General features: G+C 41.4%; 1 protein-coding gene and 1 non-coding gene across 2 annotated transcripts; one reads left to right on the forward strand and one right to left on the reverse strand.

Annotated features, from left to right (window-relative positions):
* The first annotated feature begins 73,536 nt into the window (after positions 1 to 73,536).
* Positions 73,537 to 863,805, forward strand: LOC126176568 (dynein beta chain, ciliary). The gene is made up of 83 exons (XM_049923728.1): positions 73,537 to 73,735; positions 106,891 to 107,063; positions 116,292 to 116,486; positions 132,743 to 132,939; positions 143,463 to 143,602; positions 164,218 to 164,370; positions 183,790 to 184,001; positions 191,904 to 192,001; positions 197,283 to 197,415; positions 200,424 to 200,708; positions 225,295 to 225,405; positions 242,371 to 242,525; positions 255,353 to 255,548; positions 267,615 to 267,751; positions 279,558 to 279,697; positions 287,322 to 287,517; positions 293,481 to 293,645; positions 315,705 to 315,921; positions 335,819 to 335,896; positions 336,775 to 336,960; positions 338,041 to 338,210; positions 354,928 to 355,150; positions 359,272 to 359,438; positions 360,631 to 360,796; positions 361,346 to 361,469; positions 368,219 to 368,367; positions 373,526 to 373,555; positions 377,442 to 377,538; positions 387,316 to 387,464; positions 402,605 to 402,829; positions 419,261 to 419,487; positions 420,781 to 420,925; positions 426,879 to 427,112; positions 430,105 to 430,283; positions 446,444 to 446,714; positions 449,918 to 450,037; positions 450,209 to 450,351; positions 456,659 to 456,860; positions 459,384 to 459,452; positions 474,384 to 474,539; positions 484,348 to 484,558; positions 494,925 to 495,052; positions 517,514 to 517,662; positions 522,079 to 522,281; positions 541,734 to 541,813; positions 549,065 to 549,238; positions 560,436 to 560,628; positions 560,808 to 560,920; positions 566,233 to 566,426; positions 567,128 to 567,347; positions 568,630 to 568,791; positions 578,187 to 578,386; positions 588,566 to 588,722; positions 602,296 to 602,484; positions 603,453 to 603,692; positions 613,462 to 613,695; positions 613,928 to 614,054; positions 626,654 to 626,787; positions 646,016 to 646,144; positions 651,844 to 651,997; positions 660,886 to 661,028; positions 664,263 to 664,432; positions 664,597 to 664,735; positions 667,922 to 668,086; positions 668,608 to 668,801; positions 679,849 to 680,053; positions 705,827 to 706,132; positions 719,284 to 719,454; positions 719,534 to 719,682; positions 730,027 to 730,194; positions 744,609 to 744,741; positions 762,376 to 762,519; positions 768,128 to 768,265; positions 777,571 to 777,796; positions 809,349 to 809,524; positions 818,196 to 818,274; positions 819,356 to 819,519; positions 828,986 to 829,168; positions 838,243 to 838,302; positions 841,378 to 841,491; positions 851,932 to 852,080; positions 861,941 to 862,085; positions 862,290 to 863,805. Exons 1-83 carry the CDS (start codon positions 73,537 to 73,539, stop codon positions 862,449 to 862,451), a joined length of 13,686 nt encoding a protein of 4,561 aa, XP_049779685.1. The 3' UTR covers positions 862,452 to 863,805.
* A 229,258-nt stretch (positions 863,806 to 1,093,063) lies between these two features.
* Trnaa-cgc (transfer RNA alanine (anticodon CGC)) lies at positions 1,093,064 to 1,093,136 on the reverse strand. The gene has a single exon. It is a non-coding gene; the product is annotated as a tRNA-Ala (tRNA).
* Between the last annotated feature and the right edge of the window lie 39,372 nt (positions 1,093,137 to 1,132,508).

Raw genomic sequence — 1,132,508 nt, forward strand, 5'->3', positions numbered from 1 at the left:
TGCTTCATCTGGCACAGCCATGACCTCCTTTAGAATAACATCCACAATTGCTTTACATGTGCTGTGAATGATAGCAGCTACAATCGATCTGCCCAGCCTGTAGCTGAATGAAATTATTTTTAAAGTATCCCCAGTTGCAAGAAACGTGAAAACAAAGATATTTTTATAGTTTGTGACATACAATTACTATTCTGAAAGAGTATTCTTTGTTTTTAGGAGGATCAGAAGAGTGCAGGAAAAGGTGGGCTTCAATTCGAGACCAGATTCGTCGAACTCTACAGAAGAGGAAGATAAAATCAGGACAAGCTGCATCCAAAAAACAAAAGTACAAGTACGAAGAAATTTTGGAATTTTTGCTCCCCCATATTGTGGAAAGAGAAACCCTCTCAAATGCGCCATCAATGGAAGACCAAAGGGACGATTCTGAAATTGACCTAACAGTGGAAGAGCCTGAACATGATCCGGAAAGTGAGCTTTAGAGCCAAAACGATTTTTTTGCAATATTCTGGCACCAGTTCTCAGACTACAGTTTATCCCACCTCTCCAATTCCTCCAGCTGAGTCCACGCAAGCCATTCCTGGGAAAAAGAACCACTTTGATAGGCCATTGAACATTAAACGAAGAGGATCCCATCATGAAAAATCTGCTCAGGAGTCTCCTTCGAGCTAAATTATGGCGTTCATATTAGCCGTAAAAGAGGCAGAAAAAACAAAGTCAGTGCAACCAATCCTCAACAGCACCTTGTTGATATTTTTCTTGCTGGCTTGGCCTCTACTCTCAAATCTTTCGACCTCGTATTGTTGAACCAGGCAAAAACTGTAATTTTCACCACTGTGCAAGAGTTTGAGTTGAAGCAGATATCGAAGAACGAAAGCCACCAACAAATAACAACTCGCTTCGTTTGAATATGATGAGCGATGACTCATTTTGAAGAGTCACAGGCAGCAATGACTCCTACTCAGATTCATCATTCACCAGTGAATCACCTCAGTATAATTCCCATAACGTGGATTGTCCTACATCGTATTTTGATTTGTAATAGTAATAATAATAATAATACGTTTAATATAAAAACTTTTGCAATTAAAGTATTTATTTTTTGACATTATGTGTTTCTATTACAAGTAGCACTATGATTTATAAAATCTTTTTATGTCTGAAAATTACGAGTGTCACCAGTAAAACATGGGGCTTGAGAATGAGAAACCTGCGTAAAAATTGTGATCATCTCATTTTGAAAATGTGTATGTGTATTTAGTGACCTTAAAAACGCAGAAAAATATGGGCACATACCAAAATCACACAGCCAGATGTTCTCTTGGTGGAATACATCTCCTCCAGAAATTATCGTTCTTCTTTAGGTGTTCTTTCAACTTGTTGAGGAGAAGATGGAAGGTATTTTGTGTCAGTCGAAAATATCCGTATAACTTCATTTCATCGTCCATGAGATGAGGAAACAGGGTATTAAATTCTCCCTCACTCGTTAGACCGACCTAATGACTACGCCACACCAGATTCGCTGCAGCCTCGAGATAGAGGGCCTTCCGCAACAGTCATCACGTGGAAAAGGGATTTAAACCACCAGGACAGGGTCGTCAAGAAGTCGTCACAGCTGGCCATCCGATGACACACAGCCCGCGTCAGTCGTCGCCGCATCTATGACTCTGCCTCCGCCAGGCCTGTAACCAACGACCTGTGCTGGAGTGTCCAACTGGGGGAAGATCGTCCCCGCCTTGCTGTCGCACCGCCAGCACACAGCCGCCAGCCACCGTCTGCCAGTATGCTGTGACAGCCGGGCCGTCGTCACCGTCCACGGGAAAAGCCTGTGTCGGCAACTCGTAGCGGTCTGATGGGGTACGAGAAACACCTCCTGTCACCTGCAGTCTGCTTCAGATGTGCTGATCCATATCTTCTCATATTCATCAATAAAGTGTTCTGTAGACTGATTGGCTGCCTTCTTCGCCCGCTCCATAGCCAACCTTTAGCAGAAAACAACTCGCCCACCCCTACGCTGCAATAAACTCTGATCCATGTTGTTGTTGTTGTGGTCTTCAGTCCAGAGACTGGTTTGATGTAGCTCTCCATGCTACTCTATCCCGTGCAAGCTTCTTCATCTCCCAGTACCTACCGCAACCTACATCCTTCTGAATCTGCTTAGTGTATTCATCTCTTGGTCTCCCTCTACGAGTTTTACCCTCCAATACTAAACTGGCGATCCCTTGATGCCTCAGAACATGTCCTACCAACCGATCCCTTCTTCCAGTCAAGTAGTGCCACAAACTCCTCTTCTCCCCAATTCCATTCAATACCTCCTCATTAGTTATGTGATCTACCCATAGCCGACCGCGGTGGTCAAGCGGTTCTGGCGCTGCAGTCCGGAACCACGGGACTGCTACGGTCGCAGGTTCGAATCCTGCCTCGGGCATGGGTGTTTGTGATGTCCTTAGGTTAGTTAGGTTTAAGTAGTTCTAAGTTCTAGGAGACTTATGACCTAAGATGTTGAGTCCCATAGTGCTCAGAGCCATTTGATCTACCCATCTAATCTTCAGCATTCTTCTGTAGCACCACATTTCGGAAGCTTCTATTCTCTTCTTCTCCAAACTATTTATCGTCCATGTTTCACTTCCATACATGGTTACACTCCATACAAATACTTTCAGAAACGACGTCCTGACATTTAAATCTATACTCGATGTTAACAAATTTCTCTTCTTCAGAAACGCTTTCCTTGCTATTGCCAGTCTACATTTTATATCCTCTCTACTTCGACCATCATCAGTTGCTCCCCCTCTGTTACATAAGTTAGCAGAATTCCTTAACTTCGTCTCCTACGTGGTCTCCAGTTCTGATGTTAAGTTTCTCGCTACTCTCAGCACTGCTACTTCTAATTACTTTCGGATTTTTCCAGTTTACTCTCAATCGGTATTCTGTACACATTAGACTTCATTCTATTCTACAGATGCTGTAATTCTTCTTCACCTTCACAGAGAATAGCAACGTCACTATAAAATATTATCAGTAATATCCTTTCACCATGAATTTTAATCCCATTCTTGAACCTCTCTTTTATTTGCATCATTGCTTCTTATATGTATAGTTTGAACGCTAGGGGCAAAATACTGCATCCCCTGCATACAGATTTTCATTCGAGAGAATTATACACCGAAGCGCCAAAGAAACTGGTATAGGGATCCATATTCACATGTAAACGGGAAGAATACGGCGCTGCGGTCGGTCACGCCTGTATAAGAAACAGTTCAAATGGCTCTGTGCACTATGGGGTTAACATCTGAGGTCATCAGTCACCTAGAACTAAGAACTACTTAAACCTAACTAAGCTAAGGACATCACACACATCCATGCCCGAGGCAGGATTCGAGCCTGCGACCGTAGCAGCAGCGCGGTTCCAGACTGAAGCGCCTAGAACCGCTCGGCCACACCGGGCGGCCTTGTATAAGACAGCGAGTGTATGATACATTTGTTAGATCCGTTACTGCTGCTACAGGGGCAGGTTATCAAGATTTAAGTGAGTTTTAACGTGGTGTTATAGTCGGCGTACGAGTGATGGGACACAGCATCTCTTTTTAATCCTAACACTCCTTTCTTAATCTTCCAACTTACTGTTCCCTCGTGGTTCTTGTACTTATATATTACCCGTCGTTTCCTATAGCTTAACGAGCGATGTGGCGCAGTGGTTGGCACAATGTACTCGCATACGGGAGGACGACGATTCAATTCCGAATCCGGCCATCCTGCTTTAGGATTTCCGTGATTACCCTGAATCGCTTCAGACAAATACGGGGACGGTCTCTTTGAAAGGGCACGGCCGACTTTCTTCCCCATCCTTCCCTAATCCGCTGGGATCGATGACCTCTTTCAAATCGAACAATCCTATGAACTTATCTTGATATTTCTTCAACCTTGCTTCCATTATCAAGCGCAACGTCAGGACTGCCTTTCTGGTCCCTTTAGCTTCCATTAATCCGAATTGGTCGTCATCTCACAGATCCTCAATTTTCTTTTCCATTCTTCTCTGCATTATTCTTGTCAGCATCTTGTCTGCACGAGTTGTTAAGCTGAGAGTGCGATGATTCTCGCACTTACCTGCTCTTGCTACTCGTATTTTCGGAGTTGTGTGTATGATATCATTCGGTTCTGATGGGCCGGCCGAGGTGGCCGAGCGATTCTAGGCGCTACAGTCTGGAACCGCGCGATCGCTACGGTCGCAGGTTCGAATCCTGCCTCAGGCATGGATGTGTGTGATGCCCTTAGGTTAATTAGATTTAAGTAGTTCTAAGTTCTAGGGGACTGATGACCTCAGAAGTTAAGTCCCATAGTGCTCAGAGCCATTTGAACCATTCGTTCTGATGGTACGCTGCAAGTCTTGTAGATTCTACACACCAACTAGAATTGTCTTTTGGTTGCCGCTTCTCCTAGTTATTTTAGAAATTCCGGTACAATGTTATCCATCCCTCCTGCCTTATTTGATCTCAAGTCTTCCATAGATCTTTTAAATTCTGACGCTAATACTGCATTCCCTCCCTCTTCCACACAAATTCAGATTTCTTCTCCTGTCACATCACATAATGCCTTCTCCTCATATAGGCCTTGAATTTATTCTTTCCGCCTGCCCACTCTCTTCTCTGCGTTTGTGAGATTCCCATTGTTTTCTTAATGATTCCACCCTTCCTTCACAGTTTGTTTTGACATGTTTATATGCTTAAACAGTCATTCCGACGATCACTTCTTTTTCGATTTTTTCACACTTATTCTGCACCCATTTCGTCTCGGCTTCTTTGCACTTCGTATTTATTTCATTGCTATGTATCTGTATTCCTTCCTTTGCCTGAACATTTTTGTACTTCCTGCTTTCATCGATGAACTGAAGTATTTTCCCCTACTACCCAACGTTTCTTCGAAGTTACCTTCCTTGTATCTTTGTCTGTCTATACAGAATCTGTGATTGCTCCTTTTACAGATGTCCACTCTTCTTAAGCTGAACTGTCCACTGTGGTATTCCACATCGCAGTACCCACATCTATAGTGAACGCATCTCATCATTCATCAGTACTTCGGTATCCCACTTCCTTCCGCTCTGATTCTTCTGGACGACTCTCTTAAAGTTCAATTTACTCTTCATAGTTACTGAATAGTGATCTGAGTCTACATCTGCTCCTGAATGCACCTACAAACCCTTTGTCTGGTTTCTGAATCTGTGTCTGACCTTGATGTAATCCAGCTGTAGTTTTCTAACGCCTCCGGGCCTCCAGTTACAATTCTCGAACAGAGTGTTTACTACTACCATCTTAAATTTATTGCAGAACTGATTATGTCTTTCTTTCCTCTCAGCCCTACTGACAAGCCCTTATTCTCCTTCTTCTATTCCTTCGCCTACAACCGCATTCCAGTTCCCCCTGGTTATTAGAGTATCATCCCCCTCTTACGTACTGAATCACCCTACCAATACCCTTATATATTTTCTCTATCTCTTCATATTCTTCTTGCGACGTCGGTATGTATACCTGAACTGGCGGTGGTTTACTGTCGAATGCGATGAGAAAAACGCTACCACTATCCTTTTCACAGTAGCTCACTCTCTCCCCTGCCTTGCTATGCATAGTGAATCCACTCCCATTATACTTTTTCTGCTGATTTTGATTTACCCGATATTCTTCTGCATTTCCATTCATTAAGCCCACTGTAGCTACACAGAGCTTTTGAATTTCCCTTTTAAGATTTTCTAGCTTCCCTACCACGTTAAAACTTCTGACATTCGACGCCCCGGTTCGTAGAGTGTTACACTTCCGTTAGTTGTTCCATTTTTTTCCGATGGCCATCCCCCCCTTGGATGCCCAGTCTCAGAGATTCGAATGGTGGACTAACTCGGAATCTTTTTCCAATGGAGACTTCTACATAAATTTGAGCTAAGTTCAGTGTGAATTGAACTATTCATTTACGTATGCAGAAGTTTTAATCATTATTCAATTAATAAAAATGTGAGGTGACATAGAAGGTTTCCAAGGATATTGTCACATTACACTGAGGTCAGAAGACATGAGATAATGATATGTATATATACAGATAGCGGTAGTGTCGCGTACAGAAGTATAAAAGGGAAGTGCATTGTACTCAGGTGATACACGTGAAAAGGTTTCCGACGAGATTGTAGCCGCACGACGGGAATTAATAGCAGGCTTTGAACGCGGAATGGTAGTTGGAACTAGAGGCTTGGGGATAGTCCATTCTGGAAATCTTTAGGAAATTCAGTATTCCGAGATCTACAGTGTCAGGAGTGTGTCGAGAATACCAATTTTCAGGCATTACCCCTCACCACGGACAATGCAGTAGCCGACGGCCTTCACTCCAAATATCTAATCGTCGTTATGAATGAGACCGTAAGGATTATCACCGGATGTCTACAAAAATTACGCGCATGCGGCCGTAGCACCACCAGATATCAGACACAAAGTAGCCGTTGAAACGGAGAGGAAAGAACTGCAAACCAACCCACCGCACTTAATCTACAACCGCCAAACTGTTCCAGCTCATCTTAAGTCGAGGAAGAGCTTTCTCCAACGGAAAGTACCGCAAGAAGACGACATGAGACCTGTCCGGCGCTTCAGTCTGGAATCGCGCGACCGCTACGGTCGCAGGTTCGAATCCTGCCTCGGGCATGGATGTGTGTGGTGTACTTAGGTTGGTTAGGTTTAAGTAGTTCTAAGTTCTAGGGGACTGATGACCTCAGAAGTTAAGTCCCACAGTGCTCCGAGCCATTGGAACCATTTGAACCAGATCCGCCCGGAACTTTATGGATGGTCTCTTTGCAAAATACGAACCCTCATCCCCAAGAGGAACTCACACAAGGGCAGCAACCCTAGTACTGTAGATGGAGAGCACTAGACAGATTAAGGACAGGAATCGTAAAATGTAACGTAAACATGATTAGCTGGGTCTACTCTGAAGTTCACCAGTACGAATGCGAAGAAAAAAATGGTTCAAATGGCTCTGAGCACTATGGGACTTAATATCTGAAGTCATCAGTCCCCTAGAACTTAGAACTACTTAAACGTAACGAACCTAAGGACATCACACACATCCACGCCCGAGGCAGGATTCGAACCTGCGACCGTAGCGGTCGCGCGATTCCAGACTGATGCGCGTGGAACCGCTCGGCCACGCTGGCCGGCAATGCGAAGAGACACAGATGATTGAACATATTCGCATGTGCGCAAGGTTGGAGTTTTTTTTGTAGAGTGGAAGATCTATTTGTATGCAATGACAAGGCCATTAAAGCTGCAGGGTTTTGTAAAAAGACAGTTTAGTTATTCTCGCCCGGACAAGGAAAGTATCCAAGTATCTAGCCTCAACATTCGGGCGTCATATACGGGGTGTTCAAGTGAGACAGGTATTCATGCGAGGATTGGTCATTCAGTTTATATCACTTTCATTTAAGTTACCCTTGTCCTTGGTTTTGAAAGCCACAATTAATAAACAGAGCTGTGAAGTTATGACGATTTTATTTTTAAATGTGACCACACTCTACCAATATTATCACTGTGGCCTCATTTATACTGAAACTGCAGACTATGTGGGGGTCGCTGTTTCATATGAATACATCGGAGAAGACCGCAAGGTTCTATAAATTGTACTGACCTGCTGTCTTCATTGCAAGTGATTGCCCCAGCGCAGGGAAGTGCGAGGCACGGGATCTCCATTTGGTACTGTAAACTGTAATTCATTTCTACAGTGAGTGACTCAAACATTTAGGCTCAGGCATACAGTTACGTGACGTACCCGATATTTCAAAAGGGAAGCCAGTTATTTCATTTAGCAAGTTTGATTCGAATAAAAACCACAGTCATTGCAAAATTGTGTGCTCACGTCGACAGGCGATCTGCAATTCCACAAACAAAATAATCCACTCATGTAATAAATATGAGTTTCATACTCTAATGAGGAATAAAATTTAATCGTCTGTAAATGGTCTGCACTGCTCGCAGGGTGGGCGCACGGAGTGCATTGCTACAGGCAGCCGACCATATATGGTATCTGTCTCACCCGCCACACTCGACTGTACTGGCTGCCAGTGTGGATCACTCCCGCGGGAGATCGTTCGTAACAACACGACAATGCACGAAGTGGTTTTGGGATGTTCACAAATTTTCGTATGTTTGGAATACTTCTGTTAGATTCTTTTCATTAGTACATTCCTGGCCATTAAAATTGCTACACCACGAAGATGACGTGTTACAGACGCGAAATTTAACCAACAGGAAGAAGATGCTGTGATACGCAAATGATTAGCTTCTCAGAGCATTCACACAAGGTTGGCGCCCGTGGCGACACCTACAACGTGCTGACATGAGGAAAGTTTCCAACCGATTTCTCATACACAAACAGCAGTTGACCAGCGTTGCCTGGTGAAACGTTGTTGTGATGCCTCGTGTAAGGAGGACAAATGTGTACCATCACGTTTCCGACTTTGATAAAGGTCGGATTGTAGCCTATCGCTGTTGCGGTTTATCGTATCGCGACATTGCTGCTCGCGTTGGTCGAGATCCAATGACTGTTAGCAGAATATGGAATCGGTGGGTTCAGGAGGGTAATACAGAACGCCGTGCTGGGTCCCAACGGCCTCGTATCACTAGCAGTCGAGATGACAGGCATCTTAACTGCATGGCTGTAACGGATCGTGCAGCCACGTCTCGATCCCTGAGTCAGCAGATGGGGACGTTTGCAAGACAACAACCATCTGCACGAACAGTTGGACGACGTTTGCAGCAGCATGGGCTATCAGCTCGGAGACCATGGCTGCGGTTACCCACGACGCTGCATCACACACAGGAGCACCTGTGTACTCAACGACGAACCTGGATGCACGAATGGCAAAACATCATTTTTTCGGATGAATCCAGGTACTGTTTACAGCATCATGATGGTCGCATCCGTGTTTGGCGACATCGCGGTGAACGCACATAGGAAGCGTGTATTCGTCATCGCCGTACTGGCATCACCCTACATTTCAGCAGGATAATGCACGACCGCGTGTTGCAGGTCCTATACGTGCCTTTCTGGATACAGAAAATATTCGACTGCTGCCCTGACCAGCACATTCTCCAGATCTCTCACCAACTGAAAACGTCTGGTCAATGGTGGCCGAGCAACTGGCTCGTCACAATACGCCAGTCACTACTCTAGATGAACTGTGGTATCGTGTTGAAACTGCATGGGCAGCTGTAACTGTACACGCCATCCAAGCTCTGTTTGGCTCAATGCCCAGGCGTATCAAGGCCGTTATTACTGCCAGAGGTGGTTGTTCTGGGTACTGATTTCTCAGGATCTATGCACCCAAATTGCGTGAAAATGTAATCACATGTCAGTTCTAGTATAATATATTTGTCCAATGAATACTCGTTTATCATATGCATTTCTTCTTGGTGTATCAAATTTAATGGCCAGTAGTGTACTTTCTAATGACTAAATTGATGATAGGCTGTTGATACCTATACAGATTCCTAATTGGCGTTTTGTTTAACAAATCAAAAGTAATGGAGTTAAAGTTTTGGCGCGCGTGTAGCATCCCAGCAGGCAAACAGACGGTAGGATTTCTCGTGTAAATATTGACGGTGCTTCTTGGTCACATACAGTGTTTAGTACTTTCTAATGTGTCAGCTGCCTGTTACGACACAGATGATGCTTTGATTGATAATAAAGTAATGATGGCTGCTTATTTATTACTGTACGACTCCGCTGCCTTGTTACAAGATGGCAGACGCTCTGGCCTCTTCATACACTTATTAAGGCCATAAAACCAACATGTCGTGCATCTATACCATCTGGATTTGCATACATGCAAATTAATGCCACTTTGATTCCGTATTACACTGTCATGCAAACTTGGTAATCGGATGCTATGTACCAGCATGTACACAACCGGGAGTAGGATGCATGCATATCGTAAGTCTGTTTATTTCACGTAGGAGACAAGCGGGAAATTTTGCGCTGTGAGGAGGCCAATCGCTCACAATAGCGGGAGGTGGGGGGACATCAGCTGACTGGGAATTGCGGACGGAGTCCCAACCCATGGCTGGCAGCTTTCTCTTTTGATCCCGCGTCTCAGGAGCCAGAGCAATGGACGCTCCCTATTATTACAATGACTGGGGGCAGTTTTATTGCGAAAGTCTCATGTTTTGGGCAGAAACTCGAAAGCTCGGGGCCACGGCTGTGCTATTGTTTTGAGACGCTTCAGAGAAATGGTCACTAAGCGCCACTAGATAGGGATCAGAATGAGGCCACACATCGCACCAAATTATCATATTCCGTTGGCACCTGTCGCCAGAAAGCTGCCCGTGCAATGTCCTGTGACTTGCAAAGGCTGTGACAGGTTGTTCGACTGTTACATCAGCAGACATTTGCAGTCACCGTCTGCAGTCGGTGGGTTGACAGAGTTCGGCAGTGCGGCCGGTGTGGCCGTGCGGTTCTAGGCGCTTCAGTCTGGAACCGCGTGACCGCTACGGTCGCAGGTTCGAATCCTGCCTCGGGCATGGATGTGTGTGATGTCCTTAGATTAGTTAGGTTTACGTAGTTCTAAGTTCTGGGGGACTGATGACAACAGATGTTAAGTCCCATAGTGCTCAGAGCCATTTTGAAGTTCGGCAGTGGGAGTCTAGACGAATTTGTTATAAGACCATAACTGGTGAAAGCTTTGTTTATCTGCGAGGACTGGCCGAGTTCTGGCATTGCGGAGCGATCGGGCGAAAGAGAATGTTGAGGAGAATTGGTTCCTGGCCATCTGCTGTTGCTGCAGAGCAATTTCATTCGCAGTTTCATTTGTCCTGCCGCCCGAACAAACATTCAGTTTCTTTCGCGCTCACTCTTCGATCGATTCCAAGGCGGAGCCCATCTCTATGCAGTGGAGGCGATCACCAGTAGCAGCCGTCATCAGCACTACGTCTTGCGCCGTACTGTCGGTAATATACGCAGATACCGTAGTACTGCATCCGATTACCCCCTTCTCATTCATAGAGAAGCAGTCTAAATTTCGCACAGTGTCGTTTGCACTAGGTTCTTGCCAACACCTCTATCAAGTGAGGACTAATTACATGTTTGGTTTATGTTAACAAACATGTTCTCGTACAAAATCATAATCAGTTTTGTGTTCCATTTAAAGAAAGTAAATGTAACTGTAAATTTTTAGGACTGAATTTATCTGTTAACAGCCGCACTCACCAGAAGCCTTCCATGAGAGGCTAGGCACCACACATAGGTTTATATCAGGGCCATTATAAGATTGCGTTATACACCTTGTGCACATGCAGTATAAACTCACTTGGGTGTGATTTGCGTAACATTCTATTCTGCCTCCTAACTTTCATGTCAGTTAAGGGTACCACGATAGGAAACATGCAGCTACTTTCCACTGTGATTTTACGGCGGGTCGGTATATTCTACAAAGTTCAGTTTGGCATTGAATTTATGAAGTTAAAATCTACAACTAAGTTCTACAACTGTATTAACAGAAATAAAACTGAAAAGAAAGAAAGCAAGAATTTTGAATTGAAAGCAAAGGAAAGACCTACCGTCACATTACCCTCTGTCCCCCAATCGCTATACTGGTCATCAGCAGTACTGGTAATACTCAAGGTTGCTGACCACGCAGTCCACTACATCTATATGTATCCCTACATTAAACAGTTACCAAATGATCGTGCATAACTGGGCAGCAGTCGAGCCTTCGCATTACCATTTGGGTCCCTACAACTAAATTTTTTTTGCAATTTAAACAATTGTGCAATGTTAGTGAACACATTACATCATTAATTAGCCTGCCCATCAACATCTCATTCCGAATAATCATCTCCTCCCGAACTTAAAACTTCCCATGAGTTTTCCTTCTCGTTGTTCCAATGCTAAGCTCCTTCTCGAGGTTCACCTACTGCTGCTGTTCTTCTTGAATGCATAACTTCTAAATCTCGCTGATCTTAAACAATTTGGTCGCCAGGTAAGAGGACTTCGGCATCAATAGGCTTATAATGAGGTGACAAAAGTCATGGAATACGTCCTAATATCGTCTCGTACTCCATTGTTCCCAGCCTAATGCAGCAACTCGACATGGGATGGACTCAACAAGTCGTTGAAAGTCCCCCGCAGAAATATTGAGCCATGCTGCCTCTGTAGTAGTCCATAATTGCGAAAGTGTCGCTGGTGGCCGGCCGCTGTGGCTGAGCAGCTCTAGGCGCTTCAGTCCTGAGCCGCGCGACTGCTACGGTCGCAGGTTCGAATCCTGCCTCGGGCATGGATGTGTGTGATGTAATTAGGTTAGCTAGGTTTAAGTAGTTCTAAGTTCTAGGGGACTGATGACCTCAGATGTTAAGTCCCATAGTGCTCATAGCCATTTGAACCATTTTTTGTTGCTGGTGCAGAATTGTGTGCACGAATTGATCTCTCAATTATATCCCATAAATGTTCGATGGGATTCATGTAGGGCGATCTGGGTGGTCAAATCTTTCACTCGAACTGTCCACATTGTTCTTCAGACCAGTTGCGAATAATTGTGGCCCGGTGACATCACGCATTGCCATTCATAAAAAATTCATTGTTGTTTCGGAGCATGAAGTCCATGAACGACTGCCAATGGTCTCCGAGTAGCCAAACATAAGAATTTCCAGTTAATGATCGGTTCAGCTGGACCAGAGAACACAGTCCATTCCAAGTAAACACAGCCCACACACTACTATGGAACCACCACCAGCTTGAACTGTGCCTTGTTGACAACTTAGGTCTATGGCTTCGTGGGGTCTGCACCACACTGTTGTGTTGTTGTTGTTGTGGTCTTCAGTCCAGAGACTGGTTTGATGCAGCTCTCCATGCTACTCTATCCTGTGCAAGCCTCTTCATCCACCAGTACCTACCTGCAACCTACATCCTTCTGAATCTGTTTAGTGTATTCATCTCTTGGTCTCCCTCTACGATTTTTACCCTCCACGCTGCCGTCCAGTACCAAATTGGTGATCCCTTGATGACCCAGAATACGTCCTACCAACCGATCCCTTCTTCTAGTCAAGATGTGCCACAAATTTCTCTTTTCTCTAATTCTGTTCAATGCCTCCTCATTAGTTGTGTGATCTACCCATCTAATCTTCACCATTCTTCTGTACCATCACTATTATCGTCCATGTTTCACTTCCATACATGGCTATACTCCATACAAATACTTTCAGAAACGACTTCCTGATACTTAAATCTATACTCGATGTTAACAAATTTCCCTTCTTCAGAAACGCTTTCCTTGCCATTGGCTGTCTACATTTTGTATCCTCTTTACTTCGACCATCATCATTAATTTGCTCCCCAAATAGCAAAACTCCTTTACTACTTTAAGCGTCTCATTTACTAATCTTATTCCCGCAGCGTCATCCGATTTAATTCGATTACGTTTCATTATCCTCGATTTGCTTTTGTTGATGTTCATCTTATATCCTCCTTTCAAGGCACTGTCCATTCCGTTCAGCTGCTCTTCGAGGTCCTTTGCTGTCTCTGACAGAATTACGATGTCATCGGCGAACCTCAAAGTTTTTATTTCTTCTCCATGGATTTTAATTCCTACTCCGAATTTTTCTTTTGTTTCCTTTACTGCTTGCTCAATATACAGATTGAATAACACCGAGGATAGGCTACAACACTGTCTCACTCCCTTCCCAACCACTGCTTCCCTTTCATGTCCCTCGACTCTTATAACAGCCTTCTGGTTTCTGTAGAAATTGTAAATAGCCTTTCGCTCCCTGTATTTTACCTCTGCCACCTCCAGAATTTGAAAGAGAGTATTCCAGTCAACATTGTCAAAAGCTTTCTCTACGTCTACAAATGCCAGAAACATAGGTTTGCCTTTCCTTAATCTATTTTCTAAGATATGTCGTAGGGTCAGTACAGCCTCACGTGTTCTAACATTTCTACTGTTACCAAATAAAATCGAAACTCATCTGACCAGGCCGCAGTTTTCCAATCGTCTAGGGTCCAAGCGATATAGTCACGAGTCCAAGAGAGGCGCTGCAGACGGCGTCGCTCACCTAGCAAAGGCTGCTGCCATAGCCCATTAACGCAAATTTCACCACTGTCCTAACGGATACGTTTGTTGTACGTCGCACATTGATTTCTGCGGTTATCTACCGCAGTGTTAGTTGTCTGTTATCACTGACAAATCTACGCAAACGCCGCTGCCCTTAGTCGTTAAGTGATGGCCGTCGCCCACTGCGTTGTCCATGGTGAGGCGTAATGTCTGAAATTTGGTTTTCTTGTCGCGCTCTTGACGCTGTGATCTCGGAATATTGAATTTCCTAACCATTTGAGAAATGGAATGTCCCATGACTCTAATCCAACTATCACTCTGCGTTCAAAGTCCGTTAATTCCCGTCGTGTGGCAATAATCACGTCGAAAACCTTTACACGTGAATCGCCTTGGTACAAATAATAGTTACGCAAATGCAGAGCCGTTTTATATATTGTGTACGAGATACTACCGCTATCCATATACGGTCAGTGCCGTCGCTATCCCATGACTTTTGTTACCTCATTGTATGTCCATACTGTAAAACTGATACTGTAGTGCTCTTAATATTCTGTTGGCATTGGATTTAAGTAAATTCCATTCTTCTCTTTCATGGCCTATTGTGTATATGTTCAAACCATCCAGGCCGTTCCCCCTTACTTCTCGGTATAAATTAGAACTAATAACTACATATTCCGGCGTCTCTGTTACTCAATGACGCAGAGAGCTGTGATGATGGTTGAAAGATTCAGAAATTTCACAATGTACAGGCAGTTTGCCTCTCCAAAGACTGCCTTGCATGACTCCTTAGCCAGAGAATTAACCATCTGTCAGTCCTGTAGCGAAAAAATTAGTTTATTTTTTGTATTTACCTGAGTGATCTACAAATATTATGATGGTATGTGGAACCTGTTTTGCAGGCTCTGCTTTTTGACTGAGGGATGAATCAAGTGCATTTACTTCCTGTCGCGGAACACATATTTAGTTATCCCGAAATACGAAACGCTGCCAATAGAAGCGCACCATGTCCTTCAGTATGGCGTCATTAGATTTAGTATTTGCAACTATATGGTTCCAGATACCTTTCCAGACCTCAAACATGATGTACGAGGGTAATCCCAAAAATAAGGTTTTTTTAATAAGTACATAGACCTGTTTGTTTTTACAATGGTTTACATCAGCTTACAGCTTGAACATTTAGCTATTTTTCGACATAATCACCATTTCTATCGATGCGTTTTTGTAGATGATGTGGCAGCTTTTGTATGCCCATGTCATACCGGCTCGCCGCCAAGCTGTTCAGAAAGTTATGAACCTCTTCTTTCACCTCGTCGTCGGAGCTGAATCGCTTTCCGGCCAAATGTTCTTTTAACCTAGGGAACAGGTGATAGTCACTGGGCGCCAAGTCAGGACTATATGGTGGGTGGGTGATCATGTTCCACTGAAACTGTTGCAGGAGAGCAACAGTTTGCCGAGCGATGTGTGGGCGATCGTTGTCATGGAGAACGTGTACTCCCTTGCTCAGCATTCCTCTTCTCCGGTTCTGAACTGCCTGTTTGAGTATTTTGAGAGTCTCACAGTACCTGTCAGCGTTAATTGTTGTCCCAGTGGCCATAAAGTTGACCATCAATACCACTTTCCGATCCCAAAAAGCGGCTGTCATGACTTTACCGGCAGATTGTGTTTGTTTGAATTTGTCGTGGCTTTGGCAAAGAAGGATGCCGCCACTGGCGTGATTGTTGCTTGGTCTCAGGTGTAAAGTGGTATGCCTAGGTTTCGCCCCCCTGATAATTGAGTCCATTAAGTTGACCTGTTCGGCTGCAAGGCGGTGAAGAAACGCGCGGGAAGCATCAACTCGTTGCCGGAAGTGGTCCTCAGTCAGCATGCGTGGCACCCATTTTGCGCACACCTTCCGGTAGTTCAATGTTTCCGTTAAAATTCTGTGAGCGGCGCTTCGAGAAACCAACGTGTAGAGATGATCCAGGGTGATCCGCCGATCTTCACGCATGCATTGCTCAAACTTTCAACACTGTCTCCTCATGAACAGACGGTCTCACGCTCCTTTGTTCGTCGTGAATTTCGGTCCGATCAGCTGCAAACTCTCTACACCACTTACGAACATTTTTGACATCCATGCACGACTCACCATACACTCCCGTCAATTCGCGATGGATTTCAATCGGCGCAGTGCCCTTTCCGTTGAAAAACCGAATAACTGCGCGCAATTCGCACTTGGCGGTAACGTCCAACGGGAGCTCCATTCTCAACGGCTGCTAAGCCAACACTGAGCGCCTCAGCACGGCGTGCGCATGTTTACACACAGCGCGTGAAGCACTCTCCATAACAGTGTTACCAACTACCACACTGAGTTCTGTACTGATAAAAAAGTAGGAGACCTTACTTTTGGGATTATCCTCGTATATATGCAGACTGCAGCGGAGAATCACGGCCTTAGTGGAAATTTTCATTCGTGACTTCGGTTTGCATATACACTAGCAGAGAAAAGTCGCAGCACCAAAAAATAATTAACGTAGAGCTATGAAATCTCTGGTAACACATTTGTCTAGATAACATATTTAAGTGATTAACATTGTATGATGTAACACCTCCGATTTATTGTTCGACCCGACCTGATCTGATCGAATAGCAGCCCAATAATTATTAACTAATGTGACCGTGTACCTAATGGGGCTGGCAATCGGAATTGACTGCTGCGGAGTTGTTACTTTCCAGTTTGTCCTTCTCAAATGCTGTAATAATGAAATGTCTGGTAACAAGAAGAACACAACACAGTTTCACTAATCAAGGACCTATATTCGTCTCAAAAACACCAAAGGGAGGAGACAGCCACTGCCTTCGTCATACATATTTAATTACGGCTAATCTCAGCACAGGCTTCTTCGTTATTCATTATCGTCACGCGTTAATCCAATCACTGCAATCCAACACTGCAATCCAAAATGATGCCGGCGCGGTAGACGCGAAACCAAAACATCGGCACAGAAATATCACTTATCACTCTCGTAATTATACTTCTTCACTTTCCCAGTATTATTCTAACACAAAGGGGTTAAACCGCGGCGATGGCCACTCCCTTTGTCGGTAAAGCCTTGCATTATAGCAACAGGCCTCCACACAGCTCGGCCCGCAACATGGGACTCACCCAACTCACACTCGCTCTCGCAACACGACACTATCGATTTTTTGCCCTATCGACCTGTGCCGAGTGCAAACTTATAGTAAGGGCCTACGGACCCCTTACAATGAGCACAGGTTAATTCAAGCGCGCAATAAGCCATTGCAAATGTGAAATCCTGGTTTTTAACAACCCGTGTAACCGCCAGAATGCTGAATGCACGCATGCGAAAGGGCATGCATTGTCTTGTACTGGTGCCGGATGTCAGTTTGTGGGATGCAGTTCCAAGCCTGTTCGACTTGGCCAGTCAATACAGGGACAGGTAATGCTGTTTGTGGATGACGCTGGAGTTGGTCCGATGATGTCCCATACGTGTTCGATTGGAGACAGATCTGGTGACTGAACAGGCCAAGGAAACATGTCGACATCCTATAGAGCGCGTTGGGTTGTAACAGCGATATGTAGCCGAACGTTATCCCGTTGGAAAACACCCACTGGAAAGCTGTTAATGAATGCCAGCACGACAGGTCGAATCACCAAATCGACGTATAAATTAGAAGTCAGGATGCTTGTGATGACCGTGAGAATTGTCCTGCTTTCATACGAAATCGCACGCCAGACCGTAACTCCACTTGTAGGTCCAGTGTGTCTAGCTCGCAGACAGGTTGGTTGCAGGCCCTCAACTGGCCTACTTCTAATCTACAATAACTATCACTGGCACCGAGGCAGAACTGGCTTTCATCAGATAACACAACAAATTTCCACCCTACTCGCCAATGAGCTCTCGCTTGACACCACTATAGTCGCAAATGGCGTTGATTTGAGGTTAGTGAGCCGGCCGTCGTGACCGAGCGGTTCTAGGCGCTTCAGTCCGGAACTGCGCTGCTGCTACGGACGCAGGTTCGAATCCTGCCTCGGGCATGGATGTTTGTGATGTCCTTAGTTTACTTAGGCTTAAGTGGTTCTGAGTCTAGGGGACTGATGACCTCAGATGTTAAGTCCCATAGTGCTCAGAGCCATTTGAACCATTTTTTTGAGGTCAGTGAAATGGACGGTACAAAGCGTCTGGCTCGGAGCTGTCCTTGAAGTAACCGATTTGTGACAGTTCGTTGTGTCAGTGTTGTGCTAGCTGCTGGTCAAACTGCTGCTGCAGATGGAGTACAATGCGCACGTGGCCGTACGGAGCCCCGTCTTCTTGCGACATTCTCGTGATCACTGCTGCCAGCAATCATGTACAGTGGCTATACAGCAAAAGGAACACCCGGCTTCTCGTAGTTCTATTACACGACCTCGTTCACACTTGAGGCGTTGATAATGGCGTCTTTGTCGCCTTAAAGGCGTTCTTAACTTGGCAACTCATCACGTCCAGTCTGTAATGTAACTAACGCTCACGACCGTTACAGCGTGTATTTAAAGTAAACATTATTTACGACCACATATTGGTGCTACTAGCGCCATCTTATGAGACTTGCGTGAAATCTAAATTAGACACCTTCTTTCAGATGTAGAAACATGCCTACCAACTTCCGTTTACGTTACGCAACTTCCTCTTGATGCTGCGACTTTCTTCTGTCAGCGCATACACCTAAAATTTTCAGTAGCTACCTTATCAACACAATCCTGGAAAAAAAGGTTCACTGAGGCGACCACGATAAGCGAGCGGTCTTGGGCGACGTAACAGGCTTGGTCAACACTGACACGATAGCGCAGAGCAACGTCTACAGCAGACGTCTGCACAGTGCTGTGCCGTGTTGTGGCCGTCAAGGGTTTTATCGCCCGAGCGTCAGACAGGGCCAGGCGATTCCGCTTTCTGCCCAAGGGGTCAACGCCTGCATTATCAGAAGAACGGAGAAGGTGGTAGTAGTCATTTGTAAACAGCCCAGAGTAACCTCAAATGGTAACTGATAACTTGTTAGCAAATTTTAACATCTTAGACAAGTGAATAAACTGGAAGCACTCTTGATCGCATAGATTTTTTTTATGTGGTGACCGGTTTCGATCTTATTATAAGATAATAAACCATAATTGTCTGCCGGAGGCGGTGGCGCATGGCAACCCCAGCCACAAGCAAGAGGGCAGACAATTATGGTCTGAAGATGATCTTATAATAAGATCGAAACCGCTCACCACATTAAAACATTTATGCGATCAAGACTGTTTCCAGTTTATTTATAATAATTATAGATCGCTGTTTCCCATAATAACAACAATGTTCTTTAAAATGTTTGATAAATCGATGAATTCTTCCCCCACTGCTTGGTAGAACAATTCTACATTTACATCGATTCTCTACAACCCACTTGAAGTGCATGATAGAGGGCACTTCCCATTGTAACAATTATTAGGGCTTCTTCCCGTACCAGTGGCATATACAGAGTATATCATAATTAATGGCGTAAACACATAAAGTTGAACGGACACGATACTTGGAGCAAAGAGGTCCCAGGAAACTTAGGCTCTGAAACGCATACCTTAAGAGCTATGAGCACTTCTTTATCTTCGCTTGTATGAAACACATCTCTTCTACCGATCAAATTATCACAGCCTGTAACTATTCTGAATTAAAATGTTTCTTTCTGGTGAACTAAACCTGGACTGGTTTCCTAGTTTCCTATCATTAACTTCGTGTATCTGTGTTGGTGTACTGAACAATGCAAACTGTATGACGGAAACGCTATGTGATAAATGTATCGCCAAAACTGAAATTGGGCATTATATTTTAACAAACGTCAACCAAATTAATTAGGAAGCCAAAATTCAGCCTGCCGCTGTGGCCGAGCGGTTCTAGGAGCTTCAGTTCGGAACCGCGCTGCTGCTACGGTCGCAGGTTCGAATCCTGCCTCGGGCATGGCTGTGTGTGATGTCCTTAGGTTAGTTAGGTCTAAGTAGTTCTAAGTCTAGAGGATTGATGACCTCAGATGTGAAGTCCCATAGTGCTTAGAGCCATATGAACCATTTTGAGCGAAAATTGTAAAGTGACTGTGAAACTCTATTGTGCGTTACAGCGAGCAGTGCTATAATGCGTGACGTCACAATTCGTGCCAACACACAAGGTCAAGAGAAATAAAAAGAAGTACTACATAAATAAAAATTGAATTTTGAAAGAATAAATAACCAAAAATGTGTCTATTCTTGCCTTGTGAATTCTATGTACGAAATCTAACTAAACAAACATTCAAACTCTAAATTATACACACGCAAGTGCAACACTGCACTGCGAGGATAATGAAATGAAATCTGAAATGAACTTTATCTAAATTGAACTGATAATGAATTTTGAAAATCACAACTGACCGAGAATGATGTAACTTCAACCTGACTGTAGTGTAAAACTAGCTCTAATAAATTTCGTATCTCATACCTGTGGCAGAGAAAACTCGGTACTGCTGTAAGTGATGAACATAAGACATGCAACGCAGCAGTAGCAAGCAAGCTGAAAGACAATAAACATTGCGCAGTGCAATGCAAGGGCATGCAGCTTTTTTTTTTTTTAGGTCATACTTAGACTTTTAAGAGACTGTGTTCCGCTCTGTGCAATGCTGCGATACACATAATCAGAAAAAAAGAAAATTCTTTCGAGAGGAGGCGGTGATGGAATTTGAATTTTCTAAATGACTCAAAGTAATTTACCCTTTAAAAACTGTATTACGAATACTGATAGTCATTCCTCAGTTTTGTAATAATCGAGGAATGTCTAACAATATTTACAAAAAATATCCTTTATAACAAAAATATCTCTGCCATGAAATTAATTACTGAAAATGATAAAATCTACATTCTCCGAGTGCAAGCCATGTGAACTGATAACTTTATTCAATTACGGCTGAACAATGACATTAACTAACCGAAACCAATAAAGAAATGTACCATTAAAACCTTTTATTACTCAAACATATCATAATCACACGCAAGCTGGCAGTGCAGCAACATTACCTAATATCTTCACTTGTCAAATTAATCTGTACTAAAATTCATCATTCTCTGTATCTTTATTGGCAACGGCCTTGCCGCAGTGGATACACCGGTTCCCGTGAGATCACCGAAGTTAAGCGCTGTCGGGCGTTGTCGGAACTTGGATTGGTGACCATCCAGGCCGTCATGCGCTGTTGCCATTTTTCGGGGTGCACTCAGCCTCGTGATGCCAATTGAGGAGCTACTCGACCGAATAGTAGCGGCTTCGGTCAAGAAAACCATCATAACGACCGGGAGAGAGGTGTGCTGACCCCACGTCCCTCCTATCCGCATCCTCCACTGAGGATGACACGGCAGTCGGATGTTCCCGGTGGGCCACTCGTGGCCTGAAGACGGAGTGCTGTATCTTTATTTCTGATTTCTGCAAGCTGTTTGAGACTGCTTTGTAGCATAGCCTACACTACTGTTTCGAAAATGTTTAGTGTACAGATATGAAACATCCAATGAAAATATGAAGCTCACATCACTTTCCTTGAGTGCAGAAAACAAACTAGAAGCCTTACAAGCTCTTAAGGTATGCGCTTTAGAGCCCATGTTTACACTATTTTTCCTTGTTTTGGTCCATAATATCTCCTCCCAAAAATATGGAAAGCAAAGAGCTTGCAGTACAAGAGATTTTTTCAGAATATGGAAGATAAAGTGCTCATAGATCCTCAGGTATGCGTTTTAGAGTCCAGAAGTGACTCTTACTAAAACAGGCTAACAGGTGATACTCAACATATTCAGAGAAAAGGCTTACGAAGGTCACTTTTCTATCCTACTTGGCTTAGGTGGAACACAGAATATGATCACCAGCATTGACAGTTATACAGGGCTGATGGAATAAACAGGCGGCACCTGTAGCCGAACAGCAGAGCGTAACGAAACTACAAAGTTTTTCGAGTCAAAATTATTTTAATAGTCGAGATCGCAGTTGTATAACATTCAGTGAATACTAGTTGTAGCTAAACATTCAACCGTCTTCAGATCAACTAACGGATCAAGTGCAACGTCTGATCATAAGATTAGATAAAGACAAACTGTCATCAGTCGTTGTCGTTTATTTAATCTTATGATCAGACATTGCACTGGAACTGATAAGAGATGTGCAGTGGATGAATATTCAACTCTAACTACACTCATGCTCACAAATTAACGATAATTGCAGAATGTGGTGCCACACAACGTGGCACTACACACAAATGCCGCTAATAGCATAGGCACATAGGGAACACACACGACACAGATGTGTAAGTCCACGGTATTGGTGATAAGTGACAAAACTGTCCCGAAACACATGTGCTACAAAACGGCACTGTTTCCTACGCATGTACCCCAACATCAATATGGGGTATGATCACCATGCACATGTACAAAGGCCGCACAACTAAATCAAAATGGCTCTGAGCACTATGGGACTCAACTGCTGTGGTCATAAGTCCCCTAGAACTTAGAACTACTTAAACCTAACTAACCTAAGGACAGCACACAACACCCAGCCATCACGAGGCAGAGAAAATCCCTGACCCCGCCGGGAATCGAACCCGGGAACCCGGGCGTGGGAAGCGAGAACGCTACCGTACGACCACGAGATGCGGGCGCCGCACAACTGGTTGGCATACTCTGGAACAGGTGGTCGAGCAGCTGCTGGGGTATAGCCTCCCATTCTTGCACCAGTGCCTGTCGGAGCTCCTGAAGTGTCGTAGGAGTTTGACGACGTGCAGCGATACGTCGACAGAGAGCATCCCAGACGTGCTCGATGGGGTTTCGGTCTGGAGAACAGGCAGGCTACTCCATTCGCCTGGTATCTTCTGTCTCAAGGTACTCCTCCACAATGGCAGCTCGGTGGGGCCGTGCGTTATCATCCATCGGGAGGAAGGTGGGACCCACTGCACCCCTGAAAAGGCGGACATACTGGTGCAAAATGACGTTCCGATACACCTGACCTGTTACAGTTCCTCTGTCAAAGACATGCACGGGTGTACGCGCACCAATTATAATCCCACCCCACACCATCAAACCACGACCTCGATACAGGTCCCTTTCAAGGACATTAAGGAGTTGGTATCTGGTTCTTGGTTCGCGCCAGATGGAAACCCGGCGAGAATCACTGTCCAGGCTCAACGTGGACTCGGCCACCTGGGACCACTGTCCCAATGACCATGTACTATGTTCTTGACACCACCCTGTGTTCAGGGGTCAGTGGAATGCACCTTGCAGGTCTCCCGGCGAATAAACCATGTCTGTTCAGTAGTCTGTAGACTGTGTGTCTGGAGACAACTGTTCCAGTGGATGCGGTAAGGTCCCGAGCAAGGCTACCTGCAGTACTCCGTGTCCGTCTGCGGACACGGATGGTGAGATATCGGTCACCTTGTGGTGTTGTACACTGTGGACGTCCCGTACTGTAGCGCCTGGACACATTTCCTGTCTGCTGGAATCGTTGCCGTAATCTTGAGATTACACTTTGTGGCACACGGAGGGCCCGTACTACGACCTGCTGTATTTGACCAGCCTTCAGTCTCCGTAGTATGCTACCCCTCATAATGTCGTCAATATGTGTTCTTTGAGCCATTTTCAACACACAGTCACCATTAGCACGTCTGAAAACGTCTGCGCACTTACTCGCTGCGCCGTACTCTGAAATGCACCAACACACCTCTGCATATGTGGACCGCTGCCAGCGCCACCGTGCGACGGCCGCAGGTCAAATGCACCGCATGGTCATACCCCGAAGTGATTTACACCCGCAAACTGCCCACCACAGCGTTGTTTCACCATGTATCAGCATTATCCTTAATTTATGAGCATGAGTGTAGTAATCACTGAATGTTACACAATTGCGAACAGTACTGTTAAAAATTTTTATCTCTAAAATTTTGTAGCTTCACTAAACATTTTAGTTTGTCTTTCCTATGTCAGGAAATAACAAACAGCAGAGCAGGTGGTTAGCCAGAAGCGAAATCGACAGCGTGGTGATAGGCGTTGTAAGCGTGTGCAAAGAGTCCAGGACGCGAACCGAATCTAAAAGTGTAAACGCTTCACTATTAATGGCGTGTTTCGAAGGCTACAAAGAACGGTGAGAACAGCCGGACAAGTGCTGGACTGCGGTGTTTACAGACACCGTTCCTTCAGTGGACGGACCGACGTGACTCGCCACGGTAGTGTGTGTGCCCTCCATGAGGGTAAGCTGAGGCTGTGGCAAAGACCTTCTAAAAGAAACTAGGCTGAACGTGATTGTAGTGGTTAGCGGGATCTACGGTATACACGGGCTCTGCAACGAACTTGTGACGTCAAACTAGTCGGCTTATCCGCCACACATCGCGAACGTTGGTCTCCGTACAGGGCCCACGGGATATCAATATTTAATAGAAAAGGTGCCCACTTAAGGTCACAACTCACCCGTGCGGTATCGAGAACTTGCATACATTTAAACAGGCAGACAGGAATTGATAAACTCGTCTGAAATAGTTACTCGCTCCCCACCGGAGACGGCTGCTGGCACTGGTAAGACCTGCAGTGTCAGGTGCTGTGACGTACGCGCCACGGCCTGTCTTCTCGTGGGCCGGGTGGTAAGAGTCTGGTAAGTTATAGTGTATTGGGGTTGTGGGGATACAGATCGGATATTATATATCTATTGGTGCATACGTAAAGTATTTGTTTGTTGTAGCTATACTGTCTACACATTCCAGTATACGTGAAGAACAATGTTAGAGTTACGCAGTGTTTAAATGCACGAATAAATTCGAGAAATGAACCAATATTACCTTTCACAGTTACGTGTATATGTTTACAAGTTTCATGTTAGGTACTTTCAAACATAGCACTTAGTGATAGTAAATCATCCAGTTGAACAGAAGTGATATCTGGCTTTCCGCAAGGCAGTGTCATAGGCCCTCTGCTGTTCCTGATCTACAGTATATACATGATCTAGGTGATAACCTGAGCAGCCCCCTTAGATTGTTTACAGATGACGCTGTAATTTACTGTCTAGTAAAATCATCAGACGATCATTTCCAATTACAAAATGATCTAGAGAGAATTTCTGTATGGTGCGAAAAGTGGCAATTAGCAGTAAACAAAGAAAAGTGAGAGGTCATCCACATGGGTACTAAAAGAAATCCGATAAATTTTGGGTACACGATAAATCGCATAAATCTAAGGGCTGTCAATTCGGCTGAATACCTACGAATTACAATTACGGGCAACTTAAATTGGAAAGACCACATAGATAATATTGTGAGGAAGGCGAAACGAAGATTGCGCTTTGTTGGCAGAACACTTAGAAGATGCGACAAACCCACTAAAGAGACAGCCTACATTACATTCCTCTGCTGGAATATTGCTGAGCGGTATGGTATCCTTACCAGGTAGGATTGACGGAAGACATCTAAAAAGTGCAAAGAAGGGCAGCTCGTTTCGTGTTATCGCGCAATAGGGGTGAGAGTCTCACTGATATGATACGTGAGTTGGGGTGGCAGTCACTGAAACAAAGGCGGTTTTCTTTGCGGCGAGATCTATTTACGAAATTTCAATCACCAACTTTCTCTTCCGAATGCGTAAATATTTTATTGACACCCACCTACGTAGGGAGAAATGATCATCATAATATAAGAGGAATCAGAGCTCGAACGGAAAGATTTAGGTGTTCCTTTTTCCCACGAGCCATTCGAGAATGGAATGGTATAGAAGTAGTATGAAAATGGTTAGATTTAACCCTCTGCCAGGAACTTAAGTGTGAACTGCAGAGTAACCATGTACATGTAGATGTAGATGTATTGCCGGGCTAGTTAGCCGTGCGGTATTAGGCGCCTTGCCATGGTTCGCGTGGCTCCCCCCGTCGGAGGTTCGAGTCCTCGCTCGGGCATGGGTGCGTGTGTGTTGTCCTTAGCACAAGTTAGATTAAGTAGTATGGAAGCCTAGCGACTGATGATCTCAGCAGTTCGATTATATAGAAAAAAAGCTTAGTATTTTTAGAATAGATACATCACTGATTTTGCAATCTTTTTTGCCAGTAGCTGCTATTTTTGATAGTACGATTCATTTTGTGTTGCTATAAAATAACTCAGATGTTGGCGCGAGCACCATGCGATCCCGTATCAGGATTCACGTGCATACTGCATTTGGCACGAAACGATAATAATGTAGTGCACAATATACAGGAAAAATCACGCGATGCTAAATACATATCTCAAAAATTTGGAGCACTGAACACATTCGTGCTAATGTAACAACCTGCATTTAGTTGTGAACAACTTGTTATGCAAAATGTTTATAGTGTGTAAAAAATCGCCGGCTGTGGTGGCCGAGCGGTTCTAGGCGCTTCAGTCTGGAACCGCGCTGCTGCTGCGGTCGCAGGTTGGAATCCTGCCTCGGGCATGGATGTGTGTGATGTTCTTATGTTAGTTAGGTTTAAGTAGTTCTAAGTCTAGGGGACTGATGACCTTAGATGTTAAGTCCCATAGTGCTCAGAGCCATTAGAACATTTTTTTTTTGTTTTGTAAAAAGTCGGTAAACAGTTACTGGTTGCAGTGCACTCATAAATTAAATAGCTATCTTGTAGCAAAATACTTAAAAGAGACATTACGTATGTGACGTAAGTCAAAGGAAGATTTGTTATAACCAAAGGCGCGTAAGTTCACCCTTACAATGGCGCCGAGGGCCCTTTCAAATTTTCTGCTGTTCACAGTAGACCACTCACAGGATGGGCTGTGGTATGAAGCCCGAGTATCTCTGGCCTTTCCTCCACATCGTTACTTAGGTTAGGGGAAGAATCTCAATGACTCTTGGACATTAAAGAGAGAGTCTTGTTCCACCCAGGCAAAAGTATCGTGAGGATTCTGAAAAAAAACTGAATTGACAAACGTCTGAAGATAGATGGAAACTATCCCGTGAAAGGCTGCTTAGAACAAGATCCAACTTTAAGCGATGAATCTAGAAATACACTCCTGGAAATGGAAAAAAGAACACATTGACACCGGTGTGTCAGACCCACCATACTTGCTCCGGACACTGCGAGAGGGCTGTACAAGCAATGATCACACGCACGGCACAGCGGACACACCAGGAACCGCGGTGTTGGCCGTCGAATGGCGCTAGCTGCGCAGCATTTGTGCACCGCGGCCGTCAGTGTCAGCCAGTTTGCTGTGGCATACGGAGCTCCATCGCAGTCTTTAACACTGGTAGCATGCCGCGACAGCGTGGACGTGAACCGTATGTGCAGTTGACGGTCTTTGAGCGAGGGCGTATAGTGGGCATGCGGGAGGCCGGGTGGACGTACCGCCGAATTGCTCAACACGTGGGGCATGAGGTCTCCACAGTACATCGATGTTGTCGCCAGTGGTCGGCGGAAGGTGCACGTGCCCGTCGACCTGGGACCGGACCGCAGCGACGCACGTAGGGGACCGCACCGCCACTTCCCAGCAAATTAGGGACACTGTTGCTCCTGGGGTATCGGCGAGGACCATTCGCAACCGTCTCCATGAAGCTGGGCTACGGTCCCGCACACCGTTAGGCCGTCTTCCGCTCACGCCCCAACATCGTGCAGCCCGCCTCCAGTGGTGTCGCGACAGGCGTGAATGGAGGGACGAATGGAGACGTGTCGTCTTCAGCGATGAGAGTCGCTTCTGCCTTGGTGCCAATGATGGTCGTATGCGTGTTTGGCGCCGTGCAGGTGAGCGCCACAATCAGGACTGCATACGACCGAGGCACACAGGGCCAACACCCGGCATCATGGTGTGGGGAGCGATCTCCTACACTGGCCGTACACCACTGGTGATCGTCGAGGGGACACTGAATAGTGCACGGTACATCCAAACCGTCATCGAACCCATCGTTCTACCATTCCTAGACCGGCAAGGGAACTTGCTGTTCCAACAGGACAATGCACGTCCGCATGTATCCCGTGCCACCCAACGTGCTCTAGAAGGTGTAAGTCAACTACCCTGGCCAGCAAGATCTCCGGATCTGTCCCCCATTGAGCATGTTTGGGACTGGATGAAGCGTCATCTCACGCGGTCTGCACGTCCAGCACGAACACTGGTCCAACTGAGGCGCCAGGTGGAAATGGCATGGCAAGCCGTTCCACAGGACTACATCCAGCATCTCTACGATCGTCTCCATGGTAGAATAGCAGCCTGCATTGCTGCGAAAGGTGGATATACACTGTACTAGTGCCGACATTGTGCATGCTCTGTTGCCTGTGTCTATGTGCCTGTGGTTCTGTCAGTGTGATCATGTGATGTATCTGACCCCAGGAATGTGTCAATAAAGTTTCTCCTTCCTGGGAAAATGAATTCACGGTGTTCTTATTTCAATTTCCAGGAGTGTATATAGTGTGAAAAGCAATGGTCCCATAACACTCCCCTGTGGCACGCCAGAGGTTACTTTAACGTCTGTAGACGTCTCTCCATTGATAACAACATGCTGTGTTCTGTTTGCTAAAAACTCTTCAATCCAGCCACACAGCTGGTCTGATATTCCATAGGCTCTTACTTTGTTTATCAGGCGACAGTGTGGAACTGTATCGAACACCTTCCGGAAGTCAAGAAAAATAGCATCTACCTGGGAGCCTGTATCTAATATTTTCTGGGTCTCATGAACAAATAAAGCGAGTTGGGTTTCACACGATCGCTGTTTCCCGAATCCATGTTGATTCCTACAGAGTAGATTCTGGGTTTCCAGAAACGACATGATACTCGAGCAAAAAACATGTTCTAAAATTCTACAACAGATCGACGTCAGAGATATAGGTCTATAGTTTTGCGCATCTGCTCGACGAGCCTTCTTGAAGACTGGGACTACCTGTGCTCTTTTCCAATCATTTGGAACGTTCCGTTCCTCTAGAGACTTGCGGTACACGGCTGTTAGAAGGGGGGCAAGTTCTTTCGCGTACTCTGTGTAGAATCGAGTTGGTATCCCGTCAGGTCCAGTGGACTTTCCTCTGTTGAGTGATTCCAGTTGCTTTTCTATTGCTTGGACACTTATTTCGATGTCAGCCATTTTTTCGTTTGTGCGAGGATTTAGAGAAGGAACTGCAGTGCGGTCTTCCTCTGTGAAACAGCTTTGGAAAAAGGTGTTTAGTATTTCAGCTTTACGCGTGTCATCCTCTGTTTCAATGCCTTCATCATCCCGGAGTGTCTGGATATGCTGTTTCGAGCCACTTACTGATTTAACGTAAGACCAGAACTTCCTAGGATTTTCTGTCAAGTCGGTACATAGAATTTTACTTTCGAATTCACTGAACGCTTCACGCATAGCCCTCCTTACGCTAACTTTGACATCGTTTAGCTTCTGTTTGTCTGAGAGGTTTTGGCTGCGTTTAAACTTGGAGTGAAGCTCTCTTTGCTTTCGCAGTAGTTTCCTAACTTTGTTGTTGTACCACGGTGGGTTTTTCCCCGTCCCTCACAGTTTTACTCGGCACGTACCTGTCTAAAACGCATTTTACGATCGCCTTGAACTTTTTCCATAAACACTCAACATTGTCAGTGTCGGAACAGAAATTTTAGTTTTGATCTGTTAGGTAGTCTGAAATCTGCCTTCTATTACTCTTGCTAAACAGATAAACCTTCCTCCCTTTTTTTTTATATTCCTATTAACTTCCATATTCAGGGATGCTGCAACGGCCTTATGATCACTGATTCCCTGTTCTGCACATACAGAGTCGAAAAGTTCGGGTCTGTTTGTTATCAGTAGGTCCAAGATGTTATCTCCACGAGTCGGTTCTCTGTTTAATTGCTCGAGGTAATTTTCGGATAGTGCACTCAGTATAATGTCACTCGATGCTCTGTCCCTACCACCCGTCCTAAACATCTGAGTGTCCCATTCTATATCTGGTAAATTGAAATCTCCACCTAAAACTATAACATGCTGAGAAAATTTATGTGAAATGTATTCCAAATTTTCTCTCAGTTGTTCTGCCACTAATGCTGCTGAGTCGGGAGGTCGGTAAAAGGAGCCAATTATTAACCTTGCTCGGTTGTTGAGTGTAACCTCCACCCATAATAATTCACAGGAACTAATGAAAATACTGTCTAGGTGGTAGACGGAGTTTGCAACCAAGTTTTTAGATTAGAAGAGTGTCCAGTATTAATGTACAGATTGATCCATAAAAATTCATGCATCTTCACTACAGTTTCTGAATGAATGAAAATGGAAACTTGGGATGAATCTTAACACACAGTTTCCGGTGTCCCCGCGTTTCTGTTAGTGTCTCGTATAAGAGCGTTCTGCAGAGCTGTGGAAACATCGCATAAACTTCATTCATTGTAAATCGACGGTCTTCCTTAACAGTTTCTTCGACTTTTTGGACTAACTAATCAGTCAAAATGGAAGGTCTTCCACTCGTCTCTTCGTCATGAACATTTATTCTACCTTCACTGAACTCCCTACACGATCATCTGTTTTGCTCATAAAACTTTCACCGTAAATCGTTTTGCTTCCTGAAAAAAATCCGGTAATGTTATTCTTTCCGCGAGTAGGAAGCGAGTTACAGCACCTGGATAGTGCTTGACGGTCTCTTACCGATATATTTCACGCATCTGGACGCTTCAATGTGAGTTTACGTACTACTGTCTTCCTGCGATACATTCTGAACGCGTCTCCTAACTTTAACCATACTTAAAGAGAGTATGGCAGACATAAGTACATATTCAAAACATAGGAAGAAAAGCCCAATGTGCTGGTGAGGGCCAGCAACACCGACATGCCGAATAAAGGACAAGCACCGATAATGACAAAAAAACTACAGACAACCACATAAGACTCGGCCAACCCATGGTACGTATGGCCGGTCCGGTGATTTTGCGATTTGTAATCTAGAATACTTAAGACGCTGACTAGGTATGCAAAGTGGTCAATTATTTCATAGATAGTAAGCTGTCAATCTTCTCGCGATAAGTACTGGTAGTTGCCGTCTGGCGTGCTGGGAGGCGGGAGAAGTTAACAGTTGTAACAAAAAACAGTAATAAAGAATGTAAAACATAAACCACAAATTAATAAACGCGAAAGAACATCATCAAATCTGAAACACATGTTGCAGCCTTCGGTATCAATGGGTACCGATAATTTAATTTACAAGTAGAAAAGTTCTTACGAAACATGTTAACTAAAAGTCATTATATCATGTGTAACTATTAATATTTTTTATATAATTAGGATAATTTTGAAGTTTTGATATGGAAATCCGTAAATCTTTTTTGATAAGTTTTTTAAAATTATTTATCCGTTAAATGAAACAATATCTTTGACAATGATGTAAATCTGTTAACCCTCTTCGCCACAAAAATTATCTTCGTAGTTCTTGTACGCACTTGCGAGAAGGGTGGTTGTATGATGGGGTATTGGGAAGACGACTGCAGAAAGCAGTGTTTGGTTACGAAAAAATAATCTTTTGGAACCTTTTACGAGACGTATCTTGTCAACTAGATGTCTATGAATTTATGAGTACAGAAGATTCAATGAAGAAACCGTTTTATTTGACATTTAACAAACCATCAGCTCAACGTACCTATAAATAGTATCTTTATTTCCACTGTCAAATCTGGAGACTTAAGTCATACTCTAAAAAGAAAGCAACGAGACCAACTTCAGAACACTCAGCTAAGTAAACGGTTACATTTTACTAAAGTGAACATGTCATTCAATGACACTTCTTTCAGAATAATGACTGAAGTCCGCTCAGAAGACACGTCATTCAATAGACGTTGTTGACGTGGTGTCTTACGATCTCTCTCTACATCTACATGACTAATCTACAACACCATATTTAAGTTCTTGGAACGCTATCTGATTATTTCTCGACCGTTTTACTCTCTAATGAACACCCAAATTTTTCCGTGCGAGATCTGTCTTACTTCATTTTACTATGTTGTTCAGTAATCCCTTCTACTTGAGAGTCCACAAAATATTTTAGCATTCGAAGCAGAACGTTGATAATTGAAATATTGTGAAAAGATATTTCCACAACGAAAAGCGCCTTTGTTTTAATGATTGCCACCCTGACTAGTATACCACGTACATGACATTCTCTCCGTTTCACGATTATACAAAAAAGGCTGCCATTCTTTGAACTTTTTCGATATCCTCCATCAACGCTATCTGGTAAGGATCTCATACCGCACAGCAATACTCCAGAAATGGACTGACGAACATGGTGTAAGTAGTCTCTTTGGTAGATATGCTGCACCTTCCAAGTTTTCTGCGAAAGAAACGCAGTCGTTCGGTTCTCCATACCCACAGCGCAACCCTCGTAGTTCCCAGAGGGGAGGTTTTCAACATAAGTAACAAGTGTAAAAAAAAAAAAAAAAAAAAAAAAAAATGTAAAACAGAACAAAGTCGTACACTGCCTCACAGACTTGGTTTATAGTCCAGCAGACTATGTGATGGACGTCCCGTACTGCACTGTGTTCATTCGGTACTGGGAAGACCAGATCGTAAATCGGGTCTCGGAAGAGGGAATAAGAATCGCAGAGGACGTGGCGACCTTGTGCACGATGTGGCGTGCGGGTGCGGCTGCCCCGGCAGCCCCCACCACCCATCTGGCAGCGACGCCACGCGGGTTGCTTGCAAAGAAGGCGGAGGCGGGCCCAGTTGCCGCGCGTCCTCTGCAGGGGGCGTCAGAAGCGGTGAGTACCGCAGCAGCTGCCGACCTCAGCACGCTTCTCATCCCTATACCTGCCCAACTGCTTACAAAATATACGCATGGTGGTCAGAAATAGTCTGAGAAACCTGTAAGTGTGCTGCAGGGGAGGCTGTACTGAGGAAATACAATTGTTAAGAAAAAAATTCGATATTTTGCACCGTTTCCGCAGTTATTTAGCATTGAAGTTAGCCATCCAGGTCGCAGCGCGCGCCAATTCGTGCAGCCTGCCAGAGGTGGTGTGGCGAAACGTGCTTTTACTAACGTAGCTTAAATTCATCACTTCCGAAAAATGCACATTTTAACTGGTAACGAGCATTTCAGAAGTGGTGACTCACGGATCCACAGACGACTGTGCATTACCCCATTTTTAGCGCACACAAGTGCTTGAATTTACGCGCACAACGACCTGATTAGCTAACTTCAAGGCTAAATAACTCGAAAACGGCGCAAAGTATAGAATTTTTTTTTCTTAACAACTATTTCTCGTCACAACCTGTCCTGCAACACCCTTAAAAGCTTTACAGACTGTTTCTGACCACCCTGTGTACATTCGCTGTTTATCAAAGATACCAGTTGTTTATTTTTCCGAATGCTTTATTACGTACACGACGACCGATTTGAAATTTTTCCAAGCGTTTCAGAGTTATGTACTACATGGATTACTTTCTACCAACAATCACACACCAAGGTGTTACATGTCATCAGGACTGTCACCAGACAGCATGTCCTTTTTTTTTCTTTTCTTCTTTTTCATCAGTCGTATGACTGATTTGTTGCTGCCCGCCACGAATTTCTCTCCTGTGGTTCAAATGGTTCAAATGGCTCTGAGCACTATGGTACAACATCTATGGTCATCAGTCCCTAGAACTTAGAACTACTTAAACCCAACTAACCTAAAGACATCACACAACACCCAGTCATCACGAGGCAGAGAATATCTCTCCTGTGACAACCGCTTCATCTCAGAGTAGCACCTGCAACCAACGTCTTCAATTATTTGTTGTATGTATTACAATATCTGTCTCTCCTACAGATCTTACCCTCTACAGCTCCATTTAGCACCATGGAAGTTATTCCCTGATATCTTACCACATGTCGTATCATCCTGTACCTTCTTCTTGTCAGCGTTTCCCGTACATTTATTTCCTTCCCGATTCTGCGGAGAACCTCCTCATTCCGTATCCTATCATCCTCTTTAATTTTCAACATGCTTCTGTAGCGGTACATCTAAAACTCTCCGGATTCTCTTCTTTCCCAGGTTTCCGACTGGCCAGGGTTCTATTTCATACAATGCGCTGTTTCAAACGCGCAGTCTTCTAAATATCTTCCTTCTAATTAAGACCGATGTTGGATACTAACAAATACTAGCAAATTTCTTTTGGCGGGGAATTTTCTCTTTCCAGTGCTAGTGTTCTTTTTATGTCATCTTTGTTTCGTCCGTCAAATGTTAATTTGTTACCCAGATAGCAGAATTTCTTCACTTCGTCTACTTCGCGGTCACCAGTTAAGATCATAGCTAATCTCATTTCTGCACCTCTTCATTACTTTCGTGTTCCTGCGTTTTACCGCCAATCTTTGAGTGCTCAGCAGACTGTTCATTCTATTCAACAGGTCCTGAAATTCTTCTTTATTCCTACTGAGAGTTGCAATGTCATCAGCGAATCTTTATCAGTGATATCTTTTCCTCCTGACATTTCATTCCACTCTTGAATCTTTCGTTCATTTTGGTGACTGCTTCTTTGATGAATGGATTGAACAGCAGCGGAGAAAGATTGCATCCCTATATGACAGCCTTTTTAACCCGAGCACTTCTACTTCCATTCTTATTGTTCCTTCTCGATTTTTATACATGGGAGTATTGTATGTTACCTGCATTTCCCTATAGTTCACACTTTATTTTCCTGAGAATTCCGAACATCTTGCGCTGTCTTACATTATCGAACGCTTTTTTCTTACTTCCTTTAAGCGCCATAACAGAAATACCTGTTTGGTATTTTACCTTGCCTAAAGCCAGACTGACTGTCACCTAAGAGATCGTCATTGATCTTTTCCATTCTTCTGTATATTATTCTTACCACTAATGTGGATGCATGAGATGTTAAGGTGATCGAATGTTTACTCTGCAACGGAGTTTGCCCTGATATGAAGCTTCCTGTCAGATTAAAACTGTATATCAAACCGGGACTGTGTTCGGGTAGCTCAATTGCCTGCAAAAGGCTAAGGTCCCAGGTTAGAATCCTAGTGTTTTAATATGCCAGGAAGTTTGACTGTAAGGTGGTTCTCGCGCTCATCTACCGTTACTTTCTTCGGATCAGCTTAGCTATCTCTACAACTATGGATTCGATGTTAATATCGTTGTTTTTCGGATTATCTTTATATGTCATTGACCTAGCGATTCGATGTGAAGACATTCAATCAGTGCAAAAACAAGAAGAAATTCTTAAAGAAACAACAGATAGACTGGGGCTCCAAATATCGTCTGAAAAAACAAAATACACGTACAGCAGTAGCTTGGCACCAAAATTCTGACAACTAAATATGGGAAAATCGAGAGAGATTCGCAGTTCAGATATTTAGGAGAAAGTATTCAAGAAAGTAACCCGGAAAAGACTTGGTTGGTTGATTAGGGATGGGGACCAAACAGCGAGGTCATCGGTCCCAACATATTAGGGAAGGACGGGGAAGGAAGTCGGCCGTGCCCTTTCAAAGAAACCATCCCGGCATTTACTTGGAGCGATTTTAGGGAAATCATGGAAAATACAAATCAGGATGGCTTGGCGCGGGTTTCGACCGTCGTCCACCCGAATGCGAGTCCAGTGTGCTAACCACTGCACCACCTCGCTCAAAGCCGGAAAAAGACTGGTTACGAAATTCATTATAACAAAACGGAAGCGGTTTCAAGGCATACAAGTGACATTTATAAGAAAAAACTCATCTCAGAGTACACCATCCGAGGCACTACAACGGGTCATCAGACCTGAATGTCTTTATACGGCTCAGACACTCATTTTAAACGGAAAGACAGACACTGAAGAAATCAAAAAGAGAGATGTTAAGTGGTGTAAGTTTGAGATCTAAATTATATTGAAGAAGGAACGTACAGACTAAGGGCAAATAAGCCCGCCCGGTTAGCCGTGCGGTCTAACGCACGGCTTCCCGGAGTGGGAAGGAGCGCCTGGTCCCCGGCACGAATCCGCCCGGCGGACTTGTGTCGAGGTCCGGAGAGCCGGCCAATCTGTGGTTCGTTTTTAGGCGGTTTTTCATCTGCCTCGGCGAATGCGGGCTGGTTCTCCTTATTCCACCTCAGCCACACTACGTCGGCGATTGCTGCGCAAACAAGTTCTCCACGTACGCGTACGCCACCATTACTCTAGCACGCAAACATAGGGGTTACACTCGTCTGATGTTCCCGGGGAAGGGGGGGGGGGGGGGTCCAACGGGAGTCGGACCGCACAATAACCCTGAAAGAGTGGTTCGGTGTGCGGCGGCGAAGGGGTTAAGTGGACTGCGGTAGTCGTCGTGGGTTTGTGGACCACTGCGGCTATGGCGGGGACGGAGCCTCTCCGTCGTTTCTTGGCCCCATGTTAGCAAACAATACAATACGAGGGCAAATAAAGAATCGGAAAACTATACCAAGATGTATTCGGATGTGAAAAATTCCGGCTAAAATTCTATGGGCACATAAAGAGAATGAAGCCAACTAGAGTAATTAGACAGGTTGTGGAATTCTACGAAACTCGCATTAATGCCAAAGTTGAAACAACAAAGCGGGCCGGTTCATTAAAAGAAGAACTGAAAGATGCAGGTGTAACACAACTGGACACACAAGACAGGAGAATAGTTAGGCAGAAAATTCACGACGTATTTTGCCTGGCAGATAAACCTAAGAACGGAATAATTTGGTCTGGTGAGCAGAAAACAGCACAATCTGGAAGTATGAAGTGACCTGGGCCCAAAGGAAAGTTGAAATAAAGCGCTGAAAATTCCCCATGTTCTACATCGGATGGTCCTGTATGGTACAAACGTGAATAAAAATACAAGTTTAGTTTATAGAGTATTTTCAACTTAGTTATAAATATATTAACAGACTAATATATTACCACTACAAATATATAATTTTGCAGTTAGTTGTAATTTATTAATACAGTAACATAACATAGCCCATAACATAGGTGGATAGTATCATTACTTTGTTAAGTAGAATACATGAGCAGCCACTTAATAATATGTAATAACAGATGTGGCACTACCAGTTATAATGCGCAGGAAAGAGGTCAAAATTGACTTCCAGCAAATCAATAAATAGTGCAATATGATGAATGTATGCGTGGATGTGAGTGATTTGGAGTCAATGAATGAACTTCTATCGAAGGTTTGTGTGTACGAATTTCTGAATTCTAAAGACTTTAATGAAACGCGTCTTGGTATTTCCTAGTAATGTTTCCAATAATCGTGCTGTTGAACGCTGGAAACCATTAGTCAGCGCTGTGGGATTCTGGACCGGTTTTTCTAGCATATACTCCGTCTTTGGAAAGTTGGGCACTAACTGACACAGGAAAGATCGACTAAATGTGCTGCACAACATAGCACGGCACAACTCAGTTATGAAGATAGTCCCGAAACCGTCAGCACACCGATTCACAGCTGTTTTCAATTATTATTTCAAACAGATTTGACAATCATAAAGCTACCTAGTGCATCGTATCACGGCTAATAATTTCAGGAAGTTCAATATAAAAAGTACTACATGTTTTACCACGTCAAAAAATACGGGAAAGGAAGGTGTGAAGGACCTGGGCGTTTATAAGGAGTTTTTAAGCTTAAAAGGAAGTTCCCTGAAGAGGAAGAAGAAGTGGAACAAACGAAGTGGGTGTACCGGTCGGATGAGCTACGAAACTGCATTACTTTAAGTAAAGTACTTGTGTCCCTTGACAGATGCTGATTTAATAAAAGAATACTTGGTAGTTGTAAGATGAATTATGTCCACGTTGGTTAGAACAGTTTCAAGTGGTGCCACTGTCAAACATGACAGTCGTGTATCTCATGTATCCCGCACAGCACCCATGATGTGTCCCACAGCCAGCTCGTAAAACCTTTGCAAAGAGTTTGCTGTACTCTATTAGCTTTAGCGCTCTTCGGAAGTGTCGATATTGTAGGCACACAGCCGGACGTGACATCTAGCATTCTTAGCAGCTTTGAAGAAAGGGTAGAAAATGTTTGTAATTAGTTTATTAGTTTACGCATCTACTGACGGAGCGTCTGTTGTCTAGGGAGAAAATGAGGATTCGTAGGGCAACTGAATTGGAGAATGAAAAAGCTTCCAGTACCCAAATGGAGCTAACCTGCAGCTTGAATGATCTGTAAAGCGACAGGGAATTTTAAGACAATCTAGATTTCGCCAAGCATCTCCCTCAAGATTGACTTCCCCGTTTATACAACTCTCCACACGGCATCCCATCCCATTCCCTGTGGTGATAGAGGGTGTACAGCACTCACTTCTCGTAGGCCTGGGCTCATCGTCTGCTCGCAGAGTACAGTCGCTGTGAAACCCTGCCGTAGACTTCAGTAAGTGACAAATTTCAACTTGATGTCTCTACCCGTTCCTGAGAAAAGGAGTCTTAACAGTTGGGCAGATAGACAGATAGACGGACAACAAAGTATTCGCATGAGGGTTCCGTTTTTACCGACTGAGGTATGGAACCCTGAAAACTGGTTCTCAGTCTATACAAAAACGAGAGTACAGAAACAGACGTCAGTGTGTAACATCTTATTTCCTGGTCTTCCGGGGAAGGAGTCTTTCTTCACCCTGGAGCTGAAGGACCGTTCTTTCCCTAATCCTCCTAAATAGGTTGTGATCTGAGTCCACATTAGTGTCCTCATGACGGCCGGTGTTTGTAGCATCCACTGCAGAAAATCTCCTTAAAGTCATGCCAGAAGGCAGCACCTTAGAGACACTCTGTAAGCAGGAGCAGGAAATGGCCATTGAGATTGTCGAGATTCTGCACCTGATTCTGGTTGGCTGGAAGGCCTGAATGTTAAATAATGTTGTGGAGAATTCTGGCAGCTCGCGAAATCGAAGAGTCGGTCGGCAGCCCTCGTGGCGAATCGTTGGCTTTTGGGGCGTTGTATTTTGAAGATGCCGTCTTTCTGCAAGTCTACAGTTATTCTTTATGATCAATGAGGTCACTTTTACGGTACGGAAAGCCTACAAAGCATTCGAAAGTGTGTTCTCGGTCGCCAGTGTCCCATTGTGCTTCGAAACTTCCCTGCTCCTCTTGGTGAGCGCCGGGGATTAATATGCGTGGACATTCCCAGTGGTCTCAGAGCAGAGCGTCGAGACATCAGCTAAGTGGAGGTGATGGACTTGGCTAGAATTAGTTGATGCCAATTCATCTCATTCATTTCCGTGCAAGTTAGAGTGTGGGGCATTTGTGCAACTTTTACCGTAGGAACTTTGAACTATATTCCTGGTTTTGTTGTGATTATCGGAGGGAGCTGCTGCTAGTAACTAACTGGAAGCGGTGCACCGAACGGCTAGCGATGAACCAGCGGTCGGATCTCGGAAGCTTACTGAAAGCAGTTAGATAGCTACAGGGCATTTAATTATTGGAGTTGTGAAAAGTTTAGCCCTGACTCGAGGCTCAAAGTGAGCATATTTTACATATGTAGTCTGAGGTGTGGGGTTGATCTGTTATTCTGTTATTCTGCGCAACGGATTAATCTGAGATGTACCCATTACCCTGTGGCTCCTGCAAGATGCAATTTCCACTCCTCACACTACTACAGAAGTCAGACAGACGCTCCTAACGTTCTAAAGAGAAATGTCTGAAAAACTTTCAGCAATAAATATCTTCTGGAGTCGTCCGCTGTGAGGAAATGACACAAAAATTCACAAAATTTCTTACGTAACTAGTGGGATACTTGGGTACTGGAGTAGTGCTAGTTAGTGTAAGAAAATCATGAAACTAACGAAAGTTATTACTTATTTTGCAAAAATTCTGAGAAATCACTATGGCACTTTTAGTTATGAATTGAACAAGTTATATCCTGGTTCTTTTCGGAATGTGAAGTTACCTCTCAAGGATAGGATTCGTTGATGAAATTTCTATACAAAGTTTAAGATGGTTGTTGACTTGGCAGAATGGCTGAGAGGCGCGCCTACTTCAACTTGAATAATTATCCTTTAGAACAGGACCGGCCAAACGCTGCACAGTGTGCAGACGTGCGGAAGTGCTGCACATGTGCTCACGTGTGCGGCAGCGAGTGACAGCGGCATCTGTTATTAGACATGCATCCTAAATGAACGGCGGCGGCTCCACTTCCCTGTTTATGTGGTACAAGCAAGAGCGTAACATGCCCAGTCTCGTTTACCCCTGGTAACCGTAACTCTAACAGAGAAGTACTGAGAAATGGCAGGTACTGTGAAAAAGCAAAGGACGGGAGATCTATGTCCTCAGTCGTTTAAAAATGACTGGGAACTGCAATTCTTTTTTGTAGCCGTTGGTGAAAACTCACAATGTTTGCTGTGCCGCCGAATAATAGGCGGCCAGCGTAAGTTTTCAATTGAAAGACATTACAATACATATCACAAAGACGAGTGTAGTGTACTCAATAGTGAAGAACGGCAAGCAAAATTAAATGTCCTTAAGAAACTCCATTATCATTTCTCACGACCAGTGATAAACGTGTTTGGATTTATTCCTTTCATAATTAAAAATTATTGTTTACTAACTGTGCATTATTGCCTCATTCTGCTCCATGTTACATTCTTATCAGAAAAGTCGGTCATTAAACCGATTGTTCCAATGTATACTTACATTTTTTTTTTAAATGTGTGAAGGGCTACGCTTAGCTGAAGTCCATAAAGCATAACATTCATCTAATTGTCGGTTATGCAGATTTCAGACGTAACTGATGAAAGATATAGCAATACTGGTATTGAAATAACACGTGATCATCGAGAGGTCTGCGGTTATCATTCTGTTCAGAGGTCAGTGAGACAGAAATACGTGGGTGTAACTGAGGGCACCGGGAATTAGTTATAGGAAACCTTGCATTAGTTTAATGTTATTTGAAATCATGAATAAGGTTCGTTGGAAGTCGCTAAGTGCTCTCTTTCTTAAATACTAGATCAAAAACATTACGCGTATTTACGTGCCATCAGACAAGCTGCCTTAATAAAAACCCACGGTTGTTAACTGTATTACTTGTCTTACTGGGTTAAACTGATAACATAAAAGTAGACGTCTCAATGAGTAGACTGTGACAGTATTTTAAATGTTTAGTACGCGAAATAACTTCCCATGGTTGGCTTGCAAGCTGTGGAAAGAGCACTAGAATGCGCCGGTACAGAGTATCCCAGCAAGTGGATAAAGCGACTTCTGTGCGTAGAAACATGCACTACATGAACGCTGACGGCTGCGGCGTGCACGCTGTGACCCGGAAGTTGCACATGTGCAGGAGCACCGCACGCGTGCAGAATTTCTGGCCGGCCCTGCTTTAGAATGTTGCTAGGTACGGTCGAGGCTGTCGCATGTGAAATGCAGTGAAGTGTACTGTTGTGGAGGAAATATGGGGCTCGCAATAGCTGTAGCGCACAATACCGTAAGCTGCGATGACTGCTGTCTGCACCACTCGCTGCTGACAAATAAGATAACTTTCGTTCTATCTGGATTGACCTTCGCCAATCAAACTCTCCCTATGCCTTTATGCCTTGATGAAGTCAAGGGTTCCTATTCGCCCCTAGTCTAACTATTAGCGTGGTACACCGGTCAGATAACCAGTCCACTGCGATGCCACTCAAAATTCGCTCGCAGGCGTTTAACTATAACTCTGTCCATTCACACCGCACAATAAGTGTGTCGGCCAACACAGTGAACAACGCTTAATCGCAAGGACTCAACATAGAGTACCACTTCGATTCGCTCTCGACAGAGGTGGTCTCCCAGTGAAGTACAGAGGAGAGACTTGTTCCTCGCTCCAAGAGCGAAAACGGAATGGCGCCTCTTCATGCCAGACGTGAAGGGGTATATCTTTCAGTCTCTTCCATTATTCAATCAGCTCAAGGCGTCAGAAATATCGTCTGCCAATCAGCATTACTCTTCTAAAACGGGAGAATGACGTTTCGTTTATGGCGACCAATCTGGAAATCTGTAGCATTGGCGTTTGCTGTCTCCCTGTGAAAATCTCTGAAACTGTGTGCTATGTGTAAAGAATGCGTAGGCTGGCCGCTCCCACACAATGTAGCGGAATTTGCTTTTAAGCCAAACATGGGGTTGTTCCCCCCTTTCACTCGGGCCCACGCTGTCCGCTACATGGGCGAAACGGGCCGACATAGGCTGGGTCGTCCTCTGAAGGGACCGGCGTCCCGTTGTGCAGTTTCTCTCCCGAACTAAAAGCTTCTGTGACCATCGTGTCTGGAATGTATGTGTGTACGCCAGCCTCGAGTATTTCAACCACGGTGTGCTTACTTGTTAATTTCATATCGCTTACATGAATTCATACAACATTGACTTTATCTTATCGAGTTTGGGTTCGAATGAAGCGTCTTGATATGCGGAATATGACTGTGAGGGCGGAATATGTAAGCAATGAAGGTCAGGAGACCACGACGTCTTACAGTAGCACTGCAGAGGATTAATCTGGGAGCGCCAGTAAACGTGTCCGATTATATCTGCGGAGAAATAAGTTCCATAGTTTTTCTCTCGCGCAGCCAGACGCTGTGGCCGAGCAGTTCTAGGCGCTTCAGTACGGAACCATACAGGTACGAATCCACGTCGGGCATGGATGTGTGTGATGTCCTTAGGTTAGTTAGGTTTAAGTAGTTCTAAGTTCTAGGGGACTGATGACCTCAGATGTTAAGTCCCATAGTGCTCAGAGCCATTTGATTTTTTGTCTCTCAAGCGCTGCATGTCACCAGGAGTCCGAGGATTCTGATCGCAGCTGTGAGTGTGACGTGGTCCGACATCGTGTAAGCTCTGCGGCATGGACGAAAGAAAGTTTCAAGTGGCATTAAGAGAGAGACAGGCTAGGATGAGAATAGGGCGCTGTCTTCTCTCTCCATATTTATTTAATTTATTTATAAAAAGTGCTATAAAAATGGAGAACGGCACAAAAGGGATCGAAATCAAAGCTAAACGAACACATTGTACTCGGCTTGCTGCTTGTATAGTAGTCCCAGCATCTTCTGAAAAGCATGAGAACTGTATGTTGAAAATTTTTTCTCGTGCCTTGGATAACACTAAATTAATGATGATAGAAAAATGGAACAGACAAGTAAAGACAAGCATTAAGACAGGAAATAAAATAATAATGCTATTAAATGAATTTCGTTACTTGAGAATTGCAATAACAGAAGTATAATGGATATTACAAGAAAAATAATTAAACGAGACTTCAGAAATAAGAGTAATTTCTTTTTCCAAACAAGCACAGTCCAGTCATATTGATGAGACCACCTGCCAAAAGCGCGGACCTCTACAAGACGTGCCGGGAGAGGGTGAACGAGCTCTGGAAGGTACCGACAGGGATTTGGAGCCGTGCCGAATCCATTGCCGTGGCCAAATGCGCTGGTTTCCTAAGTTGACGAACCATGGCGCTAACAGACCGACCGATGTGGTCCACAGATTCTGGACTGGGTTTAGTTCGGAGAGTTTAGTGCCAGGAGAATACGGTAAACTCATCGTGGTGCTCTTAGAACCACGCAGGTAAACTGCGAGCTGTGTGGCACGCTGCATTGTCCTGCTGGTAGATGACATCATCGTGCAGGGAAAAACAAACTGCATGTATGGGTGGAGATGCCCCCAAGGATAGATGCATTCTTGTGTTGATCCGTTGTGCCTTCAAGAATGACAAGATCACATAGAGAATACTAGGAAAACATCCCCCACACCATAACGCTCCCTCCTCCGACCTCGACCCTTCCGACGATTGTTGAAGACAGTTTGCTTTCAGACGTTTCATGCCGCACAAGCCAACGGCCATCTGACCGATGTAGCATAAACCGTGATTCATCTGAAAAGGCCACTTGTCACCACTCAGTGGACGTCCAGTTACGGTATCGGCGTGCAAATTTCAACATTCGTTCTCGACGAAAAGCAGTCAGAGCAGTTGGAACCAGGCACCTCCCGTACAGGCCAACACGCAGGAACATTCGCTGAACGTTCGTCGAGGATACAGTGCTGGTATCTCCTTGGTTCATCTGCGCGGACAGTTGCTCAACAGTTCCACATCTATTCTCCCGTACACATCTCCGAACCGTTGTTGATCCCTGTCATCTATGGCCCGTGATGCACCACAGTTGCCTCGCGCGCCGATTTTGGGTAATTCCATGTTGCCATGCACGCTATACCTTAACCGCGGCGGCAAGCGAACAGTTTACAAACTTCGCCGTTTCGGAAATGTTTCCATCCTTCCCCCGAAATCGAATGATCATGTTCTTCTGGAAGTCGGATACATGGCTCTGTTTCCGTATTATATACGCTTTATATACCCTCCGCTGTTAGTGATTCCACCTGCCGTCAGTGAGTGGTTATTGCATGTTGACGTGGATGGGTGAGGGTCACATTGATATGGCTGGATCGTGCAGAAATAAGAAATAAATTCATCAAATAAAGTATTTGGAACTATGATTGTGAAGAATGGACACTGGGGAAACAAGAAGAGAAAATTACAGAAATCACTAGATTGTGGATATGCAGAAGAGACACGAAAACATCCTGGACTGAAAATAAATATAATAAATACTAAAAGAAAAAAATAAAGAGGAAAGGACACTAACATGTTACATGATCGAAAGAGGAAATTGATTGGACACCTAATTCGACATAATACTTTCATGAAAACATCTTAGAAGGGAAAATCCTGGGAAAAAATGAAGAAAAATGCCAAGAGTATCCATATTCCCAAGTTATCATTGAAATGAACAGCTGCAACTACAACAAAATGGTAAAGATGACGTGAGATAAAGTAGGATGGCTACATCAACAAGGCGTTACTTTTAATGTCTGATTACGATGATTGCTGAAATATGATTACTTCTATGTTACAAGAAGTTCAACTGTTCAAAATTCGTGTTTACAGGATTCTTATGAAAAGGTTTAACAGAGACGGTTAGCAGCCACAAATTCTGTTAATTGTCTTAAATAATTTAGCGAAGCAACATGTTTTGAGGTACAAATTTTATCTTCTGGCAAAAAATAGAGAAAAATTTAAGAAAAGTTCACTTAGCTGTTAAAATGGTTCTTTACAGTCTCGGCATGTACAGTGGTCATTCTGTGGGGAAAGAGAAGAGTATTCTAATATGAAGGAATATTCACTTATTTTGTTCATCTATTCCCACATCTTTTTAGTGAATCACTCCATCTTGCTGTGGTGTGTTGAGTTACCTCCGTTCTTGTGGTTCCTTGGATCTACAGTAGTTATGGATACTTACGAAGGATACTTTCAACACGCCATCACAATCAACTCTACAATGAAGTCGAAACAAGATGGCCTTCAAAACAAAGCTTGTTTCAGCTAAACTATCAATGTGTCGATCCTTGCTATGTCTTCTGCCAGCCATTCAATATGAACACTGTGAGTGATTATTTAAAAAATTTTATGTGAACAGCAGATCAACAAACTAAGTGAGAATTTCCTTATGTTAGGTTCCGCAGAATGGTCACAGAACATGCGAATAATGGCGTGTGACGAGGGCCTCCCGTCGGGTAGACCGCTCGCCTGATGGAAGTCTTTCGATTTGACGCCACTTCGGCGACTTGCGCGTCGATGGGGATGAAATGATGATGATGATGATGACAACACAACACCCAGTCCCTGAGCGAAGAAGATCTCCGACCCAGCCGGGAATCGAACCCGGGCCCTTAGGATTGACAGTCGCGCTGACCACTTTTTAAAATTTTTTTTTATTAATCACATTTTGTTCATTTTTGTTCGTTGTATCTGCTTGGGGCGGACGTCGCAAGACACCCGTTTCAGTTCATCGTTGATCCGTTAACTCAGTTTTTTTATTGCAGAGGGCAGCTAGCCCTCTGACCGAACACGCTGAGTTACCGTGCCGGCATAGCATTTTGTTCTGTATTGTTCGCTGAATTTGTTCAGGGCGGACGTCCGATGACACCCGTTCAGTTTGTTCGTTCATCCTTTCACTCATTTTTTAAATTATAAACGGTAACTAACGCTCTGACCGAACACGCTGAGCTACCGTGCCGGCAACCACTCAGCCACCGGGAGCGGACAGAACATGCGAAGACTGTAAGCAACAGCTTTAATATGTATATATACTTTTGTTAAATGTTTTTGTATTGCCATTATAGCCTAAAGATTATGTGTGCACTTCGAAACATGTTGCTTCACTAAATAATTTAAGTAAGTCGACAAATCTTGTGACTGGTAGCAGCCTCTGAAATATCTTTTGCCGGCCGGAGTAGCCGTGCGGTTCTAGGCGCTACAGTCTGGAGCCGAGCGACCGCTACGCTCGCAGGTTCGAATCCTGCCTCGGGCATGGATGTGTGTGATGTCCTTAGGTTAGTTAGGTTTAATTAGTTCTAAGTTCTAGGCGACTGATGACCTCAGAAGTCACATAGTGCTCAGAGTCATTTGAACCATTTGAAATATCTTTTCATATATATACGACAGTCACAGTCGATTAACAGTCAAGATGGCTTTAAGCAGGCTTCTTAGACCATGACGGCAATGAGCCCACATTGCTCATGTTACGGTTCATTGAACGGCTGTTATTCCCTTTTCTTGTCGCTCTTTTTCGAGTTCGGAGCGCAACTGCGTGTGCGTGCGTGGCAGAAGGCAGGTTTTCTTGTCGCGTGATTTCCGCGGGCACGCAGGCTCGCTTTCTTTTCCGTAATTTAAGTTGTGACGGGGCTGCCTCCTGCTTCCGCCGTACCTCCCTCGTGGCGAGACTGTGGACGCCACAAAACCAAAGCAGCGTAGCGAAAACGCTGCGTAGTTTGGTTTCCTTTGTTTTGCTAGTGATTGAGTGCACTGCAACATACAGCTCGTTGTGGACATGGAACCGATGTACCTTTATCACCACCTTAGATTCGCCAGAGTTTGTCACAGAACCAGTGCACATTTTTGAAGAACGCGTCAGTTTCCAGAATGAAATTTCCATTCTGCAGTGCCGTGTGTGCTGGTATGAAACTTCCTGACAGATTAAAACTGTGTGCCGGACCGAGAATCGAACTCGGGACCTTTGCCTTTCGCGGGCAAGTGCTCTACCATACCAAAATGATCCCCCAGACTGTGGCAAAGCCATTTCGCCGCAACATCGTTTCTTCCACGAGTGCTATAAGTTCTGCAAGTTTTAGGAGGAGATCTGTGAAGTTTGGAAGGTAGGAGACGAGGTACTGGTGGTAGTAAAGCTGTGAGGACGGGTAGTGAGTCGTGCTTGGGCAGCTCAGATGGTAGAGCAAAGGTCCCGAGTTGGAGTCTCGCTCCGGCACATAGTTTTAATCTGCCAAGAAGTTTCAACACGTCAGTTGTTCCGCACAATTCCAACATATGCACGACGAGTTGATACTGATTATATATAATCAGTATCAACTGGAAAGTCTGCAATAAATGTATCGACGGCATCAGAAGGATGCTTACTACCAACTATAGAGTGCCCAAAGGAAGCGTATAGCACAGCGATTGTTCGAGCTGTATTCCGTGTCACTCATAAGGAAAATCACTTAACTTTTCTCTGATATTTCCCAAGACATCTTTCCCTTCTCCCAACGTGCATAAATTATGGTCTACTTCTGCTGCAGTTCTGCGCTTTCTGACATGACTATTTTCATCCTACATTAGGCGTCCAAGGAGGAATGATCAGTATCTGGGCTACAACCGGAATGATAATTCGAAGCAAAAATAGTCTGGTAAATATGGGCTTTAAAACGCAAACTTTAACAGCTTTTAGCTATTTGTAGAGTCTTGTACCGCAAGGAAGCAAGGGTGAGAATGTTGGGTGGCCGGTATCTTCTTTCTATAACACAAATGCACACATGGATTAATACGGTTCCTTATTTACATGAACTAGATGTATTTTGCCGACCGCGGTGGCCGAGCGGCTCTAGGCGCTTCAGTCCGGGACCACGCGGCTGCTATGGTCGCAGGTTCGAATCCTGCCTCGGACATAGATATGTGTGATGTCTTTAGGTTAGTTAGATTTACGTAGTTCTAATCGGTAATCCTGGAATCCAGTATGTTGTTGGCCCACGCTTAGCCTTGATGACTGCTTCCACTCTCGCAGGAATACGTTCAGTCAGATGCTGGGAGGTTTCTTGGGGAATGGCAGTCTATTCTGCTCTGAGTAATGCACTGAGGAGAGGTATCGAAGTCGGTCGGTAAGGCCTGGCACGAAGTCGGCGTTCCAAAACATACCAAAGGTATTCTATAGGATTCCGGTCAGGACTCTGTGCAGGCCAGTCTATTATATGGATGTTATTGTCTTGTAACAAATCCGCCACAGGCCGTGCATTATGAACAGGTGCTCAATCGTGTTCAAATGGTTCAAATGGCTCTGAGCACTATGGAACATCTATGGTCATCAGTCCCCTAGAACTTAGAACTACTTAAACCTAACTAACCTAAGGACAGCACACAACACCCAGCCATCACGAGGCAGAGAAAATCCCTGACCCCGCCGGGAATCGAACCCGGGAACCCGGGCGTGGGAAGCGAGAACGCTACCGCACGACTCAATCGTGTTGAAAGATGCAATAGCCATCCTTGAATTGCTCTTCAACAGTGCGAAGGAAGAAGGTGCTTAAAACACCAATGTGGGCCTGTGCTGCGATAGTACCAAGCAAAACAACAAGGGGTGCAACTGCCCCAATGAAAAACACGACCACATCATAACACCACCGCCTCCAAATTTTACTATTGGCACTACACGAGCTGGCAGATGATGTTCACCGGGTATTCGCCACACCCACATCTTGCCATCGGGTCGCCATTGTGTACCGCGATTCGTCACTCCACACAACGTTTTTCCACTGTTCAACCGTCCAATATTTACGCTCCTTACACCAAGCGAGGCGTCGTTTGGCATTTACCGGCGTGATGAGCAGCCGCTCGACCATGAAATCCAAGTTTTCTCACCTCCCGCCTAACTGTCATAGTACTTGCAGTGGATCCTGGTGCAGTTTGTAATTCCTGTGTGATGGTCTGGATAGATGTCTATTACACATTACGACCCTCTTCAACTGTCGGCGGTCTCTATTAATCATCAGTCGAGGTCGGCAGGTACGTTTTATTGCAGTACGTGTTCCTTCACGTTTCTGCTTCACTATCACATCGGAAACAGTGGACCTAGGGATGTTTAGGAGTGTGGAAATCTTACGTACAGACGTATGACACAAGTGACACCCAATCACCTGACCACGTACGAAGTCCGTAAGCTCCGCGGAGTGCCTCATTCTGTTCTCTCACGATGTCTAATGACTACTGAGTTTGCTGATACGGAGTACCTAGCACCTGATGGCAGCACAACGCACCTAATATGAAAAACTATGTTTTTGGGGGTGTTCGGATACTTTTTATCACACAGTGTAGTGCTGTTGAGAGGGTGTTGGCGGCGTGTTGATTGTTGATGTGTCTCTGGCCTCTCTCGTGACAGGTGCGCTTGATCCAGCTCCTACTATCGATCTTCGCGTAACATCTTTGCCGACCGGTGTGCTGGCGATAGCTTACACCAGCACACTCTTCATCTTGGATATTGCGAAACAAATCTCTTTTACTGCAATCTATTTGCTTTCCATATTTTGAGAGATGATAGTATGGGCCAAAACAAGAAAAAAATATCCAGTAAATATGGGTTCCAAAGTGCATACCTTAAGTGCTATTAGCACTTGTTCATCTATGCTACCGTGAAACACACAGCTCCTACTGAACATGGGCTGACAGCTCTTAAGGTACGCATTCCACAGCCCACGTTTGCTAGATTTTTTGCTTTGAATGACCGTTCGCCTAGTTTACCTGATTATTCGACATTCCTCCAGGAACATACTGTATTTTCAGTTTCCAGTCAGTAATGCTGTTAAACTTTCCATGCGAAGCCCGATTTGGTGGTTAAACTCGTTTTGGTTATCATTACAGACAAACTGCTGTATAAAGTGTAAGAGATAGAGTGGTTCCATATCATTATGGCATGATATTCGATTGAAAGATAACTATTTACGCCGAGGAGGAATCAAATAGTCCGATTTCATATTGGCATGATATTCAGTCTAAATACAATTGATTACGATAAGGACGTTTGATGTCCATTACCTTACGGAATCATCTTTTGGAGTAATGCAGTTAAGTTAAGTAAGTGGTATATAAAATAAATTGTAGATGTAGTGTTTCAAGTGATACAGAAACTTCTGAGGAATAGCTGTGCTTGAGCACGGAGACAAGACTTCAGAAAAATTGTTACACTTTAATAGGACTTATCGATCTAGCAGATGTGTTCAAACAATTAAAGTGAAGCAGGATATTTGAAATTCTCAAAAAATGGGTACAACCTATTGGAAAAGGCAAGTAATACACAATGTGTATTAGAACCCGAAGGGAAAATAAGAATGGGATGTAAAGAGAGATATTCTCAGACTGAAATAACGTAAGGTGGAGATACAATCTTCCCCAGTACAGGTCAGCCTGTACGTCGAGTGGGCGATGGTAGAAATAAAAGAGATTCAAGAGTGGGATTAAAATTCAGGATAAATGATAAGATTCGCTGATGTCATAGCTATTCTCAGTGAAAGTGAGGAAGAATTACAATAACCTTTGAATCGATTTAACTGATTAATGAGCACAGAATGCGAATTGTGAGTAATGCAAAGGAAGACGAAAGAATTAAGTAGCAGCAGATAGAAAAAGCCTCTAAGTTAAAATCAATATAGTGCACCAACTAGTTGAATTGATGTCCGAGCGCGGTGGCGCAGTGGTTAGCACACTGGACTCGCATTCGGGAGGTCGACGTTTCAAACCCACGTCCTGCTTTACGTTTTCCGTGATTTCATTCAATCGCTTCAGGCAAATTCTGGAGTGGTTCCTTTGAAAGGGCACGACCGACTTTCTTCCCCATTATTCCGTAATCCGATTGGACCGATGACCCCGCTGTTTGGTCCCCTCCCCCTAAATCACCTAACCAACGAAATGGAGTTCTGCTACCACGGAAGAAAAATGATGCATGATGGAGGAAGAAAGAAGTTGTAAGAAGCAGGATAGCAGAGGCAGAGGGCATTCCGTGCACTAAAATAATTTTTCTGGTTCCCTGAGTAGAAAGGAGTGTGCAGTGTGGTGCGGTGGGACGAGCACCATCACTGCCGCTGGGAGAGTAGAGGCGAGTAGAGTTCTCGCGGTACTTCGAACGCATACAGTTGGCGGTTCATACCGATTGCTTGCTCTGGTACAAATGACGCGCGTGAGAGATAGTTTTCGTGACAGCGCTTATTTACGTAGATGTTTATCTTCTTTATTCGTAGCACATCAAAAAGGAACGTACGCATACCTGTTTATTGCACACTGAACGACTGTTCACTAGCGCTCTGAACAATGGTAGATACCACACGTTAGCAGAAGCTACAAAACGCACGAGGCGTTCCGAATTATATCAGGGAGTTCCGAACAGAACTATGGATCGCAGCAAATAAGAAAAAGTATATATAGTTTGAGAAATGGCACCTCCAGCAATGGGTTTACACAGATGGGTGACATTTGACAACTTTTTAGCCGTTAGATAAAACAAATGTGGGACTATCTAACAACAAATACTTATTATAATACTTATTAAGTAAATGAATGGAAAAGTACGACATACATAAATAAATCAAAACTAAAATTATTGATAAACATACGTTTACACACTTACCTCATCTTACAGATATTTTTCTTTCTTTGGCATCAGCAAACTCCTGTATGACTTCGTTGAAACCGAAGCATTCAGTCAGCTTATGTTCAGCAGACACTCTTGCCAGCCCACACGGTCGTGCATGGCCCATTGTTGACCTCAGGTACGTTTTAATCTTTTTGAGCTTCGAAAAACTTCTTTCTCTACACATGACTTAACTTTTACTAACGTCTTACAAAAAATTAAAAAACTCGCTGTGACAGAGCTGTTAAAATCTTTCTCTAAGAGCACATATATAACATCGAGTACCTTTTCAGTTTTCTCATCTTTTCTCTCATACTGAAACTGTTTCTCCTTCTGTCCCTTTCGTATTTGCGTTGTACCATCTACGTCCGTTTGTTCTGTATCGAGTTGTATTTCCAATTCGTAAGGACTTAGTAGGTAATCCTGGAATATGAGGTCTTGCCTGCAGTTTCTGAAATATTGTTGTCTTTCCGAGTAAATCAACAAAAAATGTTCAAATGTGTGGGAAATCTTATGCGACTTAACTGCTAAGGTCATCAATCCCTAAGCTTACACACTACTTAACCTAAATTATCCTAAGGACAAACACACACACCCATGCCCGAGGGAGGACTCGAACCTCCGCCGGGATCAGCCGCACAGTCCATGAATGCAACGCCTGAGACCGCTCTGCTAATCCCGCGCGGCAGTGAATCGACAGTTTTCTATACGTCTGCCGGCAGGAGTGGCCGCGCGGTTCTAGACACTACAGTCTGGAACCGCGCGACCGCTACGGTCGCAGGTTCGAATCCTGCCACGGGCATGGATGTGTGTGATGTCCTTAGGTTAGTTAGGTTTAAGTAGTTCTACGTTCTAGGGGACTGATGACCTTAGAAGTTAAGTCCCATAGTGCTCAGAGCCATTTGAACCATTTCTATACGTCTGTGGTAATACACTACTGACCACTAAAATTGCTACACCAAGAAGAAATGCAGATGATAAACGGGTATTCATTGGACAAATATATTACACTAGAATTGAGAAATCAGTACCCAGAACAACCACGTCTGGCCGTAATAACGGACGTGATACGCCTGGGCATTGAATCAAACAGAGCTTGGATGGCGTGTACGGGTACAGCTGCCCATGCAGCTTCAACGCGATACCACAGTTCATCATGAGTAGTGACTGGCGTATTATGACGAGCTAGCTGCTCGTCCACCATTGACCAGACGTTTTCAATTGGTAAGAGATCTGGAGAACGTGCTGGCCAGGGCAGCAGTCGAACATTTTCTGTATCCAGAAAGGCCCGTACAGGAACTGCAACAAGCGGTCGTGGATTATCATGCTGAAATGTAGCGTTTCGCAGGGATCGAATGAACGGTAGAGCCACAGGTCGTAACACATCTGAAATGTAACGTCCACTGTTCAAAGTGCCGTCTATGCGAACGAGAGGTGACCGAGACGTGTAACCAATGGCACCCCATACCATCATACCGGGTGATACGCCAGTATGGCGATGACGAATACACGCTTCCAACGTGCGTTCACCGCGATGTCGCCAAACACGGATGCGACCATCATGATGCTGTAAACAGAACCTGGATTCATCCGGAAAAATGACGTTTTGCCATTCGTGCACCCAGGTTCGTCGTTGAGTACACCATCGCAGGCGCTCCTGTCTGTGATGCAGCGTCAAGGGTAACCGCAGCCATGGTATCCGAGCTGATAGTCCAAGCTGCTGCAAACGTCGTCGAACTGTTCGTGTAGGTGGTTGCTGTCTTGCAAACGTCCCCATCTGTTGACTCAGGGACCGAGACGTGGCTGCACGATCCGTTACAGCCATGCGGATAAGATGCCTGTCATCTCGACTGCTAGTGATACGAGGCCGTTGGGATCCAGCACGGCGTTCCGTAATACCCTCCGGAACCCACCGGTTCCCTATTCTGCTAACAGTCATTGGATCTCGACCAACGCGAGCAGCAATGTCGCGATACGATAAACCGCAATCGCGATGGACTACAATCCGACCTTTATCAAAGTCGGAAACGTGATGGTACGCATTTCTCCTCCTTACACGAGGCATCACAACAACGCATCACCAGGCAACGCCAGTCAACGGCTGTGTATGTATGAGAAATTGGTTGGAAACTTTCCTCATGTTAGCACGTTGTAGGTGTCGCCACCGGCGCCACCCTTGTGTGAATGGTCTGAAAAGCTTATCATTTGCATATCACAGCATCTTCTTCCTGTCGGTTAAATTTCGAGTCTGTAGCACGTCATCTTCGTGGTGTAGCAATTTTAATGGCCAGTAGTGTACTTTATAGGTTTTTGCTGCCAACATTAATATGGAATGATATACAGTTACAATGAAATGAACACTCTTAGCTGCTTACAGGCGCTGACATACGTCAACGGGACAGATGAAAATGTGTGCCCCGACCGGGACTCGTACCCGAGATCTCCTGCTTATATGGCAGACGCTTTATCCATCTGAGCCACCGAGGACACAGAGGAGAGCGCGACTGCAGGAATTTATCTTTGGTACGCCTCCCGCGAAACCCACATTCTCAACGTATTGTCCCGTACTACATTCGTAGTGCCCCCGCCCATTATGCTCATTACTCGCGGAGCGTTGCCGATTCCCGTAAGAGTTTGTGCATTCGTACAGAAGAAGAAGATGGTCAAGTGGCCTGTGTGCCTTAACTATATATATACTAAGTTGGTATCTGTTCTTTCGGAACAGACACCATCTTATATATATAATGATATACAGTTGTCTACGACTTTGTATGCAACAGTAAGGAGAGGTGAGCTACAGAGTGCTGCGGCAAATACTGTCGTAGGAATGCTGAAATGATCAGCGAACAAGTTAATACAAGAAAAAAAGTTCTTATATTTCTCCAAGTGTACAAAGACTCATTACAAATAACGCACCAAGTAACAGAGTCCAGCTGTCACAATGTCAACACGGGTGTAGCTCGCTGTACTAAGCATGAACAATGGTGTCGCAGTGAAGAGGCTCCAAGTGGTGGGCTGAGTGGCTGCCGTCGGCCATCATATACCGCGGCGGCACAGGGCGCTCAATCATATGGAGCCGTTGAAGGCGTGGCTCAGCGGAAGCGCACCATTGGGTCTGCCCGACTCCGCGCGACTGGTATCCGTTAAGATGAAAACTTACAATTCCGTTACCAACTGTGACGTCCGTGGAGTCACAAATAAGATTTGCCAAACTGCCAGCCTCATGTGAAATCATTCTCTTCATGTTTTTGTCTTCGCTTATTTCAACTAGAGCATCATAGACATCTCATATGTTATACTTAACACGGGAGACTGCATCAAACCTACTTCCCCATCTTATTTTTCTCAATGGTTTTAATGATAGTGCAGATATATGATCATTCAAGACTGCCGAATGTTGCGTGGATGCAGCATAGGAACCATAAATTTTAAACGAATGGAACTGTGTATTCGATGTCTTTAGAGCATTATTCAAAACTAGATTCTGGGAATGCCTGCCACAGGAAATTAAAATATCTTAGGATTCATATCTAAAATCTGCTTTTGCATTCTTATATTCTTGCCTTTCATACCAGAATCGTTATCATAGTCTTGCCTCCTATTTCCTCCACAGGTATTTTCATTTTCTCTAACTGTTTTAAGTCTACGTCTCTAAGCCCCAAACCAGAAGTATCCTACACCTACAAAGCCAAGAAAATGGTCTAAATCAGACTTGTCAGAGTAGTAGCATCCTCGTTAACGAAACGCACTATCATTATTTGCTCAATACCACAAATATCAGGTGTACAGTTCAAAATTATATTAGCAATTTTCAGTAAAGCTTTAATTTTTTTTATAGAACATGTGAATTATTCCTCTTTATAAGTTTTTCCTCAGGTAATGATGAGACTTATTTTCATCACCTGTTGTTCTCCATATATCTTCCCAGAAACCGAATCAAATGTTCCAAATGATTTGACCGGCTTTAAAAATCCCATTGTAGTAAGAGAATATCTTGTCTGAAGTTCATCTTAAAAGAAGACACTGTCAAGCCAAAAGTAAATAACTGCCTAACTAATATCCCAGAAATGTGTCAAAAGTTACTGTAACCAACTGACATGAGTAATATTTTAATGTCAAAAGAGTTTCGAGCAAAAAAAAGACATCTGCACTTTTTGAATAAACTAACCATTTTATCTGGCCAATTTCACAACTGGACAAATTGTAATTGTTACATTTTTTAAGTAAAGCAACGGTTGGTTAGGACAGGTGTCAAATTCAGTTATTTGATCTGGAGGGCCTCTTTTGACTGAGGTTATCCGAACAAACTCCTCTATTTTATTTTATTTTATAACTTCTGCATTGAGTGTGAGATGTGCAGTTGCAAGACTGAGCTGGAAAAAGTTTCGCACTCATTCGAGAGCTCGCACACAATGACCAATTTAACGTGTGATGCTGAAGGTGCATACTGTATTCACCTACCAAAGGCTTATCCTGATTTATGTCTGCATCTGAATTCGCGCATGGATAATTTTTATCAAAACCCTCCTTAGGTCGAAAAAATTTATGTAATGATAATTTCAATTTTTATCTACATTTTTCTGTAGTGGCTCTTATAAAAGTGTTTCCTGCCGTCAGACATTGTAATACACTCCTGGAAATGGAAAAAAGAACACATTGACACCGGTGTGTCAGACCCACCATACTTGCTCCGGACACTGCGAGAGGGCTGTACAAGCAATGATCACACGCACGGCACAGCGAACACACCAGGAACCGCGGTGTTGGCCGTCGAATGGCGCTAGCTGCGCAGCTGATGATGATGATGATGATGTTTGGTTTGTGGGGCGCTCAACAGCGTGGTTATCAGCGCCCGTACAATTACCCAATCTTTGCTCAGTCCAATTTCGCCACTTTCCTGGATGATGATGAAATGATGAGGACAACACAAACACCCAGTCATCTCGAGGCAGGTGAAAATCCCTGACCCCGCCGGGAATCGAACCCGGGACCCCGTGCTCGGGAAGCGAGAACGCTACCGCGAGGCTGCGCAGCATTTGTGCACCGCCGCCGTCAGTGTCAGCCAGTTTGCCGTGGCATACGGAGCTCCATCGCAGTCTTTAACACTGGTAGCATGCCGCGACAGCGTGGACGTGAACCGTATGTGCAGTTGACGGACTTTGAGCGAGGGCGTATAGTGGGCATGCGGGAGGCCGGGTGGACGTACCGCCGAATTGCTCAACACGTGTGGCGTGAGGTCTCCACAGTACATCGATGTTGTCGCCAGTGGTCGGCGGAAGGTGCACGTGCCCGTCGACCTGGGACCGGACCGCAGCGACGCACGGATGCACGCCAAGACCGTAGGATCCTACGCAGTGCCGTAGGGGACCGCACCGCCACTTCCCAGCAAATTAGGGACACTGTTACTCCTGGGGTATCGGCGAGGACCATTCGCAACCGTCTCCATGAAGCTGGGCTACGGTCCCGCACACCGTTAGGCCGTCTTCCGCTCACGCCCCAACATCGTGCAGCCCGCCTCCAGTGGTGTCGCGACAGGCGTGAATGGAGGGACGAATGGAGACGTGTCGTCTTCAGCGATGAGAGTCGCTTCTGCCTTGGTGGCAATGATGGTCGTATGCGTGTTTGGCGCCGTGCAGGTGAGCGCCACAATCAGGACTGCATACGACCGAGGCACACAGGGCCAACACCCGGCATCATGGTGTGGGGAGCGATCTCCTAGACTGGCCGTACACCACTGGTGATCATCGAGGGGACACTGAATAGTGCACGGTACATCCAAACCGTCATCGAGCCCATCGTTCTACCATTCCTAGACCGGCAAGGGAACTTGCTGTTCCAACAGGACAATGCACGTCCGCATGTATCCCGTGCCACCCAACGTGCTCTAGAAGGTGTAAGTCAACTACCCTGGCCAGCAAGATCTCCGGATCTGTCCCCCATTGAGCATGTTTGGGACTGGATGAAGCGTCGTCTCACGCGTTCTGCACGTCCAGCACGAACGCTGGTCCAACTGAGGCGCCAGGTGGAAATGGTATGGCAAGCCGTTCCACAAGACTACATCCAGCATCTCTACGATCGTCTCCATGGGAGAATAGCAGCCTGCATTGCTGCGAAAGGTGGATATACACTGTACTAGTGCCGACATTGTGCATGCTCTGTTGCGTGTGTCTATGTGCCTGTGGTTCTGTCAGTGTGATCATGTGATGTATCTGACCCCAGGAATGTGTCAATAAAGTTTCCCCTTCCTGGGACAATGAATTCACGGTGTTCTTATTTCAATTTCCAGGAGTGTACTTGTAGTTCATCAGCCACAGGCGTCAGCAGTACTATAGTATTATATATTACGTCCTAGAGCTTTTTGTAGGGAAGAATCGATGAAAAATATTATGTATGGAACATAATAGGCTGAATCCTATGTTTAGAACAGTTTAAAAAAAGACGTTGATAAATTCCTATAACCAAGATATTCTACTACATTGCAGTGGTAAAACTGAGTAAACTGAAATACACTTAGTAGTAAACATTTGCGTACCATGATTCCTTTGCCTTTTAAAAAGAGACAATATTGATGAATTGCCTTGAACTCTGTTCATAGTAGTTACTTTTGACACATTCACTAACTATAACTTTTTCTTACTGCACAAGAAATTCTATTAAGTGTTATTACACTCATGCTCATAAATGAAGGATAATGCTCATACATGGTGAAACAACGCTCTGGTGGGCGGTTTGAGGGTTTAAATCACCTCGGAGTATGACCATGCGGTGAATTTGACCTGCGGTCGTCGCACGGTGGCGCTGGCAGCGGTCCACATACGCAGAGCTGTGTTGGTGCATGTCAGAGTACGGTGCAGCGAGTAAGGGTGCAGACGTTTTCAGACGTGCTAATGGTGACTGTGTGTTAAAAATGGCTCAGAGAACACATATTGATGACGTTATGATGGGTAGAATACGAGGGCGACTGAAGGATAGTCAAACACAGCAGGTCGTAGCACGGGCCCTCTGTGTGCCACAAGTGTGATCTCAAGACTATGACAACGATTCCAGCAGACAGGATACGTGTCCAGGCGCTACATTACGGGACGTCCGCAGTGTAAAACACCACAAGAAGACCGATATCCCTCCATCAGTGCCCGCAGACGGCCACTGAGTACTGCAGGTAGCCTTGCTCGGGACCTTACTGCAGCCACTGGTACAGCTCCAGACACACAGTCTACAGAGGACTGAACAGACATGGTTTATTCGCCCGGAGACCTGAAAGGTGCATTCCACTGACCCCTGGTCACAGGAGAGCCCGTGAAGCCTGGTGTCAAGAACAGAGTACATGGTCATTTGAAAAGTGGTTCCAGGTTATGTTCACAGACGAGTCCAGGTATAGTCTGAACAGTGATTCTCGCCGAGTTCTCATCTGGCGTGAACCAGGAACCAGATATCAACCCCTTAATGTCCTTGAAAGGGAGCTGTATGGAGGTCGTGGTTTGATAGTGTGGGGTAGGATTATGATTGGTGCACGTACAGACCTGTATGTCTTTGACAGAGAAGCTGCAACAGGTCAGGTGTATCGGGACGTCATTTTGGACCAGTATGTCCGCCCTTTCAGGCGTGCAGTGGGTCCCACCTTCCTCCTGATGGATGATAACGCACGGCCCCACCGAGCTACCATCGTGAAGGAGGCGAATGGAGTGGCCTCCCTGTTCCCCAGACCTAAACCCCATCGAGCACGTCTGATGTGCTCTCGGTCGACGTATCGCTGCACGTCTTCAAACCCCTAGGACACTTCAGGAGCTCCGACAGGCACTGGTGCAAGAATGGGAGGCTATACCCCTATACCCCACCTGATCCAGAGTATGCAACCCGTTGTGCGGCCTGTGTACGTGTGCATGGTGATCATATCCCATATTGATGTCGTGGTACATGCGCAGGAAACAGTGGCGTTTTGTCGCACATGTGTTTCGGGACGGTTTTCTTAACTTATCACCAATACCGTGGACTTACAGATTTGTGTCGTGTGTGTTCCCTATGTGCCTATGTTATTAGCGTCAGTTCTATGTAGTGCCACGTTGTATGGCACCACATTCTGCAATTATCCTTAATTTATGATCATGAGTGTAGTTAAGTTTGGAGATGTTCGTTCAACGGTGTTAATTGTATGTCAATTAAGACACAAACAATTGAAACTGTTTTTCAAAAGATATTGGGAGGGACAGTTCTCCCTGTTCTCACCGGTCGTGACGTCCATGTACATAACATTCGCAATATAGCCTAAAGAAAAACGTCATCATGTCACAGTGAGAAAGAATTTCCACATGAAATCAAGAATCCCGGCAAACTGTAAGCTGAACGTACAAATATAAACTTTGACTGGGCAGAGTACAAGAGAAATGATAACGACTGGTGACAGAGTGTTCTTCATCTACCCGATTATGGTTTAAGGTTAACAGATAAAAATAAATGCGTTTCGTTAATGAAATATGTTCCTAACAATTTGAGAGCTCTATCAGCGATACAAACCACAGTTAGACCACTATATCGTGCTTCATTCGCTACCCAAACAAAGCAAGCGAACGGTGTTAACTACAATACAGCTGCCAACCGTCTGCTGCTAGCAGCCGGCAGAGTAGGGTTTGCAACAACGCCGTGGAAACAGAGCGACATAACCGAAGACAAGCTTGGCGGCACAAGACCTGCAGCGCGTAAATACTCATTGTAGGCGGTATACGTAGACGCTTCCTCTGTACAAAGTGGATGGTCATACAACAGCGAGCGAGAAATTCCACCTTCACACGGAGTCACTTTGACCGCCGGCAACGTGTTGGTTTGAATGGGCGCCTCCAGAAGTGCATGGGCTCCGTGCTTCAGTGGCGAACCGCAGCCACCGGTGACGCAGAAACGTCGGTGGGCCCCCGCTCCCGCAACACTGCTCCTTATAGCGGCCTTCACACGTCGCCACCTGGTGGCGTTGCTAACCAGCCAAGCTGCAGGCAACGTCGCATATTAACAAATGGTTCAAATGGCTCTGAGCACTATGGGACTTAACATCTGTGGTCATCAGTCCCCTATAACTTAGAACCACTTAAACCTAACTAACCTAAGGACATCACACACATCCATGCCCGAGGCAGGATTCGAACCTGCGACCGTAGCGGTCACGCGGTTCCAGACTGAAACGCCTAGACCCGCACGGCCACTCCGGCCGGCCGCATATTAACAGTCGGCTCGTGACGTGCTGGGATTGCTGCTCACTGGAATTTGGTATTGCGGTCGTGCAGGCTGTACTGCTCGCTAGAGATCGAAGTCAATACAGAAGACTTCATCTGTGATGCTGAAAAACATCCCTCGTTATGTGACATGGAGTGTGAGTTCGGATAAACTGCAAAAAATTGAAGTTTTCACCGGATGTTGGGGGCAATCGTTTTTCAGAGAAGACAATTGGTAAGCGTCACTCACATTTCTTCCCCCTTGTGCAGGGTCTGTTGACATGTTATATAACACACAAGTACGCAAAGTGTCTTCAAATCTGTATCAGTCACGAATAAAACAGGGCAACACACAGCACGTTTTGATAATATCTTTAGCAAATTCTGAAGGTACATTCGAAAGCCAATAAAAAGTTCTGCAGTCCTTAGCAAGAACGCCAAAAATACATCTAGCTCTACAGAAACTGTACCTGAAAACTCTTTGAAAAGGAAGTGTCTCCGTAATAAAGCAGTAAGAAAGATGAGCTACCGAAATCTTAACGCCGGTCGCTGTGGTCGAGCGGTTCCAGGCGCTTCGGTCTGGAACCGAGCGTCCGCTACGGTCGCAGGTTCGAATCCTGCCTCGGGTATGGATGTGTCTGATGTCCTTAGGTTAGTTAGGTTTAAGTAGTTCTAAGTTCTAGGGGACTGATGAGCTCAGATGTTAAGTCCCGTCGTGCTCAGATCCATTCGAAACCTGATCCATCAACGATTACAATAAGGAAGTACTCACAGTCTTCATACAACTACCTGCTTTGAGGAAATTTACAGGGTTATTACAAATGATTGAAGCGATTTCACAGCTCTACAATAACTTTATTATTTGAGTTATTTTCACAATGCTTTGCACACACATACAAAAACTCAAAAAGTTTTTTAGGCATTCACAAATGTTCGATATGTTCCCCTTTAGTGATTCGGCAGACATCAAGCCGATAATCAAGTTCCTCCCACACTCGGCGCCGCATGTCCCCATCAATGAGTTCGAAAGCATCGTTGATGCGAGCTCACAGTTCTGGCACGTTTCTTGGTAGAGGAGGTTTAAACACTGAATCTTTCACGTAACCCCACAGAAAGAAATCGCATGGGGTTAAGTCGGGAGAGCGTGGAGGCCATGACATGAATTGCTGATCATGATCTCCACCACGACCGATCCATCGGTTTTCCAATCTCCTGTTTAAGAAATGCCGAACATCATCATGGAAGTGCGGTGGAGCACCATCCTGTTGACCGTCGGCTGTGGTACGTTTAGCTCCCTGCTTGCTTTATTCGTCGACTTCCGCGGGCTACGCGTTCAACCGTTTCTTCGCTCACTGCAGGCCGACCCGTTGATTTCCCCTTACAGAGGCATCCAGAAGCTTTAAACTGCGCATACCATCGCCGAATGGAGTTAGCAGTTGGTGGATCTTTGTTGAACTTCGTCCTGAAGTGTCATTGCACTGTTATGACTGACTGATGTGAGTGCATTTCAAGCACGACATACGCTTTCTCGGCTCCTGTCGCCATTTTGTCTCACTGCGCTCTCGAGCGCTCTGGCGGCAGAAACCTGAAGTGCGGCTTCAGCCGAACAAAACTTTATGAGTTTTTCTACGTATCTGTAGTGTGTCGTGACCATATGTGAATGAATGGAGCTACAGTGAATTTATGAAATCGCTTCAATCATTTGTAATAGCCCTGTAGTTTCATTGTCAATCAACTTCTTATGAACAAATCAACTGTTTAACACCGTTGAATCTGGCGATCTTCTATTTGCTCCATGGTCAATAAACGTATGTCTATGGTGGGTATCACCAATGGACAGAAACAGTATCGAGAAAACCTTTTTTGTTCTTGTAATAAAACGACCCACGAAAAGCTGGCTGAATGACACGTATATGTTTACCATTTGTAGTCGCCACACAATTGTGTAAATTGGCTACCTTTTTCGTAATCCTTTTACTCTTCTTCGATAAATAGTGGCACCCATAATTTACTTTTAAATTATCTTTTATTTATTTGATTATTCAGTTTAAGCCGTCCTCACACGGGGTGGGCCGGCCGCTGTGGCCGAGCGGTTCTAGGTGCCTGAGTCCGGAACCACGCGGCTGCTACGGTCGCAGGTTCGAGTCCTGCCTCGGGCATGGATGTGTGTGATGTCCTTAGGTTAGTTACGTTTAAGCAGTTCTAAGTCTTCGAGACTGATGACCTCAGATGTGATTATTAATGATAATTTAAGCAGCGGCGGGATTCGAATTATGAATCAAAGACGCTACCCCTAGACCACGGAGAGGCCTAGTTCCCGTCAATTCCGGGAAGGAGGGTGATGATCTCTGACGTCGTGTTCAGTCACACCCCAGGTGTGTTTGATCGAGTTCAGATCTGAAGAGTTGGGGGCAGGACATCATTGGAACTCGTCATCCCTTGTGACATGGAGCATTACCTTTTTGAAAAACGCCACTGATCGTCATGTGAGGGTGTACGTCGTCTGCAACTACGATACTCCTTGGCCGTCTTGGGGCTTTGCATGAGCTCCACTGGACCCTGGGTCAAATGGCTCTAAGCACTATGGGATTTAACATCTGAGGTCATCAGCCGCCTAGAACTTAGAACTACTTAAACCTAACTAACCTAAGGACATCACACACATCCATGCCCGAGGCAGGATTCGAACCTGCGACCGTAGCACTGGACCCTGGATGCCCACAGGAATGTTCCCCAGAGCATAATGGAGCCGCCGACAGCTTGTCTCCTTCTCACAGTATAGGTGTCAAGAAGATGTTATAACACCCCCCTGCTTCCCGGGATTTGTGAAATTACAAGTTGACAATGACCGTGAATTATGAATTTTCACCCGTGTCGGAATAAGGCATCCGAATCCGAAGTAAATAATGATTATTCCGCGGGAAACAGGAGACGTTATAAGTTGATCGTTATTGAATGAGTAATTACATTCAATAACGATCGATAAATGAAATAATGGAAATAATTTGGAAATAAATTTTGCCAGTGGACATTTTGCCGAAAGAAATGATTAAGTTGTAAAAGCAATTAAAAAAATCGGTCGCCAGCTCAACTGATGAGCGACGCTACTGTTAAGTACGTGAATAATTGTGTCAAAAATAAAGTTTACCTGTTTGTAGCGCAGCAGGTGGAACGGGAACATTTACGTAAGTGCTGTGTCAGGCTCAGTAGTCATATAAAACAATGTCATAACAATCTAACTACACTTAAACATTAATGGTTAACTTTCAATAAGTATTTTGATAATTATTTTGTTCATAATTTGTCAGCTAAGTGCAATGCTGACAACACAGATAATTATCTATCGAGATTTTGAATAATGGTCTGTCAAGCTGTCTTTAAAATTAGGTACTTTGCACAGTTTAATCTACTGATAATGAAATATATTTCCAATAATTGATTAAACTATGTTTTGAATGATAGTAATTCATTCATTGGGGGATTGTCAGGTGGAATAAGCTTTATAGTTTCATGAAATATCCTTGAACTAACTTCAGCTGAATATGCATTGAAATAAATCTTAATAATCAAATTTATTACTTCAGTCTACTTTTAAGTAACTACGGTTGGCGTAAGCTTATTAAGTGTAACAACTAACTACGATAACCATTCTGAAATTTACTCTTCACCGTCTATGCAAATAATTTGATAATTAACATATTTTCTCTTGATAATGGCGTGACACACGCGGTTCAATAAGGTAAGGATCGGAAGGAACCTACTTGGTGTTATTGTCGGGTGGAATTTAACTGCAACACTTCGATTATAAAGTGCTTGTTATTAAAGCATAGTCACTGGCAAGCCTTCTACAATTTTATCCTACGAAAATTACGTAGATCTTACTTCCCTCGCTGTCGGTGGATCGACGTTTAAGTCCACGGCAGCGACGCAATGTGGCAGCGGCCTTTTACTGTTGCGACTTGGGCCCACAGTGCGCTTCACATTTAAGTCCTCGTTTCTTCAGCACTATGCACATTAATCCATAATAACTTGTCCTGCCATGCTTCCAGATACGCCGACCACTACTTTCCCGTCGTACTTAGATCTACACACTAACCGTTAGATGTAACACAGCTAGGACTAGCAGCACTCGACTGTACGTCCTACTCCGAGCACAGTGTCACTGCTACTACTATCCGTTGGCGCGCTCCCGCGCCCAGCGGCACGACAAAACAATCTCTCTGACTTCAACGTTAACTAAATATGCCCTTAGTTGCCAGTGTTAAATATTACATAATTTAAACATAGTATTTACTATACATATTTACACTAGACAATACATCGTATACAAACAGTTTCATGTGTTAAGTAAGCGAAAAAATTTATAGCAAGGTTGCTATAACTTGCGTTGTAGCGTCACAGTGTCCTCCCGGAAGGCGCCGGATTCGCGCCCTCCCATTGGCATGATGAAGAAGTTATCGAGATTCATCACACCACGCAAGTCCCACAGTGCTTAGAGCCATTTGAACCATTCTCACGGGGCGAGGCACCTGACGTGCACGTGGACGCGGGCGGGATATCAAACCTCACGAGAGACAGCGCCATCGTCACACAGGGCGTGCTGTGCAATGTGGTCAGCGCTCTCCAGCGCCCGTTGCCGGCTTCACTTGCTCGCGAACCTCAGTTTCTTTACAAAAATGAACGCGTGTGAAATAGCTGCGTTAACTGTATTAGTGATTGTCGAAGAAGAGCGGAGAAAATCGTGAAGAAAATTCTCGGCCCGTCGATGGCTTAAAAGACGAATTGCTGGTAGGGAACACAACATAATGCTGTACAACCATCCGAGATACATACTGGTAGAAGTGATTCGTTCTCATTTGAATTTTCATCCAATTTTTGGTTTCAAATTCAATATAGACTGATCAACCAGAACATTTTGTCCACCGATCTACTATCGATACAAAGCGCGATATGTCTGAGTTCGACCGAGGGCAGATTGTGATGCCAGGAGGCTCGGCACGAGCATTTCGGAAACTGCACGACGTGTCGGGTGTTCGAGGACTGCTGTGGTGAGTGTCTTCAACACATGGTGAAACCGGCCACCCTCATTACACGTGATGGACGTCGTAGGCTGGGTAGACTGGTAAAACAAGGCAGGTGGTGAACTGTGGTGGAACTAACATCAGGCATTAATGCTGGGCGGAGTACGTGTCTGTCCAGTGTTTGAACACTCAGTACACCAAACACTCCTAACGACGGGCCTCCGCAGCCGACGACCCATGCATGTGTCAATGTTAACACCACATCGGCAACTACGACTGAAACGGGCACGTCACGTTATCATAGGCACTGGACATTGGGGCAGTGGGAGACCGTTGTGTGGTCTGATCAATATCGATACCTTCTTCATCATGCCGATGGGAGGCCGCGAGTCCGGCGTCTTCCGGAAAGACGCCCTTTTGACACCTGTATTGTGGGAAGGAGACAAACTGGCGGCGGCTCCATTATGCTCCGGGTGGGGGGGGGGGGGGGGACATTCTCGTGGGCGTCCAGGGTCCAGTGGAGCTGGTATAAGGCCCCAAGACGGCCAAGGAGTGTCGTAGTTGTGGACGACGTACACCCGTTCATGACGATCAGTGGCGTTTTTCAAAAAGGTAATACTCCATGTCACATGTGACGGAGTGGTTCGAGGAACACGATGGCGAGTTCCAATTGATGTCCTGGCCCCCAGGTCGTAAGATCTGAACTCGGTCAAACACACCTAGGGTGTGGCTGAACGTGACGTCAGAGCTCATCGCCCTCCTCCCCGGAATTTACGGGAACTAGGTGACTTGTGTGTGCAGATGCGGTGACAAACCCCACGCGTCACCGCTGTTATACGTGCCAGAGGTGGATATACCGGCTGTTAGATTGGTAGTAATGTTCTGGCTGATACGTATAGTTGTGGTATGGTGTCTAATGTTACTTTGCGCGTGCATAATATCCATATTCTTGATGTTACATTTACTACCAACACTCGAAAATAACATACTTCGTCACATAGGTTTCAAGATCGAAATTCGCTTCGTAATTTCAGTCGAATGGTAGAGGAGATTTTTCGACGCTGCTCATCATCACTGAAATAGATATTTACCAGCACGATACGTACATGAACCAGTTCATTAACCCAGTGATAGGTACATGTATTTTACAGAAAGTTTCGTAATATCAAAAATTTCCAGTGTGTAACTCGTGTTTACTTTCATAGATTGGCAATCACGATAAGATTTGTGACCACTGGGGAAACATTCCAGTCGTTGGCCATTGCAACAAGAATTTGCAGCGAATACCTTATTTACATTAAATAAAATTCATTTTTGAGGTAATACTTTTATTAAATGGATAAGAAAGACCCAGAATCTCTTATAGAAGAAAGTGAAGGAAAAAATTTAGAGGACGCAAACCTACTGCCTTGTTGACGACTATAGCTCATGAACCCATGACGCTGTCCACTGCGCTACAAATTTGTCACAACATGCACGTCTTCGTACGTGGTTTACAGTCTCTATAAACTGCATCTACAGATATCGTTGTTTTATATTTAATATGCAGATTGTGCCAGAAAGACACATTTTTCATAGATCATCACTGTCCCGTAGCACTGAAACGGTATAGTTACGTAACACACAAGTTGTCACACTAAAAACATCAACTGCAGGAAGTCTACGTGTCGATATTTAGTTTCCTGTCACTGTTGTTGTTGTTGTTGTGGTCTTCAGTCCTGAGACTGGTTTGATGCAGCTCTCCATGCTACTCTATCCTGTGCAAGCTTCTTCATCTCCCAGTACCTACTGCAACCTACATCCTTCTGAATCTGCTTAGTGTATTCATCTCTGGGTCTCCCCCTATGATTTTTACCCTCCACGCTGCCCTCCAATACTAAATTGGTGATCCCTTGATGCCTCAGAACATGTCCTACCAACCGATCCCTTTTTCTGGTCAAGTTGTGCCACAAACTTCTCTTCTCCCCAATCCTATTCAATACTTCCTCATTAGTTATGTGATCTACCCATCTAATCTTCAGCATTCTTCTGTAGCACCACATTTCGAAAGCTTCTATTCTCTTCTTGTCCAAACTATTTACCGTCCATGTTTCACTTCCATACATGGCTACACTTCATACAAATACTTTCAGAAATGACTTCCTGACACTTAAATCTATATTCGATGTTAACAAATTTCTCTTCTTCAGAAACGCTTTCCTTGCCATTGCCAGTCTACATTTTATATCCTCTCTACTTCGACCATCATCAGTTATTTTGCTCCCCAAATAGCAAAACGCCTTTACTACTTTAAGTGTCTCATTTCCTAATCTAATACCCTCAACATCACCCGACTTAATTCGACTACATTCCATTATTCTCGTTTTGTTTTTGTTGATGTTCATCTTATATCCTCCCTTCAAGACACCATCCATTCCGTTCAACTGCTCTTCCAAGTCCTTTGCTGTCTCTGACAGAATTACAATGTCATCGGCAAACCTCAAAGTTTTTATTTCTTCTCCATGGATTTTAATACCTACCCCGAATTTTTCTTTTGTTTCCTTTACTGCTTGCTCAATATACAGATTGAATAACATCGGGGAGAGGCTACAACCCTGTCTCACTCCCTTCCCAACCACTGCCTCCCTTTCATGCCCCTCGACTCTTATAACTGCCATCTGGTTTCTGTACAAATTGTAAATAGCCTTTCGCTCCCTGTATTTTACCCCTGCCACCTTTAGAATTTGAAAGAGAGTATTCCAGTCAACATTGTCAAAAGCTTTCTCTAAGTCTACAAATGCTAGAAACGTAGGTTTGCCTTTCCTTAATCTTTCTTCTAAGATAAGTCGTAAGGTCAGTATTGCCTCACGTGTTCCAGTATTTCTACGGAATCCAAACTGATCTTCCCCGAGGTCGGCTTCTACTAGTTTTTCCATTCGTCTGTAAAGAATTCGTGTTAGTATTTTGCAGCTGTGGCTTATTAAACTGATTGTTCGGTAATTTTCACATCTGTCAACACTTGCTTTCTTTGGGATTGGAATTATTATATTCTTCTTGAAGTCTGAGGGTATTGTACTGTAACAAAAGCAGCTAAAACGACGCGTTTTCTAAAGATCTTAAATTTGCCGATGCTCTGAAACAGCTTATATTCATACCACGTACTGTATGAGAAAAAAAAAAACACCACCAACGATGTTTAATGCCATACAATATGGCGCCTCCTATCTCCTGATTGTAACGTAGAACGATGTCGCATTTCATTGGCCGTGTTACTCTCCAAGAGGCAAAAATCTGACGTTCCAGATTCTGTATTTCATGCTCCGCAAAGTGGCATGTGGAATCCACGCTGTGACGTCACCAGCTACTCGTCCATGTGCTTAAGAAAGGTAAATAAGAGGCATTCAGCACATCAGACTCCAAGACTGAAACGAAACATGGCGGCGCCGCAGCAGCGGCAGATCAAAGCGGCGGCAAAGGCGTTCCTTCTCCTTCTAGTAGCGCCGCTCCGTGTGAAGGCTCGGTGGATCTTGTGAGACAGTACTTATGTGTAAATGCTTTATTTGCTGAAAAAGACCGTATAAATCGCCAGTGATTCTTTGGCGTGTCCGTTGTCCATAAACGTAAAACGTCTATGCTCGGATATCGAGACATGCCACGACGTCGATTTCTGGCTCAAAACAAGCAGTTTTGAAAGCACTTTCATTTAGTGTAGCGACAAGTAACACTTAAACCCTAAATAAAGTTGACGGAACGCAAACAATTTGAGATACGACGAAACTGGATAAACAGTTCATGCAGTGCGTTTTAGTTGCTTCGGCTCCAAAATAAGGTTTGATCGGTTTTCTCGTATGGTCTTAATATCAATGTCCGTTCATATTGGCTTCAACACCGAGACAGAAAAGGGAGTGACGGAAAACTTAAAAGAAGTTACAGACAAAGCCGAAAAAAATCAGACAAGTGTGGCAACAAAAAGAGCAATGTAAATGGTATTAATTGTAGATCCAAAGGAGAAAGAGTGGTAAAGGAAAAGATGTCATGCAGCTTTCCACGTGTAAACGACGCTTTATCACAAAATCAATATTCAAAAGAGTGTGCATGTAACGGGCAGAGCATATTTTTCTTATTCTTTACTAATTTGTTAGAAAGTTTTATTTTTCTCAGCGACACTGTTGTTTAAGGTTGCTGTATAGGATCTGTTAGGTCATCATAAGCTGACGTTTATCTTTATTTCCTCAGTATTAATTTTATTCCTTCCTTAGTGGCAGAAACTGAATTGGTAGCACTGTAGCTAGCAAACTTTCACTTTCGAAAGAAGCACCCAATATAACCAACTCCATCGATTAATTTGTCATCTGTTTCAAAATATCGTAGATAATTTTCAGTAACACAAAATTTTATGTGTGGTGTCACCGCCAGACACCACACTTGCTAGGTGGTAGCCTTTAAATCGACCGCGGTCCGTTGGTATACGTCGGACCCGCGTGTCGCCACTATCAGTGAATGCAGACCGAGCGCCGCCACACGGCAGGTCTAGAGAGACTTCCTAGCACTCGCCCCAGTTGTACAGCCGACTTTGCTAGCGATGGTTCATTTGGCGAGACGATAGTTAGCATAGCCTTCAGCTACGTCATTTGCTACGACCTAGCAAGGCGCCATTACCAGTTACTATTGATGCTGTAAAACATGTACCGTCAAGAGCGATGTTCACCAATTATGGATCAAAGTTAAGTATTCCAGAAGCTACGTACCTTTTTTGCTAGTCTCAATTCCTTGTCCTGTTCCAGACCTCACGCCAGCCTGCGTGAGCTTAAACGCGTGCCTTTCGGCTTCCTTATAGTGGGTTGGCTGTCTTGCCAATCCACAACATTATGAATAATATGTATTTACAGCTTATTCTTACATTTCTCCATTTATAAAAAACTTTCGTTATGTTGTTTGATTAATCCTTTTGGTGCCGTATATAAGTTTAAGATTTTGCCACCCCCAAGAACCAGCCTCCCTGGACAGTGGCACAGTTCGCCCCCTACTATAGGCAGCCCTCATCAGAGAGAAACGTATCTAGAAATGTGTGATCGTTCTATAATGAATATAAAGTCTGTAATTCAGATTTCAGGAAGATTTAAGTCCCTCCTCTCTTTTCGAATGCATGTGATGTGGATGTAGATGCACGGCGATACTAAAAAGAGTTTAGAATATCTCACAGCTGAATTTTATAAATCTTGTCTATAGAAACTCAATGTTTCGTAATTGCTATACGTGGTTATCATATAATCCTAAGTTCTTTCCGTAACATATCCCAAAACTGAATGTAGATCTATTTCTTGATACCTTCGATTGTGACTCGATACCCTTGATTGTGAAACGCGTACAGTTACTGAAAACCTGATTAGGCATACTTTAGCAGTGCAATGATATTTTTTTCTCCTGCGAGGAGAGCTTCTGTAAAGTTTGGAAGGGAGGAGACGAGATACTGGCAGAAGTAAAGCTGTGAGGACCGGATGTGAGTCGTGCTTCGGTAGCTCAGATGGTAGAGCACTTGCCCGCGAAAGGCAAAGGTCCCGAGTTCGAGTCTCGGTCGGGCACACAGTTTTAATCTGCCAGGAAATTTCATCAGCGCACACTCCGCTGCAGAGTGGAAATCTCATTCTGGACACTGCAGAATATTGAGCATTGCTTATGAAGAACCGATTGCAGATGGTTTGTCCACCCCAATAGCAGACTGGTCAGATGGTTGCCATACAGAGGAGCCGGGTTTGATTCCGGTGCTGGCAAGGATTTTTCCATGGTGGGAGGACTGATGCGGGATGCACTCAGCCTCGTGAGGTATTTAAGTGAAAAGCAGCGGCTCGAAGGTCCGAAAAGTCGGCAAACCGGCCGGGAAAGCAGTGTGCTGACAATATGTCCCTCTGTGCCGCATCTGAATGATGCCGCGTGGCAGACGATGACATGGCGGCCGGTCGACATCGCTTTGACCTTCAAGGCCTGGACTTCTTCTTTTATGCAGTTTTATTCAGCTGCCACTACCGATGGGTTTTATGCAACTCACAATGCCTTCAAATACCACGCGGAAGATTTCGATATTCTTTAATGTAGTTAAATTTTGTACTGGTATACGTTTACGCGAGAGGCCGCAGTTTTGGAATTATTCAAGAAACAAGTATAGAAGTGAATTTTAAACACGCTTTCCTCTAATAACTCTAATACAGTGGCGTCTAGAGAAAACGTATTCCAGTTCAATATTCAACTACATTAAATGTCCTACAAAAAGGTCTTGTTCATTTTTTTCTGTAGGACTAGTAGTCTGTGCGTAGTGACCGAGAGAATTTGAAAATCTTGGGTGTGGTTTCTTAGGCCGTTGCGAGTTGCATAAAACTGAAACATCCCCTTTGTATGTAAAGAATGGCGTACTGGAAAAACTCTTACGTTATTTGTTTTTCAAACAGCTGAGCAAAACTCAACGTACTCAGTTTTACTTTACTTATTCTGATCTTCACTAAAATGACACAAAATATTTTAGCGCAACGCAGTTTGACTTTCAATAATCCCTACAAAGGAATGGCCTTGAATAACAATAAATTATATCTTTCATGAATTACTTACCTCACAAAAATCTTCGTGACTCGAACAACTGCAATACAACGAGCGGCAACACTGTCAGTTAAATAAAAGTTTCTAACTACTAAAGGCACTAATTAGTGATAGGCATAGTTATCAAATGAAAGATTTTGATAGAGAATAAACAATGTGTTTACCTTAATAGTGTTCAAAACTTATAATATATATATAGTTGTGGCATCCAATTAAACAAATTTTCTTTTTCCGACAGGCACACGTCCAGATCGACCGTTCATAGTAACATCTCAGAACTCTGGCATCTCTCTCCCCACATCCACAATTGCTGGCGGCTCACCTCCAACAGCCCAACGCTACGTGCTGTACACAGTCAACTGCCCAACGCTACACTAGCGAATATTCCAACAATGACTCCAAGTAGCCACAGACTGCACACAGCGCAGTCAGCGATTTTCATACAGAGCACTACGTGGCGTTAGCAACACAAAAACCTAAACAGCCTACTTACAAAACCCATAGACAGGGGCAGCTGAATCACTCTGTATAAACGATTTTGCTTAAATGTTTTTGATGTTTTGTTTGTGATGCGTTCAACTGCGCAGTCATCAAAGCCTGTACAAAGTCCCAATTTTTACACAGTCCAATCTAGCAACTGTCAAAAATGATGACGATGAGGACACTAGAAACATCCAGTCCCCGAGCAGAGAAAATCCCCAACCCGGCCGGGAATCCAACCTGAGACCCCGTGATCCAGAGACAACAACGCGAGCCACTGGATCACGAGTTACGGACTAAAATGTTTTTGGGGAGTCATGACCACCATGCACTCCTCCTCCTCCTGCTTACTACGCCTGGTATCCGCACCTATTTCAAGAGATCTTGGTATGCACAAAACGTGCGGTGGATCGTGGTTCTCATATTGTGTCGGGTGCACGACGAGCGACTATTTTGGGATGTCTCTCCCTCTGTGCACACAGGCTTATTTCTTCTTTGTAGCCGCACAGGGACTGATTAGGGAACTTTTCCAAGTTTGTCGCCACGAATGTGCTCCTACACAGGCAGAGATTTAGCGGGGACGGCGGAAGGTCGGCGCTATTTCGAGTCGGCGGTCGCGTGCATCATTACGGGCGGCGATGCGATGCGATGCGCCTTTGGCGACGTCGCGTGGTACGGCCCGGCGATGGCTGCCGCCTTATTTATGTGCGAGCGCCGCTTCCCGCCGCCGCCTGTCGCCGTCGCCGTCGCGGTCGATCTCCGCGAACGATGCGACCGAGAACTGGCAACCGCCCACTGCTGCAGCAGCGGCAGTGGGACACGGCTCGCGACGTCGCCTGCCCGTTCGCCGCTACGGACATTCCGATACCATCAAACCATCGATACCTACTCAGATGACTAGTACCCAAGATGTACTGCGATACTACTGTTGCACAGCAAATTTACACTAAAGAGCCAAAGAAACTGGTACTACTGCCTACTATCGTGTAGGGCCCCCGCGACCACACAGAAGTGCCGCAACACGACGTGGCATGGACTCGACTAATGTCTGAAGTAGTTCAAAATGGCTCTGAGCACTATGGGAATTAACTTCTGAGGTCATCAGTCCCCTAGAACTTAGAACTACTTAAACCTAACTAACCTAAGGACATCACACACATCCATGCCCGAGGCAGGATTCGAACCTGCGACCGTAGCGGTCGCACGGTTTCAGACTGAAGCGCCTAGAACCGCTCGGCTACCCCGGCTGGCCTCCGAAGTATTGCTGGAGGGAACTGACACCATGAATCCTGCAACACTCTCCCTAAATCTACATCCATACTCCGCAAGCCACCTGACGGTGTGTGGCGGAGGGTACTTTGAGTACCTCTATCGGTTCTCCCTTCTATTCCAGTCTCGTATTGTTCGTGGAAAGAAAGACTGTCGGTATGCCTCTGAGTGGGCTCTAATCTCTCTGATTTTATCCTCATGGTCTCTTCGCGAGATATACGTAGGAGGCAGCAATATACTGCTTGACTCTTCGGTGAAGGTATGTTCTCGAAACTTTGACAAAAGCCCGTACCGAGCTACTGAGCGTCTCTCCTGCAGAGTCTTCCACTGGAGTTTATCTATCATCTCCGTAACGCTTTCGCGATTACTAAACGATCCTGTAACGAAGCGCGCTGCTCTCCGTTGGATCTTCTCTATCTCTTCTATCAACCCCCTCTGGTACGGATCCCACACTGGTGAGCAATATTCAAGCAGTGTGAGAACAAGTGTACTGTAACCTACTTCCTTTGTTTTCGGATTGTATTTCCTTAGGATTCGTCCAATGAATCTCAGTCTGGCATCTGCTTCACCGACGATCAACTTTATATGATCATTCCATTTTAAATCACTCTTAGTGCCTACTCCCAGATAAGGAATTAACTGCTTCCAGTTGCTGACCTGCTATATTGTAGCTAAACGATAAAGGACCTTTCTTTCTATGTATTCGCAGCACATTACACTTGTCTATAGTGAGATTCAATTGACATTCCCTGCACCATGCTTCAATTCGTTGCAGATCCTCCTGCATTTCAGTACAATTTTCCATTGTTACAACCTCTCGATATACCACAGCATCATCCGCAAAAAGCCTCAGTGAACTTCCGATGTTATCCACAAGGTCGTTTATATATATTGTGAATAGGAACGGTCCTACGACACTCACCTGCGGCACACCTGAAATCACTCTTACTTCGGAAGACTTCTCTCCATTGAGAATCCATAAGTGTTGGAGGAGGTGGAGGTCCCTTCTGAACAGAACATCGCAAGGCATCCCAGATATGGTAAGTAATGTTCGTGCCTGCGGATTTGGTGGCCAATGTTTAAACTCATAAGAGAATTCCTGTAGCCACTCTGTAGCAATTCTGGACGTGTGGGGTATCGCGTTGCCCTGCTGTATTGCCCAAGTCGGTCTTAATGCACAATGAACATGAATGGATGCAGGTGGTCAGACAGGATGCTTACGCACGTGTCATCTGTCACAGTCGTACCTAGACGTATCAGGGGTCCCATATTGCTCCAACTGCACGCCAGAACAGATCCTCCACCAGCTTGAACAGTCTATGGATTCATGAGGTTGTCTCCATACCTGTACATGTCCATCCACTCGACACAATTTGAAACGAGACTCGTCTGACCAGGCAACAGGTTTCCAGTCATCAACAGTCCAATGTCGGTATTGACGGGCCCAGGTGAGGGGTAAAGCTTTGTGTCGTGCAGTCATCAAGGGTACACGAGTGGGCCTTTGGCTCAGAAAGCCCATATCGATGCAGCAGCCAGCAGCAAGTCGCACTCTTAGCTCACTTATGTGTTTTTTAGTTTAATTTGTAATTTCTTTACGTGTGTTTGGGTACTTGCATAGTTTAATTCACAAATTTCGGGAGTATTATAGTATTTGAAAGATGTACCATCGCGTTTTAGTACTCGTAAAGTGTAAATTCGCGTATTCATCATTCATCTGCTTGTTTTGAACAGCTTGTGAGATAAAAGAGAGGGAAAAAAATTGTTAGGGATGGATTGGGACTGCGCCTGTTGTATACGGATTCAGAGGGAACTGGCCACCGTCCATAAACAGCTGGAAGCTGTGTTGGCCGTGGTCGACAGGCTCCAGGCTGTTGCCCTGGGACGCGGTGACATTGGGACACCCGAGACGAGCGTTTTGGCGCCTCTGGAACCTGTAGCATCGCCTGGGATCTCTGAGCCCTCGGATTCGGATGTCCCTGCCTGTCGACACTTGCCTGACGGTGATTGGCGAACCGTGGCGGGGTCGCGAATCCCTGGGCGGAAGGCGAAAGTTGGTGCTGGCCGCAAGGCTGTACCCTTACGCCTCCGTAACAGGTTTGAGGTACTGCCCACTGCTGAAGCCAGCAAGGACGCCCCGCCTGTTACGGCAGTGGCCGGTCTTCCTGAGAGGTCCGGACAAGCGCAGAAGGTGGGATTGCTTGTCATTGGGAGCTCCAATGTTAGGCGGGTGATGGAGCCCCTTAGGAATATGGCAGCTAAGGGCGGGAAGAAATCCAATGTGCACTCCGTGTGCATACCCGGGGGGGGGGGGGGGGGGAGTCATCCAAGATGTGGAAAGGGTCCTTCCGGGTGCCATGAAGGGTACAGGGTGGTGGTGGCTCATGTCGGCGCTAATGACGTGTGTCGCTATGAATCGAAAGAGATTCTCTCTGGTTTCCGGCGGCTGTCTCAGTTTTTGAAGACTGCCAGTCTTGCTAGCGAGATGAAGGCAGAGCTCACCATCTGCAGCATCGTCGGCAGGACCGTTTGCGGACCTTTGATACAGTGCAGGGTGGAGGGTCTGAATCAGAGGCTCAGACGGTTCTGCGACCGTGTAGGCTGCAGATTCCTCGACTTGCGCCATAGGGTGGTGGGGTTTCGGGTTCCGCTAAATAGGTCAGGTGTCCACTACACACAGGAGGCGGCTACACGGGTAGCAGGGGCTGTGTGGCGTGGACTGGGCGGGTTTTTAGGTTAGACAGTCTCGGGAAAGATCAAAAAGGGCTCCAGTCTCAAAGGGTACAGAGTTTCAAGCACCGATAGAAAGGACTGAAGCTGAAGTCGTTATACGAACAGAAAGCTGGCTAAAACCGGAGATAAATTCTGACGAAATTTTTACAGAGGTGCAAACCGTGTTCAGAAAGGATAGATTAAATAAAGTAGGTGGTGGTGTGTTTGTGTCTGTTGGTAGTAGTTTATCTCGTAGTGAAGTTGAAAGAGATAGTTCCTGCGAATTACTATGGGTAGAGGTTATACTCAACAGCCGTAACAAAATAGTAATTGGCTCCTTCTGCCAACCCCCCGACTCAGACGATATAATAGATAAACGGTTCAAAGAAAACTTGAATCTCATTACAAATAAGTACCCCACTCATACAGCTATAATTGGTGGAGACTTCAATCTAGCCTCGATTTGTTGGCGAAAATACATGTTCAAAGCCGGTAGTAGACAGAAAACATCTTCCGAAATTGTACTAAATGCTTTCTCTGAGAATTACTTTGAACAATTAGTTCATGAGCCCACACGAATTGTAAATGGTTGCGAAAACACACTTGACCTCTTAGCCACAAATAGTCCTGATCTAATAGAGAGCGTCATGACGGATACTGGGATTAGTGAACACAAGGTCATTTTAGCGAGGCTCAAAACCATATCAACCAAAACCACTAAAAATAAACGGAAAATATATCTATTTAAAACAGCTGATAAAAATTCTCTTGGTGCCTTCCTAAGAGTGAGCCTACATTCCTTCCAAGGTAATTATGTAAGTGTAGACCAGATACGGCTTAAATTCAAAGATATAGTATCGACAGCAATATATAGATTCATACCACATAAGTTAATAAGAGACAGGACTGATCCACCATGGTACACAAAACACGTCAGAACACTGTTGCAGAAGCAAAGAAAAAAGGATGCCCAAGACTGGCCAAGTTTCACGGAAGCTCGAAATTTAGTGCGGACATCAACGCGAGATGCTTTTAATAGTTTCCACAATGAAACATTGTCACAAAATATGGCAAAAAACCCAAAGAGATTCTGGTCGTATATAAAGTACACCAGTGGCAAAAAACAGTCAATACCGTCACTGCGCGATAGCGATGGAAATGTTACCGATGATGGTGCCACTAAAGCGGAGTTACTAAATACAGTTTTTCGTAATTCCTTCACGAAAGAAGACAAAGTAAATATACCAGAATTCGAAACCCGAACAGCTGCTATCATGAGTAACATAAAAGTAGATATCTTAAGTGTTGCGAAACAACTCAAATCACGTAAGAAAGGCAAGTCTTCCGGCCCAGATGGCATACCAATCAGGTTCCTTTAAGAGTATACAGACACAATAGCGCCTTTCTTAGCAATCATATGCTACCGCTCACTTGACGGAATGTCTCTTCCTAAAGATTGGAAAGTAGCACATGTCACACCAATATTTAAGAAAGGAAATAGGAGTAAGCCACTGACCTCAATTTGCAGTAGGATTTTGAAGCATATACTGCACTCGAACATTATGGACCACCTTGAAGAAAATGACTTGTTGATACATAACCAACACGGCTTCAGAAAATATCGTTCTTGTGCAACGCAGCTAGCTCTTTATTACCATGAAGTAATGAGTGCTGTCAACAAGGGTTCTCAGATCGATTCCATATTCCTACATTTCCAGAACGCTTTTGATACCGTTCCTCACAAGCGACTATTAATCAAATTGCGTGCATATGGAGTATCGTCTCAGTTGTGTGACTAGATTCGTGATTTCCTCTCAGAGAGGTCACAGTTCGTAGTGATAGACGGTAAATCATCGAGTAGAACAGAAGTGATATCTGGCGTTCCGCAGGGTAGCGTCTAAGAAAATGTGACTCATCGACGAAAGAAGTAGCTTACAAAACGCTTGTTCGTCCGATTCTTGAGTATTGCTCATCAGTATGGGACCCTTACCAGGTTGGATTAATAGAAGAGATAGACATGATCCAGCGAAAAGCAGCGCGATTCGTCATGGGGACATTTAGTCAGCGCGAGAGCGTTACGGAGATGCTGAACAAGCTCCAGTGGCGGACACTTCAAGAAAGGCGTTACGCAATACGGAGAGGTTTATTATCGAAATTACGAGAGAGCACATTCCGGGAAGAGATGGGCAACATATTACTACCGCCCACATATATCTCGCGTAATGATCACAACGAAAAGATCCGAGAAATTAGAGCAAATACGGAGACTTACAAGCAGTCGTTCTTCCCACGCACAATTCGTGAATGGAACAGGGAAGGGGGGATCAGATAGTGGTACAATAAGTACCCTCCGCCACACACCGTAAGGTGGCTCGCGGAGTATAGATGTAGATGTAGATGTAGATAGGCCCTCTGCTGTTCCTGATTTACATAAATGATCTAGGTGATAATCTGAGCAGCCCCCTTAGATTGTTTGCAGATGACGCTGTAATTTACCGTCTAGTAAAATCATCAGACGATCAATTCCAATTACAAAATGATCTAGAGAGAATTTCTCTATGGTGCGAAAAGTGGCAATTGGCACTAAACAAAGAAAAGTGCGAGGTCATCCACATGGGTACTAAAAGAAATGCGATAAATTTTGGGTATATGATAAATCGCACAAATCTAAGGGCTATCAATTCGACTAAATACCTAGGAATAGTGTGGGGAAGGCGAAACAAAGACTGCGCTTTGTTGGCAGAACACTTAGAAGATGCGACAAACCTACTAAAGAGAAGTCTACTTTACACTTGTCCGTCCTCTGCTGAAATATTGCTGCGAGGTGTGGGATCCTTACTAGGTAGGACTGACGGAGGACATCGAAAAAGTGCAAAGAAGGGCAGCTCGTTTCGTGTTACCGCGCAATAGGGGCGAGAGTGTCACAGATATCTTTCTTGGGGTGGCAGTCACTGAAACAAAGACGGACTTCCGGCGAGATCTATTCACGGTATTTCAATTAACAACTTTCTCTTTCGAATGCGAAAATATTTTATTGACACCCACCTACTTAGGGAAAAATGATCATCATAATAAAATAAGAGAAATCAAAGCTCGAACGGAAAGATTTAGGTGTTCCTTTTTCCCACGCGCCAATCGAGAGTCGAGTGGTAGAGCAGTAGTATGAAAATGGTTCGATGAACCCTCTGCCAGGCTCTTAAGTGTGAATTGCAGAGTAACTATGTAGATGTAGTAGATGTAAATAGTTCGCACGCTGACACTTGTTGATGGCCCAGCATTGAAATCTACAGAAATTTGTGGGAGGGTTGCACTTCTGTCGCGTTGAACGATTGTCTTCAATCTTCGTTGGTCCGGTTCTTGCAGGATCTTTTTCTCACCGCAGCGATGTCGGAGATTTTATGTTTTACCGGATTCTTGATATTCAGGTGTACACACACTTGAAATGGTCGTACGGGAAAGTCCCTACTTCATCGCTGCCTCGGAAACGCTGTGCGTCGATTATAACAGCACGTTCAAACTCACTTAAATCTTGAGAGTTTCAAGTTTCATTTAAATCTTGATAAGCTGCCGTTGTAGCAGCAGTAACCAATCTAACAACTGCGCCAGGCACTTGTCTTATACAGGCGTTGCCGACTGCAGCGCCGTATCCTGTCTGTTTACATATCTCTGTATTTGAATACGCATGCTTATATCAGTTTCTTTGGCGCTTCAGATAGATTATTAAAACTGCTGCAAGCAATGTGTTTGCAATTGCGAATGTGATCAGACTCCAGCAGCACAATGTATTGGTGACAGTTAAAATTTGTACAGGACTGGGACATGAACCCGGATTTCCCGCTTTACGCGAGCAGTCGCCATAACTGTGTCGGCCATCCGACCCTGTCTCGGGGATCGACTCACACTGCCGTATGTCACCGTGTATCTACATCCTGTTCTCGCACAACTGCCCCTTGATTCCCGCACAGGGATGAGGTTACAATTATTGTCGCGGCCTTGTCGTGACACGAAATGCCGTATTGCAGTGCCTCATTGCAGTATCGCAGTTTCTACATCTACATCTACATTTATACTCCGCAAGCCACCCAACGGTGTGTGGCGGGGGGCACTTTACGTGCCACTGTCATTACCTCCCTTTTCTGTTCCAATCGCGTATGGTTCGCGGGAAGAACGACTGTCTGAAAGCCTCCGTGCGCGCTCGTATCTCTCTAATTTTACATTCGTGATCTCCTCGGGAGGTATAAGTAGGGGGAAGCAATATGTTCGATACCTCATCCAGAAACGCAACCTCTCGAAACCTGGCGAGCAAGCCACACCGCGATGCAGAGCGCCTCTCTTGCAGAGTCTGCCACTTGAGTTTGCTAAACATCTCCGTAACGCTATCACGGTTACCAAATAACCCTGTGACGAAACGCGCCGCCCTTCTTTGGATCTTCTCTATCTCCTCCGTCAACCCGATCTGGTACGGATCCCACACTGATGAGCAATACTCAAGTATAGGTCGAACAAGTGTTTTGTAAGCCACCTCCTTTGTTGATGGACTACATTTTCTAAGGACTCTCCCAATGAATCTCAACCTGGTACCCGCCTTACCAACAATTAATTTTATATGATCATTCCGCTTCAAATCGTTCCGCACGCATACTCCCAGATACTTTACAGAAGTAACTGCTACCAGTGTTTGTTCCGCTATCATATAATTATACAATAAAGGATCCTTCTTTCTATGTATTCGCAATGCATTACATTTGTCTATGTTAAGGGTCAGTTGCCACTCCCTGCACCAAGTGCCTATCCGCTGCAGATCTTCCTGAATTTCGCAATAATTTTCTAATGCTGCAATTTCTCTGTATACTACAGCATCATCCGCGAAAAGCCGCAGGGAACTTCCGACACTATCTACTAGGTCATTTATATATATTGTGAAAAGCAATGGTCCCATAACACTCCTCTGTGGCACGCCAGAGGTTACTTTAACGTCTGTAGACGTCTCTCCATTGATAACAACATGCTGTGTTCTGTTTGCTAAAAACTCTACCAATCCAGCCACACAGCTGGTGTGATATTCCGTAGGCTCTTACTTTGTTTATCAGGCGACAGTGCGGAACTGTATCGAACGCCTTCCGGAAGACAAGGAAAACAGCATCTACTTGGGAGCCTGTATCTAATATTTTCTGAGTCTCATGAACAAATAAAGCGAGTTGGGTCTCACACGATCGCTGTTTCCGGAATCCATGTTGATTCCTACAGAGTAGATTCTGGGTTTCCAAAAACGACATGCTACTCGAGCAAAAAACGTGTTCTAAAATTCTACAACAGATCGACGTCAGAGATATAGGTCTATAGTTTTGCACAATCTGCTCGACGACCCTTCTTGAAGACTGGGACTACCTGTGCTCTTTTCCAATCATTTGGAACCTTCCGTTCCTCTAGAGACTTGCGGTACACGGCTGTTAGAAGGGGGGCAAGTTCTTTCGCGTACTCTGTGTAGAATCGAATTGGTAACCCGTCAGGTCCAGTGGACTTTCCTCTGTTGAGTGATTCCAGTTGCTTTTCTATTTAAAATTGTTACTTGGCGCAGACGGCAGGGAATCGCATCTGGCTCATGCTTTCACAACCGGTAACTCGAGCACGCAAAGAGTGCTATGTTGCAGAGGAATCCATTGCCACATCCAACCGAGCCGTTCATCAAGAAGTGCAAACGGCGCAGTACGACAGCACCTCATGCGTCATTCAGCGAGCCTTCATCTACGGTGCCATCGCATGTAAACTCCAAGCTCAGTAACTCCGTTGACGGGAAGCGGAAAGGGTAGTGGAACTCCTAATAACTGAAACAAAATGGCTCAGATGCCTCTGACCACAATGGGACTTAACTTGTGAGGTCATCAGTCCCCTAGAACTTAGAACTACTTAAACCTAACTAAGGACATCACACACATCGATGCCCGAGGCAGGATTCGAACCTGCGACCGTAGCGGTCGCACGGTTCCATACTGAAGCGCCTAGAACTGCTAGGCCACAGCGGCCGGCCTAACAGAATAATCACGATGGGGCAAGTCTGCTGATACCTCCGGATAATGAGGGCAAATGACCACATCACCGGCCTCGATGACATTATGTCCAACTTAGACACGACTATTTCTGAAGCCTCAACCTCAGTGTATGGTCATTTCGTCTGCAACTCTGATTCTCTCGCTAGTTATAGGATAACTTGACTAGCAAATCGTGTTGTGCTGCCTGATGTCGAAAGAAGACTTCACCTACAAGACCACAGCCAATCGGATGTGGTGGACCTTAGCTACTGCAAGCTACCACTGCTGTTTGGTCACCGCCGTGATTGAGGATGATGCGGGCGAGTCTGGAACTCCCCTGGTGAAGAACCGTATAGAGCAAATGCAAATTACGCCTACAACTTGTTGGGAGAGACAACTGAGAACCGCCTACCTGCCAATGCGATGTATTGATGATTCGGATCCTGGGCTCCTTCCGTCACGACATCCACCGTCAGTAACACACCGAGGTGACACAGGTCATAGGATACCTACTAATATGTTGTCGGACCTCCTTTTTCCCAGTGCAGTGCATCAACTCGACGTGGCATTGACTCAACAATTCTCTGGAAGTCCTCTGCAAAAATATAGGGCCATGCTGCCTCCATAGTACTCTATAGTTGCGAACGTGTTGTCGGATTTTGTGCACGAGGTGATCTTTCGATTACGATCTATAAATATTCGACGGGATACACGTCGGGCGATCTATATCATATTTTTGGTGAGCCTCAGCATAAGACAGGTGATTCACGGACTTGTGCTCTTGGATCTTCTTTTCTTTCTTGTACACAGAGCAATCCGTCGAGATGGCTATTTACAGCTACAGTGAAAATGTACTTAATTCATTAAATGACAAGTTACAAGCAGCAGGTATTTTCTGTGATTTGTCAAAGGCATTTGGTTGTGTGAACCACAACATCCTTTTAAATAAATTAGAATTCTATGGTGTCCCGGGCAGTGCTGCAAAATGGTTCAAGTCATACCTCGCTAACAGGAAACAAAGAGTGTCAGTGCAAGGGACTAGTGAATTAAGTCATCAGTCAACATCAGAATGGGAAGAAATTACATGTGGTGTCCCACAAGGATCCATCTTAGGGCCATTGCTTTTTCTTGTGTACATTAATCATCTCTCATCAGTTACACTGCCAGAAGCAGAGTTCGTTTTGTTTGCAGATGACACAAGTATTGCAATAAATAGTATGTCGAGTGTAGTTCTAGAAAGATCTGCTAATGATATTTTCATGGATATTAATAAATGGTTTAAAGCCAACTCACTGACATTAAACTTCGAAAAGACTCTATATGCAATTCAGCACCAGTAAGAGGTTTCCACCCAGCATATGCATAAAGCAAATAGAAGAGGTTGACAGTCTTAAATTTCTGGGATTACAACTTGATAATAAATTCAGTTGGGAGGAGCACACCACAGAACTCCAGAAACGCCTTAACAAATCTGTATTTGCAATTCGAGTGTTAGCAGACATAGGCGACATAAAAATGAAAAAGCTTGCATACTTTGCCTACTTTGCCTACTTTCATTCCATAACGTCATATGGTAAAATATTTTGGGGTAACTCTTCAAGTCAAACAAAAGTTTTCAGAGTCCAAAAGCGTGTAATACGTATTATTTGTGGAGTAAATTCACGGACGTCCTGTAGAAACGTCTTCAAACAACTGAGTATACTAACTACTGCCTCTCAGCATATTTACACCTTAATGAAACTTGTCCTAAATAATATATCTCTTTGTCCAACAAACAGCTCAGTTCATACATACAATACCAGGAACAAAAATGATCTGCACAAGGACTTAAAAGTACTTACTTTAGTTCAAAAAGGGGTCCACTACTCAGGAACACTCATCTTCAATAATTTGCCAGCAAACATAAAAAATTTAGTTACAAATAAAGATCAGTTTAAAAGGAGCCTGAAAGACTTACTAGTGGCCAACTCCTTCTACTCCACTGACGAATTTTTTAATAGAAACAAATGATGTATTGTATATATTTATACTATTAGTATTGTTATTTCAGCTTAAAAAAATTGACATGTTCCACATCCACGAGGATCTCATCAGCACGGATCTATGGAACGAAAAACTAACCTAATCTAATCGAGTAAGGTGACTGGCAGTGATGGCAATTGACACACAGGTGGTGGAACACAGGGGCTTCACTCATGGAGTTGGCGTATAAAGTCACCACACAGAGGGTCCGCCGTACCGTGGGAAGACATATGCCGAAAACGCAAGCACTGAAAGCACCTCATGGGTGGTGGGACGTACGGCTTCATGTCAGATCTATAGCACATAATCGTGACCTCCTCTGGGAGGGTATCCCCCTTGAAAGCCAGAATGAAGGTGCCAGTATTGGGGCAGGTGTCTTTGCGACCCTTCTGCACTCGTTGAACAAAATTAACGTAGTGGCGCTCCAGATTAGCCAGGGGTTCCTTATCAGTTTGCAGAATGTTCTTCAAACCAACCGCGAAAAATTTTGGCCCAGTGACATGGCGCTTCGTCATCCATAAAAATTCCATCGTCATTTCGAAATGGCTGCAAATAGTTTCAAAGTAGCCAGCCAAACATAACCGTTTGCAGTCAATAATCGGTTCAGTAAGCTATCGCTTACAGTATGCCGATTAACTGCCCCGAGGTTGGCACATTGTATATGCTGTGTTGCCATCTAAGCTACAGCACCTAGGCTAACATCATCTGGACAGTTAGATTCTGGAATTTTTCCACACTGCACACAGCAGAACGTCGGTGTCTTGTAATTGCAGCTGCTTACAGGAAATGCAGATTCGACACACCAGAAATGCTCCAGGATCTGTGGTCGGCCTAATAAATTTCCCAAGACAGTACTGCCTTGCAGACAACGGAAACCAGCCAGCATGCGGTCACAACATTTCTGTGAGCCAGCAGCCCAGCAGGGGAGGACTTGAGCTGTCTCTGCGACCACCCAGGACCATCACTGTATCTTCTCAGGCCAGCGTCAGTGAAGGGAAATTCATGGACCTTACATCAGAAGCCACTAATGATGTATTTCCGTCCAACGCGGTTCAAACATTAAGCTGCCAATTTTACTTATTAACCAATAGCGATATATCTCATGGTATTGCCACAACATGCCGAGGTAAACAGGAAAGTGTCCATGCAGAAGTTGCCAGTTGCCCCCCCCCCCCCCCCCCAGACACACACACACACACACACACAGAAAAGCACTTTCATATGCTTTGTTAGCTTTCCATACTGAAAAAGTAACGCCGCTGATCAGAATTCCGGAATGATCACCACTTCAAAACACAAACTCCGTTCCAGAGGGGCTACAACTTGCTGCTTCAGACTCACGAGGTATACGGCGAACCTCTCAAATTCGCGAGCTCCAGACCGTTTCACCAAATTATTCAACACATAGGCCTTTCAGCCTATTAGAATCAGCAGTGGAATGAAGGAATTCTCATTGTCCATTTCCTGCTCTCGCTTTCAGCGCTCCTGAAAGGATGTTGGAAACACAAAATGTCACTGGGGAAATAACCACTAAAATCTGATTAGTAAAAAACCCGGCCCATAAGCTCCTGGCTGAAACAATCTTCCTGCACCCAGAAACATGACCGTGTCCTTGAGAATGGCCATAGTGGCGGCACACCGTTACGGCCAGGCAATGAAATGTTACAGTGGATCAACACAGTCATGCAGATGAAGTATTTCTTGACTTCCAGAAAGCAGTTTACTCGGTACCAGACCAACACTTACTCTATTGAGCCGAAACATTAAGACCATCTCCTTAACAGTGACATGGCCCCGAAGGCGTTAGCTGAGATATATACCGTGGAAAACAGACAACACCCAATGGCCAATACCTTGAATACGTGCAAGTTGTGGGGAGTACTGGCAGGCACCATTTCTCTAATAAAAGTCCTTTTTACCCTTATAGTGTTACTACTTTATTAACTTGATTTCAAAATAGTAAGTGAGCATTCGTTATCATGAACAGCAAGATCCTCAATATAGTTACTTAATGAAAGTTCCTGAAGCATTATTTTAACAAATCAAAAAACAGCTCTCAGGATCAATTTACAACGCTTAAAACTCAAAATCCTTTTTTAAACAAAGGAAAAAAATACTAATTGCATAATACAAGGTTAAATAAAAGAGTCTAAAGCCACATGGCAATACCAAAATTTTCCTAGATATCACCTGTGATCTCCAAAGGTAGTAAAATATTGATCACAAAATTTTAATTAAAACAAAACTTAAATGCACTTAAACCCTGTAGCCTCTATAATTCGCACTGTGTCACAAAATATTTTCCTTCCTCTTAAACACTTTACACCATAAACCTTCCTACATGTGTTGCATACTACATTATTACAACGAATTATGACAAATAATTAAGGAGAGATATTATAATTAACCAAGTATGTAAATCTTTTCCTTTCAAAATAAATAAAAATTACACAAATCAACTCTTAAGCTCGGTGGCTACACCTGTTAAAAATATACAATACATATCTTTTGATTTCGTCATGGACGTGCGCTGTTGTGCACCGTGCTCTGCTTCAGGATCACTTGCGGCACGATTTTCCACGATGTACAACACGTTAACAGGGCTCAACCAACTTACACAAATTGCGTACTGAGAGTTACGTCGATGTGTATGCGGCTCGCAAATCTTAAAACGGGCGAGGGAGTAGATGCGGTACTACTAAACACTTCGACTACACCGCACAGCACCAAACAGCACTACGGTGGGGTGGACAAGAGACAAATCAACAACTGTTGCAAGGCAACCTCAGCAAGGCAGTAAGAAAAATATTTGGGGCTTTAAACTCTTGGAAGGGCCACACCAAACCACAGAATGACGTCCCAAGCTAAATTATGAAAATAGTATCGGCGATGTCGTCACGACAAGTAGAATCGTAAAATCCCATCAGAAGTGAACTGCCATTAATGCGATTCATAAGCGTCCGACAGAAAAGCTCCACAGTCAGTCTTTTCCTTACTACAAACACTTAACAGGAGCTCCAAAGTTCACTCGTGGACATTACTAGAATGTCAATTACTCGTTATAACTGTAGGTAACAAAGTTTAACATGCTGGGGGTCGATTTTGGTTTCTTAATAAAACAAGCAATGATTCGATCTCTCACTTTGTTCCACCTTCGATCCAAAACAGTCATTTACTTTAAACCAGCTAAATAGATGAAAATGCAGATATCAATGCTCTCCTGCCAAGCAGCGATCTAACTGGAGACTGCAGTACCGAAGCAAAGCTTACACCACTCAAGTCTGATATACGTGCCACCAACGTGCACCTTTTCAGAATTCTCATGTTCACCTCATACACCAAACCTGCCGTAATTCTCCGTCGGAATCCAAGGGCAGAACCATGAAATCACTTATCAGCCCTCGAATGACCACGCGATGATCGCCATCGGAACAACACCGGCCGTCCACTCTGCGATCTTCGAGTCCACGGCGTTCTGTCCCCAACCGACTGCTTCCCCGGGGCCCACCGGCCAAGCGGCCTTGCCCTCCGACACCGACGTCATTCCAGACGCAGAGTCCGGAGCTAACTCCCAGAAACCCCCTTCTTCCTCGTCTCGCCTAGCGACGCGCGGGAACCCAACTCGCCAAAGATATGCGGCGACAGAGACTCCAATCCTATCTCGAACTTGACATCGCGGCGAATACTGAGAAGAGAGGTGATTTCAAAAACAAAAAAATTTAAATAGCGAACAGCACCGGCTCAAATAGTACGTTGATCCACCTTTGGAACGCAACACGGTAGCGATAATGAGTGGCATACTCAACAAGACCTTGATAGGTTTCGGCGAGGTGTCTACGCTCAGGCCACGTCAATTTCTGTAAACTATGCACCGGTGCTTTGTGGCCGCGAATATGATGACAGATAGTGGCCCAAGTGTATCCCATCAGGACCACATCAGGCGAGTTTAGTGGCCATGGATGACGCGTAACTGGGCAGGATCATTGACCTAGTATAACACAAAACATGATTCGTCCTACCAGGCGGCACGTTTCGGTTGACCTACGGTCCAGTCTCGATGACTACGTGTTCACTACAATCATAATTGACGATATCGTCGACTCAACATGGAAAAACGTACGGGTCATCTGCCACAGAGCGCTGTGTTCAACAATGCGCTCTGCATGGTGTATCACAAACACTTTTGTCTGCACCAACAGTGTACTCGGTGTCGCCACCTAACCTGCTTTACAGAGAGGGCAAGGCTCCGACCTCCATGTTCTGTGACGAGACGTGGATGTCCAAAACCTTGTGGCCTACATGGTTTGATTGTACTTCAACCAGTTTCCATGCATACTGATAAAACTAGCAGGAAATTTTAGCCGTTTCTGAGCTGCTTGTTCACCGAATCCGTCTTAACAATTTGCCCTTTGTCAAAGTTGTTCACGTCAATGGCTTTTCCCAACTGCGGCCCATATCGTCGATAGAATGATTCTTAATAAGTCTCTGATCCGTTTATATAATTTCCTTACTGTTCTGGCGAAAGCGCAGGATCGCCAGCCCTAAACGATAGAGCAGAGAGGGCAGTAAAGAAGACGTCAGCCAATTGCACGCTGATCGACCCCTCTCCAGGACGACAACGCAACGGCAGCGCCCTCTACACGAAGAGGACATCATACTTAAGTGCCGCGCCGACTGGTCACGGTCCAGTTCTACCAGTTCTACAGAAGTGTCAACACTAGAGACCTGGATAGAAGCACCCAAAGTATCACTTCACTTGTACTGAAATCGCTGTACTTAAGGACATTGATTATATTGCATGTCGTCCTTTGCATGCGACACATCTATGTATTTTTCAAACTTAAATACTGTCATTTATTTTGTGTAATAAAACTCATTTATACGATGTGCTTGAATTGTTGTCTAGCGATCCGAGAAGCAGGTTTCCCAGGAACTCCACCTTTGACAACTAGGCTGCGTACAACATTTACCGCGTATTAAGGAAGCAGCTCTCTCACCATCTGCCCACCCCCTGCCCCCCTCCCCCCATTCCTTACGAACCATGATGCAGTGCCGTGGTTTGTGTTCCTCAATGCTTCAACGATGCAGGCACCCAAGGGTGTAACAAATCGGGGTAGTATCTGTCGAGAGACCAGTCTAACGTATGGTCAGAGAGTCAGAGGACTTTTCGGCATCTGCAGGGACAGAAGTCGGGATGTTGACTGATCTTCCCTTGTAACGTTTTCCAACACGGCATTGTTACACTGAAGAGCCAAAGAAACTGATACACCAGCCTCTATCGGGTAGGGCCCCCGTGACCGCGCAGAAGTGCTGCAGCACGACATGGCATGGACTCGACTAATATCCTATGTAGTGCTGGAGGGAACTGACACCACAAATCCTACAGGGCTTTCTATAAATACGTAAGAGTACGAAGGAGTGGAGATCTCTTCTGGATAGCATCCCAGATACGCGCAATAATGTTTATGTCTGGAGAGTTTGGAGGCCAGCTGAAGTGTTTAAACTCAGAGGAGTGTTCCTGAAGCCTCTCTGCAGCAATTCTGGATGTGTGGGCTGTCACATTGTCCTGCCGTAATTTACCAAGCCCGTCGGAATGCACTGTGGAAATGAATGGATGCGGGTGATCAGAGAGGATGCTTACGCACGTGTCACCTGTCAGAGTCCATCTAGAAGTATCAGGGATCCCATATCAATCCAACTGCACACGCCGCACATCGTTACAGAGCCTCCATCAGCTTGAACAGTCCCCTACTGACATGTAGGGTCCGCGTATTCATGAGGTTGTCTCCTTACCGTACACGTCCTTCGCTCGATACAATTTGAAACAATACCCGCGCGACCAGGCAACATCTTTCCACAACAGTCCACTGTCGGCGTTGACGGACCCAGGCGAGGCGTAAAGCTTTGTGTCGTGCAGTCATCACGTGTACACGAGTGGGCCTTCGGCTCAGAAAGAACATATCGATGATGTTTCGTTGAATGGGTCGCACATTGACACTTGTTGATGGCCCAGCATTGAAATCTGCAGCAATTTGTGGAAGGGTTGCACTTGTGTCACGTTGAACGATTCTCATCAGTCGTCGTTGGTCCCGTTATTGCAGGATCTTTTTCCAGACGCAGCAATGTCAGATTTGATGTATTACCGGGTTCCTGATATTCACGGTACACTCGTGAAATGGTCATACGGGAAAATCCCCACTTCATCGCTACCTCGGAGATACTGTTTCCCATTACTCGTACGACGACTCTAGCACCACGTGCAAATTCTCTTGAATCTTGATAACCTGCCATTGTAGCCGGCCATTGTAGCCGAGCGGTTCTAGACGGTTCAGTCTGCAACTGCGCTGCTGCTGCGGTCGCAGGTTCGAATCCTGCCTCGGGCGTGGATGTGTGTGATGTCCTTAGGTTCGTTAGGTTTAAGTAGGTCTACGTTCTAGGGGACTGATGGCCTCAGATTTTGAGACCCATAGTTGACAGATGTGAAAATTACCGAACAATCAGTTTAATAAGCCACAGTTGCAAAATACTAACACGAATTCTTTACAGACGAATGGAAAAACTAGTAGAAGTCGATCTCGGGGAAGATCAGTTTGGATTCCGTAGAAATACTGGAACACGTGAGGCAATATTGACCTTACGACTTATCTTAGAAGAAAGATTAAGGAAAGACAAACCTACGTTTCTAGCATTTGTAGACTTAGAGAAAGCTTTTGACAATGTTGACTGGAATACTCTCTTTCAAATTCTAAAGGTGGCAGGGGTAAAATACAGAGAGCGAAAGGCTATTTACAATTTGTACAGAAACCAGATGGCAGTTATAAGAGTCGAGGGACATGAAAGGGAAGCAGTGGTTGGGAAGGGAGTAAGACAGGGTTGTAGCCTCTCCCCGATGTTATTCAATCTGTATATTGAGCAAGCAGTAAAGGAAACAAAAGAAAATTTCGGAGTAGGTATTAAAATCCATGGAGAAGAAATAAAAACTTTGAGGTTCGCCGATGACATTGTAATTCTGTCAGAGACAGCAAAGGACTTGGAAGAACAGTTGAATGGAATGGACAGTGTCTTGAAAGGAGGATATAAGATGAACATCAACAAAAGTAAAACAAGGATAATGGAATGTTGTCGAATTAAGTCGGGTGATGCTGAGGGAATTAGATTAGGAAATGAGACACTTAAAGTAGTAAAGGATTTTTGCTATTTGGGGAGCAAAATAACTGATGATGGTCGAAGTAGAGAGGATATAAAATGTAGACTGGCAATGGCAAGGAAAGCGTTTCTGAAGAAGAGAAATTTGTTAACATCGAGTATAGATTTAAGTGTCAGGAAGTCATTTCTGAAAGTATTTGTATGGAGTATGGAAGTGAAACATGGACGGTAAATAGTTTGGACAAGAAGAGAATAGAAGCTTTCGAAATGTGGTGCTACAGAAGAATGCTGAAGATTAGATGGGTAGATCACATAACTAATGAGGAAGTATTGAATAGGATTGGGGAGAAGAGAAGTTTGTGGCACAACTTGACCAGAAGAAGGGATCGGTTGGTAGGACATGTTCTGAGGCATCAAGGGATCACCAATTTAGTATTGGAGGGCAGAGTGGAGGGTAAAAATCGTAGGGGGAGACCAAGAGATGAATACACTAAGCAGATTCAGAAGGATGTAGGTTGCAGTAGGTACTGGGAGATGAAGAAGCTTGCACAGGATAGAGTAGCATGGAGAGCTGCATCAAACCAGTCTCAGAACTGAAGACCACAACAACAACAGTGCTCAGAGCCATTTGAACCCGCCATTGTAGCAGTAGTAACCGATCTAATAACTGCGCCGGACACCTGTTGTCTTGTATAAGCGTTGCCGACCGCAGCGCCGTGTTCTGCTTGTTTACATAACTCTGTATTTGAATAAGTATGCCTATACCAGTTTCTTTGGCGCTTCAGTGTATTTTGGTACTGCGAAAGGCTGAAGGAAAAGGGAAACTGCTGCCGTTATATTATACGAGGAAGTGCAGCTCTACTGCATCGCTTAATGATGACGGCATCCTCATAGGTGAAATATTCCGGGAGTGAAAGATACACTACTAGGATTTCAGGACGACGTTGTCGTCGGGAGAAACAAACAGCTTATGAGTCCGAGCGTGGTTTGTTAAATCCCTTAATCGGATTGGCAGTTTATAGAATTTCAAAACAGAAATTGATAGGTTTAATTTAGACATACTGGGAATTAGTGAAGTGCAGTGGCAGGAAAAACCGGATTTCTGCTCAGGCGAGAATAGGATTATCAACCAAAATTAAGTAAGAATACGCGGGAGTTGGTCTAATAATGAATACGAAACTAAAAATGTAGGTAAGCTACTGCGACCTGTATAGTGACAGTATTATCGTAACTAGCAAGACAAAGCAAACATCCATGACAGCAGTGCAAGTTTATAGGCCTACTATTACATTCGACGCCACATTGGGCGACCTGCGCGCCGGATGGGGATGAAATGATGATGAAGACAGCACAACACCCAGTCCCTGAGAGGAGAAAATCCCCGATGCAGCCGGGAATCGAACCTGGGCCCATAGAACGGCAATCCGTCATGCTGACCACTGAGCGGACAATACTGAGATATTTAAGGAAGACGAAATTTGAATGTGATGCGGGGACTGGAATTTGATTATAAGAAAAGCAAGGAAAGGACACATAGTGAGTGATCGTGAATTGGTGGAAAGGAATTGAAAGGGTAACAACCTTGTAAAATTATATGCATGTTAATGATTACGAACATTTCCATGGGCAGATTTTGGCCTATCGCCCTAGCCAGCTGCGCTAACGCCAATGTTCAACGGGTGGCGCTCGGAGTACTATTCAACGGACTTGTAAAACTTTGAGATTCGTTTTCTCGAAAAGCGCATCTTATTAGAGCAGTAATTATTACATCTAAGTGTGTACTACTAACAAAGCGAAATATCGGTAACCCGGTGATTGTATGCTTGCCTCGAGTCACAGGAACATTTATTCTCGCCGTATCACGGCATTTAAATATTACTGATAGTTTTTCTGCCCTTCTCCCCCATGGCGACGTCAGTTGTACGCTAGCTGCAGCCCCCTCTGCTACAAACGCGCCCCGTGCTTTCATGTCGATCAAGCAGCAGGCTACACGATGGCTGGATAACGGCGTATCATTACTTTGAGAACAGTTAACTTTATTTTTGATCTTTGTATTAGCCATAATATTATTTTCATAAATATAGATATCGACAGAGCACCTTTACGTATTCTTTTCACATTTCACTACAAATATTGTTCTTTCTGAGTTCCAAATTATATGCTTTTTTCATCGGGTACGTGATCCAGCTAGAAGCCACACCTTCTCTAAGACTTTGGGCTCGCTACACTCACACATTCCGCATAGTTTACCTTATAAGGCTATGTTGTGGTGTTTTTTGCAGTTTAGCATCACACGGATAAGCTAGACAGAGAATTATAGGCGCTGCGTCATCGATAGTTTCCCGATTTACGACTAATGAGAGCTCAAAAACGCTACAAGTCTGCAAAGCGGATTGTATACAAAACACTTGAGTACCTAGTTACAAAATATTGCCCAAGTATGAGCCTTGATAAATATATTGTTATATGACAATTTTGCCGTGCGGGGTAGTTGTGCGGTCAGGGGCGCCTTAACAGAGTCAGTGCGGCTCCCCCCGTCGGAGGTTCGAGTCCTGCCTCGGGCATGGGTGTGTGTGAGTGTTGGCCATAGAGTAAGTTAGTTAAAGTTAGACTAAGTAGTGCGTGTAAGCTTATGGACCGATGACCTCAGCAATTTGGTCAAAAAAATATAATAATTTCTTTTGTCCTAAATAATAGGTTCCTGTAATTTTAATAAGTAATGTTGATAATAATATGTTAAATCAAGTAAAATACATTACATTAAGTTATTTACATTATAAAATAAAAATAAAAATGTTATTTCAAAAAAACAAAAATTCATAACTTTAAACATAAATGCATATAAATAAAAAACAACAAATTAACATATATTAAATAAAAAGAAGTAATGAAGAGCTTTATTAAAAGGTTCCATTGATAGTATAAACAGGGTGATTCAGCTGCCCCTACCAATTGGTTTAATGCAACCTGCAACGCCTTCAAATACCATGCACAAGATTTTCATATTCTCTTGCTCTTTACATACAAACTATTAATCCTACAGAAAAAAATTAATGGGATCTTTTCGTAGGAAATTTAATATAGAAAAATTTTGTACTGAGATAAGTTTCCGTTATATGCTATAGTTTTCGAGTTATTCAAGAAAAATGTTCAAAAGTGACCTTCAAACGCGTTTTTCTTGAGTAACTCAAAAACTGTGGCCTCCAGTGAAAACATATGACAGTACAAAATTTATATACATTTAAGTCCTGCATAAGGATCCTCTTCATTTTTTCTGTGGGATTAACAGTTTGTGTTTAGCGAGCGAGAGAATGTGAAAATCTCGCACATAGTTTTTTGAAGGTGTTGCAGGCTGCATAAAACCCATCAGTAGGGCCAGCTGAATCTCTCTGAATAAAGTAAATAAACTTACCTCCATTAAATAACTGACCTCCTATAGTAGCACAAACTAACACGTATCATACACATTAACGTAATATTAGAAAAAGGTAAAGTACACTACTGGCCATTAAAATTGCTACACCAAGAAGAACTGCAGATGATAAACGGGTATTCATTGGACAAATATACTGGAATTGAAATGTGATTAGAGTTTCACACAATTTGGGTGCATAGATCCTGAGAAATCAGTACCCAGAACAACCACCTCTGGCCGTAATAACGGCCTTGATACGCCAGGGCATTGAGTCAAACAGAGCTTGTATGGCGTGTACAGGTACAGCTGCCCATGCAGCTTCAACACGATACCACAGTTCATCAAGAGTAGTGACTGGCGTATTGTGACGAGCCAGTTGCTCGGCCACCATTGACCAGACGATTTCATTTGGCCGTTGGTATCCAGCACGGCGTTCCGTATTACCCTCCTGAACTCACCGAGTCCATATTCTGCTAACAGTCATTGTATCTCGACGAACACGAGCAACAATGTCGCGTTACGATAAACCGCAATCGCTATAGGCTACAATCCGACCTTTATCAAAGTCGGAAACGTGATGGTACGCATTTCTCCTCCTTACACGAGGCATCACAACAACGTTTCACCAGGCAACGCCGGTCAACTGCTGTTTGTGTATGCGAAATCGGTTGGAAACTTTCCTCATGTCAGAACGTTGTAAGAGGCGCCACCGGCGCCAACCTTGTGTGAATGCTCTGAAAAGCTAATCATTTGCATATCAAAGCATCTTCTTCCAGTCGGTTAAATTTCGCGTCTGTAGCACATCGTCTTCGTGGTGCAGCAATTTTAATGGCCAGTAGTGTAGTTAAGCTAATGGGTGCATATGCCATTTTTAGAAACACATAAATTTTAATCACTACTCCTATAGGGAACGCCATCAAAGGTTTAGCCTAATTAAAGCGCACACAGACGCATTCAAGCCATCAATCTTCTGACACTCTGGATAGGAATGGAACGTAAACACTAATATGTGATAATTTCACAGTGGCTTGCTGAAAATGGCCGTATACGCAGAGTCCGCACCACGACACGTTTGCTGCTCTCTCTGAGCATAACCGGTTTACTACACTGAACTATGTAAGCACAGTCAAATGCACGCAAAGAACTCATTTACATGAATACTTCTACCCATACATGTGCCAAGAGGTGCTCCGTTCCACGCAAACCAATTTGCGTTTTTGTTCTGAAGCAATTTCAGTACGCAATTTGCCTTGCAGTGAAAAGTATGTAAAGAACGGTCCACGGTACGTTAACCACAGCTAGGCAGGCCGTGTCACGCTAAGCTAGAGCAAGAAGGGAAATTTTCCGCCTAACAAGTGGCGTTTGCCCGCAGCACGGCAGCGGTTAATACGGATAAGCACGCTGCCGCTGGCGGAAGATCACGGAGACAAGCGTGCGGCGTCCCGAAGCCACGTGGCCAAGTTTGAAGGCTGCGCTCGCGAAGTTGGCCCGCGTTCCGGAAAAGAACATTAAAAGTTGGGGCGCATCGCGCGCCTGCGTGAGCGAAGGCACGACATCTGTGTCTGCGCTCGATAGACGGCGTACGTAAGTTTCAATCTCTGCTCGGCCCAAGGTCTCGCGCATACTGCTGGTCGCTAATTCTTTAGATGGAAGGAAGGGGAAAAATGTGAAATTATAATGTTATGTCGGCACCGATGTCACTAAATAGGGAAACAAAGCTCGGTTTGGACACGGATGGGGATGGAAACTGGCCAATGCGACAGTCTCCTGATTTAAGGAAATCACGGAAAATGTAAATCACGATGCTTAGATGTGAATTTGATATCTGTTCCTCCCAAACAAGAGCTGTGGCGGAAGTGACCTGGTTTTCGTAGTGTAACCTCCCCAACAGTAAAAAATAAGTAACTTTCACATTCAGTGTAACCTCTCCACAGTAAAAAATATAATTATATAATTCACATTTAGCATAACCTCCCAACAAATAAATTCCTTAACCTACCAATAATAAAGTGTGACTAATCTCTCAATAAAATTGTGGCTCTCTTATAACTTTTCAAAAATTAGCTGCCTGTGAATCTAAACTGGTAAATTTGGTCGTCAGCAGTGCTGCGTCATGGCCCTGAAAGATCATTCTGAATAAATTAAAAATTCTTGCCTCAATGAAGTCGCCGGATAGCGCGTATATATCTGCTCCTATATGAAATTTTTCTGGCACAGCCCAGTGCAGTGCTGGCCGATAGATTTGTCATGTATAAAAAGAAACAACTGATTTTTCTTTACAATAATCGGGATGACCATGGATTGGAGAAATTAGTAAGTTCTTTAAATTGAGATGAATGATTGTCAAAAGTTAATTTTTATAAGAGAGACTATTATTAAGAGATTTTTTTAAAAACATTTACATGGGACTTGATACAACAATAGTACATATGCGCGAGGCTGCTTTTACCTTATACTACAACGCTCAGGCGCCGCCATAGCTTCCCACGACCGGCCCAGCCAACTCCATACACCAGACCGCAGTGAACTACTCACTGCTACCGCTACACAATTCCTACTGCTGACAAAACTGCTCTCTGGTCCGAGATTGTCTTATACCTTACAAATCGCAGGCAGCGCATGAACAATCCATCGAAATTACATCTGCTCGAGTGCGCTAGCAACAAATTCCTTAATCATGGACCTCTTACAGTAGTCTCATTCTCGGTAGCACCAGACTTGATCACTTCGAAGCTGTAAGCTGAAATGTGAGCACAGTGGTATTTGCTCAAAGACGTACACAAGTTCATAATTTGAATTGCATAACAGATATTTTTATTCCATGAGAAGTTTAATTATTAGAGCGGTGACCAGTTCATGTACCACGAAATTCATAAGCAAAGGTATTCGGGCCAGAACCTACTATTGCCTGTCAACAGTCACAGTTCAGTGGTGAAGTTATTTATTCTATTATGACATATAAACAGTGCTCACATTTACACGAAAAACGTCACTGTTTTTACTTAGCACTGTCCTGAGGTAATGCATTGAACAAGATTATACTTCAGTAGTTCATTTAAACCAGTCCAAAACGATATTCACCATGTCCAACAATCACTAGTTTCTATGGCAATAACACTCTACGGTGCTTGCTGAACACATTACCGTACAATGAAACTTCACTAATTTGAGTAACGGAAATCATTCGAAAATTCTTTACATACTAAGGTTCTTGAGTTGCGCGGTCATCGGTGAGCGTAATTTCGCGTACAGAACATGCATCCCAGTGGCTCAATACTAACAGCGCGTCCGAAATAGACCCTACTCGTCAACGCTGAAACCGCGAACCGTCAATTTTGGGTCACATCCGACTACTTATAGATGTGCTAAAAGTAAACTGCCATTTCGTAAACTACACTAGTGGCCATAAATTGCTACACCACGAAGATGACGTGCTACAAACGCGAAATTTAACCGACAGGAAGAAGAAGCTGTGACATTCAAATAATTAGCTTTTCAGAGCGTTCACACAAGGTTGGCGCAGGTGGCGACACCTACAACGTTCTGACATGAGGAAAGTTTCCAACCGATTTCGCATACACAAACAGCAGTTGACCGGCGTTGCCTGGTGAAACGTTGTTGTGATGCCTCGTGTAAGGAAGAGAAATGCGTACCATCACGTTTCCGACTTTGATAAAGGTCGGATTGTAGCCTATCGCGATTGCGGTTTATCGTATCGCGACATTGCTGCTCGCGTTGGTAGAGATCCAATGACTGTTAGCAGAATATGGAATCGGTGGGTTCAGGAGGGTAATACGGAACGCCGTGCTGGATCCCAACGGCCTCGTATCACTAGCAGTCGAGATGACAGGCATCTTATCCGCATGACTGTAACGGAACGTGCAGCCACGTCTCGATCCCTGAGTCAACAGATGGGGACTTTAGCAAAACACAATCATCTGCACGAACAGTTCGTCGACGTTTGCAGCAGCATGGCTTATCAGCTCGGAGACCATGGCTGCGGTTACCCTTGACGCTGCATCACAGACAGGAGCGCCTGCGATGGTGTACTCAACGACGAACCAGGATGCACGAATGGCAAAACGTCATTTTTCGGATGAATCCAGGTTCTGTTTACAGCATCATGATGGTCGCATCCGCGTTTGACGACGCCGCGGTGAACGCACATTGGAAGCGTGTATTCGTCATCGCCATACTGGCGTATCACCCTGCGTGATGGTATGGGGTGCCATTGGTTACACGTCTCGGTCACCTCTTGTTCGCATTGACGGCACTTTGAACAGTGGACGTTACATTTCAGATGTGTTACGACCCGTGGCTCTACCATTCATTCGATCCGTGTGAAACCCTACATTTCAGCAGCATGTACAGGCCTTTCTGGATACAGAAAATGTTCGACTGCTGCCCTGGCCAGCACGCTCTCCAGATCTCCACCAATTGAAAACGTCTTGTCAATGGTGGCCGAACAACTGGCTCGTCACAATACGCCAGTCACTATTCTTGATGAACTGTGGTATCGTGTTGAAGCTGCATGGGCAGCTGTACCAGTACACGCCATCCAAGCTCTGTTTGACACAATGCCCAGGCGTATCAAGGCCGTTATTGCGGCCAGAGGTGGTTGTTCTGGGTACCGATTTCTCAGGATCTATGCACCCAAATTGCGTGAAAATGTAATCACATGTCAGTTCTAGTATAATATATTTGTGCAATGAATACCCGTTTATCATCTGCATTTCTTCTTGGTGTAGCAATTTTAATGGCCAGTAGTGTACATTACACTTTGAAATTGGTTATGTTTGATTTTACTGTTCTTGATGAACTACACGAAGTAATGTGACTTTAGCTTATAAAAAATGTTGCATGTCAGAAATTTAGGAAAATACACAGACGCTATTTTTCTTACACACTTTGTGGATTCATAGTTAACATCAAACATCAATTTTCTAATGTCAGGTCCGACAAAGACGCCTTCTTTTAGTTAACTACGGAATGGAGTGGAAACATAAGAAAATACTTCTGTTGGCATAGATTTTAAATCATCTGGTGGTTCAGGAACCGGGAAATCGACACCATACCCTACTGGCCGGATGGCGGAGGGAAGGTTAGGGTAGCTTATTACCTTCTTGTTTTTAGAATTTTGACCAGTAATATCAACACTGCAAAAGTAGCAATCATCGTAATGATTTCTTAGCTCCTTCCATATCATAGGAACAGCAAATATAAAGGCTTTTTGGACCATTTTCTCAGATCTTCAACGTACGCGTAACAGACCTTATGTAGCGCCCAAGATTTATCTTGATCACCAAGTTTAGATCCAAAGTATGACAGATAAACCTTTTTCACAAAGTCTGTCATGTTTCTTTGGTGTTTTTTAATCACAAATTCACCACAAATATAACAAAAACTGTGCTTGTTAGTTTTGACGTGGTATCACTGTTCACCAAGGTACCTTTAAAGGACTCTTTATCTCTTGTTGGCTAACATTTTGATAGGAACATACCCTGCATAGACCATAGGCGTCCTTAAGACCTTAGTGCATAGGGCGCGCTGTGTATCCGATAAAGATAATTTGCTAGAAGAGCTCACATACGTCAAGAGCATTTTTAAATCGAATGGATTTTCTCCGCAACAAATTTGTAGGGCATTCAATGCAAAACCTAGAATGCAGGCATGTGATGGGGAAGGAGATAGTAATCCCTTCAGATATAGTGCGTTTTTGCCCTATGTGGATGCTCTTTCCTCGAAGATAGGCCGTATTCTTGAGAAACACTGTGTTAAGGTGATCTACCGGTCCCCAAGAAGACTGCAGTTTTACTCGGCTCTGTGAAGGACGATTTACAGATTTGTAAAGCGGGTGTGTATCAGATTCCTTGAGGAAATTGTGAGAAGTCGTACATAGGTCAAACAACACGCGCCGTACATGAGATATGTGTGGGGCATCGAAGATACACATGGTTATTACAGCCAGACAAGTCAGCTGTGGCCGAACATTGCATTGATACAGGGCATTCCATGAATTACAGTGATGTGAAGATTTTAACATCCACCTCTTCCTTTTGGGAATCTGTCTTCAAGGAAGCTATAGAGATTAGATTAGCTAATAATTTAATAAATAGAGATAATGGTTTTAATTTGGACAAAGCATGGAATCCGGCTCTTGGGGTAATAAAACTGCAGAGAAATCGTCATGGCGTCACCGCCGCTGATCGTACATCAGTAAGCGAATCGAATGTCTGTAGGCCTACGCCACAGGCGGCGCATGTGTAAGCATATTTCTTTGCCACGGATCAGCATCTGTGACCCGTATGCGCAGTACCGCCGCGGTGGAGCATTTGAGGCCGCGCTTGGCATCTTGTTGTCAGTCTTGTGACTCACTCTGAGGATGGCCGGACGATACGCGGCCGAAATGTCAGTGGAGGAAATTTTATTTGCGCAGCTGCATGCCCGAAATTTAATGGACATATAAAATATATCCTGAGTAATAGTTCCCAGCTATTATTTCAGGGTATGTTTAGAATACATTACCATTAGTAACTTTTCTACTCACTCTCGTCCGACGTTTATAAATTTTTGAACGTGGACACCAGTTTCTTTATCCCAAAGTCGAGTACGTCTTCCATAGGCTCTTTTCAACATTTTTACCACCGCTATTCGAATCTTATCGTTGTCGTCGGCAAATGCCTTTCAACCCAGCCATCGCACGTCTTAATTAGCTTCCTATCCGAGATTCTCTTTATGTCATAATTCAGTATGTTTATTTATTTGCATATTTAGCTTGACCAGATTAGGGCCTTAAGGCCCTCTCTTACATCTGAACAGGAACAACACATACAGATATGTTAGCAAAACATTTATGAAAATTATAACAGAGATGATAATAAGCATAATAATAATAATAATAATAATAATAATAATAATAATAATAAATTGAGGATAAATGGAAATAATAACAGTAATAATAAAACAGAGTGCATTAAAATAATGTAGACTAGTTTAGAACAACTTAAATAATGTGTAGTACTGCCAGAAAAAGAAAGGATGAAGAACAAGAAAACTGGAATGACAGCAATAGTGGCTGTCAGGAGAGGACTTGATTTAAGCAAAGCGGAGAGAAGGGAAAAGTTGTAGGGGGAGGGGGGATTGAAGAGTGTGGGCTGCAGACCAGTATGTGGGAGAGATAGCTACAGCGAGAGAAGGTGAGCCATTAGCTGCTTTTTGAATACTGGAAGTGATTTAATTTCTCTGATATTTTGCGGAAGATTGTTCCAAAGTCGGGTTCCGGACACAGAAAATGATTTAGAAAACATGACGGTGTTGTGTGGTGGTACTGGTATGATCTTACTTTGTTGAGAACGAGCATTTCTGCTGTGCTGTTCAGATAGTAATGTAATGGCTGAGGATAAGTAAGAGGGAGTCTGATCTTTGAGAGGACGATGGAGTAAACAAAGTATGGTAGTCCCTACGTTTATCAGCACGTAGCCACGATAATTGTGTATAGGCTGGAGTGATATGATCGTAATAACGAACGTCACAAATATATGGGACGCAAGCATTCATCGCCAGTTCAAGCCTGCGAGAATTTTCGTACGAAAGTCCTTGAAGTATAGCATCGCCATAATCGAGAATAGGGAGTGTTACAGATTCTACGAGCTTCGAGATTCTACGAGTATTGTGAGTCGTATCTCTGTAACTCGTCGGGATTGAGAAACATCTACGGCCACTGAATTTCGTTCGTGACTTCTAGTCAGCAGTTTCGATATTCCATATGCACCATCAAGCTCGCTTGCGATTTCCAATAACCTAATCCGTCTATATGAATCAGTGTGTTATCGTGGAATTCGTGGTTATATCCCTGTCGGGATGTTTTCTTCACTATTTGAACAATTTGAGAAGTGAGCACAGAAAGTCTTTCACTCTTTCTTTCATCAGGAATGTCGCGTTTTCGTCCTTTGGAAGTATCTAAACGACAACTTCACAATAAACAGAATCGAGTTTTCCATAAAATACAGCGTCTGTTACCCAGCCAAGTATAATAAACGAGACATTTCGAGAGATTTACCTGAAATGCTCCTCCATGATACTGACAAGAGGGAGATTGAGTTAATAATTAAATCACTAAAGACCAAGAACTCTCATGGATATGACAGGGTATGTAGCAGAATACTGAAGTATTGTTCTGTGTATGTTAGCCCAGTACTTAGCCATATCTGTAACTTTTCCTTTAGGCGTGATCGGTTTCCTGACCGATTAATGTACTAGGTAGTGAAGCCACTTTATAAAAAGGGAGACAGGGATAATGTTGACAATTATAGACCTATTTCTATGCCATCGGTGTTTGCTAAAGTTATCGAGAGGATTGTATATACAAGGTTACTGGAGCATTTAAATTCACATAATTTGTTGTCAAATGTTCAGTTTGGTTTTAGAAATGGTTTAACAACTGAAAATGCTATATTCTCTTTTCTCTGTGAGGTTTTGGACGGATTAAATAAAAGGTTGCGAATGCTAGGTGTTTTCTTTGATTTAACGAAGGCTTTTGACTGTGTTGACCACAAAATATTACTGCAGAAGTTTGACCATTATGGAGTAAGGGGAGTAGCTTACAATTGGTTCGCCTCTTACTTTAAGAACAGAAAGCAGAAGGTAATTCTCCGCAATATTGAGAGTGGTGGTGATGTTCAGTCCAAATGGGGCTCTGTTAAGTGGGGCGTTCCCCAAGGGTCGGTGTTGAGGCCACTGCTGTTTCTTATTTATATAAATGATATGCCTTCTAGTATTACAAGTGATTCAAAAATATTGCTGTTTGCTGATGACACCAGCTTGGTAGTGGAGGATCTTGTAAGTAATATTGAAACAGTATCAAATAATGTAGTTCATGAAATAAGTTCGTGGCTTGTGGAAAATAATTTGATGCTAAAACACAGTAAGACTCAATTTTTACAGTTTCTAACTCACAATTCAACAAGAACCGATATTTTGATCAGACAGAATGGGCATATTATAAGCGAGACGGAACAGTTCAAATTCCTAGGCGTTCGGATAGATAGTTAGCTGTTGTGGAAAGCCGATGTTCAGGATCTTGTTCAGAAACTAAATGCTGTTTTATTTACCATTAGAACAGTATCCGAAATAAGTGACAGTTCAACACGAAAAGTAGTCTACTGCGCATATTTTCAGAAGCTTATGTCATATAGTATTATTTTTTTTGGGGTGATTCTTCTGGTTCAAAAACGGTATTTTTGGCTCAAAAACGGGCTGTTCGAGCTATGTGTGGTGTAAGTTCGAGGACCTCTTGTCGACCACTATTCAATAGTTGGGAATTCTGACATTGCCCTCACAGCGTATATTTTCTTTAATGTCGTTTGTTGTTAACAATATTAGCTTATTCCCAAGAGTTAGCAGCTTTCACTCAGTTAATACTAGGCAGAAATCAAATCTGCATGTGGAATGCACTTCCTTGCAGAAAGGAGTGCAGTATTCTGCTGCATCCATTTTCAGTAAGCTACCACAAGAACTCAAAAATCTTAGCAGTAGCCCAAACACTTTTAAGTCTAAACTGAAGAGTTTCCTCATAGCTCACTTCTATTCTGTCGAGGAGCTCCTGGAAGAGCTGAAAAATTAAGCAAATTCCAGTGTTACATTGTTGATTTTCTTTATTTAAACTTACGAATTGTCGCCCGAATATGTTACTTATATTTCATTTTATCTGATTCTACTATCGTGTTATAATTTCATGTATTGACTCGTTCCATGACCATGGAGACTTCTCCTTAATTTGGTCCCACGGAGCAATAAATAAATAAATATACACTCCTGGAAATGGAAAAAAGAACACATTGACACCGGTGTGTCAGACCCACCATACTTGCTCCGGACACTGCGAGAGGGCTGTACAAGCAATGATCACACGCACGGCACAGCGGACACACCAGGAACCGCGGTGTTGGCCGTCGAATGGCGCTAGCTGCGCAGCATTTGTGCACCGCCGCCGTCAGTGTCAGCCAGTTTGCCGTGGCATACGGAGCTCCATCGCAGTCTTTAACACTGGTAGCATGCCGCGACAGCGTGGACGTGAACCGTATGTGCAGTTGACGGACTTTGAGCGAGGGCGTATAGTGGGCATGCGGGAGGCCGGGTGGACGTACCGCCGAATTGCTCAACACGTGGGGCGTGAGGTCTCCACAGTACATCGATGTTGTCGCCAGTGGTCGGCGGAAGGTGCACGTGCCCGTCGACCTGGGACCGGACCGCAGCGACGCACGGATGCACACCAAGACCGTAGGATCCTACGCAGTGCCGTAGGGGACCGCACCGCCACTTCCCAGCAAATTAGGGACACTGTTGCTCCTGGGGTATCGGCGAGGACCATTCGCAACCGTCTCCATGAAGCTGGGCTACGGTCCCGCACACCGTTAGGCCGTCTTCCGCTCACGCCCCAACATCGTGCAGCCCGCCTCCAGTGGTGTCGCGACAGGCGTGAATGGAGGGACGAATGGAGACGTGTCGTCTTCAGCGATGAGAGTTGCTTCTGCCTTGGTGCCAATGATGGTCGTATGCGTGTTTGGCGCCGTGCAGGTGAGCGCCACAACCAGTACTGCATACGACCGAGGCACACAGGGCCAACACCCGGCTTCATGGTGTGGGGAGCGATCTCCTACACTGGCGGTACACCACTGGTGATCGTCGAGGGGACACTGAATAGTGCACGGTACATTCAAACCGTCATCGAACCCATCGTTCTACCATTCCTTGACCGGCAAGAGAACTTGCTGTTCCAACAGGACAATGCACGTCCGCATGTATCCCGTGCCACCCAACGTGCTCTAGAAGGTGTAAGTCAACTACCCTGGCCAGCAAGATCTCCTGATCTGTCCCCCATTGAGCATGTTTGGGACTGGATGAAGCGTCGTCTCACGCGGTCTGCACGTCCAGCACGAACGCTGGTCCAACTGAGGCGCCAGGTGGAAATGGCATGGCAAGCCGTTCCACAGGACTACATCCAGCATCTCTACGATCGTCTCCATGGGAGAATAGCAGCCTGCATTGCTGCGAAAGGTGGATATACACTGTACTAGTGCCGACATTGTGCATGCTCTGTTGCCTGTGTCTATGTGCCTGTGGTTCTGTCAGTGTGATCATGTGGTGTATTTGACCCCAGGAATGTGTCAATAAAGTTTCCCCTTCCTGGGACAATGAATTCACGGTGTTCTTATTTCAATTTCCAGGAGTGTATAAATAGATGCTGCCATTTTGACGTCAAATTTCTAACACCTGGAGAATTGAGGAAGTTTTGCAAGTATTAGATATAATGACATTGTTGCCAGCTATAAAAAGAAGCGACTTAACCATGGATATTCATTTACTGGGCTCGCCTATTTAATTTATAAACGCTGTCTTTTACCTGCAGGTAAATTGTCGGACGCAATGGCGTCGGAAGGCGGGCCTGACCCGCGGGTGGAGTTCCTGGGCAGCTACGTGCAGAAGACCCTCAAACTGAAGCCGGAGAAGTGGGGGCGCGTCATGGCCACCGAGGAGTTCCGCCAGATCGTCATGGACTTCCTCAACAAGCCGGAGCCAATGGTGAGTGAGCAAAACACATTGACCCTCCAGAAAGCACAGCTGCGCCCAGATGCAATGCTCCATCTTACAGTAGTCTTGAGATATCACTCAGGAGGTTTCTTCGGTTTGTCACCTGTAGAACACACCGAGGGAGGTGGCGCAGTGGTTAGCACATTAGACTTGCATTCGGGAGGACGACGGTTCAATCCTGCGTCCGGCCATCATGATTTCGGTTTTCCGTGATTTCCCTAAATCGCTCCAGGCAAATGCCGGGATGATTCCTTTGAAAGGGCACGACCGACTTCCTTCCCCATCCTCCGCTAACCCGCTGAGACCGATGACCTCGCTGTCTGGTCTCTTCTCCCAAACAACCCAACCCAACCAGTAGAACACGCTGCTGTAGCGGTGTGAATTCGTTTCGACTGTATGTTCTTCTGCTTTCTACGCCATCTTTGGAATTTCACCATCGTAGATCTTATTTTCTAGGGGCCGCCAATGAAGACGACGATGCAAGTGACTGAAGAAATTGTTCTTGTAGAACTGATTTTCCATCTAATTTTGCTTTCAGAATTAATTTTTTGGCCTGCTTACATTCATTTTGTTTCTTTTGGAAATGGTAAGGTTCTTCTATAACTGCCGAAAAACATCATGTATTCTATAAATGCGAAGACGCTTCGGCTGACGTAGATAGGACGACCTATTACAAAATTATCTTAAATACCAGTCTGTGAGAATTATTTACTTACAGAAGTTGAAACGCCCACTTAGAAAACTAATGAATTACTGTGCTGATAAACCTCTTACATTATTTTATTTTCAAACAGCTGAGCAGAACTGAACGAACTCAGACATTTCGCTCTTTACCTATTCTGATCAACACTAAACTGACACACAATATTTTTAGCGCAACGCAATCTGACTTTCAATAATCCCTACAAAAGAATGGCCCTGACTAACATTAACCTATACCTTTCACAAACCACTTACCTCACAAAAATCTTCGTTACTCGAACTACTGCAATACAGCGAGCGCCACTACTGCCAGCTAAATAAAAGATTCAAACTACTGAAGGCACTAACTACTGATAGGCATAGCAAATGAAAGATTTTGATAGAGAACAAACAATGTATTTACCTTAATAGTGTTCAAAAGTCATAATATATATAGCAGTTCATGACATCCAGTCTTACAAATTTACTGTCTCTGATGGACACACGTCCAGATCATCCGCTCTCAAAACTCCGCCATTTCTCTCCCCACATCCACTACTGCTGGCAGCACACCTCCAACTGCGCAACGCTACGCGCTGTTAACAGCCAATTGCCCAACACTACAATAGCATAAACTCCAACAATGCAAACCAACCACAGCCTTCATACAGCACAGTCAGTGATTTTCATATAGAGCGCTACGTGGCGTTAGCAACATAAAAACCTAAACAGCCTACTTTCAATGTGTGCACCTTCGACTATACTTTTCTGCAACTACCTTGTTTCAGTATCAAACTGCTATCACTATCTGAATCCTACACGTAGCAGTCGTTTTGATTGTGTTTATCTTTTTCAAAATCTATCACACACAGATATTAGTTAAATGCGAGTGCCCTGTACTCTTAACTCAGTTACTGCTGCAAGACGTCTCCATCAACGATTCATTACAGCAGAGAGACGCATACCTCTCAACTATAATAAGACAGAATAATATTTATCTGAACTGGGCAAACACTAACTGCAGTATGATATCCGCAGGTGCTCATAGGCACCTTCTGTAAACGAGTAAATACCTCAGGGTATTATTCGCATTACAAGCGGGTGATATCAGCACGATAAAGAAATTGCGGTTGACACCAGGATTCCTGCTGAACAAACTCCACCTGAAACATAATTCATTCAACAATAATGAAGAACTAGCACACTTTAAATACTGTACTACCAGAAATATATAGACCGAACTGCTGATCTATTTGCGCATGACCAGATTTCTGTGTCGATGTCGAAATTAAAACTTGGGAGTGGGTTAGAGCCAGATGGCATCCGTCATGAATGAAGTTCCTTAGAGACTTCTAGTACAGGTAACCCCATAATTTACTACGTTTATTACTAAGGCTGTACGTCTTCGAAGGGTACCCCAGTTGTGACTATAAACAATTCTAGTAACAGCATTCGACAAGCTGCAAACCCTATAAGCCTATTTGTCCCACGAACGCCATGATAAAAGATCAGAAAGGTCTCTCGTGCAACTATTCGCAACTATGGACTTAGCAAGCGACATGTTGTGTTCAGGAAAAGACATAAGCTTCGTGCAGTCGGCAAGTGTCAGAAAATATATGATACACTCATTACGAGACACGTCTCTGGCGTTCTGCGAAGCTTGTGCCAGCGTCCGGGTTCAACGACCCTTCTGTGACAGGGACAGAGTAACCGTGCAGAGGGGTGTACTTTAACACTCACTGGTACCTACATTCGCAGTTTTGGTATCCATTGACATCATCACCAGGGATCTATGTGCAAGCTATCTGCTTACAAAACACTTGTGTAGCCCATCCTGGAATTTTGTTCAAGTGTGCGGGACCCATTCCAAACAAGACTAGTAAGTACGAGAGAATCCCCAAAGTAAGGTCTTCTATTTTTTTTACAAGTACATACACCTGCTTATTTCTACAATGGTTTGTCGGTGTATTTTTGTAGACGCTGTGGCAGTTTTTGTATACCCATGTCATACCAGCTCGCCACCATGCTGTTCAGAAAGTTATGAACCTCTTCTTTCACCTCGTCGTCGGAGCTGAATCGCTTTCCGTCCAAGTGTTCTTTTAACCTATGGAACAGGTGATAGTCACTGGGCACCAAGTCAGGACTATGGGGTGGGTGGGTGATTATGTTCCACTGAAACTGTTGCAAGAGAGCAACGGTTTGCCGAGCGATGTGTTGTCATGGAGAATGTGTACGCCCTTGCTGAGCATTCCTCTTCTCCGGTTCTAGATTGCCCGTGTGAGTTTTTTCAGAGTCTCACAGTACCTGTCAGCGTTAATTGTGGTCCGAGTGGGCGTAAAGTCGACCAGCAATACCCGTTTCCGATCCCAAAAAACGGTTGTCATGACTTTAGCGGCAGTCTGTGTTTGTTTGAATTTCCGCGGCTTTGGCGAAGAACGCCACTGGCACTGCTTGGTCTCAGGTGTAAAGTGGTATGCCCAGGTTTCGTCACCCGTGACAATTCAGTCCAGAAAGTTGTCCTGTTCGGCTGCAAGGCGGTGAAGAAACGCGCGGGAAGCATGAACTCGTTGCCGCATGTGGTCCTCAGTCAGCATGTGTGGCACCAATCTTGCGCACACCTCCCGTTAGTTCAATGTATCCGTTAAAATTCTGTGAGCGGTGCTTCGGGAAACCTCAGGAACCAACGTGCAGAGATCATCCAGGGTGATCCGCCGATCTTCACGCATGCTTTGCTCAACCTGTAACACTGTCTTCTCAGAAAGTGACGGTCTCCTGCTCCTTTGTTCGTCCTGAATTTCGGTCCGACCCACTGCAAACTCTCTACATCACTTACGAACATTTTTGACATCCATGCACGACTCACCATACACTTCCGGCAATTCGCGATGGATTTCAATTGGCGCAGTGCCCTTTGCGTTCAAAAACCGAATAGCTGCGTGCAATTCGCTCTTGGCGGTAATCCAACGGGAGCTCCATTCTCAACGGCTGCCAAGCCAAGACTGAGCGCCTGAGCGCGGCCTGTGCATGTTTACACACAGCGCGTGAAGCACTCTTCATAACAGTGTGACCAACTGCCACACACACAGAGTTATGTACTTATAAAAAAATAGACGTTACTTTTGGAATTACCCTCGTAATATAGAACGCATGCGAAGAAGGGTTGCTCCAATTGCTACAGGTTTGTTTGATTCAAGGGACAACGTCACGGAAATGCCGAACAACCTAATTGACAGACACTTGAAGAGAGACGTCAGTTAACTGGTGAAAACCTGCTTCTACATGACTATGCTGCAATTCATACTTATGAGCCTGGCAGAAGGTTCATCGAGCCATTTCTCTACCGTTCCACTCTCGATTAGCGCGCGGGATAAACGAACACTGAAATCTTTACGTTCGAGATCTAATTTCTCTTATTTTACTACGATGGTCAGTCATTTCTCCCTATGCAGGTCGGCGTTAACAAAATATTCTGGCATTCAGAGGAGAAAGTTGGCGATTGAAATTTCGTCAAAAGATCTCGCCGCAATGAAAAACGCCTTTGTTTTAATGACTGCCATCCTAATTCGCGTATCATGTCTGTCGCACTCTCTACTCTATTCCGCGTCAATAGAAAGCGCTTCTTTCAATGTTTTCGATGCCCTCCGTCAATCCTATCGGTACGGATCCCGTACCGCGCTGCAGTAGTCCTGAAGAGGACGGACAAGCGTAGTGTAGGCAATCTCTGTAGCTAACATATCTAAATGTTCTGCCAATAAAACAGAATTTTTGCTTCGGCTTCCCACAACATTCTCTATGTGATCGTTCCAGTCTATGTTGTTCATAATTGGTTCAAAAAATGGTTCAAATGGCTCGGAGCACTATGGGACTTAACTGCTGAGGTCATCATTCCCCTAGAACTTAGAACTACTTAAACCTAACTAACCTAAGGACATCACACACATCCATGCCCGACGCAGGATTCGAACCTGCGACCGTAGCGGTCGCGCGGTTCCAGACTGTAGCGCCTAGAACCGCTTGGCCACACCGGCCGGCTGTTCGTAATTATAACACTAGATGTTTAGTTGATTCGACAGCCTTTCGATTAGCGTGATTTATCGTGTAACCGAAATTTAGCGGAATTACTTTGGTACTCCAGTGGAGGAATTCACATGTTTCATTATTTACGGTAAATTACTTTCCGCACCATGCGGATCTCTTATCCAAATCATTTTTCAATTGGTTTTAATCTTTCAGTGACTTTACTCGATGGTAAATGAAATCATCATCTGAAAACAATCTAAGAGGCCCCCTAGATTGTTCCCTAAACTGTATATATAATTAGGAAAAGCAGGGGGCCTGTAACACTTCCTTGGGGGATGCCAGGTATCACTTCTGTTTCACTCGATGACTTTCCGTCAATTACTTCGAACTGTGACCTTTCTGAAAGGAAATTATGAATCCAGTCGCACAGCTGAAGTGACAGGCAAGCAATTTGACTAGAAGCCGCTTGTGATGAAAGGTGTCAAAAGCCTTGTGGACATACAGCAATGTGAAATCAGCTTGACATCCCATGGCGATAGCGATTACTGTGTGTGAATAAAGAGTTAGTTGTGTTTCACAAGAACGATATTTTCTGGAACAGTGGTTATCATCCGTCAATAAATCGTTTTCTTCGAGATAACTGATAATGTTCCAACCCAGTATAAGTTCCAAAATCCTACAACAAATTGACGTCAGTGATAGCGGTCGGTAATTCAGCGTATTACTCCGATTTACTTTCTTAGGCATTGTGTGAGTTGTGAAATTTTTCCAGTCTGCAAGCACGGATCTTCCATTAAGCGAGCGATATTGCTGAGTGTATCAGCGTACTCACAAAGGAACCCAAATGGTATATATTCTGAACCGGAAAACTGGGCTTTTTAAGAGATTTGAGTTGATTCGCTACACACAGGATATCTACTTCTAAGTTACTCATGTTGGTAGCTGGCCCTCATTCAAATTCTGGAATATTTGCTTTGTCTTCTTTGGCGTAGTAATTTCGGAAGACTGTGTTCAGTAACTTCGTTTTACTGGCACTGTCATCAGCAATATTATCATTGCTATCGCACAGTGAAGGTACTGAGTATGTCCTGCCGTTAGAGCGCTTTACATACGACTAGCATCTCTTTGAACTTTCTGCCAGATTTCAAGACAGAGTTTCGTTGTGAAAAATATTAATATCATCTCGTCTTGAGGTGTGCACTACGTTTCCAGCTTCTGTAAAGCGTCGCCAAACTTGGAGAGTTTGGGTTATTTTAAATTTGGCGCGTTTTTTTCATTTCTTCTGCAACAGAATTCTGACCTGTTTCGTGTACCATGGTGGATTAATTTCCATTCGTATTCATTTCTTTGGTATAAATCACTCAATTTTTGTTGAAACTGTTTCTTAGAATTTGAGCCACATCTTATCTAAACTTACGTAGTTAGTCGGGAAGGAGTGGAGATTGTCTCTTAGGAAGGCGTTAAGTGAAGTCTTTCTGATTTTTTAAATAGACGTTTTCTGCGTTGTTTTTGGCGGTTTTAAATGTTACGATATTCAGTCTCGCTAAAACGACGTTGTGGTCACTGATGCGTGTATCTGTCATGATGTTCCCTATTTGCTCAGGATTATTTATCGCTAAGAGATCGAGTGTGTTTGCGCAACCATTTGGACTTGGAGTGGGCTCATGATCTAGTTATGCAGGATAATTTTCCGAAAAAGCATTTGTATGATCTCGGGCGACGTTTGATACCAAACACCGATTTTAAACATGTATTTTCGCCAATATACCGAGGGCAGATTGAAGTCACTACCAAATACAATTGCATAAACAGGTACCGTCATACAAAGTATTAAGAAGCAGTACTGAGAAATGTAAGAATATACCGTAGTCTCCTATTTATTACCCACAAAAGTACCGTGAGGACATGATTAGCCTAAATACAGCCTCCAAGACGCGTGTAAGCATTCTTACGTCATTCCTTACACGAAAGTGACGGGAAGAAACCCTAACATGTTGTATGGTGGAAATACCCCCTTCCATCTACTCCACAGTGGTCTGCACAATATGGCTGTGGGTGTATACTTCGGGGCTCCTTCTGTAGGAAATCGTTCTCATGTCATCACTGAACTACACTCCTGGAAATGGAAAAAAGAACACATTGACACCGGTGTGTCAGACCCACCATACTTGCTCCGGACACTGCGAGAGGGCTGTACAAGCAATGATCACACGCACGCCACAGCGGACACACCAGGAACCGCGGTGTTGGCCGTCGAATGGCGCTAGCTGCGCAGCATTTGTGCACCGCCGCCGTCAGTGTCAGCCAGTTTGCCGTGGCATACGGAGCTCCATCGCAGTCTTTAACACTGGTAGCATGCCGCGACAGCGTGGACGTGAACCGTATGTGCAGTTGACGGACTTTGAGCGAGGTCGTATAGTGGGCATGCGAGAGGCCGGGTGGACGTACCGCCGAATTGCTCAACACGTGGGGCGTGAGGTCTCCACAGTACATCGATGTTGTCGCCGCCAGTGGTCGGCGGAAGGTGCACGTGCCCGTCGACCTGGGACCGGACCGCAGCGACGCACGGATGCACGCCAAGACCGTAGGATCCTACGCAGTGCCGCAGGGGACCGCACCGCCACTTCCCAGCAAATTAGGGACACTGTTGCTCCTGGGGTATCGGCGAGGACCATTCGCAACCGTCTCCATGAAGCTGGGCTACGGTCCCGCACACCGTTAGGCCGTCTTCCGCTCACGCCCCAACATCGTGCAGCCCGCCTCCAGTGGTGTCGCGACAGGCGTGAATGGAGGGACGAATGGAGACGTGTCGTCTTCAGCGATGAGAGTCCCTTCTGCCTTGGTGCCAATGATGGACGTATGCGTGTTTGGCGCCGTGCAGGTGAGCGCCACAATCAGGACTGCATACGACCGAGGCACACAGGGCCAACACCCGGCATCATGGTGTGGGGAGCGATCTACTACACTGGCCGTACACCACTGGTGATCGTCGAGGGGACACTGAATAGTGCACGGTACATCCAAACCGTCATCGAACCCATCGTTCTACCATTCCTAGACCGGCAAGGGAACTTGCTGTTCCAACAGGACAATGCACGTCCGCATGTATCCCGTGCCACCCAACGTGCTCTAGAAGGTGTAAGTCAACTACCCTGGCCAGCAAGATCTCCGGATCTGTCCCCCATTGAGCATGTTTGGGACTGGATGAAGCGTCGTCTCACGCGGTCTGCACGTCCAGCACGAACGCTGGTCCAACTGAGGCGCCAGGTGGAAATGGCATGGCAAGCCGTTCCACAGGACTACATCCAGCATCTCTACGATCGTCTCCATGGGAGAATAGCAGCCTGCATTGCTGCGAAAGGTGGATATACACTGTACTAGTACCGATATTGTGCATGCTCTGTTGCCTGTGTCTATGTGCCTGTGGTTCTGTCAGTGTGATCATGTGATGTATCTGACCCCAGGAATGTGTCAATAAAGTTTCCCCTTCCTGGGACAATGAATTCACGGTGTTCTTATTTCAATTTCCAGGAGTGTATTTATGACCGCACTGTATGCGCACAAAATAACTTGACCTATATCTGCGTAGACGGAACATCAGGGGAAGAGGCAACGGTGGTGGTGTAGACAACACATTGTGAACGGCTACTAAGCCGTGGGGAAGTGCATTTCACTAGCTGAAGCCTATGTGCAATTGCGTATCTTGCGTAACTCATAAGCTACAGATAGTGAGTTTGTAAACGAATGTATTAGAAGGTTATGTCGGTACGACCAATAATTCGAGAAATATAAACGTCCAAACGACAATAACTTCTTACTACAGTACACAAAAAGAAATAATCACATTAACAAAGAATAAAAAAAAACAAGTTTGACCTCACACTAGCAGAAGGAAATCTCATAAAAAAAGCTAAATGATATAGTATAGTAGGCAATGTTGCTTACTACAATATTGACAGTATAAATAAAGAACATTTGTCATGGGGAAATTGTGTATGAGTCCCCTGACAATCTGTTCATCAATATAAACTAAATATAATTTTTATTACTTTTTTGTCATTCTTCCACATCTTCACTGAAGTAGTGGAGCCTTTGAAAATACTTGTAACTATGTCTTCCAACACCTTTATTATCTTTAGTATGTAAGAGGAATAGCTAGTGGCTCATGCAACCCTCTCAGGCACACTTTTTAATGAAATTTTAGCTTCCCCGTTTCCCTCTCTCTCCATAAATGTAATGGCATAGCATATAATACCACACGCATAATCATGAACTTCCCACGCACATACGGCGTGTGAAGGCTGCGATGCCCTGGTATGTAGCAGAGCGATAGCAACGAGAAAGTTGGAAGTGTGCTCGTCGCCAAGCAAAATTCAACTCAAGTGGCCGCCCTTCGGAACAAAGGGTTCAATTCGTCTAGGTGATGCGATACTTCGCACGGCCTTAGCCTCCGGCCATAGCTCAGTTTTCACTTCGGTTTGCCCGGCAGAGCTGACTTCAAGTTGTCACGTGTTGCAGATGCTGCTGGTGATGCAGAACAACGCGGCGCAGCTGTCGGTGGCGTCCGCATTCCCACTGAGCCTGAAGAACAAGTCGGCGTACTTCGTGAAGAGGGCGCGTACGCCGGTGCCGCGAGAGGACATCAACAGCTTCCTCATCCTGGGGGACCTCGCAGCCAGGCCCATAGAGCAGCTCGCCGCGCTGGTAGACGAGGTGAGCTCCTCACACGTTCACAGTGTCACGTCTCTCTGCTTGTCGTTACACTCGCCTTCAGGCGGAATGTGTAGACCATAAAGCGGAAACCCACCTTGTTTAAGTCACTAGTCTGTCAACTGGTCTGACGCTGTCTTTCGCCATCTAGTGCAGATCTTTTCTTGTCTACATTATTCTTCTTTCTAGACAGTATAATTTCTTCAATTGTTCCACTGCTATGTCTTTTGCTGTTCTGATTTTAAGCAACTCATTCTCCTTTCAACGACACTTCGTCTTTCGTTTCTTTCAGCTTTAAGCTGTATTATATACCAACTAAGCTCTCCATTCCTTCCAACGTGTCTTCCAAGAGCTCTTTACATTCTACCGGAAGGCTGTGTCGTTCGTGAACCTTACCAGTGATGCCTGACGTACCAGCTCGTGTAATCACAGTTCGACACTTCCACGTACTCAATCAGATCAAAAGAATCCGGACACTTCTATATAAAGCGGAGTTAACACACTAGATGTCACAAGAGACGAACCCACCACCATACAACAGTCGGGGACGATTGCATTACCAGTAGAAAAGCAGTTAAGTGTAACAGCAGAGTGGATCACCAGGTTGGTCAGGAGCGCTCACTGACTTCGAACGTTGATTGGTCATTGAATGTTACCTGATAAATAAATGTACACTCCTGGAAATTGAAATAAGAACACCGTGAATTCATTGTCCCAGGAAGGGGAAACTTTATTGACACATTCCTGGGGTCAGATACATCACATGATCACACTGACAGAACCACAGGCACATAGACACAGGCAACAGAGCATGCACAATGTCGGCACTAGTACAGTGTATATCCACCTTTCGCAGCAATGCAGGCTGCTATTCTCCCATGGAGACGACCGTAGAGATGCTGGATGTAGTCCTGTGGAACGGCTTGCCATGCCATTTCCACCTGGCGCCTCAGTTGGACCAGCGTTCGTGCTGGACGTGCAGACCGCGTGAGACGACGCTTCATCCAGTCCCAAACATGCTCAGTGGGGGACAGATCCGGAGATCTTGCTGGCCAGGGTAGTTGACTTACACCTTCTAGAGCACGTTGGGTGGCACGGGATACATGCGGACGTGCATTGTCCTGTTGGAACAGCAAGTTCCCTTGCCGGTCTAGGAATAGTAGAACGATGGGTTCGATGACGGTTTGGATGTACCGTGCACTATTCAGTGTCCCCTCGACGATCACCAGTGGTGTACGGCCAGTGTAGGAGATCGCTCCCCACACCATGATGCCGGGTGTTGGCCCTGTGTGCCTCGGTCGTATGCAGTCCTGATTGTGGCGCTCACCTGCACGGCGCCAAACACGCATACGACCATCACTGGCACCAAGGCAGAAGCGACTCTCATCGCTGAAGACGACACGTCTCCATTCGTCCCTCCATTCACGCCTGTCGCGACACCACTGGAGGCGGGCTGCACGATGTTGGGGCGTGAGCGGAAGACGGCCTAACGGTGTGCGGGACCGTAGCCCAGCTTCATGGAGACGGTTGCGAATGGTCCTCGCCGATACCCCAGGAGCAACAGTGTCCCTAATTTGCTGGGAAGTGGCGGTGCGGTCCCCTACGGCACTGCGTAGGATCCTACGGTCTTGGCGTGCATCCGTGCGTCGCTGCGGCCCGGTCCCAGGTCGACGGGCACGTGCACCTTCCGCCGACCACTGGCGACAACATCGATGTACTGTGGAGACCTCACGCCCCACGTGTTGAGCAATTCGGCGGTACGTCCACCCGGCCTCCCGCATGCCCACTATACGCCCTCGCTCAAAGTCCGTCAACTGCACATACGGTTCACGTCCACGCTGTCGCGGCATGCTACCAGTGTTAAAGACTGCGATGGAGCTCCGTATGCCACGGAAAACTGGCTGACACTGACGGCGGCGGTGCACAAATGCTGCGCAGCTAGCGCCATTCGACGGCCAACACCGCGGTTCCTGGTGTGTCCGCTGTGCCGTGCGTGTGATCATTGCTTGTACAGCCCTCTCGCAGTGTCCGGAGCAAGTATGGTGGGTCTGACACACCGGTGTCAATGTGTTCTGTTTTCCATTTCCAGGAGTGTATTAGGAATATTTCAGCCCTTTTAAAGCTGCCGAAGTCGACTGTTGGTGATGTCATTGTGAAGTGAAAACACAAAGGAACAAACACGGCTGGACTAAGACCGGGGAGACGTCATATACTGACGGACACTGGGAAATGCCCAAGCGTCGGGCACTGCGGAAGCTGGGTGTGAAAATTCACACGGAATCAGCGGAAGGAACTAGTCGTGAACTCCGGAGTATTACCAGTTGTCCAGCTATCACAATGACTGTGCGTAGGAAGTGAAAAGGAATGGGTACTTTGTTTGAGTAGCTCGTCATAAGCTGCACGTTTCTACAGTCAGTGCTAAGTGACACTTGAGGTGACATAGGTAGCGACTGGAAACGAGTGATTTGGAATGATGGATCACGCTCTACCCTGTGGCAGTCCGATAGAAGGATTTGAGTATTGCTTGCCGTTGTGCTTAGTGTCAACAGTGAAGTAAAGAGGAGGTGGTTTTACGGTATGAGGGTGATTTTTGTGGTTCGGACCTCGTTCTCTTATTGCTCATAAGAGAACGCTAAGTGCGGAAATAGATGAACATATTTCACAGCATTGTGTACTGCGTACAGTAGAGGAACAGTCTGGAGACAGCGACTGCATCAGCATGACAAAGCGCCCTGTCATGAAGCAGCGTCTGCGAGCGAGTAGTTTGCGTACAATAACATTCCGAAAATGGACTGACCTACCCAGAGTCACGATGTGAACTCAAAGGAACATCTTTGGGATGCGTTAGAACGTCGACCTTGTTCCAGACCACTGCGTCCAAATTCACAGCCGTCTCCGATTTGGGCTTTTGAAGAAGAGTCAGCTCCCATTCCTCCACAGACATTGAGACTCTTCATTGAAAGTGTCCCGAGCAGAGTTCAAGTCCACATTACGTTAAAGAGCGAACACACTCCACATTAATGTGTCCCAGATACTTTTGATTAAGTGCTGTATTTAAAGCCATACTCCTGTTTCGCAGTCTGCCCATCTATTTCAATTTTAATATTTTTATTGTTCAAATGTGTGTGAAATCTTATGGGACTTATCTGCTAAGGTCATCAGTCCCCTAAGCTTACACACTACTTAAACTAAATTATCCTACGGACAAACACACACACCCATGCCCGAGGAAGGACTCGAACCTCAGCCGGGACCAGCCGCACAGTCCATGACTGCAGCGCCTTAGACCGCTCGGCTAATGCAGCGCAATATTTTTTTATTGGCACAGTCAAGATATCATGTTGCTGTGTGTAACACTTAAGGTTTATAATTTGAAACTGGACGTAATGTGGTACATCAGAAGCCAAAAACAAGAACGATCTGCAGATAAGTCGACATCAGTTTTGTGTCGTGATAAGTGTTTGAACCTACTTGGTACGGTCCAGTAAGTTGGATAGTACGCTCCCCCCTTCTCCAACTCAGTAATCAATGGTGCCCCACTAAACAGACCATCCGTTACGCAGAGTACGCCTATTTTCCGATCTTTCATTTCATGTCTTCGTTGTAGGTCAGCAACACGACTGATATCGACTTGAGTGTGCTTTAGTTTTCGCTTAATGTTTTATTTGTCTTAAGTTACATTACTCATTTGCAATAATATATTGTATCAAAATAAATACGTAAATCTCCAAAAACTTTTTTTCTCGTTCTTTAGTTGGATGAAGTTCTCCGGCACTCCTACATTTGTTTCACGAACTTCTCAGATGAATACAGAAACAGTTGACCCCCTAAACGAGAGAGATGCGGCAGGAAACTGCGCCAAGCAGCAGGAAGTTAGAATACGGTCTACAGTTTTCTTGCTGCAGATGTAACTTCTCTAAGATGAGTATCGGCATACTGGATTTTTAACTCGCCCTTCTTCGGAAAGGAAGCTGAAGGGACCTTCTGACATCCAGAACGTAAAAAAGTATTCTTTCTGATCATTAACTGCCAAGTCTATAAGAAGTACATTGTTTCGTACATGCATACCTTAAGACCAATCCCTTTTCGTACCCATTTTCTCTTCTTCTTGACATTTTTTCGCCGTTTCCACTTCTTTTTTAAGATGAACTTCACTGGAAGATGTATTGCTTTATTCGCCTTCGCTCTCCTATACTGCCTCCTCCACAGCACTGGACCTCTGAGCATCAACTAAAGCGTGTAGAGATAAACACTCGCCCATTTGCCCTTTAATTTTTGTTTTAAATCATCAGAGTCCGACTGGTTTGATGATTTTCTCACCTTTTTCCATCTAATGTTAATTGTTCATCTCTAAATAAATATTACACTGAACATCTTCTGTAATTTACATCTACATCTGCATCTATATTTACAAATATACTCCGTAACGCCCAGAACACTGCATTGCGGAGGGTACATTGTACCAATATTATCGATTTTCTTTCCTATTCGATTCGTGTAGTCAGCGAGCGAAGAATGTACCTCCACGCTGCAATACATCTCATCTTTCTCTCTCGATGCCTATACGAGATATACGATGGTGGCAGCATAATGATTGTGCAGTCTTCTTCGGGTTCAAGTTCTCTAAATTTACGAAACAGGTTTCTTATAAAAATTCTATATTTAAGTTCCCCGATGCATTTTTGCTAGACTTTCGTATGGTATACACCTGGGCTTGCCAAGAATTAGGCTTGCGAGCCGTACCCAGGCACAAGAGCCATAGCGTTCAGTCTGGCAGCACATTTCCCCCACCACCTGGGCACGATGTGTGAGGGCGGCGAGGGAGAAGAGGATAAAACTGTGAACGCGCCGAATTTAAATGGCAATGGAATCACACTGCTTACGACTTGGCTTTATACTTTATAATTTTTGACAACAGACATCACATACAAAACAAATTTTCGGTATTATTTAATTATTTTTGGAGCGCTGAGGACATATAATTTTTATCTAGTACAAACTGTTGGAATAAGGACAGACGCAGACAATATCTCAGATTTTCGCACACAGGTTGTCACGTAATCGTGACTTATTTAGTTTCGTAATCGAAAACACATCATTCACACACATATATGTTGATCGAAACGTCGCAGCATTGTTACAACCTCATTACGGAGACGTGGAAGCTCTACCTGACGGAAACAACGTAGACAAGCTGGACAGTTTTAACGTAATAGGATTTGTCCTTAAAACGGAGATTACATTGCAGATCAATCAGTTACATCTGCACATGCACAGGGGCACTTTCAGCTGAAACGGCAAACGGTCTCGAATACAACTCGAAAAAGATGTGAGACTGGCAGTGTCTTCAGAATCTTTAGAAAACTATCCTTGTAATTCTTTCAATGCCACAATGAATTCTTCAAACCTCGAGTTGTCTTTAACGCCAGTGATCTCAGGGAATTGAAGTGGGTTTGAGAGAATATATCCATTCTACAATGTGATTTTCTCTTTAAATGCATCCCCATCTAATCAGATTAAGTTGTTTCTCACCTTGCAATGCCTTACTATGGCAGTGTGCAGTCAAGTTAACTTAAAATGAAAAGTCTGCGATCCATTGCAGATGTTCTAATTTCGTTCCTGCGCTCTTTTCCCCTTCATCAATTCAACAACAGCAGGCGAAAAATCGCGCCAGGCATGCCCCTTAACCTAACAAATGCACTTTGTTGTAACATATAAATTCTCCAAATTGTTCGTTCAATTCCATCAAAAACTATTGCAACTGACGGAGGAATAATGCGTGCGACTTCAGAATTTTGTATTCCTACCACCAATTTCTTCATGGGCTCCGTCCTTAGCACGATGCTCTTCTTGATGTGCAGAACAATGAAACCCGTTTGTCGATTGTCGTAATTTTTTGCTCTTTATTGTGAAATGAATCTTAATATTCTTTCTGTATGATATTGTAATGTCGTTTCATGGCACATTTGGAGTGCCTGTCGATTATGCGCCAGCATTATAGATACTGAGAATTCTCATCGCTCATTTCTCACATTATCATTCATTTTTAAAGGCTTGTGACTATAGATCCCTAGAGCGCCTCTATTTATGCAAACAGCCACTGGACCTGTGAACGTCCTTCATACCACGAACCAAACAGCGAAGGGTGAACAGCGTAGACACCACGATGCTGCAGAACTGAAGAGATTTGTGAAAACCGAAACATGCCACATTGCAATACTGAATGCAATGTCGCGCTGCACCGGATAATTCCGAGAAGAATTGGGTATAGCCGAGACAGGCTGGAAATCGGCCAGCACGCGGCCCGCACATCTGGAACGTTACGATCTTAGTAGCACGCTCTGAATTTGTTTGATGTCCGCTGTCATGGCTACCTGATAATGATTCCAAACGGTGGAACAGCACTCTAGAAGTGGTCGCACTAGCGTCTCGTGTGCGATTTCGTTTACAGACGCAAGGCACTTTTCTAGAACACTTCCAATCGTCATTTCTGACACTGTTTTTCGTGATCGTCACATGTCATATCGTTTCTTAATATTACCCCTAAAATACTTACACGATCTGGTGTACTCGAAATTTTCACCACTGATCTTGTAATCAGATACCGCGTGGTTCTTGCTCTTTCTTACGGGCGTTGCCTTAGATTTATTCACATTTAACCTTTTGAGTCCTAGTAATAAGAAAACAAATATAATTTTTAAAATGTTTCAAAAAATAAACATTTGTTATCATATTAAGCAATAAATCAAGAAGAGATTAGCAAAAAGGAAGCAATTAATTATTTTAGGGAGGTGGTTTCACTTCAGGACCACTGAGACATACAGTTTTCAATCACTCATCGTTTTGTGTGATATATTTGAACGCAAATTCGTATTTTTCGTAGACATCTCAAAAATTCCATGAACATGTAATGCCTAAAGTAAATTATGGTCCCAAATAACAACCAAAAAATGGGAACAAACATTTAGTAAATTTTATTTCAAAAGCCGGCCGCTCGAATCCTGCCTCGGGCATGGATGTGTGTTAGGTTAGTTAGGTTTAAGTAGTTCTAAGTCTAGGTGACTAATGGCCTCAGATGTTATGTCCCATAGTGCTTCGAGCCATTTGAAGCATTTTGTTTGAAATTTCAAAACTACATACTGCCCCAGTTTTTGTATTTCGAAACAACTCAAAAAAGCAGTAATATAATCTCAAATTTACGTTGCAATAGCTTTAGATGTACTTACTTTCACTGTCAATGATCTCCGTATGGTCGCTATAAAAAAAAAAAACAGCATGTCGGAAACCGCTACAATCAAGTACCACAATGTCAGCGTCGAATGTTGCTTTGAACGTTGTGACTGCTACAATGCACTACATTCACAGAAATCCTGTACCTCAGTGTACCACTAGATTTCTCTATCTTGCAACAACATCAATGGTTTCATGCTAAAGGCACTGGTGCTTCAAAAAAAAAAAAAAAAGAAGAAATTGATAAAATGGTGGTCTGAAGCAGAAACCTCTGTTTCTCAGATGGTTAGAGAGAGTTGGTATTCACTGCACCAAGTGGAAATTTTCCCCAAGTCTCTCTGGAGTTCCTTACAGTCGTCCAACGAGAATGCTTCCCTCTAGACAACTACAGAGTCAGTCATCAGTCTAATAGTCCTGCTGATATTGTCCGACCAATTTTGTACGTTTATTGACGACATTAGAGGTCTTTTCACGTTTCCTTTCGTTTCTGTGGAACAGTCAACGTCCAGTATAGCGTAGTGGATTCTACTAGTCACGTATTCCTCACGCCAGTCACATAGTTGCGAAGATGCCCCGTATGCCCATATCTTGGTTAGTCGTACAGTGTCGAATGCCTCGCTGAAATCTACGAATGACGGAAACATCGTGTTCATCTGTATGTACTGTTTGCAGATGTCATGTACGAATGAGAAAGCTGTGTTTCACACGAATGGTTTTTTTTAATGTGTACTGACACTTTAAGAGAAACTTGCTTATCTCCAGGAACGTAATAATACACACATCAAAAAAAAGTTTTCATCACCCCGGATCTCAGAACTCCTGAAGATAGACGTTGACTGTGGATATTGTACCACGATACAGTCCCTTTGACTGTTCGGAGATGTCACTAAACCCGCCCAAAGATGTAAACAACCATGCATAAGTAGCACCTATTAGACGGAGGGGGTCCGACAGCCGATCGGTTCCAGTCATTCCACCAGGAAGGAGGTACACGGCTCGTGTTGTCTGTAGTTCAACCATGCCTAGACGGTCAATACCACGGTTGAGTCGCGTCCGCATTCTTACTTTGTGCCAGGAAGGACTCCCAACAAGGGAAGTGTCCAGGCGTCTCGGAGTGAACCAAAGCGACGTTGTTCGGACATGGAAGAGATAGAGAGTGTGGTGTGCGTACCGTAAAACCTTCGGTAAACACGCCATCAGATTGTTTCACTTGTCGCTCTAACGAAGTAGGCGAGTGTCAGCAATATGTCTCATGGTCTTATCGTGGCGTGTTTATCTTCTGCCGTTAGGTCAGACGATAGAAATGCCACTTGCACGCTTAGAGTAGCAGATTGACGGTGACCAACTTAAACAGAACTTGATTAATTTTCACACACATTTATTAAAATAATAAAAAGCATAGAAATAACTTAACTTGGCTCTGGGTGCTATTTACAATTGACAATCTGAAGTTTCTTTGGTCTTGGTACGTTAATCTTATTCTCACATATCTCTGATACTTGACAAAGTGTCTATACATTTCTCTTCATGGCTATGTACAGGAATATGATAATCTTATTAGGCGCAGACTGAAACTGGACTGCAGACTAATGCAGACTAACTAATCGGAGGTCTGTACACTCGTTATAATACTTCGCACGTTTAGGTATCACTGCGCGAGTGTGATCCGCGAGGAGAAAAGGTTCTACGTCAGCAGCACTCATTGGCTGCGTTACATATTAATACGCGGATCAGCGGAAGCAGAATTTGGTCCGTCCTTATGACAGCACCATTTCGTAGTGCGGAGACGGACGAGCGCTGCGCCTGCGCTGTTGTGCTTAGCGGGGCGCGCTCTAGTGGGAAAGTTGTGTACGCGCTGACTACGCGGAACTATGTACACAACAGAGAGAGACAGAAAATGTCGATGACATGCCTCGCTCAGGCCGTCCAAGGGCTACTACTGCAGTGGATGACCGTTACCTACGGATTATGGCTCGGAGGAACCCTGACAGCAACGCCACCATGTTGAATAATGCTTTTCGTGCTGCTACAGGACGTAGTGTTATGAATCAAACTGTGCGCAATAGGCTGCAAGATGCGCAACTTCACTGCCGACGTCGATGGTGAGGTCCATCTTTGCAACCAAGACACCGTGCAGCGCAGTACAGATGAGCCCAACAACATGCCGAATGTACCGCTGAAGATTGGCATCATGTTCTCTTCACCGGTGAGTGTCGCATATGCCTTCAACCAGATAATCGTTGGGGATGCGTCTGGAGGCAATCCGGTCAGGTTGAACGCCTTAAACACAGCGTCCAGCGAGTGCAGCAAGGTGGAGGTTCCCTGCGGTTTTCGGGTGTTATTATGTGGGGCGGCCCAAGACTTCCGGCATAAGAAGTCAGCCTCATTCTGCCAACGGCCTTGTCAAAGAGGGCGGAGGAGCGGATAGAGGTTCAGGGCACTCTCTTGTCCTAGGGGTGGGAAATTGCCCCTAAAGGCGGAAGAATCAGCAATGATCAACGACATGAGGATGCAGAAGGCAATGGAAACCACTGCATTAAAGACACGTAACGTGTATCCACAGGACATGCGCCCTGTAATTGAAGAAGTGTCATGATGACCTCTCCATTGGCAAAATATTCCGGAATAGTCCCCCATTCCGATCTCCGGGAGGGGACTGCCAAGGGGGAGGTTACCATGAGAAAAATATTGAATAATCAACGAAAGGATAACGTTCTACGAGTCGGGGCGTGGAATGTCAGAAGCTTGAACGTGGTAGGGAAACTAGAAAATCTGAAAAGGGAAATGCAAAGGCTCAATCTAGATATAGTAGGGATCAGTGAAGTGAAGTGGAAGGAAGACAAGGATTTCTGGTCAGATGAGTATCGGGTAATAACAACAACAGCAGAAAATGGTATAACAGGTGTAGGATTCGTTATGAATAAGAAGGTAGGGCAGAGGGGTGTTACTGTGAACAGTTCAGTGATCGGGTGGTTCTAATCAGAATCGACAGCAGACCAACACCGACAACGATAGTTCAGGTATACATGCCGACGTCGCAAGCTGAAGATGAACAGATAGAAAAAGTGTATGAGGATATTGAAAGGGTAATGCAGTATGTAAAGGGGGACGAATAGTCATGGGCGACTGGAATGCAGTTGTAGGGGAAGGAGTAGAAGAAAAGGTTACAGGAGAATATGGGCTTGAGACAAGGAATGAAAGAGGAGAAAGACTAATTGAGTTCTGTAACAAGTTTCAGCTAGTAATAGCGAATACCCTGTTCTAGAATCACAAGAGGAGGAGGCATACTTGGAAAAGGCCGGGAGATACGGGAAGATTTCAATTAGATTACATCATGGACAGACAGAGATTCCGAAATCAGATACTGGATTGTAAGGCGTACCCAGGAGCAGATATAGACTCATATCACAATATAGTAGTGATGAAGAGTAGGCTGAAGTTCAAGACATTAGTCAGGAAGAATCAATACGCAAAGAAGTGGGATACGGAAGTATTAAGGAATGACGAGATACGTTTGAAGTTCTCTAACGCTATAGATACAGCAATAAGGAATAGCGCAGTAGGCAGTACGGTTGAAGAGGAATGGACATCTCTAAAAAGGGCCATCACAAAAGTTGGGAAGGAAAACATAGGTACAAAGAAGGTAGCTGCGAAGAAACCATGGGTAACAGAAGAAATACTTCAGTTGATTGATGAAAGAAGGAAGTACAAACATGTTCCGGGAAAATCAGGAATACAGAAATACAAGTCGCTGAGGAATGAAATAAATAGGACGTGCAGGGAAGCTAAGACGAAATGGCTGCAGGAAAAATGTGAAGACATCGAAAAAGATATGATTGTCGGAAGGACAGACTCAGCATACAGCAAAGTCAAAACAATCTTTGGTGACATTAGAAGCAATGGTGGTAACATTAAGAGTGCAACGGGAATTCCATTGTTAAATGCAGAGGAGAGAGCAGATAGGTGGAAAGAATACATTGAAAGCCTCTAAGAAGGTGAAGATTTGTCTGATGTGATAGAAGAAGAAACAGGAGTCTTTAGAAGAGATAGGGGATCCAGTATTAGAATCGGAATTTAAAAGGGCTTTGGAGGACTTACGGTCAAATAAGGCAGAAGGGATAGATAACATTCCATAAGAATTTCTAAAATCATTGGGGGAAGTGGCAACAAAACGACTATTCACGTTGGTGTGTAGAATATATGAGTCTGGCGATATACCATCTGACTTTCGGAAAAGCATCATCCACACAATTCCGAAGAGGGCAAGGGCTGACAAGTGCGAGAATTATCGCACAATCAGCTTAACAGCTCATGCATCGAAGCTGCTTACAAGAATAATATACAGAAGAATGGAAAAGAAAATTGAGAATGCGCTAGGTGACGATCAGTTTGGCTTTAGGAAAAGTAAAGGGACGAGAGATGCAATTCTGACGTTACGGCTAATAATGGAAGCAAGGCTAAAGAAAAATCAAGACACTTTCATAGGATTTGTCGACCTGGAAAAAGCGTTCGACAATATAAAATGGTGCAAGCTGTTCGAGATTCTGCAAAAAGTAGGGGTAAGCTATAGGGAGAGACGGGTCATATACAATATTTACAACAACCAAGAGGGAATAATAAGAGTTGACGATCAAGAACGAAGTGCTCGTATTAAGAAGGGTGTAAGACAAGGCTGTAGCCTTTCGCCCCTACTCTTCAATCTGTACTTCGAGGAAGCAATGATGGAAATAAAAGAAAGGTTCAGGAGTGGAATTAAAATACAAGGTGAAAGGATATCAATGATACTATTCGCTGATGACATTGCTATCCTGACTGAAAGTGAAGAAGAATTAAATGATCTACTGAACGGAATGAACAGCCTAATGGGTACACTGTATGGTTTGAGAGTAAATCGGAGAAAGACGAAGGTAATGAGAAGTAGTAGAAATGAGAACAGCGAGAAACGTAAAATCAGGATTGATGGTCACGAAGTCAATGAAGTTAAGGAATTCTGCTACCTAGGCAGTAAAATAACCAATGACGGACGGAGCAAGGAGGACATCAAAAGCAGACTCGCTATGGCAAAAAAGGCATTTCTGGCCAAGAGAAGTCTACTAATATCAAATACCGGCCTTAATTTGAGGAAGAAATTCCTGAGGATGTACGTCTGGAGTACAGCATTGTATGGTAGTGAAACATGGACTGTGCGAAAACCGGAACAGAAGAGAATCGAAGCATTTGAGATGTGGTGCTATAGACGAATGTTGAAAATTAGGTGGACTGATAAGGTAAGGAATGAGGAGGTTCTACGCAGAATCGGAGAGGAAAGGAATATGTGGAAAACACTGATAAGGAGAAGGGACAGGATGATAGGACATCTGCTAAGACACGAGGGAATGAATTCCATGGTACTAGAGGGAGCTGTAGAGGGCAACAAGAGGAAGACAGAGATTGGAATACGTGAAGCAAATAATTGAGGACGTAGGTTGCAAGTGCTACTCTGAGATGAAGAGGTTAGCACAGGAAAGGGATTCGTGGCGGGCCGCATCAAACCAGTCAGTAGATTGATGACCAAACACACATTATGTGGGGCCGACGTACGCCGCTGTGGTCATAGAAGGCGCCGTAACGGCTGTACGATACGTGAATGCCATCCTCCGACCAATAGTGCAACAATATCGACAGCATATTGGCAAGGCAATCGACTTCATGGACGACAATTCGCGCCCCCATCGTGGACATCTTGCGAATGACTTCCTTCAGGATAACGACATGGCTCGACTAGAGTGGCCAGAATGTTCTCCAGACATGGACCCTATCTAACATGCCTGGGATAGATTGAAAAGGGCTGTTCATGGACGACGTGACTCATCAACCGCTCTGAGGGATCTACGCATGGGGCGGGACAATATGGACCAACAGTGTCTTGATGGACTTGTGGATAGTATGCCACGACGAATACAGGCGTACATCATTGCAAGAGGATGTATACTGGATATTAGAGGTACCAGTGTGTACCGCATTCTGGACCACCACCTCTGAAGGTCTCGCTGTATAGTGGTAGAACATGCAATGTGTGGTTTTCATGAGCAATAAAAAGGGCAGAAACGATGTTTATGTTGATCTGTATTCCAATTTTCTGTACAGGTTCCGGAACGCTTGGAACAGAGGTGATGCAAAAGTTTTTTTGATGTGTGTATATGAGTGTACAATGTGCTCTAGGATCCTGCAATACGCGGACGTCAGCTGTGTGTGTCTTGAAAGCAGCCAATGCTGAGAACACGTGTCTCATTAGTGGTATGATATGATCTTTTGCAAATGTTTTGTGTAGTGGCGTGAGGTTCACGTATTGTTTTCGAGTATAATGACTTTTCTGGAGACTAGAAATCTACTCTGTAGGAATCAGCATGGGTTTCGAAAAAGACGGTCATGTGAAATCCAGCTCGCACTATTCGTCCACGAGACTCAGAGGGCCATAGACACGGGTTCACAGGTAGATGCCGTGTTTCTTGACTTCCGCAAGGCGTTCGATACAGTTCCCCACAGTCGTTTAATTAACAAAGTAAGAGCATATGGACTATCAGACCAATTGTGTGATTGGATTGAGGAGTTCCTAGATAACAGGACGCAGCATGTCATTCTCAATGGAGAGAAGTCCTCCGAAGTAAGAGTGATTTCAGGTGTGCCGCAGGGGAGTGTCATAGGACCGTTGCTATTCACAATATACATAAATGACCTGGTGGATGACATCGGAAGTTCACTGAGGCTTTTTGCAGATGATGCTGTGGTGTATCGAGAGGTTGTAACAATGGAAAATTGTACTGAAATGCAGGAGGATCTGCAACGAATTGACGCATGGTGCAGGGAATGGCAATTGAATCTCAATGTAGACAAGTGTAATGTGCTGCGAATACATAGAAAGATAGATCCTTTATCATTTAGCTACAAAATAGCTGGTCAGCAACTGGAAGCAGTGAATACCATAAATTATCTGGGAGTACGCATTAGGAGTGATTTAAAATGGAATGATCATATAATGTTGCAATGCTAAAACTCAAGTTTGTGCTTTCCACCTACGCAATCGAGAGGCCTATAGAAAACTTACAGTGGTTTGGGAAGATCAAGAGCTTGAACATTGTTTCTACCCCAAATATCTGGGTGTCACCTTAGATCGAACGTTGACCTACAGAAAACACTGCACTAACACTAAGCAGAAAGTTGCTGCTCGTAACAACATCCTGCGGAAGCTCACTGGCAGCGTTTGGGGTGCAGATCCCAAACTACTAAGAACATCAGCCTTGGCCTTGTGCTATTCCGCAGCTGAATACGCATGTCCTGTATGGTACAAGTCATCTCATGCAAAGCAGGTTGATGTGGCCCTGAACGAAACCTGCAGGACAGTAACGGGATGCCTCAAAGCTACACCTATTGATAAACTCCATAAACTAGCAGGTATTGCTCCTCCAGACATAAGGCGTGAAGTCGCAGCCAAACTTGAGAGACATAAAGCAGATCATAACACCGATCACCTGCTACATGGATACCAGCCACCAATTAGTAGACTCAAATCTAGGAGGAGCTTCATGAGAACTACTACACCCCTCACCGGTCGGACTGGAGCAGCCAGACTATCTCAGTGGACAGCAAAATCTGACAGTAATGATTGGATGACTCCTTCTGAGACCCTTCCTCCTGGTGGAAATCAAGTCTGGACAGTGTGGAAGTCTCTAAATCGGCTCAGGAGTGGCGTCGGACGAACTAAGGACAATCTGTTTAAATGGGGCTTCATGAAGGAATCTTCCACCTTGTGTGACTGCGGAGAAGAACAGACAACCAAACATTTAATTAACTGTCCTAGATGTCCTGTATCATGTTCCACACAAGAGCTTGTTGATGTTTCAGACAATGCTGCTGCCGTTGCACAATTTTGGGCTAATACCGTTTAGTTTGTTCTTTTATGATTTGACCTGATTTGTTATATTGTATATATTGTAAATATTGTTGTAATGTTTTTGACTCGAAATAAATAAATCATATAATGTTGATCGTCGGTAAAGCAGATGCCAGACTGAGATTCATTGGAAGAATCCTAAGGAAATGCAATCCGAAAACAAAGGAAGTAGGTTACAGTACGCTTGTTCGCCCACTGCTTGAATACTGCTCAGCAGCGTGGGATCCGTACCAGATAGGGTTGATAGAAGATATAGAGAAGATCCAACGGAGAGCAGCGCGCTTCGTTACTGGATCATTCAGTAATCGCGAAAGCGTTACGGAGATGATAGATAAACTCCAGTGGAAGACTCTGCAGGAGAGACGCTCAGTAGCTCGGTACGGGCTTTTGTCAAAGTTTCGAGAACATACCTTCACCGAAGAGTCAAGCACTATATTGCTCCCTCCTACGTATATCTCGCGAAGAGACCATGAGGATAAAATCAGAGAGATTAGAGCCCACACAGAGGCATACCGACAATCCTTCTTTCCACGAACAATACGAGACTGGAATAGAAGGGGAACCGATAGAGGTACTCAAGGTACCCTCCGCCACACACCGTCAGGTGGCTTGCGGAGTATGGATGTAGATGTAGATGTAGACGGCGAAGGAGTTGACGGGTGCCGAGACACACGTCGACTAGCATCTTGTATGCAATTTCCTTTACAGGTGCACTCAATTTTCTCAAGTTCCAACTAATCCACGCATTCCATTCGACTTCCCTTACATTGATTTTAAGTAATCACCACATTTCATATACCTTCTCAGCAGTACCTCTAAATCTGTTCTGCGTATTCTAGCCTTTTTCTCTTCCTTCTACTTTTCCCCTCTACTGCTCGTTCAGGCGACAGCTTAAGTACACCTAGATGCCGTAGCAGATCCCTATTAATCCTTCCATTCTTCCGGTAAGTATCTTCCACAGATTCCTTTCATCTCGTTTAGCTGAGCTACCGAATCATTCGTGGTGTAAATTACTGGCCTCCTGTACACCAGAATTGTGACGAAGGAGACTGTGTGAGACGTGGATGGGCTCGGAGAGTGATTGTGCGTGTCCGGGCAGGTGTTCGTGCCGCTGCTGTCGAACCCGGGCAACAGCCGCGCGTGGCCCAAGGTGGTGGCCCAGGACATCCAGCGTCACGTGCACTCGCTGCAGAGCACCGTCTACCAGGTGCGCGGACAGGTCAGCGGACACACCGTGCTGCCGCTGCCCGTCGGCGTCGACCGCGTGCACGAGGCAGAGCGCGCGCTCGTCTCCAGGTAACCTCTCTTCACTACTAACTAGCTGACCGCCCCCTTAAGGGGAGAAGAAAGGCAAGTAAGCATCAAAAATTCGATTTTTAGATTTTAGCTTATTTGAAATGCCCGGTCTTTCCTGCTTGAAACAGGTTTTGTTTTATATAACTACGACAAATTTTTCGTGAGATATGATGAGTTTCCTGACTCTCTGTACAATCTGACATTTGAATGCCACGCCTTCCTTTTTGCGCCATGCAGAGATATCGCACAGTATTCTTTTACTTCTTGTATATTATTTCATGCCCGCGCCGCGCGGGATTAGCCGAGCGGTCTGGGCGCTGCAGTCATGGACTGTGCGGCTGGTCCCGGCGGAGGTTCGAGTCCTCCCTCGGGCATGGGTGTGTGTGTTTGTCCTTAGGATAATTTAGGTTAAGTAGTGTGTTAACTTAGGGACTGATGACCTTAGCGCTTAAGTCCCATAAGATTTCACACACATTTGAATTTTTTTTTTTTTTCATGCCCGCCCGGTTGGCCGTGCGGTCTAACGCACGGCTTTCCAGGCGGGAAGGAGCGCCTGGTCCCCGGCACGAATCAAAAAATGGTTCAAATGGCTCTGAGCACTATGGGACTTAACTTCTGAGGTCATCAGTCCCCTAGTACATATAACTACTTAAACCTAACTAACCTAAGGACATCGCACACATCCATGCCCGAGGCAGGATTCGAACCTGCGACCGCAGCGGTCGCGCGGCCGGCACGAATCCGCCCGGCGGACTTGTGTGTCCGATGAGCCTGCCAGTCTGTGGATGGTTTTTAGGCGGTTTTCCATCTTCCTCGGCGGGCTGGTTCCCCTTACTCCGCCTCAGTTATACTATGTCGGCGATTGCTGCGCAGCCGGCCGATGTGGCCGTGCGCTTCTGGGCGCTTCAGTCTGGAACCGCGTGACCGCTACGGTCGCAGGTTTGAATCCTGCTTCGGGCATGGATGTCCTTAGGTTAGTTAGGTTTAAGTAGTTCTAAGTTCTAGGGGACTGATGACCACCGATGTTAAGTCCCATAGTGCACAGAGCCATTTTGATTGCTGCGCAAACTAGTTCTCCACGTACGCGTACACCACCATTACTCTACCACGTAAACATAGGGGTTACAGTCGTCTGGTGTGAGACATTCCCCGGGGGGTCCACCGGGGGCCGAACCGCACAATAACCCTGGGTTCGGTGTGGGGCGGCGGAGGGGTGAAGTGGACTGCGGTAGCCGTCGTGGGGTTGTGGACCACTGCGGCTGCGGTGGGGATGGAGCCCCTCCGTCGTTTCTAGGTCCCCGGTTAACATGCAATACAATACAATACAATATTATTTCATGCTCCTATTGTTTTATCGCTTCAATGTTTCCTACCCTGTATATACTATCGATACTCGTTTTTCCGATCGTGTTTGTTATTGTTTTCTGGCGTTAATGGTTGTATGTCATTTGGAACCGGTTACCTAAAGCTGACAACCCTCAAATTTGGTGTTTATGATGCTATTTTATGCTTCAATGATGGTGTAATTAGAAAACTGGATGTTTTGGAATTATTGGGCATAAAATCTAGTGAAAATACTGCAAAATCCTTGGTGCAAACAGATGAAGAGAGAATCCGCAAAGCAGACATTGCTAATTTAAAATGCACAAAAGAAGCCAGACAGGAAAGAAGAGGGACATAGGGAAGAAAAGAAGATCAGTATGATTCAGATGATGCTCAGTATGGTTTAGGAAAATATTAGTGGTAAGTAATTCTCATCAATAACTATACTAGAATTGCAGTATTGAACTTTAAACGGATTTTTCTCAAAATTACAGTTTTTTTTTACTTTGTAACCTCCCCACAAAATTAAAATAAATAATTATAATGAATATGATTCTAATTTTTGTGTATCCTCAGAACAAAATAGATTCCGATTTATAACCTCCACATAAAATTTGTTTGCCATTTAACGTACCCACAAAATTCTTTTCTCATCTAATGTAAGCTCGAAACAGAAAAATTCCTAAACCTCGTAATAAAAAATAGATTCAGTAACCTGGTAAATTTTGGACGACAGCAGTGCTGCGTCATGGCCCTGTAAGATCATTCTGAATAAAAAAAGGAAAAATGCTTACCTCAGTAAAATTGTCGAATATATCTGCTCTTACAATAAATTTTCCCGGCACAGCTCTGTGTAATGCTGGCCGATAGATTGGTCATTTATGAAAGGAAGCAACTGATTTTTCTTTTGCAACAGTCGGAATGATCATGGATTGGAGAAATTAGTAAATTCTTTAAATTGAAATGAATGCTTGTTAGAAATTACTTTATATGACAAAGATTAAAACATTTCTAAAACATTTACATGGGAGTTCAGATAACATTACTAGATATGCGCGAGGCTGATTTTTACCTTATACAATAATACTCAGGCTCCGGCATCGCTGTACCGCGACCGGGCCAGCCAACACGATACACCAGACCAGACCAGAGCAGACTCCAGACTAGCGACAACTTACTGCTACAGCTACACAGTTCCTACTCAGTCAACACTACTCTCTGGTCAACGATTCTCTTATACCTTGCATATCGCAGGCAGCGCATGAGCAATACATCGAAATTACATCTGCTCGGACGTCTTACATAAAACTACATCTGCATTACATCTGCTCGGACCTCTTACATAAAATTACATCTGCTCGGACCTCTTAAAAATTTCAGGTACCATTATTTGTTAAACTAATGGGGTTAGACACATGAAATTTGGTCAATTTGTACTGCAAATGGTAATAAGTTATTACAAGTAAACTGAGAACCACCAAACAATCAGAAACTGTTTTATACTAATTAATGTACCAAAAAAAGTTAAATTTTTCCTTAAAAGCCATAAGACGTATTATGTTCATTTTACTCAGCCGTGAATTGATGTTTGTTGTTTTAAAGAAAAAACTGTTCATTGGTTCGAGGTTCAAATGGCTCTGAACACTATGGGACTTAACTTCTGAGGTCAACAGTCCCCTAGAACTTAGAACTACTTAAACCTAAGTAACCTAAGGACATCACACACACCCATGCCAGAGGCAGGATTTGAACCTGTGACCGTAGAGGTCGTGCGGTTCCAGGCTGTAGCCGTTCGGCCACCCCGGCCGGCTTGGTTCGAGGAATAAAGTGTGTATGTTCTTGTATAACTAAGAGTAAATTGCCTCGGCCCCTTTCCACAACCTGATACGCTCTGTTCTGCGAAACCAGATTTCAGTTAGGTAAGTTTTCAGCCCATCTCAGATGATAAAAAACGGTCGTCAACTGATAAAAAGACCATCTTCAATTATGTCTATGTTAAGTGGCGAACAATAAAATTTCCGATTAAAATATCCTCTTGTCGGCTTGTGTCAAGCAACAAAATGCCCTTCATAGATGTTATTCAGCGAAGTACTGGGGCCTATAGTAACAACAGCCAACACGCTCATGTGCCCGGACAGCAGCCGCAGTACATGCTTCGAAGGCACCTGCGACGCTCGTAACGTATGCTGTCAGCTGCTATGATGCTGGCGAACATACACGAGCGCGTCGGCTGTTGTCACAACAGGCCCCTATACTTCCCTGAATAACATCTGTGGCCGGCCGCTGTGGCCGAGCGGTTCTAGGCGCTTCAGTCTGGAACCGCACGACCGCTACGGTCGCAGGTTCGAATCCTGCCTCGGGCATGGATGTGTGTGATGTCCTTAGGTTAGTTAGGTTTAATTAGTTCTAAGTTCTAGGCGACTGATGACCTAAGGTGTTAAGTCCCATAGTGCTCAGAGCCAATAACATCTATGAGGGGCATTTTGTTGCTTGACATAGGCCGACAAGAGCATATTTTAATCGGAAAGTGTACAGTTCGTGACTTAACGCTGACATGACATTCTTGGAGACAAACAAAAACTGTTAGTAACAGTTTTCCGGAAAGTGTTAATTCGCACTGAGCAGTATACGAGTGCGCAAGCCCACAAATACGAAGCAGCTACCACGATGGAAGACCAAAATGACAAGCAGAGGATCGAATCAAGATATATATCAAATGTTCGATTCATGTGTGTTCGAATGTTATACAGAAGTTAGAAACAATGGACATGTTGTTACTACACGAGCACTGTGATAACGGGCAATGACTGCAGCAGCCTCATTAGTATCACATAGTTTGGAATTCAGTGCATCGAACACCTGGGAACATTCATAGGGAAACAGAATTCTGCAGCATTTTGTCACCAAGTACAGCAGCGCCAATGATAAGCCTCCATTTGATGAACTAATGGGAACAGTAAGATTCTTTCAACTTCAAACTCCCAGTACAATTCTTGAATTTAACCCTAGTTTTGTTAAAAGTAGCGATTAAAGAGAAAGTATCACGTCTCTAGTAAGATAACGTTATCTTTTGAAGTGAGAATCTTACAAAAATAACTGTCAACCAGTTGAGACAAATCTGTCGTCACGTTTTGGATGAAGTTTTACGACCTTACGTAAAATGTAGCCGCTTTGTATATTATTAAAGCTATCTCTCGTTATACGACGGTCTGGTTGTCGATGAAACCGGAATATCGACGTGTTAGAAGTAATTCCGTCAAAGTGTATACTTTTACTGACAGGTGAAAAAATACATTCCTCCATTACAGAAGTGCTCTATTCTCATCCCACAGCCAACTGAAGCGATGCAAGTAATAAAATATACGCCTGGATTAGTAATCAATCGCAGCCTCCAGTTTTCGAGAAAATGCTTTGATATGTTTGGTTTTGCCATGAAATTATCGCCAGATCGCGAGGTTTTTAGCAACGTTAACGAAGTTGCTTTTCCTAATGATATTTACACTAAACAATGTGACTGTGGCTTTCGTGCCTCGCGCGTTGCTGACGGTGCCTCGATTTTTATGCTTTGAACAGTTTTATAATAGATATCATCCTAAGGAATATACTGGTACTCTTGATGTATAAAAGCAAATATCAAAGCAAAAATTAATATACTGGAATTTATATGTATTTAATTTTCATTACTATTAGTTACATAACATTACGTAACATTTGTGATGATAAAATCTAATTTCAGTAAGATTTGAAATACTTATTTCTTTCGTAAAAAGTTCCATTGTATCTCGACATCAGTAAAATATTGATCCCATTGAAGTTGCATACTTCTGCGACAATAAAACGAAAAAGATGACAATATAAGATCAGATTTGAACACGAAGTACAAAAATTCGAAACTGTGCTCCTAGTTACTACCGTGCCAGCTCGGTTGGTATAGCACCGCGCTTGCGAATTGAAGCAGTAGCATCAAGACTTTGTCATTTTCTCGGAAACTATTGAGTCTTACCACCAAGCACAAAATAAGTGTCCATTTTCACCCTTCTTTCACCAAGCGGAGTTTCGACTGTGTCAGTGAGTAACCTATTTCGGGCCCCGCTTGTCAGTATTCATTCCACTCCTTTATGATTTCCAGTGTCATCCTACCATTTTTCATTAGGTCGTCATATCTTGGACTTCTCCACAGATATTCCCTGATTCCCCTTCTATCTGTTCACAAGGCTACATGTCCCACCCACTTCCGTTAAATTTTCATTAGAGCACAAATACGACGACCACTCCAGTTTGTTGTCTTATCCATTTGCTTATTTTCCTGTCTTACTGAGTAATTTTCATGGCGCTTCTCTCCACTTGTAAGTAAGGAACTCCCGAGTTTCAGTGATTTTTACATTAACAGCTCATATCCGAATGCCGTAAGTAAAAACTGGTCGTATGCACTGACTATGTTCTCCGTTTCAGACACGTCGGATTTTCATTTTGAAAACTATTTGGTTCACCAAAGGCATTACAGGCAACTGTCAACTTGTTCACCGAGCAAGAAGGCGCGGTGGTCACACTAGATTGCCATTCCAGGGAACTACAGTTCATATTCCCGACAGGCCATCCAGGTTTAGATTTTATGTGATTCCCTAAATCTCTTAAGGCAAATGCCGGGATGGTTCCTTTGTAAAGGCATGGCCGATTTCCTTCCCAGTCCTCTCATATCTGAGCTTGTGCAAAGGACTATAAACACTGATCTTTCCTCCTTTTTTTCAAATGGTTTCAAGACTACATTTCCAATCTGTACTATTTTCTTCTCAGTATGTTGATTACATATTGTCCTGTTATTATTACAACCGATTTCCAGCCCTACTTTCAGTCTTGTTCTACTAAGCTCATTCTTTATTTGTTGAAATTTTTCTGCACTAGAAGCAAACAACGGCATTTTATCAGTAAAGGTACGATGGTTCAATTATGATCAATTAACGTGTTTTTACGCAATTAAAAATCTGAAACCTCATTCTGAGTGAGCTATCAGATTTGTAAACAACAAATAACTAAGCTAACTACGCTCAGTTCGAAGGACTGTGGACACAAACACAGTTGCAGTACCGTAAATAATACACATTTATTTAAACAACAATTACAATTATCCAAATCTGTAAGAACGTCAGCATTACACTACCAAGAACTAATTCCCTGTTGTCAGCCCAAACAAATTCTGCTCATCACGTCTTTCATACGAAGCCCATCGTCGACAGAATGCGTCGGTTTGTCTCTTGTTTCAAACGAAATGATGTTTAATTCGTAATTTTACGTGGCCATTCGGTAGAGCTGTCTCAAATTAGTCTAGTGCAGTATTCGATTTATCGATATGTATTAACAGGGGCAGTAAAACGTGGGGCATAACGAGTACGCCAGCAGCGACTGAGCAGCGCGCTTCTGTGTGACGGTGGCAGTCAGCGCGGGGCAGTACGGCGCTATCGCTGCTGGAGTACTTGTTATTCCTTGCGTTTTACTGCCTCTGTTAATACATATCGATAAATCGAATATTGCAATAGACTAATTTGAGACAGCTCTACCGAAGGAGTACGTAACATGTGGTTTTAAAAATCATTTTGTTTATGATGTGAAACGAACCAACGATATATATATATATATATATATATATATATATATATATATATATATATATATATATATTGAGTCACCTAACATTACCGCTGGATATATTTCGTAAACCACATCAAATACTGACGAATCGATTCCACAGACCGAACGTGAGGAGAGGGGCCAGTGTAATTGGTTAATACAAACCATAAAAAAATGCACGGAAGTATGTTTCTTAGCACAAACCTACGTTTTTTTAAATCGAACCCCGTTAATTTTGTTAGCACATCTGAACATATAAACAAATACGTAATCAGTGCCGTTTGTTGCATTGTAAAATGTCAATTACATCCGGAGATATTGTAACCTAAAGTTGACGCTTGAGTACCACTCCTCCGCTGTTCCATCGTGTGTATCGGAGAGCACCGAATTACGTAGGAATCCAAAGGGAACGGTGATGGAGCTTAGGTACAGAAGAGACTGGAACAGCACATTACGTCCACATGCTAACACCTTTTTATTGGTCTTTTTCACTGACGCACATGTACATTACCATGAGGGGGAGGTACACGTACACACGTGGTTTCCGTTTTCAATTACGGAGTGGAATAGAGTGTGTCCCGACATGTCAGGCCAATAGATGTTCAATGTGGTGGCCATCATTTGCTGCACACAATTGCAATCTCTGGCGTAATGAATGTCGTACACGCCGCAGTACATCTCGTGTAATGTCGCTGCAGGCTGCCACAATACGTTGTTTCATATCCTCTGGGGTTGGTCATTTGTCGGTGCATTTTATCGCTGTGGCATGCCGATTGGGCTGCACTTACGGACAACAAGCTTCGGGCCTTGAAACCTCTTCCCGCGGCTTGGACGTCCTCCTCCCGCCCTTCTCGGCGGGAGGAGGTCGTTTTGGCCCGGTTACGAATTGGACACTGCCGGTTCAGCCATCGCCATCTGCTGACGGCTGCGCCGGCGCCGTTCTGCCCATGTGGGCAATTGGTGATGGTCCGCCACATTTTAACGTCCTGTCCAGATTTTAACACACTGCGTCTTGATCTTGGCCTGCCATGTACTCTAGATGCCATTTTAGCGGATGACCCACGAGCAGCTGGGTCAACTTGACAAACCTCTCTAAGGACATTTGATTATGCTGTTTTATTAATCCTATGCCAGTCAGTCTGTCTTTTATCGTGTTTTCCCTTTTAGTTGCTGTTTTAAAATTGTGCCTCGTGGTGCATTCCTAACGTAGTCTGGGCGCTAATGACCATTGAAGTTGTGCGCCCTAAAACCACAAAAAAAAAACCTCTGGGATTGTAGGCACATCACGGCACACATTCTCCTTTAACGTACCCCACAGAAAGAAGTCCAGAAGTGTAAGATCAGGAGAAAGGGCTGGCCAATTTATGCGTCCTCCACGTCCTATGAAACGCCCGTCGAACATCCTGTCAAGGGGCAGCCTAGTGTTAATTGCGGAATGTGCAGGTGCACCATCATGCTGATACCACATACGTCGACGCGTTTCCAGTGGGACATTTTCGAGCAACGTTGACAGATCATTCTGTAGAAACGCGATGTATGTTGCAGCTGTTTGGGCCCCTGCAATGAAGTGAAGACCAATGAGGTGGTCGCCAATGATTCCGCACCATACATTTACAGTCCACGGTCGCTGCTGCTCTACCTGTCTGAGCCAGCGAGGATTGTCCACGGACCAGTAATGCATGTTCCGTAGATTCACTGCCCCGTGGTTTGTGAAACCCGATTCATCGGTAAACAGGTAGAACTGCAACGCATTCTCTGTTAATGCCCATTGACAGAATTGCACTCGACGATTGAAGTCATCACCATGTAATTGCTGATGTAGCGACACATGAAACGGGTGAAAGCGGTGACGATGCAGTATGCGCATGACACTACTTTGACTCAGTCCACCGGCTCTCGCAATGTCCCGTGTACTCATGTGTGGGTTCATGGCAACAGCAGCTAACACACCAACTGCACCCGCTTCTCCTGCGACGGGCCTGTTACGGACCCGTTTGCGTGCTACGACCATACCTGTTGCATACAGTTGGCGGTAGATGTTTTGCGATGTGCGGCACGTTGGATGCTCTCTGTCCGGGTACCGTTCTGCATACACCCTGCAGGCTTCAGCTGCATTTCGTCGACACTCGCCATAGATGAGTATCATCTGCGCCTTTTCAGAGTTCGAATACACCATGGTCACAGTTCCTACAACACTACACTATCACAGACGTCTGGTAACACGGTGTACTACAGTTGGTCTGCGTGCGGAGACGAATGCAAAATAACAATAGCAGCAAGCGCTACATGCGGACACTGCGACAGCTAGCCCAAACCACAACAGTGCACTACAGCCACACTCGTAAACACGGTCGTCATCGTAAACATGTCCCTGCAGATGCTGCTCGCCGACCGTGGCCCGTGTTTAGCCGGCCGTGGTGGCCGAGCGGTTCTAGGCGTTTCAGTCCGGAACCACGCGACTGCTACGGTCGCAGGTTCGAATCCTGCCTCGGGAATGAATGTGTGTGATGTCCTTAGGTTAGTTAGGTTTAAGTAGTTCTAAGTTCTAGGGGACTGATGACCTCAGATGTTAAGTCCCATAGTGCTCAGAGCCATTTGAACCATTTTTTTTTTTTTTTTTTGGCCCGTGTTTGTTACAACACGCAACTGAACGTCGGAGGTTTCAAGTGTCAACTTTAGATTACAATATCTCCGGATGTAATTAACATTTTACAATGCAACAAACGGCACTGATTACGTATTTGTTTATATGTTCAGATGTGCTAACAAAACTAACGTGGTTCCATTTAAAAAACCGTAGGTTTGTGTTAAAAAACATACTTCTGTGCATTTTTGTATGGTTTGTATTAAACAATTACACTAGCCCCTCTCCTCACGTTCGGTCTGTGGAATGGGTTAGTCAGTATTTGATGTGGTTTACGAAATATATCCAGCGGTAACGTTAGGTGACTCACCCTATACACCAGGTGATCAAAAAGTCAGTATAAATTAGAAAACTGAATAAATGACGGAATAATGTAGATAGGTAGGTACAAACTGACACACATGCTTAGAATGACATGGGGTTTTATTAGCACCAAAAAAATACAAACGTTCAAAGAAGTCCGACAGATGGCGCTTCATCTGATCAGAATGGCAATAATAAGCATAACAAAGTAAGACAAAGCAAAGATGATGTTCTTTACAGGAAATGCTCAGTATGTCCACCATCATTCCTCAACAATAGCTGTAGTCGAGGAATGATGTTGTGAACAGCACTGTAAAGCATGTCCGGAGTTATGGTGAGGCACTGGCGTCGGATGTTGTCTTTCAGCATTCCTAGATATGTCGGTCGATCACAATACACTTGCGACTTCAGGTAACCCCAAAGCCAATAACTGCACGGACTGAGGTCTGGGGACCTGGGAGGCCAAGCATATATATATATATATATATATATATATATATATATATATATATATATATATATATATATATATATATATATATATATATAGCACATACATATATAAGTGCAGATACAAAAGAACAAGCGTCCTTGGTCTAGGATATATCAAAAACTCCTTTGCCTACAGCGGCGGCGACGTGGTGGACCTGTACCTGAAGAGCGCCATTGAGGGCGTCATCATAAAGTGGGCGACGCAGATCAACGACGTGCTCAGCGAGGACTCGTCACAAGCCTTTGGCGCCGGCCACCACCCCACACCTTCCGCAGGTAGGTGCTGTCAGTTTGTCCTGCCGTGTTGTGGTGGAATGTTCCTCTGACACTTCAGTGTGATCGGTGCTCGCCCCTGAAAACGAGGAAACAAAATTAATTTTTCTTACAAATTTTTTTTTCATGGCTGTTTCCACTGAGAAACTTATCGGGATGGCACAGAGTTAGCGTTTATATCTATGGAATTTTGTATTTATTCTATTGGTACGTTTTGCGCAATAATGTAAGTCAAATGTCAATTCATTTGCGGAATGAACTCGTAGAAAAGATCTAGTTGTGGCGCCTTTGACTAGTAGTCAAAACGTTATGACTCCCGGATTCCATCTCAGCCACTGATTAAATTATGAATAAAAACCATAAGCAATGGTGGCCGAAGACTTTTGAAGACTTCTGTTATAAGGAGTCATCTTCGTTTTGCCTTGTCAAAGGTCTGGGCTCCCTCCCACCGTATGGGTGGGAAACTGCCCGTAAAGGGCGGAGGAATCAGCAGTGATCAACAGAATGAGGATGCAGTAGGCAAAGCAAACCAATGCCTTAAAGACACATAATGTATATTCACACTAGATGTGGTTTGTAACTGAAAAAGTCTCATGGTGATCTCTCTACTGGCAAAAAATTCCGTATTAGTTTCATATTCGGATCTCCGAGAGAAGACTGTCAAGGGGAAGATGACCAACAAATGGGTAATGTTCTACGAGTCGGAGCACGGGACGTTAGTAGTTTGAATGTGTATGGAAGCTAGAAAATATGAAAAGAAAAGTGCGGTGGTTCCGTCTCGATATAGTGAGGGCCAGTGAAATCTAATGGAAAGAAGTTAAGGATTTCTGGTTATACGAATAAAGGGTTAATATCAGGAACAGCGGAAAATCGTATTTTTCCTTATGCATGGAAAGGTAGGACAAAAATCAAGCTACTGTGAACAGTTCAAAATCGACAGCAAAACGATGCGGACAACAATAGTCAAAGTACGAGGACACATGCCGAAGTCACTAGCAGAAGATGAAGAAATGGAGAAAGTATATGAGGATGTTGAACAAGTAATTCAGTACGTAAAGGTTGATAATAATCTAACAATCATAAGGGATTAGAATGCGGCTGTAATACGATGTTTGCTCAGAAAGTAATGCACCGCATTTTTTTCCTCAGCCGAAAACAATATTACGAATGCGAAATGTTGCGCATGTATTACTTGAAGCCTTCTGAATGAGTCCGTCAAGTTTCCGTCACTTCCGACAGATAGCGTAGCTGCAGGACAGTTTCAAAATGGCGTTGTAGACGACGTACGTTACAAGCAACGTACCGTTATTGAATTTCTCACTGCAGAGAAAGAAACTATGGGGAATATTCACAAACGTTTGTGCTAAGTCTATGGGGCATCTCGTGTCGACAGAAGTACAGTTAGTCGGTGGGCACGGCGGGTGAGGTCATCAGAAGGCGGTTCGGCGGAGCTCCACGTTTTGCAGCGGTCGTGGAGACCATCCCATCCACGGCTGTCACACGTGACGCGTTGTAGCTAGCTGATGTTATTCGCGAGGACAGACGCATTACGACTTGGCAGTTGGCGCCGAATCTGTCATTCAGCAAAGGAAGTTCACACAGTGAAGCACTGGCTCCACCACCAGGACAAGGATTGGTACTGACAGGACATACACGCCCTTGTTTCGTGCAGGAGGGAGGCCATAGAATGAAAAGTTGGATGTGTAGATGAAACACCATTCTTTCGTGTGTGTAATTCTCATTATGTTCAATAAAGAATTGTTGAAGGAAAAAAAATGCGGGCATTACTTTCTGGGCATCCCTCGTAGAAGAAATATACGGCATATGGGCTTGGTATTATAAATGAGAGAGAAGAAAGGTTAAGTTCTGCAATAAATTTCAGCTTGTATTAGTGAACACACTGTTCAAAAACAGTAAGAGCAGGAGGTATAGTTGGAAAAGACTCGGGTAAACGGGAAGACACCAGCTGGACTACGTCATAATCAGACAGAGATTTCAGGACATTAGATTGTAAGCAAATATAGGCTCAGATCACAAGATAGTAATATCGGAGAGTAGACGTAAAATTAAGAGAATCGTCTAGAAGAATCCATGTAGTAAAAAATGGGGTATTGAACTAATGAGGAATGAGATGCATTTACTTTAAGACTGTAGCTACATCGGTAATGAATACCACAGAGGGCAGTTCAGTTGAAGAGGAACAGCAATGACAGATGTTGAACAGGCAGATATAGGTACGAGGAAGGCAACTGCAAATAAAGCTTGGGTAACCGAAGAATACTTCAACTGATCGACGAAAGATAGAAAAGAAAAATCTTCAGGGAAAGGGAGGAATAATCAATGTCAATCACTTAGAAATGAAATAAATAGGAAGTGCAGAGAAATAAAGACAAAATGGATGCAGGAAAAATGTAAAGAAATCGAAAGAGAAAGGGTCGTTGGAAAGACTGATTCAGCATATAGAAAATCAAAACCAATCTTCGCTTAAATGTAAAAGAAAGGCCTCAACATTGCAGTGGGAATTCCACAGGTGAACGCAGAGGAGAGAGCGAATAGGTGCAAAAAGTACGCTGAAGACATTTACAAGAAAACGATTGTCTGATGACGTGATAGAAGAATAAATGTGACTCGTTATGCAAGAAACGGGCTTCAGTATTAATCAGAGCTGCGGCCAAATAAAACAGAAATGACAGTTAACATTCATTCGGAATTTCTGGTATCATAGGGGGAAGTGGTAACCGACAATTCGAGTTGGTATATAGGCTATATGAGACTGTAAACACACCATGAGACTACCGGGAAAATATCATCCACACAATCCCGAAAGTAGCAAGGTCATGTAAGCGCGAGAACTATCACACAACCAATTTAACATTTCCTGCATACAAGTTGCTGACAATAATAAGATACAGAATAATGGAAAAGAAAACTGAGGAACTATAAATAACGAGCAGTTTGGCTTTGGGAAAGGTAAAAGGACCTGAGAGTCAGTTCTGATATTGAGCTTGATAATGGACGTTAGACTGAAGACAAATACTCGAAATACACGTATGTAGGAATGTAAACGTAGGAAAAGCATTCGACAATGTGAAGGGGTGCAAGAGGTTTACACTTTTGAGGAAAATAGAGATAAGCTTTGCGGGACGACTGGTGATGTGCAATATGCATAAGAACCAAGAGGGAAAAATAAGATTTGAATATCAAGAAGTGCTTGGCTTAGAAAGGTTGTAAGGCAAGGTTGCAGTCTTTCACCCCTTCTGTTCAGTCTGTACATTGAAGAAGCAATGATAGGAATATAAGAAAGGTTCAAGGGTTGGATTATAACTCAAGATGAAAGGATGTCAGTGTAAGATTTGCTAATGACATTGCTGTCCTCAGTGAAAATGAAGAAAATTACATGATCCGTTGAATGGAGTGATAGTCGAACGAGTACAGAGTGTAAAAAAAGAAAGGCAAAAGTAATAAGGTGTAGCAGAAATAAGATCAGCGATAAACTTAAACATCAAAACTGGTGACCGAGAAGTAGACGAAGTGAAGGAGTTCTACTACCTTGGAAGAAAAATAACACATGACGCACGAAACAAGAAGGATATATAAAGTATACTAGGAAAAGAGGATATTCCTGGCCAAAAGAAGTCTACTAGTATCAAACATAGACGTTAATGTGAAGAAGGCATTTCTGAGGATGTATGTTTGAAACAAAGCGTTGTACGGCGCTGAATCATGGATTGTGGGAAAAAAAGAGAACAGAGCATTTGAGATGTGCTGTTATACAAGGGTGTCGAAAATTAATCGAAGAAGAAAGGAACATATGGAAAATGGGAACATGATTGTTGTGTGCGGATGCGAGCTGGGTTGAGGACACTCTTCTTTCAGCTCCAGGCTGTGTTGGCTTCAGTTACTAAGCTTGAAGCTAAATGGGATAGGAATAATTGTTGTGGGCCGGTCGTGAGGATCCAACGGACGTCCAGCATGACCCAAGAATCTGCCGATAGGTCCGCTCCGGTGGCCAGTCCAATTACTGCTCGCATTGTAGTTGACCCGTCACTCGTGGTAAATTGTGAGGTCGCCTCAGGGCGTGGCAGGCTGCAAAAGACTTCCCAGGAAACCGAACGTAAGGCCTCCCCAGTTAGTCTGACAAACAGTTTTCAGGTGCTATCTGCAGCTGATGATGTCCCTCCGCCAGATACAGTCGCTGTTTCAGAGAAAACCTCTCAGCCTGAAAGATCCGAGCAGTCAGAGAATGTGGAATTATTGATAGCTGGGAGCTCTAACGTTAGGCGCTAGGCGCCTTTGTGGCCCTTAGGGACATGGCTGCCAAAGGGGGAGGGGAGGGGGAAACCCAGAGTGCACTCTGTGTGTGTACTGGGTGGAGTCATTGCAGTCTTGGACTGAGTCCTTCTGGATGCTGTAGACTACAAGGTGCAACCAACTGCAGGTGGTGGCTGACGTCAGTACCAATGATGTGTGTGGCTTTGGATCGGAGGAGATTCTCTCTGGTTTCGAGTGGCTATCTGAAGCTGCCAGTCTTACCTGCAAGATGAAAGCAGAGCTCATCATTTGCACCATAGTCGACACGACCGATTGCGAACTTCTGGTACACAACCGAGTGGGCAGTCTGAATCAGAGTCTCAGACGGTTCTGCGACCTTGTAGGCTGCAAATTCCTTGACCTGCGCCATAGCGCGGTGGGGTTTCGGGTTCCTCTAAATAGGTCAGGAGTCCATTACACGCAGGAGGAGGCTATATGGATAGCGGGGGCTCTGTGGCGTGGATTGCAACGTTTTTTAGTTTAGTGGGTCTCGGGGAAACACAAAAAGGGCTTCAGTCTCAAAGAGTGCAGGACGAAAGCAGGAACCATCGGTATAACAGTTGTAAATTGTCGTAGCAGTGTTGGGAAAGTATCAGAGGTCAAAGCGCTCATAGAAAGCACTGGTGCTAAAATAAACGTAAATGTCGTGTGACTAGGGCCTCCCGTCGGGTAGACTGTTCGCCGGGTGCAAGTCTTTCGATTTGACGCCACTTCGACGACTTGCTCGTCGATGGGGATGAAATAATCATGATTAGGGCAACACAACATCCAGCCCCTGAGCGGAGAAAATCTCCGACCCAGCCGGGAACCGAATCCGGGCTCTTAGAATTGACCTGTCTCACTGACCACTCAGCTACCAGGGGCGGACAGCACTGGTGCTGAAATCATTTTAGGTACTGAAAGGCCAGAGATAAATTCAGCCAAAATTTTTGCGAAGAACCTAAACGTGTTCAGAAAGGATACGCTAAATACAGTTAGTGACGACATGTTTGTTGCTGTTAGTAGCTTATCTCGAAGCGAAATTGAAGTAGATAGTTCCTGTCATTTTTGGCAACCGGAATAAAATAATAATTGGATCCTTTTACGGATCACCCAAATCAGATGATACAACTGCTGAGAGATTCAAAGAAAACTTGAATCTAGTTTCAAACACGTACTCATAGAATTATAGTTGATGGTGACTTCAATTTATCCTCGATGTGTTGGCGAAAATGCATGTTTAAATCCGGAGGTGCACATAAAACATCATCCGAAATTGTGCTAAACGCATTCTCTGAAAATTATTTCGAGCAGTTAGTTCATGAGTCCACTCGAATAGTAAACGGTTGTGAAAACACACTCGTGCTCTCAGCAACAAATAATCATGAACTAATAACGAGCATCTAAAGGAATACAAGGTAGCGAGACTGGAAACCGTAATTGCCAAATCCACCAAAAATAAGCGAAAAATATAACTATTCAAAAAAGTAGATAAAAATTCGCTTGACGCCTTCCTGAGAGACAATCTCCACTCCTTCCAAATAAAGAGAGTGTAGACCAGATGTGGCCTAAACTCAAAGAAATAATATCGACAACAGTTGAGAGATTTTTACCTAACTAGTATCGCCAGTGGTCGAAATTTGGAATACGTTTCACATAAATTTTCTCAGCATGTTATAGTCTTAGGTGGAGATTTCAATTTACCAGATATAGACTGGGACACTCAGATGTTTAGGACGGGTGGTAGGGACAGAGCATCGAGTGACATTATACTGAGTGCACTATCCGAAAATTACCTCGAGCAATTAAACAGAGAACCGACTCGTGGAGATAACATCTTGGACCTACTGATAACAAACAGACCCGAACTTTTCGACTCTGTAAGTGCAGAACAGGGAACCAGTGATCATAAGGCCGTTGCAGCATCCCTGAATATGGAAGTTAATAGGAATATAAAAAAAGGGAGGAAGGTTTATCTGTTTAGCAAAAGTAATAGAAGGCAGATTTCAGACTACCTAACAGATCAAAACTAAAATTTCTGTTCCGACACTGACAATGTTGAGTGTTTATGGAAAAAGTTCAAGGCAAGCGTAAAATGCGTTTTAGACAGGTACGTGCCGAGTAAAACTGTGAGGGACGGGAAAAACCCACCGTGGTAAAACAACAAAGTTAGGAAACTACTGCGAAAGCAAAGAGAGCTTCACTCCAAGTTTAAACGCAGCCAAAACCACTCAGACAAACAGAAGCTAAACGATGTCAAAGTTAGCGTAAGGAGGGCTATGCGTGAAGTGTTCAGTGAATTCGAAAGTAAAATACTAGGTACCGACTTGACAGAAAATCCTAGGAAGTTCTGGTCTTACGTTAAATCAGTAAGTGGCTCGAAACAGCATGTCCAGACACTCCGGGATGATGATGGCATTGAAACAGAGGATGACAAGCGTAAAGCTGAAATACTAAACACCTTTTTCCAAAGCTGTTTCACAGAGGAAGACCGCACTGCAGTTCCTTCTCTAAATCCTCGCACAAACGAAAAAATGTCTGACATCGAAATAAGTGTCCAAGGAATAGAAAAGCAACTGGAATCACTCAACAGAGAAAAGTCCACTGGACCTGACGGGATACCAATTCGATTCTACACAGAGTACGCGAAAGAACTTGCCCCCCTTCTAACAGCCGTGTACCGCAAGTCTCTAGAGGAACGGAAGGTTCCAAATGATTGGAAAAGAGCACAGGTAGTCCCAGTCTTCAAGAAGGGTCGTCGAGCAGATGCGAAAAACTATAGACCTATATCTCTGACGTCGATCTGTTGTAGAATTTTAGAACATGTTTTTTGCTCGAGTATCATGTCGTTTTTGGAAACTCAGAATCTATTATGTAGGAATCAATATGGATTCCGGAAACAGCGATCGTGTGAGACCCAACTCGCTTTATTTGCTCATGAGACCCAGAAAATATTAGATACAGGCTCCCAGGTAGATGCTATTTTTCTTGACTTCTGGAAGGCGTTCGATACAGTTCTGCACTGTCGCCTGATAAACAAAGTAAGAGCCAACGGAATATCAGACCAGCTGTGTGGCTGGATTGAAGAGTTTTTAGCAAACAGAACACAGCATGTTGTTATCAATGGAGAGACGTCTACAGACGTTAAAGTAACCTCTGGCGTGCCAACAGGGGAGTGTTATGGGACCATGGCTTTTCACAATATATATATAAATGACCTAGTAGATAGTGTCGGAAGTTCCGTGCGGCTTTTCGCGGATGATTCTGTAGTATACAGAGAAGTTGCAGCATTAGAAAATTGTAGCGAAATGCATGAAGATCTGCAGCGGATAGGCACTTGGTGCAGGGAGTGGCAACTGACCCTTAACATAGACAAATGTAATGTATTGCGAATACATAGAAAGAAGGATCCTTTATTGTATGATTATATGATAGCGGAACAAACACTGGTAGCAGTTACTGTAAAATATCTTGGAGTATGCGTGCGGAACGATTTGAAGTGGAATGATCATATAAAATTAATTGTTGGTAAGGCGGGTACCAGGTTGAGATTCATTGGGAGAGTCCTTAGAAAATGTAGTCCATCAACAAAGGAGGTGGCTTACAAAACACTCGTTCGACCTATACTTGAGTATTGCTCATCAGTGTGGGATCCGTACCAGATCGGGTTGACGGAGGAGATAGAGAAGATCCAAAGAAGAGCGGCGCGTTTCGTCACAGGGTTATTTGGTAACCGTGATAGCGTTACGGAGATGTTTAACAAACTCAAGTGGCAGACTCTGCAAGAGAGGCGCTCTGCATCGCGGTGTAGCTTGCTCGCCAGGTTTCGAGAGGGTGCGTTTCTGGATGAGGTATCGAATATATTGCTTCCCCCTACTTATACCTCCCGAGGAGATCACGAATGTAAAATTAGAGAGATTCGAGCGCGCACGCAGGCTTTCAGACAGTCGTTCTTCCCGCGAACCATACGCGACTGGAACAGGAAAGGGAGGCAATGACAGTGGCACGTAAAGTGCCCTCCGCCACACACCGTTGGGTGGCTTGCGGAGTATAAATGAAGATGTAGATGTAGATGTAGAATTCGACCAATTGCGTCAGTGGAGATGTTTTGTGATGTATCTTAAGGTGTCTGAAATTTTAGCCGCAGAACTGATCCGTGGCAAATGCTACATTATACCTACGTGTATTCTTGAAATATTTTTTGGTTTCTTTTCAGTTGTTCCATAAGTTGAAGGGAATATTTGACACACTGCGCTGAAAAATAAATTTTGTGTTAATGGCGGCAAAATAATTTTGCCCTTACAACAAAACAATGTGAATGGCGTTGTATCGCATAAAGTCATTTCAGACGCGAAATGATTTGTATTACAAAATCTGCACTGCAAGTTCATCAAACAGCGAACATTTAAATATATCTTTGAGAACGACAATATAATTATCGTTATCAGCAACTGCTTTTTTATTATTACTTCCTCTAAGCAAAAATTGTGTCTCTCTAGCTCTCCGTCTTTCAGTCCGACTCGTAAATGTTCTTCTTCGAGGCATAACCTAAAACAAGTATAGGTTTCCTTTAATACGAGACGTTGTAGCTACTCAAAATTAAGATACAGAAAATTAGGGACACTCTAAATTTTGTGGTGATGGCAGCATTCAACGTATTTGTCCCCGACGGCTTTATTACTACGTTTCGTTTTCAACTGTTGCCGCTCTTAGACCAAAGTAAGTGAAAAAACGACGCTAATAAACAACGTTTGTTGTCTCCTACGGCTTCACTACTAGTTTTCGTTTTCGACTGTTGACAACATCAATGATGTGGCAGTTGGGGCATTGTAGCTGTCCGGCACACGTATGATACTAAAAACGAACTATATGAACATTTAACCACGAACGTTATAACGTTGTTGCTTTATTTTTGGGTGTAAGCGGTGCTGCTAGACAATAAAAGCGGTTTAAAAGCTGTGAGCTGTCTGGGGAAGTTAACCTTGCATTACTGCGCAACTGTTTCACCAGGTATCCAGTCTAGCTTACCAAATTCCCAACCAGACTAACATTAATTATAATCTTTTAATAGTCATACGACAACCGGTGATTATATATATATATATATATATATATATATATATATATATATATATATATATATATATATATATATATATATAACAGAATTTAAATAAAAAGAAATAAATCAGTTTATATTTGGAAATTTATTTTAACATTGATCATTGAAATTTCAGCATATTAAACTTGAGTCGTAATTAAGCTGGTGCCTTATTTAGGATTGTGAAAATGTGAGATTGTAATCTTACGGAACACATCAAATATGGAGCCAAGATTGGGAGACTCCATACAACACTGCATTCATAAAATAACACATGAAGACCGTTGAAACATATGCAAGAGGAAATTAACCACAACCAACCGATTCAATTTTCCCCAAAGAAATTACGTTCGTAGCACAATCCTGTCCGTCATACAATTACCACACACTGGTATACTAAATTCATACTAACTCTCTGTGAAATCTTCCCATAAAGAATAGCTGAGGGCTACTTTGATGATTACACCACATGCTTCACGTGGTCAACTTGGTTTACACAAAGCGTGTAACTCCAAAATAATTTTGATAATTAAAATAAATTAGATCGAAAAGCAATTTACAAAAGAAAAACCTCGAACTGGTTACTAACGTCTTACTATTAACCTGATGGGTCAAACAATTATATAAGCACGTGGTAGTGGTCTCACAAAGTACACCCCACGTGGGTTGAACATAAAGAAAAGTTGCTATATTGAAAAATACTGTCAAGACGAGACGTTATAATCTCACGCACATTCGCATTTAAGATTGATGATCTTAGTTAGAGTTACTGATCAACACGTGGTTCCACTTTACTCACAAAGTAGTGACAAAGCAACTACCGGAAAATAATCTGAACTTCACACGCGAATTACACTGCGTTGCAATTTAAGATAACATTAGATATTTTAGAGCTAAACCTGAAATAAAGGTGATTAAATTTTCAGTTAGGCTGAACTTAAGAAATCCATTGTCCTACGGACTTAGCAGACACGCGCTTAGCCGGAGATCTTACCACTTCAGACGCTCTCCACGGACAGACTCCCTGGTCCCTTCCTGAGGGTGGCTCCCCACTACAAACGGAAGTGGCCAGAGGGGCAGCTTCCTATACCAACATGACAAGGGACAGACAGGACCATACTAAGGATAGAAACCTCTTTGCTTTTAGAAAGCGTAGCTACCTGTTCCGACGTTGGTCCTACTGTTCTCTAGCAGACAGGCTTGTCTGCTACCCTCAAGCATGCAACTAGAAATACATTTGCTCATTCATCCTCTCACACAGAAGGGAAGGTGGATGACAGTATCTTATCATATACAGTATATAAAAGAAAGCGGATGTAGGTTCCGTATGAGACTGTGTGACATGAATTACATATAAACTGTGTTTTAAAGTGTAGTAGTGTGATAGATCGTTCTTGTTTATGTGTAAAAGTAACACGTTCCACTACTCAGTCTCCTCCCAGATAGTCAGAAACGCCACAGTAAATTTAGAAAAGGAATTTATGCCGTAAACGACAACAGATTTAAGAAATTAACATGAAAGGAATCCAGCAGAAACCTTTCAACGTCCTTCGAAAGCAACTGCACAAAACGTTATTACTTTTGTGTGTCGTTTCTGCCGTAGCACCTGATCGTTATGTGTGGTAGAAGCTGGCAGCAATGTTTCCACATGAGAGTGTGTGTGTGTGTGTGTGTGTGTGTGTGTGTGTGTGTGTGTGTGTGTGTGTGTGTACTTTCCTTTACCACATGTACACACATTATTTTTTCTTTTGTACCCATCTATGGCAAAGTTCTTTCAGAGTTATGTAAGTTTCATTGACCTCTTTGAATATTCGATGCTCACGCATTAATATTATGATCGTTAAATAAAACAGATGCATTATCATTATGAATGTCCATATTGCTGTTACTTTCTCTACGCAAAAATTGTGTCTGTCTACCTCTGCATCTTTCACTCTGACCCGTTAGCACTCTCCTTATACGCATACCCTAAAACAAATATATAGTTCCCGCATAATAAGGGAAGTCGGAAGTCCCAGTTACTGAAAATAAAGAAATTACAAATTAGGAACTTACTTACAATTTTCTGGTAATGGCAGCAAATTACCACACCGTTACTTACAGAATAGTAAGTGAAAGAACGATGCCAATATACAATGTTATCTACAGACTTCGTTGCTACTATGTGTTGATTTTCACTGCTGACAACATCATCGACTTAGCAGTTGACGCATTGTAGCTGCCCGGTATGCATGTTTCACTGCAAATGAACTATGTCAACTTGAAAGATTCTGCAATAGGATTTCACAAAAAGTTATTACTTTCGTGTGTCATTTCTACTATAGCACTTCGTCCGTGCGCAAGACAGAGGTTGGGAGCTCTTCAATTTTCGATGTTCAGGTATTGGGGATTTTAATGCGTGATATAGAATGAAACATCAGTGTTATGAATGTAACAGCTTCTACGTCATCTTACCACTCTTAACGGCTACAGACACATATTATTTTTTCATTGTGTACATCTATGGTAAAGTACCTTCCGAATTATACACTGAAGCGCCGAAGAAACTGGTACAGGTATGTGTATTCAAATACAGAGACATGTAAACAGACGAATACGGTGCTACGGTCGGAACGCCTGTATAAGACAACAAGTGTCTGGAGCAGTTGTTAGATCGGTTACTGTTGCTACAATGGCAGGGTATCAATATTTAAGTGAGGCTGAACGTGGTGTTATATGGTTCAAACGGCTCTGAGCACTATGGGACTTAACATCGGAGGTCATCAGTCCCCTAGAACTTAGAACTACTTAAACCTATCTAACCTAAGGACATCACACACATCCATGCTCGAGGCAGGATTCGAACTTGCGACCGTAGCGGTCGCGCGGTTCCAGACTGGAGCGCCTAGAACCGCTGGTCGGCGTGGTGTTATAGTTGGCGCTCGAGCGATGGAACACAGCATCTCCGAGGTAGCGATGAAGTGGGGACTTTTCCCGTACGCTCATTTTGCGAGAGTACCGTGAATATCAGGAATCCGGTAAAGCATCAAATCTCCGACATCACTGCCGCCGGAAAAAGATCCGGCAAGAACGGAACCAACGATGACTGAAGGAAATCGCTCGACATAACAGAAGTACAACCCTTCCACAAATTGCTGCAAATTTCAATGCTGGGCCATCAGCAAGTGTTAGCGTACAAACGAAATATCATCGATACGGGCTTTCGAAGCCGAAGGCCCACCCGTGTACCCTCGATGACTGCACGATACAAAGCTTTACGCCTCGCCTGGGTCCTTCAGCACCGATATTGGACTGTTGATGACTGGGAACATATTACCTGGTCGGAAGAGTCTCGTTTCGCATTGTATCGAGCGGACGGACGTGTACGGGTGTGGAGACAACCTCATGAGTCCATGGACCCTGCGTGTCAGCAGGCTTTGTAATGGTATGGGCCGTGTGCAGCTGGAGTGATATGGGACTCCTGATACACCTAGAAACGACTCTGGCAGGTGACACGTAAGTAAGCGTCCTGTCTGATCACCTGCATCTATTCATGTCCATTGTGCATTCCGACGGACTTGGAAGATTCCAGCAGGATAATGCGGTACCCCACACGCCCAGAATTGCTACAGTGTGGCTCCAGAAACAATCTTCGGGTTTGAAACACTTCCGCTGGCCACCGAACTCCCCAGACATGAACATTATTGAGCATATCTGGGACGTCTTGCAACGTGCTGTTCAGAAGAGATCTCCATCCCCTCGTACTTGTACGATTCCAGCAGGATAATGCGATACCCCACACGCCCAGAATTGCTACAGTGTGGCTCCAGAAACAATCTTCGGGCTTGAAACACTTCCGCTGGCCACCGAACTCCCCAGACATGAACATTATTGAGCATATCTGGGACGTCTTGCAACGTGCTGTTCAGAAGAGATCTCCATCCCCTCGTACTTGTACGATTCCAGCAGGATAATGCGATACCCCACACGCCCAGAATTGCTACAGTGTGGCTCCAGAAACAATCTTCGGGCTTGAAACACTTCCGCTGGCCACCGAACTCCCCAGACATGAACATTATTGAGGATGTCTGGGACGTCTTGCAACGTGCTGTTCAGAAGAGATCTCCATCCCCTCGTACTCTTACGGATTTACGGACAGCCCTGCAGGATTCACGGTGTCAGTTCCCCCCAGCACTACTTCACACATTAGTCGGGTCCATGCCACGTGTTGCGGCACTTCTGCGTGCTCGCGGGGGCCCTACACGATATTAGGGAGGTCTACCAGTTTCTTTGTTTTCTAGTGTGTAAGGATCATTGGTCTCCTTGTACAATTAATATTAAAAACCAGTACTTCAGTTTTCGTGTTCACGTATTACTATTATGATAAATTAACGAACGACGGAGCTGATCCACCATGATACACAAAACAGGCCAGAACACTGTGGCAGAAACAACGGGAATAACATGCCAAATTTAAAAGAAGGCAAAACCCACAAAATTTGTGATCTTTTACAGAAGGTCTAAATTTAACACGGACTTTAATGCAAGATCCTTACAACTGTTTCCACAACGAAACTTCGTCTCGAAGACTGGCAAAAAATCCAAAGAGATTCTCGTAGTATGTAAAGTATGCTTGCGGCAAGTCACAATCATTGCTTTTCTAATCGTTAGCAATCGAAATACTGACGATGATAGTGCTGATAAAGTAGAGCTATTAAGCACAGCCTTCCGTAGCTCTTTCATCAAAGAAGACAAATTCAATATTCCAGAACTAGAAGAAAAAAACTATGGCTAAATTAGTAACTTATATATATTGTGTTCGAACATTATGAACGGTCTATTGACACACAGTCAATACGGATTTAGAAAATATCGCTCTTGTGAAACATGACTAGCTCTTTATTCACACGAAGTGCTAAGTGCTATTGACGAGGGATTTCAAATTAATTCCGTATTTGTAGATTTCCAGGAGGCTCTTGACACCGTACCTCACAAGCGGCTTGTAATGAAACTGCGTGCTTATGGAATATCATCACTGTTATGCGACTAGATTCATAATTTCCTGTCAAGATAATAACTGGCGGAAAGTCATCGAGCAAAACAGAAGTGATTCCTGGCGTTCCCCAAAAAATGGTTCAAATGGCTCTGAGCACTATGGGACTTAACATCTGAGGTCATCAGTCCCCTAGAACTAAGAACTACTTAAACCTAACTAACCTAAGGACATCACACACATCCATGCCCGAGGCAGGATTCGAACCTGCGAGCGTAGCAGTCGCGCGGTTCCGGACTGAAGCGCCTAGAACCGCACGGCCTCCGCGGCCGGCCGGCTTTCCTCAAGGTAGCATTATAGACTCTAAAAATGGTTCAAATGGCTCTGAGCACTATGCGACTTAACTTCTGAGGTCATCAGTCGCCTAGAACTTAGAACTACTTAAACCTAACTAACCTAAGGACATCACACACATCCATGCCCGAGGCAGGATTCGAACCTGCAACCGTAGCGGCCGCTCGGCTCCAGACTATAGCGCCTAGAAGCGCACGGCCACTCCGGCCGGCCGTTATAGACTCTCCGCTGATCCTTATCTACGTATATAAACGATTTAGGAGGCGATAAGAGGAGCCATCTTAGATCTTATGCAGATTATGCCGTCGTTTATCGTTTAGCAGAGTCATCAGAAGATAAAACCAAAGTGCAAAATGATTTAGAAAATATATCTGAATGGCGCAAAATTGGAAATTGACTCTAAATCACGAAAAGTGTGAAGTCGTCCATACGAGCACTAAAAAGAATCCGCTAAATTTCCGTTACACGATAAATCACACAAGTCTAAAGACTATAAAGTCAACGAAATACAGTGATTACAATTACAAATAACTTAAATTGGAACGATCACGTAGATATTTCGTGTGGTACGCAAACCAAAGACTGCGATGCAACAGTTTTACTAATGAGACTGCTTACACTACGCTTGTCCGCCCTCTTCTGTAGTATCGTTGTGCGATGTGGGGTCTGTATCAGACAGGATGGATGTAGGACATCGAAAAAGATCAAACAAGGGAAGCTCGTTTTGTATTATCGTGAAACAGGGGAGAGAGTGTCACGGATATGATAAGCGAATTGGGGTGGCAATCATTAAAACAATGGAGTTTGACGTTGCAGCAGGATCTTCTCATGAAATTTCGACCACCAACTTTCTTCTCAGAGTGTGAAAATATTCTGTGGGCGTCGACGTTCATAGGGAGAAACGATTATCACAATACAATAAGGGAAATCAAGTACTCGCACGGAAAGGTATAGGTGATTGTTTTTTCCGCACGAGATTCGAGAGTGAATAATAGAGAATTATTGTGAATATGTTTCGATGAACCGTCTGCCAAGCACTTAAGTGTGATTTACAGAGCAATAAGTTACCTGATGGTCAGCCGGATCTCCGTGTCCAAGGGGCACAATAGTTTAGCACGCGATACAATGTTTATATCGTCAGTTGCGCAATTGATAATGGCGACGTGGCCTACTGCCGAAGTATTGATCACGGAGTTGCAGCCGTACTCCGAAGACCTATTTTCTCGGCATAAGTTTCTTTGCTTCGAACAGTTTGTTGCCAACGGAAGTTCACCTAAACTTGGCGAAAGTTTGTAAAGAGTCTGTCATATCATATTCAGCACTTGATAAATGGATGACTAAATTCAAATGTAGCTTCTTCACTTCTCTTGAATTTGAGCCAATCGAAAAGCGTCCACAAACTGCAAACACAGTTTAAAATATCAAGAAACCGCACAATATAGTATTTTGTTAAGTCTACAAAATACATATCTGCGGATGCGATAAATTCTTCTTTGGACTCGAAAAGCTTTCCAGGGACAAATTCCTTTAGATCTAGGAATAGGTACAACTCAGAGACTAGCAAATCTGTTGAATAGATAGACGCCCGAACAGTTTTTACATAAAGTCCCTCTGTTTTGCTACTGCTAAAGCACTTTTCTGGACAAGTGTATTGTTCTAATTAAAGGTGATTTTTCTTTTCTTTTGCAATCCAGGATTGTTCTTAACCATTGATATTTTGTAACGTAATGGGTAAGAAGGATCTCTGAAAACACTCCTCACAGCCGTTTCGATAGCCGACATGAGCTTCGCGTTTTTCGTGCAACTGCCAGTCAGATTCGACCCATTGCCTTATATCCTATTTTGCTTCTTGCATGGGACTACCCTTGTCTCATCGACAGTAGCAAACCGAATCACCAAAGAAGTTGGATTCTTTTTAAATGATCCACAGAGACTGGAGTTTTTACACAGTTGGTCAGCTTTCTTCGAATGTGGCACCCATCTTACATAAAATTTTATTATCATAAGTTGTTCTTGTGTAATGTACGATTTATCCTGATGAGACTATGGTTCAAGTGGCTCTGAGCACTATGCGACTTAACTTCTGAGGTCATAAGTCGCCTACAACGTAGAACTAATTAAACCTAACTAACCTAAGGATATCACACATGTCCATGCCCGAGGCAGGATTCGAACCTGCGACCGTAGCGGTCGCTCAGTTCCAGACTGTAGCGCCTAGAACCGCGCGGCCACTCCGGCCGGCTGATGAGACTATGACGTAGGTATTTCATAGATCATTAATCTGTAGATCTCTAATAGAACACTATGAATTTGAATACAATCCTTTTTGGCGTTGACCATTGTGATTTAAAAACTGCTATTAAAGCTGACTTTTAGACTGTCTTTGCAGGAGTTCTTCTCAGAGTAACGTAACTATTAGTTACTGGTTTCTGGTTTTTGCCTATATATCTTTCCATTTCGGTTGTGACGCCAGTTTTGTGACCCCGAAGAAGACCACTGCTAAGATATTTGTTTATTTGGTTTTCTTCACATGACACCTTATTATCTAGAAAGCAAACATAGGCCATTCAGTCGGATTTTTTTGAATAGTAACAAATATATGTGTTAATTATCTCTTTCTGGTATTTATAAACTCCGTTCTGGGTCCGCCCTCATATTGCCCCGGTCGGCAGCCATTGTCTACTGGATTCGTCGGGCTTAGGACAGCACGTCGGCTGTGTTTCTACATTACAAGTGATTCCACATTTCACTGTAACGTCTTAGAATTCATGCTTACCTGATCACTTACATGCAGTAAACTTTATTACAACAGCAATTAATACACGATCAGAAAGTCTAACTTTAGACCAAACACCAACGCAACATAGATTCTTCTCTCTTTCTATAGAGTATCTCGTCTACCCGGGATGGCAACATACTGCCATGCGGGTGAGTGCCTTGTGAAGTCTTCCTTGTCCTTCCTGGACACGGCGGCTGCAGTAACGTCCAAGATGCACCAGGTTGACTCGTCCCTCAGTGCTGCTCGCGGATCCAGCGTCCTTAATACCTGAAGACCATTACCCGCTACGTCTCGTAGAGCTCACAGTCCCACAATGTGTACTCTGGAGTGCCCACATTGTTGCAGGAGCAACTATTATTAATCTTCCTTTTAATTTTATACACATGCGTAACATACGGGCTATGACAAGTAATGTATCAGTCCACACGACCGCTCAGTAAATCTCGTTTTTATTCTCTCCCTGGTGTTAGGCATGTTGTATGTCCTTCTTCCGGTGCTTGAAGAGTCCCATTCAGTTTCCCACAGTTGCAATATGCCATCTTACTTTAACTATTTGTTCTGGCGTCAGTTTCAAGTAACCTTCGTACTTCCATTTGAACCATAAAGTGCTCCCTTTTTCCCAATTTCCAAATCCAATGGCTATGTTCCTTGAATTACTAACAATGCATCATTCGACGTAGTGGACTACAAAGATTGCCGAAGCATTGATTTTATAGTGGTTTTAGTTTCAAACTGACGCGGGCTACTGGCCAAAAGGATTTTAATTAAATTGACACTGGGCGTGGAATATTTCACACTTACATCTTTTTCGACATTTTCATCTTTGATTCTAGCTTTGGGATACGCATCGCGTGGATATATTTCAAGACAACTACTGCACGTTTGAATGTGGCTGTCCATTTCTTATCGCTTGTGAGTGACGAATCAGTCTCCTTATACGTCTCCTTATATTTCAGCTTGATTACTTTGACAAGCCCTGTAAGTCAAATTAATGGGTATATAAAGTTGGTATTTGATATATCACTGCGTACCGGCAATACTTACCACCGTAATAGAAACTTTATGTCATTGCAATCAACGCAAGAAACCTCTGCGTACACTACATCAAAATAAGCAATTTTACGAGTAATTCTCTTTGATCCTCTTAGGGCTATGCAGAAATTATTTACATCGAAGTGACGTAAATATTCTGAATGTGATTATTCCACAAATCAAGCTGTTACTTAACCTGAATTACTGCATAAAATGCACCATTATAAGAGAAACAAAATTTCATTGATGTCAACGCCATCTCTATAAAAGACTAAGATATCTTTACTCTCCTACTGCTTTCAGGTTCCGGGGGTACACTTTATCTGAACTGGTTATTTTATTTTTATTCGTTCGGCTTAGAAATAAGACAAGCTCATTTACATAAAAAATATTCCGATGAGGTTTCAGTTGAACGACGATATATATAAAACGTCCTTTCACGTATCGCGCTTGTTTTACCTAATTTAGTCTTGGAAAATTTCACAAATTTAACAACAAAACTACTGAATTTTGCATCAAGAGATAGTAACGTGGGCACGTACCAGGAGTGTTCATAAGGTTTCGACTATCACCTCAAAAAGTCAAGCCGCAACCATGAAATTTGGTGACGCTGCAAGCCCTTCTTCACGTATTCGCGTTCAATGTGATACACTTCACCTATAGACGCCTGACTTGGAGAAGACCTTGATTGTAGAAGTCTTCGTTTTGGCTCTTCACGAAATGTTGCAACTCGAAAACTATCTCTTCAGCATTCTGGAATAACGTCACACGTCATGTCTCTGACGTCCGAGGAAATCAGAACAACTGACTGGGTACCATGTCAGAAGAATACGGGGAAAGAGGCAAAATCTGACAGATGAACGAAGCCGCAAGTGTGGCTGTATGTTGTGCAGAATGAGCTGGGGTGTTGTGGAGGAAAAACACCCCATTGGGCAGTTTCCGTGACTCTTCCTCTTGACAGCCATCATACCCTTGGTTCAGGGACTTTCGTAGCACGCTCCTGTGGCACTTTGTCCATTAGGACCACACTTTGGCAGTACCAAAAAACACCCAGCAACATATTGCCTGACGATGGTTGGGCCTTCGGCTGTTTCCACTGCTTGCTTCCTTTCTTTGCCTCGGATTCATAGTGATACACGCTACACTTGTCCATGGTGATTAGGGGACTGAAAAAGTCACTTGGATTGGCCTGACACAGTTCCAACATTTCCACTGCTGTCTTGGTTCAGCGTGCTTATTGAATGAGTGTGAACAGTCACGAAACCAGTGGTTTGCCATCCATGCCATGTTCCAAGTTACATATGCTATCTGTTATCTGAAATCGGACCATCACTGATTTCCACTTCTTCCACTATCGTCTTGATAGTGATGCTCAAGTGAAAAGGTGCTGGTGCTTTGAGCACCAGGACTTTTTCACAAAGGAATGCTCTGCTACATACTTCGTTCTTCGTCGTTCAAAGTTGTCTGACCACACTGGAAGCATTTGAGTCACCTACCCATTGTAATGTTGTCGTGCCTCGGTCTTCATCAAACCCCGAAGATCTTCCTCAACATGGTGGGTCATTAACGTCAAAACTATCCTCTGAAAACGAGAAAACCATTTTCTTGCCGTGCTTTGTCCAGCGACATTTTCTCCGTACACGCCGTAAATGTCTCTAACTGCCTCCGCTACTGTCGCTCCTGTTTTGAATTCAAGCTGAAGAATATGTCGGAAATGCTAAGAGTTCTCCATTTGTCACTCCATATTCTAGCGTTCACAGCTCCACTCACTATCTCCACATTACAAAATAACAATATGTAAAGTGAAATAGCAACAGTGAACTAAAAATAAAGAATGGCAATCGATAAACAAACTCATAGCATCCGGAATACCAACATGCAAAACAGGAACATTACGAACTTATGCACCGACTTAATAACAGAATTATAATTGTTGCCATAATGTGGTAAGTAGCAGGCTCTGCCATCAGCAATTATGTAATCTGAATGTCCCAACACAAATTATTTATCAGATGTAGCATCTATGTAAGAAGATGACAACTGTGTGATACGTATAGCATACAGCAACAAATAAATTGTGCCTGTTCCAGAGATGACGTACTGGAACAAGCGGCTGGACAATCTCCAGCACATCTACGAGCAGCTGAGGGACGAGCGAGTGCGCAAGATGGCGGTCATCCTGGAGCGCACGGACAGCGCTTACTTCCCCTGCTTCAAGACCATCTTCAGGAACATCGTCGCAGGTCAGTCAGCAGCAGAAGCAGCAGAAATGCTCTATTTTCTGAGGACGCCGCATAGCAACCGGTTTAACCAATGTACAAGTTGTAGTCTACTTCTAGCAGTAGCATACAATGAGGTGACAAAAGTCATGGGACAGTGCTATGCGCATAGACAGATGGTGGTGGCATCCACAGGGTATAAAAGGGTACTACATTGGCAGAGCTGTCATCTGTACTCGGATGATTCATGTGAAAAGCTTTCCGACGTGAGTATGACCGCACGACGGGAAGTAACAGACTCTCAAAGTACAATAGTGCTCATAAATTAAGGATAATGCTGATACATCGTGAAACTACGCTCTGGTAGGCTGTTTGCAGATTTAAACCACCTCGGGCTATGACCATGCGGTGCATTTGACCTGCGGACATCGCACGGTGGCGCTGGCAGCAGTCCACATACGCAGAGGTGTGTTGGTGCATGTCAGAGTACGGTGCAGCATGTAAGTGTGCAGACGTTTTCAGACGTGCTAATGGTGACTGTGTGTTGAAAATGGCTCAAAGATGACGTTATGAGGGGTAGAATACGAGGGCGACTGAAGGCTGGTCAAACACAGCAGGTCGTAGCACGGGCCCTCTGTGTGCCAAAAAGTGTGATCTCAAGATTATGGCAACGATTCCAGCAGACAGGAAACGTGTCCTGGCGCTACAGCACGGGACGTCCACAGTGTACAACACCACAAGAAGACCGATATTTCACCATAAGTGCCCACAGATGGCCACGGTGTACTGCAGGTAGCCTTGCTCGGGACCTTACTGCAGCCACTGGAACAGCTGTCCCCACACAGTCTACAGACGACTAAACAGACATGGTTTATTCGCCCGGAAACCTGCAAGGCGCATTCCACTGACCCCTGGTCACAGCAGAGCCTGTAAAGCCTGGTGTCAAGAACACAGTACATGGTCATTGGAACAGTGGTCCCAGGTTATGTTCACGGACGAGTCCAGGTATAGTCTGAACAGTGATTCTCGCCGGGTTTTCACCTGGCGTGAACCAGGAACCAGGTACCAACCCCTTAATGTCCTTGAAAGGGACCTGTATGGAGGTCGTGGTTTGATGGTTCGGGGTGGGATTATGATTGGTATACGTGCAACCCTGCATGTCTTTGACAGAGGAACTGTAACAGGTCAGGTGTATCGGGACGTCATTTTGCACCAGTATGTCCGCCTTTTCAGTGGTGCAGTGGGTCCCACCTTCCTCCTGATGGATGATAACGTACGGCCCCACCAAACTGCCATCGTGGAGAAGATATCAGGCGAATGGAGTGGCCTGCCTGTTCTCCAGACCTAAACCCCATCGAGCACGTCTGGAATGCTCTCGGTCGAAGTATCGCTGCACGTCTTCAAACCCCTACGACACTTCAGGAGCTCCGACAGGCACTGGTGCAAGAATGGGAGGCTATACCCCAGCAGCTGCTCGACCACCTGATCCAGAGCATGTCAGCCTGTTGTGCGGCCTGTGTATGTGTGCATGGTGATCATATGCCATATTGATGTCGGGGTACAAGCGCAGGAAACAGTGGCGTTTTGTAGCACATGTGTTTCGGGACGGTTTTCTCAACTTATCACCAATACCGTGGACCTACAAATCTGTGTCGTGTGTGTTCCCTATGTGCCCATGCTATTAGCACCAGTTTTGTGTAGTGCCACCTTGTGTGGTACCACATTCTGCAATTATTCTTAATTTATGAGCATGAGTGTAGAATGGTAGTTGGAGCTAGATGCATGGGACATTACACTTCGGAAATCGTTCGGGAATTCAAAATTGAGAGACACACAGTGTAAGGGGTGTGTCGAGAATACCAAATTCCAGGCATTACCTCTCACCACGGACTATGCTGTGGCCAGCGGCCTTCACTTATCGAACGAGAGTAGTGGAGTTCGCGAAGAGTTCCAGTACTAAGCAGACTAGAAGCACTGCGTGAAATAACCGCAGAAATAAATGTGGGACGTACGACGAACGTATCCGTTCAGACAGTACGGCGAAATTTGGCGTTGATGGGCTACGGTAACAGACGACTGTCGCGGTGCCTTTGCTGACAGCACATCACCTGCAGCACTCTCCTAGGCTTGTGACCATGTCGGTTGAAAACTAGACGACTGGGCAACAATGACCTGCTCAGATGAGTGCCGATTTCGGTTGGTAAGAGCTCATGGTACGGGTCGAGTGTGGCGTAGACCCTATGAAGCCATCGACCCAGATTGTCAACAAGGCGCTGTGCAGATTGGTGGTAATTCCATAGTGGTGTGAGGATTGCGTATGTGGATTGGACTGGGTCCTCTGATTTAACTAAACTCGTTATGTTGGATACTTGGAGACCTTTTGTAGACATTCATGGACTTCATGTCCCAAAATAACGATGGAATTTTTATGGATGTCAATGCGCCATGTCAGAACATTCTGGACAACTCTAGCGAATAATTTGGCCACCCAGATCGCCCGACGTGAATCGCAGCTAATATTTGTAGGTCAATTCGCGCACAAAATCGTGCACCGGCCACACTTTCGCAGTTATGGACAGGCAGAATAGTTCAGTATTTCTGCAGGGGACTTTCAAAGATTTGTTGAGTCCACGCACGTAGAGTTGAAACAGTATCCCGGGCAGAAGGAGGCGCGACACGATGTTAGGAGGCAGCCAATGGCTTTTGTCACCTCAGTGTACTTTTGTTTTATTCTCAGATCAACTTAAGAAAGAAATCGAGGATCAAAATTTATTCTAATCCATTGTGGTGCAGTGGCACAGGAAGCGTAGAAAGTAGTTAATGTCAAAAAAAGTACCAGGTTGCACAATGTTCTTTATCGGTTCAAAAACTACGCTTTAGATTGTAAGGTGGCTATAATTTCGCACCTTACAAGCACTATCCACATACTTTGCCATGATGTACAAACTCAATTAGGTATCAAGTGATAGGTTGTACATCGTATATATGAATACATAAAGGAGACTGACATTGTCACGTACGTCTTGTAAATAATTGTTAACGCTTATTGCATGAAAGGTGAAGGAGTGTCTTTATTATAAAAACAGCTTAATGAATGATTGCCTATACTAGTAAAGGTTGGAATGCCAGTGAAACGGCTGGCGGAACTGAAGCCCTGGGTGAACACAGGAAATAGCAAGACGGACGTTATTGCACCTAAGCGCTGGAGCACAATAGAGTCGCGACCGGCCGATTATGTAGCCGAACCGGAAGGATTATACTTCAGAAACGTTGAAACTCTTGGACGCAGGTGAGAGGAACGAAGAAGCGGCACCTCGGAAACCACGCAGGCTGGGTTATTTCCAAGGATTTTTACTCAGAAGCGTACCATTGTACGAGTATAGGTTTCCCTCGCAAACTTTGCGCGATGGACGACAAAAGACTAAAATATGATTGGTCGGCGTTCGGAAGAATCTGTAGAGAGGGAGAATATTTCGTGGTTTCGGGAATATGATTCGATTTCGGAATTACGATGGTGGGGAGCCAATCCTTGCTGGGAAGCCAGTGCTGGAGAGACGCGGTCTTCAGTTGTGAGCGCCCGTGTGTGACGGTCGCTTGATATCAACTTTGTTGGTACAGACGGACTTGCTGCCTTTGCTCTCACGAGAGTTTATAGAAAGAACAGTTAAGCATTGCACTGCTGCGAACCTATACGATTCTGCACTACACCTTCGGGTTGGAAGCCGTCGTTGAGTACGTAACGTTCAGTAATTGAGAGCACTTCCTCTGCCTATACTTACACTGAGATGTTATCTGAACTCCGTCCTTGTGGTTGGGAGTTCGCGTTTCTCGTCTGTAGAACACAGAGAAGACAGTATTACAGTTTATTAGTCAGAGGACCGCCTTCTGCCGTTCTAGTGTTTGAAAGAGTTTTAATTCGAGGCTGGCGTTCTTCCATCGACGCAGACGTGTACGAGAACCAGCACGCCGACGCACCAGACGCAGTACATACGGTGATATCGCAAATTTCTTCGGCTTATTAGGGCTATAATGCTAAACAGCCTTGATCAAATTAGTGTATTTCCACTGAGGTTCCCTAACACCGTAGATCATCTTTGAAAGTAGTGTCTTCTTGTGTTTGGTAAGTAAATAACATCAGTCATTTCGCGTTATTGATATTAGATTGCGCGATCATAATAAAGGGCAGAGTTGGGCAATTGATTAGTAATTTTACTTAGGGAATGTAAACTTTGTAATATAAAGTTTTTTTTTAATCTACAATAAAAATATGAGCAGGAACAACGTTTATCATTTAGTAGGATCAGTTGCCTTTATCGTTCATCTGTGTTTAGATTGTAATTTATATAATTACGAGATCCTAAGATCTGCTTCAGGGGATAGTCAGACGGGGCCAAATCTTGATTTTTGCGTTTATTATTTTCCGTTGCGCACATTCATTTTACACCCGGCTGGAGTAGCATCTTAGGAGATTATCTGGGAGTACAATAGACACTGGACATAATAAATATACTGAAAAGTTAAAATCAAAAACTTTTATATATAAGACATGAAGGATAAGAAAGCGCTTACAAAATATATAATTACTGTCAAAAATCATTCGTCAAATACGCCTAAAATACCCGATAATCGAACGTGGAGAAAACCGTAGAAGAATCAAGGATATTTAATTGAAATCAGGAAAACTTGTAAGAACTGTGGTTAAGGCACAAAGACAGTTTCGAACACGGTCTATACTCCATTCACCGAAACGAAAGACGGCCTGCAAACATAACAAGGCTAGTGACCACAGCGCTGCCGTCGACGGGTGAACAACAGAAGGGGCGCCTAGGGGTAGCAGGTAGCACGGGTCACGCAGTGGCGTCGATGCTGGATTGCTGTTTATTCTTCGTGCTTTACCATCCATGTTACCACATATCGAAAACGAGAATATCGCATTAGACTAATGTGGGACCGCTCTATCGAATGGTTACGCGAAATTCCACTTCATTTTTTTTTTATATTTTTTCGTAACGGGAAGCAAATCGACTCTGTCCGTACGCAATGGATGTCGCATCAAAGACGTGATGGGAGTATTTGTTTGGGTTGACTCCAGCGATACACTGAAAACACTGAATTGCAAATATCTGCCGAAACACGAGACAAAATGCGCCTGACGTCTCTTAGGAGAGACACCCTGTATAAAGTACACCAACTGGACATTACAATTGCTACACCACGAACATGACGTACTACAGACGCGAAATTTAACCGACAGGAAGAAGATGCTGTGATATGCAAATGATTAGCTTTTCAGAGCATTCACACAAGGTTGGCGCCGGTGACGACACCTACAACGTGCTGACATGAGGAAAGTTTCCAACCGATTTCTCATACACAAACAGCACTTGACCGGCGTTGTCTGGTGAAACGTTGTTGTGATGCCTCGTGTAAGGAGGAGAAATGCGTACCATCACGTTTCCGACTTTAATAAAGGTCGGATTGTAACCTAACGCGATTGCGGTTTATCGTATCGCGACATTGCTACTTGCGTTGGTCGAGATCCAATTACTGTTAGCAAAATATAGAATCGGTGAGTTCAGGAGGGTAATACGGAACGCCGTGCTGGATCCCAAAGGCCTCGTATCACTAGAACTCGAGATGACAGGCATCTTATCCGCATGGCTGTAACGGATCGTGCAACCATGTCTCGATCCCTGAGTCAACAGATGGGGACGTTTGCAAGACAACAACCATCTGCACGAACAGTTCAACGACGTTTGTAGCAGCATGGACTATCAGCTCGGAGACCGTGGCTGCGGTTACCCTTGATGCTGCATCACAGACAAGAGCGGCTGCGAGGGTGTACTCAAGGACGATCCTGGGTCGCCGAATGGCAAAACGTCATTTTTCCGGATGAATCCAGGTTCTGTTTACAGCATCATGATGGTCGCATCCGTGTTTAACGACATCTCGGTGAACGCACATTGGAAGCGTGTATTCGTCATCGCCATACTGGCGTATCACCCGGCGTGATGGTATGGGGTGCCATTGGTTACACGTCTCGGTCACCTCTTGTTCGCATTGACGGCACTTTGAACAGTGGACGTTACATTTCATATGTGTTACGACCCGTGTCTCTACCCTTCTTTCGATCCCTGCGAAACCCTACATTTCAGCAGGATAATGCACGACCGCATGTTGCAGGTCCTGTACGGGCCTTTCTGGATACAGAAAATGTTCGACTGCTGCCCTGGCCAGCACATTCTCCAGATCTCTCACCAATTGAAAACGTCTGGTCAATGTTGGCCGAGCAATTGGATCGTCACAGTACGCCAGTCACTACTCATGATCAACTGTGCTATCGTGTTGAAGCTGCCTGCATGGGCAGCTGTACCTGTACACGCCATCCAAGCTCTGTTTGACTCAATGCGCAGGCGTATCAAGGCCGTTATTACGGCCAGAGGTGGTTGTTCTGGGTACTGATTTGTCAGGATCTATGCACCCAAATTGCGTGAAAATGTAATCCCATGTCAGTTCTAGTATAATATATTTGTCCAATGAATACCCGTTTATTATCTGCATTTCTTCTTGGTGTAGCGATTTGAATGGCCAGTAGTGTATGTAGGAGACGGTCTGAGTAGCCCTCTTAGATAGTTTGCGGGTGACGTTGTCGTTTACCGTCTAGTACACTCGGAAGATCAATACAAATTACAAAATGATTTAGATAAGATATCTGCATGGTGCGAAATGTGGCAGCTGAGTCTGCGCAAGTGTGAGCTGCTCCACACACGTATTTAAAAAAAAATTGTTAAGTTTTGGTTAGACGATCAGTTATTCAAATTGAAAGATTGTCGATTCAGCTAACTACCTAAAGATTCCAATTATGATCACTGTAAATTTCCCTATTCATTGTTGGATGATTGAAGCCTCCACCGATGACTGCAGCATGATTGGGGAACTTAAATACAAGTGAACTGAGGTTTTCTCTAATGTTTTCGATTACATCAGGAGATGAGTCAAATCTGAAAGTCGTTCTATGAACCCTCTACCGAACACTTAAGGGTGAATTGAACGCTTAAGCGTGAACTACAATGTAGTCTTGTAGATGTAGATGTGGAAAAAGAATTAAATCGTAAGGAGAAGAAACGAAAACTTCAAAGTACTTTGATGAGATTTGCTAGATACAGCAAAGAACATACAAGACAGACTTTCTAAAAGTTTATAAGATGTTCACAAATAAATATAAAGTAACAGTAATGGATCGTAAATTACAACTGGCATGCAAAACTTAAGGACGGAAGTAAATTTCACGTGATGTGTCACTGCGAAATAACATAACTCGATGGAACTTGAACCATACATAGTAACAACTGCTACATTATACACTAAAGCGCCAAAGAAACTGGTACGTGCATTCGTATTCAAATACAGAGATATGTAAACGGAAGAATACGGCGCTGCGGTCTTCTGCGTCTACATAACACAACAAGTGTCTGGCGCAATTGTTAGATCGGTTACTGCTGCTACAATGGCAGGTTATCAAGATGTAAGTGAGTTATAACGTGGAGCTATAGTCCATGGAACCTGCACGTCAGCAGGGGCCTGTTCAAGCTTGTGGAGGCTCTGTAATGGTGTGGATCGTGTGCGGTTGGAGTGATATGGGACCCTTGATACGTCTAGACACGGTCCTGATACGTGACACGTACGTAAGCATCCTGTATGATCATCTGCATCCATTCGTGCCCATTGTGCATTCCGACGGACTTGGGCAATTACAGCAGGTCAATGCGACACTCCACACGTGCAGAATTGCTACAGAGTGGCTCCAGGAACACTACTCTGAGTTTAAACACTTTCGCTGGCCACCAAACTCCCCAGATTATTGAGCATATCTGGGATGCCTTGCAACGTGCTGTTCATGTGAGATCTCCATCCCCTCGTACTCTTACGGATTTAAGGACAGACCGCCAGCCGGCCGCTGTGGCCGAGCGGTTTTAGGCGCTTCAGTCTGGAACCGCGCTGCTGCTACGGTCGCAGGTTCTAATCCTGCCTCGTGCATGGATATGTGTGATGTCCTTAGGTTAGTTAGGTTTAAGTAGTTCTAAGTCTAGGGGACTGATGACTTCAGATGTTAAGTCCCATAGTGGTTAGAGCCATCTGAACCATTTAACAACCGGCTGAATTGATGGTGTCAATTCCCTCCAGCACTACTTCATACACTAGTCGAGTCCATACTAAGTCGTGTTGTGGTACTTCTACGTGCTCGCGGGACCCTACACGCTATTAGGTAGGTGTATCAGTTTCTTTGGCTTTTCAGTGTTGCATAGAAGGTAACCTAAAGAAATATGTAATGAAACGAACAGAAATCACACATCTATTCAAAGACGGTAATTACACTGATGTCACCGCGATTCATGATGGTTTCTTGGACATTACAAGGTTGTGTGATCACGAGTGAAGGCAACGCATGCTCTGCGACGTGCTCTCGTGCTGGCCACAAGGTTCGTAATGAGTTCTTGTGCTAGGACGTTCCGTTTTCTCAGCAGCGCGGTTGGCGTGTTCCCACCTCTCGCAATTTGAGGGTACGTTATCGTCTAAGGAACATTGTCAAAAACGTTATGGTGGGCCAGGTGTTATGGTGTAGGGGGGCATATGTTGTGTGGGCGTACTGACCTTCAAATCTTTGAACATGCTACACTGACCAGTCAACGTTTTTGTGACACTGTATTCCATCCCCGGGTCCGTCTCGTCTGGGGTGCATTCGACCCTCATGCCATTTTTGTGAATGACAATGCGCGACTGCATCCAACAGCACAGGTCGAGAAGCTCTGGGAACGAGAGGATAATCGGCGAATGAACTGGCCTGCCCGTTGCACCGACTTAAGCGCAATCGAGCACGTATGGGACGTGTTTCAGGAGACGTACGGCAGCCCGTTCACGTGCCCTAACAACCATTCACCAGTTGTCAGCTGCGTTGCTGAAAGGATAGAACGCCCTACCACAAGAACTTTGGGGCCGGCATGGGAGCACGTTGAACAGCATCCGTTGCCGTTAGTGGTGATCACACATCCTGTTAAGAGCCATGTTCCCCCTTTTGTAATGCACAGGGAACCATCATAGGTCGCGGAGACTTCTGTGTAATTACTGTCTTTGGATAAAAGTGTTGTAAGGTGGCAGAATAAATGAAGGTCAGATTCGCACCTTACATTAGAGCTTTATACATCGCAACAGGAAGGTGAATATGGTACCTAACTTAATTTGGCGGTAATGAGCAAATTTGCCTAGCAGTACTAATGCAAAAAGTGATGACATTTCATTGATGGTAATTAACACACCGTTCCTATAATGCATGTTTGAGCGGAAGGTGAAACAAACAGCGAGGGGCGTTTTAGTTTGGAATTCAGAGGGACGACGCAGAGGCAAGGCCGCGTTTGAGGAGGTACAATGGAAACCACTTAAAAGGGGTGTCCCAGGCGGGAAGTCAACAACCGACCAGGTGACTCAGATGGGGAGAGCCAGTATAACAGCCCATCTGAGGGAGGGCAGCAAAGAAAGCTTTTAGAAAACTGCATTTCGGAATTTCAAATGGATACGAAACAAGACCAGTGACGCATTTTCGATCACGTGTCCAGCAAGCGGTACACCTGTGAGAGAGTCAATGTATGCGTTTAGGTATCTGGAACGGGCACAAACCGTCCGCTTGCCGGAAACGTGCTAGGAAGGAGAAAAGGGCCAAAGTTTCGACGCAATTTAATGGTAGGGACCTTGCAATTGGTGGAGAGAGTTTCCTCAAAATTAGAGGAATGGTCCTATTGGTCGAAAAAAGCCATGACGTAAAGAACGAAAGAACCCAGGTGGGGAGACAGTCGCCTGTGAGTAAGACAAGAGGTAAATTTTCGGGGACTCTTCTCTGAACTGGTGTCAAGTGCAGAGTGGAGTGCATAATGCTCCATACGAAACAGAGGAGTAATTTGTGTGAACACAGCGTTCATAGCGGCTGATATCCAGCTAGAAATTAGATGTAGCATCGTTTAGCATCAACTGTGTTTTAGTTATTTGTTCTTGCGAGAACTGAGAGGGCATTGTAATATGCACGCTGCTCCAACCATGCACATGTATATCGCCACATGCTAAGACTAGGGAATAGTACATGTTCTCTTGCATAACGAGAAACGTAGGGAAATTTTCTGCTGGAAAATTCAGCAAAGGTGTAATTAGTTTTATAGGAATTTCAGCAGAAGAGAGCGGCCTAGCAGACGACAGCTCATCGCAGCTTAAGGTGAATACCGCGTGCAGGGGCGTAAAGTCGTTGGTTCACCAGCTTGCGTCCACTGTAAACTCGAGCGACCTTTGGTAATATTTTGCTCAATTTGTCACATAACTAACCATCCATTGTAGACTTGATTGTCATCCTAAAAATAATACCGAATTTTTAACCGAAATCGGACGATTTTCGTAGTACTGACCAACATCATAACGTATGTGTAGGAACAATTTTGTAAAGAAACTTCTAGTTGAACTTTAACATTGTCATGTTCAGGAAAATTAAACCTTCTGAGAGCTAATATTTAATATTGTTGTGTTTAGGATTATTTCACTTTTTGATGTTGACGAGATGCGTTATCCTGACAACTGTTTTTTTCTCTCTTTTTGCCGTTACATTGACAACTGTGTAAAAGCGTGTATTTTTGTGCCAATATTGCGACATTAAACATGTCATTTCAGCTTACACAGTTGTCTTGAATCCTAGAATAAGTGTACCAAAAATATTGCACCTTACAGTGTCATTTCTGTTCTTTTCATTTCGTATTTATTCCAGTTATGTTTGGTACTATATTGCAGCAGTTCTTTCTATGTATCGTACGAGATTCATCCAGTTACATTATTTGGCCGTGACATATAATGCGAAAGTTACTACCGTCCTTACGTTTTGCACAACAGTGTAGTTAAATCAGGTGACGCTCAGGGAAACAGATAACGGAGTGAAACATTAAAAGTAGTAGATGACCTTTGTTAGTTGTGCGCAAAATAGCTGACGATGGCAGGAGTTTAATTGAAAAAGAGGAACTTGTTAATATCTTATATAAATTTTCTGCAGAAGAAGGGTGCGAACGTCAGATAACTAATGGAAATTTATTCAGTCAATTTGGGGAGAAAACAGTTTTGCGGCACAACTTGACAAAAAGAAGATGTTATTATCGTTTATTTAGCGAACGGCGAATTCACACAATTGTCAAAAGTTACATACTGGTATAGACAGATTTACAAATGAGAAACAACGAAATTTACAAGGTTACGTGTGTTTCATAACAATGTCTAGTTCTTCAATCCAGTGCACAGCCTCTAGTGTTGCCAGCAGTAAATCTGCAGTGATATGCTCGAAACCAACCGTCGCTGATATTTCAATCACCAACTTCCTCCTCGGAATGCGAAAACATTTTGTTGACGCCGACCTACATACACAGAAAAGATCATCAAAATAGGATACGAGAAAACAGAGCTGAAACGGAAAGATATACGTGTTCATTTTTTCCGCGCATTGTTGGAAAGTGGAGTAACAGAGAATTTATAGAGAAGATGGTTCGATGAAACATAAGTGTGATTTGCAGAGTAGCCGTGTGGATGTAGATGTAGATGAATATGATGTATGGTCTGGCGTGGAGCTCCGCAACCACAGTCTGAGTTGTACAGCTTGTTCCATTAGTGGAGTGCATCTTTGCATCTGCCATGGCCTGTTCATATTCGATTTAGTGCCGTGCAGGTCTTGAGTGGTAGGCGAGATCCACTTCGGAGCTCAGCATCTAATAAGATGTTACGCAGGCGCGCATCTGTTACTGCTTCTCAAAAACCTTACCATTCTTCAAGAGTTTTAAAACCTCTGGCAACAATGTCAGAAGCATCAAGCAGAGTAGAATGTTGTGATTGTAGCCTATTAAGATTTAAAAGTGAGTGGTCGCCATTCGTAGGTGCATTAGGATTCATAGAGATCTTATTGAATTCTCTCAAAAAAGTAGCATACCTCTACAAAAGAAATAGCGGAAGTCCCTTAAAGTGGGGTAGATATGATAGGGAGTGATATGCGCATGGTAGTATTCAGTAAGGCCTAGACAAGCTTTGTATGATGGCTGTTCATCCAGACAGCGTCACCATACTGAGCACTTGGGTACACTGGAACTGAGATTGAAGAGCACAGGGTTGCTGTTGAGGATTCCCAGGTAGTCCGGCGGAACTATTGGAGGACGTCGTTACGAGTCTTAAATTTCTGAGCTAGATTCAGAAGGTGTTGCTTGTATGACGGTGATCGGTCCAAAATGCCGCCTCGATATTTTTGCTTCCAATTATGATGAATATGTCTGTCTCTGAAACTAATGTTCAGTTTCACGTTTGCCAGATGATTATTCAAATCGAGACCAGAAATGGCTCAAAATGGTTCAAATGGCTCTGAGCACTATGGGACGTAACATCTATGGTCATCAGTCCCCTAGAACTTAGAACTACTTAAACCTAACTAACCTAAGGACATCACACAACACCCAATCATCACGAGGCAGAGAAAATCCCTGACCCCGCCGGGAATCGAACCCGGGACCCCGGGCGTGGGAAGCGAGAACACTACCGCACGACCACGAGCTGCGGACGAGACCAGAAACCTCAGTTTTGTTTACAATGCGTTGGAGTCTACAGATTTTAAAATAAGTCTCCAGCATCGATAAGTCTTAGATCAGAGGCTTCCTTTACCAGGATACAGGTTGGCTGGCAGCTTTTCGAGGAGCTCTTTGCGGTGTGGGGGAGTAGCCATGTATGTGAAAAACGGCATTCCATTTGAGTCAATTGATCTTTCAAAGTACTGCACTGAAAAGGTGTTTGAATGTTGTGCAGGTGTGGTTAGATTTAATGGAGCTAAACTTCTAACTGTTGTTATTTATAGATCCCCAGACTCCGATTTCACAACATTTTTGCTGTTGCTGTAGAGACCTTTGTAAACCTTATCAAGGAACAAGAGTGGCGAGATGTTTATAGCGCTGATACAGTAGACGATATATATAATGCTTTTATCAAGACTTTTCCCGTGCTCTTTGAAAGTTGCTTCCCGTTAGAACGTTCAAAACAGGGTACTAGCACAAACAGGCAGCCTGGGTGGCTGACTAGAGGGATAAGAATATCTTGTAGAACAAAGTGGCAATTATATCAAAACGTTAGAAACAGTCAAAATCTAAGTGCAGCAGCCCATTACAAACAGTATTGTAAGGTGCTTAAAAATGTTAATAGGAATGCAAAAAGTATGTGGTATGCAGATAGAATAGCTAAGTCTCAGGATAAAATTAAAACCATATGGTCAGTCGTAAAGGAAGTGGCTGGTCTGCAGAGACAGGTCGAGGATATAGAATCAGTGCGTAGTGGGAATGTCCGTGATACTGATAAGTCGCATGTATGTACAGTATTTAATAATCACTTTCTGAATATAGCAGGTGAACTAAATAGAAACCTAGTCCCAACAGGGAATCATACAGCGCTCTTAGAAAAAAGTGTTCCGAGACTGTTACCTGCAATGCTCCTCCATAATACTGACAAGAGGGAGATTGAGTTAATAATTAAATCACTGAAGACCAAGAACTCTCATGGATATGACGGGGTATCTAGCAGAATACTGAAGTATTGTTCTATGTATGTTAGCCCAGTACTTAGCCATATCTGTAACTTTTCCTTTGGGAGTGGTCGGTTTCCTGACCGATTAAAGTACTCGGTAGTGAAGCCACTTTATAAAAAGGCAGACATTGATAATGTTGACAATTTTAGACCTATTTCTATGCCATCGGTGTTTGCTAAAGTTATCGATAAGGTTGTATACACAAGGTTACTGAAGCACTTAAATTCACATAATTTGCTGTCAAATGTTCAGTTTGGTTTTAGAAATGGCTTAACATCTGAAAATGCTATATTCTCTTTTCTCTGTGAAGTTTTGGACGGATTAAATAAAAGGTTGCGAAAGCTAGGTGTTTTCTTTGATTTAACGAAGGCTTTTGACTGTGTTGACCACAAATATTACTGCAGAAGTTGGACCATTATGGAGTAAGGGGAGTAGCTTACAATTGGTTCGCGTCTTACTTTAAGAACAGAAAGCAGAAGGTAATTCTCCGCAATATTGAGAGTGGTGGTGATGTTCAGTCCCAATGGGGCACTGTTAAGTGGGGCGTTCCCCAAGGGTCGGTGCTGGGTCCACTGCTGTTTCTTATTTATATAAATGATATGCCTTCTAGTATTACAGGTGATTCAAAAATATTTCTGTTTGCTGACGACACCAGCTTGGTAGTGAAGGATCTTGTGTGTAATATTGGAGCAGTATCAAATAATGTAGTTCATGAAATAAGTTCGTAGCTCGTGGAAAATAATTTAATTGGTAAATGGGCGATAGGGGAGGATAAAATTGTAGAAGAAAACGAAGGCTTGGATGTACAGGGTTTTTATAAATTAGTTACACAAAAGTAACACTTAATTGTGAAAAAGGCAAATATCTTACAGGAACTTTTGATGTAGCACTGAATGCAGTATATATTCAAGTTTTATTTACAAATATTCAATGTGGCTACCTTTTGTAACACGACACTGTCCCATCAGTAATGAGTTTCCTGCCAAATCCTATGAAGCAAGTCCTGAGGTATAGTGGCAAGTGCTTGTGTTATCCGTGGTCGCAGCTCGTTAACGTTTCAGGGAAGCAGAGGAACAAACACTTTAGGTTTAATGTAACCCCATACGTAGAAGTTCATTGGGGCTAAGACATGTGATAGTGGTGGCCAGGGTATTGTTCCACCAAGTCCGATCCAAGTTGGCACATTCCTTCGAAGACACGCCGCAACTTCACGACGATAATGTGACGCGCAGTCTTGCTGGAAACTAAATTCTTCCCGTATCCTGTTGTGACTGATGCATTAGATAATATTCAAGCATTTCCAGACACGATATGCCAGTTGCAGTCGACTCGTTAAAAAAGAAAGGAGCGGATATCTTGTTACAATTTACAGCGCAAGAAACGTTTACTTTAGCCGAATCCCATACAAGTTCGATTGAGTGGGTTCTGCTTACCGTACATTTACTTTACCGCAAGTATGGAAGGTGGCCTCATCACTGAACATAATTTCTAAGAAAATTATCTTCAGTCTGCATTTTGTTAAACATGTTTGCACTAAATTCATCTCGTTTTCCTTTGTCACCTTCTCGTAAAGGTTGCAACAGTTCCAACTTGTAGGGCTTGAGTGACAGTCGTTTCCGTAATACCCTCCTCACGGTAACAATAGGCACATTCAATTCTGAACGGGCACGTCTCGCTAATTTACCATGACTGTGAATGTAAGACTGCCAGACTAGTACAATTGCTGCATCAGAACCTGCTGGCTGGCTCTAACCCGGCGTCCTGTGTGATACACAGCTAATTTCGGTGAAAAGATTGTACCGATTAATAACAGTTTCTCTTTGAGGTGGTGGCTCGCTATATTTGTTACTGAATTGTGTCTGAACTGTGGTAGCAGATTTGGCTTCTTCAAACCATAAGCAACATTTGGCGCACGCTCTGTACCGTTCTACGATTCCATTATCACTGTTGGAACAGCTCATTCGCACATGCCACCTGGCGGGAACGTCGGGAACTAACAGTGTTAAGGGGAGAATAGAACTTTTTTTAGATTAGATTAATTATTGATTCCATAGACTCATAAAAGAGGGAATCCTGGGTGTGAACATGTCAGATAAACACATTACAAAAATGTAATTAGAAAAACTTGAGTTTCATTAATTTTAAAGATCCTCGCTTAATAAACAGTAAAATTATGTACATGAATTAAGTTTAAACTTCTAATATTTGCAGGTTTGATACCTACATCTGCTTTCATGAAATCCATCATTCAGACATTTGCTAGTTTCTTGGCTATTACAACCAAGTATTGTCAAAAATTAAAGTAAATTATTCATTTCAGTTATCCTCAGTTAAGAACAGTCAGATTATGTGCAAGATTTAAAATTAAACTTCCACTATTTACAGACTTAAGACTTACATCTGTTTTCCATACATCCATCATTCACACAGTAGGTAGTTACTTGGCTATTACAACCAAGTATACTTGAAGTATAATAAATTTTCATTAAAATGGTCTACTGCACTTGTTGAGAAACTCATGGATGGAATAGAACGAGTTGGCCACCAAAACATTCTTTTAAATTATGTTTAAATTGTGCCTTATCTGAAACTAAACTCTTAATGGTTGCTGGTAACTTATTGAAAATATGCGTTGCTGAGTACTGGACTCCTTTCTGGGCAAGAGTAAGTGATTTTAAATCTTTATGTATATTGTTCTTATTCCTAGCATTGATACTGTGTACTAAGCAGTTAGTTGGAAAAAGAGATGAATTATTTACAACAAACTTCATTAAGGCATAAATATACTGAGAAGTTGTGGTTAATATGCCCAGTTCTTTGAGTAGGTTTCGACATGATGTTTGGGTTTACACTACTCATTACTCTTATTATATGCTTCTGTACTCTAAAAATTTTTACTCTGTTTCTGGAGTTGCCCCAAAATATTATGCCATATGACACAATAGAGTGAAAATAAGCAAAATATGCCAGTTTTTTTATATTTATATCTCCTATGTCTGACATCATTCGCATTGCAAACACAGACTTGTTTAGGCGCTCTAGCAGTTGCTCCCAACTGAATTTATTATCAAGTTGTAATTTTACACTCTCTACTTTTCCTATTTCTATGTCATCATATTTTATACACACACCAGAAGGAAATCTCTTGGAAGTTCTGAACTGCATATAGTGGGTCTTCTCAAAGTTTAGTGACAGTGAATTGGCTATGAACCATTTATTAATGTCAGTAAAAATTTGATTAGCTGCCCTTTCTAAATTTATATTTGATTTACTATTTATTGCAATGTTTGTATCATCTGCAAATAAGATAAACTTGGCATCTGGTAATGTAACAGATGACAGGTCATTAATATACACAAGAAACAGTAGTGGACGTAGTATGGAACCTTGGGGAACACCACATGTAATTTCTTCCCAGACAGATGATGTCTGATTGCCTACTGCTGAAGTGTTACGTAATGACACACTTTGTTGTCTATTAGTAAGATATGACTGAAACTACATTGCAGCACTACCAGTGACGCCATAATATTTTAATTAAAAGAATGCCATGATTCACACAGTCAAACGCCTTTGACAGGTCACTTGAAGATATACTGCATTCAGTGCTACACTGGTGTCCAAAATTAAAACAACAAACCGCTGTTTTCCCATACTGTGTCTAATACACCATATAATCATACATACTTTCAACCAGATGTCCATACCATCGTGTTCTGCGTGGAATATGGCATTCCGGTCAATGGGCAACCATGCCAACGATGACGTCAGGGCATTCTTGAAACGAGGTAGCGTTTTCCGGGTAGCCCCACATCCACAATCGCTGTGTACACAGTCACAGTCGGTGCAGTATGACACAGAGAAGATGCCTACCAGGCTCTCTGCGGTGGAGGGCCATAGAAAGAAAGGGAGCAGGACAGTCGCAAACTGATTTGGCCCGATGGCTTAATGTGAATAGTTCCGTTGTTTCTCGGATGTGGCGACAGTTTACAGAGGCCGAAGCTGCGTCCTGGAGAACAGGGCAGGACCGACCACGCGTGGCTTGAGAGGACCGTTGTTTGGCTGTAAGGGCACGACAGCACCGTTTTAGTACTGCACAGCAACTGGCATCTGACCTCGCAGCACCAACTGGACGTGTTTTATCGAGGTAAGCGGTGTACAGGAAGCTTCAACATTGTGGCCTTTACAGTTGGAGACCTGCTGTATGTCTACCTCTAGCCGGCCGCTGTGGCCTAGCGGTTCTAGGCGCTTCAGTCCGGAACCGCGCGACTGCTACTGTCACAGGTTTGAATCCTGCCTCTGTGGTGGATGTGTGTAATGTCCTTAGGTTAGTTCGGTTTAAGTAGTTCTCAGGGGACTGATGAGCTTAGATGTTGTCCCATAGTGCTCAGAGCCATTTGAACCATTTTTTATCTCTACCTCTGACGCGTCTTCACAGAAGGGAAGGTCTAGAGTGGCAACATCAACATGCCTCCTGGACGATCGAAGAGTGGGCCAATGTTGTTTTCACAAATGAGTGCCGATTTAGTCTGGAGAATGAAACTTCCTGGCAGATTAAAACTGTGTGCCGGACCGAGACTCGAACTCGGGACATTTGCCTTTCGGGGCTTGAGTCGTGCTTGGGTAGCTCAGATGGTAGAGCACTTGCCCGCGAAAGTCAAAGGTCCCGAGTTCCAATCGCGGTCCGGCACACAGTTTTAATCTGCCAGGAAGTTTCATATCAACGCACACTCCGCTGCAGAGTGAAAATCTCATTCTAGTCTGGAGAATGATTCTCGACGAATTCGCATCTCGAGGGCATGTCAAACACGATTTCTGGCTCCAGACATCGTTGAAAGAGTCCGATATCAAGGAAGATCCCTAATAGTGTGGGCAGCGATTATGTTTCCACTCAAACCCCTCTTCATGAAATTGTAAGGGTGAATCGGCAAGATTTAAATGCTGTCATGTATCGTAACGAGATCTTGAGACCCCATTTGCGGTTGTTGCGAGGTGCTGCGGGCCCAGACAACGTACTGATGCTTGCGGATGAACGATAATGCTCGACCTCATAGAGCATGGGTGGTTGAATTTTTCTTGGAAACCTAAGATATTGCACACATGGCTTGGCCTGCTCGCTCTCCCGTTGAAGATGTCTGGGATGCACTAGGGAGATGGCTTGCATCACTTCAGCATCCACCAACCGCTCTCCAAGACTGCGAGCAGCTCTGAAGGAAGAATGGGCGTTATTGCCTCAACATGAGACTGATGACATCATTCACAGCATGCCTCGTCGTATTGTTGCCAGAGATGGCCACACGCCATACTGAGTACATAAACCAGTTGTCAGAATGTGTGCGCAAATCCGTTATGTTGTAAAAAACCAAGAACATTTTTGTCTGCCGTTATGCATGTGCAGTTATTTACGTTCTGTATTCTTTACATTGTTTCTACATTACTATCACCTGTTTATACTGTTTTGTGGCAAAATGAAAGCAGCCTTCCTAAATTTCCGTTTGTTGCTTTAACTTTGGACCAATGCATATCAAACATTTCTATTATTTTCTAAGCATTTTCGCAATTAAAGGTTAATTTTGTGTAAACTAATGTATAAACACCTCGTAGAAAGAAGGTTCAAGTACGTTGGAGTAGTTATTCAGATATGAAGAGACTTGCACAGGATAGACCAGCGTGGAGATATGCATCAAAGCAGCCTTCTAACTGATGAGTACAACAACTGTTTCAGTATTTAAACTACACTAACATGTTTAGCGTCATTTCAGACTCACGACCGTTTCAGACATTAACTGAGACGTTCGGCGCTTGGGTGGTTGCAGCGCTGGCGGAGGCGAAGGACATCGTGCTGTACCTGAAGCCGCTGCAGAAGCACTTTACGGCGCTCGAGGAGACGGACTTCTCGGAGGTGCAGCCGCTGCTCAAGCCGCTGATGCACGTCGTCTGCCTGGTGTGGGCCAACTCCCGCTACTACTGCAACTCCGCCAAGATCATCGTGCTGCTCAAGCAGATCTGCAACCTCCTCATACAGCAGGTGCGTCACCTGCCCAACTGCTCACGAGTTCCGAGTGGCGACCTAAAGTGCGGCGAAGAGCTGGGTGTTTTCACGTGAAGTGAAAGCAAGTTTGGTAACTCATTGTTACAGTCCTAGTTGCGATGTAATACAGTTACACTGTTAACAGATCCGCAGATACCTGTGACTGTCGAAACCGGTAATCAACTGCATTACATCGCCATACTACTATTGTGGTGTCTCTCAGTAGACAATACAACTTCCCTAAAAAGTTTAGTCCACAAATGATTACGGAAGCATCAGTGAATATACATAAAACATAGGAGACAGAAGTAACTGGTAATACCGAATTCGTTACTTAAAATATCGTGTGTATTGAGTTACCCTAAAAGTGCCACCATGGAAAAGTATGCTTCTCAAAATTAAACATTTACGTCGAAACAACCTATTATTTATTTTGTAGATAACTGAGATACCAAAAATAATTAGACGAAAAATGAATGGATAAAAAATACACTACTGGCCATTAAAATTGCTACACCGCGAAGGTGAAGTGCTACAGACGCGAAATTTAACCGACAGGAAGAAGATGCTGTGTTATGCAAATGATTAGCTTTTCAGAGCGTTACACAAGGTTGGCGCCGGTGGCGACACCTACAACGTGCTGACATGAGGAAACTTTCCAATCGATTTCTCATACACAAACAGCAGTTGACCGGCGTTGCCTGGTGAAACGTTGTTGTGATGCCTCGTTTAGGGAGGAGAAATGCTTATTACCATCACGTTTCCGACTTCGATAAAGGTCGGATTGTAGCCTATCGCGATTGCGGTTTATCGTATCGCGACATTACTGCTCGCGTTGGTCGAGATGCAATGACTGTTAGCTGAATATGGAATCGGTGGGTTCAGGAGGGAAGCGTGTATTCGTCATCGCCATACTGGCGTATCACCCGGCGTGATGTTATGGGGTGCCATTGGTTACACGTCTCGGTCACCTCTTGTTCGCATTGACGGCACTTTGAACAGTGGACGTTACATTTCAGATGTGTTACGACCCGTGGCTCTACCCTTCATTCGATCCCTGCGAAACCCTACATTTCAGCAGGATAATGTACGACCGCATGTTGCAGGTCCTGTACAGGCCTTTCTGGGTACAGAAAATGTTCGACTGCTGCCCTGCCCAGCACATTCTCCAGATGTCTCACCAACTGAAAACGTCTGGTCAATGGTGGCCGAGCAACTGGCTCGTCACAATACGCCAGTCACTACTCTTGATAAACTGTGGTATCGTGTTGAAACTGCGTGGGCAGCTGTACCTGAACACGCCATCCAAGCTCTGTTTGACTCAATGCCCGGGCGTATCAAGGCCGTTATTACGGCCAGAGGTGGTTGTTCTGGGTACTGATTTCTCAGGATCTATGCACCCAAATTGCTTGAAAATGTAATCACATGTCAGTCCTAATATAATATATTTGTCCAATGAATACCCGTTTATCATCTGCATCTTGGTGTAGCAATTTTAATGGCCAGTAGCGTAAAAAAAAAAATCTTTACAAAATCTTTGTAATAGCTATTCTTATCTACAATATACGAGACGCATTCAATAAGTAATGCAACACATTTTTTTCTCGGCAGATTTCGATTGAAAAATGCGGAATTTGTTGCAGGACATCGTCGAATATTCTCGCTTCAGCTCCTATAGTGTTATTAAGTTCCGTTAGCTGGTGGCGCTGTAAGCAGCCTTTAAATGGCGTCTGTAACATAGGTGCGTTCTAAGCGGAGAGCTGTCATTGAGTTTCTTTTGGCAGAAAATCAGAGCATCGTAGATATTCATAGACGCTTGTAGAATGTCTGCAGAGACGTGGCGGTGAACAAAAGCACGGTGAGTCGTTGGACGAGGAATCTCTCATAATCGCAACAAGGTCGCGCAAACTTGTCCGATCTCTCACGTGCCTGATGGCCGCAAACAGAACCTGCAGTGTTGGAACGTGTGGACACTCTCATTCGAGGTGATCGCCGGATCACAAGCATCTCGCTGCACAGTTGGACGTCTCTGCTAGTAGGCGTCACACAAGTCTGTACGTCGGAGAGGAGCTCACAAAACTTCATTGGACTGGTCTTCCTCTTCCATCCTACAGACTGTATCTCACACCTTCCTATTTCCACCTGTTCGGCCCAATGAAGGATGCACTGTGCGGGAAGCAGAACTTGGATGATAGGAGATTATAGATGCAGCAAGTCGTTGTCTCCGACATCCACTACCATGCAGACATCCGGGCCCTTCCGGTAAGATAGCGTGAAGACGTTGCATTGAACGGAGATTATGTTCAAAAATACTATTCTTACCCAAAAGAGAGGGGAATATTATGGTCTATTGGAATCATGAATAAAACCAACCTGCTTTCAGAAAAAAAGTATGTTGCGTTACTTACGAACGCCCTCGTATACAGCATAAAAGCGAAACGTTTGCGATAGAGCGAGGTAGCACAGCAGTTTACGGGCAGTGGCGTTGAAGTCCACTTTCCGTCATTCTGGTTCAAGTTTTTCTGGTTTCCCTGGATCACTAGAGGCGAATTCCAAGACAGTTTCTTAAAGAAGGCCACAGCCAACTTTCTTCTCCAATCCAGCTCAAATCAATTTCTGTCTCCATCCGTGAGCAAACTGAAAGGTGTCCAAAGATTTTAGTGAAAAAATTATTGAAATGGTCTAGCATACTACACTGAGTAGTTTGAGATAAGGAAGAAATGCACGGAAATGAATATTTCAGGCGGTAATAGGTCTTCAATAAGCAGTGGATGTGAGACATGTATTTGCAAGGTGTTTCATAAAAACAGCTGCCGCATTCTAGATCTACATTTACACTCATGCTCATAAATTAAGGATAATGCTGATACATGGTGAAACAACGCTCGGGGTATGACCATGCTGTGCATTTGACCTGCGGTCGTCACACGGTGGCGCTGGCAGCAGTCCACATACGCAGAGGTGTGTTGGTGCATGTCAGAGTACGGTGCAGCGAGTAAGTGTGCAGACGTTTTCAGACGTGCTAATGAACTGTGTGTTGAAAATGGCTAAAAGATTGATGACGTTATGAGGGGTAGAATACTAGAGCGACTGGTCAATCACAGCAGGTCGTAGCACGGGCCCTCTGTGTGCCACAAAGTGTGATCTCAAGATTATGGCAACGATACCAGCAGACAGGAAACGTGTCCTGGCGCTACAGTACGGGACGTCCACAGTGTACAACACCACAAGAAGACCGATATCTCACCATCAGTGCCTGCAGACGGCCACAGAGTACTGCAGGTAGCCTTGCTCGGGACCTTACCGCAGCCGCTGGAACACTTGTCTCCAGACACACAGTCTACAGACGACTGAAATGGCATGGTTTATTCGCCCGGAGACCTGCAAGGTGCATTCCACTGACCCCTGGTCACAGGAGAGCCCCTAAAGCCTGATGTCAAGAACACAGTACATGGTCATTGGAACAGTGGTCCCAGGTTATGATCACGGACTAGTCCAAGTACAGTCTGAACAGTGATTCTCGCCGGGTTTTCATCTGGCGTGAATCAGGGACCAGATACCAACCCCTTAATGTCCTTGGAAGGGACCTGTATGCAGGTCGTGGTTTGATGGTGTGGGGTGGGATTATGATTGGTGCACGTACAAATGGTTCAAATGGCTCTGAGCACTATGGGACTTAACATCTGAGGTCATTAGTCCCCTACAACTTAGAACTACTTAAACCTAACTAACCTAAGGACATCACACACACCCATGCCCGAGGCAGGATTTGGTGCACGTACACCCCTGCATGTCTTTGACAGAGAAACTGTAACAGGTCAGGTGTATCGGGACGTCATTTTGCACCAGTATGTCCACCTATTCAGGGGTGTTGTGGGTCCCATGTTCCTACTGATGGATGATAACGCACGGCCTCACCGGACTGCCATCGTGGAGGAGGCGAATGGAGTGGCCTCCCTGTTCTCCAGACCTAAACCCCATCGAGCACGTCTGGTGTGCTCTCGGTCGACTTATCGCTGCACGTCTTCAAACCCCTACGACAGGCACTGGTGCAAGAATGGGAGGCTATACCCCAGCAGCTGCTCGACCACCTGATCCAGAATATGCCAATCCCTTGCGCAGCCTGTGCGGCATGCTGATCATATCTCATATTGATGTCGGAGCACATGCGCAGGAAACAGTGGCGTTTTGTAACACATGTGTTTCGGGACGATTTTCTCAACTAATCACCAATACCGTGGACTTACAGATGTGTGTCGTGTGTGTTCCCTATGTGCCTATGCTATTAGCGCCAGTTTTGTGGAGCGCCACGTTGTGTGACACCACATTCTGCAATTAGCCTTAATTTATGAGCGTGAGTGTACCCACGAACTCCGCAAGCTAGCTTACGGTGTGTGGTGGACGATACCCCTGTACCACAACTAGTCGTTTCCTCTCCTGTTCCACTCGCAGACAGAACGAGGGACAAACGACCGTCTATATGCCTCCGTATGGGCTCTGATTTCTCGTATCTTATCTTCTTGGTCCAATGCGAAATGGATGTTTCCGGCAATAGGATCTCCCTGCAGGCAACTTTTCTAAACTTTGTCAGTGGTGTTCTTCGATACGAATGTTTCTTCCTTCCAGGGATTCCCACTTTGACTCCCGAAGTACCGGGTGATCAAAAAGTCAGTACAAATTTGAAAACTGAATAAATCACGGAATAATGTAGAAAAGTAGGTACAAATTGACACACATGCTTGGAATGACAGAACCAAAAAACTACAAAAGTTCAAAAAATGACCGACAGATGGCGCTTCTTCTGATCAGATCATAACTAGCATATCAAAGTAAGACAAAGCAAAGATGATGTTCTTTACAGGAAATGCTCAGTATGTCCACCACCATTCCTCAACAGTAGCTGTAGTCGAGGAATAATGTTGTGAACAGCACTGTAAAGCATGTCCGGAGTTATGGTGAGGCATTGGCGTCGGATGTTGTCTTTCAGCATCCCTAGAGATACACTTGCGACTTCAGGTATCCCAAAAGCCAATAATCGCACGGACTGAGGTCTGGGGACGAAAGTGGCGGCTGAGCACACGATCATCACCAAACGACGCGCGCAGGAGATCTTTTACGCGTCTAGCAATATGGGATGGTTCTAATAAAACCCCATGTCATTCCAAGCATGTGTGTCAATTTTTACCTCTCTATCTACATTATTCCGTGGTTTATTAATTTATACTGACTTTTTGATCACCCGGTATATCCGTGACGCCTGAATGCTGATCGAACTTACTGGTAATAAATCTACCAGCTCGCCTCTCAACTGCTCCGATGTCTTCTTTCAATCTGACCTGGGGTGGGTCCCAAGTGGAGCAGTTCTCAAGGATAAGCCGCATTAGCGTCCTGTATGCGGTTTCCTTTACAGATGAACTACACTTTCCTAAAATTCTCCCAATAAACTGAAGTCGACCGTTCGTCTTCGCTACCACAGTCGCCACATCTATTTCATACCGCTTCGCAACGCTAAGCCCAGTTGTTTAAATGACATGACTGTGTCAAGGAGACACTACTAATGCCGCACTCGAACTTAACGGATTTATTTTTCCTACCCCTTCGAATTAGTTTACATTTTTCTACGTTACGAACCAACTGCCATTCACCACAACAACTAGAAATTTTGTCTACGTCATGTTCTATCAACCTACAGTCACTTATTTTCGACACGTCCCTGTACACCACAGAATTGATAATAACGGTATGCTAAAAGAAAGATAATACGCAGTTGTTTGTGCTGTATCCACAGTACAATATGCCTCTGTTTGCAGTTCATGGTGGGTTGTCGATGATGGGCATTACTTATACACATTTGCACTCTCCGACACACACACACACACACACACACACACACACAAAAGGACCCAAAGTATGAGGAGAAAATGAAATGAAATTTCTGGAGTTGAGAGGATATGCAGTGTTATTTCAGTGATTACAAAGTCGACTCAAATTTTCCCGTATGACACCACGACGGTCATCTGGGGTAGTGATGAACTACGATTCATCACTGATCACAGTGTGACACCATTAATCAGCAGTCACAGCACCACTCCCATCGCTGCCGTTCGTGTTGTGGTACTAACGGCACCATAAGCGTGGGATGGTAATTCCCTAGTCTGGTTACTGCTACTCTCCAACCAATAGAATGGGATGATATTAAATGTTGCAGGAAGGGAGGCAGAGGAAGGGAGTGGCAGGTGAGGATCACAGTTGATAGGAGGGATAAATGGAGGGAGAGATAGCATCATCCGGGAAGGGAAGTTGATGGAAGCCACCTTGGGAAAGGAGATGAAAGGTGTAGAGGTGGAGAGTAGGGGGGACACAACGGTGAAGGCGCGGCAGTGGGCGGGGGTTGGAGAGGAGAAGAGCAACCAGGGGCGAGGGGGATCAAGGCGGCGGGAGGTATAGAGGATGCGGATATGTTCGAGGAATATGAGCAGATGTGGGAAAGGAATGAGGTCGTAGAGGACCCACATAGGGGGCAGGTGGCATATACGGAAGGCAAGGTGAAGTGCATGGCGCTCGAGGATCTGGAGGGACTTATAGAATTTGGGGTGGGGGGGGGCAAACCTTTGATGCTGTACACGCCCCTTATATACCCTATCAGGCCTGGTGACAACACTAACGCACTCTGATGGTATCTGTTCTACCCCTCTCAAAGAATTGCAGCATTAGTCATTTACATAACCATCGATAGTGTCTACCTGCACGACGATACCTTGACATAGTTGAGCATATTTGGGATGGCTTTCAACTTGCTATTCAGAAGAGATCTCCACCCTCTCATACTGTTACGGATTTATGGACAGCTCTGCAGGATTCATGGTGTCAGTTCCCTCCAGCACTACTTCAGACATTACTCGAGTCCATGCCACGTTGTGCTCCGGTACTTCTGCGTGCTTGAGGGGACCCTACACGATACTAGGCAGGTGTACCAGTTTCTTTGGCCCTTCAGTGTATAAACAATGTGCTTAAGTGATAAATGAATGTTTCATTAAGTTTCCTTTCGAACTGTTGTCTAATAATTCTACTGCGTCACATTTAATTCAATCCCTCTAGAAGAAATGCATGAATCAAACATCTGAATTGAAACCGTCGTAGAACGGAAACTGTATGTTTTCGGACAAGGGATCATTTTCAAAATATTATGTTCTCACTCCCCTCTACAGTTTCTAGAAGTTTGTAACGGGAATTTCCGAACGCCCTGTATAGTATAATTACATAAAAGTAGCGTACACTTTGTAACACAAAATGCACTGCACCAGCTAACGCCTACTGCAAAAAAACAATTTAGAAAAACGAAACTTATTAGGTTTATTAAGTGCGTCTTGCATAAGATCATAATAATATTTAACTTTTGTGACGTTTCTCCAAACATGGAATAAACACGCTTTCCACTTACTTCTAAGCTATGTTTAAATGCATAAAAATCCTATACAATTATTAAACAAATAATTTACAAACATTAATATTATTAATGTACTGAAAATACACAACGAGTTTCTTATTAGAAGGTTTTGGCATGAATTAACCTCTATTTCACTCTTCAGGAAAGGGTAGACTTTCAACATACTGAATTTTATTTCCGTTTACCGAGTTTAGCTTGAAACTATTTCCCCATGGAGTTTCTTTATTTACTTGCAGTATAGCACACGCGTTCTGGGGCAGAGGTCAGTACACCAACCATTAGACATTCCACCTGAAAATTCTATTCTGTTTATATATTAATAAAATCTTTGTTATTTATAAGCATATAATGCTTTAAAAAAGAAACTATGAAAAACAATGTACCCACAAATCACACCAAGAAAACTTCAGAAAGGTTTGACACCTAATGATAGCATACTTTCTTTCTTCTAGGCCAAAAAGTACCTCGATCCGGCTTCGATATTCCAGTCTGATGTTGATGAAGCCAAACAGAGGTTACAGGAATGTATTGGCACACTCAAGTTCTTTAGGTAAGTTTTCCACAATTCCAATTTAATTTTAAAATTTCTCTTGAAAATGCGATTGATTTTCAATTACTCGCGTAATATTAGCAAAGCTGTAATAATTTTCATCATGGCAGCACCACCAGCAACCGTTACAAAATTGTCCCGAATGAAAAACAGCCCACAGTTGCACTAATTATGTTTATTCTGAACGTTCACCATGGTTTCTGCTATAATAATATAGCCTTCTTCAGAAGTCATAAATTTTAAAAATGAAAAATGTCTTAGCCCAGCGGCTGCGTCAAGATCAATATTTTATTTTATTGATCTTGACGCAGCCGCTGGGCTAAGACCTTTTTCATTTTTAAAAGCTTATGACTTCTGATGAGGGCTATATTACTATAGCAGAAACCATGGTCAAGGTTTAGAATAAACATAATTAGGGCAACTGTGGGCTGCTTTTCATACCGCATTTCATACTAAAATATGAGAGGACAGTAACTCACTAGGGAACTGCCCAATCTGATATGTCGAAATCTGCCCTGAAATTTTTTAAACAGGTAGAATACACCGAAAGAAACACAATGTCGGAAATGTAACAGCTAAGTTTGCCAAATTCCCAGCTCTCGAAGCGAATGGAGAAGTGTACACCTCTACCGAAGCTGTAGCAACAGCGCTTGTGCAACACGGCGGACACATATCCTTGATTGAAAGTACAGTGGTAAACATGTAACACATGTCACAACGCGATCGTAATTTGTAAAGGGAATTTCAGTTTCCGTTGATAGCTTGTCTGAGACAGTTGTTCTCAGGTACTATTGGCTCAAATTTGCGATTCACGTGGTAATAATAATAATTAGTAGCTGCCTTTGTGGTATCGCTAAGCGTTAACAATCAAGATAAAATTGGATCAATTTTCTTTGTGATTTCTTCATATACTCGTATGATTGTAATAGTATCTGTCAGCTTCCAGAATTTCACAATAATGTGGAATCCAGTTAATGTTTTCAACCTTGCAAAGATAAAATATGAAGAACGTGGTAAGCAATCGAATTCACTTACTTCTCCTGAAGACCTACATAGGTGTTATTTATTAGTTAATTTCTTGGACACTCATTGGAATGATGTAGACATTTCGTTGGGTGTTTTGGAAACATTAGAGGAAACAGGAAATAACAAACAATTCCACGAAATGTGGTTCAAATGATGATTGTCGTTCCAATTAAAGTTCATAGCGAACACAGAATAATTTCCGGGCTGAAAGAAAGTATGACAGTAATAGGTTTCGGAGACGAAGAAAATACTGTAAATTTCTTGGCGCAATGAAAGAGAAAGAAAAATCTTAAACTCAAGCAGTGTACAAAGCTGGCTTCGTTTAATTGAATCTGAACATTAATTGCATAAATGAAAGAAAGACTTACGCGAACTACGAAATCTGTGCCAAAACGAAACTCACAAAAGTACGAAAGAAAAAGCATTTGAAAGGTATAGAACAGCTCGTGAAAGTCAATATACCTTACCGAGGGAGATCTGAATTGCAGGTGAGATGAACATTACTGATTTCCAGGCTTCTTTCAAGAAATTATACAGAAAAGGAAGTCACAAAATTACGAAGTTTACTTCAAGTAAACGATAGGAGAGAAGTCATTAATAGCCGCGCGGAGTGGCCGCGCGGATAGAGGCGTCATGTCACGGATTGCGCGGCCCCTCCCGCCGGAGGTTCGAGTCCTCCCTCGGGCATGTGTGTGTGTGTGTGTGTGTGTGTGTGTGTGTGTGTGTGTGTGTGTGTTGTCCTTAGCATAAGTTAGTTTAAGTAGTGTGTAAGTCTAGGGACCGATGACCTCTGCAGTTTGGTACCTTAGGAATTCACACACATTTGAACATTTTGAAGTCATTAATAGGTAATACTATAGAGAAATTCGAGTCCGATGTGGAGACGAAGCTTCTTGTGCATACTGCACTTTATCATTTCGAGACAAGAGAATTCTGGCGACCTTGTTCAAAAAAAAAAAAAAAAATTGGTTCAAATGGCTCTGAGCACTATGGGACTTAACGTCTGTGGTCATCAGTCCCGTAGAACTTAGAACTACTTAAACCTAACTAACCTAAGGACATCACACACATCCATGCCCGAGGCAGGATTCGAACCTGCGACCGTAGCAGTCGCGCGGTTCCGGACTGAGCGCCTTAACCGCGAGACCACCGCGGCGACCTTGTTGGCCGAGATAGGGTTTGGCGAACACGAAGACAGACAGTAGAAACACTCTCTGTGTGCAGGTTTGTATTATCTTGCTGAAATGTAAGCACAGGATGGCTTGCCACGAAGGGCAACAAAACGGGCAGAAGAATTTCATCGACGTACCGCTGTGCTTCAAGGTTGCCGCAGATGACAATCAACTTAATCCTGCTGTGAAATGGAATGACACTCCAGGCGTTCACTCTTAGCTAGTGGGCCGTATGGGGGGCGACAGTCAGGGCGTCTCCAGACGTGTATTCGGTCTGGGATCTCACTGACCAAAGTAAAATTGTTTTCAGTAATGAGGACCTCTTCGAACTGAGCCCCGATGACCAGTAAAGAGGTGTCTGGAGTCGGTGCAATGACCATGAAATTCACGTGTATTTATGATAGCATCTCACTTCAAAACCCAGCTGCGTACTGCAGGAGTCCTCATTTTCGACTGCAGTGATGCGACATGGTAACACCTGGGTACATCTGGTTAACTCCTATGGTAATAATATTTTGTGTAAGCATTAATTTTAACTGACGCAGTCTTATCGCGCTGTAATTTTACAAGATGTGCAGAAATGAACTTTCTCAACTGCCAAAAACAGGGTGACTTTTCCCACTGTGTACAAACTCCAGGGACTGATCGATGAGAGGATACGGAACTAAAAATGCATGTCCGGAAATGCATGATTTCCTTGCTAGAGACCACTTATTCAATCATACATTGTTACCGTCTAATACAGTGTCAAAGGCAGCATGAATACGCTGCTCCACTGTCTCCACATCTGGAATGGACTCTGCATACGCAATATTTTTGAGATGGCCCCATAACCAGAAATCGCATGGGTTGAGATCCGGTGAACGAGCAGGCCATGCAACTGGACCCCCTCATCCATTGACCAGGGAAGACACGACTGAGAAGCGTCCGAAAGTTAACGGCGAAATGGGCTGGAGCACCATCATGTAGCAGCCACACAATCTTTCTGATCATCAACGGCGCTTCTTCCACCAGGGCAGGAAAAGTCACCCGCAAGAAACGCCGATAGTTCCGGCCTGTTAGGCGACGTGGAAGGAAGACTAGTCCCAAAATACGGTCGCCAGTCATACCCGCTCACACATTCCGGCTGCATCGATGCTGATGATTCACTGTCATCATGCCATGGGGGTTCTGCTTACTGTTATGAAAGCTGAACTACCACTCGTAAAGGTGGCCTCATCTGTCAGCAGGATGGATGACACAAATACCGGTATCGTGGTCACCTGGTGAAGAAACTAGTGACAAAACTGCTCCCGATGTGGAAAGTATGTCGCTAGTAAGGCCTGCGCACGCTGTAAGTAATAAGGTTAGCGACAATTGTCATAGAGAATGTTGCGCACGATCGTCTAGCTTACCCTGTATTGGCGGGCCAACTGCCTAGTACTGACACGGCGGTCACTTTGCACAGTGTTAATCACATTTTCCTCCAAGTCTGGTGTCCGAACATTTGGGGCGCGCCCTTCATGATTTCCCGTTTCTTGAACCGAGCCTGTCTCAGACAAACGGCGAAACACTGTTTGCAAACATTATAAGCTGTGGTTGTTGTCGGCGGGGACAGGTCTCCTGATACAACTTTGCTGTTTGTCACCCGTTGCCATTTGCCTTCCTGTAAGTAAACACCATGTCGGCAAGCTCTCGTTTAGAGTACGGAACAACTGTGTACGACGCTGTATCACATCCACTACAAGGTGAGTCAGCAAGAGAAATGAATCGGACACAACGTTACCAATTACTACGGCACAAGAGGAGACTAGGGCGTGACGTATGAGGAACAGTACCACCCTCTAGGAGGAAACCACGCATACTGTAACTGTGTATGACATAGTGCGAATTAGAACGCAGTCTCTGTAACAACGTATGACTGAATAAATGTACGCCCCTGGTAGCTGAGTGGTCAGCGCGACGGAATGTCATACCTAACGGCCCGGGTTCGATTCTCGGCTGGGTCGGAGATTTTCTCCGCTCAGGGACTGGGTATTGTGTTGTCCTTATCAACATCATTTCATCCCCCATCGACACGCAAGTCGCCGACGTGGCGTCAACTCGAAAGACTTGCACCAGGCGAACGGTCTACCCGACGGGAGGCCCTCGTCACGCGGCATTTTACCATTGAATAGATGGCCTCTAGCATGGAAACCATGCATTTCCGGACATAAGTTCGTTAGACCTTTTCTGTTCCGTATCCTCTTATCAAGTAATCCCTGGAGTTCGTACACGGTGTAAAAAATCATGTATATGGCTATGGAATGAATATATCAAACAGCAGTTGGTATTTTAAACATAGCTGCAGAACAGCAACGGTTCCACGTAATAAAATTATAAACAGCCGACCAGTTGCAATGGATAAAGAATTCTTTACCTAGGTTTCAACAAATTTAAATTTGTCTTCTTCAGAAGGTGGCAATTTTACATTAGTAAGGACTAATGTACCATCGCCGTTTTTACAAATGTCGGCATAGATCCATTTGTCAAAATTAAATTATAGCCCTAGAAATAGGGTTTGTCACGTTAATATAAATTAGTACTAATTTATATTTACGTGACAAATATTAGTACTAATTAGTACTAATTTATATTTACGTGACAAACCCTATTTCTAGGGCTATATTTTAATTTTGACAAATGAATCTATGCCGACATTTGTAAAAACGGCGATGGTACATTAGTCCTTACTAATGTAAAATTGCCACCTTCTGAAGAAGACAAATTTAAATTTGTTGAAACCTAGGTAAAGAATTCTTTATCCATTGCAACTGGTCGGCTGTTCATAATTTTAAAACAGCAGTTGCTTATGTCTGAGAGATGGAGTAGGTTTAAAATTACTGCTAGCTAAGCTCAAAAACAAAATTTAAAACTCGAAGTAGAAGTACTAACCGATTTCCCATAGCATTGCCAAAAATAAAAAGAGAAAGCATTAGAACCATTATGAAATGGTTTTCGCTAAACAGTTATGAAATTTATCTACGTGCAGTTATTACTAAGAGCTAGTAAGGAGATGCTACATTCCTGATTTCGCTACTGAAAAATGTCTTTTCTGCTTGAAGGGAGATATTCGATGATCGCAGAGAGAACTTGGCAGGCTACTTCAAGGACCGCGAACCAACCATGTGGACCTTCCATCCGAGAATGGTGTTCGAGCGTTTTGACAGCTTCTTGGAGAGAATGCAAACGATATTGGTAAGCCAACTTCGTTTTTCACACTTCTCATTCTACATTTTTTTAACAAGTGTTTGGCATGCATAAAATTATGAGGGGAATGTCACAATAGGACAGCAAATCTGTAAAAACGTCGCTGACTACACTAATCGAAAGTACTCGGACACCCGTATTTAGGGCGAAATTGACCCTTAGATGCCACGAGAGGTGTAAACGCCAGTATAAAAGAGACGGGGAACACTGTAATGTCAGCAGAGAGGCAGTAACAGCAAAGGAGAGCTCAGTGCCTTCAAACGTGGACTAGTCATTGGATGTCACCTGGATAAGAAATCCATCAGCGTCATTTGAACCCTTCTAAAGCCGCCAAAGTCGACTGTTGATGATGTGACTGCGAATTGGAAACGCGAAGGAACAACCACAGCTGAACCAAGACAGGGCAGGCCTCATGTACTGACGGCCAGGGGCCGTCTAGAATCGTGGAGGATGGTTGTGGATGGTTGTAAAAAGTTGCATGAAATCAGCGGAACAAGTCACTCATGAGTTCCAAAATGCTACCTTCAGTCCGTCTAGCACGATGACTGTAACTAGGAATGGGGTACAATCGTCGAGCATGTCCTCAAAGCCACATATTTCTAAGCGATTTTGAGGTGATGTGAAGAGCGACGCCATTGAATGACTGCAAGTGAATGATCTGAAGTGCTGGATCACGCAGTACCCTATGGTAATCCGATGGAAGGGTATAGGTTTGGCGAATACCTGGAGAACGTTACCTGCCATCAGGTGTAGCGCCAGCAGTGAACTAAACCAAGGTGACAAAAGTCATGGGCTACCTCCTAGTATCCATTTGCCTGGCGTACTGCAGCAATTGAAGTGACATGGACTCAACAAGTCGTTGGAAATCCCCTGCAGAAATACTGAGGCATAGTCGTCAATAATTGCGAAAATGTTACCGGTGCAGGATTTTGTGCATGAAATGACCTCTCATCTACATCTACATCTACCTGATTGCTATTCACAAAAATGTGTCTGTCAGAGGGTTCAATGAACCTCCTTCAAGCTGTCTCTCTATCGTTCCACTCTCAAACGGCACGCTGGAAAAACGAGCACTTAAATTTTTCTGTGCGAGCCCTAATTTCTCTTATTTTAACGCGATGATCATTTCTCCCTATGTAGGTGGGTGCCAACAGAATGTTTTCGTAATCAGAGGAGAAAACTGGCGATTGAAATTTCATGAGAAGATCCCATCGCAACTAAAAACGCCTTTGTTTTAATGATTGCCACTCCAATTCACGTATCATGTCTGTGACATTATCTCCCCTATTTCGCTATAATACAAAACGAGCTGCCCTTCTTTGTACTTTTTCGATGTCATTCGTCAGTCCCACCTGATGCGGATCCCACACCGCACAGCAATACTCCAGAATAGGGCGGACAAGCGTGGTGTGAGCAGTCTTTTTAGTAGACCTGTTGCACTTTCTAAGTGTTCTGCCAATGAATCGCAGTCTTTGGTTTTCTCTGCCCACAATATTATCTATGTGATCGTTCCAATTTATGTTATTTGTAATTGTAATCCCTAAGTATTTAGTTGAATTTACAGCCCTCAGATTTACGTGACTTATCGCGTAATCGAAATTTAGCTGATTTCTTTTAGTACTCATGTGAATAACTTCACACTTTTCCTTATTCAGGGTCAACTGTCACTTTTCGCACCAAACAGATATCATTTTGCAAGTCGTTTTGATCATCTGATGACTTTACTAGAAGGTAAATGACAGCATCATCTGCAAACAATCTAAGACGGTTACTCGGATTGTCTCCTACGTCGTTAATATAGATCAGGAACAATGGAGGGCCTATAATACTTCCTTGGGGAACGCCGGATATTACTTCTGCTTTATTCGATGACTCTCAGTCTATTACTACGAACTGTGACCTTTCTGACAGGAAATCACGAATCCAGACGCACAACTGAGGTGATACTCTGTAGGCACGCAGTTTTGTTAGAAGACGCTTGCGAGGAACGGTGTTGAAAGCCTTCTGGAAATCTAAAAATATGGAATCAATTTGACATCCCGTGTCGATCGCACTTATTACTTCATGAGTATAAGAGATAGTACTCAATGCACAGAAGAGGTTGTGTTACAGTATGGTTGTGTTTGACTTGGTTGGGGTGTGATCCCCTTCTTACGCAGTAAGAAACTACTAGATGCAGAAGAATATTAATACATTTTACAACACTGTGTACTGCTTCCAAAGGAGGAACAGTTCACAGACGATGATTGTATCAGCATGATGCTATACCCTGTCATAAAGCAGCATGTGTGAGGCAATGGTTTGGGGTCAAAAACATTCCTGAAATGGACTGGCCTGCCCAGAGTGTCGAGCTGAACGCAATGGAACATCTTTGGGATGAGTTAGAACCTCGACTTCGGTACAGACTTCAGCATCTGACATCACTACCTTGGTCTCGCGCCTGAGAAAGATTGGTCTGCCGTTTCTCCAAAAGCTGACTGAAAGTGTCCTCAGCAGAGTTCAAGCCACCATAAAGGTTCAGTGTGACACACCCCATATTAGTGTCCACTAATAGGTGCCTGCGTACTTTTGATCAGTTAGTGGCCGGCCGTTGTGGCCGAGCGGTTCTAGGCGCTGCAGTCCGGAACCACGCTGCTGATACGGTCGCAGATTCGAATCCTGTCTCGGGCATGGATGTGTGTTATGTCCATAGGTTAATTAGGTTTAAGTAGTTCTAAGTCTAGGGGACTGATGACCTCAGATGTTAAGTCCCATAGTGCTTAGAGCCATTTGAACCATTTGATCAGATAGTGTATATGTGGTAGTCTGGTGATGAGCCTAGGTTCCAAACTAGTTTTGGAAAAATAAATCATTCCTTCAGAATTAATGTGCCTGGTTGCAGGTTTCTTCCCCATTGTTCTTTCGAATTATCCATTTGAACCTCAGGCTGATATTTGGGTCCAGCGATGGCGTCAGTGTGTGAGACAAATGTGGTAGCAGAGCTCTGGTGCCCGCAGCACTTCTTCGACACGGTTGTGGAGTTCCTGAAGCTGGAGAAGGTGGAGATCGGCGGAATGAAGGGGCGCACGCTGTCGGCCAAGGTGTGCGGCGTGTACCACGAGTTCAGCGAGCTGATGGTGCAGTTCGGCGCCAAGTCGTACGACGCGCTCGATCCGGAGGACGACTCGTTCACGCGCGACTACGCCGGCTTCACCGCCAGGATCTGCGACCTGGACCGCCGGCTCGCCGCCGTCTTCTGCCAGGCCTTCGACGACTGCGCGAACCTCGAGAGCGTCTTCAAGGTGGGCAGTGGCTGTTCCTCTTGCATATCCATGTTGTGCACTGCCAGCTTTCGTTTAGCTCTTCTTGTACGCTATGAGCCAAAACATTATGACCAACTACTTAAAAGCGTGTTGGTCCACCTCTGGAACGCTATTCAGCAGTGATTCGGCATGCCATGTATTCGACCAAGTACTGGATAAGTTTCCAGAGGCTTGTGGCATCAGATGCGTGCTATGGATTCGACGAGTACTTGATAGGTTTCCAGATGTTTGTGACACCAGATACCTACACACAGGTCGCACGCTTCTCGGGCGGTTGCTTTGAGCGTCCGGAGCCCCATAGCGCCTCACTGGGGTTTCATCGGAATCAGATAAGCCGAATTTAATGGCCAAACCATCAAGGAAAATTCACTACTATGCTCGTCACATCATTATACGAGGGCTCTTCAGAAAGTAGGGAACGTTTTGGCATTAAAAAAAACTAAGTAAAAGAAATACATTTTATTATATACACCTGAAAGAGCGACTGACATACTACTTTTCCACGTAGTCACCAAACACATTGAGGCACTTATCATAGCGGTGGACAAGCTTTGAAAGAGCTTCGTCGTAAAATTCTGCGGCCTGAGGCTTCAGCCAGCGAGTCACGCCCGCCTGGAGTTCCGCGTCGTCACCAAAGCGCTGCGTTGCAAGCCAGTTCTTCATCTTGGGAAACAAGTGGAAGTCGCTTCGTGCAAGATCGGGGCTGTAGTGCGGATGAGGGAAAATTTCCCAGTTGAACGAATTAAGTTCTTTGGTGCCGTTCCCCTTGTGAGGTCGCCGGCCGTTGTGGCCGATCGGTTCTAGGCGCTTCAGTCTGGAACCGCGTGACCGCTACGGTCGCAGGTTCGAATCCTGCCTCGGGCATGGATGTGTGTGATCTCCTTAGGTTGGTTAGGTTTAAGTAGTTCTAAGTTCTAGGGGACTGATGACCTCACATGTTAAGTCCCATAGCATTCAGAGCCATTTGAACTTTGTCAGGTTGGACATTGTCGAGCAAAAACAAAATTTTGAACGTCAGCTTTCCTCGGCGTTTGCTTTGAACTGCTAAGGCTGTGCAAAGTTTTACAGTACCGGGCAGAATTTATGGTTGCTCCACGTTCGAGAAAATCAATAAGAAGCACACCTTACCTATCCCAAAACACCGTCGCCATCAACTTCCGTGCTGACAAGGTTTGCCAACATTTTCTTGGTTTATTGGGGGACCTTATGTGCCCACACTCCATGGACATTTTGTCTCGCAACTGGCGTGTTTCACCCAAGTCTCATCACTGGTTACGATTCGATGCAGTAATGAATCACCATGTTTGTGGTAGGCCTCCAGAAATGTCAACGTTGCCCCCATTCGCTGTTCGTTATGGTGCTTTTGGGCACTCATCGAGCACAAAATTTGTGGTAGCCTAGCTTTCGACTGACAATTTCAAACAACAAAGTCCGCGAAACTTGTGGAAAAGAACGTGAAAGCTCGGTTACTGTGAAACGACGGTTTTCGCGAATCGTTTCATTAACTTTAGCGACACGATTGTTAGTCACAATGCTCGGGCGTCCACTCTTCTCTTCATCATGAACGTTGCTTCGGCCATTTTTAAACCGAATGCACCATTTCCGGACGGAACATTCACTCATTACGTTGTTTCCGTGCACTTCGCACAGTTCACGATAAATTTCTATAAGTTTTAGGTTTTTTGCCAACAAAAACCGTATCACAGACCGCACCTCACAACTGGCGGGATTTACGATTGCAGTGCACATTTCAAACTCGAATATCGAAAAAACTAGATGTGCAGAAACATTCCCGCTGTCACAGATGGATGCCGACTGAGCTGCCGCTGACGCTACAGACGGGCTTTTACCTTGGCCCGAGGTATTGGAGTTTAAGCTTTCAACAGCTGTTCCCCCTTTGTTCCTTGCGGGTTGAGTTGATGATGTCTCGCGTTGTGGTTTGTCCTCGCTTGTACTGGCGGTGGGAGTTGACGTTTTGACTCTTCTTTCCGTCGCGCGTGATGTAGTTTAGCACGGTCTCCAACTCCGCTGACAGCTTCCGCTCTCCATCGCGGACCTCCTTCCGTAACCGAGTGACTGCGTCCTCCGGGATGAAGTCCCAGTCGCACGGCGTGAAGACGGGGTTCGTGTTGATGGTTTGCAGGTCCTTTTTTCTGAGGAATTCGAGCACGATTGCTCGATATCCGCCACGTAATTCGAACGGCCTGTGTGGAAGCGTTGGCTTCCGTTTCCCTTCGCCCTGCGCGAAGAGGTAGGGGTGCTTGTGGGCGTTGTAGTGCCCGTACCGCAACATGAAGGCAATCTTCTCCAGTACCTGCGGCATGTTAGTACTGTCTGGAAACGGTATGGTCCAAGAATGGACCACTTCTTTTTTCCCCTGTGGCATGCCGATCTCTTCGTCTTGTTTCCCCTGCAGCTTGATCTTCCCAATGGGAGGTGGGGAAGGAGCAGACGGCACTAGGCCCATGGGCATCTCCCCGGTTGCCGAGCACGCACATAACAAAATATACGCGATCGGCGCTCTCCTAGCAGCGTCAGACGGAAAAGTTCCCTCCTTTCTGAATAGCCCTCCTAGCACGATTCTGGCCTTGTGACATGGACAGTTATCCTGCTGGAAGATGCCATCGCTGATGGGGAAGACAACAAGCATAAGGGGTTACAAGTTGTCCCAAACAATATTCACTGTGAAGTTTGGAAGATAGGAGACGAGGTACTGGCGGAATTAAAGTTGTGAGGACGGGTCGTGAGTCGTGCTTGGGTAGTTCAGATGGTAGAGCACCTGCCCTCGAAAGGCAAAGGTCCAGAGTTAGAGTCTCGGTCCGGCACACAGTTTTAATCTGCCACGAAGTTTCAATGTTCACGTAGTCCACAGCTGTCGAGGGCCTTCGATTGCTACACTACTTGGCATTAAAATTGCTACATCACAAAGATAACGTGCTACAGACTCGAAATTTAACCGACAGGAAGAAGATGCTGTGATATGCAAATGATTAGCTTTTCAGAGCATTCACACAAGGTTGGCGCCGGTGGCGACACCTACAACCTACAACTGACATGAGGAACGTTTCCAACCGATTTCTCATACACAAACAGCACTTGACCGGCGTTGTCTGGTGAAACGTTGTTGTGATGCCTCGTGTAAGGAGGAGAAATGCGTACCTTCACGTTTCCGACTTTAATAAAGGTCGGATTGTAGCCTGTTGCGATTGCGGTTTATCGTCTCGCGACATTGCTGCTCGCGTTGGTCGAGATCCAATGACTGTTAGCAGAATATGGAATCGGTGGGTTCAGGAGGGTAATACGGAACGCCGTGCTGGTCCCAACGGCCTCGTATCACTAGCAGTCGAGATGACAGGCATCTTATCCGCATGGCTGTAACGGATCGTGCAGCGACGTCTCGATCCCCGAGTCAATAGATGGGGACGTTTGCAAGACAACAACCATCTGCACGAACAGTTCGACAACGTTTGCAGCAGCACGGACTATCAGCTCGGAGACCGTGGCTGCGGTTCTCCTTGACACTGCCACACAGACAGGAGCGCCTGCGATGGTGTACTCAACGACGAACCTGGGTGCACGATTGGCAAAACATAATTTTTTCGGATGAATCCAGGTTCTGTGTACAGCATCATGATGGTCGCATCCGTGTTTGGCGACATCGCGGTGAACGCACATTGGAAGCGTGTATTCGTCATCGCCATAGTGATGTATCACCTGGCGTGGTGGTTTGGGGTGCCATTGGTTACACGTCACGGTCACCTCTTGTTCGCACTGACGGCACTTTGAACAGTGGACGCTACATTTCAGATGTGTTACGACCCGTGTCTCTACCCTTCATTCGATCCCTGCGATACCCTACATTTCAGCAGGATAATGCACGACCGCACGTTGCAGGAACTGTACGGGCCTTTCTGCCCTGGCCAGCACATTCTCCAGATCTCTCACCAATTGAAAACGTCTGGTCAATGTTGGCCGAGCAACTGGCTCGTCACAATACGCCAGTCACTACTCTTGATGAACTGTGGTATCGTGCTGAAGCTGCATGGGCAGCTGTACCTGTACACGCCATCCAAGCTCTGTTTGACTGAATGCCCAGGCGTATCAAGGCCGTTATTACGGCCAGAGGTACTGATTTCTCAGGATCTATGCACCAAATTGCGTGAGAATGTAATCACATGTCAGTTGTAGTGCAATATATTTGTCCAATGAATATCCGTTTATCATCTGCATTTCTTCTTGGTGTAGCAATTTTAATGGCAAGTAGTGTACAATAGGTCGCATGGAAGCCCAGGTGAATTTCCTCGTAACATAACACTGCTCCCACCGTTCCCAGCGGCCTGCGTCCGTGGCGCTCTGCATATTTCGAGCAGTCGTTCGCCTGGATGACGGCGTGTCTGGACACGCCCATCGACTTAATTTATGAATAAAACGGCATTCATGCGACCGGGCGACACGACTCCACTGATCCGCGGTCCTTTCTCGATGATCTCGTGCCCACTGTAATCATAACTGACGATGTTGTTGAGTCGCCATAGGAACACGTAAGGGTCCCCTGTTGTGGAACACCATGCTCAACACTGTGCGCTGAACACCTGTGCCTGCGCCAGCACTGTACTCTGTCGTCAGATCTGCCACAAATGAGCCGGCCCGTGTGGCCGTGCGGTTCTAGGCGCTTCATTCTGCAACCGCGTGACCGCTACGGTCGCAGGTTTGAATCCTGCCTCGGGCATGGATGTGTGTGATGTCCTTATGTTAGTTAGGTTTAAGTAGTTCTAAGTTCTAGGGGACTGATGACCATAGATGTTGCCCCATAGCGCTCAGAGCCATTTGACCCATTTTTTGCCACAAATGACCGCCTGCTTTAGTGGGCGGGCAAAGCTCCGATCCCTATGTTCTGTGTTGGGGTATCGACGTCCAACTTCTTGTCGCCTGCTCGTGGTTCCAGCATTCTCCAACCACTTTCCATAGATGCTCACGATAGCGCCACGCGAACAGCCGATCAGCTTCACCGTTTCCGAGATGCTCGCTCCCAGACACTGGGGCACAACAGTCTGGCTTTTGTCAAAGTCGCATAAGACGGCGCTTTTCCGCATTTGCGCCACTTATCCGTCGCTGGAATGATTCCCCATTCGTCTCTGCTCCGCTCATTTACTACTCACATTTACCAGTCGCATCACGTGTGCTAAGCGCCATCAGGCAGCACACATCATCGCCGTGGGCACAGGTCAGAATGTTTTGGCTCATCCGTGTACTCGTCTCTCTCAGGATACATGATAATAAAAAAAAATTTAGTATGAACCAAAACAGGAAAGATATTTCAAGCAAACATGGGCTCTAAACTGCGAACCTTAAGAACCATGAGCACTTGTTCATCTTTACTACCATCAGACACATATCTTCTACTGCCAAGTATTTGATAGTACGAACGACATACAAAATGCAAACAAAAGACAGATCCCTCTGTTATTGTCATTTACATATTTCAAAAACTAATTACATCTTTTACAGGAAAACAAAGTCAGAAAATGACCTGGACCTGAGAATACAAAATAAATTAGTAAGAGAGTAGCTGTCTCAAAATTTTTTGGTGTCCATACACATGAAAATTTAGATTGCACAGCCCACACCCACTATCTCACCAGCAAGTTAAGTTCCGATTGCTTTGCACTACATGTAATTAGTAATGTGTCTGGTAAACAGTGTAGCAATCTGTCTGCTTTGCTTGCATTCACACTGCTGTTTCTTATGGCTTCACTTTCTGGTGTCATAATACAACAAGTCTAAAAACCATCTTCACACTACAAACACGCGTTGTTAGAATAATTACCAACAGTTCAAGAGCAATATCCTCCAATCAGCTATTTCAACAGCTAAATGTTCTACCTTTACTATGCCTCTACGTACAAAAATGTGTCATAAACGTAGAAAGGTGCACTGAAAATTTCAAAACCATCTCAGATCAGCATTCATATAATACAAGAACGTGCAATGAGATCCATGTCAAAAGAGTAAACAACGCTACTACACAGATACAAACAATGTACAAAATTGTATGACAAACTTCCAACACATATAAAAGAAATAAAAAACTGTCTACATTTAAGGAAGCAGTGTTGAGGTTTTTAATGAGCAATAGCTACTACGAACACCTTCAACAACCTAGTAGTAAATAATTATATTCATATACTATAATGACTATGTATGCCATAGTTAATGTCAATAATATTTTCAATCATATGTTTGCTATGATCTGAATTAGTATTTTGAAAAGAAGTGTTACAACTGTTATGTATTTTTATTTAACTCTCAGCTAAGTATTCGATGAAAAATTTCTTTTATGTAGTTAATCAAAGTGGCGTGTGCAATTTTAATTTAAGATTGTTAAGGGTACTGTGCACTCTTGTATTTGTAGGATACTGTACATATATATACTCTGACGAAATCCATTCAATGTAAATTGTCTTTCGATGAATAAACTACTACTCCTGCTACTATATGGATGCATCTTACAGTAAACATCTGCAAGTGTTGTTACTGTAAACTGTGTTCACAGTTCTGCGAAAATGCAGCGCATGAAGTAGTTGTAATGGAACCACCTTGTGTTTTGATAAGTTTGAAAAAAGTTTTTACATCATAATTTAATCTTTGCACTTATCCGCACAATTGAGGCCTATTATTCACACAGGAAATGACCGACATCATTTTCTGTTGTGGTCTAGGCGATGGAAGCAACAGTCGAGCCCGACTATGCTATTTCCCCTTTGAATAATAGGCTTCCTTTCGGCTGGTAAGTGCAGAAATAAAACTGCAATGTAAAAGCATTTGGCGAACTTATGAAACACATATTGTTTCCAATATAACTAATGCATGCATTTCATTTATCCAGAACTGTGAATATGGCTTAAAGTAACAACACTATTACATGTTTACAGGCAGGCTGTATCCATGAACAATAACAAAGGAATGGGTTCTCGGTTGTTTACTGTATTCTGTACGCCGTTCGTGATAGTAAACGCCTCGGAGTAGAAGAAATGTGTTCCACAGTAACGAAGACGAACAAGTGTTCATAGCTCTTAAGGTATACGTTTACTGGATATTATTCTCTTGCTTTGGTCCATACTACCATCTCTCAAAATTTGGAATACTTTTTTTTAATAACCTGTGTAAAAATAATTTTAAAATAATTAAACAGCTGCTGATGTGAGTAAAACTGCAAGTCTTCTGAAATTTTTACATAATCTACATCTACATGGATAATCTGTAAAACACACTTAAGTGCCTGGCAGACGGTTCATCACACCGCCTTCACAATAATTCTCCATTATTCTATTCTCGAAGAGCGCGCCGAAAAAACGAACACCTTTGTGTTTCCATGCGAGCACTGATTTCCCTTATTTTATTATGATGCGTTCCTACCTAAGTACGTCGGCGTCAACAAATATTTTTGCATTCGAAAGAAAAAAGTTGATGATTGAAATTTAATGAAAAGATCCCGCCGCAACGAGAAATTCCTTTGTTTTAATGTTTTCCAGCCCAAATCCTGCATCATGTCCGTGACTCTCTCTCTCCACTATTTCTCGATAATACAAAATGTGTTGCCCTTCTTTGGATTTTTTCGATGTACTCCGTTAATCCTATCTAGTAAGGATCCTACACCGCGCAGCAGTGTTCTAAAAGAGGACGGACAAGCGTAATGTAAGCGGTCTCCTTAGTAGATCTGTTACATTTTCTAAGTAATAAAACGCAGTTTTTGGTTAGCCTTCCCCACAACATTTTCTGTATTTCTTCCAATTTAAGTTGTTCGTAATTGTAATTCCTCGGTATTTAGTTGAATTTATGGCCTTTAGATTCGATTGATTTATCGTGTAACCGAAGTTGAATGGATTCCTTTTAGCACTCATGTGGATGATCTCACACTTTTCATTATTTATGGTCAACTGCCACTTTTCGCATCATTCAGATATATTTTTAAATCGTTTTGCAGTTTGTTTTGATCTTCTGATGGCTTTATTAGTCGATAAACGACAGCGTCATCTGCAAACAACCGAAGACGGCTGTTCAGATTGTCTCCAAAACCGTTTATATAGATAAGAAACAGCAAAGGACCTATAATACTACCTTGGGGAACGCCAGAAATCACTTCTGTTTTACTCGATGACTTTCCGTCAATTACTACGAACTGTGACCTCTCTGACAAGAAATCACAAATCCAGTGACATAACTGAGGCGATATTCCATAAGCACGCAATTTCACTACGAGCCCCTTGTGTGGTACAGTGTCAAAAGCCTTCCGGAAATCCAGAAATACGGAATCGATATGAAATCCCTTAACAGCACTGAACACTTCATGTGAATAAAGGGCTAGTTGTGTTTCACAGGAACGATGTTTTCTAAACACGCACACATCTTGTAGAATGAAGGCTTTCACGACCGGTTGACATGGCTGTTGATATACTTTCCGGGATGTGAGGTCGTGGTCCAAGAACTTTTCTGCTCCTTACGTTTCGCCCAGGACTGCGCTGGACTTCCTCAGAGGCGCTGCTCCGCTGAGTCTTGCCGACTGACTGGTCGGGTGTCTGAGAGCGACTTATATATTGTGAGAAAGGGGGGCGTGGTTCAGGTGACACGTGATGAGCAGTGATTATCCATAGCAAAGATAAGGTTGACTATCGATTACCACCTTGTCAAAGATAAAAATTGTTAGCAGTTTTGTAGAGCCACTGTCCATATATCGCTAAGTTTCATAGCCTCCTCTTTCCTATTAAAATTATCGTTATGTTTATAAATTTCGATAGCTTCTCTATAAAGCCGTGGATAGTAATTTAACGTTGTAGATAAAACTTTGGTATCCGAAAACTTCACTTGGTGGTTGCCTGGTTGAAGAGCATGTTCCGCTACAGCTGACTTTTCTATTTTTCCAAGTCGACAAAGACTTTTATGCTCTTTCAGTCGCGTGTTTACGCTTCTTTTGGTAGTACCAATGTAAACTTTACCACAGGTACATGGAATTTTATACACACCACATGTCGACAGAGGAGGGCGTTTATCCTTCACAGATCGTAGTACTTGACTTATTTTCTTAGTTGGCTTAAAGATCGGTTTTATGTCATGTTTTCGTAAAATCTTACCGATCCGATCTGTTACTTTTTTAATAAAAGGGAGAACTACTGTATTTTTCTGTTGTTGTGGTTCATTCTTATCTTTTGGGTTTCTGTTCCTTGGACGCAAAATTCTATCTATCTCTTTTCTTGAGTAGCCGTTCTTTTCAAAAGCCTGCTTCAGATGTTTCACTTCAGCATCCAAATGTTCAGGTGTACATATCCGTTCCGCTCGATCGACGAGACTTTTTATGACACCTCTTTTTTGTTGAGGATGATGATTAGAATTTTTATGTAAATATCTGTCCGTATGTGTTGCCTTCCGAAAAACTTTGTATTCCAAGCTTCTATCAGGCCGTCTCATAACTAAGACATCCAAGAAAGATATTCTGTTTTCCTTTTCTATTTCCATGGTAAACAAGGTGGTAATCGATAGTCAACCTTATCTTTGCTATGGATAATCACTGCTCATCACGTGTCACCTGAACCACGCCCCCCTTTCTCACAATATATAAGTCGCTCTCAGACACCCGACCAGTCAGTCGGCAAGACTCAGCGGAGCAGCGCCTCTGAGGAAGTCCAGCGCAGTCCTGGACGAAACGTAAGGAGCAGAAAAGTTCTTGGACCACGACCTCACATCCCGGAAAGTATATCAACAGCCACGCACACATCTTACTGTTGGTGAGTAAGCAACTGATACTTAAGCTATATTTGTGGATGCACGGTAGGTGTGCAGTTCGATTCTCGCTTAGACACAAACGTTTGTATCCTTATTTTAGATTCATCCACCTAGCAGCTCGTAAGAAAAACCGATACGTAACATTTGATTTTTCTTAGTTAACAATCCGATTACGTGTTGGGTTGGTACCTCCGTCACAGAACTTCACATCATGCACTTCATCTTTAAATGCATGTACACTTTGTTACTTCAGAATGGAGGTATATCAGACATCTTTCGTGGTTAGCTAACAGGGACGAAAGGGTCTTGATTAGAGTCCCGGTTTATTACAAAAATTGTCGTCTTTTATTTTCACGTTTAGATTTGGTTACTGGTATTGGCAAAAATTTCGGTAATTCCTGACTCTTCATGGCTAGTCATCAATATGATGTGATTAAATTAGATTACATTAGATTAATTCTTGTTCCATAGATCATGAATACGACATTTCGTAATGATGTTGAACGTGTCATTTTGAATGAAAGACTTCTTTACATACCATGATTCAATTTCTTTACAACAATTTTTCACACACTCTCTCTCTCTCTTTATTTTCTCTCTCTCTTCCTCCCCCCCCCCCCTCTCTCTCTCTCTCTCTCTCTCTCTCTCTCTCTCTCTCTCTCTCTCTCTCTCACACACACACACACGCATTCTTTTTTTATTTGTTTGTTGTGCTCGACTATCGGCGAGGCACGAAAACGCCTGTGAATGAGTTTCTTAGTTTTGAGTACACTTACGAAAGAAATATAAAAACAACTATGAGTGATTTATGATGCTTAGTTTGCAGACAATTATGAGTATTTTTAGTAACAACGCTCCAGTCCCTAAACCTAGGTACAGAAATGCGAATCAGTCGCATTACGTATTCCAGGCCGTAGCAGCTGCGACTTGGAGACACCAGCCATGGTCACTTCCCAGCCCGCTGTAGGATCACATCGGTTCGTCTTCTTCCTGCTGTTACTGTAACTGAGATTTGGCAACAAGGCAACGTATGTTTGGCCACTCTGTGATGGACGACTTACTTCCTTGTGGGCACGGAATTAAGCCTCAAAGTTCACTTGATTCTATCTGTCATTTCCATTGAATAACCTCAGTTATTATCACTTGAGGTGTAACAAAAGATTTGTAAACTTACGGTTTTGAGCCCAGGAAAGTCGTTGCAGGTGGAAATCTCAACTAATCTCGTCCTTTAAATAGCGGTCTATCAGTTCTAGGCACTATTGATCTCGTAAGAGGAAGCTAAAACACATACCTCTTCGCCAGCTCTGTGGTAACGTGCTGACCTGTGAACAAGTGTATGTTATGGTTCGCAGTTCCAGTCTCACTAACTTCAACTTTTTTACCCCTTCTGTGAGAGAGCTACAAGCAGTCAGATCAAACATCAATAAGGAAATCGCAAGAAAATACTTTCGGCTCATAGTGCAATAGTGAAAATCTTACAATGCTGCACAACAGGTAACGCCTCTTTCCGCTGCTGACAAGCAAATTTTGGGTTTCTAGAAATACATAACTAGATTTATGAAATGCCACATGTGCATACCTCTTGAGTATGACACAGCATACCAATTAAACACAGACCCAATCGAAATCTAAGTGAGTAGTATTTTACTAATTCGTGTCGATAGAGGCATGCTTGTGTACAGATACTCAGTTTTATTAAAACAGACTTTCGTCGTAAGGTTATCGTGGGTAGTTTGATTTCATTTCTTATAATACAGCGCACAATTTTCGTAAGGTTTCCTTTAGCGTTGTTGAAACAATAGTTAACATGAGAGCGAAATTAATCATCAACGATGTATGCGAATTCTCTGATATCTATAACAGTCTGACGATGCACATGCAGTTTATTAATTACATGCATGTAGAAAACTTGTTCTGAGTTAAAGCTGTCAAACAATGTTTGAAGAAGAATAAAATGCCACTACCACACGGCAGCTAATGTAGAAAATACTTTTCTGACGTATTTTGGTACGATGCGCTCTCTCCATACATAATACAAAAGCTTCGAGATGCATCTGCTGCCTGGCTGTCTATTAAACCTGAAAAGAACAAAATGTCACAGAAGTTAGCCCTTTTTCCACATTTGACTATTTTGGGTTGAGAAGTGAAGGGAATTATGTTCAAAGTTCCATTAGATTGATAACTTCAGCAGACAGAAGAATTGCGTTTTAAAAAAATTTAGCAGTAAATGTATTCGAACTCGCGACATCTTACCTATGGTGCACGACACTTACCATTACGCTACTAGCTGACACACAGTTACAACAGCTCCAGAGCTGAACAACAAATCCTCCAGAACTTCTGCATACCACAGCGCTGCGAGATAATGCAAATGGCCGGGTCTAGACTTCTGAGAGAAACAGTTACAGCTTTTCGTTTGTGTTGCACGACGTTTTTTACAAACAGATAGCGCAATAGAATAGCTCAAGTGGAGAGGAACACTTCCTATTTAAATTTCTGCATCCTACACTGTTGGCAGTTCTGTGTAGGTGGCAGTTACGTGATTTTATTTCGGTGATTACAAAATAGCGTCGAATGTATGCACTGGGTAGCCGAGGCAGCTAGTTCATGGTGATTCGGTCAACCAAGTAAATGAATTTACTGAACATGCTGCAATTTACTACAGGGAGCCTGTGTGTCAGAATTCTCATCCAGTGTGGCCCAACGGCGTTACGATAGCAAACTGATTCCCAGAAAAGCGGGTTTGGTGGTCTGTTGGACTGATGGTAGGTTCTTGTACCTATGGTCTGCGTTCGATTCCCCCTTCCGTCGATGATTTTAGATAGGGAGAGAAAGATTCCATTCTCTTCTGACTACACCAAGTGAAGGAGATATAATGGTCTGAAATTCACATTTTAAGGATGATATTAAAAAAAAGTGGTTCAAATGGCTCTGAGCACTATGGGACTTAACAGCTGTGGTCATCAGTTCCCTAGAACTTAGAAATACTTAAACCTAACTGACCTAACGACATCACACACACCCATGCCCGAGGCAGGATTCGAACCTGCGACCGTAGCAGTCGCGCGGTTTCGGACTGCGCACCTAGAACCGCGAGACCACCGCGGCCGGCAGATGATATTCCTTCTCTGCCAAGTAGACGTTAGGTTGAACCATAATAAAGTCTGAAGTGGCGACATGTAGAAACTCTATCACCAGTAACCTTTCTTATACTAGTTATTTATTTCTAGTGACGAAACAAACGCTATGTAGGGTCACATGACACTTTTCCATCTTTTATCTAAGATTCTGTATGTCGATAAAATTGGTTCTGAACTGAGAATGCAACTGCCGGCCGCGGTGGCCGTGCGGTTCTAGGCGCTCCAGGCCGGAGCCGCGCTGCTGCTACGGTCGCAGGTTCGAATCCTGCCTCGGGCATGGGTGTTTGTGATGTCCTTAGGTTAGTTAGGTTTAAGTATTTCTAAGTTCTAGGGGACTGATGAGCACAGCAGTTGAGTCCCATAGTGCTCAGAGCCATTTGAACCATTTGAGAATGCAACTCAGACCGCCCTTAACGAGGAATTTGATCCATTCGTGGCAATACAGCTCGGCTACAATTTGTTGTTCGTTCAAAACTGAAGATTCCTCAACATCTCCACATATTACGTGTGAATGGGTTCGAATCTTGGCCCGGCACTAAAGATTTCATTATGTATTATCAAGCTCTAGCATAAGAACACCTATCTGCTGGTGGATAATAATTTTGTTTTTTAATGTTTTTTCATTCGTTGTCAACATTAACGATATCTGACGTTTTTGACTCCAGTGGGACACAGAACTATCACTGTAAGTAAGCTCAAGATGTTATTCCGAGTTGCTGGTGGAGAAAAATTCGCTAACTGACGTCTCTTTGTGTGTAGTCAACAACGATATGTGTGGGGCTCTATTCCCAGTGAGCACTGAACTCTTCGTCATATTATTTCTAGTTCAAACATGCTCACATGTCGCTGCTGGTGCAACAAACCCATATTTAACGTTCGTTTTCTCTAGAATATAACAGCGATAGGTACCGGTTTGGAGTCCTGGGAAGGAAAAAATTAATGTTTCGTCTCGTCATTTCAGTTAAAACATCTAGCTACTGCCGAGAAAATCCGATATATCACAGTTGGTTCCACTTTGATATCAATCCGATTAGGTTCTGGTTTCGAATCCCTGTCCAACACAAAGCTTTGCCTCACGGCCTTTCATGTAGGTTACTTGTGAAGTAGCAATATTTAACATCTCTCGTAGTTCGTTAACAGGGACAAGATATGCTGGGGAGGAATTCGCGTCCGTTAAAAATGTTTGCGCTATGTAATTTAAAGTTGATATTTGCTAACTGATACTGTCTAACATCGAGGTATATCACTCTCTGCATGCCTAATTCGAAATGACTGTCAGTTTGCGTCAGTCACGAAGTCTTTGCTTAGTGCGCCCGACCAGGGTTTGAATCCATATGCAGAACGAGACGGTTCGTCGTGTCATTTGAAGTTCATACATATTCTCAACTAGCTGCTCGTGGGTAACTTAAATTTTTAATGTCATTTTGTGTTAAATAATAAGTACTGTATGTTACTTTGAAGAGGAAATCATGAATACGACGAACTTACTACGTGCATTACCCATCTGACGTAATAATGAGAGTGGTAACATTTCGGGTATTTCATTTATTGTAATAAATGTGAGCTTGCAAGCCTTAAGGACAGTCTTATCTGTGATAAGGTGTTGCCTGATATTTGTAGCATCGTGGTATTACTTTACATCTTGAGTTACTGCGATACAGAGCAGTGTTTTCTAGTGGTGACATGTTGGAACCATTTTCAATAGTCAAACGACTGTACCAAGGAACGATTAGAGGACCTACTAGACAGCCGCGTTATGCCAGTTGCATGCGAATCAGGCGAAATGCAGTTCAGGTCGTTCGGATACTTTTGAGCACGACTGTACATGACCACAGTGAGCAACAGCGCTTCCCCTTTTGTAATAATTAATGCAGTACACTTCCATAAAAATAATTTTTCCCGATTCTTCGCACTATTCAACCACATTGCCACAAAACTTTAGTAGAAGCATAAACACATCCCGTATAACTCGATTTACAAACCGATACGCCATTGTCTCGCTGCTTACTCAGGTCCCGACACACGGTGACTGCCTCGCTTCCGTGCTGGCGACAACGAGCAACTGCGCCGACAGGACTCACGTCAGATTACAGGCGCCGGCGAACTACTTTGTTGTTCAAATACTGCGTCAGGTGGGATGACAGCATCAACAGATCAACAGGTCGTCAATTTGGCCAATGTCATTTGGTAATGGAGGGAAGTGTGGGGTGTAAACATTGCAGAGAAAGACCCAGGCTTGATGAAAATGAGTGGCCGAGCGGTTCTAGACACTACAGTCTGGAACCGCGCGACCGCTACCGCCGCAGGTTTCCATCCTGCCTCGGGCATGGATGTGTGTGATGTCCTTAGGTTAGTTAGGTTCAAGTAGTTCTAAGTTCTAGGGGACTGATGACCTCAGTAGTTAAGTCCCATAGTGCTCAGAGCCATTTTTAATGAAAATGAGCATGTATAATGACCGTATGTTGCAGCAGTATTGCAGAGATGAAGAAGGCTGATAGGACAGACCGCATAGAGAACTGCCTCAAATCAATATTTGGACCGAAGAACACAGCAAGAATAATACAAGAGTTGGAACTTTAATAGCGGCAACTATTTATTTACAGCTCGTACAAAATAGATACATTTCAAAGTTTTACTGACCTTCAAAGTAGTGACCAGCATTGTGTATATTCCGTTGGCAGCGATGTGGAAGTCGTGGATACTCTTAGCAGTGCCAGTTGTGTTGACAGTTCGAGCGGCGTGGTCTATTGCCCGACGAATTTGTAGCAGTTCTGAAGCGAATGCCGTGAAGTGTTTCCTTCAGCTTAGAAATCGAGTTGACGTCACGAGGGCCTAAGTCAGGGCAGTGCAGTAGGTGGTATAGCCCTTAGCAATCCCATCAGTCGAACAAATCAGTAACAGCTTGCACTGTACGTGCTTGAGCATTGTCCCGCAAAATGATGGTCAGGTCCTGCAGAAAGTGTCATCACTTCTATCTCTAAGCTGGTCTTAGGTTGTGTTCCAAAAATGGGTACTGGCCGGCAGATGGACGGCGATGGCCGTTGAAGGCAGTGGTACAAAGCTTGGTCAGCATATTGCCATATGTGGTCTGCTTGAAGACATCGACCCCATCTGCCTAGGTTGATATCCTTACACTTGGAACGTGGTACTGCTGATGGGAACTAAATTTAAATTCAGTTCACCGAAGGTATCGAAAGGGATTTATAATATCCTCAACATTTCGCGGCCGTGTCAGCAACTGTATAAATATTAATTTTAATTTTAATAATCAACAGCCTCAGTTGCACCGTTTACCTCTAATTTACCCAGGTTTCAGTCGGGATAACCCAACCTTCTTCAGAATAACAGTAACTATCATTTGTCCATAGTGGACATCGTCAAGCTAAAGCTACAAATCCATAAATTATCTGGCACTGTCTCGACCCCACTTGGCGACCGCGATGCGGCAGCCACTAGTGTTGTACTCAGTTCCAGTACAGCACTCGTGGCTGCCGCACCGCGGTCGCCAAGTGGGGCCGAGGCAGTGCCAGATAAGTTTATAGTCTGACGATAATTTATGGATTTGTAGCTTTAGCTTGACGATGTCCACTATGGACAAACGATAGTTACTGTTATTCTGAAGAAGGTTGGGTTATCCCGACTGAAACCTGGGTAAATTAGAGGTAAACGGTGCAACTGAGGCTGTTGATTATTGAAATGAATAGGATTTATAATGGTTTTATGCTTTAAGTAAACACGAGCAGACGTGAAGACAGGACGTAAGTGTCTGACTAGCCAGAGAGGCCCAAACTGCCTTCCCGAGAACCAGTGTTCTCCTATGGGGGACCTCTCTGTTGTTTTGCCAATATGGTCAGTGACTGCGCACAACAAATGAGCCGGAGCCTTGTCTAAGGACCAGAAATTTGCTATTCTGCGGCACTGAGTTTCGCAGATCCTGGAAGAAACGTCAGAGAACTAAGCGTTAAAAAAGAATACTTTTCAAACGACACATTTTTGGCAATTGGGTATTGCACATGAGCAACGAAACTTGCGAAAAAATAATTCGATTATCGGGAGAGAGAGCTCGACGGACCCAGTCGAAAGTAAGAACACGTCCAAAGCGAATTTTGCGTAATAAGAAGGAAAACACGAGACTTAGATGTACTGCAACTGTGGGAGGCTTTTTAGTTGCACGTGATGTGAGATGGTACAGCTTCTGCTGAAGGCTCACGCTGGAGACCGATTGTGAAGCATAATTATCGGGCCAGCGTTATTTCTGCTAGACAGTTACTTCATTCTTGTCTGGCCTCGCTGCAACGTTCGTGCAGTCGTGTTGTTTCATTCCCAGATCTGCGTACAAAAACGAGATGGACGTATTCGTGGATCAAGTATGTTAGCGGCAAGAAACAATCAATGCTTTCTCTGCGCGGTAGCAATGGAGGTACTATCGAAGACAGTGCTGCCAAAGCAGAGTTACGAAACACAGGCTTCCGAATGCCTTCACAAGAGAAGACGAAGTAAATATTCCAGAATTCGAATCGAGAACAGCTGCCAACATGAGTAACGTAGAAGTAAATATCCTCGGAGTAGTGAAGTAACTTAAATCATTTAATAAAAGCAAGTCTTCTGGTGCAGACTGTATACCAATTAGGTTCCTTTCGGAGTATTCTGATGCATTAGCTCCATACTTAACTATCATATACAACCGTGCGCCCGATGAAAGATCCGCACCCAAAGACTGGAAAGTTGCACAGCTCACACCAATATTCAAGAAAGATTGTAGGCGTAATCCACTAAATTACAAGCCCATATCGTTAACGTCAATATGCAGCAAGATTTTAGAACATATACTGTGTTCGAACGTTATCAATTACCTCGAAGAAAACGGTCTATTGACACACAGTCAACATGGGTTTAGAAAACATCGTTCCTGTGAAACACAACTAGCTCTTTATTCACATGAAGTGTTCAGCGCTATTGACAAGGGATTTCAGATCGGTTCCGTATTTCTCGATTTCCGGAAGGCTTTTGACACGTACCACACAAGCGGCTCGTAGTGAAATTGCGTGCTTATGGAATATCGTCTCAGTTATGTCACTGGATTTGTGATTTCCTGTCCGAGAGGTCACAGTTCGTAGTAACTGACGGAAAGTCATCGAGTAAAACAGAAGTTATTTCTGGCGTTCCCCAAGGTAGTGTTATAGGCCCTTTGCTGTTCCTTATCTGTGTAAACGGTTTTGGAGACAATCTGAGCAGCCGTCTTCGGTTGTTTGCAGATGACGCTGTCGTTTATCGACTAGTAAAGTCATCAGAAGATCAAAACAAACTGCAAAACGATTTAGAAAAGATATCTGAATGGTGCGAAAAGTGGCAGTTGGCCCTAAATAACTAAAAGTGTGAGGTCATCCACATTAGTGCTAAAAGGAACTCGTTAAACTTCGGTTACACGATAAATCAGTCTAATCTAAAAATCGTAAATTCAACTAAATAGCTATGCATTACATTTACGAACAGCTTAAAGATGTTGTGGGGAAGGCTAACCGAAGACTGCGTTTTATTGGCAAGACACTTAGAAAATGTAACAGACCTACTAAGGAGACTGCCTACACTACGCTTGTCCGTGCTCTTTTAGAATACTGCTGCGCGGTGTGGGATCCTTACCAGATAGGACTGACGGAGTACATCGAAAAAGTTAAAAGAAAGGCAGCACGTTTTGTATTATCGCGAAATATGGGAGAGAAAGTCACAGAAATGATACAGGATTTGGGCTGGAAATCATTAAAAGAAAGGCGTTTTTCTTTGCGAAGGAATCTTCTCATGAAATTCCAATCACCAGGTTTCTCCTCCGAATGCGAAAAAATTTTGTTGGCACCGACCTACACAGGGAGAAACGATCACCACGATAAAATAAGGGAAATCAGAGCTCGTACGAAAAGATATAGGTGTTCATTCTTTCCGCGCCCTATACGAGATTGGAATAATAGAGAATTGTGAAGGTGGTTCGATGAACCTTCTGCCAGGCACTTGAAAGTAATTTGCAGAGTACCCATGTAGATATAGATGTAGATGAACAGAACGAACACTGCCAGATTGCTTTCGTCTGTCGTGATTTGAAACAACTGCCGCCTTTGTTAAGATAGGAGAAACAAAGAGGTGAAATCAGAAGCGCTAACTAATACGGACTGACAAACAGTAGAAACTCAAACTCTTTGTGTGCCTCGGGCATGGATGTGTGTGATGTCCTTAGGTTAGTTAGGTTTAAGTAGTTCTACGTTCTAGGGGACTTATGACCACAGCAGTTGAGTCCCATAGTGCTCAGAGCCATTTGAACCATTTTTTTCTCCGCGCCGGAGCGTTAAATAAGTTACCTTAAACTACTGGTGTCAATTGGTCGCAGTAAGGTTTCCATTCGCAGAATTGTTTCAGACCTGCAGTAAGCACGCGGTTGCGTGCTTGCGTGCTTACCCTCGTGCGAACAAAGTGTCCAGCAGTCTTTTGGGCTTGGGAACGTTGAGCAGAGGCATCATGCAGGAAGTCTCCACTGTGGTAAAGGAAAAGTAACAATAGGCGGTCCCCAGCAAAAGCCGTACAGGGGATAACTGTAATTACATTTACACCAAAAATGGCAAGGAACATTGCATTTCCGCATCTCGCTTCTCCGCACTTGACACTGGTACCAGTAAACCTCTCGTAGGACTTGAATTTTTGTGCAGTCTCTCTGCACCAACTGCATATTTCTTGTGTAGCAGCTTAGGGTCGAAGACAGAAAAAAAAACATAACTACCGAACATTTGGCTCCTTGGGATTTCTCATTTTCCAAAGATTTACACTGCCGAGTCCAATGCAGTTGTTCCTACCACAGGACACATTGTAGTTGTTGTGATCTTCAGTCCAGAGACTGGTTTGATGCAGCTCTCCATGCTACTCTATCCTGTGCAAGTTTCTTCATCTCCCAGTACCTACTGCAACCTACATCATTCTGAATCTGCTTAGTGTATTCATCTTTTGGTCTCCCTCTACGATTTTTACACTCCACGCTGCCCTCCAATACTAAATTTGTGATCCCTCGATGTCTCAGAACATGTCCTGCCAACCGATCCCTTCTCCTAGTCAAGTTGTGCCACAAGCTCCTCTTCTCCCCAATTCTATTCAATACCTCCTCATTAGTTATGTGATCTACCCATCTAATCTTCACAATTATTCTGTAGCGCTACATTTCGAAAGCTTCTATTCACTTCTTGTCCAAACTATTTATCGTCCATGTTTCACTTCCATACATGGCAACACTCCATACAAATACTTTCAGAAACGACTTCCTGACACTTAAATCTATACTCGATGTTAAGAAATTTCTCTTCTTCATAAACGCTTTGCCATTGCCAGTCTACATTTTATATCCTCTCTACTTCGACCATCATCAGTTATTTTGCTCCCCAAATAGCAAAGCTCATTTACTACTTTAAGTGTCTCATTTCCTAATCTAATTTCCTCAGCATAACCCGACTTAATTTGACTAGATTCCATTATCCTCGTTGTTTTTGTTTATGTTCATCTTATATCCTCCTTTCAAGACACTGTCCTGTCCGTTCAACTGCTCTTCCAGACCCTTTGCTGTCTATGACAGAATTACAATGTCATCGGCGAACCTCAAAGTTTTTGTTTCTTCTCCATGGATTTTGATTCCTACTCTGAATTTTTCTTTTGTTACCTTTACGGCTTGCTCAATATACAGATTGAATAACATCGGGGATAGGCTACAACCCTGACTCACTCCCTTCCTAACCATTGCTTCGCTTTCATGCCCCTCGACTCTTATAACTGCCATCTGGTATCTGTACAGATTGTAAAGAGCCTTTCGCTCCCTGTATTTTGCCACCTTCAGAATTTGAAAGAGAGTATTCCAGTCAACATTATCAAAAGATTTCTCTAAGTCTACAAATGCTAGAAACGTAGATTTGCCTTTCCTTAATCTATCTTCTAAGATAAGTCGTAGGGTCAGTATTGCCTCACGTGTTCCAACATTTCTACGGAATCCAAACAGATCTTCCCTGAAGTCGGCTTCTACCAGTTTTTCCATTCGTCTGTAAGGAATTCGTGTTAGTATTTTGCAGCCGTGACTTATTAAACTGTTAGTTCGGTAATTTTCACATTTGTCAACACCTGCTTTCTTTGGGGTTGGAACAGGACACAGCCATTTTAATCCTCAGCGTTAACCTTACAGCACACACAGGACGTCAAATTAAACACCTTTCAGCCGTCCAGTTTCCAAACTTTTGTATCTGGCTATCAGTTTCAGTGTTTTAGTACGCCATCTTCAGGCCCCTGACCGATGCGTGGGAAGAACCTATCTCGGTTCTTATCAAAACAATGGCCAGCAATACTGGTATTAGTAGATCTTTGCTATAGCGATCACTTCAACAATCGTCTGCTGACTGTTCTGATCAGAACCGAGGTAGAATCTTCCCACACCTCGGTCAGGGTCCTGAAGCTGGGTAGTAAAACGCTGAAACTGGTAGCCAAATAAAATAAGTTCGGAAACTGGACGGCTGAAAGGTGTTTAACTTGACATTCTATACCGAACAGCCGAGTCCCGCAACCATCTCTAAAAAGATGGAAATACAGAGATTTATAGCAGATAACTGTTAACTACTTGCGATGCCTTGAGGTGATGCGCAGACCATCTTGTCACAACACATCGTCGTCAGCTGGTCACACCTCTAGCCTGAAAGCGCCACCTCTGGTTCGCATAGACAGTAATTTCGACAGTAGGCGCTATATTTCCGATGTATTAAGTCTAGTGGCAGTGCCTTATATTAGAAGTCTCTGTGACATTGTTTTCCAACAAGACAACACAAGACCTCTCGTTGCCTTGCTGTCCTGACCTCCTTCGACGTAGAAGTTGCTCGACTGTTACCCTGGCCAGCAAGTTCCCCAGATATCTCATCCACTGAAAACATGTGATCATGGGTAGCCGGGAGAATGACACGTCAGTATTCGCCAACCGCAAAGATTGATGAACTCTGGTATGATGCAGAAATGAAACACCATGGAGTGGCGTACACTTATATGTCATCGCATCTCTATTCGGTTCGATGCCTACTCGAATTAGAATCATTCTTGCTGCCGCAGGTGACAGCTCTATGTACTAAAATTCAGACCCGGTGCAACCTCAAATCACCCACAAAGTTGACCGTTTATTCTTTCTACAACATTGTATACACTCCATAAGTAATTTTTTTTGTTGTTGTTATCCTTCCTGGTATTTCAGTTTTAATGTCCAGCAGTGTACTTTGGTTACATCCCTGCAGATGGTGCACTTAACATTCTTTTAAATTAGATTTTAGCTGAATTTCCATTATTCCTCAAACACGGCTGTTGTTAGAGCTCCAAAACTAATCGATAATGATTACTTCTTCATTTTTCCATTATTCCACTGAATTGTCGGTATCTGTGTTAGTACATTCGCATTATGAAAGTGTGATACTTTGCATCCCTTTTGGAGCTGCAGACATCTGCAATCGACCAGTATTCCTGACACGAAAGCACGCTAAACACATTGTTATCTTGACTGACCGCCATCTAAGCAAACTGCCGTCCTACCGAAAAACTAATAACTGCTGCCCAAAGAGTGAAGAGTTGCAGAAAAGTGACTGCTGGGAAGAACACGTAAGGTTTACAACAGCTGAATATTCACGATCAGTTAAAGCGAGCCTCTGCTTGGGCATCTGGTTTCAAGGATAATGACATTCCAGTCGACGCTTCCAGAATATATGCCACTAATTCCCGAACAGAAGTTGTGGACGTTTCACACCGTGCAACAGTAATAATTTTTAAACAACTACATCTACATCTACGTCTGCATGGATACTCTGCAAATCACAAGTTCCTGGCAGACGGTTCATCGAACTACCTTCACAATAATTCCGTGTCATTCCACTCTCGAACAGTACTCGGAAAAAACGAACACCTATATCTTTTCGTACGAACTCTAATTTCCTTTATTTTATTATGATGATCGTTTCTCCCTATGTAGATCGGCGTCAGAAAAATATTTTTGCATTTGGAGGAGAAATTTGTGATTCAAATTTCGTGAGAAGATTCCGCCGCAACGAAAAACGCCTTTTTCTTAAGATGTCCATCCCAAATCCTGTATCATGTTCTTCACACTCTCTCTCCTATTTTGCGATAATATAAAACGTGCTTCTGTTCATTAAACTTTCTCGATGTACTCCCAGACTGCGCAGCAGTATTCTAAAAGAGGACGGACAAGCGTAGTGTAGGCAGTCTGTTAGTAGATCTCTTACATTTTCTAAGCGTCCTGCCAATAAAACGCCGTCTTTGGTTCGCCTTCCCCATAACATTTTCTATGTGTTCCTTCCAATTTAAGTTGTTAGTAATTGTAATTCCTAGGTATTTAGTTGAATTTACGGCCTTTAGATTAGACTGATTTATAATTTAACCGAAGTTTAACGGATTCCTCTTAGCACTCATGTGGATGACCTCACACTTTTCATGTATTTAGGGTCAACTGCCAATTTTCGCGCCGTACCGATATCTTTTCTAAATCTTTTTGCAATTTGTTTTGATTTTCTGATGAGTATACTGGGCGATGAAGGACAGCGTCATCTGCAAACAACCTAAGGCGGCTACTCAGATTGTCCCCTAAATCCTTTATATAGATAAGGAACAGCAGAGGGCCTATAACAATACCTTGGGGAACGCAACTCGATGATTTTCCGTCAGTTAGTACGAACTGTGACCTCTCTGACAGGAAATCACGGTTCAAACGGTTCAAATGGCTCTGAGCACTATGGGACTTAACATCTGAGGTCATCAGTCCCCTAGAACTACTTAAACCTAACTAACCTAAGGACATCACACACATCCATGCCCGAGGCAGGATTCGAACCTGCGACCGTAGCGGTCGCGCGGTTCCAGACTGAAGCGCCTAGAACCGCTCGGCCACTTCGGCCGGCTAGGAAATCACGAATCCAGTCACATAACTGCGACGTTAGCCCACAAGCACGCAATTTCACTACAAGCCGTTTGTGTGGTACAGTGTCAAAAGCCTTTTGGAAATCCGTTAGAAACCCATTTTCAATAGCACTCAAAACTTCGTGTGTATAAAGATCTAGCTGTGTTTCACAAGAACAATATTTTCTAAATCCGTGTTGACTGTTTGTCAAGAGGCCGTTCTCTTCGAGGTGATTCAAAACAGGCGATAGACTAGATCAGAGGGTGATTCAATGAAAAAAATCTCCTCGTATACTGACTGAGAAACCGAGCGAGGTGGCGCAGTGGTTAGACACTGGTCTCGCATTCGGGAGGACGACGGTTCAATCCCGCGTCCGGCCGTCCTGATTTAGGTTTTCCTTGATTTCCCTAAATCGCTCCAGGCAAATGCCGGGATGGTTCCTTTCAAAGGGCACGGCCGACTTCCTTCCCCGTCCTTCCCTAATCCGATGAGACCGATGACCTCGCTGTCTGGTCTCCTTCCCCAAAACAACCAACCAACCAACTGACTGACTGAGAATGCTGCCTTGTGTTTGTATCAACAGTTCAGTAAATAAATCGTGCATTCTGAATTATGTTATACATTAGCAACCTTCTTTTGCAGTGGATCATTATATTGCAGAAGGTACTGAGGTGTGTCGCGTGTTGCCTTACAGCTGGTGGAGATCGTGGGCTCGGTGCTCGATCGTCCACTGATCAAGCAGGAGTTCACCGGCAGGTATGACGCCATCGTCGACATGCTGGATGCCGAGGTCACCACCTCAGAGGTAAAGCTGCTAAAATATTTCTGCAAAATGTGTTAATTAGTTCGACATTATAGCCTACCACGTAGTAATGACTCTGATTAAAAATTGATCATACTAGGAAACTTTACGCTAAACCGTGTAGCATTATCCTTGATAATGGCCTTCATTCGGGAAAGGGGAGAGGCTGGTATACTGTTGTTGTTGTTGTGGTCTTCAGTCCTGAGACTGGTTTGATGCAGCTCTCCATGCTACTCTATCCTGTGCAAGCTTCTTCATCTCCCAGTACCTTCTGCAGCCTACATTCTTCTGAATCTGCTTAGTGTATTCATCTCTTGGTCTCCCTCTACAATTTTTACTCTCCACGCTGCCCTCCAATACTAAATTGGTGATCCCTCGATGTCTCAGAACATGTCCTACCAACCGATCCCTTCTTCCAGTCAAGTTGTGCCACAAGCTCCTCTTCTCCTCAATTCTATTCAATACCTCCTCATTAGTTATGTGATCTACCCATATAACCTTCAGCATTCTTCTGTAGCACCACATTTCGAAAGCTTCTATTCTCTTCTTGTCTAAACTATTTATCGTCCATGTTTCACTTCCATACATGGCTACACTCCATACAAATACTTTCAGAAACGACTTCCTGACACTTAAATCTATACTCGATGTTAACAAATTTTTCTTCTTCAGAAACGCTTTCGTCGCCATTGCCAGTCTACATTTTATATCCTCTCTACTTCCACCATCATCAATTATTTTGCTCCCCAAATGGCAAAACTCCTTTACTACTTTAAGTGTCTCATTTCCTAATCTAATTCCCTCAGCATCACCCGACTTAATTCGACTACATTTCATCATCGTCGTTTTGCTTTTATTGATGTTCATCTTATACCTTCCTTTCAAGACACTGTCCATTCCGTTCAACTGCTCTACCAGGTCCTTTGCTGTCTCCGACAGAATTACAATGTCATCGGCGAATCTCAAAGTTTTTATTTCTTCTCCATGGATTTTAATTCCTACTCCGAATTTTTCATGTGTTTCCTTTACTCCTTGCTCAATATACAGATTGAATAACATCGGGGAGAGGCTAAAACCCTGTCTCACTCCCTTCCCAACCACTGCTTCCCTTTCATACCCCTCAACTCTTCTAACTGCCATCTGGTTACTGTACAAATTGTAAATAGCCTTTCGCTCCCTGTATTTTACCCCTGCCACCTTCAGAATTTGAAAGAGAGTATCCCAATCAACATTGTTAAAAGCTTTCTCTAAGTCTACTAACGTAGGTTTGCCTTTCCTTAATCTTTCTTCTAAGATAAGTCGTATGGTCAGTATTGCCTCATGTGTTCCAACATTTCTACGGAATCCAAACTGATCTTCCCTGAAGTCGGCTTCTATCAGTTTTTCCATTCGTCTGTAAAGAATTCGCGTTAGTACTTTGCAGCTGTGACTTATTAAACCGATGGTTCGGTAATTTTCACATCTGTCAACACCTGCTTTCTTTGGGATTGGAATTATTGTTTCAGATGGCTCTGAGCACTATGGGACTCAACATCTGAGGTCATCAGTCCCCTAGAACTTAGGACTACTTAAACCTAACTACCCTAAGGACATCACACACATCCATGCCCGAGGCAGGATTCGAACCTGCGACCGTAGCAGTCACGCGGTTCCGGACAGAAGCGCCTAGAACAGCACGGCCACCGCGGCCGGCGATATGAAGGTCCAAAAATACCTGTGTCACTGTTTTTCCCGTAACCTCCGATGTCAATACATAAAAAATTACAATCTGCTCCAATGAATGCCAAAAGAACTACAGAATACTTTTTAAAGTAGCGGTGGTATTTAGAGTCACTGTTATTTGGAAATTTCATACTTACATGTTTTCCGTCAATACTGCCTTTGCAAATTGGAAATCCTCACAGTATTTCATATTCTTCAGTAGACGTCTTCCAGGTTCCCTCTGTTGGTGAATGCACTTATACACTCCTGGAAATTGAAATACGAACACCGTGAATTCATTGTCCCAGGAAGGGGAAACTTTATTGACACATTCCTGGGGTCAGATACATCACATAATCACACTGACAGAACCACAGGCACATAGACACAGGCAACAGAGCATGCACAATGTCGGCACTAGTACAGTGTATATCCACCTTTCGCAGCAATGCAGGCTGCTATTCTCCCATGGAGACGATCGTAGAGATGCTGGATGTAGTCCTGTGGAACGGCTTGCCATGCCATTTCCACCTGGCGCCTCAGTTTGACCAGCGTTCGTGCTGGACGTGCAGACCGCGTGAGACGACGCTTCATCCAGTCCCAAACATGCTCAATGGGGGACAGATCCGGAGATCTTGCTGGCCAGGGTAGTTGACTTACACCTTCTAGAGCACGTTGGGTGGCACGGGATACATGCGGACGTGCATTGTCCTGTTGGAACAGCAAGTTCCCTTGCCGGTCTAGGAATGGTAGAACGATGGGTTCGATGACGGTTTCGATGTACCGTGCACTATTCAGTGTCCCCTCGACGATCACCAGTGGTGTACGGCCAGTGTAGGAGATCGCTCCCCACACCATGATGCCGGGTGTTGGCCCTGTGTGCCTCGATCGTATGCAGTCCTGATTGTGGCGCTCACCTGCACGGCGCCAAACACGCATACGACCATCATTGGCACCAAGGCAGAAGCGACTCTCATCGCTGAAGACGACACGTCTCCATTCGTCCCTCCATTCACGCCTGTCGCGACACCACTGGAGGCGGGCTGCACGATGTTGGGGCATGAGCGGACGACGGCCTAACGGTGTGCGGGACCGTAGCCCAGCTTCATGGAGACGGTTGCGAATGGTCCTCGCCGATACCCCAGGAGCAACAGTGTCCCTAATTTGCTGGGAAGTGGCGGTGCGGTCCCCTACGGCACTGCGTAGGATCCTACGGTCTTGGCGTGCATCCGTGCGTCGCTGCGGTCCGGTCCCAGGTCGACGGGCACGTGCACCTTCCGCCGACCACTGGCGACAACATCGATGTACTGTGGAGACCTCACGCCCCACGTGTTGAGCAATTCGGCGGTACGTCCACCCGGCCTCCCGCATGCCCACTATACGCCCTCGCTCAAAGTCCGTCAACTGCACATACGGTTCACGTCCACGCTGTCGCGGCATGCTACCAGTGTTAAAGACTGCGATGGAGCTCCGTATGCCACGGCAAACTGGCTGACACTGACGGCGGCGGTGCACAAATGCTGCGCAGCTAGCGCCATTCGACGGCCAACACCGCGGTTCCTGGTGTGTCCGCTGTGCCGTGCGTGTGATCATTGCTTGTACAGCCCTCTCGCAGTGTCCGGAGCAAGTATGGTGGGTCTGACACACAGGTGTCAATGTGTTCTTTTTTCCATTTCCAGGAGTGTATATTGCTTCCCCCTGCTTATACTTCCCGAGGAGATCACGAATGTAAAATTAGAGCGTGCACGGAGGCTTTCAGACAGTCGTTCTTCCCGCGAACCATACGCGATTGGAACAGAAAAGGGAGGTAATGACAGTGGCACGTAAAGTGCCCTCCGCCACACACCGTTGGGTAGCTTGCGGAGTATAAATGTAGATGTAGATGTAGAAACTGCGATACTGCAATGAGGCACTGCAGTACGGTATTTCGTGTCACGACAAGGCCGCGACAATAATTGTAACCTCCTCCCTGTGCGGGAATCAAGGGCAGTTGTGCGAGAACTGGATGTAGATACACGGTGACATACGGCAGTGTGAGTCGATCCCCGAGACAGGGTCGGATGGCCGACACAGTTATGGCGACTGCTCGCGTGAAGCGGGAAATCCGGGTTCATGTCCCAGTCCTGTACAAATTTTAACTGTCACCAATACATTGTGCTGCTGGAGTCTGATCACATTCGCAATTGCAAATACATTTCTTGCAGCAGTTTTAATAATCTATCTGAAGCGCCAAAAAGACTGATATAGGCATGCGTATTCAAATGCAGAGATATGTAAACAGACAGGATATGGCGCTGCAGTCGGCAACGCCTGTATAAGACAAGTGCCTGGCGCAGTTGTTAGATCGGTTACTGCTGCTGCAACGGCAGCTTATCAAGATTTAAATGAAACTTGAAACCCTAAAGATTTAAGTGAGTTTGAACGTGGTGTTATAGTCGACGTACAGCATTTCCGAGACAGCGATGAAGTGGTGACTTTCCCGTACGACCATTTCAAGTGTGTGTACACCTGAATATCAAGAATCCGGTAAAACATAAAATCTCCGATATCGCTGCGGCCAGAAAAAGATCCTGCAAGAACCGGACCAACGAAGATTGAAGACAATCGTTCAACGTGACAGAAGTGCAACCCTTCCACAAATTTCTGTAGATTTCAATGCTGGGCCATCAACAAGTGTCAGCGTGCGAACTATTTACATCTACTACATCTACATAGTTACTCTGCAATTCACACTTAAGCGCCTGGCAGAGGGTTCATCGAATCATTTTCATACTACTGCTCTACCACTCGACTCTCGTTTGGCGCCTGGGAAAAAGGAACACCTAAATCTTTCCGTTCGAGCTTTGATCTATTCAAATTGGCAGTTGGCCCCGCATATGGAGTTTTTTGTTTTTGTCGATACCGTATCGAATATTGAGGATGAAGACAGTAACCAAAATCGGCATGAAATTGACAAGACACACGTTAATGAAGGGGAACAATATGAAGAACAACCGCCTGAAGATGTAGCTTCGCAACCTCAAGGTGGAAATATTGATCCTGTGGACCTATTACCAAAAAACGAAGCAAAAGCTAACAGCAAAACAGCTCGTACCAAAAGAAAAGTGTTCGAGTAACGCTGTTCTAGAGTACCTAAAACGTAGAAGAACTGATCCAAATGTGGATGACATTGACATTATTTTTCAAGGCTACACCCAGACTCTGAAGCAATTTTCACCAAACAGCCATGCGAACATTAAAATTGCCACAAACATGGCTGAAGAGGAAATGCTGCATTAGCAGGAACAAATATTCCCTTCCAAATGTTCGCACTCATATTTTCGACGTTCCTCGAGTTACTCGCATGCCGCTCAATCTCTACCATTTCCTGAACTAACAACACATTATAATCAGTCATCAGAAGTGAGACCATTTATAAAATAATTACAACTCATGTTTCATGTAAGTTTGTACATTACTATATCAATAAATTTTACTTCATTAAGTAAATACAGCAAAATCAAAAAACGGCCAAACTTTTTCCATACTGTCATTTTGTATTTTTTTGCCACTTTGAACTGTTTTGGTCTTCTTGGTTCTCAAACACTTGCCATATGTGTCCTTTATATTCCTCCATTTCTTCTTAAGGTGTTCACCTAACAGGAGCTTTTAGGTATTTGGTAACTGGGGATTCCTATAGCACAACCGGATACAGTTTTCGCATCAAGTTTTGAATAGCTGGACACGTTGTAAAGCAATGTGTAAGCGAATACAGGAAATATAGGTGCATGATCCAACAGAGGGAATATGGAAGATCTCTGCGGCATAGTGTGAAACTGTGAGGGTTTCCAAATTTCAGAGGAAGTATTGATGGAAAACATGTAATTATCAAATGATTTCATAATTACATGTCATTGCAAGTCGTTCTTCAGGCCATGTTGGTTCACAATTAGTATATTCAAGACACATAGGAATTAGTGACATCAGCTACCATTGGGCACTGATTTATAGCAACGAGAAAATTTGTGCCGGACTACGATTTGAACCCTGATATCCTGCTTACTAGGCAGAGCGCTGACCACTATGCCATATGGGCGCAGTGGTCAACACAACTTCACGGACTATCCTAGCACACCTTTCAGTGGGTGGATAAGTTCAGAATTTGGGTGTGATAGGAGGCGTGTTCTAGTGCAGTCCATGCAGCTAGGTGTGTAGGTGTGTTGACCACTGTGTCCGGACGGGAGAGTGGTCACTGGGTGTTGTGTGATGTCCTTAGGTTAGTTAGGTTTAAGAAGTTCTAAGTTCTAGTGGTCTGATGACCGTAGATGTTAAGTCCCATAGTGCTCAGAGCCATTTGAACCATTTTTGAGAGTGCTCAGCACATCTACCTAGTAATCAGGAGACCTGGGTTCAGATCCCAGTCCGGCACAGATCTTCAACTTTCCCCGTTGATATAATCAATGCCTACAGGCAGCTAATGTCTTTAATACCTTTGTGTCTTAATTCATAATGGCTGTTGGATCAGCATGGTCTCTGTTCTTTTGGACATGTCCATAAGAACAGACACCACATATACGTAGTTGATGTATTGCTTTTTAATGACATTCTTAATTAAATTACAAATTTCATCAGAACAGTCAGGTGTCAATCTGAAGTAAATGTAAAATCTTTTAATATCTCTACGGAGCGCAAACATGGGGATGCGATATTCCTCGAAGTTGTACGTTTTGTATTAATTTCATGTAGGACTATTCTTATTCTTAGTTTCCTGAAAAAATACAATTTATAAGAATCATGGTACACCCTGGTAATTTACTGTCTTATTGCTTATTATTCTAATAACTTACTTAGCATATTGATTCTCTTCAGCTAGAGCTAGTAACGAGAGCCTCTTCTTCATCTGAAGACATTAAATAAAACACAATCTTAGCTCAAACATTTTAAAAAAGTTTATTGTTTTGAGTGAAACTCCCGTGTAGCAAAAGTTCCCCGATAATTACGCAGGAAGAAGCCTAGAAAATGACATTCTCGTTCCCACTGAGGTGACACTCGCGAATTGGAATTCTCGCTACTTCTGTCCCGCTTTGAGGTGAGTGGACCTTAAGACTGGGTGATTTAGCGAGCCTGTCGACGTGTGATAGGGTACCTGGTTGTTCGTCAAACCAGAAACGTATGCGTGCGGTCCTGAGAACCAGGCTGTTGTCTTCTTAGAAGGCAGCAGAGTCCATAGCATACTTATCTGCTACTATGGATAGGACAGGGCAACACTTGGTCACCGAGAATGTTACGAAAACATTCTTTCATTCATGTCAATGGTAATCCGCATGAGTGAGTCCAAGTCGCGTTATGAAAAGCCGCCCCAAAACATCACGGAATCACCCCTGGTCTCAACTACACCTTCCGCGCATCACCGCTTAAACACATTGCACCTTCAGTCCACTCGACGCCTTTCGTAATTTCAAAAGGCAAAATCGGGAATCGTCGGGCCACATCACACGCCTCCATCCAGCTGCTCTCAAGTTTCTATGAAGTTTGGCCCAGTGAAGAGGGTAAAGCTATTTTTTTTTTTTTTTTTTTTTTTTTTTTTTTTGCCACTGGGAGCTATGGCCTTTGTTAAGAACCCCAAAATGCCCATTGTGCCACTACTTCTGCAATGTTCCCTCGGAAAGTCGTTGAAAGGCACCTGCATTCACTGAGAGCAGCAATTTCTGTCATGGTGAAAGCATTCTGACTGACACTGCGTGACAGACGCAGATGCACCAGCTCACTCTCATGGCTTATGCCAACGGTGAAGGGTCACGTGAGTGCGTGGTACCAATTCAGTACCATCTACAGCTACCAGTGTGCTCGTTTAACGGCGTGACTAGTCTCATATTTTAAACAGGACACATTTCCTCACAACTATTTCGATTATATTACCTCATGTCGCTGTGATAACAAATAAAAGAATTATTATTATTAACATTATACGAGGGGTGTTCAATAACTAATGCAAGGTAGATTTTTTTGTGAAAGCATGTTGATTTTAGCGGAGGGTAAAAGTCATAGAGGGAGACCAAGAGATGAATACACTAAGCAGATTCAGAAGGACGTAGGTTGCAGTAAGTACTGGGAGATGAAGAAGCTTGCACAGGCTAGAGTAGCATGGAGAGCTGCATCAAACCAGTCTCAGGACTGAAGACCACAACAACAACATGTTGGTTTTATTGAGAATACAAATGCACCATATTACCACCCACTCTTTTGGTTACAGAACCCCATTTTTGAACATAATTTCCTTACAACGCAACGTCGACCGGCGTGGCCGAGCGGTTCTAGGCTCTTCAGTCTAGAACCACGCGACCGCTACGGTCGCAGGTTCGAATCCTGCCTCGGGCATGGATGTGTGTGATGTCCTTAGGTTAGTTAGGTTTAAGTAGTTCTGAGTTCCAGGGGACTGATGAACTCCGATGTTAAGTCCCATAGTGCCCAGAGCCATTTGTACCATTTTTTTTCAACACGACGGCCTAATACCACCTTAGTGGAAAGGCTTGTATGCTCGCATGGTATCACTCTACTGAACGAAGTCGGGGCTGCGTTAATAATCTCTGCCTCATCCACGTACTGCTTCGCGCGGAGTGCACCCTTCATTGGGCCAACATATGGACGTCGTAAGGTCCGAGTCTGAACTGTAGAATGGATGAAGTTTTTGAGCTACTTTCGGGTGCGCAGACTTGTGGGTGGCCTTAAACAGTCACGTGAAAGGAAAAGTTCGTTCGCATTTTTTGGCGAAGAAAACGCTGAAGTCGTTTCTTCATTTTCCTAAGGGGAGTACAGTACACTTCGAAGTTGATCGTTGCACCATGAAGAGGGCGTCAAACAGAATAACCCCTTCAGACTCCCAGAAGAGCGTTTCCATGACTTTACGCGCTGAGATTGCAGCTGTGAGCTTTTTCTTCAGAGGAGAGGTTGTGTGGTGATACTGCACAGACTGCCGTTTTGTTTCAGATTTAAAGTGTTGAACCAATGTTTCAGCTTCTGAGACGATATTCGACAAAAAAATTGTTACGATCAGCCCCGTGACGCGGAAACACTTCCTCACAGATGCTCCGTCGCTGCCCTTTATGGTCTTCTCACAGGCGAAAAGGAATCCTGGGGACACACGCCTTTGAATGCCCCAGCGAGTGGACAAGTGTGTCAGCACTACCAACAGAGGCATCCAGTTGTGCAGTGAGGTGTTTACTGTGACCCATCGAGCACTTCGAATGAGAGTTCCGCACGTCCCAACACTGCAGGAGTCACAGCTGTGTGCCGCCGTTTAGCACGCGTGAGATCGGTGAGGTTTGTGCGACGTTTTTGCGATAGTGACAGGCCCTCGCCCAACGACTCACCGTGCTTTTGTTCACTGTCTGATTGCCCTAGACATTCTGCAAGCGCCTATGACTATTGCGGTGCTCTGTTGGTAGCAGACACAACCCAGCCCCAATAAGAGAAGAAATTGAGAAAAAGGAGATTTTTAAAAATATTCTTAATAATTATGATTTATACTGTGAAGGAACACAGCTCGCTGTCGTACTCACCGAAGATGGTGATGCGAGGTAGCGCAGAACCGCGATTCATCGTTGAACACTGTGCGAAGCCATTTATCACCAGTCCATGCTTCCCGACCAACTGCAATTGAGCACACAAACGGCAGTTATTTGCGTAAATTGTTATCGATATAGTTTTTAAATACCTTTGCTTTTCGTGTTTTTATTATGTTAAGTTCAACTGCAGTGACTTAACAGATAGTTCCTCCCATAATGACGTCAACAAACGGAAAAATGCAATTGCGGATCGTATATTCCACTTTGTAATCAGTGAAATAACAAAACATACTACCTCAACCCGTGAAGTTTCGTTTCCTTTGATCCTCCCCCTCCGTGTGCTTCCTTAATGTACGAAGGGCAGTCCCTCATAACATAATTTTCGCCGTTCAGGTGCCAAATTGAACAGCAATCAGCTCCAAAATAATACGCGATTTTGGTTCAGATGGTTCAAATGGCTCTGAGCACTATGGGACTTAACATCTATGGTCATCAGTCCCCTAGAACTTTGAACTACTTAAACCTAACTAACCTAAGGACATCACACAACACCCAGTCATCACGAGGCAAAGAAAATCCCTGACCCCGCCGGGAATCGAACCCGGCCGCGGGAAGCGAGAACCCGATGTTGGTGCCGGCGTGTAAACATAACCATTCGTATCTGGCGAGTCTCACAACCTGTCACGCATAATACACCAGGACCGTTGCAGTAAACTCACTTCCCATGACTAATCGATTGATACAAGATGGTCACGCTTGTAAAAAGGATTTAAAGATTTGGCGCTGACCGTGACTGGTACATGTCAGACGTCACTTTCGTAGCAGTGCACAAGGCGCTGACTGTAAAACCTTAAACTCTAAGTGTTCCAGCGGCCGGTCTCACTCGTAGCAGGGCCGGAACACGATATCATCCTTACCCCCTCCAAAACCAAAAGATGGTGGTGCGAGGTAGTGCAGCACCGCGATTCATCAGGGCACGGGAACATCCAAACGAAGCCGTTTACTTCCTGTTGTTAACTGCACCTACGCATTGGGCGGTAATTCCCTAGCCCATCCGCTGCTAGTTTCTGACCAATGGCCCGGGAGAAAAAGATTGAATAATCAATGAAAGGATAACGTTCTACGAGTCGGGGCGTGGAATGTCAGAAGCTTGAACGTGGTAGGGAAACTAGAAAATATGAAAAGGGAAATGCAAAGGCTCAATCTAGATATAGTAGGGGTCAGTGAAGTGAAGTGGAAGGAAGACAAGGATTTCTGGTCAGATGAGTATCGGGTAATATCAACAGCAGCAGAAAATGGTATAACAGGTGTAGGATTCGTTATGAATAGGAAGGTAGGGCAGAGGGTGGGTTACTGTGAACAGTTCAGTGACCGGGTTGTTCTAATCAGAATCGACAGCAGACCAACACCGACAACGATAGTTCAGGTATTCATGCCGACGTCGCAAGCTGAAGATGAACAGATAGAGAAAGTGTATGAGGATATTGAAAGGGTAATGCAGTATGTAAAGGGGGACGAAAATCTAATAGCCATGGGCGACTGGAATGCAGTTGTAGGGGAAGGAGTAGAAGAAAAGGTTACAGGAGAATATGGGCTTGGGACAAGGAATGAAAGAGGAGAAAGACTAATTGAGTTCTGTAACAAATTTCAGTTAGTAATAGCGAATACCCTGTTCAAGAATCACAAGAGGAGGAGGTATACTTGGAAAATGCCGGGAGATACGGGGAGATTTCAATTAGATTACATCATGGTCAGACAGAGATTCCGAAATCAGATACTGGATTGTAAGGCGTACCCAGGAGCAGATATAGACTCAGATCACAATATAGTAGTGATGAAGAGTAGGCTGAAGTTCAAGACATTAGTCAGGAAGAATCAATACGCAAAGAAGTGGGATGCGGAAGTACTAAGGAAAGACGAGATACGTTTGAACTTCTCTAACGCTATAGATACAGCAATAAGGAATAGCGCAGTAGGCAGTACAGTTGAAGAGAAATGGACATCTCTAAAAAGGGCCATCACAGAAGTTGGGAAGGAAAACATAGGTACAAAGAAGGTAGCTGCGAAGAAACCATGGGTAACAGAAGAAATACTTCAGTTGATTGATGAAAGGAGGAAGTACAAACATGTTCCGGGAAAATCAGGAATACAGAAATACAAGTCGCTGAGGAATGAAATAAATAGGAAGTGCAGGGAAGCTAAGACGAAATGATTGCAGGAAAAATGTGAAGACATCGAAAAGGACAGACTCAGTATACAGGAAAGTCAAAACAACCTTTGGTGACATTAAAAGCAACGGTGGTAACATTAAGAGTGCAACGGGAATTCCACTGTTAAATGCAGAGGAGAGAGCAGATAGGTGGAAAGAATACATTGAAAGCCTCTATGAGGGTGAAGATTTGTCTGATGTGATAGAAGAAGAAACAGGAGTCGATTTAGAAGAGATAGGGGATCCAATATTGGAATCGGAATTTAATAGAGCTTTGGAGGACTTGCGGTCAAATAAGGCAGAAGGGATAGATAACATTGCATCAGAATTTCTAAAATCATTGGGGGAAGTGGCAACAAAACGACTATTCACGTTGGTGTGTAGAATATATGAGTCTGGCGATATACCATCTGACTTTCGGAAAAGCATCATCCACACAATTCCGAAGACGGCAAGAGCTGACAAGTGCGAGAATATTCGCACAATCAGCTTAACAGCTCATGCATCGAAGCTGCTTACAAGAATAATATACAGAAGAACGGAAAAGAAAATTGAGAATGCGCTAGGTGACGATCAGTTTCGCTTTAGGAAAATTAAAGGGACGAGAGAGGCAATTCTGACGTTACGGCTAATAATGGAAGCAAGGCTAAAGAAAAATCAAGACACTTTCATAGGATTTGTCGACCTGGAAAAAGCGTTCGACAATATAAAATGGTGCAAGCTGTTCGAGATTCTGTAAAAAGTAGGGGTGAGCTATAGGGAGAGACGGGTCATATACAATATGTACAACAACCAAGAGGGAATAATAAGAGTGGACGATCAAGAACGAAGTGCTCGTATTAAGAAGGGTGTAAGACAAGGCTGTAGCCTTTCGCCCCTACTCTTCAATCTGTACATCGAGGAAGCAATGATGGAAATAAAAGAAAAGTTCAGGAGTGGAATTATAATACAAGGTGAAAGGATATCAATGATACGATTCGCTGATGACATTGCTATCCTGAGTGAAAGTGAAGAAGAATTAAATGATCTGCTGAACGGAATGAACTCATTAGAGTACACTGTATGGTTTGAGAGTAAATCGGAGAAAGACGAAGGTAATGAGAAGTAGTAGAAATGAGAACAGCGAGAAACGTAACATCAGGATTGATGGTCACGAAGTCAATGAAGTTAAGGAATTCTGCTACCTAGGCAATAAAATAACCAATGACGGACGGAGCAAGGAGGACATCAAAAGCAGACTCGCTATGGCAAAAAAGGCATTTCTGGCCAAGAGAAGTCTACTAATATCAAATACCGGCCTTAATATGAGGAAGAAATTTCTGAGGATGTACGTCTGGAGTACAGCATTGTATGGTAGTGAAACATGGACTGTGCGAAAACCGGAACAGAAGAGAATCGAAGCATTTGAGATGTGGTGCTATAGACGAATGTTGAAAATTAGGTGGACTGATAAGGTAAGGAATGAGGAGGTTCTACGCAGAATCGGAGAGGAAAGGAATATGTGGAAAACACTGATAAGGAGAAGGGACAGGATGATGGGACATCTGCTAAGACATGAGGGAATGACTTCCATGGTACTAGAGGGAGCTGTAGAGGGCAAAAACTGTAGAGGAAGACAGAGATTGGAATACGTCAAGCAAATAATTGAGGACGTAGGTTGCAAGTGCTACTCTGAGATGAAGAGGTTAGCACAGGAAAGGAAATCGTGGCGGGCCGCATCAAACCAGTCAGTAGATTGATGACAAAAAAAAAAAAAAAAAAAAACCATTACTTGTTGGACGGCTGGTCCACACGTGAAGAGGCTTCGATGTGCTTGGTGCACAGTACGGTGTTCCTAGCTTGTGGTCGGCCAGCACCTTGACTACGAGTATGACTGCTCTCACGTTCCCATACAATCCAGCATCAGGCCACAGTCAGAACAAACGCTCCACAAGTCTGTATGCCGCACGTTTCGAGCAGCTGGAAATATGGAGACGCGCTATGAGGCTTCTGTCAGGTGCTGATAACAGTGTCTCTCATCAGTACTCACCATGTCTTTCCCAGTAATCACTCAACATGTGACGCTGTTCAGCCCCCCCAGTCAGGAATATGGAGTACGAAGTTTGTATTCACTATACAGGGTGTTACAAAAAGGTACGGCCAAACTTTCTGGAAAACATTCATCACACACAAAGAAAGAAAATATGTTATGTAGACATGTGTCCGGAAACGCTTACTTTCCATGTTAGAGCTCATTTTATTACTTCTCTTCAAATCACATTAATCATGGAATGGAAACGCACAGCAACAGAACGTACCAGCGTGACTTCAAACACTTTGTTACAGGAAATGTTCAAAATGTCCTCCGTTAGCGAGGATACATGCATCCACCCTCCGTCGCATGGAATCCCTGATGCGCTGATGCAGCCCTGGAGAATGGCGTATTGTATCACAGCCGTCCGCAATAGGAGCACGAAGAGTCTCTACATTTGGTACCGGAGTTGCGTAGACAAGAGCTTTCAAATGCCCCCATAAATGAAAGTCAAGAGGGTTGAGGTCAGGAGAGCGTGGAGGCCATGGAATTGGTCTGCCTCTACCAATCCATCGGTCACCGAATCTGTTGTTGAGAAGCGTACGAACACTTCGACTGAAATGTGCACGAGCTCCATCGTGCATGAACCACTGTTGTGTCGTACTTGTAAAGGCACATGTTCTCGCAGCACAGGTAGAGTATCCCGTATGATATCATCATAACGTGCTCCATTGAGCGTAGGTGGAAGAACATGGGGCCCAATCGAGACATCACCAACAATGCCTGCCTAAACGTTCACAGAAAATCTGTGTTGATGACGTGATTGCACAATTGCGTGCGGAGTCTCGTCAGTCCACACATGATGATTGTGAAAATTTACAATTTGATCACGTTGGAATGAAGCCTCATCCCTAAAGAGAACATTTGCACTGAAATGAGGGTTGACACATTGTTGGATGAACCATTCGCAGAAGTGTACCCGTGGAGGCCAATCAGCTGTTGATAGTGCCTGCACACGCTGTACATGGTACGGAAAAACTGGTTCTCCTGTAGCACTCTCCATACAGTGACGTGGTCAACGTTACCTTGTACAGCAGCAACTTCTCTGACGCTGACATTAGGGTTATCGTCAACTGCACGAAGAATTGCCTCGTCCATTGCAGGTGTCCTCGTCGTTCTAGGTCTTCCCCAGTCGCGAGTCATAGGCTGGAATGTTCCGTGCTCCCTAAGACGCCGATCAATTGCTTCGAACGTCTTCCTGTCGGGACACCTTCTTTCTGGAAATCTGTCTCGATACAAACGTACCGCGCCACGGCTATTGCCCCGTGCTAATCCATACATTAAATGGGCTTCCTCCAACTCCGCATTTGTAAATATTGCAAAACCACGTTCGTGATGAACACTAACTTGTTGATGCTACGTACTGATGTGCTTGATGCTAGTACTGTAGAGCAATGAGTCGCATGTCAACACAAGCACCGGATTCAACATTACCTTCCTTCAATTGGGCCAACTGGCGGTGAATCGAGGAAGTACAGTACATATTGACGAAACTAAAATGAGCTCTAACATGAAAATTAAGCGTTTCCGGACACATGTCCACATAACATCTTTTCTTTATTTGTGTGTAAGGAATGTTTCCTGAAAGTTTGGCCGTACTTTTTCGTAACAACTTGTATAAATTTCATCCGCACGGGATTAGGCGAGCGGTGTCGGGCGCTGCAGTCATGGACTGTGCGGCTGGTCCCGGCGGAGGTTCGAGTGTGTGTGTTTGTCCTTAGGATAATTTAGGTTAAGTAGTGTGTAAGGTTAGGGACTGATGACCTTAGCAGTTAAGTCCCAAAAGATTTCACACACATCTGAACATCATCTATAAATTTCAGGTATTTCTAAAAGTAACTAGACAACTAGCAATTATCTGGAATATACACTCCTGGAAATTGAAATAAGAACACCGTGAATTCATTGTCCCAGGAAGGGGAAACTTTATTGACACATTCCTGGGGTCAGATGAATCACATGATCACACTGACAGAACCACAGGCACATAGACACAGGCAACAGAGCATGCACAATGTCGGCACTAGTACAGTGTATATCCACCTTTCGCAGCAATGCAGGCTGCTATTCTCCCATGGAGACGATCGTAGAGATGCTGTATGTAGTCCTGTGGAACGGCTTGCCATGCCATTTCCACCTGGCGCCTCAGTTGGACCAGCGTTCGTGCTGGACGTGCAGACCGCGTGAGACGACGCTTCATCCAGTCCCAAACATGTTCAATGGGGGACAAATCCGGAGATCTTGCTGGCCAGGGTAGTTGACTTACACCTTCTAGAGCACGTTGGGTGGCACGGGATACATGCGGACGTGCATTGTCCTGTTGGAACAGCAAGTTCCCTTGCCGGTCTAGGAGTGGTAGAACGATGGGTTCGATGACGGTTTGGATGTACCGTGCACTATTCAGTGTCCCCTCGACGATCACCAGTGGTGTACGGCCAGTGTAGGAGATCGCTCCCCACACCATGATGCCGGGTGTTGGCCCTGTGTGCCTCGGTCGTATGCAGTCCTGATTGTGGCGCTCACCTGCACGGCGCCAAACACGCATACGACCATCATTGGCACCAAGGCAGAAGCGACTCTCATCGCTGAAGACGACACGTCTCCATTCGTCCCTCCATTCACGCCTGTCGCGACACCACTGGAGGCGGGCTGCACGATGTTGGGGCGTGAGCGGAAGACGGCCTAACGGTGTGCGGGACCGTAGCCCAGCTTCATGGAGACGGTTGCGAATGGTCCTCGCCGATACCCCAGGAGCAACAGTGTCCCTAATTTGCTGGGAAGTGGCGGTGCGGTCCCCTACGGCACTGCGTAGGATCCTACGGTCTTGGCGTGCATCCGTGCGTCGCTGCGGTCCGGTCCCAGGTCGACGGGCACGTGCACCTTCCGCCGACCACTGGCGACAACATCGATGTACTGTGGAGACCTCACGCCACACGTGTTGAGCAATTTGGCGGTACGTCCACCCGGCCTCCCGCATGCCCACTATACGCCCTCGCTCAAAGTCCGTCAACTGCACATACGGTTCACGTCCACGCTGTCGCGGCATGCGACCAGTGTTAAAGACTGCGATGGAGCTCCGTATGCCACGGCAAACTGGCTGACACTGACGGCGGCGGTGCACAAATGCTGCGCAGCTAGCGCCATTCGACGGCCAACACCGCGGTTCCTGGTGTGTCCGCTGTGCCGTGCGTGTGATCATTGCTTGTACAGCCCTCTCGCAGTGTCCGGAGCAAGTATGGTGGGTCTGACACACCGGTGTCAATGTGTTCTTTTTTTCCATTTCCAGGAGTGTAGTAAGTTCTCTGTATCACCTACCAAGTTTAGATGTGGAATGACAAGAGGTGTCATCAACCAACCCATTTACGTAAAAACTGCCATTTTAGAGTCTTGCCTCTCCCTTGATAAACTTTTCCGGATGGCCACGGTTCCGCTGACTGTTGCAGGAGCTGTACGAGGAGCAGATGGGTCAGCTGCAGCGATGGGGCTTTATGCCGGTGGACAAGTGCATGCCGCCCGTGGCGGGCGCGCTGCGCTGGTCCGAGATGCTCCGCAAGCGCATCTCGGCGCCCGTCAACTCCTTCGTCGCCTTGCAGCACCCGTGAGTACACGACCACCTCACCCCACTGCACACGACATTAGCACTTGCTCGTATCGAACGACTAGCAAGACATGTGTTCTCAGCGTTGGGTAGTTTCAGTAGAAGGGTAAATCCACGTTACATCATGATATCTAGTTACTCCGTAGTAGTTCGTATTTCCCCATTCACAGAGTTGCCTGAACTCCGAAAAGTTTCAATATTTCGCCAACAGATGTCAGAAGAATACAGGATTCCAACAAGCTCTCACGCGCCATCTTTTATCCCTTATACAAGATTTTGGACATTCTTTCTCGAATACTTGGGTGGTGGAGTGGTTATTTTCCTTCAGTGAGATCAGTAGTGGGCATATTATTTCCATCTGAACAGTATTTTCGGTTGACATAGGCTGAGAGTAAGATACTAATGAATTACACGTAAAAATTGCATGCATATAATATTAAAGGTTTACGGTGTGGAAGCTTAGTGTTGCATCCGTTTTTCTTGGGTTTTGCGAGCAGTGATGGCGACCGAGTGTGAAAAAGACCCACGCTCCTATTGTTTTGAAACTCTTTAACAAGCACTGCGGTTGATGAAGGAATAAGGATGGACTGTTTACAAAACAAGTAAACATTTTCGGATCCCATAAGGAGTGTGAAACTTTTGGCCTATCGAGATAGTGAGGCTGTTGAAAAATAGGAAGTCTGTGTTATGCCGCTTGAAATAGAAGTAAAAGTTATTAAATATGTGACCATTATGTAGTCTTTAGGTTTCGGACTTTCCGCTAATAAAATTCGAGGCTGTGGTCATAGACTCACTGAAACAGCGGGAATTAACCACCCGTGTTTAAAAGCAAAGGAAATGGCTGTCTAATACTGGTGGGATAAATTGAAACAAGGATACGGTTTAACTCTCAGGACACCAGAAAATTTTTCGCTCGTGAGCTCTTCTACGGTATCGATATTTTATTGTAAGTAAAGCTAATGGCTGAACGTAATAAATGAAGTAAGTTCTCACGGCTTTAGAGCTGTGATGAACCAGGGTTTTCATTCGTTCTCAAGTCTGGGAAAGATTCTCAGTCAGGTTGGAAAAAATAAACAATCATTCGGTGACAGGGGAGCCACCACAGCTCAGTTCTTTGTGGTATAAATGTCTCCAGCATTCGCATTCTCCCAGCGATGATGAGGATGAAAAACTAACTAAATCAGCCAAGATACCGCCAGTTCGTCTTTCCCCAAAAGACTGGACAAATGTGGAAATATTTCGGGAATGGTTCCAGCAGTTATTGGAAAACGTTCCCCCTTGTCTACCGATGACTCTGGAAACGCTGTCCATGACATTCCAAAACCGTGTACCTACTGTGACTTTACGGGCGCACACCACTCGTCTTCTTCAGCTATTGGACATGCGTGTCTATAAGCCGTTAAAAGAATCTTGGTGGAAGCAGTTGATCCTATTTTCGCCTAAACATCCTGGAAAAAACCAGACTGCTATGATTTGAACAGGGTCTTAGCCAATGCTTATTCCTATACCTTCCAAACCATCATCAATCTGTAATACTTTTGCAATGCCTAGAATATTCGCATATAACAAAGCTGGTGCTCCAAATGATGCTCTGTGTCCATTCCTTGTCACTCAGCAACGACCATCAAGAAAGCTGGCTACAGTAGGAAACATTTAAAAACTTCCCATAAGGTATCAGAAAGAATTAAAAGGAAGGAGGACTGAACTTTCTGGAAGAAAGTGACTTCAGCAGGAAATGATTCTCCAAATAAACCTAGGTTGAAATGGAGTTCAAAAACGCCGCTGATGACAGTGTGGTGCATCTGATGATGTAAATAATATGAATGGGGCAAAATGTATGGAATTTAAGTAATGTATGCTATCAAGAAAAGTGCCAGGAATTGACAGACAAAGTGTAATGGGTGCTGATTTCTGACAAGTAACTGCAAAAATGTTAGTTTTTACGTAAAAAGGTTTTCCTTCATTTTTTGTAATATTCTAATACAGATAAGTCTTAAATGACACCTGGTGAAGTTTATTTGTTCATTTTTCTTGATTAAATAGAAAATTTATGATATATTTAAGAATTATTTTGCTGTCACGGACTAACTTGAATGTCACCATGTTATGTGCTTTCACTAGCGCATTTTGCAGATTAATTTTAAGTAGTTCCAATATAGAAATTTCTTACTATCATCATCTGAATGTGTTGATAACGTATTTTTCTTGTCACAGAAAAGAAACATATACCCATAACCCAATACTATGACCATGTGAAGAAAAAACCTAATTACTATACAAAATCAGTAATTGCGCATATTGTTAAATTATGTTTATTTTTTATTGATGTGTGGTTTCAAACATCCCATGAGAACATTGTTTAATGACTGGTCAAGTTGGTACACTGGTATATTCTTTGAGTTAACAATCAGTCTAACTGGAGAGTTAGGTTCATGGTTTTTAGTTATGTTTTGAGTTTGTGAGATAGTGGTGCTCATCAATGTGGAATTTTTTAGTTGTTTATGAGATAGGAAGAAGTTGTATTAGTTAAGAATTTTCTTTATTCTTTTGTGGAATCCAACCTCTAAATTCAAGAGAAAACTGAAGAAACTGCTTAACCATACTAACTTCTTCCTATCTGATGAATAAGTAGAAAGTTTCACATTCATGAACGCCACTGCCCACAAACTCAGAGCACAATCAAAGATCCTCAAACTAGCTGTCTAGCTAGACTGATTGTTAACTGCAAGCATACACCAGAATACAATCTTTGCCAACTATTAAATAACATCCTTAGGGAATTTTACACGTAGAAACCAACATACTCAATAAACACGAGTTAAAAACGCTAATCAAAGATTTAAAAATCCCCAGAGAATCTAGATCTGCCTCATCTGACATTGTTAACCTATTCACAGATCTACCTATCAAAGAGACAATTGAAACTATTAGAAGAAACCTCATCAAGCATAAAAAACTAACCATACAAGAGATTTTAGAGTTGATCAGTCTGCTTCAACTAGTACAATCTTACAACTGCTCCTCATTTAATGATAATACCTACCAACAGAAGGAAGGTTTGGCTAAGGGAAACAACATGTCAAGCCATCTGGCTGAAATGTTCATCAACTACTTAGAAAATATTATTACAGAAAATATGTGGATGACACCTTCCTTCAGTCTGATGGCACAAAATATGAACCTGATGAACTTCTTTCATTACTCGCTCCACAATAAAATAGAGTTCACAGCTGAATATGAAACAAACCAGTCCATAAATTTATATATATACAGGAAACTGACCTACACTGATACCATAATACATAAATCATCACACCATGCTAATACACATGAGTATGCTGCATTTAAATAGACATTGAACAGGGCACACACACTTTACGTTTAAAACCCAAAGAACTAACACAAAAAATTTATACCATCTTCAGAAAAGTCAGCTGACAAACTATCGAACAAAATACAAACCAACTTGAGTAATAGAAGCACTACACGATTAACAACTGACACAATACATATCTTCACAAACATTCCCAATTTAGGCATAGCAGCACAAAATTTGCTAACTTATCAACAGCAACATTATAGTAACCTTCTCCTCAAACAACGAACTTGGACACCCTTTACCTCACACACTAAACATCAACATTCCAACAAAAGAAGACAGTGGATTACATAAATTACAAAACAACAGTTGCCCTACATTTCACGTAAGTAAAACAAGAAGTATTTTCGCTATACACTACAAGCAACACACAGATTCTTTTAGACTTAACCACACTGAGATATCCATAATAGCTAACCACATGTACCTAAACAGACACAGACTGCTTGACATTTATAACAGCCTAACTGTACTCCACACAGAAAATAATCTTACAAATTCTGATCTAATAGAACAATTAGAAACAATGTTACACATAGAAAAACGTTCTGAAAACAGGCTGAATGGATGAATAGAGCTGGCTGGTGTGACCGTGCGGTTAAAGGCGCTTCAGTCTGGAACCGCGTGACCGCTACGGTCGCAGGTTCGAATCCTGCCTCGGGCATGGATGTGTGTGATGTCCTTAGGTTAGTTAGGTTTAATTAGTTCTAAGTTCTAGACGACTGATGACCTCAGAAGTTAAGTCGCATAGTGCTCAGAGCCATTTGAACCATTTGATGAATAGAGTTTAGTAGCCTCAGTTTTTTCAGTAATTTTAAAAGTTTTTGTTTTTCCTAAAGAAACAAATATTTAATATTGCAACCATTTGATAACATATGTGACATATTCACAAAAAATTATAAATAATATCTATGTATAAATTAATAGTATTACAACTTTGTACCTCCTTTGAAACAGTAACACCTATGTATTTGTAAAAATGTAACAACTTTACATTGTAAATTCTTGTTTTGAATTGTGTTTACAAATGTGGTGTAGAATGGAAAGTATTTATGAGTATATAAATATGTATACTTCTACCATACTTGAAAACCATTTTGTTTCGTTTTGTAAACATACATTCACAGCGTGCCACTTTTTAATAGTCAGTTCCACAAGAATGTGTACGCTGTTATCTGTATGAAATAAAAGACACTATTATAAATATAAGTTTATACGAAAATACATGTGACTACTAATTGCACAATTACCTAATGGTTGATCCAATCGCCGCCATTATCGATTATAGCTTGGCACCTTAGCGCTCTTCCAGTAAATTAACCACATTTCCGAACTCTAAATATCATTTGACCCACTTTGCAACGAATGTCTTTGACTTTCAAAGAATTTCAGCAGCAGCTCCATATGAAAGCTTTGGTAACTTTGGATGATTTACAAGGAACACTGCCTCGTGGTGCATCAGATATTTTTCCCTCATTTTATACTAAAACCGACAAAACAAAACATTCAACTCACACTTAATCTATACACTATGCAAAAGTGCATTGATTACAGATTCGAGACAACTACCAGAGATATCGCTGCAGATGTTACATTTAAAATTATGGCATACACTGTCTTGTGGATCTGACTGTATATCACAGTAATCTTACTGGGACCAGTATAACCTAAATTTGGAAAAAAAATGATGTAGATTGTCAAAGCACCTGAAGATGAGCCCCCATAGCGCGAAATGCATCGTGCATTGAAAAAAAATCACGATTTGTGACTCGAGGTGGTTCTTAATTTTATGAAAGTCATTATACACTCCTGGAAATGGAAAAAAGAACACATTGACACCGGTGTGTCAGACCCACCATACTTGCTCCAGACACTGTGAGAGGGCTGTACAAGCAATGATCACACGCACGGCACAGCGGACACACCAGGAACCGCGGTGTTGGCCGTCGAATGGCGCTAGCTGCGCAGCATTTGTGCACCGCCGCCGTCAGTGTCAGCCAGTTTGCCGTGGCATACGGTGCTCCATCGCAGCCTTTAACACTGGTAGCATGCCGCGACAGCGTGGACGTGAACCGTATGTGCAGTTGACGGACTTTGAGCGAGGGCGTATAGTGGGCATGCGGGAGGCAGGGTAGACGTACCGCCGAATTGCTCAACACGTGGGGCGTGAGGTCTCCACAGTACATCGATGTTGTCGCCAGTGGTCGGCGGAAGGTGCACGTGCCCGTCGACCTGGGACCGGACCGCAGAGACGCACGGATGCACGCCAAGACCGTAGGATCCTACGCAGTGCCATAGGGGACCGCACCGCCACTTCCCAGCAAATTAGGGACACTGTTGCTCCTGGGGTATCGACGAGGACCATTCGCAACCGTCTCCATGAAGCTGGGCTACGGTCCCGCACACCGTTAGGCCGTCTTCCGCTCACGCCCCAACATCGTGCAGCCCGCCTCCAGTGGTGTCGCGACAGGCGTGAATGGAGGGACGAATGGAGACGTGTCGTCTTCAGCGATGAGAGTCGCTTCTGCCTTGGTGCCAATGATGGTCGTATGCACGTTTGGCGCCGTGCAGGTGAGCGCCACAATCAGGACTGCATACGACCGAGGCACACAGGGCCAACACCCGGCATCATGGTGTGGGGAGCCATCTCCTACACTGGCTGTACACCACTGGTGATCGTCGAGGGGACACTGAATAGTGCACGGTACATCCAAACTGTCATCGAACCCATCGTTCTACCATTCCTAGACCGGCAAGGGAACTTGCTGTTCCAACAGGACAATGCACGTCCGCATGTATCCCGTGCCACCCAACGTGCTCTAGAAGGTGTAAGTCAACTACCCTGGCCAGCAAGATCTCCGGATCTGTCCCCCATTGAGCATGTTTGGGACTGGATGAAGCGTCGTCTCACGCGGTCTGCACGTCCAGCACGAACGCTGGTCCAACTGAGGCGCCAGGTGGAAATGGCATGGCAAGCCGTTCCACAGGACTACATCCAGCATCTCTACGATCGTCTCCATGGGCGAATAGCAGCCTGCATTGCTGCAAAAGGTGGATATACACTGTACTAGTGCCGACATTGTGCATGCTCTGTTGCCTGTGTCTATTTGCCTGTGGTTCTGTCAGTGTGATCATGTGATGTATCTGACCCCAGGAATGTGTCAATAAAGTTTCCCCTTCCTGGGACAATGAATTCACGGTGTTCTTATTTCAATTTCCAGGAGTGTACATTCACATTATAAATTATGTAAATATGGTTGCGTGCTGACTATTTAGGAGTGTTCTTTTTTCTTTTTATTTATTTATTTTTAATTCAGATGCAAGTGTCTAAGTAGGCCTCTATTGAGGCCAAAGGTGGGTCTGTGATATTTTAGGGTGTATTTTGTACCACACTTGGACACCTGTCATTCAGATACTTTGAACATAAAGAACTCTGGTGTTGGGGCATAGAGTTTTAAACAGTATGTTGGGAATTTAGAATTCTCTCTGTGGCGAGTGCTGCAGTTTTGGTAGAAATGGAAAGAGTTAAGTGTATGTGGATTTCTATATAAGGACAACAATACCTCATGTATGTAAAGGGAAGGAATATATAGTATATTTAGATTTTTTAACAATGGTCAACATTATACCTGTTGTTTGGCGACACACTGTTCCTAATTTCTTTTCTAACTACGAGTCTAATGACATTCGCGGAATTTCTCCAGAAGTTTTTGCCATAACAATTAACTGGCTCAATGCAAGAGCGATAGGCTATCTTTCTGATGTCTGTGCTTGTGGCAACTAATAAAATATACACTGCAAAAGTAGGCTGTTAAGTTTGTTTGTTAAAAGCCTATGTGTGCCTTCGAATTTAAATTTATGTCAAGACTTATGCCTAAAAACTTGACGTGTCTCACTTCTGTGATATCCTTATCATTGTAAGCTACCTTTATTTCATTTCATTCTAACGATTTAGCTTCACATTGCTTCATTTTTGTTTTAGCTACATTTATTTTCTGTCCATTTTGATGGAACCAAGATTCAAGTTTATCTCAAATATTTATGACAAGTTCTGGAATTCCCTAAGTCAATTCATTTTCAATTAGAAATGACGTTCGCCAGCAAACAAAACTGAATGAGCATCAGTATCAAGCGGTAGGTCGTCTGCGTATAAAACGGACAGATAGGACAGAATATCGAATCCTGCTGGATTCTTGACCAATTATTTTCCAGTGTGAGGAGGAGTTTCTTGAATTTGAAGTGATTGTTCCCTTCTGTTCACTATTCTGTTAAAGCTGAACCATTGTAAAGCAGTGTCTCTCATTCCATATAAATGTAATTCGCGTAGAAGTAAGGAGTGGCTCACTGAATCGAAAGCTTTTGCCATGTCACAGAATATTCTTGTGACCTTTCTACTCTTATCTAATAGGAGCATAGTTTTTGACTAAGCGCATCTCGACTGGCCCACTTAATAGCCAATCTCACTCTCACAGAAATTGTCTGAAATTATTAGGACAGCTGGTGAAATGTAGCATGTATTACACCCTCAAATTTGGTAACTCAGCGGGGTCTAATCACTAATGAGTGTATCCTTATGAGTATAGCATACCTGAAGAAGCTTGTGGACTCTGTTTTCCATCGAAATGAGATCATTGTGAAGTCTGGAAGAAGTGGTGTTAGAGGATATTAGCAAAATGCCTCTTGAGGATGACGAGTTTTTTGTCCAGTGTGCTTACTACATCTACAGGTCTAGACCTACGCGAGCACTCTGCAATTCACAATTAAGTGCCTGGCAGAGCGTTTATCGAATCACCCTCAAGTTATTTCTCTATCATTCCACTCCTGAACAGTGTTCAGGCAAAACATACACTTAAATCTTTCTGTGCGAGCTCTAATTTCTGTTATTTTAATAGAATGGTCATTTCTTACAATGTAGGTGAACGCCAATAAGATATTTTCTCATTTGGAGGAGAAACTCAGTGATTGAAAGTTCATGAGAATAACCCGCCACTACGAAATGATTGCCACCCCAGCCCATGTATCATATCTATGGCACTCTATCACCTATTTCGCGATAACATAAAACGAGCTGCTTTTCTTTGATCTTTCTCAATGTCCTCCGTCACTCTTGTCTGATGCGAATCCCAGACCGCATAGCAATACTCCAGAAGAAGACGACAAGTGTAACGCAGGCAGTCTCTTCAATAGACCTGTGGCATCTTCTAAGTCTTCCGCTAATTGGTTAATCCAATCTATAAAGATGAAAAAAATATTATAAACCTACCTAACTTCGCAATATTAAGGATTGTAAATGAAAAACCGAATATTCAATATAGAAATTGCGTATTTTAGATGTAAGAGACAATTACGTAATGAAAACTTTTGAAGTTATAAAATATAGTAAACAAAGTAGATATGCTACCTAATTTCACCATAGCATAACTAATTCTGTGGCGCTACATGCTTTAACTTCGTGAAAAGTTGCTGAATTCCGAGATAATTTTGTTTTGTATTGTTAAAATTCGCTCAACGCATTTTTCATTCATTTCACCATCAGTGTCACTGTCACCAACATTTACACAAGTATTACACATAAAAATGGTAGCATCAGGTGAATCAATGGACCGACAACTTTCATCGAACCATCACAGATAAAAACAACACTGAATCCAAGCACTTTTATTCTTACCACAGCTGTAATTCTCTTTACAAGTTGCACACATGCCCTCATTTCTTGTCTTCTTTCACTTAAACACTGATTTCACTGTGCAACAATGGTTAGTGGTTTATTTGGTTAACGTTCAGGCTGAACCTTATTTCCTGCATCTGTATTATGAAATTAACTTCTAGTTCGCTTGTAAGAGCAAACGATCTCCCCATTTTCCCAATGTCACATTGTCTTTGTTGTCATCACTGTGGTCTATAGTTTTTAAAGTACTCCACAGAATGGAGAAATGTTTAGCATCTTTGCATATAGATCACATTTCTTTCAAAAACTAATGAAGTGCTCCACGAAATTCATCAGCTGAACAAGGCTATCTTCTTTTGCTCACATACCTCTAATTTCAACTGTAAGCCCTATATATTGTAACATGAAACTTCTTTAAAAAAATTGTATATGTGACTGTGAATATATTCCAGTATATAAAAATTCGAATTGCTTTACACTAGCAAAGTATGAAACAAACATCTGAAGAAGGAATAAATCACAGTATATAAAAATGATGGGGCTATTTCACCCAGTCAAGAGGCTATTACGCCCAGCGTATTTCAGTGTCAAAGCCGTAAGCATTTACCGCGTTTTTTGTACTTTGCACTCACACATACTTCGTGAAACCAAGTAGCACACTAAAAAAAAAAAAAAAAAAAAAATTACCTCTGCCCGAACAGGCCCTGAGACCAACGGCACCGACTGGCCGATGTGTCCTCCTCAGCCCGCAGGTATCAATGGATGCGGATATGGAGGGCCATGTAGTCAGCACACCACTCTCCTGGCCGTACGTCAGTTTACGAGACCGGAACCGCTACTTCTCAGTCACCTAGCACCCCAGTTACACAGCACATTGCTGGCACTTTATCCAGAGGAGCTGCCTGTAACACTTGTGCTTGTTTGATATCTTCTTCAGACTATGAAGCACTTGGCTTTTGCCTTTTGTATGTAAAAAAGAAACAAAGAAAATGAGTTCCGTGGAATTCTCCAATAATACCTCAATTAAACTAGTAATTTCACTGAGAAAAAATAGCCCCACGTGAACAGGGCGAAAAACAGCCCCATCTGCAGATATTTCGAAAGATGCAACAAATACAGACCTTTGTGAATAAAGTCAGCAGTATTTGTTGATACGTACACTGCGTATGTTCTTATACAAGTGACAATAAGAGTTTAAAATTTCACGTTATTGTGGATTGTACACCTTAATTTGTTAGGTTGTATTCTTTAACTATGGCAATAACCCATTACACCGGCTGGGTCGGAGATTTTCTCAGCTCATGGACTGGGTGCTGTGCTGTTCTTATCATCATCATTTCATCCCCATCGATGCGCAAGTCGCCGAAGTGGCGTCAAATCGAAAGACTTGCACCAGACGAACGGTCTACCCGATGGGAGGCCCTAGCCACACGACATTTACATTTTACACACCACAATTCGCTCACCTCTAGAGTTTGTTCTTCTGTCCTGTCAATAATGTAACAAATACCCTTACTACAACCACACACGCCACACTGAAGGCAAAACGACCTTGACTCTGTGAGGAACTAGTGCACTGTTGCAACATCTCTTATTTCAGGCTGAATAGCCCCGTGAGCGGAATAGCCCCGCTCTACCCTAACCCTTCTATGCACATTTGCTTAGACGTGGAGCCATTGTTTCTGCAATGGACACAAGAGGAGTCGTCATTTTCCTAAGCGAATGATTCAGTAATAAGGCTTCTAAACGAAACTATGGTGACTAAGATTATGGGTATGTTCCACTGGTAATACAAATTTATATGAGTGTCTAACTAATTGCTCGAACCTTAATGAATGTGCATTACAGGATCAGCGCAGCAAACCACGTATTTCTCTCCACACGGTAAACAGTGAATTATATGATCTGAGACTTTCCCCGCGTATATGCTGTTTGAAGAGTTCTCGGGTGTCCAGCCGGGTACGATTGTCGAAAGCCCACGATACTTCGGCGAATAATCATCATCAGCACCACCTGATTATGGCGGAACGGTCACGCGCCGAAATATCGTGGGCATTCGACGATCGTATCCGGCTGGACACCCGAGAACCCTTCAAACAAAAAAACAATAAATTACTTGTTCCGCACACAGCGTTCATTCCCGTTCAAAATGTCTTCCCCGTGTGAAGACATTCCGGCCATTTGTTGGGGACGGTTGGAACTGTGTGTAGAAGGCCTACCTTACTTAAAGACAAAGAATGTGTCTGCTATCACGAAGTAAAGTATGTCACGGAGTTAGGTAAGTTTAGCCTATTTTATGGCATTATACAGGGTGCGTCAAAAAAATGTATACACACTTTGAAGCGTCAGAGAAAATTGATTTCCCGTTCTACAATGTTAAATTTCTGGAAATGGAAAGCTAAAGTCCAATTGGAAAAATAAATGTACTTTGCAAATGTGATTAATGTTCAAACTGGTGGCCTTCAGCATCAATACATTTCTGATACTGATTCCGTACATCGTACCAAAGTGTCCAATGAGATTTCTGTCCACACCGCCCGGATCTCATTCCAAAGTGTGTACAGGTTACGTGGTTTACGTTTGTACACCTCATCTTTTACTGTGCCCCATAAGAAGAAATCCAGCGGCGTGAGGTCTGGAGAGCGTACTGGAAACTCGATTTGTCCCCTGCGTCCTATCCACTGGCCTGGAACATTGTGATCCAGGTTTGCTCGTACGTCCCTATGATAGTGCGGTGGGGCGCCATCTTGTTGGAAATAAAACTCATCAGTACCGTATAATGCACGAATGGCAGGGAATATGGAGTCAGCAAGCATTGTTAGGTACGTTTCTGCAGTAACAGTACCTTCAAAGCAGAAAGGCCCAATGAGTCCCCTTGCAGACAAACCACACCACACATTTACACCAGGCAAATTCACAGCCTTTTCAACTGTAATGTGAGGATTATCTTCAGCGCAGTACACACAATTGTGCCTATTGACAGTTCCATTGAGTTTAAATTGGGCTTCATCCTACCAAATTATGCTACCCATAAATCCCGGTTCACGTCTCACCATCTCCTGAGCCCATTCACAAAATTCCAACCTTCGATCTGGATCGTCGTCACTTAGCTGTTGCACCAGCCTTGGAATGTACACACGAACCTTGCCTTTCTTCAGAATGTGTAGCACACTACTAGCACTTACATTACTCTCACGTGCCGCTTGCCTTGAAGATTTTTGAGGCGAACGCTGAAACAGTTCCAAGACCGCAGTTGTGGAATCATCACTTGCAGCTGTACGAGGTCGCCTTGATCGACCTTTATGCACATCATACACGGTTCCATGAATTTCTAATTTGTCTCGTAGACTTGTAATTGTTGACCTTGAAGGTGGTTTTGTACCATACTCACTTCTCCACTGTCTTCGAACCGCAGCTACAAACTTCCAGTACCACTCAATTATCTGCTTCCGCGCTTCAAAGCTCAAACGCACGTCCGCCATGTTGTAGTTACTTCCTTGCGACTGCTGCCACCTGTTGAAGAAACATAACATTACTTTCTCACAGATATTTAACCTTGTTGAACGGGAAATAAATTGTCTCTGACAGTTCAAAGCGTGTATACATTTTTTTGACGCACCCTGTAGATTACTGCCATATGGAAAATGGAAAAGAAGTCCTTAGAGAATAACACGACAATATTTCCAATCTATATTTCAAATTTTATGTCTTAAGTGGACTTGCCTTCGTATCGCAAGTGTTGTACTCGGCCCTGCTGATTTCCCACGTGACTTGTTTCAGCATCGTTAGCAGTGCGCAGGCGCAAGCGATTCTGTCTCGCCACGCGAGCCTGCTGGAGCGCATGGACGCGTGGCAGAAGCAGATGTTCGCCGACTGGGCCGCGCAGGTGCCGCAGCAGTGCGGGGACAACCTCAAGCTGAGCCTGCTGGCGCGCAAGCAGGACGCCAGAGACCTGCTGCTCAACTTCCACCCGCAGGTCAGCACGACCGACATTGCATATTTGCCCTGTCTTGAAACGTAATGTTCCCTGGAATCACCGAAAGAATCTGTAGTGTAAAACTTAAACTATGCAACAGCCCGAATTAGAAGAAACCAACATCAAACTTCACGTGGCATCTACATCTGTATTAATTACACCTACAGCAATACACAGCAAGCCACCTTACTGGGTGTGATGGGTGGTATCTGGAGTGCGCCAGTCACACTACTTAGAGGTGTACAAATTCCACTTGCGGCCTGCTTGCCCCTAGCTCCTCTGCAACCATTCATGCAAGTCAGCCTGCCGCGACGTAAACACAAGAGTGAGGCATAGTGGGTAATGCGGCCGACTTGGGCTCCCGCAAGCCCGGGCAACCTAGGTTCCCTCTGGCCTGCCAAGCTTCACGGGACCCGCTCAGCTTGCTGCACCTGACAACAGGTTGCGCTGTGGACTCTCATGACGCAAACGTAGACGCCGCGAAAAATGGCTCAGAGTCGCCATTGTATTCCCAGCACTATAGTTTTTAGACGAACTGGATACGAACCAAGTGCTTCGATTTTGTTAAAATGCATTTTGGCAATTTAGAATGATTTTGCCAACTTCGAATGAATTCACAGAACCAGTAAAATACATCCTGGAAAAGTAGTTAATTATTTGTATAACTGGTGTCATATTTGGCTGAAACATACTAAAGTTAAAGAATCTAGACTTCCAAAATCTTAATTTGGTTCTCATTGCAGTACCGTGGTTATCAGGGGCGTAGATAATTTATTCTTCTGGGTAGGGGACCAATCTTCTTTTTGGAGGGTGGAGGTTCACTTCTTTAGTACAAATATCCATCCGTTTCAGTGTTGAAAAATGCAATACAGACTGCATTGCGTTCTACTAAAACAAAAAACATTATCAAGTGTGCCAAATTTAATCAAGGTTGGAATAAAAATCTGCAATTTGTCGAATTCCGTTTGGTGAAGTAACCTCTGCCATGCACCCTACGAAATTTTATGGTTTCAAGGTATAGTGTGCAATATTTCATCAAGGTTGTATGCAATACAAACACACGGGCACAATGAAAACGCACTTTCAGTTTTTCTCAAATTTTCCCATTTTTAGGTCGATTCTCCAAAACTTTTATTTCATTAAAACCTTCTCGTGAGAATTACGAGTACAGCAAAAAAAAAAGGGCGAATTGGTCCAGCCGTTCTCGAGTTTTACGATTATCGACACATTTGGCAATTCATTTTTATTTATATGGATAATAAGCTCGAAATATATGCGTAAAGGAAGAATGTACAAATAAAGCCCAATATTTTTTGACCTGAAATTAATACATATATTGGGGTTTGTCTTTTGGTGCTCAGGTAAAATAAAAACTTTTAACTAACGTTCGTAATACGACAATGACGCGCGCAGTCTAAACGGCTGCGTAGCGCAGCTCAGCAGTAATATGGGCAGGCAAGCAAGTTTCCCGCAGCCTTCGCGGGTTGGGTTCTGCTTGGCTTGGCTGGGAGTGAAGCAGCCTGCCCGTTCTGTTGACAACGCGCGGCGGCCTGCCCGCCTGGCCAGCGGGCAAGCATGGGCGGGTTAAAAGCGGAACGTGTACACCACTGACACTACTCCCCCTCGCCCCTCACACTCGCTATTACTCTCTCGGGTGGTATGAAGGAGTAACAACTGTCGCTAAGCCTTCGTATAAACTCGAAAATCAATGACTTTTCGATTACTAGTAAGAGTATCGACAATGGTTCCTTTGCACATTGGTGATCGATGCTTGCTAAAAGAAGCTAAAAACTCCGATAGGGCACATTCTAACAAGGGACCCTTTGAGTGCGAGGTCACAAGTTAAATCTTTAGTCAGGCTCATTTGAAAGTGTTGTGTTAACAATTGTTGTTGTTGTTGTTGTTGTGGTCTTCAGTCCAGAGACTGGTTTGATGCAGCTTTCCATGCTACTCTATCCTGTGCAAGCATCTTCATCTCCCAGTACTAACTGCATCCCACATCCTTCTGAATCTGCTTACTGTATTCATCTCTTGGTATCCCACTACGAATTTTACCCTCCACGCTGCCCTCCAGTACTAAATTGGTGATCCCTTGATGCCTTAAACATGTCTCCCAATTCTATTCAATACCTTCTCATTAGTTATGTGATCTGCCCATCTAATCTTCAGCATTCTTCTGTAGCACCACATTTCGAAAGCTTCTATTCTCTTCTTGTCTAAACAATTTATCGTCCACGTTTCACTTCCATGCATGGCTACACTCCATACAAATACTTTCAGAAACGACTTCCTGACGCTTAAATCTAAACTCGATGTTAACAAATTTCTCTTCTTCAGAAACGCTTTCCTTTCCATTGCCATTCTACATTTAATACCCTCTCTACTTCGACCATCATCAGTTATTTTGCTCCCCAAATAGCAAAACTCATTTACTACTTTAAGTGTCTCATTTCCTAATATAATTCCCGCAGCATCACTCGATTTAATTCGCCTACAGTCCATTATCCTCGTTTTGCTTTTGTTGATGTTCATCTTATATCCTCCTTTTAAGTCGCTGTCCATTCCGTTCAGCTGCTCTTCCAGGTCATTTGCCGTCTCTGACAGAATTACAATGTCATCGGCGAATCTCAAAGTTTCTATTTGTTCATGAATTCTAATTCCTGCTCGAAATTTTTCTTTTGTTTCCTTTACTGCTTGCTCAATATACAGATTGATTAACATCTGGAATAGGCTACAATCCTGTCTCACTCCCTTCCCAACCACTGCTTCCCTTTCATGTCCCTCTACTCTTATAACTGCCATCTGGTTTCTGTACAAATTGTAAATAGCCTTTCGCTCCCTGTATTTTACCCCTGCCACCTTCAGAATTTGAAAGAGAGTATTCCGGTCAACATTGTCAAAAGCTTTCTCTAAGTCTACAAATGTGAGAAACGTAGGTTTCCCCTTCCTTAATCTATTTTCTAAGATAAGTCGTAGGGTCAGTATTGTCTCACGTGTTCCAACATTTCTACCGAATCCAAACTGATCTTCCCAGAGGTCGGCTTCTACCAGTTTTTCCTTTCGTCTGTAAAGAATTCGTGTTAGTATTTTGCAGCCGTGGCTTATTAAACTGATAGTTCGGTAATTTTCACATCTGTCAACACCTGCTTTCTTTGGGATTGGGATTATTATATTCTTCTTGAAGTCTGAGGGTATTTCGCCTGTCTCATACATCTTGCCCACCAGATGGTAGAGTTTTGTTAGGCCTGACTTTCCCAAGGCAGCCAGTAGTTCTAATGGAATGTTGTCTACTCCTGTGGCCTTGTTTCGACGTAGGTCTTTCAGTGCTCTGTCAAACGCAATATCTGTCACGCAATATCATATCTCCTATTTCATCTTCATCTACATTCTCTTCCATTTCTATAATATTGTCCTCAAGAACATCGCCCTTGTATAGACCCCATATGTACTCCTTCCACCTTTCTGCTTTCCCTTCTTTGCTTAGAACTGGGTTTCCATCTGAGCTCCTGATATTCATTCAAGTGGTTCTCTTTTCTCCAAAAGTGTCTTTAATTTTCCTGTAGGCAGTATCTATCTTTCCCCTAGTGATACATGCTTCTACATCCTTACATTCGTCCTTTTGTATTCCTTTTTGCCCGCTTCATTTACTGCATTTTTATATTTTCTCTTTTCATCAATTGAATTCAGTATCTCTTCTGTTTCCCAAGGATTTCTATTAGTCCTCGTCTTTTTACCTACTTGATCCTCTGCTACCTTCACTATTTCATCTCTCAAAGCTACCCATTCGTCTTCTACTGTATTTCCTTCCCCCATTCTCGTCAATCGTTCCCTAATGCTCTCCCTGAAGCTCTCTACAACCTCTGGTTCTTTCAGTTTATCCAGGTGTCATCTCCTCAAATTCCTACCTTTTTGCAGTTTCTTCAGTTTTAAACTACAGTTCATAACCAATAGATTGTCGTCAGAGTCCACATCTGCCCCTGGAAATGTCTTACAATTTAAAACCTGGTTCCTAAATCTCTTTCTTACCATTATATAATCTATCTGAGACCTTCCAGTATCGCCAGGCTTCTTCCATGTATACAACCTCGTTTTATGATTCTTGAACCAAGAACTATGATTAAGATAAGCTCTGTGCAAAATTCTACCAGGCGGCTTCCTCTTTCATTCCTTCTTCCCATTCCATATTCACCTGCTACGTTTCCTTCTCTTCCTTTTCCTACTATCGAGTTCCAGTCACCCATGACTATTAAATTTTCGTCTCCCTTCACTATCTGAATAATTTCTTTTATCTCATCATACATTTCATCAATCTCTTCGTCATCTGCAGAGCTAGTTGGCATATAAACTTGTACTACTGTAGTAGGCGTGGGCTTCGTGTCTATCTTGGCCACAATAATGCGTTCACTATGCTGTTTGTAGTAGCTTATCCGCATTCCTATATTCCTATTCATTATTAAAGCTACTCCTGTATTCACCTGACCAGAAGTCTTGTTCCTCCTGCCACCGAACTTCGCTAATTCCCACTACATCTAACCTATCCGTTTCCCTTTTTAAATTTTCTAAACTACCTGCTAGATTAAGGGATCTCAAATTCCACGCTCCGATCCGTAGAACGCCAATTTTCTTTCTCCTGATAGCAACGTCGTCCTGAGAAATGCCCGCCCGGTGATCCGAATGGGGGACTATTTTACCTCCGGAATATTTTACCCAAGAGGACGCCATCATCATTTAACCATACAGTAAAGCTGCATGCCCTCGGGAAAAATTACGCCTGTAGTTTCCCCTTGCTTTCAGCCGTTCGCAGTACCAGCACAGCAAGGCCGTTTTGGTTAGTGTTACAAGGGCAGATCAGTCAATCATACGGACTGTTTCCCCTGCAACTACTGAAAAGGCTAAAGCCCCTCTTCAGGAACCACACGTTTGTCTGGCCCCTCAACAGATACCCCTCCGTTATGGTTGCACCTACGGTAAGACTATCTGTATCACTGAGGCACGCAAGCCTCCCTACCAACGGCAAGGTCCATGGTGCATGAGGGAGGGGGTGTTAACAATTATGACAGGGAAAATATTAGCTGCTAGTAACTCACCATGTGCATCAGAAGGGGGACAGAAAATAAGTGTTCGGGAGGTGCAGACATCAAACTTCTATTGGTAGTATGTGTTACCCTTCATGTAATGGGCATCGTCGACAATCAAGAAATGTTCGAAACAAACCATTAAGTTCCACCATGAACGCCGAATGAAAACTGGCGTGTCGAATGGTTACACAGGTTCACACCGTCAAGATTGAAGGCGAACTAATTGAGAGTTACAAACCGTTCAAGTCTTTCAGCTAGATATCCACCCTTAAGGAATGCGTATCGAATCATGTCTCTGTAACGGCATAATGGAAATTAATGGAATGTGATGGCGTGCAACCGAATGCGAAACAGTCAGTCGTGGAGCTCATCGAGAAACTGGCCATCCTTTAAGGCGTAGCTGCAGATAATGCGACAATATGTTTTATAGGCACAGTAAAAACAAACAACGAGAGGCTTAATTTGTCCAGTTATTTCAGGCGTTGAACGGCCTTGGCGCACTGGTAACACCGGTTCCCGTCAGATCACCGACGTTAAGCGCTGTCGGGCTGGGTTAGCACTTGAATGGGTGACCATCCGGTCTGTCGAGCGCTGTTGGCAAGCGGGGTGCACTCCGCCCTTGTGAGGCAAATTGAGGAGCTACTTGATTGAGAAGTTGCGGCTCCGGTCTCGGAAACTGACATACGGCCGGGAGAGCGGTGTGCTGACCACATGCCCCTCCATGTCCGCATCCAGTGACGCCTAAGGCCCGAGGACGACACGGCGGCCGGTCGGTACCGTTGGGCCTTCATGGCCTGTTCGGGAGGAGTTTAGTTTTGGTTTTAGGTGGTATGAACTGCAACGTCACACACTTTTCAGGAGCGATAGTTTGCTATAAAGGAGTATGATTTTTATACACAGACCAGAAATCAAGCAAAATCAAGTTCTTTCGACCAGATATTCACCAAAAGCAGTGGTCACATCATGGTTGTAGTTCTCTTACGCCCATTTTCCCATGCATGCTTGCTGTGATGTAAATATTCCCTACTACCCTACGCGCGCGAAAAATAGTCGGAGGAGGCAGAGCCCTTTCAACTTCTCGCAGAACAAGAAATAACTTTCCAGCCAATTTGCCATCCAGATTAACAGTCGGCATAATTCTATACGAAAGCATTAACGCACTGATGTTAACTGACCTCGAACAACACTCTTAGTATCTCTGATTTCCAGGGTCCCTTTCATATACATTTCCTCTTCAAATCGAAGTTGAAAACAAATTCCTTACTGAACGATGGGAAAAATTTGTTTATCTCATCTGCACATTTTCGGACCATTTCCGCAGTTTGCTGTGCATCGTCAAATCGTTTGAAATTTAGTAATCTTAAGTCTTCCAGTTCTGTAGCACTGTTTGAAGTTCTACAAACATCCACTGCTTCGCTTGAAATCACTGTAATATTCATCGCGCGCAATTTGATGTTCATAACCTAGTAGGTAACTATCATGCACGTCCTGTAAATTGTATCGAAACACTCAAACACCAGTTTTTGTGAAAAGTGTTCCTTGTTCTCCCTTGAATATCCGTAGTTTTCTTTATGCACCACAAGGGCATATTGCTGCGGACTTATACTAAATCTCTTCATAATCGTTTTAACTACGCTGCGGATGATCTTTCGCGTACGTAATCATATTCATTACCCGCTCCTTCAACAACGGTTATCCTTTACTATGTTTCACTGGGGACGCGATTTGTGGCTTCCTGACGAAGATGAGTAACTACATGGCTCGACATCTGTTTCAGTATCACTCTCGCTTGTTAAGCACGTACCGTCATCATTGTACTCCTCGAGTACATTGTCCACACAGTCGAGCGTATACCAGACTACACATTCCAGAGACTCATCTTGTAGAAACATTAACATTTCATCTGCCACTTCTTTCTCAGTCTGCGAAATCCCTTGGGTTCCTTTCTGACGAAATGTCAGCTTCGGCAGTTGTTGTTGTAGATATAATGCAATGTTCGCTTTGTCTATTGTTGGCATTGCTCCGTTTTGCATCAACACCACTAGCACTGTAGCACTGTTGTGAATTAGTCACCGTTTAAACAGTTCAACGGCACTTCGTAGTCTCGTGCTGTGCACACCATTGTAAACCTCGAGTCCTGCCCCCTGTTGCCATTAGCAGCCAATACCGTGATTGCATGGCAGGCAATATGTGAGGCATCGAATGCCATTAACATCATTGGCCTTTTACGACCTCGCACTCACTGGGTTCCTTGTAAGAAGAGTCAGTAACATCCATCTCCAGAAATGACCACGACAAGAAAGGTAAATGAACGGGAGGAAATGGCATCATGTTGTTTGATTTCAATAGATATATGTTTCTGTCCAACAGTTTATTTACAACTCCAACATTCCTCTTTATTAACAAACAGTCACTTATTGAATATTTCATACTAAATATTACGGCCAAAAATAAATTACATTATACAACGATAGCTGTTATTATTACTACACAGGTCAACACAATCTGGACAGAGAGTTAGAACTGCATGAATGTGCAACGTACGGGATCGGTAAAGTCTATCTCTAGAGCCACCAGAATGAAATTTTCACTCTGCTTCTGAGTATTCGCTGATATAAAACTTCGTGGCAACTTAAAACAGTGTACACGACTGAGACTCGAACTCGAGAACTTTGCCTTTCGGAGGCAAGTATTCTACCGACTGAGCTACCCAAGCACGAGTCAAGACCCATTCCCACAGTTGTACTTCCGCCAGTGCCACATCTGCTACCTTGCCCGTGAAAGGCAAAGGTCCCGAGTTCGATTCTCGATCCGGCACACTCCTTCAATCTGCGAGGAAGTTTCTTTAACATGAGAGGAATTAGAGAGCAGAATTGTAAATGACTCCCGACAGGAACTGCGCTCTGGTCAAAGGTGTATCAATTCCGCTTTTAACCTGCTCCCACGTACCCGACAGGCAGGCAGGCAAGCTGATATACTACCATCCAAGCCAATCTATGCCTAACCCAAGCAGGCTACAGGAGCCTTGCTTGCCTTCCCGTCTTCCCGCTCAGCTATGCTACGTAACAGTTTATTCTGTACGCTTTTATTGTAGTGTTATAAGTAGGTTCGGAAGTTGACGAATAGTCCGTTTTATATCCGAGTATTACAGGACGAGGTTCAATATAATATATACAGGGTGAGTCATCTAACATTACCGCTGGATATATTATGTAAACCACATCAAATACTGACGAATCGATTCCACAGACCGAACGTGAGGAGAGGGACTAGTGTAATTGGTTAATACAAACCATAAAAAAATGCACGGAAGTATGTTTTTAACACAAACCTACGTTTTTTTAAATGGAACCCCGTTAGTTTTGTTAGCACATCTGAACATATAAACAAATACGTAATCAGTGCCGTTTGTTGCATTGTAAAATGTTAATTACATCCGGAGATATTCTAACCTAAAATTGACGCTTGAGTACCACTTCTCCGCTGTTCGATCGAGTATATCGGAGAGCACCGAATTACGTAGGGATCCAAAGGGAACGGTGATGGACCTTAGGTAAAGAAGAGACTGGAACAGCACATTACGTCCACATGCTAACACCTTTTTATTGGTCTTTTTCACCGACGCACATGTACATTACCATGAGGGGTGAGGTACACGTACACACGTGGTTTCCGTTTTCAATTACGGAGTGGAATAGAATGTGTCCCGACATGTCAGGCCAATAGATTTTCAATGTGGTGGCCATCATTTGCTGCACACAACTGCAATCTCTGGCGTGATGAATGTCGTACACGCCGCAGTACATCTGGTGTAATGTCGCCGCAGGCTGCCACAATACGTTGTTTCATATCCTCTGGGGTTGTGGGCACATCACGGTACTCATTCTCTTTAACGTACCCCACAGAAAGAAGTCCAGATGTGTAAGATCAGGAGAACAGGCTGGCCAATTTATGCGTCCTCCACGTCCTATGAAACGCCCGTCGAACATCCTGTCAAGGGTCAGCCTAGTGTTAATTGCGGAATGTGCAGGTGCACCATCATGCTGATACCACATACGTCAACGCGTTTCCAGTGGGACATTTTCGAGCAACGTTGGCAGATCATTCCGTAGGAACGCGATGTATGTTGCAGATGTTTCGGCCCCTGCAATGAAGTGAGGACCAGTGAGGTGGTCGCCAATGATTCCGCACCATACATTTACAGTCCACGGTCGCTGTCGCTCTACCTGTCTGAGCCAGCGAGGATTGGCCACGGACCAGTAATGCATGTTCCGTAAATTCACTGCCCCGTGGTTTGTGAAACTCGCTTCATCGGTAAACACGTAGAACTGCAACGCATTCTCTGTTAATGCCCATTGATAGAATTGCACTCGATGATTAAAGTCATTACTGCTGATGTAGCGACACATGAAACGGGTGAAAGCGGTGACGATGCAGTTTGCGCATGACACTACTTTGACCCAGTCCACCGGCTCTCGCAATGTCCCGTGTACTCATGTGTGGGTTCATGGCAACAGCAGCTAACACACCAACTGCACCCGCTTCTCCTGTGACGGGTCTGTTACGGACCCCTTTGCGTGCTACGACCATACCTGCTGCATGCAGTTGGCGGTAGATGTTTTGCAATGTGTGGTACGTTGGATGCTCTCTGTCCGGGTACCGTTCTGCATACACCCTGCAGGCTTCAGCTGCATTTCGTCGACACTCGCCATAGATTAGTATCATCTCCGCCTTTTCAGAGTTCGAATACACCATGGTCACAGTTCCTACAACACTACACTATCACAGACGTCTGGTAACACGGTGTACTACAGTTGGTCTGCGTGCGGAGACGAATGCAGAATAACAATAGCAGCAAGCGCTACATGCGGACACTGCGACAGCTAGACCAAACCACAACAGTGCACTACAGCCACACTCGTAAACACGGTCGTCATCGGAAACATGTCCCTGCAGATGCTGCTCGCCGACCGTGGCCCGTGTTTGTTACAACACGCAACTGAACGTTGGAGGTTTCAAGCGTCAACTTCAGGTTACGATATCTCCGGATGTAATTAACATTTTACAATGCAACAAACGGCACTGATTACGCATTTGTTTATATGCTCAGATGTGCTAACAAAACTAACGGGGTTCCACTTAAAAAAAAACGTAGGTTTGTGTTAAAAAACATACTTCCGTGCATTTTTGTATGGTTTGTATTGAACAATTACACTAGCCCCTCTCCTCACGTTCGGTCTGTGGAATCGGTTCGTCAGTATTTGATGTGGTTTACGAAATATATCCAGCGGTAACGTTAGGTGGCTCACCCTGTATACTCGTTTTGAGTCATTGTTGGCCACAAAATAGTGGATTTTGTTTCTGCTTTTTCCCTTTTCGGCGTTTTTCGGTCTTATTTATTCGTTTATTTATTTATTTTCTATACCAATTGTTTTCTCTGCAACTTCACCATCCCTCGACGAGTATTGGCCATTCTTAGTTCGAACCACGACCAGGTCACTTCAGTATATTACGGTGTATTGATAATTTTTACTTATGGACTGTCTGACAGCAACTGAACAAAACACAATTTTAGTGCCATACGCGTTTCGCCTTTATTTTCTGCAAGGCATCATCAGTGGCAGGTTGCGTGGGAAATTTCTTACACATTACGCTCCTCTTGCATTTTTGGTGTTGTTCTTCTTATGAATGCCAATTTGCGGTTTTTCCCACATTCCAAAGCACTATGAACTGAACGCTTGTTTCAATGCCAAATTATAAATATACCGTAATATTACACGCAACTGAGGAAGACAGGACTGCAAAAGTTTAAGATGTCACTTCAGTATATGTTTTCTGTGGTAAACAGAACCATCTCTGAAAATCAAGATCGGTGCAGTAGGGGAGAGTAACGTAGAAGGATAATGTGCCAAGGTGAAACAGTCAGAAGTCTTGGCAACGAGATTATTACAGGTGGAGCACAACCACGGGGACGAGGATGAGGAAGGAAATCGGCTGTGTGCTTTTAAAGGAACCATCCCGGTATTCATCTTAGCCGATTTATGGGAACCATGAAATACCTACATGTGGCTGGAAGGACTAGTACTTGGGCCCTGCTTCTCCCGAATGTAAATCCAGTGCCCAAACAACCCCGCTCGATAGAAGAAGAATTGCTGTTGTCCACCGTCCCATCAGTAACTTCTGGAGCTCCCGGTAATCCCTAAAAGTTCTTCCTTACATTCTACATGTATTCTGACACTCTCTTCTGTTTCATTTTCCTCTACTTGTATTCTTCTCTAATTTTTTGCCTTTGATCTCCTATTCAGATCTGCTAATATTTATGTGTCCTTTCTCCTAACCGTCGCCAACTATCCATTCTTTCTTTGTGATTTTGCAGTTAAAATCTATAACTATTTTAGTGAATATCAGATTTTTGCTACTCAGATTTTTTTAAGTTTATTTCTGATTAAGAAGAGCTGACAATGTCTCCATTCAGCCTAATGAGAGCATATGATAAACTACTTGAATTTTATTTTACAAAATTGCACTCAAGCTTCTAAAATGGGGACCAATCGAAAGCTACCATAATCCTGGAAGCCGCAAGATCGGTTACATTTCAAGCTCATATCCTAATTTACGTGTCGCATATCGCAAATAATAATTTAATTTGCTGCAACATGTTGAGGATATTCCACAAATATTCTGTAATAATGGAATCTTAATCGACTGTTTTCAAGTGTACTGGCGCCCTCAGCTGTCACACTTATCCCATTCCTGTTCCCAATGTCCCTTTCGCATCCCCCCCTTGCTCCCCCCCTCCTCTCTCTCTCTCTCTCTCTCTCTCTCTCTCTCTCTCTCTCTCTCTCTCTCTCTCTGTGTGTGTGTGTGTGTGTGTGTGTGTGTGTGTGTGTGTGTGTGTGTGTGTGTCTGAACTCATATCAGAACAAAAAATGGTTTTGCGGCTGAGGCGGTAAGATAAAAAATTTATTTTCTTGCGCGCTTGTTACAGCTGAGCGCTATCCTGCGAGAGGTACATTACTTGCAGCAGATGGGATACGAGGATATACCGCAAGAGGCCCTTGACCTGTACGAGAAGGGAGAGATCTTCCGCAAGTACACCAACAGCCTCAACCAGACCATCACCTGGTGCGTAGCTCCAGCAGTACCTACGTAATTTATTGATAGACTCGAAATAGTTACGTGGTTAAAGATCAGTTGCCAGAAATATTACAACTATATTGTTCATTAACAAATACCAACACTAGAGTACACGCCCTTGTCTTTCAAGAGCACAGGAATTGAGAACTGAGAAACTATTGTTACTTCTGAAGCGAGACAAATTGTTTTATAATGATTAGAAAGTATAATTTTGCACCTAACGACTTATAAAAGAAACTATAGTTGCCGAGATATAAGAGGTGATTAAAAAGTTTCCGTTTGAAGGCCATACAGTCCAGAGTCAGTATGCCAATCAGGCAAAATCGCCGTGGGCACTGAGGAAATAATCTCACTTACGCTTCAGGTTGAAGATACACATTTGGTAAAACGCAGTGTCCTGGTGCGTGAAGAAGTCCGTAACTGCCTGCTGCGTATTCTGGTCTGACAGGAATAGTCGACCCTTCAAGGCCTTTTCTAACAGTCCGAAGGCGTGATAATCGTATTGGTAGAGATCAGGATTGGAGAGCGGTCGCTCGAGTTTCTCCATCTTTAATTGGCGTAACTTCTGCGTTGTGAAATTTGCGATATGCGGACGTACGTTATCTTGAAGTAGCAGCACCCCTTGTCACAATTTCCCGAACATTTCACACTGATTGCACACGTTCTTCATTTTCATATAGATGTTTGCCGGTGTTTGTTCTTCGGCGGCCAAGAAAAAGAATAACAGCATGTTGGTCCTGTTTAAAGCATTTGGAAATAACGCCACCATGATTTACGTTTCCGCATTTACTACACTACTTCGGAAAGACACGAGTGCTACACTGCATGTGGGTGCTTCTATATCTGCATCGAAGTCGCGCTTCGTAGAGTGGTATGCCCACTGGCTACGGACAGAAAAAGATAGTTCCGAGTCGCTTATAAGGATTTTGTTACAGGTCTAGCTGCTAGCCAAAAAGATTCTTCGGACATACGCAGTAACCGTTTTACTAGCGAGTTCTGTGGACCACAATAAAGACATTAAATCAGAAACTTGTTCCAGTTCAAACACAGTTAACACTAGGCAAGACAGAAGTCCGACCTTGCCGTAAGAGTTAATCAACAAAATAATTACTTGAGTAAGCCTGGATTAGCACCATCGGATACCACGTAACCGTCTACGATGCCGATGACGTGAGGACTTCCAGGGGTCGACGTGTTGGCGTATCAGGAGCGGCTCACTCGATGAGAACACCTCCCGTGCCTCGGCACTGGCCTATGTAGTACGCCCGCTAAAGAATACATTGCTGACTATGTCCGGTCACGTGGCGTGCGGAAGACAGTAGAACCGTAGGTACAGCGACCACTGGTGGCGCAAGTGATGTCGCCTGGTAACCGCCGAGGAGAGTAAGCGTACGCCGGGAGAGCGGGAAAGCTAACCCCTACTCTGAAACTTCCTGGCAGATTCAAACTGTGTGCCCGACCGAGACTCGAACTCGGGACCTTTGCCTCCAGTGTTCGGGTCTCGGTCGGGCACACAGTTTTAATCTGCCAGGAAGTTTCATATCAGCGCACACTCCGCTGCAGACTGAAAATGTCATTCTGGAAACATCCCCAGGCTGTGGCTAAGCCATGTCTCCGCAATATCCTTTCTTTCAGGAGTGCTAGTTCTGCAAGGTTCGCAGGAGAGCTTCTGTAAAGTTTGGAAGGTAGGAGACGAGGTACTGGCAGAAGTAAAGCTGTGAGTACCGGGCGTGAGTCGTGCTTCGGTAGCTCAGTTGGTAGAGCACTTGCCCGCGAAAGGCAAAGGTCCCGAGTTCGAGTCTCGGTCAGGCACACAGTTTTAATCTGCCAGGAAGTTTCATATCAGCGCACAGTCCGCTGCAGAGTGAAAATCTCATTCTGGAAACATCCCCCAGGCTGTAGCTAAGCCATGTCTCCGCAATATCCTTTCTTTCAGGAGTGCTAGTTCTGCAAGGTTCGCAGGAGAGCTTCTGTAAAGTTTGGAAGGTAGGAGACGAGGTACTGGCAGAAGTAAAGCTGTGAGTACCGGGCGTGAGTCGTGCTTCGGTAGCTCAGTTGGTAGAGCACTTGCCCGCGAAAGGCAAAGGTCCCGAGTTCGAGTCTCGGTCGGGCACACAGTTTTAATCTGCCAGGAAGTTTCATATCAGCGCACACTCCGCTGCAGAGTGAAAATGTCATTCTGGAAACATCCCCAGGCTGTGGCTAAGCCATGTCTCCGCAATATCCTTTCTTTCAGGAGTGCTAGTTCTGCAAGGTTCGCAGGAGAGCTTCTGTAAAGTTTGGAAGGTAGGAGACGAGGTACTGGCAGAAGTAAAGCTGTGAGTACCGGGCGTGAGTCGTGCTTCGGTAGCTCAGTTGGTAGAGCACTTGCCCGCGAAAGGCAAAGGTCCCGAGTTCGAGTCTCGGTCGGGCACACAGTTTTAATCTGATGATGTTTGGTTTGGTTTGTGGGGCGCTCAAATGCGTGGTTATCAGCGCCCGTACAATTACCCAATCTTTGCTCAGTCCAATTTCGCCACTTTCCTGGATGATGATGAAATGATGAGGACAACACAAACACCCAGTCACCTCGAGGCAGGTGAAAATCCCTGACCCCGCCGGGAATCGAACCCGGGACCCCGTGCTCGGGAACCGAGAACGCTACCGCGAGACCACGAGCGGCGGACACAGTTTTAATCTGCCAGGAAGTTTCATATCAGCGCACACTCCTCTGCAGAGTGAAAATCTCATTCTGGAAACATCCCCCAGGCTGTGGCTAAGCCATGTCTCCGCAATATCCTTTCTTTCAGGAGTGCTAGTTCTGCAAGGTTCGCAGGAGAGCTTCTGTAAAGTTTGGAAGGTAGGAGACGAGGTACTGGCAGAAGTAAAGCTGTGAGTACCGGGCGTGAGTCGTGCTTCGGTAGCTCAGTTGGTAGAGCACTTGCCCGCGAAAGGCAAAGGTCCCGAGTTCGAGTCTCTGTCGGGCACACAGTTTTAATCTGCCAGGAAGTTTCATATCAGCGCACACTCCGCTGCAGAGTGAAAATCTCATTCTGGAAACATCCCCCAGGCTGTGGCTAAGCCATGTCTCCGCAATATCCTTTCTTTCAGGAGTGCTAGTTCTGCAAGGTTCGCAGGAGAGCTTCTGTAAAGTTTGGAAGGTAGGAGACGAGGTACTGGCAGAAGTAAAGCTGTGAGTACCGGGCGTGAGTCGTGCTTCGGTAGCTCAGTTGGTAGAGCACTTGCCCGCGAAAGGCAAAGGTACCGAGTTCGAGTCTCGGTCGGGCACACAGTTTTAATCTGCCAGGAAGTTTCATATCAGCGCACACTCCGCTGCAGAGTGAAAATCTCATTCTGGAAACATCCCCCAGGCTGTGGCTAAGCCATGTCTCCACAATATCCTTTCTTTCAGGAGTGCTAGTTCTGCAAGGTTCGCAGGAGAGCTTCTTTAAAGTTTGGAAGGTAGGAGACGAGGTACTGGCAGAAGTAAAGCTGTGAGTACCGGGCGTGAGTCGTGCTTCGGTAGCTCAGTTGGTAGAGCACTTGCCCGCGAAAGGCAAAGGTCCCGAGTTCGAGTCTCGGTCGGGCACACAGTTTTAATCTGTCAGAGTGAAAATCTCATTCTGCTAACCCCTACTCTGTCCGGGACCTGCTTCACTGGTCGGTTCCGCGGGTGGCCGGTACTGCAGGGGCTGGGCGAAGAGACATCTATAGAGTATACGCTGCAGCAACGCCGTCAAACGGAAACTTTTTGATCGCCCCCTTTGTAATATGGAATAAGCGAACTAAATACAATTGAAAACTCCTTTCTGGAGTTTTTTGAAATACCAGAGCAAATTGTAGCTAAGTGAATGTTTTGACCATCGCAACGCTGCGCGTATCAAAAATAGTCATCCGATTTGGAACGTCTATATTTCGGAAACTTTGTTTTTTGATGAACAGGACACTCAAAAAGTTTTTTTCATACCTTTCCGTAGGTGTTCAATATGCCCTCTTGCGAAGCACGGCATATGTCAGTGTTGTGTTCAAATTGTTCCCAGCAGCGAGCATGTCTTGAGTTACAACTTCCACAGTTGTTATGCGATGTCTCAGTTTATTCATTGTTGCTGGCAACGGAGGCATATAAACAGAATCTTTTATAAATCCCCACAGGAAATACTCACATACAGTCAGGTTCGGTGACCTTGGAGGCTAGAAATGTAAGGCAGAATCATTTGCTCCAGTGCGACCGATCCGTCGTTGAGTAGTCCTTTGATTTCAAAATTCCCGCACTTCCACATGCCAGTGTGACACTGTTGGTAAATGAAGTCGTTCGAATCTGTTTCCAACTGAGGGAAAAGAAAGTTTGCAAGCGTATCGAGATATGTCCTTCCTGTAACACTGTTCTCGGCAAAGAAAAATGGACCATACACCTTTACACGAGAAAGTGCACAAAACACATTAAGTTTTGGAGAGTCCCTCTCATGTAGTACAAATTCATGTGATTGTTTTACACCCCATATTCTCACAATGTGACGGTTGATCTTTCAATTTAAATGTTGCCTCGGCGCCGGCCGCGGTGGTCTAGCGGTTCTGGCGCTGCAGTCCGGAACCGCGGGACTGCTACGGTCGCAGGTTCGAATCCTGCCTCGGGCATGGGTGTGTGTGATGTCCTTAGGTTAGTTAGGTTTAAGTAGTTCTAAGTTCTAGGGGACTTATGACCTAAGATGTTGAGTCCCATAGTGCTCAGAGCCATTTGAACCATTTTGAATTTGTTGCCTCGTCATTAAACACTAAACGTGGAAGAAAAATGTCATCCTCCATCTTACCAAGAACTAAATTACGGAACTCCACACGGTGTTGTTTCTTACCTTCTCACCTTCACGAAGAGATTGCAGTAGTTGAATTTTGTATGGTTTATGTATAAATGTCGACCCAACGCTCGCCAGCCGGACACCTGGTGCATGTTGAGCTGTCAGGCTGCACGGCGAAAGGATTTCTGCGGACTCCTTGTGAAACTATGGCGGATGCGTTCGACGTCTGTGTCAGACACTCGAGAACGGCCCGGCGATATGTCTTTACACAAATAACCTGTTTCTCGGAAATGTTCATGCCATCATCTGATGCTCTGTAGCTCGTGGTCTCGCGGTAGCGTTCTCGCTTCCCGAGAATGGGGTCCCGGGTTCGATTCCCGGCGGGGTCAGGAATTTTCACCTGCCCCGAGGTGAATGGGTGTTGTTGTGTCGTCTTCATCTTCATCGTTCATCCCCATTACTGTCGGAGGAAGGCAACGGCAAACCACCTCCAATCGGACCTTGCCTAGTACGGCGGTGCGGGTCTCTCGCATCGTTCCCCTATACTCTGTCCAGAAGCATGGGACTTCATTTCCATTTCCATAATGCTCTGTGCTGCAAGAGGATCCACACCGTGCCTAGTATGAAGATCATGCTGAACAGTTATTACCGACCAGCACTGCTCAAAAGGTAGAACACAAAACGCTTTCTCTTGTTCCGACACCATTTTTATTACATACATCGAAAAAAGTTTTGCATCAGCCCGGTTCGCAGAACTCCTGAAGACAGACGTTGACAATGGATATTGTATCACAGACACAGTTCCTTTGACTGTTCAGAAATGTCACTAAACCAGCCCAAAGATATAAGCGAAAATCTGAAATTTTTTGTATTTTTCAGAACAGGTCCTATAATTTTGTGCACTTTTTCCTGTGTAAAATGGTACATAATTTATCTCCGTATGATCCTTAGAAATATTTTGTTTTTAATTTTATTACATTTTTACGCACCTGCGAAGCTACCTAGTTTTGGACACATCTCTCTTTATATATAGATATCTTTGATACTACCATGGAAGGCTGTAATTTTCACCTATCGGTATACACGGAAGCGCCGAAGCAACTGGTATAGGCATTCGTATTCAAATACAGAGATATGTAAACAGGCAGAATACGGCGGTGCGGTCGGCAACGCTTATATAAGACACAAGTGTCTGGCGCAGTTGTTACAACGGTTACTGCTGCTGCAATGGCAGGTTGTCAAGATGTAAGTGAGTTTGAACGTGGTGTTACAGTCGGCGCACGAGTGATGGGACACAGCAACTTCGAGATAGCGATGAAGTGCGCATTTTCCCGTACGACCATATCACGAGTGTACCGTGAATATCAGGAATCCACTAAAACATCAGATCTCCGACACCACTGCAACCGGAAAAAGATCCTACAAGAACGGGACCAACAACGACTGAAGAGAATCATTCAACGTGACAGACGTGCAACCCTTCCGCGAATTGCTGCAGATTTCAGTGCTTGACCATCAATAACTGTCAGCGTGCGAACTATAAAACGGAACACCATCGATATGGGCTTTCTGAGCCGAAGGCCCACTCGTGTACCCTTGATGACTGCACAACACAAAGCTTTACGCCTCGCCTGGGCCTGTAAACACTGACATTGGGCTGTTGATTACTGGAGACATGTTGCCTAGTCGGACGAGTCCCGTTTCAAATTGTATTGGGCGGATGGACATGTACGCGTATGGAGACAACCTCATGAATCCATGGACTCTGCATGTCAGCAGGGGACTGTTCAAGCTGGTGGAGGTTGTGTAATGGTGTGGGACCCTTGATACTTCTAGATACGACTCTGACAGATGACATGTATGTAAACATCGTGTCTGATCAACTGCATCCATTCATGTCCACTGTGCATTCCGACTGACTCGGGAAATTCGAAAAGGACAATGCGACACCCCAAACTTCCAGAATTGCTACAGAGTGGCCTCAGGTAGCACTATACTGAGCTTAAACACTTCCTCTGGGCACCAAACTCCCAATACATGAAGATTATTCAGCGTATCTGGGACGCCTTGCAACGTGCTGTTCAGAAGAGATCTCCACCCCCTCGTATTCTTACAGGAAGACCTGCTGGATTCATGGTGTCAGCTCCTTCTAGCACTACTTCATAGTCGAATCCATGCCACGTCGTGTTGCGGCACGTCTGTTTGCTCGCGGGGGCACTATACGATACTAGGCAGGTGTACCAGTTTCTTCGGCTCTTCAGTGTAAGATAGGCTATACACCACTCAGTGCTGGTCATTGCTGGCTACCGTGCTGTTTGCAATACGTCTGCCCATTGGCTGTTTTTCGTTTGAAAATATTGTGACTTCCGTGTAGAATCGTGTCTTTCGAAGTGCTTTGGTACAGAACATATTTTTTGGGTTAAATTAAATGGGAGGCCAGTGATCCTGTCTTATCATTTTGTGATGGGAACATGGCAAATGTAAGACTGTAGTTCGTCTCAGCATCAATACTGAATGAACGTCAAACTGTAAAGGAACTGAAGTTGTAGACTAATTACGAGTTTCCAAATCACAGCGTGCATCCGAGTATGAGACCAATAACGCAAGACAGGCTGAAGGAAGATATATGGGGACAAAAAAAGATTATGCTGACTATACTTTTGAGTGCTTTTGGGCCTTCATTTACAGTATGAGTCAGTTTTTATCACTTTCAGCTTGAAACTCAATTTTCCCAAAATTACTTTCTTTTTCAATTAATGTTCCTATATCTGATTAACTACTTAAGACCGCTACAAGAAACTTTATGAGCTGCTTTATTATAACTTACTACATGACAGCAGGAGAATCATGGAACTGGTTTGAATGAGTATGAAGTTAGGTATTTGCATGTACAAATATTTAATTTAAAAAGTTGCATATTTTTAATTCATTAATATCTTTGATTCTTTTGTATAGTATTTCATTTCTTAACTCTGCTTCAGTCAACATAAATACATCGATATGTCACCTGTAAAAAATTAGAATGTTATCTTCATTGGTTCCAAAGATAAAGGTACACAAAATAGGATTATTTGAAACTGGCAGCATAGGCGATGCAGTCTCCTCTAAGGAAGACGCTAAATGCGGAAGGATATGAAAACATTTTACAGCATTGTGTACTGCTACGGTTGCTATTTCTCGTTTCCAATTCACATGGCCAACAGTCGACTTGGGTAGCTTTATAAGGGTTTAAATGTCCCTGATGCCTTTGTTAATCAGGTGATAGTTCACGCCAAAGTCACTGAGCTCTCCTGGCTGACCATTTCTGCTGTTACTGCTTCTCTACTGACAACACAACACTCCCTGTCTCCTTTTACACTGCCAGTCGCTCGTCTTGTGATATCTATCGGTCAGTTCCGCATTACATGGGTGTGTCGGGATATTTTTGATGAAACAGTGCTTAGAGCACTGCGAGTAATTACAAGGGGCGTTCAAAAAGTTTCCGTTCGAAGGCCGTGCAGTCCATAATCGGTATGCCAAACACACAAAATTGCCATGAGCACTGAGGCAATCATCCCGCCGACGAACCAGGGTGAAGATACCCGTTAGGGTTAAGAATTGAGTAACTGCCTGTTGCACATCTTCTGAGAGGAATCTTCGACCGTTCATGGGCGTTTTCTCAGGGACAGAAGATGTGACAATTGCGTAGACTGTAGGAGGGGTGCTCGAGCGTCTCCCACTACAGTTGGCGTAACTCGAGGTTGGCCTTCCAGATCGACCAGCTCTTGTGTCGAATCGCCACCAACATGGAACTCGGCGCACCAGTCCACAACGACATACTGTCCCATACACATTCTTCTTTCTCCGATGGATGTCTGCCAGTGTTTGTCCTTGGGCAACCAAGAAAATAATAACAGTCCGTAGGTCTTGGTTGGTTGGTTGGTTGATTTGGGGAAGGAGATCAAAAGGGAGCTCATCGGAAAAGTGGGAAAGGAAATCGGCCATGCCCATCGTGTGAGACCCTACACGCTTTATTTGTTCATGAGACCCAGAAACTATTAGATACAGGCTCCCAGGTAGATGCCATTTTCCTTGACTTCCGGAAGGCGTTCGATACAGTTCCGCACTGTCGCCTGATAAACAAAGTAACCTACGGAACATCAGACTAGCTGTGTGGCTGGATTGAAGAGTAGCAAACAGAACACAGCATGTTGTTCTCAATGGAGAGACGTCTACAGACGTTAAAGTAACTTCCGGCGTGCCACAGAGGAGTGTTATCGGACCATTGATTTTCACAATATATATAAATGACCTAGTAGATAGTGTCGGAAGTTGCATGCGACTTTTCGCGGATGATGCTGTAGTATGCAGAGAAGTTGCAGCATTAGAAAATTGCAGCGAAATGCAGGAAGATCTGCAGCGGATAGGCACTTGGTGCAGGGAGTGGCAACTGACCCTTAACATAGACAAATGTAATGTACTACGAATACATAGAAAGAAAGATCCTTTATTGTACGATTATACGATAGCGGAACAAACACTGGAAGCAGTTACTTCTGTAAAATATCTGGGAGTATGCGTACGGAACGATTTGAAGTGGAATGATAATATAAAATTAATTGTTGGTAAGGCAGGTGAGAGGTTGAGATTCATTGGGAGAGTCCTTAGAAAATGTAGTCCATCAACAAAGGAGGTGGCTTACAAAACACTAGTTCGACTTATACTTGAGTATTGCTCATCAGTGTGGGATCCGCACCACGTCGGGTTGACAGAGGAGATAGAGAAGATCCAAAGAAGAGCGGCGCGTTTCGTCACAGGGTTATTTGGTAAGCGTGATAGCGTTACGGAAATGTTAAGCAAACTCAAGTGGCAGACTCTGCAAGAGAGGCGCTCTGCATCACGGTGTAGCTTGCTGTCCAGGTTTCGAGAGGGTGTGTTTCTGGATGAGATATCGAATATATTGCTTCCCCCTACTTATACATCCAGAGGAGATCACGAATGTAAAATTAGAGAGATTCGAGCGCGCACGGAGCCTTCCCAGCAGTCGTTCTTCCCGTGAACCATACGCAACTGGAACAGGAAAGGGAGGTAATGACAGTGGCACTTAAAGTGCCCTCCGCCACACACCGTTGGGTGGCTTGCGGAGTATAAATGTAGATGCAGATGTAGATGTAAAGGAACCATTCCGGCATTTGCCTGAAGCGATTTAGGAAAATCACAGAAAACCTAAAACAGGACGGCCGGACACGGGTTTGAACTTTCGTTCTCCCGAGTACGAATCCAGTGTGCTAACCACTGCGTCATCTCGCTCGGTATAGGTCCTGTTTCGATGCATCTGGTAATAGCGTCGTCATAAATCAGGTTTGCACACATACTGCACATACGTCGAAAACACACAAATGTCACACTAATCCCTTGCCTACACGTCGATGCATATTTATCCGCTTCGGAGTAGAGCTACGTTGCATATACACTGCAGCAGCGCTATCGAAAGGTAAAAGTTTTGATCGCCTCTTACACACAACTGGCCTTTAAAATTGCTACACCAAGAAGAAATTCAGATGATAAACGGGTATTCATTCGACAAACATACTAGAACTGACATGTGACTACATTTTCACGCAATTTGGGTGCATAGATCCTGAGAAATCAGTACCCAGAACAACCACCTCTGGCCGTAATAACGGCCTTGATACACCTGGGCATTGAGTTAAACAGAGCTTGGATGGTGTGTACACGTACAGCTGACCATGCAGCTTCAACACGATACCACAGTTCATCAAGAGTAGTGACTGGCGTATTGTGACGAGCCAGTTGCTCGGCCACCATTGATCAGATGTTTTCAACTGGTGAGAGTACTGGAGAATGTGCTGCCAAGGGCAGCAGTCGAACAGTTTCTGTATCCAGAAAGGCCCGTACAGGACCTGCATCACGTGGTTGTGCCTTATCTTGCTGAAATATAGGGTTTTGCAGAGATCGGATGAAGGGTAGAGCCACGGGTCGTAACACATCTGAAATGTAACGTCCACTGTTCAAAGTGCTGTCAATGCGAACAAGAGGTGACCGAGACGTGCACCCCATACCATCACGCCGGGTGATACGCCAGTATGACGATGACGAATACACGCTTCCAATGTGCGTTCACCGCGATGTCGCCAAACATGGATGCGACCATCATGTTAACAGAACCGGGATTCATCCGAAAAAAATGACATTTTGCCATTCGTGCACCCAGGTTCGTCGTTGAGTACACCATCGCAGGCGCTCCTGTCTGTGATGCAGCGTCAAGGGTAACCGCAGCCACGGTCTCCGAGCTTATAGTCCATGCTGCTGCAAACGTCGTCGAACTGTTCGTGCATATGGTTGTTGTCTTGCAAACGACCCCATGTGTTGACTCAGGGATCGATACGTGGCTGTACGATCCGTTAAGCCATGCGGATAAGATGCCTGTCATCTCGACTGCTAGTGATACGAGGCCGTTAGGATCCAGCACGGCGCTCAGTATTACCCTCCTAAACCCACCGATTCCATATTCTGCTAACAGTCATTGGATCTCGACCAGCGCGAGCAGCCATGTCGCGATACGATAAACCGCAATCGCGATAGGCTACAACCCGATCTTTATCAAAGTCGGAAACGTGATGGTACGCATTTCTCCTCATTACACGAGGCATCACAACAACGTTTCACCAGGCAACACCGGTCAACTGCTGTTTGTGTATGAGAAATCGGTTGGAAACTTTCCTCATGTCAGCACGTTGTAGGTGTCGCCACCTGCGCCAACATTGTATGAGTGCTCTGAAAAGCTAATCATTTGCATATCACAGCATCTTCTTGCTGTCGGTTAAATTTCGCGTCTGTAGCACGTCATCTTTGTGGTGTAGCAATTTTAATGGCCCCATCTCGTGGTTGTGGCGCAGTTTGCAGTCCGGCAGAATATTGCCATCTGTTCGCCAGCAGGTTGAGCCTTGACTCGCTGTCGAGGCATCTCTAGTTTCCGCCAGTGTGACGTATTGACAGAAAATGTGTGTTCTCCTTTGCAGGTACAACAAGGTGTGCCGCAGCAGCATGCCGGTGGAGTTCGCGCTGGTGCGTGAGAGCGTGCAGGAGGTGGACGGGCTCATAGCCAAGGGGCAGTCCGAGCACACGTGGGACGCGGGACCAGGTCGGTATGCTTCGGCTAGTTTGCTAGAGAAACGAGAAGCAGCAGAGGTGTTATCATTAGCCAATATGTTGTACACTGCGTACTTCGTGCATGTTGTGTTCAAGTTCTGGTGTACTCGAATATCGTTCAGTTCGTAGTAGTCCGCAGATGCATCTTGCGTCATATTTAGGTACTCCATTTGACAGTATTTGTTTTGCATCTTACAATGAGGGACCAGTCAATGCAGCCCCCGATTCCGACCAGATTCGGCACACTAGTGGGAGCGGAGATGGAGGGAGAGAGGTGGGTGTGGTAGGGTTCCTGCACTTAACTTAGGATCCACTTAGCAACTAATAAATACACGAAATCCTCCGTTGCGAAATTTACCTTTATTGTAATTTTAATTAACGTGGAAGCCATAAAAACACCAAACATGGAGGCAAAATGTACGCGTCTAAAGGCGACTTAAAAAAGGAATAAAATCACTTAAATTTGTTTCCACAAGAGGAGAATTCAACGTCCCAGTTCGGACCTCGCTAACACTTACATTTTACTGACATTCAATATAACAAGGTAAATAATCATACATGTGGCGAGAACAAATGAATAACACTATCAATCTTTACAGATGAGAATACGACTATATCCACGAAGGTCCGCGCCCTGGCAAGGGAGATACTTAACTCCAACATGTAAGGTGATTACGGTAAGCCCTAATTCCACTCGACAAAGGTAGTAACGATATAAGCGAGACAAATGTACTGGAGGAGGATAGCCGGATGTGCCGTTGTAAAAAGTGCCACTAAACAAAGTAAGAGCGTATGGACTATCAGACCAATTGTGTGATTGGATTGAGGAGTTCCTGGATAACAGAACGCAGCAGGTCATTCTCAATGGAGAGAGGTCTTCCGAAGCAAGAGTGATTTTAGGTGTGCCGCAGGGGAGTGTCGTAGGACCGTTGCTATTCACAATATACATAAATGACCTTGTGCATGACATCGGAAGTTCACTGAGGCTTTTTGCGGATGACGCTGTGGTATATCGTGAGGTTGTAACAATGGAAAATTCTACTGAAATGCAGGAGGATCTGCAACAAATTGACGCATGGTGCAGGGAATGTCAATTGAATCTCGATGTAAACAAGTGTAATGTGCTGCGAATACATAGAAAGAAACGTCGTTTATCATTTAGCTACAATGTAGCAGGTCAGCAACTGGAAGCAGTTAATTCCATAAATTATCTGGGAGTAGGCATTAGTAGTGATTTAAAATGGAATGATCATATAAAGTTGGTCGTCGGTAAAGCAGATGCCAGACTGAGATTCATTGGAAGAATCCTAAGGAAATGCAATCCGAAAACAAAGGAAGTAGGATACAGCACGCTTGTTCGCCCACTGCTTGAATACTGTTCAGCATTGTGGGATCCGTACCAGATAGGGTTGATAGAAGAGATAGAGAAGATCCAACGGAGAGCAGCGCGCTTCGTTACAGGATCATTTACTAATGGCGAAAGCGTTACGGAGATGATAGATGGACTCCAGTGGAAGACTCTGCAGGAGAGACGCTCAGTAGCTCGGTACGGGCTTTTGTTGAAGTTTGGAGAACATACCTTCACCGAGGACGATGACGGCGTTTTTGGAGACGACCATCGACCTAGTGTAGCAAAAACGTGATTCACCCGAAGAGTCGACACGTTTCCATTGATTTACGGTCGCATCCCGATAGTACCGTGCTCACTGCGATCGTATTTGACGATGTCGTCAGGTCAACATGTGAACACGTAGGGGTGGTCTGTTGCGGAGCTCCATGTTCAACAATGTACGGCGAACGATTTGCTCCGAAACACTTATGCGTGCGCAAGCATTGCGCTCTTTCGGCAGAGATCTTACAGATCACCACTTGTTCTGTTTACAGAGCAGGCAAGCCTTCGAATCCTGACCGAGCGAGGTGGCGCAGTGTTTAGCGCACTGGACTCGCATTCGGGAGTACGACGGTTCAATCCTGCGTCCGGCCATCCTGATTTAGGTTTTCCATCATTTCCCTAAATCGCTCCAGGCAAATGCCGGGATGGTTCCTTTGAAAGGGCACGGCCGACTTCCTTCCCCATCCTTCCCTAATCCGATGATCTCGCCGTTTGGTCTCTCCCCACAAACAACCCAACCAACCTTCGAACCCCACATTCTGTGCATTTGGGGCCTGCTTGTAGTTTGACTATCCTTCTACCTCTTTCCGTAGGTGCTCACGACAGTAGCACGTGAACATTAGAGTAGCTTCGACGTTTTTGAGACACTTGTTCACAGTCTCTGCGTAATAATAATCTGTCCTTCGTCAAAATGTATTTCTCCATTTGAGCCCCATATCTTCGCTAGGGTGATACCCGTCCGTGTCTGCTCCACTTACATACTTTTGTTACCGCGTCACGTGCCCGCTACGTCACCACGCGCCATCCAACGTCGCGGTGGGCGGTGGTCATAATGTTTCGGCTGATCAGCGTATGGTTACATAGGGGGGATAGTTAGAAAGTGAGCAGCTAGGCAATTGTGGCACTGCTCTTCATCTACATCTCCACGATCCCTTCCGGTCTGGAATATCGTTGACTAGAGTAGAATTGTCTTCAGTGATGAGTCCCGCTTCGAACTGAGCCCAGATGACCATCGAAGACGTGTCTGAAGGCGCCCCTGACTGTCGCTCGCCATACAGCCTGACAACTGGGAGTGATGGTCTGCGGTCCCATTTCATTTCATAGTAGCGCTCCTTCGGTTGTCATCCGCGGCAACCTTACAGCACAACGGTACGTTGACGATATTCTACACCCCGTTTTATTGCCCTTCAAGGCAAGCATGGGCTTACATTTCAACAAGATAATGCCCGCTCGCACACGGCGAGAATTTCTACTGCTTGTCGCGCTTGCCAAACCTTGGCCAGCAATGTCGTCGGATATCCCCCCAATTGAAATCGTTTGGAGCATTATGCGCAGGACCCTGCAACTAGATCGGGGTTTTGACCACCTAAAGGGTCAATTGAACAAATTTTAGTGTGACATCCGCGAGGACATCTAATAAGCCTATCAGTGAAGGCCAAGCCGAATAACTGCTTGCATAAGGATTGTAAGTAGGCTGTTTAGGTTTTTATGCTGGTAACGCCACATAGCGCTCTGTATGAAAATCACTGACTGTGCTGTGTGCAGTCTGTGGCTGGTTGGACTCATTGTTGGAATATTTGCTTGTGTAGCGTTGGATAGTTGGATGGGAACAGCACGTAGCGTTGTGCAGTTTGAGGTGAGCCGCCAGCAGTGGTGGATGTGGGGAGAGAGATGGCAGAGTTTTGAGAACGGACGATCTGGACGTGTGTCCGTCAGAAAAATGAAATTTGTAAGATTAGATGTCATGAACTGATGTATATATTATGCTTTTGAACACTATTAAGGTAAATACATTGTTTGTTCTCTATCAAAATCTTTCATTTGCTAACTATGCCTATCAGTAGTTAGTACCTTCAGTATTAGAATCTTTTATTTAGCAGGCATTATTTGCGCTCGCTGTATTGCAGTAGTTGGATAACGAAGATTTTTGTGAGGTAAGTGATTCATGAAAGGTATAGGTTACTGTTAGTCAGGGCCATTCTTTTGTAGGGATTATTGAAAGTCAGATTGCGTTGCACTAAAAATATTGTGTGTTAGTTTAGTGATGATCAGAATAAGTAAAGAGAGAAATGTCTGAGTACGTTCAGTTTTGCTCATCTGTTTGAAAATCAAATAACGTAAGAGGTTTACCAGCACAGTCATTCATTATTTTTGTAAGGGGACGTTTCAGGGTGAGAGGTGGATTAACGCATTATTGACTTGCTGAAGTTGTAAACCTCTTTGTCTTGAATAAATTATCCAACTTATCTGAAATTGTATTCATTTCTTTGTCTTGTACATGTATATCACATCTAACGATTTCCGTCCCATTCGTAATTGCTTCGTGGAGCGCTGCTTTTGTTTAATTTTTGTTTTTAGTGTGTATTTGACGTTAAGCATGTAAGCGACAAAAAGTTTACGAAAGTTTTGAAATCATATTTAAAGTTTATTGAAACCGTTAAGTGCTATCGTTATCAAATACTGGATGAATACGGCCTGGGTAACTTGCAGTCCGTTTTAAGCAAAAGCTAGTTTTTGAAGCATCTGAGTGCTTATGTCGTCATATCACTTGTTTCATGTGTCGTACAACGTTATAAGTTTCCAGGTACACTCAGTAGTATTTGTTCACATGTCTGCAAATGTGTTGCGAATAGAATTAAAGGTAAAGAGGTAATAAATTAAAGTGTTATGTCTTATACCGTAGTTTTACTGCATGAACAGCGAAAATGTTGTAAGCAGTTAGCTCCTTCCCTTTCATCACTTTTGGAGGGAGAGGGCACCCGGAGGGGGGGGGGGGGGAGAGGGGGTGTCAGCGGTAACAAAGTTCGAAAAGATTTGAAATTGTGTGTTAAGCCGGTTGGAAGTCGCTAAATGCTCTCATTCTCAAGTACTGAATGAATGTAGTCTGGGTAATCTGTGCGCTCTCAGTTACAAAGCGCAAGACATATACACGTTTTGTAACAGTAATACTTGTTTTATTGTGTTAAACTTTTAACATAAGACTATATTTCTTAATGACTAAATTATGACAGCATTTTAAATTTTGAAATTTGGTCAATAACTATATGAAATACTTAAAATGAAGGCTTCGTTGCCCCTAGAAGCTGTTAGTCAACCTGCAACTGGATCCATGCACCTCGAAACGTGTTATCCGTTTAGTAATATACAGGCTATAAAAATTGTTGATAACTTTTGATACTTAACCAATTTTCATATAGTAAAAAAACATGTTGTTCCTTCCAATCGTAGCATTGTCATCCATACCTGAAATTCAACAGAAACCCCATCATTATCAACTAGTTTTCGTGAATTGATACGGATGTTTGCGACAGACTTCTGCAGATGAACCAGCGGTACGTTTCCAAGAACTTGGCAATTTCGGTCCTCCAAATCATCTAGAATTTTTGGTTTGTGCGGTAAGCTTCCTCTTTCGCTCACACCCAGAGAGTGAAGTCACAGGTCGTTCGATCACAATTCCTTGCTGGCCGTTCAAGGAGGCAACGACGTCCCAACCAGCGTCCTGGAATATCGATGTCTACCCACGTGCGGACAGGATATGCGAAGTAAGGCTGGGCTCCATCTTGCATGAAGATTAGGTCATCGTAATTGTCTTGTGTGGATACAGTACCGTGAACACAATTTTCAAGCATATCAAGGTACCATTCTGCATTCATTGAGTCCCGAATGAGATATGGACCCACAACTTTCGTGGATGTCATGCCGCACCACACCGTGACCTCTGCGCGATGCTGAGTTGTGATCTTAGGAATACATCGTGAAAATTACAGCCATTTATTGTGCAGAGTCGTTTTGGAATCCTCGGCTCGGTTTTGGTCCGCTGGTGAAGGCAAAATATAACAACAACAAAAAGGCCATTTTTCGCTGTCTTTCGAGAAACCGCCCATGAACTAATGGTGCCTCCATAAGTCCCCGCAGACCACATCAAATGCAAAAAGAACCAACCGATTTCCTCCATTTACCTAAGCAGGAGGAAGTCGTAATATTCATACTTTGACCCTGTACTGTAGCGTAGTGACACGACCGTCCTTCTGTTGGGTACAGATGGTCCCTAGCCCAAGGACTATCCAAAACACTTGACACTACATTTTGATCGCCAATAGAACCCGAGGTATGAGCATCGTAAAATCCCATTTTTATGCAGGGCGTTTTGGAACGTATTAGTTATGAATGCTGTAGCATGCATACCGGTAAATTCTACCATTGTAAGAATCACAATGCTTTTTTTAGGAAAATTAGTTAAATACAAAAAATTGGTTAGTGCTTTTCAATAAAGCGTTAATTCTCACCCATCCTGTAAATACGAGTGCGAGACACGAGCGATGTGATTGTGTGCTAAGGTGCAGAGATTGGCCTGCTTAGCCATAACGGGCGGAATTAGCAGCACACCAACCGCTGGAATGGAAGCCATGCTGGATATGCCTCCACTTCACCTTTGGGTTAAGATGGAGGCAGCAGCTGGGGCATACAGACTTAAAACTGCCCAAAACTGGGTCTCATTCGGATATCCAGAATCACACACTAACATAGTGAGTGAGGAAAATATAGGTATGGCTGGGGAAATGCCCGCTGACTATATAATAACTCCGAACTGCTTCGACAAGCCTTACAACATAATAATTGGAAGTAGGGAGCAGTGGGAGAAAACAGTTTGACACCGTACGGGGGACATCGTTTGGTTCACCGATGGGTCGAAAACAGATCAAGGCGTTGGGGCAGGGTTGTACGGGGTTCAGCCAAGACTGGAGAGCAGCATCTCTCTAGGGAAACTGGCCTCTGTATTCCAAGCCGAAATTACTGCAATCAGGGAATGTGTGGAGGAGAATATGAGTAGGTGCTACAATGACCATAGCATGTACATCTATTCAGACAGCCAGGCAGCCCTGAAATCATTGGCAGCTCCTACAACAAGATCTAAGGTTGTTGCAGATTGCCACAGGCCTTTGGTGGAGCTAGGGGGAACCCATATGGTGTACCTATTGTGGGTCCCTGGCCACTCAGGGATCTGTGTCAATGAAGAAGCCGATAGATTGGCTAGGATGGGGGCAAAAACTCCATTTATTGGACCATAACCTGTCTTGACAATCACCAAAGCTATAATCAAATTAGAACTACGAAACTGGCTTAGGAAACAGCACATAGGATATTGGACCAAGGTCCATAAACAAAAACATGGTAAGGTAATGATGCCCAAGCCATGTTTTAAAAGAAGCTCTGTAATCCTGGGATTGAACAGGAAAGAGGTCAAACACATGACTGGACTGATGATCGGCCATGGGAACTTCAAAAAACACCTACACACAATGGGTATAATCGAAGAGGACCCTAAACATAGGCACACTGGACTCGCATTCGGGAGGACGACGGTTCAATCCCGTCTCCAGGTATCCTGATTTAGGTTTTCCGTGATTTCCCTAAATCGTTTCAGGCAAATGCCGGGATGGTTCCTTTAAAAAGGGCACGGCCGATTTCCTTCCCCATCCTTCCCTAACCCGATCTTGCGCTCCGTCTTTAATGACCTCGTTGTCGACGGGACGTTAAAAAACACTAACCTAACCTAACCTAAATATAGGATCTGTGATGAGGGTGAAGAAACTGCATCACACCTAATCTTTGAATGCATGGCATTGGAGAGTAAAAGATACAGAATCTTCGGGACAACTAGACCTGAAGAAATTGTGTCTAACAAAAAACTGGTAGAGCGACTCCTTGCACTATTTAAGGGCACTGGTTGGCTTTACCAGATATACAGGGAGCGATACCGCACAATAAACCTAGTTTCGGCGAGGGCAGTGGTGGGTTGGACCTAAGCTGTTTTAGCTCTCCTGTTAAAATCAATCAATCAGTCAATCAATACTGTCGCATGCATACCGATAAATTTTACCATTGTAAGGATCACAATGCTTTTTTTAGGAAAATTTGTTAAATATTAAAAAAAATTGTAAGTGGTTTTCAATAATGCGTTAATTCTCACCCACCCCGTAAATGGGAGTGCGAGACACGAGTGATGTGATTGCGTGCGCAGAGCTGTGGGAATACATCGAGAAGCTGCACGGGCTGGTGCACAACCTGGAGAAGCGGCTGCAGCGCACGCAGGACAACGTGGAGCGCATGCGCGCCGTGCTGGCGCCCTGGAGCCGCTCGCCCGTCTTCACGCGCCGCGACGGCCGCAAGGACGCGCTGCTCAGCCTCGACGACCGCCACGACCGCGTCCACAAGCGGTACGCTCCCCCCTGCGACTCCTTCACACGGAGACGCTACGCCTCCAAGCTTAAGGCCAATGTAAACCATCAAACAGTTTGTCATACATCCCTAGTCTGTCAAATTATTTCGCAGTGTGCGGCTTTGTTTGGCCTGTTTGTCAAACATGGGTTGTGTTTGACCTGTATTAGAGAAATTTTGATAGACAGCCGATTTGGTGGACGTTGTTTCTGTTGATGTTTCTCCACTCATATTTAGCGAGAAATACGAGGGGCGTTTGAAAAGTCCGTGCAAAAATAAAAACTATTTAAGTGTTTGGGGTAAATCTTTTTAATTTTTCGACATATCCTCCTTTTAGACTTATACACTTCGTCTAATGCTGATCTAATTTGTTGATCCCTTCCGAATAATAGGAATTGTCAAAAATCTGCAAAATAGCTATGAGTTGCTGCAATCACCTCCTCGTTTGAATAAAATCTTTGTCTTACCAGCCATTTCTTCAAATTGAGGGACAAATAGTAGTCTGAGGAAGGCAAGTCTGGAGAATAGGGGGGATGTGAAACGAGTTGAAATCCTATTTCCATTAATTTTGCGACCACAACTGCTGAGGTGTGTGCTGGTGCATTGTCGTGATGGAATAGGACTTTTTTTTGCGGTCCAATCGCCGGCATTTTTCTTGCAACTCGGTTTTCAAATGGTCCAATAACGATGAATAATATCCACCTGTAATATTTTTACCCTTTTCCAGGTAGTCGATGAGGACTATTCCTTGCAAATCCGAAAAGACAGTCGCCATAACCTTTCTGGCCGAAGGAATGGTCTTCGCCTTTTTTGGTGCAGATTCTCCATGGTAACCCATTGTTTAAATTGTTCTTTGATCTCAGGAGTATAGTACTGTATCCATGTTTCATCCACAGTGACGAAACGACACTTAAAGTCCTGCAGATTCTTTCAGAACAGCTGCAAACCGTCCTGCAACACTTCACACGATTCCGTTTTTGGTCAAGCGTGAGCAATCGCGGAACCCATCTTGCGGATAGCTTTCTCATGTCCAAATGTTTATGCAAAATATTATGTACCCGTTCATTCGACATTCCCACAGCACTAGCAATCTCACGCACCTTAACTCTTCTCACATCTGTCACCATATCATGGATTTTATCAGTGATTTCTGGAGTCATAACCTCCACAGGGCGTCCAGAACGTTCAGCATCACTTGTGCCCATATGACCATTCCTAAAATTTTGAAACCATTTATAAACTGTTCTAATCGAAGGTGCAGAGTCACCGTAATGTTTATCAAGCTTCTCTTTAGTCTCATGAGGCGTTTTGCCTTTCATAAAGTAATGTATAATTACCACACGAAATTCTTTTTCGTCTATTTTTTGACAATCATTTGACTTCCTTGATTCACACGAATGCCAAACACATAGAAATAGACCAATATGGCTGAAACTTGGTGTGCGTTCTTTCCAAAGATGCTACTAACTTAAACGTGACCTCGATACGCGCTGGTGGTGCCATCTCTCGGACTTTGCACGGACTTTTCAAACGCCCCTCGTAGCATTTATTACAGTTTATCTCACTATACTGTCAGTTTTCACAATTTTGTGGGCACTACAATCAAGGATAAAACCAGAAGAACACTAACAGTTACGAGCATGATACAGGTGTTGTGTCTTTAAATCGCATATATTACGCGGGAAGGCCTTAAGAAGAAATCAACATTCTACACCCAACATAGATGGGCGCTCAATAAGTAATGCAACACATTTTCTTTCTGAAAGCAGATTGATTTTATTTAGGGTTCCAATACACAATATTATTCCCCACTCTTTTGACTAGAAAACCCAGTTTTTCAACATATTCTCGGTTCAATGCGACGGTGTTATGCTACCTTACTGGTAGGACCTGTATGCTCGCGTGGTACCACTCTACTGATGGATGTCGGAGCCAACGTCTTGCTGCATAAATAACCTCTCCATCACCCACGTACTGCTTCCCATGGAGTGCATCCTTCATTGGGCCAAACAGATGGGAGCCAGAACGTCGAGATCCAGTCTGTATAGTGGATGAGACAGAATAGTCCAATGAATTTTTTTGAGCTCCTCTCAGGTGTGCAGACTTGCCTCATGGAGAAGGAGAAGTTCGTTTGAATTTTTGTGGCGACGAAGAAGCTGAACTCGTTCCTTCAGTTTCCTGAGGGTAGCACAACACACTTCAGAGTTGATTGTTGCACCATGAGGGAGGACATCAAACAGAATAACCTCTTCAAAGTCCCAGACGACCGCAGCCATTATCATATCGGCTGATGGTGAGGCTTTGAACTTTTTCTTCAGAGGAGAGGTGACGTGACACCACTTCATGGGTTGCTGTTTTGTTTCTGGCTCTAAGTGACGAACCCATGTTTCATCGCCTGTGATGATGTTTGACTAAAATTTTTTCGACTAGCCTTACCAGTTGTCCTTCATTGCTCTTTATGGTCTTCTGTTAGGCAGCAATGAACCCAGCGGGTACATACCTTTGAGTACCCCAGCTTGTGGACGAATGTGTCAGCACTACCAACAGAGATGTCCAGCTGTGCGGCGAGGTGTTTGATTGTGATCCGTCGATCACCTCAAATGAAAGTGTCCACACGTTCCAAGTTGTGTGCGGCCGGCCCACACGTGTTGGGCAGGTTTGCGTGACCAATGATGACAGGTGGCTCACCCAACGACTCATTGTACTTTTGTCAACTGCCAGGTTTCTTTGGCGTTCTGCGTTGCTCTGGCTATCCGCCAAAAGAAACTCAGTGATGGGTCACTGCTTCGAATCCACCTCCACTGCAGATGCCATTTTGAAGTCTTATGTATAGCGCTGTCATCTGTTGGAAGTTCATGAAACTATAGCGGCTGAAAAGGGAATATTCCACGACATCCCACAACAAAATTCCGAATTTTTTTCAGCTGAAATTAGATGAGAAAATAAAATGTGCTGCATTACTTATTGGACGCCCCTCGTACTAACGGGAATGCAATACAAAAAAGAAATTGAATCTCTCCAGTTCTTCCACAGATGATGCGCATGCTTCTACGTTGCAATATTTTAATGAACTTTCACCAGAGGACGATGTAGGAGAGAACAGATTTTAGTGTAACTGGGTCTTCTTTTTCCATGTAATGCGAAGTAATTCTACCAGGTTATTAAAAGTCAGAGTGAAAATTCTGAGAAACTTGTAATCATCAGGTTCTGAGTGTAATGCATCCTTTTTCAGCTTTTCGTGGGTATATTTACCTCTTAATTTCGGCCATTTTGTCAACCAGCGTCTTCTTTTCTATTTCTTCTTAATGTTGAAGTCAGTGCAAGACATGCTCTATCTGCATTGGTATCCCTTCCGACTAATGTCAAGTGCTTCGTGACACGATAGGCTCAGCCTGACAGCTGCTTCAAAAGTGAGGTTAAATTTGACCAAATTTGTCGGTACGTCTGCGCGCTTGTTTGAGAAACCCGCAGATATAGGACAGCAAATTTGACAAACGGGTTTGATCGTTTACAGGAGTCTTAAAGCCCAGTTTACACGGAGTCACGGCATTGCAAAACATAAGCTTAGAACCTGTGTTGCTATCTTTCGCATGCGCGACCCAAAGTGGCATTAATCGCTGCCGAAGATAATTCTGTTTCGGAGCGATTGTGGTGTTCAGGTTTCTAGTTCCTCGCTGCCACAGTCGGGAGGCGAAAAAACTTGATTGATTCTCCTTGGATCTGTTTTAATGCCATAGAAACATAAGTTAATGTTGAAGTCGATACAATGGCAAATATACAATTCGCATCCGAATCAGCAGGTGACCCTGCTGTGCTGCATAACAAGTTAACTGCTTCCTCAAAACCTACATATGAACACGATAAACAAAAGGAGGGGGGGGGGGGGGGGGGGACCAGACCTCTACGCTCAATAATGACGCCTAACCATCTGTAAGTATTTTATTCCTTCCTAAATTTCAAAAAGGACAGAAGGATAATGGGTAGTTACTACCTCTAACTTCGACGTCATAAGTGTTTAGGAATTAAAATAAGAATAATGAACAGTTTTATATATTACAGTTGCCATCAGCACTGAATAGTGATTCAGGGTGGAAGAATAAATATTGTCTTGCATGTTACTCTGCAATTAGAGATTAATACACAGTCCAGTCACATTAATGTGCCCTTCGACTATGTTCGACGTCAAAGTGCAATAACCACTCACTGAAAGCAGGTGGCAGCACTAGCACTGGAGAGTATATAACGCTTGTTAAGGGGACGCAGAAAACAGTGCAGTCCTTGTCGTAATGCGGAAATGGAGCGATTTATCTGACCTGCAGAAGGGCGTGATCATTGAATTTCAGGCCAAGTGTGGAAGCATTTCCGAAACAGATAAGTTCGTAAACTGTTCGTGTGCTGCTGTGGTTGAAGTATACGGTGCATGACAAAATGGCGCTATCCCAACTATTCACTATGGGCCATAGATGACATGGGTGAACGATAGCTGCAGAGATGTGTACGGGCCAATAGACATTCAACTGTTGAGCAACTGGCTGTCCAGATGGACCCTGGAGCTACCAACAGTGTCTCCACAATGAACGTTCAGCAAAAGTTGCTGCGTATGGGCCTTCACAGCAGGTGTCTGGTTCATGCACCCATGCTGACTGCTGTTCAACGGCGATGAAGGCTGGAATTTACATACCAATACCGCAACTAGATGTCCACTGAGTAGGTCCTGCATCAATCGTCAGAAAGGTCCAGGTCGGGGGAGAGAGTGCTATGGTCTGGGTAACGTTTTCGCGACATTCCCTGGGTGATCTCGTCATTCTGGAAGGCACAATGGGTAGCACACGTATGCATCTATCCTTAGGGATCGTGTCCATCCCAACATGCAGTTCGTGTTTTCCTCGGTACAATGGTATCTACCAGCAGGACAATGCAACGTGTCACACAGCTCGCAGTGTACGTGTGTGATTCTAAGAGCACTAGGATGAGTTTAACGTACTCCCCTGGCTAGCAAACTCTCCATATTTCAACCAAATCAGGAATCTAATGGGCCACGTCGATCGTGCTGCTCGGGCAGTGGATCCGCAACCCATATACCTAGTGCAGCTGGCCACGGCACTACAGTTGGCATGACTCCACATCCCTTTGGTACCTTCCAGAACCTCACTGACTTTCTTTCCATCCTTCGCTTACGCCATAGTCGCGCAGCAATCGCAGGGTCAGCGTGGTTGCAACAGATTTGGCAATGTTAATTTTAGGGATGGCCGGATGCCCTTCCTGCCGCCAACCCATACCCCCCAGGATGGAATCAGTGTACCCCAAATGTCTGCGTCTAGTGTAAAGCGTGAAATAGTGCGGGCATGTTGCAAATGTCAAATGGTTCAAATGGCTCTGAGCACTATGCGACTTAACGTCTGAGGTCATCAGTCCCCTAGAACTTAGAACTAATTAAACCTAACTAACCTAAGGACATCACACACATCCATGCCCGGGGCAGGATTCGAACCCGCGACTGTAGCGGTCGCTCAGCTCCAGACTGTAGCGCCTAGAACCGCACGGCCTTGCAAATGTCTGTGATGCGTGTAACTGAGGCGGAGGACCAGCCCAGTATTCACCTAGCAGGATGTGGAAAACCGCCTAAAAACCACATCCAGGCTGGCCGGCACACCGGCCCTCGTTGTTAATCCGCCGGGCAGATTCGATCCGGGGCCGGCGCGCCTACCCGACTCCGGGAAGCAGCGCATTAGCACTCTCGGCTACCCTGGCGGGTCCAGAACCTCACTGACTCTCTTCCTGCATATCGTTTCTGAAAAGGTTGTTATTCAGACTTTTGACAGGTGGTCATATTAATGCTACTGGACCGTGTATTTCTCTGAAAACATTCGAGAACTTTCATAACTGAAGGAAACCGTTCATTCACCGGCACGGCTGCTACGTTATATGACACAGAGCAATTTTCTTGACGATATATTTGCAGGTATGCTGAAATTGAAACTGCATCTAAGGAGATACATTCGCTGCTGTCGGACAACCTGAAGCTGTTCGGGATGGAGGGGCAGGAGGACTGCGACCGCTGGCAGCAGTACGTGGCCTACGTGGACGGACTCGTGTCGGACGCCCTGCTGCGAGCGGTGGGCTGCAGGTGCTCTCACCATTCCTAATCGCCACTCGTGGCTTGTGCACCACGCCTTTGATGCAAGCCAGGGACCACGCTGTTGGCTGCTGCGCTCTGCTTCTATGTCTGCCCAAAACAGCTGAACGTTCCACACTTTTCGCTCTATGCTAGTGGCGGATTGCACAAGCGTCACAAAAGACTGGATTTTTAAAGACTGGTTCTATGCGGTGTCTATTCATAATTTCTTCCAGTGACGAACTTAGAACCGTCGAATCCTCTGTGGTAGTTTGATAAGGACCAATGAGGAAAAAACATCAAGAGAGGATTCCTGGAGGGTAGGTGGATGACGGTGAAAAGCTGAGAATAGAGTGCCTCCTCAACAGCATAGACAGCCATGTGCATGCTAATGAAGCTACTGGAAAAATCAGGTTACATCCAGAAGTACATATGACCTACGTCAGTATCAGGAACGAGACGGACCAGACACACTCATTGGCTTAAACTGAAATTGAGTGAGGCTTTCTGAAGCTTTGCCCATTCCAACAGTGGCGTCTTGTTTCTTGTTTATTATTGGGTGAGGCATTTTGAAGCTTTGCCTGTTCCAGCAGTTAAGCCATGGCGTCTTGTTTCTTGTTTATTATTGGGAGAGGCATTTTGAAGCTTTGCCCAATCCAACAGTTAAGCCGTGGCGTCTTGTTTCTTGTTTATTATTGGGTGAGGCATTTTGAAGCTTTGCCTTTCCAACAGTTACGCCATGCCATCTTTGTTCTTGTTTATTATTGGGCGAGGCATTCTAAAGCTTTTCCCATTCCAACAGTTAAACTGTGGCATCTTGTTTCTTCTTTATTATTGGGTGAGGCATTTTGAAGCTTTGCCCATTTCAATAGTTAAGCCATGCCGTCCTCCCATTATTGTTCATTATGACGATTGTTTCCATTGTCCCATAATTCCACATAAGTGAATTATTCTCAAAAGTCTCGCATAACTAGTTGCATAAGGAGCTATAGTGTTTTCCACAAGGAGACAAAGATAATTTATCGCACAAAAGATTGTTTTACGTATTCTTTGTGCTAAAATATATTGTAATCAGATTTTTCGCCTGACTAAATAAAATGTTTCAAAACACTTCAACAAAGTCTCCTTATTTGTCTGCAATTTCATGAAAGCATCTGGATTTATTATACTACAGGTTTACTGGCACCCCGCAGTAACGCTTTTCGCATACTAATGGCACACAAAGATTCACTGTCGGTAATAACACTACATAGAAGCCTCATATCTCACGCATATGTACAGTATTATTGACAGCTTTACACACTGCGCATGTGATGTATGCAGATTGGCCATTTTTATGATTTAGTTACAATTATACAAATAAATAAAACTTCCTCAGTCTTATATTTGTGTGAAATCAGCGATGCTTTGTTAGCATTCTTTTAGTAGCTTATTGAAGCAACAATGTAACGTAAATATTGTTTTAAACATAATTATGTTGCGGTTTTCCTTATTACAATATGGTCAACCATGGAATCCATGGGGTCAAAGGCCAAGAAAGTTATATGATGATAAAATAAAATTGAGTAAAGATAAAACTGCTAGCAACAATATCTGCTTAGTCTCCACAAGGATTAGCTGATGCATGTTTAATTCTGCAGCTATCTGAGAAAGCATCTCATCATTTCTTCTATTACCACTAAGAAACGCAAGATGGAGTTAAGTGCATCCTGGCGTATGATCACTTGGTCGCTCGTTCTGACAGTTCAACTGTACTTGTACCTAAAGGTATCTCCACCAACACCTCTTTCCTCGTACGCTGTCGCAGAATCACGGGAAGAACAGTGCGTGCACAAAAATTAGTACAAAAAACGCATGTAGGCCTACACTACGCATTCTCGGGCTACACACGTTACCTCACTGTTCAAGCAGTTTGCTACGGACCACTACTTTGCTCGTGTTTTGTGATGACCTTATTGTGACATACAAAGTGGCACCGAAGTTTTATTCTGAAATTTTACAAGAATGTCAAAGCAAGTTTTTGATTGAGAAACGAAACGTGTATCTCTAAGCAAGATACAGTTACGCGAAATGCAGTTTATGTAGAGATAAGGCTGGTAACCTGTGATTCATGTACAATTTTGAGCTATTTGTTTCGCATCTTCAACTTTTGTAGTCCTGTCTTCCTCAGTTGCGTGTAACATTACGGTATACTGATAATTTTTACTTATGGACCGTCTGACAGCAACTGAATAAAACACAGTTTTAGTGCCATACGCGTTTCGCCTTTATTTTCTGCAAGGCATCATCAGTGGCAGGTTGCGTGGACAATTTCTTGCATATTACGCTCCTGTTGCATTTTGGGTGTTGTTCTTCTTCTTACGAATGCCAATTTGCGGTTTTTTTTCCACGTTCCACAGCGCTATGAACTGAATGCTTGTTTCAATGCAATGTTTAATCGCTGTCAGACGCTTCATAAGTAAAAATTATCAATATACCGTAATATTTGTTTCGCGTTTCAAAATAAAGCATTTCAGTGATTATTCGTGAAAATGAGTAGCACTAAAGAGATTATGTGAAGGTTACTTATCTTTCATTATATAAGTACCATTTAATTTTATATAAAATAGAAAAATTCTGTTTATGTTTTATATTTTGGCGCTGAGTTCCTAAAGCGCATCCTGCCTCACAGTTTTATTGAAGTAATTTTGCGATGAGCAGCTCCACAGTACCATGGTACGTCTTTCTCCTTGTGGTCTTCAATAAATTTGAGTGTCCAGTCTTCAACAAATTAGAGTGCCCACTCTTTGGAGTCAGCAGTCATCATTGGCGCCAATAACTCGCGTGGAACACAAAAACAACACAGTTGTTAAGGACACACAAGTGAGCAACAGCCGACCGCGAATACTTGTCTGCCGAAAAGTGCAAGATTCGTTTCAGGGAAATTACATATGCGTACTTGTGCTGTTACAAAAGCGGAGCGAACGCGCGAAGTTGAACCAAAAAAGCCACTGTGTGGGATCTAGAGATGGGCAAACTGAAACACATAACTGTTTCGAAACAAATGAAACAGTACAAGATAATGTTTCGATACTCTCTTTCGAAACAGTGAAACAGTTTGTGTTTTATAATCTAATAAACCTACACATTTTATCATATTGAATTTCTTCCGTATAAGTATGACCATATAAACACAAATGAGGTGTGAGAGCGCTAATCATTTCGCAGAAAGTATGAAACTATCACTTGGGCGTCTTGGCAGTTTCGTATTTCCTGCAGCAAATGCGCTGCTTTCCTGTCGTGTGACTTTCTTACTTTTCAATTGGCTGAGGACAGCCATAGCTGAAGACAGAAGAACCACCACGAACGGAACTGGAGGTGGGAGCAAACTGCAGAAACAACGGATATGCTACTGGGATTCCCACATTCCGTTAGTATGGGTAATATACCCATCCTGCTAATTTCCATGCACACGAAGGGAATCATCGTGGATAATAGGCACAGTGACTATAGACTCACAAATAACGTCAAATAATTCGAATAAATAACAAAACATGAAAAAATTTTGTCTTTCAAGGTGTTTCGAACCGTTACTATAAAGTCACCATGCTTCCCAGCCCTTCCCGTTCACCATTACACTATAAGTGATATGTCAAACAGATTGCTTGCAACTATACCTAGATCAAATTTATGTATATGTCTAATAACTGTCACTCTACGCCTTTTTTTTTATTCAAAATGTTGTAGGCTTACTTGCGTTTCTTAATGTGATTACTGAACATGAACAGAGAAGCGTATGTTATTAAAAAAAAGTGTAATTTAATCGAATGATTTTCACATATTTATTATTTTCAATGTGAATAGTATGCGTTGTTTTATTGTTTGGTTAGTATTTATAAAGCAGATGTTACGCCATTTCGTAATAGGACAGTCAGCTAAAACTAAGCTTTATTTTCGGATATCTTAAGCTTCATTCTATTGCTTGTCAAAAAGATTTCGACACTCTTGAAAGTGTTTCATGAAGTGGTATGTTGTGTTTCAGTATCTGTGCCGAGCCCGAATCTCGTACGACACAGAGCGGAATGAAACATCACTGTTTCGATACAATTAGTCCGTTACAAGCACAGGTGAACTGAAACAGCCTTATTTTGAAATAACGATACAGTTTCTGTGTCTGGCTCGAGATCGAATCTGGTGCAGTTATCCGAGACAGGGGCGGAATGAAACACCACTGTTTCGAAACAGTGAACCACAGCCGTTCCGAAACACTGAAACAGTTCCACGTATCGATACACGGAATCGAAACATAGAAACAGTGGCCAAGTCTAGTGGGATCATTTTAATGCAAAATTTGCTGTTACAGCAAGTGATTTGCCAGAGCTCCTATGAGCACAAATAAACTGAAGCACATGAAATTAGACTTAGTAACTAAGTAACATTCAAGACGAGTGATTACGTATCAACCAGTGGTAAACATAGCGTAAGAGTTTTTCTAGGTGGAAGTACTATAACGACTTTTTTAAAAAAATCTGACAGTGTATACTGGGAAGCAATGTGGACTAGTAATTGCAAAAAAGAACACTACTGCTCACTAACAATTATGAGACAAATTGAAAACTGTACGCAATAGGATTTATTGTCCAACAGGCCCGTTTTGACTTTTTTGTTAAGAAGGCAGTAACAGTAGCCTAAATCGTTTGTAGTTTTGAGATAGGGGATTGAGACTCACATGGTACAGGGCATTTCTTTCAGGTTAAATCTAGATCACGCGCTATTCAATAAATATCTGTCTGTTAAGATTTTTTGCTACTGCGCTTTCAATTTAGTTCTATACGCGTGAGCACTAAAATAAGTAGCCCTCTGAATAATTACAATAATAGTACCGGTAATAATAACTTTACTGTCGCTAAACCCTCAAAGCAGAATAGTAATGGCCTCTTTTTCGATAACTTTAGTGTAATACATGTGATTGCATCCACCGACAGGTCTTTGTACGTACTGCATGTAATTTACATGCCTATTTTTTCTAAGGTTGGCAGATCCTACACACTGTTGGTTAGCACTGTAGAGAGGGCCAAATGTTGATGAATAGGAGTCATTCTTACAAGTGAGCTATTTGTTGTTGAGATTTTTGATTGTTGCAAAAATAGCATAATAGAAACTGTGTTTTTAAAGAAGATGAACATCACGGGTACGTTATTATCTAATCATTGCACTGTAAGTAACGCCTGCTGGAGAGGTGCAAGTAATCGAAAAAAATACTGAAACGCATATAGACCCTATACCGGTACCGTTCCAATTAAAATTTCAGGTTCGTTTTCAGTATCCTCTATAGGTATCATATGTAAATGATTATCGGTTTTTAAAAACTGCTATTTCTTTGGCGTGTTAAATGTAAGTTGCGAAGCGTCCCTTCAGAACGGACTGAAGCCCAGATATATAGACCTACCATTACGATTCTCATTTGCACTGCTTAAAGATAATTATGCGCGTACAGGTGTATAGGCTTTTATCTTCAGTGTAACTGTTGTTAGGGAATTGTACAAGACAGAGAGGAAAATTGTATTTGAAGGCTTAGTGTGGCTTTCAAAGCAACTACAAAATTAATTTTTACACTAGGCACTTTCATTTATAGTTCAATGGTCTTGCAGTTTAGAAATTCGCACCCATGTCCCATTAAGTATTAATTTTGTAGCGATTCGTTTATTGTACGGTATGTAAAATTTGCAGTCATAGATTCTACACCTATATCTGTACTCTACAAACTACTGTGAGGTGCGTGACAGATGGTATGTCCCATTCCATCAGTTCAGGGTAGCTTTTTTCGAAAAACAACTTTCGGATAAGGTTAGGGCTTTGTTATTGAAAGTATTATATTTCTTGTTCATGTCATTAGCACTGTTTACATCATTCTAGTACATGTCTGAGGAGCATATTAAAACTAATCAGTTGCTGGCTTGCTAAGTACACTCAGAACTAATAATTAGTAGATTTTGTATCCTGATCAGTATTAACACTTAACGTAAGAAACTGTGTCATGGTCTGAGAGGCCATTGACTATTGGTTTCATAATATAATTTTGTTCATTAGACATTTCTATAAAGATTATCTATGGCTGTTTTTGAGGAGTTAAGTTACCCTAGTTGGAATACTAACGAAAGATATTAATTTGAATTACAATGTCTCTGACTTTTTAAGAAAAATCTGTAGACATATTAAAATCACCAGCAACCAGTATTTCAAACTAGTCTTTGGACTGAAGACTACGACAACAACAATACAACAATTTTATTCAGATTGCTTATTTTCAATTTACATACGTATGGAATAACTAGTTGAATGTAGATAATTATGCATAAGAAGATAGCAAACGGAACAGGCTTTAGCCCAGTGCCTTATTATAAATTAATGGAAAAAAAATAAGTTACACAGTTTGGAAATAAAGACCAGCAGCTATCGTGGAAAGTAAAGACCATGTCAGCAGACATCAGAAGAGAGTATAACAAAGTTATAGAAAATACATGTTGTCTTCATAATGGGCGTGATTAAAGAGATTGTATGTGGCAATTATATTGTGCTGCCACAACAATGCTGTGTGTTGCAGTGAAATGATTTTAGGCAGGCAAGTAATGACATAGATTCATACGGAAGAAGAAATAGCTGTGGAAATAAGAAGCACAAGACGAAGTCAACATGCAAAGTTGGGTTGAATTGTTTTGGGGGAAGAGACCAAACAGCGAGGTCATTGGTCTCATCGGATTAGTGAAGGATGGGGAAAGAAGTAAGCCGTGCCCTTTCGAAGGAACCATCCTGGTATTTGCCTGAAGAAATTGAGGGAAATCACAGGAAATCTAAATCAGGACGGTCGGACGCAGGATTGAACTGTCGTCCTCCTGAATGCAAGCCCAGTGTGCTAACCACTGTGCCACCTCTCTTGGTCAACGTGCAAGGCTTATGATATCTCATAGTCAGCTGAGGGCAAAAATAACACATTGCAGCTTTGTGTTCCATCTTGTTAGGTGTTCATATCCTGGATGAATACATTGTTATGTGCCAGTAATGTGTGCCACCTTAGAGAAAAATGGTTGCTGTTCTCCTGAACAAAGAACAGAATACTACAAAGTTGCCATCCTACTAGCAATAGTTTATTGTAGTAACAAAGGGTCCACAGTGACTGGACAAAATGCAGGTCATTCCTGTTTTTGAGAAGGGCCGTAGCACAGATACACATAATTATAAGTCTATATCATGGACATCAATCTGTTGTAGAATTATGAAACATGTTTTATGCTCGTGTATTATGATGTTTTTGGAAAACTTTCCTCCATAAAAATCAACATGAATTCTGCAAACAGAGATCTTGCAAAACTCAGCTCATTCTGTTGCTCCATGAGACTGTGCTGTAGACATCACCGCTCAGGTTGATGCCTTATTTTTAGACTTCAGGAAGGCATTTTTCATGTTCCTGCATTACCGTTTGGTGAAAAGAAATCCAATCTTCTGAATACTGGACCAGATTTTCAACAGTATTCAAGACTTACTTTCAAAGAGAACGGAAACTTCATTCCTAATGGAACAAAATCAAAAAATGTAAAAGTAATTTCTGGAGTACCCTCAAGGAAGTGCTTACAATATTTTAAATGATCTAGTAGAAAATGTTGGAAATTGCATAAGGCTATTTGCAGATGATATTCTTGTCTACAAGACTGTAGCAACGCCGAAAGACTGTAGTGATTTGCTAAAGGACCTGCAGTGGATTGACGAATGGTGCAGGGACTGGCTGTTCATCCTGAATGTAAAGAAATGTAACATATTGCACTTGCATATGAGAAGATATCCATTACTGTACAACTATACCGTTGATGACAAACTGCTGGAAACAGTATGAGTTGTAAAATATCCAGGAGTAACATGCCAGAGTGACCTTATTTGGAATAAGCACATAAAACAAATAGTAGCGAAAGCAGATGCTAGACTGTGATTCATAGGAAGTATATTAAGGACATGTAACTTATCCAGTTTACCTCTGTACTCGAGTGGTCAACATGATGGATACTCTAGTGAGGAACATGGGTTCGATTCCCGGTACTATCAGGGATTTTTCATTGGTGCTAGTGCTGTATCTGGAAGCACGCAGCCTCGTGGTACCATTTGAGTAGCTACCTGATTGCGAGGCAGTGACTCCAATGTCAGAATTTCGATAGCGGTTGAAGTGAGATGTGCTGACCTCATGCCTCTCCTTCCTGATCCAAGAATGAGTGATGATAAAACAGGGCTTTTACTCGACTGTGGCGTGGTCTTGGGGACCAGATCACGGGGTTCCCTTTCCTTTTAATACATCCATGAAAGAAGTGACTTACAAAACACTTTTTCACCTGATTCGTGAATATTATTCATAACTTTAGCATGGTCACCATGTGGAACTAATAGGTGAGATAGAGAAGATACAATAAAGAGCAGTGCATTTCGTCTCAAGGTCTTTTATTTGGTGAGAGAGTGTTACAGAGATGCTCAACAAACTCCAGTGGCAGATGCTACAAGAGAGGCATTATGCATTATGGAGTGGTTTACTATTGAAATTCTGAGAGATTACATTTTGGGAAAAGTCGGACTACATATTACTTAACATACATCTTGCAAAGTGAGCACAACAAGGAAGTTTGAGAAGTTAGAGCTAATACAGAGGTCTATCAACAGCCATTCTTCACACCACACTATTCATGAAAGGAACAGGGATGGGGGCCACAGATAGTGGAACCAGAAGTACCCTCCACCACACTCCATCAGGTGGCTTGTGGAGTATTGATGTAGATATAAATGTAGTGACACTTGGTCTGTGGTCTGGGCCAATGTGAGATGGTTACATATGGGTGTGACAGATTCAGACCTGACAGAGAGAGAGAGAGTGGAACTTGGCCAGACTGGACTGAAGATGGGTAGTGAGTCAACAGTGTGTGTTGTGGTACAATTTTTTTTTGATTAACTCTCGCTACTTATAATTTATTTCTGTAATAACTCCAGTTCTAGCCAGCTCTGCAGTAATTGTTGTAGATTCTGCATCTGTGGCTATTCTGTTTCTGTTGCTGCTTTACAAATTTCAGAATGCCTTGTACCATAATGAATGTGTAAATGACCTAATGTTAAATAAAGACAGCTAATGATGCTATTAGGGTATAAAATCTGAATTCCGAAAATTATCATATTATCTTGTTTCCTTCAAAACTTACAGGCCCAGTTTCAGAGCTGACAGCAATGTAATTCAGTTTTTATCAGAAACAGAAGATAAGTTAAATCTTACCAAACACAGGTCAAATGATTCCTGTACAGATCTACAATTGCTTCACAGCAAACAATGTAAATCTTAATCTCAAAGAGACAATTTCAAAAAAGGAAATTGAAATGCTAGTGCCAGAAGTAGACATTATTGGTAATACATCACAAAATTAAGTAGTCCTACTGTACTGTGTAAAACTCCTTGCAGTCCAGCTGGATAACAAATTTTACAGGGTCAGGACATGGATTCACTAATTAACAAGCTTAGCCCAGCATCTTTTGCTCTTAGAAGTCTCTCTCTCATATACGCATAAGCTGCACAATAGGGTATGTTTATTTATTGCTGGACTAGTATTGGACACACATGCCTATAATTAGCAGCATCTTAAATGCGTAAGTTTCTTAGCACATGTCAAAGACATTTGCTGATAATATTGACATAATTATCTAATCATACTCAGATTTAATATACATATAAATTTGGGCATTGTGTAATTGTCCAGATTTATGTACTGATTGATTTTGTTTTAAAATTTTGTACATGGCTGGAGCAGCAACCATAGCATGAAATTATCTTGTACAATTAATAAACAGCCAACTGACTGGCTGTTTATTAATTCCAGAAAAACATATTTTTGTGTTTGATAAACAGTGAAAAGTCCAGGTTGGAATATAAACGGTCTTGAAAAGAATAAATTGCTACTCAATGTAAAGATTACAGGTTGAGCACCAGACAGGCACAACAAAAATATTGTTACACACTGAGCTTTCAGCCAAAGTCTTTGCCAGAAAGGAAAGGAAAATACACACACATTCACACAAGCAGGTGCACCTCATGCACATATTACTGCTGTCTTCAGCCTCTCTGGCCAGACTGCAGCTGTTGTGTTGAATGAAAACAGCAATCCTGAGTGGGATACGAAGGGAAGGGACAGCAGGATATGGGTGGGGGAGAAGAGTGCTGTCTGTTGGAGCATGACGGGATTAGAAGGCAGCAGGACAAACTTGCCAGGTGCAGCATTGGGAGGATGTAGGGATGGGAGGAGGCAGAAAAAATGGGAGCAGAGAGGAGGAAAAGCTGGTTGGTGTATTCACAGAGAGTGGCACACATTGAGAGTGAGGGGATGTGAATTGGGGTGATAGAACAGAGGGGTGGAAACTTTTGGGTGAAAGGTGTGGAGACAATAAACTATCGTAGTGTGAGGTTGGTGTAATTTCAGGAGCAGAGTAAGTGTTGTAAGGATAACTCCCTTCTGCAGCTGGTATTGGATGGCCCGGTAGCCCAGCCACTGAACTGAAGCATGTTATATTCAGCTGGATGTTGTACCACTGGGTCATCCACATTGTTCTTGGCCACAGTTCAGGTGGCCATTCGTCATGGTGGACAGCTGGTTGGTAGTCATACCAGTATAAAAAGCTGTGCAATGGTTGCATCAGAGGTGGTATATGACATGGCTGTTTTCACAGACGATGTAGTGAAGAAACCTGCATATTGTTGAGTGGTTATAAGGTATATTTCTGCTAAAGGTCAGATCTTCTGCTATTTACTAGCCATTGTTTTTTGTTCTTAAAATAAAACAACATTCTCCAGTAAATATATACAGGTTACAAGAGATACATAAATAAACTGTCCTGTAATGTACCATTTCATATGTCCCATGGTCCTTACTAAACTAAAGAAAGACAAATGTGATGCCATTTTTAGTTATTACTGGTTTTTAATGGCATTACACACACTTCATATTGTAAAAACTATGTTACAGATCAATGTAAATTCAGATATGAAGCTTACTGTCGGCTTTGAGCATAAAAAATGAGCAGAAGTGTCATGACTGTGTGTGTTCCACTGTGTTATTAGTCTTTAATCTTTCTACATGAATGAAAAGATAGTTTTGTATTCAAGATTGTACCTGATTCCTTATCTAATGACTAATAAAACTTAACCAGCACTCTGTTTTGACTGTTGACAGAGTAAAAAATATATATTATAGGCTAGGCAGTCCTAAACAGTACTGTAAAATAATATGTTTACCTGAATTATATTACTATTAGCTTGACACCCATTGCCTTGCTCTCAGAGACTGTATGGTCTGCACATGTTTTTTTTTGTTTCTTTTTGTTTTTCCTTAATTTAATTTTTATGTTTTTCATAAATTCCAACACCTTCTAAACTTTTCTTGCTAATTAAGGTCATGGAAGCATGGTCTTTGCCAAATGTCCTTCTGATCAAAATGCAATTCTGGTAGCTGAAGTTCAAGGTATTTTTTAATCATGCCTTTCACATTCTTGAGATGATATTCCCATAGAACCTTCGTCCTCTAATATGTATTACTTAATATCTAACTGGGAAGCAAAATACCAGTTTTCACAGATTTAACTTAATTTTTTTTATATATAATGAAATATTTCTTTAAAACTTTTGATCTCATTTCGCCCCTTTAGGACTTGAATTCCCAAAAAAAGACCTTTTTTTATATCCACCTATCAACACAAATTCAAATTTTCATGGATTTAGCATTCAAATTTTCATAGATTTTAGTATTAAAAATGCTTATTAAATAATTTCATGAAAATTTTCATCTCCAGTTTCATCCATTTAGAGATTGAATTTCCTAAAAACTGAAATACGTGTTTTTTTAATTTTTTTTTAGTTTCTAAGTGAGAAGACAAATAGCAATTTTCATATATGTAGCTCTAAAAATGCTTTATTAGTTCTTTAATAATGACTTATTTTCAAAAAAACTTTCACCCACTTTTTTACCCCCTCCATGCTTGAACTCCCGAAAATACTGCAACACTTGTTATTTTATCTTGGACTGAGAAACCAAATTCCAATTTTCTTAATTGTAGCTCCAAATTGTCTTAATAGTGACATATTTTCAAAAAGCTTTTCATTCCCTATTTCATCTCCTCAGGAGTTCAATTTTGAACAATGCCTTCCCAAAGGTTGCCTACAGTATGATAAGCATCCTCTCCAAATTTCAAGTTCCTATCAGTGGTTTGGACTAGACGTTGCGACAATGAATCAAGCTGGCCATGTTTCACCCTTTAGGAGATGAATTTCCAAAAACAGTGAAACACGTATTTTTTCATTTGTAACTGAGAAGCCAGATACCAATTTTTAAAGGTTTAATTTTAAAAATGCTTTCTTAATGAAATATTTTCATAAAATAGTTCATTCCCTATTTCATCTCCTTAGGGCTTGAATTTCCAAAAACTCTGAAACTTTTTTTTTTTTTTTTTTTTTTTTTGTAAATTTGTAACCAAGAAGTCAAATACCAGTTTTCGTGGATGTAGCTTTAAAATACATTAGTTTGTAACCAAGAAGTCAAATACCAGTTTTCATGGATGTAGCTTTAAAATACATTAGTAGTCTTCAATAATGATTTACTTTCATCCATTATTTCACCCCCATAGGGGTTAAATTTCGAAAAATTGCTGGAACACATATTTCTTATTTCTGACCAAGGAATCAAATACTAATTTTTTTAGGTCTAGTTTCAAAATTGTCTTAATAGTGACATAATACCACGAAGCCTTTCATCCTCTATTTCAAACCCTTAGGGTTAGTGTGTCAAAAAATTTCTTCTTAATTGATGCCTACAGTACAAGATCAACACCCTCTGCAAATTCCAAGTTTCTGTTAGGGTGAGTGATGATGAGTCAGTTAGTGAGTCAGTCAGTTGGGACATTGCCTTGAGATTTATTGTGCAGATAACATAGACAATAAATATAATGTGTTTCTCAACACATTTCTTATGTTCTTTGGAGTTTGCTTTCCTTTATAACTTATAAAATAGGATATTGGCAGTAACAGGCATCATGGATGGCTGAATAATGGGATAAGGATATCATGTAGAACAAAGTGGGAATTATATCAAAACGTTAGGGGTAGTAACAATGAAGTTCCAATAGTCCATTATAAACATTACTGTGAGGTGCTTAAAATGTCATTAGGAAGGCAAAAAGCATGTGGTAAGCAAATAGAATAGCTAACTCTCAGGATAAAATTAAAAGCATATCGTCAGCCATGAAGGAAATGTCTGCAACCAGCACAAGGTCAGAGATATAAAGCAGTTCATAGTAAAAATGTTTTTGTTACTTTAACTCAGTTATATGCACAGTATTTGACAATCACTTTCTGAATATAGCAGGTGAATTAAATAAAAACTTAGTTTCTACAGGAAATCATATTACCCTCTTAGAAAATGTCTTTCCAAGACTGCTATCTGAAATACACCTCGGCAGTACTAATAAGGGGTCATGGATAAGATGGGGCAGGATACTGAGGCACTGTGTTGCTCCTGTTAGCCCAGTATTTAGTCAGATTTGTAATTTTTCCTTTAGAAATTGTCAGTTTTGTGAGCGGTTAAATTGCTCAGTGCTGAAACTGGTTTGTAAAAAGTGAAAATGGATAATATAGACAACTAACTTTAGATCTATTGTCCGCCTCCGTAGCTTAGCGGTAGCATTACTGCTTACCACTCAGGGGGGCCAGGTTTGATTCCCGGCAGGGGACTGGGTGTTGTGTGTCCTTCATCATCATTTTCATCATCATTGACTTGCAAGTCGCCGAAGTGGCATCAACAAAAAAGGACTTGCAATATGACGGCCAAACTCCCCCGAATGGGGCCTCCCAGCCAACAATGCCATACAATCATTTCATTTTTTTTAGATCTATTCCTATGCCATCAGTGTTTGCAAAAGTTATTGAAAAATCTGTGTATATAATGGTAAGTGATCATTTCAGTTCACATAATTTGCTGTCAAAAATACAGTTTGGTTTCAGAAAAGATGTAACAACTGAAAACACTATATTCTCTTTTTGTGTGAAGACTAGGTGTCTTATTTGATCTAAGGCTCTTGAATGTGTTGATCATAAAATTTTACTGCAGAAGTTGAACTGTTACGGAATAAGAGGAGTAGCTCACAGTTGTTCCTCTTGTACTTTAAGAATAGACAGCAAAAGGACATTCTCTACAGTAATGGGAACAGTTATGAGGTGGTATCTGATTGAGACATGATTAAATGGGGGGGGGGGAGGGGGGGTGCCTCAGGGGGTCAGTGCTGGAACTGCACCTGTTTATAAATGCCTTCAAATATGACAGGTGATTCGAAAATATCTTAAGTGCAACATAAAGGCAATGTATCAAATAGAGCAGTTCCAGACATAAGTTCTTGGCTTGTAGAAAATAAATTGATGCTAAATCGCAGTAATATTCAATTTTTACAGTTTCTGACATACAACTCAACCAAAACTGACACTTATGTAACACTGGATGAGCATATCATTAGGGAATCTGAGCAGTTTAAATTTCTGTGTATCCAAATAGATAATATGTTGTCATGGAGAGTACATGTTCAGGATCTTGTTCAAAAACTTAATTCTGCTATATTTAGCTTTAGAATAGTGTTTGCAGTAAGTGATGGTCCAACACAAAAATTAATCTACTTTGTATATTTGCATTCACCTGTGACAGACAGCATGATATTCTGTAGTAACTTTTTCCATTCACAAAGAGTATTTTTGGCTCAGAAATGGGTAGTTTGAGCAATATGTGATGTAAGTTCGTGAATGTCTTGTCAACCCCAGTTCGGGAATTCTGACCTCTCAACAATTTTTAAATGTCATTTGTTGTTAACAATTTGAGCTTATGACCGAGAAATAGCAACTTTCACTCAGTTAATGATAGACTGAAATCCAGTTTGCACTTGGATCTAATCTTCTTGAGTCTTCTCCAGAAAGGCATGCATTATTCTGCTGCATCCATTTCCAGTAAGCTACCACAAGAATTGAAAAAGTCTTAGCAGTCATACTCACACTTTCAACTCTAAACTGAACCCCTTTTATTCTGTCAGGGAGTTCATGGGGAAAAATAAGCTGATTCCAGTGTTTTATTGTTGATTATGCTACTACATTCTCACAGTTTGTCATCTGCATAGGATTCATGAGCAGTTTATTTCACCTGTTGTTGTTTTGATGATGTTAATTTTGCAATGTTAATCCCATGACCATGCAGATGTGCTCCTCAATTTGTCCCCTATGGAACTATGTGTAAAAACAAGAAAAGGTCAAATGTCTCATTGCTCTTTTTATATTTTTTATGATGCAGTCACATGAGCATTTCAGTCCTTATTTTAGTTGTAATAATATTGATACTGCTATCAAATGTTTAATGAACTTTTACTGAAGCACAATCATATGAAAAATCTAATCAATAACAATGCCCCAACATCTGTTTTCTGTGCTGGAGAGTCCATTCATGATAGCCAGTGAGTTCAGTAAATGATTGGTGCCTCAAGCTGTTCTGTCCCTCTTGCCCCACAACCTCAACACACACCCATTAAATGCTTGAGGTTTGTCATAGGCTGCAACAATAAATGGATAGTAAGGTAAATAAAATGAGTGAAAATTCAGTGGAAACAAAAGAATAAAGAAGTGATGAAGTTAAGTTGACTGCTATATATTGTTCACTTAAAACACAAAAATAAAAATGAAAGTCCCACATAAAATTATGAAACACAAAGCTTATAAAGTTTCTGTAGCAATGTTAATAAGATTTCTATATCAAGATTAAAGAATTAAACTTGTAGCCAAGTGCAGGTAAGATTACAGTAATAGCTCATAATATGTGGCAGATGCCTCAGTCAGAACAGCTACTGCAGAAGCAGAACCAAAATCCAGATCCCAACTATATTTTCATCTTAAAGTTCTTCAGTAACAGTGCTTCACTGTCTTTTAAAGTCCAGCATGACACACAAAATCAAGGTCATTCAGTTATGAAAGGATATTTGAAAGTGTGTTATGTACCCATATGCTGCTCAAAGGTTCTATCACTCATAAAACTTTATAAAGTGTTGGAACAGTGCAGCTGGATTCCCACCCAGAGACTTAGTTCAACTCTTACTGACTTCTGTTCTGACTCATAACCAAATGACTACCAGATTCAACCATGTGAAACAGACAGACCACAAAAGACCATGAGGTGCAGCAGTGCCACCTGTTTAAATTCAAGAAACCATACTACACTAGTCATGCTAATAACATCTTACAAAATTATGATAAAATAATCATAACTGAAAGTGTATAATTTTCTTAAGACTAAACTTATTTAAATAAGCATCTCTCCATACTGGTCACTTTGTGATCTTACACACATACTAAATTACAATACTACACTAAACATTAATGATATCATGATAAAATGCCACAACCCCATTCACAACATTTAAAATAAGAAAATAAAAATAAATATTTCTTTTTATGTGTGTCATGTAAAAACAGTGTGCAATTTCCTGATCATTTATCTTACCTACCTAAACACAGTGCTTGATTTGTAAAAAAGAGGTTTTGGTACTGTAGCCTTCTCGGGTGTTGGTGTTGAGCGAGGTTTGAAATTTAGACTTCTTATTTTTAATGCTTTTCTGAGCATTTTAAAAGTGTGAATACAACATCTGTATTGGTGAAAACTAAAACTCCTGTGTGCACCAACAATTTTTATTACATTTTTATTAAGTCTTCTGTTTCTCAATTTGCCTTTTATTATAAAGAAGAAATTACAGTAAAATGAACACACATAAATTTGAACTACAAGATACTGAATAAGGAAAAATCTTAAATGTTTTAACTTACAGTTTATATATCTGGCCAAAACCCTGAAAGGATTTCATTGTACATCCCTCATATGTCTCTTTCCCTGCTGTTGGTATCCATAGTGAAGTGTCGTCCATGAAGCAGCCGAGATTCCATGTACTTTGAAGGGCCAAAATGAGCCAGTGGTGGGCCATTCCACGTCATAAAAAGTAGTGAAGAAACAGTATTAGTTAACAGAGAGGCTGTGCTATCACGAATGATCAGATTTGCATTCACTGGACGGCACTGGGACTGTCTTGGTGGTAGTTGTCAGCAGAAGCTAATTAATGGAATAATTTTCTTTGTTTTCACAGTTTCCACCAAAGTTTTCATAATTATTAAAAATGTACTCACCAAATGCTTTAATCGTATATTGTGCATTCAACTGAAAGTGAACTGCAAGTGAGTACCATCACAAATCAAGCAATGTCTAAACATAAATACATTTAGGAGAAGGGTAAAGGTATGGTCCCTTTAGGGTCATGCTGCATCAAGATACATATGGTTCTAGAGTACATCTTGCTCTGGTGAATTTAACTGAGTGATTGTAATCAAATGGTCGATACTCTGGACCCATAAAAGTTACAGGCAAACTGTGTTGGTAAGTGTTCACTGTACAGTTCTTCATCTGTTTCACATATTGTTTATGATTGTGGCAGTTTTGGTTTACTAGTAGTGTGGTGTAAAACATTTTTGCAATCATTGTTCATAAACTGCCTATTGGCTTCTGTCTCGGGTTCTTCGGCCGACGTTCATCTAATGATTTTTCTGACGTTTCGCCAGCACGAGTGGCTGGAATTGTCAAAGCTTCACCCTCCATTGCCGGTGGTGAACTGGAGCCGAGCTCGCGGGCGCAGACTATATGTACCTGGCGCGCCAACGTCCGAGGGCTTCTCCGCGGTCATTTCCGGTGCGGTTCTCCTCTTGCTACCTGTGACGGTCGTTCGCTGCAGTACGGGAAGCCAGGATCCGTTTACCTTAAGGCTTTCCTCTTTCTTGTTCAAACTGTTCACGTGCTTTTGTATTTCTACAGCTTCTCTGAACAAGCGCGTGTGATAGTGGTTCTCTACAGCCAGAACTTCCGTGTCGGCGAATTTTATTACGTGGTCGGTCTCATTCAGTGCGTGTTCTGCTACGGCCGATTTCTCCACCTGCCCCAACCTGCAATGTCGCTTATGCTCCTTGATCCTGGTGTTAATGGATCGTCCAGTCATTCCGACATAAACTTTTCCGCATGTGCATGGTATGCGGTATATTCCCGACATTGCAAGTGGGTCTCTTTTCTCCTTCGCCGATCTAAGACACTCTTTGATCTTCCTTGTCGGTTTGAAAATCGTCTTTACGCCTTGTTTGCGCAATATACGGCCGATTCTGTCCGTCACTCTGGGAATGTATGGCAGAAAGGCCGTACCCGACATTTCTTTTTCTGGTTCCTTGCTTCGCCGAGTGTTTGGCTCTGTTACACTTCTAATATAATTTGTGGAATACCCATTGCTCCTCAGGACAGTTTTCAGGTGTTGCATTTCTCGTTTGAGGTGTTGCGGCTCACATATTTGTCCTGCTTTCGTTACGAGCGTACTAATCATGCCTCTTTTCTGGCTCGGGTGGTGGTTTGACAGTTTGTGCAGGTATCGGTCCGTGTGAGTCGGTTTTCGATACACGCTGTGTCCCAGGTTTTCGCCGTCCCTTGTGACCAGCACATCTAGAAATGGCAGTTTCTTGTCCTTTTCTACTTCCATGGTAAATGTTATGTTGGCATGGAGGCTGTTCAAGTGTCTTAGGAAGTCACCGAGCTGTTCTTCACCATGGCTCCACACCACGAAAGTATCATTGACGTACCTGTACCACACCTTAGGTTTGCAAGTTGCCGAGTCCAGTGCCTGTGCTTCGAATTGTTCCATGAAAAAGTTGGCCACCACTGGACTGAGAGGACTACCCATGGCGACGCCTTCCAGCTGTTCGTAGAAATCGCCATTCCACGTGAAATAGCTCGTGGTGAGACATGCATGGAAGAGCTTTCTGATGTCTAGCGGGAAAATGGAACCGATGTGCTCCAGAGTGTCACTGAGTGGCACTTTAGTAAATAACGAAACAACATCAAAGCTGACCAGGATGTCGTTTGGTGCAAGTTTCAGTTTCTTCAGCTTCTCAATGAAATATCCTGAGTCCTTAATGTATGTGTCGGTCTTCCCCACGTGTGACTGGAGCAGAGAGGCCAAGTGTTTTGCCAGTTTATATGTCGGTGATCCAGGAGTGCTAACGATCGGTCTCAGTGGAACGTTGTTCTTATGGATCTTGGGTAATCCATACAGCCGAGGTGGTGGGGCTTCTGTGTTGCGCAGGTTTCTCTGTATGTCCGCCGGCAGAGAAGACGCCTTGATTAATCGATTCGTATTTCGTGTGATACGTTGTGTCGGATCTGCGCTTAGTTTTCGGCACGTCGTCGGATCTAATAGGTCTCGGATCTTTTGCTCATAATCGGGCATAGTAGAACACGCACTGAATGAGACCGACCACGTAATAAAATTCGCCGACACGGAAGTTCTGGCTGTAGAGAACCACTATCACACGCACTTGTTCAGAGAAGCTGTAGAAATACAAAAGCACGCGAACAGTTTGAACAAGAAAGAGGAAAGCCTTAAGGTAAACGGATCCTGGCTTCCCGTACTGCAGCAAACGACCGTCGCAGGTAGCAAGAGGAGAACCGCACCGGAAATGACCACGGGGAAGCCCTCGGACATTGGCGCACCAGGTACATATAGTCTGCGCCTGCGAGCTCGGCTCCAGTTCACCACTGGCAATGGAGGGTGAAGCTTTGACAATGCCAGCCACTCGTGCTGGCGAAACGTCAGAAAAATCATTAGATGAATGTCGGCCGAAGAACCCGAGACAGAAGCCAATAGGCAGTTTGTCAACAAGTGGCCACGAAAACCTCAACAATTTTGTATTGTTCATAAAGTTCATAGTCAGTTTAAAACTAGAGTTTGCACAATGTTTTGCAATGCTACATTGAACTTGTGATGCTGAAGTGCACAAGTGGATATTCATATTTATTACATTGATCCAGTGGACTCACAGATAGTAATTTTCTATATAATACAGGCAAGTAGTATTTTGTAGCTGCGAAGTCACATGTTGACAGTCAGCCATGCATCTGCAGCTGGCTTAACCACCAGAATCCTTTCAGGAATTTCCGGCCATTACTTGTGGCAGCCTAACTCCTTTGTACTTAGCGCCCTACTATGGCTAAGCATATAAAGCTCCACCTTGCCACTACATTAGTCTCTTTGTCTAAGCCAGGAGCCAGCCAGGCTTGTAAACTCGCAGCTCCCCCCTGTCCCCTACCTTCCCGCCCACCCCCACCATATCAGAATTCATGGTCATTCTGAACAATATAATGTATTTTATTAACTGTCAACCAGCAATCGTTGAAAAAAATACTAGCAGGATGATCAATGTAGGTTTACAGCAAACCAACAAATGTATTAACTGTTAGTTAACTTTCTTTCAGAACTATTTAACCTTATCATTAATACCGTCCTTGTCTTCTCCATTAAAGAAGTGATGTGTTGTTTCAGTAGCGAAAGACTGTAGATATATATGGGTGTGATATTGTCATGACTTACTTTTCAACTCTATGCCACACATTGGTGTCTCATTATGTATCAATTCTGATTTGATATGCACAAACATTAGCTTTCGAGAACACTTATCACTTACAATAGATCAAGCAAAGCTGACAGTCTGAAATTATGAACAGAGATTAAACATTCTATTTTAGTCACAAATATCACAAAATGCTAAATAATGATTGCATTTGAACTCATAAAATATTAAGGTCCTGAAATGAAATAGTAGCATACCCCATTCCACAATTCCCACTGTGTCGCTTATTGTTGGTGTACTCAGCCTCTGGGAGAAGCCACATTCAGTCACATTCTCTTCCATTCTAAAACATAATTGCATCTGAACAGTCCTGTAAGTTCATTAACTGATATTCTGATATCCCTATACTAATCTTGACTGATTGTACCTGCTCCATCCGCCTGTTTCCTAAAAGTAAGGAACACTAAGCTGAGCTGCATGCAGGGAACCTTTACTGTGCTTTATACTTTGTTTTCCAGTATGTTTATTCTATGTATACTATATTCAGTTATGTGATGCCTATCAGTATTTGAAATGATGACCAAGTGCAGCAGATATTTCAAAATACCACACTTAGTGCTTACTTTGATAGAAAATTGAGCACAAAAAATTTATCTGTATTGGTATTACTACACTAGGGGTCAGGTAGGTATGTAACGTGTTATGCTTTATCTTCTTTTTTATTTTTATTTATTTATTTTTAAATTGCTGTGCATGTGCTGTACAGTACAGTGAAAGAGAAATTTACACATCACTATTAGAAATTTATGACAATTATTTACTATGTTATACACAACAGAATAAACATTGTATTCAGAAAACAGTAGCATCAAGACCTTCAGAGACATTACAGCAAAAAAGGTGTAGTGGAGAGGTAAAGGAGGAAGAGTAGAAGGAGAAGGAAGAAGAAGAGCAAAAAAAAAAAAAAAAAAAAAAATCGTGTCAAACTATACTCTTCTTGTTGCTTTGGTAGGTGAGTGGCTCTTTTTTTTTTTTTTTATTGTGAAGTTGGAGAAATTGTATGTGGAAGATAACAATGTCTTCACTGGTATATTTACATATCTTTGACAGCTATGTATAAATTTAAAGAAAAGATATTAAACAACTCAGTTCTGATTTTCTTTTCTTAACTAGTGTGATTTTACATTGTATGTAGCAGAAAGATGGCAGCAACTTTCAAAATTAAAGTCTGTATGAACATTCTGTCATGTTCTGTTAGTCTCATTCTATTTTCATAAATAGGAACTATTTTTAAACTGCATCATAGATGTCATTGGACAATATTTTTGTTGCTCATCTCAATTCATAATAACACCAACAGGCAAATGTTTTGTGTTTATATTAACTTAAGCTTTAAGTTTTTAATGAGCCACTTGCTTGAGTCTTTTGTCTATCATTGAGGAGTGAGTCCTTCATGAGGGACTGCCTATAATGTGAGAGATGGTAATAAAAACCTGAGCTATGTCTTTTTGTCTCATTTGTAATGTTATAGGTGCTTGAAATTCATTTAACATCTTGCATTTTCACTGCAATGATTTCAGTCTGGGAACACTATGGGAACAAATGGATGGTGGATATGCACCATTATTTGAAGCTCAGCTGCAACTGCGTGAACCTACTCTGGAGCTTGTGCCACCCCTTCAGCCACAAGACCATCCTGATGGGTTTCAGAAGCTTGTTTCTGGCCTTATTGATGATATTATGCACATGGCTGCACTTATACCACGCATAAGTGCAAATTGTGGCCGGACATATGAGGTATCAGATAATTATAATTAGAAAGGTGCAATAGATATCCAAACAAATTTGACCTTAAAACCCATTGAATAACATTTGCATTTCAGCCTGTTAACAGTGATGGAAGTACTGACTGTGATTACAGGTCATGTTAATAGGATATAATAATAATGAACTTCACTTTTCAAAATAATGTTTGAGTGTGTGTGTGTGTGTGTGTGTGTGTGTGTGTGTGTGTGTGTGTGTGTGTGTTGGACAATGTTTTCTATTCTTTTCTTTTTTTTCAGTTGTAGGTATTACTTTAATAAAGCCTTTCAATAATGCTTAACTCCTGTCACACAGTACTGCACCCAAGCCTCTTGTGTAGCCCATGATTTAACTGTCTGGTATTTTATGGAAACTTATATTTGAATATTTGCAAATAATAGTTATAAAATGTACACCCCTTTCTGACAAAGACTGTATCACAAATAGTTCTTTATTATGAAAGATCAAATACCTTCCAGTTCTTGCAAGTCTATATTTTTTTCCTAATTACTACTATAAAAATATTTTTGTGTCATTTCTTTATGTTGTAGTTTTGATTATGTTTCATCATAACTATATCTTTCTGTAACTCATACGAAATAAACAATTTTCAGTTTTTGAAAATATAATGTAACTGGATAGATGAAAAATTTACTCACCAAGTGGTGCTAGGAGACTGCAGTCCCCAACAAGCAATCTTTCCTTCTCATCCCATCGGGTAAGTCTTCGCTGAATGTTGGTTCTGAGCAGATTTTCCAAACTCTCCTTGTTTCCTAAATCTCATCAGTCCCTTTTCTTCATCTCTCTTGTGCCAGAAGAAAGGGCACTGGCTTCAAAAGTTTACAAATCTTCTTAACCTTTAAATGTGTGTATTCTCCTTCTGCTGCTTGATGAGTAGGCTTCTTACGTATTCACTTATGTTAACTGTAAACAGAACTGTCCTCACAGCTTTAATTCCACCAGTACCTTGTCTCCTATCTTCCATTCTTCACAGAAGCTCTCATGTGAACCTTGCAGAACTAGCACTCATGTAAGAAATGATATTATGGAGACATGGCTTAGCCACAGCCTGTGGGATGTTTCCAGAATGAAATTTTCACTCTGCAACTGATATGGAATTTTCTGACAGATTAAAACTGTGTACCAGAGTGAGACTCAAATTCGGGACCTTTGCCTTTCGTGGGCAGGTAGTGTACCAACTGAACTACCAAACCACGACTCATGGCCCATCTTCACAGCTTTAATTTTGCCTTTACTTCATTTCCTACCTTTCAAACTTCACAGAAGCTCTCCTGTGAACCTTGCAGAACTAGCTTTCCCTGAAGAAAGGATACTGTGAAGACATGGCTTTGCCACAACCTGGGGGATGTTTCCAGAATGAAATTTTCACTCTGAATTGAAGTGTGTGTGTAACTCAGCTGTTCTATTTTGGATGGTCACCATGTGAGTATGGGCATGCAGAGGCTCCACTTAATATTTATAAAAAATATGTGCATAAGCTTCAGCTTAGAATAGCACATCCCCTCCACTGCTCAGCATTTCCCTTGCAGTGTGCTGATGCCCTGCTGGAAACCCCCACCACTACCAATATCCCCACACTTTCCCTCCTAACTGCATGTCTACCAGCCACTTTATTATGCATGCACTATACCGAACATTTCTTGAATCAAATCTTTCACCTGGCAAGTGACATGTGGTGTCACTCAATCTTCTATGAAAATAGTGGTGTGGACACAGTTGCGTTCTACACCTGACAGGTGCATGAAGCATCATCTCATCAAAGAAAAATGGACCGAGAATGGAGGAGCTTGTGAAATCACACCACACAGTCACATATGCCGAGTGCAGTGAATGTCCCTGCACAACATGTGGCATAGTAGAACCCCATATGCAACAGTTCTGTGCAGTTGTGACACCGTGCAGAGCAAAATCAGAGTGGCGATTCTTCTGAAAAACCTGGAATCCTTGATGTGTAAAAACTGTGGTTAAACTACTGTTTATGGCTGGTATATAGCTCATCTGAGAGGAAAGAAAAGTATTATTTGGTATGCTGCTTGTCCCGCTGCTCACCATTAATTCTGTCAGGAGCTTCTTGAAACCATCTTCCTCCTCACACCTGAAATTCTCAGGGATTTCTTTTTCCAAGTTTGAGTAGCCATGCTGTAACTGTGCCTCGTCCATTCCAAAGAATATTTCCCAGCCACATATCCACCATTTTCATCCATGTCAAGAAAGGAAGGGCAATATTACGGTGTTGTAGGATATCTTGGGGCTTCATTTGTTGCACATGCTGAATATTGCCTACAACATACCAGTGTAAAACGCACCGCAAAATCTTTTGAGCTGTTGACCAGGAGAGAGACAATTCCCAAGAAATAGCTCGAGCACTGGCTGCAGAGTTTGAGGCATGTGCTTATGTTCAGTTATAGCTACAGCAACTTCATCAACAACTGAAATAGGGTTGGCCAACTTCCTTCTCCCTGCTTCATCATGTAATTCACCTGTTTTTCAGTTTTCTTGGTCACACTCTTTGCACAAATTAGTGACTCAGGTCCTCTTTGCAGGTAGCCCTTTGGCAATATTCCTGCAATGCAGTGGTGCTATTGGTGTTATTCTGATAAAACAGATTTACCAGTAGTGCAAGATCTTCCTTCTCAATACCCTTCATACAGAAAACGTAAATCTTCATAACCAATTATACCAACAGTCACTTCACAAAAGAAATCGACACACATTATCATATGCCTAGTGCTCGCAAGGAGACATCAGACCTACCATTTACATGCATCCTCTAGGAATAGGAAACAACTTTTGTAGATTGAATTTGTTGGCTAATATCTTGTGGATACTACGGTCATGTATAAATTTATCTTGTAGAGCTGGTACTTGTATTCAGTCACAACTATTAATCTCCTTCACAGTGCTTGGAACCTCTTCCCTGAAGATTTAATCAATTAGCTGGAAAAAATTTCAAACAATGTAAAGCATTCATAGCCAGAGTTCCATCATATTAACCACATATTGTCAGATTAACCATTAATACTATGTACTTTACAGTGAGCACCAGGCTGCTCCTCCTCTCTGGACCATGTACAATGAAGTAAGTCAAATACATTACATTTTAAATAATGTTTATTGCTGATACAGGCTATTTGGTTATGCCTTGGTGAGCCAGCATAACACTTTCCATAAACAGCTCCACAGGAGGAAATGTCCATCACATCAAGTGACAATTTCTATTCACTACTCATGCCCACATGTGGTGCAGCTCCTGCATATAGTCTTGGCTCTGCATAAACAGAAGTGTAGCAACAGTATTTTGTTCCATTCTAGCTGAACTAACTTAAAATAATATCTTTTCTCTCTATATTCATGTGAATATCTTCCATTTCTTGAAGAGCTTAAGAGTGTACCATGGCATTTCCTAACAAAATGTCATGTTACATTACAGTGTCACCAAACACAGCATACTGATGTGAAAACAGAAAACATTTCACATTATGTCTTTTTGCAGTGTAATATTTCCACCTAGTGGCAAAAGTGGAACCATTATTTTTTTCAGCATACTCCACATGTTCACTGATTAATGAACATACCTACAATGTTTTAGCATCCCATGACATATACAGCCAGCACTGCAGTACTCGGAGCACATTCAGTTTAAATTATAACCACCCGGTATAGAGGATCCATCATGGTGGAAATTGGATGGTTGTTAATAAATAGTTTCCTGAGGAAAGATGTATAATTGATTGTTTCTACAAAAGTAGAGTACTGTTGCTTTATTGCTTAATCCAGAGTTGCAGTTTAGAGGAACCTACCTGAGCTTTAGTTGTACATTTAATACTTTGCATTAGTAAATGAAAAGTAAGGACACAAGTCTCCAAGCTTTAAGTGCTGTTCCTGATGCAGGTAATAAGGGGTAAAGGAGTATAGCAGGCAATACTACAGAAAGTTACTAGTTGCACTAAAAATGTAACTGTTACTGCCTGATGGCAGAGATACAGGGAACAAAAGTATCATATATAGGTTCTGTGGTAAAAAAAAAATGGTTCAAATGGCTCTGAGCACTATGGGACTCAACATCTTAGGTCATAAGTCCCCTAGAACTTAGAACTACTTAAACCTAACTAATCTAAGGACATCACACACACCCATGCCTGAGGCAGGATTCGAACCTGCGACCGTAGCTGGGGTAAACAATAAAATATCTGTGGATGAAAATGTTCAATGTGATAGTATGTATCCAGTGACTCATGTGGATGCATAATTGGAAGTATAATTTAATTTATTTTGTAAGGGTTTTGTCTATTAAAGGACAAAATATGGTTAGGGTTTGTACAATCTTTTACTGGGTGATAGTAACAGTTATTATTATGAGTTTTATACGAAGCAGTTTTGTACTGTTTACAATCAACTAACTTTTATGGTTGCATTTATACAGATTTCTTTGAGGAGGCTAGCTTAACTTGGGGTAAGTAGTACAGCTGTTTACCTACCCCATTTTACTTGAATGGATTGGAGACCCAAGTCACAGATGTGGATCATGAGTCAGACTTTTCGTAGTTGTTTAGTCTGTGAACTGTACGGAAGTTGCTATTTTGTTGATACTCTCTCAATAGATTTCAATAGTAGGGTGTTAGAACCAATTTTCTGGACCTGTGGAGTTGAAGCTGGGTCTGTCATCAATTTAATTAATTGGTTTTAGCATAATCTTATTTTTTCTTTCTTTCTTCTCCACCACCTGTCCATCTCCTCCTCCCCCTCTCTCTACCATTGCCTCTTCCCCCCTCTGTCCATGTGTTCCTCATCTTCTCTCTCTCTATCTCCTCCTCCCTCTCACTCTGTCCACCTCCTCTTCTCCCATCTCTGTGTCCATGTTTTCCTCCCCCACTTCTCTCCATCTCCTCCTCCTTCTCTCCTTTCATCTCCTCCTGCCCCTCCCCCCTCTGCCTCCCATCTGTCCTCTTCCTCCGTCTCTTTGTGCATCTCCTCCTGCCCCATCTGTATGCCCTTGTCTTCCTGCCCCCTCTCACTCCATCTCCTCTTCCCCCTCTCTCTGTCCATGTCTTCCTCCCCTTCTCTGTCCATCTCCTCCTGCCCCCCTCTCCCTGCACACACTGTCCATTCTCTCTCCTCCCTGTCTCTGTTCATATCCTTCTCCCTCCTTTTCCTTCCCCTCTCTCTGTCCATCTCCTTCTCCCCTCTCTCTGCCTATCCATCTCCTGCTCCTCCTCCCCCCCTCCCTTCCTCCTTTCCCACACACTCAGTCCATTCCATCTACCCCTGTCTCTTTCCATATCCCCCTTCCCCTCTCTCTGTCCATATACTTCTCCCCCACACCCTCTTTCTCCATATCTCTTTGTGCATCTCCTTTTCCCTCTCTTGTCATCTCCACTCCACTTGGAGCTAGTTATTTCTTAACCTCATAGATTTCCAGGCAATAAGTTGGTTGGTTGGTTTGGGGAAGGAGACCAGACAGCGTGGTCATCGGTCTCATTGGATTAGGGAAGGATTGGGAAGGAAGTCGGCCGTGCCCTTTCAGAGGAACCATCCCGGCATTTGCCTGGAGCAATTTACGGAAATCACGGAAAACCTAAATCAGGATGGCCGGACACGGGATTGAACCGTCGTCCTCCCGAATGCCAGTCCAGTGTCTTAACCACTGCGCCACCCCGCTCGATCCAGGCAATAAGTGTTATATGTACCAAGTTTTGTTGGAATTGACCCAGTGGCTTTGGCAGAGATGTGGAACATACACACACACACACACACACAAACAAACAAACATGGCCCACTCCTGCATTGTACCCCTATTTTATTGTTTTTATGTCCTTGTACTCATCTGACCAGAAGTCCTGTTCTTCCTCCCACCCACCTTCAATAATTCCCACATCATCTACCTTCAACTTCTCCTTTTTCTCTTCTTAAATTTTCTAACCTACCTACCACACTGAGGGATCTAACATTCCATGCTCGTGACCATACAATGCCAGGTGTTTTTTTCCTGATGATGATATCCTTCTGCTATATAATGGTATAGAAATAGGTTACAAATAGTGTTCTTGTAGGACTGTGGCAGTATTGATGGTAATGTAATCAGTGCTTGTTATAAATACATTTGGTAGAACTATTGTATATTTAACCAATAGTGGGAGAGCTCTAAGAAAACATTATTTTAACCTAATCAAAATATCCACGGGCATACTGCCGGTCTACAGTGTCCAACGGGCACAATATTTTGGCGATCATACATGTCGCCATCATCAGGTGAACTGATGGACTGAGCTCCTGTGAACGTGCCGGCATGGAGATCCGTGTGCTATGGCTGCTCAGAGGGAACTGGGTTTGGTCGCGGCGGCGGCCGATTTAAATAGCCTCCGCCCTTGGCGCGATCCCTCCGCTGTCCGCGTCCCGCGCCATGGTCGCGTGGTGGAACAGATTGCAACATCATCTGAGATGACGTCGGAGTGATGGCTCTGTCTGCTGTGGTCGTCACAACTATACGTTTGCTTGATTAACCCAATCACTGGTTCCCAAGCCTTGCTAAGATTATAGCCACAGTCACGGTTTGTGAGGTCGTCATTGGTGCGAATTTCTATGGCCCCTCTAACAACGCTGCCCCAGTATCTCAACGTCTGTACCAGAATCCTCGTACATTCATACTCCATAGCGTGATTTTCTGACAAACAATGTTCAGCGACCGTCGACTTGCTCGGATACATCAGTCGATCCTCGACGGTACGCATCGTCTGACCAATATATGACTTGCCACATTGACACAGAATCTGCTACATGCCGGCCTTCCTCAAACTGAGGTCATCTTTGGCGCTCCCCACCAGTGCACGAGTTTTATTCGGAGGAAAAAACACAGTTCCGACCCGGTGTTTCTTCAAAATGTGTTATTTTCTCCAATAGTGCGCCTGTATATGGAACAAATGCAGTGCCTACCTCCTCCCTCGTGATTTCATCCATCTCCACAGATTGTGCTCTAGTGGTTGGGCGGAGAGCACGTTTTTATTTATTTTTTTATTTATATACTTGTTCCATAGATCTGTACATGTGAGCAAGTCACTCAGATGTGGAACGTGTCAATGTACATAATAAAATACATAGAATAAAGACATTGTTATAGTATTAATAACAGTGCGCAAAAGTCATACTTATTAGCTTAAAAACTAGTCAACATAAATGTGAAGATAGCAGTTTCATATTTAGGGCATTATTGCATCTATTTTAACCTTGAACAGTAATCAAAACTTCCCACTTTGGGTTTAAAAGTGACCCAAAAATGGAAATGAGAAAAACAGGAATTTTTACATTAGGGCATTATTACATTAGTTTAACAGTAAACAGTGTCAAAAAATTTAAAAACATCTTGCCAATCTGGGTTTTACTTATTTCTCTGAAAGAATTCCTCTAGTGAATAAAGTGAGGTCTCAAGTAAATAATTTTTCAAGCTACGTTTAAATACTGATGTACTACTCCTTATACTTTTGATGCTGTTGGGTAGGGAATTGAAAATTTTCGTTCCAGCGTACTTTACCCCTTTCTGAATAAGTGTCAAGTTCTTTAACTCACAGTGGAAATCCTCTTTTCTTCTGGTGTTATGTTCATGATGTAGGCAATTCGTTTCATACAGAGTGGGGTTATTTATTATGAAGCACATCAGTAAATATATGTACTGAGATGTTGCTGTCAGTATTTCAAGTCGTTTAAAAAGATTTCGACATGAGGTTCGTGGGGGTGCACCACAAATGATTCTTATTGCTCTGTTTTGTGCTGTGAGGATTTTCTCTGCGGCAGGTGTATTGCCCCAGAAGATGATGCCATAACACATGACTGAATGAAAATAGCCAAAGTAAGCTGACTTTGAGATGGTAATGTCATTGAAGCGTGACAAAATTCGTAAAGCAAATGTTGCCGACGTCAGCCATTTTAGTGTTTGTAGAACGTGATGTTCCCAGTTCAACCTACTGTCCACGTATACGCCTATGAATTTTGATAAGTACACTTGCTTTATCGTCTGATCATTCTGCGTGATAACTATTTCTTTTGGGTTTTTGTGGGTTGTCTGGAACTGGATAAAATTGGTTTTTTTTTCAGGTTTATTGAAAGGGAGTTAATACTAAACCAACCCAGAACTTCTTTAAGGATATCATTGACCTCAGATTCTAAGTCAGTAGTTGACACATTATCCACCACAATGCTCGTATCGTCAGCAAACATTGTAAATTTACACTTCTTATTGATGGATAAAGGCAGGTCATTAACATATATGAGGAACAGCAAGGGCCAAAGCACTGATCCCTGTGGCACTCCATGCTGCACAATTCCCCACTCAGAGTCCACTATATATTGTGATACACTATCTGAAACATCTAGAATAATCTTCTGCTTCCTATTTTCGAGGTACGATTTTAACCAGTTCCCTACGGGTCCTGTAATTCCATAATGACAGGCCTTCATGAAGAGTATCCGTTGAATCTGCCACTCTGAGTACCCATTTTTTCGAAATACAGTTCTCAGATGTTCCAATTCCTGGAGTAGACTTGCTGTGTCAGAGATAGTGTGCACCCTATGTACTAGAGTTTTAAGTACCCCATTCTTCTGCGAAGGGTGGTGGCAGCTGTCTGCGTGCAAATACAGATCAGTGTGCGTTGTCTTCCGATACACCCCATGACCTAGGGTGCCGTCAGCCCTTCTCTTGACCAAGACGTCAAAGAAAGGTAATTTACCCTCTGTTTCAGTCTCCATGGTGAATTTGATGTCGGGGTGTATGGAGTTTAGATGTGTAAGGAAGTCAAAGAGTTTATTCATACCATGTGGCCAGATGACGAACGTGTCATCCATGTAATGGAAAAAGCAAGTAGGTTTTCATTCAGAAAATCATGCTATGGAGTATGAATGCACAAGGATTCTGGTACAGACGTTGAGATACTGGGACAGCGTTGTAAGAGAGGCCATCGAAATTCGCACCAATGACAACCTCATAAACCGTGACTGTGGCTATAATCTTAGCAAGGCTTGGGAACCAGCGATTGGGTTAATCAAGAGTAAATCGAGGAAACGTATAGTTGTGACGACCACGGCGGACAGAGGCATCACTCTGACGTCATCTCAGACGCCATCGCAATCTGGTCCACCGCGCGACCGTGGTGCGGGGCGCGGACAGCGGAGGGGGTGCGCCGCGGGCGGAGGGTATTTAAATCGGCCGCCGCCGCGGCGACCAAACCCAGTTCCCTGTGAGCAGCCATAGCATACGGATCTGCGTGCCGGCACGTTCACAGGAGCTTAGTCCGTCAGTTCACCTGATGATGGCGACATGTATGATCGCCGAAATATTGTGCCCGTTGGACACTGTAGACCGGCAGCATACACATGGATATTTTGATTATGAAATACGCCGGGAGAAACTCAAGAATCACATTATTTTAACCTATTTCTGTGCCCTAATATAACGTCAAATCCCATGTCTGAAAATAGCATAAAAGTTGAAGTTCCAATAGCACAATAAAAAGGTTACAACTAAAAGTGAACATGATATCATTGTAAAAGCACTGAAAAGCGTTGAAAGATTACAAGATAGATAGTCCATATCATTGATGCCCCTGAACTTTGGCACCCAATAACTTCCAACATGGGTTTTCAACCTCTGGTTGTTGATTGCCTGTGTCAGTCAGTGACATTCTACTCACTCACAATACGATACAAACTTACTTTGCTGCCTTTGACCTCTTCTCGCTCAAAGAACATCTTTAGATCCATATGTTTGGCTCTTTCTGAAGCTTTATAATTTCAACAAGTTCCTTCATTTATTAATTATCAATGAAAATATTCATAGGATGGGACAGAAAACAATCTTAATTAGTCTCAATGAAATGGTGGTTCATCCACATTGTTTTTGTTACGGCTTCACTCTTGCTGTAATGAAACTATTCATCGCTTACTGCTGCTCCTGCATATAGTCACTCTCCCAAAAATAGTCAAATATTCACTGTAGAATTTACCGTGATTTGGTCAGCTCCACAGTCTGATCACTAAACATTTCAATTTCCTTATCGGTTTTGCAATAAGCAAACACTTTTTGTTCTGCCACCCAAATAACTTAGAGTGTGATGTGGCACATCATTTTTCCTCACTCAGATTGTTGCTGAACTGGCTTAACTACATCATTGGACGTGCTCAATCTGGTTGTGTACACTGCCAAGTATAGGAGACTTCTGACTGTGGTTCTATACTTTGATACATCCTGTTCACTAAACTTGTCGACATCTATTGCATTTTGTAGCTGTACAGTAACAGTGAAAGGTGTTTCCACAGGTCTGCAGTTTTCCATTTGAGATTCTTTTAAAATTTCCTATGCGTATGTTATTTGGTCTAAAATCTGTCATCTCTACTGATTCTAATTGACTGTACAATTCATTCTACTCTGAGGTATCTTATTCAAATTTTATGCATCAGATGTTTTTCATTTTGTTTGACAACTCGGCAATTGGTTGTAATATCTCTTGCTTGTGCAGGAACTCATTGAATGTCTTGTTTCATCTTCTGGTGGGCTGATTAAATCCATCAGTCCACTTTTCAAGTCTACAAAACCTCTCAACATTGTGAATTTCCTCCTGATTTGATATGCCATAGAATTTTCTGTGTAGTTTGTCAGTTAATCTGTGAAATTCATGGGCAGGTCCACATAGACTTCATCGTTCATATCAGCTTCAAATACACTCCTGGAAATTGAAATAAGAACACTGTGAATTCATTGTCCCAGGAAGGGGAAACTTTATTGACACATTCCTGGGGTCAGATACATCACATGATCACACTGACAGAACCACAGGCACATAGACACAGGCAACAGAGCATGCACAATGTCGGCACTAGTACAGTGTATATCCACCTTTCGCAGCAATGCAGGCTGCTATTCTCCCATGGGGACGATCGTAGAGATGCTGGATGTAGTCCTGTGGAACGGCTTGCCATGCCATTTCCACCTGGCGCCTCAGTTGGACCAGCGTTCGTGCTGGACGTGCAGACCGCGTGAGACGACGCTTCATCCAGTCCCAAACATGCTCAATGGGGGACAGATCCGGAGATCTTGCTGGCCAGGGTAGTTGACTTACACCTTCTAAAGCACGTTGGGTGGCACGGGATACATGCGGACGTGCATTGTCCTGTTGGAACAGCAAGTTCCCTTGCCGGTCTAGGAATGGTAGAACGATGGGTTCGATGACGGTTTGGATGTACCGTGCACTATTCAGTGTCCCCTCGACGATCACCAGTGGTGTACGGCCAGTGTAGGAGATCGCTCCCCACACCATGATGCCGGGTGTTGGCCCTGTGTGCCTCGGTTGTATGCAGTCCTGATTGTGGCGCTCACCTGCACGGCGCCAAACACGCATACGACCATCATTGGCACCAGGGCAGAAGCGACTCTCATCGCTGAAGATGACACGTCTCCATTCGTCCCTCCATTCACGCCTGTCGCGACACCACTAGAGGCGGGCTGCACGATGTTGGCGCGTGAGCGGAAGACGGCCTAATGGTGTGCGGGACCGTAGCCCAGCTTCATGGAGACGGTTGCGAATGGTCCTCGCCGATACCCCAGGAGCAACAGTGTCCCTAATTTGCTGGGAAGTGGCGGTGTGGTCCCCTACGGTACTGCGTAGGATCCTACGGTCTTGGCGTGCATCCGTGCGTCGCTGCGGTCCGGTCCCAGGTCGACGGGCACGTGCACCTTCCGCCGACCACTGGCGACAACATTGATGTACTGTGGAGACCTCACGCCCCACGTGTTGAGCAATTCGGCGGTACGTCCACCCGGCCTCCCGCATGCCCACTATACGCCCTCGCTCAAAGTCCGTCAACTGCACATACGGTTCACGTCCACGCTGTCGCGGCATGCTACCAGTGTTAAAGACTGCGATGGAACTCGGTATGCCACGGCAAACTGGCTGACACTGACGGCGGCGGTGCACAAATGCTGCGCAGCTAGCGCCATTCGACGGCCAACACCGCGGTTCCTGGTGTGTCCGCTGTGCCGTGCGTGTGATCATTGCTTGTACAGCCCTCTCGCAGTGTCCGGAGCAAGTATGGTGGGTCTGACACACCGGTGTCAATGTGTTCTTTTTTCCATTTCCAGGAGTGTATGTTGCAATAACATGGTCTTTGGTCATTACCTGAAGCTATCACTGTTGACTACAATTATTCTGTTTTCATTGTGTTTTTTATTGTTAATATTATGTGGTACAAATGCCCAGGTTCAATTTCATATTTTTCCATTTTTCACTTCTGACGTTACTTGTTGCCATTCGTTTTTATCGTCATCTGACATGGTTTCATATATGATTTGTGTACATTTTTTTCTTGATGTACTCGCCTTTGCAAATGGACAGATCTTCTTATTTTCTTTTATTTTGTAGACTGCCAGTTATTCTGGCTGTTTAGCTTTCTGCTCAGAATGTGTTCCATAGTTTTTATTTGAGAATGGTTCCCGTAATTCACATTGATTATCATCTGCTGGTGAGTAATCATTCTCAGCACATTCATCCTCCCCTTCAGTTTCCTTTCCCATTTTCATCTGTTCAGAAGTCACACAATTCCAAATCTTCACTTTGTATGAGATCACATGCTTCTCATGTAACCATATTACATAAATTCTGTAATGCTCGAAGTCACAGTCTGTAGTCCTTAATGATTTCTGAATATTCAACTGTTATGTGAGGTTGTCTGGTTCCAAGGTTGTCTGGTTCCAATTTGACATGACTACTTTTCATTTTCAACAGTACACAACATCCAAATAGTCACAGATTTTCTCCACCATTTTCTGTTTTTAGCCTTCTTGTTCACAAGTAATTTGCTGTTAATATCATGCTTTAACCCCGCCCCCTATAAATTTTGTGACAATTCATTCTCCAGAAGCGAACATCACACATTATTTGTGAGGGTTTGGTTGAACTGTTCTGCAACACCATTTTGCTGAAATGTGCTAAGAGTCAGATGCTCCAGATTCCTTTTTTTTGCAGAAATTCTTTGAATTCTTTACACATATATTTGCCTGCATTCCTCAAATGTAGCATTTGTGGTTTCTTCTTTTGATAAATACAGGGTTATTCAAAATGATCTAGACACTCTGAAGTCATTGTTATTAATGTTTGTATTGACGTAAGGTGTTATGCGACTGTATGTATGGAATCAGCAACTCAAGACATTTTTAGTGTTATGTTCACAAATGGTCTATTATATTGTCCAATTTGGCTGACATGTGGCCTAAAGTGCCTGTATCAGTGTCAGTCACAGCTGCCTTGATACGTTCTCATAAGTCAAGGATGTTGCGGGAAGAGGAGGTGTGAAAATCTCACAGGTAAAAATCACATGGTTTCAGGTTCGCTGAACATGGAACATCGTAATGAAAGAAAGATGGAGAACTGTCTTGTTGTAAAATGAAATTATGGCTGTCATCTTACAATTGTGACATGAACAACAGCTGAAGCATGTCCAGGTAAGAATGCCCAGTGATCATCCACTCAGCAAAGACTAAGGGCCCAAACACTTTTTACCTTGACCACCTTAGTTGATGGCTGCCTACTCCTTTTCCCATTACAAATATATCTCAATTCCTTAAACTTCTGTTCCAACTCATAAGTGGATCTTCCAGTAGATAGAGCCTTGTAAAATGTGGTCCCACATTTCTGACATACTGTGGTTGCAGACTTGCTCTTGCAGAACTTCATCACACAAAATGCCTTCTCCATTGGCCTTTTTGCCATATTGCTAGAGATCAGTAAAAAAATTCTTGAGTTGCTGTTTTCATACTACCATGTATCTCAAACAATAATCATTAAATGGTACAACATATTTCACTCAACCAAGTGATTGTGGGCCAGAGGTACATATTACATCACTCTGTATCAAGTGCAGGAGCTCATTTCCTCTGTTTTCAGTCTGTTTATCTTGTCTTTGATGCACACTCTGCACATCTGATTTATCCTGTCATCTGATGCTTCGAGAGCTATTTCACTACATTTAACTTATTTCTTAACTTTCTCAGTACAAATGTAGCCCATAAGACAATTACCTAACTAGTGGTGAGATTCACAGCAGGGCCATACTGGAATTGTCTTCACGAAAGTAGCACAGTTACTATTCTTTGAAGCTTTAGCAATTATTTCCCCATTTTTTTCATGACTCTAGCTTTATCTTTTGTTAATTGTACCATCACTTCATTGTCTGTTGCCTGAGAGATTGCTATCAAATTCCACATGATGTCTGGAATATACAACATATACTGCAAGTCGACTGTTTGTCCTTCACATTCTTCTGGTGGTACATGTCCACAATGTTGAAACCTGTATGTAACAGTTATCCATTGCTAGGTACTTTTACTGTCCATTAATATGCATGAAAATGACATATTTATCATGTTGATAAGTCAGGTGGCGTGTTGCTCCACTGTTCAGAATCCATAAATACGTTTCTATCGTTTTGTCAGAAAATTAGGTGCATGTCACATGTGGATATGCAGCCATGTCCAATATACTTGCACTTATTTCATTTATAGCTTGGCTTTTTGTGTCATTATGTTTCATACATTCAAATACACTTTCATTGGCAGTTAACTATCACAGAATTGGAAACTGTTTTGTTTGCCTCCTTTCTGTGATTTATATTACCCGTTGTATGAACCCTGATCACCATATTGTGGGCAATGTTTTCCAATATGTTCATAAACTTGACAATGAAAATATTGTGAGCCAAGGCCATAATGATCATCACTTATTCATCGTTACCACAAGGGCTGCCACACTGGCTGTTGCTGCAGCCTTGTCTCCTTTGAATACTTCCATCCCACATTCTTTGTTGTGGTTGCTCTCTTCTGACTGCCAAAACTTTTAATGCTCTCACTTCAGAAATATTTTGTATAGGCAGTGTTGGACACCTTTCATAACCGTTAGGAAGTGCATCATTTAATACTCAACGATACTTATATTTTAAGCCAAATTCAAACCATCTTCAGGCCACAAAAAGTTCACTCAACAGTGTATTCTACAACACATGTTATACCTCAATAGAAGATTTCAGAAATGATTAGTGATTGCTGTTGTGGAATACTTGGTGCCAATTCTTTTCAAAAACCTGGAATTCTCAGAGAACTACACTTTACTTGAAAAAATCAGGGAAATCTCAAAGAATTTCAGGAATTTCATAAACATTCAGGGACTTAACCTAGCATTGACATTGAATTTTATTGAGTTTTATAAATCACAAATTTTAAAATACTTAATATTTCAAAGTGCATTAATTATATGATATTATTGCATGTAAATTATTGTTGTTTAAAAACTGTGGTTAAACTACTGCTTATTTCTTATGGTTGTTACACAGCTCAGCTGAGAAGAAAGAAAAGTCATTATTGTGGTATGCTGCTCCCTCCCTCCCTCCCTCCCTCCTCTCTCCCCACCTTCTCATTATTATTTTAATGGAACGTTCTTCACACCACCTCCTCACACCTGGAATTCTCAGGAAATTGAATACATCTTTTGTGATATGAAGATGATCTGAAATTTATTGAAATTGATAGCTGAAGTAAAAAAAGTACATTTGTATAACAAATGATGCAATTCCTAAAAAGCACTCTCTTCACTTTCACATTTCAGCTTGGAAGCCATCATTTTTCTTCCAAAAGACAATTTGTGAATTTCTTAAGAGAGATACCTGTCTCATCAGATCACACTCTTCTTGCAGTAGTTTTGAGTTTGGTAGGTAGAGCCATCAAAGTATGCATAGTTGCTTCCTTATCTGATAATTATGTGCCAAAACCATGAACTTTGAATAGTAGTGCATTTCCCAAGGTAATTTAACATTGGTTTATCCACTTTCTTTTCAATGTTCACACATTTCTCTAACACAAGCATTCCATCTCACAAATCAAAATGTGTATAGGAATCTTTCAGTGCATTCCATATTTCTTTCACTATGTTTTGCAGTCTTGTATGTCATTCAGATAATTATAGCCCACTGTTGTTATGAGAATTCCCATTGCCTGCTCATTTTCCTTTCGTTTGTTTACTGTGAGTGAATTTCCTGTGCTTGGATTAATCCCACATGGACACTATTTACTGATGATTATGCCCTTAATTTTTGAGACCAGTAGAGGTAATTAATTACCTTTATTCAGTAGTCTAGAAGACCTGCTGAATACATTTAGCGGTGAGCAGGTGTAACCAATAACATAGATGTCACTTCAGTAAACCACATGGCAGGAGCTAAGATTAATAGTTGGCAAGTGCTCCAGTATCTAACATCCAGTGACTAGTGACCATAATGTGATTGTCATTGGGAGGAGGAAATGACCATAACTCAGGGAGACAAACAGAGGAAAGCAGGACTGGGTTAGATATCAGGAAAATGGATTGCCTTCCTTGTAGAATTTGCAGTCGAATCACTTCCGGTACATTTAGTACGCATCTACTAACTGTGCAAAGAGCACTGGACTTTTTATTCCTTAAAAAAAAAAGAGAACGAAAAAGGTAAATAGGGAGGCTACGGCTTTTGGAGCCCAATCAGAGCACATTGCGAGCCTTCATGAATACCAGGCAATTAAGATGTGCTACAAAACATTGCTCCAGGAAACTAAAAGAATATACTGGGAGAAATTTCTACAAAGGTAACTGCAATTTGACATATGGGAAAGACCATATAAATTATTGATTGAAAAGGTTAAGGGACCTACTGTCGTGTGCACAATTCAAAAAGAGGATGTCTCAGTGATGGCTGGATGGAGGGAGTCAGCAGAAATCTGCTATGAAATGCATGCACAACTTAGAAGTGAACTAGACACCGAATTCAACAATCAGATGTTGGTGGTACCATTCAATCAAGAAGAAGTTGCTGTCACAATTTCCAAGCTCTAAACTGGAAAGACACCTGACCCATATGGCATCTACCCTGAGGTTGTGTGAATGGTAGGTCCACTGATGGTGCCATAATTGACAGCATTACTAAATGAGGCATTGTGAATAGGTAGGATCCTGGTGATATGGAAAACAGTGAGAGCTGTAGTGATTTAAAAAGGAAATGAAAAAGATCTGGCATCACCAAAGAGCTATAGACCTCTTTGCATATTAAACATCTAAACCAAAGTTCGGTAACATCTGCTCTGTTATTGGTTGCAGGTGCACAGGCAGCTCATGGGTCTAATCCAGTGTCAATATGGATTCAGAAAAGGGAAGTCTATAGATGATGTGGTTAATGGAGCTCTTCAGATTGTAGAAAATTTGACAATGAAGTATGAATTCAACTATGAAGTATGCAGTCACGCTTGTGACATCGGAGGTGCATTTAACAATCTTTGGTGGTGCAAATGTTCACATGCCTTCAAGATCTCAATGTCGCCAAGTGTCTGTATAAGATCTGTGTAAGAGGTTACCAAGGGCTGTCCCCAAGGCTCCACAAGTGGTCCACTGTACTGGGATCTTAGTATTGACTGCTATTACATCTGTTAGATGGGGTAGAAGCTACAACAGGAGTTATTGCATATGTAGATTACATTCTAATAGTTGTGTATGCAGTTTCCAAGATGAAACTTTAGGAAAAGGAGGGTGACATGCTTGCTCAGATGCAGCTTTGGTACAAGAGCAGAAAACTGACTACAGCTGTTGTAAAACCACATACACACTTCTGAATGGGAGATTTTCTTTTGTCAGAAGCCCTCCCTGACACTTGACAGAATATCTGTAAAATGGAGCACTGTTTGTAGGTATTTAGGCATTCTTCTAGATGAGAAAAGAAAGTTTCAATAACGTATATAACTTTACTCAGGAAGTGGACAAAATTATACATAAAACTGCCTGTGCTGGTACTGCTGACTATAAATTTCAGTTGCATGTGGTGTGATCATATCCCAAAGCTATCCTCAATGCCATCGTGGGCTTAGCTGCCAGTGTCTGGGCATATCGCCTCAGGGTAAGCAGCTACAAAACAAGACTGTGATGATTTCAGCAGTGTGTACTTCTGAGGCTCTCCAGTGCCTTTTGTAGTATGGCTGTAGAGGATTTACTGGTGATCCTCAGGATATGTTGAATGGATATTGTGATACATTACAGGGCAGTGCTGTATTGGTTGGGGCATGAGCAATATGATTGTGTGTACAAGATAAAAGGAATGCATATTACTGATATAAGATATTTATGAGCCTGGAAGTTAGATGAATGGCAGCCTGGCTGGGACACTAGGAGAACTGCAACGCATGTTTATAGCATATTCCCAAGCATCAGGGACAGGCTCAAACTGTGCGACATTGCCACTACTCAAGGCATGGTGCACCTGTTACCAGGTCACGGTTCATATCCAAAACATCTGCATCGAGTGGGATGTAGTGACACACCAGTCTGTCAATGTTGAGAAGAAGGTTCTGCTGATCATGTTGTTCTCAGATGCCACCTTTTCCAGGTAGAAAAAGACTGCAGACAACTGGACTGAACTCTGCAGACAATTACAATTGACCAAAACTTGTGGACTACAGTCAATATGAAAGCATGTTGGATATCTACAAGGAATCTGCGCAGCAAGAAACATCCCAGTTTGAGTGTTGTTTGCTTCCAATACTCCACAGTAAATCAATCAACAGTCTGGCACTTACTCAACTCTTTAACTGCTTTTAACTGGAATGTATTTGCAAAATTTCCTTTCGTCACTTAGATGGCATACTCACTCTCTGTCATTGGAGATAGATGAATCTGGCCACATAACTTGTTAATCTTCTCTTAAAATTGGTAGGAGGGACAAATAAACATTGAGCATTTTTTTGAACATATATACAGGTAGAGATTTCCGCTTTATAGTACACCACATTAAAAACACTGGAAGATCACAAGAAAGGTACAGTATTACACATAACTGACATAATTATACTTTCCAAAAAGAGAAGGAAGCTAATGTATATAAAAGTAGCACAGATGGAAGAAGGATGAAAAATGTTCATCATACAACTTTATGAGGAATGAAGATAGTTAAAGGAAGAAGAGAATTATTACACTGTAGTTGGCAGAAATGTTTTGGTACCATTATTTCCTAAGTGACATCTGGTATTTGGGATGTAGGTCATGTGCTTTGGCATAATTTTCTACCTAAAATTTTATCTTCTGCTTTGGGATAGCCTATTAGAGACTATGAAGATAAGTTTAGATTATCCAGTGTTTACGGCTCTGTGAAACAAATATTTTCTACATTTTGCTGGTACAAATAGATAGAACAGTTTGGATGTCACAGATAATGGAGTAGGGAGTATTCATTTACAAAATAAAAGTTGTGGAACTGAAACCCTTATCTGCATACCATCTGATGATGTCTCCCACTACGGCAAACTAAAAATTAGGTAGAAAATTGTGCATAATACTATGATCTAAATCCCAAACACAAGATATTACTGAGGAAGTGTACACTGGACATTAAACATTGCACTGCATTTTTGTCATTGTTTCTGTAGTGTAACTTATGTGTATATCATGCTAGCAGTTTCTTCCTGTGTCACCATTTGATATCACTTCCTTCTTTGTTTTCTTCATATGTTTTAATGAATGGAGTTCTGGTTTTTCATAACTAAGTATGGTATGCTGTTCTCAGTTCTATTCCATTCTCATTGGCTAGCAATAATGTGTTTGCCATCATTTGAGTAGAGTTTGTAAGCCTACTGTCCCATCTGTTAAATCAAATCATCATTTGTGCACAATATAGTGTTATTACTTACAGGCTCACATGTGTAGTAATTTTTTTGTCTTGCATAAAAGCTACTGATGCAACCCATGTCAAACTGCGGTATTAGTTAATGTTTAACTGCTGTGGGTAAAATTATTATTTGAAATTAAGTGATGCTTGTATTTAAATGTTGCAGGAGGATATGGAAAATAATGAGGACATTAAGGAAATGAAACAAGAAGTCCTTGATGGTGTGAAGAAAGTTGCAAAAGAGGTTTGTTTTAAACCATGTAGGCAAAATTAATTTTTGTTGCTATTTCCATTTCAACTTTATTACTCCTTTTTGCTTCTCATATATGAAGGTGCTTCCGTGGAATTGTTATTGCTTTATAGAACAATTAAATTATATTAAAATCTACTTCATCAAATTACATTTTATCGAAAAAAAACTATTGTTTAGTCATTTGTCTGTGTCAGTGAAGAAAATTTTTGTTTTTCATTCCATGGTGATCTTCAGGTACTTGAATGAACAAAATATCACAGTACTACAATTTATGATCTTATAATAACACTTGTAATTTATAATGTATTTGATGTGTAGCCTTTACATAGTGGAAAAACATTATTTTCAATATATTTTCAAGACTACTGTATGTAAATATTAATTTTATTTGCAGACCAGTATTAGGCTAACACCTATTATCACCTGCCCTTTTTACAGAAGACAAACACACTGTAGAAATAATTACAATTTGGTGTATAAGTTATGAAAGAATTGCTACCACATTCAGGTGGCAAAATGTACAGTACTGTCGATTGACACATACAAAAGTGACACACTACATAGCTTTTAGAACTACTAGTACCTTCCTTGGGAAGGATCAACAGTGTCTAGCAACAAAATAAATTATCGCAAAGAAAAGTTTTGGTTAATAGTTCATTGAAAAATATTCTTCCAGTATAGTCATTCACATCAGACACAAAAACTAATTAAAAAGCTACTGTTAGTATGTGGGAGCAGTTCAATGATTCATAAATTTTATCATAATTGTTGTACTCTTCTGCCACTACTATGATTCGTCCCAGTGTTTTCTGTATAGAATGCCTTAAGTTGGAAAGTTTGCATCAAGTTATCAGCCAACTGTTTTACAGGCAACAGAATTTTCTAAGAAGTTTGAAGAATATTCATACCTGTGGCTTGATGATCGCGCAAACTATATGCAGCAGTTCTTGGAGTATGGACGACAGTTGACTGGCGATGAGCTAGAGATGCTTGCATCAGAAGAGGAGCCGGATCCTGAAGGCTCGCCTCCTACATTGGACAATTTCAAGGAGCAGGTAATCAATAGATACATTTAATTTTGATTCATTTTGATAGAATACTATTGCCAATAATTCTCTGCACAAGAAAGAAACATGGATTGTACAGAATATTTACTGTCTGTAATAATGTTGGGTAATTAATACAATTAGTAGGTAAAAATGAAAAAGAAACAAAATTAAAATTTTATAAAATCATGGCTACATGGAGGTGAGTCACGGGTCCCTGAAAAACACAATAAATTTAAATGACAAGCAGTAGAAAGGAATATATTAGGACTCAGATATTTATAATATTAATGAAAAGACTGAAGAAAATAAAACATTGGGGAAGTATCACATGCAAAGATTGAATGTAGAGGCAGTGCTGTACCAGCCAAGAGAAAGAAGGGATGTAGGAAGACACAGAACAAAATGGCATTGGAAAGTGAAGATGGAACAGGCACAAGTGCCTAAACCTCAAGGGGCTGAAGAAGAAGGAGAAGAAGAAGAAATATCCTAACTCAGAGCCCCTGCTTTTGTGAGAATTAAACAAAATCTGCAACCTATCTACGTGTGAAGTTTACTTCAGTTAGATAGATTATATAAATTTCTTTCTTTTTTGATATTCATAAAACTATGTCTATATGAACACTAGAATATTGGAAGATGTGAAAATTACCTATGGCAAAAGATGTGAAAATTACCTATGACTTATGATTGGTGTTTTTATTTATAATCCATTCAGTTTTTCACTTATTTGATTCAGTTGAGTTTGTTGCAAAGTGTATAAAATTTGATTTCATAGAAACAGCATGAATAGAGGAGGGTGTTGATTTGGCTCATCATTAATTTTTACTCTGAATCCAGAATAAAGAATATTAGTTTGTGATAAAATTCTAGCAGATATTTAGTCACTGCTGTGAATTTCAGAAATGCTCTTAACATTGTGAGAATAGCTGAAGTACATATTTCAGTTCCAGGAGAAGATACCTCAAGGTGCAGGAGTAACAGTGGTATTTGATTTGCACAATGCACCTTTACACTTATTAATACCTGCAATTAAGATAATCTTTTTGAATACTGTTCATTAATCAGTTTTTATTTCTTTCCTAACAGATAGACACGTTTGAAAATCTTTACAATGAAGTGGAAGAAATTTCATCAACACATACATTCCACTCTTGGTTTCAAGTTGACATACGCCCATTCAAGCAAGCACTGTTAAACACAATATGCAAATGGAGTGGTATGTTCAAGAGCTACCTTGTTGATTATGTTACATCTAGGTAAGTATGTAATATTCTGATTCTTTTAAATTTTTTCTTCATTTGAACTCATTTACAAATATTTGTTTTACTATGCCTTTAGTTTACATTAATCATCATTTGCATCATATGTTTTTGCATTCTGCATACCCTTCAAGATAGCTACAAACTATTAGTGTCAGACAATAAGTAGAGCTCGTATTTATTTGGAGATTCCTGAAAATTTTACTTTCATTCCCTATAAGCATAGTAATTTATTAACTAATCTTCAGATGAAATTGCAGTGTGGGGGGATTAAGGGAACTTTTCTCCCACAGTAAGCCATTAATATAGTTCATGATGCACCTTCATTTCTAATGTGCTGTCATTTCATGCAGATAATTTCAAGCAGGTATTATGTGACAGGCTACTCATAGAAATTGCAGTATTTCTGAAACTGCATGGACATTTAGATAGCAGTTATTATTTAAGACTGCTGTGAAATTGGAAAGGAATATGAAAATAAATGTCTTTCCCAATGCATAGCTTTACTTTTGTGTGCCATTAGCGGTTAAACCATTTATACAATGGTGAAATCTGATGACAAAACTCCTCAGATTCAGTGCGAAATGTGAGACTGTTTATTAGATTAAAGATTGCACATGGTTGGTACTATGGCATGGAATTCTAGATATTGAAGATTTTCAGTATGAAAAAGGTATCAAAATTTTTAGATATGGATATTCTGTTGACTCCTGAGAAGCCTGTGGACAGTTTAAGTTAAAAGTGAAGAAGTTTTGTTACAGCCAAATAAAAACTGGGAGACACGATTTCCTAGTTGCAGAGTGTAAAGCAGTTGATAGGACTGTGAACTACTGAACAACATCCACAAACTGCAGTGAACTGGGATAACATTAAGCATTAAATAATGGATAAATATCTAAGGAAGAAACGTTGAGAGTATGGGATGTGAAAAAAGGTAGCAGAAAAGATGCGAAAGGGAAGTATTTCAGTTAAATCTCTTACCATTGAGTTGAGGTACTGATACAGCCTACTACCTCTTGAATGGTAGGAGCCTTATTGGCTGTAGAAGAAAGTAAGGTGCAGCAGAGTATTGATAAGAATTTAAGAGACAGTTCAGAAACTGTGTTGAGTAAAAAAAGAAAACCTTTTTGCTATGTAGCATTCACATGAGGGCTGTGGACCAACAGCTGCAAGAAAACATAGGATCCAAGTACTAGATCAAAAGTGTTTGAAAACTTAGTGCTAGCCTTGTTCAAGTAATAGAGAACATTAGGACACTGACTAGGTAAGTAAATAAAGGGGATTAGGTATTGGTAGCTGGGAGCACAGCCAAAGTCTGACCAAGAATAACTACTACAGTATCAGGAATGACCTGGATAAGCTAGATGCAGCAACCTCACACACTAATGTGGCTTTTGTTAATGTCCTTCAGCGCACCATCATCTGTAATGTACAATGTGGTCAGATGAGTTAACCAGGAATGGAACAAGTTGCTGCTGACTTCGGTGGGCACTCTCATCAATGTTGTGTCAGTTGCTGCTATTTGGAGGTGGAAACACACAAGACATGATGTACACATTAAGAGGACGGGGAAAGGTGAAATGAAATGATTGTATGGCATTGATGGCTGGGAGTCCCCACCTGGGGAAGTTTGGCCACCTAGTTGCAAGTCTTTTCAGTCTACGTCACATAGGGTGACTTGCGTGTTGATGATGATGAAATGATGATAAGGACAATGCAACAATAGTCCAAGAGCAGAGAAAATCTCGGACTCGGCCAGGAATTGAACCTGGCCCTATTCCATGGCAGTCAGATGCGCTAACTGCCCAGCTAAGGAAGCAGACTTGACTATAGATACATTAACAGAACTGACAGGTGGAAATTTAAAGGGGCAGTGTCACCAAGGAACTGTGATTACAGATGCATGATGTTAACCTTTTTTAGGCTAAAGAGTTCATTCATTCAGACAGACTGCTTTAAAATAAGTGCAAATAAATGCAACATCTCATTCGAAAGAAACTTGTTTGAATGAAGTTACTGTGATGCATCAAGTGTTTTTTCTTCTGTTTTTCTTAAAAATGACATATTTAATTAACTTCTTGTCTGTTTACATGATCTAAAATGTCAAAAGGGAGCTGATCTATTATGCCTGTTTGAGTACTACATTAACACACAAATCCGTATGTTAAACATAGCAGCCTATTTCTAAAGAGAAAATTTGAAGAAAGGAGGAGTTGCCATGCACATTGAAAATAACATCAAGTTCAAATCTACTGAAACTAGTAGCTTCTGCTTGGACTGATAATTGAAAGCCTCTGAATTATTACTTCTGGAAGCTATTTATAATTATTATAGGATATAGATACATGCTAGGAAATTTTTCAGATATTCTCAGAGAAGTTTTAGTTGTTATTATGTGATCTAACAGACAAAAGGAAGCAAATGATAGTTTCTAGGGGTTTTAACATTAATTTTCTGGAAGACTGAGAAAAAAGAAACAATTTGTAAATGCTACTTAACACATATAACATTACTTCTTTTGTTAATTTTACCACCATAACTATACAGGAAAGAGTACACAAATAGACAATATATTTGTAGGTGAGCATGTAATCAGTGATATAAACATTCATTCATTAGTGAGAGGCCTCTCTGACCATGATGTGCAGTGAGCCAAACTTAATAACTTATTACAATAAAGTGGTAGTATTGAAAACAATTGGACTAATTAGTGAACAGACAACAGGAAGCTGAATGGATGGATTTGTATAATGTGGCATGTCAGTTAAAAATTTAATGTAATTACAAATGGATTTCTATCAATCTTTAACAGCTACTTTCTCAAGAAAACAAAGAAACGTTAGATGGTAAAAGGAATCAAAATATCATGTACAAGAAAAAGCACATTGGGTGAAATGGTCGGAACAAACAGAGAAGGAGCACTGATTTCATATTACAACAAACAATGTGCTTCCATAAGAGCTTAAAGTCCCAAGTTATCCCATAATGGCAGAAACTTAAAACCTCTAATTTACTTGGGAAATGGAGGAACAAACTTCTGAAAAATTAAAATCGTGTCTATATTCATTCAGTGCACCTTGTGCACCTTTGCAAAATCACAAGCAAATTGCATGGTCTCAGCCTCTGTCCTGTATTGTTCTTTACGCAGTGCATATGGAAATGAGTATCAATAGTGATCCTACATTCGACACTGAATTTAGTGACTCAGAAAGTGATGTAGAATATGTCATTACTTTATTGGATGCTGTAATTGCTGACTGTTCACCAGATGAATATTTGGTAAGTGCTCACCAGTGGTACAAAATAAGTACAAGTGCTATGCTCCAGCCAGATCCTCCAAGACTTCCTTTCACAGAAAATGCTTCAGTTCATCTAGTGAACAACTGTGCGGATGATGTCATGCCATATGTGTATCAGTTCATTGGCAGTGACTTGCTGCACATCATTGTCATGAAGAAGAACATGTAAAAAGCAATATATATCTAAATGGAAAGTCAGTACCAGCAATAAAATTTGCTTATTTTTCACTGTTGTATAGCTTCAAAGCATTGTGATGAAGCCGAACTACCAAATGTGTTAGACAAAACATTTGATGCTCACTAAACTAGTATTCTGATAGCTACTGAGTTTTCTCGATTTAATTTAATGGGAAAGTGCCTCAGTCTTTCTGACATATCTGCATAGATACCCTGAAGGCCAGGCAGAGATGTGCTATTTGAGTATCTGATATTGTATGGAGGCAGGCTTGGATGTGTACAATATGTATCACTGAAAAGGACAGGGTTCTGAAGCAAGACATTCATGCACAATTGCAATTCAGAGTGTGAAAAGTAGCCACCAAATGTGATAAATGTTCAATTCAAGTTAGTTTTATGGCAACTGGACTGGATCTGAAGTTGACTCAAGCGGTGTTTAAATCACGTGAATGCCAGTGTGTCTTAAATGAACTTCAGACATTGGGGGCAAGTTTTGTTTGAACTTATAAGGTATAATTAATTCAGTGCTCAATAGAAACTGTTATGATTTCAAAAGACCTTAATCATCATTTTTAAGAGGTTATTGACTTAATTATATAGAGAAGTGAGAGCGAGAGGTTGATAGGGTATGGACCACAAATACTTGTCATCACCATTTTCGTCCAAATTCATGGTATATGCAGAGGTTAGCCACAAACGAAACTGACAGAAGTGGAAGCTTCAGATGGCCAAGCATTCAGAAAAAATAGCAGTTTTGACATGGGTTGCATGAGACATGAGTCACTGATGCTGGTATAGTTGCCAGGCAGTGGTTGGCACAGCAGAAACAGTACGTACCAGTAACTCGAAGTTCATGGGGTTCAGTCCCTTTGCAAAAATATTTTTAATTTTAAATATTTGCATCACTTATGCTGCAGATAAACCAAAATAATGGTCAATATATTGTATTTATTAGTACTTTCATAAAAGGCTTGAGAAGGAAAAGTAAAAGAAAATTTGTGATTGCAAATAAGTATCTGAGAAGGGAAAGTACTTACAGGGTCCATGAAGACTCTGCAAATGATTTTCCAAGAAGGGACTGTAAATAAAGTGCACTGGACTTTGTATCCCACTGGCCCTCGGCAGCTACAAGTGAACAATAGGTTCCCACTGCAGTAAAATTGGCCCATCTTGAGAGAAAACAAAATCACATCCCAAGAAGACTGCTCCAAAATACATTCCATAATGTCTCACCAGCTGTCCTTACCATATTTAATGTTATGAAATGACAAGTTATGTATGCTTTGTGCCAAGCTGTGTGCTGAGATGTTTACACTCATAAAAGGTTCTTTCTCACCACATAGCTTGGCAGACGGCATACATAACTCATCATTTCATCAAATATAGTGAGGGTAGCTGGGGACATATTATGGAATGTATTTTGATGTAGTCTTCTTGGGATGTGGTTTTGTTTTCTCTCTCAATGGGCCAATTTTACCTGTACCAGACACACACACTCACACCCAGAAATCAAAAACAACCATGCAACTGTAAAATTTCACCATTTATAATGTGTGGAAAATGTCAAGACAGTTAGTTGTTCCCCCATTTTATGACAAATGTCAACAGAAGATGTGTAAATCATCATCTGTTTAGCAATAGAAGTTTCTAATTATAAATATGAAGTTCTCATGTACGTCTTAAAATCCAATCCTCAAAATTTATTTGCAATCCCAAATTTTCAGTTGCCTTTTTTCCATGACTCTTATAAAAATATTAATAAGTACAATATATTGAGCATTATTTTAGTTCATTTATAGTGTAAGAAATGTGAATATTGAAAATAAAAAAAATTTCTCCATAGGGATGCAATTCCACAACCCTTGGATAACCATTCCATACTCTTTCCCCCTCCACCAACTGCTACCTGGTAATCACACTAAGTTATATGTCTCATGCATTACCTTACCCCAAAAATGAAATTTTTTCTAAATGCTCAGGAATCTGAAGCTCCTACTTCCTTCACTTTTATTTCTGGCTTAGCCATGAATATACCATAAATTTGAACAAAATCAGTGATTATGGGTAGGCACAAGGTACACTTTGTTAGTCACATGGTTAGAAACTTAATATTGTAATACATGTTCCTTGTGAATAAAGCTAATCACACATGCTATCACAATCAAGAGTCCAGTGCCAAACAAATACAGCAGTAAGCTAAAGTATTTTGCATGTAAGAATCATCATTTAATCCAAAGGACTCAAGAATTTAATTAACTCTGCCAAAAGCAGAAATTGTCTGGAGTTGATACCACTCAAGGAAATTACTGAAATCTTCACATACATGCAGTGTATTCATCACATATAAAATACATCACAATCCCAGGCTATATTTCCAGTCACACTGAAATATGCACTTGATGCTTATGTCCTTTTGAAAGGTACTGGGAAATTATACACGCAAGGACCATAATAAACTTATCTCAAAATCAGGTGCTTAATCAGACTCAATTTGAATTTGGAAAGGATTTCTCCACCGGACATAGGTTTTCTGAGATGCTTTCACACTTAAGCTAAATGTGCAGTATGGATTCCAGACAAATGAGAAATATTCAAGTATTGGTTGAATGAGCTACTTCCTTTGTGTGTGGCTACACTGCCTGAGGATTCTTCCAATGAGTCACAGTCTGACAATCAGTTTTATGTAGTCATTCCATTTTAAATCACTCTGTACGCATACTGCTAGATATTTTATGGTTGTAACAGCTTCCAGTGTCTGTTCTGCAGTTGTATAATTCTGCAATACTGGATTTTTCTGCCTGTTATGCACAACATGATAGATTTGTTTATGTTGAAGCTCAACTGCCAATCCTTGCACCAAGCATTAATCGTCTGCAGGTCTTCTTGCATTTTCTGTGATTTTCTAGTGTTGCAACTTTTCTACGTACAACACCATCATCCACAAAAAGCCTTATAGAACTTCCAATGTTATCCATAAGATGAATACAATAGAAAGAAACATTCCACATGGGAAAAATATATTAAAAAAGGTGCTGCGACTTACCAAACAAGAATGCGCTGGTAGATAGACACAATAAAAAACACACAAACACACACACAAACTTCAAGCATTCGCAACCCATGGTTGCTTCATCAGGAAAGAGGGAAGGAGAGGGAAAGAAGAAAGGAAGTGGCTTTTAAGGGAGAGGGTAAGGAGTCATTCCAATCCCGGGAGCGGAAAGACTTACCTTAGGGGGAAAAAGGGGCAGGTATACATTCACACACACACACACACACACACACACACACACACACACACACACACACACACACACACACACATCCATCTGCACATATACAGGCACAAGCAGACATATGTAAAGGCAAAGAGTTTGGGCAGAGATGTCAGTTGAGGCAGACGTACAGAGGCAAAGATGTTGTTGAGTGACAAGTGATGTACGAGGGGCAGCAACTTGAAATTAGTGGAGGTTGAGGTCTGGTGGGTAATGGGAAGAGAGGATATATTGAAGGGCAAGTTCCCATCTCCGGAGTTCTGGTAGGTTGGTGTCAGTGAGAAGTATCCAGATAACCTGGACGGTGTAACACTGTGCCAATATGTGCTGGCCGTGCACCAAGGCATGTTTAGCCACAGTGTGATCCTCATTACCAACAAACACTGTCTGCCTGTGTGTGTTCATGAAAATGGACAGTTTGTTGCTGGTCATTCCCACATAGAAGGCTTCACAGTGTAGGCAGGTCAGTTGGTAAATCACGTGGGTGCTTTCACACGTGGCTCTGTCTTTGATCGTGTACATCTTTCGGGTTACAGGACTGGAGTAGGTAGTGGTGGGAGGGTGCATGGGACAGGTTTTACACTGGGGGCAGTTACAAGGGTAGGAGCCAGAGGGTAGGGAAGGTGGTTTGGGTATTTCAAATAACAATTGCAAATAACAAAGTATGCAGTAAATACAGTTGCAGTGACTGAGAACCAGAGACTACGCACACACTTGTACAGAAGCGGTGCGAAAACCAGTCCAGGCCAAACCAAATGTAGTAACAAGCAAGTTTGTCATAAAAAAATCACAGAACAGGCCCAATTGGAAAGTAGAATTTTCATGGAGCACAGGCAACGCAAGAGAGAGAGTAGGATGTGCTGCCGGAGTGTGGCCACCGCCAGTTGGTCAGCAATGGTGTTGGCAGCATGCGAAGCAGGTGGTCTCATTTCATTCTCTCTCCAGCAGTGTTGAACATAAACTCTTTGGGTGTGATGGAAGCGGCACCCTTTCGGAGAGCTGGCAACACAGCCATTGGAGTAAAAAGGCGGAAGGCCACACAAGTGGGATTGCCACCAGAGACAGTCTGTTGCGTCTGAGTAGGCCATGAAGCCTGCTCAGGTGACACTGCAGCAGTGGCGGCAACACAACAGCAGCTGCTTGTTAACAATAATTGCCTTCATTGGCTCGTCCATGTCAGATGAGGTGTCATCATCACTGTGCTGCACTGTCAGTTGTCACTGGACTGATACGTCACATAGCTGGAAGTGTCCTGAATGATGATGAGCCAGCAATGAGGGATAGATGCAATGATGACTGAGGGAGGGCTGGTGGGTGCACTTGTGGGAGGACAGTGTTCAGGCAGCCACTGTTGTGCATCAGCAAGTAGTTTGGCACAGCTGGTGCTCGCATCTTGACATTGTCAGTGTCCAACAGCTCTTCACCCAAAGGCACCATTATAACACCTGACCCCTGGAATGAAGCAGTGCTTGAAGGCAGACTACCCACTGACATCTGCTGTGGCTGCAGGCATGACAGGTTGGCAAGCACTGAGGGCACAGATGGCCCTGATAGAGGGAGAGCAAACACCTCCAGTATCTACAGTTTTGTATCTGAGAACAACTGCATTGAGCAGCTGTCAAGGTTTTAGAGGAATGCAGGAGAGGCTGCTCAGAACCATCAGTGTTTCTGTGAGCTAACACCACTTCAACCCCTTATTGGAGAGCAGACCCGGTGTAAAGGTACTGAGGCATGGCAATGTCTTTAGCAGTGTCTTTATGTAGGTCAGTGTTCTATCACGAGCTGCAGCCCCCCAGGGGCTCAGCATTCATTTGCTGAGTACGGGCTTGGCGACCCCGGGGTCCTGAGCTGGGGACTGGTCAGTGCCGCCAGTCTCCTGTCACCGTAACCCCCGGACATGCTTCAGCGACCACCACATGGCGCGGCGGTGGAATGTTGTGTGCTGGGGGGAATGGTAATCTTGGCTTGACCGCCTGGATTGTGAGGAAGGTAAACCTCTAAAAAACCCCTCAATCTTACGGTGTGCTGCGCGCCTATAAGATGCATGGCTGTTGGGGTGGAACAGTCGCAAGCGGGCAACCTCTGGGGCACCTGCCGCACCCCAGTTGTATAAGGCTTACCTAGGCACGCGGGGCTCTGTCTAGGTGGACTTCTAGTTCCCTAGCTGCTCGTGGGACCGAGATGGAACCCTCGAACTTTTATTCTTCTCCTGCCAGCGGAAAGGGTGGACCGCTGGTGGGTTCTAACACCCAATCCAACAAGAGGCTCGTGTAGCCAGTCCTCCTGATTCAGGTAGTAGTAACAGAACGCATGCTGCTTCGCAGAATGTGTTTTTCATAATTAAAAGAAAAGATGGGAGCTTTGAAAAAGTTTCGCCATTTTATATACAGAAGGGCTTAGAAGGTATTGCTGGCATATTAAAATCTGTAAAGCGCTTGCGAAATGGCACCTTGTTGGTTGAAGTCCAGAACCTTCAGAAGGCACAATTTCTTGGGGAGTTTGCGATAGAGACTGAATTTCACAACACCTTGAACTGCAGCAAGGGTGTTGTGACTTGCAGAGATCTTGTTGACATTCCCCAAGAGGAACTGAAGGCTGAATGGTCCCGGGAAGGAATTGTCGACGTGCAACACATTATGAAACGGGTGGATGGTGCTCTCATAAAGACTGACTCATTTATCCTTACATTTAACAGCACCAAATTGCCAGAGCATGTGAAGGCAGATTTCCTACGTCTCAGTGTACGGCCTTATTACCCCAACCCCATGCAGTGTTTTAAATGCCAACACTTTGGACACACTACTCTCGGCTGTAAAGGGGAAGCCACTTGTGGGAATTGTGGTAAAGCCGCCCATGAGGGAGTTGGTTGCTCCTCTCCTCCCAAGTGTGTCAACTGCTCTGGGGATCACCCTGTGTGGAGTAGGGAATGCAGAGTTTTCCTTGAGGAACGGAAGATCCAGGAACTGAAAACTACAAAACGCATCCCGTATGGTGAGGCGAAGAAAATTTACAAGTCCATGCAGCCGCCCACGTACGCTGCTTCCTTTTCTTCTGTTCTCAAACAACCAGTCTTGAAAACCGCTGCTGCTACACAAACGGAGGTTGCTACTGTTAGCACTAGCACCTGCGCTTGTCAATGTACGTGTGCTGCTGCTGTTCCTGTGAAGCCTGCTGCTCCCACCGGCCTTCTGACCAGGCTGTGGTAGCTGACATCATGGAACTTCCTGCTCCTTCCCGGGTCCAGTCTTGTGCACTGCCCAGTGCTGCTACACCCCCTACTGCTTCTGAGGTTTTGGGTCCAATGCCACCTCAGGCCAGAACATCGAAGCCAAAGACAGAGGTGAAGACTCGCCCACTAAAGGAGACTGCAGTTATACAGTCTCCTGATGTGGATGTCACTCTCTCTGACGTCTCTCTCGACTCCTCTTCTGAGGCGATGGAGGTTGATGTCAGACTGGGGCAATCATCTCGCCCCAAAACTGAGCCTCCACCTGTTGTGGGCTCTCCTCCCCGACAGAAAGTGAGGATGAAGGTACTCCCACCCTGATAGATGGCTCCCATTATACAGTGGAACATGAATGGATTCCGGGCACATGTGGAGGAACTGAACCTCCTTGCACGGCAACACCCCCTGTGCTTGTGTTTACAGGAAACACATTTAAAACCATCTGATGCTCCTGTACTAAGGGGCTATACGTCATATCGCAAAGATGACCTGACTGGAGAAAGGGCCAAAGGCGGAGTCGCTGTGTTTGTCAATAATGACCACCACTCCTCTGCTCTCCCCCTGGATACTGACCTGCAAGCAGTTGCAGTTGAAATTCATTCACCTCGGAGGCTTACCGTTTGCTCCCTTTATTTACCCCCTCTGAATGCAATGACCTTAGACGCTCTCACAGATCTTATCGACCAACTCCCCCGCCCATTTCTCCTCCTGGGAGACTTCAATGCCCATCATGTCCTGTGGGGCTCCACTTCTCTTTGCGCTCGAGGTCGAATTTTGGAGAGCCTCCTAACATCTCAAGTGTTGTGCATCCTCAACACAGGTACTCCGACTCATTTCTCTACTGCTACAGGCTCATTCTCAGCCATTGACCTATCTTTCTGCTCTCCAACCCTCACTGACTCTGTTCACTGGGAGGTCATTGACGACCTTCATTCCAGCGATCACTTCCCTATCCGCATTCATCTCCTGGATGGTGTATTGCTGGAGCAGCGGCCACCATTGTGGATGATTGGCAGGGCTAACTGGCCACTGTTCACTCGGTTGGCTGTCTTTGACCGCCACAATAACGTACAGGAATGGGTGGATCACATCACGCTTGTGGTCCATCATGCTGCTGACCTGTCCATACCACAGTCTTCTGGCACTCTTAAGCGGCGCCTTGTGCCTTGGTGGACAGAAGAGTGCCGTTCAGCCATCCGGGACAGGCGTGCGGCCCTTCGCCGATTTAAATGCCGCCCAACAGCGGTCAATCTTACCACCTTTCGAATCGCGAGAGCCAGGGCACACCGTGTCATTAAAGAGAGCAAGAAAAGGTCATGGCAGGAGTTCCTGGACTCCATCAGCCGTTCCACTTGTTCCACAAGAGTATGGGAAGCCATCCGGAGGATTTCCAGTAAACATAGCCGTTTACCAATAGCTGCTGTCCTGAACCAGGGATGCCTCCAAACAACACCCAGAGCCATTGCTCAGACGCTGGCAGAGCATTTTGCACAAAGTACTGCCACTGCAAATCAGGATCCAGCGTTTCGTCGCTACCGTGCGACTGTCGAAAGAGCGACCTTGGACTTTCGGTCGAACAGTTCTGAGGCCTACAATTCCCCTTTCTCCATGTGGGAACTTGAATCGGCACTTACTAAGACTTCTGACACTGCACCAGGTTACGACCGCATCCGGTACTCCATGCTTCGACATCTGCCAGCGGCGTCAAAGGAAATCCTCCTCGAATGTTTTAATCTCATATGGCAGACAGGAGTGTTCTCCACCTCGTGGAGGGAGGCAATCCTCATCCCTCTCCTCAAACCAGGAAAGGACCGCACATGTCCCGGTAGTTATCATAGTATTGCCTTGACAAGCTGTGTCGGAAAGACCCTGGAACGGATGGTTAACCTGCGTCTGGTCTGGCTGTTAGAGACCAGACAGCTCCTTAGCCGCTTTCAGTGTGGATCGAAAATTTCGATCCACGGTCGACAACCTGACCCTCCTAGAGGCGGCTATTCAACAGGCTTTTCACCGTCAGCATCACTGTATTGGTATCTTCTTTGATATCAGTAAGGCATATGATACTACTTGGAGACACTGTATTCTTGCACAAATGCATCAATGGGGCTTTCGTGGCCGCCTCCCCATTTTCATTCGGTCTTTCCTGTCTCAGCGGTTTTTTCGGACCCGCGTTGGTAACACACTGTCTGATCGCTTTGAGCAAGAGAATGGTGTCCCCCAGGGCAGTGTTTTAAGCGTTACCCTCTTTGCCATAGCCATCAACAGTATAATGTCTACAGTGAGGAGTCCAGTACAGTGCTCCTTATTTGTGGATGACTTTGCTGTTTTCTGTTCCTCCTCCAGTGTTGCAACCGTGAGCCACCAGTTGCAGCTAACAGTGCGGCAGTTAGAGGAGTGGGCTGCAAAGACGGGTTTTCGGTTTTCTGCCGATAAGTGTGTTTGTGTTCATTTTAATCGTTCTCGTCATCTTTTTACTTTGCAAGCCTTGCATATGGGGGATACTGTCCTACATTTTAGAGACACAGTGCGGTTTCTAGGCCTAATTTTTGACTCCAGGTTGTCATGGCTGCCACACCTACGTGACTTGAAAGCCAGAACGCTGAAGGCACTGAACATTCTCAAGTGCCTCAGCCACAGGTCTTGGGGCGCGGACAGGGCGCGTCTCCTTCAGTTTTATGGAGCTTTTGTGCGTTCACGGCTGGACTATGGGTGCACAGTATATGGGTCAGCGAGGCCATCTTATTTGCGGATCCTTGATGCTGTTCACCATGCTGGGATCCGACTGGCCACGGGTGCTTATCGGACCAGTCCCATACCCAGCCTCTGTGCTGAGTCTGGCGAACCGCCACTTACCATCCGGCAGCAGCTCCTGCTGGTGCACCAGGCTTGTAAGTTTCTTGCAGCTCCCAGCTCGCCTGCTCACCGTCTTGTTGCCCATCCACCTCTGGACCGCCTTTTTTCCCGCCGTCCCCGGGCTACGTTGCCGTTTGGGATGCGTGTGCAACGTGTACTAGAGTCCCTCGGTGTGAAGTCTGTACAACCCCAAATCCAAGGTTTTAACCGCCTGCCACCCTGGTTACTGAAGAGGCCCAGAGTGATTGATTTTAGATTTATTGCAGTACAAGAGAGATTGCACTCCTGCCACCGTTTTTAATGCAGCATTTTCTGCCATTTTATCTGAGCACCACGACTATGTAGCTGTTTTTACGGATGGGTCGAAACAAGGGGATTCTGTTGGTTGCTCAGTTGTTTTTCCATATCGTGTCCTCAAGGTCCGAAAGCCTCAGACTTTTACTGTCTTTGATGCAGAATTGTCTGCGATCTTGCGGGCACTGGAGCACATGAGACATTCTTACTCTCCTAAATTTCTTGTCTGTTCCGATTCACTCAGTGCCCTTCACTCATTGCAATGTTTGTATCCAGCAGACAAAATAGTCCAGACCATCCAGGATGCCCTCCTCCGACTACAGCGACTGGAGAAGGTTGTAGCTTTCTGCTGGGTTCCGGGGCATGTCGGCATTGCTGGGAATGAAAGGGCAGATCTCGCAGCCAAGGAGGCGTGTCTCGCCCCACAAGTATCTCAGTGTGCTATCACCTTGCACGCACTCACCTCGCTGTTGAGCTCACGGGTCATGCGTCAGTGGGAGGATGAGTGGCTGGAAGTGACTGACAATAAGCTCCGTATAGTCAAGCCCACAACGCGTGTGTGGTGTACTTCCTTTTAGCCCCATCGACGGGACGAGGTTCTCCTCACTCGGCTTCAAATAGGCCACAGCCCTATGACGCATGGCTTCCTGCTCCGGCGAGAGGACCCTCCAATGTGTGGTGCTTGCGGCGTCCAGGTCACTGTGCGCCATGTTTTATTGGATTGCGTTTTATTTTCTGACCAGCGGGTCGCGGCTGACTTGCCAGCGGACCTGCCATCTCTTTTAGGCAACACTCGGACGAATGTGGCTAAAGTTTTAAAGTTCTGTGCCCTGTCAAATGTTTTTACAAAGATTTTAGGGAGAGGATTTTAGTTTGCTAACTGTGTGACAAGCTCGCCCATATTTTATGTAAGTGGCCAGCCAATAACAATTTCCTGTGACATTCTTGTTGCTATGTTTCCCCTTTCCTTAGGTTTTACTTTCTTATGTAGCATTTTCCTTCTTTTCCTGCTTTCTTTGAGTGTGTGCTTTAGTTTTCTTAGGTCTGTCCACATTCGTTCCTTTTCATGTGTGTCAGGGCGCTGATGACCTCGATGTTGAGCGCCCATAAGCCCCAACACACCACCACCACCACCACGAGCTGCAGACCAGATAAAAGGAACCCTTTTTTCCACAACTTGTTCAGTTGGTGAGATGAGTATTCTACATTAATGGTAAATTATGAACAATAACTGACTTTGCCCAGAAACGATTGGTGTTTCTTCAGATTTCACAATTTGGGGAGGTTATCAGTAGCTGCTATGTAGTTCTTCATGGGTCTGATGACATCCTTCAAAAGTAGGTAGCCTAAATATTCAACTCCTGTCTGGAAAACTTTAATTTTTGTAGATTGCAGTTAAGTTTTGCCCCTTGTAATTTCGTGAACAGAACTTGAATCTTAGCGGGATGTTCCTGCCATGAAGAACCTGTGTTGATGATGTCATCAAGATAGTTTATGCAGCACAGAACAACTTGCATTAACTGTTTTAAAAGTCCCAGTAAAATGGTGAGTGCACTGACAATACCAACCAGCAGACGTGTGTATGGAACAACCCATAGGTCAAGCTGGTGACCATTATCTGCTGAGAGGCAGAATCTGGCTGAAGCTACAGATACAACTCCAAGTCAATTTTAGAGAAACACTCACTGCCCACAAAATTACTCAAATATTTCTTCTGGGTGGGGACTGGGCCAACGATCTGCTACAGATTGGTAAACTTAAAATCCCTGCATGAACAAAGTACCCCCATAGGCTTTTATGTAACAACCAGCTGACGAGGCAACCATTGGTTGCGAAAGCTAGAATTTTGTGTGTATGTTTGTGTTTGTTTGTGTGTCTATCGACCTGCCAGCGCTTTTGTTTGGTAAGTCTCATCATCTTTCTTTTTAAATATATTTTTCCCACGTGGAATGTTTCCTTCTATTATATTCATATTAGTGTTACAATGTAGACATGTTTTTCCCATATTCTTACTGTCTGTGTGTTCAGCTCATCAGTGATTGTATTGTGTCTTTATTTATCCACTCAATCATTCATTGTACAGAAGTGTACAACATGATATGGGGCAAATCAAACAGATGATTTGAGAACATATATGTATACATAATATTGTTTCTTATAGTGAACATCACACTGGAGATACATTATGTGTGTATTCATAATAATATAAAAATGAGAATAAGTTCAAATAAAAATACTGGGCATACCGGTAATCAAATAGCAAAATTTCATTAATGGACAATAGGTTAGTTCTAATAAAACAGTTTAGTTTTGAAAGATAGTCAAACTATATCGTTTAGTTCATGATAGATCACATTCAAGAAAGCCTTGTATGCTGTAGAAGCAATGCTCTATTAGAAGTCCTCTTAGGGTCTTTTTAAAATTTTGTTGGTTATTGAATATTTTCAACTTGTATTGGGTTATCAGTTTGAGTAAGTGCCTTTAGTCCACATTGAGACTTCCCAACAGAACCAACTAAGAACAGTCTGCGGATGGAATTAAGACGCCACTAGTCTCCACAATCTGCTGATGCTGATACGTTACTGCACAACCATGTTAGTGAGTGGACAAATTTCTTGTTGTGAAGGGACACAAACACAGGGTGCCATATAACTATTTACTTGTCTAAGCAGGGGTTTTTCTTTGCAGTGTGAATGTAACTAATAAAACTCAATTGTATTTGGTAATTTTAGCATTAATAAATGTTTATTATGAAAATCAGATGATGGCTCAAACAGGGATAGCACAAGCAATTACTATGCATTTTGTCTTTCATGTGGTGTCCAGTGTCATCAGAAAGTGTCGGTTTGTTTCCAGTTACAAAGAAAATTATTTTTAAATTGGAATTTTACCTGCCTGTTTGATGGAGTGACCCCAGATTAGTCTAGTGAACTATTAATTTTATCAGTATGTATAACAGGAACAATAAAATATGAAGAATAAACAGAAGTCCGTCAGCGATACAGCAGTATCAACATGCTTGGCAGTAGCAGTCAGCTGGGGCCAGGACAGTGTTGCTGCTGCTGGAGTACTGGTTATTCTTTGTGTTTTACTATCCCTGTAGTACATAATGTTAAAACAGTTGTTGCACTAGCCTAATCTGGGACTGTTCTATCAAACAGGCACATAAAAATCTGCTCTAAAAATAATTTTGTTTGTAACAGGAAACAAACCAACACTTTCTGTTGACACTAAGCATCGCATGAAAGACATTACAAGCAGTATTTGTTTTGGCTGATTCCAACTACACAGTGCAAAAACAGAACTGCAAATATGTACTGAAACATCAAAGAAAATGTGCCTGAAAACTTTTAGAAGAGACACCCTGTATGTTTAAAAAATTGGGTACAATTTCTGAATAGAGCCCTCACAATTAATCACTGCTACAAGTCCCACTCATCATGGAACTTATCCTGCTGTGGTATATCGTGAACGGTCATACATAATCCATGAGTTGTGTGAATAATTTACCATTTCATTCATTATTATTAGTATTGTTATTAGTATTTCACACAGTTTATAGTATGTCATGGATGAATGAAACTTTTTTTCAGCTTATCCGACCTTGCAGACTTTATACACCAAGCAGATGAAGGATTGCTGCAACCTGTTGAGGAGGGTGACTATGAGCGACTTGTCAGTGTTATGGGCTACCTAATGAATGTCAAGGAGCGTCAGGCTGATACTGATGAGATGTTTGAACCATTACAGCAAACTATTGATTTACTAAAGCAATATGATCAGGACTTACCTGAAGAGGTCAATGTGCTCTTGCAGGTAATGATACCAATAGAATGTTGCAGCCATTGCCCATTGTGGTGCTCTGTGTTACATTCTTAGATGTAATAGTTCATGTGATACCATTATTGTTGGTGCACTAGTCAGTAGGAAAATTAGAAACAGGCAGTCTGCTGGAGAACATCTGTTGATATGAGAGGTTACTAAGTCTTTTATTAGGAAACATTTCTGCAGCTGTAAAAATCACCCTTTATACAAAGCAGTCAATCGTTAATGGTTTTACTTTTTGTGAGATGTTTCTTTGGGGGGAAAGTGACAGTGTTTGGATAAGATAAAAATTATCATCAAAATGTGTAATTTTTAACATTGTAGTGCAGAGAGCAGACTGGATGTGAAACAGTAACAAATGAGAAAAATGAAACATATACAATGAAGTTACAACCACATTATAGCAGGAGGATAATGGAAGAATGTAAAGAGAAACAGAGAATTTAAAAAAAGAACCCATCAATGGAAAATAGGAAGTGGATAAAGCCAAATAGTGAAGAAATGGAGCTTCTGAGAAGGAAATTTCATAGAGACAAGGAAATTTCATAGCGAATAAGACATGGAAACCTTTTATGGGCAGAACAAGTTTAATAAAATATGAGAAGGGCAAAATTATAAGCATGAAGTAGAGTCGCTACTATGATAAAGTCCTTAATCCAACACCAGTTATACCATGTAACTCAACTGAAATACAGGAGGAAGAGGCCCCAAATAACAGAGTGGAGCCACCTAATTTAGAAGAGGTGAGAATGCAACGAGGAAATTAAAGATCAACAAGGTGACAGGAAAGGACAGCATTCCATCAGCAGTTTTCAAGCAAGGAGGCTCTGAATTGGAAAGCAACATCCTGAAAGTGGTTAACCTAATATGGGAAGAAGAGGAAATTCCTCAATCATGGAATTATATGCTCTGCATATAAAAAAGGAGACTAGATGAAGTGGGGTAACTATAAAGGGATCCCACTGCTTAATGTAGGATGCAAAATCCTCTCTAACTTACTGTACAACTGACTCCTTCCAGTAATACAGGGGGAAATGGGGCTGTTGCAGCGTGGATTTGTCCTTGATAACTTAACTATCAATTAGATATTCACCCTTAGACAAATTCTGGAAAAAACAAAGGCATATGGGGTTGTAATGGTAAGGATAGTAAGATTGAAACTTCCTGGTAGATTAAAACTGTGTGCTGGACCGAGACTCGAACTCGGTCCTGAGTTCGAGTCTTGGTCCGGCACACAGTTTTAATCTGCCAGGGAGTTTCATATCATCGCACACTCTGCTGCAGAGTGAAAATCTCATTCTGGATAGTAAGGTTCTTTTTCAGTGCCACCTTGGAGAAGGTGATGAGAGAAGCAAATCTCTTGAATAGGGGAACAATCTTCATAAATCTGTGCAGATGTGGATGATATCGACATAGTAGCTAGAACTCTGACAGCTCTTGAACAGGCTGGCAGGAATATAGGACTGAATATCAATGAGCAGAAAACAAAATACCTATCTGCTGGGAAAGCCACAGGCAGAACTTGCCAACCAGAATAACACCTTTAAAAGTAGTGATCATTTCAATTACTTAGGTTCAATTGTAATCAGTCTAAATGATACCTGCTATGAAATAAAGCAGAGACTAATTGCAACCAATAAAGCTTATTTCACCGTAACATAGCTTCTATCTTAAGGCTCCTGACTAGAACCACAAAACTAATAATCTGTAAAACACTGATCAGACCAATGTGTACATACGCTTCTGAAACCTGGGCTCTGACAGCAAAGGATGCTGAATCACTGGATACATTCGTGAAAAGGATACTCAGGAGAATCATTGGCCCAATTTGTGAAAGGCGGAGATGGAGGAGGAGATACAACCACGAGTAGTACACCATCTACAAAGCTCAGCCTGTTAGAAAAATTGTAAAGTCATCTAGGCTGAGGTGGGCACAGATGAATTATATGGAAATACCAGAAAAGACTTTACAAGAAAAGCCAGATGTACAGAGAGGACGTGGCTGACCAAATGGGAGGACAGAGTCATAGAAGGCCTTTGGAAGACGGGCTACAGAAATTGGAAAATGCTAGCAAGGAACAGGAATAAATGAAAGGAGATAGCTGAAGAGGCCAAGACTCATCATTAGTTGTAGAGACACAGAAGAAGTGCAAGGTATTCGAAGTAATTCATGTATCATCTCTTGCTTTGGAACTGGTTGTCTTTCTCACTCTGAGTACCATGTCCATTATGGATCATAAGTATTCTGTGAACAGGGAAAAACGAAAAATGGTGAGGCTGTGATTGATTTAGCAGATTCTGACTTGACTTAAATATCATCATTCTGATTATGATTTTCATTGTTTCACATCACTGACATTAATATCTCAGTGATTTATGTCTGCAACTGGGCAAGATTATGCAGTGGTACACTGAAAGGGTAGTGGTTCAAATCATGGACTCTTTATTTGAATGTATACTTCCTTAGTTTTGTGATGAATTCCGATACTTAACCAGAGATGGCGTTGCTAGTGATTAATCTTTAACAGTCTTGATCTAGTGATGGCGTTGCAAGTGATTAATCTTTAACAGTTTTGATCATTGCATCTGTAGTGATGAGCAGTCCCTTCCAGAAATGCAGAGGATATTACTGAGGCCTTCACAGACTGTAATTAGCCTCTCAGCCTTGTAAAAAATGGATCTCTAGTGCCTTATCTCATAAGTCACCTATCATTCCCCCAATACCCTCTGTCTGACAACAAAGGAGCACTCCTCTTGTGACTCAGTTTCATCCAGGACTGGAGCAACTGAATCAGATTCTCCTCCAGGGTTTCAACTCATTGTCATCATGCTCTGGAATGAGAAATACCTTCCCTAACATCTTCTCCACATTTCCAACAGTGGTTTTCCACCACCCACCAAACCCACCTTGTCTGTCCCCACTCTACCCCTGTTCTCAACCCCTTCTCTCATGGCTCATATCCCTGCAATAGACCCAGGTACAAGACCTGCTCCATACATCCCCTCGTGACCATCTACTCCCATCCGGTCACAGGCATCTCCTGCCCTATCAAAGGCAGGGCAGCCTGTGAAGGCAGCCATGTGAGCTTAGCTGCAACAACTGTGCCACATTCTGCAATGGTATGACAGCTAACAAGCAGTCTGTCCACGTGAATGGTGAGAGGCAGCTGAACCACCCAGTTGCAGAACCTGCTGTCAAATATGATGTGCTTCACTTTAACGACTGCTACACAGCCTGTACCATCTGAATTGCTCGCACCAAAACCAGCTGCCCTGGTGTCAGTTTTCACTATTCCCTGTCCCCCATCTCCCTAACCACTTCCCTGCTCCCATTTCAGCCTCACACACACCTGCCTTACTACCAGTACACCTTTCTCGATTCTGTGTTTCTCTCCTCTGCTCTTCGCCCTCCTCCATCTGGCCCTTATCGCATGGCATAGCCTCTCGATGTTGCCCACAGCATCCCACTATTTTGCCTCCAACATGTCTCTGCATGCACCCCGAGGCAGCATTATCATCTTCTCCCACCTTGCACTGCTATCTCTCTCCCTCTCAACACAATTCCTCTTCCTTAACCTCACTACCCACCCTAGCCATATTCCTGTTCACATCATATGCAGTCACAGTCAAGCCTTATTCTATGGAGAAAATGGCAATATGTGTGTGAGTTGCTGTTATGCGAATGTGTGTGTTTTCTGCTTCTGTAGAGGAAGTTGCCCAAAAGCTGAAATATTTGTAGCATTCTTTTTTGTTGTGTCTGTCTGCGCCTCAGTGTCTCCTTGTTGTGGAGACTAGTAACCTATTTTTTCCATGTTGTTGTTATCCCATCCTGGACTTTACATTCTTTAAATTTTAAAGATAGTATTTATGACAAAATATGTTGCTAATAAAGAAAAATTAAATCAAACTGTTCTTACAGCATTACGAAGACTTCCTCTAGTTACCATTCTCAAATTTAAATGTGTGTTCTGTTTCAAACAATACCAGTAAATGTAGTGAAACTAACTGTGTACTTGGCTGAATGAATTGAATGTTACAGTGCTATATATTTACAATACATTCAGTACAGTATTTAATAATACAATATCACAGATACATAAACACTCATTTAGGAATTACCAGAGCAATGGAATAATACAAAGAAGATAGCTACACAAGTAAAACAACAGGTGGCTCCACTGCAAGCAATTGAAGTGTGCTGCATAAGAAGTCGAATCCAGGCCTTTGACAATCAGCAGTTGCAGTACCGTGATCGTTTCCGCAAATACCGTTTCCTCAGGTATTATTAGCAGTTTATTAAAAAGAAATGTTAGTATATTCTAATACAAATATCATTTCATTAAAATCTGTCAAAGGGTAAAGATTGTAGTTTGTGTTAGATGAAATAAAATGAAAACACATCAGCCTCCTAAATATATTACTGAAGATTTGCCATCTCAAAAGTAATCTGTACACATTTTGGTATTAGTCTAAGTTGGAAACAAGGTGGAAAATCCCTATATTACCAGTGTTTAATCTATTGTGCTAGCTAAAATTTAATCATTAAAACCATGTCCTGGACCCAGACTCAAATCTGAGACCTTTGCCTTTCATGAGCAAGTCTCACTATCAGTGCACACTCCTTTACAGAGTGAAAATTTAATGAGTTGCACACATTCTCATCTTTGCTAAAATCTTATATATTGCTCTACCTTTCCACATTACAGAAAATGTGAAAATATAAGAACATCTAGACTTTATAGAGATGCTCAACATTTACAAGAATAGTGGTGAATTAAGTATCATTTTGTGAGAGTGCATTTTGCTCATAATGTTGTGGTATGTACTTAAGTAATGCAGCTTAGAATTAATTCACTTTAAGTCACTTTAAAATTAAAAAATTTTGCTGTGGAATTTTCTCATTTCAGTGGTCTGAAGAAGTCTTTCATTGGTCTGAAGAAGTCTTTCATAGGTCTTGTGTTGATGCCTTCACTCAAAACAAAGCTATAAGACTAGTTTCAGTCTAAGTTTCAGCTGACAGCATATTGTCATTTATAATCAATGCCATTCTGTACCATTCTGTGCTATTCATTAACTTGTCTTTCTACATGTTGGACCATCTGTCTCTTTATATGTGATCTCCTGCTTCTGTTTTTCTTTTACTTATTGGAGGAAAGGCTGCTGATTTAAAGACTGACTAAAATATGGTGGAATCAAGTGTTGTCATTGTTATGATTAATAATAACAAACCAAGAATTGTAAAAAAAAGTTTATACACCATGTTGTTACCATAATTATTAAACACAAAATGAGAGAAGGTTTAAACTGACTTGATAAAAACTGCCTAGGATCGCTATTATGGTACTTAAGACATATTTGACTGATCTCATTTTTGATTTGTGTGAATAATGATCTATGAGAAAAATATCTGTATTCTTAAAAACTGTACATAAAAAAGTGATGATTCTATATGTTCTGTTCATTTGATGCAGGTATGACTGTAAGGATCCATACGACTTGGTGGATAAAACACATTTAGAAATTAATAAATTTGAAGAGGACATGCAAGCTATCCAAGACTCTGCTTCCTTATTTGAGGTTAATGTACCTGAATTCAAGCATGTCAAACAGTGCAGAAAGGAGTTGCGCATGCTAAAGGTACACTAACAATTGTGCAATTTGGTAGCTGGAGCAAAATAAAAATATTTTTCTTGTGAAATTGTTAAAAGTTTCTCTGAAGGGACTTGTTTATGACTGTATATATAATTATATTGTAAACTGTAAAAAATGAAAATCTGGGTGATACAAAAACAGTGATACAAGGAGAAATAACTACCTGGTCATAGCATCTTGAGCTCTTACTGTACCAAAATAAAAATATTTTCTTGTCGAATTGTTAAAAGTTTCTCTGAAGGGACTTGTGTATAACTGTATCATATAATTATATCATAAATTTAAAAAATGAAAATTGTGGGTGATACAAAAACAATGATATGAGGAGAAACAACTATCTGGCACAAAAACAATGATATGAGGAGAAACGAACTATCTGGAACAAAAACAATGATATGAGGAGAAACAACTACCTGGCTATGCCACCTTGAGCTCTTGCTGTACCATCTTGTAGTTTTATATATTCATGTAATACATTTTTAATAGTAAGAGATTTTAGATTTCAGTAACAATTGTTTCTTCTTTGGATTGTAGCAACTGTGGGATTATGTGCACATAGTCCAGACATGCATTGATGATTGGAAGACCACCCCCTGGAGGAAGATTGATGTTGAAAACATGGATATAGAATGCAAGAAGTTTGCTAAGGAAATACGAGGTAATATAAAAAACACAGAAGGTGTACTTAATATGCAATAAATACTCACAATGTAACAGTGAAAAAACATTTTTCACAAATCTTTATATATTTCTGACCCCTAAATTCAAAAATTATACTCAAACCATTGTATCACCCACTGCTGTGCCACCAGTCATATACTTACTCAATTTGCTATCACATATTGAAGTAGTACATACATATATGGCACACTTATAAAAACACTTATAAAAAATATTGAGGGTGCCCATACTGGGGGTCTTGCCTCGGGAAACTTTCTAAATTTTAGATGAAAAATAGTGAGTTTTTAGTTTATTTTAAGCATTTTAGAGTCATATGATCAACATTAGAACCCTGAAATCTGGACTCTCGATAACTCGACACTGAAGAACATTCAAGAAGCCTGACACATTTTTTGGATCTTAAAAAAGAAACAAAACATAAACACGGATGGTATTTTCGTAAAAAGCAAATTTAATTTACAGTAATTATCATGCTTATAGACTATTACAGAGCAGTGAATATATAGCTCTGAAAAGACTGAAATTATATTTAAATAAAACCTAAACTATCATTAAAAGAATAAAACATAAAATATCGCTGCCGCACAGTAATGGCGCTTTGAATAAGGCTCATGGTTCATTAAATAAAAACAGTGTCTCAAAGTTAATGCTTTTATACAGTTAATAAAGTTAATACTTTCAGTCAAAAAGTATGTAAATAGCGGGTTTTAATTTGGCCATATGTCCGCCCCCAGTAGCTAAGTGGTCAGCGCGACAGAATGTTGATTCCCGGCTGGGTTGGAGATTTTCTCTGCTCAGGGGCTGTGTGTTGTCTTCTCCTAATCATCATCATTTCATCCCCATCGACGCGCAAGTTGCCGAAGTGGCGTCAAATCGAAAGACTTGCACCCGGTGAACGGTCTACACGACGGGAGGCCCTAGTCACATGATATTTACATTTTTATTGGGTTTTACTCCCTAAAAATATTTAAGTATTTGAAAATAACTAATACAATACTATAGTAATACAGTACTAAACTAGTACTAATATTTCGAAACTGAAAATTTAACATTATGTATGTATTTAATTATCTATTTTATAAAGAGTTTTAATATTGCTCTAAATGCCATTATTAGGGCTAGAGTGTCTTTAGAAAGGTGCAAATGTCAACCGTCTGACTGGAATACTGAATATGAAGCCGTTGATGACTGGTCGGATATCCAATTCACCAAAACGTCTCGGTGGGCATGAAGAACAGCCAAGCTGTTGAATCGCTTCTGTCCCATTGTTGATTGGAGATATGACTTCAGACATCTAAAGGCGTTAAATGACCATTCTGCTGTTACTGTTATGACTGGAACTACTTGGAGAAGCTTAATGCACTTCACTACTTCACATAACATTTCTCCAACTGCAGGCTCTTGTGTAATGTACTTTCTTACATCACGCATGTTTTTTAAGACCAGTTGTTTTTTGTTAGCGATATTGGCTAGCGTAGTCAAGTGTAAGTGCAGTCTCTCAATATCTAGGTCATTTTTGAAAAACTCAGTTGATTTTTCCAAATTTGTTTCACCTCTGTTTACTAAAAGCAATCACTCTTGTTTAACTGCAATGACCTGTGTGAGTCCAGTTGAAGCAAACCACTCAGCAATGCAAGATTACACCATTTCACAAATTTCAATTTAAATAGCTTTGTAGCATGCTTTTGGGGTTTTGAAAGTGTGCAGTGAGTTGGCTTCATTGTTTTCATATTTCTTTGGTATACTTTGATTCCGAGGAAGCGAAGGATCATCAAATTGTGAAGGTTTTTCTTTTAAGCACAATTCCCAAAAGTGTTCAAAACTGTCATGCCTTCTATTCAATATACAAATCAAGCCCTTACATATTTTTTCCATATCAGCAACACTTAGATGAGGGCATTGAATTTTTTCATTGACATTCTCTACTGGGTTCAGTGCATGGCAATAAAGACGTAAAAAGAAATAAGACTTGAATTGTAACATTGTCTCAAGGTAACCTGCACATTTGTAACCTGCCTTTGTTTTGTCCTCTGCAGCAAATGTTTCAAAAAACCCTAGAAGTTCTTCAAAGTTTTTCAATATTCTCAGGATACTAGAAGCTCGCATAGTCCATCGAGTTGGGCAACGAGGTTGTAGACCAGCTTGGTCGTTGGCGTTCTCACAGCGTATGCTTCTGAAAAGTCCCATCCTTTTCTTTGATTCCCTTACAGTGTTTATTAAGTCTGTTGCTAAAGCCATAATATCCCTCATAGACATAAGATGGCAGAGACTGTCTACAACTGCCAAGTCTAAACTGTGAGCAGTGCAGTGCATATAACGTGCTTTTGTTTGTATATATATTTGAGGCACCATCATAGGATTATCCTCTTAACTTATACCTTGACAAATCAAGATGAGCAAAACCATCTTTTAAAATACTATACGGAGTTTGTGATTCAGTGTTGGGCATCTTGTATAAGTCAATAAAATCTTCGTTGATGATTAAGGAATCATCGACAGTACGAATAAAAAATGACACTTGTTCATGAATCGAAGAATTACTTGTTTCGTCAGCCATAATAGAAAAATGTTCAGTCTCCTTGACTGAAGCCAATACCTTTCTCAACACAGACTTTCCTAGTAGATCAGTGATCTTGTTTTGAATATCGTGTGATGTCCACTTAAACCCCAAATGCCCTAATCCATCTTTAAACTCAGGTATGTCACTCTTTCAGAGTTCCAACAACTGAAAAAAATTTGAGTTTAAATCTTTGTGCCGTGTAATTACTAGTCCTTGTCAGCATATAAATTGCACGGTATTAAAAATTGTCTCAAGAGCTAAATGGCCTTTTTTCATATGACTATCTGACTGTTCATTCAGTTGGGAGGCCACACTTCGGTTAGTGGTAGAATTTAGTTTCAGAACACCTTCCTTATGCGTAAACGTATTTTCATGAAGACAGAATTTTTCCAAAGCTTTTTTCCAGTTAGAAAACCCTACGGAAGTAAATGCATCTTCTTTTATTGAAGAAAATTGTAATAGATTTTTATCATCTACCTCTTTTTTTGGTAGATGCTTCATATTCTAACCAAGTATATTTGATCAACCAAGACTTCTGAAATGATCTTCCCTTACCAGATTGTCCAGGTTTCAGCTATGAATGGTTCTCAGCTGAAGATGATGAAGCAATTGACTACACAATACTTGTTGGAGGTTGACTTGCTGTATCATCAATTCCCAAGTGCACCTTTTTGGTAACAAATTTATCCATTGCAAACTTAATTCATTATACACTAAGAGACTAAAGTAAATGAATAAAATATCATCACATAAAATAGTCCACTAGACACTAAAAGTCGGAACACTAAAGACTTCTGCAGCATGTACTGAAAGAAACTATCCACACTGAATGACTGTGACAGCAGGGTGGGCTTTATATACCCACGGCATCGTAATGTCTCGGAAGTGTCAAGGCAATGTGAGGCGGAGGGTTCCAAGCACTTCTGCTCCAGTCCTTTTGATGTTGCCATGGCCTCAGTGCTGGCCCGCAGGCACCACACTTTACCTGAAGGTTCGCACACCGTGACAAATTCTAAGTGTACCCGCAGCACCACAACACTATCATGATTCACACCACTCGTTTTCAGTTAACCTGCATACTACAGTAATAATTATTTGTTTTAACTCATTACTCAACATATTTTAAAAGGTAACTATCGTCAAACAAGGAAAATAGAAAATTCCAACATAATTTTGTGATTTTACAAAGCATAATATAACTAATAAACCCCCAAATGAACTTTTGAAGGGGCTCAGGCCCTCTCAGGCCCCATGGAGTTGGCACCTGTGCAGACAAATCATGCTGAAGTAGAATATAAATTTAAAACAAGAACATACTAAAATATGCACACAGTGAACTGATGCATACAGAGAACGTGGTACAAAACACTATCCTCATTTATTCCCTGCTTTCTTAGTTGCCATGTCATGGCCCCTGCTTGTCCTGTTATGGGGCAAATCCATGTCCTCAAGGTGAAACATCCAGCAGTAGTCGCCCATTATCCAAACATTCCAGATTCCCTGGTGTCATCGTTTCATGTCCTTGATATCCTGAGGGAATATTTCACCCTGTTCTTCATTAACAGATTCTGGTTTGGATGAAAAAAATCAAGATAAAAATTTAAAAAATGTAACTTCAAACTCATTGGGCATCCCAGCATTTTGAATTATGTCAACATATCTCAACTATGCTGACGTACTCTGGACTGTGATTATTTCCCATGAAGTTCTGAACCACACATTTTAAGATAGTCCAGGATCTTCACTTCATGGCATTCACTGAATGAAGAAATCTTCATCTAACATTAGTTTCTGAATAGTGGGTCCAGTGTACATGCCCTCTTTCAACTTAGCATCTGATATGTTGGGAACTTGTAACACAGATATCTGAAACAGTTTCCCCAATCAGGTAATGCCTTGACAAACTGCTTCATTGTGCCCAGTTTTATGTGAAGAGGTGGAAAAAGGATTCTGTCTCTTTCCACTAGAGGGTCATACTAGATATTTTTGTTCCCTTGAACCAGTTCCAGTCTTTTGGGCCATTGTTTTTGCTCCCAATGTTTGTCAAGAGCTCAACCGTCTCATTCACAGGTGCAACAAGGGAATTTGGTACATCCTGATTGTAGTCCTAGCAGCATACCCAAACTTTAAGATCACCACACACCATCCAGTTGTGATCCTAAAAATAAATGGTAATAAGAAGAACCTTCATGTTGTCATGTTGTTTTTTTTTTTTTTTTTCCAGATGCACAGAATGGCCAACTGGCATGGAGGCATACATGTTACCATTGTGCAGCAGAACTGCCTTCAGGCTTCTTTTAGATGAGACAGTAAACAGTCTGCAGTCATGTAGCACATATGGGATGTTGAATTGACCAATCAAAACTTGTACCTCATGCAGTACACTAACAAGACATTTTGAGTAAAATGTTATGTGGAAATCAAGTATCTTTTTCTGTAAAATGTAACAGCTGTTAACAAATGTCTTCCATGCAGTCTTGACCGTAAGAACTGTGCTTCATTCTTGTTCAGTCCCAGATCACACAGAGGAGGGCTCTTGTCTGTGCCTACTTCAAAGTCAGTGTCATCCACCTCCTACACGATCTCTGTCATCACTACAATCCATATGTAATGTCTATGGAACTGTTGTATAAGTATATCCATGACATGTGGAATATGAAGAATTGCTGAGAGGATGTTATTTGGGTACTCATACTCTTCTTTTTCTTGCTGAACTAGTAACCATACACTAGCAGGAGTAGCAGTTGTCTGTATGATTCTGTTTTCCCCACCAGACCATGAGGATGCCAAACCTTAATTACTTCTTCTTTCCTGCCACCCACCATCGTAAATGTTCTATATGCATGAACTGTGGAGCCCATGCTTTATTGATGTCGCTTAGTTTCACTCCAAAATAGGCATGATAGGACTTTCTCATGAAAGCAATAATGTTTGGTCTATTGTCACTACATTTTTTCTACAAATTAGCAATGTTTACAAAGTCTTGGGTAGACATGGTACACTAACATGGGACTTCAATGGTCTTTTTGTGTATATTATCATTGTTGCAAATGTATGCAGTTTTTGCAAAAACTGTGGGTGATATAATGTGAGTGTATCAGGAGGTCAAAATACGTAGAGAACACCTACAATTTCGAGAAAAGTTTTTGTGACTTTACAGTTTATTGCATTGTGTAACAATATAGGAAACATAAAGGAAATAATGTAATATCACATCAAGGAATAGTTAATTTGTTAATGGAGTGAACTGTGGCCATTAAAAACTGAGGATGACCAAGGCTTGAGTTCAGTAAGCAAATTTAAATGGATGTAGGGTGCAAGAGTTGTGTAGAGATGGTGAGGCTTGTGCAGGATAAGCTAGAATGGAGAGCTGCATTGAACCAGTCTTTTGACTGAAGACAACAACTACATGCATACATATGTATATGTATTGTACATGTTAGGTGGCTTCGTGGATGGAGAGAAAAACCCCTGTCATCATCCAGTAGTTCCAGGGCAACTTATGCAGACTTTATCTTGTATGTAGGAAAGTCACTTAGGTTCAAATCAACTAAAGGACACACAGAATAGGGCACACAAAGAGATCAGTTATTTAGGAAACATCAACACCAGTAAATGCTACCATGAGTGCAATGTTATTTTGAGGAGTGAAAAAATTGCATCATATTTAATAGCTATTGCAATTTAGTGATACATTGCTACTTCTTGTAAGAGGAGACGGAAAAAAATACACTATAAATTTGTCGGACACTATATCTCTACACCTTAAAGAAAGATTTTTATCTTTTTGTGTTCATCTTATAAATTACAAGTTTTAAATAATCTTTTTCTTTATTAATATGTTTACAATAAAAACAGCCCTTGGTTTTTTCTTGTAGCTGTGGTATAAAATTATTCTTATGGGTAAGCAATTTATAAAACAGAGAAAACATTAATCAACTTTTTCCTCAGGTGCCCATTTCTTATCATTCATGGCTATGGACAGTGGTAATATATGCAGATAATCTAAATCATTAATATGAAAAAAATATTTTAAACACAGGTATTTCTGTCAACGTTAACATTTGTAACCTTATTGAACAATGCTGGAATAGAAACGTTTACACAGTTTATAGCACCTTGTATCTGTAATTAACAATATAGATACATGAAAGTTTTGTTTTCAGCACTGGATAAGGAAATGCGATCATGGGATACATATGTGACACTTGAGGCTACTGTCAAGAACATGCTAACATCTCTGAGAGCAGTTGGTGAACTACAGAATCCAGCAATACGAGAACGGCATTGGCATCAACTGATGAAATCAACAAAGGTCCTTCTGTTTGCTGTTGTTTATTTTGATTTACAATGAATAAGTTTTTCTCATACGGAAACTTACTTCTTCCTGTCTCTATTGTTACGTCTCCCTTAAAGCTTTACATTGAATTCTAAACTTTTATTAGATATTTCTTCCATATTTTCTGTCATAAGTAAGGATTTTTGTTGTGTGCCATCTGGTATTTTTAAGATCAGTTCCAACATTTTAATTTATCTCTTCCTTATCTGTCTGTGTATTATGGATTTGCACACAATACTTTCCACACTATCTCATGCTATTAAAACTAGCAGAAAGTCATACAAACTTTTTATTTTATTGATAATGAAAGTAAAAAGATTATTGTTAATAATATTTGAGACAGAAAAGACATCTTGTAATTACAAACAAACAAAAAATAAAAAAAAAAAAAAAAAAAATAGAGCTGTTCTAATAGACTCAAAGATTAAAACTGTTACTCAGTCCCATTTCTCTCTTGGGGTAGTTGAATTTATTTGAGTGTTCCATGGATCATAACTGTGATCCCTTGCAGTGACATGCAGCAAGGAAATCTACAGTTATAAACCACGTTACTACAGAAAAATTTGGGAAGATACTGATCTTTTATGTGGCAGTCTTTTACATTCATTAACCATACCCATCTTTTACTCAACTAAACACAGGGAGGTTTTAGGGCTGGAGGTGCAACTGGAAAAAAATATACTGGTTCCTGTTAGGAGGAAATGCTATTCATCAGAAGAGATGTTATGTACAAAAATGATTTGAATCAACTCTCCTTCTGGGTCTATGTATTCCTTTTTCTAGAGCTTAGGGAAATTTTCTCTTCATTGTATGTTCATTGTACCATTTATTTATTTTTGTTTCAGGCAATTAAATTTCAAACATAAATTAATGTTATCTGTGAGACCTGCTCCAAATTTTTCATCTTTGGCAGCCTAACACATGTATTCATTTTCTGTCTCAAATATTGTTGACATTTTTATTTATATCACTTAATAGCTTTCTGCTGAGGCTGTGTTAGTATTTTTAGCACACATCTAAACAAATTTCACAGACATGAATTAATTTATCTTCTGAAATGTTTTTGTTACTAGATGTCTGTTAGATATGAATGCAAAGAAAGAAAATCCAGAACACATTGAATCTTGGTAAAAGGCTCCTTACTTGCAAGTAATTAAATTTGTGACTGATTTAATTAAATCAGCCTCCCTTCACCCATGGGGGGAATGATTGGTTGTGCCATGCCAACAGTGGTTTCAAATTAACTAGCATGAGACAATCGTTTTTTTTCACAGGGAGGCCTGCCCTGAGTAAAAAAAAAATTCAAAGTGGCGATCTGCAGTCGTGGTAAATCTCAAATACAGCTTCTACATCTACATCTATACTCTGCAAACCACTGTGAGATGCATGGCATAGGGTATGTCCCAATACACCAGCTACTAGGGTTTCTTCCTGTTCCATTCACTTATGGAGTGTGGGAAGAATGATTGTTTGAATGCCTCTGTGCATGCAGTAATTATTCTAATCTTATCCTCATGATCCCTATACAAGCAATACGTATGGGGTTGTAGTATAGTCCTAGGGTAATCATTTAAAGCTGATTCTTGAAACTTTGTTAATAGACTTTCTCAGGTTAGTTTCTGTCTATCTTCAAGAGTCTTGCAGTTCAGTTCCTTCAGTATCTCTGTGACACACTGCCACAGATTAAACAAACATGTGACCATGCATGCTGCCCTTCTCTATATACGTTCAATATCCCCTGTTGGTCCTATACGATTTGGGTCCCACCCACTTGAGCAGTATTCTAGAACTTATTGCACATGTGATTTGTAAGCGATCTCCTTTGTAGACTGATTGCACTTTTCCAGCATTCTACCAAGAAGCCAAAGTCGACCACCTGCTTTACTCATGACTGAACCTATGAGATAATTCCATTTCATATCCTGATGAAGCATTACACCCAGGTATTTGTATGAGTTGGCCAAATCCAGCAGTGACTGTCTGATACTATAGTCATAGGATACTACTTTTTTTCATTTTGTGAAGTGCAAGATTTTACATTTCTGAAAATCGAAAGCGAGTTGCCAATCTCTGCACTATTTTGAAATCTTATTAAGATCTGACTGAATATTTATGTCACTTCTTTCAGACAGTACCTCATCATAGATAATTACATCATCTGCAAAAAGCCTGATATTACTATGCCATTGTATGTAAGGTCATTAATACACAACATGAACAGCAAGTGTCCCAACACTCTTTCCTGGGCACACCTGAAGTTACTTCTACGTCTGACAATTACTCTCCATCCAAGACAACATGTTACATCCTCCATACAAAAAAGTCCTCAATCGAGTCACAAATTTCACTTAATACCTCATATGATCATACTTTTGACTATAAGTGTAAATGTGTTACTGAGTCAAATGATTTTTGGAAATTGGGAAATACAGCATCTCCCTGATTGCCTTGATCCAAAGCTTTCAGTATCTCCTGTGTGAAAAGGGTGAGTTGGGTTTCACATGATCGATGTTTTTGAAATCCATGCTGGTTGACATTGAGGAGAGCATTCTGTTCAGATACCTCATTATGTTTGAGCTCAGAATACGTTCTAAGATTCTACAACAAATTTATGTCAAGCATATTAGATGGAAGTTTTGTGAATCAATTTTGTTACCCTTCTCATAGACAGGTGTGACGTGTGTCTTTTCCCAAGAACTGGGCACAGTTTTTTATTCAAGGGATCCATCATAGATTAAAGTCAGAAGAGGTGCTAACTCATCCACAAATTCAGTATAAAATCTGACACAGAATCCTTCTGGCTCTGGAGCTTTGTTCAATTTTAATGATTTTTAACTGTTTCTCAACACAACTAACACTAGTACTTATTTCATTGATCTTGTTAGCAGTATGAGGATTAAATTGGGGCAGTTCTCTCCTTGGTTTTCCATTGTAAAAGAACATTTGAAAATGGAATAAAGCATTTTAGCTTTTGCTTTGCTACCCACAATTGCAGTTCCTGTCTTATTCACTAGGGACTGGACGCTAACTTTGGAGTCACTAACAACCTTTGCATATGACCACAATTTTTTTGGGTTCTGTGAAAGATCATTTGACAGTATTCTGTGATGGTAGTCATTGATGGAATCAGCCAAATGCATTTCATTCAGTATTTCTTTATCTATCGCCCTACACTTTGTTTTCCACCTATTATGCAGTAATCTCTGTTTCCTTAGAAGATTCTTTACAGTGGCTGTATACTATGGAGGTTCCCTCCCATTGTGAACTGTTCTACTGGGTACATACCTGTCCAGTGCACTGTCAACTATTCTTTTAAAATTGAGCCATAGTTCCTCTACATGATCCTGCCCTGTGCTGAACATTTCAATTCCTCACTGAAATATGACACTACTGATTTTTTTGTCTAATTTACTGAACATATAATATCTTTCTGCTTGTTTTAGTTGTCCTTCATACTTTGGTAATCATTGTTGTCACAACTGTGTCCATGGTCACTGATACTGGTTTCGATGTGGACATCCTCAAAGAGGTCAGGTCTATTTGTTGTCATTAGATCCAATATATTTCTATCATGAGTGGGGTTCCTAACAGTATGTTCTAGGTAGCTTTCAGAGAAGGCATTTAGTAAAGTTTCACAGGCTATCTTATTACACCCACTGTTAACAAAACTAATTTTCCCAGTTAATTGTTGGATGATTAAAGTCTCTGCTGATGGTTACAGTATGATTGGGGAACTTACATACAAGTGGATGGAGGTTTTCTTTAAATTTTTCTGTTACATCAAAGATGAGTCAGGAGGGCAATAGAAGGACCCAACTATCATTTAATTCCCTCCCCTGATACTGAGTCTTGCCCAAACAATGCCATATGGAGCTTATTTCTACCCCAGTGGATTTGAGTTTCATGTCTTCTGTGACAAATAGACCATCTGCATTTCCCGTTTTCCTATCCTTTCAGTATAGACTTAAATTTTCCCCAAAAGTCTCACAGCTATCAATTTCTTGTTTCAACCAGCTTTCTGTACCTAGTATTATAAGAGTTTCACTTCATTTCATGAGTGCTTCAAACTCCCACTTTTTTGTGAATGCTTTGGCAGTTTACCATTAGGATTTTAATACTTTCATCTGTGGGAGGCATTTGTTTCAATCCTACATTGATACTTTTGGTTTTTCCACAGCTATTTTTATCTGAATGGGATGGGGAGTCACCTGATATAAGAAAAACCTTATGTTCACTCCACACACAGTCAGTTACCTGAGTAACAGCCTCTCATGTATAGTACACACCTGGCCCATTTAGGGGGCCCCTACTGCCCCATGGCACAAGTCCAGAAAGTCACAGACTAGCTTGTCATGGAAGTCTCAAAGTGTCTGGTTCAGTCCTTGCACTTGACTCAGAACCAAAGGACCATGATCAGTTCTGGCGACAGTGTTAGAAATTGTGAGCTTTATTTGGTTATAGTCCTGCTCTGACTTATAACGTAACAGTTGCTGTCTTGCTTAATTCATTTTATGATTTTTTTTCCAGTTATATTTATTCTGAATGACACTATTTTATGTGGTTACAATGAAAATTAGCATATCATATTTCCCCACTGTAGTTTATAATTCACTTTTGTTTCTAAGACAGTATACCCCGGAATTTTGTTCTATATCTCTGAATTTATTTCTGTGGCTTGACCAAAAATTACATCATTTACCGTTTAGTTGCCACCGTAATGTTGTTGTTCCTTTAGGCTTACTTCATTAAGCCGTCTGACAAAGACCTTGACCTTTCGCATTGCCTCAAAACAGATCATATTTACAAAAACTGACTATAATTGGTCTTGTAAGTAATGGCATTAGTGTTCTAATTATTTCCCCTGGGAATCAAGGATTGAAAACTGAAGATGGAATTTTTCATCTCATAAATTCAGCAAATAGATTTTCATTTCTTTGCATTCCTTCCCAATGTATCATTTTTTCCCAAAATTAATGTGTGTGATGTTTAATGTATGTTCCTTTACTAGTATGCAAAGAAACATGCTTTTATAGACAAGAAAATATAATAGAAATGATATAGTGACTTCTTCTCTGTCCTTTGCTATGCAATTCTGACTGGGCGATTTCGTGTGTGTGTGCACTTGATGATGCAGAGCTTAGCTGCATTGCCACCTGAAGTCACTGTAAGTACTACTCTGCTCAAAAAAGTTGTTACACCTGATTTTTTTAAAAAAAGAAACACGCCAACAATGTCCACCATTTGCTTGCTGAAATTTCCAAATGTGGGATGTTTGTGATACACTAAACCATTAATAATAGTTTCCCTTTCTTATGACAGTTCTGTCCAGTACCCAAAATAAATTTATTTCTAACCAGGATAGTTTTAAAATGCTTATTGGTTTAATTAAATCTATTTTGTCACATCTGATGATGAGTCATGTTAATGAAATAAATTAAATATTAGTACAATAGGTACAACTTAAAAATAAACTTATTAAAGCACATGGCTATATTAAAAGTATTTACTTGTGTTACAAACATAGTTACACCATTACAGTAATTGGCATGTCATTTATTGTCCAAGTGAATTACATTCATTTATGGTTTTCTAAGTTATGTTATTAATTCTTATTCATGCCATTATTATTTGTGGTGAGAAATAATGCAGGTTCATATGTACAATACTCCTTGTGCATGGTTTTTGCATGCATGAATTTGTATACAAATGTACACACCAAAGACATCATCATTTTCATGAATATGTATGTGCAAAAACAAGGGTGGTTTGATAAGCCTGGTAAATTTCCATGAAAGAATGGAACACTGCTTTTTGTCTCACTTTCTTGGTTAGTAAGCTTGATTCTTTCAAGGGCCGTATAAAGAATTTCAACAATGTACAGTATGCAGTTCATTGTTGATGCTATCTGAATTAATCAGTGTGCTGACTTCAATTGAAAATGTAGAAAACTGTGTTTTGTGCTGTTACTAAACATTCTCATTTGAAGGATTGGATTGCTGCACAAATCAGAATAGAAATAGATGAAGTTCACATAGACTCTGCACCACCACTGAAGACCAATTTCTTTTGGACTAACGAATTTAAATGTGGTTGGACAGGCACCGAAGGCAAAGTGTGCTCTGGTTGTTCAGTTGAGGTCACCATGAAGGAAGCCATTGACATAATCCATGATATAGTAATGGAGGAGAGTCAAATAAAAATTTGTGAGATTGCAGAGACTATATGCATCTCAGTTGAGTGAATGCGTAATATTCTACTTGGAGAACTGGCTTTAAAGAAGGTGGGTGCTGCGACTTTTCACAGTCGACCAAAAGCGTATCCGGAAAATATTTCAGTACAATGTCTGGCGAATTTAATTACAATTTGCAAGACTTTTGCACCAATTTGTGACTGTTGATGAAACCCAGGCCCATCATTACTCACCATAGTCTAAACAGCAGCCAAAACAGTGGACAAAGGCTCATGAAAGTGCACTGAAGAACACAAAGAACATTTTGTTCTATGGTAAGGTGAAGGCCACTGTCTTTTGGTATTCTTAATAAATAATCTTCTTAGATTACTTGGAAAAAGGCAGAACCACAACCGGACCCTATTACACTTCACTGTTGGATCATTTGAAACTTGCATTGTCTGGAAAAAGTCGAAAGTTGGTATGTATAAAAGTGTTCCTTCACCGGGATAATGCACCATCCCATACATCAGTGATAACAGTGGTGAAAGTACATGAATTGGGCTTTGCATTGGTTCTTCATCTTCCCTATACACCAGACGTAGCCCCAAGTGAGTTCTTCCTGTTCCCTTACTTGAAACTTTGGTTTGCTGGGAAAAAATGTTCATCAAATGTGGGAGTGATAGCTACAGTCATTGAGTATTTTGCACAGTTTGACAGAACCTGCTTTTGTGATGGGATGAAAATGCTGGTGGATCACTGGTCCAAGTGTATATCCCACAATGGAGACACTGTTGAGATGTAAGGTGACTTGTTTACGAAACCATGATTTTTTCTTGCCTTTTTACCAGACTTATTGAACCATCCTTGAAAGAAAATCATGTTTATTTTATTAGAACTCTGAAGCAACCAAGTCTTATTTATAGTAGAACTTGTTTCATTGATATCTAGAAAAATGCACACATTACCTAAAAGTAAATGACAGGAATAGTATGATTTGAAGTGATATAACTAAGTTTTAAGCTGACGACATCTTCCTCATATTATCTAATGATCCATATAGTGGCCTCTGAATGCAGTCATGGCTGACAGACTATGCTTTGTGGATTATTGCTGTGAATATTTTAGACTTTTTAGAAGTATATAAGAGTGAGCAGAGATATAAGACTCAGAAGATAGGTATGTGGTGGACCCAGGTTTTTGAGAAGGGGGCTGGAGATCCTTCTGGATTTCTGGAAAGGGATCACTGTGTTAGGGCTTGTAGAGAACATGTGTGGCAGCTGCTTATGGGCTGCAGAGATTATCTGGCAGAGGTTCTCCACACGCTGTCAGACACATCCATCTGCAAGCTTCTCTTCTGTTTCATGACTATCAGGGTACCCTTTTCATATTTTTGTCAGAATTAAGTAATGGATAGCATTTCGTTTTATGAAAAATTAAGCAACAGATTTGATATTGATGGATTCACTATGATATACGGTGCGATATGGCATTTAAGACAGGAAAAAGAAAAGAGGCCATTGCAGTAACACTTGTTGAAAGAGGGATATGAACCATCTAAATACACAGTAGATGATTATCTCTGCCACTCACTAGAAAAACATTGTGTACAGGGAGCCAAAGAGGAATGGTCCATACCTGAAGAAGTGACAAAAGTGCTCATTCAGACCAAAAATTTGTATGTAGACAGAATTTCTGTTCTGAATAGTTTCTCACTTTTCCTTCTAATCTCATTGCTTCATGCATCTATGCTCTGAATATTGTTGCGTTCAGGGAACTGTGCCTTAGAATTTCTGCTTATTATTGCTTTTTGTAATTGTATGACTGTGAGGAATCACAAGTGCATCGGGTTAGTATTTCATTGTACAAGTGAATTTTAAAAATGCCACAAGAATTTCAGTAATGCAGTGTATGAAAACATGATGTATGCTTGTACCTTCTGCAGTTGTAATTGTCTTGTATCTGTTAAAAGAGTAGCATTGGTGCTTGTGACATTCCAGATCATCAAATTTCTTAGAGCACATTTTTGTGTAATTTTTGTTTTTGTTTTTATTATTATTTTTATTTAATATGTTGTGTGAAGAGTTTTACAATAACACACCAAAACAGCAACACCATATTAACATCATTCAGCAGAGTCATACAGCTAGTTCAGGATGACTTTCTTCACATCTCGATCCCAAGAAATTTGTGTATGGTCAACATTATGTCTTGAAGGCTTATAGTGATTTTATCTACAATGCAAGCAGCGTCTCCACAGTGAATACAGTGCCGTGTGACTTGAATAATGTCACTGGCTACATGTCAGTTGAAATGTTATTCTGTCTGCTCATGAAACCACTTTTATATGGGATAGAATCAATAGTACATGTAATAGCAAACAAATAGTACTATTATACCTTTGTATGTGAAGGTGTCTGTTGGTTGGTAGCATGCAGGAAATTTTGAACTTTTAGTGTTAGTACGTGTACCTGTTAAAAACTCATTCTTATTAGCAGTATAAATACTTAATAATGGATCTCAGCTTCACACAAACAGTTATTTTATCTAGTTCTGTGAAAGATAAATAAAGGAGGGAAGCTGTAATGAAATTCAGTTGCACAAAAACCCAAGAATGATCTAAACTCAAGTGATTGCTAACTCTGTCAAAATTTCTGTTGGTAATAAGTAAGAGCTTCTTGTCTCTTTGAACATAGTTCAGTTGTGCCACAGTTTTTATTTTATCTAAAAATTTATTTAGAATAATGTGTAATAGCCCTAAAAACTTTATGATGATTGCCTATATAAAATTTTCAACTTATAGAAAAAACATCTGTGTAAGGAAAGTTACAGATTCCGTCCTCAGAATTTTTATTTGAAAATTGTTTTTATTTATTCAAAGGTACGTTTTGTGATGGATGAAAGCACCACCCTATCTGACCTCCTCGCTCTTAATCTTCATGAATGTGAGGAAGAAGTGAAGAACATTGTGGACAAAGGTATTATTCTTAGTCAAATGAACTACATTTATAATTACATGCAGTTGATTTGGAACATCTTTAAATGTAGCAAACAATGAGAGAACCAATTGCCCTCATCAACACATGTAACAGTATAAAGGAAAAATTTTGTCTGTAGTTTCAAAAGATTTGCAAAGGCACTGATGTGCTTGGTTGCATTTAAGCCACTGGCAGTCATCTTGAGCATCTTTTGTAATAGTCAGAAACTCTTAGTCACAAAAACTTTATCCGAAACCATTAGCATGTAGTAGGGATAGCAAATAAAAAATGAAATACCTCTGTGACATGTATGGAACATCAGCAACAATGATAATGTATGTTTTAAAGCATTACCTGTGTCAGCTATATATGCAGTCTTGCAGAATGTGTAGATAGGAATACTGTTATGAGGCAATATTGTGAACTGGTCAAAGATGATGGAATGTAACTGAATGCTTACCAATCTTTCAAGCTGCTTATCTTGAAGACAGTCAGTTTTTATGGCATAAATGCAGATAAAGAGGTATGTGGGCCTATGTTTTATGGGAATTGATGTATGCTTTTGACTAAGATGTCAGTAATGCCTTTGAAGAGTGTGGTTTGCTCTAATATATTTTCTGTAAGTATCCATAATTAACCAGTAAGAAATTATTATCACTGTCCATGCACAAAAAGATGTTTTCATTTGGCTGCTGTATTTCATGTAAACTTATGTTTCCACTCCCAGAATATACATTTCATAATTTTGTACCACCATACTTCAGACATTACAGTAAATACATTCTTATATCTCAACTGTTTTGTATCAGTGATTTCTGTTGTCAAACAGTCGCTCGCCTCATCAAAAACAATCTGAGTTTATTTCTTTGCTTGAAATGTTGTTTTCTTATGTCCTAATTACATTCCATTGTTCAAGGATTTGATTAATTATTTGGTAGTGGACTACTTTAACAAGGCCTCTGTTTTTACTTCACTATTATATAAATACAGTTTTCCTTCATAGCAGTTCTTAATTATATTGTTTCTGCATCATGAGCAGTAATGTAATACACATTCCACTAACTGTTGTTAAAAAAAAATGTATCTCATCTGCCACTTCACTCTCAGTTTGGGAAATTTCTTGTGAAATGTGAATGGTGTTAATTACTATTGCAATAAGAAAATGCTGTACAGTAAAATGCCGCTTTTATGCTTTTCTAGGAACTTTAAAAAATTGTGTAAAATGTGGGAAATAAGTGTGGAACCTGTAAAAGGACCGTATAGGATCTCTGCCTTGCATTTTTATACTTTATGTGAGATATGTACGTAATAGGCATCAAAATGCAGGTCAGGGACTTATTTCATATCTAATAAAGGTTTATTATCTTGTAAAAGCTGTTAATGTAACTGGAACTGCTAACAGTCTGGGAAGTAAAAACATTTAACTTCATACATCATAATTAATGTTTTTGAGAAGCCTACAACTATCATTCATTATGTAAATAATTCCATATTTTTTTCATGTTTATCTCTACGTGTTTCGAAAATTTATTCTCCATGTAGCAGAGATGCTGAGTCACAGATAGGCATAGCAAAAAGACTGTCAAACAAGTAAGGTTTCAGACAAAAAGAACTTAATTGGAATTGGACAACATACAAATGCAACTCACACACACATGGCCACAGTCATTGTCAGGTTCAAGTATATGTATTTAGTATGGCGTTGGTTATGTTTTAGGCGTCTCTCGCATCATGGTCATATTTTTGAGTTTATAAGGTACTGTTCTTCCTCCATTGTGTAAAAAATCGGACACATACAAACTGTCACTCATATTGTTTGTTTGTTAAATATCACAAAAGTTACCTATGTAAATATCTGCACTTGACAATGACAATAAATTCTCTAAATGTGTCTTACTAAACGTTAAAAAATGTGTAACTGGTGCTATGTTTAAGTCAAAAACATTTTAGCAACTAAAAGTGAGCAAAGGTGTCAACTAGTCATACAAATGGCCACATTACAGAGTGTGATGATCACAACAGTCATGAAGGTGCGCATTTGTAGCAGTGAATATTTGGACATGGTCCTGATTGGTCATGATACCTTTATTTGAATAAACTTAAACTCTCCCATCAGCGACTGTGCCAAGTCGAGCTTGGCAGCAGCAGGAGATAAAGCTAAGGGAATTAAAATAAATCACAAATTGTTCCTACATTTACTGATTCATGTATGCTGGGTAGAACGTACTAGTGCCAAGAAACTTAACCACGTAATGTTACCATGTAATGCTTGTAAATGCTATTTGATGGCCGACAACACCAGCGTGATGATAGCATCATTTTATGACAATTACATTTTTTCATAACGAGTAATTTGTTAGAAAATTTTAAATATGTTGGCTCAAAATCAGGTGTGAGTTAACACTATGAATATAGGAAATTTGATGGGAGCAATAAAAAACGTTATAAATGGCAGGAAAATGTTAATTCTGGAATGTAAAAGCAGGGTTATACTGTATTTATGTTGTCACAATGTCAACACTATTAATACTGTAACATTATTGTTCTACAAACTTCAATGTTATTGCTCTCTGAAGCCTTCTTTTTTAACATTATTGTTGTATATGAAAGAAAAGAAGTAAGTTTTGAGTTTAAAATCCCATCAAAAACAAGGTGACTGCAGTTGAGGTACAGATTGAGGAAGGAAATTGACCTTGGCTTTTCAAAGGAACTGCCATAGAATACCACAGTGTTTTTATATGCATGGCCATCCTCCACAGCCATCTTATTGGTCTTTTTTTTTTCTTTCTCTCTTAAGCAATCTGCAGATTAGCTGAGTTTTTCACCAGATTTGTTTTGCTTGATTAGTAAAGCATAATCAGTGTTGAATTTGCATATATAATAAAGTCCTTACATTTTGAGTCCTATGTAAGCAAAACTGTTTTCATCTCTAAAGTGACCAAGACATAAAAATATATTTTGTATGTTAAATGTTTACAAACTCAGCACTAATGATTTACTATTAAAGCTAAACGTATGTTGTGAAAAACTTTCCTAATGTGCAGAATGCTTGAAACAGAAAAAAAAAACAAAGGAAAATAGGTTTCATGTAAAATGACAAAACATGCACACTGAAGTCACCTCAAGTTCAAAGCTAGAACATACTTAGGTCACTGGGAATAAGGAAAAGTAGGTTCACAATACCTATAACAGTAGACAATCCACGTGAATGTAACTGGCAATCTTTAGGATTCTGTTGTTCCATGGTAATGTATATTCCTTATATGATACAATATGTGTCGACAGTTGTTTCTTCGAGGTGAGTGTTAAAGCTCACCAAGTCTTTGGTGTGATTGGTGTGTTGTGATAATAAGTATAATTCTCATTGTAGGCCATGTTCTTTCTAAGAAAATTGAGCACATTGTCTCTCAGAACATATGTTATTTTTAACTGGTTATTAAGTCACTAAGGTAGAGTGAAAGCTGTAAGAAAACATTCCCCAGTGTGCAAATTTTATAAAGCAATATCTGACTGGGAAAAATTTTAGAATGTTGAAGGATGTGATAGAAAGAAAAATAAATTACTGCCAAATGCACTACTATGCCATATTCATCTATAATGAATTTGTTACCGTTCACCCCCTCCTTCGTCTTGACTTCTGATGAAACTGCTAGGTGTCTAGAAATTATCAAAGTATTAAAACTGCACTAACACAATTCTGCCAAGAGAAAGTAGTCTGTGTGTACCTTGTTAGCTTGAAAACTGTGTTGATTAAAAAAACTGGAAGTATGTGCTAGTTGTGTTCGCAAACTTCCTCAAATGATAGGGGCCAGATTCTTAATGTTCTACAGTAATTTGTTTAGGATATGTCTCATAGCTTACTAACATCCAGCCAGGCATATACAGGAAGTGTATTGTGTAGCATTTCCCTGACTTTCATGAAAGAAGTTGTTTAATATTTTTCCAGTTGTGTATGATGGGCCATATATACTCATTTAACATCTGAAGGAAGAAGGATTCAGTGTCCTGTTGATGATGAGATGATTCAGAATAGAGCACAAGTCCAGATTTGGGAAATATCGGGAAGGAAATGACTTTTTTAAGGAACCATCCTAGAATTTGTCTTAACAATTTAGAGAAGTTACAGGAAACCTAAATCTGGTTAACTGGATGGCATTTATGGTGGCATGTAGCACAGAGTCCAATCACATCTACAAAGGGCGTTCAAAAAATTTTGCACAGTCGTCTCTATTTTTTTTATTTTTTTCAGGAGGAGAACAAAATTTTTTGTGAACGTACTTGGAACCTTTAGCTATACATTGAACCTATTCAATGTACCCTCCATCAGCTGTTACACATCTGGCCCAACGTTCTTTCCATGATGTAAATGCACTTTGGTAAAATTCTGGGGACTGACTTTTACACCATCGCTTGACACATTAAATAAGATCTTTCTCACTATCAAATATTTTACCGCACAGGTGGGCCTTTAGATGACCAAAGAAGTAAAAATCGTCACACATCTGTCATTTTGGATGATTTGATCAATGGTCTCCTTATTCACATCACTCACTCGTCGATGGTCTACCACATCGTGGATTATCCAGTAGAGAGAAATCACCTTCTTTAAACCTCTGCAACCACCACTGGAAACTGATGTGATTCACTGTGTCCTCCTCATAAACAGGGAGCAACTTCCTGTGAATCGATGTGGCAGAGTCATAGCCGGTCTTGAAGAGGAACTCCATCAATGACCATTGTCGCAACCTGACATCTACTTCGTGGTCCATTATGGCTCACCTGTAAATAAAAGAAAATACTTTTATATACCAACTTATAGCTAAATGTTCCAAGCATGTTCACAAAACATTGCATTCTCCTCCTGCAAAAAATAAAAAAATTAGAGATGACTGTGCAAAACTTTTCGAACGGCCTTTGTACATACATACTCCGCAAGCCACCACACTGCGCAAAATGGGGGGCAGCTTGTACTAGTAATTCCCTTTCCTGTCCCACTTCCAAATGGAGCAAGGAAAAAATGATTGTCTATATACCTCCATAAGAGTCCTAATTTTTCTTATCTTATTTTTGCTGTCCTCACGTAAAATGTACGTTGGTGACAGTAGTATTGTTTTGCTGTCAGCCGCAAATGCCGATTCTGTAAATTTTTCCCAATAGTATTTAACAAAATGAATGTCACCTTTCCTCCAGGGATTCCCATATGAGTTCACAAAACATTTCCCTAATACTCGCATATAGGTTGAACCAGTGAGTAATTAATCTAGCAGCACACCTCTGAATTGCTTCAATTTCTTCTAATCTGACCTGGTAGGGTCAAGCAGTATTCAAGAATGGGTTGCATTAGTGTTCTATATGTGATTTCATTTATAGATGAGTTACACTTCCTTAGAATCCTCCCATTAAATTGAAGCCCTTTCCCTACTATTTACCTTACTTACTTGCTCCGTTTCATGTAGCTTTGCAACATAATAGCTAGATATTTAATTAATGTAACTGTGTCAGTCAGCACACCACTTGTACTGTGTTTGAACACCTACTGCCATCATTCCACACTACACAGTCACTTTTGAATAATTGTGTTCGTACTCTGCCATCATCTTAGTACCACGTTCGGATCAGTGTTGGCAGCGAAGGCTGTTTATAAAACCACAAACTTAGAAAAAATACCTCATTAGGCAAGATGTTTGAAAAATGTTGACAGTCTTTGTGCCAACTCAGCAGGAATTCTTCAAATTCGATTCTGTGCCAACAATATGTAAGTGTAAGTTCTTTTATGTAATGAGGCTCTGGTGGGCAATTATAAGAAGGGTAAAAGAATGGATCCACAAAATTATGGGCCAATATCCCTAACTTTGGTTTGCTGCAGAAACCTTGAACATGTTCTCAGTTCAAATATAATAAACTTTCTTGAAACTGAGGAGCTAACGTCTACGAATCAGCATGATTTTAGACAGCATTGCTTATGAAAAACTCAGCTTGCTCTTTTCTCACATGATCTACTGTGAATTATGAATGAAGAGCAATAGGCTAATTCCATATTTCTAGATTTCTGGAAAGCATGTGACACAGTGCCCCATTGCAGGCTGTGAATGAAGGTAAAAGTATAAGGAGTAAGTCACAGATACGAGAGTGGCTCAAAGACTTCTTAAGTAATACAACCCAGTACAGTTTCCTCAACGGGGAGTGTTCATCACAGATAAGGGTATCGTCAGGAGTGCCCCATAGGATCGCTGTTGTTCTACTGTGTATGAACGATTTTGTGGAGAGGGTGGGCAGCAGTCTGCAGTTGTTTACTGATGATGCTGTGGTGTGTAGTAAGACATTGAAGTTGAGTGACTGTAGGAGATACAAGATGACTTAGACAAAATTTCAAGTTGGTGTGATGAATGGCAGCTAGATCTAAATGTGGAGAAATGTAAGTTAATGGAGATGGGTGGGAAGAACAAACCTATAATGCCGGATCCTGCTTGACACAGTAAAGTCGTTTAAATATCTGGGCATAATGCTGCAGAGCAATAAGAAATGGAATGAACATGTGAGAGCTGTGGTAAAGAAGGTGAATGGTCAACATCGGGTTATTGGGAGAATTTTAGGAAAGTGTGGTTCACATGTAAAGGAGACAGCATCTAGGACACTGGTGCGACCTATTTTTGAGTACTACTTGAGTGTTTGGGATCAATTCCAGGATTGTAGGAAGACATCAAAGCAGTTCAGAGGTGGGCTGTTAAATTTGTTACCAGTAGGTTCGAACAACGTGTAAGTGTTATTGAGATGATTTGGGAACTCAAATGGGAATTGCTGGAAGGAAGGAAACGCTATTTTCAAGGAACACTACTGACAAAATTTAGAGGTTTTGTATTTGAAGCTGACTGCTGAATAATTCTGCTGCCACAAACATACACTGCCTGTAAGGACCGCAAAGATTAGATACAAGAAATTAGGACTCATTCGGAGGCATACAGGTAGTCATTTTTCTCTCAATCTATTTGTAAGTGGAACAGAGGAGAGAATTACTAGTAATGGTACATGGCACCCTCCACCATGCACCATACTGTGGCTTGCAAAGTATCTATTTAGTTGTAGGTGTAGATGTAAAAATTTACATGTTTGTGGAGTGCTGTATATACTGCATTCTTCATGAATCTGCTTTCATATATAGCCTGACACAATGACTTTTGGATGGCATACATGAATATATTCTAAACCAACTTCACATTTTCCTCAGCGTGTGACATCAGTGCATATGTCTATCACTCATCCTATGGCCATAAACTTAGCATAACATTTCCATAAGCTTAGTATAACTTTAACTGATTCTTTCTGGATGTATCACTCTAAAGGTTTTGATAAAAAATTATGGAAAAAACTGATTGGGGCTTCATTGACAAAAAATGTTTACTGGATATATCTCAACATGGGTTTAGACACAACAAATCTACACAAACAGCTACTAGAACTTTTGTGTACAAAACAACCCACTTCAGCCATATTTATAGATCCATCTCACTATGGTGAGCATCAATGGGTCATAAAATATTGCTAATAAAAACTGAACATTATTGATATCAGAAGACTGGCAATCAAAATTGCATTGTTTCTTAGAAATTCCTTATAGAAGGTCAGTGTGATATACACAGACTAACAATTCTGTTCAGTAACTGAAATTATATCTGAAAGTAAAACAACCACACATAATGTGCTTCAGGGCTTAGTACTGGGACCTCTGCTACTCTTTCAGTGTGTCAATGATTTTAGCCTGAATGTAGATGCTGAACCATTACACTTGTAGATGACATGGCTGTACTCCCAAAGCGGATAATCGTGGAGCAGTACAGAAAGCCTTAAGCTTGGCTACTGGACAACCTGTAAACAATAGACAAATGGTAACAACAAAAAGAATGTACCACACAAAACACAGACCCATCTCAACAATTGTAATTGTTAATAAGCATCCAATTGAAACTAACTCTGTGACTAAAGGATAACTTGAAATGGAATAAACACATTAATCAAGTAAATGCTAAAATAAGTTTTGACTATTCTTTGAGTGTGTTTCAAGAATGTACTTGTCAGAAAACACTCAAAAGTGTATACTATGATCACATACAGACTCACATGATATAGAGCAAGACATTACGGGGTAATTCTCCAGCTGCCCTCAGCACTGTAGAATTGCAAAGAGAGCCATGAGGATCATTAATGGAAGCAAAATTAGAGACTCTTTCAAATCAAACAGTGGAAAATTCAGGATGGGATATGACAATACTATGAAAAGGATAGTTGCTACTCACCACATAGCAGAGATGCTGAGTCGCAGATAGGCACAACAGAAAGACTGTCAGAAAGTAAGCTTTCGGCCATGAAGGCCTTCATTGGAAATAGACAAAACACACACATACTTACACAAACACAGCTCACACATGCATGAACACAGTGTCTGGCTGCTGAAGCCAGACTCAGTTGTATATTTCTGATGAAGGCCTTGTGGGCCGAAAGCTTACTTTCTGAGAGTCTTTTCAGTGTGCCTATCTGCGATTCAGCATCTCCGCTATATGGTGAGCAGCAACTATCCTTTTCCTAATGTTGTCAGGTTCATTAAAATCTATTGTCATAAGGACAGAGATCCTAACATTGCCTCACATATATATTCTCATGAGAAAAAAAAAGTTCCGACTGAATGCAGACTAAAGAAAAACAGTGAATTTAATAAACATTACAAAAGAATGAACTCCAGCCTACATTTGTTACAAGCTAATACACAACTTTGTCAAAAGGAAGCATTCCACATGGGCCTTCAGCGATTTAGTAAGCTCTGTATATGTATAAAGTCTACAGAAGATAATACATAATTTTTATCTCACATAGACCTGTTGTAATGTGGTTAAACCTATACTCACTTCAGAACGGTCACAGATCTGGCCATGTTACTCATATTGACAATGGGGAAAACTGTGAACTGAGACATTATTAAATTTTTCTTTATGGTGTACATATACACAAAAATTTAGAAAGATTATACTAACTTAAGATGAACCATAGAATTGTTTTAATGGTATGCTAGTTTCTACACACCCAATTTGTTTGCTCAGAAAGCTCAGAATTTGAGAAAAATTTCTTTTCTTAGTACTATTGAATGTACAGTGAGTTGATATTTCAATGCAAATGATTATATATTTATTTAATGTACTGTAGTTTATAATGGTTACTTGCATCTGTCATTCTCAGACTTTGTTCTGCAATTGCTACACCATCATCTGATAAATATTAAATTATAATGAGGAATTTAATGGAAGCAGTAAGCAGACTACTTTTTAGCTGGTATGGGAAATGCTCATATTCTTCTCCTCATTTTTTAAGTGTGAAAATGTTCCGAATGATTTAGTATGATACATTTATATTTGGCATCAGCAAAATGAAATTGGTGTTTTCATTAACTGAATTATATTTTTATAGTGGTTTATAATGAGTGTTATGGTAGTCATATATTTTTTGTAATAGGATAACTAATGCAGTTTTCATAATAGTAATGTAATTTATTACTTCACTGAAGTGTTCTCTTACATGATTCTTCTCTTTGCTCTAGTACTAACAAAGATTCAGTGCACTATAATACACAAAAAGAAGAAAATTTTGCTTCTTTCAAATTTTCTGAGAACCATGTGAAATTCAGACCAGAGTCTTAGTTCAGTAAATGATTCTCTGGGTATTTTTGAGTATTGTGTATAAAGAAGCTCATTTTTACAGCATGATAATAATATTAGTATTACTCAACTTTAGCTGTCAAAGAGATGTCAATGGAGAAGGTTCTACGTGATCTTCACACAACATGGTCAAAGATGGAATTTGATCAAGAGACACATTCACGTACCGGATGTACATTGTTGAAAGCCAGTGAAGAGCTCATTGAAACACTCGAGGACAATCAGGTACAGTATAATAATTTTTGTTGCAGTATATTTGTGAAGCTTTCACTTTTCTTTGTGTTAGCACTTCATGTGGAGATATACATAAAACATGACAGTAAACATAAAACACAGACAAATGATTGCTGGAGTGTATAAGAAATGCAGACATATGCTCCTAAATGCACATAAACTAAAATAGCACTTTCACAGTGAAGTGTGGTGCCCCATTCATAGTGTAAGTATTTAGTTATTACTGTGTGTCACATGTCTGGATAGAAATGCACTGTCTGGTTGTCATAGAGTGAGAGGATGGCACTCCTTTTGTGATTGTAATGGCTGTTACACAACACACTAAATTATTTCAAAAATCTGGAAGACAAGACACAAATGCAAAATTAAAATTAACACGTGTCCATGTGTATGGATTTGCAATGCCCTTTGCTTTAAAATAGGCTTATATGAAGGATCTTTCATCAAAATGTGTTTGTACATCTTTATTTTACGAGTCAGAGACATGTTGTAACATTTGAATTTAGAAATAATTAGGCAAAAAAAAGTATGCTGATTTCCTATCTGAAAGGAGTGTGGTTACTTTTGACTTTTGGATAGCCTAACAGTATCTCCAACATACACATACCGAAAACCACAATAAATTAGAATTTAAATAAACAACCACGTACAAAACACATAAAAGATTTTAATATAACTTTTGAAAAAGTGTGAGAACCTCATTTAATAACATAAAACACTGTATCAGGAATGCAGGTTCATTTCAATACTGTTAACAGAACCAATTTGATCTCATAGAAGGAGAAATCAGAAAATGGAACAAAATGCATCTGCACATATATTTCTCCCAGAACACTCATATCATGTTCCATTAAGTTTCGGGTGTGCAGCCACAAGAAATCTCCTTCTTCTTCTAATATTTCGGCTGTATAATGTTCAGCCATCTTCAGAGTGAGCCGCAAGACTGCCGCTCCAGTGCTCGCTTCGTCCCTTTATACTCGTGTACCGCGCGACTGCGCATGCGGCCACAGATGCAAATGTGCCAGAGACGTTGGTCGGCGGCAGAGATGTGCATAATGTGCGAGTTGTATCTATGACTCCGCAGTTGATCTGTGTTGGCATATCGATATATCATTGTGCTCACGACGTCTTTGTGAGTTTATTACAGCAAGTGCTGGATTCCATGATTTATCAAGATTGAAACCACTATCTCTATTAATTAAATTCGTTGTCAAGCGAATTTCAATCACCTCCTTCATTAGCGAGTCCCAAAAGGATGATGTAGTTGCCAAAATTTCGACGTTGTCATACAACATACTGTGACCATTATCAATACAGTGCTCTGCCACTGCTGACTTACACCTCCGGTGTTCTGTACTTCTTTCTTGGACAGTACGAGTTGTTTGTCCGATGTAAGAAAGGCCACATTCACATGGAATTTTGTAAACTCCAGATTTTCGGAGCAGCAAATCATCTTTCATGGAGCCCAAGAGTGCAGCTGTCTTGGGTGGAGGACAAAAAAAGACTTTTACTTTGTGTCTGCCAAGGATGCGTCCTATTTTTGATGAGAGGCTACCCACATATGGCAGGAAGGCCATCAATTTAAAAGTTTCTTCATCTTCTTCTGCTTTCTTTGTGGCCTCTTTCGGTTTCATTTTTAGTGCCCTCTGTATTTGTTGTGGAGAGTACCCATTGTCTTCAAACACTCTTTGTAAGTGGGAAAGTTCATCTTGCAGACTGCTTTCGTCAGAAATAAGATGAGCTCTGTGGGTCAAAGTTCGGAGAACACTCATTGTCTGGGCAGGATGGTGGCAGCTATTTGCACGTAAATACAGATCGGTGTGCGTCGGCTTCCTATATACTTCATGTCCCAAAGTGCCATCCTCTCTGCGACGAACCAAAACATCCAAGAATGGAAGGCATCCCTCCTTTTCAATTTCCATTGTGAACTTTATTTGATAGTGAAGGGAGTTCAGATGTTTTAAGAAGTCTTGCAAGTTGTCTTCACCATGGGGCCAAACTACAAAGGTGTCATCAACATACCTCCAGAATACCGTGAGCTTCAAGTCAGCAGATTCAAGCGCCTTCTCCTCGAAGTCCTCCATAAATAAATTGGCCACCAGAGGGGATAAGGGACTACCCATGGCGACTCTGTCCATCTGTTCAAAAAATTCGTTGTTAAATAAGAAATATGTGGAGGTCAGAACATGTTTAAATAAAGCTGAAATCTCTTTGTCAAAACTTCTTTCAATAAGCTGTAGAGATTCTGGAAGGGGAACCTTTGTAAATAAAGCCACCACATCAAAACTCACTAATATATCAGACGGGTTCATTTTCAATGATTTCAGTTTACTAACGAAGTCAGCCGAGTTTCTTATGTGGTGGGTACATTTTCCCACAAGAGGCCTCAACAATGATGCCAGATGTTTGGCAACGTCATAGGTCGGAGAGCCTATGTTACTCACTATGGGGCGTAGAGGGACATCTTTCTTGTGGACCTTTGGTAGTCCATAAAGTCTAGGAGGCACTGGACCACTTGGTTTCAATCTCCAAACAACTTCTGGTGGAAAGGGAGAATCATTCAGAAGAGAAACAGTTTTCTTCGCCACTTGATTAGTGGGATCCCTGCTGATCTTCCGGTACATGCTGTCACTCAATAAATTGTACATTTTATCAAGGTATTCATCCCAGGACAATAAAACAGTAGCATTACCTTTATCTGCTGGGAGTACCACCGTCTGAGTATCCAGGCGAAGCTTGCGTAGACCAGCTCTCTCTGCCACAGATATATTGCTCCTTTGTGGGCGAGCCTTCATAATTGCACGGCATGTTTCATGTCTTATTTCCGCTGCTGAATCCGAGGGAAGTGGTCAAACAGCTTCTTCAATGGCGCTGATAAACGAAGGCGCATTTGCATCTGTGTCCGCATGCACAGTCGCGCGGTACACGAGTATAAAGGGACGAAGCGAGCACTGGAGAGGCAGTTTTGTGGCTCACTCTGAAGATGGCTGAACGTTATACAGCCGAAATATTAGAAGAAGAAGAAGATTTCTTGCAGCTGCACACCCAAAACTTAATGGAATAGTCTTTGTGCCACCAAAACCTGAAGATGCACACTCATATCATGTTCATACACAAGCAAACAACAATATGTTTGGACTAAAGTAAAGAATAATCTTGCATATAACACAGTAATATTAGAGGTGTGTGACTGCCAAGAGTCAGCTTTGTCAATAAAAAATACTGAGTTAAATATTAGCATTATGGGTTGGATTGTTGCAAGTGTGAATACCTCATTTGAAGACCTATTTCTGTCTCAGCTTCTGATACAGTATATTTTTAGGGCTTTTTAATGAGCAAATCAACACTGGTGATATAAAAGAACTACAAAAAATTTGATGTGCTTAATAATTTGTTTGATTATCCTGAACTAAATATTGAAAAATAAAAGTTTAGTGTATTAGGACCTTGTAGTGGGTGATGCACACTTTTACTGAGTGTTGATTGCCAGTTTGAACTTCAGCACACATTTACAATATGTTTGGTTCAGCTAACAACTGAAAGAGTGATTGTGATCATAAATGAGAAACAGAAACAAAGTCCACTGGCATAATACCAGTTCCGAAGGGAAGCCTCATCCTGGGTGACTGGAGGATGACATCTGTAGGGTGTCATACCATGTGGCATACCTTGAATCAGTGCAGAGATGGTGTGGTGAAAAACAAAGCATCCGGGCTGGTCTCAACGAGTTTTGATTGATGGGTGACAAGGTGTAGCTGGCTTGTGACCCAGAACTGAGTGGGCAGTTGAATCCTGCCTGCTGGAGGTTGAGCTCTGCCTTAAATATTCAGCAGGGTGGAAGTATATCTGCAACCACATGACATGCAGACGGAGCTTGTTTTGATAACATCGCCACCAGTTTCCCAATGTGAGCCCATCACTTAGAAGTTGTCTGGTGCCCATTAGTAGCACCTGTAACAAAAGCCTGTTTGTAAACAGTACTGCGTCCGCAACATCTGATGCCCTGTGGTATTTCTAAGTAGTGTATGTAGGAGAAATTCCTGTAGGCTAAGAGGAAGCAAACCTGCAGCAAGTGTGATGGTCAATGACAACAAATGCATTTATATCAAATTATCAATGAAACAAAGTTCTTACCATAATGATAGTCAAGAAATAATCTGTGAGAAATTGCCGGCCGGTGTAGCCGTGCGGTTCTAAGCGCGTCAGTTTGGAACCGCGTGACCGCTACGGTCGCAGGTTTGAATCCTGCCTCGGGCATGGATGTGTGTGATGTCCTTAGGTTAGTTAGGTTTAATTAGTTCTAAGTTCTAGGGGACTGATGACCTCAGTAGTTAAGTCCCATAGTGCTCAGAGCCATTTGAACCATTTGAATATGTGAGAAATCATTACAGGACAAGATAGAAAATCGTATCAGTGTGCCAAGTATTATAAAACCTGGTTCACCAATCAAGAAAGTTGTTAAAAAAGTAGTCAAATTAACTGAATAGTGAAATTAACTGAATACTAAAAGAATTTCAGAGGAAGATGACGTATTCTCTGGATTGAATGTTGAAATTTAACACCCAAAATGAATATAATGGTTCATCCAATACCTCTAGACATGAAGCTATTAGTTTGTGAATCACTTCTTGATAGATGAAATCAACACTGTTACAAGTGTGTGTGTGGAAAGGGACTTTCTGTGAATTTTGAAATCAAAAGGTCATAAAGAAATGAATGTACAGTCCGTAATTTACATCTTAAACAGGTGAAGAAAGCCTCTCATTTGCAATAAGCTTGCACCTTTCATATATTTGGTTCAAATAAAAAGACCAGTACAATAGTAAAGCAAACACAAGTGGAAAAATATAAGAAATGACTGTCATGTAGAGAAAGAACAGATAAAAAGACTGTTGTGAAGTGAAAGTACCAAACAAGAACAAACAGACAGGTATGGACCAGTATGTGAGCAGAGACAACCAAAAGAGAAGAAACACACCTGGCGAGCTGAATTTCAAACTTACAAATACAGTAACAGTATAATGAAAAATATAGTTGCTGCTCACCATATATCAGAAATGCTGAGTCACAGAAAGGCAAAACAAAAGGACTCTTACACAATTAACTTACAGCCAACAAGGCCTGCGTCAAAATTATGCAACATACACACACACACACGTACACTCATGCAACTATCACACACACACATGACCACAGTCTCTGTCAACTGGAGCCAGACTCAGTCTTCATTGTAAATACAGTAACAAGGGATATGTTAATGGATAACTGGGTGAAAAAGGGCTATAATAAAATGAAAGTTGGAAACCTCTTAACAGAAGAAAAGTAGACTCTCACAACAAGTAAACCAAAACGCCAAAAGTCAAACACCAAGTGTCCCCAGGATTTTTCTCCACTAGAGACTCTATCACAAAAAGTGAGGTTGGTGGTCAAGCAATAAATAGTGTATTCCCTGTACCTGACTTCAAGTTGCTCCATCAGAATGTTCAATCACTGTCCAATAAACTTACTAAAATAGAAATAAAGTTAAATGACCTGAGTAATACTTCCACCTTACAATTTATGGAACACTGGCTTTGTAAAGATCTGTTACAGCTGATACATTTTCCTCAGTTCAAAGTAACAAGCATGTTTTGTAGGAAATTATCAAGGCACAGGGGTAGGTGTAAATATGTTAAAGAAAACATGCAGTTCAACAATGTAAGTAAATATAATAACCTGTCCACAGAAAAAGATACAGAACCCTCAAATTCTTACAATGAGCATTGTACAAGACACAGAAGAAGCACTGTAAGAAATTTCGGTACTAAAAATGTGGAATATTTCTGTTTCCTCCTGAAGGGACCAAACAGGAATTTTGTGTGTGTGTGTGTGTGTGTGTGTGTGTGTGTGTGGATACTCACAGTGTGTGTTCAGAGCTGGAAAGTCAGTTCAGTCAGCAAATTTGCCTTTATAAATGAAATACTAATAACAGTGGATCATAAACAACCTGAAAATGGTATACTTCCTGAACTTATTAAAGATTTTAATGTCAATGACAATTACATTTTGCTGCATAAGTTATTATATAATTAGAAGCCAGTCGATAAGGTGGACCCAATCCTACATCAACAGTCATCAACGTATTTCAGAAGTGAAATAAAAGGACAGTAACCTACAGAATTTCTAGTTTTTATAGTAATGAGGGGAAAAATGTGTGGAGTCCTACAAAGGTGAGTTCTGGATCCTGTCGTGTTCATGCTGTGTGAAAATGACATGCCTGAAAAACAACTGACAGAACCACAGTACTCTTTGCAAATGACACTAATTCTTCATCTTCTTGTGCTTCAGTCTCTAGATATTCACTCTTGGTCATAGGCTTCTTCTCAAAGATTTCTATATCAGTCTTCACTGGGCATTCTGGATCCAGTTTTTCCTTGCATGTCATTGGATGTTGTCTCTCCAGCTCACTAGAGGACATCTGATACTTTTCTTTGAGTCCCTTGGACCGCTACCATGCATCAGTATTTTCGTCCACTTGATGTTGTTCCTGGGCACAAATCCTGTCCAATGCCACTTCAGTCCTGCAGTCCCCATGACAGTGTTACAGACTCCCATTTTTCTTCTTATCTCTTCATTCATGATCCTGTCTCTCAGACTAACTACAAGCATTGCTCTCTGTATTGCCCTTTGACGTATTCAGAGTCAATTTGTACTGCTTGTTGTAACTGTCATTATTTCAAGCCCATACGTTGTTATTGGCAGGATGAATACATCATAAACCTTCCTCTTTAAATTTATAGGGAATAATTGTTTTGTAGAGAATGTAACCAAGTTTCCCAAATGCCATCCAATGAGTCCAATTCAGCTGGTGATCTCTGCCATCTGGCTATCTTTTCCAAGTTGTGTTGTATGTCCCAGATAAATGTAGGCCTGCTCATTTACTGCTTCCAGAATATGGTTTTACTGAAGCTATAATATTGACAGAGCTCATGACTTTGGTCTTTTGAAGGTTGATTTTGAGGCCAACAGCTTTGGAAGGATCTTTTAAGTTCTCATATCAGTGCTAACAGTTAATTTGCGTTGCTGCTGAAGAGGATGATATCATCTGCAAAGTGAAGGTGGTTAAGACGTCTTCCATCTGTACTGATACCTTTCTGTGCCCAGGGTAGACACAGGAACACATCCTCCAGAGCCAAGTGAGATTGTATCTTCTGTCTGACATCTCTACTGAAGGGCATATTTAGAGCAGTATTCTCATACATATGGAAGATTAAGTTGGTATATGTACCTCATCTCGTACCTTTCAAATTTCACTGTAGTTCTCCTGTGAAACTTATGTGACTAGCATTCATGGAAGAAAGGATATCCTTTCTTGGTATTCGGGTAAGTCACTGTCAGTATTTCTCCAGTCTTCTACATGTTGTTCTGTTTTAAGGCTGTTATTTTTATTTTTCCATTTTTAGGGGTGTACCAACTTTCTTCTTAATTCTATTCATGACAATAATATTCTAATCAGATCACACAGTGAAGAAAATCTGCCAGAAACTGCAATACTCGTAATGCAAAGTTTAGCAAATTGGCTCAGAATCAACAGGTTCATCAGTAAATTCTGAAACACCACACAAAATCTCCTTACTGCAAGTCCTCCTTTCGTCACTGAGGGGAAGAAGTGTTTCAAAGGTGAGTGATACAAAATTTTTGGCATTCATATTCAGGATGATTTCAAATTAGAAATGCATATTAACAGTTGAAATAAAAAGCAGAATACTCTTACGTAGATTGTCACTCAAACTACAAGCTGTCACCAATGGTGATAATGTACCATGACAGTATACAGTCACAACTAATGTACAGAATTATTTTTTAGGGGAATTCCACAATTTTTCAAAAATATTTAAAATACAGAAGAAGATGATCAGAGTGATAAAGCAAGCTAAATGCAGGGATTCCTTTAGACCACATTTAAAATTTGAAAATACCATCTCTGCCTCATTTGTATGTATATGTGAAAAACTAATCTTTGCAAAAGGGAGCATCTGAAAAGAAGAAAAGCCTCCAAACATGACCATAATATTTGCTCGTACAAAACTAGGCAGAAGTTTAACCTACACATAGACACAGTAACAACAAATTAATGCATTTGTATCATACTGGAGTCATTTTACATAATGATATGCCTTCTTACAAAAAATACATATCAACATAAAATACATTTAAATTAATGTGTGTGCGAACATATACCTGTCCTTTTTTCCCCCTAAAGTAAGTCTTTCCGCTCCCGGGATTGGAATGACTCCTTACCCTCTCCCTTAAAACCCACATCCTTTCGTCTTTCCCTCTCCTTCCCTCTTTCCTCACGAAGCAACCGTTTGTTGTGAAAGCTTGAATTTTGTGTGTATGTTTGTGTTTGTGTGTCTATCGACCTGACAGCGCTTTTGTTTGGTAAGTCTCATCATCTTTGTTTTTAGATATTTAAAATACATTTAATATATTTACAGTAAGTGCTTGACCACAGCTTCTACACCACAGCTTCTACTCTGTCTCTGAATGTCTGGAACACTACAATAAATAAAACTGATTATCAAACATTATTAATAATATCATATGTATTATCTCACATTATACACTCCTGGAAATTGAAATAAGAACACCGTGAATTCATTGTCCCAGGAAGGGGAAACTTTATTGACACATTCCTGGGGTCAGATACATCACATGATCACACTGACAGAACCACAGGCACATGGACACAGGCAACAGAGCATGCACAATGTCGGCACTAGTACAGTGTATATCCACCTTTCGCAGCAATGCAGGCTGCTATTCTCCCATGGAGACGATCGTAGAGATGCTGGATGTAGTCCTGTGGAACGGCTTGCCATGCCATTTCCACCTGGCGCCTCAGTTGGACCAGCATTCGTGCTGGACGTGCAGACCGCGTGAGACGACGCTTCATCCAGTCCCAAACATGCTCAATGGGGGACAGATCCGGAGATCTTGCTGGCCAGGGTAGTTGACTTACACCTTCTAGAGCACGTTGGGTGGCACGGGATACATGCGGACGTGCATTGTCCTGTTGGAACAGCAAGTTCCCTTGCCGGTCTAGGAATGGTAGAACGATGGGTTCGATGACGGTTTGGATGTACTGTGCACTATTCAGTGTCCCCTCGACGATCACCAGTGGTGTACGGCCAGTGTAGGAGATCGCTCCCCACACCATGATGCCGGGTGTTGGCCCTGTGTGCCTCGTTTGTATGCAGTCCTGATTGTGGCGCTCACCTGCAAGGCGCCAAACACGCATACGACCATCATTGGCACCAAGGCAGAAGCGACTCTCATCGCTGAAGACGACACGTCTCCATTCGTCCCTCCATTCACACCTGTCGCGACACCACTGGAGGCGGGCTGCACGATGTTGGGGCATGAGCGGAAGACGGCCTAACGGTGTGCGGGACCATAGCCCAGCTTCATGGAGACGGTTGCGAATGGTCCTCGCCGATATCCCAGGAGCAACAGTGTCCCTAATTTGCTGGGAAGTGGCGGTGCGGTCCCCTACGGCACTGCGTAGGATCCTACGGTCTTGGCGTGCATCCGTGCATCGCTGCGGTCCGGTCCCAGGTCGACGGGCACGTGCACCTTCCGCCGACCACTGGGGCGACAACATCGATGTACTGTGGAGACCTCATGCCCCACGTGTAGACCAATTCGGCGGTACGTACACCCGGCCTCCCGCATGCCCACTATACGCCCTCGCTCAAAGTCCGTCAACTGCACATACGGTTCACGTCCACGCTGTTGCGGCATGCTACCAGTGTTAAAGACTGCGATGGAGCTCCGTATGCCATGGCAAACTGGCTGACACTGACGGCGGTGGTGCACAAATGCTGCGCAGCTAGCGCCATTCGACGGCCAACACCGCGGTTCCTGGTGTGTCCGCTGTGCCGTGCGTGTGATCATTGCTTGTACAGCCCTCTCGCCGTGTCCGGAGCAAGTATGGTGTTCTTTTTTTCATTTCCAGGAGTGTAATATTATTTACTTTGATTGTGTTTAGCATGTAATCTCACTTATTAACCACTGTTATTATAAATTGTATTACCCCTTGCTTGTCCTTGGTCACATGTACAAACAATGTACTAAAAATGATATACTGAACCAAATAAATAAGTAAACGCTATATGTCAATATTCATTTATTTTATGATCACTTGCAGATCACATTGTCTGTTATCCTTCAGAAAATAGGACAGTAATTTACATAGACACATGCTGAGTCTAACTTAGTTGCAATGAGTGGCAGTAAAAACACAGTTGGTTAGTAACAACTAACAGTAAATGTTTAGCAGTGACCTATGAAGTAAGACTGCCTGACCACAGCTGGCTTCTCGGAAGCTGACGGCAATTGTGAATAATTAGTGGAGATTGACCCAACACTTCCTAGCGATGACTGACTGGCAGTAAGTGACGGTGCCATTGTTCACCGTGCCTATTTGTATATTTGTGTAAGAACTTTTCTGGATATTATGTACAAAAGTTTAAAGTAAAGATTAACCCTTTCATGACCCATGGGACATATGTGTCCCACTTCACTTTTTTGTGCTTCAAGACCAAGGGGACTATTGAAACCCACATCTGTAGTGTGCTGCCATCTACTGGAAACCTTCACTACTACTTGAAACCATTACAGACTTCTTCCCACCAAACAGCTGCGTTCTGCTGGAAGTTGTTTGATGCAGTGCACTTGTTTCACCACTTCTGTGAAAGTTTTTGCATATTTTTCAATTTTTCTTTTGTAAATAAGCAAGGTAAGCATAATAGCCGATTCATTGTGTTTCTTATCATTTATTTGTAAATAGTACATGGGATCTCAGTGTAAAATGTATTTCAGTGACTTGGTAAATAGTTTTTAGTTTTGTCCCACATATTATTTATAATTTTGTTATACATTCAACATTTTGGCTTTATTTCTTTCTCTGTGAGATTCTACATCACTTGGCTCAGTAATGTATAATAATAAAAATAACAGCAACAACAACAACAATAATAATAATAATTTGTTACACAATACAGTATACTACCCCAATTGCAGACCTTATTTCCGTTTTCTAGAAACAAGGCCCCGGAGTAGACAGAATTCCATTAGAACTACTGACGGCCTTGGGAGAGCCAGTCCTGACAAAACTCTACCATCTGGTGAGCAAGATGTATGAGACAGGCAAAATACCCTCAGATTTCAAGAAGAATATAATAATTCCAATCCCAAAGAAAGCAGGTGTTGACAGATGTGAAAATTACCAAACTATCAGTTTAATAAGTCACAGCTGCAAAATACTGACGTGGATTCTTTACAGACGAATGGAAAAGCTGGTGGAAGCCGACCTCGGGGAAGATCAGTTTGGATTCCATAGAAATGTTGGAACACGTGAGGCAATACTGACCTTACGACTTATCTTAGAAGCTAGATTAAGGAAGGGCAAACCTACGTTTCTAGCATTTGTAGACTTAGAGAAAGCTTTTGACAATGTTGACTGGAATACTCTCTTTCAAATTCTAAAGTTGGCAGGGGTAAAATACAGGGAGCGAAAGGCTATTTACAATTTGTACAGAAACCAGATGGCAGTTATAAGAGTCGAGGGGCATGAAAGGGAGGCAGTGGTTGGGAAGGGAGTGAGATAGGGTTGTAGCCTCTCCCCGATGTTATTCAATTTCTATATTGAGCAAGCAGTAAAGGAAACAAAAGAAAAATTCGGAGTAGGTATTAAAATCCATGGAGAAGAAATAAAAACTTTGAAGTTCGCCAATGACATTGTAATTCTATCAGAGACAGCAAAGGACTTGGAAGAGCAGTTGAACAGAATGGACAGTGTCTTGAAAGGAGGATATAAGATGAACATCAACAAAAGCAAAACGAGGATAATCAAATGTGGTCGAATTAAGTCGGGTGATGCTGAGGGAATTAGATTAGGAAATGAGACACTTAAAGTAGTAAAGGAGTTTTGCTATTTGGGGAGCAAAAGAACTGATGATGGTTGAAGTAGAGAGGATATAAAATGTAGACTGGCAATGGCAAGGAAAGCATTTCTGAAGAAGAGAAATTTGTTAACATCGAGTATAGATTTAAGTGTCAGGAAGTCGTTTCTGAAAGTATTTGTATGGAGTGTAGCCATCTATGGAAGTGAAACATGGACGATAAATAGTTTGGACGAGAAGAGAATAGAAGCTTTCGAAATGTGGTGCTACAGAATAATGCTGAAGATTAGATGGGTAGATCACATAACTAATGATGAAGTATTGAATAGAATTGGGGAGAAGAGGAGTATGTGGCACAACTTGACAAAAAGAAGGGACCAGTTAGTAGGACACATTCTGAGGCATCAAGGGATCACAAATTTAGCATTTGAGGGCAGCGTGGAGCGTAAAAATCGTAGAGGGAGACCAAGAGATGAATACACTAAGCAAATTCAGAAGGATGTGGGTTGCAGTAAGTACTGGGAGATGAAGAAGCTTGCACAGGATAGGGTAGCATGGAGAGCTGCATCAAACCAGTCTCAGGACTGAAGACCACAACAACAACAACAACAACATGTCACATCTGAAAGATGAAGAACTTCTTGAGTACTACTTTTCACTTCCTGATAATGAAGAATTTTCGGAGGAAGAAGGTGATGGATAATGAAGTTGCAGATGAACTCACCCATCTTGATGCATCCAATAGTACATTTATTGATACTAAACCATCAAGGACATTGGCCGAGCCACCTAGCTATGGTCATCACAACAATGGTGACAGTGTTACACTGGAGGTGGCAGAAAATGATGATATTGCATGTGAACAAGAGAATGGGGCTGAACATGTCAGTGAAACAAAGTGGACTGACAATATAACTTTTTTGAAAACTTATCAGCATCTTTTGATTGAAGTGCAGATATAAAGTTTGATTTTGGAAAAAATGATAAAGACATCGACTATTTTTTTACAATTTTTACTGATGATTGTTTGAGGAAGATCAAAGATGAGACTGACCTCTATGCAACTCAAATACTTGACAACATTACTAGAGGTAAGAGGGTAAGACAGGCCATCTGCAATTGGAAAGAATAATGACGTTGAAGAAATAAAATATTTTATTGCCATTCACATTCTAATCGGAATACATAGGCTGCCTGAGGTGAGTCACTATTGGTCCACCAACCCACTTTTAGGTGTAAGTGCAATTTCTCAACTAATGAGCAAAACTTGGTTCAAAAAACTGACATGCAGTCTCGCCAACTAATTGTGTTCAACAACTTCTTCTCATCGTACAATCTGATGAAGTCACTAACTGAAAGAGGACTTTTTGGAGTTGGAACAGTGAGGACAAACAGGAAGGGACTTCCAAGTATGATGAAGAAACAAGACAAATTACAAAGGAGGCAGTTTATGTTCAAAACAAAGGGATGTGTCTCAGCAATAAAATGGCAAGACAACAAGACTGTGACAATACTAAGTACTTATCATAGCCCAAAATATGTAACCTTTGTCAATAGGAAAAACATGGATGGTACTTCATCAGAGGTCTTCTGTCCTAAAGCTGTTGCAGAGTACATTACATTTATGGGAGGTGTGGATCGCTTTCATCAGATGTGTGAGAGATATGCAATTGGAAGGTGATCTCTAAAGTGGTGGCATCGTATTTTCTTTTTCGTAATTGACCTGGTAATTGTTAACAGTTTCATGAAGTGGAACTGTAATCATGGGGGAGGACATAACCAGTTATCCTTTCACCTTTCGCTTATCAGACAAATAACAGCAGGTGAAATCAAAAGAAGAGGAAGACCAAATTTTCTAAGAAGAAACAAGCGGGGTGTCAAGAATGTACCAGATGAAGTTCGCCTTCAAGCTGGAAAAAATTTCCCAGTAAAAGACACAAGGAAACACTGCAGGCTCTACAGCACAAAGCAGAAGGAAGTACGAACTGACATAATGTGCATACACTGCAAAGTTCCTCTATGTGCATATCCCTGCTTTGAAAACTTTCATAGAAAATAAATGTTGATAATTAAATCAAAATGTGTAAATCAAGATGTATAGAGCGTCTGCCATGTAAGCAGGAGATCCCGGGTTTGAGTCCCGGTCGGGGCATACATTTTCAACTTTCCCTGTTGAGGTATATCAATGCCTGTCAACAGTGTGGGGTCTTGATTTAATTATCATGTCATTAGCTAGAAACATGCTATGTGCGAGAAAAGAGCACAGAAGAATCATGGCTGGAGTCCGCCCTAGATCCACATACAGAAATATTTTTCAGGGATTTGAAATCTTGATATTCACTGCATGATATGTATTCTCCCTAATGTTTTCATAAGGAAGAAAAGCCCCTATCAAACATAATTAGGGTGTCATAGCCATGACACTAGAAGAAAAGACAATATTTACTATACGCATACAAAAAAGTGTGTGGTGCAGGAAGGATTCACTTCAGTGACTGCAAGAATTTTAATGCCCTCCCTTCACAAATTAAGTGTTTATTAGATGATAACCTCCAGCTTGAAAAAAAATAAAACTTACAGAATTCCCTATTACAAGGGTATTTTACATTTAAGAAGAGTTCCTTAACCGATGTACCTGTAACTCTCAGATACATTTCCAAACCTTTATTTGTGATTCTTTCTATTTATTATTGTGGATATATATATTTTTTGGATAGATTTTCTGTAATATTTATTTTCTGTAATGTTTATTGCTTCTGTAATATTATTTAACTGCAAGACTTATTTTACTGTAACAGAACCTGAGCTGTAACTACTTTAACATGAAACTGATTGTCACTATTTACATAGTACACAACAAATTTGTAAAATTGAGATGTTCCATAGCATGTGATAAATTACAATGTGGATGAGTGGAACACAAAATAAATAAATAAATCATTTGACTGCCCCTTCTAATTAATTGAAAATGAAATCAATTATTAAAAAGTAGTTGGTGCAAGCAGTATGTAAGTAGATGCCTCACAAAAGAGTTTCTGCTATTAATTGCACACTGATGCCTAAAAATTCATTTGAATTGAAGAGGGATGCACTATGTACTTTCCATAAAACTTGTGTTTATTTTTATCGGTAATTAGATTTACAGTTCTAAAGAAGTAGTCATTTAATAAATTTTAATGGACACAGGTGCAGCTGCAGAATCTCATCACATCAAAGTTCATAGCTCACTTCCTTCAAGAAGTATCAGCATGGCAGCAAAAGCTGTCAGCAGCTGACCAGGTTATTACTACGTGGTTTGAGGTACAGAGGACGTGGATTCACCTTGAATCAATTTTCATGAGTTCTGAAGATATTCGCAAGCAATTGCCTCGTGATTCAGAACGTTTTGACTACATTGACTTTGAATTCAAGGTTTGTAAAATTTGATGCTTGTTACTAAATTGAACCATATGCTGCCTGGTGGCAAATATAGTCGTGAGCTGAAAATATACACACTGTCAAGTCACATCATTATGACTATTTTCTTGACATATATAAGGTGATACATAACTAATGAAGGTAAATTTGGTTGTGACCATTTGCCTGTAGCCATTTCACTTGCTATTGTCATGGGTAAACCTGCATTAGAAAAGAATATGTCCATTGGCTTTGGCCAAGAGAGGTAGTGTGTATGAAACGACGAAGTTCACCGACTACTCATATATATGTCTGTTATTAAAATTTAGAATGAATGCCTCAGTATGAACATTGTGAATAGCTGTAACTTAATCTGCAGAATTACTATATGCCACTGATGTCTACAATGAGCATCAACCATAACACTGCATTGAAATATTACTGTTTATGCTTGGTTGTGTGGTTACACTCCATGTATGATCTTCCACCCTGACGTACAAACGTCACCATTGGACTTTGTTGTGATGTGCGGGTCTGGAAAAGAGCTCCATACTGTCCAAGCTAGTAAATAACATGACAGTTTTACGTCAACTGTTCTGTGTTTTACATGCAATGTTTTTCTTGTACAGCTTCAGTTACAATAACACATGAACAGATGTATCTTACTTTGTAGCCCATGACAGATTACAACATATATGTGTATTGCTTTGACATTAGCTATCAAATCAATGACAGTTCTTAGAATGATGTTTCAGTTGTTTAGTAAAATTTACATTCTTGCACTCATCTTTTTACTCCTTGATCTCCAAGGCACTGCCAAGCCGCAATGTCAAAAGAACACGCGAGTTTCCACAGCAAGTGAATACACATAACTGTCATTGTACTTTGTTGATGTCCAGAGCTGACAACTTTTGCATCCCATCTGTATATTTGTTAATAATATTTCTCATAATGAGAAGACGCAATGCTTACAAACTACCTGAACTACATTTTCAGGTACCACCAACATCTTTTGTAGACCTAAGAGGATGAAGCTGGAAGATATTATTTCAAAGAATCCCTTGTTACACCACAGTATGAATGTCAACTGATTTGTTGCAGTGTGATAGGAATGCCATCTGACATGCTGTAATGTGATGGCTCATGAATCAAAACTATCAGGGGCATCTTTACTTCTGACTGCTGCAACAGCTCGGCAGACACTGCTGTGTATGGAGCTCCAATCTAGACAAATGGTGTTTGCTTCCGTACTATGATAACAAGGTGAAAAATCCATGGTTTTGCAGTGAAGGACTTCAACATAATCAGATTTCAAGTTAGTGCACTTGTCCAATGTTTTTTAGATGAATAGCTCCCATCCCTGAAATGTGATCCTGGAAGATCTGCAAGCAATTGGTATAAGATCTCCAAATATGGTTGTAAGGTCTGCAAAATACTCATGGAAAGCTCCCATAATCCAACCCCTTCATTGGTTTCAAACCATTCTTAACACACAAATTTTATTTGGGAAAAAATAGAAGACAGAGGCTACTAAGTCTGGTGAATAATGATGATATTACAATGATTTGTAGGAAAGTTTTCATATTGTCAAAGCTTCTTTGTTCACAGGAGCATTGCCATGATAAAATATTTATTTATTTATTGGAAGTCAGGTGCCTTACTTACATATTTTTATCCAGCTGTTCCAGATTATTCGTATAGCATTTATCACTTGTTGTTTTACCTATTTCAAGGCACAAATTTTTGATTTCCTCTTTGCAAGGTAATTAATAAAAATAATTTCTTTTGGTCCCTGATAGCAATAGTCAAAACCTTTCTGGAAGATGAAATCAGCTTGCAGAGGCTATGTATTTTGTCATAGGGGAAGAAAAGAATTTCCATAACAAAGCCATTTTTGAAATGCTTTCTGTTCTATTATGGTCTATTCTCCCTGTCTTAAGTGTCTTTGTTTTGTTTTTTATTTTTTTATTTAAATGTCAAGTTCCATAGGACCAAATTGAGGAGCAAATCTCCAAGGTCATGGAACGTGTCAGTACATGAACTTACAACATATAAGTAATAACAGATAAAAATAAATGTTCATGAACCTGAAAGAAAATCAGTCCATAAGTTTAAGTGAACGCTATCAGCAATACAATGAGAATTATCTTAATTTTTCAAGGAACTCCTCGACAGAATAGAAGGAGTGACCCATGAGGAAACTCCTCAGTTTCAATTTGAAAGTGCGTGGATTACTGCTAAGATTTTTTGAATTCGAGTGGCAGCTTATTGAAAATGGATGCAGCAGTATACTGCACACCTTTTTGCACAAGAGTTAAGGAAGTCCGATCCAAATGGAGGTTTGATTTCTGCCGAGTATTAACCGAGTGAAAGCCGCTTATTGTTGGAAATAAACTAATATTGGTAACAAGAAACGACAACAAGGAATATACATATTGAGAGGCCAATGTCAAAATACCCAGACTCATGAAAAGAGGTCGACAAGAGGTTCATGAACTCACACCACTTATTGCCCGAACCGCCCGTTTCTAAGCCAAAAATATCCTTCTAGAATGGGAAGAGTTACCCCAAAACATAACACCATATGACATAAGTGAGTGAAAATAAGCAAAGTAGACTAATTTACATGTCGAAATATCACTCACTTTCGATACCGTTCGAATAGTGAAAATGGCAGTATTAAGTCTTTGAACAAGATCCTGAACGTGGGATTTCCACAACAGCTTACTATCTATCTGAACACCTAGGAATTTGAACTGTTCAGTTTCACTAATCATATGCCCGATCTGTGAGATTAAAACATCAGGTTTTGTTGAATTGTGTGTTAGGAACTGTAAAAACTGAGGCTTACTGTGATTTAACATTAGTTTATTTTCTACAAGCCATGAACTGAGGTCATTGACTGCTCTACTTGGAACCGAGTCAATGTTGCACACAACATCCTTTACTACCAAGCTAGTGTCATCAGCAAACAGAAATATTTTAGAGTTACCCATAATACTAGAGGGCATACCATTTATAAAAATGAGGAACAGGAGCAGCACCAACACTGATCCCTGGGGCACCCCCCACTTGACAGTACCCCACTCAGATCCCACATCACAGCCGTTATCAACATTGTGAATAATGACCTTTTGCTGCGTGTTGCTAAAGTAAGAGGTGAACCAATTGTGAGCTACTCCCCTTATTCCGTAATGGTCCAACTTCTGGAGCAATATTGTGTGATCAACACAGTCAATGTTAAATCAAAAAATACGCCAAGCGTTCGAAACTTTTTGTTTAGCCCATCCAGTATCTCACAGAGAAAAGAGAATATAACATTTTCAGTTGTCAAACGCCTTCTAAAGCCGAACTGTACATTTGATAGCAAATTGTGTGATATAAAATGATCAATTAACCTTACATACACAGCCTTTTTGATAACTTTTTCAAACACTAATGGCATAGAAATAGGTCGAAAATTATCTACATTGTCCCTTTCTCCCTTTTTATAAAGCGGCTTTACTACTGAGTACTTAAATCGCTCAGGAAACTGACCATTCCTAAAGGAAAAATTACAAATATGGCTAAATACAGGGCTAACATGTGCAACACAGTACTTTAATATTCTACTAGATACTCCATCATAACCATGAGAGTCCTTAGTCTTCAGTGATTTGATTATTGTCTCAATCTCCCTCTTGTCTGTATCACAGAGGAGTATTTCATACGTCAATCTCAGAAAGGCATTTGCTAAGAAATTTATATGATTTCCTGTAGATACTAAATTTTTATTTAATTCACCAGCAATGCTCAGAAAATGGTTGTTAAATACTGTACATATATCTGATTTATCAGTAACAGAAATATTATTACTGCAAACTGACTTTATATCGTCAACCTTGTGCTGCTGACCAGACACTTCCTTCACAACTGACCATATGGCTTTAATTTGGGCTACTGTAGCTTGATTGTGACTACTTCTAACATTTCGATAATATAATTCCCGCTGTGTTCTACATGATATCCTTATCCCACTAGTCAGCCAACCGGGCTGTCCATTACTGCTAATACCCCATTTAGAATGTTCTAATGGAAAGCAACTCTCAAAGAGCATGAGAAATGTGTTATGGAAAGCATTGTATTTATCATCTATATTACCGGCACTATAAACATCTTGCCACTCTTGTTCCTTGACAAGTTTTGAAAAACTCTCTATTGCTGTTGGATTAACTTTCCTACGTAGTTTGTAATTAAATACGACGTTGGTTAGAGTACAAAAACCTTTTAGTGTTAAAATTTGTGCATCATGGTCTGAAAGGCCATTCACCCTTTTACTAACAGAATGCCCATCTAGTAATGAAGAATGAATAAAAATATTGTCTATGACTGTGCTACTGTTCCCCTGCACCCTAGCTGGAAAAAACACAGTTTGCATCAGATCATATGAATTTAGGAGATCTACCATCATCCTTTTTCTTGCAAAATCATGTATAAAATTAATATTGAAGTCACCACATAGAACTACTTTCTGGTACTTCCTACAAAGTGAATCAAGAACCCTCTCTAGCTTAAGCAAGAATGCTCTGAAGTCGGAGTTAGGGGACCTATAAACAACAGCAATTAGAAGTTTAGTTTCACTAAATTCAACTAATGCTGCACAACTTTCAAATATCTGTTCAGTGCAGTGTCATGATACGTCTATGGACTCAAATGCAATACTGTTTTTTATGTACAGAGCCACTCCCCCACCCAGCAAGGAACTCCTTGAGAAACAGCCAGCTAATCTGTAGCCTGGTAAAGGAAGCCTCTGAATTATCAAATTATTTAAGTGGTGCTCTGATATACCAATAATTTCAGAGTTAACATCTATTAGCAGTTCACTAACTTTATCTCTAATACCTCTTATATTTTGATGAAATATGCTAATTCCTTCTCTACTTGGAAACATTACATCCTCTGGAGGTGAGCCCTTAGTTAGAGGCACTTCCTTTAAGCAGGTATACCTATCAGCTGACTTCAGTCTAAAAAAGGTGCAGCTCTAACACCAACTACTATAGGAATTTTTCCATGAGTGATACCACTACCACCAACACCACCCACTACACTGTCACCTATAAGCTTAGCCAACCTCCCCTTCCCATACCTATTGAGGTGCAGGCCATGCCTAGTGAAACCCCATCTACTGATAGACCCAACTGGCACCACTGAGATGTGATCCATGCCCTCCGCCATCAGTGCCCTCCCCAGCCCCACATTAACGCGCCTAACAACCGCATTAAGGTGAGGCTGATCATGACGCTGAAACAGTTGGACGGAATGCACATTAGTGCCACCAGTTTGAGTAGCTATCTTAACCAAGTCACCACTGACATCATATTCCCCGTCCCTATTCGAGACTGTTCCCTGCTCCACCCACTATCACTACCTGATCCTCTTTCGTAAAATTCTTACATAACTCCCCAATGCTTTCAGTCACCTCAGCCAACCCTGCACTAGGCTTCACAATGCTGGTGACCTGGTACTCACTCCCCAACACTTCCTGCAACTGCTGGCCCACACCTCTACCGTGGGAACTACCTAGCAGCAGAACCTTTTTTCTGCTAGACTTTGCAACTAACCTAGGCCTCCTAATTGCTGAGGACTGCTGGAAGTTACCTACATCTATGGCTACATGAGGCTCCTCTCCACCTAACTCTAACAGTTGGTTGTATCTATTGCATGTATGCAAAGTAAAACTGTCTGAGTACCTCCTCTTCCTAGCTACCTTCTTGCCAACTGCCAGTTCCCATTCCCCACCACCCTTCATCCTCCTCAACCTATCTAGTTCCTCTTTTGCACATTGTAACTGCATCTGAAGGGCACAGATCTTACGCTCCTGCTCCTCTATTAACTTGTTTCTACTACAGATTCTACATTCCCAGGAGAGGATCTCCCTAAAATGACCACTGGCTTCCCCACTGCATTCCCCCCAATGAAAATACTTTGAACAAATCCCACACCGTAATCCACTACTCACAAACCTACGACAGAGCCCACACTTTTCACTCACGGTAAATTTTACAGTTACTGAAAAAAACTATACATCTACGTTACCAAAGTTCAGTTACACCAGTAGAACTATTTAGGAACTGACAATAATGGTCTCGAAATTCTCTGCCTACTAAGAAAGCAGCTATTTGTATTAATACTACTACAACACAGCCGATACCAATACCAGCAAAACTTCACAAAATTATTAGCTACAACCAAAAAATTAAAACTACCAGTGTAACACTAAGTGAAGTTAAAACACTATATGAAAATTTTACTGAAATATTTCACTAGATAGAATAATAAACGTCAGTTGAAAACTAAAGCACGAAAATTGCTAACGACTTCAACACACTGAAAACTCTCTAAAACACAGCGAGCGAACGATTACAAAAGTTTATTAAGTCATTATTTCGCCACAAATGGCTCGCAACACCGCTGAAATCTGTTAAATTTAATAACTGTATTACAGAGCACAAATAAGCTTGTCAGTACTTAGCTTATAACCGCTACAGCTGCAGCTACTGCTGTCCATCTCACACTTGTCTAATAGTAGCTTGACTGAACAGTTTTTTTATACTTTTCTTTATAATGTAAACTTGCAGCCACTGGTGATCAGTTTGCCTCAGACAGATCAAATCTGGAGGTGGATATCATTTAACTCAGTTCTCAAGTATGTTCCACTTACCTACACCAAAGTAAATTTTTAAGTAGTTTTTGCTTTGAGAAGTATATATCTCCCAGTAATGTATCTAAAAACAAAGATGATGTAACTTACCAAACGAAAGCGTTGGTATGTTGATAGAGACACAAACAAACACAAACACACACACAAAATTCAAGCTTTCACAACCCATGGTTGCTTCGTCAGGAAAGAGGGAAGAAGAGGGAAAGACGGGAAAGACGAAGGGATGTGGGTTTTAAGGGAGAGGGTAAGGAGTCATTCCAATCCTGGGAGCGGAAAGACTTACCTTAGGGGGAAAAAAGAACAGGTATACACTCGCACACACACACATGTCCATCCGCACATATACAGACACAAGCCTCTACATATGTCTGCTTGTGCCTGTATTTGTTGATAGAGACACAAACAAACACAAACACACACAAAAAATTCAAGCTTTCACAACCCACGGTTGCTTCATCAGGAAAGAGGGAAGGACCGGGAAAGACGAAGGGATGTGGGTTTTAAGGGAGAGGGTAAGGAGTCATTCCAATCCTGGGAGCAGAAAGACTTACCTTAGGGGGAAAAAAGGACAGGTATACACTCGCACACACACACATATCCATCCGCACATATACAGACACAAGCAGACATATGTAAAGGCTTGTCTCTGTATATGTGCAGATGGACATGGGTGTGTGTGCGACTGTATACCTGTCCTTTTTTCCCCCAAAGGTAAGTCTTTCCGCTCCCGGGATTGGAATGACTCCTTACCCTCTCCCTTAAAACCCACATCCCTTCGTCTTTCCCTCTCCTTCCCTCTTTCCTGATGAAGCAACCGTGGGTTGTGAAAGCTTGAATTTTGTGTGTGTGTTTGTGTTTGTTTGTATCTCTATCAACGTACCAACGCTTTCGTTTAGTAAGTTACATCATCTTTGTTTTTAGATATATTTTTCCCATGTGGAATGTTTCCCTCTATTATATGCATATCTCCCAGTAAGTTAGATATTATGAATATTTTAATCTTGTACCTCTGGTTTAAAAATTACCAACTTTATAATGTTATGTAGTTAACTGCAACTTTCAGTGCCTCAATTAGAGTGCAAATACATGTACTTTGGGCTGTTCATTAGTACTTTGATGAGCTTCTGTGTTATGTATTCATGTGTATGTGGTTGCGTATTGAAGCTAATTTGAATTTGTAATTTAATTAATTTCTGGCATGAAGTGATGGATCCACTTTGCATCTACTGTAAAAAATTGTTACTCAGAATAATTGGACTCTTTAAAAAAAGTTTAAAAAAAGAAGAAAAAGGTTTTAAACATATGGTACTGCATTTTCTTTCAGTCTGCTTTAAGAAATGCAATATCAATCTTACACGTGTATATGTGTATTACAGTTAATGTAAAATGTACTACACTCTGTCTTGTGATGTAAGTACGGTGGTAAGTTCCTTTGAGACCAAACTACTGAGGTCCTCAGTCGATATCAGTATGGTGTTACATATTTCACACGCCTTTAATTACCTGTTTTTGAATACAATATTGTTCACTTCCTCCACATTTTCGCCTTTGGTTGCAGTTTCAGGACATTGTTCATATGGGTCAATGTCAAGAGAAGAACAACCACAATTGAATGTAGCTGTCCATTTCTTAACTGTTGAAAATGATGGAGCAAATCCCTTATTATCTTCACCAACTTTGGATCAATTTCTGTTGATAATAAACGGTTAAATACAAAGGATTTTGTGATGACATAGTATCCCAATTCCCCCAGCAAATGAAGCATTCACACATTAACCACCTTGAAATGTCATATGTTTACAAATCCTCTGTGCTTGGCAGAAGAGAGAGAAAGATGGGATGGAGGAATCAAAAGAAAAAAGGGAAGCACAAAATATCATTGTTATCAGTACCTTGCTGTTGTAATATTGGTGCACTTGTAGAAGAGACTTTTATTTACTGCTGTTTCTGAAACTAGACAGGTGATAGTTGACAGTATGTATCCACATATGAACATTGCATGTCTAGTAAGAAACAACATGGAAGAGACATACAAAAACTTTGCACTTGAAAAATGATTTTCCCTTGTCCTGATGTCCGCTTGCCTCTATGTGGTGCACTCCTAGTAACACTTAAGAGCGTGGTTGCCAGACAGTCTTCAAATATCCTGTCTGAAGCACATGATAGCACAATACACTCCACATGACAGCAAATTTAACTGGCCCTTCTAGGGGGTTCCTAACAAGGAATCTTGGACCATGTATCAAGATCTGCCAACTCAACATAGAAGGGATACAGTGGGCCAAACGACAGGTCCAGCTTAAACCCCTGGTAGAAAAATATTTATATCTTAGTTACTCAGGAAACCCATATTGACAGTGAAGCCTAGTTAACCAAGAGAGGGAAAATACCAGGATATGACTTGTTACAAGCCAGATACCATATGGAGTTGCTACTAACATTTGCTCCTCCATGGATCATACCCACCTGGTTAAAATAAGATATCCATCAGCAAAAGCGATCATGAAGACATCATAGAATTGGGAGAATGCCTTAATAGTGCACAAACACAGACACAACATAAAGAGAAATATCAATGGTACACTAATATCAATTCCAGTTGAATAGGTGTCCATATTGAGCTGCATTTTGTCCTTTGGACTTTGACGAAAAGTAGCTCTTCTTCATGAATTTAAACTGTATACAAGGCAACCTGTAACTCCCTATCCATAAATGCACTTTTATCCTAGAAAGAAACCAGCTTCAATCATCAAAAATAGTACACACGTTAGTTCAAATTAACTGACTCATGGGTATGAGACTGGACAGAGGCCAGAAACTGTCTGCATTAGAAGGGAACCACCTGCCTTTGACCAGTCATGCAGAATGTGGACAACAATTAACAGAATATGTACCACTCATGCCAGAAGTTCGGACTCTCTTCATAGGTGGAGTAAGGCTTCATTTCCAAAAAGCGATTGTGGAGCAGCTAAGCAAACCATTCATCACATTGTTACAGAATGTCCCAACAGGAAGTATTGTGGAACTTGTGATGATTTCCTTATGGCAATGAATGACTTAATTGATTATATTAAAAATTTGAATGTCTGTTTGTAAATTATATGTGTTATGGTTTGTATTATATTTAATATTGTACTTAAAAACTATTTGATAAAATAATAAATTTATCTTAAACAGAATAGAGTATTTTAACCCAATGTGCATACTGGGGGGAGTCATTCCACATGTGGAAAGGGTGCTTCTGGATGCCATGAAGATTACAGGGTTCAGCCAGCTGCAGGTGGGGACTCATGTCAGTACCAATGATGTGTGCCGCTTTGGATCGGAGGAGCTTCTCTCTGGTTTTGGGCGGCTAGTGGAAATAGTAAAGACTGCCATTCTTGCTTCCAAGATTAAGGTGGAGCTCACCATCTGCAGCATTGTCAATAGAACTGACTATGGTCCTTTGGTGCAGAGCTGAGTGGAGAGTCTGAATCAGATGATCAGGCAGTTCTGTGACCATGTACGCTGCAGGTTCCTTGACTTACACCATTGGGTGGTGGGTTTCTGGGTTCCGCTTAGTAGGTCAGGAGTCCACTACACACAGGAGGCGGCTACATGGGTAATGGGGGCTGTGTGCAAGGGACTGGATGATTTCTAGGTTAGAGGGTTCCAGGGAACCATAGAAAGGGTGTCCTTCTAAAAGGGGGCAGATAAAGCTAGAAGCTATGCCTGATAATCAGACTAAACTATTAATTGGATCATTTTACCAACCTCCAACTCAGAAAATATAGTTGCTGTACAGTTCAAAGAAAACTTATAGTCAGTGGTGACTTCAATCTACCCTCTATATGCTGGAAAAATTATATGTTTAAAGCAGCAGGCATAAAACATCATCCGAAATTGTACTGATGCTTTCTCAGAAAATTATTTGGAAGAATTAGTTCATGAGCCCACTCAAAGCATAAATGGTTGTGAAAGCATACTTAAACACTTAGCAACAAATAATCCTGGATAAATAGCGAGTATTGAGACAAATATGGGGATTAGTGACCACAAGTGTTATTGTGATCATTTCTCAGTTTTGATTGCTGACAATAACTTGATACCAGTGCCCATGAGTTTAATTTGTACACTACAGCACTGAAGATGATCACTATGTGATTGAAAATCACTTTTGCTATCAATAAACCATCAATATTACGGCCAACGCTGACCTTCCTTTTAATTTAATGACCACATGGCAGTTGCTGCTAGGCTGAATACTATAACACCTACAGCCATCAAAAAGAAATGTAAAGTATATCTATTTAAAAAAGCTGATAAAAATGCTCTTAACACCTTTTTAAGAGACAGTCTTCTCTCATCATGTAAGCGTGAAATGATTTCAAAGAGATAGTATCGAGAGCAATTGAGAGATGTGTATACCTCATAAATTAATGAGTGATGGTACTGATCCCCCATGTTACACAAAACAGGTCAGTTCTCTGTAGCAAAAGCAGTGAAAAAAAGGATGCAAAATTTAAAAGAATGCAAAATCCTCAAGACTGGCAAAGTTTTGCAGAAGTTCGAAATATGGCACGTACTTCAATGCGAGATGCTTTCCATAATTTTCACAACAAAATTCAGTCTTGAAATCTGGCAGAAAACCCAAAGAGATTCTGGTCATACATAGAGCATACCAGTGACAAGACGCAATCAATACCTTCACTGTGCAATAACAACGGTGAAGTCACTGATGACAGTGCCACTAAAGCAGAGTTATTAAACATGGTTTTCTGAAACTCCTTCACCAAAGAAGACGAAGTAAATATTCCAGAATTCCAATCAAGAACAACTGCCAAGATGAGAAACATAGAAGTAGATATCCTCAGTGTAACAAAGCAGCTTAAATCACTTAATAAAGCTTTCAAGTCACACTACTACCCAAAAAGGGAAGTTGGAGTAATCCGCTGAATTACAGGCCCATATTAGAGATGGGTAGTTTGCGAACGAACGGGTGCAAAGGAACGGTTCACCAATGTGAACGAAAGGATTGAGGAACGAATTCCAAGAAACGATCAGTTCATAGTTCACTTCGGTCGCGGCGGTCTACTTATAATTCCTGGGAATGAGGAATGATCAGTTCATAATTCACTTCGGTCGCGGCGGTCTACTTATAGTTCCCGGGAACGAGGAACGATCTTTTCTCACTTTGGTTGCGGCGGTCTACTTATAGTTCCTGGGAACGAGGAATGATCAGTTCATAGTTCACTAGTCCACATCGGTCGCGGCGATCACTTCGGCAGTTCTCGTTCCAGCCTTGGTCGCATACTCGTCTCAGTCTTGGTCTCCCTCGGCCGCACTCGTTGTTCTTTGCATGACCACCTGTCCCTGTTCCACTGCCGACTGCTCCTAGTTAGTTCAGTATCCAGTTGTTCGTTTCGTTCACTGCGGTCGCCCATTTTACGTGTGTTCCAAACTGTTCTTGCACTTGGGTCTGGCTATTCAGTGTCCACGACCAGTAATTAAAAAGTATTTTATAGTTACGTAAATTACATAAAAATTACGTTGTATGTAATAGGTATGTCTTTTCAGGTAACAAAAGGGCATATCAGGTCACTTCATTATATCGATGAACAGCAGAAGATATACTTATAACAAGGCAAGCTTTTTCAAGCTTTTTATGTTAGTCATATATTTTTTGCTTTCATTGACTTGATTTAACAACTAACTTTCAATAATTTGCTTAGTTTTTAGTGTAAGAAAATTCATATAAAATGATTTTCGTGTATCTTTCATGTACAAAACATTACATTTAGGAAGGCTCTAATTATTTTTAAATTTGGTTGTTTCCAATTTGCATTACCTGCTACTTTGGTTTCTTTGGAAACCTGATTGAACATCTGTGGGAACACATTAGTGTGTTTTCACAGTTTGAGTCCTCATCATGCACCACTGTACAGCTGCGAAATGCTTTACAGACAATGTGCGTCTATGGAACCCTGTTGTTGTTGTTATGGTCTTCAGTCCTGAGACTGGTTCGATGCAGCTCTCCATGCTACTCTATCCTGTGCAAGCTTCTTCATCTCCCAGTACCTACTGCAACCTACATCCTTCTGAATCTTCTTAGTGTATTCATCTCTTGGTCTCCCCCTACGATTTTTACCCTCCACGCTGCCCTCCAATACTAAATTGGTGATCCCTTGATGCCTCAGAACATGTCCTACCAACCGATCCCTTCTTCTGGTCAAGTTGTGCCACAAACTTCTCTTCTCCCCAATCCTATTCAATACTTCCTCATTAGTTATGTGATGTACCCATCTAATCTTCAGCATTCTTCTGTAGCACCACATTTCGAAAGCTTCTATTCTCTTCTTGTCCAAACTATTTACCGTCCATGTTTCACTTCCATACATGGCTACACTCCATACAAATACTTTCAGAAATGACTTCCTGACACTTAAATCTATACTCGATGTTAACAAATTTCTCTTCTTCAGAAATGCTTTCCTTGCCATTGCCAGTCTACATTTTATATCCTCTCTACTTCGACCATCATCAGTTATTTTGCTCCCCAAATAGCAAAACTCCTTTACTACTTTAAGTGTCTCATTTCCTAATCTAATTCCCTCAGCATCACCCGACTTAATTCGACCACATTTGATTATCCTCGTTTTGCTTTTGTTGATGTTCATCTTATATCCTCCTTTCAAGACACTGTCCATTCCGTTCAACTGCTCTTCCAAGTCCTTTGCTGTCTCTGACAGAATTACAATGTCATCGGCGAACCTCCACGTTTTTATTTCTTCTCCATGGATTTTAATACCTACTCCGAATTTTTCTTTTGTTTCCTTTACTGCTTGCTCAATATACAGATTGAATAACATCGGGGAGAGGCTACAACCCTGTCTTACTCCCTTCTTAACCACTGCTTCCCTTTCATGTCCCTCCACTCTTATAACTGATTTCTTCTTTCTGTACAAATTGTAAATAGCCTTTCGCTCCCTGTATTTTACCCCTGCCACCTTTAGAATTTGAAAGACAGTATTCCAGTCAACATTGTCAAAAGCTTTCTCTAAGTCTACAAATGCTAGAAACGTAGGTTTGCCTTTCCTTAATCTTTCTTCTAAGATAAGTTGTAAGGTCAGTATTGCCTCACGTGTTCCAACATTTCTACGGAATCCAAACTGATCTTCCCCGAGGTCGGCTTCTACCATTTTTTCCATTTGTCTGTAAAGAATTCGTGTTCGTATTTTGCAGCTGTGGCTTATTAAACTGATTGTTTGGTAATTTTCACATCTGTCAACACCTGCTTTCTTTGGGATTGGGATTATTATATTCTTCTTGAAGTCTGAGGGTATTTCGCCTGTTTCATACATCTTGCTCACCAGATGGTAGAGTTTTGTCAGGACTGGCTCTCCCAAGGCCGTCAGTAGTTCCAATGGAATGTTGTCTACTCCCAGGGCTTTGTTTTGACTCAGGTCTTTCAGTGCTCTGTCGAACTCTTCACGCAGTATCATATCTCCCATTTCATCTTCATCTACATCCTCTTCCATTTCCAAAATATTTTCCTCAAGTACATCGCCCTTGTATAGACCATCTATATACTCCTTCCACCTTTCTGCTTTCCCTTCTTTGCTTAGAACTGGGTTTCCATCTGAGCTCTTGATGTTCATACAAGTGGTTCTCTTATCTCCAAAGGTCTCTTTAATTTTCCTGTAGGCAGTATCTATCTTACCCCTAGTGAGATAAGCCTCTACATCCTTACATTTGTCCTCTAGCCATCCCTGCTTAGCCATTTTGCACTTCCTGTCGATCTCATTTTTGAGACGTTTGTATTCCTTTTTGCCTGCTTCACTTACTGCATTTTTATATTTTCTCCTTTCATCAATTAAATTCAATATTTCTTCTGTTACCCAAGAATTTCTACTAGCCCTCGTCTTTTTACCTACTTGATCCTCTGCTGCCTTCACTACTTCATCCCTCAAAGCTACCCATTCTTCTTCTACTGTATTTCTTTCCCCCATTCCTGTCAATTGTTCCCTTATGCTCTCCCTGAAACTCTGTACAACCTCTGGTTCTTTCAGTTTATCCAGGTCCCATCTCCTTAAATTCCCACCTTTTTGCAGTTTCTTCAGTTTTAATCTACAGGTCATAACCAATCGATTGTGGTCAGAATCCACATCTGCCCCTGGAAATGTCTTACAATTTAAAACCTGGTTCCTAAATCTCTGTCTTACCATTATATAATCTATCTGATACCTTTTAGTATCTCCAGGGTTCTTCCATGTATACAACCTTCTATCATGATTCTTAAACCAAGTGTTAGCTATGATTAAGTTGTGCTCTGTGCAAAATTTTACCAGGCGGCTCCCTCTTTCATTTCTTAGCCCCAATCCATATTCACCTACTACGTTTCCTTCTCTCCCTTTTCCTACACTCGAATTCCAGTCACCCATGACTATTAAATTTTCGTCTCTCTTCACTATCTGAATAATTTCTTTTATTTCATCATACATTTCTTCAATTTCTTCGTCATCTGCAGAGCTAGTTGGCATATAAACTTGTACTACTGTAGTAGGTGTGGGCTTCGTATCTATCTTGGCCACAATAATGCGTTCACTATGCTGTTTGTAGTAGCTTACCTGCACTCCTATTTTCCTATTCATTGTTAAACCTACTCCTGCATTACCCCTATTTGACTTTGTGTTTATAACCCTGTAGTCACCTGACCAGAAGTCTTGTTCCTCCTGCCACCAAACTTCACTAATTCCCACTATATCTAACTTTAACCTATCCATTTCCCTTTTTAAATTTTCTAACCTACCTGCCCGATTAAGGGATCTGACATTCCACGCTCCGATCCGTAGAACACCAGTTTTCTTTCTCCTGATAACGACATCCTCTTGAGTAGTCCCCGCCCGGAGATCCAAATGGGGGACTATTTTACCTCCGGAATATTTTACCCAAGAGGACGCCATCATCGTTTAATCATACAGTAAAGCTGCATGCCCTCGGGAAAAATTACGGCCGTAGTTTCCCCTTGCTTTCAGCCGTTCGCAGTACCAGCACAGCAAGGCCGTTTTGGTTATTGTTACAAGGCCAGATCAGTCAATCATCCAGACTGTTGCCCTTGCAACTACTGAAAAGGCTGCTGCCCCTCTTCAGGAACCACACGTTTGTCTGGCCTCTCAACAGATACCCCTCCGTTGTGGTTGTACCTACGGTACGGCTATCTGTATCGCTGAGGCATGCAAGCCTCCCCACCAACGGCAAGGTCCATGGTTCATGGGGGGGGGGGGGGGGTATGGAACCCTATCAGCACCAAATTAAATCACTTTCAGCTCATCTGTGTTCTCTATGGCACAAATGTAAGTTGGCTAGGGTCCTAATATTTGTTTGTACTGCAAATGGCAATTAATCTGGGTGTTAACAGGTACTCATCATGATGTGGCTTGACATTGTATAATAATCATTATCCACAGATAAACACAGTGCAGTTTTTCACTTGTGCAGTAATTGAGTTCAGTGCGAATAGCATGATATTTTATGTGAGGAAGTGAATGGTTCAGTAAGTTTCAATTAATGCAAATTAGTATTTGCTGACACAATAGCTTATAAACTATAACAGCCCAGTTGTATGGTAGTTATTTTCCATAAATACATTTTTTCTGTTGAGTTTAGGATGCACTAAAGACTTATTAAGGTGCACACATTGTGGAAGTAATCCCGTACTGCTCAGCATTTTTACTGATATTTCTTTTTTGTAAATTATGGTCCTGTAGAAACTAATGGAGGAAATGGCAAAGACACCAAATGTAGTGGAAGCAACTAATAAGGAGGGTGTTATTCAGCAACTAGATGAACTTCAGCGTGAACTTACACTTTGTGAAAAAGCATTAGCAGAATATCTGGAAACAAAGAGACTTGCATTCCCAAGGTTCTACTTCGTTTCATCTGCTGACCTGCTGGATATCTTGTCTAATGGAAATTTGCCAAAAGTTGTTGCAAGGTATTGTATATTACTGTTATTAAGCCATTCAATAATGAAAATATGCATGTCAATGAGTCAGAAAGCTGGTCCAGGGGTAAATAGTATCAACAGTTTTAAAATTGTTGGTGTATTTTATGAAGGTATTGTTGTTGCTCAATTATTTTACAAGGTACATTTTTTGTTGCACATATGGGTACATGGAAAGCATAATTCTTCAGCATTTGGCTGTATACTGGTTTCCAGGAGGCACAACATTTTAAAAGTTGGACATGTTGCATAAACAGGTGCATCTGGGTATGGCAGTATGTGTGTTTGCTGAAATATTGTGCCCATGAGGTTCATCAATACTTGGAGCAATTATTTAGGTATATTATTGGTATGACACAAATTTGATTATGTTATATTTATATTACATAGACCATTTAAAAAGGAAAATAAATATTTTTGTTTGTACTGTATGTCATGTGCTCTGTGAGGTTATACTTTATTTTTCAGATGAACAATTGTAGCTAACAGGTATTAGTCCATCAGTTTTGATAGGACCTCTGCTGAGAACCTATTTCTCACTAAGTACTTTCAATTTACCAAGTCACATTTGTCACTTTTTCCAGTATAAGCCATAAAATTAAAATTTCTTTTTAGTTCACTGAACCAACTTTCCAGATAACACTGCGTATTATCGCAAGTCAGTACACTCAATATGCACAATGAATTCAGATTAGATTAGATGTGTGTAATGTGATCTAACTATGATGGCTGCAGATCACAAAATTCTCCATTATTACAGATTTTTACAGCTGCTAGGAACAGTTTCTGTGGGTCCATGCGAGCTAAAGTTAGTTAGTTATGGAAAGCTTGACTGTTCAGCCTCCATGTCATTGACAAATAAACTTATTTGGCAACTATCCTAACCAAGTGTCGTACAGTAATAGTAACAACAAACTGGAAAAATAGCATGGAAGATGATACCTAAAAACACATAAAACACCTATCTGATTTGATGACTTGACTGATGGAGCCTGCATTCGAGTTGAGGCCTGGCTTTTATCATTCACTTAAAAATAAATGAAATTGTCTGAATAAAACATAAAAGAAAAACAATATCATTTGTGTCTTTAAAGTGAAACAAAATAAACCAAAACACTATTTTCCCTATTGGTGGGTGTTCTTTAATTGTGTTTCTCAATGTGAAATACACAATGTTGCCAAGTGTAGTGTAAATTAATAGCCAGTTTATGCCAGAGTTAATCTGTCATCTACTAATTAACAAAACTCCTTCCTCAGTCATCTGAATAATATTATATATTACAGGCATTTAACAAAGCTATTTGATTCAATGGCACATCTGAAATTTACAAAGGATGAACAAGGGAATGATGAAAAGCGTGCTAAAGGGATGATTGCTAAGGATGGAGAATATGTTGAGTTTAGTTCTATATGTGAATGCACAGGACCAGTAAGTAAAAAAAGTTCAATTTTGATGGCATTTTCTCCTACAGTGCATGTAGCTTTGAAACATTATACTTCTAAATCAGATGAAATCACATTCGTGTTGTGTGAGTGATAGCCTTTGCCATAGAACCACCTAAAACTGAGTGAGAATAGTTGGACTTATATCTCATTCACAGTTGAAACTTTATTAAATAGTTGTTTGTTGTTTTAGTTTCTTTGAGAATTTTGCAGTCTTTCTTAGGCATTTTGTATAAGCTTAAGCTTTGTAGGTTTACCTCTACACTGATATCATGCCACTCTTTCCTCACCAAAATGTCTCTCCCCCTCAGCTTTGTCAGTTGTGAATGCAATCTCTTTCGCAATATTCTGAAGGACTTTGTATATGAGAATTATTTTCCCCATCTGATTGAAAAATAATTATGCAGTTCGCAGTACCACCCTGGTGTGGCAAATACAAATTTCAACACAAAAGAATTACATATATTGGCTGAGAGTGAGAATTGATTTAAATCAATGGGACAATTTGAAAATGTGGGCCAGACTGGGATTCAAACCTGGGTCTCCTAGGTACTAGGCATATGCTCAAATCACTAAGCCATCCAGACACAGTAGTCATCCCAACTGCATGGACTACTGTAGCATTCCTCCTGTCAGATCCAAATTCTCAGCCTATCCGCACACTACTAATGTAGAGCACCTTGCCCATTATTGTCATTATTCAAGGCATTTCGCCCATTTCTGTAAGAGTTCAAGCCTGTTGTGCATCTGCTCTGAAGAGATCAATGGCCCTCCTCAACTTAATTATATATATGTGTGGTGTTTGTTCTTTCCGACATGTTGGCTTTTATTCCAGATATTTGAGTATAGTCTCAAATGTTGCTGCAGAGTGGCTGGTCCTCTCCTCTTCTTCCTATTAATCATCATCATCTCACTCTTGCCAAACACTATTGTGTCATTCACTGTCAAATTGTGTAATTTCAGTATATTTTTCTACTCAGCCACCACGGATTTACATGAAATTTTGTGTGAACATTCACACATGTCCCCAGTGAACATTGGTGAAGCTATATTTTTGTCAAAGTAGTACTTACCGAGATATAGTCTCTTGCTTGACTGCATGTGTAGCTTTGTGCAGAGTGACCGTGAATTTCTGGCAGCTTTGAGCTCTTATATCTCATGCAATATTTTGTTGAAACAAATGAAATTTGCCACCATATAGCACTATAAGCATTCTCTTAAGAATAATAATGAGCAGAATTTTGTGAGCCATATTCAGGTGGAAAATTTTAGATAAAATCACTTGAAGAAATGGTGCCCAAAGACATTTCAAAGATTGACTTCTTATATCTCAGGGACTAAAGGTATGATGAACATGAAACTTGGCATTTAGTAACCTAACAACACAAGGTTCTCAAATATAAAGTTTCAATTATGTACCACTTTCCAGTACTGAACAATGTAAGTACAAAGCTGAAGATTTTCTTAAAAGATAAAAAATGTGGTATTCTCAACCTGAATTTGCAAAAAACACTGTTCTATAAAACTCTCCAAACTAGGCTCATTAGAAAGACTATGATTTTGCTGACTAAAGGTGTGCTTGATTGTCCATCATGGGCTAACAATGCTAAATAATTAAAGTCAAAGTTGGGCACGAAACAAACAAGTGACTATATCTTGGTCAGTATTGCTTCGAAGAACATTAAATGCTACCAATGTTCATTGGGGATGTATGCGAATGTTCACATAAATTTTTGACAAAAAATGTTATGCAAATGTTCACATAAATTTTTGTCGAAAAATGTGAAGGTCGAGCAGGGAGGCCTGGGTGAGTTGACTCTATAATGTTACAGACTAAGATCGATGATCTGATCATCATTGAGTTCTTCATTGGTAATAGCAGCAGTATTACTTTCAGCTAGCAATTCCTCTACATTAGGAGGCTGGATATCATTTAAGAGTTTCTAAATCTGCAGGGTGTGACTAATTATTTTTGAAAGTTCTTGCTTTGTTTTAGGCTATGACAAACTTCTTTCCATGACTTTTGAAGAGTGGTTTTCTTAGGAAAAGACCCTCTGTATACTCCTTCCACCTTTCTGCTTTCCCTTCTTTGCTTAGAACTGTGTTTCCATCTGAGCTCTTGATATTCATACAAGTGGTTCTCTTTTCTCCAAAGGTCTCTTTAATTTTCCTGTAGGCAGTATCTATCTGACCCCTAGTGAGATAAGCCTCTACATCCTTACATTTGTCCTCTAACCATCCCTGCTTAGCCATTTTTCACTTCCTGTCACTCTCATTTTTAGACGTCTGTATTCCTTTTTGCCTGAAAAGTCTTATAGCATCTGTGGAAGATGGCCTGTTAGGAAACTATGATAGTTTGGGCATTCAGTGTTCCATCTATGAAAAGGGTCCTATGAGCTGATGGCTTGTTATCCCATTCTACACGTCTATACTCCATGGATGCTGACATTCCATGTGACGAAGCCAGTGAGGATTGTCAACAGACCAATAGTGCATGTTTCAGCAGTTTACCTGGCCATGATTGGTAAATGTAGCTTCATCACAAAACAAGATACGTAATATGTCTCAAAAATCCTGTCTTAATGCCCATGTACAGAAGTTAACATGAGTCTCATAATTGTTTCCATGCAACTCTTGATGGAGAGAGATGTCATAGGGATGGAACATTTGTCGATGGCAAATGTGAAGGACACCTGCCTATGTAGGTGTTACAGTACCACTTTCACTGGTTGAAGAGGCTGATAAATAGTAGCTGAGATTGTTTATGTCCATTGGGATGTCTTGCCGCACACACTGTACAAAAATGAACTGCATTCTTCCTACACTATCCATTACCATGAGCATGTTAGCTTTTTCTGCATCGGTAAATGCCATCATCCACTCACAGTGTACTGCTTGGACTGACACACACTAACTGACTAAAGTTGCAGTGCACTCATGGAACACATAAGCACACTGTAAGCAAACAAAACAACATCATACCTAGCAACTGCACAGGCTGAATGGCTCAAATAAGTGTCAGTGTGAAAACTTTTCAAAATACGATATCTCGTAAATGACTCGCACTAGAATCCTGCAACAGACACCACTGATATTCTAACTTATCCTGCTTTTACTTTGTTAATGTCAGTAGACATTGTTCCATATTTAAAGTGCTGTTAGCCCAAAAAATATACTTTCTAAATATTATTACAATCTGTTTATTAACTAACAAAGTAAGCCCCTAACTACCAATCTGTTTTGTGAAAACTTCACATTAATAGCACTTTACATTTCTGCAATATTTGTGGTGCAAGTTTTAGGGGAGTCATCTTGTATACTATTAGATTCTTCTGAATTGTGATTTGCACAGTCACAGTATGAGAAAAAAATAATAATTCTCTGATAATAAAGTAAGAAATTTGGAACCCCTGTCAGTCCAAAGAAAATTAAACACATATCTCACTAGCCATTATTTTTACAAATTATCTGAATATCTAGACTCAAGGATTGAAAAATTCTCTTAGCTGCATGGCAAGTAGCAGAGTACGTTGGAAAACCACATGACAAGCATACTGTAAATATGGCTCAGTATTTACATATGTAGGTAAATATTGCAACCAAGTAAATATTAAGTTATCAGTAGTAGATAAATAGCATTTATCTATTAGAACTGGTAGCGAACACCTAAATTCAAGTAGCAGCTTTCTGCTAATTAGTTGATTAAATTTTGCTAGCATAAGCATGACTGTCATTAAGCAGTATAGTGATAGTTCATTGTTAATGCAATATATAGATTAAGTTTCTAAGATTTACTTGTCTTTTGTTAATGTGTACCTTGACTCATTCCACATCCCCGAAGGTTCCCATTCTTGATGGGACCTACGGAACACAATGAATGAATGTGCATTAGTTACACATATGATAAAGTGATTAAAAAATGTAAGTATTGTGAGATGTAAGAAATTATTTAGCACAGTAAGGGAGACAGAAATTTAATTGAAATGGGAAACTTGGAACTCAGTAGTAGGAGGAGGAGAGGAAGGAAGTATTGTAAAAAAATGGACTGGAGAAAAGTAAAGAAAAGTGAAGCTGTGACATAGAATTTTACACAGAGTACAAATTAATCATTGCCAGCAATTGATTTAAGAATCATTGAAGAAAGTTGTGTATTTGCGAGAGGCCTGCACATGCTGGTAGGTGTCAACACACACTTTTGTCTGCCTCGTGACTTAGTGGATGATGTGCCTGCCACTACTGGTTATGGAGAAAGAGTAACTGATCTTAAAATTCAAATCTGATCCATCAGTAGCACAAACAGTATTAGAACACTTGTGAGCTGCAGTTAGCACTAGTTAGGTTATGGATAGGGCATGTAACTGGACTGTAGTAGTTAAAGCTACCAGAACAGGCAAGAGGTTCAAAAGTTGCTACAGTTCTGCTAGCTTTAGTCTAGACATCTCTAACAGCCTCACTGCTGTGGAATCTGTTGGAAAAAGTATGCAGTCAACTAAAGGAGTTCTGAAATGCAGAGACATGAGTGGGAAAAAAATGCAACTTAATTTTAGTAGTACTGAGGTAGTTAAAAAGATCAAGAAGGACATGCTATAGAGTAGTAATGGGAGGGGAATGTGTGAACTAGTGCAGATCTCCCTGAGTGATGAATACCAACTAAGTAGTATTTTAAGCCAGTTGTGAGGCTTAGTGATGTTATCCCAAATTAGGGAGAAAAGTAATTTCGGGAAATCTTCAGTTTAGTAATGGGGGTGGGGGGGAGGGTGTATTGAAAGTAACAGAGGGAGACCAAAGTTTGATTTCAATAAGCAGATTCAAGTGGACATAGGTCACAATAGCAGGCAGAGATGAAGAGACTTGCACAGGTTACACTAGTGTGACTAGCTGCATCAAATCAGTCTTTGAATAGAAAACCACACCACAACAAGGTGCTTGGGAAAAACGAACTGAGCAAATATAGAATTATTTACAGAAGACCAAAATCTATGTTATTGACTTGTTAGAAATTAGAAAGTCAAACTTAACAAGAGTAGCATAAATGTCATCAGATTAGTGAGTGGATTTATGCACCTTTAGCAACTGAAAATGTCTAATGGTAACAAATGGCAGAAATGAACAGAAGCATCAAAACTCATGGACTTTATAAAAGAAACTGATTTTTGTATTCAAACGTAAATTCCTAATGTGCCTGAATAGGAATACTTACGTCAGCTATTAAAATTACAATATTATATTACAATTAAAAATTAATTAAAATCACAGATAGGTGAGCTGCTAATCAGCATGAAATACATGCAGAAAGGTCTGGTACAAGTAAAGCTTATTAAATAATTTATGCCCTATCATCACATGGCTTTTAACTGTCTAATTCTTTAGATTAGAAACAACCTTGATGATGGCCTCTTAAAATATTGGTAGACTATGTAAGGAAACAAACAAGACAGGCATGGATGGTTGAAGCCTTGGATTGTATGTTTAGAGAAGAGAATAGATAATTGCTGGATATGTTTATCATTTTATCAAAAATATTAATTACATTTCATAAATATTCTTTGAACTGTCAAAGTTTCAAAATCTTCTCAATACTTTTAAGCAATTACTAGACTTTGAAATGTTAGACTATTTTATTTATTTCATTTGTTCATGTTTTATTCAATTATTTTAAAAACTTTCTTCAGTATTCATATGTGCCTTATTGTTCTTATTAATAGTATGCTATAATGATTTGGAGTGTTGAAGATCAAGATATAGACGTTAATCATAAAACTGAATATTATCCAGTTGAATCCTATGAATTCTCCCATTTTAATAGCAAAGTTATAGACAATAGAACAAATACTTCCCATATTCATTAAGAAGCATATGAACTCTTTTTTGAGTACATAATATTTGCAAAATATAAATTTTGGTCTCACAACATATAAAATAACAAGTAACTCTTTTAGGTTGAACAATGGCTAAACCGACTGCAGGCAGCCATGCGTGTATCTATCCGACATTACTTTGGTGAAGGGGTGGTACTTTATGAAGAAAAACCACGTGATCAGTGGCTGTTTGATTTTCCTGCACAAGTTTCACTTTGTGGTACGCAAATCTGGTGGTGTACAGAAGTTAATCTAGCGTTTGCAACCCTTGAGGAGGGCTATGAAAATGCTTTAAAGGACTACCAGAAAAAACAGGTAAGCTAAAACTGTGAATTAAAAGATATCTTACCTACTTTGGATATCGGGATTAGTATAACTTGAAACCTAAATAATAAGTGCTTTATTGGTTACCAACTTGATAGATGTTTTAGTGGCAACAATACTTTTTCAGTCATGTGTTGTTGTGTATCATTCTGTTTCTAACTGCCATTTCATTATGCTGTTCAAAACTTTACAGAGGTACACCCATGAGGTTCTAGGATCAGCATATCTCGAAGACAGAACAGAGTCCCTTTGTACTGATGATTATGTGCAGTTCACTTCGTGTAGTTGTGGGCCGGTATAATGTATAGATAATGATAAATAAACGAAACTGAGAGAGGAAACCAATTGATTGATGAGAGACATACAGACACATGTAAAATCCCTGGCTATGGTGTTAAAGACTGTTTATGAGTCTGAATTATTGTCCACCACAAAGATTCAATTTGCCGGCAGTGGTATCTCACCCTTCTTTCCCAAGTTCCAAAGAGATTCTCTTGTATACAGAGCTTAACTAGAATCTTTTGGAGAAAAATATGATAGACAATGGCTCAGGTTTATTCACAGACTAAATTTAACACATGCTTGTAGGCTGTATGTTGTAACAAAACTTCTTGATTTTTTAAGTGTCTGGATTCAGTCTCATACTGGTCCACAATTTTCATCTGTCAGTAAATTTCATTGCAGTTATGAAAAGCAAACCTCATTCTGCAGACCAAACATCAGTTATGTTATTTAGGAGGTGCGTATTTGATTCTTGGTGACATTTGAAAACAATGCACTAGCAAAATTCCAGTCTATGGCATCAGTGACATGTGATCTAATTGCTAGGTAGCATAGATTTTATTTGAAATCTTACAAATTTAAATCCATAGTCATCTTCTCTGTGCCTTGATAAATGTTTGCCACTTTCTTACTGTGCGTAGAAAATCGTTAACTTTAGCTCTGTATGAGGGGTTCATAAATTAAACATGTGAAATGGAAAACACCAGAGACTTCAATTCCTATAGTTAATATAGGTGATTTCCTGGTAGTTCTTTCACACAATTACTGTGAAAATTGTTGCCAACCCTATCATTTCTATGAAAGATCCCTGTTTAACACAAATAAACTGTAAATTGAAGACATTTGCTTCAGAAAGTGAAATGGCAGCTTAATAATGTAGAAAAAGTGAAAGAACATTAAGTTTCCGTTTGTACTTTGACTTTTTTACTAGTTATAGATCTAGTCCTTCTATTACATCAATTCATATATTGTATAGAGAGAGAAACAAAAACTAATAACACTATTACTTATTTAGTAATGTAATTCTGGTACTGTGAGTTACTTTTTGATTTTCTGTCAATGCCTGACAGAAGACAATACTCAATTACTTATTCAATATATTTGATCCTTGTTAACCATTACAACAAATGCATATAGAAACACTTGAAATTTTGTGTCTGTTTTCAGGTATTGCATCGAAATATGAGATGGTTTAGTCTGTTCTAAATTATTAAAGAATTGCAGTACAACATCTGTAAATTTTGTTTCATATTAAATATTGAACTGAGACTTTATCCAGGTCAGAAGGTATCCTTAATACTATAACTCATCAGTTCCCTAACAAAATTTTGTCATCTCCTTTATGAAAGCTCTTGACATAACAGAAAATAGTAAGAGAATATGTATCGTTTAGCAGCACCAAGTGACAGTAAATTCTAACGTGGTTTTCTGTGTAGACAAGATTTGGCAGAAGCCAAGCAGAGAAATTATTTAAAAGATGTTTGTCTTCAAAATTTGTAGTTTGTCATAGGCTATCACATTTTTAAAAGTGGTGGAAGAAGGAAGATGGGTCCCCAGTTAAATGTTATTCAGTTATCTCTACTTTCATTGATTATATTTCAGTCTGTTGGGAAATAAATACTTAGTGAGTAATTACTTGGTAAGAAATCTCAAATCAGCATAATATTTCAGTAATTCACAATTTGTTCTCTTTTTAATAATACTACAGATCAGTTTGATCCTTTTTTTTCTTTGTTCATTTTATTTGCTGTGGTGCATCCTTTATGATTGCGGAATCTCAAATTTCATTTCTTAATTATAACTAATTGTTTGGATTGAATAACATATTCTTGTTGCACATTACTTTGATTTAGGTGTTAATCCCCTTTTCTCTCCAATTCATTCCTCTTTTAAGATACATTTAAATTAACAGTGTTGTAGGAAAGAATTTAAGAGAAAATCAAAATTCTTATCATCTGCAATTTCTGCTTAATTAACTTCACTCCACTGTTCTACTAATTTTTTTTCTAAATAATGCAGTTAAATCACTATTTATCATACTGGATGATACAATACATCTTTAGTTAATGATACCTAACTTAAGATGTTTTAGTATTATCATTTGGTCATCTAAATTTATCTACCCAGATAACTGAGTCCATTAAAAAGGTAAATACTGGGCTGTTTCCAATATCCCACCTCAGATACACAATACACAAACATCTAGAAAATGTTCTCACACTTGACCGTGTGCTTTACTCTAGGTAAAGACAGATGGGGTAAGGTATGCACCTCTAGATGCAGAAAGATGGGGTACACAGAATATGGGGGTACACAGAAACATCTTGATGGGAGTGTGGAATCAGGAAGGTCATTCAGCCCATAACTGCCAATAACATTGCCAAAACCTATATGACAGTGATGACCACATAAAGAAATGGTAAAAAGACAAAGCAGAAGAAGAAGAGATTTGGTCAACTTGCTAATGATGGATCTGTAACAACTGTTGTCTTGTCAGTAGATACGGCATTTTATTGTTTGAGCAGCACTGCATTTGTCTTGTGTACACGCAAAGTAGTCTTATTTAAATTTTTTATTCAAAGATTAAGTTTCGGAGTGCAAAAAAAGTTTTCAGTGCGCTTTCCTTAGAATTTAAGGGAATAATTTCTGATATAAAGGCATTCTTATTTTGTGCATCATGTTATCTTTACTGTTTTAACAGATTCAGCAACTAAGCACTTTAATTTCATTACTGCTTGGAGAACTGACAAAACAGGATCGACAAAAGATAATGACTATCTGCACAATTGATGTTCACTCTCGGGATGTTGTAGCAAAATTGATACAATCCAAAGTGGAGGCTGGATCCGCTTTCCAGTGGCAGTCACAGTTGCGGCACAGGTAACAAAACTGATGCTGTTACATCTTTGTCATGTTACTTTCATTGTCACAGTGAAGGTAATTGTTCAGTTGTCATCAACTTTGTAATAAAATTTATATCTTTCCAAGAAATCGTTTCTTGGTAGGTTATATGCAAGATGCACAAAATTACAAAGATTCACTTTTTAGTTTATCATGTGTCACTGTCTCATGGGAACAATAATTTTACTCATTTAGAAAGACTGGACAGACCCATTACCAATAAGCTGGACAGATGGATAGCATGCATGGAACCATGTCAGTATGGTAAAGAGAGTTAACTGAGACATTCACATGGGAAAGCACGAAAGTCACTGAAGAAATATAAAAAATGATTTTTTTGGTGAATAACATAATACAGACCAATGGAAGTGATACAGCAAATCTAGTAAGTCTGTAGATCAAATAGTTCAGTTCCTACTGTCCAAGGGTGGAATTCGTGACAAGTTTGACAGCAACCCCACATCGCAGGATGGTAATCTCACGGGGCAAGAGTAACCATCATACTTTTCACTATTGTCACACTGCCAACAGCATTTTTTTGTTATTATTATTATTTTATTATTATCATCATTATCATCATCATCATCATCATCATCATTATTGTTATTTTTAAAAGCTTCTGTTTGATCACTTACAAGTCTTGAGGCAGCAAACAACTTTATGAATGTAAGCTGTATTATGAGTTTTGGAAGCAAACATCGTAAAATAAAAACATTTTATTATTTGTCTAATACACATTGTGACAATAAAAAAAGAGATGGCTGCAAGGATATGAGTCTGAATCTCATCCTTTTGGAAGACAGATGTTAATCAAGCAGAGCACATACAATCATTCAATGTCGTCTTCATGCATCATGAAGATTTCCATCACTTGGCAGAAGCAAACTAAACACAATGACCTTCAAAGTCAGTACTTTCTCTTGGTTATCAAAAACTGATTTTCCCTCCTGGAGTAATGCCAATATTATGAAGAGAGGGCATTTCCTGGACACCATCTTTGAGATGACACCTCATCTACCTCTTGAAACCAGAACTTTAATTAGTGAACCTAAACGGAAAATTTTTCTATGCTACAGTTTTTATGTGAAAAACATCACTCATTTTACAAAGAAAACGAATTTAAAACTTATTAGAGTTGATTTTTATTCAACTTTTTATTGTTAACACATCTTGAGGTTGAAGCTCTTTTGTCCTTGTTTGCTTTAACAATACTTACGGTTTTGGATTGGGTCCGCCTTTAGCGAAACACAATTTTGTTTCGTATCCCAAACATGTTTCACTGCAGCTGCAGCGTCATCAGTGGCCTTTTATTTTATGGATATTAAACATAAAGAATGTTCTTTTCACTTAGGTAAAAAAAGTATGAATACATAATTTCATGTGTTCTTCACAAATTTGTAACTACAATTTTAAAAACTAATGTTTACGTATGTACAAACAGTAAAGAACATTCTTTATGTTCAGCAGCCATAAAATAAAAGCCTGCTGATGATGCTGCAACTGCAGTGAAACATGTTTGGGATATAAAACAAAATTGTGTTTTGCTAAAGGCGAACCCCATCCGAAAAAATAAGTATTGTTAACACAAGCACTTGTTTTAAGTCTTAGTATTATTTCAGTTTCTTTCTTTCACATTAGTTGTATATGTGTGTCCCCATCCCCTTTCCCCCCAGTTTCTATAAACAAACTTGTTTTTAACTCTCTCACAAACATTTTATGCTTCTCCAGTAAAATACAGCTTTTTTAATTTATGTGCTTTCCCATGTCAACACCCCAAGTATATTCAGAAAAATTAAGAGAAACCAGAAGACAGCCATGAAAAAGGAACAAGGAAAAATCAATACCATTGACTGAACGAAGAATTATAACAGTTTATCCTTTGCCAAAACTCTGGGATTTGTTGGTTTTTGGCATTGTACGTCCCAGTGATTTCTCTAAGCATTTGTTGACTAGTGGAATGGTCTCCTAGGGACAGTTTTGTTTATAGTTTTTGGACATATACTTAGAATTTACTGTGATAACCTTTAGATTTTTTTGATACACTATTGACTACAGTATTGGTAAAGAGGTATTGATCATGTAATCACGTTTTAAGTTAATTTTCAATATAATTCTATGACTAAATTCTGTGGAAGACAATAGTAAAAAAATATTATGTTACTGCTCTAATTGTTAAATATATTTCATACTTCACTTTCTAAAACAAAAATATTAAAAAGAAGAATTAGTCTTCTTTCATCAAAAATTTAGGGGTGAATTTTACTGAAATTACTGGAAGAGAAAGTGTCCAGTAACAGAGCAATACCCAAATGTGGTGCTACAAAAGACTGCTGAAGATTAGATGGCTGGACGAGGTGACTAATGAAAAGGTACTTAACTGAATCATGAAGAAAAGAAATTGTTATTATTGTTTGATTATCCTCAACCATTATGGGATTGTTAAGTCGGTAGTGGAGGGAAGTGTGCAGGTTAAAAATTGTAGATGGAGACTACAATTAAGAGGTTCAAGAGGATGTGGGCTACAGTACTTCTGCTGAGATTAAGAGACATTCACAATGTAGGCCAACATTGAGAGCTGCAGCAACCCAGACTTTTTTTAAAAAATAAATAAATAAATAAATAAAAAATTCGAAGTCATTAGAGGTGGAATGCATTTTAACTTGGAGAAGAATTAAAAAAGAAGCAGTCTTGGCCTTTTTAGGGACCTATTCTGTCATATGTAAAATATCCTGTCAATCCTGTCATATTGAAAAGTTAAATTAAACAATGGAAAATCCAGGATCGAATGTAACAATATTATGAGAAGGAAAGTAGCCACTCACCATATAGTAGAGATGTTGAGTTGCAGATAGGCACAAAAAAGACCCTTACAATTAAAGCTTTCAGCCATTGGCCTTCATCAACAACACACACACACACACACACACACACACACACACACACACACATGACTGCAGTCTCAGGTAGCTGAAACCACACTCACACACTTTAATTGTGAGAGTCTTTTTGTTGTACTTAAATTAAATTAGTCAGATGAAAATTTGTCCTTTGTGACTCCCATATATGGGCTTACATTGTAACTTCAGCACCACCATCCTTGGTTGTTCATTTCATTGTAGATGAATAGTTTCAGAAACTGCCTTCTATGACAGTTCTTTATACACATAATGATGCAACCCATAGAGCAGTTCCTCCACAAACATAATGCACTTTGTTTTATATAAGTACTTTTGAGACATGCAGGTATTGTGTACGAATAGTTCTTGTTTATATAGTATCCACACTGTGCTAAATAATCCAGATATACCGTATTTACTCGAATCTAAGCCGCACTTTTTTCCTGGTTTTTGTAATCCAAAAAACCGCCTGTGGCTTAAAATCGAGTGCAAAGCAAGTGGAAGTACTAAAAATGTTGGAAGGTTCCGCCACAACTAACTTCTGCCGTCGAATATATGTAGCGCTACACAGGTATGCTTTGTAGGCACAAAGATAAATACTGGCGACAAAATCTCTGCGGCAGTAAATAAATTAAAAAAAAAAAATAGGGGGGGGGGGGGGTGGAAGACGAGCTTTTTTTTTCTCCGCCCCAAGTTTCGACCACTGCATTTTCATACATTATCCAACGAAGTAAATACAAATTCCGTATTGTTCATCTTTGAATGTAGCAGCATTTCAATGTACTACGAAAATCCGACTGGCAAGACTGTTTGGGATGTTTGTCAATATGGCCAACTCTACGTTCTGAATTTTTTCCTACCTGTGAAAAGAGATGGTTGCTAATAGGAACTTGAATTGTGAATCACATGCAGTATTCTCTTCACCATAAGAATAATACGAATATAAACATTTCCATGTATTCTTTCATGTTTGCTGCCATCTCATTTAAATCCTGTCTGCTTAATAAACTACAAAACTAGAGTAAGATAACAGTAAACGCGGAAGAGTATACGTATCGTGTCATGTTTATATTCGTATTATTCTTATGCCTAATAGTGATACAGTCAGAAATGAAGCACGGCAACTGACTAGATTTTTAAATCTAAGATGACTCTAATTTCTGTGCAAAATGTAATGTACTAAAGAGACGCCTGCAAAGATTTAGAAACGGAGAAAAATTTTCGCTACACTCTCGTTCAGAACATCATCTATCATACGCAGTCTATTATTTGGTTCTTGCGGATCATTATCAAAGAAAGCAGCGGTGTAAGTAACAAAAAATAGCGGTCTCTTGCCATTGTTTTGCTAATGAGACGAATCCAGCGGTAGCGTGCACAAAAGCAAGCCATACCAGACGAAGCACGTGAAAAAGGAAGGGTACCCATATAAATATATGACGCATAGCAATGGCTATCTGGTAAAGCTTAACAGCTAAGCTTACGACTCGAACCAAACTACTGTAGCTGTATCGTCATTCATTCGACCTAAATTGTGTCTCATATTACAATGGACCAACTTTGTTTCGATTTGGAGGTGCGGCCTAAAACTTTTCCCTCCCCTTGAATTTCGAGTCTCAAATTTCAGGTGCGGCTTAGATTCGGGAAAAATTTTTTTCCTTGATTTGGAGTCTCATTTTTCAGGTGCAGCTTAGATTCGAGTGCGGCTTACATTTGAGTAAATACGGTAAGTAATATATTAACTGATATTATTTCACAGAGTGGATTTTACACCCACACAAAACAAAAAAAAAAAAACACTTTTTCAGAATAGACAATAATTTAATAAAGCCACAAGAAGAATTCAAAATTACATACTCATCAACTAGGATTGTAAGATACATGAAGACAATTAATATAATATAACAGATGAATAAAACAACTTTCAGATCAAGGTTTAGATTAAAAGTCATGGAACAAGTACAGAGACTAAAACTCAACTGATTTGTCATAGAATTTTCATCATCATCACAACCGTTCGACATCTAATGCGGAGTAAATCTCACCGTTGACTTTACCACAAGTTGTGGGCCTCATCTGTATCTATCCATATTACTCATGCATGTTTTGTAATCTCATCTACCACCTCCTATTAAGTCATAACTCGAAATTTACTATCTTTTGGAATCTAACAAAAAACTTTTGCGATCCCTCTGACAACCGCTTAGTTGGCTAAATATCTCACCCATCTTCATTTAATTTTCATTACATTCATCATTATACCTTTCATGCCACTACATTTCATGGTCCATGTATTTGTATTTATGACACTCCTAGTAAATCTGAGCATACAATTCTTGATTGCCGAGTGAGAAGTCTTCAGTTTTTGGTTTTCACATTTGAAAACTTGTTTGGTTCACCAAATGCACACCATACTACTTTTACTGTTATGTCTATTTTTTGTGTCCATATAGTTGCTGTCTTCAATTACTTGAAATACAAGAACTTATCAACTGTTTCTGTGTGTTATTCATATAATTATTCATGCATGCATCAACTTACAATGATGCATGGTTTGTCATAATACACACACAGAGTATGTCTTTTTATAAGGATAGGACATGTAGTCACTTGTTCATTGTAAATTTGTATTATTTTACTTTTTGTAAAATGTTTGAGAGGAGCAAAACCAAAATACCCTATAAATTACACAATGGATTTTTGTTTGGATTTGCATAGGCAAATGAAGAGTGAAAAATGGACAGATGTGGTTAAAACTGAGTGGTCAAAACAGGGTGCCAAATTGATCAGTGGAAAAAAATATTTAACTGTTTGACAGTAATCTGGGTAATTAAGAAAAACATAATTATTGATCTAAACCAAAATTACACAATAGGTTTTTGTCCTAGTGTTCTTAGCCAAAGGAAGACTAGTTAGTTAATGAAGTATCAAAAAATATCAAATCACAGTGAAAATTGAAAGTCCTCTGCTGTCTCTTGACCTATATATTTTAATAATAGAATAGAGATTGATGTTTGAATATATTATATATCATGCTTTTGAACAAAACTTTAAAATAAAGTAAAAATTTGAAAAAAATACGTTCAAAAATAGAGAAATAAAATAGATTAAAGGAATATCTGAGTCACCTTTCAATAATGCTCGAAATCATGTACAGCAAATGAGATGCTGGTTGAGGATTTAAAGTTCCACTTAGAATCTTGGAGTTATAAAGAATACTATCAGATATTTGTGTGACAGAATTTTGCCTAGTGGTCTGCTTGTGTCACTAACGCATGAGCTCTAAGACTCTGTACATCTGTATTTATTTGGAGACTACTGTTTGTAAAAAGTGAAACACTCACAAGCAGTGGTAGAGAATGTGTAGAACAGCAGAACCATAATAAGTGACTTACATGACAGAGAGGTGTCATGCACTTAGGCCCAACAGTGCCCACTTTTGTGTGACCCAGCAGAGAGTGTTAACGCAATACTCAGTCAGTACAAAGACATCATACAAAGAGGAAACACGTAACCAAGTGCCACTATCCCTCGCCAACATCACAGTGCGGTATAGTGTGTTTTAACTAGGCAGAATGACTGGTCTCCAGGAGGCAGGTCTGTCATTTTGTCACATTGTGGCTCATATAGGGCACACTGCATCAACAGTGAGGCACATATGCAGCTAGTGTAGAGAGAACATCTGTACACAGCATCGACAGGGTGCTGGACTGCACAATTTGACCACAACACAATATGACTGCCGTCTTGTCCACTTGGCCATTGCAGAGAGAACAATTTTGTCATTTGTGTTAGTGTGATGTTGGCGCATTGCAACAGATGTGGAAATGTCTGAGTCAACAGTTGGACACCATCTTCTGTGGGTTGGACTGGTGGCAGTCTTGTCATTGCATTGGCTTTCATTGATCAGAACCTACCAGTGCTGCAGACTGTCTGGGGCATGTGAATGTCAACATTGGCATGCTGAGTGGCAACGTGACATTGGTGTGCTGAGTGGCAAAATATAGTGCTTTTGACGAGTCTCTCTTCAACTTGTCCTACTGTGATGGCTGCATACACATTCAATGGCCCCATGGTGAATGCAATAGGACAGACTGTATTGTTGAGTGGCATAGTGGACAAACGTCAAGTGTGATGGTTTGAGCATCACAATTTATAACACGTGATCTCACCTCCTATGTCTTGAGGGCAATCTGAATAACTACCACTGTATCAGGGTGGTTTTACAGCCCAAGGCACTGCCCCTCTTGCAGGCTGTTCCACATGCTATATTTCGCCAGGAAAACATCTGACCACACATAGCGAGGAATGTGCAAGCCTTCTATGAAGAACGATGGGTGCCAATACCTCCCTGCCCTGCCTGTTCGTCTAACATACTGCCCATTGAAGACATCTGGGATATGGTCGGTTACCAACTTGTTTGTTCAGGTCCTCCTGCAGCGACAGGTGATGCATGGTGGATGTGCCTACTAACCACATGGCAGAGTATTCTCCAGCAGCATAATCATGTGCTTTTTGACTCCATGTCATGACATCTAGCAGCTCTGATTGCACTATGTGGTGGCACTTCTCCATGCTAAATTTCTGCAGTCACATTGCACATGCAGGTCTGTAATGGTAATCATCTGTGTAGTTTCATGTACCTAATATGGGGAATAAATTTCATTGTAATCACATCTTTCCAAACAGTAGTGTATTATTTTGCTTTTGATGAGCTGATTATTTGTTATTTAAGTCTTATTACAATTGATTTTCATACCTACTTTCAAACTTTTTCCATAATCTTCTATTCAGTAAAATTACAATCATACTTTATGGCTGCCTATTAATAACATTCAGGAGGTGAAATTCTGGTATTGCCAGTAGACACAATGAAAGTAGAAAGAATCAATTTCTAGCTCTTAGAACTGTTAGTTATTTTGCCAAAGAGGAAGAAGAGATAGTTTGTTGCAGTTTGGAAAGGAGAGATTCACTCAGACACAGGGATCCACCTGATGTGAAGGCAAGGGGAGACAAACATCATCCTCTGTGAGGACTGGGCGGGAGTCGTGCTTGGGTAGTTCAGTTGGTAGAGTACTTGCCGCGAAAGGCAAAGGTCCCGAGTTTGAGTCTCAGTTCGGCACACGGTTTCAATCTGCCAGGAAGTTTCATATCAGCACACACTCCACTGCAAAGGGGAAATCTCATTCTGGAAACATCCCCTAGGCTGTGGCTAAGCCATGTCTCCGCAATATCCTTTCTTCCAGGAGTGCTAGTTCTTCAAGTTTCGCAGGAGAGCTTCTGTAAAGTTTGGAAGGTAGGAGATGAGGTACTGGCAGAAGTAAAGCTGTGAGGATGGGATGGGAGTCATGCTTGGGTAGCTCAGTTGGTAGAGCACTTGCCCGCGAAAGGCAAAGGTCCCGAATTCGAGTCTCGGTCCGTACAACATAACTTCTGCGCAATTTCAGTGCAGTAATGTGTTCACTGAAAATTTGTCTGTGTGTGTGTGTGTGTGTGTGTGTGTGTGTGTGTGTGTGTGTGTAAGTGTGTAAGTATAATCTAACTTCTGCACCATTTCAGTGCAGTAATGTGTTCATTGTAAATAAGTATTACAGTAGTTGTATTACATGTTTATTACCTTATAAATAAATAAAAATCTTTTTTATTTTAAATTCAGTGCATTAGTATTTGTAAAATGACTCTTAGTGTTCATTACAAAATGACGATCATTCCACTTGGGACCTGTGGAATGGTACATTAGCTTATTTGTTTTAGTTGTAAATATTTGTCATGTATTGTTGTTTTTCTGACATGTTCCACATCCTGGAGGACCTCCTCACTACGGATCAATTGGAATGAAAGTAAATCTAATCTAATCTAATCTAATCACAGTTTTAATCTGCCAGGAAGTTTCATATCAACGCACACTCTGCTGCAGAGGGAAAATCTCATCCTGGAAACATCCCCTAGGCTGTGGCTAAGCCATGTCTCCGCAAAGTCCTTTCTTTCAGGAGTGCTAGTTCTGCATGTTTCACAGGAGAGCTTCTGTAAAGTTTGAAAGGTAGGAGACGAGGTACTGGCAGAAGTATAGTAGTGAGGACGGGGCATGAGTCGTGCTTGGGTAGCTCAGTTGGTAGAGCACTTGCCCGTGAAAGGCAAAGGTCCCAAGTTTGAGTCTCGGTCTGGCACACAGTTTTAATCTGCCAGGAAGTTTCATCAGCCTCTGTGGTTTTTGTTTTTGTTGAACGTGATTCAGTTACTGAAGCCTGACCATTGCACTGCTATATCAGATGTCGTCTGCTCCATGCATAGTTATGGCTATAGGGAAATCCTAATGTGACTTTTCTTGAATAGTGTACGAACACCTTCTGTATATATCAGCCACATATTTGTCTAGCAACATATATAACGTCAACTGGATAACATAAGACTTCAGTCAGATCATAATGTCCAACACAAATCCTTCAAGCAGGAGCCTGTCCAGGGATGAATGAACCTGTATGACATTTCATTAAAATTTTATTTGTCTGTGTAAACTCATATCTAGTGTCAGAAACATGTATATCCTGAAAGGACTTTGCACTTCTCCATAGTACGACAGTGATGCTAAGAACTTCTATGTACTTCCTCTGGTGAAGCTACTTTGATTGTCATCGTATCTTTAGAACATGAGTTGTCCCTTATCATAGTTCTCCACATGCAAATAAAAAACAAATTTGCACAATATTTGCACTCTCCTTTAAAATAACTTGTTTTATGTTTTTCATTTGCAATTATCTTCTGCTGGTACAGATATGCATCACTCCCCTGGAATCATATGTAACACTGCAAATGATACCCTATAATGATCTTATGTTGACTGGATGTTAAATCACCTATGACTTGTATCAGGCAGGTCTCTCGTATCCTGCAGCCTGAGTGACCTGCCTCTCCTTCCCAGTGCTCCAAAACCGATCCTTCTTTCTTCCCTGATGAAGGAACTGACAGTTCAGAAAACTAGGAACAGACTTTTTAATTGTCATTTTTACTATGTTTAACAGTAGGACTGAAATTTTGCTTCATGAAGATAAGTGTTGGTGAGCTTCACTGCCTACTTGCAATGATATCTATCTGCATAATAGGAAAATAGTAAGATAGCATCTGCAAAATGAAGGTGATATATGTGTTTTAAATTAATACATATTCTTTATCATCCTACTGTGTGAGTGATGCCCATTTCAAAAAGAGAGATGTACCCAGGTAATCAAGAACAATAGAATTTTATTACTGATACAGAGAATAAATAATAACATTAGGTTCTCAATAGCAACTGAACAGTTTCTGACTGAAAGTGACCGAAAGAGTACCCTGATCTCATGAGAAACTAGGCTACTCAATAACAGTTCGTGAATGTACAATATGAGCAAACATTCTGTCACCATAAGGAAACACTGCCGTAGGCATGTTAGTATCTGATACGCTATTGATCTTGGTTCCAGCCAGAATGCATTACACTCAGATGAATAGAACTTGGTGTACATCAATGTCAGATTTGTGAACTAAAACTGGAACTCACACACTCGCAGGCTGACTGGCTTGCTGCAGGACAGCGTCTTACAAAGCCATCTGGTGGAGGAATACTGGGACGTGCTTGTATCACATTGTCTGTGGGGATGAGCTAGTGCAGGCAACAGCAAAGCTGTGGCATCCCCAGACACTGCTGCAGCTATTGTAGATATGATGAGTTGCAGTTGGTTTGTGTGTGCCTTTACAGGTAGTCTGTCATATGTCTGTTGGCTGGATCATAAGGTGCCAGCCAAGATGCCACATCCCTCTTCCTTACGGAGGAGATGGTAGAGTCATTTTGCTGTATAATCAGCAGCTGTGACATAGGTGACAGCTGAAGATGCAGCATCCCTTCCCCCTACAGAGGAGATGGCGGAGCCAACTCACTGGAGTCTGTCGGTTGTGATGTATTTCGCAGCCATGGATGTGCGCATTCATTCTTTCCCAAGGGACATACAGTGAAGCCATCATATAGAAAAAACTCCTTCTGGAGGAAGATGTTATGATCTTGGGTGGCAGAACCACAAACAGATGCTGGAAGTGGCAGAGACTGGGACCGGAAGCATGGCGTAGAGAGAGAGAGAGAGAGAGAGACATGCACAGTGGAAAACAGAAAGGGGAAGACCTGGAAAATAAGAGACGATTCATGGAGGGTGCTCCAAGAAGAAGAGACAGAGGTTCTGCTCAGACTAGGAAGCCCAGAAGGATGCAGGAGAGGACCACGGCTGAAGATGTCCAAAGGCAGCAACCACGTTGGAGCGATGTAGAGCAGGACCAAGTAGAAAGTGCATCACATGAAATACAGGTCCCTTTTGGAGGAGAAAATAAGTGCCTGAAGCGAATGGGAACCATTCACTGAAGGGAAGGAGCTCAGGAGAGAAAATCCTATTAGGATATATTTTTCATGAATTTCTTTCAGTTTAGAAGAGCTTTAAAATGGACAGGTATACATGATTGCAGTTTGGATATTTCTGTTTTGCTCAGTGCAATCATCAGACCAGACTGCTGGAATCCTTATTTCATGTAAGAGATTGTCTGCCACCCATTTTAACTTGCAGGAAACAATTTCATTGCCATTGCGCCCACTAATTCATCCCAAGTCGTACAATAGCCATTGTTTGTCCACAGATGACATGTTCCAAAAGTTATTAATACTCTATTGCCTTTCATTATCAACTCTCTGTGTGCTGCACATCATTCTACAAGCTCGTTTGAGTACACAAAGGCCTGTTTCCATACCTCTCATTGGTGACTTGTATAGTAGTAGTATCTTCCTACAGCATCTCCCATTATGTTTTTCATTAGTCTTGCTGGGCAATTAGTGACCATGATATCATCACATTGACTTTGGTTACTAAAGTTAATAAATAAATCAAGAAGACTAGGAGAGTGTTCCTGCTACAAAGAACAGATAGACAGTTGTTAGCATCCCACTTAGACTATGAACTGACAACATTTAATTCCAGTACGATGTACATAGAGGAATGAGGGGCAAAGTTAAAATTATAAATCATACTCTGGAGAATCATGTTCCTTGTTAGTGGATTAAGATAGGAAAAGACTCACTTTGGTTTAGCAATGGGAAAAAAAATGCTGACAGAGCAAAGGCTGTTGCACTCTCGGTTCAAAAGAAAATGTGCAAATGATGACAGGCAAAAGCTAATCAAAATTCATGTGTATGCAAAAATATTGATGTGCAAAGCTCAGAACAACTACCACTATCATACATTACCACTAGATTTTGCCACAAGCCTGTGACAAGTCTAGTCCTACATAAAACTGCTAAGTAGGTCTAAGGCTAAGTTACTCAACTCATTTGACCATCACACAGACTCCTGTATGGAGTTCATAGTAATAAATATTACTGGTGTACAGAAACAACAGAAAAATTTGAAAGCAAATAAGTTGCCAGGTCGTAATGGAATCCCAGTTCAGGTTACAAAATGTACTCTACAGTATTGGTACCTTACTTAGCTTCAATGTATCGTGAATCTCCAACCCAGTGCAAGTCCCAAGAGACTAGAAAAAAGTACAGATGTCTGCTGTATATAAGAAGGGTAAAACAATGCACCTGAAAAATTACAGACCAATATCTTTAACATCAGTTTATTACAGAATCCTTGAACATATTCACAATTCTAATATAATAAATTTCCTTGAGAGGGAAAAGCTTCTGTCTACAAATTAGTGTGGTTTTAGAAAGAGCACTCATTTGAAACTCAGATTGCATCCTACAAACCATGGTTGAAGGGCAACAGGCAAATTCCATATTCCTAGATTTCCAAAAAACCATTTAACATGGTACCATACTGCCAACTGTTTTAGAAGGTACAGACACTTGTCCTTGATGGTGTGTGTTCATTAGAGACATGGGTATCACCAGGAGTGCCCCAGGGAAGTGTGATAGGACCACTGTTATTTTCTATTTACATAAATGATCTGGCAGACAGGGTAAGGAGCAGTTTGCAACTGTTTGCTGATGATGCAATGGTGTATGGGAAGGTGTTGTCGTTGAGTGACTGTAGGAAGATACTAGATGACTTAGACAAAATTTCTAGTTGGTGTTATGAATGGCAGCTAGATCTAAACATAGAAAAATGTAAGTTAACTCAAATGAGGAGAAAATACAAACCCATAATGTTCGAATACAGTATTAGTAGTGTGCTACTTGACACAGTCACAACAGTTAAATATCTAAGTATAAAGATGCAAAGCAAAATGAAATGTAATGAACATGTAAGGCCTGTAGCTTGAAAGGTGAATGGTCGACTTTGGTTCATTGGTAGAATTTTAGGGAAGTGTGGCTTTTTTGTAATAGAGATTGCATATAGGACACTAGTGAAACCCATTGTTGAGTACTACTCAAGTGTTTGGGATGTGCACCAGGTCAGATTAAAGGAAGACATCAAAGAAATTCAGAGACAGGCTGCCAGACTGGTTACCAGTAGGTTCAAACAACACACAAGTATGACAGAGATGCTTCGGGAACTCAAATGGGAATCACTGGAGGGAAGGCAAAATTCTTTTTGAAGAGCACTATTGAGAAAATTTAGAGAACTGGCATTAGAGGATGACTGCAGAGTGATTGAACTGACGTCAATGTACATTTTGCATATGTACTAAGAGGATAAGATCAGAGGGATTAAGGTTCGTATGGAGGCATATTGACAGTTGTTTTCCCTGGCTCTGTTTACGAGTGGAATAGAAAAGGAAATGACTAGGAATGGTACAGGGTATCCTCCACCATGCTTGTGGAGTATGTATGTAGATGTAGGTGTAATTGTGACAGTGCAATCATTCTGCAGAAATACAAAAATAGAATGCAATTTTGTATACGTTTTCCCCAGCAACAGATTCTGTTGAAGGACATGAGTGGATTTCAGAACAAGAAATGGTAACAGATGACATGATATCTGAAAGGATTAGTAAAGTAATCTAATGATGCCACCAATGAAATTAGTGCTTTATGTTTTCGCTATGGCTGTACAGGCTGTTGCCTCTGAAACTGTACCAGTGAGTATTAAGGTGATCCATGTATCATAGGATGGAATTATTAATAACAAACAAGCTGTATTGAATAACATAAACATACCTTCACTCTACTCTTGCAGCTGTAGAGCAAATTATGTAATTAACTTTGCTCTTAAACAACTGAATTGTGCAATAATTTGAAGGCTTCCTAGTAAATATTAACTGCTAACAGTAAAACTGCATGAAAAGAATGGCTGGTATCATTAACTGTTAAGGCTCTTTATTAACCAATTGTTATCGTGAGAATGCATGTAAGGTCCAGAGATTATCATCACTCTGTGTTTAGAAGTAAAAGTGTGGGAGTCTCCATTGCATCCTGTAGGAGCCGATAAGTATGGTATCCATCTGTGTAACGATGGTAGTTTCACTTTTGCCCTATTATCTCCATGTGAGAAATGGATATGTGCCTTTTTAACATGGCCAAAATCAGCCCTGGGCTGGATCAAGAATTCTGCCTGTCTTCCACCAGTGTCTGGGCATCACAAATATTGAAACTGCAAGAACTGGATTTTAGCCTTTATCTCTCAGGTACAGAAATATTCCAGCAGTATACACAATTGTGATCATTACAGTGGCATCTCCTTTACCTCTCAGGTACAGAAATATTCCAGCAGCATATTGTGTTCAATACATTGGCAAATGATCAAATCAAGGGTTTGTGATGTTAATATTCATAATCATGTGATGGCATCACTGCGTGACTTATAGCTGTTTATTTTACTGAGTTGCATAAACAATATATATTTTTGTAATTGTTAGTATACCCACACTATGCTGATGTTATGAGCTTATGGAGCACTTGCGTGCTGCCTGGTAACAGGCTTTGGTTAGTGCCAGCCTGACTGTAAGAAATGATATGTTCACAGAGCCTGACTTTCATATGTCCATACCAGGTGCAACTGGTGTTAGGCATATGTGGGGAGTACTTACACCACTTTGTGCTTTGCTCAGAGGTGGATTGATCAAGACTAACAAATTATGTTTCATAGGACAGGCAAAAAAACTATACTGAATGCAAGGGAAATGGCAAAAAACCTGTCTGCAATAGAACTTACCACAATTTTAGCCCATTATGTTTGCATAGGCTGCACTCAGTTTGTGATTAATGCTCCTCAAATATAACTCCATCTTTTCTGTTGACTCTCCTAGTTGGTCTAATTCCTTCTCAGCTTGCAAGGCACCATTTCACTTGATTACTGTAACAAAATTAATTATTTTTCCAGGCAGATCAGCTGCTTGCTTTCAACTCCAAAAGATCACTAAGCAATCACAATTGACTCATGTTTAATAAACTGAGTGGTGTAAAATGCATGTACATCCCCTGCTTTCTTACAGTACTGTCCACTTGTGGGAGGCACTTTTCTTGCGGTTCTTTTAGTTCTCCTGTAATTGTATTCTGAAATCCATTAGGTAGGGCATTTATTTCTATGTCCTTCTGCTGTCATATCTTAGCTATGTGACCCTTCCAGCCACATGTTGTACAATACTAGAAGTGCTTATGAAAAAAATAATGGAAAAACATGCACACACACACACACACACACACACACACACACACACACACACACACACACACATGCTGTATTTCTCAAATTGTATGAAGAACAATCTTCAAATATGTGGAATGAATAAAGCAATTACATAAAAAAAACATGAAATATATTATGTACAGGTAACCACCTATTCATGAGATCAGGCTTGTGTGAATTCTATCATTATTCAGTATTAAATAGCCACTGTTAAAATGTAACTCTTGCAGCTAGAGATTCTGTGTACAGACAACTTGCTACTTTTTTCTGCATAAAAAATGGTGATGGTATTATTTGCTACTGCCATGCAGCGAATAACAGAAATACAGAATGGGTGTTTGGACACTCACAGGAACATTTATGTGTTTGTTCAATGTTTTTCTTTTCATTGAAAAACTAGTTCTTTTACTTGTATGTTTTAGCAATTACTTTTGCTCGTAATTAGTCTGTTACTCTAAAAATTCATTTACTTTGTAAGAGACTTAGCCTATAAATATAGATCTGGCAGAAAATTTATGCCTATATAGATACTAGATAGACAAGTTATGATAATAACAATAGTAATAATAATTAAAATTCATTTTTCTCTTGAAATATTGAAAATTAGGATGAAAATAATTTGATTGTATTCACCTGTTTGTAATTACAAAATGCCACGCAGATGGGATGAAAAGGAACGGGACTGCTTTGCCAACATCTGTGATGCACAGTTCAGATATTCACATGAGTATCTTGGCAATACTCCACGACTAGTGATAACGCCACTGACTGATCGCTGCTACATTACTCTCACACAGTCACTGCATTTAGTGATGGGTGGAGGGCCAGCAGGACCTGCTGGTACAGGAAAGACAGAAACTACAAAGGACCTTGGGAGAGCACTGGGCATAATGGTTTATGTATTCAACTGCTCAGAGCAAATGGATTACAAGGTTGTAACACATTCATTAGTTATGTAAGACTAAATTATGCTTTTATATACATGATTACCATCATTATTTTATGATAAAACAACGCTACAGCAGGCTTCTTTTTGTATACACAGTTTGTTCTGCCTATGACTGGTCCATAAATAATGAGAGATCACCCATCTGTGGTCAGACAATTATTATTTTTTATTCTTTATATGCCTGGGTGATCTTTATAGTGTTGCAAATACAGGGTGTATCAAAAATAATCATCTGATTAGAAAGAATCCTAACTAATATGTTATTTGTGATATGTGAGCGAACAGTGCACTGTTGGAAAGAGCACACTTGAGAGTTTTACATGGTCCCCACTATACAGCAGTAGTGTGCGCCCACTTCAGTTCTAGTAACAATGGTGTCGGGACAACAGAAAGCGTTTTGCTTTCTACATTTTGCGCAGTGTGGGTCAGTAATAACTGTTCAGCGTGACTTTCAACTAGGTGTGGTGTGGATTCTCCAACAGCACAGGGCGTTAGACGATGGCATGAAAAATTCCAAGAAACAGGTTGTTTGTGTAAAGGCAAATTGCCGGGCCATCCCTTAGTGTCTGACACAGATGTCGAATGCATCTGCCATAATTTCACAAGGAGTCAGCCGAAGTCCGTTTGCTATGCAGCTCAACATAACCCCGATGTCCATCTGGCGTGCAAGCTATTCATGAAGGTGACAAACAATGATGTGTGGAGTTCTGTAATTTTGTTCTAGGTAAGATAGAGGATTACAGTTTTCTCCCAGGCTTAGTGTTTAGTGATGAGGCAACATTCCATTTAAATGGATAGGTGAACCATCAAGATGTGAGAATATGGGGTACAGAACAACCACGTGAAATTGTATGACGTGAGAGGTGCTCTGCAAAATTCATTGTGTTTTGTACAGCTTCACGGGAAAAGGTGTATGGTACATTTTTCTGTGCCAAGAATACTTTTACAGGAAACACATTTCTCGATATCCTTGACACTTTCTTTTCCCACAATTGGTGACTTATTCAAATGACCTCATTTTCTAACAGGATGGGGCGCCGCCACACTGGCATCTGGAAGTATGGGAATTTTTAAATCAAAGGATTACTGAACGATAGATTGGTCACACTGGACCAAATGATTCAGCCTTACATTACTGGCGTCCAAGGTCACCAGACCTATTTGTATGTGATTATTTCTTGTGGGGGGTTTAAAAAAAGATTCTTTATGTGTCTCTGTTACCAATAACAATGAACAAACTGCGACATTGCATAGCAGCAGCTATGGAAGCTCAGGACATGCTCACTGCAGTATTTGGATAGTGTACTGACATATGCTGTGCATCTCAAAGGGGGCATATTAAACACACATCAAAGGTATGAAGAAACTTTTTGAGTTTCCTGTTCATCAAAAAACAAAATTCATTGTACGTGTTTACTAGTTTCAGCAATAAAGATGTGCCAAATCAAATGATTGTTTTGATACACCCTACATTTTTTTTATCATGAGAGATGGAAATGATATGCATCACCTGTCTGAATCATTTAAGTTGTTGTGTCTTAATTCATCTTATAACTGTATGTACACTGAGATGACAAAAGTCATGTGATACCTTCTTTCCTGGCTTAGCCTAGCAACTCGATGTGGCATGGACTCGACAAGTTGTTGGAAGTCCCCTGCAGTAATATTAAGCCATGTTGCCTCCAAACCAATCGCGAACGATTGTGACCCGGTGACGTGGCGCATTGATATCCATAAAAATTTCATCATTGTTTGGGAACATGAAGTCCATGAATGCCTGCAAATCATCTCTTAAGTAGCAGAGCATAATCATTTCCAGTCAATGGTTGGTTCAGTTGGACCAGAGAACCCAGTCCATTCCATATAAACACTGTGCACACCATTATGGGGTTTGCATCAAACACTACCATCAGCTCTTACCAACAGAAATTGTGGTCTCATCTGACCTGGCTACAGTTTTCCAGTCGGCTAGGGTCGAACCGATGTGATTATACACAGTGTTGCTTGTCTGATAGCACTGACAACTCCATGAAAATGCCACTGCTCTCGGTCATTACAAGAAGGCCATCAGTTTCTGTGTTATCTGTGGCAAGAGGTAATGCCTGAAATTTGGTATTTTCATTACAATCTTGATGCTATGGATCTTTGAATATTGAATTCCTCAATGATTTCCCAATGAAATGTCCCATGCATCTAGTCCCAGCTACCATTCCACATTCAAAGTCCATTAATTCCCATTGTGCAGCCATAACCATATCAGAAACCATTTCACATGAATCACCTGTGTATGAATGACAGGTCCGCCAATGCACTGCCTTTTCGTACATTGTGTAAGCTATACTACCGCCATCTGTGTATATGCATATTGCTATCCCACAACTTTTGTCACATTAGTGTATATTCTGCTTCTGATGCAGAGAACCAAGCTGATTTCTGCATAGGAAACTGTGTAGGTGTCATACACAGGCTAGCTGCTGTGCTAGACCAGCAGCCATTAATTGCATGTGTGGCTTTAATTAAGATCTAAGCTTAAGCTGACATGCTGTGTGTTAAACTTCAATAACTTGTCAAAATTCACAACTTGTCAAAAGTCTTCCTAGAATTAACAAATGTGTTATAAGCTTCTCCATAAAACCATGATATTTCGAATACTATAATCACAGCATCATCTGCAGACATGTCATTTTATGATATCCCTTCAGATTTTTATACCATATCAGCACTTGCAAATTCATTGTCTTTCTGTTAACTAGCTAAATTGAAAGCCTTTCTGTTCCCAACCATTCCACTTCATTTAGTTCTCTAAATTAAAAATACCATGACGGAATTTGTTAATTTATTTGTTTCTAATGGATGTTTCTTTTAAGAACTCAGTGACTGCAATTCAAATTTTTGTGACATAAAATGAAATATGCTATGTTAATAATAACATGATCTGTGTCTTGAAACATGTAAGTAATGTTTTAAAATCCACTGGAAACAAATTTGAAGTGACTGGAATTAGATAATACAATCTCAAATTATTAACTTTAAAAGTATACAAATTTAACAGAGCTGTATGGAGATATAGCTGAGAACTCCAATTCAGGGTAAAAACATGGCTGAATTTTTGATTGAGCCATTGTGTATGTAATTAATGACTATAGCAACAGCAGTGACCAGTGCAAAATAACATTTTTTCCCCAGTCCTGTGGTAACATCTACAAAGGCTTAGCACAGACGGGTGCCTGGGGATGCTTTGATGAATTCAATCGAATCTCTGTTGAAGTTTTGTCAGTTGTCGCTGTGCAAGTCAAATCTGTTCAGGTATAGTTTTCCTAAATTCTTATTTGTGATACTCTCTATAGATAAGTTGAAATATAAAAATTGTTGCCTGTTGCCATCAAGTTATTGTAGGAACTTATGGAATATACATACATATACATCTTGAACATAATGAGAATTAAGATATTTAACAAAGAAATGTCCTGATTTCAGGATGCTATAAGAGATAAAAAAGAAACCTTCAACTTTATGGGCGAGCAGATCGGTCTTGTTCCAACTGTAGGAATTTTTATCACAATGAATCCAGGATATGCTGGACGCACAGAACTTCCTGAAAACTTGAAAGCATTGTTCAGGTAAACTTATTTCATCAGCTTCTTATTGACATATAATATTGCTGATGTGGAGATATCTGTCAACTTTTTGTCAGCTGTTTTGCAGTACCTATACTGATTAATGTCATTGGTCATTATCAGTATATCTTCTTGCTTTACTCTCTGATGCCTCTCTTTTATCTTTATCTCCTCTTGTCCTCACAGCAGGTAGGTCTCTCTCATCCTGGAGTGTGAGTGACCTGTCCTTCCTTTTGAATCTACCCAACCAGTCCCCCTTTCCTTCCCCGGCAAGGAATTAGTAATTCTGAAAGCAACTAGCAAAATTTTTTTTTTTTTTTAAATGTTTGCAGTACTAATAATTTCACCACCTATAGGTATGTAATGGCCAGAAATGCTGTCAAAAAAGTAACAAATGAGCTTTTAATTTACTTTCTGATTTCTAAAGATTGTTGACTTGTGCCAGAAGTTCTGGTAGGTTTACTGGTGAAAGTGGCAAAAACACTGAATCCTCAACATAACATCATACCAGCAAGTGTGGAGGCCATGACAGGAATTTCCGATCATTGTTTCCACCATGACCCGCCAATTTGTTTCCTAGTAGCATGTTTAATGATTCACTAAAGTTGATGGGAGCATTATCTGTAGCAGTGACACAAGCCAATTTTGCAGCAGTGACCGTAGGCTGATCCATTGATGTTCCTTCCAGAAGAATCTTGCGATTATAATCTGTAGACAGCACTGCCCGATGCAGATGACATTTGTTTCTTTATGAAACCCCATTCTGAAGTGTAGTTGCAGTGTCCTGCGAAACTGAAGCAAATTAAGTTCAAGAACAGTATAAGCTTTCTCAACATCTGTCACAGTCTTCAATAATGCCAACTCTTATGCTCTGTTAGAAAACGAAATGCCGGCCTCTCACCCACAATGACAATAGGAAGGAATAGTGATTATAAACTGTTGTTAAACTTCTCATTCAGACATTTGGGTGTTTACATTAGATGGCACTGCCTGCATAATTTCCATGACTTCAGTTTGCAGAGATTATAAACTGTTGTTAAACTTCTCATTCAGACATCTGTAATTTTTTGTCAATTCTTCTTCTAATATAATTGTTTAATTGATCATTAATTATATTTATATCTGATCTTAGCTGTGCCTTTTCTACTCTCAACTCCACAATATGATCTTCCAGTTGGTTGTCAAGCAAATTGAAATTAACATTTAATTCAGCTGTCTGTATTATGTTTGTTAGAAGCTGCAAAATCAGTTGTAAAGTGGTCTAATTTTTTTATTATGACTATTTAGTTCTTTACGTAAAACGTTCATTCGGAGATTTAACTCTTGATTTTGATTTGATATCTGCAGGTGTAATTCTTTGTTTAAATATTCTAACTGCAGGTGCATTTTCTTGTGTAAAAATCTAAGTCAGAGATTATCAACCTCTTTGCATACCCCCAACTTTTGTTATTTCTGTTAATAGTAAAATTTTCTAACTGGCCACCAGTTCCATGGTGCTGGTGATTTATGAAGTAAGGAAGTAACTGTATGTTATAAAATTTATAAAGCAGTGTTGTAACAAATTAAAGCATATAATAATAATTACTTAGCAAGTACCATATGTCAAAATATTATGAAAACCTAATAGAAATGTCTTGAACCCACAACTGGAATGCACACTAGTGGGTGGTAAGGACTAGGTTGACTACCAATGAACTAAGTCATTAGTGACTGTGCTTATTGTTACTTTGGTTATTAACTTTTAACAATGGAGTAGTTAGTTTTGTCTCTTCTTGCTATAGCTTTCACTGATAAAGTTTCAAGATCTCACTCACTCTTCACTCTCATGATCATTTTGTGGCTGGTCATCGTCATTGTCTGTTATCCTAGCGGTGGTGTTGACTGCATCAATCCAGCACTGTACATTGGAAAACTGTGTAACTCAAAAAGAATTTAACTGCAATCTATTTTTCATTGTGATTGTGTAAAAATATGATCCAGTTCTTTCTCCTGAAGTATAACATATTTTAGTAAAACTGATGCTACATTTTGCTCAGTAGAGCTAATTAACATGTCTTATTCCTTTTTGATAATTTCTTTCCACAAAACAAGAAAAAACTACTAACAATAAATATTATATAATTGAATAGATAAGAAAATCTACTCATCAAGCAACAGCAGAACACACACATAAAAACTGTTTGTAATTGGCAAGCTTTTGGAGCCAGTGGCTCCTTCTTTAGGCAGAAGGGTTGAAGGGGAAGGAAGAAGGGTGAAGGAAAAGGACTGGAGAGGTCTAGGAAAAAGGAGTAGATTATGGGAAAGTCACCCAGAACCGCAGGTCAGGGGAGACTGACCATACAGGATGAAAAGGAAAGACTGATTGTTGGGGACTGCATTGGACAAGATTTGAAAAACTGAAAGCTTAAAGGAGGAAGACAAGGTAATATGCAGACAGAGATTACTGCTTAAACATCATTCATGAGTTAATAAGAGTGAAAAGCTAAGTGCATTGTATGTAACAGAGGTGGGAGTGAGGCGGTGGAAAATAGACAGGAAAAACAATAAAAGACGTAGAAAACTAAAACGGAGTGAAGCAAAGAGTAGTTAAGTGAAGAAATACTGAGATGGAAGAAATTAATGTAAATTAAGGCTAGGTGGGTGATGAGAACCAAGGATACGTTGTAGTTCTATTTCCTACCTGCTGAGTTCTGAGAAACTGGTGCCTGGGGGGAAGAATCCAGATGGTGTGTGTGGTGAAACAAGTGCTGAAGTCACAAATGTCATGCTCTGCAACAGGATGTTGTGAGTTGCCAGAATACATCCTCTGCCTATGCCCATTTACCCTAACTGATAATTTGGTGGTAATCATGCCGGTGTAGAAGGCTGAATAGTGTTCACATAGTAACTCGTATGTGACGTGTCATTTCGCAGGTGGCTCTCCGTTTGATAATATATGTTTTGCCAGTTACAGGGCTATTATAGGTGGTGGTAGGAGGGTGTGTAGGACAGGTCTTGCAGTACTAGGAGCCATAGGGTAGGGAGATAGGTACAGAAGGAGCAAGAGGTCTGACAAGAATGTTGTGGAGATCGGGCGGGCAATGAAAAGCTGTTCTAGGTGTGGTGGGCAAAATTTCAGACAGAATGGATCTCATTTCAGGGCATGATTTTAAGAAGTCATGGCCTCGCTGAAGTATCTGATTAACACATTTCAGACCAGGATAATACTGAGTCGCCACCGGTGTGCTCCAAAGCTGTTTTGTGGAGGGATCAGCAGTACTAGGATTGGATGTGATGGTCCAGAAAATCTGATTTTTAACTAGGCTAATGGGGTAATTATGTGCAGTGAAGGCTGAGGTGAGAATGATGGTGTATTTCTGTAATGAGTCTGCATCTGAATAAATATGTTTGCCTCTGATGCCAAGGCTGTATGGGAGGAAACATTTGGCATGGAAAGGGTGGCACCTGTCAAAATGTAAGTACTGTTGTTTGTTGGTAGGTTTAATGTTGTAGCTGGCATTCAGTGAGGACGAGATCAATATGAAGGAAAGTGGCATGGGATTCGGAATAGGACCATGTGAAATTTAATTGGTAGAAGCTATTCAGAGATCCCAGGAATTTTAGCAGGTCAGTCCAGGTCAGTCTCACCGTGAGTCTATATGGTAAAGATGTCATCAATGTATCTAAACCAAACCTGGGGCTGAAGACTTACAGATCCCAGGAAAGCCCCCTCCAAGCGACCCATGAAAAAGTTGGCATAGGAAGGAGCCATCCTGGTTCCCATGGCCATACCTGCTGATCTGTTTGTATGTCTGTCCCTCAAAGGTGAAGTAGTCGTTGGTAAAAAAGTTCATTAAGGTGAGTAGGAAGGACATCATAGGTTTGTAATCAGGTGGGCACTGACTGAGAAAATGTTCAGCAGCAGACAGACCATACACGTGGAGGATGTTGGTATAGAGGGAGGTGGCACCAATGGTGAAAAGCAAGGTGTGTGTTGGGTGCAGGATAGGCACTGATTTCAGACGATCGAGGAAATGGTTGGTATATTTTATGTAGGAGGGGAATCTTTGTACTATGGGTTGCAGGTGTTGATCAGCTAAGGCAGATATATATTTGGTGGGTGCTTTGAAGCCAGTAACTATGGGATGGCCAGGATGACTGGGTTTCGGAACCTTAGGAAGAAGGTAAAAGGTGGGGGTTCCCAGTTTGGGTGGAGTGAGAAGTTCTATGGATTGAGGTGTTAGTCCTTGTGAGGTGCCGAGGTTTTAAGAAGAGACTGCAGGTCAGTTTGAATCACAGGGATTGGATCTTGATGGTAGATGCTGTTTGTTGAGGTGTCAGACAGCTGGCATAGACCTTTACTATTACACTCCTTTCGGTCAAGTACTATAGTGATAGATCCTTTGTCTGCTGGGAGGATAATGATGGAGTCATCAGCTTTTAGGGAATGAAGAGCCTGGAGTTCTGCAAAGGACAGGTTAGGGTCATATTGTAGGGATATGAGGAAGGGTTGTGAAGGCCGAACATTGAAAATCCATGCTTTTGCATGCTGTGAGTGCAGTTTCAAATACAGTAATCTCTTGCCCTTACTCATCTAATCTGTGACCTGTATGCATCATCAGGAAATTTCCACTCAATCAGACTTCTCTCCTTTTACAAAATCCTACATTTATCTGCCCCTCATGTTTCCTCAAATGGTATCATCTACCAAGCCAGCTTCAAACTTCAAAAACATGCCAGACTTCACCTCAAAAAACTATCACACCTTCTCCTAAACTATCTGAGCAGTGCTATTTCTCTTCCTGTCTGCAGCTCCCTAAATGGCCACACCAGCAACCACTACTCCTCTCCTACAAACCGAGCTTGGCCAACCTCCTAAATATCCCACAACCTGCACCACTGCCTCCCAGACCAAGAATAACACATAATCCCAAGAACCAGTCACAACAGCACAGCGTCCTTAACATCTCATATGAAGAACTCTCCCCTCCTGAATTATCTATATTATCTAAGGGCCTCACTTTCAGCCCTAAATCTGCATTTGATCATACTTTCCTTCACACATAATATCAATTGGAAATATTAATTTGCAACCCAATTCCAAATCCTTTCCAACAGCAGACTTGACATTGAACCCTATCTTGAACAGTTAAGACTATGATCCCAACTTGATCCACCACCACTACCTCAAAATCATCCCTTATAAGCCTTCAAAGAATTCCTCACATCCAGCATTGCTTCACAATCCTTCCTTAGGTCCCTATAACATGACCCAAACCTGTCCTCTGCAGAATTCTGGGCTCTATGTTTCCTAAAAGCTGATGATCCCATCATTATCCTCCCAGTAGCACATCTGCTGTTTGCTGAGTTGTTACCTTTACTGCTTAATTTATCAACATCCTAAATGTTTGACTTAGAAGTTTTTTTCAGATTCTGCTTTTGAAATGTCTCTGTAGTGCTTAATATACAGAAGTTATGGATTTAATGATGAAAATAATTTCATGATAGTATGACTTTTTAATTGGCCTGCACCTTGAGGGTGTTTCAAGTCACTGAAAGAAAATTCCACTTATGTTGCACATTCATGTCTGCAAATCAAAACAGTGACATCTGCCCAATGCACACTTTCTGTTTATCTAGTGACACATTTCCTTTTACTAATATTTTATTTAGATTATCAGTGTCTTTAAAACCCTCAGTACTCATTCTGCTGAGTCTCTGTGGATTCCTTACCCTACTCTCCTTTTATGATTTCAGCTTATTTTTCAAACGTATATAAGTCTTGTGTTCTCCTTTCAAACTTTTCAACTGTAGCAACTACTGCTTCACATGGGAGAAACATATGTCCTGCCAATTGTGCAAGGATTTGTTTCTGCTACTGGTAATACTAGTTACGTTAGCCTGAACACTTGGTAATTCAGACATACTTCACTCACTACCAGAATAACACAAGTTATGTTTTGCCACTGCAAGAATGCCAATTAGTGCTCTAGTTTGGGGTGAGCCCTTTTTGCACTCTGGTGTGATGACTTCAGAATCAAGTACTTCAAGACAAACTTCAACTGTAACCAGCAGAAAGAGATATAGTCATGATATTCTGTAAACTGTTTACAGGCGGAATCAGGATGTGTGCTGTGTGTGAAACTTATTTTTGATCATAGGTTGGAATGGGCCTTCTGTCATTGAGCCACTGAGTTACAGAATGATGCTATGTAAATTTCTTCTTAACTGAAATCATATGTATGAAGTCTCGAAGTTACTGTAAACTTCTGAACAAAAGTTAAGAGTTTATTAAAGGAACTGTTATTTGTTTTCTGATTTTTTGTTGCAGACCCTGTGCAATGGTGGTTCCTGACTTTGAGCTGATCTGTGAAATAATGCTTGTAGCAGAAGGGTTCCAGGATGCCCGTGTACTAGCCCGAAAGTTTATTACATTGTACACACTATGTAAAGAACTTCTTTCTAAGCAGGATCACTATGACTGGGGTCTTCGCGCAATTAAATCAGTGCTTGTTGTTGCCGGCTCCCTAAAGGTAGGTTATTTTTTGTGTATGTAAGTAAATTACGCTTCCTCAATGTTTTTATGAGTTCATATATTAAGTTATCTATAATGATTAGTGTTTTTAACAGTCTTTTTTGTACAACAGTTATTCCATGATGGAATGATATGCACAATAATGGAAAGGCAACCACTCACTTACAGCTAACTGATGTGTTGCACATAGAAACACACAACAAAAAACAATATTCACATTAACTTTTGAGTTCTTGCTCTTTCTCTAGCGAAAGTACACGCATTCACACACACAACTACACAGACAGCAAAATGCACATGCCAATGGCATTGTCTTTTTTACGGCAGACAGATAAATCAATGTTTTAATACAGGTGCTGCTCCTATTACCATTACACACAACAAGAACTTAGAGCTTATGTAAGCACTTACCTTTGATTTTTATGCATATCGGTTTTTACTCACATTACATTAAACTGCAAAATTTCAAACACGTTTTTAACTATGAATCTGATGCAAGACATGTTCTAGTGATAAAAACGATGAGGGGCAATAGACTGAATGTTCTATATCCACACCATGCAAAGATATAGAAATGGAGACATATGACATAGTGGTATTGAGGCAGCATCCATAGATAATATTTAGCAGATCAAGGAACTTGGCCATTATGCCTAACATTGGTAGGCTGGAGTGCTCAGCTTACCACATCGTATAAGATGACCACTGCAAGTCATAGGCAGTTTGATTGTTTCACGAAGCCTCTAGTAATGCACCTCAGATAACACAGGATGGCTCATGGGATATATTACATTTTATTAGATTATTGTAGTGTTTAGCATTGTTGACACCAATATAATTTATGGATAACTGTTGTACACACAGTAACAATGCTGAAATGCCAAACACTGTTCTGTTTCTAAAAAATCACATCATACAATTGGCTACCACCACTTGCAGTGCATTGCTGAAAACTTTCACTGAAGCTCCTCATCAAGTTCTCAATCATGTCTTGAGGAATGCCCTCTGTCTCTTTCTGGATTGTAGCTTTCTTCTGATCAGTATTGTAGAATTGCTGTGAAGAAACTTTGTTGTTGAGATGACCCCTCAGAAAATCCATGGGTTCAAAGAAAGGGTAACATCACCAGTCATAGGACATTACTGAATGGTGAGAGAAACTAATATGAAAGAAGGACCTCAGTGTAGTCATTGAACTATGGGCTTGCTGAAACTGTATTGAATTTAGAATGTAGTGTCCATTCAGCTGTGAAATAAAGAAATTGTTAATCATGGCCACATACTGCTCAGAACTGACACACACTGGTCAGCAGTTGTCTTCCAAAAAATATGGCCCAGCTATTTTAATGCATTATACAATAGCACAACAGATGACGACCTTTTGCCTGGTTTGTGTACAAGTAATATAGAAGTTTTGTTTATTGACAAACCAATCCAGACGAAATTTTGCCACATCAGATATCACAAGATTTGCCAGAAAAGCATTATCCTGGTCAAGTCTGTCCAATAATGTTATGCAGAAAGTGCACCTACTCACTTTTTCTCCCAGCCACAGTTGTTAAGGCCCCTTGCAGTTTATAAGAACAGAACTTGAAATCCTGTTTCCCAATACTTCACAAAGATGTGAAGGGATTTGTAATGTTCTTTAATGGAGGATAGATCACTGCGGGCTTTGTTACAGAACTGCATGAACTCATGGGATATTGTCCAGTGTTCAGATTGTAATTTCAGATCTCTTGTGCTTCACATTGGCTACAGAACCTATCTGCATCATTGTTTTATCCACCTTGATATTGTACTTTTGTCTGGGGCCTGAAAATGGCTGTCTCTAGCAAGGCACATTGTGTGTTGGACAGCAGTAATGCTCTGAAAATGACAAGAACTCTTCCACTGCCTCAGTACACACTTGTACTGGCCAGTGTCCTGTACTGAAGTGAACAGCATACTTTGTCGGTCTGATTAGATGCAATAGATGGCACGAGCACATCTACACCTTAGAAGGGGCCAGTTGAAAATGTACTATTTCCTGTGGGCCACCCAGTATAATAGAAATTACCCTGTTATTAAACCAGGAATTGCATTGGTTACTACTTCTACTCTGCAACTGTTGAAGAAGATTGTTTAACAATCATCACTGTTATGGTCATTGAAATGAGTAGTATTTTAAGGTATCCAGAATCAGATCCAAGAAATATTAATTCAGACTTTCATTCAAAGAAGAAATCTAAGTTTAGCAAATCACTGAGATACTTGCTGCATCAGAAAATGCAGAATAAGGGCAAACACATAGATTGAGTTTTACCATCTTAAATGGGTGCTGTACATGAGAACGACACAGAAAATCTAAATACAGATGGGAACTGGAACCTCATTACTCATTTGGGGGGGGGGGGGGTAATGTTGTGGTCAGTGAATTTAAGAAATTGAGGTTTTGAATTCCAAGTAGTTATCACAGTTTTGTGGACTATCCTCTATTGAATTTGTATAGCTACGATGCTTTTACAAACTTTTGTATGTGTTGCAGAGAGGTGATCCGGGTAGGCCTGAAGAACAAGTTTTGATGAGAGCCCTCAGAGACTTCAATGTCCCCAAGGTTAGTTAACAGCATTTTTCAGCAAACTTATGATTCATTGTAGATTGCTACTTGCAGTAAAGATATTACATTAAGTTATGGACAAGTGCAATTAAAGACACTTACACATTAGCATTTGTCCACAGCCTCTATCGGAAAAAGAAAGAGAAATAAACACACATTCATTCACACAAGCAAACAGACCTCATGCACATGTGACAACCTTCTCCGGCAGCTCAGACCAAAATTGCGTTCTGGTTCGAGATGCCAGAGATGGCAGTCATGTGTGCATGAGGTGTGCTTGCTTGTGTAAATGAACGAGTTTGTGTGTGTGTTTCTCTCTCTTTTTCTAGTGACGGCTGTGGAAAAAAACTAGTGTGTAAATGTCTTTTAATTGTGCCTGCCTGCAACTGCACATGTCATCCTTATGGTAAGTAGCAATCTATTTTTTCCTTACATCATTGATATTCCAACCTGGAATTTCAATTGCTTGATTAAGATTTATTATGTTAATTATAAATGGTATGTATATATTTTTTCATATTTTTAAATTGTGTATCGCTTCAAGACATTTACTATATTTTCATGATTGCATGACATGTCAGTGATTTTCCCTATGGTTTGTATACTTTCTGAGCTAAGGGATTTACAATGTGAGAAAATCTTCTGGAATATTTAAGAAACAGATACATTTATCAGAAGAATAGTGAAATCAGCCATGACTTCAGTTCATAAAAAGTACCTTGTTAAAATGATTCACATCAGAAGCAACAAGGAATGTATGATTAAGATTAGAGGTCATAAACTTTGAAGTAAACCAGAAGAATCAAGAAAAGAGAGAAGAAAAAACAGTTTAGGAACACTGTGTCTGGCCAAAGAAAGAACAACAAACAAGGAATAGAAAATACAGAGATAGTAGAAAGAAATAAACGAGATAAACTGAAGACAATTAAAGACTTGGAAGAAAACATTTGTGACACAGTGAGGGTGTGAGCTCAGTGGGGACCTAAGCCCCAATCCATGTATTTTGAGGGCAATGGGCTAGTAATATTACATCCCATGCACACTTCATAAACTGACTCAGAAGTTTCAACATCTCTGTTGTTGCACTCTATCCCTTCTCAGCTGCCACTTGTTCAGCACACAATTTTAATTTGTTACAATGTCTAGCATAGTTTATACTCCTATAAGGAGGAGAAACGTGTCATATCACACTTGTAAAATGTTTTAACAGAAGTAAGGTAAGACTGACTGAGCAGAAACACAGATATAAATTAAGGCCAGGTATGTGTATCTTTATGTTTTTGCAGCATAATAATAATGCATCCATTAAAATTTCAGGGGTGCAGCTAACAAATTTATTTTGTCTTTTCTGTGGTTTAAAATGACAGAACAAATACTGTAGCTTTTGTCTGCTCTCTCTAAAGATGGCCGAAACATATAATGTGAGAATATTAGGTAAAGGAAGAATAAAGTTTATGATGCTGCACTCTCAAAATTTAAGGGATAAGGTCAGGGAGTTTGTGGGAACTTAACGCTTATTGGAGAGAATCTCATGTCTTGTTCTTGACACCAGTGCAACCTGTCATGCTTGGTAACTACCAAGTTATTTTAATGTGGTGTAAGTAAAACTGTAAAGAGTTCACATGATCCAAACATATGAATTAATAGAGGAACTTCCAGGAATGTTACCATAAGAGTGGTAGAAAGAGAAGAAACAAGAAGAGTATATCAGAGGATGCTGTCATATTACCATCAATGGTAGAACATTCTATCATAATAGGTAATTATGAGATTGAAGTTTTTCTTGGAGACATTCTTGGGCAAGTTGTTTCTTGGTTTACGTGCTGCATCAGATTTGTTTTCATACACAGGCTTTCAGTGGCTTCTGTCACCATCATCAGGAGTTAACTGTCCTGATAATATGTTGCGTGATGCTTGAGATAAAGGAACATTAGTAGCATTGCTGATTCTAATATATGATAGATAACTCAGCTTATTTACCTGCAACCATTCATCATTGAATGCCCATTATTTGGTGACCATTAATATCCTTAAATTGTATAGCAGACATGATAAATTAATGAGGTTCAAGAAATAAAATTTATGAGTAGCTGTTGCCTTCATAACCATGTGACAATCAGATCTTATTTGTAACAGTGATATTTACACTTCCAATATCTGAAATAACCCAGTTCATTCTAGACAGGTAGAAAGTCATTAGCAAACGTCTCTCTACAGCCTTACTCCACAAGTGGCTACAATAACATAAGTGCAATTTCACTTCCCAGTATTGACCTTTCAAAACCTTCAACTAGGGTACTTTGCTGAGCATTCATCATTAGACATTCAGTCCCTGTAGCTCTTGCAGGCACTTGCACTCATATTAATTTCCCTTTTGGAACAATTCTTTCAACCTCATATAAAAAGTTAAAGGTTTTCCCCTGTAATCACAACCCTCTTCTGCTTAGCTTGTCATTTTTGACTACTATGTTTCCTGGAAGTTCTCTTGCCGAATATTATAATCTACTCAGCTCGTTACCAAGCCCCCACAGAATGTATCTCTGCCTACATAGATCAACACCTTCAACCCATTACATGCAGTCTCCCATCCTTCATCAAAGACACCAACCACTTTCTCGATCGCATGGAATCCTTACCCAGTCTGTTACCCCTGGAAACCATCCTTGTAACCTTTGATGCCACTTCCTTATACACAAATATTCCGCATGTCCAGGACCTCGCTGCGATGGAGCACTTCCTTTCACGCCGATCACCTGCCACCCTACCTAAAACCTCTTTACTCATTACCTTAGCCAGCTTCATCCTGACTAACAACTTCTTCACTTTCAAATGCCGACATACCAACAATTAAAGGGAACAGCCATGGGTACCAGGATGGCCCCCTCGTACGCCAACCTATTTATGGGTCGCTTAGAGGAAGCCTTCTTGGTTACCCAGGCCTGCCAACCCAAAGTTTGGTACAGATTTATTGATGACATCTTCATGATCTGGACTCACAGTGAAGAAGAACTCCAGAATTTCCTCTCCAACCTCAACTCCTTTGGTTCCATCAGATTCACCTGGTCCTACTCCAAATCCCATGCCACTTTCCTTGATGTTGACTTCCGTCTGTCCAATGGCCAGCTTCACACATCCATCCACCTCAAACCCACCAACAAGCAACAGTACCTCCATTATGACAGCTGCCACCAATTCCACATCAAACGGTCCCTTCCCTACAGCCTAAGTCTTCGTGGCAAACGAATCTGCTCCAGTCCGGAATCCCTGAACCATTACACCAACAACCTGAAAACAGCTTTCGCATCCCGCAACTATCCTCCCGACCTGGTAGAGAAGCAAATTACCAAAGCCACATCCTCATCCCCTCAAACCCAGAACCTCCCACAGAAGAACCCCAAAAGTGCCCCAATTGTGACAGGATACTTTCCGGGACTGGATCAGACTCTGAATGTGGCTCTCCCGCAGGGATACGACTTCCTCAAATCCTGCCCTGAAATGAGATCCATCCTTCATGAAATCCTTCCCACTCCACCAAGAGTGTCTTCCCGCCATCCACCTACCATTCGTAACCTCTTGGTTCATCCTTATGAAATCCCCAAACAACCTTCCCTACCCTCTGGCTCCTACCCTTGTAACCGCCCCCAGTGTAAAACCTGTCCCATGCACCCTCCCACCACCACCTACTCCAGTCCTGTAACCCGGAAGGTGTACACGATCAAAGGCAGAGCAATGTGTGAAAGCACCACCGTGATTTACCAACTGACCTGCCTACACTGTGAAGCTTTCTATCTGGGAATGACCAGCAACAAACTGTCCATTTGCATGAATGGACACAGGCAGACAGTGTTTGTTGGTAATGAGGATCACCCTGTGGCTAAACATGCCTTGGTGCACGGTCAGCACTACTTGGCACAGTGTTACACTGTCCAGGTTATCTGGATACTTCCCACTAACACCAACCTGTCAGAACTCCAGAGATGGGAACTTACCCTTCAGTATATCCTCTCTTCCCATTACCCACCAGGCCTCAACCTCCGCTAATTTAAAGTTGCCACCGCTCATACCTCACCTGTACTTCCGCCTCGAATGACATCTCTGCCCAAACTCTTTGCCTTTACAAATGTCTGCTTGTGTCTGTGTATGTGCGGATGGATATGTGTGTGTGTGCGAGTGTATACCTGTCCTTTTTTCCCCCTAAGGTAAGTCTTTCTGCTCCCGGGATTTGAATGACTCCTTACCCTCTCACTTAAAACCCACATCCTTTCGTCTTTCCCTCTCCTTCCCTCTTTCCTGACGAAGCAACAGTTGGTTGCGAAAGCTTGAATTCTGTGTGTGTGTTTGTGTTTGTGTTTGTTTGTGTGTCTGTCGACATGTTGGTAAGTTACATCATCTTTGTTTTTAGTTATAATCTACTTATTTATACAAAAAATAGCTATTCACATTCTGCTTTATGTGTCACTTCAGATGATTTATTAGAGAGACATAATGAATCCTGACTTTTCATGAATTACTACCACCATGTTCAAGCAATGTTATGAAATATTTTACTCTATATCACATAGATGAATTCCATTTTCTCCATTAGAGTCTGCCAGAACTACTGATTTTATTAGAGGTATTGATCTGATTTGACAGGATCTTTTGTATAGGGAAGGACTTGTTGACCTCCCAACTTCCAGAGATCTTCTGTAATAAACCCTCATTAACCCTGCAGTAGGTGCATGCTGTATCGTTATGGGGCTAGGCACGTGGGGGACTCCGGTCCCCCATTTGTGTTTCTTGATTACTCATTGAAATGATAATTAAATGTTCTATAGTTACTTTTTCTGTGTTTGTATGTGTATTGGGATGGAAATAAAACACAAATATTAAAAAAAAATTCAATAAATTATTTCAGAGATAGTTAACACATACGGTATGCAAATGAGACAAACACACCCAGCTTTTACATTTATGACACCATTTTTTAGTTGACTTGTCTTTCTGCCTTCCACACTCATAGCAACGTCCTTTTGACTTTCTCTGGGTTTGTCTTGTGGTGTAACTGTTGAATTTGTGCCCAGCAGAACATGTGCACGCTGCCGTAATTCAATGGGAATTTGAGGGACAGCAGATCTGTGAGGTTTCATCATTTCCCTGGCCAACGTATGCAGAAACTCCATTCTTTTCAACGATTTAGGTGTTCTAGAATTTGCTCAGTATATGGACAGTGTGTTCACTGCGCAAACATTACATAAATTATAGAAAACAGCCATAGGCCACCTACAAGTGTTTTGCGACACATCATCTTTTTGAATTAGTTAATCAAGTAAATCAACTCCAATCTTTGTCATATTGTAAAGAGTTACAATTCCTGGTTTCAGTGAATCTCTTGTATCTTTATCAGTGGTATCATCATGATGTAATGTAGATATCAAGCGAACAGCTTGATTAACTTTAGGGCAGTATGAAACTAGTGTACAATTCTCTTGGAAGCCAAACAAAGCAGAATATTGAGGTCCTTGCTTATTAGGTAAAAAGTCCTAGGGGATTTCCTTCTTGTTTTTCTGGAGCACTCCAATGTATGTCAGCCCCTGGTCTTCTAGTAGGTTCTTAGCCAGTGGTATTCTTCTGAACCAGCTGTCACCAGTAATGTTACAGAGGGTCCCGCTGACAGGTTCCACTAATCTCATTACTACATCTGTAGAATTACTGTGCTTGAAAGGACACTCTGGCTGAGCGCCAGCATAAGTTTCTCAGTTGAAAGTATCGACAGTTTTAGCGTCTACCAAAGCAAATGTCTTAATGGCATACTTGATGGGCTTTTTAGGAAGATACTGTTTAAATTGGCATTTTCCTTGAAAAGAAAGTAACTGTCATCGACAGTCAAAATTTCACTTGGAACAAAGTGTTTTGAAAAATTATGAACAACATTCTCAAAAATGTCTCTAATTGGAGCTAAGTTATCAATTTCTTTTAGAAGGCTTCTGTCCCATACATCATCAAAATGTAAACATCTCAGAAGAAATTTAAAGAAATTTAAATAAATTAAAGAAATAAATTAAAGAAATTTAAATCTTTTTTCACCCATAGCTGGTAACAGAATTCTAAGCTGTTTTCTCTAAGAGTTATCCCAGAGCATGTTAGTGTTTTTTCTAGAACTTCGTAGGATTCCTGTTAGGTAGAGTATGCCAAAAAGTGCTCTTATTTCAGTCTCATTAGTGAGTCTAGCATCTCTATGACTCTGAAATTCGATTTTCAAATTTATTACATAAGTATTTGTGCAGTTAAGTATAATTTTGTAAATGCTGCTGTCTAAGAAAAGATCTAATAACTTATCTTCAGAAAGTATTGCTGATGCTTGCATCTCAGGGTAAGGAAATACTAGACTCACTGTTCTTATTACCACATTCATCTACAGATTGTTCAGTTTCAGTATCATGATCATTTCAGTATCATGAGCACTTTCCATTAGTTGATCATCTTCATTTGAATCAGATTCTTCAGAATCAAATATGTTATTTTTATCACTCTCTGAATCTTCTTTGAGCCACCTCATCCACACTTCAGGGTCGGAAGACTCATCCACTCTTCTTTTCTTTGGATCTGACATCGCTAACATAGTTATTTTATTCAGATTAATAAAAATTTTAAATATTGTACTTGCAACAAATTTAGTATGAAAAATATTTTAAAAAAAGAAAACACATACTTTAAGAAATTGTTATGTAGATAGGCGCATGGTGGACAGTTGTCCCCCAACTCACTTCAACGTCCTGCTGCTCTCTGTTTCACTGTCCAACTGACATTAGCTGTAAACGGATCTTCAACAATGCACCCATTTGAAAGTTACTGAGTGTGGGAACGCTGCAACTTTAAACATAACAGAAATAATCACAATGTAAAACTGCTGGGTGACAAGTGTACCCCACTCCAGGGTTAAAATCAGCTCCCCTATTTCAAAAATTTTGTTCCTTAACTTATTTATTTTGTGCTTCTACTCTACAACTTGCATTCTCTAGTTTTCTTTCTTTACCTCAATCTTCATTGTAGTGTGGGTAGGACACAAACATTTTTCAATAGTGGTTTTTCCATAGTGGACCCCCTTAGAACTACCATCGGCACGAATCCTGCGCTAAACGAGGCAACTCAGTAATTTTTTTTCAAATATTTCACCACTATACTTCAACTTATGTCTCTGTTTCCTATACATCCTGTGCGGTCTTCTTATTTCTCACAAAACTTTCTCAGTGGGCTTAGTTTCTGGATGTGTGCTGATATTGATTTGCATTCCAGCCCACAAACTCTTAACAGTTCATTTCTAAATTGAGGTCCACTGTTGATTAATTTTCTGCTAAGATTTGAAAATCAACAAACTGATTATGTACAGTCACTATTTTCAAAGTATAGGGCTGAACATACTTCAGATAACATTCCAGAACCACAAAGATATACTTCACTGCATATAAGTTCAGATCAGTTTCCACCAAAGTCCGTAATCCTTTTTGTATAAGTTACTGCGATACTTTAAATACTGCATGAGACAGACACTAGTTTTTACTTTCTGGCAAGATTTACTGCTTCTTATACTTGGTTTATCCTAACTTCTTAAATTCTTAAAGTAATAAAACTTGCTCGAATACCATATGCATTTTGCAGTCCCAAAAAGTTCATACCATTCATATATCTACCAGACTAATCTTTTCACAAGACAGTGAGAAATGTAAATTCACCACTGTTCTTTGTTTTCAGTGGTACATTTGTATGATTCATGGGGAAATACCTGCCATTGTTCATTTTGTTCAGCAGCCAATTCCCCTATCTCAATAACTATTAGAATGAGAGTCATTACGTTGGGTTCTTATAATTTTTTGAGCTGGTTCACTTACCTCCATGTTGTGTACACCTTTTCTTGATAAATAAACGTCAACTTCAGCCCTTAACACTTCATATTCTTCCTTACCAGTCCTACTTAAAGGTTAACATGACAAGACATCCTGTTCATAATGACCTGATCTCTTGCATATTATCTTCAGTATCAATTCTTGCAACTATGACACAGGCCTCCATAAGCTAATATGAACTAAGTTACTCTCCATTAAAAAGGTAAGTGCTTTAAAATTGGTAAACTGATGATCTTTCAGTTCATTAACAGATATCAATGTGGTTTGCAACTCCACAGTGCCTCTTTTTCCGGGGGCTTGTAATTCAATTTGCCCCTTCCCATGATGTGATTAGCAAATGCTAATGATCTGGGTCTTTGTCATTTGGCTTACACTGAAACTGTTCACATCGTAGACTATAATATGAAGCATCAGTAATTCAAATTCTTAATTGAGTTGTAGATGATGAACCACGTATGTCTTTAATGTGGCTTTATTCCACAATTTCCTTGAATAGATACCGTTTTTACTCGAATCTAAGCCGCACTCGAATCTAAGCCGCACCTGAAAAATGAGACTCGAAATAAAGGAAAAAAAGATTTCCCGAATCTAAGCCGCACCTGAAATTTGACACTCGAAATTCAAGGGGAGAGAAAAGTTTTAGGCCGCACCTCCAAATCGAAACAAAGTTGGTCCATTGTAATATGAGACACAATTTAGGTCGAATGAATGACGATACAGCTACAGTAGTTTGGTTCGAGTCGTAAGCTTAGCAGTTAAGCTTTACCAGGTAGCCATTGCTATGCGTCAGGCACTCCATCCGTATTTATACGGGTACCCTTCCTTTTTCACATGCTTCGTCTGGTTTGAATCGATTGCTTATTTTGCTTTGATCTGATAAGTGCCGTTTTCTCTGTTGTAGGTGTTTACGTCACTCTAAACTGAAAATGCATCACTGTACTGTGTCATGCATTGTTTGTCGCATTCTGATAGTGCGTGTTTACGGCCTGTCGCCGCTCGCGGCATGGCTTGCTTTTGTGCGCGCTACCGCCGCTTACAACTAAAAAGGGGCGAATCGTCTCATTAGCGAAACAATGGCTAGAGACTGCTATTTGTTGTTACTTACACTGCTGCTTCCTTTGAGAATGATCAACAAGAACCAAATAATAGGCTGTGTATGATAGAACATGTTCTGAACGAGAGTTAGGCGAAAATTTTTCTCCGTTTGAAAATCTTTGCGGCCGCTTCTTTAGTACATCAAATTCTGCACAGAAATTAGAGTCATCTTAGATTTAAAAATCTAGTCAGTTGCCGTGCTTCATTTCTGACTGTATCACTATTAGGCATAAGAATAATACGAATATAAACATAACACGATAAGTATATTCTTCCGCGTTTGCTGTTGTCTCACTCTAGTTTCGTAGTTTATTAGGCAGACAGGATTTAAATGAGATAGCCACAAACACAGAAGAATACATGGCAAAATGTTTATATTCGTATTATTCTTATGGTGAATGGTGAAGAGAATACTGCTTGTGATTCACATTTCATCAGGTTACTATTAGCAACCACCTCTTCTCACAGGTAGGAAAAAATTCAGAAAGTAGAGTTGGCCGTATTGAAAAACATCCCAAACAGTCTTGCCAGTCGGATTTTCGTAGTACATTGAAATTCTACTACATTCGAAGATGAACAATACGGAATTTGTATTTACTTCGTTGGATAATGTATGAAAATGAAGTGGTCGAAACTCGGGGCGGAGAAAAAAAAGCTCGTCTTCCACATTTTTTTTTTAAATTTATTTACTGACGCAGAAGTTTTGGCGCCAGTATTTATCTTTGTGCCGACAAAGCATGCTTGTGTAGCGCTACATATATTAGACGGCAGAAGTTTGTTGTGGCGGCACCTACCAACATTTTTCAGAACTTCCGCTTGCTTTGCACTCGATTCTAAGCCGCAGGCGGTTTTTTGGATTACAAAAACCGGAAAAAACGTGCAGCTTAGATTCGAGTAAATACGGTAAGTATCTAAATTTATCCCATATCACTTACTGCTTGTGTTTTAACAAATCTATTAAAGCTAGTTTGTTAAACACTGTCCTTTGAAGAATTCCCAGTAGAACCTGACCATACCCAAATATGATTTTAATTGTTATCACTTTTGTGATTCCACATATTCTTTAATTTCTCCATTGCTTTTATTCTTTGTGTATCAAGCCTTGTCCCACATATACCCACAGGCAACATCAGAAATCTAATTTGTTCCAAGGTAAAATATTATGCGTGGTGGTGCCTTTTGTTCTTTAGTCTTCTTAAAAGCTCTTCCAACAATCTCTAATGTTCATCCCATGAGACGATTGCCATTTTTGATTATCTTCTCCATTATTTTAGAGGGAGAATTTTCCTTCTGTGGCTGTCTCTGATAAACTTTTTTTTAAGGGATAATAATTCCACAATAAAGAAATAATTATAAATAATTAAAATAAAACACAATAAATTGTTGCTGTTATTCCCAATTGGTCAATTTCTTTTGGTCTCCACCTGATTGAGCATGTATTCATATTTTATGATACATATTCCTCCATCTGTTTTCTTTGCTATTTACAGGTATGTGTTGTAAGAACTATCAGATGTTTTGATTCTAGTCCTTGTTCTAGCATCCATTTCAGTTTTGCTGTGACAGCTTCTTCTAAACGTGTAGGAATAGGGTAGGATTTCTGGGAGAGTACATCATTTGTCAGTTTTAAATTAACATCGAACCCTTGAATAGTTCCTGCTTCCTTCAAAAAGGCTTCTTTGTACCGGCACTTGATAAAAAGGTTTTCTAATGCCTTCTTTGTCTATCCAAAAGTGTGTCTTTGTTTCAGACAACTAAGTGCTTGTACTTTTTCTCATTCTCTGCCAGTTTTTAATCCAGATTTTCTTGTATTCATCCTTTATTGATTGCTGTAATTATTATCTCCTACATTCTTTCCCTCTTTTGGAAATGGTTGGACTGTTTCCCCAGATGTTGTAGTTAATTTTATGTCCTCTTCATAAAATGCAAAGTTGCCTTGGTCTTACTTATTCCTACAGTGTCTCATTCCATAACAAGTTAGAGTATGAACAATAAATTCTACAGATACTGTATTCAAGATATTGTAATGGGCAAACGACATCTTCTTTAACCTTCTTATTGTAATGCTGTGTAATAGCACAGTCAGCCATGACATCAGGCATTTTCATTGGACAAAATTTTGTTCTAATAACTTTTGAGTCCTTTGCACTTATTTCCACCCAATACTCTTTCAAGTGAAGATTGAGTCTGTCTTGTTAGGAAAACTGCTCCCAATCTCTTGTTATTGAAGCTTATTTACATACCTTCTTTTTGATTTGTCATTACTTTTAACTTTGAAGGAAGCAACTATCTTCTTACAGCCTGAATTTTATCAAGTTTAGTATAGTTACTGTCTGTGAATCTACTATAGAGCCTCTACTTTGGTTAATTATCAGTTAAATGATTATCTTTGTCTTTAGTGACATAAATTTATGAATATATTACACTTCATGATGCATTTCAGGCACGTAACCAGAGCACATTTTCTGGATTGTTACCATTATCTCATTAGTCATTCTATTCTTGTGGCTGTTTTAAGCCCAATTTCCATACAATTTTTCCACAGCATCCATCTACCTGTTCACTAAGTGGGATGTTCCACTGAGTGGGATACTTGACACAAAATTTAGTACTGGAAGTCTTCAAATTCGTGTCTGGCCATCCAGTTTGAGGTTTTCCACAATTTTTCTGAATCAATCAACAAATTGCAAGATAGGTCCTCCCCATCTTTCTCCAGGCTGAGCTTGCTCTCTCTCTCTCTAATGACATAGTCATTAAAAGGCCATTAAAATCTCATTTTCCTTAGATTTGCTCATTTACATATGATAAACACTCCTTCCTATTTGTTTCCATTCCTGTCATTTGATTCCATGTTAAGGCTGCTTTATCATTAAAATTATACTTTCACTCTCACAGTTGCTCCAAGGATGGCACTGTGAGAGCTGTTGCCTTGGTTTTTTTGTTTAGAGTTAAAATATGTAATTACAGTTATTTCTAATGTAAATGCTAATTTAATGATCTGGATGCAGAAACTCGCTGGATGTTAGCATTGACTGTAGTACAAAATAGTGTGTATAAGCCACAAATCAGCAATTTTGGATATAGGTTACTAAAATCAAGACAGACCTGACAAACACACACAATGATTTGGTAATGGCTGCTTTGGTTTGGACCTTTTCGACAGAGCTGTAACCAGTAGTCCTACCCATTGTACATGTGTTGTGAATACAAATGAGCTGCTGTTGCCCATCTCAGCTGTGTGTGTTGCGTACAAAGAGCTGCAGTCAGCAAATAACTGCAACCCCAAAGGAGTATGCATTCTTCGCACATGTGATGGCAAAGCCCACAAGTAGAAATGGCATTTTGTAAAAGACACTTGTCCAAGATATGTATTATTGATGATGAAAAATTAAAAGTGAATGGCCATTGCATGTAAAGTTAAATTCCAGATTTTCAGAATACGTCCTTGACCTCCAAAATCAGGTTTTATCCACATTAACCAATGCTGTAACTATATTTTTCAGTGTTCACAGGTTTTTTCAAATAATCCTCTATCACTTGTCTTCTTTAATTTGCTTGTCAAGTTAACACCCTTCTTTTCAGCTTCCTCAGAGAAACTTTTTTCCTCACTTTTTTCTGTTTTTCAGAAAATTCCCTATAAACTCAATCTTCTCTCAGTGTTCTTGTTGTATGTTTTAAAAATCGTCAATTGAGGTCTTGTCTGTTATGGCCACCAAGTGTGAGATATCACTTTTATGTTCACCACCAGTTTTTCAAATGCATTTTGGTACTGCCATCCCCTCCACACCAAAAAAACCCTCTCACACAACCTGGTCACCTGTGGACAACTTATCTGCATCAGTAAGAGCTGTCATGCACAGTATACTGCAGGTCTCATGAAGGCCTTCAGAGACAAGCACTAACACCTGAACCTACACTGCAGACAAAGTTGCCTTGTCATATCCTCACACATCCTCAATCCTCCCCCTGCCCACGAGAATCAGCTACAAAGGTGTGCCTCCCTTGATACCCAACATCACCCTGGACTGGAGCAACTGAACCATAACATTAGCAGCCGGCCATTGTGGCTGAGCGGTTCTAGGTGCTTCAGTCCGGAACAGCGCTGCTGCTAAGGTCGCAGGTTCGAATCCTGCCTGGGGCATGGATGTGTGTGATGTCCTTAGGTTAGGTTTACGTAGTTCTAAGTCTAGGGGCTGATGACCTCAGATGTTAAGTCCCGTAGTGCTTAGAGCCATTTGAACCATACTATTAGTAATGGCTTTGATTATCCAGCATCATGCCCTGGAACAGGGGAAATCCTACCGAAGATCCTTCCCACACTTACTAAAGTAGTGTTATGTCACCCACCCAACCTACACATCATCTTAGTCCACCCCTATCCTATTCCCAATCCCAACCCCTTGCCTCAACGATCATATCCCTGTGGAAGATGTAGGTACAAGACCTGCCCAATCCACTCAGCCAGCATAGGCTTATCCTACCCCATCAGAGGCCAAGCCACTTGTAACGTGTGGGGACATAGGTGTGTTTCTGTAAACCAGCTTGAGAGAGGATTACTGTGATTGTGTATGTGTGTGTGTGTGTGTGTGTGTGTGTGTGTGTGAGCGGTTAGGTCAGTGGGTGGGTGGGTTCATGCACCTGTCGATGATTCAACACATCTGGTTTTATCCCAATAACCGATAATAATACATGAAAATTATCTATGCCATCCACCAACATACATGTAATGACTACGTGAGACTGTAGGCTAATTCAAAGGCAGAATAACATTTTTACATAAAAAAAGTTTCATTCGTTTCATCTACCAAGATCATTGTTTATTTTACACCATCTACTCACCAACCTATTTGCGTGAATGAGCAGTGCCCAATAATTGCTTTTGTGTCTGATATTCAAGTGTAAATGAAGCACAAGCTCATAGTTTCTTACAGCAGTCATTCTTCAAAAAGGCCCTAAACATCAAAAAAGTAAAGGCTCCACATTCTGGCCCTGATGGACCAATCCAAATTGACCAACGACTGTGCCATCTTCCACCAGTAGCATTATTGGATGCATTATGAATGGTCATGGGGTCAGGACACTGCTCTCCCAGCAGTTATTGGCTTTCTTGACCTTGGAGCTTCTCAGTTGGCATTGTAAAGCCTAGTGCAGCCCCTTCCACTCCTCCCACCAAGGAAAAACCCTTGGCAGTACAGGGAAGTAAATTCAGGTCCTGTGCACAGCAGCCAGACAGGCTGACTACTGAGATACAGATGCAGACAACCATCAGATAAACCATGTGTTAATAATAAATTAACATAAAATCAGTGCTAAAATTAACAAATTGGACCAAAGTCTAATACCCAGCAATAATGCATATACTGGCTGTGAAAGCATGCATTCTATGTATAACTTAATTAACTTTATTGTTTATGTTAAATTAATGCCTTTTATGTCAACTGAAACCAGTTTACACACACAAAAATCCCATAATGGGCATTTGTAACATTCTGAGATATTTTATCCAGTCACAAGACTCAGATGTTGATTTGTAAATTTTCATTGGTTTATGAAATACCCCATAACAAAGCAACTGTATATAATAAGTATATAAATGTAAGCTAAATGCAGTAGATTAATAGTTTTTTCCTCGACCTAAGTTCTTCCAGGATAGTAATTTCCCAAAATTTCTTCGTACTTTCTTTTAAAAATTAGAGTACTAAATTACATTTCACATAAAAATTATGATAAACGTTTGAAAAGTGGATGTAGCATTGAAAAGAAAAAGAAAATAAATATAAATTTGTGATCAAAATTTTTTCCTTAAAATTTGATTTTTTTAGTAGCTGAATGAAAAATTATCTAACTTATTAGACTGGTTTCTTATGTATACTGTTATTAAATTGGATCTATAGGATCACAAGATTCTTATGGCTAGGAGCAGTAAATGGAGTTCTATATTTTATTGTAGGTCGTAACTGATGATGTGCCAGTGTTCATGGGTCTCATTGGTGATCTGTTTCCTGCTTTGGATGTACCTCGAAAGAGAGATGTTGATTTTGAACGTAGTGTCAAACAGGCTGCAGCAGATCTTCTGTTACAGCCAGAAGATGGTTTCATTTTAAAGGTAGAGATAAATATAATTATTATTGCATGTTTTGAATCACGTCTCTTTGAGATAGATATGTATGATGTAACAGAATATGATCCTAGAAAATTGTATCTATAAATTTCTTTTATTACTTTTTTACAAATAAAATAGATTTTACTATGATTAAAAACATTCTCATTGTCAGGTCTTTTGGCCTGTTCTCCTTCAGCATTGTTCGCACAGTTAAAAACATTTTCTCTGTGAATAAATGTCATTAATGTAGATTTACAATATGGCTTTTTTAAAAACTTTCAAAAGTTTCTATCTTTCTCTTTGGGCATCACATTGTCTGAAATTAGTAATTGATTCAACTTTCCAGTACCTCTGTAGGCAAATGGGCACATTTCTCACAGTGCACTCTTAAGCAGGTACTTATGAAGAAGCTGCATCCTTCATAGCCTGTCATTTCTTTTGTGGGAAGTGTGGACATTTGTATGAAATAGGATCCGGTTTGTAGGTGGGAAACTCCAGCACCTTTAAGCTGGTACTTAACCAAATAATCACCCAGACGCTAGGCTCCCCCCCCCCCCCCCCCCCCACGCTCCCCCTCCCCCTCCAACTGGATAAACTGAAAGAACCAGAGATTGTACAGAGTTTCAGGGAGAGCATAAGGGAACAATTGACAGGAATGGGGGAAAGAAATACAGTAGAAGAAGAATGGGTAGCTTTGAGGGATGAAATAGTGAAGGCAGCAGAAGATCAAATAGGTAAAAAGATGAGGGCTAGTAGAAACCCTTGGGTAACAGAAGAAACATTGAATTTAATTGATGAAAGGAGAAAATATAAAAATGCAGTAAATGAAGCAGGCAAAAAGGAATACAAACTTCTCAAAAATTAGATCGACAGGAAGCGCAAAATGGCTAATCAGGCATGGCTAGAGGACAAATGTAAGGATGTAGAGGCTTATCTCACTAGGGGTGAGATCGATACTGCCTACAGGAAAATTAAAGAGACCTTTGGAGAATGGAGAACCACTTGCATGAATATCAAGAGCTTTGATGGAAACCCAGTTCTAAGCAAAGAAGGCAAAGCAGAAAGGTGGAAGGAGTATATAGAGGGCCTATACAAGGGCGATGTACTTGAGGACAATATTGTGGAAATGGAAGAGGATGTAGATGAAGATGAAATGGGAGATATGATATTGCGTGAAGAGTTTGACAGAGCACTGAAAGACCTGAGTTGAAACAAGGCCCCCGGAGTAGACAACATTCCATTAGAACTACTGACAACCTTGGGAGAGCCAGTCCTGACAAAACTCTACCATCTGGTGAGCAAGATGTATGAGACAGGCGAAATACCCTCTGACTTCAAGAAGAATATAATAATCCCAATCCCAAAGAAAGCAGGTGTTGACAGATGTGAAAATTACCGAACTATCAGTTTAATAAGTCACAGCTCCAAAATACTAACGCGAATTCTTTACAGACGAATGGAAAAACTGATACAAGCCGACTTCGGGGAAGATCAGTTTGGATTCCGTAGAAATGTTGGAACACGTGAGGCAATACTGACCCTACGACTTATCTTAGAAGAAAGATTAAGGAAAGTCAAACCTACGTTTCTATCATTTGTAGACTTAGAGAAAGCTTTTGACAATGTTGATTGGAATACTCTCTTTCAAATTCTAAAGGTGGCAGGGGTAAAATACAGAGAGCGAAAGGCTATTTACAGTTTGTACAGAAACCAGATGGCAGTTATAAGAGTCGAGGGGCATGAAAGGGAGGCAGTGGTTGGGAAGGGAGTGAGACAGGGTTCTAGCCTCTCCCCGATGTTGTTCAATCTGTATATTGAGCAAACTAAAGAAAAATTCGGAGAAGGTATTAAAATCCATGGAGAAGAAATAAAAACTTTGAGGTTCGCCGATGACATTGTATTTCTGTCAGAGACAGCAAAGGGCTTGGAAGAGCAGTTGAACGGAATGGATAGTGTCTTGAAAGGAGGGAATTAGATTAGAAAATGAGATACTTAAAGTAGTAAAGGAGTTTTGCTATTTGGGGAGTAAAATAACTGATGATGGTCGAAGTAGTGAGGATATAAAATGTTGACTGGCAATGGCAAGGAAAGCGTTTCTGAAGAAGAAAAATTTGTTAACATCCAATATAGTTTTAAATGTCAGGAAGTCGTTTGTGAAAGTATTTGTATGGAGTGTAGCCATGTATGGAAGTGAAACGTGGATGATAAATAGCTAAGAAGAGAATAGAAGCTTTCGAAATGTGGTGCTACAGAAGAATGCTGAAGATTAGATGGGTTGATTACATAACTAATGAGGAGGTATTGAATAGAATTGGGGAGAAGAGGAGTTTGTGGCACAACTTGACTAGAAGGAGGGATCAGTTGGTAGGACATGTTCTGAGACATCGAGGGATCACCAATTTGGTATTGAAGGGCAGCGTGGAGGGTAAAAATCATAGAGGGAGACCAAGAGATGAATACACTAAGCAGATTCAGAAGGATGTAGGCTGCAGTAGGTACTGGGAGATGAAGAAGCTTGCACAGAATAGAGTAGCATGGAGAGCTGCATCAAACCAGTCTCAGGACTGAAGACCACAACAACAACAACAACTCTAGGCTCTAGACTGTACTGAGTAATGTCATTCTGAAAAAAATCCAAATTTTTATCTTTGAGTATTTTCTGAGTAATTTCTGGTATGCAAATCTCAATCTGTGACTTCAGCCTGATTGTTACTTGTGTTTCCTGCAGCACACTGCACACGTAACTTCTAATATTCTGTTCTTCACATAACATGTTCCTTAAACAGATGGGCATGTATGTGTTCATCTTCAAGCAGTCTGCCACTGTTATGAACTTCACTCACTATATAATCATGATAGAGGCAGGTTTAATCAAAAGATGCTTTTACCATAGTGTCTTGTTCCTGAATACTAACTGCATAATAATAATGTTACTATGGAATTTGAATGTTAGCTATCAATTCATTGTTATTTATTTTATGAGCATTAGGCTGTGGTCCAATAGGCTGTGGTCCAAGGCATATTCCTCTGCCATTTTGTCTTCTGATCATGGAGACATCATCAGAGGCTGCAACAATTCATAAAGCAGTTATAATTTCAAACAAGCTCAGAAAGCAAAACTGTATGTATGTACACACTCAACGATCAGTTCGTGAAGTCAGTAGACTGTTGCCAAAGATCACAGAATCACACCGACATCTGTTATGGAATTTATATAGTACTAATGGGCACACAACTTTGTTAATTTCCATCCTTCTTCTTTCTGGTCAAGTTATTTTTATGTTGTTGGATTTCTATAACCCCTCTGTACATTCTGTCGTAGATAATGATGATAAAACCTTTGTATCAGAGAAGCAAATTTGGTGGTTCCATGTTCTCAGTGAATGATCTGCTTCTGTCCATTTATCTGTGTTGCCCAGAAAATTGCTCTTTTGCTTCTTAAGGCAGGTGTTAATTCTTCTTTTATACAGAGACACCATACATATTCAAAACCACAAGAACAACTTTAACAGAAAAGAATAGAGACTGAAATTAGACAAGCTGTGGGTCTTTGTAACAAATAGAGCTCCACAACTTGCACAACTTGTCAGCATGATTCTGCAACCTTTGGCAACACTCGTCTGTTGCGTTGCATGGATACAGATACCCAGTTCAGCTTGGTGAGCTTTTTAGGCATTGTAACTGCTTTGTAAGTTTTGTAGCCTCTGATGATATCTCCAGTACTGAAAGACAAACATTAGGCAGGTAAACATGACTTGGATCATGGCCTAATGCCAATAAAACAAATATCACCAAAAACACAAATACAGACCATGGAAGCCTGCATTTTTTGTTAATCATTTTCTGTAACTTATATACCATCTGGTATGAAATAAATTTTCCCTTTCTCTAGAATTTACATTTAAATTCTTACCTTTTTTATATGTTCTCCATCTTAATGAGTGAATTGTCTACGTATGAACCATTGGGTATCACAGTAACCACATTTATATGAAACTGAAGTGACAATTGAAGATTAGTGCTAGGAGAAGGATTCAAATCTGGATGTCCAACTATTCATCATATGATTTGGATATCCAATCAGTGTGTCCAAAACCTTTAGGGTCAAATTACACGAGATAAAGAACACATTGAAAATGTCAATTTAAGCTTATTGTTACAGTCTCGAATATCCTTGTTGTCTATTATACAACGAGACAGGCAGTTGATCTCATAGGGGTTTCATTGCTGCTCCACGCATACTCATGGAACTGTAATCTTCAAAGTGTGTGATACGATACTGTCTCATAAATTTCTATTGTGCGAACAGTTCTTTTCATGTGAGAACAGTTTGGATACTCCCTGTTGTATTAAAACTGTCTGCTGTACCAGAAATTGAATCCCAAACCTTGTCTTTTATAGGCAGTACTCTTACTGTCCAAGTCCCTTATGTACAACATGTGACTTGTCCACAAAGCTTCAATTCTGCCATTATCCCTCTTCTAACAGGTTTACTTAACAGAATCTCTTCTGGCTTTCAGAACAGAATTAGGCTACGAGAACAGTTTATGTCTTACATAGAAAGCTCATACACTAAGAGCATTGCCCACAAAAGGCAAAGTTCTTGATTCAACTCCTCAGTCGGCAGACAGTTTTAATCCACGTGGATGTTTTACATATCTATTCATCTGCTAACTCCTACTTAAATGACGTTATTCTGAGTTAATTGTTCACACGTTGACTGATGAGAGGATACTGGCAGACATGTCAGAGCCTGATGGCTGACAATGCACGTCTGCTGGCTTCCAAAAACTCCACTCTGTTTAGTACAACCTATCTTTGGATGGTGTTTTTGTGTTTCAAACACAGTTACATGTGGTATGTTGATGAAACACATACTTTGGAGAAAAGTGGTGTGTAAATGCAATTTTGGGCTGGGCTTATATTAACAGTTTAACCTTGGTCACGGTATTGGCATCTTGCAGATCTATTTGCTGTAGATTTCTCATAGTACTGTGCAATAATTTGTGTTCCTCGATTGAACTGATGCTGCTATACAAGAAATGAGCTGCAATATCCATTAAACATTCTCTGGGAACCAGAAATGATTACAACAGTCTCATGGTCCAGTATCAAGAAATACAAAAACCCACTGCCTGACAGTTGCACAATAAAAATATAACAGAAACCGAAAAGTGTGAATAAGATGCCAGAAGTGTTACATGAAGATTCCTAAACTCATGGAAGGTTTGAAGTTTTTAAATGTGTGAGGAATGTAGTAATACTCAGTGAAAACCCCGGCCAACCTCATTATTCACAAACACACTGATTTCCATGTACTTGATCCACATTTTTGCTCGCCTACTCAATAAACTGTACATTGTGTGCATGACTGTTCCTTTTCTTTTCGTTTATGGCCTTGAGGGACTAGATAATTAACTTTATTAACAATAACTCATATGACTCCATTACATAACGCATTCAACAACAGAATAAAATATATAATTGCATAGGCTTCTGCGGCCAGAGTCAGTTGACATAAAAGTTTTCTGGGTATGGTACCATATCATAATGTATAAAACAACTGCTTCTGGAGAGAAACCAACGTTTCAGCAACAGTTGCAGTGGCCTTCTTCTGGGTCTACTGGTACTTTTAGCTGTGCAGTGTCCCTTATATTTTTTGTTGTTACTGTTCACTGCGCAAGCCATTACGTCATAATTTTTGAAGATAGTTCGTAGTTCGTTTCATTGGTCACTTGAGGAAGAAGGAGAGGGGTCTTTATCTTAATAGGTTATTGTGGAGGAGGGAGAACATAATCTCTGCTGTCTATTGGCTCTTGTGTTATGTACCATGATTGATGGTCAGCATCGAATGAGAAGTTGGCTGCTGTTTACTAAATGCTGGACGTCGGCCACGCAGTGGCAGTTACTTGCCAGTAGTGCTCAAGCCTTGTGTTGACTGTGAGGTCTGTTGGGCTCTGATTGCTGGCAGCCAAGACGAAGTATACAGGACAGACGTCGAAGTATACAGTACAACGGAGGGCACACTGGGGCACAGAGTATATCGCAAGCCAACACATACAGACAGGTATCTGCACGCCCAATCCTGCCACCACCCAGCGCAGAAGAACTCAGTCATCTGTTCTTTGGCAATCCACGCACAGCACCTAAGTGATGCACAAAACATAACATCTGAACTTAAAAAGCGATGCACAACATTTCTACCCAAAAGCTACAGCCATAAGTCAATCCACACAGCCTTGTCGACGAAACCAAGTAAGAAATATAAGCAAGAAATGAAGAAAATGCAGCCAACAATGCGCTTACCTAATGCAGTCATTTGGCACTTTGGCAAAGAAGTCGCCAGACAGTCATATCAGCTGATCATAAACAAGTTCCACAGTCATGGCTTTCAGGCCTTCTTTCTGTGACACATTGAGACCCAGGCAACATGTGACACTTTCAGTTGGCAGTGATGTTCTTCAACTAAACCATTCACTGCACATTGTTAAGCTGTAGTCCTGTTCTGCTGCATACCCAGTAGGACGCCAAGTGCTTTGAACTAATATGACTCTAATTGTTTACTGTGCTCTGTTGTAATTCCTAGAGGCACACAGAAATGGGTGATCCATCCCCAGAACAACACAAACACGACAATTTCCGTGGTAATGTTGGTGATTGGGAACACTTCAGAGCAGTATGTAAAATGATCGATGGCTGTAAGGCAGTAGGTGTATCCTTCTGATGATGAGAGAGGTCTGGGTGGACAATAATTATTTTTAATGATTATCTTTGATGTGATAACCAAATATTCCTCAGAATGTCATTGGTTGGTTGGGGAAGGAGACCAGACAGTGTGGTCATCAGTCTCATCCGATTAGGGAAGGATGGGGGAGGAAGTCGGCCGTGCCCTTTCAGAGGAACCATCCCAGCATTTGCCTGGAGTGATTTAGGGAAATCACGGAAAACCTAAATCAGGATGGCTGGACGCGGGATTGAACCGTCGTCCTCCCAAATGCGAGTCCAGTCAGAATGTCATTACTCACTGCATTGTTCACTAATGTATGCAGTCGTCATGTAGCTGCAATGGCATATGATCGACTAGCTCTTCAGTGTGGAGTAGTTTTTCCAACCTCTTCACCTCAAGACTGCGAGAGCAAGGCAATCAGGGTGTTCTTGATAGTTAAATAATGATCAGTGCTCAGTGGTGATTCCAGAATGTCGTGTACTTCTGTGACCGTATTTTCATTGAGTGCAGCAACTACATAACTGTACTTCATGTCGTCTGTAGTTATATGCGTTAGCACAGACTCTGTAGTTGCGTAAACCACAGCATGAGATTCTGCTGCCAAAATGGTGATGGGTTTACTGTCATGTGATTAATTAGTGCACTGTTAAACATGTCTGTAGTTGGTGATAGGTCTGACATTATGGAGTTAAGGTGAACTGGGGTACAGAAGATCGGTGACGTGGTTGATGCAGATGTTCATACTTAGCGTGACATGGTGGAATACCAAGTGTTAGTGACTGTCAAATTTCTCATTAGTGACTATCAGAAACCATGTCAGAGTCATCAAATATTGTGGGGCTAGGTAATTAACTTAGTTGCAACATAAAAACTAAACTGCAGCTTATGCAACTCCATTAAATGGCACATTCAACAACAGAATAAAACATATATAAAAAAAGAGAGAAAACATAAGTCAGTGACTGCACCAAAGATGTCACTTGTGAGTAGCATTACACTACAAATAACATTGCAGTTCCATAGTTTACATACTATTAACAATTAGTTTTTGTTTCCAATTCTCATTGTGAGATAACTATCCTGCATTAGTCAACATCTTCAAGGTACACTGAATTCACATGTTACAGTGAGATGTGATTTATCTGCAGGCATCCATATTTTGACCATAAAGGACATGTATAAATCAGGATGAGGGAAAATAACTTTATTTTATGTGGTTTACAAATCTTTTTGTTGACATGAATTGCATTGGCCTTCTGAGTACTGGCAGTGTGTGGCTGCATCATGTGCGAGGCTCTGCCATTTTCAGTGATGGCCTCATGGCAATCAATGTGTTAACTGAGATATTAACATGGGAAAGCATATGATGACAAAAAAATAAAACATCTGTTTCATCAGACATATTACAGACCCATGACTTCAGTAAGTAACCAATTCTTGTTGCCATGTAAGGTAATCATCTCTTTGTATGTATTCTCCTCAGCCATATGATGATGATCCCATATCTGAATACTCTAGGGGACAGGTGTCAATAACCATATGTCACTAATGCCTCTTAGTCGCCTTCAAGTATTCAGACAGTCATTTAAATCAGTTTTGGGTCTCCCTAGCAGACATATTGTCACATTTGTCATGAAAAAGAAAACAGTGGACATCATTTATCAATACCTCTAAGGAAATAGACTAATGTTCTCATCACAGCCCACATTTTCTCTTTCTCAATAAGAAAGTCATTATTTATGACACAACTGAAATAGGCTTTTCTAAGGTCCAGATTTAAACATCTAAGGAAGTAGCTCATCCCACAATGAGCATTGATCAGTGGTTCTATCATGTGTGTTTGGAAATAAATGAAAATACCTTTCATTACACCATCCTCATTCAGCTACGTCAAACTTGCGACTAAAGAGAAATTAAATGTAGCACTAGTGAAGTTGATATGCATCAATGATTGAGAATTGCATCCATGAAAATTAGAAAAAGCTGTGGAAACCCTCATAGATGACAGCAGTAAATCTCAAATGCCTTTAAATACCAACTGCACAAGTTGTATGGACATGAAACATGGATCCATTTTAATCTGTTTCGTTGTAGATGGTTGTCCAGCTGTAATATGTGGCTGCATATTGATAATATTGGGCAGAATTTCATGTGTTTGTGGTTCAGGAGTACCCCATTATAAAACTGAAACTCCTTTTTAACATGTCTACAAATGTTTTCACCTCTGAAAAATCTAGTTTTTGTGCCTTATGTGTTTTTCATGTCAGTGCCGCCAATTGTTGTTTCAGTAGGACAAAACAATGTGAATTTCTTTGCATTTTCTCATTAGGAAGCTACTTACTAATTCCAATTTTCGGGCAATAGTGCAGAGAAGTTATTTTGAAGATTTTATGAATCTCTTCGAATCTTCTAATTTTTTTATCAGCTATGACATATTATTAAGGGAACGGGATTGTGGCCTGTTATAATAGTTTCATGCTAATGTATAGAATAGTATGGATTCTCAGTACTAACTGTCAGGGGTGCAACTCCCTGTGCAGCAAATAAGACACACATAAAATAATTAAAGATCTTATCTCTACCTTTTGTATTCATTGACAGAAGGGAGGGTGGAGATGTATGAGCAGTTCACCCAGAAATCAGGTGACGAGAAACCCACTCCATCTGAGGATAAAAGGAGACACAGATCTTGTCCTACTGAGACAAGACTGATCACTTTTAATCTGGGTTTTGAGTGATCTTTCACTACTTCTTGCCCTCCCCAATTTTGCCTAACAATATTCTCTTTTCTGCCTTGGAGAATGAATTTAGTTTCAGAAATCCAGGAGTAATGTCTTCATTTACTTCATGGGTGTGTATCAGATATACTGGAAGTTGTGACACCAGCTTATAGCTAAATATTGAGTTGCCCATCTGTCTGTGAATGTAATGTATTTCTGAATAGAATCTGCCTTTTTTATATATAATATAGAATGTTTGAAACGAAAACCCACATTCTTATTACTGTGGTTACTAAGTGTAAAAGGTTTACATTTTATATGTGAGACACATAGAGCTCTGTAATCAAACCAATTATCTCTGCAGGTGGTACAGCTTGAGGAGCTGCTAGAAGTACGCCACTCAGTGTTTGTTGTGGGAAATGCTGGGACGGGAAAGACACAGGTGTGGAAAACACTTCTACGAACATACGTGAATATGAAACGCAAGCCAGTATTCAATGACCTTAATCCAAAAGCTGTCACAAATGATGAACTCTTTGGAATTATAAATCCAAATACTCGTGAATGGAAAGATGGTAAGTCAGAGAATTATTTATTCATAAGTTGTAGAATAATAGCTTTGTTCTGTTCACTGGACCCAATATTTCAGATACCTTATCTTATTATTAATTCCTCTAACAGAAGCTACTGAAATAAAATCTACTTTTAAGGTTTTCAGTACATAATGTGCTAGGTTAGTCTCATATTATAATCAAAGCAGAAGAAACATGTCACTGTTATTCGTTAACTCAGCAAGTGAGAGAGTGCCACAGTCAAATATTATGAATCTTAAGGATTTGATCCAAGAGGGCTCCTCTTGGATGCTGCCTTCCCCCATCTGTATCCTTTCTCTGCAGACAGAGCAAGGTGGCGCAGTGGTTAGCACACTGGACTCGCATTCGGGAGGATGACGGTTCAATCCCACGTCCGGCCATCCTGATTTAGGTTTTCCGTGATTTCCCTAAATCGCTTCAGGCAAATGCTGGGATTGTTCCTCAGAAATGGCATGGCTGATTTCCTTCCCCATCCTTCCCTAATCCGAGCTTGTGCTCCGTCTCTAATGACCTTGTTGTCGACGGGACGTTAAACAGTAATCCCCCCCCTTCTTTCTCTGCACCTTCTAATATTTTACACTGTGGTTCAGAGTCCACATTAAACTTTGGGTCCCCCTGTAGCTGGCTGTGTAAGTCATTTGAAAAGTAGGAGCAAGGCAAGGACATGCTACATCCTGTAGGACCATGCCTATTAAATCACCATGGTGTTCAAACCAACCTTTGGGTTGAAGACAGCTTTATCTTCCTTTTTGTCCACAATTAAGCAATAGGTACCAACAGAGCAGTCATTTCTAATAATTGCCTGTAATATTATGCTTTTGGTTAGCTCTATCAGTTGTTCTAGTTTTAGGGGGTAGCAAGTCAGAAAGTTAGTTCTAATTCAATCTGTTTTTAGATGCTTTACGTATTACATTTTTATTATTTACTTTTAATTGTTGAAAGGCAACCTTGCAGAAGTACACACTTGCAGTGAATCATGAATACAGTAATGTGCTACTAACTTGCATCCATATAGATGTGTCTGTTCAATTTCTATGACTTCCATATAGGGTTCTGTTATACATAGCATATCCATAGATACACTGAATTGGAAGTAGAAGTGGATCATTTTTAACATAATAGTGCCAGTGTAATTCATATGTAATGACCCAGACAAAAGTTATGTAAGACGTAGTCTTTGAATTTGAGACTCATTTATTACGATTACTTCGCAGCCCCATGAGAATGAAAGCCTTATTGTCAATAATTTTCAAAAGTGGTGTAATGTAGCTGGTAAAAAACTGAAAACAGTGTTCAATGGAAAACAGTGAGTTACCCAAAGAGGATCAGCTGGGCTAAGTTTGACAGTGACTCATATTCCTAAACTTTTAACGTATTTTAATCAGTGTATTTGTCAGAATTAAGAAACAGATAAAACTTGGGAAAAATAATGATGAAAAGGTTCACAGGCAGACACTGGAGGCAAGTAAATATTACTCTGTACAAAGGATTAGGGAATGCAAAAGATCTAAGATGAGTAACAAAGTATAAGAACTAGTATCCAGCCTCCAGTGTATCAATGATGAGCTTCACAGAGTCAATACATCAAATATGAGAACTATAGCTGCAAACAAAAACTATTGAAGAGAGCTAAGGAACAACAAAAGAAAAAAAAAAAGCTAGTGGACAGTAAGAAACAAGTACCTATCAAGGAGCATTTATTTTGGCAGGAAGGTTCAAAGTCATGAATGAAATGCCTATCCATTCAATTTATGTTCCACACATATTAAGTAACCAGATATAGGGTTTTCTTATTGGAGACAGTTTTTCTGTAGGCATTCATGGTTTCAAACCTCACTTGAATGACGAACCTATCATATGCAGCCCAAAAGTCCCAAATCATTCATTGTAGCTGCTTGCAAGAATTTGTAACCCAAGTGAGAGTTATATGTGAGATTATCCATGTGGTGTCTGATCCACAAGTTTTATACAACACTTAGTATCGATAAGAGTACACTTGATCTACAATGATTGTATGCAGCATCTTTTTGTTGAAGATTTTCTAAAATGTAAAAGCAAGGACAAGGATATTTGTTTTGCTGTGGTCAGGACTTTAGGACCCGCCCCTCTAATGCCAGTGTTTCAGGTCTGCATAAATGAAAAGTGATGTTCAGTATGTAATTGGCCTTGGCTTCCTCCTGACCTTCATTCATGCTAGCTTCTTGTCCCTTCAGTTTTTTCTGTTCATTTTCCTGTTAAATTATGTTGATGAATTTTTTGCCTCCATGATAATGCCTATAATTTACTCTCTCTTAGTTTCCTCCTTGCCTCATTTTTTGCCCTATTGTTATCTTGTTTCGTTCTGTACCTTTTCCATTTTTGTCAAATTTCAGTTCATGCCAACAACCTAACAATCAGTTATTGTAGTCTAATGTTACTTGCAACTCCCTTCTAGTATCTTTTAACATTTTGGGTTATGATTTTGGATTGATTTTTCTTTTTCTTTGTCATTTCTCTTACTTCATGTGCTTTCCCATATTTGTTGTCTGCATTTCTCTCCCAATAAAGGAACTGCATAAAATATTCCAGAAACTAAAATGTAATATCTAGCATTAACCAGTCCAATATTAACAATACCATTGAATGTACAAGGCTGAAACAAGTCTCATGACAGGCATATCATGTAAAACCATAAAAATGCAGTACAAATGTAGGCAGGCTACTCCCCAAAAAATATTCACTGTTATATATCTGAAATTAATCTGAAGTACTATCAGAAGACAGCTGAAATATCTGTCTAGGACCCAAGCCTAGCAGTTCTACTCCCATTCCAACCTGTAAAGATGTTTGGTGTGACCAACATAACTATACGTGTATGTGGGCTCCCATTTGCTCTTTTACATGTGACAGCAGTCATTTCAGATTTATTTATTTATTGCTAGAATACAAAATTCACATTGGAAGTTCATTTAGGAAGCCAAACTTACCTGGGAACTTTTTCTCACCCTTTTCTACATTTATTCATGTTTTCCTACCAATTTTCCCTTTCTGGCATCATGGAAAAACATGTAATTTATCAAAAATTGTTTTCTTATGTTTATCTCTGCTGTCTTTAAAAGAGTTGATATCATGCACTGAAGTCTAGAATAACTTCCCTTGACATTTATTTAAATTCTGATATTGTCATCATATGTTGTCTATCAAAAAATGCGCAGTGTGGAGGAAAAAAGAACATGAATTGCCATTGGTTGAGAGGATATGTGAGGTTATTTCAGTGATTATGAAATTGACTAAAATTTACAAAGAACTTCACTGTATGAGCATACATATCAGCATGAGGTTGCACCCATTTAATCCTGAGGCCAGCTGATACACAACTGTTGTAATTAGTTCTTGATATCCTGCTTACTGGCCCTGGGACATAGTTGAAGTCTGAACTGGTCTCACACATGTTCTGTGGGGACAATTATGGAGATCTTGCCAGCCACAGGATTACCTTAACACCATGTGAACAGTTCACAGAGACACACACCTTGTGTGGACTAGCACTTTTCTTTTGAAAACACTTGAGGATCCATGATGTTTGTGAAATACTGCTATGCTGTCAGTGTTCCCTCAGTCACTATCAGCCGTGATGTATAGTCAAACACAAGGCCTCTGCATACCTTGACACCAGGAGTAGCACCACAGTGCCTCTTCAGAAAATTGAAAGAAACGGATCTATTATGAGGTCACCACCATACTCACAGCGATGGTCATATGGAGTAGTGCAAACAAAGGTTCATCACTGAAACACGATGTGATGCCATTCATCAGCAGTCCATTCTTTGTGGTATTGGCACCACTCCAGTGGCAACCATTTGTGTTGTGGTATTAATAGTAGCCTCCACATAGGACAGTCATTCCGTAGTCCAGTTGATGCCAGTTTCTGACCACAGGTGCAGGATGATACAAAATATTGTAGGAAGTCCATTACTCATTCTTCTTTGAGAGGTACAGATGTGAACGGTTGATGATGTGCTTGGTACACAGCATGGTGATCCTCCCTTGTCATTATCAGAAGTGGTTCACAGAAACTTGATGACAAATATGCTGGCCCCCACTTTCTCATTCAGCCCAACATTGGGTGGCTGTCACCTCTGAATGGTGCATGACTCTGGATATTGCACAATTGGAAAGCCAGCCAAATGGAGACCCATAGTGAGACCCCTTTCAAACTCTGCGAGGTGCTGATGATGCTGTCTAATACGAGTACACATCTCCATGTCCTTCACAGTGATCACTCAACATCTGATGCTGTTCAAGCCAACTATATATCCTAGAAGGCCTGTTAACAACATTAAACATGAACAACAGCAGCACTCTGGTTGCTGTTCTACCTGCCACATGGAATTCAACTTAAGTTACTTATGTACCCACCACTGGTATGTACACGTACAAAGTTACATTGACATACAACCATGTCTTCTGGGTGCTTCGCTTTTTGTGTCAGTAGTGTGTATTCAAGGCTTAGCTAGATAATGATATGCTCCATAGGTGGTGCACATATGATGGTTAGGACTTCTAATGCTGAAGTTGGCTCATAATATAATTAATTCTTATTGTGTTGTACCCAAGCTGCAATTGATAATGAATTAACAACTTAATTATATTGGATATGTATTGATCTCCACTTCGATCATATTAGTGACTTCAATGTTTTTTGCTGTAGTACACCAGAAAAACTATTACTTTATTTTTCTTTGATCAACTTTGCCATTCTCTGAAGAACAAATAGCTTCGTAGGTTTTCTTCTTGTATGTGTAAAAACTTTATAGCATTTAAACAACTTTATTCTGTTTTATTTTCATTTAATCATGTGCATCTGCCTCTTGTGTGTGAGTGTGTGTGTCATTGCATTCTGTACAAATTATTTTATGCAAAGTAAACAGGCAATTCTTACTGATTATACAGAACTACAGTTGTCTTTCCAAGTCCCATCAAAACAGCAACTGAGAAGTTCTTTGCATTCTGTTTATCCTGATTTCTTTATTTTTATAACTTCAAACAATGGAAAATCCAGTTTGGAATGTAACAATACAAGAAAAGGAAAGTTGCTACTCACCATTTAGCGGAGATGCTGAGTCGCAATAGGCACAATAAAAAGATTCACATCATCATAGCTTTCGGCCATTAAGGCCTTTGTCAGCAGTAGACACACATACACACACAAACACGCACATGAACACTCATGCAAGCTCAACTTGCACACATGTCTGTAGTCTCAGAGAGCTGAAAACTACACTGCGAGCAGCAGCATCAGTGCATGATGGGAGTGGCAACTGGGTGGGGGTAAGGAGGAGGCTGGGGTGGGGAGGGGGAGGGATAGTATGGTAGGAGTGGCGGACAGTGAAGTGTTGCAGTTTAGACAGCGGGTAGGAGAGAAGGTACAGAGGGGGGAGGGGGTAAGTAGTGAAAAGGAGAGAAATAAAAATAAAAATAAATTAAAAGACTGAGTGTGGCGGTGAAATGACGGCTGGGTAGTTCTGGAATGGGAACAGTGAGGGGGCTGGATCGGTGAGGACAGTGACTAACGAAGGTTGAAGCCAGGAGGATTATAGGGACATAGGATGTATTGCAGGGAAAGTTCCCACCGGCGCAATTCAGAAAAGCTGGTGTTGGTGGGAAGAATCCATATGGCACAGGCTGTGAAGCAGTCATTGAGATAAGGGGCATCATGTTTAGCAGCGTGTTCAGCTATAGGATGGTCCACTTGTTTTTTTGGCCACAGTTTGTTGGTGGCCGTTCATGTGGAAAGACAGCTCATTGGTTGTCATGCCAACATAGAATGCAGCACAGTGGTTGCAGCTTAGCTTGTAAATCACATGACTGGTTTCACAGGTAGCCCTGCCTTTGATGGGATAGGCGATGTTAGTGATGTGGTGTCACCGCCAGACACCACACTTGCTAGGTGGTAGCTTAAATCGGCCAAGCAAAGAATTTCCGCGGCGGTGCGGATTGTTGTTCGGCACACGCCATGCAAGAAGAGCACATATTCGTAATCGCAGCATCGATTCCGAACCAAGTACAGTGCTGACGAGCAAGTTGTTTCGTACGCACTATACCCCAATGTCCGTGGTGGAGAAGCTTTAAGACAGATGACTGCAACGAACGTGGGACCACGACCCTAGACTGATCATTATCAGAACGCAACAACAAAACACCACGTCGTACAAAAAGTCTCTCCTTGTGAGCAAAAAATCTGCGAACCAACGGATCCTCGATCCGTGACTTCGACAAGGGCCATCGTGTAGCAACAAAACGCAAAACGGTAGCAAGGACAGGGTCTGCAGCTGTGGCTGTAGCTACACGACGAAAATCAATCGGAAACGATTCGACCACGTCATCAGTTTCCGCATCAATGAACATGCAAGCAAGTTCAGAAGAATCGAATGCTTTATCCTCGGCAACAGGCAAACGGGACAACGCATCTGCGTTTCCGTGCTTAGCAGTGGACCGGTACAAGATATCGTAGCGGTACTGCGAGAGGAAAAGAGACCAGCGAATGAATTTCTGCGCTGTACGTGGAGGTACAGGCTTGTTCGGATGAAAAAGCGATGTCAAAGGTGTGTGGTCTGCGATGATGGTAAAGTGACGACCATACAAGAAATCGTGAAACTTCGTAACACCAAACACGAGAGCCAAAGCTTCTTTCTCTATCTGGGAATAATTTCTTTGCGCTGACGAGAGCAATTTGGACGCAAAGGCAATAGGGCGATCATGCGAACCATCTTTGTGCGCAAGCACAGCACCGATCCCGAAATCCGATGCATCTACCATCAACAAAAGGGGTTTCTGGGGATCGAATGGCGTAAGGCAAGTATTTGAAAGCAACGCCGATTTCAATTGGCGAAAGGCGCGTTCGCATTCCGTCGACCAGACGAACGGAACACCTTTACGGCGTAAGCGATGAAGCGGAGCTGAAATGGAAGAGGCATTGCGCAGAAAGCGATGATAATAATTAATTTTTCCCAACACACTCTGTAGCTGCTTCAAAGTTTGTGGTGCAGGCAAGTCCTGTATGGCACTGAGGTGCTCTGGACTCGGATGTATGCCTTGAGCATTGATTACATGTCCCAGATATGGCAAGTCACGAGCAAAAAACACACATTTGTCCTTCCTCAAACGAAGACCATTCTGTCGCAAGACCTGAAATAATGTTCGGAGATTTTGTAAATGTTCTGCTTCTGTCTTTCCTGAGATCACTATATCGTCCAGATAGTTAGCTGCAGTAGGGACCGACGCACAAATAGTTTGTAAATATTGCTGAAACAATGCAGGGGCGGATGCACACCCGAATGGCAGTCTTTTGAATCTGTATAGTCCAAGATGCGTGTTAACCACCAATACGCGCCGCCGATCGCTTCCCGTGACCAGCTGTCCTCCGCCATGGAACTCTTGCCCGCTCCGGACCACATGGCGTCATCGCGCGTCGGATACCCCGACGCAATGGAGGTCGACCCTTCAGCCCCTCCTGTCTCTTTATGGGCGCATACACCGCATGTTGACGTGCACCCTGGAGTAGGTTTCCAGGCGTTTCCTAGCTCCCCTCGGACCGAATGGCCGGGTGCGGGTGGCACAGCCTCGCCTGTTGTTAGGCTCCCCACCTCATCGCATACGTCAACATGGGGCCCTCCCCACGGCGGGCGGAAGCCTTATAACACGACCGTTCGCCAATTTGCGGGGGAGGAATGTGGTGTCACCGCCAGACACCACACTTGCTAGGTGGTAGCTTAAATCGGCCGCGGTCCATTAGTACATGTTGGACCCGCGTGTCGCCACCATCAGTACTTGCAGACCTAGCGCCACCACATGGCAGGTCTAGAAAGACGGACTAGCACTCGCCCAGTTGTACTGACGACATTGCTAGCGACTAGACGTACGAAGCCTTCCTCTCATTTGCCGAGAGACAGTTAGAATAGCCTTCAGCCAAGTCCATAGCTACGACCTAGCTAGGCGCAGTTAACCATATCTGGAGAGAGTCTTACTTGTATTCACCATAGAGATGTACCACACAAGAGAATAAAGTTAAGTATATGAGATGCTCCGTTCTTTTCTCTATAGCATTCATCAAGTATCCTGTTCCAGAACTCACGCCAGCCGGCGTGTGTGTACGCGTGCCTATCGGTAACCTCACCCTGTGTCTAGACTGTCTTGTATAGACACAACAAGTGACTGGACTGGAGTAGGTGGTGGTAGGAGGATGTATGGGACAGGTCTTGAATCTAGGTCGATTACAGGGGTATGAGCCATGAGGTAAGGGATTGGGAGCAGGGGTTGTGTAAGGATGGACGAGTATATTGTGTAGGTTTGGTGGACGGCGGAATGGTAGAAGAGGTGGGAAGGATAGTGGGAAGGACATTTCTCATTTCAGGGCCTGATAGGAGGTAATCAAAACCCTGGTGGAGAATGTAATTCAGTTGCTCCAGTCCCGGATGGTACTGAGATACAAGGGAAATGCTCCTCTGTGGCCACACTGTGGGACTTTGGGAGGTGGTGGGAGACTGGAAAGATAAGGCACAGAAGATTTGTTTTTGTACAAGGATGGGAGGATAATTACGGTCAGTGAAGGCTTCAGTGAGACCCTCGGTATATTTAGAGAGGGACTGCTTGTCACTGCAGATGCGACGACCATGGATGGCTAGGCTGTACAGAAGGGACTTCTTGGTATGGAATGGGTGGCAGCTGTCGAAGTGGATGTATTGCTGGTGGTTAGTAGGTTTGATATGAACGGAGGTACTGATGTAGCCATCTCTGAGATGGAGGTCAACATCTAGGAAGGTGGCTTGTTGGGTTGAGTAGGACCAGGTGAAGCAAATGGGGGAGAAGTTGTTGAGGTTCTGGAGGAATTTGAATAAGGTGTCCTCACCTTCAATCCAGATAGCAAAGATGTCATCGATGAATCTGAACCAGGTGAGGGGTTTAGGATTCCGGGTTTTTAGGAAGGATTCCTCTAGATGGCCTGTGAATAGGTTAGCATAGGATGGTGCCATGTGGGTGCCCATAGCCATACCACGGATTTGTTTGTAGGTAATGCCTTCAAAGGAGAAGTAATTGTGGGTAAGGATATGGTTGGTCATGGAGACTAAGAAGGAGGTTGTTGGTTTGGAATCCATAGGGCGTCTAGAAAGGTAGTGTTCGATAGCAGTAAGGCAACGGGCATTATGAATGTCAGTGTACAGGGAGGTGGCATCAATAGTGATGAGCAGGGCACCGTGTGGTAAAGGGAAAGGAACTGTGGAGAGTTGGTTGAGGAAATGGTTGGTATCTTTTATATAGGAGGAAAGGTTCCGGGTAATAGGTTGAAGGTGTTGGTCTATGAGAGCAGAGATTCTCTCCGTGGGGGCACAGTAAATGGCCACAATGGGGTGTCCTGGGTGGTTGGGTTTATGGACTTTAGGAAGCATGTAGAATGTGGGAGTGCGGCGAGTGGTAGGAGTAAGTAGAGAGATGGACTATGGGTAGAGGTTCTGGGATAGGCCTAAGGATTTGAGTAGTGACTGGAGATATTGCTGGATTGCATGAATGGAATCACTGTGGCATGGTTTGTAGGTGGAATGCATGAATGGCCACCGACAAACTGTGCCCAAAAAACAAGTGTTCCACCCTGTAGCTGAACACCCCTCATCTCAATGACTACTTCACAGCCTGTGCCATATGGATCCTTCCCACCAACACCAGCTTTTCTGAATTGTGCCTGTGGGAACTTTCCCTGCAATACATCCTACGTTCCCATAACCCTCCTGGCCACAACCTTCATTAGTGACCGTCCTCACCCATCCAGCCCCTTCATTGTTCCCATTACAGAACTACCCAGCCATCGTTTCACCGCCACACCCAGTCTTTTAATTTATTTTTATTTTTATTTCTCACCTTTCCACTACTTACCCCCCCTCCCCTCTGCACCTTCTCTCCTACCCTCTGTCTAAACTGCAACACTTCACTGTCCACCACTCCCACCACACTATCCTTCCCCCTCCCCACCCCAGCCTCCTCCTTACCCCCACCCAGTCGCCACTCCCATCATGCAATGGTGCTGCTGCTCATAGTGTAGTTTCAGCTTTTTATAACTTCCATTGAATGAAATGTTTTTACTTGATTTTGCTTTTGATTTTTATATGTAAAAGAATTAATAATTTTTACTTAGTCAAACACAATATTTTTAGTCATTTTATTCATTTATTTTATTTTTCTGTTGAATAACCATTGTAGTAGAATGTTTTCATTAGGAGTTATAAAGGAATCTTTGATTCTGAAAATAGGCATTCTTGTATTCTATTTTGGCATGCGGCTCATCATAAAACTCTAATATACATCCACTGTGTTGCAGGTTTGTTTTCTGTTATAATGAGGGATCAAGCAAACTTAGGTGGAGACAACCCTAAATGGATTATACTGGATGGTGACATTGACCCAATGTGGATTGAATCACTCAACACTGTTATGGATGATAACAAGGTATGTAACAAATGCCAATAAATTAGGATAATCTTGTGCAACAGTGGGAACATCACATAAAGAACACTTATGATGAGAAGAAGTGCTTCAGACATTCAATACATTCAGCATCTTAATAATATTAATATAAAATTTTCAGTAAGAGCACAGCATCTTTCTCTCTGGGTGTGTATATTGGAGATGTGTTGCAAACATTTCCCAGGCAGTGATTTTCATTTTGCAAGAAAAAGCGTGTGAATGGGATAAAATTGTGAACAACTTTAAGTTGTGGTCCAAACTGATAAAAGTAAAATCAATTCTTATCTAATAAAATAAGATGCTGGATGTTCATGGATCTTCCAAAGAGTTTCTCTGTTAATTATAGTGTGGTGTCACCGCCAGACACCACACTTGCTAGGTGGTAGCTTTTAAATCGACCGCGGTCCGCTAGTATACGGCGGACCCGCGTGTCGCCACTGTCAGTGATTGCAGACCGAGCGCCGCCACACGGCAGGTCTAGAGAGACGTACTAGCACTCGCCCCGGTTGTACAGCCAACTTAGCCAGAGATGGATCACTGACAACAACGCTCTCATTTGCCGAGACGATAGTTAGCATAGCCTTCAGCTACGTCATTTGCTACGACCTAGCAAGGCGCCATAGCATTTGATATTGAGATTATAACATGTACCGTCAAGAGCGATGTACACCAATTGTGGATTAAAGTTAAGTATTATATCAACTACGTACTTTATTTGCCACTATTAATTCCCTTAACTGTTCCAGACCTCACGCCAGTCAGTGTGTAATTAAACGCGTGCATTTCGGCCGCCTCTAGCAACACAGTGTTGGCTCTTCTGCCAACACTTCATATAGAAATCTGTTATATGTTAGTGTATGTGGGCTACATAGACATTTTTTTACTCATGAGTATTTATGAAGAAACAAACACATAAAATTTTTGACAAGTGATCATTTTGTATTGTAGTTGGAAGAAGGGATGTAAACACTGAGCAAGTGCCAGAGCAGCTACTACAATATTGTTGTCACATCAAAGATCATGAATACTCATACAGTATTGTTGCCATGCCTACTGTATTACATAGATGGAAGTCATCATCTATACCCTCAAGAAGCTCTGCTCAGGGTAGAGACATTTCACTTTGTGTTTTGATCCTGCTGCATATATCTACTCTACAGATTGTGCACAATTTATATTTGTTAGAACTCACTGTTGAATTTTGGATGTGTCCTGGAATTTACCATTTGCTTATATGGTTTATGGATTTGGTAATCCTTCCTGGTTACTCTTCAGTCTCCAACATTCCAAGCTTGTGACAACTGGCTCTGTGAATGACTAGGAACTGGACACTGCTTGATCACACTTAATATTGTCACTAGAGTCCATGTAGGATGTGGTGGCTGATGTGCAGTAACCAGTTTTGGTTCAGTGTGCTTGACGAGTTCATTCATTTGTTCAGAAGGGGAGGCCAACATTGTTTGCCAGCTGTCAGCAGGTCAGTGATGTGCTGCAGGGACAGAATTGAGGCACACACCCTGAAAATTTTCACAAATGATTTTACAGAAACTATACAGTAAAAAGAATTAATTTTTGCATTAATTATAGCCTTATATGTCAGTTTCTTGATGACATGCCCATCATTTCATTAATGATCATAGTTATTGCACAATGTGCTGCTGCATTTGAAATTTAGCTAATGTATTGAAGTTTTCTTTAGACTTGGGTGGTGAGCACTACATATCCAGTGTCAGGAAAATTGACCTGATGTAGCACATTCATTTGCTATCATACATGCCAGCAATAAGCCAGAATGAAATATCCACAACATTCCACATATTTCATAAATGGTTTGAGGTATCAAAATTAGATTATGCCAAACAATAGCACGCAAAGAAGAGACTGTTTTTCCATACGGTTATTATGCAAAACTTAATTACCTATTGTGTTATTCAACTGACTACAGACTTTTTCGATGAAAGAATGTAATTTTTAAAGACCATTGATAGCTTGTAAAATGAGGATTCTTTAGGTTTTGGAACAACATAAGTGAACCATTACATGTATATTTTTTTATCAAGGACATGCTTTTTCATAAGCTATCGACCTTACTTTTCCTCAGTTCCTCACTTGATAAACTTAATAAACCACTGTTTCAGAACCCTCTTGCAATTGTGTCTGTACAACATGCTAGGGAGGTAACATTGTGAAAACACTGCTGTGTTTTGCGAAAAGAAGTAAATTTTAGCAAGACAACAAGAAAATGTGGGTTGCGCTCAAAATTTGCCACTCCTGTCGCTTCTCTGAAAGTTACAAATGGTTAATAAAACCAGGCAAGAATAAGTCGTTGCTTTTGTTGCATTTTTAACTGAATTTCTTTTAGATGCTGTCCAAAGTAGAGGTGACAGTAGATCTATTTGATTGTTCATCATGCAAGTGTGAGCATTGTGTGGCTCCACTTAATATTTACAAAAAATAAAAATATGAGCACAGGCTTCAGTTTATAATGGCACTTCCCCTCCAGCACTTGGCATTTCGCCTCCAGCAACTGCCCCTGATCCATACCACTACTGCTCTCTCCATGCATGCCCCACTGATTACACATCTACTGGTCATGTTATTCTGCACACACTCTAAATATACCATTGAGGCTAGAAAGGTTCTAGTGAGGTTAACTCTGACCATAAGAGCTCAAATTTTCAATCTCTGTATGCCTAGCAGCCATTAGATTATCTGACCAGCATCGAAAATGAAGCAGTTTTGGCCAGCACAACACTGTCACTGTCACTGTCAACAGTTTCAGTCCAGTCACATATCTTCACCATGTGGGTCAAGATGTTGAAACCAAGCTCCAGTGAGGTGTCCTTTGTTGTGCACTCTGCCCAAAATGCTTCAGTTGTCCCATAAGTTGTCACCATTGAAAGTCACAGAGGGCAGCAGTTAAGTCATCAGTCTCACACACACAGAGAGTGGTGTTTCAAATCTGTGTCTCACCATCATGATTTAGATTTTCATAGTTTCCTTTAGTCACAACAGATGCTGGGATTGTTCCTGTGAAAAGAAAACAGTTCATTTCCTTCCCTATCCATTCCCAATCCAAGCATATGGTATGTCAAAAATGATCTCATCATTGATGGGACATTACACCCTAAGATTCCTTTGCTCATTGAGAGACTCTGTTGACCTGTCATTTGAGGAACTAAAAAATTTCTGTTATGTCCCCTACTGTGTTTAAAAGAAAGGGAGTGGAGGGACTATGTAGTGTTGGGTTTTTTAAAATTTCATCAGCACCAAAAGCTATTGTATCTATCATATACACCGTGGACTGCTGGTTTTTGAAAGTGCTGATTCAGTTTTGATAACACAATATCGAAGAAATCAGATCCCAACTCACTGTGGTAGGGTTTAAAAATTAGCTTCTTTCCAGATGAGCAGGTCCCATGTGATGCATTAAAACTTTTATATTCCTAAGTTGAGTAAGTGCTATATGTCATACATCTGTTCAGAATCTCAAAAGCTGCAAACCTGAACATGCTTGTTCTCCCATTGACAGCTCAAGCCAAAGAACAATAGCTGTGTCTTCCACAGAATTGTACTACTCCCTGTCTCTATCATCATTTCCTTTCATTGCGCAGAACTTCACTTCCATAAGCCGAAACTGATAAAGCCCATGGATGATAAACTTTTCTTTTCAGAAACATCAGCTTAAAGTCGTATTTAATATTCAATTGCTCTGTCATTGAGGAGTGTGTGTTAAGTTGAGATGACAAGGGAATTTCACTGTTACTTTCCAACACTACTGTTTCTACTCACAGCCTCTGGCCATACTTCTATAATGTGTTGATTTCAACAGAATAAGTTCACACAAACTGGAGTCACATTGAGTGCCACCACAAGTGTTTTGTTTGATGTGAATGTTTGTACTCACTTGCATATTTTCAAGTTGATGCTAGTGCATAAATCACATAATTGTGATACCTATCAGTGTGTGGATTCTCCAGCATTCTCACAGATGGCACAAAGGTTAGTAGGATACAAAAATTACCAAATCCTAATAATAGGAGCCTTCACAGTTGATATCATCTGCCAAGAATTGTATTATTAGTAAGAAATTACCTCAATATATGAAGAACATTTGGACTACACATCTTAACAGCATTACATTCTCCTACACAGAAACACCGAGTGAGTGGCACAGTGGTTCGCACACTGAACTCACATTCAGGACAACAGTTCCAGTCCACATCTGGCCATCCAGATTTGTTTTATGTGATTTTCCTAAATCACTCAAGACAAATGGCAGAATAGTTCCTTTGAAAGAGCATAACCAATTACCTTCCCCATCCTTGAAACACTTCAGATTTGTGCTCCATCTCTAATGTTGTCAATACCAGTGGGATGTTAAATCCTTATCTTCCTTCCATCCTTACAGATACAGTCGATTTGGTTTTGGATTCTATATTATTCCAGTTACTGGACAAGTCTAAACAGTTTGCCACAACATTCATGTACCTGTGCATCTTCCAATCCTGCTGTCAATGATATTGTGCACTGCCATGAAGTCACCTCCATCGGAGATGGATTTCCACATGGGAGGTGCTATGTGAGATGCACTTTTAGTCTATGCGAAGGGTGGATAACTTTGACAGACGATAGGCATTTTGCGTCTCTTTCAAGGTTCACTGTACTGAGCCAGAAGTCAACCGATATGCAGCCATGCTACATGATGTCTCCAAGATCCTGACTGTCATTATAGCCAAGGCTGATTGCAGTGGGTAGTGACCCGGCTGCTCATCATAGAGTTGGTACTTGAATTTTACCCTATCACCACCAGCTCCCGTTGCCTGTTCACCACTGGTGCCTCCAACAGAGTTACAGCCAGTACCACATATGCTGCTGGACTAAACTCCATTCACTATATAGAAGCCAAGACTTCTCTGTCATTACCAATTCCATTTACAGTTCCTGCAATTCCTCCACAGGAAAGTCCTTTTGAAACAGCCACAACAGTTGTGGAAGCACTGGCTTGATACTTCAGCTCAGTCAGCTGGCAACTACTGCTGCCAGGGCAGCTACATGGAGGAATAAACATAGAGTTAGGATCAGAGAGGCATTACCAAACAGCAAGTAGATATATGAACTCTGGTCACACCTGTCATGTTACCGCATATCAGAGAAATTGCCTATAACTATATGTAATACACTCAGTGGCAGTCACTCTTCACTTTGTGTTTTCCATTAGCTGCAGCTACTTATTCAATAGATTTTGCACTGTTTACTCTCCTAAAACTTGGACTTGGTTTTTGGTGTAAATGGGCTTTACTGTTTGCAAGTGTTGTCTGTGGACATTGAAATTCTTTCTGACACTCATAGTTCTCTCTTCATAATGTCGCACATGAAGCTTATGACAGGTTTCATGAAAGAATAAGGAATGGCCATCATGAAAAGTGGTATTTGGGTCCTCTATATGTGTCAGTAAATACTCTTTACAACTGGGTTAAGGGAGTGGGATCTGCTGTTTTCACTTTTAATGAAGTGATGTACTTGTTTTAATAGCAACAGAATACTCTTATACAGACAAATACATGACATTATTTTATTCCCAGTGCAACATGTCAGAAAGTATAACTCTGAAATCTTCCAGATACGAGGATCAGGCTGTGAATTTGGGCCATTATGTTTGTATGACAGTAAAATGGAAGTCCATTGTACCGCCAATTGTGTTGCATAAATTTATCATACTTGATATATACATCACAAACCAATTTTGAAACAATGTGGACAGTGGTAATGTTGCTTGTATTGTTAAATATCTCATTGTGTTTGATATATATAATTCTCAGTCTCATTTTTTTCATTTTTTCCTCATATATGCACCTATAAATGCTCTTGTAGTGTTTCATTTATGGCATAGCATTAGGCACGTTTCATATTCTAAAAATAATGCACAAAATTTAGACCATGTAACTGAGTGAACATTCGAACTAAATTACAATAACTGCAAAAGTTTCAGGAAAGTTGTCAAGATTAAAACAACATTCCTAAATTTCTGTTTAAAATGTGATGCATACTGCACCAGCGTGACAACAAAATTTAATCTTCTCTGCAAACAAAGTTTTTAGGCTTATGGCTTCCAAATTACTTCAAATGGCACATGCATACAAACAAAATTAATGGAACACTAAATAAAATATGTTACAGTCTGCGTTTACTCTCTGTCAAAGCAAGTTATAGCATTGTCCGAACTGCCTACTTTGTCCAGTTCCACAGCATCCTACTGTACAGAATTATATTCTGGGGAAATACACCACCTAGTTCAGTCATCTTCTGAACTCAAAAAAGAACTGTAAAAGCAATGCAACATGCTCGACAAACAGATTCTTGCAAACCCCTCTTTCAAAAGTCATCAATTGTCCCTCTTCCCTGTAGGTATATACTAGAAATCTGTAAATATATTAGAAAGAATTTAAAAGATGTAAACGAAAATTTTAATATCCTTGAACATGATACAAGACAAAAGAAAAAGTTTCATGCCAGTCAATAACGACACCAGCCTATAAAACCTCCACACTAAGCAGCGATATACAAATATACAATAGACTTCCATACAAAGTAAAAGACATATTATCATTCTTACTCTTTTGTAAAACCCTAAGGGCATTCTTATTGGATCATTGCTTCTATCCAGTAGCAGGATTTGTAGATCATTTAAGATACAAAAGATTTGAAACAAGACAGTGCAGCTACTGCAAGAACCTTTGTTGATATAGATATTACTTGTTTTACATTAAATCACTCATGATTAAGATCCTAACAGATTATCTGAAATTCAGTTTTACCATCAAGAAATAATGACAAGATTGCATGGTCTCATGAAGTTTAGCTCATAATGTGACCATTCTTATTATTACATCATGCATGTTTCCCTATGTCAGATGAATTATGTGTGTGAAACTGCAGATAGCCATTTAAAAAAGTCGTTAATGGTAGAGAACAGCTATTTCTGAAGGCAGTTTATTTAACTTTTGTCTTAAACTAGCCAAATGTTTTCTATCATACTAGAACATCCCAGATGAAATACAAATAATGAAAGAATTAAAGGTAACAACACAATGTGCTGTTAAGGTCTTGAGATGCTAAAATGCACAGAAACAAGAAGCAAATTGTTGCTGAGCTTTCAACACTCTTTCTTAGAGCTGACTGACTAAGACACACACAAATATAGATACTTATAATTGCATGGCTGCATAAGTGAATGAGCTTTTGTTGGAAGTTGTATGAAGACTAAAATATAGGGGACATTCAAAAAGAAATGAGCCAGAAGCATAATTACAGAAACCAGTACTGTATGTTGGAAGTATTGACTGTGGCTGTTGAGATACTTGTCCCACTGTGACACAAGGTGGTGAATGGCTGTCTCATAAAACTCCCGGGCTGCAATGTTAACCAGTTCCGCATGTACAGCTGGATGTCATCGTCCTAGGTGAATCGTTATGCTGACATTCTTCTTTGTCCAAGATGGCCCCCTTCTGATTCACTTCATGCAGCATGAGACAACAGTGAATGCTCAGTGTTACTCACAAACCTTGACCCACCTTTACCAAGTGATCAAATCAAAACAACCAGGCAATCTCAAGCATGGGGTCATTCTGCTCCACGACAGGGCAAAGCCTTATATGGTCAACACAGTCATGGCACTCCTGCAGAAATTCAAATCGGAGGTTCTCGGCCACCCTCCATACAGTCTGGACCTCTCTCCCTGTGATTACACCATTTTTGGTCCCTTTAAAAAGGCTCTGAGGGGCAAACGATTCACCTCAGATGGCGACGTCCAGCTGTATGTGCAGAACTGCTTAACATTGCAGCCCTGAGAATTTTGTGAGACAGCCATTCACTGCCTTGTTTCACAGTGGTACAAGTGTCACAACAGCCAGTGTCAATACTTCTTACGTACAGGTACTAGTTTCTGTCATTATGCCTCCAGCTTGTTTCTTTTTGAACGCCACTTATAATATCTACTGCATTAAGTGTAGTTAATTTATTCACTAGCTACTGCAATTTCCTTACATTACGTAACATGAATCGTATTCCATAGATGCCACTAAGAGGTGTTTCTGATAGTGTATCTGAAATAAGTCCAAAACATACCCTTAATTAATGCTTCAGATTTTGAAACATTATAAAATGATAGTTGTTTGATGTTGTGGTTTTAACGTCATTTAAAATATGACCTAGTTTTAAAAAACAACAGAAAGCTTTTTAATTCACTCTTAAACTTCAGTATGTTTCCCAGAATACATATATCATTAATTGTTATGATATGTGACTGGTCAGCACACATATTATTACTGTATGGACATGCATATGCAATTTATAAGATGTATATGTAGAAGTGTGTATAAAAGTTTCAGGAAATCTACACTGAATGACAGAAAGTGAAGCACTCAGAAGACATGAATGGGTGTCAATGTAACTTCATACACATACACACCATCAGTGGGTATGTAAATGATTAGAGTTTCAGTTCTCTGCTGTGGGTAGAACAGCCACCAGAGTGCATTAGTGTTCTTCATGTTTAATTTTTCTTCTTACCAGGCCTGTCAGGGTATACAAAGGACATTAGCAGCATCAGATGTTTAATGGTCACTGTGGAGGATACAGAGACTCTGCATACTCGTGTAAGTCAGTACCTGACAGAATTCGGAAGGGGCACCATTGTAAGATTCCATTCGACCAGCTGGTTGAATAGTTTTGTGGAGTATTCAAAAGTGACAGTGGGCCAATGTTTGGTTGAATGGGAATTTGAGGGCAGGCACACTTGACATCAAGGTTTCAGTTGACCATGTCTGACCACCACAAGGGAGGATTGCCATATTGTGCATGAAACACTTTGTAATTCCTTCACACCAGTATCTGCCATCCAAGAACAAGTCATCGACTCCTTGCAACTTTCTCTGTCTTGCCCCATACCATGATTAGAGACTAGCAGCAGCAGGACTATGGAATTACCATCCCCTGCATAGGCTGTCATAAACAGCACAACACTAATGGGTGTCTATGGAGTGGTGCCATGACCAAGAAGCTAGGACTGCTGATATATGGTGTCACTTTGTGATCTGCAATGAATCGTGTTGTACACTACCCCAAATGTCCATCATCAGCAAGTATGACGATGATCTGGGGAGAAGTTCCATTCGTCCAATGTTTTGGAGAGGCGCACCAGATTTACTCCTGGCTTCACAGTGTGGGGACCCATCATGTATGACTTCAGATTGTGGCGGGTAGTGTTTAGGGAAACTCTGACAGCACAATGGTATGTCACAGACATCCTGCATCCTCACATGTTATCTCTTGAGACATAACTGGGGCACCAGTTTACAACAGAACAGTGCTTGTCCTCACATGGCATGTGTCTCTGTGCACTGCCTGTGTGATGTTGAGGTTGTTGTTGTCGTTGTTGTTGTTGTGATCTTCAGCCCTGAGATTGGTCTGATGCAGCTCTCCATGCTACTCTATCATGTGCAAGCTTCCTCATCTCCCAGTACCTACTGCAACCTACATCCTTCTGAATCTGCTTAGTGTATTCATCTCTTGCTCTCCCTCTACGATTTTTACCCTCCACACTGCCTTCCAATACTAAATTGGTGATCCCTTGATGCCTCAGAACATTTCCTACCAACCGATCCCTTCTTCTGGTCAAGTTGTGCCACAAACTCCTCTTCTCCCCAATCCTATTCAATACTTCCTCATTAGTTATGTGATCTACCCACCTGATCTTCAGCATTCTTCTGTAGCACCACATTTCGAAAGCTTCTACTCTCTTCTTGTCTAAACTATTTATCGTCCATGTTTCACTTCCATACGCGGCTACACTCCATACAAATACTTTCAGAAACGACTTCCTGACACTTAAATCTATACTCGATGTTAACAAATTTCTCTTCTTCAGAAACGCTTTCCTTGCCATTGCCCATCTACATTTTATATCCTCTCTACTTCGACCATCATCAGTTATTTTGCTCCCCAAATAGCAAAACTCATTTACTACTTTAAGTGTCTCATTTCCTAATCTAATTCCTGCAGCATCACTCGACTTAATTCGACTACATTCCATTATCCTCGTTTTGCTTTTGTTGATGTTCATCTTATATCCTCCTTTCAAGACACTATCCATTCCGTTCAACTGCTATTCCAAGTCCTTTGCTGTCTCTGACAGAATTACGATGTCATTGGCGAACCTCAAAGTTTTTATTTCTTCTCCATGGATTTCAATACCTACTCCAAATGTTTCTTTTGTTTCCTACACTGCTTGCTCAATATAAAGATTGAATAACATCGGGGAGAGACTACAGCCGTGTCTCACTCCCTTCCCAACCACTGTTTCCCTTTCATGTCCCTCAACTCTTATAACTGCCAGCTGGTTTCTGTACAAATTGTAAATAGCCTTTCTCTCCCTGTATTTTACCCCTGCCACCTTCACAATTTGAAAGAGATTATTCCAGTCAACATTGTCAAAAGATTTCTCTAAGTCTACAAATGCTAGAAATGTAGGTTTGCCCTTCCTTAATCTAGCTTCTAAGATAAGTCAGTATTGCCTCACGTGTTCCAACATTTCTACGGAATCCAAACTGATCTTCCCCGAGGTCGGATTCTACTAGTTTTTCCATTCGTCTGTAAAGAATTCGCGTTAGTATTTTGCAGCTGTGACTTATTAAACTGATAGTTCGGTAATTTTCACATCTGTCAACACCTGCTTTCTTTGGGATTGGAATTATTATATTGTTCTTGACGTCTGAGGGTATTTCACCTGTCCCATACATCTTGCTCACCAAATGGTAGCGTTTTGTCAAGACTGGTTCTCCCAAGGCTGTCAGTAGTTCTAATGGAATGTTGTCTACCCCTGGGGCCTTGTTTCGACTCAGTTCTTTCAGCGCTCTGTCAAACTCTTCATGAAGTATCATATCTCCCCTTTCATCTTCATCTATATCCTCTTCCATATCCATAATATTGTCCTCAAGTACATCGCCCTTGTATAGATCCTCTATATACTCCTTCCACCTTTCTGCTTTCCCTTCTTTGCTGAGAACTGGGTTTCCATCTGAGCTCTTGATATTCATACAAGTGGTTCACTTTTCTCCAAAGGTCTCTTTAATTTTCCTGTAGGCAGTATCTATCTTACCCCTAGTGAGATAAGCCTCTACATCCTTACATTTGTCCTCTAGCCATCCCTGCTTAGCCATTTTGCACTTCCTGTCGATCTCATTTTTGAGACGTTTGTATTCCTTTTTGCCTGCTTCATTTACTGCATTTTTATATTTTCTCCTTTCATCAATTAAATTCAATATTTCTTCTGTTACCCAAAGATTTCTACTAGCCCTCAGCTTTTTACCTTGTTGATCCTCTGCTGCCTTCACTACTTCATCCCTCTAAGCTACCCATTCTTCTTCTACTGTATTTTTTTCCCCCATTCCAGTCAATTGTTCCCTTATGCTCTCCCTGAAACTCTGTACAACCTCTGGTTTAGTCAGTTTATCCAGGTCCCATCTTCTTAAATTCTCACCTTTTTGCAGTTTCTTCAGTTTTAATCTGCAGTTCATAACCAATAGATTGTGGTCAGTGTCCACATCTGCCCCTGGAAATGTCTTACAATTTAAAACCTGGTTCCTAAATCACTGTCTTATTATTATATAATCTATCTGATACCTTCTAGTATCTCCAGGCTTCTTCCGTGTATACAACCTTCTTTCATGAATCTTGAACCAAGTGTTAGCTATGATTAAGTTATGCTCTGTGCAAAATTCTACCAGGCGGCTTCCTCTTTCATTCCTAACTCCCATTCCATATTCACGTACTATGTTTCCTTCTCTTCTTTTTCCTATTATCGTGTTTTAGTCACCTATGACTATTAAACTTTCATCTCCCTTCACTATCTGAATAATTTCTTTTATCTCATCATACATTTCATCAATTTCTTCATCATCTACAGAGCTAGTTGCCATATAAACTTGTACTACTGTAGTAGGTGTGGGCTTCATGTCTATCTTGGCCACAATAATGCATTCACTATGCTGTTTGTAGTAGCTTACCCACACTCCTATTTTTTTATTCATTATTAAACCTACTCCTGCATTACCACTATTTGATTTTGTATTTATAACTCTGTATTCACCTGACCAAAAACTCTTGTTCCTCCTGCCACCAAACTTCACTAATTCCCACTATATCTAACTTTAAACTATCCATTTCCCTTTTTAAATTTTCTAACCTACCTGCCTGATTAAGGGATCTGACATTCCACGCTCCGATCTGTAGAATGCCAGTTTTCTTTCTCCTGATAAAGACATCCTCTTGAGTAGTCCCCGCCCAGAGATCCAAATGGGGGACTATTTTACCTCCAGAATATTTTACCCAAGAGGACGCCATCATCATTTAATCATACAGTAAAGCTGCAAGCCCTCGGGAAAAATTATGGCAGTAGTTTCCTCTTGCTTTCAGCCGTTTGCAGTACCAGCACAGCAAGGCCATTTTGGTTAGTGTTACAAGGCCAGATGAGTCAATCATCCAGATTGTTGCCCCTGCAACTACTGAAAATGCTGCTGCCCTTCTTCAGGAACCACACGTTTGTCTGGCCTCTCAACAGATATGCCTCCATTGTAGTTGCACCTATGGTACGGCCATCTGTATCGCTGAGGCACTCAAGCCTCCCCACCAACGGCAAGGTCCCTGGTTCATATGGCGCTGTTGGCTGGGATGTCCCATTCTGGTTCAGCCGCCAAGTGCTATTCTTATTTCAGTTGCCGCCACATTGGGCGAATTGCAGCTTATGATGAGGATGAAATCATGATGAGGACTACACAACACCCAGACCCTGAGCGGAGATAATATTCGACCCGGCCAGGAATCGAACCCGGGGCCCAATGCATCATAGGCAAGCACATTACCACCCAGCTAAGTAGGCAGACAGTTACACCTGTGCCAGCAAGACACAGTGTCAGTTCCGTGATATCAAGATCCATTTACAACAGTTGTGGGCCAGCTCACCTCAGCAGAGGATAAAACAGCTTTACAGTACCCTTCCCTACTGAATCAGTATATGCATCTAGGCCAGAAAGAGTGCAACATCATATTGATAAATGGGCCCATACTGCCGAGTTATTTCTAAATTTACTCAGTTTTGTAATGACTGAAATAACATGACATGCTGTACCATTTCATTCCGTTTCCTCCAGCCCTTCTGAGCTCTGCACTTTTTTCATCAGGCAGTGTTTTTCATTCCCTTTGTTTTGGCGAGATCCCCTGATGAGAACATTTTCAAAGGCTCCTGAGGAAGTCCTGTATGTCTTTAATGATTGCAGTATTATATCCTCAAAACCACAATTCTTCACATTGTGGATAAAACATTTTTTGGAGAAAAAGCGTTATTCAAATGTATTTTATATTTTTTGATAACTGTTTTTTCCCATCTGATTCTAAATTATTAAAAAATTGTTTAAAATTCTGAAGTCTCTCTCTTTTGAAAGCCGTCTGGCAATTAAACCTTGTACATGTGTGATTCTCATTAGGGATCTCAGTCTGATTGTTTGGAACAAGCTTACTTAATTTAGAATGAGTATTGATTGCATACTACAATTGTGTTCCTCTGACACCATAGTGGAACAAGATGTTTTTGTAATAGATTTCCCTGAACAGCACAGTGACCAGAAGATTGCAAACGGCAGCAAACAGCTGCTTATAGAATATGATAGGCTTATTTACAGCATTAAACAACCTGCAGCAGTTGTTTATGCAATCAGAAGACATATACATATACACCTTATAATGACATAAGTGCATATACAATTTTTTTATTTTTATTTTTATTTATTTTTTTTTTAGTTCAGGCTAGCAGCATTTTGAGTAGTGCCTGTTGCAGTTACTGTGTCTATGAGTGCCTACCACTTGTGATCCATTATTGCTGTGTAATCTGTTTATGCCAACGATTTCTTTCTGACAAAATAGTTCACAGGTGGACAACCGGACTTCAGTGTTCAGTGCACCCAGTATTTTGGTATCCAACCACATTGCTGTCGTCAGCATGCTAATGAAGTGATTGGCTAGGAGCAGGCGTATTGCCAAGGAGCACGTGTAGGGCTTGTCTCCCCCGACCCTCTCCCCTCTCACTTTTCTTCCCTCTGATGTAATACTGTACATGGTCTGTGCCCAGACATCACTGCATGTACAATATGTCTTCCATGCCCCCTCCCGCTGACAACTCACTTCATATGAAATTCACACCCAGGGATGCACACAGGCAGCATCTCTGCTATTGCCATTGTTCCACCGGAGGCCAAATTAAGTTCATTGTAGGATATCTCCTTCCTCTTCTTATCAAACTAGCAAGGGAACTTTCCCAAGTGTCAATAAACAGTCTTGATGGTAGTCAGCGGGTATGTAAAATGGGCAAAATAATGCAATACATTCACACATCAAAAAAATGTTTTGCATCGCCCCAGTCCACAGAACTCCTGACGATAAACGTTGACTGTAGATATTGTATCATAGACACAGTCGCTTTGACTGTTCAGAGTTGTCACTAAACCTACCCAAAGATGTAAACAACCATGCATGAGCAGCACCTATTAGTAGGAGGGGGCCAGACAGCCAATCAGCTCCAGTCATTCCACCGGGAAGGAGGTACACGGCTCATGTTGACCATACTTCAACCATGCCTGTCCTTTGATCATGTCCTCAATGTTACTTTGTGCCAGGAAGGGCTCTCATCAAGGAAAATGTCCAGACATCTCGGAGTGAACAAAAGCAATGTTGTTTGGACGTGAAATATATACATAGAGACAGGAACTGTTGATGACGTGCCTCGCTCAGGCTGCCCAAGGGCTACTACTGCAGTGGATGACCGCTACCTGTGGATTATGGCTCAGAGGAACCCTGACAGCAATGCCACCATGTTGAATAATGCTTTTCGTGCAGCCACAGGACGTCGTGTTGTGACTCAAACTGTACGCAATAGACTCCATAATCTGCAACCTCACTCCCAACGTCCATGGTGAGGTCCATCTTTGATCTTTGCAACCACAACACCATGCAGCGCACTACAGATGGGCCGAACAACATGCCAAATGAACCGCTCAGGATTGGCATCACATTTTCTTCACCGATGAGTGTCGCATATGCCTTCAACCAGACAATCATCGATGTGTTCGGAGGCAACCCAGTCAGGTTGAACGCCTTAGACAGACTGTCTAATGAGTGCAGCAAGGTGGGGGTTCCCTGCTGTTTTGGGATGGCATTATGTGGAGCAAATGTATGCCACTAGTGGTTAGGGAAGGTGCCATAATGGCTGTACGATATGTGAATGCCATCCTCCAACTGATAGTGCAACCATATCAGCAGCAGATTGGCGAGGCATTCGTCTTGATGGATGACAGTTCACACCCCCGTCATCCACATCTTGTAAATGACTTCCTTCAGGATAACATCATCACTTGACTAGTGGCCAGCATGAATTTTCCTGGCAGATTATAACTGTGTGCCGGACTGAGACTCGAACTCGGGACCTTTGCCTTTCGCAGGCAAGTGCTCTACCAACTGAGCTACCCAAGCACGACTCACACCCCATCCTCACAACTTTACTTCTGCCAGTACCTCATCTCCTACCTTCCAAACTTTACAGAAGTTGGTAGAGCAATTGCCCGCGAAAGGCAAAGGTCTCGAGTTCGAGTCTCGGTCCGGCACACAGTTTTAATCTGCCAGGAAGTTTCATATCAGCACACACTTCACTGCAGAGTGAAAATCTCATACTGGAAAAATCCCCCAGGCTGTGGCTAAGCCATGTCTCCACAATATCCTTTCTTTCAGGAGTGCTAGTTGTGCAAGGTTCGCAGGAGAGCTTCTGTAAAGTTTGGGAGGTAGGAGACGGGGTACTGGCAGAAATAAAGCTGTGAGGATGGGGCATGAGTCATGATTGGGTAGCTCAGTTGGTAGAGCACTTGCCTGTGAAAGGCAAAGGTCCCGAGTTTGAGTCTCGGTCCGGCACACAGTTTTAATCTGCCAGGAAGTTTCATATCGGCGCACACTCTGCTGCAGAGTGAAAATCTCATTCTGGAAACATCCCCCAGGCTGTGGCTAAGCCAGGTTTGTGAAATATCCTTTCTTTCAGGAGTGCTAGTTCTGCAAGGTCCACAGGAGAGCTTCTGTAAAGTTTCGAAGGTAGGAGACGAGGTACTGGCAGAAGTAAAGCTGTGAGGATGGGGCGTGAGTTGTGCTTGGGTAGCTCAGTTAGTAGAGCACTTGCCCACAAAAGGCAAAGGTCCTGAGTTCGAGTCTCAGTCCGGCACACAGTTTTAATCTGCCAGGAAGTTTCATATCAGCACACACTCTGCTGCCGAGTGAAAATCTCATTAGTGGCCAGCATGTTCTCTATCCCATGCCTGGGATAGATTGAAAAGGTCTGTTTATGGACGATGTGACCCACCAACCACTCTGAGGGATCTACACTGAATCACCATTGAGGAGTGGGGCAATCTGGATTAGAGGTATTAGAGGTACCGGTGTGTACAGCATTCTGGACCACCACCTCTTTAAGCCCCAATATGTCCTGGTGACAGCATGGAAATCTGGTAAACAAACATCTGACCAGGTCAAAAGATGTTTGAAAGAAGTTTTCTTTTCCACTGCTAGTGTAAAATCTGCATTATTATTAGCTTTTCGAGTGGTCAATGTGAAAGAAACATTCAGAGCATCATTCAGATTCTTGGGGTGGCTGATGTGACAGAATCATTCAGAGCATTGTACCTGAGGACAAGGCAGGAGGACAAGGAATTTCTTCATCTGGTGATCCAAAGGGCTCGACAGCAGAGGTACAGCCACAGGATTTATACAGCTTTTGATGTCGAAAGAAATTTGTGAGAAAATTTTCAGCTCTAATTCTGTTGAGTGATTATGATTTCAATCTCCACTTGAGAACCAATATAATCATCACTAGTACATAATCAATTCTCTTTGCCAAAGCATACCATTGTACTGATACAAATCAGCAACAACTTGAAATCCTGCTGAATTTTGTTTTATGTTCTGTTGTTTGTCCTGTATATTATGTGAACAAATTTCATTCATTTTGTGTGCATGGTGTAAGAAAAATGTTATGTTTTAAGCATTTTTTTTACAGAATATCATTATTGTTATGATTTTGTATCACACTAATGAGGTACTTATTATTTTCAATTAACAAAACACATGTCTGCAGTCTCAGAGAGCTGAAACTACACTCTGAGCAGCAGCACCAGTGCATGATGGGAGTGGCGACTGGGTGTGGGTAAGGAGGAGGCTGGGGCGGGGAGGGGAGGGATAGTATGGTGGGAGTGGCAAACAGAGAAGTGTTGCACTTTAGACAGAGAGAATAATAAGAAAAATAAAAAGAAATTAAAAGACTGGGTGTGGCGGTGAAATGATGGCTGTGTAGTGCTGGAATGGGAACAGGGAGGGGGCTGGATGGGTGAGGACAGTGACTAATGAAGGTTGAGGCCAGGAGGGTTACGGGAGTGTAGGATGTATTGCAGGGAAAGTTCCCACTGGCGCAATTCAGAAAAGCTGGTGTTGGTGGGAAGGATCCATGTGGCACAGATTGTGAAGCAGTCATTGAGATGAGGGGTATAATGTTTGGCAGCGTGTTCAGCAACAGGGTGTTCCACTTGTTTTTTTGGCCACAGTTTGTCGGTAGCCATTCATGCAGACAGACAGCTTGTTGGTTGTCATGCCTACCACCAGCAATACCTCCACTTCAACAGCTGCCACCCATTCCATAGCAAGAAGTCCCTTCTGTACAGTCTAACCACCCATGGTCATCGCATCTGCAGTGACGAGCAGGCCCTCTCTAAATATACCGAGGGTCTCACTGAAGCCTTCACAGACCGTAATTATCCTCCCATCCTTGTATAAAAACAAATCTCCCGTGCCTTATCTTTCCAGTCTTCCACCAACTCAGTACCATCTGGGACTGGAGCAACTGAATTACATTCTCTGCCAGGGTTTCGTTACCTTTCATTGTGCCCTGAACTGAGAAATGTCCTACCCACTGTCGTTCCTACCCCTCCCACCGTGGTATTCCGCCATCCACCGAACCTACACAATATACTCGTCCATCCTTACACAACCCCTGTTCCCAATCCCTTACCTCATGGCTCATATCCCTGTAATAGACCTAGATGCAAGACCTGTCCCATACATCCTCCTACCACCACCTACTCCAGTCCGGTCACTAACATGACCTATCCCATCAAAGGCAGGGTTACCTGTGAAACCAGTCATGTGATTTACAAGCTAAGGTGCAACCACTGTGCTGCATTCTATGTAGGCATGACAACCAACAAGCTGTCTGTCCGCATGAATGGCTACTGACAAACTGTGGCCAAAAAATAAGAGGACCCCCCTGTTGCTGAACACACTGCCAAACATGATACCCCTCATCTCATTGACTGCTTCACAGCCTGTACCATATGGATCCTTCCACCAACACCAGCTTTTCGGAATTGCGCAGGTGGTAACTTTCTTTGCAATACATCCTACATATCCGTAACCCTCCTGGCCTCAACCTTCGTTAGTCACTGTCCTCACCCATCCAGCCCCCTCCCTGTTCCCATTCCAGCACTACACAGCCATAATTTCACCGCCACACCCAGTCTTTTAATTTCTTTTTATTTTTATTATTATTTTTATTTCTCTCCTTTCTGTCACTTACCCACTCCCCCCTCTGCGCCTTCTGTCCTGCCCTCTGTCTAAACTACAATACTCCACTGTCTGCCTCTCCCACCATAATATCCCTCTCCCTCCCCGCCACAGCTTCCTTCTTACCCAACCCAGTCAGCACTCCCAAAATATGTGTATGTACACACACACACACACACACACACACACACACACACACACACATACACCTACACACAAAAACACACACACACACACACACACACACACACACACACACACACACACAAAAGAATGTAAAATTTAAAATAACAATTTAAAACATAGAGCGAAAATAAGTAAAGCAAAAAATAAGACTAATAAGATACAATTGAATATTTTAATAAGTTATGCTGAAAATACTCCAACAGCACACTGCAGCTTATTTTCCAAAAGTGGTGTTTCAGAAACAAGTTTTATTACACATGCATGTATGTTGCTTGAAAGCTTCTTGATTTTATGTTGCAACAAAAGTTTTCATTTTTCAAAATTAATTAATAGTGGAAGTGTACATTGCAAAATTTCAAATTATTACAAAAATTGATAATACAGTTTTCAGGAAGTTGATACTTATCAAATTTTATATGAAAAAATATTTTATATATCATAATTTCTAAGATATTCCCTCAACACCTAATGTGCTTCATTGCCTTTCAGAGCTTGGTTTGCGTTTTAACCCTTTAACTGCTCTGGACATGTTAACACACACGACTTTGTACCTGTCCCTGTGTGCTCTGAACGTGTTTACGCGCACCACCAGTTCTTCTACTTGGTACTCTGAACATGTCTACGCATAGACACGTTCAGAGTACCAGGTAGAAGGATTGGTGCCATGTGTAAACACGTTCAGAGCACACTGGGACCCCATAGACACATTCAGAGTACCAGGTAGAAGGACTGGTGGCACGCATAAACATGTCCAGAGCACACAGTGACAGTCACAAAGGCGCGCACATTAACATGTCCAGAGCAGTTAAAGGGTTAAAAGTGAAATTGGGCACAAACAAGAAAACACGTATTGCATTATGCTGCCTCCTCTACACAATACCCAAGTTTCATCACGATCGTTTATTGATACTTTAAGAATGTTCCCTTGTAAGTACATTTTGCCAGGGTTTATTAAAAATATAGTTACTGTCGAAATGACTCAGCAGTTCCTTTACTCACATTGATAGATTCTTTAATGGCAAAGTCTCAGAAGTTAGATGTCTGTGTCAGAGCCTCAATTTGGTCATAATTCACCCCTTGTACTTATGATAGCAGTGTTCTATGACCACTGACTTGCTAGATTGCTGCAGTTTGGTGTTCATGGCAAGAATTTTCAACTGTATGCACTGCCTGATCTATTTGTGCCATGCCATATTAGCATCTGATAGACACCCCCCCCCCCCCCCCCCCGACTTCCATAGTCAAAGTTTGTCCTTGACATTACCAAGCAATGTCCATGTTTTATCTGGTGAGTTGAAGACACTCTTCATTTAGTGTTTTTCTCTGTTACCGTTGGTTGTACAGTGAGTGTAGGATACAGGGCTCTTGGAATGTTCCATCTGTGTAGCCATACTTTTGTTACACTGTTAGATGTTCAAGTTCTTGGTTGAGACTTCCATTTTGACAGAGGGCGCATGCCTATGTACCAATATCCTGAGCACCCTGTTCCTCTGCACTTGGTGGTGGCAAGCTGTCAGCACGTTAAATACAGGTTGCCATGTGATCTCAAGGTACACACTGTGATCCAGTGTACTGTCCACTCTTCTTTTAACTAGGCCTTAGAGAAAGTGGAGCACTCTGTCCACTCTGACTTCTATGATATAATTGGAGGTCTGGTTTATGTGATTGAAATGTATGAGAAAATTGTTCAGCGTGCTTCTCACCTTAAGATAAAAGCTTTGTCACATACCAGGAAAAACACTCCATATACATGTTAGAAAAAACTGGTGAAAGTGGACCTCCAAGGCTATTTCTTCCATCTGCTTATAGTAACTGTTGTTGAAGAAAAACTATGTAATCACTAAGACATGCCTAAAATGGTTGGTCACCTCTATGTCAAATTTCTAGCCAGTAAGTTCTAAGGGTTCTTGTAAAGACACTATGCGAAAAGAAAGACAATGTCAAAGCTCATAGGGGTGTCAGAATCCTCAAGCTTAAAGTTGTTAAGATGACCAACAAAATCCACATACTTGTGAGTATGATGTGGACATTTTCCGACATAAGGACAAAGCATATCCTATAGGTATTTATTGAGTGAGTGTGACGGATTATCAGTGATTCTAACAATAGGGTGTAAAGGCACCCCATAAAATTTCAATGGAACCTGCTCTCTGTTGTAACTTCTTAATAACTTCATCTGGCGAGCCGGATTCATTGAGAAGTGACATGGTCTTCCTCTCTACTCTATTATTAGGTTCAGTGCTGATCTTCCAATGCACAATGTCTTCTAACAGGCCTCACATCTTCTCAATGTAATTCTAGTTAGATAGGACCATAGTTGTGTTGCTTTTGTTTGCTGATAGGAATACCATGTCTAGATCTTTTCTTAGTTCCCGTATGGCACACTCTCCCTGCTAGAGATGTTTGGTTTCATAGGTTTTGTTCAGTAAGAACACTACAGGTTTCATCATGACATACTTCTTCATTTGCTACAGTTGGAAGTCATACAGCTACCTTAAGAACTGAAACTGCATCCTCACCCAGTTGCTTGGCTATGAGGTTGATGATGTTTTGCAAGGATTATTGATGTCAAGGACAACCTCAGACTATGGAAATCCAGGGTCTGTCAGATTCCCTGCCATTGTGGCATGATGTACGTAGGTCAGACAGTGCTCTCTGTTGAAGGCCATTGCCAAGAACACCAACAGCACAACGAACTGGAATAGACAAACAAGTTGATAGTTGCAGAATTGTTGCCTATCAGAATTACACAAAATGGGTTATGACCATACAAAGGTTCTGATAGGGACATATAGCTTCTGGGTCTGTTCATTAAAGAATTTATGGAGACTGAGTAAGGGAGTGGCTGATCAGTCGCGATAGTGGCCACATTCTTAATAAGGCCTGGCAACCTGTACTTGACCTGATTAAGAAGAGGAAGGAAATATCCCACGTCAAACTAACTTTGGGGAACAGGTGGAGCAACAGCAATAACGGAAACTCTTGCAGCAGGCATCCCCAGGCGTGACCCTCGGACAGATCTTGTGTCAGTGGCAGGAGGAGGATGGGGGTGTAGATGCTGTATGCACCCCCATGCCTGTACGCGGACTGTGTACAGGACACCAGGTTGGAGGGTGCACTGGGAGGATGTGGGTAGAATATATAAGCTTTGAATCAAATCCTAGGAAACCTGTTGATCAGTGCACCTGATGATGGCAACATGTCACTTCATGAAATATTGTAACTGTTGGACACTGACATTCAGCTGTTCACTTGTGAACTGTTTTGTAGAAGTTGAAGAATCACAGTTCCATTCTGGTATTAATTTGTATTGATATTTCTCATATCTGACAATATCATACAAATTTAGTGTTCATATGCATTCACAGTAAATTCCTTTCCTGTATGTTGAATATCTATAGAAGTTATTACAAATAAAGGTCATTTTCATTGCAAGATGCATGTTTTTTATATGAATGGTCTAGCAGAGGGAGTGAAACTATATTGCTTACTGCAGTATATTTTGAAGGCTGAGAGTAGTAATTTTGCTTTATTATTGAATCTGTATGTTTGTTACAGATTTTGACCCTGGCTAGTAATGAAAGAATAGCACTGAACCCATCTATGCGTTTATTGTTTGAGATATCTAATCTACGCACCGCTACACCAGCAACAGTATCACGTGCTGGAATTCTTTACATTAACCCTCAAGATCTTGGATGGAATCCGTTAGTATCTAACATTTTAGTATTAATGCATGACACTTAGCGAAGTGCAGTTTGGATGAAAATTGTAAATGGTTCTTACTTGCACCCCTTCTATTCCATACAAGCATTTTTATTTAATTATGTGTAGCACATGTAATGCAAAAGAACTGGAACACCTCCCTTATAAAATGAAGCATTATTGCTGCTACATAAATTAATCTGTAAATGGACAACTTGTAGTCATATTTAACTACTGTAGCCATATTTAACTACAAGTTAATTTAATAGCCTCTAAGTTAACTCATTTAATTTCTAATATTTGGTAACTGAATTTTTTGTAAGATTTACATGACACTCATAGCACCGTAGCAATATGATTACAGTGTTGTTCACAATTTCTTACAAATATTGTATTTTCTTACTTTTAACTTAAAGTCTGAGGGTATTCCACCTTTCTGCTTTCCCTTCTTTGCTTAGAACTGGGTTTCCATCTGAGCTGTTGATGTTCATACAAGTGGTTCTCTTATCTCCAAAGGTCTCTTTAATTTTCCTCAGGCAGTATCTATCTTACCCCTAGTGAGATAAGCCTCTACATCCTTACATTTGTCCTCTAGCCATCCCTGCTTAGCCATTTTGCACTTCCTGTCGATCTCATTTTTGAGATGTTTGTATTCCTTTTTGCCTGCTTCATTTACTGAATTTTTATATTTTCTCCTTTCATCAATTACATTCAATATTTCTTCTGTTACCCAAGGATTTCTACTAGCCCTCGTCTTTTTACCTACTTGATCCTCTGCTGCGTTCGCTACTTCATCCCTCAAAGCTACACATTCTTCTTCTACTGTATTTCTTTCCCCCATTCCTATCGATTGTTCCTTTATGCTCTTCCTGAATCTCTGTACAACCTCTGGTTCTTTCAGTTTCTCCAGGTCCCATCTCATTAAATTCCCACCTTTTTACAGTTTCTTCAGTTTTAATCTACAGGTCATAACCAATAGATTGTGGTCAGAGTCCACATCTGCCCCTGGAAATGTCTTACAATTTAAAACCTGGTTCCTAAATCTCTGTCTTACCATTATATAATCTATCTGAAACCTGTCAGTGTCTCCAGGCTTCTTCCATGTATACAGCCTTCTTTTATGACTCTTGTACCAAGTGTTAGCTATGATTAAGTTGTGCTCTGTGCAAAATTCTACCAGGCGGCTTCCTCTTTCACTTCTTAGCCCCAATCCATATTCACCTACTACGTTTCCTTCTCTCCCTTTTCCTACTACTGAATTCCAGTCACCCATGACTATTAAATTTTTGTCACCCTTCACTATCCAAATAATTTCTTTTATTGCATCATACATTTCTTCAATTTCTTCGTCATCTGCAGAGCTAGTTGGCATATAAACTTGTACTACTGTAGTAGGTGTGGGCTTCGTATCTATCTTGGCCACAATAATGAGTTCACTATGCTGTTTGTAGTAGTGTACCCGCATTCCTATTTTCCTATTCATTATTAAACCTACTCCTGCATTACCCCTATTTGATTTTGTGTTTATAACCCTGTAGTCACCTGACCAGAAGTCTTGTTCCTCCTGCCACCGAACTTCACTAATTCCCACTATATCTAACTTTAACCTATCCATTTCCCTTTTTAAATTTTCTAACCTACCTGCCTGGTTAAGGGATTTGACATTCCACGCTCCGATCCATAGAACGCCAGTTTCTTTCTCCTGATAACGACATCCTCTTGAGTAGTCCCCGCCCGTAGATCCGAGTGTGGGACTATTTTAACTCCGGAATATTTTACCCAAGAGGAATATTTTACGCAAGAGGACGCCATCATCATTTAATCATACAGTAAAGTTCTCTGCTATGGTTTACAAAATGCTTGTGTGCCACATCTTAGAATATTCTGCTATCTTGGAAGCAAAACAACACATGTTGTACGAAACAAGGGAGATACAAGAAGCAGAGTAGCACAAGCAAAGAGAGAATTCTTCACTAAAAGAAGTTTGCTAGTAGCAAACAATGGCTTTCATTTGGTGAAGTGTAATGTGTGAGCAAATAAGGTGTTTTTTTTTTTTTTTTTTTTTTTTTTTTTTTTTTTTTTTTTTTTTTTTTTTTTTTAAAAAAAAGAAAAAGTATTCCATATTTTGAGAGGTGGTAGTATGTAACCAAACAAGAAATAAATGTACAGTAAACATGTGCTTTAAAATACATACCTGAAGAGCTATGAGCACGTGTTCATCTTTGCTACTGTGAGACATATCACTTCTACTGCAACTCTTTGATATTACAAACAACCTACAGAATAAAGTAAATGAATGAATAAATAAATAAATAACATTATTCTGTTACTTTGAAACAACAGAGCTTCTAATGTAATCTGCTTGCTATCCCATACCACCTGCACTTGTGTGCCGTCACTAAAGGTGGTGCTCAATATGCTAGTAAGGTATGCTTGTTTTCAACGCATATTCTGAAAAACTTCAAGTTGGCCAATGATGTGCTTTACATTCATAGGAGTAGTTTCTACACTGTGTTCACAGTTGACACACATGTGCAACAATGGAAAATCTAGAATGAAGTAATGATAATATTATGAAAAGAATAGATTGCTATCGAGCATATAGTGGAGATGTTGAGTCACATGCCAGTCTGACCTCGTAAATGTGCATGTGTATATGTAGTCTAATTTGGAAGAAGGCCTTTTGGCTGAAAGCTCACTTGTTTAATAGTCTTTTTGTTGTGCCTATCTGCGATTCAACATTACTGCTATACATTGAATAGTAATCTATCCTTTTCATAGGCTGATGTTGACACATGAGCAACAGGTGACTAAAAGCATATTTGGAAACTACACACTGATGAGCCAAAACATTATCGCCACCTGCTTAATAGCTTGTTTTCCATCTTTGGAACGAAATAGATCAGTGATTCTGTGTACCAAAGATCCACCAGTTTGTTGGTAGGTTTTTGGAGGTATGTAGCATTAGATGTAGACACACAGTTCATGAAATTCACATAAATAGCGTATTACTGATTTGCATATGTGGTGATGGCACTCAGTAGTGACCCAGATGGGCTCTATAGGATTTACATCACACAAGTTTGGTTGCCAAGACTTTTTGAGTTGACTATAATCCTCTTCACATCACTGCAGCATGGTTCTGGCTCCAAGACACGGACAATTATACTACTGAAGGATGACATCACCATAGGGGAGGACACTAGCATGAAGGGATGCAGATGGTTCGCAGCTGTCAGCGTGTCTTTGATTATTAGTGCAGGTCCCATGCAAGTGTAGGAGAATGTCTCCCCTAGCATAATACTGCTCCCACCAGCTTGCATCCATGATGCACTGCATGTTTTGAGCCACTGTTCACCTCAATGGTAGTGTTTGTGGAGATAATCAGCAACCTATTGTAGCAAAAATGTGATTCACACAAAGAGCCGACATGTTCCTATTGATTGATGGTTGAATACCCATACCCAAAGAAATTGTAACTGACAATGTCACTGGATCATTGTGTGAACACTAAGGGGTGGTCTGCTGCAGAGCTCCATGTTCAACATTGTGTGATGAACAGTGTGCTCCAAAACATTTGTGTGTGCATCAGCATTGTGCTCTTTTGGCAAACATGCCACAGATCATCAGGTATCATACATTACAGAGTGGACAAGCCTCTGAACCCCACATTCTGTCAAGAGTCATGGATGCTCAACCATTGAGTGCCTAGTGGTATTTTCGCTGCCCTTCTATTTATTTCTGTAGGTGCTCATGACAGTGGCACATGAACATTAAGCCAACTTCACCATTTACGAGGTACTTGTTCACAAGCTCTGCTTAATAATAACAATAATAACCTGCCCTTTTCCAAAGCCACTTATCTCAATGGATTTCCCCATTTGTTGCCCATATCTTCACTAGAGTTTCCACCGTCCATGTCTATTCCACCTATATAGTTTTGTTACCGTGTCACATGCCCACAATGCTGCCAGGTTGCATCCAGTGTCGCAGTGGACAGTGGTCATAATTTTTTGTCTTATCAGTGTAAATTGTTAGATATGACAGCAAATTTTATGCTTCTCAGGCCCCTCAACTAGCGTATTTCAAAGTTTGCTATATAATCCCTTAGTAATGTTGATTGTTCCAACAGTAACTCTTTTACCAAATAAAGGAACTTCAGAGGATAGTATTTTTATCATGTTTATTTCTATGTATATTATTTTTTTGTCTGTTAAATGGGAAGCTATTTCTGTCTTTAACTGTTTGAAGTTTCCTGTTGGAAGTACATTTCCTTATAATAATAGGAACTGCTGTAATTCCTTGCACCTCCTTGGTAGCTCCGTGTAACTAGTAGTATAAGTGAACTCATTTCCCTCTCTACTTGGCATGTAAGTAACCAGATACTAAAATTCAATAAAAGATGAATAATTTTTCAGATATGTTACAAGCTGGATAGAGACAAGAACTTCAACCCAGGAGAAATCTTGTCTTGTAGCACTGTTTGATAAATACATACCTCCATGTCTTGAGTGTCTACGCGTTAGGTTCAAAAAAATAACACCGATTGCTGAGATTGCCCATGTACAAATGCTGTGCTATCTTCTGGACTGTTTGCTGACTCCTGCAAATACACCTGCAGGTAATCAACCTATTCAAGTTGAGATGGTAACTACATGAAATTTGTTGTAGCTGTTGACTTTGTCTTCAGTAGCCTCCAAACCAATTATATTTAAATTAGCTTCTACTACCTTAGGTTTTAGAATTATCAAACTAAAATTAATATTGTGACACAGATAAAAGTATTTTTGAGGCAGTTCACATTTTATATGTAGCTTAGAAGGGTACAGTGGCATTGAAATCAATTATTTTTATTACAGACTCAGTACTTTAACACATTTAAGACTGAAGGTTGCCCATAAGCAGTGACAGCTCTTACATCCAATTAGAGTAATTGCACATGTAATTCAATGCAGCAAGCCATTCACAGCAAAAGAACAGAACTCATTAATTGTATGCTGTGTCTTGATGAATACAGCCTCTCTGCATGTGGCCCCATGTTTAGTTCGATACTTACAATATAACTTCAAAGACAATAGATTATACAGCTTCCCATGTGTACCACATAAAAGGAGACTGAGTTTTATTATGTGATGAGCCACAGTGTAGTGTTAGCCTTGACAAAAAAATGTTTACATATGGAGAGAGCATGTAACACAAAACAAACCCAAAATTCTCCACCCAAAAAATACCAGTCTTACAGTTATTAAAGGTGAGAACAGTAATTAGCATTGGTGAATATACAGACTTGCAGACCAGCATTTTCTTGGTAGCTCAAAGGTACAGAGCTTCTTCCAATTTTCTGGTGCAGGGAATGATACTTTCATTTTTATTTTTTCCATTTGTTTCCATGGAAACATGTGACCTAAGCTACATAGTCATGAACTGAGTTACAACACAATCCACAGAGTATTAATGTAAAACTAAAAAAGAACATGGAAAGAAAGCATTTTTTATAGTACATTCAAATATTAATGTATTACAGTGAACAGATCTAAACTATCAGTGATAATGCTTTTCTCCAATGAGCTCAATTCATGGATGACTTGCTTTAATATGAGAATTCATTTGAGAGCTATCACCAGCATACTTCTCAAGCATGAAAGTCTATTTTAGGCATCGGAAATACACTTGAAAAATGTGTGACAGCCGGTCAATCTGTTTATGACTGCACTAGAAGTGACATTTACTTTTCTTGAGTAGTAATAAAATGTTCTTCATGAAGCCATCAGTAATCTGTTTGAATCCATGCCACACAGGTCGGATTACATACTGGCCATTAGTCTCCAACATGAAAGTGGCCAGCAAAGATCATTGCTTACCTTGTTGCAGTGCTGTTCCAATGATGCAAAAGTTTCTGCCTCATTTCTTACACCATAAAGACAGGAATTACAGGAACCCTACGTCAGTTTGTTTTAGTGTATCTGAATTATATACCCATGTGTATGAGATAACAATGAATTACATTTGCCGTGTCATGTTTCAAAAGATCCAGTTTTTATTTCAACTGATGTAAATACTCGATGAAAGACTCCTTAGTATGACCACGCTAAAGATAAATCCAGTTTTCCTAGTGAAACAAATAGTTCATTAATGTAAATAAAAAAACTGATGTAGTGCGTAATATGCAGGACTACTGAAGAATGGGATACAACCCTTCAGCTTTGACCAATGACATCAGAATTTTCCAGAGATGATTTATTACACAGATTTAACAGCAAAGACATGTATTCATAAACAAAGGAATGCAGGAGATAAAACACATGGTAGACATATAGTAATATTTTGATTATAATGTTAAGGATATTACAGTCCTAGTATGTCTGTAAAAAATAAAGGAAAAAATGGGATAGAAGTAGCGGTAGCGTAGAATACCTCATTTGACATATATATATGAGTTGTATCTTGAACTTCAGTCGATCTGTATAGGTTAACCGCAATACTGGATACAAATATAACATACGTCAATTTCTTCATTTTTGTTAGCACTCGTATCCTATTCTTCACTTGAACTACATAGGTCAACTGAAGTACGGGATACAGATTTTGCAGGTATTGATTCTTTTGCCTCTGCTACTACTAGCATTCTGTTCTTACAAAGATAGTATTAATAGTGAAGGTGAAAAGACCTACATACATAATATTTGTATCCCATACTTCAGTTGGCCTTTATAGGCCAATTGAAGAATAGGATATTACTGCTAATGAAAATGAAGAAATCGATGTACATAACATTGGCAACCTATACCTCAGTTCAACTACGTGAAGGGGGAAGAAGATGACACATAAAATTTGTATCTCATACTTCATTTATAACATGTGTATCCTGTACGGCAATTGACATATTAGTGACATTCACTATGTGATCAAAAGTATCCGGGCACCTGGCCGAAAATGACTTACAAGTTCTTGGTACCCTCTATCAGTAATACTGGAATTCAGTATGGTGTTGGCCCACCCTCAGTCTTGATGACAGCTTCCACTCTTGCAGGCATACATTCAGTTAGGTGCTGGGAGATCTCTTGGGGAATGGCAGCCCATTCTTCGCAAAGTGCTGCACTCCGTATCGATGTTGGTCGGTGAGGCCTGGCGCAAAGTCGGAATTTCAAAACATCCCAAAGGTGTTCTATAGAATTCAGGTCAGAACCCTGTGAAGGCCAGTCCATTACAGAGATGTGACCACTGGTATAGAACTTTTAAGTGTTACAGGGTTTAGGTTAGCATCTCACTTTTGTAGATCAGAAATGGAGAAAGGACGAGTTGCCACATCCATTGGTAACTGTCATAAATTTAAGAACATAGACACTCATAAATTTTGCCTAGAACAGCATATGGAGGCATAATATTAAGTGTATATCGAGCACCTGCAGGTAACTTTAATCTGTTTGTAAACCACCTTGAAGCTGTACTGGCCCATTTAACAACCAAAGACAAAGAAATAGTGGTTGCTGGTGATTTCAATGTAGATTTTCTTAAAGACTCTCCCAATAAGAACTTATTTGAGTTAGTAACACTATCATTCAGCTTAATTCCCACGGTAAAGTTCCCCACTAGGGTAGCCACTTGCTCACAAACAACCATTGATAATAGGGTGTATCTTTATAGAAAAGTCCAATGAAAAAAATTATATTATTTATATTATATTATAAAACCAATAGTCAATGGCCTCTCAGACCATGACATGCAGTTCCTTTTGTTAAATGTTAATACTGAACAGGATATAAAATCTGTTAAATCTGAGCTCAAGAGGGTAATCAATAAGCCAAAAATTGATTATTTTAGGACACTCCTCAGAGACATTCACTGGACTGATGTTTACAGTGCTCATGGCATAATGAAAAATATAACACTTTTGCTAATAAAGTGCTTACCTTATTTGAACACTGTTTTCCCCCAAAACTTACCAAGGTTAGAGCAAAGTCTACAAAAAAGCCATGGATTACTCGAGGAATAGGGGTATCTTGTAAAACAAAAAGAAAACTGTATCTGTCAATCCGAAACAGTTCTGATGCTGATGCTATAGCACATTACAAGAAATACTGCAAAATATTAAAGACTGTAATACTGATGTCAAAGCAAATATATTACAAGGAAAAGATAGTCATATCAGATAACAAAATAAAGACAATATGGGATATAGTGAAGGAGGAGACCAGTAGAACCAGACATGAAGAGGAACAAATAGCATTAAGAGTAAATGATACATTGGTGACAGATGTGTATAGTGTTGCAGAACCTTTTAATAAACATTTTATAACTGTTACCGAAAAGATGGGATTGTCAGGTTCGGTAGATGCTGCTATGGAACACCTCAGACCAGAAATTTCAAGCAACTTCCATAATATGAATTTGACCCTCACTGTCGGAAGGACAGACTCAGCGTACAGGAAAGTCAAAACAACCTTTGGTGACATTAAAAGCAACAGTGGTAACATTAAGAGTGCAACGGGAATTCCACTGTTAAATGCAGAGGTGAGAGCAGATAGGTGGAAAGAATACATTGAAAGCCTCTATGAGGGTGAAGATTTGTCTGATGTCATAGAAGGAGAAACAGGAGTCGATTTAGAAGAGATAGGGGATCCAGTATTAGAATAGGAATTTAAAAGAGCTTTGGAGGACTTACGGTCAAATAAGGCAGAAGGGATAGATAACATTCCATCAGAATTTCTAAAATCATTGAGGGAAATGGCAACAAAACAACTATTCACATTGATGTGTAGGATATGAGTCTGGCAATATACCATCTGACTTTCGGAAAAGCATCATCCACACAATTCCGAAGACGGCAAGGGCTGACAAGTGTGAGAATTATCGCACAATCAGCTTAACAGCTCATGCATCTACATCTACATCTACATCCATACTCCGCAAGCCACCTGACAGTGTGTGGCGGAAGGTACCTTGAGTACTTCTATCGGTTCTCCCTTCTATTCCAGTCTCGTATTGTTCATGGAAAGAAGGATTGTCGGTATGCCTCTGTGTGGGCTCTAACCTCTCTGATTTTATCCTCATGGTCTTTTTGCGAGATATACGTAGGAGGGAGCAATATACTGCTTGACTCTTCGGTGAAGGTATGTTCTCGAAACTTTGACAAAAGCCCGTACCGAGCTACTGAGCGTCTCTCCTGCAGAGTCTTCCACTGGAGTTTATCTATCATCTCCATAACGCTTTCGCGATTACTAAATGATCCTATAACGAAGCGCGCTTCTCTCCGTTGGATCTTCTCTATATCTTCTATCGACCCTATCTGGTACGGATCCCACACTGCTGAGCAGTATTCAAGCTGTGGCAAACAAGCGTACTGTAACCTACTTCCTTTGTTTTCGGATTGCATTTCCTTAGGATTCTTCCAATGAATCTCAGTCTGGCATCTGCTTTACCGACAATCAACATTATATGATCATTCCATTTTAAATCACTCCTAATGCGTACTCCCAGATAATTTATGGTATTAACTGCTTCCAGTTGCTGACCTGCTATTTTGTAGCTAAATGATAAAGGATCTATCTTTCTGTGTATTCGCAGCACATTACACTTGTCTACATTGAGATTCAATTGCCATTCCCTGCACCATGCGTCAATTCGCTGCAGATCCTCCTGCATTTCAGTACAATTTTCCATTGTTACAACCTCTCTATACACCACAGCATCATCTGCAAAAAGCCTCAGTGAACTTCCGATGTCATCCACCAGGTCATTTATGTATATTGTGAATAGCAACGGTCCTATGACACTCCCCTGCGGCACACCTGAAATCACTCTTACTTTGGAAGAGTTCTCTCCATTGAGAATGACATGCTGCGTCCTGTTATCTAGGAACTCCTCAATCCAATCACACAATTGGTCTGATAGTCCATATGCTCTTACTTTGTTCATTAAACGACTGTGGGGAACTGTATCGAACGCCTTGCGGAAGTCAAGAAACACGGCATCTACCTGTGAACCCGTGTCTATGGCCCTCTGAGTCTCGTGGACGAATAGCGCGAGCTGGGTTTCACATGACCGTCTTTTTCGAAACCCATGCTGATTCCTACAGAGTAGATTTCTAGTCTCCAGAAAAGTCATTATACTCGAACACAATACGTGTTCCAAAATTCTACAACTGATCGATGTTAGAGATATAGGTCTATAGTTCTGCACATCTGTTCGACGTCCCTTCTTGAAAACGGGGATGACCTGTGCCCTTTTCCAATCCTTTGGAACGCTACGCTCTTCTAGAGACCTACGGTACACCGCTGCAAGAAGGGGACAAGTTCATTCGAATACTCTGTGTAAAATTGAACTGGTATCCCATCAGGTCCAGAGGCCTTTCCTCTTTTAAGTGATTTTAATTGTTTCTCTATCCCTCTGTCGTCTATTTCGATATCTACCATTTTGTCATCTGTGCGACAATCTAGAGAAGGAACTACAGTGCAGTCTTCCTATGTGAAACAGCTTTGGAAAAAGACATTTAGTATTTCGGCCTTTAGTCTGTCATCCTCTGTTTCAGTACCATTTTGGTCACAGACTGTCTGGACATTTTGTTTTGATCCACCTACCGCTTTGACATAAGACCAAAATTTCTTAGGATTTTCTGCCAAGTCAGTACATAGAACTTTACTTTCGAATTCATTGAATGCCTCTCGCATAGCCCTCCTCACACTACAGCATCGAAGCTGCTTACAAGAATAATATACAGAAGAATAGGAAAGAAAATTGAGAATGCGCTAGGTGACGATCAGTTTGGCTTTAGGAAAAGTAAAGGGACGAGAGAGGCAATTCTGGCGTAACGACTAATGGAAGCAAGGCTAAAGAAAAATCAAGACACTTTCATAGGATTTGCCGACCTGGAAAAGCGTTCGACAATATAAAATGGTGCAAGCTGTTTGAGATTCTGAAAAAAGTAGGGGTAAGCTATAGGGAGAGACGGGTCATATACAATATGTACAACAACCAAGAGGGAATAATGAGAGTGGACGATCAAGAACGAAGTGCTCATATTAAGAAGGGTGTAAGACAAGGCTGTAGCCTTTTTGCCCCTACTCTTCAATCTGTACATCAAGGAAGCAATGAAAGGTTCAGGAGTGGAATTAAAGTACAAGGTGAAAGGATATCAATAATACGATTTGCTGATGACATTGCTATCCTGAGTGAAAATGAAGAAGAATTAAATGATCTGCTGAACGGAATGAACAGTCTAATGAGTACACAGTATGGTTTGAGAGTAAATCGGAGAAAGACGAAGGTAATGAGAAGTAGTAGAAATGAGAACAGCGAGAAACTTAACATCAGGATTGATGGTCACAAAGTCAGTGAAGTTAAGGAATTCTGCTACCTAGGCAGTAAAATAACCAATGACGGACGGAGCAAGGAGGACATCAAAAGCAGACTCGCTATGGCAAAAAAGGCATTTCTGGCCAAGAGAAGTCTACTAATATCAAATACCGGCCTTAATTTGAGGTAGAAATTTCTGAGGATGTACATCTGGGTAGGGTAGTGAAACATGGACTGTGAAAAACCGGGACAGAAGAGAATCGAAGCATTTGAGATGTGGTGCTGTAGACGAATGTTGAAAATTAGGTGGACTGATAAGGTAAGGAATGAGGAGGTTCTACGCAGAATCGGAGAGGAAAGGAATATGTGGAAAACACTGATAAGGAGAAGGGACAGGATGATAGGACATCTCCTAAGACATGAGGGAATGACTTCCATGGTACTAGAGGGAGCTGTAGAGGGCAAAAACTGTAGAGGAAGACAGAGATTGGAATACGTCAAGCAAATAATTGAGGATGTAGGTTGCAAGTCCTACTCTGAGATGAAGAGGTTAGCACAGGAAAGGAATTCGTGGCGGGCCGCATCAAACCAGTCAGTAGACTGATGACCAAAAAAAAAAACCATCAACACGTGTCAGCGTGCGATCCATTCGACGAAACATCGATATGGGCTTTCGGAGCCGAAGACCCACTTGTGTACCCTTGATGACTGCACGACACAAAGCTTTACACCTCGCCTGGGTCCGTCAACACCGACATTGTACTATCGATGACTGCTAATATGTTACCTGATCGGACGAGTCTCGTTTCAAATTGTATCGAGCGGATGGACGTGCACGGGTGCACGGAGACAACCTCATGAATACCTGGACCATGCATGTCAGCAGGGTACTGTTAAAGCTGGTGGAGGCTTTGTAATGGTGTGCGGCATGTGCTGGTCATTCCCACATAGAAGGCTTCACAGTGTAGGCAGGTCAGTTGGTAAATCACGTGGGTGCTCTCACACATGGCTCTGCCTTTGATCGTGTACACCTTCCGGGTTACAGGACTGGAGTAAGTGGTGGTGGGAGGGTGCATGGGACAGGTTTTACACCGGGGGCGGTTACAAGGATAGGAGCCAGAGGGTAGGGAAGGTGGTTTGGGTATTTCATAGGGATGAACTAAGAGGTTACCAAGGTTAGGTGGACGGCGGAAAGACACTCTAGGTGGAGTGGGGAGGATTTCATGAAGGATGGATCTCATTTCAGGGCAGGATTTGAGGAAGTCGTATCCCTGCTGGAGAGCCACATTCAGAATCTGATCCAGTCCAGGAAAGTATCCTGTCACAAGTGGGGCACTTTTGGGGTTCTTCTGTGGGAGGTTCCGGGTTTGAGGAGATGAGGAAGTGGCTCTGTTTATTTGCTTCTGTACCAGGTCGGGAGGGTAGTTATGGGATGCAAAAGCTGTTTTCAGGTTGTTGGTGTAATGGTTCAAGGATTCCGGACTGGAGCAGATTCGTTTGCCATGAAGACCTAGGCTGTAGGGAAGGGACCGTTTGATGTGGAATGGGTGGCAGCTGTCATAATGGAGGTATTGTTGCTTGTTGGTGGGTTTGATCTGGACGGACGTGTGAAGCTGGCCATTGGACAGGTGGAGGTCAACGTCAAGGAAAGTGGCATGGGATTTAGAGTAGGACCAGGTGAATCTGATGGATTAGGAACACCCCAATTTAGTAGTTAACCTTTCCTCCAAACCTCTCTCCCAATCCGAAACCTCTGTCCTATCCAAAGGCCTCACCTTCAGCCCCACTGCCAGATTTAACCAAACAGCCCTCGTCAAAGATTTACTGTCCTACACCCGTACTCTCTGCTGGAAATATCACTTTGCCACGAAGAAAAATGATCCTAATCGTACTCCTAATGATCCAACTCCCCAAGACACTATCCAAATTGAACCCTGCCTGGAACATTTCCGTCCTCCATCACAACGGGACCCACCTCCTCTTCCTCAAAATCACCCTCTCCTAACCTTCCAGGAATTTCTGACTCCCAGCCTTGCCTCTCAATCCTTCTTAAAAAACCTTAATCCTACTCCCAACATCACCACTGCTGAAGCCCAGGCTATCCGTGATCTGAAGGCTGACCAATCCATCGTCATTCTTCCAGCGGACAAGGGTTCCACAACTGTGGTACTTGATCGTCGGGAGTATGTGGCTGAGGGACTGCGTCAGCTTTCAGACAACACTACTTACAAAGTTTGCCAAGGTAATCCCATTACTGATGTCCAGGTGGAGCTCCAAGGAATCCTCAGAACCTTAGGCCCCCTACAAAACCATTCACCTATCAACCTCGTGCCCCACCAACACCCCGCACCCCTACCTTCTACCTTCTTCCTAAAATTCACAAACCCAATCATCCCGGCCGTCCCATTGTATCTGGTTACCAAGCCCCCACAGAACGCATCTCTGCCAACGTAGATCAACACCTTCAACCCATCACATGCAGTCTCCCATCCTTCATCAAAGACACTAACCACTTTCTCGAATGCCTGGAATCCCTACCCAGTCTGTTACCCCCGGAAACCATCCTTGTAACCATTGATGCCACTTCCTTATACACAAATATTCCGCATGTCCAGGGCCTGGCTGCGATGGAGCACTTCCTTTCACGCCGATCACCTGCCACCCTATCTAAAACCTCTTTCCTCATTACCTTAGCCAGCTTCATCCTGACCCACAACTTCTTCACTTTCGAAGGCCAGACATACCAACAATTAAAGGGAACAGCCATTGGTACCAGGATGGCCCCCTCGTACGCCAACCTATTCATGGGTCGCTTAGAGGAAGCCTTCTTGTTTACCCAGGCCTGCCAACCCAAAGTTTGGTACAGATTTATTGATGGCATTTTCATGATCTGGACTCACAGTGAAGAAGAACTCCAGAATTTCCTCTCCAACCTCAACTCCTTTGGTTCCATCAGATTCACCTGGTCCTACTCTAAATCCCATGCCACTTTCCTTGACGTTGACCTCCACCTGTCCAATGGCCAGCTTCACACGTCCGTCCAGATCAAACCCACCAACAAGCAACAATACCTCCATTATGACAGCTGCCACCCATTCCACATCAAACGGTCCCTTCCCTACAGCCTAGGTCTTCATGGCAAACGAATCTGCTCCAGTCCGGAATCTTTGAACCATTACACCAACAACCTGAAAACAGCTTTCACATCCCGTAACTACCCTCCCGACCTGGTACAGAAGCAAATAAACAGAGCCACTTCCTCATCTCCTCAAACCTGGAACCTTCCACAGAAGAGCCCCAAAAGTGCCCCACTTGTGAAAGGTTACTTTCCGGGACTGGATCAGATTCTGAATGTGGCTCTCCAGCAGGGATACGACTTCCTCAAATCCTGCCCTGAAATGAGATCCATCCTTCATGAAATCTTTCCCACTCCACCAAGAGTGTCTTCCCGCCATCCACCTACCCTTCGTAACCTCTTGGTTCATCCTTATGAAATCCCCAAACCACCTTCCCTACCCTCTGGCTCCTACCCTTGTAACCGCCCCCAGTGTAAAACCTGTCCCATGCACCCTCCCACCACCACCTACTCCAGTCCTGTAACCCGGAAGGTGTACACGATCAAAGGCAGAGCCACGTGTGAGAGCACCCACGTGATTTACCAACTGACCTGCCTACACTGTGAAGCCTTCTATGTGGGAATGACCAGCAACAAACTGTCCATTCGCATGAATGGACACAGGCAGACAGTGTTTGTTGGTAATGAGGACCACCCTGTGGCTAAACATGCCTTGGTGCACAGCCAGCACATCTTGGCACAGTGTTACACCGTCCGGGTTATCTGGATACTTCCCACTAACACCAACCTGTCAGAACTCCGGAGATCGGAACATATCCTCTCTTCTCGCTATCCGCCAGGCCTCAATCTCCGCTAATTTCTAATTTCAATTTGCCGCCGCTCATACCTCACCTGTCTTTCAACATCATCTTTGCCTCTGTACTTCCGCCTCGACTGACATCTCTGCCCAAACTCTTTGCCTTTACAAATGTCTGCTTGTGTCTGTGTATATGCGAATGGATATGTGTGTGTGTGCGAGTGTATACCTTTCCTTTTTTCCCCCTAAGGTAAGTCTTTCCGCTCCCGGGATTGGAATGACTTCTTACCCTCTCCCTTAAAACCCATATCCTTTCGTCTTTCCCTCTCCTTCCCTCTTTCCTGATGAAGCAACCGTTTGTTGCTAAAGCTAGAATTTTGTGTGTATGTTTGTGTTTGTTTGTGTGTCTATCGACCTACCAGCACTTTTGTTTGGTAAGTCTCATCATCTTTCTTTTTAGATATATTTTTTCCACGTGAAATGTTTCCCTCTATAACTTCTGCGCAATTTCAGTGCAGTAATGTGTTCATTGTAAATAAGTATTCTAGTAGTTGTATTGCATGTTTATTACCTTATAAATAAATAAAAAACTTTTTTATTTTAAATTCAGTGCATTAGTATTTGTAAAACGACTTTCATATAGTGTTCATTAAAAAATGACGATCATTCCACTTGGGACCTGTGGAATGGTACATTAGCTTATTTGTTTTAGTTGTAAATATTTGTCATGTATTGTTGTTTTTATGACATGATCCACATCCTGGAGGACCTCCTCACTATGGATCAATTGGAATGAAAGTAAATCTAATCTAATCTAATCTATTGTCATGTAACCACTCCGCCACAGGCTGTGCATTATGAACAGGTGCTCGATCATGTTGAAAGATGCAGTTGCCATCCCCAAATTGACTTCAACAGTGAGAAGCAAGAAGGTTATTAAAACATCAATGTAGGCCTGTGCTGTGATAGTACCATGCAAAACAACAAGGGGTGCAAGCCCTCTCCATCAAAAAAGCCGACCACACCCTAACACCACTGCCTCCGAATTTTACTGTTGGCACTACACATGCTGGCAGATGACATTCACCGGGCATTTGCCATACCCACTCCCTGCTATCGGATTGCCACATTGTGTACCATGATTTTACACTCCACAAAATGTTTTTCCACTGTTCAATTGTCCAATGTTTATGCTCCTTACACCAGGCGAGGCGTCGTTTAGCATTTACTGGCATGTTGTGTCGCTTATGAGCAGCTGCTCAACCATGAAATCCAAGTTTCCTCACCTCCTGCCTAACTGTCATAGCACTTTCAGTGGATCCTGATGCAGTTTGGAATTCCTGTGTGATGATCTGGATGGATGTCTGCCTATTACACATTACGACCTTCTTCAATTGTCGGCGGTCTCTGTCAGTCAACAGACAATCTTGCCCTGTACGCTTTTGTACCGTAAGTGTCCCTTCACATTTCCACTTCACTATCACATTGGACACAGTGGACCTAGGGATGTGTAGGAGTACGGAACTCTCGTGTACAGACATATGACACAAGTGACACCCAATCGCCTGCCCACGGTCGAAGCCTGTGCATTGCACGGAGTGCCCCATTCTGCTCTCTCATGATGTCTAATGACTACTGAGATCACTGATATGGAGTACTTGTCAGTAGAGGGCAGCAAAATGCACCTAATATGAAAAAAGTATGTTTTTGGGAGTGTCTCGATACTTTTGATCCCGTAGTGTACATAACATTTGTATCCTGTACTTCAGTTGACCTATATAGGTAAATGACATCAGTGTTACATATGTCTCTTTTTTCATATAGCTACCACTGATATCCTGTACTGCAGTTGACCTGTATAAGTCCACTGATATACGGGATACAAATTTTATGTATGTCGGTCTTTTCGCCTTCAGTAGTGCTAGTATAGACCCGAAAAAATCATATTAATTCTAGTACTGAGAAAGGGAAAAAGAGCAACAACTGCAAAATTTGTATTCTGTACTGTAGCTGAAGAACCCATACTTAATGCAGAACAATGTAATGTGAGAAAGAAATACATCAAAATAGACATTCAGTACAATATAAAAATAAAAAACTAAACCTACCATGTGCAAACCCCTCTGTAAGAAACCAAAGCTTGCCTTGAAAGACATCAACAAAAATCACATACCTACATGCACAAGAAATGCAACATCATGAAAAAACACGCATACAAATATATAAACCCAGTAATTCACATCAACAAAGTGAAGTAAAATAATAATAAAAATATCCACAGAAGAAAATTACCTAACATATGAAAATGAAGAATGACGGATCAACCCCAAAAACTCCAAAGTAATATTCTAACCATCCCGACCTAACCTCCCTTCTCCTTAACATCAGTTACTCCCTGACATCACCCCCATCCCAATTTGAAATTAACTAATTAATTTTGGACGATACATTTACCCAACACATTTGATGAAACACTTATGCGGGCAATATGTATCATGTCCACTACGCCTCCATGAATGCCATCTAAATGGCCCTATAGTGTCGAAATGCGTCATTGCCCCCTCTCTACAACCGATTTTATGGCTGATCAATAACCTTCTATTCTATTGGTACAAGTCCCAGTTGATGAAGACCTGAATTCAATATTATGATTGACAACAAGATGCTGAAAACCCCTATTCCCAAAATCCATATATGAAGGAAAACCATGGAATATAACTTCAGAACCCTCTGCAACATGAACTTCAATTAATTTTACCAACATTTTCGTCATTCGATTAGAAACTACTTTAAAAACTACATCATCACATTCTGGACCTGAAATTACAGCTCCCAAGCCCATAATCCTACATCAGGTTCACCCCTCTTGTACTTGGTTTTGCCAAAATGAGACTCATCAATTTAGACTATAAAACCTGGGCCCCCCAAAGGCCCCCTAAATTTTTATGTTCCCCACTAACTTCCCTACAAAATGCAGACCAGTCTAAAATGGTACACTCACTCATACAACATTCATGCACATACAACCACACAGGATATCTCAAACACCAACATTATGTAATTTTTATTCTATCCCTCAAGGCCAGTTTCGATTTCTCAAGCCATGTTTCTTGTTTAATTGAGTGCCATAGTCAATCCTTACTACACCTCCATACAAATAAATCATGAGTACGATGACCAGACACACATAGCAAGCGCATATGTTTGCCATACTCACGACATCAAACATAATCAGCATGAAGACCAGACATTTGCAAAAATCGAATGGTTGCCATCATTTGCCACACTCACGACATCAAACATAATCAGCATGAACAAATCAAGAAAATGTCTAGCGCTGTCTTTTAAAACCACATTCTCTCTCTCTCTCTCTCTCTCTCTCTCTCTCTCTCTCTCTCTCTCTCTCTCTTCCCCCCCCCCCCCCCCCTCCCCTCAGGGATGGCCCTTATCCACAGAAGACAACCAATTATCTATGGCTCAAAAGAAGTAAAGACATTAATATCTATGAGTAACCTATGATGTCATTGGTAAAAGCTGACAAATTGTATCCCATCCTTCAGTTGACCCTAATAATCAGTACATAAGAAGAGATAGCATTATATCCATAAACCACCAATCACTGAGCTTATACTTCTTTATGTGAAATTGTTTCCCGTTAGCCTCTATTGTAAAAAAAGTCTGCAGTCATTATTTGTCAGCTGTCTAAAAGTTTAGATAGTATCTGATATTTTTATAAAATTTATCAAACAGAAGTGGTTTGCAGGAAACCTTTTAAATATGACATTTTTGTGTCAACATGGAAAGTATTTAATTTTTGTGTGGGGGTATTTTGTGACATCTATTATATATATATAAATATATATAGACACACACTCCTGGAAATGGAAAAAAGAACACATTGACACCGGTGTGTCAGACCCACCATACTTGCTCCGGACACTGCGAGAGGGCTGTACAAGCAATGATCACACGCACAGCACAGCGGACACACCAGGAACCGCGGTGTTGGCCGTCGAATGGCGCTAGCTGCGCAGCATTTGTGCACCGCCGCCGTCAGTGTCAGCCAGTTTGCCGTGGCATACGGAGCTCCATCGCAGTCTTTAACACTGGTAGCATGCCGCGACAGCGTGGACGTGAACCGTATGTGCAGTTGACGGACTTTGAGCGAGGGCGTATAGTGGGCATGCGGGAGGCCGGGTGGACGTACCGCCAAATTGCTCAACACGTGGGGCGTGAGGTCTCCACAGTACATCGATGTTGTCGCCAGTGGTCAGCGGAAGGTGCACGTGCCCGTCGACCTGGGACCGGACCGCAGCGACGCACGGATGCACGCCAAGACCGTAGGATCCTACGCAGTGCCGTAGGGGACCGCACCGCCACTTCCCAGCAAATTAGGGACACTGTTGCTCCTGGGGTATCGGCGAGGACCATTCGCAACCGTCTCCATGAAGCTGGGCTACGGTCCCGCACACCGTTAGGCCGTCTTCCGCTCATGCCCCAACATCGTGCAGCCCGCCTCCAGTGGTGTCGCGACAGGCGTGAATGGAGGGACGAATGGAGACGTGTCGTCTTCAGCGACGAGAGTCACTTCTGCCTTGGTGCCAATGATGGTCGTATGCGTGTTTGGCGCCGTGCAGGTGAGCACCACAATCAGGACTGCATACGACCGAGGCACACAGGGCCAACACCCGGCATCATGGTGTGGGGAGCGATCTCCTACGCTGGCCGTACACCACTGGTGATCGTCGAGGGGACACTGAATAGTGCACGGTACATCCAAACCGTCATCGAACCCATCGTTCTACCATTCCTAACCGGCAAGGGAACTTGCTGTTCCAACAGGACAATGCACGTCCGCATGTATCCCGTGCCACCCAACGTGCTCTAGAAGGTGTAAGTCAACTACCCTGGCCAGCAAGATCTCCGGATCTGTCCCCCATTGAGCATGTTTGGGACTGGATGAAGCGTCGTCTCACGCGGTCTGCACGTCCAGCACAAACGCTGGTCCAACTGAGGCGCCAGGTGGAAATGGCATGGCAAGCCTTTCCACAGGACTACATCCAGCATCTCTACGATCGTCTCCATCTACATCTACATCTACATCTACATTTATACTCCGCAAGCCACCCAACGGTGTGTGGCGGAGGGCACTTTACGTGCCACTGTCATTATCTCCCTTTCCTGTTCCATGGGAGAATAGCAGCCTGCATTGCTGCGAAAGGTGGATATACACTGTACTAGTGCCGACATTGTGCATGCTCTGTTGCCTGTGTCTATGTGCCTGTGGTTCTGTCAGTGTGATCATGTGATGTATCTGACCCCAGGAATGTGTCAATAAAGTTTCCCTTCCTGGGACAATGAATTCACGGTGTTCTTATTTCAATTTCCAGGAGTGTGTATATATATATATATATATATATATATATATATATATATATATATATATATATATATATATATATATATATATATATATATATATATATATATCAGGCGGACAAACGTTCGAAATTACAATAGTTACAATTTTCAACAACAGATGGCGCTGCAAGTGATGTGAACCATATAGAAGACAACGCAGTCTGTGGGTGCGCCATTCTGTATGTCGTCTTTCTGCTGTAAGCGTGTGCTGTTCACAACGTGCAAGTGTGCTGTAGACAACATGGTTTATTCCTTAGAACAGAGGATTTTTCTGGTGTTGGAATTCCACCGCCTAGAACACAGTGTTGTTGCAACAAGACGAAGTTTTCAACGGAGGTTTAATGTAACCAAAGGACCGAAAAGCGATACAATAAAGGATCTGTTTGAAAAATTTCAACAGACTGGGAACGTGACGGATGAACGTGCTGGAAAGGTAGGGCGACCGCGTACGGCAACCACAGAGGGCAACGCGCAGCTAGTGCAGCAGGTGATCCAACAGCGGCCTCGGGTTTCCGTTCGCCGTGTTGCAGCTGCGGTCCAAAGGACGCCAACGTCCACGTATCGTCTCATGCGCCAGAGTTTACACCTCTATCCATACAAAATTCAAACGCGGCAACCCCTCAGCGCCGCTAACATTGCTGCATGAGAGACATTCGCTAACGATATAGTGCACAGGATTGATGATGGCGATATGCATGTGGGCAGCATTTGGTTTACTGACGAAGCTTATTTTTACCTGGATGGCTTCGTCAATAAACAGAACTGGCGCATATGGGGAACCGAAAAGCCCCATGTTGCAGTCCCATCATCCCTGCATCCTCAAAAAGTACTGGTCTGGGCCGCCATTTCTTCCAAAGGAATCATTGGCCCATTTTTCAGATCCGAAACGATTACTGCATCACGCTATCTGGACATTCTTCATGAATTTGTGGCGGTACAAACTGCCTTAGACGACACTGCGAACACCTCATGGTTTATGCAAGATGGTGCCCGGCCACATCGCACGGCCGACGTCTTTAATTTCCTGAATGAATATTTCGATGATCGTGTGATTGCTTTGGGCTATCCGAAACATACAGGAGGCGGTGTGGATTGGCCTCCCTATTCGCCAGACATGAACCCCTGTGACTTCTTTCTGTGGGGACACCTGAAAGACCAGGTGTACCGCCAGAATCCAGAAACAATTGAACAGCTGAAGCAGTACATCTCATCTGCATGTGAAGCCATTCCGCCAGACACGTTGTCAAAGGTTTCGGGTAATTTCATTCAGAGACTACGCCATATTATTGCTACGCATGGTGTATATGTGGAAAATATCGTACTATAGAGTATCCCAGACCGCAGCGCCATCTGTTGTTGAAAATTGTAACTACTGTAATTTCGAAAGTTTGTCTGCCTGAAAATGTACTGTTGTCCCAAGCATATTGCAACAAACGGTGTATTTCTATCGCTGCTCGTTTAGTTTTTATTGCCGTTTCAAATATACCGGTCATTTTTGAAACACCCTGTAAATAACCAGAGCCACTTCCTCATCTCCTCAAACCCGGAACCTTCCACAGAAGAACCCCAAAAGTGCCCCACTTGTGACAGGATACTTTCCGGGACTGGATCAGATTCTGAATGTGGCTCTCCAGCAGGGATACGACTTCCTCAAATCCTGCCCTGAAATGAGATCCATCCTTCATGAAATCCTCCCCACTCCACCAAGAGTGTCTTTCCGCCGTCCACCTAACCTTCGTAACCTCTTAGTTCATCCCTATGAAATCCCCAAACCACCTTCCCTACCCTCTGGCTCCTACCCCTGTAACCGCCCCCGGTGTAAAACCTGTCCCATGCACCCTCCCACCACCACCTATTCCAGTCCTGTAACCCGGAAGGTGTACACGATCAAAGGCAGAGCCACGTGTGAAAGCACCCACGTGATTTACCAACTGACCTGCCTACACTGTGAAGCGTTCTATGTGGGAATGACCAGCAACAAACTGTCCATTCGCATGAATGGACACAGGCAGACAGTGTTTGTTGGTAATGAGGATCACCCTGTGGCTAAACATGCCTTGGTGCACGGCCAGCACATCTTGGCACAGTGTTACACCGTCCGGGTTATCTGGATACTTCCCACTAACACCAACCTGTCAGAACTCCGGAGATGGGAACTTGCCCTTCAGCATATCCTCTCTTCTCGCTATCCGCCAGGCCTCAATCTCCGCTAATTCCTAATTTCAATCTGCCGCCGCTCATACCTCACCTGTCTTTCAACATCATCTTTGCCTCTATACTTCCGTCCCGACTGACATCTCTGCTCAAACTCTTTGCCTTTACAAATGTCTGCTTGTGTCTTGTATGTATGGATGGATATGTGTGTGTGTGCGAGTGTATACCTGTCCTTTTTTCCCCCTAGGGTAAGTCTTTCCGCTCCCGGGATTGGAATGACTCCTTACCCTCTCCCTTAAAACCCATATCCTTTTGTCTTTCCTTCTCCTTCCCTCTTTCCTGACGAGGCAACCGTTGGTTGCGAAAGCTAGAGTTTTGTGTGTATGTTTGTGTTTATTTGTGTGTCTATCGACCTGCCAGCGCTTTTGTTGGGTAAGTCTCATCATCTTTCTTTTTAAATATATTTTTCCCACGTGGAATGTTTCCCTCTATTATATTTATATATATATATATATATATATATATATATATATATATATATATATATATATATATATATATATGTATGTACTTAAAAACAAAGATAATGTGACTTACCAAATGAAAGTGCTGGCAGGTCGACAGACACACAAACGAACACAAACATACACACAAAATTCAAGCTTTTGCAACAAACTGTTGCCTCATCAGGAAAGAGGGAAGGAGAGGGAAAGACGAAAGGATGTGGGTTTTAAGGGAGAGGGTAAGGAGTCATTCCAGTCCCGGGAGCGGAAAGACTTACCTTAGGGGGAAAAAAGGACGGGTATACACTCGCACACACACACATATCCATCCACACATATACAGACACAAGCTTGGCTTGTGTCTGTATATGTGTGGATGGATATGTGTGTGTGTGCGAGTGTATACCCGTCCTTTTTTCCCCCTAAGGTAAGTCTTTCCGCTCCCGGGACTGGAATGACTCCTTACCCTCTCCCTTAAAACCCACATCCTTTCGTCTTTCCCTCTCCTTCCCTCTTTCCTGATGAGGCAACAGTTTGTTGCGAAAGCTTGAATTTTGTGTGTATGTTTGTGTTCGTTTGTGTGTCTGTCGACCTGCCAGCACTTTCATTTGGTAAGTCACATTATCTTTGTTTTTAAGTATATTTTTCCTTCGTGGAATGTTTCCTTCTATTATAACCATATATATATATATGGTTATAATAGAAGGAAACATTCCATGAAGGAAAAATATACATTAAAACAAAGATGATGTGACATCATCTTTGTTTTAATATATATATATATATATATATATTAAACATTTCACTGATACATAATTTTTTATTTTCCAGATTGTCCAAGAGACTGGTACGATGTCTACTTTGTATTTGCTTGTGTATGGGCATTTGGCGCAACTATGTTCCAGGATCAGGTATCTGAAATATTTTGTGGTGTGTATAGGAAACTTCATACAGGCAGGAAATCATTATTATTAAAATCATTTGATCACATTATTTATTTGTGTTCCTTAGCACTGTGCTTGCTCTTGTCATATACATTCATGAACATCTAAATCACGTGGTCTGTAAAAATCTGTCAGCTGTTAGGAAATATAAAAACTCAAGGAGGGGTCACTGTGGCACAACATTGTTGTGCATTACATAATAAAAATGGAAGAGGTTCGCCTGTTTGAAATATGTCATGGCGTGGTTCTTCTGAAGTTACTAGCAACTCAAATAAATTTAGTGTTTCATTGTTTGCATGAATGGTGGCCAGATCTTCCAGCTTATTCATAAGTATGGTGCAGTCACAAATGGAGCATAGTCCATATCAATTCAAACAGGCTAGGAAAAAATCATACCTTCATAGCCTCGGATGTTATGGAATTTAGCATACATTAAAATGAAGGAATAAGTAAGGAATACATATTTTTTTGTTTTATCCAAAAAAAATTCTGTTCTGAGATACAGCCCTCCAAAGATGACACTGCACATACCATTTTGAAGATGCGAATTTTGGAAAAAATTTTAAAATGCTATATCTCTGGAACAGTTCTAGATATTTTGTTTTTTTTTTTTTATTTGAAAGATAATTGCTTTATGTTTACAAAGAAATCCTCCATTTCGACTTATCTGTCAAAGTTCTTGTACTATAGCATTCTGAACTTTTTAAATAATTTATGGATTTTTTTAATGCCAATTAATAAAATTTTTAATTTTGTTTCTGTTGGTTAGTACCATATAGTTCTACATTCCTTGAAAAGAACCGCTTTCACTTTTACTTAGAACAGGTTTTATAAATAATTATCACATATCAGGACCATAAAAATCAAAACCTAGCCTTATTTAACATAATTTTAGTTTTGAAAGATGGGTAAGAAACTCATTTTTCAAGCATTTTGAATGGTTCCAAAATGTATGTGAAAGTTCCAGAGACTTAAAGGTTTCAATTTATACAACTTCTGTGCACTCTTGTTTTGTACTGAAATTAGCCAGTCAACGAACTAAAAATGTGTTCCACTGCTTCAGTATCTTCCTTTGATATAGAGTGATGCCTTCTGTTGAACCAATAAGAACTGGAGCACTTACAATCTTCAAAACATTGTGAACAAGAAGTGAGAACTGATGGCATTGTTGCTGTTCTTCAGCTGGAAACCTATATCCAGCAGCTGCACCATGTGGTAGAATAAAGTTCACTACAATTTTGTTTTCCTCATAACTGGTGTCTATAATTCCTGCAATCCAGCAGTCATAGTCATACACACATGCCACAAACGTCCCCTGTCTCAAGTTGTGAATCTGAATATTATCCTGCTGGTTCTGAGGTGTTGGCTGAATGAATGAAATTTCTTCTTTCTTGTTACGAAAAGTGCGTGCAATATGAGTTCGCCCATCACGTTGAGTCCAAAAATGTGTCTTCTAAATTCCTTTCACAGGAGTTGTTCGTTTGGACCATTATTTTTTCTGATCACGGAATTCTTCGATTTCCTCTTTGGACAAAAGAATGAAGGCTGTGGATGTGTAAGATTTCATGACTCTCATAATATCCTCAGCATTCTGAATTGCAGCTGTATTGGGTCTTGAAAGATTATGTTTTGTAGCATGGTGCTTCAGCAGGCCTCCTACACCATCATAAAGCCACTTCCTGTGAGCAGTAGCTCTGTATACCCAGTCAGTTGGCAGCAACAGCTTACTCTATTCAAACAGCTCGTAACGATTTTTAAAATGACTAGGAACACCATCAGATGTAATGATGATCTTCTCTGCCCCTGTTTACAATTGAAGAATTTTGTGCATTGCTAGCAAGGCATGTGCTGAGTCATGTCCTGTGTCATCACTTATAACTGCAACACTTGTGGTCTTGTTTATATGTCACACCTGTAAAAATTGAAACCTGGTCATTACTCCAATGATACCCTTGTACTTCTTGTGGGAGAATTACAGAACAGTTCTTAGCAAAATCACAGTGAAGCACTAAACATAATTCTTCAGCCTGTACACACACTTTCACTTCTGCAATGTGTTCTGTTACAATTTCTTCAGATGCTACTGTGTTACTGCTTTCACTGATCATTTACCAAGTTCATCAATGAAACTTTCAAAGGCAACGGTTTTCTTAATTAGTTTATTTTCTTCCAATGTTGCATATGTAATTTCTGCAGAGTTATTTGCTGTGTCTTCCAGGCCAAGTATCTGAAAAGACAGTCTTCCCTTTCAAGGGCAGTCACCACATTCTGGAAACAAACAAGTCTCTCACTTTATGTCACAGACTACTAATGATTTCACATGCCCAACCAAGATGTCTTATATCACATGCTCCAGTAAGTTCTTCAAAGTTACCACACAAAGTTCAATATTCGCACTGTACACACATAGACATACATCTCTAGGTGGATGTAGAAATACCCACACGTTCCACATCATTACGAAGTGTTGTATTCATGATCTATGGAACAAGTATTAATCTAATCTAATCTAGTGCATAAAATTTTGATCTTCCAATATGTGAAGTTGTATAGTTGCTCTTATAAATTGCAAAAGTTTCTTTAATACTGCAAGTCATGACCTCTTCACTTTCACAACTTTTTGACCTTCAACTGTTAGTTATAGTGTCTTTTTGTTGGCACTTTGCCAAGAACAGTCCCATTTATCTTCCAGATAAAATAACTGCACTATTTGAACTTGAGCTGCCTGTACAGGATGACCTTATGGGGATCTGGTCTTCCAAAGAGTCCTTTTACAGACCTCACACTTCTTGATTTGTCTACCATGTACTTTGATACTGATGGAACATGATTCAAAATTGTATTTTTTTGAAATGTCTCTGGAGTAGTAGTTAAAACTTGCTCCTTTTCACTGTAGGATGCACAATATTCAACAACTGATATGATATTTGTGAAAAATTCCTGGCAAGAGGTGCAAGAGTGCTTTGGTTCATTTTCTTCTGGAGATGGAATTTCTACTTTGAAGAGTGTGGTTAGTTTCGCTGTAATGTAATGATCCATACTTTAAGTAATTTCTCTGGGGTTTCTTGATGCATAGAGGTTATGTCTCGACTTCACTGAGCACAGTTTCTTAACAGGACTAACACCTACCTCTGTAGTTGACTGATTCAGGGTATTTAATTCTTCCTCTATTGATTAAAATCTGCATTATCTGCACTATGGGAGGCTTCACTTTGTTCAGAAACTACCATTGTTGTTATTCTGTCAAAATATTTACACACAAAAAGTCGTCACTGGAAACATCTTCACTTTAAAACAGAGTCTTCGAATCGGAACACTTATTCCCAACCTGAACAAAGTCTGTTTTTTTGTTTGACTTATATATCACTATTTTATGGATATGCAAATAGTCAGCACACTTCACTCTCCTGTGGCCCCAGTCAGAAGACATTTCAAACGTTTCTTTTCACAAAACACACTGCAAGTGTGTAAACTGGCAAGTTCATCGGAGACAATGGTATCGTCAGGAGTGGCCCTGTGAAGTGTGTTAGGAATGCTATTGTTTTCTACATACGTAAATGACATTGTGGTAGGGTGAGCAGCCATCTGTGGTGAACGGGATGGTGTCAAAGTGGGCTGGCTGTAAGAGGACACAAGATGACTTGGACAAATCCTTTCTTGAATTCCTGTTTTTTTCTCTGTAGCATTCATTGGCTGATTTACCAGTTGCCATTGGCTCCATTCGCAGCACATTTGTCTGTTGCAAAACATCATTTCTGACACTCACATAAAAAACTACTGTGACCTTCACATTATGAAATCTCTGTGCTATTTTATTACAGTTTTGGGGTTTAAGGATTATATGTATATAATGTAGGTAGCACTTGAGCAGCATTGCGAGGTGTCAGACAAGTAATACAAATAAGAACATGGCTAGATTGTAAAGACTGGGATGCTTTTGAAGATCGTCTCAAAATAATGTGCTATTTTTAATTAAACATTTTGTTCGTGGAGTATCTGCGTAGACCATCTGTGAAATCATTCACCTGGCCAACTCTTTGTTTGCTTATTGCATCACACTCTTACATGAGCTAGCATAATCTCCATTTTATGAATATTGGTAAATGCAGTGTTATTTCCTTGGTAGATAACAAATGCAAAGCAGTAATGCATAAAGTATAGATAGTTGAATTTTTACAATAGGATATGGTTTCATAGGCAATACAAGAACCTGATCCATAAAGTGTGAAAAGAGTGCTGAAACTATGTGAAAACAATAGTGTGATAAATGAAGGTTAAGAGCATCTGCAGCAAAGTGAATGATAAAGTTGGGAGAGTAGGAACAACTGAGTCTGTCTACCTTTAAGCTCTTGAGAAGAAACAAGTGAGCCAGCATGTCAGTTAATTATTCAATTTGTATTTTTGTCTTCCAGTAACAGAGAATTGTGTTACTCAACATATTCACATTATACTAGTGAGGAGTGAAACTGGCAGCTGGAGGGGAAAGTATAGAAGTATAGACAATACTCACTCCACTTTTTTTCATCCTTCCCCCTCAAGTGTTGGCTGTACACCTTAGTCATCACAAGGCAGAAGACTTCAGCCTACATGTGTCAAGGTCAAGCCAGCTAAATATGCCATCAGGCAATGCTGTCTGGCACATGTACACACAGTGCATTACAAGATATTTATTTGAAAATGATATGATAATCAAAACTGGCAGACAGCACTTTGCAATAAAGATTTGATAGTTGGAAGTGGACAGTTACTTATTTTAAACACTTTATTATGAAGGCAAAATTATATGTCAGGGAAATGTTTGGAAAACACTATAGTGAAGCATCAGACTTTCCATTTACTGTATTATTCTGAGATTTAGAAAGTATATTACAGTCAAGTACACTATTACTTCTCATCTGTTAAATTTTAAAGCTATTACAGTTTTGACTGTGTGAGCATTTAAAAATTACGTAACTTTGCATATTGGCTTTAGTACAAAACACAAAACAAATGTCATCTGCTCCCTACATATAACATTGAGAAAACTGCTGGCACAGGCAGTGTATGCCTGGCAGCAGACCTACCTCATCTTGAGAAATTTTTTGGAGGAGACAGGAAAGGGAGTAGAGAGTGGAAACAGTCTTTACAGATTGGGGGGGAGGGGGGAGTAAACATAACATTTTATGTAATTTACTGTTATTTAACTGCCATGTTACGAAGAACTCAGAGTATCAAAGTCTCTACCTGAGGAGTCAATGCTTTCAACTAACTATTTTGAAGATTTCATCTTTCAGAAAGTAATTTTACTGTTATTTTCAGTGTGGAAAGTGCACATCAGAAAGGAAATCCATCATCATCCTTTTATCATCAGTGCAACCTAGCTAAACCAAAATCATGCTACGAAGCATATCTGGCAGAATATGAATGTCAGCACATAACTGCTGCTAAGCTGTCAAGTTCAAATTGCTTGTGGCAACTGACCTGGTTCAGCATTTCCACTTTTGTATAGCAGCCCAAAATTGAAATAGTTTTCCCTTGTAGTCACTGTTCAATTTCTTTTTCCTTCTTTGTATTTGAACCATTAATTTTCTGCTTTTTTCTTGAACAACATAAGTAGCTATGTCCATTACAGTTGCACAACCCTCTCCTAAATTGTGCAATAATTCTAAAAATCGATGCTTATGTACATCACTACTCATATTTCCATGACAATTGCTTGATTATGCAGGATGTAAATTGTAGCCTTGCAGTTTTGGTGAAACCATATTCAGGGATCTTCAATGACCAACAATAAGTCCGTTTCCTTTGCCAGTCATCACTTGCAAACCATCATTGACCTTTAAATCATGCCATCTGTGCTTCGTGGCATGATTTTTATTTTGCCAGATCTCATTGAGATAAATAATAGGACAACGATGCTTTTCTTTCTGAGGTGCATATCCCTGCCACAGCTGTAAAATTCAAATGGATTCTGGTGAACAATGTCTTTCTAGAGATAATCCAATTCAGTGACAATTCTTCTTCCATTAACATCTTTCCTTGGAGGTTGTACTTTTATAAATATTATCTGTATGGTTTTTAGTGGAACACAGCTCACCCTTGCAGTCTGTGGTATTGATACAATTTCTCCTCTTGTGGCATTGACTTTAAAGTCACCAAGAAATTTGTGTTCCTTGTACATGACTCTACTGTTGGGCTCTATGTGTCTTAAGACTCAGTCATCTTAATTTTCAAACAAGGATATGAATGCTATGTGACAAAAATCTCAAGTCTCTTTGCAAATGTACAGCACTTCCACACAGTGAACATATAAGCAAATGGTTGGTAGCAAAACAATTGCAAAGCCATATCAACAGCAGCATGAATGAAGTGCAGAGTTGCCTCATAAATGCTGATAACAGTTAGTGTTTGGGTCCTCGGATCTTATAATCATACCTTGATGGCACCAGTGGCAGAAATGACACTGTGACAACAGTGTAAGCTTAGAGTCATGGACCAATGGCTTCTCATTCACACTCACAAAGTGAAGCTAAGGGGTGGGAGAACTAATCTACCCCTCCCAGCCTCCACTCTGATCTGTAGTACAGTAGATTAGAAATAAATGTTAATAAACCAATAATAGCTCAACTAGTAAATATATGCGTAAGTTTCATCAAATACAAAGAGCAAAGAGTACTATTTATTTCCCAACATTTGTGCTCTTAAAGGCAATGGAAAAACCTGGAATGTGTTGGGCTTTTTTAAGGGGGTCATAAATTGTGTAATTTTCTTTTTTTAAGTATTTTCATTCAGATGCTATCTTCCAGCAACAGTATTTTTGATAGATTAAATTAAGAATGTTCATAATACAACTTTCAGCTGGAATTAGTTTGGTGGAAACAAGTATTTTAACCACACTTCTCTCAGTTCCATATTATCAATTCAGGTAGACAAATATTTTTAATTTCTTTTAATTTATTATTATTATTAATTTATTTATTTACAATTATTTGTCTAAAACTTGCAGTTTATGTGCTAAAAAATGAAGATAAAAAATTAAGCTGCTTCATCAATGAAAAGAACAAATAAAATTTTTGGTTAAAATTTTTTTCTTTATATTTTTTTCTTTATTTTCCTGCTTCACTTGTAAACAGATATTTATGATTTGGATTTCATGGTGGTAAAAAGAGATATTTTAATGGTTGTGTTATTTTGCTGTCAGTATTACTGCAAAAAATTTAAAATAAATTCTTTTTTCAGAATATTGACTACCGTGTAGAATTTACAAAATGGTGGGTGAATGAGTTCAAATCAGTGAAATTTCCAGCCCAAGGAACAGTCTTTGACTACTACATTGACTCAGAATCCAAAACATTTGTGCCATGGACTGAGAAGTTACCTCGTTTCATACTTGACCCAGATATACCACTTCAGGTAATTAGATTAGATGAAGTGAGTAATTCAAATAATGTTATTTTCCTCTCCTCAGTGGGCACTGTATTTTTTAATAAGATGAAATTATTACAAAAATCTGTTATGATGTTGACCTGAAACTTTCACAACTGACAACTAAAGAACAGGCATATGACCTCAAAATACTTTTTGTTTATAACGTACCCTTGTACTGAGGAGAGTTCAGAGACAGTTTAAACAGGATGGTGATTCTTCTGGAAAATTTGGAATTCTTGGGGGATTACATTTAATCTGGAAAAATCAGGGAAATCTGAGGAAATTACAGGAATTTCATGAAATCTCGGGGCAGTCTGCATTTTTAACTTAGCTTTGAAATTGAACTTTGTTGAGTTTTATAAATCTTAAATTTTAAAATACTTACTGTTTCAAAGTGTGTTAATTATATGAATATTATTTTTAATAAATTATTGATGATTAAAACCTGCAGTTACACTACTGCTTATGGCTGATAGATAGCTCAGCTGAGAGGGAAGAATAGTCATTATTGTGGTATGCTGTCTCTCCGCTCACTATTAGTTTATCAGGAGCTTCTTGACACCATCTTCCTCCTCACACTTGAAATTTTCAGTGATTTTTTTTTTCCCGGTTAAGTGGCTATCCTTTTAAAAGAATAACTTAATAAAATAAAATTCATCTATAATGTCCTTGGATGACTATCCACACAACTCTATACAACAGAAATATCTCTCCTACGATGTTTCTTATGACATACCTACATGACGCACTCTAGAATCATGGTAAGTAGCATCATGAAGACCTGGGACGTTACTGGGCCAGTGTTCACAGCATGTGAACACTGAACTAATAACAAGACTGACATTTTCGCATACAGACGATAGATGGCCCAGCCAGGATAGGACTGGTGATGTCCAGACTGATGACGGGGCTGATGTCACCACTGATAGCCTTGACAGTGAAGGGGGCAAACCATAACAGGACCAGTGCCAACAGAACTGACATCGAGATTAAGAGAATTGGTGTCCAGTGGCATCATGGGCTATGCCAAGAGTGACAGTACTGCCACCATAGAACTCTGAGAACAAGACACAGAATGGCACATGGCTCAACAACAACACTCCAAAGAACCTGATGGAAGATGTGCCAGCTGGCTACATACAAAACTGACAGATGCCCTGTCTGGACTCTGTTCAGGAGCAAGCTCACTCAAACATTGTGAAAATGACTGACTGTCATTAACTAAGGACGTGGGGCATGCATTTCTCAGTTGGAGGTGTGTGACATGAAGAAAATGTACATTTAACAGTTCCACTAGTAAATCATACTCTAAGTTCTCCAGGTGAAAGTCGGGGAAGAATTGACGACACAGATGAAAAATTTCTGCAACTACACTGGCAAGAAAATGAGCACTGCATTGCATACCTTTGATACCATAGGCCATAAAATGCAACTCAACTGTTGATGGTACAATTCCCAGTCTTCTGTCTGACCATTGAAAACACACACACACACACACAAACAAACATTGCAAATATGGGAGCTGCGTGCCGAGACACAACTGTAGTAGGCAAAACATGAGTGAGCTGAATTACACTACCCTGTAACAACATCTGAACCTGCTGATCCTGAAGGGAATGACATGAGACAGTAGCACCTCTGACAATGAGACAGACATTATAAGGAACTTGAACATGCAGTCTGTGCATGAGAACACTGTCCATGAATGTAAACTTGAACCTTAAAATACTGAAAACAACAGACCAGCAGCATGAATGAGAATATGCATTGCTACATATGGTAACGAGTCACCTGAACTATGCAGAAAGTACAACTACTAAGAAATTTAATGCATAGACCTAAAAACGTTACAAAACACACTTGTACCAGGTGGGAGAGACAGATTCTTCACCAACAAATTAGGGTAGATATAGAACAAAACTGTTTATCTCATCATCAATAAAGTAGTCTCATACTGATGAGTGATCAGAGACGCTACAGAAGAATAACTTTATTAACAAAATGAAACCCAATTATAATGCTCTTCAATGAGTATCTTCACAACAGTGTAACAGAGACATCCCTCCTATGACACTGTCTGTGATGTACCTACACAACGAACCCTAGAGTCATAGTAGGCATTGTGTGAAGATGTAGCACATTAATGCCCAGGTGCTGCCAGCATGTGACAGCTGATGTGCTGCTGGTGCAGACCATGGTGAACTGGAACAGGTCTACTGGCATGGAACACTGAGATGAAACTGCTGGTGTGCCAACTTGTAGTGCTGGGACGGAACTGCTGATGTGGCCAGATGGTTCTGCCGACTTGAGGTGTAAGGTGTAACTGTCGTCGCGTGGTCCATTGGTACCCTAAATGGTTGGGAGCAGATGGATGTCAGCATGGCACAGCAAGGGCATGTGAACTGGTGCAGCAAAGTAGTGCCCTGCCGACAATGGACTTTGCTGTGACAGGCGCAATGCCTGTCGGTGAGGTTGATGCCTCCACATGCTGTGGAGGCAACACGTAACTTCATGGTAAACATCCCAGGTCATACAAGGAAATATCTTGGTGTTGATGAAAGCCATTTACCCATGTTCTCCTGGTGGGGCGGCTGCCCACACTACTTGCCTGGTGTGTGGAGGAAATGACTACCTGGCAGTAAACAGTTTCATCCAAATTTCTTTAAGATAAATAACTTTCAATATCTGTATTATCAAGGAAGTGGTTTTCTGAAACTACAGAAAACACACAAAAACAAATTGTTGAACTACAGAATTGCATTATATGTTAATTAAGGAATCCAGAATGAAAACCAACTTGTAACAAGAACTTAGCATTCAAAACTCACAATCTTTTTCACTGTTGGATAATTCATAATGTTAACCTTATTTATGTGAGATCAGTTAATTACAATTCCTTAGATTGTGGAATCATCAATTGCTTGGATAGAAGAGGCATTAAGGAATAAATTTTAGTTTAAAATTGTTTCAGAATTGGTTTACTATTAAAATGTATGAATTTTTCACAAGTTAGACTGACACAAAGTTGTTTGTCCACCTTTGCTGCTGTCTGGTTGTAAGTTATCCTCCACAAATTGATACTTGACAATATACAAAATCTGAGTTTCCTACATTTCAACGATAGAAAATCTTGTATGGAATGATCATTCAAATTAAGGATATACAATTACTCACCTGTTGTGTGTGGTGCATAGAAACACAAAAGGAAACAGTATTTACATTAGCTTTTGAGCTCTTTCTCTTTCTCTAGCAAAAGTACACACATTCACACATGCAGCCGCAGAGACATCCAAACATACGAACGTGCAGCTGCTGTGAAACTGACTGTTGATTACTAGTTATTGGGAGCATTTTCTGTGAGATGGAGGTGGTGATGGGCTTGGGTAGAATGTGTGAGGCAAAGAGGGGGTAGTTAATTAATGAGAGCAGGTCTTTCGACAGATGATTCAGCAGCTGCACAACAACACAAAAGGAGTTCAAAGGGTAGAGCATATAACTGGGAGAGAGAGGGAGGGGGCAAGGGGGAGAGGAAAGCTGGAGTTGAAGAGGAAGACAGGGAGGGAAGAGAGAGAGAGAGAGAGAGAGAGAAAGTTTGGTGGAGAAAAGGGGGAGGGGGGGGGGGGAGAGCTCTCAGATGTGAAGGGAGGCAATACACAGTGTGGACAGGGAAGGAATGGTGTGGACAGAAGAGAGAAAGAAATAGGTGAGATGAAGCAGTGGAAAACTGGTTAGCAGAGGTTTAGGCCATGAGGTTTGCAAGAGTGCGCAGTATGCTGGAGAGATAGTTCCCACCTGTGTAGGTCAGAGAAAGTACTGCTGGAGTGGAGTATCCAAATCACTCATGTTTAATATCTGTTGAAGTCATTTGTGTTGTGATATGCGGCATGTTCAGCAACTGGATGGTTAATTTTGCAATTTGTCATAGTTTTGTGGTGGCCTTTCATGTGGTTAGGAAGTTGTTTGATTCTTCAGTTTCTCCTTCATCTGAAAATAGTTCGTGGATAAAGTGCCAGGTGTCAATGTCCAGACAGAACAATATTTTGGAGTAAGGATGATGTGTAGAAATATTAGGTTATGGGGGAGAGGGGGAGGAGATAAAAGCACAGTGCTGGCTCTCCAGTATCCGATGTTGGGAATGTGGTCACTTCCTGAAATATTGTGCCTGTTGGACACTGATGTCCAGCAGTTCACCACTGAACTATTTTTAGAGACAGCTGTTTACTTGTCATGCCCACATTGAATGATGTACAGTAATTGCAGCATTGTTGACATACAGCATGGCTGCTTTCACATGTGGCCCTGCCTTTTATAAGGTGGGAAATGCCTGTGAGTGGCTGCGGTAGGAGATGTTGGTTGGCTGTATGGAACAGGTCTTGCACCTGGGCCAACCACAAGGAAATGACTCATGAAGTACAGGATTGGAATAGGGATGGACAAGGATAATCTGTAGGTTGAGTTGGTGCCAGAACATTACTTTGGGTGATGAGGGGAGGATTTTAGGTAGGATCTCCTCCATCTCAGGGCACAGCAAGAGGTAGTCAAAGCCCTGACAAAGGATGTGGTTGAGCTTTTCAAGGCCAGGGTAATACTGAGAGATCAGAGGAATGCAGGTCGGTGGCTGGTTAACTGGTCTCTTGTTTAACAGCTCTACTGGTGTCAGAGGAGGAGATGGTGTGGAAAATCGGTTTGTGTATGAGCTGGACAGGACAGTATCCTTTTCTCCACACCCTTCACCCTCCCTCCCCCCTCCCCTGGTCACCCTTTTCTTCCTCTCCTTGCCTTTTACACGCCTACCCTCCAAATGCCTTTCATCTCATAAAGCGGCTGATTCATTGGTTGAAAGACATGCCTCACACTACCTACCTCCTTACCTGCATATCACAGGAGACTGTTCTCAGTAGTTGATAATCAATGCGCAGTCTTGCCATGGCTGCAGGTGTATATGTTTGGGTGCACCTTTGCTAGAGCAAGAGCAAGCTAGAAAGCTATAGGTGAGAGATTGCCTTCCCTATATTATCCCACATTTCAGTTATTTGTTCCTTTCCTCATCTGTGTCATATGACAGTAGCTCTGCCAGAAAATCATCAAGTGTAATTTCTCTGGCGTTTTAAAAGATATTTTACCATTTGAGATGGCACAGAAGTTAGCATTTGGCAAGAACATGGATCAAAAATCCCTGTTTGGCCATTTTGATTTCGATTATCCATTATTACTGTAAATTTGTTAATGTGACTACCACGATGGATCCTTTGAAAAAGACATGGCACATTTTCTTCCCTGTCCTTGCTGTTAGTGCTCTGTCTCTAATGACCTCACTGTCAACAATACACTCTTACTTTCTTTTGAAGATGTTTTCAGCTATGATGTGATGTATAGGTGGAGCCAGCCCACAATACTTTTATGTCCTTAGTTGTACGGCTGCACACAAATAATTGATGACCCATGAGTGATGATTCACAGGTAGTATGCCAGTAGCACTTTTTTACAGCACCACCCAACTAAGCTCAGTTCAGCATAATGCAATGAGATGAAAGGTATTTGGAGGGTAGACGTGTAAAAGTTAAGGAGAGGAAGAAAAGGGAGGCCAGAGGAGGGAGGGTGAAGGGTGTGGAGAAAAGGATACTGTCCTGTCCAGCTCATTCACAAACCGATTTTCCACACCATCTCCTCCTCTGACACCAGTAGAGCTGTTAAACAAGATACCAGTTAACCAGCCACCGACCTGCATTCCTCTGATCTCTCAGTATTACCCTGGCCTTGAAAAGCTCAACCACATCCTTTGTCAGGGCTTTGACTAACTCTTGCTGTGCTCTGAGATGAAGGAGATCCTACAAGTAAAAAGATGGTCCTGATCAAATACGAATGAAACCCAATCATGACTGTGGAGAGGGCATGGCTCATGCCTGGCATGATGCTGTGGCATAGGCATTGCTTGTGCTGGACTTGAGTTCAGCACGAGCTCAACAGTATCTCCAATAGATGGTCCGCTGGAGGCGGCTGACATTAAGCCCAGCAAAAGACTGCCTGCTGAAGGTCTGGTGGTGACTTAATGGCATCTGCTAGCATTCAGCATATCAGTAGATTGTTTGTCAGCAGTATGGTGTCCATAACAAGCTGTGCACTTGTAAACAGTCTTCGGAAGAAGAAATGCCTGTGGCACTGAGAGCAGGCTACTTTCACAAGCTACAGCCATGGTGCTGAAAGCTGACATAGACAGTGTATGGCTACTACTGCTGCTCATGAAGTGTTTCGTATAATGCCCAGTGTTACTGGAAAATGTCGTTTTTGTTCTGATAATAAATAAAAAGTTGTGTGAATTGTAATTTTGTGCCTCCAGTCAATAGAGCAGTCTGAAGTTAGTGTGACATTGAGTATAAAGAGATTTATTTACAGTAATAACAAAATGTGAAAATAATAAATGTTTGCAGAACCTTCTGAGTAAGCTGTAGCTGCTGTGCTATGCTATACTGTCTTCATACTCCCATCACACTTTACTGTCTTTGTTCCTGTGTTAAGAGACTGTGAAATCATCACAACACAGCAGCCAACCTGTGTAATTGCTGGAAACAATGATTATTCTCGACACCGTTTTGTTGCCGTCAGTGTATATCGTCGAATTCAATATCACACCAGCCTAATATGGGGTAGCTCTAATAACTGAGCTATGATTTGTACAATGTTTTATTTTTGATGACTAAAATTATTTTTTCTGTTATCATTAGACATTGTATGTAATACCATAGGATTGGTATTTCTGTTTGTAGATCATATTTACTGCTGCTAAATTATTTTTAGAAGCACTAGAATGATATCCTGTAGGAGAGAGACCTAGTATACTGAGAGAAACCTGTAGTAGCAACACTTGACTGAATTGGTTTGGCAGAATATAATTTTTGATACTGCTTTCGTGTGTATGTTTCAGTTACCATTTCAAAAATAAAGAGATTCTAACATTCCAGTATGTCTTACAGCCTTCATCTAATGCATTTCGGGACCGTCTAGCTGAGAAATAAAGATTATTTCTGTGCAGTTTCTAATGTATCATAATTTTACAATGGTTTCATTAGGTCGCTATCTAGTCTGTTTCTCCATTTGGCACTAATTTTGCAATCAATTTTAAATTATTTTCTCAATTAGCTAGAGATTTGAAACTTTTAACACAACTCAGAACAGGATGCCAGTGGAATATTAACTAACCTCCTTGTCAGATGTGTAGTGGAGTTTACTTGTTTTACCATTATCATTTTCCAATGAGCTAGAGACTTTTAAATTTTCAATATAGCTCAGAACCAGATGACAGTGCAATATTAACTTGCTTCCTTGTCTGGTGTGTGGTGGAGGTTACTTTGTGTGTCACTGCCGTGTTTCTGTTTTCGTGTTCCAGTTATGAATGGTTCACAGGAACAGAAGTTGTTGGTAAGCCCCAATGTGAGCTTGAATCTCTCTAATTTTTACTTTCACAGCCTTTTCATGATTTTTACACATTAGAAGCAATATTTTGGTTAACACAGGTGAAGAGAAATTGAAAAAATTGTCATTTACTATGTATCTGTGTTGTAATCTCATCAAAATGTTTGAAATTAATTGAAAAGTGTCACAAACCTGAGACCAAATAGCACAGAATAACTATTTAAATCAAATTAAATTTTTAATGTACCACTTTTTAAATTGGATTAGAAGTATAAAATAATTTCTCCTGCCCCATACAGATTCTTAACCCAATACAGATAGTCCTATACCCACATTTTTCATGTTAAATTTTACAAGTTTTTTCATAGCAATTAAAAAATTACTATAACGTATTTTCAGGACTATGCACATGGGGTTATGAACTGGTATGATGCTTGAAGAAATTATTTTATACTTTTTAATCTGATTTAGAAATGTAGTATATTAAAAATTGATTTTATTTAAAGAATTATTTTCTTAAATACATAGTTTTGGGGCATATGCCACCTGCCATCTGATCTGCTGATTATTCTTTCTGCCATGTACCACCACTGTTATTTTCAGAAAATAAAAAAAAAATATTATCAGAGTAAGTTACACTGTAAATTGACATGATTGTTAACTTGTGAGGTAAGGATGCAATGGAAGAAAGTGTTTATTATGGATTGCAGTTTACTGTAATTGGAACCAACATCCAAGGCTGAAGACTTCAAAGGCAGGAGTCTGTGCCTTCCATCTACAGAACAAAGAAACTAATGTGAATTATGCATAGAATGGTCAGTAACCAATGTGCAGACGTGGTGACAATGGTCACACCTTTCACAGATGTGAGTTCTGTATGTAAAATGATAAAATCCAATCCAACCATTTTTGCAGTTCTTTGTCAGTGTGCCAGTGTAAACACATTAAAATCCATTAGTTCAGATTTCAATGTTGCTTATGCAGCTACAGTGACACAGAACCACATAAGGTTTGGATTATATCATTTTACATATGGAATTCACATATGTGAAAGTTGTGTCCATTACCATCACATTCATAAGGAACTTGTATTAAGGATACATTTAGATGATACTTCCTCTACACTAATGTGTGGAGATAAAATATGTCACTACAGTTTTTCACTCTGACAGAGGTACTATGAAAATTTCCAATGGGCAAAATTAGCTAATAAGGAAAAAGAACGAAATAAAGTGTTTATTTCAAAAATAAAAACAGCCTAAGCAGGACACTGTCTTCCCACAATAAATTTATAGTGGCTGTGGTCCTGCACATGCAAAAAGCTATTTAAATTATCATTGGCCAGTTTTATGTTAATAAAAAGTGCTGGCTGTTGCAGACATGTTTTGAGAGATGTAAATTGAACAGTTTGTTACTGTACTTAAGACTAACAGTAGGCTTCTAATGATATATTTTTGAATAGTTAGAAACAGTGCATGATCTCAGGTGTCTGTTTCAAGCTCTTGTTTCAGTGTAGTCTCATTGATTGCTAAAACTGCCACAAATGGTATCCCATGATGGGTATTTTCCAATTTTATGACATTCAGAATTCCATCACATCAGAATAACATTCTTGGAGAGTAATATTTTTCTTGTGGAATGGAGGAGGAAGAGGTCCCAGTTAATTCAGGACATTCCCTGATATTAATATGTCTAGCTACATTACATTCATGTGAAATCTATAATGAAAACAATAAGTCTGTCTGAATGTGGCTGCTGCAAAACACTTTAACACAGCTTTCTTTATTTTGCAACAATTGCATGCCAATGAGTAGGTGTGGGTGAGGCCAAAAAATTTCCAGGAAGGGAAAACAATTACACGGTCTCCCTGATAATGCTTTTGTCTTCAGTGCCACACAGATTCAGGAGGAGGTAATGATTTTGTTTCTAGTATTAATCAAATCTGCAATTAGTTTTAATATACAGGATGATTCAGGAGGAATGTCACATAATTTGTGAGGTGATTGTACAAGTGAAAATAAACTGAAAAAGACACGTGTCTGATTTTCGATCGTTATGGAACAGGAGTGGGTTGAAGACCACACATCCACGAACGAAATGCTGTGTAGGCATGGTGCTGGACAGATTAAAGATGAGATGGATGACTGATCCATCCTGCAAGAGGTGTTCCAGAAAGCCCCCCCCCCCCCCCCCCCCCCAACTCACTGCACTTGTCAACATGTTGGAGAATGTTTTGTGTTGCACATTGAAAACATCATCTTGGCCGACTTTAATGCACACAACAGCATCGATGATACAAGTGATAAAGTTCTTCACTTGTATCCATCTTCGTAGCATATACATCCCCCTTTAACTAGCCCCATAAACAGAAGTCTAATAGGATTAGGTCAGGTGATCTGGCAGGCACTTAGTGGGTTGTCCATAGCTAATCCACAGTAGAGGAAATGTGTTACTCAGATACTGGAATACTAGTCTGGTACAGTGAATCGGTGATCCATCATGTTGCAGGTACATTTGCCATCATTGCTCTAATGTCACATCTTCCATAAGTGCAGGTCGGTCTTCTATCAGGAAATGTGTGTATGTTGTGGCTCTCACACAGTTTGGCAGGAACACAGGCATTGGGTCATCAATCATACCACACTAGATGTTCACTGAGAACCTAATTTGGAATCTTTTTTCTGTTGTGTCATTTGGCTTCTCCGTCACATATGTAGGAGAATTGTGGTTGTTCATGAACTGTGGAATGTAAATGTAGCATCATCTGAAAATAAAGTGTATTGCATGATGTCTGTGTATAACCATCATTCACAAAATTATTGTCTCCTTACTGAGTCACCTATATACAGATGTTGCATGGGCTGCACATGGAATGGGTACAGGCCTCTTGAATGTAACGTACACCATACTCGCATTTGAGGAATATCGAGCTGATGGCTAATGTGTCATGTACCATTGCAATAATGTCGTCCCTTTCCTCAACTGACTGGATGGCCTCATGTTCTTATGTTCTGTGTACACTAAGTAATGTTTAGGATTCATGTAATGTTTGAAAACTCCTGGGAGAAAAGCCGGCACAGGGGATTCATCGATCAGGGAAACATCTCTGGTATTCTGCCGAAGCTGCATGGGCACTGCCACTGCAGTACCCACACACAAACAACATGTCATTCTTCGAGGGGGAATGTATGCAGCATGTTGGTATTCATGGATACAGTGGACTTGCTCAATTAGACAACATTCCAGCACAAAATCCACATGACCTCATGGCTGCTTATTGATTCAGCCCATGATTGCAGAGTAGTACACTTGCTGCTGTTGCCTTGGTGTGACATCACAGTGCTGCCATCTGTTGGAAAAACCCTACATCTTTTGTAGGATGGATCAGCCATCTGTCTCACCATTACTCAGTCCACCACAGTGTCTACGCAGCATTTTGGTAAGTAATATTCACATTTGTCTTCTTATCCATTTGTAGACATGTGTAGAATTCAATCCACCCCAGTTCTGTAATGATCATAAATTGGACACATTTTCATAGCACTTTTTTGGTTTATTTTCACATGTAGAATCACCTCACAAATTATGTAACTTTCCTCCTAAATGACACTGTATATCCCCTGAACACCTTCCACTTCTTCACTTCTTTTTGTAAGTTGCAAATGGTACTCCTGCAAAGGCCTGTGTAAGCTGTAATGTCATAAGTATTATGACAAAAATATAAAACTATTTATCTGTATAGTAACTTACATGCAGTATTTGTTTCTTTTAGGCTGTTTTGGTGCATACATCTGAATCCATTAGGGTCCGGTTTTTTCTGGATATGCTTATGGAAAAGAGGCAACCAGTGATGCTGGTAGGGAATGGTGGAGTCGGGAAAACAGTGCTAGTCAGTGACAAACTGTGTAACTTGTCAGAGAATTATGCTGTTGCTAATGTGCCATTCAATTTCTACACCACGTCAGGTAAGGAAATGTGTTAACCATGGGTTGTCATATATTTGTTTCAAGAAACAGGTAGTTGAACAGCTTTATTCAGCAAGTGAGATCAGTGCTGCTCTTTTTCAAATCTATTATCATATTGTTAACTCTTTACAACAAATATTTTACTTTGATAAATATGTGCTGCATTTGTTATTCAACAGAGATGCTTCAGAAAATTTTGGAACGTCCACTGGAGAAGAAAGCAGGAAGAAATTATGGTCCTCCAGGAAACAAAACATTAATTTACTTCGTTGATGACATGAATATGCCAGAGGTAAACCATTGTTACCAATTTCAAGAAAATAGAATTGTATGTTATAGCCAAATAGAATTATATTTTATAGTCAAAATGTGTGTATGTACTGTTGACATAAACAGTGGAAAATCCAGGATGGAACAACAGTAATGTAAAAAGGATAGATTGTGCTTATGTTGTAGAGAAGGTATTGAGTGGCAGACAGTCACATTGGTAGAAGACTGCTAGATATTACTTATCTGTCAGACTAAGCTCCTTGTCAGATGCTGAGACAGAACACACAGACATTCACAGATGCCTGAAGATGACAATGGCCACCCCCCCCCCCACCCCCACACACACACAGAGTTACATTATGCTGGATAAATACACAATGTAAGGACTGCTGTTAGGCAGTTAGACTTGGTTAAGGGGTTCTGTCAGGAGGGGCAGGTGCAGGGAAAAAAGAGGAGCTAGAGGATGTGGTTGCACCAGGTTAGCAGCAACTGAAGCCAGGAGGATTATGCACCTGGACTCAATCTCTGTGAACCCCCTCCACTCAAATCCTCTTCCCAACTGTTGCCCCTTCCCCAGTTCTATATCTCCCTCCCAGTCCACTCCCCCATGTCAGTGTCATCATATGCTGCATGAATTCCCCTGCTCCATTGTCCATGTGCTGCATTCCTATCATGCACACCTTCTGTCTCTCCCTCCCACATTTTCCATCTCACACAACTGCTGCCTTCCTCTGCGCTATTATCCACCCACCCCAAACCCTCCCTCACACTCCATGCCTCTTTGCTCCACCCACCCACTCCTCTCTCTCTCTCTCTCTCTCTCTCTCTCTCTCTCTGTGTGTGTGTGTGTGTGTGTGTGTGTGTGTGTGTGTGTGTGTGTGTGTGTGTGTCTCTGTGTGTGTGTTTACTCTAGCTCAGAAAAGGTTTCATTCATCAAAACACTAGTGAAGTTTTGATTTCTGTTGTTTGGTTGACGATGAATGAACAGAGAGTTTTTACCTTCACTACTAAATTATTGATGTGTGTACCTGATATGTTCCAAAATGCCATGCATAAAAATGGGATTTTCTGGTGCTCCTACCTCAGGTTCTATTGATGATAAAAAGATAGGGTCAAGTGTTGTAGATATCCCTTGTGCTAGAGACAATTTTGTATACCCAACAGAAAGTTCATCCTAGAGTCATTATCCTACAGTACAGGGTCAAAGTATGAATGTTACACAGGTCCTCTTGCTTAAGCAAATGGAGCAAATCAGTTGGTTCTTTTTGGTTTTATATGGTCTGAGCTTGATAGAACTTATGGAGAGGCACTATTAGTTCATGGGTAGTTCTGTGGAAAATCCCACAAAAAGGATTTTTTTACTCTTATTTTAGGCATTGCCAGCAGACCAAAACCCAGCCCAGGATTCCAAGATGGCTATGCACAGCAAATGACTGAAATTTTTTTATATATTCCTGAGATCATAATCTTCAGCAACCTTGAAAACTTTCTTGACATCTTTGCCCATTTCCAACATACAGAGGTTACCCTATTTCTACAAGTAAAATCTGGCTTGAGGCGAAATCTAAATAATAAATAACCACAGCAAATTGCTCAAATTTTAGCAGTATATTCTCTCCCCAGTTTCAAAAATCTTTATCCGTTGTTGAGAAACATCCTAAAATTTGTTTTTTGGGAACCAAAACTCAGCTGCAGTTTTTGAGATGACTCTGCACAGCAAATAGCTGCAATGTGTGTGTGTGTGTGTGTGTGTGTGTGTCTGTGTTAGTAAGAGCCTGATCTTGAACAACCTCAAAAATTTTCTTCGTATCAAAATCCGTTTCTGATATACAGAGATTGTACACATAAAAATAGGTGTGAGGTGAAAATGCAGTTTACAAAGTGACTTAGGATGGAGAAATATACTGTAACGTGTCTCTGTTATCATCTGGGAACCCCATGTTGTAGTACTGAAGCGCATGCAAAATTTTTTTGCAAGTAGAATCCGGTCTGAGTGTATAATTAGTTCGAGTAATACATTTCTTTTCATAATGGTTACTTGGCGTGCTGCAGCAGGAAAAAGAAGGGAACAAACTGAAAAATGCTCCTATCAGAGCACAAAAAATGTGAATATTTTCCGGTTTATTTAAAAGACTGTCTGAAAAGTGGGTACAACTACCTCATTCTACCTTCCTCAGTACCTTTAAGAATGTTACCAAAAATTTTGGCATGCAAACATTTTCACACTTTCTTCCACTGAGAGAAGAGGACAATGACTGCAGCAGAACGATGGAAAAGTAATAAATACTGGAAGATGTGAGGCAATACTGACCCTACGACTTGTCTTAGAAGATAGATTAAGGAAAGCCAAACCTACATTTCTAGTATTTGTAGATGTAGAGAAAGCTTTTGACAATGTTGACTGGAATACTCTCTTTCAAATTCTGAAGGTGGCAGGGGTAAAATACAGGGAACGAAAGGCTATTTACAATTTGTACAGAAACAACATGGCAATTATAAGAGTCAAGGGGCATGAAAGGGAAGCAGTGGTTGGGAAGGGAGTGAGACAGGGTTGTAGCCTATCCCTGATGTTATTCAATCTGCATATTGAGTAATCAGTAAAGGAAACAAAAGAAAAATTCAGAGTAGGAATTAACATCCATGGAGAAGAAATAAAAACTTTGAGGTTTGCTGATGACATTGTAATTCTGTCAGAGATAGCAAAGGATCTGAAAGAGCAGCTGAGCAGAATGGATAGTGTCTTGAAAGGAGGATATAAGATGAACATCAACAAAAGCAAATGAGGATAATGGAATGTAGTCGAATAAAATTGGGTGATGCTGAGGGAGTTACATTAGGAAATGAGATGCTTTAAAGTAGTAAATGAGTTTTCCTAATTGGGGAGCAAAGTGACTGATGATGGTCGAAGTAGAGAGGGTATAAAAGTTAGACTGGCAATGGCAAGGAAAGCATTTCTGAAGAAGAGAAATTTGCTAACTTCGAGTATAGATTTAAGTGTTAGGAAGTCTTTTCTGAAAGTATTTGTATGGAGTGTAGCCATGTATGGAAGTGAAATGTGGACAATAAATAGTTTAGATGAGAAGAGAATAGAAGCCTTTCAAATGTGGTGCTACAGAAGAATGCTGAAGATTAGATGGCTGGATCACATAAGGTATTGAAGAGGTTCGGGGAGAAGAGAAATTTGTGGCACAACTTGACTAGAAGAAGGAATCAGTTGGTAGGACACATTCTGAGGCGCAAAGGGATCACCAATTTGGTATTGAAGGGCAGCGTGGAGGGTAAAAATCGTAGAGGGAGACCAAGAGATGAATACACTAAACAGATTCAGAAGGATGTTGGTTGCAGTAGCTACTGGGAGATGAAGAATCTTGCACAGGGTAGGGTAACATGGAGAGCTGCATCAAACCAGTCTCTGGACTGAAGACCACAACAACAACAACAACAACAGTGGGCAGTGGATGTGTTATAGAAATTAGAAAGAGGAAAGGAGACAATGGCACTGTGAGAGAAAGAGAGGGCACCGTGGTATATTAGCAGTAAGAGAGAGCAAGAGGTAGACAGTTACAGTGAGGGGAGACTGTGGCAGTATGACAGAATGAAGGGAACTGTGGCTGTGACACAGAAGACAGTGGGAGGGAGAGACATAGATAATGACAATGTGTTGGGCTGGATGACTGAGTGAGAACAGGGAACTGGAAATGGATAGGTATGAGCGACTTACAGCAATGGACTAGTGGGTATGTGTGCGTTAGAGTTAGGAGAGCTTGTGTGAATTTGAGGTGAGCTGCATGTTAAAAAATGCACAAATATGAGATTTTCACTCTGCTGCAGAGTGTGTTCTCATATGAAACTTCCTGGCAGATTAAAACTGTGTGCAGACCAAGACTCGAACTCGGGACCTTTGCCTTTCGCGGACAAGTACTCTACCAACTGAGCTACCCAAGCATGACTCACGCCCAATCCTCATAGCTTTACTTCTGTCAGTACCTTGTCTCCTACCTTCCAAACTTAACAGAAGTTTCCTGCGAATCTTGCAGAACTAGCACTCCTGAAAGAAAGGATATTGTGGAGATATGGCTTAGCCACAGCCTGCGGGATGTTTCCAGAATGAGATTGTCACTCTACAGAAGAGTGTACGCTGATATGAAACTTCCTGGCAGATTAAAACTGTGTGCCGGACCGTGACTCGGACTCAGGACCTTTGCCTTTCGCGGGCAAATGCTCTACCAACTGAGCTACCCAAGCATGACTCACACCCCATCCTCATAGCTTTACTTCTGCCGGTACCTTGTCTCCTATCTTCCAAACTTCACAGAAGCTCTCCTGGTTCACAGGAGAGCTTCTCTACCAGCTGAGCTACCCAAGCATGACTCACGCCCCATCCTCATAGCTTTACTTCTGCCGGTACCTTGTCTCCTATCTTCCAAACTTCACAGAAGCTCTCCTGGTTTTGAATAAACAGGAACATAGTCACATTTTTTTATTCCGATATGAATATATTTCTGGTTGCTTACATTCTGCCAGAACTTTCTGTGCCATATGTAGAAGAACTTAAACCAATAGCTCAGTAATATTTAGCAGTATTTTATCAATGTATCTGTTTGCCACTTCCTTGTATATTGTTAATTTATGACTCATTAGTCTCACATATTTTATAGTCTTCAGGTATTATTTTAATGCAATGTTAAGTAAATTTCTGAGTGGCGTAAAATGGTGCAAATACATGTCACAAGAAAATACAATCATCAAAATTATAAATGAACTGAAAATATATATGAATAGAGAATATCTTTTTACCAAATAGAAAGACAGAGAATGACATAAAATGCTAGATTTCAGAACCAGGTGTTCTTACTTCCATCAAAAGAGAGGTAATTGGATGATAAGAGACTGTAAAGACTTGAGGAGATCGAAAAAGTCTCAGGAAAAGTAATATAGATAGTCATCTTATTTTTCGCTTTCATCCTATTTACTCCCTTTGACCCATAGTCATGGATGACTTCCTCTTTTATCTTTTTATATTTTTAAGCCTTATCAGTCTCTTTTTTGTCCAAGATCCTCTCTTCTGCTAGCAGAAGAAACTGTCAATCTTACTATGTGTTTACAAATGCTGGTGCTAGGTGAAAAGTCCACATTATAGATAAAATATACCCAGGAATTATCATAGTTTGTAACTTGGTCTCAGTATTGGTGATCATTGTTTACTGATGACCCAGCACTGTGCATAACATATTAACAAGGACAGGCAACTGCATGAAGACTGAATTTTACATTATGTATTTTCCCATATAAAATGCATTTGTGTTCTAAACTAATGCTTATTTTGCTTCACAGGTAGATGCATATGGAACAGTCCAGCCACATACTCTTATTAGACAACACCTGGATTACAGTCACTGGTATGATCGTACAAAACTCTCATTAAAGGACATTCACAACTGTCAATATGTGGCATGTATGAATCCAACTGCTGGTAGTTTTACAATCAACCCACGTCTTCAGAGACATTTTTGTGTGTTTGCTGTCAGGTATGTATTTCAACTAAATGCCATCTTTTCTCTAAAGGTGCATCTTGGTCATATCACTTATAGATAATGACATGAAAATTGTTGAATTCAGCAGTGAGTTTTGGAAAGATCTGTGTTAGGAGCTAGTTAATTTTAGAAAACAATCAAGAAGTTTGGAAATTGTGAAAATGAATTATGTTAGATTTCTTTTCAGTGCATTTGAACAGCATCATAAATAATGTGTAGAGAGTATTAAAAACAAAATACAAATCCACTCATCAGAAATTATTTCATAGTTCTTTCATACAGTAATATTTAATTGTGTTAATTCTGCAAAGTAACTAGGTCAATTTTCATTTCAATCTACACAAATTATATTATAAATAATTTTAGAGTGTATTTATAATGAAATATACAATTCACTGTTTTTATTTTAGCATACCTTCATATGGTAATATATAATTTTTATTACATAAAGGTCTGTAAAATATAGTTTGTCCTTTAATACATAACTGCAAATGTGTTTCTATTTTTAACATTTAAATTTAACAATAATTAGCTGTACACACATTTTCAAGCCTTTCTAATTGTGTTATATGAATTACTCATTCAGTTTTATATTGTCATCTGTTGGGTACTATCTTAAATTTCCATATTTGCTGAAGCATTCCTTACATATTACATTCCCTGATTATTGTATTTTCTGTTTTGTATCTTTGCAGTTTTCCCGGGACCGAATCACTCAACACAATTTACCAATCAATATTGTCACAACATCTAACAGATCCAGATTATCGCTTTCCGTCAACTGTTTGGCGCCTCACTGTCAATGTAGTGTCTGCATCACTGATACTACACCACAAAGTAGCACAGGTCTTCCTTCCAACAGCTGTTAAATTTCATTATCTCTTCAATCTCAGAGATTTGTCAAGTGTATTTCAGGTATTATCTCTTGATATTTATGTTTTTTGAACTGTTATTGTTGCCATTGCTGCAAAGTAAAACACTCAGATCAAACCTTGAAAGGGATTATCATTGTAGTTTTAATATAATTTGTGGTAGGAACACCTGCTTGACATCTCCCAAAACTTGAAGGACTGTCAGTGTTAACAGACATGTAGACAAAAATAAGCCAACTAAACCACTGACATTGAAATTTAAGCTAGTTCCTTCTTTAGAAGCCAGACACAGGTAATGGAGACACACTGCAAGAAAGAAGGCATGAACTTATTGACACTTTGTGTATTGCCATGCCATCTTTTAGCCCTGACCAGATTGCAAGTTGTGTTGCAGTACCATTTCATTAAGCTTAGTTTTCCATAATCTATATTTTTTGACATTTTGATACCAACATGTAGAGCATCCTCAGAATATACACCACACAAATTTTCTTCAAATTCAAATACATTTTTTCAAGTTGCTCTTTCTTGAGTGAAATTTTTAGTGCAATTTGTATTAATAGGCTAAATTAAACCAAAATATGCATTCTGTTATGTGGTCACATCTTTAAAAACTGTCAATATAATTGATTCAGAGATAATTAAGTTTTTCAATTTTCTTCACACCAAAGCCATAGTTGAGCTGCTGCACTAAAGGCATATAGCAAGAGTTTTTGTAGAGCTATAGACTGAGATCGATATTGAGGAGTGTCAGGTTTTCGTTGCATTGGTGAGACACTTCGTGTGTGTAGAACTTATAAAACAAAATCACTCATGGCTAGGACCAGTCAGATGGAGTTTTTGCACACTCATATTATGAGTGGTACTAATGAATGAATTAGCTCTATTGAACTGAGCAATTTTTCAGACATTTGCAAAGGTAGAGACTGAATTCACTCTAATGTGGCATTTTATTTTTGTGCAGAAATGTTTGAACAGATATTAAAATGTGTAAAATTGTGTTTCATTTATATAAACAGTTAACACATACCATATCACACTGAATTATCACTCAAATGCACAGCATCAAGGTAATTAACAAATGTAATAACTAACTTCTTAGTTTCTTAAGGCCGCTCTTCTTCATATTTTATTATTTAAAATGAGCAAAATTCTCAACAAATAATGTAATTTTTCTTATTTACAATTTGGTTTGTTGCTAGTGTGAGTCCTTAAATTGATTTATTGTATGGTGCCTAAAAGTATTTGGCACTGCAGTTCTGTTTGCAGCATTGTTCATCATATCCCTTGCAGAAAACATAAATTAATTTTGATGCTATTTATAGGGGCTTCTGTTCAGTCAAGGAGATTGTGTGACTGCACCGACTGATTTGGTCCGTTTGTGGATGCATGAGACACAAAGAGTTTATGGGGACAAGCTCACAGATGAAAAAGATATCGAAGCATTTGCAAAAATGCAGCTAGACATTGTGAAGAAAAATTTTGAGGTATGAAATATTTTCTGATTATTTTTAAATAGATATGAAAATAATATTCTCAAAAAAAAAATTGTGAACCACCAGTATATTGCAAATATGTGTGGACTCAGATTCAAAGGGTTCAGAGAATGGTAAAATAAAACTTGTCACTAAAAAAAATTTTCACTCTGCACTGGAACATGCACTGTTTTGAAACTTCCTGGCAGATTAAAATGTGTGCCAGACCAGTACTACTTTCTTCCATGAGTGTCACAAGGCATGCAGCAAAACTTTCGTGAAATTTGCGAGATAAGAGATTAGGTACTGGTAGAAGTGAAGCTGTGAGGGCAGGATGTGAATCATGCTTGGATAGCTCAGTCAGTGAGAACTAGCCTGTGAAAGGGAAAGGTCCCAGTTTCAAGTACTGGTCTGGCACATAGTTTTAATCTGCAGAATTTTTTTGAAAAAGTATCTAAACTGTGCAATGAAGATAGTGTATGAAGAGTGTTTCTTTATGACAGTGCACTGTAAGTTTCAACTGGTCACAAGCAAGTTCAGTCAGGTTCATGTTAGCAGATAGTGCAGCCTGTACCATTCAGTACATTAATGCCTCTTGGAAGAATTTGTTAGTGAGGTGGGAGCTGTGTGGTTATGCATTATCCTCATGAAAGATGAACACATTGTGGACATGTTGATTGTATTGCTGGGCAGTTTATTTATTTAGCACCTATTTTATCAAAGCATGATACAGGAGTGCCCTTGTGAGTCAAACTGAGGAGCTGCTTGATTGAGAAGTAGTGGCTCTGGTCTCGTAAACTGACATACAGTCAGGAGAGCATTGTACTGACCATATGCCCAATCATATCCGTAACCAGTGGTGCCTGTGGGCTGAGGATGACACAGCAGCCAGTTGGTATCATGTGGCCTTCATTGCCTGTTCAGGCAGAGTTTAGTTTAGTTTATGATATAAGACTTGTTATAATACAAGACAGTATAAAATTCAACATATAAGTATGTACAAAATATAGACACATGTATATAAGGGTGTGCTAAGAAAAATACTTCCAAATTTCTTATTTTGTTCTCAATATTGGTTGAGATATTACTTGTAATGCATATTACTCAGTCGACTTTACCACTTCGCTGACACAAGTTACAACTGTCTGCCACTAGAGGACTCCAAATTGTAATGTGTAACATTGCATTATGTAATATAACCATGTCAGTGCATGAGAAACATGGTGCTGTAATCCAGTTTCTAACCACAGAAGAGTTCATCCACACATTGAACACCCTTCAGCATGACAATCCCAGACTGCACATGAATGCTGCGACATCTGCACCAATCCGACGTCTTGGGTTCAGTGTCATTAATTATCCTCCATACAGTTCTGTCAAGGCCGTATCCAACTTTCATCTGTTTCCAAAACATAAAAAGCACCTTTCAGGACTTCACTTTCATAGTGATGAAGTGGTGCTATAAGAGGTCAGTTTGTGGCTATGTCAATAAAGTCAAACATTCTAACGTGATGGTATCAACAAACTGGTCTCTTGTTGAGGGAAATGTGTTCATCGCCAGAGTCACTATGTTGAGAAATAAATATATAGACATGAAGAATAAAGATGTATAATGTTAATAATGTTTGTTTTATTTACAAAGCTTTAAGAGTATTCTCATGAAAATTTGCAGACATTACTTTCCAGCATGTCCTCGTAAGTTAACATTACATATAGACTTATAGCTTCCTTGTCAACACACAGTTCTGTTATATTCTCCTTGGGGTACATAAGTGCCATAATTTGTAGGTAGCAGGCATCAGCTATTGTTTTTCACCATAGGCAACCACTACAACACACATCTTAAATAATTTATGTCTCATGATAGTGGTTAATGTTCAAACGATGTTACTGTGAAACTTCCTGGCAGATTAAAACTGTGTGCCCGACCGAGACACCGAACTCGGACCTTTGCCTTTCGCGGGCAAGTGCTCTACCATCTGAGCTACCGAAGCACGACTCACGTCCGGTACTCACAGCTTTACTTCTGCCCGTACCTCGTCTCCTACCTTCCAAACTTTACAGAAGCTCTCCTGCAAAACTTGCAGAACTAGCACTCCTGAAAGAAAGGATATTGCGGAGACATGGCTTAGCCACAGCCTGGGGGATGTTTCCATAATGAGATTTTCACTCTGCAGCGGGCACACAGTTTTAATCTGCCAGGAAGTTTCATATCAGCGCACACTCCGCTGCAGAGTGAAAATCTCATTCTGGATGTTACTGTGGTTGCCAACTTCCCTAGCTGACAGCCTTTCTTGCAATAAAATGACAATATTGCATGGTCCTGGGTTTAAATGACCCTTTGAGGCATGCTAACTGACTGAACAATATACACAAGCTGGAAAATCCCATTTACAATTGAGACAAATTGCCCTCCTCTGATTTGCTTTGAGAATGCAGCTTTATTTTTACCTGCACTACATAGATGGCTGTACATTGTGATTTTGTCAAAAGAGTAATTGAAAATAGGTTTATGGTATTGAGAAAATGCAAACTAAGTCAGTTATAAGGGTGATACAAAACATTTTTGAGAAGTTTAGAGGGTAGCTGTACTTGCCTGAACTGCACACAGTGCTGAAGTAGACTGTATGTAAAGTTATTTACATGCTATCTTGTCCCATATGTCTTGACAACGACAATGATCAGCTTGTAGTAATTAATTTTTATAATGAACATTTCACATAATATAAGAGCGATTTACTAGAGTTTTTAAAGTGGCTGTACAGACAGCTGACTTGGCAACCTTACAGTGTAATGGTTACCGGAGTCTTACTGACATAGTAACTTCACATTTTAACTAGTAAACATTGATTTACTAATAACAAACTGACTGTACTGTTTAACAGTGATTGCAAACCAATAACTGAGTGCCTGAATTGATTGGATATTTGTCTACCACTGACTCTTGCTTTGTCCATAACACCCATGTAAAGATGCACATATTACAGAAAATTACAAATTGCTAAAATACTAAGCTAATCTATTACAAATATTAACATAAAAGATGGAAAATGAAAAGGAACAAAGATATAATAGGTAGTGAAGTAAGTTTGTTTAACTATTAACTGTATAATTATATATACTGCCAAAGTATTGGCACTACTTTATGGGAGTTCAGTTTAATGTGCACAGCGATTCCCAATCTTTGCGAAAAAGTGAAAAAGTTAACTCTTCAGATTGGAATAATTAACAAACTGACAGATTATTTAAGTAAAAGTACATATTTTCAGAAACAGAAAAAACAGGGCTCCGAAACTGTGTGACTGGATTTTGGAAAGAAATACATTTTAAGATTTCCAACATTCCAAAGCATGCAAATTTAGAATACAAATAACTTTTGAAATACAGAGGTTTTTGAAAAGTAAAACATTTGTTGAAAAGTGGAGAATGAGAGATTTCAGATGGGTTCTTATTTTAGAATAACTGTCCATGTCGTAAGGCCAGACTCGTACTACACTTGTTAGAGGACTATCATAGTGAACTAATGTTGATTTCTTGTCCACAAAATTCACCTGACCTGAAACTGGTGGAACACATCGAGGACACTATTGGGATCCAGCTCTCCACGCCCTAACCAACAGCCTGTAATTTATGGGTATTGCATGATCTGAGCATAGAATTCGTAAATAACTTTTAGCAAGATGGAATTTTGAAGTGCGCATTGCCCCACAGGTATCGTAAATCATCAATATTTAAATGGGATGTTTTTATATGAAACAACGTACTACTGTTGTTGATCATCTTTACATTGTACAGTGGGTAATGAAGATTGATGAACTGATGCCTGAATAAGGATTTAGTAATTTTGTGTAACTATCGTATATGTACTGCTAATGAAAGAACATTAGAGAAATATAATTTTGGCATCAGGTGGGGTATAACAATAAGCAGGATAATCCCACCTTGCTCTGTTACAAATAGTTTTATAATTTCAGAGAATTTCTCTGATTTCTTCCTGAAAATAGGAGGAACAGAGTCAAAATGTAAGGTGTTAGGTTCTGAAAGTGGTGCAATAAACAATAATGAACCAGAATACTGTGAACAGCTATTTAATAGCACTTTGGTGCATATATGGAATGCAATACTACAGTGATCTGTGCACTGGCCAAGCAGTTCCCATAAATTACAGGCCGGTGGTTAGCGGGTGCAGACCTGGATCCCAATAGCATCCTAGGTATATTCCAACAGTTTCAGATCAGGCAAATCTGTTGACCAAGACATCAACATGAGTTCACTATGCTAGCTCTGAGACAAGTATATCATAATTCTGTGCTTATGACATGGATAACTATCCTACAGGAAGATCTCACTGCCAACGGAGAATACATGAATGGATGCGGATGGTCTGCAGTAATGTTCATAGGTGTCATAATGCCTTTAGTTACTACAACAGGTCCCACAGAATCCCAGGTAACTGTCCATCAAAGTGTTATATTTCCACCACTGGCCTGCGTCCTTGGCAGAGCCTGTGTTCAAGCAGCCATTCACTTGCACGATGGCTTATCCAGATGCAACCATTGACCTGGTGATACAAGAAACATAATTCATCCAACTAGGTGACATGTTTCCACTGATTCTCAGTCCAGTCTTGATGATCCCATGCCCTCTGCAATCATGGTTGGCAATTTTGTTGAGCAAGCATGGGAACACATGTTTGTCATCTGCTGCACAGCCCCATTATCAGTAATGTGGGCTGTACACTGTGCTCCGAATAACTTGTACCATCACTAGTACTATTCTGTTGTAAGATGTGCCACAGATTGTCACCTATCCTGGTTTACATGGCCAACAGACCTCCTATGACCATGTTCTGTGATGAGGCAGGAATGTCCAACAACTTGTCACATACTCAGTGTTACCCCATCCTTCAACGACTTTCCATAAATGCTCACAACAAAAGCACAAGGACAGCTAATCAGTTTCACTGTTTTTGAGATGCTTATCCCCAAATACTGAGCCATAACTGTCTGCCCTTTGTCAGAGTCAGTTGCATCAGAGGATTACCCCATTTGCAGCCTATATCATTGCTAGAAGGATTCCGCAGTCCTCATAGCTCCACTTGGGTACTTTCCTTACCACATCATGTGCCACACTGCCACCAGGAAGTGATCAAGAATGATGTTTTGGCTCACCAGCATGATTATCTGAAAATTAAATTTGAATGCAAATGAAGTAGTGCACTGAAAAAAATCAGTGTATGAAGAGGATAAGTTATTAATTTTATGTAATGTTTTTGCAGTATTCATGCCACATCATCAAACATAGAGAAAAACTCAAGAATTTGATGACAATTCCCTAAATTTTGTTGAGAAAAATTGACTGTTGTAACTGCTGCTGTAATTGCTTTATATAATGAATAACCACCCTGTGATATGTTGACATGCATCATTATGATGTCAGTTTGTCTGCTGAGAGCAAGTGAGAGCATAATTCTGACAGTGCAGACATTGTGAAAGAAGAAGAAGAAAGTCTTGAGTGAGGAGTGAAAAGAAGAAATAAAATTTGATGAGGGATGACAAGAGGAAGAGGGGAAGAGAGAGACAGCAGAAAGAGGGCACAGAAATATAGAAAAAGTTTGGCTTTTTTAATGTTTATGGATTCATTCATTTCTTTGCAGGCTTCAGATTGTTTCCCTTTCCATATTTCTCACTAGAGCTGGGTAGGAACAATTATAAAAAATTTCCAAAATCTTAAGGTTTCGAAAACTTCTCAATATTTACAACATTGACAAAAGGACATATTGCTGCTTACCATAAAGATGAGGCATAAAATTGTAGACATACACAATCAAAAAACTGTTACACATTGACCTTTTGACTGCAGCTTACTTCAGACAAGAAAACACATTCACACAAGGAAGCCCATCTTACCCACACTTGACCATTATTTCTGGCCACTCCAGCCAGAATACAACTGTTGAATGAAAGCAGCATTCCAGAGTGGGTTGGGGAAGGGGGGGAAGGTATAGCAGGATATGGGTGGAGGGACATAAGGGCACTGTCTAGCAGAGCATGCATGGACTATGCAATGACAGGACAAGGCTGTCAGGTGCATGTATGGAAGCGTTGGGAGAGGGAGAAGCAGGGAGCAGAAAAGGGGAAAATACCAATGGGTGCAGTGGTAGAGAGCGGTGCACAATGAGTATGAGGGGACATGAGATCGAAGGAGGTGATAGGGCAGACAGAATGGAACTGTTGGGTAGAGTGTATGAGAACAGTAGGTTACCCCTCTGTCCTATCACCTCCTCCCAAGGCATAACACTCACCCTTATTGTGCCCCACTCTCTATCAATGCACCTACTGCCTTTTCCCCTTTTCTATTCCCCAAACCTGTCCACCCTTTCCCTAACAGCTTCCCAACACTGTTCCTGACAGTGTTGCTCTGAAGCCATCTAATCCCTGCATGCTCTGCCAAACAGCACTCATATTTTCCCCCCACCCATACTCTACTACCCCTCCCCTTTCTCCAATCTACTCTGGATTGCTGCTTTTGTACAACGTAACAGTTAAATTCTGGCTGGAGCCACCAGAGATAGTGGCCATGTGTGTGTGTGAGATGTGCTTGCTTGTGTGAATAAGTACGTTTGCATTTCTGAAGGAGACTGTGGCCAGAACCTCAATAGGTAACAGTCTTTTCGTTGTGCCCATAAGCAACTCAAAGTGTCATCTTTATGGTGAGTAGCAGCCAATCCTTTTCATAATATTACACTAGTTAACAAATTTAAACTTTTTTCTGCATCTGGTTTGTAAATGGGTGGATTTACCTAATTTTTGGGTTCTGAATACACTGGTAAAATCAGTTTTTCTGTATGATGTCACATTTCCTAGATACACAGCAGAATAAAAAATGGTAATAGCGAAAATTGACACAATTAAGTTAAACAAAGATATACTTTCAGAACATTTGACATCAATACTATTTTGTATGTATATGTGGGCATTATGCCAATAAATGGTCCAAATTAGTTCAGAAGATATTTTCACCATTAATCGTCTTTGGTTTTTGAAAAATGTGACGACAGAGCTCTTCTTTTGTTTGCCTTTTCATCACTCTCCCTAGCAAGACCCCAGCAGTAGTCACTCATCATTGATGGGTTCCAATGGGCTTGGTAACGGTGTTCCATGGTAACAATGTCTTGGTGAAAGTATTCACCATGCTCATCACTTACAGCTCCCAAATTTTCTGGTAAGAAATCAAGGTGAGAAAGTAAAAAGTGAATTTTAAGTGACATCCTACACCCCATGTTTTTATAGTTGTCCAACAGATCATTCACAATGGTCACATAGTTTTCTGTTATCCAAAAAGCCCTTCCAATTGCTTTAAAAGAAGACCAGACAGCTAATTGGACATCTGTGGTTTTGGTATCAACGGTTTGATCTTTCATCAATTTTCTTATCTGTGGTCCAACAAATATACCGTCTTTCAGCTTTGCCTCACTTAATTTGGGAAACTTTTATTTTAAGTGATTGAAGGCATCACCTTCTTTATCCAGAGCTTTTACAAAGGTCTTGATAAGGCTCAACTTGATATGAAGGGGACGCAAAATGATTTTATTGGGCTCAACCAATGGGGTATTGTTAACATTTACATTTCCTGGAACATATGACTTCCTTATAGCTCATTCCTTGACTGTATAGTGGTTGTTGCTGTCATGGCTGCCCCAAAGGCACAAAAAGCAGCAGTATTTCGTGATTTCAGCCTGTAAACCTGTAAGGAGTGCAACAACTTTTAAATCACAGCAAAGCTTCCATTCATGATCCTTACATTTGATTGCCTGTAGCAGCAAAGCCATGGTTTCATAAGTTGCTTCCATGTCTCCTGTGTAAGCTAAAGGTACCAATGGAAATCCATCACCATTATGCAGTAGTAATGATCAAGCTGATTTTACTGGAGTCAATAAATAGTTGCCACTCCTGTGGATTATGTTGTACACCTAGCTGCATCATCAGACTATTGACATCTCTACATACACACATTGATTCTGCATATCAAAATATTGAGCAAGGGAAGTACCTCTTGATCTGAAATAGGAAATTGTTGTCCCTGGAGCTAGAAGGTTCCGTTGTTGCAGTCTCGACACCAAGACTTCAGCTTGCTGTTTTGAAAGTTTTAGATTGTGAACCAAATCGTTCAATTACTTTTAATTAAAGAGCTGAGGCGAATTGTCTTGATATTGAGGGCAGTATACTTCTATATGTTCAGTACTTTCTGATTCACTTGACATGGTGTCTGGTTCCATGGCTTACAAGTTACAGACAGAAACAGGCAACCCCTCATCATGGGGCACAGGCAAATGCACTGAAGATACGTTTGGATACTTTATTTTATGTCCAGTTTTGCTTGAATGTTCCGAAATATTTGTAAGACAGAAGTAACAGTCTGAATAATGGTCTTTAGGCTCACACCACACCATCGTAACAGCGATTGCCATGGCTCGGTGTTTTCCTTTCAACCACTCGGTTAAGCTTGTAGTATGGGTTATGCAGCCAATATGAGGTGCAAAATTTGGGCTTTTGGAGTGAATTTCCCAAACACATAACAAAACTTGTCAAGGTGGTTTAGACAGCAACGAGATTTACTAGTTGCCATTTTTCTTAGTGTAAGTTTTAAACACAAATAGCTTGCACTATCTTTCACAGGAAACACTCACTGAGGATCTCTTTCACACCACTGGTGTACCGCACTAGCCATTTACTGACGATTTGTAGATCTTCTAGCTCTCCTTTTGCAAATCAAAAACAAACAATTAAACATCTAAACAGAATCAGATTCAGAATTTTTATTATCCCATAACATACAAAGTCAAATCACAGATCTGATGTACAGCAAAAAGTGAAATACTGAATACGGAAAATAAAAAAACCTTTTCAAACTCAAAATTGGTATGTGCTAGAACATTTTGAAAGGTATATTCAGATTGTATACACCAAAATACATATGAGTTGATGTATCACATCCCAGATACAAAATAGCTGTTGACTGGTGTTATTGTTATTCCAACCTGAACTTTCTATTGCTTGACTTCATTTTGCACAGTTGTATTATTTAGTTTTTATATGGAGCCATTTCTCAAAGTTTATTTTTATTTTTTAAATACTTATTTATTTCTTTGTGAAAAATAAGGTAATGGAATAATTAATTTTATCACCAAAAAGAAATTATTTACCATCATAAAGTATAACAATTCTAATTTGTAAGTGGAAAGTTTGATACACCTACATTCTTCATAGCAACAGAAGATTGTTTTCTGCTCTTAATGAAACTGTAATACTGATGTATGAAATTAATTATCACATTCTCACATAAATTTTAAGTAGGCCATAACTTATCAAACAAAAACATAATGCTTGCTTTTTATTTTGACACAGGATATGGATGAAAGTATAGTGTTGGAAAAACCAAACTTGTTTTGCCATTTTGCTCAAGGAATTGGTGAACCTAAGTACATGCCAGTGAAAGAGTGGGATGTTTTAACTAAACTACTTCAGGATGCCCTTGTTAGTTATAATGACCTGGTCGCTGCAATGAACCTCGTGCTATTTGAAGATGCTATGATGCATATCTGCAGGTACTTGCAATACAACTTTTTTGAAATATTATGTGAATGTTGCTCCCAAGTCCATACATGAATATGCTTAATGCAGATGAGCTATTACTTCCTTAAGTTTTGCTCCTGTCTGAAATGACACCACTATGAGCTGTTAGATATTTCACATAAGAAATAAGTGCATATTTTCCGCTTGTATAAAAAATTGCAAGCACAAAGAAATTTTCCAAACACTGATTGCCACATTCTATTTATGTTTATAATAATAGCCCAACACTGTAATAATATGAGGATCATGCCAAATAACTCTACCTACATTTTCACCTATTCTCAGTGATTTAATAGAATTTTGTGTACCATAGGGTACTTGTTATTGTACCACTAGTCTTTTACCCATGGTGTTGCCCACATATGCATTTGACACATATATTGCACATGTTTCCTCCTCCCCTCTCTCTTTATCCATCTCTTCCTCCCACCCTCTTTCTCTTTTCACCTCAACCTCCCCATCACCTTCTCCCCTCTTTTTCTGGGCACATCATCCGCTCTCACTATACATCTCCCCCAGCTTCTCTGCATAACTGTGCCCATCCACATAACTAGCCCCTGCACAACACCCCTGCTTTCTTCTGTACCTACATCTGTGTCTGTACTCTGCAAATCACCATGAAGTGCATTGCAGAGGGTGTGTCCCATTGTACCAGTTATTAGGATTTCTTCTGGTTCCATTCATGTATGGAGTGTGGGAAGAATGATTCTTTGAATGCCTCAGTGTATGCTGTAATTATTCTAATCTCATTCTCACTATCCCTATTTGAACGATGCATAGGGATTTGTAGAATATTCGTATAGTCATCATTTAAAGCTGGTTCTCAAACCTTTGTTAGTAGACTTTCTTGGGACAGTTTACATCTATCTTCAAGTCTGCCACTTCAGTTTCTTCAGTATCTTTCTGACACTGTCCCATGGATAAGACAAACCTGTGACCATTTGTGCTGCCCTTCTCTTTATATGTTCAATATCCCCTGTTAGTTCTATTTGGTATGGGTCCCATACACTTGAACAGTATTCTAGAATTGTTGCATGAGTGATTTGTAGGTAATCTCCATCACAGACTGATTGCACTTCCCCAGTATCCTATCAGTAAACCAAAGTCAACCACCTGCTGTACCCATAACTGAGCATGTGTGACCATACCATTTCGTATCTCTACGAAGAGTTACACCCAAGTATTTGTGAGTTGGACAATTCCAACTGCGACTCATTGATATTATAGTCATAGCCTATTTTTTTTTTTTGTTTTTTTTTTTCATTTTGTGAAGTGGACAATTTTATATTTTTGAACATTTAAAGCAAGTTATCAATCTTTGCACTACTTTGAAATTTTACCAAGATGGATGAATACTTATGCAGCTTCTTTTTGACAGTACTTCAGTATAGATAGTTTCATCATCTGCAAAAAGTCAGAGGCTACAGTTAATATTGTTTGCCAGGTCATTGATATACAAAATGATCAGCAAGGTTCCCAAACCACTTACCTTGGGGCACACCTGAAGTTACCTCTACATCCAACAATGGCTCTGCATCCAAGATAACATGCTTTGTCATCCCTACCAAAAAGTCCTCTGTCTAGTCACAAATTTCAGTTGATACCCCACATGATAGTACTTTTGACAATAAGTGTAGGCATGGCACTGAGTCAGATGCTTTTCGGAAATAAGAAATTCTGCATCTACCTGACTGCCTTGATCTGACCATCTCCTCCTCCCTGCTATCTCTGCCCATCTCATCCTTCTCCCCTCTCTCTGTCCATCCCATCCTCCTCCCTCTCCTTGTCAATCACTTCCTTCACCCTCTCTGTCTGTCTCTTCCTCTCCTTTTCTCTTTCCCTTTCATCCTCCCCCCTCTCTCACTTTCCATCTACCCTCCCCTCTTCTTCTCTGCTGTGCCTGACTGTACATGCAGCCCCCAGAAAGGCATGCTGTTACTACCAGCTTGGAGGTTCTAGCCACCACACTACTTATTTTCATATGGCAGGCAGTGTGCATACAAAATTTGTTTGAAATTGATCCAGTGGTTTATGAGAAGATGCTGGACATACATATATACATACATCCTTTTAGTCTCACTGCTACCACAAGAATGTATGTTTGGGTCTCAGTGTGAATGTGTGTAGTTGTACTAGGAAAAGAGCAAGAGCTCGAAAGCTAGTAGTGTTAACTGCCTTCTATTACATGTTTCTGTATGCCATGCACAAGTTCTCTACAGGTGACTGATTGATTTTCCCTCATCTTTCCCTAATTTTATGTATTTTTACATCCTGGTTTCTTCTGAGATCAGTCGTGGATCAGGCAGCTTTATAGTGATTATTTATACACCACTGTGTACATTGGCAGGTCAATAGACACACAAACAAACACAAACATACACACAAAATTCTAGCTTTCGCAACCAATGGTTGCCTCGTCAGGAAAGAGGGAAGGAGAAGGAAAGACAAAAGGATATGGGTTTTAAGGGAGAGGGTAAGGAGTCATTCCAATCCCGGGAGCGGAAAGACTTACCTTAGGGGGAAAAAAGGACAGGTATACACTTGCACACACACACATATCCATCCACACATACACAGACACAAGCAGACATTTGTAAAGGCAAAGAGTTTCTTTGCCTTTACAAATGTCTGCTTGTGTCTGTGTATGTGTGGATGGATATGTGTGTGTGTGCAAGTGTATACCTGTCCTTTTTTTCCCCTAAGGTAAGTCTTTCCGCTCCCGGGATTGGAATGACTCCTTACCCTCTCCCTTAAAACCCATATCCTTTTGTCTTTCCTTCTCCTTCCCTCTTTCCTGACGAGGCAACTGTTGGTTGCGAAAGCTAGAATTTTGTGTGTATGTTTGTGTTTGTTTGTGTGTCTATCGACCTGCCAGCGCTTTTGTTTGGTAAGTCTCATCATCTTTCTTTTTAAATATATTTTTCCCACGTGGAATGTTTCCCTCTATTATATCCACTGTGTACATTGTTATTTATTTAAGTGTGTCTTCTTAACCCCTGCTAAAATTATATGTAGAAAGTTACAAACACATGCACACACACACACACACACACACACACACATACACACACTAACATTGTTAGTATATTATACTTCAACAGTATCTCAATATGAGTCATGAAGTTTTTTGTAACCAGTCACTTTTATTGATAGCTTTCAGGTAAATTACCAATAAATCAATGCCTGCCATTCACTTCACTTACAAAAGAGCCTATGTAATGATTCCCCTTCATGTCACCTCACACTGTTACCTGACAATGTTTTATGATATTTGTGACTCCTGTAATGACTAATTAAAAATGTAGTCAACAGCTGCTATGTTTTTAGGTTTCTTGAGTTGTTCCTCTGCATTAAGGGCTAGTTGCCAGTCAGTTATAATGCTGATATATTGTCAGTTTCTAACTATTATTACTATAATTTTTACTGGGTAACATTTTATCATAGCTACCATAAGTGTTTACACTACTTGTCAATACCTACCCAATTTAACCTGGGAGTACTAATCTCAACAGAACTTAGAGACTCAGATTTCTGTTACAAGTACCATTGTCTAATGACACATCTTCTTACTTCTGAGTGGGAAAATGAGAGTTTCAGATGATGCCATTACTGACTGCAGATACTTAAAGAAGCAAACTATATACATTTATTAATAGTACCACAGATAATGGAACTCTGCATATAAATGTGTGTTATAGCACATGTTTGCAAAGCCGTATTTGGTGCAAGCAATTCTGGAATGCTGCAAACATATTGTCTCCCTGGATATAGTGAGTAGACGACATCAACAAACAGATATTCGCTTTAACTGAATCCGCTGTGGTTTCTTGGTGAAACATTGTAAATTAACTAAACAAATACTGTTTTTTCTCTTGTTTCACAAATTTTATAATTGTCATGCACAACCTAGGTGTCGGGTTATAAGCACATTTTCAAGTACGTTAGTGATTTCCAAAGATGCTAATGCAAAGATAAGCTTGATGATAAGGCAAAGATAATCTTAACTTCTTAATGTATAAATTGTTGGCTTAATGTAAAATTACTTCAATGATCATTTTTTGACAATTTACATATGGAATAACGTAACTCAGCAATTACACTAACATGACTAAACATACCTAGGAGCCGGTCAGAGTGGCCGTGCGGTTCTAGGCGCTACAGTCTGGGGCCGAGTGACCGCTACAGTCGCAGGTTTGGATCCTGGCTCGGGCATGTATGTGTGTGATGTCTTTAGGTTAGTTAGGTTTAATTACTTCTAAGTTCTAGGTGACTGATGACCTCAGAAGATAAGTCGCATAGTGCTCAGAGCTATTTCTGAGCCATACCTAGGAATGAAGATATGCATTAGCCAAGAACTTTTTATCTACTGATGGATTGAGGCCCAGAGTTTTATTTCTATCCTGGAGTTGTGGTATCATCCAAAAGAAGTGAATAATTGAATTGGGTTTGCTCCTACAATAATAGGTGTGAGGGCATACACATCTGTTTCTTAATTTCTAACTGGCTGAGTGTAGCCCCCTTTTTCTCCTGTGTGTGTAAGACTTTTACATCTATGCATGATGGGAGTGGCAACTTGGTGGGGGTAAGGAGGAGGTAGGGTTGTCGAGAGGGAGGGATGGTATGGTGGGGGTGGTGGACAGTGAAGTGCTGCAGGTTAGACAAAGGTCATGGGAGAGGTGGGGAGGGAGAGGGAGCAGTGGAAAAGGAGAGAAATAAAAAGACTGGGTGTGGTGGTGGAATGATGACTGGGTAGTGCTGGAATGGGAACAAGGGCTAGATGGGTGAGGACAGTGACTAACAAAGCTTGAGGCCAGGAGGGTTACGGGAACATAGGATGTATTGCAGGGAAAGTTCCCATCTGCGCAATTCAGAAAAGCTAGTGTTAGTGGCAAGGATCCTTATGGTAAAGGCTGTGAAGCAGTTAATGAAATGGATATCATGTTTGGAAGCATGTTGAGCAACACGGTGGTCCACTTGTTTCTTGGCCACAGTTTGTCAGTGGCCTTTCATGCAGACAGACAGCTTGTTGGTCGTCATGCCTACATAGAATGCAGCACAGTGATTGCAGCTTAGCTTGTAGATCACACGACTGGTTTTACAGGTAGTCATGCCTTTGATGGGACAGGTGATGTTACTGACTGGACTGGAGAAGGTGGTGGTGGGATGATGTATGGGACAGGTCTTGCATCTAGGTCTGTTACAGTGGTAAGAGGTAAGGGATTGGGAGCAGGGCCTGTGTAAGGATGGACGAGTATATTGTGTAGGTTCGGTGAATGGTGGAACACCACTGTTGGAAGTATAGTGGGCAGGACATTTCTCATTTCATGGCACAATGAGAGGTAATCAAAATCCTGGCGGAGAATGTAATTCAGTTGCTCCAGTTCTGGGTGGTATTGAGTTACGAGGGGAATGCTTTTCTGTAGCTGGACGATAGGACTTTGGGAGGTGGTGAGGGACTGGAAAGGTGAGGCATGGGAGATTCGTTTTTGTACAAGGTTTGGAGGGTAATTACGGTCAGTGAAGGCTTCAGTGAGACCCGCGGTATATTTCGAGAGTGCCAAACAAGATATCCTTCATTTCAATGACTGCTTCACAGCCTGTGCCATATGGATCCTTCCTACCAACACCAACTTTTCTGAAATGTGCAGGTGGGAACTTTCCCTGCAACACATCCTATGTTCCCGTAACCCTCCTGGCCTCAACCTGTGTTAGTCACTGTCCTCACCCATCCAGCCCCTTCCTTGTTCCCATTCCAGAACTACACAGAAGTCATTCCATCACCACTCCCAGTCTTTTTATTTCTCACCTTTTCCACTACCTCCCCCGCCACCCCCTCTCCACATCTCCCGTGCCCACTATCTAACCTGCAGCACTTTACTGACTGCCACACACTCCCCACCCCAGCCTCCTCCTTACCCCTACCCAGTCACCACTCCGATCATGCACTGGTGCTGCTACTCACAGTGTGGTTTCATTTGCATGAGACTGCAGTCATGTGTGAGAGTTGTGTGTGTGTGTGTGTGTGTGTGTGTGTGTGTGTATTGTTTTGAAGGCTTTAATGGATGAAAGCTTCGTGAGAGTCTTTTTGTTGTGCCTATCTGCGACTTAGCATCTCTGCTATATGGTGAGTAGCAACTTTCCTTCTCACAATATTGTTACATTCCATCCACGATTTTCCATTGTTTGATTGTACATCTATTATGTATTTGTGGTTATTGTTAAGGCAACGTTCCCCAAAGGCTGAATCAGGCTTTTTCAATCTCCAGCTTCTATGGTGTTTTTTAAGCCTGATGCAGATTGACCTCCTTGTCTGTCCAATGTAGCCATAGTAACACTCACGGCATGTGATTTTATAAACCCCACTTTTTCTCATGGCTGGTTGTTTGGCTTTTGCATTGAACAAGCGACTACCTATTGTCTAAGGGACATAGTGTGATGGAACCAATGATTGTAGATCATAATGCACTAATTACCAAACTAAATACAAAATCAGTAAGTAATCAGTCAGGTACTACTTGTCATTTAAAGTATGTGTTCAACAGCAGAATCATTAAAACAGAGAAATTAGAACACTTTGTAAATGCATTATAATTTTTTAACTGGAAAGAAGAAACTGAAGGAATACAGAAAGTGATTCATTCTATCTCTATTTGATATTAATAGTTAACATTTTCCAACAGCACCCAGTACAAGAAATACGCATTGTTGCAATTAATCACAGAAAAAAAGGTCAACAGGAAAGAGATTGAAGAAACAAAAAAGGGCTAAAATGTCAATTATATTGCAAAGATCCATGATCCAAACATGGCAGCTTTAGACACAGTGAATGTAGGACAGAGTCACAGTTCATAAAGTCTTCAAGTCCGATAAATTTAATGAGTACTTTGTGAGAACAGTCAAAAAAACTGTAAATGAGATTCCAGATATGGGTATAGACCATATAAGTATTATGATGCAAAACTATGGTTGTACCATGAGTGAGTGGTAAAAATTGCATACTAATGAGATCACAAGTGCAGTGAAAGCTTAGAAGCCATCAGAGAGTCCAGATTCCTATTGCTTGGCTTGTGCTGTCCTGAAGAAAATTGTTTGTGAAATTTGAGAACCATTAAATGAACGCTTCTCCTCTGGTACTTTCCCAGTCTTTTTAAAAGTAGCTCGAACAGCAGCAGTCTACAGAAAAGGTGATGCTGGTGAAATGTCAGGCTACAGGCCAATGCCAACTGGCTAAAGCCACGGACTCTACATCTATATACGTACCTCACAAGCCACCGTATGGTGCATGGTGGAGGATACCACATATGACAACTACTCATTTCCTTTCCAGTGCGACTCACAAATAGACCAAGAGAAAAATGACTGCACATAAGCCTCTATATGAGCCCTAATTTTTTGCATCTTATCTTTGTGATCCTTATGCAAAATGTACATTGGGGCAGTAGAATCGTTCTGCTGTCAGCCTCAAATCTTGATTCTATAATTCTGTCAATAGTACCTCATGAAAAGAATGTTGTCTTCTCTCCAGGGATTCATGAAGCATCACTGTAATACTTTCTTGCCAGTCGAACCTACCAGTAACAAATCTAGCAGCATGTCTCTGAATTGCTTCGATGTCTTGCTTTAATCTGATCTGGTGGAGATATCAAGCACTCGAGCAGTCACACTAGTGTTCTGTACATGGTTTCCTTTATAGATGAGGTACACTTTTCCACAAATCTCCCAATAGAATGAAGTTCACCTTCCCTTCTACCAATATGGCATGCTCATTGCTCTTCATGTCACCTTGCAGCATTACTCCTTGACACAATCAATATGAGTGTGCCAAGCAGCACACTACTAATCATGTATTTAAAAGTTACAGTATTGTTTTTCCTATGAGGCTGCATAACTTACATTTTTCCACATTTAGAGCAAGCTGCCATTCATTAAACCAGCTAGAAATTCCAAGTCATCCTGTGTCCTAAAGTCACTCATCGATGACACCTTATTTTACAGTGCTGCGTCATCAGCAAACAGCTGTAAATTGCTTCTCAGCCTGTCCATCAGTTCATTTATGTAAATAGAGAAGAGATTGGACTCAATCATTCATCCCTGAGGCACTCCTGATGATATCCTTGTTTCTCATGAACACTCACCATTGAGGAACTGTACTGGGTTCTATAGAAATATAGACTATGGAATCTGTGTGTTGCCCTTCTACTGTGGTTCACAGGATATCGTGTGAGAAACGGGCCAGCTGAGTTTCACACAAGTGATGTTTTGTAAATCTGTGCTGATTTGTGGATGGAAGCTTTTCTGTCTCAAGGAAATTAATTACATTTGAACTCAGAATTTGTTCAAGAATTCTGCAGCAAACTGGTCTGTAATTATGTGGATGCATTCTTTTACCTTTCTTATATACAAGAGTTGCCTGAACTTTTTTTCCAGTCACTGGGACTTTGCAGTGGGTGAGAGTTTCATGATAAATTCAAGCTAAGTAAGTGGCCAGTGCTGCAGAGTATTCTCTGTAAAACTGGATAGGAATTCCATCTGGCCCTAGAAACTTATTTGTTTTCAACTCTTTCAGTTGATTTCTCTACTCCAGGGATACATATTTCTATGCCCTCCATGCAGCAGTCAGTGTGACACTAAAACAACCGTGTGTTTGTATAATCCTTCTTCAAGAATGATTACTTAAATGTGAAATTTAAAACTTCAGCTTTCCTTTTGCTACTATTGCTGCTCCATACTGGTCGATGAGTGACTGGACAGAAGCTGTCGACTGCTTAGTGATTTTACACATAACCAGATTTATCTTGGGTGCTTAGCAAGATCTCCCTAAGGCATGATGTTGAAAGCTGTTGTATGCTTCATGCATTGATCTTGTTATAGATGCATGAATTTCCAATAACTTTTTCCTGTTGACATTTGCACATTGTTTTTTGGACTGAGAGGGCAACAATCTCTGTTTCAAAATTGTTAAGGCTTTCATGGCCACTTGCAAATTGCCTATTCCTTCTTTCTTGGGTTCTTTAGTAGATGTTGGTTTGATGGTATTTCTGATGTTTTTTCAGAACATGTGGCTGACATTGTCAAAACTTCACTCCCCATTGTTGGTGGTGGACTGGAGTTGAGCTTGTGGCCGCAGATTATATGGACCTGCTGCATCAACACCCAAGGGTTTTTGTATGGACATTACCAGTGCAGGAATATACAGTATACCATGTACATGTGGAAAAGTCTGTGTTGGAATGACTGGGTGATCAATCAACACCCTGGTCACTGAATGTATGTGGCATTTCAGGTTGTAACAGGTGGAGAGATTGGCCGTGGAGAAGCACACGCTATGTGAGACTGACCACATAAATAAAACTCACCAACACAGAGCTCTTACTGTGGAGAAGACCTACCACACCTGCTTGTTCAGGAAAGCTATAGAATTCCTCAAAATGACAATAGCTTCAATAAGAAAAAGGAAAGCCTCAGTGTGAATGTGTCCAGGATTCCCGTGTTGCAGCGAATGATCATTGCAGATAGCAAGGAGAGAACCATAGTAATAATGACCACAGAAAAACCCTTGGCTGTGAACTTGACTCCAATCCGTCACCAGCAATGTAGGGTGAAGCATTAACATTGCTAGAGACTCACACTGCTGAAACATCAGAAAAATCATCAAACCAACATTGGCCAAAAAACCTGAGACAGAAGCCAACAGACAATATGTCAATGTCAGACAGCAAGATGACAGAAGCTTGACACTTGAAACACATTGCTGTTGATTATTATGTTCCTAATAGTAGCAGTTGTATGCTAAAATAGTTACAACAGTTACCTTAAAATCACTGCCTCTGCTGCTTAAGATGGTGAACATTAAAATAATTAATAGACTTACATTCCATAATATCTATGTAAATCATAATACAGGTAGAGATACAGGTTGATTTCATTATTCTTATGAGTATTCAAAATTTTCATGGGTTTGATAACAAACAAGGCTTCTGTGATGCAAAATTATCTGATTACATCCCAGCATTTAAAAAATAGTTTATACTTGTCACTAATTTGTTACTATGGCCTTACCATTACCACATTATAAAACTTATCAAATGTAAGTGAATGAGTAACTTTGCCAAATTGCTGTATTAAAACATTTAGTTTTCACTATTCTCCAGAATCAACCGCATTCTTGAAACACCTAGAGGCAGTGCTCTACTTGTGGGCGTTGGTGGATCAGGAAAGCAATCTCTGTCTCGCCTTGCTGCTTTCATCTCCAGTCTTGAGGTAGCACAGATACAACTACGCAAAGGTTATGGAATTCCTGATCTCAAGGTCTGTTGTTAATTCATATTTCTTCCATTATTTTAAATGTAATGTTAAATACAACACTTTTTTCTATTTCATTTGTTTGTAAAAAATGATATGTTCATAATTACCAGGATTTAGTGGGCAGTTAAGTGCAGTGAAAATGGTGCATTATGTTTCCTTCACAATAAGCGATATGGAAACAGTTTGATGTTGATAGCAAGTAAGTCATTGTAAATATTCAAGTGAAGCATTGAAATAAGATTTGGGCTCCCTGAACAGAAGAGTATCATATTCTGAAAACAATTGTGATGTTATTCTCAACTTCTATCTCAACTTCTTTCTCTGTTGTCTTTATAAATTAAGTCATTTATATTTAGTTGATATTTTTCTCTTACAGCTTATTTCATTGCAAACTCTGCGTACAGTAATAATGAAACTTCTGGAGGACATTTTCCATATATCTATCTATGATTTTCTGTTTATTGTTTTGTATTTTGCCTCAAACTTTTCTGGTAAATTTGACCCATTTGGTAATAAACACTAAACTATTTAGAAAAGATAAAGAAGAAAGTTAACTAAAACAAGCCTGTTACAAGAAATTCAGGGCCTGTAGTTGTTTGTCATCAACTACACTTCAAAATACTTCAACTGGGCACCTGCCAGCTCATCTTCAGGTGAACCATCAAAGACTGATGAAGATGTCCTCCATTCAGAGTATATAGCATGCTCTGAGTATTTTGGATGTGTGTACAGACAATGTAAGCACACTTATTGTTTGTGGTTGGTAATGACAACTCAATGCAGAGTTGGTATTTGTGGGCTTATGATGAACTTAATCCCTCAGAGAGCCATCATTCTTCCATCTAACTAAACCTTCCAAGAAAGACAGACAACTAACTTTTATCATTCCATATTGAACTGTATGTTCTTATCAGTGGAGCTGAAATGGTGGAAGAACTCTGATAATGTATCTTCTCCATGAGGCCACACTATGAAAGTATTACTCATGTACCTCCAAAATACAGCTGATTTAAGTGCTGCTGACTTGAGCTCTCTCTCCCCAAAGTATTCTGTTAAAAAGGTTGTCTAACACAGTTGACAGACTGCTACCCATGGCATTGCTTTTCTTTGAATGTTGCAGAAAAATAAGATAAGGAATTTGCTGTGCTCTTTTGAAGACTTGTCCTCAATGCAGTAACCTTACCTCCACAGAAAAGGCTGCACTATGAAAGGATCCTGACATAGTGGTACTAACAGATGATGCAACAGTATTGTTATCTTGTAGTGTGTATGTTGATAAGATGTCTGATCTACTAAGCAGTTCCACCTATAGGAAGATTGATTACAATTGTACAGGATGTTTGCAGTGGAAGGCTTCTGCACTCCTGAATTTTTCATTGTTATCTCAATGGACCATCACAGAGTAGGACCATATGGTTGCATACCACCAAGACTGTTTGGCCTTCTTAAAATTCATAAATGAGGTCTCCCTTTATGGACAATAGTGAACAACATTGGTGGCCCCACATACATTTTAGCCAAACGTCTTGCTTTGTTACTGAGGCCATTGGTGGGCTAATTCACACATCATATACAAAACTTGACCGATGTTATCAACAGACTGGAGGCTCTCTGTCTAATTAGTTCAGACTATTTTGTCAACTTTGATGTAGTATTTCTTTTTACAGAGGTGCCACTCACAAAATATTTGTCACTAATTGGTGGTAAGTTTCAGGTGGACATCACTGCTTTGTTTTGGCATGCCCTTTCCTCAACCTGTTTTATGTTTAGTTAAGAATATTTTGAGCAGACTGATCGCACTGCCATGGGCAGCCCTCTGTCTCCCCTGGTGGCCACCCTTTTAGTGTAGGACTTTGAGGAGAGAGCACTTCAATCAGCAGCTCTTAAACCAACTGTATTTCGGAGATATGTGGATGATACTTTCATAGTGTGGCCTCATGGAGAAGATGAATTACTGGGAGTTTTCCAGTACTTCAACTCCATCCATAATAACATCCGGTTCACTATGGAATTAGAAAAAGGTGGGGGTCTGCCTTTTTTGGGATGTTTTGGTAAGATAGGGCATTCAGTTTATCATAAAGCCAGATATAGCTACTTGTATTTACAATCATCAAGTTGTCATCACCCATTGCAACCTATGAATGTGCTTAAATAGCTTTCACACAGATATCACACTCTCTCACATACAGACAGATTGTTTGCCTAAAGAAATTGCCAACCTAAAGACAGTGTTCAGAGAAAATGGATATTCTACCTGGCAGATTAACAGGGCACTGTCAGTTAAAACCAAGATAAAGAGGAGAGCACACTTGCCAAATCTCTATCTTTTCTTCCCTTTGTTGGCAATATTTCATTTAAAATAGCAAGAATCCTCCATAATTTTCAGATGAAAGTGATCTTCCCCTTATCATCTGAGATTGCTAACCTTCTGGGATCAGTGAAGGACAATTTGTTATTGCAGAAGATTGGAATTAAAAAAAAATAGATTGCCAATGCAATTTGCTTATATATGCCAGAGCACACATCCAGTGGAACAATGTTTAGTACCACACTTGCTTTTTGCAACAAAAAAGTCTGGTGTTGCTGAACATTGCATCTACATCTGGAGTACATAAAACGATAATTTTGGCCATAGCAAAATATTTTAGGGATTCCATTATTAAAGATTCCATGGAAATATGTTTGGCATAAAATCTGATGAACTATGACAGTGGCTACCACCTGGACAATGTGTGGAATCCTGTCATCTCCATAATGTGCTGAAATCGAAGGCAACGGAGTACACCGAAGCCTGCAGCAAGCGGCAGTGCGGAAGACAGCTGAGTTTCACAGTTCCACCAGCAAGAACACTGCCATGAAGTAGTGTGTCCCATCTGTCAACTTGATTTTGACACATACTTAACATCGCACAATATCATGGAGTGTAGTTATCCATCTCAAGGCCTTGCCGCAGTGATAACACCAGCTCCCGTCAGATCATCAAAGTTAAGCATTGTTGAGCTTGGCTAGCACTTGGATGGGTGATCATCCGGTATGCCGAGTGTTGTTGGTAAGCGGGTGCACTCAGCTCTTGTGAGGCAAATTTAGGAGCTATTTGACTGAGAAGTGGTGGGTCCAGTATGAAAACTGACAATTGCCGGCAGAGTGGTGTGCTGACCACATGCCCCTCCATATCCTCATCCTGTGATGCCTATAGGCCGAGAATGACATGGCAGTTGATTAGTACTGTTGAGCCTTATGAGACCTGTTCAGATGGAGAAGCTGTCCATCTGCAAGCCTGAAATCTCTTCAGACACTCAGTTTACCAGGAAAATGTTAAAATTCATATAAATCAAGTCTGTTATAATCATGAAAACCAGGTAGAGCTCCATATCAATGATCAGCAGAAGAATGGCGCAAATATTTTCAGGAGAAAAGTTCTCTTTATCTAGAGAGCAGAAGAAAGGGGAGAGTTAGAATGTCTCTTAGTGGTTTGACTAATGCAGTTTTGTGCCAGTACACATACTCTCTAATGCTGTTTGTGGTTGATTACAAGAATTTAGGACAAACCATGCAATTCCTAACCACAATACTAGGAGTAAAAATTATTCCTATATAGGCTATGCATGCTTTTGTAGGGTTCAGAACAGAGTTTTATATTCTGCTGCTAGCATCAATAATACATTGCCAGTAGACATCAGGCAGAAAATTGAAAATCTCCAGATATTAAAAAACCAATTAAACTTTACCTTATGAGCCCTTCTTTCTATAAATTAACAGTATATTTGTACTCACAGGTGTAAATTTCACTGTTGCTTCTAACATTTGTGTTAAACATATCTGTATTTCTCCTATATGTTGACAGATGATCTTGTGTTATGTGCAGAGTTAATTATTTGATTTTTTTCTGTATTACATACACTGACAGAAAAAAAAATCACAGCTCCAAGAAGGAATTGTGCAATACAAACGAAAGTTGGTAGGCATGTTTCTACATCTGAAATATGATGTTTGTCCAAATTTTGCACTAGTTGCTTAATAATGGCAATAGTTGTGCCACTGTGAGGATGCAAATCAGGTTTGCTTTAAATATACGTGGTGATGCTCGCAACTGTTAGTTACTTTTTAGAATGGATGCTGTGAGTTGATGTTAGTCAAGAATGCCTTTAAGCTGACAAAGATGCAAGTATCAACACCACTGAGTTTGAATGATGTTGGGTGACAGGGCTATAGAAGGTGAATGTTCCTTCTGCAATATTGCAGAAAGACTTGGCAGGAATAGAGCTGTTGTGCATGATTGCTGACAGTGGTGGTTACAGGAATGTATGGTCAAAAGAAAGCTGGGCTCCAGATAGAATGGCCATATGGGAGGGAAGACTATCCTGTTTGGCATATGGCTCTGGTGCATCGCACTGCATGTGCAACTGCAAGTTGAGCTGCAGTTGGCACCACAGTAATGCAATGAACTGTTATAAATTGGTTACTTCACAGACAGCCCCAAGCCAGATACCCTGTAGCGTGCATTCCACTGAACCCAAACCATCACCATTTGTAATTTGATTGGTGTCAAGTGAGAGCTCATTGGAGGGCAGGGTGTAGATCTGTTGTGTTTTATGATGAAAGCTGGCTCTTCGATGCCAGTCATGACTGTGTGATGGTTAGAAGGAGGCCATTTGAGGGCCTGCAACCAACCTGCTGTAGACACACTGGACCTATACATGGAGTTATGCTCTGGGATGTGATTTTGTATGACAGCAGGAGCACTATCATTGTTAGCCCATGCACCCTGACTGCAAATTTGTACATCAATCTGATGATTCAACCTGTTGTGCCGCCATTCCTGAACAGCATTCCAGGGGGTGTTTTCCAACAGGATAATTCTGGCCCACATACCACTGTTGTAACCCAGTAGGCTCTGTAGAGTGTTGACATCTTGGCTTGGCCTGTTCAATCACCAGATCTGCCTCCAGTGAAACACACATGGGACATCATCGGATGACAGCTGCAGCATCATCCATAGCCAGAATTAACCATCCCTGTATTGCCCAACCAAGTGCAACAGGCATGGAACTCCATCCCTGAACTAACACCTGGCACCTGTGCATCAGAATGCATGCATGTTTGCATGCTTGTATCAGCATTCTGGCAGTTACACTGGTTATGAATGTACCAGCATTTCACATTTGCAGTGGCTTACCTTGCCCTGTGATCTTGCAATGTTAACCACTTAAATATGTATGTATGTATGTAAAAACAGCTTCAGAGGCTTTTGACCCAGATCTATGTAGTCCTTTTCTACATCCACACCTACATCTACATCTACATCTACATGGATACTCTGCAAATCACATTTAAGTACCTGGCAAAGGGTTCATTGAACCACCTTCACAATTCTCTATTATTCCAATCTCATATAGTGGTCAGAAAAAACCATCACTTATATCTTTCTGTAGTAGGTGAATATGGATTGGGGGTAAGAAATGAAAGAGGAAGCCGTCTGGTAGAATTTTGCACAAAGCAAAACTTAATCATAGCTAACACTTGGTTCAAGAATCATGAAAGAAGGTTGTATACACAGAAGAAACCTGGAGATACTAGAAGGTATCAGATAGGTTATATAATGATAAGACAGAGATTTAGGAACCAGGTTTTAAATTGTAAGACATTTCCAGGGGCAGATGTGGACTCTGACCACAATCTATTGGTTATGAATTGTAGATTAAAACTGAAGAAACTGCAAAAATGTGGGAATTTGATGGGACCAGATAAAGTGACTAAACCAGAGGATGTAGAGGGTTTCAGGGAGAGCATAAGGGAACAGTTGACAGAAATGGGGGAAAGAAATACAGTAGAAGAAGAATGGGTAGCTTTGAGGGATGAAGTAGTGAAGGTAGCAGAGGATCAAGTAGGTAAAAAGACGAGAGCTAGTAGAAAGCCTTGGGTAACAGAAGAAATATTAAATTTAATTGATGAAAGGAGAAAATATAAAAATGCAGTAAATGAGGCAAGCAAAAAGGAATACAAATGTCTCAAAAATGAGAGCGACAGGAAATGCAATATGGGTAAGCAGGGATGGCTAGAGGACAAATGTAAGGATGTAGGGGCTTATCTCACTAGAGGTAAGATAGATACTGCCTACAGGAAAATTAAAGAGACCTTTGGAGAAAAGAGAGCCACTTCTATGAATATCAAGAGCTCAGATGGGAACCCAGTTCTAAGCAAAGAAGGGAAAGCAGAAAGGTGGAAAGTGTATATAGAGGGTCTATACAAGGGCTATGTACTTGAGGACAATATTATGGAAATGGAAGAGGATGTAGATGAAGATGAAATGGGAGATATGATACTGCGTGAAGAGTTTGACAGAGCACTGAAAGACCTGAGTTGAAACAAGGCGCCAGGAGTAGACGACATTCCATTAGAACTACTGACAGTCTTGGGAGAGCCAGTCTTGACAAAACTCTATCATCTGGTGAGCAAGATGTATGAGACAGGTAAAATACCCTCAGACTTCAAAGAAGAATATAATAATTCCAGTCCCAAAGAAAGCAGGTGTTGACAGATGTGAAAATTACCGAACTATCAGTTTAATAAGTCACGGCTGCAAAATACTTACGTGAATTCTTTACAGACGAATGGAAAAACTGATAGAAGCTGACCTCGGGGAAGATCAGTTTGGATTCCCTAGAAATGTTGGAACATGTGAGGCAATACTGACCCTACAACTTATCTTAGAAGAAAGATTAAGGAAAGGCAAACCTACATTTCTAGCATTTGTAGACTTAGAGAAAGCTTTTGACTATGTTGACTGGAATACTCTCTTTCAAATTCTGAAGGTGGCAGGGGTAAAATACAGGGAGTGAAAGGCTATTTACAATTTGTACAGAAACCAGATGGCAGTTATAAGAGTCGAGGGGCATGAAAGGGAAGCAGTGGTTGGGAAGGGAGAGAGACAGGGTTGTAGCCTCTCCCCGATGTTATTCAATCTGTATATTGAGCAAGCAGTAAAGGAAACAAAAGAAAAATTTGGGGTAGGTATTAAAATCCATGGAGAAGAAATAAAAACTTTGAGGTTCGCCGATGACATTGTAATTCTGTCAGAGACAGCAAAGAACTTGGAAGAGCAGTTGAACAGAATGGACAGTGTCTTGAAAGGAGGTTATAAGATGAACGTCAACAAAAGCAAAACGAGGATAATGGAATGTAGTTGAATTAAGTCGGTTGATGTGAGGGAATTAGATTTGGAAATGAGACACTTAAAGTAGTAAAGGAGTTTTGCTATTTTGGGAGCAAAATAACTGATTATGGTCTAAGTAGAGAGGATATAAAATGTAGACCGGCAATGGCAAGGAAAGCGTTTCTGAAGAAGAGAAATTTGTTAACATCGAGTATAGATTTAAGTGTTTGGAAGTATTTTCTGGAAGTATTTGTATGGAGTGTAGCCATGTATGGAAATGAACCATGAACGATAAATAGCTTAGACAAGATGAGAATAGAAGCTTTTGAAATGAGGTTCTACGGAAGAATGCTGGAGATTGGATGGGTAGATCACGTAACTAATGATGAGGTACTAAATAGAATAGGGGAGAAGAGGAATTTGTGGCACAAATAGACTAGAAGAAGGGATCGGTTGGTAGGACATGTTCTGAAGCATCAAGGGACACCAATTTAGTGTTGTGGGGCAGCGCAGAGTTTAAAAATCATAGAGGGAGACAAAGAGATGAATATACTAAGCAGATTCAGAAGGACGCAGGTTCCAGTAGGTACTTGGAGATGAAGAAGCTTGCACAGGATAGAGCAGCATGGAGAGCTGCATCAAACCAGTCTCAGGACTGAAGACCACAACAACAACAGGTTGGTGTCAAGAAAATATTTTTGCATTCAGAGGACAAGGTTGGTGATTGGAATTTCGTGAGAAGATTCCATCACAGTGAAACCACCTTTGTTTTAAAGATGTCCAGCCCAAATCCTATATCATTTCTGTGACAGTCTCTCCCATATTTCGCGATAATACAAAACATGCTGCCCTTCTTTGAACTTTTTCAATGTACCCTGTCAATCCTATCTGGTAAGGATACCACACTGCAAAGCAGTATTCTAAAAGAGGATGGATAAGTGTAGTGTAGGTAGTCTCCTTAGTAAATCTTTTACATTTTCTAAGTGCCCTGCTAATAAAATGGAGTCTTTTGCTAGCGTTCCCCACTACATTTTGTTCCTTCCAATTTAAGTTGTTTGTAAGTGTGATTCCTTGGTATTTAGTTGAATATATGGCCTTTAGATTTGACTGATTTATTATGTAAACATAGTTTAACGGATTCCTTTTAGCACTTATGTGGATGACCTCACATTTTTCGTCATTTAGGGTCAAAATCATTTTGTTATTTCTTTTGATCTTCTGATGACTTTATTAGTCTATAAATGGCAGCGTCATCTGCAAACAACAGAAGACGGCTGCTCAGATTGTCTCCCAAATCATTTGTATAGATAAGGAACAGCAAAGGGCCTATAACATTACCTTGGGGAGCACCAGAAATCTCTTCTGTTTTTACTACGAACTGTGACCTCTCTGACAGGAAATCACAAATCCAGTCACATAACTGAGACGATACTCCATAAGCACGCAGTTTCACTACAAGCTACTTGTGTAGTAGAGTGTCAAAGCCTTCCAGAAATCCAGAAATAAGGAATCAATCTGAAATCCCTTGTCAGTAGCACTCAACACTTCATGCAAATAAAGAGCTAGTTGTGTCTCACAAGAACAATGTTTTCCAAATTCATGTTGACTGTGTGTCAATACACCATTTTCTTTAAGGTAATTCATAATGTTCAAACAAAATATATGTTCCAAAATCCTGCTGCATATCAACGTTAATGATATGGGCCTGTAATTTAGTGGATTACTCCTACTACCTTTCTTGAATACTGCTGTGACCTGTGCAACTTTCTAGTCTTTGGGTATGGATTTTTTGTTGAGTGAACGGTTGTATATGATTGTTATGTATGGAGCTAATGCATCAGCATGCTCAGAAAGGAACCTGATTTGTATACAGTCTTTCTTCACAGAACACATTGAGAAAATCTTTACTGGCTTAAATGGTATTTCTTAAGGTAGTGCCCTTAATGTTATCTTTACCATTGCCATCAATATTGTGATCGCAGTGTGTGTGCAACTGCAGTGTTCATTATACATGGGTGATTTCATGATATTTTGTGCCTGCTCAAATTCATCGACAGCAGGATGCTGATTGCAAACATCAAATAATACGATAGAAGCATTGGACACTGTACACTGGCGTTTGCTTCTTGAAGGAAAGATTGCTGTTCATCAATCCCAACCAGCTGTGACACATTTTTTGCAACTGAGGAACAGTATTCTGAGTGTGAAAGAGATCGTGAGGTTTCTAGACAACCTCTTAAATGGTTATAAACTGACAACTGATGTGGTTACCACACCTCAGAAAACTGAAGCCAGATCCCTTAAAAGACACTAAATTTTTTTACAAGACATGTGGTCCCACTCGAGTTGTAGTTTTTTGAGATCCATGCACCAGCATAGGATTTCTGAGCACATGAAGATGCTAAGATATTATCCTTCCGAGGAAATTAGATTAACCACAGATGCATTTAGGGCCAGCCCCATACCCTCCCTCTTAATTGGAGGCTGGTGAGCCACGCTGTTCATATTCATGTTTGATTGAGAGTCACCCATATTCCACCTTGCTGAACAACAAACAACAAAGAAAATGGCTTAAACAAATCACCCACAAGTAACAAAGCCATTTGGGGTTCACCTAAAATCTGACCTAGTGATATTTCGCATCGAACAGATTCCATTTCTTGCCCAGAGGCCAGCTGCCACTATATTCTTGGATTAAGAGGAAAATTCAGCAGTAAAATAAGTTTTTTGATATATTGTGCCAGTACCACAATTTTTGACAATTTAAACTATGGGAGACTACCTTTACTGCTCTGTAGTTTGCCCTGATAGTACCTTTCAAGATTCAATTACCAAATGAACTACGCATCTGTGATGCTTAGGTAAGTGGAATTTTGAGGGTATTGGAGCAAAAAGGACATGTTTGAGCTATTTAGTCCTTTATCTGCCAAATTTAAGTGATTCCTTGCAAGTCAACTAGTGCTTGCACCCAGCAGGGAAATCAGTCTAGTTCACAAGATACCATGCTTTGCTTACAACATCAAAAGAAGGAGGCTATATTCCTGGCGATGATGGATGGGAAAATTTGGCGCAACAAACTGGCAGATGCAACTGCCAAGTATATTTGTGGTATACCTACTCTGGCATGATCTAAATGTCCTAACTGTTAAGGTGCTGGACAACATGTCATTGGGAAGAACAAGCTGCAGTTGGTAAATTCCAGTACTTGTTCACAATAGACTTTCTTCCAGCAGCCACTGATGGAAAATTAAGTGTTCCTCTCTCCTTCAAAATAGGACTCACCAGTGTATGGTGGAAAATTAAGTGTTCCTCTCTCCTTCAAAATTGGACTCACCAGTGTATGGTATTTGTGGCAAACAGCTATATGTACAGTTCATTTTGGAAGAGTGCAGACATTTTATTAATGTGAGGGCAGTCCATTATTTGTCTGTGGACTTTCTTGCTATTTTATACGACAATAACTCACTCATAGTTGTTAATACTTTAAGTGTTATAAAAATTTCTTCTTCTTCTCTGTTTATGCGCAGTATGTTGATAGTCAACTTACCTTAATCATTTAGCATCTAACCAATAAACCATTCCCATTTGGAAATCTTTACAATTTATTAAAGCTAATTTATATTGTATTATTTTTATTACTAAGGCAGCATAATAATAATTAGCTTAGTACTTGTGAGTACAATGTCATGTGCCCTTAACCCAAACAAAAACAATAGTCCCTGTTAGCTGCAAAAATTCAAACAACAATAATAGTTCCTGTTAGCTGCTTAAAAAATATCAGTGCTCATTGTACATGGGTGTCTATTTATATTTTATTCTTTGATAAATGTCATTGTGATAGATAGACATTAAGTTACAAAACAGATAAAGGCAGCTATTTCATATAAGAGAGGAAGCAGCAGGAGTAATGAAAGATAGTTAATAATAGTTTCATGATTGTCAGATATTAATGCAGAATCTGGCATCTGGTTTTTAGCTTTGTTCATATACGCCTTGTTCCAAAACAAAAAAAGTTCTGCTTCATGATGTAAACTTTGGGAGAATGATGCGGTTTTCGCACATTTTAACAATAATGTGGCTGGTTATGATTATTATCAATTGGTTCTTATCCACTAAAACATATGCTTCACTTCTGAACCACAGCACATATTCAACAATATAAGGAAAGGATAGATTGCTACTTACCGTAAAGATGAAATGTTAAGCTGCAGACAGGAACAACAAAAAGACACTTAGACATTACAATTTTTTGATCACTGTTCCAAAAATGTTTGCTAAAACTTACACATTAGCTTTCGACTAGACCCATCATCAAAAAAGGAAACACACAAGCTTGTGTGAATGAATGTATGAGTGTTTCCTTCACTGAGGAAGGCTGTGACCGAAAGCTAGTGTGTACGTATCTGTTAGTTGTTCCTGTCTGCAACTTAAGTATCAATCTATCTTCCCTTATATTGTCAATATTCCAGCCTGGAGTTTCCATTGTTTGATTTTACAACATGTATTCACATTCACTAGATGATAAATGCTTTGTTTTTCAAAGTATTGATGGTGCCTCAACTCAGTTTACTCAAGTGGAATGGCACAGTTTTGTTACACTAACCACTTGCTCTTCAGTGAGTTTCATTCTTTTACACAAATGACTAAGTCATGGAAATACAATTCTCAGTCCATTAACTACCAGATATTTTATTAGTTGGTGGACATCTCTATCTACTGAACTTAGTCAGAACTAGAAGATACAAATAATATCAATGAAGTTGATATTACAATGAAGTTGATATTACAAATCAGTGGCAAATATTTGAGTTCACTGCTCACTAAATAGAAGAAATATTGAGCAATAGATAAAAGTAACTGATCTTTTCTCTCTACCTTTTACATTCTTCCAGCTTAGCAGTTATAACTGGGAAGAGTAGCAGTATTGACTGGAATGAATTAGGAAACAATGTGTAATATGTAGGTGTACACAGTGGAGATGTCTGGAACCAACACAGGAATGGAGGAGTAATGTTTAATTCGATCTATATGGTCCATAAAGTACAATTTTGAAATCATTTTATCTCTGTATATAAAAGGCAATGTCTCAGCTGACTGACTGGCTATCTCACTCACTGACTCATCATCACCCAGCCCAAACTACTAAGGATGGAAACTTGAAATTTGGAGATGGTGTTGAAAAACTTCAGCCATTGTTTAAGAATGGATTTTTTGACATTCCACCCCTAAGGGGGTGAAATAGGGGATGAAAGGGTTTTGAAAATATATTGCTGCTAAGGCAATTTTGAAGCTAGACCTACAAAATAGATATTTGGCTCCTTGGTCAGAAATAAAGAAACCCACAGACAGCAATTTTGGAAATTTAACCCCTAAGAGGGTGAAATAGTGGGTAAAAATTTTTTGGAAGTAAATCACTATTGAAGAACTACTAAAGCATTTTTAAAGCCACATCTATGAAAATTTGTATGTGGTTACTCAGTTACAAATAAAGAAATATGTGTTTCAGTGTCTTTTGAAATTCAACTCATAACGGGATGAAATAGGGGACGAAAAGTTTTATGTAGCAGGAACACTGAAAAATGGTTTAGGGAATAGTGGATGGCCTGTAGTGGGAAAGATCTTAATGAATGGTCTCATCAAACTGTGGCCAAATACCAATTGAACCTGCTCATCATATCTGTTTGACTTTAATGGCAGCTTTGCAATCTCTACCAACTTCATCGTCTGCATCAACAGCAGTTTTCCTGAGCTGGACATTGCACAGATGGAAGAGTTTGTTCTCTAACAAATCCTTCATTCCCATAAACTCACACCCCCTCCGCACAATCCAGCCACAAATTTTGTTAATTCCTGTTTTCCACTTGACTCCACATTCAGCTCCATTCCCATCCAGTTCTACACTTTTTCTCTCATGCTAGCTTCACATTTCCTATGGTATTTTTCTATTCCACCCTATCTTCTATTTTTCTTTACTTATCTCACATTTCTGGATCATCCATCTTCCTCCTGCACCATCTTTGTTAGTATTTCTCGTGATGACTGTTTACTCTCCGCCATACTCACTTACTGTGGATGTCACCTACATATTCCACACTGGCTTCATCTTTGCTAACCCCTTTCCTTGGTTTTCGTCCCTCTACTATCTGATGCATGTTCAGTAGGTCTATCACATTACCCAGATATATCACTATCCATCCTAGAAAGGCTGTAGTATAAAGGCAGTGGAAGATAGCTTCGGCCTGTTCTACTAATGGTTTGCTGCCAAATGGCTCTTCTCTTTTAGTAGTGATTTGTTCCCACACAGATGTTCATTTTAATAGATTTTAAGCCTTACATTGACACATTTATTGTGCCTTCTCTACATTTAATATCTACTGTTGATTACTAGTTCAATGATAAATGAAACATGGCATTTATTAACAGATGGAGTTGTCAGGTTTGTACCTGAAGTCTGGGCTGAAGAATGTGGGCATAATGTTCTTAATGACAGATGCCCAAGTACCTAATGAGCTCTTTCTCGTACTGATAAATGATATGCTAGCATCAGGTGAAGTTCCTGATTTATTCTCAGATGATGAAGTTGAGAACATCATTGGTGGAGTTCGTAATGAGGTATGATAATTGTATTCAGTATTTGCATAGAAGAGAACAAAACATTCCTTAGCTGTAAATAGTTTGAGAAATCAATTGATTATTAATTTGTAAGTCCAGTTACTGCTTTCTTAGAAGGTTATCTTCAAAGGTCTTTAAATTACCTAGTACTGTCTTTTCAGTTGAAATTAATTGCATGTATGTGTCATTTTGTGTTATTCGTAGTCAGAATAAAAACACGATCAAAGGTATTAATGATGGCTCTATTTTTCCTCTATTTATTCATTTAAGAATTTGTTGATTGACCAGTGATAAGTTAATCAAGAGTGATGCACAATCATCAGTCACTTCTAGTATTGTAATAATTAGAACACAGTTTCTTCATCTGGACACATTCTGATGGGCTCCATTTTCAACCAGCAATCTTTTTTTTTATCATTTCCATTCAATAAAAATGTGGTAACAAGGTAAAATAATTTAGTGAATTTGAAGAATGAGAATATGTGGCAAACACCATGAAAATTTTATTTCTGTATTAATATTTTACCATGCTTCTCTATATTTGTGGTCGGTTATCAGTGATTACAAAGTAAAGAATTTGATGACATACAGTGGATATATAAAATGCTTTTACAGATCCAAAAGTATATGTACAAAGACAGCAAACATAACTGATTTTAATAACTTTTCGTTATCAATAGCCATGCTGTCTACAATCAGTGTAATATCTCTCATGTTGCTGTTATACAGAACAACAATTAGGTTAGACTCAGAAAAAAAAACAAATATATAAAAACAGACTTCATTGGACCACATGCTTGGTGGGAAAATACCTGATGAAAAGATTATTATGGGCTGCCCTTATCCTATACTGTATTAATATCCTGTTGTGACAGTATTATAAAATAAATTCTTTGACATTTTAACCATTTAAAATAAAAATAAAAGGCAATATCTATTCATTTTAAAGTGTGTGTTCTTGATTTCAGGTGAAAGGTGCTGGCCTTCTTGATACTCGTGAAAACTGTTGGAAGTTCTTTGTGGATCGTGTGCGCCGTCAGTTGAAAGTAGTACTGTGCTTCTCCCCTGTGGGTTCAACTCTGAGAATACGTGCTAGGAAATTTCCAGCTATTATCAACTCCACATCAATTAACTGGTTTCATGAATGGCCTCAGGAAGCGTTAGTGTCTGTTTCCAAAAGATTCCTTGGAGAACTTGAACCGTTGCCTGTAAGTGGTGAACATGATAAAATAATAGAATGTGTAGAGATGTGAAGTTTAATTGCTTCCAGTTAAATGGATGATCATAGCAACTAATTTTCACTTTTTCACAATTAAGAAATTGTAACAGGTGGAAGCTATGACCAGCAGCTATTTTCTTTTGTGCACCATTCCTTTAATAATTTGTTGTAAATGTTGTGTGACTAGGGCCTCTCATCAGGTAGACCGCTTGCTGGGTGCAAGTCTTTCGATTTGATGCCACGTCGGCGACTTGCGCGTCGAAGAAATAATGTGATATTGAAATGTCATTCAGTATTCTCAGCTGCAAATTTGAATGTGCAGTCACAATTTACATGAGTTTAGCACAGCAAACTCCACAATTGTGCAAAATAACGAATGAGTCAATAAAACTTTACTGTCCTGGGTCACAACAATCTCCTTGATGTTGAAGTACATTGTCAATTCCTCCAGGACAGTTTCCAATTCTGTACAGTTTTAGTATAAATATGCTCTACTGTGTTTGAAATAGAAACACTGATCGTGTAACTCAGTTGCATTTATTTCATTGGATGATTAATTTCTACCAAGTGTAACACTACACTACATAATTCAAGTTACTATTTTGTAATACTTTAATAATAAACAGGACTTTACAAACACATCTGATCTATACAGTATCAGAAAACAAAGTGCAAGTCAGGGTCTCATAATCTAAAATGGATGACTTACCTTAAGTACCAATTTAGTAGTTACATTTTCTGTCATTTACACAAACAATAGATATAAAATAATATTTACCATAAAAGTAGAGCAGATAGTCATATGGCATGAATGGGTGGGAGACCTCAAAGGGCAGGTTAAACTGTCCAATTGGAAGGGCTTTTATTATCCTGGACCCCACAGGAACCTCCACTTTGCAAATTACAAAAACTGCCTGGGTAAGTGTATGTGGCTGCAATGTGTGTGAGTGTGTGTGTGTGTGTGTGTGTGTGTGTGTGTGTGTGTGTGTGGTACTGCCACCTAATGCACTCCTCTTGAAGAGCACCAAGCCCCAGCCAATGGACACATCACCATCAACAGTGTCATACTCCCATCAGATGTTAATGATTTTCATGAAAAAAATTGTTTATTTTTGTAGTGGATGTTACTTATGGAATTACAGTTTGTAGTGTTTTCATTTAACAATACAGGTGATCTGACTAAGTCAGTTGTTTCAGAGATCCTAGAGAACATTAAATTTTAAATTCTATTTATTCTGGGTACCTCTTTTAAAGTGGCATTTGTTACAACAACTGTGTAAAAATCCATACAGTGTTCTAGTGTTAATAAAAGTTAGGTGTTTTTGAAATTGCTACACTACTGGCCATTAAAATTGCTACACCATGAAGATGACATGCTACAGACACGAAATTTAAACGAGAGGAAAAAGATGCTGTGATATGCAAATGATTAGCTTTTCAGAGCATTCACATAAGGTTGGTGCCAGTGGCGACACCTACAATGTGCTGACATGAGGAAAGTTTCCAACCGATTTCTCATACACAAACAGCAGTTGACCAGCGTTGCCTGGTGAAACGTTGTCGTGGTGCCTCGTGTAAGGAGGAGAAATGCATACCATCACATTTCCGATTTTGATAAAGGTCGGATTGTAGCCTATTGCAATTGTGGTTTATCGTATTGCAACAGTGCTGCTCGCATTGGTCGAGATCCAATGACTGTTAGCAGAATATTGAATTGGTGGGTTCAGGAGGGTAATACGGAATGCCATGCTGGATCTCAACGGCCTCGTATCACTAGCAGTTGAGATGACAGGCATCTTATCCGCATGACTGTAACGGATCGTGCAGCCACATCTCGATCCCTGAGTCAATAGGTGGGGACTTTTTCAAGACAACAACCACCTGCATGAACATTTGAACAATGTTTACAGCAGCATGGACTATCAGCTCGAAGACCATGGCTGGGGTTACCCTTGATGCTGCATCACAGACAGGAGCACCTGCGATGGTGTACTCAACGACAAACCTCGGTGCACGAATGGCAAAACGTCATTTTTTTGGATGAATCCAGGTTCTGTTTACAGCATCATGATAGTCACATCCATGTTTGATGACATCGCAGTGAGCGCACATTGGAAGCATGTATTCATCATCGCCATACTGGCGTATCACCTGGCGTGATGGAATGGGGTGCCATTGGTTACACATCTCGGTCACCTCTCTTTCGCATTGACGGCACTTTGAACAGTGGACGGGACACATTTCAGATGTGTTTCGACCCATGTCTCTACCCTTCATTCGATCCCTGCGAAACCCTACGTTTCAGCAGGATAATGCATGACCGCATGTTGTAGGTCCTGTATGGGCCTTTCTGGGTTGAGAAAATGTTTGACTGCTGCCCTGGCCAGCACATTCTCCAGATCTCTCACCAATTGAAAACATCTGGTCAATGGTGGCCGAGCAACTGGCTAGTCACAGTACACCAATCACTACTCTTGATGAACTGTGGTATCGTGTTGAAGCTGCATGGGCAGCTATGTTTGACTCAATGCCCAGGCATATCAAGGCCGTTGTTACGGCCAGAGGTGGTTGTTCTGGGTACTGATGTCTCAGGATCTATGTACCCAAATTGCGTGAAAATATAATCACATGTCAGTTCTAGTATAATATATTTGTCCAGTGAATACCCGTTTATCATCTGCATTTCTTCTTGGTGTAGCAATTTTAATGGCCAGGAGTGTAATTATGACACAATTTAATTATTTTATATTTAGATAAAAACTCAATCCAACTTGTTTGACAAAATTTGAAGTGCAGCCCTGGTGCTCCATCTCCTAAGCGCCTGAAAGGCTATAAATTCTTAAACTTTTTGTAATGGGCAAATTTTATAAGTTATGTGATTTATAAATATACATTTCGTTAATACCTGAAATATCTTTATAGTCTCTTACACACATTGCAGTCATTATCAAACTAGGTTAAGTGCTACTAATTTCAACTTTTTTTCTTTTAGATATTTGCATATTTTAACCATGGCTGTAATTATGGCTTGTTAACAAACTTTGTTGTCTTTGCTGAACATTATATTTTTACATTTGTAAATTGACTGTTATGATATTGTCTAGTTAAATGTATCACAGTTTGTGCTTTGAATTTTAGTATTCAAATTACAAGTGTCATTTGGTGTAACAGCACGTGGAAACTTCAAGTGAAGAGTCTGACACCCAGCAACACGTGATATAGTGTTCAACGACTGACCAGGTTACTTATTGCATTAATTGATATCATGCTTAAACCATTATAGTATCCCTATTGGTACACAATTGATAATTCACCACGATTAAAAACAAACATTTTTCACTCACAGAATAATGCAGCCAGAATTCAGTCTAATGAGGGATTGTTCAGGTAGTTCCCTGTCACTCGTGCGCAGTGCACTTACCATGTCTGCCAATCATAGAACCTGACAGAGGTTCAGTCTTCTGACAGTGACATCAGAATTTCCTGCATCTTCATTGTAATGGCCTTTGATAGTTCAAAAAGGTTTGCCACTCACTACAAACAAGAAAAGACACATGAAATACTTTGAGAGAAATGTATGTGGTACGGAAGTTACAGCACACATGCCGTTTTCATTTTACCAAATACTAGGTGATTCTGTTGACAATGTTAGGATATAAATCATAATGGTGAATTTTTTGGAGGAAGGTGTAGGACATGGCAGCCTCATAATGATAAACCACTCCATGACAATCAAAGGAAGACATCAACAGTAGGAAAAGGATAGGTTGCTGCTCATCACATTAATGAGGCATTAATTTGCAGACAGGTACTATGAAAAAGGCTGCTGAACATTTACTCTTTCGGACAAAAAGATTCTTCTTCCAAAACGGTAAACAAATACACACACAAGCACAACTCACATACAAATAGCCACCGTCTCTTGGTGCAGTGTGGATGTATCCATTTTAAAAGAAGGATGTTTTTGTCCAAAAGCTTAAATTTTCAATGTCTATTTTTTTTTTCATTGTCTCTGTCTGTGACTCAGTGTGGTGAGTAGCAATCTCTCCTTTTCATATTGTTGTTACTTCATCGTGGACTTTCCATTGTTTAAAGAAAGAAGTCACTGTTACATACTTTCTCCTCAAACTAAACAACCATGGCCCTTTCTGTGCTTCACAGAGATAGTTCTAGTCTAGTACCTCATAGCCTTCCAAACTGAAGCCAAAAATAGTTCTAGTTTAGTGCCTCTTAATCTCCCAAACTGAAGCCAAAAATGTAAGCAAGTAGATACACATTCCGAAAACACAATGGTGATAGTTAAGTCTGAAGCAAAGCTTGATGAGATACAGTATGTTGAATACAGATGTCAAAACCAGTATCTACCTCTGTCATGAATTTACAATGAACTAATCCTTCAAAGTCAAAGACATTTGATCTCACGTGACAAGCTTTTCCTGGTATTCAGAAGTTTTTTCAGCCCATTGTGAAGATTGAACTTTGGTGTCAACATCATAACCATAGATCCACGTCTCACCACCAGTTATGATTCTCCTAAGGAACATTTCATTCTCATTTGTGCGATCCAAAAGCTCTTCACAGATTGTGAGGCAAAGGTATTTCTGGGCTTGACTCATGAGCCATGGGACAAACTTAGCAGCAACACAGTGGATCCCAAGATGCTATGTCACAATTTCATGAGATGATCCAACTGAAATGTTTCATTCTTCTGGAATCTCTCAGTTGGTCAGACTTTAATTGTCATGGACAAATTTTGTTGACATTCCTGACGCAAGCATAATTGGTAAACGTTGAAGTGTGTCCTGAACAAGGGTCACCTTTAGCTCCATCCAGCCATTTTTAAACCATGTGAACCATTCATAGCACTGAGTACAGCTGAAGCACTCAACCGCATAGGCTTCCTGAATCATTTGGTGTGTCTCCAGAAAGGTTTTCTCAAGTTTGATGCAAAATTTAATGCAGACACTTTGTTCCTCTAACTCTGTCATCTTGAAATTCACAAACTGTGTGACACAATTGTTTATTCAATACAGCCCTGAACAATAATTAACATACATACAACAATGCAACTTCCAGCAGTTACAGATTAAACACAGGCAAATGTGGGGATGCTAAACCCATTTTGTTCCAACACACCATTGGCGCAAAATTACAAATGTTCCGGGATTTTTTGAATAAACCTCATACATAGTTGTGAAGTTTACAGTATTTTCAGTAACACTCGCAGCGGTAATTTTCTCATAGACAGAATGTTCTTCGATGTCCTACCTGCAGCTTTTAGTCTTGGAATGATATACATATAACTAGAATGTGTAGATTCCTCATGATTTGTGTCACTTTGTGAAATTTCTGAATTACATTCACTACAGCTGAGACATTCAGTTTCAGTCACTGCCAACAACTGGTTAGAAGGGTCATTTTTAAAGTAAGAACTGATAGGGTACCATGTACGCGCATCCTGTCATGTGACGTCCATTTGTGGTCAGCGACTCTTGGCCAGTCTCTCACTATGTCAACATTATGTTTCATGTTTCTGCAGGTGTTGGTTGTTTGGCTGTACTGCTTTGGTTGTCACCATATGAGTCAGTAATGCAGCCAATTGTGAAGTGCACATGCTTATTTGGTTTTTATATGCAAAACAAGTTTGTCCTGCTGAAATTCGTGGGCAGCTTGTTGATGTTTATGATGCAGGACTAATGAATAATGAGAATGTGCATAAATGGTGTAGGTTATTTAATGAAGGTTGGACAAATGTTCATGATGAAGAATGAACTGGGTGGCCTACTGTCACGAACGAATACTTGATGCAAAAAGTTGATGAGACAATTCGCCAAAACAGGTGCTTCACTATTGATGAGCTGCATCAGAAATTTCCACAAGTTTCAAGATAAATAGTTTTTCACATTGTTATTGACAAACTTAACTACAAAAAAATATGTGCAAGATGGCTGCTGTTTTGACAGAAGAACACAAAACAAAGTGAATGGCACATTCTTTGTCCATTTTGGAGCACTATCGTAAGGATAGTGACAAGTTCTCGAGTCACATTGTGATTGGTGCTGAAACGTGTATTGTGCACTACACTTCAGAGAATAAACATAATCCAGTGAGAGGCATCATTGAAACTCCCTGACGAAACCACAAAAATTCAAACAAGAACTTTCACTATGAGAAATCGTGGCCACGGTGTTTTGGGCCTGGAAAGGCTTTCTTCTGTTAGACTTTTTACCAACAGGAATGACAATAAATGCTGACAGATACTGTGAAACAGTATCAAAGCTTAGGTGTGCTATTCAAAATTTCCAGCAGAGAATGCTTCCCTAGCGGTGGCATTCTGCTTCACAAAATTGCTCGACCTCACTCTGTGGCAAGAACAAAGATGCAACTCGACAAGTTTTATTGGGAATTGCTGGATCATCCACCATACAGCCCTGACTTAGCACCATCAGACTTTCATCTGTTTCCAAAACTGAAGGAATTTCTTGGTGGAAAGTGCTTGGAAAATGACAACATGTTGAAAGAGACTGTTACTAACTTATTTAACAGTCAGGTGGCAGAGTTTTTGATGCTGGGACCCAAAAGCTGGCCCCACGACTTGACAAATGTTTAATTGTTCATGGTGACTATTTTGAAAAGTGAAAAAATGTGAATATTGTAGTTTGTGATACAATTTATTTTCATAAATAAAGTTTCTCCTACTCCATTATAAATAGGTTCTTACTTTAAAAATGACCCTAATAAAAACAGGACTTTTTAAGGATCCAAATAGCTGATTTGACAGATTTCTTGTCCCTAAATAAATACGGTAGCAACATAGGCTTCTCTCACAGTACAACACTGTGGAGAATACCAATAGAACTTAAGCTGAGTAAAAACGTCACCCAGATGCTATACACTTATAAGGAACTGATATATATAGCTGTTGTGTTGGGAAAAAGAAGAAGGAAGAGAGGGATTTAATATCCCATCAACATTGATGTCATTAGAAATTCAAAACAAGCTTGAAATGTGTCAATGGATGCAGGAGGAAATCAGCCTTGCCCTTTGAAAGATGGTGTTTGCCTGGATCAATTTTTGAAAATCACAGTAAATCCTAACCTGAATGGCAGGATGCAGATTTGAATTGTTATCCTCCCAAATACGAATCCAGTATGCTAACCACTGCACCACCTTGCTTGGTTGTTGCTGTATTGGAGAAGTGGTGCCATAGAGAATGGAATAGTTTCACAAGTCAGATGATTGTGATGTCATTAGAGCTTGTACTGCCCATCAGGTTTACAGTCAAGTGAAGGATTAGCGGGACATGTTATATCACTGGATCTGATTATGGGCAGATACTGGGTGTACTATGAATGGCATACTCCATCTCCAAGGACACGCAACACTGAGTTTTTTGCAGCATGCCTTGTCAAGGGGTATTTTGTGAGTACCTCAGTTCAAGTAAAACTGCCACCATCAGTGTCGGCTGCTACAGGAGGATGTGTTTGACTATTGCAGATTGTAACAGAAGAAACACAACCCACAGTGCAGCAAATCACTCACCATTTCATTACTGGGCTGAAATAGTTGATGATAAGTGGTATCATCCAAGGCCAGCTTATTGTTATTGGGCTACACAGATAATTACTGGCATAGGATGATGGCTACTGGATGCTCTGATGTTTGGAAAAAAAGTCACCAGTACACATTGGTGCTCACTAATGTAGGCTGGCAGTGTACCAAAATCCACATCACGTGATGCATGTCGCTCATCAACAGGGCATCATTAATGCATGTGGTAGAGGTGCTACCATGTGGGGCCTGCTTACACGAGACGAAATAGGCCCCTTACCTTGTGGGACCTGCTGACACGAGACTAAATAGGCCCCTGATACAGCAGCCAGGGTCTCTCACTAGCAAGTGATGCAGGAAAGTACTGTCCAGTTATGTGCATATGTTTGTTGGCCTACAGCACATTGCATAAGATTTGAATCTGTTGCAAGACAGTGCATCACTTTGTCATATGCAAATCCTGTAGAAAATTTTGAAAAACACTCCATATTCAGTCTCACTGGGTCTCATCTAGGCTACCATTGAGCAAAATGAGCATGCCATATACACAGCTCCAACAAATATTCATGTCTTGTGGATAGTGGCTGAATGTCATTAAGTCACAGTGGTGTTCTGAAGATCATGCCATATGGCTTTGTTACCACTGACATCTTGGTGGAAAGGAGTGGTACACACTAGTTGAATGGGATGTCTAATTCTGTTGAATATTAGTGTAAACATTCATATACTTCTGTTAAAGAAATATTGGTTCATATTTTCACATGTATAGATAGTTCAGCATACTGTCAGTGTAACAGCATTCAGACTAGTTTGAAAAGTGGTGTCCTGAGTGTGAGTGATCAAGGGGTAAGTGTGCATATTTTTTCACACAATATAGCCGGGAACTGTTGACAAATTTTATATGATACTCATTGTCATTTATCTGTTGCAAACTTGTGATACTGTTACCAACTTTCAGGGATGATAGTGAATGGTAAATGTATCAATTTGAGGTATGATCCAGTGGTCTGGAAATGACGGAGTTGAAATTTATAGGTGAAAATCATTCTGATACCTCTGACAGTGTAATATGTGTGCTGGTACTGTTGTTGCTAATATTGTAGGATAGGCAACTTTCAGAGGTGGTACTATTTGCCAATACAAGAAAAATAAGTCTAATAAAAATGCAGGCCTTAAGAGCTATGGGCACTTGTTCATCTTCAATACTGTTAAACACGTCTCCTCTACTGCAAGCTCTTTGGTTTCCATGTTTCTGGAGGAAGTACTATGAACCAATATAAGGAAAAAAGTCCAGTAAATATGGGCTCAAAAATGCAAACCTTAAGGGCCATGAGCACCTGTTCATCTTTACTAGTGTGAAACACATCTCTTCTACTGAACAAGTAGAACTCTTAAGATATGCATTTTAGAGCCCATATTTAATGGACACTTTTTTCTTGTTTTGGTCCATGTTACCTTCTCCAAAAGTATGAAAACTGAAGAACCTGAAGTAGAACAGATGTGTTTCACAGTATCAAAGGTGAACAAGTGTTCATAGCTCTTAAGGTATTCATTTTAGAGCCCTTGTTTATGAGACTTTTTTTTCTTGTTTTGGTCCACACTACCAACTCTGAAAGTTGCCTACCCTAAAATCTTAGCAATAATCGGTAGTGATACATGTATTTCACTTTCAGAGGTATCAGAATGATTTTCCTTATAACTTTTGACTCAGTCATTTCCAGACCAGGGTCTTGAACTCAAATTGATGGATTTACCCTTCTCCATAACCCCTTAAAGTTTGTAAAATAACCAGGGAATCACCTTATACTTACACTCTTTAAATCAGTTAGTATGTAAGTAAAACTACCTCAGCACCACAGTTTTTTACTAGGCACTGTCCAATTGGAGGTGGTAACATATTGCCTTCTTCTAGTTTATCAACTGATTTACCATCCAGTTGTATGGAGCCTTCTATTTAATGTGTGATTCAGACTATGCTGCAATTTGGCATATTTGTATTTACTGAGTATTGTCAGAATGAAAGAACTGATAACTGACAGAAAAAGTTGGAAGACCAACCGCAGATTGAACTTTAAATCTCTGAATTTTTAGTCTTGATACAACAAGTCAACCACAAAAACACACAATTAATTTGTGAATATGTTAGATTAGTTTATCACCTTTAACACATCCATTTGTTACATTTCTCTTGATTTATACATTTTCAGCAAGAATTCCTAGAGTCTGCAGCCAGGTTCATGGCTTATGTGCACACATCTGTGAACTCTATGTCTCGGGTGTACCTGCAGAATGAGCGGCGATATAACTATACAACGCCTAAGTCATTCTTAGAACAAATTAGCCTTTATGGCAAACTCCTCTGTCAAAAAAGTGCTGAACTTCATGGAAAGGTAGAACGTCTTGAGAATGGACTGGAAAAACTGAAGAGCACTGCTGAGCAGGCAAGTATACAATCTGTGCATACAAAAAATAACAGGATATGTAAAAAGACAACCTTTGCATAAAATTTGAAGTTTTATGTAATATTTGTGAACTTAATTTAAGAACCAACTCCTTATTATTGCTAACATTTGTTATGTTCTTTGATAATGTTCCCTTTGATTAGTCGTTTTATTGGTATCATACAGCGTGGATTTAAAAAATAATAATTTATTACTAATTGTAATATCCTAGGTTGATGATCTGAAAGCCAAGTTAGCTGTTCAGGAAATAGAGCTGAAACAAAAGAATGAAGCAGCAGATGCACTGATTGAAGTTGTAAGAGTAGAGACTGAAAAAGTGTCAACAGAAAAAGCAGTTGGTGAGTAAAAAAATTAACTCTTATAGAATGATTTATAGATATAGACTTTAAAAAAATGTTGTTGGAACGTACGTTATATGCATTCAAATCATGGATGCCAGCAGGTCAAAAGACATAACAGCAGAACCTTAGATTCCATCCTGAAAATCAGATTGTAGTACTGCGTCATGAATGTCCATATTCTAAAAAAAAGAATGTACACCAACAGTGCTAAAGCCAATGTGGCTGGAAAACAGTTGATACTCTTGGAACATTTTCGCCATGTGAGTGATCCTGGCTCCCTAATCAGTTGCTATGCTCTGGTTCAAGCTTCTCATAATAGCACCAGAACAATAAAAGAGATCAAACAACCCTTTTCAACTTTTATTTCTGCAATAACAAATTCAGTTTTTGGCATTTTTTTTTCTTGTACTTTTGTTTTGACGATAGTGCACTGCACTTTGCTGAAATAGAGAGAGGGGGGGGGGGGGGGAGAAAGATATAACCACATCTATGTTATAGATCTAGCACTATGTGTCATTTCTAGACAGAAGACAAGAAAACTTTAGGAATGGCAGAAGACAAGATTTTGTTGGAGCATGATAATAACATTTAAATCTGGCATGCTGTATTTTCAAAGTGACAACTAAGTTATTGCGGTAATCCTTATTTCATTAAAATCAAAATGTATATAAAGTATCATTTCTGGGTGTACAATCATCCTTACATATAATTCAGTTTCCACCAACACATCTATAGTAAGACGAGTTACATAAAGTGTACAGCTTTCCAGTCTTACTAGCCTCACATATGAAGATCAATAACAATGTAAATGAAAGTGAATGGTGTACAAGGATAAAATATTAAGTAATAAAATGAGTTTTGGAACTCACCAACATATGTTTTGCTTTAACAATGATATAAAAAGTGCATGACACTGTTGTAACATTACACCAATAACACATAAACTTGTCATCACAAGCATAAGATAAGTAAAAACCACAAATCCTAAGTATCACAAGCATAAGATAAGTAAAAATCACAAGTCATAATCTTCAGATTAGAAAATAGGAAAATATGCTAACACAGCATAAGATAAGTAAAAATCACAAGTCGTAATCTTCAGATTAGAAAATAGGAAAATATGCTAACACAGATAATGTCAGCAATCATGAGTAATACAAAGGGTACAACTTATGTATCTTACTAGTCTCACATATGAATGCCTATAAAAATGTAAATGAAAGTGAATGGTATACAAGGATAAAAAGGTTAAGTAAGAAAAATGACCGAAGTACCTGTCAATGTCCTCACCCATTCAGCCCCCTCCCTGTTCCCATTCCAGTACTACACAGCCGTCATTTCACCGCCACACCCAGTCTTTTAAGTAGGAAGAATGTTCCATAATATGGTTAACTTAGCGTCCCACAAATTAGAAAAGTAGCTGAATTATTGACTAGTGTTAGCCCATTACTATTTCTCATTCAGTGGTGAATTTTTCAAACAACTCAAGGGGCTGGCAGTGGGTTGCTGCCTTGCAGGCATCCAGGCTGATATCTTCCTAGATGATACAGCACATAAAATATTGAATATATTGAATAATAATTCTGACATTGTTAAAAAATTGTATGCTACAGAAGGTACATAGATTATATGATCATTTTATCACATGTGAAGGAAAGTTGCTACTCACCATATAGCGGAGATGCTGAGTCGTGATAGGCACAATAAAAAGATTCACACACACATGCCTTATCTTTCCAGTCTCTCACCACCTCTCAAAGTCCCACAGTCCAGCCACAGAGGAGCATTCCCCTCATAACTCAGTACCATCCAGGACTGGAGCAACTGAATTACATTCTCCGCCAGGGTTTCGATTACCTCTCGTCATGCCCTGAAAAGAGAAATGTCCTACCCACTATCCTTCCCACCCCTCCTACCATGGTATTCTGCCGTCCACTGAACCTACACAATGTAATTGTCCATCCTTACACAACCCCAGCTCCCAATCCCTTACCTCATGGCTCATACCCCTGTAATAGACCTAGATGCAAGACCTGTCCCCTAACTTCACCTATCCTATCAAAGGCAGGGACACCTGTGAAACCAGTCATGTGATTTACAAGCTAAGCTGAAACCACTGTGCTGCATTCTATGTAGGCATGACAACCAAAAAGCTGTCTGTCTGCATGAATGGCCACCGACAAACTGTGGCCAAAAAACAAGTGGACCACCCTGTTGCTGAATATGCTGTCAAACATGATACCCCTCATCTCAATCACTGCTTCACAGCCTGTGCCATATAGATCCTTCCCACCAACACCAGCTTTTCAGAATTGCTCAGGTGGGAACTTTCCCTACAATACATCCTATGTTCCTGTAACCCTCCTGGCCTCAACCTTTGTTAGTCAATGTCCTCACCCATTCAGCCCCCTCCCTGTTCCCATTCCAGTACTACACAGCCGTCATTTCGCTGCCACACCCAGTCTTTTAATTTATTTTTATTTTTATTTCTCTCCTTTCCGCTACTTACCCCCTCCTCCCTCTGCACCTTCTCTCCTGCCCTCCATCTAAATTGCAACACTTCACTGTCCGCCACTCCCACCATACAATCCCTCCCCCTCCCCACCCCAGCCTCCTCCTTACCCCCACCCAGTTGCCACTCCCATCATGCACTGGTGCTGCTGCTCACAGTGTAGTTTCAGCTCTCTGAGACTGCAGACGTGTGTGCAAGTTGCGCTTGCGTGTGTGTGTGTGTGTGTGTGTGTGTGTGTGTGTGTGTGTGTGTGTGTGTGTGTCTACTGCTGACAAAGCCCTTAATGGCCGAAAGCTATGATCGAGTAGCAACTTTCCTTCTCTCGTATTGTTACATTCCAACCTGGATTTTCCATTGTTTGATTCCATTTTATTTCATGGTGATACCAGTGATGTACATAATTTACATCAGATCTTCAGCAACATGCATCCTTCATTGACGTTTACCACCTAAACAGAACCAGATAATGGGATCATTTTCTTAAATTTGATAACTGCAAAATGTAATGGTACACAACCATTCAACATGTTCAGGAAAGAAATAACTACGGATGTCATTATCAATAGTAACACATGTCATCCAGTATCTTACAAGCATGCTTTTCTCTACAGTATGACAGATAGAGTTACCAGACTACCTTTGTCACAACAACGTGTAGTGGAAGAACTTAACACTTTAAAGTACATAGCTTTGAAGAACAGGTATGATCCGCAGTTTGTAGATAAACTATAGAGCAAAAAATTAAAGCCCAAAGACAAAATTGAGAAATATGAAATTACTATAGAAGTAGTTATTGCGAAACCAGAATCTAAGTATGCTGTTTTACTGTATTTTGGCAATGTCTCAGATAAGATAAAACAAATTTTTAAAAGAAGCAATATTACTTTGGCATTTCAGACTGAGAGGGGGTTAGAAATGAAAATGTAACATCATACTGAACAAGGATCTATTTATTATCAATCTAGTATTTACAGTATGAATTGCTTACAGTTAAGATTTATATTGGCCTAATAGGTAGAAAATAAATTATGAACAAGGTTTAAAGGGCACACATATCTGAGCAATTCATCTGCATTAGGTATGCACTTGAAACTATGCCATCACACCTTGGGGAATATCTCTGATCAAATGCAGTTATTACACGGAGAATATAAGAGTGTTATTGTGAACTTATTGGAGAAAACTGAAATATTTGCAGGGCTTCTACCAGTTTTTCCATTCGTCTGTAAAGAATTCGTGTTAGTATTTTGCATCTGTTACGTATTAAACTGATAGTTCGGTAATTTTCACATCTGTCAACACCTGCTTTCTTTGGGATTGGAATTATTATATTGTTCTTGACGTCTGAGGGTATTTCGCCTGTCTCATACATCTTGCTCACCAGATGGTAGAGTTTTGTCAGGACTGGCTCTCCCAAGACTGTCAGTAGTTCTAATGGAATGTTGTCTACTCCTGGCGCCTTGTTTCGACTCAGGTCTTTCAGTGCTCTGTCAAACTCTTCACGCAGTATCATATCTCCCATTTCATCTTCATCTACATCCTCTTCCATTTCCATAATATTGTCCTCAAGTACATCGCCCTTGTATAGACCCTCTATATACTCCTTCCACCTTTCTGCTTTCCCTTCTTTGCTTAGAACTGGATTTCCATCTGAGTTCTTGATATTCATACAAGTGGCTCTCTTTTCTCCAAAGGTCTCTTTAATTTTCCTGTAGGCAGTACCTATCTTACCCCTAGCGAGATAAGCCTCTACATCCTTACATTTGTCGTCTAGCCATCCCTGCTTAGCCATTTTGCACTTCCTGTCGCTCTCATTTTTGAGACGTTTGTATTCCTTTTTGCTTGCTTCATTTACTGCATTTTTATGTTTTCTCCTTTCATCAATTAAATTTAATATTTCTTCTGTTACCCAAGGATTTCTACTAGCCCTCGTCTTTTTACCTACTTGATCCTTTGCTGCCTTCACTACTTCATCTCTCAAAAGCTACCGATTCTTCTTCTACCGTATTTCTTTCCCACAGTCCTGTCAATTGCTCTCTTATGCTCTCCCTGAAACTCTGTACAACCTCTGATTTAGTCAGTTTATTCAGGTCCCATCTCCTTAAATTCCCACCTTTTTGCAGTTTTTTCAGTTTTAATCTACAGTGGATAACCAGTAGATTGTGGTAAGAGTCCACATCTGCCCCTGGAAATGTCTTACAATTTAAAACCTGGTTCCTAAATCTCTGTCTTACCATTATATAATCTATCTGATACCTTCTAGTATCTCCAGGGTTCTTCCATGTATACAGCCTTCTTTTATGATTCTTGAATGAAGTGTTAGCTATGATTAAATTATGCTCTGTGCAATATTCTACCAGACGGCTTCCTCTTTCATTTCTTACACCCAATCCATTTGTTCTTAGTCATCACTTATATTGTGCAAACCAAACTCTCCTGCAAAAATAAAATAAAATTAGCCCTGACTTCTATTTTAATCTTTTACTTAAGATGCAGCATAATTTTTTATGTAAATGTGTTTTACATTTTGACCTTGTAATCTTTGATGTCTTCAAGTATGTTCAATGTTTGTAATATCTTTGTACTCCATGGTGCTTGACCATGATATTGTGATTATATGTAATTCCATTCTGTACCCTTTAACACATTGCATAAACAAGTGCTTACTTGAGGGATATTTTCCTAATGAATTAAAACTGTCTAGGATCATCCCAGTAGAGATAAAGACTCTCCATCTAGTTACAGGCCTATTTCAGTAGTACCCACTTTCTCCACGGTAATAGAATGCATCATGTACCAACAAGTATCATCTCACTTTGAGAATCTAGAAATAATCAATGCTACACAATATGGGTTTAGGAAGAATCTGTCAACCATTGATGCAATCAATGCGGTAGTCAGTTACATCCTCAAAGTTTTTGAGAACAAAGGCTTTGCTCAAGTCTCATTCTGTGACCTTAGCAAGGCCTTTGACTGTGTTGAGCACACGCCACTACTAGAGAAACTAGAATTCTACGGCATCAAAGGAAACAGTCTCAGACTATTAAAAGCTTATCTCAACAACCATAAACAGGTAGTTTGTATTGGTAAGGAAATGTCAAACATAGAAAATGTTAAAGTAGGTATGCCTCAGGGATCTGTACTGGGCCCCTTCCTGTTTCTGATAATGATTGTATTGTATTGTATTTTTATTGATCCAGGCAATCATAGTATTGTAGAGCTGACATATGATAGGTCAAGAGAGCTATTTACAAGTAATTTTTACAAATTGATTTTTACATTATTTTATAGCAAGGAAATTATCTATTTTAAACAAAACAGTTAATACAAATCATAGAATTGTAAGGTTGTACATACGATATTGGACAGGTCAAGGGAACATATTTGCAAGTAATATTTAATACATGGATTTGACATTATTTTGCAATGAGGAAGTTAGCTATCTTTAACAAAACAGTAAATACAAATGTTGTATGGTAAAATACAAACAGCCAATACAAATGTAATAGTAAAGTAGTCCAGTGTATTTCATAGACATGCACAGTATACAATAATCCAGTATATTTCATAGACATGCACAGTATATAATATTCAGACCTAATTGAACATTTATCATATTGTTTACATTTTTAACCCCTTTCAAAAAAATGATCAACTGCATAAAAGCAATGGTCCAAGAGATATTTTTTAACTTATGTGTGAAGGCTCTTGGGTTCTTTGTTGCTTTGATTTCATTGGGTAAATTATTATACATTTGTATCCCAAATGGTAGCAGGTAGTTCTGGACTGAATCATATGTAGGTCAGATTGCTGCCTTGTTGCATAGTTACGAATATATCCATTGAATTTTATTGTGCAGTCATTGTTTAACAGGTATGACTTGACAAATGAGACGGTATTATAAATGTAAGCAGAGGGCAGTGTCATAATGCCATTTGTTTTGAAATGTTGTCTGCATGATTCGTTATGGCTTAGATTACATATTATGCATATTGCCTTTTTTCGCATTTTGAAAATATATCTACCTCCAGGTGAGTTCCCCCAAAATACGATTCCATACTGTAATGTAGAATGGAAGTAAGCATAATATACATGTATGAGAACAGATTTTGTGACTGATTTTTTGAGTATCCTTAAATGTAACACACAGGTGAGAGCTTTTTTGAGATATAATTTGTGTGAGTCTCCCACTTAAGGTTTCTTTCAAGCCATATGCCAAGAAACTTGACAGAGTCCACACACATAAGCTTGGTTATTTAGAATCACATCAGGCATTTCTTGTTTTTGGGATGAGAGTCTGAAGTTGATGTACGTTGTTTTCTGTATGTTTATAATCAGTTTGTTCTCGTTGAAACATTTGCTGAGTGACGACATAAGCGGTTTAATTTTTTGGTTGTGGTCCTCTGTATCAGTACCCGTTATTAGTATACTTGTGTCATCGGCAAATAGTGTGGTATGTCCTGTAGCAAGCTTCATGCTTATATTATCAATGTATAGCAGAAACAGTATTGGTTCCAGGATTGAGCCTTGTGGCACACCATATCTAATGGGGATTGTGTCAGAGGAGTGGACAGTAGATCGATGGGTGGTTGTATTCTTTTTTTAAAAATTAATTTCAACTTTTTGAAATCTGTTTGACAGGTAAGATTCTAACCATTTGTTTGCAATTCCTCTTATACCTTTATTTGCTAACTTCTTAAGGAGTATGGTATGGTCAATTACATCATAGGCTTTGGATAAATCTAAAAAGATACCAGTAGTGATTTCCTTATTATCCACTGCTTTTAAGGTTTTGTTGAGATACTCATAAATAGCTGTGGTAGTTGTCTTTTGCTTTCTAAAACCATGCTGGTGTTTTGTCAATAAGGATAGTTTATTAGTAAAGTCTTCCAATCTGGTGTAAAATAATTTTTCAAATATTTTTGAGAATGAGCTGAGTTGTGCTATGGGCTTGTAATTGGCTACATCATTTTTAGAGCCCTTTTTGTGAAGTGGGGTAATTTTAGAAGGCTTTAGTAGGTCAGGGAAAACTCCATTTGTAAAGGATGCATTTATTATGTGGGTTAGGGGTTCTACAATGGATTCTCCACATTTCTTTACAATTAAATCAGGAATGTTGTCACTACCACTGGACAATTCTTTAGTCCTTTTATAGCTGTAAGTACTTCAGTATTGGAGACTTTGTGAAGAAACATTGATGCCTGTACTGGTATGGTTTCTATTAGTGTTTGGTGTTGAGTATTTGGTCTGTGGCAGTTGTTCTTTATCAGGTTTTCTGCTATTTTGCTAAAATAGTCATTAAAACCATTTACTATTTTTTGGGGATCTGATGTGACTTCATCATTTAGGTTTAGTTTTAATGTTTTGTTTATAACCTGCTGCTTACTGTTTGTTTCATTTTTTACAAGTGTCCACAAGCCTTTCATTTTATTGTTAGATTCCTTTATAAATTTATCATTGTATAATTTTTTGTTTGTTGAATAACTTTTCTGTAGATTGCAAAATAGGTCTTACAATATGACCTAAACCGATCATCAACGTCATGGTGTTTCATGTGATTTTTTAAGTCACGCTTTTTTTGGCTGGAAATCCTTATCCCTTTTGTTACCCATGAGTTTGTGTGTTTGTTTCCGATTTTCCTGATTTCAGTGGAAATGCAGTATTGAAGTGGTGGAGAAATGTTTCACGGAAGGAATTAAATATGTAGTTTACATCATTTTCTTTATAGACCTCTGCCCAGTTTTCAGCCGTTAATAGATAGTTAAAAAGCCTTATATTATCATCATTAAATTGCCTTTGCATTTTGGTTATTGTGGGATATTGTCCTATGTAATTTAAATTCGCTGTTAGTATTTGCGATTCTTGGTCACTGTAACCTGTGCTGATGACTTCGATTGAGTGGTGTAGTTTGCCTGTGTTTATGAAAATCTGATCTAGAGCTGTTTTTTAATTTTTTGTGATCCTGGTTGGTGTGTTTACAGTTGGGGATAGGTTGAATGAATTTGTAATATTCAACAATTCATCTTTGTTTTTTACAGGTGTGAGGAAGTCAATATTAAAGTCTCCACTTATTAATAGATTTTTGTTTAGTGAATGAATTTTTGTGAGTAGTGCTTCGAGGGAGTGTTTGAAGGTTTGGATGTTCCCATCAGGGGCTCTATATACATTCAGTATCAGTAGGTTATAGTCTGTTAAGATAATTAAGGAGAATTCAAAGTCTGTTTCTATTTGCATATTATTGTACTTTGTGAGGCTTTTGTATCTTAAATATCTTTTGACATAGATTGTTGTACCACCTCCCTTACTTTTGTTCCAACAAGAATAACCAGCTAGAGTAAATTCGCCAAGTGACGTTTTTTAAATTTTGTCTTCTGTTAACCAATGTTCAGTAATACAGAGAACATCTAAGTGTGGCTTTGTTTTTAGGAAGAGATCTATTTCTAGTAACTTATTAAACATTGACTGCACATTATGGTGTAATATTTTAAAGGATAATAGTGACTGTTTCCCAATGGAATGATTTTTGACACCACTCACCGGGTTTTCTTGTAGTTTTGGTTCATGAAGATTTTGCTCTGCACCTGTTTTCCTTTGGTTTGCTGCTAACAGGGAGCTACTGGTGTTCTTGCCCATAAAAAAATCCTGGCTGTAGGCTGGATCAATGACCTCCCCTCATTTATTAGTTCCACCACTGTATTGTATGCAGATGATACGACTTTTCTTCACAGCAGTAACAATCTTAATGATCTTAAAACCTGTGCAGAAAAAACACTCGCTCGTGGAGCATATTGGTTCAGAGCAAATGGTTTCCTGCTAAATGAAAATAAAACTCAGCAGATAATCTTCACTCTTAAGAGACAAGCCACTATCTGATGACCCTAGTTCTGTTAAATTCCTGGGAGTTTATTTAGATGAAAAGTTATCCTGGGGCCAACATGTAAACTATATTAGTAGTAAGCTATCTAGAGTAATTTATTTATTAAGACAACTCAGAAACTGTGTACCTGAAACATACGTCAGATCATCTTATTTTGCATTTTTCCAAAGTATAATATCCTATGGCATTATCTTGTGGGGAAACTGTAGTCATATACATGACATCTTATTATTGCAGAAGAAAGCCATTAGTATAATTACAAATTCCTTACTTAAGGCTCACTGCAAACCCTTATTTACTAAACAAAAAATTATGACAGTAATAAACCTCTGTATGTACAATGTCTTAATTTTTATGAAGAAGAACCTACAAGATGTCAAACATAGAGAAAATGTACATTGTTACAACACAAGAAGCATCAAACACATATACACGCCTTACCACAATTATCAAAATCAATAAATAGCTATGAAGTCACAGGGCACAAACCATTTAATAAGCTGCCACAAGCTACACAGGATCTTCCTGAACATACATTCAAAGAAAGACTGCATGAATGGTTTATTGCCCATACAATCTATGATATAAATGGATTCTTCAACTGTAAAATGCAGTAATCCAACAGATGACCCACTGCACATTTATTGTAATATAAGCGAAAATATTTCAGTAGTCAATACCTTATCACATTGTATTATAAATTGTATCTTCATTTGATGTTGTCAATTGCTGTAATGGCCTAAAGACATTAAAATCTTTATTATTATTATTTATTATTATTATATTATTATTTTTATTGACTATACTGAGCCTATTTAATGTCTTCATTTGTAAGGATTAGTACTTGCTTTTCACACAGTTATTGTGTTCAGAATTGTCCTGCTTAACTGTAATTATATACCTCAAATTTTAAAGAATGTATGATGTGTAATGTTCATAAAGTTGTGGAGGCATCAGCGATGACAAGCAAGGTGTGTGGTGGGAGTGGGCGGACACAAATTTCAGATGAAATAAGAAACGGTTGATGTCTTTAATGTAGAAAAGTAGTCTTTATACTGTTGATTGCAGGTTTTGATCAACTAAGACAGATATATGATTGGTGAATGCCCTGACGCCAGTTACTATGGGACACCAGCATGGTTGCGTTTGTGGAAGGACCTTCTAGTAAACAACAGTACTTTCATTTTGGCAGTTGTCATCCTTTCCATGTTAAACGTTCCCTTCCATACACCCTTGGCATTCGAGACAAAATTATCTCAAAGGTGGTAAAAAATTCTAGAAAACTACAAGGTATCTTTAATACAGGGTGCTTTTCAGATGCTTGCTCATATGTCTGACCACCTGTGGAGCACCATCCAGCCAGATAAAGATATCCATTTACGGGCTGACTGTAACTGCTCGCCATCAACAAATCTGACATGGCTCATAGGTCCACTAGTGGTAACAGAAAACCATAGAAACTTCCCATGGCAGAAATGACCAGGAAAAGAGACCGGGGGAGGGGACGACAACATTACCCTTATTTACACATCACCTTTATATTGTGTAAATTATAATGTTGTCAAAGTAGTGAGACATTGTAGCTATTATATGAATTAAATTATATGACACAAATAATACTCAAATTTTGGGACAAATGCTTTTCAAATTATATATTTCTCTCAACTGCAATTGCAACTGAAGTTATGCCAAAATTATTGGGTTGTTAAAAATTGTATATTTTATTATTTTTATTATAATCATAGGTGTAAGTGAGCCATTAAGACTATGTACATGGGACAGCAATTTAATTTTGGGAAGTTGAGGGAGGAGAGAGGATGTAGCAAACTGTTACACACCCTATCCTCCACAGAAAAGAACCTTGAATCCACACTGTATGCAGAAAATAGCTACCAGTTCTTAAACACTTAAAATAGAGAGTTTCTGTTCCCTTCCAGTTACATAGTTTGCTACCTCCCCTCTCTCTCTCTCTTTCTTTCTTTCAGCTCATACAGGAAGGAAAGAGGGAAGGAAGATTATGGTTTACATTCCATCTACATGGAGTTTTCAGAACATTTAGATTTTATTCCATGAGGCCATGATACTCACTGAATGAAAAGCCATTTTCTCTTCCACTTTAAGAGCAAATTTATGTCAATTGTATGTTCTTGTAGTGCAGAATGAACAGTGACACATAGTTTGTAATAATGAGACCACCCATGTACATCATGTGTTGCAGCAAGTGTCACTCCACATAATCGTATGCACTGAAGATGTAATACAGCAGATATGTAACACTATAATTGTCAAGTATTTTTAGCCTTCCCACACATCTTCAGGGTGGAGACAATCTACATTTAGCAAACAGACAACAGCTTTGGTCAATATAAGAGGAATTTCATCCTTAACCTGAAGTAAAATGAAATATAAAACCAAGAATAAAAACAGCACACAGAAAAATACATTAATCCATGCATTATCACTATGACTCACTTTGTTGTAGTGATGCATATGTGTCTGTCACAGACAAGCAACTGGTCTCAGTGTTACATGCAAAAACGCTATTGGAGCTCACTTATCATAGACAAAGACATAGGCTGCAACCACAGGAGATTATTGCAAGCAATAGTAATTATCTGTACTGTAATGTTGTTATGTAGAGTGGTCACTCTTCATGCAGTGCGATTTCAGGTTAACAACTGAATGGTTTTGATGGTGGTTGGCTGTTGGTCGGCATGTGGTTGTCACTACAGTTAAAAATGTGACAGTTTTGGCAAAAATGAGATCTTAGAAGAAAAGTTGTACTTCTGCATCAAAAGAGGTGCAAATTGAGAGAGAATATTGATTCACAGCCTGCTTTACTTTATATTTGAAATAGCTAGAAATCAACATTATATTTAAGATATGGAAAGCTGCTACTCGTTAAGGAGGTCACAGTTTACCATTTGTAATATTCACCTCATGTTTGCGTTTTTGTACATAATGTTAAATCACCTGTATACTATAAATGTAAAATTTGTTTTGTTATTGTTGTTCCCCCTGCTGTTGTGGTATGGATGTTTGTATGGAGAACTATATTTGTATCAACATTTCTATTTGCTTCTGGTTTAATAATGCTCCATTCTGTATTAGCATTATTCTTGGAATGAAAAGTTTTAGATGTATTTAGGGCATTTTCAAAAGACCACACCCATAATTTTTTATATAATAACTACTGTACATTTTCAGCCGATGAGGAGGAGCAAAAAGTTGCATGTATCGCAGAAGAGGTGACCAAAAAGCAGCAGGACTGTGAAGAAGATTTGGCTAAAGCTGAGCCAGCCCTTACAGCTGCACAAGAGGCTCTTAACACTCTGAATAAGGTAAGAAGTTTAGTAATGGGGCTGTAATTTGTTTCTTAAGCTATTGAAATAGTATGTATTGTTTCTGTTAGAATTTATATGTTCACAGTATTTTGCAGATTATTAATTTCATTTCTCAAAAGACAAAAACTTCCATGTAAAAGGCGAGGTACAGATGAGACCTTCAAGTTCATTATTGAATTGTGGCAGTGCTGTACAATGTCAGAAGAGTTCTGATGGTGGGCTTGCGAGGTGGATTTGGTGCAGGCAGAGTATATTAAAAAATGCATTCTACCTTCACCAAATCTTCCTCACAATTCTGCTGTCAGTCACAGACTTTCAGAATGGGCACTCTCACATGTGAGCTTAACAAAGTAACAATTTGTCAACAAGAAATTAAGTAACATGTATAAAAAAGTCCAATTTTGTAATTCAAAATCAATATATGAAACTATGAAAGAAGTGGCTGTGATTTGTGTAATTGTGTTAAGAACAATGTGTGTTCAGTTGTTGGAAAGAATTCTATATTGTGATACATGTAGACTCTGGATCCATATCTAAACAAAAGTGATTACATTTTTGTAAGTAAAATTGTAACAATCTATAAACAAAAGTGAATGCATTTTTGTAAATAAAATTGTAACAATCCATTAAGACATGAAGTATTGTAATGGGAAGTCTAGGATGTAATATAAATGTCTACATGAGAATGAATCACTGTGCATCTATTAGAGGACACAATGAGCAATACACACACACACACACACACACACACACACACACACACACAAAAATCACCACCACCACACTCCAGGCACTGCACGGATCAAATGGGATGAGTAGCAGTCTCAGCTAGAATGATGAATGAGTGGAAGAAACGTGGGCTGGAGTAGCTGGAGAGAGAGAAGCATAGCAGGGGAACAGTTAAATAATATTGTGAAAATGTGAAACACACGAGTGTGCCAAAAGTGGCTGAAAAAAATATGGTGGGAGGAATAATAAGGAAGAACATCATGTGTGACAGAAAGAGAGTAGAGATGGATTAGTATGGAGTAGGAAAATACTAGAATGAAGAGTGAAGCTGGTGTGGGACAATAAGGGGTGGGGGAGGGGGTGGGAGTTGAAGCAGATGCATGATGGGGACTATCAGAGATTGAGAGCAGCAGGACTGGAGAAGGAAAGCATATGTTGAAAGTACAGTTCCCATCTGTGATCTGTGTAATACAGAAATGTCCGTGGTAGGGACTGAGGATGAAGGATTCGTGTGGAGCAAGTTTTGAACCAGCTTCTGAAGCCAGCCACATTATTTTGGGCTGCATGCTCTATAGCCCAGCAGTCTTGTTCATCTTGGGTTACTGTTTGGCAATGACTTGTCATGCAATGGGATAGGTTACTTTTTGTCATACCCTCATTGAACTATATGCAGTGATTCCAGAGAGGGTAGTAGATGACATGTCTGATTTTGCCAGTGGCCTTGTCTCTGATGAGGTATGAAATGTCAGTGATAGGTCTGGAATATGAAGAGATGAGCACATGTGAAAGATAGGACATGTGCTGAGTCTTCTACTTGAATGTGACCCATAGAGCAGTACACTGCTAGTTGGAATAGCATGATTATGGACAAACATATCAGATTCTGTGTTCTGTTGGAGATCACTTTCAGAGGGGGAAAGAGACTAATGGAGAGCGTATCCCACAAGGGATAAACAGACATAGGCAAAGTCCTGGGCAGAGTAAAGGGCACGGTTGTTTCATTTTTCGGTGGTATTGCATTATGTAGAAGATGCTCCTTTGTTGGAGGCGTAAGGAGTGTTGGGTGAACATAGAGAAAAGATGTGCTTTTGGAATCAGTTGGAAGGAGAGTGACAGTCTGCAAAGAATGTCAGTATACTTGGAGAGGGACAGCTTGTCACTGCAGAACTGTCATCTGCATGTGATATGACTGTATGGGAGGGACTTTTTGGTAGAACAGTTCTTATAGAGATACACAAAAAGGTGTTCTTTTACATCAAGAAAGGTAGCCAGCTGAGCTGAGGAGGATTAATTGAAATGAATGGCAAAGGAATAATCATGGTGTTTCTTCTCACTGATTTTAAATCACATAGATGTTGTCAGTGAATCTGAATCACATGAGGGATTTAGGGTTCTGAATATGCTGTGGACACTGAAAGAATCTTTTACATGTCAAATGAATGGCATGAAACAGGATAGTGTCATGATAATAGTTAAAGCAGTACTTTTTGTAAGATTTGTGTTCAACGAAGAAGAAACTATGGGTGAGGAATAAGGAAGGAACTGGTGGCTTTGGACTCAAACAACTGTTGAGGGAAGTTATGCTTGATGGTATAGAGACCATGTGTGATGGAGATGTTAGTGTAAAGGAATGGATTTTCCATTATTGAATTTTTTTGATATGTGATCATTTTTGAAAAATGTAATCAATGTTCCAATAAACAACGATAGGAAAAGTCCTGCTCATTAGATTTTAATGTATAAACACTGGCCAACATAATAAAACCAAGTGTTTTAATCTTTTGGACAAGATCTTCTTCACCCAAAGAAAAGAGGGAAAGAATGTGAAGTTTCTGGGGTCGGGGGTTAGAAGGGACAGCATTTTGCTTTAGAACAAGTTACCAAGTGGGAAATTCTGAGGTACTGGTGTTTATATGAAGAATTAAATTTCCCACTTGTGATGTGTGAAGTATTTAGGGCACTGGAATGCTGTTGCATAGCGTGCCCTTCAGCATAATGTTTCACACTGTGAGTCTACTCAGAGCCTCTCTGTCTGTGTAACATCTTTCCATTCAGGTATGTGACCATTGCGAAGATACAGAAAGCTGGATGAGGTCAGTTGGTATCTGGTAAACATAATCTCATAGCTGTCTCTTTACTAAATAGGCTCTTTGGAGTGATTAAAGCTTATGTCGGTAATTGTCATAGGCTACACAGGACCAGTCTTATAGAGGATAAAGCCACAAGAATAAGCATACCCTTTAATAACAGCCTCAGTTTGTGAAGAAGAGAGACTGCCACATACAGCTGAAGCCACTCATTGATGATTAGATCCCTAGCACTACCAGATTGTGAGGTGGATAGTTGCTCTGTTTTACTCACTGTTTAAAAATTCTCAGGCATTTGCTATGGGATTAAAATTGGGTGATATTGTGGGCCACTCATGGTGTAGTAGAGTGCCTGAGTCTTTGTCAAAGGAGGAATGTATGTATGCAGTTCTGTGAACATGACTGTCATCTTCTTGGAAGATGGGAGTGTTCATAGCACACTCACCATTAAAATGTAGATGAAAGGTCCACTTACTCACAAAAAATATTGAAATAAATATCCTGGTTCATGTTCACAGAAATCTAAATGAGTAGCTCAAACCTGCACCACACACTACAGGGTAAATTCTGCATTGGGCAGTCGGTGCACTCGACACCTTTCATCATTTGAAGAGAGGCTAAATTGCTCTTCGTCAGACTGTATTACTTGCCTCCAATTAGCTGCTGTCCAGTTTCTGTGTTGTCTGGGTCATTTGAGAGGTTCAGCTTTCTTGTGGCACTTTGAGAAATGGTCTTTTGCATGGTACAAGACTCCTGATTTACATTGTGTGCAGTTTCCTTGGCACTCTTAGCTCAAAAACTGTCCAAGATGGTTCTGCATCACTAACAGCAAATTTCCTGATGGTTCTATAACCAATTATCATTTATTTGTCGCTGGTACAAGTCAGTTAGGATCATTTTTAAAACACTGCCGTTACTTCCACATTACATGGCTTCGAGTACCTCATAGATGTGTTGGATGATCCGCATTGATTTTCCAATAAATCTAGCTATGTTATTCACAGTGTGGTCATGGGAATATCCAAATGTGATCACTCCTTTCTGTCATTTTTTCATGTCTCCATGTTGAACCATTTTACTGCATTGGTCTCATAAAACCATTTGGCACATGACATACCACTTCACTACCATGGTGTTGGTCAGCAATGGAGAGTAACATGACTGTCTGGTACCAATTCTGCACCACTTACAGCATTAAATTGAGAATATTTTGTTGATAGAGATTGTGAAACCAACAGAGAAATGAGTAGAGTTCTGTTGACAATTCTGTAAGTTATGAGATCTTGTCATCCTTGTAAATTCCATCATTACTGTCATCCGTTAAAATGCAGTGCCATTGTGCAATAATCCCAAGAAATCAGAGATTCTCACAGGGACATGCTGCAAACTGCTGTCATTGAAATGTTATGTTAGTAGACTTTCATAGCAACAACACATCATGTTTCAAACTATGTAAGCTTTTTGCATTTTTGTCATGGTTAACTTGAAGCATAGCTCTGTGAGAAAGCATTACTTTGCATTAAAGTAGTAAAAAAAGAACTGAAGCCTAAATATTCACTGGTCATCTACAAAACATGCTTAATCAAATATGAATCCATTTTTTTAATTTTTCCAAACAATTGAAAGCCCAGCATCGAGTAACAATGATACTATGAAAAGGATAGATTGCTGCTTGCCATATAGAGGAGACACTGGCCCACAGACAGGCGCAACAAAAAGACAGTTAAATATTTTAGCTTTTGACCAAAAGGCTTTCTTCTCAAGAAGAAAACACACGCCCATTTTCAGGATCACAGATCACATAGACGTATGTGAATTATGCTTACGTGTGTGTTTCAGAAGGAGGCCTTTTGGCTAGAAGCTAAAATGTATAGCAATCTTTTCGGTGTATCTGTCTGTGACTCAACTCATCCTCTGTGTGGTAAGTAACAACCTATCCTTTTCATAATATTATTTATATTTTTTAATTACTGGTAATGAACCTGTACTTTTGTACAAATGACAAATTCACTGCCATATTACAAATGTAATATGTTTGTAGTGATGCTGGATTTGATCATAATATACGAGCATATCTGTTGGTACCAGGCGCACATGAGGGCAGGTGACAATGTTGCATGTACAAATATTATAAAATCTGTGCTGCACCAACTAGAAATGGCTTATTTTCTTCCTTCATTGAGGTAGTATGCTTGTTACTCCTTAACACTGAAGTGGCTGGAGATAGCCGAATATTAACACATAGGCTGCCTTTTATTCTGAAAAGATTCACTGTTCCCATGGGTGAATAACATGACTAAAAAGTCATCCATGAAAGTTAACTATCAAATGAATGCATTAAATTTAATGTTACGATATTGGCACCCAAGTATGAATTGGTGTGAAACATCAATAAAAAATTTTTGATCAAGTACCTGGTGAGATAACCACCTTATGGTCGATCAATACAGTGATGATAAGTGATGACGTATCTATGTAACCTGTAGAGTTTTTAAACTCATTAGAGCTGTCAGGGTGCATCCCATAAGTTGGAGCTGAAGGTGGGTGTGCCTGTCATACTGATGCATAACCTGGGTGCACCTGGTGTGGTGTGCAGACCACCATCATCACTGACAGAACCAAAGGAGGGACTGTATTGATACCACAAATTCCTATCATCTCAACAAACTTGCCTTTCTAGTTCAAACACTTGCAGTTTCCCTTGTAAATGGCCTTCTTGATTACTATAAATGAGGGTCAAGAACAAACGTCAAAAGTGGCAGGTATTCATCTGGGCACATCATGTTTTTCACATGGTCAGCTCTTCATTGGCTCCCCACATGTATCAAGAGCGAGAAATCTCTACATACACACAGAGAACAAGAAGTCTCAGAGCATTGTTTACAGAGCTGTATTACAGTACATTTCTGGCTCTCCATATACAGCTAGACAATTATGATCTTTACCATGTTAGGCTTGCCGGAAACAGTCATGTGGTTATTTACTCCCTTTCCTGGCACATTTTGTAATTTGCTACCTTGTCATCTAAAATTTCTTCCCTTAAGTAAACGAGTAAGTTGTGAGCAACATGTATTCTGTCAGCTACAACCCCTCACCCCCACCCCTCTCCCCCTTCTGACGCCACAGGTTTACTGGGCCACAAGTAGCTTTCACCTCAGTACCTCCAAGAGATAACTTTTGTGATGGCACTTATGCATGGTTGGTGAGTTTTGGCAGTAACATTTCTTTATAAATAAATTTTAAGCATGGGCAACACCACATGGTGCAGCTAGTAGGAAATATTACTGAAAGAGGATATAGTAGCTAGATAGTACTAGTTTCTGTATGTGAAAGATATCCACCTTAGTTTTGTGCTTCCATGGTTTTCCCAGATAGTTTTGATTGTTTCTTCATTAATGAGGACACAACTCTATAAATAAACTAGATCAACTTTCTGGTGCAGTTACAGTAAAAATTGGCACCTTTACATTTTGTACTGTTAATTTATGTACCTCACTACATCCTGCTTAGGTTAACTATTGTTCAGCCATTTAATTACTATTATTTGTTTTATGAGCTAAAACTTTTTTACATTATTGCTCATTTTGAAATTGTCCACTTCTATCATTATTCAGTAAATGATGTATTTAATATTGTTGTCATTATGGTTTAAAATTGTACAACAATAGCTGGCAATAAGTGACTATTGTTTATGGATAAGCTTGATTTTAATTGTATAAACAATTCCAACACTGGTACGGATTTTATGTCATGTTACTTTTATGCTTTCAACTGTAATGCTGTCTTACTGAATGAAGTGCCTTCGTATCATTGGATACAATAGATAATAACTGTAAACTGCAATTTTCACTGCTGTACCATATGTATTTTTACTCTTTGAGTGTCTGTAATTGACATCCCACAGAACTAACTACAATTTGGTGGCTTTGTTTTTCAGCATCATTATCATTTTGTTCTGAAGTTTTAAAAAATGTGCTGAAATACGTGAGAGATCCATGAATAAAATTTCTGCCACAAATATATAAATGGTGTGTCAGAGGCAGTACTGAAATTAGTACTTGAGAACACTAACAGGTATGATGAAAGTTAATGCAATATTTCTCTTCATCACTAACAAAGCAGTGTTCAGGACAAGGAAATAGTCATTGTGGTAATGGTGATGTCAAAAACTTATGACTGAATTGTTAAGAATTCTATAAGACATAAGTGATGATATTTTTACATCACCGCATTGCTATAGCCATTTCCTTGTACAATTAGAGCTGTTTGCTGCAACACTATTGAAACATAAAGCAACAAATATGTTGTTATGTGCAATTTCTGTGATGTCTTGACAGCAGTTAATGAAGAACAACAGAACTGAATATATCAATAAAATAAAAATGACATCAAGAATAAGGAATTATAATGTGATAAAACTGAAATGAGGCAGCAGTGGTTTAGCATCTTCAATACCAAGATATAGAAATAATGTTCTTGAGACACAGTGAAAATATTTGTAGTGGATAAATTCTCTTACTCTCTACAGAGTATACAATATATTGATTTCCTGAGCATTGTCCACAACAATTTTCTTACTAAGCAAGAGAAACTTGCAGCACACCAGTAAATGTTCTTACATATCAAGTTCAGTAGTGCCCCTGCCCCATCATTTATGCATTTCTGGCAGTTGAGGATATTCATGAATCTTGAGGACTGCAGGGTATAAAGTTTGGTAGCATGCAAGTCAAGTTAGTGAATTATCAAGAGTAGAAAATGTGATTTATTCATCTTGTTAGATACAATAGTCAAATCATTGGATTTGATGGTTAGGAGACATGTCATATCTTACAATAATAACATTTTTAGGGGAAATACAAAAGTTTACATTATTTTATACACATTTCTGGGGAACAGCTTATTTTAGTTTTCAGAACTGTTACAAAAAATAAAATAAAATATATTTCTGTTGTTCAAATTGGGAAACAGTCCTCAATAAATTCTTCACTAGAATAATAGCACTTTTCCACCAGTAAAGTAAAGAATAGTCTCTTTAGTGAATGAAGCCCTAAGCTAAATATCAAACGGTGGAAAATCCAGCATGGAATGTAACAATATTATGAGATGGAAAGTTGCTACTCACCATATAGTGAAGATGCTGAGTCGCAAATAGGCACAACAAAAAGATTTTAACTCTTAAAGCTGTCGGACAATGGCCTTTGTCAACCCAAGCAAACGCAACTCACACACACGACTGCTGTCTCAGGCAACTGAAACCACACTGCGAGCAGCAGCACCAGTGCATGATGGAAGTGGTGACTGTGTAGGAGAAAGGAGGAGGCTGGGGTGTGGAGGGGGAGGGATAGTATGATGGGGATGATGGACAGTGAAGTGCTGCAGGATGGGTGGCAGACAGAAGAGTGATTTGGGGGGGGGGGGGGGGGAGTAGCAGAAAAGGAGAGAAGTAGAGAGAAATAAATAAAAAGACTGGCTGTGGTGGTGGAATAATGCCTGTATAGCGCTGGAATGGGAGGTGGGAAGGGGCTGGATGGGTGAATACAGCGACTAATGAAGATTGAGGCCAGGAGGGTTACAAGAATGTATAAGGATGGGTGAGTATATTGTGTACCTTTGGTGGACGACGGTATACAACTGTGTGATAGTGGGCAGGACATTTCTCATTCCAGGACATGACGAGAGGTAATTGAAACCCTGGTGGAGAACGTAATTCAGTTGCTCTGGTCCTAGGTGGTACTGAGTTACGAGGGGAATGCTCTTCTGTGACCAGACAGTGGGGCTTTGGGAGCTGGTGGTAGACTGCAAAGATAAGGCACAGGGGATATGTTTTTGTACAAGGTTGGGAGGATAATTATGGTCAGTGAAGGCTTCAGTGAGACCCTCGGTATATTTCAAGAGGGACTGCCACCATGGGTGGCTAGGTTGTATGGAAGGGACTTCTTAGTATGGAATTGGTGGCAGCTGTTGGAGGTATTGCTGGTGGTTAGTAGGTTTGATATGGATGGAAGTACTGATGTAGCCTTCTTCAAGGTGGAGGTCAAGATCTAGAAAGGTGGCTTGTTGGGTTGAGTAGCACCAGGTGAAGCAGATGGGGGGGGAAAGTTGTTGAGGTTCTGGAGGATTGTGGATGGGGTGTCCTCGCCTTCAATCCAGATGGCAAAGATGTCATCATTGAATCTGAACCAGGTGAGGGGCTTAGGATTCTAGGTGTTGAGGAAGGATTCCTCTAGATGGCCCATGAATACGTTGGCATAGGATGGTGCCATGCAGGTGCCCCTGGCCGTACCCTGGATTTATTTGTAGGTAATGCCTTCAAAGGACAAGTAATTGTGGGTGAGGATATAGTTGGTCATGGCAACTAGAAAGGAGGTTGTGGGTATGGAATCTGTCGGGTGTTGGGAAAGGTAGTGTTCAATAGCAGTAAGGCCGTGGGCATTAGGAATGTTAGTGTAGAGGGCAGTGGCATCGATAGTGATGAGCAGGGCGCTGTGTGATAAAGGGACAGGAAATGTGGAGAGTCGGTGGAGGAAGTGGTTGGTATCTTTTATATAGGAGGATAGATTCTGGGTAATATGTTGAAGGTGTTGGTCTACGAGAGCAGAGATTCTCTCAGTTGGGGCACAGTAACCGGCCACAATGGGGTGTCCTGGGTGGTTAGGTTTATGGACTTTAGGAAGCATTTAGATGGTAGGAGGGCAGGGAGGGGTAGGGGTGAGTAGAGAGATGAACTCCAGGGAGAGATTATGGGATGGGGCGAAGGATGTGAGTAGTGACTAGAGATCCTGTTGGATTACTGGAATGGGGTCACTGTGGCAAGGTTTTTCTGTATCTGTTTCTCTCCTTTTCCGCTAATCTCCCCAACCCACCCTGTCCACACCTCTCCCCTGCCTGTCACCCAACTTGCAGCACTTCACTGTCTGCCATCCCCACCATACTGTCCCTCCCCCTCCTCAACCCAGCCTCCTCCTTTCCCCCGCCCAGTCACCACTCCCATCATGCACTGGTGCTGCTGCTCACAGTGTGGTTTCAGTTGCCTGAAAATGCAGTTGTGTATGTGAGTTGTGTGTGTGTGTGTGTGTGTGTGTGTGTCTATTGTTGACAAAGGCCATTGGCCAAGAGCCTTAAGTGTGAAAATCTTTTTGTTGTGCCTATCTGCGACTCAGCATCGCCGCTTCTCATAATATTGTTACTGCCTTTTATCTTATAGTAAATTTTTAATCACATATATTATGATGCTTAGGAATAGAGCATTAAATGGAGTACTGGAAGGGAGTCAACATCTCATGTACAGGGTTATTCAGTTGCACCTACCAAAATTGTCAGATGCTGCCCATCAAACATGTGAAGTCATCAAAAGGTCAGTATCCCCTTGCTGGCATATTGTGTGGTACTAGCGTCCAGTAAGCTCATCTTGTAAACAATGCTGAACACACCTGACAGGTAGTATAGTCCATTTGCAAAACACCAGTCCTTTAAATTATTTATCTGTGCCGGTCTACCAAGTAACTATGTTAGCATGTTGTGCCTAGTCAACAGATTTAACATAGAGTGAAATTAATCCAGTAAATCCTGTATTAGACAATGGACTGATAGAGTTTGTACTCTGACCTATTTGTAATACAAGCACGTTCCCAGTCTAATATGGTGATGTGGTTAGGCATTAGCCAAGTAATGAATGAGACATGTCATCAGTGGTTCAAGTCCTGCATTGCTCAAAAGTTTTTGCATCAGTGCAATGTGTTAGTATGTAAGCACAGGCCAATGTTTATCACATCCCAACAAGAAAACAATGCTGTTATTGATATTGTGCCCTGTGTACACTGTACTGTCATAAGGCCTAAATATAGTCGTTGCTGTCAGTCATCATGTTTTCCACAGAGGAATACATTGACGTGATCCTTATTTATGGGGAAGCAAGAAAAAAATACGTTCAAGGCGCTATGCCTGTATCAGGAACATAATCAGACAGGCGACACATGACTGCAAAGACATTCCACAGTGTTGAAAGAAGTGTAAAGAAAACAGCTGTAATTCAAAAGTACCATCTGTCTGAAAGAGGACTGTAACATCTGGTGAAATGCTGGATACAGCTCAAATCAATCCACACATGAGTAAAAGGGCCATTGCACAACAGTTGAACACCAGCCAGTCATCCATATGGCAAATATTGCATTCACATAAATATCAACCATGCCATCCACATTACAGTAAGAGCTCCATGGGTGGTATTTTGAAGCTTCAATAAATTTATGTTAGTGGCTTTAGGAAATCTGGAAAATGATACAGCATTCCTATTTTGCATCTTGGATGAATTATGATTCCACAGTAATGGTACCATCAGTCACCACAATATGCGCTACTGGAGTACTGACAATCCTCACTGTATGTGATGGTCGACCTATAATGTACAATGGGGAATGAATGTTTGGTGTTGAATCTTGGGTGATTGTCTTATTGGACCATATTTCTTTGAGGACCATTTGACAGGCACATGCTACCTGCACTTTCTGTGTCAGGAACTGCCACTGCTGCTGGAGGAAGTGCCATTGCAATATCATTTAACGATGTGGTTTTAAAAGGATGGAGCTCTTCCACATTCAGCTTTACCCATTCGTAACCATCTGAATGAGGAACTTCCAGGGAAATGGATAGGAAGAGGAAGACCTATTGCTTGGCCCACCAGATGAGCAGATTTAACACGTCTTCCACCCATGGTTTAGGGGCAGTGTAATTGGCTAATAACCAAAACATTCTCGGTCCTGTGTTCTAGCCCTACCACTGCTTAGATTTTGAATAAAAATCATCAACAATGGTGATTGAAGACTTCTGGCATAAGAATCCACTCTCGTTCTGTCAGAGGCCCTGTCAGAGATGGCAGAGGAGCACTAAGAGGTTCAGGACACTCTCTTTCCCTAGGGGCGGGAAACTGGTGGCTAAAGATTCCAGACTAGTCCCTCACTTGGAACTCCAGGAGGGGCTGCCAACGGGAGGTGACCATGACAAAAAGATTGAGTAACCAACAAAAGTATAATATTCTAAGAGTTGAGGAATGGCATGTTAGAAGTTTGAACTGGTAGGCGAGCTAGAAAATCTGAAAAGAGAAATACTAAGACTCAATCTAGGTATAGTAGGGGTTAAGGATTTCTGATCAGATGAGTATAGGGTAATATCAGCAGCAACAGAAAATGGTTTAACAGAAGTAGTATTCATTATGAATAGGAAGGTAGGGCAGATAGTGAGTTACTGTGAACAGTCCATAGTGAGTTACTGTGAACAGTCCAGTGACAGGGTTGTTCTCATCAGCATCGACAGCAAATGAACACTGACAATAATTGTTCAGGTATACATACCAACATTGCAAGCAGAAGTGAAGAGATAGGGAAAGCATATGAGGATACTGAATGAGTAATTCAGTCTATAAAGGGAGATGAACATCTATTAGTCTTGGGACATTGATTGTAGGGGAAGGAATAGAAGAAAGGACTACAGGGGACTATAGGCTTGGTAGTAGGAATGAGAGAGGAGAAAGACTGAGTTCTACAATAACTTTCAGCTAGTAATAGTGAATACTCTGTTCAGGAATCACAGGAGGAGATGGTATACTTGGAAAAGGCCAGGAGAAATGGGAAGATTCCAGTTAGATTACGTCATGGCCAGGCAGAGACTCCAAAATCAGATATTTGATAGTAAGACATACTCAGGATCCGATCACAATTTAATGATGAAGAGTAAACTGAAGTTATGGGACTATTCAGGAAAAAACAGTGTTCTAAGAAGTGGGATACAAAATACCAAGAAATGAAGAGAGATGCTTAAGGTCCATGAGGCTACAGATATTTTGACAATGAACAGCTCAGTAGGTAGTTTAGTTTCAGAGGAATGGAAATCTCTAAAATGGGCAGTCACAGAAGTTGCAAAGGAAAACGTCAAGAAAAGAAGATAACTGTGAAGAAACCATTAGTAACAGAAGAAATACTTCAATTGATCAATGAAAGAAGGAAGTACAAAAATGTTTAGGAAAATACAGGATTACAGAAATAAAAGTCACTTGGGAATGCAATAAATAGGAAGTGGAAAGAAACTAAGTGAAATGGCTGCAGGAGAAATGTGAAGAAATTGAAAAAGAAATGATTGTCAGAAGAACTGATTCAGTATGTGGAATACTCATAACAACCTTCAGTGAAATTAAAAGCAGGAGCAATAACATTAAGACAGCAATGAGAATTCTATTGTTAAACACCGAGGAGAAAGTAGATAGGTGGAAAGAGTACATTGAAGGTCTCTATGAGAGAATGACTTACCTGATGATGTGATAGGAGAAAAAACAGGAGTCAATACAGAAGAGATAGGGGATCCAGTATTAGAATCAGAATTTAAAAGAGCTCTGGACAACTAAAGATCAAATAATCCAGAAGGCATAGACAACATTCCATTGGAATTTTTAAAATAATTGGGGGAAGTGGCAACAATAAACTGTTCATGTTGGCATGTGGAACTTACAAGACTGGCTAAATACCATCAGACTTCCAGAAAAATGTCATTCACATAATTCTGAAGATAGCAAGAGCCAACAAATGTCAGAATTATTGCACAATCAGCTTAACAGCTCATACATACAAGTTGCTGAGAAAAATAACATACAGAAGAATGGAAAAGAAGATTGAGGATCTATTAGATAACAATCAGCTTGGCTTTAGGAAGGGTAAAGGCACCAGAAAGACAGGTCTGATGTTGCGGTTGACAATGGAAGCAAGACTGAAGGAAAACCAAGACACATTCATAGCTTCTATTCAGCTGGGAAAAGCGTCCTACAATGTAAAATGGTTCAAAGTTGTTCATAATTCTGAGAAGAATAGGGATGACCTACATGGGAGGATGGGTAATATATGGTATGTATAAGAACTAAGAGAGAACAATAAGCTTGGAAAACCAAGAACAAAGTGTTCAGATTAAAAAGGCTGTGAGACAGAGATGTCATCTTTCACCCTTACTGTTCAATCTGTATGCCAAAGAAGTAATGACTGCAATAAAATAAAGGTTCAAGAACAGGATTAAAATTCAAGATGAAAGGATACCAATGATGAAGATTTGCTGATGACATTGTTATCCTCAGTGAAAGTGAAGAATAATTATGGAAGGTTGAAACGTAACAGCTAGGATTTTACCAATTCTTTAAAAAGTTTGTTACCAACAGTTTCTCACTCACATTAATTAGTTGAAAAGGTAACAGCATTTGAATAACAATCCTAAGCATGGTCAAATATGGACAATATGAGTAATACTATACTTTGGAAACTGTAGACACTTAACTGGTATGAATGTTTAAAACTATTTATTTTCTCTTAATATTGCTAAAATTCTGCTACCATTATTGTTGATAACACTTTTAAAACAAAAGTGATTTGAAGGTAATTAAAATCAGTGAAATTCAGTTATATTCATTATCAATGATAAATAGTTTAAAACTAATGTATTTAAAAAAAACACACAGAACATAATCTGATTAAAATACGAGCATAACTATGTAATTACAAAGCATTATCCTGTCTGCCAGACTCAATTTCAAAACGATTGTTTTACTGAAATGAAGTGTAATTTTATTAAAGCTAGGAAGCATTCTGGGAAGAATTTATGTTCTATATTTTATGAACAATCCACTAAGATGTAGTATGTATTGCTACATTTACATATCCAGGGTTTCCACAGGTTCTGGAAATCAGGGAATTACAGATGCATCAGGGAAATCAGGGAAACTTAGAGAAGAAGAAGGTTTAAAAAAAAAAAAAACTGGAATAATCTCGTTTTTGCATCAGTAGATGAAATAGTTTGCTTACTGAGGTGTCATGCATTGTCACTGGCTGGGTGCAGCTGATTATGTGTGCCGCTTCCCTACTCTGTTATTACTACTGCTTCTCCCCTTCCTACTACTCCCCTTGGCTTGCAGTCAGTGTTGCCACTACTTCTTGCTAGTACCGTGGCAGCTGCCAATGAGAGTGGTTTGCTTGGATCTGATTCTCAGAGACTGTAAAGGCAGTGGCTGAAGATGGCAGTCTTGTGTGCGTGAGTTGTGTCTAAGTGATTGTGTGAACGTGTATGTGCTCTCATTTCCTAACAAAAGCTATGGCTGAAAATTTGGTTGTGAGAGTGTGATAGTCTTTTCTAATTGCCTGTCTGTGGCTCAGCAATCATCTTTATGGTGAGTTGTTACCTTTCCTCATTATTGTTGGTCCTCTGAGTATTTGAACAAGTTATCTGTTGCCTGGATTGATCACCATAGTCTCATTTCATCAACATGCTGGGATGTGGCTTGTGAATAGCTGGCTTCACATGTGGATTTCTGCAATCTGTAATGGATCGGGCCTGCCAATCTGAAGCCATTTGGTTCCCACTAATATGCAGGCCCTGCCTGGATCTAGTCTCACCAATCTGCCTGCAGGCCGGGTCTGTTTGTGTATGGCATAATGCATTGGATTTTCATACTTTATCCATGGATCCAGGACTGCGGTGCTCCTCAGCATGCTGGAGGCCATGGGCAATGGATTTCAGGAATCGCGACTGTCTCACCACAAGTACATTGTACAGTGTGGCATTTTATGGACATTTTATTTGGCCGAGTACATTTTGGCACTTCGACAGTAGTTTATATGTTAGAAAATATGGACGATAAGAAGAAGAAAATTGTGTTAATTGCTGGTGGTTTGTAAGCTATGTACTCATATATTTCTCGAAATAAAAATCTCACAATACCTATAAAATAATAGATATAACACAGTGGGTAACAGCTGACAATAACGAACATAGTAGAACCAACATTTTATTGGTGGTCAATTACAGTGTTGGTTTACACAATTCTTCCTCACCTGATAAACTTCTTTCAAGAGGCCTACTTTTTTCTGAGATTATTTCTGAAATCAGTAAAGGTATTTTAAATCTGTCTTGTGACTCCAAAGAAATGCATATTTTTGTCACCAAATGTCTTTCGTTTTATTGAAATAAAATAACATCAGTGGTCTTAATGAAACACATATACCATTCGGCTTGCTTTCTTCATCTGAAAACGGTTCATTACAAAAGATGTTGGTGTTAGTACTTAAGATTTTCCTCACATTATCTATCTATCATCTCAGCAATCACAGGCCCTGTAGACCACGCGCTGCATCAACGATCTGCTTCCACTGCCTTCTATCTCTCGCAGCCTCCCTCCACCCTGTGGAAATTTCTAATGCTGCGATGTCCTTCTCTGTGTCATCTTTCCACCTTGTATGAGGTCGGCCCAATGGTCTTGTTGCCTGGAGAGTTCCTTCAAATGCTTTCTTGGTGATTCTGTTGTTTTCCATTCTGGCCACATGTCCAGCCCATTGCAGTCTCATACTTTTTAATTTCTGGATGATAGTGGGTTGCTTGATTAACTGATAAAGTTCATTGTTCTTTCGAATTCTCCATGCGCCATTCTCCAACACAGGTCCCCAGATTTTTCTCATTACTTTTCTTTCGAAAACATTCCATTTTTCTCTTTCATTCTTTGTAAGCATCCAGCTTTCTGAACCATATAGTACTATGGGGCAGATAATTGTGTGGTGTATCTTCATCTTTGTGGTGATTGACAAAGCTTTACTTTTGAGTGGGTTGCTTAGCGAGTACAGACATCTTGACCCTGAGGCTATTCTTTCATTTATATCCATTGTTTTGATATTTTTACTGTTGAAACGTGATCCAAGGTATTTGAACTGGAGAACTTTTCTGGATTTAGAATGTTGGTTAATTTCAAAGTAAGGATTTGGGTTTATGACTCTACCTATTTTCATATATTTGGTTTTCTCTTGGTTAATCAAAAGCCCAATTTTGCTGGCACTGTGCCTGAGAGATCTGTACATGTCTTTCAGTTCTTCTTCAGTTTCACTCAGCAACACTGTATCATCTGTATAAGCCAGGAGTTTTACTTCACTGTGTTCGAATTGGAGACCAATATATAGATGTAAATTACTCTCCTGATCCTCTTTCACTAATGCAAGGTTGAAGAGGACACATGAAAGAGTGTCTCCCTGTCGTAAGCCTGTTTTAATTGGAAAGGTGGTGGATATGGATCCTCTGAACTTCACTACTGCCTGGGAGCCATCCATGCACAGTTGTATCATCCTAATGATTTTACTGGGTACACTAAATTCTCGTAATGTGTTGTAGAGGCTACTTCTGTGGATGCTGTCATAGGCTCCTAACATTGGGGAATGCCATCTACTTACAAGTTTTATTTAGATATCGCCTCATTTGCATTATTGTTTTTTGTACCATAGCTGCAAAGACACGTTATCGACTTAAATTTTAACTTGCCCTTAAGATCTCAAAATTTATCAGGGAAAAATGGGAAAACTTGTTTGGAAATCAGGGAAATATCAGGGACTTTCACTTGGGGAAACTTGTGGCAACCCTGATTATTTTCATTGTGAATGAGACTGCTCTGTAATTAAATTCATATATTATGTAGTGTCATTTTCTTTTATGATGTATTCAGTGTTATTTAATATACTTTTACCTGTCAAAATTTATTGTAATTCTTTAATTTTCTGATTTTAATAATCACTACCATTGTAGCAAAATGTATATAAGCCTCATGTGGAACCATTGTTGTGCACTCAGTTTTGCTTAAAGTATTGACGCAGCATCTGTACTGATCAGTTCAGGAAACATGTAATCAATCTAAAAGGCACACACTGTGCCAGCTTTGTATAGTTCTAGCTCAAAATAAACAAGATAGAAACTCAAAACTGCAAATGGCACAAATTAATGTGAACATTACTACCCACTTGTCCAGTGTTTGTTACACCAGGACTTCTGTTTATTCGTGTTTTCTACAGCAACAACAGGAAGACCAACTCTTTGACGCTGATCTTCTTGTGGGAAACTTCTCAATGCATTGAATGGAATGAACAGCCTAATGAGAACAAAATATGGGCTGAGAGTAAACAGAAGAAAGATCAACGTAATGAGAAGTAGCAGAAATGAGAACAGTGAGAGAGTAAACATTACAATTAGTGATGACGAAGTAGAGTTTCATGGCAGTACTTTCCTGGTCAGCCATGCCAACTTCAATTTCCTAGTAGCTTTTCTTCATGTCCATAGCTGAGAAGCGCTTTGTTCTTTTGAAGCAATCTAGAGTGCCTTCAGTGTTCGGCAACAGATAGCATCTTTCTTCGTGATCTTGTTCAGTCATCAGTAGTTGACACAGAAATACCATGTGCTCTTCTCCTTTATCATAAGGACCACATTAGAGGACTCTGAAGGTATGATGATGTCATCTTGCAATGAGTGCTGAGTAATTTGTGGACGATCCTCAGTTTTGATATAGTGTTTTACCAAGGGCCACTTGCTGTCTCTTCTCCACTGTTGATTTGAAAGTACACAAAAATTTGCACAGAATGGCTATCACTCTCCAACATTGCTCCTTGGTCAGGACAGATCCTATTGGCAGTTGGATAGTAGCTTACGCCACTGCATTGCCTATAGTAGTGGTGAAGAATGATTCTTCATCAATGACACTAAGCTACCCTTCAAGTGCTGGTTCAGTTGCCCTACATATATACTTTTAGAGATGAGTGGTGGCTGTTGATGACAGTTAGTGGTTGCTGGAAAATAAGAGTTCTTTTGTGAATCTTAGTTGCTTTTTCCACTCAACAAAAGCATCGCAGTTTCACTAAGCATCCTGATTGAGAACAACGCTGATAAACAAACACCCAGAGCAATCTTCATGTATATAAATACTTTTGGATTGCACCAATTCGAAAGCATCCATGAGGTACACTCCCCTCCCCCTTTTCTGCACTTCAGCGTGTGAAATGGAAGGGAAACAAAGGCAGTTCTCTTTGAGATGTGTGTCACCACTTTTGGATACCTGCAAACTACAAATAAAGTAAATCAGTTCCTTCTTTTATCTAACTGACATCTTGCACAGCAGAGGACTTCGCTGCATGCAGTAGTCAACAACCTGTTTCTTTGGGAAAATCATTCCCATGACCTTGACCAGTTGAATGCAACACAACACAATGGATGATTTAATGCTGCCCCCCCCTCCCCCACACACACACACACACAGAGACAGAGACAGAGAGAGAGAGAGAGAGAGAGAGAGAGAGAGAGAGAGAGAGCTGTGATTTGATAATACCATGTCTCCATCTTGACTCATTGAACATACTTGAACTTACTAAAAACATGTAAAAAATGACTCAGTGTTCACAAAATTGGTAAATTTAACCATTGTTTTCAAAAAAACTGTAAATGGCTCTAGTGTCCAGTATTACTTGAGTGATTCACACCTGATTCTGTTATTTACAACAATAATTAATTTACGTGTGTGCTTTCATACTGTTGTGTATTTACTGCAAAAGGTCTCTACTGCATAATTTTGTATTATCTTCCAGGCAAATCTTACAGAACTGAAGTCATTTGGTTCTCCACCCGGTGCTGTCACAAATGTTACTGCAGCAGTTATGGTTCTCCTGGCTCCCAATGGAAAGATTCCAAAGGATCGCAGCTGGAAGGCAGCAAAGGTTTGCACAGATTTTAACTCCTAATTTTAATAGCATTAAAAATTTGTTTTTTTTCTGTTAATTACTTAATCACCAATGTCATAACAAATTTACCTAGTCCTCACATTAATCTGCACAGTTTTTTTGTATTTCATTTTGAAACGAACAATATCCCGTCTGTCTTCTCATTCTTTTTGAGGCTGAACAGTAATATTTACTGGGAAGTGATGCTATATGAAGTGGAATATGCTTTGCACAAGGGCAGTAAATTAATTTGTCATAAACTTTGTGTTTAAGTGGATTCAAGAAGATGCATACTAGATAGCTGTCTTTGTTAACACCTTCAAAATGACTTTTTTTGGACAGCATATTTGTGGTGGTTGAAGTTAGGGGGAGGGAACAGAAGCATTCAACAGGGCAATTGCTAACATTCAATTGTAGTTAAAAACTTACCTCAGATGGTAACTGAAGTATATACAAAGCATTTAACATCTTCCAAGATGTCACGGTATTAAAACAAGAGTACTAATGAACTGTGATTGATTTGCTGTCTGAAAGGATGATCAATTAAACATAGAAGATGCCTTATTTATCATAGTTCTTGGAAATTATAGGTTGCTTAAAAAACTAAACAATATGTCTGTAACACAAAAAGCACTAGTTTCCTCAGCTATTTTTGTTGCTACTTTCAGTTTTTCTCTGTAACATTGCTGCAATAAATGAATCAAGTTAAACGTAATTTTATCAAAGGGAAGACTCTTTTGAGAAAATTTTCTTCCTGAGGAAGGAATTGAGAGTTCTGAAAGTGGGATGATTTACATTGGGACAAGTACATGGGTCTCATCAGCAGTACTTTGAATTTTGCCTCCTGATGTCAAGTAAAGGACACTGCATCACCCGTACAAGAAAACACAAATGTCTGTAGTTTGGACTCTCACAGTTTATATTTCAGTACACCAGTTGCCACAAAAGATAAAGAGGATAATCAATGTTTCAATGAACTAAAATCTTCAACAATCTGTGCCAACTGTTGTGCAAGAGTCATTTTATGTATGTGATAAAAAAAAAACAAGTACAAGGCTTTTTCTCCAATCAAAAATCCACTATTATTAGTCTTTACCCATGTCTTCAGTATATGCTCAGTGCAATGACTTCCCATTTTCTTTTAACTGCCTTGGAAATAGCTTCTGATCTATCAGTTTTCTCGTATAACTGTTTTACGGTTTGCTTCGAGAGCTCAATCGAGTTGTTGATTTCATTTTTTTGCACAGTATTTCAACAACAGTATTCTTCTGGTACTGAAAACTGTATTGCTATACCAAAAACTGTATTGCTATGATTACTTGATTGAAGTCTAGGCAGCAGGTATGCACAATAATGAAAACTACTCGCAGCACCTGCACGAGATGACTTGTCAATCAATATATACCATGGCTAAAACATGACTAAAAATGTCAGCAAAGCAGCTAAATTCTCAAATTACTATCACTGCTGCAATGTATAATGGTGCTTTTCTTTGTGAAAGAGCAACTTTTTGTGTGTCAATGGTTTTCATTGCAAAGCAACCTCAATAATCATTACTTTTTTCGGTACACACTCCCAACTTCTGTCAAGGTTTAGGCTGTTTTACTCCTCCAGTGTCTAATAACAGATCTGCATTTAATCGATAATCACAAATTGATTTATAAATCTTGCATATTGCAACTGTTGCCAGTCGTTGTGATGAGACATTCTTCTGGTGCTGTTTTGGTCCACAGTCAGCATTTTCAGCTTGAAATTCACACTCAGCTTTTTTATTTCCAAATTCCGTGCAGGATATTGTCTACTCATCTGACTGAGATGTTTACAGATTCACCTTGCATTATGATAGCATGGATTTTTTCATTGATCTCTGATGTGATGATGTCAGCTGGTGGTCAAAGTGTTTTAATCTTCAGTAATTCTATACCCATGTTTACACACTTTATCCAACTTAGTTTTCATACATTCCAGCAGTCCACCTTTGCACAGGATATTTTTAATAACGGTAGAAACTCCTCTCCCTATTTCTTCTTCTTCTTTGTAAGAACATTTTTTTAAATTTGTTTCACACTTTGTTTACAACTGTACAACTGCTAAAAGAACCATGCTTGCCAACATTGATACTATTTGCCAAATTTATGCATCACATCATACAATTTTATGAGAAGTAATGTTTCTACTCACCATATAGCAGAGATGCTGAGTCGCAGATAGGCACAACAAAAAGACTCTCACAATTAAAGCTTTTGGCCATTATGGCCTTTGTCAACACTAGACATATACGCACACACAGACACTCGCACTCATACAAACACAACTCAAACACACGTGTGTGGTTTCAGTTGCCTGAGAATGCAGTCATGTGTGATTTGCATTTGTGTGTGTGTGTGTGTGTGTGTGTGTGTGTGTGTGTGTGTGTCTAGTGTTGCTTTAATTGTGAGAGTCTTTTTGTTGTGCCTATCTATGACTCAGCATCTCCACTATAAAGTGAGTAGCAACTTTGCTTCTCATAATATTGTTATATTCCACCCTGGATTTTCCATTGTCTGATTTCATCATACAACTATTGATACATACCAAACAACCCTAGTACAAGTTTGTTAATCAGCCCACTTTTGTAGCTAAGTCAGTCCTGAACCTTGAAGTGTTTTTAATTCACACAATTTTGAGACCAGCTGACTGGCTGCTAACATTCAGACAGGTGCAGATCATCATGAAAGTTCCAATGAGATGAAAATATCAATTAACTATGGAATGTAATATAACTGGATAGATAAAAAATCCACTCACCAAGTGATGGCATTACATTACATCACATTTTATTACACTATATTACATTTTTATAAGCTGATTTTTTCATTGATAAGTTAAGTAGGGAAGTATTTCCAGCATAATGCCTGAATTGGAACAACTTCCGCAAAATCAATGAGTGTCACTAAATACTCTGTCCCAAATCTGATGATCGAAAATTAGATTACAGTGATATCTTCAAAAAATGTATATAAGTGTCAAAAAGACATGATGATGGAATGGTGGCCATCCACAACTGTATAAATGAACTGTAATGTGGATAGTTACTTTACACATGATAAGAAGGCCAGTACTTGTACAGGACTCTTGCTTCATTGGACTATCAACTGAAAGCTGAGCATCATTGAGAAATTCAGGTCATATATATTCCTTAATTGTAACATAATAGTTGGAGAGTATATCAGCTTTGTAATAAATTGTGAAAACAACTTTTGCAGATTTTTAGATCAATTTAAAAAATATATATATTTAGGGGAACAATTAAAAATAGTTTGACAGGAAATTCACTGATGCTGTTGATGGGGGAAATCAGGTAGGACTAGGTAATTGTGGCACAAATGATCCAGAGCTCACATTCTTTAAATCATCATAATTATTTCAAATGGTATGATGCTGTCCTCCATCTTTCCCTGTACTGTGCTAATATTTTCATCTCTACATAACTATTACATCCAACATCCTCTAGAATATGCAACACAGATTATAGTTTCAGTCTACCTCTACTACTTTTACCCTTTAGTGCTCATTCCAGGTCCAGGTTGCCTGTTTGTTGATGCTGTAGCATTTCCCTCTAGCTTGTCCCTTCTTCTGTTGTTTTCCATAGACTTCCATCCTCACCTATGCTGTATGTGGGGTGCTTGTTGATGTCTTTCCTTATATGGATCACTGTTTGTAAAATGCATTCACATGGGACTGTCAAGTTGCACATAGATTTAAACAATGCAGTGCAGTGAGTTCTGTTGGTACTTTTTCTTATGATTTGTACACCCCTTTCTTGTAGCTTAAGGATAGTTGCTATATTCTGCTCATTTGTTCCTCAGAAGGTTATGTCATAACTAAAATCAGAATGACAATATGCAAAATATGATGTTCTGGTGCCCAAGCTACTACATACTGAATTTGTTATTATGCTTACTTAGCATCAGCTGTGAATTTTATATTGTCACAAATTGCAACACCTTCTAAACTTTTCATCCTAATTAAGGCCATAGAGGCATGGTCTTTTCTGAGTGTACCTCTGATCAAAAAGCGATTCTAGTTGCTGGAGTCCAAAGTTTTTGTTCATCACGCCTTTTGTGTTCTTGTGGAGATATTTCCACAGAAACTTTCTTCCTCTAACACATATATATTTCTACATATACATTTATGTCTACATCTACATCTATGTAGTTACTCTGCAGGCCACTCAACAGTGTGTGGTGAAGAGTTCTCTGTACCACTACTTGCCATTCCTCTCCTGTCCCACTCACAAACAGAGCAAGGGAAAATTGACTGTCAGTACACCTCAGTATGAACCAAAATTTCTCGTATCTTACCTTCATGGTTCTTATGCATCATGCATGTTGTCGGCAGTAGAATCATTCAGCAGTCAGCTTCAAATGCCAGTTCTCTAAATTTTTTCAGTAGAGTTTATCAAAAAGAACATCGCCTTGATACTGGGCTAAGATGAGTAGCAACCACAAACAGAACATCACACTGCCCAACATAATAAACAGTGGTCTATACAATGGCCCAGTGAATAATTCCCTGGGACAGTTCTGTACAGAAAACAAAGTGTTGCTCTGAAAGTTAAAATTGAAAAATAATTGTAACATGCACATGAATTACTAGCTAAGGATAGTATCGAATTGCACCCATGACAGAAAAAATCTGTTCACTTCACAGTAAACAAAGTGTTGCTCTGAAAGTTAAAATTGAAAAATAATTGTAACATGCACATGAATTACTAGCTAAGGATAGTATCGAATTGCACCCATGACAGAAAAAATCTGTTCACTTCACAGTAAATAGATATTACTAAAGAATAGGATATTGTTATATATGGCAGGTGAAATCATTTTATTGGAATGAACAAGTACAGATAATACTAAAAAACTATGTCTTTGCACACAATCCCTCTGAGAAATGAAGCTGTCTTAATAAAAAATGTCTATACGTTCTAATACAAGTAATCATTTTGAGAAGGGAAGTTGCTACGACCATATAGCGGAGATGCTGAGTCGCATATAGGCACAAAAAAAAGACTCTTACAATTAAAGTTTTCGGCCACGAAGGCCTTCATCAACACTAGGCGCACACACACACACACACACACACACACACACACACACACACACACGTGCACACGCAAACGCAACTCACACACACGACGGCAGTCTCAGGCAACTAAAACATCACATGGTGTATGGTTTCTGTTGCCTGAGACTGCATTCGCGTGTGTGAGTTGTGTTTGCATGTGTGTGGGCGTGCACATATGTGTGTCTACTGTTACCTATCTGACTCAGCATATCTGCTATATGGTGAGTAGCAACGTTCCTTCTCATAATTGTTACATTCCATCCTGGATTTTCGATTGTTTGATTAATACAAGTAATCAGTAACATAGATATCCAACACAGTGCACAGGAGGAGGAACACAGAAATAGTAAGAGTTTGTATTGTTTTTCAACCTGGGAGAGGCTACAGCTTAGTAGTGATACCATAATACACTGGAACTGCTTCATTTCACACCTACACAATTATGCTAATAAGTTGCATTCAGTCATTTCTCCTTTGTGTTAATGCTTTATGACACTAAACCTAACTAACAATCTACTTTTATGCCTTCAGCAGTATTGATAAAATAACTTCAGAACTAACATTGATGCTTATGCTGATTTTGCTTACAGGTTGTGATGGCAAAAGTGGATGCTTTCTTAGACGCTCTTATAAACTATGACAAAGAAAATATACATCCTGAAATTATAAAGGCTATTCAACCATATTTAAAGGATTCAGAATTTGAACCAGAGTTTGTTCGCAGCAAGTCTGCAGCTGCGGCAGGTAAGTCAACAAACGTACTTTTATGCATTAGTCTGAAAATGTAGATTAGTATATACCACTGTTATAATGTTGCATTAATTGGCTGTGCACAGAATAGCATTGACAACAGTGAAATGAAAATGAAATCAATTGTCAATTGATCTGTGGAACACCTTTGGTCATACTACTCTTTAAGTAATGATGTATTGTGTGTTCAAACATGACCATAATCTTGATCTACATGACAGGCATCTCAAACTGATAAAAATGTAGAGTATACATATAATAGGATACTAGATATTACATTTTATGTTCAGAATTAACTATGAGAAATTTTTATGCATTTGTTGAATACTGACCAAAAGGAAATTTGACCATATGAAGGAGACAAGGTGTCTAGTTTTTCATGCCAGAAATGAAACTGAAACTAAAATAGTAAATGCAAGCCAGAGGCCCTGCACCAAAACATTTTAAGTCTATATCATCTGTTGTGAAGGTTATGATTAGTGAAAATGGAATCTCGCTCATTACCTTGCAAAGGATAAGGGAATAGCTAGCTTATACTGTTGGTGTCTTTTGCAACAAGTGAATTTTGGGGGGTTGGGGAGAGGGGCAGATGACAAACTAAGAGGCAGCCTGAATTGGAGGAGGGGAAGAAAAATTTCAACAGGGCAATGTATGCACTATCAATGTGAGCACAAAATATAGGATTAGGGCTCAAGCTGTCCAAAATGCAAGTGGTCCCAGATGCTTATTCTAGGCACACTAACTGATATATTGCAAATACCTACCAAATTTGATCATAAATGGTACAAAAATCAACCTCTATCCCTCAGTAAAGAGTCTTGTAGTAATAAATAATAGAGGAAAAGTTAATCTGAGCTGAGCACGTGACTGCAATATCCAAGAAGACACCATCATTTCTCCATGCCCTCCATAAACATAAAAAGCTCTTCCTTTTTGACAGGAAAAAGAAACTTGTACAAACACTCATATTTCCAGATGTTAATTACAGTGATATATGACAAGGTGTTACTCAGGAAAGCTTGTCGTTACCACAAACTGGTGATAAACACCTGTATTCAATACATATCACATTAGACTCTTTGATCATATTTCACCATCTTATGCTCAGCTAGCCTGGCTACATACAGACAAGTGCAGATATTTCCATAATTCTGTCTCCTCTACTGCCTTATCAACATACACTGTCCCTCATCTCTCTCCTTAACATTAATGTTCTTGTGTGAACAACATGGCAGAAACACACTTTCCATCAAAGCAAAGTCCTTTCCAGCTGCAAGAGCCTGACTCTGGAATGACCTTCCTCATTAAATCAGAGGACTGAGTAATCTCTCCAGCTTCAAAAGACACAGTTAATGATATGTTTACGAAACAACAATGATGCCTATCTTTGCTCTTGTACATACTTGTTACCACATTACATTCTTTATTCCAAACAGATATCATCATTTCCAAATGTTCTTAGCTGCTGAAGTTGACCTAAATTTCTCCCACTTCAAATTCCCCATGCCAGAAAATATTACTCTCATACACCTGTAGATACATTTTATATCTGACACTATCAGTGTCATTATTATCAGTGGCAGCAGCAGCAGCAGTGGTAGTACTGCTAAAATTAAAGTAAAGTCAAGTTGTATGGCATTGGCTGGGAGACACTGTGTCCCATATGCAGTGAACCAGTAATAATCCCCAGAGGTAGGATGCAAAAGGCAAATTCAGGGAAGATTGTAAAATTTTAGGAAAGACAAAACATGGAAAACTGGAAATATCAAAGAATAAGGAGAAAGGTAGGAGCCAGGCTGGTCCACCTAGCAATGGCCCCTTATGCTAGGCAGGCAAGTGCTGCTCCCTCCCAGCCCCACATGGGGCCAATGAGGCCAAAGGCCCCACCTCACACAGACAAGTAGAAACCACATTCACATGTGAAACATAAAAACCAGATCAGCTGCTTTGGTGTCGTCTGTTAGAAGGCAGCATGCCAGGAACTTGAAGATATTGTCGCAAAGCAGCCAAAAGTTTGGCAGTCTACTAGGATGTGGGCCATAGTCAGGAGGACACCACATCATCAGTAAGCTGAGTCCTAATGTTGGAGAATTTGGCCAGGGGTCATCCAAGTGTGACCAATGGATAGCCAATACAAGATGGTGGATTCCCTGCAAAAGTGCAAAGAAAAGACTGCCATGTGGTCATGGTCCCTCAGTTTGTTTGAAGAGTTCAGGCCAAACTGAGTTATAGACATCCAACAATTCATGGCATAGAGTCAACTGAAGGTCCAATTCTGTGAGCCACATTTCCAAAATTGCCATCTTGTGAGCCAGCTTTGCCAATCAATCAGCATGTTCATTCCCTTAGATCCAAACGTGTCCAGGGACCCAAACAAAGACGAGCTGCTGTCCAGCTTGGTGTAGGTCAGAAAGGAGATCTTGGGGAGTTGTGACAAATAGGTGATGAGGGTAGTACTGTTCAAAACCTGAAGAGTGTTCAGGGAGTTGCTTCAGATCAGAAGCATCTTGCTGATGCAAGAAAGAGCAGACTAACGGCTTGTTTGATGGCCACCAATTCAGCAGAGAATACTCTGCATCAATTCGGCAAGGAGAGTAGATCACTGCACCTTGCATGCAGACCCGGTTTGTCCATAAGCCATTGAGCCATCAGTGTGTACCACTTTCCAAAGGTAGAAATACATTGAGGACAACTAGGAACAGGTGGTGAAAAACCTTGGTGCCAATTGAATCGTTTGGTCTAAAGGATAAATCGACGCAGGTCCAAGGTTGGTGTACACACCATGAGGGCATACACAATTGCTCCCTAACAAGAGATGACAGTGGGAGAAGTTGGAGTTCTGAGCAGAGACATTGTAGTCGAACCTCACAGTGGTGTATCATATCTAGTGACTGCAATACTGAGGGTGATGCTGAACTATGTGCGAGACTCCCATAATCAAGACAGATCAGTGTTGGGGCTTTGTAGAGACACACAGGGTAGAGCAACCTGGTGTTACTGAGGCAGTGAAGTGAATTAAGGTATAGCCAGCACTTTTGTTTAAGCTGACAAAGCTGAGTAAGCCACGTCAACCATGCACTGAAGACCAGTTCCAAAAGGCAATAAGTCTCCACCACACTGAGTAATTGGTCGCTGAGGTAAAGTTGTGGTGGTTGATAAACAGTATGACATTGACAGACTTACTAGTAGTATTTGGTTTTAACATGCAGTTGGGCTAGTCAGTGCAAGAGTTCCAATCATTGCAAGTTAGAGTAACTAGAAAAAAGAAAAGGGGGAGGTCCAGTAATCAAACTGACCTAAAAATGTAATGTCCGGACAGTCCCCCCCCCCCTTTTTCTTTTTTCTAGTTCTCTAACATACAGTGATTGGAACTCTTGCACTGACTGGCCCAACTGCATGTTACGTATTACCACATACTATAAGTAAGTCACCTTGTTCCAGCAGTTTGCTCCTTTTTTATATAGGTATTTTATATGTAATACATACAGCTGACATTTATGTACAAATAAACTCTGAGTTTGAACACATTTGTTCAAAATATTCATTCCCATTTAAATAAGCACATGAATTAAAATGCTATTGACATCAGTAAATGAATATTATTATTTGCTGCAAGTGTATTACAGGTATTAATTTACACTATAGTAGCAGAAGATATTTAAAATTCTGAATACTGTATTGCTTCCTTAAATGAAGATAATTCTTTTTATTTGTTTTATGTGTTATGATAGTTTATTGTACCATATGTTACCCAAATGTTTGTTTGTTTTTGTGCTACAGCCGTGTGTATCATTTTTATGTGTATGTCACTGCACATTTTTGTTTTGCAGGAATAAAAATCTGAATTAGTTTTGAAACTAACAATGTACTTTTTATATTAACTACACTTCTTTGTGTACAGAGGCAAGGAAAGGGTGGAACCAATATCTGTTGAATTAAATATTTTGAGGGTGTTAGCCTTGAACTGTTGATAATTATTCTGACAGCTAGATTTTGTATTATGAAAATGATTTTAAGGTTTGTCTTATTATGACCCCAGAAGGTAAGGTCATAGATAGTAGCAGGAACTGGTTTCTCTCAGCCTCCTGATACAGATTGATGAGCTATTTCTTGAGTAACAGTGGCTGAAGACCGCAAAAACTGACAGCGTCTGAGTGAGTGTCGTGCTGTACCAAAGCCCCTCCATACTGCATCCAATGATGCTGCTGGCAGAAGGGTGCCATGGCAGTCAGTCAGGACTGATGGATACGCCAGGGCCTGTGGACAGAGCATAGGCTTACATTTGTATACATTCTAAAACCTTGGTTGCAGGTGTTTGTAATATTTTATTTATATCAGTTACAACAAAATTTATTGACATAAGCAAACAGTTATGTGAGTACCATTGATTGGAATCTCAACATCACTTACGTAAATAAAAAAAAAAAAAACAAGAGAATCTACATAAATAAGGAACAAGAGAGGTCCTAGGCCATTGCTCTGTGGTACCGTATTGTTGCAGCCCATTTCGTATCTTCTTGGGTACTAATAGACTGCTTCAGCTGTATTTAATACTTTATTTTTAGATCACTACCAGTTTCATGACACTAAGAGCAACATTGTCAGGTGAACATCTGCATAAAATAAATCAAGAAAGAATAACAACCCTGAGACATCCAGTGACACGATACTTTTCTAATTTTTAAAAACTTTTACATTACAATTTTGAAATATTTGTACTCATATAACTAAAGCATTTTTTGTCCATCAGAATAAAATAGTGCTAAAAGGCAGCAGCAAAACCAGAAATAAAAGCATATTTTCATGTAAAAAACCTAAGCTATTGTTACATACCATAAGAAATTTACACAATTACTCATATAACTAAAGCATTTATTGTCCATCACAATAAAATAGTGCTAAAAGGCAGTAGCAAAACCAGCAACAAAAGCATATTTTCATGTAAAAAACCTGATCTATTGTTACATCCTATAAGAAATTAACACAATTACAATAGCAATTTAGAAGTAAAATTGCAGATAACAGACTGTATTCAGAGATGAGATGCAAGGAAGAAGGCAGCCAGCATCATGAGCAGCAGCTAAATAAAGTATTGTGAAACTTATTGAGGATGGTGTACAGCACTGAAATATCTATGCAAAATAGTGAACAAGTAGAAATTGTGTTTTGCTCAAGATGGAATACTGAATGTATTTTTAAAACAGCAAAACAAAATTAATTACAGAAGTTCAAATAATGGGACAATTAATAAATTCAATTTTTCTTTCTTTTGAAACAGACATTTATAGCTATTCTCTACAAAATACTATTAAGTGTAAAATCCTTCCTAAACAATCAGAATCCTACACATCTCAAATGGCTCAGATTCACTAATGACATCGTGATCTGGACTGAGGGTGGGGACGCCCTATACACCTTCTTCCAGAATTTCAACACCTTTTTCCCTTTCATTTCACCTGGTCCTCCTCAGCCCAACAAGCCACCTTCCTCAATTTTGACCTCCCCCTCAGCTACATCAGTACCTCCACCCATATCAAACCTACCAACAACCAGCAATACCCCCACTTTGACTGCTGCCACCCATAGCTGTCACATTTGCAGTGGCAAGCAGGTCCTCTTGAAATACGCCAAAGGTCTCACTGATGCCTTTACAGGCTTTAATTACTCTCCCAACCATGTAAAGAAACACATTTCTTATGCATTATCTCCCCCAAAGTCCAACCATTTGGCCTCAGAGGAGCATTCCACTCGTGACTCAGTACCACTCGTGACTAGAGCAACTGGATCACATTTTCTGCCAGAGTTTCAGCTACCTCTCGTCGTGCCCTGAAATAAGGAATGTTCTACCCCAATCCTTTCCACCCCTCCAGCAGTTGTCTTCTTCCCCCAACTGAACCTACACAATATTCTTGTCCATCCCTATACAATACTTACTCCCATCCCCTTGCCTCATGGCTCATATCCCTGTAATAGACATAAATGCAAGATCTATTCCTTACATCCTCCTGCCACCACCTTTTCAGTCCAGTCACAAGCATCACCTACCCCAGCAAAGGCAGGGCTACCTGTGAAAGCAGTCATGTGGTCTACAAGCTAAACTGCAGTCACTGTGCTGCATTCTACATGGGTATAGCAACCAACAAGCTATCTGGCTGCATTAATGGCCACCAACAAACTATGCCCAAGAAAGAGCTAGACAACTCAACTGCTGAATGTGCTGTCCATCACAACATTTTTCCGTATACAGCCTGTGCCAGCTGGACCTTTCCAACCAACACCAGCTTTTCTGAATTGCATGCATGGGAAATCACCATGCAATATATCCTATGTTCCCATAACCCTCCTGGCCTCAACCTTTGTCAGTCACAGCCCTTCACCCACTTATCCCGTTCCCCAGCACTACACAGTCCTATATTCCACCAGTGCAACCACACTATTTTTACTTCATTCCTTTTCCACTCCCCTCCCCCACTACCCCCAATCCCTGTGTCACCTTGTGACTGCACCTACCTGCCCTAACCTCTCCTCACCTCATCCATGTACGCTTCCACAAGCAGCACTTTTACCGTGCTGTCCTTTCCCTCCTTGGCTCAGCCTTATCTTAAACCTCATCATCTCGATTGCTTCTCTCACCATGCACATTGTTGCTTGCAGTCTGGCCTTGGCAGCCAGAGACAGATATCATTTGTGTAAGAGTTGTGTTTGTGTGAATGTGTGTGTTTATGTTGTCTTATTTCAGAAGAAGGCCTTTTGGCTGAAATGTTACTTGTTTAACAGTCTTTATGCTGTGCATGTCTGTGACTCAGTGTCTCCACTGTGTAGTGAGTAGAAATCTATCATTTTCACAGTACTGAAACAATCAATTATTGATAAAATTATCTAATTAGATAGATAAAAAATCTACTCACCAAGTGGCGGCAGAACACACGTATGAAAGACTGTTGTGATTTGCAAGCTTTCGGAGCTTGTGGCTCCTTCTTCAGGCAGAAGGGTTGAAGGGAAAGGAATGGTGAAGGAAAAGGACCAGCCTTTCCAATCACAATGGTCTGTTATGTGTGTGTTCTGTCACCACTTGTTGAGTAGATATTTTATCTATCTAATTAAATAATTTTCACAATACTAATACTATTAAGTGTGTGAAATGTAAGTTACACATTTAGTTGTATTGTTAACAATCTGGCAATGGAAAATAGTATGTAGCATACATTCACACTTAGTGAAGTTAAAATGAATGTTGGTTATTGTTGCTCTCTTGATGACAGTGCTGAATGATCCAGAGAACTTGCTGATACATTTACCAGTTCTCACAGTGCAGGGAGACACCTATTGTAGGTATTAACTGCATTGGTCCTTGCCCCTGTCCCCTCCCCAACCACCACCACAACCACCACACACACACACACACACACACACACACACACACACACACACAGAGCTATACTGTTGGTTGCACACCTTGTCTCATTACTGACATGGAATTTGCTATGTTGGTATTTCATACAGATAAAAATAAGGGAAAACTACTACTGTTATATTTCCCAAGGGATCCCTGGGCAGGGTCTACTCAGGACAATGTTGTCATTACTAAAAACAAATCTGATTTTCTACAGGTTAGAATGTAGAATGTTTCATCCTTTAATCTGGTACGTGCTCTAGAAAAACTAAAAATAGAAATGACAAATATGAAAGGATAGATCCCTCCTGTATATGATAGATCATATACAGAAGACATTGAGTGGCAGACAAGCACAGTGAAAAATGTTGCCTAGGCATAATCTAGCTGTCGTACTAAGTCCTTCATCACTCATAAGCAACAAAACTCACACACATTCATCTCCGGGCTCTAATAGCCAACAGAAAACAGTAGTTGTGTGTGTGTGTGTGTGTGTGTGTGTGTGTGTGTGTGTGTGTGAAGAACTTAGTCCAGTTGCTGAATTATGTGTAGCAGTCCTTTTCATTGTGCCTGTCTGCCTCACTGTCTCCTTCATATGGGGAGTGGCATCTATCCTTTTATATTGTTATTCCATTTGGGATTTTCCACTGTTTGAAAACAGAAATTGAATGATTGAAGTTATAGTTGCAATTTGTGAAATGTAGTGGCTGGATGATCATGATTTTTGGTCAGGTGAATAGAAGGTTATCGAAACAAAATGAAAAAGGGATCATGCCAGAGTAGGTCTAACAATAAACAAGAATGTACAAATGCAGGTAAACTACTTTGAATGACACAATGAATGCTTTATCACAACACAGACAGATACCAAGCCACAAACTCCACAGTAGTACAGTTATATATATGCCTACTAGCTCCACAGATGATGAGGATATTGAAAAAAAAGTGTGATGAAATAAAAGAAATTATTCAGTACTTTAGGAAAGATAAAAATTTCATTGTGATGGATAAGTAGAATTCAATAGTGGGAAAGGGAGGGGAGGAAAATTAGTAGGGGAACATGGACTGTGGGAAAGAAATGAAAGGGAAACCTGCATGGAAGAATTTTACACAGAGCTCAATGTAATCATTGCTGACATATGGTTTATGAATAATATAAGAAGGTTATACATGTGGAAGAGATTTGGAGATATCAGTGCACTTCAGATATTCAGATCTATCCTCATTACAAAGTAACTCATCAATTGTAGGAGCTAATCAACATATATGTGATAAAAGGATGTGATATGTTCCTTTTAGAGAATAGTAAGAATAATTGCAAGTAAATCTCATATGATTGTACAAATTCACTGATCTGTGAATAAATCAGACAATATATTACTTCATATTTTGTATACATTTATGTAGTGTGATAGATATAAGAGATCTTTTATTGTACACTCAGTGTAATTAATCATCTCAAAACTTTAAACATTGTTTTATGATCTAGGTCTCTGTGCGTGGGTTATCAACATCATAAAATTCTATGAGGTATACTGTGATGTTGAACCTAAGAGAAAGGCTCTGGCACAGGCAAATGCAGAATTAGCAGCTGCACAGGACAAACTCAGTGTAATCAAACGAAAAGTTGCAGTAAGTTATGTACTATTTTGACACTGCTGTAAATTTCCCCTGACTGTATATGTCATGGTTTACAGAGGGCTGATTTTGTCATATATGAGAAAATATATTCAAAAAGAATATAGTAAAACTTCCAATATCAATTTAAATACTTTCTCCTTTAAAATTTTCTAAATTTATAAACATTATTAACATTTTTTCCATTTTTGGGGTAAAAAACTGATATTTTTCTAATATTTGTGTATTTCTTAGTTATATCCTTGTTGATGCACTCTGATATAATATTTACATTAACTGTATTAAATAATCAAGCTTGGATGATTGTGTTAATACACAAGTATTGTGTTTACAACATTACTTTCTTCATATCCTCTCATTGTTCTAAAATATCATACCATGAAATTTACAGTTTAATTTTAAATTCTCAAAATATCTTGAAGTCTTGGAGAACTATACCCATTGTTTAGGTGGCTTCATTAACAACAGTACATAGTTAGTTGTCAACAAATATTGACTGAAACTTCATGGCAGATTGAAACCGTGTGCTGGACCGGGACTTGAACACAGGAACTTTGCCTTATGTGGACAAGTGGTCTACCAACTGAAGTACCGAAGCCCAACTCCTAACCCAACCTTACAGCTTTGCTTCTGCCAGTACCTCATCTTCTACCTTCTAGACTTAACAGAAGTTCTCCTCAGTAACTTGTGTGACTAGCACTTCTGAAAAAGGATACTGGGAAGACATGGCTTAGCCACAAACATAGGCGATGAGGTGCTGGCAGAAGTGAAGCTGCAAGGATGGGTCATGAGTCATGCTCAGGTTGCTCAGTTGCTCGAGCAATTGCCCATGTAAGGCGAAAGTCCTGGGTTTGAGTCCCAGTCTGGTATGAGGTTTTAATCTGTCAGGGAGTTTCATATCAGTGCACACTCCGCTGCAGGGTGAAAATTCACTCAGGAAATATTGACTAAATCAAGTGGAATGAAATCAACTATTTCATAATGAAGGTTATACTTACTAGCCTCTGTTATGACAAATGGCATCATACTCACTACTAATAATGCATTTTGAAACCTTCTTTGGAATTAAATAACAGTGTTCCTCTATTAGAACTCTAGTAACATGCTGTGGATGTTCGTTATTTGTACTGGTAATATGAATCTTCCATTCTTTGTACAACCACTGCATTGTGCCCATGAATCTTGCCAATTGTTTGTGCTTTGTGCCTTTACTTTTATGTCAAAATTCATTGCCATATGATTGATCTCCACATGCTGTCATGTCATGCAGATGTAATCATAATAATGTAAAGAAAATATAATGTAACCAGACAGTCACTAGACACTGAATCAAATGAGAGTAAAGTGTTCTGGGGTGCGTGTATGCATTATACTATCTACATCTAAATCTACATCTATACTCTGCAATCCAGTGTGAGATGTGTGGCAGAGGGTATGTCCCACTGTGCCAGTTATTTGTTTTTTTTCGTGGTCCATTCATTTACAGAGCATGGAAAGAATGATTGATTGCCTCGAGGGTGTGCAGTAATTATTCTAATCTTGTCCTCATGATCCCTGTTTGAGCGATACATGAGGGGGGCGGGAAATTGCAGCATATTCCTTCAGTATCTCTGTGACATTCTCCCATGGTGACCATTCATGCTGCCCTTCTCTGTATATGTTCAATACCCCTGTTAGTCATATCTGCTATGGGTCCAACACACTTGAGCAGCATTCTAGAACCAGTCACACGAGTGATTTGTAAGCAATTTCTGTTGTAGACTGATTGCACTTCCCCAGTGTTCACCAATAAACTGGAGACCACCACCTACTTTACCATTACTGAACCTATGTTATCATCCCATTTCATATCCCTGTAAATTCTTACACCTAGGTACTTGTATGAATTGCCTGATTCCAGCAGTGACTCATTGATATTATAGTAATAGGAAACTGTGTTTTATCGTTTTGTGAAGTGCAAGATTTACATTTCTGAACTTGCAGAGCAAGTTGCCAATCTCTGCATCATTTTGAAATCTTATCAAGATCTATGTAAATAAGTTATACACAACTGCAACCAGTCACTTTTTTCAGTAATAATGCTTTATTACATTAACCGGTTTTCGAACCCTTTCAGGTTCATCTTCAGATGATTTTGGGACCAGTAATGATGTAACTTCCCGGATCCTCCCGAAATCATCTGAAGATGAACCTGAAAGGGTTCAAAAACCAGTTAATGCAATAAAGCATTATTATTGAAAAAAGTGACTGGTTGCAGTTGTGTATAAATTATTTACATTAATATACAGTCACGGTTCTAAAATATCCATAATGGATAAGCATTATCAAGATCTGACTGAATATTTATGCAGCTTCTCTCAGATAGTACTTCATTATAGATAACTGCATCATCTGCAAGAAACCTGATCTTACTATTAATATTGTCTGCAAGGTCATTAATAGAGAACATGAACAGCAATGGTCCCAACACACTTCTCTGGGACACACCTGGAGTTACTTTTACATCTGACAATGAGTCCCCATGGAAGATAACATGCTGTGTCCTCCCCACCAAAACGTACTCAATCCAGTCACAAATTTCACTTGATGCCCCTTATGATAGAACTTTCGACAGTAAGTTTAGGTGTGGTACTGAGTCAAAAGCTTTTTGGAAATCGAGAAGTACTGCATTTACCCTGACTGTCGTAATCCAAAGCTTTTAGTGTGTCATGTGAGAAAAGTGAGCATTGGGTTTCATATGATCAATGTTTTCAAAATCCATGCTGGTTGTCATTGAGGTCATCCTGTTCAAGATATCTCATTATGTTTGAGCTCAGAATATGTTCTAATATTGTACAACAAATCAGTGTCAAGGATATTGGATGGTAGTTTTGTGGATCACTTCCACTATCCTTGTAAATAAATGTGACCTGTGCCCTTTTCCTTCTTTTTTTTCCTAATATTTATTTCATTCATCTCTTTAGTAGTACAAGGATTACATTGGGGCAATTCTCCTGTGTTTTCCTTCATAAATGAACATTTGAAAATGGAGTTAAACATTTCAGCTTTTGTTTTGCATTCTGTCAATGACAATCTGTACTTATCTTGCAGAAAATTAGGTCATATGGGCTTGAGTGGAATTTTATGCTCACTCAGACAGTGCTGTAAAACTGTTAACTGTGGCAGGTTTCAGATGTTAGTCAGTTGTTTTTAGAAGATTTCAGCCTTATTTTTGTGTATCTGTTGTAGAGTCTTGAAGAGCAGCTCGCACAACTGACAGCAGACTTTGAGAAGGCAACAGCTGAGAAGTTACGATGTCAGCAAGAGGCAGATGCCACAACACGCACTATTGAGTTGGCCAATCGACTTGTTGGAGGCTTAGCATCAGAAAATGTGCGGTGGGCAGAAGCTGTTGCAAAGTATGTTCTTTATCTGTCTGCTAGAATTTTCCTGTTTCTTGTACATACAGTCTACATACATCTGTTCTGAGAATTTTTTACTGAGTATTGTTGTACATCATCAGTTGCTGTTGTGATAACTACACATCATTTTCTATGTAATGGTTCATTTTCACTGTTCACAGTTATATGAAACAAGGGACCACTCTTCCTGGAGATGTATTACTGGTTACAGCTTTTATATCCTATGTCGGTTGCTTCACTAAACAGTTCAGACTTGATCTGCTTAACAAGATGTGGTTGACATTTCTGCGCACACTTGAGGTACATTTTAGTGTTATTGTTTGTAATAAAAGGTATGCTATTGTAAGTTTTTTGTTTGATTTTCGTCCACGGCTACAATACTTGTTCATTTTTATTTGATTTTGAAAGCTGTGCCTCTGCACCATCTTATATGTGCTTTGCTGTTACTGAGGTTTGAGATAGTAAAATTATAATTGTGTCATGTGAATGATGGTGTGATATGCTAGTACATTGTAGTGTTGTGTTTGTGTTGTTAATGATGACTGTGGAAATGAAAGGAATAGATTCGATATAAAACTTAATCACAGAACACAGTATTCTTCTCTTGAACAGCATGAAGACCATCTTATGAATTGATCACCATGAAGAATGCTACTTGCTCTCACTTCATGAGGCACTATACAGCAGTTTGAGATGAAACTCAGGATATTGGTACACAGTCTGATGACTCACAAACTGTACACCATCACATTTCCACCTCATCACCAGTTTTCTGTTGATAATTATTACATAAAATGATGCTTCAAAAAATGCAGTAAAACTGCAATTCCAAGAAAGATACATATAAATGAATAGAATTTATCACATACATTTCCTGTTGTGTTACAAATAAATGGTACAGTACCCAAAGAAATAAAACTATAGCACATGTACAGAATTAATTGTGGAAAAAGTTGTCATTCACCATAATAAAAGCACGTGTTATGGAATTGTATCAGACATACTTTGGAGAAGCCATTAAGAAATATTATCCAAGACAGCTTTTATCTGACTACAAATCTCAATGTATTGTCAACTGCATGAGTATCATGTGAGTCACTGACTGACTGAATCCCATATGTCTTCTTGGAGAAGAATACTTCTGCTTTCTAACAATTTATGCATGAAAGTTGAAGCGTCAGTACATCTCCTGAAATTTGTGGGCTTTTCAACTTGCGTGATACTGTCAAGAATACTAAGAATTTTGTGCAGCTGGGACTGATCTTGATGCTTATGGCACCAGAAAGATAACCTGACATAATCACACCACAAATTTTTCCAGTACAATAATGAGATCTAGTAGACAGTAGACTACAACAACTGAAGTATGCTTAGCCATCACAGTTGTCCAGTTACAACCAAGAACTACCAGAAAAGAATATTAGTTGCTCATAAAGTATTTGTTTTGATAAACTATTTGTAGCTGAAGGCAACACTCATTTCTAAACAGGCATGTTTACTGAAAGAAATCTGAGCATGCAATTCACATGGCAGCAGTAACCTCCACATTGTGGGACAGACAACAGCACATCTGTAACACCAGTTGAAATTGTGTAAAATGACACTGCTGGATAAATAAGTTGTTTGTCACTTACACAATATAATGACTATTTGTCACAGTTCAAACTTTGTCATTCTCAAGACATTGTGATTTCTCGTGTAATATATATCACTAGCAGAAAATGGTACAGTGTTTAGCGTTCCTTAATTTCCTTGTTGTACACCTGACATACCCTTAACCCATGGACATTTTACTATGCTATATATAAAATTGTTTATCTGTCATTCTCTGTTTTGATTGTATTATTAGTTTTGTCTGCCCCCCGGTAGCTGAGTGGTCAGAGCAACAGAATGTGAATCGTAAAGGCCTGGATTCGATTCCCGGCTGGGTTGTAAATTTTCTCCACTCAGGGACCGAGTGTTGTGTTGTCCTACTCATCCTCATTTCATCCCCCTCAACATGCAAGTCACCAAAGTGGCATCAAATCAAAAGACTTGCACCCGGCAAACGGTCTACCCAACGGGAGGCCCTAGTCATATGACATTTATTTATTATTAGTTCTCATATCATTTATATACTTCATTAATGTTGTAATGTGAACAAATAGAAGTTTTTGAATTATCACATCTCTCTTCTACTTTAGAATCTCTTAAGCTTTGCCCCATGCAGTATATCAGGTAGGAGATGACACTATAGCCTGATGTTCAGTTCCTTTGCAGGCTCCCAACAAAAATGTAGATTACTTTAATCATATATTATTCCATATCCATTCTGTCATCAGAATGGAGATAAAGTGAGACAACAATGGAACATCTCCTATTTTGAGTTTTAATTTGACATTATTAAATAGTGATGACACTTCCTGTTACTCTGTGTCCAAATCGTTATAACCACATGTTTGGTTATGTTAGTGTGACACACAGTACAATTTTATCAAATGCTTTTGGTTGTTCTCCCCATTTTCACAAGTTTAAAAATGATTGGAAAGAACCATGTTTTGAACTTCTCCCATCAACCAGTTATTGGAGTAGTTAAGATATCTGGTCTGGATCTGTTTCTCCTTGGTGACCAGGCATGTGAAACCATAGATTTGGTTCTGAACATGTAAAACAACTGCAGTGTTGTCCCAAAAAAATAAAAAACCAAAATTAATGTAAAAACATATTAATTATTCATTAATAAGCCTCTACTCCAAAGTCTAGATATGATGCCAAAGTGAGGCACCAGTGTTGGACGAGAGTTTGAGGACACGACAGAAAGCTCTTGGTCTCCAATAAACTTTTCTGTCATCTGTCAGGTGAGCTGCCAACATTTCAGATGATGGTCCAATCTTTTACAGAGATCTGTGGCACTATGTTCCATACTGAGTACCACTTGATGGCCAGTGACACAGGTAATCCTAAAGTGATGTCATGCAAGGTTGACAAGTGATCTTGCAGGTCAATATCACTGTGTCATTTATATACAGTGCCAGAGTCATGAAGCTGATATTATACATATATGTGATACACAGTGCACTGAAACAGGTTTATTCAGTGTATCTTTCTATGTTCATACTGAGGCCTCTACCATTTTCCTTGCCATAGAGGAGGTGCTGATGTTTTGTCTTTGACCTGATTCCCTTGTGCTCGTAGAGAAATGATAGAAATTCTGTACATCATGTAGTTCATAATGGTCTCATGTGGTCAAGCGTAACTCACTTCCCATGAATGTAACAGCCCATGCTTGTCTAGCTGTATTCAAACTCTTCTTCTGATGACTTTGATATCAGTTGGAGATTAAACTATATCTTTTCTTCTTTCCCTCCTTAGTTTGTGCACTCTCAGTATTAAATCTATTAATGTCATTTGTTGTTAGGCCATTATTTCAGAAATCACTGAATGTCACTGTCTGTAATGATCAACTGTGTCTACTACAATGAAGGATGAAGAGCAATTTTGTTTCAGCCCCCTATACCAATAACAGAAGGGTTGGACCCATTAACATTGCTGACTGATGATGCATTGGTGGCTGTCTGGAACAATGAAGGTTTGCCCAGTGACCGGATGTCCACTGAGAATGCAACAATTCTTACAAATTCTGACAGGTGGCCACTTATGATTGACCCACAGGTGAGATTCTTTTTATTAAAGGAGTTAACTGAATTTTTGTCAGTATTCACCATGAAGGAAGTATCTTTCTGCTAGCTTCAATATAAGGTAGTAGTTTTCTTTTTGTTATACTTTCTATAATTTCGTGTGTTCTACATTATTGCAAGCCTGGAAGATAATTTGAAATTAATGACAACTATGTTTGTTAGTTACATTTGTTGTCTGGGATTACATTTGTATTAATATAAACCTTACTTGCCATCTTTCCCAGGATACTATTCAAATTTCTGTCACACGTTGTTTATTATCTAAGGTGACAGATCACTCTTCATCTATAAGCTCACCATGATGATGTTTAAAGAAATCTGTACAGCAAATATAAAATTTGAATACAACAAAGCTAAGCACAAAAGTTTATCTTTTTTATTCTCGTTATATATGTAATAAATATTTTTTTTCTTGGAACTTACACTATGTAAGATGCATACAAAGTGTATTTTCAGATACTGCACTGTACATTGTAACTTCCTTTTCACAAACAGTTGCAAGGAGTGAAATGGATAAAGCAGAAGTATGGTGAGCAGTTGACTGTTCTACGCCTGGGCCAGCGTGGCTATCTTGATGTAGTGGAGAAAGCTCTGACAACTGGAGCCACACTGCTCTTTGAGAACATTGATGAAGATGTCGATCCTGTGCTGGATCCTCTTCTTGGCCGCAATTTGATAAAGAAAGGCAGGTAAGACGTTGGTTGATATATGACAGTTGACCTCTGAGTGACAATGTGTGTGTGAGAGAGAGGGTGCTGTCGCAGGTTCGATTCCTGCCTCGGGCATGAATGTGTTTTATGTCCTTAGATTAGTTAGGTTTAAGTAGTTCTAGGTCTAGGGGACTGATGACCTCAGATGTTAAGTCCCATAGTGCTTCGAGCCATTTGATTTGAGAGAGAGGGAATTTCAAGTACACGGATAAATGATAAATGCAACACAGTCAGAGTTCTTTTTCTGAATCTAAAAGCAATATGAGGTGCATTCAAGTTCTAAGGCCTCCGATTTTTTTTCTAATTAACTTCTCACCCGAAATCGATGAAACTGGCGTTACTTCTTGAAGTAATCACCCTGCAGACGTACACATTTTTCACAACGCTGACGCCATGATTCCATGGCAGTGGCGAAGGTTTCTCTAAGAGTCTGTTTTGACCACTGGAAAATCGTGAGGCAATAGCAGCACGGCTGGTGAATGTGCGGCCACGGAGAGTGTCTTTCATTGTTGGAAAAAGCCAAAAGTCACTAGGAGCCAGGGCAGGTGAGTAGGGAGCATGAGGAATCACTTCAAAGTTGTTATCATGAAGAAACTGTTGTGTAACGTTAGCTCAATGTGCGGGTGCATTGTCTTGGCGAAACAGCACACGCGCAGCCCTTCCCGGGCGTTTTTGTAGCAGTGCAGGAAGGAATTTGTTCTTCAAAACATTTTCGTAGGATGCACCTGTTACCATAGTGCCCTTTGGAACACAATGGGTAAGGATTATGCCCTTGCTGTCCCAGAACATGGACACCATCATTTTTTCAGCACTGGCGGTTACCCGAAATTTTTTTGGTGGCAGTGAATCTGTGTGCTTCCATTGAGCTGACTGGCACTTTGTTTCTGGATTGAAAAATGGCATCCACGTCTCATGCATTGTCACAACCGATGAAAAGAAAGTCCCATTCATGCTGTCGTTGTGCGTCAACATTGCTTGGCAACATGCCACACGGGCAGCCATGTGGTCGTCCGTCAGCATTCATGGCACCCACCTGGATGACACTTTTCTTCGCATTTTCAGGTCGTCATGCAGGATTGTGTGCACAGAACCCACAGAAATGCCAACTCTGGAGGCGATCTGTTCAACAGTCATTCGGCGATCCCTCAAAAACAATTCTCTCCACTTTCTCGTTCATGTCGTCAGACCGGCCTGTGCGAGCCCTAGGTTGTTTCGGTTTGTTGTCACATGATGTTCTGCCTTCATTAAACTGTCGCACCCACGAACGCACTTTCGACACATCCATAACTCCATCACCACATGTCTCCTTCAACTGTCGATGAATTTCAATTGGTTTCACACCACGCAAATTCAGAAAACGAATGATTGCACTCTGTTCAAGTAAGGAAAACGTCGCCATTTTAAGTATTTAAAACAGTTCTCATTCTCGCCGCTGGCGGTAAAATTCCATGTGCTGTACGGTGCTGCCATGTCTGGGACATAATGACAATGAACGCGGCCTCATTTTAAAACAATGCGCATGTTTCTATCTCTTTCCAGTCCGGAGAAAAAAAATCGGAGGCCTTAGAACTTGAATGCACCTTGTATAAACATTTAAGGAATGAAGACATGTTGAGAATATTGATGACAATAATTTCTTGGGAAAAAATAGATTATGCTCAAATTAATTTCTCCAGGAATTGGCTATCTAAAAAAAATTTATTCACCAAGCAACTACAGGAGAACACACATATAAAGGTATTCATTCTGGAAGAAGCAATGAAGGGGAAGGAAGAGGCGCGAAGGAACAGGACTTTGGTTGAAGTTGCCGGTAGATGTCCACCTGCTTAGCTGAGTGGTTACATGCTTGCCTGCCATGTAGCAGGCACCCAGGGTCAATTCCCAGTCAGGTTGGAGATTTTCTCCGCTCATGGACTGGGTGTTGTGTTGTCCTCATCATTATTTCATCCTCATCACCGGCATGCGAGTTGCCCAATGTGGCGTTGATTGTAATAAGACTCGAACTCGGCATCTGAACTTCTTTGGAAGGGGGTTCCCAGCCAGCAATGCCATATGATCATTTCTGCTGGTAGATACATTCAAGACCAGGATAACACTGAGTTTTTTTGGAGGGATCAACAGTACCAGGATTGGATATAATGGCCTGGGAAATCTGCTTTTGAACTAGGTTGGTGGAGTAATTATGCCTGGTGGATGCTGTGAATAGTCTGCATATGGACATATACATTTACCTTGAATCCCAAGCCTGTATGGGAGGAATCATTTGACATGGAAAGGATGACAACTGTCAAAATGCAAGTACTGTTGCATGTTAGTAGGATTAACGTGAATAGAGGTGTGTAGCTGATCTTTGGTGAGGATAAGAACAATGCAAAGGAGAGTGGCATGAGATTCAGAATAGGACCATGTCAAACTTAATTGGGAGAATGTATTTAGAGATTTGAAGAATTTTAACAGACCAACCTCACCATCAGTCAATATGATAAAGATGTCGTCTACATACCTAAAACAAACCAGGAGCCAAAGGCATATGGATCCCAGGAAAGCCCACTTCAAGTGACTCATGAAAAGGTTGGCATAAGAAGGAGGCATCTTGGTTCCCATGGCTGTGCCCCTGATCTGCTTGTATGTCTGCCCCACGAAGGTAAAATAGTTGTTGGTAAGTATAAAGTTGATTAAGGTGAGAAGGAGGGATGCCATAGGTTTGGATCCGGTGGGTGCTGACTGAGGAAATATTCAGCAGTGACCAAGAGATGAATACACTAAGCAGATTCAGAAGGATGTAGGTTGCAGTAGATACTGGGAGATTAAGAAGCTTGCACAGGATAGAGTAGCATGGAGAGCTGCAACAAACCAGTCTCAGGACTGAAGACCACAACAACAACAACAACAACAGATCATTTACATGGTGGATGTTGGCGCAGAGGGAGGTGGTATCAATGGTGACAAGCAAGATGTGTGGTGGGAGTGTGAAGGGTGCACAGTTCAGATAATCTGGAAAATGGTTGGTGTCTTTAATATAGGAGGAAAGTCTTTGTGTTGTGGGTTGCAGATGTTGATTGACTAAGGCAGATATATGTATGATGGGTGCTTTGAAGCCAGCAATTATAGGGCGCCAGGGTAATGGGGTTGTGGATCTTACGGAGAAGATAAAAGGGGGGTGAGGGTGCACGGTTTGGGTGGAATAAGAAGTTCTGTGGATTGAGATGTTAATCCTTGTGAGGGGCCTCAGTTTTTAAGGAGGGGCTGCAGGTCAGTTTGTATCACAGGGCTGGTATCTTAATGGCAGATGTTGTACATAGAGGTGTCAGGCAGCTTGGCATAGACCTTTGCTTATATACTCCGATTGATCAAGTACCACAGCAGTAGATGCCTTTTCCACTGGAAGGATATTAATGGAGTCATTGGTTTTTAGGGAATGAAGAGCCTGGATTTCTGCAGAGGTACAGTTGTGGTCATGTTGTAGGGACCTGAGGAAGGGTTGTGAAGCAATGCTGAATGTGAAGAATTCTAGGAAAGCTCATAAGGGATTATTTTGATGTAATGGTGGTGGATCAAGTAGGGCTTGTGGTTGGAACTGTTCAAGGTAGGGTTCAATGTCTGGTTTGTTGTTGGAAAGATTTTGGGATTGGGTTGTAAAGTGATATTTACAGTTGACATTATGTCTGAAAGAAAGTAGGTTCTTCACCAAAGCAGCATGATTAAATGCAGGCTTAGGGCTGAAAATGATACCCTTAGATAATACAGATAATTCAGGAGGAGAGAGGCCTTAAATGACAGCTTTAGAATACTGTACTGTTGTGACTGGTCCTTGTAATCATGAATTATTGTTCATCTTGGAGGCAGTGGTGAAGGCTGGGGCATGTTAAGAAGGTCGGCCAAGCTCAGTTTGTAAGAGAGGAGTGGTGATTAATGGTAAGGCAGTTTATGGAGCTGCAGAGAGACAAGAAGGGAAACACCACTGTTAAGATGGTTTAGGAGAAGATGGAATAGCTTTTTGAGGTGAAGTCTGGCATGTTGTTGCAGTTTGGAAATTGGCTTAACTGATTATACCATCCAAGGATACATGTTGTTTTGTTGTGGTCTTCAGTCCTGAGACTGGTTTGATGCAGCTCTCCATGCTACTCTATCCTGTGCAAGCTTCTTTATCTCCCAGTACTTACTGAAACCCACATCCTTCTGAATCTGCTTAGTGTATTCATCTCTTGGTCTCCCTCTACGATTTTTACCCTCCACGCTGCCCTCAAATACTAAATTGGTGATACCTTGATGCCTCAGAATATGTCCTACCAATCGATTCCTTCTTCTACTCAAGTTGTGTCACAAATTTCTCTTCTCCCCAATTCTATTCAGTACCACCTCATTAGTTATGTGATCTACCCATCTAATCTTCAGCATTCTTCTGTAGCACCACATTTCGAAATCTTCTATTCTCTTCTTGTCCAAACTATTTATCGTCCATGTTTCACTTCCATACATGGCTACACTCCATACAAATACTTTCAGAAACGAATTCCTGACACTTAAATCTATACTCAATGTTAACAAATTTCTCTTCTTCAGAAACGCTTTCCTTGCCATTGGCAGTCTACATTTTATATCCTCTCTACTTCGACCATCATCAGTTATTTTGCTTCCCAAATAGCAAAACTCCTGTACTACTTTAAGTGTATCATTTCCTAATCTAATTCCCTCAGCATCACCCGACTTAATTTGACTACATTCCATTATCCTCATTTTGCTTTTGTTGATGTTCATCTTATAACCTTGTTTCAAGACAATGTCCATTCCGTTCAACTGCTCTTCCAAGTCCTTTGCTGTCTCTGATAGAATTACAATGTCATCGGCGAGTTTTTATTTCTTCTCCATGGATTTTAATACCTACGCCGAATTTTTCTTTTGTTTCCTTTACTGCTTGCTCAATATACAGATTGAATAACATTGGGGAGAGGCTGCAACCCTGTCTCACTCCCTTCCAAACCACTGCTTCCCTTTCATGCCCCTCGACTCTTATAACTGCCATCTGGTTTCTGTACAAATTGTAAATAGCCTTTCGCTCCCTGTATTTTACCCTTGCCACATTTAGAATTTGAAAGAGAGTATTCCAGTCAACATTGTCAAAAGCTTTCTCTAAGTCTACAAATGCTAGAAATGTAGCTTTGCCTTTCCTTAATCTTTCTTCTACGATAAGTCGTAAGGTCAGTATTGCCTCAAGTGTTCCAATATTTCTACGGAATCCAAACTGATCTTCCCCGAGGTCGGCTTCTACCAGTTTTTCCATTTGTCTGTAAAGAATTCGCATTAGTATTTTGCAGCTGTGACTTATTAAACTGATAGTTTGGTAATTTTCACATCTGTCAACACCTGCTTTCTTTGGGGTTGGAATTATTATATTCTTCTTGAAGTCTGAGGGTATTTTGCCCGTCTCATACATCTTGCTCACCAGATGGTAGAGTTTTGTCAGGACTGGCACTCCCAAGGCCAGAGGATACATGAGGGGCAGATAACTGCAGGATGTTGAAGGAGAGTGGAAATTGGCAGATGAGGCTTATATGTCACAGATTAGCCGGGTAAATGCAGGAGCTGTTGTACTTGAAACTGAAGAAGAGGCTGGTGTAAAGTAGTATTACATCCAGAAACAGGGGCTTTCAATGTTAGGCCTTTGGGAATAATTCCCAGGCACAAGCAGTCTTCAAGAAACTGAATGTGGGATCTCAGTTTTGAAAGTGCAAAAGCATTGTTTTCAAAAGAAATGGATGTAATTAGAGAGGGACTCATCATGGCAAGAGAGTGTTAGAGAAGGCAGTAGTGGCTAAAAAGAAGAAGCAGATGGTGCAAAAAGATAGAAAGGAAGAAAAGCAAGGAAAATGATCACAAAATCAGAAAATTCATACAAAAATTGTGAGAACAGACAAGAGTTAACAAGAAATAGTCAATGGGTGAGAATTTATCTCCAGAAAAGTGACTTATATGATACAAAAAAATTATAATTGGAAAAAAATTTGATTGAGAAAGTTGTGAAAACAGACAAAATTTTTAAAAACAGGGCAAACAGAAGGAGAAAGTCATCGGAGAAAATGTAAACTATTGTGTTTCATAAATAAAGTAATGCAGGTGACAGCAGTAAAAATCAATCAGACTTTGTGAGAAACAAATGCACAACAATGTGAAAGAATTGCGTGTAAGTTAGTAAATGGAGGACGGGAGAGAAAATTGATGTCAAATTTGCAAATAAATCAGTGAAAAACAAACATGAGAAGGCCCTGCAGTTTAATGAACCATAAACAGAGTATTATATGCAAATTTGTAAATACAATATACCAACCTGTGTGGATGGAAATCAGTATTAGAAGATTCATAGAGATAAGATTTTGGTTAATATAGGTGGTACAGAAAAAGAAATGAACGGAATAGCATGTAAGGTAGAAAAAAGATGACAGTTTGACAAGATACATGGCAACAAAGACTGACAAAGGAATTACATAAGAAGGAATGATGGCCACACAGGCTAATACATCAATGAAAATAATCAATTTTTGAAAATGAAATATAATTAGAGAGTTAAAAAAATCTCCTCACCAAGCTGTGGCTGGAGAACACACATACAAAGATATTTAAATTTGTAAGCTTTTGGAGCTCCACTTCAACCCTTCTGCCAGAAGAAGGAGCCACTGGATCCAAAAGCTTGCCAATTTAAGTACCTTTACATGTGTGTTCCCCTGCAATTGTTTGGTGAGTAGATTTTTTAGCTATCCTATTCTGTAATATTTTCAAAAACTGTTTCCACTGAAATATTAAAATGTTTATTCAGGAATGTTTAAATGAACATCTTCATTCTTGTTTCACACTCTGTTGTGTTGTGCACACACAGCTCCAATAACTTAATACAAATGACCGCATGGCAGCTTGCACAGGAGTCCATTGAATGGACATCTCCAAGAATATAGAAGCAACAAAGGAATGGTGTAAAACAGAAAAAGGACCAAATTCATTTAACTACTCTCAGGACAATGAGAATTACTCTCAGCAAAAAAGTGAATGATATCAGAAACAGTAAATTTAAGTGATTATGCCCCAGAAGCGAAAGGAAAGCAAGTGACACCAAATTCAGTGTATTTCAAGCATAACATTGTAAATAAATTGCTAGTTTCTAGTGAGTAACATGTAAATAATGAAGTGGATTTTCAAATTTGAGATGCAGAATAATTGTAAACACAGTAAATAGTAATATCCCAACCACTTGCCACTTTACCACCACCTCCACACAACACATGCAGTCTCAGGTCCACATTGACCTGGATTATCCATACAATAAGAAAAATGTATTTTGGTTACAACTAAGTTCAGTAAATCTAATCACACTATTAGAATACAAAAATGAAAGTTGTACATTTGACAATATTTTGTGAAGGGAGTGGTGATGTCAGTTACAATATTTTTTCAAGCTACAGAATTTCAAAATAAAGCACGTAACTTAAAACATGAAGACATTGTACAATATCATGAGTAATGAAGTTGTAAAATCTGTAGATACAGGTGCAAGGTCCTTTAGTTCTGCAATTCTGATAACTATTCAGTTATACCTTTTTAAAAGCGCCATGACTTTTGAGAATTTTTTTTTAGATATTATGTCTTTCTTCAATAAGAAACAAATAGTTACACCATTGAATGCAGTACTGATTTCCATGATAGTTACCCGTTATTGAAAATTGTCAGAAGCTTCAGATGCAAGCAATTCTGGATTTGTATTCATTGATGTAGCTCAGACAGGTAAAACCAGGACAAACTCAGTAGCTTTCACATTGTAATCGCAGCTTGTAGTGCATATTAAATTATGAAAGAAATATTTAATATCAGTTGAATTGTATGAATATACTCGACAAAAGACCTTGGAAAATTTTTTTCATTAAAGGCAAACCATTTAGAACATTATTAATTGAGTCACAATTGGGTTGCTGTGTGATACTTTCTTATATAGTTGTTCCGCAAGTATAGTTAGAGATCACAGTACAGTTGACATTCTCAAGCAGGTCATGTTTGTACAAATTCTATCTCTATGACATTTTATGGTTATATTTGTTACTGAGCAAAATGATACAGTGGTTAAAACACTGAACTCACATTTGAGAGCAGCAGACCACACCTGTTCTTTTGGAAAGGATGCATTAACCGTTGTTTAATGTGATTGAAAGCTCTGAAATGGCACTAGCAAATTAACACATATCACAATGGTCATGGACATAATTGTAGCTCATAAAAGAAATAAGAAATAGAAAACACCAGAGCATTACAGATCACTGATAAAACAAGTTCCATAAGTGACAAATGTATACCAAGATGTTAATCTTATGATTTTAACCACTGTATATTTCATAATATTCCTGTTGAGTCTGCATCTGTATCATACAGTCATCTTAATACAATATTTCAGCAGCCATCTGACTGCCCTTGTTAAGTGAGAACACTGTTAAATCTCACCAGAACTGATCCCTACAATGAAACTTGGCCCTTTTATACAACACAGGGAACCAGCAGTGCCTGTGCAAGAAATTGTTGCTGCTGCCCTCCTTGACAACTCCTTCTATTCCGCAGAAGAATTTCTATTACTATAATGGGTACAAGGTAATGGGTAGGAATTACTAACTCACATCTGTGTATCTTTATCTTTTTTTAATATAAACATTGCAAGAAAAAAATGAATGTACACTTTTAGAGGCTCCAAATTCACTCAGGATTTATTGTTGAAACAGTAAATATTGAGTACATGAAGTGACTTCATATGCAGATCAATAGCACAAGCAGTTCTGAGGTACCACTTATTGACCTATGCTGAAATAAGTCTTTCCGCCGTCCACCTAACCTTCGTAACCTCTTAGTTCATCCCTATGAAATCCCCAAACCACCTTCCCTACCCTCTGGCTCCTACCCTTGCAACTGCCCCCGGTGTAAAACCTGTCCCATGCACCCTCCCACCTCCACCTACTCCAGTCCTGTAACCCGGAAGGTGTACACGATCAAAGGCAGAGCCACGTGTGAAAGCACCCACGTGATTTACCAACTGACCTGCCTACACTGTGAAGCTTTCTATGTGGGAATGACCAGCAACAAACTGTCCATCCGCATGAATGGACACAGACAGTGTTTGTTGGTAATGAGGATCACCCTGTGGCTAAACATGCCTTGGTGCACGGCCAGCACATCTTGGCACAGTGTTACACCGTCCGGGTTATCTGGATACTTCCCACTAACACCAACCTGTCAGAACTCCGGAGATGGGAACTTGCCCTTCAGTATATCCTCTCTTCTCGTTATCTGCCAGGCCTCAACCTCCGCTAATTTCAAGTTGCCGCCACTCATACCTCACCTGTCTTTCAACAACATCTTTGCCTCTTTACTTCCACCTCGACTGACATCTCTGCCCAAACTCTTTGCCTTTACAAATGTCTGCTTGTGTCTGTGTATATGCGGATGGATATGTGTGTGTGTGCGAGTGTATACCTGTCCTTTTTCCCCCTGAAGTAAGTCTTTCCGCTCCCGGGATTGGAATGACTCCTTACCCTCTCTCTTAAAACCCACATCCTTTCGTCTTTCCCTCTCCTTCCCTCTTTCCTAATGAAGCAACTGTTTTTTGTGAAAGCTTGAATTTTGTGTGTATGTTTGTGTTTGTTTGTGTGTCTATCGACCTGCCAGCGCTTTTGTTTGGTAAGTCTCAAAATCTTTGTTTTTAGATATATTTGTCCCACTTGAAATGTTTCCCTCTATATATATATATAGCATGTCTGCTTGTTTCTGTATGTGTGTGGATGGATATGCGTGTGTGTGCGAGTGTATACCCGTCCTTTTTTCCCCCTAAGGTAAGTCTTTCCGCTCCCGGGACTGGAATGACTCCTTACCCTCTCCCTTAAAACCCACATCCTTTCGTCTTTCCCTCTCCTTCCCTCTTTCCTGATGAGGCAACAGTTTGTTGCGAAAGCTTGAATTTTGTGTGTATGTTTGTGTTCGTATGTGTGTCTGTCGACCTGCCAGCACTTTCATTTGGTAAGTCACATCATCTTTGTTTTTTTATATACAAAGATGATGTGACTTACCAGACGAAAGCACTGGCAGGTCGATAGACACAAACATACACACAAAATTCAAGCTTTCGCAACCAACGGTTGCTTCATCAGGAAAGAGGGAAGGAGAGGGAAAGACAAAAGGATGTGGGCTTTAAGGGAGAGGGTAAGGATTCATTCCAATCCCGGGAGTGGAAAGACTTACCTTAGGGGGAAAAAAGGACAGGTATACACTCGCACACACACCCATATCCAACCGCACATACACAGACACATATATATTGATACAAAAGGTGACGTTGTGTGTGACTATTTACTTGCAATCTGCATCTGTTTCCCTTTTAGGAACAATATTTGCCTTCCAGTTGGTATGCTCAAAACCCATGACCTTCTTTTGTTTAATCATATTTCTCTTCTACAATTGAGGGCATCATTTCTTCCTTCTAAATTCATGTAAGTTTGCCATCGTATCTCAAGTTATTTCATGCATTGTAGGGGGCTGTTCTTTAAGTAAAATGTGGCATCCTCATGTACCTGGTATTAAAAATCATTGCTCTTTCACTCAGCAGGCAGAGCTACATACTCCACAGCAAGTCATCATTTCTACCAGCTTTCATTACAAGGGTGTTCACTTCGCTGTTATAGAGTAGCAATGCCAATTTCTCACTCAGGCACTGTTGGTTCCCTTTGACTTATAAAAGAGCCTCCATTCACGTTAGGCATCAACTCTTGTGAGCTTTAACAAACAGCATTCTCACTTGAAGATGGCGGCCAATGGACTGCTGAAATATCGTGTCAAGATGATTGAATGATCTGACTGCAGATCTGACAAGAATATTATTAGTTAATATGTCAGGAAAATTCACCTAGTCACATTGTATATCTTCTGTTGTTTGCTTGAATTTCCATCATAATTTACTTTGAAAAAGATGTCGTATGTCTTATATCATAGCACCTACATTTATTGACAGGGCTATTAAGATTGGTGATAAGGAAGTTGAATACAATAGCAAATTTCGGCTTCTCTTGCATACAAAGCTAGCAAACCCACACTATAAACCAGAGATGCAAGCACAAACAACCCTCATTAACTTTACAGTCACAAGGGATGGCTTGGAAGATCAGTTGCTAGCAGAAGTTGTGAAAGCTGAACGGCCGGATCTAGAGGAACTAAAAGTAAGTAAACTATTTACTAAAACAGTATTGAAATGCTAGTCACTACTTTACAGATCTCAGATTATATATGAGAATTTATTAACTGCAGGCATCAGTAAGTTTTTTTGTTTTATACATTAAACTAATTTTCTAAGTTTATAAATCTCTAACTCCAGAGATAGATAATATGGTGTAATTACTGCATTCTTTTTATTATTCCTTTCAGTAGCCTTTTATGTTAAAGAGGCCACATGTTATAATTGGTGAAGATCTGCAGTCTGATAACATTCTTAATTAAATATCAGAGAAGCATAATTAACTCTATAAACAGTGAACGAGGTCAAAGGACACATTTAATCCTTCATTTCTGTAATAACGAATTGAGTTTTTAACATCTCTCCGCCAAACACTTTGACTGTCCCTCATTTCTTATACAGTTGACAATATTGTACACCAACTTACTGAATTTTAAAGTTTTCATGAAGAATACCTAGAATAGCAGGACAGGTCAATTACTCCTGACATGGCTCCTTTTTAGAATATAGCTGTCATCATAATTACAAAGGTACATATGTTGCATTTTGTTGTGGTTAACAAATACTGCTTCAAATGATAATAAATGCATTGTCAGAAAGGTTTCCACACTGGATATTGTAAACATAATAATAATATGGTAACTAGTTGTATTTTCTCTGATGTGCCCCCCCTCCCCCCCCCCCCCCCCCCCCAGCCCTGCTTCCTCTTTATTACTCATTTTGTTAGGTCATGCCAATGTGGTCTCACTAAAGAAGAGATATTGAGTACTCTGGAGAACTCAGATTTCATATACTGAATTAGAACATAGCTTATTGCAGTCACATGGTGATTTTATGCCAGAGACAACTGACAGTGAAGATAGGAGTTGTTACTGTCAGTAGATGACTCCCGATCTCAGTTCTTTACACAACAATCTCAGAAGACAACTCATGTAACACTGAAGATTGCAGCAAGAGATGGAATGGTATGGAAGGTAGCTGACATGCTGTCACCAGGGGAGTACTCACAGTACTGATAGAATGTTGGTAGACGTATATAAAACTTCATTCTGTCAAACAAGCTAATTCATTTACAGTAATAAAATGTTTAAGAGACTATTTTAAAGATGTCAGTAGGCCTTGCTGAATCCTAGTGGAAAATGGGTCGTAATTTACAAGGAATAATTTCAATGATTTTCTAGTGTGGGAAAGAATAAGACATGTAGCTATTTCAAAATATCACCCTCAGGAGATGAAAGACATAGGATGTCTGTGTAGAATATACTTTTGTAACAAACATACAACATATGCTCAGGTGATTCCTGAGTTCCAAATTATTTTGAATGAACTTCCACATACGTCAACAGTTTTATAACCAGTAGAAATTATGAATAAAACTGTCATTGGTGAACCAGTATTAAAGTTATTTTTAAGTGGCCACTTTCAACAGAAATTAAAGCTGAAGAATTACACAATATGGCGAAGGAAAATTGACAAAAAATAAGTGCAAAGTAGAATATGGAAAGAAGGCCTATGATAGCATACACCGACAGACACTCTTAAACACCATGAAAGAATTTGAAATACCATTAAAATTAATCAAATTAGTTAAAATGTGTTTGGAAGAAACCATATGCAAAGTTAAGACACCTGCAGGAGAGACTGAAAATTTTAAGGTGTACACTGGACTGAGACAAGGGGATGCCATCTCACCTATTCTATTTAATATTATCTTAGAGAAGATTGATAGAGAATTCACCAAAACTAATCCACAAGGGATCCAACTGCAGGGACAGAACATTACTAGACTTGCTTATGCAGATGATGTAGCCTTAATAAGCACTTCAAAAGCTGAATTAATCAGGATGATGCAAAATTATTACAAAATAGCTGAGAAAGCTGGACTTCATGTGAATGAAGAAAAGACAGAATATCTAGTCATAAGTAAAAAACTCCAAAAGAATACACCACTGACCATAAATGGTCTCACTTTCAAGGCAGTTGACCACTTCAAGTACTTAGGGAGTCTTTTTAGCAGAGACAATAGAGCAGAAATAGAAATAGACGCCCGTCTAGCAGCAGCTAATAGAACTTTTTACAGCTGTATCAAAATTTTAAGGATGAGATCACTTAGTACTGAATTCAAAATCCGTTTTTATCAGTCAACTATTGTACCAGTGGCATTATATGGATGTGAAGCTATTACATTCAGGAAAAAAAGATGAAGAAAAACTGTTGACATTTGAAAGAAAAATACTAAGAAAAATATTTGGACCAATCTTCGATGAAAATGTCATGGAGTGGAGGATAAGGAAAAATGAAGAACTACGGGAGCTGTACAAACATAGTACCATTGTGGAAATGTTAAAGAAGAGAAGACTGAACTGGGCTGGTCATGTAGCAAGGATGCCGGAGAACAGACTACCCAAAATAGCATCCACTAAGAAATTAGAAGGAAAGAGAAGAAGAGGAAGACCTCGAATTAGGTGGATGGAGAATATCCGGGAAGATGCAGCTAGGATGGGCATCAATTCTGATTGGACAACAATTTCCCTGGATAGAAATAATTGGAAGAGGCTCGTAGAGCAGGTGTATGGTCGATAAGGCCTTAGCCACGTGTAAAGTAAAAAAAGTAAAAAAGCAATAACTACACCAGTATTCCAGGTTTGAGAACTTAATATTAAAACTTCCTGAAAGATTAAAACTGTGTGTCGGACCAAGACTCAAATTGTGACCTTTGCCTTTCGTGGGCAAGTGCTCTACCATCTGAGCAACCCAAGCACGACTCACAACCCGTCCCCACAGCTTCATTTCTGCCAGTACCTCCTCTCCCAAACTTCAGAGAAGCTCTCCTGCAAACTTGCAGAACTAGCACTCATGGAAGAAAGGATAATATGGAGACATGGCTTAGCCACAGCCTAGGGAATGTTTCCAGAATGAAAATTCTGGTGACTTAATATTAGTTAAGGGTTTCGTAGTCCTGATTTGAAAAAGGAAACAAGCAATTTTTTCCACACTATGGGGGACCCTTCAGGGTGCTGGGCTTACCTGATCCAAAAGCAGTATTCTCTGTAGACCTGCAGACCAATCAAGAAAAGGGATTATGCATTATGACATGTTAAAGAAATTCAAAATCCCAGGAGAATTTGCACCCTATGAAAATTCAGTGGAGTAACTTCTGCCAGTAGTCTCAGGTAATTGCTTCATTACTTCCTTTTCTGTTTTCCATCAAGCAACTACTTCCTCTTCAATTATCCCATTATTTAAAGCAAAATATCATCCACTATCCTGTCCTAGTTTTTGTGGTAGGGCGACACTTAGATTATGTGGAGACATACCAGTGTTCTTTGGCAGGTAAAATAAACAGGCACATTAATATATATCTGATAAGAGAGTGCTAACGAATAAGCAAGTTAAATGAATGATATTAAAAGGCTGTAGTTATTAATACATTACATTAAGAGAATTAAAACTGAAGGATTGGTGAGCTGTTAAGTAGATTTTGTTATCATATATATACACATCAAAAAAAGCTTTGCATCACCTCAGTTACAAGAGTTCCAGAACCTGTACAGAAACTTGGAATAGAGATCAACATAAACATCATTTCCACTATTTTTATTTCTCATGAAAACCACACATAGCATGTTGTGCCACCATACAGTGAGACCTTCAGAGGTGGTGGTCCAGACTGCTGTACACACCAATACCTCTAATACCCAGTAGCACATCTTCTTGCATTGATGTATGCCTGTATTCATTGTGGCATACTATCCACAAGTTCATCAAGGCACTGTTGGTCCAGATTGTCACATTCCTCAATGGCAATTTGGCATAGATCCCTCAGAGTGGTTGTTGGGTCACATCGTGCATAAACAGCCCTTTTCAATCTCTACCAGGTGCGTTCATTAGGGTTCATGTCTGTAGAACATGCTGGCCATAGTTGAGTGATGTCGTTAATCAGAAGGAAGTCATTCACAAAATGTGCATGATGGGGGCAGGAATTGTCATCCATGAAGAGAAATGTTGCACCAATATTCTGCCGATATCATTGCACTATCGGTCGGAGGATGGCATTCACGTATTATACAGCCGTTATGGTGCCTTCCATGACCACGATCAGCATAAGTCAGCCCCACATAATGCCACCCCAAAACAGCAGGGATTCTCCAACTTGCTGTACTTGCTGGACAATGAGTCTAAGGTGTTCAGCCTGACCAGGTTGCCTCCAAACCTGTCTCCGACGATTGTCTGGTTGAAGGTATATGCGACACTCATTGGTGAAGAGAATGTTATGCTAATCCTGAGCGATGCATTTGGCATGTTATTGGACCCATCTGTACCGTGCTGCATGGTGTTGTGGTTGCAAAGATGGATTTCACCATGGATGTCAGGAGTGAAGTTGTGCACCATGCAGCCTATTGCACACAGTTTGTCATAACATGACGTTCTGTGGCTGCACAAAAAGCATTATTCAACTTGGTGGCATTGCTGTCAGGGTTCCTCCGAGCCATAATCAGTAGGAAGCGGTCATCCACTGCAGTAGTAGCCCTTGGGTGGCCTGAACAAGGCATCTAATCGACAGTTCCTGTCTTTCTGCATCTCCTTCATGTCTGATCAGCATCATTTTGATTCACTCCGAGACACCTGGATACTTCTCTTGTTGAGAGACCTTCCTGGCACAAAGTAACAATGCAGACGTGATCAAACCATGGTATTGACCGTCTAGGCATGGTTGAAATGCAGACAACATGAATTGTGTACCTCCTTTCTGATGGAATGACCGAAAGTGATTGGCTGTCGGACCCCCTGTGTCTAACAGGCACTGCTCATGCATGGTTAATTTACATCTTTGGGCATGTTCAGTGGCATCTCTGAACAGTCAAAGGGACTGTGTCTGTGATACAATATCCACAGGCAAGATCTGTCTTCAGGAGTTCTGGGAACCAGGGTGATGCAAAAGTTTTTTTGATGTGTGTATATTGTAAAGATTAAGGGCAAACTGAAACTTATGCTCAACACAGCTGTAGATTCTAACTCTTAATATATCCAGTGAGAATCTGTATAAAGAAATCAAGAAAAAAAATACATTTAATGCAAATAAACACTTAGTATTGCATTTTTGCATTTTTTATGTGTGTGATCTATGGCCATTTTAGTAATAAAGAATAATGATAAACATTATAATCTAGTAGCAATGAAGAGATCCTTAGGGACAGTCATTGACAACAAGTCTCTATTAGAATATGAAGACTTCTTGAAGAAGTGTGCATCAGTGTTATTAGTAACAAATGGTAATATGAATATAGGAAATAAAATATTTTTAAGCTATTGCATTAGAAGAAGTAAAGATGAAAACATATGAAAGAAGGAGTCATATGTTTGGAGTAACCGGGTAGAGTCAATATGCTATGGAGAAACTTTGTCACTGAGATGCAGAAAGATAAGGGTTAGAGGCTGTGCATGCTGTTAAAGATTTAAGATGGGGCATACCCAATTTTATGTGTGCATTGGAGAGGAGAAGGGTAGTTGAACACAGGAAATGGACGCTCTAATCCATGGTTAGGTGAATCCATAGATGTAATGACCTGAACTGTTTTTTGTATAGATGCTCACAATGAAAAGATAAAAATGCATTCATACAGTATCTTCTTGTAAGAGAAAGTGTAAGAGCAGTTCTTACAGAGGTGGGAAACTGTACAGTGACTGTTTGTCACATGGTTGAAGTGGTCATACGTACATGGGCAGTGATGATTCTTTGAATTTATGTTTCTGCACGTGTTTGACTTGCCACAGACTTGAAATCTGAAATTGTGGAGAATGGTGTAGATCGAAATGTCAGGATGTAACTCCCTATAGTAAAGTGAACTTCAATATTTTCTATCTCAATAAATTTCAGTGATGATTCTTTGAATTTACGTTTCTGCACATGTTTCACTTACCACAGACTTGACATTTGAAATTGTGGAGAATGGTGTAGATCGAAATGTCAGGATGTAACTCCCTATGGTAAAATGAACTTAAATATTTTCTATCTCAATAAATTTGAGAAAATCATGCTATTGTAATCAATGAATTGAAAGCAAAGTAAATTCAATTACCTTTGAGTAAGAGTATTCCAATAATGATGTAGCCTGAACAAACAAGGCAAATATCTCTTATATTTTTAGCTACAAAAATGAAATAATAAGTATAAACTAACTGGATAATGTACCAGGGAACTCCAGTACAAATAGAGAAATAAAATGCACAATTGGAAAGTCATTTACTAGATTACAGCATGCAATGAACAACTGTTGAATAGGCATAAACTGTTGAATAGACGTAAACCAATATGTTGAATGAAGTATGTTAAATATGAAATGAGGCTATTAAAGAGACTCTCTATCTTTCATCCAAAAAAGCTGAATTATGTAACAGATATTTTTTCTAAAATGAAAATGCAAAGGGGAGAGTTAAGCTCTCATAAATGCCAGTAACTGAATGAAAGTTAAAACTATTGTTATTTGTTGACATTTTTCAGAGTTATGTGATGTTTGTGATTAGTCAAGTAAGATGGGTTTCATGACATATTTCATCTCAGGTGGGGAATCTGTAGTATGACATTTTGATTCTGCAGAAACATATGTCCACTTCTAACCACTCAGGCCAACAAAAGCTGTCCATTTCTAACCACTCGGGCCAACAAAAGCTGTTTGTGGAAACAAGAAATGTCGTTTAGGTAGTGGAACAATCATAGTGCATGCCTTGCTTTGCATATGTGAAGACTGTGTGCAAAAGACATCAGCTCAGAACATCGACAAGGCATGATGAGTGAGTGTCTCTACACACTGTGCAGGGATTGTCATTGTGTAATATCATATCAGTACTTAAATACATGTTGTGATCTGTTTTGAGGTACAGCTTAAGAGAGATTTGTTCACCCACAGATGTAAATGCAGTTGTACAGTGGAAAAATTGCATTTATAATACAGAAGAATTATCTCAAAAGTTACTTTGTTGTTTTAGTAGCTTGAATAGATCTGAGCTCTCTTTCAGCATCTGCCCCCATGAGACTTAAAGAAGTCTGTTGTCAAGAGGTCACAACACTTTCTAGAAGCACTGCATAGCAGGTCCACCACAGTAAATAACTTCAAGAACAGTGACCACAAGATATTTATAGGGTAAAAGTTGGCACATATATTAACATGGTGACAGATTGTGCTTGGATTGTAACACATCACACCAAAACCCTCGTTTGTTTCATTCCTAAACTAAGTTCGGCTTTAAAGAGAGTACTCTGCTGTACTGGCCCCTTATATAGCTGGCATTTACTGTGAATGTCTCGCCCAGCACTAAGGCCCAAGTGGCTGGAAGAAAGCTCAGGTAACTTCTGTATATAAGAATGGTAACAGAATGGACTCATAAAATTACAAAGCAATATGCTTATCATCAGTTTGCTTCAGAATTATTGACCATATTCTCAGTTCAAATATAAATTACCTTGACATGGTGGGGCATGTGTCCACAAATGGTTTTAGAAAGCATTAGTTGTGCTGAACTCAGCTTGCTCTCACATGGTAACTGGTGAAATATAGATGAAGGGCAACAGGCAGATTCCATATTGCTACATTTCTTGAAGGTGTTTGACATTGTGCTCCACTGCAGACTGTTAACCAACCTATGAGCATATGGAAATATGTTCTCAGATCTGTGAGTGGCTTGATGAATTCTTAAGTAACAGAACCAAGTACAGTGTCCTTGGTGGCAAATGTTCATCAGAGACATGGATATCATCAGGAGTGCCCCAAAGAAGTGATAGGACCACTGTCATTCTCTAAATTCATAAATTATCTGGCAGGTTGGATGAGCAGCAGTCTGCCAATGTTTACTGATGATGCTGTGGAACAGGAAGTCATCATTGCTGAGTAACTGTAGGAGGATGCAAGATGACTTTGACAAAATTTCTAGTTGGTATAATGAATAGCAGCTTGCTCTAAATGTAGAAAAATGTAAGTCAAATCTGATGAGTAGGAAAAGCATTTCCATAATGTTAGCATACAGCATGAATAGTGTACTGCTTGGTACAATTATTTCAACTAAATAAGTGGGTGTGATGTTGCAAAGCAATATGAAATGGAATGAGCACATGAGGACAGTAGTAGGGAACATGAATGACCTACTTTGGTTTATAGAGAAAATTTCAGGAAAGTATGGTTCATCTATAAATGAGACCACATATAGCACACTAGTCTGACCCATTCTTGAATACTGCTCGAGTGTTTGTGATCACCACCAGGCTGAATTAAAGGAAGATATAAAAGCAATTCAGTGGCAGTGAGAACACTTGGAGTGAAGATGACATTCCTATCACAAAACACTGTTGAGGAAATGTAGAGAGCTGGCATTTGAAGCCTGACAGAAGAACAATTTTATTGCCACGTTTGTGATTTTTGTACAAGGACCAGAATGATAAGTTATGACAACTAGAGCGTGTGTGCTGCGATATAGACAATTGTTTTTCCCCTGGAAAAGTTCTCCTAGGTGGTGCAGGTAGATGTAGCATAGGAATTACTGAATTTAAGATATTATGAACAGTTATAATATAGAACAGCAATAAAAACTGGAGATGTGTAAAATGAATTACAAATAACAGCAGAAAAGATGAGAAAATGCAAAACGTTCTTATGTCAAATTTGGATGTATGGAAAGAGTGCTGCCGCAGAATCAGTAGCACACAACATATGTGCTAACGTGTGCTGCTGCATGAGATGAAGTATAATTATCTGGTAGGAAAGTAATTGAACAGAGGATTAAAAGTAAATAAACAAATATGCACAGTTCAGAATTAAAATACAGAGCACCCAAACATGGGGACAAGTATGCAAGAAAATAGCACACATCCAAGTAACAATACAAGGCAAGAAGATTTAGTAACATATGCCACAAAAAAACAGAAGTCAATTGTGCAATGAAACGTGGTTGAAAGCCATGAAATGAGACTAACAAAAATTAAGACAGATGTAGCTAAGTGAACATTTTAAAAATTGACAAATTAGTCATAATAGGATTGACTTTTACTTATCTGCTGATCATTGAGAAGCCATTCTTTAATGTTATGCGAGTGTTTAACCATTTCCATTTCTTCAAGGAGCGTTAACTTTTTGCCTTTCTGAGTGTAGTGTAAGGCTCACAGTTTGTCAAGTGTTGGCGACTGATGCCCACTAATCTTAAAATGCTCAGCGAAGGCAGAGGGCCATTTGACCTGACCTTCCTTTGTTTGCAAATGCTTGTAAAACCTACTTCTCAGGTTTGTACCAGTTTGTCCTGTGTAAGTCATTTGAAAATCATTACATTCATAGACACCAGAACTAGCATATTTATCCTTTAGGGTCTGCTAACTATGAATTTAACTGTACTGGGTTCAGTCTTCAAAGCAATTTGGATGTCATGATTTTTGGAAACCTTTGCTTGTGTGTGTGTGTGTGTGTGTGTGTGTGTGTGTGTGTGTGTGTGTGTGTGTGTGCAGACATACACATTTTAAATGGAAAAAACTAACACAGTGAAAGTGCTGTCAAAAACGAAGGTCATCAACATCATCTGATGTCATCTGTTTTCGACAAAAGACAGTGAAGATTATGCATTATCGTCAGCTGCCCAGTTAACACTCGTCTCTGCAGGTTACCAATTACCATTGTCTCTAATATGATTTGCTCATTGATACTTCCTCTTATTTATCACCTTAATTATTTAATAGGATACTTAATATTATTTCACATTCAATTTGTTGGCTGTTCTCAAAAACATTTATGGTAGAAGGCATAATGGATAAATGTCTGTTTGTTTTCTTTCAGTGTGTTTAGTCAGGATAAAGGGATAACTTTAAATAGAATGATAGGATGGCATCTGTGTACAAGGCATATTTGAAAAATAAGATCAGTTTGCTTGTATTAAAATGGTAGCTTCCCAAAACAAAGTTCCACAAACACAGCACCGTCCATTAATTATTTATACTCAAACATTTCACTTTACCATAGTCAACATTTTTTTTTAATTTCTCTGAAATCTTCCAGTGTTTTGTCATTAATCAGCCTCATTTCTTTTAGAGTAATGTAAAATCTTGGGTTGATTGGCACATGAACAATATATGAAACATTGCTAAACTTTCATTAACAATTCATGAAACATTGCTAAACTTTCAGATGGTAAAGAACACACACTCCCCAACTCCACACACTTTCACACACATGGCTACATCGTTGCCCAGCCAGCTTCATTGTAGCGTTGCTGGAGCTGAATTGACATTATGGGTTGTGAAAGATGGAGTTGATGAAGGAGAATGGAGTGGATTGGTGAAGGAGGTATGGGTCAACAGGATACAGCTAAGTGATGGAATAGGAATGTGATACTAGTGAGCTCATAATGGTGCAGGCAGGTGAGTTGTTTGTGGCACAAATTAAAGAGGAGGAGTGAATTGATAGGGGAAGGAAGGAGGAGTGGGTGGATGAGGGGGGGAGGGGGAGCAGAGTAAGACAAAGACTATGGAGAAGAGAGTGCAACTGTACATTGATTGAAGTTGGGGGTGTGGGACAATATGTGGAACTGGGACTTGTGGTGATTGAGGCCAGCAGGATTTTGAGATAGGTAATTTTTTTGTAAGGATAGTTCCTATATACATAATTCAGAGAAGCTGCTAAGTGATGGAAGGATCGAGGTGGAGTGGGCTGTGAAACAGTGATTAACATTGATTACATTGTGCTCAGTAGTGTGGTCTGTCCTGGGTGTTAGCTCTCCTCTTGGCTACAATTTGGTGGTGGCCATTCTGTCGGGTGGACAGATAATTGTTGGTCATTCCCATGTAGAAAGTTGTGCATAAGTTTCATCAGATCTAATACGAGAATGAAACATGTTTGTTGTACTTTCATGATTGGTAAAGTAATATTCTGAGGGTCCTATAAAGAATTTCAACAGTGTACAGTTAATTGTTGACAGTCATCAGAATTCGTCAGTATGTCCACTGCAACTGAAAATGGAAAAAAACGAGTTTTGTGCTGTTATTTAACATTTTCATTTGAAGGGTTGGTCTGCTACAAATTTCCAGACAGAATTGGATGAAGTTCTCACAGACTCTGCATCATCATTGAAGATTGCTAAAGACTTTTGGATTAATGAATTTAAACGTAAAATGACTGAGATGCTAGAGTTGGCAGTCGTGTGTGTGTGTGTGTGTGTGTGTGCACATATTGTGCATGTGTGTATCTCTCTTTACTAATGAAAGCTGTGGCCAAAAGCAATATGTGAGTGCCTTTTAATTCTGCCAGTATGCAAATTTACATGTCTTTTTTACCGAGAGTAGCTATCTATCTTTTCCTACTTTGTTGAATTTAAATGTGGTCAGACAAGCACCGAAGATTAAGCACACGCCAGCCATACAACTGAGGTCACGACAAAGGAAACCATTGAGAGAATCCATGATTCGGTAATCCAAGACCGCTGAATAAAACTTCATGAGATTGCTGAGACCATAGGCATCTCAACTGCAGTTGTATAATATCCTGTAATGAGAAATGGCTATGTAGAAGCTGTGTACGAAGTTGGTACCATGATTGCTCCCAGTCAACCAAAAGCACATCCAGCATAACATTTTAACATGATGTCTGGCAATGTTTAATCACAATCTGCAAGACATTTTGCACCATTTTGTGACGGATGATGAAACCTAGATCCATCATTATACGCCAGTGGCAAAACGACAGTCAAAACAATGGACAAAGGCAGGTGATCATGCACCAAAGAAGTCAAAGTCTGTTTTGCCATATGGTAAGGTGATGGCCACTGTTTTTTGGGATTCCCAAGGAATAAAGTCATAGATTTCTTGGGAACGGGCAGAACCATAACTTGATCCTATCAGGCCTATTTGTTGGATCGTTTGAAACTCAGATTGACTGAAAAAGACCAAGTTTGGCCCACAAAAAAAGTGCTCTTTCACCAGGATAATGCACCATTCCACACATCAGAGATAACAATGGTTAAAGTGCATGAATTGGGCTTTGAATTCACCAGACATAGCCCCGAATGACTTCTTCCTGTCCCTTAACTTGAAACTTTGGCTTGCTGGGAAGAATTTTCATAAATAAGAAAATGATGGTTGCAGCCAATGAGTATTTTATAGAGTTTGTTACAACCTATATTTCCAAAGCTGAAGGATTGCTGGACTAATTGCATATCCCTCAAATGAGACTATATTGAGAAATAAGCTGAATTATTTACGAAACAAACATTTTTCTTCTATTTTACCATTATCAAACATAATTACTTTCCCAGGTGGCTGTGCCTCTGGTAGGGTAGAATATGTGGGGTCTAGTAAATGCCAGGTGCATGCATAATGCAGATTTTGCACCTGTATTCTCTGCAGGGATATGACCCGCACAGCAAGAGATCTGAAGTAGGAATGGCATAAGGATGAGTCAGAATAGTTTTTTTTTTTTTTTTATCTTGGGGGGGGGGGGGTGTTGGTAGTATACTACTTTGGAAGGTGTCTAAAGTAGGAAAAGGAAAAACATACTGGTTAAAGCTGATACTGGTATTTTTGTTCTGAATAACCAGTACTCTTAGGTATTTGTTTGGTATTGATTATAACAGTTTTTTTATTTGTTTCTAATAACAGGGTCATTAAACCTGTATATCAGCTTTCCATTGCAGTAGTCCTAAAATTTTTGGTTTTTAAGCAAAACTTTTTTAAAGAAACAAGGTATTAAAGAAATTTCATTTACTTTGCAATAAAAAAAGGAAAAACTGAGTAGTGCTATTGTAATAACAATGCTGACAGAAACGAGCAACAAACACATGACGTAAGAATCGGTACTACAGTGCTGAGACAATAATGTGCCTGTTGCCACATGGCATGTCCTATTAGATGCTACACGTATACTTGAAGTGTACTAGACATACTTTCGCCTGGTCTGTGTGGCAGTTTCTCCTCATCATAACTGAACATCAGGTATATTGTAGGGTGGCACCATCCGTAGTCTGTAAGTTTTGAATTACATTAACATATTCTCGGAAACATTGGATATTTTAAAGTCTTTTAACAAGGTTGCAAAGGAGATTTTCAGAAGTAAGTAATATCAGGAGGTCTTGTTATTATTCTAGCAACCATTCTTGAAAAAGTATTAATAAAAATCTATTTGAAACACAGTGTAAACAAAATCCTATCTGAAAAGCTTCGAAACTGCGTTAAACATGAAAGTGCAAAAATATTACAGAACTCTTGCCTATAATATCCCCTGTTTTAAAAAATATATGTGAAACACCTCATTACCAGAAAAGGTTTTTACAGAATTTAACCCAAGAGTTAAATAACTATTTGGACAAAATTGGCAAACATTCATCTTTATTTCAAAGAGAGGAAGTCAGAACATCTGCATCACATGATCAGGTAGTAGCCAAGAGTGGGCAAGTGGAGCCTGGGGGTTTGTTTCTGAATGAAATAGAGATTGATTTTCAGCATCCTTTACTATTCAGAAGGCATTCCTTTTGTTTTTTGGGAGCAGTGTCAATGGTGTAAGCTAGGCTTGTCATTTCTAGCCCACATAGGATGTTATGTGGCTTCTGGAAGATTAGTTTGTCTTTCAGTTATATTGTTTGTTATGAGAGGAGTCAACTTACAGATCAACACATCATAGAATGAGTGTTTATTAACAGATTAAACAATAAATATTGGCCTGTAGATTAATTCATTATGAAAATTTTAAGTATTGTCATGTAATTATCCCTTGCAAATGATATGTTCTGCATAGTATCTAAACTGTCAATTGTTTTCTTTTTTATGCCTTTTTATTTCTGTTAGCAAAAAATCAATTATGTTGAAATTCCTGTTAAAAAACAAATATATTTGACTGCAAAACATGATTTTCATTTGAAATAATTAAAGACAAAGAATGCTACAAATTTTACACAAAATCTTAATTTTTATGTGCCATTTCTACGAAATAATAAAAGAGAAAGTAAATTATAGCAACAATAATAAATTGAAAACTGGACAGTTCATTTATTGTTTATAATAAAAATAATAAGTAATTGATCTGCTGCCTGTATCTACATAATGTGCCTTTATCAGCATGTAGCCTTTGGAAACAGACAACTTAACATGAGAAGGTCTTTACCAAGCATAGTTTTCACCATTTTCAATTGACTATTTGTAATGTCCAAATACTGGTATGATTTTTATTTGCAACATGATTTGTGAGTAGAGTATCAAAAAATTAGAATCATCAGGGGAATACTGGTGATTTTTTGTAGTATTCAACCCCTAATTACTTTTTCGGAAATGTATTGAATGGTGGATGGATCGATTTTTCTTTTATTTGCCTATTTCATTTGATGTTTTGATTCTACTTGTCTTGAAACATATAATGCAAATGTCTGTTGGAGTCTTACAATAATTGAATTTTTATTTGATGTCTTACAGTTATTGCTGGAAATAACAGAAAAAAATAAGTAATTTCAGAAACCTGTTATATTGAAAAGTTTTCACAGGCAGGTTAAAAAGGAGATGAAAAAAAAAATAGTGTAACCAAAAACCTAATGGTTCAGCGATAGCCACCATCCCTAGTCTGATGTTCTTCATTTATCAGGCATGATGATAGGCAGTTTAAACCCTGGCAAAGGATGTGGTTAAGACTCGTACATTCACTCTCTCCTCTCTTTCCTCCTCTACCTCTGTTCTATTGCCTACTCCCAAACTAATCCTCCACTCCATCACTTGCTCCACACAACTCTCCCTGCCTGCAACAGGGTAGCTCACTGGCACCACTTTCCTATCTCATCCTCTTACTGCCTCTCCCTATATAGACTAAATTTGCATCATGATTTGACAGTCGATTTGCCACAGGAATTGTTTGTGTAAGTTTAATTTATGCTTGTTGTATGAATGCATTCTCTTTCAGGGCGCAACAATATTGAGTTCTCGAGTAGAGAATGAAACATAAAGTCTCTGACTTTATCCTGAAGTGTCATAATACAAATAATTTGCAGAAAGTAAGTTTCACTATCCAATTAAAAGAACGCAAAATTTTACAGAACACAGTGTTGGGTTATAAAGGAGCTCATGTACATTGGACTGTGTTCTAACATGACAGTTATTGTGTAGTAAGGAGATAATATGTTTTGTTTCCCCATAATGAAGAACTACACTATCCATAATGTTAACAAATTGTTAGCATCTTGTTCAGTAATATTTTAATGGTGACATCTCTTGCCAATTAAAAAAAGTGCAAAAGGAGATGAAAATTAAATTGAATGAAGTGATGTTGGGACTTTAGGGTGAAAGGAAACTGCTTCCCAGTCATAGTATGTGATGTTCCAACTGCTATATGGAGATGAACAATTGTGGATGAAAAAGGAGAAGAAAAATACAGGGTGATTCAAAAAGAATACCACAACTTTAGGAATTTAAAACTCTGCAACGACAAAAGGCAGAGCTAAGCACTATCTGTCGGCAAATTAAGGGAGCTATAAAGTTTCATTTAGTTGTACATTTGTTCGCTTGAGGCGCTGTTGACTAGGCGTCAGCGTCAGTTGATGCTAAGATGGCGACAGCTCAACAGAAAGCTTTTTGTGTTATTGAGTACGGCAGAAGTGAATCGACGACAGTTGTTCAGCGTGCATTTCGAACGAAGTATGGTGTTAAACCTCCTGATAGGTGGTGTATTAAACGTTGGTATAAACACTTTACAGAGAATGGGTGTTTGTGCGAAGGGAAAAGTTCTGGACGGCCGAGAACGAGTGATGAAAATGTAGCACGCATCCAGCAAGCATTTGTTCGCAGCCCAGGAAAATCGACTCGCAGAGCTAGCAGAGTGCTGCAAATTCCACAATCAACTGTATGGAGAGTCCTACAAAAAAGGTTAGTTATGAAACCTTATCGTCTGAAATTGGTTCAAGCACTGTCTGCAGCTGATAAGATTAAAAGAATTGTTTTTTGTGATTTTATCCTTGCTCAAATGGAAACAGATGAATCTTTCATTTCAAAGATTGTGTTTAGTGATGAAGCAACTTTCCACACTAACAGGAAAGTCAACTGTCACAATTTCTGTATACGGAGCACTGAGAATCCGTGGGAAACAACTCAGTATGAACGTGACTCGCCTAAGGTGAACGTTTTCTGTGCCATTTCAGCCAATAAAGTTTTTGGTCCCTTTTTCTTCGAAGGTGCTACTGTAACTGGACTACAGTATCTGGAGATGTTAGAGAATTGGCTGTTCCCTCAGCTCGAACAAGAAGCACAACAATTCATATTTCAGCAGGATGGAGCGCCACCACATTGGCACTTATCTGTCCGTAGCTACCTGAACGTCAACTACCCGAGGCGATGGATCGGCCGCCACACAGCCCATGACAGAGCACTTCATCACTGGCCTCCAAGAAGCCCTGATCTTACCCCCTGCGATTTTTTCTTATGGGGGTATGTTAAGGATATGATGTTTCGGCCACCTCTCCCAGCCACCATTGATGATTTGAAACGAGAAATAACAGCAGCTATCCAAACTGTTACACCTGATATCTACATCTACATCTACATCTACATTTATACTCCGCAAGCCACCCAATGGTGTGTGGCGGAGGGCACTTTACGTGCCACTGTCATTACCTCCCTTTCCTGTTCCAGTCACGTATGGTTCGCGGGAAGAACGACTGTCTGAAAGCCTCTGTGCGCGCTGTAATCTCTCTAATTTTACATTCGTGATCTCCTCGGAAGGTATAAGTAGGGGGAAGCAATATATTCGATACTTCATCCAGAAACGCACCCTCTCGAAACCTGGCGAGCAAGCTACACCGCGATGCAGAGCGCCTATCTTGCAGAGTCTGCCACTTGAGTTTGTTAAACATCTCCGTAACCCTATCATGGTTACCAAATAACCCTGTGACGAAACGCGCTGCTCTTCTTTGGATCTTCTCTATCTCCTCTGTCAACCCGATCTGGTACGGATCCCACACTGATGAGCAATACTCAAGTATAGGTCGAACGAGTGTTGAGTGTTTTGTAATCCACCTCCTTTGTTGATGGACTACATTTTCTAAGGACTCTCCCAATGAATCTCAACCTGGTACCCGCCTTACCAACAATTAATTTTATATGATCATTCCACTTCAAATCGTTCCGCACGCATACTCCCAGATATTTTACAGAAGTAACTGCTACCAGTGTTTGTTCCGCTATCATATAATCATACAATAAAGGATCCTTCTTTCTATGTATTCACAATACATTACATTTGTCTATGTTAAGGGTCAGTTGCCACACCCTGCACCAAGTGCATATCCGCTGCAGATCTTCCTGCATTTCGCTACAATTTTCTAATGCTGCAACTTCTCTGTATACTACAGCATCATCCGCGAAAAGCCGCATGGAACTTCCGACACTATCTACTAGGTCATTTATATATATTGTGAAAAGCAATGGTCCAATAACACTCCCCTGTGGCACGCCAGAGGTTACTTTAATGTCTGTAGACGTCTCTCCGTTGATAACAACATGCTGTGTTCTGTTTGCTAAAAACTCTTCAATCCAGCCACACAGTTGGTCTGATATTCCGTAGGCTCTTACTTTGTTTATCAGGCGACAGTGCGGAACTGTATCGAACGCCTTCCGGAAGTCAAGAAAAATAGCATCTACCTGGGAGCCTGTATCTAATATTTCCTGGGTCTCATGAACAAATAAAGCGAGTTGGGTCTCACACGATCGCTGTTTCCGGAATCCATGTTGATTCCTACAGAGTAGATTCTGGGTTTCCAAAAACAACATTATACGCGAGCAAAAAACATGTTCTAAAATTCTACAACAGATCGACGTCAGAGATATAGGTCTATAGTTTTGCGCATCTGCTCGATGACCCTTCTTGAAGACTGGGACTACCTGTGTTCTTTTCCAATCATTTGGAACCTTCCATTCCTCTAGAGACTTGCGGTACACGGCTGTTAGAAGGGGGGCAAGTTCTTTCGCGTACTCTGTGTAGAATCGAATTGGTATCCCGTCAGGTCCAGTGGACTTTCCTCTGTTGAGTGATTCCAGTTGCTTTTCTATTCCTTGGACACTTATTTCGATGTCAGCCATTTTTTCGTTTGTGCGAGGATTTAGAGAAGGAACTGCAGTGCGGTCTTCCTCTGTGAAACAGCTTTGGGAAAAGGTGTTTAGTATTTCAGCTTTACGCTTGTCATCCTCTGTTTCAATGCCATCATCATCCCGGAGTGTCTGGACATGCTGTTTCGAGCCACTTACTGATTTAACGTAAGACCAGAACTTCCTAGGATTTTCTGTCAAGTCGATACCTAGTATTTTACTTTCGAATTCACTGAACGCTTCACGCATAGCCCTCCTTACGCTAACTTTGACATCGTTTAGCTTCTGTTTGTCTGAGAGGTTTTGGCTGCGTTTAAACTTTGAGTGAAGCTCTCTCTGCAGCCCACAAGGTCGCAGAACCGTCTCAGCCTCTGATTCAGACCCTCCACTCGGCTCTGTACCAAAGGTCCGCAGTCAGTCCTGTCGACGATGCTGCAGATGGTGAGCTCTGCTTTCATCCCGCTAGCGAGACTGGCAGTCTTCACCAAATCAGATAGCCGCCGGAAGCCAGAGAGGATTTCCTCCGATCCATAGCGACACACATCTTTGGTGCCGACATGAGCGACCACCTGCAGATGGGTGCACCCTGTACGCTTCATGGCATCCGGAAGGACCCTTTCCACATCTGGAATGACTCCCCCCGGTATGCACACGGCGTGCACTTTGGTTTTCTTCCCCTCCCTTGCTGCCATATCCCTAAGGGGCCCCATTACGTGCCTGATGTTGGAGCTCCCAACTACCAGTAAGCCCACCCTCTGCGACCGCCCGGATCTTGCAGACTGAGGGGCAACCTCTGGAACAGGACAAGCAGCCATGTCAGGCCGAAGATCAGTATCAGCCTCAGACAGAGCCTGAAACTGGTTCGTCAGACAAACTGGAGAGGCCTTCCGTTCAGCCCTCCGGAATGTCTTTCGCCCCCTGCCACACCTTGAGATGACCTCCCACTCTACCACAGGTGAGGGATCAGCCTCAATGCGGGCAGTATCCCGGGCAACCACAGTCGTAGTCTGAACGGGGGATGCGTGGGACGAGCTGGCCGTCCCTGACAAACCCCCATCCGGACCGCCACAGTGATGCCCATTGGCAACAGCCTCAAGCTGTGTGACCGAAGCCAACACTGCCTGAAGCTGGGAGCGAAGGGATGCCAACTCAGCCTGCATCCTAACACAGCAGTTGCAGTCCCTATCCATGCTAAAAACTGTTGTGCAAAGAATGTCTGAACTAATCTACAGAGAGCGCAAACAAATCAACACAAAATTTAAACGGTTATTAAAATACAAGATTGCCTAGTAAATGCAGTAATGCTGCCACTTGTGCACTGCTGACACACTGCTCGGCGGCGGAAGGAGACTAAGCGATTTTACACTATTCAGGTACTAAAACGTGATGCTACAACTATCAAATACTATAATACACCCGTAATTTATGAATTAAACAATGCAAGTACCAAAAACACGCAAAGAAATTAAGAATTAAACTATGTAATAAATGAGTGAGCTAGGAGTATACGACTTGGTGCTGCAGCTGCTTATCCAATGGCGGCAAGGAGCAAACTGCTACAGAGAGTGTGGAACGAGTTGGAGTATCAGATTGATATTGCTCGAGTGTCTGGAGGGGGCCGTATTGAACATCTCTGAACTTGTTTTTGAGTGAAAAAAAAACCTTTTTAAATACTCTTTGTAATGATGTATAACAGAAGGTTATATTATGTTTCTGTCATTAAATACACATTTTTAAAGTTGTGGTATTCTTTTTGAATCACCCTGTATAGCTAAGCTTGCCACAGCATTTGTTTTGAATTGTACAGCATTTCTCTTTGATGAATGCTGATATCAGTGCTCCAATATGCTCCATAAAATTTATTGGCAGTATTGTTTTCTGTCCTAAACAACCAAGCGCAGGTGATAGTGGTTTCTGAGTGGTAAGAAGCTGTCATTTTGTTTGTGGAGGCCCAAGAAGCACCAAGTTTCATTGACAGTCACAATGTGATTACAAAAACCATAACCCTCTGGACATTAGGCCTACCACTTTGAAGCATTTATATGACAATTCTTTTACAGATTTGTATGTTCTTTTGTTAGCAAATGTGGGTTCTTGTAGGCACATAATTTGCAGAAAATGCACAAAGTTATCATGGTGAGTGTTAGAACTTCAAGTTTAGCAGATATATTTCGGAACGACACAACAACACATATAAGTCACAGAGTATGTTGACAAGTAAGACATGTGTACACGTTAGCATTCGAATGAGCACTGAGTCCCAGTCTAGCGGCCGCTGCTCGGCTGGCCACTTAGTTGGCGCAGCTGCTGCATGGCTGGCAGACAGCGCCGCACCTAGAGGACGCACGTAATTGTGCGGCGGCACTTTGAATGATCGGCGAGTCCCAACAGTTTTCCCCCCTTTGAAATTGTGCACTGGTCTTGATGGAGGTGTCCTGGAGATGGCTAACGTCCATAGGCACTGTTTGACTCACCGTAAAGTCTCGAGGAGGAGGCTTCCCGTAAGGACGGAAGTGTCCCTGATGATAACGGGTCAAGATGACAGGAGACGTAGGGGTCGAATCTGCTGGGGCCCCATGCACCAATCTGCCCATTGCGGCAAGTCCAGTTGATATGACAGGAGACATGGCCGATGTGTCGGCGTCCGTTGGAGGAGGAGGCGAGTAGATTTGCTCTGACAGAGGATGGTCCTCCAGTTCCTGCATTGGCACGTCTCCTGGTGGCGTCCGTTCTGGTGCTGGCATCGCGATGACGGTGAGAGGGCTGCGTTGTGAGTATTGAGAGATGCCAAGATCCCGAGCGTCAGGTAGAGCCAAAGGTGGTGTGGCGGCATTCGGAACAGGTGTTGCTGGCACCCGAGGCCGAAGGTGGTCCAAATGACGCACTGCAACACCTGTGTCCGTCTGGATTTCATACAGGCATCTGCCACGGTGTCTGAAGATGCGCCCCGGGCTCCATTCTGGCCGCCTGCCATATCCCCGTAACAAGACGAGGTCGTCGTCGGTGAACCGGCCAAGTGAAGGCACCCGCGGCCATGAGGTGGGAGGCCGCAGGAGATGAAGTAGCGTGCGGGGCTGTTGGCCATGTAAGAGCTCAGCTGGGCTGTGGTCGCCCATGGGGGTGAAACGGTAAGGCGCCAGAAACTGGAGAAGCGCATCATCAGCAGCAGAAGAAGTCAGAAGTTTCCGCATCTGAGCCTTAAATGTGCGGACCAGTCGTTTAGCCTCACTGTTGGATTGTGGACGGAACGGCGGGGCCGTGACATGTGTAACGCCGTAACGAGCACAAAAATCCGCAAATTCAGAAGAGGCAAATTGCGGACCATTATCAGTAACAAGAGTAGAGGGGAGGCCTTCCAAAGAAAAAATGCGGGCGAGAGCACTGGTGGTTGCCGTGGTGGTAGGTGATGTGCAACGGACAATGAAAGGAAAGTTAGAGTAGGCGTCAATTACGAGGAGCCAATAAGTACCTAAAAAGGGTCCCGCAAAGTCAGCATGAATGTGCTCCCAGGGCTTCTCAGGCGAAGGCCACGATGACAAAGATGACTTTGGGGCAGCGGCCTGTGACGCACAAGGGCCGCAGGCAGCGACCATGTGTGCTATTTCAGAATCGATGCCAGGCCAGTACACGACGGCACGCCAGAGATTTTGTGCGAGACACACCCCAGTGCCCTTGGTGCAGGAGGCGCAAGACCGAACCATGCAAAGATGCAGGTACCACAACATGCGGCAAAGCATTGTCAGTGGAGAGGAGGATAACACCATCCCTAGCCGTGAGGCGGTAGTGCAAAGTGTAGTAGTTCCGCAACGGAAGTCTTAGTGGACGGGCGCTCTGGTCAACCCTTCTGAATACAGCGTAAAACCCAGGAGAGGGTAGGGTCAGAACCCGTAGCAGCCGCCAGCCTGTTCCCAGTGATGGAGAACCCGTCCACAACCCACTGCTCGGCAACATCCAGGTGGAAACACAAAAGTTCGTCCCTGTCAAATGCCTGATCAGGACCCATGGGAAGGTGAGACAGAGCATCAGCATTCGCATGTTGAGCCGTTGGCCGGAAATGAATCTCATAATTGAAACGTGACAAGTAAAGAGCCCAACGCTGGAGGCGGTGTGCAGCCTTGTCGGGAAGTAACGTTGATGGATGAAACAAGGAAACAAGTGGTTTGTGATCCATAACAAGATGAAATTTTGAGCCATAGAGGAAAACACCAAACTTATGAAGAGCATAAATGATGGCCAAAGCTTCTTTCTCAATTTGAGAATAGTTTTGTTGGGTATCCGTGATCGTTTTGGAGGCATAAGCAATGGGTTGTTCCAAACCGTCAGAAAAACGGTGCGCAAGGACAGCACCAACCCCGTATTGAGAGGCGTCTGTGGCAAGAACAAGATGTTGGCCAGATCGATAAGTAGCCAGGCACGGGGCCTGTTTCAGCATAGTCTTCAACTTCTGGAAAGCCACTTCACATGACGCGGACCAGTGAAAAAGCACGTTTTTATGCAACAGGCGATGCAACAGCTGAGCCACCGAAGCCGCAGACGGTAAAAACTTGTGATAGTATGCTATTTTCCCCAAGAAGGCCTGCAGTTCCTTAACAGATGTAGGGCAAGGAAGGGCATCGATTGCAGCGACAGTTTGTTGAAGCGGACGAATAGCATCCCGAGAGAGTTGAAACCCCAAGTACGTGATAGATGCCTGAAAAAATTGTGATTTCTGAAGATTACACTTAAGACCGGCAGGCTGTAAGACATGAAAAAGTGTGTGGAGATTTTGAAGATGTTTTTCAGTGGTGGAGCCAGTGACAACAATGTCGTCCATGTAATTGATACGCCCAGGGACAGGGAGCAATAATTGTTCCAAGAATCGCTGAAAGAGAGCAGGAGCGCTAGCAACCCTGAATGGCAAGCGTTGGTATTGATAGAGGCCGAAAGGTGTGTTAAGGACCAGAAACTGCCAGGAAGCAGTGTCGAGAGGAAGTTGATGATAAGCTTCTGACAGGTCAATTTTAGAAAAATACTGGCCTCCATCAGTTTAGTGAACAGTTCTTCAGGACAGGGCATAGGGTAAGGGACGATGAGGCATTGAGCATTTACAGTGGCTTTGAAATCGGCACAGAGACGAATATCACCATTTGGCTTAGCAACGACAACGACAGGAGAGGACCACTCACTGGAAGTGAGAGGAAGCAAGACCCCTGAAGTAGTGAGACGATCCAACTCCCGTTTTACCCGATCACGAAGGGCCACAGGAATGGGCTGAGCCCGAAAAAACTTAGGCCAAGCAGTGGGTTTGAGCGTGATATGAGCTTCAAAGTCGTTTGCATGGCCTAACCCGGGAGAAAAAAGGGACAAAAATGTCGTCGACAAGGAATCCAGTTGAGCATAAGGAATAGCATCAGAGACAATATTGACAGAGTCATCTATGGAGAACCCAAAAACGCGAAAGGCATCGAAATCAAAAAGATTTTCTGTGTTTCTCTGGTCGACCACAAATATGAGAACAGTGTGAACGATGGATTTGTAAGATACCTCAGCATTAAACTGTCCCAAGAGAGAAATCATCTGTTTATTGTACGTTCGTAATTGCCAAGTGACAGGGGACAGGAGGGGAGAACCCAGCTGAAAATACGTCTGAGAATTAATTATAGTGGCAGCAGAACCGGTATCCACTTGCATGCGAACATCTCGACCAAGGATTTGGACAGTGAGGAATAACTTCCCTGAAAGGGAAGAAGGGCAATTGACAGACAACACAGAATCAGCGTCATGTTCATGAACATCATGTATGTGGTCGGATTTGCAAACGGAAGACACATGACCTTCCTTTTTGCAATTGTGACACACAGCCCAATGTTGGGGACAATCCTCGCATGAATGTTTCGTAAAACACCGTGGACATGAAGGAAGTTGCTGGGGGTTTTGTGGCAGTTTCCTAGCGGGTTGTTTACAGCTAGGCCGAGGCTGCGGGTGGGAGCGCACTGCGGCCACGTTGGCCAGCGGGGACGCGCCGCACGCATCGTCAACAGCGCACAGAGGTTGTATTTCCCCGACATCACCCCACGCCTCTATTTGCACCCCAGCAGCGTGAGAAATTTCAAAAGACTGCGCAATGGAGAGAACTTCATCTAGAGTCGGAATCGCCAACTGAACTTCTTTGTTGGGCGCCGACCAGATAATAGCATCCTGTACCATGGAATTGGCATAGGATTCCTTGTGAACGTCAGTAACAAATTGACACTTTCGACTGAGGCCGTGAAGTTCAGCAGCCCAAGCGCGATAGGATTGATTTGGTTGTTTTTGACAACGATAAAAGGCAACACGAGAGGCTACCACATGCATTTGCTTTTGAAAATAGACAGACAGAAGTGAGCACATTTCAGCAAAGGACAAAGACGCAGGATCCTTCAAAGGAGCCAATTGCGACAACAACCAATACATTTGAGGTGAAATCCAGGAAAGGAACAGAGACTAACATGGTTGTTCGTCCGTGACATGAAATGCCAAGAAGTGCTGTCGAAGACGTTTTTCATAATCAGACCAGTCTTCCGCCATCTCGTCGTAAGGAGGGAAAGGAAGTATAGCCAACGACGAGAAACGCCCCGCATTTGACGCCACGACGAAATCGCGAATCGCCGCTATTAGAAGCGTTTGCTGTTCAAGGAGATTTTGCAATAGTTGCTCAACAGTAGCCATGGAACCCTGTGAGTCAACGGTGAGAAGGAAAAATCCACTACCTCGTCGCCAATTGTTAGAACTTCAAGTTTAACACATATATTTCGGAACGATACAACAACACATATAAGTCACAGAGTAAGTTGACAAGTAAGACATGTGTACACCTTAGCATTCGAATGAGCATTGAGTCCCAGTCTAGCGGCCACTGCTCGGCTGACTGCTTAGGTGGCGCAGCTGCTGCATGGCTGGCAGATAGCGCCACACGTAGAGGATGCACGTAATTGCGCGGCGGCACTTTGAATGATCGGCGAGTCCCAACAGTGAGTTATCACAGACATGAACAGAACCCCCCCCTCCTTTTCTCTACTCATCCTGTGCATCTTGTTGGATCCTTTATTGAACTGTTTCTGTCATCTCCATAACACTGATGCACCCAGCATCTGTTCACCATACACTTTTCAGTGTAGCGATGAATGTCTGAACTGTGCATTAAAGAACTGGCTGTCTAAGTGTACTAAACACTCTGTGAGCATACAGATACTCTTGGACATTATTGCAAGCTATTTGAGCAGAGGAGCGCCTGTTATCTCTAACAGCTGCATGTAATCTGATGAACTGTGGTAGACAGCACTTGTTCACATTTCTGTGAATGCAATATGTCTGACACAAAAATTGCAAACATTTATTACTTTCGGAAAACCTTTCTATGACTATGCATTAAGTTTGCTGTGTACTTAGTATTACAGCGTCAAATCATTGTTATTTGGTGGGTGTAACTGACTATTATTTGCCTATTCATATTTTCTGCAATATACAGAATGGAGTAGCAAATAATTAAAAGTGGGCTCAATCCTATGCATTGTCAAAGAATAAGTGGCATCCATTTCCACCAATGGGCTTCGTAATTTACTTGCAGCCTCTAATTTCTTTACCATTGGAACAGTCCATTTTTATCATCTTGAATATGTGTTGGACAATGTTGTCTTGAAATAATTACTCTTTTATTTACAGGCTGACTTAACAAAACAACAGAATGACTTTAAAATAATGTTAAAACAGTTAGAAGATGACTTGTTGTCAAGGTTGTCTTCTGCTGGTGGTAACATATTGGGCGACACAGCACTTGTGGAAAATCTAGAGACAACAAAACGGACAGCAGCTGAAATTGAAAGAAAAGTTGCTGAGGCCCGAGTGACATCCGTTGAGATTGACCAGGCTCGGGAGCTATACAGACCAGCAGCAGCTCGAGCATCTCTCCTGTACTTCATTCTCAATGATCTGAATACTATCAACCCTATCTACCAGTTTTCTTTAAAGGTATGTATACCCCTATACAGCTAATGTTTACAAAATACTGGTGTGGATTTCATTATAAAACAATAACACTTCCCTATATTTATGGAACATATGTTATTCAAAGAGTATATGTGTAGTGCACTTGTGGGATGTTTCTGGTCTGTAAGCATAAAGATCCCCCATGAACCACAAACCTGCTGGCAAGGGGTGGCTTGTTAGCCTCACTATTTAGACAGTAGTACCGTAGGTGCCACCACAATGGAGGGCCAGACAACCGTATGATTTCTCAACAGGGGCAGCAATCTTTTTAGTAGCTGCAGGGGTAACACTCAGGATGATGACTGATCTGGTATGGTAAAATTAGCCAACATAGCCTTGCTATGTTTGTAATGCAAATGGGGGAAAGCAAGAGGAAACTGCAGCTGCTATTTTTTCTGAGGGCCTGCAGCTTTTCTATATGGTTGAATGATAATGGCATTTTCTTGGGTAAAATATTCCAGAGATATAATAGCCCACCATTTGGATCTCTGGGTGGGGACTATTCAGTAGTATGTTGTCTTCAGGAAAAACAAAACTGGCATTGATTGGCGACTCCATGTTGTCTTGTGCACTACGACCAGGTAACAGGTATACTTGAAAAAAGAGACAGCATTGGTCGTATATTTTTCTATTGCAAAATCGATTTTCTGTCACTGAGTGACACATAGAGTCTATGTGATTGCCGTAAGCCTAGTAACAACAGTGCATCCCAATTTGTTATACAATATAGCACTGAAGATGGTCACTCAGTGACAGAAAATCGATTTTGCAATAGAAAAATATACGACCAATGCTGTCTCTTTTTTCAAGTATACAAAACTGGCATTCTACAGGTCAGAGCATGGAATGTTACATATCTAAATTGGGTAGGTAGATTAGGGAATTTAAAAAGGGAAATGGATAGGTTGATGTTAGATATAGTGGGAATTACACTCCTGGAAATTGAAATAAGAACACCGTGAATTCATTGTCCCAGGAAGGGGAAACTTTATTGACACATTCCTGGGGTCAGATACATCATATGATCACACTGACAGAACCACAGGCACATAGACACAGGCAACAGAGCATGCACAATGTCGGCACTAGTACAGTGTATATCCAACTTTCGCAGCAATGCAGGCTGCTATTCTCCCATGGAGACGATCGTAGAGATGCTGGATGTAGTCCTGTGGAACGGCTTTCCATGCCATTTCCACCTGGCGCCTCAGTTGGACCAGCGTTCGTGCTGGACGTGCAGACCGCGTGAGACGACGCTTCATCCAGTCCCAAACATGCTCAATGGGGGACAGATCCGGAGATCTTGCTGGCCAGGGTAGTTGACTTACACCTTCTAGAGCACGTTGGGTGGCACGGGATACATGCGGACGTGCATTGTCCTGTTGGAACAGCAAGTTCCCTTGCCGGTCTAGGAATGGTAGAACGATGGGTTCGATGACGGTTTGGATGTACCGTGCACTATTCAGTGTCCCCTCGACGATCACCAGTGGTGTACGGCCAGTGTAGGAGATCGCTCCCCACACCATGATGCCGGGTGTTGGCCCTGTGTGCCTCGGTCGTATGCAGTCCTGATTGTGGCGCTCACCTGCACGGCGCCAAACACGCATACGACCATCATTGGCACCAAGGCAGAAGCGACTCTCATCGCTGAAGACGACACGTCTCCATTCGTCCCTCCATTCACGCCTGTCGCTACACCACTGGAGGCGGGCTGCACGATGTTGGGGCGTGAGCGGAAGACGGCCTAACGGTGTGCGGGACCGTAGCCCAGCTTCATGGAGACGGTTGCGAATGGTCCTCGCCGATACCCCAGGAGCAACAGTGTCCCTAATTTGCTGGGAAGTGGCGGTGCGGTCCCCTACGGCACTGCGTAGGATCCTACGGTCTTGGCGTGCATCCGTGCGTCGCTGCGGTCCGGTCCCAGGTCGACGGGCACGTGCACCTTCCGCCGACCACTGGCGACAACATCGATGTACTGTGGAGACCTCACGCCCCACGTGTTGAGCAATTCGGCGGTACGTCCACCCGGCCTCCCGCATGCCCACTATACGCCCTCGCTCAAAGTCCGTCAACTGCACATACGGTTCACGTCCACGCTGTCGCGGCATGCTACCAGTGTTAAAGACTGCGATGGAGCTCCGTATGCCACGGCAAACTGGCTGACACTGACGGCGGCGGTGCACAAATGCTGCGCAGCTAGCGCCATTCGACGGCCAACACCGCGGTTCCTGGTGTGTCCGCTGTGCCGTGCGTGTGATCATTGCTTGTACAGCCCTCTCGCAGTGTCCGGAGCAAGTATGGTGGGTCTGACACACCGGTGTCAATGTGTTCTTTTTTCCATTTCCAGGAGTGTAGTTATGTGCCGTGGCATGATGAATAGTATTTCTGTTCAAGTGACTACAGGCTTATAAAGAATAAATCCAATATGGGTAATGCAAGGGTAGTTCAAATAATGAATAAGAAAATAGTAATTCATTTAGGCTACTATAAACAGCACTGTTAACAAGGTATCAAAGCCAAGATAGACAAAAAGTCAACATCCACCACAGCAGTACAAGTTTATAAGCATTCCACATGTGATAAAGAGATTGAAAGAATGAAGAGATAAAGGAAATTATATAGTTAGTGAAGGAAGATAAAAATTTAATTGTGGAGGGGTCTGGACTTCAGTAGTAGAAAAAACAAGAAAAAGAAAAACAGTAGGAGAACTTGAACTTGGGGAAAGGAATGAAAAAGGAGGCAACCTGAAAGAATTTTGCACAGGAAAGAATTTTTCACTGAGCTCAAATTAATCACCACAAACACCTAGTTCAGAAACGATTTAAGAATTTTGTATATGCAGGAGAGACCTGAAGACTCTGGGAAGTTTCAGATTGATTATATAATGGTAAGATGAGACTGAGATTCTCTATTCCTGGAATGGGTGAGCTGTCTATATACACAATATGTCTATATTCATAATATGTCTATATATATAATATGTACAGAATCCTCAGAGTGTGAGTCCTACTTGCACCTGGTCAGGTCTTTTAGGTTAGAATCAGGTTCTAGGCACCCTGTTTTGAAAGAAGTCTAAATAACAGGTGAGCCCAACAAAATGCTTAAGAATGCACAGAAAAGTAAGGTTAGCTTATTTCATTAAAATACTAAGAGGATTGAGTAATAAGGTAGAAGGGCTTCTTGTATGTCTGGAAAATTCAGAGAGCTCTGAAAAGATACGAATCCTTTGCTTATCTGAGTACCACATAACCGTAAGTTTAGATAAGTTACATATAAAAGATTACACCCTAGCAGCTTATTCATGCAGAACTAATATGGAATATAGAACACAAGTTCAAAAACATTGAACAAGTAGATTTTGTGGTGAACAGCACCTAGAAATGTGTTCTTATGAAGTAATACTGAAAAATAGTTCAGTTTTTATTGTAACTGTATATAGGTCTCCACTGAGAAATTTTGAACCCTTTTTGAGGATTATGGATTTCTTACTATGCTGTCTGTCAGACAGCAGCAAGAAGTTAATAGTCTGTGGTGACTTCAGTGCAGATTTTCGAAAGGACTCTGATAGGAAAAATAATCTGGAAACTTTATGTGGATCATACAGTTTGATCTCAGTAATTAACTTTCCAGTGGGTGGATAAAGACAGTTTTCGTTAGTGAAGCTCAAAGCAAGAAAATAACAAATGCTCTCTCTGATCATGATGCAGAGTTAAATATGATAGATAACATAGTGGCCTTCAGTATGGATGCTCCTTAGTGGAAATCAGTTAGAATAATAAAAACTCAAAAACAAATATTTGGAAGAATAGTTTACAAGAGATGAAATTTGTAGTGAACCAAATTTTAACATAAAATTTAATCTATTCCATGATAAATTCATATCATTACTTGAAAATAGCTTTCTGCATAAGCTAACCAGAAAAGACATTAAACATCCATGTAAAATACCATGGGTCACTAGAGGGATTAAAGTATCTTGTGAACGGAAAAGGGAAATGAATCTGTTAGCAAGAACAAGTAGAGATCCTTCAGTAGTTTCACACTACAAAAGCTGCTCAAAATTAGTAAGAAAAATTATTAAAAACGCCAGGAACATGCACATAATGTCATAAATCAGTAATTCTGACAACAGACTTGAGGCTACGTGGAGAAGGTGATATACAAGTATTCTAGAACAGGATCTCACCAAAGCAACAATAATATTCTTAGCAAATCACAGTTTGGATTTCAAAAGAGATGCTCTACTGAGAATGCAATTTACATGTACACTCATGAAATTGTACAAGCATTAAATAGTAAAATAGTGCCAGTTGGAATTTTATGTCACCTGTTTAAGACTTTTAACTGCGTGAATCATGTTATTTTCCTAGATAAATTGAAGTTTTATGAGACTGATGGTATAGCCAACCAATGGATAATGTCATATCTAACCAGTAGAATGTGCAAAGCTGTACTTAGTAATTCAGCCATTCTGGTCTGGGGTCATTAATCTGACTGGGGAGAAATCATGTATGGGATTCCCCAAGGATAACATAAACAATCTTCCATCTAGTATACAATAAGTAGAATTAGTTCTTTATGTTGATGACACTAGTATTGTAATCAGTGCAAGCATACATATAGAAACAGAAGAGATGGTAAATTATGTACTTAAAAGTACCATTGCTGGCTTTTTGTGAATGGTCTCATCCTCAATTTTAAAAAGACAAAATATTGAGCTCTGCACATTTAAGGGTACTACACCAATAATAAGCTAAACACATGGTGAGGAAATAATAAATAGTGTGGAAGCTTCACAATTCTTATCTGTCCATACTGAAAAGAATTTAAACTTGAAAAGGTGCATTTTGGAACTCTTAAAACAACTTATTTCAGCAACACTTACACTTGAAATCATTGCAGATCTTGGTAACAAATGAGTAAGCTGACATATTTTGCTTATTTCATTCAATAATGTAATAGGGAATAATGTTCTGGGAAATTCATCTTTAACAAAAAACTCTTCTTTGTTCAAGAATGTGCTCCACGAATAATAAGTGGTGCCCACCTACTATCATCTTGTAGGTACCTGTTTAAGGGGCTGGGCATTCTGATTATTGCTTCACAGTATATTTATTCCTTCATGAATTTTTTGTAAATAATCCACTAAAGTTCAAAAACAACAATGATATACACAATTACAATACCAGAAGGAAAAATGACATTCATTAGTATACATTAAAATTGTCTTCAGCAGAATAAGGGGTGCACAATGCTGCAAATAAAATTTTCGATCACTTATCCAGTGCTATAAAATGTCTGACGGACAGCATAGTAAAATTGGAAAACAAACTGAAAAAGTTTCTCCTTGATAACTCTTCTATTCCAGAGAAGAATTCCTCACATCTGTATATTTTAAAAAACTTATTAATATTCAGCATGTAACAATATTCACCCCCCATGAACCATGGACCTTGCCGTTGGTGGGGAGGTTTGGGTGCCTCAACGATACAGATAACCGTACTGTAGGTGCAACCACAATGGAGGGTATCTGTTGAGAGGCCAGACAAACATGTGGTTCCTGAAGAGGGCAGCAGCATTTTCAGTAGTTGCAGGGGCAACAGTCTGGATGATTGACTGATCTGGCCTTGTAACATTAACCAAAACGGCCTTACTGTTGTGGTACTGCGAACGGCTGAAAGTAAGGGGAAACTACAGCCATAATTTTTCCTGAGGGCATACAGCTTTACTGTATGGTTAAATGATGATGATATCCTCTTGGGTAAAATATTCCAGAGGTAAAATAGTCCCCCATTCGGATCTCTGGACGGGGACTACTCAAGAGGACGTCGTTATCAGGAGAAAGAAAACTGCCATTCTACGGATCGGAGCGTGGAATGTCAGATCCCTTAATCGGGCAGGTAGATTAGAAAATTTAAAAAGGGAAATGGATAGGTTAAAGTTAGATATAGTGGGAATTAGTGAAGTTCGGTGGCAGGAGGAAGAAGACTTCTGGCCAGGTGAATACAGGTTTATAAATACAAAATCAAATAGGGGTAATGCAGGAGTAGGTTTAATAATGAATAAAAAATAGGAATGCGGGTAAGCTACTACAAACAGCATAGTGAACGCATTATTGTGGCCAAGATAGACACGATGCCCACACCTACTACAGTAGTACAAGTTTATATGCCAACTAGCTCTGCAGATGACGAAGAAATTGAAGAAATGTATGATGAAATAAAAGAAATTATTCAGATAGTGAAGGGAGACGAAAATTTAATAGTCATGGGTGACTGGAATTCAGTAGTAGGAAAAGGGAGAGAAGGAAACATAGTAGGTGAATATGGATTGGGGGTAAGAAATGAAAGAGGAAGCCGCCTGGTAGAATTTTGCACAGCGCACAACTTGATCATTGCTAACACTTGGTTCAAGAATCATAAAAGAAGGTTGTATACATGGAAGAAGCCTGGAGATACTAAAAGGTATCAGATAGATTATATAATGGTAAGACAGAGATTTAGGAACCAGGTTTTAAATTGTAAGACATTTCCAGGGGCAGATGTGGACTCTGACCACAATCTATTGGTTATGAACTGGAGATTAAAACTGAAGAAATTGCAAAAAGGTGGGAATTTAAGGAGATGGGACCTGGATAAACTGAAAGAACCAGAGGTTGTAGAGAGTTTCAGGGACAGCATAAGGGAACAATTGACAGGAATGGGGGAAAGAAATACAGTAGAAGACGAATGGGTAGCTCTGAGGGATGAAGTAGTGAAGGCAGCAGAGGATCAAGTAGGTAAAAAGATGAGGGCTAGTAGAAATCCTTGGATAACAGAAGAAATATTGAATTTAATTGATTAAAGGAGAAAATATAAAAATGCAGTAAATGAAGCAGGCAAAAAGGAGTACAAACGTCTCAAAAATGAGATCGACAGGAAGTGCAAAATGGCTAAGCAGGGATGGCTAGAGGACAAATGTAAGGATGTAGAGGCTTATCTCACTAGGGGTAAGATAGATACTGCCTACAGGAAAATTAAAGAGACCTTTGGAGAAAAGAGAACCACTTGTATGAACATCAAGAGCTCAGATGGAAACCCAGTTCTAAACAAAGAAGGGAAAGCAGAAAGGTGGAAGGAGTATATAGAGAGTCTATACAAGGGCGATGTACTTGAGGACAATATTATGGAAATGGAAGAGGATGTAGAGGAAGATGAAATGGGAGATGCGATACTGCGTGAAGAGTTTGACAGAGCACTGAAAGACCTGAGTCGAAACAGGGCCCCGGGAGTAGACAACATTCCATTAGAACTACTGACGGCCTTGGGAGAGCCAGTCCTGACAAAACTCTACCATCTGGTGAGCAAGATGTATGAGACAGGTGAAATACCCTCAGAGTTCAATAAGAAAATAATAATTCCAATCCCAAAGAAAGCAGGTGTTGACAGATGTGAAAATTACCGAACTATCAGTTTAATAAGTCACGGCTGCAAAATACTAACGCGAATTATTTACAGACGAATGGAAAAACTGGTAGAAGCCGACCTCGGGGAAGATCAGTTTGGATTCCGTAGAAATGGTGGAACACGTGAGGCAGTACTGACCTTACGACTTATCTTAGAAGAAAGATTAAGGAAAGGAAAAACCTATGTTTCTAGCATTTGTAGACTTAGAGAAAGCTTTTGACAATGTTAACTGAAATACTCTCTTTCAAATTCTAAATGTGGCAGGGGTAAAATACAGGGAGCGAAAGGCTATTTACATTTTGTACAGAAACTAGATGGCAGTTATAAGAGTCGAGGGGCATGAAATGGAAGCAGTGGTTGGGAAGGGAGTGAGACAGGGTTGTAGCCTCTCCCCAATGTTAATCAATCTGTATATTGAGCAAGCAGTAAAGGAAACAAAAGAAAAGTTTGGAGTAGGTATTAAAATCCAGGGAGATGAAGTAAAAACTTTGAGGTTCGCCGATGACATTGTAATTCTGTCAGAGACAGAAAAGGACTTGGAAGAGCAGTTGAACGGAATGGACAGTGTCTTGAAAGGAGGATATAAGATGAACATCAACAAAAGCAAAACGAGAATAATGGAATGTAGTAGAATTAAGTCAGGTGATGCTGAGGGAATTAGATTAGGAAATGAGACACTTAAAGTAGTAAAGGAGTTTTGCTATTTGGGGAGCAAAATAACTGATGATGGTCGAAGTAGAGAGGATATAAAATGTAGACTGGCAATGGCAAGGAAAGCGTTTGTGAAGAAGAGAAATTTGTTAACATCGAGTATAGATTTAAGTGTCAGGAAGTTGTTTCTGAAAGTATTTGTATGGAGTGTAGCCATGTATGGAAGTGAAACATGGACAATAAATAGTTTGGACAAGAAGAGAATAGAAGCTTTCGAAATATGGTGCTACAGAAGAATGTTGAATATTAGGTGGGTAGATCACGTAACTAATGAGGAGGTATTGAATAGGATTTGGGAGAAGAGAAGTTTGTGGCACAACTTGACTAGAAGAAGGGATCGGTTGGTAGGACATGTCCTGAGGCATCAAGGGATCACAAATTTAGCATTGGTGGGCAGTGTGGAGGGTAAAAATCGTAGAGGGAGACCAAGAGATGAATACACTAAGCAGATTCAGAAGGATGTAGGTTGCAGTAGGTACTGGGAGATGAAGGAGCTTGCACAGGATAGATTAGCATGGAGAGCTGCATCAAACCAGTCTCAGGACTGAAGACCACAACAACAACAACAACAACAACAATATTCAAATTAATGTGAGATATGGATGTAAAATGACTCATTCCACATGATTACATTTTATCATGCAAAATGATCCATAGGATATGAAACCAACTAACTGAAGAGATTCCTGTTACAAGTATCTTCGGGTTTGATTTGTAGGAGCTGGAGGTCTTCTTTTATATTGTTTAAAAAAGTGGAAGATCTTGGTCAACTGTTCCCGTCCATTCATTTGAAGTGACCATAAAATTGAATACATCTTTTGCAGATTGAATCTGTAATTTTTCATATTTTGTCATAGACATCCCTCATTGATCTTTTTTGGTGCATGCCATTCATCTGGTTGATTCCCATGATTTTTTTCGTAATTTTGTGTTCTTTTTCCTCATTTCTTTGAGGAGACCTATATATTTACATTTGGGGATAGGGTTTCAGCTGTATGAATAACTACTGCCTTCAGAACCATTTCATACTGATGTGTCTTAGTCCTTTGCGAAAAGCATTTTATAGCTACGCATTGAGCACAATGCTAGTTAGACTATTTCAGGTTCATGTATTTGTTCGATAAGTGTTTTCCTGTCCAGCACATTTTTCATAATGATCTCACCCAGGTACTTAAATTTTTCCACTTTGCTGATATCTTCATATGTTGTCCAAACTTTTGCAGGGGCATCTTTGATGTTTGTCAATACTTCGGTTTTTTCAAATGATATCTGCAGGCCAGTTTGTTCAGAAGTTTCATTCAACAGTTCAATTTGAACCCTAGTATTTCTACAGTGTTTGACAGAATGGCCATATCATTTGCAAAAAATAGACAGTTTACCATAATCTCCTCTGATTTAGTTCCAGTTCTCATCGGGCATTGGTCAGTTTTCACAGATGACTTTTTTCAAAAACACCATTGAAAAGCTTTGGAGACAGCATATTCCCTTCTCAGACTCCTGCTGTATCTCCAAGGAATCTTGGGGGCATCATAGGATTTTATCTTGGATTTCTACATGTCAGGGTGCTTCTAATTAATGGCAGCAATTTAAGGTCAACCCTGAATTCAGTAAGGATGTTTAACAGGCTTCACAGTCTATTGAATCATAGGCTTTCTTGAAGTCCAGAAAGACTGACATGTACTGTTTATAGACATTATAGAGTGTAACATCTGCTGATGCTTTTGGGGTTATATCTCTTCAGATGTTAAACAACCTTCTCTAGAGCTCCTTTTGTATTCCCCTCTTTTATGTTCAACTTGGGCTTATAGACACTCCAAGATGGCAGTTTTCACAGTTGACAGAAACACCTTACTTCAGTTAGCATTTTGATATGCCTTTTTGCTGTTCAGTTAATGCACAACAGATTTTTTCTTTCCCTCCACTACCTTCAAAACTCTATCAGCAGATTTGACACATTTTAGGTGATATATCATCTTTCTGTGACCCAGAATGTCATCTAGAGCTTTCTTCCAGTTACCTTATGGCCATATTCTAAAAGACCCAAGTGTTGTTGTACACATATCCCAACATTGTCTGCTTTAAAAATAATGCAACATTTACAAGGTGCTCCTTGAATGTGTTCAGAAAATGCCAACTAAGAATACCTGAGAGGCCACTGTTTTCGGAAAAGAAGGTTTCCTGCAGAAAGTGTTGGGAATATGTAGCCTTCAGGTGGCACCAATAGGGATTACAGCAGTTGTTGTTTGCAGAAGTTATCAATGTGAACTTCATTCACATATTGTTTGATATTCCATTTACTATTGCTAGTTGCTGTGTTCACTGTGATGTTACTTGAGTCAGGATTAATTTGGGATGTACTAGTATCAACAGAAGTTGAGTTTGCATTTGGTTAAAAACAATTTTATTTGCATAGAAAAAATCAATAGAGATAATTGTTCCTCTCCCATCCACTTCATTTTTATGCCAATCTAATTGTTTATCTCACTGTGTTAAACACATTAATCACATCCAGAAGCTGCAATTACAAACTTGTGGAAATCCAATATACGTTTGGTGGATGGTGGATGTGCACTCTTTTTTCTGAGCCATTCACTATTACTATGGTGACCTGGAATACATATCCATCATTGACACAACTGTGTGTGGTATAGTGATGCGCATTGATTATTAGGAAAATGTAAGATTTGTCTTACTGTCCTAGTGCTCTACAGAATGCTTTCCCACACTGGGAAGTTGCAATCTGTCGTCCCTGTGCTTGCATGTTGCAGCGTTAGCCATGTGTGTGTATGCTTTGAACATTGTTTTAAATCATACACCAACCTTTGAATTAATATAGTCATTTCCCATATACCAATAACTATGAAATTTTATGTAGTCTTTCAGAATGACAGTAGTTAACTTCTGTATGTTTCAGTTCTAAACCTGAAGTAATTTTAGAGATAATCAAAATTACCTAAAAGATAGATTTTATAACCTCCCATTAAAAGCAACATCCTGTCATGTCAATATGTTTTTGTAAATACATCAAGGGATGACTAAACATTTTCTTGCTATATGGTTAAATAAAAAGTATTTTGTTCCTAACAGTATAAGTTACATAATGTTTTGACTTTTCAAGCAATAATTGTTATTTTCAGTTATTTGATGTTACTAATTTCATTTATACTGGTATCAGAATCAGTGGACAGGATGAATTGGTTAGTTCACTGGACTTGCATTTAGGAGGATGATGGTTCAGAACTGCATTCAGCCATCCTGATTCAGATTTTCCATGATTTCCCGTAATTGCTCCAGGCAGATATCAGGATGGTTCCTTTGCAAGCAGATGGCTGTTTTCTTCCCCACCCATGAAACAAACTGAGCTTCTGCTTCTTCTCTAATGACCTTGTAGTCAATAGCACATTCAGTACTAAACATAAGTGACGAAGTGAATGCAGCATGTATGTGACATAGGAATCTTGAAATTTGTCAACACATATGAATCACATTGTGCAACATGCCATGAGCACATACGTGACATTAAATACTCATTGTAAAGTAGTTACTTTAAGAATTCTAGAAACAAAGTCTTTTTGTCCTTAAGACTGTTAAAGATGGGACTGTTTTGAGTTCATTTGCTTTTTGAAAGAGACAAAGTGTGGGGAATAATTAAATGAAGTTCGGAGTTGGGGACTGGTTAAGGAGAAATATTACCATGCTGACTGTGAAAAGCTATGAAGCTGATTTGCTAAATTATATTCCAGTCAGTCGGAGAGGAGAATGATCATGTGTTCTGGAAGCAGGAGAGATATGCTCTCTTTTACCTTGAGGAGTTGTGCTTAAGCTTTAGCAGTGGGAGGAGATGTTGTTCAGTGTACCAATAAGTAAATATGTTGTAATTTGTTTTCACCTAATTAATGGCTCAGAAACTATGAGAGCCATTGTAAATGACATTTCTGAAGTTTTAAGATTTGTAGAGAAAATTGTGACTTTCTCCTGATGGGCTGGAGAATTTCACGTAGCTTGCTATGCAATTATATTTCAGGACATTCAGATTACTGCAAGTTGCTGAGCAGTGTAGTATTGTGTGAGCATACTAAACTGATGACCATCATGTGAACTTTACAACTGCTTTCTGACTGGCAAAAGTTTTGGTTTATTGGACAGCAGGTCACAAGTTCTGTACTAGAGAGAGAATTTTCTACATGAGTGAATGGAATAGTGCAAACTATGTGCAAATATATGCTGGGAACTGTGTGCTAAGGTGGACTCAGCAGCACCATGTGTATTACTAAACTTAGTTTAAAGTGCCAAGAATTTTTTTCATTTAGTAGCTTCGATCACATATTATAGGGTGAACATTCTCTTAAGTAATGGCACAGAACAATTTATGCATCCTCATCACACATATATAGTGCAATCTGCCTTTTAAACAGATTTTCCAGGATGAACCACATTATACACTGTTTAAGGGCAGGCTGTGGTTCAAAGCAGCTCATTAAGGCAAGTGAGTAATTTCTCAAAAAAGAATTACACTGTGCCAGTGCATGTGTACCAAGGAATATAGGATACAAAGAATGTAGGTCATCAGGGAGCACCTGTTGCCATTGGTCAGTTACTTGTCAAGACAACACGATTGCCTCTTTGTGTTAGGAATGTGTTGGGAGCAATGCTAAATAAATTTGTGAACAAAAGGACCCAGGGATTCAACAAACTGATCCCACATGCAAAGGAAAGAAGATACATGTGCTAATGAAGAATCTAATTCTAATTTAGAATATTTCAGGAGGCACAGGTGTTTGATCCCTCTAACTCACCCCCCTGCCGCCCTCCCCCTCCTCCACATGTCCATGCAGTTTTGAGAGTGCTGATAAGTTCATCCACTGAAATATTGAATATTTTAATGACATTCCTTAGATGTGTACCTGAGAGTTCATCAAACAATTTTATTTTACATTTGTAAATAATGTATTATGGGTCTCTTTTTATAAATTTCAGGCATTTAGTGTGGTTTTTCAAAAGGCAATTGAGAAAGCTGTACCATCTGATGATGTGCCCACAAGGGTTTTGAATCTAATAGACTGTATTACGTACTCTGTTTTTGTGTACACAACTAGAGGGCTTTTCGAATGTGACAAACTTATATTTGCTTCACAGATGGCTTTTCAGGTGAGTGCAGCCTATCACTGTGTGAAATACTGTTTTGTAGGTATATATGTTTTGTTATGTTGTTCCATAATATTTTCAGATTTTATTGATGAATGAAGAAATTCAGCCTGCAGAACTGGATTTCCTGTTACGCTTTCCCATAATGCCACATGTGACTAGTCCAGTTGACTTTTTATCTGACAGCAGCTGGGGTGGCATTCGTAGCCTCTCATCTAAGGATGAATACAGGTTCTACTGTAGACCTACCACTAGTTGCCTTAATGCTTTAGCCTCAGCATCTTATTAGTGACTACTCCATTAGTTTAGGTGATCTAAATAAAGTTGAAGTTTTAGACAAACTTTTTGTAATTCCCATGACTAAAACCTGGTCATATGATTTGCTATATTCTAAAAGTTATAACAACCACTTGAGAAACTTTACATCAGTGACATTAGTAGATTTCTGTTGTGTAAAAATTCTCTATATATGTAAAGATTACTATGAATTCTCTTGCATGGTATTGACAGTAGTGTTGTAGTGAAAAGCATTTTTTGCAACTAACTGTATTAGCATGAGTGAAGCACACGTGAAAATAAATAGAATCATTATTCTCATCTGTCGGTTAATGTCTGGTTCACTCTTGAGATTTAGAATGATGCAGCAGAACTGTTACCATTTTTGCATTGATTTTGAAGGCATACATTTAGTTCTTTTCCAGAAATGGACCATCCAATGTAATGGCCTCTTGTGGGTATAGAATTTGAAAGTACTTTCTTTTTTGTTGTAATGATACTTCTTAGCAATCGTGTAGTTACGCAAGGAGTGAAATATGAGCATCTTTGGCTGGCACAGCTACAGTTCGACATCCAGTTTAGCAAAGATCACTGACATCAAGTCAAGTTACACCTTAATAGGCAGAAGTAGCCACTGAAGGCAGCTAATGTAAAACAGGAGAAAAGCAGCTGCTTAGGAAAAAGGCAGTACTTCAAACAAAGTATTTATGTAACTTCACAAACAGCAGCTGTTTATTTACTGATAAAGTCAAACTCTGTCCAGTTCCTCAAGTCGAAATATCCTGATAAAATATAGATACTCTAACTACTCTAATTAAATAAACAGAGCTTTCAGTGAGCTTGGTACTTTATTTCAAGAGATTAATTTGGAAAAGGAAGGTCGGGAAGGACCTACAGCTACATCTACATCACTACTCTGAAATTTACACTCAAGTTCCTGCGGGGGCTCAACAAAATATTTTCACATTCAGAGGAGAAAGTTTGAGACTGAAACTTTGTAAAACCTCTCACCATCTAAAAAAGAAATAGAGTTTTGTTTTGTTTTAATGATTGCCAACCCAGCTCTCATATCATGTCCGTGTCCTATTTCATGATAGTACAAAACAAGCTGCCCTTCTTTGAAATTTTTTGATGTCTTCTGTCAACCTTATCTAGCATTGATCACGTACTGCACACCATTGCTCTAGCAAAGGATGAACAAGCATAGTGTAGACAGCCTCTTCAGTGGATCCAGTGATATGTCCAGTTTAAGTTGTTCATAATTTTTATTGCTAGGTATTTGGTTGAATTCATAGCCTGTAGATTTGTGTATTTATCATGTAACCAAAATTTAATGGATTCCATTCAGTAATAATGCTGATGGCCTCACGCTTTTCGTTATGTAGATTCAGTTGCCCCTTTTCACACCATACAGATACCTCGTCCGAATCATTTAGTAATTGGCTTTGATCTTCTGATGACTTTACTAGTCAGTAAATAACATCACCTGCAAACAATCTAAGAGGGCTACTCAGATCGTCTCCTAAATCATTTATATAAATTAAGAACAGCAGATGGCCTACAACACTTCCTTGGGGAGCACCATAAATCAGTTCCCTTTTACTCTATGACTTTCCATCAGTTACTTTGAAATGTGACCTTTTTGAATGGAAATCACAAATCCAGTCCCACAACTCAGATGATACTCCATAGGTACACAAATTGAGTAGAAGGCACTTATGAGTAATGGCATGAAAAACCTTCTGGAAATCCAGAAATATGGAATCTATTTGAGACCTTTTGTCAATAGCACTCATTACTCCTTAAGAATAAAGAACAAGTTGTGTTGTACAAGAATGATATTTTCTGAATCTGTGCTGACTGCATGTCAATAGATTTTTACTTCTAGGTAATTCATAATGTTCAGTCATAGTACATGTTCCAAAATCCTGCTGAAAATCAATGCCAGTGATGTGGATCTGTAATTCAATGAATTACTCCTATTTTCTTTCTGGAGTATCCATGTCAACTGTGCAACTTTCCAGCCTTCAAGAACAGATCTTTTGCCGAGATGTGTTTGCTAGACATGGAGCTATTACATCAGCATACTCTGAAAGGAATCTAATTGGTATACAATCTGCAGCAGAAAACTTGCCTTTATCAAGTGATTTGAGTGGCTTTCTACACTGAGGATATCTACTTCTAAGTTACTCATGTTGTCAGGAGTTCTTGATTCAAATTCTGAAATGTTTTCTTTATCATTCTTTGATGAATGAATTTTAGACAATAGTATTTAGTAACTCCACTTTAGTGGCACTTTCATTGGTAAAATTGTCATGACTGTTGTGCAGTGAACTTTAAATATGACCAAAATCTCTTTGTATTTTCTGTCAGTTTTTGAGTTTCTTTGTGGAAGTTATTAAAAGCATCTCACATTGAAATCTGCACTAAATTTCAAGCTGCTGCAAAACTCTGCCAATCTTAGGGATTTTGATTGTATTAAATATGGTATTTTTTTTTTTTGTTGCTTCTGGAACAGTGTTCTGTCCTGTTTTGTGTACTGTGTAGATTCTAGCAAACATGCAGCAAGCATTTTCTTATCAGTCCAGAAGACCAGTGAGTATGGAAATAAAATGGAGCTAATTTTTTCTTAAATTAACTTTAAATAATTGGACTGTTACAAAATTGCTCTGAGCACTATGGGACTTAACATCTGTGGTCATCAGTCCCCTAGAGCTTAGAACTACTTAAACCTAACTAACCTAAGGACATCACACACATCCACGCCCGAGGCAGGATTCGAACCTGCGACCGTAGCAGTCACGCGGTTCCAAACTGAAGCGCTTAGAACCGCACGGCCACACCGGCCAGCTGGACTACTACAAAACTGGTTTGTTGTTTGTGGGACTGCTTGTTACATGTAGTGCAATGCTTCTTCCTTTTCTCTGCTTACACTCAGGAAATGATCATTAAAATGTTTGCTACCTGCATACAGCCATGTACTATTTGGTCATTTTCTTCAATAAAAAGGTCATACTTGTCGTGGTGCCATTTTGACTTGCATTAGTCTGGTATGAATACAGTTATAATGACCTTCAGTTAAAGGTGCAATATTTGTTGTCTAAGCTTTAAAATTGTCTTCCAGGGGTCCTGTAGCACTTTCAAATGTAAAGATTGTTGAGCTCCATATTGATATTTCTGAAATGAGATTATTGCATCATCAAGTTATAGAAGCATTCAGTGCAACTGCAGTACTGCCTGTCCAGTCCATGTTATTTTTAACATTTTGACTAAGCCTGTTACAGAGTAACTGTTTCTGAAAGACATGACATGAATATCTGTAAACATGGTAGCAGCAGGTAATGAAAAGAGAGCAGCTGCTTGGGTTGTTAAATATGAAAGATGAGCTTCTCATTGCAGAACAGGATAATGAAACATCTAAAGGTATATTTACAGAGGTGCTATGTGTAATGGAACAAAATTTTAAAGTCACAAAAATCAAGTGATGCACATAGATGGAAACAAACAGGGACAGTATAGGGAAAGGGTAGTCGCTATATGCATAGAAAATGTATTTGCATCCACAGGCCTAAATGAGCACTGCATTGAACAGACCTTTGACTGCCACACTTCAATAAGAGACTTGGAAACATACAGGGTTCTGGTTATGACAGTGTACAGTCCCCCAACAGGAAATGTAAATTTTATAAAACAGTTAGAGAATACTGATAAGACTCAGTAGAAATAATTAACTAGTGATTGTGTTTGTAAATTTTAGTGTTGACTTCATCTTGTACTGTACTTGAAGGCAGTTCAAGTTAATGTTGTCCAGATTTGCTTTGTTCCTTAAAGTAGCATTCTCATTGAGAACAGAAAGACAGACTGCATCAATGATTGGTCAGTTTTGAATCCAACTGTTTTTCATCAAATAGACATATCGTTGTTGCACCCTTCACCCTTCAGCTGTGTTGAGTTGTCTTCTCCTCCTACAGTTTTCATTGCACCCCCCCCCCCTCCCCCCACTTACACAGATTTTCCTCCATTATTAAAGTAACTATTCGTTGATGACTCAGCATGTGTCCTATTAAGCTAGGATTTACTTTTGTCAGGTCAGTTCAGTATCTCTTCATTAGTTATCTGATCTATCCACCAAATCCTCGGCATCCTTATGCAGTACTATGTTTTAAAAGTTTTTATTCCCTTCTAATCACCTCCAAAAATCCGGTTTAACTAAGAGGAGAAAAGTATAATTTCACAGAATTGTAAATGGTGACTGAGCTACACATTTCAGGGAGAATTTTCAAGATGAAAAATGGAAAGATATTTATCAAGGGTACATGTAGGTGAGAAATTTAGGCATGTACTAATAATATTTTTACAACACTATGAATATAATTAGTCTTTACAATGGGTCAGAGGCAATTACAATGGTATCCAAGAGAAGGGATGGCTAATCTCTGAGATTAAAGTATTTTGTGTTAGAAACAGAGAGTTTTATTTATTGCAAAGGACTTGCTCTGATCAAGACCTTAAGGTGTACTACTAGCAATACTGCAAAGTTATTTACCATGTAATCACAAAAACAAGAATTATGCATACAAAAAATCAAAAAATAAAGCAAAGGTAGAAAGGAGCATTATTAGGCACATGAATCAAATCAATAAGGGATAAAATACTAAAGTATTAGATGGCAGTAACAGTGAAACATATGATGATGAATTCAAACCATTTGACATAAAAGTTGATGTATTCTTCCTAACAGTGGACTAAAACGCAGCGAAAAAAAAAAGTACCATAAAAAGCAGATCCACTGGATGTACTGGCACTTTTGGATGTACTGACACTTAGATATGCATTAAATATAAGAACGGAGGCTTCTGTGGCCAGTGTCATAGTGATTAAAATTTTTCTGGGTATTATGCCATGTCATTGCTAAAAACTAACATCAATAATAAACTAAAATTGACATTTCAGCCGAATTGCAATGGCCTTCCTCAGGGCACAACTGGTTTTGTATAGGGATAGGTGCTTCTATTTATTACAGACTATCGATGTCTGACGTCACTGCTGTAAAACTTTTAATTGGCCCTCTAATATGATTGGCTAGTCCTGACGTAAGGGAAGATGAAGGAAAGAGGCTACTCATGGATGTCCATGTCGTCAATGATTGGTAGCTGTCCGCCAATCAGTGTTCGGCTTCTGGTCAGCAAGTTTTCCTCCTGGTGCGTGCGGAAGTGGACTGACAGTTGCTCTACAGCTGTTTGTGCAGATACGTCCGTGGCCCGTGTAGCTCCTGCCCCGCGACCGCTCACGGCCCGTTGGACTGGGATGGTTAGCAGCCAGGACACCGGGAGTTTGTAGCCATCTTCTCTGTTGAAGTTGCAGGCTGCTTAATAATTTCAATTGCCTCCCGTATTTTGCGTTCTCGCCAGTACTCGGGCTTCCTGGAACCTGATAGGTTGTCCACAGTCATAGTGGTGTTCCGCTATCGCTGATTTATTATGTTGTTGTAATCATACATAGCATTCGTGTTCTGCTACTCGTAAGCTGACAGGTCTCCCTGTTTCTCCTATGTAGGTAGCTCCGCACTCGCACCGTAGTTCATAAACACCTGTAGTGTTAAGATTGTTGACTACATCTGTGGTGTTTTCAGTTTCAAGTGTGAACTTTATATTTTTGTGCAGGCATTAAATACTCCCCAACCAGATACCAGTTTTGCCATATCAACTTTTAAAGACATGACAAAAAGCTTTCAGTCACTGAAGAAATTAAGTGTTCTGGTAATGTTGGTATTTAAAAAAATTATCAAAATCTTGTACTAACTGGATGAACCATTATTTAAATTATTTTGTAATCATTCAATGAGACAAGCTGTATTTCCTGAAATACCGAAGTAGTAACACCAATGTGTAAAAGTGGAAATAAGCAAGTGAGCTCTAATTAGAGATTCATTTCCATCTTTAAGTAATGAACTTAAACCAAAATATTGAACCATCATTCTGACGGTAAGTTAAGTATATCTTCCTTAAAAGATTCTGTACAGAGAAAGTAATATATGGAATCGGTTCTTGTAGAACTAAGCTAGAAATATTACCCTGTAGCATTATCTGTCACGTTTCCAAGAACATAAACTGATTTTTGTCACTAAGACTTAATATTATGCAATTAAAAATGCATAAAAATGGCTTACAACTAACAGAAGTAGAGATCAGTTATAGCAAACTACATGAAACTCTGCATGTGACATTCCTGGACATGCAAATAGATAAGAAACTAAGATGGTACTGGAATTTGAATAAGTTAATCACAAACTCAATTCTGCAAACTTTGTACTTAGAATTTTCTCTCATTGTAATAATTTGCAGACTAGACTCCTAGCATACATTTACTCAGTACCACACTATGCCATGTACTTGTGTCACAATGACGCTAAGATCAAGAGAGTTTTTGTTCTACAGAACCTTGTGGTATGCATATTATTTAAAACTGATAACCAAATGGCTGGTAGAAGCCTCTTGAGGGACTTTGGAAATTCCAGGCCATTTACTTCCTTTGGTATGGTATTTGTAGTTAATAGTAAGAGCTGTTATGGGATGAACTGTGATATTCACAACCACACTAATGTATGTAAAAATAATTTCCATACGAAGTGTCCCAGATAGGGTTTAGAATGAGGTTTTGCATTTTGATATAAAATTCTATAATATGTTGCTAGCAGATAAATGCATACACAAACTATGAATATGTGGATATGCTTTCGGTCCTTGATGTATCTGATAATCGGGCTGGTGTTGCCACTCATGAATATGCCCCTAGATATCCTCGTCGATGCCATTCAAATAAAAATGTGTTTTGTCATCTGGAGCTGTACCTCCGGGACTCAGATTTTCTCCTTCCACCATCGCATGACAGAGGTCGTCCATGGACTTTCATTACTCCAGCTACTGAGGAAGCTATTCTGGAGGTCATAGACCAAAAACCTCAGTGAAGTACACGTAGCATAGCAAGGCAGCTGCGTGTCTCACAACACACAGTTGTTAATGTGCTGCACAAGCATGGGCTGCACCCCTATCATTATGCTTTCACACAATACCTCCATCCTGCAGATCGCCACCAGCGAGTGTAATTTGTGAATGGTTCCAAAAACAACAGGAAGCCAACAATGACTTCATGAACACTGTAATATGGTCGGATGAAGCAGCATTCACTCATGAGGGTGTCTTCAATATGCACAATGCCCACCATTGGTGTGAGGTTAACCCACACATCACCCGTGACTGTGGATATCAAATTCGTATGGTATCAATGTCAGGGCTGGAATATTGGGCGACAGGTGTTTGGGCCCCTACATGTTGCCTGACTGGTTGACTGCATGGAAGTATCATGTATTCCTCTCAAACTATCTCTCTGATGCACTGGATGATGTTCCACTACATGTTTGCCAGAGGATATGATTCCAACATGATGGTGCACCACCACACTCTGGAATTAATGTGTGATAGTATTTGGACATGGATGTCCAGTTGAATGGCCACTACATTCACCTGACATAAATCCCCTGGATTTCTTCCTGTGGGGACACCTGAAAGAACATTTGTATTCTACTTTGCTGACGAATGTGGAAGAATTGGTAGTGCATGTCCATGTTGCTCTTGTTACTGTGGATGCAGCTTTGCTGCGAAGGGTCCAGAGCTGTATGATCTGATGGGTTGCACAATGTTTGGGCTTGCAGGGAGGTCACCTTGAGCATCTGTTGTTCTGAAGACAACGTTTTCTGTTGTGAAGGTCATGCAGTCATTAATATGGACATTATTATTGTCACTGGTTGCTAATGTGCGACATCTGAATGCTCATATTACATGTAGTATAAATGACAAGTAGATGTTGTGTTATTGTACTGTACTTTTGCCTTTAGCGTCTTGTCCTATGACTGGCCATTTGTTTCAACTGTCTATTTCTTATTTGCCTAACCAAGTATTTGTTATGTTCAGCATTACAAAATGTTGTAAATTTAGGATACATGTGACCTAAGAAATGCTGTATATTACAGTATGAAATGTCAGAATGAAATTAGCAAATAAAAACAATGCACCCCAACTCTTTAATGTCCTTTATCTGCCAGATGTACTCGCCGGACGAAATTTTGTGAGAGATATTTTTTTTTATTGCTGGCATGTGAGGAGTCATGCTGCGAAGCCTGAGTGCGTGAATTTTGCTTCACCCTGATTGAATGGTTGCATGTACATTGTCCATTTTGTACAATCTAAAATTCTTGGCAACAAAAGAGGTTATAGAAAGACTGTACTGCAGTGTCATTGTGATCATGGTCAGATGTTTGAATAAGTTTATACATAAACCCCTCATGTTGGATCCACACATGACACTGGTCTCTCACTTTTGTATGGTACGTATCTTTCTTGCATCTGGTCGGTTGCCCTTGAATATTATACCATAAGATGTGGGTTAATGGGGTTATATCTCAAGTATACAGCTTTGGTTTTGTCCTTATCACTGATCAAAGCAGCAATATGGATAGTAAATGCTGCTGTACTCAATCTTTTATAGAAGTGTGTACAGATAAATTTAGCTCACTGTCTTTGTAAAGTCTCAGGAATTTGAAGGACTGCACTCCCATTTATTAATCACCACTACATTTTATTTGTTTATTTTGTGTGTTGTGTGGAACTGCATAAGTTTTGTCTCATTGACATTAATAATAAGATGGATCAGCTGTGAAACTGACAATCATAATACAAAAGTAAATGGACATAATTTACACTTACAGTTCAGAAAGGAATTTTATATTCTGGTGAAAAAGTAGTTAACAGATAGGAAATTGGAAATCGCCAAATATTCAAAACTAAAATAAATTAGTACTTCATTCCTCCAAAATGTATTGCAGTATGTGTATTGAGAGATGTAAATTCTGGTGTACATGTTCTCATTAAGCAGACTTTAATTTTACCATTATATACACAGCTAATAGTGTTCCATGTAAAGTTACACATATACTTCATTTATATCATCAGACATAAAAAGCAGCGGAATAGTGTAATAGGAAGAGCAGTGGCATTTTTCAAAGCAGCTTCCTTTCTGCTAATATATAAAATGTATATAACACATGTGGATTAGGCCTTATGCTTGATCTAACACCAACTGCTACATACAAGGGTGTATTAGAAGCAATCTATGATCGTGGGACATGTGAGCAGCATGTCACCCATCACTTCAGCTTTATTACCAGTAGACGAATCCTGATGGTGACATTACATATTTATTCAAGTGGCTTTCCATTTGGCCTCACAAGACTGAGTGGACCTCTTTCCCTACCTGAAAAAAATCAGATGATGTATGGGAAATTAAAATGGGCCCTTCAACTCCAAAGGCAGCAACATTAACCATTTGGTTACGGAGTTAGTGTCTGCTAATTACACTGAGACAGAATGGATGGCCAATATATACCATCAGGAGGCAGAGTTCTAAGTACTCCTGATAGACACTGATAATAGAAAAAAATTATCTTGGCTCTCATGGCTGTTAGTGTGTTTCTTAGGAGGAAAGATAATTGGGTTTGGAAGTTAGAATAAAAGAGCAGAGGGACACGTGTTGCGAGTACAATGGGAGACAAAGATCATTATAAAATTTTGGAACAATGAAAGATAATAAGTAGCCAAATTTTAGTATTGCTATGGCTGTTGATAATTATTTTTCTTCAGTGTTGAGATTTTCTCGTGTTTATCTGCTGGGCATTTTTTAATATTTTTTTTTTTTTTTTTTTTTTTTTTTTGCACATTTTAATTTAGTGTTGTTTATTAGACACAATTTTATGCTTATACAGCTCTGCTGTTGATTTTACATCAAGTTGAATATTTTATATCTAGATTGTGTCATAATTACTAATATTACTTTGTTATACAATGCTCTATGCACTAACATTAGATGTTATGGTACTGAAAATACATTGGACTGTAGCACACTTGCTTTTTCTTTAGGCAATTTTATTACATCTTCTGTTCAGAACAATACATTATCAATAACTGTGTTGTTTTTTAAAATCTTCATTCTGTCTGGCAGACACTCCACAGAAGCAGCTGCTAAAAATTTTGTTCAAAATATGTTGCATCTTCATGAATGCTGCCTCATGTTTTGCTTGTTAACATTTAATAAAGAGTCTTGTTTATAGAAGTTAATATGATACCATTACTAAATAAAATGCTCAACATCTGCAATATAAAGCAAGTAATGTTACAATCTGATAATCATTAGTGTTTGAGACATGTCTTTGAATGGACAACAGTGTTAAGATAACTGTATTTTCAGAAATCTGGATCGCGACATTGAGACTAATCCTAAAAGATGGAAGAAGTTAATTGAGTCAGAGTGTCCTGAGAGAGAGAAGTTTCCACAAGAGTGGAAAAATAAGACTGCCTTGCAGCGACTGAGCATGATGCGTGCATTTCGTCCAGACCGAATGACATATGCTGTGATGTAAGTGTCAGGGAACTGTATGATATCAGAGATGTATCTGATATAATTGGACAGGTAAAAAAAATGTACTAACCAAGCAGCAGCAAGAGAACACACATATAACGATTTTGAAATTTGCAAGCTGTTAGAGCCACTGTCTCCTTCTTCTGGTAGAGGGGTTGAAGGGAAAGAAAGAAAGAGCCCTGGCACTGAAAGCTTGAAGATTTTAATACCTTTACATGTGTGTTCTCCTGCCACCACTTGGTGAGCAGATTTTTCATCTATCCAGTTACATTATATTTTCAAAAATTGATTAATTTCATTGAGAGATGTATCTAAGTACTTCTAGTTATTTATTTATTTATTCATGTGTTTCATGGTGGCAATTTTGTACATCAGGGAATAAGTGTTTCAACATCTTATGGTATAGCTGCAAAGCGCAATGACAGTAGCCCATAACATCACAATCTTAAATATTTAAATGAATAATTGGGTAAAATACAAGAAAATATAAATATTTCCAGACTGAAGTATTGTTTGTGCTATACAGACTGCAGTAAAATTGTGGAATGGTATCATCATATAAATATGTAGCTTGTCAACTACATAGGCAAAGACAGATTGCTGCTTACTGTAAAGAAGACACATCAAATGCAGGCAGGCACAATTTAAAGACACTCGCATATAGATTTTGGCCACTGTGTTCATTAGTAAAAGAGACACACAGACACACACCATTCCCACACACACACATACACAAGCAAGTACACCTCAAGCATACATGACCACCAACTCCAGCACCTCGGGCTGAAATGCAACATCATATGGGATGCAAGCAGCAATCTGGAACGGTTGTGGAAGGGATAATGGTGTATGGATGGGGAGAAAGACAAATACTGTTTTGTGGAGTGTGCAGGTACTAGACCACCAACAGACAGAGTGTCAGGAGGTGGAGAAAAAAAAAGGAGAGGAGTGGGAAAAGACAGTTGTTTGCATTTTCCATGGGTTGCAAATAAACATGGTGGGAGATGAGACTGGGAAGGAGGTGATAGGTCAGAAGGGATGTAAACTGTTGAGTGAAGGGTTTGGGGCAGTATGTTACCGAAGTCGAGGCCAGGATAATTACGGGAGTGGAGAATGTGTTGTAAGGATAACTGTGATCTGCACAGTTCAGAAAGGCTGGTGGTGGAAGGAATCATCCTGATGGCTTGAATAGTGAAGCAACCACTGAAATCAAATATTTTATGTTCAGATGCACATTGTGCCACTGTGTGGTGTACTTTGCTCTTGGCCACAGTTTCGCAGGGGCTGTTCATCCTGGTGGGCAGCTGGCTGGTAATCATACCAGTATCATACACTGTGCAGTGATTGCAGGAGAGCTTGTAAATGGCATGGCTGTTTTCATAGGTGGTCCATCCACTAATGGGGTAGGACAAACCTGTGACAGGACTGGAACAGTAAGTGCTGGGTGGGTGGATTGGGCAGGTTTTCCACCTGGGTCTCCAACAGGGATATGATCCTTGTGGCAAGAGGTTGGGACTGGGAGTGGGGTAGGGATGGATTAGGATGTTGTGGATGTTCGTTATGTGACAGAACACCACTTTAGGAAGGGTGAGAAGTATCTTGGGTAAGATGTCCTTCATTTCAGGGCACAATGATATGTAATCAAAGCCCTGGCGAAGGATGTTGTTCAGTTGTTCCAGTCCTGGGTGGTACTGGGTGATGAAGGGGACACTCCTTTGTGGCTGGTTCTTGGGGGTGGTGGGGGGATTGTGTGTGTGAGGGGAAATGGTACAGGAGATCTGTTTGGAGACTACGTTTCGAGGATAGTGCCTGTCTGAGAAGGCCTTTGTGAGACCCACAGCATACTGAACAAGGGAGTTTTTGAAATTTACTGACAGATTAAAACTGTGTTCTGGATCGAGACTTGAACTCGGGACCTTTGCCTTTGTTTTTGTCACTGCAGATACACCATTCCCAGGTAGCCAGGCTATAGAGATGCGATGTTTTGGTGTGAAACGAATGACAGCTGTCAAAATGCAGGTACTGTTGGTGGTTAGTGTGTTTAATGTGGACAGAGGTGCAGGTGGTGCCATCAAGAAGAGGAGGTCAACATCTACAAAGGTGGCACACTGGGTTGAGGAGGTTTACATGAAGCAGATGGGGGAGGTGTTGAGATTGTGAAGAAACAAAGATAGGGTGTCTTGGCTCAAAGTCCAGATAATGAAGATATCGTCAGTGAACTTGAATCAGACTAGGCGTTTGGTATTTTGGGAGGCTAGGAAAGTCTCCTTTAGATGGCCCATAAAAAGGTTGGAATAGGAAGGTGCCATATGTGTGCCCATGGCTCTGGCATGGATTTGTTTATTTATATACCTTCCCATCAAATGAGAAGTAGTTTTGGGTTAGTATAAAGTTAGTAAAGTGTACGAGGAATGAGGTAGTGGGTTTGGAGTCTGGAGGAAGTTGGAAAAGCCTCACAAATCAAAGACACCCACCACATCCTTCACGTTGGGAAAAGTAGTGTTCAGTGGGGTAAGGCCATGGGCATAAGGGATGTAGGTGTATTGGGTGGTGACATCAACAGTGATGAGTAGGGATCCAGGAAGTAAAGGGCTGGGGATGGTGGAAAGTAGGTGGAGAAAGTGGTTGGTGTCTTTGACATGGGAAGCTTTCCCAAAGTCCTTCAGACTCCAAACCCATTTCCTCATTCCTCATATACCTTACTAACTTTATCCTGACCCACAACTACTTCTCATTTGAAGGGAAGGTATATAAACAAATCTGCAGCACAGCCATGGGCACCTACATGGCACCGTCCTATTCCAACATTTTTATGGGCCATATGTTGTAATAATTAAAAAATACACTATAATACTAAAACTGCTACATATATGAATGGAAAGAAAAATTAATTTAAAGTATATTACAATGGCATTATTAGAAATGTTGTGCTTGTCTGATTTTTGGCAAATCAGACTACCTCTCTTACATTTCAATTGTAGGTGCAGGCAGCAGAATTCAGGTACACCAGTGCATGTCAAAAATAAGAAAATCCTCCTTACTTAGATCCACTTCACTTCAATAAAATTACTTTATAGTGATATCCAATCTTCTCTTATTTTGCAACATATATCATACAAAACACTCATGGGCTGTCATACTCTGGCCGCACTTCTTAACAGACACTTCTACATACAAGATAGTCAGAAACAAAATTATGTTCAATGAAAAATTAATGATTGTTCTTTTTTCTTCATTTGTCTGCACCTTGCTGCACTTTCCTAATTAACATCTTTGCCAATGCTTATGGTCAATCGGTGTTTCATTTTTCATAATTTTAAGTTTACGATATCCTGGGGTCTTTCGCCATATACCTACACAGCCAGTTAGAGATCTTTCTAGCCTCCCAAAACACCAAACCCATAGTCTGGGTCAGGTTCATTAATGACATCTTCATGACCTAGACTCAGAGCCAAGACACCGTGTCTTTGTTACTTCACAACCTCAACACCTAATCTGTCATACACTTCACGTGATCCTCCTCAGCCCACCATGCCACCTTCCTAGATGTTGCTCTACTCCTCATGATGGCTCCATCTGCACCTCTGTCCACATTAAACTGACCAAACACCTACAGTACCTGCATTTTGACAGCTGCCATCCCTTTTGTGCCAACAAATCCCTCCCATGTAGCCTGGCTACCTAGGGTTGGTGTATCTGCACTGACAAAAACTGCCTTGATCAGCATGCTGAGGTCTCCCCAAGGCCTTCACAGTCAGGCACTATCCCCAAGACATAGTCCTCAAACAGATCTCCCATGCCAATGTCCTTCACACACACAATCCTCCCACCACCCCCACAAACCAGCCACAAAGGAGTGTCCCCTTCATCACCCAGTACCACCCTGGACTGGAACAACTGAACCACATCCTTTGCTAGGGCTTTCATTACTTATCATTGTACCTTGAAATCAGGGACATCCTGTCCGAGATACTTCCCACCCCTCCTAAAGCGGTGTTCTGTCACATCCACAACATCCTAGCCCATCCCCATGCCACTCCCAATCCCAGGCTCTAGCCACAATGATCATATACCTGTGGAAGACTCATGTGCAAACCCTGCCCACATCCACCCACCCAACACTTACTATTCCAGTCCTGTCACTGGTTTACCCTACCCCATCAGAGGATGGACCACCTGTGAAAACAGCCATGCCGTTTACAAGCTCTGCTGTAATCATTGCAGAGCTTTTGATACTGGTATGACTACCAACCAACTGTCCACCAGGATGAACGGTCTCTGCCAAACTGTGATCAAGAGCAAAGTAGATCACTCTATGGCACAAGATGCAGCTGAACATAACACACTTGATTTCAATGGCAGCTTCACTACCCACACCATCTGAATGATTCCTTCCACATCCAGCTTTCCTACCCACGCCATCTGGATGATTCCTTCCACATCCAGCTTTTCTGAACTGCACTGATCGGAGTTATCCTTACCATACATTCTCCGCTCCCATAATACCGGCTTCAACCTAGGTTAACATATTGTCCCCATACTCTCCACCCAACAGTTTCGACCCCCTCTGTCCTATCATCTTCTCTCTATTCTCATCTCCATCCATGTTTATTTGCAGCCTTTGCCAATGCATCCGCCTGCCTTTCCCCTCTCCTCTCCTCTCCTTTTTTGCTGCTTTTTTTCCACCTCCCTGCCCCACAGCCTTCTGTCGCTGCCTCTGTTGGCGGTCTAGTCCCTGCACATTCCACCAGACAGTGTTTGTCTCTCTCCCCATTTATACACTACTATCCCTTCCCCTTCCCCTTCTCATTCCCCTTCCCCTTCCCTTTCCGCATCCCTTCCAGATTGCTGCTTGCTTCCCTTGTGATGTTGCATTCCCTCCCAAGATGCCAGAGTTGGTGGTCGTATGTGCATGAGGAGTGCTTGCTTGTGTGTGTGTGTGTGTGTGTGTGTGTGTGTGTGTGTGTGTGTGTGTGTGTTTTACTGATGAAGGAGGTTGTGACCGATAGCTTATGTCAACGTCTTTTAATTGTGCCTGTCTGCAACTTGATGTGTCTTCTTTACAGTAAGTAGCAATCTGTCTTTTCGTACAATGGTGATATTCCTAACTGGATTTTCAGTTGTATGAAATACGTAATTTGCCTTTTTTTAGCCTAGCTTGATATAGCTAATATCTCCTGAGTACTTTTAACAGCTTATTTGTAATAATGAATGACAAGGAACACAAATTAATTCAAATAACTAATAAAAGAGAGATTTATGGAGACCTGTATTGTATGAACAATGCATTTTTGCTCTTGAACGTGGAGGCCGGATGGATTCAGAAAGCCTTGCAGACATCATCAGTCAAGGATGCCTTGCATAGTTTTTTCATGACATACAGATCCATTCACATCGATGGGGTCAGTACAGCCAAAATCCTGAGAGGGCCCTGGCATCACACTCAGTTACATGTCAGCATTCCATGCAGCGTGCCCATCCTTTGTACAAGTCCACCTACATGAGGGGCACGTATACATAAGCACGCACATTCAGCTGGCGTGCATGGTGGACCAAGGGATTATCGTAGACCACAGGGACCATTAGCTGTTTGACATTACAGTTGCTCATGTCCACCTGACCTGTCACCACAACCTGCTCCAACCTCAACTGCAGTTGGCACACCTTCCATCTTCTCCATTGCCAGAGGGTAGTGAGGGGACCAAGGTTTAAGAACTATTCCACCCTCTGTGCCCTTTTCCCTCATTCCATTGGTACCAAAGCAGTCTACTAACAGGGGCACATTCTTCTCTCCTCCTCCCGTGCAGTCCCTGGACAGTCACTGGGCCTTCTGGCAGGGGGAGGCAGGGTGTCGGCCCTGAGCTGGTGGTGATCTGCCAGTGGTGAGTTCTGCCATTCCACGTGTCCTCCACCATTACCATTGACCATTTTTGGCCCTAAGTGCCAATATCAAGGGGGAGTATTTAATAATCCCTCCAGTGAATGGCATCATAGTGGCTCTTAAGGCATTGCAGCTCAGGAGTGAAGGAACCATGACAGACACAGAAAGCATGTCTCATGGACTTAGCCACTCACAGCAACAAGCTAAACAAGCCACCATGGCTCAGAATAGTATTCTGAATGAGCGAGCTCTTTGAAATCTTGCCCATTTGCTATTTTGAAACCAAGCTGGATACACTGGTTATCATTATTGAAATTCATTCTGTGTTTGTCCCACAATGAACTTGGCTTTGTTTAGGGATTGCATATTTGTATCAGGCACAGACACAAAAGCCACTGGTTTCTGACTTTACTGTGAGTGTGACATTAAACCTGGTACAGATCAGAGATCCTCCTGTGTGTTGTCCGAGTCCTGACCCAAAGGGTGATGAGTGACAGGGTGATGGGAATACCAGGAGTCCAACACTAGGGATATAGGATATTGTCTTGGAACTGGACCTTATGTCCGCTTTTGCCATTTCGTGGAGTGGACGTTGCAGGCTGGCGCTACCAGTGTGGCAGAACTGAGGGCAGAGCTTGCCCCAGATAGTGCAAACACAGCTGGTTGCACTGCTAATGAAGGATGCCTTTTTAATTGCAGTAGAAAACATTTTGCAGTGTGACCTGTGATGCTGATGTCAATGCTGTGTAGGTACTCCATTCAAGTTGAGCATCTTGGAGTCACTTAAAGTGCAGCTTCCCCCAAAACAGCACAGCAGCATTGCCAGAATTCCACTTATTCTAATAGATTCAAATATTGTTTGGGAAATCAGGGAAAAGTATGTCAAAGTAAAGCAGTGTAAATTTTGATAAATCAAGTGTCATAATTAAATATTGGGGACATAGCCCACATGCGTTATGTTAATTTCCAGGATGGCAGAAAATCTGTTTCTCTTTATGAGTATTTAAAACAAGTCAGTTGTATGAATTTAAAATGTCGGCAAATGCCGAGCAAAGATTGAGCTACATATTAAGCCAGACATATGTCCCAATGTACATGCCCAGATGGGTATGCAAACTTTAAAATTGTAGCTTCTTCTTCTTTTTCTTGTTGTATTGGGGGCTGCAACAAATCTAGCAAGGAACAATGAGGATTTTATGAAGATGTCCGAAAGAACAGATACCATCTTCATATAGTTAAGGCTAACTGGCCATTGACCTCCTTCTGTGCGGATCCACACTCATTGCCCAAACTCTTACGGGACTCGGTAAGATAGTCTGCCACGACTAATGAGTGTAATGGGCAGGGGCAATACGAATGTAGTGTGTGGACATTAAGTTGGGAATGTGGGTCTCACGGGGTGTGTGCAAGGGATAAATCCCTGCAGTCGCACTATCCTCTGTGCCCTCAGTGGCTCAGATGGATAAAGCGTCTGCCATGTAAGCAGAAGATCCCAGGTTCGAGCCCTGCTCGGGGCACACATTTTCGACTGTCTCCGTTGATGTATATAAATGCCTGTTGGTAGCTTAGGGTATTGATTTAATTATCATTACAATGATGATTCCTTGTGAAAGTTCCACCAGGCTTTGACCTGGGAACAATAATGACTGGCATAAGGATAAAAGAGAGATCAGTGCATGATCAGTAAGAGTCTAATTTTTTCATCTGTGTCTTAGACATACTCACAAGACATCTGCAATGCCATTAGGTGCAGGGTGAAAGAGAGATGTGGTAGTATGTTTAATTCTATTCTGAAAACTGCTAGAAATTTATGGAAGTTAACTGTTTACCATTGTCTATAACAAGAGTTTGTGGGCTTCTTCAATAGAAAAAATAGTTTTGAAAGCCTTAGGGGTATTCGCCGTTCATGGTTTGTTGCATTTTTTATTAAATATGGGAAATGAAGATAAGCATCTATCAGAATCTACCACTAGCACCCAGTCGTACAGCTGAGTACATGCAGGCCATGATGCATAGATGCAGTGTGGTGCTGATTACTAAACTGATTACCCTAACATTTTTGAGCCACTTGATTAATATCCTCTTCTATACATGCCCAATACACATGTTGTCATACAAGGTTCATCATTCTGGAAATACCCCTGAGAATGATACAAGACTTGCTATATATGGTATCACAGAACCTGTGGAATCACTACTTGACACTAGCAGTCATCTTGATTAAATAACAGTGGGATGCTTTTGAGGAGATGATGGGAGAAATAACAACAAAGTTCCATGGAAGCTGCCAAAGGAAGGACATGTGCCTAGCTTGTTTGTATGAACTGGCAAAACTATCTCTATAGTGGATCCTTATGTGTGGCTGCTGCAAAATATCTGGAAGTGATGGGAAGCTCTTCCACTAACTACTCTGATTGTGAGTTGATGTGAACACAGTCTCTTGTTTATCAAATTCTTCATTCGGATCATAGGGAATCTTGACAGCATGTTGGCATTCACATGGTAAGCTGACATATGGCAGTGAATGGAATATTGGTAATTTCATAAGGAAAGAGCACAGCTTTGGAAACCTCAGAGATGCCCATTTAGGTAACTTTGACTTACAGCCAAGTATGGACACCAATGGCTTATGATCAATGAGCCGATGAAATTTGTTGCAGGAAAATGAGGAACTTCTGGGTACCAAATATAATTGCCAGTGCTTTTTCTCTATCTGTGAATAATTTTCTTGTGCCTTGGTCAGCGCCTTAGAGGCAAATGCAATAGTTATTTCTGAACCAGCCAGGTACTTCTGTTATTGAACAATCCAAATGTCATGTAGTGATTGCATCCATGGCTAACAAAAGTGTTAAATGAGGCTGATATAATGTTAGCCATGGAACAGTTTGGAAGCATTGCTTCAGCTTAAGAAATGCTTGTGGACAATCTGCAGACCATTGGAAAGGGGTCTCTTTCCTCTACAGATTATACAGAGAATGGGCTTTTGTCACAGTTTTGGAGTGGGAGGAATCAGGCATCATACACAGCTTTGCCTATAAAAACAAGAAGATCCTTACATTATTTGGTACTGGAAAGTGTGAAATAACTGCTACATTCTCTGACATGAGAAATGACCGACATTCTCTGGCATTGTTTTAAGGCCTTCCTGGATAGAAATACAATGTACATACTCAATAAAGGCTGGAAGAATGAGCATTTTGATGAGCTACACTTTCATCTGGTTTTCAATAGGACTAAAAATACTTGCTGGAGATTCTATATATACTCCTGCTGAGCCCTTCGTGTCAGTACTATATCATCCAGATGATTGATGCATTGAGTAGGCAACAGTTTGTTTTAGAAAAAACACCAAAAAGTACCAATATAAAGCCATAAGGAGTATTTAATACCAAAATGGCTTTAGAAGCATCATCAAAAGAAAGATGAAAATAAGCTTAAAAATGATGGACCTCAGAGAAATTCTGACCTCCTATCAATTTTTAAAATAATTCATCAGAATATGGAACAAGGTATAAGTCACAATTGACTGAGTGTTTGCTGTATTCTTGAACACACAATCTGGTATATGAACAATTACTAAAGGTGATGTCCAATTATGAAAAGTACAGATTGCTACTCACTGTAAAGACGATGCATTGAGTTGCAGATAGGCACAATGAAAAGACTGTTACACACTAAACTTTTGGCCATAGCCTTCTTGAGAAAAAAATGAAAACACACATAGATTCACTTGAGTAGGTGATCACTATCTCAGGCCACTCAGGTCAGATTGCAACTTTTACACTGTAGAACAGCAGCAAACCATCCACACTCCTGTTCACATGAAAACCACCAACAGTACCTGCATTTTGGCACCTGCCATCCCTTCCACACCAAAAAACATTCCTCCCATACAGCTCTGCCATCCAGCGACAATGTGTCTGCATTGCAAAGAACTGCCTTGTGTTGTATGCTGAAGGCTTCACAAAGAGACCTAGTCCACAGACTGATTTCCCCTGCCATGTCAACACACATCCCCAATCCTCCCATCACCGCCAAGGACCACATACAAAGGAGTGTCCCCTTTGTTAACCAAAATCATCCCAAACTGGGGCAACTGAACCACATCCTTCATCAGGGCTTTGATTATATGTGATCATGCCTTGAAATGAGAGACATTCTACCCTAGATCCTTTCCAATCCTCCTAACGTGGTGTTCTGCCACCCACCCAACTTCCATAGCATCCTAGTTCATCCCTATGCCACTACCAGTCCTATTCCCTTGCCACAGGGATCATATCCATGTGGAAAACCCAGGTGCAAGACCTGCCCAATCCATGCACTCAGCTATTTCTATTGCAGTCCTGCCACAGGTTTATCTTGCCTTATCATAGGCCAGGCCACCTGTGAAAGTAGCCATGTCCTGTACTATATCTGCTGCAATAATCACCTGGTTTTTATATTTCTATGAATATCAACCAGCTATCAATCAGGATGAATGGCTACTGCAAAACTGTGGCCAAGAGCAAAGTGGACGATGCTGTTGCACAACATGCAGCTGAACATAACATGCTTGATTTAAATGCTGCTTCACACCCTGGGCCTTCTGGATCCTTCCCTCCACCACTAGCTTTTCCTAACTGTGCAGGTGGCAAGTATCCTTACATTCCCCACTCCTGAAATTACCCCGGCCTCACACCCTCCATCCCTCCATCCAACAGTTTCCACCTCCTCTGTCCTATCACCTCCGCCCAACTTAACGTTTCCTCACCATCATTATGCACTGCTCTCTGACAACACCTCACCAGTCTTTCCCCCTTTTCGCATCTACTCCTCTTCTTTTTTTCCATTCCTCCCCTCCCCTCCCCCCCCCCCCCCCACTCTCAACCTCAGACTTCTGACACTGCACCTCGCAACTAAAGGTGATGTCCATGTGCTACAATGAATCTGGTACAGAACTTGTAACTGCTCTGTGTGATCCAGTTCTACTTTAACTTCAACCCACGAGGCTAAAGATACTGGATAGGTTTTTAAAAATTTTTCACTGCCTACTCTTTTAATGCAGTGTCAGTGGAAAAATTAGAAGCCTTTCCTAGGCCTGGACAAAACAAGGGACTACATTGGTGATACAAAGACTCCAATACCACATATAGGATGCTGTTACAACTTTCTTGAACCAAGTGTTAGATATCAAACCCAAATGCTGTATCACATTGAGGTCAAAAATATTTTCCACTGGCGGTTTTGCCTCTTCAGACAAAATAAGGGTTCTGGTTAATGTCTTTGTGTGTTATACAGAACTACCTTGCCTAGTAATTGAATTTCATGGTGAGAGTAAGCCCATAGCTTAACTGCTCCTGATTTTAAGGGTGGAGAGCCCATCTGGAGCTATATAGGCTCAGGAGTAATGGAGACTCTGGCCCCTATATCATATTGGAGTGCTGTGAACCAATGTAAAGTGGCGTGGTGCTACCCTAGTATCTATAATTAAATTTATTTTCAGTAGTGCACTCAAACATTGCTGGCTTGGTTGGCTCTAACAAACATCTGCTATATGATTTTGGGAAACAATGCTGACAGACAACATAATGATATGGGTAGTTAAGTCTAGCTGTGAGCATTATGCCCAATCAGTCAAATGACAGCTGTAATGTATTATGTTCAATGGAAAAAGTAACTTGAACTGCCTGTGAAATGTCAGCAGATCTGGCAATATCTGAAAAGTTCACTAAAGAATGAGCTGACTGTCTTAATGCTTAGCACATGTCTCAATGTTCGGTGAAAATCTGATCAACATGTCATGTATTCATGATTCTGCATGTGATTTTCCAAAAGAACATTAAATTTATATTTTCTACCCAGGTCCACAATTCGTGATGCATAATTATCTCACAAGTTATGTTATTTACCTTACAATGTTGCAGAAATATTAAAAGAGCAACTAATAAATGAATTTTTGTTGCAAAATTTTCACTTGAAAGTGAGTTAATAGTGTTCAGACAGAGAGGCCAATTTTTTTGCCCAGTATAATAGAGCTCCAGGTTCGTAGATAATAAAAAATGTGGATGATAAAAAAGTGGCCTCTCAGGCCATTGAAAGTCATTTGCCTGGAAATAAAGTGCTAAATGCTTCTGGTATGCTTCACAGTCCTATTGGGCTCATTAAACAGCAGGAAAGCCAAGATTGCCAGAAGCAATTGTAGACATGCAAGATCCATCAGCTTCTGTATGAGATAATGCTGCTAATCAAGCTGATGTTTACAGATCTCAAAAAACTACTTGTTCATCTTGGCTGTCCTCAACAAATTGGCCTGATAAATGCTATTATGGCTTGGCATAGGCTGTGGTTCCAAACAATTCTTGTTATCACAGGTTTCATTGAACACCAATTAAGTACAAATAAATCACAGAATACAATAGATCCTACTCTATTTTAAACATAGCTGCACAACAGCAACGGTTCCACGTAATAAAATTATAAACAGCCGACCAGTTGCAATGGATAAAGAAATCTTTACCTAGGTTTCAACAAATTTAAATTTGTCTTCTTCAGAAGGTGGCAATTTTACATTAGTATGGACTGATGTATCATCGTCATTTTTACAAATATCTGCATAGATCCATTTGTCCAAATTAAAATATAGCCCTGAAAATAGGGTTTGTCATGTAAATGTAAATTAGTACATGGATGTTGCAGAGCTCACAAGCGACTCAAGTCGCAGATCTATGCAGATATTTGTAAAAATGACGATGATACATCAGTCCATACTAATGTAAAATTGCCACCTTCTGAAGAAGACAAATTTAAATTTGTTGAAACCCAGGTAAAGATTTCTGTATCCATTGCAACTGGTCGGCTGTTTATAATTTTATTATTTAGATCCTACTCTTTTCGAACCAAACAAACCAAAAACATATACCTAATGGTCATTAAAATATTTTGGAGATTTAGTGAATAACTGAAATTTTACAGCTGGAGAACACTGTAAGTTTTCAAGACTGGGAAGCACTCAAATAAGAACCACTCCTCGGTGCATGCACACACAGTTGGTGCACTCACAATGGGCACAACATGCCGACCTATGGAGAACAGAGATGGCACTGCATTAGAGAAATATGATACGTCCATGTAAAAGCCAAATGTCAATGACTGGAAATAACAGTGTCTTAATCAGTGCCCTGAAAATAATCAAGTATCATGAGATCACGTTATAAGTCTAACAGTGAGCATATAGTGTACACCAGTGATCTGAGACAAGTGAGACTGAGATGTCCATAGTAATCCTTAAATCATCTGCTGTTGTTTATCCTCATGATCTGGTGCCCCACACTTAATGACCTCACCTGGTGTATGCATTGTATCAATTGAGCCATCAATATGTCCAGTGGATATATGAGACCCACGAAGGTGCTTGATTATGAGAGGCATAAAATATGTTTATCTTGCTGTGCCTATCTGTTGTAATGTTACACCACAACTAAATAGTTAGTGATTACATTGACTCCTTTTGTTGTTTGTATTCCATCCATGACTTTTCAGTATCCCACCAAATACAAATGCAATAGACTTTGCTTTAGCAGACACTGTATGCATCACCAGCAGAAATTAGTTTCAGATTGCAGATTTCATCAGGTCACTAAAAGGTAGTAATGCCAGTGGCTATGATCGTGAGTATCAAAATTTTGCCCATATGTGATGTAGCTATGTTTTATTTCTGTCAGCGACTCACAGCATATTTCCTGACAATTAAATATGCTTTAGTAACATCTCCCTACACAACTGGAGATAAGCAAACCACCTTTAATTACAGATCCATTCAGCTCCACTTGAAAATGTAACGTATTGCAGGTTTCATTTTACGTAATTTGTAAAATGCCTCTTAGTTTGGGCTTTCATCAAAGATTCTCCACAGACAAAGCCCTACAGGGTCTTGGAAATTGATTCCTGACTGAGTCAAGGAAGAAAAATTTTCATTTTCATGTGTTCTGCGACCTTGTGAAAGTTTTTAATTGTTTAAACCATAAAATTCCAAATGGAAATGTTGTGGCATTAATGACATCCATTTTACATGAATGAAGTCTTACCCTCATAACAAAAGCAGATACTTTATCACAAGAACAAAACTAAACACACCGTAGGGAACAAAATGTGACAGTCACATGAGCATTGGTATTTTGTCCACTCTTTTTCTTAACCAACATAAATAAATTATCTTCCAGTGACTTTAAAGGATAGTTCAAAGTCCATGATTGGCCAACATTTCTGCCTAATTATTAATTAAAATTCTATTTCTGTGTTTACAGTGTATTTGTTATTTGTTGCACAACCTCCATGATTTTTAATAATTCTTGATGGCGCAATAATTTTTGCAGTGAGAATGTTCTTTTTTTTCTGTAGTCTACCAAAATAATAACAGTTTTTCTGGAGTATTAAGTGTACTCCTTCTGCAGTATTTATATATCCTAGAACAAATGTTTTTGAGGTAAAAGGTAAAGAAAGTTCATCTCTATTGTCTTTTACACATTACTTCCTATACATTCTCTTCATGCAGAGCATTCATTGAAGAAAAGCTTGGTGCCAAGTATGTGGAAGGAAGAACAATAGAATTTGCTAAGTCATTTGAAGAATCTAGTCCTTCTACACCCATATTTTTTATATTGTCACCTGGTGTTAATCCCCTGAAGGTAAGAAAACTCATACAAACATTTATATCATTGTGACAAACAAGAGAATGCAATTTCCTCTGCATTATACACTCCTGGAAATGGAAAAAAGAACACATTGACACCGGTGTGTCAGACCCACCATACTTGCTCCGGACACTGCACAAGCAATGATCATACGCACGGCACAGCGGACACACCAGGAACCGCGGTGTTGGCCGTCGAATGGCGCTAGCTGCGCAGCATTTGTGCACCGCCGCCGTCAGTGTCAGCCAGTTTGCCGTGGCGTACGGAGCTCCATCGCAGTCTTTAACACTGGTAGCATGCCGCGACAGCGTGGACGTGAACCGTATGTGCAGTTGACGGACTTTGAGCGAGGGCGTATAGTGGGCATGCGGGAGGCCGGGTGGACGTACCGCCGAATTGCTCAACACGTGGGGCGTGAGGTCTCCACAGTACATCGATGTTGTCGCCAGTGGTCGGCGGAAGGTGCACGTGCCCGTCGACCTGGGACCGGACCGCAGCGACGCACGGATGCACGCCAAGACCGTAGGATCCTACGCAGTGCCGTAGGGGACCGCACCGCCACTTCCCAGCAAATTAGGGACACTGTTGCTCCTGGGGTATCGGCGAGGACCATTCGCAACCGTCTCCATGAAGCTGGGCTACGGTCCCGCACACCGTTAGGCCGTCTTCCGCTCACGCCCCAACATCGTGCAGCCCGCCTCCAGTGATGTCGCGACGGGCGTGAATGGAGGGACAAATGGAGACGTGTCGTCTTCAGCGATGAGAGTCGCTTCTGCCTTGGTGCCAATGATGGTCGTATGCGTGTTTGGCGCCGTGCAGGTGAGCGCCACAATCAGGACTGCATACGACCGAGGCACACAGGGCCAGCACCCGGCATCATGGTGTGGGGAGCGATCTCCTACACTGGCCGTACACCACTGGTGATCGTCGAGGGGACACCGAATAGTGCACGGTACATCCAAACCGTCATCTAACCCATCGTTCTACCATTCCTAGACCGGCAAGGGAACTTGCTGTTCCAACAGGACAATGCACGTCCGGATGTATCCCGTGCCACCCAACGTGCTCTAGAATGTGTAAGTCAACTACCCTGGCCAGCAAGATCTCCGGATCTGTCCCCCATTGAGCATGTTTGGGACTGGATGAAGCGTCGTCTCACGCGGTCTGCACGTCCAGCACGAACGCTGGTCCAACTGAGGCGCCAGGTGGAAATGGCATTGCAAGCCGTTCCACAGGACTACATCCAGCATCTCTACGATCGTCTCCATGGGAGAATAGCAGCCTGCATTGCTACGAAAGGTGGATATACACTGTACTAGTGCCGACATTGTGCATGCTCTGTTGCCTGTGTCTATGTGCCTGTGGTTCTGTCAGTGTGATCATGTGATGTATCTGACCCCAGGAATGTGTCAATAAAGTTTCCCCTTCCTGGGACAATGAATTCACGGTGTTCTTATTTCAATTTCCAGGAGTGTATTATGATAAAACTAATATTAATACAGTTAACTCTATTTTTGTACCAATTACTACCTGTACAATTAGTAGTATACATACATACAACAAGGATGTGAAATGTATTCTTGAAAATTCTTGAGATAAATGTGTTTCAAGATAGATGTCACTAGGAAATGACTACTACCATTAATTCAAGTCCATTTTTACAAAGTTATTCATCAGATCCTGAAAGTTAACAGTACATTCTATGTATGTGTCACATGCTAATAATAAAGTAAAAGTTAATGTATGTGAGATTCTTACTACTAGTCACACATACTACAATTTTTCAAAATTGAGATTCTGACTATTAGCCACTCATACTACAATTTTTCACAATATTTGGACTCAGTGATGTCAGTTCCACTTAGTTCCAATGTCTGTGTTAAACAGGTCATGGTTTTCCCAATACATTGACAACTTCTAATAGTCTGTGTAAAGAAAATGCTTTCTTTAAAACAGTACATAAAAACAACAGTTGAGTAGTGTAAGAGAAGGAGCAGTGGCTTTTTTTAATAGTACCTTTTTTCTTGTAGTATACGTATATAAAGTAATCCAGAAGCAAGTCCTGCAACCATCAGTGTGAGTATATTATGACTTGCCATAATTCAGCTATTATTGTACTTTTAAAGAAATCACCTGCAATTGCTGTTTTTTTTTCTGCCTGCTTGATTCATTCCACATCTGTGAAGGAATGTAGAAATGTAAATTCTCTTCAGAAACTATTATGTTTGCTGATGATACAGCTATATTAACAAACAGCTCAAATGCAGCAAAGAGAATAATGGAGTAGATTCATATTAGTCAGTTCAAAACAAATAAAAATAGCTTGTGGGTAACAGATGTAGAGATTACACTCCATGTGTGAAATTCCAAGGCATGCAAACTGAGGTGGCATAAGGCCATGAGTGCAAGGGGTAGTCATGAAGTTTTAATTATCTTCATGAAAAAAATAAAACTGTGTAATTAATTTTTTGTTTGTTTACTGGTTCATGCAAGCAGCTGTTGTACACACTGAAATCCCTGGGCTCCAGTACTGTAGCATAGCCAACCACTAGAGTAGCCAAAACAAAATAACACTGCCCATAGATAAAGTGGTAATGTGTTATCTCCATGTGTTGGAGAACAACACTTCAATAATCCATGATGAATTGTTGGAAGTGTACGGTGACACTGCGCCATTACATTATGCTTTGGTTAGATAGCACAGGTGCTTCCACTGTAGTCAAGAAAATGTCTTGTCTGAATATCAAAGAATGAATTGGAAGACATTCTCTTTGTGAATAATAGGGAACTTCAAAAAAAGTAGAGATCTTGGTGCTCCTGGTGCTTGAACTTTGGTGTATGACAGTTGAGGTGATAGTCGAAAAAATGAAACTCAGTTGTGGATTAATTTTCAGCATCATACATTATATTTGAACAGAAAGCCTATGAAATTGAGCCAGTGGTGAATGCACAGCTGTGTCAAACCATTCCAGAATCACCATTGATGATTGCTGGCTGTATCATTATTATCCCAAGAAAAAGCAGCAAAGCGAGCAGTGGAAATGTGTGGGTTTACTACTGCTGGAACAGGTTGCCAATCATTGGGCAAGGTGACTTTTCCAGACTGATGACTAGGTGATTTTCATGGTGAAACATTTCCTGAGCAGCCAAAATGCAGACTTCTACCAAGTCATCCATTGTGAGAACAATGAGTCCACTTTATTGATGGATTGCTCCATTTTGTTTTGGCACCTCCAACACATGCTGTAGTAATGCATTTTCAGTGACTTGCAGAACTTCATAAATGTACCTGCCAAAACTAAAAAATGAATTACATATCTATTTTTTCTAGGCATAACTAAATTAAAATTAATAGAACAAATTCCACATCATCTGAAATAAAACAGCATGTCCCAAGTGGTAACAGATGCTTCCACATGAAATGGTAGGTCATTAAATAGACAACTGAAACTTCAAATTTATGAGATCATGATCAGGCCAGTTATCATCTGTCGATGTGAAACATGGCACTAATGAGTGCTGATGAGGAGCAGTTCAGGATATTTGAATGCAGGATTCTGTGCCATGTCTATGAGGCAATTCAGGATAAGAAATGTTTCTGGAGATGAAGAATGAATACTGAGCGAGGTAGCCTCATAGAAGGAGCTGACATTGTAAGAACAACAAGAAGTAGGAGAGTAGTCTGGTTTGAACATGTCCTCAGGGTGGATACTGGATGAACAAATAAAAAAGTTTTGTAGTGGAAGCCAACTGAAAGAAGACAGGGAAGGAGGTCGCAAAAGTGGTGGATAGACAATGTGGAAGAAGATTTAAAATCTTTCACAGTTAGAGGATGGCAGAGGACTACGTTAGAGAGTGCAAAATGGAGGAAACATGTTGAAGTGGCTAAGACCCATGCAGGGTTGTCATGCCATGAGAAGAAGAACTAAAACATTATAACTACCCCTTGTAAAGGGCGGTGCCAATAATATGGTTTTCATTTATTTGCATTACATGCACATAAGTAATGTTTGGTATAAAATCAGTGAATCTATCATCAACATTTTTCTAGTGTATATTCACAAGTATACAGTAAATTTTCATTTCTGTTATGGTGAATTAATGTAAATTTTATAAACAAACTATGACTAACATCTAAAAGTATCTAGTATGTGACAACAACTTGTAATTCAGCTTCATTTGAGAAAATTCACAAAAACTGTTTCAGTAATAATGACAGAAAATTGTAGGTTATGGATCATCTCAAAAATATGATGGGCTTTCTTGTACTGAAGTTTGGGCATGAACACCCTCAACTTTCATAGTGTATAGAATGTAAACTATGTAGTCCAACCTTAGCAGTGAAAATTCATGCCACTTGCAACCCTGCCAGCAGAGCTTTGGCTTACTGAATGGGTTAAATTGGTTATCCACCCAAGAGAGTTGTAGGCGTGGATATCTTTTTTCTTCTCCATGCATACCTGTAACTATAGGTCACACATGCAGTATGTTTTTCATTTCTGATGATTCCTTTCTTGTGTTGCAGCTTTCTCAAACATTAGGTTATGTAAATGTAAGATTGTAATGTTCAAATATATATGTAAAGGGAAAGTACCTAGTTTTAGCTGGTGGTTTGTATTCTGGAGCAGTCTGGGGACTGTGTTGGCTACCTTCTGTGAGAATGCCAGTAGACTTTCCAGTTACCGCCCTACAACCCTGATAGAAAATTTAGAAAGCTGTTGTTTTCCTTCAAAGAATAGTATGCTCTAAAATACTTCTCTGCAAGAAGGTAATTTATTAGGATGCTACAGCTAGAAATAGCACATTATTAATGAAGGCAACAAATTCCTTAAATGAGGTTGTGATCATAATGAATTTTTCTGAATAATACTGTCTAGATTACTTACTATATTTTCATTGATGATGACATATTTCAGCTACTTCCATCATCAGACCTTCTAATTAAGATCAAAGTAACATAAGAATCAGTAGATATTTGTGCGGGCGGGGGGATGGGGGGGGGGGGGGGGGGGGGGGGCAGGCACGCGAATGCGTGTGTTATAATATAACATGGCGAAAAATGATTTTTGTGTGTGGTGAAGATTGGGATGTGTATCATTGCTTAACACAAGAAAACAGAATACCACGTCATATTATGGATATCCTCCACCAGATAAATAATACATATCTTGTGTAATCTGGGGTGCTGCTTCTTAACTGCCAGTAGGATGGCTTGATATTACTGCATCGTCACTCAGGAATCATTTACTTTACTTACTTTACACGTGGCTAAGGCCTTATCGACCATACACCTGCTCTACGAGCCTCTTCCAATTATTTCTATCCAGGGAAATTGTTGTACAATCAGAGTTGATGCCCATCCTAGCTGCATCTTCCCGGATATTCTCCAGCCACCTAATTCGAGGTCTTCCTCTTCTTCTCTTTCCTTCTAATTTCTTAGTGGATGCTATTTTGGGTAGTCTGTTCTCCGGCATCCTTGCTACATGACCAGCCCAGTTCAGTCTTCTCTTCTTTAACATTTCCACAATGGTACTATGTTTGTACAGCTCCCGTAGTTCTTCATTTTTCCTTATCCTCCACTCCATGACATTTTCATCGAAGATTGGTCCAAATATTTTTCTTAGTATTTTTCTTTCAAATATCAACAGTTTTTCTTCATCTTTTTTCCTGAATGTAATAGCTTCACATCCATATAATGCTACTGGTACAATAGTTGACTGATAAAAACGGATTTTGAATTCAGTACTAAGTGATCTCATCCTTAAAATTTTGATACAGCTGTAAAAAGTTATATTAGCTGCTGCTAGACGGGCGTCTATTTCTATTTCTGCTCTATTGTCTCTGCTAAAAAGACTCCCTAAGTACTTGAAGTGGTCAACTGCCTTGAAAGTGAGACCATTTACGGTCAGTGGTGTATTCTTTTGGAGTTTTTTACTTATGACTAGATATTCTGTCTTTTCTTCATTCACATGAAGTCCAGCTTTCTCAGCTATTTTGTAATAATTTTGCATCATACTGATTAATTCAGCTTTTGAAGTGCTTATTAAGGCTACATCATCTGCATAAGCAAGTCTAGTAATGTTCTGTCCCTGCAGTTGGATCCCTTGTGGATTAGTTTTGGTGAATTCTCTATCAATCTTCTCTAAGATAATATTAAATAGAATAGGTGAGATGGCATCCCCTTGTCTCAGTCCAGTGTACACCTTAAAATTTTCAGTCTCTCCTGCAGGTGTCTTAACTTTGCATATGGTTTCTTCCAAACACATTTTAACTAATTTGATTAATTTTAATGGTATTTCAAATTCTTTCATGGTGTTTAAGAGTGTCTGTCGGTGTATGCTATCATAGGCCTTCTTGAAGTCTATAAATAGAATATGGATATCTACATTAAATTCCCATGCCTTCTCAGTTATTTGTCTCAATGTGAATAAGTGATCCAAAGTGGATCTGTTAGTGAGGAAACCACATTGGTAGTCCCCAATCAGTTCTTCGGTTATGGGAATCAGTCTGTGTAGTATACACATCGACAAAATTTTATACGTGACATCGAGTAGGGCAATTCCTCTGTAGTTATCACAGACAAGGGGATCATTCTTCTTAAAGATGGGGCATATAATTGCAGTTTTCCAATCGGCTGGTATGTTTTCTGTCTCCCAAATTGTTTCAATTAAGGAATGTAGTTCTATTTCCAATTGTGGTCCTCCATTTTTTAAAAGCTCAGCATATACCTGGTCTTCCCCGCAGGCCTTGTTGTTCTTTAATTTCTTTATTGTTTGTCTTATTTCATTTACTGATGGTGTGGTGACTTGTATATCAACTGTATCTGGTTCTTCAAATGTAAAGTAATATTGTGGATCATTGCAGTTGAGCAGCTGTGTAAAGTATGTCTTCCATGTTTTTTGTATGTCATTCTTGTTTGTAAGTATTTTCCCATTATGGTCCTTTATAAACTATTCCCTTTTAGTGAATTTTCCCAAGGACTTTTTTATATTCTGGTACATCTGCCTTGCTCTGTGATGCTTGAAATCATCCTCCGCTTCTCTTACCATGTTGTTGTAGTGTTTTCTCTTGTCTTGTCTTAGAGTTCGTTGTGTTTCCTTGCGGATTTTATAGTATCTCTCCTTTAGTGTAATATTGTCCATGTCTTGTAACCATGCCTTCCTCGCATTTTGCCTCTCCAGTACTCTTTCTTGGCACTTTATATTAAACCAGATTTTGTTAGTTCGTTTTCTTTTACCTATAGTTTTGGAAGCTACATCTTGAATACTGTTTCTGAGGTGTCTCCATCTACTTTCCACGTCTTGCTGGTCACTATGTGTCAGTCTAGATTCCGATAGGTTAATTTCCATTTCTTTCCTAAACTTTTCTTTTATTTTTTCTTCTGCCAGATTTTCTACATCGTACCTTTTAATTTCAACCCTATTTGTACTTTGTTTCTTTTTTAGCTTTATTTTCATTTGAGCTATGATTAACATATGATCTGTCTCACAATCTGCTCCCCTAAAAGTTCTAACGTCTTTAATACTGTTTTGAAATCGTCTTTGGATGGCGACATGGTCAATCTGGTTCACTACTTTTCCATCTGGTGATATCCATGTCCCTAAATGAATGCGTTTATGTTGGAATTTTGTGCTGCTTAATGTGAGACCATTTGCCATTGCAAAGTTTATGAGTCGCACACCATTCTCTGAACTTTCATCATGTAAGCTGTAATTCCCAATGGTTGGTTTGTAGATTTCTTCTTTTCCTACTTTGGCATTAAAGTCTCCTAACACTATTGTTACATTATGTCTACTTATTGAATTATATGTCTGTTCCAGTTGACTATAAAATTCTTCTTTCACATCATCTTCCTTATCTTCTGTGGGTGCATGAACATTTATAAATGTAATATCAAACCACTGAGCCTGAATTGTAATGTGTGATATTCGGTTATTAATTGATTTGAATTCCTTTATTGTGTCAATTGCTGTTTTATGAATGTAAAAGCCCGTTCCAAATTCATGGTGCTGACCGCAGTCTCCATACATTATTGTCCCGTCTCCTATTTTCATTGATCCCGTTCCCTGCCATCTTATTTCTTGGAGCGCTACCAGTTGTACCTTGTATTTTCCTAGTTCGTTTATTAGTATTTGTGCGCTTCCTGGGCGATATAGACTTCTGACATTCCACGAACCAAAAGAGAAATCCTTGTAACTTTGCCAATTTCTGTTCCAGTAAATTCTGTCCTGTTTCCGAGGCATGCCTCGGAAACTCAGGAATCATGCAATGGTAAAAATAAGCTCCAGAAATTCGGGTTCATAATGAGTTTTATTTTGCACACTAGATATCCAGTGGCAAGCTTCATATGAAAGTGACTTAAGACTGTGTCATGACTGATGTCAAACTGAACTCCAACTGAGATATGCCGGCATACAAGTCACCTCTATCTATATGATTATAAACAATTACTAATATTGTTACATATTACGTTTTTAGGTTTAACAATTAAAACTTTTACATATATCTTCCCAAATTATCTAGAGATTTACATGAAATAAAAGTTAAAAATTTCCTACAAAGACAGAAAAGAAACTGTTTCTATTAAGATTATAAATTACATGTTTTATAATTAATGATTAATGGAAAATCTCATATAAAGATGTGAAACAAATACTGACAAAGAGATAGAGGGGCTGGCCAGTAATTACCTCAGCTCAGTACAGCCAATAGATACACAAAACAGAACAGAAAATTTACATATCCTAGCTTTCAGAACTTTGTTCCTTCATCAGGGAGGAGATAGGTGAAAAAAAGGGGAAGAAGGGAAAGTGGATTCAGTTACTCACAACCCAGGTTATGAAGCAACAGGGGAAAGGTAAACAGGGAGGGTAGCAAAGATGGAGGCATGGGTGTCACAGGGAAGCCAAAGATATTCTACTGTAAGTACTGTGCCAGCTTCGAACCAAAGAGGATGCATACAGAAGTAAAGACGTATATAGTATAAAGATAAACACAACTGTGTAAGATGAAAATATGCATGAATGGCTAAAGAGGAAAGGGAAAGAGCAGAAGACTGAAGATTAAATGGGAGTGAGGTTGGTGAACGTAGGTTCAGTCCAGGGGGATGGTGGGATGAAAGAATGTGTTGGAGTGCAAGTTCCCATCTCTGCAGTTCCGAGGGATTGGTGTTGGGTGGGAGAGGTTTCGGATGAATGAGAGGAGATCTTTAACCAGGACAGTATGGTTGAATTGAGGCGTGGTCAACAAATGTATTAAATTGTGTAGACTTGTAAAACAGATAGAAAGAATCGAACATTTTGCTCATTTAATTAAAACATTTTGAGACACTAACCCTATCTTGCAGTGAGTCCAGTAACTTGCACTCAGACAAGTGGTCAGTTGCACACTCCCAACAGGAGCACTGCTGATCCAATAAGTGTGGAATGTGGCTTAGCGAACAGTGGGAGAACACGCCATACATCACAGCAGCAAGTCTCAAAAAATTTGAGAAAAATAGTCTAGACTAAAATCACGTTGTTCATTTAACATTGTTTCCCGATCTTATATATCGATAAAAATTTCAATGTCATCCAGCTTGTTTAAGTCATGTCCTTTTGGTGTTCTCTGAAACACATCCATGCTTACATTTATCTCACTCAGCCTGTGTTTCTGCATTTTTTTTCACCAATGTGTTACATCTCCCACCATAGGAGTGCTATCTAGATATTGTTGTGAATTTCCTCCTGGTCTGTCATATATAAGATTTATCTCAGTCATTACATTCTATTTTGTATGCTCCTGAGCAGCTGTATTTGTTGCATTCTTTCTCAATTTCAGGATTTAACTTATTTTGCAAGCTACCTGTGGCTTGGAAGCCTATACTGATATTGGTTTTTTAAAGCTGTAGGCAAAACTTTTGCTGCGTACATCAAAAAATGTTAATGTCACATATCTTTTATTGTTCCCGCAGCCAAGTATATTTTTCTGTGCTGAATCTCGTATTTATTGATACTCCCACTACTCCCATATCTGTTTACACTACCCATCAGCATAATTACCTGACATTCTTTCTCCATCTCACCCTCACTTTCTGCATAATTATCTGAAGTTCATTCTCTATTTCATCTTCACAAAATGGTAATTTTAAGATTTGTGTATTGTATACTTGAATAAGTTGTTCTTATATCTACTGAGATGACACGACTTTCCATTTGTAACAACATTTCCATTGCATACATATTTGTGCCTCCCATCATTGATAAGAATTACAAGGTCTAAAAAGTTTACATTTTTCTATTTTTTGGTCCCCACCATGAACTCAATTTTAAGGCACATAGCACTTATCTTCCTAGCCACTTCCTGTATTTTATCAGCATTACATCTCTGTAACAAGATAATTTCATCTACATATCTTTTGCAGTAGATAACATTTTCTTCTGTTTCCAGGTTTGATCAAATAAAGTTATAGTCCATATCATTTATAAAAATTTTTGCCATTGCCCATTGATAATTCATCTATTTGTTGATTCATATTGTCGCAGGAGAAGCTGAGGAGCACTGTGGTGTGGTGTGATGGTTGTGATACTAAACTGTTGCATGGAGGGTCGTGAGTTCAGAACTCACCTGGACTGTATAATTTTAATTTCTATATTCGGTTCAAGTACATTCTAGAAGTATCCACAAATGTCAAGCATCATTCTGCTGGAATGTCCTGTAGCTGTATATATACGGTATGTGTACTGGCCAGAGGCAGTTCACTCCGTGCTCTTGTATGTGCAAGTGCTGAATAAACCTACATTAAGTGAAGTTGGTGTTCATCATTCATCTAATTACATCATCTTCTACGTGAAATTATTCTGGTGGAGGCACCAGGTATTGGAACTTCTGATAGCGCACATTGTCAACAACATAGTGGCTGCCATCAGGCCACGACAGAGCCGCCGTATACATGGCAAGAAACCCGAGTTCGAGCCATATTCAACAGATCGCAATCTACCAGAGACAGAGGAAGAAGAGGACGTTATGATGACAGCAACAGTGCGCCACCACATGAGACATCCTTCCGGGTTCTCTGGTGACAATGGCCAAGATCCAAACAAGTGGCTGAAGCTATATGAGTGTATAGCCAAATTTAACAAATGAATGGGATGACACCGTCAACGTATTTTCCTGCTTGGAGGGCACTGCCAAGCAATGGTATGAGAACAACAAGGGGAAGTTCACAAATGAGGAAGTATTCCAGGTGGAACTGCACAAGTAATTTGATGACACACAACGCCAGAAGTGCAAGGCTGAAGATAAATTAAAGTGCAGGGCACAGCATCCAAGAGAAACTACAGCATCCTACATTCAAGGCGTCTTGGAGCTGTGTAAAATAGTGGATCCTAGAATGAAAGAGGAAGACAAGGTTGCACATCTCATGAAGGGTGTTGCTGAGGACATGTATCAAGCCCTACTCCTGAAGGAAGTTTCGACAACTGACGACTTCACAAAATGGTGCCAGTATATCGAGACAATGCATCAAAAAAGAATTACATGCAAGAAGTTTGAATGGCTTTCAAATGTCGTACCGATGGCTGTGATGCAGGAGCAAACTGATTTCACAAGTGTTCTTCATCAGATAGTGAGAGAGGAAGTTCAGAAGGCACTTGGACTGCACGGAGAGCAAAAAACTGAGATGCTGAAAGAGGTCATAAGGGAGGAAACGGAACAGACATTAAACCCAATCTCTCGTCCTTCATTTCCCTTTAAAATGGTGAAAAAGTCTAGATCCAGGAGAAGTTATGTTCCTAAATGCCGCATGAGGAACCTGTTCGGGCACCAAGGAATACTGACGTCTGGACGACCCAGGATAACCAACCAATGTGTTTCCATTGCGGATGACCAGCACATGTGTTGCACTATTGTTGAGAAAGGCAGCGGATATTTGATGACGCCCGTGCCAGAAGACAGCAGACTGATCTTAGTCGACACCAACTCCAGGACGACAAAGATTAACAAGAAGATGTGGGTGCAGGACGACATAGGTCACCATTGCTGTAAGCTAGCCGCTAGAGAGGACGCTCCCCAACATGCTGAGCAAGGTCTCCATTGCTGTTTAGAAGCTCCAGCCGATCACCTACCCACCGCAACCTGGAAAACTAAGGGGTGCGACCTTCCTAGGAGACGAGGCCACTGAAGAGAAAAATCCTCCATCATCTATCAGTACAAAAATGATAGGAAACTACGTCGATATCCTCATGGATGGCTGACCAGCTCAAACTCTTGTGGACTCTGGAGCATCATATTCAGTCATTTCGGAGAAGTACTGTCGCCAGTTGCAGAAAACCGTATTCATCGACAGCAATACATCTCTGTAGAAGGTGGCTAATGGTAAATATGTAAAACCTGTAGGAAGATGTACCATTCATGTGGGTATAAGTGGCCATACACAGCCCTTAGAATTCATCGTCTTACAAGAGTGTAGTCATAACATCATTCTGGGATGGGACTTTTTGAAAGCTTCTCAGGAAATTATAGATTGTGGTCACTCGAAGATTATGCTAGATGAGATGAGATACTGTGGACAGGAAGATGTGCATCCGAGTGTGTGAAGACTATGTGTGCTGGATGAAGTGATCGTTCCTGCAGTCAGCACTAAAAAGGTAACTGTCATGTGTCATTCCATGCATGAACCCATGGATCTTGTAGTTGAAGGTAAGAGAACCTTACCACTGAAGAATAACTTGGTCATCCCAACCTTTGTCGTCTCGTTTAAGAATGGATTCAGTGAATTGTGGATAGTTAACTGTTGCCAAGAACCGCAGATCCTTCCAAGATGCTTGTGTGTTGCAAATGCTGAGCCATTAATTGAAGAACAGCTGAGTGTCATTGAAACCTCCCATGTCGAGTCTGTGGGTGAATTAGTGCTACCACTATGAGACAAGATCTTCTAGCTCGACTATTACCAGACCTCACTAAGGAACAACAGAAGAAGCTACCTGCCATTCTTCAAGAGTTCTCTGAATGCTTCAATCTACAGGTGAAGAGCAAATTAGACAAATCGACGATGAAGCACCAGATTAGCACTGGAGACCATCAACCAATAAGCCAGAGAACATACTGTATGTCAGCAATGGAATGCTGAATAATTCATGACAAGGTAAAGAAAGTGATGAAGAATGACATCATCAGCCTTCGCAGAGTCCATTGTCATCACCAGTGGCTCTTGTCAGGAAGAAGGATGGCAGTTGGCGCTTTTGTGTTGATTACAGGAATGTTAATAAGATAACTAAAAAGGACAGTTACCCTCTTCCACAAATTGATGATACACTAGATTATCTGAAGGGGGCTAACTTTTTCTCAAAAATGGACATGTACTTGGGATACTGGCAAATCGATGTAGGTGAGGCTGATCTTGAGAAAACTGCATTAATCACCCCTGAGGGCCTGTATTAGTTTAAGGTAATGCCATATTTTTGTGTAATGCACCAGCAACTTTTGAATGGATGATGGATAATCTTCTACGTCACCTGAAGTGGACAACGTGTTTTTGTTAGATGACATTATAGTGTTCTCAGAGACATTTGATGAACATATAAAAAGACTGAGGGCCGTTCTTAAGTGTCTCGAACAAGGTGGACTGAAACTTAATCCAAGAAAGTGTGTGTTTGGAGCAAAAGAAATCAAAATACTTGGGCATCTTGTGTCAAACAAAGGTGTGCAGCCAGACCCAGAAAAGGTGAGAGCTATAACAGACTTTCCTATTTCTAAAAGTATTAGAGATGTGAGAAGCTTCCTCGGATTATGTTCTTATTACCATCATTTTATCAAAGACTTTTGTATCAAAGCTAGGCCACTCCAAGAGTTGTTAAAAGCTGATGCTAAATTTATCTGGGGTGGTGCTCAACAAGATTCTTTCAATGTGCTGTGAAAATTTCTGATGACTGACCCTGTACTTGGTCTGTATGAAGAGAGAGCACCTACAGAACTACACACAGATGCCAGTTGGTGTGGGATCGGTGCTGTTCTGGTGCAAATTTCGGAAGGAAAAGAAAAGGTTACAGCCTACGCTTCTAAGACACTTACAAAAGCTGAGAGAAACTACTCAACTACAGAAAGAGAATGTCTCTTTGTGATCTGGACCATGTGGAAATTTCGACAGTATCTCTATGGAAGGTCATTCACAGTTGTAACAGGCCATCATTCACTTTGTTGGCTGACAGGTCTTAAGGATCCAACAGGACAACTCACCAGGTGTGCACTACGTCTTCATTACCAAGGTGTACAAAAGTGGAAGAAAACACCAAGATGCCGACTGTCTCTCAAGAAACCCTGTGCAAGACCATCAAGACTTTGATGAAGATAGTGACTCTCTCGCTTTACTCCAGGATCTCTCTGCTGAGCAGAAGAAGGATGCAAAGATATCTCAAATTATGCTTGCCTTAAATTGGTCAGAGGTTGTGAAAGGACAATTTAAGGTAGTTAATGGATTACTTCTCAAGAAAAACTGTGATCCGTTTGGGAAGAGATGGCCACCAGTAATTCCTAAATGCACATGCTTAGATATTCTACAGAAATTCCATGACACACCTGAGACCAGACATTTAGAATTTATTAAGACATATGATAGAATCTGCAAGAGATTTTTCTGGCCAGGTTTATTTAGGAGTGTCTGTCACTATGTTTCGCACTGTCAAAAGTGCCAGAGGAGAAAGGGAGTCCCTCGGAAACCAACTGGCCGACTCATACCAATTCCATCAGCCAAACGCCTTCCCAGCATGTTGGGATTGACCTCCTCGGATGATTTCCAACGTCTGCTATTGGCAATAGATGGATTATTGTTTGCACTGATTATCTGATGCACTATGCCATTACAAAAGCCGTTAAAACCGCCAAAGCATTCAAAGTAGCCAAATTCATCATGGAAGACATCATATTAAAACATGGTGCCCCAAGGTCAGTAATTACGGATCGAGGGAAAGTTTTTCAATTGAATCTTGCGACAGAGATAAACCCTCAGTGCAACATTACTCATCACATGACGACTGCCTACCATCCGCAAACTAATGGGCTTACTGAACACATTAATAAGACCTTGGCTGACATGCTATCAATGTTCGTCAATGTTGAGCAGAGCATCTGGGGTGAGCTGTTACCTTTTGTGACGTTTGCCTACAACACCGCCAAACAAAACACCACGGGATTTACGCCCTTTTTCCTGTTGCATGGGCATGAGGCAACTGTGACGATGGACACTGTGTTTCTGTTACATCCTGATAACGTGGATGGTGACTACATTGGCCAGGTGCTAACCAGAGCTGAGGAAGCTCAGCAGTTAGCTCGACTCCGCGTGCTGCAGGGTCAAGAAAATGATTGGCGAATGTATGATGCGAGCCACCGCCCTGTTGTCTACCAGCCTGATGACCTGGATCTTCACTCCTGTTTGGAAAATTGGTCCCACAGGTGCTACTTTGGACCTTATATGGTTGTAAGACCATGTCTGATGTTACTTATGAAGTTGAAAATTTTGACCCCGACCCAGGACGAAAAAAGATCAGAGATACGATCCACGTCGTTCACATGAAGCCCTACAAGGATCCTGCAACCCAGGGTAAATTCGAAGCTCCAGCAACAGGCAACAAGCAGAAAGGTAATGAAGAACGTAGTGGCAAAAGAAGTTCTAAGAAGATGACCACCAAGGCGAGCATCAGTCATCAGGAGTCGGAGTATGCATGACTCGTTCCCAGACTGGGTGGATGTAACACCAAGATGCTGTTTGCTTAAAGAGGGAGCAATGTTGCAGAAGAAGCTGAGGAGCACCATGGTGTGGTGGTTATAATACTAAAAAGTTGCATGAAGGGTTGTGAGTTCAGAACTCAACCGGACTGTACAATTTTAATATTTGGTTCGCGTACATTCTAGAAGTATCCACATATGTCAGGCATCTTTCTACTGGAATGTTCTGTAGCTGTATATATACTGTATGTGCTCTGGCTGGAGGCAGTTCGCTCCACACTCTTGTATGTGCAAGTGCTGAATAAACCTTCGTTAGGTTCGTCATTCATCTAATTACACCATCTTCTAACTGACAATATGATTGTTGACCTTATAATAGTTAAAAAGGTCTATTTACTCCACACATTAGCCTTTACCAATTTTCTGTTACTTCTAGAAGTCCTCTTGAATTATTTGAACAGAACTGTTAATCTGTATGTGCATAAAAATGTTTACAATGCCAGCATTGCCCCCTTCCAAGATTTCAATTCCGTTAACATATGTCACATAATTATAACATTTCGTAACACTAAAGAGCTTATGAAGGTAAGTGCCTTGATTTTATTATTATGCTCCCTACTTATTTTAAAATTTGGCCAAGAGCTGTTGTTCACTATAGGGTTTATGGGATGGCCATCCTTATGTTAACTTGTATGCAAATGTATTTCAGGTATCATAAATTCAAAGCTTTGGTGGGTGAATTTTTGCTTTTGTTGACCAGTAAGGTGTGTACTACTTTTCTCATTGTTATGTAACTACCATCTTAGTTACAGATCTGCTAATGGCAGTGTTATAATTGGAAATACATTAAACAATCTAGATGCCATGTTTCACAAAAAAGAGTATAGAAACAGAACTTTTAGAATTAATTAATTACTCGTTGGGTATCAAGTAAAAAAGTGTGTCTGTTCTAATAAATTAGAAAAAGAAAAGTAGAAAATTACACATTATGTTTCCTGCTGTACACATTCTTGAAGCTAAGGTCTTTGTCTACAAATGAAAATGTATCTCCTATAGCATTGTGTGACCCAGTCTTTCAACTCATTCAGGGTTAACAGAAAGATATCAGTACTAACAAGTTTCTTGTGCTGTCCATTTTGGCAGCAATGTATATAAATTACAGTAGTTCAGAAGGAAAATACCTTTTGCGTGCTGCACATTAAGTCTTTTCATTTGTCTTGTGCACTCAGATGCGTTTCACATTAATTACAAGACATCTACAGTGGGTGTCCTGAAATATTACATGATTTTTGTTTGAACATACAGGTTATTGTTTGCACTTATAGGTCATAGATATAAAACAGTTTATTCAGGTTTTTATAATAAAATGGAGAAGTATTACTGATCAGCATGTAATTCATTACTATCACAATGAATTAGACACTGATCTGTAAGTACCTTTCCAAATGGCTCTAAGCACTATGGGACTTAACATCTGAGGCCATCAGTCCCCTAGACGTAGAACTACTTAAACCTAACTAACCTAAGGACATCACACACATCCATGCCTGAGGCAGGATTCGAACCTGCAACCGTAGCAGCAGCGTGGTTTCAGACTGAAGCGCCTAGAACTGCTCGGCCACAGCAGCCAGCTAAGTACTTTTCCATTTTATTATAAAAACCTCAGTGAACTGTTTTAAATGTATAACCTATAAGTGCAAATGATAATCTGTATGTGCAAACAAAAATCATTTGATATTTCAGAACACTCACTGAAGTAACCTTGTAACTAAGGTGAAACACATCTGGTGCACGGGATAAACAAAAAGAATTAATGTGCAGCATGCACATGCTTTTGAACTCCTATAATTTATTGACATCAGTTTGATTACGCAGAGTACCAAATGGCATTTATACACATATGACAGCAATCTATGTTTTCTCTTTCAGGATGTTGAAACACTTGGTTTCAAACTGGGTTTTACAATTGATGCCCAGAATCTACACAATGTCTCTCTGGGACAGGGTCAAGAGGTAGTTGCTGAACAAGCTATGGACATTGGAGCAAAAAATGGACACTGGGTTATATTGCAGGTAGTAATACAGTTTTACTAACATCATGCAGTCACATTGTTATTACTCCCCATATTACTGTGGTTTGTTGTGCGACACATTGATCTTAATCCCAGTATTGAAATACAAGATATATAGTGTACTCTCATGAGTAGATGAATTAGTGGCACCTACTTAATTGTGTGCATCACCACTTTTGTGTTTATGACATCAGTACTGTTATGTAGCATGGTCCTCATGAGACAACAAAACTTGGGGATCCATCTTAAACCATAATTGGTCAAATGCTACACATACGTCAAGGATATTGGTTGTAGCTCATCCAATGCCACTCTGCTGTGCCTAGATGTGATTAATAAGATTGAGTTCAGGTGATGTGAAGAAAGGAAAATAGTGGGTGTACATAAACATCTTCATGTCTGTGGAGTATTTCTCCAACCATTCTGGCTAATCAAGAGCTATGGAATGGTGTATTATTTTGCTCAAGGTAGAGGTTGCCATCTGTTGGTAAACATACAGATGCATATGATCGGGCAGTAGGTTCACTTGAGGAGCAGCATTTCATCCCGTGTAAACATTGCCAAGATGGAAAATACCCCAACCACTCGCCTGCACAGTGCACTGTTGGCAAGTGAAATACATCTGCTCCAAGATTTTCAACATACTCACACCTCATCATAAGTATGTACCTACATTTCTGTGCATTGTTAGTCCCAGAAACCTTTTTGTATCTCCAAGCATCTAGTGTCAGTGTTCCGATGCCTATGTTAATTCTGTTCAGTATGTCTGGTGAGCAAAAGTATTCAACACTACTGTTTCCAATGCCCGATACATTCCCAACTTAACAGGCTCCTTCTTAGTCATCATGACCAACTATATCCTCATCCACAATTACTTCTCCTTTGAAGACATCACCTACTAACAAATGTATTGCTGTGGGCACCTGCATATCCTATGTTCCCATAGTTCTCCTGGCCTCAATCTTCATTAATCATTTTCCTTTACCCAACCCTGTTCCTATTCCAGCACTACACAGCTCTCTATTCCTGAAACACAAGTCTTTTTAGTTCTCTCCTTTCCTGCTGCCCCTCCCTGTGCTCAGTCTGACTTCCCAACTGCATCTAGCTCCCCTACCCTCTCACCACCTTGTCCCTGTTTGTTCCCACACAGAGCACTTTACTGTCCCTTACCCCTACCCTGCTATCTGTGCCCCTTCCCCATCCCAGACACCTCCCTACCATCACCACCCAGTTTGCTTGTCCCATCATGTGCTGCTGCTTGCTGTCTGTTCTTGGCAGCCAGAGAATGCTGTCATGTGTGGTGTGTGCGTAAGTTGTGTTTGCATGTGAGTGAGTGTGTGTGTGTGTGTGTGTGTGTGTGTTCGTGTGTGTGTGTGTGTGTGTGTGTGTGTGTTGTCTAATTCTGATGAAGCCCTTTTTGGTCACGTAAAGGGTAGGATGAAAAAGGCTGATGCTGTATGAATTGCAGTATGCAATATAAGAGGTGTAAATGTCGTGCGGACACTGGAAAATCTGTAGAGAAAATAGATAGACTGAATAACAGGATAAGTGAAATCAGTTGTAATAAAGTAATAGCTACAACGTTAATGAATGATGTTACAGGTATTGGTATCACTATGAATAGGAAAGTGTAACAAAGTAATCAGTAACTCTCAGTAATGTATTGATTGAATTTTTCTCCTCAGAACTAAAATGAAACCAGCAGCTAACACCATCATATAGGTTATAATTATGGAAAGGGAGAATGTGGGAGTAATTTGGGGCCTCAGTTAATAGAAGAAAATAACAGAATATTTGATAGCCTCTCAAAATTGGAATGATATATTAGATTATGGATATCAAATAGGTTGGGGTGTGTCATGGTCATCTTGAGATTCATTCTTCATAAAGTTCTGGAAATTTTGCTGAGATCTTCTTGAACATGGTGCGAGTGTTCAGCTAACTTGGGGCACCAGAAGATCCTGAGAAAGTGGTGAAAACATCTGTTGTGAAGAAGAAATTCGAAGAGAAAGATGACACGCACTGAAATCCTAAAACAAATAGCCTACAATGACAGTAGACCACATGTGCTATGCATGTAACTACTGCCAAATTTCCTCAAACAAATTATTGATTACTACTTTAATGGGAAGTATTTATAGGAACATTTCAAGAAAGCCATCAAGTTTGTTTAAGGGTACACTAGGTGAGGCACTGCCAGTTATCAACAGAGAGGCAGCAGAGAATATACGAGGAGGTGAGCACCATATCCCCAAGTGAGAACACGGCTAGGACAACACGCTGTTGTTGTTGTGGTCTTCAGTCCTGAGACTGGTTTGATGCAGCTCCCCATGCTACTCTATCCTGTGCAAGCTTCTTCATCTCCCAGTACTTACTACAACCTACGTCCTTCTGAATCTGCTTAGTGTATTCATCTCTTGGTCCCCCTCTATGATTTTTGCCCTCCAAACTGCCCTACAATGCTAAATTTGTGATCCCTTGATGTCTCAGAACATGTCCTACCAACTGGTCCCTTCTTCTTGTCAAGTTGTGCCACAAACTCCTCTTCTCCCCAATTCTATTCAATACCTCCTCATTAGTTATGTGATCTACCCATCTAATCTTCAGCATTCTTCTGTAGCACCACATTTCGAAAGCTTCTATTCTCTTCTTGTCCAAACACAGGCAACAGGAAAACAGAACCAGTGATCTGGGACAAGTGTTATTGTTGACAAGCTGTAATGTGGCCAAAACTGCTGTTACTGTTTTTTTGTACATGAAAAATAATTGTGGTGTGCTTCTAATTCCACTTTCTTCATAACGAAATGGTTCAAATGGCTCTGAGCATGATGGGACTTAACTTCTGAGGTCATCAGTCCCATAGAACTTAGAACTACTTAAACCCAACTAACCTAAGGACATCACACACATCCATGCCTGAGGCAGGATTTGAACCTGCGACTGTAGCGGATGCGCAGTTCCAGACTGTATCTCATAGAACCACTCAGCCACCTTGGCCGGCTCTTCATAACAGATTGACTGAGCTAGTTCATAGTTTGGAGAAAGGTAAGACCATACAACCTTCATGTGGATCATGTGCATCATACAAGTATGGTTTTTGAACCATGCTTAAGATTCATTACTGCTATACATTTTATGTAAAGTTGTGTTAGTGATTACTGAGAGGGAGCATGAAGCAATGACTAACTGAAATAAGGGACAAGAATATAATACAGGAGGATAGCTTTGAGAGTTAAATAAGTGAAGGCAGCAGAAGAACAACAAAGTATCCCTGAATTTGATTCTTGATAGGAGAAAATATGAAAATTAGGCAAATGAAACAAGCAAATTGATATATCAATTTTTGCCTTATTTTTATATTTTCTCCTATCAAGAATCAAATTCACAGATTTTTGTTGGACATTGTCCCTATACATTTTTGTTCTTCTGCTGCCTTCACTTCTGCATCTCTCCCCTTACCCACCAGGCCTCAACCTCCACTAATTTCAAGTTGCCGCCCCTCGTACCTCACCTGTCATTCAACAACATCTTTGCCTCTGTACTTCCACCTTGACTGACATCTCTACCCAACTTCTTTGCATTTACATATGTCTGCCTGTGTCTGTATATGTGTGGATGGATATGTGTGTGTGCGAGTGTATACCTGTCCTTTTTTCCCCCTAAGGTAAGTCTTTCCACTCCCGGGATTGGAATGACTCCTTACCCTCTCCCTTATAACCCACATCCTTTTGTCTTTCCCTCTCCTTCCCTCTTTCCTGATGAAGCAACCTTGGGTTGCGAAAGCTCGAAATTTGTGTGTGTGTTTTTTATTGTCTCCTATCAACATACCAACACTTTTGTTTGGTAAGTTACAGCATCTTTATTTTTAGATATATTTTTCCCACGTGGAATGTTTCCCTCTATTATATTTATATGCATGAAGAGTTTGACAAGTCAGTGAAATATCTAAGATGAAACAAGGCACTAGAATATCTGACAATTCTCCAAAATTCCTAAGCTCTTGGGAGAACCAGCAAGGATAAAAAAAATATGCCACCCAATATGCAGGATATGTGAATCAGTTCAGATGATTTCTGACTTAAAGGAGAATGTAATGATCCCATGACTAAATAAGGCAAGCACTGACAGATATATTATTAAACTATCAGTTTAAGGTATCTTTATTATTTAGAAATTCTTATTATACACCATATGATAAATAAATAAAATTAATCACTTTAATAAATCATGTTTTCAGAATGCTAACATAGTTATCTACAGAGAATGGAGAGTCTGGTAAAGGGAAAATCAGGTTAGGTTCAGGAAAAATGTAGAAACACTGGTAATAATATGGATCCACTGACATATTTTAGAAGATATACTCAAGAAAGACAAACCCACATTTATAGCATTTGTATATTAAGAAAAACTTTTGGCAATGTTGACTGGAATGCACTTTTTTGGACTCCTGGAGTTATCAGGGATGGAATACAGTGAGTGAAAGGTTTGTCATAAAACAGACTAACAGTCTAAGAGACAGAAGACATGAACAAGAGGCAATAATTGAGAAGGTAGAGAGAGAGGTTTGTAGCTGATGTTACTTAATCTGTACATCTGGCATCAGTGAAAGAAACTAAGAAGAAATTTGAAAATGGAATAAAATAAAGATCAGGGAGAAGAAATAAAAGTTTCAAGGTTTGCCAGTGCAATTCTAATTATGTTAGAGAAAGTAAAAGATTTGAAAGATCAGTTTGTCAGAATGGGTAGTGTTTTTAAATGAGATTATTAAGATGAACATAATGGAGTAGTATCAAGTTAAGCCAGGTGATACTGAGGGAATTAGTTTAGAAAAAGAGACACCAAAAGTAGTAGATAAGCTTTGCTATTTGAGCAGCAAATAAGTGACAACAGCAGAAGCAATCAGTATATAAAATGTAGCTGGCAATATTAAGAAAAATTTTCTGAAAAATTGAAATATGCAAACTTTATTTCTTACGAAATCTTTAAAGAAAGTATTTATTTGAAGTGTAACATGGATGAAAAGAATCAACAGAACAGACAAGAAAAGTACAGAAATTTTTAAAGCTTAGTGCTACAGGAGAATGCTGAAAATTAAATGGGTAGTCTGAGTAATTTCACTTATTAGTACTAAATCAAACTGGGAAAAAAACACTGTATGGCACAACTTATTCTGCACATGGCTTTCACTGTCACTACAGCCACTGTTAAAGATTTTCCATCAACCATTTTAAACATGAAAGAATTATAATTACTTGCTGTTATAGTATTTTTGCCCTCCATGATATCAAATTTTGCTTTTGCTATGCAATTCTTTATGTACTGTTGTGTGGTTGTGAAGTACAGATACAGATATAGTCTGTTCCCTGTGTTGCATATCTTCTTTTTGTGATAACCTGTAGGACTTCTCCATTTGTGAGAGTATAGTAATATATTCAGAGGTAATGGGTGGACCCCACCATATACCATTTGTTTTTGGGTATGACGAAGTGCGGACTCCATTCCTATCTGGGGTAAATCATTTGTGTTTCCTGTAAATACAACAAATTTAATGATTATTAAACATTTCTAGTGTACTATTATATTTTGATTGCAATTTTAACTCTGTGCAGAATATCCACTTAGTGAAAAAGTGGTTGCCAGCACTGGAGAAGAAATTGGAGTTTTATGCTGTAGGGTCACACCCGAGTTATCGTCTGTTTATGAGTGCGGAACCTGCAGCATCTGCAGCTGCTCACATCATTCCACAGGTAATATTCTAAAAACTGAATCCTGGGTAAGAGCTTTTGATTATTCTGTAGACAAAGAGATTAATGTGGTTTTATTAGTAATGCTTGCAACATTGTGTGTCTGCTTTTATTATCCACAGTATTAGGCTCTCCAAAACACATTTCTGTAGTTCACATATTTTATTATTTTATAGGCTCTGTAAACTCAAAATACTACCTGAGCATGCAAAGGTTATATGCAGAATTGGGTCATTGGCCAGGAGGCCCCTTGCGGGGCAGGTGTGGCCGCCTTGGTGCAGGTCTCATTACATTCAATGCCACATTGGGTGACCTGTGCCCCAGATGGGGATGAAATGGTGATGAATACAGCACAACACCCAGTCCCTGAGTGGAGAAAATCCCCAACCCAGCCAGGAATCGAATCCAGGCCCATAGGACGGCAATCCGTCATGCTGACCCCTCCTCTAATGGGCAGTCATTAAGATAGATGTCATAGGAGGATTAACTGTAATTGCAATTTACCCATTATAATTTATGAGTGCTAGTATGCTAATGAGTATTTTGGGCAATAATATCACACAATGAATATCAGTGCAAATTCTCAGCTTTTAAAAGACAATTTGAGACTCTGTGACAAATCTATTTTCATTAGAAGTGTTGCAACTGATCAAGTTACAGTAGCTATAAACTAATTGAGAAATACTGAGCAGCAGTAGATGTAATACCGTGCATGTTGATAAAAAAATGTTGTCCAAACATTGTTGAACCACAGATTCAGCCATGTGACTGCTCTCTCCAGTCTGGAACTGTTCCACATGTACTAAAAACTGTTACGTCATAACCATATACATAACAAATGATAGGAGTGAAGTTAATCATTACTGTACCCTTTCAGTAATATCCAGTCTATTAAAAATAATTGAAAAATTATCTATAACAGATTAATTTTCTTTTCAGGTAAGAATATTTCATTAAACAGCTCAGAACATGAATTTAGAAGCCAAAAATTGACCAGACTGCTTAAATGTTTAAATTATCTCTTAAAAGTAATGGCTGAGAAACAGCATGCAATGGGAAAATTTTTGGATTTGACTAAGTCATTCGACATGGTAGATCACATTATTCGATACATGAAACTGGAAAATTATGGTATAAGAGGAGTCACTAATGAGTGGTTCACTTATTTACTGAGAAATTGCAGACAGCTTTGTATGAGATTCACAGATAAGGAATCTGAACTAATGATGGAACATCTGTCTGGAGAAGATTCAGTAATCTAGACTGTCCACTATTGTATTGGGACATCTAATCTTTCGTACAAACATAAGTGATCTGGATCTGAACATAGAGGCACATAAAATTATACTGTTTGCAGATGACATAACAGTAATAATCAAGAGTAAAAGCTGGGATGAAGTACAGTATTCAATAAATACTGCTACAAATCAACTTAGTAGCTCAGCTTGTATCAACAAACTAATAATCAGCAGTAAGAAAACTTTTTCTGTAACCTTTTCTCATTCAGAAAAGAGACTTTAATTCTTCACTATGTGGTTTCAAAATAACATCAAATGGAAGAAACATACTGAATCCATGAACTCATAATTTAGTAATACCTTCTATGCATTAAGAATGCTACTGAAATGTACAAATGAGACTACTGTAAAGAGAGCATGCTATGCATGTTTTCATAGTCGCCTGACCTATGGACTTATTTTCTGGGGAAAATTGTCTACAGCAAGTAGTACTTTTAAAATACAAAAGAAAGCTATTAGAATAATAACTGGCAAAAAGTAGGGAATCTTGTTGTCCTCTGTTTAGTAATTTAGAAATATGCTACTACCATGCTCCTATATTTCTGAAACACTGAAAATTTGTAAAAGTAGAATCATAGGTAATGATGTAAGCATACAAAAAAATTGTGGTCTCCTTAATCTTAATATAAGTATGCAAAAATTCAAGTTTATGCCAGATAACAACTTTCCACGTGTGAATTAAGATGTTTAATATGTTAGCTGCATTTATTAACAGCACCAGTAACACAAAATTATTTCAGAAGTCAGTGAGAGCATATCTGCTGCACCATAGCTTCTATTATGTTAAAAAGTATATGGATTGTGTGCTATGGCTTATTATTCATTAAGAAAGAAACAAAGACCATGTAATAACAGTTTATATGCAGGCACCATCTAGGATGGGAAGCTCAATCACAACTGAACATAACAACAGTTTCATCACATAGAATGGTCCGCTTCGTAGCATGAATATCAAGAATATAGGGTCTGAACAAAGCATTCTGTTGAACATTCATGTGAACATTCTGTAAAAACATAAAAGCACAGCTTCAGACAATTAGAACTGAATCAGAATCATTATTTTACCATCTCATCATGTACATACGTACAGGTAAACCAATGATTTAATGTACAGGGAACTTTTTAATATAAGGAATATAATATCAGACACATAGAAAGTGTTTAACAAAACTAAGTTCATCTTAATTTATAACCGTCAGAACAAGTTTATTATGTTACCACACAAAGATAACTTTTCATAATTTAAAAATTTTGTGACTATAATTTAACAGCTTAGTCCAAGGATATCATGTCATTTTCTCTTCAAAAAATCGATTTCCATACTGTGAATGTTTTTTCCTTTTGACTTGTTATAAATTTTCATAGCCACATATTGAGTAGTCTAGGAATAGAGTTTTAATCTGTGAGACAGTAAAATGAAATTTCCATTGTTTCTAGTATGGTACATAATTTGTGTTGTGTTGTAAATTGTTATGTATATAGATAAACGAGTCATAAATGTAAAAGCATGGAGTAGCTGATGCAGTCATACTCTTCAGAGATAATTTACTAGGTGAACAAAGAGGGAAAGTTTACTAAGGGCACATAGCAGATGCAGAAATTAATTCCTTCCTCAAAATTTCTTACAGCACCATGAATGTAGTTTATCTTATCAATTGGTCAGGGACAATTACACTTAATGTCAAGAGAAATGGTGGGTAACATCTGGAGTCAAATTATATTGTACGAGGAAGAGAAACAGTCTTTATGAAACGCTGAGGATTTGTTCCAATCAGGACTTAAAAGTGCATGACAAGCAATGTTGTAAAATTCTTAACTACGTTATCAAATAAACAAACTAAATTATGCTCTGTGCAAGAAAATTTCAAATTACAAGTACAAAAAAGGATGTTTTGGAGCAATATTAGACAAAAAATGAATAACAGATGTAGATTTCGAATATCTTCTGGCAATTTTGGTAGATCTGTGGATCTATTGTCTTGTGACTTAGAGGCACATTTATGATTTTAACCTTTTCTGAATCATATTCCCTGTAATCTAGTTTCCTCTTTGTCATCATTTTTCATCTCTGGTCTGAAATGCTTCAGTGCTTTTTTAAATGTTGAACACTCCTATCATGGAGCATTGTGGTTCGGTTGGTGCACACAGCTTTCCATGAGCCAGTTATATTTATATGCAGTCATTTGACATATGAAGTCCTAGGCACTTACTTGCTGGCTTGTTGCAATACTTTCTATGTGCAGAATCCACTAACAGTGCCGAAGATCATAGACCCACTGATTACCTTATATGTGTCTATAAGTATTTTCACATTCAGCAGTGATCATTCTTTATCATTTTTTCTACACCTGTACTTTTCAAAAGAGTGACTGAAACATCTCTGAGCAGAATTACTCTTCTGACTTTTTGCCTCTCTTTCACTAGAAATGGTTATGTGCACATTTACTACAATGCAGTATCCATTTCATATTTTGCCTAGTGCAAGGCAGTCTCCATTACATATTTCACCGGTCCTCAAATAGATGCCGAATTGATATGTCTATCAGTATGACAAAGCACAATGTGAGTTCATTTTGTGATCATTTTTTCTATAGGAAAGAGGGGACAGCTGCTTCTCACCCCTTTCATTCCCCCATTCCCCACTGAGTACACCTACATGGCCCTTATTTTTGATTGTTGTGGAAGAGTTGATGGGTGGCACAGTGGTGACCGATCTTGATGTTATTATAGTGTTCTTTGCTTCTGCTCCCACATTTGCAGTGTGTGTGTGTGTTTGTGTGTGTGTGTTTTATATGTCAACGACCAAGACCATTCAAATTCTTGGATACAAATAATATTGTTGTATAACTGATTACTGATATCAAACTTTGAGTCAGTACATATATTTTATAGCAGTTTTCACCAGCTATACCTACCTCTCTTAGTCAAGAAACTGAAATCATACTAAACTACAGCCAGCTTTGTGAGTCATGTACTACAAGTACTCTCTAAGTAATGTTACAAAAACTTCGAGTAATCAGGTACCCCCTATGAGAAAGTGCAGAGGTTTTCTGTAGGTCTCTGTTTTTAGAATCCCTATTTTTTTCCTTTCCTCTTAAACTTCATCATGGGCTTACATGACACTGTAAACCTGTACCTACATCTTCTAAAGTGATTAATGAACTTACACAAAGTGTGAAATAACTAGCAAGCACCTGAATAAAATCAACCAGTCTGTGGCTAAATTACTTGCATACATAGGGACAAATTGACCAATTCAGATTAGTAGTCATATTTACCAGACACTGGCTACCAGACATTCTGAAACGAGAATCATAAGATTTTTCTGGTCCAGGCAGCAGTAAAATACTTCTGTGTGTTCATTGAGAACATGCTACAGTGGAATTTGTGCAATAAACATGTTACTGAAAAATATGAAAATTCAGTAAATACTATTATGCTATGTTCAATATTGGGAATCAGCTGGAAAGCTGGTAAAATTGTCAGACTAATGTAATACTGTTCATTAGAATAGCTCCTTTTTGATTATGACTGTCTGCACTTTGGTTTCGCCAGTGTTTTAGCATTATGGCATCTTGGCATCCACACCAATTAATGTTCTGTTAATGAAGAGGAATGGCCACTTACTTTATTTATGGTATATCAGTGTAAAATTCTTTCTCAAAGAAGCTTCAGCCAAGGAAGTGTAGACAAAGAACAGCTTGAAACCTCCAAAACTAGGGAAAGAGATTACACACAAATATACCCTTTGTTACTATTATATCACTGATATGACAATTTCTGATATTCAAGGAGCTTCAGAACTACCATTTTATGCCTGAATTTCAGTCAGGCTACTGCAAGAAATGTTTATGCTGCATTAGGTTTACATTTTCCCTAATATATGCATGTGCTGAAGAGGAAAACAGCAACCATTTCTTTTTCATTTGCATAAATTGGCACAAAGCTACAATTCCTTTATTGTGAGACAAGCTAAAACTGAATTATCTCTGTTGATGCCAATAAGGTTGTTTTTACCAGAGAAGAGCTGTGTCTATACAGGAATTCATTCATTTATTCATGTTCTGTAGCTCCCATAAAGAATGAGAACCTTCAAGGATATGGAACGAGTCAAGGTTGACATTAACAAAAGGCAAAGGCATCTGTAGCCTGTGTATTTGACTAACAATAAACTAACTGTATACTGCTAAATGCTATTCACAATTACACCATCAGCTTTTGACTGAGTAAATTAATAAGAAAGCTGCTACTTCGAAGAAAGCTGTGGGCTCCTCAGTTTTATTGTATAGCTACTGTTTATTATACATTTTAGAGCACCAGGAAATTTGCCTTTAGTAATAAAGTAATGCACTGTGTGAAACTGATAAAAATGGTAAACTATTTATTAGAATGCATTGTACTTGTTTTCAGTCCAATAGCGCTAATTGTAAGAGACCTTACCAGATGACAATTAAAACAGTAAATAAATAAATCCTCGAAACAGTGAAGTGACACATGAATCAAATACTTACTTAAGTTACTACAAAATGGTCATTTATGCAGTTTAGTATTAATTATGCAGAACAAGTAATAAGAATATCAGGGAGAATTAATTGGAATGTAGCAGTCTGCAAATGCTTCTTCAAGGAGAGCTAAATTCGTACACTTACATGTTAGTACATTTTCCTTCCATTTATTCACAGCTATTAATAAATATGTACAATACAAATTAGTTTACCCTGCTAATATATCTGTGTTAAATCTAATCTGAGTACTGGTAAACTCATTTACTTTATAAAAGCATAACAGTTAATTATTAACCCTAGCCAGTTGCATATTCTTCAGTATTATTTATTTTGGGTGAGAAATTGCATTTGGTCTACTGGGCAACAGAGTAGTGAACTTATATTATCTATTGGTAATACATGTGAAAACATGTCAGGCTGCTTATGACAGCAGAGTAGACCATAAATAGTAACAAAAAAGTGTATACCAGATGTTGTCTAACATTGGATGATGGAAAAATCATTAACTATGAATGAGATTCAATACAGGATTAGTAATCATTGAGGTAGATTCCTGCTTCTTTTTGTTAATGTATAACTTGACTCTTTCTGTAGACCTGAAGGCAAATTCTCTTTCAGTGAAAATGAGGAATAAATGCATGCTTGCTCCAAGAATAATATATGAGTGGTGTTCAATATGTGATGCAACACAGTTTTTTCTTGGCCAGTTTCAGTTGAAAAAGTGATGAATTTGTTGTGGTACTTTGTGGAATATTCCTGCTTCAGCCCCTAAAGTTTCATGAAGTTCCAATAGGTGGTGGCACTATATCTATCCTTCAAAACAGTGTCAGCATTGGAGGTACATTCCAAGCAGAGAGCTGTCACTGAGTTTCTTTTGGCAGAAAACCAGATCATTACAGATATTCATAGGCATTTGTTGAATGTCTAAGGAGACCTGGCAGTGAGCAAAAGCATGGTTAGTTATTGGGTGAGGTGTCATCATTGCAAAAAGGTCGCACAAACCTGTGCCGGCCAGGCACACATGGCTGAGATTCCTGCAATGTTCTGTCTCCAGAATGAGATTTTCACTCTGCAGCGGAGTGTGCACTGATATGAAACTTCCTGGCAGATTAAAACTGTGTGCCCAACTGAGACTCGAACTCGGGACCTTTGCCTTTCGCGGGCAAATGCTCTACCATCTGAGCTACCGAAGCACGACTCACGCCCGGTACCCACAGCTTTACTTCTGCCAGTACCTCGTCTCCTACCTTCCAAACTTTACAGAAGCTCTCCTGCGAACCTTGCAGAACTAGCACTCCTGAAAGAAAGGATATTGTGGAGACATGGCTCAGCCACAGCCTAGGTGATGTTTCCAGAATTAGATTTTCACTCTGCAGCAGAGTGTGCGCTGATATGAACCTTCCTGGCAGTTTAAAACTGTGTGCCCGACCGAGACTCGAACTCGGGACCTTTGCCTTTCGCGGGCAAGTGCTCTACCATCTGAGCTACCAAAGCACGACTCACGCCCGGTACCCACAGCTTTACTTCTGCCAGTACCTTGTCTCCTACCTTCTGTCTGTTTTGCCCAATGAAGGATGCACTCTGTGGGACGCAGAAGGTGGATGATGGGGCGGTTATGGAGATTATGTTGAAGAATAGAGTTTTGTAGCCAAAGGAGTGGGGAATAATATGATGTACTGTAACACTCTCATTTGAGTAATTGATGAGTCACAATCAGACACCTCACTGCTCAAAGGGACCTCTCTGTTGGTAGTGGTGACACAGCCATCCACCGGTTGGCATACTCAAATGTGTGTGTCTGATGTGTTTCCCCACCACCAAACAGAAGATGAAAAAGAGCAATGAAAGACCATATGTCCAAAACTGTTTGCACCTTACAATGCTGATCGCAACAATTTTTTGTCATCACAAGTGATGAAATGTGGGCACAACACTTTTATCCAGAAAGAAGACAGCAATCCATGGTGTAGTGCCACAGCACGTGTCCTCTGAAGAAAATGTTCAAAGCTGCACACTTGGCTGGTAAAGTCATGACAACGATCTTCTGGGAATCTGAAGGGGTTATTCTGTTTGATGCCTTCCTCATGGTGTAACAATCAACTCTGAAGGGTATTGTACTACCGACAGGAAACTACTTCAGTGTGTTCATCACCACAAAAATGCAAACAAACTCTCTTTCCCGATGACAACACAAGGCCTCACACAAGTCTGTGCACTTGAGATGAGCTCACAAAACGTGATTGGACTGTTCTTCCTCATCCACCTTACAGCCTGTATCTCACATCTTCCAACTTCTGTCTGTTTTGCCCAATGAAGGATGCACTCTGTGGGAAGCAGAAGGTGGATGATGGGGCAGCTATGGAGATTATGTTGAAGAATAGAGTTTTGTAGCCAAAAGAGTGGGGAATAATACGATGTACTGTAATCCTAAATAGATAGCATTTCTAGCTAGGAGATAAAAATTGTGATTTTGTTTTTAATTTTTGTACAAAATTTTTAACCACTTTTTCACATATATGTGACAATAAATTAAGACTCTCCATGGATTGAAAAATAAATCATCCATTTATGTATGTAACTAGCATTAAACCCTTCCAATCATTTTTATTTTATTAGCCAATACTTATATAAAACGTGTAAATTCTTGGACTAAATAATATAATATGTATGGAAATTTAGTTTTAAGTGGTGACTCAAGTGTAAGATGATAAGTCTCTCATTACTGGATCAACAGAACACAACGAGTGCATGGATGAAAATTCTGCAGAAATGTTCTTGACCCATTGTCTTGCTGTTGTCACTATGTCTGTAGCTTAGTGCTGAGTGGCTGAGTGGTAAAATGGCAGATTACAGATCCCAAATGACAGATTACAGATCCAAAGATCTTTAGTTCAATCCTGCAAATTCTTTTATCACTTTTCACTTCTTTTACATCTGGCAATGTTTGTTAATGTGAAAAATGCTGAGCTGAACTATGGTTCAGTATCCACTGTAGTCCCCAAAATAACTGCCTGGATTAGTCAATTCAAAGTCGGAGGAAGGCAATAGCATAATACCTCTAACAGGACAATGCCTAGTAAAGGACTCTGATGTTCAAACCTACCTTTGGATTGATGAAGTGTTGAGAACACTCACTACATTTTGATGTTAGCATTCCATTTCCAACTGTTCTATATATGGGTACATATTTAAACTGTTTTCATGAGCATACATAGAATGAATATAAATCTGGGTAGTCTTTGCAAATTATCGAAACTGCCTCTATCTGTTTAACCATATCTGCTGCAGTAATGGTTTCAAATTAGTGTCACTCCCTCATAAATTTTTATTATTTTTTATTATTGAATTTAGCTTCATGCATTCCCATTAAAGGCTGCTTGGGTGATTAACTAAATTACATATGTATTCACGTTTTTGTATTGAATTAATCTTGTAACAATCCTTCAACTTTATTTTTAATACAATGCGTATTGCTGAATATTGACAGAGATGTAAATATTTTTAGGGAATCCTAGAATCCTCCATTAAAATTACAAATGAGCCTCCAACAGGGATGAATGCAAATGTGCACAAAGCCTTAGACAATTTCAATCAAGACACTCTTGAGATGTGCAGCAAGGAAGCGGAATTCAAGGCAATTTTATTTTCATTGTGCTATTTTCATGCTGTTGTTGCTGAGAGGCGGAAATTTGGGCCACAAGGCTGGAACAAAATTTATCCATTCAATGTTGGTATGTATTAATGGTGATAGAAATAGACGTTTATCTCATCTTTGTATATAAACTTTGCACATTGGTAATTATTTTCAACACTAACTTGCTCACGTTTTCAGTAACACAGTACAAAGTGTGAACATCAATAATATTAATTAAATATGTGTATAATATACATTATTGAGGCATTAATGTACAATGGCCAGAATGCACAATGCAAACATGCATACATTGTGTGAAGGTGAAGTGATATTATTTATGAGTATGGCAGTTCAATAACGAGACTATGAGATATGACGGACAGAGGTGGCAGGTGAAGTAGCAGCCTGAGGTGGCTTTCATAACAGCAGCTGAGAATCATGTCATGCCAGGAGGAGAAGTGTAATGAATGTGTTGCACATCAACATTTTTTGTAGAATGAGATTTTCACTCTGCAGCGGAATGTGCGCTGATATGAAACTTTCTGACAGATTAAAACTGTGTGCCGGACCGAGACTCGAACTTGGGACCTTTGCCTTTCGCGGGCAAGTGCTCTACCAACTGAGCCACCCAAGCACGACTCATGCCCTGTCCTCACAGGTTTACTTCTGCCAGTACCTAGTCTCCTACCTTCCAAACTTAACAGAAGCTCTCCTGCAGGCCTGGCAGAATTAGCACTCCTGAAAGAAAGGATATTGCGGAGACATGGCTTAGCCACAGCCTGGGGATGTTTCCGGAATGAGATTTTCACTCTGCAGTGGAGTGTGCGCTGATATGAAACTTCCTGGCAGATTAAAACTGTGTGCTGGTAGAGCACTTGCCCACGAAAGGCAAAGGTCCCAAGTTTGAGTCTCAGTACATGTACATGGTATACAGAACAGCTGATAAATTTATAACACTTCATTCAAATGCTCTTACACAGCATGGCACAGCGTTTTATTATTCAGTGGGTTACGACATTCCACATAATTAGTTTAAAAAATAACAGTGTTTGTCAATTTCAATATCAGTGGCAGTAGAGGTTTAGCCTTGGAACTTGGTTAGATTGCAGTTTAAGACAGGCAGAAGAACCCAGTCTTTGAGCAGATCACTATCAACTACAAAATTTTTGTGGGCTTTATATAGGCAACAGTCTCTAGTGTTGTAAAGGGTTTTGTTCTCTGTAGAGATGATTTGGACATTCATGGCCAGAGATGAAAAACTTAATTTTAACGTATTGCGATACTTAAACATCACGAGTCAGGATGACTTTGTGGTTAATGAAAACAAAGTTTCTTAGGTGCTAGTACACTGCACTATAAGAGCAGTAGCGTGGGTGAACTTGTATGATATTATACATTAAGTTCTTACTGTAGACTACAACAGAAACTTTAAACTGTGTTGCAGAACCTATGCTCGCTGGGTATTTTAGAATCAGTTTATATTAACAGAACTTGATATAATCTGATAAAACTACTTTTCAAGGAAAAGCAAATTGGTATAATTGCTTACAATTATTTGGACAGCATTATTTGCAACTATACAGTTAATGAATACATTACATTAATTAGTGAAGCTAGTCATGCAGTGTACTGTGTGCTTGTGGGCAATTATTTTTAAAGTAGATCCTGTGCAAAAATAAAATGTGCATGTGTTTTTGTGGCTACCTGGTGCAATTCTTTTTATTTGACATCACTTCAGTGACTTGTGCAGTGATAATGATGACATGATGGTGAGGCAACACACAAACCCAATCCAGAGCAGAGAAAATCCATGACTCAGACAGGAATTGAACCTGAGGTCCTGTGATTGACAGCCAGCAATATGAACCACAAGACCACGAGCTGCTAACTAGTAGATTCCATGAACCAGGTACACTAATGTGCAGACTGCAGAGTTCTACAGGTAGGAAGGGGGGATAAAATGTCATTGATGAGTCATTGCTATTCAAGTCAGTATCACACATTGTAGTGTAGCAGCATATAGGCTGAACTTACAACTTGTGTAAGAAATGTTATTTATTGCAAACAAAATTGCAATTAACTTTTATTCCCTTCAACATGTTCTACTTTTCTGTCTACCCACTGTTGCAAATGGGTCTTCTGTTGTCCAGATCTATACTTTAGCTCATCAGTTGTCACTATTTATAAGCCCCTGTGACTTTTTTTTCCTTCTACCTGTTCCACAGACTTAGATTGTGTTCCTTCAATGCAGTTTTCTCTTTTGAAAACAGAAGTGACACTGAGTAAGCTCTAGTAAATACAGAGGATGCTAGAGCATAGAAACGTGCTTGTCTGCTAAAAACGGCTCCACAGATAGGGTACTGTGAGCAGGAGCATAGTCCTACTGCGGAATCCATAGTATTTCTGATCATTTATTTGATCTTTAGGCATCCAACCAGCCACAACAAATACTCTTGATATTGGGAAAAGAGATCAGCATTGCCTTCAGTTTTGACTTGCACATTCATGTTGTTTCTTTCTTGGTGAACTGAGGATCGTCCAATACTGATTCTCTCAGTAGGTGGGACTATACCAGGCACGGCCTACATCTCAACAGGAAAGGGAAGGGGAAACTGGCTGGGGTAATAGCAGGAAAATTAAGGGGGGGAGGCACTGCCATGAATGGTAAAATACCAGTGGTTACAGGTGTTGGAGCAGCACCTTTTTTAGGATAGGTAAGACAGAAAGATGTCAAGTTCTACGAGAGGTCAGGATTGAAACAAATCTTCAGTTTAGGAAAGAAATTAAACAGCACAATTCTAGCACATTGGATCACCAATCACAGTTGTCAATTATAAATTTTCACCAATCACCAGAAATTTTATCTCCACCAAGTTGTATCTCAGTCCTAGGTAATTGCATTGATGAATTAAAGTCACCCAACCCAGTTGACATAATCTGCCTCTCTGAACACCATGTGACCACTGGTATAGCAACTAGGCCTAAGCACAATGAGAAACTCAGACAGGAGAGTACTGCAAATGTTAGAATAAGGAAAGGTTCTCATAAAAGTATAATTAAAAATAATGTAAGTATATTTCATCAAAATATTGGGAGTTTAAAGAATAAAATAGATGAGCTTCTGGTTTGCTTAGAAGATTTAGAAGCTGAGGATGAAATAGATATACTATGCCTGTCTGAGCATCACATTGTTACTGATATGGATAAGGTAAATGTAAGTGGATATAAGCTCTCTGCACATGTAATGAGAGAAAATATGGAGAAAGGAGGAGTTGCCATATATGTCAAAAGTAATCATTGTGCAAAAAGTTTAGAAACAAAAAAGTTTTGTGTAGAGAAACATATAGAAGCATGTGCCTGTGAGCTTAAATTAAATAAAGGCACATTTATAATTGTAACTGTATATAGGTCCCCATCAGGAAATTTTCATCTATTTCTGAAAAATTTTGACTCCTTGTTGTGCTATCTGTCAGAAGGGGGAAGCAAATTATTATTTGTGGGGACTTCAATGTAGATTCTCTGAAAGAGGGTAATAGAAAAAATGACCTTGAAGTATTATTCGGTTCTTTCAATTTGACACCCGTTATTGATTTTCCTACTCGGGTGGTAAAGGATAGCAGCTCACTGATAGATAACTTCTTTATAGATCAAGATAAGTTTAACCAGATAAATGCTCAGCCTGTTGAGAATGGTCTTTCTGATCATGGTGCACAGCTAGTTACAATATATGACATAGCTCCATTCAGCAATACTAAACAGTCCTCCAAAGTAGTACGTTCAGTCAACAATTTAACAATTGCAAATTTCAGGGAAAGCCTACAGCAGTTAGACTAGGGTGAGGTGTACCGTGAACCTGATGCCAATTTAAAATATAATTTATTTCATGACATTTTTGTAAATGCATTTGAAAACTGCTTCACCAAGAAAATAGTTAAATATACTCGTAAGAAACCTTGTAACAAACCATGGCTTACTAAGGGTATAAAAATATCTTGTAACCAGAAAAGGGAAATGTATCTGACAGCAAGAAAGAGTAGTGACCCAGAAACTATCAAACATTATAAAAACTACTGTGTTATATTAAGAAAAGTTATGAAAAAATCCAGAAGTATGTGTATCATGTCTGAAATCAGCAACTCTGATAATAAAATTAAAACAATTTGGAATATTATTAAAAGAGAAACAGGTCAACCAAGAGCACAGGAAGACAGTATTACCATCAAATTGAATGAAAACTTTACGAACAAAAAGTCAGAAGTTGAAAATATTTTTAATAATCATTTTCTAAATGTTGTGGATATAGTAGGATCGAGGAGTTCATTAGAAGATGCTAGGCTGTTAATGGAAGAGGCCATACCTATGCAATTTGATACAATTGAAATCTCACCCACTTCTCCCTCTGAAATTAGGAAAATAATAAACTTGCTTAAAAGCAAAAACTCACATGGAATTGATGGCATTTCCAGCAAAATACTAAAAGCTTGTTCTCAACAGATAAGTAAGATTCTCAGCCACCTGTGTAATAGCTCTCTGGAACAGGGCATTTTCCCTGATAGACTGAAATATGCTATTGTTATACCTTTGCATAAAAAGGGGGATAGATCTGATGTCAACAATTACCGTCCAATCTCCCTTCTAACAGCTTTATCCAAAATTTTTGAGAAAGTAATGTATTCAAGAGTAGCTTCACATATCTGTAACAAACAAGTACTAACAAAATGTCAGTTTGGTTTCCAGAAAGGTTTTTCAACAGAAAATGCCATATATGCTTTCACCAATCAAATTTTGAATGATCTGAATAACTGAACACCACCCATTGGGATTTTTTGTGATATCTCAAAGGCTTTTGATTGTGTAAATCATGAAATTCTGCTAGACAAGCTCAAGTACTGTGGCATGAGTGGGACAGTGCACAAATGGTTTAATTCGTACCTAACTGGAAGAGTGCAGAAAGTTGAAATAAGTAGTTCTCATAATATGCAAAGATCAGCACATTCCTCAAACTGGGGAACTATCAAGAATGGGGTTCCACAAGGGTCAGTCTTGGGTCCTTTGCTGTTCTTAATATATATTAATGACTTGCCATTCTATATTCATGAAGAGGCAAAGTTAGTTCTCTTTGCTGATGATACAAGTATAGTAATCACACCTGACAAACAAGACTTAACTGATGAAATTGTCAATACTGTCTTTCAGAAAATTACTAAGTGGTTCCTTGTAAACGGACTCTCACTGAATTTTGATAAGACACAGTACATACAGTTCCGTACAGTGAATGGTATGACACCATTAATAAATATAGACCTTAATCAGAAGCATATAGCTAAGGTAGAATATTCCAAATTTTTAGGTGTGTCCATTGATGAGAGATTAAATTGGAAGAAACACATTGATGATCTGCTGAAACGTTTGAGTTCAGCTACTTATGCAATAAGGGTCATTGCAAATTTTGGTGATAAACATCTTAGTAAATTAGCTTACTACGCCTATTTTCACTCGTTGCTTTCATATGGCATCATATTTTGGGGTAGTTCATCACTGAGGAATAAAGTATTTATTGCACAAAAGCGTGTAATCAGAATAATAGCTGGAGTCCACCCAAGATCATCCTGCAGACATTTATTTAAGGATCTAGGGATATTCACAGTAGCTTCTCAGTATATATACTCTCTTATGAAATTTGTTATTAACAACCAAACACAATTCAAAAGTAATAGCAGTGTGCATAACTACAACACTAGGAGAAAGGATGATCTTCACTATTCAAGATTAAATCTAACTTTGGCACAGAAAGAGGTGAATTATACTGGCACAAAAGTCTTTGGTCACTTACCAAATAGTATCAAAAGTCTGACAGATAACCAACAAGTATTTAAGAAGAAATTAAAAGAATTTCTGAATGACAACTCCTTCTACTCCATAGAGGAATTTTTAGATATAAATTAAAAAAAAATATATTAATAAAAAAAATGAAAAATAAAAATAAAAAAACAAAAATGAGAAAGTTGTTATATTAACTTAAGTATGTTGTTAAATTAACTTAATTATGTCTTGTATTGGAAAATTTGACTCGTTCCACATCATTATGAAATATCGTATTCATGATCCATGGAACTAGTATTAATCTAATCTAATCTAATCTAATCTAATCTGACACCTGAGTCTTGTTTGAAGATCCACGTTTGATACCTGTTACAGTATATGTGAGCAAGTCTAGTTCTCCTGATTGTGTTTTTGTTCATGAGTAAGGTTTTTCAGGACCATTCTTGCACAAAATTTTGTATGTTAAATTAATAGTGTAAAATTTGTGTTACTTCCACTTCCTTAATGTTTTCCATATTAGAGATCATCTGCAATAATGACCATGCACACACACACACACACACACACACACACACACACACACATATATATATATATATATATATATATATATATATATATATATATATATATATATATATAGAAGGAAACATTCCACGAAGGAAAAATATACCTAAAAACAAAGATGATGTGACTTACCAAATGAAAGTGCTGGCAGGTCGACAGACACACAAACGAACACAAACATACAAACAAAATTCAAGCTTTCGCAACAAACTGTTGCCTCATCAGGAAAGAGGGAAGGAGAGGGAAAGACGAAAGGATGTGGGTTTTAAGGGAGAGGGTAAGGAGTCATTCCAGTCCCGGGAGCGGAAAGACTTACCTTAGGGGGAAAAAAGGACGGGTATACACTCGCACACACACACATATCCATCCACACATATACAGACACAAGCAGACATATTTAAAGACAAAGAGTTTGGGCAGAGATGTCAGTCGAGGCAGAAGTGCAGAGGCAAAGATGTTGTTGAATGTAGGTGAGGTATGAGTGGCGGCAACTTGAAATTAGCGGAGATTGAGGCCTGGTGGATAACGGGAAGAGAGGATATATTGAAGAGCAAGTTCCCATCTCCGGAGTTCGGATAGGTTGGTGTTAGTAGGAAGTATCCAGATAACCCGGACGGTGTAACACTGCGCCAAGATGTGCTGGTCGTGCACCAAGGCATGTTTAGCCACAGGGTGATCCTCATTACCAACAAACACTGTCTGCCTGTGTCCATTCATGCGAATGGACAGTTTGTTGCTGGTCATTCCCACATAGAATGCATCACAGTGTAGGCAGGTCAGTTGGTAGATCACGTGGGTGCTTTCACACATGGCTCTGCCTTTGATTGTGTACACCTTCCGGGTTACAGGACTGGAGTAGGTGGTGGTGGGAGGGTGCATGGGACAGGTTTTACACCGGGGGCGGTTACAAGGGTAGGAGCCAGAGGGTAGGGAAGGTGGTTTGGGGATTTCATAGGGATGAACTAAGAGGTTACGAAGGTTAGGTGGACGGCGGAAAGACACTGTTGGTGGAATGGGGAGGATTTCATGAAGGATGGATCTCATTTCAGGGCAGGATTTGAGGAAGTCGTATCCCTGCTGGAGAGCCACATTCAGAATCTGATCCAGTCCCGGAAAGTATCCTGTCACAAGTGGGGCACTTTTGTGGTTCTTCTGTGGGAGGTTTTGGGTTTGAGAGGATGAGGAAGTGGCTCTGGTTATTTGCTTCTGTACCAGGTCGGGAGGGTAGTTGCGGGATGCAAAAGCTGTTGTCAGGTTGTTGGTGTAATGCTTCAGGGATTCCGGACTGGAGCAGATTCGTTTGCCACGAAGACCTAGGCTGTAGGGAAGGGACCGTTTGATGTGGAATGGGTGGCAGCTGTCGTAATGGAGGTACTGTTGCTTGTTGGTGGATTTGATGTGGACGGACGTGTGAAGCTGGCCATTGGACAGGTGAAGGTCAACATCAAGGAAAGTGGCATGGGATTTGGAGTAGGACCAGGTGAATCTGTGCCCTCACCCACCTAATCCTTCACCTACACATCAACTCTGCCAATGAACACACCCGTCAACTCCTATCCTTAATAAAAGTCGTCAATCTTTCCTCTCCCACATCCACACCGGCTATTCAGAGCATCCTCCTACAGGCCAACCGTCAATTAGAACACCATGCCACCCTTCACCTCAAAAAACTATCCAATCTCCTGGTTTCCCACCTCCGGAAAGGCAACTCACTCACCCTTCACAACCTTTCCAGCAAACCTCAACCACCTCTCATTGCACACAAACCCAGTCTCTGCCATCTACTCAATCTCCCACTTCCAGCTCCACTCCCTCCAAAACCTCAAAATTCTGATCAACACAATCTGGCACCACAACACCCTAATTCAGTAGTTAACCTTTCCTCCAAACCTCTCTCCCAATCCGAAACCTCTGTCCTATCCAAAGGCCTCACCTTCAGCCCCACTCCCAGATTCAACCAAACAGCCCTCGTCAAAGATTTACTGTCCTACACTCGTACTCTCTGCTGGAAGTATCACTTTGCCACGAAGAAAAATGATCCTAATCCTACCCCTAATGACCCAGCTCCCCAAGACACTATCCAAATTGAACCCTGCCTGGAACAGTTCCGTCCTCCGTCACAGCGGGACCCACCTCCTCTTCCTCAAAATCACCCTCTCCAAACCTTCCAGGAATTTTTGACTTCCAGCCTTGCCTCTCAATCCTTCTTAAAAAACCTTAATCCTACTCCCAACATCACCACTGCTGAAGCCCAGGCTATCCGTGATCTGAAGGCTGACCGGTCCATCGTCATTCTTCCGGCGGACAAGGGTTCCACGACCGTGGTACTTGATCGTCGGGAGTATGTGGCTGAGGGACTGCGTTAGCTTTCAGACAACACCACATACAAAGTTTGCCAAGGTAATCCCATTCCTGATGTCCAGGCAGAGCCTCAAGGAATCCTCAGAACCTTAGGCCCCCTACAAAACCTTTCACCTGACTCCATCAACCTCCTGACCCCACCGACACCCCGCACCCCTACCTTCTACCTTCTTCCTAAAATTCACAAACCCAATCATCCCGGCCGCCCCATTGTAGCTGGTTACCAAGCCCCCACAGAACGTATCTCTGCCTACGTAGATCAACACCTTCAACCCATTACATGCAGTCTCCCATCCTTCATCAAAGACACCAACCACTTTCTCGAACGCCTGGAATCCTTACCCAATCCGTTACCCCCAGAAACCATCCTTGTAACTATTGATGCCACTTCTTTATACACAAATATCCCGCACGTCCAGGGCCTCGCTGCGATGGAGCACTTCCTTTCACGCCGATCACCTGCCACCCTACCTAAAACCTCTTTCCTCATTACCTTAGCCAGCTTCATCCTGACCCACAACTTCTTCACTTTTGAAAACCAGACATACCAACAATTAAAGGGAACAGCCATGGGTACCAGGATGGCCCCCTCGTACGCCAACCTATTCATGGGTCACTTAGAGGAGGCCTTCTTGGTTACCCAGGCCTGCCAACCCAAAGTTTGGTACAGATTTATTGAAGACATCTTCATGATCTGGACTCACAGTGAAGAAGAACTCCAGAATTTCCTCTCCAACCTCAACTCCTTTGGTTCCATCAGATTCACCTGGTCCTACTCCAAATCCCATGCCACTTTCCTTGATGTTGACCTTCACCTGTCCAATGGCCAGCTTCACACGTCCGTCCACATCAAACCCACCAACAAGCAACAGTACCTCCATTACGACAGCTGCCACCCATTCCACATCAAACGGTCCCTTCCCTACAGCCTAGGTCTTCGTGGCAAACGAATCTGCTCCAGTCCGGAATCCCTGAAGCATTACACCAACAACCTGACAACAGCTTTTGCATCCCGCAACTACCCTCCCGACCTTGTACAGAAGCAAATAACCAGAGCCACTTCCTCATCCTCTCAAACCCAAAACCTCCCACAGAAGAACCACAAAAGTGCCCCACTTGTGACAGGATACTTTCCGGGACTGGATCAGATTCTGAATGTGGCTCTCCAGCAGGGATACGACTTCCTCAAATCCTGCCCTGAAATGAGATCCATCCTTCATGAAATCCTCCACACTCCACCAAGAGTGTCTTTCCGCCGTCCACCTAACCTTCGTAACCTCTTAGTTCATCCCTATGAAATCCCCAAACCACCTTCCCTACCCTCTGGCTCCTACCCTTGTAACCGCCCCCGGTGTAAAACCTGTCCCATGCACCCTCCCACCACCACCTACTCCAGTCCTGTAACCTGGAAGGTGTACACAATCAAAGGCAGAGCCACGTGTGAAAGCACCCACGTGATCTACCAACTGACCTGCCTACACTGTGATGCATTCTATGTGGGAATGACCAGCAACAAACTGTCCATTCGCATGAATGGACACAGGCAGACAGTGTTTGTTGGTAATGAGGATCACCCTGTGGCTAAACATGCCTTGGTGCACAACCAGCACATCTTGGCGCAGTGTTACACCGTCCAGGTTATCTGGATACTTCCTACTAACACCAACCTATCCGAACTCCGGAGATGGGAACTTGCTCTTCAATATATCCTCTCTTCCCGTTATCCACCAGGCCTCAATCTCCGCTAATTTCAAGTTGCCGCCACTCATACCTCACCTGTCATTCAACAACATCTTTGCCTCTGCACTTCTGCCTCGACTGACATCTCTGCCCAAACTCTTTGTCTTTAAATATGTCTGCTTGTGTCTGTATATGTGTGGATGGATATGTGTGCGTGTGCGAGTGTGTACCCGTCCTTTTTTCCCCCTAAGGTAAGTCTTTCCGCTCCCGGGACTGGAATGACTCCTTACCCTCTCCCTTAAAACCCACATCCTTTCGTCTTTCCCTCTCCTTCCCTCTTTCCTGATGAGGCAACAGTTTGTTGCGAAAGCTTGAATTTTGTGTGTATGTTTGTGTTCGTTTGTGTGTCTGTCGACCTGCCAGCACTTTCATTTGGTAAGTCACATCATCTTTGTTTTTAGGTATATTTTTCCTTCGTGGAATGTTTCCTTCTATTATAACCATATCATTAATTTGAACCCAACAATTACGTTTGTTATTGTCGCCTTTGCATTTCGAAATCTTTCCTGTCGTCTTATTTCTCTTTTTTCTCTTTATTTTCTCTTTCTGTTTTTACCAGTAGTTTCACTTTGTATTCACCTTCCCCTTTTACCGTAATCTACTATACAATTTTATCCCGCCTATATATGCTCAACAATCCGTAACCCACTTCCCAACCATAAAAAAAAAAAAAAAAAAAAAAAAAAAAAAAAAAAAAAAAAAAAAAATCCGCTTTCAACACTACCGCTGCTATAAAATCCACCGTTTCTAGTTCAATAACAGCTGCTTTCACGTTTTTAACAACCATTTCGGCTAGTTCTAATAACTTTAACTTTATTTCCACTTCCGTTTTTCGCACATCACTGATCATTTTAGCCGCTCCCCACAGGTTTTAACGTCATTATTTCTACAATTGTTAGCCCCATTTTCGTAATCTTTCACCACAACACCACTCCTTTAATACGTTTTTTCGAAATTTTCTCGAAATTTTCCCGAATTTCTCCGTCCTTTAACGTGATTTAGCGGCAACACAACCACCTAACCTTTTTGCACATCGCTGTCTACCAACCCAAGTTCACCACAGGATCAACTTAACCAACACTTTTTCGCCTTTTTTCATACCAGATCTCCAATTGCTTCTAGTTATCTATCCCCATATATTTCTATCTTTCTTTTTCATTTCAACCTCATGTTAAACTTTCCACCTTCTAATACCATGTCACCCTCACAACACCCCCACAACGACCCCATTAAGTTTTATTTACATTCCCTCCGCAAACATGCCTTCACCCTAGCCAGATTACGCTGACATATTTTATTTTCTCAGGCTTGTCTGACATTTGGCATAACCCCCAAAGGCCTCACACTTAAAGTTCCCATCTCTGGCTGCAACCCTTCTTTCCATCAGTCCCTATACCAGTTCCAAACTGAACAATCCATTGCCCTCACCCACCTAATCCTTCACCCACACATCAACTCCGCCAATGAACACACCCGTCAACTCCTATCCTTAATAAAAGCCGTCAATCTTTCCTCTCCCACATCCACACCGGCTATTCAGAGCATCCTCCTACAGGCCAACCGTCAATTAGAACACCATGCCACCCTTCACCTCAAAAAACTATCCAATCTCCTGGTTTCCCACCTCCGGAAAGGCAACTCACTCACCCTTCACAACCTTTCCAGCAAACCTCAACCACCTCTCATTGCACACAAACCCAGTCTCTGCCATCTACTCAATCTCCCACTTCCAGCTCCACTCCCTCCAAAACCTCAAAATTCTGATCAACACAATCTGGCACCACAACACCCTAATTCAGTAGTTAACCTTTCCTCCAAACCTCTCTCCCAATCCGAAACCTCTGTCCTATCCAAAGGCCTCACCTTCAGCCCCACTCCCAGATTCAACCAAACAGCCCTCGTCAAAGATTTACTGTCCTACACTCGTACTCTCTGCTGGAAGTATCACTTTGCCACGAAGAAAAATGATCCTAATCCTACCCCAAATGATCCAGCTCCCCAAGACACTATCCAAATTGAACCCTGCCTGGAACAGTTCCGTCCTCCGTCACAGCGGGACCCACCTCCTCTTCCTCAAAATCACCCTCTCCAAACCTTCCAGGAATTTTTGACTTCCAGCCTTGCCTCTCAATCCTTCTTAAAAAACCTTAATCCTACTCCCAACATCACCACTGCTGAAGCCCAGGCTATCCGTGATCTGAAGGCTGACCGGTCCATCGTCATTCTTCCGGCGGACAAGGGTTCCACGACCGTGGTACTTGATCGTCGGGAGTATGTGGCTGAGGGACTGCGTCAGCTTTCAGACAACACCACATACAAAGTTTGCCAAGGTAATCCCATTCCTGATGTCCAGGCAGAGCCTCAAGGAATCCTCAGAACCTTAGGCCCCCTACAAAACCTTTCACCTGACTCCATCAACCTCCTGACCCCACCGACACCCCGCACCCCTACCTTCTACGTTCTTCCTAAAATTCACAAACCCAATCATCCCGGCCGCCCCATTGTAGCTGGTTACCAAGCCCCCACAGAACGTATCTCTGCCTACGTAGATCAACACCTTCAACCCATTACATGCAGTCTCCCATCCTTCATCAAAGACACCAACCACTTTCTCGAACGCCTGGAATCCTTACCCAATCCGTTACCCCCAGAAACCATCCTTGTAACTATTGATGCCACTTCTTTATACACAAATATCCCGCACGTCCAGGGCCTCGCTGCGATGGAGCACTTCCTTTCACGCCGATCACCTGCCACCCTACCTAAAACCTCTTTCCTCATTACCTTAGCCAGCTTCATCCTGACCCACAACTTCTTCACTTTTGAAAACCAGACATACCAACAATTAAAGGGAACAGCCATGGGTACCAGGATGGCCCCCTCGTACGCCAACCTATTCATGGGTCACTTAGAGGAGGCCTTCTTGGTTACCCAGGCCTGCCAACCCGAAGTTTGGTACAGATTTATTGATGACATCTTCATGATCTGGACTCACAGTGAAGAAGAACTCCAGAATTTCCTCTCCAACCTCAACTCCTTTGGTTCCATCAGATTCACCTGGTCCTACTCCAAATCCCATGCCACTTTCCTTGATGTTGACCTTCACCTGTCCAATGGCCAGCTTCACACGTCCGTCCACATCAAACCCACCAACAAGCAACAGTACCTCCATTACGACAGCTGCCACCCATTCCACATCAAACGGTCCCTTCCCTACAGCCTAGGTCTTCGTGGCAAACGAATCTGCTCCAGTCCGGAATCCCTGAAGCATTACACCAACAACCTGACAACAGCTTTTGCATCCCGCAACTACCCTCCCGACCTGGTACAGAAGCAAATAACCAGAGCCACTTCCTCATCCTCTCAAACCCAAAACCTCCCACAGAAGAACCACAAAAGTGCCCCACTTGTGACAGGATACTTTCCGGGACTGGATCAGATTCTGAATGTGGCTCTCCAGCAGGGATACGACTTCCTCAAATCCTGCCCTGAAATGAGATCCATCCTTCATGAAATCCTCCACACTCCACCAAGAGTGTCTTTCCGCCGTCCACCTAACCTTCGTAACCTCTTAGTTCATCCCTATGAAATCCCCAAACCACCTTCCCTACCCTCTGGCTCCTACCCTTGTAACCGCCCCCGGTGTAAAACCTGTCCCATGCACCCTCCCACCACCACCTACTCCAGTCCTGTAACCTGGAAGGTGTACACAATCAAAGGCAGAGCCACGTGTGAAAGCACCCACGTGATCTACCAACTGACCTGCCTACACTGTGATGCATTCTATGTGGGAATGACCAGCAACAAACTGTCCATTCGCATGAATGGACACAGGCAGACAGTGTTTGTTGGTAATGAGGATCACCCTGTGGCTAAACATGCCTTGGTGCACAACCAGCACATCTTGGCGCAGTGTTACACTGTCCAGGTTATCTGGATACTTCCTACTAACACCAACCTATCCGAACTCCGGAGATGGGAACTTGCTCTTCAATATATCCTCTCTTCCCGTTATCCACCAGGCCTCAATCTCCGCTAATTTCAAGTTGCCGCCACTCATACCTCACCTGTCATTCAACAACATCTTTGCCTCTGCACTTCTGCCTCGACTGACATCTCTGCCCAAACTCTTTGTCTTTAAATATGTCTGCTTGTGTCTGTATATGTGTGGATGGATATGTGTGCGTGTGCGAGTGTGTACCCGTCCTTTTTTCCCCCTAAGGTAAGTCTTTCCGCTCCCGGGACTGGAATGACTCCTTACCCTCTCCCTTAAAACCCACATCCTTTCGTCTTTCCCTCTCCTTCCCTCTTTCCTGATGAGGCAACAGTTTGTTGCGAAAGCTTGAATTTTGTGTGTATGTTTGTGTTCGTTTGTGTGTCTGTCGACCTGCCAGCACTTTCATTTGGTAAGTCACATCATCTTTGTTTTTAGGTATATTTTTCCTTCGTGGAATGTTTCCTTCTATTATAACCATATCATTAATTTGAACCCAACAATTACGTTTGTTATTGTCGCCTTTGCATTTCGAAATCTTTCCTGTCGTCTTATTTCTCTTTTTTCTCTTTATTTTCTCTTTCTGTTTTTACCAGTAGTTTCACTTTGTATTCACCTTCCCCTTTTACCGTAATCTACTATACAATTTTATCCCGCCTATATATGCTCAACAATCCGTAACCCACTTCCCAACCATAAAAAAAAAAAAAAAAAAAAAAAAAAATTCCGCTTTCAACACTACCGCTGCTATAAAATCCACCGTTTCTAGTTCAATAACAGCTGCTTTCACGTTTTTAACAACCATTTCGGCTAGTTCTAATAACTTTAACTTTATTTCCACTTCCGTTTTTCGCACATCACTGATCATTTTAGCCGCTCCCCACAGGTTTTAACGTCATTATTTCTACAATTGTTAGCCCCATTTTCGTAATCTTTCACCACAACACCACTCCTTTAATACGTTTTTTCGAAATTTTCTCGAAATTTTCCCGAATTTCTCCGTCCTTTAACGTGATTTAGCGGCAACACAACCACCTAACCTTTTTGCACATCGCTGTCTACCAACCCAAGTTCACCACAGGATCAACTTAACCAACACTTTTTCGCCTTTTTTCATACCAGATCTCCAATTGCTTCTAGTTATCTATCCCCATATATTTCTATCTTTCTTTTTCATTTCAACCTCATGTTAAACTTTCCACCTTCTAATACCATGTCACCCTCACAACACCCCCACAACGACCCCATTAAGTTTTATTTACATTCCCTCCGCAAACATGCCTTCACCCTAGCCAGATTACGCTGACATATTTTATTTTCTCAGGCTTGTCTGACATTTGGCATAACCCCCAAAGGCCTCACACTTAAAGTTCCCATCTCTGGCTGCAACCCTTCTTTCCATCAGTCCCTATACCAGTTCCAAACTGAACAATCCATTGCCCTCACCCACCTAATCCTTCACCCACACATCAACTCCGCCAATGAACACACCCGTCAACTCCTATCCTTAATAAAAGTCGTCAATCTTTCCTCTCCCACATCCACACCGGCTATTCAGAGCATCCTCCTACAGGCCAACCGTCAATTAGAACACCATGCCACCCTTCACCTCAAAAAACTATCCAATCTCCTGGTTTCCCACCTCCGGAAAGGCAACTCACTCACCCTTCACAACCTTTCCAGCAAACCTCAACCACCTCTCATTGCACACAAACCCAGTCTCTGCCATCTACTCAATCTCCCACTTCCAGCTCCACTCCCTCCAAAACCTCAAAATTCTGATCAACACAATCTGGCACCACAACACCCTAATTCAGTAGTTAACCTTTCCTCCAAACCTCTCTCCCAATCCGAAACCTCTGTCCTATCCAAAGGCCTCACCTTCAGCCCCACTCCCAGATTCAACCAAACAGCCCTCGTCAAAGATTTACTGTCCTACACTCGTACTCTCTGCTGGAAGTATCACTTTGCCACGAAGAAAAATGATCCTAATCCTACCCCTAATGATCCAGCTCCCCAAGACACTATCCAAATTGAACCCTGCCTGGAACAGTTCCGTCCTCCGTCACAGCGGGACCCACCTCCTCTTCCTCAAAATCACCCTCTCCAAACCTTCCAGGAATTTTTGACTTCCAGCCTTGCCTCTCAATCCTTCTTAAAAAACCTTAATCCTACTCCCAACATCACCACTGCTGAAGCCCAGGCTATCCGTGATCTGAAGGCTGACCGGTCCATCGTCATTCTTCCGGCGGACAAGGGTTCCACGACCGTGGTACTTGATCGTCGGGAGTATGTGGCTGAGGGACTGCGTTAGCTTTCAGACAACACCACATACAAAGTTTGCCAAGGTAATCCCATTCCTGATGTCCAGGCAGAGCCTCAAGGAATCCTCAGAACCTTAGGCCCCCTACAAAACCTTTCACCTGACTCCATCAACCTCCTGACCCCACCGACACCCCGCACCCCTACCTTCTACCTTCTTCCTAAAATTCACAAACCCAATCATCCCGGCCGCCCCATTGTAGCTGGTTACCAAGCCCCCACAGAACGTATCTCTGCCTACGTAGATCAACACCTTCAACCCATTACATGCAGTCTCCCATCCTTCATCAAAGACACCAACCACTTTCTCGAACGCCTGGAATCCTTACCCAATCCGTTACCCCCAGAAACCATCCTTGTAACTATTGATGCCACTTCTTTATACACAAATATCCCGCACATCCAGGGCCTCGCTGCGATGGAGCACTTCCTTTCACGCCGATCACCTGCCACCCTACCTAAAACCTCTTTCCTCATTACCTTAGCCAGCTTCATCCTGACCCACAACTTCTTCACTTTTGAAAACCAGACATACCAACAATTAAAGGGAACAGCCATGGGTACCAGGATGGCCCCCTCGTACGCCAACCTATTCATGGGTCACTTAGAGGAGGCCTTCTTGGTTACCCAGGCCTGCCAACCCAAAGTTTGGTACAGATTTATTGAAGACATCTTCATGATCTGGACTCACAGTGAAGAAGAACTCCAGAATTTCCTCTCCAACCTCAACTCCTTTGGTTCCATCAGATTCACCTGGTCCTACTCCAAATCCCATGCCACTTTCCTTGATGTTGACCTTCACCTGTCCAATGGCCAGCTTCACACGTCCGTCCACATCAAACCCACCAACAAGCAACAGTACCTCCATTACGACAGCTGCCACCCATTCCACATCAAACGGTCCCTTCCCTACAGCCTAGGTCTTCGTGGCAAACGAATCTGCTCCAGTCCGGAATCCCTGAAGCATTACACCAACAACCTGACAACAGCTTTTGCATCCCGCAACTACCCTCCCGACCTGGTACAGAAGCAAATAACCAGAGCCACTTCCTCATCCTCTCAAACCCAAAACCTCCCACAGAAGAACCACAAAAGTGCCCCACTTGTGACAGGATACTTTCCGGGACTGGATCAGATTCTGAATGTGGCTCTCCAGCAGGGATACGACTTCCTCAAATCCTGCCCTGAAATGAGATCCATCCTTCATGAAATCCTCCACACTCCACCAAGAGTGTCTTTCCGCCGTCCACCTAACCTTCGTAACCTCTTAGTTCATCCCTATGAAATCCCCAAACCACCTTCCCTACCCTCTGGCTCCTACCCTTGTAACCGCCCACGGTGTAAAACCTGTCCCATGCACCCTCCCACCACCACCTACTCCAGTCCTGTAACCTGGAAGGTGTACACAATCAAAGGCAGAGCCACGTGTGAAAGCACCCACGTGATCTACCAACTGACCTGCCTACACTGTGATGCATTCTATGTGGGAATGACCAGCAACAAACTGTCCATTCGCATGAATGGACACAGGCAGACAGTGTTTGTTGGTAATGAGGATCACCCTGTGGCTAAACATGCCTTGGTGCACAACCAGCACATCTTGGCGCAGTGTTACACCGTCCAGGTTATCTGGATACTTCCTACTAACACCAACCTATCCGAACTCCGGAGATGGGAACTTGCTCTTCAATATATCCTCTCTTCCCGTTATCCACCAGGCCTCAATCTCCACTAATTTCAAGTTGCCGCCACTCATACCTCACCTACATTCAACAACATCTTTGCCTCTGCACTTCTGCCTCGACTGACATCTCTGCCCAAACTCTTTGTCTTTAAATATGTCTGCTTGTGTCTGTATATGTGTGGATGGATATGTGTGCGAGTGTATACCCGTCCTTTTTTCCCCCTAAGGTAAGTCTTTCCGCTCCCGGGACTGGAATGACTCCTTACCCTCTCCCTTAAAACCCACATCCTTTCGTCTTTCCCTCTCCTTCCCTCTTTCCTGATGAGGCAACAGTTTGTTGCGAAAGCTTGAATTTTGTGTGTATGTTTGTGTTCGTTTGTGTGTCTGTCGACCTGCCAGCACTTTCATTTGGTAAGTCACATCATCTTTGTTTTTAGGTATATTTTTCCTTCGTGGAATGTTTCCTTCTATTATAACCATATCATTAATTTGAACCCAACAATTACGTTTGTTATTGTCGCCTTTGCATTTCGAAATCTTTCCTGTCGTCTTATTTCTCTTTTTTCTCTTTATTTTCTCTTTCTGTTTTTACCAGTAGTTTCACTTTGTATTCACCTTCCCCTTTTACCGTAATCTACTATACAATTTTATCCCGCCTATATATGCTCAACAATCCGTAACCCACTTCCCAACCATAAAAAAAAAAAAAAAAAAAAAAATTCCGCTTTCAACACTACCGCTGCTATAAAATCCACCGTTTCTAGTTCAATAACAGCTGCTTTCACGTTTTTAACAACCATTTCGGCTAGTTCTAATAACTTTAACTTTATTTCCACTTCCGTTTTTCGCACATCACTGATCATTTTAGCCGCTCCCCACAGGTTTTAACGTCATTATTTCTACAATTGTTAGCCCCATTTTCGTAATCTTTCACCACAACACCACTCCTTTAATACGTTTTTTCGAAATTTTCTCGAAATTTTCCCGAATTTCTCCGTCCTTTAACGTGATTTAGCGGCAACACAACCACCTAACCTTTTTGCACATCGCTGTCTACCAACCCAAGTTCACCACAGGATCAACTTAACCAACACTTTTTCGCCTTTTTTCATACCAGATCTCCAATTGCTTCTAGTTATCTATCCCCATATATTTCTATCTTTCTTTTTCATTTCAACCTCATGTTAAACTTTCCACCTTCTAATACCATGTCACCCTCACAACACCCCCACAACGACCCCATTAAGTTTTATTTACATTCCCTCCGCAAACATGCCTTCACCCTAGCCAGATTACGCTGACATATTTTATTTTCTCAGGCTTGTCTGACATTTGGCATAACCCCCAAAGGCCTCACACTTAAAGTTCCCATCTCTGGCTGCAACCCTTCTTTCCATCAGTCCCTATACCAGTTCCAAACTGAACAATCCATTGCCCTCACCCACCTAATCCTTCACCTACACATCAACTCCGCCAATGAACACACCCGTCAACTCCTATCCTTAATAAAAGTCGTCAATCTTTCCTCTCCCACATCCACACCGGCTATTCAGAGCATCCTCCTACAGGCCAACCGTCAATTAGAACACCATGCCACCCTTCACCTCAAAAAACTATCCAATCTCCTGGTTTCCCACCTCCGGAAAGGCAACTCACTCACCCTTCACAACCTTTCCAGCAAACCTCAACCACCTCTCATTGCACACAAACCCAGTCTCTGCCATCTACTCAATCTCCCACTTCCAGCTCCACTCCCTCCAAAACCTCAAAATTCTGATCAACACAATCTGGCACCACAACACCCTAATTCAGTAGTTAACCTTTCCTCCAAACCTCTCTCCCAATCCGAAACCTCTGTCCTATCCAAAGGCCTCACCTTCAGCCCCACTCCCAGATTCAACCAAACAGCCCTCGTCAAAGATTTACTGTCCTACACTCGTACTCTCTGCTGGAAGTATCACTTTGCCACGAAGAAAAATGATCCTAATCCTACCCCAAATGATCCAGCTCCCCAAGACACTATCCAAATTGAACCCTGCCTGGAACAGTTCCGTCCTCCGTCACAGCGGGACCCACCTCCTCTTCCTCAAAATCACCCTCTCCAAACCTTCCAGGAATTTTTGACTTCCAGCCTTGCCTCTCAATCCTTCTTAAAAAACCTTAATCCTACTCCCAACATCACCACTGCTGAAGCCCAGGCTATCCGTGATCTGAAGGCTGACCGGTCCATCGTCATTCTTCCGGCGGACAAGGGTTCCACGACCGTGGTACTTGATCGTCGGGAGTATGTGGCTGAGGGACTGCGTCAGCTTTCAGACAACACCACATACAAAGTTTGCCAAGGTAATCCCATTCCTGATGTCCAGGCAGAGCCTCAAGGAATCCTCAGAACCTTAGGCCCCCTACAAAACCTTTCACCTGACTCCATCAACCTCCTGACCCCACCGACACCCCGCACCCCTACCTTCTACGTTCTTCCTAAAATTCACAAACCCAATCATCCCGGCCGCCCCATTGTAGCTGGTTACCAAGCCCCCACAGAACGTATCTCTGCCTACGTAGATCAACACCTTCAACCCATTACATGCAGTCTCCCATCCTTCATCAAAGACACCAACCACTTTCTCGAACGCCTGGAATCCTTACCCAATCCGTTACCCCCAGAAACCATCCTTGTAACTATTGATGCCACTTCTTTATACACAAATATCCCGCACGTCCAGGGCCTCGCTGCGATGGAGCACTTCCTTTCACGCCGATCACCTGCCACCCTACCTAAAACCTCTTTCCTCATTACCTTAGCCAGCTTCATCCTGACCCACAACTTCTTCACTTTTGAAAACCAGACATACCAACAATTAAAGGGAACAGCCATGGGTACCAGGATGGCCCCCTCGTACGCCAACCTATTCATGGGTCACTTAGAGGAGGCCTTCTTGGTTACCCAGGCCTGCCAACCCAAAGTTTGGTACAGATTTATTGATGACATCTTCATGATCTGGACTCACAGTGAAGAAGAACTCCAGAATTTCCTCTCCAACCTCAACTCCTTTGGTTCCATCAGATTCACCTGGTCCTACTCCAAATCCCATGCCACTTTCCTTGATGTTGACCTTCACCTGTCCAATGGCCAGCTTCACACGTCCGTCCACATCAAACCCACCAACAAGCAACAGTACCTCCATTACGACAGCTGCCACCCATTCCACATCAAACGGTCCCTTCCCTACAGCCTAGGTCTTCGTGGCAAACGAATCTGCTCCAGTCTGGAATCCCTGAAGCATTACACCAACAACCTGACAACAGCTTTTGCATCCCGCAACTACCCTCCCGACCTGGTACAGAAGCAAATAACCAGAGCCACTTCCTCATCCTCTCAAACCCAAAACCTCCCACAGAAGAACCACAAAAGTGCCCCACTTGTGACAGGATACTTTCCGGGACTGGATCAGATTCTGAATGTGGCTCTCCAGCAGGGATACGACTTCCTCAAATCCTGCCCTGAAATGAGATCCATCCTTCATGAAATCCTCCACACTCCACCAAGAGTGTCTTTCCGCCGTCCACCTAACCTTCGTAACCTCTTAGTTCATCCCTATGAAATCCCCAAACCACCTTCCCTACCCTCTGGCTCCTACCCTTGTAACCGCCCCCGGTGTAAAACCTGTCCCATGCACCCTCCCACCACCACCTACTCCAGTCCTGTAACCTGGAAGGTGTACACAATCAAAGGCAGAGCCACGTGTGAAAGCACCCACGTGATCTACCAACTGACCTGCCTACACTGTGATGCATTCTATGTGGGAATGACCAGCAACAAACTGTCCATTCGCATGAATGGACACAGGCAGACAGTGTTTGTTGGTAATGAGGATCACCCTGTGGCTAAACATGCCTTGGTGCACAACCAGCACATCTTGGCGCAGTGTTACACCGTCCAGGTTATCTGGATACTTCCTACTAACACCAACCTATCCGAACTCCGGAGATGGGAACTTGCTCTTCAATATATCCTCTCTTCCCGTTATCCACCAGGCCTCAATCTCCGCTAATTTCAAGTTGCCGCCACTCATACCTCACCTACATTCAACAACATCTTTGCCTCTGCACTTCTGCCTCGACTGACATCTCTGCCCAAACTCTTTGTCTTTAAATATGTCTGCTTGTGTCTGTATATGTGTGGATGGATATGTGTGCGAGTGTATACCCGTCCTTTTTTCCCCCTAAGGTAAGTCTTTCTGCTCCCGGGACTGGAATGACTCCTTACCCTCTCCCTTAAAACCCACATCCTTTCGTCTTTCCCTCTCCTTCCCTCTTTACTGATGAGGCAACAGTTTGTTGCGAAAGCTTGAATTTTGTGTGTATGTTTGTGTTCGTTTGTGTGTCTGTCGACCTGCCAGCACTTTCATTTGGTAAGTCACATCATCTTTGTTTTTAGGTATATTTTTCCTTCGTGGAATGTTTCCTTCTATTACAACCATATCATTAATTTGAACCCAACAATTACGTTTGTTATTGTCGCCTTTGCATTTCGAAATCTTTCCTGTCGTCTTATTTCTCTTTTTTCTCTTTATTTTCTCTTTCTGTTTTTACCAGTAGTTTCACTTTGTATTCACCTTCCCCTTTTACCGTAATCTACTATACAATTTTATCCCGCCTATATATGCTCAACAATCCGTAACCCACTTCCCAACAAAAAAAAAAAAAAAAAAAAAAAAAAAAAAAAAAAAAAAAAAAAAAAAAAATCCGCTTTCAACACTACCGCTGCTATAAAATCCACCGTTTCTAGTTCAATAACAGCTGCTTTCACGTTTTTAACAACCATTTCGGCTAGTTCTAATAACTTTAACTTTATTTCCACTTCCGTTTTTCGCACATCACTGATCATTTTAGCCGCTCCCCACAGGTTTTAACGTCATTATTTCTACAATTGTTAGCCCCATTTTCGTAATCTTTCACCACAACACCACTCCTTTAATACGTTTTTTCGAAATTTTCTCGAAATTTTCCCGAATTTCTCCGTCCTTTAACGTGATTTAGCGGCAACACAACCACCTAACCTTTTTGCACATCGCTGTCTACCAACCCAAGTTCACCACAGGATCAACTTAACCAACACTTTTTCGCCTTTTTTCATACCAGATCTCCAATTGCTTCTAGTTATCTATCCCCATATATTTCTATCTTTCTTTTTCATTTCAACCTCATGTTAAACTTTCCACCTTCTAATACCATGTCACCCTCACAACACCCCCACAACGACCCCATTAAGTTTTATTTACATTCCCTCCGCAAACATGCCTTCACCCTAGCCAGATTACGCTCACATATTTTATTTTCTCAGGCTTGTCTGACATTTGGCATAACCCCCAAAGGCCTCACACTTAAAGTTCCCATCTCTGGCTGCAACCCTTCTTTCCATCAGTCCCTATACCAGTTCCAAACTGAACAATCCATTGCCCTCACCCACCTAATCCTTCACCTACTCATCAACTCCGCCAATGAACACACCCGTCAACTCCTATCCTTAATAAAAGTCGTCAATCTTTCCTCTCCCACATCCACACCGGCTATTCAGAGCATCCTCCTACAGGCCAACCGTCAATTAGAACACCATGCCACCCTTCACCTCAAAAAACTATCCAATCTCCTGGTTTCCCACCTCCGGAAAGGCAACTCACTCACCCTTCACAACCTTTCCAGCAAACCTCAACCACCTCTCATTGCACACAAACCCAGTCTCTGCCATCTACTCAATCTCCCACTTCCAGCTCCACTCCCTCCAAAACCTCAAAATTCTGATCAACACAATCTGGCACCACAACACCCTAATTCAGTAGTTAACCTTTCCTCCAAACCTCTCTCCCAATCCGAAACCTCTGTCCTATCCAAAGGCCTCACCTTCAGCCCCACTCCCAGATTCAACCAAACAGCCCTCGTCAAAGATTTACTGTCCTACACTCGTACTCTCTGCTGGAAGTATCACTTTGCCACGAAGAAAAATGATCCTAATCCTACCCCTAATGATCCAGCTCCCCAAGACACTATCCAAATTGAACCCTGCCTGGAACAGTTCCGTCCTCCGTCACAGCGGGACCCACTTCCTCTTCCTCAAAATCACCCTCTCCAAACCTTCCAGGAATTTCTGACTTCCAGCCTTGCCTCTCAATCCTTCTTAAAAAACCTTAATCCTACTCCCAACATCACCACTGCTGAAGCCCAGGCTATCCGTGATCTGAAGGCTGACCGGTCCATCGTCATTCTTCCGGCGGACAAGGGTTCCACGACCGTGGTACTTGATCGTCGGGAGTATGTGGCTGAGGGACTGCGTCAGCTTTCAGACAACACCACATACAAAGTTTGCCAAGGTAATCCCATTCCTGATGTCCAGTCAGAGCCTCAAGGAATCCTCAGAACCTTAGGCCCCCTACAAAACCTTTCACCTGACTCCATCAACCTCCTGACCCCACCGACACCCCGCACCCCTACCTTCTACCTTCTTCCTAAAATTCACAAACCCAATCATCCCGGCCGCCCCATTGTAGCTGGTTACCAAGCCCCCACAGAACGTATCTCTGCCTACGTAGATCAACACCTTCAACCCATTACATGCAGTCTCCCATCCTTCATCAAAGACACCAACCACTTTCTCGAACGCCTGGAATCCTTACCCAATCCGTTACCCCCAGAAACCATCCTTGTAACTATTGATGCCACTTCTTTATACACAAATATCCCGCACATCCAGGGCCTCGCTGCGATGGAGCACTTCCTTTCACGCCAATAACCTGCCACCCTACCTAAAACCTCTTTCCTCATTACCTTAGCCAGCTTCATCCTGACCCACAACTTCTTCACTTTTGAAAACCAGACATACCAACAATTAAAGGGAACAGCCATGGGTACCAGGATGGCCCCCTCGTACGCCAACCTATTCATGGGTCACTTAGAGGAGGCCTTCTTGGTTACCCAGGCCTGCCAACCCAAAGTTTGGTACAGATTTATTGATGACATCTTCATGATCTGGACTCACAGTGAAGAAGAACTCCAGAATTTCCTCTCCAACCTCAACTCCTTTGGTTCCATCAGATTCACCTGGTCCTACTCCAAATCCCATGCCACTTTCCTTGATGTTGACCTTCACCTGTCCAATGGCCAGCTTCACACGTCCGTCCACATCAAACCCACCAACAAGCAACAGTACCTCCATTACGACAGCTGCCACCCATTCCACATCAAACGGTCCCTTCCCTACAGCCTAGGTCTTCGTGGCAAACGAATCTGCTCCAGTCCGGAATCCCTGAAGCATTACACCAACAACCTGACAACAGCTTTTGCATCCCGCAACTACCCTCCCGACCTGGTACAGAAGCAAATAACCAGAGCCACTTCCTCATCCTCTCAAACCCAAAACCTCCCACAGAAGAACCACAAAAGTGCCCCACTTGTGACAGGATACTTTCCGGGACTGGATCAGATTCTGAATGTGGCTCTCCAGCAGGGATACGACTTCCTCAAATCCTGCCCTGAAATGAGATCCATCCTTCATGAAATCCTCCACACTCCACCAAGAGTGTCTTTCCGCCGTCCACCTAACCTTCGTAACCTCTTAGTTCATCCCTATGAAATCCCCAAACCACCTTCCCTACCCTCTGGCTCCTACCCTTGTAACCGCCCCCGGTGTAAAACCTGTCCCATGCACCCTCCCACCACCACCTACTCCAGTCCTGTAACCTGGAAGGTGTACACAATCAAAGGCAGAGCCACGTGTGAAAGCACCCACGTGATCTACCAACTGACCTGCCTACACTGTGATGCATTCTATGTGGGAATGACCAGCAACAAACTGTCCATTCGCATGAATGGACACAGGCAGACAGTGTTTGTTGGTAATGAGGATCACCCTGTGGCTAAACATGCCTTGGTGCACAACCAGCACATCTTGGCGCAGTGTTACACCGTCCAGGTTATCTGGATACTTCCTACTAACACCAACCTATCCGAACTCCGGAGATGGGAACTTGCTCTTCAATATATCCTCTCTTCCCGTTATCCACCAGGCCTCAATCTCCGCTAATTTCAAGTTGCCGCCACTCATACCTCACCTGTCATTCAACAACATCTTTGCCTCTGCACTTCTGCCTCGACTGACATCTCTGCCCAAACTCTTTGTCTTTAAATATGTCTGCTTGTGTCTGTATATGTGTTGATGGATATGTGTGCGTGTGCGAGTGTGTACCCGTCCTTTTTTCCCCCTAAGGTAAGTCTTTCTGCTCCCGGGACTGGAATGACTCCTTACCCTCTCCCTTAAAACCCACATCCTTTCGTCTTTCCCTCTCCTTCCCTCTTTCCTGATGAGGCAACAGTTTGTTGCGAAAGCTTGAATTTTGTGTGTATGTTTGTGTTCGTTTGTGTGTCTGTCGACCTGCCAGCACTTTCATTTGGTAAGTCACATCATCTTTGTTTTTAGGTATATTTTTCCTTTGTGGAATGTTTCCTTCTATTACAACCATATCATTAATTTGAACCCAACAATTACGTTTGTTATTGTCGCCTTTGCATTTCGAAATCTTTCCTGTCGTCTTATTTCTCTTTTTTCTCTTTATTTTCTCTTTCTGTTTTTACCAGTAGTTTCACTTTGTATTCACCTTCCCCTTTTACCGTAATCTACTATACAATTTTATCCCGCCTATATATGCTCAACAATCCGTAACCCACTTCCCAACCATAAAAAAAAAAAAAAAAAAAAAAAAAAAATCCGCTTTCAACACTACCGCTGCTATAAAATCCACCGTTTCTAGTTCAATAACAGCTGCTTTCACGTTTTTAACAACCATTTCGGCTAGTTCTAATAACTTTAACTTTATTTCCACTTCCGTTTTTCGCACATCACTGATCATTTTAGCCGCTCCCCACAGGTTTTAACGTCATTATTTCTACAATTGTTAGCCCCATTTTCGTAATCTTTCACCACAACACCACTCCTTTAATACGTTTTTTCGAAATTTTCTCGAAATTTTCCCGAATTTCTCCGTCCTTTAACGTGATTTAGCGGCAACACAACCACCTAACCTTTTTGCACATCGCTGTCTACCAACCCAAGTTCACCACAGGATCAACTTAACCAACACTTTTTCGCCTTTTTTCATACCAGATCTCCAATTGCTTCTAGTTATCTATCCCCATATATTTCTATCTTTCTTTTTCATTTCAACCTCATGTTAAACTTTCCACCTTATAATACCATGTCACCCTCACAACACCCCCACATCGACCCCATTAAGTTTTATTTACATTCCCTCCGCAAACATGCCTTCACCCTAGCCAGATTACGCTCACATATTTTATTTTCTCAGGCTTGTCTGACATTTGGCATAACCCCCAAAGGCCTCACACTTAAAGTTCCCATCTCTGGCTGCAACCCTTCTTTCCATCAGTCCCTATACCAGTTCCAAACTGAACAATCCATTGCCCTCACCCACCTAATCCTTCACCTACTCATCAACTCCGCCAATGAACACACCCGTCAACTCCTATCCTTAATAAAAGTCGTCAATCTTTCCTCTCCCACATCCACACCGGCTATTCAGAGCATCCTCCTACAGGCCAACCGTCAATTAGAACACCATGCCACCCTTCACCTCAAAAAACTATCCAATCTCCTGGTTTCCCACCTCCGGAAAGGCAACTCACTCACCCTTCACAACCTTTCCAGCAAACCTCAACCACCTCTCATTGCACACAAACCCAGTCTCTGCCATCTACTCAATCTCCCACTTCCAGCTCCACTCCCTCCAAAACCTCAAAATTCTGATCAACACAATCTGGCACCACAACACCCTAATTCAGTAGTTAACCTTTCCTCCAAACCTCTCTCCCAATCCGAAACCTCTGTTTCTGACTTCCAGCCTTGCCTCTCAATCCTTCTTAAAAAACCTTAATCCTACTCCAAACATCACCACTGCTGAAGCCCAGGCTATCCGTGATCTGAAGGCTGACCGATCCATCGTCATTCTTCCGGCGGACAAGGGTTCCACGACCGTGGTACTTGATCGTCGGGAGTATGTGGCTGAGGGGCTCCGTCAGCTTTCAGACAACACCACATACAAAGTTTGCCAAGGTAATCCCATTCCTGATGTCCAGGCAGAGCTTCAAGGAATCCTCAGAACCTTAGGCCCCCTACAAAACCTTTCACCTGACTCCATCAACCTCCTGACACCACCGACACCCCGCACCCCTACCTTCTACCTTCTTCCTAAAATTCACAAACCCAATCATCCCGGCCACCCCATTGTAGCTGGTTACCAAGCCCCCACAGAACGTATCTCTGCGTACGTGGATCAACACCTTCAACCCATTACATGCAGTCTCCCATCCTTCATCAAAGACACCAACCACTTTCTCGAACGCCTGGAATCCTTACCCAGTCCGTTACCCCCAGAAACCATCCTTGTCACCATTGATGCCACTTCCTTATACACAAATATCCCGCACGTCCAGGGCCTCGCTGCGATGGAGCACTTCCTTTCACGCCGATCACCTGCCACACTACCTAAAACCTCTTTCCTCATTACCTTAGCCAGCTTCATCCTGACCCACAACTTCTTCACTTTTGGAAACCAGACATACCAACAATTAAAGGGAACAGCCATGGGTACCAGGATGGCCCCCTCGTACGCCAACCTATTCATGGGTCGCTTAGAGGAAGCCTTCTTGGTTACCCAGGCCTGCCAACCCAAAGTTTGGTACAGATTTATTGATGACATCTTCATGATGATGATGATGAGCGTTTGGCGTCATTGGCCGGGAGGCCCCACGCGGGGCAGGTCCGGCCGCCTTGGCGCAGGTGTTATTACATTCGGCGCCACATTGGGCGACCTGCACGCCGGATGGGGATGAAATGATGATGAACACAACACAACACCCAGTCCCTGAGCGGAGAAAATCTCCGACCCAGCCGGGAATCGAACCCGGGCCCAGAGGACGGCAATCCGTCACGCTGACCACTCAGCTACTGGGGCGGACGACATCTTCATGATCTGGACTCACAGTGAAGAAGAACTCCAGAATTTCCTCTCCAACCTCAACTCCTTTGGTTCCATCAGATTCACCTGGTCCTACTCCAAATCCCAAGCCACTTTCCTTGATGTTGATCTTCACCTGTCCAATGGCCAGCTTCAGACGTCCGTCCACATCAAACCCACCAACAAGCAACAGTACCTCCATTACGACAGCTGCCACCCATTCCACATCAAACGGTCCCTTCCCTACAGCCTAGGTCTTCGTGGCAAACGAATCTGCTCCAGTCCGGAATCCCTGAAGCATTACACCAACAACCTGACAACAGCTTTCGCATCCCGCAACTACCCTCCCGACCTGGTACAGAAGCAAATAACCAGAGCCACTTCCTCATCCTCTCAAACCCAGAACCTCCCACAGAAGAACCACAAAAGTGCCCCACTTGTGACAGGATACTTTCCGGGACTGGATCAGATTCTGAATGTGGCTCTCCAGCAGGGATACGACTTCCTCAAATCCTGCCCTGAAATGAGATCCATCCTTCATGAAATCCTCCCCACTCCACCAACAGTGTCTTTCCGCCATCCACCTAACCTTCGTAACCTCTTAGTTCATCCCTATGAAATCCCCAAACCACCTTCCCTACCCTCTGGCTCCTACCCTTGTAACCGCCCCCGGTGTAAAACCTGTCCCATGCACCCTCCCACCACCACCTACTCCAGTCCTGTAACCCGGAAGGTGTACACAATCAAAGGCAGAGCCACGTGTGAAAGCACCCACGTGATCTACCAACTGACCTGCCTACTCTGTGATGCATTCTATGTGGGAATGACCAGCAACAAACTGTCCATTCGCATGAATGGACACAGGCAGACAGTGTTTGTTGGCAATGAGGATCACACTGTGGCTAAACATGCCTTGGTGCACGACCAGCACATCTTGGCGCAGTGTTACACCGTCCGTGTCATCTGGATACTTCCTACTAATACTAACCTATCCGAACTCCGGAGATGGGAACTTGCTCTTCAATATATCCTCTCTTCCTGTTATCCACCAGGCCTCAATCTCCGCTAATTTCAAGTTGCCGCCACTCATACCTCACCTGTCATTCAACAACATCTTTGCCTCTGCACTTCTGCCTCGACTGACATCTCTGCCCAAACTCTTTGTCTTTAAATATGTCTGCTTGTGTCTGTATATGTGTGGATGGATATGTGTGCGTGTGCGAGTGTGTACCCGTCCTTTTTTCCCCCTAAGGTAAGTCTTTCCGCTCCCGGGACTGGAATGACTCCTTACCCTCTCCCTTAAAACCCACATCCTTTCGTCTTTCCCTCTCCTTCCCTGTTTCCTGATGAGGCAACAGTGTGTTGCGAAAGCTTGAATTTTGTGTGTATGTTTGTGTTCGTTTGTGTGTCTGTCGACCTGCCAGCACTTTCATTTGGTAAGTCACATCATCTTTGTTTTTAGATATATATATAGATATATAAAGAGGGAAGGAGAGGGAAAGACGAAAGGATGTGGGTTTTTAGGGAGAGGGTAAGGAGTCATTCCAATCCCGGGAGCGGAAAGACTTACCTTAGGGGGCAAAAAGGACAGGTATACATTCACATCCACACACATATCCATCCGCACATGGACGTGTGAACTGAGGATCTTCCAATACATCGACACCTAAGTCTTGTTTGAAGATCTGTGTTTGATACCTGTTATGGTATATGTGAGCAAGTCTAGTTCTCCTGATTGTGTTTTTGTTCATGAGTAAGGTTTTTCAGCACCATTCTTTCACATCCATGGTGTGTGTGCGGATGGATATGTGTGTGGATGCGAGTGTATACCTGTCCTTTTTTCCCCCTAAGGTAAGTCTTTCCGCTCCCGGGATTGGAATGACTCCTAACACTCTGCCTTAAAACCCACATCCTTTCGTCTTTACCTCTCCTTTCCTCTTTACTGAATGCTAATATCAACCTTGTCTCATGTGGCTAAGCAATTGGAGGATCACAGTCTCATTACATACTTACCACATCTCATTTTTAACACCAGAAATTCAGTTATAAGCAACATAATCCCTGACCATACATTTTCTAAAGTGTTTAATATATTGTTACATAATTTAATACATTATTGCAAAATATATTTCAGGTGACCTGACAATTAGTGTGAATGTCTTATACAACTATTTAGAAGCAAATTCTAAAGTTCCATGGGAAGATCTGCGTTATCTGTTTGGTGAGATTATGTATGGTGGACATATAACTGATGACTGGGATCGCCGACTCTGCATTTCGTACTTGGAAGAATTAATGCAACCTGGACTTGTGAGTATTCACTCTATCCAATCAAAATGAAGGAATAAATTAACTATAATGCATAATACCACATATAATATGAATTACTAGTTTTTTGATAGCTGTTTCAACAGTTTCTTTTTGATTAATGTGAGCAGACCTTCTCCATAATAAACTGCATTTTCTATCAAACCTGTGCACTATATTATTTCGCCTTGTGAACTACATTTTTTATTTTCTGTTCTGATATGCAGATCTAGTTATTTGTAACTTTTTTTATTGAGTTATCATGTAGTCTTCTGCTTTCAAGATGTCATATTTTTAAATTTTCTAACACTGTGTGTATGTGAGAGAGAGAATGGGCATGCACATGCGAGTGTACGTGCATGCTCATACATTTAGTGTCCCTCTAGGATTCTAACATTACTATCCAAGTATTTAAATAAAATAGTACTTTTTGATTTTTGCAAAAAATAATATATACTTTTCAGGTGATTTAGTTGGAACACTAAAATAATATGTATCACCATGATTAAGTATTCAGTCAGATAATGTTAGAAAAAGACAATGTGAATACTAGTACTTCATTGTTGAATAATTAGGTTCAGGGATCTCCATTGTAAATAGTAAATTGACAACATTTCTATGCAGCTTCCAATCTACTCTTCACAGATATAACAAAGATATTCTCAAATTTTTCCAATTCTTGACCTTTCCAGTCTTCAAGATTATTTTGTAACAAATTACCTGAACCATGACTTTAACAGATGAATTACATATTCAACAAACACTCACAAACTGTCTTTTGTAGCTGCAGCTGCTGTTGGATATATAAGGTAGTAACAATAGCTGATTACTAGTGTACAATCGAAACTGTTACTTTTTACAATGAAAAATTGTGTTTTTACAAATATTCAAGTGTGAATTACACTTTACAAAAGGAAGAAAATGTTTGATGTAAACCAAATTTTAAAAAGATTGGAGTTTCTATGCCAAGTTTTGTAACATATATCTATATAACTATTACCATACAGATATGCAAATTTCAGCCAATATGCTTAATTATTTTCATTTCTATAATTAATAGAGTTATAAGCACATTATTTCTGCACCTAATTATTTTATTCATCAACTTAAAGTGCATTATCTACAGGACTTTTTACAATATTAATAACCAAATCAACATTACTCTGTGTTTATTCCAGATCTTTCTGTTTATTAATTTTACATGAAAACAATTGCACCACAAAAATCTTGCTAATACTCATCCAAATTTGACAAGTTTGCTTCAAGCAATCACAAACTTATAAGTACACTATGACAAATTATTGAAATTTTATAATTTTTCACATTGACACATACATTTATCATCAATAGGCATACAATTCATAATTCTTTGATACAATATTAAGAAGTGGAAAATAAGTGTGAAATATAGTCGCATAATAATAATATAAACAACATGATACAGTTTATCATATTTTTCATTAATTGGATGTATTGTGTCATACAACAAATGAGTCCCATTCTCTTACATTACAGGGTAAAGCCCACAAAAAAACAGAGTGTATGTGTGTACATTGGGGGTCTCCTCCCAAACCCCTGGATTTTATTTCAACCAAATTCGGCACAGAAACAGCAGACCTCCTGAGTGCCATCTTTGTGGGATTTATAACCTCCTAGCTCCAATAGGAGCAGAGATAAGGGCAAAAAGATATTTTTCCAGCCTCTGGCATATAGACTGCCCAGCATGACAGGCACATTGTGTGGGAACAGAATTTGAATGCCAGTCAACCTAATTTGCAGGATAGCCAATATGTAAGAGGCAAGAAATTGTATTGTGGGCCCTAGCTTGTATGCTACCCTGCACTACAAGCATGTTGTGTTGGAGCAGTAATGACCTTGTTTATCGACATGCTTTCTATGGCATTCTGTATGTCAAAGGCAAATAAATGATTTTCTAGCCCCTGAAGTTGTTGTAGGAGTAGTATCACCTGTTTTCTAGAACTTATTGTAGGGGCTGTACTTGCCAATGAACGTTGCTGGGGAGCTGTACTTGCCAATGATCATTTCTGGAGACAGGTTGAGAGGGATAGAGGAGGAAATGGACAAAGAGGAAACAGGAGGGGGAGATGCATGAGGCAAATGGAAGGTATAGAAAGGCAGTAGGCAGATAGGAAAGGAAGAGGGGGATGTGGAGATTGAAAGAGAGAAGGGGAGGAGGATATGATCAGAGAGACAGAGGTGGAAGAAATGGCCAAAGAAAGGGAGAGGAGAAGATGAAGAGACAGAGAGGGTTGGAGAAGGAGAGAGACAGATAGAGGTGGGAAAGGATGTGGTGGACAGACAGAGGTAGAGGTAGGAAGAGGTGGACACATAGAGGGGGAGGAGAGGTGTGTTCAATATATGTGTCAAAAGCATACATATATGAAGCCAGAGGCTAGAGTGGCTTTTGTGTGTTGTGTGTTGTGTGTGTGTGTGTGTGTGTGTGTGTGTGTGTGTGTCTGTATAAAGCTGTGTGTTTATCTGGGATTCCTTCCTAAGTCCCTGGATCAATTTACACAAAGACTGGCACACAAACAGTAAAATTCAAAGGTGTAAGTAATATGGGGTTTATAACATCCTAGCTCAGATAAGAGTGGAGATAGGCAAAAACTTTTTTTTTCCAACTCCTGTTATACAGGCAGCCTCACTTAAGATCTGTTTTGTGTGAAAATAGTGTTGACCTGCCTTATTGACATGCTTTGAAGGACAGGTTACATGCCGTAGGAGACAAGAAACGGTTTTCCAGCTCTCAACACATAGGCTGCATTCTTTGTAGGTGTATTGTGTTATAGTAGTACCAGCTTGTTTTATCAACTCTTTTTGCAGGGGCTATATTTGTGGATGGGAATGGCTGGGGAAGTGTTGAGATGGATAGAGCAGAAGATGGACAGAGAGAGGGGAGCAGGAATGTATGGATAGGGAGAGAGGGGGCAGGAGGCTATGGGCAGAGGGAGGGGCCAGGAGTGGGTGGACAAGGAGAGGGGAGAAGGAGGGGAGAAACACAGAGATGGGGAGGAGGAGATGCTCAGAGAGAGGGAGATGAGGAGAGATGGGGAGAAGGAGATGGACATAGAGAGGGGCGAGGAGGTGAGGGATGAAGTAATAGGGGAGATGGACAGAGAGGGGGGAAGGGGAGGACAAGGACTGGGAGAAGGGCAAGAGGAGATGGAAAGAAAATGGGGAGGGGGAGAAGATGAGTCAGAGAGATGGGGGAAGAAAGAGATAGAAAGAAAGAGGGAGGTGGAAGAAATGGCATTTGCCATATGCGTAGTTGGCAAAGTCACATGTAACAGGGTAGTTATGTATAAATTTATGTAATATTTCTGATAGTTCCAAAAGCTTTGTCAGATATCAGTGAGAACACCAGGGAATAGGTGTACAGCTGGAAAAATTTTAATCTTCATCTCAATTAGAGAGTTGTAATAAGGTTATGCTAAATTAACTGTGAATTATTCTTTGTAGATTTTTAACATACGTGTTCTCACTATAAATGGCCTGTTAATGATTGGAGGGTATAGCCCTGTAGCCTCTTAGCACTTGCTTTTAGGTTAATATCCTTCAATTTTTTACAAAATTATAAATGCAATTGCAAATGGCTTTTCTTCAAACTCGATTAATAAAATATGATGCTACTTTAAGATTTGGATTCTTTCATTGCCATTGACCACACGCAGTGGAGCTGGCTTTGTCATTAATAGTAGGTTACAAATGCGTTTACAATATTAAAACTTAATGTTCACATTATATTTACAAATTATATATCATATATTAATGAGTTTTACAGCTATAAAATCAGAATCTTGAAAATAAATTTCAGCATTACATGTATCAAAGAATTCTCTTGTACTGCAGAATAGATTGTCAGCTAACCAGTTGTACAGCCTATTTTTGAAATTTTTCAAAGTCTGTGTCTAAAATTTTCTCTCTAGTGTCAAAATCTATTAAATTATGATGGTTATAACATAGGTCAACAAGAAATAACATAATGATTGACAGCTGTTTATATTTTTGCCTTGGTGAACAGTGGCTGAAAGCGTTCCCTGGGGCCAGTCCTACACCTTTTTCTGTACAAGTTGAACCTTCATATAACAAGAATGCCCCATAATAACAGTCCATAAGCTATGTGATACTGAAACAATCCAAAGTAAGCTATTCTTAGATATTTCTTGCTGACAGTCTCAGTTAACTCCCACATTATGGAGGTCACCTGTGATATCTTCTTGCAGACATAATTGATGTGGGATTCCCAGTTCGGTTTCTAGTCAGTATGTATTCCTAGCAGTTTTACAAATCTTGATACCACCTCTTTAGACAGATCTGGTAAATGGTATTAGTTTTCCTGTGGATTATACACTATTTATTAGGTGGAAACCAGTTGAGCACTAAGGCAGGAGACCCCTGTGAAAACTGGTGAAAACTTGATGTGTCTTGATCTGTAGTTACTTTAGGAATAAAAGATACAACTCACTAAGAAGCAGAAGCATTGAGTCATCAGTAGGCACACACAAAAAAGAAAGAAAACTCACTAGCCTTCAGGGCAATCCTTTCCAAGCTAGAGCACAAATACACACAGAAAACCCACACACACACATAAGCATGCCTATGCCCCTACATGCCACCAGCTGGATGTGTGCCCCTGCCCCATACCTCACAGTGCAGCAGAGCACCCGGGATGTCTTGGTACTCGGACTTCATCCACCAACCCTTTCTTGTGTGGGTCAAGTGTCAGGGGGGTAGCACCATTGTCAGTTGCTACACCAGTGTGTCCTCCAACAGTGGTGTGGGGTTCTCTGTTGCCCAAGAAGTATGATTCAGTTGTTCTGGACTGTTGTAGCTTGATTTGTTGGTGAGGTGTCTCAGATTGCTGGAGCTAAAGTCCACAACAGTTGGACATATTCAATTGATATTTTCTGTGGCAATGTGTCTATAATGTGATCAACTCTACTCAAAACTGGGAAAGTGCTGGTTTACAGTAGCTGTAGTGGCAACCTGAATGAGTCCATTCACAGCATCACATGTGAGCAGCTGTGCAAGTCTGTGTGTACAATCGCATGATGACTACCTTGGCGAGAAGGGATGGGCAGGGTATATTGGTGCAGTGCTGCTTTAACTGTTGCACAAATTGCAGAAGTTCTACTGAGTCTGGCATTAGTTCCGATACTAAGTAGTCCACCTTATTTCATAGAAGCTCACTGTAAATCATCTCCGCCACACGTTTTAGAAGCCTAATAGAACTAAAGGAAGTGCCTCCCCACCTAATATAACTAAGGGAATTGCCTCTGTCCACTTTTCTTTGTGATACATTAGCCAACATTCTACCATACCATCACTGGCAGGGTGATAGTTGATTGTGTGGTTCCATGGGAAACCACACAATTTGGCCAGTTCCTGAATCTGAACTATCCATCTTAATCAGTTGTAATGTTGAGAGGGCTCCTAAAATGTGTCATCCCTGTACATATAGTCATTTTCACTGTAGTTTCAGCTGATATATAGATGATCGAGGTTGACCCTGCCCACCGTGTACATCTGTTTACTGCTGTGGCTCACTACCTCTGTCCCTCCAATAGTGGAAGAGGACCCACCAGGTCAGTGTGAAAATGGGTGAACCTAGTTAGTGCATCATGAAAGATACTGTGTTGATTTGTATGTGATGGCTCATTTTACTTTGTTGGCATGGGCTGCATGAATGTTCCCCTGTGTGTGTGTGTGTGTGTGTGTGTGTGTGTGTGTGTGTGGTGGTCCCCCCCCCCCCCCCCCTCCCCAGCCCACAGAAGGTCTCTCTCTCTCTCTCTCTCTGGTGTGATTCCATGTGTGAGTAGTGAGATTGGCCATCTTGGTCCAGTACATATGTAGTACTTGATGCAGTTGCAGTGAACTTGTATTTGCAACTCATTTGCTTAATTAATTCATGGTCTTCATGTTGCAGTTGTGCTGTGTGCCTTTGAGGGGCTTCGGCTGTCTGTTATCTGTAGCACACTGTAAGCTTGATTATCTCTAGCTCCTGCTATTTTACTTCTGTCCACTAAGCTTAGCAACTATGTTCCCTGCCCTAATGCAAAACGTGCTAGAAAGTTGGCACCTAATATAGGTTTGGTGACACCAGTGACTGCAAAATACCATGTGAAATGGTAGAAGAAACCAACGTTGATGGTGCACACCTTGTAAGCATAAGTGTTGATCATGGAGCTATTAACTGCCTTCAGTTGTGGTGTAACATCTGTCTTGTTGTGTGGCTAACAGACAGCATGCTGATGGGTGAACCAGTGTCCACAAGAAACACTGGGCAGGTATGCCACTCTGCCACATGCAGTCTTTTCAGCATAACAGAATATGTATACAGGGATAGCTTCTGATGATAGCATGCAGACACCATATGGTCATTGTGTAGTCTCTGAGCATCTGAATAAATGCACAGTGACATACATTTTGCAATGTATTGACTGAAACATTTATGATACAAGCATACCTCATGAGAGCCTTTCTGCTCTCATCATGGTTTACATACTGGCGGCATCAGCTTGAACTGGTCCTGGTTTTGACTATTGGCACCTTGTCATTGTTTCTGCATGTGGAGCTGCATTGCCATCGCTTCCACTGTGGCTCTTAAATTTTGAATTTTGTCAGAAACAGTCAATGGGTTTTGTGGTGTGATGGTCGCACAGTCCACAGTTGTAGCCTTGGGTGGTTTTGGCCAGCAGTGATCGATCCTATCAGGCAGGTCTGCTGATGTCATAGCAATTGCTGTGGGTGGTTCGAGTGTTACATAGACTCTCTCAGTGGCCTGCAATAATATGTCAGATGGTCAATCATTATATATATTTTTTGTACTTTTGTTAGTAGTTGTTGCTGCCAAACATGAGGCAACAAATTGTCAGGAACTCCAGAGGTGTCTACTAAGTTGTGCAGATGTTGCCAGAACTCTGATGGTGTCTTTTCACCACATTTCTCCAGATGTAGTAGACGGCTCACTCAATGAACTTCATCAGTGAACTTCATATAGTGAGAGAGCAGCTCTTCTTTCAGCTTATTGTAATCTCTGTCTGGTGGCAGGTGCACGAAAATGCCTGCACCATTGTTGCAGTTGGTCAAAATTGCTTATCACCAAGGTAAACTGTTCATGGTCATTATCTACCTTTTGCTGCTGGAATATGTTCTCCATTACCTGAACTACGTTTGCAGTGATAGTGGTATAAATGGAGGGCTTGTAGTTGCAAACATAATGGGGGCGAGCCATTGAAACATCTTGTTGCTTTGAACTGTGATTGTGGTTACACTATAGAATTCTGGTCACCACACAGGATAACTTATCAGAGCTTGCAGATTCTGTAAGTCACATGTGAAAAAGTATCCACTGTATTACAATGTGTGGGTGTTGCAGAGTTAACGCAATTTTTGTTGTCTTGTGTGGAGCTCATACCCAAATGTATTGGAATTGCTATCTCTGAAATCTCTAAGTCTTTCTGAAGTTTGTTAATTTCATTAGTGATCTTGTGGAATAACTTGTCACCATTGCACATTTCCCCCCGTGTGTATTCAGCTGTTTGCAGCCTACACCGTTCGCTGAAAGATACAGAAGTTTTTAGATGGGGTCGCCAATTATGTGGCTTCATAATTTATCTGCATAAATAACTGCAAGTAATTCTGGAAGATACATAAGTTACTTTTATATCTGAAAGCAGAAGATACAGTGATGTTTTATAAAAGCAAACTTAAAGCAGCAGAACTTCTATAATGTGGCAAAGATAATAACTCAAAACATGTCAGAGAGTTCATGTATACCATTTAGTGTATTACTCTTGCAATGTACAAGTACACAAAAACAGATCACTGTCATATTTATTCATTCTCTGATGAATTTTATAATATGACCTATATAATTTGGGAATAAGAGTTATAGAATTACAAATATGCATTGTCTATTCAAACACAGGAACACATTGTATACTGTTCCTAAAAATACACATGCTTGTGACATCATTGCAACCAATGTTTCGTTTCATATCCTATGCATTCATAATCATGCATCCTCAGTGCACCTTTTAGTGACTGGTAGTACTTAACCACTACAGTATCACACATTATTATACTTTCATATCTGAAGTGTACTCATATTCTAATGTGCCACTTCTGCCTTTGTAACTAATCAGCATAACAAAAAGGTCTAACATAAATGCAGTAAAACGGTTATAAGATACAGAAATGTTCATGTGGCAGAAGTGTGTAAAAAGTATTGCTAGTCCCACATTTCAAAATAAGTTATTTTTCCTGTAAGTAAATTATCTGTTGAGTAACATTTAACTATTTTCAGGCATTCATGTACATGAAAACTTTTGACAACATGATTTGATAGTAGTGTACTAAAGAGTTACGTGAATCATGGCAATATTAATTTCAACTTAATGCATAAAATTGTGTATTTTTATAGCTTTAATAGCCATAGTCACGAGAATCATATATACTGTATTTTTTCATATTAAAAATTCAAGGCATCAACAAAAATGTCAGTCTTCAGTGCAGTGCAGCATATATTCACTACACATTTTATAAAGTTGTTACCTTTGTTGTATGTTAAAAGTTAGTTATTATCTTTGTTGTATGGTAAAAGTTAGATTTATTGTATTTGGCTCATGTCATAGATAAATAATTCTTTCAGGTTGATGGTGAGCTGATGCTGGCACCAGGATTCCCTGCTCCTCCCAACACAGACTATCAAGGTTATCATGCATATATTGGTAAATATCTGAATGTTATCATACATCAGTTGTGTAAATGTCATCTAGATTATCTTATTGTAATGACTGTGCAGATGTTATTTTCTATGCAGGTATTTCAAAGTTATGATACTACGTTTTTCATTATGGGGAAAATATCGCTTTTCAGTATAGTTTAATGGTTAAAGAACTGATTTTTATCACTTTCAGAGTGGCCTTAGTGTATTGCTGCTTATAAATGCATTTGGGGAACACGAAAAAAATTGGAAATAAATAAGTAGCTAACTAAACTCAATGAGTCACCTAGTGTCTGTGTGATGTTGACTTATAATTGTGTCATCTCCACGAGGAGTAAAAGCCATAAGATGCAGACTGATCAGTGTATTATCCTTTTGCCTATGATGTTATTTTACCAAAAGTGTGGAGAGGCATGTGGCTTATACACCACTCCTTTGGTTGATATAGTCAGTATTTCCAGACTAGAGTTACTTCCTCCACTTCAAGTAGATTGTCAGATGTTCTCATGAGGCTGAGTGCATCTTGTTCCTATCCTTCTGCAAAGGAAAGTTTATTGACAGTGCCAGGAATTGAATTTAGGTCTTCCAAAATGCAATCAGGCATGATAACTGTTCAGTTGCAGTATCTGGCTGTCACCAGTCATTCACGTTAGCATATAAATCCTCACTGGTACATCTAATTCTTTGTGTTCAGTCTCTCTTATGTCTCATTCATATCTGCTTATAACAGGATTCTGAATGAGCTGTTATTTACTTGTGCTGTGTTACTGTTACTCTGATCAGGTTCTGCTTTTGGTAATTTCATAGACATTAGGCCCTTTTATCCTTCTTGTCTTCTGAATGTTTTGTGACAATTTTAATCAGGTAAATAGAAAATTATGGCTACACTATTTGTTTATTATCTGCTTTGTGAAATTAAATCATTCCACTGAACCCCCAGAACAATTTTCATTTATTGATAAGGTCACTTTGAATGGTCATATGTGCATATTCAGAAGGAAAGTCATCTTCTGGAAAATATTAGTTACTGAAATTTTTTCTTCAATTATAGATAATGTAATGTAAATTATTTTTCTCTTCTTCAGATGAAGCAATGCCCCCAGAGTCCCCATACTTGTATGGTCTGCATCCGAATGCTGAAATTGGTTTTCTGACAACAACATCTGAGAATTTGTTCCGCACAGTATTTGAGATGCAGCCAAGGGATGCTGGGGCATCTGGTGGTGCTACAGTTACCAGGGAAGATAAGGTATCTTCCTAAGACAAATGCCCAAATTTAAGATGTTTAAATTGATTGAAAACATAAAGAGATATTATTAAAATACACTACTGGCCATTAAAATTGCTACACCAAGAAGAAATGCAGATGATAAAAAAGTATTCATTCAACAAATATATTATACTAGAACTGATATGTGATTACATTTTCACGCAATTTGGGTGCATAGATCCTGAGAAATCAGTACCCAGAACAACCACCTCTGGGCAGAATAACAGCCTTGATACGCCTAGGCACTGAGTCAAACAGAGCTTGGATGGCGTGTACAGGTACAGCTGACCATGCAGCTTCACCACGATACCACAGTTCATCAAGAGTAGTGACTGGTGTATTATGATGAGCCAGTTGCTCGGCCACCATTGACCAGACGTTTTCAATTGGCGAGAGATCTGGAGAATGTGCTGGCCAGGACAGCAGTCGAACATTTTCTGTATCCAGAAAGGCCGGTACAGAACCTGCAACATGCGGTCATGCATTATCCTGCTGAAATGTAGGGTTTTGCAGGGATCGAATGAAGGGTAGAGCCACGGGTCGTAACACATCTGAAATGTAATGTCCATTGTTCAAAGTGCGAACAAGAGGTGACTGAGACTTGTAACAAATGGCACCCCATACCATCACGCCGGGTGATACACCAGTATGGTGATGACAAATAAACACTTCCAATGTGCGTTCACTGCAATGTCGCCAAACATGGATGTGACCATCATCATGCTGTACACAGAACCTGGATTCATCTGAAAAAATGACGTTCTGCCATTCGTGCACCCAGGTTCATCGTTGAGTACACCATCGCAGGCACTCCTGTGTGTGATGCAGTGTCAAGGGTAACCACAGCCATGGTCTCTGGGCTGATAGTCCATGCTGCTGCAAACATTGTTGAACTTTTCGTGCAGATGGTTGTTGTCTTGCAAACATCCCCATCTGTTGACTCAGGGATCAAGACATGGCTGCACGATCCGTTACAGCCATGCAGATAAGATGCCTGTCATCTCAACTGCTAGTGATACGAGGCCGTTGGGATGCTAGTGATACGAGGCCGTTGGGATCCAGCACAGCATTCCGTATTATCCTCCTGAACCCACCGATTCCATATTCTGCTAACAGTCATTAGATCTCGATCAACGCAAGCAGCAATGTTGCAATACGATAAACCACAATCGTAATAGGCTACAATCCGACCTTTATCAAAGTCAGAAACATGATGGTACGCATTTCTCTTCCTTACACGAGGCGTCACAGCAACGTTTCACCAGGCAACGCCAGTCAACTGCTATTCGTGTATGAGAAATCGGATGGAAACTTTCCTCATGTCAGCATATTGTAGGTGTCGCCACCGGTGCCAACCTTGTGTGAATGCTCTGAAAAGCTAATCATTTGCATATCACAGCATCTTCTTCCTGTCGGTTAAATTTCGCGTCTGTAGCAAGTCATCTTCATGGTGTAGCAATTTTAATGGCCAGTAGTGTAGTAGATGATTAGATAATAGTAATATCATTAGATTTTATACATATTAATGGATTGTTTAAGAATGTTTGAACCATTAGAAATAAAGATTTTTGATTTATTACTATTTGGGGAATATACAATTTGGATGTTTGTTCTAAGCATATGTTTTATTCTTCCTCTATTCATATACCGTGGTCTTTCCTGAATGAAGCTCAAATCTTTTGCATCAGTATTCAAAAAGATTGTAAACACCTAGAAAATAATTGTATACTGTACTTGATTTGGAAAAAGCTACAGGTTGAATATCATAACAGATTTTATCTGTAAGAGAAACTGTGACTGTTGCTAAAAAATCATAGAGTTTTTTCTCCACTTACCTAGTTAGTGAAAGGGAAATTAGGATTTCATTTCTTAGGACCAAATAATAGGATGTGTTTTGAGCCATAATAAAAATTATGGTACATGCACATATTTAATTACATATAATTACTGCTGTCAGCTTGAACATAATCAGCCTTTTCTAGTGTGTTCTTTCACCTCTCCCTCTATTTTCCTTGTTATACCTGGTAGACATCTGTCAAACTACACAGTACAATTCTCACTTGCTTCATTTGTTCATTATATTTTGCATACCAGTAACATCTTTTGCATGAAAATACCCTGCGACCAAAACAGCTTCAGCATATAATAAGACCATATTCTACACATGTCATTACAATTCCCTAAACTGTAAAATATTTCCTGAAAGGAGAGAAACAGTGATTTATACACAGAAGCACCAAAGAAACTGGTATAAGCGTGCATATTCAAATACAGAGATATGTAAACAGGCAGAATACGGCACTGCAGTTGGCAATGCCTCTATAAGACAACAAGTGTCTGGTGCAGTTGTTAAACTGGTACTACTGCTATAATGGCATATTATCAAGATTTAAGTGAGTTTGAGCATGGTGTTATAGTCCTTGCATGGGTGATGGGACACAGCATCTCTGAGGTAGCGATGAAGTGGGGATTTTCCTGTATGACCATTTCATGAGTGTACCGTGAATATCAGGAATCTGGTAAAACATCAAATCTTCAACATCACTGCGGCTGGAAAAAGATTCTGCAAGAACAGGACCAATTACAAATGAAGAAAATCATTCAGTGTGACAGAAGTGTTACTCTTCTGCAAATTGCTGTACATTTCAGTGCTGGGCCATCAACAAATGTCAGTGTGTGAACCATTCAATGAAACATCCTTGATATGAGCTTTCGAAGCCGAAGGCCCCCTCGTGTACCTTTGATGACTGCATTACACAAAGCTTTAGGCCTGGCATGGGCATGTAAACACCAAAATTGGACTGTTGATGACTGGAAACATGTTGCTGGTCAGATAAGTCTCGTTTCAAATTGTATTAAGTGGATGGAAATGTACGGGTATGGAGACAACCTCATGAATCCATGAGCCCTGCATGTCAGCAGGCAACTGTTCAGGCTGCTGGAGGCTCCATAATTGTGTGGGAAATGTGCAGTTGGAGTAATATGAGACCCCAATATGTCTAGATATGACTCTGACAGGTGACATGTATGTAAGAATCCTGTCTGTTCACCTGCATCCATTCATGTCCGTTGTGCATTTGAACGGACTTGGGCAAATCCAACGACAATGTGACACCCCACATCCAGAATTGCATAGAATGGCTCCAGGAACACTCTTCTGAGTTTATACATTATTGAGCATATCTGGGATGCCTTGCAATGTGCTGTTCAGAAGAGATCTCCACCCTCTTGTACTCTTATGGATTTATGGATGACCCTGCAGGATTCATGGTGTCATTTCCGTCCAGCACTCCTTCAGACATTAGTCTAGTCCATGCCACATCATGTTGCGGCACTTTTGCATGCTTGCAGGGGCCTTACACAATATTAGGCAGGTGTACCAGTTTCTTTGTCTCTTCAGCGTATTTTGGAACAACATCTACGTCTATTGAGAGAAATGCCAATGACAACTGAAGTATTTCATTGATGCAGCAAAAAAGAATGCATATAACTTTATATTTTTTCTCCACATGCTGGAGAAAAATTTGGTATGCCTCAGGTGGTAATGGAAATAACACACTATTGCCTTTCCTTTTACACTGTTTTCCCACTGGGAAACTGCGACTAATGTTTAAGAGTTTTGGGGACTCTGAGTCAGCTACCGGCAACACACCACACAACAGAAAGAAACTTAACAGTCACTCTCAGTCAAACTAGGGATTATGAAGGACCAGCATTAAGTAGAAGATGCTTTAATAATTGGACAATTAGTTAACAAAAGGAAAAAAAACTTTGGTCTAGATGCATAGCTATGAAAGTATTTGTGCTAAAATTCAAGGAGAGAGGTGGGAATGAAAGAACAAGCCTTATGAAACTAAAAAGAATTAACTTTACCATGAAATAAATAACCAAAATATAGACAGTCTGTTTAAAAGGGCATATCTCTCCATATCTCGTTACAGTCTGTTGAAAAGTGCACATCCGTCCATATCTTCCTTTCTTCCTTTCCAGTGCCCTATATGCAGCCAAAGCCAGATCAGGACTAATATGGGACTTCTGCAGTTTTGAGGAGAACCAACTGTACCTGTATATTGGCTATTATTACATTGAGGTCGCCACTGCCAAAAATATTTTAAAGCTACTGCCAGATTCCCCCCCCCCCCCCCCCCCCCCCCCTCGGGAGGAATCCATATCCACCTTCTGTCTGCATCTAGTGTACTGCATACAATCAAATATGACCACATTTTTCATAGTGTTTGCACATCATGTAACTGAGTTGGGATATGGGAACCAACCCAATATTTACCTTGTGGGGTGTGGAAAACTGCCTAAAAACCACATCCAAGTTGGCCAGGGCTCTATTCCCGATTGTCTGTCTGTGTGGTGAACTTGATATGGAGGTGACATGCCTCCCCAGGCCCCGGAAGGGGCACTTTAACATGCACAGCTATCTGGGTGGGTGCACATCTCTGCATAGCTGTGTAGTCAAATTCTGCTGCTGAGTAAAATTAAATATCATGCTGCTTGACATGCTTTGATCCTCATTATCATGCTGCCCACATGGTGGTTGAGATGTTGCAGCTCACTCAGATCACAGTCTTCAATGACAGTCATCATGACATCATCCAGTGTTTGAGGAGGGTTCCTGTGATGATGCACAGTAGGTTTCAGCTTATCCCAAGTATGTTCAGTTGGATTCAGGCTAGCTGTTACCACACACTATTTTTTTCATTGACACCTGCTTGTTAGAGGAAGGTGACCAAGAGGTGCATTGCCATCTTTAAAGCTGAAGCCAAATAACTATTGATAGTAATGAGAGGTATTTGACATCCATACATGATACTGCCACACCTCCCTGCTGATCACACGAAACTGGATGCCTAGGAGGTGCATTAGTGTGCAGCCACCTTCGCACTCTCTGTGATGATCATCACACATCAGACACATCTTGCTCTTGCCAGTGAAGATGACTTGATGCCACTGATTTTGTTGCATTCTCCTTTGGGTATCTATGTGCCATAATTTGCAGGTAGCATTCAATAGTTGGTACTGTTTGCCATGTGCTACCACTAAAAGGGAGACCTGCAGTGTCTTGTGCCTTCTGATAGTGGTTGAAAGCTGAAATGACATTGCTGTGTTGTATGTTAATTCCATGGACAACTTCCCCCTTTCTTCCCATGAAGTGACTCTGAGTGTACGGTCTAGGATTGAAATGATTCTTCTAGGCATGTTGACGGACTGAACAGTGTATGGAAGTTGCACTGTTCTATTCACACCTGGAGACACTGCACGTTCTTCTATGCTGTATTGAGTAGGCAGGGTTACTTTTATCTCTGTTACACAGAGGTGTAGAACTTTGGTCAAAACAATATTGATAAAGAGGCTTACATAAAAAAAGCAATTCATGTTATGAGAAAGATACAAAATATTTTATATGAAACTCACTGAAATGCTGGATATTTTCAACTGTTGACAACAAAAAGGAAATCCCATTAAATCTTTCAGAGATCTGTTGGAAGGAATGGACATCATATTTAAAAGGGAATATGGCCTAAGGATAAACAGAGCAAAGAAGAAAGTGGTGAAGAGCAGTAGAAAAAGCAATTATGACTTGCTTAACACCAAAATTGAGAATAACATAGCAGCAGAAGAAGTCAAAGAATTCTCCTATCTAGGAAACAAGATTACACAGGATGAATGAAGCAACAAAAATATCGGAAATACACTGACAGAAAAGAAATGCAACACTGAAAAATAATTAATGTGGAATAATGAAATTTTGGGAATAAGTTTCTCTAGGTAACATATTTAAGTGATTAACATTTAAAGATCACTTGTTAATTAAGTGCACAATAAGCTGTTGCAAATGTGAAATGCTGGTATCTTAATAACTGGTGTAACCACCAGAATGAAGAATGCAAACATACATTCAATTATGTTGTACAGATGCTGGATGTCAACCTGGGGGATGGAGTTCCATGCCTATTGCACTTGGTCGGTCACTGTTTGTGACTGACTCTGGAGTTGTCACCTGATACTGTCCCATATATGCTTGACTGGAGACAGATCTGGCAATTTAGCAGATCAAGGCAACATCTTGACACACTGTAGATCATGTTGGGTTACAGCAGCACTGGGTGGACAAGTGTTACCCTGTTGGAAAAACACGTCCTATAATGCTGTTCATGAGTGGCAGCACAACAGGTCGAATCATCAGACTGACATACAAATTTACAGTTAGGGTATGTGGGATAACCACAACTGCTGTCATACAAAATTGAACCCTAGACCAAACTCTAGGTGTAGGTCCGTCTGGCATGCAGACAAGTTGTCTGCAAGCCATCAACTGGTCTCCTTCAAACGAGTGCACGGCCATCACTGGCACCCAGGCAGAACCAACTTTCATCAGAAAAATAAACAGACCTCCACCCTTCCCTCCAATGAGCTCTTGCTTGGCACCACTGAAGTTGCAAATGGAGGTCGTTTGAGGTCAGTGAAATGCTTGCTACAGGGCATCTGGCTCAGAGATGTCTTTGACGTAACCAATTTGTAACAGTTCATTGTGTCTCTGCAGTGCTAACTGCTGCTCAAATTGCTGCTGCAGCTGTAGTGTGATGAGCCAGAGCCGTACACAAAACATGATGGTCTTTCCTCTTGGTAGCACCATGTGGCTGTGCAGAGCCCAGCCTTCTGGTGATCACATTCTTCTGACCACTGCTACCAGCAGCCAAGTACCGTAGTTACATTTCTGCCAAGACTTTTGCAGTATTGCAGAAGGAACAATCAGCTTCTCATAGCCTTATTACACAATTTGTTCAGACTCAGTGATATGTTAATAATGGTGTCTTTGTCACCTTAAAGACATTATTGACCAACATCAACTCACCATGTCCAGTCTCAAAGGTAACTAATGCTCACAACTGTTACCCCACCGACACCCCGCACCCCTACCTTCTACCTTCTTCCTAAAATTCACAAACCCAATCATCCCGGCCGCCCCATTGTAGCTGGTTACCAAGCCCCCACAGAACATATCCCTGCCTACGTAGATCAACACCTTCAACCCATTACATGCAGTCTCCCGTCCTTCATCAAAGACACCAACCACTTTCTCGAATGCCTGGAATCCTTACCCAATCCGTTACCCCCAGAAACCGTCCTTGTAACCATTGATGCCACTTCCTTATACACAAATGTCCCGCACGTCCAGGGCCTCGCTGTGATGGAGCACTTCCTTTCACGCCGATCACCTGCCACCCTACCTAAAACCTCTTTCCTCATTTCCTTAGACAGTTTCATCCTGACCCACAACTTCTTCACTTTTGAAGACCAGACATACCAGCAATTAAAGGGAACAGCCATGGATACCAGGATGGCCCCTTCATACGCCAACCTATTCATGGGTCGCTTAGAGGAAGCCTTCTTGGTTACCCAGGCCTGCCAACCCAAAGTTTGGTACAGATTTATTGATGACATCTTCATGATCTGGACTCACAGTGAAGAAGAACTCCAGAATTTCCTCTCCGACCTCAACTCCTTTGGTTCCATCAGATTCACCTGGTCCTACTCCAAATCCCATGCCACTTTCCTTGATGTTGACCTTCACCTGTCCAATGGCCAGCTTCACACGTCCGTCCACATCAAACCCACCAACAAGTAACAGTACCTCCATTATGACAGCTGCCACCCATTCCACATCAAATGGTCCCTTCCCTACAGCCTAGGTCTTCATGGTTCAAATGGTTCAAATGGCTCTGAGCACTATGGGACTCAACTGCTGTGGTCATAAGTCCCCTAGAACTGAGAACTACTTAAACCTAACTAACCTAAGGACATCACACACATCCATGCCCGAGGCAGGATTCGAACCTGCGACCGTAGCAGTCGTGCGGTTCCAGCCATTATCGTCATATACTGCAGGAATTCATCAATGTCAGTGCCTGTGCGTTACACTGCTGTCCCATTTACCTGCTGCCTCTTCCTCCCACATTTCTACTTTTGTACCTGCTGTCTCCTTTAAAGCTGTCGGCTACCCTTTGCCAACCCTCTCTCCCACTCCCCCCTCCTTTCTCCAGTCACCCTCTCCACCTGGCACTACTCCTGTAGTTTTGGCATTGTGTATTTAACCAGCACATTGTAGGTGTACAGGTGTGTGTGTGTGTATGTGTGTGTGTGTGGGGTGGGGGTCCTCAAATTTCCAGTCTTGTTTATGTGCCTATTGATGACTCAGTGCCTCTACTATTTAGAGAGTCATTAACATTCATATTTTCTCAATTACTCAATATTATTTGTGTACTCCTAGAAGAGACAGGATATGGTGGCTAATGAGGGCCAGCTCCATCAATACAAATTGAATTTACTCAACAAGCACTGGCTACTTTTCCTTGCTACCAGCCTAGCCTGACTGCACTAGCAGACACCCTCTGAGCTTAGCATGTTGGCAGCTTTTCTATAAAAAATGGGTGGTAAATATGGAGTTAACAACACAGTGAAGATAATATTGAATGATGGAAATGCCAGTCTACACTGCACTGTATGTTGAATTGAGGGTGGTAGCAACTTGAAACAAGTGGATATTGGTCAAGTTGTACACTGTCTTGCAAATTTTGTTAATTCTGCTTGTCCCATCAGTCATGGTACTGGGTCTTACCTTGTAGTGTGCAATCAGTGAAGGGACTGTATCAGCAAGATGGTGGACTCACTCATATGGCAAAGACAATTTATGAGCTGTTGAAGCACTCCATACGAGTAGTTAATATGGCCGCAGTCAGTTTGTATATGACACAAAGTGACATCTACTTAATTACTCACACCTAACATCCACCTCGTACTAATTCCCTCATACTAATTCCAATGACCTGTAGACAGGTTTCTTTAGGAATCTCCCATCTATTTATTAAGTAAATAGTAAATGAGTTCTTGCATTTTATGAAAATAAGGGTGTGTTCTGTCCAAGAGTATGTATCTGTATACAATTTCTGTCCAATAAATGTGTGAGAAATAGTTGTGTTAAAAATTGAACAGTGGAATGCAACCATTAATGTTTGTAGTACTGATATTGTGTGAGTATTACTACTACAGTTACAGGCATTTCCCATTCAATTTATTGTGTACCATGTGTTTTTGATGCACAAACAATAAACTGGATTGCTTGTTTGTAAGACTGCATTAAAATCTTCCTGAGTCACGCGTCTACTAATAAGGAATCCGTATCTTCATAGTTAGAGATATAAACCAGCCCATCTCATATCTTTTCTTGGGAGTGAAGAAGTTTATATATGAAGTGATGTCTCAGAAGTTGTGCACTCAGAATAATAGTTACCTGCACAGTTATTTTGTGACTTAATGCTGTCATGCTGTTGATACTGCATACACACATTCCATGAATTACCTCACCAATTTATACTGATTATTTATTATGAATAAGGAAGCTAAAAGTGCTGAATTTATTTTTCTGACTTTTTAGGTAAAACAAATTGTGGATGAAATAATGGAAAAATTGCCAGAAGAGTTTAATATGGCAGAAATTATGGGAAAAGTGGAAGAACGTACTCCCTATGTAATTGTAGCCTTCCAGGAATGTGAGCGCATGAATTACTTAACTGGAGAAATGAAACGCTCACTTCGAGAACTGGATCTAGGTTTGAAGGTAATAGTTACGTATAGCTTTTCAGTATCTAGTGAATATGTGCAACATATTCATATGTCCAGGAGGAATTGTTTTTAAATGAGACAATGCAGAGTACTGATTCCTCTTCAGTCTTAATGAGAGCATGACCTTGAAGCTTGTTATGGTAGTCAGCTGCATATCTAGAACATCAACATAGCTTGCGAATCAGATCAATTACTACACAATCTGAATCAGCACAAAGAGGTTCCACCATATCTTCTTCATTTGAGGAAATTTCTGTATGTATTTAATAAGACATTAAGGACTCCCATTCAAGGGTACAATTCATTGTTCTTCTCTTCTTTTTTGTGTCACAAATAAATATTTGGCAGTGCTTGACAGGTCTGCAATTGAGCACTGATATATGACAGGAACTATTCCACAACTACTCAGAGTAACTACCATTGAAGAAGTGAAACCAAGACTTGGTTTTCTCTTCAGTTTATTGTATAGTTATATTATAAATGATGCAGTTTCAAGTTGCAAATCAGTGCTCCCTTGTGAAGAAGGTCATATAGTTCTACAGTGGAACCTTGCATAGCGAACATATTCGTTCCAAAATCTTACTTGTAGTGCAAAACACTCATTAAGTGAAACAGTTTATCCCATATAACTTAATGTAAAACACAATAAAGTGTTCCATACAGGAAAAGTATTAAAAGTTTTATCTTAATCATGCCTGTTATTCAAACAAAATTGTACATACAGTATATTAAGTGCTTTATTATTCACAATACATAACTAATTCTTTTTTTTACTAGGAAGCTATCTACAGCCATTTGATTCTGCTGATGCTTCAACACTTGGTGAAAATGCAACACAGCATAATTGTCAAATAAATTTGTAACACATGTAGCCACTGCTTTATTGTGGTGATGATATTCAGTGTAGGATGCCACCAGTTTCCATGTATTCAGGATTTCTCTTATTGTGCCAGAAGATTGCTGTTTTGCTCTTACTGTCTCCTCCTCCTCCTTCTCCTCCTCCTCCTCTGAAGAACTCCTCTCCATAACTTCCTGCTGTGAAACACATCACAACTTCATAAGCTCTTTGCTGGTTATTTCTAGGCTGTGATCTTCCACAAGCTCATCGATATCATTGTTATCCACTTCTACTCCTACGCTCTTGGCCAAAGACACAAACTTGTTGACCACAGGCTCCATAGGTACTGACTCAAATGACACAGTGTCACTTTTGACAATGCACTCTGGCCAAAGTTTCTCCAAGCAGAAGTGAGATTTCTCTTGGTAACCCATTCCCATGCCTTTTCGATCATCTTGATGCAGGCAACAATGTTGAAGTGATATTTCCAAAACTCTCTTAGAGTGAGATTGGTAGCTTCAGTCAACTCAAAGCAATGCTCGAAGAGTGCTGTAGTGTAGAGCTTCTTAAAGTTGGAAATAATCTGCTGGTTCATAGTCTGGAGTAACGAAGTGGTTTTGGGAGGCACACATTGGATCTTGATGAATTGAAACTCTTCAAGGAGGTGTTTTTGTAGACCTGGAAAATGGACAGGAGCATAACAAGCAAGACATGGAGTGGCAGATTCATCTCAAACAAATATTTTTTCACTGAAGGAGCAAACACTTCATTGATCCAATCACAAAAACCATCACATGTCATCCAAGTCTTGTTGTTGAGCCTATACATCACATTTACCCTTCTCTTCTGGACTTAATTTCTTGAAGGCTCGTGGAGTTTTTGAACAGTAAAAAAAGCAGTGGTTTAATTTTCAAATCACCACTTACATCGGCACAGAATGACAGTGTGAGACAGTCTTTCATTGGCTTGTGACTGGGCAATGCATTCTCCTCTACTGTTATAAAGGTATGCTTCAGCATCTTTTTCTAGAATAGACTTGCCTTGACACAATGAAAAACCTGTTGTGGCAGAAAACCCCTAGAATCTATGAGTATCTTGAAGTTGCTGATGAAGTACTTTGCTGCTTTTGTGGCAGAGCTGGCTGCTTTACCATGCCTCACAATGATGTGGATGCTGGTTCTTCTCTTAAACTTCGTGAACCACCCATAGCCTCCCTGAAACACTTCTTTCGGCACTGATGATCATGGTGTCTTCTTACCAAGGTTGGAGAAAATCATTCTTACCTTCTCACAATTGATGTTCTCATTAATAGAGGCACGTTAAAATAGCTTTTCGTTTATCCACATAAGGAGCAATCTTTCAATATCATCCAGAATATGAAACCGTTGTTTAGATACTCTTGTCACTCTCTTTGAAGCATCTGTTTCCTTAATCTCATCCTTGGTATTGAGGATAGTGCAAATAGTTGAGGTAGGCCAATTGTATGTGCTTTCTGAATCAGCAATGCTCACACCAAGTTCACATTTTTCAATGATTCTGCATTTCTTCATTTCTAAGGTAATTTTCTTTCTCTTATGGTCATCTTCTTGCGGCTCTACATTCAGGGACATTTCTATGAAGGTTATTTAAATTTGCATACAAAAAACACTGTGTGAACACAAGTTTAGAAAATGTGTGATCATAAGCTGCACTAAGATGGTAGTAGAAAGAGTGCTAAACCCATACTGCAGTACATACTAAAGACATTGTTCATATGCCACTGGTGACAATGAAAGGTGTTCATATTGTTAAAAGTTTCTCACTCTGGGCGCGAACAACTGGAGACATCGCACTAAATCATTGTCACTCATTAATCAAAACATTGCTCGCTAAGCGAGGCACGTTTTTTCAATTTGTTTTGCTCATTATTCAAATTTTGCATTATGGGAGGTACTCATTAAGTGACGTTACACTGTACCTGTTCCAGCTCAGAAATTTTGGTCAGTTCATACATTCTTGTTGGATGGTGCGTGAATTTATGATATAGTGGTGGGCAGGGTCAGTATATTCAATGAATGGAAGGTGGTCCTTAAAAGCCACAAAGGATCAGATTCACACACCTGAAGCAGGAACAAATGCAGTTTGATGTGTAGCCTAAGTATACAATGTTTCTAGCATACAAATACCCACATGCCGTCGCAGTGATAACTATGTCCTGCAGGTGATCTTTAATATACAGAAAGGCAGTATAATGTGAAATTTTCTCTTTGGCACACTTACTTTGATACCAGTCTGAACAGAGGTAAAAGGTATTGTTTACATTAACAGTAGTAAACTTATATGTTTTAAAAACATGGTAAATAATTTGAGAAATATGCAGTGTGTAATAAATGTACTAGTTTTATTGGAGCTCATTGAAATGAAAAAACTATTATGAAGTCGTCTGTGTATTTTTTGAAGTGTTAAATGGTTCATGACACTGTTCCTGAAATTTTAGAAAAAAAAAATGTACCGAAAAGTTTTGAAAAGAGTTTTTCTTCCAAAAACCAAAAGAATGCAACCACATGTTCCAAAAACAAAGCTCAAACAGCGTGTCAATTATGTTGTCTAAAAGCAGACATTTTAAACTCTAATCCTTGGCAATTTCAACAGGAATTAGTTTGTTTATTTGGGAATAAGTTGCTGTATAAATATAACATTACAGAGTTGTGTCATCCTTTCTAAAACACACTATATAAGAAAAGCAATAACTTGAAAGGATAGACAGCTACTTATAACATAGATAAGTTGCTGAATGGCAGATAGGCACAATGAAAAAGACTGTTAGATGTCATTCAGCTGTTTGACCAAGTGTTTCATCAAACATAGACAACAAAACTCACACACATCCACACAAGCACAACTCACACATACATTGTCACTGTCATCTAAAGCCCGACAGTAACAGTGTGTGAAGTGAGCAGTGATCTTTGTAGGAGTGGGAGTAAAAAGAAGGTGTGGGGCTGGGAGGGATAGTAAAGCAGGGAATGGAGGGGGAAGGTGTTAGTGCCCTGTAAGAGTATGGGACATGGTGGGGACAGGACAGGGCCATTACGTTGAGCATTGGGTGGTTTTGCGGAAGAGGGATGGTTAGGGGGAGGGGGGGAGAAAGGAGAGGAGAGGAGTAGAGAAACGTAAAGGGTGTGCAAATATATATAAAAATAATAATTAATTGAATTAATTATAATATTATCAAATTTTATTTTTATAAATTTTGAAGTGAATTAATTGTCTTGCAGTCTTAATTTACAAATCTTGTAAATTGTAAGTCAGCAGTAGCATGAATTTACGTCAATTTTAGCAATCTCTATGCCATTGAGATTTACGTAATTTAGTTATATGCTTCTTCTTCCGCCATAAGTACTTCTCATTTTTGACCGTGAATACAATACTGATTTTTATCGTAGTTGCTCTTCAGATGCAGGCAACTACAGTGACATGATGTTAGCATAATGTGTGGAAGAAAATAAAAACTTTCATGGTTTTGCACTAATAAGAATCCTCACACTTCATATTTTCATAAATTATTATTTAGGTATCACAAATTCTACTACACACTTCTCACAAAAATATGTGTTCTCCCTACAAGGACTAAAGACAGTGTCTATTAAATGACTGACAAAAAAATTGAACAAAGTTTTCTATCATTTGTCATTTGTCTTCCGGCGTAACCAAATACATCTTTGCCTATGCTTACAGTGGTCACGCTAGTGTTTATTGTTATTGGTTTTTAACTTTTATCATGGCGTGTTGGGGCTTTTCCTTATATACTTATACAAGGACTATGCAGGTGCAGGAAAACATGTAGGACAGGAGTGGGATCAGGGAAGTGTACTCAGCATTTGGCTGCTCCAGCTACCTCTCGGCTTCAGTTTGCCAATGAACATTCTCTTGGTCAGACAGCTTGTTAGTTGTCATACCCAAATAGAATATGGCACAGGGTTGCAGATAATCTGGTAGAGCACATGGCTGCTTTCATAGGTGAATCCGCCTTTGATGTGTTAGGAGACACCTGTTACATGACTTAAATAGGTGTTAATGGGAGTATATATGGAACAGATCTGGCACTAGATCTATTGCAGGGGTATGAGCGGAGGGGCAAGGCTGTGAGAGCAGCGACGGAATAGGGATTGATAAGGATATTGTGTGGCTGGGTGGGTAGCAGAATAACGGTGGGGGAGGTGTGCAGAGGATATTTTTCATTTCATGCATGATGAGAGATAGTCAAAACCCTGACCGAAAATGGTATCAAGTTGCTCTAGACCTGGGTGGTACTGAGTCATGATGGGGTTGCTCCTATGTGGCCAGACATGTGGGGATGACAGGTGCTGGGAAAGACACGGCATAAGAGATCTGTTTCTGGACTAGGTGGGGATGGTAATTTTGGTCTTGAGCACCCTGGTGAGACTCTTGCCTTATTTCGAGAGGGACTGCTCATCAGTGCTAATAAGATAACCATGGGTGGCTAGGCTGTATAGAAGGGTCTTCTCGGTGTGGATTTTGTGGCAGATGTTGAATTGGAGATGTTGTAGGTGGTTGGTTTATTTGATGTGGTTGGAGACACTGATGTAGCCATCCTTGAGGTGGAGGTCAATTACTGGAACAACGGAATCACATTCTATACCAAGTTTTTGACAACATCTCGTCATACCATAATTAGAGATATATCATCCCTACTATCCTCCCCACACCTCCCACAGTGGTATTCCGCTATCCACCCAATCTATGCTCATCTCTCCTTGCCCATCCCTATTACTCTGCTCCCAGCACCTTACCCAGTAGCTTATATTCCAACAATAGTTCTCAATCCAAGGCTTGTCCTGTACATCCTCTCACTATGATCTACTCATATTCTATCACAGTCCTCTCCATCCATATCAAAGACAAGGCCATCTGTGAAAGCAGCAATGTGATCTACCAGTTTAGCTGCAACTACTGTGCCTCATCATTTGTGAGCATAACAAAAAACAATCTGTTAAAAACTTTATTGAGCTGTTGCCATTTTTGGTCTTTACTTGGGTGGTGATGGTGTAGCAATATAAATAGATCTGTCATGAAACATTTTGCAGCTATGGTACACCACATTAACAAAAATTATTCCACACTGCATAAACTATTCCAAAACAGTGCACCTTTTGAAATGAAAGTGGGCCAGAAGAAAGAATTTTTTCCATGTGTGCTGTAAAAGCAAGGCTGTGGCAGTATTGTATGCAGCTTACCAAAGGTAATTATTCTCCATCAGGGACAAGTGATATTTGAAGATGGAGGAATAAGGCATAGAAAATATTTTATACAGATTGGTGGGATCACATTTTAACAGTCACACTGCCCCTCTCATTATGCCTCGTCACATAAACTACTACATTCCTCATCCCAGTGGCATAGTGAACATAACTGGGAGCCAGGGCACAACACTTTATTTGTGCTCGTCCCCATCCCACTGGCACCTTGCGTGTAACACTTCACTTTATTGCGCCCACCCCCCTGTCCAGAAAAACATGTATAATATATAGAATTTACTTAAATAATAATATATTTTCTGAAAAATCTTGTTAATCTTGGAGAGCATTTGGCACCCCTCTGCAAGTGGTGTCTGGGGCATGATAGACCCCCTTGCCCCCCTCCCAGCCTTGCTGCGTTGCTGTGTCCCTCAACCCTCCTGTCCTGATCCCTACACCATCATTTCCTCTCCTCCTAAACTGTGATGCAATTTATTGATGACACCATTAGAATTAATGCTAATGTTGAATTTCCATTTTATTCTCATTGATTTGTAATGAAATTAACCCATGATTTGAACTATTGCATTATAGATGAAATAATTTTAGAAAACTTAAGTCTAGGATCGTACTGGAAATCAAGGAATTGCAATTTTTTCTTGCTGCACATCAGTTCTGTACCTTACAGTCAGTGTGTCCATAATAATTTCATTAGAACCTATTTTCAAAATATTTCATTCCCTCATGATTTTCATGATGACATTTTATGGGTTGTGTTTATGCAAAAAGAAGTAATCCGAATCCAATGCCAAACTCTTTGTAACACCTATAATGCTGTGAACATTTACGAATATTTTTCTGGTTCTGAACTTGTATTCTACTGGCATGTGATAATCCCAAGCAAGAAACAGGTGTTCTTGTTCTTGGTTCTGATAACTTACTACACGGCAGCTATTCTCAGTATTTGCAATAAGATTTTGGAACTGTGAACTTCTCAGTTGCTCAGTCTTCCACCACTAGCATGTGCAAATATTTTTGTACTAGACAGAACTGTACTTTTTAAAGAAATCATGTACTGTGAGTCAGTAATTTAGGACCAATAGGTACAGCTTGAAGTGATTTCTGAGGATGATAGAAATTCTTAGAATGTAAGTCAGTTTCCAAAATTTTGACTGTGTAGTCTGAACGTTGTAGAGCTGTACACTGTCACTGATATTTGATTTTCTGTCTGTGTGCGCAGTGTCATTGCGTCTGTAGCAGATTATACTTTTGTTTTTGTGGAAGAGTTTCGTTTCTTTCTTTTTTTTTTCATTGTTTATATATTGTGATATTAGTAATGTAGCTTCTCTGCGTCATTTGTAGTACAAAAGGTATGTAGGATAATCTATGGTTATTGCAGTCCTAAATTTTTTCAGTTAGTTTCAATTTCTTGGGTTAGTACAGTATATCATGTATGCAGTTCTGCAGTGTGGAAAATTGATAAAAACTCAGCTCGTTTTTGGATGTAAGGAGAATTCCCTGATAGAGAATCTGGGTATGTTGATAATTTGGGCATCCAAAGTTGGTTGGTTAATTGTGTCTTGCAAGAACATAGCTGACAACTTGGGAAGGGTGGCCAGGGCACAGTCAGTATGTTTGACAGGTCATCAAATATGAGATGATGAGGAGACTCTGACAATGGATACTGAGTGCATAGGGTAAATCTGGCTGCAAGTTTTAAGCTTATATCAACAAAAGTAACACCTGCCTTAGTTTGAAGCCTTCTTCAATTCCTTTAGATAGCTTGTTGAATTTCTGAAGACAATTAGGCTCACATGTGGATGCAGGTATGGTTCATCATTTGCAGCCTTGTTTACAGAACTTCTGGTTTGGAGCCAAGTCGAGGGCTTAAACAGGAGGATCATATGGTTCTGCATCAATCTTAGATGCAGATTTCTGACCTCCAGTGTTGAGTGAAAAATTAGGGCCATCTTCCATACGTCAAGTGTACACACCACAGAGTAAGCACAGTATGTATGACATGCACATGAGGGATTTTTAAGTTATAAGCCTGTCTTTATATACTTGGTGATCAATTACATGCTACGATGAGCGAAGGTGATATACCAGCTATATTAATTTCAGATAATGTACATCCTTGCTGATTAATAAAAACAAAATACATTATTAATGTGGTATAAGTTAACAGGAGGAGTGTCCATGGTAGGGTTCCAGAATTAGTCTCACTTATTAACAGCACCAGTACATGCATAGTACTAAGAAAAAGAAGCTGAGTGAAACCAGAATCAAACAGTGACAAAATCTTATATTCCAATTGAAATATTTATCACAAAGATAGGCTCTACACTAATGGTGGTGATGTATTTATTGTCATAAGGAGCTTGGTCATTACAGATTCCAAATGCAAAAGAATCTACATGAAGTTAAGCTTCAAAGGTGGGTAAAACATGGTAATCTGAAGGTTCTATTGAACTTCTACCTCAGATGTTGTAGTGGTGAAACTCTTTAGAGAAACCTGGTGTAATTATCTTGACCAGTAGGCAGAGATTTTAATGGGAGAGTCTCAAGACTGAAGCAAGGATTAATGTGAGATTATTGTAAATATCAATGATGTAGAAAAATATAAGATTGCTACTTACCATAAAGATAACATGTTCAGTTATAGACAGACACATTTAAAACATACTTAAACATATCTAAGTGTCTTTTAATTGTGTTTGTTTGCAACTTAATGTGTCATCTTTATGGAAAGTAGCAATCTATCTTTTACTACATTGTTGATATTTCTATCTGGAGATTACTGTAAATGTATTTTCTGAAATTTACCTGGAGCAATTACCTAGGAAACCAACATGTGAGCACGGTGTCGTAGATCTATCAGTAACTAGCGTACCCAAACTTCTTGAATAACCATTTCTGCTATAGTTTTTCTAAAATAGACTATCAAATATTTCCAACAGTGGCCTTATGGTAATGATCTTATGCAATTTGCAGGGTGAACTGACAATAACATTTGTCATGGAAGAATTGGAGAATGCACTTTTCTTAGATCAGGTAAGATCTTTTTTCCATACACATAATAAAAGTTAATACAACCACATTATCTTCTTATGGTATAACTCTAAAATATTCAGAAGATAAAAGTGGTGTTAGATTCCATATTAAAGCTATGTTATGCTTCATATGTTGTGAAAGTTGTTAATGAGACACGTGTGACTGACAGCTTTCAGCCGAATCATCTGGATCCTTCCCTCACCACTAGCTTCTTTGAACTATGCAGGTGGGAGTTATTCTTACAACACATCCTCCACTTCTATTATCTCCTTGGCCTCAATCTCAGATAACCCACTGTCCCCACACCCTTCACCCAACAGTTTCCACTTCCTGTGTCCTGTCACCCCCTCCCAATTCATGTTCCCATGTCACCTTCAGTATGTGCTGCTTCCCACCAATAGCTACACTCATGCCAGCCAGTATGCTTATCGACAACTCAGTGCTTCTGATTTCGGGTGAATGATCTCCTTTAATCCAAAAGTATTTACATTCTACAAGAACTACCCTACAAGATTCATATAAAAGTAACTTTTGTTAAAAATTGTTCTTACATGTTTGAATTTTATGTTTATTGAATTTTGAACATGATAATGTTGCATATGCATTGAATTTTAAATATGATAATTTTTTTCCACTTTGAGTGTAAACAAGATCTGGATTTGGCAACCTTATTTCCTGAGAACCGGAGGAAAATATGTTAGGTGGTGAGAGACTGTTAAATACATAACTTACAAAGAACTATTTTGTCTAAATTCCAATTTATATTTAAGAGTAAATGGTTTGAAATAGCTATGAAGGATGGAAATTATTTGAGACTATATCCTTACACAAACATGCTGTGCAAAATATGTAATTGTAATAAATTAATAAAGTAAAATCTTTTTTGAGAAGTTCCTGTGTAAAACAAGTGATACTACTCATTCCAGCCATACAACTCTCAAAAAGTTATCAAACACTAATCAACCTGTCATGGGCTCATATAATCTACACACATCAAAAAAAGTTTTGCATCACCTCGGTTCCAAGAGTTCCAGAACCTGTACAGAAAATTGGAATAGAGCAACATAAACATCATTTCCGCCCTTTTTATTGCTCATGAAAACCACATATTGCATATTGTACCACCTTCAGAAGTGCTGGTCCAGATTGCTGTACACACCGGTCCCTCTAATACCCAGTAGCACATCCTCTTGCATTGATGTATGCCTGTATTCATCGTGGCATACTTCCACAAGTTCATCAAGGCACTGTTGGTCCAGATTGTCCCAGTCCTCAATGGTGATTCGGCATAGATCTCTCAGAGTGGTCTGTCACATCATCCATAAACAGCCCTTTTCAATCTATCCCAGGAATGTTTGATAGGGTTCATGTCTGGAGAACATGCTGGCCACTCTAGTCGAGTGATGTCATTATCCAGAAGGAAGTCATTGACAAGATGTACATGATGGGGATGCGAATTGTCATCCATGAAGATGAATGCCTTGTGAGTATGCTGCTGATATGGTTGCACTATCGGTCGGAGGATGGCATTAACGTATCATACAGCCATTACAACGCCTTCCATGACCACCAGCGGCATATGTCCGCCCCAGGTAATGCCACCCCAAAACGGCAAGGAACCTCCACCTTGCTGCACTTGTTGGACAGTGTGTCTAAGGCATTCAGCCTGACCGGGTTGCCTCCAAACACTTCTCCGACGATTGTCTGGTTGAAGGCATATGCGACACTCTTCAGTAAAGAGAATGATATGCCAATCCTGAGCGGTCCATTTGGCATGTTGTTGGGCCCATCTGTACTGCACTGCATGGTGTCATGGTTGCAAAGATGGACCTCACCATGGACATTGGGAATGAAGTTGCGCATCATGCACCCTATTGCGTACAGCTTGAGTCGAACACAATGTCCTGTGGCTGCACGAAAAGCATTATCCAACATGGTGGCATTGCTGTCAGGGTTCCTCCAAGCCATAATCCACAGGTAGTGATCATCCACTGCAGTAGTACCCCTTGGGAGGCCTGAGTAAGGCATGTCATCGACAGTCCCTGTCTCTCTGTATCTCCTCCATGTCCAAACAACATCAGTTTGGTTCACTCCGAGATGCCTGGACACTTCCCTTGTTGAGAGTCCTTCCTGGCACTAAGTAACAGTGTGGATGCGATTGAACAACTGTGTTGACCATTTAGGCATTGTTGAATTACAGACAACACGAGCCATGTACCTCTTTCCTGATGAAATGACTGGAATTGATCAGCTGTCAGACCCCCTCCATCTAATAGTTGCTGCTCATTCATGGTTATCTACATCTTTGGGCGGGTTTAGTGACATCTCTGAACAGTCAAAGGGACTGTGTCTGGATACAATATCCACAGTCAACATCTGTCTTCAGGAGTTCTGGGAACCGGGGTGATACAAAACTTTTTTTGATGTGTGTAGATCATTTGACCTTCACAAATCTATCAGCCGCAGTACTGACAACCATTTATCAAACTGCGGAACATCTTCCAGGATGTACCTGGAACTGAGACCCCCCAGCCCAGATTCCTCATCCCAACCGCAGTTGGTACTCACTTATTCACTAGTACTAAAATTGCTCTAGAAGGTTCATTATTTCCACTTTTCAGCTCTCTGTAGCTTTCTTTTCCCACCATTTCTACATATCTCCCCCCTCTCCCCCCCCCCCCCTTTTTCTGGTTTTCCCACTCTTTGTATGTTTTGACATTTGTCTGCTTTCCTTTTCTTGTGTAACTTGCATCCCTTGGCTTTTCCTTCAACTATGAAAGTTTCTTTCCATGGGTGCATTTTTCTCGCCCATCCACTTTTTACCTCATATACTTACTTCAAGTAAGCTTGTGGTGAAAGTGGTACATACAAGTTGTAGTAGTGTTAGTTAGCCCCAGCTCAGATCTGAGTCAGCCTGCAAAATATAAACTCTGGAAAAGTAGCATTCCACCATCTCACTAAGAGGTACAGTTGTGCTTGAAATCACGAAGTTTTTCTACAGGAACCTACGCTTTTTCAAACAATTTTTGCAGTGCGTGTCTAATTATGTGTGACAGTATCATCAATTTTGTGTAGGTACCAGCTGTGTGGGCCCAGAGAGCATATCCTTCCCTACTAGGTCTTACTGCCTGGTTTGCTGATCTTCTGCTTCGCTTACGTGAGCTTGAAACATGGGCCACAGATTTTGTGGTAAGTATTAAAAATTTTGTTATTCTTAATATGAAACAAACAGTGGATGGAAGTACCGTATAGTGCCCAAAATATGGAAGAAAATGTAATTCAGAAATAGGAGATTATAGAGACTTATTCATTTGCTGTGAACTCCCCCCCATGAACCATGGACTTTGCCTTTGGTTGGGAGGCTTGCGTGCCTCGGCAATACAGATAGCCGTACCGTAGGTGGAACCACAATGGAGGGGTATCTGTTGAGAAGCCAGAAAAACATGTGGTTCCTGACGAGGGGCAGCAGCCTTTTCAGTAGTTGCAAGGGCAACAGTCTGGATGATTGACTGATCTGGCCTTGTAATACTAACCAAAACGGCCTTGCTGTGCTGGTTCTGCGAACGGCTGAAAGCAAGCGGAAACTATGGCCGTAATTTTTCCCGAGGGCATGCAGCTTTACTGTATGGTTAAATGATGATGGCGTCCTCTTGGGTAAAATATTTCGGAGGTTAAATAGTCCCCCATTCGGATCTCTGGGCGGGGACTACTCGAGAGGATGTCGTTATCAGGAGAAAGAAAACTGGCGTTCTACGGATCGGAGCGTGGAATGTCAGATCCCTTAATCGGGCAGGTAGGTTAGAAAATTTAAAAAGGGAAATGGATAGGTTAAAGTTAGATATAGTGGGAATTAGTGAAGTTCGGTGGCAGGAGGAACAAGACTTCTGGTCAGGTGACTACAGGGTTATAAACACAAAATAAAATAGGGGTAATGCAGGAGTAGGTTTAATAATGAATAGGAAAATAGGAATGCGGGTAAACTACTACAAACAGCATAGTGAACGCATTATTGTGGCAAAGATAGATATGAACCCCACGCCTACTACAGTAATACAAGTTTATATGCCAACTAGCTCTGCAGATGACGAAGAAATTGAAGAAATGTATGATGAAATAAAAGAAATTATTCAGATAGTGAAGGGTGATGAAAATTTAATAGTCATGGGTGACTGAAATTTGGTAATAGGAAAAGGGAGAGAAGGAAATGTAGTAGGTGAATAAGGATTGGGGCTAAGAAATGAAAGAGGAGGCCGCCTGGTAGAATTTTGCACAGAGCATGAGTTAATCATAGCTAACACTTGGTTCAAGAATCATAAAAGAAGGTTGTATACATGCAAGAATCCTGGAGATACTAAAAGGTATCAGATAGATTATATAATGGTAAGACAGAGATTTAGGAGTCCGCCGCTCGTGGTCTCGCGGTAGCGTTCTCGCTTCCCGAGCACGGGGTCCGGGGTTCGATTCCCGGCGGGGTCAGGGATTTTCACCTGCCTCGAGATGACTGGGTGTTTGTGTTGTCCTCATCATTTCATCATCATCCAGGAAAGTGGCGGAATTGGACTGAACAATGATTGGGTAATTGTACGGGCACTGATAACCACGCCGTTGAGTGCCCCACAAACCAAACATCATCATCATCATCAGAGATTTAGGAACCTGGTTTTAAATTGTAAGACATTTCCAGGAGCAGATGTGGACTCTAACCACAATCTATTGGTTATGATCTGTAGGTTAAAACTGCAGAAACTGCAAAAAGGTGGGAATTTAAGGAGATGGGACCTGGGTAAACTGACTAAACCAGAGGTTGCACAGAGTTTCAGGACGAGCATAAGGGAACAATTGACAGGAATGGGGGAAAGAAATACAGTAGAAGAAGAATGGGTAGCTCTGAGGGATGAAGTAGTGAAGGCAGCAGAGGATCAAGTAGGTAAAAAGACGAGGGATAGTAGAAAACCTTGGGTAACAGAAGATATATTGAATTTAATTGATGAAAGGAGAAAATATAAAAATGCAGTAAGTGAAGCAGGCAAAAAGGTATACAAATGTCTCAAAAATGAGATCGATAGGAAATGCAAAATTGCTAAGCAGGAATGGCTAGAGGACAAATGTAAGGATGTAGAAGCGAGTATCACTAGGGGTAAGATAGATACTGCCTACAAGAAAATTAGAGAGACCTTTGGAGATAAGAGAACCACTTGCATGAACGTCAAGAGCTCAGATGGAAACCCAGTTCGAAGCAAAGAAGGGAAAGCAGAAAGGTGGAAGGAGTATATAGGGGGTCTATTCAAGGGCGATTTACTTGAGGATGTAGATGAAGATGAAATGGGAGATATGATACTGCGTGAAGAGTTTGACAGAGCACTGAAAGACCTGAGTCAAAACAAGGCCCCCAGAGTGGACAACATTCCATTAGAACTACTGACAGCCTTGGGAGAGCCAGTCCTGACAAAACTCTACCATCTGGTGAGCAAGATGTATGAAACAGGCGAAATACCCTCAGACTTCAAGAAGAATATAATACACTCCTGGAAATTGAAATAAGAACACCGTGAATTCATTGTCCCAGGAAGGGAAACTTTATTGACACATTCCTGGGGTCAGATACATCACATGATCACACTGACAGAACCACAGGCACATAGACACAGGCAACAGAGCATGCACAATGTCGGCACTAGTACAGTGTATATCCACCTTTCGCAGCAATGCAGGCTGCTATTCTCCCATGGAGACGATCGTAGAGATGCTGGATGTAGTCCTGTGGAACGGCTTGCCATGCCATTTCCACCTGGCGCCTCAGTTGGACCAGCGTTCGTGCTGGACGTGCAGACCGCGTGAGACGACGCTTCATCCAGTCCCAAAAATGCTCAATGGGGGACAGATCCGGAGATCTTGCTGGCCAGGGTAGTTGCCTTACACCTTCTAGAGCATGTTGGGTGGCACGGGATACATGCGGACGTGCATTGTCCTGTTGGAACAGCAAGTTCCCTTGCCGGTCTAGGAATGGTAGAACGATGGGTTCGATGACGGTTTGGATGTACCGTGCACTACTCAGTGTCCCCTCGACGATCACCAGTGGTGTACGGCCAGTGTAGGAGATCGCTCCCCACACCATGATGCCGGGTGTTGGCCCTGTGTGCCTCGGTCGTATGCAGTCCTGATTGTGGCGCTCACCTGCACGGCGCCAAACATGCATACGACCGTCATTGGCACCAAGGCAGAAGCGACTCTCATCGCTGAAGACGACACGTCTCCATTCGTACCTCCATTCACGCCTGTCGCGACACCACTGGAGGCGGGCTGCACGATGTTGGGGCGTGAGCGGAAGACGGCCTAACGGTGTGCGGGACCGTAGCCCAGCTTCATGGAGACGGTTGCGAATGGTCCTCGCCAATACCCCAGGAGCAACAGTGTCCCTAATTTGCTGGGAAGTGGTGGTGTGGTCCCCTACGGCACTGCGTAGGATCCTACGGTCTTGGCGTGCATCCGTGCGTCGCTGCGGTCCGGTCCCAGGTCGACGGGCACGTGCACCTTTCGCCGACCACTGGTGACAACATCGATGTACTGTGGAGACCTCATGCCCCACGTGTTGAGCAATTCGGCGGTACGTCCACCCGGCCTCCCGCATGCCCACTATACGCCCTCGCTCCAAGTCCGTCAACTGCACATACGGTTCACGTCCACGCTGTCGCGGCATGGTACCAGTGTTAAAGACTGCGATGGAGCTCCGTATGCCACGGCAAACTGGCTGACACTGACGGCGGCGGTGCACAAATGCTGCGCAGCTAGCGCCATTCGACGGCCAACACCGCGGTTCCTGGTGTGTTCGCTGTGCCGTGCGTGTGATCATTGCTTGTACAGCCCTCTCGCAGTGTCCGGAGCAAGAATGGTGGGTCTGACACACCGGTGTCAATGTGTTCTTTTTTCCATTTCCAGGAGTGTAATTCCAATCCCAAAGAAAGCAGGTGTTGACAGATGTGAAAATTATCGAACTATCAGTTTAATAAGTCACAGCTGCAAAATACTAATGTGAATTCTTTACAGACGAATGGAAAAACTAGTAGAAGCCGACCTCGGGGAAGATCAGTTTGGATTCCGTAGAAATGTTGGAACACGTGAGGCAGTACTGACCCTACGACTTATCTTAGAAGCTAGATTAAGGAAGGGCAAACCTACGTTTCTAGCACTTGTAGACTTAGAGAAAGCTTTTGACAATGTTCTCTGGAATACTCTCTTTCAAATTCTGAAGGTGGCAGGGGTAAAATACAGGGAGCGAAAGGCTATTTACAATTTGTATAGAAACCAGATGGCAGTTATAAGAGTTGAGGGGCATGAAAGGGAAGCAGTGGTTGGGAAGGGAGTGAGACAGGGTTGTAGCCTCTCCCTGATGTTATTCAATCTGTGTATTGAGCAAGCAGTGAAGGAAACAAAAGAAAAATTCGGAGTAGGTATTAAAATCCATGGAGAAGAAATAAAAACTTTGAGGTTCGCCGATGACATTGTAATTCTGTCAGAGACAGAAAAGGACTTAGAAGAGCAGTTGTACAGAATGGATAGTGTCTTGAAAGGAGGATATAAGATGAACATCAACAAAAGCAAAACGAGGATAATGGAATGTAGTCGAATTAAGTTGGGTGATGCTGAGGGAATTAGATTAGGAAATGAGACACTTAAAGTAGTAAAGGAGTTTTGCTATTTGAGGAGCAAAGTAACTGATGATGGTCGAAGTAGAGAGGATATAAAATGTAGACTGGCAATGGCAAGAAAAGCGTTTCTGAAGAAGAGAAATTTGTTAACATCGAGTATAGATCTAAGTGTCAGGAAGTTGTTTCTCAAAGTATTTGTATGGAGTGTAGCCATGTATGGAAGTGAAACATGGAAGATAAATGTTTAGACAAGAAGAGAATAGAAGCTTTTGAAATGTGGTGCTACAGAAGAATGCTGAAGATTAGATGGGTAGATCACATAACTAATGAGGAAGTATTGAATAGGATTGGGGAGAAGAGAAGTTTGTGGCACAACTTGACTAGAAGAAGGGATCGGTTGGTAAGACATGTTCTGAGACATCAAGGGATCACCAATTTAGTATTGGAGGGCAGAGTGGAGGGTAAAAATCGTAGAGGGAGACCAAGAGATGAATACACTAAGCAGATTTAGGAGGATGTAGATTGTGGTAGGTACTGGAAGATGAAGAAGCTTGCACGGGATAGAGTAGCATGGAGAGCTGCATCAAACCAGTCTCAGGACTGAAGACCACAACAACAACAACCTTTAAAACTCCAACAGACTCTAAGGCACAAAAAACAATGATATAAAAGTGATTCCAGAAAGCATGGGAATTACTGTTATATTCAAGTTCTGTACATGTGTATGGTTTAAATCATGGTATTCATAGAGATTGCCATTGTAAACATACTCATGAATGAGTAGTGCAGTTTTTATTGAATTAATTAAATTGTAAATTAAAAGCTTCCTTCTGGTAACAAGAAGGTTTTCCAGACTGAATAAGCAAGATATTCACAGAACATCTGTTAATCGCTAGGAATAAATTCTGATCTGCTGACCTGCTAAAATTCCTGGAATCTCTGAATACTTTCTCCCAATTAAATTTCACATGATCCTATTCCGAACCCCATGCCATTTTCCTTGATGTTGATCTCAGCCTCACCGAAGGCCAGCTACACACTTCCATCCACATTAAACCTACCAACAAACAACAATATTTACATTTTGACAGTTGCCATCCTTTCCATGTCAAACATTCCCTCCCATTCAGCCTTGGCATATGAGGCAAACGTATTTGTTCAGATGCAGACTCTTTGCAGCAATACACCACCATTCTCACCTTAGCCTTCACTGCACGTTGTTACCCTATCAGCCTAGTTAAAAAGCAGATTTCCTGAGCCGTCACATCTAATCCTTGTACTGCTGATCCCTCCAAAAAACAACTGGATCACACCATTGGTGATTCAGTATTATCCTGCTCTGGAATGTGTTAAACAGCTACTTCAACAGGGCCATGACTTCCTAAAAGCATGCCCTGAAATGAGATCCATTGTGTCTGAAATTTTTCCCACCACACCTAGAATAGCTTTCCATCACTCTCCCAGTCTTCACAATATTCTTGTTAGACCCTATGCTCCTTCTCCACCCATCTCCCTACCCTATTGCTCCTACTCGTGTGACCATCCCCACTGCAAGACTTGCTCTACGCACCCTCCTGCCACCACCTGTAACAACCCTGTAACTGGCAAAACATATACTATCAAAGGGAGACACTGCTCGGCCTTCTACATTGGCATGGCCACCACCAAATTATCAATTAGGATGAATGGGCATAGGCAAAGGGTCTATAAAGGGAACTCACAATATCCTGTTGCAGAGCATGGTCTACAACATGACATTCATGACTTCGGCACCTGTTTCTCCACACGCGCTATCTGGAGTATCCCCCAGATACCAGTTTCTCAAAACTCCACCAGTAGGAACTAGCACTACAACATGTCCTTGGTTCTCACCACCCACTGGACCTTAATTTACGTTAATTTTTTCCATCTCAGCATTTCTTCACTGTAAGTACTTTTTGCTTCACCCTATTTTATTTTTCTACATCTTTCTTTGTCTTTCCCATCTATTTTTCACCGTCACCCCTCTCACCTCTCTTACGTACAATGCACTTAGCTTTTCACTCTTGTTAACTCATGCATGACATTTAAGCAGTAATCTCTGTCTGCATATTACCCTGTCTTCCACCTGTAAGCTCTCAGGTTTTCAAATCTCACCCGATGCAGTCCCCAACAATCAGTCTTTCCTTCTCATCCCGTACGATAAGTCTCCCTCGAACCGCAGTTCTGCGTGACTTCCCCAAAATCTACCCCTTTTCCTAGACATCTCCAGTTCTTTTCCTTCACCCCTCTACCTTTCCTTTCAACCCTTCTGCCTGAAGAAGGAACCACTGGCTCTGAAATCTGGCTAATTACAACCGTCTTTTATGTGTGTGTTTTGCCGCCGCTTGGTGAGTAGATTTTTTATCTATACAGTTAAATAATTTGGTCAATAATTGATCGTTTTCATGGTTATATTTTTACATTTTGTAACAAACACTGAGCCTTGGGGAGTTTTTCCTGTATGTCATTTTTTAAAACCTAGGAGAATCCCTGCTCTGCTATGAAGGTAATTGGACTACTGTGTCAACACCACTTGCAGAAGTATGTCAATTACACCAGCTTCGCCGTATTGATGATCATCTGCCCCTTCACAGTTGATACTTTTCATCACAATTTTGATATAGGGCCTTTCACAAAATATAAATCACCACCCAGCCCAAATGGAACATAATCTTTTTAATTTGGGTATGCTTAATATTTACTCCTCTCATTATTCTTACTTAATCTGTGGTTGTGACAGCTGTCTTGTCTCCAAAATGTCAAATTGACTGAAAGAGTTTTGCAGTATTTTTATTTAAGGAACAGTTCTCTGTCTTTCATAGCTCCAAAAATTATATTATTACCTAGTCACACTGTTTCCTTACTCTTCTGATCTATCTCAAAGTGCAGATCTCTTAGATATTTATTTTTCCTCACCACCTGTTTTTTCATTCAGTTTGAATACTTTTATTGCTTCATTGCACAAATATGTTTTGACCATTGTGAGCAAACATTCCTGTGTCAATTTTTTCTGAAGATCTCAACTGTGTTACTATTAGCTTCATTATTAAATCAAAATATAGTTTTCTAAAGACTCTCTTCATTTTGTGAAGATGTTACTGCAGTTACATCCTGCAGTATCATAAAAGTAATTGTGAAAATGATTTTCTTACTTTGGTTTTCTCGTTATTATCATAAGCAATTTTCACTTCATCATCAATCATAGGTATTTGACATCTACTGCTGGATAAATGTCTCCTTTAGACATTTTCATGCATTGGACAAAAATGTGGAACACTGCGAGAAATGCATGCTTGAACATAAATGGAGATGCTAACCAAGTCTGCAGGTTGCACTATTGTATTTGACCTGCGCTATTGTATTTGACCACAGATGGTACCCATGCAATATGTTCAAAACATTGCAGGTGTCAGTCATGGTCAGAACAGGGTTCTGTGTAGTTGTGAGTGCATCATGTCAGAGCAAAGTGAAGTATAATATGGGCAAATTGTTAGTACTCATATGATCAGTGCTTCTGTAACCAAGGGAGCTGAAGTGTTTGGCATTTCATGAGGCACCATATAGAAGATTTATGCTGCATAGCAGGAAGCATCATCCACTAAGTCAGACAGTGCGCATGAAAGTGTGTGTTGAGTTCTTGTGAGGGATGGTCATTGAAGAGGATAGTGATGAAAAAATAAGAGGACGCCAGTTGCAAAAGTCACAGCAGAAATGAATCATGTTAGCACCAAAAGACATGAAGGGAGCTCCAGAAGGAGGGAATTGCAGAGTGAGCTGAAATTCCAACAAACATCCACAACAGAAGAATGTGGTGCTGAAGCTATATAATCTGGACTATGGAGTAATGGGAGAAAGTCATTTGGCTGGATGAGTCTTACTGTTCACTATTTCCAACTTCTTGTTGAGTTTACATCCCAAGAGTAAAACATGGTGGGGTTTCAGTGAGCTGGGCAGCTGTATCATGGTATTCCATGGACTCCAAGTTTACTCTGTAAGTCTGCACAATTGCCAAGGATTATGTGACCATTTTGGCTGCTCAGGTCCGTCCCATGATACAATGTTTGTTCCCCAATGGTGATGCTGTGTACCTAGGCCACCTGTTCATATAGCTCGCATCATCCATGACTGGTTTCTCTGATTATGAGAGTGAATTGCCGCATCTTCTCTGAAGTTCATCTGCACTAGAGGCAAACAGTAAAATCTGACCAGCAAAACAACAGTGGTTCAGGAATATTTTGCCACCAGATATTCCTTCTTCTATTTTCAGTTTCAGGTATCTGAAAAGTTAATAGTTTTAATGTTGCAGAATCTTCTTACCTGACCACTCTCTCTTCACTTTTACTTGTCTTGGTTACAAAGAGCAAATTTTCAATACTTCACATGTCTTTCTGACTACTCATACGCCTTGCATTTCCAAAAGATGAGAAAACATGCCTATGAATCACATCATTTATGAATTATACATCTTTCACATATGAAGGGCTTATTTCAATAGTAGTACGAGTCCATTTTTGTTCATTCTGAGGTACAGAGTCCTAAAGTTAAAAGAGCGCAGAAAAATCTGCAGTTGAGATACCAGAAATATTCCAGTATATACTTGAATATTTGTTATATATATATATATATATATATATATATATATATATATATATATATATATATATATATATATATATATATGTATAATAAATATTCAAGTATATATACTGGAATATTTCTGGTATCTCAACTGCAGATTTTTCAGTGCTCTTTTAACTTTAGGACTCTGTATCTCAGAATGAACAAAAATGGACTTGTACCACTATTGAAATAAACCCTTCATATAAGGTTGCATTTTGGCTCACTATACAGTAAAACCTCATTTTACATATTTTAGCAGACTGACCCAAAACAGGAGAGTGTAAAATACTGGGAACACAATAGGCAAAAATGAATAACTTACTTGTACTGCCGTTCTCTTTATATTGTTCAAAATATGATATTAAAACAATTTTAATTTTGCCTATTTTTTTAAAAAATCTCAAATAATTAATTGTTTTTGTTTCTTTGTAACAGCAATTAGCTCTACTCTTTTGCGAAACCACATTAAAATGATAGTCATGTTCTAATGTGAGACTTATTATTGATAATAATATAAAATTATTGTAAGTAACACAATATTGGTTAACTTGTAGGCACAAAATCTAGAGCTTGTTGCTGACAAGGAAGTTACTCGATTCAGGGACATCCTGGGTGAGGAAGAGGGCAGAAATTGTCATCACGTTACAGAGCATCTTGAGGAGGAATGTTTACATCTGACATCATGATGTAACAACCTAAGACTGCATGCCTAATACAGATTAGCACACTTCACGCAGAAGTAACAACAGTTCCTAAAAGCCCAATATAGAGATGGCCGTCTCCAAAAGCAGTGTTTATTCACATAAATGACTGTGAAATTAAATTAAAGCTATTGTAATACAACACAGTGAGCAGAAGGAAGGTTGGTACTGGAGTCACTATCGTCAGATCGTGATTATCATTAAGGCAGTGACTCAGCATACTATCCCATCCTTCCAAACACTGCAAACCTATAATACAAGCAGCCGTGACCCAACACGCCAACATGAAAATCCTGTTTACTGCACTAACACTATGTTACACGATCAATAACTTTGCGTACCATTTGCATTTTCTGCTTTTTCCAAGGCTGACTTTGACCAGGATTATGATGCATTTTTGGAATATATTGGGAATGAAAATTGATGTTAGAAGTTGTGAAAATATCAAAGAAAACTTAAAATGTTGTAACACTGAATCATTAATGACAGGAAAGCTTCTATTTAGAGAATAGGACCTGTGTTGGGATGGACAAAAATGAATGTAAAAAGAAGGAAAATGTAAAAATGGGGTTGTACTGTAGTATAAATGCTCAAATTTTTTTCCATCTTACGCACTCCTGTTGTGACTTTTCTGTTTCCAGCTACCAGCATCTGTCTGGCTGGCAGGATTTTTCAATCCGCAGTCATTTTTGACAGCCATCATGCAGTCGACAGCTCGCAAGAATGAACTTCCTCTTGACAAAATGTGTTTACAGTGTGATGTGACAAAGAAGCTGAAAGAGGATGTTGTGTAAGTTCCCCAGAAATGTCAACAGTTTAAAATCTCAAAGGACCCCATTATGTTAACTCAACAAATTAACAATAAGTATAAATGCAATATAAGAAGCTGAAATAATTATCATTTCTTCACTTTAGGTTTACACTCTACAATGTTGTATAACAATTTTCTGCTGAGAGACACTCAGTAATGTACTTATTGGTATTTTAAAATAGATTGTGCGTAATCTAAATACTTCCTGTTTTCTACAACTCCACATTGTTTTCACCAAGTGCACTGCTTAGAAATTGTGCAGTGAAGAAAGTTATGGGTAGCAACCAGACGGAAAGAGGGAATAATAAACTTTCAGACACCATACGTGCAACAGAAATGGACAGCCTTTGATTTAAACAATACATTAGTGAAGTATCAGGCATTGTGTTTTTATCACAGCATCTTACACTTTAAATCCTTTTATCTGAGGGATGTACTATTTACAGTGTTACTGGTCATAGCTTCATAAATATCAGCAAGTTCATAAGGAAATGTAACTTTCAGTTACATTACTCATACAATTATTAGTCACTTTTCAACATTAATCTGATCCTTTACTTGTGATCCACATGAAGTATAAAACAGAGAACCCTTATTTCCTGCAGCAGTGCTATGTGAGCAGCCCTGTAAGAGCACTTCCTGTTCAACACTTCCTGCAGTGTGTGGATAGTGAAAGACTGTCTCTTTGTACCTCACACCCACTGCATGATAATTTTATTCATAATTTCAGAGCGTATTTAAGTGTGACCTAATTCCTGAAGTTATTTTATTATGCATTTGGTAATTAATATACTTTGAGTCCTATAGTCGTATGTTGGGACAGCGGACCCAGTCACAAAAATATTCTCATGAGGATGAAACGCATTCTGGATGCTCAGAAACAGCTGCTACCAAGCAAAATGTATATAGTGCTTGAAAACTGGTTGAGGAACACAACCATCAAAGTAGCTATATCCTTAGGATTGTACTGGAAGCCATCTCTAATGTTTTTTGTGAGACACTTTCTATAAGGAAATGTCCAGTTGGTAAATACCATACCATCTGATTTTGGAACAGGAGGCTCTGAAAATAATGCAAAATTGTTTTAAGGAGCGTGACTGCAAGTAACCTGGTTATTGTTAAACAGTTATGGTAAAACAGAGAGAAGTAATACTCATCTTGTTCTCTCTCTCTCTCTCTCTCTCTCTCTCTCTCTCTCTTTTTGGCAGCTGTATTAAATGATTACACTTTTTGGGCAGCTGTCTTAAATGATTACACATTTTGTAAAAATGATTGTATATGAACATTATGTTGTGACAAAACATTTTTATGTAAAAAACTAATGGATGCAATATTTGATACATTAATTTAAATTTATACATTGCAATGTTTGCAAGACAGCTCTCTGCTGAGATAAACTCAATAATGGACTATACCCTCTCATTATTTTACAGTCAATAGTATCTAATCCAAATATTTCCTGTTTGCATTATGATTAGAACTGCATTGTATGAAAAACAGTTCACTGCTGCTGAAAACAATATGCTGTACGATACTCAACTTTCACACACACACAAAAAGAGAGATTTATCGCTGCATTATTACAATCAAAAGCTGCTGATTTTTGTGTTTATACTTACATTCATGAGACGAAACATTATGACTAGCGCCCACCTCAAGATTGATTGCCACAAGGTGGCAATGTAGATGTGTTGTGATGAGAAAAGTGTATAACCAACTCAGAGACAAATGACGAATCTTTTTAGCAACAATATGGCTCTCAAATGGGGAAATCCAGTGGTGTAAAAAAGCTTGACAAAGGGCAGATTGTTTTGCACCACAGACTGGGAATGAGCATCTTATAAATTCGGAATCTGGTCAGTTGCTCATGTGATACTGTCATTCAGGGCAAATTGTTGACCATGGGGCTCTGCACCAGACAACCTCCATGTGTTCTCATGTTAATGCAATGACATCGTGTTATTCCTGTAAGCTGTGCTGCAGGCAGTATGATACAGAGATTAGCATCATTGGCTGATAAGCATTGTGTTGTCATGTTAAAACTGATCCCCAGCAGTTATTTGATGTTTAATATTTATCATTTCTGGAATGTTCTCAAAATTTCTTATGTTTGTATATACTGGAATAGTTAATGTCTATATAAAAATAGACACACTCTAACCAGGTGTTCATTTCCATTGTGGATTTGTGTTGGTATTCATATAAATGTGTTTTCTGTTTTGGACTTCATTGCAGCTTTCTGATTTGGATTTTAGTGTGGTTTTAACTTGAAATTGTTTGGTGTAGGTACCATATACTGTAAAACATTTGCATTATGATGGCTTCCATTAGGCAACATAAAAGGCATAGCTTACATGGGCAGGTACTGGAATACAAGCAATATACCAGTCCCAGGGTCCATATATTCAGGCTACCAATGAATTCCAAAACGCAACAAGTCAGTTACACATCAGGCACCCATCAGTGTTTTCAGAAATGTTGATCAGGATTCAACAAATGGATGAAAGGACTTGACTAAGTTGCCAAATGCAATAAGTGGAATGATGAGATGTGTTAGGTGAATGTGTAGTTTTCCATTTATGGGACAGCCCAGCAGTGGTTTGAGAAGGAAGAAGATAAGCTTTATAACTGGGTCAGATTCCAGAAACTGAAGAAAACATTTGTTGACAATCTGTAGCAAATCTGCTTACAGATATTTGGAGGACATAGGACAAGATGCTGCTATGTTTTCACTGTGGACACCCTGGGCACATTGTAAGAAGGCAAGTTTTCGACAACTACTTTGCTGAAAAGTGTCAACGGCAGATACTTATAGCACACTTCTGGGATGAAGCTCATCACCTACTCTGGATAAAAGTTGCTCCCTATGATGCCACAGCCATTCCTCATAGTGATACAGAGGGACCAGTTGCTTGCCTAGCTACAAAATTCAGGAAAACTAAGATAGGTGACCATCTATGTAGGTGAGGCTACTGCAGGTAAAAATCTTCCCAGAAGAACAATCACCAAGATGTCAGGAAATATCATTGACATCATCATCGATGGCCAACCTGTCTGAGTGTTAGTCAGCTCAGGCTTTCTTTTATGTAGTGTTGAATTTTTATTGTTGTCAGATAAATAAGACATATGTCCTATGATACAAAAGTGATTTTGGTGAAAGTTGCAAATGGGAAATATGTCCATCTGACAAGAATCCATATTGCAAGAATAACTATCAGTGAGAGAATGCAGTCATTTTGAAAGAATGTAGTCATAACATTATTCTCAGACAGTACTATTTGTAGGCATCACAAGCAGCCATTGACTGTGGAAGATTAGAGATCCAGATTGATGAAGCTATTCCAACAATCACACGTCAAAAGACTGCGTTAGGCAGTTATTTGGTGATGAAGACATTGATATTTAGCCATCATCTATGAGATGAATCAGTCAAGATGCTCAGTTAAACTGTGAAGCTTTTGTCAGTTGCAAATTTATATCTGGGTTATGAAGGAAATCTACATGCCAGCAAAGATCATAAGCACTTTATGTGACCAAGGAGAACTTTCATCACTAACTGTCCCAACCAGGCCCAACTCATCCCTAAAGCTATGTGCATAGGAGCAGCCAAATCAGTCCAGGAAGGGCAGTTTAGTGCCACCAGTGAAAAATATTCCTCTCTGGTGATACAGACAACAAAGGAGAGGAAGGTGCTGTAGAACTGCCAGTAGGATATGGCTGTCTGAGGAACAACATCGGCGATTGATAGCCATTCTGCATTAATTTTTGGATGCTTTCAAATCTGGAGTGAAGAATAGATAGACCAAGTGGCTAATGGGAAGAGGTCTTATTGACACTTGGGATCATTCACAAATTAGACAGTACTTGTATATGGTGTCACTGGATACTGGAAAAACACATCATCTGGGAGGAAGTGGAGAAGATGCTAAAAGATGACATCACTGAACCTTCAGAGTCTGTGGTTCTTACCTGTGGTCCTTGTGAAGAAGAAGGATGGCAGATGAGTGCATCGACTACCGACTACTGAAAAAAATTATGAAAAAAGATGTCCAACCATTTTTGTGTAATGATAAACTCCTTGAAAGGAACAAAAGAAAATCCAGAATGGAATGTAGTAATACTATATATCACCATATAGTGGAGATGCTGAGTCAGTGATAGGCCAGTAAAAGCCTTCATCAAAAATAGACGACACACACACACACACACACACACACACACACACACACACAAAATGCAACACACAGATATATGACTGCAGTCTCAGGCAACTGAAGCCACACTGTGAGCAGCAGCACCAGGGTATGATGGGTGTGGCAACTTGATGAGGGTAAGGAGGAGGCTGGGGTGGGGAGGGGGGGATAGTATGGTAGGGGTGGCAGACAGTGAAGTGCTGCTGGGGAGTGCACAGGGCGAGGTGGAGAGAGGGTTCAGTCAGGAGGTTAGATGGAGGGCAGGGGAGAGGTAGGGCGGGGGAGGGTTAGCGGAAAAGGAGATAAATAAAGAAACTGGGTGCAATGGTGGAATGATGGCTGTGTAGTGCTGGAATGGGAACAGGGAAGGGGCTGGGTGGGTGAGGACAATGACTAATGAAGGTTGAGGCCAGGAGGGTTACGGAAATATAGGATATATTGCAGGAAAAGTTCCCGCCTGCACAGTTCGGAAAACTGATGTTGGTGGGAAGGATCCATATGGCAAAGGCCATGAAGCAGTCATTGAAATGAAAGATGTCATGTTTGGAAGTGTGCTCAACAACAGGGTGGTCCACTTTTTTGTTGGCCACAGTTTGTCGGTGACCACTCGTGCAGATAGACAGCTTATTGGTCGTCATGCCCACATAGAATGCAGCACAGTGGTTGCAGCTTAGCTTGTAGATCACATGGCTGGTTTCACAGGTATCCCTGTCTTTAATGGGATAGGTGATGTTCATGACTGGACTGGAGTAGGTGATGGTGGGAGTATGTATGGGACAGGTCTTGAATCTTGGTCTATTACAGAGGTATGAACCATGAGGTAAGGGATTGGGAGCAGGGGTTGTGTAGGGATAGACAAGAATATTGTGTAGGCTCAGTGGATGGTGAAATACCATGTGGGAGGGGTGGGAAGGATAGTGGGCAGGTCATTTCTCATTTCAGGGCACAACGAGAGGTAGTCAAGACCCTGGCGGAGAATGTAATTCAGTTGCTCCAGTCCTGGGTGGTACTGAGTTATAAGAGGAATGCTCCTATGTAGCCGGATAGTGGGATTTTGGGAGGTGGTGGGAGACTTGAAAGATAAGGCATGGGATATATGTTTCTGTACAAGGTTGGGACGATAATTAAAGTCTGTGAAGGCTTCAGTGAGACCCTTGGTACATTTCAAGAGGAACCACTTGTCACTGCAGATCCGATGACCATGGGTGGTTAGGCTGTATGGAAGGGACTTCTTGCTATGGAATGGGCAGCAACTGCTGAAGTGAGGGTATTTCTGGTGGTTAGTGGGTTTGGTATGGATGGAGGTTCTAATGTAGACATCTTTGAGGTGAGATCAACATCTAGGAAGGTGGCTTCTTTGATTGAGTAGGACCACATGAAGCAGTTGTTGAGTTTCTGGAGGAATGTGGATAGGGTATCCTCATCCTGAATTCAGATCAGATCGCAAAGATGTCATCAGTGAATCTGAACCAGATGAGAGGTTTAGAATTCTGGGTGTTTAGCAAGGATTCCTCTCAATGGCCCATGAATAGGATGGTGCCATGCGGGTGCCCACAGCTGTACCCCAGATTTGTTTGTAGGTAATGCCTTCAAAGGAGAAGTAATTGTGGGTGAGAATATAGTTGGTCATGGCAACTAAGAAGAAGGTTGTTGGTTTGGAATCCATCTGGTGCTGGGAAAGGTAGTGTTCAATAGTGGAAAGGCCATGGGAATTAGGGATGTTAGTATCAAGGCAGGTGGCATCAATAGTGATGAGAAGGGCTCCATATGGCAAAGAGGCAGGAACTGTGGAGAGTCGGTGGAGAAAATGGTTGGTATCTTTCTTATAGGTTGCGGGTAGTAGGTTGAAGGTCTACAAGAGCAGAGGTTCTCTCAGTGAGGGCACAGTAACCGGCCACAATGGGGCGTCCTGGGTGGTTGGATTTATGGACTTCAGGAAGAATGTAGAAGGTAGGAGTGTGGGGGGAGCAGAGAGAGGGACTCGAGGAAAGGTTCTGGGATGAGTGTAAGGATTTGAGAAGTGGCTGGAGATCCTGCTGGATTTCTGGAACGGGGAAACTGTGGCAAGGTTCAGACTCTGCCTGCTGTCAGACACATCCACCTACAAACTTTGCCACAGTGAACCTGTTCCAGAAATCCAGCAGGATTCCAGACACTTCTCAAATCCTTAGGCCCATCCCGGAACCTTTCCCTGGAGTCCATCTCTCTGCTTACCCTTACCATTCCCCACATTCATACCTTCTACATGCTTCCTAAGGCCCATAAACCCATCCACCCAGGATGCCCTATTGCAACCGGTTACTGTGCCTCCACTGAGAGAATCTCTGCTCTCATAGACCAGCACCTCCAACCTATTACACGCAACCTATATAAAAGATACCAACCATTTCCTCCACTGACTCTCCACAGTCCTGTCCCATTACCACATGGTGCCCTGCTCATCACTATTGATGCCATGTCCCTTGACACTAACATCCCTAATGTCCACGGGCTTATTGTTATTGAACACTACCTTTCCCAATGCTGACAGATTCCAAACCAACAACCTCCTTCCTAGTCACTAGGACCAGCTATATCCTCATCCAAAATTACCTTTCCTTTGAAGGCATTACCTATAAACAAATCCAGGGTAAGGCTATGGGCCCCACATGGCACCATCCTATGTCAACCTATTCATGAGCCATCAAGAGGAATCCTTCCTAAACACCCAGAATGCTAAGACAATGTATCTTTGCTATCTGGATCACATTGTTGTTTCCTTGAAGACATTTGAAGACCATTGCTGCTGAACAGAGGAAGGATCCAGAACTGCTGAAGACTGTATCAGTCTTGAAGAAGGATGATCCAATCAAAGGAGAATTCCAGTTAGTGAATGGAACATTGTATACAAAGAACTATGATAAATTGGGACAGAAATGATTGCTCATCATCCCAGCTCATGTAAAGCCAGCTATCCTGAAGTATTTCTGTAATGCTGTTACATCTGGTCACCTGCGATTTATGAAGACTCTAGGTCCTATCAGACATGGGTATCATTGTCCAGCTCTCTACCAATCTGTTAGATACTATGAGACACTGCAAGGGATACCACCAACAGAAGCACTTACTGCAATTACATTCAGGACATCTGATATAAATTCGACATGCAGTAGTCCCATTCCACCAAATCAGAATCAACCTCTTGGAAAGGTTCCTGAAATTGACAAATGGGAACTGATGAATAACAGTCTGCACTAATTACCTCACCTGCTGTGCTCTTGTCAAAGCAGTTCTGACTGTTGAAGCTATAGGAATTGCAAAACTTCTTGTAGAAGACATCTGTTTGAAATGTGGATCACACCATGTAATTATGTATAATCATGAAAAATTTTCCATTTGAGACCAGTATAAGAGATAATTTCACGTTGCAGCATCACCCACAGGATGATAACTACATATTGTTCACAGATGAATGGCTCACAGAATGCCTTAATAATAAACTGTCAGATAAGCTCTCGATGTACAGTGATGTAGAATAGACAGATTGGGATAAAATACTGCCCTTGTGACATTTACATACAACACAGTGTAGCAAAATACTACAGGCTTCACACCTTTCTTTCTGCTCCATGGTTGCAATGCTGAAACAACAACGGGGACATTGTTCCTGTTTCAGCTGGACATACTCAGGATGACAACATGAAACACTCATCACTAGGACCAATGAAGCAAGAGAGCTGGTTTGCTCACAGAACCCAGATACAGTCCAAGAGACTTGGTATCGATTTTTACACCCGTGTGGAAAGTACAGCTATTGGAAAAGTTACCAAAGCAGTACTTTGGGTCATATTTCCTTTGTCGCCTGCCGGATGTCACATATGAAGTCAAGATTTATGACCTTTCATCAGGAAGGTAAAAGTACAGAGATATCCATGTCCTTCATAAAAATCCCTATGACACTCCTGAGGTGTGGATTGTTGGGGGGGGGGGGGGGGGGGGGAACTTGTTGAAGTAAACTGAAGACCTGCTTGACTGTTGCGAAGCTTTGATAGGTGGGGCTATACTCCAATGCTCATCATAGCAAAGAGGATGTGACAACATGACCAGAATGCAAGGATCCACCAGTACTGCCATAAAGACAACCATTCAAAAGTTCTAGATCTACGATACTGCAGTCAGCTCTGATGAGAACTGGAACAGTGGATCGCCTTTTCTCCAGGAGAGAGTCCAATGCCGCAAGCCGTGGTGCATGAATTTTGGTGTAAGGGTTAGTGTTTCTGGTTGTTGGACTGCAGGTTACCACTCCAACACTGACCACCAGCAGTTATTTGTTATTTAGTATATTTATCATTTTTGGAAGGTTATCGAAGTGTGCTGACCAGGAGTTCAGTCCTGTTATGTTCTTGCTTTACATTGATGTTCATAATAAATGTGCTCCAGTTCTAAGTGTTGCATTTCACTTATGACCCTGCATTTGGTTGTGGAGTTGAGTGGAGTTACGACATGACAGTATGATAAATTTTAGTATGTTCTCATTGAGGGGGTATAGAGACAGGAAAGTACAAATGTTAATATATTACAGTTTATATTGTATTGCTCTATTACTTTTACAGAGCCTGGTAAAGGCTATAACATTGTTTCATAATTTTACTGAATGAAGTGAACTACAACATTTTTGAGCCTTTCATTTCTATGTATTTTTGGAATGAAACATTTCCAATAAGAGAACTTAGCTTTCTCAAATGTTATTTCTAGGATCAACTGTTTTAGTGAATGTTCCCCATCTAATGGTCCTCCAAAACATAAGCAGGACGTTTAGCTTACAATGGCATAACTGTCAAGATGATCGAATTTGATTATATCAGTACCAAATGTCTTGTTTAATAGCCTACCCTAGTTCAAGAATGACTTTTGTGAACACATGGCCTTTTATGCTGAGAAAGATGAATGAAGTATTGCATACTTGAGCAATCAGTACCCTACAGTGACTAGCTACAGAAACAAAAATAACAAACAGTATCCAACTTCATGTTAGTATTAGATTCCTTTCTGAACTGTGAACAGGCATACTGAACCTTTGTACACTGTTTTATTTTGTACAGTGGCATTCTACTTCCCAATCTGCCTAATAATTCCTTTTATTGTTTGCCAATTACAGCATGAAGACTTGATATACCAGCATATAAATGTAGAGGCATTAAAAGTATTGAATTGCAATAATTGCATTCAGTTAGTAACATTACATAATAAGCATTACCGGAATTATAGTATTGTTCCATGGGCTATAACTTGTGATATTGTCCAAAATGACATAGTATCTGTGAATGTATGTGAGTCACTGAATGTTTATTCACCAAAAACTGAATGTGAGAACATTTTTATTTCAATCATCTGGACACCCAAAATTTTATTAACTAACTTTCATTCGTGGTTTCCCCATTATTGTCAATTTCTGAAATGTGTAATTACTTATTGCCTAGAACTGGATTAGGTGGACAGCATATACTTAGTCTAAGGAGCTTTGTATGTTGTGTGAGCAAAGAAATAACTTTCATAGAGGTAAGAAGTAAGCACAGATAAGATATTTCCTAAGGAATTTCCACTCGAGGATTTGAGAGGAAGAAGCTGCAGGCTTACATACAATTTTTTTCTGCACAGTGGAAAAAGTGCAACAGTACGCAGTGCGCCACGTGATGGAGCATATGTGCATGGTTTATTTATGGAAGGAGCACGTTGGGATATCCAGGCTGGCGTGATTAGTGAGTCACGTCTCAAAGAACTTTTTCCTATGCTGCCAGTTCTCAACATAAGGGTTGGTATTACTCTAATATATTATTTACTATTATATCACAGATTAAGAATTTACTTCTGTAATTGATCATTGACTATTTATTCAATTTTACTGCTAGGGACAATAAAGTTCTTGGAAGCTACGTTTACATCACGTGCCACTATAATAATTGACTTCTTATTATCAGTTACCAACTATCTTTTCATTTATATACTTTTTCCTCAGGCTATTATACAAGACAAGATAGATACTAGGAACATTTATGAATGTCCTATCTACAAAACACGAACTAGAGGACCAACTTATGTGTGGACTTTTAACCTCAAGACTAAGGACAAACCAACAAAATGGATATTGGCAGGAGTTGCACTACTGCTTCAGATTTGAAATTAGTCCTAGTGCTTTCCAAAAAGTGATATCTAGTACAAATTCTTTAAAATATGGATGCTTGCTATTTTGCTTTATAATTTACTTAGTTGTAGATATGATAATATGTTTGGGTTTTTTGTAGGTGACAGTAATATTCTGCTTCTTAAAATGTACATGCTTCAGGTAGCAACCCTGTATCTGTGTAACTGGAAAATGTGCTTCATTGTTTAATGGTGGACTTTGAGGTGTTCAGCCATGCTGTTGATCCCATTTCTCTAGACAGTATTTCACGTCCTAAGGTACTATTTATTCTCTAAAGCCTGCATGATAATCCATAAAACAATCATTCCCTCAGTGTTTTCAAGTTCTGATGGATGAGATAGCCAGTGGTAATGCAATAAATTTAGTGCTGGATCCCAAGGATTACCTAAATTGAAACCTGTGCTGTGGTTTATCAGATTTTCCAACATGTTTATTTCAATAGGCTCTTTAAATGTGTTGTCCCAGAAGCTCAGCATTTGCATCATGATGCTGCTATTATTTTGCCACAGCATTCAATATAGACCACTCCAAACAAAAGTCTTCTTTGTAATGTTGAGAAATGTCTAGGTTTCCTAAAGCTGGCTATGTACTGTATTACATGCGAATGTGACAAATTGTTAAAATAGTTCAGAAGTGCAAGGAACATCAGCAACACACCTGACTAAAACAATGAAGCAAATTTCTGAACATTAAATGATATGCTACAAGACTGGTATTGTGTAACAAATACCAACTTCATTCACAGCATAATTAGGGAGTCTTGACAAACACCAATGGAGGTTTTAGAGTAAGCAAAATTTTGGATCTGGGACTTGTTTTATTAAAATCTCACATGCAGTCTCATCCACAGATCTGGAAAATGCTCAGACGATGTGCATTTTACAGAATAACAGTGCCGGCTCCAAAAAACAAATTAGCATCAAAGGGCATACAAGCCTCTGGAAGTCAAACTTGGCTATAAATATCATCAATAGTACTTCACAGTCTGGTTGAAGCCAGGTAGCAAGTATGGATAATAATACAGCTTCCAGCACCTGCAGAGATGACTGGGTTGGTCACTGAAGTATAGCGCAGAAAAATTTAATCAGAAATGTGACTGAACACCCAAAGCCACATTGTTATGATTCATACCAGGAAAAACTGAGAGAGCACATTGCTTTATTGTTAATAAAGTAACCAGCTGCTTGTTGTATTGTGTTTCAAGAGCCTTATTTCATTATAAAAGCCAAGTTCACTACTTTTTCTTATAATAAGACTCAAACATAATGTATTTTTGTAGTATATGTTCATGTGGAGTGGATTGGGAGTCCTCATATTTTAAAATCACCTATTTTACATACAGTATGTGAAAAGCATATCAATAGATAATTTCGTGTATAATTTCTATTTTAATAATATCTAGTTTTATAGTAATCATTATAAGCTGTCTGATACAAAACTTGACATACATGTAGTGACTGTTTTCCAGTATTTTATTGTATTTTGGGATAGCTCCCATACCTATACATTGAATACAGTTATATGCTTAATTAAATATTGTTGAAATATTCAAATTTGGGGTATTGCTGAAGATGTAAAACCATTTATGCATCTAAATGTAATTTATGATTTCAATACCCTCCCTTTGATTTTATATTTTTCGTAACTTAAGTAATAATTAAATAGTTGACTGACAGGTAATTATGCACTTAAGTTGAAAAAAAGATTATCAGGTTGCTTAAAAACATTGATAAATTAGCAATTGTTTGTTTTAGGGAGAATCTGTAGCCTTCAACACAAGTTTGATAGATGTTGGACAGCATGAATAATAAATAACTACTCTGTCAATAAGAAATCCCGTGTCTTGTGGTGTCCCCTATTTAACTGCAGTATTTATTTATTTGAAACATTCTCTGCTTAGGATGAGTCAAAAAACAGTTCATGAAGTGAAGTATAATGAATGCAACATAAGCACAGAACTTTGCAAAATAAAATGTAATCATTCAATTTTCTTATTTACTAATGTTTGAAAGAAGCTTTAAGATTACTTCTAAATTGAAAATGCATACACAGTACTGAGTTAGAAATGAAGTACACTGGTACCATATTATGCAGTCACAGTAATATTTTCAAATACAAAGTGTGCAAAAAGTATCTCAATCTTATGCCAAAAATAACACAGTTCTAAAAATTGTTGAAAGTAATCTCGATTTTGTGATTCAAGTAATTGAATATAACAGTGCACGTTTTTAAATAGCTGCATGGTCTGAGGTGCCTTGCCATAGTTCGCGTGACCCCCCCCCCCCCCCCCCCCCCCCCCTGTTGGAGGTTTGAGTCCTCCCTCGGGCATGGGTGTGTGTGCTGTCCTTGGTGTAAGTTAGTTTAAGTTAGATTAAGTAGTGCGTAAACCTATGGACCGATGACCTCTGCAGTTTGGTCCTATAGGAACTTAGCACCAAAAAAATAGTTTTTAAATGCAGGTTGTAACATTTGTTGAGGAATTCAGCAACATTTTGTTCAGTTTGCTTCTTCACTTTGGGGACAATGTGAGGACGAGTTTGGTAAGCAACATTGACTCCACAAGTAAAAGTCAAGTGGGGATAAATGAGGAGGCTGAGTGGCTCACAACCCATTAGAAATCACTTGTCTGTAGATATATTAATCCAAGAAAGTCATTATGTTGTTGGCAGTATAACTTATAACGTCACCCTACTGAAATTATAGTTACTGCTGCTGATCTTCTGGTGTAATGTTAACAAACCGTTGTACCATCTGTGTGTAGTGCACACTGTTCACTGTACTATGGAAGAACGGTGGTGGTATAAATTTGTTCATTTGGGCAGACAGCAGCAAGGTTTCTAGTGCACATACTAAAATTTTAGTAGATGAGTGTGGATAAAAAGTGCTAGAATACTAAACATTTAACCTTAATTATAAAACTGCCCAAAATACACACACACACACACACACACACACACACGCACACAGAACTATGAAGAGCATATTGCATCCCAACAGAAGTCAAATCCATGCAGTATCAGAGCTCAGCCAGTTGACTAACAGAGCCCAAAGAGTAAACACGCACAAACTAAGTTTACTGTGGGAATCAAACCAATAAACTGACCTGCATGCACTTCCACTGCATCAACACTGTGACAGGCCATCCCTGGGCCATCTTATATGTAGCATCCTGGTAGGCATGCGCCACCTGAATAGTGGTGCTACGGTAGTCGACAGTAATGGGATGCCACTGTGGAAGGCCAGGGCAGGGTAAAGCTAGATGGATGTTGCATGAGCTGCCATGGGACAGGATGGTCCGCTGGTTGCAGAGAAGCAGCTGGCTGCTGACCAGGATGGTGGAGGCTGGCTGCTGACCAGGATGGTGGAGGTGAAGTTGATTTTGATGGCACTGCAGAAGGTTGTGAGCAGAGTCCATAGTATACATTATGGAACTGTGGCAGGCGGAGACTGTCCCACAGGTCGGGGTTGGGTGGTGTCAGAACTTGTGGATCCACACGAGGGAGTGCACTTGGAAGGGAGAGATCTTGGTAATGGGTGATGACATATGCCAGCAGCAGATGCAGCATGTCCAAGAGGGTGCACTGAGGATGACCATGAACCCTCTTTACTGAGCTGTGACCTTCAGTCGATGTGGCACTGTAAGCTGCCAGAAATCTACTGAGGACATTATGTGTAGTGTTGGATATTATATCCTTGTGGAAATGAATGTGCAGACAAAGTATTCCACACTACTGTTCGAGACAGTGAAAAAGAGGGGATGAAGGTGTTGAATCCCATTATGGGACAAAACCATTCAGAGTCATGGGAGTTCCTCCTGTTACCTGAAACCAAAATGTGTGGGGTGCCTTTGATGGTAAAGACGTTTTCCAACACCATAATACTCATGGCAGAAGTGGCCTGGAACAAGGAGAACACAAAAGCAAAGTAAGGAAAGAAATTGGTGTCAATCAACAACATGAAGTCCAAAAATGGGCCAGAAAATTCTAAGTCAATACACTCTAACAGCCTTGCAGTGTTGGGCTAGGAAGAGAATTGCTGGGGAGTTGCAAGTCAATGGACCTTACAGGCAGGCACAGTCTGCACTGTTGGAGTCAATACTGGGCCAAAACATATGTTGCGGCACCAAACTTTCCGTACAGGACATGCTCCAGTGGGCAGTAAAAAGGGAGAGGACAATTATGATGCAGCAGTATCCCTAGTGTGAGATGACACCCACAACAGAACCCCTTGGTTTAGGTGCAGTTGATTTTTTTCATGGCTAGTACGGTTGAAAATCGGGGGCAGGGGGAGATGTGTCTGGCCAGCCATGTTGCATGAAGTGAGTGAGGTGGAGTAAAGTTGAGTCCATATGGGTGGCAACCACAATGTTGCATGAGGTTAAGGGGAAAGCTGAAATGGCTGAATCCAAATCTAAGTCAAGTTGGAGACACACCAATTGGTGTTGCTCCAAAGCTGACTCACACTGAGAACTAGGACAGTGTGTCCACATTAGTTTGTAACATCTCTGTCTGATAGAAGAGGGGACAGAACAAATTAGACAAGTACAGCACCCAGCACTGAAGGTTACAGGTGCTATGACATGAAGTAGTTCTTAAGGCTAAAAAGGGTGAGCTGTGGTTGGTGATCTGTACCGAGACAAAATTTCTGTCCATAAAGGAATAATTTAAATTTATGGTCTTTGTAGTTGATAGTGAGGGCCTCTCATTCTATTTGAGAGTAATGCTGCTGAAAGCTGGCTAAGATCTTAGAAGCATATGTTATCAGGCACTCTCTGCCATTGGTATATTAATGAGACAGGAGTGCACATATACCATGGGGGGACAAATAAGTCGCTGCTGCCAGCAACATTCCAGGGGTATATGTTGACAACCACAGTGCCCACTTAAGGCAATCTGTAAAAGCCTGGAAAGCCTGTTGACTGTCTGAGCAAAGCCACATCTCTGTCTTACTTTCTCCCTTAATGCATCCAGCAACTCTCCTCCTGGCAGTCTCCGGTAAAAGACTTTTTCAGCGAGCCCTGTAGCTGAAGTGAAAATTGTCGCCGCTTCTAGAGCTACAGTGTGCCATTGTTTAATGGAAACAGTTAAGAAGTGATCATTCAAAATACTTGCCTTGATGCCATAGCTGGTCCAGTGGATGAGAGTTCAGGGTGAGAGCAGTGAGGTTTGCAATGATGGGGCCAGGATAGTTGATCCTAACCAGAAACACTTGTAGCTTTTTGTTTTTTACATTTGCAGCAGGCCACACAGTGTCGATCCCCAAAACATAATTTTCCATTAGTTCGAATTCATTATCTGAGAGTTTGAACACAAATACATCAAGGAAAGTTCAATGAAAGAACACTTGTGCAGGCTGCACTGGAGTCCTTTCTCTCCTGACTCTGGAACAAGAGTTCAAGGTAGTGAAGGCGGTCCTCTGGAATCGTACTTGTAAATAAGATATCGTCAGAGTATGAAGCATTGTTTGGAATATCTTGTAATAATTTATTCACAGAACACTGGAATTTGGTAGGGGCTGATGATATTCTGAAAGGTAACTGATTACAATGTAGAAACTATATGGCATATTAATCACTCTGTAAGATTGTAATGCTGCATCCAAGGGAATTTGAAAATATGCCTCTGTGTGGTCTGCTATACTAAATAAGATGTCATGATCTAAATGTCATGATCTAATCTTGCAAGAAGTTCATCTGTTGTCATTAGGGGAGTATGTTTCCACTTCAGCTTGTACATTTATCATCATTTTAAAGTCACAACAAAGTCTCAAAGTGGTGTTGTGCTTGCATACTGTTACCATTGGGATGCTCATTGAGTATGAGGAATAAGTGTTAACACATCCTCATGAGTGAATCAGTCCAGTTCTGTTTTTATGGCATCTTTTAGAGCCAGGGTCACCAGGAGGGCTGTGAAGAAACACAGGGTAACCATTGCTGTAAGAGTGACATGAGCTTTGACATCTGGCATCATCCATACCCCAGGTGAGGTGATATGAGTACATCTATCACAGAGAGACTTTAGCATGGCACAAGATTCTTCTGACTGCATGGCACATACTGTTTCATGAACTGTACAACCATAAGTGCAGAAAGAGACTATGCCAAAAACATTGTCCACTTTGCAGTCAGCTACCACAAGAAAATTTACTGGATGAGTACTTGGCAGTAAGTGTATAGAACTGTAAGTTTTATTAGCAATGGCATATGATTTTGTTCAGAGGCACTAGTTTTGTCTTGATTCCCTGTGAGGGCAAAAATCTTAAACTTAAGTAAATGGATGAATTTAACAAGGATACATAAGCACCAGCATCAAGGGATAACTTCCCAGTGTTTGCCTATGAATGCTGCTAAGTAAATTTGCTGTGCTGTGTTCTGAGGAGTCAGCATTTCTGTATCACTCACACCGTTCACTTCTACAGACAGGGAAACATTTGCAAGTGTCCCTTTTTACCACACACATGGCATGTCACATGCTAATGGGTGCTTGCACTATATGCATGATGAAGGAAGTAATGTTTCCAGCCAGATAATGGCACTGCCACTGATGGAATTTCATTAATGTGTGTTCCTCACTTCTGAGTCAGGAGGTCATAACATCCCTAATTAGAGAGTCAGCGTAGTTCTGCCTGCACAAATACTCAAAACTGTGATTCCTGCTTAATCCATAAAGGCCATGTCTGCAACAGACTGATTGGGGCCCACTTTTTGCTGCTAAAATTCTAACCTGATTGCAATAACATGTTTCTTCCTTCAAAAATTTTCTTATGATGAAAATATTCTAAGCAACTCAAGTATCATGATTAGTTAGTGGATCTAGTTTCTGTAGTATGTTCACAGTTCAGGATTTCTTGATAAGAATATGACATTTAGTATTTTCTTGTCAGAAATTTGGCAAGCTGTAAAATGTAACTGTAGTCATAGGTGGTAAGCAGGGTGTGGCAGGGCAGGCTCCTGCGAAGGGCTCAATCACATGGAGGGCATGGAAACTGACCAAAAAGAAAGACGCTTTAAGAACTAAGCAGAAGAGGTACGTGAGGTTCTTCTTCCTCACATTCCGTATTGAATTTGCTGCTGAGTTAGACCCTCTTTCAACTATAATCCATCATAGACCCTCTAACAAAAAACTGTACCCATTAGTCAGAAGAAAGTATGGGCCACACCCTTTTACAAGAAGGGTAATAAAACTGATCCACAAAACTATTGTCCAATATTCTTGACATCAATTTGTTGTAGAATCTTAGAACATATTCTGAGCCCAAACATAATGAGATATCTGGAACAAAATGACCTCCTCCATGCCAACCAGCATGGATTCTGAAAACATCGATCATGTGAAAACCAACTCGGACTTTTCTCACACAACATACTGTAAGTGCTGGATCAAGGCAGCCAAGCGGATGCAGTATTTCTTGATTTCTGGAAAGCATTTGACTCAGTACCACATCTATACGTATTATCAAAACTATGATCATATGCGGTATCAAGCAAAATTTGTGGCTAAACTGAGGATTTTTTGCTAGGAAGGAGGTAGAATGTTATGTGGAGAGCAACCGACAAATGTAGAATTAACTTCGGGTATGCCCCTGGGAAGTGTGTTGGGACCCTTGCTGTTCAAGTTGTATGTTAATGACCTAGTGGACAATATTAATAGTTACATCAGACTTTTTGCATATGATACAGTTGTATATAATGTAGTACTGTCTGAAAGAAGTTGCATAAATATTCAGTCAGTTCTTTTATAAGATTTCAAAGTGGTGCGAACATTGGGAACTTACTTTAAATGTTCAGAAATACAAAATTGTGCCTTCCACAAACTGAAGGAATGTCGTATCTGTGACTATAATATCAATGGGTCACAGCTGGAATGAATCAACTCATAGAAATAGCTGGGTGTAACAAAAACTTCGTAGGGATATGAAATGGGATGATCACATAGGCTCAGCTGTGGGTAAAGCAGGTGACAGAATTTGGTTTAATAGACTACTGGAGAAACGTAATGTCTATAAAGGAGACTCGTGAAACCCATCTTAGCATATTGATCAAGCGTGTGGGGCCCATGCCAAATAGGAGTAACAGTGGATATTGAACGTATAGAGAGAAGGGCAGCACAAATGGTCGCAGGATTGTTTGCCATGTGGGAGAGTGTCACAGAGGTACTGAAGAAACTAAACTGCCGGATTCTTGAAGTCAGACATAAACCATCCTCAGAAAGACTGTTTACAAAGTTTCAAGAATTGGTTTTTTTTTTTTTTTTTTTTTTACCCTCAGCCATACCCTTTACAATGGTTTGCAGAGTATAGATGTAGATTTATGTAGTTCAAAAAGTTCACGGTATGACCACTAATTGTCAGCACTAGTACACGAGGCTCCTGCATTATAACAGGTCATCATTTATGAGTAAACATATGATGCGTCAGTGCTCTGGGTAGAGATCTGTGGTGCGGATGTGTCCCTGTTGTTGTAAGGTAAGAAAGCAAAACACAGGATCAAAAACGCGTCAGAACAAAAATTTTCGAACAACGTTTGACCTGTTTTCAGAGCAATCAACAAGATCTTTCCCTCCAGTTTTGACCACAAATGAAACTTGGGTCCACTACTGTACCTCAGAGACAAAACAACAGTCATAGCAGTGGAAACATGTTGATTTACCATCACCAAAGATCGTAAAGGCAACATGGTTGGCTGAAAGGTATTGGTGTCAGTTTTTTGGGATGCGGAAAGGATTCTGCTGATGAATTAAAATCCATGGAGAAGAAATAAAAACTTTGAGGTTCGCCAATGACATTGTAATTCTGTCAGAGACAGCAAAGGACCTGGAAGAGCAGCTGAATGGAATGGATAGTGTCTTGAAAGGAGGTTGTAAGATGAACATCAACAAAAGCAAAACGAGGATAATGGAATGTAGTCGAATTAAATCGGGTGATGCTGAGGGTATCAGATTAGGAAATGAGACGCTTAAAGTAGTAATTGAGGTTTACTATTTGAGGAGCAAAATAACTGATGATGATCGAAGTAGGCAGGATATAAAATGACTGGCAATGGCAAGGAAAGCGCTTCTGAAGAACAAAAATTTGTTAACATCGAGTATAGATTTAAGTGTCAGGAAGTATTTTCTGAAAGTATTTGTATGGAGTGTAGCCATGTATGGAAGTGAACTGTGGACGATAAATAGTTTAGAGAATCGAAGCTTTCAAAATGTGGTGCTACAGTAGAATGCTGAAGATTAGATGGGTAGATCACATAACTAATGAGGAGGTATTGAATAGAATTGAGGAGAAGAGGAGTTTGTGGCACAACTTGACTAGAAGAAGGGATCGGTTGGTAGGACATATTCTGAGGCATCAAGGAATCACCAATTTAGTATTGGAGGGCAGCGCGGAGTGTAAAAGTCCTAGAGGGAAACCAAGAGATGAATACACTAAACAGATTCAGAAGGATGAAGGTTGCAGTTGGTACTGGGAGAATACCACAACAATAACATCATCTACCCACTAATCAAACAATTGCAGGACAATATTACGCTAACCTCCTGGACCAACTGCAAGAAAATATACGAAAAAGGCTAGGTTTGGCAAAGAAGAAAGTCATCTTTATCCAGACAATGTGTGCGCAAACCCAAGAGTCGTTTCCATGGAAAAATACTTGAATTAAGATTAGAATTGTTGCCACATTCCCCCTCTCCTTATCCTCGATTTTGGTTCCATCAGACTTCTGTCTCTTTCCCAGCCTCAAAGTTTCCCTCGGTAGATGGACATTCTTTTCAAACAAAGATCTGGCAGCCGAAGTTGACGGTCGTTTTGCAGGCCTGGTGGAACCTAATTTTCGAGGTGGTCACGGCACTGGAACATTGCTGGACTAAATGCGTTAGTGTACCTGGAGACTATGCAGTTAAAGTAGGCTATGCAGTTTCGTTCTGTTCCACTCCGAGAAATTTTCAACCTGCCGTCATAAAAATGAAGATCGTAATCCTTTTACAGGTAAGTTGTCATTATTTGCTGTTACAGCTTATCTGGACATGTGTGCTGATGCCTCTGAGTCTACATACCATTCCGTCCATGTATCCTTACCTGCAGTTGCGTTTGAAAAAATATCCGGTAGCCTGCAGCCTTGGCCGAAGTTTTTCTTCAATTTTGCTCTTGCTGCAACAATTTCTTGCCGTATTCCCATATTTGTTGCAGTTAATAGCACTTGGGATCTTTTTTGCCAGTGGCAGTGGCATCTCATGCAAAGTTATATCAAGGTGCTGCAATATGATGGAATATCCTTTTGACTTACAAGGTTAGTAATCATAACTGAATTTAATGCATTAATTTTACGTATGTAAACTGATGTATTTAAAGATATTTAAATTTTATAGTAATTGTAGTGGACTGACCCGATAGCCAATCCACTATGACTTGTAGCCGAATAGCACGCGTTAAGCTCACGCAGACTGGCGTGAGGTCTGGAACAATTAAAGGAGTTGAGTCTAATAAATAAAGTACGTAGTTGATGTAATACTCAACTTTATTCCATAATTGGTGAACATCGGTCTGACGGTACAGACTTTATGAGATAACCAGCAAAAGATAAATGGCGCCTTGCTAGGTCGTAGCAATTGACGTAGCTGAAGGCTATGCTAACTATAGTCTCGGCAAATGAGAGCGTAGTTGTCAGTGTAGCATCGCTAGCAAAGTCGGCTGTACAACTGGGACGAGTGCTAGGACGTCTCTCTAGACCTGCCGTGTGGCGGCGCTCGGTCTGCAATCACTGACAGTGGCGACACGCGGGTCCGACGTATACTAGCGGACCGCGGCCGATTTAAAGGCTAGCACCTAGCAAGTGTGGTGTCTGGCGGTGACACCACAGTATTAGTTTAATATTCTGAGGAATAAAATAACATGAAAAAAAAGGTTAGTACCAGCAGAAACTGAACCCCACATTTTAACTGACCAAGTGCAACAGGCATGGAATACTGTCCCACAGACTGACATCCGGCACTTGTACAACACAATGTATGCACGTTTGCATGCTTGCATCCAACATCCTGGCGGTTACACCGGTTATTAGTGTACAAGAATTTGCAATGGCCTATCTCGCAAGTACCATAACCTGTGATCTTGCAATGTTAATTCCTTAAATATGTTATCAAGACAAATGTATTCCCGCAATTTCATTACTCTACATTAATTTTTTTTTTGTTACGAATTTTTTCCCCTTAGTGTAGTTTTCTCTCCCCTTGAGTTTTTCATTCGGATGCAATGAATGGTTGCAGGTGATCAAGTGATCAGGTGATCAGGGGTCCCATATCACTCCAACTGCACATGCCCTACACCATTACAGAGCCTCCACCAGCTTGAGCAGTCCGCTGGTGACATACAGGGTCCATGGATTCATGAGGTTGTCTCCATACCGGTACCCATACACGTCCATCTGCTCGATGCGATTTGAAACGACACTCGTCCGACCAGGCAACATGTTTCCAGACGTCAACAGTCCAGTCTCGGTGTTGACGGGCCCAGGCGGGGCGCAAAGCTTTGTGTGTTGCAGTCATCAAGTGTACACGAGTGGGCCTTCGGCTCCGAAAGCCATAGGGACGATGTTTCACTGAATGGTTCGCACAATGACACTTGCTTATGGCCCAGCATTGAAATCTGCAGCAATTTGCGGAAGGGTTGACCTTCGCTACACGAGCACATCAGGAACATCATCGAACGACAACTCCACCATCATCCGCAAACAGCATTAACCATCCCTATATTGACTGACCAAGTGCAACGGGCATGGAACAATGTCCCACAAACTGACATCCGGCCCTTGTACAACACAATGCATGCACGTTTGAATGCTTGCATCCAACATTCTGGCGGTTACACCGGTTATTAATGTACCAGAATTTGCATATTTGCAATGGCTTATCTCGCGCGTACCTTAACCTGTGATCGTGCAATGTTATTTCCTTAAATATGTTACCAAGACAAATGTATTCCCGCAATTTCATTACTCTACATTAATTATTTTTTGTTATTACGAATTTTTTCCCCGAAGTGTAGTTTTCTCTCCCCTTGAGTTTTTCATTCGGATGCAGTGAACTAGCATTTAGAAAAACCATTGTATTAACGATTACTCGTTCCAAATGGCTGCGGCCTGCTGTTAATTTTTGCTAGCCAATTATCTCGTATACTTTTTTTTTAGAATATTATGCCAAAGTATGCAGTCTGGGAACATAACATGTTAAAAGAGTAATATACAGGCTACCGAGCGAACAATTTTATTGCACATTCATTAACAAGGTAAAACTGTAACACGAATTCTTGTACAATGTACTACACAGAGCTAAGTCACAGACCATCCATAGTTACACCACAGATACCTTAACAAACGAGTCATAGACTCAAAATTTCAACATAAGTAAACTGTAGAATTCGCACTCTTGATCACAATTTATTTGAGTAGGTAACTGATTTCAGCTTTATGGCCACCCTCAAATCAATAATAAGATAATAAAAAGAAAGGTGTTTCAAAATTTGTGAAATGTGCACCTGAACCTATTACACAAATATGGAAAGCAAATAAGCTAATTACCTTAAAAAGGCTGGAGCAACACGTCGTAAATTGAAGTAATTAACAAGATAATTGTGAAACCTGCAAATCTTACTGCTGATGGAGGGCCTAGTGGAAAACCTTTAACAAGCGAGTATTTGCTAAGAGTAATTAAATGTCAATAAGTTTTAGTCAAAGGTTCATACATTTGTCTGTTACATATAATAATCATTTCAGCAAAATGGCATAAGAAAATTTAGCGCAATATATAACGAAGAACTTAACAAATGAACGTGATTTCATAAGATACAAACAGTTGTGTCTGTGCAGTGGGACTACTACTGACATCGCCTTGGACAGCCACAGTCATAGCCGGCCGTTTTGACCGAGCGGTTCTAGGCGCTACAGTCTGGAACCGCGCGACCGCTACTGTCGCAGGTTCGAATCCTGCCTCGGGCATGGATGTGTCTAATGTCTTTAGGTTGGTTAGGTTTAAGTAGTTCTAAGTTCTAGGGGACTGATGACCTCTGATGTTAAGTCCCATAGTGCTCAGAGCCATTTGAACCACAGTCATACCTATGATTCTTATGTACAGTATATTTGAGATAGAGGTATGCAAAAATATTTGTTCATGTTTCAGTACCTATTAAGGTCTATAGATTTATTAATCGAACATTGTACACAGGACCTCAAATATTTTCATGCATGTTGATACATACGTGCGCCGTACTGTATAGTGCATAAAAAACGGACCACTAACACCATGTTATATAATCCCAACATCACACTAACTTTTGATGTGTCCCTTTGATACTCAATCACTTCATCTGGAGTTCCGTCTCTAAATCTTAAAAAGTTACGTTGGTTAACTGTGCCACAGTGGCTGGTGCAAGTCTTTCGATTGGACGGCACTTAAGCGACTTGCTTGTGCTGAAAGCCAATGGCACCTGGTGTTCCCCGAATGGGAGACCTATCCAAGTACTAGCTGGGTCCAAAGTTGCTTAAATTCGGTGATTGGGCGGGGTCCGATGTTACCAATGTGGCAAGGCCGTTGGCTGCCAGAGATGTGGAGGGCAGATTCATCTCTGAGAAGCAGTACATTGAGGCAGCACTCGTTTTCGTCTGTACGATGCAACATTTCAACAGCACAGTCACATTGTCTGTGGTGATCCTCAGGTTTAATGTGATGCAAAAGTCGGTGTTTGTACGCACGCTACTAGGGACATTTGTGCACGATGTCATGCACCGTCGAATGGGGCCGCTAGTTCCTTACTAGCTTGTGTAATGGGATTGCACGGGCTGCTAGCAAATGCTGCGTCCGTGTGTTCCATGGTCTATTCATTCAATGCGGTGCGTTATAGGATGTTTCCATCAATCTAAAATCAAACGCCCCTTTTCTCGAAGCGTTCTGCCCCACTGATCAAGTTATTTACTTTTGGGAGGTTGGATGTTCCACTGTCTTCTTGCACACCATTGAACACATGTTACGGATTTTAACTCTACTAACCATAGTACACACTGCACCTTTCATTGTGGCGGCCACCTTTGACGTCAGGAATACGTCTGCATACTGCACAGTAAATATTTGTGCGCATGCGCAATATGACGATGCTGTTAATGAAATGGTGAGGATGAAATCTTGGAGAGTGATCTCTGTCGACTGTGTATTTACCCAACATCGTAAAATGCCAAGTTCTTTAGTTATCAGCAGTTGTTTGTGTGTATCTCTAGCCTGGACACGTGTTTTTTTCAAATGACTCTTAGCACTATGGGACTTAACTGCTGGGGTCATCAGTCCCCTAGAACTTAGAACTACTTAAACCTAACTAACCTAAGGACATCACACACATCCATTCCTGAGGCAGGATTCGAACTTGCGACCGTAGTGGTCGCGCGGTTCCCAACTGTAGCGCCTAGAACCGCTCGGCCACTCCGGCCGGCTACGCGTATTTTATTTCGTATATTTTGTTTCTTTAGGCAATTAATATATTACAGCCATTAATGTTATCATGTCAGTTTTTCTTACGTGAAATTAAATTACGTTCGTTTGTTGGATTCGGAAGCTAACCATTGTAATATAATTTCCTAGCATTTTATTAAAACGATTGTTATGAGCAGTAGTCTTGGAGTTTTAATTATCACCTTGAAATAAATGAAGCTATGACCATGACTTGGTGAATGTGCTAGTCCTCCACTATACAGGGTGTTACAAAAAGGTACGGCCAAACTTTCAGGAAACATTCCTCACACACAAAGAAAGAATATATGTTATGTGGACATGTGTCCGGAAACACTTACTTTCCATGTTAGAGCTCATTTTATTACTTCTCTTCAAATCACATTAATCATGGAATGGAAACACACAGCAACAGAACGTACCAGCGTGACTTCAAAAACTTTGTTACAGGAAATGTTCAAAATGTCCTCCGTTAGCGAGGATACATGCATCCACCCTCCGTCGCATGGAATCCCTGATGCGGTGATGCAGCCCTGGAGAATGGCGTATTGTATCACAGCCGTCCACAATACGAGCACGAAGAGGCTGCATTTGGTACCGGGGTTGCGTAGACAAGAGCTTTCAAATGCCCCATAAATGAAAGTCACGAGGGTTGAGGTCAGGAGAGCGTGGAGGCCATTGAATTAGTCCGTCTCTACCAATCCATCGGTCAGCGAATCTGTTGTTGAGAAGCGTACGAACACGTCGACTGAAATGTGCAAGAGCTCCATCGTGCATGAACCACATGTTGTGTCGTACTTGTAAAGGCACATGTTCTAGCAGCACAGGTAGAGTATCCCGTATGAAATCATGATAACGTGCTCCATTGAGCGTAGGTGGAAGAACATGGCGCCCAATCAAGACATCACCAACAATGCCTGCCCAAACGTTCACAGAAAATCTGTGTTGATGACGTGATTACACAATTTCGTGGGGATTCTCGTCAGCCCACACATGTTGATTGTGAAAATTTACAATTTGATCACGACGGAATGAAGCCTCATCCGTAAAGAGAACATTTGAACTGAAATGAGAATTGACACATTGTTGGATGAGCCATTCGCAGAAGTGTACCCGTGGAGGCCAATCAGCTGCTGATAGTGCCTGCACACGCTGTACATGGTACGGAAACAACTGGTTCTCCCGTAGCACTCTCCATACAGTGACGTGGTCAACGTTACCTTGTACAGCAGCAACTTCTCTGACGCTGACATTAGGGTTATCGACAACTGCACGAAGAATTGCCTCGTCCATTGCAGGTGTCCTCGTCATTCTAGGTCTTCCCCAGTCGCGAGTCATAGGCTGGAATGTTCCGTGCTCCCTAAGACGCCGATCAATTGCTTCGAACGTCTTCCTGTCGGGACACCTTCGTTCTGGAAATCTGTCTCGATACAAATGTACCGCGCCAGGCTATTGCCCCGTGCTAATCCATACATCAAATGGGCATCTGCCAACTCCGCATTTGTAAACATTGCACTGACTGCAAAACCACGTTCGTGATGAACACTAACCTGTTGATGCTACGTACTGATGTGCTTGATGCTAGTACTGTAGAGCAATGAGTCGCATGTCAACACAAGCTCCGAAGTCAACATTACCTTCCATCAATTGGGCCAACTGGTGGTGAATCGAGGAAGTACAGTACATACTGACGAAACTAAAATGAGCTCTAACATAGAAATTAAGCGTTTCCGGACACGACGTGGACAGCGAATTGACACCATAAATCCTGCAGGGCTGTCCATAAGTCCGTAAGAGTAAGGGGGTGGAGATCTCTTCTGAACAGTGCGTGGCAAGGCATCCTAGATAGGCTCAATAATGTCCATGTCTGGGGAGTTCGGTGGCCAGCGGAAGTGCAAACTCAGAAGAGTGTTCCTGGAGACACTCTCCAGCCATTCTGAACATGTGGGGTGTCACATTGTGCTGCTGGAATTGCTCAAGTTCGTCGGAATACACAATGGACATAAATGGATGCAGGTGATCATGCAGGATGCTTAGCTACGTGTCACACGTCAGAGTCGTATCTAGACATACCAGGGATCCCATATCACTCCAACTGCACACGCCCCACACTACTGCAGATCCTCCACCAGCTTGAACAGTCCCCTGCTGACATGCAGTGTCCATGGACTCATGAGGCTGTCACCGTACCCGTACATGTCCATACGATCGTTACTATATAAAACGAGACTCGTCCGACCAGACAACATGTTTCCATTCATCAGCAGTCCAATGTCCGTGTTGATGGGACCAGGCGAGGCGTAAAGCTTTGTGTCGTGCAGCCACCAAGGATACATGAGCGGGCCATCGGCTCCGAAAGCCCATATCGATAATTTTCCGTTGAATGGTTTGCACTCTGACGCTTGTTGATGGCCAGCAATGAAATATTCAGAAATTTGTGGAAGGGTTGCACTTCTGTCACGTTGAACGATTCTCTTCAGTCGTCATTGGTCCCGTTCTTGCAGAATCTTTCTTCGGCCGCAGCGATGTCGGAGATTTGATGTTTTATCGGATTCCTGTCGTTCACGGCACACTCATGAAATGGTCGTATGCGAAGATCCCCACTGCATTGATACCTCGGAGGTGCCGTGTCCCATCGTTCGAGCGCCAACTACAACACCACGGTATAACTCACTTAAATCTTGATACCGTGTCATTGTAGCAGCCGTAACAACTGAACCAGGCAGCTGTTGTCTCATGTAGGCATTGTCAACCGCAGCGCCGTATTCTATCCATCACTGTATTTGAACACGCATGCTTATACCAGTTTCTGTGGCGCTTCAGTGAAGGATGCTAGTGCTACCTATTCTTGCGTACTGCTCTAGTGTTCGGGATCAATGCTAGGTCGGATTGAAGGAAAACATCGAAGCAATTCAGGGGCGAGCGGCAAGATTTGTTACTAATAGGTTCGCCGGCCAGGGTGGCCGAGCGGTTCTAGGCGCTACAGTCTGGAACCGCGCAACCGCTACGGTCGCAGGTTCGAATCCTGCCTCGGGCATTGATGTGTGTGATGTCCTTAGGTTAGTTAGGTTTAAGTAGTTCTAAGTCCTTGGGGACTGATGACCTCAGAAGTTAAGTCCCATAGTGCTCAGAGCCATTTGAACCATTTGTTACTGATAGGTTCGAACAACACACAAATGTTGCGGAGGTGCTTCGGAAGTTCAGATGGGAAATGCTGGAGAGAAGACGACGTTCTTTTTTTAGGAACACTACTGAGAAAATTTAGAAGACTGGCATTTGAAGCTGATTGTTACTGCCTCCAACATACAATGCGCATAAGGACCACGAAGATAATGTACGAGAAACTAGGGCACAGATGGAAGCATACAGATAGTCGTTTTTCTCTCGTTCTATTTGCGAGAGGAACAGGAAGGAAAATGCCTAGTAGCGGTGTGGAGTACTCTCCGCCACACGCCATAAGGTGGATTGCGCAGTATCGAGGTAGATGTAGATTGCTGCTGCCAGAGATGGCAGCTCTGTGTACTAAATTTCACACGCTGTTTGCACCCACATCACCAGAAAATTTAATCGGTTATTCTTTCTACTGCCGCGCGCGATTAGCCGAGCGGTCTTAGGCGCTGCAGTCATGGACTGTGCGGCTGATCGCGGCGGAGGTTCGAGCCCTCCCTCGGGCATGTGTTTGTCCTTAGGATAATTTCGGTTAAGTAGTGTGTAAGCTTAGGGACTATGACCTTAGCAGTTAAGTCCCGTAAGATTTCACACACATTTGAACATTCTTTCTACTATACTGTATACGCACAATAAGAAAAAATGGTTTGTGCTATACTTCCTGGTGTTACAATGTTTCTAACCATGAGTGTGTCTTAAGCGACTTTCAGCTGTTTACCTGTTGTTTATGTGAGACACAAAGGGAAATGAAATACACATTAAAATTGGCCAAAATGTAATGCCCTACATTTTTTTCTTCAACAATTGTTTATTGAAACGAAAACGCAAGAAAGAATGGTGTTTCTTCTACACTCCTTTTTTCTCCACGTAATATCCTTCCCATTCTATAGCCTTCCTGCAGCGAATCACAGGGGCGTGTATGGACCGCCGGTGCCACTCCTCGTTTTCGTTATGAAGCCATTTCTTTACTGTGTGAGTCACCTCTTCGTCATCTTCAAAATGTCTTCCACGAATGGCACACTTTAATAACCAGACAAGTGGAAGTCTGAGGGAGCAAAGTCAGGGCTGTAGGGTGGATGTGGAAATACTATCCAACCCCGTTTAGCGATGTGTTCCGACTTCCTCAGACATGTGTGAGGCTGAGCGTCATCATGTTGAATCAAACAAGCACCTAGTTGTTATGGCTCTAACAAGGGAAACTCCCCGTTGCTCCCCCCACCCCCACCCCACCCCTCATATTTAGTGGTAAGATGGCCCAGTGTACAGCCCATTAAAAACCGAACACAGACCAAGCTTGAAAACAGGAAGAAGATGTATTGATCTCTCAAAAGAAAAGCAAAACAGAAACAGTGAACGATCCAAGATTAACAAGTGCAACATTGCGGGGAAAGGGGGGGGGGGGGGGCACGGCGTCGTGGTTAAGTAGTCACGGTGTTGGACTGCAAAGTGGACGCGCCATGTTTCAAATCCACTGGTGCAATTTATTTATTTTTCAACGTTATGAACTGTCCGTCCGGTCATTGAAATGTTTCTTCCCTTTTTGTAGTCTTGCAGTTGTCATACTATACATTGATTATACAATATGTTACCGTCGCAAGTAATTGTGACGAATAGTGAGAGCAGGCAAGATACGACACAGACTTCTCACAGAAATGAAAACAACAAGTAAAGGGGTGTGAACCATGTTACAACAAAAGAATTCCAAGAGTCAAAACTTCCAAAATGGAATGCAACTTCAAAAAATGTTAAAAACTTGACAGAGCACAGAGAAACTCTGCGGCTGTGAAGTTCTTGCGTTCATTTGTTGCAGCTTAAGTGACAACCTATTATATTTTCATCATTTCCTTGGGAATGATCACGTTCACACAAACACCTAAATCGGACAAGTAGGCATATCTCACACATTTACCAGGCGTATAAACTAGGTGCGTCAATAAGGGATTCCTATCATATGACGCACGTACTGACACCTAATGCCATGTATGACACAGCAGACGAGTTTTGCGGTGGAAGATTTAGTTGACTTGTCATCAAACGTTTGCGGTCCCCATTCGGCTGCTAGTAGAGTAGTACTGCAGAATCAACTTTCATTATAAGTCCTTTCCTTACACCTCGCTGTTGCAAACGGACATTACACCACGACGCAGACACAAATTTGAGTACAGCGGAATGCGAAAATATTTTTAAAAAATGGACCCTGGTACGAGAGAACTTTGAACACGACGCGCCCACTTGGCAATTCAACATCATGACTGCGTAACCACGACGCCGTCGCTCGCACATGTTGCTATATTTCCAGTTCTTGTGGCTGGACCGTTCACTGTTTCTATTTTGCTTTATTTCCTTGGTTCAGTACACCTTCTTCCTGTTTTCATGAGTGATCTATGTTCAGTTTTTGACGGGCAGTCCACTGTGCCCTCTTACCACTAAATCTGAGGAAAGTTGCCATTCACCATATAGCGGAGATGTTGATGCAGTCGGAGATAGGCACAACAACAAGACCTGCACAAATAAAGCTTTCGGCCATTAAGGCCGCCGTTAACAATAGACATAGACACACACACACACACACACACACACACACACACACACACACACACACAACGCAACGTACATACATAACCGCAATCTCAGGCAACTGAAACCACACTCTGAGGGGTGTGCTAGAGAGAGTTTTCCCGGCATCTGTCATCATCTCAACAAGGTCCCGCAAACCTGTCCGATCTCCTGCATGTTCTGAAGTATACAGTGCTAGTCCCAGGAAATAGAAGAAACGACTTCAGCTAGTTCGTCGACACCAAAGTGCAAGCGGTCTTCTCCTTCTCCATAACATATAAGGCCTCACAGAAGTTTGCGCACCTGAGAGGAGCTTACAAAACTTCTTTGGACTGCTTTTCCTCTTCCTCTTCCTACAGCCCGGATCTCGCACCTTCAGACTTCCAGCTCTTTGGCCCACTGAAGCATGCACTCCGCTGGATGCTGGATGTGGACGAAAGGGGGGTTATTGATGCAGCAACACGTTGGCTCCAACGTCAACCAGTAGAGTGGTACCATGCAGACATAGAGGGCCTCCTACTAAGGTAGTCTAAGGCCGTCCTATTGAACGGAGATTACGTTGAAAAATAGGGTTTTGTAGCCAGAGGAGTGGTGAATAACATGGTGTTCTGGAATTCTGAATAAAATCAACCAGCTTTCAGAAGAAAATGTGTTGCAAAACTTATTGAAAACTCCGCGTAAGTCAGGGCTGTAGGGTGGACGGGGTAACACTGTCCAACCTTGTTTAGTGATGTTTTCCAAGGTCATCAAACTTATGTGAGGCCGAGCGTTATCATATTTAATCAAACAAGCACCTGCGTTGTTGTGGTGCCGAAGTCGCTGGACGCGCTTCTTGAGTTTGGTTAATTAATATTAATTAATTAATAGCATCTCGGATGAGCACATCAGCAAGTTGCATCTTATCAGGTGTGAGAGCCGTCGATAGCCTCCCCAAACGCTGCAAATCTTGGAGCTCCGCCGAACCGCGTTCTCGTAAATGCCTACCCTCTTTTCCCAGTGACTGAAAGTACTTCTGTCGACTGCAGATGATCCATAAACTACACATAAACGTTTGTGAATGTTCCCAACAGTTTCTTTCTGGACAGTGAGAAATTTAATGACGACGCACTGCTTGTAACGAATATCACTTATAGACGCCATTTTGAAACATTTCTGCGGCTACGCTACCTGTCGGAGGAAACATAAATTTGCGCGCCCAGACCGGAAATGCATACCTAAAGTTTCGCATTCGTACCATTATTGTTGGCCGTCGGGCGAACCCCATAGTTAAATCCGAAGAGGCTATAGAGCATGCCGGAGTATATATCGTCGATCCACAGCACATGTTCCAGTTCAGATATCCGTAACAATAAAGCGAATTTTCACCTTTTCATAAAACAGTTTTCTCCAAATACTCGAATTATCTCCAATCACCTAAAACATAGTTTAGTTTTATGATGCTCGTAGGTACTGTGAATATTTGTTTTTACCAAAGAAATAATGCTGCTCGAACGTAGTTGGGATACAACGTAAACTTAGTGCATTGTGTGACTGGCAATGAAAAGACTGGTATTACGAAGCTATGAGATTGACACAGCAGATATAAACTTTGTATGAAATGTAAACTGAGAAATGGCACCTCTGTCCCTGACGTATGGCATTAGAAAACATCAGGCCACTTTGCTAAGCTTTATATGATAATTTACAATAGTGTATAAATCGTTCTGGCCTGGCTGCTGTCGATGGGTATCGTACTTCCGAGCCAATTATATCCAAAGAAATATGATGATAGCAATCTCTGGATCCTAGCCAGCCATGCGTCGATAACATCTCTGTTTATCATACTATCACACTATAGCTCCAAAAGACAGACAGATATGGTTGACGACACAGAGTCCCAAAATTTTAACTTTTTACGTTAACTTGGACATCTACGTCGTTTTAGCAATCTCTGCTTTTTGATTTGGAACATAATCTTGAAAGACAATTAGTAGATATGATTTTTTCCACGTGTTTTTTCCTCTTTTATGTAGTTCCTTCAAATGTAACTATCACTTATTCGATATTATTCATACTGCATACTCCAATTTAACACAGTTTCAAAAAGAGTTATTAAGTATCACCGTTTCCACGCACAACTGAAGTAATAAGTACAGAATGAAGAACAATTTTTAAACTTGAAAACTTTACACCCTAAATTGCATCATATATCGAAGACATCATCAGCTTGTGAGATTTTAAGTTGTAAATTTATTTGGTGTGCAACCAACCAACATCAAAAATAGGTGACATTGAACGACATGAACGATCGAGTTTGGCTTCTTTGATTGAATTCTTCAGCATTTGAACTGCCTTAGTAGTGTTTCTAGTCTTATTTATCCTTCACAAAAGCTGTTTTATCAAAACTAGAGGAATGAATTATTTAAATGTACGTTTAGCAACATTCTATACTGAATCCAGGCCAAGTGTGAACTTCGAAAGAGGTGAATTTTGAAATTACCTGGTTTAGCATATAGCTAATAAGTCTTTGTTCTTTGGTTTTTAATATTTGTTCTCTGAGATGTCGTGCTATACTGTACAGCGTAAGTTCTTGCATGTTTGTGAAATATTCTTCGCAAAACTCTTTTGATCTCAATGAAACACTTCCGTACAGAAAGGTACTCCCATAAAGTAAGATTTTCAACTAAAAACGTTTCAGAACTTTTTTCTGTGCCTTGCATTTTCATGATTGAATAACCGAGAAAAAAATTGCCATCGACGTTGCATGGTTAATGTTAATATAGACTCCATTTAAACATATTTATAAATTTTTTGAGAAATAATACACGTTCAAGATCATTTAGCGCAAAGGCAATTCTTTATCAACATAAACTTTGAAATTCACCTTATGTGTCATTACAATCAGATCAGGTATTTGTAGTTGATTCCGTATCTCGTCTCTGGCCCAACTTCTGTAACCCCATAACCTCATACACATCTCCACGGAATCATATGCAGACGGAAAGAAAACAGTATCTCTCTTCAAAATCACAACACCTCTATTGCTTGTGTTCCATTTGCTTTACGCTTTCACGGAATTTTTTCCTGATATTAATTTTGCTTTATGCTTTCCCGAAACTGAAACAACTCCATTGCAATGGCGTAATCATACGGTACTCCGCTGAAGCTGAACTTGTCTCCGGTATAATAAAGGCTACATCCATTAGAATCAAAAGCTATTGCGACCATAAATAGAACTTAACACATACTGGATAGTGGAAACATCTGTAGTACTCTTGGTAAGAGCTAATGCTTTGAAGCAATTGACTCCGGTTCTGTAATTGTGAAAGTAAAATCTCATTCTTTTCTTGGGCAGACGAAGAGCATGTAGCGCATTTTATAAGGTTTATAACTGTACTGCAGTTATGGTCCTCATAGTGTTTACTTTCGACAGGATAGTTTGGTGGTACATTTTGCTCGGTAAATAGAGACCTCTATGAGATCAAACGTATAAGATGCTCGATTACAGAGCTGCAGTTTGGCTTCGTCAAATTTCGTACCGTTGGAATATGGAACATCTTCTTGCACTAACGTTTTGGCTTAGAAGAGTGAAAAATTTTCATCTCGGAGAGCAGAGCGAAAAGCTCATGGCATAAATAAGTATTCCACGTTACACCCTTCCCGCCGCGCGGGATTAGCCGAGCGGTCTTAGGCGCTGCAGCCATGGACTGTGCGGCTGGTCCCGGGGGAGGTTCGAGTCCTCCCTCGGGCATGGGTGTGTGTGTTTGTCCTTAGGATAATTTGGGTTAAGTAGTTTGTAAGTTTAGGGATTGATGACCTTAGCAGTTGAGTCTCAAAGATTTCACACACATTTGCACATTTGAACACCCTTTCCGTCTGATAGAAAGCTTCATTATGTTGGATATGATTAAACAGAAATCGGCAAATCACAGGATTAAGGAAATATATGTATTTTTTGTCACTTTCAAAAATTCAGTTTGTATTACCGCAGCTTATGCTGAAGTGATATGTCATTCCGACTTCTCTGTGAACGCCACTATAACATTAAACTCTGAACGTTTTCATAACCAACAGTGCTGAGCAATAAACATTTCACACAGATAACAGAAGTTGTCAGCAAAGTTAATGCATGTTCGAGGCGATTTGTCTGATTTATGCCCAAGAGATATGGAACTGCTACGCACTTACCTACCAAACTGCAACTTGTAGTGTTGTGCAGGAAGCTGCTGGGTTAATTATCTGCAAAGTCCTCTCCCGCTGTCACGCTATGCTAGAAAATTACAAAAGGGATACTTTACCTCTCTGCTTTAACGAATGGAACTTTCGATGAATTATTGCACACACACATCGACCATCTGTTATTAGTCCAAACCAATGTCTAAAACTATGGGAGATCTATGTAGGAGGCTCCAGAAAATAAACAGTCCGTCTTCGTGAGTCAAGAGGCCATTTCTGATTTTTCAGAATTTCTGTGACACTTTCAAGTGTCTCATACAAACCTGAAGTAGAAATACGATAGAGACGGAGATTTCACTTTTAAAAGTTTGTTGACGCACAAAACTTGGACGAAACTAATGCCACTCGATCGACGCTCTGACTTCCAACTAAATGGTCTAGAAAGAAGCAGGGAGCGTGGTGGAAAGCAACTGAAACAGTTAAAAATACGGCCTAGAGAAGCTGTAACCTGATTTTCTTAAGCGCGTACCCAACTACTAATTATAAGAAACTAGCTTACTGCCCGCTGTATGGCGTGCACAGATTTTAAAAAAATTTTTTACTAGAATTTTTATGTTGTTCACAAACAGCAACACTTTCTAAACGTTTCACGCTAATTAATGCCATAGAAGCGTGGCCTTTTCCGAATGTGCTTCTGACCCAAAAAGCGATTCCGATAGCTGGTGCCTAAGGTTTTAGATAATCACCCCTTGTGCACTCTTGTGGCGATATTTCCATAGAATCTTTTATCCCTTAACAGATATTTCTTTATATCTAACCGAAAAGTTAAATAACAATTGCCATAGATTTGTATTAAAATTTTTTTCGACATAACGAACTATTTTCTTACAAATTTTCATCCCCTTTTTAACGTCTTATGGGATGAATTTCCAAGAACAGTAAAACACATTCTTTTTATTTCTACCTGAGAAGCCAAATCAAATTTTTGTAGATTTAGCGTTGAAAATGCATTCATAATAAAATAATTTCGTGAAACTTATTATCCACTATTTCATTCCCTTAGGAGCCGTATTTCCAAAAATTTTTTTTTTATTTCTGTGCGAGAAGTCAAATACCAGCTTCAAAAATAGTAATGATTTATTTTACAAAAACTTTCACCCACTATTTTACTCCTTTAGTGCTTGTATTTCCAAAAACGTTGAAACATCCTATTCTTTATTTTTGACTGAGAAACCAAATATCAATTTTCGTAGGTCTAGCATCAAAATTGTCTTATTAACGACATGTTTTCAAAAAGCCTTTCATCCTCTGTTTCATCTCCCCCCTCCCCTTAGGAGCGGAATTTCGAACAGTCCCTCCTTTAATGATGCCTACAGTATACGATCAACACCCAATCCAAATTTCAAGTTTCTAGCCTTAGGCTGGGCGATGATGAGTTAGTGAATAATCAGTCTGGCCCTTGTTCACTCCCCCCCCCCCTTCTTATTTCACCCCCTTAGGAGTTGAATTTCCTAAAACAGTGAAATCTCTATGTTTTATTTCTGACAGAGAAGCCAAATTTAAATTTTGATAGATTTATCTTCAAAAATGCTTGCACAATGAAATAGTTCCATAAAACTATCATCCGCTAATTCATCCTCATAGAGGTTGAATTTCAATTACCAATTTTCATAGATGCTGCTTTAAAAATACTTTAGTAGTTCTTTAACAATGATTTATTTAAAAAATAATTATCCATTACTTTATCCCTATAAGGGTTAAATTTCCAAAAATGCTGAAAGAAGTATTTATTTATTTCCAACAAAGAAACCAAATACCAATTTTCGTAGGTCTAACTTCGAAATTGCCTTAACAGCGACATGTTTTCAAAAAACCTTTTCTCCCCTATTTCACCCCTCAGGGGTGGAATTTCGAAAAATCTCTTCTTAAACGACGCGTACAGTATAAGATCAACACTCTCTGCAAATAACAAGTTTCTATCCTTAGTGGTTTGAGCAGTACGATGATAAGTCAGATAGTCAGTCAATCGAGTCATTGTCTTCTTTTATATAGAGAAGATATATGAACAGAAATTTATTTGCGAGATGGATAATATTGAGAAATAGTTATATTTGCTGTGGAAAGTAATTTAAAAATCACAGACAGAAACGATGAAAGGAGAACCAGTACTTCACTATTAAATGATAAAAACTGTTAACAACAGAGAAAGCAAGGAAATAACCCACGCACTTTGTGAATTAATAAAGCAACTGAATATATTGAGCCAACAGAAGGGACGCTTCTCTGCTTAGTCCGGTCTAAGACACCAGAAGGAAAATTTGCGTTATCAGAATTACAAAAATATTGTGATGGTAGGAACAGAAACGCTGGAATGAAACAATAGAACTGTAAAATACCTGTGATGGATTCAAGGATTGCAGAAGCAAAACCGTCTTAGTGCGAAAAAAGAAAAGTGCATTAGTACGTGTAAGGGCAGCAATTACTGCGCGCTAAGCAACGTACGGCTGATCGAACGACACTAAATAAAAATTAACAGGCGGTGTGGTAGAGTGCGAGTCGTCATGAACCGGGAAATGTTATGTGCCCGTAAAGGAATATCGAACAGCATCAAAGGTCAGAATTAACAGTACTATACTAACTGTAAACAATTTTGTGATCACTCATATGTTAGACAGTACTAAACACTGCCCGGGAAAAAACATGCTAATGTAGGAGGACAATTGCTTGAATGGTTCACTGGTTTTGCGACGAAGGGTGTTGTGTAAACTGCACAATGTTGTGACCAATATAAGAGTCGCAACGTATGCTGTGCTGAGAAAGTCATGTTATGCGGTATTCACATATACAGATGGAGGTAGTATCGCGTACACAAGGTATAAAAGAGCAGTGGATTGGCGGAGCTGTCATTTGTACTCCAATGATTCTTGTAAAAGGTTTCCGACGTGACTGTGGCCGCACGACGGGAATTTGAAAGCGGAATGCTAGTTGGAGCTAGACACATGGAACCTCTCATTTCGCAAATCGTTTGTGAATTCAATATTCCGAGTCTCATAGTGTCCAGAGTATCCCGAGAATACAAATTTCAGGCATTACCTTTCACCACGGACGATGCGGTGGCCGAACCCTTCGCGTAACGACTGAAAACAGCGGCGTAGAGTGTTCAGGGATAACAGACAATCAATACTAAGTGAAATAACCGCAGAAACTAGCGCTAATTGGTTGTGGCAGCAGACGACAGACACGAGTAGCTTTGCTAAAGCACGACATTGCCTGCAGCGCCTCTCCTAAACTCGTAACCATGTCGGTTGGACCCTAGACGACTGGAAAAACCACGGCCTGGTCAGATGCGTCCCGATTTCAGTTGGTAAGAGCTGATGTTAGGGTTCAAGTGGGCACAGACCCCACGAAGCATGGACCGAAAGTTGCCGGGAAGGCGTAGTGCAAGCTGGTGTTGGCTCCATAATGGTGTGGGCTGTGTTTACGTGGAACGGATTGGGCCCTCTGGTACAAGGCACTAACAGTTGGTGCTAGACGCATGGCACATTTCATTTCGGAAACCTTTACGGAATTCAATATTACGAGATCCACAGTGCGAAGAGTGTGCCGAGACACCACATTTCAGGCATTACTTCTCACCACGGGCAATGCAGTGGCCAATGGCCTTCACTTAACAACCGTGAGCAGCAACATTTGTGTAGAGATGTCTGTTGTATTAACAGACGGGCAAAAGTGCGTGAAATAACCACATAAATCAATGTGGGACGTACGACCAACGTATCCGTTAGGACAGTGAGGCGAAATCTGGCGTTAATAGACTATGGCAGCAGACGACCGACGCGCGGGCCATTCCTGACATCACGACAACGTTTGCAGCGCCTCTCCTGGGCTCGTGAGCGCATCAGCTGGACCTAGATAACTGGAAAACCGTGGCCTCGTCTGGTGCGTCCCGATTTCACTTGTTAAGAGCTGATGGTAGGGTTCGAGTATAGCGCAGACCCCACGAAGCCATGGACCAAATTTGTCAACAAGGCACTGTGCAAGCTGTCGGTGGCTCCATAACGGTGTGGGCTGTGTTTACGTGGAATGGACTGAGTCCTCTGGTCCAACTGAATCGATAATTGACTTGGAATGGCTATGTTCGGCTATCTGGAGACAATTTGCAGCCATTCATGGGCTTCATGTCCCCAAACAACCCTGGAATTTTTACGCTGATAATGAACCGTGTCACTGGGCTACAATTGTTCGCGGTGGTTTGAAGAACATTCTGGACAATTCGTGCTAATAATTCGGCCACCCAGATCGTCCGATATGAATCCCATCGAAGATTTGTCGGACATAATCGAGTGGTGGGTTTGTGCGCAAAATCATACACCGGTAACACTTTCGCGAATATGGACGGCTACAGACGCAGCATGGCTCAGTATTTCTGCAGGGGACTTTGAACGACGTCGAGTTGCTGCACTATGCCGGGCAAAAGAAGGCCAGACACGTTATTAGGAGATATACAATAATTTTTATCACCTCAAAACATCTGGCTTATCTTTTGAACCCTTTGGTAGGGAATTGCGAATACGATATTCGGAATTCAGAGGATTTTTATATGGCAGCTGAAGAACCTGCGTCTCGAACCATCCCACGTATTAGTGAGTTTCGTTGTGGTCTGCTTGTTCTTGCAAAAGCCTCTGGTGGGTTCACTACGGCTGATAGAAGCTAAGCCGGAAGAGGACATCTGATATTTTTTTCGCCTGAAAATGGTGCTATGGGTAGCTCTCGGTCTCTAACAGTAGCTAACGTTTTTATGGACGACTTCAATCGGCGGATTTGAAATCTAAACGTTTTTGTAGGTATATAAATGATACTTCTGTGGTACCGTCACATGGAACAGCAACGCTTCCATTATTTTTGGACGTATTAACACCCTCCATTCGAGCAACTGCTTCATCATGGAAGTGGTGCAATGTGGTAACCTGCCTTTCCTGGACGTCTTGCTTTGTGGAAAATAAGACTGTTCCTTGGATCAAAGTGTGTTTCGTAAACCTAAACACATCGACCTGTACCTACGAGCTACGAACTGTAATCACCATTCTGAAATCCATCAGTGTAATACGAACTCACGTTCGTAGAGCTAGATCTATCTCAGATCTAGAGAGCCTACTAGCAGAATTTAGCTATCTCATCTCTGAGCCTGTCCAGGACGGGTACGAAATGCAGATGTGCAATGCTTTTCGACCAGCACGCGCTAAACCTCAAGAACAGCCGGAAGAAGCCCAGAATACCATGAGGACAGTATGCCCTTTAAGGTCCGTAGACCATTCCATAAACATCAAATAAAGTGTCTTCTGCCCTCTGGCGCGAGTGCAAAGGTGCTGGATTTCGTTAAAGGCAATCTGGATCTAAGGAGACCAGGAATATGTGAGGGACACTAAATAAAACCGAACACCCGCCACAACGGGACCATGGACTGGTTCCATTCAAAAGCAATCACCACACTTGTTAAGAATTTATCGCCACATGTGTTAATAATTTTTCCCAGTGGGAGACAAGACGATCAATTCTTGTTTCGCAGAGCGCGATCGGCCGCTGAAGGTTCCACAACCACACCAACTCTTGCAATTCCTAGTCCGACTGAAACCGATGTTCAAGTATGTCGTTCTTGAAGCCGCCAAAGATGTGAAATTGAATCGTGAAGGGTCCGGAGAACGTTACAGTGTTTTCCAATCAAATACCTGAAGGTAACCTTCGTCCAGTTAGCAGCTTGGGGGAGGGGATTATTGTGCAACAGGATGATTCTGTCCGACAGCATTCCTCGGCGCTTTGGCTTTATGGCGCTTTGCAGTTTCTGAAAAGTGTCGTCACAGCAATGTTCACTGAGCATGGTTCCACGCTCCAGGAACTCGACGAGATGAGGACCCCTGCAGTCGAAGAAGAAGGTCATCGTCACATTAGCGGAACTTGTGTGAACGTCTGTGGATTTCTTGGGTGGTGGAGACGCGGAATGTTTCCACCGTTTGCTCTGCCGTTTGCCCTCCAGCCTGAAATGGGGGCACAACGTTTCGTCCCAAGAAACGACGCAGAATAGTAACGCATGCCCTTCCTCGTGTTACCGCGGCAGATGACTCAGATTTGACGCCCTTCTGTTCATCTTTTGTTCCTTCGTCAGTGATACGGCAGCCACTGCGCACAAATTTTGCGTTGATGCAAGCGGTCTTTGACGACAACATGCACGGACTCATCGCTTACGCGGACATGAACACAAATTTCATCCTCCATGATTTGTTGGTGTCCACGGATACGATCATCAATCCGGCCCATCACATCAGGGGTAATGGTTCGATGGGCCTGTCCTGGGCGCGGATCGTTTTGTGGTGATGTACGTCCTCCGGATTTCCTCTTCCATTCGTGCACACACGTCAGGGACGTGCAGTGTTCGCCATTCACAGCTAACATCCGACGATGAATTTCGGGAACTCCAGCTCCTTCAGCCATCAGAAAACGAACCACACCTCTCTGCTCTTCTTTGCGTGCCTCCATGTCAACAGGTGGACGAACACACTAGCCCAGGCCGCCGTCAACCAAGGTCATAAGCCAACAATATCGCGTACCTCTGAGTTGGCACTATGACACTCTCCTACCACAGTGGCGCCAGTATCGAAATATAATAACAGTGGGGACATTTGTCGCGCGGACCGTGTATTATGGCGGGTTTTCAGTTTTCATTTGACTGCCTCTTAAATAAAATCCTGTGCCAGTGTCCGAAATCTTACACAGGCCAGATGTGTCGCACTGTTAAAGACATATGCAATGAACGGAGACATCATATCAGATTGGATCAGCCACAAAAATCTGCTGTCGCTGAATACTTTCTTGACATGGGACACGGCATGAACTACAGATAGACTATGAAAGACGTATACATTGCCGGCGATGGGCGAGGCATGACAGAATCTCTGACCAGAGAGTAGTTTATCGTTAGCTGTTGCTAGTCTGCGCTTGACCGCGCGAGTCGACAGTAGTAGTAGTAGTCGAAAGTAGTCGCCAGTCCGTGCTAGTCCGTGCTACTCGGAGGGAGTCGGCATGCGTCGGCTGTGTGCTCTGCTCGCGACTCTGGTCAGGACTCTGGAGGATGAGTATTGTTGTAGAAGGTAAAGAAGCAGCCTTGCGCATATTTAATAATGTATGTTAATTGTAATTTAATTTGTTCAAAGAAATGCCCCAATAATAATTTTTATTATATAAAGCAACTCTTTTAAAGAAAGGCATTCATTTCAATTTAAAGAATATTTCAAATGCATGATCATTCCTTCCAATAATCAAAAAAAATATATATATACGCCAGCATTGCACGAAGCTGTGTCGAAAAATTCCAACTTAAGAGCAGATATAATTGCGGTTTTTATTGAAGTAAGAATTTTTGCTTTTTTATTCAGAATACAGGGCCGAAGGGCAGCGCTGCTGTCCTCATAAAATTTATCAGGTTACTAAATTTTTTAAATATTTTTGGTGTTTAGGAATTTTTCTATTCCGAACTTGACATTAAATGAGAAAAGAATTTTGTGGGAATATTAAGTGTGAATGCATTCTTTGCACAGAGACTATAAATCGGAGCCAATTTTGTTCAGAGGTTACATTAAAATCAATTTTGTTCAGAGGTTACAATATTTAAAAATTCATTTAATTGTAATTTAATAATTGTATTGGGAGGTTACACTTGGCACATTTTCATTATCATTTTTCCTGCGGGGAGGTTACACCTAAGATTCTGTCATCCTCCTCCATCATTAAAGAAACAGTCGAAATACGTATAGCTAACGAGTTAAGTAACAGAGACACGGGATTTCATCGGCTGCAAGCAAAGAAATCTAGCGAGCTAACACAAATGGCAAATCAAAGCGAGGACAGTTCAGCTGAGCACCTACACCTTGCCTTGATGCGAGCTTCGCGGTCCGCGGCTTGCGGCTGTGATTACCCTCGCGCCGCACGTACGGAGACATTTCTCCAACATAGGGCTCTGGATGTAGATGCCCTCAGCGATGACGTTATAATCCTGCCCCTAGGCCGCTGCATTTTTCTAAAGAACCAGCGCAAGAATCGGTGAGCCACAACACGACTGCATCAGTAGAACCTGAAGATGAAATACAGCTGCCTCGAGTAAAATATTGTGAAGTTTACACAACACCATTCGACGCAACGCTTGTATTCAATTCAAGCAGTTAGTACGTGGGGAAAGCCTCAAAGAGCACGTAGGAGAACAACGGCAAGAACATTCTTACCATGTTGTCTGACGGAAAACATACTGCCAGTGTCAAAATCTGGATAATAACCACATTTTACAGTGCTGACTTCTGTGAGACGTGCAGGGGGATAGTCAGTGAGGATCTGGAAAGTGTCAACTGGGATGTGGACTCATGCCGACTCCAGTACCCTGGCCACCTGCGTTAGGTTTCTCGGTTGAGGATCTACAGCACACACAGCCCGATCGAGGTGGTCCCACAGAAGTTTAAACCTGGGAAGTTTTGTACCAGGGGAGTATGGTTAGCTCATCCTCATACTCTTCGAACCGCGCACATATACTGTGAACTATGTGACGTGTTCCATTGTCCTGCTGGCAGATGCCATCATGCCAAGGACAAACAAACTGCATTTAATGATGGACATGGTCGCCAAGCATAGATACATACTTGTGTTAATCCACTGTGCCTTCCAGAATGACGAGATCACCCAGAAAATGCCACGAAAATATTACCCAGACTATCACACTCCGACGGTTGTTGACTTTTATACGTTCCACACCGTACACGCCAGTGGCCATCTGTCCGATGGAGCACAAAACGTGATTCATTTGAAAAGGCCACCTGTCACCACTCTGTGGGCGTCAAGTTGCGGCATTGACTGCAAATTCCAGCCTTCGTCGCCGATGCGAAGACCAGGTGCTTGCTGCGGAGACCAATACACAGGAAGGTTCGCTGAATGGTCGTTGAGGACACGGTGTTGGCAGCCCCTTAGGTCATCCGAGCGGTCAGTTGCTCAACAATTGCACGTCTGTTCGCCCATACACATCTCTGCAGCCGTCGTTCACCCCGTGATGCACCACAGTTGCCTCTGCGCTGGTTACGTATAGCATCATTTTGCCATGCACGGTATACTCAAACAACGGCGGCACGCAAACAGTTTACAAACTTTGTCATTTCAGAAATGCTTCCAACCCCTGGCCCGAAAGCCAATGATCAGGCACTTTTGAACGTCAGATGCATCACTCCGTTTCCGCATTACATTCGTCTCTCCCGTCACGTTTTATATACCCTTCACTGATAGTGCTGCCACCAACCGTCTGTGAGTGGTTATTGCACCTGGGCGTCGAACATAGGCGTTGGTCGCGTTAAGGCAGACTAGTGCAGAACTTCTGCAGCTCGTTAATTTATACAAGTCACGCGACAGAACGAACAAATTTGATTTTGTTGCACGTGAATGTGGTCACAAAATTTTACGTTTATCTTCCTATGATTGTCAGTACAATCCGATAGAACTAATTCGCGCATAGTTTCACAGATATGTGTGGGAAAAGAAACAAATATTTAAGATAACAGACGATTGTGCATCAAGCAACGGGCAATGTCGCTCCTTCTGCGTGGGAACACTATGCGACACAGTAAAAAGCTCCAGAAAAAAGACTTTGGTATGAACCTATCATACTAAATTTGTAAACAGGTGGTTAGGACACGGACTCAGATTTCAGTGACGGTGGTATACGATGTAGACTTTGGAACAAAGTTTCTCGGTTGTAAAGACTCATGATTTAAAAAATGTGTCTATCAACATATCAATTGCATACCTAGTGTATGAGAACATCCCAGCCTTTGTTGTTTAGGAATTTGTATCCTATGAACTATGTAGACTATAATTTTCAACGTATTGCCCGAGAAGTTAACATTTCCCATCGTGACGTACGCCCTAATTACTCGCGAGAAAGCTGCTGGATAAGTAAGTCAAAAACTTACATACTTCGACAAGTAAACCCCCATCATTATTTTCAAGGCACGAATGCCTTAAAATGACAGTGAGAGTTATCTGTCGAGATATCGTAGGTTCTCGACGTTATCGGTCAGCAGTCCCTCGAGTTATTCACAGAAGATGGTTAATTGTTTGTTTGTTCAATGTATCATAAATGTTGTCTCTCGCTGTAACGTCAGTTTACACTCCTGCCTGTTGACAGCGGAAAATATGATGACACACTGACAATTTTTACGATGTTCTTTTGCGCTAGTCCTTGCGACTAGTAATTCTTTTTTAAAAACAATCATTTACATTTGACTACAGCAGGACAGACCCACATACACGCTTTACACACATTTTAAAACATTTTGTGGTGTAGAAATAGTTATCTAGCGTATAAAATGAATTCGATTTGAGTTTCAAGTTGATTTTCTTGTGTAATACAGTCCAAATGGCAATTAGTGACAAGTATCGCAACCCGTTTCGATGATCTTGTCGTCAGACAACTTTCATTTTGGGAAAAATGCTGCGTCAGCTGTTCTTGCATTCAGACGACACGCAGACTAACGCTGTGGAGCAATCGACGCAACGTCAAGACATGATTTCTCTCATGTAGACGTCGCTTTTAAAATGATCTTCATAAATTCGAACGTGTAATACAAGAGTGGCGCACGTAAAACTGGCTCTAACCGAAATGCAAACGCGCGTGAATAGCGCTATTAGCTAGTCAGTTTATTTGCCACCTTCCAACAGCAGTAGCGTGTGAGTAGTTCATACGGAAAGTAGTCGCTAGACTTGGCCACTGTTTCTATGTTTCGATACAGTGTATCGATACGTGGAACTGTTTCAGTGTTTCGGAACGGCTGTGGTTCACTGTTTCGAAACAGTGGTGTTTCATTCCGCCCCTGTCTCGGATAACCGGACCAGATTCGATCTCGAGCCAGACACAGAAACTGTATCGTTGTTTCAAAATAAGGCTGTTTCAGTCCACCTGTGCTTGGAACGGACTAATTGTATCGAAACAGTGATGTTTCATTCCGCTCTGTGTCGGGCGAGATTCGGGCTCGGCACAGGTACTGAAACACAACATACCACTTCGTGAAACACTTTCAAGAGTGTCGAAATCTTTTTGACAAGCAATAGCATGAAGCTTAAGATATCCGAAAATAAAGCTTCGTTTCTAGCTGACTGTCCTATGCCGAAATGGCGTAACATCTGCTTTATAAACACTAACCAAACAATAAAACAACGCATACTATTCACATTCAAAATAATAAATAGGTGAAAATCATTCAGTTAAATTATACTTTTTTTATAACATACGCTTCTCTGTTCATGTACAGTAATCATATTAAGAAACGCAAGTAAGCCTACAACATTTCGAATAAAAAAAGGCGTAGAGTGACAGTTATTAGACATATACATAAATTTGATGTAGGTTAATTGCAAGCAATCTGTTTGACATATCACTGATAGTGTAATGGTGAACGGGAAGGGCTGGCAAGCATGCGAATTTATAGTAACGGTTCGAAACACCTTGAAAGACAAAATTTTTTCTGTTATACACTCCTGGAAATTGAAATAAGAACACCGTGAATTCATTGTCCCAGGAAGGGGAAACTTTATTGACACATTCCTGGGGTCAGATACATCACATGATCACACTGACAGAACCACAGGCACATAGACACAGGCAACAGAGCATGCACAATGTCGGCACTAGTACAGTGTATATCCACCTTTCGCAGCAATGCAGGCTGCTATTCTTCCATGGAGACGATCGTAGAGATGCTGGATGTCGTCCTGTGGAACGGCTTGCCATGCCATTTCCACCTGGCGCCTCAGTTGGACCAGCGTTCGTGCTGGACGTGCAGATCGCGTGAGACGACGCTTCATCCAGTCCCAAACATGCTCAATGGGGGACAGATCCGGAGATCTTGCTGGCCAGGGTAGTTGACTTACACCTTCTAGAGCACGTTGGGTGGCACGGGATACATGCGGACGTGCATTGTCCTGTTGGAACAGCAAGTTCCCTTGCCGGTCTAGGAATGGTAGAACGATGGGTTCGATGACGGTTTGGATGTACCGTGCACTATTCAGTGTCCCCTCGACGATCACCAGTGGTGTACGGCCAGTGTAGGAGATCGCTCCCCACACCATGATGCCGGGTGTTGGCCCTGTGTGCCTCGGTCGTATGCAGTCCTGATTGTGTCGCTCACCTGCACGGCGCCAAACACGCATACGACCATCATTGGCACCAAGGCAGAAGCGACTCTCATCGCTGAAGACGACACGTCTCCATTCGTCCCTCCATTCACGCCTGTCGCGACACCACTGGAGGCGGGCTGCACGATGTTGGGGCGTGAGCGGAAGACGGCCTAACGGTGTGCGGGACCGTAGCCCAGCTTCATGGAGACGGTTGCGAATGGTCCTCGCCGATACCCCAGGAGCAACAGTGTCCCTAATTTGCTGGGAAGTGGCGGTGCGGTCCCCTATGGCACTGCGTAGGATCCTACGGTCTTGGCGTGCATCCGTGCGTCGCTGCGGTCCGGTCCCAGGTCGACGGGCACGTGCACCTTCCGCCGACCACTGGCGACAACATCGATGTACTGGGAGACCTCACGCCCCACGTGTTGAGCAGTTCGGCGGTACGTCCACCCGGCCTCCCGCATGCCCACTATACGCCCTCGCTCAAAGTCCGTCAACTGCACATACGGTTCACGTCCACGCTGTCGCGGCATGCTACCAGTGTTAAAGACTGCGATGGAGTTCCGTATGCCACGGCAAACTGGCTGACACTGACGGCGGCGGTGCACAAATGCTGCGCAGCTAGCGCCATTCGACGGCCAACACCGCGGTTCCTGGTGTGTCCGCTGTGCGGTGCGTGTGATCATTGCTTGTACAGCCCTCTCGCAGTGTCCGGAGCAAGTATGGTGGGTCTGACACACCGGTGTCAATGTGTTCTTTTTTCCATTTCCAGGAGTGTATTTTGTTATTTATTCGAATTATTTGGCATTATTTGTGAGACTATAGTCACTGTGCCTATTATCCACAATGATTCCCTTAGTGTGCATGGAAATTAGCAGGATGGGTATATTACCCATCCTAACGGAAAATGGGAATCCCAGTAGCATATCCGTTGTGTCTGCAGTTTGCTCCCACCTCCAGTTCCGTTCGTGGTGGTTCTTCTGTCTTAGGCTATGGCTGTCCCCAGCCAATTGAAAAGTATGAAAGTCACACGACACGAAAGCAGCGCATTTGCTGCAGGAAATACGAAACTGCCAAGACGCCTAAGTGATAGTTTCATACTTTCTGCGATATGATTAGCGCTCTCGCACCTCATTTGTGTTTATATGGACAAACTTATACAGTAGACATTCAAGATGATAAAATGTGTAGGTTTATTAGATAACAAAACACAACCTGTTTCACTGTTTCGAAACAGCGTATCGAAACATTACGTTGTACTGTTTCATTTGTTTCGAAACAGTTACGTGTTTCGGTTTGCCCATCTCTAGTAGTCGCTATAAACCGTGTACTTCATTGTCATGCCTTACTCCATTGAAGACGTGTGTTCATTGTTGAAGACTATCGGCGGTCTGAATCCATTAAAGGTAATCGTGACATTTTTCATGAAAAGTTTCCTGAAAGTAATATTCCTACAAAATCAACGATGCATGATCGAGTGAGAAAGTGGTGTTCGGCAGGCAGTGTTGTTAATTCAAAGAGAAATAAGGCACCGACTGTAGGTACACCTAAAGTTGTGGTAAACGTGACGGCACACATCGAAAGAAGTCCTTACAAGTTAACACGACGATTATCACAGCAATGTGGAATATCTCGCAGGTCATGTCAACGCATCCTTCATGGCTTAAAAATGAAATCTTACCGCGTGAGTGTTGTTCAGCGAATAAAAGAAGCGGACAAGAGTAACCGCACACATTACTGTAACTGGTTGACTGGCTGCTGGAAAATGTCGCTGGGGGACAGCTTGATCCGTTCCTCCTTTTGTCGACGGATGAAGCTTGGTTTCATCTGTCATGTTTTTAATTCACAAAACACAAGACACTGGGCTACAGAGAATCCCCACGACATTCTGCAAAAGCCGTTACACGATTTAAAAATTGGTGTACGGTGTGCTGTATCTGGTAACAGAATTATCGGGTCATTGTTCTTCAACGAAACTGTCAACACACATGTTTACTTGTAACTCTACAATGAATTTTTGGCTCTGTTAACTCCAAACGAAAAATGTTGTACTTATTTCCAGCAAGATGGGGCAACTTCTTGTACGTCGGATTTGTCATTAGCTCGTATACATACTGATTTTACAGAAGAGAGGACCATTAGTAAGGGCTTGTGTCCACCCAGCTCTCCTGACTTTTACTTCTGGGGATTTCTAAAGGCTAGAGTCTACTGCAACAATCCCAGAACACTTGACACATTAAAAAACAACATATGTGAAGGAATTTCGAAATTCCTGAAAGAGTACTGAAAAGTGTTTTCCTTAACATGCTTCGACGTGCACAACTTTGCTTGGATTCCTTTCTAAAATTTGCTTATTAAACTAATAAAAGTAAATCTGCTAGTTAAACTCTTAATTACATAGTTAAACTGTTACATAGTTAACTGTACAATAAAAATGTAAGAAAGCGTTGATGTACATTGATTCTCTTCATTCATATTCCTTTCAGCGCAGGGGGCGGTTTTATGTGTGCCAAGCTGTACAATGTTCTATAGGCAAAGGAACCTGATTGTTGATCGCAGTGTTGCCAACTCTAAAAAACCTGAGTCGCTAGATTCAATATCAAAAGTCGCTAGAAAGTCGCTAAAACTGATTTTACTAGGGGTGTACTGAAAATTTCGTGCTGTGAATGGTGCAGTAAGCCAGTGGGAAGGGGGGGGGGGTTAATGAAATATTAATAAAAATAGTCTCATATCTAATTGCTATATTGTCTTAATTAAATGACGCATCACTTGCAACAACATACATATAAAATACACTAACGTTTAATTAAACATGTTATCATAATTGACGCAACACATAAATTGTTGTTTCAATCACAGTAGTCAAATATACTAGAAATATACAACTTTATTTGTAACAAAAGAAAGCAATAATTCAAATTAGGTTACAAAATATATACATACCGGTATGTGAGCTATTCATCGTCATCACTCAGAAGATCGAATAACTCCTCTGTTTCATGCTCTGACAGAACTGTAGTTGGTATTCACTGAGGCGTGCGAAACTGCAAGCTGAAGAGAGTGACAAATGCAACGGATCACTACCAAATGCTTCAAACCATATTCTCTCTTGAGATGTTCGTAAAGCCCGTTGTTTATTCCAACTATTGCAGAAGCATTATCTGTGCCAATTCCTACCATATTAGCGATTGGAAGTTTGCGATCTTTTAAAGAATTCACAAGAACAGCAGCCAGATTTCTTGCACCTGCAGTTTCTACTACAGCGAGTTTGATAAATGCTGATCTAATGGTTTGGTTGTTTACACTATAGTACCGTACAATGATACCTAGCATTTTAGATATTGATACATCTGTGGATTCATCTATTAGTACACTGTATTTTTGGTCACTTATATCTTCAACCAATTAAAGTGTAAAATATGGAGCCAAAACTTCAGTTATAATGTTAGTGCACTTTGTATGATGTAATTGCATGTTTTATCACCGGAAAACACCTTCTTGCACAGTATCGCTAAATGATCTACAGCTAAAATAGAACAATATTCAGCAATAAATAAAGAAAGGGCGGCTTCCTCTCTGCTTGCTATTCTAACTGTAGTTTTCGGAACAATTTTCACAGGTAAGGTGGTTTGTGTTTTTTTTAAATCAATTTTTTGTTTATGCTTAATAGTTTTTGAATGCTTTCTAATATCACACAATTTAGCATAAAACTCTGTTGGACATACCTGACATCTTGTCTTGGATAAGTCTCCAACAACTGGTTTCAGCCACCCATTGAATTCAGGTTCTGCTTCCCATGCATCCCGATATTTTTGAGCGTACTGCTTCTTCTTCTGTGGTAAATCCATTATGTAAGCCACCACAACATAAGTTTCACCAGTTTATAATCACTGAAAATACATTCAAACTCAGGCGAACTAGAGGTCATGAAACAATCTACTCACTCAGTAACTCGATATCAGTCCTACTGTTCATTGTTTAAAACGTAATAATGTCTGAGATACCCCCACCGAATTGTTCTTGCATTACCACTGTGCATGTGTTAATAATTTGACTGCGAGTTAACATTTCGAAAAATTAGAGATTGCTGGACAGACATGTATTTTATTATACTTAATATTACGTATGTTTTTTGTCAATTCGAAAAATAAAGGGAGTTCAAAAGTTGAAGAATTATAGATCGATACGCTATCGACGATAACAGGCTAGTGGGTAATGAATAATGAATTGTTCTATAGTCAAGGTTTTCTTACTCTGGAGGCAATTCCGACATTCAGGTTTACTAAATGCTGAACAATGCTACATGATCTGCTAAGAACTTAATTTAACTTAGTAAATCTAGAACAAAGTCAGTGTAGTACCCATTCTATAGTTAAAATCTTAGTTTTGTTACTGAAAATACTGGACCAAAATAGTTTTGATTTGTACTTCAAAAGTCGTCAGTACTCCAAAAGTCGCCAGATAAGTCGCTAAATAATTTTTGTCGCTAAAAAGTATTTTTTGTCGCTAAGAAGAAGGCAATAGTCGCCATTTCTAGCGACAAAGTCGTTAAATTGGCAACACTGGTTGATCGCAGCAATGCAATTCGGCAACGGGGACTTTGCCCGCTCTCCTCCGCCCAAAGACCTTGTAAAGCCACGCATGCGGACACCTAACCCCCACCACGCTTGCCTATCACTCCGCCTCTATGCGCGGAAGTGCCGTCCTACGTAACGTGGGGTATAACATAACCTAATTCAAATTTTGGTCTAACTGGCACAATAAAATTATCTGAACCGCACATACTAGGTGATTGCTTAATCGTCGGAAGCTCCATCACTGATGATGACATTGTAGGCTCACACATTTTAACACTATCGGCGCAATTAATACACTTATCGGTCATGCTGGTTGCTTCTGCTGTACTGCTGTTGCCCAAAGTGTCGATGCTGATGAACTCGCCAAGGGTGGCCCGCGTTGCCGAGGTGTCCGCTGATGCTGGCCGCCGCAGACTCGAACTCAGCACACCTCTACGTAGCCTTCTTCTTCTTTCTTGAAGTTCCGTGGCGAACTTCCCCAGAGCTAGTTTTGCTACTGATTTCTCACGCACGCAACTACTGCAAAATCATATGCTCAGAGCGTCCAGGCAAACTGCCTATCACGCAATAGAATGAGATTTTCACTCTGCAGCGGAGTGTGCGCTGATATCCTGGCAGATTAAAAGTGTGCGCCGGACCGAGACTCGAGCTCGGGACCTTTGCCTTTCGCAGGCAAGTGCTCTACCAACTGAGCTACCCAAGCACGACTCACGCCCCCTCCTCACAGCCTTACTTCCGCCCGTACCTCGTCTCCTACCTTCCAAGCTTTACAGAAGCTCTCCTGCGAACCATGCAGAACTAGCACTCCTGAAAGAAAGGATATCGCGAAGACATGGTTAGCCACAGCCTGGGGGATATTTCCAGGAGACTTGGGACCTTCCCCTAGGCTGTGGCTAAGCCATGTCTCCGCAATATCCTTTCTTTCAGGAGTACTAGTTCTGCATGGTTCGCAGGAGAGCTTCTGTAAAGTTTGGAAGGTAGGAGACGAGGTACTGGCGGAAGTATTGGTAAAGCACTTGCCCGCGAAAGCCAATGGTCCCGACTTCGAGTCTCGGTCCGGCACACAGTTTTAATCTGCCAGGAAGTTTCATATCAGCGCAAACTTCGCTGCAGAGTGAAAATCTCATTCTGGAAACATCCCTTAGGCTGTGGCTAAGCCATGTCTCCGCAATATCCTTTCTTTCAGGAGTGCTAGTTCTCCATGGTTCTCAGAAGAGCTTCTGTAAAGTTTGGAAGGTAGGAGACAAGGTACTGGCGGAAGTAAAGCTGTGAGGACGGGGCGTGAGTCGTGCCTGGGTAGCTCAGTTGGTAGAGCACTTGCCCGCGTAAGGCGAAGGTCCCGAGTTCGAGTCTTGGTCCGGCACACAGTTTTAATCTGCCAGGAAGTTTCATATCACGCAATAGATTTAGGACCTCGACCACAGACTATTGTAAAGTGTTAGAATTACAGTTGCCATTCTAAAGGAATTAGACTCATATCCCTGACGAGAAAACCCCAGTGGCGATGGTGCCTAACGTTTACAGCTAGAGTAGTTGCTCTTCTAAACAGTATCTCATACGAGCAAAGCAGTTGCGTCTTTACCCGCGGTTACTCGTACTTTAGGTATTGGCTATGCATGGCTCTGTTTGAAAGAATAGCTCGCTGTAGACATAGGGTCGAGCCACGCACGTCCGCTTTCATGCCCTGCAGCTACTTCGATGCAACTAATAATCTGTAGCTGTGATTCTACAGCTAAAAAAGTCTATGCAGTCGCTAGAATTGCAAATTAAGAAAATATACACAAAAACAAAATAAAATTTGAATGAATAGTTTAATAACAAGGGGTTCTATTCTAACGTCTGTAATTGTTTTAGACGACAGAATTATGCTGAGTATTGTTTATTCAAGAAAGGACCCGCCAGGTTAGCCGAAATCGCTAATGCGCTGCTACCTGGACTCGGGTAGGCGCGCTGGTTCCGGATCGAATATGCCCGGCGGATTACCGACGTCGGCCGGTGTGCCAGCCAGCCTGGATGTGGTTTTTAGGTGGTTTTCCACATTCCGTTAGGTGAATACCGGGCTGGTCCCCACGTTCCGCCTCAGTTACACGACTCGCAGACATCTGAACACGTTCGCACTATTCCATGGATTACACTAGATGCAGACACCTGGGGTACACTAATTTCGGCCCTGGGGGGGGGGGGGGGGGAGTATGGGGTGGATGCAGGAAGGGCATCCGGCCACCCCTTAAAATTAACATTGCCACATCCTCTCTAAACCTGCTGACCCTGCGAAACCGCAGGACAAGGCACTAGTGAAAGAAAGAAGAATGTTTATTCAAGAAAGGACATGTCAAATAAACAGTAAGTGGTTGTACGGTATTCAATGACAATACAGGCAAAAACACCCTTATCAAATGCAGTAAAGCTATGTCGAAAGTGTAAGAATAAACCTGATTAATCTGTAGTCCGACCATCATAAGAATAAACCTCACGTAAACATTACACTACGTATTCTTCCGCGTTTGCTGGTACCTCATTGGATTTCTTTTCACGTGGAGCAGAAACCAATCTGTCTTGAGTGCAGTCAAATACGAAATGAGGATACGTTATTATGCTGTGCGTTACGCGTACATCGATTCAGTGATAATACGGGACGACAGCTTCACTGGCGCATATAATTTGGAAAGCACTGGCCAGCCACGTGGTCCAATTAACCTGCAGTGATGTGAACAGTTGTAGTAAAGACGTAAAAAGAGACGAGCAGAGAACAATATAGCCTTGAATGTCATATGAAAATTCCTGACATTAACAGGGGTAATTTTTCTGCACGAGCTACGTGCGACGTAAAAGCGCACTGCTGGAATTACACCATGTACTGAAATATATTGAAGCCACTGGTAACCTCTGAACTTCTTCCATATCGGACTACAAGGAAGGCGATATCTTTCACTACTGCTACGCTGATAACGAGGCGATCAACAACAGAATCCCATACCACAAAAAAGTTCACATTTCCTCCTCCTCCTCTTTTATGACGTACTATTCTGCATTTCACCAACGTTCGGCAGTGGCGTTTCACAAAGCTTCGTACATTAGTTCCAGTAAGCTTGGCAGCTTAAATGTCTTGTTATTTCTCGCGACATACCCCGTAACTTGGCCCCGGATCAATTATATTGGGTTCAGATAGCAGTGGTACGGTGACAACTGTAAAAACTCAGCACTTGTCCAATGTGTTCGACGCCGATATTCAAACAAAGAGCATTTGAGTTTTCAATTTTCTCCAAAAGATTTCTTTGTGTTTTCGTAACTTCAAAATCTGCAACAATATTTTACAAGATATCGATAAATAAGAATGTTTAATTTGCAATGAAAACCAGAATTCTGCGTGTGATTTGAAATTATTAACCGGAAGACGTGCATTTTTCTTGAAAAGAATGATGGTTGAGTATGAGTTAATTACCACATATTGATAAATTTCATAGTTAAATGATTTAGTATTCAAATGGCACAAAAAAGAGGTTTCGAACCTCTGCCTTCCAGCTCCCTCATTAAATAAACAATGACGCTACCGGTTACGCCAAGTATACAATTCGCAGTTTAAATATTTATATAAATTATATCATGTTTCTCAACGTCAAAGCTTATTTTTCTCTGTAATGTAAAAAACATTAAGAACAACTTGTTTCCAGCCATTAACGGTGTTCTGCGCGTGTTTCACTACGAAGCAGGAAGGAGTGACATCCATTTTCGCGGTACATATGAACAGTGAGACAAACAGAGCACAAGTAGAGCTTACAGACTGTGACTACACGTGTTTTGAAATAATTACGTAGCTAAAATATGATTAATAAAAACGGTGCTGGCTGTTCATACATCAGAATGTCTTAAGTTTCATTTACAGCGACATAGTGATAAAGTATCTACTACGTAAGTTGGACCTACTCCGAAGAGCGTAACAACACCAGTTACAAGAGCTACGGCTGCTGACCAATCACCTCGTTTGCGTTTGTTTATATCAGGTTTATTCTTATGATGAAAGAGTATAACAGAAAGGCGATGATTGGTCAGAAGTCGTTGCACACGTACACTGGTGTCGTTACGCTCTTGGAAGTAGGTCCTACCAATGTATTAGATATCTTATTACTAAGTTACTTTAAGGTATTTTAATGTATTAACAGCCATCAACGTTTTTCTTAATCATTATTCTTATTTCAAAACTCGTGTACAGTCACAGTCTCTGTACTGTTGTGCTCTGATTGTCGCGCTGCTAATACACAGAATGAAAATAGTTGAGCCTGCTTTCTGCTCCGCAGTGAAACACGCGTGTGGAACACGGTTGAAAATTGCCGAGAAGTAGGTTGTTCTTAATGTTTTTCATAAATTTACAGAAAATTTACGTTGATTGCAAGTGCTATTAAAAATGGCGCTAATTAAAAGTGTTCAACTACATATGTTCGCAGACACACAATTGAAAAGAGAACCATAGACGCTTCTGACAAGCAGGTCTACATAACTGTTTAAACCATATTTAACGGCAATCTGCAGTCATTTATTGTTAGCGCATTTGTACAAGAATATTGGCTTACTTATGTGTGGACAAACCTTTATTTACGTTTATTGTGAATGTTCTGAGTGTGACAGAATATTTGTAACATTTCTTTGTTTAAATATTTTTGTTATATATTAATTTAAATGGCGAAGTGGTCATATTTAGTAGAATCATGCCTTAAGAACTTAAGAACGACCTGGAGACGGTCTTCAGCCAATGAAGAAGCAGACAGTAGCGGAATACTAAGGGAATCAAGTTGAGGCTAGGACTTTTCTACATTTACATCTACATCCATACTCCGCAAGCCACCTGACGGTGTGTGGTGGAGGGTACTTTTAGTACCTCTATCGGTTCTCCCTTCTATTCCAGTCTCCTATGTTCGTGGGAAGAAAGATTGTCGGTATGCCTCTGTGTGGGCTCTAATCTCTCTGATTTTATCCTCACGGTCTCTTCGCGAGATATACGCAGGTGGGAGCAATATATTGCTTAACTCCTCGGTGAAGGTATGTTCTCGAAACTTCAACAAAAGCCCGTACCGAGCTACTAAGCGTCTCTCTTGCACAGTCTTCCACTGGAGTTTATGTATCATCTCCGTAACGCTTTCGCGATTACTACATGATACTGTAACGAAGCGCGCTGCTCTCCGTTGCATCTTCTCTGTCTCTTCTATCAACCCTATCTGGTACGGATCCCACACTGGTGAGCAATATTCAAGCAGTGGGCGAACAAGTGTACTGTAACCTACTTCCCTTGTTTTCGGATTGCATTTCCTTAGGATTCTTCCAATGAATCTCAGTCTGGCATCTGCATTACCGACGGTCAGCTTTATATGATCATTCCATTTTAAATCACTCCTAATGCGTACTCCCAGATAATTTATGGAATTAACTGCTTCTAGTTGCTGACCTGCAATATTGTAGCTAAATGATCTTTCTTTCTATGTATTCGCAGCACATTACACTTGTTTACATTGAGATTCAATTGCCATTCCCTACACCATGCGTCAATTCATTGCAGATCCTCCTGCATTTCAGTATAATTTTCCATTGTTACAACCTCTCGATATACCACAGCATCAACCAAAAAAAGCCTCAGTGAACTTCCGATGTTATCCACAAGGTAATTTATGTATATTGTGAATACTCCCCTGAGGCACACCCGAAATCACTCTCACTTCGGAAGACTTCTCTCCATTGAGAATGACATGCTGCGTTCTGTTATCTAGGAACTCTTCAATCCAATCACACAATTGGTCTGATAGTCCATATGCTTTTACTTTGTTCATTAAACGACTGTGGGGAACTGTATCGAGTGCCTTGCGGAAGTCAAGAAACACGGCATCTACCTGGGAACCCTTGTCTATGGCCCTCTGAGTCTCGTGGACGAATAGGGCGAGCTGGGTTTCACACGATCGTCTTGTTCGAAACCCATGCTGATTCCTACGGAGTAGATTTCTAGTCTCCAGAAAAGTCATTATACTCGAACATAATACGTGTTCCAAAACTCTTTTTGAGTGAAGAGCCCAAGAGAGCGGTTCTGGGCACTTTATGTTGTGTTCTTTAAGAAGGCAGACCCACCGGCAGTAACATATGTGACTCAATCGTGGAGGTGTTTGATTCTGGCCGGTAAACGGTCGCTCTCATACCTCTGAAGCGATTTTATAATTCGAGAGGTCTGAATGTGTTCCAGAGTAGGACTCTAAATTTTTCCGCTTGTTGTGCTGAACTGTGCATACACAGTGTATGAGTTACTGTTGTTTACAACACGTGAGTTAATTTGTGAGTCATCATGTTGAACTCTGAACTGTTTTGAGCTGGTGAATATTTAGTATATACTGCGATCATGAAACGGACTTAAGTTTTCACATATCATTGATTACACTTTGTACTGTGTTCATCATAAGAATAAACGTGATGTAAACTACATACCATGTATTTTTCTACATTTTCTTGAATTCTACTGGATTTCGTTTCACGTGGAGTGAAAGCCAAGCCGTGTCCAGTATAGTCAAGTACTATTACAAGGTTACGTTTTATGCTGTTTTACACGTACATAAGCCGGCCTCTGTGACCGAGCGGTTCTAGGCGCTTCAGTCCGGAAACGCGGTGCTACTACGGCCGCAGGTTCGAATCCTGCTTCGGGCATGGATGTGTGTGATGTCCTTAGGTTAGTTACATTTAAGTAGTTCTAAGTCTAGGAGACTGATGACGTCAGTTGTTAAGTCCCATAGTGCTTAGCGCCATTTGAACCATTTTTTACACGTACATAGACTGGGCGATAAATGCGGAACAACAACTTTACCGGCGCATTTAACTGATCCAGCAGGTCCAACTAACCTGCAATTATGTGAGAGGTTCCAGTTGAGACGTAAAATGCAATTTCCAGAGAAACAATATAGCTTCGAACGTCATTTATTTTTTAAAGAGAGTGAAATAATATTCGGCAAAACTTCAGCACTACTACAAGCTTCTTAGGTGACCAGACAAAAAGCATAAAATGCTCTCGTTCTCACCTACCATAGTATTCCAATTACAAACAAGAGTGATGAAGATACCTAACTTAAACACAGGGTAAATTTTCTGAGCTAGCTATGTGTGATGCAAAAGCATGCTGCAGGGATTTCACCGTATTGTTGAATGCTGACGTCACTGAAGGTATTAATTACAGTCAGTCGTCTGGTAATCTCTTAGCTCCTTCCTTATCCGAATCCGAGGAATCCATTTCAGTTCTGGAACTGTCATCTGCTACACTGATAACGAGTCGATCGACAATAGAAACCTCGAGGCATCCAAGCGCCGCATTTTCTCCTCTTCTTTTATGACGTGCCGTTCTATATCCCGCCACCGTTCGGCGGTGACATGTGAAACATTTACGTGCGTTAGTTCCAGGAAGTATGGCAGCTTAACAGTCTTGTTGTTTCTCGCGACAAATGCCTTAACTTTGCTCCAGATCTGTTCTGGTGATTTCATACTGTAATGGTGTACAGTCCGCCTGCTTAGCTGGGTGGTAACGTGCTCGCCTCGTATGCGAAGGGACCGGGCTCGATTCCCGGCAGGGTTGGAGACGCGGTGCTGTGTTATCCTCATGATCATTTCATCCTCATCACGGGCGCGCAAGTCGCCCAATGTGGCGTCGACTGAAATAAGACTTTGTACTTGGCGGCCGAAGTTATCCGGATGGGGCCTCCCGGCCAACGATGCCATATGTTCATTACATTTTTTTGTAATGGTACAGTGGCAAATGTAAAAATGCAGCATTTGTATGGTGTGTTCGATACTGTGAAAATAATTGTTTTTCAAGTTTCTACAACACTTATCACTCTAGTTCATGTGAGACTATACCTGTGGTACAAAACAATGGACATAATCCAAAAAAAATAGTATTTGGTTTTTAATTGTTGTCCTAACAAATTAAATTGTTACGTGTTCTTAATTTAAGTAACGTTTATTAACAACCTTTCATAAAATATCGATAATTAAGAATTTATATTTCAAATGAAAACAGGAACTTCTCGTGCAGTACATAATTAGAAAAAGGGTGACGTGCATTACCCATAAAAATTATGGTGAATTTTACAATTACGAGATGTAGGTATTTCAAATTGAACGAAAAAATGGAAGGGTGACCAAGGTGAGACTTGAACCAGATTATCATCTACTACAGTGTTTCCCAAACTTTCTTAGACCATTATCCCTAAGTGCAGTCAGACGTTAGCTAGTACCTCCACCTCCCTCCCCGACCCCCTTTGCCGACCGTTGCCCTCCCCCTCCTCTGCATTATCGCCTACTTCCCCCCTCCTCTGCATTATCGCCTACTTTAGCACCTACTAAGCTGTAGAATGACAGAATTTTTCTGGAATACTTTTATTTTTGAAATGACGAAAGATGAATGATATTTATTTTGTGTGTGTACGTGTGTGTGTGTGTTTGAACGAGGAAGAAATTCGTGGTGCATCACAGGTGCTACCCACAACTTCTTCTCTTATAAGAAAACAAACTATCCAGAGTAAGGGCAGACTCTCGTTACAAAACATACTTTCCCTGCACTACTCCCCTCCATTGCAGCACTTGCTTGACCTGCACACTGCAATCCCACTTAAAATCAAACAAAGTTAAAATGTTTGCACTATACTTACTGTTCGCAAATCACTTGAGTTTTTCATTCCTTACTTCTGAACTGACAGAAATTGGAAGACTTTAGGCTGTTAGTGACTAATAATTATACTGTGTACAGCACTGTAGTAGCTCTTACGTAGTTACTGCTGTGTCGTGCTATCAATTAATTCATTTATCTGTTTCGAAGCGAGTAATGACGCAATTTCTGGAATACTGCAGGTATTATCTACAACATGGAAGAAGATATTTTCTTGAGATATTTAGCATTTGTTACTTACATGTCTCACTTTATCATCAGCGATGTATAGGGCAAAGCAAAGCACATGAGCATAGTGGAAGGACTACGTGAGGAACCTGTAATGTCCACTGCATTAATGCTACTAATTGAGAAAAAGTAATACCTATTAGAGTCTTACAATATAGTGATAATAGTAATAATCTTCTGAAAATAGTTTCGTGATTGAAACAGCATTGGATGGTTGTACCCCTCATAAAATTTCAATGTACCCCTCAGCGGGTAATTACCCCCAGGTTGGGAACCACTGATCTACTACGATAGCGATTCCGCTACACATACAGTGTGTATTTGCATCTCAACTGTACCAAGTAGGTCCTTTGGAAAATTGATTAAATATTAACTTCTGTTGTTTTAAAGATACAGTGGAACTTCGCATAGCGAGCACCTCACAATTACGCGCAATTGCCGTATCAAGCAAAAAAACTGTAAAAAAATGACTCACTTAACGAGCAATGTTTCGTGTAACGAGTGATGGACGATTTAGTGTGATGTAGCCCAGCGTGGCTGGGGAAACGTTCAACAACATGAACACCTTTCATTGTCGGCAGCGGCATATGAACAATATCTTTAGTACGTACTGTAGACTGAATTTAGCGCTCTTTCTGCTACCATCTTAGTACAGCTTTTGATCACACAGTTTTCTAAACTTGTGTTGGCACAGTGCTTTTGTCAAGAGTACCTAAACAACGATTTCGTATTCTGGGCGACGTTGAAAGGTTGCTACTTTTATGGATAAATGGAAAGCAATTGCAAGGCGACACTGTTAACAAGAACATCATTTGTGAGAAACCGATAATGATTAGTACAGCCTTTGATCACACAGTTTTCTAAACTTGTGTTCACACAGTGCTTTTGCCAACAGTAACTAAACAACGGTTTTGTATTCTGGGCGATGTCGAAAGGTTGCTTCTTTTATGGATAAATGGAAAGCAATTGCAAGGCGACACTCTTTATCAAGAACATCATTTGTGTTGTTGTTGTTGTGGTCTTCAGTCCTGAGACTGGTTTCATGCAGCTCTCCATGCTACTCTATCCTGTGCAAGCTGCTTCATCTCCCAGTACCTACTGCAACCTATATCCTTCTGAATCTGCTTGGTGTATTCATCTCTTGGTCTCCCTCTACGATTTTTACCCTCCACGCTCCCTCCAGTACTAAATTGGTGATCCCTTGATGCCTCAGAACATGTCCTACCAACCGATCCCTTCTTCAAGTCAAGTTGTGCCACAAGCTTATCTTCTCCCCAATCCTATTCAACACCTCCTCATTAGTTATGTGATCTACCCATCTATTCTCTTCTTGTCCAAACTATTTATCGTCCACGTTTCACTTCCATACATGGCTAGACTCCATACAAATACTTTCAGAAACGACTTCCTGACACTTAAATCTATACTCGATGTTAACAAATTTCTCTTCTTCAGAAACGCTTACCTTGACATTGCCAGTCTACATTTTACTTCCTCTCTACTTCGACCATCATCAGTTATTTTGCTCCCCAAATAGCAAAACTCAATTACTACTTTAAGGGGAGTTGGAATGCCGGAAAATGGAAAAAATTCACATTTTCAGTTTTTAACCTTATAACTTAATTTGAAATTTTCTGCTTAAAATGGTGCAAAATTTGTTAAGAAATTCCAATTGGAAGTATTTTTATTTAATTTTTCAAAATTACATGTGCGCCCAGCAAAGTTACCCATCTTGTGATTTGTACACATTTAAATCTTCGCATTTCCGAAAACATTACATATAGAAGGCTGTGGATTTCACTCTTCAGTTGTAGAATCTTTGATCCTTCCATAGGTACCATTGTTTTTACGACTAGCTGTGTTTATTGTTCAGTTTTTGATCTGTGAGTGTTTGTTTTGAGCCTCGAGTTTAGTTTGTCGCTCATTTGGAGTTTGTTATCTGTCTTGTTTTGACTTTCAGTGGTGAGTGCGTAGTTTCTACGATGCCTAGGAGTGCATCATTATTTAAAAAGCGAAAGTTTCGCGGTAATAGATTTACAAATAACGTTTGTTCAAGTGATTCTGCTTCAGCACCTGTTGATGCTGGTGAAAGTTCTGACGTTTGTACAGCTGAGATGTGTGAAGGAGACACGCCCACCAGTGCATCAAAAAAGAAGTTATCAAACTGTGCAAGTGAAATTACAGATGAAGCTTCTAATGAACAATATGTTTTAGTCGACTTTCCTGTTTTTACTGAGTTTATGAAGAAATGTTTGTGTTGTAATCTTTGTGGAGGTTCTTTTGATATGAACATAACAAAATCTATAGGACTTTCCTGCAAAATTGCTATAGTTTGTGCCAGTTGTGAAAATGAGACCTGTTTTTGGAGCTCTAAAACATGCAGTAGCAATTTGTTTGAGAGTAATATCAGGCTAATGTATGCAATGAGAGCAATTGGTAAAGGACATACTGCTGCTCAAACATTTTGTGCCATAATGAATCTTCCACCTCCACCTGCTAAAATTGACAATTACACTGAAGTGATAGGAGATGCTGTTCAGTCTGTAGCAGATTTATCAATGAAAGCTGCTGCCAGTGAAGCAAAATATATAAATGAAGGAAACCCAGATATCCCTGTTGCTTTTGATGGAACCTGGCAGAAAAGGGGTCACACATCCAAAAATGCTGTTGCTACTGTTACTAGTGTGGACAGCGGTAAAGTTTTGGACTATGAAGTGCTCACTAAACATTGTTACCATTGTGCATCTGGTAAGATAGAAGCAGCTCACATATGTAGCAAGAATTATGAAGGTACGAGTGGAGGCATGGAGGCTGCCGCTGCTGTGAAAATGTTTAGCAGATCAGAAAAAGAACGGGGAGTATTTTACACAAAATTCCTTGGAGATGGGGACTCCAAGGCATACAAAAGTGTTACAGAATCCATGCCATATGTCAATAAGACAATAACTAAACTAGAATGTGTCGGTCATGTTCAGAAACGAATGGGCACTCGTCTAAGGAAACTGAAACAGAATCTGAAGGACAAAATTTTGTCAGATGGTAAAACCATTAGAGGTCGCCTGTCAGATAAAATTATAAATGAATTACAACAATACTATGGTATGGCAATAAGAAATAATGCAAATAATTTGCAGGAAATGAGACAAGCTGTATGGGCCACATATTTACATCGATCATCAACTGATGATAATCCTCAACATTTTGCTTGTCCAGATGGTCCTCAGTCATGGTGCAATTATAGAAAATCTCAAGCTACTGGGGATCCTTATCACCATAAAAATTATATTCCATTGGCTGTTATGGAAGTAATTAAACCAATATATAGAGACTTGGGGCATCCTGATCTTCTGCGAAAATGTCTTCATGGTTGTACCCAGAATCAAAACGAGTCGTTCAACAACCTCATTTGGACTCGTGTACCTAAGAATGTATTTGTTGGGATAAAAACATTGAAATGGGGAGTCAGTGATGCTGTTATTTCATTCAATGATGGTCATATGGGTAGGCTAAAGGTCATGGCAAGGCTCGGCATTGCTCCTGGTATCAACACCATCAGAGGTCTTCAGCTTCTGGACAGCGTGCGAGTAAGGAAGGCTCAGTATGCAGCTGAATTTAATACAAAAAAAGCAAGGGCAGCAAGGAGAAGAAAGCTTCTAGGTGAAGAAGAAGAACTAGAAGATGACCCTGATTACTCTGCTGGACACTTTTGATAATAGAATAAAAGGTATTTGTGAATTTTCATAATAAATTACTTTAATCGCATTTTCTGGCATTTGACATTTTTAGTGTTACATGTACCTTTATCTCATAAACCACTCAACCAACAACATTCAAATTTTCAGAAATGCTGCAAAACAGTTCAAAGAGGCCACTGAACTAGAATCATGACAAGAACTGGCTTATTCTCTGAACTAGGGAAGTTTATGTTATACTTTTTCCAATAAAAAATGGCTTAATGGTAAAAAATTCATAAATACTATACCAACAAAAAGAAAACATTGGTTCTAGTTCAGTGGGCTCACAATATATGCTGAAAACCTCTGCCAGAATTTCAAAGTTCTGAAGATAATAGTTCCAAAGAAAAAGGTACACAAAGTTAGCAAATTTAACATTGGCGAGATAGGGCATTCCAACTCCCCTTAAGTGTCTCATTTCCTAATCTAACACCCTCAACATCACCCGACTTAATTCGACTAAATTCCATTATCCTCGTTTTGCTTTTGTTGATGTTCATCTTATATCCTCCTTTAAAGACACTATCCATTCCGTTCAACTGCTCTTCCAAGTCCTGTGCTGTCTCTGACAGAATTACAATGTCATCGGCTAACCTCAAAGTTTTTATTTCTTCTCCATGGATTTTAATACCTACTCCGAATTTTTCTTTTGTTTCCTTCACTGCTTGCTCAATGTACAGTTTGAATAACATCGGGGAAAGGCTACAACCCTGTGTCACTCCCTTTCCAACGACTGCTTCCCTTTCATGCCCCTCAACTCTTATAAGTGCCATTTGGTTTCTATACAAATTGTAAATAGCCTTTCGCTCCCTATATTTTACCCCTGCCACCTTCAGAATTTGAAAGAGAGTATTCCAGTCAACATTGTCAATAGCTTTCACTAAGTCTACAAATGCTAGAAACGTAGGTTTGCCTTTCCTTAATCTAGCTTCTAAGATAAGCCGTAGGGTCAGTATTGCCTCACGTGTTCCAATATTTCTACGGAATCTAAACTGATCTTCCCCCTAGGTCGGCATCTACTAGTTTTTCCATTCGTCTGTAAAGAATTCGTGTTAGTATTTTGCAGCCGTGACTTATTAAACTGATAGTTCGGTAATTTTCACATCTGTCAACACCTGCTTTCTTTGGGATTGGAATTATTATATTCTTCTTGAAGTCTGAGGGTATTTCGCCTGTCTCATACATCTCGCTCACCAGATGGTAGAGTTTTGTCAGGACTGGCTCTCCCAAGGCCGTCAGTAGTCCTATTGGAATGTTGTCTACTCCCGGGGCCTTGTTTCGACTTAGGTCTTTCAGTGCTCTGGTTCAAATGGGTCTGAGCACTATGGGACTTAACATCTGAGGTCATCAGTCCCCTAGAACTTAGAACTACTTAAACCTAACTAACCAAAAGACATCACACACATCCATGCCCGAGGCAGGATTCGAACCTGCGACCGTAGCAGTCTTCAGTGCTCTGTCAAAGTCTTCACGCAGTATCATATCTCCCATTTCATCTTCATCTACCTCCTCTTCCATTTCCATAATATTGTACTCAAGTACATCACCCTTGTATAGACCCTCTATATACTCCTTCCACATTTCTGCTTTCCCTTCTTTGCTTAGAACTGGGTTTCCATCTGACCTCTTGATATTCATACAAGTGGTTCTCTTTTCTCCTAAGGTCTCTTTAATTTTCCTGTAGGCAGTATCTATCTTACCCCTAGTGAGAAAAGCTTCTACATCCTTACATTTATCCTCTAGCCATCTCTGCTTAGCCATTTTGCACTTCCTGTCGATCTCATTTTTGAGACGTTTGTATTCCTTTTTGCCTGCTTCATTTACGGCATTTTTGTATTTTCTCGTTTCACCAATTAAATTCAATATTTCTTCTGTTACCCAAGGATTTCTACTAGCCCTCGTCTTTTTATCTACTTGATTCTCGGCTGCCTTCACTACTTCATCCCTCAAAGCTACCCATTCTTCTTCTACTGTATTTCTCTCCCCCATTCCTGCCATTTGTTCCCTTACGCTCTCCCTGAAACTCTGTACAACCTCTGGTTCAAATGGTTCAAATGGCTCTGAGCACTATGGGACTCAACATCTTAGGTCATAAGTCCCCTAGAACTTAGAACTACTTAAACCTAACTAACCTAAGGACATCACACACACCCATGCCCGAGGCAGGATTCGAACCTGCGACCGTAGCAGTCCCGCGGTTCCGGACTGCAGCGCCAGAACCGCTAGACCACCGCGGCCGGCACAACCTCTGGTTCTTTCAGTTTATCCAGGTCCCATCTCCTTAAATTCCCACCTTTTTGCAGTTTCTTCAGTTTCAATCTACAGTTCATGACCAATAGATTGTGGTCAGAGTGCACATCTGCCCCTGGAAATGTCTTACAATTTAAAACCTGGTTCCTAAATCTCTGTCTTACCATTATATAATCTATCTGAAATCTGCCAGTATCTCCAGGCTTCTTCCATGTATACAACCTTCTTTTATGATTCTTGAACCAAGTGTTAGCAATGATCAAGTTGTGCTCTGTGCAAAATTCTACCAGGCGGCTTCCCCTTTCATTTCTTACCCCCAATCCATATTCACCTACTACGTTTCCTTCTCTCCCTTTTCCTACTACCGAATTCCAGTCACCGATGACTATTAAATTTTCGTCTCCCTTCACTATCTGAATAATTTCTTTTATTTCATCATACATTTCTTCAATTTCTTCGTCATCTCCAGAGCTAGTTGGCATATAAACTTGTACTACTGTAGCAGGCGTGGGCTTCGTGTCTATCTTGGCCACAATAATGCGTTCACTATGCTGTTTGTAGTAGCTTACCCGCATTCCTATTTTTAGTTCATTATTAAACCTACTCCTGCATTACCCCTATTTGACTTTGTATTTTTAACCCTGTATTCGCCTGACCAAAAGTCTTATTCCTCCTGCCACCGAACTTCACTAATTCCCACTATATCTAACTTTAACCAATCCATTTCCCTTTTTAAATTTTCTAACCTACCTGCCCGATTAAGAGATTTGACATTCCACGCTCCGATCCGTAGAACGCCAGTTTTCTTTCTCCTGATAACGACGTCCTCTTGAGTAGTCCCCGCCCGGAGTTCCGAATGGGGGACTATTTTACCTCCGGAATATTTTACCCATGAGGACGCCATCATCATTAACCATACAGTAAAGCTGCATTCCCTCGGGAAAAATTACGGCCGTAGTTTCTCCTTGCTTTCAGCCGTTCGCAGTACCAGCACAGCAAGGCCGTTTTGGTTAGTGTTACAAGGCCAGATCAGCCAATCATCCAGACTGTTGCCCCTGAAACTACTGAAAAGGCTGCTGCCCCTCTTCAGGAACCACGCGTTTGTCTGGCCTCTCAACAGATACCCCTCTGTTGTGGTTGCACCTACGGTACGGCTATGTGTATCGCTGACGCACGCAAGCCTCCTCACCAACGGCAAGGTCCATGGTTCATGGTGGGCATCATTTGTGAGAAGCCGAGAATGATATTCGCTGACCTCGTTAAGAAGACGCCAGGATCATTTGCGGCCGAAGAAGTGTTTAAGGGAAGCTGTGGGAGGTTCGAGAAGTTTAACAGAAGAACAGGCATCAACAGCGTTGTGAGACACGGCGAGGCAGCCAGCTCTGACACAAAAGCAGCAGAGAATTTCATCAGCAACTTCCAAATGCTCGTAGATTCTGAGGGTGACCTGCCGCAACAGGTTTTCATTTGTGACGAGATGGATCTATTCTAGAAATTGATGCTGAAGATATCTTTATAACAGCAGACGAGAATGCATTGCCCAGTCACAAGCCAATGAAAGACGGTCTCACACGGCAATTCTGTGCCAATGCAAGCGGCGATTTGAAAATTAAACCGCTGCTTGTTTATCATTCCGAAACTCAACGAGCCTTCAAGACGTCTATAAGTCCAGGAGAGCACTTTAAAAGTGATTTGGAGGTTCAACAACAAGGCTTGGGTGGCATGTTATCTTCTTTGTGATTGGATCGATGAAGCCGCTCTGAGTGGCCGTGCGGTTAGAGGCACCATGTCACGGATTGCGCGGCCCCTCCCGCCGGAGGTTCGAGTGCTCCCTCGGGCATGGGTGAGTGTATTGTTAATTTAAGTAGTGTGTAAGTCTAGGGACCGATGACTTTAGCAGTTTGGTCCCTTAGGAACTGACACACATTTGAATATTTTGGATCGATGAAGTGTTTGGTCCTTCGGCGAAAAAATATTAGCTTGAGATGAATCTGCCACTCCATGTCTTGCTTATTGTGAACAATGTTCCCGTCCATTCTCCAGGCGTACAAGACCACTTCCTTGAAGAATTTAGATTCATCAAGATCCAATTTCTGCCTCCGTACGCTACTCCATTACTCCAGCGTATGGACCAGCAGATTATTTCTAACTTTAAGAAGCTCTACATTAAAGCACTATTCGAGCATTGCTTTGAGTTGACCGAAGCTACCAATCTCATTCTCAGAGAGTTCTGGAAACATCACTTCAACATCGTTTCCTGCGTCAAGGTGATCGAAAAGGCGTAGGAAGGGGTTGCCAAGAGTGCGTTGTTGGATGTGACACTGGGGCATCTGAGTCAGTATCTATGGAGCCTGTAGTCGAAGAGATTGTGTTTTGGCGGAGAGCATGGGACTAGAAGTGGATAACAGTGATATCGATGAGGTTATGGAAGATCAAAGACAAGAAATGACCACCGAAGAGCTTATGGAGTTGCAGTGTGTTTCACAGCAGTAAGTTGTGGAGAGGAGTTCTGCAGATGTGCAGGAGGATACGGTAACAGCAAAGCAGCAATCTTCTGGCGCAATAAGAGAACTGCTGAAAGCATGGGAATCAGTTGCATCGTACATTGAAAATCGTGACCCCAGTAAAGCAGTGGCTACGCACGCTACAAATTTATTTGACGGTAATGCTGTGTCGAATTTTCGCCAAGTGCTGAAGCGTCGCCAGAAATAAATGACTATAGGTAGCTTCCTATTAAAAAAGAATTAATTACATATAGTGAACCATTAGGTGCGTAATACTGTGTGTATAATTTTGTTTGGATAAATGGGATGAATAGGATAAAACTTTTAGTACTTTTCCTGCGTGGAACGCATTGTCGTTTGTTGCATTAATTTATACGAGATAAATTGTTCCGCTACATGAATGTTTCGTACTAGGAGTAAGATTATGTAACGAGTTATGATCGCTATGCGAGTTTCCACTGTGTGTTCAAATGTTATGTCAGTGAACGGTGAGTGAGTTTGTCATACTTATTGGGCGATTCGTTCCTTGCAAGCCGTAATTGTCGTTACGGAGGCTTTGAGCGTATCATCAGTTCTGCGAACAGGTCTCATTGCACAAAGGGTTAGGAAATACTCTCGTATCCTTGCCTCTGTTTTACTTACAAAGAAGGACGGAAGATTAGAATTTTACTTACCGTCGATGACGAAGTCATTTGGAACGGAACTCAAACATTAATTGAACGGTATCGGGAAGGAAATCGACCTATCCTTTTCGAAGTAATCATGCCGACATTCGCCTTAATTATTCAGGGAGACCATGGAAAATCTGAATCGGGATAGGCAGAAGGCCGTTTGAACCTTGCCTCTGCCACAGGCGAGTGCTGTGGTTTAACACCTCTCTCAGTAAAAAAGTTAAGAGAAAAAATAAATAAAGTTATGGAATTATGAAAATGGTGAATTGGCGAATTGGTCGACTTAAAATTCAATATTATCTGTACAGCTTTGTAAAGACAAGTCAAACAATCATTACCTCAAAAATAAAGCTAATTGGTTATCAAAAGGAAAAATGCTTACAAGTCTTGTGTATGTGTGTGTGTGTGTGTGTGTGTGTGTGTGTGTGTGTGTGTGTGTGTGCCATGACGTTCCGTATGACCTCATCTGGCTACTAAATGTCGCTTACTTGTACGACACATTTCCATATTTAAATACGTCGTTTCTCAAACGACAACTATATCCCATATTCCAGCCAATGGCAACTATACCTCACATTTCAGTCAATTTACTTGTATCTCCGAAAGCAACAAAGTTAATATTTGAAGTATTCGACACTGAACTTGACGAACACTCTGATTTATTCAACACACTGAAATTCTTAGCACAATAGTGATCTAGTTCATGACCTATCCATACCAAGTCAAAGTCCATTACAGCATAAAACAGATCAAGATAGTTTAACCAGAATGTCCAGGGTCCAAAACCAAATCGTCATAGACAATAGCAAATAACTTGCTCATGCTAATCCAGTACCCGTACGAATTTACAGGCAATGGCAGGTTTTGCACGATCAGTTCAGGCGATGCTAGTAGTCGCTAGAAGATGCGAAGTACTGTTGCCTGGCCGATGGAAGTCCTTGTATAACAGCCATGCGCCACCGAATTTGAGGACATCAGTCGACATGTTGTAGGCACCTCATAGAGAGGGCAAGCGCTATTTGTCAGCCACTGTGCTGTTTAGCGGTAATAGTTGTACTGACATCTGTAGTAGTGTTTTCCATCCGTAAATCACTTTTACAAGGATATTGGACATGTCTTGGTAATACAATTTAAAAATAGCAAACATAGCCTAATTCATGTATACAAGGAAGTATTTGCATACCTAAAGGTCTAGTTCAGGGACGTCAAATTTTTTTGCTGGAGAACCAAAACTGACATTGTGAGTTGGCACCTCGGACTGTATACTGTATGTACTGACATATTACGTGATAACCTGCTGTGTCATTAAAATTAAAGAGCAGTTCCTCACAGAGGCACAATGTGGGCAATAATTATCGTATGGCAGCGAAACTTGGAAGATAGTCTAATGCCTTAATGTGAAACTGATTTACGCTGGAAAATAATTAGCTCCAAGTTTGACCACCAGGTGCAAATCTGGCGCTGTGATCGCAAAAAAACGTTTTTTTCATAAAGGATGGGGCCCCTCCACGCCCACACCAACATGGTGACCAAACCAAAAGTTCTACTGTCACCTCCGTAAACATGTTAGTTTTTTGAATCAGGCGTCACAGGATGCGAGCTGTGATGTTATCCATGCGTCTGGGTAAGATTACTCATTAACATGGTCCATCAGGAGATAGAAGTTGTCGAAAACGATCGAAGGGTAGCGGTTGTAAGGGCAGAGGAAAAAAAGTGCCAAGGCAAGCGCCAAGGGAAAAAAAACCTCTGCGACAGTAGGACGGGTAGTAAGGGCAGTAGCAGCTTGCTAGCTGCGATAGAGCATGCAAGGTGAGGTAAGGTTAGTGTGAGGTATCGTGCATCGTTACCTATGTGCTGCGTGTTCGTTAGCTGGGTCAGTCCGGGTGCTGCGCCTGGGCTCGCTTGTAGTCTCCTGGGCCGGCCGCAGTGGCTTCCTCCATGTAACAAAGGAATTCGGAGCGGCAACGCATGCGTTGCTGTTAGGCCCTCTGCTGCGCCATGCCGTCAGTGACTTGGCACAGCTTCATCAGGCTGGTGCAGAACGGCGGCGGTCGGCCACCGTTCAGCGTCCTCCTCTACTGCACAGCGCAGCCCTTCTTTATTGTAGCTTCTAGGAGCTCCGCTTGTTCAGAGAGCTGCGCCAATTCAGCGTCGGAGGATGTCAGGCCGTTCGCTCGCGCTCGTGCGATGAATGCTGCCTTTTTGTCTTCTCGATCCCTTGCGGGGGCCGCTCCCGCAGCGGTCGGCGTCGCCACCAGTTCCGCCGAGGTGGTGGTTTTCTTCTTTGCACCTTTCACCTGCGGTGCTGCTGGGGCAACCGCTGGGACAGGCGCGCGAACGTCCTTCTGCGAGGTCGCAGGAGTGTTCGCAGGTACTGCTGCACTGAGGCCTCGGGCGAAGACTGCTCGCAGTTGCCTCGAGGCCTCTTCCTTCTTTGCAGCCACGGCGGCTGCGAAGGCAGCCCTCTCTGCCGCCATGATGGCTTTGAGGGCTGCAGTGGCCTCTTTCACGGCGGTGCCGAGTTCGAGGTCACCTTTCTTCTCGGAAGCGCGAGCTGCATCCTGACTGCCCGTTTCCGAGCGGTCGTCACTGCCCCTGGCAGGTTGAGCTGCTACTGCGCCGTCCATCAGCTGCGCCGGGCTGTTCTGCACCCTACGTCGTTTCCGACGCCGTCTTCTCTTCTTCCGCCGCCTAGCCGCGCCCGGCACGGTTGCGGCTCGAGAAAGCCGCGCAACCGCGCCAACTGGCGACATGCGAGCTGCCACACCGGACACAAGTCGGCAGAACGTTGCTGCCGCGGTCGCAGGCGCGGCTGTCTACATCTACATCTACATTTATACTCCGCAAGCCACCCAACGGTGTGTGGCGGAGGGCACTTTACGTGCCACTGTCATTACCTCCCTTCCACGTTCCAGTCGCGTACGGTTCGCGGGAAGAACGACTGTCTGAAAGCCTCCGTGCGCGCTCTAATCTCTCTAATTTTACATTCGTGATCTCCTCGGGAGGTATAAGTAGGGGGAAGCAATATATTCGATACCTCATCCAGAAACGCACCCTCTCGAAACCTGGCGAGCAAGCTACACCGCGATGCAGAGCGCCTCTGTTGCAGAGTCTGCCACTTGAGTTTGTTAAACACCTCCGTAACGCTATCACGGTTACCAAATAACCCTGTGACGAAACGCGCCGCTCTTCTTTGGATCTTCTCTATCTCCTCCGTCAACCCGATCTGGTACGGATCCCACACTGATGCGCAATACTCAAGTATAGGTCGAATGAGTGTTTTGTAAGCCACCTCCTTTGTTGATGGACTACATTTTCTAAGGACTCTCCCAATGAATCTCAACCTGGTACCCGCCTTACCAACAATTAATTTTATATGATCATTCCACTTCAAATCGTTCCGCACGCATACTCCCAGATATTTTACAGAAGTAACTGCTACCAGTGTTTGTTCTGCTATCATATAATCATACAATAAAGGATCCTTCTTTCTATGTATTCGCAATACATTACATTTGTCTTTGTTAAGGGTCAGTTGCCACTCCCTGCACCAAGTGCCTATCCGCTGCAGATCTTCCTGCATTTCGCTACAATTTTCTAATGCTGCAACTTCTCTGTATATTACAGCATCGTCCGCGAAAAGCCGCATGGAACTTCCGACACTATCTACTAGGTCATTTATATATATTGTGAAAAGCAATGGTCCCATAACACTTTCCTGTGGCACGCCAGAGGTTACTTTAACGTCTGTAGACGTCTCACCATTGATAACAACATGCTGTGTTCTGTTTGCTAAAAACTCTTCAATGCAGCCATACAGCTGGTCTGATATTCCGTAGGCTCTTACTTTGTTTATCAGGCGACAGTGCGGAACTGTATCGAACGCCTTCCGGAAGTCAAGGAAAATAGCATCTACTTGGGAGCCTGTATCTAATATTTTCTGGGTCTCATGAACAAATAAAGCGAGTTGGGTCTCACACGATCGCTGTTTCCGGAATCCATGTTGATTCCTACATAGTAGATTCTGGGTTTCCAAAAACGACATCGAGCAAAAAACATGTTCTAAAATTCTGTAACAGATCGACGTCAGAGATATAGGTCTATAGTTTTGCGCATCTGCTCGACGACCATTCTTGAAGACTGGGACTACCTGTGCTCTTTTACAATCATTTGGAACCTTCCGTTCCTCTAGAGACTTGCGGTACACGGCTGTTAGAAGGGGGGCAAGTTCTTTCGCGTACTCTGTGTAGAATCGAATTGGTATCCCGTCAGGTCCAGTGGACTTTCGTCTGTTGAGTGATTCCAGTTGCTTTTCTATTCCTTGGACACTTATTTCTATGTCAGCCATTTTTTCGTTTGTGCGAGGATTTAGAGAGGAACTGCAGTGCGGTCTTCCTCTGTGAAACAGCTTTGGAAAAAGGTGTTTAGTATTTCAGCTTTACGCGTGTCATCCTCTGCTTCAATGCCTTCATCATCCCGGAGTGTCTGGATATGCTGTTTCGAGCCACTTACTGATTTAACTTAAGACCAGAACTTCCTAGGATTTTCCATCAAGTCGGTACATAGAATTTTACTTTCGAATTCACTGAACGCTTCACGCATAGCCCTCCTTACGCTAACTTTGACATCGTTTAGCTTCTGTTTGTCTGAGAGGTTTTGGCTGCGTTTAAACTTGCAGTGAAGCTCTCTTTGCTTTCGCAGTAGTTTCCTAACTTTGTTGTTGTACCACGGTGGGTTTTTCACGTCCCTCACAGTTTTACCCGGCACGTACCTGTCTAAAACGCATTTTACGATTGCCTTGAACTTTTTCCATAAACACTCAACATTGTCAGTGTCGGAACAGAAATTTTCGTTTTGATCTGTTAGGTAGTCTGAAATCTGCCTTCTATTACTCTTGCTAAACAGATAAACCTTCCTCCCTTTTTTTATATTCCTATTTACTTCCATATTCAGGGATGCTGCAACGGCCTTATGATCACTGATTCCCTGTTCTGCGCTTACAGAGTCGAAAAGTTCGGGTCTGTTTGTTATCAGTAGGTCCAAGATGTTATCTCCACGAGTCGGTTCTCTGTTTAATTGCTCGAGGTAATTTTCGGATAGTGCACTCAGTATAATGTCACTCGATGCTCTGTCCCTACCACCCGTCCTAAACATCTGAGTGTCCCAGTCTATATCTGGTAAATTGAAATCTCCACCTAAGACTATAACATGCTGAGAAAATTTATGTGAAATGTATTCCAAATTTTCTCTCAGTTGTTCTGCCACTAATGCTGCTGAGTCGGGAGGTCGGTAAAAGGAGCCAATTATTAACCTAGCTCGGTTGTTGAGTGTAACCTCCACCCATAATAATTCACAGGAACTATCCACTTCTACTTCACTACAGGATAAACTACTACTAACAGCGACGAACACTCCACCACCGGTTGCATGCAATCTATCCTTTGTAAACACCGTCTGTACCTTTGTAAAAATTTCGGCAGAATTTATCTCTGGCTTCAGCCAGCTTTCTGTACCTATAACGATTTCAGCTTCGGTGCTTTCTATCAGCGCTTGAAGTTCCGGCACTTTACCAACGCAGCTTCGACAGTTTACAATTACAATACCGATTGCTGCTTGGTCCCCGCATGTCCTGACTTTGCCCCGCACCCGTTGAGGCTGTTGCCCTTTCTGTACTTGCCCAAGGCCATCTAACCTAAAAAACCGCCCAGCCCACGCCACACAACCCCTGCTACCCGTGTAGCCGCTTGTTGCGTGTAGTGGACTCCTGACCTATCCAGCGGAACCCGAAACCCCACCACCCCTGTCGTGCTCGCCGGAGCACTTGACGCACCGCGCCGCGTTGCGGCAATACTTCGCGACATGGCCCTCGCCCTGGCACCTGAAGCACTGGGGCTGGGGGTCCGTGGCGGTCGGGAGAGCCTCTGTCGTAACCGGGAAGCCCAGCAACTTCCGCAAGTCGAAGATGTCGCTCCCGCCGTCGACCGTTTGCACGGTCACGGCATAGAGCGGCGCCCTCTTCCTGTTGGTCCGGTTGTGCAACCTTGCTGTTGCATTACCAAACACGGCTCGCAGCAGCCCTTCCCGGACCACTGCCTCATCACAGCACCAAGGTAACCCCCTGAGGAGTACCTCGGCCGTCTTCATCCTTCCTACGGAAGGTGCCTCCTCACGCGCCGGCGGCGCGTCGACGATGTGGTCGGCCACTGCGACCTCGATCGCCCTGTGGTCGGCCACGTTTGCAGCTCGAACGCAGATCAGCGAGTCTGAATCGACAGACTCGTAGACCACCTCGTTCCGAGCGCAGTTCGTAATGGTGCCGAACAGCGCTGTCCACCCGCCTTTGCACTTGACGTACAAAGGGGGGACAGGCCGCGACTCGTCTTCTCGGGAATTCCTTGCATGGTGGGCAGACTCAGTGAGTTGCACAACCGAAGGACCCTTCGTAGCGGCAGGTTTCCTCTGCGCACCCTTCTTTCCCATGCAACACGACAATCTGCACGCGTTGTAAAAACAACGCACGACAACTAGCTTTCCGCAGCGCCCACAGCAAAGAAACCTCTTCACGAGCTCTCAACGGCCGAGTAAGCGTAGCGCGCAACGGCAGCGATGCGCTCGCCTCGCTAGCTCAGGCCGCTCTGCAAAAGAAAAACGTACAGACATGTTTGCATATGTAATGGATTAGGAACGAGATGCAGGGAGAAAAGATCTAACGAAGGTATGATGTTGATTTTATTACTAATCTCCGCACAGCAATTTGTTCAATATGAGTGCTGAGGACGTCGACGAGATGTAGTACAGTGACAGATTTTCACCTGTTTGTCAAAACTGGAACTAATTTTTTTTCCAGCGTGAATCAGTTTCACATTAAAGCATTAACATATCTACCAAGTTTCACTGCCATACGATAATTACAGTCCACACTCAACCTGCGTGAGTAGTTGCACTTTAATAATAACCCCCTAGTATGTTATGAGTCGGCAGTAGACTGGATATAGTAATGGTGCCATAAGTTGACCTCCAGCCTCCAAATACTGATCGTTAAAACTGGGCACCGTTAGGAACACTTTGTGTCGAATGGTGTCTCTTTCACACTGTTGCCACCCCCAGTGATTATAAACTTGTGACACTATAATCGCCTGACAAACTGTTGTGGTGCTGAGCTAAGGATGTATTGATTATTGTGGTGTCACCGCCAGACACCACACTTGCTAGGTGGTAGCCTTTAAATCGGCCGCGGTCCGTTAGTATACGTCGGACCCGCGTGTCTCCACTGTCAGTGATTGCAGACGGAGCGCCGCCACACGGCAGGTCTAGAGAGACGTCCTAGCACTCGCCCCAGTTGTACAGCCGACTTTGCTAGAGATGGAACTGACAAAATACGCTCTCATTTGCCGAGCGATAGTTAGCATAGCCTTCAGCTACGTCATTTGCTACGACCTAGCAAGGCGCCATTACCAGTTTATATTGAGATTGTAATTATGTATCATCAAGAGCGATGTTCTCCAATTATGGATTAAAGTTAAGTATTCCAGAAGCTATGTACTATTTTTGGCTACTATAATTCCTTGTCATTTTCCAGACCTCACGCCAGCCTGCGTGAGCTTTAACGCGTGCATTTCGGCCTCCTCTAGCAACACGGTGTTGGCTCTTCTGCCAACACATCAATTATAACATTAATTGTACTTACATTTATATGCGCCGGCCGGTGTGGCCGAGCGGTTCTAGGCGCATCAGGTGTGGAACCGCTCGACCGCTACGGCCGCAGGTTCGAATCCTGCCTTGTGCATGGATGTGTGTGATGTCCTTAGGTTAGTTAGGTTTAAGTAGTTCGAAGTTCTAGGGGACTAATGACCTCAGATGTTAAGTCCCATAGTGCTCAGAGCCATACATTTAAATGGATTATGCAGTATGAAACACGATCGCAAATGTTTACTAAGCGTTAATTTAATTTTATACTCTTGCTACAAATATGTACTACGTTTGAAGAGACCTTCTCAATAATGCGCGTACATGAAACCATGTTACTTCCGTTTGAAATTTATACCACGCCACCTGATCGACACGAGGCACGCACGCCCGTGAATTGTCAGTAATAAAAATAAAATGGCTTGTGACGAGGGCCTCCCGTCGGGTAGACCGCTCGCCTGGTGCAAGTCTTTCGATTTGACGCCGCTTCGGCGACTTGCGCATCGATGGGGATGAAATGATGATGATTAGGACAACACAACACCCAGTCCCTGAGCGGAGAAAACCTCCGACGCAGCCGCGAATCGAACCTAGGCCCTTAGGATTGACAGTCCGTCGCGCTGACCACTCAGCTACCGGGGGCGAACATTGTCAGTAATGGAAGACAAATAATAAAACATTCCCCCTCCTACATCCTTAACTCTGCAGTGGCTGCGCTACATGCCCCTTTGCCCCTGAGATATGCAGCCAACTTTACTTGCATGCAAACCTACAGATGTCAGACATTCAGATCGGCGTAAACTTTAATTAAAAGCAACACCAGAACTACGGAGCACGGGAAAAGTATCACTATGAGTGACTAATACGCATAGCTTCCGTGGAGAAGTTTGTAGAGCTTTATATCGTCGTAACAAGAGTCCTGGGTTCATACCCCAATGACAAGTTTTTTACTATATTATGAGTGTAAGTGTTATATGGGACCATTAATACTTCCGCATGTGTGATGCAATTGTTTCTTCATTCTGCTGTTCAGATTGTTTATGTTTATTCTGTGAAACTACAAATGCACTAGCTGCTTCATCACGACTGGTGTCTGTTCTGTCGCACATTTCCGTTGGAACACCACACCTATCTATACAAATGTACTTTATAATTTGCTACTTTAACTAACGAAGCGAAAGCAGACTGCCACAAAAACATTGCTAAAACTCTGAAAAGTCCTTATAATACTTGCCAGGAAAATGTTCTCTCATGTCACAGTATTAACAAATTGTCATCACTGGGGTTTGAACATGCGACCCTTTTACGACGAGCTCGCCCTCTACCGACTCACCCACGCGAGATCTACAAAACTATCACTCACAGATACGCTGATCCTGTGCTCCATAGTTCTGGTGTTACCTTTAATTACCGTTTACGCATGTTCTACTGGACGACACCACATAGCATGAACTAAATCGGTGTTTTGGTTGATAATCAATCGACACGCAATGTTTAGTACCATTCTGAGTGTCTGACATCTGGAGGTTCGGGTGTTATATCGTGGCCGAATTCACGAACGTCAATTAAAATTAAGAACGCCTTAAAATATTATTGTTACTGAAGTATTTTTGTTCGCTATTGAGCAGAAAATTTACACTCTTAAGAATCTCTTAACGTTATTAATGTTTTTGGATTCTGTGGCTGGTTGCTAGATGCACATTATTACAAAATACAGCTGAGAATTGGGGTTCACATGAATGCTTGATTCGGGCCGCATGGAGCTCATGGACCGCTCTTTGACAACCATTGGTTTAGTTTGACAAGGATGGGACAGGTAGTCGGCTGTGGCCTTATAGTAGGAACCAGCCCAGCATTTACTAGAAGTAACTTAGGGAAACAACGGAAAAACTGAATCAAGATGGCCGGATGAAGACTGCTGACACGTCGCGCTGTTGGCGCCAGTACCCCTTTCTTCTAGTGTCATCTTTTCCATCGATTTCGCTTAGGCCGGCCGCGACTTAGTTGTTCACCGCAGGTCCGTCTATTTAAGTCTGCAGCGTCGAGGCAGCAGGGCTCTCACTTTGTGGTCTGTTGGTTGCGGTTACAACACGGCTGGGTGATTGGCCCTTACTTGGTGCACATGCTCATCTGCGTGGTATTGCTGGAGTGACTAACTGTATCTTGGAACTCTTCCATTTGGTCCGTGTTTGCATAGAAAAACATCAATATCAGAAATTGAATCTGCCTTGATGCAAAACATCTTGTTATTTGTATAATTGTTTATTTCCCAAACTATTTTCAGCAACAAATATCCTCATCGTCAGTAGATAAAAAAAACCACTGACTGAGTCCGAAAGAACAGACACCATATCCATATAAGTATATAGTAATGGCAGTACCAGCCATGACCTTCTTCTTCTGTGTGGATGCACACATATTCCCCGAACTCTTACGGGACTTGGTAAGACTGTCTTTCACGATTAATGAGTGTGTTGGGTAGGGACACTACGAATTTAGTGTGTGGACATATAAGGTGACAATGCAGGTCCCGCGGGAGGTGTGCGCGAGATAGTCCCTGCAACGCACTATCCTCTGTGCCCTCGGTGGTCCAAATGGATAGAGCATCTGCCATGTAAGCAGGAGATCCCGGTCGGGGCACACATTTTCACCTGTCCCCGTTGATATATATCAATTCCCGTCAGCAGCTGAAGGTATTAATATATAATTCTGATTTCGTTCTAGACGGTTGCAGGTCGTCCGAAAGAACAGACACCATATCCATTTAAGTGTATTGTTCTGGCAATACCGGCCATGATCTTGCTCTTCTGTGTAGATGCACACATATTACCCGAACTCTTACAGGACTTGGTAAGACTGTCTTCCACGAGTAATGTAGTGTGTGGACATATAAGATGACAATGTGGGAATCGCGGGGGGCGTACGCGAGATAGTCCCTGCAACGCACTATCCTCTTTGCCCTCGGTGGCTCAGATGGATAGAGCGTCTGCCATGTAAGCAGGAGATCCCGGGTTCGATGCCCGCTCAGGGCACACATTTTCACCTGCCCCCGTTGATATATATCAACGCCCATCAGCAGCTGAAGGTATTAATATATAATTCTAAGTAGGGTTCTTTGGTGATTTTTAGTTTCGTAAATTTATGGGAGTATTGGACTGCAATATCTGCAAAAACACTACAAAATCTTTTCTCCAGAATGCCGTGTTTGTGCAGCTGTTCTGACGGCGAAGGGTGGAGACTTTGAAGAGGCTAAAATCTGAACCATATTGTACTGTACTATACGATGGAAATAGAAAATATTTGTTTTGTTGGTCTATTCAGTTTGTAGAATGTGCTTGTACGAGGGTTGCCCAGAAAGTAATGCACCGCATTTTTTTTTCTCAGCCGAAAACAATGCTACGAATGCGAAACGCTACGTATGTATTATTTGAAGTCTCCTGATGGAGCGCTCCAAGTTTCCATCATTTCCGGCAGATAGCGCAGCTGCAGGACAGTTTCAAATTTGTGTCTGTAGTTGATGTACGTTACAAGCAACATGCCGTCATTAAATTTCTCACTGTGGAGAATGCTCACAAACGCTTGTGCTAAGAAGTCTATGGAGCATATGCTGTCGACAGAAGTACAGTTAGACGCTGGGCACGGAGGTGAGGTCTTCAGAAGGCGGTTCGGCGAAGCTCCACGATTTGCAGCGGTCCTGGAAGACGATCCACGGCTGTCACAACTGACATGTTACAGGAGTTGATATTGCCATTCGCGAGGACAGGCGCATTACGACTCGGCAGTTGGCACTGCATCTGTCAATCAGCAAAGGAAGTGTGGATGCAATTATCCGCACTCTTGGATATTCAAAAGTGTGTGCAAGATGGTTCCAGCGGTGTCTAACAGTGGATCACAAATTGCACAGAAAGAACATTTCTCTTGGTTTGTCGCAACGTTTTGAAGCTGAGGGGGAGACCTTCTTGACAGCGGATGAAATCTGGGTTCACCATTTTGAGCCCGAAACAAAACGACAGTCGATGGAGTTACGCCATTCTCACTCCCAACAGAAGAAAAAATTCAAAACCAGCTGTTTGCGTTGGTAAGGTCATGATCACCGTGTTCTGGGACTGTGAAGATGTGATTCTCATTGTAGTGATGCCAAGAGGCGGTACCAGTAATTCAGAAGCATATGTCAACATATTAACAAAACTCGAGATGCGCTTCCGGCGACTTCGGTACCACGGCAATCCAGAACACGCTTTGCTGCGACACGATAACTCTCGGCCCAACACAAGTCTGAGTATTCTGGAACACATCGCAAAACAGGGCTGGACAGTGTTACCCCATCCACCCTACAGCCGTGACCTAGCCCCCTCGGACTTCCACTTGTTTGTGCCATTAAAGGATGCCATTCGTGGAAGACATTTTGAGGACGATGGGGAGGTGATCCACACACTGAAGCACTGGCAACGCCACCAGAATAAGGACTGGTACCAACAGAGCATACACGCCCTTGTCTCGTGCTGGAGGAAGGCCATAGAATGGGATGGAGATTACGAGGAAAAATAGGGTGTGTAGATAAAACGCTATTCTTTCATGTGTGTAATTTTCATTATGTTCAATAAAGAATTGTTGAAGAAAAAATATGGTGCATTACTTTCTGGGCAACGCTCGTACATTGAAATAAACTAATAGTTTTTATCATGGGTGATCGAAAACTTTTGATGCCTAGTGAATACCTGTGTGGGTGTGGGACTAGCAAGGGCGGGTGTTCCGGGTCTGATTGAGTCATCATCAGTGGTACAGTCGGTAGGTACGGATGGGTTTGGTTGGTGTGATGGCGCTCCAAACCCCTCATAGTGTCATTTGTTGTAAGGCTCCACTCATGAGTGGCAACTACCATAACCAGTATCCATGCATCATTTGCCTCATATGCACAGGCCCACATTGTTGCATCTGGCGTGTAGCACCTGGAGTGCTGAGTCCAGGGTTCCCAAGGCTATGGAGCTAGGAGGTGGAGCACAGTAAGCAGTTGCCACCCATGGAGGAGCTGCGCTGGGCTACAGAGTGGGAATGGTCCAGTATGTGCTCAGAAACATCATGAGTGCAACTGTTTTGCTGCTTTTAAAATTTTGTTTAAACATCTGCACATGCACTTTGCTTCACCATTGGAGGATAAGTGAAATGGCAGACTAATTAGGAAACTGATGCCAATTGAGGTGCAGAATTGTTCTAAAGCCATCGGCATGAATTGGGGCCCATTGTCCAACAAGATGGTTGGGGAAGCCCTTTGACAGCAAGAATCTGTGGGAGCGTTTTAAGTATGGTGGAGGCCAAGCTGACCACATACGGGTAGTTAGGGTAAGCGTCCATGATAATTAGCCACATGGAGCTCCAAAAAGTCCCTCAGAGTCCAACTGAATGCAGTTTTAGGAGCAATGGTAGGTGGGAAATGAGACGTAAGATTGGAGTGGGCCAGCCTGGTGCCAGGCGCATGCGGGAAAGCTGTGCATCTTAGCCTTCATATTCTTGTTCAAGCCTCGCCAGAAGTGATTCACTTCATGAGGGCTTCCATGCCTGACATACCCTAGTGCTTGAGATAGAGAAATTGGAAAACATGAGGCCATAAGGCAGTTGGGATGATGACATGCTGAGTATCTGCCCTTGTGTCAACAAGTAAAGTAGAACTTCAGTGACGACTCACAAGTGGTGGGAGAGGTAAGCCCAAGCCTGGAGCTCTAGATTGATGTTCCTTGAGAAATATATGGGCTATTCATGGAGCACGTATTGCATGACAGATTATAAGATAGGGTCATGGTATGTGTCTGCAATGATTCAAATAGCCATAGTGGGAAACCCATCTGAGATTTGTGGCTGTTCCACGTCGATGTGGAAACATGAGATTTCCCATTGGTCAAAGACTGAAGGTGTCCCACTGAGAGGGGAGAGAGAGAGTCCGCATTTCTGTGTTGTGCTGTGGGCTTCTATTTAATGACATAATTTTAGGAGCTGAGGAAAGGTGTTCAATGAAAGAGCAATTGTGCTGTTCGCTCTGGATGCTGTGAGCAAGGCCCACAGAGTGCTATGAGCGGTTTGCAGCATGTAATAAGAGTGAACTTGGTCCCAAATAGGTGCATACATGGAACTTATTACTTACAGAGATAAATGGTCAAGTTTCTTTCTCTATCTGCGAATAGTTCTTTTGAGCAGGTGCCATAGTCTTGGATATTTATGCAGTTGGTTGGTCAGTACTGAAAAATCCTTGGCTGAGTGCTGTACCAAGGTTGTGATTGACATGTACACTTTGAAATAAAACTGCTTGTTTATTGATTGTGAGCTCAACTCGGTACAGCAACTGTCTGATGGTAGCAGTAGAGATCCTGATAAAGGCTGCAAGTCTAGTGTAGCGGGGCTTTGTGCAGTGGCTGCAAGACAGCCAACGGCTGTCATTCCGGCGGAGGCGCGAGACAGCACTGTCTGATGGGTAGCGGCAGCATCAGGTGTTGGGGTCTGAATTGTAGGCTCGAGGGCAGCAGGTGGTCGGTCTGGAGCCCAGAGCTGAACTTGCCATCGAGAGTCTGAGTGGCGACCTAAGTACTCGCCAGTGGTGGAATATACGTGGAGTGCCACACATGGCAGTGAGGAAGCAAATATGTGCCTGGAAGTGTAGCACTGTTTACCACAATCTGCACTCTACGTACTTCCGCGGTTTGCACCCCCAGAAGCTGTGGCAACTGTAGGAGCCTTAGCAGTGAACAACTCAGTGAACCTTCTGTTGACAAACAACTTCCTGAGATGAGCCAGGCGCCGTACCTGGCCCATGAAGCATATCCATGAGTGTGGTTACTGAAAATGTAGACCTCTGTCCTGCATATACTACAAGTACTGTCATCATTCCTAAGCACCAGCACTGCGCCAATGCCATAAGAAGAGGCATCTGTGGCCAAAACGAGTGGATGTGATAGGGGAAAGAATGTAAGGCTCTGAGAGCAGCAGTCACCTCAGCTGTGTGAAAGTATGCTCACAGGCAGCCATCCACCTGTACCTGGCAGCTTTCTTCTGTAACGGTCTGAGCAAATGCATAATATAGGCTGCTTGTTGGAGGCATCTTGAATAATAGTTCACCTACCCTAAAACAGCCTACAGTTCCTTCAAGTTTTGGGGGCAGGATAAGGATTCGATAGTTGCAATATCATGGTCAGTGATCTGGATTCCTTCTTTGTTGAGAAAGTGTCCGAGGTATTCCAATTGCTCCTGAAATAACTCGTATTGCGTAAGTGGCTCTTGAGCATTGTATCATGCAACCCAGTAAAGAGGGTGCAAAGTAGAAATGGGCCGTTCGGGAACTAACGGGTCCCAAGGAACGGTTCACAAAGATGCACAGAACGAGCGAGGAACGAATTTGTCTCATTCCGAATTTCCTATGCAACTAATGCCCTGGGGACTCGGTACCGATGCCAGGGTTCTGCTATGTTGGTACCCGCTTCTCGTATGTGACGTACAACATGTCGGAGTAGGTGTAATTTTGTCTAACATTTTTTTGGACCTAAGTCTGATTATTTATACAAGATGTTCCATATTGAGTTCCTCATACAGTGTTTGGATGCGCGTGTATCGTAAAGCCCTAAGTATGCACCGAAGAAGTTTATTTTGTAATACCTAGATGTTCTGTATTTCGGTCTTGCTATCGAGGCCCCATGATGTGTCCCCATGAAGGATTTTTGACTGTACAGTTCCCTTGTAAAGTCTGACTTTTGTTAAAATGTTGAGCTCTCTATTGCGGAATGATGGCGTCAGTTCCCTCACGATGTCAGAGGGTTTAAGCTTCAGGTCTTGCAGGTGCCTACGAGAAAAAAGTCCATTGTGACTCCCAGATACTTGACAGTTGAGCTCTTGGCCCTGTGTAGTACGGTCCCTATGTAGTTCTGGACGTTTTTTGCTAAAGTATATTGCCGTTGGTTTGGCTGAATTAATTTTAATCTTGTTATTTCTGCATCACTCTCTGGTGAGGTTCAGTTGTGTCTGTGTTCCGATCTTGGAGCGTCCACTCAAATAGTATGCAGTGTCATCAGCGAACTGCGCCAGTTGAAGGTTTGCAGTCGTCGACATGTCGCTGAAGGAGTGTAAACGAGAGTGGTGACCAGACCGAGCCTTATGGAATTCTGGCCTCTTCCAGTTTGACCTCTGATGTGATGCCTTCAGTTTTCACTCGCATTTTTGTTGGAGAGGAAGCTGGCGATACGTTTAATATAGTTGTTTGGGATTGTTGTTTGGTTTCTCATCTTCCGTAACAACTTCTCACGCCAGACTTTATCATAGGCCTGCTCTACGTTAGAAAAACAGCAGGGGTCGAAAATGTCGTACTGCAATTCTTCGTGATATATTTTGTAATTCTCAACACTTGGAGCTCTGCCGAAATCTTCCCATATTGCTCTAGCCGGATCGTCTCAACTACACTTAAAATGTCCTCTAATCTGTCCTTAATGATCCTTTCGAAAGTTTTTCAAGGGCTGTTCAGTAAACTGATCGGTCTGTAATTGGCAGGTTGAGTTAAGTCCTTCCGTAGTTTTGGAACACGAATGACATAGGCCAGCCGCCAGTTTTCCGGAAAACCGCAGTTGAGCAAGCAGCTGTTGTATATTCTAGTCAACAGGATGAGTTGTCTCCTCGGTAGTCTCTTGACTTGTTCATTTGTTATTGTATTTGGACCACGCGCTTTGTTGTTGCAACGTTCTTTAACTTGGTCCTCACTTCGCTGGGTGCTGTTAGTCGAGTTGCATTCCTCCTCTGTTTTATGGCTTTCAGTCGCGCAGCTTCGTTAGTTATTTCGTACACTGTTTCCCGTCCGTCCGAATATAGACCTGCTACGCTGCCAGCTTTAAAGACCAGCGGCAAGCACTGGAGGGCCGGCAAGGTGTCAGTGCTACAGTGGCACGCCAGTGCCATCTAGCGCCGAGGTTCTCAACCTGGGGGTAATTACCCCCTGAGGAGTAAAATAAAATTTTCTGAGGGGTAAAAACCAAACGATTCGATTCCGTTTCAGTCATGAAACCAATTTATTTTCAAAAGATCATTACTATTATCACAATTTTGTAAGATTCTAATAATGATTAGATAAGTTATCTATAACTACTTTTTCTCAATTAGGTGCATTAATGCAATGGAGGTACAGCTTCCTCACATAGTCCACCCACTACCCACATATGTTTGCTTTGTCCCGGACGTCGCTGTTGATAAAAGTAAGACATAAACGTAACAAATGCTAAATGTTTCAAGAAAATGTCTTCCCCAAGTTGTAGTAGTACCTGCAGTAGTCCAAAAATTGCTTCATTATTAGCTTCGAAACAGATAAATGAATTAATTGACAGCACGACACACAGCTGTAGCTACATAAGGTCTACTATAGTGCTGTACACATTATTATTATTATTACAGTAATTAGTGGCTGTGGACATACACAAAGCATTAACAGCCTGAAGTCTTCCAATTTCCGACAGTTCAGAAGTAAGTAATGCAGCAATCACGTGATTTACGAACATTAAGTATGGTGCACACATTTAAACTCGGTTGATTTTAAATGAGGTTGCAATGAGCAGAACAAGCAAGTGCCGCAGTCTAGAAGAGTAATGTAGGGGACAAGTGTCTGCTCTCACTGTGGATAGTTAGCTTTCTTATCTGAGAAGGAGTTGTGGGTAGCACTTGCGATGCACCACGAATTCTTTCGTCATTTATTCTAACATCCTCCTCCACTCTCTGCCCCCTCTCGCTCTGCTCCCTCCCCCCCTCGCCACCCCCCCCCCCCCAAACAGAAACTAAGTTTCATTCATGTTTCATCATTTTAAACATAAATCTGTTCCGAGAAATTCTACGGTTCTACAGCTTAGTAAGGTAGTACAGCTTAGTTGGGTAGTAAAACTGGTGATAATGTGAGGGAGGGGGGAAAGATGGCAGGGCGGGGACACTAGCTAATGTCTGATTGCACTCAGTGGTAATGGCCTAAGAAAGGCTGAGAACTACTGGTCTAGCGGCTGTCAACGAGTTTCATGCCCTCCAGCAGGATTTCAGAATCGCTGGGCCGGGATGCTAGAGAACTGACCCTTAACATAGACAAATGTAATGTATTGCGAATACATAGAAAGAAGGATCCTTTATTGTATGATTATATGATAGCGGAACAAACACTGGTAGCAGTTACTTCTGTAAAATATCTGGGAGTATGCGTGCGGAACGATTTGAAGTGGAATGATCATATAAAATTAATTGTTGGTAAGGCGGGTACCAGGTTAAGATTCATTGCGAGAGTCCTTAGAAAATGTAGTCCATCAACAAAGGAGGTGGCTTACAAAACACTCGTTCGACCTATACTTGAGTATTGCTCATCAGTGTGGGATCCGTACCAGATCGGGTTGACGGAGGAGATAGAGAAGATCCAAAGAAGAGCGGCGCGTTTCGTCACAGGGTTATTTGGTAACCGTGATAGCGTTACGGAGATGTTTAACAAACTCAAGTGGCAGACTCTGCAAGAGAGGCGCTCTGCATCGCGGTGTAGCTTGCTCGCCAGGTTTCGAGAGGGTGCGTTTCTGGATGAGGTATCGAATATATTGCTTCCCCCTACTTACACCTCCCGAGGAGATCACGAATGTAAAATTAGAGAGATTAGAGCGCGCACAGAGGCTTTCAGACAGTCGTTCTTCCCGCGAACCATACGCGACTGGAACAGGAAAGGGAGGTAATGACAGTGGCACGTAAAGTGCCCTCCGCCACACACCGTTGGGTGGCTTGCGGAGTATAAATGTAGATGTAGATGTAGATGTAGAATTCCGGCAATTTTATAGATTAAGTGATACGCCATGAAAGCAAGAAAATTCACATCTTTAAACGACTGTCGTTCACCCAGATTACCGGAACGGATTTTGAAATCCTTCGCGATAACTATATACAAAGAAGTCTCAACTTAATGCCATATGCGACCGTATGTCTTAGGACAACATTTCTAAATTTAACCTCCTGATAAACAATTGATATGGTTTATAAGGGTTGAGAACTGATTTCGGGACAAATGTCGAGAAATTGTAGATCATGAGTTAAAATAAGACCTCACTGCCATCTGATTAATTATGAAATAAGCATAACTACCTGCAAATAACATTCACAGGAAAACTTCTCTGCACGAAGTGTGGTACTTAAGTTTTAGGGAATAACAGTGTGTCTTTTAGGTTCTCTGAGGCTGTAGATACTGCGACAGTGAATATCGCAGTAGGCAGTTCAGCTGAAGAGGAGTCGACTTCCCTAAAAAGGGATGGCACAGAAGTTGTACAGACAAATATAGATACAATGAAGGTACTCGAAGAATCATTCGGTCGCAAGGGAAATGATCGACAAAAGAAGGAAATACAAAACATTCGACAAAAGAAAGGTATACACCGATATAAGTTACGTAGGGATGAAATCATTAGAATGTGCTGGGAAGCTAAAACGAAATAGATACAGGAAAAATATGAAGAAAGCGAAAAGGAATTGGACATCGGAAGCAGAAAGTCAGCCTACGGAAAAGTAAAAAAAAATTTCGATGACATTGTAAGTGAAGGCGTCAGCATTGATAGTACAAAAGACATTCCACTATTAAATGCTGCGGATAGATCGGATAGACAGAAATACATTGGTGGCTTCTGCGAGTAGAAGGAATTGACAGAAGAAGAAATGAGTGTCGCTTTGGCAGACGCCGGAGATCCAATATTAGACCCAGAGTTTGGAAGAGCTTAGTAAGACTTGCGCTCAAACTAGGAAGAGGGAACTGATAGCATTCCCTTGGAATTTCTGAATTCATTCGGGGAAATGGCAACCAAACAATTATTTAATGTTTTGTGTATAATCTACGAGGCTAGAGGCATACCGTCGGGCTTTCGAATGAATATCATCAACACAATCCCGAAAACAACAGAGTCAGGGATACGCAAGAACTATGGCAGGAGCTACTCAGCAGCTTGTAACTCTCCCCCTCTCCAATTGGCTGGACAAATGACCATGATCGGGTAAGCCTAATTGGATGAAAAAATTAAGGCAGTCGTTTCCGAGGTAATAACTGATTCGTGGGGAACGTGTACAAAAAGCTACTTTTAAAGGACTTACACCATTTCCTTTACCTTAAATTTTGAATGGTCGCTATAAGGTAGTGCAAATTACACGTAACAAAGACAATGAAAAAAACCACGATGTTTTGAACAGCGCACAGCAAATCAATGAAATTATTTCTAAATATAGTCGGTGGTATAATTAGACAATCTCTATTCATTAACCAGTCGGGCTTAAGAACCGTAAATTATTACGTAACTTATCTGAACGAATGGTGTGCGAAACTGAAGGACGAAAGTAGCTTTCGCATGTGTTCAGTGCCAAGTAACATACACTATGTGATCAAAAGTAGCCGGACATCCCAAAAAACATACGTTTTTCATGTTAGGTGCATTGTGCTGCCATCTACTGCCAGGTATTCCATATCAGCGACCTCAGTAGTCATTAGACATCGCGAGAGAGCAGAATGGGGCGCTCCGCGGTACTCACGGAGTTCGAACGTGGTCAGGTGACTGGGTGCCACATGTGTCATACGTCAGTACGCGAGATTTCCACACTCCTAAACATCCCTAGGTCCACTGTTTCCGATGTGATAGTGAAGTGGAAACGTCAAGGGACACGTACAGCACAAAAGCGTTCAGGCCGACCTCGTCTGTTGACTGACAGAGACCGCCGACAGTTGAAGAGGGAAGGAATGTGTAATAGGCAGACATTAATCTAGACCATCACACAGGAATTCAAAACTGCATCGGGACCCACTGCAAGTACTATGACAGTTAGGCGGGAGCTGACATAAACATTGGATGATTGAACAGTGGCTAAACGTTGTGTGGAGTGACGAATCACGGTACACAATATGGTGATCCAATGGCAGGGTTTGGGTATGGCGAATGCCCGGTGAACGTCATCTGCCAGCGTGTGTAGTGCCAACAGTAAAATTTGGAGGCGGTGGTGTTATGGTGTGGTCGAGTTTTTGCACCCCTTGTCGTTTTGAGTGGAACTATCACAGCACAAGCCTACATCGATGTTTTAAGCACCTTCTTGCTTCTCACTGTTGAAGAGCAATTCGGGGATGGCGATTGCATCTTTCAACACGATCGCGCACCTGTTCATAATGCACGGCCTGTGGCGGAGTGGTTACACGACAATAACATCCCTGTAATGGACTGGCCTGCGCAGAGTCCTGACACCTTTGGGATGTTTTGGAACGCCGACTTCGTGTCAGGCCTCACCGACCGAAATCGATACCTCTCCTCAGTGCAGCAACCTGTGAAGAATGAGTTGCCATCCCCCAATAAACCTTCCAGCACCTGATTGAACGTGTGCCTGCGAGATTGGAAGCTGTTATCAAGCTAAGGGTGGGCCAACATCATATTGAATTCCGGCATTACCGATGGAGGGCGCCACGAACTTGTAAGTCATTTTCAGCCAGGTGTCGGGATACTTTTGATCACATAGTGTAGCTCGATAAACTTAGACTGTATATAGAAAGTAATGCCACAACATAGTACAGGATATAACTTGTTCAAAGACAATAATTACACTGAAGTCACGGCGATGTATAATGGTCGACAGGATAATACAAAAGGTGGCACATGGTTCTCAGTAGGATGTGAAGTCATCACGGATGCCACACAGGGAATGAGTACAGTGTCACAACAACATTGACCGTTGAGCGTAACGTGTTCAAAGATTTGGACGTCAGTACGCCCGTTAGCGCCACGCCATATCACCTGGACCATCAAGACTTGAATGCATTACGTGTTCTCACCTGACACCTTGTAATGCCACTTCCTCGGACGAGGAATGAAAATCGAAAATTAGCTCCAAAATTTCCAAGGATTTCCCCAAAACAAGTTCCAAATTCCATGAAAAATGAACAAGCAAACAAATTTCCAGTTAACACTATTATTTGGATATTAACCAGTAACTGAATCAGGAATCTAATACTTAGTAATTTATTAACATACGAACGAAAGATAGGATTCCAGTAAAACCAAACTCCAAATTCAAAGTCATAGTAAATCGCAAAATCATTGTAATAAAAATTCGCAAAGTAGAACCAACGTCCCCAAAGAATACTCCGTGTGAGTACTCTTTGAGATTCGTGAGTAATGGCTAAGGATAATTCAATCCATTCTCACTACGTTACGAGAGTTAGCCGAAGCAGGTCATACTTTTGAGTGATCGTATATGTAGGCGCAATTAGATTGTTTTTTCAGGATTGATTATTGCGATCTACTATGACGGAGTGAAACGATACTTTGACTTCAAATATTACGTTATTTAGAATTCAGATAGAGGACTTGCATATATTAGACAGAAGTGACTTTTAATTAGATAACCTGATATTAGACAGAAGTGACTTTTAATTAGATATCCTGAAGTTAACACTATTTAGGAAGTGAACACAGATAGACAATTTCATTCGTAATAACTAATGGACTATGGAACTTGGCGATAGTTACGAAGCATATAATTTATAACTCCCCAAACACCTGGGAAAGCTTCTTCCTCACGGCTCTGTTAGGAAGCGAACAATTTATAGAGATAACGTGCTGCGATATTATTTGACTGAAGCGCTCGGCGCTTATATAGAAACTCCTTGACGTTAGGAACTAATAACATTGTTACGACTGATTATAAATTTGAGATTACAACCAATATATAGGAAATTTGGTGTCGCTGGAACTAATTTGAACTTATCATTAATATTTAAATAGCAACTGATAAACCATCGATTATAAACGGTTTAATTACGACATTTGGTGAAGTAAATTTCTCGCACAAGTCGCGAGTTCAATTCATCAATGTTCTGTTTGTAACGTCGATACCGATACATAAGAAATAACGATCTCATTGCTCTACCGCTGAGTGTTAGCCAAGAGCCGGCCTGGGTGGCCGAGCGGTTCTAGGCGTTACAGTCTGGAACCGCACGACCGCTACGGTCGCGGGTTCGAATCCTGCCTCGGGCATGGATGCTTGTGATGTTGAGGTTTAAGTAGTTCTAAGTTCTAGGGGACTGATGACCTCAGAAGTTAAGTCCCATAGTGCTCAGAGCCATTTGTTAGCCAAGACCGAAGATCCGAAGGACGTTACAACCTGACCAGCAACATTGTCGAAAATGATCGTTTTGGTGCTCCAGGTGTTGTGGTGTGGGGATGCATAATGATGCATAGACGTACTGACCACCAAAGTGCCGAAGACGATACACTCATCGGTCAACGTTATTGTGACACTATACTACCTCCCCATGTGCGGCCTTTCAGGGGTGCAATTGGGCCTGACTTCATTTTTTGTGGAAGAGAATGCTAGACCGCATCCAACAGCGAAGGTGGAGGAGTTCTTAGAACAAGAGGGTATTTGGCTAATGGATTGCCTGCGTGTTCCCGCTACTTAAATCTCATGTGTGCGGCACGTGGAGAAGCACCGACGCTCATCCAGCAACTGTAATCAGCACTGATGGGGGAATGGAGCGCCCTGCCACAAGAACCCCTTACAAACTTTGTGACCAGCATGGGGGAACAATGCAGAATATGCTTTGTCGTCTGTGCTAATCTCATATCCTGTTAACAACAGCTATTTCCTGCCTTTTGTAATGTCCGGGGGGCAGTTATTGTCTTTGAATAAAAATGTAATTTCTGTTCGTCTCACTGCGCATTTCTTTCAGTAACTTTGTGTACTTTACTGTAACATTTCTTTCTATGTATGGTCCAAGTTTCATCGAGCTATGTCACTTGGCAGTGAAACATCATACGAAAGTTATTTTCGCCCTTAAGGTTTGCACAGCAAAGTGTTATACCTTAGTACACTTTTCAGACTTTCACCCCCTGTCAGCATTGTAAACAGAAGTTCAATACACTTTCTTATTCCATTTGTAAAAGATGACATTTAGTTTTTATGTGCTGCAGTTTTTTTTATTACAAAAATTACTTCGGAAAATTAAGGTTTTTTTCAACATGAAAGCATTTTCCAAGGTACAACAAGACCATGTACCTAGAATTTTAAATTTAAAAGTGTTGCAGTCTCGGAAATGTTGTTGATGCTCTACTCAATCGTCTATCTATCGCCTATCTGTTACTCAACTACAAGCCAAGAATCAGTAAGTGAAATCAGATTAATCTGAATTATCATCAGAAAGCAGTTACAAGTTAAATACATTTTGATATAGAAGCTATTGAAAACTACTAAAACGTCCATTTTCAAGATAGGTAAAATTATTAAGATATTATAGAAACTCATTTCATTTGCAAGTAGCACATGTTCCATGCTAAAAGGGCTCATTCTGTTTAAATGGACATGTTACGCCAATTATTAGCCGACAAACCCGGCATCACCCAGGTATTCATTTTGCCGGTTTTCTATTAGAAACATACAGTTTCTGTACGCTAGTCGCAGTTGCTTCACATATCTACAACGCGATTTTGTAAACGTACTGTGGCAACGTTGTAGAGACGGCTATTGCTTTCGCCCACAGCTGTTAGCGCTTCGCAGTTGAAAGCTGTCAAAAGCGCTGTCAGGTGATAGTTGACTCGGCTGTAGGTGCGTCTTAGTAATAAAGAATAAATGTACTGAAACTTCATGCATGATGCGGCATTTGTTCACGCATCTCAGTGATTATGACATCATATCTCTGGAACCATTTGTCGTACTGTGATATATTTGTGTAGGCACGGTCAAGAGGCATCTGTGGGTACTGTACGCGAAATATGTTGGGAATATAGTCATTACCAAAGAAGTAATAAATTTGAACGTCATGCACGATGCGGCAGTTTTTTACGCATCTCACTGTTTATGACGTCATATCTCTTGAGGTATGTGTCATACAATGATACAATTTCTTAGGCACATTCAGCGGCATATGTGGATACTGTATCCAGAATGTATTACGATTAAATTTAGTAGCAAGTAAGCAATAAATTTACACATCATGCACAATGCGACAGTCTTTCACGCATCTAAGTGTTTATGACGTCATGTGTTATGAACCATGTGTGGTACCATAAAATAATTTTGTAGATGCAGTTATCGATATATTCAGATACTGCCTGCACAATTTATTGCTAATTGAGTTTGTAACACAGAAGTAATAAAGTTAAACATCTTGCGTGACGCTTCTGTTTTTCACGCATCTCATCTCATTGTTTATGGCGTCATATCTCTTAAACTCTAGAGGACAAATGTAAGGATGTAGAGGCTTATCTCACTAGGGATAAGATAGATACTACCTACAGGAAAATTAAAGAGACCTTTGGAGAAAAGAGAACCACTTGTATGAATATCAAGAGCTCAGATGGAAACCCAGTTCTAAGCAATGAAGGGAAAGCAGAAAGGTGGAAGGAGCATATAGAGGGTCTATACAAGGGCGATGTACTTGAGAACAATATTATGGAAATGGAAGAGGATGTAGATGAAGATGAAATGGGAGATACGATACTGCGTGAAGAGTTTGACAGAGCACTGAAAGACCTGAGTTGAAACAAGGCCCCAGGGGTAGACAACATTCCAATAGAACTACTGACGGCCTTGGGAGAGCCAGTCCAGACAAAACTCTACCATCTGGTGAGCAAGATGTATGAGACAGGCGAAATACCCTCAGACTTCAAGAAGAATAAATAATTCCAATCCCAAAGAAAGCAAGTGTTGACAGACGTGAAAATTACCGAACTATCAGTTTAATAAGTCACAGCTGCAAAATACTAACGCGAATTCTTTACAGACGAATGGAAAAACTGGTAGAGGGCGACTCGGCGAAGATCAGTTTGGATTCCGCAGAAATGTTGGAACACGTGAGGCAATACTGACTCTGCGACTAATCTTAGAAAATAGATTAAGGAAAGGCAAACCTACATTTCTAGCATTTGTAGACTTAGAGAAAGCTTTTGACAATGTTGACTGGAATACTCTCTTTCAAATTCTAAAGATGGCAGGGGTAAAATACAGGGAGCGAAAGGCTATTTACAATTTGTACAGAAACCAGATGGCAGTTATAAGAGTCGAGGGGCATGAAAGGGAAGCAGCGGTTGGGAAGGGAGTGAGAGGGGTTGTACCCTGTCCCCGATGTTATTCAATCAGTATATTGAGCAAGCAGTGAAGGAAACAAAAATGGTTCAAATGGCTCTGAGCACTATGCGACTTAACTTCTGAGGTCATCAGTCGCCTATAACTTAGAACTAATTAAACCTAACTAACCTAAGGACATCACACACATCCATGCCCGAGGCGGGGGAGTAGGTATTAAAGTCCATGGAGAAGAAATAAAAACGTTGAGGTTCGCCAACGACATTGTAATTCTGTCAGAGACAGCAAAGGACTTGGAAGAGCAGTTGAATGGAATGGATAGTGTCTTGAAAGGAGGATATAAGATGAACATCAACAAAAGCAAAACAAGGATAATGGAATGTAGTCGAATTAAGTCGGGTGATGCTGAGGGAATTAGATTAGGAAATGAGACACTTAAGTAATAAAGGAGTTTTGCTATTTGGGGAGCAAAATAACTGATGATGGTCGAAGTAGAGAGGATATAAAATGTAGACTGGCAATGGCAAGGAAAGCGTTTCTGAAGAAAGAAATTTCTTAACATCGAGTATAGATTTAAGTGTCAGGAAGTCGTTTCTGAAAGTATTTGTATGGAGTGTAGCCATGTATGGAAGTGAAACATGGACGATAAATAGTTTGGACAAGAAGAGAATAGAAGCTTTCAAAATGTGGTGCTACAGAAGAATGCTGAAGATTAGATGGGTAGAGCACATAACTAATGAGGAAGTATTGAACAGGATTGGGGAGAAGAGAAGTTTGTGGCACAACTTGATTAGAAGAAGGGATTGGTTGGTAGGACATGTTCTGAGGCATCAAGGGATCACCAATTTAGTATTGGAGAGCAGCGCGGAAGGTAAAAATCGTAGAGGGAGACCAAGAGATGAATACATTAAGCAGATTCAGAAGGATGTAGGCTGCAGTAGGTACTGGGAGATGAAGCAGCTTGCACAGGATAGAGTAGCATGGAGAGATGCATCAAACCAGTCTCAGGACTGAAGACAACAACAACAACAATCTCTTGAACTAAGATAGGTAGGTGAATCTTACCCCCACAGTAATTGTTGCCTGACAGTAAGAGATATGTGTACCATGTTGAAATTGGTTGAAATTAGTCCATTGGTTTAGGAGGAGATGTGAAACGTGTACACACACACACACATACACACACACACACACACACACACACATGCAGACACATACCTCAATTGTATAAGATTTATCTATTCCAAAAATAAGAGCATTTTATTCAGCATAACATTCTAAAACTGAATAATTAACAATATATTCCAAATAGCTCTTGTATATTTTACAGCATCCATCTACATTTACATCTACATGGATACTCTGCAAATCACATTCAAGTGCCTGGAAGAGGGTTCATCGAACCACCTTCACAATTCTCTATTATTCCAATCTCGTATAGCGCGCGGAAACAGTGAACACCTATATCTTTCCGTATGAGCTCTGATTTCCCTTATTTTATCGTGGTGATCGTTCCTCCGTATGTAGGTCGGTGTCAACAAAGTATTTTCGCATTCGGAGGAGAAAATTGGTGATTGGAACTTCGTGAGAAGATTCCGTCGCAACGAAAAACGCCTTTCTTTTAATGATTTCCAGCCCAAATCCTGCATCATTTCTGTGTCACTCTCTCACATATTTCGCGATAATACAAAACACAAATGTGTAGAATGCGAAATATTTGCAGACTCTGTACAAAACAAAACATTATGTCTAACAACAAAAACTGCAGAAAATGACGGAAACGACTTATTTCGATCTCTAGTGATTCTAACCAGTGATTCTAACCAGTCGCTAGACTGAAGTATCGACAAAAACACATCATGTGTTCCGAGGAATGAACAACACTCTCCCCTACCTCATTATTTGTGAATGACCGTGGTTCGAGATTTAGTTATTTATCGAATGGCGACACAGAAAATATAGAGAAATACATACAGTTTGCAATTACACATTTATGGATTTCGGCGCAGATTTTTAAAGTTAATAATTCAATAATGCTAAAACGAAGACATTTAAACTACAAAATTAGGACTGTTAATTAAAACAGATACATTTAATCGGAGTTCAACATGTATTGAACGAAGCCAATTGATAGGTGAGGGAGCAGCATTAATAAAATCACTGAATGGTCCTGGGTACTCTCTCAGAGGGCAGTCTCTGACACTGTCTACATCTACATCTACATCCATACTCCGCAAGCCACCTGACGGCGTGTGGCGGAGGGTACCTGCAGTACCTCTATCGGTTCTCCCTTCTATTCCAGTCTCGTATTGAAAGAAGGATTGTCGGTATGCCTCTGTGTGGGCTCTAATCTCTCTGATTTTATCCTCATGGTCTCTTCGCGAGATATACGTAGGAGGGAGCAATATACTGCTTGACTCTTCGGTGAAGGTATGTTCTCGAAACTTTGACAAAAGCCCGTACCGAGCTACTGAGCGTCTCTCCTGCAGAGTCTTCCACTGGAGTTTATCTATCATCTCCGTAACGCTTTCGCGATTACTAAATGATCCTGTAACGAAGCGCGCTGCTCTCCGTTGGATCTTCTCTATGTCTTGTATCAACCCTATCTGGTACGGATCCCACACTGCTGAGCAGTATTCAAGCAGTGGGCGAACAAGCGTACTGTAACCTACTTCCTTTGTTTTCGGATTGCATTTCCTTAGGATTCTTCCAATGAATCTCAATCTGGCATCTGCTTTACCGACAATCAACATTATATGATCATTCCATTTTAAATCACTCCTAATGCGTACTCCCAGATAATTTATGGTATTAACTGCTTCCAGTTGCTGACCTGCTATTTTGTAGCTAAATGATAAAGGATCTATCTTTCTGTGTATCCGCAGCACATTACACTTGTCTACATTGAGATTCAGTTGCCATTCCCTGCACCATGCGTCAATTCGCTGCAGATCCTCCTGCATTTCAGTACAATTTTCCATTGTTACAACCTCTCGATACACCACAGCATCATCTGCAAAAAGCCTCAGTGAACTTCCGATGTCATCCACCAGGTCATTTATGTATATTGTGAATAGCAACGGTCCTATGACACTCCCCTGCGGCACACCTGAAATCACTCTTACTTCGGAAGACTTCTCCCATTGAGAATAACATGCTGCGTTCTGTTATCTAGGAACTCCTCAATCCAATCACACAATTGGTCTGATAGTCCATATGCTTTTACTTTGTTCAATAAACGACTGTGGGGAACTGTATCGAACGCCTTGCGGAAGTCAAGAAACACGGCATCTACCTGTGAACCCGTGTCTATGGCCCTCTGAGTCTCGTGGACGAATAGCGCGAGCTGGGTTTCACATGACCGTCTTTTTCGAAACCCATGCTGATTCCTACAGAGTAGATTTCTAGTCTCCAGAAAAGTCATTATACTCGAACACAATACGTGTTCCAAAATTCTACAACTGATCGACGTTAGAGATATAGGTCTATAGTTCTGCACATCTGTTCGACGTCCCTTCTTGAAAACGGGGATGACCTGTGCCCTTTTCCAATCCTTTGGAACGCTACGCTCTTCTAGAGACCTACGGTTCACCGCTGCAAGAAAGGGGGCAAGTTCCTTCGCGTACTCTGTGTAAAATTGAACTGGTATCCCATCAGGTCCAGAGGCCTTTCCTCTTTTGAGCGATTTTAATTGTTTCTCTATCCCTCTGTCGTCTATTTCGATATCTACCATTTTGTCATCTGTGCGACAATCTAGAGAAGGAACTACAGTGCAATCTTCCTCTGTGAAACAACTTTGGAAAAAGACATTTAGTATCTCGGCCTTTAGTCTGTCATCGTCTGTTTCAGTATCATTTTGGTCACAGAGTGTCTGGACATTTTGTTTTGATCCACCTACCGCTTTGACATAAGACCAAAATTTCTTAGGATTTTCTGCCAAGTCAGTACATAGAACTTTACTTTCGAATTCATTGAACGCCTCTCGCATAGCTCTCTTCACACTACATTTCGCTTCGCGTAATTTTTGTTTGTCTGCAAGGCTTTGGCTATGTTTATGTTTGCTGTGAAGTTCCCTTTGCTTCCGCAGCAGTTTTCTAACTCGGTTGTTGAACCACGGTGGCTCTTTTCCATCTCTTACGATCTTGCTTGGCACATACTCATCTAACGCATATTGTACGATGGTTTTGAACTTTGTCCACTGATCCTCAACACTATCAGTACTTGAGACAAAACTTTTGTGTTGAGCCTATGCAGAACTGTGTTCTTGAGCCCCACAAACGCAGGCTGGAGAGTTTCGGATTCCCCTCTCGTGCATCAGAGCCTTGAACTTGGGTTGATCGGTTCTTAGCCTGTTGAATCGTGTCCACTCTTCAGATCAAATCCTTGTAGACTAGAGATAGATCTTGAACTTCTTGATATTTTATTTTTGCAGCATTCCATCTCTTGCATTACTCTTCTTTAAAGTCAAACTTCTTATTGTTCCTTCCATTATGCCTCAGTGGAGTGCGTGATATCGAGCGCTCTAGAGACGGTCATTTAAAACTGCAGGAATTGGAAGGTGTTGTAGGTAGTCGGGATGATGGAGCTTCCTGCATTCTCGATCGGCTGCTTCTTGGCGTCGCAGTTATGGTGGTGGAATATTACTAATGGTGTGGTGTAAGGGATCGGTGTGGATTTTAGTGTACCCTTAATAATTCTCATTCATTCATTCAGATTGATGTCTCGTCTCCTTCTATGAGCACTGTTTTGCCAAACTGGGGCACAGTATTCAGCTACTGAGTATACAAGTGCCAGAACTACAGTCCGTAGAGAGGATGCTTCAGCACCCTGGATTGTGCCAGATAGTTTCTTTGTTACGTTGTTTCGGGTCTTTAGCTTCTGGATAGTGTTTCCCAGGTGTCTTATATACGTTAATGACCGATCGAGTGTGACACTAAGGTATTTAGGCTGAAAATTGTGTCTAATCCTCTGATGACAGCAGTTTACATTGAGCTGTTGGTTTGCGATTCTGTCGTTTAAGTTGAATGCGCAGACTTCTGTCTTGGCTGCGATTGTTTGAAGTCTCCGTGCTTTGTAATACGTATTGAGATTTTCTAAGACTGTAAAAATATATTTTGACTTTCCTCGTGTATACTGGTTTGTATGGCAGTGGAAAAGTTATCGGCATAGCAAAACTTTTTGCTAGTTGTATTTATCATGTCATTGGTTTGACCACCGCGCTGATTTACTGTTCATGATCACATTGCAATTGTTACGCCAGAGGGACATACAGTTTAAGGTGGACTCCGAACGACAGGGAAACTGAAAAAGTGGAAATCAGGCAAGGGAGTTCCTACACCAAGCACACTGATCGAGATACCAAAGTACTTTCGATCTCCACGGTCTTGGGCAAACGTGGTGTTGCTAACTTGGTTGGCAGTCATTTTCTGGAGGTATATAAAACAATAAAATGTCTTCTTCAAGGAATGGGGCTTTGAAGGACACTTTCTTTACTTAAATTTGGCGTTTGCATTCTACATAGCAAATGTACATACAGCATGTAAAACAAATAAGAGTGACAACACGTCTTTATCTGACCCGCGTATTGATGGTTAAGAAGTCTATATGTCCAGATAAAGTCTTCAGCAGCAACTGGAGTTCAGGCATCATACACTGAAGCGCCAAAGAAACCGGTATAGTTATGCATATTCAAATACAGATATATGTAAACAGGCAGCTGGTTCAAAATGGTTCTGAGCACTTTGGAACTTAACTTCTGAGGTCGTCCCCTAGAACTTAGAACTACTGAAACCTAACTAACATAAGGACATCACACACATCCATGCCCGATGCAGGATTCCAACCCGCGACCGTAGCGGTCGCGCGGTTCCGGACTGTAGCGTGTAGAACCACTCGGTCACCCCGGCTGGCGCTGCAACTGGCAATGTCTATATAAGACAACAAGTGTCTGGCGCAGTTGTTAGATTGGTTACTGCAGCTGCAACGACAAGTTATCAAGTTGTAAGTGAGTCTGAACGTGGTGTTTAAGTCGGTGCACGAGCGATGGGACACAGAGTATCCGAGGTAAGGATGAAGTGGGGATTTTCCCGTACAACCATTTCACGAGTGTATCGTGAATATCAGGAATCCGGTTAAACATCAGATCTACGACATCGCTGCGGCTGGAAAAAGATCCTGCAAGATCGAGAGCAACGACGATAGACTCTTCATTGTGGCATAAGTGTTACTCTTCCACAAATTACTGCAGATTTCATTGCTGGGCCACCAACAAGTGTCAGCGTACAAAACATTCAACGAAACATCATCGATATGGGCTTTTGGAGCCGAAGGCTTACGCCTCGCCTCGGCACGTCAACACAACACCAATAATGGACTGTGGATCACTGGAAACATGTTGCCTGGTCGAACGAGTCTCGTTTCAAATTGTATCGAGCGAATGGACGTGTACGGGTATGGAGACAACCTCATGAATCCATGGACTCTGCATGTCAGCTGGGGACTGTTCAAGCTGGTAGAGGATCTGTGATGGCATGGGGCTTGTGCAGTTGGAGTGATACGGGACTCCCGATACGTCGAGATACGACTCTGACAGGTGACACGTACATCAGCCTCCTGTCTGATCACCTGCATCTGTTCACGTCCATTGTGCATTCCGACGGATTTGGGCAATTGCAGCAGGACAATGCGACACCTCACACGTCCAGAATTGCTACAGAGTGGCTCCAGGAACACTCTTCTGAGTTTAAACACTTCCGCTGGCCACTAAACTCCCCTGACATGAGCATTATTGAGCATATCTGGGATGACTTGCAAAGTGCTGTTCAGAAGAGATCCCCACCCCCTCGTACTCTTACAGTTTTATGGACAGCCCTGCAGGATTCATGGTGTCAATTTCCTCCAGTATGTCACGTCGTGTTGCGGCACTTCTGGGTGCTCGCGGGAGCCCTACACGATATTGTGCAGGTGTACCAGTTTCTTTGGCCCTTCAGTGTATTTTGAAGAAACATTGCGATACTTCAAAGTGATTCTAGATGGACTGAATTTAGCGCTTTCCTGAAGTCGACGGAAGTTAACGCTAGTAGCTTTCGAAACATAATGATCTGTTGAGGTACGTTATTCAAATCCACATCCTGCAAGGTGTATATTAGCTCAGTTTCTCTCTGGTTCGGTGTCCACTTTACACTATAGGTTCGCTGGTTGGTCAGTTTTGAGATTGGAGAAAGGCAAGAGCGTAGCAATTGCAATAGGACAATGGAAAGTAAGGCATTGTGGTGTTCATACCAACCTTCAGACTGAAGGTAGATTTACTTCTTTTTCTAATTAGCTCTTCTCTCAGTGTTAGTTGGTTTAAAGCAACAGCCATTGGAGAAATTTAACACATTTTTACAGGAATTAACATTTACGCTAGCACACTTCTTGAACGGTGGATCCCTTTTTAATGTCATGTATTCATTTTTCGTCATTTATGTTCAGTCCAGGTGGGTTTGTCATGTAATTTGGTTTACAGATTTTCCAGTTCAGATACTTGTTGTATTTTTTGTTCCTGACGTAAAATGTGTAGATGTGATGTATTTGTTTTTGGCTTCATTACAATGTTCTCAAAATGTGGAATTAACTGCCATACTTAGTTTCTGTAGTGTTCTTTTAGTCTAGTACAAGTCCATGTCGCATCTTACAAAATAGATCGAAAAATAAATAATGAAAGATAAAAGGGGGGAAGAAAGGGAATAATCACTGAAAAGAAATACTCAGATCAAAGACATTAACGACAATTTAGGCTAGCTTGGTGGCGAGAACAAAGCTCATGTTGTAAAGAGAGTTCACACATAAGAAGTTCTGTGAAACTGGCGTGAGGAGGGAGAGACTACTGTACACGTGGGAACATCTGGAGACGTCAAACGATGTCAGACTAGAGATGGGCAAACTGAAACACGTAACTGTTTCGAAACAAATGAAACAGTACAATGTAATGTTCCGATACGTTGTTTCGAAACAGTGAAACAGTTTGTGTTTTGTATTCTAATAAACCTACACGTTTTATCATCTTGAATGTCTACTGTATAAGTATGTCCATATAAACACAAATGAGGTGCTGTCTAGACGACATACGCAGTAAAGCAGGCACCGACGTTAAGACTGTCATGTTGCAGGCCGTACTTTACAAGAGATTGTTGTGTTTTGCCATTATACACACTCTGTCTATGCCCATTCATCCTTACTGATAACTTGGTGGTAGTCATACCAATGTGTAGGACCGAACAGTGTTTACATGGCAGTTAGCACACGACTTGTGCCGTTTCCCAGATGGCTTATCCTTTGACAGTATACGTTTCGCCAGTTACAAAGCTTGTGTAGGTGGTCGTAGGAAGGTGTTCCTGGCAACTCTTACAGCGGGAACGGTCACGTGGGCAGGAGTCACAGGGTATGGAAATGGGTGCAGAAGGAGCATGGGGTCTGCCTGACCAGGATAATGCGGAGAATGGGAGGCTGGGGTGTGGAGCGGGCGGGGAGCGAGGAAAAGCTGTTCTTTATATGGGTGGGCAAAATATCAGACAGAGTGGACCTCATTTCAGGGCACGATTTTAGGAAGCCTTAGCTTTGTCGAAGTAGCTGATTAATATTCTCAAGACCATGTACATTCTTACTGCTTGCTTTTATAACTAAACTGTTATGGTCAGTATCTCTATTGTGTAGAATGTGGCCTGCTTCGCTTCAAGACTGTGACTATTCCAATGGAAAAATTGTCCAGCTTACGTCAAAACTCATCATGTTTAGAGTAATGACAGAGACTCTACTACACGTCTTAATAACGTAATTATTACACTCTGTCACCAAGTACCAACGCTTCAATAAGGTTGTATGATAATAAGCTTATTCCTTTCAATTCATGGAGTCTTTGTCTTTATTCGGTAGTGGCTTGATAGTCACGCCTAGTTTACCTCTAATAAGCATGTAAATTGAAACGTAACAGTCTAATCAAAACCTATTAAATACGTAAATTTTAACCATAAACAGTAATTTCTGACGTAGAGATGTATGGAAATATTTACTTGTGAAAATAATTACGGAATCTTAATTACACTAACGTGTTGAAGTCCGTTAATTGGTAGGAACATTTTATATGATATCAATCTTCTGTAATTAGTAAATATAACAAGTGTATTGTTAACATTTGATACCTAAGCGTTTATACACACTACAATTAATATAGAGACTAGAATTCACTCATGTGTTTAATATATAAGAATCAAGGTAATCATTGAAATGTATGGTTTGTTTTAGGGTGAGAGTTTCAATTGTTAATTAATCAAATAATCATTGTAAACAATGCCGAGGATTGTTCGGGATTGTTACGAAAGTATAAATAGTTACAGCCATGTTGGCAAAGTAAGTCAGACTGGTTTTGGTTTTTGAGCAATGAGCATGTAGCTGCTCCTTTTGTATTGTAAGTATTGTAGACTAATGTAGTAATGCTTTGATTTTGTATTGAAAGTATAATAAAAATGATGAAACTTAACACAAATTAAACTAAATTAACTCTCCAGTAATTAATTTACAGTGATTGTCAATGTACTCAGGACGACGACTGCGGCAGATCATGAGTTACTAGGAACAACCCCATGATTACGAGTAGTTAAGAAGGTTATAAAGTTCTCTACAGCTGTTCACTAGTCTGGCTCTATCATTCTTAAGGTGCCTTGTCTATATCTGATCTACGACAGGTATTTAGAAACGCTTCACCAATTTCATGACATTTTAGACTCTCTTACTAGAGATTGGTTTCTTACGTATCTCCAGTTTCTCCGCCTGCAAACTGCTGGCAAACGAGCTACTTTTAGCTGGGCCGAGTTCTGATTTCTAGAAAAGTGACAACGCTCAACTGAGTCTCTCTACTTTTAGAAGGATGCACATTCTAACGCAGAGTAATCATTATAGCAGGAGACAACTTCCAGGATGCAGTCTACAATATTTCCTTGCACTCTGTGTCGTAGTCATAGCATTTCTGTGAAGAATGAGTTGCTGTTTGTTGCTGTACTGCAGTAACGTGAATAGCACAAGTATTTATCAAAAAGAAAATGTTGCTTACGCTTTCGACAGTTGTTTCTCATAGGCAACAAAGCAATAACACAGAAAACCCAACCTTCAAGCTTCCCTAAATCCGTAAATCCCACGAGATCTTCTCTTGAGCTACACTGTCGGGCAACTGCGATAGCCTAAAGGTACATTATCAGATAAGAGCAGCATGCAAACGTGATAAATGCACGTACAGGAAGAACTCAGATTCGGGAGTAACGACAGCAATGACATTTCTAAACAAACCACAAAGCAAATCCCTGTGAATATCACGCGTGAATCATGGATTTTCATTTCCATGTAATCAAATGGCAATCACGTGCGGGGGAGCTGTTGGGAATTCTCCGCCTTTTTAGTTCCAGTCCAACGTCCACTCAGTCAATCAAAATATGTCATTCGCTATGCAAGTCACGGATGAAATAGTATTGCAGGATGAAAGCGACACGTGGACTTGTATCTGATCGGACTCAGTCTGGTTATCAACTCTGATTTTCTGTTCGCACTTTAAGTGTTTATGAGAGGAGCTAGTATCGTGCCCCAGTATAGGCTTGTGCTGAAACGTTTTCTTAAATTTCAGCACCAATTGAAAGCTGTTACAACATTTTTAAGAGGAGGAAAATGACTGACAACTGATTGACAAGCATATGATCACATTTTCCCCTGTATATAATTTCACGATAGCTTGACATACAGCAAGCGTTTAGTGCGTGATGGAAACTTCATGATGCACGATGATCACTCTCTTCGCCACCGCTCCCCCATCCCTTTTCTCTAACAGATGAAATGTGCAAGGGAAGCCAGACGGTATCGCTCTGTGTTTGTCTGAATTTCCCTAATTTTGCACTTTTAGTCTTGCATTCGATATAAGTTAGAAAAAGTAATGTCAGTTTTGACTCTTACGGGGCGAAGGCTCTCGGAACCTTACAATATGAGTCTATGCGATGTACGATGGGCGTTTGAAAAGTCCGTGCAAAGTCCGAGAGATGGCACCACCGGCGCGTATCGAGGCCATGTTTAGTTAGTAGCATCCTTGGAAAGAACGCACACCAACTTTCAGCCATATTGATCCATTTCTTTGTGTTTGGCATTCGTGTGAATCAAGGAAGTCGAGTGATTTTCAAAAAAAAGGACGAACAAGAATTTCGTGTGGTGATTAAACATTACTTTACGAAAGGCAAAACGCCTCAGGAGACTAAAGAGAAGCTTGATAAACATTACAGTGACTCTGCGCCTTCGATTAGAACAGTTTATAAGTTTTCTGGAGTGGCGATATGGGCACAAGTGATGCTGAACGTTCTGGTCGCCCTGTGGAGGTTACGACTCCAGAAATCATTGATAAAATCCATGATATGGTGATGGATGACAGAAAAGTTAAGGTGCGTGAGATTGCTAGTGCTGTGGGCATCTCGAATGAACGGCTACATAATATTTTGCATAAACATTTGGACATGAGAAAGCTATCCGCAAGATGGGTCCGCGATTGCTCACACTTGACCAAAAACGGAATCATGTGAAGTGTTGCAAGGATGGTTTGCAGCTGTTTAGGAAGAATCCGCAGGACTTTAAGTGTTGTTTAGTGACTGTGGATGAAACATGGATACATTACTATACTCCTGAGACCAAACAACATTCTAAACAATGGAATACCAAGGGAGAATCTGCACCAAAAAAGGCGAAGATCAGTCCTTTGGCCAGAAAGGTGGATGAAACATGGATACATTACTATACACCTGAGACCAAACAACATTCTAAACAATGGAATACCAAGGGAGAATCTGCACCAAAAAAGGCGAAGATCAGTCCTTCGGCCAGAAAGGTTATGGCGGCTGTCTTTTGGGATTCGCAAGGGATAATCCTCATCGACTATCTGGAAAAATGTAAAACTGTTACAGGTGCATATTATTCATCGTTACTGGACCGTTTGAAAACCGAGCTAAAAGAAAAACGCCGGCGATTGGACAGCAAAAAATGTCATTTTCCATCACGACAGTGCACCAGCACACACCTCAACAGTTGTGGTCGCAAAATTAATGGAAATAGGATTCCAACTTGTTTCACATCCCCCCCTCCCCTATTCTCCAGGCATGGCTCCATTTCACTACTATTGTTCCCCAATTTGAAGAAATGGCTGGCAGGCCAAAGATTTTATTCAAACGAGGAGGTGATTGCAGCAAATAATAGCTATTTTACAGAGTTGGACAATTCCTATTATTTGGAAGGGATCAAGCAATTAGAACAGCATTGGACGACGTGTATAAGTCTAAAAGGAGACTATGTCGAAAAATAAAAAAGATTTACCCCAAACACGTAACTAGTTTTTATTTTTGTACGGACTTTTCAAACGCCCCTCGTAGATGCAGATGTAAGCGCCACTCATTGGAATCTGTTACGCAATTCTGTTATGTTCTCTTTCTGACTAATTGAATCAGTGATGAAGCGCAAAACTATTCCTTTAATCTCTGCTCTGCTTGATAAGGATCTTAGGCTGTGAAAAAAACTTAAAAAACTCTACGACAAAAAAAGCGACGCACCGAACGGGATTGGATCCTTGATTCGCAGAATCAGTGATGTATTTCGTTCCAAAGACAGACAAACAAGCTATTAAGCAGGTGATCATAATATTTTGGTTCATCGGTGTATGTCATACTGACGTTCGTGCAACGATATAACAGATTAACCACAATTCGGTCTTCCTCAGTGAAACTGTTTTGGAGAAACGCGCTTAATATTACAAACTGGTCTGTCATCCTCCGTTTGAATGCCATTACGGTCGTAGAGTTCCTGGAGCACTGGTTTTAATTCATTCAATGATTTAAAGTAGGACCAAAACCTCTGGTATTTTCTGTCAAGTTGGTACTCGTAGATTTATGTTTACTTTAGAATTTGTTGAATGCTTCACACATAGCTCTCCTTACGCCAATTTTGGCTTCCTTTAATTTTTGTTTGTCTGTGAGGCTTTGACTGCATTTAAATTTGCAGTGACACTCTCTTCACTCGCGTAACAGGTTTCTAATAACGCGTCGAACTACAGCGGGTCTTTCCCATCCATCGCCACTTTGCTCGGTACATCTCTATCTAACGTGCACTGTACACTACTCTGAGTCGAGAAGTTCGGTACTGATGGTGATCAGGAAATTTAATATGTTGCCTTCACGACTTAGATCTCTGATATGGTGCACAATTTAATTTCGGATTAGGCATTTAGAGCAATTTCACACGATTCCCTGTCCCTACTACCCACCTTAATCACTTGAGTCTCTCAGTTTATAACTTTTAAGTTAAAATCTCCGTCTAATTCCATAACATGACCAGAAAATCGGCGTGAAACCTTCTCCAAGTTTTCTCTCAAATGTTCCGCCACTACTACTGCTGCTGAGGCAGGAGTCTATAGAAGCATCCAATGAAAATGTTGATCCTCCTGTAACACTTACCTTCACTCAAAATATTTACATTCGGAATCTGTACTAACCTCACTATTATCGTATTTTACAGCCAAAAACACACCTCCACCACTGGTGTTCAATCAATCTTTGCGATATACGAGTACATTCCAATCGTAATTTAGAATCCCACTGCTGTCCCTAGTACTATATGTACATTATTACCATTTATAGGCGAGATTAGGACTGGGGGCCTGGGCGTCCGTAGAAATCCCTGCAGTTACCATTTATCTTCTCTGATCTGCCGTGACGAATGATACTTTCTTTACTTTAATTAAAGAGGATAGTATTCTTCCTAATGTGAAGTCAGAACTTATTGTTTCATACCTATGGAGGGATTTCTCTATTCTAAAATACCTATATGCGCACGTCACACGTAGACCGCTAACCCAGTAACTGCTTCCTGTTAGTGCACGCCAGACTTGTTTGGGAGTGGAGTCCTATTACGATTCTCCAGCCGACAGCGGAGATCGAAAAAGCAGCATCCAAGTCACAGAACCACGTGGGCCTCTGGTGTAAGCCTTTCACTCAACTCCAAATGAACCGGTCGCTGTGGATGAGCGGTTCTAGGCGCTTCAGTCTGGAAACGCGCTGCTGCTACGGTCGCAGGTTCGAAACCTGCCTCGGGCATGGATGTGTGTGATATCCTTTCATCTACATCCACATCTACATCCATACTCCGCAAGCCACCTGACGGTGTGTGGCGGAGGGTACCCTGAGTACCTCTATCGGTTCTCCTTTCTATTCCAGTCTCGTATTGTTCGTGGAAAGAAGGATTGTCGGTATGCTTCTGTGTGGGCTCTAATCTCTCTGATTTTATCCCCATTGTCTCTTCGCGAGATACGCGTAGGAGGGAGCAATATACTGCCTGACTCTTCGGTGAAGGTACGTTCTCGAAACTTTAACAAAAGCCCGTACCGAGCTACTGAGCGTCTCTCCTGCAGAGTCTTCCACTGGAGTTTATCTATCATCTCCGTAACGCTTTCGCGATTACTAAATGATCCTGTAACGAAGCGCGCTGCTCTCCGTTGCATCTTCTCTATCTCTTCTATCAACCCTATCTGGTACGGATCCCACACTGCTGAGCAGTATTCAAGCAGTGGGCGAATAAGCGTACTGTAACCTGCTTCCTTTGCTTTCGGATTGCATTTCCTTAAGATTCTTCCAATGAATCTCAGTCTGGCATCTGCTTTACCGACGATCAACTTTATGTGATCATTCCATTTTAAACCATTCCTAATGCGTACTCCCAGATAATTTATGGTATTAACTGCTTCCAGTTGCTGACCTGCTATTTTGTAGCTAAATGATAAGGGATCTATCTTTCTGTGTATTCGCAGCACATTACACTTGTCTACATTGAGATTCAATTGCCATTCCGTGCACCATGCGTCAATGCGCTGCAGATCCTCCTGCATTTCAGTACAATTTCCCATTGTTACAACCTCTCGATACACCACAGCATCATCTGCAAAAAGCCTCAGTGAACTTCCGATGTCATCCACAAGGTCATTTATGTATATTGTGAATAGCAACGGTCCTATGACACTCCCCTGCGGCACACCTGAAATCACTCTTACTTCGGAAGACTTCTCTCCATTGAGAATGACATGCTGCGTTCTGTTATCTAGGAACTCTTCAATCCAATCACACAATTGGTCTGATAGTCCATATGCTCTTACTTTGTTCATTAAACGACTGTGGGGAACTGTATCGAACGCCTTGCGGAGGTCAAGAAACACGGCATCTACCTGGGAACCCGTGTCTATGGCCCTCTGAGTCTCGTGGACGAATAGCGCGAGCTGGGTTACACACGACCGTCTTTTTCGAAACCCATGCTGATTCCTACAGAGTAGGTTTCTAGTCTCCAGAAATTATACTCGAACATAATACGTGTTCCAAAATTCTACAACTGATCGACGTTAGAGATATAGGTCTATAGTTCTGCACATCTGTTCGGCATCCCTTCTTGAAAACGGGGATGACCTGTGCCCTTTTCCAATCCTTTGGAACGCTACGCTCTTCTAGAGACCTACGGTACACCGCTGCAAGAAGGGGGGCAAGTTCCTTCGCGTACTCTGTGTAAAATCGAACTGGTATCCCATCAGGTCCAGCGGCCTTTCCTCTTTTGAGCGATTTTAATTGTTTTTCTGTCCCTCTGTCGTCTATTTCGATATCTACCATTGTGTCATCTGTACGACAATCTAGAGAAGGAACTACAGTGCAGTCTTTCTCTGTGAAACAGCTTTGGAAAAAGACATTTAGTATTTCGGCCTTTAGTCTGTCATCCTCTGTTTCAGTACCATTTTAGTCACAGAGTGTCTGGACATTTTGTTTTGATCCACCTATCGCTTTGACATAAGACCAGAATTTCTTAGGATTTTCTGCCAAGTCAGTACATAGAACTTTACTTTCGAATTCATTGAACGCCTCTCGCATAGCCCTCCTCACACTAAATTTCACTTCGGGTAATTTTTGTTTGTCTGCAAGGCTTTGGCTATGTTTATGTTTGCCGTGAAGTTCCCTTTGCTTCCGCAGCAGTTTTCTAACTCGGTTGTTGTACCACGGTGGCTCTTTTCCATCTCTTGCGATCTTGCTTGGCACATACTCATCTAACGCATATTGTACGATGGCTTTGAACTTTGTCCACTAATCCTCAACACTATCTGTACTTGAGATAAAGGTTTAAGTAGTTCTAAGTCTAGGGGAATGATGGCCTCAGACTGATGGCCATAGTGCTCAGAGCCATTTTGACTCCAAATGAGAGTATCGTAATCGGTTCTGGGGACGATGCAACAAAACGCTAGTTCTACTTCCACGCCATGTCGAAACCAGCTGTCTTCCCCAAAGCAACCTGCCGCCCGTCGGAACAGTAGATATTTGAACCCAGACAGCAGACGTCATTCGTGCTGACATGAGCCACGATTCGCAACCGGGTGCACCCATTGCGGTCATTTGCTGCAGTCAGAGCCTCCTTCACATCTCGGACGTACTCCTCTGTCATGAGAGTGTGTCTTCCTTCCTAATCCGTCCGCTGTTTTCCTAATGTGCTTCATCGCCCTTTTAACGTTGGAGCTCGCAATGATAAGCAACCCACCATCTGTATTTGTTCAGATCGATCACGAAGATCGGATCCAGTCCCAGCAGACGAGGCGTCCCGTGCTGGTTCAGATGTACTTTCAGCAGTGGCCAGTATCTCATACTTGTTTTTAAGGTGTAAGGGGACAGACATACAACCAGCACCCACTTTCGCTTTCAGTCCTGAATTTCGCGACTGTTTGCCGTTCACCGTCAGGTAAGTAACGACCAGCCATAACGAACGAATAGGGAGGCGTTGCGACATCAGGGACCACAGGCGACGCTATAGGTACCAGGGGTGCCAAAGCATTCTTCTCGGGTGCCCCATTCCCAGGGCAGCCCACCATGAAGAGCATGAAGTCTGTCGACTGTGGCCACCACAGCTTGTACACCAGATCCACATCTACATGGATACTCTGCAATTCACACCTAAGTGCCTGGCAGAGGGTTCATTGAATCATTTTCATACTACTTCTCTACCATTCCACTCTCGAATGACTCCTGGGAAAAAGGAACACCTAAATCTTTACGTTCGAGCTCTGATTTCTCTTATTTTATTATGATGATCATTTCTTCCTACGTAGGTGGGTGCCAACAAAATATTCACGCATTCGGAAGAGAAAGTTGGTGATTGAAATTTCTTAAATAGATCTCGCCGCAAAGAAAACCGCCTTTATTTCAGTAACTGCCACCCCAACTCGCGTATGATATCAGTGACACACTCACACTTATTGCGCGATAACATGAAACGAGCTGCCCTTCTCTGCACTTTTTCGATGTCTTCCGTCAATCCTACCTGGTAAGGATCAAAATGGTTCAAATGGCTCTGAGAACTATGGAATTTAACTGCTGAGGTCATCAGTCCCCTAGAACTTAGAACTACTTAAATCTAACTAACCTAAGGACATCATACACATCCATGCCCGAGACACGATTCGAACCTGCAACCGTAGCGGTCGCGCGGTTCCAGACTGTTCCAGGAACCGCTCGGCTACTCCGGCCGGCCTGGCAAGGATCCCATACCGCGCAGCAGAGGACGGACAAGTGTAATGTAGGCTGTCTCTTTGGGGCGTTTGTCGCATCTTCTGAGTGTTCTGCCATCAAAGCGCAGTCTTTGTTCGCCTTCCCCACAATATTATCTATGAGGTCCTTCCAATTTAAGTTGCTCGTAATTGTAATTTCAACGTATTTAGTCGAATTGACAGCCCTTAAATTTGAGCGATTTATCATATACCCAAAATTTATCGGATTTCTTTTATTACCCATGTGGATGACCTCGCACTTTTCTTTTTTAGTGCTAATTGCCACTTTTCGCACCATACAGTAATTCTCTCTATATCATTTTGTAATTGGAATTGATCGTCTGGTGATTTTACTAGGCGGTAAATTACAGCTATTTATGGACGGTGACAAATTCCCCTGCATCCATACCCAACAGGCGTATTACCTGTCTGTCTTTGTTCAATCTTTGCTAACGAGGTCTGTTCAAAAAATTCCGGAACATTCGTAATTTCGCGCCAGTGGCGTGCTGGAGCGAAATGATTGCCATTCCTGCACACGTATGTTTAATGTGTAACTGCCGGAAGTTTCACTGTTGTATGTCTGTTAGTTATTAGCCGGCCGGAGTGGCCGTGCGGTTCTAGGCGCTACAGTCTGGAGCCACGTCACCGCTGCGGTCGCAGGCTCGAATCCTGCCTCGGGGATGGATGTGTGTGATATCCTTAGGTTAGTTAGGTTTAAGTAGTTCTAAGTTCTAGGGGACTGATGACCACAGCAGTTAAGTCCCATAGTGCTCAGAGCCATTAGAACCATTTTTTTTGTTAGTTATTGTCGAGTGCTGTTTTGAGTAGAATGTTGTGTCTCACAGTTTGCGAATTTCGAGATGCTAGAGTTAGAGAAGCAACGTGTCTGCATTAAATTTTGCGTGAAACTCAAGAAATCCGTTACCGAGATACACCAAATGCTGCAGAAAGCCCACGGTGATGAGTGCTTAAGGCGTACTGGGCAAGGTAGCTTGACATATACGGTAGGCCATTCCGGCAGCGTCCGCGAACAATTTACCCACAGTACCCTTCGCACTGTGACGTCACCGGGCAGAGAGCATTGAGTACGGCAGCAGTGTGTTTATTAGCGGCGCGTGTTGCGAGCAGATCAAATTATGAATGGAAATACGATTAATTGTGCAGTTACAAACTGTAAAAATTATGGAACTAAGACTAGTGGTATAGTGTATTATCGTTTTCCCAAGAATTCCCTACAAAGGGAATGGATATGTCGGTGCAAGCGAACTGACGTATCTGCTCCACTCATTTTCTTCCTGAGGATTATGAGCGGGATTTAAAGAACGAACTCCTCGCGTTGCCGCAAAAGAAGAAACTTAAAGCAGATGCAGTTCCATCTCAACATTTGCCCAACTGGCACGGAGACTTACGCAAGCTGAAAACAGTACTGAACCTGACAATGACGTAAGCAAGCTGCTGTGTTATACTGATCAATTAGAGTAAGGTACTAATTCGTTGAGTTTTATCTTCTCAAAGAGTTATTTTTTTTAGTGAAAAAGTATCATTTTAGTACTAATTATTAATCATAAACGAAACAATTAACAGGCTTTTTTTGTACCTGTAGGATGTTCGTGAGCGAGCGTCTACGCTATAAGAAGAGAGATGTGTGCAAGAGAGCGATTGATACCTAGCAGTCTGTGTCCCCAAGGGGAAGGAAACTGGACCAAGACACAAATACAGTGCTCATTTCTGAACTCTCTGAATTGAAAGTGAAGGACGAAGAAATAAAAAGACTGAAATCAGAAATAGAAGTTCTGTATAAGAAAAATGCCGTGCTTGAAAGTAGCCTTAAAAAGTGTGAAGCAGCCCTGAAGAAAGCCAATACTGTTAGGCGCGTCTTTCTCAAAAAGCTTATGCATATTTGAGGGAGCGAAATATTCCTTTGCCATGTCGAGCAACACGTCAGAAATGGACTACGAATTTTAAGTGTAATCCAGGTATTTCAGAAGAAGTTTTGGCAATTTTGAAAGCAAAGAGGCGTACATTTACTCCCCTACAGAAGACAACCATGTTGTGTTTCGATGAAATGAACATTGATGGTGGAAGACATGATTTTAGGACCTCACAGAAATGTTCTAGTTGCAATGATTCGTGGTTTGTGTTCATCTTGCAAGCAGCCGATTTATTACAATTTCGATCTACGGTCGCAGTTTCGAATCCTGCCTCGGGCATGGATGTGTGTGATGACCTTAGGTTAGTTAGGTTTACGTAGTTCTAAGTTCTAGGGGACTGATGACCTCAGAAGTTAAGTCCCATAGTGCTCAGAGCCATTTGAACCATTTTGAACAAATTTGATGTGACAATTAACTGTGGCCTGCTACTAGATACTATATTAAAAATTGATAATTCGGGATTTCATGTTGTGGCTGTAACGTGTGATATGGGTGCAAAAAACTCTAAAGTGTGGAATGAACTTTGTGTCAACATCACAAAAACCTTTTTCAAAAATCCAGCGCACAATGAAAGGATAATTTCGGTTTTTATGATGTGCCACATTTATTGAAGCTCCTTAGGAACCACTTTTTAGATGAAGGATTATCTCTTCCTGATGGAACTTTGATAACCAAGAATGTAATTTAGAATTTGTTAGACAGCCAGAAAGGTGATCTGAATGTAGTATATCACATTTCAGAAGCTCACATCACTGTCACAGGACGTTCTCAGAAAAATGTTAGGATGGCAGGCCGCTTATTTTCACGACGCACGACTAGGGCTCTCTTGTATGTTTTGGGAAAACAACGGAAAAGCATGTTCTTTGATTTAGTAAAGTATGTTTTCGACGTTTTAAATTCTAGAACTCCCATTGATGATGTTATGCCTTTACGTCGCAGATTTGGTCTGAATTTTAAAAGTCAAGAGAACACTTTAAAAAGGTTTCGCGATATTTGCCATGACATGCGCTGTGGAAACAGGAAGGGTTAGTTGCCATTTCAGAAGGGTTTTATAGTCTCAATCACATCCCTTTTAGGATTACTCGAAGAGGTAAAGAAAAATAACGTGAAGTTTTATCTTAACATTACGTCTAAATCAGGACTGCTTGGAAAATTATTTTTCTAGAATTCGAGGACTTCGTGCGTTCTACAATAATCCCACAGCTGTAGAGGTCAAACACAGAATTCGGCTCCTTCTTTTAACTGGAAATGCAGACAACATACCTTTATCAGGCAGTGCAGCAGTTGCTGAAGAAAGAGTCACCGCCGTTTCTGCAGATACTGGTACTGAAAAACACGATGACGACATCTTGAAGTTCATCACAGGTGAACTCTGTATTGAAATAACAGACGAACGACAAGTGAAACGTGCAGATAGTTGTGACATCTTAGGTATTGTTGAAGAGGAAGAAGAATTCCCGAGAACTGTCCACGAAATAGATCAAAATTGTGCTGATATAGAAGATGCTACTCCTGACTCTGTTCAATACTTGGTTGGCTATCTCGCATTTGAAAGTCGTTCTATCGCTAAAACCTTGGGATCACGCACTGAAATGTGCTCGATACCTGGAACAAGTTCTCAATCATGGATAAATACTATTTCTCGTGGGGTTCTTCTAACACCAACAATAGACTGAGTGAATACCGTGAAACAGTTCGAAGTTATACTTTCAGGTTTCCATGGACAAACAATTTCGAAATGTAACAACGTAATTAAAAGTTTAACTTCGATTATCAGAACAAAGTTTCCTCGTGTACACGGTAACATAATTAGTTTGTATGTTAGAACGCGAACTTTTATACTTTTTAAATAAAGAAAGACTAATAGAAGCAAGAAAGTAGAATGACACAAGGAAGAATCTCTTGTGGACGGCATCTAAACCATGTAAGAAATGAAGAGTCGCTTGTCGTCAGTAACTACAGCCAATCGATACACTTGAAAATTACGGAATCGTACTACGTTTGTTTTACACATTCTTTATTACCTCCTATGTCGAACTATGTTAGTGACTTATTTTTTAGGTTTAGTCTTAAGTGTATGTGTCTCTAACGTACCTGAAAATCTGGTAATTCATTTACAAAACGACGACATTGCTTTTGTAATGCGCGCTGTCTGACGCTGGCGCGGCTTTTCTTCCGGGTGACGTAATGCGAGCGCAGCCAATCGCAATACGATTGTCGGAATAGCCCTCGCTAGTATTGGATTTACTAACAGTTCACACGGTTTAAAAATGGCCGGACAGATGTTAAAGGTGACCCTCGTTCAGGATGTCCCCTACCGACGACGCTCAATGTCAGGAACGTCAACGAAATAGTGCGCGCCAATCGAAGACTGACTGCCCGACAGACTGAAGAAGAATTTAGCACTTCAGTTGTATCATTTCATGAGATCCTGACACAACATCTTGGAATGCATCGAGTTGCCGCCAAAGTCGTCCCACGGCTCTCGAGTCAAGAGCACAAAGATCTTCGCATCACAATCTGTGAAGAGCTTTTAGATCACGCAGATGAGAGAGATGAGAGAGCTGTGTTCCTTGTAACTATTGATGAGACGTAGGTCTACGGTTATGATGTTGAGACCAAGGCTCAGTCTTCACAATGGATCGGGAGAGGTCCTCCAAGACTAAAAAAGCTCGTCAGGTCAGGTCAAATGTCAAAGCCATGGTGGTACTTTTCTTTGGCTTTGAAAGATTAGTTGGTCATGAATTCGTGCCACGGGGTAAACTGTTGATCCATGGTACTATCGATGCGTGCTGTGACGCCTGCGAGAAAATGTGAGAAGGAAACGGGGTGAAAGTGAGAGACAATTCATGATCACGATAACGCACACGCATATTCATCCCTGTTGGTGAGTGACTGTGCACAAAAAACGAAATCACAGTGCTGCCTCCACCCTCTCTACTCTCCATACTGGACTTCTTTTTATTTCAAAAGTTGAAAACTCCGTTGAAAGGACGAAGACTTGCAATGACAGACGAGATAAAAGAAAATTGGCTTCGCGCGATTCAGGTAGAGGCGGATCAAGACTGCTTCTGGAAGTGGAAACGCCGTCGGGAGCGGTATATCAATTCTGAAGGAGAGTATCTCGAAGGAAACCAAACGCAATAAGTAAAAGGTAAACGCAGAAAAATTTTGTGGTCAAAGTTCCGGAATTTTTTGAACAGACCTCGTATACCACAAGGAACGTAACACTAACCCAAGCAGCCACAGGATGCAGTCCAAGTATTTCTGCTACGGTACTTTTGCTTTATATTACACTACAAAGCAGACTCACTCAATGCAGATGAATTGAAGTTTATACTAAACGTAGTATAAATTAGTACACACAAGTCAACACGGTAAAATATTCAGATACAGTTCACTTCTTTGTAGAAACTCGTGTGAACAAAACTTAACTAAATCCAGTGTACAAACAGAAATTCCTGGTGCGACGGGTCTATAGCTACGGGTACACTAGCCAGTGAGCATTTTAATCAACGGTCACCGAGATCCACGCTGAATCAGGCGACAGTAGGGCTTATGGTGGCACGAAGGTACACTACTAAGTCAGTTAACACAATGCAGATGGACTAAGGCTTACGAAAAAATTCAGAATAAGTTCCAGTCAACACTGTAAAACACACAGATACAATTCACTTCTTCGCAGAAACTAAACTGAAATAAATCCTGTGTACAAACAAAAACTGCTGCTGCTCCTGGTGTATCCGTTCCGTTCCCCGTTTGCGAGTACAGAGTGATTCGGGCATTATAATTTCAGATATCGTCGGTAATATTTGCATCAACAGACACAATACAAAATTACACAATCGAGTTGTATGCGCATTTGTAGTTCGTGTACACCGCTCCTTAACCAACTGATTTTGCTGTGTAGTTTGCAGTTGGACGGCGCCCGTATTATTTCATAATAATCCAATTACTCAGCCGATGTAAATACACTGTCGGAAAAAAATCGTAACCCCAAAATGAAATTTCGGTTCAAACTGGTTCAAATGGCTCTAAGCACTATGGACTTAACATCTGAGGCCATCAGTCCCCTAGACTTAGAACTACTTAAACCTAACTAACCTAAGGACATCATACACTTCCATGCCCGAGGCAGGATTCGATCCTGCGACCGTAGCAGCAGCGCGGTTCCGGACTGAAGCGCCTAGAACCGCTCGGCTGAAATTTCGGGATTACATTTATCTCGATAATATATTTAAGTGATTAACACTGCAAGATCGCAGACTAAGGTACGCGCGAGGTAAGCCATTGCTAATGTAACATACTGGTAGATAAATAAGAGAAGTAACCGCCAGAATCTTCTCTATATTGTCGCACAGATGACAAAATGGTAGATATCGAAATAGACGACAGAGGGATAGAGAAACAATTAAAATCGCTCAAAAGAGGAAAGGCCTCTGGACCTGATGGGATACCAGTTCAATTTTACACAGAGTACGCGAAGGAACTTGCCCCCCTTCTTGCAGCGGTGTACCGTAGGTCTCTAGAAGAGCGTAGCGTTCCAAAGGATTGGAAAAGGGCACAGGTCATCCCCGTTTTCAAGAAGGGACGCCGAACAGATGTGCAGAACTATAGACCTATATCTCTAACGTCGATCAGTTGTAGAATTTTGGAACACGTATTGTGTTCGAGTATAATGACTTTTCTGGAGACTAGAAATCTACTCTGTAGGAATCAGCATGGGTTTCGAAAAAGACGGTCATGTGAAACCCAGCTCGCGCTATTCGTCCACGATACTCAGAGGGCCATAGACACGGGTTCACAGGTAGATGCCGTGTTTCTTGACTTCCGCAAGGCGTTCGATACAGTTTCCCACAGTCGTTTATTGAACAAAGTAAGAGCATATGGACTATCAGACCAATTGTGTGATTGGATTGAGGAGTTCCTAGATAACAGGACGCAGCATGTTATTCTCAATGGAGAGAAGTCTTACGAAGTAAGAGTGATTTCAGGTGTGCCGCAGGGGAGTGTCATAGGACCGTTGCTATTCACAATATACATAAATGACCTGGTGGATGACATCGGAAGTTCACTGAGGCTTTTTGCAGATGATGCTGTGGTGTATCGAGAGGTTGTAACAATGGAAAATTGTACTGAAATGCAGGAGGATCTGCAGCGAATTGACGCATGGTGCAGGGAATGGCAACTGAATCTCAATGTAGACAAGTGTAATGTGCTGCGAATACACAGAAAGATAGATCCTTTATCATTTAGCTACAAAATAGCAGGTCAGCAACTGGAAGCAGTTAATACCATAAATTATCTGGGAGTACGCATTAGGAGTGATTTAAAATGGAATGATCATATAATGTTGATTGTCGGTAAAGCAGATGCCAGACTGAGATTCATTGGAAGAATCCTAAGGAAATGCAATCCGAAAACAAAGGAAGTAGGTTACAGTACGCTTGTTCGCCCACTGCTTGAATACTGCTCAGCAGTGTGGGATCCGTACCAGATAATGTTGATACAAGACATAGAGAAGATCCAACGGAGAGCAGCGCGCTTCGTTACAGGATCATTTAGTAATCGCGAAAGCGTTACGGAGATGATAGATAAACTCCAGTGGAAGACTCTGCAGGAGAGACGCTCAGTAGCTCGGTACGGGCTTTTGTCAAAGTTTCGAGAACATACCTTCACCGAAGAGTCAAGCAGTATATTGCTCCCTCCTACGTATATCTCGCGAAGAGACCATGAGGATAAAATCAGAGAGATTAGAGCCCACACAGAGGCATACCGACAATCCTTCTTTCCACGAACAATACGAGACTGGAATAGAAGGGAGAACCGATAGAGGTACTGAAGGTACCCTCCGCCACACACCGTCAGGTGGCTTGCGGAGTATGGATGTAGATGTAGATGTAGATGAATGTAAGCATGCGAACGTGCATGCGTCGTGTTGTACAGCGGCCGAATATCACTTTGTGGGATGGAGTTCCAAGCCTGTTGCTCTTGATCGGTCAGTGCAAGGACGGTTAAGCTGTTTGATTATGGCTCGGGAGTTGTCCTCCGAGGTCGTCCCATATGTGCTTGATTGGAGACACATCTGGTGATCGAGTAGGCCAAGGCGACATGTCGACACTGTAGAGAATGTTGGGTTACAACAGTGGTATGTGGGCGAGCGTCATCTGTTGGAAAAACCCCCCTCGAATACTCTTCATGAAAGGCAGCACAACAGGTTGAATCACCACATTGACGTACAGTTTTGCTGTCGGGTTACGTGGTATAGCGGCGAAAGTACTCCTGCTGTCATACGAAATCACACTCCAGACTAGCCGCGAAAGTACTCATGCTGTCATACGAAATCACACTCCAGACTAGCCGCGAAAGTACTCCTGCTGTCATACGAAATCACACTCCAGACTAGCCGCGAAAGTACTCATGCTGTCATACGAAATCACACTCCAGACTAGCCGCGAAAGTACTCCTGCTGTCATACGAAACACACTCCAGACTAGCCGCGAAAGTACTCCTGCTGTCATACGAAATCACACTCCAGACTAGCCGCGAAAGTACTCCTGCTGTCATACGAAATCACACTCCAGACTAGCCGCGAAAGTACTCATGCTGTCATACGAAATCACACTCCAGACTAGCAGCGAAAGTACTCCTGCTGTCATACGAAATCACACTCCAGACTAGCCGCGAAAGTACTCCTGCCGTCATACGAAATCACACTCCAGACTAGCCGCGAAAGTACTCCTGCTGTCATACGAAATCACACTCCAGACTAGCCGCGAAAGTACTCCTGCCGTCATACGAAATCACACTCCAGACTAGCCGCGAAAGTACTCCTGCTGTCATACGAAATCACACTCCAGACTAGCCGCGAAAGTACTCCTGCCGTCATACGAAATCACACTCCAGACTAGCCGCGAAAGTACTCCTGCCGTCATACGAAATCACACTCCAGACTAGCCGCGAAAGTACTCCTGCTGTCATACGAAATCACACTCCAGACTAGCCGCGAAAGTACTCCTGCCGTCATACGAAATCACACTCCAGACTAGCCGCGAAAGTACTCCTGCTGTCATACGAAATCACACTCCAGACTAGCCGCGAAAGTACTCCTGCCGTCATACGAAATCACACTCCAGACTAGCCGCGAATGCTGTCATACGAAATCACACTCCAGACTAGCCGCGAAAGTACTCATGCTGTCATACGAAATCACACTCCAGACTAGCCGCGAAAGTACTCATGCTGTCATACGAAATCACACTCCAGACTAGCCGCGAAAGTACTCCTGCTGTCATACGAAATCACACTCCAGACTAGCCGCGAAAGTACTCCTGCTGTCATACGAAATCACACTCCAGACTAGCCGCGAAAGTACTCCTGCTGTCATACGAAATCACACCCCAGACAATAACTGCAGGCATATGTCCAATATGTGTAGCAGGCAGCCAGGTTGGTTGCAGGCCCTCAAATGGCCTCCTACTAACGAACAAACGATCATCACTGGCAACCAGACTGAACCATCTTACATCAGAAAACAAAGAGAATTCCACCCTACCCTCCAATGAGCTCTCGCTTGGCACCAGTGAAGTCGCAAACGGAGATGGTTTGGAGTCAGTGGAATGCACGCTACAGGGCGTCTGTCTCGGATCTGTCCTTGAAGTAACCTTAAGTTTCTTTATTTTAAGCCGCAAGGGGCGATCTGTGCTAATACACTGAAGAGTTAGTGAAACTGGTACATACGCCTAATATCGTGTAGGGCCCGCGCGAGCACTCAGAAGTGCCGCAACACGACGTGGCATGGACTCGACTAATGTCTGAAGTAGTGCTAGAGGGAATGGACACAATGGATCCTGCAGGGCTGTCCGTAAATCCGTAAGATTACGAGGGGTGCAGACCTCTTCTAAATTGCATGTCGCAAGTCTTCAATAATGTTCATGTCTGGGGAGTTTGAGACCAGCGGAAGTGTTTAAACTCAGAAGAGTGTTCCTGGAGCCACTCTGTAGCAATTCTGGACGTGTGGGGTGTCGCATTGTCCTGCTGGAGTTGCCCAAGTCAGTCGGAATGCGCAATGAGCACGAATGGATGCAGGTGATCAGACACGATGCTGACGTGCATGTCACCTGTCGTATGTAGACGTACCAAGGGTCCCATATCACTCCGAATGCACACGCCTCACGCCATTACAGAGTCTCCACCAGCTCGAATAGGCCCCTGCTGACATGCATGTGGTCCATCGATTCATGAGGTTGTCTCCACACCCGTAACGTCCATTCGCTCGATACAATTTGAAACGAGACTCGTCCGACCAGGCAACATGTTTCCAGTCACTAACCGTCCAATATCGGTGTTGACGGACTCAGGCGAGGTGTAAAGCTTTGTGTCGTGCACTCAACAAGGGTACACGAGTGGGCCTTCGGCTCCGAAAGCCCATATCGATGATGTTTCGTTGAATGGTTCGCACGCTGACACTTGTTGATGGCCCAGCATTGAAATCTGGAGTAATTTACGGAAGGGTTGCACTTCTGTCACGTCGAACGATTCTCTTCAGTCGTCGTTGGTCCCGTTCTTGCAGGATCTTTTTCCGGCCGCAGCGATGTCGGAAATCTGATATTGTACTGGATTCCTGATACTCACGATACACTCGTGAAGTATTCGTAGGTAAATCCCCACTTCATCGCCCGTGCGCCGACCATAACACCACGTTCAAACCCACTTAAATCTTAATAACCTGCCATTGCAGCAGCAATAATCGATCTAACAACAGCGCCAGAGACTTGTCTTATATAAGCGATGCCGACAGCAACGTTATATTCTGCCTGTTTACATATATCTGTATTTGAATACGCATGCCTATATCAGTTTCTTTGGCTCCTCCGTGTTGATTAGAGAAGCTAAACTTTTTTTGCCACGATCGGTAATGTTAACTTTTATTCTCGATAACTGGTTTCAGTAATCAATGTTACAATCTTCAAAATGTGCAATAACTTGTCTGTCGAGATATGAAAATGGAAACACTGATTACCGAAACCCGTTATCCAGAATAAATGTTATTACTAGGGATCTTGACAAAAATATCAAGCTTCTCTAATACGAAGCAACCGATTTATAAAAGTTCGTTGCGACACTGTGCTGCCAACTAGTAGTCACGTTATTGCAGCAGATGGAGTACCATGCGATTTGTAAAGTCCTTCATGAACGTAAACTGAAGGTCTTAAAAATTGTATAAGCAAGACAGGCACTTTGACACGTTGTGGTGTGAAGACTGTGACGACGTACATGAGATTAAAAACTTCAGTAATTAGCATACAATTTTGAATTTCGCGCTGAATGAATCAAAAGGTGAGTGTAAGCTTTCTCTGTCCGCCACTAGGAAGCGTTACGAGCTGCAGACCCGTAAGACACGATGTATGCCCAGCGCAACCGACCGGCACCAAGATTTGCTGTCTCAAGGCACTAGTCATGTGTTTACTGTTTAGCATGCAAAGATGTTTCAAGTGGCATCATTGTATTTGCATTCCAAGATAGACCAAGTGGTAACATGCCAAACATGCTGTGATTTACTACCATTTCACTTAACATACAAGCCGGCCAAGGTGACCGAGCGGTTCTAGGCGCTTCAGTCTGGAACCGCGCGACCGCTACGGTCGCAGGTTCGAATCCTGCCTCGGGCATGGATGTGTGTGATGTCGTTAGGTTAGTTAGGTTTACGTAGTTCTAAGTTCTAGGGGACTGATGACCTCAGAAGTTAAGTCCCATAGTGCTCAGAGCCATTATTTTTTAACATACAAACCTTTCAGTGTATGAGGTTTTACCTCGTCAGGACAACTAGAAATGACTTCTCATTCTTTGGGAACACGGTCTGCTGTGTGTACGTGCTTCATAACCATCGGTTTTAGACCGAGACAGGTGCCGCAGTGGTTAGCACACTGGACTCGCATTCCGAAGGACGACGCTTCAAACCCGCGTCTGGCCATCCTGATTGAGGTTTTCCGTGTTTTCCCGAAATCACTTCAGGCAAATGCCGGGATGACATGGTCGATTTCCTTCCCCATCCTTTCCTAACTCGGTGGTACCGAAGACCTCGCTCTTTGATCCCTCCCCCAAACCAACTAACCAACCACCAGTTTTATCTCATCTCATCTTTCCACTCGATGAAATTATTGATTACTGTAATACGCCATTACTGTAAGACACTGCTGGCCGTTGCGGCCGAGCGGTTCTAGGCGCTTCAGTCTGGAACCGCGCTGCTGCTACGGTCGCAGGTTCGAATCCTGCCTCGGGCACAGATGTGTGTGCTGTCCTTAGGTTAGTTAGGTTTAAGTAGTTCTAAGTCTAGGGGACTGATGACCTCATATGTTAAGTCCCATAGTGCTCAGAGTAATTTGAACCATTTATAATACACTCGTGAGTCTATCATTTTATTTATTTCTAAAGCATCATATAAAGATTTTTGGGCACGTAGCCTAGCGAACTGGCACGTCCACGATTTCTCCGTCAAATGGACGCTCTACTAAATATTGAACTGACAATGTAGCATGTTAACTAGTGAATAACTCAATGTTTGTTTACGATTCCAGTCGCTAGGAAATCTTTGTACATTACATAAATAGTTATTAGGACTGTGTAATGGCTGCCCACTCATATCACGGGCTTTGCTTGATCTCCTCCTTCAGTGTGGGTTGTAGCGAACACCTCTATTTCTCAAGCTTACTTCTGTTTCTGTAAGCTGAGAAGCGCCACCTTTTATTGTGGTACAGAGATACTTCACTGCCGGCCGGTGTGGCCGAACGGTTCTAGGCGCTTGTCTGGAACCGCGCGACCGCTACGGTCGCAGTTTCGAATCCTGCCTCGAGCATGGATGTGTGTGATGTACTTAGGTTAGGTTTAAGTAGTTCTAAGTTCTAGGGGACTGATGACCTCAGAAGTTAAGTCCCATAGTGCCCAGAGCCAGATACTTCACTACAGTTAACAGGAAATAATGCCATCTCCGCCAAATCTTCGTTGTAGCCCTTGTTCTTCTGTACCGATAACGACGTAAACGGTCGTAAATCAACGCTGTGATGTGCGTGTGTTCATATTCCACGCAGAGCTCGACGTTCGAATTATCCAGCTGATACCTAGCTCTCACGGCACGTTATCATTCTAACTTTGTATCAGCAGATATACAGTCTGGACCAACTGTCAATCTAACGTGCTGCTGCGCCTACACGGTCGTTATACGAAAACGAAACGAACAAGGACACATTTTCAGAGCAACAGAAAATCGAAATAAACTATGCCACATTGCGATAACGCTTAGAAATAAATACAGAGGGGTTATAAACTGTTAGATCATTCAATGATGTTTCATTTCTACCAACAGTGTTTACAGGCAACAGAGGCCAGCTCCACGCGTAAAACGACAGTTGTCTAGTTAGCAATATCATTCGTGGCAAGCTTCCTCAACTAATACATTGAGTGCTATGGTTACGGCAATGCCCCTTCTCAGCACATAGCTGCAGGTAGATGTATGTAAGCATTGTCTTAGTCGAGAGCTCAATGAACGAACAACCATATGGCTGGGGTAGTAAATGAAATACCCTTGGATAGTGGTACATTAGTGTGGCGAAGTCTTATTGGGAAGAAACTGTGACCCTCCAGTACCACCGGAAGTTACAGCACTAACTATGGCACCTAAACGTCCTTCTGCATGTTCCTGTAACTACTCTGCCGCCGAAGAAAAATGACCGCAACATACTCCGTTTGGAAACGAGGAAAAACAACAGATACTTGAGGCTGCCACGTCCGATCCATTAGGCCAATAAGTCATACTTTTTACCAACGCGAGTAAAGAATGCATAGGTAAAATGCTATGAAATATCGAAGCGTAATTTTATTGTTATATAATGCTATCCACGATATGAAGTTTGTGGAACACATAAAATAGACATTGTCGCCCGATAATACACAGCTATAAAAGCCCTCTGGAGGATTGCTTCCAATTATATGAGCAATTAATAATCCCTAAAAAGTCAATGATGGGATACGTAGACTACCATGATATAGCTGCCGAAGTTATCACCTAATCCCCCCCCCCTCCCTGCCCCCACGTTTCAGTGTTGAGACGTAAACTCGACCAGGAGTTGGAAATAGTGAGAAACAAGATTCATCCGACCACATGACTTTCTTCTATTGCTCAATAGTCCAGGTTTTACAGCCTCGGCAACATGGTTTTGTGTTGGGCATTTTCATCACTGCTGGGTGGTTATGGAATTCGAGTTCGCCCTGCTGTTCTCAGCTTACGGAGTCCCTTCGTGTTGTTTTTGGGCTGGTAGGGGTCCGCGAGTGCGACATTCAGCTTTGCAGTGGTTTTTGCAGATGCCGTTTTCTTATTTTTCGTCAAAATCGTCTACAATGACCGTCTGACATCATCACTCAACGCACACTGACACATGCGAATTATTGAGGACATTGCACATGTCCCGTTCGTGGTCAAATACAGCAACGCTAGCCGCAGGTTTGGCTGGCATCTAAATTTATATTCAAGCATGCGTTTCTCACGATGTTTCCATATCTTTTTCCAACCCGTGTGTTTTTACTTCAACATGAAAATGAAAAATGTTTTCGTAACATTGCAGAGCATTTGGAGTTTCTTTTTTTATTGTAAAACATTTTCATTATTAATTTGTAGGGCCAACGAGTGACACAAGAATCTTATCATGCTTCCACTAAAGCAGACAACGGCTTGAATTTTGTTTGTAATCGAAAGTGAAAAGTTATATGTATTGACATGCACGTTTAACAAAGATTCTAACTGCAACAATTAATTACACGAATCACAGGAAAAGAAAGAGTATGAAATAGTAACGTATGAAATAGTAACATAGCAGACAACAATGGCCGATCCCTTCCGACTTCTGGCGATTCCAGACTAAGGATCTGGTTGGACAACTTGCAGCCAACAACGTGTTCTCATGTGATGACCTGCTGCTACCACCTGTGATATTCGCTATTTTTGGCTTAATTAAAACAGCAAATTCAGCCAGAAGGCAAATACTTGTTTATAAAGAATGATTAATATATAATAAGGCGTCGCATGGCGACGGTGGAATTTTCTAAATAATGTAATTCGTCGTCTTTGGGCGGAAATAGAAACAGAAAAACACGGATGGATATGCGATTCTTCACTATTTTGTTCGCTGGAGAACAAATGAAGCCTTGAGCGCTAAAAAGACTTTTACTTTTTTTCTCGAGTAAGACGGACGCAGATTTGTGGCGGTCTGATCTAATTATTTTTACTAAATAAATAAAAACGTGTTCCGTCTAAGTTTGAGTGAAGTGTAAGAAGAACTGTTAAAACTTATCGTGACGACGCACGGGTGACTCAAAAGGACAATGGCTATATAAAAGAGCGCTCAATGGACATGATATGGACATAAAAATCTACCGTCATTGTAGTATTAAGCTTAAGGTACGATATATGTTTCAGTTATAATAAATATTTGTTCTGGGAATACTGAATCATTTAGCAGTGTTCATTTCTATTATCTCCTCAGTATTATTTTCATTTTAATTATGCATTTTGCTAATATTACAGACTCCAAGATCAGCAGTCCAATGTGCGTGTTACATTGATAAAAAGAAAACTGTTTTATCGTCTTCTTGCATCAGCTTTAATATTGAATTTCCCTTTTGTGTGATGTTACAGTTGTTTTTGCGCCCTTAAGAACTTTCTGGTCCCTTAGGAAATTGTTTTGTCATAACAATAACTTCACAACCGGGTATGATCGTATCTACGATCATGAAGTGATTAGAAAGATGATAATGCGATTTCTTAATCAATAGCACGCTAGTTGTGACTGCCTCAAGCCACGCGAAACTGCAAGTAAAAACTATTCACATCTCATAATGCAATATTTTATGACAATGGTCAATCCATGATTCTTACGCCAATTGTGATTGATAAAACAGTAAGCTAAATCTCAATTTCCAACTTTCCATTGAATAACAACATCACTTTTATTTTGTAACATCACACTTGGCGCCCGAACAGGGACTTGACCAAAAATTAGTTCAGATACTTGGAAAATTTTCTATGTGCTTGTGTTAATAAATGTTCTGTCGTTGCATGTACACATCATCTCTCTGAGAGGAAGACGGAAAATATGCTGGTTGATAAGGCAGTTTAATTACCGAGAGAAAAGAAAAGAAAAGAGACGTGAATTTGCTGAGACAACATAGCGGTAATCAAGTCATCAAAAAGTAAGTCAGAATTTTGCATACGCAGTGTAGTGCTTCAGTAGCGACGTTGCTTTTCCAAGTCGATCCACATCCTTTCTATCTCCTTCCCGCTATAGAAAATCTGCTTTATTTTATCTTTTAAAGTAAAATTCTTCGTAGTCTGATAATAGAAATTATTTCTCTCCATTGTTAGTATAGCTGTATTACATTTTCAACATGGTGGATAGTGTGCGCAATTTGCAGTGAAGAGCATCTTCATTCATTTGTCTGAAACGGTTAGGTTCCATCTTGTCTTCTCGCCAGATAGAATTTCATTTGTTGCTCACGCGAGAGCGGTGCTCTTAGCGGACTCACCACGTCACTGACAAACGACGAAAGCCTTGCGTAGCACGTGATTTACTGACGAAAATGGCAGATAGTAAACAGAGACAGGTGACAACAGGAGACGGGAGTGAAGACGTTAATAGTATTCCATACCCTTTACGATCGCGAACCGTAGGTTCCCGTGTGGAAACTGAACTAACCATGTCTGTAACAGGGGAAAGTGACCCTAAAGTCCAAACTCTTCCCGCTGCAGCTACAAATGACCTCGGTGCGTTAATGGAAATGCTGAAACAACAGTTTGACGCAGTAAATAAGACTATAAAAACACAAAATGAGACTGTTAACGCTCGATTAGATGCTGTAAGCGAATCATTAAAAACAGAGCTAGGCACAATCAAAACAGATCTGCATAAAGAAATTATGGCTGAATTAAATACCCATTTGGGTGAGGTGCAAATTAAGATCAGTGATCAAATTCAGAAAATGCAGAAACAGGTGAAAAGTGAAATAGCTGAAGTATCTGGAACATTAAACACAAAAATTCAGGCAGCTACCAAAGAAATAAACTCAGTTAGAAATGCAGTATCTGACATTGAAGGTGTAGTGGAGGATCTGTCGAGGCAGATAGACTCAATCAGTATTGAAGAACAGGTTAAGAGCACCGTGAAAGCACACACAGAGGCATTGTCGGAACACTACGGTGAATGGATAAAGGGTAAAGATATTTTTATCGAAAAGAAGGTCAGAGAGGAGCTTAGGGAGACTGTCAAGGATGTAACTTATGAAATCTTAGCTGCTCCTGGTAAGTCGGGAGACACAGTGGTTTCTGAATTGGGACAGATTCGGTGGACACTTACACGGGATCTTCCCGAGTGGAAGCAGCACGTAGTGGACGAAGTCAGAATGCTGAGAAACTGGGTAGAAAATCCGCACACACATACGCAAACTATAGGGAACAACTCTTTAGACGGTGACGAATGTCAGTCAACTCATCGTTCACCGCCTGATTACATGCAAAAAACAACAGTCCTGTTGAGTCCCGAGTAGGGAAACTAAATGATCCGCCCACAATTGTGAGTTTAACGCAAGAGGAAAGTGTGATTAAGCATCGCACTTTTCCTGTTTTTCATCCGCAGAAGCGAGAAATACACCCCATCGTGTTCCTAAAGAATTTTTCCGGGATATTTCCCAGGAGCTGGACAGACAGACAGCGTATTCAGTTCGTCACTGGCTTTATTTCTGGTGATGCAGCATTATGGGGAACGGAAATGGTAGACACGTGTAGGAATTATGAAGAGTTTGAGAAAATGTTCTTGGCAAAATTTTGGAGTAATGGGGTACAGCAAAGATTAAGGAAGGAGATGTATGGTGCGGAAATTTTCAATGAGAAGCATGGAAGTCTCCGGCGATACTTCGAGAAGTATCTAGCAAAAATTAAATTCTGGGATTCTCCGATTTCTTCCAAGGACGTAATTATGATTCTCAAAAGCAAACTCCCTGTGTCTATTAGAGAGAAACTAGTAAATGTGTCCGAAGAAGACACGGATGTATTCCTTTCTGTGCTGGATTCCTTAGATTTAATTAGCGAGGATGTGCGCTCCAAGGTTGGCAGCGGCAAATTCTTCCCTGGCAGCCAGCAGAATGCATCGCACGCGGACAACAATGCGCCGAAGGAGAGAGCGAGCTACTGCGACCGCTGTTACCAACCTACCAGCGGTTATCAAAACGCAAACGGCAATAACTTCAAACGGAAGCAGAAAACCAATTACAGTAATCAGCAGAGATACCACCCAATTTACAACCACCAGGTACAACATCAGTACGGAAACCCACCCTTTAATTCTGCGCCTGAGCAGTATGGAAATTCTCCACAAACTAGTGGTAATTTTTCTAATGGGCCAGTGTACAATCAAAGTTATAGGTCGAAAAATAGCAAGTGGCATGGGCAAGGCGGAGGCCACCCAGCACAACATCAGAACAACTTTTCACAGGATAGAGGACCGCGGAACAATTTTCAAACGGCACCAAATACGAACTTTCCTTCACAAGGAAATGGTTTTGCCGGCAACCAAAAGATCGGGCGACATCAGCCGTCTCAAGTATTCTATTCACAAGTGAATGCACCCAGTGGATTTGACCCCTTTACACCGGCATGTGTACCACATAACCAGCACCAATATGAAACTGAACAAACACTTAAGGCCATGAATGACAAACAGGTTAAACATCCTGCGGAAAATTAGAGGCAGCGCCTTTCAGCCTCCTACAGGTCGGCGCCGATTCCAGTGGGGGTACTAACGAATACTCTGATTCTGAGTATGTTAATGCGATACGGTACGACCATGAGACCGACTTACGAGATGACCTTGCACCTGACCTAGAAGCTCAAGACATTAATGACATTTATGATGAACAGGTCCAGGCTTCGATTAAGATTTCTATTGCCAACATTCCTGTCACAGCCATTGTTGATACAGGAGCAAACATCAATGTGATGTCATCATGTCTCTTCAGACAGGTGTCTTCTGTTTCAAAAGTTTTATCATTGCCGATTCAGGGTTGCTCCATATCGGGAGCGATTGGTCCATTGAAACAGAGTTAGTTTACAGACGCAGCTTCAACTGCAGATAGAATCTGTTTTGCTTTCTTGCCTCTTGCGTACTGGACATTTCCTGATGTGAACTGTTAATGATAAGTATTGTGTTGAACAGCGCACTGACTACATGGTAACGGCTACTACATGTAATCTTTAAGTATTAAATGCTATGTATGGAAAAATTGTTTATAGTGATGGACATGAACTGATATTTCTTCAACAAGCTGAAGCAGGAAATTGAGGTTGCACCAAGAATTTCAATTTAATTTTAAGTTAGTATTAAGAAAAAAAAAAGGTGCTTGCGAGGTGATTGCCCGGAGCTATATAAATATGTAAAGGTGGGAAATGGAGGAGGATGCGTAAATAAGCACTTCTCTCAAGGTACAAGAAGATTTATAGATTTATATTTAGTAATGTAAGTACTTGAAATTCTGTTGTAAAAACCCAAATTACCTGCACAAAAAAAAGGGTACATGTTCAAACAGTCCAGACAGTGGACAGGAGTAGAAGAAATAGCTTAAAGTTCAGTTAAAGCGTCTTGTTAAATGGAAAAACAAGTGGTAACCCACATGTGTTCACGCAAGGAGACAATAAGCTGTAGTAAACTAAGTTAGGTGAGATACAGTACAAATAGAGGCAAACCATGAAGCATCAATAATGTAGCGTAAGTACTCCACGAGGCCACTAATTGCTATGAAAGTAAACTATTTCCCTGTGATCTGAGCCCAATGTAAAGAGTATATGAGTAATGTTAGCTGACGAATTGAGTTCAGTAGACTCAAGGTACTAAATAACCACACAGCAAGCCCCCTGTATCATAAATAAGTCCAAGTAAAGATCTTCAGAAGATTTGTAGTGTAATCTAGCGACCATTCATTACCCTAATTGAAGGCTAATCTAAAGAACAAGCAATGCAGTGATATTTAAACTTAATATTGACTATAACCAGAGTAAGACGTAGAAGTAGCAAAGCATGCTGTAATGAAAGAGGTTGAAATTTATATATGTGCCTATGTTTATTATGATAATTTTATTTACATGCAGATTTTATTGCAAAAATGTCTCCTAAGACACTCCTCTTATGAAATCCATTTTCCTTGTGCCCATTCCTTTTGATACTGGTTCATTAACCCAGACCAAGGGTCGACTTGTAACAGGCACGTGTGCTTCGAAGCAAAGCAGTGCTTATGAGAAATGAGACACGTAGCGTGATGAACTTCGCTAGCTTTGGTAATGTTTGTTATGGACCGGTTGCGTAAACCCAGTGAACTGTCGGTAATTCCATTCATGCGAAAAATAGTAGACACGCGTTCCCCTATTTTTTTTTAACAGAGAACGATTGCTGAGTACATGAAGCGAAGAGGGAGACCTATTGTTATCCAGTCTGCCCTCAAATATAAAGAAAAAATTGGCAAGCACAAAGGAAAGCACAAAAAGAAAAAAAAAAGATTCAGCGTTAAATGTGTACTCGTTAAGTAGTAGATATGCTGCGTGGCAGTAGAAAATGATCTTGGGTGCACTAAAGAATAAATGCAACGAGTGTTGCGAAACCTGTAGTTTTCATAATGAGGAGATGAGCACTTAAAAGAAAGTTTGAAAGAATATTTTTAGGTTCACTAGTGAAAGTAAACCTTGAGATATAAAGAGTCCATTCATAAAGCAGTTGTTCACTAGACTTAACAAAAGGAGTGACCATTAATTGTAAATATTAGCTCGTAAGTGATCTTTTGTAAATAGTAGAACATAAGTCTTTCTATACCAGTGGAGGAAACCTGCAAAATTGATTGTTTTGTAAATGAACTCTATCGGCGAAGGAACTAAGCACGAGTGCTGTGTGAAGATGCACACCAAAGTGCGACGTGCACAATAAAAATAACTGTTCACTGTATATTAGGGGTAGTGTTGTACTGCAAGTGTAAAAAGAAGTCAAGGCTACGACAACAGGTGCAACGCAAAGTTCTGTGTTGTTCTAAGTGCAGCGACAGCTAAAACATTCGTCGTCACTTATCTGTGAGCCTCATGGGAGGCAGTTGACGGAGAAGTGTGGAGGCAGCTTCAGTGTCCGGCTCCTCCGATGGAAAACGCGCGCGAGGTGTTTGTATCGATGCACTCATGTGATACGAAGTTCACAAAAAAAAAGGGAGCAATCGACGACCAGCAGCTCTGTTACAGCCTGAGCGCGAACGGATACTAACGCCGCTTTCACACTATACGGTTTTGACCGTACGGCAAAAAGCCGTACGGCTGTAGGTGTGAAGAAATGTATGGCGCCTTTCACATTATACGGCGACGGCAAAATGCCGCTGCCGTGCCGTGCTGCAGCCGTGTCTTGCCACTACAACAGACGGTCGCCGTACGGCAAGTTCGACAACAGTGGCCTACGTGACTAAGTGCATGCTTTCACACTGGACGGTTTTGAGCCGTACGGCGTCGACTAGTTCGTTGTAGTGTCGTTTTATTCATTTGTGTTTATTCTTGTTTACTGAAAAGTGTAGAAGAATGGATGAAATTGATACTGAACTTTTGATAACCTTGGTGGAAGTAAGACCTGTTCTGTGGGACAAAACTCTAGATGCGTATAGAGATCGTATTGCTACAAAGAATGCTTGGCGGGAAGTTTGCGTAGCACTGAAGCAAGATTTTGATGAGATGGAAGACAAAGATAAAAATGCGTTTGGTAAGTATTTATTTAATATATTAATATTACATTTAATACGTTTTAAACAGTTTTTATTTAACGTTATAAATTTTATTCTAAAAGTAAATCGTTTGTTTATAAGTAAATTACTGCTACCAGTCACGTTTTTTTTGTTTTGTTTATATTTTGCACGACGCGTTTCGGGAAATAATTCCCATCCTTAAGTGCGTTTTTCTCTAAGTTTTCATCATGTGTGGTGTCTTTTTATGTGTCAGGTCTTGCATTCTGTTTTCTTTACTGTAATTTATAAGAGAAACACGCACAAGACCTCACAAATAAAAAAACACTACACATAATGAAAACTTAGAGAAAAAAACGCACTTGAAGATCGGAATTATTTCCCGAAACGCGTCGTACAAAATATAAACAAAACGATTAAAAACGTGAGTGGTAGCAGTAATTTATTTATAAAGAAAACTATTTACTATACAGTCGCAGGCTTTCACAAACAATCTACAAAAAGGAAAAGGCTTGTTAATTTATATCTTTGACATCTGCCATGACACGCTTCCAGCATTTGTCATAAAATATTTACAAAGAGTGTTCCTTATGGCGTTGGCTGTCAGTCCTCCTCTTATGTTGGCATCTTGGGCTAAGTCTTCCAAACCAGTGAAGGATGTGGTGTCTTCAATTATAAATCCATCTCTCTGACGTACAAAATTGTGTAAAACAATGCAAGCTTTAACCATTTTTACTGCAAAATCTGGATGAACATTTAAAGGTCGGTGAAACAACCGCCACTTATTGGTGAGGATGCCAAAAGCACATTCCACATACCTCCTTGCTCTGCACAAACGGTAATTAAATACACGTTTCTCAACTGTCAAGTTTGTTCCCCCAAAAGGCCGGAGCAAATGCGTGTGTAGGCCAAATGCTGCGTCTCCCACGAAGAAGTAGGGTACTTTTGGACCTTCCGTACCAGGCAGACATTGGACGTCTGGAAATTCCAGGGAATTACTTTCTATTGACTTCCATAAACTGGACCGTCTGAACACTGAAGAGTCACAGTCTTTGCCATAACTTCCTACGTCGACATAAATGAACCTGTAGTTGGAATCCGCTACAGCCATCAGAACCACAGAAAAGTATTCTTTGTAATTGAAGTACATTGATCCGCTATTAAATGGGGCAGTAAGACGGATATGTTTTCCATCCACCGCTCCTAAGCAGTGGGGGAAATTAGCAGTACGTTCAAATCCAGCCGCTATTGATTCCCATACCTCTTTGGTCGGTCTTTGTATACATTCTTCCCGCAGTGATGACCAAATTGCTGTGCATACATCATTAACCACTTTACTTGCTGTAGAAATCCCAATTCTGTACTGGAAATGTAAGTCAGTGAAGGAACAACCGCTTGCCAGATACCTGAACAAAACGAAAAAAAATCAGTGACATTTAGTTTGCAGTGGACATTTTTTGTTACAGTTTTGCTTTTTTCTATACAAAATTAAAATGTTTTCATACAGTTTTGTTTCCTTTTGATGTAGGTATAGAAGTAATACGGAGGTGGACCAATCTACGAGACTCCTTTGTGAAGTCAAACATAAAAATTCAAGCTGCGAAAAAAAGTGGCTCAGCAGCAAAGAAAAAGAAAAAGTATGTATATTCTGATCAGCTGCAGTTTCTAAAAAAGCTGTATGATGCTCGAGAGACGGAGGACAGTTTTCAATCGGAACGCACCGCCAGACTGGAAGAAGATATAGAAACGCAGGGCTCCGTCGAAAATACTGAGAATGTTTCTGGGCCATTTGATACAGCACCCACACAACAAACATCCAAAAGCGAGTGCCATACAAACAGAAAACATAGAAAACCTGATGCAATCGAAATGAAAATATTACGAGCTCTGGAAGAAGACAAACCTTGCAGCAAAATGTCATTTTTACTTAGTCTGAAGCCTCATCTGGAAAAATTTGATGAACAGGATTATCTTCAGTTTCAGATGGGAGTCCTCAAAGTTATAGAAAATATATATGAAAGGAGAAATATATTGACAGCTCAACCTCCTCCATTTACCCATTACACACCTCCCATGCCCTATAATAATAGATTTCAAGCTTATTCTTATTCACCTATGGAAAATGCTGCTCCAATATCCTCTTACCATACGCATCAGATTCGTCCTCCTCCAGCTGCACCAAACCCAACTACTTTTCTCGAACAACCATTACAGACTTCTCAAGGTCGCAGTTCTTATCAACGAATTAATAAAGTGCCACCACCATACCCTTCGCCTTCCACAAGTAGCCATGAAGGCCCACCATCAACAACGCAGTTCTACAACGTTTTTGCAGAGAGCCTGTCGCCACAAAGTGACAGTACAGTCAGTCCTGCTACAAACTCTTTGGTTTCAACTGCTGATATTGATATTGACTTTTCTACTTCATAATCTGAGCGTAATAAAAATGTAAAACACAAATAAATAAGTAAATAAACAGAACTAGTTTTTATGTATTAAATTACCTTAACGTGATAGCCAGCATTTGAACAGGTTGGATGCAATTGCGGAATTGTGTGTTTTGTCGTTGTAACACATCCTTTAGTTTTCTATGTAATTCGTCAAACGAGGTAATAGACATTCGGAAATAGTTAAAGAATTTATTTCCGTCGTTCCTCAAATCTTCAAAGAGTGTATAAAATAAACCCACTTCGTCTCTTCTCTGGTTAATGGGGTGTACCCACAAAAGACGACCTTTTCTTTTGCGGCGACGATGAAGCAACCACAAAGCAACAACTCGTTTACGGTTCATCTTGATACACACATTAAGCAAACTGAATAGACACCAACAACTGGTCACGTCAAAAAGCCGTGTAATGTGAAAGCAACACAGGCACGGCTAAAACTCGTACGGCTTTTTGCCGTACGGTCAAAACCGTATAGTGTGAAAGCGGCGTAAGTATTGGAGCTCACGCAACACTGTGCAGCCGCTGTGAGTGGCTGACGTTTGGGTGACGAAACAATCCAAACTTTAAACTGCTAACCGCCATGACTTCAATCGTACATACTGGAGGAAAGACATTTGCACACTTGTGTGACTACATTTTCATACGTAAATTAAGCAATTTTCTTGAGTTGAAGTTAAGATGAGTGAGAAGTAGATTGTTAGATTACTCAGGCCTTAAAGTGATTAATACCGGCACTCCTGAACACTGCTAAAATGAATTATAATCCTGTCTCTTGATGGACAAAGAAAATGAATGTGCCCTATAGGAAGACCCTAAACTCCAGACCAGTCCCGATCCTTAACAAATGTATCCAATAGGTTGTAAGTTATACTAATAATTTTCCACTTCTTCTGTTTCATATTGTAAATAAAAACCCGGGAAGCCACTTGAATTCCTGGCACCACAGTGGAAAGGACAGATGTACTGCATGATGAACGCCGTAGACAGCTAACACTGAAAGTGAAAGCATCACGAAGTGTAGTACTACGTTATTAAACTGTAATTGAACCACAAGGAGTCAACAGATGCTCGAACATTGTCCACTCTAGTTTAGTGAAAATAAGCACTCAATGTACTCATGTATTAGTTGTTAAGCTCAAGAGAAAGTCATTTCTGAATTCTATCCCCTGAAGTGCGAAATGAACGTTCACTTATTGTTATAAGCAAATATGGACCAAACTTAAATATGCACATAAATGTTAATCTTGGTATTGTGGAATGAAGTGACTGATGAACAAAGAATGAAAAACTTTATTTTGAAAAATGATAAATATCTGATATATGTTTATAAATGTAATTTCAATTTATGTACATAGTACGCCAGTAACATTATGTAAATGTCACACCAAAAATCACGAATATCTCATGAGGACATGAGGATCGAGGTAATCCTTCGGCATTCCCTCTCTCCTCATGGGAGGCAATGTGATATTCGCTATTTTTGGCTTAATTAAAACAGCAAATTCAGCCAGAAGGCAAATACTTGTTTATAAAGAATGATTAATATATAATAAGGCGTCGCATGGCGACGGTGGAATTTTCTAAATAATGTAATTCGTCGTCTTTGGGCGGCAATATAAACAGAAAAACACGGATGGATATGCGATTCTTCACTATTTTGTTCGCTGGAGAACAAATGAAGCCTTGAGCGCTAAAAAGACTTTTACTGTTTTTCTCGAGTAAGACGGACGCAGATTTGTGGCGGTCTGATCTAATTATTTTTACTAAATAAATAAAAACGTGTTCCGTCTAAGTTTGAGTGAAGTGTAAGAAGAACTGTTAAAACTTATCGTGACGACGCACGGGTGACTCAAAAGGACAATGGCTATATAAAAGAGCGCTCAATGGACATGATATGGACATAAAAATCTACCGTCATTGTAGTATTAAGCTTAAGGTACGATATATGTTTTAGTTATAACAAATATTTGTTCTGGGAATACTGAATCATTTAGCAGTGCTCATTTCTATTATCTCCTCAGTATTATTTTCATTTTAATTATGCATTTTGCTAATATTACAGACACCAAGATCAGCAGTCCAATGTGCGTGTTACATTGATAAAAAGAAAACTGTTTTATCGTCTTCTTGCATCAGCTTTAATATTGAATTTCCCTTTTGTGTGATGTTACAGTTGTTTTTGCGCCCTTAAGAACTTTCTGGTCCCTTAGGAAATTGTTTTGTCATAACAATAACTTCACAACCGGGAATGATCGTATCTACGATCATGAAGTGATTAGAAAGATGATAATGCGATTTCTTAATCAATAGCACGCTAGTTGTGACTGCCTCAAGCCACGCGAAACTGCAAGTAAAAACTATTCACATCTCATAATGCAATATTTTATGACAATGGTCAATCCATGATTCTTACGCCAATTGTGATTGATAAAACAGTAAGCTAAATCTCAATTTCCAACTTTCCATTGAATAACAACATCACTTTTATTTTGTAACATCACACACCCTATCCTTTTAAATAGCTGATTGCATTGCGTTCAAAACACGGAAAAATTCCATTTATATCAATGTCTGTATCTAATTGAGAATAGTTTTCCTCTGTACTACTCGAACTACCACTGCTCCCTCCCAGGTGTATCATTAATTTTTCCAAGCAGTCTTCCACATCGCCTTCGTTCTTGGCTGGCTCTGCAGCGCTGTTCATTATTTTCCTTTATATCCCATTAGTATCTCGATTCGCAGCTTCTACAACATCTCTTCCAGAGATCGTGAACTTTTGTTGTTTACAGAACAGTATTGTTTTATTTGCGTATATACAGCTTCAATAACATTCAGATGGAAAGATATGAAATAACTGAATGATTTCAGGCCTGTATCTTTCAGTAATTTCACGAATAATATAGTTGGCGATTGTAGTGTAGCATTATCTGACTTAAAGGCAATCCATTTGTTTATTTTCTTAAATTACCTAAATCTGTGGCTTCTCTAATGTTACGGCAAAATTATTCCACAACCGAGTGGTTTCAACACAACAGGTTAGCCATATGCACTTGTAGTATGAGGGAAAAAGAAGTGAAGGGGCTATTAGCCGTATTTGGTGCACTCTTTACACGCACGACGTGGCGGCAGTACACTGAGGAGACAATAATCACGGGATAGAGCAATATGCACATATACAGATGGCGCTATTATCGCGTACACAACGTGTAAATGGGCAGTGCATTGGCAGACGTGTCATTTGAACTCAAGTGATTTATATGAAGAGGTTTCCGACGTGATTAAGGCCGCACGACGGGAATTAACGGGCTGTGAGCACAGAATGGTAGTTGTAACGGGATGTCCTCCTATAGCATTACTTTTCCTCAACAGTAGTTGTCGATGCCAGTTTATTTTTCGAATTTTGGACAACTCATTATTATCTCAGCTGCTTTTCTGATAACTCTCATATAATTTTATACAATGTATGTTGTAAGCTAAAATTTATGAATAGGAATTACTTTATCTTGGATGTTATGATCGACAAGTACTAGTTCTGTATGTACAGTTAAAATTATTTTTTCAGAAACATTTGAAATTACGAAGTATTGGGCACACTTACAATTTCTATTATTAATTACGCAACTTAGTACTGTTTATTATGTTTATTTCTGGATTCATTTATGAAATAATAATCGAAAGCAATATAAATTAATTTGTCAAGAAAACTTGTAAACCTTTCAGCTCAGTGATACTGACGTAAGCATGCCTCTGATGTGATTGGACGTATTTTTTGTATTTTGTGCGAGCAATGTAATTTCGGCTTTGTTAATGTGAAAAATCAAAAGACTGTATGATATGCTAAAATGTGACAAAATATATTAACATAACAACAAAAATTCTGCAAAAACAATCTTCAAATTTATTTCGATCAATTCAACCATGTGGACCAATAATGTGAGAATTTCAGCTTCAAGAATCAGACCCCTAGAAAAGAACTGGAGCGTGAAAATATAACTAACAAGAAAGTTATTGTAATCTTCGCGCCGGCCGCTGGTGGCCGAGCGGTTCTAGGCGCTTCAGTCTGGAACCGCGCGACCGCTACGGTCGCAGGTTCGAATCCTGCCTCGGGCATGGATGTGTGTGATGTCCTTAGGTTAGTTAGGTTTAAGTAGTTCTTAGGGGACTGATGACCTGAGATGTTAAGTCCCATAGTGCTCAGAGCCATTTGAACCTTCGCTCTTCTCAAATCTTCATAAAGACTAATGTGGATAACAGGTGCATGCAGGAAGGAGAGGGTAGATTATGGTATGGAACTTCCCACTTCGCAAATTATTAGGGAATTCAATATTCCGCGAGACACAGTATCAAAAGTGTTCCTAGAATACCACACTTCAGGCATTACCTCTCACCATGGACAACACAGTGTTCAACTACTTCACTTAACGATCGAGAACAGCTGCGTTTGCGTAGAGTTGTCAGTATTAACAGACAAGCAGCACTGCGTCAAATAAACACATAAATCAATGTGGGTCGTAAGACGAACGTATCCGTTAGGGCAGTGCGGCAAAATCTGGCGTCAATGGCTTATAGCAGTAGGTGACGGTCGTGAAGGCCATTGCTAACAACACGACATCGCCTACAGCGCCTGTCCTGAGCTCATAACCATGTCGGTTGGCTAGGAGACCATGGCCTAGTCAGATGACTCCCGATTTCAGCTCGTAAGAGCTGATGGTAGGGTTCGAGTGTGTCGCAGACCCCACCAATACAGGGACCCAAGCTGTCAATTAGGCACTGTGCAAGTTATTGGTGGCTCCGTTATAGTGTGGGCTGTGTTTACATGGAGCTGACTGGGTCCTCTGGTCCAACTGAACCGACCATTGACTGAAAATTGTTATTTTCGGCTACCTGGAGACCGTTTACAGACAATCCTGGGGTTCAAGTTCCCAAATGGCGATGGAATTTTTATAGATGACAATGCGCAATGTCACTTGGCCACAATCGTTCGCGATTGTTTTGAAGAACATTCTGGACAATTCGAGAAAATGATTTGGCCATCTAGGTCGTCCGATATGAATCCCACCGAATATTTATGGGACACAATCGTGTGGTCAGTTCGTGCAAAAAAACCTTCACCGGCAACACTTGCGCAATTATGGACGACTATAGGGGCAGCATGGCTCAGTATTTCTGCAGGGGACTTCGAATAATTTGTTGAATCCATGCTACGTCTTGCTACATTACGCAGGGCAAAAGGAGGTCCGACACGATATTAAGAGGTATCCCATGACTTTTATCACCTCAGTGTATAGTGACAATTCGATGCGCATTTTAAATCCTGCTCGTCTTCCCATGTTTATCTAAGTACGGTCTGACAAACATAGCCACTGAATCTGTATCTATTGTTGATAAAAATTATGTGTTTGGATGCCAAACGATAGCGAACACGCAGCAAAAACGGAATGTGAAGTTTCCCTACAGAGCACGAAGAAACCAGTTCGGCCAGGAAGTCGCTTTGTACAAGCAAGTTCAAACACAGTCTGGGAGACGATTTTTTTTTTTTTTTTTTTTTTTTTTGCGCAAACAGCTGAGCAGCGTTATTTCGTTGCCCAGCGACCGCAGAAAGACAGAAAACATAGACGGTGCTAAAGTGGGTAGTTATGAGCCACTTTGCTGCGCTGCGAAATAAAACAAATGGGACAACAGCAATTCTTGTTGAAAAAGGTGGAAAAGTTATTGTGTCACTGCCTCTTATTGTTTCGTTCGAAAAAATTTGGGCCAACATGACTAGTGTAGTTTTCCGAAGTTGTTCTAAACATAGTTGTGACAAATCTCACATCAGCTGTCGTTATGGATAATGCTCCGTATCACTCTATTGTTCGTGGTAACACACAAACTTTCGCAACAAAGAAAGACGAAATTGTTCACGGCTGAAAAGATAAGATGTGGATCTCAGAAGCTTGGACTAGCTGAGTTGCTCGAAATTGTGTCACAACGGAAGCCACTGTCCTCAATTATGCTATCGGTGAAATTACTAAAAGACACAGGCATGAATAATCTCTTCGAAACGTCAAAGAAGCCACAAATTTTTAGGTACCTTAAAAAATAAACTCTTAGTCATTTCAAGTAGTTTATAAACACCGTTAGCTAGGCACTGCTTCATCTACGTACTGCTTAATTTTCACTTGCGGAAGCCGTCCCAGAACAAAAGGTGTAAAAGGTTTTCATTTGTTGCATTGTTACCATGATGTGTTACATTGATCTGTCATCAGCTACAGTCTGCTCTTTATGTACTAGCGCAAATTTGTTTTAATCGCAGATGTACCTCTTGTATGCTGCTATCTGCATGACACACGCAACAAATTCCAGTGAAATAATCTAAAATAAATAAGCAGATAAATGCGTTCAAAGTATTGTCTTTCACTATCGCGCAAAACTGTTTTCATTTAGATTGCTAATTGTGGGGCGTCTGATTCGATGTAAGAGAGCACTCAGGGGCCCCAATCTCCAATATCCGAAAAAAATAAACCATCGTTTATGTGTAAACATCGTTTGAGAGAGTTTGCTATTCATTTTTCATTCATGCACTTAATATAATGCATATTCGAATAAAAATTATGTGACTGACTACTTCTTACAATTGTGTGTCTGTGGCTTCTAAGATGTTGTGTCTGCTCTTTGAACAAACAATGTACTCAGTTACTACGATTTTCCTGTGTATTCCAATTTATAACAAGGTATCTCAGCATGGTCGTCCGCAGAAATTTTTCCTGGGAGAAGGGGGCGGACAAGAGTCTAAAATTGACATATTTTTTATATAAATCTGTTGGACAGTTTCAACTTGTTATATCTCAGAGAATTTATGATCATCCACTCAACATATTAATAAAATCTTTAACTCTCCAGTTTCCAGAGAGGCAAGTTCCCTTTCTTGCCCCTCTTCCGCACTTAAGTGTGGAAACATCAAATCAGTGTTCTGCCTGGACGTTAATATGTTCAGTTTTTCGTAAGTTGTAATATCGCATTGCTGCGCAATACGTGACTCTGCGGCTAAAATTAATACTAGTTGTTAGCAGCGAACTAGCTGGAAAATGCGACCGTTCAGCTTATGCAGTTCACAACTGACCCAGTGATATTCGAAAATTTGGCCCTCGTACAGTGTTAGACTCATCTGTGCAACGAAGATGGAGTATTGATGTAGATGCTTCACAATGAGCCTTCTGAGAAGCATGCACGTTGGGTCCCGTTAGTCACCAACACTGCCTTATCTATAGCTTCTGCTCAGAATTCCCTGCGTTCAGATATCTCTTTAAATGGTCACGTCCATGAAACCAACAGACAAAGGCTAGTCACTTCAACAGCGCTTTTGGTACATTCAACCTGGATTAATGCATTGGAATGCAGAAGGAGACGGCTACAATAGCTCTTGCGTCAGTGGACATGACGTTATCAGCTATTTCCTTCGTATTCTACTTGAGTACAAAAATGTCACTTAACCTCTTACTTTAGATATGCTGTCGAAAGTAAACACGTTTCTCTAAAATATTAGTCGAATTTCACTTCCATTGCCATCGATTTAATGCAAGTATATACTCAAATGGTTCACATGGCTCTAAGCACTTTGGGACTTAACATCTGAGGTCATCAGTCCCCTAGTCTTAGAACTACTTAAACATCACACACATCCATGCCCGAGGCACGATTCGAACCTGCGACCGAAGCAGCATCGCAGTTCCGAACTAAAGCGCCTAGAACCGCTCGGCCAGACCGGCCGACAGAATATACCCAGACTGAAAAAAAAAGGGCAAGGCCTCAACCAAGTGGAAAGGAGGAAGCAGATTAACTTTACGGGCTCAGGAGATACGTGGTACAGTTTTGTTGTTATGCTCTTCAGTCCGAAGACCCGTTTGATGCAGCTCTTCATTTTACTCTATCCTGGGCAAGTCTCTTCATCTCCGAATAACTGTTGCAGCCTACATCCTTCTGAATCTGCTTACCGCACTCATTTCTTCGTCTCCCTCTACAATTTTTACCCCACAATTCAAAATTGGTCATTCGTTGGTGTCTCAGAATGTGTCCCATCAACCGATCGCTCCTCTTAATGAAACTGTGCCACACATTTCTTTTCTCCCCAGTTATATTCAGTACATCCTCATTAGTTACGCGATCTACTAATCTAATCTTCAGCATTCTTCTGTAGCACTACATTGCAAAAGCAGCTAATTTCTCCTTGTTTAAACTGTTTATCGTCCATGTTTCACTTCTTTTCATGGCTACATTCCAGACAAATACCTTCAGAAGAGAGTTCCCAACACTTGAATCTATATTCGATGTTAACAAATTTCTCTTCTTGAAATACTTTTCTTCCCACTGCCAATCTACATTTTATATTCTCTCTACTTCGGGAATCATCAGTTATTTTGCTACCCACATGACAAAGCTCATCAACTACTCTTAGTGTCTCGTTTTCTAATCCAATACTCTTAGCATCACCTGATTTAATTCGACTATGTTCCATTACATCCTCCTTTCAAGACGCAGTCCATTCCCTTCAACTGCTCTTCCAAGTACTTTGCTGTCGCTGACAGAATTACAATGTCATCAGCAAACCTCAACGTTTTTATTTCTTCTCCATGAACTTTAATTCCTACTTAAAATTTTTATTTGGTTTCCTAAACTGCTTGTTCAGTGTACGGAGTGAATAAAATTTGGACTGACTACAACCCTGTCTCAATCACTTCTCAACCTCTGTTTCTTTTTCATATGCCTCGACTCATAACTGCCATCTGGTTTCTGTACAAGTTGTAAACAGCTTTTCACTCCCTGTATTTTAACTCAGTGCAGCGACTGGTGTTTGGAAACTGTTCTATACTCCCCCGTAGCAAGCTGGTCTACATCTGTTGTAACCGACCATTAACATGGCGGATAATGATATTTGAATGGAATAGGTGTTATATCAGGGCCAGATCTGGGGATACCGCTGTCCACGGCTGTACTTCAACATAACGCAGACGCGTCATAGAGAGCTGTGACGTGTGTGGTTGAGCATTGTCGTGTCGAAAAATGACCCAAAATATTGTATGAGAGGTAACACATGAAGAAGCGGGAAACATGTGACGTACACTTGTTACGTCACAGTTCCCACAATCACTACCGACCGTGACCTGTGGTCACATCTGGTGACCCCCCATACGATGACTCCAAGAAAAACACCGCTTTACCTCTCCAAAACCGTGGCACAATATGACCTCCACTCAGATCGCCGTCATACTCGACGACTATGTCATCTGGGACACTGTAGAACTGCGATTCATCGATGCATACAATGCAATTATATTCATCAGCTGCTCACGCTTTCAAACGCAGCCGTTTGTGTTGTGTTAACAGCAGCCTAGGGATGCGGCGATAATTACCTAGTCCGGCTGCTGCCGATCACGCGAGGGACGAACATAATGTTGCAGGGAGTCCATTACTTGTTCTCGGATGACCGGCGCGTATGTCAAAGGATTACGTAGTGCTTAACGCACAAATCGGCGATCCTTCCTTCTGGCGGTCAGACGTGTTCGACCGGAATTTTGACGACGAATATCCCTGCCCTCACGTTCGCACGCTGTCCAGAATCTGTCACTATTACATCCGAGTGCCCCACAACTTTGTATTTTACGCGATTTGATCATCCGGGAGAATGGAGACGTACAATCAGGCCTCTTTGAATCCCTGTCCGGCACTAATAACGTGTCTGTGTCCTTCACATTGATCACTCAACGTGTGATGTTGTTCAAGCCCCTTATATCAACTACCATGCCTGGAAACAATACTAAACACGAACAACACTAATGTACAGAGATGTGAAAATTATTACTCACAACGAAAAGTTTTATATTTTCTACCACTCTGGAATTATTCAGCCATGTGATATTGGCGTTTTCACTTAATACCATCTATATGGCAGAATTTACCTTTCCTATTGACAGTACTGTACCAATTACAATGTTGGCAGCACTCCCTAAGCAGTCAATTGTTACTGTTGAGATTGTGTGGTTGCAGCTGTTTCCAAGACAGTTCAATTCAGCTGAGACGTACTTAAAGTGCGTTTTACGTTTAATGTATCATTAAACAATAATTTATGACTAAGGTGCGTTTTACGTTTAATGTATCATCAAACAAAAATTTATGACTATCTCTACTTGCATTTTAGCCATAAAATATAAACATTTTCTTTATTATCAATAATCAATTTGTCAGACATTTGTTGGTTATGTGTCGGAAAAGTGATCTGCCGCCGAGAAAAATTTATACCATAAAACTATTACTTGAAGAAAAACAGTATTCACAGCGAGAAATGGCAAGCGGGTTGCAAATTTCACAAAAATCTGTAAGCCGCATTTGCTAGGCAGCGAAAGATGGCCTTAATTTCAGTCCTGCACGCCAGGGAACTATGGATGCAAGAGCAAGCTTGTCCAGATGGCGAAAGACGACAGAAGAGCTAACAGTCAAGAATTGAAAAAGGCTCTGGAGAACTTTGGGGTCGATGTTTGTACCTTCACAGTCCGCAGGAAGCTTATTAGTACAGGGCTTCCAGGTCGTCGTCCACGCAAAAAAATCGTGTGAAACCCAACTCGCATTATTTGTTCATGAAACCCAGAAAATATTAGATACAGGCTCCCAGGTAGATGCCATTTTCCTTGACTTCCGGAAGGCGTTCGATACAGTTCCGCACTGTCGTCTGATAAACAAAGTAAGAGCCTACGGAATATCAGACCAGCTGTGTGGCTGGATTGAAGAGTTTTTAGCAAACAGAACACAGCATGTTGTTCTCAATGGAGAGACATCTACAGACGTTAAAGTAACCTCTGGCGTGCCACAGGGGAGTGTTATGGGACCATTGCTTTTCACAATATATATAAATGACCTAGTAGATAGTGTCGGAAGTTCCATGCGGCTTTTCGCGGATGATGCTGTAGTATACAGAGAAGTTGCAGCATTAGAAAATTGTAGCGAAATGCAGGAAGATCTGCAGCGGATAGGCACTTGGTGCAGGGAGTGGCAACTGACCCTTAACATAGACAAATGTAATGTATTGCGAATACATAGAAAGAAGGATCCTTTATTGTATGATTATATGATAGCGGAACAAACACTGGTAGCAGTTACTTCTGTAAAATATCTGGGAGTATGCGTGCGGAACGATTTGAAGTGGAATGATCATATAAAATTAATTGTTGGTAAGGCGGGTACCAGGTTGAGATTCATTGGGAGAGTCCTTAGAAAATGTAGTCCATCAACAAAGGAGGTGGCTTACAAAACACTCGTTCGACCTATACTTGAGTATTGCTCATCAGTGTGGGATCCGTACCAGATCGGGTTGACGGAGGAGATAGAGAAGATCCAAAGAAGAGCGGCGCGTTTCGTCACAGGGTTATTTGGTAACCGTGATAGCGTTACGGAGATGTTTAACAAACTCAAGTGGCAGACTCTGCAAGAGAGGCGCTCTGCATCGCGGTGTAGCTTGCTCGCCAGGTTTCGAGAGGGTGCGTTTCTGGATGAGGTATCGAATATATTGCTTCCCCCTACTTATACCTCCCGAGGAGATCACGAATGTAAAATTAGAGAGATTAGAGCGCGCACAGAGGCTTTCAGACAGTCGTTCTTCCCGCGAACCATACGCGACTGGAACAGGAAAGGGAGATAATGACAGTGGCACGTAAAGTGCCCTCCGCCACACACCGTTGGGTGGCTTGCGGAGTATAAATGTAGATGTAGATGTAGAAAACTTACCGCTGTGATGAGTGCAAAGAGACTGGAATGAACTCGTGAAGCTAGAAATCAATTTGGAGAGGACTGGAGCAAAGTAAATAAACTATGTTTAATCCAATTGAGAATCTTTATGTGAAAATTTCTTTTGAAAGACAATATTTGTTTTCAACAAAATATTGAAAAATGGCACAGAGAAATTTTCTTTTTTTTTTCTTCTTCTCTTCATATGAGCATATAACATCTGAAATCATGGACTTTTTATGATTAAACAATTCTTTTTTCCTTTCAGGTCTGGTTTTCTGATGAGTCTATATTTTCCGTATTTGAAGAAAGTAGCCAGTATGTCAAAAGAACGGTTGAAGAAGAGTTTTGTAAGCGCAAACCGTAAAACATCCCTTGTATGTTATGGTGTGGAGTGTCATGACAGCGAACGGTACTCGCCGCCTTTAAATTGTGGAAGGCACAACGAATCAAACTCAGTATGGGAAAGTTCTGGAAAAGAGGCTTTTACCTCAGGTGAATGAATGGTTTCCCGACGGTGGCTTTGTGTTCACGCACAATGATGCCAAAGTTACATTCATATCCAACAATATGATCTTGGTGCCTTACTTTTCTTGGCAGACGTGTATTTTGCATACCAGTTATCGACAGCGCGAATGAAAAACACATGAATAAGTCCACATCATTCAGTTAAAGACGCACTAAATTATTAGGGCACCGTATTGCAATCCAGAACGGATCTGTTAAAATGAAACAGTGATCAAATAACCGAAGACTCTGGTAAATAAGATGTGCTGCAAAACTATACTCAAAAAAGGAGAGGACGATCAGCAAAATTCGCCAGACTTCCATTGGTTGGAAAGGAACCGTTGCCTTGGCTGCGTTTGTGGTTTGGCAGGCTGTCTACAACCTGTGACGTTTCCTTTTAAAGAAGCCATGTATCTTATTCAGTGTAACCACGGCAAATGTTAATCTCGATGGCCGAACTAGGTATTAGTTCCGGACTCTCCCGAATATGAGTCTAAAGTCTTATCACTATGCCGATTCCTTTGGGCAAGTTTGTGTCACAAGCTGAATCAATTAACATTGCTTGAACAGCCGTGTATCGACAGCCGAGTAGAATACTAATATCGCATAGATAACTTAAACGGTGTGTGACGTGGTGATCGCATTTCCATGTTATTTTACATGAACATGGAATCGAACCTTGGACGAATTCAAAGCTAATTACTTTCCGAGCGCTGTTTTATCTCTGTTGATTCTTTAGATCTACTGATTTGTAATCAGCGAAAAGTTCGGATCTAAATAATAAGACAGAAAGAAAGAAAAAGAACATCAAAAGTAAAATTCTGGGAGAGCCGAAGAACTCAGAATCAACTGGGCCTAACAATAAAATGTAAATTGTGGTTGTAAAGGCCAACAGCTGTGGATGTTACTGTTATACAGGTTACTTTCTTAGTAATATATAAATACACAGGCACTTCGTGCAGCTGTTGTGTTTTGTTGTAAATCATTACACACTTGCTATCTCGAACTTTGAAAATTTATGTATTTTGATGGCCACCCTCAATAACAGCAAATAAAATTTCTAATTTCAGCACTTACAGTTGCACATTTCGTAAATACAATATCAACATTAATTTTACCAACGTAAGCACTAAACGATAATCAACCAATTTTAAGGCTAGAATAAACTGGATACAAATGGAAAAAATGTTACACATTGAAGGTCTATAACCTTTTCTTTTCTTTCCTTTTCAGTTTGTCGTGCTCTGTCAAAGGTCCCTATACTTCTCGACGATGCTGTGTTCGTAAAATCCCCAGGTGAGCCACACTACGGTAACGGGAATTCCAGTCAGAAACACTTGTAAGGGGTTCACCACCCTGCTGGAGTAAATGTAATTTCGATGTATTGCTCACGCGCTGCCCGAGACAGAAAATATCTTTGCTGCAATAGAGTCGCAGGTCAGAGCAGTCTCGGCAGTAGTGTAACCTTCCCGTATAAAATAATAAAAATGATAATCTTCATTTTTAATATCTTAACTCATGAAAACTGTTAAATTTTGACGTAAGCAACGCTACGCCATGGCCCTGTGAAATCAGTCTGAATAAACTGAAAAATTCTTACCTCACGATGGCGTCGCTGGATAACGCTGTCTGACCTTGCTTATTGACACAGCTGCACAGCTGGTCGTCTGATTACTAAAAAACACATGACTATGATCTGTGAAAATTTCTGAAATATTTAAATTTAAATAAATGACTGGATCTGGACTGGTAATGACTTAAGGCAAAATTATTCCTTCCTTTTTTTGTATACTAGTAAAAATTATATTCTGAAAATCCTTTACATTATTGATAAAGATCTGCAATCCATTATATGAAAAATTGAATATTACAAATCTGGGTGAACTGGTGCTGACGAATCACAAAAAACTGAAATAAATTCATATTAACATCTCAGACAAGTGACTTAACTAAGCGCATGTCAATAAAAATAATAAAATTTACCTTACAATACATGGCTATCAACTGCGCTGTACCAGCGACAGACTACAACTCCACTGCAGGAGCGAACGACTGCAACCACTGCCGCCGACTGCTCTGACCTGCGACTCTGTCGCAGGCAGCGCGTGAGCAACACACCGAAATTACATTTGCTCCAGCAGTGTGGTGAACCACTTACACACTATGGAAGTGAAACTTCCGTCGCGGTATTACCCTTTAGACTGAAGAGATGAAGGTTTATTTTAGCCTGAGGCAGCAGGTGTAAACCAGTAAACAAAGAACAGGACCTCAGCATAAGATACATATTGTACGAAGTGTATCACCTATGCTGCTATAGGTAATGGTAATCTCAGTTGTACAGTCAAAAATACGGTGCCTGACACAAAAAAGTGAGGAACCCAGAAGGGGAGGAAGAATCGAAATGAAACTTCACAGGTTGAGAAGGTATGCGATGTTATTTCAGTTACTACAAAATCTAGTCAAATTGATAAACCTGGCCGTATGAGCCCACTTATCATTATGACTTTGCACCCCCTCTGACTTGAGTGGATTCACTGAGTCAGTAGTTAAGTGTGTCATAACGCCATTGTAGCTTCACCTGAGGCGAGTTGACCAACAACTGTCGCAAGTGGTCATTCATACCCTGCTTACTGGTACTGAGACAGAGTTGACGTCCAAGTTGGTCACTGCCAGTTCTATCGGAGACAGATCTGGGGATGTTGGTGAGTACAGGAGTATGTCGACATCACGCAGACAGTACATAGAGACACATGCCATGTGTGGACGAGAGTCGTCCTGTTGAAAAACAGCACCACGATACTGTCGCATGATAGGTAACACATGAGGACGCAGGATGTCCATTCTGCCGGCAGAGTTCCATCAATCACTACCAGTAGCAACCTGAAGTCATACCCGGTGGCTCCTCGCCCGTGACGTCAGGACTAAAACCGCTGTGCCTCTCCAAGACATTGGAATAATGCGACCTCTATCCATATTGCCACATTATTCGCCGACGATGGCTACCCCAGGTAGTGCATTATTCCATTAACTAATGTTCGAATCTTTTCAGGCTGATCTTCAGTCGGCGCACAGGGAAGTTACATGGAAAAATTTGTGGTAAGGTCCTGTGGGACTCAACTGCTTACGTCATCCGTCCCTACGCTTACACATTACTTAATCTATATTAAACTAACTTACACTAAGGACAACACACACACCAATGCCCGAGAGAGGACTCGTACCTCCGACGGGGGAAGCCACGCGAACTGTCGCAAGGCGCCCCGGTCCGCGCGGCTACCCCGCGCGACGAAGTTAAATGTTTATTTTCATAGCATAATGCCGGCTACTGGCTCAGTGACAAAATTGCGAGAAGGACTCGTTCATTGGGGGTTCCCGAAAACTTAACAACTATTCCCTGTTTTTGATATAGATACCGCCAAGATATCGGTCCCGGGAATTTCAAGATGCACTCAAAATCTTTACAGCAGTGTCAGACTAGTTAGGACACACAAAAAGAAGCGTGCAGGGGACTTCAGTTTATGTAGGTACATTTACAAGATCTAATAAAATATTTTTTATTTGCCTACTAAAGCATGACTACAACTTAACAGTTTACACTGAAGCGCCAAAGAAACTGGTATAGGCGTGCATATTCAAATACAGACGTATGTAAACAGGCAGAAATTGGCACTGCGGTCGGCAGTGCCTATATAAGACAAGTGTCTGGTGCAGTTGTTAGATCAGTTACTGCTGCCACAATGGCGGGTTATCAAGATTTACGTGAGTTTGAACGCGGTGTTACAGTCGGCGCACGAGGTATGAGACACAGCATCTCCGAGGCAGCGATGTAGTGGGGATTTTCCCGTACGATCATCTCACGAGTGTACAGTGAATACCAGGAATCCGGTAGAACATCAAATCTCCGACATCGCGGCGGCCGGAAAAAGACCCTGCAAGAACGGGACCAATGACGACTGAAGAGAATCGCTCAACCTGACAAAAGTGCAACCCTTCCGCAAATTGTTGCAGATTTCAATTCTGGGCCATCAACAAGTGTCAACGTGCGAACCATTCAACGATACATCATCGATATGGGCTTTCGGAGCCGAAGGTCTACTCGTGTATCCTTGATAACTGTACGCATCGCCTGTGCCCGTCAACACCGACACTGGACTGCTGATGACTGGAAACTCGTTCCCTGGTCGGACGAGTCTGGTTACAGATTGTATCGAGTGGATGGACGTATACAGGTATGGAGACAACCTCCTCAATCCATGGACCCTGCATGTCAGTGGGGGACTGCTGAGGCTGGTAGAGGCTCTGTAATGGAGTGGAGCGTGTCTAGTTGGAGTGATATGGACCCACACGTCCAGAATTGCTACAGAATTGCTCCAGGATCACTCTTCTGAGTTTAAATACTTCCGCTGGCCACCAACCTCGCCAGACATGAACATTATTCAGCATATCTTGGATGACTTGAAACGTGTTGTTCAGAAGAGATCTCCACCCCCGATTACTTTTAAGGATTTTTTTGGACAGCCCTGTAGGATTCATGATGTCAATTCCCACCAGCACTACATTAGACATGATTGAGTCCATGCAATATCGTGTTGCGGCGCTTCTGCGTGCTCACGGGTGCCGTACAGGTGTACCAGTTTCTTTGGATCTTCAGTGTATGTTTGCATGCGATAATGTTCGTCGCTGAAGGCCAAATAAAGAAACACAATAGGAAAACAGTAATGTTCGTCTGTTACGTTTTTGACGTATGTATTCGTTTGTTCTAATGCCAGAAAGATATTTTCTGTGATATAACTACAATTTAACAATTTTCAAACTTTTTACTTTACTTGTACTGCGAAACTTTGCCAAATTACATGATTCTACTTCAGCGGGAAGTACCCTAAAGGTTTTGATGACTGAGATGGCGACTGTCAAAATATATAACGTAAATGGCTGAATCTTTCGACTGCATGGACATAAAAGCATTAAGTTTTTTAGACGGCCAATGCACCTTAAAAGTGACATAAATTTGAATTTGATACGCCAACCTGTTCACAAGAGAAAGGGCTCTTAACTTACGGAAAACAAATAGACAGACGGTTAAAAAAAGACGAAAATATTTATTCGTGTGCTGTAATTACAAATTAACAATTTTCGGATATTTCCCTTGACCTGTACTATGAAACCTTGCTTCTTGCCGATTTTGATGGTTCCGGGTCAGCGGGATGTAGCCTATAGGTTTTGGTTAGTGGGTTTCCGAGTTTCAAAATATGTGACATAAATGGCGGAATCTTTTGAAAATTGAGTTAGAAGTTAAGCATTGTACACTACGAGTTACAAACTCTAATATGTGACATAAATCTGAATTTGATACGCCTACCTGTTCCAAAGAAAAAGGGAGCTCAACAAATGGACAGATATATGGAAAAATGATAAAAAAAAGTTTTTCGTGTGGTATAACTACAAATTAACAATTTTTGGATTTTCCTTTGCTCGTAGTATGAAACTTTGTCTCTTTGCAAATTTCATGATTCTAGATGAACAGGAAATACCCTATAGGTTTTGACGAGTGAGTTTCCGAGTATCAAAATATGTGACTTAAATGGCCACATATTTTGATTGAATTGACTTAGAAGCTAAAAATTTGTATATTGTCAAGGTACCGTAGACTTTAATATGTGACAAATTTGAACTTCACACATCTATCCCTCCCTAAGTAAAAGGGTTCTAAATAATCGGTGAGAGAGACAGGCGGACGTACAACAAAACGATCCTTTAATGGTTCCATTTTTTACAGGTTGAGGCACGGAACCCTAAAAAGATTTTAATGTATCGCCATGAGTAATGTTTCTACGGCGAGTTGTCCGAAAGATGAATTTTGTTACTGAGACAGTATTGTCGGCCTTATAATTGTTATCCAGCGGGCATCTTACATTGTGATTTCCAGTTTGCCACAGATCATCCAGTTTTCACTTCTGAAACACAATGGAAGCTCCCAGGTTGATACCAATTACAAAGCAGCCCACACTATTACAGTGACGTAACAGAATTCAGAATTCGTCTTTGGATACAACTAGCCGAGTAAACATCACTCACAGCGAAACATCAAAGTCTTTTTCATCCATCTTCTTGTCACAGAGCCAGTACCCAGCATTACGCTGTGCATATAAATATGTATCTTCCACGTGCACCATCTGAAGATGAGTCTGAAAAGGTTCGAAAATTAATCGCTGGAATAAAAGAATATTTCAAAAAAGTGAGCGGTGGCATTTTTCTGTATTTGTATAATAATCTTTACGCTGAGTAAAAACTTTTTTTTTTTACAGAAATATTATTTGGTATGTGGTAAGTAAAGTGCGAAAGTCCTCCCTGCCGTTGACGGTGGAGCCTTTGCGTCAAACTGTTGAGGATGCCGTCAGCGTAATCAGTAGGACAGGTCATTACGGACTCAGCAAACAATTATCTAGATGCTGAAATCCGTAGTGTCCCGACAATCTTACGCGATTGTTAGACAGGCCGCAGCGACAGATGGCATTCAAAGAGGATTACAGGAGTTAAACTCTCCGACGTTTGAAGACTATAATCCCGTTTGTAGTCGCCGCTTTTGTTTTCGTATTCCAGAGCAGAGTTTTGAGAAAAACATGCGTTAAGTCGTACACCCACGCGCGTGAATTAAGTCTTTGACTTTTGAAGTCTGGTAAATTTCCCAATACGTTCTGCAGTTTCGAGAGGCTTTCCACCAGCGAGTAACACGTTATGGAAATTACCCTTAATTGAATACTTTCTTGCTTTAAGATTCGTGTAAACTGGGTAGTGTATAATGGTCGGGAACACGTAGTAATGCAAAAGAGATTGATAAGAGGATGATGCGCCATTTTGAAAATTGTGATTAAGCGACACCACGCAAAGTTTGTATCGGCTCGTCTGGACAGGATTCGGGGCCTTATTCTAGGCCTTAGACACGTGGGATGCCTTGAAGGTTATCAGCTAGACTTCCTCTGGGAATATGCGACATTGTAAAGATGTAATATTAACACCATAATTTACAAAAAATCGCTCGTTTCATCCACCGTCATGCGAGTTATGTGATTTATTTGTCTAAAATATCTTACAAGCCAACACGGCGTATCCCTAGGTCTGATCCACATTGAAGGTCCAAATAAAGTGGTACACCTGCAGAAGTGCCGCAACACTACGTGGCATGGTCTTGATCAATGTTCAAAGTAGTGCTGGATGGAATTGACACCATGAATCCTGCAGGGGTATCCATAAATCCTTAAAAGTACGAGGAAGCGGAGATCTCTTCTGAACAGAACGTTGCAAGGCATCCCAGATATGCTCAATAATGTTCATGTCTGGAAAGTTTAGCGGTCAGCGGAAGTGTTTAAACTCAGAAGAGTGTTCCTGGGGCCACTCTGTAGCAATTCTGGACTTGTGGGGGGTTGTATTGTCATGCTGGAATGCCCAAGTCCGTCAGAATGCACAATGAACATGAATGGATGCAGGTAATCAGATAAGAGTCTAACGTACGTGTCACATGTCATATTTAGACATATCAGGGGTTCCATATCACTCCGACTGCACACCTCCCACACCATTACAGAGCCTGAACCAGCTTGAACAGTCCCCTGCTGACATGCTGGGTCCATGGTTTCATGAGGTGGTCTCCGTACCCGTACACGTCCATCCACTCCATACTGTATGAATCGAAACTCGTCCCACCAGGCAACGTGTTTCCAGTCATCAACAGTCCGAGGTCAGTGTTGACGGGCCAAGGCAAGGTGTAAAGCTTTGTGTCGTGCAGTCATCAAGGGTGCACGAGTGGGCCTTCGGCTCCGAAATCCCATATCGATCATGTTTTGTTGAACGGTTCGCACGCTGACAGTTGATGATGGCCCAGCACTGCAATCTGCAGCAAATTGCAGAAGGGTTGCACTTCTGTCACTCTGAACGATTCTCTTCAGTCGTCGTTGGTCTCTTTCTGGCAGGATCTTTTTCCGGCCGCAGCGATGTCGGAGATTTGATGTTTTACCGGATTCCTCTTATTCACGGCACACTCGTGAAATGGTCGTAGGGGAAAATTCCCACTTCATCGCTGCCTCGGAGACGGTGCGTCCCATAGCTCGTGCGCCGACTATAAGACTGCGTTCAAACTCACTAAAATCTTGATAACGTGCCATTGCAGCAGCAGTAACCGACCTAACAACTGCGCCAGACACTTGTTATCTTATATAGGCGTTGCCGACGGCAGCGCTGTATTCTACCTGTTTACACATCTCTGTATTTGAATATGCACGCCTATACCAGTTTCTTTGGTGCTTCAGTGTACGAAAGATGACGTGAGGCGTGACTAGTGTATACAGAACCCTATCTCCAAAAGTTTCGGAGCAGTCACTGGTTACAGAGAAACTCCCTTTCATTTTTCTCACCCCCATTTATCTTTGTGTATATGTTGCAGTGAAGATATCTACACAACAGTAGAAATACTGACGTCATGCGCTGTGTATTTTGTTTGGAAAGAAACTCATTACATTTATTCTCGGTACTGGTTGTTGACAATAGTAATGGGCACTCTACTCTTCGTCCTCAAGTTTACAATTAGTACTCCTCGGTTCTGTCTCGGGTCTGTTTTTTCGAAAGTATTAGTAGTACATCAACAGTGATACACAACGGTATGGGTAGTTTTATTGATGAAGAGTTGGTCTATTTGCTCCTCGTGTGCGGGTTTACTGAATGTAAAGGAAGATCGACATGAAGACAATATGTTGAGCAGATCCCACAGCGATGGCAACCTCATCATAGTAATTACTTTTGCATCTGTCTGAGGACTGTTGCACGACTATATGTTTTGTGTAGTAGACATGTTCACTAACTTGAAGGTAAAAAGGGACATTTGTATGAAACCGAGACAGATGGGAAAAAAGTAACCAAACTGTTTCTTAATCAAAAGTAATCGATATACCTGTTAATTCATTTATCCCACAGTGAGACAAGACAGTCAATGCCTTATGGAAAACTGTTTGCGGTTGCCTACGAAACCATGGTTATGCCCATGCGTGCCCCTCTTCGTCCGAAGCAAATTGTCTTTCTTCGTGTCTCCAGAAACATGGAAATCACATGGGAAGAGATCGAGACGGTGTAGAGGATGTGTAAGGGCTTCCCAGTGAAACTTCTGCAACTTACTCGAAATAATGTTGGCAATAAGTGGGTGGCCATTACTTTGCAACGGAATGATATCATCCGTCACCATTCGTGAGCGTTTGGACTCGATGACGCTCATCAGTTTTTGCAATGGGTCCACGACCACTGTGCGTTAATCGTGGAGCCGTGTTCGAGAGAGTCAATGACCAGCGGGCTTTTGTAGTCAAAGAAAAAGTCCATCATGACTTTCCCGGAGCTAGCGTGCATGATGTTTCGACAACGCTGTAGAAGTTTCCGCTGGGGAGCCCTTACACATCCTCTATACTGCCCCGATCCCTCTCCACGCAATTTCCATATTTTTGGAGGCCTGAAAAAACACACTTGTAGCCGTCGATTTGCTTCGGACGAAGAGGGCACATCTGGGTACCATTGGCGTTCCGTAGGCAACCGCAAACTTTTTTTTCCGTGAAGGCATTGACCATCGTGATAAGCAGTTCACTTACTTTTTCCATCTGCCTCGTTTTCATTTGACTGCACCTTATATTTCCACAAAAACAAAGGTAATCAGTCGCGCGGGGTAGCCGTACGGTCTTGGGCCCCTTGACACGGTTCGCGCGGTTCCTCCCGTCGGAGGTTCGAGTCCTCCCTTCGGCATGGGTGTGTGTGTTGTCCTTAGCGTAAGTTAGTTTAAGTTAGATTAAGTAGTATGTAAGTCTAGGGACCGATGACCTCAGCAGTTTGGTCCCATAGGACCTTACCACAAATTTCAATTTCAAAGGTATCAGGGCAACAAACCGAATATATCATACTGTGTAACGAGGCACCTAGGGCAAAGAGCGTAATTCTGACAACGGCGTTGGGGTTATCCCTGTAGTGCGTCGAGGTATGCTGTTTGATCACTACTGCTGCATCTGCCTCAGGCGGAATGAACAAGCTACTATACGTATACCGCCAGTGGATGCTTACGAGTAGCTACAGTAATCGATACACGTGCTCCATGAAGATCTAAACGCATGCAGCTCGTTTCGTCGCGGGTTCGTTTAGTGAGAGCGAGAGGGCAACGGAAATCTGAATTGCTAAACGTTTAATTCGGTTCACGTTCTTCGGTTGCAGGTTGCCTACCTAACAGCTTCCAGCGCCAACAAAAATTTGAATTTCAGTATTTCATAGAATTACTGACCCAGTGTAAAAACTTAAAATTCTTTCATAATCTACATATTAAGAGGAACAATCTTCTGTTGCAGGTTTAACAGAATATGTTAAGTATTAGAGATGGAACTGTATTAACGCTTGAGGCAGCATAACTCGGAGCGCGCAAATTACCTAGATTGCATTCCTCCAGTATTTGAGAATGTGAGCACTTTGCGACTTACATCAAACTTCACACATAATTTCAAACCTCTACAAAGATTTTTCCTACTGACACCCCCACCCCCTCCCCCTCCTCACCATCACCATCCACATAATGATGAAAGGGAGAAGTTTATCGCTTATTACATTTTCGCGCTCTGTGCAGTAAAACCAAACATCTGACATGATACTTTAATTTATTACCTCTTTACTACTAACTCAATTCGCAACACATTTTCGAATCAATATCCACATGTACCACTGAGTGTACCTTATATCATTGTACGACGCATAGTCCAGGAGATATGACATCATAAACACTGAGATGCGTGAAAAAATACAGTTCGTTTAAAACGTAGCGCAAGGTGCCCAGACTGTATTCGTACAGTGTTTGATAATGGGAGCACTCATCAACTACCAAAAAACTTTAAATCTAATTTCAGACTTTTTCTAAACTTTTTTTCACTTACATGCTTAACTTCAAATATTGAACACATTAACTCACTTGTAAAGTAGTCAGATGTTTGCAGGTGATTTTTATATGGGAGTTGGATTCCTTAAGGAATCGGTGGTTGATGGTTTTCTGGTATTTATGTAACTCCAGTGGCAAAGTCGCCAAAAAGTGGAACGTCATAAGAGGTTTACTATTACAGTCCAAAAAGAATTAATCAAGATATCACTGCCTCCCCCATACGTTTTGTGCAATTACCGTGATGGAAAAAGCAAAGAAATCCGAGTCAACTCGAAATGTTACGGACGGTAATTCTTCCCGCGTACCGTTCGAGAATTTAACAGGAAAGCAGGGGAGGGGGGGGGGCAGGGGAAGGGAGGGGGAGAGATGACAGTGTTACATGAAGCATCATCCTCCGCACACCTCAAGCTGGCTCGTGGAGTTTAAAAATAAATATATCTGTACTCTCACAACAGTAGACCTCACCCTACTGGAGTGTTTCTAGTGAGAACGTACCTAGTGTTTGATTTATGTTAGCCCAGAGAACGTTCGGATTTCACATGCATTTGCCAGCATTAAAGACGTTCCTGATATGGTATTAAGAGTAAACAATGCGCATCGCGGAAGTGAAGTTTGTACTGGAAAAAAGGGTTCGCACTAATAATCCTGTGGACTTTGATTTATTTTTGGCACAATGAGTATCCACTCGAAGTTTGTACCATTATTTATCTCACACACCATAATTTACCTGATAGGTTTTATGTACCTATAAGAAGAAAAAAATGGCTTTGAGCACTATGGGACTTAACATCTATGGTCATCAGTCCCCTAGAACTTAGAACTACTTAAACCTAACTAACCTAAGGACGTCACACAACACCCAGTCATCACGCCTATAAGAAGACTTCAAAAAGTAAGTTACACATTATTATGGCAGTATCTTTTTTTGAATGCTCTTCTACACTTCGAAATGACATAGACGCATTTTTCGACGTAGTCACTAAGGCTAGCAAAACGGTCTGAACGTTCGTCCAAAAGTTCAATTCCTCCACGATAGAAATCCGTTTCTTGGTCACTGAGCCATTCGAGATCCATTGTGTGAACGTTTTCTTCGTTGGGGAAGCTTCCCCCCCCCCAGATGTACATTGAGCTTATCGAAAAGATGAAAATCGTATTGCGCAAGTTCTTCCGTCCTTCCCGATCAGCATCATCCACGCTTGTAAGCCCTAGGTCAAATTGTTGACGTCATTTCACTACGCCTCGAAGTGACTTTGTATTTGGTCGAAATACCGTTAGACTTTCACCGCTAATCTGTGTGTCATTTTGACGTTTTGCCAGCAAGAATCATACTATACCGCGTGTTTCAAAGTTGGTACACGCTTCCAGTTGTCGCGCCACGTCACACGCACACTATGACGCAACTGTTGAACCTACCGCAGCTGAACTGTCTCTGCAGGATACTAGGGACACGTACTCTCTTATGACAATGCGCTACTCTTGCTGCGCAATGACCTTAACGTATGACGACATATGTCACTTACTTTATGAAGTCCCTACGTAAACTAAAGACAATTTTTCCTGGCAATGCAAAATCGCAGAATAGGATTATTCGATTATTTTTGAAGATTGCAGCTGTTTTATGTATGACGCAACAAGGAATACTGTTGACGCACCATCTCTTATCAAAGGACTGACGGACTGAGTCTCGGTACTGTTTTCCGCGTCGTTAATCCGAAGCACAAAAGGAGCTTGCACGCCGATAGCATGGACACTCTACGTAAAGATTCAGCTGATACGGTCAGCAATAAGAAATCCTTGTGTAATATGATCAGGAAATAAAAATTTCTCGAATTAATTCTGAATGAAGCAGACAGTATCGATTCTGGATAGATCATTACTCAGAGCTGTGGAATACACCCGAAGTCGATCTGTCTCACGCCACTTTTCAGCAATGTCATTGAAACCATCCACACCCAACAAATCCACAAGCACGTTTCAACACACATATCCATCCCCAACACCTACTTGTTCCATCGACGATCCTTATCTTACCCGGCTGATATCCCATCAACTAAATAACAGGAAGTCCACCATATTTGTCTCCTTTGATATCCAGAAATCTTTAGACCAGTTATTGCATTCTGGGCTGTTCTTCAAGCTACAAACCAAAGTACTCCACGTTAACTACATCCACCTTCTCACATCCCTCTTTCCCCACCATCATACACATCTCACAATCAACCACACTCTCTTCCGTACATTTCATTCAATGCATGCGTACCTCAAGGGTCTTTCCTGTACTCCGTCCTTTACGTCTTGTACACTGCAGACATTCCCAAACCACCAACTCTCACATATATCCTGCAGTATTCTGACGACTTCACCTACCTAGTTATTGACCACACCCTCCAACTTTCCCTTGGCTCCCTCCAGCTCCACTGGAATCTCTTGGTCTAGTGGAAACTTCAAGTAAACCCGTCAGGAAAGCCAAGGTACTATCTTTGGTCGCACTACTTAGCGTTTCGTCGTCTAGAAAAAAATGGTTCAAATGGCTCTGAGCACTATGGGACTTAACTTCGGAGGTCATCAGTCCCCGAGAACTTAGAACTACTTAAACCTAACTAATCTAAGGACATCACACACATCCATGCCCGGGGCAGGATTCGAGCCTGCGACCGTAGCGGTCGCTCTGTTCCAGACCTAGAACCGCTCGGCCACCCCGGCCGGCCGTCGTCTAGATTTCCACCTCTCCATCTACAAGCAGCCCATTCCTCTGGCTAACACAATACAGTGTTTAGGACTAACCCTTCACAGACAACTAACACGGAATATACACCTCCTTACCACCGAGCGAGGTGGCGCAGTGGTTAGCACACTGGACTCGCATTCGGGAGGACGACGGTTCAATCCCGTCTCCGGCCATCCAGATTTAGGTTTTCCGTGATTTCCCTAAATCGTTTCAGGCAAATGCCAGGATGGTTCCTTTGAAAGGGCACGGCCGATTTCCTTCCCAATCCTTCCCTACCCCGAGCTTGCGCTCCGTCTCTAATGACCTCGTTGTCGACGGGACGTTAAACACTAACCACCACCACCACCACACCTCCTTACCGTACAACACGAAGCCCGAAACCAACTAAAACTACTAACACCTGGGTCTATATCCTTCTACCACTATCGTCATCTATAAATCCCTCATCCTTCCAATCCTAACTTACGCCAACAGGGCTTGGATCTCAGCCTGCCCTAAATTCTATAAGTCATTTGAAATCCAGGAAAGATATGCACTCCAGTTCGCCTTCCGTATCCGCCTCCCTTCCCCAACTCACATCCTGTACCAACTCATGCACTTGCTACACCTTCTTCTTTTCCTAGAGCACCTTCAGATCCAACACATTAACGTATATCCACCCACTAAACAACAACGCCGGCCGGAGTGTCCAGCGGTTCTAGGCGCTACAGTCTGGAACCGCGCGACCGCTACGATCGCAGGTTCGAATCCTGCCTCGGGCATGGATGTGTGTGATGTCCTTAGGTTAGTTAGTTTTAAGTAGTTCTAATCTCTAGGGGACTGATGACCTCAGAAGTTAAGTCCCAAAGTGCTCAGAGCCATTTGAACCATTTTGAACAACAACACTGATGCCATGCTGCGGCACTACATTCATATTCCACCTTCCATGCATTTTTATGGTTTATCCATCCGCTTCTGCCAGAACTTCAGTCTACTCCCACTACCAAACGACGAAATCCAGCTCTACTCACAACGCTTCGCTTCCCACAACCCCTTTCCATCCCTCCTCCTTTACGACTATCATTCGCTACCTTCGGTACCACAGGGCCCCAATACCATATTATCATTCCATTTCCATCAAGAACATTATCATTTTCGTAAACCACTAGCATCATCATTCTACCTTAGTATCATTAACATTATCAATAGTGATTTCATTTTAATTGCAATTTAAAATCGTGTAAAATGTTTCAAACTTCATAAAAATGTGCATAAATGTGTTTTTTTTAGAAAACATCATTTATTGTCAACTCATTTTTATATATTTCAAAACTTCTTTTAAATACGCATAACCTTTGGCTAAAGAGTGGTATTTGGTCACTCCAGCCTGCCCCTTCGAGGGGGGCTGAAATAACAATAACGAGCAAATGTGACTCAGTAATTCACATCCAAGTGTTTGGCAGAGGGTTCACAAAACCACTTTCAGACTGTTTCCTGACCGGTCTCCTCTCGGATAGCACAAGGGAATAATGAACACCTAAATCTCTAAATCTAAAGCTCTCATTTCTCTTATTTTATCACGATGGTCATTGCTCCCTAAGCAGGAGGGAGTAAAAAAATGTTTTCTATTTCGGAGAAGGAAGTTGGTGACTGAAATTTTTATGAAAATGCCTCACCTCAACGAAAAATTCCTTTATTCTAATAACTGCCACCCCAATTTGCATATCACGTCCGCGACATATTCTCTCTCTCTCTCTCTCTCTCTCTCTCTCTCTCTCTCTCTCTCTCTCTCTCCCCCCCCCCCTCCCCACTCCCCAATTTCACAATAATACAAAACGAGGTGCACTTCTCTGAATTTTGTTGGTGTCTTCCGTCAATCCTATCTAGCCTATCTAGTAAGGATCCCATAACGCACAACTGTACTCTACCAGAGAACGGAGAAGGATAGTGTAGGCAGCCTCTTTACTCACTCTTGTCAGAAAGGTCACAGTTCGTAGAAATTGATGGAAAGTCATCGAGTAAAACAGAAATGATATATGGCGTCGCTCAAGGAAGTGTTGCTGGCCATCTCCTGTTCTTGATCTACATAAACGATTCAGTAGACGATCTGAGTAGCCCTCTTTGATTGTTTGCAGATGATGTTGTCATTTATCGTCTTGTAAAGTTATCAGATGATCAAAACTAACTGCAAAACGATTTAGACAAGATATCTGTATGGTCTGAAAAGTGTCAATTGACTCTAAGTAATGAAAAGTGTGAATTCATCCAGATGAATGCTAAAAGGAATCCACTAAATTATGGTTATACGACAAATCAAACAACTGTAAAGGTTATAAATTCAAGTAAATGCTTAGGGATTACAATTACATACAATTGAACTATCATATAGATAATGTTGTGCAGAAAGCAAACCAAAGAGTGCGATGTAATGGCAGAGTACTTAGAAAATACAGCAGGTCTACTAAAGAGACTGCCTACACTACGCTTGTCCTTCCTCTTCTGGAGTATTCCTGCGCGGTATGGGATCCGTATCAGATGGGATTGATGGAGGACACCGCAAAATTTAAAAGAAGTACAGCTCGTTTTGTATTATCGCGAAGTAAGGGACTAAGTTCCACGGATTTGACAAGCGAATTGGGGTGACAAATAGTAAAACAAATATACTTCTGACAACGTCAGCGTGGGGGCGATCTGTAGTATTATCAACACTGAATAACTTTTCAACTGCCAAGATCGCTGAAATAATTTATTCATATAGATTACCGGTTGCGGCAATTCTCTGTTGCCGTCTTCGGATATGCAAAAGATAGGACCGAATGTGCTAGCATACAGTAACTAAAATAACAGCACACCTAATTATATCCAAGATTTGTAATACATGGAACAACATATCTAAGTTTACTTCATTATACAATCTCCTTCAGTACAGTAAGTGGTGCTCTACAACGTTATCTCCATGTTGGTATCGTGAGCTGTACTAGTAGTCGGCATGTCAGTTTTAAAATAACAGTAATGTACACACATGTTATATCACCGATTACAAGTGTTCACATTCATCACCACTTGACAAAAGACAGATCCCAGAGTCGCACCAAGAAATGTTTACTCTGGGACTGTCAGTTATTTTAAAACTGCATTCCGACTTCTAGTATAGTCCACGATACTAACATGAAGATACATTGTGTAGCACGGCGTACTGTACTGAATGAGAAGATTGTGTAATGATGTAAACATACGTATGTTGTTGTTCTATGTACTGCAAATCATAGAAATAATTATGTGTGCTGTTATGTTAGCTGCTGTATCCCTCGGTGCCATCTTTTGCAGATCCGAAGGTGGCAACAGAGAACTGCCGAAGTCGGTAATCTATATGAATAAATGGTTTCAGCGGTCTTGGTATTTAAAAAGTCCTTAAAAGAAAGGCGTCTTTCGTTGTGTCAGGATTTTCCTATGAATTTCAATCAGACAACGAAAATATTTTGTTGGGGCTCACATAAATGGGAAGATATGATATAATAAAATAAGAGAAATCAGAGCTCGCACGGAAAAATCTACGTGTTCGTTCCTGCGCGCTGTTGGAGAGTGGAACAGTAGAGAAATAGCTTGAAGGTGGTTGGATGAACCCTCTGCCTGACACTTCATTTTGAATTGCAGAGTAATCGTGTAGATGTAGTATTGCTGCATTTTCTAAGTGTTTTGCCAATAAAACGCTGTTTTCGGTTCTCCTGCCCTACAACATTTCCTGCCTAACGATTCCATTGTGATAATTTCATTATAAAGTAGATTTAATAAATACTTATTGTCAAATTTGCCCTCGATATACTCTTGCTAGAAAGCTGAATTCTCAGAAATAGTGTTGTCACTGTGACGTCCATAACTTCCAATATCAACTACTGTAAACTCCGTAGTATGGATCAACGATCGCCAGGAGAAATAGCTAAAAGAACTGTTCCTAACAGAAGAACTGGGATCCACTATCCTTCGGGCATTTTAACCTGATAGGCTTTCCGTCTATGCTTCCAAGGCAGTTCGGAAACCCCCAAAGTTCTAGAAATCCTCCTTCAGATTTCTTCCACATCTCTGTTGTAGGAGTATGTAAATACTTGGGCTGTAGAACAGTCCATATTGCCTGGCACACTTATTTTGACAATATCTGAGACAGTTGAACGTCCTAACCGAAAAGAAAAAGCTATGGACTGGTGACTGTCGCCTGTAGTCAAGTATCTGGAAAAGATTAAAATCTGTTATTCCGATAGAACGAATGGATAAGTTAACGACCAAAGATATGTTTAAATTCAATGACAGTGGTATGAATACAATGAAAGAAAACAATCTATCAAGTAGAAAGTTCTCTCTAGCGGGACATACGGAACTAGATGTTACTATCTTTTGCTGTATTCGTAAACACTGCAAATAAATTTATCACTCCACTCGTAACTACGTTGTGGGATAGCACTTCCTTCCGCCGAACCTTTCATATGATATAGCAAAACTGAAATGGAATAATTTATATGACTTCTGTTTGAAGCACAAAGAGGCCACAAAGGGTAAAACTTACCGCAAACAAATGGTTAGTCTGTGCCTTGTATCAATTGGCTTTCTCCAGTTCGTTGTGCACTTCTCGGTGCTACCTTTTTATCAGGCGATGCATTTCCTCGAAACATTCTCGCGACATACGAAAATATTTGAAGAACCTATCTTCGTCAGATTCTTAGATCAGTACACAGACGGTGGTATTCTCCTAAGCTTTCTCTCTTGCTATTAATGTCATGCACCCAACATCTCCTCTTCGTGGTGCCATTTCGTATCGCTAGTGCGAGCTACTCATTTCTGCAATAAAAAATAATAATAATAATAATAATAAACTCGCACAAAGATAACGCGTCCCGAGTGAGGATTCCAAATCGTCTAACGCCAAGACAATCGCGCTACGCATGCAAGCTTAATAATGGGGTTCGGCCCCTTCCACAGTGTAACAGCTGACGCATCAAGAGTCGCTGCGGCCGACCCGCCGGCCGTTGCCTGTGTGGCGTCCCTGGCCGCTGACGGGTCCGGCCCACCGCTGCGCCGTCCGTCGCAGCGGCAGGCCGGATTCTGTCTGGCCAGGCCTTTAGTGAGGCCTGCGGTTAGCAGCAGCGGCCTAAATACTTGCTGTCGAGAGGGCATTGGCGGCCTGTTGCTTGTCGGTGTGTCTCTGGTCACTCTTGCGATAGGTGCACTTGATCCAGCACCTACTATCGATGTTCGTGCTACATCTTTGCTGACTGGTGTGCTGGCGACAGCTCACACCAACACACCTGGCACCATAAAATCGCAATGGAGCAGGTAGTACCCACAGGATTCAGTATTAGGTCCTATACTCCTTTAATTGTAAGTAAATGATGTATTATCAGTTTTGGCCTGATGCAAAAACTGAATGTACTCTGCTGACCTCCAGTTGTATCTAAATGCAAAACAAAAAAAATTGAAGACAGCTATCGAGAAACTCAATACCTATCTGTGAGCACTATCGAAATGGGCGCAGTATATGTTAAGGCTCAACCTGTCCAAAATCCAAGTGGTTCTAGTTGGTGACTATAGATCATTAGCCCAAATTATCAGTATTCCCTGCCATATTTAGCCATAAATGGGGCAAATATCAACTTCTCTCCTTCATCAAAGAGTCTAAGAGTAATATAGCCGGCCGAAGTGGCCGTGCGGTTAAAGGCGCTGCAGTCTGGAACCGCAAGACCGCTATGGTCGTAGGTTCGAATCCTGCCTCGGGCATGGATGTTTGTGATGTCCTTAGGTTAGTTAGGTTTAACTAGTTCTAAGTTCTAGGGGACTAATGACCTCAGCAGTTGAGTCCCATAGTGCTCAGAGCCATTTGAACCATTTTCTAAGAGTAATAACAGATGATAATCTAAATTGAACTGAGCATGTAACTGCAATGTGCAAGAAGGCAACAGCATCTCCCCACATTAAAAAATACATTAAAATGAGATATACAGTATGAGACATGATCACAAATGTTAACTGAGTGTTTCGAATGTCAGTTTATTTCTCCTCATTACAACAGCGTTAATTTAATTTTACTTCCCTTGGTGAAAATATAGGGTGATTCCGTGTTGATATTACATACTTTCAGTGATGATGGAGAAGAGTAAATGTTTCAACTTGAGGTAAGAGAACCTGATCCGTAATATTCGGAATCGGAAGTTATAAGCGAAAATCGATCTGATATCTCTGACACAGGAATACATGTACTGGTACTGTTGTTACTAACATAAGATTGTAGACTGCACAACTATCAAAGGAGCTAGTATCGACCAAAGCAAGAAATAGAGGTCTAGTATATGTGGGCTGTAAGGTGCATACCTTACGAGGTAAAAGCACGGGTTCATCGTCGCTTCTGTGGAATATGTCATCTGCTAAACAATGGCCCACAGCTCTTCAGGTAAACATTTTAGAGCTCATATTTACCGGACTTCCTTTTTTTTTGGTCCATATTATGTCCTCCATAAACATACAAACGAAAGAGCTTGCAGTACAAGAGATATGTTTCATTTTATATTATATATTTTCACAATTTTCGGTATAAATTTGAAGTTGTTTTTTGATATTGTAGTAGAACATAGCTTTGCTTTCACTGTGTGGTGTATCTTACTAGTTTTTGGGCTTTCATCGCAACCAGTCTTTCTGTTTGCCTGGTATATGTGACACAAAAGAAGAAGGGGGTGTTGTGAATGGAATAACAACAAGATATCCGACGTGAAGGAATAGCAAAAAGAAAACAAATTAACGTAACTAGTGTGCTATAATTTTTTCACATCGGCACTTTTCAAAATCAGTTGCTGAAAATGATGAACAAAAATCTAAATGACAAGACTGATCCTTGCGGTGGGCAGAGAGGCATGTGACAGGAAATGTTGACATACTCTGTGCTTGGCGCTACCTACAGAAACTGCAACGTTTAGCTTCGACACGAAATTTTAATACTGTAACTGCTAGGTCTCTGGCGTTGGCAAAAATGAAAAATTGAGAAGTCGACATAAAGTGTTCGGACAAATTCGACGTGACGAAACCGGACGACGGTCTCATCGGATACGTTTTGTTGAATCACTTACATGCAGTTACCATTGTCAGCAAAGAGGTTATCACCAAGCGTGAACCTTCTTGCTCTAAGGGGATAGGGAGGCGGCTAGCTTGTTGATGGACGGAATATCTAATAATAAATCAACATTTAAATATGCATCTCTGAAGCCGGCAGCATATTTACAATGTGTAGTCGATATTTTTATAGGCAGATACGTCGATATTTTTCCTTCGATATATCAATATTTTTTTCTATACATCGACAGCCGATAATGATATTTTTTTTAAATTTCAGACCCAACGCTACCGATCGGCAGCCGTGTCATCCTCAACCCTGAGGCGTCACTGGATACGCGTGTGGTCAGCACACTGCTCTTCCAGTCGTTGTCAGTTCTCGTGACCAGAGCCGCCTCTCCTCAGTCAAGTAGCTGCTCAATTGGCCCCACAAGGGCTGAGTGCAGCGTGCTTGCCAACAGCACTCGGAAGACCCTGACGGTGACCCATCGAAGTGTTAGGCAAACTTAACTTCGGTGATCTGACGGGAACCGATGTTACCACTGCGGCATGACCATTGGGGTTATTTCAATATGAAATTTATATCATAGCAGCTGATCGGTACAAGTCACGCACGCGCGTGAATTTTCAAAACTGGAAGACAAACAATAAAACCCCTCTCACATCCTCTAACCCCACAGGAGCCACGCTACTTTGCCATGTTCCCCTGAGGTAAAAACTAAACTAAACTCCTCCCGAGCAGGCCATGTAGGCCCAACGGTACTCACGGCCACCGTGTCATCCTCAGCTCAGAGGCGTCACTGGATGCAGATATGGAGGGGCATATGGTCAGCACACCGCTCTCCCGGCAGTATGTCAGTTCCCGAGACCGGAGCCGCCACTTCTCAATCAAGTAGCTCCTCACTTTGCCTCACAAGGGCTGAGTGCATCCCGCTTGCCAACAGCGTTCGACAGACCGGACAGTCACACATCCAAGTGCTAGCCCAGCCCGACAGCGCTTAACTCCGTTTATACGACGGGAACCGGTGTTACCACTGCGGCAAGGCCGTTGGCTCCCCTGAGGTAAGATGTCCAAAATATTACTGTCTATAAGGTTTTGCTTGTTACTCCTAAGAAGTTTTTAACGGTAGTTACCCTTTTTTGGACCCGGCTGTTACTTGCGACATGTGTATTACCACGTAGTACGTCTGAGAACCGCGAGCCGTACAAATACTTGAATCGGGCCGCAGTTTGACGACCACTGAATTAGATACAACACTAAAAAATGGTTCAAATGGCTCTGAGCACTATGGGACGTAACATCTGAGGTCATCAGTCCCCTAGAACTTAGAACTACTTAAACGTAACTAACCTAAGGACATCACACACATCCATGCCCGAGGCAGGATTCGAACCTGCGACCGAAGCTGTCGCGCGGTTCCAGACTGAAGCGCCTAGTACCGCTCGGGCATTCCGGTCGGCTACAACACTAAAAACACACACACACTACACTCGAGAAAGGCTGATATAACATGTTCTTTTTGAATATCACATTAAAATATTCACTTGATTAAATGCATTGAAGTGGAGGATAATTATGTGGGGTCAAAGGTGATTAACATATCCCTTATTTAAAAAAAGTCTAATTTAGAGTGAAAATTCAGAGAATACGCATCATGAAATATTTAAAAATATGTTATCATAAAGCAAACTTCTGCGTGTTGTAGGGCATTTATCCATAATTTTCCTCGCGTCCTGGTCTTGTAGCACACACTGTCATAAGTATGAACTTCCTTTCCGGTTGATCAGACACGTGCCAGTCATAATTAAATCAGAACATAAAACGGACTTGTTTTTCCGTTATAATATAACGCGCTTTTGGCCGAGAAAATCTCGCTGTTGCGTCGCGTGGAAAACTGAGTTGGCGCCTAAAGGTATGGCCTTGTTTTATCTCAGCAATAAATCATTTAGTTTCCTCGTGGAGAAAGATTTATGTGGATTAAAACCCTATTAGCCGAATCTGAGTAACAGTGTGGACGAAATTTGTATTTGCCGTGACATTTTAGCTATCCATCCGTCGGCCGCGGACGCTCAGTGCTAGATACTCTTACTACTGAGAAGTGAGTCTTCCGTGGATCAGATAGGGAGAAAACGTCTAGAAATCACAGCCATACTAGTTGCGGATTCATCTCCTTTTTGAATATCTCGTTAAAATATTAACATGACCAAACACAGTGAAGTGGAGGGTAACTACGTGAGGTCAAAGATGACCTTCATATCCCTTACTTAAAAGAGGGAAAGGAGGTGGGGAGTCAAGGAGCTTATAATCACCATAGAGAAAGAGCACTGAGCTAAACACTAATGTAAACTGATTATCATGATTATATTAAAACATTTTATTATTATCATTATTATTAATATCTTAGTCATCTTTGGCACATTAAAAATGGCTATAAAGTTAAGTTATATTTACACGGAGGAGAGCGACCCCTTTCCCCTCCGATCCCAACCGGGGATCGACTCCTTGATTCACGCCTGAGTCCATCCACCATATAGTAGACATTTTATTTCTGCAACGAAAACGATTTTAAACATTCTCTGCTGATCTTTTTTATTCTTTATGAGATTATCTGGAAACCCAAAGTTCTTGGTGATCCTTTTTCTCCCAGTTTATAGATAAGTTTTGTGCATCACCAACTCACATCACAAATAATGGCAGATTCTTGTGGTATTTGCAGTTCACATCATCCGCATGATTCTCACAGGAGCACATTGCTCGAAAACCTGTAGTTACGTCGCCGACACTAACAAAATTTGTATGACATATAATCCATTCTTCGTTACGAAATCCAATGAAAGTGCCCCTGTTGTATTTCATTGACGCCACTTATGTACATTAAGTCCGTGGCATCGACACTCTGAGCTTAACGTTCTGTCACTTCCATGTAAATGTTGGAGAAGAATTAACATTTCGCCAGCTGGAAAACATTGCTGTCTTTAGGGTTAGAAGTATCTACAACGCCGGAGAAAACTACAAGACTCAAAAATAATTAACTTAGAGTAATGAATTTGTCCAGGTAAAATATGTAAGTGATTAACATTGCAAGATCACAACGTAAGCGCGAGATGAGCCATTACAGATGGAAATGCTGGTACATTAATAAGTGGTGTAACTGCCATAATGTTGAATGAAAGCATGGAAGTGTGCATGCATTGTGTTTTACAGACGCCGGATGTTAATTTGTGGGGTGGAGTCCCATGCCTGTTACACTAGGTCGGACGATACAGGGGAGTTTAATGCTGTTTGCGGATGAAATTGGAGATTTCGTCCGATGATGCCCCATATGTGCTCAACTGGAGACAGATCTGGTGATCGAGCGGGCCAAGGCAACATTTCGACATTCTGTAAAGCATGTGGGCGAGCGTTATCCTGTTGGAAAACACCCCTGTTATGGTGTTCATGAAAAGCAGCACAGCAGGTTGGCCGGCCGCGGTGGTCTAGTGGTTCTGGCGCTGCAGTCCGGAACCGCGGGACTGCTACGGTCGCAGGTTCGAATCCTGCCTCGGGCATGGGTGTGTGTGATGTCCTTAGGTTAGTTAGGTTTAAGTAGTTCTAAGTTCTAGGGGACTTATGACCTAAGATGTTGAGTCCCATAGTGCTCAGAGCCATTTGAACCATTTGAACAGCAGGTTGAATCACCAGAAGACGTACAAAACTACAGTCAGGGTGCATGGTTCAAATGGTTCAAATGGCTCTAAGCACTATGGAATGTAACATCTGAGGTCATCAGTACCCTAGACTTAAAACTACTTAAACCTAACTAACCTACGGACATCACACACATCCATGCCCGAAGCAGGATTCGAACCTGCGGCCGTAGCAGCGGCGCGGTTCCAGACTGAAGCGCCTAGAACCGCTCGGCCACAACGGCCGGCCGGGGTGCGTGGGATACTCACGAGAGTTCTCCTGCTGTTGTACGAAATCGCACCCTGTACCATAACTCCAGGTGTAGATCCGGTGTGTCTAGCATGCAGACATGTTGGTTGGAGGTCTTCAACTGGGCTCCTCCATTACTGGCAACCGAAACAGAAACAGCTTTCATCAGAAAACACAACAGACTTCCACCCAGCCCTCCCATGAGCTCTCACAAATGGCGATGGTTTTGAGTTAGTGGAATGCACGCTGCAGGACATGTGGCACGGAGCTGTTCTTGAGCTGTTCGTTGTGGTACAGTGGTGCCAACTGCTGCTCAGATTGCTGCTGCAGATGCAGTACGATGCGGCAGAGACATACGCCGAACACGATCGTCGTCCCTGTCGGCAAGGCCACATGGCTGTCCAGAACCCAGTCTTCCTGCGACCGTACATTCTCGTGACCAATGCTGCCAGCAACCATTTACAGTGGCTATATTCCTGCCAAGTCTTTCTGTAATATCGCAGAAGGAGCATACAGCTTCTCGGAGCCCTATTGCACGACCTCGTTGAAACTCAGTGAGGTGTTGATAATGGCGTCTTTGTCGCCTTAGAGACATTCTTGACTGACATCAACGCACCACTTCCAGTCTCAAAGGTAGCAAACGCTGACGACCATAACAGCAAACCTGATTTGCATTCTCATAGTGGCGCTACCTGCACCACTCTTGTGCGACTGGCGTGAAATCTGAATACACGTCATCTTTGAGATGTAGGAAACATGCCTATAAACCTACGATTGATTCGCGCAGCTCCTCTTCGTGTTGCGATTTTTTTCCGTCAGTCCGTATTTGTGGAAAGTAATGGTCCTGCAATACTCCCTTGAGTTACATTTGACGTTACATTTAGGTCTGAAGATTTATCTACGTTGTAGTTAACATGTTTGTTCTGTTAGGTAAATACTCTTCTGTCCAGTAACACAGTTGGTCTGATATTAGGTAAGCTCTTTTTTGTTCATTAGACAGTCAAGGAACACGACGTCAAGCTGGGCGTCGATATCTGCTGCTTTCTGAATCTCGCGGGCGAACAGAATGAATTAGGTGTCACACGTTCTTTGTTTTAGGAACCCATGTTGATTCATACAGAGGAGATTTTCGGTCTTCAGAATTGTCATAAATGGCGAGCATGAGACCGACGTCAGAGATAAAAGTCTATGATTTTGTGTGTCTGTCGGCGACCCTTCTTGATATCGGGAATGTGATCTGTCTTTTTTCCAACCACTAGGAACTCTTCACTCCTCCAGCGACCTACGGTACTCTGCTGCTCGAGGAGGAGCCAGTTCTGATTTACGCTCTACATACAATCATATTGGTATCTCATCGTGTCCAGTGATATTCCCTCTACTGGGCGATTCAGTTCCTTTTGTATCCCGTAGTCGCTTATTTCGTTATCTCTCACTTCGAAGTTGGTGCGACGATTGAAGCAGGAACTCCAGTACGATGTTATTTAGTGAAACAGTTTTGAAAAAAGGCGTTTAGTATTTCGACCTTTCCCGTCGTCCCACGTTTCGATACCATGACCATTACAGAATGTGTGGACAAATGGCCTCCATCCACTTACTGAATTAGCACAAGGTCAAAATTTCTTACGAATCTCTGTCAAGTCTGTGGATAGAATTTTACTTTCGAACTCGTTGAGCGCTTCATGCATGGCTCTTATGCTTCGCAACAATTGCAAAATGTGTCAGGGTCTATCGTTTATTTCGGATGTAGTAGCACTGAAGAGGCTAAAAGATTAATAAAAGATACATAGGAATACAGAAGAGATCACGTTAGTCACTACGTCTGCTTCCGCAAAGCGACTGATCGTCGACTAAAACTGTACTCATTTTGTATTTTTCAGATATTAGAAGTTCTATGAAATATGTGGTAGTGACTGTGAACACTAATTCAGGAGCTGATACAAGAGCTTCGTGATACTTGTCCACAGACTCGAAACATGGTAGAGCACTTACTGGTCCTTTGACATAGCTAGGAACATGCGTATCCGGAAGGAATGATGTTCCAATGTCTATCTGGCTATCCATATTTAGGGCGAATGCGGAGATAGTTCCTTTGAAAAAGGCGCGACCAATTTCTTTCCATTGTTTGACTAATACAAGCTTTTGTTCGCTCCTAATGGCCTACTCATCGATGGAGCATTTAAGTCTAATATTCTTTCTGACTCACCCAAATGGTGATATTAATATCCTAATGCAGTCTGTGGCCATCTCGAATCACAGCACAGCTTGGCGCCTGCGTAGCGTGGTGTCAGCGTAATTGTCGATGAGGTTTTGAAGGGCTCTACAACATTTACACGAACAAAACTCTTTAGTTCTGCAAACGTTCTGTGAGTCGCTTGGCAAGCTGCTACATGTCTTCAAACCTAATCGTATTCAATTGAAGTAGAAGTCAGTAGTACATTGACCACAGCATTTGGGTCATATCCTAATCAAGTAGTATGTCACTCAGAACCTGACCCGTATGAGGACCACTACCGCGCGTTGGGTCGGTTATGGCGGAGTTAATTTTATTATTATTTATTTTTATTATTATTATTGACACATCATTGGATATCTAGAAAATCGCGTCTATTAACGCTATGGAAACGGCTTAGTTGGATCTCCCAGAGTGTTCTGAAAATATTTATATCATTGACTTTGCGAGGGACTACTTAAAGTACAATTTTAAAACCTAAAAAGTTTACCTCCATAACTGCCTGTGCCAAAACGCTACCAAAAACAACCTACTGAAGTACTGATGCGTGTTAGGGACAACGGTCTATTTCGACGAATGAAGTGTTTTCACGGACTTTTCCACATATACGCAATGTGGAAAGACAATTAGCTCGCTTCCATGCTGCTTATGTAACTGCGGATGCAGTTATGCTGTAAAGATTTCAGAGAATGTACCACAGCATTATTGGGCAGATCGAAATTAGATAATAATATGAAAATACACATCGATCCAGAATCGAATTCGTGATCTCGAGACTCCCAACACGAAACGCTGCGCTCAATACTTAAATACGCAGCACAGCTGTTTCCTAGTGAATAAAGATACTTGCAATTACAATGCTGACAAACTGCCTTTTCTACCGAAAATATACACGGAATGAAATTATGTAAGAGACATTTTTGTACTGTCGATATGCACTGAATCGCGCTGCGGCGTACGAGTGCGCGAATTTTGGTCCAGCCTGTGTAACTTGTGATGTTACAAAATAAAAGTGATGTTGTTATTCAATGGAAAGTTGGAAATTGAGATTTAGCTTACTGTTTTATCAATCACAATTGGCGTAAGAATCATGGATTGACCATTGTCATAAAATATTGCATTATGAGATGTGATTAGTTTGTACTTGCAGTTTCGCGTGGCTTGAGGCAGTCACAACTAGCGTGCTATTGATTAAGAAATCGCGTTATCGTCTTTCTAATTACTTCATGATCGTAGATACGATCATACCCGGTTGTGAAGTTATTGTTATGAAAAAACAATTTCCTAAGGGACCAGAAAGTTCTTAAGGGCGCAAAAACAACTGTAACATCACACAAAAGGGAAATTCAATATTAAAGCTGATGCAAGAAGACGATAAAACAGTTTTCTTTTTATCAATGTAACACGCACATTGGACTGCTGATCTTGGTGTCTGTAATATTAGCAAAATGCATAATTAAAATGAAAATAATACTGAGGAGATAATAGAAATGAGCACTGCTAAATGATTCAGTATTCCCAGAACAAATATTTATTATAACTAAAACATATATCGTACCTTAAGCTTAATACTACAATGACGGTAGATTTTTATGTCCATATCATGTCCATTGAGCGCTCTTTTATATAGCCATTGTCTTCTTTGAGTCGCTCGTGCGTCGTCACGGTAAGTTATAACAGTTCTTCTTCTTACACTTCACTCAAACTTAGACGGAACACGTTTTTATTTATTTAGTAAAAATAATTAGATCAGACTACCACAAATCTGCGTCCGTCTTACTCGAGAAAAACAGTACAAGTCTTTTTAGCGCTCAAGGCTTAATTTGTTCTCCAGCGAACAAAATAGTGAAGGATCGCATATCTATCCGTATTTTTCTGTTTATATTGCCGCCCAAAGACTACGAATTACATTATTTAGAAAATTCCACCGTCGCCATGCGACGCCTCATTATATATTTATCATTCTTTATAAACAAGTATTTGCCTTCTGGCTGAATTTGCTATTTTAATTAAGCCAAAAATAGCGAATATCACATTGCCTCCCAGAGGAGAGAGGGAATGCCGAAGGATTACCTCGATCCTCATGTCCTCACGAGATATTCGTGATTTTTGGTGTGACATTTACATAATGTTACTGGCGTACAAAGTACATAAATTGAAATTACATTTATAAACATATATCAGATATTTATCATTTTTCAAAATAAAGTTTTTCATTCTTTGTTCATCAGTCACTTCATTCCATAATACCATGATTAACATTTATGTGCATATTTAAGTTTGGTCCATATTTGCTTATAACAATAAGTGAACGTTCATTTCGCACTTCAGGAGATAGAATTCAGAAATTACTTTCTCTTGAGCTTAACAACTAATACATGAGTACAGTGAGTGCTTATTTTCACTAAACTAGAGTGGACAATGTTCGAGCATCTGTTGACTCATTGTGGTTCAATTACAGTTTAATAACGTAGCACTACACTTCGTGATGCTTTCACTTTCTGTGTTAGCTGTCTACGGCGTTCATCATGCAGTACATCTGTCCTTTCCACTGTGGTGCCAGGAATTCAAGTGGCTTCCCGGGTTTTTATTTACAATATGAAACAGAAGAAGTGGAAAATTATTAGTATAACTTACAACCTATTGGATACATTTGTTAAGGATCGGGACTGGTCTGGAGTTTAGGGTCTTCCTATAGTGCACATTCATTTTCTTTGTCCATCAAGAGACAGGATTATAATTCATTTTGAGCAGTGTTCAGGAGTGCCGGTATTAATCACTTTAAGGCCTGAGTAATCTAATAATCTACTTCTCACTCATCTTAACTTCAACTCAAGAAAATTGCTTAATTTACGTATGAAAATGTAGTCACACAAGTGTGCAAATGTCTTTCCTCCAGTATGTACGATTGAAGTCATGGCGGTTAGCAGTTTAAAGTTTGGATTGTTTCGTCACCCAAACGTCAGCCACTCACAGCGGCTGCACAGTGTTGCGTGAGCTCCAATACTTAGTATCCGTTCGCGCTCAGGCTGTAACAGAGCTGCTGGTCGTCGATTGCTCCCTTTTTTTTTTGTGAACTTCGTATCACACGAGTGCATCGATACAAACACCTCGCGCGCGTTTTCCATCGGAGGAGCCGGACACTGAAGCTGCCTCCATACTTCTCTGTCAACTGCCTCCCATGAGGCTCACAGGTAAGTGACGACGAATGTTTTAGCTGTCGCTGCACTTAGAACAACACTGAACTTTGCGTTGCACCTGTTGTCGTAGCCTTGACTTCTTTTTACACTTGCAGTACAACACTACGCCTAATATACAGTGAACAGTTATTTTTACTATTATGCACGTCGCACTTTAGTGTGCATCTTCACACAGCACTCGTGCTTAGTTCCTTCGCCGATAGAGTTCATTTACAAAACAATCAATTTTGCAGGTTTCCTCCACTGGTATAGAAAGACTTATATTCTACTATTTACAAAAGATCACTTAAGAGCTAATATTTACAATTAATGGTCACTCCTTTTGTTAAGTCCAGTGAACAACTGCTTTATGAATGGACTCTTTATATCTCAAGGTTTACTTCACTAGTGAACCTAAAAATATTCTTTCAAACTTTCTTTTAAGTGCTCATCTCCTCATTATGAAAACTACAGGTTTCGCAACACTCGTTGCATTTATTCTTTAGTGCACCCAAGATCATTTTCTACTGCCACGCAGCATATCTACTACTTAACGAGTACACATTTTAACGCTGAATCTTTTTTTTTTTTTCTTTTTGTGCTTTCCTTTGTGCTTGCCAATTTTTTTTTTATATTTGAGGGCAGACTGGATAACAATAGGTCTCCCTCTTCGCTTCATGTACTCAGCAATCGTTCTCTGTTAAAAAAAAAATAGGGTAACGCGTGTCTACTATTTTTCGCATGAATGGAATTACCGACAGTTCACTGGGTTTACGCAACCTGTCCATAACAAACATTACCAAAGCTAGCGAAGTTCATCACGCTACGTGTCTCATTTCTCATAAGCACTGCTTTGCTTCGAAGCACACGTGCCTTTTACAAGTCGACCCTTGGTCTGGGTTAATGAACCAGGATCAAAAGGAACGGGCACAAGGAAAATGGCTTTCATAAGAGGAGTGTCTTAGGAGACATTTTTGCAATAAAATCTGCATGTAAATAAAAATGATCATAATAAACATAGGCACATATATAAATTTCAACCTCTTTCATTACAGTCCGCCGCTCGTGGTCTCGCGGTAGCGTTCTCGCTTCCCGAGCACGGGGTCCCGGGTTCGATTCCCGGCGGGGTCAGGGATTTTCACCTACCTCGAGATGACTGGGTGTTTGTGTTGTCCTCATCATTTCATCATCATCCAGGAAAGTGGCGAAATTGGACTGAGCAAAGATTGGATAATTGTACGGGCGCTGATAACCACGCCGTTGAGCGCCCCACCAACCAAAACATCATCATCACATCTTTCATTACAGCATGCTTTGCTACTTCTACGTCTTACTCTGGTTATAGTCAATATTAAGTTTAAATATCACTGCATTGCTTGTTCTTTAGATTAGCCTTCAATTAGGGTATTGAATGGTCGCTAGATTACACTACAAATCTTCTGAAGATCTTTACTTGGACTTATTTATGATACAGGGGGCTTTCTGTGTGGTTATTTAGTACCTCGATTCTACTGAAATCAATTCGTCAGCTAACATTCCTCATATACTCTTTACATTGGGCTCAGATCACAGGGAAATAGTTTACTTTCATAGCAATTAGTGGCCTCGTGGAGTACTTACGCTACATTATTGATGCTTCATGGTTTGCCTCTATTTGTACTGTATTTCACCTAACTTAGTTTACTACAGCTTATTGTCTCCTTGCGTGAACACATGTGGGTTACCACTTGTTTTTCCATTTAACAGCACGCTTTAACTGAACTTTAAGCTATTTCTTCTACTCCTGTCCACTGTCTGGACGGTTTGAACATGTACCTTTTTTTTTAAGCAGGTAATTTGGGCTTTTACAACAGAATTTCAAGTACTTACATCACTAAATATAAATCTATAAATCTTCTTGTACCTTGAGAGAAGTGCTTATTTACGCATCCTCCTCCATTTCTCACCTTTACATATTTATATAGCTCCGGGCAATCACCTCGCAAGCACTTTTTTTTTCTTAATACTAACTTAAAATTAAATTGAAATTCTTGGTGCAACCTCAATTTCCTGCTTCAGCTTGTTGAAGAAATATCAGTTCATGTCCATCACTATAAACAATTTTTCCATACATAGCATTTAATACTTAAAGATTACATGTAGTAGCCGTTACCATGTAGTCAGTGCGCTGTTCAACACAATACTTATCATTAACAGTTCACATAAGGAAATGTCCAGTACGCAAGAGGCAAGAAAGCAAAACAGATTCTATCTGCAGTTGAAGCTGCGTCTGTAAACTAACTCTCTGTTTCAATGGACCAATCGCTCCCGATATGGAGCAACCCTGAATCGGCAATGATAAAACTTTTGAAACAGAAGACACCTGTCTGAAAAGACATGATGACATCACATTGATGTTTGCTCCTGTATCAACAATGGCTGTGACAGGAATGTTGGCAATAGAAATCTTAATCGAAGCCTGGACCTGTTCATTATAAATGTCATTAATGTCTTGAGCTTCTAGGTCAGGTGCAAGGTCATCTCGTAAGTCGGTCTCATGGTCGTACCGTATCGCATTAACATACTCAGAATCAGAGTATTCGTTAGTACCCCCACTGGAACCCGCAGCGACCTCTAAGAGGCTGAAAGGCGCTGCCTCTAATTTTCCGCAGGATGTTTAACCTGTTTGTCATTCATGGCCTTAAGTGTTTGTTCCGTTTCATATTGGTGCTGGTTATGTGGTACAAATGCCGGTGTAAAGGGGTAAAATCCACTGGGTGCATTCACTTGTGAATAGAATACTTGAGACGGCTGATGTCGCCCGATCTTTTGGTTGCCGGCAAAACCATTTCCTTGTGAAGGAAAGTTCGCATTTGGTGCCATTTGAAAATTGTTCCGCGGTCCTCTATCCTGTGAAAAGTTGTTCTGATGTTGTGCTGAGTGGCCTCCGCCTTGCCCATGCCACTTGCTATTTTTCGGCCTATAACTTTGATTGTACTCTGGCCCATTTGAAAAATTACCTCTAGTTTGTGGAGAATTTCCATACTGCTCAGGCGCAGAATTAAAGGGTGGGTTTCCGTACTGATGTTGTACCTGGTGGTTGTAAATTGGGTGGTATCTCTGCTGATTACTGTAATTGGTTTTCTGCTTCCGTTTAAAGTTATTGCCGTTTGCGTTTTGATAACCGCTGGCAGGTTGGTAACAGCGGTCGCAGTAGCTCGCTCTCTCCTTCGGCGCATTGTTGTCCGCGTGCGATGCATTCTGCTTGCTGCCAGGGAAGAATTTGCCGCTGCCAACCTTGGAGCGCACATCCTCGCTAATTAAATCTAAGGAATCCAGCACAGAAAGGAATACATCCGTGTCTTTTTCGGACACATTTACTAATTTCTCTCTAATAGACACAGGGAGTTTGCTTTTGAGAATCATAATTACGTCCTTGGAAGAAATCGGAGAATCCCAGAATTTAATTTTTGCTAGATACTTCTCGAAGTATCGCCGGAGACTTCCATGCTTCTCATTGAAAATTTCCGCACCATACACCTCCTTCCTTAATCTTTGCTGTACCCCATTACTCCAAAATTTTGCCAAGAACATTTTCTCAAACTCTTCATAATTCCTACACGTGTCTACCATTTCCGTTCCCCATAATGCTGCATCACCAGAAATAAAGCCAGTGACGAACTGAATACGCTGTCTGTCTGTCCAGCTCCTGGGAAATATGCCGGAAAAATTCTTTAGGAACACGATGGGGTGTATTTCTCGTTTCTGCGGATGAAAAACAGGAAAAGTGTGATGCTTAATCACACTTTCCTCTTGCATTAAACTCACAATTGTGGGCGGATCATTTAGTTTCCCTACTCGGGACTCAACAGGACTGTTGTTTTGCATGTAATCAGGCGGTGAACGATAAGGAGTTGACTGACATTCGTCACCGTCTAAAGAGTTGTTCCCTATAGTTTGCGTATGTGTGTGCGGATTTTCTACCCAGTTTCTCAGCATTCTGACTTCGTCCACTACTTGCTGCTTCCACTCGGGAAGATCCCGTGTAAGTGTCCTCCGAATCTGTCCCAATTCAGAAACCACTGTGTCTCCCGACTTACCAGGAGCAGCTAAGATTTCATAAGTTACATCCTTGACAGTCTCCCTAAGCTCCTCCCTGACCTTCTTTTCGATAAAAATATCTTTACCCTTTATCCATTCACCGTAGTGTTCCGACAATGCCTCCGCGTGTGCTTTCACAGTGCTCTTAACCTGTTCTTCAATATTGATTGAGTCTATCTGCCTCGACAGATCCTCCACTACACCTTCAATGTCAGATACTGCATTTCTAACTGAGTTTATTTCTTTGGTAGCTGCCTGAATTTTTGTGTTTAATGTTCCAGATACTTCATCTATTTCACTTTTCACCAGTTTCAGCATTTTCTGAATTTGATCACTGATCTTAGTTTGCACCTCACCCAAATGGGTATTTAATTCAGCCGTAATTTCTTTATGCAGATCTGTTTTGATTGTGCCTAGCTCTGTTTTTAATGATTCGCTTACAGCATCTAATCGGGCGTTAACAGTCTCATTTTGTGTTTTTATAGTCTCATTTACTGCGTCAAACTGTTATTTCAGCATTTCCATTAACGCACCGAGGTCATTTGTAGCTGCAGCGGGAAGAGTTTGGACTTTAGGGTCACTTTCCCCTGTTACAGACATGGTTAGTTCAGTTTCCACACGGGAACCTACCGTTCGCGATCGTAAAGGGTATGGAATACTATTAACGTCTTCACTCCCGTCTCCTGTTGTCACCTGTCTCTGTTTACTATCTGCCATTTTCGTCAGTAAATCAGGTGCTACGCAAGGCTTTCGTCATTTGTCAGTGACGTGGTGAGTCCGCTAAGAGCACCGCTCTCGCGTGAGCAACAAATGAAATTCTATCTGGCGAGAAGACAAGATGGAACCTAACCGTTTCAGACAAATGAATGAAGATGCTCTTCACTGCAAATTGCGCACACTATCCACCATGTTGAAAATGCAATACAGCTATACTAACAATGGGGAGAAATAATTTCTATTATCAGACTACGAAGAATTTTACTTTGAAAGATAAAATAAAGCAGATTTTCTATAGCGGGAAGGAGATAGAAAGGATGTGGATCGACTTGGAAAAGCAACGTTGCTACTGAAGCACTACACTGCGTATGCAAAATTCTGACTTACTTTTTGATGACTTGATTACCGCTATGTTGCCTCAGCAAATTCACGTCTCTTTTCTTTTCTTTTCTCTCGGTAATTAAACTGCGATATTGACCAGCATATTATCCGTTAATCTCACAGAGAGATGATGTGTACATAAAACGACAGAACATTTATTAACACAAGCACATAGAAAATTTTCCAAGAATTTGAACTAATTTTTGGTCACGTCCCTGTTCGTGCGCCAAGTGTGATGTTACAAAATAAAAGTGATGTTGTTATTCAATGGAAAGTTGGAAATTGAGATTTAGCTTACTGTTTTATCAATCACAATTGGCGTAAGAATCATGGATTGACCATTGTCATAAAATATTGCATTATGAGATGTGATTAGTTTTTACTTGCAGTTTCGCGTGGCTTGAGGCAGTCACAACTAGCGTGCTATTGATTAAGAAATCGCGTTATCGTCTTTCTAATTACTTCATGATCGTAGATACGATCATACCCGGTTGTGAAGTTATTGTTATGAAAAAACAATTTCCTAAGGGACCAGAAAGTTCTTAAGGGCGCAAAAACAACTGTAACATCACACAAAAGGGAAATTCAATATTAAAGCTGATGCAAGAAGACGGTAAAACAGTTTTCTTTTTATCAATGTAACACGCACATTGGACTGCTGATCTTGGTGTCTGTAATATTAGCAAAATGCATAATTAAAATGAAAATAATACTGAGGAGATAATAGAAATGAGCACTGCTAAATGATTCAGTATTCCCAGAACAAATATTTATTATAACTAAAACATATATCGTACCTTAAGCTTAATACTACAATGACGGTAGATTTTTATGACCATATCATGTCCATTGAGCGCTCTTTTATATAGCCATTGTCTTCTTTGAGTCGCTCGTGCGTCGTCACGGTAAGTTATAACAGTTCTTCTTTTTACACTTCACCCAAACTTAGACATAACACGTTTATATACATTTAGTAAAAGTTAGATCAGACTACCACAAATCTGCATCCGTCTTACTCGAGAAAAACAGTACAAGTCTTTTTAGCGCTCAAGGCTTAATTTGTTCTCCAGCGAACAAAATAGTGAAGGATCGCATATCTATCCGTATTTTTCTGTTTATATTGCCGCCCAAAGACGACGAATTACATTATTTAGAAAATTCCACCGTCGCCATGCGACGCCTCATTATATATTAATCATTCTTTATAAACAAGTATTTGCCTTCTGGCTGAATTTGCTATTTTAATTAAGCCAAAAATAGCGAATATCACAAACTGCATAACAGTATTACCAAATGAACCTACGAATACCCGTAGGTGAAAGTGTAGCCCAGCAGCACAAAGTCGCTACAAACCGATATTTACACGCAGTTTTCCGATTTATTACATGCAGTAAATTTGAGTGTGCTGTCTTTGTTTATCAACTGGAGATACCATGGATTAATTGAAATGCTGCTATAATTTTCTCTCGTTATTAAAGCTTCTACTGAGTATCTGCCAGAAGTAACACTTCACGAAGTTTTACAAGGTCAGAGAAAGACAGGAAATAATATCCTACTTACCCCTCTACATCAGTTTCCCGTTATTCGTAATAATCAGTAGGGATGTTCTGACTGCGGCAAAAGGTAAGCACGATCTGCCGTTGGCATGCCAGCTCAGCAGGAAAGGGTCAATTCGGAGTTAAAAAGAAGATACACAACTAGCAGGTCTTTTTGAACAACTAACCTAACAAGTCCCATTTTCCAAATTGCTCGTTCTTCTTTATCCATCGTTAACAATAACATAAATTCAGAACTATAAAAAGAAAACACACAACTGCAACAATTCTGAGCCGAAAAATTTCGTAAGCGCATCTGAATGCTGATTTTTTTGTATACTTTTGACGCCGGTGTGTATTTTGTGAGACAAACAGTGTATATGGCCGTTAAATCATGGCCGTCATACAAACAACAGAAACAGATATTGTGCAATAGTTTTGATGTTTTCGCTAGGATTAGCGATACGCTTACAAAGACAAGATAACATACAAAGAATTATGATGCCATTTCACAGAATCTGACAATCTCGGTCTTCCGATGTACTAGACACGTCCTGTCCGTATACGACTCTGCTTCTTGAGAAACGTGAGGCACATCATTTGCTAAACTGTTACGACTTAAATTTGGCTAGGTTTGAGGAAGTGATTATTTTGTTTCCTTGTAATCATTAATGAAAATGATATAAAAATTGTTAATAGCAACGTAAGTGTACTTCACTTATGTTTTGCAAGTCACTTGGTGGTTATGACAACCGCTCATAGATTGGGCACTAAATTTAGACTTCACCCATTATTTTTTTCTAACTGAGGGAATAACTAAACTCGCTGTGCCCGATTGTAGCAACTGCTTTACATAACGTGTTTTCCGTGCATCGTTACTTTTCCTTTCTAACATGTTTCCTGGAAGCGACGCGGACCCGCCAGGATAGCCGAGAGCGCTAACGCACTACTTCCTGTACTCGGGTAGGCGCGCCGGCCCCGGATCGAATCCGCCCGGCAGATTAACGACGAGGGCTGGTGTGCCGGCCAGCCTGGAAGTGATTTTTAGGCGGTTTTCCTCATCCCACTAGGTGAATACCGCGCTGGTCCCCACGTTCCGCCTCAGTTACACGCGTCACAGATATTTGAAACACGTCCGACTATTTCAAACTTTACACTAGACGCAGACAGCTGAGGTACACTGATTCCGTCCTGGGGTGTATGGGGTGGCGGCAGGAAGGGCATCCTGCCATCCCTAAAAACTAACATTGCCAAATGCGTTGTAACCATGCCGATCCTGCGATCGCTGCGTGACTATGGCATAAGCGAAAGAAAGAATGTTTCATTAAGTGACGGCACCTCCTTGAAGAAAGTGTTTTATCGGTGTGCCAGCATGAGAAGTGAGGAAAAATTTTGCTTGTTTTTAGTAATTTTGAGGTAGAATCTGTTTAGAATATGCTGCTATACCCAACGCTATCGAATTCGTAACTATGCATTTCATCACAGCAAAACAGCTAATATTTTTTTCGGTGTAGCACTGGGTCTACATTTGGCAACGATCTGTACTTTCACTTTCCTGTGGCAATGTTTTCATAACTTTTAGGTGTTTAATATTGAGTTTTTTGAGCTTTCTATATATTTTGGTTACTTTCTGACATAAATGTTGAACATGTCCTCAGACTCTGGTATATCATATCGCTTTTTTAAATATAGTTCTTTCGTTTTATTTTGTCTGAAAAGAATGTAGTGACAAACAATTTAAAATTATCGTTCACAAAATATAAGCTCAGCACTCAGTAGCATACCAGCCCTTTATTGGTAGTTCGCTAAATATGTAATGGTTTATAATATAAATGCCGTGTGGCTAGGGCCTTCCGTCGGGTAGACCGTTCGCCTGGTGCAAGTCTTTCGAGCTGAAGCCACTTCGGCGAATTGCGTGTCAATGGGGATGAAATGATGATGAAACACAACACCCAGTCCCTGAGCGGAGAAAATGTCCGACCCAGCCGGGAATCGAACCCGGGCCGTTAAATATGACTTCCGTCACGCTGACCACTCAGCTACCTGGGGCGGACATGGTTTATAATTATGTGATGAAAATAATGGACTTTTAGATGTCTAGTTGACTAACTGGATGCTACTTACGGCCGAGGACGCCAAATAATCGGTATTTAAAGTAACTGAAATATGAAAACCATAGGGTATGTAACTTACTTCCATTTTGATGCGCATGGAATCAACATTTGTAATGTACTAATAAATGCCTGTAGATTTTGTGTGTCTTACAAATGTCCCTGTTTTAATTTAGAGATTCTGCATTAGTGACAGTTGAGATGACAAATCATCCTGTTTGGTGTAAGTAATATAAGGTCTCCAACAATACAGGGATTTGGAAGAAAAAAATGACATTCCGTCGAAGGAGATGGTTGACTGACGTATTGTGAATTTTGTTTTATTTCAGACAAAATTATAACCAGTGTCGGCCTATTGTGCTTGCGTGCTCCAGCTGACGGGACCTCTCTGCGACGGAGTCCCGCGCTGTACTATCTTTGCTTGCGAGCATAGGCCCGACTAACGCAAACACATTGCAGCCGCAATGAGTGCCAGCTGTCCGTGATGGTGTGGGACGCAACATTTCTCTCTAGATTATGGCCACTGGTGTAAACATCCCGCAAACCAAGGTGCAGTGCCTTCAACAGTCGGAAATACACAATACACTCAAAAAAAAAAAAAAAGAAAAAAAGAAGAAACGACACACCACGAAGTAATACGTATGGGACGGAAATCGGTAGCTGTAATGTACATGTTCAGAGAAACAAATGAGTACAATTTTAGAAAAATTGGATTATTTATTCAAGAGAAACAGCTTCACAAATTGAGCAAGTTAGTGACGCACTTGATCAGCTCTGGCCCTTATGCAAGCAGTTATTCGCCTTGGACATCCTTCTGAGGGATATCGTGCCAGATTTTGTCCAATTGGCGCGTTAGATCGTCAGAATACCGAGCTGATTGGAGGGCCCTGACCATAACATCCCCAACGTTCCCAGTTGGGAAGAGATCCGACAAACTAGGTGGCTAAGGCAGAGTTTGGCAAGTATGAAGACGAGCAATAGACACTCTCGTTTGGTGCGGGAGGACATTATACTACTGGACTGTCAGGCCAGGATGGCTTTCTATGAAGGCCAACAAAACAGTGCGTAAAATTTCCTAGACCTAGTGCTGTGCTGTAAGGGTGCCACGGATGACAACCAAAGCGGTCCTGCTACGAAGTGAAATGGCATCCCAGACCATCACTCCTGGTTGTCGAGCCGTGTGGTGGGCGATACTCAGGTTGGTATCCCACCACTGTCCGGGGCGTCACCAGGCACGACTTCGTTGGTCATCGGGGCTCAGTTCGAAACGGAACTCATCACTGAAGACAATTCTACTCCAGTCAATGAGACACGAGGCCGAAGATGTGTCTGGAGACACCTCGGACATCTGACTGCCGCCCACCGTAGAGTCCGACAAACAGGAATGATGGTCCAGGGTGCCATTTCTTTTTATATGTTATGGTTGTCATTCGCTGCACCCTTGCAGCACAGCTGTACGTTGACGATATTCTGCGCCCCGTTTTCTTGCCCATCATGGTAAGCCATCCTGCCTTTACATTTCAGCAAGATAGTGGCTGCATGCAAGAGTTTCTACTGCTTGTCTTCAGACCTGCCAAACCCTAGGTTGGCCAGCTTGATTTCCGGATCCCTCCGCAACTGGTAACGTTTGTTGCACTATGGACAGCTCGGTATTTTGACGATCTAACCCACCAATTGGACGGAATCTGCTTGCGTAAGGGCCAAAGGTGGATCAGCACGACACTGACTTGCTCAATTTGAGAAGCTCTTTCTCTTGAATAAATCATTCGGTTTTTCTGAAATTGTAACTGTTTGTTTGTCTGTACTTGTAAATCACATCTACCAATTTTCGTCCCATTCTTTTTTTTTTTGTGCGTATGAGTCATAAGCGGATCGCTCCTGTTTCCCCCTTCTTTTTGCAAAGACTTTGGTTTGTTTTAATTGAGGCTTTACTACCTCAGCGTATTGCTCTATATAAAACGAATAACCTTTCCAATTTTCATTGTAACTTTGATATATTTTCTTGTTTTTATAATGACTTATCCTGTAGCGGACGTGCGCATCCAACGCAAAGAGTAAGAAAAGCAAAGCAGACTTATTCGGGGGAGTTCGGCCACCATATTGCAAGTCCTTTTCAGGTGACGCCACGTCGGCGACTTGCGAGATGATGAAGACTGAGTAGGCCCCTGCCGGGAATCGAACCCTGGCGCCCTGCGTGGTAGGCGGTAACGCTACCTCTATGTTACGGAGGCGGACACGCAATTCCCGATTTTTTTATATTAAGTTTTCATTGGCAACCAGAAAGCTTATTGCAGGTCTATAATGTTTCACAAGGAAATGTGAATTGAGAATACAACAGTGGGGGCAAGTGTCGTTCATCGATGAATCGCGATTCGGCCTGGAAACACCTGACGGTTCAGAGAGGGCCTTTAGACGGCCTGGGAAATTTCCCTTGCACGTTCTCATCCAGCACGCTTTTCTGGGTGGTTCTCTGATGGTGTAGAACCAGTACGACTGCCAGTACGAATTCATCTTCGTGGCGAATGGGAGCCTTACAGCACATCGTTTAATCGCTCTTTCCCTGTAGTATCAGATTTTGAATGTCGATCGTGAAGGATAAAGTAAGCAAATAGAGAAATTGAGTGCGATTATATCAGTGTTGGGAGCTTTTATGAAATTAGCGTAACTAGTAACAGCCGATCTATCGTTAATAGGATAATGCATATCTTACATTTGTAATAGAATGATTGTTCAAAAATTATATCGGACTTCAAACGTAAATTTAAAGTGAAAGCAGGTTCTTGCATCGATCATGCGATATGCATTTAAGGCTGCTACAGTGGCGGCTGATCTCTGGTATCACCATATTGAGACGACCGACTTGAATCACGCTCTCTGACAAATTGCCGGAAAAAAATTAGGAAACGGATTAGGACAAGGGATGTTTAAAAGTAATAACGCATTGCAATATGTATCGTACTAAGATTGTAATTATTACAAGATATACAATAAGAAATGAGACTACCTTCTGCCTAATGTGCAATCAGGAGGAGCGCCAGGAGAAGAAAGACAATAGTAGTTGCTGCGGGGCCAGCATTTGTTCCTTAAACAAAATATAACTGAAAAGTGAACAGAGGGTACTTTTATACTAGACATATATATTTAATCATGTCATCAGGGTTTGGGAAGCTGTTAATGTTATTCTGTGATATTTTATTACACTAGGTATGTGGAGAAAATACTTTTGGAGCATGTTGTGCCTTCCGCTCCATTTATTGGTTATGGTTTTACATTAACGCATGACAATTCCCGCCCACTCGTTGTGAGAGCTGTGCAAGAGTTCTTGGATCAAGCAGATTCATGGTACGTCTTGGCCAGTACGAAGCCCTGATTTCAATCCTATTGACCATGAATGTGACCGTCTGGGGAGAAAGGACCGTCAGCACCACCCAGAGATCCTACAGGACCTACTGGAAGCCCTCCTGAAAGATTGAGAGATGATTCCTCATGAGGACATTGTAGCATTAATTAGATGCCTGCCTGAAAAGTTGGATGCCGTGATTGGTGCAAGAGGAGGTAATACACGCTTTTGAAGATGCGAAGGAAGGTCTGTGAAGTGAAATGTAAAGGGCAGAAAAACAAAGCGCAGGTGTATTACCTTCATAAGCTTCCTCAAATATGAAGTGTGAATCTGTTGGTGTTACTTCCGCAACTCTGCCTTAATTTGTTTATAATCATCTCTTTTCATTATTAGAAACCTAGATGGGACGCTACTGTAATAATTTATCATAAAATAGAGGCTTGATCTCATGAAAGTGACTGGAATTTAAAATAAAAAATTTAAAATAAAATTTTTCTAAGACAATTAAGTGTTGCATATTTCAACGTATACTGACGTAGCAAAAGTCATGGGATGTTGTTGTTGTTGTAGTCTTCAGTTCTGAGACTGGTTTGATGCAGCTCTCCATGCTGCATCAAACGAGTCTCAGGACTGAAGACCACAACAACAACAACATCACAACATGGGATAGGCACCTGATATCACGTGTGGTCTCCTCTGGCCCTGCAGACTTCAGTGACACGCCATAGTAGTCAGTCTCCAGGTCCCTGGTACTCTTCTGGAAGCAGCTGACACCAAATCGTTTGCAGAACGGCAGCCAATTCTGGTCTGTTCGTGGGTGCAGGATACATGGCACGCAGCCTGCGTTCCACGACATGCCAGATAACCTCGATGGGGTTCAAATCTGTGCTCCGGCATGGCCATCTTAGTCTTTAGACCTCCCCTCCCATGTTCCTGGAACCATTCCTGGGCGATGTGAGGGCGGTGTGGCGGCCCGTTATCATCTCGAAACACAGCAGAACTGTCATGGCGTTGAAACGCCAAAAGTGGCTTGAAATGGTCCCCGTGCAGCTCAGCATTCCGCTGACCGGAACGACTAGGGGCCCGTTCCGTTCTAAGATAATACACCACAGACCATAAAATAGACACCATCGCCTTGAGCCACATCTTCTAGGCCGGCTGAATCCACAGAGTCATGTAGTCTGTGCCACACACGGTGTCGCCAATCAAAAATGTTCAAATGTGTGTGAAATCTTATGGGACTTAACTGATAGGGTCATCAGTCCCTCAGCTTACACACTACTTAACCTAAATTATCCTAAGGACAAACACACACACCCATGTCCGAGGGAGGACTCGAACCTCCGCCAGGACCAGCCGCACACTCTATGACTGCAGCGCCCCAGACTGTCGCCAATCGGCATGGTGCAGTTGAAACCGTGATTTGTCCGACCATATCACGTTACGACATTGTTCCAGTGTCCATCTCTGGTGACTGGTGACAAAAGCAAGCTGTTGTGCCCGATGACGTTGAGTTAACAGTGACACCCGTGTGCGGCGCCGGCTCCCGTATCCCGTGGAACCCATGTTCCTACGAACTGTCCAGAGGGACACGTGTCCAACACGCCCTGTGTTGAACAGAGCAGTGATTTGTTGCATTGTTACTCTTCTGTCGCTATTGACGATCTGTCTCAGATGTAGCAGGTCACAGTCATCTTGGGTAGCTGGACGCCAGTAGGTCGTCTGTTGCGAACTGTGACACCCTCGTTCAACCATTCACGATACATCCTGGACGCGGTCGAACGTGTGAAGCTTAATTCGTGCGCCACTGCCGAAATCGAAATTACCATCCGTCGGACACCGACCACCACACACCATTCGAATGGCGTCGGCTCCCGACGATGTTGCATGTTATACAAATCATTTGCACAGCCACTTCTCAGATCCCCTACACAACTGCAGCTGACACAGGGGGAGTGTGGTGCGCATACAACACACCTGCGCCGTCTGTGCTCCGCTTTGATACGTCAGTGTAGTGTAATTATACACTACTGGCCATTAAAATTGCTCCACCAAGAAGAAATGCAGATGATAAACGGGTATTCATTGGACAAGTATATTATACTAGAACTGACATGCGATTAAATTTTGACGCAAATTGGGTGCATAGATCCTGAGAAATCAGTACCCAGAACAACCACCTCTGGCCCTAATAACGGCCTTGATGCACCTGGGCATTGAGTCGAACAGAGCTTGGATGGCGTGTACAGGTACAGCTGCCCATGCAGCTTCAACACGATACCACAGTACATCAAGAGTAGTGACTGGCGTATTGTGACGAGCCAGTTGCTCGGCCACCATTGACCAGACGTTTTCAATTGGTGAGAGATCTGGAGAATGTGCTGGCCAGGGCAGCAATCGAACATTTTTCGTATCCAGAAAGGCCCTTACAGGACCTGCAACATGCGATCGTGCAATATCCTGCTGAAATGTAGAGTTTCGCAGGGATCGAATCAAGGGTAGAGCCACAGGTCGTAACACATCTGAAATGTAACGTCCACTGTTCAAAGTGCCGTCAATGCGAACAAGAGGTGACCGAGACGTGTAACCAATGGCACATCATACCATCACGCTGGGTGATACGCCAGTATGGTGATGACTAATACACGCTTCCAATGTGCGTTCACCGCGATGTCGCCAAACACGGATGCGACCATCATGATGCTGTAAACAGAACCTGGATTTATCCGAAAAAATGAAGTTTTGCCATTCGTGCACCCAGGTTTGTCGTTGAGTACACTATCGCAGGCGCTCTTGTCTGTGATGCAGCGTCAAGGGTAACCGCAGCCATGGTCTCCGAGCTGATAGTCCATGCTGCTGCAAACGTCGTCGAACTGTTCGTGCAGATGGTTGTTGTCTTGCAAACGTCCCCATCTGTTGACTCAGGGATCGAGACGTAGCTGCACGATCCGTTACAGTCATGTGGATAAGATGCCTGACATCTCGACTGCTAGTGATACGAGGCCGTTGGGATCCAGCACGGTTTTTCGTATTACCCCCGTAAACCCACCGATTCCATATTCTGCTAACAGTCATTGGATCTCGACCAACGCGAGCAGCAATGTCGCAATACGATAAACTACAATCGTGATAGGCTACAATCCGACCTTTATTAAAGTTGGAAACGTGATGGTACGCATTTCTGCTCCTTACATGAGGCATCACAACAACATTTCACCAGGCAACGCCAGTCAACTGCTGTTTGTGTATGAGAAATCGGTTGGAAACTTTCCTCATGTCAGCATGTTGTAGGTGTTGCCACCGGCGCCAATCTTGTTTGAATGCTCTGAAAAGCTAATCATTGGCATATCACGGCATCTTCTTCCTGTCGGTTAAATTTCGTGTCTGTAGCACGTCATCGTCGTGGTGTAGCAATTTTAATGGCCAGTAGTGTACTTTGCTTGATTCACAATGATAACTTTTTTTACAGATTTTAAGATATTAATTTAGGCATTTCACATTCTTCCTAACGGAGCATCTGAAGATGACGTTTGTAGACCGAAATCGGTTATGATCGAGTTATACACCGTGACTGTGTTTGAAATAAAAGGAAGTTATCAATTGCAGGAATTATGGCGGCAACTGACCACAATCTGCGGTTTCCCCTGCTTGTCTAGTGCGCCATCTGTGAAGGTTGAAGACATTGAGAGCGCAGCACCGTACCCCTGCAGCTCTCCTTCCTAGCATTTCAATGAATGTATATCTCATCTGGCTCCAATGACCACGACTTTTGCAAAAGGAAGCCCCACTGTTGACCACACTTCGCCTGGCGCCTGCTCTGTGGGCATGGGGGACTCTTATGGCGTGTATTGATTAGTCATTCACCACGGCTGCCCTTGCCAAGTAACAGTGAAAGAGGTACGATGGATCTGTTCTAGATCCAGATGCTTCAGAGCCCCAGGCAATAATCTGAGAGTGACAAGTGTGAGTATATCTGGGAGCGTCACGTGAGAGTTTAAAAAGGAAAAACGAGTTGCGCTGCTGATGCAGACGCAGTTGCTTTAATTTCCACTTACACTACATCTCCTCTGGCAAACTGAGTCAGTATCTGGACGTACATCTGGATGACGCATTTACAGTCTAAGCGCATTTACAAAATTGCTCTCACGTCTTGTTCCGATCGTCTGTCTTGGCAATTTCCTCCTGTCCTCCAAGTAGCCAACAAGCACTAAACCGTTCTCAAAGCGGATAAGTGTGTAGAACTGCAATTACTCCAGCCTGTCGCGTTATTCTGTCGGTGCTGTTTGTACGTTAGACATTGACTCCACTGTGCTGTATACACTCTCCAATCGGCCAGCTCTGTTCTTTACAAGTTAAGGTATGGACACAGATACCGGTGTTCCCCTTGGTTCCTATGTGATAAAATAAACATAAATTTGCAGGACATTAGGACAGTGTTCATGTTTAATGTTATACAGGGCGGGCAAAGTAAAACTGCCCTGCAAAATACGTCACACCCGTTAAGACAGGCAACCCAACTTATACCGTCTGTCCTTGTTGCAGGTAATGTATGTTGTGTTTCCTATCTTAAGATGCGTGAACTACTGTAATTTCTCAAATTATAGTACTAGCTGTATCCGGTCACATGTTGTTGTGTCTCAGTCTGGTTGAATGAAAATTCCTAAATATGTATAGGAAGTGGATATACGTCCTAATCTCCCCCGTCCTTGTCCACCTCATATTCACTCTCTCTTTGTCCACCTCCTCCTCCTTATCCACCTCTGTCTCTCTATCGACTGCCCCTCTCATCCTCTCCAACATTTTCCATCTCCTCCTGCTCCTGCTCTCTCCCCCTCTGTGTCCACCATCTCCTCGTGCCTTTCTCTGTCCGTCTCCTTCTACCCCCCTCTCCCTCCAACGCCTCCTGCCCCCCCCCCCTCTACCACACTCTCTCTGCCTACTACCTCCTCCCAGCTTTCTCTGTCCATTTGTGTGTGTGTGTGTGTGTGTGTGCCCAAACATTTATTACAGTAGTGTGCAAAAATTTCAAGTCAACCATCCAACTACTTTTCGAATTTTGCGAGCACAAAGACACGTAGGCTGTATTTTTATACAGAAGACTTGCGATTGGTCCCTGCGGGACCACATGGCGTACAACAAAGGAAAATTCAGTGTTTCATTTTGGCTTTTCTTTGTGTCCATGTTAATTTCAGCCCCGCAGAATGTGCTCGTCAGACGAAGCTGTTCTGGTCTCCTCCCGGTCCAGTCGTGATTTTATACCTGAAGATTTTCCTGTCTGGTATATTAAGGTGTGTTATTTCTGCTTCCTTCACGTCTTCCTTTACCCTATCGACCAATTTTATTGTTATTTTTTTTTGCTTAAATTTTAATTCTACTGTCAGTTTCACAGAATTTTGCAACCTGTTTAGTTAAATCTGAGTGGTTCTGTTCTTTCAACAGTACCACAAAATTTTAGCCTACATTTTTTCATATTAGAATGAACGTCAGTATACTTTTCAATTTCATTATTTGCTGTTACTCTATATGTTTCTTCTTCAGTATAATTTGGACCTAAAACTTTCCTAATTACGTTTTGCTTTCCCTTTCGAATTTCGTCAATGTGTTTAATTTCTGTTTAAAACGGATGTTTCATTCCCATAAAGGCACTATGATTTGATGTCTGCGTTTTACTGTTAAAGTGTATTTTGAGATAGATTTTTGTTATAGATGTCTTTTGTAATACCGAAAGCCGTTTCCATTGTCACAACGAATATCGTAACCAATCTTTTCCAGGCCAATTTCCTGAAAGGATTTACATAAATATTTGAACTGAGAAACTCGCTAAATATTCCCGCGTGTACTTTTTAGAAACGTGGGTGGGAGGTAGTCGTTAATCATGTATTTTCTATCTTAAAATGGTACTTGGAGCCTTACTATTTCTGTCGTTCCCATAAGAATTTCTAATAAAATTTTGTCCTGTATCAATGTCCTGACGTAGAATCGCCAATTCACCTGCAAAAGCTAAGCAGTCTGTGCTAATATCGGTTGTTCCTAGTTTGAGTGGCTCGTAAGTTTTTAGTTCTGCTTTCAGTTGTCGTCACTCTTGGATTATTTTCTCTAAGACACAGTTAAAAAGTAGTGCATAGAGTCCATCACCTTGTCTCAGTCCTACCTTAATTTCAAAATATTCAGAAATTTCTCCACTGAATTTTACCACCGATTGTATACCATTTACTGTTTCGCCAACAACTGCAACGGTTTTGAAGCCCGAGCCCAGCCGGCTAGCCGCGCGGTCTGACGCGCTGCTTCCCGAGAGGGAAGGCGTGCCGGTCCCCGGCACGAATCCGCCCGGTGGATTAGGCTCGTTTCACACTGGGACACTTGTGACGGTCACCGGTGACGGTCACTGATAGAGATACCTTCGTTTGAATTGGAGCATTCACACCGGGACACTGCACTGAGTCACCGAGTCACGGTGACCCAGTAGTGACTCACCCTCGCCACATGTGACGAACACCGACACTGCGGTCACCGCCGGACATGCATTAGCTTGTATTGGAGTGTTCACACTGGGACACCGATCACAGACACGGCATTGCAGAGTTGCCAACAGACAGGCAGCCGTTGCTGAGCCCATTGGTTCTCCACATAGTGCAGCCATGAGTTTAGAGTTCATCAACACAGAAGATTTTATAAGTGAAGTGGAAAGTCGTCCCGTTATTTGGGATATGAAAAGCGATGACTGCAGTAACAAAGTCATGGAAATGAAAGCGTGGCAAGAAATTATTACGAAGTTTGTGCCTGATTTCGATGAAAAGAGCATAGATGAAAGAAACAAAATTGGTAAGTTCTATATTCTTTTTTCACTTTAATACCGTATTTTTCGGACCACAAGAATAGCGAAATATATTTTCTATCCCTTTACGAGGCTAGGAGGTTAATAACCTACAAGGAGAATACTAGTAGTTCATCAAATGAAGTTTTTGACATTCGAAAATACTGAAAAAACTTCTTCTCAGATTGTCACAGATCGTCATAAAGGGTGTAATACAATCCTTTCTCCAGCCGATCACATAGCAGTGGATGTATGTGTAATGAACGTTTTGTCTTCATTCTCCTCCTCCTCCTCATTACAAGTACTAACAACAGTTCCTCCTCGCTCGAGTCCATTTCGCCAACTAATCAGTTGGCAACAGCTGCAGTGTGGGACACCAGTGGCCCAGGAGTGTTCGCCACAGTCACCGGTGACCGTCACCGGTGACCGTCACAAGTGTCCCAGTGTGAAACGAGCCTTAGTGTCGAGGTCCGGTGTGCCGGCCAGTTTGTGGATGGTTGTCACGCGGAATGGTCGCGCGGTTTGAGGCACTGTGCACAGATTGCGCAGCCCCTCCCGCGGGGGTTTCGAGTCCTCCCTCGGGCATGAGTGTGTGTGCTGTTCTTAGCATAAGTTAGTTTAAGTTAGTTTAACAAGCGTATAAGTGTAGGGACCGATGACCTTAGCAGTTTGGTCCCTTAGGAATTCACACACATTTGAACAATTGAAGTCCATATCTTGTTCTTTCGGAGTCTTGAAGAGAGACTTCCGGCCCACTCAGTCATAAGGATATTTAAATTCTACGAACATACAAACTACTTTATTATTATAAATTTTTTACTGCCATAGAATCAGTTTCCAAATTAAAAACTGTTGTAGGCAAAATGTACTTGTCTGAAACCTATTTGATGCCCACAAATTTTGCATTCAAGTTGTGCTATTACTGGATGCATCAGTACAGTTTTCCTGTCACGCGGAGTTTTCTCATTTCGTCAAATGTTTTGCATCATCAGTATAATTTCTTTTAAAGATTTTTGGACAACTGATTTCAGATGTTCTGCGACAGTTCCGTCTTCGCCTAATGCGTTGTTATTTTTTAACCTTTTAATTTGTCTATAATTGTCCTTACTTTTGATACTTATGAATCTTGTTTTTAGGAGAATTTCTGGTGGAAATATTTCTGTGGGTTCAGAGCAGATTTGAAGTTTCTTAAAACATTTGCAACATTCTCTATAGTTTACTTTGTTGCTGAGTGTCACTATCTGTTTCCCTTCTTGAAACAGAAATTTTAGAGGCGTTATCCATTTAGCTTTGTTTTAAGAGGATTATAAAAATTCTTGATGTTAATGTTTATTAAAAATCTTTTCAGTTTCACATAATTGACTGTCGTCATAATGTACTTCAATCTGCAAATAAAACGTACACGGTAGCTAATCCACATATGCCGATCAAGCAAGAAAATAAAGCAAACACAAAAAAAGTAAACAAGTCATGAGAGGTGGGGTAGAAATCACAGTCTCTAAAATTCCAAAAATCATGTGAAAATTCTGGTGGGCGATTGTAATACACATTTAGGGAAAGAGAGAAAAACTCAGTAAAATAACTGGTGGCTCTGTTATTTTCGTGGGTATGAGCTTGTGTTCCTCTAGCGACGAGTTTGGGACCTCAATAATTTTACAGGAAGCCCACCTTCTGCTTACGATCCTTTCATCGTTTTCATTTTACATCCCCCAGCTCGTTTCTTTTTGAATGCACCTAACACAGGGTGATTCCGTGATAAGGTTACAAACTTTCAGGGATGATGGACGAAGGTAAATGTATTAATTTGAGTAAGGGGCCGTAGGCCGGAAATGATCGAGTCAAAATATATAAGCTGAGAAATGTTATTGTTAAGACAAGATTTCCATATGTAGCGCCGTTTCCGAGATAATTAGCACCTAAGTTAGCCAATCAGGCCGTTGCTCGCGCAAAATCGTGCGGACCACCAGTTATAATTACTATCAGTTGTTCTCATAAGTTAGATTATAGCACACGAGACTGCTCACCCTTTGGCTCGGGTTCGATCCTTACTACCGTCTCGTATTTAATTTCTTTATCACCCTCTTGTTCGGTTCTAGGAAACCAAACGAAGCACATGTTTGGCGACACCATCTCTGGCGGGCAGCTTGAATTTGCGCGCGCAACGGCCTGATTGGCTAACTTCAATGATAATTAACTCGGAAGAGGCGCACTGTATCGAACGTTTTCTTAACAGTTACTTCTCAACACAAACTACCCTGCAACAGCCTTACAAGCTTTTCAAACTGTTTCTGACCGCCTCGTATACATAATGTCGTCCATTAATTCAATTCATCTAAACTGCTCAAAACCAAACTCCTTTACAAGGGCGAAAAAAACGGCTTTGTTGGAATGATGATAATGAAAAGGCGGTACGGTCTCGCCAGAAGGCTTTCAAAACGTGGAACAGTAACAAATCAGAAATGCCCATGACATGTACGTAGTAACTAGAAAACAAACTTCAAAATTAATTAACCAAACAAAAAGACAATATCCTGAGAATTAATAAATGCAGTGAAACTTAAATTATTAACCTATAAAATGATAGACTTCATAGCGCCGCATTTAGTCGCAAGCTATCTACATTGCAGCCTAGGTACCCGCACCACAAAAATTATAAATAAAAAAATATTCTACATTTAATGCTATTGTGTGGACAGCCTTACAATCGTAGAAGACGTATACGTCACTACTTTGCATGGGCTGTCTCAGATGAATTTTTCGGTGCACAGCTCATATAAATTGAATGAGCATCCACCTCTCGAATCTCTCTTTTCGGCGTTTCAAATTCCCAGTGGCACCAAGTCATGTTACTTCGGCTGGAAAAACCGCTAATACTTTTGAAAGAATGGCTAACGGAAGTTTCGCAGTTTTAAATGAGCTCGATTTCTCGGAAATCATATTTCTAAACATACCTTATTTCCTCCAAACCAGTACACATAAAACGTTAAACATTGTTGCCTTAATATCACTTATGGTTACAAAGAGAATCGGATAAAATAGCATTTCAAAATTGATCAGATACGGGTTTCTAATCTCCAACTCAGAAGACAGACCCGTGGTTTTGATTTCGCTAGTTCTGAAAGAGATATGTTAAGACGGCTACGCTATTAAGGTATTGTAGGTAGTTTCATTTTCCTCCAAGACAGCCCAGGTCCACTCAGCCTGCTACCAAATGCTGCCGGAGAGCTTCCCCGTAGTAAGAGGCAGCCTGGCGATGGACTTGCTCCTCTCCAAAAATGGTTCAAATGGCTCTAAACACTATGGGACTTAACATCTGAGGTCATCAGTCCCCTAGACTTAGAACTACTTAAACCTAACTAACCTAAGGACATCACACACATCCATGCTCGAGGCAGGATTCAAACCTGCAGCCGCGTGGTTCCGGACTGAAACGCCTAGAACTGTTCGGCCGCAACGCCCGGTTGCTCCTCTACCTCTCCCAGCGTTGTAGCGAAGAAACGCTTCATGCACTCTATTTGCAGTTGGCCCAATAGGCCGGTCACGAGCTAGCGCCACAGACTTTACTTTTTTTTAAAGTGGCTTCATTAGTACGAGGTGTAGCCAATAAGTTTATTTATAACTTTCATTTTAGTTTTGATTACTTAGGAAAACATACGGGGTCCGTTCAAAAAATTTCGGAACATTCGTAATTTCGCACCAATGGTGTATTGGAGCGAAATGCGGTTGGTATTCCTGCACACGCCTTTGTTTAATGTGTAACTGCTGGAAGTTTCATTGTTGTATGTCTGCTAGTTATTGTCCAGTGCAGTATTGAGTAGGACGTTGTGTCACACAGTCTGGGAATTTCGAGATGGCAGAGCAATGCGTCTGCACTGAGTTTTAAGTGAAAGTCAAGAAATCCTTTACAGAGATACACCAAATGATGCAGGATGCCTACGGTGATGATTGCTTAAGCCGTACTGGGTTTTTCGATGGTTCACACGGTATGAAATTGGACGGACGGAAGATGACTCTCGTTCACGACGACCTTCGATGTCTACCGACGACGGTCACGTCATGAACGTCAACAATACTGTGAGTGTAAATCGAAGACTGACTGTCCGAGGGACAGCAGAAGAATGTAACGTATCAGCTGCATCATGTCATGAAATCCTGACACGGCATCTTAGAATGCATCGTGTTGCCCCCAACTTCATACTACGGCTCATGAGTCAAGACCAGAAAGACCTTCGCCTCACAGTCTGTGAGGAGGTTTTGGATCGCGTAGATGAGAACAAGATGTTCCTTAAAGGAATCGTAACTGGTGAAGAGACGTGGCTCTACGGTTATGATGTAGAGTCAAGGTTCAGTTCTCATCATGGGCCGGGAAAGGTTCTCCAAGACCACGAAAAGCTCGACAGGACAGGTCAAATGCTAAAGCCATGCTGATACTTTTCTTTGACTTTGAAGGATTAGTAAGATGGGGCTGGACGTTTTAGCTGTTAGTGACATTCGGGTAAGGGGTGAGAAAGAAGAGGAAGTGGGAGAATACAAGGTCTACCTGTCAGGAGTCAAAGCAGGAATAGCACAATGGGGTGTAGGGCTTTACATCAGGAAAGAAATGGAACCCAGCGTAGTTGCAATAAGGTATGTAAACGAACGACTGATGTGGATAGATTTGACAGTGTCTAGCAAGAAAATTAGGATTATGTCAGTATATTCGCATTGTGAAGGGACAGATCAAGATAAGATGGATAGTTTTTATGAGGCACTCAGTGATGTAGTTGTTAGAGTAAAGGACAAGGACAGTGTTCTGCTCATGGGTGATTTTAACGCCAGGATTGGAAATCGAACAGAAGGGTATGAAAAGGTTATGGGTAAGTTTGGAGAGGATATGGAGGCCAACAGGAACGGGAAACAACTCTTGGATTTCTGTGCCAGTATGGGCTTAGTAATCACAAACTCCTTTTTTAAACATAAGAACATTCACCGGTATACTTGGGAAGGCAGGGGAACCAGATCTGTCACTGACTATATAATAACAGATCAGGAATTCAGGAAGGCTGTGAGGGACACACGTGTATTCAGGGGATTCTTTGATGACACTGATCATTATTTAATCTGCAGTGAAATTGGGTTTGTGAGGCCGAAAGTGCAGGAGGTCAGGTCCATATGTAGGAGGATAAGAGTGGAGAAACTTCAGGATAAGGAAATCAGGCACAAGTACATAACAGCGATCTCAGAAAGGTACCAGTTAGTTGAATGTAGTCAATTACAGTCATTGGAAAAGGAATGGACAAGGTACAGGGACACAGTACTAGAAGTGGCTAAAGAATGTCTTGGAACAGTAGTGTGTAAAAGTAGGATGAAGCACACAGCTTGGTGGAATGATACAGTCAAGGCAGCCTGTAAAAGGAAAAAGAAGGCGTATCAAAAATGGCTACATACCAGAACCCAGGTAGACAGAGAAAGTTATGTTGAAGAAAGAAACAAAGCCAAACAGATAATTTCAGCATCCAAGAAGAAATCGTGGGAAGACTTTGGAAACAGGTTGGAGACTATGGGTCAAGCTGCTGGAAAACCATTCTGGAGTGTAATTAGCAGTCTTCGAAAGGGAGGTAAGAAGGAAATGACAAGTATTTTGGACAGGTCAGGAAAACTGCTGGTGAATCCTGTGGATGCCTTGGGCAGATGGAGGGAATATTTTGAAGAGTTGCTCAATGTAGGTGAAAATGCGATCAGTAATGTTTCCGATTTCGAGGTAGAATGGGATAGGAATGATGATGGAAATAGGATCACATTTGAGGAAGTGGAAAAAATGGTCAATAGATTGCAGTGCAATAAAGCGGCCGGGGTGGATGAAATTAAGTCGGAACTCATCAAATACAGTGGAATGTCAGGTCTTAAATGGCTAGACAGGATAATTGAAATGGCCTGGGAGTCGGGACAGGTTCCATCAGACTGGACAAAAGCAGTAATCACACCAATCTTTAAACATGGAAACAGAAAAGATTGTAACAACTACAGAGGTATCTCTTTAATCAGCGTTGTGGGTAAAATCTTCTCAGGTATTGTTGAAAGGAAAGTGCGAGTATTAGTTGAGGACCAATTGGATGAAAATCTGTGGGTTTAGGCCTCTTAGAGGTTGTCAGGACCAGATCTTTAGCTTACGGCAAATAATGGAGAAGTGTTATGAGTGGAACAGGGAATTGTATCTATGCTTTATAGATCTGGAAAAGGCATATGACCGGGTTCCTAGGAGGAAGCTATTGTCTGTTCTACAAGATTATGGAATAGGAGGCAAACTTTTGCAAGCAATTAAAGGTCTTTACATGGATAGTCAGGCAGCAGTTAGAGTTGACGGTAATTGAGTTCATGGTTCAGAGTAGTTTCAGGGGTAAGACAAGGCTGCAACCTGTCTCCACTGTTGTTCATATTATTTATGGATCGTATGTTGAAAACAATAGACTGGCTGGGTGAGATTAAGATATGTGAACACAAAATAAGCAGTCTTGCATATGCGGATGACTTAGTTGTGATGGCAGATTCGATTGCAAAGTAATATTTCAGAGCTAGATCAGAAATGTAAGGACTATGGTATGAAGATTAGCATCTCCAAAACGAAAGTAATGTCAGTGGGAAAGAGATATAAACGGATTGAGTGCCAAATAGGAGGAACAAAGTTAGAACAGGTGGATGGTTTCAAGTACTTAGGATGCATATTCTCACAGGATGGCAACATAGTGAAAGAACTGGAAGCGAGGTGTAGCAAAGCTAGTGCAGTGAGCGCTCAGCTACGATCTACTCTCTTCTGCAAGAAATAAGTCAGTACCAAGACTAAGTTATCTGTGCACCGTTCAATCTTTCGACCAATTTTGTTGTATGGGAGTGAAAGCTGGGTGGATTCAGGTTACCTTATCAAACAAGGTTGAGGTTACGGATATGAAAGTAGCTAGGATGATTGCAGGTACTAGTAGAAGGGAACAATGGCAGGAGGGTGTCCACAATGAGGAAATCAAAGAAAAACTGGGAATGAACTCTATAGATGTAGCAGTCAGGGCGAACAGGCTTAGATGGTGGGGTCATGTTACACGCATGGGAGAAGCAAGGTTACCCAAGAGACTCATGGATTCAGCAGTAGAGGGTAGGAGGAGTCGGGGCAGACCGAGGAGAAGGTACCTGGATTCGGTTAAGAATGATTTTGAAGTAATAGGTTTAACATCAGAAGAGGCACCAATGTTAGCACTGAATAGGGGATCATGGAGGAACTGTATAAGGGGGGCTATGTTCCAGACTGAACGCTGAAAGGCATAATCAGTCTTAAATGATGATGATGATGATGATGATGATGATGATGAAGATGAAGGATTAGCTCATCATGAACTCGTGCCACAGGGAGAAACTGTTAGTCGATGGTACTAATTGTTGCGACGCCTGCGAGATGCGAGATAATGTGTGAAGCAAACGTCCTGGAATGTGGCGAGACAGCTCATGGCTCTTGCATCACGTTATCGCACCCACACATTCACCCCTGTTGGTGCGTGACTATTGCACAAAAAACGAAATCACTGCGCTGCCTCATCCTCCGTACTCTCCAAACCTGGACCCTCGCTCATTCTTCTTATTTCCAGAGTTGGAAAACCCGTTGAAAGGACGAAGATGTGCAACGATAGACGAGATTAAAGAAAATTCGCAGACGGTGCTTCGCGCGATCCAGTAATTATTCTTTTTGGAAAATATATGTGTTTATGTCGATGTTCATAAACCGTTTTAAATACCGTAATGATTTCTACGCTTTCCGTTGTTTTGAATTTTATCAATTCATTAAAATGGCAATTAAGATTTTATGCGTATTAATAATAGATGTTAGTGCTGCATTATAAGCATTTAATTTGAAAACTGATGTAAAATGCTACTTTGGGGAGGTAGTTATAAAAAAATTGCCCCTGGCGAGGACGCACCATAGGACCATCTAGGGAATATAGCTCATAAAAACGGCTCTAAGACGTCAGTTTATTTATTAAAGAAAAAGTACAGTGTGGTTGTACGTATATAACGCATTTCAGTGATATATACAAGGTGTACAACTTTGCTGATAGGTGGCGACAACGGTAAGTAGCCGTCGAAAGAAACAGATCGCAGACGTCAGGCAGTTAGCTTATACCTCGGTCAACATAACCTCATTCAAACGTTAGTCGATTTGTGTCTTCATTATAAAGTTGTTCTTGATTGAAAATGTCAGTTTACAACCCTAATTCTCGTCATTTGCGGGAGGTGTTACTGTTTTGTTTCGATATGAAGAAAATAGCGGCTGAGTCTCATCGAATGCTCGCAGGTATGTATGGTAAGGACGCTGTTAGTGAAAGAACGTGTCGTGAGTGGTTTCAACGCATCAAGAACGGTGATAGAGAAACAATTAAAATCGCTCAAAAGAGGAAAGGCCGCTGGACCTGATGGGATACCAGTTCGATTGTACACGGAGTACGCGAAAAAATTTGCCCCCCTTCTTGCAGCGGTGTACTGTAGGTCTCTAGAAGAGCGTAGCGTTCCAAAAGATTGGAAAAGGGCACAGGTCATCCCCGTTTTCAAGAAGGAACGTCGAACAGATGTGCAGAACTGTAGACCTATATCTCTAACGTCGATCAGTTGTAGAATTTTGGAACACGTATTATGTTCGAGTATAATGACTTTTCTGGAAACTAGAAATCTACTCTGTAGGAATCAGCATGGGTTTCGAAAAAGACGATCGTGTAAAAGCCAGCTCGCGCTATTCGTCCACGAGTCTCAGAGGGCCATAGACACGGATTCCCAGGTAGATGCTGTGTTTCTTGACTTCCGCAAGGCGTTCGATACAGTTCCCCACAGAGCATATGGACTATCAGACCAATTGTGTGATTGGATTGAAGAGTTCATAGATAACAGAACGGAGCATGTCATTCTCAATGGAGAGAAGTCTTCCGAAGTAAGAGTAATTTCAGGTGTGCCGCAGGGGAGTGTCGTAGGACCGTTGCTATTCACAATATACATAAATGACCTTGTGGATGACGTCGGAAGTTCACTGAGGCTTTTTTCGGGTGATGCTGTGGTATATCGAAAGGCTGTAACAATGGAAAATTGTACTGAAATGCAGGAGGATCTGCAGCGAATTGATGCATGGTGCAGGGAATGGCAATTGAATCTCAATGTAGACAAGTGCAATGTGCTGCGAATACATAGAAAGAAAGATCCCATATCATTTAGCTACAGTATAGCAGGTCAGCAACTGGAAGCAGTTAATTCCATAAATTATCTGGGAGTAGGCATTAGGAGTGATTTAAAATGGAATGATCATATAAAGTTGATCGTCGGTAAAGCAGATATCAGACTGAGATTCATTGGAAGAATCCTGAGTAAATGCAATCCGAAAGCAAAGGAAGTAGGTTACAGTATGCTTGTTCGCCCACTGCTTGAATACTGCTCAGCAGTGTGGGATCCGTACCAGATAGGGTTGATGGAAGAGATAGAGAAGATCCAACGGAGAGCAGCGCGCTCCATTACAGGATCATTTAGTAATCGCGAAAGCGTTACGGAGATGATAGATAAACTCCAGTGGAAGATTCTGCAGGGGAGACGCTCAGTAGCTCGGCACGGGCTTTTGTTGAAGTTTCGAGAACATAACTTCACCGAGGAGTCAAGCAGTATATTAAGATAAAGTCAGAGAGATTAGAGCCCACACAGAGGCATACCGAGAATCCTTCTCTCCACGAACAATACGAGACTGGAATAGAAGGGAGAACCGATAGAGGTACTCACGGTAACCTCCGCCACACACCCTCAGGTGGCTTGCGGAGTATGGATGTAGATGTAGATGTAGATTTTAACGTCGCAGACCGGCATAGTGGTGGAAGAGAGAATGTTTTCGAAGATGCACAATTGGAGACATTGTTGAGTGAAGAATGGCGTCAAACTCGAGAAGAATTGGCACGATTAGTGGGAGTGACACAGCAAGCCATTTCGAATCGTCTCAAGGCTATGGGCATGATTCTGAAAGAAGAAACTTGGGTGCCGTGTGAGCTGAAACCAAGAGACGTTGAACGGCATTTGCGTATTTGTAAACAGTTGCTTCAGAGGAAAAAACAGAAGGGATTTCTTCATCGCATTGTGACCGGGGACGAAAAATTGGTTCATTACGATAACCCTAAAGGCAAAAAATCATGGAGACATCCCGGCCATGCTTCCACGTCGACAGCCAAACCGAAATTCACGACTCCAAGATCATGCTGTGCATTTCGTGGGACCAGTTCGGCGTCGTGTACTATGCGGTGTTAAAACCAAGCGAAACAATCACAGGTGCTAATTATCGAAAAAAAATTAATGCGTTTGAACGGAGCATTAAAAGACAGACGGCCGAAATACAGCGAGAGGCACGATAAAGTGATTTTGCAGCACGACAACGCTCGGCCCCACGTTGCAAAAGAGGTCAAAACGTACTTGGAAACGTTAAAATGGGAAGTCCTATCCCACCCACATTGCTCCCTCTGACTATCACCTGTTTAGATGAATGGCGCATGGCCTGGCTGACCAACGCTTCCGATCTCGTGAAGAAGTCACAAATTGGATCATTTCATGGATCGCTTGAAAAGATGAACGATTTTTTTGACGCGAGATTCGTACACTGCCCGAAAGATGGGAGAAAGTAAAGGCCAGCGATGAAAAATACTTTGAATGATACTTGTGTAACCAATTTGTTTCATTAAAGCCTCAGCCGGCCGATGTGACCGAGCGGTTCTAGGCGCTTCAGTCCTGAACTGCGCTGCTGCTACGGTCGCAGGTCGAATCCTGCCTCGGGCATGGATGTGTGCGATGTCGTTAGGTTTAAGTCTAGGGGACTGATGACATCAGATGTTAAGTCCCATTGTGCTTAGAGTCATTTGAACCATTTTTTCATTAAAGCCTCAAATGTTGGGGAAAAACCAGCGGAAGCAAAGTTGTACACCTTGTACAAATAACAAATTTTGCTTAAAAGGAAGCTTGACAATGACGAGAGTATAAAAGCACGACGAGAGTCTCTCAAAACTTCTGATAATTAATACCGACTTTAAGAGAAGTGTTGGAACTGCGTAGACAAAAGATTTTAAAAAAATGAAGAATCTTTTCGACATTTTTATGTATTATGAACTTGGAACGAAAATTACCTACGAAACTTTTATGCATTGTAACCTCCCCACAAAAATGTTAAAAGAAATTGACAATATTTAATAAAAATGGAGCCAAGTGCAACCTCCCGCAATGAAATTTACTGACAAAGGCAACAAAAATGTGAAATTCGCAATCTGACTCTGGTGTAAGCTCCCACAAAAATAATGAAAAACAATTCAGTGCTAATGAAATCTCAGTGATAATGATAATTCAATTAAACCGAAATATCGGTCTTTGGCCCTGTGCAAATCAGAATTAAATTCTTACCTCATTGTAACTGCTAGTCAAATTTCTGCTCTTATTCTTGCGCACGGCTTGGAGGAACTGCATTGCAAATAATAATATTCCTTCTTTTTTTTTGTAATTTAACTGAAACTTTTCTTTAAGGGAAGTGGAACGAAATCGTTAATTCAATTAAATAAATTATTTTTTTGTAAAATTGCTTTTGAAATCAAAATTATTATTGGGGCACTTGTTGGAAATTAATTACAATAAATAAACTTTACATTATCTGATGATTACCTTAATTAACAATATACCTCATTCAGCATCTTGACCAGTGTTGCCGACAGACTACATCACACAACCGCACTGCGCTGCTACTACTGACCGACCGCTCTGCATGACGACTACTAGCGTACTGCACGACGACTACCACTGTACTCCACTACATGACAACTACAACTGAACTGCACGACGATTACAACTGTACTCCACGACGACTACCACTGAACTACTCTCAACGACTACTGACAGAGTACTGCTCGCAACACTCGCGCGGTCAAGCGCAGACTAACTACGATTATAGGCTCTCTGGTCAAAGATTTTAATGTGCCTCACCATCGCTGCTATGTTACATACGTGTTTCATAACCCTCCACTGGGGGGGCAAAAATTTGGCAGCGATGGTGAGTCATTTGGACTTGCCATCGCAAGAAATTTTTACAATTTACAGAATATTCAAATTTAGTATATAAATTAAATGTTGTGCACATGCACCGAGTACAAAATATATCAGACAAAGACAGGATGTGAGTACAAAACATAGTAGTAAATCAGAAAACTGTATATACAAATTATTTGACAGATAGCAAAGTGCACACGCACTGAAAAAATTCTTTAGCATTTTCAGAACAAATAAACAGAATGGCAGAAAATCGTGTTGATAAGTGACATGAGTGTACTCGCACTGGAGTTGAGAACATATTAGCAATTTATGAAATGTATATACAATTAGTAACAAATGACATAAGTGCATGCGTACTGAAGTATTGAATATACAGAATGAGTACAAATCATATTGAAAAATGAGAAAAGTGCACAGGCACTGAAGTTCAGTAGAAAACATATTAACACACAACATAAGTGCACATGCACTGTAGTTCAGAACATATCATTAAAATAAAATAATAAATAAAAAGAAATGTATATACAATATTAAAGACAAGAGTGCACATACTGTATTTGAGAACAAATCGAAAAAATGTCTTAGGCATTTTTGCAATAAATAAACATAATGGCAAAAAATCATATCGACAAGTGACATAAGTGTACTCGCAGTGGAGTTCAGCGAATCAAAAAAAATGTATAACCCATGAACATAAATAATGTTAGCAAAAAAATGATTTTCACTATGTGACAAGAATTAGGATAGGAAAGGGAAGGATTGCATCATGGTTGTAGCACTTTAGATTGCACACAGCTGTTCTGAAAGTCCATATCTTTCCACAGAAGTATAACACCAAGTGACACAATTTGAAGTTCTTTTCCCATCAGAATCTATCAGTGTAGTCAAGACACTGAACTGTCGTAGTAACATTTCATGTTCTCATTTTGGCAGTACATTAGGTACACCAAACAGTGGGACCATAATAACGTCTTCATCGCCCACGGTGGTGGACAGCACGTCGTGTCAACACCACGCTCTTACAAGGCATACCAACGTAGAATTAGTGCAAAACCAAAGATAGTGCTCCATGATCACTAGGATAGACAGGACAAATGGACATTGCAGTAATTCAGGGTAGTTAGCTCATGAGGTGAAGGACATTAAGTCACATAATATTGACAATTACAGTCTTCATTAGTAGTGTGCGGCATTCATAGCCCAGTAATTGAACATTTCTGTACCAAGTATGTAGTATTACAGAAAAATGTTCATTAATTGTTTTACATAGAATCAGTAACCTTCTTTTCCTAGTTACAAAGCATTATTAAATAATCGCATTCTTTTCCAGTTACAAAGTATGGCATAGTTAATTAATCATTGGTCATTCCAATAGTAATAATCATTAGCCTTCTCCTAATTACAAAGCATTATGAAGCAATCGCATTCTTTTCCAGTTACAAAGTATGGCATCGTTAATTAATTATTTGTTATTTCAATAGTAATAATCATTAGCCTTCTCCTAATTACAAAGCATTATCAAACAATCACATTCTTTCCCAATTATAAAGCATAGTTAATCATTTGTCATTTCAATATAGTAAGAATCATATTCTTTTCCAGTTACAAAATATCAACATTGAAAACAAGAGCTAATTAATGGCATAATTAATAACATAATTCATTGAGTGACATTAATTATTGGCACTCAGTGTCCAGCAAGTATTAAATAGTACAACATTTTTTTTTTCATTCAGTATTATTCAGAAATCTCTTAATTCATTATAAAAAATCAGTTAATTACAGTCATAGCATAAATAATCAGTAGTACTCAGAAATCTCTTAAGTCATTATTCGGGACTGGCAATACATATTTTTTTTTTGTTTTTGTGCTAGCAAAGCATTGCTTTTGGTAATTATAAGAGAAAGCAAGAAGAGAAAAAAAAGAAAAAAATTGGTACTGGGTTGTTCCTGTAAATCAAAAATGTGTAACGTCATTTGTCATGAGTCAGCTGTAACAAGGTTATGAAACAAGGCAGTATATGTGATCACATTTATAAATGATAAACACAAATGGGTTAAAAAATGCAAGTACTAGAACAGGTATAATAAGTAACAGGTTTAGTATGTATCATGAAAAACTTCTCCTGGAAAAAATACAAAATGGATTATTGATCTGAAAGAAGAAACGCACACTATGCTGAAAAGTAGTGAACTTCGAATTAACAGGTAGTGAAATGTGTATAAAATGTGTTCCATAGCTGTCCTTTCCAAAACTTTCCGTCATCCTACTATGCAATATAACACCTGCTGTCAAAACAAACTGCAACAAATACTTAAATAACTACGTAGCATAAATACATAGCTTCAACATTATCCTCATCTGTAAAGAAAAAACTTCATTATCAATCACTTCATTATCCATATTATCATAACTTCATTATTATCATCACCTGTAAAGAAAAACTTCATTATTCATAATAGCATATTCTTCATCATTATTCATCAGTATTCATTATCATCTGCAAAAATATCACTTCATTACTCATTATACAACTATTCCTTATCTCTAGCATATTTCATCACTAAAACTAAGATGTGCAGTTCTGTCCGACAGCCTGCATCAATCACCTTGTATTCTGAAAGAAAAAATTAGTTAAGACTGCTATTCTACGATGTATATAGTATATTCTTGTTAATGCTTGTTAATCCTGATCCATTTACTCTTCCTCATAAAGTTATTGCATCTTCTATCGTTTATTCCGTAGGTGAAATTCCAATTTCTGTTGAATTTATTTCTTACACGCATCATTTCTTTCTGAAATTGATGAACAGAGATTAACGTCTTGCATTTAAATCATATACCCACTAAATAATGACTGGTTTATGGTGACACAATTAACCATACAGCATAACATTACAGACAACGTAATATGTCAAAGACATTGACAGTGTTCAAAGCCAAAATGTACAGAGAATATCACAATGCAGCAGCAAAAAATGTAAAAGTCACGATGTTGAGATGTCATAGGGCCAAAAAAAAAAATGTCAAAGTCGACTGGTGTGTGTTATATCTTAACTATTTCACAGTGCATATAGACAAAACTGGAATACAATCGTACATAAAAAAGTGGAAAATGTGCATGGTCTGATGTGTAACGACAAGAAAAGCGACCTGCTAACCTTACCTTGCCGGGCACTTGCCAAGAAAAAATACGATAATCATCAGTAATTAGTCAGGTGAAATAATTGCATTAGTAAATGGCATCATAGCATGTTACATCATAAAGTGATTTCATTCAATAAACGGTTTAATGTTTGAGATATGGTGATTGCCTTTCGATTTTCTGGTTCTCAAAGTTTCGACGTGTACAACATTGGGGTGAGGGATGCTGCGAATCCGATATGGACCTGCGTATAGAAGTTCAAATTTACTGCACTTACCTTTTAATTTGCTGGATAAATAGTGTGTACGTACTAATATTTTCTGTCCAACGTGAAAGTCTCGGCGTGTACAAACCTGTTTTTGCTGTCTTCTCCGGCGCTCTGCGGCACGTTTGATGTTGTTCAGCGCAATGTCAATTATTTCGTGGTGTCGTAAGCGACGAGATGTAGGAAAATTTACAAATTCTTTAATTTTGTTTGGTGGTTCAACGTTTTTCAGTATAACAGACGGAGATAGCATAGTGGATTCATTTGGAATGGAATTAATTACATCTTGGAATGAGAGTATTTGTGTATCCCAATCAATATGTCTTTTGTGGCAGTATATTCGGCACAGCTTACCAATTTCTTTCATTAATCTTTCACAGGGGTTCGAAGAAGCGTGGTACTTGGATATATAGATCGGAGAAATGTTTCTGGCTCGTAACATGCGTGTCCATACGCTACTACGAAATTGTGATCCATTGTCAGAAATTACTCTCATCACATGCCCTACATGAAATAGAAAATGTTTTACAAATGCTTTCGAAACAGTTTTAGCAGTAGCTTTGCGTAACGGAGTGAAAGTAACAAATTTTGAAGTGAGCTCAACAGCGACAAAGATGTAGCAAAAACCTCTGTTAGTTCTCGGAATCGGACCAAAAATATCTACTGCGGCCATATGTCTTAATTTAACAGGTACAATGGGATATAAAGGAGGAATATGTGAAGTGGTGTCTGATTTAGCTTTCTGGCAAATTTTACATGACGCTAAAACTCGTCGTATACGTTTCTCCATGTTGGTAAAATAACAGTTCTGTCTCAGTATAAGAAAACATTTTCGTGCTCCGTAATGTGCGTAACTTAAATGAGTGTACCAGATTAATTTGTTAACAAGTTCGTCAGGGATGCATAATAACCAATTGTTGCTGTCAGGATGAGAGCGGCGAAACAGAATGTCATTGCTTACAGTGTAATGGTTTCTAATCGTAACATTTTTCCTATCTTGCCAAAGGTGTTTAATTTCTTTCCACACATTGTCTTTATTTTGTTCTTGTGCTATGTCCTGTAATGACGATGAAATAAAATTTTCAAATGCTACTTCCTGAATGTACATGACACTGAAATTTGTTTTGCAGAAGTTGGTTGCTACGTCTTGCTGATTGTTGCCGAGAGAACGCGATAGTGCGTCTGCTATAACATTTTGCGTACCGGGAATGTGAACTATTGTAAAATTAAATTCCTGTAAATAAAGTTTCCATCTGCTTAATCTTTCGTGCGTGAATTTGGCCGAAAGTAAAAATTGTATCGCTCTGTGGTCTGTGTACACGGTGGTATGTCTGCCATAAAGAAAGTGCCTAAATCTCGTGAAAGCCCATACAACACATAATGTTTCCAATTCTGTAACGGAATAATTTCGTTCAGCAGGTGATAAAATGCGGCTTGCAAATGCGATGTTTTTAATTACTGTAGAACCATCTTCTTCAATTTCCTGGAAAATGTGTACGCCTAAAGCGGTGTTAGAACTGTCGGTGGCAATGGAAAAATTTCTGGTAAGATCTGGGTGCGATAAAAGTGGAGCATTCAACAAAGCATGTTTCAGGTTCACAAATTCAGAATGTGCTTGCTTATCCCAAGACCAAATACTGTTTTTACCTGTCAGTTGACATAATCTAGGTGTGTCTAAAGCAGAATGATGAATAAATTTACGAAAAAAGTTTATTAAGCCCAAAAAACTGCGTAGTTGCTTTTTTGTCGTAGGAACAGTAATGTCACGTAGAGCTTGAAGTTTTTCCGGATCAGGTGCAATGCCTTCCGCTGAAATTACGTGTCCAAGAAATTTTATAGAAGTTTTGCCAAAGTGCGATTTACTAAGATTAACTGTGAGTCCTTGTGCATGGAAAGTTTGTAACAGTTGTTCAAGAATCAGATTGTGATCAGACCAGTTAGCTTCTGCAATAAGAATGTCGTCTACATACGTCGTAATTCTGTCCTTAAGTTCTGTCGGAAGTATTGTGTTCAAACCGCGAATAAAAGCTGCAGAAGAAATAGTTAAGCCGAATGGTAATTTGCAAAATTGATAACAGTCGCCAAAACAAAGAAAAGCTGTATACTTTCTGCAATTCGGATGAAGTTGAATTTGCCAAAATCCCAATTTCAGATCTAATGTAGAATAAATTGCAGTACCGTGAAATTTCTGTAGTAGTTCCTCTAGTGTCTGTGGTCGATCTGTTTCATTAACAATTATGTCATTAATGTGACGCGAATCAAGTACAAGGCGAAGTGAGCCATCTTTTTTCTTAACAATATGTAACGGGTTTATGTACAGACTAACTGCTGGTTCAATAATTCCTTGGTCAAGCATATCCTGCAATTCTTTCTTAACTTGTTCTCTGTGGATATATGGAATGGGATAATGCTTTGCTTTAAATGTATCATGCGGTTTCACTTGAAATTCATACATAAAACCGGACATAGTACCAGGAATGTTGTCGAAAACTGGAGCTTGCTGTAAAAGAATTTCGTGTAAGTGCGTTCGTTCGTCGTCTGTAGTTGCACTGCTTTGTCTAACTTTATCAGAAATCATCTGCATTACATCATAGTCAGCTTCGTCTGGGGTGTTATAGTTATGTACGTACGTATCCGTGAACAATGTGGAATTACAGTCTATGCCACGTGATATGGAAATGACCTCTGTGCGGTTAATTGTTTGTTCTTCCGCAGATAAAGAGTGCTGAAATTCTAAAGCCAATTGTACATTTTCATCTTTTAACATTAAATAAGAATTTTGAAAATCGATGACTGCATCGTGTTGTACCAGAAAATTCGTACCTAAAATTACGTCTGTTGTCAATAAAGGCACAATCCAAAAATTAGAGTGGAAAATATGACCTCCAATACAAAATGATAAATGTGTCTGCAATTTAACGTCTACTCCTTTACTCGATACTGCTCCTTTCACTTTTGTTTTGCCTAAAGGTAATGTCGGATAAGTATTCTCTTTGTTGCACTCGTTAAAAGTCTCCTCATTTATTACTGATATAGGTGATCCAGAATCAATTACTGCTGAGAATTTCGATGAACCAATTTTAATTTCGATGACAGGATGTGAAATAGTTTTCTGAACAAATGGTCTTTCCTGCAAGAGAGTGTCTCTGATATCGTCAAAAGTAATTACATTTTCGTGAACAACATTTTGCGTGTCAAACGTAGTGCTTGTGTTATTGGAAGATGCGTCCTGTACAGTATCTAGTCAGATTCTATCTGACGTGTTATTATTATTAGGAGGATTCTGTGGCATTTCGACTATTTGAACTGTCCTATTACTTCTTCCAGATGTGTTACGCTCTGGATGGTACCTACTGTCGGGTTCATTCATGAGAATATGTTCTTGTTGATTACTTTGTTGCTGGCAAGACCGACTGTTATTATATGTACGCTGATAATTGTGTTCATCGTTTTTACGTCTGTCGTGATAGTCATTCCTATACGGTACATTGCGATAGGAATTGAAATATTGTCTTCTTTGTACGTAGTTGTTTCCTTGCTGCCGTGCGTTACTATTTGTTGGATCTGTGACTATATGTGCACGCGGCGGAACATTAAAGCCTGGTTGACCTTGTGCATTACATTGTTGGTTACGTATACTAACCGGTTGACTTTCATGCTGTTGCGGTGGAAAACTTCTATTGTTACCAAAATGTGCTTCCTGTTGCTGAAAATTTTGACGATATTGATAATCTGAATTTTGTCTGCGATTTAAGTTCTGGTAGTTGTCGTTCCTAAAGCGTCTGTTACTTTTCCTATGGAAATTACGTCCCTGATCATAATTACCGTAAGTTTGTTGACCTTGGCTATTATACGAAAAGTTTTTGTTTACGAAAGAATAATCAGATTGCTGTACTTCTAAAAGCTGCAAAAGATCCCTGAATGCTGTAATGTTTTCTTTTTGCTGACCAGTTAAAAGTGACACTCGTAATGACCGTGGTAATTTAGAGATGCATAATTGTATAAGTGCGGATTCGCTGTACGGTTCACTTAGGTACTGGTTTTGTTGTACCATGTGCTCAAAAAATTGCGTGACACTGGGAAAATTGGAGTTCTCATAATTTGGCAAACTAATTAACTGATCTTTAATTCAGCGCTGTGTCGTCTTCGACCAGTACGCTGATAGAAAAGCATTCTGAAATTCCTCTACTGAATAGCATTGCCTCGCGATCGGTCTCATACGAGTTGCCGGTTCGCCTTCCAAAAAACTGCAAATAAATTCAAGTTTATGCGTTACAGGCCAAGTCGGTGGAAGAGCAAAGCTAAATTGTTGAATCCAATCCAGTGGGTGAATCTGCGTTCTATCGTTTTTAAATACTTTAAACTTTCTCACTGACAGAAAATGTTTGTAATCGAAATTATCATCTCTGTATGATGCAACAGGTTCGGGATCGTAAGAGTATCTATTGAACTGTGGTTGTTCGGAATCTAAGTCCCGTACTCTCTGTAGATTACTCAAATTATACGCGCTGCGTGAGTCTGACAAATGTTCATAAAGTGGCGTCTGTTGTGGTATGTTATTAACTGAAATATTTTTAATCTCTGTTACCTCTTGTTGTAAATTTGACAACTTCCTACGTAACGTGTTGTTAGATGAATCGATCTCATTAATTGTCTGCTGTAAATTCTGGATTTCTGGTGTTTGGTTAAAGGAAACCGGTGCAGTATCGTCTGATTTATTATCATTAGCACTTTCGATAGCATCAATACGACTGGCCAATTCATCATATTTTTCAATCAGTATTTTTGCCTGATCATCGGTTTTAGAATCGGACGCATGAATCTGTTTTTGCAACTTACGCGTAGTTTCGCTCAGTTTTTTAACATCAGCTTTGATGACATCGCAATCCTGTGTTAGTTCTAATTGTTCGAATCTGTCTGTCACTGTTTGAATATCTACTGTGTGTGTATCTGTTTTTGATTTAAGAATGGAAATTTCGTCACGTAGTTCTGTGTTCGACTGTTTGATGGAATTAATTTCGTCGGACACTGTAGTAATATTGTTGTCTACGTATGTCTTCGCTTTCGCGAACATTTTACGTTTGTCTTCTTGTCTCTGAGCCGTGATTGTTTCCATGACTTGACGTTTGACTTTATTTTGATCCTGAATAAATTTACGGAAACGCGTATCACTGTTCTGTATGTGCTGATTAAAGCGTTCGTCAATCTGAGTGTTTTGCTGTTCGAATTTCGCGTCTATCTTTGCGTCCACTGTGCGCGAAAGTTCTATCGTCATTGCTTTAAACTCGTCCCGTAATTGTGTGGCTTTTTCAGAGCATTGTTTAGCGACTCCGCTAATTTCGTCTCTGAGTGTTTCTGTTGCGACTGTTTGCATTTCCCTTAATTCTTGCGCAACAGACTTAATTTCTTCGCTATTTTTTTGTGAACAAGCCTCAATTTCCACGCGCAACTGTTCCTTAGTGTCATGGCACTGCGCGGCAACGGCTCTAATTTGTTCACTAAGCTGTTTGGAATTGTCGTCTAATTTTTTATTTAACTGTTTGTTCTGCTCACTAAGTTGTTTGAAATTTTCGTCATTATTGTCAAGTTTTTCATTTAAGTGCTGTTTGAGATTTTCATTATCTTGTTTGTTATCTTCCCTAATTTCATTAATTTGTTTACTCATTTGTCGCAACAATGCCATAATTGGATTCGACTCAAAGTCAGCATTTCTATTCTCTGTGCTGTTTAATGGTGGATCTGGAATTGTTTCACTTTCTGTAACCATTTGGTCATTTTGAGAATTACAAAAAGGTTTGTCAGTCGAATGTACACTGTCGTTCATTATTTCTGAATTAAATGGATCCGTCGTACTTTCACTACACTGACCATTTTCATTCGAAAAATTTGTTTGTATGTTACTTGAATTTTCCAAACCGGTTGTGTTAAGCTGGGTAGCGCTCATTACAATAGAGCGTCCAGCGTCATCAATTGTCGTCAAATTAACAGAAGAGACAATTGAGTTCGTTTGTTCATCATTAAGATAAAAGTCATCATTATTGGTTGGAATGCACTGATTGTCAGTGAACGCAGGATTGTCACAATTACTATCGGTCACGTTGTTTAAATCGGTAATTTCGTTCATAATACCTCACAGTCTTTCGCGGCATTTTTGCAATAGTCACAATTATTCACAAAACAAATAAGCACAAATGCAAAAAACAACACACAAATACAATAGAGCAACGAATTGCCGTTGACCTGTAGAAAGAAAGTTACAATATTAGTAAAAGCGTAGCGCCAAATCCTAATTATATCTAAGCAAATAAGAGCAGATATCTGACTGTTGTTCAAAAGATTCTCAACGAAATACGATCCTGGACTGGGTGTCGCCAAGTGTAACCTCCCCACAAAAATGTTAAAAGAAATGGACAATATTTAATAAAAATGGAGCCAAGTGCAACCTCCCGCAATGAAATTTACTGACAAAGGCAACAAAAATGTGAAATTCGCAATCTGACTCTGGTGTAAGCTCCCACAAAAATAATGAAAAACAATTCAGTGCTAATGAAATCTCAGTGATAATGATAATTCAATTAAACCGAAATATCGGTCTTTGGCCCTGTGCAAATCAGAATTAAATTCTTACCTCATTCTAAGTGCTAGTCAAATTTCTGCTCTTATTCTTGCGCACAGCTTGGAGGAACTGCATTGCAAATAATAATATTCCTTCTTTTTTTTTGTAATTTAACTGAAACTTTTCTTTAAGGGAAGTGGAACGAAATCGTTAATTCAATTAAATAAATTATTTTTTTGTAAAATTGCTTTTGAAATCAAAATTATTATTGGGGCACTTGTTGGAAATTAATTACAATAAATAAACTTTACATTATCTGATGATTACCTTAATTAACAATATACCTCATTCAGCATCTTGACCAGTGTTGCCGACAGACTACATCACACAACCGCACTGCGCTGCTACTACTGACCGACCGCTCTGCATGACGACTACTAGCGTACTGCACGACGACTACCACTGTACTCCACTACATGACAACTACAACTGAACTGCACGACGATTACAACTGTACTCCACGACGACTACCACTGAACTACTCTCAACGACTACTGACAGAGTACTGCTCGCAACACTCGCGCGGTCAAGCGCAGACTAACTACGATTATAGGCTCTCTGGTCAAAGATTTTAACGTGCCTCACCATCGCTGCTATGTTACATACGTGTTTCAGCATTCAAAATAAAATATACACTGAATTGAGAATACAGCGAAGAAACATGTTGTGATTTACGGTGTGGGGAAAATGAGTCTACTCAACTGATACTCTGAGCACGGCCGCAGCAAGATAAACAATCTTGGGAAATACGGACGTAGGGTCGCAGCTATGGATAGGTTGTAGTTTGATTAACATTGTGCGGATATGAGAACTTGTGTGCCTTCCATGTCTCCAGACTCTGCTTTTGTTTGAGAAGAGAGACGTTTGTCCACTTTTACCACGCTCCGACCACCTCCACGAGTTCCGGGGAGCTCTAGAGCGGTCATGCATCAGCGATCCCCTGTTAAAGTGAGGAACAATTACAGGATCCGTTGAATTATATGGTCTACAAGGACGCAACTATTAAAGAGCAACAGAAATGAGATTAGCGATAAATGTAACATCAAAATTAGCAACTGTGTTGAAGACGAAGTGAAGGAATCCTGCCATCTTAGAAGCATAATAATGGACATAGCTAAATAATGGACATAGAAATGAGGATGTTAGAAACAGATTAGGACAGGCAAAGAGAGCAGGCCTCGCCAAGACAAGTCTACTGGTATCAAACATAGACTTTCATTTAAGAAAGAAGTTTCTGAATTTCACGGTTCAATCACTTAATCCTATCATGAATATTCGGAATCATAAACTTCTAGAACACTTTTTACTTCACTTAAGACTTATTTCTGATGCCAAACGCACATATTATGCTTTTCTCCTGTAATTTATACTCGTATTTATCACTCTAGCTTCTGTTCTGACTACCAACAATCATCTCTTTCTGCTCGTCACGTTAGCCTGATCTCATACGAATTTCAGATGTCAAATAACTGATACACATTTGTGCTTTTCTTATTCTCATTTACTTAGCACTCTGGCTACATTCCTAACTAGAAATTTTACATTATTCCACTCGGCACTTAAGCCTCAACTACACTCGTCACGCTAGCCTCCGGCCGACTCTCAACACAAATAAAAAAGCACTAAAGAAGCACATAGCTTGCTACCGTAATTTTACAATGGGAACGTCAGCGTGAACACCATTCACTGATTAGATCTTAGCCCTATTCCGAATAGTCGCCTGCATCCTACAGGGTAGTACGAGAAGCGATCTCTGGCTATGGGACACGTGATCAGCATGTTAGCAATCCCTCCAGCCGTTACTGCCAGCAGATGAAGCCTTGTGATGTCACTCACTGATGCTTTATTTGATCAGCTTCTCATATGGCCTCACCGGGCCGAGAGGACCCCGTTCCACACATCCTTACCTCAGAAAAATGTGACGTGGTATCGGAATCGAACCCTGGTCCCGCCAAACCGAATGCAGCGACGCCGACGGTACTTTTATTCTTATTTCTTTCGATTTATATCTTCGTCGTTTATTCGTCAGTGATTTTCTGCTGCTGTCGCATGAATCGCATGAATTTTTTCAAATTTCATCAACGAGAACGCCGCTCAGTGTTTTTTATTTTTTTAATATTAATTACAGACGATGTCCCGTTCCCTTCCGAACACGCTGTATTACCTGAGGGGATCTACAGGGCGACCGCATAGAAGAAAAAAGAATCTAAGCGTTTGAGATGTTAACAAACTTTGATTCTATGAGGAACTGTTCTGCACAGCGACCGTAGACAAAAAGGAAGGAGAGGCACACTGAAATCAGTCGCAATCCTGTGTTCTTTTATCTAGGCTTCCGCTACAAATAGCCATCTTCAGTGCTAAAACACACAGGAAAATTAGAGAGTCAGAATTAACTTTACATAGAACAATAAGTAAAACACAATGTTATCCAGTAGCAGCTGTCTAGATATCTGGTTTGAGGCCTTGCTAATGGATAACAAGGTGTTTTACTCGTTGTTCTATGTAAAGTTAATTCTGATTATGTGCTTTTCCTTGTACCTTAGCCGGCCGCGGAGGCCGAGCGATTCTAGGCGCTTCAGTCCGGAAATGCGCGACTGCTACGGTCGCAGGTTCGAATCCTGCCTCGGGCATGGATGTGTGTGATGTCCTTAGGTTAGTTAGGTTTAAGTAGTTCTAAGTTATAGGGGACTAATGACCTCCGATGTTGAGTCTCATAGTGCTCAGAGCCATTTGAACCATTTAAACCTTGTATCTTAGCGCTGAAGATGGCTATTTACAACCGAAATCTAGATGTGCAAGAGTAATGAAAATTAACAGGGTTTCGAATGATTGCAGTGTGCTTCTCCTTCTGTTTATGTAGTTCCAGAATGACGATGAAAATTATGTACATTAACAAGTTAGGAAACAAGGGAGTTCACCGCGGGATTGGTAAGGAAAGAAATAAACTCTAAGACAGAAGAAAGCGACGCACTACAAAGGAATTATCCGAATGAGACGGAAGTTGTCAGATGTAATGTTCATGTACAGACAAGCAACTGATTAGAATTTCAGAAAACTAGATAATTCATTCAGGAAAAAGAGGTTCACAAACTGAGCCAGTCAACAGCACGTTGGTCCGCCACTGGTCCTAATGCAGGCAGTTATTCGGCTTGGAATTGATTAACAGAATTGTTGGATGCCCTCCTGTGGGATATCGTGCCATATTCTGTCCAGTTGGCGCGTTAGATCGTCAAAATCTCGATCTGGTTGGAGAGCACTGTCCATAAGGCTCCGGAAGTTCTCAGTTGGGGAGATATCTGGCGACCTTGTTGACCAAGGTAGGGTTTGGCAAGCACGTAGAAAAACAGTATAAAAAAATGGCTCTGAGCACTATGGGACTAAACATCTATGGTCATCAGTCCCCTAGAACTTAGAACTACTTAAACCTAACTAACCTAAGGACAGCACACAACACCCAGTCATCACGAGGCAGAGAAAATCCCTGACCCCGCCGGGAATCGAACCCGGGAACCCGGGCGTGGGAAGCGAGAACGCTACCGCACGACCACGAGCTGCGGACCAAACAGTATAAACTCTCGCCATGTGCAGGCGGGCGTTATCTTGCTGAACTATAAGCCCAGGAGGGCTTGCCGGCGACAGTCAGGTTGGTATCAGTGGTCTTCGGCACGCAATTCGAAGCGGGACTCAAGACAATTCTTCTCCGTTGAATAAGATTACAGGCCGAAGTATCTGATGACGCCCCGGACAGCAGTGGGATACCAACCTGATAGTCGGCCGCAGTACAGCCCGACAACCAGAAGTGATGATTTGGAGTGCCATTCCTTTCCATAGCACGACACTCTTTACGCCGCGTTTTGTTACACGTCATGTCATCCTGCGCTTACATTTCAGCAAGATAATGCCCGCCCGCACACAGCGAGAGTTTCTACTGCGTGTCTTCATGGTTGCTAAATCCAACCTTGGTCAACAAGGTCGCTGTACCTCTCCCCAACTGAGAGCGTTTGGAGCATTATGGGCGGAGCTCTCCAAGCAGCCCAAGATTTTCACGATCCAACGAGCTAATTGGACAGAATTTTGCACTATATTCCACAGAAGGACATCCAACAACTCTCTCAATCATCCAAGCCGAATAACTGCTTGCATAAGGGCCAGAGATGGACCAATGTATTAGTGGCTTGCTCCATTTGCGAAGCTCATTCTCTTGAATAAACCATCAATTTTTTCTGACATTGTAATCATTTGGTTACCTGTACATATACAACACATCTACCAATTTCCGTCCCATTCTGATAATACCTTCGTGATGCGTCGTTTATTTATTTATTTATTTTTGTCTTTGAGTGTATTTGGAAAATAATAACTGTAAGAAGTTTGTAAGTAGGCTGTTTAGGTTTTTGTGTTGGTAACGCCACGTAGCGCTCTGTATGAAAATCACTGACTGCGCTGTGTGCAATCTGTGGCTGGTTGGCATTGTTGGAATATTCGCTATTGTAGTGTTCGGCAACTGGATGTGAACAGCGCGTAGCGTTGGGCAGTTGGAGGTGAGCCGCCAGCTGTGGTGGATGTGGAGAGAGAGATGCCAGAATTTTGAGAGGTTACTAGAAGCGTACGATCTGGACGCGTGTCCGGTTGAAAAAGGAAATTTGTAAAGATGGAGGTCATGAACTGATATATATATATATATATATATATATATATATATATATATATATATATATATATATATATATATATATATAGAACATTATTAAGATAAATACATTATTTGTTCTCTATCAAAATCTTTCATTTGCTAACTATGCCTATCAGAAGTTAGTGCCTTCAGTAGTTAGAATCTTTTATTTAGCTGGCAGTATTGGCGCTCGCTGTGTTGCAGTAGTACGAGTAACGAAGATTTTTGTGAGGTAAGCGATTCATGAAAGATAGGTTATTGTTAGTCAGGGCCATTCTTTTGTAGGGATTATTGAAAGTCAGATTGCGTTGCTCTAAACACATTGTGTGTCAGTTTAGTGAGGATCAGAACGAGTAAAGAGAGAAATGTCTGAGTACGTTGAGTTTTACTCAACTGTTTCTGTATCAAATAACATAAGAGTTTTTCCAGCACTGTCATTTTTTTAATTTTTCTAAGGGGACGTTTCATAAGTTACAGGATGATAGGTCTCTTAATACACTAATGGCCATTAAAATTGCTACACCAAGAAGAAATGCAAATGATAAACGGGTATTCATTGGACAAATATATTATACTAGAACTGACAAGTGATTACATTTTCACGCAATTTGGGTGCATAGATCCTGAGAACAACCACCTCTGGCCGTAATAACGGCCTTGATATGCCTGGGCATTGCGTCAAACAGCGCTTGGATGGCGTGTACAGGTACAGCTGCCCATGCAGCTTCAACACGATGCCACAGTTCATCAAGAGTAGTGACTGGCGTATTGTGACGAGCCAGTTGCTCGGCCACCATTGACAAGACGTTTTCAATTGGTGAGAGATCTGGAGAATGTGCTGGCCAGGTCAGCAGTAGAACGTTTTCTGTATCCAGAAACGCCCGTACAGGACCTGCAACATGCGGTCGTGCATTATCCTGCTGAAATGTAGGGTTTCGCAGGGATCCAATGAAGGGTAGAGCCACGAGTCGTAACACATCTGAAATGTAACGTCCACTGTTCAAAGCGCCGTCAATGCGACAAGAGGTGACAGAGACGTGTAACCAATGGCACCCCAATACCATCACGCCGGGTGATGCACCAGTATGGCGATGACGAATACACGCTTCCAATGTGAGTTCACTGCGATGTCGCCAAACACGGATTCGACCATCATGATGCTGTAAACAGAACCTGGATTCATCCGAAAAAATGATGTTTTGCCATTCGTGCACCCAGGTTCGTCTTTGAGTACACCAGGCGCTCCTGTCTGTGATGCAGCGTCAAGGGTAACTGTAGCCATGGTCTCCGAGCTGATAGTCCACGCTGCTGCTAACGTCGTCGAACTGTTCGTGCAGATGGTTGTCTTGCAAACGTCCCCATCTGTTGACTCAGGGATCGAGACGTGGCTGCACGATCCGTTACAGCCATGCGGATAAGATGCCTGTCATCTCGACTGCTAGTGATACGAGGCCGTTGGGATCCAGCACGGCGTTCCGTATTACCCTCCTGAACCCACCGATTCCATATTCTACTAACAGTGATTGGATCTCGACCAATGCCGGCAGCAATGTCACGGTACGATAAACCGCAATCGCGATAGGCTACAATCCGACCTTTATCAAAGCCGGAAACGTGATGGTACGCATTTCTCCTCCTTACACGAGGCATCACAACAACGTTTCACCAGGCAATGCCGGTCAATTGCTGTTTGTGTATGAGAAATCGATTGGAAACTTTGCCCGCATCTCGTGGTCGTGCGGTAGCGTTCTCGCTTCCCATGCCCGGGTTCCCGGGTTCGATTCCCGGCGGGGTCAGGGATTTTCTCTTCCTCGTGATGGCTGGGTGTTGTGTGCTGTCCTTAGGTTAGTTAGGTTTAAGTAGTTCTAAGTTCTAGGGGACTTATGACCACAGCAGTTGAGTCCCATAGTGCTCAGAGCCATTTGAACCATTTTTGATTGGAAACTTTCAAATGGCTCTGAGCACTATGGGACGTAACATCTGAGGTCCCCTAAAACTTAGAACTACTTAAACCTAACTAACCTAAGGACATCACACACATCCATGCCCGAGGAAGGATTCGAACCTGCGACCGTAGCTGTCACGCGGTTCCAGACTGAAGCGCCTAGAACCGCAAGGCCACATCGGCCGGCGGGAAACTTTCCTCATGTCAGCACGTTGTAGGTGTCGCCACCGGTGCCAACCTTGTGTGAATGCTCTGAAAAGCTAATCATTTGCATATCACAGCATCTTATTCCAGTCGGTTAAATTTCGCGTCTGTAGCACGTCATCTTCGTGGTGTATGTCCGCCCCCGGTATGTCAATCCTAAGGGCCCGGGTTCGATTCCCAGCTGGGTCGGAGATTTTCTCCGCTCAGGAGCTGGGTGTTGTGTTGTCCTAATCATCATCATTTCATCCCCATCGACGCGCAAGTCGCCGAAGTGGCGTCAATTCGAAAGACTTGCACCAGGCGAACGGTCTACTCGACGGGAGGCCCTAGCCACACGACATTTCATTTCATGGTGTATCAATTTTAATGGCCGGTAGTGTATCTCAAAGAACAAATTCCATGGTGCTATAAGAGTGCCAAAACTGTAAGGATTAGAATTCATCGACCAAATAATTGAGGACGTCATGTGAAGGTGCTACTATGAGAAGAGTTGAAGTCGTAGAGGATCGAAAAACGCGTGCCTTCCGCTACTCCACCCCGCCGAATTCGGTGGCCTGCAGAAACTTGTCACAGGAGTGTTTCAGGGGCTACGCCTTTGTCATAAACGTACGGAGTCCGGTACCGCGTCACCGAAGTTGCACTCAAGGTGCTTAGCCTACCGAAATAGAGATAAGTAGTGAAGCAGTGCCGGCAGGAATTTTATTGCAGGAATTAGTAAAAGACAGCGGCGATTAGCGGCGTGGATAAGAGAGAGGTAATCTGGAGGTCAGTAATCCAGCTTAGTGGACGTGCGGCCGCGACACTGACAGTGCCTCCAGTGGACGTCTACACCCACATCTGACCAGTCGGCGAGGGCGACTCCGGTTTCCGGTGAGTGCTGCCACCCTCGGCCAAGGAGAGTATGTTTCCTATCTGGAGCATATCTGCTTAGCGGCGCCGTCTAACCAACAGAATCTGTTGTCTGCTGATTTTGTGCGTTTTTAAAATATGTAACGTTTGTAATGAGTGGCTTCATGTCTGCTCTGGCAACAGGCAGACTAGGAAACCAAATCTTAGGACCATCAGGTGATGCGAAGATTTCCTTGTGATACTAAACGCTACTTTCGGTTCTGTCGACAACTGGTGATTGCTAAAAAGCCCATATCAAGTTGTTACGATCCAAGTTAGGTTGACGTGTTCTTCTCTGTCGCTGACTAGGAACGAAAGCCATTCCACTACCAACATGACTGTTCAAATTTTTTACTTGTTTTTACTGCATGGCCCCTAGTTTCCCACCTATTTAGCCAACTTTGCTGTTATTTGAAGTGTTTGCATAATGTATAATTATTTGATATGTTTACAGTGATTTTTCCAAACATATAAACATATCAAATAATGTGTAGAATTTATAATAGTCTTCGGCCACAAAATTATTGTTTTATTGTATGACCTGTTTCGATCTATATGATCATGGTTAGGTAGTTATGTCTTGCTAAACTAGACTCTATATTACTGAAGTGTTAAAACTGTCACCATGTCACTCGGTCTAACAGTTTCCAGTGGCAACAAAAATTCGATTTTCAGTACTTCGCAATTATAATTACCGACTGAATTTAAAAATCTAATATTCTGTGATTATCTACTCATTAGGAGGTAGAATGTTTACGTTAAACGGTTTACACAATAAGACAGGTATTACAGTGAGGAACGGCGTGTTTGTCTTAAGACAGCGTAACTAACGGTGCGCAAATACTGTAAGTAGGCTGTTTTTTTTATGTTGGTAACGCCACGTAGCGCTCTGTATGAAAATCACTGACTGCGCTGTGTGCAGTCAGTGGCTGGTTGGACTCATTGTTGAAATATTCGCTTGTGTAATGTTGGGCAGTTGGATGTGAAACAGCGAGTAGCGTTGTCCAGTTGGAGGTGAGCCGCCAGCAGTGGTGGATGTGGAGAGAGAGAGTTGCTAGAGTTTTGAGAGGTTACTATAAGCGGACGATCTGGACGTGTGTCCGCCAGAAAAAGGAAACTTGTAAAGATGGATGTCATGAATTTATAGATATATATATTATGACTTTTGAACGCTATTAAGGTAAATACATTGTTTGTTCTCTATCAAAATCTTTCATTTGCTAACTATGCCTATCAGTAGTTAGTGCCTTCAGTAGTTAGAATTTCTTATTTAGCTGGCAGTACTGGCGCTCGCTGTATTCCAGTACTTCGAGTAACGAAGATTTTTGTGAGGTAAGTGTTTCATGAAAGGTATAGGTTATTGTTAGTCAGGGCCATTCTTTTGTAGGGATGATTGAAAGATTGCGTTGCGTTAAAAAATATTGTGTGTCAGTTTAGTGATTAGAATAAGTAAAGACAGAACTGTCTGAGTACGTTCAGTTTTACTCAGCCGTCTTTGTATACCCAGACTTAAGACATCCAGTATTTCAGAATGGGAACATTTCCCGACTTCCAAAAATCTTTACTTGTAGTTTCAAACCTTTTAGAAATTTGTTCTCGCTGGCACTCCAGCAAAGTAATGAAAAGAAGAAACTTTATCTCTTACTACATCTTCGTTGACCATGAAGTAAAACCTCAACATCAGGCACGAGGTTTTAATTTATTTCTTCTTTCGCCTACTACTAACCGCAACACGTTTCGCGGACAGTATCCACACATACAACTGAATGTACCTGCAAAGTCATTGTGCGCCACACAGTTCAGGAGATATAATATCGCAAACGTTGAGAAGCGCGTAAAACTAGCTTTTGCTTTCTTCGTTAGCCCATAGGTGAATAATCAGAAACATGTTAAACCAACGTAATTAGAGTGTTGCTTCATTCAAAAAGACTTTACATGCTTAACGACAAATACTTAACACATTACGTCATTTTTAAAAGTAATCAGACATCTGACACTTGTTTATGTAAGGGACGATCAAAACGTTTCCATTCGAAGTTCACACTAACCCCTTGGTTACATGTTGGCGTTTATATACCCGCATCGGAGTCTCCCCCGGTTCCATATATGCTTAAACAACGCCATCACACGGAAATTTTTACTTAAGTAATTAGGTGTGAGGGTTACTGACATCATACGTAACACACTTGTAGCCAACATAGGCAGAAGCTTTTTTCTGTTTTACATACGACTTTAGCAACATCGAAACCGGTCATAAACCACAATAATAGTTTGCTGATATCAGATTGTGTTTTAAATTCTACTAATTTGAACAATGGAACGCTGCGTGCTTCACTCTGTGTATGTCACATTTCATCATATCAAATAATTATGCAATTTGTAAAGATATTAAATAACAATATACACTCCTGGAAATGGAAAAAAGAACAGATTGACACCGGTGTGTCAGACCCACCATACTTGCTCCGGACACTGCGAGAGGGCTGTACAAGCAATGATCACACGCACGGCACAGCGGACACACCAGGAACCGCGGTGTTGGCCGTCGAATGGCGCTAGCTGCGCAGCATTTGTGCACCGCCGCCGTCAGTGTCAGCCAGTTTGCCGTGGCATACGGAGCTCCATCGCAGTCTTTAACACTGGTAGCATGCCGCGACAGCGTGGACGTGAACCGTATGTGCAGTTGACGGACTTTGAGCGAGGGCGTATAGTGGGCATGCGGGAGGCCGGGTGGACGTACCGCCGAATTGCTCAACACGTGGGGCGTGAGGTCTTCACAGTACATCGATGTTGTCGCCAGTGGTCGGCGGAAGGTGCACGTGCCCGTCGACCTGGGACCGGACCGCAGCGACGCACGGATGCACGCCAAGACCGTAAGATCCTACGCAGTGCCGTAGGGGACCGCACCGCCACTTCCCAGCAAATTAGGGACACTGTTGCTCCTGGGGTATCGGCGAGGACCATTCCCAACCGTCTCCATGAAGCTGGGCTACGGTCCCGCACACCGTTAGGCCGTCTTCCGCTCACGCCCCAACATCGTGCAGCCCGCCTCCATGGAGGGACGAATGGAGACGTGTCGTCTTCAGCGATGAGAGTCGCTTCTGCCTTGGTGCCAATGATGGTCGTATGCGTGTTTGGCGCCGTGCAGGTGAGCGCCACAATCAGGACTGCATACGACCGAGGCACACAGGGCCAACACCCGGCATCATGGTGTGGGGAGCGATCTCCTACACTGGCCGTACACCACTGGTGATCGTCGAGGGGACACTGAATAGTGCACGGTACATCCAAACCGTCATCGAACCCATTGTTCTACCATTCCTAGACCGGCAAGGGAACTTGCTGTTCCAACAGGACAATGCACGTCCGCATGTATCCCGTGCCACCCAACGTGCTCTAGAAGGTGTAAGTCAACTACCCTGGCCAGCAAGATCTCCGGATCTGTCCCCCATTGAGCATGTTTGGGACTGGATGAAGCGTCGTCTCACGCGGTCTGCACGTCCAGCACGAACGCTGGTCCAACTGAGGCGCCAGGTGGAAATGGCATGGGAAGCCGTTCCACAGGACTACATCCAGCATCTCTACGATCGTCTCCATGTGAGAATAGCAGCCTGCATTGCTGCGAAAGGTGGATATACACTGTACTAGTGCCGACATTGTGCATGCTCTGTTGCCTGTGTCTATGTGCCTGTGGTTCTGTCAGTGTGATCATGTGACGTTTCTGACCCCAGGAAAGTGTCAATAAAGTTTCCCCTTCCTGGGACAATGAATTCACGGTGTTCTTATTTCAATTTCCAGGAGTGTAGTTCGCTAAAAAGTTGGGCAGTAGACGTCATTAATAACAAAATTACTATATTTCTTTTCGAGGTGATACGGGCGCATGCCTTCCTTACATAGTTATTTATAAGAACTACTACAATCTAAAACAAAACATAACAACTCGACATCGACTTTTCGCAAACACAAATAGTTGATAGATTTAATAAGCATGTTGAGTGACACAACAAATTTCTTTCGTCACTTGGTGATGAAACAGTGTGCTGTTGGGACTAGTTCCGGAGAGGAGGAGTGATATACTTTTTTTTAAATATAGAAAGTGTTATACATCTGAAAATGAGGGAAGAAAATTAACATTTACGAGGTCCTTAGAGAAGGAACACAAGTTTGGACAAGAATGGGAAAGGAAACTGACCATGTCCTCTTTAAAAGAACCATCCCAATATAAGGTAGAGTGAAATCACGGAAAACCAAAGTGTGGAAGGCTGTAGAGTGATTCGAATCCCTGTCTTCCCATATGTCAGTCCAGTAATTCAGGTACTGTCGCACCTAACTGGAAGGGCGCTGCACTCGTCATATTACAATCTTCTAGTAGGTGGTGCAGTGATTAATGCACTAGTCTTGTATTACGAGAACTGTGGTTTAGTTTGCCATCCAGATATTCAGATTTAGATTTTCAATTGCTTCCCTGCAGCACTCCAAGTGCTTGTCGTGATGTGGCGTCAAGAAGAGCCCCGCACAATTAGTCGTCCGTTTGGACCAGTCTAATATTTAATTTACTGGAAGTGCTGCGAAGTCAGTTCCTCATTACGTATCAGCCATCCCTTGTGTTCGGAATAAAAGTCAGGAAACATCCCCTTGCATTATGGTAAGTACAACAGGGAGTGGATTTCTAATAATCTTCTCAATTATTTTAGAAGGAGATAAAGTATTTTCTTGGGAAAATCAGTTCCAAAGCTACTGCTCGTGTATATTGTAGTTATTTATATGTCTAGTTTCCAAATTCCACTCCACAGGTTGCCTGCATACCCGAATCAGCGCTGGAGAAAATGCATTCAGCGCCGAAAGTGGCTGCAAAAAAGTGAAATATAAATGAATAAAATAAAACAAATTTTTGTCTTTGAACTGCTACTTCCTAAGCAAATATTTGATTTGCACGAATTCTATTTACATTAGGTCCTCGACCTATAAACAGTTTTCAGTTTTATGACTGACCGACTGTTGAACACGGTGGAGACATATTTGTGAAATTCATAATGTTTTAACACATTCAATATTTCTTTAGCGCGTTTGATTCAGAGTTGAAGCTGCGTGATTCCACAAAAAGAAATTAGTGGACCAACTATGGCGCTGTGTGTGCGACGATTCAATTGTGATTCATCGTCAGTCACATCTGAGTTACAGGAGGATGGCGTACCTTCCCGTTAAAGGAACATGGTGTTTCTCTTTTCTAGTGAAACTCGTTATGTAGAATATAGCATATGGGCGAATTCTGGCATGCTAAATTACCGTTAAACGGGGCTCAATATCTAATCAATCCGTATCAGATCAATTAGTATAACAGCAGGATTGTTTTGGTTGTAACTGTCCTTAATTGTGCGCGGACTTTTCTCTGGTTAGTGACAAAAATTGTCTCTGTTTATGGGACATGATATTAATGGGGAAAAATATCAGTCATCGTCTTAACAGGGATAGCATTATCGAACCATTTGCCAACACACATTGTAATGCCTGCAAAAATTTTGGACTGGCTGGAATTTAATACGCAAGGTGTGGTCCGGTGACTACATGTCATACTGTTAATCCAAAGGCCCGGTGTTGAAACCCTGGCCAGTCACAGGATTTTTTTCTGTCACTTTTTGTTTCTTTCAACTGCGACAATTTTGTACGTGTCAATGTGAAAAATTTCGGGCCGGGTAGGTCAGTTCGAAGGTCGGAGAAAGACGATAACACATCACCTGCAATGGGATCCATGCAAATAAATCAGTGCAGTGGTCAATTCAATCTTAAAGTTAACGACAGATTTGCCTTTTAGAATAATCCAGTAAATCCTCGATCCTTTAAAGAATCGAACTGCCATGTATACAAGAGTTTCAAAGTTCTGATTACTTTACAAATGAGTTAGTGTGTTAAGTATTTGATGTTAAGCACGTAAGCAAGAAAAAGTTTGAAATTATGTTTAAAGTATGTTGCAAGTCGCTAAATGCTCTCATTATTTAACACCTGATGTGTATATTCTGGGTAATTTGTGCTCCGTTTTGAGCGAAAGCTAGCCTTTTACACGTCTCAATGTTTGAGACGTCGTAGCACCTGAAATCTGCCTCGTACAGTGACGTAATTCTGCAGGCAAATTCAGTGGTATGTGTGGATACTGCCTGCAAAATGTGTTGCGCATAGAGCTAATAGTAAGCCGGCCGCTGTGGCCGAGCAGTTCTAGGCGCTTCAGTCTGGAACCGTGGGACCGCTACGGTCGCAGGTTCGAATCCTGCCCCGGACGTGGATGTGTGTGATGTCCTTAGGTTAGTTAGGTTTAAGCAGTTCTAAGCTCTAGGGGACTGATGACCTCAGATGTTAAAGCTGAAATACTAAACACCTTTTTCAAAAGCTGTTTCATAGAGGAAGACCGCACTGCAGTTCCTTCTCTAAATCCTCGCACGAACGAAAAAATGACTGACATCGAATATGTGTCCAAGGAATAGAAAAGCAACTGAAATCACTCAACAGAGGAAAGTCCACTGGACCTGACGGGATACCAATTCGATTCTACACAGAGTACGCGAAAGAACTTGACGTGTACCGCAAGTCTCCAGAGGAACAGAAGGTTCCAAATGATTGGAAAAGAGCACAGGTAGTTCCAGTTTTCAAGAAGGGTTGTCGAGCAGATGCGCAAAACTATAGGCCTATATCTCTGACATCGATCTGTTGTAGAATTTTAGAACATGTTTTTTACTCGCGTATCATGTCATTTCTGAAAACCCAGAATCTACTCTGTAGGAATAAACATGGATTCCGGAAACAGCGATCGTGTGAGACCCAACTCGCTTTATTTGTTCGAGACCCAGAAAATATTAGATACAGGCTCCGAGGTAGATGCCATTTTCCTTGACTTCCGGAAGGCGTTCGATACAGTTCCGCACTGTCTCCTGATAAACTAAGTAAGAGCCTACGGAATATCAGACCAGCTGTGTGGCTGGATTGAAGAGTTTTTAGCAAACAGAACACAACATGTTGTTCTCAATGGAGAGACGTCTACAGGCGTTAAAGTAACCTCTGGCGTGCCACCGGGGAGTGTTATGGGACCATTGCTTTTCACAATATATATATAAATGACCTAGTATATAGTGTCGGAAGTTCCATGCGGCCTTTCGCGGATGATGCTGTAGTATACAGAAAAGTTGCAGCATTAGAAAATTGCAGCGAAATGCAGGAAGATCTGCAGCGGATAGGCACTTGGTGCAGGGAGTGGCAACTGACCCTTAACATAGACACATCTAGTGTATTGCGAATACATAGAAAGTAGGATCGTTTATCGTATGATTATATGATAGCGGAACAAACACTGGTAGCAGTTACTTCTATAAAATATCTGGGAGTATGCGTGCGGAACGATTTGAAGTGGAATGATCATATAAACATAATTGCTGGTAAGGCGGGTGCCGGGTTGAGATTCATTAGGAGAGTCCTTAGAAAATGTAGTCCATCACAAAGGAGGTGGCTTACAAAAGACTCGTTCGACCTATACTTGAGTATTGCTCATCAGTGTGGGATCCGTACCAGGTCGGGTTGACAGAGGAGATAGAGAAGATCCAAAGAAGAGCGGTGCGTTTCGTCACAGGGTTATTTGGTAAGCGTGATAGCGTTACGGAGATGTTTAGCAAACTCAAGTGGCAGACTCTGCAAGATGTTCAAAAATGTTCAAATGTATGTGAAATGTTATGGGACTTAACTGCTAAGGTCATCAGTCCCTAAGCTTACACACTACTTAACCTACATTATCCTATGGACAAACACACACCCATGCCCGAGGGAGGACTCGAACCTCCGGCGGGCCTAGCCGAACAGTCCATGCTGCAGCCCTCAGACCGATCGGCTAACCCCGCGCGGCACTCTGCAAGAGAAGCGCTCTGCATCGCGGTGTAGCTTGCTGTCCAGGTTTCGAGAGGGTGCGTTTCTGGATGAGGTATCGAATATATTGCTTCCTCCCTACTTATACCTCCCGAGGAGATCACGAATGTAAAATCAGAGAGATTCGAGAGCGCACGGAGGCTTTCCGGCAGTCGTTCTTCCCGCAAACCATACGCGACTGGAACGGGAAAGGGAGGTAATGGCAGTGGCACGTAAAGTGCCCTCCGCCACACACCGTTGGGTGGCTTGCGGAGTATAAATGCAGATGTAGATGTAGTTAAATCCCATAGTGCTCAGAGCCATTTGAACGATTTTGAAGAGTTAACAGTAAATAAGTAAGAAAATAAAGATGACATGGCTTCTGCGGCAGTTTTAGCGCACGGACAACGAAAATGTAAGAAGCGATAACATTTTCTTCCTTTGATCATTTTCTAAGCGCGTCAGAGGGTGAAAGTTTCGTAAGGAGGGTTTGAAATATTCTATAATGTTTGTTGCAAGTCACTAAGTATTCTCATTCTCGAATAGTAGATGGTTATAGTCTGGGAATTGGGCGTTATCAGTTGCGCTGCCATACATATACGAGTACTGTTCAAAAAATTCCGGAACTTTGTCCACTACATTTTTCTACGCTTACCTTTTACTTTCAAAAGACTCTCCTCCACAACTAATACACCGCTCCCAACGCCGTTTCCACTTGCGAAGCAATCTTGGTACGCCTCTTGCTGAATCGTGCCTGCGAATTTTCTTTTATCTCGTCTATCGTTGCAAATCTTCGTTCTTTCAATGGCGTATTCTACTTTGCAAATAAAAGAAGTCCCCAGGGGATAGGTTTGGAGAGTATGGTGGATGACGCAGCACAGCGATTTCGTTTTTGTGCAATAGCGTGCACCAATAGGGACAAATTTTCGTGATGCAACAGCCTTGAATTGTCTCGTCACATTTCAGGCCGTTTCCTTTTCACATTTTCTCGCAGGAGTCACAACACGTCCCGATAGTACCATCGACTAACAGTTTCTCCCTGTGGCACGAATTCATGATGAACTAATCCTTCGAAGTCAAAGAAAAGTATCAGAAAGGCTTTGACTTTTGACCTGATCTGACGGTTTTTTTTTATACATATGATTTGGTTGCGGTCCGCCTTTAAAAAAAAACATTATTTTGTTTTATATCGCAAACAGGTTTCACTGCAGTTGCAGCTTGTGTCATCAGTGGGTTTCTATTTTATGACTGTTAAACATAAAGAATGTTCTTTACTGTTTGTACACACGTAAATATTAGTTTTTAAAATCGTAATTACAATTTTTTTAATAACACATAAAGTTATGTACTCCTATCTTCTTTACTACATGGTGTAGTTTCCTTGAGGTATTATGTTTTTATAGTGCCTGATTTCTTTCAGTTTGTCATCTGCAAACATATGCAACTTAATGCAGACAAATTATTTAAGCAAAAATTACGATTTGGAAATGGTTATGGCTATGCCTGAAATTAATTAATTCTATGTCGAAGGTTGTGTGTGTGTGTGTGTGTGTGTGTGTGTGTGTGTCTATTTACATCATGTACTGTTAAAGCAAACACAGACAAAATAGATTCGACCTCAAGCGGATTTTTGGTCTTGGAGAACCTCTTTCCCAAGCCATTGTCCCACTGTGACGATTGAACCTTGGTCTCAACGTCATAGCAGTAGACCCACGTCTCACCATCAGTTATGAATCTGTTAAGGAACACATCGTTCTCATTTGCGCGATCTATAAGCTCTTGATTGATTGCTTGGCGAAGGTCTTTGTGGTCTTCACTCATGAGGCGTGGGATGAACTTGATACATTCCAAGATTCTGCGTCAGGATTTCATAACATGATGCAATTGAAATGTTACATTGTTCTGCAATCTGTCTGACAATCAGCCTTCTATTGGCACGTACAATTTCGTTGACGTTCTTGACAGGAGCGTCGTCGGTAGACGTCGAAGAGCGTCCTGGACGAGAGTAATCTTTAACTTCCGTCCGGCCATTTTTAAACCATGTGAACCATTCGTGAAAGTGAGTACGGCTTAAGCACTCGTCGCCGTAGGTTTCCTGCATCATTTGGTGTGTCTCTGTAAAGGTTTTCTCAAGTGTCACGCAAAATTTAATGCAGACACGTTGGTCCTCTAACTCTGCCCTCTCGAAATTCACAAACTGCGACGCAACGTTCTACTCAATGCAGCACTGAACAATAACTGACATACAACAATGGCTCTGAGCACTATGGAACATGGACATCTGAGGTCATCAGTCCCCTAGAACTTAGAACTACGTAAACCTAGCTAACCTAAGAACATCACACACATCCATGCCCGAGGCAGGATTCGAACCTGCGACCGTAGCGGTCTCGCGGTTCCAGACTGAAGCGCCTAGAACCTCTCGGCCACAACGGCCGGCCAACTTCCTGCAGTTAACATTACAAACAGGTTTGTGCAGCGATGCCAACCGCATTTCGCTCCAACAACCGTTAGCGCGAAATTACGAATGTTCCGGAATTTTCTGAACAGATGTAATACACAGTTTCTGACTGTAATACGTGTCTTACTGTGTTAAAACTTTAACTAAGATTGTACCTTTTAATGAATACATAATGATTGCATTTTAAGTGCTTAAATTCTGTCAATAGCCACACTAAAAACTGAAAATAAAATTTTTGTTGCCCTTGTAAGCCGTTAGATAGACAGCCTGCAACTGGAACCTGCACCGTGAACCATGACCCGGGTTAGCCATTTGGTAATATAGATAGATGCTCAAGAATAATATAGAAATTCCATGTCTGACTGACTCGATCGCTTTACTTCTTCGTCTATTAACGTATTTTATTTTTTATTTTATTTTATTTTATTTTATTTTATTTTTTTTTTTTAAATATGCCAGCGACACTAAAAATTTTCCTGGATCGTCAGTGTCCTTCAGACTTTTACTCTGGGAAGGATTTACTACAGTACAGTGATACTGCTTGTTAAATTACTTCGCAGACACTACTATTTGCAAGACCTGTCTTACATTAATGTTATGTTAACTCAGTAAATGGTGGCTAGCAAGAGGGAAAGATAAAGAATGAGATGAAGAAAAGAAGGAAACGAAATATCTTACTCAAATCTTTAAGAACTTTGATTAATTAAAATCAGTCAGTGCAATACGAGGAAATTTCTTCCGCTCTATGAACTGCATTAAATCTCTCTTTTATGAGAGCTTGTTTCGTTCTTAGAACCGAGTCAGCACTTCACTTAAAACTGCTTTATTGCGTATCACGAAACATTTGCAGGAAAATGAGCGCTTCTTTTATCTCGTTGCATTTGAAGCAATTTTCGAATATTAAAATTTAAATGTTTCAGGGTCCTTTAAAAAGTTTGTTAGACTGTGTAACCAAGCAAGGTTACACTATGGTTATGACATTAGATTCATATGGAAGGGGAATGAGCTCGAATCCCCGTCCGACTGTCCTGTGGTTTCCCGAAATAAACTCAGAAAAATGGCGAGAGGTTACCGACCGACTTAGTGCTTCGTCTTTAACGAACTAGATTTCTGCAAGGAACTAAACGCTAACGTCCCCTTTCAGTTTATTTAGTTGTGCATTTCTTTCATCTGGCAACATTAGCGCGTTTGGGCTCTCTATTGCAGCCAACCAGACGTTCTTGGTTAGTCAACATTAGAATACCTGTAGTACATGAGCAGTACTAATAGATACAGTATGATTACAATATGCATAGCATACGATCAGTGCAATTTATAATAAAAGAAGTAACAAAGAATAAACGGTATTTTAAAAATGTCACTCTAATTAACACGTATTAAACAATTTCGTAATTATTTTGGGTTGGGTGCAAGTAATGAGTAACAGAAGTATACACTGAAGCTCCAAATAAAATGTTGTAGGCACGCGTATTCAAATACAGATAAATGTAAACAAGCAGAATACGGCGCTGCGGTCAGCAACGTCTATATAAGGCAACAAGTGTATGGCGCAGTTGTTTGATCGGTTACTGCTCCTATAATGGCAGGTTATCACGATTAAGTGAGTTTGAACGTGGTGTTACAGTCGGCGCAGAGCGATAAAGTGGGGATTTTACCGTACGACCATTTCACGACTGTACGGTGAATATCAGGAATCCGGTAAAAAATCAAATCTCCGAAAAAGATCCTACAATAATGGAACGAACGACGACTGAAGAGAATCGTTCAATGTGACAGAAGTTCAACCCTTCCGCAAATTGCTGCAGATTTCAATGCTGGACCATCAACAAGGATCATCGATATAGGCTTTCGAAGCCGAAGTTGATGACTGGAAACATGTTGTCTGGTCGGACGAATCTCGTTTCAAATTGTATCGAGCGGATAGACGTGTACGGGTATGAAGACAACCTCATGAATCCATAGACCCTGCATGTCAGCGGGAGACTGTTCAAGCTGGTGGAGGCTCTGTAATGGTGTGGGGCGTGTGCATTTGGAGTGATATGGGACCTCTGATATGCCTAGATACGACTCTGACAGGTGACACGTACATGAGCATCCGTTCTGATCACCTGCATCCATTCATGTACATTGCGCATTCCGATGGGCTTGGACAATTACAGCAGGACAATGCGACCCCCACACGTACAGAATTGCTACAGAGTGGCTCCAGGAACACTCTTCTGAGGAGGAGGAGGAGATTAGTGTTTAACGTCCCGTCGACAACGAGGTCATTAGAGACGGAGCACAAGCTCGGGTGAGAGAAGGATGGGGAAGGAAATCGGCCGTGCCCTTTCAAAGGAACCATCCCGGCATTTGCCTGAAGCGCTTTAGGGAAATCACGGAAAACCTAAATCAGGATGGCCGGAGACGGGATTGAACCGTCGTCCTCCCGAATGCGAGTCCAGTGTGCTAACCACTGCACCACCTCGCTCGGTAGGAACACTCTTCTGACGTTAAACACTTCCGCCAGTCCCCAAACTCCCCAGACATGAACATTATTGAGCATATCTGGGATGCCTTGCAACGTGCTATTCGGATGGAAGAGATCTCCACTCCCTCGTACTCTTACGGATTTATGGACAGCCCTGCAGGCTTCACGTTATCATTTCCCTCCAGCATTACTTCAGACATTAGTCGGGTCCATGCCACGTCGTGTTGCGGGACTTCTGTGTGCTCGCGGGGGCCCTACACGATATTAGGCAGGCGTACCAATTTCTTTTGCTCTCTCTGTATAATAGCAGTACAGAATGGATCAAATATGGAATAAAATTTGATTGGCCAAGAGCAAAACAAGAAAAAAAAACAGGACACGTTTAGCAGATGAGATGGAAGAGAAAAACAGCGATGGGTATGACAAAGGCATGGATGACGTTTCGAATGTGACAGAATTGGGCAGAAAGGAGACAATTGGGATATGTCGATAGGGTTCAAAATTGTTCAAATGGCTTGAGCACTATGGGACTTAATATCCGAGATCATCAGTCCCCTAGAACTTAGAACTACTTAAACCTAACTAACCTAAGGACATCACACATCCATGCCCGAGGCAGGATTCGAACCTGCGGTCGTAGCGGTCGCGCGGTTCCAGACTGAAGCGCCTAGAACCGCTCGGCCACCGCAGCCACCTCTCCGTGCGAGGACACTTAAGTTGCTCATATTCTGTACGGAGTTTATGTTGCACGCAATATGTGAACGTGGCTGCAGCGCTTTTTACACTCCTCGGGTTTTTAATGACTTATACTAGCTGGTGTCAAACGCTTTTGTTTAAGAGCTGATATTGGGCGGCGTCTCCGACCGCTCCGCTCAGGAATAAGGAAGCGGTGTAGGGTGGGGGAGGGGAGGTTGAAAAGTAGCCACGCCACTCGAAGAAAAAATCAGTTTTCACCAGCTTCTTAATACAAGCTTACCAGTTACACTTTTTGAATCTACATGTTGTAAAGTATCACACCAAATATGTTTAAGTGAAAAAGAAAATAATATATTGCAAATACATACATTTTTCTGAAGGCTTACTTAGCGACCAGTTTTCCGTACGTATGCGGGTACTGTGGCCAGTGCCATCGCAGTAGCATACCATGTTTGTTTAACTGATTTCCGGGCATATTTTCTAGTCATTTTAACGTAGGGTGACCAAATTATTTTCGATGAAAACCGGGACACATTCACCCGGGTGCCAATGGACACCTCATTCCACATGTACCCAGGTTTCTTAATTTTAAATATTAATGATTTTATGTTGATACATTTTGTTAACCCGATTATTATAACTAATAAGAGGATACAAAAGATTGATATAATTTAGATTATCTGTATCATTAATGACATATAATAAACGTATACAGTAGTAAAGAAATATATTACGATTTTACAAAATTTTACAGCCATTCAACTTTTAATCAATTAATATTAACATAAGCTTTAATATTACTGAGCACTTGTAGATGGCATTGACTGTCCTTGGAGAAAAGGGTATTTTTCACTGCCTCCAGCCTTCTTGATCATGTCTTTGTTCTTTGAGACACAGTGATAAAACTCGGCACAATCCATTTTGTAGTTGTACAGGATCTGCAGGAATGCTTCAAGAGAGTCCACCTTCATTCTGTTTCTTTCATCAGTCCACTAGATATTCATGAGCGAAAATATTCTTTCCACATTGGCATTATGGGCTGGGATTGCAAATAAATACCTTGCAATTATTACCAACTTAGAGCAATGCTGAAGACAGTCACAGCTTTTAAAAAAACTCACCCACTTCTCATGACATTCCAATGGTGTTTTTTTTTTCCATCATTCCACTTGTGAAGACTTTCTTCAACAAAATTTGTCAGTATGCCGAACTGATCAAAGAGAATGGAATCATCGATTTCAATCTCTTTACTCTTCAAATAAGAAGCTGTCTCTTCAACACTTTCCCATTTTGGCACTCTCTTCAGTAACATACAATCAAACACTCGCGATGAGGGTAAATATGAGGCGCTCCACTTGCTGAGATATTCTACACAAGTGTCATAAAACTTGTTAACTTCTTCTCTAAAACTCCTTTCCGCTGCTTCTGATACTTCTGCTCTTTACTCTGGTACGTTAATCTGATTCTCACATATATCTCTGATACTTGACAAAAGTGTCTATACATTTATCTTCATGGCTATGTACAGGAATATGGTAATCTTATTAGGCGCAGACTGAAACTTGACTATAGACTGGTACAGGCAAATGTAGAACTCGTGCAGACTGGTACAGACTAATGCAGACTGGTACAGACTGGTGCAGACAAATGCAGACTGACTAATCGAAGGTCTGTACACTCGTTATAATACCTCTAGCGTTCATGTATCACTGCGCGAGTGTGATCCGCGAGGAGAAAAGCTTCTACGTTAGCAGCAATCTCATTGGCTGCATTACATATTAATAAGCGGATCGGCGGAAGCAGAATTTGGTCCGTCTCTATGGCAGCGCCGTCTCGTAGCGCTGCGCCTGCGCTGTTGTGCTTAGCGGAGCGCGCTCTAGTGGGAAAGCTGTGTACGCGCTGACTACGCGGAACTATGTACACAACATGGGGTATCACATTGTCTTGGCGGAATTGCCCAAGTCCGTCGGAATGCACAATGGACATGAATGGATGCAGGTGATCATACTGGATGTTTACGTACGTGTCACCTGTCAGAGTCGTATCTAGATGTACTAGGAGCTCCATATCACAGCAACTGCACACGCCCCACACCATGACAGACCCTCCACCAGTTTGAACAGTCCCCTGCTGATATTCAGGGTCCATGGATTTATGAGTTTCTTCTCCATAACCGTACACGTCCATCCGCTCGATACAATTTGAAACGAGATTCTTCCGACCAGGTAATATGTTTCAAGTCACCAACAGTCCAGTGTCGGTGTTGACGGGCCCAGGCGAGGCGTAAAGCATCATCAAGGGTACACGAGTGGGCCTTCGGCTTCGAAAGCCCATGTCGATGGCGTTTCACTGAATGGTTCGCACGCTGACACTTGTTGGTGGCCCAGCATTGAAATGCGCAGCAATTTGCGGAAGGGTTGCACTTCTGTCACACTGAACGATTCTCTTCAGTCGTCGTTGGTCCAGCTCTTGTAGGATCTCTTTCCAGCCGCAGCGATGTCGAAGATTTGATGTTTCACAGAATTCTTAATATTCATAGTACACTCATGAAATGGTAGTACGGGAAAATCCCCACTTCATTGCTAACTCGGAGATGCTGTGTCCCATCGCCCATGCGCCGACTATAACACCACGTTCAAAATAACTCTTTTAAATCTTAATAACCTGCCATTGTAGCAGCAGTAGACCATGTAACAACTGCACCAGACTGTCGTTGTCTTATATAGGCTTTGCCGACCGCAGCGCGGTATTCTGCCTGTTTACGTATCTGTATTTGAATACCGATGCCTATACCAGTTTCTTTGGCGCTTCAGTGTGTTTTGAATGCCATTTTCCTTTATACATTGCGTTGTATTACCACAACCTGAATTTGATTTTGATATTACTTGCTACAAACATGCACCAGATTTGAAGATGACCGTCTCTGTAATGCACGTTTACAAATCCATGTTACTTCGTTGGATGTGAGGTCCGCCATTTATGCAAAACACCTTTTTTCTCAATAGCCAAACATGTTTAGGCACCACTGTACCATCATCAGTTTTGTTTTTATTTATTCTGTAACGTGAACATTTTTGTTAAATGATTATAAAATAATGTGGATGTTTAGTTCAAACAATAGATCGTTTCTTTTTTGTAAATACCTTTACATTTGGTGTGCATGAATTTTCCGGATTACTTGTGTGTTAAAATTCATGCACACCAAATGTAAAGGTATTTACAAAAGGAAACGATCTATTGTTTGAACTAAACATCCACATAACTTTATAATCATTTAACAAAAATGGTCACATTACAGAATAAATAAAAACGAAAACCCACTGATGATGGCACAGTGGTGCCAAAACATGTTTGGGTACTCAGAAAAAACGGTGTTTTGCATAACTGGCGGACCTCACATCCAAAATTTTAACTGCAAACACGGCCAACACAAAGAGCTGCAAATCAAAATGATGAATACCATATTACTTGGTTTGACATTTGGACCGTAGCAGGTGATCGGTGCTACTTGTGCACGCTGGTGAGTTGTCAGCGTTAGAACACAAACAATAAAACATTCCTTCTCTCATGTCTATCAACCACGCAGTGGCCGCGCTGTATACTACTCTGCCCCTGACGTGAGCAGCAAACTTCACTTAGCCCACGGCCGAAATTACCGACGTCAATTAAAATTAAGCACATTTTCAGATATTATTGTGTCTGTAAGTATTTTTGTTCGTTACTGAGCAAGAAAACTACTCTCTTAAGGAGGGCTTAACGTTACAAGACGTTTTTGGATTCTACTGTTAATCGATAGAAGCGTAAGCGTATTATTATAAAATATGGCTTGGAAACGCGAGCCGCACGAACACTTGATTCGGGCCGCAGTTTGATGACCACTGACTTACACGTTTGATCAACAAGTGGGTCGTAACAAGAACAGAATAGCCACCATACAGGAAGCGGTACACACAGTGATACAGTCTGAAAACCACTGACTTTCGTGTTTGATCAACAAGTGGCTCGTAACAGGAACAGATCAGCCACCGTACAGCAACTGGCACACGTAGTGATACTGTTCACGATGGAAGAATGGGATATCTGTTAGACTAAGAATAACTTCTGCAGAATTAAAATCGAATTAAGCTTTACTTTGAGTAAATTATGTTTAAGCAACTCAAACGGGAAACACAAAGAGAGAAAACTAGCTGTTGCGGTCCTTTGAACGTGTTTGTGAACACATCCGCTAAACGGGAGATCGCAAGCGCCCTGCTTCGTACGTGCGGGAAGTCAGGTGGAACGGCGAGTTAATTTAGGCTGACATGCCGGTAGTGTTGTCATTACAGGCGCAGAGTGACGCTCTGCTTATCGCTGGCCACGAGTGTTCCATCGATCCCACGCACTCGGCCCGCGATTCCTAGCCTGTAGCAGCCGCTATCAGTGTGTAGTCGCTGCTGCATTACGCTACTCTTTTCTCATGTCTCGGTAAGACTTTTTTTAATAATCGCCCTTCTCTTCCTTTCTAGTGTCATGCTCTTAGATTTCTGAACTCTTACAAGAACAACGATAACAACAAAAAATACACAAACCATTGTTGGCTAGATATTTTAAAATTTACTAAAATTAGTCGAATTTGAATATACAAAGAATAATGATACGTAGGATATGAAAGTTTTAGCTATTAAGTAGTTTCAAATTTTACCTATTAAGTAGTTTCAAACAGATTGGAAACACGTTAGAGTTGTCTTTAAATAGTTTGAGTGTATTCCACTCTTGAACTCTCTCTTGGAAGTTTAATTCTCTTCATCTTTTCTTCACTACTAATTGAGTAACCATTCTGCGGCAGCTTGTGAAGTGAATGAACGTTTCCGCTAAACTTTGTTAGGACCAGGAGTAACTTCGGAAGCCGGTAAGCAGCACTTGACCAAGGCTCCTATCCTTGGTTACTATGTTATGTCATTGACGAATTGTAATGACGTGGAACCCTCTCCATACACAAATTACAGAACACAATTACTTTTTGTATTCATCATAATATATGGCCATTTAAAAGTGCAAGCACAAAATAGTGGAAAATAATTATAATCTAAAAGAGTAATAAATACGTTGTTCTTCTGTATCGAATAAACTTACATTCTAGACGAAAATGATTATAAGGGAGCTTCGAGAGGAAACTTGTTTATCTCTGTGCTTGAAAACTAATTTTCCACCTGCCAGCAGTAATATAACATTAGAAAAGAACTTGGTAGTTCATCCCGTTCTTAGTCCATCTCAACTCCAATAAAAAATTCTTGCTATTTATTCCTCTGTACCTGCAGTAAATTCCTTATGGCAGATACCACACGAGAATATGCACTGTGATGCTGTAGTGATCTACTCCTTAAAGAAGAACGTAGTGGATTATTTTTGGTGAGCAAATAACCTACTGGAAACACGACTCTAACGTTTTTCTAGTGTGTTTGAAATTGCTCAATAGTGAAAACTTGCATGTCTTAAATATCATTATTCTTTGTGCATTCTAATTCGACTAACGTTAGTACTGCACAGTACATTTTAAAGTATCCAGCCACCAGTAAATTATATACCAATAACAAAGAGAAATCGATTTCTCTGCCTCTCAATGCTTTGAATCTCCTTTTCACTACTTTTTTATTATCAGCAGTTTTTATTCTCAAAGACACAAAGTGATACAAGATGTAAAATTTGTTAACCTAATTGAATAAGACATTCCAGCATATTTGTGTTACGGCAAAATCCTCACCCATAAAAATTTTGAAGTGTCTGCCATGTCTCATGGTCTACATTTATCAATGCTGTAGTACTGAATGCTACGCAAATTAGTAGAAAGACAACTTGCTGAAAAACACGTAACCTTTCGTAAAAAATATAATTTGTGACACTGTATGTCTAGTAAAAGTTACTTTTGTGTAACTCTGCCTAATCTAGTATCTGTAAGAAAGATCATTCTTTTAATAGAGAAAACAAAATGGGTGCAGGATTACAGGTTGCTAAATTCCACTCACAATCTCTTCATATTCGAAGCTATTGTCTGTTTCTATTTGATAATTTAATTGGCATCTTCCTTTAAGCAATAAGATTGTTTGGATATTATTTAATGGGCACATTATTTGGTAACAAAAATCTCTAAATGATGTTCACAAATGAGGACCTAACTCTGCCTAATCTAGTATCTGTAAGAAAGATCATTCTTTTAATAGAGAAAACAAAATGGGTGCAGGATTACAGGTTGCTAAATTCCACTCACAATCTCTTCATATTCGAAGCTATTGTCTGTTTCTATTTGATAATTTAATTGGCATCTTCCTTTAAGCAATAAGATTGTTTGGATATTATTTAATGGACACATTATTTGGTAACAAAAATCTCTAAATGATGTTCACAAATGAGGACCTATATTAGTAAGCGAGTAACGAGGAACCGATCTACGTCTGTATCTACATCTACATCTACATGATTACTCTGCAATTCACAGTTAAGTGCCTGGCAGAGAATTCATCGAACCACCCTCAAACTATTTCTTTATCGCTCCACTCTCGAGAAGCGCGCGGGAAAAACGAACACTTAAATCTTTCCGTGCGAGCTCTGATTTTTCTTATTTTGTTATAACTATTTCTCACTATGTAGGTGGCGCCAACAAAATATTATCACATTCTGAGAAGAAATTTGGTGATTGAAATTTCATGGGAAGATCCTGCTGCCCTTGTTTTAAAGACTGCCACCCTAATTCGCGTATCATATCCGTGCCGCTCTCTCGCCTATTTCGCAATAGTAGTTCAACGGGTTGTCCTTTGAACTTTCTCGAAGTCCTCAGTGGATATTATCTGATGCGGATCACACACCGCACAGCAATACTTCAGAAGAGGACGTACAAGCGTAGTGTAGGTAGTCTCTTTAGTAGACATGTTGCGTTTTTTAATTGTTCTTCCAATAAATCGTAGTCTTTTGTTTTCTATATCCTCAATATTATCTATGTGATTGTTCCAACTTGACGTATTCGTAATTGTATTTGATTGAATTGACAGTATTTACAGTTGTGTGAATTATTACGCATCCGAAATTAGCGGATTCCTTTTAATACTCTTACGGAAGACTTCACATTTCTCATTATTTAGAGTCAATTGCCACTTTTCGTACCATACAAATGTCTTGTCTACATTGTTTTGTAAATTGTTTTGATCACTTGATGACTTAATAAGATGGTAAATGATAGTATCACATGCAAACAATCTGAGAGGGTTACTTCGATTGCCACCTAACCATTTATTTATATCAGGAACATCGGAGAGCCTATAACACGTTTACTCGATGACTTTCAGTCAGTTACTACGAACTTTGAAGTTTCTGATAGGAAATCACGAATTCAGTCGCACAACTGAGACGATACTCCATTGGCACGTAATTTGATTAGAAGTCCCTTGTGCGGTATGGTGTTAAAGGCCTTCTGGAAATCTAAAAATATGGAATCAGTTTGACATCCCCTGTCAATAGCACTCGTTACTTCGTGAGAATAAAGAGCTAGTTGAGTTTCACAAGAACGATATTTTCTGAATCCGCATTAGCTGTTCGTCAATAGTTTTCTTCGAGGTAACCCATAAATGTTCGAACGCAGTACATGTTCCAAAATCCTACTGCAAATCGACGTTAACAATGGGTCTGTAATTCAGCGGATTACTCCTATTTCCTTTGTTGGGTACTGGTGTGACTCGTGCAACTTTCCAGTCTTTGGCTACAGATGTTTCGACGAGCGAGCGGTGGTATATGATTGTTAAATATAGAGCTATTGTATCAACATACTCTGAGAGGATTCTGACAGGTATACACTGAGGACTAGGGGCTTTACCTTTATTGAGTGATTTAAGCTGCTTTGCTACACCGGGGATATCTACTTATAAGCTACTCATGTTGGCAGTTGTTTTTGTTTCGAATTTTGGAATATTTACTTCATCTTCTTCGGTGAAGAAATTTCGGAGAAACATATTTAGTAAGTCTGCCGCCACGCCGGCCGAGGTGGCCGAGCGGTTCTAGGCGCTTCAGTACGGAACCGCGCGACTGTTACGGTCGCAGGTTCGAATCCTGCCTCGGGCATGAATGTGTGTGATACTATTAGTTTGGTTAGGTTTAAGTAGTTCTAAGTTCTAGGGAACTGATGACCTCGGATGTTAAGTCCCATAGTGCTCAGACCCATTTGAACCATTTAAGTCTGCCATAGTGGCGCAGTCATCAGTAACACTGCCATTGTTAGCGCGCAGTGAAGATATTGATTGTGTCTCTCCGCTGGTGTACTTTACATAAAACCAGAATATCTTTAGACTTTCTGCCAGATTTCGAGACAGACAGTCTCGTTATGGAAAGCATTAGAAGCATCTTGCAGTGAAGTCCGCGCTACATTTCAAGCTTCTGTAAATCTTCACCAATCTTGAGGGTTTTGCGTTCTTTTAAATTTGGCATGCATTTTTCTTTGCGTCTGCAACAGTGTTATGACATATTTTGTGTACCATGGAGGATCAGTACTATCTCTTACTCATTTCAAACAATCCCGTCGAAGGAACATATGCAACTGAGCATTATAGCAGAGGTTTAAAATACAGCTTCAGTCATAAGATTCTTTTTATTTGGAACAAGATCGGTCTCGGGCTCGTATATGCTCATCATCAGGTGTTTTAACTTTGTGCTGTGACCCCGAGCGCTGCAGTGGACAAGCACAGGACTCGGAGCTCTGGTGATACACCGCGTCCTGTACTCGGCCCCCACGGCACAAGGTTGTAACATCTTATGACGGGCACATTAGAGCCCGAAACCGATCATGTTCTAAATAAAAAGAACCTTACAACTGATGCGGTATTCTCAACCCCTGCTCTTATTAATTTATTTGGTATATGTCTCTCAACGGCTGTATTTGAATTCAAACCACATCTGGTCTACGCTTGCAGATTCAGGTTGGAAGGAGTAGCGACTGTCTCTCAGGAAGGTCTCAAGCGAATTTTTTCTACTTTTTAAATAGATGTATTTTGCGTTTATTTTTGGAGGGTTTGGATGTTATGATATTCAGTCACACTACAAAAAACTTGTGGTCACTAATACCTGTATCCGCTATGATGCTTCCTAGATGCTCAGGATTATTTGTTGCTAAGAATGTGAAATATGTTTTCGCAACATTTTACACTTCGAGTTGGCTACTGAATTAATTATTCAAAACAATCTTCTCAGAGCGCATTCACAACGATTTCGTGCGACGTTGTATCCCACTCCCCGAATTTAAACATGTATTTTCGCCAACATACCTACAGTTACCAGAATGAGATTTTCACTCTGCAGCGGAGTGTGCGCTGATATGAAACTTCCTGGCAGGTTAAAACTGTGTGCCGGACCGAGACTCGAACTCGGGACCCTTGCCTTTCGCGGGAAACTGCTCTACCAACTGAACTACCCAAGCACGACTCGGGACCCCTCCTCACAGCTTTAATTCCGCCAGAACCTCGTCTCCTACCTTCCAAACTTCCAGGAATGCTAGTCTTAATCTGCCAGGAAGTTTCATATCAGCGCACACTCCGCTGCAGAGTGAAAATCTCATTCTGGAAACATCCCCCAGGCTGTTGTGAAGCCATGTCTCCGCAATATCCTTTTTTTTTTTTTTCCAGGAGTGATAGTTCTGAAAGGTCTGCAAGAGAGCTTCTGTGAAGTTTGGAAGGTAGGAGACGAGGTACTGGTGGAACTAAAGCTGTGAGGACGGATCACGAGTGGTGCTTGCGTAGCTCAGATGGTAGAACACTTGCCCGCAAAAGGCAAGGGTCCCGAGTTCGAGTCTCGGTCCGGCACACAGTTTTAATCTGCCAGGAAGTTTCATACCGATAGTAGATTGCAGTCATTACCAGCCATAATTGTGTGAGTGGGATACCTACTTGAAATGACTCAAGTTTTCTTTGAACTGTTCAGCAACTGTGTCATAACTGTGGGAGGGTCAATAAAAGGAACCAATTATTAGTCTATTCCGGCCTGTAGCCCTACTATGTCACAGAAACCGTCTATTTCGATTTCGCTACAAGATAAACTACTTCTGGCAGCAATAAATCCTTCACTACCAACAATATTTAATCTGTCCTTTCTGAACACTGTTAGATGTTTGTAAAAATATCTGTCCTTTCTGAACACGGTTAGATCTTTGTAAACATTTAGGCTAAACTTATTTCTAGCCAGATTTCCATATCTATAACTATTTGAACTTCAGAGTTTTCTATTAGGGCTTGGAGCTCTGGTTCTTTTCCAACACAGCTGCGACAATTTATAACTACAATAGCGAAGGGTTTTACTTTCCTATATTTGCCCTGCACCCTTTTAGACTGACGCCCTTTTTGTAGATTCCCAAACCCTCTAAACTAAAAAGCCGCCCATTCTCCTCCAACCAGCCCCCGCTACCCGAGTAGCCGCTTTCTGTGTGCAGTGGACACCTGGCCTCTTAAACGGATACCGGAAACCCACCAATCTGTGGCAGAAGTCGAGGAACCTGCAGCCTACACGGTCGCAGAACCACTGAGCAATACCAGTCAAAGGTTGCCTATCTAACGGCATCCACGGGCGACAAAAATTTGATTTTCACTATTTCGCTTAATTATTTCCCGAACTTAAAAATTGTAAATGCTGTCACAATCTAATCATTAATATAATATTATTTTAAAATATTAACACAGTAACACAATTGTCCTGAGACAATTCTTATCTTCCGATCGTCATAAGTGACACGACGGCTGCAAGGCGTCACACGATAAGACTAAGCCTATCTAACTTCTTAGTGGAGTACGGCTTGAGCCTAATGAATATTCTGAAGTGTCGTGACAAACTTCCGAATCGCCTTTTCACTGTTAGTATCGCTACATAGTTACGTCCCGAAAGCTGGTATTAAAAAAATAAAAAGAAATAATAAAAATAACTGACTGATTGCAAATACTCGTACTATAAACATCCAATATATGAGAATGAGAACACAGTGACTCCCTATAAACCTTACACGTCTTTTCAAACCTCTACGAAACTCTTTTTGTCTGACACCTCACCACAAAATGACGAAAGGAAAAAAAAATTTCGCTTGCTACATTTTCGCTTTTCATACAGACTTCAGCATCAGGAATGATGTTTTAATTAATTACGTCTTCACTATTAATTCTACTTGCAGGACTGAATGTACCTGCAAAAGTATATCAATGCAGATATGACATCATAAACACTGAGATGCGTGAAAAACTAGAGTTTGCTTATAATGGAACGCAAATTATCCACACTACATGCATCCGGTGTTTCATAATGAGAGCACTTAGCGATTTTCAGCAGACTTCAATTATAATTTCAAATCTCTTCTAAAATTTTTCTCGTTTACATGCTCAACGCCAAATATTTAACACTAACTTATTTGTAAAGCAATCGGACGCTTGGAGCTGTTTTATATATGTGAGATCGATTCTTTAAATACCCTGGTTTTTGTCTGTATCTTCTAAAATCTAAATTGATATTTACAAGTGCTTTGACATTACCAAAGTTGAATGTTGTTTTATTGCGCCTTAGCCTTTCACCAGTGAAAGACAAATCCCAAAAACGAAATGAGCTATGATTATAGCGGTCTAGAATATTTTTAAATTATCTCTTTAGGACACCAACTTCTAAAGAAGAGGAGATTAACGATTTGGGCAAGATGAGAAAGAAATTAAGCCGCAACCGACCCGGCATTTTCCTTGAGCGATTTAGGGAAACCAAGGAAAACCCGAATCTGGACTTCTATACGAAAATTTGAATGGTCGTTCTCTCGAATACGAGTGTAGTGTCTTATCATTGCCACACCTATCTCGGCAAAATCAATTTTAATATTAAAAAAAAATCACTTGGTTATTGATGTATTAAATATATTGCAAAGTTATTTGCTGGTATAAAAGAACTGCTGTATTTAAAATACCATCAATTTCACGGCATGCCTTACCGATCATTGCAGGGCTTTCAGCAGTCCTTACGTCTCTCGCTGTGTAAAAAATATCTTCGTTTAAGCGTGTTGTTATAACGTTTGTAGGAGAACACTTTCGGACAATCAGTCTTTTGAAACAATCTTAGGCTGCAGCCACATCTGCGATTTTTCCAGCGGAATTCGAGTTGGAAAAAACGCAGCAGAAATACAGCTGCAGTCCTTAAGGCCTGGCCAGACAGAATTCGGTCTGCCGCTGCGACGGACGGCACAGCGGTGGGCCGGACCCGTCAGCGGCCAGGGGCACCACACAGGCAACGGCCGGCCGCAGCGACTCGATGCGTCAGCTGTTAACACTGTGGAAGGGGCCGAAACCCATTATTAAGCTTGCTTGCGTAGCGCGACTGTCTTGCGTTAGACGATTTGGAAGCTTCACGCGGGACACGTTATCTTCGTGCGAGTTCTTTTTTTTTTTTTTTTTAATTGCAGAAATGAGTAGCTTGCACTAGCGATACGAAATGGCACCAAGAAGAGATGTTCGGTGCACGACATTGATAGCATGAGAGAAAGCTTAGGAGAATACCATCGTCTGTGTATTGATCTAGAGTCTGACGAAGATAGGTTCTTCAAATCTTTTCGTATGTCGCGAGAATGTTTCGAGGAAATGCATCGGCTGATAAAAAGGTAGCACCGAGAAGTGCACAACGAACCGGAGAAAGCCAATTGATACAAGGCACAGACAAGCCGTTTGTTTGAGGTAAGTTTTACCGTTTGTGGCCTCTTTGTACTTGAAATTGAAGTCATATAAATTATTCCATTTCAGTTTTGCTGTATCATATGAAAGGTTCCGCGGAAGAAAGTGCTATTCCACATCGTAGTTACAAGTGGAGTGATAAATTTATCTGCAGTGTTTACGAATACAGCAAACGATAGTAACATCTAGTTCCGTATGTCCCACTAGAGAGAACTTTCTACTTAATAGATTGTTTTGTTTCATTGTATTCATAACATTGTTATTGAATTTAAACAAACATATCTTTGGTCGTTAACTTATCTATTCGTTCTATCGGCATAAATGATTTTACTCTTTGCCAGATACTTGACTACAGGCGACAGTCACCAGACCATAGCTTTTTCTTTTCGGTTAGGACATTCAATAGATATTGGGAAACAAGTGTGCCAGGCAATATGGACTGTTCTACAGCCCAAGAATTTACCTACTCCGACAACAGAGATGTGGAAGAAATCTGAAGAAGGATTTATAGAAGTGGGGGTTTCCGAACTGCCTTGGAAGCATAGACGGAAAGGGTATTAGGTTAAAATGCCCGAAGGATAGTGGATCCCAGTTCTTCTGTTACAAACAGTTCTTTTCACTAGTTCTCCCGGCGATCGTTGATCCATACTACCGAGTTTACAGTAATTGATATTGGAGGTCATGGACGTCACAGTCACAACACTATTCAGCTTTCTATCAAGAGTATATCGAGGACAAATGTATTCTACCTCCAAATCAGGATCGCGTGTATCATACAAAAAGTTGTATTCTCTCACCTCCTCTACAAGTCTTTCTGTGTGCATGCACTACGAGCTGCAAGACAAAAACCGCATCACGCCGCTGCTTCTGGTGTGACCACAGAGCAGTTGAGTGCGCCAACAGAGGCAAGCAGCCGCTCCGGCTTGCGGCGAATCTGTTATCTGTGACAACCCGGCGGCGGCCGGTGCGGCAGGCCGGCTGCCGGTGCGTCAAAGCCGCACTCTGTGTGACCGCCGCCATACAGTAACGAGCGATTCAACAGTGCGGCCTGCCGGCTGCGGTTCAAGGCCACAGACAGGACGGGCAGGCCGCATTCTGTCTGGCCAGGCGGCGGCACGGCGTTTGAACGCTCGGCGATGCTGCAAAAGTGCAGAAACATTTTATTGGATGACCGGTTTCGACAGAGCTATGCTGTTATCTTGCGAACGTTTTAGATTAGGCTTTACGGTGACTGTTACTGATATCAAATGAAGCAATAAGTTTACTGTTACCAGTCACTGTTCATTTATATCCACGAATGTTTCGAGGGTTTAAACCTCCATCATCAGGTGGATTTACGTATGTTTATATATGCGTGTGTTGTGTTACGGTTTTGGGGTAACCAGTGGTACTGTCTAGTGGAGAAACAATAACACTATTTCAGAATAAAGTTTTGGGAAATTTTTTGGCTAAAAAACTTGACGTGTTTTGCAGTGAAAATGTTCGTTTAGTTTTTACTCAAAAAACTTCCCAATCCATGTTCTGAAACAGTGTTTTTGTTTCTCCACTAGATAGTGCCACAAGTTACCCAAAAATCGTAACAAAACACACATATGTCATACTAACACAGTTAATCCACGTGATGATGGAGGTTTAAACCTTCGAAACGCTTCATGGATATAAATAGTGACTGGTAACAGTAAATTTATTGCTTCATTCGATATCAGTGTAACAGTCACGGTAAAGACTAATCTAAGATGTTCGCATGTAAAGATGACAGCACACCTCTGTCAGAACGGTCATCAGATAAAATGCTTTTTCAGCGATCTTGGCTTGTAGATTTTTCTTCAGTTATCACACACTGCAGATCGCCCACGGGCTGACAATGTCAGGAGTATAGAAAAATTTAAATATCCTTCATGGCTGTAGCCTCCGATATTAATCTATCTGAAACAGTAATTTTTATCTGCGACATGTACTAGAACAATCGAAAAGAACAATCCCTGATCCCTGTATGTCAGTTTTCGCAATAGATAACAGTTTTCCCATTGAACTAATTGACATTTGATAATACTCATAAAATATATCGAGATATTTCTTAATTCATAAAGTAGGAGAAAGAACTTTCCCTTTGTTGACTTGTCACTATAGAGGGTATTAACCAATTTCCTCTTACGTTTCCGCCTTGGACGAAGAAGAGCGAGTAACAAACATACTGCTAAATCTGAATTGCCACGCAACGAAATACCAGCTGTTCACGAGAATCTGCTACTCTGGCGGGTGTACGTGGCCGTCTGACAGCCAACGCCCGGCGTTTTTCTTGCTCTGGTGTGACCGACACGGTTGCTAAAATTCCTGCTGCTTTTTCTCCAGCTCGAATCCCGCTGCAAAAATCACACGTGTGGACGCAGACTTTACTTCTTCTTCCTCGTTCAGCAGTGTATGCTCATGTAAGGGAAGTAGAAAAGTGCTTACAGTCTCATGGCATTCAGGTCATCATCGAGGGAAAGATAATGCAATGGAACTTGATACCCCACGTTGGAAGAACGTCCCAGGTACTCTCTCAAATGATTTATGAGAGCCATGCAAAATTAAACCACACTGGGTCTTAACCATCGAACTATCTCCCTCGTAAAAGTAAGAAATGTGCAGGATTTACGAGAGTAGAAGACATATGTTGGAAGACTGAAGCGTTCGTCAGTCCTCGATATAAGATCGACTGTCACAGTTACTTCAACCAAGGTTGAAAAATCTAGATCAGGATTTGCGTTCTACTTCGTGATGGAATAATTTAGGACTTAACATGTGTCACTGCCCTTGCAGTTTGTAATGCGAAGCTTTTCCTCCGCTGTTTCGCACACAATTCCGCTTCATATTTCATGTCTATTTATTAAAATCAATCCACCTCCATAGTTGAGTGGAATAATGTCTCATTGCTACGCGGATGGAACGGGGTCGATTCCGGGAGGGGAGCCTCTTCCCAAATACTGACTGATGATGCAGACAGCCCCTAACACAGAGGTCGCACATACCACGTTTCTGGGTCACCTAGTTCAATGGTCGTCAAACTACGATCCGTGGGCTGTATGTGGCCCCAATCAAATATTCGTGTGTCCCGCGCTTCTAAGCCGCAGTTAACAATAAAATGCACTTAACAACCAACAGTCGAATCCAAAAATGTCAACTAACATTAAGAAATTCCTAAGAGTGTAGGTTTCTCGCTCAGTAACAAACAAAAATACTTACAGAAATAGTAATATTTTAAGATGTGCTTAATCGTTGTCAGACTGACGCATGTAATTTAAGCTTCTTGATCCCTACATTGGCGGATTTTGATGTCATAAACATGGAGGAGCATTGCAACAACTGCGCAGTAGATTTATTCGACTACAGAGTCATGTACAACCCACAGTTGCGACTGTAAGTATTTCGAATATAAATATCCATTGTAAAGGGTGTTAACGTTTAGTAGCGTCTGAATAAGCGTGACTTATGTATATCTGAAAATGGTAAAGAATAAATGCTTGCCATTCCCAACTGTTGGGTGTACCTGACTCATTCGTCGAATCAAAAGTGCACTGGAGGAATTATAATTGGCCAGTGAAAAGTTGGCCAATCACCTCCACTGAAAATCATTAGGAAATCCAGAATCGCACATCAATATGGTGAATGTAATAAATATAGGAATGCTCGGGGAAATACTGGCAGGCTATTCAACAACTCCCATCTATGACAATAAACCTTTCAATGTAATAACTGGAAGCAGAGATTAGTGGAAGCAGGAACTCAGGTGCATACTCTAGTTTGTTGACGGATCGAAAACAGACGATGGTGCTGGGGACGAGGTATACGAGCTAAAAGATAGACTAGAGGGAGCAATTTCTCTAGGGAAGCTGGCACGGTAATCCAGGTGGAAAGCCGGGCGAGGTGGCCGAGCGGTTCTAGGCGCTACAGTCTGGAACCGCGCGACCGCCTCGGTCGTAGGTTCTAATCCTGCCTCGGGCATGGATGTGTGTGATGTCCTCAGGTTAGTCAGGTTTAAGTAGTTTTAAGTTCTAGGGGACTGATGACCTCAGAAGATAAGTCCCATAGTGCTCAGAGCCATCTGAACCATTTTGAACCAGGCGGAAATATCCGCTATCAGTGTGTGCGCGTCATTCAGACAGCCAAGCAGCTCTGAAATCTCCATCACTCCCTGCAACGAGTTCGAAGATAGTTGCATAATGCCGTACGGACCTTGTGAGACTTGGGGAAGGCAACAGGGTAACTGCTGCGGGTTCCTGATCATTCATGAATCAGTAGCAATGAACAAGGCGATAGGTTGGCTAGAACAGGTGCGACAACTCTATTTGTTGGACCGGAACCTTTCCTAACCATCTTTAAGGCGATGGTAAGAAGAAAACCAGGAATTTGGATTAGAAGGCAGCACCCAGAATACTGGACTAAGTTCTACAAACAGAAACATAACAAACCAATGATGCCAAAGCCTTATTCCAATAAATGTTGTGTAATCCTGGGCTTCAACATGAGACTGATTAAACTCTACACTAGATGGGTTTAGCGAAAGAAGTCCCTAAATGCAGAGCATGCGGTGATGGGAACGAAGCCGCACCATATTTAATCCTACAATGCGAATCGTTGGAGGCCAAAAGACTCAGAATACTCGAGTCATTAGTTCCTGAAGAAGCTGAGTCTAATAAAAAAAACTAGTAAAAGACTTTGTAATACGCTTCAAAGGCACCGGCTGGCTTTAATGCAATTACAGGAAGAGAAACCGCACGATAAACTTAGTTTCAGTGCGGGCAACAATGGGCTGAGATCATTGTTGTTTTGTCAGCCTGCGTAAATCAGTCAGTGAGTCTACATGAATTCGTGAATGGGCATCATACACATAGTCATCTTCAGGTGCGATACATTTTTGTAGCAAGAAATATGTAATTAAACTAAAGCTTTTCTAATACAACACAACAAGTGGAGGAAAGACTTTCGAAACATTTAGTAAATATTTGCGATCATGTCACATATTGCAAAATGCATTTAAATATAGGTACCATTACACAGACATCACAACAACACGTCATCAGACAGTAAAATTAGTGTCACAACTTTGGGGACGCTGAGACAATTTGAAACGGAGAACAGTCGACACGAAGTGTTCCGAATGGTGCCGACTTTTAATGATCAGTACTTCCCAAGAGGGCCGACGCCCAAGCCTACTGGGAACTCAACATACTAGTTTATGTAGTTACTAATGAATAGTAAGATCTTTACATATGCGGCCAGAGGTGGTGGCCTACAATTTCAGTATTGGCTTTTGAACAAAAAACTTTGCGACCACTAATCTAATTATTCAAATGGCTCTGAGCACTATGGGACTTAACATCTTAGGTCATCAGTCCCCTAGAACTTAGAACCACTTAAACCTAAGTAACCTAAGGTCATCACGCACAACCATGCCCGAGGCAGGATTCGAACCTGCGACCGTAGCAGTCCCGCGGTTCCGGACTGCAGCGCCTAGAACCGCACGGCCACCACGGCCGGCAATCTAATTATTCAATGCACCAAAAAAACTTCAGGTGTTTGCAACTGTTTTTTTCTTAATATAAATTCTGAATTTTTTAAATCTGCTACTGTGTTCCAGCGATTTAATTTCACCAGTCTTGCACTTTAGTGACGCTAAAATTTGTACAGTTGTACTTTTGACGTCTAACAAAGGTTGTTTTGCTCACGTTCCATTCCAATGCAATACTATGAAGTCCACCACAGTCATCTAGATGCTACTGGCCAATATGTGTTAAGGTGTATATACGTTGTGTTTTATTCACACATTCTCAATTATCATCTTTCTTAGATACGGTGAACAAATTTTATTTTTATTTTGCTTTGTTTTTTAACTTGTCTTAACACTTGATATGGCTCCCTACTGGTTGACGTACAGTACTGTGTTGCGCAGATTACGCACTACATTCATTACTTGGATAATTCTCGTATTTTTCGCTTTATTTCTGTTTACTCTCCTTTTCTTTGAAATTCCAGACCTATATTGTTCAGTAATCGGTTATTCGCTTTAGTATTCCATTTAAACCTTCCTCGCCAATTGCGAATCAGGTATACCGGCAAGTAACAATCCCTTTCCCAGAATACTTCACTCTGTCTGAGCTTTCTGCAGTTTTGCTTGCTAGGAAGGTGAAATGACGAGGTATATCCACTTTTTTTTAGTATAAGCTGGTTCGAATTTGAGGGAAGTGGGGTGTAAGTCTCTGTCCACCACCCTGACAGTTATCGAGCGAGCACTATGGTTAACACACTGGACGCGCATTCGCGAAGACGACGGTTCAAACTCGCGTCTGACCATCCAGATTTAGGTTTTCCGTGACTTCCCTAAATCGCCCCAGGCAAATACCGTTATGGTTTCTTTGAAAGAGCAAGGTCGATTTTCTACCCCATTCTTGACACAATCCGAGCTTGTGTTCTGTCACTAATGACCTCGCTGTTGACGGGACATTAAATACAATCTTCCTTCCTTATTTTCCTGACATTTTGCGTGTCGTCAGGGCAACGCTTCAAGCAAACGTCGATACGTTCCTCCGACAAGGCTGGATTCTTCCCGTGATTCTCATCCGCTAGAGCAAGAAAGTATCTAATATTTCACTGTCAAGCGAACGTAAAACTGCAGCCCTCCAGGTACTATTCCATTAGTGCTTGTACTCCTTTCCTTTTATATCTTTTATTTTCTGCTGGCCTTTGTTAACTAGCTATTTGCCTTTATGCTTCGCTCTTCCTTTGTGTGTTCTTTCTACGCCCTTTTTTTGCTTGTTTGTTTTCTAAGAATTCTTACTGTAACCTGGAAATGCCAGGAAGAATTCTTAACTATTCCGAGATCAGTTTATAACCTAAAGCTACCACTTACTTTCGAGTTAACGTATTATTTTGAAGTCCTGAAGATCATCCCTTTATTTTAATTGTATTCTCATGTTGTTTCAGCTTTATGGGTTGCATACCAGTCAGTTAGATCGTAATTCAAATTGTTCGGATACTTTTAAGCGTGGTATTACCTCCCCAGACATACCTTCATTCACGTTACTAGGTGTCAACGTTGGAAATTCATAAAAACTTATTCAGACGACTTACAGACCGAGTTTTGGTGCAGTTTTGTAGGAAAATTAATTGGTTCCAAAAAAAAAAGAAAAAAAAGGAAAAAATGTGAAACATCCAGAAGGGGAGAAGGGAACGGATGAAACTTCACGACTTGAGAGGGTATGTGATGTTATTCCAGTGATTACAAAATCGAGTCACATTTATAAAGAGCTTGGCAATATGAGCCCACTTATCAGTACGACGCTGTACTCGGTTTGGCGTGGAAGCATACAGGGAGTGTGCTCCCTGCCGCCGTTGGATAAGCAGCTGCAGCAGCAAGTCGTATACTCCTAGCTCACTCATTTGTTACATAGTTTAATTCTTAATTTCTTTGCGTGTTTTTGGTACTTGCATTGTTTAATTCATAAATTTCGGGCGTATTATAGTATTTGAGAGTTGTAGCATCACGTTTTAGTACTCGAATAGTGTTAAATCGCGTAGTCTCCTTCCGCCGCCGAGCAGTGTGTCAGCAGTGCACAAGTGGCAGCATTACTGCATTTACTAGGCAATCTTGTATTTTAATAACCGCTTCAATTTTGTGTCGTTTTGTTTGCGCTCTCTGTAGATTAGTTCAGACGTTCTTTGCACAAGTTTTTAGCATGGATAGGGACTGCAACTGCTGTGTTCGGATGCAGGCTGAGTTGGCATCCCTTCGCTCCCAGCTTCAGGCAGTGTTGGCTTCGGTCACACAGCTTGAGGCTGTTGCCAATGGGCATCACTGTGGGGATCCGGATGGGGGTTTGTCGGGGACGGCCAGCTCGTCCCACGCATCCCCCGATCGGACTACGACTGTGGTTGCCCGGGATACTGCCCGCATTGAGGCTGATCCCTCACCTGTGGTAGAGTGGGAGGTCGTCTCAAGGTGTGGCAGGGGGCGAAAGACATTCCGGAGGGCTGAACGGAAGGCCTCTCCAGTTTGTCTGACGAACCGGTTTCAGGCTCTGTCTCAGGCTGATACTGATCTTCAGCCTGACATGGCTGCTTGTCCTGTTCCAGAGGTTGCCCCTCAGTCTGCAAGATCCGGGCAGTCGCAGAGGGTGGGCTTACTGGTAGTTGGGAGCTCCAACGTCAGGCGCGTAATGGGGCCCCTTAGGGATATGGCAGCAAGGGAGGGGAAGAAAACCAAAGTGCACTCCGTGTGCATACCGGGGGGAGTCATTCCAGATGTGGAAAGGGTCCTTCCGGATGCCATGAAGGGTACAGGGTGCACCCATCTGCAGGTGGTCGCTCATGTCGGCACCAATGATGTGTGTCGCTATGGATCGGAGGAAATCCTCTCTGGCTTCCGGCGGCTATCTGATTTGGTGAAGACTGCCAGTCTCGCTAGCGGGATGAAAGCAGAGCTCACCATCTGCAGCATCGTCGACAGGACTGACTGCGGACCTTTGGTACAGAGCCGAGTGGAGGGTCTGAATCAGAGGTTGAGACGGTTCTGCGACCATGTGGGCTGCAGATTCCTCGACTTGCGCCATAGGGTGGTGGGGTTTCGGGTTCCGCTGGATAGGTCAGGAGTCCACTACACGCAACAAGCGGCTACACGGGTAGCAGGGGTTGTGTGGCGTGGGCTGGGCGGTTTTTTAGGTTAGATGGCCTCGGGCAAGTGCAGAAAGGGCAACAGCCTCAACGGGTGCGGGACAAAGTCAGGACATGCGGGGACCAAGCAGCAATCGGTATTGTAATTGTAAACTGTCGAAGCTGCGTTGGTAAAGTACCGGAACTTCAAGCGCTGATAGAAAGCACCGAAGCTGAAATCGTTATAGGTACAGAAAGCTGGCTGAAGCCAGAGATAAATTCTGCCGAAATTTTTACAAAGGCACAGACGGTGTTTAGAAAGGATAGATTGCATGCAACCGGTGGTGGAGTGTTCGTCGCTGTTAGTAGTAGTTTATCCTGTAGTGAAGTAGAAGTGGATAGTTCCTGTGAATTATTATGGGTGGAGGTTACACTCAACAACCGAGCTAGGTTAATAATTGGCTCCTTTTACCGACCCCCCGACTCAGCAGCATTAGTGGCAGAACAACTGAGGGAAATTTGGAATACATTTCACATAAATTTTCTCAGCATGTTATGGTCTTAGGTGGAGATTTCAATTTACCAGATATAGTCTGGGACACTCAGATGTTTAGGACGGGTGGTAGGGACAGAGCATCGAGTGACATTATACTGAGTGCACTATCCGAAAATTACCTCGAGCAATTAAACAGAGAACCGACTCGTGGAGATAACATCTTGGACCTACTGATAACAAACAGACCCGAACTTTTCGACTCTGTAAGTGCAGAACAGGGAATCAGTGATCATAAGGCCGTTGCAGCATCCCTGAATATGGAAGTTAATAGGAATATAAAAAAAGGGAGGAAGGTTTATCTGTTTAGCAAGAGTAATAGAAGGCAGATTTCAGACTACCTAACAGATCAAAACGAAAATTTCTGTTCCGACACTGACAATGTTGAGTGTTTATGGAAAAAGTTCAAAGCAATCGAAAAATGCGTTTTAGACAGGTACGTGCCGAGCAAAACTGTGAGGGACGGGAAAAACCCACCGTGGTACAACAACAAAGTTAGGAAATTACTGCGAAAGCAAAGAGAGCTTCACTCCAAGTTTAAACGCAGCCAAAACCTCTCAGACAAACAGAAGCTAAACGATGTCAAAGTTAGCGTAAGGAGGGCTATGCGTGAAGCGTTCAGTGAATTCGAAAGTAAAATACTATGTACCGACTTGACAGAAAATCCTAGGAAGTTCTGGTCTTACGTTAAATCAGTAAGTGGCTCGAAACAGCATATCCAGACACTCCGGGATGATGATGGCATTGAAACAGAGGATGACAAGCGTAAAGCTGAAATACTAAACACCTTTTTCCAAAGCTGTTTCACAGAGGAAGACCGCACTGCAGTTCCTTCTCTAAATCCTCGCACCAACGAAAAAATGGCTGACATTGAAATAAGTGTCCAAGGAATAGAAAAGCAACTGGAATCACTCAACAGAGGAAAGTCCACTGGACCTGACGGGATACCAATTCGATTCTACACAGAGTACGCGAAAGAACTTGCCCCCCTTCTAACAGCCGTGTACCGCAAGTCTCTAGAGGAACAGAAGGTTCCAAATGATTGGAAAAGAGCACAGGTAGTCCCAGTCTTCAAGAAGGGTCGTCGAGCAGATGCGCAAAACTATAGACCTATCTCTCTGACGTCGATCTGTTGTAGAATTTTAGAACATGTCTTTTGCTCGAGTATCATGTCGTTTTTGGAAACTCAGAATCTACTATGTAGGAATCAACATGGATTCCGGAAACAGCGATCGTGTGAAACCCAACTCGCTTTATTTGTTCATGAAACCCAGAAAATATTAGATACAGGCTCCCAGGTAGATGCCATTTTCCTTGACTTCCGGAAGGCGTTCGATACAGTTCCGCACTGTCGCCTGATAAACAAAGTAAGAGCCTACGGAATATCAGACCAGCTGTGTGGCTGGATTGAAGAGTTTTTAGCAAACAGAACACAGCATGTTGTTCTCAATGGAGAGACGTCTACAGACGTTAAAGTAACCTCTGGCGTGCCACAGGGGAGTGTTATGGGACCATTGCTTTTCACAATATATATAAATGACCTAGTAGATAGTGTCGGAAGTTCCATGCGGCTTTTCGCGGATGATGCTGTAGTATACAGAGAAGTTGCAGCATTAGAAAATTGTAACGAAATGCAGGAAGATCTGCAGCGGATAGGCACTTGGTGCAGGGAGTGGCAACTGACCCTTAACATAGACAAATGTAATGTATTGCGAATACATAGAAAGAAGGATCCTTTATTGTATGATTATATGATAGCGGAACAAACACTGGTAGCAGTTACTTCTGTAAAATATCTGGGAGTATGCGTGCGGAACGATTTGAAGTGGAATGATCATATAAAATTAATTGTTGGTAAGGCGGGTACCAGGTTGAGATTCATTGGGAGAGTCCTTAGAAAATGTAGTCCATCAACAAAGGAGGTGGCTTACAAAACACTCGTTCGACCTATACTTGAGTATTGCTCATCAGTGTGGGATCCGTACCAGATCGGGTTGACGGAGGAGATAGAGAAGATCCAAAGAAGAGCGGCGCGTTTCGTCACAGGGTTATTTGGTAACCGTGATAGCGTTACGGAGATGTTTAACAAACTCAAGTGGCAGACTCTGCAAGAGAGGCGCTCTGCATCGCGGTGTAGCTTGCTCGCCAGGTTTCGAGAGGGTGCGTTTCTGGATGAGGTATCGAATATATTGCTTCCCCCTACTTATACCTCCCGAGGAGATCACGAATGTAAAATTAGAGAGATTAGAGCGCGCACAGAGGCTTTCAGACAGTCGTTCTTCCCGCGAACCATACGCGACTGGAACAGGAAAGGGAGATAATGACAGTGGCACGTAAAGTGCCCTCCGCCACACACCGTTGGGTGGCTTGCGGAGTATAAATGTAGATGTAGATGTAGATGTAGATTGATTCGGTTGGGGAGGGTGTAATAACGCCGTTGTATTCTCTCCCAAGCAAGCTGGCCCACAACAATTGTAACTGGTCGTTGATATCTCGGATACTTGCACTGGAACTAAGTCGACATCTCAGCTTGTCTACGCGTGTTCTGTCGTGAACAAAACGTGGGATCCTGAGAAGGTATAATCAAGAGTTATCTTTTTAACAGGTATGTCGGCACAGTCCCGGTGAAATCAGGATATCTGGCATTGTTGACGAGGCGATCGAAAGCCACCCGAAATCTTCAATATTGTCCGTGTAGGTTGCTATGGTCTCTTGTGTCACCTTTACATCCCGTTAATCGCCTTCCTCCTGTTTTTATGATTTTCTTGCATTTATTAAACTAGGTTTTCCATAATCTAGAGTGATTTATTAATGTATCTCCATCACGGGTAAAAAATGAGTGCTTGGCAGGAGAGTCTAATGACGTGAGGTTCAGGTGGACAAGTGCTAGAGAAGGGATGCTAGGCGAAAGGGGAAGGTACGAGGGTAATCCCAAAAGTAAGGTCTCCTATTTTTTTTTATAAGTACAGAACTCTGTATGTGTGGCAGTTGGTCACACTGTTATGAAGATTGCTTCACGCGCTGTGTGTAAACATGCGCACGCCACGCCGAGCGCACAGTCTTGGCTTGGCAGCCGTTGAGAATGGAGCTCCGGCTGGATGTTACCGCCAAGTACGAATTGCGCGCAGTTATTCAAATTCTGAAGGTGGCAGGGGTAAAATACAGGGAGCGAAAGGCTATTTACAATTTGTACAGAAACCAGACGGCAGTTATAAAAGTCGAGGGGCATGAAAGGGAAGCAGTGGTTGGGAAAGGAGTAAGACAGGGTTGTAGCCTCTCCCCGATGTTATTCAATCTGTGTATTGAGCAAGCAGTAAAGGAAACAAAAGAAAAATTCGGAGTAGGTATTAAAATTCATGGAGAAGAAGTAAAAACTTTGAGGTTCGCCGATGACATTGTAATTCTGTCAGAGACAGCAAAGGACTTGGAAGAGCAGTTGAATGGAATGGACAGTGTCTTGAAAAGAGGATATAAGATGAACATCAACAAAAGTAAAACGAGGATAATGGAATGTAGTCAAATTAAGTCGGGTGATGCTGAGGGAATTAGATTAGGAAATGAGACACTTAAAGTAGTAAAGGAGTTTTGCTATTTAGGGAGTAAAATAACCGATGATGGTCGAAGTAGAGAGGATATAAAATGTAGACTGGCAATGGCAAGGAAAGCGTTTCTCAAGAAGAGGAATTTGTTAACATCGAGTATAGATTTAAGTGTCAGGATGTCGTTTCTGAAAGTATTTGTATGGAGTGTAGCCATGTATGGAAGTGAAACATGGACGATAACTAGTTTGGACAAGAAGAGAATAGAAGCTTTCGAAATGTGGTGCTACAGAAGAATGCTGAAGATAAGGTGGGTAGATCACGTAACTAATGAGGAGGTATTGAATAGGATTGGGGAGAAGAGAAGTTTGTGGCACAACTTGACTAGAAGAAGGGATCGGTTGGTAGGACATGTTTTGAGGCATCAAGGGATCACAAATTTAGCATTGGAGGGCAGTGTGGAGGGTAAAAATCGTAGAGGGAGACCAAGAGATGAATACACTAAGCAGATTCAGAAGGATGTAGGTTGCAGTAGATACTGGGAGATGAAGAAGCTTGCACAGGATAGAGTAGCATGGAGAGCTGCATCAAACCAGTCTCAGGACTGAAGACCACAACAACAACAACAACATTCGGTTTTTGAACGCAAAGGGCATTGCGCCGATTGAAATCCATCGCCACTTGACGGAAGTGTATGGTGAGTCGTGCATGGATGTCAAAAATGTTCGTAAGTGTGTGTGAAATCTTATGGGACTTAACTGCTAAGGTCATCAGTCCCGAAGCTTACACACTACTTAACCTAAATTGTCCTAAGGACAAACATACACACCCATGCCCGAGGGAGGACTCGTATCTCCGCCGGGACCAGCCGCACGGTGTTCGTAAGTGGTGTAGAGAGTTTGCAGCTGGTCGGACCGAAATTCACGGCGAACAAAGGAGCTGGGGACTGTCAATTTCTGAGGAGACAGTGTTGAAGGTTGCGCACTGGAACCACAGTTAACGCTGACAGGTAATGTGAGACTCGGAAGAAACTCACACGGGCAATTCAAAACCGGAGAAGAGGATTGTTGGGAAAGGGCGTACACATTCTCCATGACAACGCTCGCCCGCACGTCGCTCGGCAAACCGTTGCACTCCTGCAACAGTTTCAGTGGAACATAATCACCCGCCCACCATACAGTCCTGACTTGGCGCCCAGTGACTGTAACCTGTTCCCTAAGTTAAAAGAACATTTGGCTGGAAAGCGATTCAGCTCCGACGACGAGGTGAAAGACGAGGTTCATAACTTTCTGAACAGCACGGCGGCGAGCTGGTATGACATGGGCATACAAAAACTGCCAGAGCGTCTACAAAAATGCATCGACAGAAATGGTGATTATGTCGAAAAATAGCTAAATTTAAAAGCTGTAAACTGATGTAAACCACTGTAGAAATAAACAGGTCTATGTACTTATAAAAAATAGGAGACCTTACTTTTTGGATTACCCTCGCAAAATACTGTATGAAAATAATTGGGCTAGTTAAGAGTATGTGTCGATACTACTTTATGCAAAGCTTATTGAAAGAAGAAGCAGAGCCTAGGATAACATTGCAGTCTATCGGACTGATAGGTGGATGTAGATTATGTTATGGTATGTTATCTGGCGAGCTGTAAATGATCTATCTAGAATGTCATTTTCCGCGGCCTGTGCGAACGTACCTACAACCGCGGAACGGTTAATAGACGATTCAGGTGATGGAAGAGCTGCGGAAATTTCGAAAATGATTCAGCTGTCGTCATACGCACATCAACGAAAATTTAGGATCACCCCAATTTGTCGTGCTGGTGTGCTGCTATGAGGACTGTTCTTCTACCGGTTGGAAGTTCACTCATGATTTTCTTTGTAAACCTACACGCAGTCACCATGAGCACCACCTATAGGTAGAACACCGCATTTGAACGGATTGTAGCTCTTCAGTTCAAAGTAAAGCACCAATAGTGTTGCGTTAGACACGTCCGGCTAACAGCAGCGTGAACAACCATTATGCCACGAAGAACGATCGCGACCTATCGTCTGATGAGCATTACTACGTCACGCGCAGAAGGCTTGTCACCGTGGAATCTGCTCGACCTGTGTGCCAGACTCAAAGTGATGTGGTGTGGACATGTAATCGGTTGCAACTGATGTACACCACAACATCATGGACTCTGCTGCCGATGGGCAAGAAATCATGCAGAAATGATCCCCCGGGATTTGCTTCGTTATTTGCTGATGAAACACAGGTCTGTTTGTACCCTGACAGTCGCAGACAGTGTGTCTGGAGACAACCTAATAATGTCGAACATTTCCAACATTGTGTCCCGCATGTGCAACAAGGTGATGGTATAGTGATTTTCTAGGGTGGCATTACGTGGGACCACCGTACAGTTCTCGTGCATGCTGAGGGCAATATCACTGCTCTATCGTACAGAGACATGATTCTGCAACCAGAAGTGGGACAATATCGCCAACATTTTGAGATTTTACTACCGTTCTCTTTTCCGGTCGCAGCTCTCCCTCCTGTTGCATCTAGCATTCCTGTCTACTAGATGCGTGGCCTGCCAGCGAGTGCTTTTAATATTTCTGCATCAGAAATATTGGTATGACTTACCGTAGCCACTGCTACTGTACACTGACAGCAAAGCCCTATCACCCAATTGTTTTGCTGCAATTTTTTCTCAACGCAACGGAATTAAACGCATCTGACTAATAAATTTTAAATACGAGGGATGTTTTTTAAGTAAGGGCCGTTCGCGCGTATAGTCCCGTAGTTCGCGCGGACGCTGCAACAAGCCACCGCGCCACTTCCGGCATCCTTCCCGTTCACACTGATGCAAGCTGCAGCTCTGTAGCTGACGTGTACGCATCGCTGTGCTACTTTATAATGTTTGCGATTATTGAATCGCACGCCGCGTGTGAGATACGGTCAGTGATACGTTTTTTGACCGCGAGAAGCCTATCGGCTGCAGAAATTCATCGTCAGTTAACAGAAGTTTATGGCTCGAATGCAGTGAGTGAAGGTAAAGTGCGTCAAAGGGTTAGAGAGCTTAAAAATGGCCGTCAAAATGTCCATGAGGAAGAACGCTCAGGCCGGCCTCTGTGATCACTGATGATTTGGTGGCTGCAGTCGAAACAAAGATTCGTGAGGACAGAAGATTCACAATTTCCACTCTTTCTTTGGAATTTTCACAAGTTTCAAGATCGGTTTTGTACAAAATTGTGTCTGAAAACCTAAACTTTAAGAAACTGTGTTCTCGGTGGGTACCCAGACTCCTCACAGAGGACCACAAAGGGAAGAGATTTGCCACTTCATTGGACTTTTTGATTCGTTACGAGGAAGAAGGGGATGACATATCGAGTCAAATTGGCGCTGGAGATGAAACATGGGTATCCCATATCACTCCCGAAAGCAAGCGACAATCGATGGAATGGCGACACACAACCTCACCCGTCAAGGTCAAAGCCAAACAGACGCTGTCAAAGCGCAAGATTATGGCAACTGTGTTCTGGGACCGGCGCGGTGTTTTGCTAGTGGACTTTATGCCACGAGGAACGACAATCAACTCAGATGCCTACTGTGCAACTCTAAAGAAGCTCCGCAGAGCAATTCAAAACAAAAGGCGCAGCATGCTGACAAAAGGAGTTTTGCTGCTGCACGATAACGCTAGGCCTCACACCTCTCAGAAGACTCGGGATTTGATTGATTCTTTTGCCTGGGAAGTTTTGGACCATGCACCATACAGCCCCGACCTTGCTCCTAGCGATTTTCACCTTTTCCGGTACCTGAAACACCATCTTGCGGGCAGCGCTTCAATGACGACGATGAAGTGAAAGCGGCCGTGAACTCTTGGCTGTCGGAGCAGGCGGCCGAATTCTTTGAAGAGGGAATTAAAAACTTAGTTGTACGGTATGACAAGTGCTTAAATAAACAATGCAACTATGTAGAAAAATAGGTAAAAGTGTGTAGAATCAGAAAATAAAAGTTTTTTTTACAAAAGTATTTGTATCTTTTTTTAAAAATAAAAACGGCCCTTACTTAAAAAACAACCCTCGTATGGTACGGTCTGTAAACATTTCCGATGTACTCACTCCATCTCGGTAAGACCACATTCCCATTCTATTGCAATCATTTTAATCAGTAATAGCTAGCTTATGGCAAAAATGTCTGAACAAAATGGCTACCCTCTACTGAATGATCATGACCGCCATTTTGTTTCCTATCTCCTCTTTTATTTTCTGAGATTCTACCACCGCAATGATACAAAATTTCCTCCAGTACATTTAAACATAAGAGAAACAAGGAATTCTCTGGCCAGAAGGCATGATATTACGCACACATTTCAATATCCTATGGTCTCTTAAAGTTTTTCCTTATTACTATAGTGCACATTCTTGATTGGTACGGATATCCACTACTTCTCTCTCACTCTAACTCTCATAAGCTCATTCATTAATAACCTAGAGAATTTACTATTCAAAGAAAGTTCTTGCTTTTTGGTACAGTGTTGGTAATTGCTGCCACATTCAAATTACACAGATTAAACATGTAAAACAAAACTAAACAATCGACTTTAGCCGTACGTATCAAATCTTCGCCACAACAAAATTTCAATCCAGATTAACAAGTCACAGACCTACGGATTAAATTTCACACGTAACCTTTCCTACGGACCTACTACATACTCTGGAGGATTTATGCTCATCTCCCACTACCATGTTACATGCTCATCTCCCACTACCATGTAACCCTCACTGTGTTACTGCGCAGATTGCTAACTCACCTTTTTCTCTCTCAGGGTATCAAAATTTCTGACTTGCTTCACACGAATGTAATTAGAACGGCAATTTTGGTATCATGTTTACTTAATTGTCTCACACACGGATCCTTAACTGAAAGTTTGCACAAGCACTTCTGCTTTCCATTGTCTCTTGGTCAATACTCACTATATGGAAATGCTTGTTCCTGGTTCAAATTCTGCACAGCACTCCGTCTTCAGGCCACTAGTGGCCCATCCGACCGCCGTGTCATGCTCAGCTGAGGATGTGGACAGGAGGGGCGTGTGGTCAGCACAGCGCTCTCCCCATCGTTATGATGGTTTTCTTTGACCGGAGCCGCTGCTATTCGGTCGAGTAGCTCCTCAAATGGCATCACGAGACTGAGTGCACCCCGTAAAATAGCAACAGCGCATGGCGGACCGGGCGGTCACCCACCCAAGTGCCGGCCACGCCCGACAGCGCTTTACTTTGGTGATCTGACGGAGCCGGTGTTTCCATTGGGGCAAGACCGTTGCCAAATTCTGCACACGCAATTCTTAAATATTTTCAGCATAAATTTTCACACGAAAGTATCTCTGCTTAAAATGACCACACACAAGTATCCCAGCTTAAAATTACCACACGTGGTTTCATTGTGACTGTTGATGACTACCAAACAATCTTAAGTTCCCCATGAGTTTTACCTGCCTACCTTTACATGAATCTCCCACAAAAAAATTTGCTGTCGTCGATATTCTGAAAAGGGAAATCATTATTTCTAGCTTTTCTTAAATATTCCATATGCATACAGTTCCTATATTCTTTAGATTTACGGAACACACTGGAAATAGGTGTCTCAACTTCAGGAACCAGTGATAGAGTGTCGGAAAATGACCCTTCACCAGGCCTTCCCGTGGTTCCTCAGAAGTGGGGGAGTATCCTGTTACCGTATTGGTCAGCCACACTCCAGGCTCTCTAGTGCTCTGGAATTGTTCCTTTCTTTGGTTCTGCCAAAGGTGACCAGAGGACTGTCTCAAAGATAATTACAGATCCTACATCCACTATCTGTGGTCAGCAGACAAGAAACAATTCACTCATTTCTCAAACATAACAAAATTGGATATAGGGATCTATTTTTGAAGGAAGTGCACACATGAATAATTAATTGTACAAATTGTCCTTCTTTTCTGCATCAGTATCCGGTTTCAGTGTGTTGAATAAAATTTTGTGACCATAAAACCGTTGTTCTGACAAGAACAGGGAAGTATGTTGTTATACAACGGATATTACTGTACCCAGTGAGGCGAATCTTTTCTATGTCGGGTAGTACTGTACCCTTTCAATTTTGGTGAAAATTTCATCTTGATGGAGGATAACTCGCGTGCCCGTCGTGCTGTTCTCACGAATAGATTCCTTCAGCATTCTAGGATCATCAGAATGGAATGGCCTGCCTGTTCTCTTGACGTGAACCCAATCGAATATATCGAATATTTAAGGGATCGATTGAAACGAGCTGTTTTTCGATGTCGACAACGACTACGAACCTGCGCGACTTATGGAGAATCTCCATTGAAGAGTGAGACTGTCTGATGATGTCATCGATGGTATGCGACGACGGATTTACGTCTGCATATGATCAAGGGGAGGCTCCATCACGTGTTGACGTTGCTCAGGAGTGCTATAAACCTCCCCCCCCACCACACACACACACACACACACACACACACACACACACACACACACAGACACACACTCACACACGGGAAACACGATTTTGTCATTACACTCTTTTTGTGCTCTTGAGACGTTGTAAATGTCGCATGTTTCACAGACAGTTTTTGTTTTCTTTGCTATGACTTTCGAAATATAGGTGCGACGCGAAACTTTTGTTGATGTGTGTATATTAGACAATTGTTCCTAATATGCAACGTATTCTACTTCTTTTCTGGCATTGTATGGGCCTTCACGGTGAATCCAAGTGGTACGTTATCATCACGTGAGAATTAATCTGCTTCTTTTCTTGCCTTGTATGGGCCTTCATGGTTAATACAAGATGTACGTTATCACCAGGTGAGACTCAAGCGCTGATCAATACTTGGTCTCTAGTGCCCCGCCTGACAAGTAATACTTCCTGTCCGTTAAAAATGTTAGCATATCAGGTTCCTCGTTGATAAAAGCTAGTATCAGAAACTGGAAAGAAGGAAATCACTGGAAGGAAGGAAAAGTTAAGATATTAGATACGGTTGTTGTTGTCCTTTCCAACGTCACAGCCAGACACCACACTTGCTAGGTGGTAGCCTTTAAATCGGCCGCGGTCCGTTAGTATACGTCGGACCCGCGTGTCGCCACTATCAGTGATTGCAGACCGAGCGCCGCCACACGGCAGGTCTAGAGAGACTTCCTAGCACTCGCCCCAGTTGTACAGCCGACTTTGCTAGCGATGGTTCACTGACAAAATACGCTCTCATTTGCCGAGACGATAGTTAGCATAGCCTTCAGCTACGTCATTTGCTACGACCTAGCAAGGCGCCATTACCGGTTACTATTGATGCTGTAAAACATGTACCGTCAAGAGCGATGTTCACCATTTATGGATTAAAGTTAAGTATTCCACAGCTACGTCCTTTTTTGCTAGTCTAATTTCCTGGACCTGTTCCAGACCTCACGCCAGCCTGCGTGAGCTAAAACGCGTGCCTTTCGGCTTCCTCTCATACCGGGTTGGCTCTCTTGCCAATCCACAACACCAACCATTAAATTATGTTGGTTTTCTTTTTTATTTTGTCTTCCCAAAATTTGCTCACTCGCCTAAAACATAAATTTGCGGAACAGAAAAGAGGATAGGGTTAATGTAAGAACAAGTGTTAAAAAATGACGTACATTTAACGTTCTGGGAACAGTCGTAAAAGTGCTGAGCTCTGTGGCGCTGTGCTTTACGCACAGGACTCGCACTCAGGGGTGTAACGCCCTTTCGGGCTTACCAAATTTAAGTTTTTCCTGTTTTTTTCCAAATCATTTTATGCGCACACCGGGATGGTCGCTTTGAAAAGGACGTAACTGGCTCTTACCATATCCTTGTCCAATTGGAGCTTGTGCTACGTTTGTAATCGTAGTCGACGGGAAATTAATCTTTATTATTCCAGTAGTTGAAGTTTTGATATGTTCTACTATAATATATCGGAAGAAACCTTACGCCGGCTCCTGTCGGTGAATTACAGAACATGCTGAACTGTACACACGATGTAGGACTGCAGTAGTGTTAGCTGATTATCTCCAGGAAACTACAGAAGGAAATATCATGTCAGCAAGTACAATTTAAGGTTTTTCTGTCAATCTGTGACTTACGATTTACAGGCGGACACTTCTGAAGTGCTGTAGAGTTCATACCACATATCTATGAGCTTAAACATGATAGCAATCGTTTGCATGGACGTCTCAAATTTAAAATTATAAAAGATACAGAAGTGGCGATAAATGCAACAATAGTGACTGACACTTATGTTGGGCTGTTCTCTCTCTGTGTGTGTGTGTGTGTGTGTGTGTGTGTGTGTGTGTGTGTGTGTGTGTGGTTTAATAATCTGTCAAGGAGTTGTTCCTTCTAGTGACCCAATTATCAACTAAGGTTCTTGGAATTTCACTCTGTGCTATTTTTCCATCAACTTCCATATGTTTTGTGACATGCCTAAATCTATCAACTTTTTCATTTTTCTTCTGCATGGCCTTAAATTGATTCATACACAGTTTGTATCTAATTCAGTGTTTGTGTTCACTGTTTCGAACCACCAAAATGCTCTAAGTATACTTTTATTTGTCTATAAATACCATAGTGTAGAGACGTAAGAGGTATCTATATTTCCGGACTGACCACAGATGATGCTTAATAAGCAAAAGCGAAAAGCTTCTGGTGAAAAATATTCCACAACGGCAGTAAGCTTAAGACGGGAAAACCAATCACAACTGTACAAATCTTTAACATATTGCAGCGTGTCAGCAACTGTGAAATGTACAGCAAATAAACAATGTTTTCAGCCTTCAGTTGCAAGGTAAAAAAAAAAAAAAAAAAAAAAAAAAAAAAAAAAAAAAAAAAAAAAAAATTACCTTGCAACTGAAGGCTGAAAACATTGTTTATTTGCAATCACAACTGATTTAATTTAAAACTCTGAATAAGCAAATAGGTAATACAATGTTGTATTTTTACTTACTTTTATCGTCTCCAGAATTATATGTGATGCTCCAAATCACAATCCGCAAATCTGTGATGGACACGACCCATTTTGTTACTGAACAATGAGAGAGCTCTCGTTCTTACAAAGATTCGTTAACACATGGTACGGAAATATGTGTTTTCCCAGTCAGATATCTGCCTCGGATACAAGAGGCAGTGCATAATTCAGAATTAGCGGCATTGGATATGTTCCGCGTTTGTAGTCGAAACTCCAAATGTACTGTAGCTGTAAACTCCCAAGTCCATTATTACGAAGATGGTGAGCTGGTTAAGAGGCATCTGCTGGAGGACCATACACAGCAGAGCACTGTGATAAACAAAGCAACCGTCTAACCGATGATGTCTTTGCTCACGTATTGCTCGCAGCTCCAGATGACCAGTCAAGAGGACGAGGGACGCCCAGGCGACGGCGGCAGCGGCGGCGGCAGCGTCGTGTCGCAAGGGTTGCCTGGCGCACAGGCGCCAGCCGAGCCGCGCTCTCTCTTCGACGTCGCTCAAAGCGACGTTAGTTCCGAGGAGGGCACGACCGAAACAGCGCTCACTGCAGTCCCCCACGATGATGACGAAGTGTTCGTGGGCGAGACGCAGCACAAGGTAAATACACAGTCACATTCTCGCCTATTTCCCTCTCTTCCCATTTTCGCCATCTGCGAGATGTGGTAAAAAAGTAACGGAATTTTTTAATTTCGCAGGCTTGTATATCCGACTTTCAATTTTTTATCTCATTGGTATACATGTTCCTGATGTACGTTAATATTTTCAGCTGTTGGGAACATTTACGAGGGTCATTCCAAAAGAAATGCACACTATTTTTGTAAAAATACAGTTTTCATTCTGCATGTGTGAAAGTTTTACAGTGTGCAAATACATCCTCCCCGCTCGTTTTCAAACTTAGTTCAACCTGTTCCCGTTAGTGGCGCCGTCACAGCATGTCTTCAAGATGGCTGCTACACTTGACGTTCGTCAGAAGCAACGTACTGTCATAGAATTCCTGTGCTGTGAAAACGAGACAGTGGGAAACATCCACAAGAGGTTGAAAAATGTGTATGGAGATGCTGCTGTCGATCGCAGTAGACTTAGTCGGTGGGCAAGCAGGTTACGTGATGAAAGCGGGCACGGCAATATTGAGGATTGTCCTCGCAGCGGAAGGTCTCGTACTGCACACACTCCAGACAATGTGCAGAGAATTAACGAATTGGTGACTACTGACAGACGCATCACCGTGAACGAGCTGTCACTCTACGTAGGGGATAAGGGAAGAAAGTGTTTACAGAATACTGGAAGTGTTGGCGTTAGAAAAAGGTTTGTGCTAGGTGGATTCCCAGGGTGTTGACAGTGGCTCACAAAGAAACAAGGAAAACGGTGTGCAGCGAACTTTTGGAACAGTATGAGAATGGTGGAGATGAATTTCTTGGAAGCATTGTGAAGGGTGGTGAAACATGGCTCCATCATTTTTCACCAGAGACGAAGAGGCAATCAATGGAGTGGAATCCTGCAAATTCACCCAAGAAAAAAAATTCAAAACCACACCTTCTGCTGGAAAAGTTATGGCTACGGTGTTTCTCGATTCCGAAGGACTCTTGCTTGTGGACATCATGCCAAGTGGAAACACCGTAAATTCTGATGCATATGTGACGACACTGAAGAAACTTCAAGCTCGACTGAGTCGTGTTCGACCACATCGGCAAAAGCAGGATGTTTTGCTGTTGCACGACAATGCACGGCCACATGTCAGTCAAAAAACCATGGAAGCGATCACAAAACTCGGATGGACAACACTGAAACACCCGCCTTACAGACCTGACCTGGCTGCATGTAACTATCATCTCTTTGGGAAACTGAAAGACTCTCTTCGTGGAACAAGGTTTGAAGATGATGACTCACTTGTGCACGCTGCCAAACAGTGGCTCCAACAAGTTGATCCAGAATTTTAACGTGCGGGTATACAGACGCTGGTTCCAAGATGGCGTAAGGCAGTTGAGAGGGATGGAAATTATGTGGAGAAATGAAGATATTGTTCCTGATGGATGTATCTACACACTGTAAAACTTTCGAACATGTAGAATAAAAGATGGATTTTTAAAAGCATAGTGTGCATTTCTTTTGGAGTGACCCTCTTAGTTTATTGTCGACAGTCGAAAATATTATACACTGAAGCGCCAAAGAAACTGTTATAGGCATCACATTCAAATACAGAGATATGTACACAATCAGAATACGGCGCTGCCGTCGGCAACGCCTATATAAGACAACAAGTGTTTGGCGCAGTTGTTAGATCGTTTACTGCTGCTACAAGGTTATCAAGATTTAAGTGAGTTTAAACGTGGTGTTACAGTCGGCGCACGAGCAATGGGACACAGTATCTCCGAGGTAGCGATGAAGTGGGGATTTTCCCGTACGACCATTTTACGAGCGTACCGTGCATACCAGGCATCCAGTAAAACATCAAATCTCCGACATCGTTGCGGCCGGAAAAAGATCCTACGAGAACGGGACCAACGATGACTGAAGGGAATCGTTCAACGTGACAGAAGTGCAATCCTTCCGCAAATTACTGCAGATTTCAATGCTGGGCCATAAACAAGTGTCAGAGCGTGAACCATTCAACGAAAAATCATTGATATGGGCTTTCGGAGACAAAGGGCCTCTCGTGTACCCTTGATGTCTGTACGACACAAAGCTATACGCCTCACCTGGGCCCGTCAACACCGACATTGGACTGATGATGACTGGAAACATGTTGCCTGGTCGGACGAGTCTCGTTTCAAATTGTATCGAGTGGATGGTCGTGTACGGATATGTGGACAACATCATGAATCCATGGACTCTGCATGTCAGCAAGGGAGTGTTCAAGTTGATGGAGGCTCTGTAATGGCGTGGGGCGTGTGCGGGTTGAGTGACATGGGACCCCTGATACGTCCAATTACGCCTCTGACAGCTGACACGCACGTTAGCATCCTGTCTGATCACCTGCATCCATTCATGTCCAGTCTGCATCCTGACGGACTTGGGAAATTCCAGCAGGATAACGCGACACTCCAGACGTCCAGAATTGCTACAGAGCGGCTCTGCTGACCACCAAACTCCTCAGACATGAACATTACGGAGCGTATCTGGGATGCCTTGCAACGTGCTGTCCAGAAGAGATCTCCGCCCCCTCATACTCTTACGGATTTTTGGACAGCTCTGCAGGATTCATGATGTCAATTCCCTCCACCATTACTTCAGACATTAGTCGAGTCCATGCCACGTCGTGCTGCGGCACTTCTGCGTGCTCGCGGGGGCCGTACACGATATTAGGCAGGTGTACCAACTACCAGCAGTCCAGCTAGCAAAATGACTGTCAGTAGGGAATTGAAAAGAATGGGGTACAATCAATGGTCGAGCAGCTTCTCATATACCACACTCTTCTGTAGTCAATGCTAAGCGACGCTTGACGTGGCGTAAAGGTCGAGGCCACTGGGCAGTGCACGATTGCAAACGAGTGTTTTGAAGTTATGAATCACACTGTGCCCTGTGGAAATCCAGTGGAATGGTTTGGGTTTCAAGAATTCCTGGACAATGTTACTTGTCTTCACGTGTAGTGCAAATGGGAAGTATGGAGATGGCGGTGTTACAGTGTGGTTGTATTTTTCATGGTTAGGGTGTGGACTCCTTTTCGAACTTCGACTTCACAGCTATATGTACTTAGTACAATAGAAGTACCGTTCAGAGACGATGATTTTGTGTACATGACAATGAACCCTGTTTGTGCGCAATAGTTTGTGGACAATAACATTCCTGAAGTGGACTAGCCTGTCCAAATCCCGACCTAAACCCAATGGAACACTTTTGATATAAGACAGAACGTCTATTTCGCTCCAGCCCCTAGCCTCCAACGTCACAACCTTCTCTGGTTTCGGCTGTTGAGGAATAATGGACTGCCACGCAGGGGAGTTCAAGCTGCCACCAAAGGCGAGGGTGGACACACCTCATATTGAAAAAATGGAAACGAGCGTATGGTATCGTTGGTCGGGAGGCCCCTATTCGTGGAAGTTTGGCTGCCAAGTACAAGTCTTATTTCATTCGACGCCAATTTTGGGGACTTGCGCGCCGGTGATGAGGATGAAATGATGATGAGGACAACACAACCCGGCCGGGAATTGAACCCGGGCCCGCTTGCATGGCAGGCGACCACGTTACCAACCGGCTAAGCAGGCGGACACCACCTCATATTGATGTCCACTAATAGGTTTGCGAATACAGTGCTCGAAAAACTCTCTGT

The sequence above is a fragment of the Schistocerca cancellata genome, chromosome 3, assembly GCF_023864275.1.
Source record: "Schistocerca cancellata isolate TAMUIC-IGC-003103 chromosome 3, iqSchCanc2.1, whole genome shotgun sequence".
Classification (NCBI taxonomy): Eukaryota; Metazoa; Arthropoda; class Insecta; order Orthoptera; family Acrididae; genus Schistocerca; species Schistocerca cancellata.

Bases quoted from the DNA above. Each gene is read 5' to 3' on its own strand.
- LOC126176568 (XM_049923728.1), top strand. From the start codon at position 73,537: ATGCGATGCGCCTTTGGCGACGTCGCGTGGTACGGCCCGGCGATGGCT. The intron at 427,113-430,104 runs GTAAGCTAAAAC...CTGTTTTAACAG, and splicing joins AGGACTACCAGAAAAAACAG to ATTCAGCAACTAAGCACTTT. The intron at 602,485-603,452 runs GTATGATAATTG...TCTTGATTTCAG, and splicing joins TTGGTGGAGTTCGTAATGAG to GTGAAAGGTGCTGGCCTTCT.